The sequence below is a fragment of the Dermochelys coriacea genome, chromosome 7 (assembly GCF_009764565.3).
Source record: "Dermochelys coriacea isolate rDerCor1 chromosome 7, rDerCor1.pri.v4, whole genome shotgun sequence".
Lineage (NCBI taxonomy): Eukaryota > Metazoa > Chordata > Testudines > Dermochelyidae > Dermochelys > Dermochelys coriacea.
This window is the reverse complement of record NC_050074.1, coordinates 3,864,218-5,017,650: the sequence shown is the minus strand read 5'-3', so window position 1 is coordinate 5,017,650 and position 1,153,433 is coordinate 3,864,218. Positions and strand designations below refer to the sequence as shown.

The 1,153,433-nt window shown below is 42.3% G+C and overlaps 4 protein-coding genes and 2 long non-coding RNA genes across 48 annotated transcripts; 4 read left to right on the top strand and 2 right to left on the bottom strand.

Annotated features, from left to right (window-relative positions):
- Positions 1-67,458: 67,458 nt before the first annotated feature.
- CADPS (calcium dependent secretion activator) lies at positions 67,459-448,725 on the top strand. Of its 35 annotated transcripts, XM_043518607.1 has the most exons (34): positions 67,459-68,120; positions 145,780-145,893; positions 164,301-164,633; positions 230,767-230,847; positions 240,307-240,543; positions 248,961-249,082; positions 292,813-292,924; positions 298,887-299,026; positions 303,162-303,228; positions 314,485-314,593; positions 316,222-316,434; positions 320,771-320,782; positions 328,118-328,254; positions 334,307-334,494; positions 335,544-335,708; positions 348,425-348,526; positions 349,282-349,345; positions 350,066-350,189; positions 352,531-352,599; positions 353,463-353,480; positions 366,180-366,286; positions 367,589-367,597; positions 372,585-372,741; positions 373,963-374,104; positions 382,212-382,358; positions 386,602-386,757; positions 391,375-391,522; positions 400,295-400,309; positions 402,217-402,291; positions 403,604-403,687; positions 414,416-414,448; positions 418,716-418,823; positions 445,662-445,766; positions 447,519-448,725. In XM_043518607.1, exons 1-34 carry the CDS (start codon positions 67,740-67,742, stop codon positions 447,696-447,698), a joined length of 4,254 nt encoding a protein of 1,417 aa, XP_043374542.1. In that variant the 5' UTR covers positions 67,459-67,739; the 3' UTR covers positions 447,699-448,725. The 35 variants fall into 35 exon arrangements, with proteins under 35 accessions (XP_043374542.1, XP_043374537.1, XP_043374541.1 ...); XM_043518591.1 differs by lacking the exon at positions 335,544-335,708 and having other exon boundaries at positions 67,461-68,120; XM_043518602.1 differs by lacking the exons at positions 335,544-335,708; positions 382,212-382,358.
- Positions 448,726-465,693: 16,968 nt separating this feature from the next.
- FEZF2 (FEZ family zinc finger 2) lies at positions 465,694-469,866 on the top strand. The gene is made up of 6 exons (XM_043519258.1): positions 465,694-466,592; positions 466,854-467,690; positions 467,883-468,017; positions 468,221-468,353; positions 469,209-469,469; positions 469,505-469,866. Exons 2-5 carry the CDS (start codon positions 466,905-466,907, stop codon positions 469,454-469,456), a joined length of 1,302 nt encoding a protein of 433 aa, XP_043375193.1. The 5' UTR covers positions 465,694-466,592; positions 466,854-466,904; the 3' UTR covers positions 469,457-469,469; positions 469,505-469,866.
- A 17,273-nt stretch (positions 469,867-487,139) lies between these two features.
- On the bottom strand, positions 487,140-506,754 carry C7H3orf14 (chromosome 7 C3orf14 homolog). 4 transcript variants are annotated; one of them, XM_038411814.2, is made up of 5 exons: positions 506,642-506,754; positions 504,660-504,744; positions 502,624-502,747; positions 492,765-492,839; positions 487,140-489,602 (listed from the first exon to the last, which is right to left on the bottom strand). In XM_038411814.2, exons 2-5 carry the CDS (start codon positions 504,710-504,712, stop codon positions 489,459-489,461), a joined length of 396 nt encoding a protein of 131 aa, XP_038267742.1. In that variant the 5' UTR covers positions 504,713-504,744; positions 506,642-506,754; the 3' UTR covers positions 487,140-489,458. The 4 variants fall into 4 exon arrangements, with proteins under 4 accessions (XP_038267742.1, XP_038267744.1, XP_038267743.1 ...); XM_038411816.2 differs by having other exon boundaries at positions 506,561-506,688; XM_038411815.2 differs by lacking the exon at positions 506,642-506,754 and adding an exon at positions 506,491-506,635.
- A 29,555-nt stretch (positions 506,755-536,309) lies between these two features.
- PTPRG (protein tyrosine phosphatase receptor type G) lies at positions 536,310-1,146,787 on the bottom strand. Of its 6 annotated transcripts, none has more exons than XM_038410556.2 (30): positions 1,146,173-1,146,771; positions 998,268-998,372; positions 807,259-807,438; positions 798,128-798,276; positions 738,021-738,116; positions 698,448-698,514; positions 678,721-678,878; positions 674,032-674,224; positions 651,599-651,783; positions 649,376-649,484; positions 646,182-646,231; positions 642,656-643,445; positions 633,413-633,545; positions 618,543-618,629; positions 594,719-594,810; positions 575,968-576,059; positions 562,279-562,375; positions 561,007-561,089; positions 560,636-560,770; positions 560,241-560,375; positions 559,623-559,795; positions 558,535-558,670; positions 558,034-558,180; positions 553,498-553,591; positions 552,453-552,529; positions 551,852-551,980; positions 549,335-549,481; positions 547,181-547,323; positions 543,158-543,293; positions 536,310-541,589 (listed from the first exon to the last, which is right to left on the bottom strand). In XM_038410556.2, the coding sequence occupies exons 1-30, from the start codon at positions 1,146,255-1,146,257 to the stop codon at positions 541,443-541,445; spliced, it is 4,350 nt and encodes a 1,449-aa protein (XP_038266484.1). In that variant the 5' UTR covers positions 1,146,258-1,146,771; the 3' UTR covers positions 536,310-541,442. The 6 variants fall into 6 exon arrangements, with proteins under 6 accessions (XP_038266484.1, XP_038266483.1, XP_038266482.1 ...); XM_038410555.2 differs by having other exon boundaries at positions 642,656-643,583; positions 1,146,173-1,146,763; XM_038410554.2 differs by lacking the exon at positions 618,543-618,629 and having other exon boundaries at positions 1,146,173-1,146,787.
- LOC122460916 lies at positions 705,577-729,767 on the top strand. Its single transcript, XR_006282532.1, has 4 exons — positions 705,577-705,587; positions 706,287-706,295; positions 715,897-715,901; positions 729,691-729,767. It is a non-coding gene; the product is annotated as an uncharacterized LOC122460916 (long non-coding RNA).
- LOC122460915 lies at positions 1,134,787-1,143,214 on the top strand. The gene is made up of 2 exons (XR_006282531.1): positions 1,134,787-1,138,729; positions 1,138,922-1,143,214. It is a non-coding gene; the product is annotated as an uncharacterized LOC122460915 (long non-coding RNA).
- Positions 1,146,788-1,153,433: the final 6,646 nt, after the last annotated feature.

The window sequence follows — 1,153,433 nt, the reverse complement described above, 5'->3', positions numbered from 1 at the left end:
CTCTAAGGTTTATTTATCTGTACTTCAAAGCAAGTATAATCCATGCTGCTTGGCACACAAGCAGAAATGGGACCTTCAGAGCTAAAAGCATGAACCACCACTGTTTGAACTAAAGGAGTAACTCCTCTATCTGATAGCGGTAGTAGGGTCATCTGAACCTCTTTTATGTACAAGCCACCAACCGGGGACATACACCCCAACTCTGCTGCTGTAAATTATGTTAAGTGTAACCAGCTGACCAGGATGTTTTGCATCCTTCACTAAGACCAATCTACAGAGGATATTACAGCTCTCAGCTAGGCCGCCTGGCTCCTTAGCTCAAGCTCCAGCTCCTCTCTTGAGGCATCTCCAATTTGATACCTAGTGTCAGCTAGCTGTCATCTAGGCACTCTACAAGGATCCATATTCATGGAGGGCCTAAGCTCATACTCCTGTGAGTTGCACATGAGTGGGGCAGTGAATGCAGGAGGGTGCCCATACAGACCAACTGCCCTTTCCTTCTGAAATGGAAATCTGTGAATACTGATTCATTCCATTTGATTTCCGCAATACAGGATCAGAGCCTCTCTGAAGTTTCAGCAAGTTTCTGGTCATTGATGAAGGAACGATTGCCAGGGAAAATGTCAATCTAATCCCAGAGAACCCGGAACCAAAATTAAACATAATTTACAATGATCTATTAAGTTTTCTCTCTAAGTCTTTTTTTTTAATGAGAATTTTTAGAACACCAGGAAGAAAAGTACTAGTAAAATCTTTATAAAACAGGAAAGGGCCTGATTTTTACCACAGAAAATAGTTACCTTGTTACAATCTAATCAAACCTTTTATAGGATTGTAACAATTTACAACTATCAATTTGCTATTAGAGGAAGAGTCCTCAGCATCCGTATCCTTTTCTACATCTAAAAATCTCAAACCAAATCCCTGTACTAATAAGGCTACCAAAACATTCCTCTCATATACGATCACATTTATCATAACAGGAGTAAAATTCAAAAGACTGGAAGAGAAAAAAGGCTGTAGTGACATTTCCTGAATACACAGACCATCAGGTATTCTTGCAAGCAGTCAATTAAAATCAAGCCTTTATACTATGTCACACAAGACAACAAAATGTTCTTATGTCCCTGAAAAAAAATGAGATGTAATAAAACAGAATTCACATATGTCTCACTGCACCACACTCCCTGCAGCATATCAAATATCTTTAATATCAAGACGTTTTAAAAGAAAAATCCTGTTTGCCTTCTCCCTCCCCCCACACCCACTTGAGAACAGTTGATGACTTCAACACTGAAGCCAGTAAATTGGATTTTAGACATTAGGAGGCTGCTATCAGACATATGATCCAAAGTAGCCTGAGACTGTAAATCAAAGGAATCAGTCTGACGAGAAGCTGACTTTCATATTGGTCTCCTTAAGTTAAACATTAATATGTTTATCCAAGGAGGCCAGCTGTTGACTAGCATAAGTGCTTCTAAAAGGAAGCCTTTCTTATTTTATTAATTACACAGCTATACAGCTCACTCTTTAAGTCTTTATCCTCCATATGCAGCAGAGCTGTGAATTAGCACAGAAAATGCTCTTAAAAGGTTTCTTCTCTTTTTCTTCCCATTCCTTAATGAACGATTAGCCCCAGAATGTAGCCATTATTGTGTCCACGACATGCGCAGGCACTAGAAAATTACAATGGCAAAAGGAACAGAATAGTTTTTGCTTCTGTAGGATGTATAAAAGGCAGTTGCTAAGGCAAGAACAGACGCTGAAGAGGAATTATACAGAAAGCTGGAGGAAGATGATGGCAGGAAATTTTGGGCTGGCAAAAAAAGGAGCAATGAAACATAAGATATGCAGAAATCTTTGTGTGAAGAATGGGAACTGTGTGCTGACTAACTCTAAAGAGGTGGTTGAGGTATGGAAAAACATTGTGAAAGGTTGTTAAATGAGAAGAGAGAGTTGCAAGTGCAAGCATTGCTGAGAATTATAGAGAAATCTGAAAAGTTATCGATCTCTATAGAGCAAGTAGAAGCAGCACCGAATCAGAAGAAGACTGGTGAAGTAGGTGGTGATGATGAGATAACTGTTGATATGATCAAGGCTGTTGGACATAGTGAGGTAAAGTGGCTTCATAGATTACTATGAGTTTGCTGGGATCAAGCAAGGGTACCAAATGACTGGAGAACAGGACTCTTTGGAAGGGGAAGGGTGATGCAAATCATCCACACAGGATCCTATAAGGGCATCACTTTGTTGTCAGCCTCTCAAAATCCTTGAAAGAGTTTTGGAGGCAAGGCTGAGGTGCAAGGTGGAGGAAAAAGTAGGAGAAGAGTAACATGGCTTTAGGAAGTGAAAGTGTAGTATAGATGCAATATTTGCCATGAGACAGAAGTTTGAAACAATGATAAATGGAGGCTGTAACTTCTATTTATTGATCTTGAGAAAGCGTATGAGTTGGCTCTGCAGGACCTGGTGTTTGGAGTATGGAGATGGATGGGAGAGGGGCTGCACAAAGTGGAGATGATAGAGTATCAAGGGTCAAGAGCTAAGGGGGTAACAAACCATGAAATTGCAAAGAGTTTTGAGGTGATGGTGGGACGGAGACAAGGCAGTTGCTGAGTCCACTTCTCTTTATCCTAGGTATGGAGTTAATTAGTAGGAGAAGCAAGTCTGTCGAGAGACAGAGAAAACTAATGGATGCTGATGGTCTGGCCCTTTTGGCTGTCAGCAAAGAGGAATGGCTAAATATGGTATATCAGAGTGGACATCTGTGTTTCAAGACCAGGGTTTGAAGGTAAAACAGAAAGAAAATTGAAGTTATGCAAGTAGGGAAGGTGGAAGAAGAACTGTTGATTGAAGTTCAAGGACAGAAGCTGAAGCAGAAGAAAGAATCTGTGCACTTTGGAAGTACACTTAGTGCCTCTGGAGAGAGATCTGGAGAAATCAAAAGAAGAACCCAATGTGCATGGGTGGTAGTGAGAAAGGTGGCAGGAGTACCGTGGCACTGGCAATTAAGTAACAAACAGAAAAGAAAAGCATATGCTGTGTGTGTTTGTTCCTGCCTGTTCTGTGGTTTGGAAACAGTGGATCTTACTGAAATGGAAAAAAAGAAGATAGAGGTAGCACAAAATACTATATAGTGGAGAACGGCAGGCAAGCAGATGGAAGACAGAGTGGAAGGAATTAGGGGGAAGATGATTTGGGATTCTCATTGATAGGCTGGAGAGTGCACTTTTGAAGTGGGCTGTTCATGGGAGAAGAATGACCCGCAAAGAAAGCCTAGGAGGAAAAGGACAGCAAGAAAAAACATGGAAGACTGAGGGTACGATGGAAAGATGCTGCCAAGAGAAATTTGAAAAGAAAAGGACTGGAACTCCAAAATCTATGAACCCATGCCATGGACCAGAAGGAGCGGCAAAGAAGCATGGATACGTTCAACCCCAGATAAAGGGGACAAGGAGTCGAGACATGAAGTGTGCTTCTGTGGGCTGTATAAAAAGTGACTGACTGCTTCACTTCAAAAAATTGGCTTGTTTTTCACATTAGAAATATCACATTTTTTCTATCCTGGGGGACTAGAAAACCAGTGGAATTATAACATCACAAGAGATTGACACCAGAGCACTAGAGAGGGAAAGGGATTTTAATCAGATTGTTTAAAACTCTTTGAGCAGTTTTTTAACATCTATTAAAAGCAAACTCCTGGCTGAGTTCAGCCTGGTATTCAATTTAACAGAATGAACACAACTCAGATTCTTTAATGAAGCAAACATCAGTGGATTATTTTTTCCCTAAATTAGAATCCTGAACTGCAGTGAAAGATGTAATAGCAAATGTGTCCATAAATTTATCAAGGGTAACTCTCTTGGTTAACATTAATAGACCTTTCATAGATTCATAGACACCAAGATCAGAAGGGACCATTATGATCATCTAGTCCGACCTCCTGCACAACACAGGCCACAGAATCTCACCCACCCACTCCTGCGAAAAACCTCTCACCTATGTCTGAGCTATTGAAGTCCTCAAATCGTGGTTTAAAGACTTCAAGGAGCAGATTCGGGTCTTCCATGGGTTCTTTCCTGTGTCTTTTTGCTCCCATTAAGTAGGAACTAGTCCCTGTATGCTTTGCAGACTAGAGGCTTTAAAAAAAAAACTCCAGCAATTTAATTTGCTTCCCTGTTCAATGTCTCCTCATTATCTTCTCTTCAGATATTTCACTCCCCAGTTCTAAGAGGTGAGACCAGTCAATTCTACTGTACCTTCTGCTTCCCTCAACTAATCACTTTCTTCTGACATCCCCTAATGTCTTTCTAGTAGGCAAATCATGCTTCTCTATTCTCACTGTGCTCAGAAACCACAGTGAGGGCCATATAATAAGAATACAGGTAAATTAAATAGAAAAGCACAGTCCACTGTATTTACCAGAAGTCTTCTGTATTCTGATATTTCTAAGATTGAATAAGTTATCAGCACCTTATGATGAGATTTGTTATGCTCCTATTTAAATAAACAGCAACAAAACCTTTAGGCCTTTAAAGCTAAACTATAAACATTTTAGAGATGTGTCAAACTGGAAATCAAGCCCCAGGCATTCTTTTACATTTGATGAAACCTTTCTGTAGATTATGGCTTTCACTCTGAGTCTTGGAAATTCTTAGAATGCTGTGCAAGATACAAAAATGTTATTTTCCTTTCCACTGACAGCTTGTTTTTCCACATCATTTACTTCTTCAAACAATGCTTTGAAAAAAGGAACTCTGATGTCTGTTTTCCAATGAAAAATGACAATTCCTGTGGAACCTGAACAACTACATTGACAGGAAACCTGTAATTTCTAGGTGAAATCTTTTCCTTTAGGGGCTAAAAGATGAGTCCCAAAATCTATTGCAAACATACAGAACAAAAGAGAAATCATTTCATAGGTGTCACTGGTTTCAAGAGATTCATGACATGTCATGGAAAAGCTACATGATGCATAATTCATGGAAGGATCTTCTTTGCTGGATTCTTGGAATAATCGGTATCTTTCATCCCACACCTAGTGTATTTCCTCTTTCTTTTTCACAAAAAAGGTAGGGTGAGATGGTAATGGGGTGTGGATTTTGTGAAAACTCAAGGACTTTTTGTTTTGAGTTTTGTGAAATGTTGAGGTTTTATACAACAGTTTTCCCATTAAATTGAACAATTGTGTTTCAAGGAAATATACATCGCTGACTAAATGGAAGCTTGCACAATAGAAACCATTACAATTATTGCTGTATTTCTACTGTATGACAACCAGAGACATTGAGAAAAGTCAGAAGTCTGGAGAACTGAAAATAAGGCACAAATCTTTAAAAAGGGAGGCTAATTAACCACTGCTTACCAAGGGCTGTAGTCGATTCTCCATCACTTGATGTCTTTACATGAAGACAGAATGCCTTTCTAAAAGATTATGCCCTGGTTCAATGACAAGTTATTGGATTCATTACAAGAATTGCTGGGTGAAATTCTATTGCCTGTATTACAGAATCATAGTAATGGACCTCAAGAGGTCATCTGGTCCATTCCCTCACATTGAGGCAGGATTAAGTACATCTATAGCATGCCTGGCATTTGTTTTCTAACCTGTTCTTAAAAACCACTCCTATATCTTACATATGACACTTCTATTAATACACCCCAGAATGATGCAGAAGGTCAGACAAGATTATCATAATGGTCCTTCCTGGCCTTAAAATCGATGTGGTCAGAACACACCTCGTCTCAGAGACAAATGGAATTCAGTCCTCAAATGGGGAAGTGGGAAGCTCTATTCTAAATCTGGACCCAACAATTTGAGTGGGCTCTAACTCAAGGTGAGCTGCCCATACCTAATGCAAAAGAAAATAGCAGATGATGGTTGTTAAACTATGACTTTGTGTGATGCTGATAGAGTTGTTGGCTTTGACCTTAACTGTATGAAATGTTGGGTATTTATACCACAAATGAGTAGCGGATCCCTGGGCAGACAGTGGGTAGGGAGGGGCGGAAAATAGGCTGAATCTTGGCTGTTCCTCCTCCACTTACTGACCAGAGCAGCTAAGCTGGTACTGGCCACCAGGAAATGACTGCCCTTCCTCAGGAGCAAGCACGAAAGCAGGGAGGGAATGGCGCCCCACAGGAATGTCCCTGATGCACAAATCCCTCTAAGGTTACTTCTGGGGTGGAGCAGCTCATGCACTAGTCCTGGCTCAAGGCTCTGCCTACAGTCAGAGCCTAAGAGATTTGTCTTACACTGAGAGGTATTTTACTTCATGAATGGTCCTGTGGGGACTACTCAGAGTGTGTCAGAGTGGGAGAATATGGCTCTAAATCAGAGAGCGTGGCCCATGGCTTGTAAAACAACATTGCACAGCCTCGTGGCAAAATCGTTGTAATTTCAGGTTGTTTGCTTTTTACAGCGAGTGCAATTAAAAATGCTGAACGATTGGTCTGTCGTGCTCAGAGCTGGGCTCTGTCCTCAGATTTTATCGCCGCATTCTACCTCCTGTCTGTGGCAACCAACCATTACACTACATTGCCATGAACACAAGCAAAAGGCAATACAAATGTTTTCCCCTACTTCGTTTCACAGAGATGAGTTATTTTGCACCCGAGAGGTGAGAAGGAAAATGGGGAGATGCGTATGTACTATATTACTGCGTCTGACTGCAACTGGTGGAAAAATACTGAAAACAAGTCTTGCTGGCTGATGCAAAGGAAGTTTTCACCACAAAGCATCAATATTATTTCTGTAGTCAGCATACCAAACAAATGTTCTTGTAATAATTTTCTGCTGGTTACATCTGAAGAATTAAATTGAGTGCTCAGCCCGGCTTCCAGTTACATGGGTGTATTTGACTGCTTCTATATCTTGTTAAAAATCGACTGCATGGGAGTGAGCTGGTTAGCAAGATTATTTTGAGCACCAAAGAAGCAGCTGACATAGGACTGGAAGGGACCTCCAGGGTCATCAGGTCCAATCCCCTGCTACTGCAGGCCCCCTGTGGTATCATCCCATTTATGAGTGTATCAATTTATCAAGCACCAGTGTGTCTGAAGGCAGAATCATGTACTCTGGGGTCTTATCATCTGCTGAAATATAGATATTATGCCCAGTAGAAGATTGTTTAGATTATTCTGTGAAGAAAGAGTACCAGACGCCATTCCCAAGCAGTGGTAAGGCCATTGCTCTTCCTGCTAACAGCCTCACCAGCTGTTATCCAATCCCACAGGCTCTGATCCAGCAAAGCACTTAAACACATGGTGAACTTTAAGCATGAGTAGTTTCACTGATTTCCATTTAGGGGGTGGGTGATTGAGAAAGTGCTGTTGGAGTGTCTCCAGTCACACCTTCATCTCACTGATATCCTCCTCCCTCATCCTTGTGTCATGATTTCTCCTGGTACCAAATGGAAAGGAACTGGAGTGTGCTCTTTAAAATTACAACTGTTAAATCTAAAATAATCTGCAACTATAGCTAGGGATAGCAGAATCTGTTCTCATATATTTAGAACTCAGAATCCACAGTGTATTCCACTGAGTAAAACTTTGTGAATGTTTCTAAGGGGATAATTCTCCATTAAATACCCATAAATCCTGCTATGACAGTCCAGGATTATCCATTTTAACTATTGTTTTATTCATTTCATAGATTTCATAGATTTCAAGGCCAGAAGGATCATTAATGATCATCTGGTCTGACCTCCTGTATAACACAGGCCATAGATCTTCCCCAAAATAATCCTTAGAGCCATTCTTTTAGAAAAAACATCCTAGTCTGATTTAAAAATTGTCAGGGATGGAGAATCCACTATGATTCTTGGTTAATTGTTCCAATGGTTAATTACTCTCACTATTAAAAATGTACGCCTTATTTCCAGTCTGAATTTGTCTAACTTCAACTTCCAGCCATTAGATCATGTTATACCCTTTCTGCTAGATTGAAGTATCCATTATTAAATATTTATTCCCCATGCAGGTACTGATAGACTGTAATCAAGTCACCCCTTAACCTTCTCTTTATTAAGCTAAATGGATTGATTTCCTTGAATCTGTCACTATCAGTCATGTTTTCGAATCCTCTAGTCATTCTCATGGCTCTTCTGTGAACCCTCTCCAATTTATCAACATCCTTCTTGAATTGTGGGCACCAGAACCGGACACAGTATTCCAGCAGTGGTCACTCCAGTACCAAATACAGAGATCAAATAACCTCTGTACTCCTACTCGAGATTCTCTTGTTTATGCATCCAAGGATATCATTAGCTCTTTTGGCCACAGTGTTATCCTGGGAGCTCATGTTCAGCTGATTATCCACCACAACCCCCAAATCTTTTTCAGAGTCTCTGCTTCCCAGGAGAGAGTCCCCCCATCCAGTAAGTATGATCTACAATCTTTGTTCCCAGATGTATACATTTACATTTAGCCATAGTAAAATGCAGATTGTTTGTTTATGCCTAGTTTACCAAATGATCCAGATCACTCTATATTAATAACTGGCCTCTTCATTATTTACCACTCCCCCAATTTATGTGTGCAAACGTTATCAGTGATAATTTTATGTTTCCAGGTGTCTGATAAAAATATTAAAGAGTGTAGGGCCAAGAATCGATCCCTGTGGCCCCCACTAGAAACATCTCTGCTTGATGATGATTCCCCATTTACAATTGTATTTTGAAACCTATCCGTTAGCCAGATTTTCATTCATTTAATGTGTGCCATGCTCAGTTTATATTCTAGTTTTCTAATAGTTGTGCGGTACCAAGTTAAATGCCTTGCAGAAGTCTAGTATAGTACATCAACATAATTACCTTTATGAACCAAACTTATAATCTCATTTAAAAAAATATTGTTAGGTTTTTTTCAAGTTGGTTTTTGTTCCTAATATACTTTAAAAAAACCCTCCTTATTTTCCTTAACTTCTCCTATGTATTTACTGTTGAATACTTTTATAATAGCAGCTAGAGGCCCAAATCTAGATCAGAGTCCCATCGTGCCAAACACTGTACAAACACATCTGAAGATAGTCCTTGCTCCAATGAGCTTACAGTATAATAGAGCTTGATTTAGTGGGTAAAAGTAGAAATTGAGCTACAAACTAACACAGCATCCTTAATAGATTTGGATACTTTTTATTAACTTTTCCTTAGCTTTTGTTATTAAGAGCTCTGGAGTGGATTAAAACTTGCACCCTTTAATGATTCTTTATCCTTATTTATAAGCTGAATGTGACACTGACAAGATGCTTTTAAGTCTAAAAGAACTAATCAGAAGGAGGACAGCCTCTATTTACTGGAAAAGAAAAGGCAATACTAGGAGGTGGGTACAGTGACAGCTCCCATCTGTCTCCAATAAGGCTCCTAAGGGACTTCAATCTTCATTCTTTTCAAGTGAGAGAAGATGTGGCTGGGTAGTCACTGAAAAGTAACAAAAACCATCTCAAGGATGGTTTGTTCCCCAGTGAGTGCTGGTTCTTCATCCCAGATGGTACACTATGAATCCCACCAGCACTATCATAAGTATCAGAAAAGCCGCAAGAAGAGCAGCTGCAATGACAAAATCAGTACTAAAGGGGGAACCAACGATAAGTATACATTCAAAAGAGATTCGTAAACACTAAATTGTGCCAGTGGAATGTCCCAACAGAAACCCATGATGCATTGCAGTCTGAAGAAGCACGTTGTCTCCCCAGAACACCCTGCTTGTGCCATGGGTGGAGGGAAATGATTTGTGACACCCATTTTTAGAGTGCAGCATAGCCTGCTCAGCCAGCCAGTGCTGCTGGCCGATATGTCAAACCAATAGTCTTGCCATTTTTTGGAACGGATCCGTATGATCCAGCAAGACATAAGAGATGGGTCTCTTCCAGGGTGACTATTTTGAGTTCCGCAATTTAATGATATTTATTTAATAGAAATAATAGAAATCACCTGAGAAAATTTTCTGTCTCTGATATGCTAGCACACGTGATTGTGAGTAGAGCTCAGCACAGACTCAGTTTTTCAGTTCTGGGGATGAAATCTTTTCAGTTTGAACTGAAAATAGATATTTGTGAAAATTTTCATTGAGTCAAATACTCAGTTTTGTTTGCTTTCAATAAACTGAAATGTTTTGGTTTGTCCTGAAACGAACTTTTTTCCAATTTTTTGTTTTATCCCTTTTAATTGGCCAAATGTCAAACCAAAACACCATTTCAAAATGACAGGTTGAAACAAAATGTTTTAAAATTTTCAAAGCAAAACATTTTAAACCAAAAAAATGAAAATGAAACATTTTGACTCTGTTGATTATTTTTTCATTTTTTTCAGACATAAACTATTTGTCAAACTTCACTCAAATTCGAAAATAGTTTCAAACACCCAAAATGCATTTTTTCAATTAAAATACTATTAACTGAAAAATAAATACCAACCTTTAATTGTGAACACAGATGTGCAAATGGCTATTTGTACAGCAGATCTCTTTGGTCTAGAACCTAGTTTGGGTCATGCACATTTCCCAGAGGCATGGCCGAGTTTGCAGATGCTGCATGCACATAAATGGAGGCTGGTTTAAGACTGGCTGAAAATGTGTCCCTCTGGGTCATTCTGTCACTGGATGGATACTGAGCCTTTGACAAAATTATATATATATACGCATATACACACAAGATATATGCAACTTTGTCTTTAATGTGTATGACCTTGCATGTGACTTTTTAGGTTTAAATAATTCTTGTGAACAAACTATAAACTCCTGAAAACAGAGGTATGTGATAGAAATGCCAACACACCCTTACGTACAGCATCATGTGTGGTGATGCTATAATAAACATTCTGAAGAGGAGCACCAGTTATTTTAAATTGCTTTCCTCTCTTCAGTCCCAGAACTCCGATCACTTGCAAATTGAAGTGTTCTTAAAAACTTAAAGCACTCCATTAATTTTAAATTGCCATATACTGCACAAGCCCAGAACCTGCTTCATTTCCAAACCAAAGCACTGCTGAAAATGTGAAGCCCTACAATTACTTTAAATCACTGTTTCTGATATGTGAAGTCAAAATCCATTTTGTGTGCGTGTGTATTTTTATTTCAGAGTAGCAGCCGTGTTAGTCTGTATTCGCAAAAAGAAAAGGAGTACTTGTGGCACCTTAGAGACTAACAAATTTATTTGAGCATAACCTTTCGTGAGCTACAGCTCGTTGTTCATATTGTATCTTGCAAATGCATTGAACAGAGGAGAGAGACAAAAAATCTTTGGCCCATTAGGGAAAAAGGTTATAAAAATAGATTTTTTTTCAATTTGTTAAAATAAAGAAGCAGCAACTTTGTTTAAGCATTTCAATCACATGCAAAGAGTGACTAGAAAATGGCTATTTCCCATACCTCATTTAGAAGGAGAAACATATACACTATGTTGTTTCCAAGTTTCTGACAACTGTATTAACTTCTCAGCAGATAAGTCTGCACCATCCCTTTCTGTGCATCCCCTTTTTTCTTCTTTTCACCTCCCTTGTCTGCCTATAATAGTATTGTCAAGCTAGAACCTCAGTGTAAACATCTGATAGCACTGCCATTCGGGTACTGCTGGATATCAGTTTTCTCATGTGAACCAGATGAACAGTAAAATTTCCTAGATCAGACTGAAACAGCAATAAGCTTTTTCCACTGAAAAATGGCAAAGAGATTCTGATAAACATTTTAATAAAACTCTGTGTAAAGGAAAGTGAATGGAAGACTTGTAAAAGGCCCAACAGCACTGAAGAGTTCACTTGCATGCATAGAAGAAATATTACAAGGCTAGTAACACCGCAGTCTTTCCCCACAATCCCCGATGATCTACTCTTCATGATACCTGATCAAATGGGGCATGATAGTTCAATCTCCAGGTCCATTCTGTCCTTGACCACCCAGATGGGATGATCATGTCCAAATCCATCAGTTAACCCCCAGCTGCAGTGATGTTTTCTGTGCTCTGTACATCTATCCCATGGGATTTACCAACTCACTATTGAAGCTGGTAGAATTCTTTTCAAATTTCATAGATTTTAAGGTCAGAAGGCACCTCTTGTATAACAACACAGGCCATTGAATTGTATTCAGTCGCTCCTGCATTCAGCCCCATAGTTTGTGTTTGACTTTCAAATTCTAAAAAAATAAATGGAGAAAATTTAGATTTTCAATCAACTACAGAGTCAAAGATTTTCAAAATTTCCAAAACTTTTCAAATTGAAAAAAACGCAAAGGAAAAATTTAAAAATATTTTTGCAAAAATGTTCCCCTTATTTTCCAATCTGATCTATTCGTTAAACACAGACCACAGATCATCTGATACAAACAGCTTTTAGGCCCTGATGCAGCAAAGCACTTAAGTCTGAGCTTAAGTTTAAACACTTTAGTCCCATTGATTTGAACAGGACGAATTACAAGCTTAAAGTTAAGCATATGCTTAGCTGCTTGGGAGCAGAATCTGAACACCATCCAGTGAAGTCAATGGAGTCACTCTGAATTTATGCGGGTATAACTCCAATCAGACTCTGGTACCTGGCTGCATTTGAATCACAAAGCCCTGAAAAATTTGCTAAATTGTTCCTTACTCTACATTCAAGTGCACTGTAGAATCCACTGTGTATCTTTGTTATATGTTACAGACCTTTTTAATTATTGCAGCAAATCTCTATAGAGTTCTTCCGCCTACAGACATGCTGCAACCATGCTTTTCCTGTGCGAACTCCACTCCAATCAGGATGGGGGAAAGTACAATTTACTGGGTGATATTTGGCTTATGTATATATCTTTCTGAGCATGTTCAGATGGGAACAAAAGACAGTGCAATTTACTGACACATTTATGAGTGTCTGCCACTCAGTGTAACATGCAGGTTTGGCAATCATTGAACAAAATGTGCCCCATTTAATTGCAGGGTTGCTATGGACAAGATAATTAAATGTAAATGAGCTCCAAGGTACGTCTGTGACAGATTCCTGGCATGGGCTTGGAGCCTTTTTAAGCAAGAGCAAGAAAGCAAGAATAAGAGCTTGGGGGGAGGCATAGCTCAGTAGTTTGAGCATTGGCCTGCTTAAACCCAAGGTTTCAATCCTTGAAAGGGCCATTTAGGGATCTGGGCCAAAAATTGGGGATTGGTCCTGCTTTGAACAGGCAGTTGGACTAGATGACCTCCTGAGGTCCCTTCCAACCCTGATATTCTATGATTCACTAAAGCAGCAATCAAAGCTAAAACTATACACCTCTTTGCTTCATGGCCAGAGTTGGACCCATCTAGATACACAGAATTGGGAAATGTATATGTATGCTTTTTAATGCATATTTTCTTATACATTAATATGAACAGGGAATCCCTTATTGAAAGACCATCACTGTATTTCATATTCTTAAAAGGCCTGATTCTGCCACCCTTACTTGCACCAAGGAACAGCTACTCATGCAAGCCATCCCACCAAGTTCATTTCTGACTGATCTGAGGCCAGGGGTGTTCAGCCCTGGAGCCGAAAGGACTGCAGTCTAGCTCAGGTTCACTTGCAAAGCCAATGGGTCTCCTTCTTGAGAAGTGAATGTGAGACAGGGTTGCAGAATTAGGACCCAAGCATGTACATTGGTAGGGTAATGAACAGATTTTGTTTTAGCTGAAGTTCTGGAGTAATTCTGGAGAGAAGGGTTGGTTTTGGGATTGAGGACACTGTGGCTTCCAGCTCTTCCCAAATAAAACACACCAGCCTGCACAGCTGTGTTGATATCACTGGCTCCTGGACTAGCAGCAAATTACTCCTCCCCGAGAGTGGGGAAGCAGGGAGGGAACTGTGCCTCAGAGGGGTCTGTCTGGATAACATTGTCTCCTTCGTGGGGCAGTCCAGTTTGCACAGCCCCCCATGCTCAAGGCTCTGTGGCAACAGCTGACTGACAGTTAATACTGCAGCCGAGCAATTTGCCTCCTCCACCCAGCAGGCATGTGGAACATGAATGCAGGAAATAAATCGTGGCGCAAAGCCTGGGTGCTTTTTGTTTTCAGTGCGATGGCTATTGCTAGAGTCAGTTTCTTGCAGACAAAAGCAGTGTGGCGCAGGGTTTAGTCCAAGCTGGCAGCCGTTTCTGTGCTTCTGTTTTCAGAGCAGAGTGTTGCTGACGTTGGGCATGTTTCGTTAGCACTAAATGCAACACAAGTCTCTGAATTCCTCAGAAAAATATCTGTTCCTTACAGGGAACCCACCTACAAAATACTGCCTAGTAATGCCCCCTGGCTCCAAAACCTGTGGTTGTCCCCCACCCTCACTGGGAGCTGCAGGGGAGCAGGAGGGAGTGGCAGCCTTTACTGCTTGCTCCTTATGCTGCTCAGCTGTCATGGGGAGACCAGGGACTACTCACCCATCCTCCTTTTTGCACGTAAGCAGACAGGGTGGGGATGACAGGGTGTGGAAGCAGCAGGATCCCTGGTCCCATCCAGTGGCCGGAATAGCTGAGGAAGTACACAGAGGGAATTAAGCTTCTACCTGCAAAGAAGAGACTAACTCACTCTTTCTCTAGGGCCAGGGGGGAACAGAGGAGGAGAGGCGGAGTCACAATTGGTTCCCTCGCCTATTCCTGGGGTGTCACCCGCCTTTAATCAAGGCAGCTTGTGAGATTACAGTCTAGGCCATTGTGAGCAGCTGCTGTTTGCACGCTGATGCTCCCTCTCTCCCCGTTGTGCGTGTGACATCACTGCCTTTCCCTCTCACTGGCTACAGAGCGATGTCATGTTTCCTGAATCACAAGCCTGGCACAGTCGCTGCTTTCAGTCACGCGCTGAGGAGCGGTTGTAACCCTTCCCTTCTGACCGGGAAGCTGGGCTGCCAAGCGCCCCCACTTGGGATGTACGTAGAGTGGCTTGTTGGACCAGGCCTGACATTCCCAGACAGTGGCATTTCAAAGTCTCCTACTGGTGCAACCATTAGCGTGAGTCAGCGTCAGCAGATGCAGAGCCTCCTGGAAGTGCCGTTTCAGTGCAATGAGGAGGCAGATGGTCGTGCAGCTGCAGAAGGATCTTTTAAAGAGCATCAAGATGGGGAAAGGCCAATGGGAAGGTGGGAGTTAACGCCACTTCCCGACAACAAAACGTTCCAGTTTTGCTGCAAGTGACACAACCTATGGAAAAACAATTGTACCAGCTGACTGCCCAGCAGGACCCACTTGTAGCTGTAGTGCAGACAGTCTGAGATCTTTGGATAAAAGTTGCTGTAAGTGCAGAGAAACGGAGGTGGGGGTGCGGGTTGAAATCTGATGTCATTTTTCAAGAGGGTGCTTAGGGAGATAGCTAGCACCGTAGGTAATTGAGACTCTCTAATATCCCATCAAAAGGCAAATGCATGCTAAGATGTATTTGCAGCATTAACACGGATGCGCATTATCTAGCTGCGGAATGACCCAAAACTGCTGCTGCTACTTGCTATAAGCCAGACTCTGGTACCCATATTCACATGCAAGGTATTTTTCATCTGGTGGGGCAGGAAGGGGAAATCTAAGGCTTTAAACAGATATTTAGTTTACCTGCTGAAACAAGGTGTGAACATCTTGCCACTGCGTCACTGAAATATCGCCAGCTGGTAAGGTGCGGCTGTCCATATATCTATTCTCTACCCGTTTTAGGAGTCCCAAAGACTACGTTGCCCATGCACAGCGTTAAGCTCAAGAGAAGAGCGTTTCAAAGTCCCTCTGAAGAAGAAAGTCTATTGTCTTTCCAGTACAGCAGCGCTTTGGGAAGTTTATTGGCTTGCCCCAGACAGTCTGATGGTAACTCTTGTGCCAATGACAAATATTGGCACTGCAGTGAGGACGGGACTCAGAAGTTCACGGGGATCCTATATCACACATACAAGCTGTTTTCAGCTGACACCTGCAAAATGAAGCACCCATTTGGAACTGCAATGCAGAGGTAGCACAGTGTAAAGATTCTGCTGCAAACAGCCCCGAACAGGGTGTCTCAATATGATGAAAATATTGAGCAGAACAAAGAACTGTTAATGAGTTTCCGTTGACAAATAGTTCTAAACTAGATCACTAGCAAGACAGACTCAACATTATTGGCGCTGTTCCCGCATCAGAATTGCTACTACCTATCAGCACTATTTGCCCAGGCCCTGGACAATTTATGATTGACGAGGGCACATAGACTATGGGAATTGTATGAGCTATTCCATAGCAAGTGACCTTGTTCAGACTGCCTCCCCCCACCCCCAAATAACAAATTCTGTGATGCGTTTGCCATTCACGATGTAACTGTGAGCTTAGAGCCTAGTACCGAGAACACTGTGTAGCCAAGACGGATGGCCTACTTAATCTCCAGCGTAAAACAAAACAGCATAACATTTAGAATAGTTAGTATGCCAGAAGCAAAGCAAGCTCGGAAAATGTCAGTGTTTGTACTGAATTGTGTCACATCTGCTGCACATAGTAATCTGTGGTACCAGTCTAAGAGCTTTACTGGGGTGATGTCCTCGAATCAGAGGAAGGGTCTAGTAGAAGAGAGGTTCAGGTACAAGAACAGCTACAAAAACTGCTTTCGTGGCATGTCCTGTGCAATAGTGCGGCTCAGCTGAAAGATGCAGCCCCATTGTCCTGGGTGTGTGAATGCATCAGGCGAAGTAAAGAACAGGTTTACACTCATTGAATGAGATCCATAATTCTGCGCCTTATTTACCCACATGGCTTCTAGTGGTCACTCCAAGCCTCACTGCAACCTACAGGTGCTGTAAAGCTGCTGCAAAGACACAGGAGCATAGAAGGTTGTCATGTATTGAACTCAGCTTATTCCTGGGGGAGAAGCGCTGCACCACCTGATTCAGCAAGAGAATGGGAGGACAGCACAGTGTGTGGGATCAGTTATTCTCTCCAGTCTCCCTCTAACTGTGGCAAAGAGACGGGCTATGGGGAAATGAAGGATGCTTGCTCCTGGGCTGAGAGTCCTGAAGCAGAGCATGGTCCAGGGCTGTCAGGCTGAGCAAAGGCAGTTTTTCCTCTGGTTATGCTTTTCATAGAATCATAGACTATCAGGGTGGGAAGGGACCTCAGGAGGTATCTAGTCCCACCCCCTGCTAAAAGCAGGACCAATCCCCAACTAAATCACTAAATCCCCAACTAATAACTTTTCTTTCCCCTCCTGTTGATTTGACTTAGCCCTTAAAGGGGCAGGACACTAGGGGTATGTCTATACTACCCGCTGGATTGGCAGGCAGTGATTGGTCCAGCGGGGGGGTCGATTTATCGCGTCTAGTCTAGTCCGTCGACTCCTGTACTCCAGCACCGCGAGAGACGCAAGCAGAGTTGACGGGGGAGCGGCCGCAGTCGACTCACCATAGTGAAGACACCGCGGTGAGTAGGTCTAAGTACGTTGACATCAGCTACGTTATTCACATAGCTGAAGTTGCGTAACTTAGATCGATTTCCCCTCCCCCCCCGTGTAGGTCAGGCCTAGGTTTTGTTAGTTGGAGGATCTAGCCTTGCTTGTGCAATATGACCCCTGATCTTCAGTGGGGACAGTTAAAACCAGGATACTGAACTTCTGGCCTGAAAATAATACATAATTGTGCAATACAAAATAAAAATGTTTTGTAATCAAAGTGCAAACTCTTGACTGCAGTGGCAGCAATTGACCAGCAGCCACTAAGAAATGCTTGGCTGGAACAGTCTGTTTCTGATAGTAAATGCAAACCTCAAAATGACTTATTTGAATAAAAGAAAATAAAAAATACTTATGTGAGAATGTGTTCTGAGCTCTCTGTCCATTAAATAGCTCACCTTGCATTGGTTTCCTTGATTTTTCTACAGTAATGGGTTTTTTTACAAAATAAATAATTCAGCAATTAAAAATAAATAAATAAAAACCACCACTTTTACATTCCAGATGTGACTTTCAACTATTTACATTTTTATCCTTTTTAAAGTCACTGTTTCCATCACAGGACTGTGGCCTCACAAATGGTTCTGCAATGCAATTCATTGCGTGGTCAACTTTAATCTCCAGCTGTAACAGCCTTCAACCACATTTGCATGCATCTCTCCTCTGTTAGAGGGAAATCTGTTATTTAAGGCATGCTCTGCCTTTAGGCTCAGTTCTCTCCACTAGTGTTCGGTTGGGAATAAGAAAAAGAAAGAACAATTTGTTTCTATCCAAAGAGTGCTTCCCCTTTGGGGTTTAGCATTGTCATAACGCTTTTTTTCAGGGTTAATCTCAATAATACATTAAGGCTCAACTTCAAACCAATGAGAACAGCATATTTTCTCTAGGCCCAGCCTTTGTAGGTGCTTTAAGACTGAGTGTCAACAGCTGAGGGAAACACATGCCTCCGGAGACTCAGATGTACTCAGTTCAAGGGAACCCATGCCACACGTCCACACTGATGCCTATTTCAGTGCGTGACACATAGCTGCTGTTAATAAAGGTGCAAAGACTTTGAAGGGGAATCTTCACAGAGGGACAGCTATCTTGTAGCGGAGTGAAATCCAGTCTCCTCCTGCAGCTCTTCTAGCACAGACCAGTGCTTAAATGGGAACAATTGGACCCTAAAGAGTTGCCCCTTCCCATGCCATCAGCTTGGACTGGGAAAATTGAGAGGGAGATGCATTGCCTACTATATTCAACTGCAACGTGCAAAAGTCCCTTTGGTTCCTAGAGCAGCCACTCCACAAGAAGAAGGATGGTGTGGGGCTTACAGCCTTCGCCTGCCACTTGGGAGACCTGAGTTCGGTCTCCTGATGTGCCTCAGACTTCCTGTGTGTGACTTTGGACAAGCCAATCTCTCTGTGCCTCAGTTTCCCATCTGCTCAGTGGGGAGAACAGCCCTTCCCTACCACCCAGGAGTGCAGTGGAGATAAAGACTGTGAGGAGCTCAGCTACCGTGGTGAGAGGGGACATAGAAGTGCGGAAGCTAGCTTAGAAAGAATGGGGCATCCCAGGAGTTCATAACGTCTGTCTGTGGAACATGCAAAACTCTGAAGTGGAAATGACTCTTTCTGGGACTCTACAGTGGTAACTCATTGTCCTGAGGCTGCCACGGATCCATAGCAATTGATTTAGGGCTGCGATGACCAGCGAGAAAGGATGGTCCAGGGCGTAGGTTGCTATCCTAGAACTTGGGAAATTCCCAAGTCATTTACCCGCCCCCCCACACCTCAGTAAATTGAAGATAATAGTACCACCCAGGGATGTTGTGACTGAAGACTGGGCACTGCTATGGTGGTGTGGGACATCGCTGGACCTTAAATAACATTTGTTCCCATTATTCAGAGTGACTTTAATTGTGTTTATTCAGAAAAAAAATTGTTTATATAAATGTACCTTGTCCTAAGGGCCACATCCTGGCCCCAGCTGGGCAGTGGGCAGGGACCTGGCGAGGGAAGGAGTCCTTCAGCTTCTCAACAGCCTTGGGAGAGAAGCCTTAGTGTATACATGTAGCCACGGCTCCGCACCATGCCCTTCACCCAGCTACCTCCCCACTCCTCTCCATTATGCCAGGCAGGCAGGCCCCAGCGGTGGGTTTACTTGACAGTGCAAGGGGGGCATTCAGACCGGGCTTCCTGTCCATTGCATTATACCCAGCTTCCTGCAGGACTGGCTTTTCCCTTATGTCAACACTAACAATTAGCGACCTAAAGGGCATCTGAAGCAAATTGCTCAGATGCAAATACGTCCCCAGGTGCTTCACAATCCATCAGTTAAAAGAAGAAATGTCCATCATTATCGCGCGGAGGCCAAAAGGGTGAAAAATCATTAGCTGTGCCAGGCTTCTGCGTGATGAGCACTGTCCTACTTCAGCCTTTGATCACAGAGAAAATGAAACTCCCTCTGTGGAGACTCAGGGGAGGGGAGGAGATGGTGAAACCGGCTAGAATATAAAACAGCAAAGTGCACTCCGGAGATGAGGCAATTATTTTTCTACAATTACTGCACTTGTTAGTAGCCCAGTTAGGTTCTGTAAAAGCCTCACATCTCAGAATTCCAAGCACTTATGAGTATAAGCTGAGCCAAACCTGTAGCTTGCCCTAGGTGATTATGAAGTGAACAAGACTGGTTCATTCTCAGACGCAAGGCAACATCAACTACCCTGCCCTTTGCTTGATCCCATTGACACCCCTTTGGCTGGAAAGACAGAGCAAGTACCATGAATGCAGCACGGGGCGCACAGCATGTGCTGCTGGATGAGCCAACCACATTCTGATCTTCTATTGATTCATAGATTTTAAGGCCAGAAGCGAAGCATTCTGATAATCTGGTCTGACCTCTTGCAGAACACAGGCCAGCGTTAATTCCTACTTCAAGCCCAATAGCTATGGTTGAGCTAGAGGAGAACTTTTCAATAAACAGCTGATCTTTATTTAAAAACCAGTGATGCAGAATCCCCCAAGATCCTTGGTAAGTTGTTCAGTGGTTAATTACCTTGTGAAATTTCTAAAGATAGCTATAGCACTCAACTCAAGATTTAAGAATCTGAAGTGCCTTCCAAAATCTGAGAGGGATGAGGTGTGGAGCATGCTTTCAGAAGTCATAAAAGAGCAACACTCTGATGCAGAAACTACAGAACCCAAACCACCAAAAAAGAAAATCAACCTTCTCCTGGTGGCATCAGACTCAGATGATGAAAATGAACATTCATCAGTCTGCACTGCTTTGGATCGTTATTGAGCAGAACCTGTCATCAGCATGAATGCATGTCCTCTGGAATGGTGGTTGAAGCCTCAAGGGACATAGGAATCTTTAGCGAATCTGGCATGTAAATACCTTGCGATGCTGGCTACAACAGTGCAATGCAAAAGCCTGTTCTTACTTTCAGGTGACATTGTAACAAGAAGCAGGCAGCATTATCTTCTGCAAATGTAAACAAATTTGTTTGTCTGAATGATTGGCTGAACAAGAAGTAGGACTGATTGGACTGGTAGGATCTAAAGTTTTACATTGTTTTATTTTTGAATGCAAGTTTTTTTGGACATTATCATGAAAATTGAACTTACAAATGTAGAATTCAGAGATTGCACTACAGTACTTGTATTAAGTGAATTGAAAAATACTCTTTTTTTTGTTTTTACAGAGCAAATATTTGTAATAAAAAATAAATATAAACCGAGCACTGGACACTTTGTATTCTGTGTTGTAACTGAAATCAATATATTTGAAAATGAAGAAAACATCCAAAAATATTTCAATAAATGGTATTCTATTATTATTTAACAGCACGATTAATCATAATTAATTTTTTTAATCGCTTGACAGCCCTACTTTCTACTTAAGATTCCCCTGCATATACACCCATGGATTGCATCAGCCCTTTTAGCCACAGTATTGCACTAGGAGCTCATGTTTCAACTGTATGTGCTACTGTCACACAATTACCAATGTCTGCATTGAAACAGCTAAGTTTCACACCATGTTCTCTGTGTGTGTGTGTGTATATATAAATCTCTCCTCTGCTTTTTCCACCAAATGCATCCGATGAAGTGAGCTGTAGCTCACGAAAGCTTATGCTCTAATAAATTTGTTAGTCTCTAAGGTGCCACGGGTACTCCTTTTCTTTTTGCGAATACAGACTAACACGGCTGCTACTCTGAAACCCTAACTTTGCAAACCCTCCCATTTCACGAGGTTCTGAAACAAAGCAGCCAAGGTTTTCTCCAAGAGGACTTTTTTCCTGCATGGATCTTTTGCCGAACCTGATCAGATTCTTGAAAACAAATTCTGGAACAAACAGATTCTGGAAAAAAAAAAACCAGAACCAAATGTGGTATGTTGAAATGTTGGGTGTTGCAGTGAATAATGTGCACTGATATCCCGGTCAGTTTCATACCAAGAAACTAACTACAATGGGAATTTCTTTTGCCTGAAGTGTTTCCTATTATATTCAAACAATTTCCACCCCATCCAAATCCCCTCTTCCAGAAGTACAAACAGTTTTAGGACGGGTGCATAGAAGACTTCCTTCCCCGCACATTAGCAAAATGGTGGACCCCTTCACCACTGCCTGGCATTTTGGATCAAGTTTCCCCAGGTGTATTCGCATGACACTGATAGGTCTAACAACTGGAAACAGACCAAAACCAAAGCCATTGAAGAGCTGAACAGTGAAAAATCTGGTGGCATCACATGTTTGCTGGGAAGCACTTTGCAAAGTAGTTGGCTAGTGACCAGGCTCTGACTTTCAGTGCTGTGTCTCCACAGTCTGCATGAGCATCACTGTGACAGGACACCGCACTGGGTCAGAGCTGCATTGCCTGGGCTAGATGCCAAGAGGGGTCTCTCCTTACAGTTGTTTTCCGCCAGTGTTTATAACAGCCCCCAAGCATTTCTGTTCTAACCCCCACAGAGGACAGATGAGAGTTAGGAATGGGGATTAAAAAATGACAGAGCAATGGGGATTATGTGTGTGAGCATGAGCACAGGGGAGCAGGGGTTTTGCTCTTCTCCTTGCTGCCCTGTCGCCTATGTCCCAAAGGGCCCCGCTCGCAACTAGCCTGGGGGACTGTCAGGACCGTCACTCAGCTGGATGAACGCTCATGCTGTTAGCCCTTCCACCCAAACCTGACCGCCGTTCAGCTAGCAGGCGGAGTCACAAATGCTGGGTCTAGGAATGAGGCTGGCCGCCTCTGAACTATGCAACGCCCCTGACAACCTGTCACTCACCAGGATTCCAGGGAGGCGCTGGGAGTGTGGCACACAGCTGGGATGCACAGCTCCTACCGTCCTCCATGCCTTGGTGGCTGGGAGGCCTGGAATTTGCCCTCTCCTTTCACCTGAATGCACGGGCGGATAGGAATGCCATTTCTCACAGCTGGGATGGAACTCTGCCCAGGAGTGTTCCCTGTTGAGAGCAGGTTAAAACAATGGGAATTGGAACCAAACCTAACTTTCATTCCCATTGAGCGTTCTCCCAGAGTCTCGTTTGCAAGGGCAAACACAAGCCAAGTACAAAGGAAACACAAAATACCCGAAAGCTTGGTTTAGTAGGTTCACTCTTTTTCTGCATTGCATCACCAACAATGATCTGTGGGAGGCACAGCCGTGGAGGCACACAGTAAATGCATACACATGGGCACAGCTTACCTTTAAAAGCAAACACAAGAAATATGAAAAATGTGGATTCCATTCTCCATTGTCTCAATAATCAGGCCAGGAGTGTCTAGATTTGACTTTTTCTGAATGAGGTTACTTTGCCCCTCAATGGTCATTCTCAACTGGACAGGACACATCTGGTTTTTTGCCTCTGTTCCTGTGTTCAGGAAAACTGATTGGCTTTCTGGGGTCTTTTGATGGCCATTTTAGGGATGTCACTAGGAGACAAATGCTACACTCTGAGCCACACTGTGATGTTCATCATTTGGCTTTCTTTTATTATGAGTTGAAGGGACTGACAGGAGCCTGTTGACTTAATTGAGGATCTGCTGGGATACTAGTAGCAGAGCACACAGATGAATGGCTTGACCAAAAACTGGTGATATTAGCAAAAATAATGACAACCCATCTGATCCTATAAAGTGCATATGTGCTATTGCTTTTCTCATGCTGTATGAGCACTTATGGAATTAGAGCCATGTTTTCAAGGGATCAGCACCTACCATGCTGAGCGCTCTTGAAAAATCTATCCCATGGTATACATCCGGTCTGTACTACCAGCTCCTACAAGTGGACATTCGGAGGATGTGTTGAACTTAAGTCACAATGTCAGACACAGCTAATTTCAGCTTTCCAGCCACCTCCACAGATGTGCACGCAGAGTCTTCTGGCTGTGAATTTTGCACATCTCTTGGCTAAATTGAGTTCCAAATGCAAAATCTAGCACGCGTGGGTATCGTGGATTTGTGCCATCCACTTCAGGTGCTTAAATCAATATGTGAGCTCCAAAGAGACAAGAAGACAGTGCTGTGATAGATTCACTCCTGTTTGAATATTGTTCGTGCTATTTAAAGGATATTTTCATCCGATTCCCCTCACACCAACAATCTGAATTTTAAAAGGATAAAAAGCAGCTCTCAGCATGAATAAATGCAGCAATAATGTTATCTCCTTGAGAAACTTCAGGCTTCTGGCACTTGGACAGCATGGGGAGAGCTAAACCTAGATGCTAAGGAAGTGGTTATCTTTTAACTATTTTGTAGTACCACGTATTGTTGTTATTCTGCTGGGCTGTAAGCCCTGCAGTGGCACAAAAAGAATTAAAGGAACCTAGTAGTGCTAGTAGCCTGAGGACACCTGGGGAGAGTGTCGCCAGGTGAAGGGGGAGGACTTAACAAAGAAGACAAAAGCTCAGTTAGGACAGATCCCAGGGAGAGGATGTAATGAGTTCCTCCTGTAGTAGGAAGAGAGCCTGAGATATAAGCCCTTGTATCAGAGGCCTGGTGTGAGTTCTGAAGCCTGGGCTAAAGTAGTAATCAAAGCTTTGCTAATATAAAGCAAAGTCAGGCTGTGAACGAGAGGCAGGCCCTGCTCACAGAATCTGGCAAGAACAGGGCTGATATTGCAGAAACATGCGTTCTGAAGAAGTGCTAGGCACAGAATACACATACACACAAGCACATTCCAAAAGGGTGGTACCAGAATACCGCATACCAAGAATGGTACAAACAACCCCCCCCCAAGATCACAAGAACACACTGACCCCTCCTAAAGATGAGGTCAGGAGGACAGTGTGATGGATAGAGATGTTCTGATCAAACCAACATGGACAAGGTAATGGGTGGTAGCTAACCACGTCAGGGGGCAGTGACTAACCAGGCCAGCAGGGCGATACGTCACTTGTTTGTATTGGTTTATGAAATGAAATCTCAGAGGGAGTGTCTCTGGCCAGCCTTGGGGGACAGAAGAAAGTCCCGCCACTGACTCAGCTTCCCCAGAGCCCTCTTTGGAGCGGAATGCTGGGCATTTTGGATTCATTGGCCAAAAGGATCGTGGGATCCAAAGTGTGCTCTTGACAGAGAGCAAATAAATACATGAGCAGCATAACATACAACCAACTAGCTGCAGTGACCTCTAAAGCATAGATGCTGGAACTAGGGGGGAGGAGGCTTGAAGCAGTTTCCATCATATACAGGGTTTACAGTTTGGTTCAATGGCTCTCAGCACCCCCACTATAAAAATTGTTCCAGCACTCCTGCTCTAAAGCAGGAGGCAGAATTGATTAAATGTACACTTCCCTGCTCCTTAACCAAGGCCAATAAATCATAGTTATTACTGTCTATGCTCCATTTTATTGGCGATTTCCTATGGAAATAAAAGCCAGCATGGATGTGATCCAGGAAGGTACTCAATGGGAAAGCATGGCTTGGAAAGTCAGACCCAGTGGATCGCACTTTGCTGTTTAAAAAGTTTCCTCCCTGTAAGTCTGTCCCTGGCAACCCAAAGTTGTGTGCGCAATGGGGAATGCATGCGATGGAGGGATGGATTGTCACTTAAAGTGCTTTCACGCGACTTGGAACCAGACTGAAATAGTCTTACACAGAGGGCTGGGGAGAGATCCTCCTGCCCAACAGAGTTCCTTGGGGGATCGGGGCTGCTGACAGTACAAGACTGTAATCACTGGGTGTGTTTGAGCAATCAGCTCCCTGCTTTAAAAGCGAGGAGGTATGGAGCAGAGTGCTTTCTCTGAGGGCCCCTTGACTCTGAAACACAATCCTCCCCCTCCAGCTTACTTCCTAGGTCTGAAACCTCCCCTCTGTGTTGACCATTACCTAAGGCAGATCTATCAGCTTGGACATTTGGTAAGAGGTGAAAGGCCAGGGGCACTGAGGAGAGGGGGCTGGGAGAATGAAGATTTATGCTTTCTCTGGCTTGCTGGTTTATTCTGCAAGACTGTTCAAGACAGCAGAGGGATTCTATTTTCCTTTGGATCCTTCCTTTATGTTTTAAAAGTTTGCACTGGGGTTCATGGTGGGCATTTCACAAACTGAAACAGACAAAGTGACGACATTTTAGAACAATTTGCAGACCAGGGAGAACTTCAGCGTTGTCCCCACGTTAAAAATCGTTGTTTGTACAGCAGAATCATCCCAGCTTGGTGGGGGGGCTAATTCTCCTCTCACTTACCCTATTACATTGTAGATGGTGCTGTGCTCAGGGAGATCAGTGTGGAGCATCAACTGGCTCCCTGCCCTAAATGGCTTGCCAAATGGAGCGCATCCAGCAAAGACTCATGCACTTGGGTAACTTTACTGATACAAGTAGTTCCAAGGCATAAACCTTTGCAGGACTGTGAAGGGTGAAATCCAATCTACCTGCATAATGTCCACGCAATCAGACTGTCTGAGGTGCAGGTGGTGGGGGAGATGAAATCTACTCACCAATGCAAGGCTAATGAGTGGAACAGCTGTTGCAGCCATGGCCATCCACTCTAGTTGCATGGGGTGCCGGGACATGTATCTTTTTAAAGGTGGATGTGATGGGACATCCGCTTCACACTGGCTTGGCAGGGGTTAAGGTGGTCAGGCAGGCTAATTAACTCCCCCAGGATGCACCTGGAATCTGGGAGCTGGCCACTGATTAGGAGGCTCAGTTCATAGCCAGGTAGCTGAGGGCAAGAAAAGGGGCTACAGGAAGCAACCAGTCCCTGAGTAGAGGGAGTTAAGAAGCAGAAAGAATCCCATGGAAACAGCTGTGAGGACTAAGGAGATATAGGCCTTGGGTGCTGGTTGTAGGGTCCCTGGGCTGGACCCCGGTGTAGACGGCAGGCCTTGGTTCCCTGACTGGCCACGGGGAGACGCCAGCCAGAGAGCAGGGTCTGGAAAGCCTTTCAATTCCCTGGAAGAGGAGGACTTTAGTGACCTGGCCAGAGGGCCTAGCCACAAAGAGGAAGCTGCAGATCCAGCTGTGAGCGGGGCAGCAGAGTCAGACGAGACAGGGGAAGACACCACCGGAGGGAGAGCACAGGCGGGCAGAGCTGATCCCTAGGATGGCCAGCAGGAGGCGCCGTGAGCAGTGAGTGAACTCTGCGACAGTGGATCTCATTGCCCCACTTATGGCCTGACCCCCATTATGGCCTTCTGCAACACTCTGTCTGGGCCTGGTGCCAGAACCCTTACAACAGCAGGGGGGAGGGCAGAGAAGGGGGAATACGGTTGCATTGCCCACACTTCCCTTCCCCCCCCATGCAGCTTTGTTATGGCTCGCTGCACCGGGGGCCTGTTTTCCATGCAACACAGTGAGTACTCTCTTTGGGCCCCGATCCTGCTTATGCATGTAACTTTGTGTACAGAAATCAGTGGAGTTACTCAGGCACATACTGGCCCTTAGCAGTTTAAATTATATATTGCTTTAAAATTATTTCCCCCCCAGCCTTCCCCCCAAAAAATTGCTGGCGATATTCAGTGCGTTCTTAACTGAAGAGGTTTATTCTGTATATAATTAAATTATGTCCCCTTCTAATATGATTCTCCCTTAAATCACAAGTTTTTCCATGTAGAGTACATTTACAAAACCTCTAAAACATGTATTAATAACGTGGAGGAAAAACCTATCTTTAATACAAATAAGTGTCCAGGCTTTATGTGCTTAAGAACATAAATGAAGAGAGGTGTCAGGCCTTCAGAGTGTACATGCAGTGTTTGCATTTTGCAGAAATTGGATCATTGCTTAATGATCACTGTCAACCTCTTGTAGTTTGGGTTAATGTGTATGTTAAGAGGGGCCTTTCTCAAGGCCCTCTAGATATCTATAAATCACAGTCAGCATCAATTGTGTTTTTTCCCCTGCAGTTCACAAAAAGGTTTGATGACTCAGCTGTTTTCCCTGACTTGCTAAGTGCCAAGTCATCACTTCAGTTGTCCTGGCTGTCCAATCACATGCATGGCTGCACATACAGTTTGGCTAGCTCTTTCAGGCAAGCTAGTTGCAGTTGTGATTCATGGGCAGAAGGAGGACAAATGAAAAACATAAACCAAACAATAAAAGGACAAATGCTAAGAGAAACAGACTGCAGCCATCTTATGGATGGGCTCAAGCAAATGGGGAGGAGTAAGGAATTAGGGTATGACAAGCATTCCAAGAAGGCAAATGGTCGGGCAATAATGATGACACTGTTAAAAGGAAAAGCCGGGACTGGGAAAAACATTAAAGATACTGCACAGGAATCAATGTGATTACTACTATCCTGGTCAGCTCCAGAGACCTTCAGAATAAAGTTCATAAGCATCTACTGCATGAGCTAAAAGACCGTGCTCCCAAGCTGTAGCAGAGTCCTGTCCTCTGTGGATCTGACCCAGCAATAGACTGGATAAAGCTGTGAGAACTGCAAATTCCCCTCTTCCCGGTAGTCACATTTGCAACGGATTTTGCTTTGGCTCTGCTCCCATCCCTCAGATGTTTACTATCCAGAGCCTTTCACATGGCTGAGCATTACTGGCGGGAATGTTTGCAGATAGTGAGTTTCAAAGTTATGTGTAAAAAGAAAAGGAGTACTTGTGGCACCTTAGAGACTAACAAATTTATTAGAGCATAAGCTTTCGTGAGCTACAGCTCACTTCATCGGATCGTGAGCTACAGCTCACTTCATCGGATTCATCCGATGAAGTGAGCTGTAGCTCACGAAAGCTTATGCTCTAAGAAATTTGTTAGTCTCTAAGGTGCCACAAGTACTCCTTTTCTTTTTGCGAATACAGACTAACACGGCTGCTACTCTGAAAGTTATGTGTGAGACTCGTGGAAAGTGAAGGTTATATTTGCCTTGTGAGTGAGTTCCCACTGGAAGTGCTGAGCACTTATCCACTCAGGGCATGGAAACAACTCCATGTTTTCAACACAACTAGCCAACAGACTGGAAGAGCTGGTATCTAGTATTTGCAGGCAATGTGTCTGTGATCAAGAGTTAAAGTGATTTACAAAGTCCACCATCAGATCATTTAAAATACTGAATAAATTCAGAGGAATCACAATCTGCTTGAAGATATTATGAAAGCAGAAGAAGAGGCCAAATTCACTGGTACATTTTTGTTTTTGTCATTGTCAATGATTCACCCAGCATTAGGAATGATACATAAACTGACAACAGGATGAGTAGTGACTTGTCTGAGATGAATTAGCAGGGTACTTCAGAGAAGGAAAATAATTTCATTTACAGGATACTGGGACCTAGTCATGTCCATATGTTCGTAAAATAAAAGCAATCTTTTCCTACTCACCTACTCACTGACCCAATAAGGTTACAATGTGAAGGGAAGAGAAAATATCAAAGGAAAGTGGCTTAGTAGTGGCTTTCTTTCTCCTGTTTGATATAATCATTGGAAGAATCTTAACAGATTGGACAGGGGAGGAGACTGTAGGCTGGGAATAGAGATGGCTGCTTTCATAGTTCCTGTTTACCATTTGCTTTGTGTACTGCTACAAAGAGACACATGACTGTCCAGGTGTGAATGAAAATTGATAATAGAAAAAAGGGACAACTCTGCATTCACATAGATATACAGAGAAGAGATCAAGGAATCCAGACAACAAACAAAATGAATGATCTGAGAGTGAGAGAGTAATGAAGCTCAATCTATTTAGTTTATCCAAAAGATGGTTAAGAGGCAACTTGGTCATGGTCTGCAAAGGAAAATATCTCTGCTAGAAGAGGGCTCTTAGTTTAGTAGGCAAAAGCATAACAAGATGCAAGGGTTGGAAGATGAAGTTAGACTAGACTAGAAATAACGTGCTATTTTTTTAACAGGGAGGGTGAGATGGGGGTGTGCACCCCACACAGGGGAGGAATGGGTTAATGCAGGCTTGAGAGGCTAATTATGCTATCTAGCTGCTCCTAGAGGGTGAGCAAAATTTTACTGAAGTTGAAGCCCTACTGAGGGAGGAGCTGGATGGAGACTATCATAAAAGGAAGCCCAGATTAGAAAGGGATTGCCGGGAGATGGGGAGGAACTCTGCAGTCACTCTCTGGGACTGGAGAGTAGAGAGACTGGGTCAAGTAGAAATCCCAGAGGGAGAGTTGGCCCTGGGCTCCTCTCATGAGTACTGAAGTCTGGTGAGAGGCCAGGAGAGTCACGGAGTAGCTACCAGGATGGACCAAGTGCCAAAGGTGAGCCCTGATCAAAAGGCAGGATCTGGACTTCCAGAGAAAGCAAGCTCTGGGAGAATGTGTAAGAGAAACTGAGGATAACAAGTCAAGTCTGAGGAGGGCAGAAGCTGGATTAAGTTGTAATTTTGGATCTTAATGGGGGGACTCCAGGAGTGAGTTCTGGCCTTGAAAGCATGGTATAAACTAGAGACACTGTGGGGAAAAGACCTGTAAAAGGCTATGGCAGAAAGAAGCCCAGGGAAGTAGCAGGGGCGGGTCTGAGTAGACAGACCTTGCCTGCTCACTACAGGATCCCTGGGCTGGAACCTAAAGGAGTGGGAAGGTCTGGGTATCCCTACCAGCCACTAGTGAGGTGGTGGAAGGCCAGAGAAGAGACAAGAGTGGCGGAGAGCCCTGAAAGAAGAATGTGAGAACCACTGGGACCAGAGCTGGAGCCGAAGACCTTTTTGTAAAGACATCTGGACTGTTATTTGTTAGACTTCTGTTACCCTGAAAGGATCAGGACTCAACCGGGATCCAGCCGAGTTACGGGAGGAGAGACCACCACAGGCTGGAGCAACTATCAGCAGGGGGCACCAGAGAGGAGAGCCTTCTACGTCACACCATGTCCAGCCATGAGGAGGCATGTTAGCAGTGAGTCCACTTCTTGACAGAGAGCAATTAGCTACTGAAACAAATTACCTAGGGACGTGGTAGGTTCTCCATCACTAGATGCAAGACTTTACTGAAAGATATGTCCTACCACAGTGGTTTTCAACCTTTTTTCATTTGCAGACCCCTAAAACATTCCAATGGAGGTGTGGACCCCTGTGTAAATCTTAAATGTAGTCTGCAGACCCCCGGGGGTCTGTGCACCACAGGTTGAAAACCACAGTTTGTGAAGTTTTGCCCTTCTGGTCACACAAAAATCTATAAAAATGCAGTTCCTCTCCAGGAACTCACTGAGCAGTTGTTAATTCACCTTTAGTGTCTGCGGTGATTGACACTTTAATGCACTCTCACGATAGTGCTGAAGTGTCTATAGATTTCTGAAGGGAAAACACACTACAAGCCTATTCCTAGACAGCAGGCTCCAGTAATGCAAAGTGCTGACTCGTTCAGAGATTGTGCAGTCTGTTGACATATATTTTGCGGCTATAGTAATTCACAATGAAGTGTTGCTTACTTTCTCCTTGCACTTTGAGCGATAGGAGCTTAGCTGATGCTGCAGTCTTTTTCCAGCCACTTTAAATCCAGCAAGCATATACTCTTCACTGGGCATAAGCATGCACTCCTTTTCCTCTCTGCCAATGCTGGCTTCCTTCTGTGATGCCTTGGCTGCTTAAACTGAAAAAGCAGAAATTTGTAGGCTGTTTAGTTGTCTTATTTAAATAAAATGTAGAGCTAAAATAGCACCATGATAGTCCTTAGACAGGATTCAGCAGGGACTACATTAAAAATCTGCCTAAACAATCCTGGAGTTTCATTGTTGTAGGGATTGTATTAGCTAACCAAAGTGGTATAGTTGCTGGAGCCCTAGACTAAGAGACAAAAGAGCCACTTGTGTAATGGGTGATATTGGGCAAGTTACTTCCTAAGCCTCAGTTTCCTCATCTGTAAAATAGGGATAGTGATATGGACCCCCCCTTAAAAAGTGCTTTGAGACACACAGAAGAAAATTGCTAGATAAGAGGTAGATATTTATTATTACTCTATGTGTGATGTGAGCTGTTCGCTGCTGCCACTACCCCAGTGTCCTGTCTGAAGTGGAAGAACCTGTTCTAAATTCAGGTGGACAAGAGCTTTTTTTAAAGAACAGTAAAGGAAACTTGGGAAGAAAATGCCTACTTCAACGCTTTGTTGCTTCCAATAAAACATACAACTTAGTCAGTGGCAATGCACAGAATTAATTACTGCTGTTTCTCTGCATCATTAGTTTCATCACCTGTGTAACTTTGCTAGAAAGATTTTGTGATATTCTAGACTCATGGATCCTATGTTACATAAAGCTGTACAGAAGGAGTTAAATCCATCTGTAGTGTAAAGCTATTGATTTCAGTGGTGTTAGACCTGGGATGAATAGGATCCAAGGTGTCCCCTACTGTGGAACTATCCATGGTGCTGATGTTTACTCATGCTCCCTAATGTCAAAGTATTTTCTATCTCTGAATGTTCATACATAAGAATGGCCATACTGGGTCAGACCAAAGATCCATCCAGCCCAGTATCCTGTCTTCTGACAGTGGCCAATGCCAGGTGCTTCAGAGGGAATGAACAGAAGAGGTAATCATCAAGTGATCCATTCCCAGCTTCCACACCATCCGTATTAGTGTATCAAGCATTGAGTATGAAATTTGGGGTCAAATATTAAGAAATTATAAAATGGACAAGATAAGAGAATTTGAAGAGAATATTTTTCCCTTCATTTACATGGGTAGCTTCCATTAGAGTTAATGAGCGTCATACTCAACTGCATTGCACCTTGTAAAAGGTATTTACATCTGCACAAACAGGGTGCAGAATACTACTGAATCATCTCCCATTGGTGCAAACACTGTTGCCAGTGTCTGCTTCAGCAGACCTTGGTACTTGGCCTTTTCCTGTGAGTTTTTGTCCCGAACCCACTTGAGATGAGGCCAACTCGTTTGTGTTCAGCTGTTATTGGGAGAGGACACTGAATAATGAAGGTACCTTTCCAAAGATGCTAGTCTCCATTGAACAGCTGAAAGGTTTCATGTCCCCGTTCCCAGGCCACTCTGACTCAAGGTTCAGAAAGCCACTGCTGCAAGAGTGCAGAAAGACATGTGTCGTTCTTTGCATGTATATAGTCCTTGCATCTTGGGAACTCAAAGCACTTTACATGTAATAGTTCACTAATTAGGCATCCATAATCTCCTGTGAAGCAGGTATTTTTCTAGTTTTGAATTGGAAAACTGTGGCATGGAGAGGTTAAATCCCTTGCCCAAAGTCATATAACAAACCAGTGATAGTGTTGGGAGGAATAGAACTCAGGAGTCCTGGCTCATAGGCCTATACTTGTACCACTGAACTAATACCATCTCTCTCTTCTTCACATTCTCAGCTCCCCAAAGCCACCTGATAAGCACATTCTCTTATCTAAAATCCAATAGAGCTATAGCAGCATGAAGCTGGAGTATCATAGTGGTGATTCTTTCCCAAAATACTCACAATAGTACTTTTTTCAAAAAAAAGTGTGATTTGCATGAAAATTTACTTATAACACGAATCTTTTGTATATAGCAGATTGTCCTACTGCTCACATTGTATTACCCAATGGATATATTCAGATCATAGGTGCTAAAAGAGAAAGTTGCTATTATTTTCTGTGTTATATGTGATATTTATTTCAGTAACCTAGAAATCATCATCTCAGACCAAGGTGGATGGATGTTTGTTTATTCTTCATCTAGGTTATCCTCAGCATCTAATCTTTGTAGATCTCTGTGGTAGCAATGAAGAATTGTGCTTTGAGACATGCTCCAAGAAAATCTTTCCACAGAAATTTTATTTTCTGCGGTGCAGCTTTTGACAGCTGCCTACCTTATCTCCAGCAAAATCGGCCAAATCATCACTCGAAGCAGCTGAGAAGTGTCAGTCTGGGACAGTTGGGACCATAGCTGTGGAACTGGAAAAGCTATATTGATTTGATTTTCCTTGCACTCTCACTCCAGAACATATGTACAGTCTAAAAGGGAATTGTTTTACTCTAAGACTGAAGACAAATAGTGAAACTGTCCTGTCCATTTGGTTGGGGAAGGGCATGAACGAGAATGGACACAAAGATGCGAACCAAAATAAGGCTGTGCTTCCAGAGAAGAATGGACAGTCATCTTTGGATTCTCTGGCAAAAATGCAAATTTGAACATTCCTCCAAGATTTATTGCTTGCATTTCTGTGGATCTTGGTATGGTCAGAAATCAAACCATCTTACTCTTGGCAGATTAGAGATGGCAAAGTCAGCCAGGCTATGTTAGAATGTGTGGAAACAGATAACACACATTAAATCTCTCTCTGCAAATGCCAAGCAAGTAAGAGAATCCTCTGGTCAAGGTCATTTATTCGACAGAGGAAAGAGAGTAGACTCAAGGCATAAAGATAGTAATTGATATAAACACAGGAGCTATTTTGCTGCTGTGTAACTCCAGGATTGTGCTGGTGTTGCTCCACTGGTGAAACAAGACTTGCCTTAGCTGCTATCACTGTATCACCCTTTGCATGGAATCCCCACATGGAACCTTATGAGAACTAAACACTGGTAGTTGTATGTCCTCCATTCACACACTTCCACAAGGCAATGCCAGGAGTCCTAGGGGTGCTTTGCCTCTTTTGCTATTCCACAGTACAAAGAGCTGTCTGCAAATCACTGTTTTGAACTGGCTTTAAAAAAAACAACTCTTCACTGGGTTGGCGTTTTTCATTTCCATGTCATAAAATCAGCCTTTCAAACCTGCCAGCCAGGTCTTGATCCTTTGTGTGCTGCCTGCAGCAGTGCAATGTTTCCATTTCAGCTGGGTCAATGTTGCAAAAGACCCTGTAAGGATAATAGTTGACCCTCTGCTCTCTGGAAATGCATAGCATTGAGTGTCTCATGAAACTTTACCGAGTCTGCGTGGAGAGCCAGTCAAAATGCAATGATGCCCTCCATCAAATCACTCCCCCAGATTCACCTCTTCCATACTGTATAGAGGAAATTGCAACCTGGTAACAGCAAGGCAGGGAGCCAGCTGTGATTTGCACTCCTGATTGGATAAGGACAATGCATACCCTATTATTTTTGTTACTCAGTTTCTCTCCCTGCCCCCCAACCTACTGGTCTGTCTCATCCACCAGTTATGGTTGATTTTCTCTAGGATTGATTGGGAAATGGTTTTCCTGTGAGAGTTTTCCACATTTCAAAAAACATTCTGTCTCAAATTTTCATGAACCAAAAATCCAATAAAATTTTCTGTTCAGGTCAATCCAAACATTTTGTTTAGATCACTTCAAACTGTTTTGTTTCAATTTTGAGCATTTTCCTTTGCTTAGCCTTACGTCGTGTAGTGTAAATTTGCAACAATTTCTAAACAAAGTAATTTTGACTTGAAAATCCAGAACATTCTGGTTCGACAACCTCAGATCCTCTTTTACCAAAAACATTGCGAGTCGGGGTCTCATAAAACTCAACATTGTTGCCAACAGTGTCAGTTTTGATGAATCGTCCTTTTTCAGCAAAAAAAGTTTCATCGAAAGATTCCCAACCAGTTCTTGCCTTTTCAGACAGCAAGTTTTGGGGCAGAGTCTGTCCTTTTCCATTGTTTATACAGCCCCCAGCACAATGGGACCCTGATCTGGCTGGCCTCTAGGTGCTTATCATATAAACATCATATAAATGTTCAATAATGATATTACAAACCCTTTGTCATGTTCTCCAAAAAGCGAGGTGTTCTCTTCTTATAAACTGGTACTTCTATAATTAAACACCGTGAGGAAGACTTTCCCTAGATGGCACCTACCACAGCCTGGAGCCTCGCACCAGTCAAGGAAACACCACAACTAGGCAGACAATGTTTCTGCTGTCATAGGGAGCCCAGCTTTACAGTCTGCAGAGGCCTGTAGCAGCCATGCAGACAGAGGCTGCATGGGTATGCACTGAATCAGGACATCTCCTAGATAGGATGTGCTCCCTGGGATATGCCAACCAATTCTGGACTGTGATAGGCTGCTATGGGCCCTCCCCGGGACCAGAGGTGCCAGCTGCTTTTCTTGGCTGCTTCTCCCCACTGGCGGGTCACTCCTGAGGTGCTGGAGGCTTCTCCAGGGCCCATGCCATCTTCCAGCAGCACAGACTTTGGGGTGAATGAGGGCCCAGTTCTGAACTGTGTGACCTTGCTCAGAGACACCTGGTGAAACCTGAATGAGCTATTCCTGCTGAAACACTGCACCTCGAACTGGGCCTAGAGAGCTCCTGGCTCTGGAACTGACTCAGGCAACTGGAGATCAGCTTGCAGTGTGTCCTGGAAGTGAGAAACAACGGGGCCACAAGCCAAGTCCCTCAAACCTGCCTTGTGCCCCACAGGCAGCTGGGACTGATGCTCCCTGGGATCTGACTGAATCATACTGTCACAGGACAGCCATGCTGAAGAGAGACACTGGAATCTCCCATGGGGTCAGAACCATTCAGCGCCCACTTGTGGGGCAAGAGAGAGGCTCCCGTAGTGTGGTGCTGTATCATTGGCCAGGAACAGGGTAGGGCAAATTCTGCACCACTTACACCTTGTGCGTCTCCAGTGAAGGTGATGGGTGGAAACCAGTGCAGAATGAAGCATGCTGTTTCTCCTCAAAGGTTGGCACTGGAGACAGGAAGATGGACTGGATGGGTGGTTCATTTGCACTGGAGTAGCATCTGTGCTGTTCCAGTGTTTCTTATGATAACGACTGAGATGTGGCACCGTAATTCCCAGTCTGGTCACTAGCCAGCCTCTTTCCAAAATGATTCCAAGCCAACACTTGGTGGCCTAGGATTCTTCACTACTCCTATCTGCAGTAACTCTGCTCCTGCCGCGTGTCCAGTCACTAAACCCATCAGTAACATTAGTCACGCTCCGGCAGAAATTGCAACCAAAACAGAACCGAGCCATGGAGTGTGACGAGCGCAGAACTAGAGCGACTGAGTGAGATGGTGGCTCCACCTTGCACTTTCTCTGGCTGTAACATTTAACACCCCTTTGTACAAAATGTATTTATTTTAATTGCCAAATGCCACCCAATGTCCCGTGCCTGACTGCACTAGCAGGCAGTGCTGTAGCCAAGGACAAGAAAATGCTTTTGGACTCGCAGGCTTCATTGGCAGGTGCCTCAGGGAGGCATTAATACTGGATATCCGAGTTCTGGTCTTAGCGTTCACTGGGGCCCCCATTGTAGCCAGATGCAGCAGCTGCTTGTAATTCAGAACAGGAGAGCCTTGGGAGCGCACCTTCCCGGTGACCTTAGCAAACCAGCACTAGGAGTCCGGAGAAAATGGCTGGGAGGAAGGGAGTAGCATCTGTTCTCCCCAATCCTGGCTGCTTGTGGGAGGTGATGTTGTGACCTGTGGGAAGGGGTTAGGAGAGGCAAGAGGAAGGCAAAGCACCTCCCTTGGGATTGCTGTCATCTGGCTGCCTGCTCCAGCAGCGTGCTGACCGGAGCCTCAATAACAGATACGGGAGAGGCACCATGGTGACCCGTGAGTAAACCAAGGCCCAGGTGCAAGGGAGAAAGGGCAGCCCTTGGGTGGCATGCCGGGCTCAGGAGAGCTGAACATGCTGCCAGACTCTGACCTGGGGAGGACTGGGGAGGTTGGATCAGCTGAGCAGACTGAGATGGGCACAGCATCTCCCACTGACAGACAGGCCAGCTGCCTGGTGGCAATGAAGCAGTATAAATGTTACTTGGCAAGGACAGTGAGAGGTGCTAGGGAGGTAGAACACAGAAAAAAAGACCAGTCTGTGCAGGGCAAGAAGGACTGAGTGGGAAAGTCAGGGAGTCTATACGGGCCCTGAGGGCTGGGAGAAAGATCCCATCCATGGGCATGGAGAAAGGAGGAGGAAAAATCTGTTGAGGAGTGGGTTCGAGGATGGCTCTGTCTACATCATTTTGTTAGGTACCCCTTCCGCAACGTGGCTGGATCCAGGTGCTGGTTTGCCTCAGTCTAACCATGTAATGAAGCTGGGGATAGCTAGGGAGAAAACGAACTATAGAAGTAAAATAAAAATAAATGGGCAACAACATAGGAGCAAACTAGCTAAACGTTAATAAAATAAACAAATAAGTAAATAACCCAGAGTGCTGCCTGGGGCAGCGGATGGTCACGTGATAAATGGATACTTCTCCGTAATTGTTTATAGAATAACTCCAGTGTGATTAGCCAGGAGGTTAGTTTACAAAGGCTCGTTATATGTAATAGCCTGTGGACCAATCAGCCTCCTATGAACCATTCCCTTCGCTACACAGCAGTCCATGGAGTAAAGGTGGGTGAAACTGACAAACTAGATGGTAATGGCGTCATGTCGAAGTCAATTGGAAAACTTTTTAACTAGTGCACTATTGACTCTCCAGAGGATTTGCCCTTCATTTTGTGCAGACCAGAAAGCTGACTCTTGATTCTTGTGTAGAAATCCAAGGGTGGGCTTTTTCTGGATTACCATCAGGACTTGCCTGTGAGTATCCCACCTCCCCAAGACAGAGGTCAAATGGATACCACACTGGCTTGAGAGATTGGAGGGTGGATTTAGGTCATCACTAAAGGTCACGTTTTCAGAAAGGGCCTCTACTTTGCTCCCTGGAAAAATTGCATGTGCTTCATTAGGGAACACAGACCCGACATTTACATGTTCAAATCAAGGAACTGCACATCTGTCTTACTAATTGTAGGTACACCAACCAACACAGAGGGATCCCGAGCCTGGTTGGGGCCTCTAGCCACAACTGCGCTACAAATAGGAATCTATTTGCCCAGATTTGCACGTAGAGAGTTGGGTTGCTCATGTTCAATTTTGTGGGGACAAGTTCAGAGCCTACTCTTGAAAATGTAGATTGTAATGGTTGTGAATCTCCTACCTGTCTAGCACAGGCATTTGTTGACCCTTAGTCCTGTCCCTCTGGCCCTTATCACCTTCTGGACAAGGGGGATAGCCTCTTTCAGCCTTCTGGGGCTTTCAATTTCTGAGATCTTTGAGAGAGCAGATTTCTTCTTCCTCTACAGTAGCACTAGTTACAATCCAGCCAGTCCAGTATAGCAAGCCATTCTAATTAGCTGATCATTTAGGCTAGTGTAGCACTCTCCCCATCTTTCAGGAGCATTTGGAAGTTGCCGTGCTGCTAGCTTGCAATTGCCTTTTGATGACTGTGCCTCTGTGTTAGACAGTGGAAATTCAACAGATGCTCTAAAACAGTCACTTTTAGTGATCACGCCAGCTAGGCCAATAAAACAACTTTCGTTCAGAGACCCACTTCTACCACTCTGTGTGGAACCAGTGATCACTCAATGCTTAAAGTACTTGCAAGAGATCTGCTTTATTCTGTATGTGTCCCAACCCGCTGTGCGTAACAAGAAATTCACAGTGCCCCACCCAGACTCTCCACTTGGGAAGCTTGGTGTTTAAGAGCACAGTCCCCAATAAATACCACATGCTGTTTGGAAAGGAAAGTGCATGGCACTTGCTGGGCACTACCATTAGTAAATAGCACCACTGATAAATGTGCTTCTGCAGAAGAAATGAAGCTTTGTACTTTGTAGGGAGCTCTTCCCCTCCTGATCAGTCTGAGAAATTATGCACATAAAAGGCTACATTTGCAAAGGGTGGCCCAGAAATAAACAAATCAAAGAGTCAGAAGCCCTCCTGTAGTTATTTTGGGGTGACATTCATGCTGGGCTGAGGGCCAACAGGTGTTCTCATGATTTAGGGTCCTCAGCCCAGGGGTACACATCACACCCTTTGAGTACAAACAATGCACAAGTCTTGAGGGACCCACAACTGGAAAGGCAGGGCTATAGCCCTCTGGACAATTGACCCATCTCTTACCACGTTATGGGGAGACTGTTATAGACTGCTAAACTAGCAGTTCCTGATAAACTAGCACACTGAAAATATATATTACCTTGTTCCTCAGGATTTTGAAGAAGATAAAATATCCATAGCACTTCATATATGCAATTCTGTAGCCTTGTCATTAGCACAGGGATGAGCTGGTACCAAAAGGCTGTCTCTGGACACATTGGTACTCTGGGGAAGTCCAGCTCTGCATGCAAACATTTTGGGGCTCACGTCTCTTTTTTCCCCCATGTTGTTATAATGTTTGGTGCACATTTTAAGTGGGCACAGATCCAAAGAAATGCATCTAAAGAAAGATGTGTGATGTCAAATCAAATATGTAGATGTAAACCATGATCAAGAGTATCAGAAGGAATGTGCTTTTTTTTTTTACTTTCTGCATGTATTTACAACACGTGCACTAAGCAGCCAGGAAAACATTTTCACGCTACCCAAGACACCAACACAGAATTGCTCCAACATTGAATTGCAAACCCTAGGGTGCACTAAATAACACTGTTGCATGCACCCAGAAGGACTTGTCACCCTAAGCATATAGGGCTTCAGGCTGAGCCATGAGTAAGGGGGCAGGTGTGGCTGCACTGACCCAGGTGAAGCTCCAACAAGAAAATGGGGTTCAGAGTCACAGTTCCTGCCCTGCTTCCCTCTTGCTCTGCGGTGGGGGGATGTACAGGCCCACAGCTTCCCAGGCAGCTCTCACAACCTGGCCACCACTAGGCAGCTCACCCCAGCAGTGAGGAGCTAGCAGAACTCTGACCCCTCCCAGAGGCACTGCCTACGAGAATCCTGACTGGGGAACAATGCCTGGCCCCACAGATTGGCCAGACCCGATTATTTAAACCAGAAGGAGGCACAAGAAATTGTCAGGGCAACTGAGACTTCCTGATTGGATGCTGCACTGGCTCTGGCCCCTGGCCTGGTTCCTGGCCTCTGATTATGGCCCTGACCACTAGGTCAGATTGCCTGTGTCCCAGTCATGATGGGGGAGTAAGTTACAGCACCCCTATTTAGGATGCAGTTTACTGTTCTTTTCATCCATGACTTGTTCAAAGGGGAGTGCAGAGACCCATGGTTCCACCCATCCCTCATCCCTTTGCATGCTGGATGATCATGCTGTCCTGCCCACAAGCCTCCACTGTTCTCCTCTCCATGCCCACAGCTGCAGTCTGGGTGACCCTAACACGTTACACAGGCTGGATGGGAGAGCCTGTACTCCTATGCTGGTCTAACCCAAATAGGGGATTCTGTATGCTGGTCAGTGGCACCAAGCAAACTGTGATCAGATCCAAACCTTCCAAATCATGCATTATTGATCAACATTTTCATTATAAGATGTCTAAAGTAGTAACAGGTGATGCCAAGTCTCTTCAAACGGAGCTTTCAGTTAAACAACCAACGAATGCAGCTGCAGCCAAAAGCTCATAGAAGATGATTACACAGAGTACTTTGCATATGGTATGGAGAGTGGGCCAGATGCTGCCAAATGACAGCAGTAAAAGTTTAGCCTGAGGCAGGACTGCAGGCGATAGGCAACAAAATTGCAGGCACTGCACTAAGCAGCTTTAGGTTGTTGCCCTGGCATATGAGGTTTCAGAGCCTTTTATGAATATGGAAAGCGAAGGGTTAGGAATCGAAAGCAGAAGTGGAAATATTCTCTATACCTTCAATACCACCAAGTGCCATATAGATGACCTGCTTAATATATTAAAGAGAAACTACCTGGTGTTTTGAGAATAAAAAGAGCACAGCCTGTTGGTTAAAGCGCAGGATCAGAAATCAGCTCTTCCCAGTGCTACCACACTCTTTGTAGGAAGTTTTTAACTATGCTGGGTTCACTCCTGTCCCCATTCAATTCAGTGGAGAAACTCCTGTTGACTGCAGTGATGCAGAATCCTGGGCTTTCTGCACCTCAATTTACCCATCTATAAAATGGGATAATATTTCTTCCCTGACTTTTTCATCCTCAGGCATTTGGAAATGGTTCATATTTTCCCCATTTCCCTGAAGTTGACATCTCACTTCATTTGTGCACCATCACTGATGATTGAGAATAGGCCATGTCTGGCTCTCTGTCACAGGGTTCATTCACTGCTGGTGGTGCCTCTGGCTGGCCATCCTGGGGATCAGCCCCAGCCAAGTGTTGCACCCTCCCCTGTCTCTCCTATTGTCCTCTCGTCCTGAGGATCCCTCTCGCTCCAGGAACCGCAGCCCCCTCTTCATGACTCAGCCCTCTGGCCAGGTCATCATACATGTTCCCCTCTCCCGGGGTATCAAAGTGCCTCTTGACAAACGGGCTCAGGCAGTCGGCCTGCTCACTGCCCCACCGGTGCTACTTCATCAGCAGCTGTTAGGGAGACCTGGGCCTGTCCTCTGCTCTGGGTCCCAGCTCGGACCTCATTGGTTTTCCCCTGAGCCCTGCCTACCTCTCTGACTCTCCTCCTTCTCTGGGCGTGCCAGGCCACACTCCTTCCTCCCAGGAAGTAACTGAAGACTTCTTCCCTCCAGCCCCTTCTGTTGCCAGTTTCCTGTTTTATATAGGCCCCACCTGTTCCTGCCCAGCAAGCCTGTTCTACTTAAATCCCTGCTTCTTATCTCCTTCATGTGCAGGCTAGACAGTTAATTGGTCCACTTAGCCATCTTAACCCTTCCAGGCCTTGTGTGGGGTGAATACCACATCACACTTAGCTAGCTTTACACCTGCACGGCAGCAAACCCTGTAAAAACACTCACCATAATTAGCTGGGGCTACTTTCTGGATTATCTGCCAGAGTGGTGATATTTAAGCAGAAAGGGAGGGGGAGGAATATTTCCCATACGGAGGACACTCTTCCCCCCCCCCCCCCGTGGCAACATGACAAAATATATAGTGTTGGCTAAATCAATACAAATACAATAAAAGACAAATTAGCTAGACATGTAAAAATGTTACATAGTCGCACCACATTCCTATATGACATCAGATCAGAAGCATGCCGCAAAGCACTTTAAACAGTGAATTGTCCTAGATGCATTATAATGTGAAGGTAGGATGAACTACAACCCCATCAGTTCACACTATGCTCTCATTGGATCTGATCAGCTATTCAAGGTCAAGATGGGGTCTTTGTACAGAATGCCTCAAAAAAAAAACACCCCAGTACAGCAGGGCTGGTGATTAAATGGCATTCTTCCCTTTGAGTGGGTACCAAACCAATAACTCAGTATGTTATTAAGAGTAGACCTTTCATTTGTATGAGATATAAGCAGAGGTCTTGACCACTTCCGCTTACTAAAGATCCCATAGCAGTGTGGTTAATTACGCTCTTCCAGCAGTTTCCATCAGAAGAGGTATCTGTGTAGTTTAGTGTTGCTGGAAGATATTAAGCAGCTGCTGCATTTCAGCTAACTGGTGGCCACGCTTTTGTAGAAGGCAGAGAGATTTAGCAGGCGGAATGTATTCAACAGAGATGGGGGAACACTGTCGAAATTTTGCCACAAATATTCAGTGGAGTTAGCTTTCCACAAACACTCATGCATTTGAATTTTGCTAGCCTGAACATTTGTGGGAAAGCAGTCTTTAAGCTTGCTCCCTTGAATATTTATTCACAGCCAATTTCTGGCTTGCCTGCTCATATATTTGTGAAAGTAAATTTTAAGTTTCCTTCCTGTGAGCATTGTTGCAGTCAGCCTGCCAGTGGCAGTTACGTGGATTGTATCTGAGGACAAAAATTGCCGTGTGATTTATCTCACCATGCAAACTAAGCAACATCGCTCTAATTGTGAATTATAAATAGCCAGCCTCAATTTTAACTGAATAATATCAAGCACATTAAAGAAAACAACAATCCAATGATTAGAACCTGAACCACCTCTCATTAAATTCAGTGGCCCTTAATATACATTATGCGAACAGGAAAAAAACAATGTGACTTGTTCTATAGTTGGTTGAAAAAACCTGAAAATGTTGAACAAAAATTTTTCAGTGAAACTAGAATTTTTTTGTCATACTTGGAATTCAGAAATCTATGACCAGCTTAGTTTTAGCAACTGTAAAGTCCACCCCATGCCTGATTCTCCCATCACACCAGTTTTATCTAGTACAGTGGTTCTCAAAGCTAGTTCCCCACTTGTTCAGGGAAAGCACCTGGCGCACCGGACCGGTTTGTGTACCTGCCGCGTCCACAGGTTCGGCTGATCACTGCTCCCACTGGCCGCAGTTCACCGTGCCAAGTCAATGGGGGCTGCGGGAAGGGCAGCCAGCATGTCTCTTGGCCCGCACCGTGGCAGGTAAACAAACCGGTCCAGCGCTCTAGGGACTTTCCCTGAACAAACGGCGGACTGGCTCTGAGAACCACTGATCTAGTGTAACTCCATTGCTTACAGCAGAATTAAGCTTGATTTAGACTAGTGCAGGTGTAAAGAGAAGCAGGCCCACTGGCTCGGACATGAGCAGAATGATTTTGATACAAAGATTGTGTAAAGAGAAACTACGGTGTAATAATTATTGGTGTAATCGGTAGTATGATGAGCAGAACTGGAGAAAGAGGGTCAGGTTTCAGGAGGGGTTTACTTCAGTATTGCACCAGAGGGCTCAGCAACACAAGCTGGGCCCCAAACGCTTGCACATAAAACCCTAGAGCCTCAGTAACATTGGCTATCCGGCAATATTTAATGTAGATCTCTTTCCTACAGGTCTGCATATCTGCTGCACCACATAGTGCTTATGAACCACAAGCCATTTTGCTTCTTGATAATATTTAGGCAATTGCTGTAGAATTTCTGTCTCCCCCCCAATAAAACTAAAGTCATTGCAGTGTTCCTGTGAATCATATAAAATGTTGCATATGGGAGGAATTTATTTACTGCCAAGTGATCTGATCATTTCAATCATTTAAAGAAGACTGAAAATTAATAGTATCCCACATTCAATGCACAGTGTCATTTTTTTAAATAATAGGCTCACAGTATAGCTATTTACTTGCTATTATTATACTCTTATCCTCCAATTATACATTAAAATAACCCTCATCAATGCCGAATTCAGCAATTCCAATGTTAGGAAATTACAGTGCTTTGTACCATCACAGAATTAAGGGGATTTTTCAAGGGAAAAAGTTCTTCATGTAAAAGGAAGGCTACAACTTAGAACAGGGGTGGCCAACCTGTGGTGCCGGAGCCACATGGGGCTCTTCAGAGGTTACTATGCGGCTCCTTGTCTAGGCACCAACTCTGGGGCTGGAACTACAGGCACCAACTTTTCAATGTGCCGGGGGGTGCTCACTGCTCAACCCCTGGCTCTGCCACAGACCCTGCTCCCACTCACCCCTGCCTGCCCCCTTCCCTCAGCCTGCCATGCCCTCACTCCTCCCTCCCCCCCCCCGAGCCTCCTGCACACCACAAAATAGGTGACTGGGAGGTGCAGGGAGGGAGGGGGAGGTGCTGATCAGCGGGGCTGCCAGTGGGCAGGAGGTGCTGGGAGCTGGGGGGACAGGGGTGGGGAGCTGATGGGGGGCTGCTGACATATTACTGTGGCTCTTTGGCAATGTACATTGGTAAATTTTGGTTCCTTCTCAGACTCAGGTTGGCCACCCCTGAACAAAGAATACCTGAGAGCTGATAATAAGTACTCAAGCACAAGAAGTGCTTGGAAGGGATCCAAGCCAATGCTTTTAAAGCTGACATCAAACTCCAAATTCTGTTGCTGCTGTTATGTGATCTCATGTACAAAGATGGCAGGTCACTTGGAAGGTGGAAAATTCTGCAGCTCAGCATCTTTGGTGTTAGTAAATTAGAAAATCAAAATGGAATCATACTATCAAAGGATGTTGCTACGGGGCAGAGGGATGAACAATACTGCCATACATTAACATGTTTAAAAGGGAAAAATTCATCTGGCTGTTTCCTTACCAGCGAATGAATGTGATTAGTGGGCACTACTAAACTATGATAAATGCTGTACCATACATCATGTTGCACTTCAAATCTCTTTCTCTATCAGAATATGGGAAGCTGTATGAATAGGTCATTTTAATTAGATCACTTTTAGTAACTGACAATGCCTTTGGTGTTACTTCCCAGCCAGTGTATATTAGATGCATCTGATCCAGGTAAGACTATTCAAAATTCAGGCTGAATGGTTTCAACAGAATATAGAGTTTCTAAACTCTATATTAAGGAGGTATTTCTCATTATTACCTTTGATTCTGTGCTCCTTCCTCCATTCCCCAAGATATACTAAAGCTTTGGGGCCCCCTGTTAGAAGGAATAATTTCTTTTTAACATGGGGCTAGATTGTGCCTTGGACTCCATGTCCACATGGGGAAGTAAAAGCCCCTGCACAGGCAACCCACATTCTAGGGCTGGGGTCAGAGGGGCGGGGAATGCTTGCCACAGCAGCTGCATGAAGATGGATAGGAAATGGTGCATGAGAGCCTTTATCCCATCTTCTCAATACGCTGCCCAGCTCAGACAAGTAGGGCATAGGAGGGTGGGTTTCTAAATTACAACTGTCAGGGTTCCCTCCCCACTCTGAACTCTAGGGTACAGATGTGGGGGCCCGCATGAAAGACCCCCTAAGCTTATTTCTACCAGCTTAGGTTAAAAACTTCCCCAAGGCACAAATCCTTCCTTGTCCTTGGATGAGTACTGCTGCCACCACCAAGTGAGTTAGACAAAGATTCAGGAAAAGGATCACTTGCCATTCCTGTTTCCCTAAATTTTCCCCCAAGCCCCTTCACCCCCTTTCATGGGGAGGCTTGAGACTAATCTACCAACCAAATAGGCAAAACAGATTCTTAAAAAACAAAACTTTATTATAAAAAAAAGTAAAAGAAGCACTTCTGTAACATCAGGATGGAAGGTAACTTTACAGGGTAATTAGATTTAAAACATAGAGGATTCCCCTCTAGGCAGAACCTTAAAGTTGCAAAAAAAAAATCAGGGATAAACCTCCCTCTTAGCACAGGGAAAATTCACAAGCTTAAAACAAAAGATAATCTAACATGCCTTGCTTTATTTACTTACTCTTTTTGCAATATTAAGACTCATTTTAGAATGATTTTAGGAGAAGGAGTTTTCTGTCTTAATGCTTCTCTGCTTCCCCAGAGAACACACAAACAAAGAGCACAAACAAAGCTGCCCCACCCCCACCCGATTTAAAAGTATCTTCTTTCCTCATTTGGTCCTTTTGGTCAGGTGCCATCCAGGTTATTTGATCTTCTTAACCCCTTACAGGTAAGGAGGAATTTTAGGCTACCCTTTGCTGTATGGTTATGACAACAACCAACTAACTGTGATGTCTTAAAAAGAAAAGAACCCCCATTTTTCTTCACTGACATTCCAAATTAGCCTCAGGTCCTCAGGTTCTAGCAGCACCCATAAATGAAATTGGAGTTAAGAGTCCACGAGCATTTGCATTTTAATTCCCCCCCCCCCCCCCGTTGTCAGGTTTAAAACCAAAATATGCTCCCAAATGAAACTTAGGGTGAAAATTTACCATCTTCGGGTTGAGTGACTCTTGTGTAAGTTACAAGAGAAACAACGAAAATAGAAGTTTGGTGGTTTCAAATAACTTTGCCCTGCTATAGCTTGAAAGAGACCTTTCTTTTGTTAATAGTCTCTCAGTGCATACACACCAAAAATAAGAAAGAACAGCCATAAGAGTAGAGAAAAGAAAAAGCACAGACCCAGTGATTAAAGGCACAGTTTGGGTATCACATACAACAACAAACAAATAATATACAACCAGGTCATGACACCATCAAAATATTAAGACAGTTTAAGCAGCTGACCAATTTCTTTGGTTCATTCAGATTAGGGTCTCTGTCCAGATCATCAAGGGAAACTAATGGAAGTTAGGGGACTAAATATCTCTGAGGTATTTCAAAGGTATGTTCTGTATGTTCACTAAATGGCTGCCTAGAATACAGGGTTAACTTCAAGTAGGCTCTTTGAAGTCTCAAATAAATTACATTAAAATATGGGCTTTTTTTGAAAGCAGATGACATTTTTATTTTTATAATCCCCTATGTTCATCGGTTTATAACTGTCTGAAATCTTATCCTTTGGGGATGCCCACAGAAGAATTTCTTCTAAAATACATTCAGCTCGTCTTGAGTTATTCAGAAGTGAAACAAATACACTTTTCCGCCCAGTATTTTAAGACGTTCACGATATTTTCAATATGATTGGGGGTGAGTGGGAGGGAGAAGCCAGCTATACTTTACAGACTCAATTCTGTTAGAATGAGACTTTGATGGCACCGGCTTGTCCTCTGTAGGGTTCCTTTGTTGAGTTTTTTTGCACCTGTTTCTGTTGCACCTTGGGCTGGCCACTGTTGGAGACAGGATACTGAATTAGATGGACTCTGGTCCGATTTCGTTCCTGCATTCCACTGGAAGTCAACAGCAACATTCCCATTGACTTAAAAGGGAGCAGGATGGACTGTGATCCCCACTGAGGAGAAGGTCCTTTGCTACAATTCTGACACAGAGGATTAAAAATCAAGACACTGCAAGCAATTGCAGTATCACTTAGGAGCATGTGGCACCTGCTATCGCTCTGCTGTAAAATGCTCTCTCAGCCGGCTGGTATTTGTGTAGAATTGTTTATATTTAAGCAGAGTACATGCTGTGCATTTAAATCACTTTCATGCTAAATTTGGAATGAGAATCATTAAATATTTATTGCACGCTTAACACACTGCTCAAGTGTCCTACTTACTGATATTACATATTAATTTACATAGATTTTGCAGTATTAGTAATGCATTTATTTAAAAGGTGGCTCTGAAGCATTTATTATGAGTGTGAATAAAAAACTTTTAAGATTCAGCTTTGCAGAGGAACATGCTAGAGCTAATCCCTCTAAAACCTGAAAAGGAAAAAGTGACCTGTGTAAAGCACAATTCAGTGGCTGATAATTACAGACACAAGCACAAGCTGGAAGCTTCCAGTGATCTAGTGAAGGCCAAGAAACTGAGGCCTTACAAATACAGTCATTTCAAAGCCTATAAGAAATCACTGGTTACTTTCTGAGCAGTAGGAGTACAGTATATTCATAGAAGCAATTGCTCAGCAACAGCATAATTACTACTGAATCAATTACTTCCCACTGCAGTTTAGTTCATGGAAACTTGATGGCTGATAGAGGAACTGCCACAAGTGTTTTGATGGCAGTGACCTAGAAGGATCCTAATCAGGGTTTTGCAATAACTGAATCCAAGAAATAATCAATCTCAGGGTTTACACAAGACCCAGCACACAGATCTTTTGTGGTTATCTCCAGCCAGACTGCTGGCAGAGCAGGTGCATTTAATAAAGTTCCTGGTTCCTCGCCTCGACAATAAGTCTCAGTCCTTTTTAATTATTAGTTCACAGTAACCTGGGAGCTAACACCAATCAAACAGCAAAATAATCCTTCAATCCTGTTGATGCCATTAGACAAAACACTGAAGAGGTTTTACTGATGATCCTGACCTGGATGTGGCACTGTGAGTCTAGCTGTAAAGCTGAAATCAACTCTGCAGTGCTAGATTCTGCAGGGTGACTGCAAATATTCAGACTGTTTTCTTAAAGGGTTTGAGAATTTTTTTTATATTTGGGTTTATTGAATCTCCTGAGGATTGTTTATCATGTCCCACAGAAGGGCCAGATTTGGGGATAAGTATTTTGATTTGGGGGTTCTGCAGAATGGACTATCTTACTACTGCACCTGCCTGCAGTCATCATCCAGCAATACTGCTGGTGCCCTGGGTCCCGTTGAGATGATGACCAATAGCCTGAAAGACATGGCATCAGAAAAAGAGTAGGAGAAAAACTGGTGACAAATTCCATAAAATATAACCAATAGTTTGGGTATTATCTTTAATATATACAATTTCTGGCAGCAGAAACAATGATTTACACGCAATTGCAGAAGATAACCTAATGCTCTGGTTGACTCTTTTCAGTCCACCTCTGGCATTACCAAGATCCCCATAGCAGTTGTGCTGTTTTTGAGTGTCATTGCCAATTGCCCAATTAAAAACATGATCAACAACACCAGCAAACGCAGCAGCTACAACACATATAAATACAATTCCATGATGTAACAAGAAAGCTTAACTTGTTGGTCAATTGACAGTTCAGAATCTTATTTATAAAATTGGGTTCCAGTTGCCATCAAGGCTCTGGTTGTCCAAGTAGGTGAAAATCGGGAGTAGAGAACAGCATAGAGCATTGACAAGTGGGATGAGGCTGACTGGGAAAAACCCAGAAATCTGGTGAATGGATTTGAGTAATGGAACTTTCCAACATCTACAAACATGTTACTCACAAATAAGAGGTGACCTCAATTCAAGCTTCATTGTGTTGCTGGCAACATTTTCAGTGAAAGGTATTTACAATTATCTTAGCATTTTACTAATCTCTAGGGTATAACTAGGGCATTGGAGAAAGCAGATAAACTTTTCTATTCATTATCCAAAAGGAAATAATGTTGCCAAAAGCTCACTCTTGCCTTCTCTAGAGTGTCTGTGACAGAAGATCCTGCTGCAATAATTTTTAACATTGTGAAACTAGCTTTGGTGCATGGGCACATTCCTGCTTATTGAAGCCACTCAGCCTTGACAAGACCAGAGATCAATTGTCTCATAGAAATTACAAACTGCCATTAGCTTTGAGAGTTCAACAAAGAGATGGAGTTAGCCAGTCACGTAGCAATGCAGATGTGGAATGGAGGTTTGGTGACTTTTCTTATTTTTGATATGATAAAAGATGGCACTTGTCATCCTTCTGGTTGGCCTTTGATAGGAATCTTCTCTAAAGAACAGAAACTCTATTCTCTGACAAATGCCAACATGGGGTCTGAGGCAGGAGACAAACCAGAGATCGCTGCAAGTGAGAGATCAGGAGCGAAGCCAAGTCAGGATGCCAGGAAGTCAAGCCAGGGAGTGGGAGCAGGAGGTATAAGGTACACAGTCCAGAGCAGGGTGGATCCCAATATTGAGACAGCTTCTTGCTCCTGACTTAAATAGGGCCAGCGGCCCAATTGGCTGCTCTGGAACTTCACCAATAGGACATTGGGGTGAAACCTCAAACTGGGGCTGGGCTTCATAGATCCTGGGTCAGCAGTTGTCAGCAGTGGAAGGCTGAAGCATGGCTGCTGGTGTAGACCTGGGTTCAAGGCCTGTGGGTCATGACAATTATATTGCATCACTTACATAGTTCCCAAAGAGTGCCAGGCATATCACAGCCATGCAGTGGTTACCGATCCCCTTTCCACTTCTGGGAAAGGTACCAATGGGGTTGGTGGAGCACATCACTCTGAGCAGTCTGGCAGCTCATCCTTGCCTCTGGGACTGTGATTGCTTGAAGTACCACGAAGCCGGCCACTTCCCTGAAGCACCTATTGGGAAGTCAAAGATGTGGGCTTTTGAGGCAAATGTTAGATTGATCATTCAGAAATGGGTAGTCCTGGACCTTCTCTGCTGCTGCATCTGTAAGGCCTTTGACCTTGCACTCATTGTGAATTGTGATATCGACTACCAGGATTTTCGATCCTTGCCGATTCATAGATTCATAGATTCTAAGGTCAGAAGGGACCATTCTGATCATCTAGTCTGACCTCCTGCACAGCGCAGGCCACAGAATCTCACCCACCCACTCCTACGAAAACCTCACCTATGTCTGAGCTATTGAAGTCCTCAAATCGTGGTTTAAAGACTTCAAGGAGCAGAGAAGCCTCCCTCAAGTGACCCGTGCCCCATGCTACAGAGGAAGGTGAAAAACCTCCAGGGCCTCTCCAATCTGCCCTGGAGGAAAATTCCTTCCCGACCCCAAACATGGTGATCATAGAATCATAGAATCATAGAATATCAGGGTTGGAAGGGACCCCAGAAGGTCATCTAGTCCAACCCCCTGCTCAAAGCAGGACCAAGTCCCAGTTAAATCATCCTAGCCAGGGCTTTGTCAAGCCTGACCTTAAAAACCTCTAAGGAAGGAGATTCTACCACCTCCCTAGGTAACGCATTCCAGTGTTTCACCACCCTCTTAGTGAAAAAGTTTTTCCTAATATCCAATCTAAACCTCCCCCATTGCAACTTGAGACCATTACTCCTCGTTCTGTCATCTGCTACCATTGAGAACAGTCTAGAGCCATCCTCTTTGAAACCCCCTTTCAGGTAGTTGAAAGCAGCTATCAAATCCCCCCTCATTCTTCTCTTCTGCAGACTAAACAATCCCAGCTCCCTCAGCCTCTCCTCGTAAGTCATGTGCTCTAGACCCCTAATCATTTTTGTTGCCCTTCGCTGTACTCTTTCCAATTTATCCACATCCTTCTTGTAGTGTGGGGCCCAAAACTGGACACAGTACTCCAGATGAGGCCTCACCAGTGTCGAATAGAGGGGAACGATCACGTCCCTCGATCTGCTCGCTATGCCCCTACTTATACATCCCAAAATGCCATTGGCCTTCTTGGCAACAAGGGCACACTGCTGACTCATATCCAGCTTCTCGTCCACTGTCACCCCTAGGTCCTTTTCCGCAGAACTGCTGCCGAGCCATTCGGTCCCTAGTCTGTAGCGGTGCATTGGATTCTTCCATCCTAAGTGCAGGACCCTGCACTTATCCTTATTGAACCTCATTAGATTTCTTTTGGCCCAATCCTCCAATTTGTCTAGGTCCTTCTGTATCCTATCCCTCCCCTCCAGCGTATCTACCACTCCTCCCAGTTTAGTATCATCCGCAAATTTGCTGAGAGTGCAATCCACACCATCCTCCAGATCATTTATGAAGATATTGAACAAAACGGGCCCCAGGACCGACCCCTGGGGCACTCCACTTGACACCGGCTGCCAACTAGACATGGAGCCATTGATCACTACCCGTTGAGCCCGACAATCTAGCCAGCTTTCTACCCACCTTATAGTGCATTCATCCAGCCCATACTTCCTTAACTTGCTGACAAGAATGCTGTGGGAGACCATGTCAAAAGCTTTGCTAAAGTCAAGAAACAATACATCCACTGCTTTCCCTTCATCCACAGAACCAGTAATCTCATCATAAAAGGCGATTAGATTAGTCAGGCATGACCTTCCCTTGGTGAATCCATGCTGACTGTTCCTGATCACTTTCCTCTCCTCTAAGTGCTTCAGGATTGATTCTTTGAGGACCTGCTCCATGATTTTTCCAGGGACTGAGGTGAGGCTGACCGGCCTGTAGTTCCCAGGATCCTCCTTCTTCCCTTTTTTAAAGATGGGCACTACATTAGCCTTTTTCCAGTCATCCGGGACTTCCCCCGTTCGCCACGAGTTTTCAAAGATAATGGCCAAGGGCTCTGCAATCACAGCCGCCAATTCCCTCAGCACTCTCGGATGCAATTCGTCCGGCCCCATGGACTTGTGCACGTCCAGCTTTTCTAAATAGTCCCTAACCACCTCTATCTCTACAGAGGGCTGGCCATCTCTTCCCCATTTTGTGATGCCCAGCACAGCAGTCTGGGAGCTGACCTTGTTAGTGAAAACAGAGGCAAAAAAAGCATTGAGTACATTAGCTTTTTCCACATCCTCTGTCACTAGCTTGCCTCCCTCATTCAGTAAGGGGCCCACACTTTCCTTGGCTTTCTTCTTGTTGCCAACATACCTGAAGAAACCCTTCTTGTTACTCTTGACATCTCTTGCTAGCTGCAGCTCCAGGTGCGATTTGGCCCTCCTGATATCTTTCCTACATGCCCGAGCAATATTTTTATACTCTTCCCTGGTCATCTGTCCAACCTTCCACTTCTTGTAAGCTTCTTTTTTATGTTTAAGATCCGCTAAGATTTCACCATTAAGCCAAGCTGGTCGCCTGCCATATTTACTATTCTTTCGACTCATCGGGATGGTTTGTCCCTGTAACCTCAACAGGGATTCCTTGAAATACAGCCAGCTCTCCTGGACTCCCTTCCCTTTCATGTTAGTCCCCCAGGGGATCCTGGCCATCTGTTCCCTGAGGGAGTCAAAGTCTGCTTTCCTGAAGTCCAGGGTCCGTATCCTGCTGCTTACCTTTCTTCCCTGCGTCAGGATCCTGAACTCAACCAACTCATGGTCACTGCCTCCCAGATTCCCATCCACTTTTGCTTCCCCCACTAATTCTACCCGGTTTGTGAGCAGCAGGTCAAGAAAAGCGCTCCCCCTAGTTGGCTCCCCTAGCACTTGCACCAGGAAATTGTCCCCTACGCTTTCCAAAAACTTCCTGGATTGTCTATGCACCGCTGTATTGCTCTCCCAGCAGATATCAGGAAAATTAAAGTCACCCATGAGAATCAGGGCATGCGATCTAGTAGCTTCCGTGAGTTGCCGGAAGAAAGCCTCATCCACCTCATCCCCCTGGTCCGGTGGTCTATAGCAGACTCCCACCATGACATCACTCTTGTTGCACACACTTCTAAACTTAATCCAGAGACACTCAGGTTTTTCCACAGTTTCGTACCGGAGCTCTGAGCAGTCATACTGCTCCCTTACATACAGTGCTACTCCCCCACCTTTTCTGCCCTGCCTGTCCTTCCTGAACAGTTTATAACCATCCATGACTGTACTCCAGTCATGTGAGTTATCCCACCAAGTCTCTGTTATTCCAATCACGTCATAATTCCTTGACATCACCAGGACCTCCAGTTCTCCCTGCTTGTTTCCAAGGCTTTGTGCATTTGTATATAAGCACTTGAGATAACCTGTTGATCGCCCCTCATTCCCAGTATGAGGCAGGAGCCCTCCCCTCACAGACATTCCTGCCTGTGCTTCCTCCCGGTATCCCGCTTTCCCACTTACCTCAGGGCTTTGGTCTCCTTCCCCCGGTGAACCTAGTTTAAAGCCCTCCTCACTAGGTTAGCCAGCCTGCTGGCAAAGATGTTTTTCCCTCTCTTCGTAAGATGGAGCCCGTCTCTGCCCAGCACTCCTCCTTCATGGAACACCATCCCATGGTCAAAGAATCCAAAGCCTTCTCTCCGACACCACCTGCGTGTCAGCTAAACCCTGAGCATATGGACAAGATTCACCAGCCAGATACTACAGAAAATTCTTTCCTGGGTAACTCAGATCCCATCCATCTAATATCCAATCTCAGGGGATTAGTCCTATTTAACCTGAATATTTAAAGATCAATTACTTACCAAAATCCCATTATACCATCATACCATCTCCTCCATAAACTTATCGAGTAGAATCTTAAAACCGGATAGATCTTTTGCCCCCACTGCTTCCCTTGGAAGGCTATTCCAAAACTTCACTCCTCTGATGGTTAGAAACCTTCGTCTAATTTCAAGTCTAAACTTCCTGGTGGCCAGTTTATACCCATTTGTTCTTGTGTCCACATTGGTACTGAGCTGAAATAATTCCTCTCCCTCTCCTGTATTTATCCCTCTGATATATTTATAGAGAGCAATTATATCTTTCTCAGCTCTTATCAGTTCAGAGCAGGGGCTCCTGATAGATTTCCCACTCTTGCTGTCTGGCCTGCCTGGCTGGGCTTTCACCAGGCATGTTGTGCTGCTAGCACTCCTGAACCACGAGGCATTGTCCCAAGGTGTGGGAAAAGGTCTCATACCTAACAGAACAGTGTCTGTATCAAATATCACAGCTCCAACTTTGTCTCACCCTAGGTATTCCTTGGTAGAATATACATCCACACTGAGCTTGAGAGCTGTGATGAACTGGTGATCTTTGAAGCTCTTGTGACATCTTTACCTATCATTGCTGGATATCATTGTGAAAGTGCTGGACCCCATGGTTTGGCAAGGAAGCTTTTTCCACTGAAGGAATTCTGCATCTCTCCATTTGCAAGGGACTAGGTATCTCACACTGGCAGCTGGCCTTTCTCACTTGTTTCAGGGTCCTGCGAGCTCTCTGACATGTCTAGCTTATCAGAGATCATTATTGGGGAAGTTATGATGGATGCCCTGCTCTCCCTCCCATCAGCCACAGTTTCTTGAATGCCTCCTCGATGCCATTTGCCATCATTCTGTAATAAGCTTGTCATCCCTGGAGTGGATGATTCTATGCAACTGCCTCATGTGAAGAGATAGTGAGGGTGGTGAATCTCACCACCTCAAGGCCTCCATACCTCAATCTATGTCAGCTATTGCTGGTGTTGGCTGTCTGATGAAGTGACTCCTTAATTGCCCTCTTGATAGTATCATCAAGGGAAGAAGGCGGAGTTCTCTTGAAATGAGTATGGTCAGCCAGGTAGATAACCTATGGTCAGTATGTCCAATTTCTGCCATGTTTTGAGAGGGCTAATCCTCTTAGTTAGGGTTGATTCCCTCTAACCTGGTATCAAGTTTATTGTGCAGTGCCAGATTGGGGAGCCTGATCCATGGATCTATCTTCACCATGGAGTTTTGCTCAGACCCTGCTGGAATTATTATGTTGAGCCCATTGGTACCTACTTTCCAAATCTCAGAGTTGTTCATGACAGGAGAGTTATGAGCGGGGGCTGAAGAAGACCGCATGACGCTTCCTGGCTTGTGCCTTTGGGCCAGGCAGCCAGCAGAAGTACTCCACAATGCTGATGTTTTTGTTCACACCTTGTCACAAGTTACTGAACAGAACCAGATCATCAGTGGAGGCCAGAGCTGGTATTCATTGTTGGATTGAGATTGACTTACTCAGCAGATGAGTCTACCAAATCTTTATTAAGGCAAAACACTCAGTGATCAGTTACTTACAAGTGGGAAGCTCATCAGGACAATCTCTTCACTGTCACCTCCATCACCAGACAATACAGCTTCAACCTCCTTTTGTTACACAAACTTATTTATTACTTTTTTGTTATCTTTTCTTGTACCTATGTATTAATCTCTCATTTTCATCTCTTGCCCTGCCAGTACAGGTTTAGTGTTAATTCCAACTAGCCTTTTCTAGCTTTTTAGTTACTTTATCTTTCCTTTTTTTTCACAAACATGATTGCTCTGCAATTTCTTACACATGCGCAGTTCTATTTCTGCTTACCCTGTCAAATGTTATCAGAACAGACTCTTAAAATTCACAGCAGGCTTCTCTCAGGCCTAAATATGCCGTATAAGAATCCACTTCCTCCTTCCTCTCACAGAGATATCAGAGGATCCAAGTGCTAGGTTAAATCTGAGGGGAGTCATTGGGCCACCCTGCTTGACACCAACTTTGATATTGATAGCAGATGGTTGATTTCATAGGCAGGATGCTGCCAGGATTCCCCAGTCATTAACACTAAGATCCCAAGGCTCGGATAAAATAGCTGGCGGAATATGAGAGAGTACACAAGAACAGCGTTGTTTTAACATATTCTGTTGTTAGGCAGATACAGCAATCTGTATAACGCAGTTCCCAAGAAACTGGGATTGTCCTCCATTCTATTTTAGGAGCTAGTGAAATAAATAATTCTAGTGTACACCAAGATTTCAATTTCCTGGCTATAAATTAGTATTATTACCAAGAGGCAATATTTCACACTGCCATTCTGCAGCCAACTGGCCTTTATTTATGCATAAAACAAAGCATGCGTTGCTTGAACCTGCTTACTCCATGCACTGATTGTTAATTTTCTCAGCTGTTTTTCTTTTTGTCCACACAGCTGCTAGATGGCATGGTGTAAATTGCCAGGCACCACATAATCAGATGGAGTTAGCCAGCCGCATGGAAATGCAGATGTGGAATGGAGGTTTGGTGGCTTTTCTTATTTTTTTATACGATAAACAGTTAAAAGACGGTAAACAATTAAAAGACAGCAAATCTTGTAGCGCATGCAGCATTCAGTTCCCATTCCTCGTTCTGTCTACGCAAGGTTCCACGCTTTCCTCTTTGTCTTTCAGATGCTGTCAAACCTTGGTGTCTGTTGCTTGTTTTATTACCTTGAAAGTCTTCTTTAAGTAATATTTTCATAGTTTTCTTTCATTCTTTCTTGTTTCTCATTTTTCTCATTGTTTGAAAAATCTCAGTTATGCCCAAGAGTTTTATTTTAAAAATACAGATGAATAAACATTTCTCCTTTTAGATGAGATTGCATGCTGTTAATTTTCTTCTGAAATTCCTGGGTTGCAGTATGGGGTGGCTGGGAGGGTAAATGGAAAAGATGATTACATATAAATGTTTGGCTTCTGATAGGTCAGTGTAGGAGAGGAACTAATCACCTTTCTTCAAGCCTTGGGGATCCTTAACTAGCTTCTTCATGCAGGCTCTTGATTATAGAGGGCCTGGGAATCACCATGAATATTCATACAAACACCCAGCTTCCTCTGTCCATATCCAACTTCCTCACCCTCATAATATTAGGGTGCCTTTCCTTGATAGGCTTGCATATTAATCCCTATTGACTCATTACCATATTGCTAAAGCAAATTTGTAAGACATCTGACAAAGATCCTATCCTAAAGTATCCAAGTTTAGTATCAGTTCAATATTCCTGCAGTTGCCTCGTCTCATTTTGTGCCAACTTTTGCCTTAAGCAAGCTATTCCCAACAGTTCCCCAAAAATCTAGGATGACCATTTGGGTCATTTTATCTGTGCTAAAGGTCATAGGTCTATGCTTCACTTATGCTAACTTGCTTAAGTCTTACAGGATGCAGGGCTGTAAGTTCCTTGCGTTTCTGCTAAGTAAAATAGGGCTCTAACTATTTCACATTGCCCCTTTGGCCATTTGTACCTCCTTGTTATCACTGTCTAATTGGACAATCCCTGAACAATCCTAATGAAAAAGTGAGTCTTTTATCTTATGGTCCATTTAGTTCAGCATTAATAACACAAAATGTGTTGCTATAATAAATCTCACTACAGGTCCCTTGTCTATCAAGGCAGTATATTTTCAGTGCACTCCCAACAGATTTCTTAAGCACCAGGCTATTTCTGCACCAGTCTTTAGCAGGAAACTGTAGAAATAAGGCATAAAGTAATTCAATTCAGATGTGCATTAAACAAAGAGTCTGGGATTAGTGAAGAATCCATTCAATACTAACCTTGTTTATAAATCTGTCATCCTCCAAAATTCACAGCAACATTAAGTACCATGTGACCTCAGACAGCTCTTCGATAGGGCTAACTATGACAGGAGAAATACTTTATCATATGCTTTCCTTACTTTCGAGTCTGTTTTACTTTCTCACCACCATTCACACATGCACACAAATTTTACAAAGGAGTGAATTGTGTCCTGCAAAATGGAAATAACTGAAATTTTTCACAAAATAGTTTTCTGTTTTTTGACCAACTGCACCAAGTTATTTGGCATCAGTTGTGGCATCATTTATGCAGCTGCCACTCTTACAGCATGGAAGAGGAGAAAGTGCCAATGTTATCTCCTTTGGGATAGATCATGCAATCCTGTGTGTATATTTAAGCAATTGCTCATTGTTTGTAGAGCAAATATAACCAGGTGCTTGGAATCATGTATTCTAACGCAGTGTACATTTTGTGTTACTTTAACAACCAAGAAACCTAGAAATGTAGACTCTTTATAACTAGTAATTATTCTAGAAACCTATTTAGAAGTGGTGATTGGTTTGTGATGCTAGGAACAAATATATAGGGTCAAATTTCTGAAACCTTTCTGCTTAGGACTGAATATACTCAAAAGGGCAGTAGCTCCAACTAAATTCAAGACCCCCTGTTACTCAATTTACATTAAATCCGACAAACTGGGATACCACAATGCTATCGATCAACAGTTATTGTTTTAGCAATCTCAGTGACTGAAGAGAAATATACACCAATATAATATCAAAAGGTACTTCATTAATGCTTTCGTTTGTGTGCATCTGACCGGTCCTACTGGGTAAGTATACAATTGCCCATCATGAAAAATCACCATTGAAAGTTACACATCCATAATTATTATCATAGCACCACTCCCACGGCTCCCTTTTCTGAGCCGTGCAAGAAGAGGCATGCCTCTATATCGGGACATACTGGCTCCCTTTAATGACATATTTGTGCAAAAATCACATGTGCGGGCCTTTTACGTTTTCAATGGGGATCTATTCCATGAAAATTCTCCCCTGTAAAGTTCCAGGCGAATATAGGCCCGGGGCTAAATTCTTAGGTGTTAACTTTCATCTTTCCACTGCTCTGGTCGTGGTAGCAGCTGGAATACATGAGCAGATATTTAGGTAGCGAGGCAGGTAGGCATTAGCAAAGCTCAGTTATGTCTAGCCAGCAGGACGGGTCATCCTGGTACACCAGATACAATGAAAGGCACTCTATGATAGGGGAGTAACAGTCTTCTGTTACAAGTATTCATTTCTGTGGAATAGTGGGTGTAAACATTTGACTAGCTACTCCAAAGACGTTACCGTTCTGTCCTGTTCTCAACAGAGTGGGGGACAAGGCTAGACCTTTATGAACTGCAATAAAGAAGCCCTGGTTTCTCATGGGAGTGGCTTAAATCCTATGTTTTCACCTGCTGAAATAGGTACACAGGCTAAATACCAGGGCCTTGAAAGTCATGCGCTGATCTCACCATTTGTATGTGGGAGTGGGACATTCCACTAAGGCACTGGAAATGGGCACAACTATCCCGTAGCACCCCTTTCAGGCCAGAGTGTGGTTTGGCTATCGCTTGCTTTAGTTTCCCTTTCAGTGAGATAATGATTGGTACATGTCAACAGTCCACAAAAAGAAGCCAAACATGCTAAGTGACATCAGTGGCTCTTTAATGGAGCCTTCTTAAAGGGGCATTTAAACAATAGTTTAAAGGCTCTTATCTCAGAGCCCCCATCCGGGCTACTTGGAACTTCAGAGCCCCCAAATACCAGTCGTTGGGTCTGATCAGACCAATCTTTGGAGAGCTGGCCTCCCTTGGCAGTTGTGCAGCTTCTTTAGTTAGTTAATTTCTGTAGCGGCAGGACCTTTGCTGGAAGACCCAGACCTCTCCGCTGCCTGGAGCCTCCCCCACTGCATGTTCAGGGTCAGCTAGTGGTAGCTGACACACACTCTCACCTTGCAATGTCCTGCTGCTCTTCAACAGTCTTATAACATAGAAAAAAGAAAGCTCTCTGCTTTCTAATGGCATAAGCAGCTCTTTTATAATATTACTATGCATTGAAAAGCTACTTCAAGTGGCTTTTATATGTTCCTAAATATTGTTCAGTTTATTTTTTCTCTCCTTCCAAGTCCTGGACAGTGGGCCTCATGGCAATGAGGTTTTGTAGGTGGAAGATGTGAAAAACAACACCAATTTGAAAAACTAAAATTCTCTAGAAACATTTCTAAAATAGTTTTCTGTAAAGTACTAACTCCATGATGGTGGCGGGGGAGGTGTAGAGAAAGGATTTGATTGACATTCATTTGGAATTATCAGTAGTTGTAATCATGTTTATTACGGTATTGCCTAACAACCAGCCAAGACTGGCACCCCATTGTTCTAGATGCTGTACAAAGACAGAGTAAAAAAAATGAGGCATCCTTGTGGCACCTTAGAGACTAACAAATTTATCTGGACATAAGCTTTCGTGGGCTAGAACCCACTTCATCAGATGTATGAAGTAAAAGATACAGGAGCAGGTATAAATACATGAACACATAAAGAAATAAAGACAGAGCAGTAGACTGCCCATACCCTGTAAAGCTTAGTCTGAATAGACCAGACAGATACAGTTTTGGGGAAGGGGTAGAACACACAAGCAGAGTGAACAATGTGATGGTGGCAAACATCATGTTAGTTGCGTGAGTTTTTGCAGGTTGAGTTTAGTTAGGAGGAGAATAAGCTAAATGGAAAGAAAAATTAAGTGAGAGAAGACAGTGAAAGAGGTGGGTGAGAGAGATTAAAAGTTAAGTGGTTACTCACCTAGCTAATAATACGTCATCCCAAATTCATCCTGATCAACCCCTTATCGCACCCCACCCCATCACATGTTCCCTCCCTCTCTAGCTATATACACACATATCTAGATCTGTATCTGAAGGGTATGGGGCACTCTTGAAGGCATGCCCTAAACATTCAATGTATGGCTTTAAATTTGGGGAGGGGGGACCAGCTTTCATGAAGCATTCACCCAAAGTTTGCATCTTTGCTATATAGGTGGGCACATTCTGAGCACTGTGGTTCACCCTCACGTGTATTTTGCAACTAGTTTGTGACCGTCTCATCTGACCTGATTACAGCAAACATGGCTGAGTTGTGTTTGCACATGGACAGTTTTCAAAATACAAACCATGCATCAGCCATATGCAGGCCCCCTGGTACACTATGCAAGGAGAAGGCAGAGTTTGAGGGGGTTGCATTGGAGGAAGCATATCCAGTGCTTAATTAGTGCCACGGCTTGCCAGGGCTACCTCTAGGCTTGGCAGCTCATAGACCTGGTACCTGTGGGCTTGCTGCATCAGTTATGCATGTAAAAAAATTGCATATGCTCTGGCACCTCTTTCATTACAAATTTAGCACAGGGCACATCACCTGCATGAAGCTGAGCTTTGCTCCTTCTTTCTGTGGTACTTATAAGACCCCCCATTACTGTATGATCTGATCAGCAGATTTCTCTCCCCTGAGGCAGGGCATGGCTATCATCCGCTCTTTACAGATGGAGAACTGTGGCATAGAGACACTAAGTGACTTGCTCCAGCTCAAACCAGAAGTCTGTGATAGAGGGCACTAAGCTAGTGCTCTGACACTGGACTATCTGTCCTCTCTATGGCAAGTGTCTGTGGTCAGTATGCAGAGAGTAGAGGTAGACAGAGCAGTGGCAGGCCAGGACAGAGAGCAGTAAGGGACCAGCTGTTGGGATGTGCACAGCCCTGTCCTCTCCCACACTCCTTTCAGAGAGCACGTTGCAGCAGCAGTGGCTATGACAGCCTTGGAGTTGGATTAACTGTCTTGAAGCTAGTTGGGCTGGCAGCAGGACTTGAGGAACTGGCCTACAAGGGCAAATTTCGGAGGCGTTCCCTGATGAAAGCATTAGATGGTTAGGAGGAGCCATATGGTTGTTAACAGCTTTACTTGCAGCAATGTCAAGTCGCTGGTGTTTAAGTATAGCTTACGAATATTTATTTCAATTACAGAATGTGCAATAGAGGGACACACTAGATTCACTGTCAGTGAGTTGCCAGTTAATGATCTAAAGAGGAAAAATATAACAGATTCACTCGGGGCCTGGTTGTGCCACCCTCATTCACAGGAAGGCTAAAGTATGACGTGGACTACATGCCTGCACAGGATAGTAAGAACCTCTGTGTGCCCCTGAATGGGCTACCTGTGTTTTGACTCGAAGCATGGACCCACTTCCTCCCTCCCCAGAGCAGGTGGGTGCAGAGAGAGGGAGAGTAGGAAAAGCTTTGGCTCCAACCCCACTTATAGGCTGGTGCAGCTGAGTTGATGCAGCATATTCTGTCATTTGTTGTTGGCACCAGACAGCAGCAAATAACTTCACTCCCACCCCCCCACCCCCCCATGCTAGAACAAAGATGAAGCAGGGCAGGAACTGTGCCTCTGAAGGGCTTGCTGTGAGTCACCTCCCGAGGCTGCTCCTGGGTTGGAGCAACTTACGCACTATCCCTTGATCAGGGTCGTGCTTCAAGTCCACATCTAGCTCGCCGAGCAACCCCTTGCTAGACATGCAGCTCCACTGATGGCACAAAGCTCTTGATTTGCATCACTACCTACCTCCACCCCGTCTCTTCATCCTTATCCCAGCACATTTATGAAGATAGAGCTGCATCTTGAAACGACATATAATGAGAATAGACTGTGGCTTAATTGTGAAAATCAATACACAGAGACTATCTAACGGGGAATCTCAGTCAGCCAGTGCCCACTGTTTTCACACTGAGTAGCTGTTCCTATCCTGATCATAATAACTGATGCTGCATCAAACCATGGTCTACAGCAGTCTTTTATCTGGAAGCATTTCCACCCATTGCAGTTCCTATGGCATACTGAAGTGGGAGAGAGACTGCTGATAATTGTACCTCGGGGTCATGAAGACCTGCTCTGATCAGAGTTAGACACAAAAGTATCCTTAACTAAGCTTTCTTATGTGACATTTCAAAGATGGTTGAAATTGCAATGATCCTAGTTCAGGTGTGATGACAGAAAGTGCTGTGTTAATTGTAAATTCGCATATACAACCCATTTTTATAGTGCACCTCATTTACCACCACATCTGGAGGTGAAGTCTCAGAACATTGCATTTAATGCAATTTAAGAAAATCCGATTAGTTGATCATAATGGTCCTTTCCAGCCTTAAAATCTAGGAGTGCAATGCAGCCAAGGAAAAATAACTGGAATCACGGTGGCTTACTTCAGTTGGTTGAAACTTTGCCTGCAATTAATCTACTCCAAGGTCTCATTATTTAACCACCAGCTCTGTACTCATGTCCTATGGGCTGACTTTGAGTGGAGAGAAGAGAATGGTGTGGGGATTTCTTGTATGAACTGCTCACCTGCAAATGTCGTCATTTGAAGTTGTTCTCTGTTGCTCTGAATGAAACGTTAGATCCTGATCCCGTAATCGAATCCACTAGCAAGGAGCCCTGAGCCTGTCTAGAGCCCTGCAGCAGCAAGCATTCACTCCAGCACGTCCAGTTGCAGGACTGAGGCCTCTATATGAACTCATGGAGGCTCTTGCTTTGACACAGCAATGTGTATAAGACAGGGTTGTGAGTGAAAGCTTCCTCTTCTGTTAATTGTTATTGTTATGGGCATGAGAGAGATGCAGTTGTGGAGAAGACATCCAAACAATGGCACACCTAGTGAACCCTGGCACTCTAAGATCCTTCTCCAGGGGGACAGCCTTGATAGATTCCATGTCACTGCAGGCTACAGAGTGGATGACAAATTTGGATGTCGACCTTTATTGTTGGTATTCAAGTTGTTATACGAATGAAGAAGGGCTAATCCAGAGTAAAGTATGGGGCTCTCTGCTGCCTTCAGGTATAGTTCATACCTGTTACCTCCTGGTCCAGCAGTAGGCAGGGTGGTTTCTGAGCTGGGCTGGGGAGATGGAAGGGTTTTGAGTGGGATCAGGCGAGGTGCTGAGCCATATGGAAGACTGGTTGGAGGGAGAAAAAGAGGTTGGGGGAGTGGTTCTGAGAATTGGGTAGGAAGTGGGATATTCTGGGCCTGCTGAGGTCATATGAAAGGAAGGAGTGCTGAGCATTGGAGGAAGGATAGGATGTAGAATTGCCACCTTAGAAAACTCCAAATCATTAGGGACATTTGTTGTTGTGTAAACATGCTATTTAAATTAGCTCATTTGCATCTTTGTGATTGATAAGCATATAACCCTAAACTTCTGATTTTACAACTGTTATTCTTGGATTTAGTGCTGGTGAAAGGCTATGGTGAAGGAAGCCTGCTGCTTATCGACACGGAAACAGCATGCAGGCTGCCCCCATGCACTGCCCTGCCCCAGCATGTCTCAACGCTGGCATGGGGAGAGGAGGAGAGGGTGACAGGACAGCTCAGTCTCCCCGGCTCAGGAAGTTTTTGGCCTCGCAGCTGAGTTTGCCAGAGAGTTTAAAATATAGTGGTGAGTTTGTGATGTGGGAGTTGCAACTGAACCCCAGCTCCCCCCCACCATCAGCTCCCCTCCCCCAGGAATGAAAGAGGTTTCCCCTGTTGGTACAATTTGATGTTGCAGAGTGTTCCTCTAACCAGCCAGCCAAACGTTAACATTCAGCCTGACAACTGAACTCTGCTCAGAATGAGCGGGAGGGCACGGGGCATTTCCTTGAACATGGGGCCTGTCTTGATGAAGTGGGGACAAGTAACAACCCAAGTGGGAGGAGGTTTCAGGGTTGGTGGGATTGGGCTGGAGGGAGATGAGTTGGTTTAGGCTGGGTTAGGTTGGTTGAATTGAGTGCATGGGAGAAATGAGTGTGTGTGTGTGTGTGTGTGTGTGTGTGTGTTTCCTCCACTCTGTCTTGGACTGTGCTGTGTCTGTTTTGCACCATGAATGGAGGAGGGTGGTGGAAGAGGAAACAGAGGGATCCCTCTCTTTTCACTTTCCAAGTCCCCCCACCAAACACCCTTCCCCAGGACACCCCCACTTACCTACCAGTATTTTTTCACTTGGGACACCTGGGCAAGCTGCAAGAGAAGGTGATGGCATGGGGTTGGGTGGCTCTGGAAGGCAGTGAGGGCTCGGCTACCTGCAGCCTGCCACTAGCCATCATGCTGCTGAGTGACACCCGCTCTCCCCCCTGCCACCTAAACTGGTTTTAGGGCCAGTTTAGGAGGCACGGAACTACACTGCACCAGTGATGCCAAAGCCTGTTTGGGCTGTACATTTCTATTCATCTACTTCCAGATTTCCCGCCCCATATCCCCACCGCTGCTCTGCTCCTTTCTTCTCCCTGTCTCTCAATGCTGCTCCACGACCTCCCGCATCTGCTGCTCCTTCCTACCCTCTGGATTTGCCCCTAGTGGCCCCTGCAGAACCCCAATCTACCTCTCCATCCTCCCAGGCCCCGTCAGTCCCTCCATCCTCCCTATTTGCCCCTGCAACCTCCATCTGCCCCTCCAGCTCCCATCCGCCCCCTTCCTCTGCCAACCCCTATCTGCCCCATCTCCCTGCAACACTCCATCTGCCCCTCCAGCCCCCTTCCTCTCCCAACCCCTATCTGCCCCCATCTCCTGCAACCCCCCATCTGCCCCTCCAGCCTCCTTCCTCTGCTAACCCCTATCTGCTCCTCCATCTCCCTGCAACCCCTCATTACCCCTCCAGCCCCTATCCGTCCCTTCCTCCCTGCCTCTTCTGCCAACTCCTTTCTTCCTTTCCATCTCCCTGCAATCCCCATCTGCCCCTCCCTCCTCTGCCAACCCCTATCCGCCCCTCCAGTCCCCTTCTACCCCCTCCTCTGCCAACCCCGATCTGCCCCATCTCCCTGCAACCCCCCATCCGCCCCTACAGCCCCCTTCTACCCCCCTCCTCTGCCAGCCCCTATCTGCCCCCATCTCCCTGCAACCCCCTATCTGCCCCTCCAGCCCCTCCTCTGCTAACCCCTATCTGCCCCTCCATCTCCTTGCATCCGCCCCTCCAGTCCCCTTCTACCCCCTCCTCTGCTAACCCCGATCTGCGCCATCTCCCTGCAACCCCCTATCTGCCCCTCCAGCCCCCTCCTCTGCTAACCCCTATCTGCCCCATCTCCCTGCAACCCCCTATCTGCCCCTCCAGCCCCTCCTCTGCTAACCCCTATCTGCCCCTCCATCTCCTTGCATCCGCCCCTCCAGTCCCCTTCTACCCCCTCCTCTGCTAACCCCGATCTGCCCCATCTCCCTGCAACCCCCTATCTGCCCCTCCAGCCCCTCCTCTGCTAACCCCTATCTGCCCCTCCATCTCCTTGCATCCGCCCCTCCAGTCCCCTTCTACCCCCTCCTCTGCTAACCCCGATCTGCCCCATCTCCCTGCAACCCCCTATCTGCCCCTCCAGCCCCCTCCTCTGCTAACCCCGATCTGCCCCATCTCCCTGCAACCCCCTATCTGCCCCTCCATCTCCCTGCATCCGCCCCTCCAGCCCCCTTCTACCCCCTCCTCTGCCAGCCCCGCTCTGCCCCCATCTCCCTGCAACCCCCCCATCGGCCCCTCCCCCCCGGGCACCGCCGGCTCCCCCCGCTCGGGGCACGCGCAGGCCACGGGGCCGAGGGCAGCCGCTTCCCTTGGCTCCCGGGCACGAGCCCCGGCGGGGCGGGCGCGCGGCGGAGGTCGGGCTGGGGGGAGGCTGGGGGGGGGAGGGGGGGAAGGGAAGCGGCGCGGGCCCGCGCGGGAGGCGGAGGGAGCGCGCGGCGGCGGCTGCCCCGCCCCCCTGCGTCCCGCCGCGCGCCGCTCCAGCACCCTGGCCAGCGCCCGGGGCTCGCGCGCGGCGCCGCTGAGCCGCGCCGGGCAGGGCAGGGCAGGGTTAACGCGGGGCGGGGCCACGTCACCGCTCCCCCCCCCACGCACGCCCCGCCCCGCCCCGCCCCCCGGGGAAAGATGCCTCCTTCGCTCCCCGCCGCGGCCGCAGCTGGCCGCAGCCGAGCATCGTCCTTCCGCGGGGCGCCCGCCTGCCGCTGAGCCCGGGCGCGCTCCGGCTCTGCCCCCGCGCGGGGCTCGGGCTGCAGAGAGGAGGAGGAGGGCGGCGGCGGCGGCTGCATTGCAAAGCCCCCAGCCCGGTTTGGGGGCGGCGAGCCCCGCTCCCGGCCGGCGGCGCGTGCGAGCCCGGGGGCTTACGGGCGGTCCATGCCCCCGGCCGCCCCCTGATCCTCGCCCGCCCGCCCGCCGCCGGCATGCTGGACCCGTCGTCCAGCGAGGAGGAGTCGGAGGAGCTGGTGGAGGAGGAGAGCGGCAAGGAGGTGCTGGCCCCGGCCCCGCCCGGGGCTCGCCTCTCGCCCAGCCGCACCAGCGAGAGCCCCGGGCCGGGGGCCGGGCTGCAGCCCGGCGGCCGCGGCGGCGGCGGCGGCGGGGCCGGGGGCGGCGGCGGCGGCGTCCGGCCTTCCAGCCCCAGCCCGTCGGTGGTGAGCGAGAAGGAGAAGGAAGAGCTCGAGCGGCTGCAGAAGGAGGAGGAGGAGCGGAAGCGGCGGCTGCAGCTCTATGTCTTCGTGATGCGCTGCATCGCCTACCCCTTCAACGCCAAGCAGCCCACCGACATGGCCCGCCGGCAGCAGAAGGTAGGGGCTGGGGGGCGCCCCCGGGCGGGGCCAGCAGGAGTGTGTGTGTGTGGGGGGGGGGGACACCCCAGGCGCGGAGCTGGGGAGCAGCAGTGCCAGGGCGGTGGGGGCACTGCCATTGCCAAGGGCAGTGTCTGGGTGGCACCCCCGGGTGCTTGGCGCCCACTGGGCAAAGGGAGGGGGAAGGCTGCCTCGGCGCCAGCCGGGCAGGAGGTGGCGAACGGCTGCTGAGGGTGGCTGGCTGTGCCAGCGCTGGGAGCCTCTTGCTGCGGGGGGGGGGGGGGCTCAGGAGGGGCCCAGCCAGAGGCCCCCGTTGCCCAGGGTTAAGGGAGTGGGGAGGCGGCTGGGCTCACGCTGCATTGCCCTGCTCAAGAGGCAGCCCTAACAGGCACCTTGCATGCAGCCGCTGGGCCAAGGCGGAGAGGGAGGGTGGAAAGAGGCAGTGTGTGGGGGGGGGAATAGGAATGGAGACGGGGAAAGTAAAGGAGCCCTGGGTACCAAGAGCCCATCTTAGCTCCCTCCTTGGTGCCCCTGCTGCCCTGGTGGTGGTGACACTGGAAATGGCCCAACCCCGCCTCCCATCAGATGGCCCCTTCTGTCGGCCTCTTCACTGTGCCGTATGTAACCGCAAATATTGCCAGGGTCCCCTTGGCTTTTTCAACTGCCATAATATTGCTGCTAATAATAATGAGAGAGAGGGACGCAGGCAATGATCCCATTCCCTTGCACCTCTCTGTCTTTCTCCCTAGCCTTCCTGTTCCAAGTGAGTCAGGTGTGCCAAACTCAGGGAAGCAGCCCAGTCACTGATCCAAGAGATCTAAGCAAAGGTTACTTTGCCCCAGTTGCTTACAGTGCTTGTACCGATGTGAGCTTCCATTATTGCATCAAAGCTTTTGTGTCCCTGCTGGAGGAGTCCCAGCCTTCAGCCATCTCCCTGCCGCTTTGATGTCTAACAATAACAAACCATGCTCCACATCAAATTCAGCTCACTTGTTTTCTTTTCAAACCAGTGATTAAAAACTGCACCACTGATGATTTTTGCATAACTCCTTGACCGATTATTGCACCTGTGAAGTTGGGTTTTGAAAAACATCACTGGCCATAGCCCTGATGGAAATTATCAAATACACAAAAATGCCTGTGTTTAAATAACATTAAGGCCAACAAAAGTTCTGATAAATTCAAGAGCAATTAAAATGCATTGGTTGCATATATATGTATGTTACATTGCAAAGGAAGTATTTACCCTGGGGCCAGTCAAGTTGTTGGGGGAGTATAAACTTAAATGTTTTTTAAACACTGGTTTAGCTTACTCACTCATAATAAAGATGTTTTCTTCTGATGCATTGCACTCCAATGTACATTCAGATACATACGAATCTTTGCAAAGATGCATTTGAAGATTAGATATTCTATTTAAGCTGTGTCCAGATTGTAAAGTTTAGAATCTTGACCATTTAAAGACACACACACACACACACACACACACACACACACACACAATTACAGGAGATTTAACTGTACTGTTAAATATTTGCTTGTTAAACTTATATTTTACGTAATTCAAAGTGGTGTTTGAGCTACATGTAACTATGTTCAAAAGAATTAACATAAATGTTTGTATTTTTATGTATGCTCTCTTTACTTCTCTGTTGTAAAGCACTTCAGAATCAAGCTAGAAACTTAGAATATAAGTTTCAGCCTGTAGTTAATGTTTATGGCCAAGTTACAAATATGTTACTAATTACCAACTGAAGAATATATGAAAATAGAGCTTTAAAATGAAAGTGCTGACACAACATTAACTATTCCTTTGTGAATGCGTCACTACAATACAGCAGTATATAACACTTCCAGACAAAAGAGTAAGAAAGAACACCTCAACTGGAGTCTAAATCAGGAGGTACAATACTGCAGTGAATTAAAAGAAGTGTTATTGATTCTTTCAGTTATGGTGGATTTATCTGCTAGTTCTCCTTCTGCCAGATTAGACCAATACAGCAATTTGCGTTTTGGAGGGCAGTTAATTCCCACAGGCACCGAATGCATTTCGGTCAAATGCAGCTGACTTTCTTCCCAAAGCAGTCTGAGTGGAGAGATAATGGGACATGACTATCTGGAATGTCTGCCTGCTTTTTTTCCCCATGTTATTTAATTAAGTTTTATTGCCACTGTAGTTTTGGACCTGATTCTGTTTTGCGTTTACAAAGCATCTGTATAAACCAGAAAGATTTCAGGAGTAAACAACATTCATTCAGTCTGGTCACACCACAAAGCTGCTATTAGTCATTGGTGCATGAGGAGGTAGAAATGAATATCTGTACCACAAATAATCTGAAGGCAATATAGAGCAATCTGATGTTGAGGCAACATTGAATGGTCCCATGCTTTTGTTGGTTGGGTGAAATGGGGTAGTGATGATACAGCTAGATTTTTATATTGTGGGTTTTTTATTGCACTCTTCTAGTAGGCTGTGGACATATTTTTAGTTTTGCCACCCTGTTTCCTTTAGAATTTCTCCACATTAGAAAAAAAGAGGTGGGGAATGTAAAGTAATCTCTAGTTTTTGTGTAGCTGGGAAAGGAAAAACGGGATTTCAGTTAAAGGTGATTTGCTAATAGAAATTAGCTTTTCACAGGAACCCAAAATATTTTGGTGATCTGAAAATTAATGCAGAGTAGGAATAAATCCTATCATATGAAAAAAAAATATTGCACTAACAAGAAAAGAAGAAAGGAAGAGAGGAAAAAAGGCAAAACAGGAAAAAAGCCTATAGAGGCAGCACAGGTGAAACAAATAAGTGGAAGTAGGAGGGGGCAATGAAAAAGTGGAATACAGAAAAGGGTATTGGGAAGTTAAAACAGGACTACAGAAGAAAGTGAATCACTTTCTGTCAAGAAGAAGAATGTGAGACAACATATTTGGCCTGTTTATGTAAGTAGTAAAACAACTGTCAAAATAAACAAGTTGCAGTGCATTTAAAAATAATCTCCTATCCTATAATAAGAGTTTGGGAAACTGAAGAATCTCTATTGTTTTCCTTGACTGTATGTAACTGTTCTTGAAAGTAAACTCATTCTGTGTTTTTACTGTATATTCCTCAACTGCGTTGTCCCAGAGATTCCCTGGGATGGAGGCTAGACTCTCGGCTCAGGCAAAAAACTCCCATTGACTTCAATGCAAGGATTGCCTGAGCAAGGAGTTAATGACTGGGCCACAGGTGAACATAGATGCTGGATCTTGGGGTGCTACTGCATCCCCTGGCTTGAAGTGATTTCTATCATAGACAGGGTTTACAGCTCTTGGCACCCCCACTATAAAAATTGTTACAGCATCCCTGCATACGAACTGTCGTTACCCTGACAGATTGTTGTAGAAAAGGGAAGGTGGTGCGTTTGGTGTTTTTCTGTCTCATTTGGCTATGATTTATCATTAGTGAGAGAACAAAATGGGGAGCAAGTTGGACTCATTCCTTGTCTGGCCAGTCGGGGTTGGATGTTTGTCATGATCGTGTTGCTGGATTTAACAGTCTTTATGGAAACTTTCTATTCATTCATGTGTTTTTATTTAGAAGGACTTTGGAGGTCCTGACTCAAAAACATGTGCTTTGAGACAAATTGAGATATAACAAATACATTTTCGTTTCTAGAAGAAAAATGATTCATTTGTTCAAATTCTTATTGGATCAGTTTCCCTATTTTACAGGAGATTGATCCACCACTTTCTTTTTTTACATGCAGTTTGCATTTTACCCCTTAAAAAGTTTGACGTCTGGAAAGGAGTTGACCGGGTTTTACAAAATGATAGTTTTTAAGCAGCAAGACTCCTCTCCTCCCATATTGATGAGAGTTCAGAGTAAATAGAACTAGTCCAACCCTCTCCATCTTTTCTCAGAAGGATGAACCAGGGCAGGCAGAAACTGTGTCATGCTAGGATGAGCAGGAGTGTTAGTATAAGAAGAGGTTTTCTGAAAGGGTAATAAGAGAAGGGTTTGCTTCATTACACGCACAGGGGGCCCTGGTGATTTTATTGGAGTGGATTAGAGAACAAAGGAAATTAAATATTTCATCCTGCAAGAACTTTGTCGGTCCTTAGCTTGATGAATGCAGACAGGAAAGTGCTGTATTAAGGGACTGCCTCCCACTTTAGATACTCTGGTAAATTTTCTATATCTTATAGAACTATATATCTATAGAAACCCTAATGAGTCTGATCCTGCAGTCCTTGCTCAGGCAAAAGTCCGCTTGATTTCAATGGCAGTTCCATTGGACTGTGTTCTGCTACATCAGGCATGATATTTAGGCAGCTGCAGCTGTGATGATTAAACAGTGTTAGGGCAGCAGGGAACTGCTAAGTAGGAAATACTTAGGCCATTAGGCTGCAGTCCTGAAATGGCAGGATTATCGAAAGTGCTGTGTAACCTCCCTGGGTCGGGCCTTTCATTGCCAATGAAAACAGGGATTTAGAACATATTTCTGGTGGGCTGGATGGAGCCCTTAGGCTCAGCCCAGAGTAAGGGGCACTGCACACCGTACGCTGCATGTTCCTCAGGATAGGCCAGGAGGAACCTTGGGGTCAGGGGAATACTTTGCCTCAGCCCTTTTCAAGAGACAGCACGCTCCTCTCTTCCACCCACTCAGCTCTGCGGGGGCCACAACTTGTTTTTGGTGGGTGTGAGACACAGAGCCCCTGCTCTCCCCCACTGTTTCCAGAGTACAGCCCATTTAAATGGGAGCAACATAAAACTCAAGATGTGTCATGTTGTATGGGGTCTATTCAAACTGCCTGGGCTGCTTTCCACCTCCTTCTGTTTGTTTGTTTGTTTACTGCTACCTCAGAAATGATTTTAAAAAAAAAAGAGGTAAATTTGATTTCAATGACATTCAAACAAGTTGCAAACTCAAGGTCTTGTGTACGCTGTGTGGACATTAAAGATCCCAGGTACTTTTCTGAAGAGTTGGGATTTGCCCCCACCCCATAGCTTCTCCCACCACCAATGTGTAGGTATGTGTTATATAAACCTGGCTGCCATCCTCCACCCCAGAGGTGGCTGCATTACAGTAGTGTGGTATGTGTATACTGTAGTTGCTATTTATATAGCACCATGGATGTGCATAGTGATCTATGAATAGAAAATGTAAGTTGTGAATTGTTTTGGTGCCCTTCAGGGTGAAAGGAACTATATAAATATAAGATAATTATATGCAGTTATGATCAACTATAATAGCAAAGCAAAGAATCTTATGGGAATGTATGAATGCACAGCCTTAGATGACTGTGCAATGCACAGACAGTATAGCAAGTATTCCCTGTTTATGCTATAGTCGAATACGATCTATCTAATGCTGCCCCCATAGGATACTATTTTCAAATCACTGATTCTCGGTCAGTTTCAGGGATACAGAAAGGTGTTTATCAATATATTCAGACATAGAGTAACTTCTTTATACTTTCATTGATTTGCTACATATGACCTGCACTTTAGTAGATACGGATAGCTGTGGTTTTTAACTGTAAATTTGATTCACATTTTATTTTAATGTTCTAGAGGGTATTTATATTTGTTAGAGGCTTGCCTCAGACTTTTTTGCCTTTGCTTTAGCTCTTATTGGATTGCTGGGAGAAGAGTTAAGCATGGCATTTTCCTGCACCCAGTTGAGCACGAATAATATAAATCCTTTGCCGAGGCCCATGAAGGGTAGAGGAGTCAGATGGCGTAGATCAATTTAGGAGGGATTTGTTCGCGGCTTCAGTCCAGGCTGCTGCTTTTTTCCTATGAAACCCCTGACCTCTTGCTCCCTTCTTTCAGCCTAGCTGTGTTCCCTGGCACATGTCTGTAGCCAGCCACTTTTGATAAGATGCTAGCTAACCCTTCCCTCAGAGACAGAGAGCACCTCCTCTACGACACCTTGAAACCAAAACCCAAAATACTTGAGGCTAAATGGGAGACGCGGTATAGCTCAGCTCATTCATTTGAACAAGTATAAGGCGAGTGAAAGATGGATGGATGGATGTTGTCAGGGTTATCAATACCACATGTTCTCTATTTTATTTAGAAAGCAGCAACGTGAAGGACTCTTTAGTTTGTTCTAAAATGTAATGAATCCATTAGGCGAGACATTAAAATTAATGAATATGTTAACAGTGTTATTAAACAGACAGCTGTGTTTTTATGCAGTGTAGGTGAACAGGCAAAAGGGAAATCTAGAGATATTGTCATTTCATAACGGTATAATATTGTAGTGGAAAAAATTGAGGGCTTGATTCAGATTACTGTGAATTACTCATTCAGTAGAGCTACTCTGGGTTGATATCGGTGTATTTGAAATCCTAGCTGGTCCTGCGTGTTATGTGACGATGTAAGGTACTTTATTAGTCTGACCCTCCCCCCCTTCAACACAGCACCTAAGCATCATCTTAGAAGCAGCACTTACCTACTTGTTGAATAAGGATGGGTTTATACCCATGCTTAAAGGTAAGTATGTGCATAAGCTGAATCAGGGCCTGTAAGGCCAGCTAAAATACATTTTAAATATCAGCTTCTGTTTTTCATGCATAAATTCAGACTGCTATAATAACTGAGAAAATAGCAAAGCTAGTATAATCTCTGGAATAATTAAATATTTTTTGGCTCTCCCAGACAGCATTTTAGATTTTGCAAGAAAACCCTTCCACCATTCGTATGTGAATAGACTTACTGAAGACACTGATATATTGTGCTTCTTGGACTGCACCGCGAGCAAAGGATGCTGTGAAGCTGCCCTGCACCAGCAGCAGCCTTTGGATGGAATTGTGACTTGGTGTCGGATTCCTCCCGTCTCTCCACTCTTGTTCTGGGGATGGAAGTAGTGTACTGCAGCTCTTGAAAGGAGCTGCTTACTTCCCTTCATAACCCAGTCAGCTCCTCTGACCAGCTGCTAGCAGCAATCCCTTGGAGTTTGAGGATGATTGTCTTCCATAGAATGAGAGCCAGTTATTTCTGGTTTCAGAGTAGCAGCCGTGTTAGTCTGTATTCGCAAAAAGAAAAGGAGTCCTTGTGGCACCTTAGAGACTAACAAATTTATTAGAGCATAAGCTTTCGTGTGAGCTGTAGCTCACGAAAGCTTATGCTCTAATAAATTTGTTAGTCTCTAAGGTGCCAGAAGGACTCCTTTTCTTTTTGCGAATACAGACTAACACGGCTGCTACTCTGAAAACTGTAAGGAGAGTGATCACTTAAGATGAGCCATCACCAGCAGCGGGGGGGGGGGGGGGGAGGAGGAAAACCTTCCATGGTGACAAGCAAGGTAGGCTATTTCCAGCAGTTAACAAGAATATCTGAGGAACAGTGGGGGGTGGGGTGGGGTGGAGAAATAACATGGGGAAATACTTTGACTTTGTGTAGTTGGGGGCTGAAGGTGATGGCTAGTGGCATTCTGTTGTTTTTCTTTGTTGGGCCTGTCCTGTAGTAGGTGACTTCTGGGTACTCTTCTGGCTCTGTCAATCTGTTTCTTCACTTCAGCAGGTGGGTATTGTAGGAATGCATGATAGAGATCTTGCAGGTGTTTGTCTCTGTCTGAGGGGTTGGAGCAAATGCGGTTATATCGTAGAGCTTGGCTGTAGACAATGGATCGTGTGGTATGATCTGGATGAAAGCTAGAGGCATGTAGGTAGGAATAGCGGTCAGTAGGTTTCCGATATAGGGTGGTGTTTATGTGACCATCGCTTATTAGCACCGTAGTGTCCAGGAAGTGGATCTCTTGTGTGGACTGGTCCAGGCTGAGGTTGATGGTGGGATGGAAATTGTTGAAATCCTGGTGGAATTCCTCAAGGGCTTCTTTTCCATGGGTCCAGATGATGAAGATGTCATCAATGTAGCGCAAGTAGAGTAGGGGCATTAGGGGATGAGAGCTGAGGAAGCGTTGTTCTAAGTCAGCCATAAAAATGTTGGCATACTGTGGGGCCATGCGGGTACCCATCGCAGTGCCGCTGACTTGAAGGTATACATTGTCCCCAAATGTGAAATAGTTATGGGTGAGGACAAAGTCACAAAGTTCAGCCACCAGGTTAGCCGTGACATTATCAGGGATACTGTTCCTGACGGCTTGTAGTCCATCTTTGTGTGGAATGTTGGTGTAGAGGCTTCTACATCCATAGTGGCTAGGATGGTGTTTTTAGGAAGATCACCGATGGATTGTAGTTTCCTCAGGAAGTCAGTGGTGTCTCGAAGGTAGCTGGGAGTGCTGGTAACGTAGGGCCTGAGGAGGGAGTCTACATAGCCAGACAATCCTGCTGTCAGGGTGCCAATGCCTGAGATGATGGGGCGTCCAGGATTTCCAGGTTTATGGATCTTGGGTAGCAGATAGAATACCGCAGGTCGGGGTTCTAGGGGTGTGTCTGTGTGGATTTGTTCTTGTGCTTTTTCAGGGAGTTTCTTGAGCAAATGCTGTAGTTTCTTTTGGTAACCCTCAGTGGGATCAGAGGTTAATGGCTTGTAGAAAGTCGTGTTGGAGAGCTGCCTAGTAGCCTCTTGTTCATACTCCGACCTATTCATGTTGACGACAGCACCTCCTTTGTCAGCCTTTTTGTTTATGATGTCAGAGTTGTTTCTGAGGCTGTGGATGGCATTGTGTTCTGCACGGCTGAGGTTATGGGGCAAGCGATGCTGCTTTTCCACAATTTCAGCTCGTGCACGTCAGCGGAAGCACTCTATGTAGAAGTCCAGGCTGCTGTTTCGACCTTCAGGAGGAGTCCACCCAGAATCCTTCTTTTTGTAGTGTTGGTAGGAAGGTCTCTGTGGGTTAATATGTTGGTCAGAGGTATGTTGGAAATATTCCTTGAGTCGGAGACGTCGAAAATAGGATTCTAGGTCACCACAGAACTGCATCATGTTCGTGGGGGTGGAGGGGCAAAAGGAGAGGCCCCGAGATAGGACAGATTCTTCTGCTGGGCTAAGAGTATAGTTGGATAGATTAACAATATTGCTGGGTGGGTTACGGGAACCACTGTTGTGGCCCCTTGTGGCATGTAGTAGTTTAGATAGCTTAGTGTCCTTTTTCTTTTGTAGAGAAGCAAAGTGTGTGTTGTAAATGGCTTGTCTAGTTTTTGTAAAGTCCAGCCACGAGGAAGTTTGTGTGGAAGGTTGGCTCTTTGAGTCTCCAGTTTTGAGAGCTCATTCTTAATCTTTCCCTGTTTGCTGTAGAGGATGTTGATCAGGTGGTTCCGCAGTTTCTTTGAGAGTGTGTGGCACAAGCTGTCAGCATAGTCTGTGTGGTATGTAGATTGTAATGGATTTTTTACCTTCAGTCCTTTTGGTATGATGTCCATCTGTTTGCATTTGGAGAGAAAGATGATGTCTGTCTGTATCTGTTTTTTCATGAAGTTGACAGATTTCCACTCTATACGGCTAAATTCAGGATCCAAGGGTGGTTAACGAGACTATCCAGGATCCACCGATCTTGTCAGTTGGGGCAGACATTTTCCTGTGGAAGGACCAGATCTGAATGGTTGAGTTGGACTGCAGCACATTCTTTCCTCCTTTCCAATTTCTCCATTTTCTGTTATCTTTGTTGGATCTTGAAATACTGGGGTCCTTTTCCATTTTTGTCAGTTGAGGGCTTAGGTTTCCCATGAGTTAACATCAATATTGCACTTCTTGTTGGCTTTGAGGGTGTCTTTGAAGCTGGCCAGCATGTGGGACGTAAAGCCAGTGTTCCATCCACTTCCTGTCTGGTCTTTGACCTCTTTGCTCCCTGGGAGGAGCATCTGCACCATAGCTCTTGTGTTCTGCAAGGAAATGTGTCCAAGATCCAAGTGACCCTGGTACAGCCATGCAGGCAGATGAGAGGGAGCCCTTATGCCTCGGTGCAGCTGCGTTAGAAGTATTCACAGTCTAGCTCATCATGATTACTCACATGATTAAGACTGCAGAGCTGTGCTTTAGATAGGTGTCTAGTATTCTGCTGAAGAAACCCTGAGGCTAGTTGTCCAAGATTGTCTTTGTTGCAAAGTTCACTCAGGTGGTCAGCACTAGGATCTGAGCAACTGGATTAACCTAGCCTGGTTGTGAGTGTCCACACTGCAAAGCTGCTCTTGAGTTACTGCGTCTACACGTGTGGTGCAAGGACTTCTGGGGTCAGATCCTATGGTTCTTAGCACTGCAGTAAACTGAGATGCTCTGTGTCTTTCCCAGTGAATTGTGGGAGCAGTTGCCTATCCTTCTGGGCACACGCAGGGATGAGCCCAGACTAACTCTCTGCAGTGAAGACAAGCTGTCCGTGTGAAGAAGAGTCACTGCTTGGAATGCATTTACCTGGGAGAGGAAATGCAGTATGTTTGCAATCTGGAATCTGTGCCGAGTGAGTGAGAGAGAGAATATGAATACTGAATGCAAAATAGTACCTGGAACACACACAGAATATAGTTTCACTTAAAAACGCCTATAATTTATTTTGCTGGCACCTTGTCTTAATTTAATTTGAGGGTATATTAAATATTTGGCATACTTAAGCATTTTTTTACACTTTTTAGATTATTAAGAAGACCTGAAATATCTTGTAAACCTGTTATTCATTTGTCTGTTTGAGATTTGTAGGTTGCTGGTCAGTGGTCCAAGACTATTGCCAGCATCTCTGTGAATTATTAATTGAATGTGTGGAATCTCACAGCCCAGAGACCTTACTTACAGTTGTGGGGACTGTTGGGATGGTTCATTAATTTCGGCGGTTAAGTCTACCTTTAAAAATACGATTTATAGTCTTGCTATGCATAGTCTAGACACTTTCCCTAAAGCAGTTTGCCTTTTGGATAACTTGTAATTTTTTCTGCTGAACTATGAATGACTATTTCATTCCAGTAGACAGTGGATTGCAGTAATTTACCTGTATAGTATTGGTTATATTTGATGCAGTCTTACTCTTTTATAGGTTATGTCAAAGGAAAATATAATTACTGCTTTAGCATAAAAGCATTTAGTAGCAGAAACATCAGCCAGTCAGAATCATGGTATTAGGTTTCAGTGACACATTATCCTTTCATTTGCGAAATATACTACAAAATTCATGTTAAAGCAGCCTCCATTTTTCATGTTCTGAAAATGCCATTGACGTTACCCAGCGCATAGGCACCGGCTCTGTGGGTGCTCCAGCCCTGAAACACCCACAGAAAAAAATAAGTGGGTGCTCAGCACCCATAGGCAGCCAGCTTCCCCACCCCCAGCATCTGCCGGTGGCCCTGCCAATCACCTCCTCTCCCTCCCTCTCAGCGCCTGCCACAATCAGCTATTTCATGGTGTGCAGAAGCCTCTGGGGGTGGGGAGGAGCAGGGATGGAGTGCACTCAGAGGAGGGGGTGGAGCTAGGTGGGAAGAGGTGAGGTGGGGTGGAGACTTGGGGAGGGAGGGGGTGAGTGGGGGCGGGGCCGGAGGCAAAGCAGGGGGTTGAACACCTCTGGGGCCCAGAGGAAACCGGCGCCTGTGACCCAGGATACAATCTGGACTGTTGAACAGTTTTGTCTCTTCAATTCTCCAGCTGGGAGTGCCTTTTACACAGTTCCTACGTGAGAGCAACCACTCCTGGTCTGTTCACACACAGCCTCTAGCATGTAACTCACTCCTAGCTGTACTGTATGAGTGCTATTGCCAGCCACTTCTTGAGTTGCACTACAGAGTAACACCAACAAATTCCCAGTCCCAGACTTCTCCCAGAAATAAGAACGGCCATGCTGGGTCAGATCAAAGGTCCGTCTAGCCCAGTATCCTGTCTACCGACAGTGGCCAATGCCAGGTGCCCCAGAGGGAATGAACAGAACAGGGAATCATCCAGTGATCCATCCCCTGTCGCCCATTCCCAGGTTCTGGCAAACAGAGGCTAGGGACGCTATCCCTGCCTAGCTTGGCTAATAGCCATTGATGGACCTAGCCTCCATGAATTTATCTAGTTCTTTTTTTAATCCTGTTATAGTCTTGACCTTCACAATATCCTCTGGCAAGGAGTTCCACAGGTTGACTGTGCGTTGTATGAAAAAATACTTCCTTTTGTTTGCTTTAAACCTGCTGCCATTAATTTCATTTGATGACCCCTAGTTTTTGTGTTATGACAAGGAATAAATAATCTCATTTACTTACTCCACACCAGTCATGATTTTATAGACCTCTATCATATTCCCCCCCCCAATCATCTCTTTTCCAAGCTGAAAAGTCCAAGTTTTATTAATCTCTCCTCATATGGAAGCTGTTCCATACCCCTAATAATTTTTGTTGCCCTTTTTGGTACCGTTTCCAATTCCAATATATCTTTGAGATGGGGAGACCACATCTGCACACGGTATTCAAGATGTGGGTGCACCATGGATTTATATAGAGGGAACATATTTTCTGTCCTATTATCTATCCCTCCCGTGCCCCAACCTCCTCCCCCTCATCCCCTCCCATGACGCAACTCCCAGTCCTGAGCTCCCTCCCTCTTAGTTAACCGGAATTTTTTACCTACCAGTACCATCCCCCCACCCATTACCCCATCAAGTGGGATAAAGCTTTTTATTGTAATATCTAACTTAATAAGCTAAGTGAATTCAAAACATAAGCTTCTCTCACCACATGCTTCAGCAGATTTTTCTGGCTGAATTCCTTTCAGACAGGATTCCTCCCTCAGTCCAAAGTTGTTTTTGTTCCACAGGTGTTGTGGCTACCATGGGTAGAGAGAAAGGGAGGAAAAACTTGGGGCACCTGTTCTTCATTCATATACTTTTTGTTTGAGAGTCATCTCTAGCTGGGGTTCAGGAGACAGAAAGCTGTTTCTTTGCCAAGTTGTACATTTCTTGCTCACAACTTTTTTCATGCCAAAGAATGACCACTTATCCAGGGGATGGTCCATTTGATTTTGTTTACAGCTGGTTGAGGCATCACTTTGCCTTTTGTCTCTGAGGAACTGGTTTTTTGGACTGCTTTTCTAAACTTGGAACATGTCTCAGTATTGTCATACAGTAGAATTTTATAACTTTACATACAATGTTGCCACACATTTTACTAGGACAATAATGATCACCAAATGAATTTTCAAATGATTCCTCACTAGGTATACTTTGTACAAAATTTATTATGGTCTTGTAAAAGATGAATATAGGGATACAGATTGTCACAGCTGGCAAAAACTTTGTTCACAGAAGTATGTAGTAAACATCCTATAATTACTTAATTACATAATCCCAGTTGAGATACTAAATCTAATCAATAAAGATGAAAGGTGAAATCCTGGACCCATTGATGTCAATGGGAATCTTGCCATTGACTTCATTGGAGCCAGGATTTTGCCCACAAAACACTGTCTAGGAGTGAGATGTTATATTTTTTCAAAATTAAGATTGCATAAAATGGATACAATTTACTTACAAATTGCTAGAAAAAGGACATTCCATGGTGTGGGTACCACCAGTTTGGGCCAATGGGTTAATCCTCTCTAACCCTCCATCAGATGGGTGGTAGCCAATCCAGATGCAGGGTTGCTGCCCCACTTCTTCTAAGTCACTGGGTGCCTTTCTGCTAAGATACCATCTCTCTTCCCAGGGCTTTGCAGAACCTAGACCAACATGGAAGGAGAGAGGACAAAAGACCTTTTTGCCAGAAAAAGGCAGGGGAAAAGGGCAGAAAATGCTCTTGGGTCTCTCTGCTGCGTCCCTCATCAGTGAGTTTGTTCTGCCCATTGTGCACCCCCTTCCTCTGGAGCCTCATACAAGAATGCCAGGTCTGAGCAGAGCCTTGGGTGGCTCTGAACTGGGTGACTGATCTCAGCTTTGGCAGCTCCCTGCAGATAGTGGAGGCCAGCTGAACAGCTCCCAAGTCCTCCTGGATACTCAAGAACTTGAGGAGGACAATGGAGCTAATACAGTGACAAGCTGGAGGTGTCACCTTAACTACATCCCCCTACACTGAAGTCTTTTCTCATCTGTGGTCCTCAGGCATTCCTAGTGCATCCATTGGACTGCAGCCCCAAGAGTGACTCATATAAGACTGAGTTCCTGCTTCAACTGTCCTGTGACTCCTATAGAGTATTGTTAAGTGCTGTCAGCGTGCTTGACGCTTTCCAAGAGACACAAGGAAACGATGCCTGCCTTGCCCTGAGGACCTTATGGCCTAAACAGATGTTCTGCTCAGAGAAGTTCTGTTATGTCTTAGGCCATTTAGCGAACAGGAATGTGAAAAATGACTTTGTGTTACTCAGCGAGGCTTATAAGATGGCCTCTAATCACAGGCTTTGCTGCATCCTACCCACTTCCCTCATCTCTATAATGATTTCAGAATCATTCTTTTCCTCCTTCTGGGCAATCTCACCTGGTCTCTTGCTAGCAGTGATAAGTGTAATGAAACCTGCCTTTCAGTTCGGGGTTGCATTCTACTCCACCTCGGAATGAATCTGAAGAAAGTAAAGCCAGACAAATCAACTGAGCTATGACAATTTGCAGATGGAGTTATGATGCTGAGGATCTGCCCATACGCTGTCCGCTGACCAACAATCGCTCCAATGAACTGCAGTTTCTGCAAGGCTGAGCAACCAATTCTCCTAAAAATGTAGGTCCTGATCTTGCAGAGAACTGACTGTGGGCATGCAGACCCCTGCCCCAGTGCAGAGCATCCTCCAATGAGGGTTTGCACTCAGAGTCCCACTAGGGGCCTTACCTAGCCCATTTTGGAGACTGGCTTAGTTGGTAAGAGAGCAGACTGAAAACAGCCTGCTAGAGAAGTGCTATGTGATAAGGTTGGACTTAGAATGACAAGCCTACTCACCCATCTTCATTTGTAAACGTTTGTTCTAAATGATATTTTGAAAAATGTGCATATAAAAGGGGGTCGTAGTAATTGTGCCAAGGCTTTTGCTGAGGACCCACAAGCCATAACTCTGACTGGAGTCAGTGGGAGGTAAGAATGCTCAGTGCCTCTGAAAATTACCAGGTCCTGCTGGTAATTCATGGGGCAGCTGTAGCCAAAGCAACAGGTTTCTTCTTCACAGAGCCCCACTCACGTGTCCCAGCCCTGTGGTGGAGGGACACCTCTGTAGAAAGAAGATTGTTTGTTGTTCAGTCCTTGGCCTCTCTGCTAATGCTGCCAACCAGGCTGCTAACTGCAATAGTGGACTCCTGTCCTATTTGTTTCATATCTTTTGAGGATCTAGGCCTATGTCCTTTGCATTTATCCATCATCTATTACGTGGTAGGTGCCACTGGAAACAGATGATGATCCTTGTCTTCCAACAACCCGTTCATTTCACACAGGGTACTGAGCAACAGCCAGATGGTGATTTTCAGCTTTGTCAACATAGGCCAGATTGGAACTGGTCAATTAGGGGCTGAAAGCTTTTGTATACCTTTTAACAATATCTGTCCTTGCCCACCTGTTTTGCCAGCTTCTTGCACAACCCCCTTTCTACCTTCTTCTGTGCAACAGCCTTTACATGGTGGGTCATCCTTGAGGGCCCCCTACCCCTTTACATTTAAGTTGCACTAATAGACCCACTTCTGCTATGCTGTCTGTCGTGAATGCTGCACATAACTGGCCTTTTGTTGTTTCTCTTTCCCCTAATCTCTATTTGTCCAGCCATCATTCAGGTGTGAGCTTCTCAGAGTAGGACTTTGTCAGGTGTTTGAAAAGCCCCTGCTATGAAGTGGGCACTATAATGATAAATAATATTCTCTGCATTGCTCAGTCCCACTAAACATGGTACTTGTGAAGCACATGTTGGGATGTTGGCCGGTGAAAAATGTGATTCCCTTGAAATAATGATTTTGTCTCTACTGCCAGACCTTCATTTTTAAGTTGCTTAAACTGAGGTCTACAATGCAGAGGCTTTGATTATTGTATTTTTCACATGCAAGGGTGTGTGTGACAAATAGACAATGAAGATTCTGGCTGTCTGATGGAAATATTTCCATGTTTTGGCAGAAGTACCCCAAAGTGAATCAAATAGTTATGTTCAGTGAGACAGTTTTCACACTGCTCTATTTATAGCACATGCAATTACTGTGAACACATCCCAGACCTCTAATTGCCTTTTTATTGCTGTTTAGCACTGTCAGTTATCTGAACACTCTTGCCTTGCTTTCTCATTAACTCTTGTTTTTTTTTGTTTCCACTTTCCTCCTCTGCATCGAATTCAAGCTTTTCGTCCTTGCTTTCAAGGCCCTGCAGAACTCTGCCAGTTACTGCTCATTCACCCTTGTCCCTTTCACATCGCTGGCCTGGGTGCCCTGTGCTCTACCAATGATACCACCTTGATGTGCCATTTGTACCTTCCTCCTGCACATGTTTGCACTTCCTTCCATGCTCAGCCCTTATGAGGGAAGCACCCTTCCTGTAACTGCTCTGCAAAACCACTAACCTCTTCACTGTCAGGTTCCTCCTGAAGGCCCACTCACGATGGGTACAAGCACCTAACTAGCTGATGGTAAAGCTGTAGGTTATTTGAGAGTGGTCTGCACATCTTTACAGGTACATCCTGTGGATGCCACTCGGAAGCTATCCTGATATTAACAACTTCTAGTTAATAGCAGCAATTTGCTGGGAACCCAACCTATGCCATCCCGTTGACTTTAAAGTTAATCGGTTTTGGACATTGGCCACAGCATGCCGCTTGTTGAACACTTGTTTTGGAGGCAAACTTGTGAGGCTGCAGCCAGGGAAGGAAGCGGTGGGACATGCCTGCCCTGACTGCAGCTCCGTAAACTCCCTGTGCCTTGGAGACTGCACAGATAATAAGGGGCTAGGATGTCTGAATCCCTGCCCAACAGGGAAGCCTCTGCCAGCATCCCGGTGCTGTGGGGAGGGCAGGAGGGGGGCTGGAATCCGGGTGCCAGGGCTTTTGTGGGGATGCAGAGGGGTCTGCATAACTGCACAGTACTTCTTGCTGCTGCCCTGGCCTGCTCTTCCCACAGCCTCCCCATTGGGCATGCTACCATGCAGTGCCATGGGCCCCAGTTCCCCACTGCCCACTTCCCCTCCACGTGGAAACCTCTGGCATCTATATCCCCCCCACTCTGCTCCACTGCTCTGCCCACAGGCAGGTTTCAGGGGCTGCAGCCAGGGAGGGCATGGCCCAGCCCCACAAACCTGCCTTCCCCTCATTAGCAACTGCAGGACAATGGCAACTTTTTGCTGGCAACTGAGGGCTTGCTAATAAGTAGAATCTACTGCATATAAACAGGACAAGACCAATTGCCCCCGGACCACTTGATTTGTGTGGTGTGCTCCTTTCCCCTGCCTTCCATCTGGCTGTCAGTTTGTTTTGTCATTTAAAAGTGTAAGCCCTCTTTGGAGCAGGAAATAGAGCCCACATCCTCAGTGGGATTTCAGTGCCTACCTCTCATCTCGGCTTTGTGTTTGTACATCCGCTAGCACATTGTGGGTGCTATTGGAAGCAAATAATAACCCTCTCTTGGGTTTGGACGCCTACGGCTTTTGAGAGTTTATAGTCTTTTTTTTTAATGGTTTTGTTTAAAATTTAGCCTTGTTGTTCAGCAGTTGTGTATCATGAATTGTTTAAGTTAATTATCTCCCCAGGTTCTTGCTCTTTCAGTGTCATTCGGAATTTTACTGCCCTCCTCTTTTGCATTGAGTAACCCAGGTAGCACTGAATCATCGCCAAATGTAATCATGTGGTTTTAAGTTTGTTCTTCCAGGTCAGCGATACATAAAATAAACCAAACCAGTCTTAATACCAGTCCATGTGGCTCCCTCTTAGGCACCTGGTTGTGTTTTGAAGTGCTTCCTAGCCTTGCATATCCAAGGCACTCAGCCTTAATAGCTTACCTATTGATTATATAGATAAATTACCCACAGTTTTAGAGAGTTTGATAGTATCACAAAACTTTAATGTCTATAACGTGGCCCTGTCAGCCTGATCACATTAAGCATGGTCTCACTTCTATGAATCCATGATGACTGTTCTTAGTTAAATCCAAGCCTTCAGCTTTCTCAAGGTCACCAGTTCAGAGGCAGATGGAGTGTACAGTGAATTCAACATTCCCATCCTCGTCCAGACCTGGCTCAGCTGAAAGTTATCTAACAGTAAACTGTGACCCTGTTTCTGTAGTGTCACCCGATCAGTTACCAAGAAGCGGACTGGAGGGCTGAGTTAATTAGCTAGATAGCAAATTGCTATATCAGAACAGTCATCGTGTAGACTTCTTGTGGTGTTTGCTAGTACCAATGGTTTCTTTTCCATAAGCGTGTGGGGCCCATTTCACTGCTGCACTGTATTACTCTAGCACAAAATGAATGCAAAGTCCAACTTGGAATGGATAGCATTTTGCATATGCTTTACACTACTGTAAATGACTACACAAAGCTTAGGGTGGGGAAGGATCAGACCCTTAAAGTTAATACTGAAAATCAAGAGTAACTTTTTGACAGGTTTCAGAGTAGCAGCCGTGTTAGTTTGTATTCACAAAAAGAAAAGGAGTACTTGTGGCACCTTAGAGAAAATAAATAAATAAATTTGTTAGTCTCTAAGGTGCCACAAGTACTCCTTTTCTTTTTTAAGAGTAACTTTGTGACACTTGGTGAATTACAGTGATGTGAGAGCAGGGGGTTCAGCAGCTGGGATGCTGGTGTGGGTTTCAGTTGACTCCGGTTCAGTTCCCTGATTTTCCTGGGTGACTAGGGCAATTCACTGAGCTTCTGTGCCTCTGTTTTCCCTCTGTGAAATGGGATAAGATTCTTCTACCTCACGGGAGGGGTGTGAGGCTAAATCAAGTAAGGATTGTGAGGGGCTTAGGTATAACAGCAATGGGGCTGCGTCGGTACCCAGGAGTAATAGAATCAGACCCAGTAAATAGGAATATGTTCCAGAGTCTGTGTGTATCTGAACTAAACATGCCTGCATTGCCCCTTCGGTGACTTACTGTGTTCTCTGAGCAGTGTCTGCAGCTGCTGCCTCTTATTATAAGACCGCTAATACAGCCTTGCATAATTCATGATTACAAGTTGTACACGTTTGATGATAGAGAGCTGATTATTAATTTACACACAACCTCATGGTGCCTTATGTAGGTCTTCAAATGTACGCAAACAATAGCCATGGTGAAAGGAAAAGGTGTATTCAAAGTGGCACTGTGCTAGAGAATTGCAGTGAGCAGTGAAAGATTTGGGGCCCAGTCCTCAAGTTTCCACTTACATACAGTTCTTATCAAGCTCAGATAGCAGGATCATCTGGATGAAAGCTAATTTTAGCAGCTAAGGTGAAATGCCATTATCCTGATGCATTAAGTGTTTTTTTTATTTAAGCGCATGCTTTAAACTTAAACAATATCCCCCTCCTTCAATTTCTCCCCCAAAGTCACATTTTTGACTGGGTTCTCAACAGTAACTCTGCCGCTGGCAACATATGTTGATACCACTAGAAATCCCCAAATTCCCTTCCAGAATGGCTGTATATTGTGGGGTATATATGGTAACTTGTCATATTGTAGGGTTGTGTGCTTGCCTGGTGGGGAATGGCTGTGGGGACAGTGATCTCAAGATATTCTTCCACACTTCTCATCAAAAGCCACTGTGTCCCTCCTGTTCCATGAAGTCAAACCTCTGTATTTGTGGAGGGGCCATGTCAGAAAACATCTGCTCTCTATGGGGATACGAACCAGCAGTGATTTCCTGGTGGGGAACAGTGCTAAGCCAGTCAGCCTTATCTCTCACAGGGTCACCCTGCATGTTTTGAGGCCTTCCTGCTCTGCCCTCCCTCCTCCTACCATGAGAAGTGGGCTGGAGGCCATGGCAACATGGTCCTTGTGGGAGCCGTATGTCCTGGGTGAGGTTGGATTCCAGAGAGGAACTATATTTTTTTAGCCCTTTTTTGGGTGGGGGGGGGGGGGAACAGAAAGAAGGAAAATCAGATTAAAGCATTTGAAATGTCAGGTATTAAGCAAGGCTTTCATTTTAACATCATCCCTCATTCCCTATCTCCAGCTGGAGAGAGTCTTTAGTAGGACAGTCTTTTAGATGGTATTAAAGATGGGAAAAGAGGAAGTTAGTTGAAGTGGGCTGGAGCTGTTGTTGGTGTGGAGTCGGAATCCATTTCCTAGAAGACAAAACAAGACAAAGTCACTCAAAAGGGAGAGAAAAGAACAGCAAAGATAAAGAATGCAGCTTCTATCTCTGGTGCTGTCTCCCACTTGCAGCCTCGCTGCTGGAAAAACACAGGCCTATCACATAGTCCTAGCAGCCACTCTGAGACCTGGCGAACTTCTACTTGCATCAGGCAGTTTAGGGCACTGTTTTTAGCTGCCTTTTTGGTTACAGGCTCACAGCAGTGTTGGGGGGGGCGGGGGGAAGTCTTGGCTGGCTAAAGCCAGACTCTTAGTAGACACAGAGCAAAAAGAGGGGGGATGGAGCGGGGGGAGAAGAAATAAGGTAGGGAAGTGAAAACACTTGGGTGTGGGGGGAGACAGACTTGCATCCCCGGTGGTGATTGCCACCTCCTCCAGCTGAACTCCAGTGTCATTTTGGCTTCCTCTGTCTGACCTGGTCTGATCCAGTCAGGGACATCTCTCAGGATTGGGATGGAGGTCTGGGATCCCAGAAGACGGTGGCGGTGACCACCATGATGGTAAAGCTCACTCCTTCCCTTATTTCAGATAGACAGCTTTTCCCCCAAAGTCTCTTTTTGAGCACCCCAAAAGAGTGATGGGGGGAATATCCCATCCCCTCATTATTTTGTCAACCAATTAGGCCTAATTTCTGACACACCACGTTTGGTTTATTAGTTTTGAGTTCAACACTTTTCTTGTTTATCAGGTATGGTCTAACAAAATTCTTAAGTTATATTAGTAAAGCTTTTTTGTTTAGACTAACTTAGTCATTTTGTTTTTCACTTCTACTAATTTTTACAAGCAATTTAATGTAACAGTCTAAGTTGGATTTTTATTACCTTTTCATGTTATCATTTATTGTGGTGGTTCATGAACTGTCATTTACTTTTTACAAAAAAAAGAAAAGGAGTACTTGTGGCACCTTAGAGACTAACAAATTTATTTGAGCATAAGCTTTTGTGAGCTACAGCTCACTTCATCGGATGCATTTCGATGAAGTGAGCTGTAGCTCACGAAAGCTTATGCTCTAATAAATTTGTTAGTCTCTAAGGTGCCACAAGTACTCCTTTTCTTTTTGCGAATACAGACTAACACGGCTGCTACTCTGAAACCTTACTTTTTACAGTTGAGCTTACAATTACAATTTGTAGGCCCAACCGTTACAACAGGTAGCAAGTCAAGTCTGAAATAGCAAGTCCCCTACTGTTCTCTTGTTTCATGGTGTTGTAGGGAGGAGCAAAAGAGACAATCAAATATCCTTTACATCTCTTCCAACTATCCTGGGAGTGGGACCTGGCTGAACATTGTCTCTGGTATGATGCTAAATAAGCAGCACAAGCTAGCTTGAAGATTTGTCCATGGCCCTTCTGTCATCTTCCATCATCCACATCCTTTTGGTCCATATCTCCCGCTGCTGTACAGTGGTGTGCATGTGTTTTGGCTTTTGCATGATCAAAACCCAATGCCTTGTCATCCTGTAGGCCACACTGAATTAACATCTGCAGTGATCACTGTTCCCTATTGAAAGGATTGCTTCCAGTTATTGCTGCCCGACACGAGATGGCACGCCCAATTGCATGACAGCTGTGAAGATAATGTGTCGCCACTGTCGGAGGAGGAAGCAGCTCCTGGATATCCAACTCCATTTCATTTTGGGGTTAAAGCCTGGGAGTTGTAAATACATCCAAGGGGAGAGTTTGTCGCTAGCAATTCAATGCTCAGCAGGCTTTTTTCCAGAGTAGCATAGAGAATGACATCTTTGTTTTGGTTTTTAGTGTAGTGCAATACCAAGAAGGTAAAATACTGATTTTATTGCTGTTCCTTTCTATTTTCTTAAATACTACAGAACAATTATTTACTCATGAAAGGAAGCTCTAAAAACTAACTACGAACCATTGGGCCTAATTTTCTGCTGCCTGGCACCTTGTGCTGTCATTCAAATGTCCATGCAAAATGAGTGACTCAGGAAAGCACATAAACAGGTGCTTAAGTCCATCCTTCCTCTGGACAGCACTTGCTGTTCTGAATGAGGCTGCTTTCCTAAATCGGGACCTGAATGGGTGTGAAGTGCTATCAAATCTGAATTTGTAGCATTTTTCAGTCACCTAGTACTTGGCTAGATGAGGTGCAGGGCCATAGGGAATTGAGCCTGCTGATATTAGAAGTGCAGAAAGTACAGTATTTAGTGGACAGTCTCCTCTCTCGCATCCACTTTAAACCAATGTAACTCCATTGTCTTCAGTGTAATTGAGAGGCGAATCAGACTCCCTGTTGTTTTTATCAGCCAGATTTATATGATTCAATGGCCAGCAAGAAGCAGATGGTTCACTATTTCTGTGCCCTTTAGTTTTATTACTGCAGGTCTGGGAGATAGTTTAAGCTGCTCCAATAGTTAGGCAAATCAGCTTAGTTTGTCTTGTGTTGTGATGTCAGGTGGTGGTTTTACATTTCATATATGTTCAGACTAAGCAAATCTTGATTTTTTTTTTTTTTTTAATCAGAGGCTAATGCTGAAAGATTACATTGATCTTTTTTTTCTTAAACTGATTGTTTCACTCTGTACATCTCTCCTTGCACTAACTGTAATATTTTTTTTCTACCTGTGACTTGGAAGAACAGATAGAATACTCTTAAAAAAAAATCTGATTACTTGTTGTCATAAATATAAAGGGAAGGGTAAACACCTTTAAAATCCCTCCTGGCCAGGGGAAAAACCCTTTCACCTGTAAAGGATTAAGAAGCTAGGATAACCTCACTGGCACCTGACCACAATGACCAATGAGGAGATAAGATATTTTCAAAGCTGGAAGGAGGGAGAAACAAAGGGTCTGTCTGTGTGATGCTTTTGCTGGGGACAGAACAGGAATGGAGTCTTAAAACTTAGTAAGTCATCTAGCTAGAGATGCGTTAGATTCTGATTTCTTTATATGGCTGAGGAAATAGGCTGTGCTGAATAGAATGAATATTCTTGTCTTTGTCTTTTTGTAACTTAAGGTTTTGCCTAGAGGGATTCTCTGTTTTGAATCAAATTACCCTGTAAGGTATTTACCATCCTGATTTTACAGAGGTGATTCTTTTTACAAGAAGAATTTTAATATAAGAAAAAGGTAAGAAATTGAATGCTTTTTTCTTAAGATCCTAGGGTTTGGGTCTGTGGTCACCTATGCAAATTGGTGAGGATTTTTATCAAGCCTTCCCCAGGCAGGGAGGTGCAAGGTTTTGGTGAGGATTTTGGGGGGGAAAGAAGTTTCCAAACAACGCTTTCCCAGTAAATCCAGTCAAACATTTGGTGGTGGCGGCAGTGGAAGTCCAAGGGCAAAGGGTAAAATAGTTTGTACCTTGGGGAAGTTTTAACCTACGCTGGTAAAAGTAAGCTTAGGAGGTTTTCATGCAGTTCCCCACATCTGTACCCTAGAGTTCAGAGTGGGGAAGGAACCTTGACACTTTTGTAGTACAAAGCTTTGACCTATAGCCAAAGTGAAATTTCTTATACGTATTTGTTTTGAGGGGGGAAGGGGAAGACAGTTTTTCAAAAGAGTAAGGCATGTCAGACTGCAGCTGTCATTTCAAATGGACACCAGAGCACACATCATTCAGACTTCAGTTTATTTCAAGGTGAGAGTAAAAAGGATTTAATCCACTTTGAGATTGTTGAAATCCTTATGTGCATTATTTGTTTAGTCAGTTATGCTTGCTAAGTACTGTATAGTGTAAAGTTGAAATTGTATGAGAATATCCTCCAGTGATATTTTTGTCATGCATTAAAAGGTTTATAGTCTACATAGAATATTTGTTCACTCAAATAACTGTAATGGAAATAATCAGTAGATGATGATGAAATAATGACTTTTAAAGCTGCAGATGTGATGGCAATTCCCCAACTTCTTATGTCGCCGATTGAGTTATTTTATTTTTGTATGGGATATTAATAGGTAAATAGTGCATGAGCCTCAAAAATGCAATTAACAGTGCTTGGGGACCATTCAAAATATCTTAGATGCAATCATCTAAATATATCTTCCAAGGCTTAAATCCACGGTCTTCAGATTACAGTACACGTATATATCTATTACATAGGCCTAAATGTACATATAGAGCAAAACTCCTGCCCTTACTAATACCCTGTCTTCAGTGATGAGCTGCCAGAAGCTGAAGAACCGGTTCCTTCAGTTGCTCTAGGTCTTTGGCGGCACATCCTTCGGTCACTCCGGGACGTGCTGCCGAAAGCTCTGAGCGAGTGAAGGACCCGCCGCCCAAGTGCCACCGAACGCTCGGAGTGCCACCAGGTGAGTAAAAATTTACAGGGAAGCCTCTCCAGCCAAGAGCTCAGGTGGAATGGACAGGATGGTCCCGTGGCCTGTGAGCCGGAGTTTGCCCAACCTTTTACAACTGGTTCTAAACCAGCTTCAAAATTTAACAACCGGTTCGCGTGAACCGGCTCCAGCTCACTACTGCCTGTATTAGCCCACTGAAGTTAATTGGGTTGCATGGGAACAGAATATACCCACAGTATATATTTATGTGCATGTGGAGGGGGGTTCCTTTTGTGTCACACTTAGTGTTTCTGCCAGTTTTAAAGTTTTCACTAGTTTAAAAGACATCTAATGGGGAATACCAGTAAAAATTTCAGACTGTTAAACTTTTAAGCCCCAGTCCTGCAGTTGAATCCAAGCATGTGTGATCTTGCCTGTGAATACAAGGATCTCTCCACATGGATCAAATTGCAGGATAGGATCTTGAGTGTTCCAGTTATATGCATACTTATAAACTATGGTGTGCCCACATACAAAAATATACACTGCACACTATCAAATGTATTGACATCAATGGGACTTAAGCATATGCTGAAGTGCTGTCCAGAATCAGGGCCAAAGTGAGCACACGTGGCATAGGCTGATTAGATCGAACTTCAGTACATTCAGATTAAATCAGCCTTCCTTAAATGGGAAAGATTTAAAAATCTGCTGCTCCCCATCAGAGGAAGAATAGATACAATTAGTGCAATGTGTCAGAATGGACAAATTCTCAAAATTGTTGAATGGAAAAGATCAAGTCGGAGTGGGGGAGGAGAAGGCGAATTGCTGCTTGTATCTTTAATTATATCCTCCTTATGCAACAGAGCTTGGAACCAAGACAGTTAAAGCACCAGGCTTACACAGCAGTATGAAATGTAATGAAATAGGTTGTCCCCCAAAACTTAGGAAGTGGAGAAATGAACTGCCCCAGTGGAGCCTTGCAACTCGCATGATGTAAACTTAAGTCGTTTTTTCTCTCCTTGATTTTAAAGGGTGAGTGGAAGAATTTTGGCAGTGGAAAACCTTTTAGTTATGTTCTTTTTTTCTATTTTAAGAGGTAAAAATAAAGGCAGTTAAAGATGTTAGAAAAGGCCAGCTAAGAGAGAGATCAGAATTTTACTCTGTTGTATATAAAGCTTCAAAAGTACCTGGTCTTTCTCTACAGTATATATGTTGCTATTTTTTACCTTCTCAACAAACCTAAATGAAATCAGATTAATGACCCCTCCCATAAAACATCTCCTTTTAAAACACCATGTACAAAGTCGCAGACATTTATGTAGCAAAGCTGACTTGATTTGAAAAATGGCCTGTCTGGGTTGATTGCTTATAAGGTTTGTCAGTGGTGTTTATAGTTGCCATGCACTATCTTTGTACTGTAAGTGGCTGTGTTTGGTGTCCTACACACTATAGGGTTTTTTGTTTGTTTGTTTGTTTTGATTTGCAGGCCAAAGTTTTGAAACATGGATGACTAAGCTGGACTTTGATACTGAGCTGAAGGGTTCTACAGAAAAGAAAAGAGAGAGAAAGAAAGTTAGGCAGTGAAATCCATAGTTAGGCCTCTAAGGGCTGGTCTTTGCACGAACTGACGCTGAAATAACTAAACTGGTTTTAATTCATTCCTTTTCTCATGTCCTCACAAGTCTGTGTGGGGCTGCTCTTATTTTTGAATAAAAGTTCCCTATTTTGGTTTTGCGTTCGTTGTTTGCCTTCTTCTCCCCCTCCCCCCCCCCCCCGCCCCCGTCTCTTTCTTTTACTGTGGCCTAGTTTCCAAAGGTGCTGAACATTTGCAGTTCCCACTCGTATAATTCTCTAACCCAGAAGTGGTGGTGTGACTGGTGCCTTATGCGATGCCAGAATACCTGCCACCAGGTTGTGCTCCTTATGTCCCATGTGACGTTTAACTTCTGCTTTAGAATGGATTGGGTGCCCGATCCTGCTCCCATTGACTTGGGTAGCAGCAGGATCAGGTCCTTCATGTCTTTTATTTTCCTTTCTGTAAACTCCGCATTGCAGACAGCTTCCTTGATATCATTGGAGTGATGCCAGTTGACACCAGCTGAGGATCTGGCCCTGAAATTTTAAATTACACCCGCAAATCGAGTTTGGTAATACTCTGCTCTGGCTGTTACCATCTGCTACAGCTAATTGTGTTGTCAACACAGTGGTAAATTCTGCCTATAAATAGAAGACAGAAGGGAAAATTCTGGCCCCAGTGAAGTCAATGGCAATGTTCCCATTGACGGTGGGGAGGCCAGGATTTCAATGTAGTGTGCAAGAGCTACACTGTGTTCCTAGAGGGCGGGGAGTAATAGTGCAATTGGTGACTACTGGTGTCATTTGTGTGAAAGGTCACAATAAGGGAGCCTAAACTATTGTGGAGAAAAAGGAGCAATCTCTGGAGTGCTGACCTAACACTGGCTTCATCTCGTGTTTCAATTATTATGATGATAATCCTCATTGCTCTGTGATATTTATTAAAGGAAAGAATGGGCCAGGCAGTGTGCTCCTTTCAAAAATGAGATGGCCCCCATGCAATGCATTCAGCTGTATGGTCTGGGTTATGTCTTATGAAGTAAGTGCCAACTGTTGAGTGCTATATCGGTAAAGTAGCTGGGAAGGTGAGCGATTCCAATACCTCTAGCAGCGAATGAGTCATTTATTATAAACCATGACATTTCTGTTGTACGTACAGGATTTTTTCCTCACATTCATTTAAGATTTTATTTTTAAAGAGAAGACATACTGGAAAAACTATCCTGAATGTTCCAGTAGAAGAAAAACATCTTTCTCTGCCATACCATGTTGGGATGAAAAATTGCATTATAGAAAAAAGAATGACTCTGCTTTTAAATTGGTTTTAAAATGTGCATGCCAATAGGTGTATGGTGCCATACATATTCAGCTTAATGGCACAGCTATGATTCACTACCTGCTGATTAGATTATTTGTGTTAGTACATTTGAATAATATTTCACTATCTCCTCATCAGTGGTCAGAGGCCCACAGCCCTTACGCAGAGGACTCTTTAGTTAGTCCATGCCATTCTGACTAAAGGATCAAGTTAAACGTTTGATCCCCTTCCTTCCCTTGCTTTCCTTAGAGGCTGAGGTTTTGCCCCTTTGGGATGACTTGTGTAACATTTACTGGCTTTTGACTGCTTGTGAAAGTAGATTGATCAAAGACTATGTAGATGAAATTCTACTGCAGAAAATGCATAGCATCTGGTCTCCACCTCTGCAGTAGCTGATCTGGAGAGATGCATCTGGAGTTAGCTGCTGTGCACAAAGCAGAAGCCCTTTCTTTCTAGAGAATGCATTGTCTCCATTGCAGCTTTCCCCTGGTTCCCAGAACTGGCTGGGTACAAAGGCCCAATGTATGCTTCACCCCCCTCCCTCCCCCCATAAAGCTGTGTTAACAGCTGGCACTTCCCTCCTGAGTACCAAAGAGGAAATAATTTCTGCTGGAGAGAGATCTATCCTGAAGCTCTCACTAGGGAATGACACAGCTGTGTGCCTAACACACCTAATTGAACCCAGAGTATGGACCTCTGCAATTTAGCTCATCATGTGCATGATACTGGTGTGAGTGCTTGTAAAGCCTGCCAGTGGATGGCCGCTGTGGGAAAGGACCATTATAAAGCTTCATGTGGCAAGAAAGGGTTTTTGAAATCAAGACGGGCTCTTTCTAACAGACGTGCTCTAACTCAGGCAGGCATTGTGGGCTTGATGCAGGAACTGCCTGATCAATTCTAGGGCCTGTATTTAGCAGGTTAGACTTGATCAGTGGTTCCCAAACTTTAACAACCTGTGAACCCCTTTCACTAAAATGTCAAGTCTCGAAAACCCCCTCTTAAAAATGAATATGAATAAAAATGATTTTCTCCTTTACCTGAGTATAAATTATAAAAGCAATGATCTTGGAAATATAAAATTAGTGTTTGACATGCTTATTACACACTATTTATTATTAATTATGAAAATGGCAACACTCTTCCAAGATCTCAGTTTTGTAGCTTGTATTGCTTTGAATAAGCCTGTTATAAGACAAGGCTCCTATCAGCTGTGAAAAAGCATGAAGGTATCTAAGATGCCAACTCAAAGTTTCTCCTACACAAGCATTCAGTTCTTGAGCAGTCCAGGCAAACAACGCACGTTACAACAAAGCTTAAACTTGTTCTTCATAATCATTTTAAAAACAATACTAGCTGCCTGTTGAATTTTAAAAACAGCAAAAAATATCCACCTCCCTTTCCATTTCTTATAAGGAGTCTTGAAGTTTAAATCTCCTCAGTGTAGCAGATATGCTTGCTTTGATCTGCTTAGCTCTTGGAAGTCCAGGGGCTCCGGGCTGCTGGCTCCGTGCTGCCCGGGGTCCCTAGGGACAGCTCTGTCCGCCATTAGGTAATTTCCCCTGAGAACTCCCTGCAACATTTGGTGAACCTCCAGGGGTTCATGAACCCCACCTTGGGAACCACTGCACTAGATGGATATAATGGACCATTCAGGCCTTAACATCTGTGAATCTCTTGCACAGTTGGGTTTCTAGAATACTGATGCCGCCCTTCCTCTGAAAAATAGGTTGATAAAGACCTGTGTAGATGAAATTCTACTGCAAAAAATGCATAGCATCTAGTCTTCCTCTGAAAGACTTTTTCCTTACCAGCCTCTTGAATCGTTACTAGTGACAGGAGACCGTTCCAGGTTGAAAACTTGGCCCCATTGCATTCAGTGGGAGTTTTGTCATTGCTTTTACTGGGAGGTCAGGATTTCACATAGTTTTTGCTCTTGCTGAACATTTAGATGTCTGGATTTGTATCCCAAACCTTTGCTGTCCCCTCAGGTCATTGCTCCTAGCATTCCCACAACAGGCCCAGTGACTTTTCTTCTCTGCATTCCTCATGACTCCCTTTATACCAACAGTACTTTGACCTCCTCCCTCTTCTCCCTAACCTGTTGTGTTTGTGAGGGTTGGCGTATTAGACTTAGCAGACTAGTACTTCCCTCCGATGTTTGATATTGTTTCCAGGTGGTGAGTTGCACTGTTGTAGACTTTGATTCTTCTTCTTCTTCATGACCAAGGGGTCTGATATAGCAGAACCCAATACATCTCTCTCATGAAGAGGAACCTAGAACCAGATATCTCTTCTGTAGAATTGAACTGAGCATCATCTCTGCTTCCTTGGTGACCCATATTGACCTGACTCTTTCAAATTATGTGATCCTCTGGAGCTGGGATCCAAGAGTGCACTATGGCACTGGTAGACAAGTTCCTCCTTCCCACTCTGTGACATTGGCAACCTGAAAGAAATGATAGTTTGCATATCTTCAGAATACAGATTTATACTGCTGAGGCTGTGCATGGGGATTGTGTTGGTCCATAGGCCTGGCTTTTTCTTAGACTTATCATATATAGAAATAGTTTGCAAAATTACTTTGAAACTTCCCAGCAGGAAGGGGCTTTGTTTTTTCTTAATATAACATCTTGTAACATGACTGCTAGGCACACTGAGTGCCTGTATCTAGACTGAGTGGTTGTAAACAACCTGATTCATGGTGCCATGTGATTTATGCATCTACTAGAACAGTGTTTCTCAAACTTTTTATTTTCTTGGACTACTTGAAAATTACTGAGGGTCTCAATGGAGCGCTTAATGTTCTTTCCAAATGTTGTTGTTTGTACCGTTAGCTAATTATTGTATAGCGCTTTGGGTAAAAGTGCTATATTAAAAAAAAACAAAAAACCAAAAACCCTTATTAATAATTAGCGTTTTTTGTTCTACAAATAAAAGCACACAACTCATATTTTAATATCAGTAGTCTTACCTTTCTAATGTGATGGATATGCCCTCTCTCCCCCTGCCACAGAGTTGAGTCTGGGAAGGAGGGCTGTCTCTCCCTGGCAGCCGCAGCCCTGGAGCCGGGGAAAGTCGCCTCTTTTTCTCTGGCCGCCACAGCCCTGCACGTCCCAAATTCCCCCCACCCCCAATTTCCCCCCCCCTCCCAAGGCCACCACTTCACCTTACATATGCATCGTCTCCAGGGTCCAGGCACCTAATTAGTAGAGCCACGGCTAAACTAGGTGGGTGGCCCTTCATTCTTGAGGGTGACCACCTAGGTGCGTGCCTTAGAGGAAACTGTCTGGACCCCCTGAATGGAGCTTGCGGACCACAGTTTGAGAACCTCTGTACTAGAAGCTATAGTATATAGGTATGCTGCCAGCCTAGTTCAAGTTGGATATCCCGTAAAAGCTCGTAAAACTCCCAGCTGTCTCTGGCAGTTTAGCATGGAATTGAGGAAGAAAAGGGAAACACTCATCAGGCAAAAGATAAAGGAATATCCGCTATCGCTCACACAACAGCAAGCAAACCTGGTTTGAATCTGTGCAGTCTGCCAGTCCAGTTGCATCACAGCAGCTGTGAGTAGGGATAAAGCCAGAGGTAAAAGGTTCATGCCACCAGAGATTTGGTGGAATGGATTGGTATCTGCTGAGTGTGCTGCAACATTTGAGAAATGTAGCTAATGCGAAGGACTGAGTGATTATTTAGTACCCAAAGTTCTCATTGTGCCACAGAGTTGTCTACTGAGAGAATTATTTTCCCCTGGAGTTGCAACGAGCCCTTCACCAGTGATTGAAACGCTGACAAAAAAGCCGATGAAATTCCACTTGGAACAAGCTCACCAACTTCTTGCCGTTTTTACCAGTAAAGCTCAAGATGCAAAGCAAGCCTGAAAGCGGCCAGTATTTCTACTTGGAGAGTCTGTTTTTCAGTTTTGTTTCGTTTTTTTGTTTGTTTTTTAATCAGGGACTGAACAGCCAGGAAGAGGCATTATTTTCATCCTGCAGCAAAAATAGCATCTCTAATTGCTGCCCCCCCTTCTTAGAGAAATATCAAAATCAATGGATATCTCCTTAGGCTTGCACACTTAGGGAGCTATTAAAAGTTGCAAAAAGGCCTAGTCACCAGGTGGGTTTTTCTATGCACTTACAAAGCAAATTCTCTCTACCGTTCCACTGGAGGGGAGGGACTCTGGGCACTCCTGCATTTAATGGCCCTGAGTGCACTCTGGACTCCAAACTGAGAGGGAGAGCTTTCATCTCATGTGGAATCATAAAGACAGTTAAAGCGAAACATTCCAGGATTTAAAGTGTGTGGGAGACACCTCGGATGTACTTTCATAGCCTTTCTTACAGAGCTTGGGCATGATGATCATCACTTGTGCTTTTGGAGGCCTAGATTCTCAGCCTGGGTTAAATCTACCCTCTAGTTTAGGAGGCAGAGAAGAGCTCAGGAAAGATGAGTGGAGCCAGTGTGCAATGTGCTCTGGTGAGCCTCTGCTGGGCTACCTTTTTCCTAGAGGGTCATTCCAGCTGGCATAAGCTAGAGCAACCACAGGGCTGCTCTAACATGTGCTGAGGGCTGGTTCTCCCTTCAGTTAGCCCCATGATAAGGGGAGGTAGAAAGGTGCCTTAGAGCCACATTTGCCCCCTTTCCTTCACTAGTTGTGTTGAGTGTGATCCACCATTTGATGTTTAATGAGTTTCATATCCTTCTGTTAAGTAACTCTGCTTCTGTTTTTGCACATTTCTGTACGGAAGGGTAACTGGCCAATACACATTTACTAAAAAAAGGTATCTCCCTTTCCATTTCTCTCACTAGCAGCCTCCTCCTTGATCCTTATCTATACACGGTGCGTATTCTCTAATTACGATTAATTACTACTATGTGGATGAGTGCTGTATTGTAGCCTATCCTGTTAACAGTCATTGTTTTATAGAAATATGAAATGTCACTTTATCTTCCCTCCACGCATATCGGAGTGCTATGTAGACATTAATAATCTAATTTTCCCAGCACCTTCTGTGAGGGTAAGTGAATATTACTGGCTCACTTTTGGAGATGGAAGAATGGAGGTATAGAAAGGTTGTATGTCACTTGCCCAGGATTGCATAGGAAGACTGGAGTTCTTCTGGGTGCCAGTTCCATGCTTGGTCAACAGGACTATTTTTCTCTCCCAACTTGCTAGCTGTGTATATTCCCTAGTACTACCAGCTTGATGTATTTTCATAGCTAATAAGCATCCAAGAAGACCTAATTACCACTATTGATTTATGTTCATGAATTAATTAGTAGCCCGCTCTGCGCATGTCTGGTTCAGAAATGTACTTGTGCTCTTTCTCAGCAGGGTGAACAGTAGTGGGTAGCTTTTTATTTTTCCTTTTCAACTTTTTGTGAAACTATTAGGCTGCACAGCACACAATTTAGAACAAGAAAAGACTATGTGTAAGCAACTGGGAGGGCTGGTACTGCCTTGCGTGGTCCCTGAGGGAGAAGGGTGCAAGGGTCGTACACTTTTTGGGGCTTGCAAAATTCCAGAACCAAAATCCATTTGTTTTGAAAACTTTCTTTGGTGGAGTTTGATAAGTGGGGTTTTTTCAGTAGTGAAGATCCTTTCATGTAGTTCCTTTGTGCGGAAGCCACGTTCAGTGATTCTGTATGTACCTTTTCCACTCTAGGACAAGTAGAAAGGCCAGGAAAAATTATGTATTCGCTATAATACCGAGCATTTATACAGGTTTCAGAGTAGCAGCCGTGTTGGTCTGTATTCGCAAAAACAAAAAGGAGTGCTTGTGGCACCTTAGAGACTAACAAATGTATTTGAGCATAAGATTTCGTGAGCTACAGCTCACTCCACTGGATGCATCCAGTGGAAATTTTTCCACTGGATGCATCCAGTGGAGTGAGCTGTAGCTCACGAAATCTTATGCTCAAATACATTTGTTAGTCTCTAAGGTGCCACAAGCACTCCTTTTTGTTTTTGCGAATACAGACCAAAACTCAACCCTCAGCCTGCCCTCTCCCCCCCCACACTTCTCCCCCTTTACTTTGCATGCTGCATCCTCGCTCCTCCCCTCCCTTTTAAACACCATAAGCCAGTTGATTTGGGCAGGCAGGGGGCAAGGGAGGGAGGGCGGAGGCAGGCAGAGTCCTTGGTCCTGCCTCCAAAATGCAGCAAACTAGCTGATTGCCGCAGGGGGAAGAGGGGGAAAGCACTGATCTGCGGGATCTGCCAGCAGGCAGGAGGCACTGTGGGGGGGATGTAGGGAGGCTGCCAGCTGAGGAGAAAGCAGGCAGCCAAACAACCTAAGAGTGGAGCATTGCACAACTTGAAACAAGCATGTTCCCTAATTGATCACAATGTAACAACATTAACTGGGATGACTTTAAGTGAGGGGTTACTGTATTGCACACACTCTCGGAAGATCTCAAAGCACTATTAGATGTTGGCACTTGAATAATAATAATTAATAAAGAGCTCTTGCATTGGGCTTTTCATCTGTAAATCACAAAGTGCTCCCCATTTTACAGATGAGGAAACTGAGGCACGGAGGGGGAAGTGACTTGAGCAAGGTCACTCAGCAGGCCAGTGGCAGAGCCAGGACTTAAAACTGAAGTCTCCTGAATCCCAGTCTGTAGCGCTAGCCACCAGGTAACATTGCCTCCCAGCTCATGAGGCAGGTATGGTAACTATCATCTCCATTTTCCAGATGGAGAAAATGAAGCCTTGAGAGGAGATCCACCAGGTTGTTGGAACTGGCCATTGGTTGTAAGGGCCAGAGGTCACAATAGGGTAAACAACTGCAGGAGACCTTTATGGCTTACAAGGCAAGAAAATCACCAGGACTGAGGGCTGCCAGCTAATTGTTGGTTGATGTGAGGTATGGTCCTTATAGGTAACGAATACAATAAGACTACAGCTAGAGGCCTTTAAATTAAAATGTGGTTTTGTGAGTTTTATTGGAACAGCTTGCAGGTGGTGATGGCCCCTCAGGTCAGCAGTGATAGAGGACAGGCTTGTGATATCTTTTATTCTATTTCTGTAGCCTTAAAACTGTCGTACGCTTCAGAGGAGGGGGAAGAGTTTCAGAATTATAGAAGTTTGTCACATTGTTACGGTGGGGAACTTTTAGAAAACCCAGAAGCAGAGAGGAGTTTGTGCAGCACCTCATGATCTTCCACCTGGTTTCCATTGTTTAATATGTGTGCAGAAACACACTCTGAAAGTTTATGAAAATCCATTTGGCCTGTAAGTCAGATAACTGCTTGTGTTTTCAACAGCAATCCTTGCTGCACTAGATAGGAAAAGTTCATTACACATTAAAACAAGTTCCTTTTGTAAACTTTCACCTGTTAAAATATGTTGCTTGTGTCTATTATTAAAGCCAAGAATCTACACTGTTATCCCATTCAGATGCTGTGCATCATTTGAATTTTTTAAAATAAGGCAGAGATCCATTTTATTTTTTGTGTGTGTGATAGGATTTGTGTAATTCCTTCTCCTCCTTTGGCTAGTGCTTCTCAATGAGCAATATACTATTTTCGTGTCTGTGTGTTCATGTTCAACTTAGTTTGACACACCAATATTAATTAAATTACTTGTGAAGGATCCTGTTTTCTGTCCTGCTGTCAAAATACATCTTGACATCAAACTTAAGTGATATGGTTAGAAAGGTATTCAGTGTAGAGCAAGCCTGCTATTTTGTTGCTTATGTCATGTGGTGTTTTTAAATTTAAACTGAAAATAGTTGTGATTTTTTGGCTTCATATTTGACTAGGGTCACGTTACTGAAAGGAAATGCTGCATGATAAGTTTGAGTTCATCAGATTTATAATCCTTTGGCAGCAGAGTCATCTTACCAAGTGTACTGTATTTTTATTTATTTATTTTTAAGTACTGCATCAAGCTATTTGGTAGAACTGGACAAGGGTCAAGAGGTCAGAGTTCAACTAAACCCCGTTTCCCCCCAGGAATGTCTAGGATTCCCTGTGAAAAGGTGGACTGTTCAAACATAGCACAGTGGTTTCATGTTCAGGCTTGGAAGGGTTAGATTTTTGTTGGTAAGGGTCCGTGAATGTTGATTTTACTTACTTACACACACACACACACACACACACACACACACACACGTGGAAAAAAAACTATTTCCATTCACAATAATAGAAATTTACAGGTAGGCAAAGTAAGAAAAGTGCGGTGATTTAGACTTCTGTCTGAGGCTTATCACAGGACTGTCAGGAACCTCGAGAGGTCTCTAGCCCAGCCCCCCTGTGCTCATGGCAGGACTAAGTATTATCAAGCCCATCCCTGACAGATGTTTGTCTAACCTGCTCTTAAAAATCCCCAATGATGGAGATTCTGCAACCTCCCAAGGCAATTTATTCTAGTGCTTCACCACCCTGACAGTTAGGAAGTTTTTCCCTGATGTCCAACGTAAACCTCCTTGGCTGCAATTTAAGTCCATTGCTTCTTGTCCTGTCCTCAGAGGTTAAGAACAATTTTTCTCCCTCCTTGTTGAGAACAATTTTCAAGTACATAAAAGGTTGTTACATGTCCCCTCTGTCTTCTCTTTTCCAGACTAAACAAACCCAGTTTTTTCAATCTTAGGTCATGTTTTCTAGGCCTTTAATCATTTTTGTTGCTCTTCTCTGGACTTTCTTCAGTTTGTCCACATCTTTCCTGAAATGTGGCGCCCAGAACTGGACACAGTACTCCAGTTGAGGCCTAATCAGTGCAGAATAGAGCGGAAGAATTACTTCTCGTGTCTTATTTATAACACTCCTGCTAATGCGTCTCAGAATGGGGTTTGCTTTTTTTTTTGCAACAGTGTTACACTGTTGACTCATATTTAGCTTGTGATCCACTATGATCCCCAGATCCCTTTCCACAGTACTTCTTTCTAGGCAATCATTTGCCATTTTGTATGTGTGCAACTGATTGTTCTTTCCTAAGTGGAGTACTTTGCATTGTCCTTATTGAATTTCATCCTATTTACTTCAGACCATTTCTCCAGTTTGTCCAGATCATTTTGAATTTTAATTCTGTCCTACAAAGTACTTGCAACCCCTCCCAGCTTGGTATTGTCCGCAAACTTTAAGTGTACAGTGTACTCTCTATGCCATTATATAAATCATTGATGAAGATATTGAACAGAATCGGACCCAAAACTGATCCCTGTAGGACCCCTCATTATGCCCATCCAGCATGACTGTGAACCACTGATAACTACGTTCTGGGAATGATTTAACAATCAGTTATGTACCCACCTTATAGTAGCTCCATCTAGGTTGTATTTCCCTAGCTTGTTACAAATCAGCTAGCGAATGAATGGTAAAACCAGGTATGATTTGTTGATTTAAGGATATTTACTCTGAATTCTGAGACGATATTGACAATTTGTGTATTAAGTTTATAAAGCTTTACCTTTTTGAATCTCAGCATCTACTGTATTTAAATTGTTTGAGCCCCTCTCCTATAATTTTATGCAACTGTGAAAATTTAAATAGATAAAAATAAACATTGATATTATCAGTCACAATTACATATTAAAAAATAATTCAATTCTGCCAAGCCTAGTTAGATTGTATCAACAGGCAGGCAGGTGTCATGAATCACATGGGCCTGATTCTGCTCCCATAGAAATCAATGCCAAAACTTCCATTGACTTCAGTGGGAATGGGATTAGGCCTTTTGAAATGCAGCCACTGGTGTGATCAGTGGGGATCAAATCAGAAACTTGAGCCTTGATTTAAAACAAAAACAAAAAAATGATTTAATTTAGGTTCCTAGAAACATGTTTAGGCACTGATGTCAAGTGGCCTGATGCTCAAAAGAACACCCAGCCTCTCCTGTTAATTTAGAAGCGTAATATTCAGCTCCTATTTTTGAAAATCTCTGCCTAAATTTCAAGTTCTTTAGCACTTAGTTTGTGGTTATTTTCGTACAGTTCCCTGCCCTAATGAAAAATCTTCCCTCTACTTCCTTATGGGAAGTGTTTTCTCTTCACTTATCTATTTGTGACTCGTTAGAGTAATATATCCTGAAATGCAGGGTCTGTCTGTATCCACTCTTCTGTGTGCATATGGCAAAAAAATGAAGAGACTGAGGAGAATGGAAAATAAATACTCCTCAAATAATTGCTTTAACTTTTCCTCATTTAACACCCCTTCCCACCTATTATAGGAAAGAGTTAATTATCCCTGTACCTAGTTTACTAGCTTTTTTTCCCCTACAAAGATGTCAGCATACAGATGATTGCACTGCTGACTGTGGCGTGGCTTCATTTGAGACCTGTTGCTGCAATAACTTGTAACAGAGATACAGTTAGAAACTGTTTTTTTTAATTTAAATTTAGTTGTCATAGCTATCAAGTTGCTTTATCAAGTAGATGCTTTGCTGGCATTCTGGAAAGAGCATAAGATTAATAATAGCCATGCCTCTTTAAGAACACCTTGGTTTTCCTGGTACAAAATATAGCTAGGGAGTTTTACTTATGATTTTTGGGATTGGTTGGTTATTGCATTCTTTTCCACAGAGAATGAATGTGCTTTTCTCAGAACATTCCTCCGTTTCCTGGTCTTTGATCAAGGATAAATTTACCACATTTCAGAACCTGGCTTTGTAGTTCATATGGCAAATTTCAGTAGAAGCTAGTGTATGAACTGATTCAGTGAGCTCTCCAAGCACAGAGTCCCACTGATTTAAATAGGGCTCCATGAGGGCACAGGGCTGTACTAAGGACAGCGGCCATAGATTTTACAGTTTTTGATTTTAAGAACGAATACCCTAATGCTTGCAGTGTTGTAGTTTTGTTGATGCCAGAAGACAAGGTGGGTGAGATAAAGTCTTTTATTGGACCAAGTTCTGGTGGTGAAAGAGACAAGCTTTCAGTCTACACAGCTCTTCTTCGAGTCACCCTAATGCTTATAATGAAGCATGCTCTGTAAACAATTAAGGATCGATTTTTTTCCTTTCACCTAGTTAGAGCTGCATTAATGTCCATCTAGGAAAATCAGCTACTGCACAGATTATTAGAAATGCAGTGCCACCATCTGCACACGTCCCAAAATGTTCTGAGGTCGGGAACATTTGAATGACAGCAATTGCTATCGGTACAACGAGTTTGTATTTAGTTCTCTGTGTTGCAATCCCTCTAATCTAATCCAGTTGTTTCCTTCATGCATTATTTAGAGTCTGATAAGAGCGGTAGCTGGAGGCAAAAAAATGTCTGAATACAGGGGCTGAAAGCATCAAATATCTGATGTTACTGTGGGGAACGTGAACCTGCAGTCAGTAAAATCCATGCAGGTCCAGAGGCTGACAGGCTGATAGATGGAGACTCTGGGAAGGCAACCAGTTGCAAATGAAATGGTAATTGCTTTCCCCTCTCCGAATGAAATCTTCTCTGAGGCGATTATACAGATTAAAGCTTTCCACTGAAACGTACCAGAATAAATATAGTCTGCACTTCTCATAGGGACCACTGCAGAACATGGACTGTCTACCAGCTGGGTGATTACAGCTTTATAGAGAGCAGGGGGCTGCATTAGAATTCATTCTAACTGCAGCATACTGCTGCAGCAATTTGTAGAACTGAAAAAAGGGGAGGGGAAAAACAAAACCTCTCATGGAGCTACATCTGGCCTTATTAGGTGTGTTTGACTCTTCCTCTGTCTAGGCTTGAATGGAGGGTGGGGCATCATGCAATGAGGTCAGTGGTCATGTGAGCAAGGATTGGCAAACTGGACCCTAAAGCATGTCAAAATCCTCCAATGGACATGCAACACAGAGTGCTAAGGCTAGTCAGTGGGTTAATGTTCTCATTCATGCCGCAGCTTTTAAAAACAATTTTACAGCTGGGTCACAGTAACATATTTGAAGCTGGCTGGGATGGTAGGGTGGGGGAGTTTTCTGGAACAGGGCTTTCAGGGGGCTGGCTAGAGAAACAGTATTTGGCTCTCCAAAGCACTGCAAAAAGCATTGAAACTGGTGCTCAAGGATAGTGGCAGCATGCTAACACTCTTATGAAAATGGTTTAATTTACCAGGGCTATGCGGTTTAAAAAGTGTTATGTTAAACTGCTTCCCAAAATAAAAGAGAAGTTGTTCTGTGCCAGTGGCGCTAGCAGCCATTCCACTGCGACTGAGGGGCAGCCCTGGATATGCAGGAGGCACAAAATCATTTTCTTTGCTTATCGCTGCATGATTTAACTACCTGGCATTGTTAGTGCTTGATTGGGTTATATGCTAGCTAACTGTGAGCACTGTGTGTGCATGGTAATCACACAATGCAAGTTACAGATCCCTAATGCATGGGAGTCAGAAGTGTGAGCTGCGGAGGGGTTTTATTTCTAATAAGATCCTTTCCAGAGACAAGAAGATAAATGTGGGGAGAAAAGGAGGACCAGATGAGCAGGTAGTAAAAGAAAGCTTTGTAAATGGGCAGGTGCAGCACCTCTCTGAATATCGTATGGCATGGCAATATGGAGAGCGATATCTTATCTGTGCTCCACTCATGAAGGATCGCTCACCAGTCCAAAGCCCATTGAAGTTCTTGGAAAACTGATGTGGAGAGTGGCAGGGTCATAACGCTTCCTCCTTGCTGCCCTCTGACTGGAGCACAGAGCAGGCCATGCACCATCCAAGCATGGACACTTCATCTGTGATAGCCGTGCAAGGAAGCTCCTTGTGTGCTCCTCCCTCTGACGGGAGCATCCCTGTAGGGTTCTGTCACAATCTGGCCCTGAATATACAGGATAGATTGTAAGCGTGTCAGTGCTTTGGGGCAGACACCAGCTTTTTGCTCTGTGTTGATATTGCACCCAGCACAGTGGGGTCCTGGTTCATGACTAGGTGTCACAGGGCAGCTGCCTTTTATGCAGAGTTAGGGTCCCTTGTGCCCATGACTGCCTTATGAAGGCCCTGCCTGTGGGGAATTGGCTGCCACAGGTGGCTGATTAGCCCCTGGAGCTAATAAAGGTTACTCAAGCTCAGTGAGAATGGAACTCCGAAGGGAGAAGAGCTCACAGAGGAGGCCTGAGCCAGAGGGCTGAGCAGGAAGTCTGGATGGGGAGCTTTCTAGGGAACCCACCAGACCAGGAAGCCTGTTTAGAGCTGCTTCTATAGAGGGGAGCCTCTCAGACTGAGGGCTGCACTTAGGCATCCAAGAGGACTTGGTCTCAGACAGGAATCTTCCAGAAACCATCTGGAAACTTGGCCTGGCAAGGATCACCTGCTGTCCCTGGAGAAGAGTTGCAGTGGACGGACTTCCCCAGACCCATAAATGCAGAGAGAGAACTTGTTCTACTCGGAGCAAGAGGCCTAATGCCAGGACAGAGACTGGAACTGGGAGGATGCCTGGGGAAGAGTGTGGATAGCAAGCAAGCACAGGACCCAGGTCAGGGACAGATGGATTAAGAATGACCGAGTCACCCAGCTGAGACTTTGGGGTGAAAATTTTGTGTATGTTCTGTGTTGGCTTTTCTGTTAATAAATGAGACCTTCCATCAGTGGGTGCTCTTTAGTATCTAGTCTGTCTAGACTTGTTGATGCCTTAAGCGAGGGAAACTAATAATATTGTGTAAGACAAAGAATCCCTTTGTGCTTGCATGGCTGTGAATTAGACAGAATTGCAGAGGTTTGAGTAGAACAGACTGTTGGAAAGGCACAACCACTTCCTTTCAATAATGCTCTGGATTATGAAAATGATCCTAATAATGCAGAATGTTAGTTGGGACCAAATGATAAAATACCCTTCATTTCTCTCCTCCCGCCCCACCCCCAGAAATCCATTTTTATTGGCTCATGGTTAATTAGCTTATTAGAGGAAGAATTCAGCCATTCATAGCCTCTAATGGTTGGTGCTTCCAACATAGTTTTTGATTTAGTAGATGAAAGATGATCTTAGCATAGTTACTGATACAATTTTAATAAATAACGCCAAAGTTCCAGGATAAAATGATCTGAGTGGCTGCCAACAGAGCATTAGTGGAAAAATAATTATGGGAAAATTGGGCTGGATCCTGAGACTCAGCTATTTTGATAGCCCCTCTCAGGGTTTCACTTGGGTTCAGTAGTTTACACTATAAACAGAACAAGTTTAAACACCTTCTTATTAAACAACTTCATAAAGAAAGCAATCATGGTCCTGGAGTTGGCCTGCTAGGGCTCCATCCCCTTTCACTGGATGGATATTCCTTGCTTGGCTCTTTGTCTAGTGGGATAAAAATTCGTATTTGTGTTTCTGAGCCAAATTGTAACTGTTTGGAAACTAGTTTGCATCTCCAAAATTATACCCTCAATCCTTGCAAGCAAAAACTTCAGAAATAGTAACGAAAGTATTTCCATATGGGCACAGAAATTGATTTCTCAATGTGCTTCAAAATATAGCACAACGATGGTTGAAATTCTAACAATTTAACTAGTATGCACTAAAGGAAAAGAAAATTGATTGATTTTAATGATGCTGAGATGGAACACTTAGCCCTGGTCTATACTACAAGTTTAGGTCGAATTTAGCAGTGTTAGATTGATTTAACCCTGCACCCGTCCACATGACGAAGCCATTTTTGTCAACTTAAAGGGCTCTTAAAATCTATTTCTGTACTCCTCCCCGACTAGGGGATTCACGCTGAAATCGGCATTGCTGGGTCGAATTTGGGGTAGTGTGGACACAATTCGACGGTATTGGCCTCCGGGAGCTATCCCAGAGTGGTTCCATTGTGACTGCTCTGGACAGCACTTTCAACTCAGATGCACTAGCCAGGTACACAGGAAAAGCCCTGGGAGCTTTTGAATTTCATTTCCTGTTTTGGCCAGTGTGGCGAGCTCATCAGCACAGGTGATCGAGCAGTCCCAGAATTGCAAAAGAGCTCCAGCATGGACCGAACGGGAGGTACTGGATCTGATCGCTGTATGGGGAGATGAATCCGTGCTATCAGAACTCCATTCCAAAAGACAAAATGCCAAAATATTTGCCAAAATCTCCAAGGGCATGATGGACATGCTACAACAGGGACCCACAGCAGTGCCTCGTGAAAATTAAGGAGCTCAGGCAAGCCTACCAAAGAGGTAAATGGCCACTCCAGGTCAGAGCCCCAGACTTGTCGCTTCTATGATGAGCTGCATGCAATTCTAGGGAGCACCCCTACTACTACCCCACCCCTGTACTTGGACACCTGCAAGGGGGGAGTCTCATGCAACAGGCATGAGGATTTGGGGGACAAGGAGGAGGATAGAGCACAGCAGGCAAGCAGAGAAACCATTCTCCCCGACAGGCAGGAACTGTTTATCACCCTGGAGCCAATACCCTTCCAACCCTCCCAAGGCGGGCTCCCGGACCAAGAAGCCAGAGAAGGCACCTCTGGTGAGTGTACCTTTGTGAATATAATACATGGTTTAAAAGCAAGTTTGTTTAATGATTGATTTGCCCTGAAGACTTGGGATGCATTTGTGGCCAGTACAGCCCCTCCTTTTAAAATGGCCAACCCAACGGATGCTTGGTATGGGAAAGGAGGGCGCTGCTGTTTGAAATCATTCCCACATCTTATGAAGGTTGAAGAAACCGAAAGACTGTGGCTTACCATGGCTGACTGAAGCTGAATTCTGTTGTCCGGCCCTGCGTGTGAGATCTCTCTCACACCAAACCGGCAGGCCCTCAATATAAGGAAAAATGCGACTTTGTACCGAAAGCACATGTGCTATGTAATGTTAACAGCTTGGTTCACTGTGAAAGAGTCTACCCATTGTTCTCTAAAATGTCTTTTTAAATACTACTCTCCCTTATTTTTTTCCTCCCACAGCTGCAAATGTGTCAACACTCCCCCAGCCTCTCCGTCCCAGAGGCTAGCGCAGATAAGAAGGCGAAAAAAACTCACTTGCGATGAAATGTTCTCTGGGCTCATGCAGTCCTCCCGCACTGAAAGCTCAGTAGAATGCTTGGAGGCAAACAATGTCAGAGTCCAGGAGAGCAGAAAATGAACGTGAGGACAGGAGGGACGCATGAGAGGACAGGTGGCTGGAGCAACAGGAGAGGTGGTGGCAGCGAAATGAGAGGAGGCAGGATGCAATGCTCAGGCTACTGGAGGATCAAACTGATATGCTCTGGCATATGGTGGAGCTGAAGGAAAGGCAGCAGGAGCACAGACCACCGCTGCAGCCCCTGTGTAATCACCCACCCTCTTCCCCAAGTTCCATAGCCTCCTCACCCAGATGCCCAAGAAATGGTTGGGAGGGGCCCTCCGGGCATCCAACCACTCCACCCTAGAGGACTGTCCAAGCAACAGAAGGCTGGCATTCAGTAAGTTTTGAAGTTCAGTGTGGCCTTGTCCTTCCCTCCTCCCTCACCCCTCCTGGGCTACCTGGACAGCTATCCCCCATTTGTGTGAAGAATTAATAAAGAATGCATGATTTTGAAACAACAATGACTTTATTGCCTCTGCAAGTGGTGAGCGAAGGGGGGAGCGCAGTTGGTTTACAGGGAAGTAGAGTGAACCAAGGGGGTGGGCTTTCATCAAAGAGAAACAACTGTCACACTAGCCTGGCCAGTCATGAAACTGGTTTTCAAAGGTTCTCTGATGCACAGCGCACCCTGCTGTGCTCTTCTAATCACCCTGGTGTCTGGCTGTGCATTATCAGTGGCCAGGTGATTTGCCTCAACCTCACCCCTCCATAAACGTCTCCCCCTTACTCTCACAGATAGTGTGGAGCACACAGCAAGCAGCAATAACAATGGGCATATTGGTTTCGCTGAGATCTAACCGAGTCAGTAAACTGCACCAGCGCGCTTTTAAATTTCCAAATGCACATTCTACCACCATTCTGCATTTGCTCAGCCTATAGTTGAACAGCTCCTTACTACTGTCTAGGGTGCTTGTGTATGGCTTCATAAGCCATGGCATTAAGGGGTAGGCTGGGTCCCCAAGGATAACTATAGGCATTTCAACATCCCCAACGGTTATTTTCTGGTCTGGGTAAATCCCTTCCTGCAGCTGTTCAAACAGACCTGTGTTCCTGAAGATGCGAGTGTCATGTACCTTTCCCGGCCATCCCACGCTGAGGTTGGTGAAACATCCCTTGTGATCCACCAGTGCTTGCAGCACCATTGAAAAGTACCCCTTGCGGTTTATGTACTGGCTACCAAGGTGGTCCGGTCCCAAGATAGGGATATGCGTTCCATCTATCACCCCACCACATTTAGGGAATCCCATTGCAGCAAAGCCATCCACTATGACCTGCACGTTTCCCAGAGTCACTACCCTTGATAGCAGCAGCTCAGTGATTGTGTTGGCTACTTGGATCACAGGAGTCCCCATAGTAGATTTGCCCACTCCAAACCAATTCCCGACTGACCGGTAGCTGTCTGGCGTTGAAAGCTTCCAGAGGACTATCGCCACTTGCTTATGAACTGTGAGAGCTGCTCTCATCTTGGTATTCTTGCACTTCAGGGCAGGGGAAAGCAAGTCACAAAGTTCCATGAAAGTGCCCTTACGCATGTGAAAGTTTCTCAGCAACTGGGAATCATCCCAGACCCTCAACACTATGCGGTCCCACCAGTCTGTGCTTGTTTGCTTGTTTGTTTCCTGGGCCCGGAATCAATGTTCTACGGCATGAGCCTGCCCCATTGCCACCTGGATGTCCAAATTGCCAGGGCCCATGCTTTTTTGCTGTGTCCATGTCCTTATCACTCTCATCACCGCACTGCCATCGCCCCCTCCACCTGCTTTTGCAGGTTCTGGTGCTGCACGTACTGCAGGATAATGCGCAAGGTGTTCACAATGCTCATAACTGCTGCGGTGATCTGAGCGGGCTCCATGCTTGCCATGGTATGGCGTCTGCAGGAGAGCAGAGTTGCAGCGGAAGCGGTGGCTAAAGACGGATGCCACGAGAATAGATATTTATAGAGAGCGATGGGAGGACCTGTGAGGTGGATTCATGAGAACAGAGTTGCAGTGGAAGTGGTGGAGGACAACTGTTAGCACCATGTACATTTCCTGAGGAAGAACACACCTACCCAGGAGCCCAAGACAGACAACATGGAGAAATTCGCTATTGAGACAACAGCAGCAGAGCAGAGTTGCAGGGGAAGCAGTGTATGACAATGGTTAGGAGCACCCAGGAGGACCAGAATGGATCTCCCGAGCTGCAGGAGAGCAGAGTTGCAGCAGAAACGGTGTATGATGATGGTTAGCAGACCTACTGCACCGTCTGTTGCCAGCAGCATCCAGGACACAACAGTGACTGTGTCAGTGAGCTGAGCTGAGCGGCCCGCACGCTTGCTGTGGTATGGCATCTGTGTGGGGAGGGGGGGGGCAGAAAGGCGTAAAATGATTCTGCCATTGCTTTCATGGAGCGAGGGGCGACTGAGGACATGTACCCAAAACCACCTGTGACAATGCATTGGGAGCTTAACCCAGAATTCCAATGGGCGGCGGAGACTGCGGGAACAGGGATAGCTACCCACAGTGCACCGCTCTGTAAATCAATGCTAGCCACAGTAGTGAGGACGCAATCCGCTGACTTAATGCGCTTAGTGTGGACATGCGCAATAGACTGTAAAATCGATTTCTAAAAATAGACTTGTCATATCGACTTAATTTCGTAGTGTAGACATACCCTTAGTGTAGTAGCCCACTTCTTCCAGTAGTCTATAGTGGAGGAAGGTGAACATGGTCATTGTACACCTGAAAATTTGTGCTGTGGGATTGGGGGATGGAGACTTCTTCCAGACCACAGCCAGTGATCAACTGATTCCTGGAATCATATGAATTAATACTAATTGCTATAGTTATTTTTGCTTATTCCTATTTTATCTAATCATATTTTGAATCTTGCTGTCATTTTGCTTCAGTACTCTACAATGATGAATTGTGTCAAGCAGTTTTTCCTTTTATTCACTGCCCCTTCATTTTGTGTCTTCTGGTTCTCATATTTTGTGACAAGGTAGAAACACAGGCCTTTTCTCTAACATTCAAGCTTTTATAATAATCTTTTAATTTTTAAAGGGCATCTGAGTGTACATTAAAATAAACTAACCCCAGAAAATGTCAAGGGTCAACAAGACATCACCCCAGAATAAAGCACACAAACCAGTGTGTAGCATCTCAACAAATGACCTATAACAGCTAATAATAAACTCCCAAAGGAAATTAAAAAGCTCTGTAATGTCTCCTCTTCCGGCTTGCTCCTGCAAACAAAATAATCGAAGAGCCGAACCCTAATATTTTTGGATGAGAGGGACCTCAGACAAATTTTAAAAGATTTGGTTTAACTTGTTAGAAACCTTTGTAATTCCCTACTGGGTGGAAACCAAGATGTCACACTCCTTTCCCCTCTCTGCCTCCGCCTTCCCAGTTAGCTTTCTATTCTCCTGCCTTTCTATTTTTTTTTTGTTTTTCCCCTTATATTGGGGGCAGGGGGAATTCAATTATATGTAAAATGTACATATGTATGCGTACATAACAAGAGTGGCCAAATTTGCTGATCCTCAGAGTTGCATACAATAATCTTCAGAAGTTCGATAGCCACAAGACATGCACAACCTACCCCATGCGGGGCTAAAGTCTTGAGACTTTCCTCCCCACAGGGCAAAAGCCCCAAGCTCCCCCTCCCCACAGTTGGTAGGTGAAGAATGGTGGATGTGCGGGGGGGGTCCAAGGGTTGCACTTCACGTGTAAAAGAAACACATGTGGCTCACAAGCTGCTGTTTGGCCATGCTTGATCTATCATTTAAAAGAGAGTTAAGCCCTTTACTCTTTACTGACATACTGGGAGCTTTGCTTGAGTAAAGAGCTGCAGGATTTGTTCCATCATCTATGAGCTCTTTCCCCTTTTTAAGACTCCTACCACGGCCTTCCCATATAATGCAGTTGCCAAAATTCTTTTAGCAGTACTAAATATGTTAAGTTACAAGCATAATAGCAAACCCTTTTTGTTCTGCACTGAAATTTTGGATCATGAGTGGAGACTGACTGAAGTCCATGTTCAGTTGTTTAAAGCAAGACACTTTTTAAATAAAAAAGAAATGATAGCCAAGTGGCTGCTTATTGAGAAATACAAGCAGGTTCTTTACTCTTGGGTGCTGAGAAGGAAAAAAAAAATTAAACATTAAAGTATTTTCAGTTTAAAATAGAGAGCCTCAAAACAACCCCTGATCTAAACCCCTCAACTCTGAATCTAGATGCAGGTATTGCAAATGGATCTTTTAATAATAGACTCAATGAAAATCCCTGATCAGGAAACATTTGAGGTGTCTGAGGACCAGATCTGAGCTTTGCATCCTACCTCCGTCTCTAGTTCAACTATTAAACGAAATGATGTTTTTACATATGGCTCCTACCAAGAAGTTTAAATGCAGTCAGCTGGGAGCTAGGGAGCCTTTTTTGTCAGTCCCTCTGTTGCTATATCGTTATGTTCCTCCTAGTTAGAGGAGAGCACTTTTATTCAAAGCCCCTTTGGGGGCTGAAATTCTTCATGTTCATTTTGAAGGCAGAAAGGTGCCCCCTGCCCCACCCCAATACTTAAAGAAAAACATTGTGGTTACTGTCAGAGATTGGACAATCAGCTGATGCAGAAACAGATGCAATAAACCCTGTAACTGGTTCCACCCAGCCTGCCTCTGGGGATCACTTTCTCTTGTGTGCCAGAGGTTAGAAGCAGCATGGCTTCTATCCCTTGCAGTGCTCCTATTGATTTCTTAATCTTTTCTGTTCTAACTCAGCATAGCCTTGTTATCCCTGTAAACATCCAATCCTCCTCTCAATCCTGTTCAGCTCTGTGCCTCCATGTCGTCCCTTGGCAGTTTTCTATACCTGCTAGAGTGCTTTGAACAATGAAAATACTGTATCTAACTGCTGTACTTGAGCTCTCAAAGGAGTTCTTATACTTCCTCCACTGTCGGTGCATGAATTCCTATTAACACTAATAGAAATTACACTCGAGCATCAAATGCAGAACAGACCACACCTGGTGCTCCGCACTATGTGACAGTGGGATTGTGCAGGATTAACAGGAAAGGAAGCATAGAGGTAATTCAGGCCGCACCTCTGCTCTAATTGGTGTCTAATCACAGTGTAGACAGACCCTTTACAATCTCTGTTCTCTGGAAAAAGAAAAGGAGTACTTGTGGCACCTTAGAGACTAACAAATGTATCTGAGCATAAGCTTTTGTGAGCGACAGCTCACTTCATCGGATGCATGCAAGTGAGCTGTCGCTCACGAAAGCTTATGCTCAAATAAATTGGTTTAGTCTCTAAGGTGCCACAAGTACTCCTTTTCTTTTTGTGGATACAGACCAACAGGGCTGCTACTCTGAAACATGTTCTCTGGAAGCTTCCCCCAGGGCTTTTCTGCTTTTTTGGGAGGAGGAGACTCCTGCTCCCTCTTTCCCCCCCCCCCCCCTCCTTTCTCAGTTGTTGCAAGCAGCATGGAGCAACTGTCTCACAGGACAACCCTGTCTCTAGGGTCACGTTCATTGTCAGGGCTTCTGCTGGATTTTTTTATTCTTTTCTCCTTCCCTCACCGGTCACCCTGGGGTCTTTGGAGAAGATGTTTGTTTTGTTGCTCTTGCTGTGTTCTGACCTGACACCATGCTTGAGGACAGAGACCCAGGACACAGTGTGAGGCTAAAGGAGCGAGTGCTTTATTTCCTGTCAGTGCAGGCCTTTTAATACTGGGTTACAAAAGGCCCCCTGGTAGTCTCTGCAATGTAGTGGCTCTTAGCAGCTCTAGCACTCCCTGCATTGCAGAGTCCTCTTTTCCCACCTACTGGTGTCTCTCTTCTCCCTGAAGCAGCTGCTACTGCAGCTCACTGATTGTATCCAAGATGGAGACAGTGCACTTGTCTTCAAGACCATCATTAATCAACGCTGCCTCCTGAAGCAGACTTTGCGTGCCATTTCTGCAATATGCCAAGTTGCCACAGCTTTTCAGATGTGCAGTACACACAAGTTTGGGAGGGGGACTAATCAGAACAGTTGCCAATCAGACATTTGAGTGACACTTTCAGGTAAACACAGATGTCCGTTTAAATCACTTCATTTCCAAGTTCTCACTCCTGCAGCCCTTACTCAGGCAAAAGTGAAGGTCTGGTATGTGGCTTGTAAATGCCATACTGTTAAACGTCTTTCTTTACAGATTGGCTGAGGTTTTTATGGCATTTGGATGCAGCCAAACCAATATAGATGGAAATACGTGGGAGTCTATGTGACTGCACATGTGCGTTAAGTTGAGCATGAGAATCCATCTTTTCAGGATTGGGACTGTAGTCGGGGGAAACTCCATCAAGGCTCAGACTATATTGAATTTATAAATCCAGTATCAAGGCATAGTTTATCCATCAAAGATGGAGAGAGAGAGAGGGAAACAAGGCAGTAAGAGCCATGGCCCAAGGCACCACATTTACTTTTAGGGATGCCTCTCCTTTTGTATTTTTGGCTTTCATTATTTGTTATTACTTCAGTGGGATTTGGGGACTGGAGGGGAGCGGCAGTAATAGGAAAGCTGTAGGCACATTCCAGCACAGCTGCCTTTTTCAAAGGAATAATTTTGTTTCGGCTCTTATTTATGCCTAGATCTGCATACACTTCTCTAAAATGATATGCTCCAAATTCGCCATAGACACTCTGGTTCTTTCTTTCTGCTTCCGATACTGCAGTCACAACTCTTACATCTGGTATAATAGACGGAGATCTTTTTTTTTCCCCCCCTTCAATTAGCACTGTACTTTTGTGTACCCAGTGCACATCCTGTTTGCATATGTTGATTTCATGTTCTTTCAGACAACGCTAAAGAGAATAAAAAAATGTGAAGTTTTTGCCCCCTTTAAACCCGAAGAGGAAAAATACAACTCTTTTTTGTGAGACTCACTGCCTCCAATGTACTGCAGTCTAAAACTTCTTTCTAGCAGTGCCTATGCAGTCATGGAATATTTACTACATATACCAGAGTATAAGCTAATACATACATACTGTAAGATTACTCAATTTAAATGAAAATTTTGTGTATTAGCAAAGGGACTGTAAATAGGATTATTTACAAAAGACAGAGCAACCCCTTCGGGTGTTTATAATCACCCAATTTTAGACCATGCCCAGCTATGGCAGTGATCGTGCTATATGGACTCTCTCCTTTTTCAGTGATTAGAAGCACCACAAGTCAACATCATGTGAGTAACCTTTGGCCAGAAACATGGGCCCCGCATGCTAGAGTTTATGTAGCTGACTTTTGGCTTACCAATACAACAATTCTCACCATATTATCTGAGCTCTGCATATGTATTAAAAATGCATTGGAACAGAGCCAGGACATGTACTCACACTGAATTTTACCTTGCATCTCAAGAGGTCTCATTGAAACCTAAGAGATAATTTTTGCATTAAGGTACTACTCCGTGTGTTAGAAACAGCTAATTCCCAGTTGTTGTTCAGCTGGGAATTTGCCAGTTTCTTAAGGGTTAAACTGATTGTCCATAGACATCAGTCTACAGAGATAAGTTAGATAGCCTCCCTATTGTGTTTTAAAAACCACCAGTCTGATTTTTAAAAATAAATTGCCCATAATTGCATGCTTAATATGTATGCACAACCACCTACACAAATAACCAGTTGCTCCATTTGTAGGCATCGTCATAATGAGTGGACACAGATTAGATACACATTTTGCACAGGCAATTGTGAATTGACTTTTCTTTGAGAACATTAACAGCATATTGATTTACAAAACTACTAAAACCATTCCTGATTACTGTCTCGCCATTAGCACCATCAATGTTTTTGAGTTTTAAGGGTTCAACAAGGATACATTATAATTAAAGCAGGTTGAAGATTTTTCCATTGACGTGTTTTATTTAGTTTGTTTTTAACAGAGAATGGCTCTTGGGCAAAAAGGAAATTTGTACAAAAAACCTTTTTTCCTTTGTTTTTCAGGATTTTTGTCACAAACTATAACCAAAAAATTTAAACCAAACAAAATGTGGTTGTTGGTGTCTGAAAAATTAATTGATTTAGGTTTTTGCATGTTTAGTTTTTCAATGAAAGCCTGAAAACGTTACCAAACTAAATTTTTGGTAGGGTTAAAGATCTTTTCCTGACTAGCTCTAATTATAAATTCGTATAAACTACTGTTAAAATCTGTATGCTAGTTTTTACAAACTCTCTGACAGAAGGAGCAGAAAGTTATGATGCTTAAACTTGCCAGCAGCATTTTGCTGCTTCAAAAAGAAAATGAATTGTTAGTAAACTCTCTCCTAGACAAAGTAAGATACCATTGGGAGGGTCTGATTTACTCACTTTGGCAGAAATGTTGTGGGGGAGGAAGAGGTTCAATATGATCCTCTTTTAATCTAGAAATCCGTTCCATTCTGTCTTGACTACTTGATTCAATGTTTTTCAAAAGTGCCACCCGAGGAAGATTGCTTATCCTTTTACCAGTTTGGAGTGATGTTTTGCTCCTTAGCAGTCTTCCTTAAAATCATGGATGTTTTTCATTTGACTTCCACAGAATTTTCACAGAACTAGGGGAGGTTTCAGACTGTACAGTTTGAACATAGGCATATTCTCAGGGAGGGAAAAATTAGTGCCCTTCTAAATGGGCCCAATCAGGAAGAGAAGTGTGGGCCAGAATTAGGCTTGCATTTTTTTTCCCCTCCCAATACCCATCTGCTTTACAGATGGCAATCATCTGTTCCTGCGGCCAGTGATTTCACTGCCCTTCCAATGCAGGGCATATGTGTTAGGGACAATGTAAGTGAGAATACACCTGATTCAGGAAGGCACACAAGCTTGGCAGATGAGGTATGCTCGAGGAGTTCTGCATCTTGAGTCTCCAGTCTGCTCAGTAGGAACTTTTTTTTTTTTTTTTTTTTTTTAAAAAAAAGTGACATGAAGAGGAGAATTGGGGATTAGTAATAACAAAGGGAAGGAAAATAACTATTCATGGCAGAATCCGACGTCTATGGTTGCTTTAAATCTTTGTTACCAAAGCAGATAAGTTGCTTTTCAAGGTCCAGGCTGTTGATTTTAGTTTTGCAGATTGCAGTGACCGTAGTGGCTCCGTATGTCTGATTGCATTGGAGTCTTGAGAGACGCGTATGCAACGCTGCACATTAATTGGGGGAAAAAGATTAATTTATATAAAATGTAAGCACCACTCTGAAAAAAATATTAGAAACTGGAGTTGAATAACTTAACTGCTCAAATAGGAAGAGGTTTCAGAGTAGCAGCCGTGTTAGTCTGTATTCGCAAAAAGAAAAGGAGTACTTGTGGCACCTTAGAGACGAACAAATTTATTAGAGCATAAGCTTTCGTGAGCTACAGCTCACTTCATCGGATGCATTTGGTGGAAAAAGCAGAGGAGAGATTGATATACACACACACAGAGAACATGAAACAATGGGTTTATCATACACACTGTAAGGAGAGTGATCACTTAAAGTTACAGTGTGTATGATAAACCCATTGTTTCATGTTCTCTGTGTGTGTGTATATCAATCTCTCCTCTGCTTTTTCCACCAAATGCATCCGATGAAGTGAGCTGTAGCTCACGAAAGCTTATGCTCTAATAAATTTGTTAGTCTCTAAGGTGCCACAAGTACTCCTTTTCTTTTTGCAAATAGGAAGAGATTTCCTAGCATCGATGTAAAATGATGTGATTTAGTCTGGCTGTGTTATAGTAGCACCAACTGGTTCCTCAGTGAGGTAGCTAAGGGTATGTCAGCATTTCTTTTGTTTGCATTTGTTTTTGGGGTTTCGAACTCAACTGGAGAAAGCCTGTTCCAGTCTACAAATTGGCATTTAAAGTCTCTGCCAAGCAGCACATTTATTTCTGCCTTTTATAGCTGGATTTTCAATTCCAGCAGCATGTTTAAAAAAAAAAAATCAGCAAAATACTGTGGAAGCATTTTTGATGTAAGCTATGATTGTATCCATTTAAAAGACTAGTTTTGACTGGAAAATGAGAATGTGGTGACTGCTTACTGTCAATTAATAGGAAAACCTATGTTAAAAAATAAAAATGACTCAAACTAGATGAGTTCAAAAGTTCTGTCTTATCTATATACATGGCCCCATCACCATAGTATCCGTCTGAGGTATTGAGCCTCATCACATCCCACTTTAACTGAGGCATGGAGGGACCAAGTGGAAGCATGTGGCAAAGAGAATTTCACCTGGGCCTCCTGAGTAGACCTGGGTGAAATTTTTCGGCCACAATATTGTTTTTGCCCCCCCCAAAAAATGCAATTTGAATCAAACAAAACATTGAGCAAGCCATATTGATTTCAGCTGATTGTTTCGGTTGAAAGCAAAAAAGAAATATCTCTGAAATGTCAAACTGCCTTGAGGTTTCTGAAACAGGACGTCTGGATTTTTCAAACTACATTTGCCAAAGGGAATTAGGCTCCATTCACAAAAACCAAGGGGGACGTGGTGCTTCTGCTCTTATACTTATAGCCCAATGATTAGGGCACTCACCTAGTATGTGGGAGCCCAGGGTTAAATCTCCACTCTGAAGCGGGGACTTAAACCCACATCTCAGATGAGGCCCCTAGCCACTGGGCTATGGAATATGTCCATCTCTCTTGTGGAAGCAGGGACCTAGGGAACCTAGGTGTCTCCTCTACCAGGGAGTACCCTGTTTTTTGTTCTCTCTCTCTCGACTGTTTTTCATTTTTGGGAATCTAGCCCTTCATTTCCTTTGCATTTTTTAAAAAAATGCCTGAAACAGTGTTTCGTTTCAGCTTGAACAAAATATTTGGTTTGAGCCCAACTTAAATTTTTCAGACTCTTTTTTTTTTTTTTTAATTTCCCAAAATTTTATTTTTGGCTTGATCCAAACAGATTTTTTTATTTTATTTTTCACCCCCACTCCCTCAAACTGCCAGTGAACTGAAAAATCAGTTTCTGGGACTCTGGCTAGCACCTTACCCATTGGATCATTCTCCCTCCGTCTGTTGATTCTTACAGTGCATAGCAATTACTTTGAAGATTAATACCAATTAGTAGTAGTATAAAAGTGCTGTACAATAATCCACATGGCATCCCTGTGGATGGTAGGAAAGTACTGTTAAGTTTTAATTGATTGATTGTCAGGAGATTGAGGAGCAAACTGTGTGTATTCCTGAGGTAACCTAACAGGGCTGTTTGCTGCTTTGATTTATTGGTTGACTTTGTGAAAACCATTATTTTTATGATTGTTTTTTTGCTGCTGGGTGGTCAGTCATCATTTGCAATTGTCAATCTAATTAATTTCTAGGACTCCCAGGACTTTTTACACAGGCTTTCTTCATTGTTACTTAAATCTAAAGATACAATATTATCCCTATTTTTGCAAATGGTTCAACAGAGATTAAATGACTTGCTCCACAAACACTGATAGAAAAAGGGCTCAGGATTCCATGGTTTCCAGTCCTGTGCATCATGCATTAGATCACACTGCCTTTCCCTATAGATCCATAAAATATAATGGTTACTGAAGGTTCTACCCCGAAAATATTCAGTGGGAAGGAAGTATACATTGTAGTGGATTCATAGCACAGTTTGCCATAGACTTTTTCCAAGGCAACTAGAGAGATGACCCGTAACTTTCTTCAGCTCCACACAGTAACCTTTTAGCGTACAATGTACCATGCACTTCACACATGAAAGCAAGTAACATAGTGTCTTGGAAGCCATGTCACGTCAGCACTCATAAACTTCATGAGACTGTGCTTTATTTTTCACCCAAAGAAAAACAGAGAAATACATAAGGTGATATATGCCTGACTTAACCTGCAGACAAATAAGGGAATTGCAAGCTGAGATGGAAACTTTCCTTAATTCATTTTCTTGTCCTAAATATTTTGGGAGGTCTCAAAACAATGGGCAGTTTTAGCTGTCGCATCCGCGGCATTACAGAGGTCTGCATGTATGTTAAACAGCAAGCCCATTTACAATGCATACAGAAGATAGCTACTTAATCTGTTCAGCTGCAATCTTAACATTCTTCCTATCAAAATATCTCACATGGGGCTGATATACAGGGCTTACACAGGAATTCTAGTTCATAGCAGTCATCATCTCTTCCTCCCTTTTACCATCCTTCTCTTCTTTCTTTTTTTATTTCTGACCCTTTTCTTCCTGACCCCACCCTTCAATTTCTTTGTATCACTATCCCCTCCCCTTCTCCTTGCCCCTTTAGAGCCTTTTTTTCTATTTTGCATGTTTTTGTGCATGTCAGACCTCAGCCATAATATTTCATCAGTGTGGTCTTGCCATTTATTTCCTTGTTGTTTTTATGTAGTTCTTTAAAGGAAAAGTGTGTGTGTGTGTGTGTGTGTGTGTGTGAGAGAGAGAGATTGCAGTGTTAAATAAGTGTCTGTGTTAATGTGTGGTGTAGGATAGACCCGTTCATGTGGTTTTGGCTGAAATCATGACGTGTGGAGAAAAAATGGGTGCAATTTGTTGAGCTTCAAAATATGTTGGGCGTTTGCACTAGACAGGGTGGTCCAAACTCAAACCTCCAAACTCTCTGGAGTGTTAAAAGATGAAGCTGGACCCTGATTCAACATCCTGATCCTATTTCTAACTTGTAGCTTAAGTGAATCCATTCCCAAGTTGATGGAACTGTGGTCCAGCTAACTAGTTTAATTAGCCAATCTAACAGAGTATGAGAGGGCAGAGGCCATTTTGTTAGCAAGCAGTAAAGCTGTTGACTCGGTGGGTTCCTACTGAAGGTGGTTGTTAAATGGTTCAATAACTCTCTCGTTTCCTGTGAGTCGGAAGAAAGGAACACTAGAGGATTCGTTTCCAGTTGATTCATACTCTATCCAAATTGGGGCACCCATGCCTAGTTAAAACCACAAAGCAAATAGATTGAAATAGAGATTTGTAGTATCTTCCAAACAGTGAGATCTAGTGCCAAAATGGCTGGGTTTGTTTATTTATTTTATTGTAACCATTCTGCTGTTAAAAGAAAATACAATAAAACAGCAATGCATAACGCACTTTATATCCATCAGCAGGCGCATACTTAGACCCCAGTCCTGCAGTCAGATCCTTGTGGGTGGAACCATGTTCCCAGACATTATCCCAATAGATTCACCCATGCAAAGCTAATTGCAGGATCAAGGTCCAGTGTAAAGGGAGTATATGCTGTCATTGACATCAATGCCTGACAAGGACAGTGCTTTTAATCCTCCTTTCAACAGACTAAATATTAGCATTACATATTTATTAAGCAAGCAAATCCCTGTTTAAAAAATCCCTCTTAAAGTACAATTCTGCTCTGAAAAGTGATCATGGAACAATAGCATCCTGGGGTTCAACTTTGATTCTGTGACTCTAGGTCAGATGTGCTTAATTTGTAATACAAGTTGAGTTCTTTTCTTTTCACACCAGTACTAGAGGCACTGCAGGTGAAGGTAAGCTCTGAGAGTCTGCTCCTTCCCCCATGTAAATCAGTAGTCAGGCTCCTGTTGATTTCTGGGAGGTGGCTCATGTCCCAGTTCTGTTAATGATGTGCATGCAGGAATTGAATCCAAGTCACTTTAACTGTTGGCTCTGCAGTACTAATAGGAAGTAGTAAAACCTTCAAGTCACTAAAGATATGACTGAATATACACAAACAGTGAAATTCACCTTCCATTGCAATCAGTGGCAAAACTCAACTCCAATGGACTTCAATGGGGTCAGAATTTTGCCCCAGAAGCTATGCTGAGTAAAATTTACCAATGTTGGAAATCGCTTTTGAGAGGAAAAATGCAACAAAAACGAATACCCACAGAAATACTCCCAAGGAAGAGAAGAATAGAAAGACACCTGAACTTGACCGAACCCATTCTCTCCCATGTGATGAACATGGGGCTGCCTGTAATCATTTAGGAATATTATATGTTCCATTACTTTGCTTGATGGTTATTGTGGTGTTTGCTGTGTGGATATAATGGGTTAATTCAGGTGGAAGCTGACTGCACAGATGCTAGAAGGGAAACAATGATTTGGCACAGCTATTCTACAGGCACCTGAGACAATGCAGAAAACCAACCTCTTTGAAGTCTATCCCCATCCCCCAAATGAGTGGCCCAAACTGGTTTAACCAGATGCAAGAGTCACAGGAGAAAACAAAGGACTTGGCTTTGCTTATAAAGGGATGTGCTCCCTAAAGCGGGGGAGAGTGGGTGTTGAGCTAAGGGCTGAATTAAGATTGGGATGTCTGGAATAAAATAGGCCGACTTAGGTTTCTAGGTAAGATAGATATACATGTAGCTTCTTTGTGTTAAAACCCTTTTTTTCCCCTCCTCTTTCGTGATGCTTTGTTCGTACTGTTAAGAGCAAACAGTACTTTGTTTGGGTCATGGGTCACAGCACCCAAAGGGAAAAGCTGCAGGTGCCCGAATCTAGCTCATCTTGCTGAGAGATCCTGGATGGCGTACAGGGGCAGGAGCCCAGGGACCTATTCTAAGAGTGGAGAATGATGGGATTTCATCCCCATAAGAGGTGAAGGCAAGGGGTGAAGGTATTCTCTTCCAACACATGAGGGATGCCGGGGAGGGGTCAAAGGAGCAGCTAGCCCTGTAACCATGACAACCTAGTATCATGTCTTCTACATTTTAAATGTGTCAGTTGTTTTTTAAAACATGACCTGCAACATTTCCCCATGTTGAAATAAGTTGTCACGTTCTGCATTTAATATATCTGGTTTCTGGCACAAAGGTTTATGCATGTCCATGTCACCCAAAATTTACCTTTCCATCATATGAAAAGTAAGGACTAGATTCACTGGTATGCCTTGGCTGCTTTGCGCTGCTCCAGTGACACACATCAGACTCTACTGATCTGACCCTAAATGGTTTGCATTTAATAATGCAACTGAGATCCATTTCTTAAAGTTTGTTGTTTTTCTTTATAGTAGATGCATAGATTCCAAAGCCAGAAGGGATTTCTGTGATTATCTAGTCTGCCTGTATAGCACAGGCCAGAGACCTGCCCCAAAATCATTCCTACAGATCTTCTAGAAGAACATCCAATCTTGATTTAAAAATTGTCAGTGATGGAGAATCTACCACAACCCTGGGTAAATTGTTCCATTGGCTAATTACTTTCACTGTTAAAAATATATGGCCTATTTTCACTGAGTTTGTCTACCTTCCACTTTCAACCACTGGATCGTGTTATACCTATCTCTAGTAGATTGAAGAGCTCGTTATTAAATATTTGTTCCCCATGTGGATACTTGGACTGTAATCAAGTTGCCCCTTAACCTTCTCTTTGTTATGCTAAATAGATTGAGCTTCTTGAGACTGTCACTGTAAGGCAGGTTTTCTAATCCTTTAATCATTCTCTTGGCTCTTCTGTGAACCCTCCTCAATTTATCAACATCTTTCTTGAATCATGGGCACCAAAACTGGATAGAGTATTTCAGCGACAGTCTCACCAGTGTCAAATATAGAGGTAAAATAATCTCTCTACTCCTACTTGAGATTCCCCTCTTTATGCATCCCACAATTGCATTAGCTCTTTGGGCCACACACTAACATAGGGAACTCATGGTCAGCTCATTATCCACAATGACTCCCAAATCTCTTTCAGAGTCACTGTTTCTCAGGATAGTTTCCCATTGTGTAAGTAGGGCCTACATTCTTTGTTCCCAGATGTATACGTTTACAATTAGCTGTACTAAAACACATATTGTTTGCTTGCACCCAGTTTACCAAGGGATCCAGATCACTCTGAATCAGTGACCTGTCCTGTTCATTATTTACGACTTCCTCAATTTGTCATCTGCAAACTTTCAGTGATAACTTTAACTTTTCTTCAATGTCACTTATAAAAATGTTAAATAATTTAGGTCCAAGAACCAATCTCTGTGGGACCCACTGGAGACACCAACCTTATGATGGTTCCCTTTTACAATTACATTTTGAGACTTATAATTAGCCAATCTTTAATCCATTTAACTTGTGCCATGTTAATGTTTCATTCTAGTTTTTTAATCAAAATGTTGTGTGGTATCAAGTCAAATGCCTTACAGAAGTCTAAGTATATTACGTCAACACTATTACTTTTATCAACCAAACTTGTATTCTATTCCAAGTAAAATATCAGGTTAGTTTGACAGGATATGTTTTGCATAAACTCAGGTTGAATTGCATGAATTACTTGGGTCATCTCATTTACCCTTTATAAAAACTGGCATAATATTAGCTTTTTTCCCAGTCTTCTGGAATTTCCTCAGTATTCCAAGTCTTATTGAAAATCAAAATTAACAGTCCAGCAAACTCCACAGCCGGCTCTTTTAAAACTCTTGGATGCAAGTTATGCGGACCTGCTGATTTAAAAATATCTGACTTTTAGTAGCTTCTGTTTAACATCCTCCAGACATATTAATGGAATGGAAAGAGTGTTGTCGTCACCATCTGAGTCTGCATCATCTGTTTTTTCCCCCAAATACAGAACAGAAATACTTATTGAGAGATCATGAGCCAGGTTTTATTACATCAAAAATAACTCATTTGAATAGTTAAATGAGATGACACCATGTTCAGTTCTTTCACCAACTGTACAGCTAGTTGGTGTGGCTATTTACAAGAATAACTAGGCATAACAGATCAAGTGGCATCGGTGTTCTTGGGGCCCGATCCAATGCCCATTGAAGAGAGTTGGAAGACTTCCATTGACTCCAATGGGCTTTGGATCAGGCCCCTGGTGGGCTCCATAGGGAGATGTGCTGATGACTTTGAAGTTGCTCCTAGATTAATTATATGATTGGGCTGATGCCAGTAACTTAGATGCTTCATTCTTGCTGAACATCAATTTATTTTGGCTATCTAGAGTTATGAACTATTTTCAGTCTTAGAATACTGTTGTGAGCCAGTCTTGATGTAACGTGTGGATCTTTATGATTAAAAAAGGAGAATTTCCAATGTCTAATTGGCTTTGTTCAAATCTACATAGTTCTATTTTTTTGCTGAACTCTAATTAGGAGAAGTTTGGTGGCACTGAAACATTTTAGCAAATTTGTCAATTTTACCAAATTGCTTGTTTTGGGGAGAAAAAAATCTGAAAAAAAAAAATCATTTTTAAAATGTTTATCAGTTTGAAATGACTTTGTTTCAAAATTTCCTTTTAATTTTATTTTAAACTGCAAAAATATTTTAGAATACCCAAAATAAAAAACAAAATATTTGTTTTATCAAACAAAATATTGTATTTGACTTGAAATGGGGGTGGTGTGTGTAGCTTTTTGGTTTTGGTTGGGGGGTGTCTGTTTTTTATTTTTTTTTTTATTTTTGGGGCAGGAGGTGCTCATCAAAAAATTTTAATTCTCTTTTTTGGTCTGACCCAAAACAAAATTTTAGTCCACTTCTTGAAATTGCCAACAAACTAAAAAATCCGTATTTGTTCTATACTGATATTCTGCCATGGTATTTAGTATTTGCATATGAAAAAAATGCCAAATTAAATATTTTCTGTCGTGCCTATAAAAGGCCTTTGGCATGCATTATTATGTAGCAAGTATATCTGAAATAAGCAATGCTAGGCATAAAAACATGCTTTTCATTGTCTTAACAGTTCCATTAGCTGATTCAGAATGCTGAGGGTAGCATTTAGCCAAATCGTTTGACACCAGAATTATACTTCCTTATGTGTATTCACCTTTAGTTCATGTTATGAATTTATTTTTCTTCTTTATTGGTTTTGAAAGTGTCACTGCTCAGTGAAGTGGACAGCTTGGTTTGACAGCAGGGCATGTCATATTTCTTTCTAAATTAACTTAGCACTAAGTAATGTTTTGCCTTCCTCCAAGATCAAAGGTACATTTTTATTAATCACTTAAAGCTAGAAAGCCTCTGTTTGCAGATGAGTACGAAGTAGAATAACATATTTATCTGCTGTATTTATCCATAACTCATTTTAGTAATGGCTTACTTAGGTTCCAGCTTTTTATTTAAAAAAATGTAAAACTGGGGGGAAGTTCACACTTACACTAAGACACTGCTAAGTGGTCAGTAACACTGACATACCCCAGGTAGGATTGAATCTGTGACCTCTGGAGCCAAATGCATTAGCCTCTACTGCATGAGCTAAAGGCCTCATGCCTCTTAACTAAGGCTGGAGCATACTCATTTGGATTGAATGGTGGGTTCGTCATGGGCAGAAAAGAATGGGCTTCAGAGGAGCTGCATCAGGCAATCGCTCCTGTTTGAACACAGGCCTATATCAAACGCCATAGATGTATGGCGGGAACTGATCCAGCCTCTGCCAAGAGAGAGCTAGAAGCTGCTCTCAGGTGCTGATCCCTCCTCTACTTATGTGCTGCTTTGGGAGATCCCAAGTGACGGTTATGGCATGGACAGCCTCAAAGAGAGAAAATGGGCAGCGAGAGAACTTCCCTATGTATTGTAACCTCCTTGGCGGCAAGGGCCACGTTTTCCTCTTCTCTTTTTGCAGCACTGAGCACACTAATGGCATTCAAGAAGCAGTAATAGCAATAAAGAAGTATGTAGCCTGTATAACATGGAAAAACCCCACACAGCCAGGATTCTGATTAGCGAAAAAGAGAGATGTGCAAGTTGTGAAACTACACTTGTTGATGTAAAGGTAACGAGAGAGCTGTTAAGAGGCTGTGTTTTTCTGTATGCTAATCTATGGTACATTAACTGTGTGGCTCCTGTCTAGCCACTCGAGGAACATATGGAGGTTTGAGTATTATGCTGTGGGTGCGTTATTGGATGTGGTCCTTTAGCTCAAGCAGTAGAGAATTATGCTTTTAGATCCAAGGATCTAAGGTTCAGTCCCTGCAAGTGACCTATCCAAGATACCACTGCCATATTTTTCTATAATTCACACTGAATAATATTTTAAAACCATAGAACGAAGAAAATGAACCTTGTCTGAGTGATGCCCAAAGACTCTCTCCAATCCAGTATTAGGCACAGCATTGTTGTTCAAAGGTACAGTGAGTAATGGAATTGCAAACAGTGACCAATTTCTGCTTGTGAAAAATATTGTTTGGGGTTTGACCATGAGGGATCTTCCTTACTAAGAAATACAACAAAGGAAGAGCCTCCATTGCTCACCGATAATATCGGAGATGGTAAAGAATGTTGGGCAAAGATTAAAAAGCTGCTGCTATGCTAGACCAGTGGCCTACTTTGTCGTGCTTTGTGCTGCTGTGGAGGCAGATGTGGCCAGCCTCATGCTTTGCAGGCAGAGGATGGATCAAGCTGTGAGTTTTCTACCTCTCTGGTCTTGAGTTTTTTGTCATAGAATCATAGAATCATAGAATATCAGGGTTGGAAGGGACCCCAGAAGGTCATCTAGTCCAACCCCCTGCTCAAAGCAGGACCAAGTCCCAGTTAAATCATCCTAGCCAGGGCTTTGTCAAGCCTGACCTTAAAAACTAAGGAAGGAGATTCTACCACCTCCCTAGGTAACGCATTCCAGTGTTTCACCACCCTCTTAGTGAAAAAGTTTTTCCTAATATCCAATCTAAACCTCCCCCATTGCAACTTGAGACCATTACTCCTCGTTCTGTCATCTGCTACCATTGAGAACAGTCTAGAGCCATCCTCTTTGAAACCCCCTTTCAGGTAGTTGAAAGCATCTATCAAATCCCCCCTCATTCTTCTCTTCTGCAGACTAAACAATCCCAGCTCCCTCAGCCTCTCCTCATAAGTCATGTGCTCTAGACCCCTAATCATTTTTGTTGCCCTTCGCTGTACTCTTTCCAATTTATCCACATCCTTCTTGTAGTGTGGGGCCCAAAACTGGACACAGTACTCCAGATGAGGCCTCACCAGTGTCGAATAGAGGGGAACGATCACGTCCCTCGATCTGCTCGCTATGCCCCTACTTATACATCCCAAAATGCCATTGGCCTTCTTGGCAACAAGGGCACACTGCTGACTCATATCCAGCTTCTCGTCCACTGTCACCCCTAGGTCCTTTTCCGCAGAACTGCTGCCGAGCCATTCGGTCCCTAGTCTGTAGCGGTGCATTGGATTCTTCCATCCTAAGTGCAGGACCCTGCACTTATCCTTATTGAACCTCATTAGATTTCTTTTGGCCCAATCTTCCAATTTGTCTAGGTCCTTCTGTATCCTATCCCTCCCCTCCAGCGTATCTACCACTCCTCCCAGTTTAGTATCATCCGCAAATTTGCTGAGAGTGCAATCCACACCATCCTCCAGATCATTTATGAAGATATTGAACAAAACAAAACAGGACCGACCCCTGGGGCACTCCACTTGACACCGGCTGCCAACTAGACATGGAGCCATTGATCACTACCCGTTGAGCCCGACAATCTAGCCAGCTTTCTACCCACCTTATAGTGCATTCATCCAGCCCATACTTCCTTAACTTGCTGACAAGAATGCTGTGGGAGACCGTGTCAAAAGCTTTGCTAAAGTCAAGAAACAATACATCCACTGCTTTCCCTTCATCCACAGAACCAGTAATCTCATCATAAAAGGCGATTAGATTAGTCAGGCATGACCTTCCCTTGGTGAATCCATGCTGACTGTTCCTGATCACTTTCCTCTCCTCTAAGTGCTTCAGGATTGATTCTTTGAGGACCTGCTCCATGATTTTTCCAGGGACTGAGGTGAGGCTGACCGGCCTGTAGTTCCCAGGATCATCCTCCTTCCCTTTTTTGTCATGCTGTCCAAGTGTGAGATTAAGTCAGTTTGCAAGCTGCTAGATCAGCGCATGCCTGCAGCTCGTTAAGGACCCAGCTGGTGCTTGAGGTGCTTGGGCCTAAAACTGGACTGTGGGAGAACATGATTTCCTGCTGCCTAGGGCGGAACAGTACTTAACAGAGTTCCTTGAAGGCCATATATCACTATGGCACTTAACCTGAGCATTGCTGGTGGGCTCGGTCAGCAGTGTGTGAGCTGATCCAGACTAGGAAGCAGGCGACTGAGTCCCTGCTAATAAAACGGCATAGAGCTTGATCCCACATGTGTGCTTGGCTTTACTTCTCTACCAGAAAGCAGCACTGTGTGGAGCTAGCAAACAAACTAGCCCAGCCATAAGAGACTAGGGACAGTAGTAGACGTGTTTGTAGAATAACGCCAGCCAGCTGATAGGCTCTAGGCAGAGTCCAGTCCTGTCTTCAGGTGGGGGTGACGATGGAGAGTGGGAAGCATCAGCATGAGGAAGGAGCGGGACTGGCTTTTGCTGTCTAACGCTGTGGTCATAGAGCCAGTTTGGCTCCCAGCTCCTTTTGGCTTGCTGCATTGTTGCAGAAGAAATGTTATGTGGATTTGTTCCCTAAATCAGAGCTGCCCAGTGGAAGCATTAGTGACCTGGGACCACATGGCAGAATCATGGAGACCGCAGATGCTGTGCAACAACAGTACACAGCATGCTGCATGCAAGCTCTAAAGGGGCAACTCAATGCTTGAGTTAGATGGGTCTTTGGCAGTTCCTGGGAGCGATGCTTATACCCTACCCCAGACCTGCCACTGTTGGATCCCTAAGACAATACTTTACTGGGCCTGCCAACAACCCCTAAAAGCCCAGGCTAATTCCTAGCCAGGATTCAGCTGCAGCCCAGGAAAGTACTACCAGCTGAGAGCTAATTAAGCATAGTTGGGCCTATGAAGGGTGTTTGCCTCAGAGAGAGATGGGGGCTTGTACTGAAGAGAATTGAGGATGAGGTAGTTTGGAGAAACCTCAAAGGTATCCTGCATGACCTGTGTATATATTTAAGTTTAGCTGCATTTTTTCCAAGTAGTAAAGACTTGTGGCAGCCTGGTGTCAATGTGGATTAATTTAGCACCATCCACTTAAACCCTGCTTGGTGTGGGAGATGGTATGTTTAAATCAGAGGCTCTGGTGAGCTTTCCTCTCTTGTTGCTCTGTCCCCTGGGTGTTGTGAAAATGAGAAATACTGACTCTGGGGTTAAACCACTGCTTGCTCTGGAGATGCAAGGCAGTTCTGAGCATGGAACTGCTACTGTGAGTTTTAAGCAATCTCCTGTGTTTCTGGAGCAACAAGGATGTGAGATGTCATTAGACTAGATAAAGAGCTGTGAGGTCAGAAAAATAACACTTCTACTTGTTAGAAACAAAGTGGGAGAGGTAATATCTTCTATTGGACCAACTTTGGTTAGTGAGAGAGACAAGCTTTTGAGCTACACAAAGCTCTTCCTCAGGTCTGGGAAAGGTACACCAAATGTCACAACTAAATACAAGGTGTAACAGATTGTAAAGCATAAGTAATTAACACACATTTTGAAGAGACCATTAACACTTCTGCAGTCAGAAGACAAAAAAGAGGAGTCAATGGCTTAGATTGTAATAAACCATAAATCCAGTGTCTTTATTAAGACCATGATTTTTAGTGCCTAGCAAAGTTATGAACTTGAGCTCCCAGGGTTGTCATTTGAAGGTTTCCTTTCAGGGCAAGGCCTGAGAGGTCAGTGTGGGAGTGATCACCCTCTGAAAAGTGTTCACCCACAGGTGATAGAAAAATAAGACAAAAGCACCCTGTGTGGCTTCATTCAAGAGCATAGTGATGTCTGGCTTCACCCACATAGTTGTGGGTTTGTAGAGCACTGGTGTGTGCACTACATGGTGTGATAGGCATGTGTAGCTTCTGAGTGCTGGTCCCTATGTGTATTCCAGTATGTCCTCTAAGAAGAAAAGGAGTACTTGTGGCACCTTAGAGACTAACAAATTTATTAGAGCATAAGCTTTCGTGAGCTACAGCTCACTTCATCGGATCCGATGAAGTGAGCTGTAGCTCATGAAAGCTTATGCTCAAATAAATTTGTTAGTCTCTAAGGTGCCACAAGTACTCCTTTTCTTTTTGCGAATACAGACTAACACGGCTGCTACTCTGAAGTATGTCCTCTGTACAGCTAACAAAACCAGAACTGCTTCTGTATTGCAATTGGGGGCAGGCAGCCCCTTTGAAATGCTGAGCAGCTCCTGGGAGCTGTTGAGTTTAGCAGGATTCATAGCTTGCAAATGAGCCCAATTCTCCATTTGCACAGGGGAAGTTCTGTTGAAGTCCATTGAGGATACTGTTGAGCCAGTGTGAGCGAGAAGAGTCCTGCTCGACAGGTACTGTGAACTCCCAGCGCCCCTAGCATCTTGGATGGCAAAGCCCAAAGGAAGAAAGTGCAACTCCATTTGTACACACAATGTACGTAAAGATAGTATTTATCAGCAGGATGTGGGCCATTTGCAATGACATTGAAAAGGCAAGCTGACAGCGCTGCATATTTAACTTTGGTAAAATCAGGGCTCTTCTGGCACAAATTTAAAACCGCTATACTCTTCTGCTGGATTACCATATACCAAAGGGTTATTAACCTGCTTCAGCAGCCAGCATTGCTGTGAATGCATGGAGATATAACATGAAGTACGTGCGAGAGAGATCATGACATCACCCTACAGGAAAAACTTGGGCCCTATGGAAATGCCAGCCTTTAGCTGGAGCTTCAACTTCCAACCATTGGCTCTTGTTATACTTTTTTGCCTGCTAGATTGAAGTGTCCACTGTCAAATATTTGTTCCCCAGGTAGCTGCTTACAGACTGATCAAGTCGCACCTTAACCTTCTCTTTGTTAGGCTAAATAGCAAGGATGATTTAGGATGATTGGCTGTGACTATGTGACAGAGAATGTGAGAACTAGAAAGAGACAAAAGAAGCAAATCTCCTTGTCAGCATACACAGACACAGATAGTGCTGCTGCTGAAATATGCTCTACCACAGACTGTGTAGCGAAATGGACATGCCAACTTGGTATCCCTGGAAAGACACATAGTGTCTGCCAGAAATGGAAGCTCTTCAGCACTGTAGTGGGGAGTACCAGACCCTCTGAGGTTTCCTGCCGGTGACCGCATGGCCCTGCCACACCCTGCCCCAGAAAGGGGCAGTGGAGAGGGTTCTCCAAGCTGCCTAGAGTGGCGCTGTGGGACACAGCCAATCAGGGCCCAGCAGGCTCCTATAAGAAGAGCTGCAGGGTCAGAGTGAGGTCAGCTCCTTGCTGGAGCTGGAGGAGTGTAGGTGCTGGCTGACTGTGGGAGCTTCGGGACCTGGGACAGGGCAGTGCTGGCAGAAGCCAGGGAGAGCCAGAAGGCATTCTGGGGTGGTTGCTGGCACTAAATCAGGACAAGGCCCCGAGGTAAGGGTGAAGAAAATGCCGCGGGGAAGTGCCCAAGGAAATTAGAGCCGTGGTGTGGCTTAGATAGAGACATGGCAGATGGCTGCTATCTACAGGGTCCCTGGGCTGAGACTTGGAGTAGTGGGTGGGTCCAGGTCCTCCTGCCCCCATTAGCCACTGGGGGAAGTGGCCTGGCCTTTGAGGCACCCTAGAAGGGCAACTGAACTCTTTAGTGGCCCAGCAGGAGAGCTGGGGACTGAAACCCCCAGAGAGGGTGAGGACATTGCTTCTGGGGGGAAGCCCTGGAGTATGGCTCAATACCAGGGCCGAGACCATTGCTAGACTACAGGACTAATTAAGGACCTAAGCTCAAGGAGGGCTACAGGGAGAGAAAGTGTAGGCCTGCACACACTCGACCAGGGGGTGCTAGTGAGAGGTGAGTGCATTTCATTGCAAACGCAGTGATTACACACTTTGGTAATGAGTGTAAAATGTGTCTGACATGAGGCTGTTAAGCAGTCAGAAAAGACTTGCTGAGACTTACCAAGAACAATTAAAACTGGAAGGTGCTGAGAAGTTGCTAGCGAGGAGCAAAGTGTCAGAATACCATTTTCCTGGGATGTGGTATAAGGAGAGCAATACTGTTGCTGGTCTAATTTAAGATACAGCACATGGGTTAATATTATTCACTTATCGTTGGCTTTGTGCTGACAATATGTTTGGCATAATGGACAATGGAAATCTCAGAGCTTAAAATATCAAAGATAAACGTACAGGGTCTGATTCTCATTTCCACTCCGGCCTCTTTATTCTGCCAGAATGCTATAATGAGGCCTTGGGTAAAAGAGAATTGGGCCCATAGAAGAGAGAACACACCGGAAATTCCAAAGGAATAATAGCTATGTCTACTCTATTCCGTTTCAGTTCGTATAGTGTGCCCATCATTTGGGTATCTGGGCATCTTCCAGTGATACATTGGTGGAGTTTATTTAGTTAACTATCAGCATCAATGGTCTTATTGTGGGCTTTGCAGAAGTCTTTAGGAGAGAGTTGGATAATAATGTAATAGTAGGAAGCTCTGGTTTGAACTGGCCTTATTCCCTGGCAGTCAGTGGGGTAGACACCAGAGCTGGGTTTGGCTGAGGAATTTTGTGGGGGAGGTATAACTCTTAGAGTGCTTTGGAGGGCACATCCACAAGATGGCTGCTGAGTTAAAGCTTCCACAGTCAGTAAACCTGGAGCATGTATGCAATGATTTGATGTTAACATGCTCGTCTCTGTGCAAGAAACTGGCCTTTAAAGAGAATAGGTGGCACATATTTGGGGTCTTATACTGAAAGTATAATAAAAAATGATTGTGAAATTACAGTAGTTTTAGATCAGGACTTTAAGGAGGGAAAATCATCCTGTATCAGTATTAAGAGTAGCCTATCATCTGTGATCCTGGTTCATTCTAATTTAATCAATTTAAGAAGATATATGTCCACAGGTAAAGTGATATATAAAGAAACACAGGTGCAGTTAGCAAATGACAGTTTGGATTACTGGAAGTTTTCAGAGAGAATTTGGCTGCTGCATGATTTGTTGTGAGTTTTAATTCAGTTGCAGTAGGTAAGAGGGTAATGAATGCTCTTATTTAATTATGGGCTGAGGAAATCATGCTTTGATTTGACCTTTGATCAGCAGTGATTATCCTGGTTATCTTACACCCTATACGTAATTAGGTATATGGCTGCATCTAGCCTCTCTGATCTCCTAAATGAGCATGCGTTCTAAATCCTTGCGATTCACTGCCATTACTGCAGTTTGTGAAGATCAAACTAGGCTCTGACTGTCCTTGCAATGGATGATTATCACTTTGTTAGAACAGGTGATCTGCCTTTGATTTTTATCCTTTTCTGAGAATAGAAGTAGAAGCTGGAAATATATATATTAAAGGTTAGTTTTGAGATGTGTAAATAGAGCCCAAGGCTTCATTCTCTGCCAGCTTAGAAGACTTTGTGGTTCCTGGAAGCAACAGTGCTGAGGAGTGAAGGCAGCATGCTGACTGTGCTGTTAACAGTACTACTTACAGGGCAATGCTCAAAGACAGGTGGTATTAGGAGACTGCAAGAGCATGCTGCAGCTCATATAAATAGTAACAGTCTGTTATGTACCTAATTGCATATTGGGAATGAAGACCTGCTTCCTGTTACAGCACCTGTCTGGCTGCTGGGAAAATAACCAAGCAGTGCACATGGAGTCTGAGGCAACACACAGTTCAGCTCTCTGTAATCCCTCATTTTGATCCTTTGCAGCCTGCTGCAAGGCATGCAGGGTGGTGGTGACACAATGCAGGTGCGAGGGGTAGCTCTTTGTGGGTGCAGTTCATGAAAACCACTAGGCATGGTCCTATGCACCGAGCCGTCGTAAATCTCAGCCCCCCTGCAGTCTGCTGCTTTATGGATGGGCTCATGAGATGAAAAAGCTGGGGAGGGGGGCACTGTGTGAGTGGAATGGACATGTCTGATTAGATGCAGACCTAGGCACAATCCCCATCATTCTAATGAGGCTTTAGCTCCACTGCCCTCGCTGGTCTTATTCCTACAACTTGATGGTAGTGCAGCAGTGCTCTCTGTAATGCAGGATTGAACACCCTGAAGAACAGACCTCACACCTCCCTGAGGGCCACGCTCTGTGTGGCTGTATCAAAAGTCCAGTTTGTCTGCCCGTGATAACCGCATAGGTTCCTGGCCCAAGCAGGACACTCCCCTTCCCCCCAACCCTAGGTCATCTGCAGCTGAGGCCAGATTTGAAGGATACTCAGCACCCAGCCATTCCCATTGTGGCCCACAGTGTGCTATGCTGACTTGAAAATCTGGCCCTGTGTGTCACTAGGAAATCCAGTACTAAACCGTATCAACTCCTTTGCTTGAATTTCTCTCACATTGTGATTCTGTTACAAACACCACAAATAATGATGCTCTCCTGTAACTCAGTACTGCATTTTACCTGATCATTGTTGTTGCATTTTTCTGTAGGGATTTTAGCATCTCATGGATACGTGAAGATAGAGAGCATGTCATAATGTTGCTTTTCAATTGCACCATGCTGCATACTGTAGGTTGTGGCATTCCAGATTTGAATAGCAGTGTGCTTTTGGTGTCAATGTGGGGACAGGCCATTAAATACTGCTATTTCCTCTGACCTCTTGTATGCAATAATTTTCATTCTGCTTACACTCACACATGGAGCTCTGAAACTGTTTTTAAAACAAAGAAGGTAAAAGCTGCAGAGCTTGGATCTAAGACTGAACTTCCCCAAAACTTGAGGCAGTTTAGATCTAGGCTTTTGGTTTGTGCTCCATCTGTATTATAGATTCTTTTTAATTGATATCAGTAATTTTATATTATCATTGTATGACTTATCCATAGTGATAAATGAACACTACCCATTCTGCAGTAGAGCCAGCTTGTAGTGAACTCAAATATAGTAACTCCATGTACAGTGAGGCATCTTGGAAGAGAAGTCCTGGATTGGTTAAACAGATTGCAAGGTGCAATATGTAATTCTGCTTGCAGGGAAGCTATTTTTTTTGAAAAAATACTTCCCTTTATTATGGTTCTGCTATGGATGAGTGTCCACCATTCATTGATTTGTGACCCACAACTCTTCAACATATGACCCCAAATCAGTGTTATGGCCCTGTGTGGCAGGTTTTGCATTTGACTTTGAGTCAACTAAAAGCTGTGTAAAAATCACATGTAGTCAGAGCTTCTAGCTGATTAGTCATCCTGTGGAGAATTCTGCATATTTCATTAGGGTCTGCTTAAGCTGAACACATGAAATTTCATTCTTGATGTGCTTAATGCACACAGAGACATATGTATAGCAAGTGCTCAGGGCTGAGTTGTTTCAACTGGGTCACCCACATCTCGTTTCTGGGGTCGCTAAGCAGGTGTGTAGGACTAAATGTGTATATCTGGGCTAACTTGCTTTGGAGAAGATGGTGGAAGAGTAGGTAACCTGCTCTTCTCAAACCTATAATCAATTCCATTTTTCCTGAATATGCATGTGTGGTTCCAAGATCCAAACTGGGCATTTTGTACTTAGAATATTTTATAGCTAATATTTATTTTATTACATCTCGTTCAAATCCAAAAATCAATTTATGCAAATCCGGCAATCTACAATATCTGTAAAGTGAAGTAGTGGCTATTAGTGCTTTCCCCATCGCCATCCAATAATGCGAATGATCTAATGGCTGTGTGTGTTCATAGTGGTAGTGAATGCTCCAAAAAGGAGTAATGAGGGGTGGAAAAGTGACAGACTAATGAATATGGTAATAAGAAAAATTGTCACTACTAAATATGGCCATCTATTTATTTCTCTACTTACGATTCTGGCACACTTTTATAGAGCTACATTTGGATCCCATTAAATCTATTGAAATTACAACCAGTTCAGTGGGGTTGTACTGGTGCAACAGAGCAAAACTTGACCTGTTTTGTCCTGCCAAAAGTCCTGCCAAGATAGCATAGAACACTGATGTGAAGTATTGATTTGAATCAGAGTTGTTTCAGTGGAGCAGTTATTCTGTTTTAATGCCACTTGTAAGCACACTATATGGAAGACAACTAAGTGAATGTTCTTTTTGTATTGGCCTCTAAGTCCTTACTGGGTCTACTCAGCAAAATAGAGGTTATTTTTGTGTAGCTGATCATATTGCTGTTAATAAATGTACCAAAATAATGTATCTGGACCAGATTTCACAAAGCATTTAAATGTGATTATTTTGAGCACAAGTGGCCACATGGACATCAGTGGCACTACTCGTGCTTAAAGTTAAGCCTCTGCTTAAGTATTTAGCTGAATATGGACCTCAGTGTTCAGGTGGAGAATCTCTGACACATTATAGGTTGCTTTAGATAAACCAAGGACAGCAGAGAGGTTTAGCAGATTCTTTTGTCTTAAACTTAATGGGGTTTTGCTGCTCAGGCAATCTGATTCGGGAACTATAGTCAACAGGACTGCTGTTCACATGCATACATGCTTTGCTGAATCGGGGCATACATCCCATGTGGTGTTTGGTTCGACTTATCTGATCCTGGAGAATCTGGCATTAAGCCTGGGATGCTGGTAAGAATGTTTTTCCTGTCACCAACTTGTGCATTATTTTTTTTTTTCTGAATTAGTTAATGCTGACCTTAGCATCTGAGCTGGGGGGATTTCCACATACAATCCATAAAACTTTCAGAATGTTATGTTTTCTATCGTCTATACTAGAAGGTAGAAAATCCCACTGCCCTGCCCCATGCATGGCGTTAAAGGGTTATTGACAGCAGGAGGTCAGCAGCTGTCCAAATGGCAGTTAATTAGCTCTTTGCTAATAGAAGTTGCTAGAACCAAGCAGGAACAACAGGGCAGAGATTTCCTTCATTTACAATGATGATTTTGCCTTCCAGAAGGGCCTCATGCAACAAAGCACTCTGCCATCTGTAGGACCCAAATTTAGGGACTGAGCTCAGTCTCAGGAGCTGGGAATAATATTGAGGATGAATTCATCAAAAGGTTTGATCTTGAAGTTATGGTGCTGGATTGGAAACTGGCGGGATCTGGTTTATGGCTCTGATGGAAACTGGCGGGATCTGGGTTTAATTTCTGGCTCTGCCATGCGTTCCCTGTGTGACAGTGGCCAAGTTGTTTAGGGCTGTCTGGGTTCAGATTTGACCTGGTCTAACTAGTACAGACTCCTGGGTGGACAGTTTGGTTTGAGCGTGCTTTATTTCAGTGGAGCTTAAATTTGTTCCTAACTTGTTCAATTTAAGCTGCACCAAAGTAAGGTTGGCTTAAACTGAAATGAGTGTTCACACAGCCTTTTGCACAATCTTAAATCCAGTTTAAAGTCACACTGTATTTAAACTGGTGCAACTCTGCATGTTGGCAAGCCCTCAATTGCCCCGTGCCTCAATTCTCCATCTATAAAATGGGGATAATAATCCTTCCTCTCTCCCACTCTTGCCTGTTTAGATTGTGAGCTCTTCAGGGCAATACAGGTACTGCCTTTTTGTTTGTAAAAGCAGGGGGACCTGGCACTTGATGGTTTCCTCTAGGTGCTGCTTTAATACAAATAATAAATTTGCCACAACTCAAGCTAACATTAAGCACCAAGGAACTGTCTGACAACCAACATAGGGAACTTATGGTTGGGAGAATTTAAAAGGTGCACACACAAAATCAAATACCCAAAGTGTGGTCAAACCAGTGTTTCCTTTCCCTGGCTGGGTTGTGTTCAAACACATTCTCTTGTTTACTTAGGCTTATGGCAGATGAAATTCCTTCATCGGTCATGTGTTTCCTTGGCACTGCAAAAGCTAAATGGAATATGAAAGCAATTTAATTTTCAGTTCGAAATTGACTTTTTCTTGATATTCATAGCTGTAGAAAGAGGAAAAGGATCAATAAACTAGTGCTATTTTGCAGCCTGGGGGAAAAAAGGGTAACATTAGTGCTATTAGCCGCTGCACATGTGGGATTGAAAAAAGGGGCCTCCCCTCCCTGTGTGGTTTAAAAAAACACTCCCACAACTCTAATAAGGAAAATTCCAATAATTCCTTTGCACTCCCCCCTGGAGTAATTAACAATGCATGAGATGAATGCTGTTAGTCTCCAGAAATGTCAGGCAACATCACTTAGTTTGAAGGCAGTTCACCCAATCTCCTGTGTTAAGTGTGGCGCAGAAACTACTTTTGTTTTGTAGTAATTGAACAAATGGGCCTTTTGGAAATCGCTGTGAGAGGCAATGTGCTACAAATTGAAAATTAATAAAGTTCTCTGACAAAATTACCTAAAAAATACGAAACCAAACGAGTATGTGCACTTGCCCCCTCCCCCCAATGCACATGAAAGTGAAGATGTAGCATGTCCAGTGCTGAGTTAGTGTATTTTCTAATCTCAGAATCTCTCTGCTCCAGGTGCATCTTCCTCTGGTGTATCAGAATGTGTATTTGTCCGCTGAATTTTTCTTTTTTTAATGGCTTTTCCTGGTTCCTAACCTCTATCTCTTGGTATAATTTCATTGTCCCTCACTGATGTTAATAACAGCTTCCAGTTTAGTATCATCTACAATTTTTAATCAATGTGTGGTTTGTTAATAATCTGGGGGGGGGGGGGGTAAAGAGTGGGATCCTCGAAGGTACATCGGCTTTAGGTTTTTTTGTAAAGCAACTTTCCCATAGCACTAGAATAAACCAAACCAGATAGTCACACTGCATTTCCTTCACCCATTTACCTTGTTCACCATGACATAATATTCCTTAGCTAATCACATTCACACCTTGTGAGTTGTCATCTAGCCTCTGTTATTTGTCCACATTTTCTAAGTGTTTCCTCACCTACATTTTCTCAGTAGCTGTATCTAATGGGCCTTCATTACTTCTTAATAGTCTGTATCTCTCTGCTTTATTTTGTTTTGAAGTGAGTTTTTAAATCCAAGTTGGTAACTTGGCATTTTATAACTATCATTACTTTGATTCCCATCTTACATGTTGAATCGGTCTGTTTCTACATTGTAGTCCTTCTCCCGCTGATATAGTTGTACAAACTCTTCTGATTCTCGCAATGCTTTTGTTGGCAGTAATTCATTTTGCTTTTCATAATGTCCTTGTCTTGTCTCTTGAAGACTTGGATACATATATTTTCTTTAGTTCGCTCTTCCTTATTTAGATTCTTTCTAATCCTCAAATTCTGGAGAAGTCACCCAGCGATCTCAACTTGCCAGCCTTCTTCTTCATAATGTTCCTGTTGCTCTTGTAATAGTCATTGGACTCATCAGTGTGCACATGACATCTTAAGGAATCATCTCTCTGGATTTTAGTTATTCCCTCACTAGCTTAATTATTCATTAAGACCATAAGAACAGCCACACTAGGTCAGACCAATGGGCCATCTAGCCCAGAATCCTGTCTTCTGACAGTGGCCAGTGCCAGATGCTTCAGAGAAATGAACAGAACAGGGCAACTATTGAGTGATCCATCCTCTGTCATCCAATCCCAACTTTTGACAGAAGTTTAGGGACACCCAGAGGAAGGAGTTGCATCCCTGACCTTCTTGGTTAATAGCCATTGATGGACCTATGCTCCATGAATTTATCTAGTTTTTTTTAATCCAGATATGTTTATTGAATCTAGTTATACTTCAGTATTTATATTTAGCATTATTTCCAGTTAATCTTTCATTTCCCATGCGCCTCGCATTTGAATAAACCAAATTTTGAAATGCTCTATTATTGCCCTATCCAACTTTTGATAATGATCAGAAAATAAAGGTAAGGGTTGATTGCTTATACACTTCTACCCTGATATAATGCTGTCCTCAGGAGCCAAAAAAATCTTACCGCGCTGTAGGTGAAACCGCGTTATACCGAATTTGCTTTCGCCTCGAGCATTTCCATTATCAATAGTCACTTCCCACCCCTGACCCATCCAAACCCTCCCCCATCCCCTGACGGCCCCCTAGGACTCCCACACCCTATCCAATGCCTCTGTCCCCTGACTGCTCCGAAACTCTCTGCCCCTTATCCAACCCCTCGACCCTGGCCCGGCACCCTTAACATGCCGCTCAGAGCAGCGTGTTGGAGCCAGACACGCTGATCTGCTGGAGCACGCAGTCCCGCCCGCCCCACAGAGAGCACCGCTTTACCATGTTCTATCCAAATTCGTGTTATATCGGGTCGCGTTATATCGGGGTCGAAGTGTACATGGTGTTAATTACACAATAGGTGGCAGGTCCTGGGGCTGGTCTACAAACAGATTTTTGTACCCATTTAACTCCCATTTAGACATGAATATAGTTAAATCAGTGCAACCCCATTAGTGTGGATTCAGTTATACTGGTAGAAAGGTGTTTATAGCTTGTTTCAGTGTACCAGTTGGGATTTGGTTAGCATTCAGGGTTGTATCAATTCTAAACTCCGTTTCTAAACTGATGTAGTTAGAGCTGTACAAAAACTGTGCTGTTGCCTTAAGGCCAAAATAAGCCTGCTGTAAGCTTCCTATTGATGTCTCTGGACCAGAATCAGCGGAATTATGCCATGAACTGTGGCTTTAAAATTGTCAGCTGTAGATGGATCAGAAAATGGTCTGACGGTTAAAATGGCTTGATCTGTACTGATTTGGGGTTCAAAAGGTGTGCAAAATGAATGTTTTTTTTCTTTCAACGGGTATCAGAGTGAAAATTGTTGTCTAAACAAAGTTTATGGGTCAAGGCCTATCTAAACGTGGGTTTAAAGGTGCAAAACTGCTTCTAAAATAGGTGACTAGTGTGTTGCAAATTCAGTCCTAAGTGGGCCAAATTCGTATAACTGTATTTCAACAAAAAAAAAAATCCTACTGTCTTTCCTAGTCAGAGATCTAAGATCACCTTTCGAACTCCACAATACAATTACACTTGGTTGGTGTCACCACAGAACCTGGCAATATCTGCGGGGGGGGGGGGGGCGTAGTTTGACATGTCACTTACCTGCTACACCCTTCCACAATGCTTTTGGGCAATAAAGAAAAAAACAGCTGCAGTTCCTTGATAACTGCACCATTTACCCTGATTCCTAGCACCTTCACGTGTATCCTCATCATAAGCAAGGATGGAGTGTCTGTCCATTCTGTGGGCAATGCTGGAAGCCAAAGTGAAAGGACAAACCGCTAAGACCCAGACCCCAAAGGTATTTAGATGTCCAGTTACCATTGACTTCAATCGAAGCTAAGAGCATAAATAACCTTTTTGAGGATCAGGGCTTAATATGTAGCATTCTGGATGTCCAGCTTAGTTTTGCCCTGGTATGGTCTCCTCCTGCAGTTGCATAGCATACTTTTACTAGATGCTCTTGTAAAGAGTTTTCCCGAAAACAAATTCAGCACTTAACTATTTAGTGCATAAATTTTAATCAAAGTTTTATCTTAAACAATAATAAGAGGAAAGAAAGCTAGAAAAAAGTGAGTTGAAAAATATCAAGGTTGTTCCAGATGATTCATACTATAGTTGGTTAAGAAGTAGTTCTGTTCGGAAAATTCCCAATTTGGAAGAGATGGCAATTTGTGTGCATTTTGTGTTGGAAAGAAAATGTGGATGTAGCGGGTTGTTGCCCAGAATTATTTCAGATGTTCTTAGGAGTGGCTAACAGCATGAATATACTTGCCAGGATGAAAGTGTTTGTAGCTCATTCAACCTCTATTATTGCAATAGGCAAAAGACCATGTGGTAGAGATTTGCCTCATGGTAGCACAGGTATGGAGCAAGGGTGACCAGCTGTTACAAGATGGAATATTATATAAGGTTATTTATTTGGTTATTTTAATGCCATCATTTCATTTTGCTAACTAATCTCTTTTCATTTGAAATGTCTTTGCAGATAAGCAAGCAGCAGCTCCAGATAGTCAAGGATCGATTCCAAGCATTTCTCAATGGAGAAACGCAGATTGTGGCTGATGAAGCTTTTATTAATGCAGTCCAAAGTTATTTCGAGGTAAGGTGTGATGGTGAGGCAATTGTTGGGCATGAAATATACAAATGAGCACAGCTCACAATGATTTCTTATGAACAAGTGTTGCATGGCCTCTTCTGCATTAATAGTCCCATCCAAATTTCTTTGGATGTGCTCTGACAACCAATAAATAAACTCAATGCTGTTTAAACCAAATCTCCCAAAATATATTAAAGAAAATTAAATTATGGTTCAACAGTTAAATCGTCTGTGCTAAGTTTAGTGCCATGCTAAATGTGTACTCCTGCATAATGTATCTAAATACTTTACGTTCTTACTCTTGGGTTAAATTCTGTCCTAATGGATACCTCCACATTGCTATTGAGGTCAGTGGGGCCAAATTCTCCCCTCCATTCAGCCCAGTGGTATGTGTAGAGAAATATTAGGGATGAATGTAGCCCACTGGGGTGACGTGGAATGTAGAAAAGAGAATTTGGCTCTTTGAGGGTACTGTCATAATGTATGTGGTGACCCAATAAGAATAGCAAAGGCCTTGAAAAGCTTTACATATTGCAATAGAGGGAGTCATTGAAGTCTTTGCGCTTGTCATTAGCAAGTAATCTGTGTCACCTCTGAATGAGACACACAGCCCCAAATGCTTCAGTAAAATTAGTAAAAATAAAATTATATATATTTTGACTGTCACTAATAGTACTTAATAATACACTTAGAATCCTAAAAAGAAAAGGAGTACTTGTGGCACCTTGGAGACTAACAAATATATTTGAGCATAAGCTTTAGTGAGCTACAGCTCACTTCAGGTGTCACAAGTACTCCTTTTCTTTTTGCGAATACAGACTAACAGGCTGCTACTCTGAAACTTACAATCCTGTTTGCAATTCAGAAAATGTTTTGTTGGGGGCATTTTAAGGCCGTAAAATCACATCTATCCTTCCACTCCCTGCTAATATTTGTTCTAACTTGCTATTTATACATTAAAGGGACGTTGACCAAGTTGGCTACTTCAAATTTTACTTGCCTATTTTTTCCTATTAATAAATTTACATTTCCTACTTTGTCATCATATTCCCCAGTCTACCAACATATATGCACATTCCATATGTGAACTGTTTGAACAGTAATTCTTCCTTTGCATTTTTTTCAACTAATCCAGTTCTCACGAGCAACTCTGCAATAGCTACAGCTGGTTGGTAACTTTTTTGACAGAAAATACACTTTCTGCAAAATCAAAATTTTCCATTTGGAAAACTGACTTGGCTGAAATATTTCATTTTGGGTAGGTTCAACCCAAATTGGAATAGTTAATTTAGTAACTGACCCAAAATGTTCAGCTGTTTTGAAATGAAAAACGTCTATTATTTATTAGCTGTATTACCATGACACAAAGGAACCCTATTCATGGAGCAGGACCCCATTGTGCACTGTACAAACACAAAAAGACTATACCTGCTCCAAAGAGCTTACAATCAAAGTATAAGACAAGAGGAGACAGGTGGATATAGACTCGGGTTGCCAACTTTCTAATTGCACAAAACTGAACACCCTAGCCCCACCCCTTCCCCGAGCCCTGCGCCCCACTCATTACATTTCCCCCTTCCTCGGTGGCTCACTCTTCCCCACCCTCACTCACTTGGGCTGGGGAAAGGGGTTAGGGTACAGGGGGAGGGGGAGGGCTCTAGCTGAGGGTGCGGACTCTGGGATGGGGCCAGAAATGACAGGTGCAGGATGGGGCTCTGGGCTGGGGCAGGGGATTGAGGTGTAGGAGGGGGTGCAGACTCTGGGATGGGGCTGGGGATGAGGGTTTGGGGTGCAGGAGGGGGCTTCAGGTTTGGGGAGGCTTGGCGTTGGGGCCTGTGCTTATCTCCAGCGGCTCCCGCTCAGCAGCATAGTGGGAGCTAAGGCAGGCTTCCTGCCTATCCTGACTCCATGCTGGACCAAACCTATGGGCTGGCAAAAACTATACTGACTCACTAGAAAAAAAGCAAGAGAATCTTAGTATGATATATGGTCACTCTCTACACTAGTCAGGAGATGAGCATATTACAGTTGTTGGAGGACCCTATTTAGCAGTAACAGAGGAAAGCCTGTCAAATTTTGTGTTTCTCTGATGAAAATTGGCCCACTCCCTCCCCCAAACCAAACTTGTCACAAATAATTGTCAACAACTTAATTTTCTGTTTTTGGATAAGATATTTATTTATTTTTTTTTACCAAAAACAAAAATAAAAATATTGAAATTGGATTCAGGATTGTTAGCAAGCATTTTTGGCAAACAGAGTTGTTAAATGACAATCTAACATGATTTTGATTTCAAGTGTCACCAAGACTCCGGCAAAAAAGGGAAAACTGATCCATTTTGAACCCTGCGACAAACATAAGGTTGGAAAAAAAAAATGCTCAGAGCCGATCAATGGCAACACAGTCCTGCTTTCATGCTCGGCTCACCCCTGGCCTGCTGGTCCAACAGCTGCAATAGAGGAGGAGATAGATGGAAAGCCACGGGACCCCAAAATCCACCTCTTGAGGTGCAGTGAGGCCACAGCAAACACTCAGGTCCATCAGGCAGCACTGCCAGCACCACGGTGAAGTGCAGCATTTCGGGGATGGGGGCGATGAGGTGGGCTGCTGCCACACCTGCTGGGTGAGAGACGCGCTCCCTAGCCCAGCTGTGCACATTCCAGCCTGTGCGCTCGCTTGGAATGGAGGCGATTGGGCTGGCTGCTGAGGAAGTGAGTCACTTCCTGGTCATGCAGCCAGCCAGCCCAAGCACCTGCACCCCACACAGGAGCAGCAAAAGGATATCACTGGAGCTGGCGCCGCCTGGCCTGCCTCACCTCACACCAGCCGGGAGAGAGTCGCACAGGTGAGTTCCCCTGCCACTTCCCAGAGACCCCAGCAGTACCCTCCCTCGGAATGCGCCGCTGCGCTAGTGCATTCGGCTCTAAGACCCAACTCCGCTCTGTCCTGCTTGCTGTCCCGTCCCGGCAGTGGTGCCCTACGCAGCTACGTATGCCTAAGGACGGCCCTGCCCATTGTCTCCTGTGCCTGGAAGACTACATTTCCCATACGCTAATGTGCTGCTATCTCTCCAACCAAGATGCATAGTGCATGGGAGTCACATGAGTCTGGGTGCATTTTGGGAGATGTGATTTGGGAGCCTGATGCCTCCATTCTCCTCTTTGAGCCAGGCTCCCTGGCCTGACTGTCTCCATAATATACACAAACCCATTCGACTCCTTTGGCCTCTGAGCTGTGTGGTGAATCAATCAGCCCCATTGCCTCATGGGAAATGTAGTCCTCTGGGGAGCCCAGCCTATAGGAGAAATTAGGGCCAGAACTGTTAGTTTTTGTGAGTTCAGGGTATGTCTGTGCTACAGTAGTACAGCTACAGCACTGCAGTGGTGCCACTGTAGTGCAGACGCGTCCTACCTCAATGGAAGGGGTTTTTCCATCAATGTCGTTAATCCACCTCTCCAAGAGGTGGCAGCTAGGTCAGGGAGGAACTCTTTCGTTAACCAAGCTCATCTATAATGGGGATTAGGTCAACCTAACTACATCATATGGGGCATAAAATGTTTCACAGCCTTACCACTGTAGCCAGGCTGATCTAATTTTCAGATGTAGAGTAGGTCTCAGAAATTTAGTAAGAGACAGAGCCGTGGAACTGGCTTCAGTTTGGCAGTCTGTAGGTGTGGTGAATGGGCCTGAATCTCATCTCACACTGGTTTTACATCAACCAAATCCATCTCCTGCTGCTCTCATCAGGCCTGATTCTCCTTTTGCCTAAAGGAGTATCGTTTACATGCTGAGGGGACCTGCAGTGTGGGCTTACCAGGGATACTTGTTAAGTCTGTCTTATCATATAGCCTACAAAATGTTCACTTTTTGTTTTTTCCCAGCCGCAACCTGCTTCCTCTGAGCAAAAGCTACTTATTATACGCACTAATGGCCTTTTCCTGAAAATCAATGGCATAGGAACAGACCCTCAGGGACTATCAGAACAATGCAGGTTACACTGCTTTATCAGGTTTCAGAGTAGCAGCTGTGTTAGTCTGTATTCGCAAAAAGAAAAGGAGTACTTGTGGCATCTTAGAGACTAACAAATTTATTAGAGCATAAGCTTTCGTGAGCTACAGCTCACTTCATTGGATGCATTTGGTGGAAAAAACAGAGGGAAGATTGATATATACACACACAGACAACATGAAACAATGGGTTTATCATACACAATGCAAGGAGAGTGATTACTTAAGATAAGCCATCACCAGCGGGGGGGGGAGGAAAACCTTTCATGGTGACAAGCAAGGTAGGCTATTTCCAGCAGTTAACAAGAATATCTGAGGAACATTGGGGGGTGGGGTAGAAATAACATGGGGAAATAGTTTTACTTTGTGTAACGACTCATCCATTCCCAGTCTCTATTCAAGCCTAAGTTAATTGTATCCAGTTTGCAAATTAATTCCAATTCAGCAGTCTCTCGTTGGAGTCTGTTTTTGAAGTTTTTTTGTTGAAGGATAGCCACTCTCAGGTCTGTAATCGAGTGACCGGAGAGATTGAAGTGTTCTCCGACTGGTTTTTGAATGTTATAATTCTTGACGTCTGATTTGTGTCCATTCATTCTTTTACGTAGAGACTGTCCAGTTTGGCCAATGTACATGGCAGAGGGGCATTGCTGGCACATGATGGCATATATCACATTGGTAGATGCGCAGGTGAACGAGCCTCTGATAGTGTGGCTGATGTGATTAGGCCCAGACTCCGAGAGACTGCTGAATTGGAATTAATTTGCAAACTGGATACAATTAACTTAGGCTTGAATAGAGACTGGGAATGGATGAGTCATTACACAAAGTAAAACTATTTCCCCATGTTATTTCTCCCCCGCCCACCCCCCCCCCCCCCCGCTGTTCCTCTGATATTCTTGTTAACTGCTGGAAATAGCCTACCTTGCTTGTCACCATGAAAGGTTTTCCTCCTTCCCCCCCCCGCTGCTGGTGATGGCTTATCTTAAGTGATCACTCTCCTTACATTATGTATGATAAACCCATTGTTTCATGTTCTCTGTGTGTGTATATCAATCTTCCCTCTGTTTTTTCCACCAAATGCATCCGATGAAGTGAGCTGTAGCTCACGAAAGCTTATGCTCTAATAAATTTGTTAGTCTCTAAGGTGCCACAAGTACTCCTTTTCTTACTGCTTTATCAGTTACACTTCAAGTGTAAAGTGGGCTGATCAGAAGATGGATGTAACTTGCATCCTCCTTCCTTCTTTCCTTTTCAGAAACCATCCCCACTTTTCCGGGAAAATGTAAGATTCTATAATGGGGATTGCTGTGTTTTTTTTTTTATATTTCTGAGTGCTTGAAATAGCTTTAATGGATGCAAGATTCCACAGATACTTCACAAGATAGTTTGATCTTGTGTGGGTTTAATAGTTCAATTGTTTTTGTTGCACGGTGGCCTCAAAATGGTCTAGTGGCACAATTATTGATTAGGAGTCCAATTAATGTAATAGTAAACAGTATGATGTGGCTGGCCTGGTTCATCCAATGTGTTTTCCTTGCAGTGAGCTTTCTAATTGGTTACTCTGTTGCATTTCAAAACACTTTTACACATAGTCATTAAGAAACCAAAAACTGCTCAGAGGGGTTGACATCAGTTAATTTGAGCAAATTACAAAAATGACTCTAATTTAGTCTGATAGATACAATTTTGACTCTTCTGTTGTATTAAATGGAAAGGTGAAAATTGCCTATAACTGAGCGACCATATAGCATATAGTAACTTTAGTAAGGCATCCCTTCAGCAAATATGTTGAATAATGAGGTTGTTTGTTCCAGTTTTCAAATGATAGAAAACAGTTGGAAAGCAATAAAAGAATTAATGTGAAACTTGGGACAAGTTCACCCAATAATACTCGTACATTTAATTCATATCATTTGCACGGGTTCCAAGGCCATAAACCATAATTAGGAAACATACTACTCTAATTATAAAAAGAAAAGGAGAACTTGTGGCACTTTAGAGACTAACACATTTATTTGAGCTTAAGCTTTCGTGAGCTACAGCTCACTTCATCCAATGAATCCAATGAAGTGAGCTGTAGCTCATGAAAGCTTAAGCTCGAATAAATTTGTTGGTCTCTAAGATGCCACAAGTACGCCTTTTCTTTTTGCGAATACAGACTAACACGGCTGCTACTCTGAAACCTGCTCTAATTATGTTCCTTTTTAAAGAAAAGTAATATTTTGGCAATTAACTAGATTTGGTAATGAATAGTCTTCATTGTACTAATTAGTTTGTAGGCTTAATCGCCATTAAATCTGTAGTTGTTGACATGTCATTTAGTACAGTGGATGTCTTTATAACCTCACTTTGTACATTTCAGTCTATCAGTAAACCAGGGCACAGTTCCGTATGATTCTAGCTTCACATGTTTATATCCACATACAGAATGTATATGAATGGCTGTGTAAATACATAAAGATGCAAAGCTGGGAGTGTTTGTATTGTCCAACTTCCATACCCGTGCTTAAATTTGAGGGCTGTTAATTCAAGGATGTAGGCAGATCAAATAGGTCAGGGTAAAACGCATGGCGAGAGATCCTCTGTAACCCTAGAAGACTCGAGAGTTCAAAATCAGCATCCTGAACTGCTGCTGGAAATGAATTGTAAGCAAGTGCAGATGCCACAATGTACTGTGAATGTCGTGCTCGCTGAGAAATATCACTGTGACCGGGCAGTCGCAATGTGCTCTTGCTGGAGTTGGAGTGATTATTCCGGTGAATTTGGGATTATTGGCAAAATTTCACGTTTTCCTCCTGAATGGTCTCTGGGTACTGTTAAAGGAGTTTTCAGTCTCTCTGTATGTAACTAGCTAGTTAGATTAGATGGCACTTAAGAACATACAGCTCTGGTCATAACTTTTGGAGAACCACAAACTTCTTGTGCACTGCAAATGGCTTTCTTTGTGCAGCTCTTAACACAGACTTTCACACCCTTCCTCCGAAGGGAAGAAGGACTTGTCAGAAGGGGCATTGATTGATCTGAGCAGTGTAGTTTATTTTTATCAGCCTTTTGTCTTTCTCTCTCCAAGCTACTCCCATAAAAGGTGAAGATCTAGAATGGTTTATAAATGGAGAGGAGAAAAATTCAATGGTAAAACCTTGAAGAGAATTTAAACTTCCATGCATGATAGCAAAGGGCAGCAACTGTGGTTGTGCGGGGAAACATATAATTCATCCTGGTTTAGCTTTGCTGAATTGGTCTAATGATTCCAGGTCTGTCTCTTTTCTCTAGGCAGGTAGGAACAGAATAATTTTCATCCCTCATCCGAAAAGATACTGCCAGGGGATTGCCAGTTTATCACTGCTTCATTGAACACATGCTCTTGGAAAGAATGTCCCAGTGCTTGCTTACAGACAGCCCCGCAACCTGAAGCAAATACTCATCAGCAACCACACAACAGAACCACTAACCCAGGAACCTTGCAACAAAGCCTGTTGCCAACTGTTTCCACATATCTATTCAGGGGACACCATCATAGGGCCTAATCACATCAGCCACACTATCAGAGGCTCGTTCACCTGCACATCTACCAATGTGATATAGGCCATCATGTGCCAGCAATGCCCCTCTGCCATGTACATTGGTCAAACTGGACAGTCTCTATGTAAAAGAATAAATGGACACAAATCAGATGTCAAGAATTATAACATTCAAAAACCAGTCGGAGAACACTTCAGTCTGTCTGGTCACTCGATTACAGACCTGAGTGGCTATCCTTCAACAAAAAAAACTTCAAAAACAGACTCCAGAGAGAGACTGCTGAATTGGAATAAATTTGCAAACTGGATACAATTAATTTAGGCTTGAATAGAGACTGGGAGTGGATGAGTCATTACACAAAGTAAAACTATTTCCCCATGTTTATTTCCCCACCCCCCCCACTGTTCCTCAGACATTCTTGTCAACTGCTGGAAATGGCCCACCTTGATTATCACTACAAAAGGTTTTCTTCTCCTGCTGGTAATAGCTCATCTTAAGTGATCACTCTCCTTACAGTGTATATGGTAACACCCATTGTTTCATGTTCTCTGTGTGTATATAAATCTCCCCACTGTATTTTCCACTGAATGCATCCGATGAAGTGAGCTACAGCTCACGAAAGCTTATGCTCAAATAAATTTGTTAATCTCTAAGGTGCCACAAGTACTCCTTTTCTTTTAGTGGGATTTAAGACACGTTTAACTGATTGCTTAGATGGGACTGACTGTGAGAGGAAAAAACAGACTATTTAAATCCAGCTGGGAGGAAAATGAAGGGAGGAAGATGCTATGAAGTTATTTGCAGTTTCTCTCCACTTCTTTGTTGAAATCTTGTTCTGACCAGCTCCAGTATACAGTAGGTTTTGCTTATTAGCCACCCCTTGTTTGCCAGCAAAAAGTTGCCATTATCCTGCGGTTGCTAATAAGGAGAAGGCAGGTTTGTGCGGCTGCAGCTGGGGGAAGAAGTCCTGGGATATGCCTCTCGTGGCTGCAGCAGTGCAAACCTGCCTGCGGGAAGGGCAGCATCAGGGAGGGGACTGCAGTCTGGATGCTTGAGCTTTCTGCAGGGAGCAGGGGCCAATGGAGCTGTATGGTACCTCTCCTTGCACTCTCTGGGGTCAGGGCTCAGCATGTCCCAGCTCTTCCTTCCCTGGCTGCAGCCCCAGAGAGCGCAGGAGAAATACCATGAAGCTCTGGAATCATCACCTCCAACACTTCCTTCCCTGGCTGCAGCTGTGCAAATATGCCTGCAGCTGGGGCTTTTCTTCCAAAACAAGTTTTCAGTAGGTGGAATGCGATTGCCAATATCAGAATCCCTTTCCCATTAAAGTCAATGGGACAGGATTGGTTCCTAGCAAAATGTTGCTATTAACTGAAAATTGTTAATATTGAGGTTGCTATTAAGTGGAATCTGCTGTACTTGTAACTGTGACCTATCTAAAAATATACATTTTATCTTCTAATTTAGCTTCCAGCCAACACTTGAACAAAGCCTACAGAACTGAAAAGTCTTTGTTCCTTTGCAGATAGGCACCCACACAGGTTCCACTGATGTGGCCATACTGCTAAAGTGAGAGCAAAGAACCTGTCATAGACATTACTACATTTCACACAATCTATTGCTGTGCTCTGGTATGGCAGGCTTTAACCTTCTGTACAAAAACCCCTTGGTTATGGAAGTAATTCACGGTCTGTCGTTCCTACAAAGGAAGCCTGTTCCTCTCTCTGGCCATCCTGACTAACAGGGCAGATGACAAAGTGTACACAGGAAAGATGTTTTCCACCACTCCAAAACAATCTTTTCCCCGGTACCTCTTTCAGGTAGGGCTAATGCAATGATTCCCAGACCTCTTGGATTATTGCCACATACCAATCTACCATGCAAGCACCTCGGTTCTACAACATGTTGCCACCCACTCCTGTTCAATTTAAGTGCTCTGCACTTCCATAGAGCTTTAGGCTGGAGCTGGTCGGGCATTTACATCAAGCAGTTGTTAGTTGAAACTGCATTTTCCATCAAAGTGGGGGGGAGGGGAATGTTTTGCTGACCTTCTTTAAAAAAAATTATATATAAATATTCTGTCAGTGGAAAAAAAATAAACAAAAAAATATTTTGTTTCAGGTCAGTTTGACATTGAACTGTATCTACCTATATGGCAGTGGTGCCTTATGGGAGTTGTAGTTCAGGCACTTAGTTGACCTTATTCTCTCCTCCGAGCCAGGTACCTTGGCCAGACTACATCTTCCATGAGACAATGCAATATCCCTTCTGATTGAGCCATGTGGAGCATCATGGGAGTCGCATGCTGCCACATAGTCTGGCCAGTGAGTCCAGCTCATAGGGAAGAATAAGAGCACCAGGCACCCAAACTACAACACACGTGAGGCTCTCTGACACCTGAGGTCGATGCAGTTGAATGTCAGACTGACTTGAAACAAAATGTTTCAGCATCTCCAAGCTGCAGTTTTTCAGAATTTTGTTATGCAAAAGAATTTTAATACTTCAGGTTTTGTTTTCATCCTGAATCAGGGTGAAAACAAAGGTTGAAATAGAAAAATTGCCTGTGTGGTACAAATTCCAATTTTTTTCACTCTGCTTTACTCGTGGTTTGGTCAACATTTGGAGAAGGCTAATCTCAGGGCAAGTAAGAGCTGTGCAGCATTGACTGGGAGTCAATGACTAGGATATCCAGCACCCAAGTCAGTCCTTTAAATGCAGGATGTGTTTATCAAACAGCTAATTGAGCAGCACAAAACTCACTGATAGTAAAGAATTTATGAAGGCTACATTCAAAACTTACGAACCATGTAAGGAAGAATTCTAATCGAATGATACATGTCACTTTCAATTCACTGTCGAATCTGCTTGCTATATTTTTGTTAACAGGGCCTTAGAGTACAGTAGAAAATAGAACACAAACCTTTAATGTAGCTTCTACACGGTAATATGGCTTGTTAAGCGTTGGCCTGGAATACAATGGAATTTGACAGAAGTATACAAAATGCATTCTTAATATTCAGGTTGCGTTGGAACTGGATCCTAAAATAAACTGGCTGGCTGGGATATTCTGTGCTTGAAAGTTAACAGGCACCTTCTTAATATAAAAAACTAGCCTGTGTTTCATGTCTGAAAAAGACCTGTTTCAGAGTAGCAGCCGTTTTAGTCTGTATTCGCAAAAAGAAAAGGAGTACTTGTGGCACCTTAGAGACTAACAAATTCATTTGAGCATAAGCTTTCGTGAGCTATAGCTCACTTCATGGGATGCATTTCGATAATGCATCTGATGAAGTGAGCTGTAGCTCACGAAAGCTTATGCTCAAATAAATTTGTTAGTCTCTAAGGTGCCACAAGTACTCCTTTTCTTTTTGAAAAAGATCTCTAGACCCACATCTTCAAAGGTATTGAGCCACAATCCTTTTGAAGATCTGGGCCATAGTACCTCAAAGGGACTGGATTCCCATCAATTCAGCTTGTATCCAAATTCACTGTTGCCGAGGTCCAATAGGAAAATTGTTGTATATAACGTGAGAGCCCTAAAAATTAAAAAACAAAAAACTGGCCAACAGATTTTTTTTTTTTTACACTCCTTGATGAAACAGCACAACCCAATTCTGTGATACTTCAAATGCCAAACTCCGCTCACTACCTTGCATTAAAAATCTGAACATTAATTTAAAAATGTAATTGCTGTTTATGCTTAAGGGCACTGTGGAGACTTTGAGCAGATGAAAAAAATGCTTTAACTTTTATGGAAGAGCCAGAGAAACTACAGCATGGCTGGGTGTGCTTTTCCCATGGCTATGGCATAGTCAGGATACTCTGCATCTGACCCAAACTGAACTCAAAAGCAATGTCACAGCTACCTTGAAACAGACCTCCTTTCTCAATGCCTTGAACACCCACTGTGTCTGTTCCTTTTCCTTTTTTTTTTATTATAGCCTTTAAATGGAGATCTGTGTTTGGAGTTTATACCGGGCACAGTAATAACCAGTAGTTTTACTAGTGGGGAAACTGAGGCACAGAGTTGTCTGTGGTCATCCAGCAGACCAGTAGCAGAGCTGGGAATAGACCCCATGTCTGTGTTTCAGGTCACTGGACCACACTGCTTCCCTGATTGAGTTTGGTTCCTGGCATGTGTGCTTGGCTCTTAGCAAAGAGTTGTGAAGTGTAGACCCCAAAAAACATTAAGCACCACACCCGCTCCTGGATTCACAAGGTGGTGCTTTAGTATCCAGTGTTCCCCCAGGGCAAGGCCAGCTCCCAAGGAGTTGGAAGGAAAGCTCTTTTCTCCCTCTACTATGTGCCTCCAGACCAGGGACTATGGCCTTGGCCATGACCCTGGCCCACACAGCGTAGGGTGCAAGCCACCCAAAAGGCCATATGGAAGAAATGGTCCCAGTCTGCTGCCTCTGCACATACCAGCAGATCTAGGCAACCACAGCGGGTGGTACATGTTGTATCCTCTTAAGGGGGGAGGCAGCAGGCAGGCTCCCTGCCCATTGGGGAGCTCCAGGAGGAGGCGCTGCCCATTTGGTTAGCTCCATGCACCCCTCTGGGCAGCATTGCCTGGCCCACTGCTACCATGTTCTGCTCGCTCTCCTTTGACTGCAGCTGCTGTTGCTATGCAAGGAGCATCAGTTGAGTGCTTAACACAGGCATGTCCTTTAGAGAGGTCTGTGATCACCTTTGCGTGCAACAGCTGATGGACAGGCCATTAACACCTCTCCCATAGCAGCATGTGCCAAGCACAAGCCCTCTGCCATAGGAACCCAGTCTGGCCTATAGTGTGTGTGTCTATAGTGGTTCTTTCTACCTACTGAGCTCTTCTACTGTATCTTCTCTTGGTGTCTTTATAGCTCTCTACAAACTGCAGCTAAACACTGCACCCAAATTAAGTCATCTCCAAATTAATAACGTGGGCTGGCTCCCTTGAGGAAACGGATGTCTGTCAGTTGGAAATTTAGGGTATGTCTACACAGCAATCGGGAGGCGTGATTGCAGCTTGTGTAGCCATTCCCAAGCTATCTAGTCCTAACCACCCATGATCCTGGGTATGTACACATCCCATGTCGCCATGGCTTCACCGCTATTGGTTCTCAAGCGAGATCAAAGGTAGCTTGGGTACCTCTGCACTTGGTGCAGTCACACCTCCCAACTGCAGGGCAGACATGCCCTTATATAAAGGAGCATGGTGAGGAACTTGTTTATGACAAACACAAACAAGTTGGTTTTCAACAGAGTGAGGGTGGTGGTGGATAAATCAGACCAGCTGACTAATCCACTGTTTTTTTATCTAGATACTATTCCGTAGTGATGCCTATTTCCCACAATCATTTCTCTTAAATGTCAACTGAAGGGACATTCGTACATTAGAAATCCACATACCCAACTCCATGGTTGGATAGCCTGAAGAATCCAGGATTTGCTTTTGGAATGGGGGAAACTTCCTTTTTAGTCAATCTGGAAACTTTATCACTGACAATCCCAGCACAGGACATAATCAGTATTACAGGTTTGAAAGATTTCTCTGAACATTCCTATGCAGCGTTAACATGCAGCTTAATCAGTTCTCTGCATTTTGTCCCCTTACCAAAATTCTGTCCTGGGAGAATGAAAGGGGAACAGATTAAATGTGGGGAGCCCATGGGGTGTTTGCTATCATTGCTCTTCCTTGTTCTGGTTCTGTGGAAGTGGCAATGGTCTCTTCCATCATTCGACTTGGGCATCTGTGATCAATAATTTTATGAAGAAAGAGGGCTTTTTTCATACTATACCAGATTGATTTATGCTAATCTTTACAGCACTGCCATCAGATGAAAAGTCTAGTGAACTGCATAGGCTGTGGTGGGGGGTTTGCAAAATGTCTGTGATGTTGTAGAAATATTGCAAACGCCACTGGGACAAGCAGACTTCCACAAACAGCAGTGCAGGGAGCCAACATCTTTTAGTTGATGGGCTTTCCACAACCTGGCCATACACGGCTAAGCTGGCTTAGCGTAGATACGTGGTAGAGTAGAGATTGGACATTTTCAACATAGGCTGCAAGACTTTCTCAGCCTTTCTCCTGTTCACGGGATTTCTTTGTTCAAAATGTTTTCAGTGGAAGTTGGAAGAAAATTATGCGAGTTGTAAAACATCTGTTAGAAAGTGAGTTTCCCTTGCAAGGACCCTGCAATGGAGCAAAGGACTGAAGCCTAAACACCTAGCTCATGCTGCCACTGCCCCAGCAGTCACTGGGATTACTTGTGTGCAACTGGCAAACAGGGCTTGCTTCAAATGCATCATGCTTCTGTATCCCCTCAGTAAAAGCACTTCTCCAGGAACAGGTGTGAGCCATTACGGCCTGGCTGTTACCTGGGCACTGATGTAATTCTGACCTGATAATGACCAGGCACAGCTGCTGCCATTTAGCTACCCAGGTGCCTGATTACATCTGTACTTACTCACACCCATTACCTTTTTCCATTGTTAATCATAAAACTGAAAACCCCTGGATGCAAGTCATACTTTAAATGGCCATTTTACACAGGAATTGGTTTAATGGGTGTTTTGTAGAACTGTGCACATGTAGATGAAATTTAATGTATTAACTAGCTGCAAACCTTCATTTCGTTTCTGCTACTTCGCTGTTACCTGCTCCGTAGCTGATAGAGAGACAGAGTTATAACTGCAAGGCCTAGGGTTTGTCAATAGACATGACAATAGGAATAGCTGACTTGCACAGTGAAACACGTGTTTGGTTCTCTTTTAATAAATGCTGACATATACACCCATTAGAACTTTGCAACGATCATTCTTTCTCAGCCTGCCTTATGCATACTGAACATCCCAGAACCCACCGAGTTCACGGCTTATTTTCTAAAGAACCATGCACAGTCTTCATGACAAACCAGTTTTCCATTGCACTTGTGTCAGCATCTCTTCATATCTCCCCAATTCCCTTCTTTGCCTCACTTGCATTCATCATTTTCTGATGTACAGCACCTCCAACCCCTATGTCCTTTATGGATTACCTCCTGCCTGGACCAGCTGATCACAAATCTGTGCTGGCCAAAGCCGATCTCTTGAAATACTGCATTTTTCTAAGGCATTTAGTTCCCCTTGCTCTGAGGGTTGCCTAAAAACTGTCATTGTGTTAATTGGAATGAAGAATAAATGTAACCTCATTTCACCAGCGAGAAGGTCACACTTCCTTCACCGGTCCTGCCCTTGGCTGACTCACCCTAAGTTAAACGCTCTTGTCGTTCACAGATAGGCTGTATAAGTAAAAATGACAGTGTCCACTGGTGAACTTCCAGTGCAGAATCGGTGCCGTTTCAAGTCCCCTTTCACCCTGCTGCTGATGTTACCCAGCCGAAAAAGGCAAAGCTGGGAGACGGGTTAGTGAGCGTGCCCTGGACATGAGTAACTCTGGTCCCAGAGTCTGGCCTGGGCTCAGCATGTGTGTAAGGAGGCAGCAGGCTCTCTGACTCTCTCTCCCCAGCACTTGCACACCCACGACAAGTACCGTGCTCTTTATGGACTAAAGCCCAACCCCCTCCTCTGACAGATGCATTTGAGAACATAAGCACATCAAACAGCTGGGAATGCTCTGAATGCCATGCTTGAAACACTGTGGAGTGGTATAAAAACCTCCCATGTCCTCGGGTCATCCCTGAGGTCTTTAATTATTGAGAGCTCGTAGCTACCCCCAGCTGCCTGCACAGCTTCCTCCCAGTGTGCTGTACTCCTGTCGTCCTCTGCTTCATGAATTAAAACAGCCATTTGTTCTCTCCAGGCAGCCGTACCGTGGCCCTCGTATGGGGAGGGTGGAAAGGAGTCACTCTTTCTCCATGTTCCCTACCTTGCTGCTCACATGGCATTTCCGTGGGCCTGTGATGTCTTTACCCTTTCTTGTAGCAGGGAGAATATTCTTATCTAATACCTGGTCTGCTTGTTTTATCTACCCCCCCCCCCAATTTATGTTGTGCTGGGCTTTGCAATAAACTCTTTATAACATGAGACTCACGAGGCTGAATCAAAATGCACCCTGGGTGTAACAGCCTCTGTTTCAATGGAGTTACATGTCGGCAGTGGGGATAAGAGGCCAGGGGAAGCCAAGCCTCCCCACCAGCCTCATCCTCTTCTCCTGAGGCCCTGCCTCTTCCCCTCCCTGCTCCACCCATATGGGAGCCTCGCGGGAGGAGGTGAGGAGGTAAGTGTGAGTGGCCAGTCGAAGGGCAGGTGGGTGGGCAGGGGAGTCCGGGGATGGGGGCAAAGAGGTACATGAGAGGCCGGATGGCTCAGCGGGGGGTGGGGGAAGAGAAGGGGGGTGATGAGGTGCGCACATGATTGGGGGGGACTTCATGGAGGGGGTAAAGAGGCATGGGCATGGGGGGCCTCTGGGAGGGGTGGAAAGGGGTTGGGCAGAGCATGGGCAGGGCTTCTGGGGGAGGAAGCTGAGTGGGGGTGGGTCTCAGGGCAGGGCCCCGGCCCGGGTGTGTGCCGCCCCCCCAAATGGAGGAGTCGCACGCCGCCCATGGAGTTACAGCAGGAATGATTTTGCCCTTTTCTGACTATGGCTGTAGAGTGTGCTATTTTTTAATTTTAATTTATTTTTTATCATATGTGATGTCTCTGAGTTAGCCATTGGTTTACAAAGATCAGAAGCTTTTTCCCCCGTCATTTGCTCTGTTTCCCCCCGTGGTCTAGAAGGTTTGACCATGATACTGCAATGTTGCTTATGGTCTAAGTAGGAAGGATAAAATCTCAGCATATGAGAGCTTCTGGAGACTCTCTTTTGCCAGTGCACGATTTCTTTGAGAAGGCGTTCTTTAAGCACAACTGCCTTTACGTAAATAATTCAGCTCCTGCATGCAGAATCCCGTCTCTCTTGCTATCTCGGCAGGACAGTCTGCTGAGGCCTGCTTCAGTTCAATAGCCTTGTGTGAGCATCTGTCACTTCCTTCAGACAGAAGGATAAGTTGATGTCATGATATATGGAATCAAAGTCTGCCTTAAACCAAGTTGGGTTTATTCTAGAATCTGCCCCTACAGACTTCCACCCAGCTTGAGATGCAGCTTTGTCTTCCCTCTTTACTGGGGTATACTCCCTTCTCGGCTGCACAAGAGAGTGGCTGAGTAACATACCGCAAGTAAACGTATCTCATTACAATTGGCAGCCATTTAAAAACCTGAACCAGTGAGGGCCTGGAAAGAGTGTTTGAAGAGAACTTTGTCATGCGGGATATGGGACTAAAGCCAACTTCAAGGACCAAGGCTGGAACTCAGATGAACGCTATGGAGATTTCAGAGCTGTCCATTCCAGCTGTGTCATCTGTTAATGAGATCTCAAAGCTTCCAGCAATTTTCAGTTCAGCCACCACTCTCCCGGGTGAATGCCATCACCTCACACACCTTCAAAGACAGAGATGTATTTTTTTGCCCCAAGGGAAGGATCTGTGTGAGCAATTATCTCTCCTGGATGGATTCTTCTCCTTCATCCTTTAATCTCTCCCATCTCTGTGGGGAAGGGGTCAGTGCTGACAGGAGGTGCCTAGGAATGGAGGAGCGTAAAGAGATGTTTTCAATGTAGTGGCTATCACACCACCAGACACTTTTCATCTTTATTGCTTGCCCTCCGCATGCTCATGCAGCAGATAAAACAAAGCCCACTGTGAAACATGAGAGATGTGAAACAGTTACAGGTCGGCTGCTAGCCCTTACCTAGTGCTATGGATTCAACCAAGTGGCCAGCCCTGAAGTAGTGTCCTGTCTCTGGAGTCATTTATTTTAATTAAAAAATTGTGACTGCACACAGCAGGCAACAGTGAACTATCTATGGAGTCCTTTTTGTTCTGGGGTTAGGGCTGGGAAGGGGAGATGGATGCCCAGCTTGCATGCTGAGATTGTACTAATGGATGGAAGGTTGGTGTTCTCGTTCAGGGTGCAGTAGCTCTGTTGCTGCTGTGAGACAGTGTTGTATCCCAGCAGCATTCCAGCCCCCATGATGCTTCTCTCTGTTAGTCATCAGGTTATTACCATGTGTTAAAATTACATTAAAATACTTACTGGTTAAAGGAGCCAAATGGCAAAGATCATATTAAGATTTTAGGGCAGCTTCTTCCATCAGCGTAATCCCAGAGTAACCACACAGAAGTCAAGGGAGAAAGCAAAGGTGTTGTAGTTTGCACGCGCACACATGGACCAACGGGTGTAGATCAGCATTACTCCATGGACTTTTTTTTTTTTTTTTTTAACACCAGCTCAGGGATCTGGCCCTCAGGATCTAGCCAAGTGATAAATTTCAGAGGTGTGCAACAGAGAAATTTTATCCTTCGTTTTGACTGCTTTACCTGCCAACTGACATACACCTCTCCCCCCGCGTTGCTCTCAAGTTCCAAACACCTGAACAGCTCTAAACCGCTGCTCTCATTGTGGCATGTCAGAGGACTGGAAACTCATTAGACTGGTGTAAACAGCCTAACTCCACTGATTTCAATGGCGTTAGTCCAGGTTTACACTGACAGCAGAATTTGGTTGGATGACTGTAGGTACACAATAGCTCTTTTGTTACAACATTAGCTAGAACTAAAATACACTCCTGCATCCTGAGTGGTATTTATGTATTTGGTGCAGTGTGACTATGACATTAGGTGAAGTCCTGATTACATCAAAATGTTTTTGCTTAGTGGTCTGGCTTTGTTACATCTCAAAGTCCAAACGTGACCTAGTCTAGCAGCACTTGACTGCTGCATGGGGAATTGGAAAGTATTGTATAAATAAGTTAGCTTCAGGGCCTGCAGAGCTTCATATAGACAAACAGGGTTTTAATGATACTTTTCAGTAATTGGCGACTACAAAATGGTCACTTTTTTTTTCCCTGCCTCTCTCTCCTTGCAGGTGTTTCTGAAAAGTGATCGCGTGGCCCGGATGGTGCAGAGCGGGGGTTGCTCTGCAAATGACTCCCGAGAAGTTTTCAAGAAGCACATTGAGAAGAGGGTGCGCAGCCTGCCCGAGATTGACGGCCTCAGCAAGGAAACGGTTCTCAGCTCTTGGATGGCAAAATTCGACGCTATTTACCGTGGTGAAGAGGACCCACGCAAACAGCAGGCCAGGATGACTGCCAGTGCTGCCTCGGAGCTGATCCTCAGCAAGGAACAGCTGTATGAAATGTTCCAGAACATCTTGGGAATCAAGAAATTTGAGCATCAGCTGCTGTACAATGCATGTCAGGTAAGGTTCCCTCCCCGTCTTGTGGGATCTAGTCTTTGATGGTACCTCACGTGCCATTTTGCTGTCATTATCTTTGCCTTTGTACTGCCAGCTTGCCAGTATAGAGGGGAAGCGCACTTCAGTGTATCTGTAGGAAATCATATTGGTATTTGAATTTCAGATGCACAAGGGGTGAACATTTTACACAAATTTGCTTGTTGATTGTGCTGGATTGTCTGTGACCTGTGCACTGTTGTGAAGCTAATAAGGCTAAGCAATAACCAAATCCTACTACTCTCTCTCATGCCTGACCCCAATGGGACCATTCCATGAGTTAAGGGACACAGGATTCACTCCCTAATCCTTACTGTTTGTGGTACCACTGGCTGGACAGGTTCTCTGGGCGTCCACTCCATTCTTCCCCCTTTCTCAGTCCCTCTGCCTGCATGTAAAGGGACAGTGGGTGATGAAGAGGGGTGGTAATGCATGGTAGGGCATGGAGGGAGGTGAGACAAGAGGAGAAACAAATGGAATTGGAAGGAGCTCATGCTTGTAGGCTTTAAATTCGAGCTCAGGCAGCTCTCTGTTCCTCTGTATGAGAATTTGCTCTAGGAATGATTTGGGGGAACTTCTCTGGCCTGTGTTCTACCGAAGGTCAGACTACATGATCACGATGCTTCCTTCTGGCTCTAGAATCTATGAACCATTTGAGGTTCACTGACCATGGTTTGAAGCTTTGCTGTGGTCCATCCAACTTGTAAATGCATCTCCTTTGTCTGAACCAGCCTGGTTTAATTAACTAAGGCTTTGTCTTCTCTGCTAAAAGAGGTGAGTTTTTACTGAAGGATAACTAACTCAGGTTCCCTATCCTACTGTAAAATCCTAGTGAAGACAAGGCACGTGTAGTGTTTATCACAAGTAACTGGGTAAGGTCAGACACGGGCAAGGTACAGTGCTGTCCTCATCTAGCTACCTCGTGATAAACACCACAGGTGCCTCATCTCCGCTAGGGTTGTACAGCGGGACAGCTAACCCATATTCCTTATCTCCTAATTCCCCCATCTTTTTGGCAGCGCAGACTTAACTTTAGATAGCATATTTAGGGATTCTCTGAATTCAGACTGCAACAGGGACCAGCAGGACATTCACTACAGAGTAAAAATATCCTCCAACCTATTTCCAAGGAAGACTGAGATCTTGGCCTCCCCACTGCATGGAGAACAAAATGATTTTTATCACTTTCTCCCCTCGTTTCAGTAATTTCTGCCCAGTAAAGATGAATTTTGCACCATTTTCTGTTCTTCTAGTTCAGATGATCACTGGAGCCGGTTCTGCTGTCCATTCTCCCGCCCTCAATTGCAATTCTTTGCATTTCCATTTTCAAGACGGGTTATATTCTGTGCCATGTTTTCCCCTCCTGACTAAATTTAATTCTCTTCTTTTCTCCCCTTTTTCATGTTAATCATTTAAAAAAAGAGAGAGAGAGAGGGAGAAAAATGTGTGACAATGAAAAAGGATCAAATAGGCATTACAACTCTGGTTAATAACATGGCTTCTTGGCAGAGACGCTACCGAAGAAGGACTTAAGTAGCAAATGAGCAGGGCAACCCAAAGCATATCCTGGTTCAGGGTGTACTCTGCTGTCCCATGACCACAGGGCCATAAATATGTAACCCAATAAGATTTGGCAGATTTCCTTTGTGTGCTGAAGTGCTTCTGACCACTAAAAATGGCACAAATGGTATGTGGTCTTCTGATTAGTCTTGAGTTGTCTCAAGGAGCAGGAAATGCTCCAGAAAATGGAGGAAATGATTATTTTCACTGTGATAGGACCCTGGTGACGGGCCCTGGATTCTTTGTAAATTTCTATGGGTATCATCAATCCCTAAACTCTGTGTATGTCTGTGGGTGTGATAACAATGCATGGAATAACTATTGTAAGACACATTTCTCAAGGAAAATAGTTTCTCAGATTGAGTAGTTGAGAGGCAAACTGAATTACCCAGACTGTTTGTTTTTTCTTGCAGCAGTGTTCTCTGATACATCTGAACAATGTTTTTTCCTTGTCCCGCAGTATTGATCCATCAACCTTGGAAAGGGAGTTACTTTCCAAGTGACTTCAGCGTAAAGTTAGCTTGTCCAAGTAGGAAGTTTAGCATTTATCACCTGTAAAGGGTTAAGAAGCTAGGATAACCTTGCTGGCACCTGACCAAAATGACCAATGAGGAGACAAGATACTTTCAAAGCTGGAGGGGGGGGAGAAAACAAAGGGTTCTCTCTGTCTGTGTGATGCTTTTGCTGGGAACAGAAAAGGAATGGAGTCTTAGAATTTAGTAAGTCATCTAGCTAGATATGCATTAGATTCTGTTTTGTTTAAATGGCTGATAAAATAAGTGCTGAATGTGTCTTTTTGTAACTTAAGGTTTTGCCTAGAGGGATTCTCTGTTTTGAATCTGATTACCCTGTAAGGTATTTACCATCCTGATTTTACAGAGGTGGTTCTTTTACTTTTTCTTCAATTAAAATTCTTCTTTTAAGAACCTGATTGCTTTTTCGTTATTCTTAAGATCCAAGGGTTTGGGTCTGTGTTTATCTATGCAAATTGGTAAGGATTTTTATTAAGCCTTCCCCAGGAAAGGAGGTGTAAGGTTTGGGAGGATTTTGGGGGGAAAGATGTTTCCTAGCGGGCTCTTTCCCACTTATATATTTGTTAGACGATGGTGGTGGCAGCAATAAAGTCCAAGGGCAAAAGGTAAAATAGTTTATACCTTGGGGAAGTTTTAACCTAAATTGGTAAAAATAAGCTTAGAGGGTTTTCATGCAGGTCCCTACATCTGTAGCCTAGAGTTCAGAGTGGGGAAGGAACCTTGACAACCTGTATTTCCATTCATTCTAGCCTACTTTCTCTCCCTGGATAATCCCTTGTTGTTGTTTAGGAACACCAATTAATGCACTCACTGGATTGATGGAGCAGATAGCTCCTTGTAAGACAGCATTGCTGCCCAGTACCCATCTGCTAGGAGATGCAAACAGCAGTGTATTCTATAGCATTTCCTAGAGCCTGAGAGTGACATCTGAACAAAGATCCCTGCTGCAGCTGGATTGATGAGTGAAACTGCCAAGGTCATGCCTGAATCTGGGTTTCCCGTGTGGTCAGCTTTACTCATAAGCTTCCACTGCACAGCTAAACTATCTGAAATCATTGTGGCCAACCCCATGCATTCAAAAATCTTGTCATGCCTCCCCCCAACCCCCAAAATCATGAGATTGGCTTAAAAATCTACAGTGTGAGATGATCAGCGAGCCATGCAAACAGTCATTTAGGGTGCCAGCGATAAGGCCAAAAAAAAAAAGGGAGGGAGTTGGGTTATAAACCCAAATGCCTTGTGATTTACCTCTGAACGCCAGAAACTGCCAATGGTGTCACTGCTGCACTAGCCATAGGATCAGCAAGTGGCTTGCCTGTGGTGGGTCAGATGCCAGGGCTCCATTGTAGCCAACTGCAAGTCTGGGCCTTTGACACGTGTGGATACTGCAGGCTGTCTGGCAGGCAGTCCTAAACCAGACTTAAATTGAGCAGGAGGCACTTCTAACTGAGACACTGACGTTAGTCATCCTTACTCCTGCTTACCCTACGTAGCAACAGCCAGTGAGGGTGTACGCACCTCCATTTGCATTAGCCATCCGGTTCCGGCCTGCACCTCATCCTCCAGCCCGCCCTTGCCTAAGGAACTTCTGTCACATGCACCGAAGTGTAAATTACCCTTCCATCTCGCATATGGGCCCCAGGCGACTCTGATGGCTACATTTAATCATTGCTGCACTACCCTAGGTGAAAGCCCATGATATGTGACAGTCTTTCTGACTGGGGGGAGGAATAGACTGCTATGAGTCAGAGCTAATGCCGTACAAATACAGTTGCAAATGGCTAGCTGAGCTCCTGTCCTGCATATGATATTCCCTGAAGTCAGCTTGTTAGTTTTACTGCAAGAAGGAAAGACTTTAATACTGGGTTTGTTTCATCCCTCCTTTGTAATCCTCACTGAAGAAGCAAAGGTGCAGCTAGGCTTTTGAGACAGGTGTATTTTTTAGATTGAACCTGTGAATGCTACGGTGAGTTACTTTGCTGTTTGTAATATCTGTATGGTAACCCTCAGAACTATATACAAAGGGAAGGCACCTTATATAAAGCTCCACTTGGAAATCTCCAAGCTTGTAGCATTGGTCCTAGTCAGAAATAGTGGAGCTATTTCATAAGTGTCTCTGAAGTTCAGACTGCGCAGATTGAAATGATAATGCCCCCAAATCTGAATTTGGATGTTTTCCATTGTAATTATCCAGGTGTGAAGCTTGGCCTAGAGCTGTTAACAGATCTTGAGATGGTTTTTATTTTCCCCTTTCCCCATTCATCTCCTGCATTTGCTTCTTGTTTTCTATAGCCACTGTTTAGGAGATCGCACAGTCAGCCAGAAGATGAGTGCTGTGAGGTGCTAGTGAACCACCTCACATGAACCCTCACCTCGCACGAGTTCCCTTATTTCCCAGCATTTCAAATTACCCTCCTCCTTTGCTTTGAGAGACTTGTGGTGTCCCGCACAAAGAGCGTTTGTGGTAAACAAAGACAGGATGCTACTTACAACGTGCCAACAGCACATAAACCAGAGCCTGGTCTGAGCTGCAGCAGGTTGCTCTGTGTTCTTACTAACATGCCCAGCTCTGGATTGCAGTGTACAGAGTGGCCCCTTGACTCCCCAGCCAGACCCTTAGATAACAGCAGGGGCTCCACGTGGCTCTGTATTATGGAATCTTCCCTTCCCTGCTAGTTGGATCTTCTTTCAGAGCCTGCTGGCTGCCAGGGTTGTTAATGAGGCATTTACATTACCACTGAGCAGTGCCACTGCTATGCACCCCTCAAACTCCATATACTACCTCTAAATCTTTCTCTCCCTCTTGGGCTGCGAGACGCTAGAACTGCAGATCAGTCAGCAATCCCGTAACAGTGTAGAGTGCAGTGGTTCTGACATGGATGCCTATCCTCTAAGCCCTTTAGGTGTTCTGTTCCATGCATATGAAACTGATGGGCAAGGGGAATATTGGAGCAAGCTTCAAATGAGTGTTTTAAACATTTCTTCCTTGCACTGTACATAGTAGAAACCCCAGGGATGGAATCCTGAGTGTCCCTGCATGGACTTTTGCCTAAGGAGACTTTTCTTGGAGGCTTGGTTTAGTTTTTGATCCCTGTCTCTGTGATCAGACTGTGGAGAAAGGAGACATGCTTTTGGAGCCAAATTATCCTCTAAATTCAAGCTTTGTCTTTGGTAAGGATTTTAATTAGCTATCAGCATAGCTGCCTGAGTGCAAACTTCTAGTGTGCACAATTGCTGCCAGGATAAACAGAGCACCAGTGCTTGAAACCGGGGAAAGCAGCACTGGTCCTCGTAATTGGGGTGGATCCCCAATGCAGACAACATCTTGTACTGGTGATCACCTGGAACCAGTCCCTTGCAGTCAGTGGAGATACAGCAGCACAAGTGAGGAGAAACAATCTCTCAGGACAAAAATAAAACTGCATGCATGTTAGAATTCTTTTTGCTTGGATAGGAAGATCAGAATTGCCAGATTATGTCAGCCCCATGGTACACCTAGCCCTCTGACAGTGGTCAGCACCCGTACTTTAGAGGACAGAAATCTTGCAGTACGCGGTGATGGCATGACCTGCCCTCAGAGAATGTTTCCCCCTGACTGCAAATAGTTCAGGGTTGGTGTAAGCCCTGAAGCAGGAAGGTTTCTCTCCTTTCCTGATCACTTGTTTCTTTGTTAATGCTTCCTACTAAAACTGGGTGTTCTTGTGGCCCATGGGAGACTTTGAAAGGTGCAAGTAGGAGTTAAGTGCTTAGTTCTCATTGACTTTTCGCTGGAAACCATGCACTCCAGTGTCCCTGGTGCCTCAGAAGGTCTCCCCCGGGTAGCCTGCCTGAATGCTGCTGAACTCAAGTTTGTGTGTGGTGTTTTGTTGTTGTTGTTCTTGAAGTCTGATACCAATTAGAGAGAGAGAGAGACCTGCCAACATTTGAAAACTATAAATAGAGACCTTCAGAGAGAGAGCTGAGATACACCATATAACACCACTGACATGCTTTGGGTTCAGGGAATCTCTGGAGACAGTGTGAGGGAAAATGAAAAATGTTTTGCATCTATAAATAAATGTGTGGAGGTAATATTTGTATAGCTGTTTCAGATAGAATGACCCATCACAATATGGACAATTAGCACATTTTAAAATGCATTCCCTGATACCCCTGTTTATTTTCCATTAATTTTCGTTCAGCTCTTTTCATTTTCACTAGTATGCCAGTCTGAGAAGTGATCTTTGAACACCGTTCTGCCAGCCGATCAGCCTGCCCTTACAAATTAACAGGACAAGCTTGCTGAGCAGGTAGGTTTCCAGAGACCGCTCAGCCCTATCTTTGGAGTGATATTTGCCCCATGTAGCTCCTTTTTATGGACTACAGTGCAGTTGGCCTGTTTGTAGGTAAATTGATGATTTGATTCCATCAGGCTGTATTGTGTCAATCCTAGTCTGTCTAAGCATTGCACATTTGTTTCCTAGCTAAGATATACCAATTCTGACTGTGATTGAAACTGATGCACACTAATGAGTTAGATTAGCATGGTCAGACTCTTTTGTCTCATCAGAGTTAATTGGAAGTATATCTTTAATCTTTCTCTAGTAACCTGATTGACGTATCTATTGGCTGTTTCCTATGAATAAAACAGTATACACATATTTTAATTGCTAATATATGAATGTGCAGTAAAAAATAATTTTTTTTAAAAATGTGTATGCATGCCACATTTCACTGGCGTTTTTCTGGATGCGCTGAAAAAATAGTAACCTTCATATGAGAGCACTGAAGGCTCACACTGCGCATGTGTGCATAATTAATCATGCATGTATCTATACTGAATATGGACAACTCCTGCTCTTAGATGCCACAGCAGAATCTGACTCTCTGAAAAGTGCGGCAGGAATGTTTGGTAACTATAATGCTGCCACAGTTGCAGGCTTTGCTCTGTAACTGATCAAGCTAAATAAAGTTGCATCTTAATGTTGAAAATGGAGGTAACAATGTAGTTTTTGCCTGTGGTTTAAGTAACGCACAATGTACTCAGAAGCTATTTTGACTTGAACTTATCTGATACATAAGTACTGGTATTAGAAAACTATTTATCTCCCTGATTGGCCTTCTGAATTTCATTATTCTTTTCAGAACTCTCAGTATACTGCCACTAATGCAGTTAGAGAGACAAGTGGATGAGGTAATATCTTTTATCAGACCAACTTCTGTGGGTGAGAGAGAGAGAGAAATTTTTGAGCTTACACAGAGCTTTCCTTCTATCTGCTCGACCTTGTGTGTCTAATATCCTGGGACCGGCCTGGCGACAACACTGCAGACAACTAATGCAGTTAATGATTCATCCCTCATGCTTAGAAAAGCTAATCAGATCTGCTTATGATATTGTTTTAGGTAATTTTTGTGACCGGTATAGTGGCATCAGAGTGAACTGCATGCTGCAGACTTAGAGACTACTCCATAAGATCTTTCTTTGGTATCCATCCTGACAAAATGTCTTATGGAGTTCAGCCTCTAGAATTAGGTATTAGAATTAACAAGTTGGTGCCAGTGTGTCCAACGCTCTTGGAACAGAGTCCTAGTGCATCTGGAAATCCTCACTTTCGCTGCCAAGAGCCTCGTTACAGAAACAGATATTGCCCCAGATGATCCAAGACAGAGCCAAGGAAATATCTTCCATGTTGACAAATCTGCCCTGTTTTACTGCCCTCCTTTCTTTCCTTGCAAAAGGTATGTAATAATTATCATTTTTGCACTTTGCTCACACCTTTCATCTGACCATCTTGATGTGCTCAAGAAGGGTGGTTAAGTATAACTGCCCCCATGTTAAAGACGAAGAAACTGAGTCCCGTGGTGGTTAAATGATTTCCTACGGGTCAGCAAACACAAAGGCAGGTCCAGGGATAGAACTCAGTTCTCTGAGTTTCTAGTTCAACATATAGCTGCTAGATCATGCTCCCTTCCCTGACCCCACTTCAGGTGGGCTTGGAAATACATTTCAGGCTTTCTTCTGCTGTTAAAGTATGCCAAGTAGTAGCTACTAATACTAATCTGAGAAATGTGCTGTATGAATTTTTGCTCCTGTCTGTATTGATCCTTTTTTTTTTTTTTTTTTTTTGCTTAAGCAAAATGACCTGGTTTTCAAAGGAAATGTTCTGGTTTTTGAGCACTTAGAAGTATATTCTCCCTTTAATTCATGCACAGAGCTTGCAATGATATGAATGGTAGTTAAGCGAGCTGATACTACATCCCTCAGAGTATATCCCTTTCTGATTCCCATTGCATTTAGATGTGTAGACTGCAACATACATACTGTAGAAAAAAATCCTGAGCAGGGAATAAATCCACTTGGCCATACAATGCAAACACTGGAGTCTTAAGGGACATTCCCACCTTGAAAATTGCGTTCCTGTCTGAAAACCTCATGCCTGACTTCTGCACAAGAACAGAGGGGACATTTGATAACATTGAAAGGTGGCAAATTCAAAATTCATAAAAGAAAATAGTTTTTTCCACACAATGTGTAATTGGACTGTGGAATTCATTCCCCCAAGATTCTACTGAGGCCAAAAACTTCACAAGATTTATGAAAGGATTGGACATCTCTGGATAGTGAGGTAATCCATACAATTGTTATAATTTAATGCTAACAAATTTTGGAAGGTATATTAAACCTGATGCTTCAGGGTTTAAGACAATCTCTGACTACGAGGGATTGGGAAGAGATCTAATGTGGGGAGCATATTATTCCACCTCTGCAAGATATCTTGTCCCTTCTTCTGCAGCATTTGGTGTTGGCCACTGTCAGAGATGGGATACTGGATTAGATAGACCATAGGTCAAGGGTCCAGTCTGGTAATTACAACGTACCTGCTGTTGTTTCCATATCTAATGTTACTGTATGTATAGCATGATGATGTATAGCACTGAATTAAACACATTTTTCCCCCTTGAGGTGTTTCCTTTGTACATTTGAAAGCCCTTTTTATAGTCCATTTCAGTGTCTCCCCTCTATAATCATGTAAGGTTCCAGTCCTGCAATCAGGTCTGGCCCTATGTCCACATGCCCTTCGCATCCATGGGGCCTTTTCAGTTTTCCCCTTTTAGAAAGGCCCTTATAAGCATCAGTGGGAGAGCAGGAAAATCCATAGAATAAACCATTTTTTAGAACAACTTTTAAATAAAAATTTCAGACCATCCCATTTAAAGGGTGCTCTGTCAGAAACTGGCCTCTCAGTCAGGGCTGAAGGCTTAGCCTATTTAATCCTGAAACAAAAGGACGGTAAATCTCACGCACTATTGCTAGCGAGTGTCTTTTAGATATCAATATTGCATGTTGTTTTTCCTTGTTCTTCACATGGACATAAAAGCTTAATGTTACGGCACCCAGGAATATGTTGGCGGTGAAATGGTATTTAAAAAGACTTGCCTAGTTGTTTTTCTCTAAAGCAAACATTGGCTGGGGCCCTGGCAACACGCTTGTTGAGGGAACCCAACTGATCTTTCTAATGTAGCCTGAAAGCTGGAGCCAATGTCTTGCTCTGAGATAACCCTGTCACTTGCTCCACATCTGTGCCGGCTGGGCTGTGGCTGATTACTGCAGGGCACAAAGGGGGCTGTAGCAGATGCAATGTGTTGTACCTCTCCAACCCAGTGTTGCCCTTGTGGAGTCCCGCTGTGTATGAACCTACTAGTCATACCCCCAAAATGCCAACTCTCGCTCCCTCCTACGACCACTCCTACCCTGCTACAGTACAAAGAGCCCTTGGAGGGAGGATCCTGTGAATGAGGCCTAAATATTTGGGCCTAAAACAGGTTCACGCCAATGGGCACTTTCAGCTATGCGGGGGCAGTGTGGCAGAGTTGATCCACTCCATGTTGGAACTCTGGGAGGAGACGCTGATTAATTCATGCTGACTGTCTCTTTTTAGCTCCACCTGGATATAAGGGAAGTGGATGTAGCTCTTTACTCAGAAGGACCTAGGACTTGGGGGAAGGAAGCCTCTGCAGAGAAAATTTAGACACAGCCAAGCTTTGGGAGGAAATGTAGATGCGGGTTTAACAAGAAAGGCAAATCCCAGGCAGGGGACAAGGCTGGACCAAATAGGGTGGATGGAATCCTGGCCCCAGTGAAGTCAATGTCAACATTCCCACTGACTTCAGTAGGGTCAGGATTTTACCTAGCAAGTGTAGATTCTGTTCAGAGCAAGGTAGGAACTCCAGCAGCTTATATATGCCTCTAAGAGTGCGTTTTCACCATGGATTACTCTATTGCCTTACTGTGACCTGCTGTTAATTATGTCATGGAAAGTATATTTTTATTCACTTCTGGAGGATATTTTTATGTAAAGGAAGGATTATTTCTAAAGAGACTTTTTATTTTTAATACTATATCCCTAAGCAGTATTATAGGAGAATTCGTAATGTAATGGAAGCCGTGGAGTCTGCACATATAACCAAAACAAACGAGATTGATGTGGTTGGAAAGGTTTTGAGGAAACAAAGAGATGAAATTACATTACAGTGAGATGATGATGGATTTGTCTAACAACTTTCTGACACGAAATTTTCAAATAGTGCACAGAGTCTAATAGTTTTGCATATTCACATCTTTTCCTGCAGAGATGGTTTATTCCAATTGTGACAGTCTAAGAATAAAGCATCTGGGCTCCTATTGAAGAATTGTGTGTGTGCGTGTGCGTGTGTGTGCGCGTGTGTGCGCGCGCAAGACGGCTGTTGTTGATATGTGTAGCGTTTTGAGAGGAAGGGATGGTCTTGTGTGTCAGGCCCAGAACTCAGAGCCAGGAGACTTGGGCTGAATTCTTGGTTCTACCTTAAAATTTCTCTGTAACCTTGGAGAAGTTAGTTAGGGCCAGATTTTCAACAGTTTAACCCCCATTGTGATGCTCCAGTTGGAGGCTGAGCCATTTTGAAAATGTGGCCCTGGCAGTCTGATTTTTTTCAGAGGCACTGATAACTTGCAGTTCCCACTGTCTTCCATGATAGCTGTGTCCCTGGCGTTTCTGAACATCAGGTGGTATTAACCTTTGCCTCGGTTTCCCCATCTGTAAAATGAGGATATATTTATCTACCTCATTTACGTATTGAAAGTCCAAGAAAACCAATGAATGTGAAGCGGACTGAGAAATGACAGGTTATTGCAAATTACTTCTTAGATTAATCTTTTTATTCTGAATCTGAACTCCAGTTACCTGTAATCACCTGAATTCTTTCATTTTTCATACTATAGAAAAAGCAGTACGTTGGCATGGTTCTTATCACCCATTACTGACTGTGGCTGAAATTGGTTTCAGGCACTCATTTTCTAAATGTATGATTAAAAAGCTTATCAAATATTTTTCTTTGCAGACCCCAAGCATGGCATATACGTTCCTCTAAAATACCAGTGTTATAATTCTGTAGACATGAAATTTAAAACAAAGAATAGAGCCTGTATCCCTTACTCACTGAATATTACATACTAGAACATGCCCTAGGTAGTGTTCTTTCACATTCTATCCTGTCAACCTCAGTGTTAGGTAAAATAACTCTGTAGAATGTAAGTATGTGTATACAGTATATATATATATCACAAACACAATGAGATGCATCCCTATTTAGTGGCTAGTCCACATAGCAAGATAAAAGCTTACTGTTGCTACCAGCTAATGGAATTATTCCTTTAGCTCAAGTGCTAGGAGCCTGTGCTTTTTAGATCTGAAGGCCTTGAGCTCGAGTCCTGCTAACTAGAGCTGGTCTAAAATTGGACTTTTCATCCCATGGCAAATTCAGGTATTTTTGACATTTGTTTTCATCCCAAATCAAGATCAAAAGCCTGTGTGTGTGTATATATATGTGTGTGCGTGTGTGTGTATGTGTATATGTATATATATATATTAAAAAAAACAAATTCCTGGAACAGAAAGTCCAAAAAAATTTCAATTCAGAAATGTCAAAACAAATACTTAAGTATTCTTTCCCAATTAAAATATTTTATTTTGGCTTGACTCAGCATTAATATGTGTTCCCCTGAGCAACTATGATGTGGGGAAGTTGTAGTTTGGTTGTTTTGTGCCCCCTTTCTCTTCTATGAGCCAGGCAGCTTGGCTGGACTACATCTCCCATGATGCACCATAGGAGTTCAGCAAGGAGGGGACTGTGGTGCATCATGGGAGATGTAGTCCAGTCAGGGCGCTCGGCTGATAAAGGAGAATAGGGACATGAACCCCGTGAGGCACTGCAGCATCTGATACAGATTAAAGTGAAAGTGATGCCCCACCCCCAAAAAAAATTTTGATTCAGTTTGAAAGACTGAAGTGTTTTGATGTGGATCTACCTTCCTGAAATTAAGTATATAGTTTAGATTTTTCCCAGCAGAAAATCAAATTTCAGCAAAATCTGAGTTTTCCAGTGGATAATGTCAATTTTTCAGCAACTACATTTTCCATTGGAAAAAGCTCTTTGGTGGAAGATTTTCAGCCAACTGAAGTGCTACTGTCTCAGGCAGGAGTCATTAAACATAGTTCAGATCTATCCATCTTTGTGCATATCTCTGGGTATCTTTATTACGGAGATGCAGATAGGCAATAACAGACAAAATATGCATTTGTTATTTTTTACATACCTTGGTGGCTGCTCACTTGCATTTTCAGATGACTTTTTGGCCTTGCCCTATATACCAAAGAGCCTTTTTGCATTGAAGAAGAAAGAATTAACATTTTTTTGAAGAATGCTCTAAAATTAACGTATTGAAAATACATATTTTTTTTTACATGAAAGGAATGATTTTTAAGTTTGCCGGTACTATCGTTTTGAACACTAATGGCCTATTTAGTGACTCCTCTGAAATGAGATCTGTCTCAGTTTAGTACCCAGGGGAAAAGTAGCCAACTCACAAAAGCAGCACCATCTTTGGCACAAACCGAGACTGGCCTATTGGCCCACTTTCCTCAGGGAGGCCAAGTTTTGAAATGACTATGAAAAGCCCTAGATATGTTCCATCCAGACTATTCGGGAGGCAAGACAGGAAAGCTTGATCTGCTGTTACTTGTGATGCACTAGGGCTGTGGAGAGAGTTTCAGGTCGGAAGGGACCACCAGATCATCCAGACCAATGACTCTCAAACTTTTGTATGGGTGACCCCTTTCACATAATAAGTCTGAGTGTGGACCCCCCCTTATAAATTAAAAACACTTTTTTATATATTTAACACCATTATAAATGATGGAGGCAAAGCAGGGTTTGAGGTGGAGTTTGAAAGCTTGCGACCCCCCCCATGTAATAACCTTGCGACCCCCTGAGGGATCCCGACCTCCAGTTTGAGAACCCCTGATCCAGACTGACCCCATCTTTTTTTGTAAAGTTATCTGGGAATGGAGGATTAGGGTTCGTTAGGGGTCACAGCCTACTAATCACCACCCAGCACCCACTCACCAAGCCAACAACCAGAATTAGACCGAAATAGTACAGCCCTCGGGAGCACAGGTGCCAGTTTCCTCTCGGCCCCGAGGGTGCTCAAGACCCTGCTCCATCCCTGGCCCCATCCCCTTCTCCCAAGCTCCCACCGCTGCCCCGCCTCTTCCTACCTCCCCACCTCTTCCCGCCCAGTTCTGCCCCCTTCTCCAAGTGCGCCCAGTTCCCACTTTTCTCCCACCCACCCTGAGTGCCTCCTGCACACTGCGAAACAGCTGATCACAGCAGGTGGGAATCATTGGTAGGGAGAGGGAGTTGATCGCAGAGTCACTAGCAGATGGGAGGCGCTGGAGGGAAAGGCAGGGGAGCTGGCTGTCCATGGGTGCTCCTATGCTCTGGAGACTAAACAACTGTGAGTCACAAATAGAGAACAGGATAAACCAAGGACTTTAGTCTGCACAGCTTCCAGCTAGCATCTTCACAACCACTAACTTGATTCCCTCTTTGTCGCTTAAAGTCACGAGTCCTTACTATTGCTAAGTCTTTTGTGTTTAAAAAAAAAAAAAAATCCCACACACCTTGGCTGACATGCTTTTAAAATAATCACTAGTTTCAACCCTTTCAGCACCACACTCTGTTTGTAGAAATTCAGTATTTATTTCCATGGAAACAGGAATGGTAGCCTGAAGCCTTCCTCAGGGTTGTAATTACTCTTGTTGCTTTCAATGGCTGAGGATCAGCATGCTTGTCAACGTTGGGGTAGCTTCAAAAGCTGGTTTGGATGTTAAATTGAAAAGGAAAATCCTGGGTGAATGGATGAAATTGCCTTTTATGATCTTTTTTTTTTTTGTAAAGTTATCTGGGAAAATGGGGGATTAGGGTTCTTTGGTGGTTCTGGGTTTATTATTTAAAAGTAATGCAGACACCTGAGAGGTGTCTGAAAGGTGGAGAGCGGAGAGTCCAGTTTACAGGCTTTATTTTATCACTCTAGTTAGCTTTTTCCATTGGTAGCTGCCCGGTTTTGGAAAAGGAGGCCCAAGGTTTGTATGTAAAATTGTGTATGAGGAAGTAGAGCAATTACCAGTGTTGATCAGTCATTTGGGTGCCTGCATGCAAAGGGGTTCTCTGTCCAATAACAGTGTGGCCCTTAAAGTGTGATACATCTCTGCTAAGTGACTGTGTGTAAAATCATCACTGTGGTTTCCATGTTTGTGTGTCAATTCTTTCCCGTCAAATATGTTCAGTTTACCAAGACTTAAAAAAAAAAAAAAAAAAAAAAGGAGAAAGGGGTTCCTGCTGGCAGTTACACAGATGCATGCTTGGCTCTGAGAGTCAAGCCTGGGTTCTTTCCTGCCTTCACAGCATTTGAGTGTCATGAATAGACCTAGAGAAAGTGGGTCAAGTTTAAGGAGGGACCTAGGTTTGTGAGGGAGGGACCAGTGGTGGGATATAAACAGCAGACCATGTGTTTAATAAAGCTTTGTGGATTATAGCTCTCCCATTTTACTTTTAGCTAAGGAAACAACTCCCACCAGTAATAGAGTACAGCAGGTCAGATTGGACCTTGAGGCTCTGCCACTCATACCGCTGCAGCCATGCCCCTATTGTCACACGCTACTTCGAGCAGAACTAGTGCTCGTCTGTCTGTCTGAGCTGGGGCTTACACCTCCCAGCTACTGTGTAGACCTACCGTAGTGACACTTATATATCCCCCTTGTTTTCAGCGGGTTTGCACACGTGAGTGGCTGAAGGTTGGTGAACGGTTGTACTGATGATGGACTCGGCTCACAGAATCTTAGCTAGGCTAGTTTGTGAGAGCAGAGCGGAGTAGATGGCAGTAATCCCTTGCCTGTCTCAGCAGGGATAACAGAGTACGCAACTGGAGCAGAGCTGTCGAGTAAGAAGGTGCCATTTTGCATAGACACTTTTCAGAGCAGGACTACATTTCAGTAGTTTAAGGGCTCTCTCGTTCTGCTGTGTATGACATATAAAGCATGCAGTCACTGGCTGCTGGGTAATCTATTATGTTCTGCACCATAATGGACAGAGAGCGTAATCTCGGCTCCCCTAATTATATTTGAAGCAAATTAGCTCGTCCATTAGCCAAAATAAATCTGATGTAGCATAATACGGAGTTCTCCAGTGATGGTTGATCAATAACTCATGTAAAGAATAGACAAATGCTGCTGAGCAGATGGTCATGGCTGATACATGGTCAATTAAACTTATCTGAGATACTTTCATTTCATCAGAGGGTTTTTAACTCCTTGCTTTACCCACTGGGGATGTATGGTTTTTGTGCAGTGGGAGCTGGGCTCGGGTTCTGCTGTGGACTCAGTCTTCTGGGTTTTGGATTTTTTCTAGAAACTGAATTAGAGCACCTGAAATAAATCTGAGACACTAAGGGGAAAAATGATAATGGCACATATGTTACAGTAATAAAGACACCCAAAAAAAGTTGCTTGCTTCTAGCACCAAACGGATATTTACTGAAAAGAGGAAAGTGGTTGTGCTTCTGGGGCTGCGTCCTTCCCAGGCTACCTCCTTCAGAGAGAGAGAGAGAGAGAGTGTGGATGCAACCCCACAGCATAGACAAATATCACTGTTCTCCCAGTGGAGCCTGAGACTCTGTGCATGGTGCTGGAATTTTCTCTTCTGGTTTGTGGTCTATTACCATATCTCTGTATTCGACTGTGGCATGTGGGTCAATATCCAGACAGTATGTGGATATGAAGGGGAGCCTTGATTCGTGCTCTCTGCTTTTCTGGGGAATGGCTTGAATGCTCAGTGTCCCATATGCCATGGCACAAGTTTGGAGATGGATTTCATTCCTAAACTGCAGCTGAAATTCACTAGGTTTCCCCAGCCAAAATGAGTGCTCAGTGGTAATTGTTCACATCTGATCTACCTTGCTTTTTCCACCCTATTCCATTCAGGTTTTCCCACCACTATCACCATGGTACCCATCCCCTATATGTAACCTATTGCTTAGCCTATCAGGAGAATGTGACCCATGGGGTTGTATTACATGTTTTCTACCGGCCTAATGAAAAGAGGGAGTTCTGAGTACCCACTGCAGTAATTTTAGAAGAGATTGACTTAAAAAGGCTCTGAAGTATAATAACTATAGAGCAGCTCAGCTAATCAGTAGAAGTTAGCACTGGGGGGCGGGAAGCTCACCAGTAACCGCTGTCTTGGTGCATTTCAAGCATCACATTCAAATTAAATTGAAAACTGTTATGCTTCATCTTCAACTTCAAAAGTAAAACCTGACCTACATGGCACTTCTGATGGTAACAGAGACTTTAACATTCAAATTCAGGGTGATTTTTTTTAACATTAATTCTCAAGGCAATCATTGTTTTTTTTTTTTTTTTCCAAATATTTATTTATTTATTTATTGCTGGAGTGATCCTCTCCTAACCGTACAGGCTTTCTATAATATCCACAGTTCAAAGTTTAAATTACCATCAAGATGGCTCTTCAATTTTATTTTTTTCTAAATGTTCCCATATATGCTCTTCATCCTCCTGTTTTCAAGATGAAAAGGGGACATTAAAAACTAAGGAGGACATGCACTGTAAAATTCAAATGCCTTGACATTTTCAGTCTCTCTTAATCTCTCTAGTCAGGGACTTGTAATGCTTTTTTCCCCAATATATTGGTAGGATTTCCCTATTTCATCACCAGATTTATTTTTAATCAAATCAGAAGCACCATTTCAGATGGATATTTATGAACATGGTTCTTCCATTTCTGGAAAGAGAAGCTGTGCTATAAATTCCTGGCACTAGGTAATAGCTTTTGGGGAAAGAAATAATGATCATTTTGCAAGTGCCCAGTCCAGCGTAGGGAATTTGCCTGCTGAAACTACCGTATGCAGAGGATCAAAGAACTTGAGGAGAGGAAAAGTTTTAAAACTTGAATTATGAGATGAAAGAACTGCTTTGGAAGAGTTTGAATGCCTCTGATCATGTATCAGTTCAGTGGAATGTAGAGATGTGGAAATAGACCAGAACCCAGAAGAGAGAATTCTGGCACTGTGTAAAAGGATAAGACCACACCTGACATTGCTGTGCAGGACGGATGCTGAAGAAGTGGGGAAGTACTGACAAGGGCTGGAGAAAGAATAAAGGTTCTTCAGGGGCATTAAGTGTGCCAGGTTGGGAAAACTTTTCTTTAAATTCACTAGTTAAAGAGGAGATTTGAGGAGGTTATAATTGAGGCCCAGAATAGGAAATGATAGGTATATGCCCCAAAATTACTAGTGAGAAGGGTCACAATTAAAAATGAGAGGGAGTGGATGGAAGAGAGAGACATTTCCTCTAAGCTTCTTTATGCTTATCAAAGGATAATTGAAGTGCAGAATGGGCTCTTAGATTTGCAACAATAAATACACTGAAATAGATTTTAAAAGGAAAAACAACTTCCAGGTTCAAAACACGAGACAGGCAGGTTGCGTTTCAGCAGAGTCCCACACTGTTACTGTGGTAGACTTCTTGGCTGGTGATGTGTGAAAAATTCTGGGCACCAAATTGTCATTTACCTTTCACAACAAAGTTGCCAGGGGTGTTGCCGGATCAGTCACGGAGCTCCTCCGTTCCAAGTCAGTGGGAGGGAGAAGAAGAAAGAGAACCTTCAAACATATCATAATGTAGCTGGGCTTCATGGGGCAAAGGCGGCCCCCTCGGACAGTGCAAGGATGAGGCAGGATTTGGAGGGGCCAAAGGATCTAGCTTTATAATATTCGATATAGGTTCTTATTCCACCTCCATAGTCATAGTATTTGAGCATCTTCCAGCATCACTGTGCTATGTGACTAACATTTCTCACACGTGGTTCATTATTTCTCTCCTCCTCTGGGCTTTCGTGTGTGGTGGGAACACCTTGGGTTGTTCCACCCATTGCTGGGAATAAGGGATCCTTTCCCTAGAGATACACAGGCTCGGGGTGGGAACTCTTGCCTCAGGTATGTTATAGCTTCTTCACAAGCAAACCACCAGGCCAAGTTACACATCTGGGATGTTGCCATTCCATAAACCCAAGCTGGATATTGTTCATCATTGGACACTAGGGGCCTAAATCACAAAAAAAACAGTGTCGTGTACTTTAGGAAAGATCCACGGTAATTTAATAATCCGCAGAGTCAAGCAAATAGCTGATACCAACAGGAGGTAATAGAACAAATCTTGTATTTAGAACAAGCATTCCCTGGCTTTCCATTGGCGTCAGTGGTGGTGTCATTGCTGAGGGAGAATTTGGCCTTAGAGTTGAATTATTTCAAACAGTGCCTCATTTCCTTGTGAGGAAGAGTTCAAGTCCCTGTATCTGTAATACAAGCTGCAGGGTGAAAAAGCCAATGAATGCCACAAGGTGTGAACTGTGTATTCTGTTAGCAATATGTTAGCAAAGCCAATTTTCACTCCTCTCTTTGCATTCTCTCTGACCAAACATGGCCAGCAGGAGGCCAAACAAAGAAATGACTTTTACCCTTTACACCCTGAAAGCATGGAAAGATGCAGAATTATTATTAGTAGCATTCTGTGTTCCCCCATACATGGTCCTGCCAATCAAGCTGGGAAGCACTCAGTGACAGAAGGGATGTTATCCAGACCCATCTCCTTTTTAGCAATTGAGCACTGACCAGAAAAGAATCTATATGCAGTGGTGTTAAAAGTGCTACGGAAGGCTAAAATATTCAATAAGGCATAACTAGTGCATGCTCCTGCCCTGTATTAGCTTTTTTTTCTTTTAACATGGAATGCGATGCAGAAGTTAAAAAATTAAATTGTGTGTTCAGGTCTTTTTAATTTAGTTTTGCATTCTGTGTGAGACTGTTGACCTTCGGCAGCACTTTGCTCCTCCTCTCTCTCCGTTTCGTGCTAACGTACTGTAGTTTTACTGGGTGAATTGTCGGTGACAAGCCAGGAATGTTGTTTTAAAAACGTCTATAGTCTTATGCATAGCTCGCTATGGGAACTATGCTGAATATTCACCCCAGCATGTCCAGGATCTTCATTGCAGCCTAAAATGGTTAATCTGCACTAGATAAGGAGTACTTGTGGCACCTTAGAGACTAACATGGCTGCTACTCTGAAACCTGCACTAGAAAGACTTTGCTGATACACCTATATTGATATAGCTCTACTGTTGGACCTCCCTAGTGGAGCCATGTCTTATACTGGTATAAGGAGATCGTTTGTTGGCATAGATAATCTACCTCTCCAGATGATATAAACTATAATGGCAAAATGAGACTTTCTTCCCACCTCCAACCAACATAACTATGCTAACAACACTTTGTTGTATAGACCTGGCCTAAGAAACAGGAGTGTTTTCCGTTGATCTGCATTGGCCTCAGATCACTTTCAGCTTTCTTTTTATGACGAAATAGAGAAATCATTTTTGTGATACATCCCATCCCATCCCATAGAGAGTATTTTAAAAATTTCCTGTCAAGTATTTTACAAAGTCTTTGTTTCTCCAGCAAAGTGGTAAAAGTGGTTTCTGGGTGATAGTTGCTTATTTCCTACTGTCCATATTGTGTTCTCTCTTATTAAATATCTGTCAAATACAGAAATATGGACAGCCTAAAAGAATGAAATGTACGGAGGGAGGAAGAGTTCAGTTTATAAATCTTCATCCTGTTTTGAATGCAATACAATATGTCATTTTCATTCAGACAAGTTCAAAGTTGCCTGGCTTATGCTGAGGACAGAGCAGAATAAATTGAAAATAAAATTAGGTGAACCCATCAATCTTGCATCTAAAACAATGCTAAAATAAAAGCTGAGAGCAAGCATATTTGCTGGGAGGAATGGGAAATCTCAGCAATTGTTTCTCCTAAAGGATATCCCTGCAGGGCTGCCTTTGCATCTCTCCAAAATGACTGTAACTCAGGAAGCAACAAGCAAACTAGATTTCATGTCATTACAAATGCGCTGCTTTAGTATCCACAGAGCACGCAAGCAACCTTTTATAGCTTTTTCAATATTAAATTTTCATACTCAAAATATTATGCATTGGTGATTGAACAACCTCCTCCTACTTGTGCGTGTGAGTCGCTCAATGAGGGATTGGAGTGTGAGTTAAATGTGGGCTTTGATGTAAGTAAACATCAGAAGTAGTGAACTAAAGAATCCCTTACCATGACATACAGCTGTTAAAAAATCATACCGAGAATGAACCAGACTCCAGCACGCATGTTCAAGTGTGTTCTCTGCGGGAGAGTGGTGGTTGCTGGCAGGGTGAGAACTCCCTGGGACATTTTTCACATGTTGTTTGCCATTGTCCCAATATTAGAAATGTTTGGCCAAGGGTCCGAGATATAGTTTGCAATGATAAGTTGCCAGCTGAGAGAGAGAGCTGTTTGCTACATGATTTTTCATCATTTCAATGGGACTGCAAAGTCTTTTCATAAAATGGCTGCAATTGATCGACCTTGGCCATGCAATGAAGAGGGGAAACTCGTGCATCCCACTGCTTCATGATGGGCATGTCGACACAACAATTGCTGGAAAAGCCTGGTGTTTATAAGATTAATGACAAAAGTGAAAAGAATTTAATGGGGTGCAGGAAGAGTGCGTTTCTGACCTCCTGTGCAGATGAGGTATATAAGGGGCGCTGTACATCCAGCTGGGACTTTGATTTCTGTGGAGTGTGTTTGGCCCTTAGTTTATACTATGCAGAGTTTGGTGGTGGTGTGAAATGAAGACTGTATATAAGTTAGGGTTACAGTTAAGGTGGGATAGGGAAGGATGATGGAAGAGTCAATACACTGCATTACACAGCAGCTGCTGGCAGATGACCGGTACGGGTTGGGTGGACAGATGAAACGGAGCATGTATCCTACTGGAGAGTCTTGAAATCAGAAGGTAGATCCTCGTGCTGGAGACATTTCTTTTAGGTGTAAGCATTCCAGAATTACTGGAGAAGGGGGAGGGAAACAGACTTGGCACTCGTACAAAATGTATTATGAAGTGGTGATAGCGTTTTGCTGTCCTCTCATGAGCATGTGCCAAGGTTACTGACATCAATAATAGAGGGGGCTCTCTTAGGGGAGACTAAATGAGGCCACTAAAGCTATGGATGGTTAAAGGTTAATACACAGGTTTTTGGTATTCAGCCTCTAGGCATGCACTTGCCCTGAATTATGATGGCAAACCCTGTGTCCGGCTTCTATCCATTGCCTGACAATGGCTTACCTTTTACTTCTGTATTGAAACAGGAGGGATATTCTACAGGGAGCTGTATACTTAAAGCCTTATCTCTTTGACCCACATAAAGAGAATGAGCACGAACTGGAGCTTTTCATCTGCATGGGTTGGGAGGGGCTGAGAGTTTCCCTGCTCGTGGGTTGAGTGCATAACTTTGTCTGCTCAGCTTCTACTGAGTTTATAATATAGCAAGCTCGTTTTTAGTCTTGTTGTTTTCAGAAAAGATGGAGAAATCTTGTGGCTAGCGATGATTTGGTTTAAAATAATAATACAGGAAGGAAGAATGTTCTGTCATTTTTTTCTTCCCACTCTACCTTTATCCTGCTGATTATATTTGAGCAGGTTCGCTGGCAATCTAATGTCTAATGCAACTGAAGAAAGCACAGGGAAAGATGCAAATACCTTGCACACCTTTATTCAAAATCAGGTCCTGGTTTATGAAATATTTGTACTACTGAGTTTTATTAGAAATGCTTCAATGGCAGAATAGTTTTACTGAATCAGCTGACGCCGGGTACATCTGGTAGAAATATCATGATGCATGCATAGTATTTTTGACATCTTTCTAAATTTCCACTATTTTTTCTGTCATTCCTGAAACATGCAGCTCTCTTTTATGGAAAGATGTGCAGTGTAAAATTTGCAAATATCTCAAACATTCCTTACTGTAGCATTTTTCACCACTATTGATCATTGTCTTCTAATTGTTCAGACTGATTTTTTCTTCTTCTTCTGTGTATATATTTTTTTTATTTTTAACTAGGAGTAGCATAAGTGTCAGTTCCTCAAATAGTAGCAACCCAGCCACGTAACTGAGTTTTATTCTACTTTAAAAAAAAATTGCCTGTTTGGATTAAATCTTACCTTTCCCCCTCTGATTTGGGCTTCTACTCCCCCACATGGTCCATAATTATTCCCAGCCAAAAATCCAGATGGCTAAATAGCAATTTCAGGTAAATGAGTTAGAAAAGCTGTGTCTGCCACTGTCTAAATTATTCAAAAATAGTCTTGTGGAGGGTAGCAAATATATGGTCAGAAGATGCACCCTGTTTTCAGCGGGAGAAAGATTTAATTTGAAATATTATAAGAGAAGTAAAACAAGTTATACAGTATCAAAGATGTGTATCAAGAATTGACTTGATGGTAAGCAAAGGGCGTTATCAGCAGTAGGATTTTGGGAAAGGAACATTTACCGTCCTCTAGAAAGGCTGGAAACAGTATTTTGCAACATCCTTGCATTGTTTTTAAAGAGACCAGGTGTCGTTGCTTCAAGACTTAGACAGTGGCTTCCTTTGGGGAGCCCCTCTTGACAAGCTAGGCCTTAGCAAACTGTACCCAGTAGGGAACCTGCAGATCCCATGTATTCTTGAAATGCTTTGTTCCTCCCCTTGCTTCCCTACTGCCAGCAGTGTGACTCCTGGTTTTTCTTATTATCATTAAACTATAGGTAATCATTCAGGGCCATTGCTTGGTCAATCTATTCCTCCTTTATGGGTTGATGATTAAAAAAAAAAAACTCAGAATGTCCTGAAATCAGTAGGAGAAGGTTTATTTCACCGGTTGAAAATAGTAAAAGAAGCTAAAATACATAAAAAGAGATAATTGGGATCATTAAACTTTGCCATCAGAATGACAGTCACTGCCATATCCATTGTACGTCTAAAAAAGGCCAGCTCAAGAGATTTTCATCCTAAGTATACCATCGAGTGCATGTAAATCCAATGCGAGATGGTTGGCCTACATTAAAGCTGCAGCATTTTAAATAGTGATCTCAGTAAAATGAAATGATCCTCGGAACTGACTCATTCTATTGGACAAGCTAAATACCCGGTATTTGATATTTACCCAGTAATATTATTGCATAAATGTGAATAGGGACCATTCAGGAGTCAGGGCTCTGGGCTTCAGCATGTTAGGAGCTACCCAAACAATCTGCGCCAAAGAATTTACAGTGTTGTAACCCACATGAAATAACTTGGAGGACGAGGCAACAGTGAAACAAACCTTTTTAGCTCAGTGAGTATTGTGCTATGTTAGTGGGACACGACAGGAGATCACTCAATAGTCATGTGGGCCTATCATAAGTTATTGGATGCTAAATACAAATTAGAGGTTGTTAACACCCGTTCAAAGATATTAATGATTATTAGGTATTTACTAACAAATCCCACTTGGTACTAATACATCCCATCCCATTCAAGAGGAGGAATTCTGATCAAAGGAAGGAAATCAAAGTGATGGCAGGGAATATTGGTCAGCAGTAAAAGAGATTTCAGAGTAGCAGCTGTGTTAGTCTGTATTCGCAAAAAGAAAAGGAGTACTTGTGGCACCTTAGAGACTAACAAATTTATTAGAGCATAAGCTTTCGTGAGCTACAGCTCACTTCATCCAAATGCATCTGATGAAGTGAGCTGTAGCTCACGAAAGCTTATGCTCTAATAAATTTGTTAGTCTCTAAGGTGCCACAAGTACTCCTTTTCTTTCAGTAAAAGAGAAAATCCCATTTGAATCCTGTAGAAGCCCAAAGGGTAGCAATAAATCTCTTCAATAACATTCCTGTGCAATAGGAAATCAACAGGGACAAACCTCTATTTGATATGAATAAGACACTGACAAGCATCCCTCACGATGACATTTATTAACTCATAAGAGAAGAGCAACAAATTTGAGGCAAGGCTAAGAACAGCTCACCCTATAACACACATCCATTACCGTTCACAATCCATTTTACAATCTGCTCTTGGACCGTCTCCAGAGTCTGACACTTTCTAGACTCCCCTCTTACCATCCATGCCACTGAATAAAAAAACATTCCCCTGGACTCGATTTCTGCTTCCTCTTGCTGTAGGCCAGAGGTCTGTAATCTCTGCAGAACATTTTGCCAACTGTCTGATATCTTCACACACGAGTCACCCGAGGAGCATATATGACACAGAATTGTAGAAATTAGAGAGGAGAAAGACCAGTTAGGTGATTTATCCACCCTTCCTTGCTGACTCTGGATTGCTCCCTACAGTATATGGGTTTTATCTGTTGTGATTTTTAACTGATTTAATGACACTCCCACCACATTCCTGAGCAGGTGTCTCCAGAGTGTCATAGATGACACTATTAGCAAACATTTCATAATAATCTGCCTGAACTGAGTTTGGTATGTCTTTTGGTATGAACTTTTAGGGTACGTCTACACTGCAAGTGAAGGTATATTGTAGCACAGGTGGGCACATCATTCTAGCTTTAATCTTGCAAGCATAGTGAACAATAGTAGTGAAGATGTGGCTGTATGGGCTAGCAACCAGAGAATGTACCCAGGATCCTTGGTGGGTTTGTACTCTGGGTTAACCTGTGCCGCCTTGTCTACACTCCTGTTGCTAGCTTCAGTCTAGCTAACACAGGTATAACTATACATGCTGCAGTCACACCTTCACTTGCATTATAGACATTCCCTACATTATACTTGTTTTGGCCACATGAACAATCCCACTCTGTACAGTACACTGGGTAGAATCTGATATGGGCTCTGAGCAACCAGCACTTCCCTCTCTCTGTGTAGGCTACAGCAGAGGGAAGTTCTGAGCAGGGTCTTGGAGGAGGATTAGGAGGTGGCTTTAATGGGTTTTGGGAGCTTTTCCCACTCGAAAAGACACATCATGGGAGAAAGTTTAAAGGTCCTTGTGGGGGGGAAGTAGACAAACGGATGATCTAAACGGTCATGATGAACTGGAGTTGGGAGTAGACCATGCAATAAGATAATAGGTTGGATAGAAAGCGTGGGGCTAGCTTGTAGAGGACTATAGAGGTTACGGCAAGAAGTTTTTGATGAATGCAGTGGAGGAGGAGGAGCCAAGGGAGAGACTTAGAAAAGAGTGGCAAAGTGACTGGCTGGGGAGATATTAGCAGCAGCACGGAACTTGAGGGAGTTGAGGAACCAGGCATAGAGGCCAGAGAGCAGGAGACTGCAGTAGCTAGGGTACCAAACAATCCAGCCACAGGTGAGAGTTTTGGTTCTCCGAGATGTGCAGGGAAAAGTGCCAAGATTTAGATTTTGTTTCGATATGTGAATCAGAAATGAGGACAGTGTCAAAAAAGAAGCAGAGACTACAGAATTGAGCACCAGAGAAGAGGAGGGCACTTTCCACCAAGATAGAGAAAGGTGTGGTGGGGAGGAGGGCTTGGGGAGTTAGATCAGGAGCTCAGTTTTGACCAGGGTAAGTGTCAAGTGTCAGCTACACATTGATGCAGAAATGTCAAGAGAGGCCAAGATTTTAGTTTGGAAGGAGAGAGACAAATCCCTAATAGTGACTTTGAAAAGAAGGGCTTGGGGGGAATGGCAAATACTAGTTGAGTATGAGTGGGATGCTTTGGCTAAGAGAGCAAACTTGATCCTTGGCTGTATAAGCATGGGAACTTGAGGTAGGGATAGGGAGGTGGTGTCACCTTTGTACGTGGCAGTGGTGAGACCATTACTGGATACTGCATCCAGTTTTGGAGTCAATACCTCAAGAACAGGTTCAGAAAAAGAGTTTTAAGAGTGATTTGAGGACTGGAAAACTTGCCATCTACTGAGAGACTAAAGCAGCTCAAGCTATTTAATTTATCTAAGAGATGGTTACATGGTGACTTGATCATGGTCTAGGAGTACCTACATAGGGGAAGAGATTTCTGCTAGTAAATGGTTCTTTGATCAGCAGCCAGAGGCAAAGGAGAAGGCCAAAAATGGAGGGATCCCCACTCTGGGGGAGAGAGAGAAAAGACCTACCAAATGAGACATTGATACACAGGAATAACATATTAATCTGTGGTTTCAGAGTAGCAGCTGTGTTAGTCTGTATCCTCAAAAAGAAAAGGAGTACTTATGGCACCTTAGAAACTAACAAATTTATTTGAGCATAAGCTTTCGCGAACTAGGCATCAGTTCACGCTATCCCAAAGAGTTCTTGTAGGGGATATTTTAACTAAGCCCACTATGTTTCCAACCTAGCAAATCGACTGCTGCACAATGCCACCCTTGTGTTGATTTCAGAGAGACCCTCAGTGAGAAGTCATTCCAAAGGAGAAGTCATTGGGCATTTCTGTTAGATTTTTGTTTGTGTTGATGGCACTGCTCTTTTCACTTTAGGAAAAGGCACCATGAAGTCTTCCTAAACAGTAAGAGATGACTGTGTGAACACAAGTGCAAATACACAGGGAGTAAAGATCTCCTTTTAGACTGGCATACTAACCAGCTGCACCTCCCCATGCCCAGTAGCTCTTTCCTGACTCTATGATGAACACTTAGGTTCTCCGCTGTGCCCATTTTCCCCCACTCTCCATTTCTCTTTCTCTTCTCAGCTCATTTTTCAGACACACCAGGAAACCTCTCAGTGAACATTGCTGTTTTCTCACATCATTCTGTTCATTCTACCTGTAAAGGAGCACATTTGGCACAGATGTGAAAACTATGGTTTGGTGTAACAGTGCTACAGACAGACCCAGGAGGGTTGAAGCTGTGAAGTGTGCGTGTGTGTGTGTGTGTGTGTGTGTATGTGTTTTCAGGTGGAATATGGAAAATGATTTTTAAATGAATCTTTGTTTATTTTAGGAGCATACTATGCAGATCATGCGTGCGTGACATTTATAATGCATGTGGCCTTCTGTTCTGGGCCAGCTGTGGGGCAATCTTCTACAGACTATGGGTCAGAGTTTAAGGGGTGGCTGCACAAATGTCTGCAAAGCTGTTGGGATGGGGTGCTCTGCCTCAGCTCTGATGGCAGGCAAGGGCTGGGCTAAAGGCTGGGTCAGAGAGAAAAGATTGCCCAGTAACTAGGGTGCTGGCCTGGGACTTTGGAGACCCAAGTTCAGTTTCTTTGCCACAGACTTCCTGTATGACCTTGGAGAAATCCCTTAGCCACTCTGTGCCTCAGTACTGTATCTTTATAGCAGGGATATTGGCAGTGTACTGCCCCACAGGGTGCTGAGGATAAATCCATTAAAGAGTGAGAGCTGCTCAGGTACGACAGTGAGCAGAGATCATCAATATCTGTCCTTACGTAGAACCAGTGTTGGGGAACCCCCTACAGAAGGGGAGTGAGAGGCAGTTGCTGCTTCTCCAATCCTTAGACTGAACTTGTGTCCAAGGAGTGTCCTCACTCTGCAGCCTACCTGTAAATCATGGATAAACTGCATATCCCCCCGTCTAGCCCTATTTGATCCACTGCACAGAGCCCATTTACTGTGTTTTGGTTCTGTGCTGGGAGGAGTGAATTTCACTTATTCACATTAGATGAAACTATATGTAGACACAGTGAACATCAAAATGTACTTGGTGCGACCTGGTAGCTGTGGAATAAGCTAGGGGTTCTCCGTTCAGCGGACAGTTGCGAACTTTGGAAAAACCACCAACAAAAGAGGCCGCCAGAGAGAGTCTTGGAGCAAAGGCCACCTTGCCCCATTTGTGGAACTGTATGGAAAAGGTTGCTCATGCTGTCACCTGCCCCGCAGACAAACAAGGGACCTTGACTTCCAGTGCGATCAGTATGATGGGGGATGAAATGGAGGTGGCAACGGGAAAGGAAGAGTCCACCACGGAGGGAGGCCCTCCGGGAGGTAGGGTCTGTCTGTAGTGGTCCTGAGATTTTGGTGGCTCTGTGCCCTGATTAGGCTTAATTCATCCCCAAAAGTATCATAGTTTTGCATTTTTCACACAATCCAGGTACTTATGATCATCTTGAAGGAAAAATAGCATAAAGCTGCAGTTTTCTTTCCACTGTCCTTGGGCTATTGAGCAAAACTTCTCATGAAGCCATTAGAGAAAAATCACTTCCCACTGCAACCAAATTAAGGATATTTCAGATTTTGGGGACAGATTCTAACCACAGTTATCCCCATGGAAATCTGGAGTAAATCCATTTAAATTAATGGATATGCTGTGAATTTACAGCAGTGTAGAGGTCACCAAAATCTGTCTCTAAGATCTCAAACAATATTATACTGGTTGCATGGCTGTACAATGCAGACAACTTTCAACATATAAATATTAGGTTTCTTAGGACACTCTTGTAGTTTTAAAACATTCACACAACCTGTTTGTCAGTGTGCCACCTAAGTCATCTGATGCTGGTGTGTTTCATTAGTGACCGTTGGCCAAATGCCTTTTGGGTTTGACTAGCGTGTATGTCTGTGTGAGTATGTCATTGCTCATGGAGCACATCCCTTAAATGGCTCCCTAATAAGGCAGATACCTCTTTCTCTCTGGAGTTCCATGCAGCTACCGAATGGTTAGACTCTGTTGCTAAAAAGCACAGTGGTGAAAGCAGTGGAGGTAAAATCTGTTAGATACGTGACTCCGAACCTGGACTGTGCTCATGCTGCTTACAGGAAGAGAATGATGGGTATATTTGCAATAGCTGTCTTCACTACTCACAGAGGGCCCATTCTGGGTACTGGCACAAGTGAGCAGAGTATGTCTTCCCCTTATTCTCTTGTGCAGGGGTGACACCACAGCTTCCTGTGTGCAGGGGAAAGCAGGCTGCATGGACCCATTATGCCCTCGCATTGTGAAGGTGGGAGGGGACTTGGTGGGGCTGAGTCAAGGCTCCACCCCATGCCTTGTGGTGCAGTTAGTGTTGCATTTGTGAGCCTGCCCAGCACTGGGTATATGCCTATCACAATTTACTCCCTCCTCAGAGTAGCAGGGAGATTGTGACTGCTCACACAGCAATATGCTATCTCTTGCTGAAGGAAGATCCCAGATTGGTGTCCAGCCTTAAGAAAAGCTGCAGTGCAGTCTTCATTTCCGGTTAAATTACGGCTTTTCTGTAAGCCCTGAGGGAGCATACCAGGAACCAGGTTATGTTTTAGAGCCACAGTCTGATCCCCAGTTTTCCCCCTTGCTCTTGCAGGAGTATGTATTCTGTGGAGGTAGGTAATCTGTGCCAGCCTTATACCTGGTGCAGATTACTTCCCCAGCTGGATGTGGGGCAGGGGCAGCTAAGGCACTACCTGCTCCCTGCCCATTGCAAGAGGGGAAAATAAGTCCTCATAGAGGCTGCTCTCTCCCGCTTTTCTGATGATATAAGTAGTGAGAATTGGTATGTAAGGGAACACTTCAAACCCTGCTACTCCTGTGCATGGGTGTGAGCAGGGCTCACAATCTGGCCCATAAGTAGTGTTCCATGTTTTCAGTTTTTATTTGTTTAAAAAAAAAATTACAGGAATTTTTCAGTGTTTGTTTTCCAAACTTTCCAAAAATAGTGGGAAATTATGGGGAAAAAGAAAAACTTTTGTAATATACAAATTTGAAACTTTTTTTAATGTACAAAAGTATATTGTGCGTCTGTCTCTCTCTCTCAAAGCTAGTAGTTTTTCCAGAAATCCTGGTTTGCATACAGCCCATAGTTTTCTTCAAAGTTTGCTGAGCCTCTTGCTCTCTTGAAGGAAGTCCAACTTCGAAAAATATGCACTCTACATCAATACATCCAGGGCATACACTCCAAGCTCACTGTGCCACTTTGCTGAAGTCGGAAAGTGTGTCTTGATGACCGTTCCAAAAAGCCAGCACATCCAGTTTCACATTGGCAGGGTTAGGCAAGTTCGTGTAAGTAGTATATTCCCCTTTCAGGTTTGAAATTTCATCTCTAGTGGCAAATGGTTGAAACACTCTGGAATAATGGTTGTAGTCTGCTGCAAAATTCACCTTGATGTGAAACACCTGGATGACATTCCAGAAAGAATCTTCGGCACCAAACACTTTGGGGTTCAGATTATGGGTCATGGTTGTCTCCCATTTCTCGCTGAGCATTGTGTTGAAGGTTTAGAATGGTTTTTTGGTTTTCTGATGTTCCGGGGTGAAAAGGATTTCCAGATAGTTGGGTTTTCTCATATGTTTCTCCTGCAGCTTTAGTTCTCAATTCAGCTGAGATTTTGGTTGTCAGGATCCAGTAAAGTCTGTATTAACAACCGTATTGGCAGTGGTCTGCAAAGATTCCAGTGTTTTCTGTGTACCATGCAGATTCCAAGTTTTTAACAATGAACATAACCTCGGTACGCAGAATCTGACAGTCATTCTGGTTATTTGCCAGTCTCTTCAGAGTTTCTGCTTTAGAACCAACAAACTCAAGATGATCTAGGAAATTCATTAGTACAGTCCACGTGTTGTTTACATGGCAGGTAGCAAAGTACAAGCTCATCCACAAATGTGGCACAACAGGGGTAGGTAATCAGCAGTTAGCTCTGCACTCGTCTCTCACTGTGTAAAACAAAGCCTTCAACTTGTTTTGCATGATTGAAAATGGCCCTTAATCCAATGATACAAGATTTCTCGTCTTTCATTTCTTCTGTAGCAGTAGCTGCTGGCAGCGCAATGTTAATCAGATGAGCAGGACAGGACTGAGTTTAATCTTCCAGGAAAACTTAGCTATGAAGGAAGTAGAATCTGTGTTAGTTGTGGCCACATTTTTCCCAAGTTAGTTGGTACACCTCAGATCTGTCAGTTATTGATGTGTCACAAAATGGGTGTCAGCAGAGGGAATGAATGTCATGTCAGCACAAAACAGTGCAATTGTATTCACTTTGAAATAAAAAAATGAAAACAAAAGGCCAAGAATCAGATGGTCCAAAGCATCAAAATCAGTCAAAAGTCAGATTAGACACCACATTTCTATCAATTCGTTCCATTAGTTGAGATACTAAAGCATTGCCATTTTCTTTCAAAAAGAAAAGGAGTACTTGTGGCACCTTAGAGACTAATAAATTTATTTGAGCATAAGCTTTCGTGAGCTACAGCTCGCTTCATCGGATACTTATGAGTGAGGCTGTCTGCATTAGGAAGGCGTTTTGCTGTTGGACAGTATTGCTGGACAAAGTCACCAATAGGCCCTGCAATTAACAGTGGTTGTCTGCGAAACAAAGATCATGCAAAAACTCATTAACGCAATCGTGCTATGTCCTCTTTTTCATTAAACCCCTGGCGAAAGCTTCTGACATTGACTGTTTATCCCAAAGCTCACTTTCTTCCTTAACCGTCTAGTGTTGCTTGCTTTTGACTTGCTCCTTTGTTCTGTCAGTTTAAGCACTGACCTCAATGCTGCAGTATTTGCAGTGCAATGCATCCTCTTCATTCCCATCTTTGCTTTTCTTGAAAATTTAGAAGCACCTATTTTCTTGTTGGTATTGGGCCTAGATTTGCATTTTCACCCCATGTTTACCTTTTTACCTTATCTTATCTGTGGAGAATTGATTGCTTGATTAAATTCAGCACTGCACTAAACGGATGTAAAGAAATAGGGGGTCAGCGTCTCCTTGTGAGCCAATCATAGCGCAATATTAACATGGTTTGATTTTTTTTTTCCTGACCTCCACCTTGTGTGTGTTCTGTTTTTTACACTGAGACACTGCTTGAGTCTCAGAGCTGCGGGACACAACAATCGTGTAAAGCATTAGTGTTTAACAAAAATAAGTACCCGGAAAAAAGAGTGGATTGATAAACAGGTGTAAATCAGTAAAAACGGAACTCATTTCATTTAAAAAAAAAACCTGGTAATTTATCGGTGAAAATCGGTAAAAACTGAAAATGTGGAACACTACCCATTAGGTCATAGACACATAATTTGATTTTATAATTCCCAGACTATTGTATGGGCCCTTGTTTTGCTTCCATAGATCTAAATAAATAAACTACTTGAGACGAAGTGACCTGCGAAAGGAAAATGATTTCAGGTTGGCATTTCCTATTGGCACGCCACCACACTCTCCCAACAAGCAGCAGCATTCAAAGGTACATGTAGTGCCACAGGTGTTTTAACTAGCTGATTGGCTAGAGCAGAATACCATGACGGCACTATCTGCACAGGATTACACGCCAGAAAGAAGAAAGCTAAACCCCTGTGGAAATGTTTTAACTGTTTTCTTTTTAATCTTGTGATTCTTTTTTAAAATGAGTGACTTAAAAATGCAAGAGATGGGTGAATACTCTACACGTGTACAAGGCAAATCTGTACACTGTAGGTAAACTGTGCTATTTTGTCCCTAGTGCAGATCTCTGTTGCATATTTTGCACTCTTGCATATCCTGTCCCTATGTAAAACTCACTTGCTGACCGCAATGCTAAGCTAAGCAAACATTTTGAGAACTAGGACTCCATCCCAAGAGGAAGTGAAGGCGTTGCCAGGGGGCCTGGCCTATACTAAGCTCCAGGGAAAGAGAGTTAAAAGCAAGTGGAGGAAGAATTGACTTGTGATTGAGAAACTGAGAGTCAGGACACCTGGGTTCTGTTTCCATTTCTGTCACAAATTCCTTGTCATGACAGAGATGAGGGCAAGTCAGAACTCGGGATTGGAGCAGATTGAGGCAGGTTACCGCTAGGTTAGAGTCCGGGAAAGGCCAGAGGGTGGATTGAGAGTCTGGTATCAGGAGACCAGGTCAGGTTACCAGAAAATCAGGGTCAGGCACCAGGTTATAGACAGAAATCGAAGAGCAGAGTTGCGGAAAACCAGGATCATAGAATCATAGAATATCAGGGTTGGAAGGGACCCCAGAAGGTCATCTAGTCCAAACCCCCTGCTCAAAGCAGGACCAAGTCCCAGTTAAATCATCCTAGCCAGGGCTTTGTCAAGCCTGACCTTAAAAACCTCTAAGGAAGGAGATTCTACCACCTCCCTAGGTAACGCATTCCAGTGTTTCACCACCCTCTTAGTGAAAAAGTTTTTCCTAATATCCAATCTAAACCTCCCCCATTGCAACTTGAGACCATTACTCCTCGTTCTGTCATCTGCTACCATTGAGAACAGTCTAGAGCCATCCTCTTTGAAACCCCCTTTCAGGTAGTTGAAAGCAGCTATCAAATCCCCCCTCATTCTTCTCTTCTGCAGACTAAAAAATCCCAGCTCCCTCAGCCTCTCCTCATAAGTCATGTGCTCTAGACCCCTAATCATTTTTGTTGCCCTTCGCTGTACTCTTTCCAATTTATCCACATCCTTCTTGTAGTGTGGGGCCCAAAACTGGACACAGTACTCCAGATGAGGCCTCACCAGTGTCGAATAGAGGGGAACGATCACGTCCCTCGATCTGCTCGCTATGCCCCTACTTATACATCCCAAAATGCCATTGGCCTTCTTGGCAACAAGGGCACACTGCTGACTCATATCCAGCTTCTCGTCCACTGTCACCCCTAGGTCCTTTTCCGCAGAACTGCTGCCGAGCCATTCGGTCCCTAGTCTGTAGCGGTGCATTGGATTCTTCCATCCTAAGTGCAGGACCCTGCACTTATCCTTATTGAACCTCATTAGATTTCTTTTGGCCCAATCTTCCAATTTGTCTAGGTCCTTCTGTATCCTATCCCTCCCCTCCAGCGTATCTACCACTCCTCCCAGTTTAGTATCATCCGCAAATTTGCTGAGAGTGCAATCCACACCATCCTCCAGATCATTTATGAAGATATTGAACAAAACGGGCCCCAGGACCGACCCCTGGGGCACTCCACTTGACACCGGCTGCCAACTAGACATGGAGCCATTGATCACTACCCGTTGAGCCCGACAATCCAGCCAGCTTTCTACCCACCTTATAGTGCATTCATCCAGCCCATACTTCCTTAACTTGCTGACAAGAATGCTGTGGGAGACCGTGTCAAAAGCTTTGCTAAAGGATCGGAAGGCGGAGCCTAGGGTCGATTGCAAGCAGGGGTCTGGAACAGAGACAGGCGGACAGTCTGTGTTATTGCTCAGACAGCTTTCCATCATGGCTTCCTGGTTTAACTACTGGTATTGGCCAATCAGGGCTGTGAGGGACTGCCATTCAGCTCCTGCTTGGAGATACTTCCTGCTGAGCCCGGTCTCTCAGGGTCCTCCTGTGGGAGCCCAGCCTAAGCTTCCTTTGGTGATGCAGAGTTGTCAGTGGCCTAGACCTCCCATGGTCCCACCTTCCACCCTGGCTGGTTCTAACACTCTTAACCTCTCTGGCCCAGATCCTCAAAGGTATTTAGGCACCTAATTTCCATTGAAATCAGTGGGAATTAGGCTTCTAAATACCTTTGAGGCTCTAAGCCTCTGTGCCTCAATATCCTCCTCCATAAGATGGGGATAACACTTACTACCTTACAGGGCTGTTGTGAGGATTGATTGATGTTTGTAAAGGGCACTATACAAGTGTAGCATACAGTGGTATTAATTTTTGTTTTAAAGAGGCACAAGCATTCATCGGTATGTTGGCTCAATCTGTCCTCTTGAGGCAATTCTTAATCATGTGTTTCAATCTACCTCAGATACCTTAGCTATTTCCTAGCACTGTGAAAGCACTAGGCCTCCAGGATTTCAAGATAACGGCAGTGATTGTTTCCTTAACAGGCATTCTTTGCAAAAGGAAAAAGTGCTGTGAGTAGAAGTTATTTGCATACACACGTGCGGAAAACAATTAGATAATTTGAAATGCTTTAATGTAACAATGCTCTTCATACAGCAGGATTAATGACAGTCAATGAGATTGATTGATTACATTTTCTATTGCCATTATCTACTGTATCTCTATTTAAATTAGCTTATGTTAACAGCAAACATATTTAACTCTGCAATCCTGAATTTTTAGTTAATTAGTTTGCAACTGCAAATCACTTAGTGATATTTGTAATTATTTTTGAATAAATATTTGTAACGTTGCTTAATATCTTCTATCAGACAAGAGACAAAGAAATCTTTAAAATCAGAATGTTGTTGCCGTTATTTTCTTGGGTGGTATGAGATGAAGAAGCCTGACTGTTCTCTTAGCTAAAGAACCTTTGCCTTATAGAGCTGATACATCAGAGGTCAAGGACAACAGAGTGTCTTTGTGCAGCAGAGTCCATTAAATAAAGCCATCTCTGATATTACATATATCACAATATCAAACACGCTGAGCCGAGAGTTGGTTGTGCAGATTGAATTCAGTGGCTGTCTGGCCAGGGTGCACAAAACGAAGAACTTGGGCACAGCTGTAATTTAAATTGTTGGCTGAAGTGTACTGGATTATGCGTAGAGGCCTTGCAGGCCCAAAGAGGAACAGGCAATCCCTTTCCACTCCAGTATCTTAGTAAGACCCACTAGGTTCCCCAGACAGAAAAGTATAACACCCGCCACCCCATTATTCCTCCCCTCACCCCAGCCAAGCTGACCCATGCTCATATTTTCTCTTGGACGCTGGCAGTTTGGTGCAGCACTTTGTCATTCATCTAGGAAAAACAGCACCAGGGTCCGTAAGACGAATGAACAGTCTCAGGCAGTTTAAGTAGACATAGAACAGTGGTGGGAAACCTGCAGCCTGCCAGCCACACCTGTCCCGTCAGGGTCATCCGCTGGCTGGCCGCGAGACAGTTTGTTTGTATTGACTGTCTGCAGGCACGGCCGCCCACAGCTCCCAGTGGCCGCGGTTCGCAGTTCCTGGCCAATGGGAGCTGCGGGCGGCCGTGCCCGTGGATGGTCAATGCAAACAAACTGTCTCGTAGCCAGTCAGCGGGTTACCCTGGTGGGACGCATGTTGCCCACCACTGTCACAGAATCACAGAAATATAGGACTGGAAAAGATCTCGATGGGTCATCTAGTCCAGTCCCCTACACAGAGGTAGGACCAAGTAAACCTAGATCCTCCCTGACAAGTGTTTGTCTAACCTGTTCATAAGAACCTCCAGTGATAATTCCACAACCTCCCTAGGCAACTTGTTCCAGAGTTTAACTACCCTGACAGTTAGGAAGTTTTTCTCAATGTCTGACCTAAATCTTCCTTGCTGCAATTTAAGCCCCATTATGTCTTGTACTGTAATGTTCCCTTGTTTTGTGTTTCTCCATTGAAATCATGTGTGAACTTACTGATTCAGGCATTTCCTGGCACTGTTTATTTCTGAAGCCCTGAAGGAGGCAAACAGAGCCTGCCTCGTTCCCTGCCTTTGAGGCAGCAAAATCATGGGCCACACACCCAGGCTGTTTTCTCTCATCTCTCCCCCTCCCCACCATAGCATCACCACCTGGGATATGGCACTGTTTGCATTGAATGTGAAGGAGAGTCAGAATTGGGTGTCGTCTATGCCCTGCTCGAAATTCTACCAGTTTTCCTAATGGTGTCATGCTGAGGGAGAGAGAATCTCGTGACCTTAAGCAAGTGAGTAACCCACTCAAGTCAGTGGGGTTACTGGTGTGCTTAAAGCTAGCCACTTAATTAATAACGTACTGACCCAGCATCCCAGTCAGAGGGTTTCAGTAGCGGAAGAATATTTACCCATAACAACCATCTGGGTTTGGTCTGAAGGGAAGACCCAAGTCACTTCAGGGGATTTCCATGCATGTTAGTTTGAAAAGCTGACCCTGTGTGTTACCCTCTGATTGTGAGGTTTCAGAATTTCAAAAATGGGACAGTGAGTAACTGTCGGCCAGTTGCCATAGTATCCGTCGGACATAGAACCATCTACATGACTCCTTTGATGTAACAGAAGTCAAGTAATAGTGATAAAACATTAGCACGGTGCCAGCATTTCCAGCTTCACAAATGTGTTTGTGTAATGATCATCACATTGGTCGTAACTGGGGATTTAATCCCAGGCCTCCATCCTCCACAGCTTGTGCTAAAGGCCTTGTCACCTAGATGAGAACTAAGCAGTCATATCCTCTGTGGGTCAGGCACATAGGGGGATGCATTGAACAGTGGGTTACACTTACTTTGCTTCCATTTTTGTTAGTATGTGCTTCTGCTTTGCAGAGGCCTCCATCTTCATGCCAAAGCATTTTGTTCCACTGATGAAGCAATATGATTTTATATATATGTGTAAGAACAACATGTGCAAGATAATCAGATTGCTTGTTGGCTGACCCTCTTTGCTGGTGAAAGTTTATTATTCAGCCAGTCAGGAGCAAATGTATCATAGAAGGTGCAGCACCCTCACTGGAGAACTTGTCTCATCAGCTGAAGGAACTTTTCCATTTCCAGTACCTCCTACCTCTAACATACCCTACTCTGTTTAAGACGGGCTTCTTCTAAACGTGCTATGTTTTTTGTCCTATGTTCTCCTGTTCCAGCTGGCCCCACCCCTTGTTACCTCTGTCCAATTCAACTCTCCTCATATCCTTACTCTTAATGCTAATGCCAGACCACCTTGGGACGTTATCACATAGCATTAAACTACATGTGACAGCCTCTTTTCAATCCAGCCCCACATCAGGTGGAATGCATTCATATTGTGTTAGTCTTCCAGAAAATGTAGCATTTCTAGTTTTGATTCTGATAGGACAGTATGTGTGGATTACTTTTTTGTTTTAGCCCTGATCAGAGCCCTCTGTTTCTGGTGGTTGGAACCTTCATCAGATAATTCCTTTATTTTAGACTAATATGCAAACTGTTTAAAAAAAATTGTAACCCTACACTGTCATAGGACCACTCTCTCCTATTTTTGCATAAATGTCTTGGCTGTCCCATAATATTTATTTTTTGTTAAGTGCTTTGGCTTTACTTCAGCATTTGCATAACAGCAAGAGATTTTTATCCCAGGAAAATGTTCTATCCCTTGATGTTGTCTCTCAACAATAAATATATTTTTCAACATTAAGCGTGTAGTCTTTTTTCATTTAAATTTCTGAGTTCAAGGGTGTGTTCAGAGTAGGCAAAGGGAAGGATAACAACTCAACCAGTGCCATTTCTTTCATTGTCAGATAATGTCTGGAAAAAAATAAGGGCTTTTGTGAAAACCCCAATATGAAGCTGGTGCAGTAGGTAATCAAATTCTATTGTTGTGGTTAATAATATTGCTTCTATTAGAACTGGGAAATTACGTCCTACCTAAATTTAACTAGAACCTTGGAATGCTGGGAATCTTGGCAAGCTTTCACAAGAGAACTCAGAGGAAGATAAAATAATCATTTTTAATTGGCATTATGAAAGTTTTTTGTTCCGATTATTATCATCTTGATGAAAGGCACTTATAAATTCAGTGTATCTGTTCTGAAATTAGATAAATGATATTTGTTTGTAAGAACGTAACAACCATATTGGGTCAGACCACTGGGTTTTCAAACTCTGGGTCATGTCTCCGCAGGGTTAGCTGCTGGCTGACTGGAGACACTTTATTTACCTGAAAAAAGAAAAGGAGTACTTGTGGCACCTTAGAGACTAACAAATTTATTAGAGCATAAGCTTTCGTGAGCTACAGCTCACTTCATCGGATGCATTACAAAGCTTATGCTCTAATAAATTTATTAGTCTCTAAGGTGCCACAAGTACTCCTTTTCTTTTTGCGAATACAGACTAACACGGCTGCTACTCTGAAACCTTTATTTACCTGCAGCATCTTCAGGTACAGCTGATCGCAGCTCTCGGTGCCGTGGTTCACTGTTCCCGGCCAATTGGAGCTGTGGGAAGTGTGAAGTACTTCCTTTTTGTTTGTTTTTAAACCTGTTGCCTATTAATTTTATTGGATGACCCCTAATTCTTGTGTTATGTGAAGAGATAAATAACTCTCCACACCAGTCATGATTTTATGGACCTCTGTTAACCCCCCCGCTCCCTCCCGGTCATCTCTTTTTCTAAGATGAACAGTCCGTCTTTTTAATCTCTCCTCATATGGAAGCTGTTCTATACCCCGAATCATTTTTATTCTCCTTCTCTGAACCTTTTCAATTCAAATGCATCTTTTTTCAGCTGGAACAGCCAGAATGGCTCACAGTGTTCATGGTGTGAGTGTGGATTTCTATGGCAGCATTATGATTTTTTCTGTCTTATTATCCATCCCCTACCTAATTGTTCCTAACATTCAGTTAGCTTTTTGACTGCTGCTGCACATTGCGTGGATGTTTTCAGAGAACTATCCACAATGACTCCAAGATCTTTCTTGAGTGATAACAACTGATTTAGACCCCATCATTTTGTAAAAAGAAAAGGAGTACTTGTGGCACCTTAGAGACTAACAAATTTATTAGAGCATAAGCTTTCGTGAGCTACAGCTCACTTCATCGGATGCTGTAGCTCACGAAAGCTTATGCTCTAATAAATTTGTTAGTCTCTAAGGTGCCACCAGTACTCCTTTTCTTTTTGCGAATACAGACTAACACGGCTGCTACTCTGAAACCCATCATTTTGTATGTATACTTGGAATTATGTTTTCCAGTGTGCATCACTTTGTACTTATCTACATTGAATTTTATCTGCCATTTTGTTGCCCAGTCACCCAGCTGTATGAGATCCTCTTGTAATACAAGATACCAGATCATGTGACATAAGGAACAAATGCCACTGCTCCCACTTCAGACTCTGGTCTAGTGGATACGTTTGCTGGAGCAGCTGCTGGTGCTGTCTGTATTTGTGCCTGGTATTTTACTGGCTGCACTAAAACCACCAATTGTAGATGTGCAGCGAGAATCTAGCCCCACATGTAAAACAAGCATAAAAGACTGGCCTGTCATCAGTCACTTTCTTGGAACACCCACCTGCTGAAGTGAAAAAACAGATTGACAGAGCCAGAAGAGTACCCAGAAGTCACCTACTACAGGACAGGCCCAACAAAGAAAATAAGAGAACACTACTAGCTGTCACCTTCAACCCCCAACTAAAACCTCTCCAGCGCATCATCAGATTTACAACCTATCCTGAAAAATGATCCCTCACTCTCACAGATCTTGGGAGACAGACCAGTCCTCACTTACAGACAGCCCCACAACCTGAAGCAAATACTCACCAGCAACCACACAACAGAAACACTAACCCAGGAACCTATCCTTGCAACAAAGCCCGATGCCAACTCTGTCCACATATTTATTCAAGTGACACCATCATAGGACCTAATCACATTAGCCACGCCATCAGAGGCTCGTTTACCTGCACCTTTACCAATGTGATATATGCCAGCACTGCCCCTTTGCTATGTACATTGGCCAAACCGGACAGTCTCTATGTAAAAGAATAAATGGACACAAATCTGACATCAGGAATCGTAACATTAAAAAATCAGTAGAGAACACTTCAACCTCTCTGGCCTCTCAGTAAAAGATTTAAGGGTGGCAATTTTTCAACAGAAAAGCTTCAGAAACAGACTCCAATGAGAAACTGCTGAGCTTGAATTAATATGCAAACTGGATACCATTAACTTGGGTTTGAATAGAGACTGGGAGTGGCTGGGTCATTACACACATTGAATCTGTTTCCCCATGTTAAGTATCCTCACGCCTTCTTGTCAACTGTCTAAATGGGCCATCTTAATTATCACTACAAAAAATTTTTTTCTCCTGCTGATAATAGCTCATCTTAATTAGCCTCTTACAGTTTGTATGGCAACTTAAACCTTCTGTGTGTGTGTGTGTGTGTATGTGTGTGTGTGTGTATAATCTTCTTCCTATATGTTCCATTCTGTGCATCTGATGAAGTGGGCTGTAGCCCACGAAAGCTTATGCTCTAATAAATTTGTTAGTCTCTAAGGCGCCACAAGTACTCCTGTTCTTTTTGTGGATACAGACTAACACGGCTGCTACTCTGAAACCTTTCTTGGAATTGTCACTGTGATGGATGGATGGCAGGTGTGTTGTAAAGGTGATATGGTTGATAATGTTGGCAAGTGCTGGGGGAATACTTCTGCGAAGGACCTAACAATCACCTTCTGAACACCGCTCTTTGCTACTTAAGAAACGAAGTGTAATCCAAATGTCAAGCTGAGTCCAACTCATTATTGGTGGTAGTGATCATACACATCATATGATCATTGAAGAATAGTGATGTTGCTAGTGGCAATAAGATGAGAGGGGAAATGCTAATGGGTGAGGTGTGGGGTCACATGATGGCCAGACATGCAGATGATTGGTCAGAGTGGGACAGTGAGTTGGGCGGCTTAACTTACTGCTTCAAACAACCAAAAATCCTATTGCATAATATTCGTAAGGGGAAGCATCCATGCATTTTGCTCTGCTGCAGTGGTTTCTTCACACACTGGGTTCCAATAGCAGTGTTTCTTGATAATTGGACAAATCCTAAAGTCATTACTTGGGGCTTGTCTACACAAGACAATTGCACTTGTTTAACTTAAGGTGTGATTTCAAACTGATTTAGTTAAAAAAATTGGTGCAGGGCTTGCCTACACAGAAACTATTACTGGTTTAATTAAACCAGTGTAGTGAAATTGGTTTAGTTAAACCAGTGCTAACCCTAGTGTAAATACTCTTACTTAAACCTGTTCCTAGTTGACTTAAGCTAAGCCAAAAAAGCCAGTCTTCTACCACAGTAAGAGCATCAACATGGGTTTGGACCAGTTTAACTGTATCACACTTTGGTTATACCAGTGCAACTTTCCTGTGTAAACAAAGTCTTATTTCAGTTTATGCCAGACAGTGATGGACGCTTCAGGGTCCTTCCACACCCATCCTAGGAAAATAGTAGTAGGGGAGTCCTCCAAGCTGCATAGAGAGGCTGCATGGGTTGCAGACAAACTGGGAAAAGCTGCAAAGGGTAGCCAATCCGAGGGTTGCAGTCTACTATAAAAGGAGTTGTGGTGCAGACCAGAGTAAGTTGCTGCTTGGAGCTTGAGGAGTGAAGGCAGTGCTTCAGCCCACTAGACAGCTCAGTGCTGGGAAGGACCAGAGGAATGAGAGAGCCCCTGGCTGGCTGCTGGGCCTGAACGTAGAAGGGACCTGAGGTAAGGCTGAAGCCCCAGGGAAGTGGCCCAGACAACTGAAAGCAGTTTAGTTAAAGGTACATGGAGACAGATGGCTGCTATTCTTCGGGTCCCTAGGCTGGGACCCAGAGTAGTAGGCGGGCTGCTGTGGAAGTGACCTACGATTGGACAGTAATAAACCCCCAGAAGGGGATCTGAACTGTTAAGAGGCCAAACAGACCAGAGTGGGCAAAGAGCCTCTAGGGAGGAAGCCCTGGAGATATGGCTCCCTACCAGGGCCAGGAGTGCTTAAAGACTTTGTTGGGCTAATACCCTGAAAGGGGTCTGAGTTGTGTCCCATATAATCAGAAACTGCTAGAGAAGCTGCCAGAAGGGGTCACCACAGACTGAAAAAGGAGTGACAGACACACACCCGAATAAGGGGGCGCTTGTGAGAGGTAGGTATCACCCTGTTACATAGACATATTTTGATTTTAGTTTAAATCTGTTCCTAATCTATTAGAAATTGACTTAATCAAAATAAGCCTGGTTTAAACTGAAATAAGAATATTCACCCCGCCTTCTGCACCACTTTAATGAAACCATTTTAAAATCTAATTCAAGTAAAACAGTGCAACTTTCTTCTCATGACTTCAGTTCTCACTGCAATGGATGGAAATTTTGCTATGGACTTGTCTGGGAGCAGGGTCAGGCCCTCAGTCCTTATCCATCTTATAAACATATTTTGCAGTTTCTAGTGGACCTGGAGCCAACCCAGCTGCTTTGGCTTCCATCTCTTTCGATCGGCCCCATTGACAATGGCAGCAGGAATACAAATAGCTGACAAATAGCACTTGTTAACTGATGTTGCTTGCACATCACTTCTGTGCACATTAAAACAAAACAATGCTTATTGCATTTTGTTAATCAGTGACAGAAAGATAGATTCGAAGACAGCAGACAGTTTGAATATGGAACATGCTTTCTAAAAGGCTATAAGAACAACCATACTGGGTCAGACCAGTGGTCCATATAGCCCAGTATCCTGTCTTCTGACAGTGGCCGGTGCCAGATGCTTCAGAGGGAATGAACAGAACAGGGCAATTTTCAAGTGACCCATCCAGTCCCAGCTTCTGACAATCAGAGGCTTAAGAATACCTAGAACATGGGATTGGATACCTGACCATATTGGCTAATAGCCATTGATTGACCTATTCTCCATGAACTTATCTAGGTTTTTTTTTTAACCCAGTTATACTTTTGGCCTTCACAACATCCCCTGGTAATGAGTTCCACATTTTGACTGTACATTGGGTGAAGCAGTATTTCCTTATGTTTTGTTTTAAATTTGCTGGATATTGATTTAATTGGGTGACCCCAGGTCCTTGTTATGTGAAGGGGTAGATAACACTTTTTTTTCTCCACACCATTCATGATTTTATAGACCTCTACCATATCTCCCCCCCATCAGTCATCTCTTTTCTAAGAGTAACACTCCCGGTCTTTTTAATCTCTCTTCATATATGTTGTTCCATACCCCTAATAATTTTTTTTGCCCTTCTCTGTATCTTTTCCAATTCTAATATATCTTCACTGAGATACAGAACCAGAACAGCATGCAGTATTCAAGATGTGGGCCTACCATGGATTTATATAGTAGTACTATGATAATTTTTTGTCTCATTATGTATTCCTTTCCTAATGGATCCTAACATTGTCTGCTTTTTTTTGACTAGCACTACACATTAAGCAGATATTTTGAGAGAGCTATCCACGATGATTCCAAGATTTCTTTCTTGAGTGGTTGATTTAGACCCATTGTTTTGTATGTATAGTTGGGATTACGTTTTCCAGTATGCATTACTTTGCATTTATCAGCACTGAATTTCATCTGCCATTTTGTTGCCCAGTCACCCAGCTTTGTGACTCTTTGCAGTCTGCTTTGGACTTTACCATCTTGAGTAATTTAGTATGGTCTACAAACTTTGCCACCTCACTGTTTGCCCCTTTTTCCAGATCATTTATGAATACGTTGAACATCACAGGTCCCTGTACAGATCTGTAGGGGGCCCCACTATTTACCTCTCTCCACTGTGAAAACTGAACATTTATTCCTAATTTTGGTTTCCGATCTTTTTAACCAGTTACTGATCCATGAGAGGATCTTCCCTCTTCTCCCTTGATAAATTACTTTTAAGAGGCTTTGATGAGGGACCCTGTCAAAAGCTTTCTGAAATTCAAAAAACACTTTTCAGAGTAGCAGCCGTGTTAGTCTGTATTCGCAAAAAGAAACGGAGGACTTGTGGCACCTTAGAGACTAACAAATTTATTTGAGCATGAGCTTTCGTGAGCTACAGCTCACTAGATCACCTTTGTTCACATGTTTGTTGACCCACTCAAAGAATTCTAATAGAGTGGTGAGACATGATTTTCCTTTTCAAAAAGCAGTGTTGACTCTTCCCTAATATATTGTGTTCATCTGTGTCTGATCATTTTAGTTTTTACTATAGTTTCAGCCAATTTGCCTAATACTAAAGTTAGGCTTACCAGCCTGTAATTACCAGGGTCTCCTTTGGAGCCTTTTTAGAAAATTGATGTTACATTGGCTATCCTTCAGTCACTTGGTATAGAGGCTGATTTTTAAAAGAGAGGTTACATACTACGGTTGGTAGTCCTAAAGGAACACAAACACGAAACTGTAGAACTCTTGGGTGAGTACCATCTGGTCCTGGTGACTTATTACTGTTTTGTTTTATCGATTTGTTCCAAAACCACCTCTACTGACATCTCAATCTGGGACGGTTCCTCAGATTTATTACCTAAAAAGAATGGCTCAGGTGTGAGAATCTCCCTCACATCCTCTCCAATGAAGATCAATACAAATAATTCATTTAGCTTCTCCACAGGTGCTCCTTTAGCACCTTGACTGTCCAGTAGCCCGACTGTTTGGCAGACTTCCTGCATCTGTTGTACTTACAAAAACTAAACAGATTTTTTTTTAATCTTTTGCTAGTTGCTCTTGCATGTCTTTAGGGCCTTTTTAAGAGAGATCAGATTTTAGACTTTAGCAAATTGAGAGGGGTTTTTTTTTTAATGTAGCACTTTGTGAAGTCTGAATGGTTCACTCAAAGCACATACGTAAGTGAATGAGGGATATGAAAATATTTACATCTTTCATGAACAGCAACCTAAATGGGAAAAAAGAAAAGGAGTACTTGTGGCACCTTAGAGACTAACAAATTTATTAGAGCATAAGCTTTCATGAGCTACAGCTCACTTCATCGGATGCATTAGCTCACGAAAGCTTATGCTCTAATAAATTTGTTAGTCTCTAAGGTGCCACAAGTACTCCTTTTCTTTTTGCGAATACAGACTAACATGGCTGCTACTCTGAAACCTAAATGGGGACATTCTGTTTGCTGAGGTTTCGACCTCTAGAACATCAATTCTCCTGAACTCTCTAACATTAACGCTACAGAATTAGAAACCTGGCCAGGTAGATCCCCCTCTCTCAGGTTGAATGTGAAGGCATCCTTCCAGTCAGTGGCCACATTTGGAGAATGGCTGTCTTTGGAGTTCTCAGGCTAGGATGATAGAATCCATTTATGTGTATATAATCTCCCTGGATACCTCAAACCAGTTACTGACCAGCTGAAGAGAAATTTGAAGGCCAAGGGCTACATTTTTTGGTGATCTTTATGCAGGCTTTGCAAAAGGAGGAGAGCCTTCATTCTTCTGTAGCCTTATCTATAGTATAGATTACTTTGACTAATTACCCACCCCAATGTGAGGGTTTATACCTACATTAATCTGTGAGGGTTCTGCCTCAAGATTGAGAGGTTCCCAGTAGAAGGGGAACCCCAAGGTGCACAACAGAGTCTATACAGTGCTCTTTGTGTAATTAATTTTAGTAGCCAGCCATGCGCGCGCGCACACACACACACTGCAATCTGGTCAAGGAGAGAGAACAATACACGGTGTTTAACATTTGCATTGCTTGTGCCGTCCCTTGTGGAGAAACCCAAAGAGTCGGTCATTATCATCATTATTCTTCCCACCACCAGTAGTCATCCTGGCATCTCTCCGCAGGCCAGGAGACAGCTTTTATAATGTGTTCTGCTGACACCCACCAGGTTCATACTTTTTTATGAAGGTTTCAATCCCTGTTCCTTATTTGAACTTTCACACCCCACTACATTTGGGGGTGCCCTGGTTTTCATAAGCTAACTTGTTAGTTCTCCATATACTCATTAACATTTATGTCACTCAGTCGCTGCAACAACTTGTGGTTAGCACATTGCTGATACCCGAAGTCTCCAGAACACTCTAATCAGCTTTAACTGGTTCATAAGAATATATATTTCCTAACTATCAGTTTAACACAGCTATTCCTGAGACTATTTCATCTTGCGATATTTGGCATTTCTCGTTGGCTGACATGAGTCTATCCAGTCTTTAGGTCTGAGGCATTATTGGCTAAGCTAAATATCTTACAAGCCTGAGGCCTGTAGGCCCTATGTTAAAACATTAACTTCTTATATTTCACCTCTACGTCCTAAATATATCTGAGATCTTTTATCCTTGACTACACTTCCTTCCCTCTCCACGACTCCCCCAGTGTGGCTCTGTAAGGTGGGGGAAGGGGAAGCCATAATCGTGCCCTTATTGTCCAAACTCTGTGATGATGATTGAGGCTTGCGCTTGACTTAGAGTTTATGCAGAGCGGATAGCATTAAAATAGAGTGCCCATATTAGGCATCATGATCATGTTTCAAATTTCAAGTGAGAGTGTGCAGATTTTTCTGATTTTTCCATTTATCTTAAAATCCATTTTGCTATCTGCATAATTTTAGAAATGTGTATTTATTTTATAGGACAGACTCCTGATTACAGCCTGAACTTGTGCCAAGAGAGAGTTTCTTCTTTTCAATGTCTGTATTTTTTTTCAAATGTGTTTTAGCATTTTTTAATGGATAAAAGCACTCAGACATACTGATCAGTAGTCAGGACATAACATCCATGAATTCTGGCTCAATAGCTATCCATCCATACATGTATGGTAACACCCATAAGATTAGAGTGCTGATGTCAACAGTGGAAGACTCTGTCACCATTAAATTATATACTGCTCCCCTATTCATCCTCCTAAGGATGAAGCCTGTGGAAAAAAGAAGGTCTGAAGGACACCTGACCTCTGTCAGAGGAGTGAGACTTTAGCAATCTCCATGCTGTAGCCAAGCATGATCCATGAACCAACAAAACAGCTGCTCTCTTCTGCAACAATGCAGATCACAAAACACATGGTGAAGCCAATTAGAGCTAGAGATAAAGCATTCTCAGGTGAGGGGAACTAGCTATTGCACAGTCTTCCAGAGATCAAGCTCGTCCAGAGTCTGATTGTCTTTAGGATACGCTGCCAAACCACCTTCTTCAAAAAAAAAAAAAAAAAAAAAAAAAGCCTGTCCACCGTAAGAATGATACATTCGGCTGTCGTGTAGTCGAGCCACAATGCTATGCTAGTACTACGTTATAGTTGAGCCAGGAGAATGTGCATAATACCCACCCTCCACTGTGTACCCCGACCCTCTTCATCCCACAGCCCCGAGGTTAAGGCTGCATCCAGTTGCATCACTTCCTTCAGCTGCTCATGCTTCAGTGCTCCTGATTAGAGCTGGGGCAGCAATGCAGCCATGCACAGGACTGCATGATTATCAAGGCAACCAAGGGGTTTGGGGAATGTTTTCTTTCAGGATGTGGTCCCTGTCCAGTATGGTTTGTAATTGTTTTTAATGATACCCCACATGGGTTCCAGTGCGGGGTGATAGGTGACAAAAAGAAATGTGCAGCTGGAGGGGTTTTTTTCCTCTGGATTGAAGCAGGTTCTCTCTGTTTTTTTGGTTGGCCTGGTCCATGATACAATCTACTTCTCTGGTGGAGTGTCCTTGTTTGGTTAAGGCAGTTTTAAGTGCATTAAGGCATGTATACAGACCTTCTCCTTAGAGAATATTCCATGGTCTCTGAGTGCCTGGCTGTACATAACAGATTTCTTGGTTACTATATCTGAGAAACTATGGTGATCTGTGGGTTTCTTGTGTATAGCCCTGTAGGGTTCCATTCTTGAAGCTGATCATCATGTCCAGGAAGTTGATACTGGTATGCGAGTGCTCTAGAGAGAGTTTGATAAATGGGTGGTAGTTATTGAAGTTGTGGTGGAACTCTGAGGGACTCTAGGTCATCTGTCTACATGTTGAAAATATCAGTGTATCTCAGGTATATTGTTGGTTTCATGGTGCATTTGTCCAGTAATTCTTTGTCAAGGTGGCCCATGAAGAGGCTGGCGTATTGGGGACTGATCCTAGAAACCATGGATGTTCCCATGGATTCAACAAAGTGTGTGTCGTTGAATGTAAAATTGTTATGGGTGAAGATGAAATGGAGGAGTTTGGTGATGTGTTTCCAGTGCATATCTGAGTGTTGTACGCTTTCTTGTAGCTAGTTGATGCAGGCAGTGATTTTGTCATTGTGTTGGTGTACAGGGAGGCGACATCCACGACGGCAAGGATGGTGTTCTGAGGGAAATTGTTAATATTGTGGAGTTTCTGGAGGAAGTCAGTTGTGTCCTGGAGGAAACTGGCCCTTTCGCGTTATGAGTGGTTTGAGGATTACTGTGAGTGCTGTGGCCAGATATGATAGGTCTGCCGGGGCTCCTATGTTTGTGTATCTTTTGAAAGCACGTAGAAGGTCCCTGAGGTGGGTTTGTGGCGGATGAGGTGATAAAGTTTCTCTTGGAGCTATTTGGGGAAGGATTTGATGATATCCCTAAATTCTTGGGTGAATTGTGGGGTGGGGTGGTCTTTTTGAATTCTTTATAGTAGGTGGTATTGGAGAGTGTTGGTTGGCCTTGTTGACAGCTTCCATATGAGGAGAGATTAATAAGACTGGGACTTTTCATCTTGGAAAAGAGACAACTAAGAGGGGATATGATAGGAGTCTGTAATATCATGAGTGCAGTGAATAGGGAAGTGTTATTTACTCCTCATAACACAAGAACTAGGGGGTCAACAAATGAAATTAATGGGCAGCAGGTTTAAAACAACCAGATGGAAGTATTTCTTCACACTACACACAGTCAACCTGTGGAACTCTTTGCCAGAAGATGTTGTGAAGGCCAAAACTATAACAGGGTTTAAAAAAGAACTAGATAAATTCATGGAGGATAGGTCCATCAATGGCTATTAGCCAGGGCGGGCAGGGATGGTGTCCCTACCCTCTGTTTGCCAGAAATTGGGAATGGGTGACGAGGGATAGATCACTTGATGATTACCTGTTCTGTTCATTCCCCCGGGGGCACCTGGCATTGGCCACTGGCAGAAGACAGGATACTGGGCTAGATGGACCTTTGGTCTGACCCAGTATAGCCATTCTTATGTTCTGGTGAAAAGCAGCATAGATCCGCTGACTTCAAGTCATATCTTTTCATTGTGTGTGTCATTCTGTCTGGAAAAAAGAAAAGGAGTACCTGTGGCACCTTAGAGACTAACAAATTTATCTGAGTATATAAATTTGTTAGTCTCTAAGGTGCCACAAGTACTCCTTTTCTTTTTGCGGATACAGACTAACAGGGCTGCTACTCTGAAACCTGTCATTCTGTCTGGAGTGGCTCACAACTGAGTGCACCAACTTCAGGGCAGACTGTCAAAAGCAGGGCAACATTGGTGGATGGGGCGATCAACATAGCTTTTGTCCTAAAATGGCCCACTTAATCTTAGAAAGTTCTCCTGGATGGGTGGGAGCACTCTTTCCATCTGAGTTCACAAGTTCAGAGCAAGCATTTTTACTTTTATCAGACAAACTCATGTTTTACCTTCTAGCATGGAATGCAGACATTACCAGTGAGATTAAGGCATGCAGCAATTTACAAACATTTCACAGTCTAAACACTAAATACATTCTTATAAGACTAATACTTATTTTTAACAAAACTAACATACGGATGAGATGGTTTGATTTCCAGCTATGAGTTTCAGTTCTTGGCTAATGCCTGTGTCCTTGGCCAGAGCTGGCACTTGGTTTACCAGCATCACAGTGTGTGAATTTGTTTAGCTTACCAATGTAATTTCTTTGTATTTAGCATTACGTTTTTAATCAAATGACATATGTTGGGCATATACAGGGGTTTTTCCCCCCCATGTCCATTAGAATTAACATTTTAAACTGCCAGATTAGGTATTCAAAATCATAGTTTATTGTGCAGTGCAGTAAAAAACATGAAATGTTTTGTCAGATATTGATTCGAATTTCACCTTGGAATCCTAATGTTACAGATGAACTATAAAGAAAAAATCTGACCAAATCACCTGAACACTGCAGGTTCCCTTGTACCTTGGACTATATGTCCTTGGAGTGGGGTTTACAGGGGACATACGTGAGGCACTGGCCCTCCGCATAGGAGTGCCTTTCACCCTTGTACAATGCCATAATACCTGAATAATCAGTCCCTTCTTTTTATTCCACACTCCAGTATCTGCAGCTATATGGTGACCAGTACATCCCTGGAATGATTTTAAATTGGAAATCTGGGGTTCCAGAAGTGCTTTAAATATAGCTTCAAAGGGTGTTCCTTTTGGAGAGAGGTATCTTGCTTTCTGAGTCAAACCCCAACTACTTTTTAAATGCCTTTGAAAATGTACAGAAGAGCAGGCAACATCTACTTTCTCCACTCTTTCTGTTTTGTTGAATGTAATATTTATCTTGATGAATTGTTGCTCATAAATATGTAACCGTCACGTAATTCACTTGAAAATTTTCTGCTAGAATTGCTTCCCACCCCCCACCAGCAGCGGAGAACAATCTGTCCTTGCAAAGGGACAAACATGGAATGCTCCCAACTTGATTAATGGTTTAGATCAGAATGAAGAATTCCCCTAGATTTCATATACAATGCCATACACAGAGCTTTGTTCCCCGATCTTCCTGTAGTGCCACAGGCACATGCTGATTGCTGAGTGGAATATTTGGGGCTTGGCAGTGGGTAGCCCGATGTGAAGATGCAACGGTGAAAGGGTCTGAGGAGCTCTCCCACTCATGCAGGTGGCCTGGCACTGTGGCAGTCCATAAACAGACCAGCAATGTGGGGTCAGATTGGCTACAGTGTCTCGTGACAGCAGGTGAGAGTGAACCAAAGAAGGAAGACCTTGCCAGAAATCATAACCCAAGTTGTGGCAGGAGCCCCAGGCCTATTGCCCATGATTGGTCAGCCACCAGACTAATGAGTCGTCTTTGAGCCCCTGATCTTGGCAAGAGGGACTGGCCCAAAATTTCGTTCCTGCTCAGGCTTTGTCAGCTTCCCCAATGGGCAGAATACCAACATCACCTGCAGATCCCTTCCCCAGCACCCTAGTTACATTGCTTTGGGAAAGCACCTTCTCCCCTCGCCCAGTGGAAGGTGAAGCATTTGGCATATGCAAAAATGCAGTGCCACTGGTGGGCTTCAACCAGGTTAGGACCTGCCTAGCAGGTAAAAGCCACACCAGATTGTCTGTCCAGGGTGCAGGGCACAATAGTGTGTGTGTGTGTGTGTATGTATGTATGTATGTATCTATGTATGTATGTATCTATGTATTTATTACTACAATGTCATCCTGGGCAGGAGATGACTAAGTTCCTTGTGCCGTGAGCAGAGAGATGCCTGCCAGTTTACAGGTAAGCAGTACTTAGCTCTCTGTACAGCTGCCATCTCTCTGCCAGTGCCGTTTCATTTTGCATGTAACTGAAAGTGACACCATCTGGCTGTGATGCCACAGTGCCACTGGAAAAAACAAAAAGATTCACTGGTGCAGTATAGAGATGGGACTTCTAGGGAGCAATTCAGCTACCCAAAGGATGCTCCCTGCACAGTATGAATAGCCACTGTTTCCCCACCGACAGTCTACTAAAATTGCTACTTGGTATATTCAAAACTAATGATTTGAGGAAAAGCTAATTTAACTGCTAATTTAATTTTACCCCAAAGAAGCAGGATTTACTTTACTACTTTCAGAAACATCATGAAAATCTGCTTACTAGTGTAATTAAACAAGCATTTATAGACCCTCTTTCTATAATAGGTAGCTATAATTGACCTAAATATAAACCTAATATAGGTTTCAAATGTTCGAACCTGCTAAGAAGACCTATGTTCTGGCATTTATTAACTTAACATCTTCTAGAGGGCTTGGGCAGCCAAAGCTGTAGATAAAATGTGGAAGTATAGCTGCTGCACTTTTTATCATTAGCATTCAGGAAGGGTGGACCAACTGCCTCAGTCTTGGGAATATTTTTATTGTAGGATCCAGGCACAGCCCTAAAGCTTGTGAACTGTGAAATAAGATTTCAATTATTAAAGAAAGAACCATCAGCCTCTACAACATTGTGCAAGTCCCCTGTGCCACCTTAAATAGCTCACTCTAGTACCTTCTGATTATTTTCTTATTGCAGAGTTAATTCATTGGGTGATATGGATACTTGCTGGTATAACAAAAATAACCAATGATCTGCAGCTACTTAACTAATAGACAGTAGTGTGTGGCCTTATTTGTGAATGATTTACACATCGCAGAAGGTCAGATTTTGCATAGCTAAATGGAAAATTACATACAGCTCTTCTCCAGCAAAACTCGAGTGTAGTCAATGTTTGTCAGCTCAGTGGATGATGAAATGCTTGGTCAGAATGCAGGAGGAGTTGTGCAATCCAGAGAGGAGGTGGTGAATTGTAAGAAAAGTGAATGAGATAGCACAATGATTACTAACTGGCAAATCTAATGGGGCTGTGTGTAATTCCCAAGAAGAGCTAGTCAAATGATAGTCGATGAGTAACTTATTCCATTAATTTTAAAATAAATTATACTGAATGGCTTTTGCCCAGCTTATGAAACCAGTTGGATACATGTCCATTATGTTTGCTGAATTCTCTATTTGACAATTAAAAATAAATTGAAATGAAATAACCAATGAATAATCTTCTCCATGCACAAACTTCATTTCATGGAATTTTGCTGGAAAAATGTTCTGATTTGACCCTTTCCCAAAGTTGTGTGCAATGACAGTTTTTGTCTAGTCAACATGAGGTTTACAAGTATTCAGGGTGGCTGCTGCCTTTGCTCAGAAGAGAGCCCCAGTTTTGCTCATTTTGATTTGAAAACTGGTCTGTTCTGCTCAAAATCTGTCATTTCCTCTACAGGTGGGCCTGCTGTTGCTTAAAAATGTTGTGTATCTTAGCAAAAGTCTAAGATAAACTGAAAACATTTTTGAATTCTGTGAATTTAGAGAAGTTTTGCATTTCATCATCAATATTTTGATTACTCTAAACCTGAGACTGTTTCCAGGGAATCTAAATGGCCAAGCTAAAGGTACCCTTCGGCAGCTTTTAATGATGCTACTTGTATTTGAAGAGCAGAAAAACCTTTGGTAAAATTACTAGTGACGGTAGTGGGTAGTATAACTGAAATTATGCTGAATCAAGGTCTTCTTGAAAGGTTCATGAAAAGACGTGCACTAGTTAAAACTTTTTTTCTCTTGACACCAGAAAAGGTTGACTTCTTTTTCTGCCTCTGACAGTGCAGTGGCTAAGTGCCTGATATCTCCCCTTCCCACTGTGAATGAGGAGTTAGGGAGCAGGCAGTCATGGCTTCCCCCACTACCACATGGAGCAGCTAGTAGAGATAATAAGGTATATTTGCTGTCCCCGTGGAAAATTGGAACTCGGGAGGGGGTCTCTGCAGCATCGTGCTTTCTGGGGGCTCATCATGGTGCTCCATCCATGCAACATGCCGTTCTCAGGGCTGAGTCAAACGCCAGAGTCTGGACCTTGGGGAGCAAAGGAAAATACTTCCTGCCTGGTGTACAAATGCTAGCAAATGGGTATCATCTGTCAATCAAGTTTTTTAAAATACATTCAATGGAGGGCTGGTATAAACGCTGCTGCTGTGGCCTTCTTAAAGCATAATGAAGATGAAAGATGACACAACTAGCTACCCCCAAATCTCATTCCGGTTGTGTTGCACACTGGATCCTCAGCTCTTAAATCAAGAAACTGTTTTTCCTCTGAGGCTCATTTGTGTTCTAGATTTCTGTGTATTGCAATAGGCATTTCTTTGATCAAAAAAACCCCCCACAGCCCTGCAAAAAAATTTTTACATTTCTTTACCAGCTATTATTATCTGCCTTCTCTAATAGATAGCTTGTCAGCATGGTGTCCAGAGAATAGGACTTGCACTTCTAATTCTCTGTGTACTGTTTAGAAAACGTCCCTTGAATACTTCAAGTGGTAAGAGTCTACATCTGGATGAGCTGATAACAGTGCAAGGCCCCTTACATAAGCTTGCTGACACAGAGGTCTATGACGCATCAAAACTTCCATTCTTTCTCCTTTTTCCTCCTCGTCATTTCAAATCCCAAAACAGCTGGCACTACTAGGGTTGGAATTTACTGTGCAGAGGATTAACACATTAGGAAAGTATTAGTGACTTAAGCTACCAAGACAGCTTAACATCATTCACGTTTCCAATTTTAAGAGAAAATTCAACATCCAACCTGACTGGGGGGGTCATCAAAAATTAAAAATTTAGATCCCCAGTTTTTATGAGCACAGCATCAACGGTATTCCAGGACGTCATGTACAGTTCACAATGCAGAATATATTACAGTGTGTCCTTCTGTCTTATGTCAAAAACATCCTGCTTTATCTCTGGGACAGTGGTTTTCTGATAAGAAACCAAGGGCTGCCAGGAAACGTATTAATTCAGAAGGCATGCATTTGATTTTTTTTTTTTAAGCCTTCAGCACTCTATGGTGTCAGCTACTATAAATTACTAGACTACGTTGATTTACAGATTAATTATTAATTAAAAGAAGCTTATGAATTTTTCAGTATTTTTCTCATTGTACATTACCAAATCAAACCACCTTTTACTAGCAAAAGATCCCTCTAAAAGCCTTACATCAAAGCTGCAAATTGTCACCCGTATTGTTATCTTGTTCAGCACAGACTTACATTGTGTTTACTTTGAAATATTTAACCAAACATTTGCTGAGTTAGATGGCACATGTCATGGTTGAGTGGTAAGCACCATAAAACTTTTTCTTTGAAGCCTTTGGGTATTGTGGTTGCATGATTTGCCATTTGTATGGTGGTGTTTCAGAGCATATTAATGTTTCAAAAAGCACAAAACAATCTGCAGTATGTAGGTTGATTATTAAATGCATACAAGCCTGTACTTAGCATCACAGCCATAGAAGCAGTACAATTGATGAATATCTTCTTTAAATGGTTAATAGTAGTATGCTAGGCTACTACATTGATAAGCTTAAATGGGTGAAAATCAGCTCTCTGCAATGAATCAGCATAAGGCACCGGTGCTTCACTGAAATAGGGCTTACTCGAGGGAACTATGTCTCAAAATAGTCATCGGCTTTATGCTGCCCCTATGCACAGTGGGTGAATTTCACCCAAAGGGACTTGGTTAAATGCAGCTTCGTTATATAATGGTTGGTGTATTATTGTTCTTGCACAACAAAAAAAAATTGACCATTTTCTTCTGTATACATCTAAATTTCACTAAATTCAGAGATTCACTATAATCCCTTTTATTTAAAAAAAAGCAAACTAAGGAAAAGAACCAGACTTGAAACCTGCCAGTTCTGCTTGTAGCTGGTGTGTGTGTGAGTATGTTACTCTTGCTACTAACCTTGTCTTCCTTTCACCAGCCTCCCTCTAATCTCCTATACCAGCTCGACTGGATCCGGTATTTAACTAGAAAACAAACTGTTCAGATCGTGGATTGTCTTTTTTATTCTCTTTGTACAGTGCCTGGCTCAGTCAGGCCTTCATCTTCATTGGACTCTCTAGGAGCTGCTGTAATGAAAAGAACAATAATAATAATGATGTTCCTTGCCTGCCTTTTACATCTTGTATTCCTTGATATTAATGCTGTTGTATTTGGCAGCCTACAAGACTGCCATGCTTAGGATATATAAGGGGTTGTGACAGGATATACCAGGCATTTGCTGCCCCCTACTGAAAGTCCCACTGCCTTGGCACAACCCACCCTATGATGCTATCCTTGTGGAAAAGAGCAGCGAGTTTGGACCTCCAGGGATTGCCTATTTGTTGGTCCTCCAGTGGCTAAAAGGGCCAGGAGCAAGAAGAAGCCAATCCTAGGAGCCTAGCAGGCCAGTTTAAAAAAAAAAAAAAAAAAAAAAAGGCTGGCTGTTTCTTTTAAAGCAGTTCTGGGTGAGCAAAGGAAGGTTCTCCCTATCTTAACCTGACAAACGTGGCCTGGTCGTGGATCAGTGATGGAGTGTTTTATGTTATGGACTTTAGTGTTCAGGTGGCCATTTTTGAGTCAAATGTTAATTTATTTCCTGTAACGTGAACTGAGCTTTCTCTGCAGACCCCCGGCTCAGGCGAGTCCATGATATGGTCCTGTACATACCCATTCTTCAGAGACAGAGAGGGAATAGAACACTTTAGCTGTCACCTCTCTTGGATTTCTATCTCCTGAAAGGCTATTTTTTAACGTCTGATCCTGCCCCACTGAAATGCATGGGAGTGTTTGCCATTGATATCCGTGAGCACAGAGTCAACCCTGAGACTGTACGCTCTCCAGGTTCAAGGGCTCTTTTCATCTTTGTGTCTTGTACAGCATCACTTAGGTTGTTGTGATTAAGCAAATTACTGTTTGCAATGATCCACAAGCTGCTATGATAATTTGTAAAAAGTGGAGGTACTGCATCGCCAACGTCTTATATTCAAAAGCAGTGCAAGGCGCAGGCTGAGACTAGTTTGCAGCCAGAATGATGTGGAAACCTTTCACAACGGGGAAAATGTTCAGACAAACGAGTCCTTGTTAACCCCGAGGCAGCATGAATCAGGACTTCCTGATGTTTATTTTGAAGCAGCACGCAGCATTAGGAGTGACTGGCAGGAAGGGGTTAAAATGATCCCAACACTTTTTGGCCTTCTTGCTGCTGTCTTGTATGGTTGGAGACAATAGTGTAGACAGTGTTTGTCACATTTAAGTTGTATATTTTAAGTGCCAGGCTAATAGTTGAAGAATATATTTGTATGTTTCATCTTTTTATTAAAAATCCTTCTAGTTCATCATGAGGATATTTCTTCAGGCCTAAATATTTAAGGATGCACAACACTTCACTTGAAGTGTGGTATTGTAGTCTTACTTCCCTAGTATTTACATAAGAGCATCATCTATTTAAACAACATTCGGCACTTGTGAGGTCACATCTGGAGTATTGCGTCCAGTTTTGGGGCCCCCCCACTACAGAAGGGATGTAGACAAATTGGAGAGAGTCCAGTGGAGGGCAATGAAAATGATCAGGGAGCTGGGGCACATGACTTGCAAGGAAAGGCTGAGGGAACTGGGCTTGTTTAGTCTACAGAAGAGAAGAGTAAGGGGGGATTTGATAGCTGCTTTCAACTATCTGAAGGGGGGTTCCAAAGAGGATGGAGCTCGGCTGTTCTCAGTGGTGGCAGATGACAGAACAAGAAGCAATGGTCTCAAGTTGCAGTGGGGGAGGTCTAGGTTGGAAATTAGGAAACAATATTTCACTAGGAGCGTGGTGAAGCACTGGAATGAGTTACCTAGGGAGGTGGTGGAATCTCCATCCATAGAGGTTTTTAAGCCCTTGACAAAGCCCTGGCTGGGATAATTTAGATGTTGGTCCTGCTTTGAGCAGGGGGTTGGACTAGATGATCTCCTGAGGTCTCTTCTAACCCTAATCTTCTATGATTCTCTGAACAAATAGAATAAAAAAGTAAAAAGAAAAGGAGTACCCGTGGCACCTTAGAGACTAACAAATTTATTAGAGCATAAGCTTTCGTGAGCTACAGCTCACTTCATCGGATGCACCGATGAAGTGAGCTGTAGCTCACGAAAGCTTATGCTCTAATAAATTTGTTAGTCTCTAAGGTGCCACGGGTACTCCTTTTCTTTTTGCGAATACAGACTAACACGGCTGCTACTCTGAAACCAATAAAAAAGTAAAATCAGTTCTTACACCACTCAACTCCTTATGTGTTATGAATCACAACTTGCTTATATTATTGACAAAATCTAATGTTAACAGCTAACAGAACCTGTGTAGCTATGGGATTATCAGCTGGTTTGTATCCAGCCTCATCCTCAGTCATCACAATTAAGGTCTGACTGCCAAATCAGCATTACTACTGCTGATTTTAAAAAAGCAGAAAGCACATGCATAGCTTGATTTTGTTTTTCAGAAATAAGTTGGGCTTGAAGAGGTTTCTTAACTCTCTTGTTTTAAACAATCTGAGACTTATATAATGAAGAGGGAATAAATATGGCACGCTGATATCATGTCCAGTCACTTTTTTGACTACAACTGCACTTTGATGGGTTTGTTTTTAATCTGTAACAACAAAGCCCTTGCTAGAGCATTTAAACTGGGATCAATGGTGGCCTATTATTTTGAATTGATGAAAACCCATATTAACTCCAATGAAGTTCCTTCTGGTTGATATAACTGAGATCAGAATCTTGACTGATAACCTTAAAACATAAAGCATGGTTCAGGGTGTGCACGTATCTTAGTAGCAAACTGAACAGTGTAAGAATGCATCCAATGAAGTGAGCTGTAGCTCACGAAAGCTTATGCTCAAATAAATTGTTAGTCTCTAAGGTGCCACAAGTATTCCTTTTCTTTTTGTGAATACAGACTAACACGGCTGCTACTCTGAAAAGTGTAAGACTTGAAACTGGTTTGATTCAGATTTATTTACTGCTTCATCTTAGTGTTTCACTCCATATTGTTTAAAATAGTTCAGGTTAAATTACTAGTGGTTGTTTTCCTTCTCCTCTGACTTTTCTTCCTCCTCCTAAAGTGCAGTGTCTTTTATTCATGATGTCCCTAAAGTACAGAAGTTGAGTTTGCCATGTTCTCATGGTGAGTGTGACTCAGTGTCGTAGACTCCAACTTTGAATGCTAATTGGCAAGGTTGTCATAATGAAGAGGCTCTATTAATAACCTGAAACAGTTCTTGAGTAGGGTTTATAAATTGTCGAGGGTGTATCAATTGTCTTCAATCATAGGATGGATTGTTACTAAAGTCCTCCTTATGTCAATAACCTCCTTTTAAAAAAATATTGCATCCAGTCAAAGAATATTTCATAAACAGTTTGTATATAAGCCAATCTTTTTGCCAGATTCTTTTACTGTAAATGAACAGTCAACATTTGGTAACTACAAATAAATGTACCCTGCTGTACATTCAGATGCAGACAACTCTGGTTCTGATACATTTTTGTTTCTAGTTTGAGTTAAATCTACATATTTTTAAACTTTTAACAACTGTAGCACCAAGGAAAATCTTTTGTCAGGGCAAACGGAAAGAAATAATGGCATGTGTGGATAGACATAAGAAAAGACCCAATATGCAACTAGGCAGTTGTGTAATGAGCAGATTAGAATTGGAAATGGAGCATGTCCTGTATTTCTGACATGTTGGTGAAAAAAAAAACTGGCATATGTGACATATCTTATGTACACTGAGATTTATAGTACTTTTTCAGACTTAATTGACTGGGGCAACCTTATGATTTATCTCTTTGCTTTATTCATAGCACACCCATAAAAAGTCATAATGCAGAACCAGACTAATTCAATTTCTCTTTGACCTTGTAAATCATTTATATATTGGGCTGTCAGTTTTTGAATACAAAGTATGCATACACACTGCAGAAAATAAATTGCTGACTCTTTAGCTAAGAAATTGAGCTTTGATTGTTGTAGTTTCCTGTCGCCAGATTGTTCAATATTGCTTGGATAACTTATTTTACGTTAACTGTTTAACTGTGTTTCACAAGCAAATTATATTTCAACATTCCCAATCTAGGATCCGTGCCCTCATTAGCACTAGTCCTTACTCTACAAGGAGAAAGAATTCTACTGTATTTGGTAAACTAAGGCCATGTCTACACTATGGGTGCTACAGCAGCACATCTGTGGCGCTGTAGCTATGTTGCCGTAGCACTGTAGTGTAGATGCTTGCTACAGTGATGGAAGGGGTTTTTCTGTAGCTGTAATCCACCTCTCTGAGCGGCAATAGCTAGGTTGATGGAAAAGTTCTTCCACTTACTTAGCCATGTCTACGCTCAGGGATAGGTTGGCACAGATAAGGTTAACTTAGCAATGTTAACCTAACGTTTCAGTGTAGACCAGGCCTAAGTTTCACTAATATTATGCTACTAGTTCTAGATAAGTTTTCAAAGAATGAGTGATAGCCATGGAGCTGCCATGTTATTGGGAGTCAAGTACTTTAAAAGCCTGCATAATGTTTTAAAATTGTAAAAGATATGTGGCTCTTCATATCGCTTTGTTCAACTGGTCATGGCAACGCTTCCTTTTAAAAAGGAATGTTTTGCCCTCCAGATCAGGACTGAGAATGCTGCTGTGGATGTAACCTCATAACACAAATAATTTCCCTAGTCATATCCTTCCTTTCACAAGAGAGGTTCACACAGTTTTCTCCAGCTGCAGCGTTACTGGAAAATGCCTGCAAAATCCTGATAGTCTAGAAAGTGCTGCTGTCAGGCATTGTGCTGGCTTATTAGCATATTAGAAGGACAGCTCTCCTAGAAGGCAACATCCTTGATTTCTAAATTTAGAATGCGGGTTACTTGGGGTAATCAACCTCAATTACTGTCACTCAAATTGAACTTGGAATAACAGTTTCTGTTTCAGAGTTCTAAAGGAAATGGGAACTTGGCATGGTACATTTCCCGCATTTAACGGAGCTGCTCTAAAAGAGTCTGTTCAGTCCAGTGGAAGCAAGTCCGCACAATGCATTTGTTAATGGGGAAGGTATTTGGGGAACATGATGCAGCGGGGAGGGTTTAACAAAGTGTCACAGAGGGCCTGATCCTGAGAGGAGCTGAGATCCCACAGCTCCTATTGGTTTCAGGACCATAGCCACATAGTGCTTTCCTATAAGAATCCAGAGCAACACTGTGTTGAGTTCTGATCTTAAAAGATCAAATTATGAAATACTTGTGGTGCAGCCACAGGGGATGGAGTACAAATAAGCCTGAGCCAAAGGTCATTGACAGGAATAGAAATGCTCTCATTGACCTCAGTGAGCTTTGGATCAGGCCCACGATGCTTAGCAGGTTTGTTGCTTATGTTAAATCAGTGACTGAGGCCTTTAAATTGAATCAGAAATATATATTCCCTCAATGCCAGCTGTAATGACTGAACTCTCTGGGAAATCAGACCTACTAAAGCACATCAGCATACATACATAACTGAGGGGAAAAGAAACGTTTAAGTTATGCAATGAGACGATAGGAAGGAAAGTGGCACACCTGCCTGTACAGTGTTTTGATGGTATATTGCAAATACATTCAAACCTAAGCGCTGCTATCTAGTCATATTGGGAATTGAAACTAGAATGGTCGCTGTAGCTGTAACTTTCCAGACTGCACTGCACCAGGCAAGTGGTTGCTCCGTGGAGCAATTTGTCTCTGGAGAAGGATAATACATAGGGAGATAGTTACAGCAACTCTAATCCAGGTTATAAAATTGCTTTATGGGAAGCTGTGACTGAGAGCAATAGTGGTACAATGTCTTATGGTGATGTTGCTTTCCAACAGGCAGAACAGGTCACTCTGACCATCAATGTTAGAAGAGCCAAATAGCAAGATGAGATATGGATAGGAGAAAGAAAACCCTAATTTAAATGTGGTTGACTTCAGTAAAACTTGGAGGGGCTTGATAAGTTTTTTCTTACAAGAAACAAGAAGTGGCATTGGTACTGTCACAGAACGAATATTGTGCTCCTAGATATTAGTTTTTGATTCCCCAGCCTCCTAAACAGATACTACTAGGAAACTGTGACGAGACTCCGTTTCCACTTGTATTAAGGAATATTTACAAAAGAGAGATGAACCAGAACAATATTGAAATGTTTAATGTTGCAGAACTTGATGACACTCCGTATCTTGTCAAAAGAAGAGTTGCTATCAGCACTCCTACTTCTCATTGTCGGTTTGAAGTTTTCAGGTTCCTGCTGTGTCTCAATTTACCTGAAGGAGTTTATAGACACTTTCCCAGCTATAACTACAGTTTAAAGTCAGCATGAAGTTGGGCATTTGACTGGTCCAAAAATACTTGGTCACTTGACTAGTCAAACTTTGGTCAAATAGTGTTGAATAATGTCAAAAATGGTCAAACACTTTAAAGTAGTAATTTATTAGAACAGTAATAAAGAGTAAGACTCTGGTCTCCTGTAGGTTTAGCCTTGGATAAATATTTGCCTAATTATTTAAGAAAAAAAAGTGACTTAACTGAGTTGTTTGAGCTCAGAGTAAGGCAAAATACAATGAATTAAGTTCTTAACAATGAAAGAATAATTATTACCTTTTTAGCAATGGTTGGTTAGCATTTAAATACAAACTTTAAGACAACATTTGAAAATGAAAAAAAAACGAAGTTAAAATGCAATAAAACAAAAACATTACAATTATAAAAAAAACAAAACAAAAAACCTCCTCTTTAAGTGCACTTATGGTAGGTAAGCAGCAGGCCAACTCCTCAAGTACCTTGCTTTTCATTATCTCTTTCTTTAACAGCTTCGTTGCTTCATCTATATCTTTATCATCATCATTTTAATGCATTTTGTAAACTATGTACATTGGTGGCCTTGTATACAAATAAAGACTCACACCCCCATGCAATCTTCTGTTCTAGAAGATTCCAGTGAATCAAGAGGCTCAACTTTCAGTTAGATCATCTTTTTCGCATCAGATGGCCTGAGCACATAGTAAAGCGAGTGATCGAGACATTTAAGTAAGCTTGCTAACAATCAGAAAGGTAGGCCACTGCCAACATAAGGGCATTCTTGCTGAAATATTTGATTGTTTGACTGTGGTGAAATAGGCAGGTGGCTGACTGGCCAGTTAACTGGCTTGCCAAGCCTCAGTTGGCACCTTCTTATTCCTCTTATCAGGGATGGATTTACACTTTACGTGCCTCTGAATACAGCATCTTCAGTGCCTCTGCCTACAGCTGACCTTCGTGTTTTCTGTGGGGGAAAAAAAAAAAAAAAAGAAAGAAACTTTTAACCCACTTTTAACTCCTAGGCATCTGTAGAACGCCGATGCCCCTAAGCGCATGCCTACTGTACCTAACTGGAAATCCGGTCCTGCCTCCTGTATGCTCCTTTTGGGTCTGATTCTGATTTCACTTACACTTGTACCAATGCTGAAGATAATGACTTACCCCAGAGTTACACTGATGTAAGAGAGAGTTAGCCCGAGTGTCATAGAAACCTGCTGGAACTGCGTGCTTAACTGTCACATGCAACTCCTTCCTGTTAGAGCTTTCAGAGTCAGTGCAACTGTGAACAGCACACTGCAGGATTCCACGCAGCGGACTGTGAAAAGATCTCGCTCTTGAACGCTTCAGCTAATTGGTGGTCTAGATTGGCTGTAGTGAGGGTTACGGTCTTAAGGAAAAAGAGAGAGAGAGAAGACACACAACAGTATTGCAAAGCAAACTAATGACCGTAAGAATTTTCAAAGGCTGGTTAAGTCAGTGTGTGTCGAGGTGAATATTGTGTACACCTGCATATAGCACACAACAAATAGAAAAGCACAGCTATACTTTCACTGTTATGATCCCTGCAAGCTAGGAAGTTATTTCCTGTATGACATGGTAGTGAAGCCCTTACCCAATCTTTATTCAGTCCAAATTGCTACGGAAGTCAATAGATTCAAGAACTTTTAATGTAATGGGCCAAATCGTCAGCTAGTGTAAACCAGCATTGCACCAGTAACTTCAGTGGATGCACAACAGCTGAGGGTCTAGCCTAGTGTTTATGTAAATGTGGATACTATACTGAAATTTTAAATTCTCTAGGAATTATTATGCATGAATCACAAAAGTATTGATATAATCCTTCAGACAATAAAACATCAGAGTATCCTCTTTTATTTTTCTCTCTTAATCTGTTAAGACTCTTTTTGAATCTATTATCTATGCTTTTTATTGCCATTAAAATAAAACTGGTGCCTACTGTGGCCCTCTCAGAATAGCCTCAGCACTTGGTACCAAATCACTGGGACATTTGCCTCATGAAAGACTTCAGGACTGAGCCTCTGCTTTTAACTGCTAGGGAAAGAGCAGTGCTGAAAACAGTACATTGTGTCCATGGAAATGTGTGATGGGACTTCTAACTTCAACAAATGTGTAAATACAAATAATGGAGAAGGTAGCTACTCTTTTACCTACCCTTGCATATCTTAGCAGTTTATAACAGTACTGATGACCTTTGGGTAGAGTGCTTTCAGGCGTCTGCTAACCAACCACATTTTAGGCCTTGGCTTCCCTCCCGCCATTAGTCCTTAACTGCCATTAAATGCCCTCCCCATCAGTCACAGTTGGTTAATTAAAATCTCCAACAGACCAAATTGATCTGACACAAGGAACACTGCAAGGCATTTAAATCAAAAATAAAATAAAATGGAAACTTCAAGAGCAGCCTGTCACGTCCTCTGCTGAACAAACTGGAACCCTGGTCACCACAGCTTTTCCTCGTATTTTTAGACCAAACAAGAACCTGGAGCACTTGCTGTGCATAATAGTTGCAATGGCAGGACTGATGAGAGTCCAGAGCATGAATCCTTAGCTTGTATTCCAGAACCTGAAGCTGAAAATGAACAATTGGAGGAAGAGGACGAGATGCTACAGGAATAGGATGTTGCTATGTCCTTGAAAGTAGGGGGGGTTAGCAAATGTAGTGAAAGCCTGAAAAATAAAAGGGACAGTGAAGTGTGTTTTGGAGTTATTGTCCTCCTCAGCAAAACATCTTCCTTTCCTCTTTATATAGGTACAGATATCTTCTGATGTTGTAGGTTGACGTGCTAATTAAAGGCATGCCGCCATTACCGTCTCAGGAATCCTGTACAGGAGGCTAGTGCATTCCTGAACTGTGCCTTTGGGCTCCCCAAGAGCCTGAATGAAGCCTAAAATGTTGACCTATCGGTAACACAACTAATGGAGAAAGCATAATGTGAAAAGGCAGGGTAGACTTTGCCCTAGAAGCAAGGAAATTTGGGCCTTAGTTCATACACTGAGTTTATCTCCAGTAAATTCCCACCATGCCTCATATGTAAGGCTAAGATTTTGGCATGGGTATTTTTAGTAAAAGTCACTGACAGGATGTGGTCAATAAACAATAAATGATGGAAGCCAGAGCTCCGCTGCCCAGGGCTGACAGCCCAAGCCCTGCCATGAGGGGCTGAAGTTGCAAAGGTCATATAAAATCACATAATCTGATCGACTCAGCCTTACTCATGTGCCTCTGTGAGACCAACTCTACGTCCCCTATTTGCTCCTCTCTGCTGCCCTCCGCAGTAGTGCTATTATAAGTGGCAATGATACTGGTTTTCCCATATCAGTGAATGTAGAACTGGCCTAGCAGCCCAGGGGGATTCATATATCTGTCCATGACGGAATTTCTACTCACAGAGGTAGCTACGTGGGCATCTAATGCAGTCTGACAAAATGCGTTCAACTAAGCATGTTTGTTTAAAGAATTTTTGGAAAAATTAATCAATATGCGCCTGTACCATGCCTTGCACAAAGGAGCCGGACCTTGATTGGTGCCTATCAGAACTAGTGCAATACAAATCTTAAATAAGAATGTAGTGAAGTCGTACGCTCTGAGAAGCTGAACAAGCTTCTCCTGGGTGATGCTTTGGTGGCCTTTTTTCATCCAAAAAATCATCAGTTTACCTTTTTTCTGTTTTGCCACACAGCTGGATAATCCAGATGAGCAAGCAGCGCAGATCAGACGAGAGTTAGACGGACGCCTTCAAATGGCAGATCAAATTGCGAAGGTAAGAAAACTCTAAGTAGTAACTGGCACATACATAGCTCCATGGAGCCACCATGCACCCCTCTTCTCAGGGCCTGCTCCTCAGGGATGCTGAGTCCCCACAGCCCCCAGTGAAATTAGTGGGAACAACAGTCACTCTGTTTCTTAATGTCAGGCCCCAAATTCCTGTTGGGGGATGAGTGTGAGCGCTGGAGAGGTGCTGATGGAAATGGCACTCTGAGGTGTTTGGGTTTTGTTCCTAGAAGCAGCTATTTTGTTAGGAGCTGGGGTTGGTTCCTCTGTTTCTTTCCCTGCCAGTAGGTAACCTTCCCTCAATGACTCCAGACTTGCTAGTGCACACAGAATCACATTTGGCCAAATATCAGTGCTGTGCGAGGGTGGATTGGCACTCTCCTGGCCTAGTGTCAGACTCCTGTCTCGGACAACACCCTCCTCGCATGTTACAGTTGAATTGCCTTTGATATCTATCCAGTGCAGCAGGCCTATAAGCCCTCCCTCAAAACTAACCTTGGCAACAAAGCATCTGGAACCACACCACTCCGCTGGGGCAGACTGTCACCACACCACAGCTTGCTGAAGCAAGTAATTTCTCTGTTTGGTATCAGGGTAACTCTCTCACACAGTTTCAGATGACCAAAAAGGATAATAGCTTTGGGAGCTTTGCCACTGACTTCATTGGGGCCAGGATTTCACCTCTGATTTTTGCCAAATCTCCTGAGACTTGTATCAGACCCCAAATGTGAGTGGCATAACTTGTTTGCTCTGCAACACCATGCTCAGTACCTCTGTGATCTAACTGAAATGTTTCAGTCAATAGTTAGGACAGGATACCCCATTAGAAGAAGAGAGAAAAACAAAAATCCTAGTAGAAATCTAATCAGCAAACTAAATACACTTCAGTTCAGGATGCAAATAACAAATCAGAACTCCCCACTTCCACCAGCAGCCAGTGTTGTGAAAAAGCTGGTTTTGCCCTTTCCCACCAAACATACGGAATAAATGCAGACTGCCAGCATATCTCCAGCCCCGTCAGTGGCACTCAGGTGGGTTCCTCATTCCTGAGGATAAACACCCATGCACTCTCCTCTTTGCAAACACAGAAAAGTCAGTCTCTTTATATATCTGGTAAAAATCTGACTCTGTCAAAGCCCTCCCATATCAGTGAGCAAATAAGACTCCATACTTTCCTGACAGAGCTAGATAATAAAATAATCCTGAATGGACTTTACAAGACAGATTTGATCAACACCCCTGCTACAAAATGAATGACCAATTCTGACCCCCTCTGGTTTATTCTAGAGAAGAAAAGACACACTATGAGTCCCTCCATGGTAAACTGTAATTCCCTGAAGTATAAATGTGGTTATTGTACCAGAATTTTGAAGCCTTCTACAAGGAATGCAATCTTGAAGCTGCTTCTAAGTAAAGTATTTTGAGATCACTGGGAGTAAAGTATGTATTTGTAGTCTATTATTAATTATTTAGCAGCAGCACCTGTGGGTACATCACATCCTTACAGATTGCTTTGCATTTTTCAAAGCACTGTACAAACCTTCATCACTGCATCCTTGGGAGGGTAGCTAGTATGATCCCTATTTTACAGATGGAGAAAATGAGCTGTCTGAGAGCCATATGGCAAGTTAGTGGCAGATAGATAATCAAAACTGACTCTCCTTCCCCTCTTTTAAATCAGCGTGGCCTATTATTTTAAGGAAGATATTGAACCGTCTCTTGTTTCTTTAAAAGAAACTCTACATGAAGTATTGTCCTCATCTAAGGTTTTGAGAATGTTAGCTGGTCGTTTGGGTACTGATTCAAGAGGTTCTACCTATTTATTTATTTATTTATTTATTTAACTTTATGTTTACTACATTTTTGAATGAGGGCAGTACTATTTATAACTCCTGGCAGTCAGCAGAGGATGCAACTGCACGAGTTATATTTGCAAACATAAATATACCATTTTCATTTCCCCCAAGTACAGTAAAACATAAACAAGCCGCTACTAGGCCTATGAGACTAGGCCATGTGAAAGCTACTATAACAAATATATTCTGAAACTCCCTTTTGCAGGGCTCAACTTTCAAAACGCAACTTCAGAGCGTGGAGGGAAATTCTTTGAAACCAGCATATCAGTCATGATAATATATTCAGTACATATAATTACCTAATCCCTTGACCACGATTACTGCTAGCCACCAATTTAGCATGTCAAAATCCTACAGCAACTGCATATTAAGATACTTGCTATTCTCACAACTCCATGGATGCTGCTTTTTTCTGTCATCCAAATGATTTTCTGGATCCTTCTTTATAGTTTCTGCACAAAGTTAGTTTCTGTGCTCACGTATCACAGCCAGTAATTCAGTTCCAGGCTAGTCTTTAATTTTATGAAAAGAAAAATCTCTAATTTACTGAAAAAGAAAAGGAGGACTTGTGGCACCTTAGAGACTAACAAATTTATTTGAGCATAAGCTTTCGTGAGCTACAGCTCACTTCATCGGATGTATCATGCACGGTGATTGATTGTGCACTAAATCGATGCATTAAAAAGTACTTTGCAGCACCAAGGTGCCCATCACTGAGTTTGTTATAATGGTAGATTAACTCATCATGTAAGAAATTAAAGTTAGAATATTTTCAATTAAGATGTGATGGAAGCTGTGCGGTCTAGTAGGACCAAGAGGCAGGAGTGCCCCAGTGCTGTTGTCTTTGCTGAACCACTTAATGGCCAGCTATGGGACCTTGAACAAGTTATTTGCCCAGGATCACTCAGTAACCTGATCCACGCACTGGAACACTCGAGCAGAGCTGTGTGTCTTTTCTTATGCCCAGAACAGCTCAAATGCAGCTTTTGGTGTTCAGTGGAGTCCTGCTTTGGGCCCCACTTCTGCAAAGCACCTATGCATGTGCTTAAAATCAGCTGAACTTAAGGACTTACTTAAAGTTAAGCACATGTTTCAAATGCTCTACTGAATGGGGATGGACTGCTGCACCTATTTCTCACTTATTAAATGAAAGCAGAATTATGGCTGGCAGTCTCCTTGCACCAAGCCAGAGGTATATTTTTCAGCGCAGTTGAGAGCATCTCGCATCTCACCCTATGTGGTTCCCCCTTTTCCCCCATTTCCCCAGGTGGGCTTGAAAAAACTGCGGGGAGGCCAGCCAGAGACTCCAGCCAGTAGGAGCAAATTCAGAAGTAGCCCAGGCAGGGATCTTGCAACGCTAGTGATGTCCAAGAATTTGAGTTTTGACTGGGCTTTCTCTGCCCTGTGCCAGTTGGCTGTTTGCTCTAACCCTTTCTTGCGGCATCCTTCGTAGTCTCTCTTCACCACAGGTTCATCCCACACCTGCCCTCCTTCCTCTTCTCCTTGCTCTGTCCCCCTTCCCTTCAATGTCCCTCTCCCTTTTTCTTCTTTCCATTTAGCTGGTCTCCTCCTAACCAAATCCTGCTCACTCACCCCCACAAAAAAAAATCCTAGAACTACCATGCCATTTGCAGCCCTCACATTGTTCACTCTGCCTGTGTTAGACTACTTTCCCCACCCTGTATCTGGCCTGTTTAGACTGTAAGCTCTTTAGGGCAGGGACAGCCTATTTGTACAGGGCCATTTAGTCTGCAGAAGAGAAGAGTTAGGGGGGGATTCGATAGCAGCCTTCAACTACCTGAAGGGAGGTTCCAAAGAGGATGGAGCTCAGCTGTTCTTGGGGGTGGCAGATGACAGAACAAGGAGCAGTGGTCTCCAGTTGCAGTGGGGGAGGTCTAGGATATTAGGAAACACTATTTCACTAGGAGGGCAGTGAAGCACTGGAATGGGTTATCTAGGGACGTAGTGGAATCTCCATCCTTGGAGGTTTTTAAGGCCCGGCCTGACAAAGCCCTGTCTGGGATGATTTAGTTGAGGTTGGCCCTTCTTTGAGCAGGGGGTTGGACTAGATGACTTCCTGAGGTCTCTTCCAACTCTAATTTTCTATGATTGTAGCACAATGCCGCCCCACTCTTGGTTGTCCCATAGGCAATTATTAATTATATAATTTATGTCTTGTCCCTATATTTGGGGGTTAAGGTTAATAGTTTAGGGCAAAATTCTCTTTCGAGCACACAGCCTAGACGGAGGGGAGTTCTATGGAAGGGATGGAATCCTCCAGCCAGATGGCTCCCCACTCACGGGGCTATCACAGCCTTCCCCCTGTTGCATCCACCCCTCCACAGGTGGGAGGTCTGGGGTATGAATCATGTGTTTCTATGAGCCAGACACAATGAAGCCCTAGGCCTGATTAAGGCCTTTGGGTGATACCATCATAATCATAATGGAGTCTATCGCTGAGGATCCGTTGGCTGCAGTCCTGCCTCTCTTCCAGTCAATCCCCTTGTGCGAGAGCAGTGGGACCCTTCCTACATGGGGCTCACTCCTTCCTGCTCTTTCTGCTTCACCACAGTGCTATCCGTCCCTGCCATCCTGCCTCAGCTCGCTAACTCCCACCCAGACATCTCATCTGCTGTATCATCACCTGCTACTTCTGCCTTCTCTCACCCACCTGTGTCATTATCTCGGCCTCCCATTGCTCCCCAGACAGCTCATGAAAGGGCAGAGTCCCCTCCGGTTCTCAGCACCACACACATGCGCTGTCAGTATTAGAAGCTCAGGCCCCATCCCACAGTTTTCTATTAGCATTTAAAGGAACAAACATGCATGTTTCTGGACTGCTTTATTCCTCTTACCTCCCCTTTAGCCTTAGAGACTCCTCCTGTCCTTTTTCTTTGACTTGGACTTACTGAGACTCACCTGGTCCTCCTGTCAGGATGAGTCAACAGAATAGCCCTGCGTCTCCATATAATGTCCTAGAACTGATAACCTAATACACGGATAAATCCATCTTGCCCCATTTCCAAAGTTCCTCAACTCTCCACCCTCAAAATCGGTCCTGCTCATCCCACTTGCCAGCCATCTATTGACCCTCCCACCACCCCATGAATATCTATCCAATTTGTTCCTCCTCTGAGCTGCCTCTCACACACAACCCAGATTTCCAACCTGTCTCTCAGATGTGTCCACCCACTTCAATGGGAGTCTCGTCTGAACAAGAACTACAGGGTTTGGGCCTTGATGGAGAAGCTACTGGTAACAAATAGTGAGCTTTTGTTTCTGATAAAAAGAAAAGGAGTACTTGTGGCACCTTAGAGACTAACAAATTTATTAGAGCATAAGCTTTCGTGAGCTACAGCTCACTTCATCGGATGCATTATCACGAAAGCTTATGCTCTAATAAATTGTTAGTCTCTAAGGTGCCACAAGTACTCCTTTTCTTTTTGCGAATACAGACTAACACGGCTGCTACTCTGAAACCTTTGTTTCTAATAGTTACTGCATTTGAAATGTGATGTATGGAAGCAGTGCAGAAGGTGGTACTTTGGGAGAGATGAATAGTGCAGGGACGGGACATAAATGTTTGAGCATCAGTGCTTTCAAAAATATCTCCCACGATTTAAAAATAATTGGGATTTTTTTATGGGTGGTCTCTGTCTTATGTAATGCTCGGGCCAGCAAACAACACGATTAGATAGTTTGTCTTAGGCCAGGAATAATTTACTTAAGAGGAGAGTTTCTGACAATGGAGATTTGAGGTTGAAGGCTGCATTTTAATTGCCTGGCACAAGTGTTGCTTTGATATGTGTTTGTAATGAATAAACCATTGCGTACTCTCTGATGCACTCTGCCAGGTTGTGTTGCTGTTTGTATTTCTTCTACAGCCTTAAGAAGGTTTCTTGGCAGAAACATAGTCTTGTTTTCTTTTCCAGGGTGCATTTTATGAACCTCTTTTTATGGTGTCATTATGAACTGTCAGCCCTTGAGTGAGAAGATATTTCTCAAGTCGTCTCCACAGTTCTGTTTTTAGAGCTTTTTCTGGAAGTGAACTCTGACTAGATAGCTTATGCCTCGCACAGTTACTGGTGCCCCCTATAAAACAGTCAAAAGCAGAGATGAGTTAGAGGGATGGACAGAAGCATCAGATGTCTTAGGACAGTCCTGGAATTAGAGGCTCGTGTCTTCGAAGGGGATGGATAGTCCTGGATTTGGATCCTTGGATAGTAAAATAATAAAACATTTCCAGCAAGCTTTTACTGACAATGTCTATGGCTTTTTAATTTGTGAGCTCTGGCCAGAGGTGTTGGAACTATTTGTGTAGTGGGGGTGCTGAGAGCCATTGAACCAAACTGCAAACCCTGTTTAAAATGACAACCACTTCAAGCTAGGGGGTGCTGCAGCACCTTCTGCACCCCAAGCTCAGCCCCTATGCTGCTGGCACCAGAGGTGGCACCGGGGGGGGGGCTTGCAGGGGCTGTAGTCACCCCAAAATGTGCCGTAGCCACCACTTGCCAGCCGCCCAACTTTGAAGGCAGAGGGGAGAGAGTGGTGGCTGCTGGCCAGGCACCCAGCTCAGTCAGTGGTAGTTGCACCACTGGCAGAAGCATGGGAGTAAGCCTGGGCAGGAGTGCAGGAGGCCTGAGAGCAGCCCCGGCTCCACCGTGCTGCCCAGGGCAGGTTGAAGGTCTAGGACACCCCATAGCTGCCTGGACTTGACCGACCTGACTCCTGGGCCCTGCCCCCTATCGCTGCTGCTCCCTGGGCTGTTAGAGGGGAGGGAAGGGGGGGCAGAATTTAGGAGGAGCAGGGGGCAAGGCCTCATGGCAAGTGGGGACACAGCCTCCCCACTTTTCTGTCTAGCCCACCTCAGCCCCCCTCCCCCTCCACAGGGAAGAGGCTCACGCTGCCCCTGGCTGGCACCCATTTCTGTCACTGAAGTTGTACCGAATGAATTTGGGGGTAGATTCTGGTCTGTTGTCACTAGCTTAGGAAACACTTAGGGACAGATTGTAAGTGTTCACTACCTGCCGTGTTGTTGGGATAACGTTTCCAAAAGCACCTATCTCCCATTCTCAAACATGACTTTCGCACGTAGGAGCCATTGGAAGTCAATGGGATTAGGGTTCTTAAGTCATTTAGGGATGGGTATGTCTACACTGACAAAACAAAAAACCCTCCACGGCAGTGAGTCTCAAAGCCTGGGTCAACTGACTCAGGGCTAAACGTCGCCATGTAGGCTTTACTTCTCAAGGTGGGGGGTCTCAGATCCTGGGCTGGAGCCTGACCTGGCATGTCTACCCTGCTATTTCTAGCCCTGGAGTGCGAGCCGGAGTCAGTTGACCCGGGTCTGACACTCACTGCCATGGGGTTTTTTTTGTTGTTGCAGGGTAGACATATCCTTATGTGTATTTGAAAGTTTTACTGCCGGTCCCCAGCACCCACATGCTCCCATTGTGACAATGTGCTGAACTCCTGAAAATCTAGTCACCCACTGAAGTGCCTAGATGGAAGCTGAGCTCTCTTTTGACATTAGGCCTCAACTGCAGGTTTTGAGGCCTTCTGAAAATCTTGGCCTGAAAGAGAGATTGCCCTTTGAATTACCTGCCTGGCCAGTTTGCTGCAAAGAAATTGCAGGGAAGATGCTGAGGGGACTAGAATCATTCACTGCTTCATTTCCCGCCAGTGTTTATTCCTCATTTAGTTAATGACTTAGCAGCAGGCCCTGCCCGCTCCTAGCACAGGTGGGGTAGGGAGTGGAACGGGTGTGTGTCCCAGGAGTTTGTGAAGCATGCATGGAGCCCACATGGAGTTCCCATGTCCCTTCTGAGCTATGGAGCTCTGCCAGAGCTGCATATGCCCTGGCAGGTAGGTGAGACCTAGGGCTGGTGGATCTGTACAAACCCTTCTCTGGCTATGGATGAGAATGAGGTGGGGGGGAGCTGTGGGGGCTACTGCTGCCCCAAGGCCTCTCCTGCCTGCCCCTTGGGAGGGAATACTTGGTTAGCCCAGGCTGCTGCCCATTGCTTGGGCTCAGTGCAGCAACCAGGACTTAGGCCTTAGGATCCTGAGCTTTTAACTGGGGTAAAGCTTAGTCGGTCACCTCTAAACTCCCATCCCATGGTAGCAGTGCCCGTGGCCTAGATCCCCATTAGCACTTCAGAACCATAATGAGGCAACCAGGGGGTGTTTAAGAAAACAGCTGGGAGACCTGGAGTCAGAGCCTAGGTGACATCACAAGTGAAATGGACAACCTCGCCCAAATCACTGACAAATATTTGGCCACATATACAAACCCAACCCACAGCAGGGCACAACTGGCAATGCTTGCTCGGGGGTAGGGCATGCTTGTAGCCGAGGCACTGGCCTGGCACTGCGGAGATCAGGATTCAATTCCTGGCTCTATTGCAGACTCTGGGTGACCTTGGAGAAATCACTTCTCAGTGCCTCAGTCCCACCTGTGTAAAAAGGGGACAATAATCCTTTTGAACCCTTCTGTGGGGGCGTTGTGAGAATAAATCCTGGTGTGTTTGTGCTACGGATGCTATGCAGCTAGATAGGAAATTCCCAAGGCATATTGGAGTGTTGCAGATCGTAATAAAGGTGAACTGACAGAGCTGCATGTAGGAGAAGACAGTTCTGGTGCACATGCCAGCTGGGCCCATGCAGAGTAGAGCCCTGCAACCCAAGAGCACTTGACTACAAGCGTTGGGTTCAGGTTGTGCGTGAAAAACAACCCGAGGCTCTCTGGGTCAGATCGTCTGTGATCACCTCCTCCTGCCCATGGGGTCAGCACAACAGCTGCCTATCCCACTCCTGCTGGCTGTCGCCACCTCTCTCAGCTCTGCGTGGGCTGCAGAGTGAGTGTGCTAATCAGTCGCAGCACCTCGTGCACAGTGCAACAAGGCACCGGTGGCCAGGAGGAGCAGCACATACAGCCGCCTCCACGACAACCCCACACGCAGAGACTGATCACGGGCGTGGGAAGTGGGCCAAACCCCAAGGACAAGTCCGCAGCGCTGACACAGGTTCTCGTGCAAGTGTCGGGTTTGGGTCAATTCTGAAAATAACACGAGGCTCTCGGGTTAGGTTTGGGTTGGTTGTGCTCGGCTCTGGTTTGCATCCTAGTTGGACTTTAAAATTAGGCCTGAGCAGACCTCTAAGGAGGAATCTGTCATTTGAATGAGGGGAGAAAAACCAGGTTTGCCATTCCTTCGCTTGTGTAAATTTGGTGAAGTTCCATTTACTTCACTGTAGCTATGGCAACACTCACCAGTTGAGGATGTGGGCCAGGGCGTGTATACTGATGAGGCATGTATATAGGAGACAAGCTGTATTAACAGATAATGAATGTGAAACTGAGAAATGCATACAGGAAGCTACAGATTATCACATAAATTCAAGGCGCTGATCCAGCCAGTTGCTAAAGTTAATGTATCCATCCAAGAGGCTTGGGAGACAGCTGTTATGGATGGTAGTAGTTCTCCTCGTGCAAGGCACTTTCCAAATGCATGTGAAGGCATAACCAGATCATTCAAGAGACTCTTGAGTGTCCATTAAATCTTAACACGTTTTTCTTGTTGTTTTAATCCAAGGAGCGCAAATTTCCGAAATTTGTATCCAAAGAAATGGAAAACATGTTTATCGAGGAGCTGAAGTCTTCTGTCAATCTGCTGATGGCAAACTTGGAAAGCATGCCAGTGTCCAAAGGAGGCTCTGAGTTCAAGTTACAGAAGTTAAAACGCAGCCACAACACCTCAATAATTGACCTGGGAGAAGAAAATGAAAATCAGCTTTCAAAGTCAGATGTTGTGCTGTCTTTCTCCTTGGAGGTAAAAGCTACAAACTGTCTCCATTTGAACATATAATGTGCTGAATTAGTGTGATTAAGAATCACACCAATCAATGCCTAGCCAGTTTGAGCCATGAGAGTTGTCAGGGTTCCTTCCCCACTCTGATCTCTAGGGTACAGATGTGGGGACCTGCATGAAAACCTCCTAAGCTTACTTTTACCATCTTAGGTTAAAACTTCCCCAAGGTACAAACTATTTTACCTTTTGCCCTTGGACTTTTGCTGCCACCACTAAATGTCTAATCGGTATTATTATTAGTAGGAAAGAGTCCGTTTGGAAACTTCTTTCCCCCCCAAAATCCTCCCAAACATTACCCTCCTCCCCATTTCTGGGGAAGGTTTGATAAAAATCTTCACCAATTTGCATAGCTGGCCACAGACCCAAACCTTGGATCTTAAGAACAATGAAAAAGCATTCAGTTTCCTAAAAAGAATTTTAACAGAAGAAAAAGTAAAAAGAATCACCTCTGTAAAATCAGGATGTTAAATACCTTACAGGGTAATTTGATTCAAAACATAGAGAATCCCTCTAGGTAAAACCTTAAGTTATAAAAAGACACAAAAACAGGAATATCCATTCCATTCAGCACAGCTTATTCTCTCAGCCATTTAAAGAAATCAGAATCTAACGCATCTCTAACTAGATGACTTACTAAGTTCTAAGACTCCATTCCTGTTCTGTCCCCGGCAAAAACATCACACAGACAGAGAGAGAGAGACTTTGTATCTCCCTCCCCCCAGCTTTTGAAAGTATCTTGTCTCCTCATTGGTCATTGTGGTCAGGTGCCAGCGAGGTTATCCTAGCTTCTTAACCCTTTACAGGTGAAAGGGTTTTTCTTCGGCCAGGAGGGATTTTAAAGGTGTTTACCCTTCCCTTTATATTTATGACACGCCCCCCAAATCGCAGATAGGGTGAAACGCTGCCTGGGATTTCTTCCTGGAGCTCTAGGAAAAAACAGAGTTAATAAGACACATGCACCTCTAAATATACTACCAAGTAAATAAACACTAACAATATTTTCCACATCTGAAGGACGATTTTAACCAGTTGATTCTGGGAAACTTTCACGGGAGAGTGCATCAGCCACTGTGTTAGAAGCTCCTGAGATGTGTTGGATGTCGAAATCAAAATCCTGGAGAGCTAAATTCCAACAAATAAGTTTTTTGTTATTTCCCGTGGCGGTATGAAGCCACTGTGAAGCAGCATGGTCGGTTTGAAGGTGGAAACTCTATCCCCAAACATATGGGCGTAGCTTTTCCAGAGCTCAGATAATGGTGTAACATTCTTTTTCATTGACTGACCAGTTGCTTTCCCTCTCAGACAGCTTCTTGCTGAGAAACACTACAGGGTGGAATTCTTGATCCGGTCCTTCCTGCATTAAAAGTGCTCCCACACCACGCTCGGATGCATCGGTGCTTACTAGGAACTGTTTGTCAAAGTCTGGGGCCCTTAATACAGGGCCAGACATGAGTGTCGCTTTAAGCTGGTTAAAGGCCTTCTGACACTCTTTGGTCCACTGAACAGCATTTGGCTGTTTCTTTTTGGTTAGGTCTGTCAGTGGGGCAGCAATTTGGCTGTATTGCAGTACAAATCGTCTGTAATAACCGGCCAAGCCTAAGGAGGATTGAACCTGTTTCTTTGACTTTGGGACAGGCCACTTTTGGATAGCATCCACTTTGGCCTGTAGGGGGTTTATAGTTCCTTGACCCACCTGGTGTCCAAGGTAAATCACTCTGTTTAGGCCTATTTGACACTTCTTAGCCTTAACGGTTAGTCCTGCCTCCCTTATGCGTTCAAAGACTTTTTTTAGATGTTCCAGGTGTTCTGCCCAGGAATCCAAAAATATGGCCACATAGTCAAGGTAGGCGACTGCATATTCTCCTAATCCTGCTAGGAAACTATCCACAAGTCTTTGGAAGGTGGCGGGTGCATTCCGCAGCCCAAGAGGGAGTACGTTAAAGTCATACAGCCTGACATGGGTGGTGAAGCCTGACCTTTCCTTGGCGGATTCATCTAGTGGTACCTGCCAGAACCCCTTGGTTAAGTCCAAGGCAGAGATGAACTGGGCCCATCCCAGTTTCTCTAATAGTTCAGCTGTGCGTGGCATTGGATAGTTGTCGGGGCAAGTTACAGCATTTAGCTTACGGTAGTCCACGCAAAAACGTATCTCCCCATCTGGTTTGGGAACTAGAACCACTGGAGATACCTGTGCACTGCCAGAGGGGCGGATTACACCCCATCTGTAACACTTTCTGGATCTCCCATGCTATAGCAGTTTTAGCTTGAGGAGACATCCAGTAAGGTTGGACTTTCATTGGGTGAGCGTAACCTGTGTCAATGGAGTGGTATGCCCGTTCAGTCAGTCCTGGGGTGGCTGAGCATGTCGGCGCGTAGCTAGTGCACAGCTCCTGGATCTGCTGTCGCTGCATACGCCCAAGGGTCATGGAGAGGTTCATCTTTTCCACGCCACCAGCACTTTTCCCTTCATAGTAGACACCTTCAGGCCACTCAGCATCATCTCCTCCCTGGGCTGTAAACTGACAAACCTTTAATTCTCTGGAATAAAAGGGCTTTAGAGAATTAATATGGTATACCTTAGGCTTTCGGTTGGAGGTGGGGAATGCTATGAGATAATTAACAGCTCCCAGGCGCTCCTGGACCGTGAATGGCCCTTCCCACGATGCTTCCATTTTATGGGCCTGGAGCACCTTTAAGACCATGACCTGGTCTCCTACTTTGAAGGAACACTCTCTGGCATGTTAATAATACCAGGCTTTTTGCTCTTTTTGAGCATCCTATAGATTTTCTTTAGCAAGGGCTAGAGAGGTTCGGAGGGTGTTTTGTAGGTTGCTTACAAAGTCCAGAACGTTAGGTCCTGGAGAAGGTGTAAACCCCTGCCATTGCTGCTTCACCAACTGTAATGGCCTCTTAACATTGCAGCCATATACAAGTTCAAATGGTGAAAACCCTAAACTGGGATGTGGTACAGCTCTGTAGGCAAAGAACAACTGCCGCAGCACTAGGTCCCAATCATTGGAGTGCTCATTGACGAATTTATGTATCATGGCCCCCAAAGTTCCATTAAACTCCTTACCACCACCATACAAATGGCATGGTGGAGGAGTGGCAACCAAGTGATTTACCCCATGAGCTTCCCAAAGGCTTTCCATAGTTCCTGCCAGGAAATTAGTTCCTGCATCTGTGAGGATGTCGGAGGTCCAACCTACCCGGGCAAAAATGTCTGCTAGTGCCTGGCGCACACTTTTAGCCCTGGTGTTGCTTAGAGCTACTGCTTCCGGCCACCAGGTGGCAAAATCCATGAAAGTCAGTATGTACTGCTTTCCTCTGGGAGTCTTTTTCGAAAAAGGACCCAGAATATCCACAGCTACTCACTGAAATGGAACTTCAATGATGGGGAGTGGCTGGAGAGGTGCTTTGCCCTGGTCTTGGGGTTTTCCCACTTTTTGGCATACCTCACAAGACCAGACGTAGGTAGAAACATCCTTGCCCATTCCCTCCCAGTGGAATGACCTCCCCAAACAGTCTTTGGTTCTGTTCACCCCAGCATGGCCACTAGGATTATCATGGGCTAAGATCAAGAGCTTGACCCGGTACTTAGTTGGAACTACCAACTGTCTCTGAGGATGCCAGTCTTCCTGGTGTCCACCAGAAAGAGTTTCCTTGTATAAAAGTCCTCTTTCTACAACAAACCTGGATCGATTAGAAGAGCTGAGAGGCAATGGGTTGCTCCGTGCCGCCGTCCAAGCTCTCTGGATGCTTTCATCTGCTTCCTGTTCAGTCTGGAAATGTTCCCTTGATGCTGGAGACATCAGTTCCTCATTGGATTGTGGACCTAGGCTTGGTCCCTTTGGAAGTCATGTAGGGGATGGGGCTGTTTCCACTGACTGTGAACCGCTCTCTGCTGGTGCACTATGTTGGGGTTCAGGCTCCGGCTGAGCCTCTTGAGTAGGGTTGTCTGCTGCTGTCAGTTCAGGTTCAGTGGGGCCCTCTGGTGTTGGGGTTGCAAGTACTGGATTCAGTGCTGGCAATGGGTCTGGTGCTAGTTGTTCTGCCAGGTCCGGTTCTGGCTCTGTCTGGGTCTCTGGGACTGGATCCACTACTGCTGTTGAAGACATTGGCCTGGAGTCCGGGTCCATCACCTCTGACTGGGACCTGGTAGAAGTTTCCGGAACAGAGCTAGGCGTGACGGCTTGTTTAGCCTGGCTGCAGGTGACCGTTCACACCCTCTTGGCTTGTTTGGCCAAATCTTCCCCCAACAGCATGGGGATGGGATAATCATCATAGACTGCAAAAGTCCACATTCCTGACCAGCCCTTGTACTGGACAGGCAACTTGGCTGTAGAAAATTGAAAGAGTTTGACTTGAAGGGTTGAATCATCGCTTGGATCTCTGGGTTGATTAAATCGGGGTCCACTAAGGAAGCATGGATAGCAGACGCTCGTGTTCCAGTGTCCCTCCACGTGGTGACCTTCTTCCCACCCACACTCACAGTTTCCCTCCTCTCCAAGGGTGTGTGGGGGGTATCTGGGCCTGAGGACCTCTGGTGTGATTTCCAGTGCAATGAACTGTAATCTGTTGGGGTTATTGGGGAAGTTGGCCTTTACATGCCCCGACTCGTTATATTTAAAACATCGTCCAGCTGACGGGTCACTGGGGCGAGGGGGGTTGCTGGAGAACAGTGTGGCAGGACGATAAGGTGGCTGAAGGGTTCCTTGGGGGGTAGGTGAGGCCTTGGGCTGCCCCCAGTAGTAGGGTGTGGTCTGAGGTTGTCCCTTCTGGTATCCACTCCAACTGCGACAAGTTTTTTTCTTTTCTGCCACCGCCACCCATTTGGCTCCAGTCTCCCCCGCCTTGATTACAGTTTTGGGCTTCCCATCTAGGGTGTATCTTTCTATTTCCTCAGGAACATCCTCTAAGAACTGTTCCATTTGCATTAGGAAGGGCAAATCAACCCTTGTTCCTGATATGCAGGCATCCCAATGTATCACAATGTGGTAGGCATGTCGGGCAAATTTCTCGTCTGGTTTCTACCTTAGGGCTCTGAACCGCCAACGGGAATGCTCGGGTGTTAGCCCTATTCTGACTCTTGCCTTGGTTTTAAACCCTTCATGCTGGTTCATGTGTTCCTTAGGCATTTCAGCCGCCACCTCAGCTAAGGGTCCACTGAGCTGCGGCCTCAGCTCTACCATGTATTGGTCTGTAGAGATGCTGTACCAAGGCAGGCCCTTTTGAAGTTTTCTAAGAAGGCCTCAGTATCATCGCCTGCCTTGTAGGTGGGGAACTTTCTGGGATGGGAAGTGGTACCTTGAGAAGGATTGCTAGGGTTTATTGGTATATTCTGCTGAGCCTTTGCCTTCTCCATCTCCAGTGCATGCTTCCTCTCTTTTTCCTTCTCCTCCAGTTCTTTGGCCCTTGCCTCCATAGCTGTCCTGTGGGCAGCCTCTTGGTTTTGTTCTGCCTCCATAGCTCTCCTGTGGGCAGCCTGTTAGTTTTTTTTCTGCCTCTTTCGCTGCCTCCATTTCTCTTCTGTGGGCAGCTTCTAGGGCTTTTTCTGCCTCTTTCGCTGCCTCTAGTCTGGCTAACTCCAATTTGTATTGTCTTGGTTTCTGTCATCTTTGCCTCTCTCTGTTTTTAACTAACTTTACACCCGAGAGTTAAAAATAAAACAAACAAAAAACTTGGCTTGTAAAATTTTGCTGTGCTGTAATATGATACCTATATTCTCTGATAGTGATTGTCAGCCTTCAGAAAAATCCTAAAAAAAAACCCCAAAAAACCAACGACAACAAAAAAAAAAACAAAAAAAATACCCTAACACCTTTGTCTCCAGGCAAATAGGCAGAAAACCTCTCTAGTTGCTCTTAGGTAAAAAAAACTTCTTCAGGTCTGTGAAGACTGGTGAATTTCCCTGCAGGAGGTTAACTACCCTGCCTTTAGGTAGAGAAAACTCCAGCTCACAAAAGACAATTCCCTTTTGTCTCTGCTCTGGCCCCAAAGCAGAGGAAAAAACCCCTCTAACTGCTTTCAGCCAAAAACCTGCTTTTCAGCAGCCCAAATGAAAAAAAAAATCCTTTTTAAGATCTGTGCTGCTTGTTCAAAAAATCAAAACCCTTTTAAAAAAACAAACAAAAAAACCCCAAAACTAACAACTTTGTCTCCCGGCAAATACAGAAAACCCCTTTAGTTGCTCTTGGGTAAAAAAACAACTTCAGGTCTGTGAAGACTTGTGAATTTCCCTGCAGGAGGTTAACTACCCTGCCTTTAGGTAGAAAAAACTCCAGCTCACAAAAGACAATTCCCTTTTGTCTCTACTCTGGCCCCAAAGCAGAGGAAAAAAAAAACTGTTTAAGAGTAGATATTAAAATAACAGCTTGAGGGGCAGAGATCAGTAAAGGATTTCCTAATCCCCAAGAGGGGCTTTCTTCCCTTTTAGGAAACAATTATAAAATGCTTTTACCAAGGTTCATAATGTGCCCTTTCAGATTTCTCCCAGTCTTGTTAGAATAATCTATGGAGATTATACTAATGTGAAATTCAAGGTAGTTTGTATCAAGTCAGTAGTGTAATTACACTCAAACAGTAGTGTAATTAACTAGCATCTTCACAATGTCGCAATGTTTTTACCAAGTGTAGAAGCCATGAGCTAAATTCATCCACAGGGCAACTCCACTGAAATTGGATGGAATTAATCCAGGGACTAATCTGGCTGCCTCATTTCTCTGTGCTACCTAAAAACACACTGTTTCAGGGAATTGCAAAGTTTCATTCTCTTTGCTTTTTTTGCAATAATAGGGTTATGTGGGTTTTTTAAATCAAAAATAGAACTTCTGGGATAGAAATATTCATCAGTGTAATTTCATAGAGACTTTTACTGGTTCCTAAACTACTAAAACCTTGTGCTTTAGGTGTCTTTGCATTTGAGTATTGCTAAGTAGAGATGTCAGTTTATTCTTCAGAAAGACAAGGTGGACAAGGTAATATCTTTTATTGGACCAATTTCTGTTGGTGAGAGAAACAAGCTTTTGAGCATACACAGAGCGGACCTGAAAAAAGGTGTAAAATGAAATAGAGGATTTATATTTACCGTTTCCTCCATTCTTGTCTATTGTTTTTTCTGCTAAATATCCCCTTTGCTGTGTAAGTTGCACCAATTTTCACCATTACCCCAATTTAACAGCATACAACTTACACCACTGTTTACAATATCACTGAATTCAGCTTTTAAAATATTTAAGGAAATATTGGCTTCACGATATTCATAATATTCAGTTCAGCCGTATTGGAAATTTGGTTGTGTATGAACCCAGGTCTAATGTCTTTGATGTAGACATCAAACATGGCATAACTAGTATGCGTACAGGTACCAAGAAACAGTGAAATGTCACAAAGCACTAGACCTAGTTGTAGGAAAATTATGTGACGTTGATAAACAAGCTGTTCGTGAAAATGTTGTTCAACATGTTAATCCCTACTGAAACCGATTCAAAAGGAATTGTAAGTGGAGCTTTGAAGTTCTAGAGGGTGAGCAATCCATTCATATGCACAAAACATTTGTGCAGTAGAAGTTTGGCCAAGAAACATTGATTAATCAGAGAATCTGCAGAGATCTCTGTACATATGAGAGAATCTGCAGGCAAATGACAATGCATCAGGGAATACATAGAAAGGAATTTGAAATTTTAATTTATCCACTGCATATCTAGTTATAAGAACAGAAACATCCATGTGATTTCTTGATGAAGACACATTGTTAACATGATGATTCATCAACATTAAAAGAAGAAAAAAGAAATTCCTTCTAAAAAGTTTTGATAAGACAGACTTAAGGTTGGAAATTATATATGCTGTGTCGTAAACAAACACATGCATCATCCTATTGGACTTCCTCTATAATGACACTCATTGATGAGTCATCTACAGGGACTTGAACCCAGGATCTCTGGACCTAAACACATAAGCTTCTCCTGCTTCAGCTAAGGGATCAGTTCCATTAGCTTAGCCGAAGTAGCAGACTGATAACTCTCTGTGTCCTAGCCACTAGAAAGGAACAGAGCCACATTCTGCTAGTGTGGGTCAGGCAAAGAACTGGGATTGACAGAATTTGCAAAAATATTAGCGGAAGGTGAGTCCAATCTGCAGTGCTCATAGTGGTATGGATTGTTGATGTTTTGTGAGTGGCTTCTTGTTTGGATCTCAGCCCGTAACAAGACTTATTTATTGGTCTTACTGTGTTGTGAAATTCAGTACCCTGCAAGAGCAGACCCATATCATATATATTTGGGCAGTTTCCCTGATGAAAGAGCTTCAGCTGAAAGAGCTAATTCGCTGTTGTGTTGCTCAGTACTTTCCTTACACTTCCTGTCTTCACTCCGTAGGTTGTCATAATGGAAGTGCAGGGTCTAAAATCCTTAGCTCCAAATCGCATCGTTTATTGCACTATGGAAGTAGAAGGCGGAGAGAAACTGCAGACTGACCAAGCAGAAGCTTCGAAACCAACGTAAGTTTCTCTCGCTCTCCTGCATGTTCTTCTCTGCTCCATTGCTGCACTGTTCTCATGAAAAGTAAATAAATGTGGAGAACTTAGATTCATAAATGTATAGATATCAAGGCCAGAAGGGATCATTAGAACTTGCATAGGGAAAGCTTCTTTCATTTATTTCTAGATGAGAAACATGTAAAGAACAACGGGTAGCCCCAGTTCGCAAAGCCCATGAGCACAGTCCCGTTGACGATAATGGAACTTAAATGTGTGCTTAGAGTTAAGTGCGTGATTAAGTGCTTTGCTAAATAGGGATGGAGGTTAAGCATGTGCATAAAGTTAAATGTGTGTGTAAGTGTTTGTTTGATCTGGGGCTGTTTTGGGTATGTATCCATCATCTCATCCTTCCTGCTGTGTCTTTGGAAGTATTCTAGGAAGGAAAAACAAGAATGATACAAAAGGAACTCCCTTTCGAATGGCATCATTAATGAAGAGAGGAGGGGAACTGAAAAGCATAGGTGTGGGGGTGGAGAGTCTCTAAAATACTTTCAAGAAACATTGGCGGGGAAGGAAGAAAGGGAGCCTAAGCAGAAGTTAGTGATGGGTGAGAAGCTGCAGGGACAACAGCTGGGGAGGTGAGCAAGAATGTATCACATGGGATGGATGTTAGTCATGTCACTTGCTGCACGACTGGAGCATACTTAGGTGCTGCGGTGATAAGTTATAAAGACCTACATCAACTAGAGAGAGGGAAGAAGATAAAAGAAAAGCGGGAGAGAGGAAAGAGGGTGCATTTTAGCATCCTTTCATTTCCTCTTCACTTTTTACTCCTTTTGTGCCTCCATGTCCCCACTCTACCTCCTCCTTTTCCCTTTCTCGGACACCCCCTGCTCCTAATCTCATCTGTTGGTCTTTTCTTGTCTCTTAAGCAAGGTGGCGGGGGCCAGTTCAGGGAATGATGGAAAGAAAGCACTTTCTAGTCCAGGGCCCCAGAGAGAGATTGGAGAAAACCTGTGTGTGAAAGAGAGAGGCTGGGATTCCGGAGCTTGGCTCGGCTCAGTGCTGTGAGAGGTCTCGAGCACCTGGTGTGGACCTGTGCGCCGCTGCAATCTATTAGCTCGCGAAAGGAAAATTCAGTTTGGTTAAATGGGGCTAGATGTGAACCACCAAAGGAAATGCTCTTTCCCTGCTACCGTCTTCCCACCCTCCTCTTTGCTGTTCTCTGCTCCTCTCCTCTGCAAGACCTAGACCCACCCCACTCTCCCCTTCCACCCACTGCCCCATGCTTCATTCCATCAAGGGGCTGCTGGGGCTGGTGACAGGGAGGTGACGACTCTTATCATGGGAGGTAAGTCTTTTCTTACATGCCTCTGAATCTAAATCCTGATTGGCAGCACCCCTTGCTATTCTAGTCCTGAGTGGGAAAATTGGCTAGGTGTGCAAACCATCTCTGTCAGCTGGGCCCTGAGAGTCTCAAAAACAGGCAGAACTCGTACCAAAGCTGCTGATGAAAATCCCAGTGGTGAGAGGTAAACATTTTGCACAGCTCTGATTGGCAAAGTTTGAGGGACAAAAAGCTCCAACAGTGTTTTCCCTAGGATTTTCAGAAGGGGCCAAGACAAAATTACCTCTGGACTCTCTCCACACCAGGAAATACCCAAAGAGATCCTAGAGTGTCAGCTCTAAGCCTCCTCATTTTTTAAATACAACTTTTCTCCTCTGCAAACCATTACTTATGTTGCAAAACAAGGCTTCCAGCACCTGCAACCAAAGTCAAATTTAGTAAGTGGCTGTGTGAGGACATAGTGAGCAGGGTCCCCAGGATACATGCATCATCAGCACTGAACAGCTTTCTTGGATTAATCTTGGCCTCAAATCAGCAGCTATCAAAGTTTCAATCTCCCTGCCCAACAGGAAATCCTAAATTCGTTCACCCAGCCTAGCTATCTAGTTACCTATCTGGCATGTTAGTACGTATTTTGGGTGTTTTATAGTACAAATATTTAACAAAGAAGCAGAAAAGATGGTGTGTTATGCACCATTTCACATGGGCCAGTTTCACTCTGATGTGGGCTGTTAGACTATAGAAACTACTGCCATCAAGGTAGTGGAAACCACCAGAGAGCCGCAGTTATTTAAGCAGGCTACTGTGTCACACATGCAAAGGACAACTCATGCTACCTCACTGGAGTCAGGTGTTGTCAGCACCAACTTACATTAGCTGTACATACTGGCACCGCGTGGTATAAAAGCTGCTTCAGCCTTTGGGATAACCTGAGTCACTGATGCATGGTTCTGTCACTCATGAGTAAAGTGACCATCCCAAACTCATGCTGATGAAATCTTTCTACTATACCATTGTGTGTATGTGTATATATATTGGTTCTTCAACATATGTCTATGCATAGTTTTCAAAATGGGTTCCTAAGGCATTTAAATAAGAAGCCAGCTCCCATTGGAACTTCTGGCTGCTTGGCATTTTTGAAAATCGGGCCACTCACTCAGGTCCCTGAACAGGGATTGAGGAGTCAAACTTGAGGCTCCCATTTTTGAAAAGCTTGGAGCTAGAGCAGCATCTCTCTGTAGAGAGAAAGAGATCCACATCTTGCATGTGAGGCTCTTCCCCGTCTGTGAGCACTAACCACTAATGCTCTTGCTCTCAGATGAATGTACAGGTAAGCACATTTTTCACTCTGTGTCCATTATCCAGAAGTGCCTTGCCTTTAGCATTGTATGTACTGTAGCAATGTGATACAAAGCAGCTGCAATTGCCTTAACTGAATCCACCTACATATGCATTTCTATTACCCATCACTACCATTGTTTCCAGCATGTTCACTGCATACCAAAAGCTCTTATGATATGTTTTTCTCCTCTTCACTGGATGCCATTTGTAGACAGATTTTTTTAAAAAAAAAATCCCTCAGCTGAAGCCCAGTTGCCATTAGCCTAGTGATCAATATGATGTCCATCAAGCTTTATGCTAGCTTTACTCCTACTGCAATCTGATTTCCTCTACTGCTAACTAAAACCTAGTCCCAGCCTGTGTTTTTCATTTCCTTGTCACCGCTTGCTTCCATCCCTCTGACAGTTAGGAGCAGTGTTCCCTCTAATTTTTTATATCCATGGGCGGAATGAATTTTATGTTCACCAATCTGGAGGTGATATGTGGCGGTGATGGGGCCGAGGAGTTTGGAGTGTGGGAGGGGGCTCAGGGCTGGTGCAGAGGGTTGGGGTGAGGGCTCCGGCTGGTGGTGCGGGCTCTGGCATGGGGCCAGGGATGAGGGGTTCAGGGTGTGGGAGGGGGCTCAAGAGCTGGGGCAGAGAGTTGGGGTGTGGGGGTGAGGGCTCCATCTGGGGGAGCAGGCTCTAGGGTGGGGCTGGGGATGAGGAATTTGAGGAGCAGGCTGCCCCAGGGCTGGGGCCAGAGGACTCTCCCCACCCCTCTCCCCACTATCAGCAGCTCTGGGGGAGTAGCCCCCCTTCTCCCCACCGGCACCATGGAACTCCATAGAGCAGCCCCCCTCTCCCCGCCAGCAGCAGGAGCTCCGGGGCTGGAGGAGAGGCCCACGGCAGCCCTGCACGCCCCAATTTGCTCCCCTCTCCTCCTCAGTCCCCACCTACCTTCCTCTTCTCCAGGCCCCTGTGGCTGCCTGCCTGCACATCCCTTTGTAGCCTGCAGTGCGGCCACACAGCTTAGAGGGAACTTGGGTTAGGAGTACCCCACTGTGTGTGTCCTGCATTTTCTATATTGTTTCCTTGCAAGTAATGGTTAGAAAACCCAGTGACCCTTCTGTAACCCTTCATGCACTTCCTTAGTTTGCTGAGAGGATATCCTAGACCTCTTTTAATCCCTACTTTTTCAGATGTAATGGTGACTGTCAGGTCTTCCCTGTTAATGATGTAGCATCTGTATTAATGTCGAAGGAGAAAATGATTTTGTGACTTTTGCTTGCTAATTTTTGGGATTAGTCATTTTGAAGCCATATCCATTTGGATGAAAGACAGTTTTCTCCTTTGATTCACTAGAGAGTCTTGGCACTCTCTTTAAATGAAACTCAAACTGAACAGCTTTACTGGGTAAAGGTCAGAACCTGAGTTACGCTAGGAGGCCCACTTTTTCTCTGATTCCCAAATCTTCAGATTTTCTTTCTCCAGAGAGCATCACAAATCCCATTAGAAGGATGAGGAAGATGAACTAGATGACCTCAAAAGTCAATTCCATCTCACATTTCTATGACTTTAAGATGAGTTCCAAGCACACCATTTTCTGTAATGATCGTGCCACAATGATTGTTTCAAAGGCTGAAGAAAACAAAGATGAAAAGCATTGCTTGAACTAGAAGCTGAAAAAGAACAGGAGTACTTGTGGCACCTTGGAGACTAACATTTATTAGAGCATAAGCTTTCGTTGGCTACAGCTCACTTCATCGGATGCATAGAATGGAACATACAGTAAGATATATATATATACATATATACACACACACACTCTTCTGGCTCTGTCAATGAAGTGAAAAAACAGATTGACAGAGCCAGAAGAGTACCCAGAAGTCACCTACTACAGGAAAAGAAAATAACAGAACAACACTAGCTGTCACCTTCAGCACCCAACTAAAATAACAGAATGCCAGTAGCTGTCACCTTCATCCCCCAACTAAAACCTCTCCAGCGCATCATCAAAGATTTATAACCTATCCTGAAAAATGATCCCTCACTCTCTCAGATCTTGAGAGACAGACCAGTCCTCGCTTACAGACAGCCCCACAACCTGAAGCAAATACTCACCAGCAACCACACAACAGAAACACTAACCCAGGAACCTATCCTTGCAACAAAGCCGATGCCAACTCTGTCCACATATTTATTCAAATGACACCATCATAGGACCTAATCAGATTAGCCACTCCATCAGAGGCTCGTTCACCTGCACATCTTACCAATGTAATGCATGCCATCATGTGCCCTCTGCCATGTACACTGGCCAAACCGGACAGTCTCTATGCAAAAGAATAAATGGACAACAAATCTGACATTAAAAAACCGGTAGGAGAACACTTCATCCTCTCTGGCCACTCAGTAAAAGATTTAAGGGTGGCAATTTTGCAACAGAAAAGCTTCAGAAACAGACTCCAGTGAGAAACTGCTGAGGTTGAATTAATATGCAAACTAGATACCATTAACTTGGGTTTGAATAGAGACTGGGAGTGGCTGGGTCATTACACACATTGAATCTATTTCCCCATGTTAAGTATCCTCAGCCTTCTTGTCAACTGTCTAAATTGGCCATCTTGATTATCACTACAGAAATTTTTTTCTCCTGCTAATAGCTCATCTTAACTAATTAGCCTCTCACAGTTTGTATAGTAACTTCCAACTTATCTGTGTGTGTGTGTGTGTGTGTGTGTGTGTGTGTGTGTGTGTGTGTGTGTGTATGTATATCTTACTATATGTTCCATTCTGTGTATCCGATGAAGTGGGCTGTAGCCCACAAAAGCTTAAGCTCTAATAAATTCGTTAGTCTCTAAGGTGCCACAAGTACTCCTGTTCTTTTTGCAGATACAGACTAACATGGCTGCTACTCTGAAACTTGTCATCATAGAAGCTGAAAGTTTCAAATTGCACTCTCCATCTGTACACAAATTATAGCAAACACACATTTCCAGACTGATTTTCCAAGACTTTTAAGGAGGTAACAACAAAAATAGGCATTTTCTTCTGACTTTTTTGAGCTAATTTTTTGCCCAAATATGATGCAAGTTCAGATGTTAAAACCTTGTATATGATGTAAGAATTATAAGGGTTTTGTAATGTGAAGCTTACAGCAAGTTTCTTATCTGAACAAAAAAAGCACCATCCTAGAGATTTAGCACACAGTCCTGCAAACTCCTTCATATGTATCCCCTCTGAAGTCAATGCATGAAATCTTGGTCCCTTTGAAGTCAATGGCAAAACTCCCACAGGCTTCAATGAAGAGAGGATTTCACCAATGTGACAAAATAAAAATCATTCTCCTTCGAGAGATGTCCCTGTGGGTGTTCCACTCCAGGTGTTGGTACGCTCCTGTGCTTTCGCTCAGAGATTTTTACAGCAGTACCCACACGAGCCACGCAGGCGTGGTGCCTGCCTCGCACACCAACCGTGCCTCAATAGTGCATATGCATGGCCGGGCTCCTCAGTTCCTTCTCTACTGTCCCTGGCCTGAGACAGAGCTTAGCAAACTGGCTCAAAATTTTTTCGTTTTGGCTAGTTTAGTTAGTTTCTACACAGTTTTACCCAGTAATTAGTCAGATAAGTTTGTTATTGTTGGAGAGAACAGGGAAAGGAGAGTTCAAAGTGTTTTCCTTTCCCGTTTTTTCTATCCATTAGTTAGATCGTTCATAAAACCTGGTGCGCCAGGCATAGTAAAAGATGCACTACATACAGAGATGCCTCTCCTATCTCGGACGGCCACTCCCAATGTGTTCACTGTTTGGGGGAGTTCACTGTTAAAGGCTAGGGCATGAAAGGACGGAAACCTGAGGATCAATTTAATCTTAATGGAGAAGTGCCTCAGACCTCCCTCCAATCCAGGTGCAGAGTCCTCCTCAAGACAAAAAATTAAAAAACAGCAAAAAAAATGGCCACTTTCCTTGCCTCAGAAACCACCGCTTTCAAAATGATCTCCGAGCAGGTCTGTCTCGTTGGTGCCGACTGCTCCGTGGCTCAGTAAATACGACGCTCTGGGCACCTCCAGCACCGTCCGTATCCCAGTTGCTGCCGATGCTCACTGCTTTGGTGCCGAGGCTTCAGGCTTAAAGTTACGTGCCTCTTCTCATATTCCAAGGACCTTCCACCCTGGTATGGACACCCATGGGTGGGACCACCCATGCCATTCCTGGGAAAGTGGCATTGCTGGAGCCCGTGGAGACACCATAGTGACTAACACAGTCCTAAAAGAGGTGACATCAGATCTCCTCCTGAGCCTATGTACATTTCTGCGACTGAAGGACAAGAACAACCTTCAACCCTGCACATGGAAAAGGGGGCACCTGACACCTCTCCGACCAATAACAACTCATCCCCTCACCTAGGGTGACCAGATGTCCCGATTTTTATAGGAACAGTCTTGATATTTGGGGCTTTTTTTAATATGGGGGTTCCTATTACCTCCCACCCCCTGTCCCGATTTTTCACATTTGCTATCTGGTCACCATACCCTCACCGGATGAGACTATTACGCCCCCACCTCCAACAACAACAATGGTTGATTTTACTCATTTTCACAATTTCTTCAAAAGAGTGGTGAACGCGCTCAAGATTACTCTGGAAGAGGTGTTGTCAGTCAGCTCATGCTGACTTTTCATATTACAGCCTTCCAGGACATCCAAGATTGCTTTCCCTATTAACGCAGCCATTATGGCCCCTCTCAAGAACATCTGGCAAACACCAGCCACTATAACACCTACTTGCAAACATGCGGACTGGAAATACTGTGTCCCATCCAAGGGCTCAGAGTTCCTTTTCATACACCCAGCACCAAATTCACTGGTAGTTGAAGCAGCCAACCAAAGGAACAAACAGCAGCATTCCCGGTCCACCCCCTCTGGGAAGGACAGTAAAAGACTAGACATGCTCGGCCGAAAAGTTTATGCGTCATCTTCACTGCAATTCAGGGTGGCTAATTACGCGACCCTACTGGCCAAATATGACCACAGAAATTACGGGAAACTCATGGACTTTATTAATGATATCCCAGAGACAAGAGAGAACAATTCAAAGCCATAGTCTCTGAGGAACAAATTATTTCTAGCACAGTATGGCTGCCCTCAGTGCTGCTGACATGGCTGCCAGGTCCATAGATTCATAGATACTAAGGTCAGAAGGGACCATTCTGATCATCTAGTCCAACCTCCTGCACAGCGCAGGCCACAGAATCTCACCCACCCACTCCTACGAAAAACCTCACCTATGTCTGAACTATTGAAGTCCTCAAATCGTGGTTTAAAGACTTCAAGGAGCAGAGAAGCCTCCCTCAAGTGACCCATGCCCTATGCTACAGAGGAAGGCGAAAAACCTCTATGGCCTCTCCAATCTGCCCTGGAGGAAAATTCCTTCCCGACCCCAAATATGGCGATCAGCTAAACCCAGAGCATATGGGCAAGATTCACCAGCCAGATACTACAGAAAATTCTTTCCTGGGTAACTCAGATCCCATCCATCTAATATCCCATCTCAGGGGATTAGTCCTATTTACCCTGAATATTTAAAGATCAATTACTTACCAAATCCCATTATCCCATCATACTATCTCCTCCATAAACTTACGAGTAGAATCTTAAAACGAGATAGATCTTTTGCCCCCACTGCTTCCCTTGGAAGGCTATTCCAAAACTTCACTCCTCTGATGGTTAGAAACCTTCGTCTAATTTCAAGTCTAAACTTCCTGGTGGCCAGTTGATACCCATTTGTTCTTGTGTCCACATTGGTGCTGAGCTTAAATAATTCCTCTCTCTCTCCTGTATTTATCCCTCTGATATATTTATAGAGAGCAATCATATCTCGTATCCACCGCGACAGCTGTCATGCGTCAGGCTTCATGGTTTACATTATCTTCTTTCCCATGCGAGATTCAAAATACCATGGAAGATCTCCGCTTCAATGGAGAGAAGTTATTCGCTACAAAGACCAATAAAGTGTTGCATGCCATGAAGGACTCAAGAGCAACACTCAGATCCCTAGGCATCCACACGCCATCGACTAGAAGGAGACAATATAGGTATCAGCCTCATCAACGCCGACGATATCTGTCCTACACTCAATGATACCGCAAGCCATATGATCAACAACGCCAGAGGCCTAGGCACCAGCGAAGCCGCCTCAGCTGTCGGCATCGTCTCACCACTCTCCACCTAACAAGCAGATTTGAAGCCTTGGTCGAGGGTACAGAAGACCTCTCACCCACTCCAGCACACGGACTACCTACCCAGATTTTGGGACACAGTTTGCTCCCTTTCTGCCACAATTGGCAGGCCATCACTACGGACAAATGGGCACTAGAGGTCGTCAGAATTTTTTCAGTCACCTTGATGGAGCACCCACAGGGACATCTCTTGAAGGAGAAGAGGAGGTTACTCATCTGTGCAGTAACTGATGTTCTTCAAGATGAGTGTCCTTGTGGGTGCTCCACTACCCACCCTCTCTGTTGTAGAGAAGGAACTGAGGAGCCCAGTCGCACATGTGCACTACTGAGGCACAGTTGGTGAGTGAGGCCTGTGCAGGCACTGCTGTAAAAATCTCAGAGCGAAAACGCAAGAGCACACTGACACCCGAGTGGAACATCCACAGGGACACATCTCGGAGAACGTCAGTTACTGCACAGATGAGTAATTTCCTCTTCATGTGAGTAAAAATTTTCAAGGTAAGGGCCTGCTATCCATTACACATGAAGCAAAATATTCACCTTTACTGCTGATTCACAAGAGAAGTTTGCCATAGACATTATTTTATCTTGTGATTTTGTTTGCCAGCCTGCTCTAGCTAGAAAATGTGCTTTCTTCAAAGAAGGCAAAGATGATGCAGCATCCATCATTTTAATTTTTTAAGATTTCGTTAATGTTTTAATTGGTTTATGTTCTTATGTTTTGAGTAGCTGTTGACCCTGAAATTGTGTGTGTGTGTGTATTTTATATATATAATTTTAAACTATTGCATCTTTAAGAAAAAACAAAATGAAGGCTGCATGGGATTTGTACTTTTCATCAAGGACCAAAATACAGATGCCATTGATTATCAGCATTCCAACCTGAATGAACTAGAATCTTATTTCCACAGGGAATGTTTCTGTTACCATATTAAAAGTAACTGGCAGCAGACTTCTTAATCTGCACAGATACAGTTGTGGAATCAGGGTTGTATTCCATAAGTGTTAATTTCCATTCTGAAGACATAAAAGATGCTGCTACTCTTCCAACTTTGCCTGATTCGGTGCCAGGAAAATATGAATATTCAGTAATCTGTATCAAAACAATACAGTTGAAAGTAAGGAAATATTTTTAATCAGAGAGTGCCCACCAACCAGGCTTACTTTCCAGAAATAGTTTTAAATCCATCTCAGAGGAGGAAATAGCAGAGAGAAAGAAGAAAACTTTTCTTGGAATTTTCTTGGAAGAAAATATCCATAAGAACCTGCAGTTCCTACAGTTTTAGGTATTTTTGCTGCTTCAGTGGAGTTAGTCAAGATCCATTTATAGGAGACTGTTCGTATCCATTTTGAAAAGTGCACTTGTACTTGTACTGGTCTGCACATCCTGTGTTAGCTTAGGCAGCCCTTACTTGAACGAGGAGTCCTTTCTCATGCAAGTATTTTCACTGACCTCAAAAGGAGGTCCTCCTGGGACCATTACTTGTAAAACTAAGGATTGCAGGATTGGGCTCTTTACTTGGATTATTTTACACCATAATGAAATGCAGTGTCTGGGCATAGAGCCATCCACCCTTAGGAAACTCCAGTGAGTACAAAATGCTGCAGTGCTTCTCCTCAGCAACACGAGCTCTGCAAGCTCATTGCACCCATCCTCTGCTCTCTACACTGGCTTCCCATATCATCTCAAATCAAGTTCAGGGTCTTGGTCCTTCTCTTCAAGGTGGTCTCTTGCCTGGCCCCAGGATAGCCAGAAGAGCCTACAGCTCCAGGATGGGGACTGTGGTCAACAGCTCCTGCTCCAAGACTGTGGAATGAACTCCCGAAGGAACTAAGGACCATCGCAAATCCCACCACCTTTCACTCCACGTGCCAGGGGCATTTCTTTGACTTGCCGTCTGTAGCATAAACCCAGAGCAGCCTGGACATTTTTAAAAAAAATAAAAATAAAAAACCCCACCCTCTGAACGTAAAACACTCCACTGCATCTTCTCCTGGAGAGGGGATGAGAGAGAGAATGAACCTCATGTGACTGATGTTAGTCCTTTTTCTCAAAGCACTACTAGAAGGCATTTAGCTACTACGGCGATGAGGATGGTCTAAGAATCTATATTGAATAGAATAGTCCCCAGTGCATTTTAAAAGGATACCATGCTATGGAAACAGATGCCATTTCTGGTATTCATCAATAACCCAGAAATGCCAGGTTTCATCTGTTTACGGAATTAGAGCCCAATCCTCAAAGGGGCCAAATGCCTTTTTTTGAGGTTCTGGGCTTCCTGAGCTCTTCTTGAGGTCATGGGCGCTGGAATTGCTTTTGTATTTTTTACTGTATGGAAGACATCCTAAAAAACGCAACCATTCTGCAAGGGACTAGAACAGAGAAGAAACATTTAACTAGCTTCCCAAAGAAATAGTCTCTTCTTAACCTCCCTACTTGGACAACCGCTTTCTGTACGCTTTGATACCAGACTGTGTACGTCATTTTCCCCCTACAAACACCAGGAATTTCAGTCCTTAACTGCAAGAAAGGGCCATTTTTAAAACCTGAACCAGTGAGTTTTAACTTCTTAAGCAGTCAACCTTTTTGTACGCATGGTATTTTGTTCTGCTTTAAGGATGTGTAAAACCACAGAAAAGTCTCTCTCTTACAAACTACAGTGTAAAGTGCAGGTAGATGAAACCATTCCCTCCTATACAAGAGTCTCTCTGGGTTTAAAGAAAAGGAGTACTTGTGGCACCTTAGAGACTAACAAATTTATTTGAGCATAAGCTTTCGTGAGCTACAGCTCACTTGCTCTGGGTTTAGTAACATACATCCCAAAACACATTGCTCAGAAGCAAAATTGTCTACCGAGAATTAAGTGCAATGTAAATTCCTTGTACTCATGAGAAAACTGCTTATCTGCTCTGAAAGTAAAGGCCACTGTCTCAAATTTAAGTTATAAATAACATCTAGCTCCAAGCTGATTGAAATCCAATTTCCCCATGAACTTGGGCTTTGCAGGGCCACAGAAGACTACGTTTCTCATGTAGTTGTTACAGAAACAAGATGAGTGAGGTAATACCTTTTACTGGACCAACTTCTGTTGGGGAGAGAGACAAGGTTTCAAACTATGCAGAGCTCTTCTTCAAGTAGTTGTTGTTATTCCGAGAGAAATTACATTTGAACCAGCAGGATTAATTTGAAAACTTGAACTTTTATTCGGGTGACCAGGGCAAGAGATGAGGAAGGCACGGGGGGATATGATGATGTAAAATATTTGGGTTTAGTTAATAATGCCTTTGGGAGTTGCTGTCTGTTATATATGGGCACACCCTTCTAATGCCTACATTCATTGTCTTTACAATCTATGTGATCTTATAGTGAAGTGTGGGCGGGTGTTGGTTATTTGGCTTACACTACTGTCTACAGGTTCTTATCAGTGCTCCTTGTTCGGAGCACTGCGCACACGCACATGCTCACACGCGTGTGCACACACACAGCAATCCCTGATCCAAAGAGTTTACAGGGAGGGATTTTCAAAAGCCCTCACGTAACTCTGCTCACATTGGACTCAAAAGGAGATCTACCCTTGCAACAGTCCTGTTTGGCTCTTAAGTGACTTGTATGCTTTTGAAAATTTTACCCTTCAACATTGCACCAAAGTCCCATTGAAAGTGACTTGGGACTTTGGCTCCTAAATCACTTAGGGTATAGTTGCACAGCAAAGCAAAACCCATGGCTGGCCAATGCCAGCTGACTTGGGCTTGGGCTGAGGGGCTGTTTCATTGCTGTGCAGGCTTCTGAGCTCTGGGACCCTCCCACCTCGCAAGATGAAACACAGCAATGAAATAGCCCCGTGGCCTGATCCAGCTGGCACAGCCCAGTGGCGGGTGTCTAGTTGCTGTGTAGACATATCTTTAGGGTATGTCTGTACTGTGCTCAGAACTGTGATTGCTGCTTGGTGTGCATACCATGCTAGCTCTAGCTAGCGGAGCTAAAAGTGGCAGTGAAGATGCGGTCCAAGCCCACTGGGGACCCCGCTATTTATTGCCAAGTCCCTGGGGACTATCCCAAATCTACTGGGATTTTGACTGGTGTTTCCATGGAGACTCTATTTTGCACTGCTACCCAGCACTGTAGTAGCTGAACTCCTTACGTGTAAAATCAATAGCAAAGTCCTGAGCAGACTTGACAAAGTCTCTGGCACAGCTCTCTTCTTGAGGTCAAAAGTCTGCTTGGCATAGGGTGATGGGTTTTTTTTTGTTTTGTTTTGGGGTGGGGTTCCGATCTGGGAATAGCTGGGTAAAAATACCCCTATTCTACAATCTGCCTAATAGCTCCACATCTGAGGAGACTGCTGTGGGGAATAACTTTTCACTTGATCTGGTCTGTGTTTAAATGTAACCCACCCTTTGATAGCACAGTGGGAAATTCATGTTTGAGATTAGTTTGCTAGAAAAGGCGCCATGGCCTCATGTGGGAGATGGACAGGTCTCACATAATGCATTCTGGGTAAAACAATCCTATTTGGACTATGGGAAAATCCCCTGTAGCTGGTAACATACTTCTGCACCCCCAAATAGTTACATTTCACATCTTATGAGGTCTTTAATTTTCAGAGCTGAGCCCAAGGCTAAATTCTGTGCCTGGCTTCACTTGTAATTGAATAATCATGTCTGCAGGTATAACTTACAATCCACTCAAAAGAGTAATTGTCTGAGAACGTATATGCCTAGAGTCCTCTGCACCTTTCAGATAGTGAATTAAATCCTTCTAAAATCCGAGAGGCCACTGGCTATCTTAAGAGCCTCATGGGCTTGCTTACCACGGAGGTCTGGAGTCTCTCTCTCTCTCTCAGTATATTTTTTACAGGTCAAACTACCAGGCCATCTCTGCTCCTTTTTGGGTATGTCTACACTGCAATTAAACATCTGTGGCTGGCCTGTGTCAGCAGACTCAAGCTTCTGGGGCTTGGGCTGCCAGTCTGTACACTGGCAGTGTAGACATTCGGGCTGGAGCTGGGGCTGTGAGACCCCTCCCCACACTTCAGGGTCCCAGAGCCTGGTGTCCAGCCCAAGCCTGAAGTCTACACCGCAGTTGTACAGCCCCCCGGCCTCGGTCAGTTGGCATGGGCCAAGTGTGGGTGTTTAGGCGTACCTTTGTGTCCTGTGTGTTTCTCTCCCATCCAGCTTCACCAGACACACCTCGCTCCACCAATCCATTTCCCAGCCTCTGCATTTGCTGTTTGTCTCCAGGGAAACCCCTTGGGTCAAATGGTTCAACTTCTACTCATGCCTTGCCGAGTGCCTGTGTTTTGAGTGGCACTTCCTATTGTTTCAGCTGTCTGGTTCCATAAAGGAGCATTGTTTCTTTTATCTTGAATGACACTAAGCCTACCAGCTTCAGTGAGGTTTCTCTCAACTCCCCAGTGTAACACTACTCTAGAGGAGTTCTGCTGTGATTCTGGAATGATTTTAATTTTGGGTAAAATCTGACCCACTTTTCAGAGGGGCCCCATACCAAAGGAGCCTTGCAAGAGCTCTGAGTGTGGAGGCCTGGATGGAGCTCCATGCTAAATGGTCGCAGCCCCTCGTGCCTGATAGGTTGGCATTGGGTGGAGTGAGGAGGGCTACACTGAGGGGAGGCTAATACATCTGCACCTGCATTCATCCACTGGCTGAGGAGCTGTGTATTGAGGAGCGGCTGCTACCATAAGCTGATGTAATGTCCATGGAGCCACTGCGTAGGGTTGGGGAGTGGATTTTATTCCCCACTACCACCACACATGACATCCTCGTAAAGCACAGTGTAAGTTGGTGGGTGGCTTCCCCAGCCAGGCATACATGAGTTCTTAAAGTGCTTTCTTCAGTGCTTGTTTTATTGTCCCCAAAACAAAAAGCTAATCGGATGAGAAACTCTGGGAAATTATCTCTGTGGGCTTCCCCTGCTTCAGACAGCCAGAATGGCAGAGGATAGATGCAGTCCCTTAGCTCCCCTTGGACCTAGATGCTTCTTCCTATTCTACTTGGCCCCAAACAGGCTTGTCACAGTCAGGCAGGCACCTGTGAACCCTTTATCATTGTAGCAGCCTTTCCTTGTCACATCTGGGTAGCTGGGCTTCATGCGATTTCCAGAATGTCAGACTTTACAAACTACATTGTTTATCGCTTTTGAAATATTTCAACCACTTTCCACCCATTCCTCTTTCCCTCCCTAGTTTTATGGGCCACCCTGATTCTGTTCCAGGAGGGAGGGGAGCACTTCTTAGCCTTCCTTATCTTTCTGCTCCTTCCTTGATTAGCTTGCAAGGGGCTTAGTTGCCTAGGGTGCTTATCTCTTATTTCACCAAGTACCTTCATTTTGCTCACTGCACCAAGCTTCCTCTCTAAGCTTATCACCTGCCTAGGGTCTTAGTTTTCAGACTCATATGCAGCAGCTTACTGAGTCTACTGCCTGACCTTGAGCATTTATAAGACTCCACATCTTCTTTCTTTAACTCCATTCCTTGAAAATCACCTGTTGTGTAATGGAGTTTATCAGCAAAGTTGAATTTCCTAGCTCTCAGGGAATTTCTCTATAGCAATAGAAAATCTGTTTTTGTTATGAGTTCAGGAAGTTGAGTCCGCCACCCCAGCTCCTGAATTTTAAAAGGACCTGTTCTTTGCTTCGCAGTGAACGGATGATTAAAATGTTCCATTGCAGTCAATACTCTCCGACTATGGTCAGAGGAGGGTGATGCTGCGGATGTCAGGTGGTAATGCAATATGAATTAGGTCCTCTTGTGATAACATAAATATATTCTCTACCCAGTGCAGGACTAATACACTAAACTCCAAGGAGCGGTACCAATGTAACTCAGAGGAGAATTTGGCTAGTTATATGAGTTTATGGGCTTGTTTTCACTGCAACAGTTAACTAGAGTTACACCACTGAAGCTAGCCTAGCTCAAGAGAGAGCAGCCACACCGTGAACAGCACTCAAGGGACACAGAGGTTTTGTCTGTGCTGCAATAAAAGACCTGGAGCTGGCCCAGGTCAGCTGACTAAGCTCATGGGAATATACAATTGCAGTATAGATGTTCAGGCTCCTAACTGGAGTCTGGCGTCTGAGTCCCTGTGAGGGGAGAGGGTCTCAGAGCCTGAGCTCCCGCCCAAGCCTGAATGTGTACACTGCAATGTTATAGCCCTGCAGCCTGATTGCCCTGAGCCTAGGTCAGCTGATCAGGGCTGTAAGACTCGATGCCACTGGGGTTTTTATCACAGTGTGGACATACCCCGAGTGATTGGATTAGCAGCTGATGATTTCTTGTAATTCAAGCAGGTGCATCTCCTTTGCATGATTAGCTCCAGTTTCAGCAGCCCTTGAACTTCAAACCCCCCACCACCACCTTCAGCTCCCAAAGGGCCAGCTAGCTACATGACTTGAGCTAGAGATTTTTGTGTGTGGACAGGAGTCAGGTTGGGGCAAAACTCGAGTTGTACCTTGAGCTAACAATGCAGGGAAGACAAACCCTAGAACTGCTGGAAATGGCCCACCTTGATTATCACTACAAAAGGTCCCCCCCCCGCTCTCCTGCTGGTAATAGCTCATCTTAAGTGATCACTCTCCTTACAGTGTGTATGGTAACACCCATTGTTTCATGTTCTCTGTGTATATAAATCATCTCCCCACTGTATTTTCCACTGAATGCATCTGATGAAGTGAACTGTAGCTCACAAAAGCTTATGCTCAAATACATTTGTTAGTCTCTAAGGTGCCACAAGTCCTCCTGTTCTTTTTGCGGATACAGACTAACACGGCTGCTACTCTGAAACCTAGAACTTTGTAATTCTGTTTGTCCTGATGTTAGCAAGGGCACTATTTTGGTTCCTGCTTATGGTTCTTTGAGTGAATCATAGAGACCAAATTCCACTGTACACGCAATGCAGCTGATTTTATATCTTCGTAACCTAGTCCCAGGTGACTGCTTGGGCCTGTTAAGATCTAATGTTCAAAGCTACCAGAGGAAGCCTTTGCATTTAACAACACCAACAAGTCGTATTGGTTCTATAAAAAACAGGAACAATGACACATATCCGTGAGTGCCACCTACCTATCTATTAGGTAACAATTCTGTAAAGATTCTGTAGCAGTTCTGTCACAGGACAGAGCAATACAGTGGTGCACAGACAATCCAGGATGTTTTTGGAAAGTGAAGGGGACAATTTCCTGGTACAAGTGCTGGAGGAACCAACTAGGGGCAGAGCTCTTCTTGACCTGCTGCTCACAAACTGGGAAGAATTAGTAGGGGAAGCAAAAGTGGATGGGAACCTGGAAGGCAATGACCATGAGATGGTCGAGTTCAGGATCCTGACACAGGGGAAGAAAGGAGAGCAGCAGAATACGGACCCTGGACTTCAGAAAAGCAGACTTTGACTCCCTCAGGGAACTGATGGGCAGGATCCTCTGGGAGAATAACATGAGGGGGAAAGGAGTCCAGGAGAGCTGGCTGTATTTTAAAGAATCCTTATTGAGGTTACAGGGACAAATCATCCTGATGTGTAGAAAGAATAGTAAATATGGCAGGCGACCAGCTTGGCTTAACAATGAAATCCTTGCTGATCTTAAACACCAGAAAGAAACTTACAAGAAGTGGAAGATTGGACAAATGACCAGGGAAGAGTATAAAAATATTGCTCGGGCATGCAGGAGTGAAATCAGAAAGGCCAAATCACACCTGGAGTTGCAGCTAGCAGGAGATGTTAAGAGTAACAAGAAGGGTTTCTTCAGGTATGTTAGCAACAAGAGGAAAGTCAAGGAAAGTGTGGGCCCCTTACTGAATGAGGGAGACAACCTAGTGACAGAGGATGTGGAAAAAGCTAATGTACTCAATGCTTTTTTTACCTCTGTCTTCACAAACAAGGTCAGCTCCCAGACTACTGCACTGGGCATTACAGCATGGGGAGGAGGTGACCAGCCCTGTGTGAAGAAAGAAGTGGTTCGGGACTATTTAGAAAAGCTGGATGAGCACAAGTCCATGGGGCCGGATGCGCTGCATCCGAGAGTGCTAAAGGAGTTGGCGGAGCCATTGGCCATTATCTTTGAAAACTCATGGTGATCGTGGGAAGTCCCAGACGACTGGAAAAAGGCTAATGTAGTGCCCATCTTTAAAGAAGGGAAGAAGGAGGATCCTGGGAACTACAGGCCAATCAGCCTCACCTCAGTCCCTGGAAAAATCATGCATCCGATGAAGTGAGCTGTAGCTCACGAAAGCTTATGCTCTAATAAATTTGTTAGTCTCTAAGGTACCACAAGTACTCCTTTTCTTTTTGGAAAAATCATGGAGCAGGTCCTCAAGGAATCAATTCTGAAGCACTTAGAGGAGAGGAAAGTGATCAGGAACACTCAGCATGGATTCACCAAGGGCAAGCCATGCCTGACTAATCTAATTTCCTTCTATGACGAGATAACTGGCTCTGTGGATGAGGGGAAAGCAGTGAACGTGTTGTTTCTTGACTTTAGCAAAGCTTTTGACACGGTCTCCCACAGTATTCTTGCCAGCAAGTTAAAGAAGTATGGGCTGGATGAATGGACTATAAGGTGGATAGAAAGTTGGCTAGATTGTCCGGCTCAACAGGTAGTGATCAATGGCTCCATGTCTAGTTGGCAGCCGATATCAAGTGGAGTGCGCCAAGGGTTGGTCCTTGGGCCAGTTTTGTTCAATATCTTCATAAATGATCTGGAGGATGGTGTGGATTGCACCCTCAGCAAGTTTGCAGATGACACTAAACTGGGAGGAGAGGTAAATATGCTGGAGGGTAGGAATAGGATACAGAGATCCCTAGACAAATTAGAGGATTGGGCCAAAAGAAATCTGAGGCAGTTCAACAAGGACAAGTGCAGAGTCCTGCACTTAGGATGGAAGAATCCCATGCACCGCTACAGACTAGGGACCGAATGGCTCGGCAGCAGTTCTGCAGAAAAGGACCTAGGGGTTACAGTGGACGAGAAGCTGGATATGAGTCAACACTGTGCCCTTCTTGCCAAGAAGGCCAATGGCATTTTGGGATTTATAAGTAAGGGCATTGCCATCAGATCGAGGGACTTGATCGTTCCCCTCTATTTGACATTGGTGAGGCCTCATCTGGAGTACTGTGTCCAGTTTTCGGCCCCACGCTACAAGAAGGATGTGGAAAAATTGGAAAACATCCAGCGGAGGGCAACAAAAATGATTAAGGGACTGGAACACATGATTTATGAGGAGAGGCCGAGGGAACTGGGATTATTTAGTCTGCGGAAGAGAAGAATGAGGGGGGATTTGATAGCTGCTTTCAACTACCTGAAAGGGGATTCCAAAGAGGATGGATCTAGACTGTTCTCAGTGGTAGCAGATGACAGAACAAGGAGTAATGGTCCCTTACTGGTCCTTTAATGGTAAAGGGTGTGGTTGTGTATTTAAATAATAATTTAAATGTATATTTGCTTTCATACAGAAGCCCTAAGCAGAATTCACAACTTTGGATAAAAGCAAATCAGTAGAAAATTAAGAACTGAGGCTTGCTTCCCCCCTTTCTACAGTTTACTTGAATGTTAATTTAAAATGAACTGCCTTAAATGCACAAAATAATTGGATTACCATTCCAATTGCATAGTTTCATTTAAGAGCTTTACAGACGTTTGCAGTTCTGTTTCATTTGGCGTCACGAGGAGCCGTCTGAAAAGGTGAAGATTGACAGTGGGAGAGGTTTATTTTCACCTAGAAATGGGTGACTGGTCTGATTAAAAATGATGAGGAAATCGCAGTACTCTTGAAAGAAAAAGGAAAAAAAAAAAGAGGCTTTCCAAATCGGGCAAAATGATATTCAGTCCACCTCAAAGAGAGACTGATCCAATCACCTGCAAAGCAAGGTACAAAGACAACTATGCTTAATACAAGATAAATGGTGGGAGAATGTAGAGGAAGACACTCAATGGTGTGCGGAAACAAATGAAACAAAGGAGTTCTTTCATTCCTTGAAGTTAGTTTTTGTACCTTCAAAGGTGGGCACAGGTTCGCTCATGATGGCTGATAGCAGGACAGTCATCAAAGATAAACGTTTGATGGGTTGAACATTTCAGCCACCTACTGAACAGACAATCTTCAATTGAAGCACGTGCTACTAATCAGATACCTCAAAAGCCAGTTCAGCACCACCTTGACTCACCACCCTCACTTGAAGAAATAGAAAAGACAACCAGTTTGATGAGCTCAGGAAAGTCCTTGGGCAGAGATGGAATACCGGCAGAAATATATAAATCTGCAGGTCCAAAGGTGGTAACAGCACTCCAGAGGATCCTTATTGACATCTGGGACAACGAAGAAATGCCACAAGACTTCAAAGATGCCACAATTATTCCTTTATTTAAAAATAAAGGCAGCAAAATGGTCTGTGAGCAGTTTACTAAGCTCAAGGTCAGGGAGACTTTTCCTTATCTTCTAAGAGGAGTGATGACCAGCACTGTACTCCTTCCAGGATGCAGAATGGAGCAGGTCCATGTAATTGCTCCCCCTTACCAGGGCCAGCTCCAGCGTTTTTGCCTCCCCAAGCAGCAAAAACAAAATAAAAAACCTTGCTGCCGAACACGAAGGCGGAGTGACGGTGCGGCCGCCGAATTGTCACCGGCAACCAAAGAGTCGCGTCCCTGCCACCGAATTGCCCCTGAGCGCAAAACGTGCTCTGACGGAGCGGCCGCCGAATTCCCACCACCGCCAAGGGCGGATTGCCGCCCCAGAGCCCGACTCCTGCCACCCCTTTACATTGGCCGCCACAGGCACCTGCTTGGTTCGTTGGTGCCTGGAGTCGGCCCTGCCCAGTACCATGCTGAGACAAGCGAGAGCCTGTACTTTTGGCTCTTCTATTCTAGCCATGCGGCCTCCGTTGAGTTCAGTACTGATAATGTCAGCACCAGCTAAGAAAATACTACTCCTTGTTTTGGCTTGAGAGCAGAATGTTACCTTCCCCATACAGGGGAAACTGTATAATTAATAGTGTCTCTGAGTTTGTACATGACAAAGATAACTCATGAATATGTTGTATGGGAGATTTTTCTGATGGAGGTTAGGCCAGCTAGTTCCTTTCCAAAATAATATATAAGGCCAGATTGTGACACCGTCACTGACAATGATTGTTTCCTAACTGCACAAATGGTTCCAATGATGTTAGTGGGGCCTCTCGTGAAGTAACGTGCTATTCAGCCTGCGTGTAGATATCAAAATTTGGCCTGCAGTAAGTGATCTGTACTATTTGGTTTATACTATCACTTTTTAATTGGGCAGGGTAATTTTAGAGTAGTGGAATGTAACACTTTCCATTTTGTTGGCACTGGGGATGCAGTGAATATCTGTCCATAAATCCATCCAGTTTGGGGTTTTGCTGAATCGGTCAGATGGACGTTGCTATAAACAGGTGAATCTCTGATACTCACCTGATTGTGACCTTTGGAATCTGCCCTGCTAACGGTGTACCCTGGCTGGTCAGTCTGTGTAAAAATTTTCAAAGTACTTAAGAGACAAATCCCATTTCCCAATGTGACTTAGGCACTTAGAATCCATTAAAACTCAAAGGGGTTTAGGCTCATAGGGCCAGATTTTTAAACAGTGCCTAAAGGATACAGATATGTGGGTAGTGGGATTTTCAGAATTAAAATCAAGGGAAACTAGGTGCTTAGGCCTAGATTTTTAACGTTATTTCGGTGGTGCTGCCTTCAGCATTGCAATGTCTAACTGATTTTGGAGACTAACTCTTATTTTTAAAAGGGATTTAGACACTTGTGAGCCAAAATCCCATTGACATCTGGGACAATGCCAATGCTCTGAGCATGATTAAAGCTTTCATCCAGTGCATTGGTGGCGTCCTGTGACTTGGTGTATGGTACTTTAGTATAATAGGACTTCCTGCTTACATTCAGGAGGAGCTGAGTACCCTTACTGAGAATTCTTCTGCTTTTTTAAAGCTCCTCATACTTCCACTGGCAATGGAGAAAGTCAGGCATCCCTATCCCTACTCCGTCTTTCCAAGAGCATAAAGCATTTCTTTATAGCCCTGGTAGATTGTGAGATATTGGACCTCTGTAATATTGATATTCCTTTGCATACACTGGTTGTTTCAGGTAAGTTGTAGTGGTTTCAAAAGTATACTAATTCTAACATTTCTCTCTCCCTCTGGTGTGTACTCCTTGTAACTAAGGGCTTCTCTACACAATGAGTTAGTCCCCATGAGGGGGGTGTAAATTCTAGTGCACGCTATCAAGTTGTACACTAACTGGCCTGTGTGGATGTTAATGTAGTACTGTTTGCAATGGGACTGCATTAATGTGCACTAGGGAACTTTTAATGCTCGTCATTAGGGTCCTTATGGGCTAGTTAGTGCATAATACGATAGCACACACTGGAATTTGCATCCCTCTAGTGTGGACTAACTCACGGTGTAAGCTAGCCCTGAAGTACCCTGTTTTTTCACACAGTGGAATACTAAAAACTCCTGGGACCTCTCAAGCATTTCTAAAATATTTATTTTGGGGAAAATATGTGACATACTGGATACAGGGTAGTGTAATGGGTGCTGGAACGAGGGGTGGTGAGGGTGCTGCCACTCTGTCTGGCTTGAAAGTAGTGATAAGAACCCAAATACATGGTTTCCACTTTCAGCACCCCCACTATAAAAATTGTTTCAGCACGACTGGCTGGTGTGGTTTGAGATAGAGATTTTATTGGCATCTGTTTAAGATAATCTACATCAAGCCACTCTCGAGTAATATGACCATCCCACACTCCTGCTGATGAAAATGCATATCTGTCATATGTTCACTGTATATCTCACATGCACTCTGATCTATTAGCTAGCCACATTGTTTAAAATCCTTACTTATAAGTCAGTCCCTCCAGCCAGCCCCTTAATTGTTTTTAAGGTGCCCAGAGCTGCACACTGTATGCTGTTTGTGGAGCACAGTATCTTCTCTCAGCTCAGGATTAGATACTACTTCACAGGCATCCTGAAAGTAGAGTGCACGGGTTTGGCTTGTTTAGACTTGATTCCTTTTGTTCATCTCGCAGTGCCTGATTCACTTTTGCATTTTTTTAATCTTGGCTACTTTCCAAGTATTTTTCTCCCATTTTCTCCCTGGTTTGGGTGGCTATTCCCTGGATGCATTACCTCACATCTACCCAGATGTACTATCTTATTTTCTGCCCATGTTTTCAGCCTCTCCAGGGGCTTGTCTACACTACAGAACCTTGGTCGGTATAGCTATGTTGGCATAACTGCCTCAGAGCCCCCTAGTAGATATACACCGTATGCCAACATAAGGAGTTTTGCCGGCATAGCTCTACCACTTCCTCAAGCAATATGAGCTAAGTCACCAGTCTTCTGTCGGCATAGTTGCATCTACATGGAGGGGAACGGGGGTTACTCTTAGCCAACATTAACTATGCTGGCAAAACTTTGCAGTGTAAACCAAAGAGCCTGATCCAAAATCCCTGACACAATCCCATTCCATGGGCTTTGAATCAGGCCTGAAGTACAGTTAGTTTGTTTTTCAGTATCTGTACGTGAGATACACGACCCTCTCAGTTTAGTGTCCTCTGCAGAGCTAATTAATGTCCTGTTTCCCTGGCTTCCATATTATTAATACATAGTTAAATAAACACGGGCCTACCAACAATCCCTGCTGAGCCCCAGCAGAACTTTCTTACACACTGGAGAATTGCCATTTATGATTGTCCTTTGCCTAGGGCCCTTCAGCTATTTTTCGGTATACGTGACAGTGCTCACACCCAAGCTATTCTGAGTTAATTTTATGCCAGTCAAATCCAAGAGGCAACATAACAATCACTTTGACTAAAATACATCTGTCGCACTGCTTTTTATCTGTGGAACTTTTAAAAGGGGTGGGAGAGATCTTGCGGATGTCAGGGCAAGAAGGGGGTTGAATAAACGGAAAATAAAAGTGGAAATAGTTGGTGAATTAAGCAACTGCAGGATAAAGCGAAGTAAACTCTTCTTTTTTGAGGGGCACAAGAAAAAATCCTTAGATCAAGCTGGTTTAGGTTCAGTCTTGTCACTTTTAATCATGGTGCTGCTTTTAAAAAATGAAATTAATCTCCATCTTAAACTCCACCATGCAAAGATCTGCACAGCACACGTTTGGTTAGAAGAGCCAACTCAAGCATGTATGCAAAGGTCCCCAGTTGGTTGTTTCTTTATTGAGCTTTGTGTACAACCAGGGCATATTATTATTTAAAGAGGGATACTGTAATTAATATTGCAGACTAGCATAGGGAAATATACCCTAAGAAAAATCATGCTTCAGAAGATCATTACAGGGCCTATTCCTTAAATGAGCAAAGAGTCCAGGAGACGTGTAGCAGGGGAAGCCTGTGCCTGCAGATCTGTCCTTAGGGAGTGCAGAAAGGGAGGGTGGGGTTTCTGTGGTACCTGTGTGCTTTCCCCCTGGAGCCCCTCCATGGGGTTCTGGCAGGGTGGGTACAGAGGGGTCAGAGAAAGGCAGGGGAGTGTCATTGCCAGATTCTCCACTCTGCCTATGAGATCTTCTGGAAGAGGCAGGGAAGAACTGGCACAAGAGACAGCATCTGCAGCAACCTGTGCTGCCTCCAAACTCTATAGTCAGGAACACATGTTAAGAGGGAGCAGAAGATACTTGGCTTTGACAGATCTCCAAGATCTATGGGAAGCAAACTTTGCCATTTTGGAAGAGTCTGGAGAAAGCTCAGTAAGTGCAAACTCATGCAGGGTTAGGGGTTACTGAGCCCTGAGATCACTGCAGTGACCAGAGAACCAGCGTGGGCTATGAGTGTATCTCGGAGCTGGAAACTGGGAACTCCAGAGTTGTAATCCATGTCTGCTGCTGCTGTTTGGCCAGGGATATCCCCTGCCGTCGTATCCTGTGGGGTGATACTTGCCTACTCACGGGGTGCCATGAAGATTATTTAGTGGATGTTCATGTATCACTTGGAAAATGTAAAGCACCACAGAAGGGCTAAGCAGTAGCATTCCTCTGATTTTAGTTTAGAATTGGTAGCGGAATGATACGCAATTGGGTTCTATGTTGAGTTTATAACCATGAAACATTCTACTACCAAACCACTCTAGAAGTTGTTAATTAGCAGGATTGGGATTTTAATGGTGTGAAACCAGTAACTTATTTACCTTTTGTGAATGGGATTTTTCCCTCTTTTCAGCAAGGAGGCCCCTGTCATACACAGTTGAGACTTGGTGCATGGATGTGAAAACCCCCAAAATCACCAGCAGGCTCTTCAGATCATGGTCTGGACAGTCTGTGTCAGCAGCCAGGCTCTAATCTGAAACATTTTCCTAGTAGAGTTTTATTTTCCTCTGGGAATTTTTTTTCCTGCAGTGGTAACAGGATTTTATTTTAAAAATTTAGTGAAAGGGAATGCTGGGCTGTAATTCAAATGTGCAATACATAGGAATAATATTGTATGTAGTACAGTATGTGGTATAGAACAGTATGTGGTAGCAACTGCAGCTGGTAAATGCACATAGACCAATTTTGTGCGATGACTTTGTCTTGAACTAGTTACATCTTCCTTTCCTCTAGCTGAGCTTCTCTCCTAAATTGCAATGTCATAACAGTAAACATGAAAGCAGAGCACGTAAGGAACAGTGACATTTAAACGGTATTAAATAATAGTGCCATTATTATTCTTTTAAATATATAGTTGATTGGTGAAAACATTGCTATAAATGGTCTTAGAAGTCAGATGAAAAATTTTGCAGCAAAATGCAGTCAGGAAATACTGCTTTTAGGGGCCTAAGAGAAACCATCTACAGCCCTGTTTTGCCATCTAGTGGCTTAAAGGTGTTACGTAATTTAATTCATCGGCAGTCCTCTGGGTAAACCTTTACTGTACCGTGTTCAATAAATAGTTAAACTGAAAATGATTTATATGCCATGACACTGCAGTTTCTTTATGGTAAAGATCACTGTTTTTCAAACTCATATAGACAGTTGTCCCAGATAAAATGTACAACTAATGGTACAGAGCCAGGACATAGGGAAAGATGAACGTAGCACAGTCAAGTACAAATGAGGTCAAAGCCGCTATTGTCCAGAAAGCCATAATAGATATTAGGCTCCCACCTCAATAATGGCAGGTCCTAGTTTGAAAGAATCATTTGAGGCTTTATTATATTCTCCCTAAAGGTCATTATATATTTTCTGCATCACATACTTTTAGTATGCTATGCTCATATTTCATGTGACATTAGCTAGATGGTATCAGTGATTCATTATGCTGTTCCCATGATTCAGACCTCTAGGAATCACTTCACCTGGTCTATGCAGACATGGGGGTTATGGGCTATCTTGGCTATTGTCAGGACAGTTGTAGTTCATGGGATGTTTTCACGTTGTTGTCCAGATTTACCAAAATATCAACTACTTTTAAAAAAAATAGTATATTTTCTTCTGCAGCGGGGAGTATTGATCACATTCAGCACTTGAAGAAAGATGGCTAACACCCTGACCTTGCAGAGCAGAATTATCAGCATTGTTTGTTCTCAGCAGAATTGCTATGTAGCTCAGCCATGAGCAGACCCAGGCTCAGTTGGCGGGAATGACACTATTCTGAGGAGCTATGGGTCTGATCAAAAGCCCATCAAAGTCATTCCACTGACCTCAGCCGGCTTTGCATCAGGCCTTGTCAGAACAGTGAGTTGTTAGTCAATTATTTGTAGAGCAGGAGTGCTTGGAGGCCCTAGCCAAGGTCTGATGTTCTAGAGACAAATAAAATGTTCCACGCTGTGATCCATGCTCACAGTTGGATTTTTGTGCGACAGAGGGAGTGTGAGGTCATGCTGACACTGAGAGGGAAAGAGACAAAAGTGAACAAAAACAGTGCCTATCGCCAATCTCCATCTGATCATTTTGATCTTGTTTGGGAAATGAGCAAAGGCCGAGAGCTTTACCTACTGTGGGATGATTCTTTGGGAAGGCTAGCAGGCATGGGGAAGGGAACTATGCTAACATGGATTAGGAACTGTGCATGCTTCTTATCAGGGAAAGAAGCAACTTGATTTTAATACCTGATTTTTGTTTGTTAGGAAACATGGGGTTTCACACATGCAGAGAGAGAAGTTTAATGTGTTCATTTTGGTTTTAGTTTCAAAGCCTCTTGCCGTGTTGGCAGGTGAACACAAGGTCTCTCTCTCCTTCCCATTGAAGAACCAGGTTTCCTTTTTGCCCAGTGGCCTGCTTTGGCCCCTGCCTGTCACCTTAATTTCAAGTCAGGAAAGCAGTCTTTCAGAATGCTGTATAGTAAAAACAGGGGCTGTGGGGTGGACGAGTCATTCCCTTGGGTGCTCATGGCTGACACCCCAAATCCTTGCGGCAGGCCCTGCTGTCCTTTGACATGCAGGATCAGAACTTGGCTCAGAACACCCCATAAAATCACTGCAAGGATAGAAATGGCATGAAGTTATGCCAAAGGGCTGCAGAAAAAGCTTCGTGCGGTCTTATTTTTTTAGTTAAAGTTGAGGACTCAGCACTGCACGGAATAGGGCCCTGACTGCATTTTTGTGCTTATATTTCTATACAGCACAATATCACATTTCAATTTAAATCTTTTGGACTCATTTAAAAAAAAAACGATGTCTTCTTTTAATTGAGATGGTGTGCTTGTTAAAATAATTCTGCGGTTCTAACTCTTCAAATCAGCATTTCCAGAGGCATAACCTAGTCATAGAAAAATACAGACCCTTTCCTGACTGTATATGCATCTCTATTATAAATTGCCAAAACCAATCTATTTTTATATCAGGACTCATTACACATGACTTGTGATCTCAGTGAAATTGCATTTCATTGTGGTGCACTGGAGCAAGTCTCTCGAGTCAGTGTGTATGTGGCCCAGATCCAGTCTGTTTTCTTGCAGAGTCACAATACGTCTTTTTAAAAAATTTAATTATTTTCTTAATATTTTCTGTAATCCCGGAGACACAAAATAAAAATCCATCTATGATAGCTGCAAAACAGTACTTTCCAGAAATCTTTGGAAACACAAAGTTTTTTTTCACCCTTAAGAGACCTGATCATTTTTTGTCATCCAGCTCTGTGCATCTTGACTTCCTGCCTGGGACATCCATTGCATACACACTCATAGGGTCACGGCGCCATCTTTGATGCTTAATCTAACCATTAGTATTCTCAAGTGAAGCAGCTATTCAAAGAAAAACAAGACATGTCCAGTCACAGCTACTCTAGGTTTTAAAAGCTGGCATTTAGTGAATGTTTTATGACTTATATGATGCGTGGAAATATACAAGCAGTCATTTTCTATAATGAAATTATCATTTGCATCTTAATGTAATTAAATTTATGACCACAATGCCCTAAATTTTCCTGATGACTGATACGCCAAGTAAAGCGGCGTTCACTGTGTTATAGTGAGCTGTTGCTGCATATATTTCTGATGGGCAGCTTTATGAAAGTCCAGAAAATCCTCTCTGACCAAAAATCTATAGGCAATCGGACAACATTCTTGTGCACTTAGCTATGGCTATGAGTAAAAGTTTTTACATACTTGGAAGACCTAAAACACAAGAGATCATTAGGTTCAAGTCTTATGTGGGGAGATGAGGAGTAAATTGAAGCAGAGCATCCTTTATTGTACAGAATGTTCACAGGAACTGGATCTAGATTACGGAGCTCACTCTAACAATGAACAAGAATGACAAGAGATTTATCCATGCTCAGAACAAGATTGCAGTTTTGCAGGGTACTTAAGCATGAGCCTAACTTCAAGCATGTAAGTAGTCACATTGAAATCAATGGGATTTACCACAGGCTCAAGACCGTGGATGAATTGGGACTAATATGCAAAACTTATTTCCTAATTTTCTCTCAATAAGTTATTTACACACGCACACAGATGCATACAACATGCTCACAAACATACACTAGCAAAAGATGTTTATTGAGCTATTTTCCCTACATAAATAGAGAGAAATTACTTGTAAATATGCAGGGAGTACTCAGATTCCAGGGTGATATGTCATATAAGTACGTAGAAAAATGGATTTTAGGAGACGGGGGATTAGGGTCATCCCCCCCACCCCAATTCAAGCACTGAATTTGCCATATGAAGGTATTCTGCCTGACAGTGGAGAAACAGGCTTCTAAGACAAAACCAGAGTCCTCTGTTACGAACTTCAGTAAGAGAAGCACGGAATGCCTATTGAGTCCACTGGGTTGCATCAGCATCTCAAGTGAAATGCTTTTGTACTGTAAACCCCACAAAAGTATAATATAATGGCATGTATGGTATTCTAGCCAATGGTGAATTTGCATAACAGAGCTTAACTCTTAGCTCTATTAGAGGAACAATATTTTACCTCTTTGATTAGAGTCCCAAGGGAGTGATTTAATACAATAAGAATCAATTCATTACTTTTTTTATAATAAGCAAAACTGATTTTGGCTGTAGCCTGCACTATGGAATCCTGACAAAACAACCAAGTCCAAGGGTGTTTTCTCAGGTAGATAATTTCATAGTTAAAATGGCTCCACAGTTACAGTGCAAAGACTGAAAGTTTTGCTTCAGGAAATGCGACAGCTTTCAGTCCATTTTGAATTGGCAAAGGGGTAGTTGCAGTCGATCAAAATGCCCTTTGATTTCTTACAAGAATTTTCATCAAAACGCATTCTAATTTTTGCAAGACTTCAAAGGGCAATACATTATACCTGTTAAAGGCCTGTCAAATTTTGCTCCAACCATGACATGTATAAGGAAGGAAGTTCACAGTGGCTGAATCTGCTTCCACTCACAACTTACATTCTTTTTCCATGAAATGTGAATATCAGTTTAAAAGTGATTCTTTGTACTTGGGAGGATGGCAGGAAATGATGGACCAGCCAGCTGCGCGGCAGGTGCACAGAATATTATACATTCACAATGCAAAGCTCCTGGTCTGGTAGTAAACTCTAGGGACTGGCTATTAAACTGACTCAGACATAAATTAAAGTTGATGATTGATGCTGAGCAAGTGGTTCAGTAAATTTAATGCAAATCTGGTCAGTGTACAAGCCTTCCTCAATATAGACTCATAGGACTGGAAGGGACCTCGAGAGTTCATCTTGTCCAGTCCCCTGTATTCATGGCAGGACTAAGTATTATCTAGACCGTCTCTGACAGGCGTTTGTCTAACCTGCTTTTAAAAATCTCTAGTGATGGAGATTCCATAACCTCCCAAGGTAATTTATTCCGGTGCTTAACCAGTCTGACAGGAAGCTTTTCCTAATGTCCAAAATAAACCTCCCTTGCTGCAATTTAAGCCCATTGCTGCTTGTCCTGTCCGCAGAGGTTAAGAAGAAAAATTTTTCTCCCTCCTCCTTGTACCAACCTTTTATGTACTTGAAAACTGTTATCATGTCCCCTCTCTGTCTTTTCTTCTACAGACTAAACAAACCCAATTTTTTCAATCTTCCCTCATAGGTCATGTTTTCTAGACCTTTAATCATTTTTGTTGCTCTTCTCTGTGGACTGTAAACCTCAGTTCATGATCACCTACTCCCTACCCCAAGCTCCCCTAGTTCTCCTTAACTTTATCCATGTGTATCTGACCACCATAGAAAGCCATCTGTGTGGTCCTATAAAGGGGAGAATGGCACCAGGGAGGCCAAAAGTGGGTCAGCCTTTTCTCCTTTCATCTGTCCTGGAAGGCTGAGATCCTCGTCAGAGTGTGTGCTTGTGTGAGAAAGAGAGAGAAAGTGCTCCTCTGTGCACAGCTCTGTGGGGCATCATCTGGCCACAGTTAGGGCACATCTACGGGTATGGAAAAAAAAATCACACCTGGAGGCAAAGAAGAAAATCCTTTGCAGGACTGGCAGGAAAGCGATAAATTGAGGCACCAAAAGTAAGCCAGAAAAACATCAGGCCCATTGGAGAGATCCAGGTTCATCAGAACTCTGAGAAGTAAGGGCTTTATAAAAAATCATCATTGGTTGTATGCATCTCATGCTCTGCTTTGGCCTCTTGTCCTTGAGCAGACAAGATTCTGGTACAATAGGGCCCAATCCTGATGGCCCCCTGGTGCTACCACAATAATAAAACTCAGTGATAAACAATTCTGCATCTTGGAATCATTTGTCTTCATCAAAAACACACCAAAAAAAATACATTTACAACAATATCGTCTACAGTATTCCAGAATGCAAAGGAGTACTTGTGGCACCTTAGAGACTAACAAATTTATTAGAGCATAAGCTTTCGTGAGCTACAGCTCACTTCATCGGATGCATTTGGTGGAAAAAACAGAGGAGAGATTTATATACACACACACACACACACAGAGAACATGAAACAATGGGTTTATCATACACACTGTAAGGAGAGTGATCACTTAAGATAAACCATCACCAGCAGCAGGGGGGGGAAAGGAGGAAAACCTTTCATGGTGACAAGCAGGTAGGCTAATTCCAGCAGTTAACAAGAATATCAGAGGAACAGTGGGGGGTGGGGTGGGGGGGAGAAAATTTGTTAGTCTCTAAGGTGCCACAAGTACTCCTTTTCTTCATGGGGAAATAGTTTTACTTTGTGTAATGACTCATCCATTCCCAGTCTCTATTCAAGCCTAAGTTAATTGTATCCAGTTTGCAAATTAATTCCAATTCAGCAGTCTCTCGTTGGAGTCTGTTTTTGAAGCTTTTTTGTTGAAGTATAGCCACTCTTAGGTCTGTGATCGAGTGACCAGAGAGATTGAAGTGTTCTCCAACTGGTTTTTGAATGTTATAATTCTTGACGTCTGATTTGTGTCCATTCATTCTTTTACGTAGAGACTGTCCAGTTGGAGAACACTTCAATCTCTCTGGTCACTCGATCACAGACCTAATTCCCCATGGTATTTCTCCCCCCCCACCCCACCCCCCACTGTTCCTCTGATATTCTTGTTAACTGCTGGAATTAGCCTACCTGCTTGTCACCATGGAAGGTTTTCCTCCTTTCCCCCCCCTGCTGTGGGTGATGGCTTATCTTAAGTGATCACTCTCCTTACAGTGTGTATGATAAACCCATTGTTTCATGTTCTCTGTGTGTGTGTGTATATAAATCTCTCCTCTGTTTTTTCCACCAAATGCATCCGATGAAGTGAGCTGTAGCTCACGAAAGCTTATGCTCTAATAAATTTGTTAGTCTCTAAGGTGCCACAAGTACTCCTTTTCTTTTTGCGAATACAGACTAACAGGGCTGCTACTCTGAAAAGTATTCCAGAATGAAACTCTGAAGCTTATGCTCCGGCTTTCAGCAGTCCCTTCAAAGGCTCAAGTGTGCGTTTGTGACTGTGTTGTTGGATTGCTCAAAGATGTTGGGAAAGTTTCACACTCCCTGGAAAAGGGCTTTTAAAAGAGAAACAATGAAGCAGAAAACACACTCCTGGTCAATAACTGATGGAGAGACAATGAGGGGCTACGGGTAATGCTGGGTCAGGTGCACCTTCTGATGTTCCATGACACTGATAGTTATGAATAAGGACCGAAATACTCTTTCCCCCCACACACACACCCTATAAGGCCAGATAAAATTTTATAGCAGGAATCTTGCCAATAGGCTTTGAACCCTCCTGCAGCCCTGAGATTGAACGTTTGTTTTTAGTGGTTTTTTTTGGATATTTCTGCACAGTGTTATTTCCCTTAATTATAATGTTGGAGGCAGCTTTTAAATTTCAGTCTTCATTTTAACAGTCCAATTATCTTTTTTTATAATCTGCAAAGTCGCTTGACAAGTCACTACAAAAAGTGGAGTTACATTCACTAGCTTAGGGGATAAAGCATCTTTAAAAGCATGATGTGAAGCTATAGTTAAAAGACAACCCAGTGGAATGTGTGGTTTTCCAAAGTGTATTCATCTATGAGACTTGTACTATGTTCAAAGACTGAGGAGCAGCAATGGAAGGGCCATCTTCAGCTGCTTCCTCCTTTATGCCACCAGCGCATGACCAGACAGCCTTATTGCCATCTGTTCTTGCCAGAGACTCCAAGGACCAATAACTGCTGCAGAGGACCAGATTCTGGCCTAAATTATGCCAGTGACTCCACTGAATTAAGTGCAATTACTCTTGATATATACTGGTACAATTTGGACCAGAATCGTGCCCAGAAGTTTGTCTCCCAGAAGTATTTAGGAGACTAAATACAGATTAGCAAACTATCTTTACCCGAAATATTTTGCTTATCTTACTCAAGACGTTTGGCATTGTTCCTAGCATCACAATTATAGGCATCACAGAATCAGAGCTCCTAAAAATAAATCGCGCTTCAGCACTCATCTAAAATGTTGAACAAAACACAAAGAACAGAGCATGGAATAGGTGCATTTCACAAATCAAAGGAAATAAAACAAATATTGTATCACTTGGAACAAGTCAGCAGGAATGGAGTAAGTGCCGCAACTTGTCACTCAGTCAAAATCTTCAGTTGTTCTGCTCTCATTTAATCAGATCTTAATTTAGATAAAATATAATGTATTTTTATTCTTTATTAAGCGTTATATGTACACTACCCCACTTTCCTTATTTATTTCAAATGCACGGTGCAGCTCCATTGGAATCAAAGGTCTGAAATCAGTGGAGCAACACTAATATATACCAGTTGAGAATCTGACCAGGAGATCTTATATTTCTTCACTGTAAGCATCAAACAATATTTTCTGCATTGGAAAGTTACCAGGAAGAATAATAAATATCCCCCATCTTGTTCGCAAAGTAGCATGGTTTTCTGCTATACTTCATTCAGAGTATCATTTCCTATGACTTGGCTTTTTTAGTTCTGCACTTGCAGTACAGCTCTGATTAAGTGAGTAATTTGCTTGGTAGATTTTGCTCTGAAATTTTCCAACTAGATGGCACACTATACAATCCAGTGTAAGTACACTTAATCTTTTATGCTGATACATCAAAGTGCCAGAAGTGTCGAGCAGCAGAGGTTTGGAATAAATTATCTATAGCACCATAGTTCCAAGAGCATCCCGAAGTATTAAAGCTTTCTCGTGGGATCTGTTAGTGATTCAATAAATATTTTAAACATGAGGAGCAGGAAATGGCCTTATTTTCTGCTTTCAGCTTAAAACCACAGACTATTATTTATGTTTTCTCCTTTTCCAAAAAGAAATGATGCATTGTCACCAACAGGGAAACTTAAGAAGTCAGTGGATGAATGAGCTTTGGGGGAAAGTGGAAAAAAAAGTAAGAACACCTCTATATTTTCATAGCATCTGCTTTATAGAACTCATATCTCTGTTTACTATTAAAAGCTTCTTATTTGCTGAAGCATTCCCAGACCATATGTTATCAGCAAATGTTACTAACCAAATACAAACAGTAATTTTCATTAGGTTTCCTTCATGAGAACAACAGCATTAGCCACAAAGGGAATAAACCTTTCTAAATGTCAGTAAACATACACAGCAAACCTTTGACAACACTGTGGTACATATACATTCATGCTCAGGAAAGCCAAGAAAATATCCACATCAGTAAAATAAAAATGCTTTGAAACTGGATTTAGTGCAGGTTGAAGCTCATGTATCATTAGTTGCCATAGTGATGTTCAGCATAAGGGCATAATTCATGTGAGTGAAATATGACTTGCATTCATTCTAAGGACACTGTTCATGTGCACTGCGTATTAGATTATTGTTGATAACGTTAGCTTCAGACCACTAGCAAGGCAGTAGCATCTTTCCAGAGACAGACAAAGCCAATTTTGTGGCTACCAGAAAAGGTTATTAATAGCCAAATGAGCTACAGCTAAAACAGTTAATTGATTAACTGTTGATCTCACAATCAATCAATTCTGCGATGCTATTCCCTTGGCACAAAGCTCATTGTTATAGCACATATTTATGCATTAATGAATCCAGAACAAACGTAGCCTGTCAAAAATATATATTTGCCATATAGAAGGGGAAAAAAACAACCCATGGCCAACACTTCCAAACTTGGGTGTCTAGACTTAAGGCACCTGAATCTCCCCTGCCTCAGAGACTTCATTGGGAGCTGTTGGGTGCTCAGCTAATCTGAAAATCAGCCCACATTTTTGGGAATTCAATAAGATTTAGTTGCATACGCTCTTGTGGGCCACAGGCAGAACTTTACATCAATAAAGTGCCACCAAATGTGATATATACTTTCAGCTCCCATGCTTGGAAAATGTGGGCCCTTAGCTAAACTTGTACAGCAAAGACACCACACGTAAGCTATGCTGCTATCCAGATGGAGCCAAAAGTGCTTTCATCACATCCCTAAATCACATTGGAGCATCCATTTACCCCGATATTCCCTATCCTTCCACGTAAACAGTGGCTGACTTCCATTTCATGGAGTAGAGCCACACCATCTTTTAATCTCATGCCATGAAATCAGCAGACAGAATGTGCTGAAGTAGGGTGTCCAGGATGTGCTGACTCCCCAGGTCCTTTGCTCTGGAGCACCACTAGGAGAGGCCACTTACATTACCCAACCCAAGGTTTCCTCAGCTGCCTTTGACATAGCCTGATTTAATCATCATTTCTATTCATCTCTAGTTTGTAAGCTCCTCTAGAGAAAACACTTCTACCTGTGACCTTACAATAGAGAATAAAGACACTGATACTCATGAGAATGCATTCAATGCTTTCATTCATATGCTTCTGTATGTGGCAGAGTCTACAAAATCTCTATTTAAGATATAACAGTGAGCTTTCTCCCATTATTAGTCTTGTAACTTGATCTAGCCATTATGTTGAAGCCTGTGATTTCTATAAATAATGAATAAGCATAACTCTGATTCATATCTCTGTGCCAGGAATCAACCCTGGATAACTTGCTAGGCCTGTCAATAGACTAATAGCAGAGCATGTAGAGAATGGTTTGGTTTAGATGGGATTGACATTAAAAAAATTATATGTGATCAAGACTTGTAGATTTTAAAAGAAAATGTATCTTTTCTTTCAGTCACCGCTCCCCACACATTCACCTGCCAGTTAATAGACAAGAAACATAATAATCAGAATATCCAAATCTACTTTATTTCTGAGATAGGCAAACTGTTCTCTTAAAGGGGATCATTTCAGTTGTGTTGTTATGTATTATTTCCATTATAGTAGCACATAGAAACCAATCAAAATTGGGGCTTCATTGTGCAAGGTACTGGACAAACACATAGTGAGAGACAGTCTCTGCCCTAAAGCGCTCACAAACTAAATAAAAACTATTATATACCAAGCTGGGAGGGATTGCAAATACTTTGGAGGATAGGATTATAATTCAAAATGATCTGGAGAAATGGTCTGAAGTAAATAGGATGAAATTCAAAAAGGACAAATGCAAAGTACTCCACTTAGGAAGGAACAATCAGTTGCACACACATAAAATAGGAAATGACTGCTTAGGAAGGAGTACTGCGAAAAGGGATCTGGGAGTCATAGTGGATCACAAGCTAAATATGAGTCAACAGTGTAACGCTGTTGCAAAAAAAGCAAATATCATTCTGGGATGTATTAGTAAGAGTGTTGTAAGCAAGACACAAGAAGTAATTCTTCCACTCTACTCCACTCTGATTAGGTCTCAACTGGAGTATTGTGTCCAGTTCTGGGCGCCACATTTCAGGAAAGATGTGGACAAATTGGAGAAAGTCCAAAGAGTTTATGGAGAAAAGGTTAGGTTAGGGAGAAAAGATGATACAGCCTAGGGCTATATTGCTTGTCTCCCGTCCCCTCCATGGTGAGTATTCCCCTTTGAGGGGACTACTGAGGGCAGACATGGTCAGAAGTCCCTTGCAAATCAGCTGCCAGGAATTGGAGAGGGAAGGGGGGATTGCAGAGCCTGCCTCCGATTTCCCCTTTCTTCCCTTCCTCTGTTGAGTTCTGGGTGGACCCGTAGCCTGTGTTTGTATGTGTGAGAGAGAGAGGAGTGATGAGGGAGGAGCATCCCTGAGGGGAATACTTCAGAGTTTCCCAGTGATGCCAACTTTCAGTATTTTGTTGTTTTTTTCTTAAAGCTCTAGCTTCTGGAGTCGTGCAACAATGTGAGAATCTCAGCTTCCATTAAAAAATAAAATACGTTTCTGGCCCTGGTTGCAAGGAAAAGCTTGAAAATATGCACCCTAAAGGCACAAACACCAGAAGGCAAATAAACAGAATCCCAAATTATTCTTGTAAAATCTCATGATTTTTAAGGAATTCTCATGATTTTGGAGGCCTGATCATAACTTTTAACCATGTGGGATGGGCGACACTGTTTTTTTTCCCCATGGATGTTACCGTAGGAAGAGGTGAGTCAGCCTTATGTAGAACATCAAGAAACGTGCAGTAAAATGCTATTAAAATTTAAAAGAAGGCACAAATTCATATTTCAGTTCTTTTTGTTCTGTACCCCTACTGAATCTGTATTTGTTTAGAGCATTTATCCCAATCCTGCAAAGGAATAACTTATGCATAGGTGTAACTTTACTCAGTTATGTCAATGGGGCTACTCATGTGAGTAACGTTACTCATGTACCTGTTTGAAAGATCCAGGTCTAAGTCACCTACACAAGAGTGCAGCTGTTGAACAGACTTTGTTTCACAAATTTCATTAGCCTATGGTCTTTCTAAATCAAAGCTGAATTTTATAAGAGAAATGTCACATGCATATTCCTCTTGATAGCCAAAGCCAAAATGCACTGCCATGTGCTAATAGGGAGAAGCAACCGCAGTCAAGATTAGATTTGTGTATTGATTTTGTTATTCAAAGGGGCAAGGTCTTTGATGCTCATATAAACAGTCTGCTGTTCAGTGTTCTATAGGGTTTTGTAAACCAATCTGAGCATGTGAAAAACATCAAAAGTTACAGGAATAGGGAATTCAAGAAAATGCCCTTATCAAAGAGACAAAAGCTGTATCTGTCTTCACAGTCATTGGGTAATACAACACGGTTTTCATACTAAAATAAGACATTTAGGTCTTTTAGTATTTCCCTTAATAATAAGGCACAGTAACTCATTTCATGGTAGTATTGCCTAAAACTAACTGATGTTCTTGCTTCCATGAGCATTAGTTTGTTCTATTAGATTATTCTGGTTTTATTTGCATTACAGTACCAAGAGTTTGGCTGTCGTTTCCACAAACATTCACGGACATGAGCTATTTCTGTATCTCTAACACTTAAAGGCTGGGCTGGGGTCATTGTTTCTGATAATCAAATGCACACCTGCAGTCCTGGGCAAAAGGAGAACACACAGTGTGCTGATCGACTGGATGGTTGATTGTTGATCTGAAGTGTTCATTGGCAGGTACCAGCTGTTAAACTGCTTCCAGATGATAGAGCCCTGTTTCTTCCAGAAGAGTACGCTACAAAAAGGCTCAGATGCACCCTAGTGATTCACTGGTGTGGGTTGGAATGACTAGACAGTGATTAGAGCAGCAGCAAGCTGTTCACCAGAGATCTGAGACTCAGGTGAGCCAACCCTCCTTTGAATCACATGAATAATCAACCATAACTCTGCTTGCCTCCTATGGCTCTTACCCGATGTGCTGTAGCTTGCTGTCACAGCTGAGATGTCAGCTAACTGTGTTTATGCCCCTCATGAGAGTTTAGATGAATTCCTACAAAATCTCATGTTAAGGGGCACCCTTTCCTGATATTGATCCACAGGATATTTCTGGAGTCTGCATTAGGCCAATAACACTGCCACTAATACTTATTACCATTTGCTACATATTTTCTCAGTATAGGAAATAATTCTAAATGTTACAGGGGAGTGCCTGCATATATGTTTGAGTAGATTTGTGAGGGAATAGAAAAACTTGAATGACATGAAAAATCTCTAAAAATAAGTAGAGACTAATAAGACTGAGACATTCTTGGATACTTCATAGCAATAATAGTTGTAGATGGAGCTAATTAATTAAGACTGATCCATAATACCCATTATAAGACCCTGTCTTCAGTTGCTGTGGGAACAATACTATGTGATCATATAATTAAAGACTTATCCTAATACATGCATCCAAAGCTGATGGTGAAGAGTTACAAAGGGATGTCACTGAAGTGGGTGACAGGGCAACAAAATTGCAGATGAAATTCAGTGTTGATAAGTGCAAGATAATGGACACTGGAAAAAATAATCCCAGCTATACAAGCAAAATATGATGGGTCTAAATTAGCTGTTACCACTCAAGAAGGAGATCTTAGTGTCATTGTGGATTGTTCTCTGAAAATGTCTACTAATGTTCAGCTAACAGAATGTTAGGAACCATTAGGAAAGGGACAGATAATAAAACAGAAAATATCATAACGCCATTATGTAAATCTGTGGTACACAGGGTGACCAGATAACAAATATGAAAAATTGGGATGGGGATGGGGTGTGGGGTAAAAGGTACCTATAAAATACAAAGCCCCAAATATCGGGAGAGTCCCTATTAAATCGGGACATCTGATCACCCTAGTGGTAGACCCATACCTTCAATTCCTGTGCAGTTCTAGGCTCCCCATCTTGAAAAATGTATAGAGAAGGGCAGCAAAAATTATATGGGGTATGAACAGCTTCCATATGAGGAGAGATTAAAAAGACTGGGTCTGTTCCGCTTTAAAGAAGAAACAACTAAGGGGGAGGATATGAGAGAGGTCTATAAAATCATGAATGGTCTGGAGAAAGCGAATAAGGAAACGTTATTACAACAAACAAAAGCAAGTATTTCTTCACACAATGTGCAATCAAGCTGTGGAACTCATAGCCAGGGGATGTTGTGAAGGCCAGAAGTATAACTGGATTAAAAAAAACTTATTAGATAAGTTTGTGAAGGATCGGTCCATCAATGACTATTAGTCAAGATGTACAGGGATGCTCTGGGTGTCTCTAAAGCTCTGACTGCCAGAAGCTGAGATTCAACAACAGAGGATGGATCACTCGATAGTTGTCCTTTTGTGCTCATTCCCTCTGAAGCATCTGGCATTGGCCACTGTCAGAAGAAAAGATACTGGGCTAGGTGGACCATTCATCTGACCTAGTACGGCCATTCTGATGTTTGTAAGGGGGCTGAATTAAGGTTGTCTGTGCAACCTTAACTCTAGCATGTCCTAACTTTTGAGTGCTTGAGTCTGCAACCTTAATAATGTTCTTTTAGATGGATATAATTTTACATAGTCTTTCAATAATATTTCTACAAACTTCTTTGGAATCAGTTATGTCACTATAGAATAGTGGTATAAGAGATAGAGTTGTACAGATAGACGCCTCCTATTAAAAAGGTGATTTCTAATAAAACAACTTTTCTTACTAATTAGACAAGTCCATTTCAGTTTCTCACTGTCAGCAATAGTGGCTATGTACTTTGGTGCAGTTTTCAAAAAAATAAGCTCACTTATAACACCAAGGCTCATTTAGATTACAATGGGAGCACTTCTCAGAGCTCGCTGATACCTTGAGGTAGGTTAAAGCAGATGGCTGCTCAAACAGTGTTGATGCAGGAGAAAGAACATTTTGAAGTGACAAGTATAATTTCTTAAAAACATTCCAAAAACATAGTTTGTGCAGTGTCTCTAATATAGCTGATCTCTGTGGCAGCCAGACTTCCTTCATCAGTTCTCTCAGGATCCACATCCTAGTTCCTGGAAAAACCAAGTGTCTTTCTGGTAATAGATTTACAACTAAAATCCACCACTGAGTAGGACCCAAAGTAAGAGGTGCAGCCATGAGTGACCCATGTAAAACTGCACGCACATTATGGCTGAAATCTCATCAAATCTATCACTCAGTTCTGAAAGTTGCAACCTTTATCTCCAGCCTCTTTTAATAGTTGTGGGGAAAGTCACAAGGGGGTGTTGCGGAACTGCTACCCTTATTTCCGTGCTGCTGCTGATGATGGCGGCACCGCCTTCAGAGCTGGGCAGCTGGAGAGTGGCTGCTGCTGGCCGGGAGCCCAGCTCTGAAGGCAGAGTCACCGCCAGCAGCGGCGCTGAAGTGAGGGTGGCCTGGTTGGGTGTTGCCACCCTTACTTCGGTGCTGATGCCTGCAGAGCTGGTCCCGCAGTCAGCATCTGCCACTCTCCCGCCGCCTGGCTATGAAGGCAGCAATGCAAAAGTAAAGGAGGATATGGTATGATATCGCCACCCTTACTTCTGTCCTGCTGCAATGCCTTCAGAGCGAGGCGTCCGGCCAACAGCTGCTGCTCTCGAGCCACCTACCTCTGAAAGCAGCGTAGAAGTAAGGGTGGCAATACTGTGACCCCCTCCCAAAAAAAACAACTTGTGACCCCCCTGCAACTCTCTTTTGGGTCAGGACCTCCAGTTAGAGAAACACTGGTCTCCCCCGTGAAATCTGAATAGTACTGGGGGTAAAAGCACACAAGAAACCAGATTTCACAGGGAGTGGGGGGACCAGATTTCACGGTCTGTGACACATTTTTGATGACAGTGAATTTGGTAGGGCTCTACATATTCATGATAGGAGGAAAAAGCTAGGTGAATTAAGAGCCAAATAGTGTAACTAAACACTTTTGAAGTTCAAGATCTTTATCTGTTTGGTGTTTAATTTTCTTGCCTTTGAACTTCCTGGTTTCTGCTGAAACTGGAAGCAGAAGGCTATTCTTGCAATAGTTCCAAACTGGATTGAACCAGACAGAACCAGCAGGTTCACAAGAAAAGCCTATTCATACAAAGTTGCCAGCCCAATGGATTTCCTAAAATTAACTTTGGATAAGCATCCAGAGTCAAACATTTGAATGTTTTTCTTCAACTAACTTCTAAATCTTTTGAGATTTTCTTGTTCCAGATCCTTGCCAGGTGACAGAACAGAACAGACAGTCCTTACAGGGTTATGATACAAAGTGCATGTATGTGCCAGCAAGCCTGAGGGTTTGTTTACATAGAGACATGCAAGAAAATTAATCCAAATTAACTAGAGGTGTGAATTTAAAATGGATTAGTTAAACCCCTGTGTGAAAAGTCTTCAGAATTAAAGTGCCCTTAATTTGGTTTATTTTAATTCACTTCCAAAATGATTTAAGCTAAATTGATTTAAGGCCAATTGAATTCTGAATAAAAATGTTCACAGAGGAATTTAATGCAGTTTAAGTAGTCCACTTTAAAAGATAATTCGAATTATCTTTCCTGAGTATCCACATGTAGACAAACCTTAGAAAACTCAGTGACCTACCCAGCGGGATTTTTACAAATATTGTAGCCTCAGTTTCAGAAAACTGGTAGATGTTTCAAGAGAGAAAGTTGGAAAGTAATGTTGTTAAAATACGTTAAATGTTGGGCCTGTCATTCTTGACACTGTTAGTTTCAGGAAAATAGCAATAATATGGGTACTTCGTCAAGATTTGTTGATCTTTGTCTGCTATATTAAGCAAAAAAGAGAAAAGGGAACTGCCTACTTTTGCAACAGCAACTGCACTGATTTTTTAAAAAAGGGAGCACAGTTGTAAAGTTCCTGAGACAAAATTACATGAGCTGTGAAAATACTGAAAATCCATTCTATCTATGATGAAAAGTTTCCCATCTATCCAAAATCTGGAGAGAGAAAAACCGGCCGAGCACACATTAAGCACAATTAAATGGAGAAAGTTGTGCAGTAGAACTTCATTAAATCTCTGTCCACTAATCTGTAAACCCAGTAATTCCCACACAGATCCCAGTGGACTCACCTTACAAAGATCAGTAACAGAAACAGAGCTGTGGTGAAGTCTCCCATTACTAAGAATTTGACTTTGGTTCAGGCTGTTATATGCTCTCCAACCCCAGGTAAATTAATGGGGGTTGTATAAATCAGGGAAATATTTGTTACAGTGTATTTACTAGTATTTTGTAAACCATGAATAGCTATAACTAAATTGTACATATTAAAATGAATGAAGGCAGCACACTTTATAGTGGGATAACCGTGATTCATTGGTTACTCAGTAGTTCACAAAATGTTATGATCTACAGTGGGTCTAGCAAGATTCTGCTGAATGTTGAGGGGGGAAAGCCACGTGCTCTGTGAAATTAGTTTGTATTGTCTGCATACCCATAGATCGTTCTGTGACTGCAGAACATTAGGGAGTAATATAAAGACTGGTTGGCTATGGGGTTTATGATATATGGGATATTTAACCTTTAGGTAGCTGTTTTTAAACCCAGGTTACCATTTGATGGATGATTAGTAGACTTTGTGTAATGAATTAGTGGTCTCCATCCAGTTCTTAGTTGCATAGGCCTCCATATCCTCAAAATCAGCACACCTTGGCATCCTTGTTAGCAGTCCCAGCTAATCTTGCTCAGAGGTGACCACTCTGGTTTAAGGCTGGAGCCTATGGATGGGCAATGTGTGGAAGCTTGCACTGCCGCTACTAACATTTGTTTTGTGGATAAATAGAGCTGGCAGGGCTCATACTGAAGTAATTTTGGGAATGCAAAATTAACTTTCAACAAAAGTTAAAAAGAGCAAGATACAATAGATAAGAGTAGAACAACAGATACAAAGCATTATAGACATTAGGTGTCTAGAGAGCCAGTATCCTTCTAGTCTATAACTACAAACTTTTACTGCAGGCTGATTATTGGGCTTTGTTTTATTAATTGGCAAACTAGATGTAAATAAATAAAGTTCTCTTCAAACTTGATTTTGTATTACTTCCACATACTCCATTGTCTTCCATGAAGAGCCAGTGCTACATTTCTGAGAATCTATCTTGCATTTTCCTAGCAAGTTAATTAACACATTGTCACTCACACAGTTGTATCACTTACATGTATGTGTGTGTGTATGCCAGGCGGTGACATCCAACATTAACCATTTACACGCCCAGGTGACAGCACAACAGTCCTGCTTGTGTTTCTAAACATTTCCCTGTGATTGTGTTCACAGCTGGGGCACTCAAGGTGACTTTACCACAACGCACGCACTTCCTGCAGTGAAGGTGAAGCTGTTTACGGAGAGCACCGGAGTGCTGGCTTTAGAGGACAAAGAACTTGGGCGGGTAAGAAAAATCTCCACTTTAATGATGTCTCTCTAGGTCTGTTGATGAAGTTAAGAAAATATCTGTGGAAGGAAGCAGAGATTCCAAGACACACAGCAAAAGAGGGCATGCTGAATACTCTCTCTCTCTCCACAACAGTATTGGAAACTGATGCAGTTCATAAGTTGTCTTTGGTGTTAGCTTTTAATGGCAGTAGTTCAGCTGGCTAAGCACACAGAACAAATGCAGAATGTCTTTTGTGTGATATTAGCAGTCCTGGATCCCTTAGAAGTGCACACCGCTGAGGGGAAAAAAAGCGATTCTTTTAAAGCAGAAAAAGGGGTTTAAGGCTAGACAAATGAGTGTGAGGCTGCTTTCATATACCCATGACATTTACTGCAGCACTTGGGGAAAATAGCATTAAAGGGGCTGATTTGCATTACCTATTCACCAGGGTGAAATCCTGACTCCATTGAAGCCAGTGGCAAAATTCATGTTGCCTTCAGTGGGGCCAGGACTTCACCCTAGGAGATGAAATGTTGCATTACATATGGGAGGTGGATTTCATCTGCCAGTGCTCTCATCAGTAAAGGATTCAGATTCCCTGGCTTTGGCTACAGAACCTCTGATGACCCCTTCCTCCCCTGTCACGTCCCCACCCTTCCACCCCAGTCATGGCTGTTCTTAATCTGGATTCCACTCTTTGTGGTTTTGTCCACTAGTGCCATTCCCATGGAGAGCACTTGACACTTCAGTGTGTCCATGCCTCTAATCGCTTTCATCACCCTTGCTGTTTCTGTATTGAGCGAGGATGACTTCCAGGTGAGGACGTCCCATTGCTTTACGCAGTGGCATTCTAATATTCTCGGTCCTGTTTTCAAAACTCATTCTTTAAACATTCGAACATGGCGCCTTCTTTTGTGACAATGACTGCCTGCCGAGCAGAGCCCTTCGCTGAGCTGTCCACGGTGACAAGCAGCTCTTTCTCCTGCATAGGTACAGTTGGTTCAGAGCCCAGTTGCTTTGTCACTGTTGTTTCAATTGAAGAACTGTGATTTCCTTGCCAGGTGGCAATTGTGAGCAGTGCTGAATTTGCAGGCTTGGAAAGGAATTAGCAGTGTGTGTTGTACAAAACATTTTTCGGGCTCTGCCTTGTCCCCAGTTACTTCTGTAATGCTGATGAGCCAGCCCCACTGCTTCACCGTCATTCTGAGTCCGTCTGGGAGTTGCAGCTCCTTTTTAGTTTCCCAAACCCAAATGGTACTGGCCAGTGCTGATGAACACAGAGGGTGACATGGTAATTTCCTTTGGAGTATGTCCACCAGTACTTCTTAGCTAGCTGCACTTCAAAGAGGCACTCGGTATGCCTGAAACTACCTTCTTCTGTCTAGTGATGGTGCTTGTCTGGTTGGGCTGCTCTGGGATTTGTTTTTGTTCAAACAACTAAATCTTGAGTGTATAAAGCCCCTGATTTAGCTGTTCAAATTGACACAAACATGTCTGAGCTGATGAGGGAAGACAGCAGAGTCTCAAAGGGAAAGGGAACTAATGCAGTTCTGTACACAAAAATATCCATGCCTAGCTGCCCTTTAAGAAGTGTTTTGTGGTCTGTCAGACATTTACAATTCTCGTTTTCTCTGGCAATAGCTGAATTGGGAACGGGCTGACACTTCCAATTTAACTGTTTCAGTTGACAGTGAGAGCTGGAAAATACCCACAAGCCTTAAATTGCTGCTCCCAGGGCTGTGTTAGACTCGTGGGATGAAATCCTGGCCCTGTTGAAGTCCGTGGCAATGTTCCCACTGACTTCAGTGGGGACAGGGTTTCAAACACGGAGGGCAGCAAGGTCAATAAAATATAAGAACACTAAGTAATTTTTTTTAATGAGAACAATTTTAAAATACATCAAAACAGAGGATCCTAAAAGTACTTACCAGGAGGCTGCTTTCCTCAAAAGCAGATGTTTTACTGGAATGGAGATCAGAGGTTTCTGTCAGCATCAAAGCTGGGGTGGAGGATCTCTGGTCCTTACTCCTTAATACAGAGCTGTGTGAAGAGTGGGGTTCCCTATGCCCCTTTGTACTGAAGGCTTTGGGCGATGGTGTGGCAGATCCCCCAATCACATACTGATGTTATTGCAACAGTCAGGTTGCAGGACGACCCACAGATCAGCTCTGCTCTCCTCCAAGGCCCTGCAAGGAGGACTTTACCCCAAGTGAACACCCAACCCCTATCCAAAGCCCAGCCACTTGGGTATGACACAGGAGAAAGATTCTTCCCCTGGAAATAGAGAGCAGATATTTATAACACTATCCCTGCTGCCCTTTTACTGCCAAATGCCAAAAACTTGCTTTGAAAAAGATTTTATTTTTAAAAAGTGATTGGAAATGAAAGAGCATTATAACAGCACTAAGAAATCAGGGCCAATCTTCAGGGATGCTGGAATAAAACCTTTCAAAGAATAATGCATGCTCTGCTAGTATTGCTCAGTTAATCCATATAAATAATACAGTTTTGTAATCATACTAGCGAAGTTTGCATGCATGATTAAATATAAAAGATGAATCTAATGGGTAAAATTCAGTATGTATAGCATTAAATAAGGTGATGAATGAGGGCCTGATCCAAAATACATTACAGTTGATGGTTGATTTCAATGAGATTTGGATCAAATCCTAAAGGAGTAAGTGCACTGGGGTATCAGTGTCAAGGGAATTTTGGTCTCCATGCAGAAAAAATAAATTGTAGTTTAGTGTATCAGCAGTAAATCTGAAGCTCGATGGAGTATAAAAAAAGGGTGATAAACTGGGTTGGTATCTGGAAGTTGCATGGAATAATACTAATCCGGAATGAATGATAGAAACACCATAAGTAATGAGGGTGAATACTGCCAGTTATAAAAAGAATTTGCTTGCCTGTAGGCTAATACATTATGAGGAGATGCATGTCACTGCCCAACAGTGGAGACTTTAATGAATTTTAACATGCATTGGTGTGAATCACAAGAACAGAATGAAAACTAAACAAAACAAACCAATAAAGTATGAAAATGAAAAGATCAATAGACCGATGTTTATGCATCAGGAATGGAAAAAGAGAGACATTTCAATACACAGAATAGTTACAAAATTACTGAGCCTTTAGCCACACACATATAAATGTACTGTAATAATTGGGAATAAATTACATGATGGGATAGAGATGGAATCACTAGGCGGAAATGAAATATTGTTCTCCCAGAAAGTAGTGACAGGCTTGCTCTTTCTATTCTTCCTTATCTGAGAGGCACTGTCCTTTCTAAACAGGGGACCATTGCTTGTCTGCAATCCATGGCCCAGTTACCATCGATGTCAATGAAAATTCCAAGCACACAAAGAGCGTAAAATATGACCCCTTGTGGCAATTAGTATTAAATGCCAGGATAATGGGTGTAGAATAAGCAGATGGACAAAAAGATATTTTTGAAGAATTTTCAGAATTCTTAGACTTACCAGATCATGATCTCAGCCGGTATAAATCAGCATATCTCCACTGCAGCCAGTGAAATTCCACTGATTTACACCAGTTGAGGTTCTGGACCATCATCTCTTCCCTGCTGGAGGCGGAAGTGAGAGATGCCAAAAAGGTTATAAACCTTTTGCAACAACTGACATCTTGGCATCTGGTATGAATATACAACGTTTTTTTCGGAATATGCCAGATGTTTTTTATGTGCATTTTAATTTCCAACCCTGTGTTCAGTCAGGAAGCATAGAACATAGAAGGTGAACTGTTGATTAAATTCAACCCAAAATCAATTGCTCCAAAAGAGGATGTATGCTCAGACTCACAAAGGGAATGGGGGACTCTTTGAAGACCCCTGACAACAAATTGACCTGTCTGAAATTTTGCCTGCTGACTCTCATCCCACTAGGTTAAAAAAAAAAAAAGTTGGGGGTGGGGTGAAATTTTATATGAATTTCACTTTTCCACCTTTTTTTTTTAATCTCATTGTGTTTTTAGAATGGCTGGAAATGCAACATTGTTCCTTTAGAGAGACAAGTCAGTGAGGTAATATCTCTTATTGGACCAACTTTTGTTGGTGTGAGAGAGAAGCTTTCGAACCACACAGAGCTCTTCTTCAGGTCTCTGAAGTGGGTCCAAAAAAAGATATTGCCTCAACCCCACACCTTGTTCTTTTATGTCCTGGGATTGACATGACTACAACTACACTGCAACATTATTACTTTGTTTTGTGTGTTGCAGAGAAGTCCCTTTCGTATTTTGCGGGGGAGGCAGCTTAGTTGGGAGTTAAAATGATGTAAATAGCTGTTTGTGCATGATGTACGCACCTGCAGTAATTTGACCTCAGAGGCGATCTGAAAAGAGCCAGACTCAGACACTGACAGGAGCTGGTGCAGAAAAGAATGGGAGTGGTAGCCAACTAGCTATCTGAGAACTTCACGGAAGAAGGATTGTTGTTGGGGCATATATATGTAACAGAGACAAACCAAAGTGCCTACAAAAGCTATAATTTAATGATCCAAAAGTCTGCAGTTGGGAAGTGTTTGTATTTCTTCAACTAATGTAATTTTGTCCTAAGTCTTATACAAATAACAATGAGTAAAAAACATATATCTGCTGAATATTTCTCTCCAATTGTCTCAGATGAGTTCTAAAGGAGCTCTGAGTTCTGCATTTCTGCTTAGTTCTGGTCATTTTCCTAACCTCATCCCACCCCATATGTCCATTTCATCATCTAATTGTGAGCTCTCTAGGGCATGAACTGCCCTTTTTGTTACATTTCTGTGTAGTTCCTAGCTCCATGGGTCCTTGAGTTTTGACAGAAGGTCCTAGTAATATTATTACTACTAATAAAAGATTTTTACCAGTAATGATCTTTATACTTTTCTCTTCTACTGTGTAAGCTTTACTCCTTAAACTATTTTAATAAAAATCTTATTAATAATAGTTAATAATAATTAATAGTTAATAACATCATACATTTAAACGATTTAACCTAGATCACCAATTAATTAGTTATTTAACAAGGTTGTTCATGACCACCAGGTATTAGCTTCTCCAATCTAATAACAAATGCACTAAACCAAAAAACTGGTCTCTAGTAGATATTTCCCATTCTTCCTTATCTTCTGCTTTGAAGGGTAAATAATATATAACGTGCCCACATTGTAAATAGAATTACAGGCAAAAAAAAAGTATGTTAAAAGAACATTAAGGTTGCAAAGCCAAGCACTCAAAAGTTAGGATATGCCATAAGAATGCACAGGGATTGCAGTCCCAGTGGGGTGCAGACAGAATTGTCATAGAAGTTAGCTGGCAAACTTTAATAAGTCTTTACTGAGCATGTGCTAACTGAGTTTTTTTTCAAAGGCTCGTAATTGTTCCAAATGTGGGCGAATTTTCACAGGGACAGCAAAAGGCACATCCTTACTGCTAGAGTGACCTCTTGGCCAAATTTTAAGTCCCTGTTCCAAAACATTTTTAATTAAAACTTTCCTGGGGCAGCCACCCAGCATGGAAAATTTCAGCCCGAACTTTTGGCAAAGTTGTAAGCAACTGAAAACAAGGTATCATAATGGAGAATGTCTGGCAATGTTAACTATAGGCATTGCTACCTGTTCCACCTGTATTATCAGTATGAATTGCCCTGGAGACTGACTTATCTGTGAAACTGTGAATTCTTTTGCCTTAATCTTTTCTCAAATGATTTAAAGATGGAAAAATATTGACAATGCTAAATGTCACATATCGTGACCACATGCAATTAAATTTTTCAGGACACTGAGAATAATTATGCAGTAGCTAGAGCAGCCAAGGAGCTACAATATAAATTAATCCCAAAATAATAAAATTTAACTTAAAATATGGTGAGTGAAATCCTGCCCCAATGAAGTCAAAAAGAATGTATTTTAATTCCTTGTTAAAACCAATGTGATGGGTCATTTCTCTCCTTCACCATTGCTATCTTTGTTATGTGCAGGTGGTTCTTCACCCTACTCCGAATAGCCCGAAACAATCAGAGTGGCACAAAATGACTGTTTCCAAAAACTGCCCAGATCAAGATCTAAAGATCAAACTTGCAGTCCGAATGGATAAACCTCAAAACATGAAGCATTCTGGGTAAGTGCTCTGCTTTGTTCTGAATCAATTGGGTTTGAGTTTGGATTTTATTAGTTGAGCATGACAGGAGTGGAGAGAGACTGTTTTATTCTCCAGTTCATAGACCAATGAAATAGGCATAAATATAGAAATGGAGCTAGTTCACTCATTTGCAGTGCATGTTACATATTTTAGCATAATCCTTTTAATACGCTTATGTGCATCAACCTAACAATTTAAATCCTTAAGCAGTATTCCTGAGGAAATGGCTAAGGATTTTATTTTCTCTGTTAGAAAATAACCAGTAAGATGCTCTGGTCTTTTATTTCAACATCAGTATAATTCCCAATTTATTCTGTTTCTTCCTACTTTGAATTCTCAGAACCAACAAACAACGGGCTTTCTGCTTGAGTTATACACCCAGGATGAAGATGAACTATTAGCATCATTATTTATATAGGGATGTACAATGCTTTACAATTGTAGAATTACATAGATTTCATCTAGGGTTAAACATGAAGGTATAAATAGGAATAATGGGATGGAATGTAAAGACATTAAAAGTTATACCTGAATATCAGAGAGAACCTCCCAACAGAGATATCCTAGACCATGGAATAGTCTCATGAGGGAATGTTGGAATCCCCCATTGACTGAAACTTCGAAAAGTACAATAGACACAGCAGACACCAGAAAAATACAATAAGGAAAATGTTCTTTGTTGGCAGGGAAATGGGCTAGATGACCTAACTGGCCTCTTCCATCTTTTGGGCCCAGATCTTCCACTCACATTGAAACAGTGGGAGTTGTGTGTTGTTTCTGAGCGCAGAAAATGAGCTCTTCCTCTCATGATTCCATAAACTGTATGCACTTCAGCCAATCCTGAGCTGGCCAATTCAATAAACTCATTTAACCAAAGAGGAATAATAAAAAGATAGGCAGATAAGCACATTCCCCATGCTACCAGATTATAAACCAGATCAGCTCTAGGAGGATATAACCAATGCCATTGGCAAGGCTTTCCTCTCTGATTTCTTTTCGAGGAAGAGTTTGTAATAAACGGCTACCATATAAACCATCCAGAAAAAACATTGTTTTGTTTAATTTATTTTCCAGATGTTTATTTCTATAGCTATAAAAATTATTTATTTTCTTAAAGTTTTGCATCATAATTGATAGATGGATCAAACCACTCATCCTCTTTCCTTTGTCTTCCTCCACCTTGTTTGTCTGTCCAGTACTGAGGTCAGGATCCCTAGCTACATTTGGAGCATAGTTGGCCATCACAGGATTCCAGAAATTATCTGTAGAGGATATTCTTTCATCAGTCATATTTGTTTGCAGCTTCTGATGGCAACTGGACTGAACATGACATTGGTCATGCTTTTTTGGTCTAACGTTTGATTTAGAAGGTGTTGATTAAAATTTTTACTTTAAAATATTGGTTCATTGCAATATCTACCCTTGAAGCCTGATCCAGAACCCATTGAAATGAATCATAACCTTTCCATTGACTTCAGTGGAGATGTGAATCAATCCCTACAGCTTCATTGCAGAGAACCTGTGTTAAAGGTGTTAGCTAAATATTGTAGTGTGGAGACCAAATTCTGTACAGTTCCATTGGTGTATGTCTGGTTGACCACACTGGAATTACTCTGGATTTATAATGGCATAACTGAGAGCAGAATCTGGCCAAAGTCTTTATTAGAATGTGCTTCTATTCACCACTCACATCCTGGCATGCCACTTTGTTGTGCAATACATTTAGGTTGTCAATCAATGATTTGACTGTTCAAACACAGAACAACTAAAAACAGCATGTTGCAGTCCTTGTCAGCACTGAAGTCTTGCAATGTTTCACTGCTGACACTTGTTGACAAAACAGCATTTAATTATGAGAAATCAGTTATATGTTGGGATTTTAAGTTTTGATTTTTTTTAATTAGCTGAAATAGGAAATCTCTATGCAGAAGGGCCCAGAGTGTAGAACCTACATCTTTAAACGTTACCAGGTGTGAAATCCTGAATCCACTGAAGCCAATGGCAAAGCTCCCTTTGACTTAAATGGATCCAGGATTTTAGAAGGTTTATTTTACTTGTTTGCAAATTAATTTATGTTGAGGTCACAAGTTTGCTAATACTAAATCCATAACATTTCTTTTAGGATGCCTAATGAAACAAGGTTACCTGTGGGAGGAATAGGCAGAAACAATTCTACTTTTGCACCTAATGGCCTGTATATATCAATATAAGCATATGAGAAACCTCCCATTAAAGTCAATGGAAAAGCTCCCATTAACTACAGTACCACTTAGATCAGCATCTATAGATGAAGCAAAAGTAACTCTCGGGACTTTTGATTATATTCTTTGAATGCTTTTTAATGCCTGATACTGTTCATTTCAACCAACATCTTTATATTAAAATTCTGTTAATTGACTGGTACACACTGAAGTCTGAAACTGTGCACATTTTATGTAAGAGTCACAGAGTCAGATCCCAGTTTCCCATTTGAGACAATGACAAAGTTCCCATTGGCTCCAATGGCAGCAGAATTGGGCTCTATGTTTTTGCTCCATAAACCAAGACCCCACTACCCAGGTTAGTATATTATGTAGAATTGTGTGTGTACCATGATGGAAACCTATACATTCGCAAAGAGTATATGTTCATATGGGATCGCTTTTGACAGACAGGACTACCAGCATAACAGAAAATTACTATTTATGTATTTATTGATGCAGAAAAAAAGCAAAGGTGTCAGATATCTTGAGAAAAAATGGTGATACAGTACACCACAGTCCCATTGAATAAACCCGGTAAACCACACTGGATGATGTCTCTGTGTTTATTATTATTATAACTACTACTATTATGTAGCCAGTGTCTTTATTATAGATTGCAATGGCAGCTACAGCAGGTGCTTTATCACAGAGATAAAGCACAAAATTAGTTTAAAAAGCCCTAATTCTTCCTTTATAGGTGTAATGAATTCACTTCCTTATTAGAGAGAGTTCATTTCATCTGAATTATGGTAAACAGGTAGATGTCTAGAAATTTGCCTGAAATTTATCAACCAGGTTATTTAGTTGAATCAGTTCGAATTCTACAGTCCTAGTTTTTGATGTTTTGAGTAACCCTTCTGTTTGACAGCTCCCCTCAACAAAATGGGTTTGTGAAGGCTAGAAAGTAATGCTAAGGTGTTTCCAAGATCTTCCACTGCAAATATCATCTGTTCCCACTTGACTGTACAGTAGCTGTTCTGTAAAGTTAAAGGACTCCTATAGTCAATAACTCCAAAAATGTTCTTTCCTAATTCACACAGCCAACTTCTTTGAGTTGTACAGCTCTTATAGTAGATCAGATCACTTATTCTCCTTACACTCATCCTTACTATTTATTTTTTTCTTTTAAAGAACAAAAAAACAAAAAAAGGAGAGAAACTTATGCTGAATAAGTACATTTTGCCTTTTTAAAAAGTGGCCACAAAAATAGACAGTAATATGAAATTCTCTGAATAAATCATCCCACAAAGAGCTGATAGTGTGAATCCCTGAAGGTTGGTTTCTGGAATTGCCTGCTTGTGTTAGTTCTGGATCCTACTACGTCATCAATATTCCTCCGAAATTTGATCACAGTGGACCTGATTCTGCTGTCACTTAAGGCCCAGTCCAACGCTCACTGAAGTCTAGGGAAGGACTTCCATTGTCTCCTACAAATTTTGGATCAAGCCCTTTATCATGTTTAACTCCTGATTTACACTGGAGTAATCAAGAGGTGAATCAGCCCCTTCATGTTTGAGAGTTAGCAGATAATGAAATCAAGGCAATTATTGTACATAACACACATTTTCCTGCTTTCATTTTACCAGTTCTCCATTTAAGAGATTTATAGCACATTGGAGATTATGTAAATGTTTCCTGACATTAATAATGAGTCTATAATAGCTTTTTATGTTTTATCTTTACATCTTATTTTGACAGTAGAAATCACAAACGTGTTCTTTGCTAACTGTGCATAGTTTGAGACTCTTGTAATTCTTATTGGTTTTGTGTTGACTTTCTTGTCGAGCTGTGGAGCAATGACACTAAAAAGCAATAGGAGAAGAAGCAGTATATGTATACTGAATTCAGCTAATCTGTATTTTTTTCCCTAGATACTTATGGGCCATTGGTAAAAACGTTTGGAAGAGATGGAAGAAAAGGTTCTTTGTGCTGGTCCAGGTAACATTTCAGCTAAAAATTAGTGTTAAATTTAAGACTGTTCAGTGGATTTAAGTTTGTTTTCATAATAATTTTAATTTTAACACTAATTGGTGGTATTGTTAAATCTGTTCTCATAATAATCTGATTTTTTTATAAAACATTTTCTAAAGTATCATTTGGGTGGCAGTGGGGTTCTCAACTTTCTCATAGAGCAAAAGTTCTGAAGGAAAACAGCCTCTTGAGGACACGTCAGCTCGCAACCTCCAAATCCAATTCCATAGCATTCCTGCAGCTACCGTGGTGCTTGGTAACATGAGGAAGTAATATTAGGGAAGGGTTACTGAGATAAGAGGAAATAAATTCACTCTACTGTGATTTGTGCTATTGGGTGAAGATTCTCCATTTTGTACCTGTGGGATGAAATTCTGGCTCCTCTGAAGTCAATGGAAACTTTGCCACTGTCAGTCATGGGGCCCGTATTTTACCCAGATGTTTATCACCTCTCCCGGTGTTTAAGCCATCACAATGATCAGTACTGAACATCCTCTCATTCAGCCCTTACTGGTCACTGTGCAATGTCTTTCTTTCTTCCTATACTTTTTTTTTTACCCCTCCACTTTTAGTGTCATCTCTAAGTTCAATCATGGTTGAGTTTGGTTCAAAGAAACCAAAAAAACAAAAACAAACCAGGCAGAAAGCAGGTGCCAACCTGCAGAGACTTGTTTGGGTTTTTTGTTAAGTGAGTTGGTCCAAAAAGTCCCCTGTAAACTCTAGAATAGTCTTGTTCTGGGCAACAGCTGGGTAGGAAGGGTGTCTGCTTGGAGTGTTTGATCCTTCACCACTGTCAGAGAAGCAGTTCCACTGACCATCTGGAAATATTGTATAAAGCAGCAGTGGTCTGTCAGTCACAGTCTGGCTAGACAAAGCAGCTGGAAACCTAGCATATCCAGCTCCACTGATGATTCCCCCAATGGAGTGGACATGTCTAAGAAAAATGAAGTGTGGCCAGGGTGGATTTGGGGTGTAGCCATGCCTATATGTTGCCTTTGGAGTTGTTGTCAGGTGTAAGTTAGAACAGCCCTGAAGTGAACCACTAAGGTAGAAAAAAGCCATCATGGGCCATGGTCCTGTGCTGAGAACAGCTTGGCCAGACCAGAGAATCCAGGCCAGAGTAAGCAAGTTAATGGGTGTAATCTTGCTCCCATTGAAGTCAGCGGCAAACTTGCCGTAGGGTTAGGATTTCACTCCATGTGTGAAACTAGTGGATTTGATTCTCATTTTGCACAAAGTTTCAAATTTCAGTCTGAATTCCATTGCCTCTGCGGTTTGACTTAATACTCTTATACATTTTAAAGAGGGGACAAAAATGGATTACAATTTCTATGTCCTAAAGCTCACTCTTTATGTGTATAAATCTTAATTTAAAAATAGGTCGTTCTGCTTTGGTACTATTCAATATTTTCATTAGTAACTTTGATAATGGAATGAAGAGTTTGCTCATAAAATTTGCGGACTACACCAAGCTGGGCGGGGTTGCAAGCACTTTGGTGGGAAAGAGTAGAATTCAAAGTGACCTTAACAGATTGGAGAAATGTTCTGAATTCAACAAGATTAAATTCAGTAAAGATAAAAGTGAAAAGTACTTCACTTAAGAAGGAAAAATCCAATGCACAACTACAAAATGATGAATAACTGGATGGGTGGCATTATGGCTGAAAAGGATCTGGGGGTTGTAGTGGATCAAAAATTGAATATGAGTCAACACTGTGATGCAGTTGCAAAACAGGTCAGTATAATTCTGGGGTGTGTTAACAGGAGTGTCATATGTAAGACACGTGTGCTGAAAGTCCTGCTCTACTCGGCACTGATGAGGCCTCAGCTGGAGTACAGTGTCCAGTTCTGGGCCCACACTTTAGGAACAATGTGGACATATTGGAGAGAGTCCAGAGGAGAGCAACAAAAATAATAAAAGGTTTAGAAAACCGGACCTCTGAGGAAAGGTTAAAAAACTGGACATGTTTAGTCTTAAGAAAAGAAGGGGGAACTTGATAACAGTCTTCAAATATGTTAAGGGCTGTTATGAAGAGGACAGTGATCAGTTGTTCTCCATGTCCACTGAAGGTAGGACAAGAAGTAGTGGGCTCAATGGACAGCAAGGGAGATTTAGGAAACACTTTCTAATTCTAAGGTTAGTGGAACAGGCTTCTGAGGGAGGTTGTGGAGGTTTTAAGAACAAGTTGGGCAAACACCTGCTTCTGCCTCAGCACAAAGGGATGGACTTGATGCCCTCTTAAGACCCCGTCCAGCCCTGCGTTGCTGTGATTTTATGGCACATTTTTAAAAATGCCAGTTTACACAAAAATGCCAGCTAGCGGAACTGCACCAGTGTTAAACCAGCAGTGAGAGGATTGTTTAGCATTGTCACTGTAGACAAAGCCCCACTGGTTTCCATGGTAGTTGGGAGCCCTTGGTATCTTGCAGGAGGTACTCAGTAGGTCACAGGGCTGGGCTCTCAGAAACTAAACCTTAAACTGTTTCAGGCTTAACTGCTGATAAAGGAAACTACTGTGTCAAGGCATTGGGGGAGAGAGCAAAGTATTCATAATGACTCTTTATGTGCAGAAGACACAGAAACATACGCACAGCTAATATGATGGTAAATATTTTAGGATGCTATATTATATTATATTGTATTATATTATATTATATTATATTACATTATATTATATCTGAATTAACAACCATATGGCAATATAATTGGCAGTGAAGCAATTGGATTTTCCTTTAGCACTGAATTATACTTATCAATTCAAACTTTGTCTCTTCTTTTCTTGTGCACTGGAATTCTCCAAACTAGACGCCTTACTCAGAGAGGTAACTCTTAATCCAGGGACTCTCTCTCCTTCCTTGCAAGCTCCTCTGGGCAGGTGCCTTTGGCACTGCTTGGAAAGCAAGGTCTGGGCATTATTAGACATAAATAAATTAAGAATAATTGTCGGTAAGCATTTGCAGGGTTGGACCCTAATCTCCCCATCGAATGAGAAAACTCAATCCCATTTGTCTCACACTGAGTCCTTATTCTGATCCTTTCTACCTCATTATAATTATTTGCAAGATTTTTGGATTTTGTGTATTCCTTAGCATGAATTTCACTACTAATCACATATGCGAGCATCCCATATGTGAGAGCATGGCTTAAACACATGAAACCACATGAAACGTTTTCTAATGTTACTAGGTCTTTATTCTTCAAATGGCATGAGTAAGACATGGCATAATTTGGCCTAGTGGGACAGTTCACTTGAGTAAGGCTAGCAGGATTTAGCCGCTGAGAAAATTGTACTTCTATAGTCAGCCTCAGAAATTCCCGCTGCCGTAACAACTGCTCTGTTATGTCACTTTGTTAATGTGAAATGTTCTGCTGTATGTCAAATATAAACAACAAATGCACACTGTCCTGTCCCTTAGATGTAGCACAGGCCCATTGAACTTGTCAGCAGGCAAGTATACAGATAGAATAAAAATATTTTGATCTCCGTATGTTTGTCATTTGCTTTTCATGGGATGCTAAAGATGGCTGCTAGTATTAACATTGATTGGAAGCAAAGGCACTGGTTGGTGCCTGTAATTACTGGATTCTGCTAAATGTACTGAGCTTGATAACAGTTAATTATATAGAGAACGAAGGATGGGGAGTGGAGACTCATGAGGCTAGACATCTGTTGTGGGGTTCTGCAGAGTCTCCAGAAACATTCAAAACATACCTGTGTCTTTTGGTACAACATCTAGATAGGATGGGTCTTATGTACCATATATATTGTTGGGCGAGAGGGAGAGGTGTCCTTGACCTGTCTTCCCTTCTGCTGGTTATATTTAGGGGAGGATTAGACTTCATATCTGAGTTTATATGTGTGGGTTGTAATTTTAACATTTCTAAAGGACTCCAAGAGAAGGATAGGGGATCTTTTAAGCAGTGGTCCTGCTGTTGGATCAGCATGGGTGCAAGAAGCTGCCTGTATGGCTACAACTGCAATGCCCAATTGTGGCATTTTTGAATTTTATATAAATCCAAATGAATCAATAAAAATGGTTGCCTTCTATTCTTCTGTCCTCTCCTTTTCCTCCCCCCTTCACCACTTTGCTCCTTCTTTTGCTTCTCCTCTCCCCTCCGTTCACGTCCAGTGTATGCTACCAGTGCAGCTTCAGCTCCACCATAAGTAATTTTTACTATGGGGTCTGAGAGCAGTTAAGCTATTTCCCTCTCCATTTGGAGGGGAGAGCAAATCACAGGCATGATGTCACAGCAGAAATTCACAGGGGTGGTATTGCTGCCATGTATTAGCCCTTTGTTCAGCAGGTGGTCGGGTGTTTCATGGATTGCAAGTATTTATTAGAGTGCTTGATGCGCATCTGGTATGTTTATGGATAAAAAGTGGCTTCCATTCAGAGTAATGGGATATTGTACAAGAAGTCAGAAGGAGATGCTTTCCAGGAGGCAAGTCTACTTTTAGTTGTCTTTAGGGTGAAAGTGCAGTTATGATTTTACTCACATTTAAAAATGTGAGAGGAGAGTAATAATTCATTTATAGTTTGGCTAATACAATCATTTCCATTTTTTACTGGGGCTCTCTGCATATAAGTGCTCAGATATTTCAGTGATGAGGGCTTGAAAGTACCTACATGGATGGATAGATAAATGATTAGCTGGTGTGTAGAGGAGAAATAGGTTCCTGTGTTCAATTTCTATGCTTTGTATATTGTCCTCTCTAATGTACCCTCCCCTTCAGTATGCAGGTATGTGTCACTACATGTCTCACAAAACTGTCTCCTGTACTTGCTCTGCTAACACACCTCCATGTATTAGAGGACAGGATTGAATCCAATAGATACAATTTTCTCTTGAGTGTGTCGCCCACCCCCGTTATAGTATGTGCCACCCTTTCAGATGAGCAGCAGAAGAACAGAATACTGATTAGATGTAAATTACATGGCAGAGACTCATTACTTGCCTCATTTTAAATTCCAAGATATGCAGTGTGAAAGTGATGGCAGAATATGGCCCTAAGGTTGGATGGAAACAACCTCGCAAGTGAGGAAACTGCTTGGTAAAGTCAGTTCTAATGCCAGTAGCCGTGGTAAGCAGTGAAAGCTTTTAGATCAAAGTTTTACCATGACTGGTTGAAAAAGGTAGTGCAAATTCATCCTAGTGTATATGAGCCCATCGCTGACTTTATAAATGTCTCCTAGCTGGCTGCTTCAGCTAAATGTACTCAGCATACGAATTTCAACCAGCTGGCTGCTATGGTCCTTGAGAGGCAATATAAAATGCTTAGAGCATGCAGAGCTGGAATTCATGTATAGCATACAGTAATGCACTGCAGGACATAGTGAAATGAACAGGAGTTAATACTCGTATTGGTTTTGTTGGCTACAATAGAAAATTCACAATTGCTTGTAATTCTTGAGGGTAAGAGAATTAATTCCTTTGAGATTTCAGACTGAATCTATTTTTGTCATGTTTCAGAGTAGCAGCCGTGTTAGTCTGTATCCGCAAAAAGAAAAGGAGTACTTGTGGCACCTTAGAGACTAACAAATTTATTTGAGCATAAGCTTTCGTGAGCTACAGCTCTCTTATTTGTTAGTCTCTAAGGTGCCACAAATACTACTTTTATTTTTGTCATGTCATCTTCGCGATAACCCCATTTTGATTCTCTGGCAGCATGTGGGAAATAACACTTTACAGTACCTGGATGACATGTCTGCCGTGTAGCTTGAAGCGATTTTCAACTGATTGTGTCTGATGATGTTTGTAAAACATTTTGGAACCAGATCAACTTGCTGTAGATTAAAAACAGTTGCAGTGTCTGTGCCTGGATCTATAGTTCTAGTGACAGACTCCCTAAACTCACTATAATTTAGACTAACAGTGACAGCTCCTGCTTTCAGCAAAACCCAGTTGATTCTGGGTAAGATAAGATGAAATGAGCATTTGGCCATTCCCAATAACTAACAGTACTTAAAAATAATTCCATAAAAACAGAATACTTTAAACAGACATCTTGGCTCATCACGGTAAAATTCTGACAGTAAGGGCCCAATACGCAACTCTTACTTGTGTAGATTGGTGTGAGTGGCACTACTTGCATAGATTTCCTGGATCTAAATCTGCCATTGGGAACACTCTCTCACAACTCCTATGAAAAAGTTAATGTGCTTGTTATGTGTGGTAGGTAGGATTGTACCTTTAAACATTTAGAAATTGAATGTAAAGAGTAATTTATTGATATCTGACATTTTGTTCTGGTCTGTAATGTTTTTTAGGTTAAGATAGAGTGTCCATTATGTTAATTTATGTCAATAAAGTGCTTGGAAGTCAATATATCTATCTGGAACCAGAGGACTAAAATCTTCTGTCACTAGAAAACTATACTGCAGCCAGAAGTATTTTAGTATGGTTTCTGTCCGCTTGGAAGAAAATATTTGTTGTTAATATAGAAATGGTCCATTTAGGAATTCCTCATTGTCCCTTCAGTAGTGAGGAACCGGGATGAAACTGAATAAGCTGTGTTGTACTCAAAGTGAGGTACAGAAATGAACAGGTACGTACAAAGTTCTAGGAAAAGTGGTGTCAGACAGAAATTAAAAACAGTGCTCATGAATATACATCCGTCCCATGTATTAATTATTAGAAATATACACCTGGTGAAGGAATACAGTGAAACGAATAAGTAAAATCTAATTTGCCAATCTAAAATCAGTGACCCTTGTCATTTCTCTCCTGTTTTCTCCGTTTTCCCTTTTCTTGTTCTCTTTGTCCCTTTTTTCTCTCTCATCTTTTGTTCTTCTTCTTTTCTTACCTGCTTCTTACTAAAAGGAATATTCCTCTCCATATTGTGTCTCCCTCTCATCCCCCTCCCTGTCTGTTTCTTTCCCTCTTCTCCCCTCTTGTACCCCACAACTTTGGTTCTGTGTGAACCTTGGAGGCTGTCAAGTGAATCTTGTGTGTTAGTCGTTCCTCTTGGCAGGCTACTCACAAATCTCCATGCAGAATAGACCACTGGTAAGCTTGGAGAGGTTAGAGGCTGATGTAGACAAGGTGCAATCTCCATCCAATTTTGCAGTGCAATCCACGGAGAAGAAATCTGTGGTTACACAACAGGCAACGAGGATTCTCTTCCCTCACCCAAACACCCCAAAGAAAAAAAGCTGCATCCAGACATCCCCATGGGTTTAAAAATAGTAACCCCCATTTCAGTTCCTGCAGATGGCCCAGTCTGACCCTCTGAAATGAACCTTGAATATAAATCTCCCAGTAAGCTAGTTTTTAAAGAATCATTCTTGTGTATGATGATCCCATCCCTCATGGAATAGAAAGATTCACAGTTTATCACTAGATGTGGTGTCAGCTTGTTTCTGAACCCAGGGGTAAATACTTTAGGGCCAGCACTTGAACATAGACAGCTCCTGTTGTGTTGCAATCCTTCGTCTCATCTACCTGAGCTGTTTTAAATGTGAATATTCTGTACTGCTCCTGCACAGTTAATACTTTTACTAAATAGAATTGACAGCATATTACTGTCTCATCTGATACCAATGAGACCTTGATATGCCATCTTCCAGGAACCTTAAAATAAGAGTGTCTAGTGTATTCATACTGAGTTTGGCCTCGTTGGGAGCTTTATGGAAGTTCCATGATTATATTCTTACAAGCCTATTCTCCTCCCCATGGCATTAGAGAGGATTTCTGCAGTAACTCCCAGGAGTGCTAATGGAAGAGAGCAAACCAACTCTGCATCTACACAGAGGTATTGCATTGGTTTAACTAAGGTGGGATACTGCACTAATTAAGCTTAAACCTTTTTGACTTTGAGTGTAGACACTCTTATGCTGGATTGAACATGGCTTACATATGTGTAGCTTATATCTGTTAAATAATACAATGGGGCAAGCTACACCAATATAAGCTCGGTTTAAACCCATGGAAAAGTGTCCACACACAAAGCTGAAGTGGTTTAAGTTTACTTGGTACAACATCACACCTTTACCTAAACCAACATAACTTTCTGTGTGGAGCAGATCTTGGTGAGATTTCATGTAAATGCATTTACTTGCAATACAGTATAACTTTATTACACAGTTCTACATTAGGCTGTCCTCTGACCTCTCTACTTCTGAGTATTGTCCTGCCTTTAAAAGCACTTTATAGTTCCAGTGCTACTTAAAGGTATATCTGCACTGCATTTGGAGAGGTGATTGCATGTAGACGTGCCCAAGCTAGCTTTAATCTAGTCAGTGCAATACCAATAGCAGTGAAGGCACAGCATCATGGGCTTTAGCGCAGACTACACAAGACCACTCAAGATCCTGGGTACTTGGGCAGCTAACCTGTGCTGAAGTCCATGACACTTCACTGCTATTGGTGCTCCCTCTAGCTAGATTAAACCTAGCTCGGGTGTGTCTATACTATGCTGCAGTCACACCTCCAACTGCTATGTAGACAAGCTTTAGGTGTCTGACCTCATCTCTTTTTATGGTATTGCCCCTCTTGTTCCCTGTGTTCTCTGTCAACACTGTTACTTAGACAGCCTCTCAATTACTATACACCAGGAAACATCCATCAGCTCCCCCAAAGTGACTTTTTAAAACTACTTATTCCATGAAGCTTTCCAGTCATTCTGTTTGTTTTTACTGTGCACTGTACTTACTCATGCCTTCAGACAGTAAACTTTTCAAGGGAGGGACTTATTTCTTGGCACCCTTCGTCTATTGCATAGCCCTTTGTTCACTTACAGTGCTATATAAATCATATTTTAAACTTGTCCAAAGGACAGTGGCTTTTGGACACTTCTGTTTTCATTTGACTCATCTTACTTTTCCTGCCATATGACATGTAACCACTCTCTGATGTATATTAACCCTATGGTAAGTGCTCAAAAAACTGTTATACCACCAATATAAATCATTAGTTACATTAAAAATCAAAAAAACAAATAGGAGATGAGTGAAAACCTGTAGACTAAGATTTGGGCTTGAATTTTAAAAATATCTATCTCAATTACAGTACCATAACATGGAAAAATATGTTTTGGTTATGTCAGGCTGAGAAAAGGAAGGTTATTGGAGTTCAAAGGTAATAAAAAAAAACAACCTTAGTCTTACCAAAATTTCTTGTTAGAGCTCCATCTGTGGTTTGGAACATTCTACTTATCAAGAATAGAGATCATGAAGTATTAAAACATGTAATTTCACTGTTGTTACAAGAAATTTTACCTTGAATCAGTAGAATGAGAGTAGTGATATTATTTATATAATATTGTAAAATTAGAAATACTGACTAAAGTGTAGGAGTACTTGTGGCACCTTAGAGACTAACAAATTTATTTGAGCATAAGCTTTCGTGAGCTACAGCTCACTTCGTATATGTTTGTGTGTATATAGTTGATTTGGCTAGTTTCTTATTGGGAATGAAGAATATCTTCTGTGTCCAGGAACTCTGAGATGCAATATATGTTTAGTAAAGAAAGCCTGAAAATCAGCACCCATTTTCTGGGTTAAAGAAGATATTCTGTTCTAGAGAAGCCTTGTTGTCTGTTGGTATAACAGTTTCAGGAAATAAACACAAGTTGTATCACTAGAGGTTGATGTTAGATTAAAATTGAATCACTCCAAATTTAAATTTATCTTGAGATCCCTAATTTCAGAAGAGTAGAATAATACAATTCTCATTATTTTCATGAAGTAATTGGGAGCTGCCAATAGTAAACAATCAGTAATAAATGCAGCAATGTATCCAGGAGGTGGCAGCAATATACTACATGTAAAGTACAACTAATTGAAAAATAAATGCAGGAGTGCTCTAAATGCTGTGTTTGTAGGCACTAAGGTTAATTTTAAATGTATTATTGTTTTATGGCCTTTTTCATTATTGAATAGCTATTAAGGTTGAGAACATAATTTCAATCAAAGCTCATGCCACATGCTTCTGTCTAGTATGAGTCTGAAAACAATATATGTTGATTGTTGCTTAGTATTCTTACTGGTGGTAGTAAGCATTGCACTTAACAGGTCACTAGTATCTGTCTTTTAATCTTATTCCCATAAATGTGGGGGCTTTAGATTTCTATGAACTGTTCCTGAGAATAAATTGCCATAATGAAAAATTCTTATGAGTGCATGACAGTACTTAACATGAACCAGTAGAGAGCAGCAGTGTATCAAGCAGTGATTGAGCAGCAATCTAACCTGCTTGCAAGTAGTTTCATGTCTACAGCTTTAAATAAATCACATTTTATGAGCGATAGATCCCACAAAAATACATGCTGCATGTATATTTATACTAGAGCAATATCTCTGTAGTTTGGAGGCAAATCTCTTAGCTGCTTGGCTGCCATGGAGCGCGAACACTTGCACACAGACCCTCTTTCAAGGTGTTTCCGCACTTCCAAAAAATGACGAACATGATCCCGTTAAGATAAGAGTTTTAAAGAATCACATGAAGTCAGAGTTTCATCCAGAAGTCAACAAAATGTCTAAACGCATAAAATTATGCAAGGAATCCAGGCTCTGACACAACCTTAACAAAGTCATTTGCAATAATTTGACAATAAATTTCCCTGCAAGTTCCTAGCCTAAAGCACAGAGAATCCTTTGCTTTCTAACAGTCTTCTTTCAGACATTCCAGATTTTAAAATGCTAAGTACAAGCTGGGTCTTGATGCAGGCTGATGGCCTCCTAAAGGCAATTTGAGAGCTGACGGAGATCCCAGAAGCTGAAAAGGCTTCCATCAAGAACTTGACATTGAATGTATCGTGTCATACAGATGGTAACTCAGAGGAGTGAGAGCTGCCATTTACAGCACCGATGACAACAACTGCAGAGATCAGTGGGATTTTAAGATTGCTTTAATATGACTGGCACTTAGCAATTTAGCTCACATTGTTTGTGACAGGGTGTCACTCTGGCACTTGTCTGAGATGAATGGTAGAGTTTTTAAAGCATGTAACTTCCTCTTTTGGGGAAATAAAAAAACATATGTATCAATGCAAAGAATTAGGAATCAGCTGTAAAAGAACGTGTAAGAAAATGTTTTGCTAAGCATGTTAAAGTCATAGTCTGGCAATGATCAATAAGAAAATAAAATCTCCTTCTTGATCAGTAAATGAGGATATGCCCTGTGCAAAACTCCAGTTATTGAACATCATTTGTAAGCATTTACACTTAGAATCTCCCTGTTGTGGTAGCATGGTGCCATCTTAGCTTTGTGGTTTTCTTCAGGTTAGTCAATACACGTTTGCTATGTGCAGTTACCGGGAGAAAAAAGCTGAGCCTCAAGAACTACTGCAACTTGATGGATACACAGTGGACTACACTGACCCACAGCCAGGTATGAGGAAAGGTGGCAGGTTTTTGCTAAGAGATGAAGCTTGTCACATTTGTGAAACTGCAAAATATAGCTGCAAAATCAGATCCTTATTTTTCTATCTTTGTGACTGGTTGTCTTATATAATGTTTGTGTTTATACTGATGGTTATCTATTCAAAACTTGAAAACCACACAGCCTCTAAGTTGATTTGGGGAAACCGGCTGAAGATTAAATATTATCAAATTTCTTTCTTAATGGCACAGAGGCTGGCATTTTCACCGGAACCTAAGTGGGTTAGGTACTCCCAGTGAAATCAGTAGGAACTGAGTTTCTAACTGAGCTAGTCTCCTTTGAAAATCCCAGCCTAAATCTTCAGATTATTCTCCATTGACACTCACACACACACACACACACACACACACACATACACACCCCTCCTATGCCAACCAATGTACCTTTTTTCATTATAAAAAAAAATACTTACAAGACCAGAGTATCATTTTCACTGATCAGGCTTTTCCAGGGCCTTTCCTGTACCTGTTTGTATACACAATTGTCCACTTCCTGATCCCTTTTCTCATGTTGAGTAGCACCGCACCTTACTGATTTCAGTGGGACTACTTGTCAAGGACAGTGCTACTCAGCATGAGAATCGGGATCTGGTTCTCTGTGATGAGTTGTGGCACTGCATTCCAATGTGAACAGATGGGATATGCTACTTTGGGCTGTTGGAAGCTCAGCTGTTCTCCAGAGATGACCAGCTCAGCTTTGTGAAGAACTAGGACGGACCACACCACTCTAAATGTGAAATCAGGGCCACAGCGGTGTCAGTAAAACTCCCATTGGATTAAATGGGTCTGGGATTGTCCAGATCGAGATTACTGTAGATGGAGGATTGCATGTATTCTTCCCTCCTAAATGGGCTTCAGCAAGAAGCCAGAAAATAGATGCCACAAGTCTGATTCTGTTACTCCAGGTTTACACTGTTGTAACTGAGGTCAGAACCTGGCCCCAAATTAGGGAGCAAGAAAGAAACAAACATTCACCCCCTGGAAAAGAGAAATGAATGAAGCCCTGTCCCCACTCCATGTCTCATTTCGAAGATGAGAATTGACAGTGGGTTCTATTTAAGGGCTCGGCAGTTCACGGGAGTTTTGCTTGAAAAAAGACTACAGCATCTGGCCCAAGCACCTGGGGTCAAGAGAAGGGCTGGTAAATGTTACATATAACTGACATCTAGCTTCTGTAAAAACAATCTAATGCTCCATTTTAATGTTAAGATCAAACAGTTTGAAAAGTTTCTTAATTCCTTTGACACACATTGTGCTCCCAGCAACACCAATGCAACTTGTTGACTCTACTACAGGCAATCAAGGTATACTGGAGTAACTGAGCGCAGCTGATACACACACACATTGACATAGATATCCAATGTGTCACCTAGGGAGGTGGTGAATTCTCCATCATGGCAGTCTTTACCTCAAGATTGGATGTTACTTTTTAAAAGGAATGTTTTAGCTCAGTGGGCTGAAAGCAGGAATCACTTGGTGAAACTCTATACCCCGTTTTATGCAGGATGATCTGTTCTGCTGTTAAGCTCTGTGAATCTGTGTTACCATGTTAAAATAATTTGTTTTTTCTCCTGCCAGGTTTGGAGGGTGGCAGAACATTTTTCAATGCAGTGAAAGAAGGAGACACAGTGATTTTCGCAAGCGATGATGAACAGGACCGTATCCTGTGGGTCCAAGCCATGTACCGTGCCACCGGCCAGTCCCACAAACCTGTGCCACCGACCCAAGTTCAAAAGCTTAATGCTAAGGGAGGAAATGTGCCCCAGCTAGATGCCCCAATCTCTCAATTTTGTAAGTAAATAAAGTTCTCCTAGACAGCAGAAGTCTCTGATGGAAAGAGTTTCTGCACCGATATGAATAAATATTCGGAAACAAAATTCCAACTTTTTGACATTTTTTTTGTGATTTCTAAGCTGCTTTTACATCAGTGAATTCATAACCAGTTAACCTTGTGTTTTACCCACAATCAAACCCAAGAAACAAATTATATGGGGAAAATGTAAAATGAATATCTTAAAGTGCAATACTTGATAGAAGAGAGATTCTGGGAGAAACATTTTCAATAGGGCTAAAGCCCAACCTCCTCTTTTACGGGAATGCTTTTCCCATCCACAAGAAGAAAGTCGCAGGTCCAGATCAGCAAACTTGATTTGCACCTGAGATCAGGTACCTAGAGCTGCAAGTGCCCAGATTTACACCCACAATTCAATTGCACATTTAAAAACATAGGTACAAATTGTGAAGGTGCAAAACACACCCAAAAAAGGAGGCTCCCTGTTGAAAACTTAAACTATGGGAAAGCGTATGGCATTTTAATAGGTTGCTTTTACAGATCTGGTAGATGTGAATTTTCATCTTATAACTCTTGATTATCTGCACACGCTGTGTGTTTGTTCATAGTTTGCTTAATTTTATATTTAGCATGATTCTTTTTGTCTTGTCACTATGATTTGATTTTAAACGAAACAAAAAAATCCATTATTTAAACAATCATAAGAAGCCAACACAAGTCAAAAAAGATGAATGAGGTGCATATTTTTTTGGGAACATATCTTAGTATTACCTTTCACAGCTCTTAATTGTGGACGTGTATCTTGCTTTAACTTCAATAAGAATTATTCATGTGCATCAAGCAGAGACTGAAACCATTAGGTAAAATAAGGAAAAGACCATAAATTCCTTAGGAAATTCTTCTAATTAAATCAACTTTACATTTAAAATTGCAGAGCAATTAAAATGGTATCCGTAGAACTGTAATTGTTTTGAATATTTTGGCAAGGAATTTAGAACTATATTTTCCACATATGGTGAAATCTACTTAAGGTTAACATAATTTGGGCTTTTTTTTAAAAAAATCAGGATTTAATATACTAGTCTCAGGATTTATAAGAACTATATTTCCAGTCCCCATAGAATACGGTTGTGGGACGTGTGGACTCTTTTACTGTGCTTCATATATGCTTGCATATTTTGGACTCTTCTCTGCATCACATAGCTTGTGTCGTCTTGCGACATGAATGAGAACGTAGCATGATACACTTCGATCAACGCATATTAAGTGTTTCCCTTTCTATGGTCCTGCTCCTGACCTTACAGAGTCAAAATTCCCATTGACTTACGAGGTCATTGACTTAACTAAGGACTGAAGGACTGGACCCTAGAATGGCATGGGGCCATGAAAGAGAGTATAGATAACTGGCTAAAAGGAGCATCTGACACAGTGAGAGATTTAACCCATACGTCTAGTGCTTATTCAATAGACCTGTCTGGGGCATGGTGATCTTGGTGCAATCACAAGGATCATATTTTCATCCACCCGAATTGTTTGTCAAAAGGTTTTTCAAAATCCCGTCCTCCTTGCATCCGTTTGTGGGGCAACACTTTGTTGGTCAGTAGCCATTTTCCTAAGTGTCAAGTATCTGCAGCAAGGAAGAGGGATGGAGCAAGGAGCTAAGCGTGGCTCCCTTATGCTAGGGCTGGTTCAGTGCCAGGTCTGGCATATTTTAAGGTAGCCTCAGAGCTACTAGCTGGTAACATCCTGTAAGGGGCTGCCTGTTAGCATGCTTGCTATAGACTGGCAGCTCTTTGGACACACCCCTTCTCTTCCCAACGTAACCCTATCCCAGACCTGGCATAAGAGCTGGCTATGCCAGCCGAGGAGTCTTTTGGGGGGAGGGAATTGGGGGGAGGGAATTTGGCCCATGCCTTTGCAGGTCCCCATTCTCAGACACATTTATCCTTGACAAATGTACACTAATTAGAGGCATTTGCAGTAGGCCTTTCCCACAACCTTACAGGGACTGAAGACAAAGACTATCAAGTGGTGTAACTAAGAGCTATACTCTGCCCATGGTCAGGTCCCACATCCTGTCCTGTGTGACCTCAGCATGCGCAACCAAGGGGCTGAGTAAGCAGTACTGTACCCACTATACTTATAGGTAAACTGAGATGGAGAGAGGTTTAGCGATTTGCCTGTGACTGAGTGGCAGGATCAGGAACAGAACACAGGAGTCCTAGCTTCTTCTAACCATTACACAACCCTCCATCAAAGACTTGGGCCATGCCCCTTTATTCTCCCATGCTCTGTATATTCCTGTATAGTATCCGTACATAAAGCTGTAGAAACTCCACAAGTCTGAACTTGCACTTTCTTTCTCATTCTTCCACCAAGGCTGGGTTCTCTCCTCCCCCCTCCCACCTCAAGAAGCCAGGATCTTAAACCCCTAAACTCATCCTACGTGATTAAGTAGAGTAAAGAGCCAGCCATGCAGAGCCCTCTGTTTTTCTCAGGTCCTTGTTCTATCCTCACCAGCTTAGAACCGGAAGCCTTTGGCCTCCACGCTACCACCAAGACTCGTTAGCAGAATGGTTTCCACACAACTTTTGCTGTCATTGGAGCCCCTTACTGCTAAAGTTGCTGAAAATCTCATCAAGGGGATCATTCCAAAGTGCAGAGTCCAGAACCCAGACAAACTTCTGCTTATTTCTTCCAGATGAATGGCTCCTCCTACACAAGCGACTAGGGGAAAGAGGAAAACATGCCAGAGCCCAGATTCATCCATGCATTTCAGCTGCTCTCTGCCTATGGCAGCAGTAAGGAACTAGGAACAATAGCTTATATTTTTATGCCTGTATATTAGTGTATGTTCTGTGGACAGAATACTGCGCTCATTTAAAAGATCATTGGGTAGTAAAATACATGCAGCTTAAGTCATAAAAAGCAGAAGTGAGACCTTCATGCACACATGATGTTCATACAGTCAAGTGTTTTGATTATAGATAAGAGATCTGGATTAAATCTTTTAAATTCTAACAAATTAAGTATTGCATTTTAAAAGGGGTTTTGGTTTGCTGGGGGTTGGTTGTTTTATTTGTTTTGTTGCCTGCAGAAAGGTAAGGACTATTGTTAAGCACCGTATTCTTGTGCATTTAACTATATACCTTGCAGATCTTAGTTTTTCTTGCTTATTATAGTGTAAAGATCTTGGCAAACGAAGCACTTGCAAGAAAGTAAATGTTAAAGCAGTTTCTCTATAGGTTGTTTTGTTATTTCTTTCATGGACAGAGTAAGCTGCTTAAAGATGGTAAAACTGTTTTCTGTTATACACACACACGCACAGACAAATCCAACACTCCAGTCTTGTTATGTAGCTGTCTGTCAAACAGAAACTTGAGAACAACACATTTTGCAGTGGGGAAACTTGGGAGTAATACTGAATTCATTTGGTTCCCACCTAATTTGACTTAGCAAATATAAACTTTATGCATTACTCAACTTGTCTTCTAACTGGCTAGCAACACTTGACTTTGAAATAAACAAACAGCTCTAAGCAAGGATGGAGTATATTTTTTGTGCAATTTAAATATTGGAAAAAAATAGATCCTGCTATTCATTAATTTGTATATGACTCTACAATTCCTTTTACGTGGGTGAAACAGCACCTGTTAGACTGAGAATTTCTGCTTTTTTATTGTTGTTTTGCTACAATTTAAAAGAATAAAATACACTATCACAAAGCTATACTTTTTCTCAAATATTTGCATTTATAAGAGAAAAATCCCAAAGCCATGCTTGTTTACTGTTGAAATGATGTACAGTACTGTAGTTAATAATGCTGCCAAGATATATTACACCCTTTGGCAATATATTAAGCTTCATAAAAGTGGTCACTTATATGGGAGTACCAATCTTTGTCCATTCTATGTCAGTAGTACATTAAACCCCCAAAAAATCATACTCAGCTTTCATTTTTTGAAAAAAATTTCTTTTAAACGTTAAAGATTGGTCAGTAATTGTTTTACATACCACTTGTGATTATACTTCATTTTTAATGTGTGTTATATTTAATGGCTGTTAACCACATCATATACCAAGAGTTGGCTCTTTTGAGATTGTAATTATTTGTTCCAAAATAATAAATGGCTAGGTTTATTGAGCTTCATAAGAAATTTTCAGCTGTAAGTGTCGTTGTTCTTTTTTGGGGATTTTTTTAAAGTTTTCTTTTTCATTCTTTGCTTGAACCCGAGTACTTTAGCGCTAGGTTAGGGTTCCTGTCTGCTTTCCTGAGCCTTGTTGCTAGTCTTTATGTTATTCTGGTTTGTTCCTTCTTACCCTGCTAACTTCTAGCTGGACTCAAGGGTAAGTGCTTCCCTGTAGCTAGCACAGCTCAGATAATCAGACTAGATTATCTGACAAATGCAATGTGCTTATTTTTCACTTAAATATTTCTCATGTTTAGATTTTGTAGTAAAACTTTCCATGTTATTTTCCTGAATTTAGGTTTGAAATGTAAGTTTCCATACTGAAATTAGGATGCATGTGATGTTTGCATAATTGCCTTCTCTCCCTGGCTTTCACATTGGCATCAAGTGATCCTCTTAGTAAAGCCAATCATTAACATTTCCTATTTTTCATTCCAAGATGTAAATATTAATTAACATCACAATAAATCTGTAAATAATACCTTTTTTTGTTTCATGGAATTTACATCTAGTTGACTGCTTAATGCCTGAAAACAGATCATTTTGCACTCTATCATTTTTTTCCGTTCCAATTATTAGCATGGTGTAGTGCACCAGCTGTGTGGGGGTAACCATGGACACCTCAAAGAATAGAAAGGTAGGGTAGTAAACTTGAAGAGGCCTAACTGAGCAAGACAAGGTGTACTTCAAAGAAACAAATCTCAAAACAGAAAGACATTCCTTGCACATCCAAGCATGAGTCTTCATGGCTTGACAGTTTCTGATCATGTAAAATCAAGAGTGGATTATTCTGAAAGCAAACTGTAGCTCTTTGTTTACTCTAGATATTTCCAGACAGGAAAGACAATCCACTATGAGTTAAAATAGTTCAGTCACAGTAGGGACTCTTCCTATTCCCAAAAACAAATATACATGAATGTTTAGCATGTGGTCTCAAATGTCATTCTTCTATCAAAGAAATGCTTTTTAAAATATAATAAATTAAGAAAATTGCTAGAAGAGCTTTTTATCCTCTTTTTGTTATTTTCCTATAAAGATACTTATTTAAACAGAAAGATAATAGTTTAAACTTGTGGAATACAAATTTTTCCTCAATTATTTGTTCAGTCTTAAATAAAATATATACTGTACTAATTCTTTATTCATGTTTAAAACGCTCTTCCTCAAACACATGGTGAGTGCACACTTTACTTAAGAGGGAGTAGAAGCTGTTGGTTATGAGAGCTGGCAAATATGTATTTGGAGTATTCTGAATGCAATTATGAGAAGGAGCAGGTGGTATCTACCCTCCTGAGCATTAAACAATACTCCTTTTTTTTTTCTTGCATAAATGTACCCCCAGGTTGTAGGCAGAATTTCTTTACCCCTTCTTAGAAGATATTACTTTTTCTTTTCTTTTGTCTTTTAACATTTTTTGGATATCTGATGAGGATTCTGATCCAACTTTGCCAAACAATGTTGACTTGGTAGAAATTAAGGATTTCAACACTTTTTTTAAAGAAAGAAAGAACGAATGTATGAATTTGGGTCTGATGTGCTTTAATTGCTTTATTTTATATATATATAAAATAAATTTTATATATATCATGAGAACACTGTGTCTTCTTGTATTGTCAACTTGCAGATGCTACATTGCAGGAATGCAGTACTAAAATATTAATTCACTTCTCACATAACTTGCATGAATTTAAAATAGACTATAAATCACTTTTTTGTGCTTTAAAAAGCATGAGTGACTTATTAAAAACAGTTGAATATTTCCCTGTAATTAAATTCAAAATTTTTTAAAAAACAGTTAAAAAACCCATATTTTATCCTAGAATTAGCTTTTCTCTAAAATCTAATTTTTACTTATTCTGTGAACCACTTGGTTTTTTATCACATATTATAAACTATAATTCTCTTAACTACTGAACCTTGAATAACTTAGATTTCATTTCAAGATATAGTATAATTAATAATTTACAGTAAAATGCTTTACTCACTATTAAATCTTTAAAATGAAGTTGTAAAATATGTTTCCATATCCAGTAGAGGGAAAAGTAAAACCAAGTAAGAAGAAGTGTGACAGAATATTCTCATTATTTAAAACAACAGTAACAATACTGAAAATGAGCTCTTGTAACTTGGGGCTTGAAGGTAACTTTATTCACCTGAGTAGTCCCATTGCTCTCAATGGGTTAGGTGAGTAAAGCTACATGCATAAGTTTTTGCAGAGAGGGGCATAATCATGGTAAAATATGAAATATTAATTGGATTGACTTTTGATCAGTGGCAACATTATATCGTACATAAAGAGGAGGGGACACAAAAAGCATTGCCAGCAATTCAGTGAGAAACAACAATATGGTGCTTTAAGTCCTATTTTATTTATTTATTTATTTACTTATTTGACTATAACACTTGCAGCGTGAGCTCGTGTTTTCAGTTCTACAGATTCAAGCAAAACTCAGTTCCTAGGCACTTTCTTTTGGTGTTTTGTTAACAAGTAGTCATTCTGCGAGTCTCTGTAAATTCTGTTTAATCTATGAGACCATAGAGAAATTTAGCTGTTCCTCAAAGTATGCAGTCAACTGTGTGGCACAACACAATGGGCAGGGAATTCGCCTGCAGTTCTTCTTGCCCTCTCTCCCACTGTTGTGCATAGCTGAAGAAGAGTTACGTTACTGAAAAACTTAGCGTTGTAGTCTGACCATGCCAATAAAGACTCTTCTAGAAATATCTGTAAATGAATAGCTGCCATCAATCATTGTCATTCCTTTATTTCATGTCTCCTGATGAGGTTGACTAGTGTCATTGTTTGTTACTGTCCAAACCACATCTTCATTCTTGTAACGTCAAGCAGATATGACAAGTACACATTTTCCAGATGAGTAAGATACAAAGTCACCTTTTAATTTACAGTTTTATAAACAAATGTGTTGTAAAATTTACTGGATGTTCAGTTGCCCTTGGTACTCAAACAAAGTCACTCATTACTGAAAATAAATAATTTGGAATCAGAAATTCTTACAATAAAATGGCTACCCATAGCCTTTTATAACAAGAATTCTTTTATGGAGCTTGTCCCCAGTTGTGAACTGCAGCAGTCTTAACAGAATCTGCCTAAATTCTTACTATAGCAAAAGACACCGGGGAAAAAAAACCACAAAATAAAAACACAAATAGCAAGAAAGGGATGTTTGACCTTTTTGTCTGTTGCTTTCAATTCACTGTCGTAAATAACAGAAGGACTGCCCTAATAGAACAGAGTGGTGGGGCATTTTTTTTCCTTTTTTTTTTTTTTAATATATCTATGTCTTACTAACATTGACAGATTTTTAAGACTGTGACTTCAAACATATATACAAAATATGTGTTTGACAGAGAATCACAGTAAGGATAGCTAAGGCAGACAAGATAGACATGCCAGTTTTTTGTAATGCTACAAGTAGAATAAAATAAAATTGCAATAAGAGAAATGTATTAAGAAGGGCAATCATGTAAATTTCAGAGGTACAGCATATAGTTTTCAAGAAAGAAGGTTAATAGAGTGTGATGCCAGTATAACTTTACTCAGTCTAAGATGTAAAACAACTTTTTTTGGCCTTTGCATAATTTTGTCTTGGGGCCTTGAATAAAGAAGTGCCAACTAACTTGGCAAAGCACCTTGGAAAGGGATTGTAAATTACAGAAACAGCACATAACACTCTCTCTTTCTTTTTATTTAATTATTTAATTATCATTGTTATAAGAGCAGATTAGAGGCATAAGGCCAAACAACTGATTTATTAAAAGTGTTTACAAATTATATGTACAATTTGGGTGTGAGTTTGAGCCATCTACCTTTATTCTGTAATTTGCTTAAAAGCACATTCAAATGGTACAAACTGTTTATTTGGAAAGATGACTGTTTTATATAAAAAATTATTATTTTACATGAAGATGTAATTGTTACTTTAAAATCTTGAATACCTGTCTGAGGCGGTTGGGGCAATGTATTTATGCTTTGCTTTTTCCTAGATAGGCAAATGTTTTTGGTATAATTGGCTTCTAAAATTCAGCTTTAGGAATAATTTTTTTTAAAAATCAAGATACAAAAACAAATTGCAGATTGAGTGGTGCATTTATTTTGTAATATAAAATAATTCAGTAAGCGAAGGCAAGCTTAGTGTAAGGTTGTAATTATTTTATCAACTGAGACATATCCTAAATGATCCAGAGAATTTTGAGCAGCTAGACCAGTACAATATTTTTCTTTAAGTTAAATATGTGTGTGTGTAACATGCAGTAGAATCATTTTCCAAAGACATCTCCAATTCAAATCCCATTTGATTTTCATGAAAGACCTCCTCTTGAAAACATAATTTCCTCATTTCTGAATTTAGATCCAAGATGGTGGTTTGTGCGCACCTAACTCTACAGTCCTACTACACAAAACAACTACAGAACATGATGAGTGGTTTTGTGGAGATGAGAGCTGCAGCACTGAGCCATGATGAGGACTGCTGTCGTGAAGCTTACTTTCTGTGCCAGAAATGGTCACATTTTAAATAATTTTAAAGAGCAGAACTCATGCAAATTGCCCTTCTTTGGAATACATCTTGGTCAGTCAAGCTCATAAAATACCATGTACGGTTACTGTCTCTTAATGTGATCATTCTGAGCCAGTGAGATCTTTGGGGTAATAGAGTGGATTTCAAGTGGGTACATACTTGGGAGCTGGGTAAGGCATTGCTTTGCAAAGACTAGTTAAAGTAAAATTGTCTTTGGGTTCAATTTACCATAGTGCAGTGGACTTTGGCAAGAACCTACTGATCACTTAACTCCATGGGCTGTGCCTAGGGACCTGTATGGGTCCTCTGCTGTAGGGTGTAGATTGCTTATAAACTTATATTTGATCAGAGAGGTCTCAAAAATCATGAGCAGATCCTTAGCTCCATTGAAGTCAATTAAACTATGAGATTAACACCATCTGAGGTTTTGCCCGATGTCCCTCTCATGAACAGAAATTGAAGGTTTTTTCCACCAAATGCATCCGATGAAGTGAGCCATAGCTCACGAAAGCTTATGCTCAAATAAATTTGTTAGTCTCTAAGGTGCCACAAGTACTCCTTTTCTTTTTGCGAATACAGACTAACATGGCTGCTACTCTGAAACCAGAAATTGAAGGGTATCCCAGATGAGTTTGAAAGGGAGAAAGTAGCAGTAATTTATAGTTAAATATTTTCTAGCAGATCAGTTTAAAGAGGTTCAACAAAAAAAGAGGGAAATGGCCCTTAAAACTTCTAGTTGGGTTACTCAAGGCTAAGAAAGTATCCTCTTTGCTGAACAACAAGATTGACAGTGTACTCTGGCTCATAATTGAAAAGTAATAAAATATCTGAGCAGAAGTGGCAAATTAAGGCCTCCAGCCAGTTTGTCAGCTTGCAGTCTACTAGAGGAAATTTGAGAGCAGCAATCTATTAAAAAAAGCCTTGATATATCTGTTAAAATTGTAAAGCTATTTTATGGGCACTAGAATGTGGAATTGAAAATAGCAGATACAAAACCTGTAGTAGTGTATTCATATTAATCAAATCGATCTTGGCCCAGAGGGACAGAGAGGATGGGGCATAATCTGTCAAAACAGATAGAAACCAGCCTATTGGTGTGTTGATAGTGTGCTACAATGAGAGACCCAAGCTTGGGGTGCACTTTAGATCCTATGCCGTAGGCTGGTGGAGACTAAATGTGTCATGGAGGTGATGCGCTAATTCTCCATGTTGGGGAGGCTGCCCCACCCCTCAGAGCCAACACACACACACTAGATAATTTGTAGGCAGCATCAACTCTAAATGGACCTGCTGTTTCATCTCCATGCTGGATGCATGGTGTCACAGAGGGGGGAAAACAGTTGGGGGTAAGGTAAGAAAGAGGCAGATAGATGTCAAATGGGAATCTTTATGTTGAACAAAATAGAAAAAATTAGCCCAAGTACTGTAGAATACGTTCTAAACCACAATGCCTGTTCAGCAGATTTCTAATCAAAACGATTACAAGCTCCTGCTGAATTAAGGATTGCTCACAGTTAATTGAAATGTTACGTTTTGAATCTGTGTTGTCATTCTGATGGGCAATGCTATCAAGATATTTAACTACAGAATATCGAGAAAAATGTAGACAGTGCCTCCTATAATAGATGTAATATCTATGGGTTTAGACATTCCCAAGACATCTTGTAAAATGATACCATCTTTCATAGGTTAATTTTAAATATTTAATTAATCTTATATTTAACTGAATACTTTACTTCCATTTAAGTCTTACTTCTGTTTTTTTTTTTAAGTTGCATATTTTTGTGTTTTATAGGAAAGGGTTAGTTTGCTTTAGAAACAATATAAATACCAAATTATCACTAAGAAACACTAAATTTTAATTTACTGTGGTTTTGTGCTCTTTCAGCCTCCGTAATTGTTTCAAGACCACACAATTCCCCTAGGACTTGTAAACAGAGTGAGATTTAAACCCTGCTCTATTTGTGAGGGATTTGGCGAGAACCCATGTAGCAGGAAACTTGAGTAAATGCAAAAGGAGATTGAAAAGTGTCTTTTAATTCAGTCGTTTCCCATAGAACAAAGCTACTGCCTAGGGATCCCTTCTTGTCCACACCTACACTGAATATTTTGTTTTGTTTCCACTGGTGAATTTACTATAATTTTAGTTATATATGTTGAGATTAATTAGTTAGCCCCTAGGAGTTTGTGCTGATAGACGTCACCCACATCAGAGAAGTGTGAAGATGTTGAGGCTGTTAATCACAAAAGATGGCAGCTCATAATCCTAGCAGAGTGAATTCTGTCTGTCTGTTGAAATGGCTAACTGAATCTGCACACTATCAGGCTACTTCCTCTGTGACAACAAACTACATCTCAATTTAACTTATCAGCAATGCTTAAATAAGCATCTTTTTATTTCGTTGAGGTAGCATTTAAAAACTGTTGTAAAAAAATCTGAGATTGGGAGAGACAAATATTGGCATTTTGATGCAAAAATTATAGATGGTTTTATATCTAGAAAGCCTAGTAAATTTAGAGAAATTGCTACAGACATAACTTTATTAGAATGGCAGAATCTATTATATAATTAATCTCAAATAACTAAATAGGAGTTAATTTACTTTTGCAAGCCAAAAATCTGTTATCTTATTGTGTTTTGTAAGATACAGAATAAGTTATTGGGTTTGTGTTCTGTTTTTAAATACAGAATAAATGCACTATAATGAGCAGTTGACAAGATGTTAATTCTAAAAGCTTTGGCCTGAATGCAATAAGATAGTCAAAATGTGATGCAAGTTGACAATGGGAGGTGAAGAATATATTTTTGGGAAATAAAAATTAATGGCAATATAGGGGAAGAGAATTATTTAGTTTTCATGCTTCATAGTGTATATTTTTCTCTCTCGTGTATATGTCAAATAAAATGTGCTATATTTCTCTAAATTGTGTCTTTCTCTATATGTATAAATGAACAGATGCAGATAGAGCTCAAAAGCATGGCATGGATGAATTTATCTCTTCCAACCCCTGTAACTTTGACCACGCTTCACTCTTTGAGATGGTTCAGCGCCTCACTTTGGACCACAGACTTAATGATTCGTATTCTTGTCTGGCAAGTATATTCTTTGGTCTATAGTGATATAAACACCAGGAAAGAAAGTCAGAGCTAGTGCAAGTGGGTGCTGCTCCTATGTTGCCTGAGGAGTTGTCCCTGCTTTTGCCATCTCTGAATTTGGTCCCCCAAGGTATTTGTTTTTAAGAGGCAATAACTTACTGTTGTTCTACTGCAGTAGTGATTCTGTGTTATAATTTATATTTGCACTTTTTATAAGGTTAGCTCCTGCAAAGACAAACTCACAGCTGGGGAAATATTGTAGACAGCCACAATGATATTTTGCAGTTTGCACCATTGCCCTACAGAATTTTACAGATGACGGTACAGGAGAAAAATGAATAGGTATGGTCCCATCCCCCTTGTCAGTGGAGTTCCACCAGAATACGTGTGCCCCAGTATTTGTATGTACTTATGAGTCGGGTTCCAAGCAGCTAACAGTTTGCTCTGTCTGAGAAGTTACCAAATGTGGGGCATGATCCGTAATCTATATTCATTCAGGAGTCCTATTGTCAGGATCACTCACATGAGAAAGGATTGCAGGATCTGGTACCACTGATTAAACAGAAAAAAATATTAAGATTGTCCAGATATGACTTGTTGTCTTTGTTATTTGGCTGCACAGCGCTCAGCCCAATGGGCCCCTGATCTTTGATTGCGGTTCCTTGGTTCTACAATAATACAAATAAATACTAATGTACAGGACTGGTACAGTGGATTTCTAGAATGAACAGTAACTTACAGTGTTTGAAATGCTATAAGAGCCAGAGCCCTTAGAAGTCAGTGGGAGTCTTTCCATAGGCTTGAGTGGTCTTTGTATCAGGCCCGATATGCAGATGGCATTCTAGAGGGGTTAGGTCCTGATCCCACCTGAGTGTGCCCTATGCCAAGTAGCAGGACAACTTGGGTCTCCCATTACAAATGACGCACGGAAGTCTCAGTAGAAGAGTTAACTCTTCATGCAGATGGAATGTTTGGTGTGCCAAAAATCTTCACCTTCTACCAAAGGCATAAGCTCTGAAATTGAGCTTGTATTGTACTTTGTTGTATTGGAAGCAAATTATACTACTGTAAACCACCCAGAGATTGTCATTAGGATTAAACATATTTTCTTCACCTAGCCAGTACCTCTACACCATAGGGCTCTCTGGTATTTTGTCAGTGACCTATACCCATCTTACCGCATCCAGAAACTCGTCTTCTGCAATGGACTAAGGGGATGGTGATTGTGAGATGAAGAAAAGTTGATTCTAAGTGGTAGTTCTCATCCTGTTCTCCCAAGCTGTGTAGAACAACCATGTAGGACAGGAGTCCTCTACCTCCTTCTAGTAGAATTATTGTCATTGCTCAGAGGGGCAGGAAGAGGCTCTTTTGAAACAGTAACAGCTCCCACTAATGCCAAGACTTTGTTCTGATGCTAGCAGTTCATTGGGGGGTTGCTTATGTGTTTTCATTTGTGCTGCACGTGTTTGGGAATAGATGGGAAGGGCTGGGGTCCTCTTTCTTGACCTCAGTTGCTGCATGTTTGCTCTGTCCCGGGGGCAGGAGCCCAGGAAGGGACCAGGCTGAGCAAGGTTTAGGGTGAGCTTCCATGTTCACCTTGGAGAAGCATTGGGAGTGATCAGAGGGAAGGATTGGGAGGTTGGGTTTATGGATCTGAGGCGCTCTGCGTTCTGCTCTGAAGTCCCTCACTTCTTGTGCAGCTGATCTCTGGGGGACCATGTAGGATGCCACAGAGGTCTGCTCCAGGGATAGGGAGGGGTTGCTGGAAATTCCCCTGATGGGAGGGTTATTGATAGAGCGGGTGGAGAAAGGACATTTGTCAGGCACAGAGCATGGGTCCCACTTATCTCGCATGTGAGGTGCAATGGCAAGCAGCAACCCTGGCATGCAGCGTCTGCTTACTCAGGCATGGCTGGTTGCTAATAAGACCAACATTGTCCCATTAGGTCTTACTGGCTGGCTTGTGACTAGTTTGACTTAATTAGATTTTGACTTAATTAGACTCACAGCTGAGGGAGAAAATGGACTATGTTGACCTTATTAGCTCCACCAGCAGCTTTTGATGCCATTGGCTGTAAGGTTTTGTTGACTTGTCTGGGCAGTGTTGTAGGAATGGCTCTTCAATAGCTTCCCCCTTTCCTTTCCAAATGCTTCTTCGCTTGTTAAATCTGTTGTTCAATATGTGCGAATGTTGACTGGCACTGCCGGAGGAGGTGGAGAGAAGGATAGACAGAGAACAATACTCAGTTTTGTCCCCTTTCCACTGAACCCAGATTGCACAGTCTCCCAGTCTTCTAGGACAGATATCTGTATGAAAACAACCTGGCTATGACTCATTTCCGATAAGACAGAAATGATGCTTCTTGGCAGAGAGAAGCATTTAAGGAGAAGGAGCAGGAATGTTGCCCGTGCCATTTATTGAGTGCATCTACCCACTGTTCACCTACACGGTTATGGCCATGAGGTCCTCTTGCTACTGGATTTTCAATTAGGAGAGCTGCCTTTAATCTTCTGGCCAGGAGACTGCAGCTGTTCCTCCCTAATGTTGAGCTCACGGAAGTACCCATGCCTGTGGTACCTTCAGCTTGGACACTTGCCTTTTGCTTAGGGGTACGCTTGAAATTTTACACAGAAACTGGATGCCTCCATTCTCCCCCTATGGAACATGCTCCCTACATGGCTCGCTTCTCCCAGGATGCCCCTGCAACCACCAAATCCCCACAATGTACCACACTGCTCAGTCAAAATAGAGATTGTGTTACATAATGGGAAAGGCAGTCTACAAGGAATCCCGGACCATTGGAGACAGTGAAGGGCCTGAACTACAACTCCCATGAGGCAATTCACCACAAGAGGGTTTAATGTGAAACCTATTTGAAACTAAATATATATTTTTTTGTTTTCTCAATGGAAAAACAGAAAAATTTCAGCAGAAACTAAGTCCCATGGAGAGTTTCAATTTTGCAGAAACTCCATTGTCCATTAACAAAAAATGTAAACTGTTCATACAGAAAATTCCTGAGCACCCTCTCTATAACTGATACCAAGTGTGCCCTTTCCATTTCCTGAGTGGTGCCTGCTACCCTTAGCATTTCTGTCTAGGCTTCTCATTCGCTTCTGGGTGCAATTCGAGTTGTTGTTGATGAGAATCATTAGAACGCTCAGTGGTCTAGAGTGCAGATACATTCGGTCACGTTATACCCCATCACAGCGGCGAAGATCAGCTGGGAGACCTTCTGACAGTTTGAACACTGCATGGCTGGCCTGAGGTGTGAGGCCCAGACATGTATACTCTGGTGCAAAAGGCAAAAACCCAGTAGGGGGCCAGGAGCTGCTTGAGAGTGTGAGGGAATGCATGTAAAAAAGCTACCAGCCTTTCAGTAATGTTTCCTACAAATCCAGGATCCTATGCTGGGGCTGGACAGAAAGCAGTATATGCTACTACTTTGCAGCCTCTGCTTTGCAGCTATACCAGAAGAGCAACAAAGGAGAAAGCTGCCACCACTACATGCCTCTGTTCTCCGTTCCCCACTGTTTTTAAAGAAATACAGCTTTGCTTGGGAGTAAGTGCTTTTCCTCTCCCAGTTCTGCAAGGGTTCTTCCCCCCTGTTGCTGGATTAGAGAAGTCTGCTGCCCAACCTACAGCTGTTATGGGAGGACACCCCATTTGTTGTTCTTCTGACTGCCATGCATCCACTTTGATTTGGGGAAGACGACATCTTCAGACAAGTGGGCCCCTCTTCAGCTCCCCATCTGAGCTCTGGTTTTGGAATCGTCAGCTAGGGAATCATGTTATGAGGCTGTGCACTGAGTCCCTGTAAGACTCTTTCTGGGGTTTCTGTCATTCTGCTGTGGAAGAGGCTGCCCCCAGTTACAATGCTCAGCGTCTTCCCTCCTGTCATGCCCAGGAGCCTGGGACACAGCTCTGAAAGAGAGAGCAAACAGCAGCCGTTATGGAATAAAGAGCAGCCTCCGGAGCTGCAGGCCATGAAAGGTTCATGAAGCTTTCACAGCTAGGGAACTAGTCTGGATAACTCCCTGGGCCCAATCCTGTCGTTTTTTTTCCACCATAACTCCCTGGGTGAAATCCTGGCACCATTGAACTCAATTGGAGTCTCTTCTCTGACTTCAGTGGGGCCTGGATAACTCCCCATCTGAAGGATCAAATCCATTGTAGGACATTAATTGCATTGCTACGACATGAATTGTAATTTAAACTGTTGTGGCAGCACCTCCTGCTCAGCCTGGCTTTGGGCTAGCCACTGCCTCAGGATCCCCCAGCCTTCCAGCCTGGTTCGCTTGCAGATGTGACATGGGCATCTGGCTACACCATTAAGGAAAAAGTCCACTCCTGCCACACCCAAAACAAAACATCTTCCGTCCAGTCTCAAGCTGTCTCTCCTTCCTGAGGGTCTGTCTTCTCTCTTCAGCCCCTCCTGGGCTCATTTGAGACCATCCCTGCTCTCTCTTGAGAGTCACTGCTCAAGAGAATCATAGAATTGTATGATTCTATGATTCTCTTGAGCAGTGACTCTCAGCACTTCCTACCTGGAGTCTCCCTTCTCTCGCTGGCACTCCTGCAGGATTCTGTCTAATCTCCACCCCTGAAAGGGTCTGATTTACCACCTGACCTGCCTGTCATTGACTTTGCCCATTTTCTCTACCTGGGGAAGATGAGCTATGTGTGCTGACCCCAGTTGCCTTGTGACAATGCCTCAGAAGCCACACATATATCTTTCAAGTTCATTCTTATTCTCTCTTCTGGTTGCCTCTTCTACAAAGTCCTCAGTTTTGCAGCGGGGGTGGGGAAGGAGAGGAGGATAAAAGATCAACGTGTGTAACAAAGGGAAACAGAGAAAGACAAGGAAATTGACTTTTACCCTGGGCTCAAGACCAATAAAGACCAACTGAAACAATGGACTTCTACAGGCATCTCTTCTGCATTGTTCTGTATCTTAATTTTCTGGTGATCCCAGTAATAAAATGAACTGTTTCTATTTCCTATATCTATGATTTTCCACCTCATTATTTCCATGCTTTTTTCAATCTGTTTTGGAGTTGGCCCAACAAGGATGAGCAAATCCCTTTCTATGTCTTTTGACTGAGCTCTTAATTGATATTTCTTCAACTCTTTTCAAAGCAGCTATTTTGGCATCTAGAAAAGATTTGGTGTCATCTGAGTGGTAGAAAATATATTTTAATCTTTCACAGCAGCGTTGTTTCTAAGATGTAGCATTTGGGGTAGCAGATGGGGTGGCAAAGAAGTTGCCTATAGGGGCAGTGCACTGCCTCAACCACTCTCCCGCCCGCTGCAGGAACTTTTAAATTAAAAGAGGAAAGACTTTGCAGTTTGATGCATTCCAGAGCTGTTTCTTACCAATTGTTTAGCACCCAAATTTCCATATAAATATTGATGGGTTTGCAGCATTTTGAAAGGGTTCTATAAGAAAATTCTTATTCTAGCTAATGACTTCACAGACTGGTGCTGCATGTTCTACCTTAGTTGTCCCCAAAGAGTCTAATCCGAGTGGCTCCTCACAGAAATGAGGGAAATGTGAATCTTCCACTTCTAATACTGTAGAACCTTGCTTGTGTGTCTTTGGTACATTCCTATACTTGCCAGGTACAGAGATAAAAGTCATTACTGAATAATTATCTGCTCTAACCAGGGGAAGAGCATAATACAACATCTCCCCCACGACAGGTTGTTAATATTTTGTGCTGTTTTGCTATACAACTAGTCTTTGGCTGGCCTTAAAGATAAAATAATTTTCTAACGATAAATACTGAGTCCTCACATTAACTAGAATAGTTGAAACATTTTTCAGCATTTTGAATTACATTTTTCTTAAATGTTACTCAATGCTTTTTCATTGCAATTATCCTATGTATTATTTGAGTTAGGAATGACAGGGCCCACTCCTTTGTCTTTTGCCAACCATTAGGTTTGCACTGTCTAGAAGAACAATGGAGCATTACATCTCCAAATCAAATAACTCTTGTATTTAACAACCTCTATTTAAAATCAAGTCTCTTTATTTCTAAACAGGGCTGGTTCAGTCCTGGCCAGGTATTTGTGCTAGATGAGTATTGTGCACGAAATGGAGTCAGAGGCTGTCACAGACATCTCTGCTACCTCAAAGATTTACTAGAACGAGCAGAAAGCGGAGCTATGATTGACCCCACCTTGCTTCACTACAGCTTCGCCTTTTGTGCATCACATGTTCATGGCAACAGGTAAGGTATAATTTATATCTAGCAACTAAATGCCAGCAAGGGATGACTTTGTAAAATGTAGGTTTCCTTGGATAATGCACAACAATCCCCAACTTGTTTTCATACTGGATGTTTGGCAGCAGCTCTTCTGATGGCATAATTGGTTTGTTTGTTTGTTTCTTTGCTTGTTGAAATGAAAGCAATAAAAATGTGCATACAAAATCCAAAATGATCATTTTTAACTTTTTTACTCAGAAAACTCCAAGATACTCTTCTTGTTAATGTATATTTGGATGCCTAACTGAAATCTGTATCATTGTCATACATGCATAAATGGATATAAAGAATGTATTACATTGATTTTAATTAATGTATTAGAGCATCCAACAAGTTATCACAGGTAGCATTTTCGCCAGTGCCTGAGTTCCACTTTCAAATGTGATATAGGCACCAACATCCAATTGAAAGTTGGCTCCTAACTTGTTTAAGCATTGTTGAAAATTTCCCCCCACATCTTATTGTTGTTGCAGAGCAATTTCAAGTTCATAGTTTGCTTGTTTTCTTCTCTCAAATGTGACAAACATACTGTGGCAAAAAGTGTCACTGTGCTAAGTTTCCTTTTCTATATTGTTTTATTGACAGCTAGAATAGCTGTTGCAGCTTCTTGCATTCAGGTTTTTTTCCAAGTTGCATTATATACTCTGAGATGTCGCACTCTATTCTGCATATGCTACTGAATAACAGAGTGTTACAAAATAATTATGTGTTTTTGTAAACTCTCCGTTAAACATCATCCAGAATTATGATACACATTGTCTGGATTTCATATTGTGAGACTGCCATGCGATACACAGTTAATTTTATACATCTTTTCATGGAAACAGAGTTTTTAGTTTCTTGTTTTCTTTTTAGTTCTGACTTTCTTTTGTAAGTTTGTATCTTTTGGTGTTTATTATTTGGTTTCAATTATGTTTTCTTTCATTTATTTTTTCATGCTTTCTTCTGCTTCTTTCACTTTTGTTGCTGGCTTTACCCTGTGCATTTAAACTCATCCCAACCATTCCCCAAAGTCAACAAATGACAGAGTTACTTGGTGGGTCACAACCAAATGCAGACGGCGAGGGGGGCAAAATGTTGAATCCCTCTGCCACTGAAGTGGAGACAAAAAAGGATTCCAAAAAGGAGTCCAAAAAAAGGAAAGATTCCAAATCCCAGTCGAATCCAGAGCCGAAAAGGTAAGAGAGAGAGAGACCAATGCACAGAATTGTATTCTGTAATATATAATAACTTTTCAATCACTGAGCACACTGGGCACTTCACGTTTACCATATTTACATGGCTCTGAAGCTTTTGAAAAGGCAGATTTAATAATATGATAGTAAAAGAGCATCCAGCAATTTGGGGAACCAGTGAGTATGTGATTTTTCAAATGTGTATTAGAAATAGAGTATTCAAAAATTACCTAAACAGAAATGAAACAGAGAGGATACCAGTGAAATAAGAGTGTCTGTCACTACAAGAGTATTAAGGGCAGTTCTCTGTTCTTTAATACTACTTCCACTATCCACAGGATGCATTACTGCAGAAACCTAACTCTGTTTTGAGGATATATAGGGCCTGATCGAAAATGCACTGAAGTAAATCGGAGCTTTGCATTTTACTTCAATGGACTTTGGATCATACGTTACAGCAGCCAAGGCTTCAGATTTTGATTTTCTTATTCCCATGTAACTCTGTTGATTCCAGTGTTACTGAAAGCAGAATCTGACCACTATGTGTATGTCAACAGCAGGGACATATTAAACTTGCCAACTGTAGATTGCTATTCTATCCCGTGGTGTCGAGGGAATAGTAAATGGGGAGGGATGTGCTGAATTAAAAACAATGGGCAAGATGTGGCAATCTGTTAACTGATTTTGTCTGCACAGTGCCTCGCACAATGGGGTCCCAATTTTGGACGAGGCTCTGGTACTATTGTAAGACAAATAATAAATAATACAAAATGGATATCTCTAAACAAGATGGTTTTTTAGTAACACTAGACTAGTCCCATACCATGGAATGATTGTTGTGATAAGCTTTCTTTTGCTGTAACGAGACCATTTGCCATACATCTGACTTAGAAACCAAAGACTGAGTATCTTACCTAGGGACATGTTATGTTCTCCAGAACTTGCCATTTTTGAGTCAAGATTGAATGTCTTTCTGACACCTGTGCTCTAGTTCAAACAGAAGTTATGGGCTTGATGAAGAAATTATTGGAATTATTGTCATAGAATCATAGAATCATAGAATATCAGGGTTGGAAGGGACCCCAGAAGGTCATCTTGTCCAACCCCCTGCTCAAAGCAGGACCAAGTCCCAGTTAAATCATCCTAGCCAGGGCTTTGTCAAGCCTGACCTTAAAAACCTCTAAGGAAGGAGATTCTACCACCTCCCTAGGTAACGCATTCCAGTGTTTCACCACCCTCTTAGTGAAAAAGTTTTTCCTAATATCCAATCTAAACCTCCCCCATTGCAACTTGAGACCATTACTCCTCGTTCTGTCATCTGCTACCATTGAGAACAGTCTAGAGCCATCCTCTTTGAAACCCCCTTTCAGGTAGTTGAAAGCAGCTATCAAATCCCCCCTCATTCTTCTCTTCTGCAGACTAAACAATCCCAGCTCCCTCAGCCTCTCCTCGTAAGTCATGTGCTCTAGACCCCTAATCATTTTTGTTGCCCTTCGCTGTACTCTTTCCAATTTATCCACATCCTTCTTGTAGTGTGGGGCCCAAAACTGGACACAGTACTCCAGATGAGGCCTCACCAGTGTCGAATAGAGGGGAACGATCACGTCCCTCGATCTGCTCGCTATGCCCCTACTTATACATCCCAAAATGCCATTGGCCTTCTTGGCAACAAGGGCACACTGCTGACTCATATCCAGCTTCTCGTCCACTGTCACCCCTAGGTCCTTTTCCGCAGAACTGCTGCCGAGCCATTCGGTCCCTAGTCTGTAGCGGTGCATTGGATTCTTCCATCCTAAGTGCAGGACCCTGCACTTATCCTTATTGAACCTCATTAGATTTCTTTTGGCCCAATCTTCCAATTTGTCTAGGTCCTTCTGTATCCTATCCCTCCCCTCCAGCGTATCTACCACTCCTCCCAGTTTAGTATCATCCGCAAATTTGCTGAGAGTGCAATCCACACCATCCTCCAGATCATTTATGAAGATATTGAACAAAACGGGCCCCAGGACCGACCCCTGGGGCACTCCACTTGACACCGGCTGCCAACTAGACATGGAGCCATTGATCACTACCCGTTGAGCCCGACAATCTAGCCAGCTTTCTACCCACCTTATAGTGCATTCATCCAGCCCATACTTCCTTAACTTGCTGACAAGAATGCTGTGGGAGACCGTGTCAAAAGCTTTGCTAAAGTCAAGAAACAATACATCCACTGCTTTCCCTTCATCCACAGAACCAGTAATCTCATCATAAAAGGCGATTAGATTAGTCAGGCATGACCTTCCCTTGGTGAATCCATGCTGACTGTTCCTGATCACTTTCCTCTCCTCTAAGTGCTTCAGGATTGATTCTTTGAGGACCTGCTCCATGATTTTTCCAGGGACTGAGGTGAGGCTGACCGGCCTGTAGTTCCCAGGATCCTCCTTCTTCCCTTTTTTAAAGATGGGCACTACATTAGCCTTTTTCCAGTCATCCGGGACTTCCCCCGTTCGCCACGAGTTTTCAAAGATAATGGCCAAGGGCTCTGCAATCACAGCCGCCAATTCCCTCAGCACTCTCGGATGCAATTCGTCCGGCCCCATGGACTTGTGCACGTCCAGCTTTTCTAAATAGTCCCTAACCACCTCTATCTCTACAGAGGGCTGGCCATCTCTTCCCCATTTTGTGATGCCCAGCACAGCAGTCTGGGAGCTGACCTTGTTAGTGAAAACAGAGGCAAAAAAAGCATTGAGTACATTAGCTTTTTCCACATCCTCTGTCACTAGCTTGCCTCCCTCATTCAGTAAGGGGCCCACACTTTCCTTGGCTTTCTTCTTGTTGCCAACATACCTGAAGAAACCCTTCTTGTTACTCTTGACATCTCTTGCTAGCTGCAGCTCCAGGTGCGATTTGGCCCTCCTGATATCTTTCCTACATGCCCGAGCAATATTTTTATACTCTTCCCTGGTCATATGTCCAACCTTCCACTTCTTGTAAGCTTCTTTTTTATGTTTAAGATCCGCTAAGATTTCACCATTAAGCCAAGCTGGTCGCCTGCCATATTTACTATTCTTTCGACTCATCGGGATGGTTTGTCCCTGTAACCTCAACAGGGATTCCTTGAAATACAGCCAGCTCTCCTGGACTCCCTTCCCTTTCATGTTAGTCCCCCAGGGGATCCTGGCCATCTGTTCCCTGAGGGAGTCAAAGTCTGCTTTCCTGAAGTCCAGGGTCCGTATCCTGCTGCTTACCTTTCTTCCCTGCGTCAGGATCCTGAACTCAACCAACTCATGGTCACTGCCTCCCAGATTCCCATCCACTTTTGCTTCCCCCACTAATTCTACCCGGTTTGTGAGCAGCAGGTCAAGAAAAGCGCTCCCCCTAGTTGGCTCCCCTAGCACTTGCACCAGGAAATTGTCCCCTACGCTTTCCAAAAACTTCCTGGATTGTCTATGCACCGCTGTATTGCTCTCCCAGCAGATATCAGGAAAATTAAAGTCACCCATGAGAATCAGGGCATGCGATCTAGTAGCTTCCGTGAGTTGCCGGAAGAAAGCCTCATCCACCTCATCCCCCTGGTCCGGTGGTCTATAGCAGACTCCCACCATGACATCACTCTTGTTGTACACACTTCTAAACTTAATCCAGAGACACTCAGGTTTTTCCACAGTTTCGTACCGGAGCTCTGAGCAGTCATACTGCTCCCTTACATACAGTGCTACTCCCCCACCTTTTCTGCCCTGCCTGTCCTTCCTGAACAGTTTATAACCATCCATGACTGTACTCCAGTCATGTGAGTTATCCCACCAAGTCTCTGTTATTCCAATCACGTCATAATTCCTTGACATCACCAGGACCTCCAGTTCTCCCTGCTTGTTTCCAAGGCTTTGTGCATTTGTATATAAGCACTTGAGATAACCTGTTGATCGCCCCTCATTCCCAGTATGAGGCAGGAGCCCTCCCCTCACAGACATTCCTGCCTGTGCTTCCTCCCGGTATCCCGCTTTCCCACTTACCTCAGGGCTTTGGTCTCCTTCCCCCGGTGAACCTAGTTTAAAGCCCTCCTCACTAGGTTAGCCAGCCTGCTGGCAAAGATGTTCTTCCCTCTCTTCGTAAGATGGAGCCCGTCTCTGCCCAGTCACAGTAGTCCCTCCTGGCCCTAAAAAAATCTGTATCTTTAATTTATTATTATGGCTCAGACAGAAATCAGAGTATCTAAGTTCCTTAGATTCCTTGTTGTGATTCCTTTTTGAAAGAATATTCAGGCTATGTGCATGATTTGTTTTAGAGCCAGGCTAGACTGACACAGCTGTGGAAAACTGATACTTATTTATGTGCTACCTAATCACCAATTACCAGTGTATTTATGTGTATAAAGCCAGTCTATCTTCGACAGTCTTGTGGAAGTAGACAGTCTCCTTTTCCCACCTTACGTTTGTTGCTTGTTTTCTTAGGTCTTATGCCTGCAGTCTGTTCTACCTAGGCAGAGCCTTAGCTTATTGCAGAGTCAAAGCCTTACCTTGTAAGCTCTTTGGGGTAGGCATCATGTCTTGCTCTGTGATTGTACAGTACTAGAACAATGGGAACCCATCTAGGCTTGGAACCTTTGAGCAATGTTGTAATAGAAATACTACTAATAATAAATGACATCATTATTTGTGCACCCAACTCTTTGGGAAAAGGTATCATTTGAACATGCACATTAAAATATATATGATCAATATCTTTGCTATTTAACAAAAACATACTACTTTTGTCATAAACATGGATATATTAATTGAACTTTCTTTAGAAACTGGACATTACTTCACTTTTAGAGGGCAAAAAAACAACTGGTGGTTTAGCTTTCTCGGGAATGAGGTTGGCTGTCAGTCAGACTATGCCACTCCAGTTATGAAGGTCGAATAGAGAGAGAATTCTATGTGGCTATCAATCTCCTATATTAGCAATAGACAGTGATGGAGCTGAGGTGGGTTGTCTGTTTGTATTGTGTTTGTGTAAGGTCAGACAGTGAGACAACAGTAGCTTGCAGTCAGTGAGAAAGTGCAGAGAGAATGTGATTCAGATGTTCAGGACAGCCTGAAGGTCAGGACTGACAGAATGACAGGCCATCATAGAGAAGAAACTAACTAGCTGCTGTCCAGGGTCCTGCTTCATGAATACTGCCTTGTTATCTGATCAGTGTCAGTGCAGGACAGGAACAAAACGGCTGCTGTTAAAAATACACCTCTAGCTTTGCTGTGACCCTATTGCCATATCATGTGAAATGGTCAAAAACCAATATGGGTGATATTTCGAAACACTACTGCAATCGTTTTTCCTTTACCTCAACTTTTTTTTAAGCTGATGAGTTGTTAGACCTTTGAAAGCTCAAAATACCTACTCCAAAGGGACACTATAAATTATTGCCACCTGCATGGTAGAATCCATTAATTTCTCTGTTAATTTTACCCATACTTTAAAAATAAAAATATAAAAGCGACCGTTAATTGCAATTTTTTATTCCAGGTTTTATCTTCTGCAGACATCTGTATGCATGATAGATGGGAGTGTCATAGATATAGATACCAATCATGTTTGTGCAAAGCGTACTAACACTAGTTACCATAACTAATTACAGTTCACTGAAATTAAGGAAATTATTGGTGGTACTTCTTCCCTGTACTTAAGGACTCAACATTAGTGGATGCCGTAAAAAGTTCCACCAAATTGAAAGATTTTACCAGTTCTAATGGAAATCTGGTAGAAATCATTCAAATTGGTAGAATTTTGTAAAGTCATGCCCATTTGGATTTATTTGCTTTAGGTACTTATGTGGGTTCCATTACAGTAATATTGACCATCTCACAGTCCATTAATGTAATTATCCTCACAACACCCCATGAGACAAGGAAGTGCCATTATCCCTGTTCTGCAGATGGATAACAAAGGCACAGAGAGATGACGTGATTTGCACAAAGTTCCACAGGAAGTGTCTGGTAAATCAGGGACTTGAACCCATGTCTCAGGCTGGTGCCTTAACCAGTGCACCATTCTACCTCTCCCTTTTTAAGAGTTCCCTACTTAGGGTTTTATTCGTTGACTACAAACACAGCTGTTGCTGATTGACCCATGTGAAAACAAAAATGGTTTTTAAAAATAAAATTGGTTAGAGTGGGCAAAAAAATTGCTGCTTTTGTGGTTTTATATACCTTTTTGTCCTAATGTATTGAAAATTTAACTCCAGATTTGTGTAAAAATTAAGGATTGGATTAGTGGACGTTGAGCCCATCACCACTTGGACTTCATATTGAATGTGGTCCAAGAGGGAACATTGTGATTATCGGGCAGGTGGTCAGTGATCTGCGTAAAATGAGCTGGTGTTCGGTCTAGTCTCTCAGTCCCATCACCAAACATCCACACGATCAATTATCTCACTATAATTTGCCCAGTTTTGGCACACAGGTAGATTGGTGCACTGTCCTTCCCATAGTTACTGTGTTTCACAAACACTAAATTCACTTTCAAAATTAAATCAAAATTGGCATCCCCTGCATCTGTTCCCTTTGCAGATTGCCAACTGTTGTCAGACTCCAGAACTATTACCGTTTTGAAGTAGTTTGTGGAACTTGTGGAATTAAATATCTGCATTACATTTTAGAGCTTTCTCAATTATGTCTCCTTAATATTTGGTTTATATCGCACAACAAAAATTTCATAGAGCTGGTTGAAAAATGGGAAAGAGTTTTTTTCAAATTTTTCATGAAAAAACATCATAGAAATTTCAATTTCCACCAGCTCCAGACATTCATAACATCTCTGTATGCTCTCTTTGGAGATTATATTTATTCTTTGATTAATCGATCCATAGTGGGCACTAACATGATATGTTGTATCAGAGAGCCATAGATTAACAAAACCATACTACAGGTAATACCACAATCTTTATTAATTCCTAGATCCATATATTAGCCAGAGCCATAATAGGAATGTATTGACACAGAACATGTTATTGATGTCTTCAAAACGCAGTCTGTTGTATAGGCTGAGATGCCAGTGATCCACAGATAAATAGTATCGTGTGACATGCTGACATGATACATTGCCATGGGTATACGAGAGGAAGATGTGCCAGTGAAGCATCCACGCAGTCCAAGCATGGTTCTTTGGGGATACATGTTGCACTTGAGACGGAATGAGCCTTGACTCAGCTCTGCATATCCACAAAGCACCAAAGCCTGGACTGAAATGAAGAGAAAAGAGAAGTGTAATAAAAGCCAAAGCTATAGTAATGAAATGGGCTGTCTTTTTACTATTGTCCCATGTGGCTGATTAAGGTTGGGCCACATATCTATGCTAAAAGTCCCCTTGAGAAAAAATACAGAAAAAAGGACTATACAATCTTGAGGATATAATTTAAATTCACAAGAGCAAGAAGGATTGGATGAGGTTGAAACATAATAGCCAGCCCTTTAAAGGAAATTCCAGTGCAGTTGGTGGGACACTCTGCAGATGTATGGGTTTGTCTGTAGGGCTACCTGTATACCATTAGTGCCTTGGACTATAAATCCCATAATAGTTTGTGATGCTAGATATAAGATATGTGTTGCACCTGACTGCAAAGGCCTTAATTGAAGATAACATCTGCCTTATCTTAGATTTGCCTTTTGTTAGTTAAAATCAGATTATTTGCATTATGTTTGACATGATTTATTTTATCATCTCTGATGTGTGTGAAACACATGCAGAGGTTTGGTTACTGCATCTAAGGAGTATTTTCCCCAATGATAAAGCTTAAAGTAGTTAAGCATAAAAGGTGGAAGAGATGATATTTTTATTTATAAGCCTCTTTGCTTTTCAGACAGGCTAATGTCAAAGAGATTAACCCAAAGGAGCTATACTGTAGATTTATAATTGCATACAAATGCACGTTACTGCTTCATATATTAGTCTTTGTTAAAAATGATTTTGATATATTTGTTTTAGCAGCATAACTAGCCCTGAGGGCCTCCGGGTATAATTAGAAAAGGGCATGGTGGGGGAGGTGTGGCTTACAGAATGAAGCATTGGCCTTAGGATCACAGGTCCTAATTATAATTTATAATTAACCCTGTGATTTGCACAACAGTTTAAACTAAGGAAAGAAAATCTTTTTACAGTTTGACATGAAAATGTGTGTGTTTGTTTTTTAATTTCACAACCTGCTTTTTTGGTTGTTTTCATACTTTAAAAATGAAAAGTTGAAGAAAAATAGGAAACTCGACATAGATTGAAGAATAGCATGTAAAACATTTCTCGTGACATATTAATATTAAGCACCGACAAATCTGCAGGTGATAACATACGTCTATAATAAAAAGAGTTATCTCTGAAAACATGTGTTTCAGGATTGCTAAATATAAATTTATAAAAAAATGGGTTTTTTAAAATTTCTGCCCTGCCCCCACTATTTAAACCAGACTCCTCTAATTTGCCTGGCAGGATCAATATAGGATCCGATGATAATCTGTTACCATTCAAATCGGAGGCATTTATGTTGTATGTTGATCTAAATCCATAGAAAGAAAGAGACATAGATACTCTGTGTGTGTGTGTCTGTGTGTGTGTGTACACATTTATATTTAAATACAATATAGGTGCAGCATTTCTTTCACTGTTTCTCTCCTACCACTCCTGTTACTGTCTACCCCAGTGTAATATAAACCTTACATGGCCACTGAGAATGTGTGTGTTAGTTTTCTACAATTGTGTTTTAGCTAAAATGTATTGTGCAAATTTTGTTTGCTGACGGAAGCCATGATTCCATATATAAATTAAACATCCAGTATAAAGTTGATGGGAAAACCTTTGTTAAATAAAAAGAGGTAATACCAGCATGAATAAGAAAATTAATTCATGAGATTTCACCTTCTTCTGAGACTATCTTTCAGAACCACCATGTTCTGACAAGGGAATTATCTAGAACACAGAAGTGAATGTGACATTATAGAGAGGATAGCTTATAAAACCCTTAGTTTGCATAGCAAATGGAAAAATAAATATGCTTCAATATTATTCAGTTTTCAAATATATTTGACTAATGTATTGATTTTAATTAGGTTTCAGAAATTATCACGTTAATAAATTAGGCGCAGGGCTTTTGATGGTGTTTTTATATAGTTCTAACAGTATCCTTGCATTTGTCACTAATTAATGAGTTTCTAATGCTTCAGCTTCTGGGGAGATGAGCAACAAAAATTAACATAACTAGTAAATCTGAAGATGTGCAGCTGGGTTATAGTATTTGAAATTTGACAAAACCATTGGAAGTATTATTGTTTGTGACATGGCTCAAGATGGGAGATTGTGAGGAGAGTAAAGATGACAGAACTGGTGCTAACCACTGTGACAACAACTTGAAAAGCAGCCGACATGACATCTTTCCTATCATACTGCCGAAAATGTCAACTTTGTGAAGGACAGTGAGAAAATGGTTTGCCGAAAATTTGAAAGGTAGATTCAAGAGATGCTCATCATGTCAGATGTAATATAGTCCACAGCTGTTTGAGAAAGGAAGTCCTTGCAGTTGTGATGGCTCTCAGTTGGCAGGCCCTTCCAGACATCTGTGCGGCTCCAAAAATGGCTACAGTTGACCTGTAGATTGTCTCAAGTTTGTAGTAGAATGAGATGCAAGGGTGAGCTGTTGTTTATCTAGCATGCAATTTTGTAGAACGATGTAAGGTACATAAGGTAACTTTTTAATTGTCTTAAAATGGCTGAATTTGGCATGGTGTCTTCTGTTAAAGATCAAGAAAAATCAAGGCCTAACTATTTATGACCGAAGTGTGGTGAATATTTGAAATATATATATATTGTCTGCGTGTAGCTAGATAGTTACATTTTTGTCTCAGCACAAACCGTTTGGACATTATAACTTAACTTAGATGAATTGTGGACATATATTAACTCTAATCCAACAAGGTTTGGACTTAGCCATTTGCCCACATAGAGTTTTTAACGGTATCAATGCTTTACACTGAAAACTGCCAGAGCACTGAAAATTTAGGCTGCCACTCCAAATTGTAAGGACGCAGTTGTGCCAAAGCATTGCAAGTGTCTGAAATTGGTGTTGCCTGGCAAGTGCTAAAATAGCTGGATCAAACAGAATTAAAGCCTGATTCAGAGCCCGCTGAACTCAGTGGAAATATTTCAGTGGCTTCAAATGTGTTTGGATCAACCCTACATACAACTCTGGACGCTGTCCCACTGAAGACAGTGGAAAATGCGCTGGGACTTTAAATTGAGTGCCCCTTGCTGGGTTAAACAGTATACAGTGATATTTTACATTAATAATTTGAATTAAAAGAGGGGCTGAAAATTTATAAAACTAGTATTTTTTAACTGAGAAGCCTCTTGGCACATGTACTATTCCCTAGAAAATAAATCTGCATTTAAACTCTTGAGTCTTCTGTGGCCTTTTCAGTAAATCTTTTACTTTGAGGGCTATTAACCCAACAAACGGTAACATAATTTTCAGAATTTTTCCAATTCATCAGCATATTGTTCCTAGTTTGGGTTCTTTACAGTGACTGTATTGTGGCTACATCATTTGTCAGTTGCTGATACAATTGACCTTAATGAAACTCTATGAGCTATATGGGTTTTGTGCATTTCTGCCAATGTGCGCTCAAAACTCATATGAGGGCTTCAATCCTGTCCTTTGACAGAGAGTATTTATCATGGAATATCTTGAAAAATCTGCCACTCTACTGGCAAGCAAGCTAGATTCCCCCATGTACCCAGTAGTGCTGACATGCATAACTGATGGCATGAACATGATCTGAATCTGAATACTAATTATTTCTGGGATTTTGGATCAAAAATATACTAACCATTTTTAGTGGCTGTGTTTTAAAATCAATGTATAACTGGATTTACCTGGCTTACCTGCTTCTTCAAAATAACTAGACCTAATTGTGTACTAATGAGACCATATCCATTCTTCCAGAATTGTTTAATAAATGTGTTTTCCAGCTAAAATTTTATATTCCACAGTTCAGCCTAAATAAAAATTCTACAGCTGAGCTTGGCAAATAAATGATAGGAGATTCTTATGGAAATGTTGATTAAATTTAAAGATATCCACTGTCATCTGGGCCTTTGATATATCCAGGTTATAAGTGTTGTTTAATGTAGCTTTAGCACTTACATATAATGAAAAGAAAATCAATTAAGATTGTGTTAGCATCTCTGTTTGGATTTGTTAAGAGAACTTTTTACCTGCATTCTAACAGCAGAACTAATATTTATGATATTAAGAGGTTTCTGCATCTGAGGTCAGTGAAACATGACTGTACAGATTGTAATTTTTCTTTTAGTTTAGGGCCTTTTGATTCTTTAAAAGGAAAATAAAGCTAACCAATTAACCCCTGACAGGAGGATCTTTAGAAGCTGTGTAATCCCTTGCCAAGCCTTTTGTATAACCAAACTAGTCTAGTACTAAGGATTTACACAGTTTAAGCTGAATGCTGGAGGAGGCCTTTAAGTAAGAACATTTGTTCAATTTTAAGACATCTTACGTTACCTAAAGAGAGACTGTGCTGGTATAGGCTACACAGTAATACACAGATCTGTATACTTTGCCTGTCAATAATAGAAACTAGTGATGTTCATTGTCTGCGTTGCTGATTTCTTTGGTGAATGGATTAGACTAGCCCTCTACCCAATTCAGAGATTATGCTGTGGCGTGTATTTCTCTGGTGCGGGGGAGAAGGTGGTATGTGTGCAGAGGATGCTGATTTCTGCTCACACATTGGTGCAAATCAGGAGTCAGTTTAAATCAGCAGAGTTACAAAGATGTAAAAACAGAATGTGAGCACAATCAGGCACGGGGACTGTCCATATTATCTATCAACATTACAGGTGAAGAATGGAAGAGATGATTGCTTGCCCACTGTGTTCTGTGAAAGATGGAAAATACCCCAAAGTCGCTACTTGTGGCTGCCTTATTCATAACGCAGTCCTATGCATTACCGAAATAATAAAAGTGTAATAAATTTTCATTGAAGCGCTGCTTTGATGGAATGTGTTATTTTTTTATGAAATTCTTAAATTCCTCTAAAAGGACATTATTTTTGGAAATGCAAAATGTATATTGATCTTGGAGCATATATTTCAGTTTGTGCTCCTTCCTTTTACATGATAAAATGTTATAACGTGATTCAGTGGACATGAATGAGTGCTGTATTTTTATATTCTATTTGTACGTGAGTTTATCATCATAATACTTTTATGCTGTGAACCATATTTTAAATTTGATAAATGTAAATATGATTATTTCTGTAGAAATAAATAACATATTGAGCCAAACAGGCTTATATGCAGTCCTTACTTAATGAAAATTCACATTGTAGTATTTATATATTTGTATGTGTGTATGTATATATATATATATATATATACACATATATGTGAGTGTATTTTTAGAGTGAACTACATTTTTCCAGGTTTTTCAGCAGTAAACAAAAATATAGTGATTTCGCTCTTTAAAAACATGCATATCATAATTTTAAAATGAGTATTTATTTTATTCTGAGATATGCTTTCTAAACAGTCATGCTGCTTTACTCATTAGTTCTTCTTTGCATGGCACATGCACTATATCCTGGATCTAAGAGTCAATGACATCCATTTCCAAAAATTGCAATATCTTGTTTGCTGTACAGATGACTTACCAGGGTCATGAGGTGAAGCTTGAGTCATTCATGGCATTTTTCCTTCAGGCCTGATGGAATAGGAACTGTAACTGTAGAAGAGAAAGAACGTTTTGAAGAAATCAAGGAGCGGCTCCGCTTGCTTCTGGAGAATCAGATCACCCATTTTAGGTAAAGGCAGAGGCTCCTGATTTAAAGTGAGAGAGGATGCATTTCCTCAAGATTCCATCCCATAAAAGATGAGTCTTTTAGATTTCAAAGGTTGCAGCTTATTATAATTCTGCATAAGTAATATGCACAGTATAAAATAACTTGGTACATTAGGGTGCCAAAACTTGCAGCTGCAGAAGACATGAATATGTTCATAGCTGATAAACAGAAGGCTTAACCTTTTAAAGGTATTTCATCTCAACTTGCCCAGATAGGCTCAGCAACAAGAAGAGGACTCATATTTGACAAATAATTCTAAGCAAATAATTAAAGACCCTGTGATTTTGTTTCTTTCTCTTTCCCATCCCCTTCTGCTTACCGCATTCTGCTATCTACTCCCATCTCTTCCTAGTACAAAAAAAGGCAGGGTTTTTTTCATGGATGGTTTAATTTTGGGAATAATGGATGTCACCATTTGGTTTTCCTGTTATTGAAGCATAGGGGTATATTCTCCAGGCTTTGGAGCACATCATGGAGAGTATTTCTGAGATTTCCTAGCAATCCCACTGAGGCACCTAATCAAAATTACTCTCGGGCCTTGATCCAGACTCTTGGGCCCACATGGCACCACTTGAAGGGTAGGGGCCTAATTCAGGGAAGCAAGAACAAAGCCCTCACCCCACCACCCAGTCTTTCTTATCAGATCACTCTTAAGCTTATTGGTGTATTTGCCCATGTGCATTTGAGTTAATCTTTAAAATGGAGTTTTTTTCTAGGTACTGCTTTCCATTTGGCCGACCCGAAGGTGCTTTGAAAGCTACTCTATCCCTACTGGAAAGGGTAAGCATCACAATAACAAAGGCAGGTTAAAATTCTTATGTTCGTATTCAATCATATAATAGAGTTTACATGGCGATTAGATTTATGCATGGATATACACACAAATTGAATTAGATCACATTACAGCATCCGTTCATTCACGGGTTCAATCATGAGTAGATTTTGGTGTTGTAATTATACCCTGTAATGCAATGTACAGAAAATTCTAAATATTGTGAATTATGGGCCTAATTCTCTATTTAGTTAAACCAGTTTTGTGTCCCAAGATGATGCAAACTAAGGAACGAGGATTCAATGGAATTATGCTGGCATAAAACTGGTGTAATGGGGTGATGAATCAGACCCTTTAAATTTAATGTTGGAAACTTATCTGAATGAATAACAGTTCTAAAAAGCTTCATGTCACTGAATAAAGTAGTTGCTTGCAGAAATAGTACATGTATTAACTCTGCAGTGAGAGCTTTGGTTGGGTCACTGGTGGAGTCTGAACCTACGACTTCTGGATCTAAAAGCGTGAGTTTCTACTGCTTGATCAACGGGATCAAGTGCACTCAGTCTTTTAAACTTTACTATGAAGGCTGGCCACTAGAGGTGAACCACATAGAGTAAGATAGCCACACTGGGTTAGTGTTGGGTACACATACATTTGTCGAACAAACAAAAAAAGATCAATGGTGCATGTGCCTGGTGCCACAACAAATCAGTTTTTCTTATGTCCAGGTTCTGATGAAAGACATAGTTACTCCTGTCCCTCAAGAGGAGGTAAAAACAGTCATCCGTAAATGCTTGGAGCAAGCTGCTTTAGTCAACTATACTAGACTATCAGAGTATGCCAAAATTGAAGGTAAGGCAATTACTTTATGGTGTTAAAATTTTACTACGTTTCTATGTGGAAACTACCGCTAGTGGTTATTTAAAACAATGAATTAACTATTTATTTGTTTGACAATAAAACTAAAGTAAAAGGGAATATGGAATTGGCTAGGAAATGTATTTGTGGTGTTTGTTTTGTTTGTTTTTTAAGAATTAAGAGCAGAGGTCAGCAAAATATTTCTTTTTCTAGGAAAAAGATGAAATGGTTAACAGAATCATGGCTTCTTCTGAGTACTAGTGCGTTTGGACAGTTGTACAACATTCATACTCGTGTTTTTGTTTTAAAAAAAATGAGAAGTATGTGGGATGTCATGTTTGTAGCTGAAAAGGATAATGCTGCTAATTGCTTGTGACAGTGGAGTTCAGGGAACAATCAAAATATAAGAAGCTAAGAAATGTTTTATCTCTGCTTAATTGTTTGTAGCCAACTTAAAATGTCTTTTTCTGGGATGTGTTTAACTGCCTTTGCTTTGTGAATAGTGGAAGTCATCAATTGATCCCATTCTTGCATCAGATTTCATTCTTGTCACTCTAAATCCAGCTGATATTATTGACCTTTTAAGTTATGGGGGAATAATAACTGGTGACCAGAGACACATGTAGCCATCAAAAAGACATTTTAAAACTTGCTGGAGGATATGTGTTTTGTTGGAGCTCGATGATCAGCTAGTTCTTTACATGTTAATCAGATTTCATTGTTACCTTGTTGGCTGCTATACAGCAATTTGAAACTCCTACACAACTTTACAAGTGCTTGTAACTGAAAGCTGTATGTTCAAAAAGAATTGTTTTATTCTGGATTTTGATCTTCTGTTGTGTGTGAAATATAAAGCTTTATTAAAGCTAGATTCACATTGTACGCATTTAAGACATTACTGAAAGAAAAAAAAATCACCATCTGATTTGTTCCTAGCCCTTGTTTACATGAGGGCCTGGGTTATTACATGTCAAATTTTCTAGGTTCTGTACATGGTATGTCCTCTCTTTTTCTATTTTTTCTGTCTGACAATGCAAATTGTGTACCAGTGGTAATGAATTCATTGTTATGCATCCAGTGAGAAACACTTAAGAATTGGGCACTAAAAGGATGTTTATCAACTCTTGACTTGGTAATGAGTGACAAAAATAGAGAAGGATTGAAGGTTTAATAAGCACTGTATTATCAGGCAATTTATCGAAGTACTCAACTTCACCGGATATGTTAATTGGTGTATTGTGTAAAATGCAATGTTGAAATAGACTGGACGAGGACGGAGGAGGACTCAGAATCAAAAAGCAACTTTTGTTTTGATGGATGCTTCTACCAAATGCTGGCTTCCCTAGGTCTCTGTGTAAATATCACTAACCTGTTGGTAAGATTTGCTCTCTTCTTTCAGATAAATCTATGCAAAAACAAACTTTATGATCTGTAAGTAAAAATGCATTCACTTCCAAAGTAGAACAGTTAGTGTGTACTTTCCTTTTGTGCCTCAATTCTTCTTGGTTGTGTTAATTATCTGCCCTTTTCTTCGCACTGTGACTTTTAGGTCTGGGAATACTTTGAAGCAACAAACTTTTTTTTTCCAGCTACCTTTTCAGAGAAATACTTCATTCCACACTACCTGCTCTCCTCTGCTTCTCTCCTTCCTTATTCGTGATTGGCCACAGCCACTTTTCTATATTGTCTCTATAAAAGTGGTTGTGACACCAATTTCAAAGCATGCTGGGATTGTTAATTCAAACAACCCAACATCCGCCAGCTGCATGCATCAGGTTTTCTCTCATGAGCATAGTCCACTACAAGCTAACATAGTTTGTAAAAAAACAAATTATCTACATGTGATGCATTTCTCTATACAAATATGATTTTGACATTAAAAAGCTTCTATTTGAATATCCAAACATTTAAGAAATACTTGTAACTGCTGAGGAAATACCGGTCGCAGCACTGCTTGAGGCTATGTTTATGAAGAAATACCTGTAAAAGCCTTAGATACTGAAGGCTAAAATCCTTAGTATCTTGGAGCCTTAAATCAATAGAATTCTATTTCCCTTTATTCATGACGTTTTGATCATTATATTCTTGCAAACAATTCAAAATAAACCTTTAGAATCATGGTCACAACCTCTTTTGTGACTCATGGGCATGCTGAATGGTTAATCCAGTAGATCTCCAATTTTAAATCTCCTTTTTTTCTTTTATTCTGTGTGTATCCCAAAATACTCTACGCTATTTTCCTTTTAAGCTAATGTAAAGTTTTCCTCTGACCTATGACCTATAACCTCTTTACCTCTGACCTAAGCCTCTTGCATGCCCAAATCCTCTTTTATAGGGAAAAAGAGAGAAATGTATGAGCATCCTGTCTTCTGCTTGGCCTCTCAAGTGATGGATTTAACCATTCGTGAGTACCTACCACCCTCCTCTCCATGCTGTCTTCACTCTTTCTGTTTTCATTACTTCAAGAAAATCCAGATCCAAACCAACTCACTTTCCTTGCTTCAAGTCTTTTAGCATTGGCTTGTCTGTTGCTTCTGTCTGTGAAACCCAGTGTGAGAAGTCCAGTCACTTTTTATCAGCCTAAAACAGGTTAGACAATTAAGCCATTTGTTTGTGATAAACTCAGATTGTCCGTAAGTTTTTTCAGTTATTCTTTATGTCTGTGACCTGAATGCATTTTTACTTTGCTTCTGTGTAACCCCAATTTGTAAAGTGCTTTTGTCACTGGTACACAATCAAAAGGTAGCAGCTACACTGGGGAACAATGAGCTAGAGATCAGATAAAGGACATTTGGAAAAAGCCATCCCTTTTCCTGTGTATAAGATCTTGAAACAATCCTGTGTATAAGATCATATGAAGCTGTCCTTTCTCTGTACATCAGATCTTACATGTCTTCTGTCTGTTATCTCTCAAGCAGAAATGCTTTACTTGTTCTCTTTCTAGATTTTATTTATTCTTTTACACCAAACTCTGGGTGGAACATATGAACTTGTTGCTTGGTGAGCTCTTGTATGTTCTCAGAGCTTAATTCACTAAGTTTACTAAATTTCTATTTGTGCAGCATTTTCTTTCACTTCTGTGAAAGGAGTCTTTTTTGGTGATACCATACTTCGTGGTGGTGGGAGTCACTGGGCAACTTATTTTCTTTTCAAATGTCATATATCACACATAACTGGGGGGCATTTTGGTCCACTTGCTCATTAATCCTGCATATCTGTTCTTGTTTCTCTCTTTTCTCTCCTTGTTGCTCTCTCTCTTTCATATAGAGAATCAAAAGGATGCAGGTGAACAATTGTATATGTATTATAAATTGCTAGGACTGTTCAGTTATAATTATCTTTGTTTTCTTTTCATAGCTCCTTAAGATATGTACTCCTATAAACTGAAGATGGAGTTGCAATAATACTTAAGGAGTTAATTTGTGCTGTCTTAACATACATACTATCTTTTACTTCTCTCAAGATATAGTGTAGAGCAGAAGTATTTTATAGTGAAGGTACAACCTAATATGGAGGTTTATTTATAGTGAAGAGAAAGTTTCTTGTTTCCAAAGGAACTAAAACAAATTTTTGGCAGAAAAATGTTTGGATGATTTGGCCTTTAATGTAAATCACCTAATAAGCACATTTATAACTAAACTAATCTTCATTTTTGTTTTTCATATCTTCTGTTTTATGCCCTATTGGGGGGAAATGGTTTCTTTGTTAATGTGTAACTAACACTACAGTTAGACCAAAATTGTGTTTGTCTTTTTTGTTCGTAACATGTTAGTAACATGTAATGAAACAAGAATGCAGGTCAGATAAATACTGTTAAAATGGACTTCTTCTCAGTAGTGATTCTGGAGTTGCAACATGCCAATGTGTTCATTACTGTTACACACCAGGATCCTTAGTTTGAAAGTTCTTGAGATTTGAACTGTTAGGATTTTTTCCTAAGTCATTATTTATGTGTTGTGGAAAAGGATACACTTGATTTCAAAACCTGTTTCCAGAAAGAAATTGGTTTAAAAAAGAAATACAGCATCTTGGGCCAAGTTCTGCTCTGGGCTCCGTGGGTGCCTCTTTCACTAAAAGCATTATGAGTGGCCCCTCTGTAACTTTGGCCCAGTATCTTTTTTTGTTTTTTGTTATATTTGTGGTATTGGTAACAGGCCCTAGTAGCAACAACAACAAAAATGAATTTTTCAGAAATGGATTTTCTCTTAAGTCCACAAGAAACAGCAAAAAAAAGTAGTATATGATAATTTCAGGTGCACCCATTACAAATAATTACATTGGATTTAATTGAGCATAGATCCCAGTGTATCAGTAAAATAAGGACAATGGCCATCATCTTTTTAGGACCAGACACAGACTTATGACATGGTTAATATCAGGGAAATTAGGTGGGGCATTTCAGAGGGCCCCATTTACCTAAAACACACAGGTTTATCTTGTTTGAACCCAGCAAAGGACACACAGAGCTAAATCCTATTTCCCTTACGGAACTCTGACCTATTTTGACTAAATTGGGGCCAAATGTGAATGCTACTGCTCTAAATGTTGTTTCTTTCTCTCAAGCAAGAATAAAATTGAGATACTGAAAATAGCTGTATAAACCAACCCCCCACCCTGCCCCAAACATCACCCCCATGCATTCCCTGCCTCCTTCCCAAAGTGCACCTAGCCTCTCCTCTTCCCTTTAGAAATAATGTGTGGTTTTAAATAGAACACTAAAGAGAATAATTTGCTAAAACAATTCAGGATTAACAATCTGTGTTAATTATTAATAAGACAGAAAGTACTAACACTCAGATTAAGGAGTGCAAATCCCTGGAAGGGTTTCCCTCTGGCTATTTACAGAAATTGAGAATTTATTGTTCCTTTAGAAAAGAATTGCTGATACTAGTATCCCAGAAGTACAGGAACCGTGAAATGCAGGGCAGTCATCAAAAAAGTGCTGGGGATTTAAAGGGACCGATTCTCATTTACACCAACACCATGTGACACTGCTAGAGTGATGTAAAAGTGGCTTTATTGCAAATGCAAATCCAGGCCAGGGTTTTTAGATTGTTTTACTTGGCAATTAATAGTTTTCAATAACTTACTTCTCCAGTTTTTTTGGACACACTACTCATATAATTCTGTATGGGTTTGGTCTTTGGTACTTGGTTCTTCTGAGGAGGACGGTGGAGGTGAGTAAAGGAGGGGAGCAGGTGGCAGCAGCAAATGGCAACAAGTGTGTTTGATGCAGACGCAGCAGAAGAATGAGACATGGGCATGAAAGATGCAGTTAAAGGTCAGCCGCAACTTCATGAATGTAACAGCACAGCCTGGTCCAATGCACTATAAATGCTTCACCATAAAAGGGGAATAGGCTACTGTTAACCTCATCTCATCCCCTCTATCCTCCTCTTGTCCAAGGAAGCAAGGTTCCAACGAATGGGTTCTTTACTGTGTCCACAGTATGCAAACCCACTCCCCCCCTGCCCAGACCAACCCCTGTCCAAGGGTGACACGTATTGTTACTGGTCCCTGCAAACCAGACTCCTGTGCAGGCTCACCTCCATAGCAGTAGCCTGGGTAAATCAGCATAAAACCATTCCTGCCACTTTTGGTGATCAGCTGAAGCTCCAAGCACATGGGGCTGGGAGAGGATTGGCACCAGTCCAAATGGGAGCAACTTTTTTATGCCCCACCATGTGGGGCAGAGGGGGAGCCAGTGGTGACCCCAGCAGAGCACCCAAACTGCCCAGTCCGGGCATCATGGTGGAGGGGAAGAGGCTCCCCAGGGCAGCCAAGAAGAGAAATGAGCAACGTAGAAAGACAAGTATCAGGGGTTAGCCGTGTTAATCTGTATCCACAAAAACAACAAGGAGTCTGGTGGCACCTTAAAGACTAACAGATTTATTTGGTTTCAGAGTAGCAGCCGTGTTAGTCTGTATTCGCAAAAAGAAAAGGAGTACTTGTGGCACCTTAGAGACTAACAAATTTATTAGAGCATAAGCTTTCGTGAGCTACAGCTCACTTCATCGGATGCAAAGATTTATTTGGGCAATCTGTTAGTTTTTAAGGTGCCACCAGACTCCTTGTTGTTTTTATAGAAAGACAGGCAGCCCTGCTCTTCCTTCCCCCAATCCAACAAGATCCCCAAGGGGGAGGAGCATCACTCCCTGCCAGTCCCATCAAGCCCCCATTCCCATGACCAGAGCAGGTGTTTCTTTTGCTTTCTGCTGTTGGGCAGGACTGGAATAGCATTTGCGCTGACTCTAGGAGTCTATGTTCCAAAAAGCTGGGAGGACTTTCTGGTGTCATGGCTCCTATTTATCTGCACATGGGATTACTGTTCAGAGCTGTTTCATAGCTGAGTCAATACAAATTTCTTCAGTTCCCAGTGAGCTTGATCCAAAGTTAATAGAAAGGTTGCCCATCCACTTTAATAGGCATTGGCTCTCGCCCCAAGATGGGAGACAACGTAAATGGGTGACTCTTATCTGCAGCCTCTGATTAGCCTTTGACAGGGTTCTTGACAGCAGCGTTGTATCCTCGAACTAACAGGTTGGTTCCTGGAGGCCTCCTATCTCCAAGCCACAAACCAACACCAATTTATAATCCAACTCCTAAGATTTTTCTTTTTACTTAAAATACTCCCAGTCTCCATGCAGCAGAAGAAACCCCATCCCCTCCGCCAGCGTTTTCCTGTTATTGAATCTGTTCTTTATTCTTTAAGACGCTCACTGGTCACTTAGGGGAATTCCATTAAAGACTTCCCCTAATGTTTAATGTCAGTGGATTGTTCCCTGTACAGAGGGCAGTTGTGGCTAGCGATGAGGGGGTCAATGGTTCCAAGCCCCACCAAATGAATCCCATCTCCTTTTCTTCTTCAAAACAACCGTGTGACTGATGCTGTGCCTCTCCCCTTCTCTCCAGCAGCACAAAGCTGGCTGAAAGTTTTCCATACAGCTGCTTTTCGATGGAAAACTGGATTTTCAACTACACACTTTTTTTTTTTTTGGTGACAAGTGTCCGCTTTCCACAGCGTTTTCTTTTCCATGCGCACACAGCCCCCAGAACTGAACCGTTTTCACATTTTGGTCAAAGCCAAAGTACTTCAAATCAGGTATTCTGCTATGGTGACCCATGGGATCTGAGGTTCAATGTCCTCATGTCCCCATTCTCCTTGTGGGCAGGGCTCCCCAGCCAGTCTATGTCTCCCAGGATGCATCTCCTCACCCACCAATAGGGGAGACCGTGGAACATTGTGTGAAATGTAGTCTGAACAAGGGGCCTGGCCTATAGAAGAGAATGGGGAGCATGATGCACCCAGACTTATAACTCCCACAATGCACTCTGGTGGCATTTCAGAACCCAACTCTTTCCGTTTTTGTTCGAAATACTTAATTTTTTAATATTTTTCCTCTAAAAAGTCAAAATTTTCAGAGGAGAAGGATAACAAAATTTCTAACCAGCTCTTCAGCAGACAATGGGTGGGTGGAGGGGACAAGCATTTGGAAACATCTAGCTCCTACAATGCAGAGCCCTAGGATGTGGTCGTGGGGGGAAGGTTGGTGGCCTCTAGCCCCTGAGACACCTCCAGACTCTCAGGAGCAGCAGGGGCCCAGAACTGAGGCAGAGGGAGGGATGAGGAGGGCCAGCCTGTGATTTCAGAGAGGCATTGGCCAGGGGCTAGTGCCCTGCTGAGGAGTTGAAAGTGCAAGGACCCACAAGAAGGGAGAGGGTAGGGAGTGGATGGGGCTTGTCTGCTCACTTTCTAGAGCAGTGAGGGTAGGAATTACAGCCCAGGAGCTACAGGGGCTAGGGCAGGATGCATTTATCAGTTGGGCCGGGGAGAGCCCCAAATCATTAGTCACTGATATTATTTGGATGTTCAGAATTGATTTTGTATGTGGAGGGTGGGCTCAGCAATATATTTGTAGGGAAGTGGGGAGGAGATGTAATTGGCAGACTCTACACTTCTTTGGGGCACCATCCAGCACCGATGAGGCTAAGAGTGAGGCCTAAGCACCACTTAAGTGCCACCTGAATCCTCAAAATAGGGCTTGGGGCACTGGGGCCTAGTGCTGACCCTAAACCCTGGGCTGCATATCCCCCTTCCTGAGCTTGCTCGTTGTATTCCCGCCGTGTCACCAGAGATAACTGTATTCTGTGTGTTGGCAGGCGGATAGGCATGATCTCATAGTCTGTATGAATCGTGTTGGGCAGGAGGGCTAGACCACCCTGAGCTGAATGGCATGGGGCCATCACAAGGGAGCCTGGCAGACCCCAAGCATTATTGGTCTCCACTAATGTGAGTCCCGGAATGTCTCGCAGTTCAGCGCTCACAGAGTCAAATGTGTAAGGCATTCATTTGAGAGAAATCTGACCGCTGAGAAGCACAGAAGAAGCCATTTTGCCAAACCCATTTTTTATAATTACAGTAGGGGGATACCGTGCAATGATTTTTAACAAATATTAGCATCTTTAAATGAATTCCCTTCAGCCATTCTCACTCCCCTTCTGTAGTCGCTAAGCAGTGCAGTTTTACCGGTATGGCTGTTCATGAGTCTCATACTCAGAGGTTGCATGCGTAACCCACATGCCTCCTGGGTCCCACAGAGTGGCACCGAGACCACTTAAAGAGAGAGATTAATGAGTCTGCTGTACAGCCTTAGCTCGAGCCATGTGACTTTTAGCTCATACAGTAGCGACTCACGCAGTTAGCTCCAGAGGTCCCAGGTTCAATCCCGCCCGACGACGACAGGGGTCTGTCAGTGTTATACATGCACAAATCCATCACCCTGCTTTGAAGAGTTTACCATCTCTAGTGAATAGCATCCAAGAAATATTACAGAAAATATGTACCCAAAATAATGGTGCCTTTTTTTTAATGTGTGTGTTACACTAGTTGCTGTATACAGCATACTGGGAGCACACCCTGCAACCTTTACTCACCTAAGTAATTCATGTTCTTACAAGTAGTCCAATTGCCAGACTAGGCCCTGGTGCTGTTCTATAAGTTTCTTATTTGTCCAACTAATAGCTGGGAGGCAACAATTTGCCAGATAGTTAGTGAGTAACACCTAGCTTCTGCCTTTCTGTTAATAACTCAGATTTGTAAGTCAGTTGGACACACATTAATGAACAATATAAAATACTTCTCATGTTAACGCAAATTAATATTGGAATGGAATAAAAAAACCCAATGGGGAAGAAAAGGTGTTGGGGGAAATCAAAGTGGAACTTAATCTGACACACTGCAAAAAAATTGCAATTGTACTGTTGAATTTAGTGAACATTGTAATGTTAAAGCATCCAGAGCTGTTCTTCTAGCAAATTTCTGGTGCTAAATATTAACCCAAAAACTTAAAGGAATCAAGTAAGGTTGTACATGTATAACTATCTGGGAGTCACATCCAGCAAAGCACTTAAGCTCATGTGTAACTTTAAGTACCTAAGTAGTGGCACTGAAAGTCATGGGACAACTTGTGTGCTTTAAGTTTAGCATGTGCTTACGTGCTTTTTTTGGATCAGAGCCAAAAAAAAATTTTCATTTCCTTACATTACAATCATAGGGCCAGCAAAGATGGAAGTAACACAAAAAGTCTCAGTCTAGAATAGAAATAGTGATGAGATTTCTTCCTGCTGATCCAAAAGGTAGGAGAAACCACTACAGTTAAGCCATTCCCGGCTGCTGTGATGAGATTCTGGCCCTCCGGATGCAGGTTTACTCAGATTTCAAGCAAAAGCCCAGGATTTAGCTCTTGAAAAGTAAAATAAAATAAAATTAAAGCATCGAACACTTGGTAAGTCAGTGAGTTGTTTGGCCTCATCAAAATGAACCTGCCTTCATCCATGACACTCTCCATCACATGTTACAATTGGGCATGGTCGTTTCTCCCCAAGAGAAGACTGCAGTAGTGGTATGCTGGGTAGGATTGAAGTGTATTTGGTGGAATGAGAAATCTCTCACACACCCACTGCGACAATTTGCTGACAACCACGCAACAAAAGTCTCTTTTAAGTTGTCTCATGTATATTTTAATAGTCACTTGCTAGGGCCTGCAGCATTAGCTATCTTTTCATACACTGGTTTCAGAGTAGCAGCCGTGTTAGTCTGTATTCGCAAAAAGAAAAGGAGTACTTGTGGCACCTTAGAGACTAACAAATTTATTAGAGCATAAGCTTTCGTGAGCTACAGCTCACTTCATCGGAAGCATTTGGTGGAAAAAACTCTAACAAATTTATTAGAGCATAAGCTTTCGTGAGCTACAGCTCACTTCATCGGATGCATTTGGTGGAAAAAACTCTGTTTTTTCCACCAACTGCATCCGATGAAGTGAGCTGTAGCTCACGAAAGCTTATGCTCTAATAAATTTGTTAGTCTCTAAGGTGCCACAAGTACTCCTTTTCTTTTTTCATACACTGCCTTCTTTCTTTTCTCCTCTTCTGCTTTTGACACTTCCACAAAAATAGAAAACCATTGAGGTTGCACTAGCCAGGCCTGTTCAACAGCTGCAGGATCCAGATGCCAATAAAGCCTGAAATTATTTTTCATCTGGGTATTGTAGGCATCTAGGTCTGGAGCAATCCATAGATATTTCAGCTGCTGGCAGTGCAGTAGCTGGAAACATATCTAGGCTTATGCAGGGTCAGATTACTGCAGGACTTGAACTGCCTGCTTCTCCTGGATGCAGTTTTCCTCTGGCTTTGGTACTGTTCTGAAAAACTGTCTGTCTCTCTGACATGCCAGTCACATTATGGGAACCAAACAGATTAAATTGTATAGAGAGGTGTTACTATAACATAGCTAATGGATGTATCTGGAAGCCAAGGTATAGTTGCTATCTATTAGATTTACTCCCCATCCTGGGATTCTTATGCAAACTTCCTTTTGTAACGTTTTGCTGAGAAATAGTCTCTTTAAATATGTGAGCTGAACTTAAGGGCCATCAGTATGTAGCTGAGTTGACTTCCTGTTGAAATGTTGAATCAGAATGAAAATCTGTAGTATCATTGACTAGAGGCATATAATTTTCACTAAGTGGGGGGTGTAAGGAACATTTTTGAGAAAGAGGTCCTTCTGGTAGATGACAAATGAGGACCAAGTTGTTTCTGAAGTTGATTGAATAGATTTGTTTCAACTGTTAGCAGAAAAAACTAATATTTTTAAGATGAGGATCTACATTAAATAATTTAACATCTTAAAGGTGTGCAGGGCATGTGTGTCTCAAACTTTTACTCTTTAATGGATGGTTTATCAGGATAGATTTTTCTATACCCTGTTAATGTCTATAACACTATCAGAATTAAAAACAACCACAAATCCACTTTGTGTAAACCAGCAGCCAAACTAATTTACCCCCTCCCTCCCCCCTTGGAAAATGCAAGCAAAATGGAAAGAACTTTTGGCAACAGAATGTCCAGATAAATATGCCAGATTCCTTACAAACAAAATAATTAAAATAGTCACAATACAGTACTTGGGCTATTAAAAAGGTGTTATTAAATACAATGGTAACTATAGCACCAATATATTCATCATATATGATTTCTCTATGTGTATGCAGAAGGAAAGGCTATTTTCATAGAATTTTTGGTAAGCTGATATCGTAAACTATATGACAGATGGGTCAAGTCCTGATTGCAGTATTCTAACATTTGGAATAGCAAGTAACATATTTGATAGAGCTGGCAAGTTTTATATATGATTCAACCCAGAATATAAAAGCCACTAGAATTCCAAGTTGAAAATAATTAAATGAGCTGGAAACAATCAAAAGCACACATTTTTAAAAGTGACAGATTTTTTTCCATGTTTAAATTGCATGAAGAATGCAAGAATGTGTTATAGCTCCCTTTCACCAACAATGGTGTTTAACTCTAAAATCTGTAATTGGTCTTTGCAAAGCAATTAATTCCTATGTTCATTGTTTCGATATTAAACCTCACAATAGGCATTGGGGCACCTTCAATAGGGAACCTATCTTACCATTACAGGGTGCAAAAATCAGGCAATATTATTTCTCACACACACCTATAAGTTTTAATTATCATACTAAACTCCTCCTTTTTGCGCTTGGCTACATGAAATACAATTAGCATTCCACTGAATTTTAAGCATCTTGATTGCAAAGCACTGTAATGTCATAGAATCTGATGACTTCTAAAATGTTTGTCGTCAAATGGTGTTATAATTGTGTAATACTTCAAGTAACGATGAGGAGCTTATTTCATTTGTGTTTTATCATTTCTGCTTGCTTTTCTTTCAAAGTTTACATCTTTTAGTCACTGTTTATGATGTCATATGTCTCTTTACTTTTGGTGTGTCGCTCTCCATCACTGACAAACAGCTCGTCCAGCTAAGCCTAAGCCACCGGCTGGGCCATCACGATCCACTCAAACTCAGCCTAACATAATAAATCAGATGCTCAAAGGCATACCTAGACAAACACCAAGTACTGTAACCATTTTTCCTTTCTTTTATTCAACTGTCTTCTAGTTTAGTGTTTTTTCATTGTTTTAGCTTAGTTTAATATTAGAAAGCTAGTTCTACAGTAAGGATTTTTTAAACTATCTAGCACAATAATGTAGGCTTTTAGAGACATAGAAATAGTAGTATTTATTTCAGAATGTCCACATTTTTTGTCTAGCAATGTCTGACATATGCAACATTTTCAAATATCAACGTCAGCACAAAATAACATTGTTGTTGCATAACATTTTGCATGATAATGATGAATATGTATGAGCTTTAAACGATGTTGTATCAAATGTTTGATAAGTATATGGTATACGTTTCATTTAACTGTCAGTGCTCCAGCTATCTCAACAGAATATTCTGATGTATAGTAACTTACCCAGGGAAATATTTAAAATAAGGGGAAAAAAAAGATTGACATCTGTTGGCTGCCAAAGTTGATAAAGCAAAATATTTTCTTTAAAGACAGCATCTCTGAGCAGTTGTTCTTATTAACACTTTTGTCATTTAGTTGTGTTTGAGAGCAGATCCCTGCCACGAATGAAAGAACAAACCATACCGGGTTTATACTGCTCACGTTGCAATCAATGTCAAAGCTCCCATTGACTTCAGTGCTGTGGGAAAAACACCCATGTATTTTGGAAGGTTTTCGTGAGCTGTTATTGCACAAAAGAAAAACACTGTCTCTGCTGAGACGTTTGCATGGATAAAAGAAAGAATGAGAAGTTAATAATTAACTCTCCATTCAGTATTTGCCTTCAGAAAATATTTTAAGGGAAACCTGGGGAAAATTTTTCAAACTGGGGCAGGGGATAGGGTGACCAGACAGCAAATGTGAAAAATCGGGACGGGTTGGGGGCTAATAGGTGCCTATATAAGACAAAGCCCCAAATACCGGGACTGTCCCTATAAAATCGGGACATCTGGTCAGCCTAGAAGGGGATGACCCTAAAGTCCATATTTAGTGCCTAATCCATCAGAACATCTGCACAAAAACTGCTTCACAGTATTGGGGCCTTTGGGTGCTACATAAATAGAAATGATCTGATTTTTAAAGGAACCAAACATCTATTGCTCCCGTTGATTTCAGATTTAGATGCTCATCGCTTTTTTAAACTCAAGGCACTGACATAGATGCCTAACTATGGATTTAGTTCCTTAATTTTAGGCCTCTGATATTGAAAATTTTGGCCATTGTTTTTAATGAGAAACCATTTAACTATAAGGATGTGTTCAAAAATAGTTTCAGGTGAAATCCTGGCCATGTTACAGTCAACATCAAAATTCCAATAGGCTTCAGAGGGGCCAAAACAGCATCCATAATTCTTGCAGGCCCTGCTTCAGCAAAGCACTTACGTTTGTGCTTAACTTTAAGTTCGTGTTTGAGTCAATCAGATACGACTAGAATTTTCAGCGGTATCTGAAGGAGTTAGTCACCCAGCTCCAGTTGAATTTCAACTGATTCCCTCCGGCTCCTCTGAAAATCCCAATCTAGTACCTTGCTAAATAGGGATGGACCTAAACATGTGTATATTAAGTGCTTTGCTGAATTGGGGATTAGTTAAACTGAATGACACCACTTTAATTCTGTAAAGCCTAGTCTACACCTAAAAGTTAGGTCAACAAAACTACAGTTGTTTCAGGCTCCTATGCACTATAGCTCTACCAGCCTAACCCCCAAGGTAGAAGCAGCTTGGCTGATGGAAGAATACTTCCATCACCCTACATATTGTTGCTCAGGGAGATGGAGTTCCTACAGTGATGGAAAACCCCTTCTGTCCCTGTTGGAAACATCCACAGTATGGCACTACAGCAGTATAGCTACGGTGCCATGGCTCTGCCCCTGTAGCCCCGCTAGTGTTGATGTGGCTTCAGGTACCCACAGAGGGGTTTTAATGCAGTTTAACTAATCCACTTTAAATTCACATGTTTAGTGAATTCAGATTAATTTTCCTGAGTGTTCCCATGTAGACGAGCACTAAGTCAGTTTTTCACAGCTGTGAGCCACCAGTTTTTGTTCTTAGGGACCCATCTCATGGACTATGTCTACACTACAGGCCTTACAGTAGCCTCTCTATGCTGATGGGAGAGAGCTCTCCCATTGACATAATTAATCGCAGCGAGCAGCAGTAGCCATGTCGGCAGGAGAGCACTGTCTACACCAGTGCTTTTGTCTGTGAAACTTATATCAGTCAGAGGGGTGTGTTTTCACACCCCTGACTGACAAAAGTTTTACCGACAAAAGTGCTAGTGTAGAAAGAGCCACTGTTGCATTTGGCCAGCTCCTTGGAATCTTTGATATCTGGAAAAAGAAAAGGAGTACCCGTGGCACCTTAGAGACTAACAAATTTATTAGAGCATAAGCTTTCGTGAGCTACAGCACAAAAGCTTATGCTCTAATAAATTTGTTAGTCTCTAAGGTGCCACGGGTACTCCTTTTCTTTTTGCGAATACAGACTAACACGGCTGCTACTCTGAAACCTTTGATATCTGGATTATTAATGAGTGGTGAGGTTTATATATTTATTTATTCAGATTTCTAATGAAATATTCTGAAAGGTGTTTGTCTACTATACATAACATTTAATATATTGATGCATAAGCATTCGTATAAGATGCACATAAGCATGAGGTTGACTTCATTTTAGAAGGTTTGGAGAACACCGCACGATAATATGAAATAGCTCTGTGTTTTCTCCACCTTGCTTCAGTATTTGAATTGTGTGATTTATTTAAGGGATTTTATGCTTTAAAATTGAACATGTTTTCCCATAAAACTGTACCTATAAACACATGGTCTGATTTACCACAGAGTCCTTCCAACTTTACTCAAGCATAACTCCCCTGTGTTCAGTGTAGTTATATCCAGGAGTCACCAGTGGTGAATTGGACCTGCAATTTTTATTCTATATGTTGGACCCATGTATAAAGTTTCTACAAGTTTGACATTTCTTTTTATGGAGTCCAGCATTCCCCATTATATATATATATATATATATATATATATAAGTAATATCTCTTAAATGGGTAAAATCTTTCAGAACAGTAGAATCTTTTTAAGCGCACCCACTGTATAGCATAGAAATTAATTTATCACTGTTATATTCAACAGCTTATTTTTTAAAAGCCTCATTTAAATGAAACTCTAAAAAGTATGTGTACATCAAATATATAATAGTACAGTCTACCCAGAAAGATACATATTGTCATCTGCTAATCGATAGATGCTGTCTCTATGGAATTTGCTATTCTCATTTGAATTAATAAAGTGTCACCAACTCAAAATGGAAAGTAAAACAATTCATACAGTATTTTGAAATTCAGAGCTGGAGCACTGTTTTCATAGTACAAATAACAAATGTGGCTTTACGGTTTGCTCAGTACTAATTATAGAGCATTTAACACTTGCATGAAAAGATTTGTAGAGTTATTAACTATTATGGGACTTTTTCCACTTAATCTTTTGGCCATACATGTAGCCTCTCATATTTCACTCCATTTTAACTCAAGTTCTTGTACTACAGAAAATGTAGGCCGGTTAGTCACTCCTGCCAAAAAGCTAGAAGATACAATACGTCTGGCAGAACTGGTAATTGAAGTTCTACAGCAGAATGAAGAACACCATGCAGAGGTGAGCAGCAGGGCTCTAGCATGTCTTTGGACAGGATCTTGTTGGTTTTGGATAGCTTTATCCATTTCACTGTGGTGAATGTTGAACCGCACCATGTGGTTTCATATCACTGTTAAAGCCACCTGGTCTTCTTAAATAACAGTGACAAAATATAATTACAGAAAAAATAAACTTGGGGAAGTCAGGTATTAGAGGAGGGGAGGAGTTAAGCAAAATTGGCCAAATTCTGCTCTCGTCTACATGTGTGCATCCTTTCACACAGGTGTCAGTGAGTGCTGAATCTGGCCAACCCACATGGCTACTCTGAAACCTGTCAATTTAAACTCTGTCCACTTTCAAGAAGGGTCATGGGTTTCCAAAAAGTCATGTTTATACTTCAAGCATAATGAAATGAATCAGTTTCAGCCTCATCCAAACAGCATTCACTGGTCACCATTCAGCATTGTAGCAAAGAAAAAGCACCACAAATGTTCAAGCTATTTTTGGTCTGTTTGTTTCTCTATAAAATTTTTTTAACAATTTTGTTTTTGTTTTTTACTTGTGTCATTTGAATATGATGATCTTTTACTCACTGTGGCTTTTCAGTCAGCTACTCCTTTCTCGGCCTGTTTGGAGTATCCTGGTTATGGGTTGCTGTGGCTGAAATGAATTGTCTCTGTTACTGAATGTATAGGTTATCCAATACTTAGCAAAATGAAAAATAGCTTTATTCTTCAAAGCCGTCTAGCAGAAAGATTCTTGTTTTAATGAGACTTTTAAACAGGGAATCCATATCTCACTAAGTCCAAAATATATGAGCACCTCAGTAGCATAAGTCTTGATCTTGAACATGTGAGTAATTGCATTGAGGTGTATAACTTCATTGATGAGATGTCATGAGATTTCCATCGCGGTGGAATTACTCACATGAGTAAAGTCACACGTCTGTAAGTATATACAGGATCAGGCCCTTAGTTCTCTGCAAATCCAGTACTCTTTGATAATTGTTGTAAAGCTGATCACTTTAAAACTCAGATTTAACAATTATTTGTTTATAACTTTAGTATTGTTACAATCATTCACTATTTTCTCTTCTCCTTCACATTTATATATATATATATATATATATATTGCATTAAATAAATTTGATAAATAATGTCACAGTCACCAAAAAAAATCATTCTGATGTATATTAAATTTACAGTACAATCTAATTTATTTCTACAACACAACCATCCACGAGTCCCAACTAATGCCTGATTGCATATTTAAATTTCCTCCCTGTTTTTCTACTGTTCATTCAATCTTGGATGATCCTGGCAGGGAAAAGAGGTATGTGACTAAACTGAATGAAATGAGTCACCTCCTGTCATATTTCGTGCATGCCCTCTCGGTGCCATGTTTCCTAATGGGATTTTACCTGGGTTATCCTTGCTTTGTAACTTTGATCCAAGGAATGTAACAGCAACTTCAGAGTAACTGCTTGTGGAATTGGTAGCCCTCCACAGAGGGGTAAACGTGGGACAGTATCCAGTCCAAGCATGTAACAATGAGTATATTTTACAAGCACTGCAGTTACATCCCAACACAACCCTACCTGCCTGGAATCTTTCCTCAGCCTGTTGTTACCTATGTTGTTCTGCATTTACCTAATCTATACTACACCACTGCAATTATGAAATAAGTAATAAACAGGGTGATAATAGTCTTCCTTTAATTTTGTCTGTGTGTGTACTGTACTAGATATACAGTATTTATATATAGAGAGAGAATATACTGTGGTGAAGAGTGAAATAATCTTTATTTTCGTTTATTTGGGAGGCTAGCTATATGAGCTGGAAAGAGCAGAATGCCACAGAGCTACATGTGAATTGGGATAGACTAGCTACAGAAAATAATACTTTATTCCACTCATCACCGTCATATATTCTATGTACACACTATAAGGAAATAACTCTTTTTATTTTTTAATGCTCATTATTTATATAATGGCAACATGTTGTGAGGCAAGTGGCTACGATGCTGGGCCCGTATTCTGTCTGCTACATTGAGAAGATGAAAATATATGTCATGGTTTCAGAACACAAGGGTTTCATCAGAGACCGCGTGTTTGTGGCAATAGGAGAAGAACATGTATACTCTGCTCCTACTTTGGATGATGATCTGAAAGGGTGACATTCATCCCTGTCCAGAGGGCCAACACAAAGTCTTATTTTGAGGAGTCTAAGGGTCTGTCTACACTGCAATTAGACACCCATGTCTGGCCCATGCCAGCTGACTTGGGCTCACACAACCTGGGCTAAGGGACTGTTTAATTGTAGTGTAAATGGTCAGGCTCAACCTGCAGCCCAAGCTCTGGGACCCTCCCATCTCTCAGGGTCCTAAATCCTTGGCTCCAGCCTGAGCCCAAACGTCTACACCACAATTAAACCGCCCCTTAGCCCAAGCCCAGATCAGCTGACACCGGACCAGACATGAGTGTCTAATTGCTGCATAGACATTCTCTAAGTGGGACTTAAGTGGTGCACAGGAATTGTGCTGACCTCCGTCTGTAGGATGAATTTCACCCCAATGAAGAAAACAATAGGTTAAATGTGGTTTTATCATGTCACTTTTATGGTACGTACAACTATATCCACATTATTTCCTTTGTTATTGTGCATTATCGTGTTGAGATTTCATGAGATTTTGCAAAATAACTGCATTTTACTCAAAGGAGATACTTGTAGGGATATTTATATGTAAGCTCAATTATCAGGAGTGTTACACACTGTGACATTTTAGAAATGTCTTCTCAGTATCTTATATATGTTTGAATAAAATCCTCGCGGTTAAGTTCATCAGCTACTAGATTTCTTGTATACGTTTTCTGCTTATATCAACATAACTAAATCTACCTTAAGAGTTTTGTTAGTCTCTAAGGTGCCACAAGTACTCCTCGGGTTTTTTTTTGCTGATACAGACTAACACGGCTACCACTCTGAAACTTGTGGGCTTAATTACTCCAAATGAGTTTTCATAGGCATTTTTTTTCTGTTCACCTGGAGTTAGTAAAGACCATCCACGACTTGATAGAGATGACTCTAGTTGGATATCCCTCAAGAAAACAAAGTTGTCACTTACTGGAGAAATGCCAGGATCAGTAGCATTTGCACACTGAAATTAGCCCATTTTGTTCTAGTATGTGAATGCATGTAAACATGCCACCAATACATATTACAAACTCATAAAACAAATCTGATAGCCCCCAAATGACCACTACCCTATGGGAAAATGTTGAAAAATATTAACATGGAGAAATTATGGTTTATTAAGTTGTTTTTGTTAGTCACAATAAGAAATAAAATTGCCTAGACAAAAGTGCAGAAGAAACTTCCGTTATACAGTATGTACACGACTATAATACATGAGAGCTTAGACTAATGTCATTTCTCTCATCAGGTGTCTCCAAAGTTGATTCTCCTCCACATGGAAGAATGGTTGTAAATGTCATAAGACCTAAGCCTTCATGTATTTTTAATCTTGCCCTCTCTCTCTCTATGTATATGTATGTATATGTATATATGTATTTCAACTCTTTGAAGATATGCATATATACATGTGTACCTGTGTGTAAGATATACAATATGAGGTGTGTTTGTTTAGAAAGCAAACTGATTTTTCCTTAAATCATATTGAAACAAAGCAGGTAAGTAGATGGTTGCTAAAATTGAAAGAGATTTTTGAGTGATGAAATGTTACTTCTCTCATTTCAAGAAATTAGCCAAGCTGTGAAGGGGGTGGGGGAATCCCAGACATGAATTGGATAATTATGAAGGTAGAATTTGATAATTCCAGCAAAAATAAAAGTATGACTATGTTTTTCAGAAGTGATCACATACTTTTTTTGTTAATTTCTTTTTAAAAAGTTCTTTCTCATGAAAGCAGGTTTTCTTGCAGGATTCTTAAATAAATATCTTGGGATTTGTTGGAGAAAATATTCTTCTCCCCCCAAAATAGTGATTTTGTTCATCTTCATGGACAGAGTTACTGACAGGATTCTTAGCACTCAGAGCCATTTGCTAATAACTTGGCAAGGGGACAGCATTTTATATTCTTAAGGTCTAGCCAGAAAAAGTCTAGCGTCGCAAGTATCAACTCTTCCAGACTAGTTTTAAAAAAAAAATTGTTTTAAAGGGACACTGTCAACCACCGTAGCTTTTCTGTTTTTTACCTTTGGAGAAAATTTGAGCAGATGTTGAAAGCAGAATTGATTCCTGCCCCTTTTGCTTCAGATGATCTCGCTGCTCGAGAATATTGTGTAAAAATATCTAACCCACCATCACATCAAAGTAGCATTTTCACATCTCTCTCTCTCTCTCTCCCTTTTAGACATGAACCCCAGAGAGATCCACTAACAGCACTGGTTCACACTCAGTTGTGCTGAGCGGCCTCGCATTGTTCATGGCAGTCGTAGAATAACTACTCAGCAAACACAGTAGCAAAAGTCCGAGACTGTCTTTGCATCTGACCCTGGGCTTACTGAACATCCAGGGGGCAGATTTTTTTTCAGTGATGGCACGCCTGCTTCCCTCTGAGTGCAGGAACTGGTGCTATGATGCACCAGTAGAAGGGCTAAGGGGACACCTTCCTGTCCCTCATTCCCCAGTGCTGGCACACAAGGCAGGCCACACTTATACAATTAGTATTGTACCGAAGATTATTTCTTTGTATACACTCCATCTACAGATCATTTTAACTCTACACGCAGCCCTCTCACACAGTGGGCCTGATTCTTTACTCTTTCCCACTGGTTTTATGCTGCTGTGACTCTGTTGAGGTCAGTGGAGTTAGAGTGGCATAAAATTGGAATAGTGAAATGGACACTCAGTCCCATGGCTTTGTAGCTTGTGTATCTGGAAGCTGAGTACAAGGGAGACCAAATGGGAAATTGTTCAAGTGATTCTGCCATTGGCAGGAATGTTGTTATGAGGTACAGGTACCTGTATATGGCAAAATACCCTCCTTAGTCTAATGGATGATGAACGTTGGGCTCTGCAATATTCTAAAACAAGCTAAATAATAAGGATTAATGAACAAATGCTGCTGTCATTGATGTCAGTGGCAGAACTTCAATGCATGCAAGATCAAGCCCTAAGAAAGATAGAAGTCCATTCTGCCCATTCACGTCTGCCAGAAACTTCCTTCCTTCCAGGCGGCAAAAATACATATTCCTGGCTGACAGATTCTCTTTTAACTGACACATTTATTCTCAATCTTCTTTGTTCCATCTTTCTAGTCTGGTGCCTATATATTAGGTTCCTTCTCATGGAAAGTAGGGGATGATATTTCTTAGGTAGACACTTTAAATCTTTGAGTAGTTTCCTATCACCTAAAAATTACTGCACACAGTTCTATTGACAGCACCGCTCATACTGCATGTTCCCAGCCAGAAGTGATTACTAAACACGCATGCATGCGTTTGAAACACATTCACATCTGAGCCATGTACGATGTGAATGTCACTTCAGAGAACCTGTACAGTGAATTTTAAGGACCCATGTGCATGAAAATGAGTTACTTCACTGATATTTTTTGGTTTTCAAGTTTATATGTGTTTCCTACGGCAGTAAAGTCCTGGCTTGATTTTGACGTTTTAATACTGGTATCCTGACATGTCGATAACATTGTTCTGAAATTGGTTACAAACATTTTCATAATAAGTGGCATTGTAAATAATGCTAGTAAGTTTAAAGAGCTTTATACCTAACCATGTAAAATGAAAGGTGCTGTAGTAATTTTTGCTGGTGATGCTTGAAATATTTCTAGATAAGAGATTTTAGGAAAGACTATGAAAGTGCAGGCTTCTAGCATTTCAAGATGAACAGTAATAGCGAATCCAAATATATTTAAAAACCATTGAAAAATGTAGCAGAAAACCCACAAACACAGTGAAGAAACTCCCAGATTTCTATACCTTAGAATAAGAACTAGTTAACTCCTCCCATAAATAGCATGATTCAAGAAAAATGTTAGTGAGTTATTGTAAATTGAACAGACATACCTTCTCTGTCATGTTACAACTGATTAGTCTTACAGTGCAGTTCTGAATATATGCTCTCTGAGACATTTCTGTATCAAAATGGGAGGTGCATAATTTATGTGATTTGCACTGTATATGCCATGGCTAACATTTGAAAGCACTGTTCTCTTTACAATAAGGCTGGTTTTCCCTGGGATGCACATTTGTTTTTAAGATAAATGGTCTCATCTCACTGACTGTGCTTTAATAGGACTAATACATTTCTCTATTATTGTTTTTTTTCTACCAAATTTTAAGGCCTTTGCATGGTGGTCAGACTTAATGGTTGAACATGCAGAAACCTTCCTGTCATTGTTTGCGGTGGATATGGATGCTGCATTAGAGGTGCAACCTCCAGACACGTGGGACAGCTTTCCACTATTTCAGCTCCTAAATGATTTCCTCCGTGCTGACTGTATGTATTGTATTTTGACCATGTATTTTTGATAGGGCAAGTCTGCCAGGTTATTGATGCTATTTTTGGCCTTTCCATACTTTACAGCAAACCAGTATGGGGTGGGACTTTAAAACAAATGTATCAGTTAAATTTTGTGATTGCCCTAGGGGGAAATTGTTGCTTATATCATTTATTTATTTTTCTTTAATATAAAAACAAAATCTTCTTTTCCTGCCTTTCATTTGCTCAGGAATTTGTTTTAAGTAAAGATAAATTCCTGTTCAAAGTCAGGGAGTGGAACTTCTGTAATGTCCTATTCATTCAGGTTCCATGGTGGTCAGTGTATTATCAATGGTTAGTAAATTACTGTTATTTTCATTAAGCATTTCTACCTGCACCATATTTTACAAAATATGGAGTCCCCCTGCCCCAAAGTTTAATAAAAGGAAAGGAAAGACATCTGGGTTTTATATTAAGTAAAATAAATGGTTAAGTAAAATAAGATATAAGGTTGAGTTATACGCAAGAGAAATGCAAAGAAGCAAGGTTAGTAATGTTCAAGGATTGAACTGTTTTCTTTCCTGTCATGTTACATGCTGGTAGGACAGGTGAGATTTCCGGAAGCGCCCCTTATCAGCCTAACTCTGCTCCCGTTGAAGCCAATGATCTTAATTCCTGGTAACAGCAATGGGAGCAGAATTAGGCCAATTCTGAGTGCTCTTGGAAATCCCACGCAGTGCCATCCAGTCCTATCCGACCCATGTTTGTAAATTAGGCCCCAATCTTGCAAAAAGAGCCTATTGCAGGATCAGGGCTTTAATTAGCTTCTTAAGACATGCCTAATGAGTATTGAGGTCCTTCTTAAGAGAAAAACAATTTCCTGAATAAGAGTAGTGATTCTCTAATGAAGCACTGATTTCCCAGCCTGCACAGGCAGTGTTGTTTACCACACTCTCGTTTCATTTGTACTCTTTTTATAACAGCAAATAATTGTTTTGTTATCTCTAAGTTTGATACTAATGGAGAAGAGCTATTCTTTGATTTTTCCAGTTAAGAGCTCAATCGTGTTGTGTTTATCACGGATCTTGGTGGTTCAGACTCCCAGTGCAAACTCCAGTTATGAAATTTCTTCATATTAGCCAGCATATTCATTGTGTAATAAAATGCCACTACTTGTGGGTTGTTGCAGAGGATTTAGTAACAATAGTTTCTTACTATACTTTTATTTATCTGTTCTAGATAATTTGTGCAATGGAAAATTCCACAAACACCTTCAAGACCTGTTTGCTCCACTTGTTGTTAGATATGTCGATCTGATGGAGTCCTCAATTGCACAATCAATTCACAGGGGCTTTGAGCGGGAATCATGGGAGCCAGTAAAGTAAGGAAATCTCCTTTGATACAATCGGAGTTTGGGTGCAAATGGATGGAGATTCGTACAGAGATGAAGTAGTAAACACTAGATTGGACATTCAGCAAATGCCTTATATTTTCTAGTACAATACTAAAAATATAAGGCCTAATTTGTTAAGGGTTTTAAAGGTTTATGAAAGAAACAATATATTATTTTTTTTAGTGTAATGCCGACTTAAGTTGAACACTTTAGCTGTGCAAATGGAAATATGAGAAACATGAAATCCTCTCATTTTGCTTGGCTTTTTAGATCTTACTAGCCAATCTAAAAAGCCTTTTCCAATGCTGCTCTTAAATGCAAATAGCTTCTTTTCAGAACAAAAACCTTGCTTTATTGTGTTTGGTCCAGTCCTATACGTTAGGTGGGTCACTATTGCAATTTTTATTCCAAAAACTCACTTTTTTCCACACACCCTGTGAAGGGATAATGCAGAAATGTGCTTCGTCAGTTCAGCACCACTGCTGATCGCTGGATTGATATTTTTAAATGCAATCTGTGAAGGGCACCAGCACAAGATACTGCTTTAAAGCTATGTGCTTTCAGAAATAAACATCTTTAAACCGGGTTGCAAGGAGGTCCTGGAGGTACCTGCCCTAAAGGGAAAGTTGGCGTGCTATAAAACTACTGTAGAGCAGAAATTAGTGCCAAAAGTATGAGGGAAGATTTGAGCAAAACTATTTACTGATCTCATAGAAGTGATAGTTTAAAACTAAGAAATAAAGGTACTGAGAGACCAATCTCTTAGCCTAAGATCTGTGCAATTTTGAGAATATAAAGTCCTTTAAAACAATGGCAATTTTATAGTATAATTATTACATCTTAAGTTTCTAAGCACTGCAGAATACTGTCATGCTTGATCCAAGAAGGCATGGTTACGTACTATGAAGGACATGTATCCTTTAAAAAAAATTAAAAGAGTAAGCTGAAAGATATCCAGTATAGGATATTGTTCTTCTCTGAAAAGTTACTATGTAAAACGGTATGTGTCGTTCAGTGTTTTCCATGCCAAACAGAGATTCCATACCAGTTAAAAGAGATTTTGTGCTGACAGTCGGCCCTCCAAACTCAACCTGGAAATGATTATCCAGGATGGTTCTTTCTTTCTAGTACATCACCACCAGCAGTAAAGATTTTGTATGCCAAATAAGGCCCTAATTTACACCTGTGCAATCCCTCTTTTCAGTCATTTATCCCTTTTACAGAGGGATAAATGACTGCAACTCAGTATTCCATTATGTTGATACATGAGAAGGAATAGAATCCAGCCCACTTTCCCTTTGCTCTCATGTCTTTGCAGTGTTAACAGGATTAAAAACACTAAAAATTCATTTTTGTCTCTAAAATAAGCAGATGTAACTCTGAAAATACACAGGAAATTGATCTTTGAGTGGCAAAATGCCATTTTTACATAATCATTTCTTCAGATAGAACTGCATTTCAAAGTTAGCATTAGCTTTAATTTTACAGCATGACTTTAGTAATAGTTATGTTACAAAATTGGTGCAATCATTTCATGTAACCATACTACTTAACCATGCATTTGACAAATAATTAACTCCTGTTATTTTATTTCTTTTAAATCAAAAACTTGAATATGTTTAAAAATAATGAATATTCTTGGTTTTAACTAAGCTTAGACTCCGATACAGGGTCTATAGATTTATATATAGATTTATATAAATGTATGGTTTTGTAACAACGTTTCGGGTTTTGAAATGTTTTCTCAATTTTTTGGATATGTGGAACATAATCACTTTCAGAATTTTTCTGGTATGTTAATGCTATAATTTTAATGTATCCTTCAAGTTATGAAAACTTCTTTTCTTAGTCTGATATTGCACTTTGAGCAGCCTTTATTAGGGAATGCTGTGTACCTTACATTAACAAACTAAATAGTATCTGTCTCATAGAGTGACTGGGATGTTTTAAAGTGCTTTGATACGGAGTATGTATTCTGTTCATGGAAAGCTTATGTTCCTTTAGTGAAAACATGCATTTTAATAATTTTTTTCACTAGCAGATATTTCATTCTTAATTTACCAGAGAGAGAGAGTTGTTAAAGATAACTCATTGGGATTTGACATAAGGCCAGTGAACATATCTATACAAAACATAGAGTACAATACGCACTGCATGAAGGAAAATAGGTAATCTCATTCCAATCTTACTGATGATGATTTGGGCATGGTTCAGAACTAGATGTTAAGGAATCTTCTTTCTGTCTCATGGGCAGGCAGCGTGCTATTCTTTACCAGACTGGATGATTTCCTAGAAGATCTGCTCTGGGAATTATTTTGGGGAAGTTCCCTGGCCTGTGTTCTAAGGAGGTCAAACTAGATAATCACAATGGTCCCTACTGGCCTTGGAGTCTATGAATCCACAATAAACCTGCTAGCAGACTCAGCATAACAGATGTATTTTACTTTCTCTCGCCAACTCCACCACATACCTCCTCTCTCAGCTACCCATTCACACTAACAGACAGTTGATTTCTTTGGGCTATTTTTCCTGTTTTGCCGCTCTGCCAAGGTGACAATTGGTAACCACCACTTCATATTTCCCAGATCAGTGCACGATATTGTTTACATACTGATATTTGCCTGTTTTTACATTCACAAGAAAGACTGAAAGAAATAGCATTCTAATACTGCAGCAGTGCAAAAGACACTAACTTGACCTTCTCCTGTTACACTATTGCGTAGTAATGTAGCAGCAACAATGGAAATTATACTGCTAAAAACATAAAACATCTTTGCATTTGGAAAATTCTGCACAGCTTTACTCTGCTTTGAAGAAAGGCTTTCAACTTGGCCTGAAGAAGTGAAGTTGAATACATGGCTACTGCTATCCTGCTTTAGATCTTTACATCAAATTGTGACAGTGAAATCCCTTTACGTCATGACAGCCAGGAAATTATTCCACAGCATGGTCTTTTTAAAAGGGTTCTCGATGCTCATGCTTGCAATCAAGGCTAAAGTATGTGTTTCTATATAACCTGACCAGATGGCAGTAGAAGAGCATGTCATCGTTATATTTTCATTGCTGGATACTGTTCACCTTATGCTACGACTAGCTGGATTTAGAATCATATAAATAGTAAGATAGAGGCCATTAAATATTGAAAACACTGAAGAAAAATGTCCATGTAATTTGCTCAGGAGGGCTGTGTAATCTGACTCTTTTGCACAAGCTCTGCATAGCTATAGAACTTATAAGCATGGGTTACCTGCCCTGTAAGAGGTTGCACAGCTGGTATGCTGTGCAAACCTATGCAGAGAAAATGAAACAAAGTGAAACAGGAAACCCTATCACAGAGAGTGTCAGTTAGATCTGTTTCCAGATTGGTTTAGTATATAAAGTCATGTGAGAGGCGGGTTCATGCCCTTAGCTTTTTTTCCACTAGCTTCTCAGTGAGCTCTAAAATACATAGCAACCACCAGAAACCTAAAAGTATACTACAGTATATGCAGAGAACTTAGCAGCTGAGGTCCTCTTGAGCAGATCGCCAGGTAATGACCACTGCTGCCTTTTGAGTTGGTTTGGTAGGAAATTGTAAAAATCTCTTCTGGGACACCTGAATGACCAGAAAAGTATCTTCTGTAACATTGTAGACGTCACTGGAATTTAGTACAAGAAGGTCAGTCTCAGCACTTCTTTTTAATTTGCAAGTTGAATTTGCATAATGAAAACCCAACCAAATGGCCATGCTTTATTAAGGATTCATTGGTAAGCAGGTTATAAAAGGAAAATAAAATGTTGTAATAAATGGTCCATCAATTATTATAGATTGTTATAGAGTCCAACAGGTTGCTTATAACTTAATCTCTCTCTGTTTCTGTTCCCCATCTGTAAAATGGGGCTAATAACCTTAAAGGGTGTTCTAGTGGGTAGAGCACTGGACTGTGACTCAGGAGATATGGTTTCTGTTCCTAGCTCTACCACTGGCCCAGTGGGTGAACTTGGACAAGTCACTTCCCTGCTTTGTGCTTCATTTTCCCTATCTGTAAATTGGGGATAATGATACTGACCCCCTTTGTTAATGCTTTGTGATCTACTGAGGAAAGATGCATTATACAAGAGCTAGATATTGTTAGGAGAACTATGACTTATAACTATCTACAACGCTTTATACTCCATCCAAATACCTATACCTATATCCAAATACCTGTAGCTATATCCATCCAAAACACATACTGCTCATATGTTAACATTTATTAACCCTTTATAAACTATTTATAAATGTATTCTTAATATATTAATATAACTTATGACCAATTAAACAGCATGAGTATATCAGCAAGTCAGACAGAACAGGCCAGGTTATCCTGCCAGAGAGATGTCCTTGGAAAAAATGGCCTGCCAGGAAAAAGTTCTTGTAGGTGTGTATTATTTACAGTTACCAAACCGGACTTCAAGTCACAGACAGAGCACAGATTTTGCTACTGACTTCACTAATATGCCCCTAGTACTGAAGCTTTTGTAGAAAGACTACCACTTGGATTGATTCAGCATCAGTAATCAAATAGAATTTCTAGAGGAATCAGAGGAACAGCTGATCTAGCTGATCAGTAAGTGATTTCAGGGTACCTGTGGGAACTGAACGTTTAAGCACCAACAAGTCTCTAAGTTATTTACGTGTTCTGTACCTAAATGGGCTAACGCAATAAAAACGCCATGATTTTCTGGCCACTATGTTATATCAATTGCATAGTATGGCATTTATTATATAGTTTCTTATGCATTTTTATTTGTTTTCTGTGGTCAATACTACAACAGGAAAAGTGAACTTTTTACTTTATTTTCATTGGGTACATTACCATGATGCCATTAGCCACTCATAGTGTGGCTGTGGTGAGGATTTTATAGCTAGACCTTGGAGGTATGAATTGTAGAAATGTAGAAAATAGAAAAAATTGGGAGCAAATAGAAGAACAATGCAAAATGAGCTGTACAATCTGACAGAACTTCCCTTGTCCCATACATTAGGCCCAGTTCTGAAACTGAATCCTCATAGACCAACTAACCCTCTGCCACCAATGGTCTGAGTCAGACTGCTGGACTGGGGCCACATTTAGCATCTTGTATTAGAATAGATACGGGCTGGTTTTTAGAAGCAGCTTCCCATTTTGTCCCCTGTCATTTTATGGCCTGAGTAAATGCAGACACAAATATTTATGGATGATATTGATGTCATTTACAGATCTAGCTACCTGATTGCAGCTGCAAATCAGATAATTAGATGTGTAAATGAGATCAGTTGCACCTGAAAAATAACACGTTTCAGAGTAGCAGCCGTGTTAGTCTGTATTCACAAAAAGAAAAGGAGTACTTGTGGCACCCTAGAGACTAATAAATTTACTTGAGCATAAGCTTTCGTGAGCGACATCCGATGAAGTGAGCTGTAGCTCACGAAAGCTTATGCTCAAATAAATTTGTTAGTCTCTAAGGTGCCACAAGTCCACCTGAAAAATAGTGCATGCAAAGGAGGAGGGTTTTTTCAAAATCAGGCCCTGTGTGTTAACATTACATTACATACACTACATTATTTTGCTGTTAAAAGTTGTAACTTACCCTTGCAAGGACCACAAAGCATCAGCAAAATAATGCATTGTGTAAAAGATATATGTTTAAATGTGAATACAGTATAGTATTTTCTGTGGAAAATCATTTTACTAACACAGTGTTTAATGAATATGACACTAAGTATCTTCTTGAATTTTTGGTATTAAAAACAAAGGTTTTTTTTATTTATGTGTTCACCATTTGTCTAATCTCTTTCAGTTGCTCTTCCTTACACATTTATATGTTATCCATCCCTTGCTATTTTTGATTTATTCAATATCAATATTAACTACACAGACTACCTTTCCTAAAGATCTAACAATTTCTCAGTCATGAAATATGTGTATCATCTGAAAATTATGTTCACTTTAAGAGGCATATATGCATCTGAATGGAAACTGGATGGTTTTGTTTCATGAGAAGTTTCATGATAAATATTTCATTCATAAGGAGAACAAGCCGATAGTGTGAAGTGAAATTTACCAGAAACATAAAGAAATCAGAAAGCATTTTTTCACCCCAAAATGACATTAGACTGTATTTTCCCCTGGTGGTGGGACTGTGTTCAAAAGTTAAGAATGAAACTCCAAGTCATTCTGCCTCTTGGCTATGTAACCAATGCCTTGAAATGCAGTTACTGACTGATTCTTGTAAGGATACATTTTAAACGTGTTATTGCATTAGCAATTTTATATTCAGTATTGTTGATACAATTATGTGTATCTTTGTTTTCTGATATAATAAGATTGACCATAAGAAATGCAACTCAAAAATGTATTTACACCTAAAGAAAATTGCTAATATAATATTCCATTGGAAGAGGAGAACATGAAATGATATAGTTTTGCAGGATGGCCATTAAAGCTGCCCAGAAGACAATAGCAATATACGGAGTGGAAGAGACCTTCCAAAGCAGAGTTCTGGAATGATCATCCTACGTGTTCATATTGCTGAGCGAGATGATTAAGGGTGGATTAATTTTTAAAACATCTCATATTCTTTAGAGGCTAAGTTCCTGAAACTGCACGAATTCCAAGTCAATGGCAAAGTGTCCTCTGACTGCACTGTTACAGAAGTAAGCACTTAATCTGGTGTCCTGACTTAGGTTTTACTATCTCCTTACTCAAACTCCCAGTGGGAATAAAGACACAATAAAAATTGAGCCAGGACTTCTGGATTTGCCTCTGAAATGAGGCTGTAAAGAATTTTTTTGGTTTATGCTATAATATGCTAAAGACAGAAAGAGAGAGATTTCTGAAAATGACTTATTTCTTGTTGCTCAGATAGCGCAAGGAATAAACTTCCCAAATTCTACATCTTCCAGATACCAAAACCCCATTTTCATATAAAATATTGTTATGATGAGATGCTTTTAAAATATGGTTATAACTATTTTACCAATGTAGGGACATTAAAATATTTTGAATGTTTTGGAAATTGTGGGCATGAAACATTATTTTACTGTACATTGTTTCTGGAAAGCATATTACATTTAACCACCTTGTATTTGATTGACTAAATCATTTTTTTAAAGTTCTCTTTCATGTAATAATTGCATGTGCATCTTGAGAATGCTATTAAATTCATAATCCTCAGCAATATATACATCCTTCAGAAATTAACCATTGAGTACATCTCATGGACCCATTTCCAATTGAGAAACATTCACACACAAACCTCATGCTAATTAATCAGGATCTGTTCATAATTCTCTGCATACCACACTGAAAACATATACTTAGATGTCAGTGCACATTATAAAGTGTTCCTCCTCTCCAGTCATTAGGCCATGATCTAGCAAACAGATACACGCAGGGATATTCTTGCACCTGTGGAGTCCCACAAGGTTCTGCATGCATGGATATAGTTGCAAGATTGGAATCTTTCTCTTCTGGTTGGTGGAACAGCGTTCATGTGCTCCAAATGAAAATATATCTTTAACATTTGGAGAGAGCAGGGTAAATGGGAAGTTTTCCTTAAGGATAAAAGCCTGGCTCCATTGAGTTCAATAGCAAAACTCCCACTGATTTCAGCTGAGCCAGGATTTCACCCTCAGTGTTTATTATTTTGAACCCTGATTCCAAGATAAAACCTTTAAAATTCCTGATAGGTCTTTCAGTGTAGTTGTTTCATATATCCATCCAATCTAAATGTTGATATAAGAATTCAGATTTGCTTGCTCATGGTATATTTTTAAATTAAAAGCTACTTTCTGTGCTCTGACATTGTATCAGGACCTGTAAATTAAGTTTATTTTGTTTGGGTGTTTGAGTAGTTTGTTAATTTGCAGCTTTTAATTTTTTTAGGTAACTTGCTTTTTATTTCAGACTAAAAAAAAATAACTGCACTTAAGCCTCCCATATTCATGCTTCTTTCTGAAATGGTTTGCTTTCGTTTTTTGACTGTTGTCTTGTTGTGAACTTTGCAGATTTGTTTATGAGTGTCACGTGCTTCTGCTACATCGGCATTGTCACTGTTATGGTATTTTTCTTTCTGTCTGTTTCTTCCACAGGAGTTTAACAAGTAATCTGCCCAATGTGAATCTACCAAATGTGAATCTCCCTAAAGTACCAAATCTACCAGTTAACATCCCACTAGGCATCCCACAAATGCCTAGCTTTTCTGCACCGTCATGGATGGCTGCTATATATGATTCTGAGTGTGTATTGAGTTCACATTAGATCTCATTTAAATTTAACGTAATCTTGGCATGGATATGTGTTGTTTGTTTCTGTGCATTATATATAACTTTAAAAGAGTGACAGAGATAGATAATTAGATATTTTACTAAATGAGGCAACCCTTATGTATTTCTGGCATGTACATTAGAAGTTTTTATAAATATTGAGACTTTGTCTTACGCCCGCTGGAAGCTTGAGCAAGCGTCTCACTTCACAAAATAATTGTTGACAGTGGGCTGTAGTCCTGTTGGAGTATAAACTATAGTACGTAAAATCTGAGCTGACATGTCTCAAAAGATAGGAAGAACCAACTGCAGTGCAAGTTTACTAATTTCCATGGACCAGATGTAGATCTAAAAGTGAGTTTTATTTTTCTGCAAGTTCCTTATTGCCTGGAATTCTTGTATAATATTGCAAACAAAAGGGGGAGGCATCTATAAGGATTCTTATGCATGACTTGGGGAGCCCAATGGTAATTGAATTCTAGAACCACCATCCCAGCCTCAATACTTAAAAATCATTTTGAATGTCTTGAATCAAACGTAGGAAATCAAACAGGGCCCAAGTCACTAGTATGTAATAACTAGTGCTTTGGGTTCCTATGCCTATCACAAGTTTGTTACCCTTATGACTGTCCTATGATGTAGGATACATACTCAATAAAGAGGCATGATATATGCATGTTTTCCAGTGTGGGTCATGTGACTTCTGTAATTATGGTGGGTCCCCCTTAACAGTCATAGTCACTGAATAGTGCCAGAGATCGGTACCCAAAGGGATAAACAAAGCTGTCACTGAGTGTTGGGCCGTCATTCTAATAACATTTACAAGCATGAAAATTGAGACTTTCTAAGTTCTCAGTTCAAATTGCTGAACTTTACTTAGTGTTACACTGCAGAAGGATTGTCTCAGCCAGTCAAATCACAGGGATACTGGACAGTTACTGAGCCACCCATGTCCTGTTGTTTTTTGACAGCCATGCAGTATGCAAACCCTGGTGCTTTGACTCAGAAATCCACACCCATCTCCTACCGCAAACATGTACCTCACTTCTCATGAACTCCCACCTCCCAGCCACCCTCCTGCTCCTCATAACCCACCTTCCTCCTGAGGAAAGTTCAAAGTCACCAGCACCACCCCAGAGGGCCACTTCGTTTTAATACACGCTACTTGTATTCTCTCCCCACTCCCTCACGCCTTCTGTGACCATCCATTCCCCATCCTTTCTTCCCTCTTAAAAGCTGAAAGGGGGGAACTGTCAGGCCATGCCATGCCAGTCCAGCAAAGCACCAAGGCACCAATTCATGAAAGGATTCCACTGCAGGAAGGTTAATGTTAAGCACATGCTTACATACTTCTCTGAATCATGTCCTCAAACACGTGTCAGTTTACGCACATGAGTACTATGGAAGTCAGTAAGGCTACACATGTGCTTAATGTTAAGCATGTGCTTTCAGCAAAGCTTTTTGTGTTGCTAAGGGTTGGGATCCCCAGAATAACTTGCCAAGCAGCAGCACCTCAGGGTACATCTACACAGTAGCTGGGAAATGTAATTCCCAGCTCAGGTGGACGTACCCACGCTAGCACCTACATATAGTAGTATGTCCACAGTGGCATGGGTGATGGCTTAGTCTAACCACACAAGTACAATCCCCCCATCCCTCTGGGTAGGTGCTTTCCCTAAGAGGGAAAGTGAGGCAGTGTTAAAATTGCAGGTAGGTTCACGTCCCTCGGCGGTGTGCTATACACAGCCTGGTAAACCAGTACTCAGAGCAATCTAAATTAGGGTCACCAGATGTCCCAATTTTATAGGGACAGTCCCAATTTTGGGGGGGCTTTCTCTTATATAGGTACCTATTACCCCCCAACCCCTGACCCGATTTTTCACACTTGCTATCTGGTTACCCTAATCTAAGTTAAACTTGAAAACAAAGTCTGTCAAAACTATGTCATGCTTTCATCTTTTTCTTATACCAAAGCTGCCGATAGGTTGCCATGCTTATTGATTTATTTAACTATTTATATTTAACAAAAAATTGTCACTTTACCCAAAGACAAAAAGTCTCACATTAACAATAAACGTCGACTTTTTATTCGGCAGGAAGGGTGGCAGAGAGGGGGCAATGATCCAGGTACAGGAAGCTACACTTAATTTACATCTACACCTGGATTCTACTGAATATGCTCTATAGCACAGGTATCATTTTGGAAAGCAATACTAATGAACTGGAGGCAAAGCAAATGACCTTTTATATTCAAAAAAAATGAAATATTAGAGTAATTTGTATTTCAAAGAAATACAACTCATATTCATGCTAAGTTGGCTGTATTGAAGGCTAGATTAGGCAGTATCTGTAAATAATACTTAAAAGTTTGTATTACTTTTTTCTCTGTGCATGCTCTGTGATCTTGTTTTTGAAAAGATAAGAATCAAGACATGACAGTAAAGTTGACAATCATCTTTAATAAAACTAAAGCTTAAGTGTGAAAGGCATTTGCAAATTTCTATGTGATCAAAGTAATTTTGGTGCTATTGCACTAATAATGAACAGTTCATTTTGGACATAACATAGAATATTATTTTCCTCCCAGGAAAACCTAATAATGAGCTGTTCAAAAGAAGAAAAAAATACGGAACGTAATTTTTTTGAAAATTCTGAAACCAGATGGGTGTCATAATGTTGTTGTAATAAATACCAATTATTGCATTCATGTGTATTTAATTATTTAAAACATAAATTCACGCAGTTCCAAAACTGGGCTTAGATTAGAAAAAGTTTAATTATTCCTAAACATAGGTCTCAAACAGAAGAAACTACAAATACAGATAGGTTGACTCTGGGGGCTGTGCTATTGAAGTTACACAAAACAGTTTTTTGACTAAAGATGCCATTTAAGGAAATGCCTGATTCTCTATCTTTTCAGTGTCCCAGTTCCCTTGAACCCACTCACCGTTCATTATAAAGGACTTGTTTTAGTGTTACCTCTCCCTTAGTGTTAGATACATCTGTTCCTACTTCTGAGCTGATTCGTTCTTTAAATTGTTACCTTTGTTAGCACAAGCCCTCACAGGACCCCTCTAGCATGTTGGGAGTATGGTTTTCACCTGGCAGTAGCCATGTATGCATCAGCTATATTTTCCTTTGTAGCATTAACTCAATGCAGCTGGCATCTGTCACAATAGAAACACCCTTCCTCATCTGTTTCTATAGACGATGTCAGCACAAGTGATAATGCATGGTGTGTTAACATCTTATCAATTACTGTGTTAGCATTAGTGGTATGCGAGGAGGGGGTTAAAGCTCTTGAAGATCTCTTGGTAATTGTCATGAAAAAAAGAGAGAGAGAGAAAAGGGTTAGAGATAAATTTTTCTGCACCAACAAGACACAATCAAGGCCTGTATTTTATCCTGTAAGTGGAGGTTTTAGACACAATTATAGTTGAAAAGAACCAAAGTAGCTACACACAACGAGCCCGAAGCGTCCCATCTGTGCACAGGAGTGGGTAAGACTATGCACTTTGGAAAGAATTCAGACTTTTGCAACCGACCAAAGACATTGCAAAAAAAAATAGAAATTAAAAAAAAATCTGTTATAGATGCCTTTGCAAAAGGCTGATTTGTGAGATGTGAAGTAGTCAACCTAACCAAAACTCTTTCACATGAGATGTCTAGTGTTCTTAGTTCAATTGACTTACCCTGATTTTTTTCCAGCTGTTCAAGAGATAAGGTGTGTCCTCGCTCACCACTTGTTAGCACTGTCCTTTACTTGGTAACGTTGGGCAAAAAATTAAAAATATATTATTTGAAGGAAAAAAATGCATGAAACCCTAAATTTGAATAACTGCATACATTCATGTACTGTAGTTATTGTCAGTCACGGGTTTTCTACCACAAATTTTAGCCTTAATTTTGAATAATCACATATGTCAATGTGGTTATTAGCTAAGGCTGATTTTTACCATACACACTTTCTCCAGTTAATGTGCGTAATTCATAATTTTGTCTTATCATCTGGTCTGGAAAGATTTGTTAGTTATAACAGCAAGGTAGACTAGGCAAATGTATGGTAAAACTCAAAAGCCTGATGATGGAGATTACCCAGGATTGTTCTGTGTATTAAGCCACTGTATGCCCTCAACTTGTACAAGAATGGTCTCCACATCAGGTTTCCAATAGTATGGTCCTGGGTATGACTTCTGTTTTCATTTTACCCTGCCAGCAATGGATCGGGAACGTCTGAAGATCTGTTCTGGAAACTTGATGCCCTACAGACCTTCATTCGGGATTTACACTGGCCTGAGGAAGAATTTGGAAAGCACCTAGAACAGCGTCTAAAACTTATGGCAAGTGACATGATCGAGTCTTGTGTTAAGAGGTATGTCTGAACAATGGAACCGGAAGGGTCTCTTATAGCAGATCACAAGAAATTGTCAGGGGCGGGGGGTTACCCTATCTTATTGGAAATGAGGGGGCCATACTTTACCTTTCAGCTTGACTTCAGCCATTATTCTTTTTAAGCCCTAATTTGTTTCCATCCAGCACAGGCTTTTCCATCCAACATTTGTTTCCATCCAGCACACTTTTTATCTCTGCAAATTATTGACCTCTAAAAGGCAACATCTTTTAAATGTAGTCTCTAGCGAATGTCTATTCCCAATAAGGCAACAAACCCCGCTCATGTCGGGCTTTCTCTGCTGTTGTTTATTGTGCACCTCCTCTGGAGTCAGGTCTGGGTAACACATTAGGGCGCGGGAGAGTTGAATGCTGTAGAAGTAGCCATGTGTGCTATCTCAGCACCCACATGAAGTGACTGACAAAGGAGATTGTGCCATTCAGAGAACCAGTCAGGCTTTCCGGCTGCCTTTGGTTGAAAAAAGTCATCACCGCCAATGCCACCTCATATGATACACGCCTGCAGAGCCTCTGAAACAGAGCACACCTTAAAGGAACTCTTGGGAATATGTTAACAGTAGTCATTTTGGTAAGGAAACATCAAGGCTATCTTGTCACGCTGCCCACAATTGTTTCCAGTTGGTTTCAGAAGGAGGTGATGGGGGTGGGGAGAAAGAAATGAGCTTCACATCCTCTGTCAGGAAAAAAGCAAATGGCAAAAGAACAGGTAGAGAGGCAGATGAAAGCCACAGCAGGTATGTGCAAGGATCATGGGGGCTGCAGGTGGCTCTGTGCCACCATTGTCTGGCTGTCCTGCAAGTGCAAACATGTTTTATTTTTCTCTAATGCCTGGCCGTTTGGATCCACAACCTCCCCATCCACGAAGTGCAGAGATTTGGGCTCAGAAATTGGAACGCAGAACAGGCAGTTATAGGGTTGCTATTGCTGCTGTGAAATAAAACACAGCATACAGAGAATTGGATTAAAGGCCAAAGCCCACAGCTTTTATTGAAATACAGTAACTCCCACGGCTGGTTATCTGGCACCCAATTAGCCCTGCAGTGCCAGGTAACGTTAAAATTTGAGGAGAGCCATCCTGTCATGGACTGGCTGGGATGATTTAGTGGGTGTTGGTCCTGCTTTGAGCAGGGGATTGGACTTGATGACCTCCCAAGGTCTCTTCCAACCCTATGATTCTGTGACACCAAAGAGATGCATTTTCCCATGCTACAGTCCCCAAACTATCCCAGCCTCTGGGAGGAACATGATTCCTCTGTGCCCAATGAGCCCCTCCCTCACAGCATGTGGCAGCCAGGCCCTCCTCCATGCTTTTCGTTGTTCCTCCCACCATTTTCAGCACATCTCTTCTGAACCCTGTGCAGCCATTTTATAGGAGGTGGCTCTGGCAGCTTCTGCCTTCTCAAGCTGAGCTCAGCCAGCGCCCTTTTAAGGTGCATGAATTGACAGCAAACACCCTAGTCTTTGTAGCATTGTGCAAGGGAATTTATCCTGATCTGCGCCACTGACGGCTAAGGTGCCAACTTCCCTTTTTGCAGCCAAGGTGGGACCTGCCTTTGGGCATCAGTGCTTCATTCTTCTGTATCAACCTGCAGGAGGTTCTGGGCGAAGGCAGTAGAGAAAAAGTATCAGTGCAGTGGCAGGCAAAATCTCTTTCCCAATCCCCGATACTGTGATCAGATTCATCCTGAGCTTGTGGGCGAGGACTAGTTTGAATAATCTCAAGCTCATGAAGTCAGTCGTCCCCCAGAACTCAATGTCCAGCTTCCCTTCTATTAACACCATTAAAAAGTCTCTTTTCAGACCCCCAGGGAGGGCGAGTAGGAAGCACTGCAAGCTGCCAGCGAGGGAGTGAGAATTGTCCCTGCTTTCATTAGCAGCCTCTTTTAGCCCTTGCCAGCCTGGGGAGAGGCAATTTGCATCCAACTGTAAAAGGGCCACCAGCACCAGCCTCTTGCTGCCAATTCCACTGCCATGTCACAGGAAGGCCAAAGTAGCCAGCACGGTCAACCTCCCCCACCATAGCAAAACAAACAAGGAAAAGGGAGAAAGAGAGGAAGACGTGAGATGCCCACAGCCGGCATCAATTTCCCAGCACTGTTCTCTAGGTCACAGCACGGTCTGTTCCCATAGAGGTACAGATCTTCATTCACATATAAACCTTTGGGTATTGATAAAGACTCCTTCCTGATCATCCAAAAGGCAAGTTTAACTGTCAAGTTAGTGAAGTCTCTTATTCTGTATTGTCCTGCAGGTGCAAACTGCACAATAGGTCATAAAGATTTGTTAATTATGTTGTGCCTTCTTTAAAGGTCTTGAGATGATTGTGATATCTGTGGCATTAGAAAAGCTACTGTTTCTTGCTCTGCCAGTATATTGTCTGATATAAATGCTGAGTGTCTTAAGTTGTTTCCATTGTCTGACTCTGTTCTCTAAGAGCAAATTGAAAATAGATGCATCAGTCTGAACCTCTAGCTAGCATTATATAAATTGTAAATATTACACTAAGGAAATAACTAGGTGGAGTTCAGCAGTTCTACACCACAGAAACATTGTAAGATTATTCCTGAAGAAGGATAGCTGCTGGCTTGCTGCTCAGTCTTTTTAGCAGTAAAGAGGATTATTCTTGAGCTGGATTTCTGTGTTTCTTCATGCTTTTGCTTTGACTTGGCTCACCTACCAACATGTGTCCATGCAATACAGCACTCTGCTCTTTATTGGCCATTCAATGTGCCTCCTGGCTCCATGACCCATGACATTTCTTTTCTCTTTCTTTTAAAAAAACTAACCCTTCTATTGCTATACCTTGGGGAGTAACTTGGGGTATTCTTTATCTCAGAATACTTCTGTTATATACTTTAGTGTCCCTTTTAAATACATTTCCTGTAATGAGAGAACAGTTCATGATGATGCTTTGGAAGTGGGACAGATCATGCTCATCTTTCCAGGCAAACGCAAAACCATGGTCCTGATCATTTAAAGATTCCATCACCTTGCGTCAACATCAGGGTGCTAACTCCTGTGCTCTGGCTAACGTCTGGTAATGGTAATTACATCAGGCCAATCCACTGCTGGCGTAAGCCAATGATGCTGTGCTCCCTGCTTACACCAACTGTGAATTTGGCTCCTTCTCTCAACCTGTATTTCCCTATCAGTTTCAGTTTGACATGGTATTTTTCTTGACTTCTTCCTCTAACCTACAGCTCACTCTTGCTGTGCACTATTGAACAGCTGCCACATTTCACAAGTGGCTGCATCTCAGTGTGGGGGAAATGAGCTCCCCTATCAAGACCCTGTCTCTGCTATCAGATCCAAGCTGGCAGGCCCATGTGCTCATACAGATCTGATTACAGATCAGGAGCTTGCTTCATTTATAGATATCAGCCTACATTTCCATAGCCCTCTCTGATCCTTGAAGGTCAAAGGTATTATGAGTAATTGATATTATTCATTGTTTCTAATTTCCAGGCTTCTATATTAATTTGTTGATACAGGCCCACTGATGTCGTGATTCTGTGTTGTATTTCTAATAATTAATAGAGTACTCCCTTACTACAAAGTCCCTCTAACATTTTGCATTCAGAGAATTCAGGAATCAGAGGACATTACTCATTATGCTAAAAGTGTTCCTAATGTAAAATACTGGAGCCACTTATGGCCCAGTAAGTATTTAAAAATTATTCTCAACCAATCTGGCAGTCTTTAGTCAGACAAAACTCTTATGGAAATAAAAAAATTAACTCCCTCTCAAATTGTAACTGAATAAAATTTAGCAAGGACAACAGAACTTGTGTGTTTCAGAGTAGCAGCCGTGATAGTCTGTATTTGCAAAAAGAAAAGGAGTACTTGTGGCACCTTAGAGACTAACAAATTTATTAGAGCATAAGCTTTCAGTGAGCTGTAGCTCACTGAAAGCTTATGCTCTAATAAATTTGTTAGTCTCTAAGGTGCCACAAGTACTCCTTTTCTTTTTGAGAATTTGTGTGTGTAATTATACACATGCACTATTTTACAACTGACTTTTTGTAAAGGTATCCTGGTACGTATGTGTTTGTTTTTCAAAGAAGCAACTTCTAGGAACATTTGTAAAATCAAAGAAAGATTCAGCCAAGCAGTAACACTGTGAAAAGATAGAATTGCACTAATCCAGTAGTGGCCTTCCAGTTAAGCAATTAACAGGTTTGTATCAGCTGTGTTTAGTATTATATACCAATAGACAGAATTTCCTTTAATTCATCATGTTTACTGTTTGATTGCATTTCAACCGCAGGTATAAATTATCCAAAACAGTCCAAATTATGGGTGTACACTTTAACACTTCTATTTGTAATCTCATCACACTGTTTACCAAGTATGAGAAAGTAGTAGTTTCTCTGAGACCGTTACACACTTTATCCGTAGCACAAAGTGTTTCTTTTTAAATTGGAAAATCATTTTTAGTACAGCACATTTGAAATAATTGTATTCTACCATTTATGGTAGCATTCAATTTTCTCTTTCACTAAGCATTGTGTTCCACATATTATTAGCTACAGTATCTTAAACACCAACTGAAATGGTCTTTTCCTACTTTCTTTAATAGAACCAGGATTGCATTTGAAGTAAAGCTGCAAAAAACCAGTCGATCAACAGATTTCCGAGTCCCTCAGTCAATATGCACCATGTTTAATGTTATGGTTGATGCCAAAGCTCAGTCAACAAAACTTTGCAGTATGGAAATGGGCCAAGAGGTAAAAATGCAAATTATTTTTTATATAATTTAGAGAAAACTTAATGAATTTTCCTATCTCCTATTCTGCTAGTTTCAGAAACATTCTAACCATTGTGGATTTTAGCCTTCTGTACAGAGTATGCCAATGAATATTCAGGGTCTCTCCATCAAATAAATCTATCTAATGGATACGGACATTCAGAATTCCGTCATTTAGTAGTGATGGTTGGCAAGGATTGTGGTGTGTGTAAGCTGCCTTTAAAGCCTGCTGATGCATGATGAACATGTTTATTGAGTCATTAACTCCACCTTGGAGCCATATCTTTGCCAAAAAGCTGGGTATTTACATGTAGTCACCAGATATATAAGATATGACTATTTTGAATAGACAAAGAAAACAAAAATATTAAACTGTTTGTTTTGTTAAAAAGACAACTTCCTAAAATATATTTGAATTCCGCCTGATTTGACTTCCTTGAATATTGACTGAAATCAGCAAGTTTTATGATCCCAATTGTCCAGGTTCTTAATGACTCAAGGTTTCAAAAACAATCCAGTTTTGACCACTTGCTGATCTATTTTGTCCCTTGTAGAGACATTGTTGCAGCTTGAAATTTCCATATTTAATATTCAAAGTAGAAAGACACGCTAAATTGGGCTAGATTGAATGCATCATCATGATCCTTGTGCTCCTATGGCTTTAAGCCAAGTTATATTTTCATATATCAGGCTCGAATCAATTCAGAACTATTGCTTGGATCTCCTATTTTGTTGCCAATGGGGGTCTCCTAGATAAGATCTTCCACTACAGCTTTACATGTTCAGAATATATAATAAATCATTGCAAGTTGTTTGTTCTTTTTAATTATTTATCTCACTCTGATCTATAATCCTCTTTAAGGGTCTGACCCAAAGCTCATTCGAGACAGTGGGAATTTGGCTTTGGCCCATTGTACTTTATATTTTTATGTTTTCGGTTGTAACATTTTGTTTGTGACAGTCTCTTTTGGGGGACGAGGGGTTTCAAGCTTCTGATTGTTGAGTTTCTTTCCTCAGCCACCTATCCAATTTAGGGCACGTACTAAATGGACTCTCGTCAGCCCAAGGCATGACTATTAGGCTGGTTGGTGGAATCACAAGATTTCCACTCCCTAGTTGTTTCTTCATTCTTGCCCTCCATCTCCTCTTTTATCCCCCTAGTTCTTCAACCCCACAACAACCATGTTGGCCCCTTCCTATCAGCCAGCAGGGTGAGGGTTGCAATGCTAATACCTTCATCTACTCTCTGACACACTGCAAATCAAGCACTAAACCTTAGGGCAGTGTTTCCCAAACTAGGGATGCCGCTTGTTCAGGGAAAGCCCCTGGCAGGCCCGGCTGGTTTGTCTACCTGCCACGTCCATAAGTTCGGCCGATCGCAGCTCCCACTGGCCGCGGTTCGCTGTGCCCGGCCAATGGGGGCTGCGGGAAGCGACATGGGCCGAGGGACTTACTGGCCGCCGCTTCCCACAGCCCCCATTGGCCGGGCACAGCAAACCACGGCCAGTGGGAGCTGCGATTGGCCGAACCTGTGGACGCGGCAGGTAAACAAACCGGCCCGGCCTGCCAGGGGCTTTCCCTGAACAAGCAGCATCCCGAGTTTGGGAAACACTGCCCTCGTGAATTAAATTAGGGGGAGGAGTGACATTTCTGAATTCAGGCCGACTCCCACAATACATGGGATACTACAGGGCTAGCTAGTTATGTTAATCACAATGGTCAAGTCTGTTACCCAGTAACATGGGGATCTGATAGCATTGGCTAAATCCAGAAGTAGTGCTGGCGGGAGTTGTGTGTATTTCCTCATACACGCTTCGATACGGCAGTTTCCTTTGAACTATATGTGTCAGTGCATGATGGAGGCCACCAGACCAATTTGGCCTTTGGCCTGAGACAATTCAAAGATCTTCAGAGATTAAAGCCCTGCATTCAACCCACTTAGCCACTCAGCTCTTCTCAGTTGCGCCAAGAGTGAGCATAAGGCTCTGGAAATCTTTGTGTGCTTCTTTAAGAAGGTATTTGGTATAGTAGCTTGGAGATAACATAACTATGGTGTGAAACAGCAGTTGCTGTGCTAGGATGTTTTTAACAAATAGCTGCACTAATAGACCTGTAAATCAGATGTAAATTATCAGTGCATACATTACTGTTTAGGGCTGCAGTACTCAGACACCCTCCTTTAGCTTTGCTTTTTTGTAATGAATTTCCCTGCCCTCATCTTGACCTTCTCTGCTCATACCATTTCATTTTGGGGGCTACCTCCCCTCCTCTTGAAGTTGTGTGAACCTCTGGGTTGAACCATTTATATTTGGAGGATGAAAAGGGTTGATAAAGGTTAAAATATGAGCGAGTGTGAGTGTGTGTGTGTGTGTGTGTGTGTGTGTGTGTGTGTGTGTAATTGTTGTATCCAGAAATGCTACTCCAGCTATTCCATTCCAATTCTAAGCTAAACTTAGAGACTGTCATCAAATAGACTAAAAACATGTAACCACCAAATCGGAAACCGGATATCAATTTGGCCTCCTCATACCCCGTTATAATGCACTGTAGTTGAAGTTCACCCCAATGCACATGGCCATGTAAGCTTTCACTTAAGTCTTTCTTAACTCCTTAAAAATAGGGCTTTAAGTGGTTCAAAGGTTTTGTGCTGAACTTCTGCACAGGGGTGAATCTCTCTCCATGAACAGCTCATGAATAATCCTTAGATTCAATGTGTATCTAAAATCTGTTGACCCAACTACAAATAGCAAACAAGTTCATACAAATTATGATCTGTTGGCAGGCTGTTCACGAACAAAAAAAGGGGTAAAAATGTCAAATAAATTGTTCAAATGTCATAGTTTGCCCAGCTCTAGTCAAAGTAGACACTGCTTGGAAACGTACCATCAATTTTTATCACAGTGAAAGCCACACACTAGTACAGACAGACTCTTTTGAGCTATGATTTGACCTAACTTTTAGCATTTTTACCTACAAGCCCTTTCTTTTAAAACTATCTTAAGTTGCATTCACTTTACATTAACAGACATACAAATTGTTTGATGCATTTTAAAAGTATTACTCAATTGAAAACATACCCATCATCTCATTTCCCTGTCCTTATATCTAAAAGCAGCTGTTAAAACATTTGGTAAACATACTTTACCATCTTAAATATTTATTTTTCCTCTTAATTTTTAATACATCAATTGATATACATTTATGTATTAAATGTTTCTCATTTGGTCTAGTATGTTTTTATTTAATACCCAAGGTCAGATGGTCCTAACAGAAATACAGCATACCCACAATCTGTTACGACAAGGCAAAATATGCATCACATGAAGTCAAGTGGAGTAATTTTAGTATAGGAATTGTGGATTTTATTCATTTACCTAATAGCGAATTGTGATTAACTCTCTCAAAAGTTTTTGTTAAATTGAATGAAAAAGATCAATTATTTGACCTCAAACCACATGCATTCTCATAAGAAATGTCAGGATCTGTAGAATATGAAACCAACTTTTGCAAAAGAAGCATTTTCTTAAAAATCCTTTTGTGCCAGATCCAGAACACCACCTTTTCCTAGATGGATAATTATTTACAAAGGGAGGGTCAGATGGATTTCCACCTTTGGTTTCAGAATGGAATCTCTAATCGGGAAAGCCGGGAACGCAAAAGCTTTGGCAGTAGAGGTGTGCCAATATAGTACATGCAAGAAATTAAGCAGGTGACATTTCCCAATCATTTTTGCCAGGTTTCTCAGAAATGCTTGTATTTCAGAAGACCCAGGCCTGGATTGTACTGCAGCCACTGCATGCTGCATGGCTAGCACTAAGCAGCCCTAGATCCAACCTTGCCGGCCATGGGACGAACACCAGAGGCAGGGATTGTCTGCCTTAGAGCTTCTTATACCTTCCCTGAAACCAGCTTAGGGAGCATGGCCAGGAGAAAGATGACATGGCCAATGCCGTTTCGTGCTTCCTGGCTGCCATCATGCCCCCTTTGGGGCACTGGCAATCTTACAGCAGGAGACCAGCCAGGAGTGTGGCATCCTCAGAAGCAGTGGAGGACAAAGGTGGCTTAAAACATTCCCCTCTCCTGAGCTGAGCTGGGGTGTGCTTATATTTAGTTATAAATTGGGGACGCATCAATTAGAAGTAACGGAAGAGGAGAAGGACCTTGGAGTATTAGTTGATCATAGGATGACTATGAGCTGCCAATGTGATATGGCTGTGAAAAAAGCTAATGCGGTTTTGGGATGCATCAGGAGAGGCATTTCCAGTAGGGATAAGGAGGTTTTAGTACCGTTATACAAGGCACTGGTGAGACCTCACCTAGAATACTGTGTGCAGTTCTGGTCTCCCATGTTTAAACAGGATGAATTCAAGCTGGAGCAGGTACAGAGAAGGGCTACTAGGATGATGCGAGGAATGGAAAACTTGTCTTATGAAAGGAGACTTAAGGAGCTTGGCTTGTTTAGCCTAACTAAAAGAAGGTTGAGGGGAGATATGATTGCTCTCTATAAATATATCAGAGGGATAAATACAGGAGAGGGAGAGGAATTATTTCAGCTCAGCACCAGTGTGGACACAAGAACAAATGGGTATAAACTGGCCACCAGGAAGTTTAGACTTGAAATCAGACGAAGGTTTTTAACCATCAGAGGAGTGAAGTTTTGGAATAGCCTTCCAAGGGAAGCAGTGGGGGCAAAAGATCTATTTGGTTTTAAGATTCTACTTGATAAGTTTATGGAGGAGATGGTATGATGGGATAATGGGATTTTGGTAAGTAATTGATCTTTAAATATTCAGGGTAAATAGGCCAAATCCCCTGAGATGGGATATTAGATGGATGGGTTCTGAGTTACCCAGGAAAGAATTTTCTGCAGTATGTGGCTGGTGAATCTTGCCCATATGCTCAGGGTTTAGCTGATCGCCATATTTGGGGTCGGGAAGGAATTTTCCTCCAGGGCAGATTGGAGAGGCCCTGGAGGTTTTTCGCCTTCCTCTGTAGCATGGGGCATGATTGACTTGAGGGAGGCTTCTCTGCTCCTTGAAGTCTTTAAACCATGATTTGAGGACTTCAATAGCTCAGACATGGGTGAGGTTTTTCATAGGAGTTGGTGGGTGAGATTCTGTGGCCTGCACTGTGCAGGAGGTCAGACTAGATGATCAGAATGGTCCCTTCTGACCTTAGTATCTATGAATCTATGTGCAGAGCTGCTCGTGGCCCAGGATTGGGGCTTTTGTGGCCAGGGGTTTGATAAACAGGGCGAGTTTGACCTAAAAACCTAACAGGCCGACTCGGTGTTAAGCTTTGGCTCCAGTGGAATTCCACTTACTTATGCCAGCTCTGAATTCGGCCTCCTATGTTCATAATGAGGAGTAGCCTCCATCGCTGGACAGCAGCTGCGGGAGTCCCAGGCCCCTCCTGACAGCAGCCTCGATGAATGTTCTGCCACTTAGAAAGTCTTTTACCTTCTAAAGCAGGCTCCATGTTAGTGCTCCCCATGCACTTCTTATTTGCTTTGTTAACAAGTTTTTCATTGAAAACAGATTTGCCAGTTTTCATAATGTATCTTTTCACACACACCTAGCCATTCTTTTAGTGAAAACCCATGATTTATCCAATGTCAATGAACAGCAACAAACTTCACTCTCCCACACACATCTCCAGCAAACAAAACTCCTTCATTAAAATAACAGGCTAATGAGGCAAATGAACCATGTCTTTTGGGCTAATATGCAAGACCTAAAATTAAGTGTTTGGAACTTTGACTTAAACTCACTACATCACCATTTACAATGGGCCATGCCTTCAAAAAGCCCATGTGCACTTCTGTGCACACCCGGCTTGTCACTGGTGAGCTCCTGCACTGACATGACGAGTCTTGCTTTGCATTTTCCCATGTAATCCCACTCTTCTGTGCACACATTGGAGTTGAGTTAGGTGTGCATAGAATCACGCTCAAAAATTAGTGCACATGCTTTTCAAAATGGGGCCCAAATTCCATAGATCTGTTAGTGTCTATAGCATTTGATGCAAGCTTCATTGTTCTGCACTTACTTGGTAGTGCGTACATACCCAAAAGGATTACATCCTCCGAGTTGCTTCCACTAGGATGTGCTGAAGACACTACTTGCAACATTGGCATGCTGCTCCCCGGCAGTGCTGCCTGCATTCCACCAGTCACCCACCACCCTGAGACAATATCTGCAAACATGGTAGTGGCCACTAGAGATACAGAGATCCCACATGGGGAAATTGCAGCAGAAAGGAGAGCATATGTTCCTGCAGGAAAGAGATGGAGAAACTTACACCTCAGGAGGAAGGATGCAGAAGACAAGGTGGACAAGTCTCCACCTCCCAAAATGAAACTGAGCAGTAATGGTAATTCTGAAGATCACAAACAAGGGAGATGGCACCCCCGCCTCCTGCAAGCATGGAAAGAACTTCTCGGATTCTGCCTATGGCTCGTACTGCCATTGCTTACTGCTGGAAGCACTTCTCCTGGACAGCCACTAGACCCTGCTCAGACGAGATCGGACGCACACTGCATTCTGTTTCTCAAATGGCCGTCAAACTGGGGGGATGTTTGGGACAGATCAGTGCGGCCTAGGTCAGATGCCCCCTTGCCAGCCTATAGCTGTGTCAGGCAGGTGCAAGCAGACACTACTGCTGTCTGTGGCTTTAATTCACCATCCTCTCAATACCTTCCCTTTCCCCAACCTCGAGCTCCAGCACCCGATCAGACTCCCTTTCCGCCACCTCCTATTCTGCCTGCACCATCCCGACTCACAGCATTGCTGTGCTCCATCAGACCCTCAGCTGCACTTCCCAGCTTCATCGTCCTCTCACTGCCTTCTGCGCTCCACATGGCACCTTTCCAATCTCTCTCCCAGATGTGGGTGGAGCCTTCCCCACATGGGAGTTGTCACATTCCACAGGTGCCTTCTGCTCTGTTTCCAGGACTTCCCAACAGATAGAAGGTGCAGCCGGGGGAGGAGAACATGGAGGAAACTCCACCTCTTCAGATACATGCCGAATTCCATTTCTGTTCACCATCTTTTCATACAGGTCCTGGTCCAAGATGGGGGATGCATCCTCTGGATTCAACCCAGCTCCTCTGGATGCACCTTTGTGCTCTGCAGTTGCAGCTGCCTTTCCTAATTGGTGTGAGATCTCCAGATTTTAAAGTACTGCCAAATAGATTCTGATGAGTAAATGAAATGTAGCTACTGTGACAGAGTTCCTCCTCTGCCTTGGTGGGTCCTGCGCTTATGGGCGGATTTGCTCGCCTCAGAGGTTCACAGCAGCCCTTAGTTTGGCCACTTTCGTGGCTCAAATCTGCCGTTCGCTCAGTTAGCCTCATCACTGGCCAGCATGGGGAAAAGGAAGAACAATCCCCGCAGTCTCTGCTGATCCACCTAGTGGATCGGGGGAACAGGCCAGAGACCTTCCCATCTGGTGGAACCCACAATCCAGGTCAACTCCTCCAGTATCAAGTAGGGAGTTGGGGGGATGAAGGGAACCCGGGCCCGCCCTCTATCCTGAGGTTCCAGCCCAGGGCCCTGTGGTTTGCAGCTGTTTACAGTGGCTCCTGTAACAGCTGTGTGACAGCTACAACTCCCTGGGCTCCTTCCCCATGGCCTCCTCCCAACACCTTCTTTATTCTCACCACAGGACTTTCCTCCTGATGTCTGATAATGCTTGTACTTCTCAGTCTTCCAGCAGTACGCCTTCTGACTCTCAGCTTCTTGCGCCTCTTGTTCCCAGCTCTTTACATGCACACCACAAACTGAAGTGAGCTCCTTTTTAAACCCAGGTGCCCTGATTAGCCTGCCTTAATTGATTCTAGCAGCTTCTTGATTGGCTGCACGTGTTCTAATCAGCCTGTCTGCCTTAATTGTTTCCAGAAAGTTCCTGATTGTTGTGGAACCTTCCCTGTTACTTTACCCAGGGTAAAGGGACCTACTTAACCTGGGGCTAATATATCTGCCTTCTATCACTCTCCGTAGCCATTTGGCCCGACCCTGTCACACTACATATATAAGAATATTTGTCATGTAACTATACTTACTATAAGGCATTGATACAGATTTTGGACCCACAAAGCAGGACATTGAAACAAAAATTCTTCAGGAGGCAAATGTTTGTTTATACAAAAATAGTTTTTGCCTCTAAATTCCCCCAGCCATTAAATTGCCCATATGGAAGTGGGCAAGCCCCACCCTGGTATTTGGGGCTCTCATCTTCACTTGGTCTGTCCCCAAGGTTTGGCCAAATGCTCACTCTATTACTTCTTAATCTGGCTTGTGAGGAGTGCTAGATTTTGGATGTCAGAGGCTGCACCACTTGACACAACTGCCCTAGTCCAGTCCTTAATTCAGGTTCACCTACATTGAAACTCAGCTGTAAAATTTTACATATTGTTGCTGTCTGGCTTCCAAGTACAATGAAAACAAGTCCTTGTACTTTGTCATCGGAGACATACAGTATGTGTTCTGTGTAAGATCATTTCCCCTCCCCTGCTTTTACCTCTTATAAATATTACAGGTAGCAATCTCTGGTATTTCAGTTAAACGAGTTTTTATTCACGTTTCATTTCCCATTGCTTATTGTTTATGTGCAAGCTGCTGCTTTTTTCATGGCCCCATTGAATTAGGTCCCCTTTTTTTAAAAAAAAATTGTTATTTATTATTTATTCTCATGTGTTCTTTTTCCTGTTTTCTGCACCTTCCTCTTAATTTCTGTCCCAATCATCTGAAAGTTTGCTAAAGAGTGGGTAAGTGTGTCCTATATTTTTTTTCTTTTTTCCAGGTTCCTGTAATCATATGTTATTGTTTTATTGCAAAAGAAAATATAGAGCAGTTCAAACTACTTAGTAAATAGAAACTACTTACCTAAATGTTGAGGGACCAGTGTCCAACACTTTTAATTGCTTTCATGGCCTTTTTTTTCCCCAAAGCATGATTAGTGTTTACAGCAGATTTGTCTCTTTCAATGTCATTTGATGTTAACATTTTAAAACAATATTAGTGCAAAAAAGGGATTATGATCAATGCTTTAATTTTTTTATTTAAAAATCAAATGTTTTATGTTGGAAAATATATATTTTTCAGTTTATTGAAGATAAGAATATGCTGTAGCTTTTTGATAATTAAATCCTCTAACTGAAGTTTTTCTACATTAGCCAAAAAATGTTTTGTATCTATTATAGCCAGACCACCTTGAACTGTGGTTGCATCAAAGCTCAAAAGCTAAGTGAGGTTTGGTCCAGTTGGTATTGGACGGGAGGTGCCGTGGAAAAACCTTGGTGCTGCAAGGACTAGTGCTGGTCACTCAATAGATGGCGCTCTTTCCTGTGCGCCAGTGCTGAACCAGTGAGCCAGAATGGTACTAGCAGAGTGGTACTGTGCTGGTCGAGGTGCATGAGACAAAACACAGATCTTGATTCTGTTATGATCATAAAGGCATCAATTCAACAAGCATTGATTAACTTTAAGCACTTGCTTCTTTTCCATTGAACTTGAACACATGCTAAAAGGTCTGTGTCCACTGCGTCTGGAAATGAGCTTCCCAGCCCAGCACCACTGACCTGCACTAGCAGGGCTTGCACTAGTGCGCTAAGAATAGCTGTTTGGACAACCCAAGGCACCGCCTGGCTTCAGAGCCCAGGCTCCAGCCTGAGCTGCAATGTCAAAGCAACATCTACACAGCTATTCTTAGCGTGCCAACTCAAAACCCTGCTAGCACATGTCTCTGGACCCAGGCTGGGAGCTCAGTCCCAGAGGCAGTACAGCTATATACAAAGTGCTTTGCTGAAATGGAGTCTAACAGATTCTATAGCACAAGTGCTGCGGCGTTCCTCAAATGGTTCGGGGTATTCCAGTTACAGCCTCTTTTCTTTAAAATATCACCCTCATCGTTCCTTCTGCAGAAGGCCATCACTGCTTTTCCTAAGCTCCAAGGGGGCGTGGCTGTGCCCTGGGAAAATTGCCACATTCTATCCCAGTGATGGCTGCATTTCAATAGGCAGTTAAATTATTCCTTTATAAAATGAATTAGTTAACATTGGTACAACACTGTAGAAAGCCCTAGAAGCAGTAAGTTTTATATTTGTACACATGGGATATAAGAGCCAAAGACCCCCCTCTGACACATACATTTAGTTCCTATCAGTGTTTAATTTCACAGAATCATAGACTATCAGGGTTGGAAGAGACCTCAGGAGATCATCTAGTCCAACCCCCTGCTCAAAGCAGGACCAATCCCCAACTAAATCATCCCAGCCATGACTTTCTAGGGCTGAGCCCTGGCACCTCTGGGCTTGGCAGTTCATAGCTCCAGCACCTCTGGGCTTGCTGCATCAGTTATGAATGTAAAAAAAAATTGCTTGAGCCCTGGCACAAATTAAGCACTGGCTTCTGTTGGTGTCAGTGAAGCTGTGTGCATATTTCAGAGGTTTGCCCATGCTTTGAAAGTGCGATCAGATTCTCCTGAATTAAAAATCCTGTATAAATGTAAGTGCTTACTATCCACATCAGTGGAGCAGAGGGTAATAAACTGCTTGTTTCTTAGCTGATACTATTACAAATTCTATTTACCAAAGGAAGAGGCTAATAATCACAGTGCCATCACTTGGATCAGTGCTAATATTTACCTCTCTGCCTTTTCCCTTTTTTTTCTTAGCACCAGTACCATTCAAAAATAGATGAACTAATTGAAGAAACCGTCAAAGAAATGATAACACTCTTAGTGGCAAAGGTAACCTTCGGCTTCAGGTGAAATGAGTCACTGTTAACATCACTTTTTTTATATGTGCATTTCCATTAAAATGTGACACATTAAGAAGTTGAATTGGCTTGTTGTTTCTTGCGGGAAAGATCGTGCATCACTCATTCCTTTCATCATGACTCTCTGATGATTGGGAGTTGCCTGGAATACAATACGCCATTGAGCAGGATTGACAAATGGGGCCAAAAAATACAAAGTTTTTTAAGGAAGCAGCTATGGATTTGTGTCCACCATCTTGTGTTCACAGACACCCACAGTCACGCACACAAACTGCACTCGCTAGGGGGTGCTATTACATACTGAAAGAAGGATTTTCCTCTGCATAGACCATGAAGACATCTGTCCCATTGACACACCAAACACATGCAAAAAGTTGTGCTCATAAAATTGTATTCTTGTTTGTAAGGGCTAGGTTGAGGCTCATTTAACAAGTTGGTCCATGACGTTGTGGTACCAGGAAGCATTCCAAGATGTCTATTTAGGTCGTGAGCTCTTTGGGACTGTACATGCATATGCAGCATCTAGCATGGTTCTGATCTTGGTTAGGACAGTCTATGATGGCATTATGATGCCAAGAAACACATTCCCAAATATGTTCACTTGTGTGGAAATTGATTTTTAATGAGAGTGGTCTGATATTTCAGATGCTTAAATTTAGATGTGCTCATCTCTCAGCTCTGAAATATCATGGCAATAAATACTAGGATAGATACATAGGTAGGTAGGATACATGTCCAAACTGCTTGTTCTCTAGTTTCAAACTGAGAACAATATTGCAACCCAGATGTCAGCCATTACTGTTACTCAATGTGAAGACCTTTAAACATAGTCTCCCAACATATGCCAGTCTGAGTCTCCAGCAAGACAGACCACATGGCACCTCCTTCATCCCTCTCACTGGGAGCATGAGCCATCTGACCTCCCCTCTTAGGAGCGGGTGTTCATTGGCTCCCACTAGAGGGAGCACAAGCTCTCCAACATTACCAGCTAAGGAGACAAGGTAACCAATATCATCCGGGTGATTTATATCATTAGAGGTAAGCTGTGTAGTGCCAAAAAGGTTTGTGACATTCATTCTCTGCATAAATGCTATGCAAGACATCCTTCTGAACTTAGAGCGCAGGTTATCGGTTATAGACAATCTGAGCTTGGTCCTGCTCTCACTTACATCATGGTAAACCTTGATTTTGTTGGCGTTAATCCTGATTTAACCCATCATAAATCAGATCAGAATCTCTCCCTCTGTGTTTAAAAGTGACTGAAATATTTTCCTTTTCAATAGTTTGTCACCATTCTGGAAGGCGTCCTGGCCAAACTGTCCAGATATGATGAAGGGACATTGTTTTCTTCTTTTTTGTCATTTACTGTAAGTAGAGAAAATCTGTTTCTTTTGTTTTTTTGTTTGGTTTCCTATGTTTTACTGTAAACTCAGGTCTTCTAATAGATTATTTGGGGAATAACCCTTTCTTTCTATGCTATTTTAACACTGTAAGAGCTCAAAAAATAAGCAAACAGCTTACTATGTACACACAAAGCTTAATGTAAATAGCTGATAACACTGGATTACCATGCTGTAATAAAGTTAAAAGATATTCAAACACCATATTGTGGTAGAAAAGAAGAGTCTGGAGCACTGAGCCTGGTGCAAGACCTGAGGCCTGAACTAGAGGCTGTGAACCAAAGTCAGGCCATGTATTAAAGCAGATCCTTACAAGTTTACTGTCCAGAACATGAACTTGGCAAAGTTGCTGCTAGTGTTACTAAAACATAGGCACTCCTAAGAAGTACTAGGCACTAGATATTTACATAAATACATTACAGAAGGCTAGTACAAATACACCCCAATCTAATACAAGGTAAGATAGTTTGACAGAATAATGAATAGCAATGTTTTGTCCGAAATATCAGGAACAAGGTACAAGGGGAGGTAACAAACAGATGACATGAAAAGCGTATAGTAGCATGTAACTTGTTTGTCTCATTCTATAAATGTTGTGGTACCTCGCCTTAATCCTTTATATGGCCAAGGGGACTGCAGAAACTCCCACTGCTGACTGAGCCGCTCCTTGCCACAGGGCACTCATATTAATGTACTTGTGCAAGTTGTGTGGGTCATTAGGGCAATTGTCGTTACTTGTGCGTTGAGGGCAATAAACTTGGCCCTGTGCCTTTGTCACCCAACTGTACCTATGGTCTTTCTCTGTGAGAAACATTGAGGTCTGCTGAGCTAGCAGGCTGCGGTCTCTGCTAGTGCTAATAACTCCGGAGCTCCAAAGACAGAAGTACTGAGCAGCTGTAACATCTTAGGAGCCTTGACAGCATGCCTCAGCAACAACATTCCACCTTTCTACACGTTAGGTGTTGGAGCTACTCTTCCGAGCAACATTTGAAGGGAGGGGGGATTGCACTATTTGTCTAACTTTCATAGTCAAAAGAAGGGTTATCACATATGTGTTTCAAACCCTACCATCATTAGCAGCTGTGGAGCTGCACATTTCAAGAAGCAATATAATATGAAACTTGGACAGTCCAATATTGCTTCTGAAAGAAGAGAGGATAGGAGAATAATGGCATGAGGGTATAAATTCTCAGCACCATGCACTGAGCCTCTGAAACCACATTTCATTTCTAAGAAACATCGCAGAGCTAAAACACTGCTCCTCCCACTAAACGTTGACCTGTAACGTTGACTGCTTTTCTGGCAACAGAATGGATGTGAATGGTATTCTTGTATGAATACAGTTTACAAATCTTGTCTTGTTAGCAACTAAGTCTTACCAGTGCCACGCTGTATTACCCATTTGTTTTGATAACTGCAGAGGAAAGACAGACAAGGGCCAATTTTCAAAGGTCCTCTGAAAATGGACCCCATAAAATTTGCAAGGACATCTCTTTGCAACACTAAAACTTTTAATGTGAGCTTAAAAACAGGTTTTATGTTTTTGACTTGATGACCTGTTGAGGTCCCTTCCAGCCCTTCATTTCTATTTTTCTGTGACTCTATTTCTACTCCCAAATGACTACACAAATATCTCCTTTGCACCAACCTATGTGTGTGCATAATTTTGTGAATGTGCTTTGGAAACTTCTTTGAAAATTTGGCCCATCAGGCCCCATTACAAACACACATAAAGCCTCTGTATCTTGTAATCACTAGTAATTCAACTTAGAGTGGGCAGGAGACCTCACGCTCATTACAGTTACACATTATCGATATTCTCACATGTAGAGTCCATCCCATGACCTAATAGTACTGGTATGACCTCTCATTCCACAGGCCTCTATGAAATCATTTAAGTATGAATTTCATGTCTCAGCCAGATTTCTCTGGACCAGGATTAGTATTCTCCCATCTCAAATTTCTGGGAATTTTAGAAGAAATAAGACCACGTACAGCTCCCACTCATCTCGTTGTCACCAGCACAGCTCCGTCGGTGTCACTGACCTTGGTGGGACTGTAGAGTTGTGTTTGCCATGAAGAGATCTTCCGCAATATCTTGCAGTTGATTCATCACAAACTGACTGTCCCTGTAAACTCAGGCATGCATGCCTTCTCCATTCTCTTTTGTTTAACTCTGTGTGACTAATCCCCCCTTTCTTTGTGTTTTGGTGGTTCTTTGTCCCAAGTTCCCTTGTCCCGTTGCTTCGCCCTCACTGCCCCAGAATCCCCTTGAACACACCGGTGTCATTGAAACAAAACAATGGGTAATATTCGTTTTCACCAGGAGTCCCTCTCTTGCAGAGAGGGGTGGAGGGCTGAGGCTGGCCGTCTTCCTTCATCTTAGTGCGTCTTGCAGAGGATTCTGAGTGCACTCCTGTGCCAATGGCAGCAGTTGTGGAGGCGGTAGCTTTTCAGGCATCGGAAGTGCCAGCATCAGCCTGGGTAGAGAGTGGAATGTGCAGTTCTTCCTTCTCTGCGAATCCAAGCTGTTCCTTGGTGGATGCTGCATCTCTCACACCACATCATACTGTTTACACTGAATGGTTTGACTTGTGCTGTTCCCTTCTACTGCTATGCGAATGGAATCCCTATCTCCATGTCTGAATTGCGAAGAGCAACGGGAGGCAGACAGATATTTGGATTTCGACCAAGTGGCTGCAGCTTGATTAAGCCATAGAGCTATACGCAGGATAACTACTGGGAGGCAACCTGTCCTGGCAGCTGTGGAAGGGGAGAAGGCAATGGCCACCCCAAGCTGTCACCAGCATTCCCCATTTTCGATGTTTGAAAACCAAACCTGGCTTAACTTATCCTCTTAAAACCAAGGCTTGCCACCCTCTGCCAGTTGCTGCATGAAGAAACCACTGACTCTCACATGAGGTCTTGGGTCTTCTCGCAAAGCCTCTCCCCTGTGCGCCGAAGGAGGTTCGGTGCAATTTGTAGAGAAATGGCAAAAACCCCAATATCTTTGTGTTTGGATAAACCAGCCAGCACCATTCAATATACTTATTGTCCCTTGAACCTGTGTCCACTGCCATGGATGTCACTAGGCTTCAGGCTAGCTGATGTACCCTATCTGTATCGATGCAATCAGCTCTCAGCCCACATGGAGATTCCAAAGCGAACACATCTGCTGTGACATCCAAGAGATGCACGCTGTCGGGATGAAAGTGTCTGGGGCAGCCATGGACAATGCTTTCATGCTTCAGCACTGAGCCCTCAGCTGCATGGGAAAATGATCTCATAACCCAGTAAATGCCCCCGACCTTCTCCCAGGCAAGCCTTGAAACAATGCAGGGTTGCAACTCAGACCATACCAGTGGATTGGATGGAAAGAGGAGTCTCGGGTCTCTGGGGAATGATGAGCATGTTGGATATGCACCAGTAAAGAATTAATGCGGACAGATAGTTCCCTAGCAGCATTGTTCTAAAGGTGTAGGGTTGATTAAAGCGTGGTGAGGTGGGCATGCAAACTGGCCAGAGGTGCAGGGCACCTTTGGACCCCACTGAGAATAACACAAGCCCTGGTGGGCTGAAAATACTAATAATTTTGAGGCTGCGGGAGAACAGGGAGCAAGTTGGGTGGCAATAGCAGGAGGGACAAAGCAGGGAGAGTCTGTTGAGACACAGTGACAGGATCTGTCCAGGAGGGCAGGGGGAACTTGGGTATTCCCCCAAATCGAGTGTGGTTCCCCGGCAGCAGTGGCCAAGGAGTGGAAGGCAGTAAACTAGGGGAAACCCCCAAAGGCTGCACGTCAGGGATCGGTTCTCGGTCTGGTTCTGTTCAATACCTTCCTCAATGAGTTAGATAATATCATAGAGAGAACACTTATAAGGTTTGTGGACGATACCAAACTAGGAGGGGTTGCAAGTCCTTTGGAGGGTAGGATTATAGTTCAAAATGATCTGGACAAACTGGAGAAATGGGCTGAAGGCAAACAGGATGGAATTCTATAAAGACAAATGCAAAGTACTCCACTTAGGAAGGAACAGTCAGTTGCACACATACAAAATGGGAAATGACTGCCTAGGAAGGAGTACAGCAGAAAGGGATCTGGGGGTCATAGTGGATCACAAGCTAAATATGAGTCAACAGTGTAACGCTGTTGCAAAAAAAGCGAACATCCCTCTGGTGTATTAGCAGGAGTATTGTAAGCAAGACACAAGAAGTACTTCTTCCACTCTCCTCCGCGCTGATTAGGCCGCAACTGGAGTATTGTGTCCAGTTCTGGGCGCCACATTTCAGGAAAGATGTGGACAAATTGAAGAAAGTCCAGAGAAGAGCAACAAAAATTATTAAAGGTCTAGAAAACGTAACATATGAGGGATGATTTAAAAAATTGGGTTTGCTTAGTCTGGAAAAGAGAAGACTGAGAGGGGACATGAGAACACTTTTCAAGTAGATAAAAAGTTGTTACAAGGAAGAGAGAGAAGAATTGTTCTCTGAGGTTAGGAGGAGAAGCAATGGGCTTAAACTGCAGCAAGGGCAGTTTAGGTTGGACATTAGGAAAAACTTCCGAGCTGTCAGTGGTTAAGCACCGGAATAAATTGCCTAGGGAGGTTGTGGAATCTCCATCATTGGAGATTTTTAAGAGCAGGTTAGACAAACACCTGTCAGAAATGGTTTAGATAATACTTAGTCCTGCCAGGAGGCAGCAGACTGGACTAGATGACCTCTCGAGGTCCCTTCCAGTTCTATGATTTTATGATCAATAAGGAGGGTGGAGGAGTTGGTTGCTCGTAGCAGAGAGCCCCAGTGCAGAGCAGCAGCAATGTGCATCTGACAGCAGGGAGGGGTGGGCAGGAAATGGCCCCGTACCACCTTTATTGTGTTAGGCTGTGACTGAGGACAGCACTAAAGCACTTGTTTCACATATTTCAGAGTAGCAGCCGTGTTAGTCTGTATTCGCAAAAAGAAAAGGAGTACTTGTGGCACCTTAGAGACTAACAAATTTATTAGAGCATAAGCTTTCGTGAGTTACAGCTCACTTGCTGTAACTCACGAAAGCTTATGCTCTAATAAATTTGTTAGTCGCTAAGGTGCCACAAGTACTCCTTTTCTTTTTGTTTCACATAGTCACTGAAATCCTGCTCTGGTAGAGAGACCTCCTGAATCGGGGTTTGAGAGAGTTTAGAAGTATTCTAATGAAGTTGTTTTCCATACCCCCCAGCGGGTGGGCCCAGTCCTGCACTGCACGGAAGTCCTTCGACTCCCACTGGCCTCACTGAGGCACTCCTCACGCTGCAGGATTGAGCTGTATCTTCTTGGGAAGGGAAGGTGCCTGTTTTCTCGTGGGAAAGCACCTCGTACCCCAGGGACGCGAATGGCAATAGATAATAGTAAGTAGCACTCGACAGGTGTCCCAGTCCCATATTTTCTTCCCCCCCGGAAGGCTCTGCCAACCAGCACAATTTCCTGCCATAGTAGCATCATTTTCTGTTTGTTTCGTATTTGCAGTGACATAAAGAGAAGCTATCGCTCATTACAGCAGAGTAGTGTTGCCTGCCGTGTTCTTGCCCTGTGTGAACAAATAAAATAAAGTGCTATGATCCAAGCATTTTAATTCTAGAAAGCAGTAATCTTCCTCCCCCTCCTACCAACTCCTTCCATCTTATGTTTTCCAGTCTTAGAAATGACATGTACTCCGGCGCCTTCTACAGTTTTATCACCTAGTAGGAAATCCTTATTTTCAATTCTTGCCTTGAAATTCACTATTAACTTAATACATCTGCTGTAAAGTTCTCACTAGCCACCTCATTATAAAGAGCTTCAGAATGAAAATATCCTTCTACATTTGGCCAGACTTTTTTTTTTTTTTTACAGTCGAATGTTTCTCAGTGTCGGCAGTCCAGTCATGTGATGGGTGTCTGTCTGTGACGTTCCACTGAGTCACAAGCAATGGCAGCTGTTTAATCTGGATGGCCTCTTTCATTGAGCAGCAGAGAATTACAATGATGTTAATTAAAACTAAAGAGCGTATATTACCCAAGGGAGAGATTGAAAAGATCTCATCTTTGTTCTTCACAAATTTTTATGGTAAACTGAGACATTTCATGGAAAAGTCACATTTCTGAAAAACTGCAGCCTAGCAAAATTCACACGACGTCTCGTTGTTTGGAAACTTCACTAAATATAGCCAAATCTTACTTTAGAGAAAAACAAGTCATTATTCACTTTGTTTTAAAAAAAAAAAAAAAGCTTAGCTCTTTCTGGGTGGAGGGGAGATTGTGGAAGGAAGACTGAACTATTTTCATTACATCTTTCCTTGGGAATTAAGGATGGTCCCATGATCAGATGCTAGTTCAGGATTTAAGACAACCAGGTTCAAGTCCCTGGTCAATGGGAGACTCCCTTTGGATACGTCTACACAGCCCACAGCCCTAAGCCATCAAACCCAGGTTGGCAAAGTCAGGTTAGCGCTGCTCTGCTAAAAATAGCTATGTGGCAGCTCAGGCTCCAGTCGGATCCTTCATCTATCCTTCATCTGTTCAAGTCAATGGCAAAGCTTCCATTGCCACCCACGGTGCTGGAGCCAGCTCTTTGGTTGACTAGTGGGGACAGTAGCATCATCCTATCTCTGCAGGGGGTGGTGAGGATGAATACACTGAAGATTGTGAAGTGCAGCAGGCCATGTCAATACCACAGAGAGACAGAAACATTTATTTTTGCTGTAGTTCCATGACTTGTCATTCCTGGCATTTCTTTTTATGAGTTTCAGTCCTTAAAGCCAGAAGGGCTTATTCCACACATCCATTCGGAGCCTCCTGGACAATGCAGGCCAGAGAACCTCACTCAGTAATTCCTGCATCGAACCCACTGGTACAGCTACAGCTGTTTCACGTCTCATTTTAAACCTTTAAAAGGGCTGCCGGTGACTCTTGTGCCCGTTTTGAGATCTGGTGGGCTGGCTTTTTGTGTCCTTATAATTGTGTCCAGGTAGTTCCAGGCCCACTAGTAGGATTTTTAAAATATCCAGGGCTTGCCCCTGTTCTTTCACCCCAGTTTGGGGGTCTCAGTGCTGAAAATGCTTGAAATGTTACCCTCAGCAGTCACCACTGCTCTGGTCTTCTGTATCGCCTCATTTTGCTTAATTTTTCACACACACGCACCTCGCACACTCCATACAAATACATCCACCCACTCACACATTCTGTCTCACACATACAGTCAGCCCCTCATTCAGGACACATAATTTATTCATCCCAAGATGCAACTGTGTGCTTGTTATATTTAGGCTGTTTTAATGGTAGCTTTAGAAGTATTTAAAAAGCAGGTGAGCTTTTACACCCAAACAAGGATGGTGAGCCCGTGCTTATCCTAATTAAAAGCATAAGCTTCATGGAAGATCTCAGCTGTGAGCCTTCCATTATGATACAGTTGGAAGAGGCTCTTTCTCTATCCAGCTGGGAATTGCTCAGATTGAAAAGTTGAACCTGAAACTCATGGAGCTCCTGTACCCTTTGCCAGCTATGGCTGACATACAGGCTTACATGTTATGTATTATGAAGGGCAGCAGAGAAGTAGCAAGTGTTTTGGGTCTTGTAATTGTCAGATATCTGGAAACATACCACAGCCTCCAGATTGTCATCTTTAAATGTGAGCTTTGACGAGGAGAACATAAGAAAATTATCGAATGGGCTGTTGGCATCCTGAAAGGCAGAAATGCGCCTTGATCATAACCTTCTTTAGGACTGTCCCCAGACTACACATGCTCTGCAACCTATGGAATTGACCTGTAATCCTCTTCAATGTCAGGGCCAGTTGGGAGGGAGGAAAAAGATCTCCTCATCCAGACACCAGCAGCAAAAGCAGAGTGGAAAAACATGGGTGCCCCCTTCAGCAGCTTGGGACCCTACTTTTACATCATGCCCTACAAAATGGAAAAGCCATCCCTGCCATTTGTCATGCAAGCTGGTTAAAAAAGCCAAGTAAAGGATAAACATCATCCCCCACTCCCAGAGAGGGGCTAAGGATTGTGTGAGTTCTGATAGAAAGATGCATTATTGTTCACTTATATGTGGCTTTTCCCTCAGCGTTTTTCATACTCCGACAGCTCTTCTTTCCTGGATCTGATTGCAAAATCTCTGAGGCAGAAGCTGTTGAAATGGAAGCTGCACACATTGAAGCTATTTGTGGTGGGATTGTCAGTTTCTGCCACTCTTTTTTTAATTAAATTTTAATTTAAATTAGGGCTGTCAAGTGATTAAAAAAATTAATCATGATTAATCGCATTGTTAAACAACAATAGAATACCATTTGTGAATGTTTTTCTACATTTTCAAATATATTGATTTCAGTTACAACACAGAATACAAAGTGTACAGTGCTCATTTATATTTATTTTTTATTACAAATATTTGCCCTGTAAAAACAAAAGCAATAGTATTTTTCAATTCCATTACAAGTACTGTAGTGCAATCTCTTTATCATGAAAGTTGAAATTACAAATGTAGAATTATGTACAAAAAATAACTGCATTGAAAAATAAAACAATGTAAAACTTTAGAGCCTACAAGTCCATGCAATTCTGCTTCAGGCAATCACTCAGACAAACAAACTTGGTTACAATTTGCAGGAGATAATGCTGCCTGCTTCTTGTTTACAGTGTCACCTGAAAGTGAGAACAGGCATTTGCATGGCACTGTTGTAGCCGTCGCAAGATATTCACATGCCAGATGCGCTAAACATTCATATGTCCCTTCATCTTCAACCACTATTCCATAGGATATGTGTCCATGCTGATGAAGGGTTCTACTCGATAACGATCCAAAGCAGAGCGGACCGACGCATGTTCATTTTCATCATCTGAGTCAGATGCCATCAGCAGAAGGTTGATTTTCTTTTTTGGTGGTTTGGGTTCTGTAGTTTCTGCTTCTGAGTGTTGCTCTTTTTAGACTTCTAAAGGCATGCTCCACACCTCACCCCCCTCAGATTTTGGAAGGCACTTCAGATTCTTAAACCTTGGGTCGAGTGCTGTAGCTATTTTTAGAAATCTCACATTGGTATCTTCTTAGCGTTTTGTTAAATCTGCTGTGAAAGTGTTCTTAAAACAAATATGTGCTGGGTCATCATCCGAGACTGCTATAACATGAAATATATGGGAGAATGCAGGTAAAACAGAGCCGAAGACATACAGTTCTCCCCCAAGGAGTTCAGTCACAAATTTAATTAACGCATTATTTTTAACGAGTATCATCAGCATGGAAGTATGGAATGGTGGCCGAAGAATGGAGGGGCATATGAATCTTTAGCATATCTGGCACATAAATACCTTGCAGTATTACAAAAGTGCCATGCCAATGCCTGTTCTCACTTTCAGGTGACATTGTAAATAAGAAGCAGGCAGCAGCATCTCCTGTAAATGTAAACAAACTTGTTTGTCTTAGCGATTGGCTGAACAAGAAGTAGGACTGAGTGGACTTGTAGGCTCTAAAGTTTTACATTGTTTTGTTTTGTGTGCAGTTATGTAACAAAAAAAATCTACATTTTTAAGTTGCACTTAAATGATAAAGAGATTGCACTACAGTACTTCTATGAGGTGAATTGAAAAATAGGATTTCTTTTGTTTATCATTTTTACAGTGCAATATTTGTAATAAAAATAACAATATAAAGTGAGCCCTGTACACTTTGTATTCTGTGTTGTAATAGAAATCAATATCCAAAAATATTTAATAAATTTCATTGGTATTCTATTGTTTAACAGTGCGATTAATTGCAATTAATTTTTTTGAGCGGGAGCTAACTGCGATTAATTGACAGCCCTAATTTAAATGTAATTTAAACTTTTGCGTGAGTTTAGTCCCAGATTGACAGCTCTGAACTCCTCTGTCTGTGTGCTGAGGGCAGTCACAGTGCAGGCTTGCGTGGGCCTCCTTATCCACATGCCTCAGTGCTGCATTGAACAGAGAGTATTTGCGTGTGTTGGCTGACGGGGCTGGATCTGCCAGCAAGGGCTCCAGTGGTCTTGGATTTCCTTAGGGTGCGGACAGTTGTTTACTCTGAATTGGAATGAGGCCACCAAGTTGTCATGCTGTGGTAACAACTTTTGGCTACTAGGTTTGCACTGATTCCACTATAATCAATTGGGCCATCCATTCCTCCCAAAAATTGTTCACAAAAATACATTCCCCTGTCCTATTTCCAGTCATGTTAGCCAGCCAGCCTCCAGGACTCCTGTGTGTGCCCCAGCTCCACCCCCCCACTCTGCTTGTCTGGGTACAACCTCCTCAGTGACCTAAGAGTTGTGCAGCTGAGGATACCTGCCTTAGCCACATATATTAAAATCTGACTCATGTGGCATGAGAGTTGAGAACAAGGCTCTTATCTTTGGCAGCATTAAGCCCCCAGAGAAATAATGAAGCGTCTATATTTCTGTTGGCCTTTTCCAGAATCCCTGTACTTCCTCCTGCTCATGGAGAAAAAGGAGAAGGAGAACTCCCACACCATCATCTGCTGCAATTTGTGCCTTAGCGACAGTAAAGCTACCTCTCTTGGGTTTTTCTTTTTAAACCACCTCTTTGAAACAGGAAATATATCACTTTAGCATCATTTTTTCAATCAGCATCAAGTTGTACTAATGTTATCTATAGATATTATCGTATGTATTAAACATCAACATTAGTCTGAAGTCTAGTTTTCTTTCCTTTACAGGTGAAGGCGGCTTCCAAATACGTCGATGTACCTGTAAGCACAATTTAAACATTGCCTTCTGTCTTAATAATTTGCATTGTGGTTTGGTTTGACTGCACATGTAACAACCCCTCAATGTGGGTTGTCAGCTGCTATTGAACCCAGGACTTTCAGTGTGATAAGCAGAGGATTCTAATACTTGAGCTGAAAGGAGGACCTGCGGTAGCTGGTGTCAATATTAAACATTTATCCTATGGAGACCTGCAACTAGGCAGGGATAGGTAACTAATGCACTTCACATAGTATCAAATAGATACCGTATTTACACAAGGGACTTGGGTCACTACAAAAAATAACAGTGCATTCTGTAATTTTTTTGTGTTCTATCATTTTTTTCATTGAAATTTGCATATATAAAATAGAGTGTAATTTCAGAGAGAAAAGTCTAGAACGTATTAGAGCTGAGCCAAAACATATCTAGCACACTTGCTAGCCTGTTTTATTTTTATTCTTCTAATTGCTGGCATATTTTACACTTTCAGAAAATGCTTTTTGTTTTAACTATAGGGAAATGGTGGTAAGTTATCAGTGTGTGTATATGAGAAACAGTGTTGTTGAAAATAAAAAATAACCAAATTTACTCACGTTTGCAGTTGTTAAAGAAAAATTGTACATTGGCTCTTCTAATTAGAGCTTACCACATAAGGAAGAGAGACCTTCAAGTTCTTAGATACAGCACTTAAGTTGCCAGAAATTTACATTTAAATTGAGTTTAAGTGCAGTATATGAATGCTAGTTGGAGTTAGGGATTACTACTGATAAACGAAGTTACATTTACAGACAGACTTTGTGCTGAGTATTTACAAATAAAAAAAGTAGACTTAAATACATCAATCCAAATTCTGCACTCAGCCACACCAGTGTAAACTAACATAACTCCACGGAAATCAATGAAATGTACATGTGGCCTTGAAAACGTGCCAGGTTAGCTACACAGGGTTACTTCAGTGTGTGTGTGACACACACCTCTTACTATGGACGTGATACCCATGCGATAAATTGCAGAGTAATGTGATAAATTTGTCATGCACCTAGGACTTACTCTAACATTCCAACCCTCTGAGCCTCTTCAATCTTCAAACAGTCACTTTTAAAAAATCAACCTGGCGGAGGGTATGTCTGGGAGTGTGATTCCCAGCTCGAGGAGACATACTTTCACGGGCGTGGCTCAAGCTAGTGCACTAAAAACCAAATGTAGCCATGGCTCGCCACCCCAAGTACGCACCTTGAGTCTCCCGTGGGCACGCCCTTAGGGGAGCTAGCCCCTCCGGCCTCTCGCACTGCTGCAGCTGCATTCTAGTTTGAGCACACTAGCTCAATCAGAACTAGTGTGAGTAACGCATCCCCAGCTCCAAGTGTAGATAACCCCAGTGATAACCTCCATCTTCTTACCCCAGATGTGGAATTCCCCTCCCAAAGTACACCTGCCTTGGGTCCAGTATGGGCAAGATTCAGTCCCAGGCAAGTAAGAGCATTTCTCTGCATAAAAATGTCCTGGCTTTAAAGTTTGGTGTCTCATGGCCCTTGAGGAATAGAAGTGGGCCATTTATAACACTGGAAAGGGGCAGCTTTTAGCCTCCCAGTGGGACTCAGTAGTCACCTGCATGTAGAAGAGCTTGAGATGTCTGACCTTAAAAATGTCTAGGCTTCTAAGTCACTGAGGCACATTTGACAATTTCAGCTGCTATGACTTCAGATACAGAAAAGCTTTTCAGGGGGCTGTCGGACTCCCTCAGAGCCCTGCCCAGTTGGACTGACAGTGAGTATAGCATTCTGAGGTGGAGGGTTACAAGAAAGAGTCCCAGTAAAATAGTATATAACTCTCAAACATTTCCAAAATAGATTTTCCTGTAAAATAAACGATGGTGTCATGTAGTATCAAGGGTTTCTTGGCATTCCTTTGGGATGCCTTGCACAGTGCTCATGGCTTACCCCATGTGAGCAGTTCACTCCAACCTCATTTTAAATAAAACCTCTACAGCCCACCATCAGCTGTTCCACACACACACACACAAACATCCACCAATATATATGTGCACGTCTGTGACCACATATTTGGGAGTGTTACCTGGACTCTGTTTTGTTTCAATTTTATGATCGCTCACTAAATATTACAACTAAATATTACAACTGGTAATAATTACAACTGGTCCGATTAAGATTTGTCCCCAGCGAGATGGTGCTGGATTTCATATTTCAACCTGTAATTAAGGTAGCTATGAAGAGCCTTTCTCTTTCCAGATCAGAAAATTAAGAGGCAAAATGCTCCTTGAAGAGTTCAAACAGCCCAGTTGTGTTTTCAAGGTTGAGAATGGAAAAGAAACATCAGAGCTACAACGCCTTTTACAACATTGTCATTAATGTGCATTTTGTGTGATTGTATAGCAAAGCCAGCATCACATGGAGAGGACTGAGCTGTTCAGGAGGCATAAGGAAATAGATTTAAAATAACGCTTTATTCATAGATGTTTAGCTGATATATACTACCTTTTTATGTGTGTGAAATGAGATGACACAATATATCTGCATGTAAATGTCAAAGAACAATATCTAACTGAAAGAAAGACCGTGTATTTTTGAGACGAGTTCTCTGTGAATATAGGCTGCCACTTGTACACAATGTGTCCTGAAGCCGGGAATCCATCATTTAGTTAATATGGGCCAGATTCTACTCACACACAGGTTTAATATTGGTGAAACCCTGTTAACTTAGATGGAGCTAGCTTTCCTTTTCACAAGTGTAAGCGAAAGCAGCATCCGCAGTAGCAGTGAGCCACAGTATCTCTAGGTGAAGTGCAGAGAAAACTATATTTGATTATGGGTTCCTTCTTTGGGAAAAGAGAACATATCCTGTTATTGAGCAGATAAGCCATCACTTACGTCTAATTTCAGAAACTTGTTTTGTATCAAAAAACTGCAACACTTTTAGTGCCACCATGAAACTGGCACAATCAGCGTGCTGAACATGGCTTCAAAGTATAACACTTGACTACTGCCGCATTTGTGTTGTCCTCATTGGTTTTCAAATTAATACCTTGTCATTGTTTCAGTAGGTGCTAAGAAATGTTACTGGCATCCCAAGGGCCAAGCATTGGCCCTTTGCTTGATAATTGTTTGCTTTGTATTAAAAAACTACTTCCCCACTGCTTTCCAAACGGTCCTCATTTTCACCCTGGAAATTACACAGAAGTGTTAACTAACTTCAATTTACAGTGGCTGACAGTCACATCTTAGAGAGAACCGATACTTTGTGATCTGAGGTAAATCATAGTAATGAAAACTAATGACACTCGTTATTAACCAACTTACAATGTGCCATGGAAATTTAAGGTTCTGTGGCAGGTCTTGTAATGACTCATGTTACAGTATTTTAATGGGTTTCCTTTGAGTTCAATTTGATTTCAACATATCATGCAGTGTGAATTCAAAGGGTTTTTTAGTATATTTCTCCCTCTCCATCTACTTCAGTTGCAGCTTCCTTTAAAGAAAATATCAAAAATATCACTGCCTTTCACAAATCTAATGTACTTATAAGTTAAGGCTTAAAATCAATGAATATATATGGCGATATGTACAGAGATAATTATAGCTATAAGTATCCTAGAAATGTAGCACTGATTTAGACATGTTGGGAAATTAGCTGATTTATGATTTAACTAGTTTATTTTAAAATATAAGTCTATGTTCAAGCTAAAGTCTAAGTTCTAAACAACAAAGAAATGTGATTTTGGTGTGAATAATAAAATGTTCATTGCTTACTACACACCTTCTTGCCCCTTAGGAGAGGAAACAGGAGACTAGGGCTGGGTGTTAGCCTTCTAACTTCATAGAACAGAGGGTTTGCATATAGAAGGTGACACTGAAAATCCCCCGCGTGATTTGTTGTTTCATTAATTAGGTCAACAATACCAAACATAGCACGAGAACTTCCTGGCATCAGTGTGTCAAGGAAAGGCTTTATTCATCTGAGTAGCTTCCCTCTAGGCAAAAAAAGCAAGCGAGATAGTGTGTTTGCATGATCTTGTCCTGCACAGGCTGCATAGACAGAGTGGCTCGCTGGCTTTGCGACATTCAAAGCAGCCAGCCATGGTATCACCCAGAGTGCACCGTAGGTATCAACGGGGAGTGTGGTGCACAGCAACAGTTTAAGGACAGCAGGGAGCTTGAGGAGAGGAACAACAGCCACAGGACTACATAAAGGAGCTGCCTTATATGAAGATGTTTATGTTTTTCTTTCTCTCTCTTCTTTTCTTCCATACAGAAGCCGGGGATGGATGTTGCTGATGCCTACGTGACATTTGTTCGCCACTCTCAGGATGTCTTGCGTGATAAGGTCAATGAGGAGATGTATATAGAAAGGTTATTTGATGTAAGTAAATGCCTTCTCCTCCTTGGAAACCAAGCAGGAGACTCTCCCAAAATGTGACAAAATAAGACAGAGGATAAGTCACATTTTGAGAAAATTGATTGGTTATAGATTACAAAACAAAAAATCTTTCCTTTCCTTCTGACTAAGGCTCTTATCTGCTGTCCGCCTGCTCTAACTCTGTACTCTAATCTGCTGTGTCCTGGTCTTTATGTGTGTGGTTTGTAAGATAACAGCATCTTTTAAGCCAATACTTACTATGTTAAGTTTGTAAGAAATCTTCCAATAAGAGGAACATCTTGGTCATTGTTCTTATCATTAAAATCCAAGGCAATTTTATGGCAGATGTGTTAGTCGGGGACCATCTCTTTGGTATGTTAATTAATTGTTTCTGACTGCCCAGCACTCAAAACTTGAAAATGAACTCTGCTACATATTTATATTTTAAAATAATGACCAAAAGATAGCTGATAAAATCTGTATTTTCATGCTTCAGAAGGACTATGTTGTGCACCAGATGTAAAAGCTATAATATGGTCTCCCTGGGGAAAATGGGATGGTTACTCTAGTGAAAAGGACACAGATTTTTCGTGAGTTTTGTCCCCTTCCCACTCCGCCCCCTGCACCAAATTAATTGATAACATGTAAAAGAGAACATTGACCTTGATGCCCAGCAGCCTACATTTATTTATTTATTTATTTATTTATTTATTATTCACATGCAACATATGAATGCATGTTAACTGATGTACCTGTCTCTCTCTCTCTGTTGCTTTTGTTGTGTGACACACTTTCCGTCCTTGTAGCTATTGTTCCCTGAAGGTTTTATGTTTATGGCAAGCACTTAACATTAGTGTTTCAGTTTCTTCTAGGATCTTTGTTTATATATTGATTTCTGTGACTGTGAAACAGCTTACATTCAAACTTTCTTGTCTTTCACCTCTCAGCAACATCAATCTTCACTCTTCTGGCTCTAGAATTTTAATAACTTATATGCTTTGTTTACTTACTCATTTGCTTCCACAGTGTGTAGGGAAGGCTTTTTTCCCCCCAATCAAACGCCTTCTTTACTTGATATTCTTCTTTCTTCACGTTACCTTTCCCTTAGAAACCTCTTCTTACTTTATAATTCCCACTCTTTCTTTCACTGATATCCTATCAGATTAAAATGGAACTTATCTCTCATGTCAAATGTTTTATCACATTATATCAAGTGGCATGAATTAGAGTCAAATAATCTTCCTGTGTACATCTACTAGCATGGCCCATATCCACTGAGAATGCCTCATTCATGCATAAAGCACACTAGTGACTCCTTAATGCTCTATGCGTGCTCAGTCTTCAAAGAATGTAAAGCACAGAATGCCAGATATAAATCACCCATCCAGTAAGCACTGAAAAAAGGACACAGTCATTTCTATTTTGCAGCAGGTCTGCTAGTCCATTGCATATCTATGTTGAATTTTATTCCACAAACAGTAAATTTTCAGAGATTAACTGGATTGTTCTTTTCAATGTCTTAGTTGACTTTCCTTTGATCAGTTTCTTAAAATATGCAGTTGTGTAGTTTTTAGAACTTTGTGTCATTAGTTCAAACTAAAGATCTGTAACTGACCTGGGTATTTATTGGTTTGATCTGATCATACTTAGGATCATAAGACCATATTTTGGTTAAATTAGCAATAAAAAAAATAAGAATAACCTGTGGAAGGCAAAAGTACAGAATTGCTCCCCATCTCCCCCCCCCCCACACACACACACACATTTTTCATAAGCTGTACTTTTCCTAACCTGTTAGGCAGGTAAATGATAAAGGATTTTATTAATAGTAGCAAAACCTATAATATTTACATTTCTACATATATTTTTACATAACTGCGTGCAGCTGTCAAGGCATTGTGGAAGAGCAATTCACTTTTTGCTCTGATGTGTTAGCAATTCAATTCTGGGACCAAATCCTGCTGACCTCATTCCTCTGTGTCTCACTCAAATGTATCTCCTCACATGAGTAAGGTGCACAGGATTGGATCCTTTATTTAGATATATGGAATTAGAATGCACTAGACTTTCAAAGGTAGCAATCTTAATTATTTAAAACTGTGTTTTAAACTGGCTGCTCTCACTATTGCAAAATTGTTTCTGAAAGAAATGCATATTTCCCAAGTTCTGCCTTAAGATAAAGGACAAGGTGGTGACCTCACTGACTGAACTAGTAATAGCAGAACAATTAAATTGGGGCCCGATCCTGCACACCCTTAATACTGGGCACAATGGTGAATGCTGTGTGATGACTAGAATGGTTCCCAGTGGTGAAGGGTTTCAGGATTGGACCCTTCAATGTTAATTCACAGAAATCTCCATCACCTAGAAATGGTTTGTTGCAGTATCTGTAATTGAGTTCTCCACATGCTGGTTTTCTACACTTTAGCAGCACAGCATCAGGTTGTGAACATTTTGGATTGTTTCAGTCAGTTTTCCTAAATGTGCCTGGACCTCCACCTATCAAAGTTGGTGATAAACTCCCATGGATTTTAATGGGGGCAGTGTCACATCCATATTGTTTCTTTTCTTTTGTTTTCATATACAGACATCTTGGTCCAGGTTTTATTCTCAGTTAGGCTCATGCAGCCAAAGGCAGATTTTGGCCGCTTTAGCTCACTGCGTTGTTCTGAAATATGAGTAATAAAGCAAACCTAGTTGTGTATAAAACCTAGAATATTCTTAAAGTATTAAGCCCTTCATTTCATGGAGCTAAACGTTGTGGCCAACTAGTTTTATTTATCTTCTTTGTTAATCCCAGTGATCGATTTCTATAAAACTGTCAGGTTTGTCAAGGCGGTTTTTTTGGGTCCAGCAGGTACAGTTTTAAGAAAGATGGAGAGTGAATAATCAACATTTATATTATAAAATAGAAATATCCTTTTAAAAATATGTGGGGGCTGATTCTGCTCTCATTGCGTCAGTATATTTCAGGAGTGACACTCTTGCGGTCTGTGGAGTCGCAGCAGTGTGAGTGAGGCCAGAGTCCAATCAGAATTTGAAATCTGGACAGAGACATCAATTAACATTTTGCAGGTCACAGCCTCAACTGGGATAAATAAACATAGCTCAATTTACCTTAATGCAGCTACGCCTATTTATTCCATCTGAGAATCTGGCCCAATATTTTTAGTGTATCAAGTTACCTTTGCCATGTGTAGTGACCAGGCCAAAATCTTCCTTGTCACATGTGTGCTGCAACCCCCTTTATTTCAATGGGATTTCAGGATTGTCAAGAAGGATATAGGGATAGATCCTCCTTCCATGCAAGTCACTGGAAAAACTCCCATTGACTTGACTGGTGCAAAATCAAACCCATAATTTGGTCCATTATATGTTCTTATTTTTTGTAGCACCTGGGGTTTTTTGGTTCCTCCCTCTTCTCACCTGGTATTTCCGTTTATTTGCTCTGTTTGTTTTCTACCATTAAAAAAGGCTGGATACATTTAGTTATACCATGTTTCCTGACAATAGTTGAGGTAATATTCTTAGTGCTCATTCTGTCAGCACTTGCGTAGCAGAACTGTGCTCTTTGGTGGATATTGGTGCTTGCAGAAGATTAAAATGTAGAGCACACAGCAGGATTAAGATAATCTCCTTTATTCTATAAATTAGTCAGTTTTTTCCCTGCAGTAAAGTCATCATCTTAATTTTTAATATCTGCATTCTCTGGGTCATTAAAGGAACAGATTGTGAAATTCTGCTGGTAATCAAAAGCTAACTAGGATTTTTTATTATTTTATTTTTAAACGGTGCTTATTTGCTGCAGATTAACATGGTTTATTTATTTGGCCTGTCCCACTAAACTGGTAATATTTTTTTAGAGAGACAAGGAGGGTGAGGTAATATCTTTTATTGGACCAAGAAGAGCTCTATGTGGCTCGAAAGTTTGTGTCTCTCCCCAACAGAAGTTGATCCAGTAAAAGATATTACCCCAGCTGCCTTGTCTCTCTGTTATCCTGGGACTGACACGGCTACAACTACACTGCATACAATATTTTTTAAAGCTACAATACTGTAACATGGCCCACTGGTACAAAGAACTAGTAAGAGAAGAATTTAAGAACAGTTTATTGACATGCGTTCACGTTCTTTGTTTATGGATGTCTCTGTGTGTTCATGTGGTTTAAAAAATTGTATGATGCTTTGAAAAAAGAGGTTGCAAACTCAGTTTAGTGTAATAGTTTGCAACTTTGTCTCTGAATGGTAATTTTTGACATATTCGATTGTTTCAAATAGGAAGCATGGGCCAGATGGGCTTGAAGTATGTCATGGACCTGAAAAAAGGGGACTGATCTTGCAGTCCTAGAGGCCAATCCTGTGTAGTTCTGAGCCCTCTCAACTGAGTGCACTCAGCGTCTCTTCGGACCAGGCCCCTACACAGCCAGAATTCCCTTTGAGGCCAATGGAAGATTTGCCTGCAAAGATTAGTGCCTGATGATAGTTTACAGATTTAGATTCGCACACGTAGTTTATGTATTTTCCAGCCAATCAGAACCTATCTGATCACAAAACTATATGGTGGACCTGTTGATATTATAATCACCAGCCTTGCTTTTGCCTAAGTGGCAAAATACTGATGTCTTGGTCACAGGAATGTAGCTAGTGTACAAAAGGCTGTTGAATGTAGAGAAAGCAGCCGTGATTCCTGTGAATTTCAGGGTATTGATGCAAACCTCTGAAGTTCATAAATAGTGCAGATGGTATTTTTTCTTTCTCATGATTAATTCAATATCTTACTCCAAAAAAACCCCAAAACATGCTTTTGATATGAGAGATCAAATGATCAAGAGAAGCTCCTAAGATTGCAAGATCTAAACAAAAATTAATTTATTTTTTCCTCGGTGTACTTCTTGAAGACACAAGCCTGAGTAGAAGATAAGGATTAAAACAGATGTGCTTAGTGCTAGTTCATCTGCTTAAATCTAGCAGTCTCTGAGATCAGTGATTAAAAAGCCATCTCTAACTTTGATGAAATCCACTGCAATGGTAATATTGTGTCTTTGATAGCTTTCTTATGGGCCTCATGTCCGCCTAAACCGGACATAGAAAACATTGGACTGGAGATGATACATGGATTATATGGGTCAATTATACACTTAATCTGCCTTCTGGGGATTAAATGTGCATAGATTGACTCTGTGTATTTGGCTTGTCCTTGGCAGTTATCAGATCAGTAAGGTTGCCCTTACTGAAAAGTCTGGTAAGAACTTAATCATGCAGTGATATGGTCCTGATGATGCAGTCGTAGTTACAGTGCTAACTGCTCTGTACTTTCGCAGAAGGCTTGATTTACCATTTTACTGTCACATTATACATTCAGCTGCCTCCGAACTCTACGTGCAGACAGTAATAGCCTGGATATTTGTTATTAAAGGAGTGGTTTAAAATACCTTCAGGAAGCCTCTTTGTATTTGCAAGAAAAATTAGGGTGTTTTTATGTTGCCACACAGAGGCAAATTGAAATCAGTGGGTTTGAGGGATGTAGATGAGGAAGCTAGGGAGGGAGGGCAGATTAAGACAGTCACTCCCATGGTTGCCTGTCGGGGAGAGGAGCTTCAGCTTTGATGGGACAGTCTCTCCGCACTGAGCATCTGCATTTGGAGGCTCCGACACAGCTCTTCAAGATGGGGCCATTTGGCCCCTTCACCTTCCCCATCTGCCAGGGAGCTCCCAAAGCACATCATGCTGGAATATCAGGGGAGGTTATGCCTTCCCCACTTCCGTACACTGGATAGGGGCCCAGAATGGGGATCAAGAGACCTGGGTCCTATTCCCAGCCTTGCCATTGAGTCCCAGTGTGATCTTAGCCAAGTCAGTTCAGCTCCCTGCACCTCAACTCCGTCATCTCTGATACAGGGATCAGGCTTGTCCACTGGCAAAGGGCTTTGTGCAATGCATTCCAAGTAGATATGAAAACAGGAATAGACATCCATGCCCATGAGTCCAACTGGAGCACAGCTCCTGAGAGCTCTGAACTCCTCAGGATGCATGAGACGAGATTTGATCCTATATTTTTAAAATGTAATTATACTAAATATTAATTGATTCTTGAATGTAAAATGTACCAAGTCAATATAAGTCGGAATTGAAGGAATACTGAAGTTTAAAAAGAAACCTTGGCACAAATTACTTGGAGCCCAGTTCAGCAGTTAGCACTGACTTCTATGAGATTACTCATATGCTTAAAGTTATGCACGTGCCCAAGTACCCTGCTGAACCAGCACTTCGTATAGTCCTAAATATATGAAAACAACGAGGAGTCCAGTGGCATAAAGACTCCTTGTTGTTTTTGTGGCTACAGACTAACACGGCTACCCCTCTGATACATGCCTAAATATATGGAAATTCACAGAGGTGATATTGACAGCTATAGAAGAAGCTAATGCAGCTGGCTGATTGAACCTTAGAAAACAGCTACTTTTCTTCCTACACAGCCAGACTGCTCACTGGGGTTCCAATTCCCCTACTTCCATCCTGAGACAGTCTCCCTGTGCTGTTTCTTCTTCAGCTGCTTTTGTCTAAAAAAGAAGTCAATTTTGAAGTGAAGAAAATAAAGTAAATTGGCCTTGGGAAATACTGCATAAATTAAGCATGTCTTTAAAAGGGTTACTTTTAATGCAGCCCTTGTTTTTTCAGTTAAGGCATAATGTTTGAATCAGTTGAAGTCACGTCAACTGAATTTTTTACTCAAAGAAAGGAGAGTCAGATTGCAGGTACTGTTCTTCATGGCAGTTGAGTAAAACCGTAAAGTACATTGTGGTGGAAAATATTGTCCATATATAGTTATTCTGCCTTGGGGAAGAAGAACATTGTATACCCTCCTTTATTAACAGGAGCGGGAGGTTGGTTACCCAGCAAAAAGGCATGTTTCAAACCCACATGCAGGGTCATGCTATTTCACAGCTGACCCCTTCATCTTTTGGAGTTCATATGCAAAGCGTGTTTTTAAAAAAGGGCAAGAGGTGTTTAATAGGCTTATTAATCATGGGAAAAGGGAAGAGAAGACCTATTTTCTTACTATTCCTGCCCATAAGCTGCCCAAGATAGTGAGGACTTGTTTTGGAATAGGGTCTTGCCTAGTAAATGTATTCCGTTAACAAGGTTTATTCTTTCATGAAGTATTCATTTAAGTAGGTTTCATTTAATTTATTTTAGGGAGCCTCTTAATAAAATAAGTCCTAGATCTGTCACTGGATTTTACATGTGTGTAAGAGTTTTTCCTTCTAAATGTCTTTATCAGAACAGCTTTTAGTGTTTCAGTAGACATTTGGTGAAGACAGTTAATTTGTTTTCTTTTCCAGAAGAGATTGTTCCATTAATCATTCTAAGAAGTCAGACTGATTGCTCTGTTACTTTAAGGTCAGCATAGTCTTGCTAACATGATCTGCACAGTGCTTTTTAGTGTTGAAGAATATTCTCTTTATGGCAGAATGTAAGCAACAGACTATTTATTTTGCCATTTAAAAAATATCCAAGGTACATTTTGTGGAAGGAATATTATCATGTTGCATTACAGAAGACAAATTGTTCTAAATTCTAAAATGAGAGGTCAGTTAGCTTAACAACATAGTCTTTCCTTCTTAGCCAACATAGATTGTTGGATTAGAGCTGTATGTACATATTTATCACTGTGCAATATATGCAAGTCACGTAGAATCAGATTATTAAAGTTATGCAGATAGTGAGATTTTCAAAAGTGCCTAGGTACCTAACTCCCATTGCTGGGGGCAACTGCGAGGGGTAAGGTGGCTGGCCACCTTAGGCCCTAGTTGAATTTTCAAGAGCACCTATCCACAGCTTTTAAATACCTTTGAAAATCTGGCCCTTAAGACACTGTGAGATCTGCTTGTCTATTTTTGTTTAACAGTTGTTTTTAACTAATTTGAGCTTCCAGTTGGTGGTTAGTCTAGAATGAGAACCTAGGTGTACAGTCTTGCATTGCTTGTGACCCCAAAAGCCCCACTGATTTCAACTGAAATTTTGAGAGCACAAGGAAAGCACAACTGGGTCGAAGTTTAAGTGTGAAGATAGCAGGAGTGTTGTGTGTAAAACACAGGAGGTAATTTTCCTACTCTATGGGGCCTGATAAAGCTCAGCTGGAGAGCTGTGTCCAGTTCTGGGCACCACACTTTAGGGAAGATGTGGACAAATTAGAGTCCAGAAAAGAGCAACCAAAATGATCAAAGATTTAGAAAACCTGACCTATGAGGAAAGGCTAAAACAATTGGGCATGTTTAGTCTTGAGAAAAGAAGACTGACGGGGACTCTGATAAGCTTCAAATATGTTAAGAGCTGTTATAAAGAGGATGGGGGTCAATTGTTCTTTATGTCCACTGAAGCGAGGACAAGAAGTAATGGCCTTAATCAGCAGCAAGAGAGATGTAGATTAGATATTAGGCAAAAACTTTCTGACTCTCAGGGTAGTTAAGCTCTGGAACAGGCTTCCAAGGGAAGTTATGGAATCCACATCAATGGAGGTTTTTAAGAACAGGTTGGACAAACACCTGCCAGGGATGGTCTAGGTTTACTTGGTCCTGCCTCAGCGAAGGGGGCAGGACTTGATGATCTCACAAGGTCCCTTCCAGCCCTGCATGTCTATGATTCTGTAGTCAATAGTTAGCTCTCACGTGACACAAAATAGTCATGATCCTCAGGTGAGAAAATATTTTAGCATTGGAATCTGAGACTTTGTAAATAAGTCAGTGGCAAAATGAACAGTTCTGTTTTCCCCCTAAATCCTATATTCCACTGGGCAAATCCTTTTTTCACCCCGCTCCTTTGTGTGCATAGAAGTCCCAGCGTGCAGTGGGACAGCTACACATGGAGAACAGGGAGTTCCTGTGTGCAGCACAGAGTGGGTTTTTCCAGGGCAAGTCTGGGGAGAACCAGAGCAGGAGCTCAGTAGGTGGGTCTTTGACTATCCAGATCTGTTGACCTAACCTCATGCACGTTTGTCAAGGATAGTAGGAGAAGGATCTGCTGCAGGGCTGAGGCAACAGCTGTCATCACAGAGTGGTCCACTGCCTTCCCCTGGCATTTGGAGCAGGATCTTATACCCCCGCTGTATGCTGGGATGAGGATTGGGCCCTCTGCATTAACAATGTAAGATTGTTTGTTGTCCAATAGCTTCTTCATGCCTCGTTCCCTTTTCTCTCAAGCAGTCCAGTCTCCCTACAATTGCTCCCAGGGTAGCGAGTGAGCCAGTGGTGCATGTTAGATTAGCAGTTATAGGCCACTTCATTTCTCTTGGTTGGCAGTTTTTTTCTTTCCCCAAGATTCCTTTAAACCTCACCCTGCACTTATGATATCAGCGTACAGAAATGCTTACCAAGAGCTGGAAAAGAAATATCTTTTCCCTGTCCTGAAGTCCCATGTACGATACCAGGGGATCCTTTTCTCCCCATTCACTCTTTTCCAGTTCACGGTTAATACCTACGCAGCTTTTAACTACACTTTTTGGCATGTGCAGGCTATACAAGAGAACTCAATGAAAGGTTCCCAACTCCAGTTTGTGACGCCTTTTGATTCAGTTCTAGTGTTAAAATCTAAAAAACCCCTGTACAATTAAAGTATTGTGTGACATACATTGCATCTTATTAATCAACATTACATCCAATTATACTGTCATTGTATTATATTGCTTTGACAAACAAAGGGCTGGGCTCTTTACAAAAATGTTACGTAGCTATTATGTTTAACCAGGCTCTTTATATGGGAACCTCGGTTTAAAATGTCAACATCTTTTCTTTAAAAAAAAAAATAAAAAAACGAAGTGGAGACTACTTCAAATGCAGAAAACAGTATTGCAATCTGTATTTCACTTTTTTTATGCAAAAACTATTTTATCAAAATTGAAAATAATGCAAAATTTGGGTCGGGGCAAAATCCTTCGGGGCAGTGATCACTTATGTATAAAATGTCAAAATACAAGCTCTGTGAATTTTTGCACAGTAGTATCCGCTTGGGAGGCAGCGAAAGGACAGGTACCGAGGAGCAAAGTATGTCAGTACACCCAGGCCACATTTAGGGCCAGATCCTGTAAACACGCACCACTTTACTCATCCGAGTTGTCCAATTGACTAGGGGTAGATAACCAGCATTGACTTTGGTGGGACTACACGTGTGAGTAGAGTTACCCATGAGCATTTGGAGGAATGGGGTCCTAAAGAACAACTTGAAGAGGCATGTGTCCTTTGGAATTAATTCGTGCAAACTCTGGGTGGGGTTATAATTCATGGGTGAGGTGCAATACCCTATGTCAGAAAAGCCACCTTTAAGGGGCCACAGGGCAGCTGTAATCCAAAAGGACCCCCTACAAACACATTGGTGCTCCAGCTATTCCCTGGATGTCATGACTCCCTCAATGACAACCCAGAAGCTGTTTTTTAACACCCAAGTCCTTCAACTGTCCCTACCTGGCAGACCCCTGCACCTGCAGGGAGCCAGGGCTATCTGGACAGTTGCAGTATTGGAGTCTGAGGCCATCTGGTTGCAACAAGTGAGTGTACTGGATCCCCATGTCTTTTGCACCTCTGCACAGGCTTCGTTTTTAAGAATTAAACATGTTTCCAACTGCGTTCTTCTCATTTTCAAATCCTACAGGCAATGGATTTTGGCCAGGAGAAGAGTTATGAATCTTTAATGGCCAGGACTTTAGTTTTACATGTCATCAGAAAAACAGCATCTTCTTCAACACAGCCACACCAGGCTAGGTGATTGGTTCCATCATAACTCAGAGGAGTGCCACCTTCTCAGGCCCTGTCCCTACAAACTCATGTGGGTTTAAATTTACTCACCAGAGTCATCCTACTGACTTCAGTGAGCTTTGGATCTGGCCCTGTCATGTGGTGGGGTTCCCTCACTCTGGACTCCTCACTGCCAGCAGTCCTCATGCACTCCTGCATAGGTTCACCACTGTGTGCTTTATGTACAATGGGCTATACAAGTCCTTGTCCCCACATGACATAAGGGTTTGACCTTCTCCCTAGGTACAGAGGGAAAGGGGGGAGAGATCTCCACTCCATGAGAGCCTGGGCTGTTCTGGCCCTTCCTTCGGCCTTCCCCTCTTTCCCCTTTCTCTTCCTGTATCTCTTTCACCTGTCCTCAGCTGAGGAGCTGAATCACCTTAATTGTTTAATCACCTGGTGTTTAGCCAGTTATCTCCTCAATTTGGCCCATGTGGGGATGCTTACGAAGTGCACAGAGAGATGAGTCCACCTTAGGCTACTCTCAGTCTGTGACAGGCCCCTTCCTACAGTAAGTCGCTTTTTCCTTTGACATCCCCCATCCAAGCCCGGTTGAGACTGGTCACTGCTTCTGTTACTGGCTCTAAGGAGATGACAGTCCCAGGTGGTGAGACTTCACGATGCTGAGCTAGATGGGACTTGCGTGGCTAAATTCTATGCAACTATTTGGAAATGTAGAGGAAACTATGGTTTACGAATTGTGTGAATAAATATAAAGCTCAGATTGTTTTCACAACTGTCACACAACAGCTTGATCATGAAGGTGCAGGAGTTAATGCCTCCAGATGGCTTTTTTTAAACTCTCTCTTGAAATCCGTGCTTGGATGACATTAAGGAACTGAATGGCTTCAGAGGCACTATAATTTGGAGTTAAGGAGCCGTAACCCATCCCAGAGTGCTTAGGTGTTGTAGTAAAAAATGTATTCTAATTGTTAATTAATTGTATGCAGCACAGAGTCCTAAATGCAGATGCTCTTTATGAATGAAATTATTCGTATGTTTATGATTTATTTATAACGTAAGTGCGAGACCATATATGCATACAAAATACAAAGCAAAAAACCCCCCGGAGTAGAGACGTCTTTTTCCATTAATAATAGTGGGAGTTGCATGTGTACTCTCATAAACACTGCACTGAACATTTACAATCAACAAGTCCATTTGCTAGAGACACCAGGAAGTTCTACATGGACCTACCATTAGCACCGACATGAACGATATGCAAGAGACCCCATCAAAGCAAACTTAAACCCAATTAAGGGTGAAACTCCATCCTTAACTCACCCTCTTGCTGAGGTCCTCAAACAGTGTGTGATCTTAGCTACCATATGTACTGCAAAAAGCCTGCCCTACTTAAACACAACTGTGTGTGAGTTTCAGCTTTCACTCTGAATTTCCTTCCTTGTTGTGTCTAAGGCATTCCGTTTACATGATTCAAACAACGTTTTTGTGGTTTCTTTTGAGAAAGATGATGTAATTCAACACCATTTACATGCTAGACAAATGATTTAATAGTTCAGGGTAGCGGCTTGATCCTATTATGTAAGGCTGACACTGTGGTATTATTAAATAATAATACAAATGATTTTAATATCAAGCCCCTTTGACTTTATACCCTGCCCACATAGTTAAGCTTTCAATGTGAATGAGATTTCACAGCCAAGGAATAATACAGGGAAAAAACAATCAGAAGTTACAGAGCAGTGCGGTTGTAGGAACTATTCTCAATGTATCTGCAGTGAAATCATTATAGTATTATTAAAAAAAATCTTTGCTGAAATGTAAATCTGTAGTCTTAGCAAAGCACGTCAGTCACTTATTTAAACCAGGGTTCATTATTATTATTGCTTATGCTGTACCATAGATGTCCATGGTGCTTTAACAATATAATAGTAATAAATAAAAACATAGCACTACTATTTAGCACTTACTGAGCTAAATGTTAGCAAAAAATAATTGAAGGCATATTGCTTATCCAGAGGAAAATTTGCCACTAACTTAGGACCCTGTCCTGCAAAATCTTTACTTACTGAAGTCCTCACTCTTCTGAGCAAGATACTGTTTGCTGTTCTGTAGTTTCTTAAATAGGGCGTGTACCCAAAGTATTTCTGAAATGTGCATTCTATTTCTGAATGTAACCAAGTTGGAAATCCCTACTAGAAGGTAAGCTAGCGAATCACAAATTGTTGCCAAAAAAAACCCAGTTATCAACTTTTATATTTTGAAAGAAACAACACATAAAAGAATAGCATGAGCTATAAAATAATGTGTTTTATAATAGAAAGACAACTGTCTCTGCATACTCTTTCGGTTATGCCTTGTTATTGTGTGGTCTATGGTGGTATACAGAAAGACAGCCACCTTTTTAAGTACTGTGTAGAATATTTAGTTACTCAGAGATCAGATACCCTTATTGTATGGTTCATGCTGGTATAACAGAAAGATAGGTATTTATATATTCATCCTTGATAGTGCCTGTGATTTTATAGCCTGTGGTGATAGTGGAGAATTTGATGTATACAATATTGGTGTATATCCAATTGTTTGTGAACATCAGACGTTTTGAAACTTCGTTGTAATCAAGGAATATAAGCATAAGCTTAAAAGGCTAAAGAGCAGAAAGACCCACACATAAATGCTATTATGTACTTAATGAGGCAGGGTTTAAAAAAAAATCAGCCACACAAGTTGGTTTTATCAAAGAAAATGTATAAATAACGACCAGTGATTCAAACTGCTGTACAAAGAAAAAGCAGGGGGAAATGAAGCTAGCACTTCACTTGTGGCATTCAGATAATAGTATTTACTACACTAATCTTTTTGGCTTAGAGATTGACAATCAATATATTATTATCAACAAGCATTAACACACACAAAAAGCTTCCATTTCCCTTTAACCATGTCCCTAAGTCCTTTAAATTGAATTAAAACTGGCCAGTCTTCCCAATAGTGCAAATTACACTTAAAATAATATTAAATATTTGTACCGGGTGAAGACAAAAGTGTTGGCTTGTGCAGTTGGTTGAAAACGCGCACACACACACACACAGAGAGACGGCAAAAAAATTGAGCTAATCAAAGTTAAAATAAAGTCTCTCTCCCAAGACTACTGTCTATAACATGTTGTTCCTTATAGAAAGTGGGATATGGTGGCATTTGCTTGATTAACTTGCTCGACAAAAGTGACAGCTGCTGTGGGTGCATGTAGATAAGCTGCACGGCACAGTTCCGCCTTTGTACATCTGTCAGCAAAAAAGGAAGAATAAAGAGTGAAAAGAGGCAAATTGGTCCCAAAAGGCAATCCATTCAACTTAGGAGGTTCGCTCTATTCAAGCACTCACTGTGAATCTCAAGTACTAGGTAGCTTATTCAATTTCATTCATTCTTTAGAATGAACCCACAAGTGTTTAATTTCTTACTCTGCCCTATAAAAGGGGGAGCTTTTTTTATTGGAAGCATTAATTGTAAGACTAGGTGATCAATGCTTACAACATTAATTCATCATTAATTTTCTGTTTAACTAATTTTGGGATCTGTAACGTGGTAACTTCTCACTGACTTCTTGGATTGCTCCCTGAAAAATCCAAAAATATTCCGACATTCAGCTCTCTGACCCTGGGCTTCTGCCGAGGAGAGTGAAGACTGCAGGCCAGATCCTCAGCAGGTGTAAATCATCCTAGGCCACTGACTTTATTGTTTGCATTGCTGTAGCACCTGGGAACCCCAGTCATGGGCCAAGACACCATTACGTTAGGTGCTATACAAACACATGGAGCTTCATCAATTTACACTGGCTGGAGGAGTCATCCGTACATGTGCCTGGTTACGCAGACAGGTTTGCAGCTCAGAAGGGTGATCTTACTGGTGGTAAATCTTCTGCAGAAGAGTTACTCAGAGATCAGCTTCCTAATGAAGCGTGGGGGAGGGGGAAGGTCTGCAAGCGTGGCAGCCTGCAATGGTAATAATAATTAATAGCAAAGTATAGTCTTCATTCAGAAACTGGAAGAAAAGTTTATGATCTAGTGCAGGGGTTGGCAACCTTTCAGAAGTGATGTGCCGAATCTTCATTTATTCACTCTAATTTAAGGTTTCACGTGCCGGTAATACATTTTAACATTTTTAGAAGGTCTTTTTCTATAAGTCTATAATATATAACTAAACTATTGTTGTATATAAAAGTAAATAAGGTTTTTAAAATATTTAAGAAGCTTCATTTAAAATTAAAATGAAGAGCCCCCCCGGACCGGTGGCCAGGACCCGGGCAGTGTGAGTGCCACTGAAAATCCACTTGCGTGCTGCCTTTGGCACACGTGCCATAGGTTGCCTACTCCTGATCTAGTGGGAAGGGCACTAATGTGTGGGTAGGTCTCAGCACGGCAGTGAAGTTTCTCTTTTTGTGGCAGAAGTTTCTCTGTTCCCATCTTCTAATTGACGCTGGAGGATTATTGTTAAATGCATGCGTCTTGTGTGGCTGCAGCTCTTTTCATCCACACCAGTCTATGCCTCCATCCTATTCTGCAATTTAGCTGCAGTCTTAATCTCTCGTCTAGGCACTTCTAATGTGCCCTTCACCGTGGTGCCTAGGATTCCCCTACCGTCCCCTGGGAACGTGGCACAGTCTGGGCATTGGAGCGGAAGACTGCTTGAGACACTTTGTCCAGAAGGACTTTGAGTCCCCAGAAGAGGAAAACTATAATGACCTGGCTGGAAGGCCCAGACATGAAAGGGGACCAATCAAGTCAGAGAGAGGGAGACAGCCCAGGGGGCGTGCAACCAAAGGAGGGCGCATCTGACTGGTTGAGAGCTAATCCCCTGGTGCACCACAAGAAGGCACCCCAGCGGTGAGTAGTTACACTTCCACAGAAAATAAGACAGTTGTTCCCATAATGCTGTAGCCTCAGCTTAGAGCAAGGGCTAGATCTGCTGGTGTGGCTAAGCTCTGTTCAGTGCAGGATGTGGGGAGGGGGAGGCCCCTCCAATCCAGTTTTGCACCCTGATGCAACTTAGAGCAGCATCAGGACAGAGCATGGCCAAAGATCTGACCCCATGGGTTGCCATCAAACCCAGATCTCTTGCATGGTAGTGCCCTGGATACCGACTGCGCCATTGGGCTAGCCCAGAACTGAACTTTTTTAAAATGAGCATGTGTGAAATGTAATGTTCCTGATTTTCCACCCACTCAACCTTACCATCATCTACACCTGGGCAAAAACCGTGTAAACCCAACCTCCTCCACTGGTAATGTTCTACATCCAATTTGCATAGGTGTAAATGACTAGGCAAGGGTGAAGGTAGTGGAGACTCACTCTGCTACTGAGGTGCACACCTTGGGTTTTAAAGGTTACCTGGTAAATTTTGCTTTGGTGAAGTTATGCACAGGAAGTCACATGATTTTGCATGTGACACTTTTCTACAAAGATAAAGTGTGAAAGATGCATCAGTCACGCACTGGGCAGTTACCGTTTGGATCAGTCACTTTTGCAAAGTTATTACATTATGTCATTCCCAGAATACACTGTGAGTTGTCTCTTGTCTCCTGTTCAAGTAGGAGAGCCAGTTCAGCTGTCTAGCGGTAGCACAATGTGAGTGTGAGCACAACGCTAAGTGTGAGACTACAGCTCAGTCCTTCACATCTGGGCTGGTGGGTCTGCGAAATAATATGGAGCCAGCATGCCCTGTCACAGTGGGCAGGGAAAAGCCATGTTGCTCCTCAGCAAGCCTCGCTCAGGGGACTGAGAAGGAACGCTGACAGTCTCCACAAGAATCTGTACCCAGAGGAACTGTACAGGGACTTGAGGGCAGGATAATGAAGCAAGTTTGAGGGGAAACCCTTGAAGCTCAGGGGACCCCAGACGGCCAGAAGTGGCTTCACTCTTGTGCCATTCTCAATGTCAACATTTCCAGTATTCTCTTGTGCAATAAGCTGAATGCAGAGGATGAGCCAGGGTAGCTCGTAGCATCAACTACTGTATCCTGCCCTTGACAATACCACGTGCCTGATGTTTCAGAAGATAGTGAGAACCTTCCATAATGCACCTGGCCATTAGTGTCTATGGTGGTGGGGTACAAAATCTTTCCTTACCCCTATAGTGATCAATTGATGTTCTGAAGCATGAGGTTTTGCAGTCCCTATCTTAGTATTCTTAACTATAAATGTTCTTATATAATTGGTTTTAAAGGACCTGGTCCTCAGAATTTAGGTCTGTGTGCATGTGAGTTTTGCTCAGATTTGCACACCAAGTTTGCATATTCCAGGTGCAAGGCTCCGATTCGTATGCTACATGGCTAGATAGGTGTGGCATGAAAGAACAACTTGTGGATTGTTGTACATTCGTGTAGCAAAGTAATGTGCATATCAAGTAAGTTCTCAATCGTGTGCAGACTTGATTACTAAAAAACAGGTTTGGGAGTTATCCAGGGCTGCAGATGTACGTTCCCTCATAAGGGGAAAATGAAATGTAGCTTCCCTGAACCATTGTGACAGCCTTAAAGGTAGAATTTGACCATCTCTTCTCCCTCCATACACTTGCTGATATTGATCCAGATCCCATTTACATTCTTATATGGGGTCAGATCCTCAGCTGGTGTAAATCAACATAGCTCCGCTGACTTGAGTGGAGGACCTGGCTCAGTGAGTGGAGAATAGGCACAAATGTATGGCCGATCAGAGAAAAGTACCAAACTATTTGAGAAGGGGCTGCTGTTTCCCAGCAAATTCACGTGTCGGGTTAGCAACGAAACCCATGGCCAAACGTGAGCACGCTCCTCTTGTGTGCCCAGGTGCGCGTCCTCCTTATTTTGTGTTGCTTTTATGTTGGGTGTCGTGGAGGCAGCCTCCCGATGCAGAATCCGTTACCTTCGGAACACCTTGAATTCAAAGGCTCGCTCGACAGCCTCCTTTCAACGTTTCAAAACAAGTTCATGTGCCAGACAAAAAGAAGGGGCAGCCTGTGTTCAGCGTTTTCCAGACACTGGCATGTCACAGTTCTAAATAGATTTGAATTGCTTGGATTGGTTCTGGTTGGAAAGCAAGGACTGAAATCAGGGGTCATAGGTGAGAGTTACTATGGTAATTGAGTAGTATCACCAGTAGTTTTGCTCTCATGAGCATTAAAGCACATAATAAAGGACAAACAACAGTGGTTAAAGCAAGCAGGTAGGATTACTGTGTTCTTTTGTCAGAAGTATATAATGTCTTGTAGTCAGTTTTAAAGACTTCTCAACCCCCAAATCCCTCCCAGCAGTCACCTGCTGAGTAATTTTGTATGCTTAATCTGTAGCCCTTAACTACAAGCTTTCTGCTAATTTGAGGCAAATGGGTAGTTTTGACACTAAATAGGGCAGTAAAGATTCCCTGACCTAGAAAACCTCCATTCCGAGTCACTGAGAGCAGAAAATATTCCTTCAGCATCCTTGTAAGACGTTTTGAATGACACAAACTAGCTTTGACTAAACCATGCTGAAGCCTCCGATTAATGGTTTGCAAAAACTTGCCGCACATCCCTGCTGCAACTTCCCCCATAAAACTTGTCACTTCAGATTGCCATCAGCCACCACAACAATAATCATTCCATGCCCATTGCTAATTGCAAGCACAGCTGAGGCTCAGCGGGGTGCTCTTCCACAGTCCCAGGCCTTTACACCAGCCGCAATCTGTTGTGTGGCACTTGTTCACACACAAAAACTACCCGCAAAGGCAGAAAGAGGCAGAGTCACCGGTTTCTTGTAATCCCCCTGCTACCCTGCTGACAGCCCAGCCCCATAAGCATTCCTGGTTTTGTCCTCCCCTTTACAAAAGCTGAAATGACCTTAAGCTACTAGTATGTGAGCTTTTGAATGAAGAATACAACTCCTTCAGGTGCATTAAAAAGCAGTGCTGCATCTGGCTTATGAGATTCTGTTGGCAGCACCCCTGGGGTGAACTGTGGCTTCCTGTAACATGTAAAATATGAGTGTGAACTCCAGGTTCATGGCAAAGAACAGGAGGTCATGCTTCCATTCAGACCTCGCTGAAGAAATCGGGAGTTTGCAGATGTTCTTGTGTATGTGTAATGACACCACCTCCCCAAACGCACAGCAACCCAGCGCGGTTTTTGATAAAACGTGCCGCAGTCTGTGTGTTACTTGCAGATTTATTCATATCAATTTTTGCCATTTATATATTCAGAGACAAGCCTGCTATTTCAGCAGCTCCATAGCTCAGCCTCGAAACTCTCCTCTTCCAGACATTAAACCTATTGCTCAGGCTGGCTGGGAGGTTGTCACGGTAACGGTCAAAGCCTGCCAGAGGTCATGCTTCAGCACCCCCGTTCCGGAGCTTCAGAATCTGCCTACTTCTTCCCGGCAAGAGGTGCAGTCAGGTCTGCCGTGAAAGAAAGGGGGCTGGATAATGGTAGACAGCAAGAGCAACTGGAATCCTTAGGATGCTTCCTGAAGCCGCCAACTGCAGTGTCCAGTTACTGCCATTGAGGCTCTTCCTGAAATTCTTGCTGGGAAAAGAACTTCGTTTTTTAATTCATGCCTCGCTGGGGTAAAACTGCCATTGAAATTGGCAAGGCCTGAGCAGAAACAAAGTCAGGACTCCAGGATCTGACTCAGTGGGAGTTTTGCTTGAGCAAGCAACTTATGAAAGGGAAGAGCCCCATTGGGGGATATTATTCTTGGCCTGATTGGGCATGGAAAAGCTTGGATGCCCAGTGTCAAAGTATCAGATGGGTTGTTTACGGCAAAGCCAAATATAAATATATTCATAATAGCGAGACGCCAACAGTGCGATGCTGCGATTAAGCAGCCTTACGTTAGGAAGTCAGTGTTGCCTAATTGATGGCTTAGCCTTGGTAAACAGATCACTTTAATGCATTTTAGAAATATGCTTGGGAGTTAGGAGCGTAATTGTTCTGTGTAGATTTCAATAAGCAAATAAAAGCATTACTTGAGCAGTGTTATCCAGGTTCTGCTGAGTTACCTCCCACCCTATGGGTTCTGTGAGCATAAACACATAATAGTAAACATAATTTGTTATGATTGTGTATGAAATGCTCTGAGAAAAGATTTTCTATAATTTCTGAAGGATTTTTATTATGTACAACACTTGAACAGGCAGAAGAAACTATTTATTTCATATCACAACTGGACTTTGTCTCTTGTGTCTAAGATCACATTTCCGTTTGGGAGAGCGAGATGAGTTGTAAAAAAAATATATATATATACAGTCATGTGGAAATGTTAACATCTTTGTGTTAGCCATGAAATCAGAAGTCTTCTTCCTTCGAATAACACATCGTCTCTAGTGATTGTTTCAGTATCTATTTCACTTATAGCTTACTCTGGTTTTATGCATATGCAAAGCTTAGATGCAGCAATTGAAGAATGCTCTATTAAATCTAAAAAAATTGATAGATGTGATTTTTTTAAAATCAGGATAACTGTATTAACAGATATGCCTTGAATTGTACCTTATCTATAACTTACAGTATTGAAATTCTTGTGAAGTTGATTGCTTAGCCTTGGTGAACAGATCATTTTAATGCATTTAAGAAATGCACATGACATTTAGGTCTTATGTTTTAAAGATCTGCATGGTTGACGTTTTATTAGCAAATGCTTTCCTACCCATGGGAGGAGAGGGGGACAGCATTTGGATCCTGAGTCAGGGTCCAGTTTGAACTTCCCCAGTGTCCTGGGTGTTTGAGTGCATTGTCTTTAGTAGATACTTTAGCATCATTTGTTTTATGTTTCCAAAGACACTCATGAAATACTGATGGAAAGAGGGGGATCAAATGTAGGTTGGATCAAACTCAACAGCAAAACTGCCAACCCTGTTAGAAGAGCGTTGGAAGTCACTGGTATTTTGTGATGATTATATTGCATGGACTGTAATGATAATTGGTTTGGTGAGTAAATAACGGATAGGTGTTTTTGTTTTTTAAAGATTGAATAGGCCATGAATTCACCTTCAGCGTCCTTATGGTTCTGCGCCTTGCTGGGAACCTAGCAAGTTAATTTGGTCCTTCTGGGGGCTGCCATCTTGGATGGTCTTGCTCTTTGTTTCAGCTGATACTATGGAAGTTCTGTCCTTTCAAGGCTGAGGCTGTTGTTTTTATTGAATAGTTAGACACACAAAGTCTTGCATGCTACATTACAGACAAATATAAAGACTGTTCCTTGCCCCCAAGAGACTCACCGCTCATTTAGACTTAACTCAAGAGGCAGCAATAAACAAAGGAAGGTGGATTGTGTATGGAAAGAATGAGATACAGTGGTGGGAGATCATAAGATGTTCTTAACGCTGCATTCATCTGCTCTCTGGGTGTTGTTTTTAATACGTTTGTAAAACTTGGGGATAGTCTCCAAACAGGACAGAGATGGAAGCCTAACTCAAAGAAATGAGCCTTTAAGGAGGCATTTAAAGGAGGGGAGTGATATTTTCTGGCGCACAGGGTCAAGGGTGGGTGATGGCAGCCAGAGATCATGGCTCACTTGAACCAAGGGCATGAGCCATTTGAAGAAACGAAACCACCTTCTTCTTTCAAGTTTCTTTAGAGTTTCATATTTTGGGGCATGGGTTGCAATGAATCCTGAGCAGACATTCCCTGTCTATCAGAGAAACGACATTAGCATAGATTCATAGAATGAGGACCTCACCCCTCTCTGGCCACTGTATGCCTGACAAAAGGACTGGAGTGGCATAAAGCGGACCCGGTTGTGCTGGGGGGAGAATTGCTCTGCTACAAGCGCTGTGGAAGACGGCCATAAAGTTGCCTTCTGAGGACCCCTTCCAAGCCCTGGCCTAGGACGCAGGCAGGGAATGGGACTGAGGGCAGGAGGGGTGCGCTAGTGCCTGGCAGCAGTCCATAGCGCAGCCAGGAAGATCCCAGAGCTGTTTGAAGCAGCCCTTGGCGTAGCCCAGGATTACAAGGGCACAAAAGTGGCTTCGTGCGCCATAGCCTCCATTCCCTTGGGCTGGGAGACTTGTGCTGCGCTTCTTAGAGAACCAGAAGCTCACCCATCCATTTTAAGGCCTGAGGCATCATTGTGATCATCCAGTCTGATCCCCTGTATAGCACAGGCCGGAGGATTTCCCCTGGGGATTCCCCATCAAGCCCATAAATTCTGACCAAGCTACAGCATGGCATCTGGAAAAAGACATCCAGTCTGATGTAGTCTCCAATTGACAAAGACTCCACCACACCCTTCGGTAAGTTGCTCCAATGGTTAATTACCCTCCCTGTAAAAAAGGTGTGTCTTATTTCCAGTCAGAATTGGTCTAACTTCAGCTCCCAGTCGTTGGATCTTGGTAGCTCTTTGTCTGCTAGCTTAAAGCGCCCTCCACTATCAGTAATCTCCTCCCCAGGTGGCATACAATATAGACACTGAGTGAAAAAATAACTCCCCTGTCTTTTCATTGGCCAATCTTCTGTTCCTTTATCCCCACCTTTTGTGAACAAGAAGTTTGTAAAGCTAAGCGCAAAGTGTCTCTGTGTTCTGGAGCAGTTCTTTGTCAGGCAACGTCAGCCCTGGATTTCAGCTCTGTCCCATGGGACTGTGCAGCTCATCCCCATCGGTGGAGGGGATGGGAGCCTTGTGCGTGTAGAGCCTCTGGACTTGTCTCCTGTCTCCTAGATGCCAATGGATGCCCCTCTGTCTGGCTATACAATGGAATTTGGGCAGGAGATGGAGCTGTGGACAGCTGCACCCTGCCTGTGACGTCATTCCCAGCTGATCCCTGGGATAGTCACGTACCCTACCAGCAGATAACGCTGCTTGAGGTAGGCTCACCTAGGAGAACCACTGCTAAATCTTCTCCCCTGGAGAGGGCAGGAGCCATAAAGTCCTTTGCCCTGCCTTGGCCACTGCCCTTTCTCCAGAGTAGGGGTGCCCACAGTCACCCCCGTGATTGCAGGGCTTTAGCCACACCAACTCTAGGTGGTAAAAGGGAGGGTCTGGGAAATGTGGGCCCCACCTCTGGCCCATGCTCCAGCCCTGTCCGCTCCATCCTCAGCTTTGCACTTAACTCTTCCCCCAGCCTTCCTCCTATCCTGGCTCACCTGCTTTCCCAGCCCCTCCCCTGGCTCATTTCCCCATCTCCTTTCAGCTGGAAACCCCACTGCAGGTCCCACTCAGACCACAGGCCCCTTCACACTGGGGAGCCCAACCAGCAGACTACAGCTCCCTCTGCGTTTCTGTCCTCACTGAAGGGCAAGGACCTGCCTCTTATTTCCTGCTTTCCCTTCCCAGCAGGCCTTGCTCTCAGTCTATAGTCAGTCACATGTTCTGCGAGGCAACCTGGCACCTTGACCTGGAAACTTTGGTCCAGTTTTTTCAATCAAGAAAATCACTTTCTAAAGCAAAGGAGATTTGACTCCCCACCTGCTAATAGAGGGCATGATCCAGGAGACCTGTGAACTCAGTCAAAAGACCCCGCAGAAGGGCTGCCCTAGTCCCAGTGTTTTACAGTCCATAGCTCTAACCAGCCACGCTATGGCTCACCCACTTGTTCTCCTAGCGATAGTAAAGGAACAAATTAAAATGAACCCGGGGCCCTAGGCAAGGTAGCTCCTTTACACCACCTTAACCTGGCCTGCTGGGTCCAAACGACTCCCTGGGGTGAATCAGACAATGTGCCAATCATGTGCTGTTTCTGATGTATTTTGTGAGGCAGCCTGCACCCAGGAACGCACTAGGAATGTGGGAAGGGGTTCCAGCCATAGATCGCCCCTGGCAAGTAGCCTTGCTACTAATCTCTCACAGCTTCTAGGCACCACACAATGAGCCTGTGCAGGAAACCTCTCGTTCTTTCCATAGAAAACAGTCAATACAAACAATTAGCTCGTGGCAGGTTGGCTTGCTACCTGCTTTTTCAAACAGAAGAGGCTAAATGTCTCTCTGAAAAGCAGCTAAATCTGTCGTCCAAGGAGATCCTGGAGTTGGGACTAGACAGTAGAGAGAGTGGGTATGGGTATAAAGTGAAAGTGGGGAGAGGTGCCTCTCTTAGCTACTTCAATGAGATCATAGGATCCTGTCAGACTAGCTAGAGAGGGTAAATGTGGGGCTACTGGAAGCCTTTCATTTAATCAGCCAAATGAATGTTATAAGGTATTCATATTCAGGGTTCCCAACACACGGAGGTTAATGTTTCCCAGATCACTAGACAGTAATTAAGTGCAGTATAATGAACATAGGACACCGGGATTTGAACTACCTGGTTCTCTCTGGGTTTAATTGGCTGAATGAGGCTGTCACTTTGTCAGCATGCTGCTGAGCCATGTCTCGGAGCCTAGCCAGGAAAGATGATGTTTTAATTATAAAAAGTTAAAAACAAAAACAGGCCCTTTGCATTCTTTCAAGTATATCTTCACCGAGTTCTGCTCAGCCCTCATTGGAGATTGCTGCTAATTGGCATGTTAATTACCGGTCAGCCTGACAGCAGTCTTAAAACACACCTCTGCAGTGATGCCTACAAAACACTTGACCCTGCTTAGGCTGAAGGGTTACAGGAAACAAAACTGATTGAATGGGCTAAACCAGGGGATGCAAGTTAAATTGGGAAGCAGAAACCAAATTATAAATGTGGAAAAGCTGCCCTGCACCCAAAGGCCCCAGGGAGAATGGAAACATCCTACAGAGGCAGAGCTGGAGCAAGGTTACAATTGACTTTGGACAGAAAACCTCCCTTGAGTCGGGGAAAGGAGTGGACGCCGGGCCAGGGTGCAATGAATAGGGAGTGGTCTGACTAGGGACCTCTTGAGCCCTTTCTCAGCTACCTCAGAGATCCTCTGCAGATTTGGCAGCCGGGGAAGTTCTGTGGCTCCCTGGGTTAGGAAATCAATGATTGTTCTGTTCCGATCCCTGCGAGGCTGGAGAGGGACACCCAGATGCCATGGTGAGGGGTGTCCAGGCAAGAAGTAGGTGAGGAGGAGCTAGATGAGGGAAGTCGTCCCATCAACACAGGGAAATGTAGTGCAAGAGACCCATTTAAAGGTGTATTCGGGGACAGTTATGGTCAGGGAAGACTTTGAACGCACAGTACCTCCAGCAGCCATCTTCACCAGGCACCAACAGGAGCTGGGTGGTGAGGGGGAGAAGCATGAGGCATGTGCATATATCCCTGAGAGAAACAAGTTGAGGGGGTTTCACTTCCTGCTGTCCCCTGTTTCTTCCATGAGGAGACATCCCCCTGTAGAGGGAAAATTCATAGGACAGGCCACAGGTTTCCATTGCCCTAGGCATAAGGAGGAATGGGGGTCCCATGACTGGTAGCAAAGTCTGGAGTGGGCAGTCAGAATGAGGCACCAGGTTAGACTCCAACTTCTTGCCTCTAGCACCCTCTGTGGCTATGACGTGTCTCGATTGCCTGCTGTTTGGCCGAAGTACAGATCTGCAAAACCCAACCCCAACCAGATCCATTAATATTAAAGAAGGAATTTTGTTAGTGCTGAAATGTGCAAGTTATACTAACATGGGCCTGACCCTGTGCTTTTTTACCCTAGTTTTACACCAGAGTAACTGCACTGAAATCAACAGGGGCTTGTTATCACTAGCGTAAAGCTGGTGGGACAGAGGGGGGAATCAGGCATCAGTGCCCTGGTCAATTTTAATTTTTTTCCCTTTGCAATTAACCTTTGGGGGGGGGTTGTTTTTGTGAGTGTCTGATGAACTTAGAGGTCTGGCTGGGAGAACAGCAAACCTCAAATGATGATGTCCAAAGAGGGTTAAAAAAGATAGTTTCACTAATGGGGACATAATCGAAGAACTGAACTGCCTCGTTCTGCTTTACAAGAGAAATAGAAATGTCAGCCCAAGTTTGAAGTCACATTGACAAAAGATGTGAATATCTAACAGACACTCTGTCTTAGGGAGGGTTGGAGTGGAGAGGGGAGAGCATTAAAAGCATTTTTAACTAGCACTTGTTTAAATTTCCATTCGTCTCTGGTGCATGTATTGGCACACGTGAAAAGTCATAGTATAGGCGTTATGTGTGCACACACTGTGTGTGTGTGTGTGTGTGTGTGTGAGAGAGAGAGAGAAGTTGTGTGTGCATATATCTCTGCACAAATAACTTCTGAATTCAGTTTCAATTGTTCTTTTGATGATACAAAGTGGAATGAAGACTGGTGACATTTTAAGATTTGATTTTTTTCCCCCTTTTTATCCTGCCGTTCGGGAGCGTTGCTCAGTCATATGTCTCTGAGTGAGATGGATGAATATCGGAGCAGGGCTCTAACCCCACAGCCCACCAGAGACTTCTTGCTCTGCAGGGGCAGCAGTCTGCCGTGACACAGCTGCGAGCACTTTTCACAGACGAGAAGCAAAAGTTCAGCCCCTTGAAGGGAGCTATAATTTCAACATCTTGAAATTAGCTCTTTTTGCCATATGCTTTTTCATCTTTAGCATTGTTGAGACTGGAGCAGCCAGTGCTGTATGCTCTTATGTCAGGGTATCCTAGCCCTGCAGTTACCGTGTACTGATATGATCAGGTTGTATTAGAATCCCCTAGTACATACAGTCTGCTCCTCTTAGGGAATCAGAGACCTCCTACAGCTGATTGGGTGTGAAATTTCAAAGAAGGTAAGTGGCAAAGAAATCGCTGGGTTTGATGTGGTTAGTGACAGGGTCATGGTGGAACAGCTGTAAGAAAAGCATTGGGATAAAACTGGCATCCTGGCTGGCAAATCAAATCATTGGCAAAGGTGGTACTGCCCACCCTTCCTGTGGAAAAGCCAGCCATGCTGTTGCTCTCCGTTACCATCCAGAGATGTTCCTTGTTGAGGCAACTGTGGATGGATGAGTTGTGCTAAAAGTCTGTAGTCCTGGGATGCATGTTTTATTTAATAATCCCTTTTTGGGGGAGGGGGGGGAATCTGATTATGAAAAAGAAATGCTCATTCATTGAAATTCTGCTTTTAAAAAAATTCCCTAGTAATCCTGTCATAGTCATTTAACAGGTTGGCAAATAGAAAAGGTCAGTCCTGATTGTATATGCCTGTTTGCAGATTGTGTTTATTCATGATACTCATGGGATGTGTTTGCTGGAGAACTCTTGTCTCTCTTGCAGCAATGGTACACCAGCTCCATGAATGTCATTTGCACCTGGTTAACAGACCGCATGGACCTGCAGCTTCACATTTATCAACTGAAAACTCTTATTAGGATGGTAAAGGTAATAATTTTTATGTGACTTTGCAAACATCTTAGCATTCGAAGCACTGTGTGTGGTAGGTTTTCTTAGAGGAAATGTATTCTGTAGCCAAGCAAGTAAATCATTAATTAGAACAGTTTATATTAGGTGCATATGAGGATACTGTAAGTACAAAAATTAATCAAAGGGAATTTGAGACAGATACAGATTAGAAAAATACTTTGCACAATTATAAAGTAGTTATTTACACTGCAAGGGAAAAAATATATTATTGACATTTATCCCTAATTGTACAATAAACATTCCAAAAATTGGGTTTTTTATGTGCAAACATGTTGATCCCACCAATTAATCTATTTTAACTTGGGGTTTAATTTAAATAAAGGTTGAAGGGAAATATTTACTCCCCAAAATATGCAAATATGTCTTGTGCTTATTGTCAGAATGCAAATCAGGATTGTTCTCATAGTTAACTGAAGTAGTTTTTTTACAATGGGTGTATACAATCAGCAATAAGGGATCACAAACGTGAGATAACATACCCTGAAAGTGGCATTTTTTTCCTGTGCATGCATGCGTGTCTTGGACTAATGATAATTATTTCAGTGTGAAATCACAGTGGTTTACGTGAAATAAGATCACAGAAGGGGGTAAATACGTTTTTTGATCATTTTAGGTTCTATCTGAAGCTTTTTGGCCTGTTTTAAAATGTTTGTATTTTCCTGTACACCAAGAATAAATCAAAGCATAACGAAATTACAACTGAAATGTACTAAATGTACTTTTCATAAATTGGAACAATAGGCACCAGCAAATAATCACTATTTGTTAATTAGCTGATGAATTATTTTTTTCTGGGTTTATTTTCTTTTAAAGCCAGTATTGCTTTGGGTAGCTGCTAGAACTAATTTGAGAATGTTCTTATCCACAAGTAACTACCTAATCCAGTTACTGTTTTATAGTGTGTTATTAAATTAATGGTATTACTGCTGGAGTCTTATCTCACAGAGATCAATCAAGAAGGTTCTAAACCTAAATTCAGATACAAAGAGGTTAATTTTAACTCTTAATTACCCCGGAAACTTCTATAACTTACCAATAGCTGCAGATGGTGGAAGGAGGGGAAGATATAAACATATACACTTATGCACAGTGTGTTTGTTTTTGACATATATATTCAGTGTCTCTAATGTGCAGGTCATACGTGTCAACAAGATTTGAATTTTGTAGATAGGAGTATTTATTTTAAAATATTTTCATTTCACTGGAGTAGAGTTTTGGAGCCATGTAACCATGTCTCTATCTGATGTGGAGTTTTTATTTTATGAGGAAAAATAACTATGTATTGCAGCAATACATTGCCAAAGGGAACAGGATACATCCCAATTTATTTTACAGCTTGTGCATCATTAACACAGTGGGCATCCGATCCTGAAGTCCTTACTCAGACAAAACTCCCGTTGAAGTGGCCAAAAGTGGCCAGAGTCTCATTTATACAAAGGCCACTTCCTATTTCTCTGTCAATATAAAGGGGGCACAAGTTACAGTTACACCCACTGCAAGTCATCGCTGCATTGCCACCGCCATGTCAAATGCCCTTCATGTCCGTGATGTCAGTGGAGTATGTCCATTGACATTAATGGCCCAGTGAGGCAGGACCAGGCCCGCTGTTTGATGACTCTTAAAATGAAGCATGAGAAATCTGTATTTGGAGAATTAAACTTGACTTTACGCTGTTTGTCTCTCCCTCCCAACACGTCACTTCCATCCTAGAAAACCTATAGAGATTTCCGATTGCAAGGAGTGCTGGACTCCACCCTAAACAGCAAAACCTATGACACCGTGCGAAACCGGCTGACTGTAGAAGAAGCCACAGCATCAGTTAGTGAAGGCGGAGGTCTACAGGGAATCACAATGAAGGACAGTGATGAAGAAGATGAAGAGGATGATTAGATAATTCTGGTCTAGAGGCCCACATGTTGGTGGCTTCTTCGCCAGTGCATGTACCTAGTCTATTGTTCAATTAGCCACATTAGGAATTTTTCTGTCCGCTCTAAATACCCATGAGAAGTTTACCAATACAATTGCCATTTTAGCTGTGTGGTAATAAGATTAGCACCTCTGTTTGATTCATTGGTTTCCTAATGTCATATCTATATGTTCATAAGCAATATGGAGCACCATTGTTTAATACTGTTAATGGAAAACTACATAGAATACATGCTAGGTGTGTCCCTGTTATAATTAAAGTTTAAACAATGCTTCATTAATGTACTGTATATACATTGATGGTAAATTGTTGTGAAGATGAGTGAATCAAGTACTTTCATTTCTTTGTTTCTCTTCTGTGGATGCCAGCTGCTTAAAATTAATAAAAACAGCTTTGTTTTTAAAAGAAAAGTGAGGCTGTTACAAATGAGTTTTTTGTTCACTGTTCATTTTTTAAAAATCCAGCTGTTTGAATCATTCTGCATCCCAGTTAATAAACCATGTGCTTCTCCTTAAAGATACAGTTAAGTCCAGAGAGTGTATGTACCAATGGATTAGTCATTCTGATTGCCACAACAGGTAAATCCTAGCATAATGGATATATCCATGCCATGGTACAGTCCAAAGCAGTTGTTTTATGTCACCATTTGCCCCTCTAAATGTTGCATCTTGTTTGTTTCAAGTATCTGTGTATGTAAAAAGGCGACTTTACTTACAATCTTAGATTATAAAAAAGTGTTTATAATAATATAGGAACTTTTATTCCAGTAGACTGTTACCATAACTTAAATTCCTTTGTTTCACAATGTTTTTATCTATATGTCATGTACATTGCATTTTGACCAGTAACTGCATGTCCCTGATTTCCCCCTCCAGAAACTGTGTAAAATAGTGGATCCATTTTGCTTTGGCCTTTTATAAGCCAACAGTTGTAAAAGTGTGGGAACTGTGGCTTTTCAATAAATGACTATTCAGATGTCCTGAGAATAAACTATGGAGTCGTTTTATGTCTGCCTTAGAAAAAAATGACAAGCTAAGATGTAAGAGTCCCTTCCCCTGCCCCCTTCCAGAATAAACACGGTTTGGGGGGGAGGGTTCCATGAGGGTGTTTCTACAGTTTATTGATTTAAGTAGATTGTTTTCTACTTCACTTCAAAGATCAAGGTGAGGAAGGCATTAATAAGGACCCGTTCCAGACCAGGACCATACTCTATCTTCCCCAGGTAACGGGTGGAAATTCACAAAGGTATTTAGGTACCCAAGTTCCATTGATTTCAGTTGGAGTTGGGGATCTAAATACTTTTATGTGTCTCACCCTAGGAGTTCCCAGCATCACCTTGGCAGTTAGTCCTGCTTTTACTTGCACACATCACCTTGTGATCCATTGTTTGGGGGCTGACAGATGGTTTGTTCTTAAAAGTGGTTGCAGTTGTTCCGATGGTTACATGGTAATTGGCCTTTCCTGACACTTATCAAGGGCCTCCAGTTGTATTTTAACCTTCCTTCACAGTGCTAAAAAAATCTGATAGGAATTAAAAGTGCATGTTGCGTGATCAACCTCTTAATTGAAGTTAAAACATGATGCCCTGACGGAAAGCTCTTTAGACTCAAAATTTTACCAGCAAATTTAGTGGTGTTTCCCCATCAATCCCTCACACAGTCTAATCAGACTAAAAATGCTCGGATGGAGAAGGCTGAATGAAGCCTAACACTTATGTTTATGTCGCTGGCAGTGTTGTTTTAGCTGTGTCGGTCCCAGGCTATCAGAGAGACTAGGGAGCATCTTTCATTGGACTGTCAGTTGGTGGAGGAGACAGGCTTTCGAGCTTCACAGAGCTCTTGACCTGAAGATGAAAGCTTATTTCTCTCACCAAAAGATGCTGGTCCAATAAACAGGCATTCAGCCTCTATGAATACTTAAAGCAAGGGTGGGTGTAAATATCCATATGCAGGCTATAACTGAACTGAATGGACCTTGCCATCCACTGTCAGGGGCACAGGGTTTTGACAAGCTCAGACCTATACGTGGAAATCAAAACAGGCTTATCAGACAGGTAAAGAGCTGGCACTCACGGATGGGCCCCTAATAAATTCATTGGAGTCTTGGTTTCATGTTGCACGCTTTCCAATCACTTTCTAAGGGAGTCACAGAAGCAAACTAGTCCCCCCTCACATCATGCCCCCACACAACTGGGGTGGGGGTGACCTGTTTATAGCCAATGGCTCAGGATGTCAGAGGCATGTTTTCAGCCTTCCTCTAACCGATGTGAAACAGGGACTTGCACCCAGGTTTTCTCTCTCACCGGAGAGTGCACTAACCACTAGGCTACTGGGTTGTTTTTTAATCAGTCTCTGCTATTGAAGCTGTTCCACCTTGTATTCAGTAGTAATTGGGTCTGTGACCACGAGAGACTGGCCCTGTAGCCTGGTGGGTAAGGCACTCACCTGGGAGGTGGGAGGGGCAGGTGTCAGTCTCTGCTCCAGTAAATGTCCAATTATTGATAGAAAGTGGAAAAGCTCCACTGAGAGAGAGAGAGCCTCCAGCATGGTGATGCGCGCACTCCCCTCTGCCTGGGTGTGTTCCACACACTCCAGCCCAGCACTCTGGCCACTGGGCTATGGGATGCATGTTCTCTGGGGCTGGGGACTTGGCCATGGAGCAGCCTCTCGGTAGCATTGCACAGGCCCCCTGGCAGAAGTTTATGGGTCTTCCACCAGTGGGAACTCAGCCTCCTATGGGGGTAGGCAACAGCTGAATAGTGTTTTGTCAGTTGCACCTAAAAGTGGTTGCAAAGGGCCTATGTCCCTGTGTGAAACTCACCCTACAGGTCTTGACCAAGGTCACACACAGAGCCAGGCCGGTGCCTTCCCCACACAGTTCCCATATAGTCCTTCCTTGGCTGAAGTGGGCAGCTGCTGTCCCTGAGGAGCTTCTGCTGGGGAGGTTGCTCAGGCAAGACCCCCACCTATGGAGGCGAGATTGCATCTGGCACAAGCAGACAGGAAATGGCACAGCCAGTGCCCACACTGGCAAAACCCTTATCCTCGTGTAATGTAAGACACCAGATGGGTCAGCAGCAGGGACTGACCCTGGGAGCTCTGGCTCTAGGAGCCCCGTCTGCCTGGCCTTAGCTCGAAGGCTAGCGCTAACACACAGCACTGTAGCTGGGGCCAGGTACTGGAGGTGGACAGGGAGCCACAGTACATTAGAGTGGGTTACAGATGCCGAAGGAACCTCAGGCAAACAGGGTAAAAATCTCTAATTGTTTCTTTTATTTTTTTAATGATGCGGAACCAGGTTTTTTTAAACCCTGGAGACATCCAAGCAGCTCCTTGCATCTGATGGGCTGAATTCCCATATACCAGAGATGCTGCTGTGGGGATTTTTCCTCCAGCGGCGAGAGCACAGCCCCTTAAGCTTGTTGGGAACAGCTAAGAAAGCCAGACTTGGGCTTGGTCGGCCTCTAAAGAACATTTCAACCCAAAACCTAACCCAGCCCTGCCACCCGACCCAGCTAACACCCTTCCTACCATGTCAGTAGGGAAACCAACCTGGTTTCTGCTACACCAGTGATTTACTCGGGGGCGGGGGGGGAGTTGCACATAAAAAAGAACTGAGCAATGTGCCAGCTGCTGTTACCGCTCAGAGCTGGCTAACTGCTGTGGTCATGCCTACCCTACCCCCAACCAGGCCACTGTGGCAGCTGGGTTGGGCAAAGGTGGCTCTGTGTATCTGATTCGCCTCATCCCCTTTAATTATGCACAGCCTGGTTGGTGGGTAAGTGCATGAACGGGGTGACTTGTTGATAACAACCTCCCAGAGCTCATTGCAGAGACCCTGGAAGAGATGATTTGGGGCGGCTCCCTCAGACACACCATCTCAAAAATGGCCTGTTTCTACTTATTTGCATGTAACTCCAGGTTTAAAGCCCTCCTGGGCATAAACTACACCTGGCCTAGGACTCAAACACACACAGCCTCAGGTGGGATTCTGTTACAGTCAATTTTAGCAGCTGTGCACATTTGAAAGGGTTTGATATACCAGCAAACACTCCCCCCACACACACACACACATGCTGGAGAAGCTGCTTATACCAGAGATTCTTTGGGCAGCATAACTTAACCCAATTCCCCAAACAGAGCAAGCTATTCCAGCAAAGGGACTCTTTTTTTTTGCCATTATATCTGTGTCTAACACTTCTGCCAGCATAGCTAACTGGGGGGGGCTGGAGCTGGGAGAGCATCACACCCCGACCAACATCGCTATGCCAGAAAAACTTTTACGTGCAGACCTGGCCAAAGCCTCTCCCGTCTTTATGGAAAGACATCCAGCTAAAATAGCTTTGTTTGGCAGTGTTAATGCACGTGGCATGGATACTGGAAATGGACTCCACCATTTGTCTGACAAGTCTCAGCAGCTAGTCAGCCAATGTGTTTTACATTTCAGCAGCTAGTGGTTTCGTTTCCTTCCTCGCTGTTACAATGCATCTGCTCTGGCCCAGAGGCGTTTTAAAAATGATTGTTTTGGTCCTCAGTGAGGCAGAAAGGCAGAGATTTCCTAGTAAAAGGAAAATGAGTGTCCTGAAGCATAAAAAATGCATGGATGAAGCAAAGATTGTTGGCAAGTTGCTTTTTTTAAAATGCAAAAATGACATCTCTGGGCTAGTGTGAGCCACTTTGGGTTGTTTTTTTTGTTTGGTTGGGTTTTTTTAATAAACCAATATAGGGTTAAAGATTCAGCTACCAAAGCAAAAAATGTTCATGTAATGACCAAGCAAAAAGTGACCCAAAGTAAAACACAGCCTTGGCAACAATAGTTATTTCACATTCACTGCAGCTGTTTTTCTGCCTCCTGATACTGACACATCTCAAGGCTGCAAAGCTCTGAGCCTTTCTGATAGCGCCTTGACTCAGCAACTGTTGGTCAAGTGGCTGGACTGAGGCAGAATGCTGCACTGAGCCCGTCTCAAGCTGACCACCTCGGAAAGTCCCTTTTAACCCTTCCCAAAATATAAACCTTCTCTGGGTTTCAGAAGGGGAGAACTGGATGCCGCAGAAACTAGCTGATGTCTAAGACTGCATATAAAATGAGTATAATTGTGCTTAGTTTATCAAGGCGAGCTCTAGATATGTTTAAATAAAAGATTGAATATAGCACCTCAATCCAGTGTATTTCAATGTACAGCCTTCATTCAAACTTGTTTAGTTTCTTTAACTAAACAGGCAGTGATTTCCACCCCCCCTCCTCATCCCCCACCACCTTCACAGGAGAGGTGGATTTCATCTAACATTGTAAATCTGCATTTGTTGAACTATGCAAAGCATGGCTGGGGGGAGGAGGAAGTGCAGAGATTATATGCAATCTGCCAGGAGAGTTCTGTGCCGTGATAAAAACGCCTTGCAGGTCAAAACAAAGAAAAACACTGAAACAAATTAGTCACAGGCAGTAGCTAATATGGAGATCAAAAGATTAAAATTAATACATGCAACAACCAACGAGCCAGCATAATGGGAACACTTAAGAAGATTAAGTCAAAGACAGAGGCCAGAAGTATAAAAATAAGATTTTGATTATATTGTAAAATTTGAGAGTGAGATGGCAAAAAGCAACTGTAAACACGGCATATTTCACTCTGCCCATCATAGACATCTTGGCTCATTTCCCATGCGAGGAATACAGTTGTTGAAATAAACAAACATATTATGACTCAACTGTTCAATCTGAAAACAAACCAGGTGGTCAGAGCCTGACAAGATGGAGTTTTTGGAAGTGCAGACTTGCTGAGGAGCGTGCAGGAGACGACAGCTGTGGTGAACAAGCCCCTATCGCTCAAAGCAGCTGATAAAAGTTGTCCAGGCATGGCTCTCAGCTCTATGAAAGAGTCATGGTGTTGGGCAGGCAGATGGGTTAATGGCTCAGAAGCTGGGCAATGATAAGGCTGTAATTATGTCTATAGACCGAAAAGTGTTCCCAATTGTAGGAGCTCTACTCAAGAAACTGGCCTATGGCTTTCTGGGTGAATACAGGTCAGTGATTTGGTTGAGGCGATTGGCACATTATAAGTGCTAAGGACAAGCGAAAACCCTGTAAAAGTAATAATAATCAAGTGTAAAATAACTGCGTTTGCCAGCACTGACGATGCACCAAAAGGAAGAAGTGGTGGAAACATAGATGTCCAGGCAAGAGTGCACCCCTGCTTGACGTAAAGGCAGTGGCACTTCTACAGTCTAATATTTTATATGGCGTTTTTACTACCACTGTGACATCACCAGACCCCTCCATTGAGCTGTCCACAGTGTTGCCCAGCTCAGTTTCCTGAATGGTTATTGCTCATTGAAAACCCAGTAATGCAGAGCAATTAGTTCTTAGCTTGCAAGGCATTAGCTTGTATTTGTCTCTCTGCAGTTAATGTGTCGGCTCGCTCACCGTTCACCCAGCTTTGTCAGGGCCTCTGAAGTTCTTCAGTCATCAACAGGCTTGACTAACCTGTTTTATGTGAATGAGTAAACAAAAGATGTTATTTGCCAGTCTCCCTAGCACATCCCTATTCCTCAATTTTAAACCTGCTCCATACCAAACTGTCATCCAGCGCCAGCCTCTGTGCAATGAAGGTCCCTTCTTCCCTGCCAGTGCAAACTACGTTTGGCCAGTGATGATCCGCTGTCCTTTGGGAAGAGAAAAGCAATGTCAGCACTTTTGCACTACCACGCCTTTTCACCTCGCAGACGCAGACGCCGACGCAGACTCAGCCTCACCAAACTGTGCCCTGTCCTTGGAGCTACCGTTGTGATGATGATTATCTATATATTCATAGTGGCTACATCGGAGTAACACTTATAGCCCCCCCATCCGATACCGGGCCTGCCTTGTGCTAGGCACTGTACAAATACATGGGACATTCTGTGCGCCTCCCCAGAACTTACAGTCTAAATAACATATTCATTAGTCCCTTAGCAAATGGGGAGCTGGACGTGATTTGCACAAGGTCAGACAGGGAAGCTGTGGCAGAACCCAGTCATCCTAAGACCTAGGCCTGGCTTTAACCACAAGGACAGTCTCCTTCACATTCATAGATACCAAGGTTAGAAGGGATCATTGTGCTCATCTGGGCTGACCTCCTAACCCAGGCCAGTGCACTTTATAATGTACATTGCACTAGTGCCTAGAAGCCCCAGGTGCTGTGCAAACACACACTGGCTGCCCCGTCCCAAAGCACTATCACTCAACGTATGACCCACAACAAACAGGCGAGCCCATGGAAACGATACTTTAGGCCAAAGTGGGCAAACTATGGCCCACGGGACCGTTCTGTCCGGCCCCTGAGCTTCTGGCCTGGGAGACTAGCCCTGCCCCCGGCCCTTCCTCCGCTGTCCTCCCTCCCCCGCAGCCTCAGCTTACTGCACCGCCAGTGCACTTCTCTGGGCGTCGGGGCTGCTAGCGCCTGGGGAAGTGCAGCTGCAGAGCCTGGCCTGACCCAGTGCTCTGTGCTGCGCGGTGGTGTGGCTGGCTCCAGCCAGATGGCACGGCTGCCTGTCCTGGTGCAGCTGTGCCACCAGCCACCGGGGCTCCAGGCAGCGTGTTGGGGGCAGGGAGCAGGGGAAGTGGATAGGGGTTGGTGCAGGCAGAAGATGGGGACCGGGGGGGGTTGGATGGGGCAGAGGATCCTGGGGGCGCAGTCAGGAAGGAGAGGGGGGTTGGATGGGGCAGTGGGGGGGCAACGGTGAGGAGGCAGTTGGGGTGGTGGGTCTGGGGGCAGTCAAGGAGAAGAGGTGGTTGGATGGGGTAGGGGGTCCCAGGGGGACCGTCAGGAAGTGGGGGGGTTTGGATGGGGCAGCGGGGAGAAGTTAGGGGCAAGAGGTCCGGGTGTGTCAGGAGACAGAAAGTGGGGGGTGTGTGTGGGGTAGATGGGGCAAGGGTCCCTGGGGGGGGAGATGCCAGGGGGTGAGAAGTGGGGGGGGGTCAGATAGGGGATGGCGGACGGACCACCTCTGGCTGTTTGAGGAAACACAGCCTCCCCTAACTGGCCCGCCATACAATTTCTGAAACCCGATGCGGCCCTCAGGCCAAAAATAGTTTGCCCGTCCCTGCTCTAGGCTGTGGTCTCGCTGCTCAGGTCATGCATGGCTTTGTTATTCACTGAGGAAGTTGCCCCTTGTGGCCTGCCACGTCCGATACACTCGGCAATTAGGGCTGTGATCCACTCGGACCCCGATTCTCAAAGGTATTTCGGCCCCTAACTCCAAACTACTGTGGAGGAGCGGGGCCTCAGGCCATTCCCACAGCGTGGCCTCGAGTCAAAAATTAAAATGTGTGGGGCCTTTGGCCTGTGGGAGGCCGCACCACACACACCGAGTAAGGGCATCCGACGCGGGTTCCAGCCCTCCAGCCACCCGATCCAGAGGGCCCCTTCCTTGCTGGCCTCATTGGCCAGCTCAGGTGAGAGGGCTTAGTCATGTGACCGTGCATTGCCGAATCGGGGCCTTACTGTCCCCGGACTCACCAGGTCTGGGCCGGAGCCCTGCACACACGTTCACCTCATTTCAGCCCCAGCTGGCCACTTGCTCCGCAGCCCCACGTGCCTTGGGGAGCAGTTGGCCCTGGCACTGTGTCTCAGTCTGCGCCTTGCGATGCTGGTGGTGGGGCCACTTTTCTGCCACTTACAGCGGGGGGGGGCGGGCGGGAGGGCTCTTTGGAAATTGTCGCCTCCTGTTCATTTTTTTCTTCTGTGTTCAGCCTGGTTTAGCTTGTCTCCTGCTCTCCTACTGGCTTCTTTCTTCTCCTTCCCATCCACTCACATGCCGCCTGGCCTGCTTGCCACTCCGCACTTCCGCTGGCCTTGCAGATCATTGCTTCTTAGCCCAGCGAGCCAGCCGCTGCAAACCTCCCAGGGTACTTTATCACACAGCTGAATGCAGGGGTGCTGGGACAAGCTGCAGAATGGGGTGCTGAGATCCAGTGCCCCAAACTGTAAAATCTGTATATGATGGAAACTACTTCAAGCCAAGAGGGGTGGGAGGATGCAGCAGCACCCCCCCCACCCCCCAGGTCAAGCCCTGAATATTTGGTTGAATGCCTCCTTGGGCCTTTCCCAGCGCCTGCCGGTCACCTTGCTCTGCATGCCTCACAACTTTGGCAGGGTCAGAGGCCCCACAGCAGCACCCCCTGCAGGCAGGGCAAGGGGCGGTTTGCCTCAGCATCCCCTCTTCCCCCCATTTGAGAGGGCCCCCCCAAAAAAAAAGTGGTATTGCAACCTGGCACATGGAGGGGCGGGGGAGGGTCACAGCTAGGGTTGCCAATTTTGGTTGGACGTATTCCTGGAGATTTAATCACATGCCATAATTTTTAATTAAAGATTAATCTTTAATTCCAAGCCATTCCTGGAGGTTGGCATCCATAGTAGCAGCACCATTCAGGTTTGGCCTGGCACCCCTCTGTTATGACGGGAGGGTGGGGGCATACCAAATTTGCATGATCATGGCCTGATGCAAACCTGGGTGGCACTGTGACCCCTGCGCCAGGTCACGCACAGCCAAATTTAGCCCAGCCCCACTCCTTCATGGCCCTTCCCTCAGTGGTCATTTTATGGATGGGTGCAGGGCCCTGAGGTTCCGATTTTATCCCAGGGCCCCAAAAACCTCTGCGTGGGCCTGCCTGCAGGAAACCCAATAATGCAATACCTACACCTGCTCTTCTCTGGCACCCTTGGGAGCCCTTTACTGAGCCAGGCCGCTGCCCGGCTTTCGGACCAAATACCTGAGCAGCGCTGTGGGCTCAGCCCGGACACAGCGGCTCACTGCCATAGATGTGCTGCTTTGCCTGCTTTTTTTTTTAATGTGGTTTTCGGTAGCGTGAGCATTAAAATATTGTGTGTCAGGTCCACCCCCCCAAAAACTTCATCGGTGGTTCTAAAATAACACATGGTGGATGCTTTTCATTTATCTTTTAAACCTTTAAGGGTGGTGGGTCACTTTGGTCACGTTTTTCAAGCTTTACACCACAACAATAAGGGAGTGAATCTTAGGGGGTGGGGTTGGTTGTGTGTTGGGGGAAGGGCTGTATATTTAATTAAAGTTGAGATTTTCCCATAGTCACATGACTCCAGGTGCTGGGACTTTAAGAAAACCATCAACTAGCACGAGATGCATGATAACGTATGTGACAACGCCACTGGGTTTTGCTCTGACAAGTGGCTCGGTAGGTGCCATGGTGGGGTTCCAGTCTCTCAGGGACGCCATGTTCAACACGCTTAGGTTACACTGTCAGCAATGTGCCAACTCAAAACGAAACATTTCCACCATTCAATGCATTTTTTCAAAAGGGGTTCAATGTTTCTTTTTGAACATGTTTGAAATGAAAACAATTATGGATTGCTTATTTTGGGGGGGGGAGTTAAATTTTGATAAAACACCATTTTTCAACAACAAAAATGTAACACTTTTCTTTTTTAAAAAAGTCACACTTGGTGGCCAGCTCTGCTTGTTGGCATGAAGGGCTGAGCCATGTCCCCCTCCTCATCCCCAGCCCTCGGTTGGCCTGCCAAGCACAGAGGGTGCAGTTGTAGCTGGCCATACATAGGTCATGCAGGAGAGCGAGGGGCTCCTTGCTCCATGGATGAGGTCTCCACTTTGGGCTCTCCCCCTCCCCAACACTGTGCCATGGGCCCATGGACTGACAGGTCAGCTTCTTGTCCTTACTTACCACTTCTGTTGCTTATGGACAAACCAGCAGAGACCGCAGTTCACTTTCCCCCAACTATGTTGGCCCTGCGGGACTAAGCAGAGCTGTCCGCTGTGCTGTCCTGTTTGGGCCCGAGTACACCCAGCGTTCGCCGAAGAAGTTGCCATTTTTATAGTGACCCAGACCAACTTCAGACGTACCCCTTGCCCCTCCAATCATGGAAACCAGGGAGGCTGCTGTAGTTCAGACAGATTGCAGGGGATTTTAGTGCCATGTCATCCATCACTTCAGAAAATAGCTACTATGCAGGTTAAAATCCCTGGGCAGTGTCTACATTCCTGCAGCCGCCTCAGGGGAAGAACTATGGCTGGTGCAGGCACAGCTGTATGGGGATGGAGAGCCTGCTTTAACCTGTGATCTCACAGCCATGCTCTTTGCTGTGGACTCCAGCCCTTGGTGTAGAAGTCTGCCCCAGAATGCACCCTTTCATGAGAAACCTCACCCTTTTAGCTACAAAGAAAACCTTCCAAGCATGAGCTGCATAGGAGCCAGTGCAGAGATGGCTTCAGGGGTCTATAGACAGCCTGACACAATTGTTCTGAGCGATGCAACTGCTCTGATCGTTTCAGTGAGAGTGAACTCTGAAACCTAATGATACAAAATGATTAACATTCAAAACTGCCTCCCCCCTTTAATACCCAGATAATGTGCTTACAAATCGTAGTGGCTTCTCGCCTCCACCCAGCCGTGGCTGGTCCTGTAATTTAGTTATGCATTTTCCAACACAAAATTCTGTAGCACGTTCAAAATTAGACGTTTGGGAGTAGCCGAAAATGTGTTGACATTTAAATTAACTAACAGCAGGGAGACGTTATGGGTTGGATTGCTCCTTTTCAATCAGCCAAATTTGGGGGCTAAGATGCCGCTTGGAAAGCAGGCCACTTGCCTTTCAGTGCCTCAATTATGGATTTAGGAGAGTGGCTTTAGGGGCCCAGATTTGAATAAATCTGGCCTCCGTTTTTAAATGTATTTGACGCTGCCACCCAATCTCCAGCCTGCTGCGCTGGACACCCCGGGGTGCAGAGACCTGCCGGCAGCATTTAGGCCAAGTTGCTTACGGTGGGAAGTCGTTGGGGCCGCAGCAGGAGCTCTACCAAGGCCCCCACTCGCCCGACCTGCAAGCCACCGGCTGGGCCCCAAGTGACTCCCACCCCCGGGGGCGCCAGCGCGCGGCCGCGATTCTCACACGTGCTGCAGCAAGCGGGGCAGCCCGGGAGAGCAGCGGATTTGCAGAGCCGGGATCTCCAGCTCCGGGTTTCGCTGCGGAGACGCTGGTGCAAGGCCGCGCGCGAATCGACCCTGGCGGCGTTGCAGGGACCGGACACCGGCCCGCGCCCCCCGTTCACACCGGCCAGCGAGCCGGCTCGCAGCGCGGCCGCGGGACACCCAGCATCTGAGCCGTGCAACCCCCAGGCGTGCAACGGGCCCCGTTGCAACACTGGAGAGCGACGGCGGGGGGGGGGGAGGCTACCAAACGGGCGGCGAAATGTGGGTGCATTAAAGCGGATTGCACAGGACGGTTTACTGGGGATCAGCCGTGCAAAGACCCTCCCACCCAAGGCAGCGTTTGCAGGGTGTGCGCTACCGGCCCGTTTGAAGGAGAACAAAGATCGGTAACAAAACATTGGCCCTCAAGGGACTTGTATGAAGAAAACTTTTAAAGCCACAATAAAGCGAGGGTGATTAGCTCCTGGGCGCCGCGGATCTCCTGACGCGGGCAGTTAGTAGTTTGTTGCATTTATTATTTAAAACAGGTGACAAGGAATGTGAACACGTGGGGCTTCCTGCCCCAGGCTCTCCTAGGTTCAATCCCTCAAAACATGACTTGCTTTATTTGCAGTTGCGGCTTTACCAGTGTGCCCAAAACAACCAACCAAACCAAAAGTAGCCCAGCTGAGGACCGGGATACCGATTTTGTCCCCACTATCCCGTTGCCAGTAAAACAGCAGGGGAATGCTGTGGGTTAATCTATGGGTCCAAGGCCAGCTCCTGGTTATATTTTAGGAAGAGTGGAAGCCCCGTATGGCTCGAAATCAGTCCACAGCCTTTTGGGTTTGGTTCGCGGGGATGGGAGCGTGTAATGTTCTGCCACGTAGGTTGTAACAGCAACCGACACCTGCAAAAAGCCACATTCTCCTTGCCTGGCTCGGTGTCTCCGTAGAAGCCCGTTCAGTAGCCCTCGCTTTATGCCATAAGAAAACAAAAGTAGCAAGCAAAGCCCCCCGCCCCCCGTCCCCCTTTTGCGTGCGGTAGCGGAGCACCATGCGAATAACTTTCGGCAGCTTCCACCCTGGAGTTTAAGAAGCTGCCAAGTTAAATAAATAGGAGGATCCTAAATTATCTACCACGGGACCACACGTACAATCCATCAGGAATTGCTAATGCGGGAGGGGAAGAAATCACAAACCACTTGGCCGCATGGAAAGCTAGGGACGGGTGAACGGGGTCTGTCTGCTCGGGCTGGCAAATTGCTGGAGTCTGGTTTTATCAATTCTATTTCCCGGCCCTTAGCACTGAAATCGGTTTGTTTATGCCGGTGCCCCCCTTAACTTGTGTCCAACCCCGGGGTGCCACAGGCGGGCAAGTCTGTGGAGCGAAGAAGGAGACTTCGTTTGGGGGCCCAGAAGGGACATCAAATAGCAAAGCAGAAGCTGCTTTCTAGGCAAGGCTGATCCGGGCTGACTCGATTCGGAGCAGAGAGCCCCACTCCGGTACTGTCTCTGCCTCGCCCCAAGCGCTTACAGTGCTACACCGGATTAAGGACAATAGAGAGGTGGGCTGACCTGCAATTAAACCCGCTCATTACTCGGGTCCCTGCTTCGCTGTCTCCCCTCAATATCGCCCAGCATCTGAGGGCTGTGTTGAAAACAAGCATGGGAGGGTTTTGCTTTTCCAGCTCGTGCCTTTTCTTTTCCACCCCACCTGGTTAGGCAGATAGTGGAGAAAAGAGATTGGTCACCAAACCAAAGTGAGGCCCGGGCTTCCTGTCACTGTCTGATAGCCCCCCCCCTTTCCCCCACAAGCTGCGCCCCGTTACGGGTTTTGCTTCGCAGCCAATGTCTCTATAGGAATGTCTTTGCAGCAGTAACCTGCATAGACCATTTCACCTACGGATCGCCCCAGCCAGCGGTTTACAGCCAAATGCTTCACGAATTGGGTTGGTTGTGGCGAAAGAACCGGCTTCTCGGGGCCAAAAAGAGCCCGGTCCTAGCCTAGCACTATATCGCCGGCCGATAACTTTTCATTGCACAACGTCAGAATCAAGGGCCCTTTTTTAAGAATAAAAAAGCTCGTCTCCCTTTCATACCCACCTCCCTCCTCGGTGGCTGCGAAACTGGAAATATGGACACCCGAGAGGCTAACGTGAGGGGCGCTAAAAATAAGTCACGCGTTGAAAATAGCGATTTGCATTTTCAGATCACCGTGGCCGGTGAGTAGTGAGATGGGAGCGCAAAAGAAAACCCTAAATCACCCCGTTTTTTGTTTGACAAAAGCTTGCACACCCCAGCCTGCTTTCTGCAAACCCCTTAAGTCGTTTCGGTTGTTGAAATGTCTGGAGGGAACTACAATGCGCAGTGAGAAGAAGCTGAAAGAAAAAAAAGCCGTCTACACAGCGATTCCCCACGCGGTTAATGCTGTGACACTGACCCGATTGGTTTCCCTGCGTTTAAGGGACTAAGGGCTGCTCGAAATAATCTTTTACCGTCAAATCTCACGCCCTGCGAGGGAGAATTGCACCGCTAGTGCCTTGGAGTGGAGCAGACCCCAAAAGGCTAACGCCTGCCTGGCGTTTCCGGCAGGAACAAATTAATAACTAATAATTACTATCAGCTTCGGGTTTAGCAAGGAAAAAAGACGTATCAGGGGGAGGGCGATTGGGGCAGCTCTCTCCAAGTCCGTCACAGTTAATATCCTTCCCCGCCTGGCAGAAGAGGAATCAATAAAGACAGCCCCCAGCTGCGCAGAAACTTGCACATTTCAATTAAAATCCTGAGCTCCCAGCCCTGGGTTCTAGCTGGGATCCGAACTCAGCCGTGGAAGTCAGGTGTCCCTTGGGCACGTCCTGGGTATGCCCGGCTTTGGGCTGGGAAGGGGTTGACTTGAGCTCTTGGTGGCTCAGCTGCCTGTCCTTGGGGGTGGGGGGGTGAGCAGCCAGATCTAACGGGGTACAAGTGTCTCCCGGGGGGAAAGTTCTGATCTTCTGCTGAGCAAAAACCGTTGTCCACCGGGGCAGGCGCCGCTCCCCGGGCACGGGTGAGGCAGGAAAAACCACGTGTCACCAGAGCTTTGAGCCTTTGGCCCCTGATGTGAACTGATCAAAATCCCCCTCCCTGCCCCGGTTTGTCTAGCGACTCCGCTGGACCCGCCACTAGCTCCCGCGCTCACCCTGCCTGGGCCAGGGGCCAGCCCCGGCTCTGGCCCGAAAGCAGCAGCGACGGTGGGCGCTGCCTTTCCGGCTGGAGCGTCTTTGGGGCATCGCTGACAACGCTACTGGGGTCTCCCGGCGGGCAGGGGCCTGGAGAGGGGCTTCGTGTCTGCCCTGGTTCCTTCCCACGCTGGGACTTTGCAAGAGGAGGGAGGGAACCGGGACTCTGGACTAGGGCCTCCCGGGGGCGAAAAGGCTCCACCTGCAGGGGGAACATGCCCGGCTCTTATTCCTGCCTCCTTGGGGGCCAGGAGCCTCCTGACCCAGGGGCTCCCCCCGGGAGCTCTTTGCCCCCACGTGCTCGGGCGGGGCATGGGGTGAGGAGAGCGCACGGGCTCGGAGTGGAGAACGGGGACCCTTTGCAAAGCCAGCTCCAAAGTGTCCGTCCGCCCCGAGAGAGGGAGACAGCCCTGGCAGGCAGGATGGGGACCCCTCAGCCCCCCCAGCCCAGCCCACGCCTCTCCGGGAGATGGGCCACAAGCGCCCCCCCAGCTCCTGTTACCCTCTTCCAGATCCCTGGAAGCAGCCTCTCCCCACCAGGCCACAGCAGCAGCCCTCGCCCGAGGGGAAAGGCCGCAGGGGGGCGCGGGGGTCCCCTGGCAAGACAAGCTACCTCCCGGGGCTGCCACCCGCCCACGCTGGCAGGCGGCTGGATCCAGCAGCCTGCAGGGATCATGGCAGCTCCTGGGAGGACAAAGCTGTTCCTCCGGCTCTGGGCCACCCCGCTTCTTAACCTGGCATTTGCCTGCCCCTCCAGCCCTTCCGTGGGGGCTGCCCCGGATTCCCTGAGCCCCTGGGGATGCGATGTCCCGGGCAGAGCGAACCCGCTTCCTCCGGAGCAGAAGCTGCCTTGAGAACAGGCTCCTGTGGAATTGGTTCTACACTGCGTGGGGTTGGTCTCTCCAGCCCTAGAAAAGATTATTCCTTGTGCCGATCAAATCCCTCCAGAGGGTCACCCTTCCCTCCCCTAAATCCTAGGGCTTAGGTCCCAGCCAAGCAAACCCCCCGCACCGCGCCTGGGATCACCCGGGGGGTTGCAGCAATCCCGGGCTCTGAATTCTTTGAACTCCCCTTGGATTCTGCCCCTTGGCCTGGGTTCGCCTTTGGTGCGCCGGGAGTTTAGCCGCTTGGGGAGCGGGGATGGAACAGGTCGGATCGGCGCGTTTCTAGCACCTCCACGGCCAGCTAGCCTGGTAGCAAAAAGCCACCGGCGTGCGATGCAAAGGGACCTTTGCTTCCGCAGGAGGAAAAGAAGAAACCCTTTCCGTGAAGGAGGGAGGGGGTTACAACTTAAAAAAACGAAGGCCCGGGAAGAAGGGAAGGGAAAGACAATGATCAGGAACAGGAGAGGAAGCGAGCAAAAGACGGGGCCGTTCGGTGCCAGGGACACGGTGCCTCCGGTTTCCTGCACCGGTTCTCCAGCCCCCTTTTCTCTTGCCTGAAATCATCTCGTTTACAGAAAATATTTGTTTGCACTGTTAGTTGGTACTGGAGTTAATTACTCGATGTGTTAGCGCGGAGTACGCCGGATAAAAGTAGGCTCAGGGTTTATTGTGTGGGTGAGCTGTTGAGCTGTGCTTGAATCAGCTGCAATTAGGGTTAGATAGAGATTAATTAACATGCGAGTGGCAAGGTGTCAAACAGTTCCCAACCCCCCCCCCCGAATCTGCAGGCGAGGAGGAGAAGTTTGCGGAGGCTAATTAAATACTTCGCTAAAGCCCGCGCGCTTTGGGGAGGGTGGCACACTAGCCAGGGCTTGTTTTCACCCACGTTTTCTTTCTGGCCGCTGTGTAGTAGGGAGCGGGCCCATCGCGATGCAGGGAAAGATGGCTAATGAAGTGGGGAGGAGAGAAGGGGGTGGTGAGAAAGGGCCATGTGCCCCCATGCGGTAGGGCTGCAGGGAGGATGCGCGTCCGACGGGAGCCAAGGTTGCTTTTTTTTATTATTTTAAATCTACTTTCCTAGCTGCCTGCAGCACCCAGCTCGGGTCAGGCCAATGCCCCCTTCCCCCGGCTCTGCGCGCTCCCTTCCCCTAACCTGGCCGCTCAGCAAGAAAGGGAAGTTGGGCTAAAATTAACTACACCCCCCCCCGGACCCTTTTCCCCTGGGCGGAGAGGGGCTGCTTCCCCCGGGAGACCCCTTCAGCCCCTCAGAGCGCAGTGCCGGCCGAGGAGCGAGCTGGCCTGCTCCCTGCGTTAGGTCAAGTCCTCCAGCCCGATCCTCTCACCCCTCGGCCGCTTTGCAGCCTCTTGGAGCGGACTTTGTTCCCCGGGCTTGTTGTGGTTCGCAGGTGAAATAGGCTGTCTGCAAACAGCTGAATTCAAACGGCCCCGCTGGAAAAGGGGGCCTTTGTCAGCAGGACACAAAACGCTGAATTCCTCTAAAGTTTCTTAGGCGTGCTGGGGGGGGGGAGATATAGGGGCCTTTTCATGGCTTGCTTTACCTCTGGCCAGGCTAAATCTCTCCTCCTTCCCAAGCTCCCCCTGATAATCCTTCCCTTTATTTTAGAAACATACAAAACCAGGTTCCACGCCGCGCTATAGTGGCGCCAAGTGAAAGAGAACTGAGCAGCTCTGAATCGGTGGAGGAAAATTGGTTCTGCTGAATAGCCCCGGAGAGGGGGCGAGCGCTTAATCAGGGCAGGGGAGGCTCTGCGCTGGCAGCCAGGCCCCCATAAACAGGTGGCAACTGGGCCCTCAGTTAGACAAGCAGCAAAATCCCTACAGCTGAGGTCTGTAAAGCCCCCCTCGCGATCAAATCGTTGTCGTTAAAAGCGAAGCAAAACCAAAGCAGAGACGCCCAATCCTTGCAATGAGGTAGCGCGGCTTCTAAACGAAATTCAGCTGATGAAAAGGGGGCGAGTCACCAGCCCCAAAGCAGAGGGTCCTTCATCCCAGTGGGGCACCGCTCAGAGCAGGAAATGTGCAAAACCCCTTCTCAGGCGGGCGATGCCCCGTTTCAGACGCAAAAGCCCCAGCCCTGTCTGATGCTCCTGGCCACGCCGGACCAGTGTATTTAAGGTTAATCGCCACCTTACACGGGGAGGAGAATTAAACTTAGTTTAATTAACATTAATACACCGCCCTAATTAATGGGCTGGCTATTAATTTCGACATGCCGGGGAGGCTCGCAGAGAAGTGACAATTTATTAATGATCTCGCGGCTCCGCCGCAATGGAGCCGAGCGCAGATGGGTTGCCAGAATAACTCGAGCATGCTTGTGTGTGTGTGTATATATATGTATGTGCGTTTTTTAAACAACCCTCCTCCTTTCTTTTTTTTTTAAAGTCCTGCCGCTCCCTCCCAGTGGCTTTTCTAACCCGAGCACTCACTACTGCTCTTCTTTCCACCCGACTTGTGAATCGCACTTGCCTTCTAATTTGCCACATGCAAAACGATTCCTCTGCTTTACAAGTTGCTTTTGCTCCCCCCCCCCTTAAAGGCTGGCGGATAAATTCTGTGCCTTAAACTGGCAGGAGGGGAGGAGAGGGCCCGCTGCACCTCAGCCCGGCGCTGGGGCTCGGGGAGGCTGCACCGTGGCCTCCCCATGTCATTCTGCTTGAAGTGACTTCGTGTGATGTCAGCTTTCAATGTCAGAGCCAGCGAGCTGACGCTCGGGAAGATGTTGGCTATCAAAATGTGACCGTGTGGCCACTCTGCGCTGCTGGGACGCGTCTCGTCGGTGCTGGGCAAAGGTAATTCATCCCCGCGCAGGCTGGACCCCCCCCTCCCCTGCTCGAACAGTGCCCGGGAGAGCTGGGGCTCAGGAGACGGGTGGGGTGGGTGGTGGGGCTCTGGCTTGGAGGTTACTTTGGTGTGTTCTGGTTAATGAGCATTAAGCGGGTGTCCCCCCCCCCGGGTCAATTGTTCTTGGGTTGGGTCATTTGAAAAGGGGGGGGAAGGGGGACCGAGGTGCTTATTAAGTTGATTTGTCTCCTGGCTTTTCTGGAATGCAGAACTGAGACCGGGAGTGCCCAGCCGGGCTCGCTGCTCGCCTCCTGCCCGCCATGGCGAGCTCGGCGGCCGTGGAGACGGTCATGCCCTCCGCTTGCCAGCGCCACGAAGGCAGGAGCGGCGCCTCCAACCCCTCCAAGACGCTGGCCTTCTCTATCGAAAGGATCATGGCCAAGGGCGCCGAGCCCAAGCCGGCCTTCGAGCCCAGGCCAGGCGGGCTGGAGCCCGAGCCGGGCAAGAAGAGTCTCAGCCTCTGCCCGCCGCTCCCGTGCGTGCTCCCCGTCCAGCCGCTGGCCTACGAGGTGCACTCCAAGGCGCTGCTCAGCTACTCCGAGCTCTGGAAGGGCAGCGCCCTGCGGGGCCCGGCCGGGCTGTGCAAAGCCAACTGTGGTGCGTGCTGCAAGGCGGAGCTCGGCCTCGGGCACTCGCTGCTGCCGGCCAGCCGAGTGATCAAGCCCCAGGCCATCAGCCAGGCGGCGGGGATGCCCGCCCATGGCTCCGTGTACTACTTCAACTACCTGGACTCCGCGTACCACTCCTCCGAGCTGCTCCCCGGCCAGCTCTTCCCGGCCAGCCTGCTGGGCGCCCAGCCCCCGGCCGGCCTCTCGGCGCACCACAAGCTCTTCCTGCTGGAGAACGCCAAGCTGGCCGGGCTGGCGCCGGAGAAGTTCCCCAGCGCCCAGTACCCCCACAAGGAGCGGCTCCCCGGCCAGCTGGACCAGGTGATGAAGGAGAACACGGCCCTGGCCGGGGAGAGGAACGGGGTGAAAAGCCACAGCAAAGTCAGCAGCTCCGCAGAGGGCAAGCCCAAGAATTTCACCTGCGAAGTGTGTGGCAAGGTAAGGGGGCCGTGTCCCGGGGCAGCCCAGCTCTGGGGTTCACCAGGCCGCCCTCCTGGTTGTTTCTGAGGGCAAAGCTGGGCCCTGGAGTTGCATCTTCTGGGGAACAGCCCGGGCGCAACCGGGGGGGCCGGGAGAGGAGACAGGGCCGTAGCGCCCCTCGCCTGAAACGCTTCCCTTGTTTCCTCCTAGGTCTTCAATGCCCATTACAATTTAACTCGCCACATGCCGGTCCACACGGGGGCCCGGCCGTTCGTCTGCAAAGTTTGTGGCAAGGGCTTCCGGCAGGCCAGCACCCTGTGCAGACACAAAATTATCCACACGCAGGTACGTGCCGGGCTTGCCTTTCGTTTTCCAACAAAATCAAGTTGTTGTTGTTGGTTTATATTTGTTTTATTTTACCGAAGTGGTAACCGAGCAAGGATCCCCCTGGCCCAGCCAGGGGCCTTGCAGGGCTGGGACTTTGAAGGGAAGGAGGGCAAGATTTCCGCAAGTTTCTGCATGTATTTCTTCTCCTTGTCTTTCCCCAGGAAAAACCTCACAAATGTAGCCAATGCGGCAAAGCTTTCAACAGAAGCTCCACGCTAAACACGCACATTAGGATCCACGCGGGCTACAAACCTTTCGTGTGTGAATTTTGTGGAAAGGGATTTCACCAAAAAGGTATTTTAAAAAAAAACCAATCGCCTCGGGCTTTTATTTATTTCAAGTATCGGCCCGAGGTTCCAGCCAGGCAAAGCAATGCGGGAGAAGGGAGAGGCTCGTTTTCCTAACCGGTGTGCCGCTTCAAAGCCTTGTCCGCTTGATCTAAGCGGGAAGAAATTATTTGGGGAAACGAAGTCTCCCCACTGGACCCAGCAGAATAACGCCCAGCTGCCCACAACGTTCGGGGCGGGCTCAGTCGTATATAGCAAGACATAGAGGCGCTTCGCTTGGGGGGGACAAAGGGGTTGTAAAAAGGGGGACCCCAGCAGGGTCCCGCGTGGCCAATCTAGGCTTAAAGCGGAGCTCGAAGGTTGTCCCGAAAGGCAGCCACCAAGCCGGGCAGTTTACACACGTATTTAATCTGTTCGCTCTGCGTTTGGGTCTCCCTCTCGCTGGTGGAGTGTAGCAGAAGGAAACGTTCCCGGTGCAGACAAGTTTCGGAAAAGCTTTTCTCTTCCAGTGACTTTCCCCGTGAGGCGGGCCGCCGCCCGGCGAATTCCTGACGCTCTTCACTAAATGCTCTTTTTTAAAACGAGGTGCCATTTCGGGGGCCCTTATCCAGGTTCCTCCGTTTGCCCTGGGTCAGGACACTGACCCGGCCTCTAATTTTGTAACGTGTCAGTTGTGCGCTGCTCGGCTTTGATGCAAACGGAGTTTGACACCCCCTTGACTCCCCCTTGCAGGACGCTTCCTAATGAAGTCTCGCGGCGCGGCCCTTTCCCGCAGCGGGGCTGAGCGGTGGAGCCCCAGACCTTGGGAAACCCACGAGTAACCGCATTTCCCCTTTTCCTCCCCCCCTTCTCCCGCTCGTAGGAAACTACAAGAACCACAAACTGACGCACAGCGGGGAGAAGCAGTACAAATGCACCATCTGCAACAAAGCCTTTCACCAGGTCTATAACTTGACTTTCCACATGCACACGCACAACGACAAGAAACCCTTCACGTGCGGCACCTGCGGCAAAGGCTTTTGCAGAAACTTTGATTTAAAGAAGCACGTCCGCAAGCTCCACGACAGCGCGACCCCGCCGAAAGAGCTGCCCAGGAGTTTGCAAAGCTAAAAGCTCCTCTCGCCCCCGCGCCCGGGGCCTCAACCGGCCTTCCCAAGGCCCGCAGAGGTTGCAGCCTGGTTCCCAGAGCCCGCACTCTCGCTCCCAACCCGCCGCTTGCTTTAAAAACCAGCTTGGCAGGCGCACGGCCCACTGAATTCCGAGTCGCATTTGTATATAAGAGGAAACTTATTTAAAACTCCTTTACCGCTCGACTCCTGGGATTTGGTTGTCTTGAGTTGAAGGGGGAAGAGTTTTAACCTAACTTCTCCCAAGGGCCCATCTGTAAAATATGTGCCGGCAGAGCAGGCTTTATATATGTCTGTAAAATTTAAATTCTAATGTACAATCGAATAAGGAATATACATATATATATATATGGGATAATAAAAAGTCAATGCGGAGTCTTTTTTCGCCTTTTATACAAGCTTCTACAGATACTTGAATCGTTTAAAAAAAAATCCACGAAGGGAACCCACCCGAACGGTGCGGAGTCGATTCAGTGTCAACTCGGATTTCGTTCTGCTATGGAAATGGCTGCGCGGCTCGCGTTTTGGTTCGATTCTGGCACTTTAGGCAAAGGGGGGAAGATGACCACGGTTTGCTGGTAGCAGAAGCCGGAGTGAGAAGTAAAACGCGAGATGCTCAGGAGCCTTTAAGAGCTGCAAGAAATAGTAAACCAGCCGAGAAAGGGCCCGAACCTGATCTCACTGCGCTCAATGGCTCTAGGGGGGAGGAAATCACCTGTTTGCTTAACTGCTTCTTTCCTGGGCTAGTCTCCCCCTTCCCCGCTTCAGAGAGGGGGGCCGCAGGGGCAGGACTGTGTTGAAAAGCTAAGCTTTGCCATCCACCTTCCCCGGGGAAGTGGCGGAGCGAACCGCCGGCCGCAGCCCCTAGAAGTGCGACCGATCGCTCCGGCCAACGTAAGAGTTTTCCACCCAATATTGCGCAGTTATCTAAGACCAGGTACAGCTCGTGGGAAGCGGCTGGGTCCCCTTTCCCCTGTTTTTTAAAGGGGTCGGTTTTGTTTTTGTTGGGGGGGGGGGGTTTGGGAAGCCGAGACAGGCTGGGGAAGAAAGTTAAAAATAAATGAAGGCAGGTAGAGAAATGAAACACAACCACAAAGAGGACACGTTGCTGCCGAAGCGCCTGCTCTAAATCTCCCCCTTCCCCTCGCTCAGAGGCGTTTATCGATTCGTTGGAGCTCTAACACCGCGGATTTCCTGTAATATTGGCAGGAGGATTTCAGCTTGAAGATGGAAGATAATTGTGGCTTTCCAGAATGTCACCTTTTGGTCCCTTCATTAAGGCGCATTTAAGCCCATTTCCTGAATGGCTATCTTTGCCCTGAATGCTGATGAACTGATCTCACGCTTGCTTTCTGAGTAATGACCCAAATTAAGAGAGAAAACACAGACCCTTCAAACCGCATTACATTAATCTAATCACTCCCAGCAGGGCCCGGCAACCCCTTTTTGATCAGAATATGGATAATCAAGCCCTTGGATTACACTAACTGTTCCCTTCCACTCTCCCCCTTCCCTCCTCCCAGACTCTTAATATGCAAGTGTCTATTCTGCCCACGTCGGGAGGAACAATATTATTCTAGCGGGGAAGGGAAATTCAGCCGGCCGGGCCCGTGCGTGCTGCTCAATCCAAGCTCGCCAATGAACAGGCGAGCCAGCAGGGCACCAAATGGCTGGGGACCGCTTTAGCGGAGGTTCACTCCCCCCCCCCCTTAATTGAGTGGCTAAATGCGGGCAGGCGAGGAGCCCCCCCTGCATACCGCCCCGTGCCCAATTGAGCTTTGCCGCTTGCTCCAGAGGGGTCCGGGGGGGGCGCGTGATCAGATTTCCAAGGGGGCTTGTCATTGTTGTTTTTATTGTTGGAACGCGACAAAGTTCACCGATTTTAAGGCCACAAGCATCTTCCCATGGGGGCTATGCAGGGGGCCAGGCCGGGGGATTTCGCCGGTGCTGCCTTCTAAGGTCACTCTGCCTTAGAACTGGCTGCAAGATCCATCTTAATTTTCAGATACAAAATCCCGCTCAGAAAAAGTCTCTAAATCTTAACCCCCTCCCCCCCCCGCTGCAGGGATTCCTCCTCCCTAGAGGAGGGGCTGAGCCTGAGGGCGGGTCCCTTGACCCCACCGCGGGGAACATTTTAGGGCCTTTAGGGCCGTTAGCTTAAACCCGAGGCTGGTGGGGACGGCTGCGCTCTGGTGGAACAGGTTGGGCTGCCCGGACTTGAGACACGTGCTGGGAGCAGGTTTTGATTGAACGTCAGCAAAAGTTCTCCCTCTTCCAAGCCAACCCGGGTGGGGGCACCTGTGCCAGGCCGAGGGCTTCAGGGCAGCACCGGGGTGCATTGCTCACCTCTGGGACAGCGGACTCCCAGCTGGGGTCTTTTCCACTGGACCGCTCCTGCTGGTGTCCCTCTTCCTCGTCAGCGGGGTCTGACTCAAAGGGCCGATCCTGCTCCCGGGGGAGGTTTTGCCGGTGGTGAGAATCAGAGCATCTCAGGGCTGGAAGGGACCTCAGGAGGGGTCATCTAGTCCAACCCCCTGCTCAAAGCAGGACCAATCCCCAATTTTTGCCCCAGATCCCTAAACGGTCCAGGGATTGAACTCTCAACCCTGGGTTTAGCAGGCCAATGCTCAAATCACTGAGCTATCCCTCCCCCCTAAGGGGTTCAAGGAGAGCAGGATGGGCCCAGCTCTCTAGAGCGGGAGCACAGACGCTGGATCTGGCGCTCAATCCCGAGCACCACTCGGCAGGCCCTGGAGACTGTCTTGAATGGGTGACTCGTTTTGCAGAACAGAAACCAGGCCCTGTCCTCTGCAGGAGCGGGCAAGAGGGGCAGCCGGCTGCCTTTGCCCCCCACAGAGGCGAGGCAGCGGGCTGCAGGGCCTGGCGGCGGGTGGGTCACAAACAGGTGGTGGTGACCCAGGAATACGCGTCAGCGCTAGTAATTTGCGAGGCCCCTAAAGCCAAATGAGCATCGTAATTGCTCCTTTCTGCAGTATCGCCTCCAGCCCCGGGGATGGGAAGCGCCTGGTTCCTAGGGGACTGGCCGCGTAGGAACCCAGCCTGCTCGCCCACGAGGTCCAAGAAGAATGGGGCAGGGGGCTGCTTTGCCAGTGCCCTGCATGGCCCCTACTTCGTTCACTGGCCTGGCGCGGGTGTGTGTGAATCAACAGGTATCAGAGCAGCTACCTGTCTGCACCGAGTGGTGGTGGGGCGGGGGGGGGGGCTGCAGACGCCTTTCCCGGAGGTGTTACTCCCGTGTTTCTCTCTCGCATCGCACGCCACGATTTGAACGGCTCCTGCCCGCTTTTAACGCCCGCCGCTGTCCCGGTTACCCCTGGGGAGGGGTCGTCGCACAGCGGGGTGGAACCGCGGCGCCTGCAGCAGGCGGCCCCTGCCCTGCCAAGCGAGCGCTCAGCCTCCGGCCCGGCCTGGCCCCGCCGAACGGCAGCGGGAGAGCCGCGCGTGTAAACAGGCCGCTTCGGAGTGACTTTCATTCCCTCAGAAAGAATGTTAAGGGGCGAGATCCGGATTCCCATTGAAATGAGCGGCCCCAGGCCCCCCGGCTGCGGGAGCAAGGTCGAGTTCTGATCGATTTAGGAGGAGTTTAAAGGGACGGGGGGGGGCGATTATCTCTATTAGCCGCATCAGCAGCGCCCGCTTGCTCCCCGCTAAAGAGCCAGTTCTTCACACGCCTCTTGGGGCTCGGGACCAGCTGGGTGCGGAGCCGATCTTCGCCACGGCCCAGGGCTGGCCGAAAGGCAAGTCTGACATTGACCGGGGAACACCGCCCCCACTACGGCCACCCGCTAGTCCGGGGCGGGGGTATGTTCACACACACACACGAGACTCCAATTATCTCCCCCCCTCCCCGCAAGATGTTGCTGCTGTCCATGACTGCTCACACTTCAGCACTCTTGCCAGCAAGCCTCAAATCATAATAATAATACAAACACTCAGTCATGAACACAACAGCTTGAGCAGGCCCGGTACTTTATTTTTTTGGGGGGCGGGTTAGAGGTACCTCTATGTAAAGTGACACTAAAGTTGCCAGCATTCCCTCCCTTGTGTGCTCCATTTGCCTTGCTGCTGGGGAAAGGGGGTGCTATCCCCCACGTGCTAATTCCAGCCTAACACCTGCCCCCCTCCCGGAAGATGAGAAGGGGGGGCAGGTGTGTGGAGCAGCAGGGGGAGGCCAGCGGGCTGGAGAGATGCACTGGGAAGCGACCAACCCAAAGGCAGATGCGTTGCCCTTTTCCCTGCACTCCGCTCTCCAAATGTCTGAGCAACCGGTTTGCTGCTAGAAACATGTTAATTGCCAGCGGAGCTCATTAAGGCATGCACATGCAAAACACAGCGAGGGAGATTAAATGGACAAAAGCGCAATAATGAACTGTCAACAATCGAGCCCATCTACACGACCAGCAGCACTCAAGAATGAGGCATTGGGAGGCAACAAAGGATTGTCTGGGACAGGAAGAAAGGACGACCTAGACTTTTGTTTAGTCAACACAATTGATTACAAATGAGAGATTAACAGGATAGCTCCAGAGTTTTTTTGAAGGAGGCAGAAGAGAAAAGTCCAATTAAGTCCACCGAATGTTAACTACATTGATTTCCACGGCCAGCCCCAAAGAAATTCTCATTAAACCATCCCTGGCGATCCCTTTTGGAAAGTAATTTGTCTCCCTGATGGAGCAGAGAAAGGGAGCCCTGTAAAGAGAAAGAAGCGCTAGTTCTTGGCACAATGCGCTTAGGAGACACACTGGAAAGAGCCAAGGGGGGAGTTAATGAGCATCTGACAAGCCGCTTGGATTCAGGCCTGGAGAGCAGTGATGAAAAGATGGAATTGGCCAACAACTATTCTTTATATCAAACATAAAAAGGCCAATCTGAAACAGGGCTGCTTAAAGCTGGTGGGGAAGAAAAGCAAGGCCCCCACTGGGGCTGGAGTGGAGGGGCTCAGCTGCCCCACTGGGATGGAAAATGTATTGGCATGTCCTCTCCTATCCGGGCCCCGGCTGGACACTATGGCCCTTAGCTAACCTCCACCAGGTCAGTCAATAACAAGCCTTCCCAGTTGGCCTAGGGATGGAGATCTCTGGTCCGCTTTCCTGCCTCCTGCCAGTGCTTGGAGGGCAGGTGATGCCAGCTGGACGCATCACTTATTTCTGAACTGTTGTAAGAAGCGAGACCCAGCCATAGCCACAGGCCAATCCCCCCTTGCAGCAGGTCCCAGGAAGCGCCTCCTGACGGCAGGAGCGCCTGCTGCCAGCCTTAGCGAGTAGCTCCAGAGCAACTTGCAGGAGCTTGCAGGGAAACCTAGCTGTGTCACAGCCGCACCTCTCTCAGAGCACGTCAAGACAAGGGGAAAAGTGTGTTCTAAACACATTAGCAGATGTGTTAAAATCCTACTTTCAATTCAAGGTAGTTGCAGTTTTAACACTTGTTAATTGGCATAGATAAATCGCAGAGTTAACTTGGACCAGCTAATACCTAGGACTGACTTGTTTCCCTAGGATTTTGACACATTAACTCACCCATTAATAAAACACCTCGTTTCCCTAATGAAGACATGGTCAAATCTGCACAAGTTTACCTGAACTAGCAGGATCATAGGGTCTCATTCAGCCTGCTAAAATTGGGCTGACCTATGTCTACACCAGTGTAGAGTGAGGTTTTCAATTAAGTTAAAATAGCTCAAGGTAACAAAAATAAATAAGCTTTTTTCCTAGTCTAGACAAGTCCAGCGTGGGCACCCTTAAATCAGTTTAGAACTGGTTTATATTGATTTTGGCCTAAGTCAGTATTGACTTTGGTTTAGAAACGGCCTATCCAGTTAGCTTAAGTCAATAGGAGGCTCAATTCATAAGCCCTTTTAAAACCAATTTGTCTACAGACACATTAGGGGTTTGCAGCAGTTTAACTTGTTAAATCTGTGTGTGTGCAGACAATGTCTTAAAGGAGCCCTTGTATAATTTTCCATGAAGCACTTTGGTTTAGGAAATATCACTGTTTTTTTCCTGGGTGTCTTATAATGAGACAGAAAACCAGAGTTCCAGACAGAAGTCTGTAATAAACTGACGGTTATTTCTAATGTGGTGAAAGTAAGAATCATATAAGCTGCACCTTTGACTGCTTCAGCTGTGCGCTGAATTATGGGGTGAAATCCTGGCCCAGCTGATGTCCTAAATACGGAGCAACTTCAGAGCGCCACCAGTTTGGCATGTAGAGGATGCAAACCTACTTCCCACAAATACAAAAATATCAGATGCTTCAGGGCATAAAACTGATCTGTGAACTGATGAGAGTTAGGAAGAACCGACCCAGGGACCCTCTAGCGGCAGCCTCTCTCTGCCCTTCTTCCTTCCCCTCGTGCTTGCTCAGCTTCCCTGGGCCACTTCCCCTTTGGCAAGACCCCTGCAGTGGCAAACTAGGGACAGGTTCGCTGCTTTGCATGGCACCTCCAACCACTTTCTTTGCCCACCGCTGAGCAGGGGTGGGTTTAGAGTTAGTGGGGCCCTGTGCGCAGCTTCATTTGCACCCCCCCCCCGCAGCCAAGCAAAAGAAAGCCAGACCCCTGTCCACCCCAGGCGCGGGTCCACACGTGGGCGTGGGCCACGGGGCGGCAGCCGGGACCAGAGGCGTGGGAACTAGTGATGCGGGCAGGGCTGCTGACGGAATTGCCAGGCCCCTGGGCAAGCTGGGGGGACCGGCTCTGGGCTCCCAGAAGGGGCGAGGCTGGGGGCTAGCCTCCCCCAGCCAGCCCTTCAGCGCTGCCCGGGCTGCGCCACCTGGGGCTCCCGCTTCTGCCAGGAGCCCTGGGCCCTTTTAAATCGCCGGGCCCCAGGGCAGCTCCCCCTTCCTCCGCCCCGATGGTGGCCCTGGGTGCAGGGGGTGGCCGCGGATGGAACCGTGCCCCCCCCCTTCAGCTGGGTGATCAGCCCACGCGGGTCTTTGCCTCCTTCTCCGGGCCGGCCAGCGCGGGGCTACCAGGGCACCCACAGCTGCCCTCGGCCCTGAAGATCTTGGTGTCTCCTTCTCCAGCCCCATGGCGGCTGCGCTCCCGGCGTCCCCACAGCTGCCCCGCGGCCAGGGCTCTGTGGGCTCCGCCGCCGCCCTGCGAGCCGACCCAGAGAAGCAGGCAGAGCCCTGGGTGGGCTGAACCCCCACCTGCGGGGGATAGCTCCACGGGCGGCCCCCGGAGCGCCCCGCTACCTCCCTGCGCTCAGCTCTGCTCGCCTCCCCTGGCTGCTGGGTCCTTGCAAAGCAGCGGGCTGCGATCCCAGCCACCAGGGCCAGACTTGGGCACCTCCCTGTCTCCCCAGGAGCCCGGGGGGGGGTCTGTGCTCCTAACCCTATGGTCTAATATAGTGGCGCGGGCCGGCAGCAGAGCCCAGCGTGAAACCTGGGGGGGCTGCACCACCCCCCGCTCCCTCGGTCCCTGGCCTATGTGTCGGGGTAAACCCGCTCCTGCCGCTCTTTCTGCTCTAAGGTTTCAGAGATCCGGTCACCAGAACCAAACAGGATTCCAGGGATGACACCGGATGGATTTACATAATGGCATTTTCAATCCGGTTCCTTATGCAGCCGAGTATTTGCCTTACACTGAACAGAGCTGTTCATTGAGCTATCCGCAGCTAGAGCTTTTCCAGGCCTGTTTACAGCTAGTTTAGTTATTGACATTTTACCAAAGAAAAACACGATTGTAGGCAAAACCCAACAGAGACGTAAGCAGTTTGTTGTTCCCAGTGTGTATTATTTTGCATTTGTCAATGCTGCCCACTCGCCTAGCTTGGTTAGGTCTCTCCCAAGTTCCTCAGAGGCTTCTCTGATCTTGGTCAATTTAAATAATTTAGGTTTCAGAGTAGCAGCCGTGTTAGTCTGTATTCGCAAAAAGAAAAGGAGGACTTGTGGCACCTTAGAGACTAATCAATTTATTTGAGCATAAGCTTTCCTGAGCTACAGCTCACTTCATCGGATGCATTTCATGAAGTGAGCTGTAGCTCACGAAAGCTTATGCTCAAATAAATTGGTTAGTCTCTAAGGTGCCACAAGTACTCCTTTAAATAATTTAGCGTCGGCTGCCAATTTTGAGATTTTCGCCTCCTATATTAAACTACTGGCCCCTGTACAGATTCCTGAGGTGTGCCTCTTAGCCTTTTGCAATATTGAAATTGACCATATATTCTCACACTTTGTTTTCATATAGCCAGTTTCTGATCCATGATAGTGCTTTGCCTCACACCCCATGACTACTAATCTAATGCTTTTCTCCCATTTCCCCCTTCATCCCTTGTTTTCCCTTCCAGATCTCATTTTGTGACACCTGCTCCCCCTCGCCCCCGCACTGCCTAGGGACAGAGCAGACACATACCCGTCTCTTCCTCCCCCATACCACACACACACACACCTCTGCCCCCCCACAGAACACATGGACGTCTACTCTCTGGCACTGGCCAGACTCTGGGGCTGGCACGAGAATCTAGTAGGGACAAGGGAACGGGCCTAGGAAGATGGGAGGAGGAATATTTTAAAGGCAGGGAGGAGGGGAAGGGGGACTATAGAGCTAGTTGTGACCTGTGTAAGTTCCCCAAGCTCTGTGGGACAGCTGCCTTTTTGACGTTGTTGCATCAGACTGTGGCTGTGCAGAACAGATACACTGGTGGCCCTGCAGCCTTTTCTTTACTGTGTTTGTCTATGACTTTAGCAAAGGTGCTAATTTACTAGAGTACGTGTTCACAGAATCATAGAATATCAGGGTTGGAAGGGACCTCAGGAGGTCATCTAGTCCAACCCCCTGCTCAAAGCAGGACCAATCCCCAACTAAATCATCCCAGCCAGGGCTTTGCCAAGCCTGACCTTAAAAACCTCAAAGGAAGGCAATTCCACCACCTCCCTAGGTAACGTATTCCAGTGGGTCACCACCCTCCTAGTGAAAGTGTTTCCTAATATCCAACCTGAACCTCCCCCACTGCAACTTGAGACCATTACTCCTCCTTCTGTCATCTGCTTCCACTGAGAACAGTCTAGATCCATCCTCTTTGGAACCCCCTTTCAGGCAGTTGAAAGCAGCTCTCAAATCCCCCCTCGTTCTTCTCTTCCACAGACTAAACAATCCCAGTTCCCTCAGCCTCTCCTCATAAGTGTTCTCACTAGCAACTCCAATTCTAGGGGCCCAGAGCCAATCATCTCATCATTTGTTATCTTCACCATTGTGTACATTTTTGCCAATAGGGGTGGGGGGAAGTGAAGTAGGGGCTTTAGCATAAGTTGGAGGGACTGAGAGTAAGTGACTGATGGAGGTTTCTATGGCAGTGGGGACCTTTAACCATTCAGTTCCAGACGTTCTAACAGCTGGTGTGTTGTGGATTCTGTTTTGGTAAAGAACGAAAGAGTGGGTGGCATAGTTCCATAGAGATTAAGGCCAGAAGGGGCCATTTGATCGTCTAGTCCAATCTGTCTATCACAGGCCATTGAATTTCATCCAGAGTCCAGGGACTTTAGACAGACCAAAGCATTTCAGCCCTCAAAACACCAAACGGTTGTGTGCCAGAGGCAGAGAGCAGGGGAAAGGGTGATGCCACCAATGCACACTGATTGCCACTGAAACATGGCCATGCGTAAGTCCTTTTAACAGCATTCTGTATCTCTGATTTCCCCAGGGCTTTTTGAACACGCACCAGACATTTAAGTTAGGCTGGTGTATAAGGTCCAGAGAAGAAGCGACCTACTCTGCCAATCTTTTGAGGCCCACCAAAGCGGCCCCCCTCTCCCTTTCTGCAGGATTATTGAAGGGGAGGGGGAAAAGAGGGAAAACCAATTGCTTCAGGATTTATAGCTAGAGAACTTTAAATGCTTAACATTTTCCCATCGATCAGGATCTTTGCCTTTCCCTGTCTCCCCCTCCCATGCCCCCAGCTTCCCGTCAGACACCTCAATGCTTCTCTCAATCCACTATACCCTTCCATGTTCCCCGTCTCACAATTCTAGGAATCCCTACACATCCTAGTCCCCTACCCCTCCTTCAGCCCCCTTTCCTATCCCTCTGCGCACTCCCTTTTCCTGTCTTCCCCACAATGCCCTGTTCCAAGTAGCTCAGCACCAGACCCCTTACCCCCCTAACCCGAGTCTACGTGCCTCCCCGTCAGCACCTCCTCCCCATTTCATCCTGTCTTCCCTGTGCATAAGCTACACCTGGTGTCAGGAGAGGGTCGATTCAGAGCTGAAATCATTTCAAAGTAATTGCAACCCTTACCCTGCACACATAGGAAACCAGCTCTGGACAGGCATCACCCAGGCTGTACTCACAAGTAGCAAAGAGAGATAAAACACTGCAGCCTGAAAACGATACACAGATACCCTGTGGGCAGAGCATTTCTCCACTCTGGCTTCATGCACAGAGAAACAGAGCTGGGGCTTTCTTCAGCCTGGGCCAAGGCCCTGCCCAGCAAACCACTTTCTTTAGCCTATGAAGCAAGGTGGAGTGAGGAATTGACATACCAGGTCTAGTGCAAGCAGGATCATTTCCCCAGCTCTTCCTGATCCCTTGGATTAGACAACCATTTTCTTTTCCCCTGCCAAACCCCCCCCCCCCCCCACAGCATTCTACTGGCTCCTTACAACCTTGCTTTAATGAGCTCATAGTTAACCCATTTGCTGCCTGCCTTAGTGTGGAACATCACAAGCTATTTTAAAGTTTTCATTATTAGCATAAAGCTTCGTAATTTTGCCACTAACGGAAGCTACTAAAAAGCCACTTCTCCTCAGCAAGGTGAACAGAACAAATCTGTAGTTTCTAGGCCAAGCCACTTTGGAAATATTGGGAGCCGAAGAAAATTAGAACATTTTCCAAAAGTGAACTTCAGGCAAATTTTCAAAACACTGCGCCTTTAAAACTTCTATTCAGCTCCGAATTTGACTTCCCAGGAACACTCTAGCCTGAGATGAAATGCAGCATGTGATATTTCAGGAAAATCAGTTTCCTTTTGGGGGAGGCTGGAGCACCTACCACTTTCTTTATTAATCCCAAATTTCAGAGCTGTGGCTTGATTCTTTTAGGCTCTGATCCTGTGCAAACTTCACATACTTTATGAACTGTGAATGGCTGACTCCAGTGGGATTACTCAGTGTGTAAAATTAAGCATATGCATAAGTGTTTGCAAGATTGGTGCCTTAGTCAAGAATAGAAAATGTAGTAAGGGTGGCTACTGTTCTCTGATACTACCCTTGCTGGAAAGCATTCATTAAAATGGCAGATGCCACTTTGAGTGATTAAAAAGTAATTGATTGGCCCTATTCCCAATCACTGAATGAAGGTACTGAAAGAGTGGCAGGTATTTCTAAAATCTCCTTGGATTTCACCTTTTTAAGAAGATTACTATTATAATATATAATTTTGCCAACAGCCCAATTGATGATGAGGGTCTCAGTGCACTTGGCACTGTACAAAGATGTAGCAAAAAAGACAGAACCTGCCCCAAAGAGCTCACAAGCTGGTTATGAGATGGAACAGGAGGAGGAGATGAACAGGAGCAGAATGAGATAATCGTAAAGGAAGCAAGTTTTCATACAGGAAACTGTCTCATCATCTTTGTGTGTGTGTGTATGTTGATGGCTAGAGTAGAATAGACTGGATTAATGAGAAACCCAAAAAGTGATGGGCTCCTAGTGAATACAGGTATGTATGTGTGTGTATTTGTTTTATATATATATAAATAAAACAATGTCCACACTATTGTAACATTGGAGGTTTACCTAGGAAAGGAGCACAGTGAAAAGAAAATCCTAGGTTTGATAGATAAAATAAATCAATCCATCTCTGGGCTGAAGAACTAATGACTTAAGTTATGATATCTTCATATATCAGCAGAAATTGGTATTTGTGTAGCTTGTACAAGAGGCTGTGGGTGCTTTGCACCAGCACAACCACAGAAAGTGTTAAAGACTTAGGTCCAGATCCTCAAACCTGCTAAAGCTCAATGGAAGTTCAAAGCCTAATCACCTTTGAGGATCTGGGCCTTTGTAACCCACAACATTGTGCTAAGTCAATGATATTGCATGGGTTAACCGTGGGCAGAATTTGGCCATAAAGCATGCAGGTATTTTAAATTCACAGAGAGCACCTGGGATCCTTTACAATGATTTCTCCAAAATCCCACTAACTGTCATATATTCAATTTCCTTCCCCGCTGGTGCCCCTTGCCAAGATATTTTGCATAAATAGGAGCTTTCTAATTTATAATCAACCTCCTCCTGATTCATTATATTAATGATTTGGGATGTCACCAAGATTGAATTGTGGCATCACTGAATGAATCCAGCAGGATTATAAAGGAAGAAAAGCCCAAATGTACCCAAAACACCTTGGCAATCAGAAACTAAGGGAAAGGAAACATGAAGAACACAACAATGTAGAGCAGCAGTGGCTCTTTAAATAATTCTAAATGCACTTCAGAGACAACAGAGAAAAACTGTGACAGACTTCATTCAGACACAAACCAGTTTGTATGGATTAGGTCTCTCACATTATTATGGGCATTTATTTCCAGGGAAGCACAATGACAAGCTAATCTATTGTTTCCTTTGAATTATCGTTGCTATTAAGTGATCACAAATATACAAAGATTTCTTTAGTTTGCTTTATTTTTTTGGCATAGAGTTTGTGTCTGGCCCAGAACATTTTAACTTCCTTTGAAATATAAACGTTCCCCTATTTGTTCCATAGTTTAGACCTTCAATGAGCCTGCTCTGTCTCATTTCAAAGCTCCTGAAAAATGGAGTAATGCTCCTTTTATAGCATCTTGGCTTTGAGCTTTCTTAAGCCTCATGTGTCTAACTTAGAGCAATTCCATCCTCTCAGATAACCAGTTGCTTCTGTTGTAAGAAAAAAGTCTTTGAGCAAAGGCAAAAACACATATTTTGTGGCCAATGCAAGGGGAAGCATGCAGTTTGGATAGAAATTTAAACAAAGCTGCAGGCATGCAATTCACTTAAGCAAATTAGCCATCAGAATCTATTATAGAGCAACAGTCAAAGAGTTTTGAATGGCGCTACTGGGAACATATACACACTAATAATTGCAGATATAGAAATATAAGCCTGGAAACAAAAAGAACTGCAGATATAGAAATATAAACCTGGTGACACAGCTGGGTCTATTTGACAGGTACTCATTGACTGTGGGCTTAAGCTGTAAGCTGACCAAAGAAACAGTAATCTATTTAAAGGAGAATAAAAATTATTAATTTACAAAACAATCATATGAAATCTGGCTGGGATTGTATTTCTTTCAAGAGCACGATGTAAACAAACTTCTTGGTATTCAGTGGCCTTTCAAATAAGGGCCTTTGATAAGTGATATGATTAGGAATCAGGAGAAAGAACAAACCCAATAATTTTTAAGATCATCATAATTCCTGGGTGAAAAGTTATGGAAGGGGATGATTAAATTCATTACTACTACATATGTAATATAGATCAGTGACAAACTCCTGTGATGTGGATCTCACAAAAAACAACCAAAAAATTATATATGCCCTGGGTGCAGGTTATAGCATTCTCAAGAGCTTTTTTAGCATTGTTTTTGAAAGAATAACAAATTCCCAATGTAAATGGTACTACATATTGCAAAGGCAAAAACTTCACACTGCAGGAGGATCCAAAAACAAATTGTTCTTGCATCTGTATCTTCAAAAGGGGAATTTTAAAAATCCATATCCATATCTTGCTGGTAAGATTATACCGTAGATAATCAATACTTGATTGTGTTGTTGTGAAACAAAAATGTGAATCCATAGATCACCTCCATTTTAGGTTTGGCAGGAATATGGGATTTCTCAGCAATAAACTTCTGAAATTCTGTTCTCCATACAGCAGTTTAACTTTTTTAATTCAGTGTCAAATGAGAACTCAGGAGAAGGAATATTATTTTAAACAAGCGATTTTTTTTTTGCAGCTGGTCTCTTGTATGTGTATTCACTGGGCCAAACTCAGCACTGCTTTGCACTTTAAATAATTCCCGTTAAATCAGTGGGATTGCCATACTGGTCTTTTAGAGGCAGAATAGCTCCTTTTCTACTGTAAGTTATACATTTGACATAGCACAAGAATACACAAAAGTTATCATTGTTCCACATGGATCACTCCTTACTGCAACTTTAAAAACACGTTTTCCATAGATCTGGTCTTTGGATGACATAAGACATATTTATGAAATTTGTTCACTCTATTTTAAAATGGCATAAGAGCTTTAAATCTTTAGAGGATTCCTAAGGCTAAGTAATATCTTGTATCTTAGCTGTATATGTACTAAATTATTAAAATAATATTAATATTTTAAAAACTTTAGTTTTGTAGTAAATAATTTTTAAGGGCTACATTTTCAGAAGCAATCTCTAAGATTACACTTAATTTCAGAGTCAGATTTTTAAAATATTGTTTAATGCAGAGAAGTCCAAACTGAGCATTTAGACATCTAACTACTTGAATTGCATGCACAAAAGCAGTTTGAGCATCACACCCGTGTGTGTGTGTGTGTGTGTAAAACTGCAACCTCCAGTGTAGAATCTAGCTCGAAGCCTGAATGAAAATATGGTCTTGAATATAAACAACCATGAATACCATAAAAAGGGTGAAATGCAACTAAAATTTAATAAAAACTCTTATTTTATAAATATCTTATAAGAAAATAACAAAAGGCTCGAGAAAGTATTCAGGAATAAGGAATTTCTCATCCCAAAAAAATACCTAACTGCACTGCTTTCCCCAGTGATCAAGAAAGTATACAGTTAAGGAAATGTGGTGGTGGAGGGGACGATGTGAGCATGAATCAGGCTGTATTCTTAGGTTAGTACAATGGTTACTCATCAGAACATAAACTTAACAAACAAGGTGATTCAGTATTCCTTCTTATGAGACACACAAGCGCTAATCCACACATAGTAAAGTCATTTGTTTTCCCCACTGCTTTTCTCAATTAAGAATATTTTTCAGCCAGGAGCTTGTCATGGACTATGTGGCTTAAATTGTAGTACTAGCAGTAAAAGGACCAGAAGGGAGAACCTGAGAGAAGAGCGTGTAGGGCAGCATGTGCCGAATGAAAAAGCAGTTATGAACTGAAAGGAAACTACACGGGCTAATTAAAAAAATAAAAGATGATGCAGGATCAGAGATGTGGCTGACTACTTGGAATCATACGTTCCAAATAATGGCCCTGGCTCAGGACAGCACCCCTATTCAGGACCACATTGAAGCACAGGCTTAAATCCCACTGGAGTCAGTAAGACTTAAGCACATGCTTAAAGTTAAGCACACATTCCAGTGCTATCTTGAATCAGGGCCAAGATACACGGCAACTTAAGACACACAGGACCAACAGTAACCCTAGCAATATATTAGGGTGGTTGACAAGGTCTATTAAGTGCTGCATGAGCGACAGCATGATTGTCCTCAGTGCTGACAATAGGCCCTGAGCTCTGCAATCAAGCGAAGGAGAGAGAATCACCCCTATTTGTTCATCTCAGATGCCCTGCGGTTTGCCTCTCTGCCCCATTTCCTTTATTGTTCCACATGGTCCACGTACAATCTCTGTATTTGGTAATCTCTTACCACATTGAGTTACAGTGGTACAGGCAGTAACGTGCCCTCTTTTGCCTTCTCAGTTCAGGATGCTTTCCTCCTGTTCTTGTTCTATGGATTTTCCTGCATTGAATATATATATTTCCTTACAATTTGCCATGCACTAGAGTAGCTGTACTTCTGCTGCTTCCAAGGCCATACTCTCTGAATATGGAATTTCAATTTCCTAAGTCTCTGAAGGGAGAATGAGTTTAGCATCATCTGTATTGTTTTCAATTTAAGCTTCAACATTCTGCACACTATAAAATCCTTACTGAATTACAATCCAAAAGACCTAGTTTGGTTTAATGGATTGAAATTAACTAAAATAAATGAATGTTAAAATATCTGGAGCCGTTAACTACATAATTCAGACACCCTAAGTCTGGGAATGTGATTCTTTCCCTGAATCAACATTTCACAATTTCACCACGTCTTTAGTTGTCATTTTCAGATTAACTGAAACAGAAATAAATTTCACTGTGGTTGAATACTACTGCATTATTTTCACATTTCACAGAGAGATTTTCAAAAGCACAAATGGGAGGTAGGAACTTAACTCCCATCCTCTTTCATTGGGAGCTTCTAAGGGGGCCTCTGAGGGTACGTGTACACAGCAAAGAAAAACCTGAAGCTGACCCGTGCCAGGTGACTCAGACTCATGGGGTTCAGGCTGCAGAGCTGTTTAACTGCTATGTAGCCTTCGGAGACTCTCCCACCTGAGTCTGGGCTCCATCCTGAGTCCAGATGTCTACACAGCAGTGAAACAGCCTGCAGTGTGAGCCCCACGAGCCCAGGTCAGTTGGCACGGTCCAGACAAAGGTGTCTAGTTGCTGAATAGACATATCAGCAGCAGATCGAGGGACGTGATCGTTCCCCTCTATTCGACACTGGTGAGGCCTCATCTGGAGTACTGTGTCCAGTTTTGGGCCCCACACTACAAGAAGGATGTGGATAAATTGGAAAGAGTACAGCGAAGGGCAACAAAAATGATTAGGGGTCTAGAGCACATGACTTACGAGGAGAGGCTGAGGGAGCTGGGATTGTTTAGTCTGCAGAAGAGAAGAATGAGGGGGGATTTGATAGCTGCTTTCAACTACCTGAAAGGGGGTTTCAAAGAGGATGGCTCTAGACTGTTCTCAATGGTAGCAGATGACAGAACGAGGAGTAATGGTCTCAAGTTGCAATGGGGGAGGTTTAGATTGGATATTAGGAAAAACTTTTTCACTAAGAGGGTGGTGAAACACTGGAATGCGTTACCTAGGGAGGTGGTAGAATCTCCTTCCTTAGAGGTTTTTAAGGTCAGGCTTGACAAAGCCCTGGCTAGGATGATTTAACTGGGACTTGGTCCTGCTTTGAGCAGGGGGTTGGACTAGATGACCTTCTGGGGTCCCTTCCAACCCTGATATTCTATGATTCTATGATTCTATTCAGCATTCACAGAATTCCTATCAGCTTGGGCCTTGTCAGCAAGACAGGCAGGGGAAATGCTTACTTTGTGAATCCTGCTGGGCCTTAGGCATGAGCTTGCTGAACAGCTTAGTGGCATCAGGACTTAAAGTGGATTTGTGCCTGAGCACCAACAGGAACGTCAGCGCCCATGGAATTTAGGCACCTACTGGGTGGGACAGCAGCTGACCACAAGTTTTAAGGATCTCAATTTTCAAGTTGGGCACATGCAATTAGTTATCTAAATGCCTTTGTGAATGTTGCCCTGAAAGTCTGTGGCAAGGCAAGGAATTGAATCCAGGTCTCTTCCTGCTGAACTAACCATTGACTCATTCTTCCTCTTTGGGAACCTAACTTCCCTTGCGCCTTTCAAAAAGCTCCCCTTTGATGTATAAAAATCGTTCTTTTCTATCACTCCTGCATCGGGCTGGATTTACAATTTCAGAGCTCCAGAACTAAAAATCTGTGCACACTACTGTTAAATCAACGGTATGGCTGAGAATCACTTTGTAATCTTATAGAACAAAATATTACCAATTTGTCTTTGTGACAGAACAATGAATAGGTATACAATTGCAACAGTCTCTATGCCAGTTTTTTTAAAGCTTTCTGCTTCTAAGATGAAAGCCTAATTTGATATTTTTGTAGTTATATAACAGTTCTAATATTTTGTGACATTTTGTATTGTGACACTATAGATGGAATTGTCATCGGACTGACACCCTTTACTGTTTATTCCTTAATTACAACTGTTAACAACACTGCAGAGAAGCGTGCTAATCTGCCATCACATATTATGAAAACAACGTTATTGTTACAAACACCAACACCCACTCGACAGGATATTTCTAACATGGCAGTTTCTGTAAAAACTTATCAGTTTAATGGACACTTCAATAGAAAAAGTTTCATATAAACTTTGAACATGTAAAATCATTTTAAAGTGCAGCTGGGAGGAATTTTTTTTTTTGGATGAATCTTTGAGTGATTTAAATTCAGCAAACTAAGAGCCTGATCTAGCAGAAAATAGCTTCTGCAGGTGTTGGCCCTTGCAAACTGTTCAGACTTCCTGTGGTCTCCAGCTGGAGAGGCTACTCCCTCTTCTGAGGGGCAATGAATTCCTCATTAACAGCCAGTCAGCACTGGATAATTAAATCCTATTTGATTAATTAAATTCACATAATGCTCTAGGTGCACAATTCGGAAGGTGCACTTTCCTTATGGAGCAGTGTAAATGGCTGTGACACTTATGTAGAGGTTGGTCATGGAGTAGAAGAAAGGTGCCGTTAGATCATACACCCATAACACAAAAATCAGATATAGGGACAAGGTTACCCCCCCCCACACACACACTTAATGGGAAGGTAGGGGAAAGACAAACCCCTAACAGCAAATAAGGGGGTGAGGGCTCATCATTCCTAATAGTTCCTGGTAATTAATTTGGTTAGCCTATAGATGCCTGGAGTGGTTTGCATAGCCACATTTCATAACTGTGTACATGAATTCTTCTTGCCCTAGGGAAGTAGTAACCACCCTTTATTGAAATTGGTTTCTATTGATCCTCTTGACTCGAGTCCCAATTCTGGAGGAAACCCCCCCCCCAAAAGTCCATCGTGCTTCCTTGCTATGGAAGAGTGAAAAAGCACAAAGACCTCTAAGTAATTTACTTGAAAAGTTCTCTCTCTGAATTGGGCCTTTCAATAAATACAAACATGAGAAAGCAATGGACGGTGACTCCCAGGCACACTAATTTACCAAGGGGTTGGCCTCAGACTGTAAGCTATCTGGGGCTATCTGTCTTTTTGTTCTGTATTTGTACAGCACCTAGCACAATGGAGTCCCGATCCATGACAAAGGCTTCTAGGCACTTAGAGAATACAAATAATTAACAATATGCAAGCAAAAAAACACCAGCTGGCCTTCCATGTTTGTAGCCAGAGGCTGAGAAACTGTCCTCGATCTGAGATAGCAAGCAAGTGCCCCTCCTTCTTATTCCAGGATCTGGATCTTTGGGATGCTCAGTTGGGCTGACTTTCTGTCTGGTTCTTCCCCACCTCTCATGCCCTAATCCATAAATTATGTCTCTGGCTTAAATTAACAAAATGAAAGTGACACAAAGCAATGTCTTAAAAACTACAAAGGAAGCATGGTCAAAATATAATACTAATGTTTGTTACTTCAATGTCTGTAAAATGAATTTCATGGCTGGATTCAACCCAAATTCACATTGGCTTCTGCTTTCGCAAACCAGGCACAGAACCTAATATGGGAAGTCTGCTAGGGGAAGAGTGTGCAGCAGTGGTTAATGGAACAGAAACTGCAATTGCTTATGGGCAAGACCAACACAGCCCCTCCCCATCCTCCCCCCCCCCCAATCAGTGTCACTAACATGATCAGGGAAAACAGGGGACAAAGATTAAATATGTGCCCTCTCCACCCTTTACTACTGGGCTCCTATAGAGGATACCAGCCATAAACTAAAGCTTCCCCCTCAGCCTGATGTAAATTGCCTGCCTTTCCTAGAGTAAATTCCTCCCACAGCCAAGGAGGTTCAAGAAGATAAAGGTAGATTCATATACAAGGTACTTAAAAATACAAAAGTGAAGGATTATACATAACCTAAAAACTTTTCATCTTAAAGAGGCAATTGTACTGGTGGGCTTCCACAGATCAGTGTCTAACTTCTGATTTTATAAGGTCACTTTCAAGGACTGTTCCTCCCACAAGGAGAAATGTTATTCTATGCCTCCTCAAGCTGGCAAACTACAGTTTAGCTGAACTCTTCCACACAGATACAACTGGAAAAAACCCATCAAACATGATTCATTTTCATATACATAAATTTGAATTGCAATTTAATGGCCTCACACACTGTTGTCTGGATAGGATTATTTTGCCCATTGAAGTCAAAGGTTCTCTCTTTATCTTTGTGCAGTTCCTTCTGGGAGACTTATGTTATACTTTGTAGATTTCTTTTTCTCAAAACCAACAGGCATTTGTGCTCTTCCTAAAAGAAACTGCTCCCACTTAGGAATAGATTCTTCTACTGATGCCCAATAGAGAGTCTAAGAAAGATATGATGCAACAATAAGCAATTTAACTTTGCTTCACAATTTAATCTATTTATCAATTTTTCACAAAACAATACACACATACAATCTGTTATGCCTTGCCTTATGTGTGAAGCAATTCAAAAAAGGCCGAACTATTTGGATACCAAAATTCCAAACCCTCACTCAAACAATGTAACAGAAGTTGGCAGAATTTCACCTTCTAGAGTAAGTTATGCAGTGATTGAATGTGCCCTCCTGTGGTGGATAATATATTAGAAAGGGAACTCATAATGATAGTATTCATGTTCATGGAATTGTAGTCATGTTTCTGTAAAACAAACATTTTCTCGAGCCTAAATATTATTACAATCATAGTTTAGCAGTATTTTAAGATAAAAATAAATTTGTTGTTTAATGCTATCAACAAACAAGTAGTGCATTAATTTGAGCTTGGCTCAAAAATATTTGTGAGCTAAATTTCGCAATGAATAAATCCATGATAATGTAATTGGTTCCAGTACTTTGCTCAAGAAAGACAACTGCACAACCAGCTATCTTGTGGTCTAAGAAACAGAATGGTAGCCAGAAGTTCCTGGTCTCTAACTACAGCTCTGACATGCACTTGTTCTAGGATCTTGGGCAATGTTCTCTCTAATTTTTTGACAGGCCGTGTGAGCAAAAAAATGTCTTCTGTGCAAATTTTTGATGGGTTGTGTGCGCAAAAAATTTCTTCTGTGCAAATTGTGCTTCTGTGCAAATTTGTGCACGTGGTGTTTCACCATGTGTGTGGCATTTAGGATCTGTGTGTGCATGCACACGTGCACAGCTTAGAGGGAAGAGTGGTCTTGGGTAAGAGGTTTAACTTCTGGGTCTCAATTTTTCCAACTGAAGAACAGAGATAAAATTCCCCATTTTCAAAGGGGCATCCTGAGCAATATTTGTTAATGCTTATGGATGAAATCATACAATTGATACTACAGGCCACAACAATACTTTAGTTAAGAGTTGGAGACACAGGTCTAGATTTAGCAAATAATGTGCTTAAACTTCAAGCATACTCTTAAATGCGTTGTTCAATAAGGACCTATATTTACTTGGAAATTGCTTTTTCAGAAAAAAGCATTTGTACAGATTTTGTACACGTATTTAGGATTTTTAAAAAAAGAAAAAAATCAATTTTTATTTACCTAAATACATATTTTAATGCACATATGAGATACATCATAAATCGCTTCTTTGGAAGTGCTAGACTATTGGGTAACTATTTTGGTTCATATGTGTAACTCATATACAGTTTCTATACATCATTTAGAAAATATGTATTTATGCAATAGATCTTGTTTGAAATTTTATGTGCAATCACATGAATCTGTACTTGGACTGCTAAGTTAAGGCGGCATTATAATCAACTGTGAAAATCAGTGTGGATATACATATGTATTAAGGCCATGTGTTAAATATCCTTTGAAAGTTTTATTGGAAGGAATGTGGACAGTCAATTTTGAATATGAAAGATATTTTTCCTTTCCTGCTATTTAGTACCCTCTCCTTAAAAATATAAAGGATTAAATATGTGAAATTTTTCCTTGAAATCGTAACGCCACTCTCCCGTAGCTCACACTATTGGGTGGGAAGGATGACGGCAAGAGTCAACACAGTTTCTATCAATAATCACTATGAATTATCTGACTTTTGTCCATTTTATCCACACTGTATCTACAGCAGATTTTTTAAAATCTGTACTGTTTTGTGTAATTGATACCAGATTTGTTCCGCAGAATTTACTATGCAATGGTATGTAATGCTTCATAGTGATTGAACAAGTACCGGAAATGTCAAAACTCTCTAGCGTATGGGACTTCAGGCCTAATATAGACAGATGCTGCTAAAACAGAGCTGAGCTAGTAAGTCCATGCATAAGTGACAACTGTTTTAAATGATTAAGGACTAAAACTGTATTTGCAGCACACAAGCAGGCATTTATGACTTATGTAATAAGTATATCTCAGGGATAAATTTAGGCCTGGTCCTGCAAACACTTAACTGTAGCACTTGCATAGTCCTACTGAACTCCATGGAATTACGCATGTGCATAAGTGTTTGCAGGATCATTCACTTAGTCTTACAGACTCAGCATCAATACCATAGCTCCATTTCTTCGCTTTTAAGTAATTTGTCAGCTACCAGCATTAACTTTGTTTGCAAGTTGCAACTTAAAATATATTTTAAACTTTAATGCTATTTAACATTTCATTAATATAATCAACTCACTTTAAACAGCTTCATTTCCTGAGTAACTGTGTAGTATACAGTATCTAAGTTTGAATTTTGCATCTGATTTTTATTTCGGTGGATGAGGGGAAGACAAGTCATATTTAGTGCCCCACAAATCCAAAAAAGTGAATGCATCACATCCCTATTTATTTTAAAGTGATATGACCATTAAAATAGCATGCTGTCACATCCGTCACTGTAACAGAAATTTTTAAAGTATAGTTTGGTATAATTTTTTTCTTCTACTAAACTCAGGACTTCAGGATATTAAGTGAATGATGGCACTCACTATAATCAGGGCCCCATGTATTTCACCATGGCAGAGTTCACCCTTTTCTGCAGACTTGTTCTCCAGAATCTCAATTTAAAAAAAAAAAAAAATTGCTTTAGCTATTGTGGTTGGAAAGAAAATCTTGAAAATGTGAACTAACTGTGACTGCTACAGTGATATCTTCACATGTTCCCAACCACCCTTACACAATAGCTCTGACAGGTGTGAACTTCCCCATTCATCTTTATGGGCTGTTGACTCAAACATAAAAATGACAATCTGTAGCGTACTTAAAACTGAAAATGTAAGGACAAAGTAAGATAAGTTGAATTTAATATCGAAAAACACTAGAAGGGCTGCTGTGATTCTTATTCATTTTCATATTTAATTAAATAAAAAGCTCCAGTCAAAAAATATCTGAATCTGCTAGAGAATTTCCCCCGGGCTACAAGCAGCATCTAAGGACCTTAGCCCAGAATTTAGGTTCAGCCAGCTGCACAGTACACAGGCCCTTGGCTATACCAGTCAATTTCAAAATCAATTATTTTTACTTTACTAATATGCTTCAGAAAAAAAGGAACTATTTTGTACACAGCAAGTGAAAGGATGGAGTTTATTTCAGGACTTACTTCAAGCTTAACAATATCAGGATGTGGCTGTAGGTATACTCTTGCTTGCAGCCTCTTTTCTGCTGCTTCTATATCCTGTTTAAAAACAACAGTTTGACAAGTTACAGGTGACATTAACAGGCAATATATATTTAAATTGCCTTTTAAGTGAACTTATTTCTCCTAAAAAGCACTGGATTTGATATCCCTGGAATTGAAATCTTCTGTTTAGTCATAGATCCTGCAGCCTCTTACTTTTGACAATAACACTAATATATTGGAGGCTTTGCAGGAGCCTGCTGAACTTTCTTGCATTTCCTGGCTGTAAGAATTGTTTTCTTTGCCAGAAGTGTTCTGATAGACAGCACCTACTACATATTTAATCTCTCCATATACAAAGGTAATTTATAGTTAGACTATGTTCCTCATGACAATACAGAAAAAAAAAGGAGCGTGGTATTCACTGTGCTGAGTAGATGAACTGAAGCATGTATTCTATCTACTGTAGCTTTAAAGTAACTAAGCAAATTTGTTCAAGATCTCATCTTCCCCAAGACAAAGATGACTTGCTAATATGCATGCATAACATGTGCACAAAAATGTAGAGATGCAGCAAGCTGTTCACCAGACATTCAAACTCGGATGAGAACACACCTCTCTTAGCTTTCTTGTAAAATCTGCACATGGGCTTCCACTTGCCCAGTAGACATGTGTTGGGTTCACAGAGGCCTAGACTCAATTTGAAAAGACTCTTTTAAATTGTAACCCTTTCTTGCAGGCTTAGTTCCACAGCCAAGCACTGAAGAGACTGAGTGCAGGGCTTTTGGGCAGATGAAGAGATAGAAAGGGGCATGGGAGATGGGTGTGAAGGAGCCAAAGCAGAACGGGGGGGTGGGGTGGGTGGGGAGGGAAGGGAAGCATAGCAGATGGCAGAGTTGGGAGCAGAAAGCAGGTGTGAAGAGTACAACATAAAAAAATAAATGAGTGAGGAAATTCCACAAAGGGACTTCCCAAATATATACTGCTCAGAACAGTGAGATTCTGAAGGAGCAGGTCTACAGGAGAACCCAAACACAATTACTCATATTGAGTAGTAGTCAATTGCAGAATCTGGCCTAAAGTTAGCGTAGAGCATGATTAAAAGAAACTAATAGTTCTTAGATGAAAGTTCTAAGCTAAAATCAAGTTACAATGTTCATCTTTATTTAAAATGAATGAAAATGTATTAATATTTGGACTGGTTTTGTAGCATATTTATAGTGATTTTACTATATGCAGATAGAAGAGAATAAAATTGAAAATATCATCCAAGCAGTTTTTTGTTTGGTCTTTCTAGTTTTATCAGTGAACCTAGTGCTGGTTTGAGGTGGCTAATTGATCTCTGCGGAAGGATGGTATAAGGTGCTACGCTATTTAAATCCTGGGATTGATAGGTGGAGCACATCACAGTAATGGAAGGCTGCCCTTTCGCATGAAGGAGAGGCCACAGGACCAGAATTAAGTACAATGGACAAAAAACAAACAAACAGGAATAGGGGTGCAGGTCACAGGGTCGAAATGAGGGAATGAGAAAGGGACATGGAACAAACGACACGGGGCATCATTTCAGATTTTGGTGGGGGAGGAGGGGACAACTTTAACTGTGGATTCCAGGGGCTACTTAGGCACCTAAAATCTCTAGGTGTGTGGGGTTTTTTTGGTTTTTTTTTTTTTTTTTTTTTACAGATAATTTAGAAATTAGCTGATAGGAGCACTGTATCTAATTTCTATATAAAAAAAGGAGGATTAAATAAATATTAGAGCCACTCAGCTCTAATACTAACATGTTTTCATATCTTGTGTCAAGTCACTTCTTAAGGGACACTGATTAGGTTTAAAATTGCAATGTATATTCTTTGTTACTAATTCTTGAATACAACTGAAACAATTGTAGAAAAATCCAGATTACTTTCTATCACTTTTTTTTGCAGTTCATCAAACTTGGAATAGATCATTTAACTTGGAAACATCCTACTAGGGCAAGGCCCTGAGAATTTAGAATGCATCTGCCAGGGGTTCTAGGGGTGTTACCTCACTACTACTAATAGACTAGAAACTGACTTTAAACAGGAGTGAAATTGACACTTTTCAGTCACTTTCATAGTATTGCCAACCCCAAATATTCAAAAATCATGAATCAGGCTCACCAAAAATCATGAGATTATGTAAAAATGACAGCTTTAGGGTTCTTTTTATTTGCCTTTTGCTTTTTGAGCTTTTAGGGTGTATTGAGGTCACATTTTGAAGTTTTCTCCACAGCCATGAGGGCTAGAAACTTCATTTTTCTTTCAGAATGAAGGCTGAAATCATCACATATCCACTTGACTCCAGGAGCGGGGACTTTAAGGAAAGCACTTAGCATGAGACTCATGACAAAATCATGAGATTTGGCAACACTGCTTTTACTTCTGTTTAAGGGCTAGTTACTTTCCAGAAGGCTATTAAACACAACACTACAGTGTGACTTGCAGTTCTCACAGGAGAGTATTTAAAACCAACAGCAAGAAAAGTCTATATTTTGAAGTTGAGAAAAAAACCTGACACTTCTGAGGTATATCAGGGCCACTGCAGGCAGGAAAGGAAAACAAACAGGCCCAGGAGCTCTGGGCAGCTCTTCCTCTAGAAAGAAAGTTGGAGAGTCAAATCTTCTCGTCCTTAATCTAGTAAAACTTCTATTGGCATCAGTGCCTTCACTCACAGATATCAACATGTGCTTAATAACTGTACATTTCATACTTAAATATCTGAGCCATCTTATCCAGGGTTACACATTTTATACATTTTATTGGCTCAGGAACTACATTTTCTGGCATATTCTGAACAGTGCTGAGCACCACAGAGGATGCCCAGTGAATAATACAAATCATGACAATAATTGTCAACTTTATGGACTCTCTGGATGCAATTTCTGTTTTGTTCTGGAATTGGCCTGGATACAGTTGAAACCATAAAAATTTGAGGCATAAACACATCCGATACTTATACAACACTTCCGATTCCTTCCTTTTCTGGAACTCGGAATAAAAAATGACAAAACAAAGTGGTTTTTAGTTAAAATGTAAAATTGCACAGCAGCCATGGCTTGACAACACTGCAAAGTCAAGTTCTCTGTGTATGCACACAGACCAGGTATACCATTAACAGCACCAGGCAAGCTCCCCCACACTTCACCAACATGCCTTTGCCATGGCCTGGAGCAATTACCTGTCATGGCAAAAAGGTGGATCAGTCTCCATTCAGTCCTATCTATTTGGGTTTTTTATGCACACAGTCCCCTCAGAGCATTTTCCTCCCCCTATGACCTCTTCCGACAATATTTACAAAGGAAGGGGAAAAACAGACCAAGATCACTATCTCTGTGGCTACTTAAATTTTGATACAGGAATGTTTATGATAGTAGGAAATAAATTAATTACTTTCTGCCAAGGGAAAACAGCTGTTGTACACATTTTAGTAGAAAAGGTCACATTGGCATGGCCTAGATATCAGATGTGTCTTTTTGTTGCTCCACTCCAGTTTGTATATTGTAGTCTATTGTAATTCAGAAAACTGATTTAATGATAGACAGTGAAAGAAATTTTTGCTAGAAGGTTCAGTATGCCTTGAAAAAAAACTGAGGCCACTGAAAAATTAGATGGCATGTAGCTTTGCATGTAGCTGGTGGCTACAAGGTGCCTGTTGTGGCATTTTTATTTTTTTAAATCTGGTGTTGGGAATTTCTCTTTTCTAATTCTCTCCAATTTATCTGAAGTCAGCAGTGTAAACACCTTTGGCAAGTAAGCCAGAATCTAGCATACTACAACATTAAGCACTAGTCTATTGCATAACACTGTTTAAAATGGCCAGGACTACAAGAAAAACAGTTCAAGTCCCTTCCCAGAGGTAAAAATGGAGATTCTGATGCATACATCACTATTATGGGGCCAAATTCAGATGTCATTTACACTTGTATAATACAGACTTACACTACCATATACGAGATCAGAATTTGGCCCAAATTTCCTGCTAAAATGCTCAGTCTGTTACATCACACAACCTAAACTTTATACTTTATGGTATATACACTAAATATCACAGTAAAACATTAAGATTTATGAATAAAAAGGAAGAGAACAGAAAATACTACATAAATGGGCAACTGGATGGATCACTTGATGATTACTTGTTTTATTCATTCCCTCTGGGGCACCTGGAATTGGCCACTGTCAGAAGACAGGATACTGGGCTAGATGGACCTTTTGTCTGACCCAGTATAGCTGTTCTTACATACATATGCGCAAGGTGGCCAAGATAACATTGCAGTAGTACTACTAAGTGTCCTCAGAGTTATCTCAGCACTTAATACATACAGCACCTAAGCAAGGTGTTTAATCCAAGGCCTGAATGAACATTCTTAAACCTGACAACACCACCTTCAAACATGTTAGGGGGAAACACTCTAACACAAATGTATAAAAATGCTGAATTAAATCTTTAAAATCCATTTTCTTCAAATTTCATTTTTTTCCCCTCTTACTCAATAAGGATTATAAAGCAAGATAAGTTTAAGTTTCTAGCTTCAGCCGTTTTTGATCGATGGGAGTATAAAATTTCAATTGGCAGAAAGGGAAAGTGCAAGGGTTTTTTTTTATGTTCACATAAAACTGAATTAATTTTATTTGCATTTCTGTTTTTTTCTAAGTTTAAGCAAAAATCAACACCTCATCATGTCCGTGTATTTTTGAGTAGGCCAAATCAACAACTCCCCACATGGTAACTGTGAAATGTACAGTGCCTGGTATCAGGAACAATATTCTGAAGCTGGCACATAAATATGAACCGTTTTTTCAAGGCTCTAATATATTATTCTGCATGGATCTCTTTCCTGTTTTATTTTGTTATCAGAAAGCATCTGCAGTACTGCATGTCTGTTAAAGCTAGTATAAAATTAATATATCTAGACTTATTTATGCTGCTTTATCCTGCCAGACTATTTGTTTTGATGGTCATACATATGTTTTTATTTCTTCTATAAACACTAATGTTTTTGACACTTGAAAGAAATCATTTTGAGGAATATGATAGTAGATGACAAATATCCTGCATAACTACAAGGCTACATATTTTTGCTATAGGTTTACATCAATAACATTTACTATCATAATGAGCTTGTTTCAGTATGCACAAATGTAATCTGCATTTATTATGCTTGTCAACAAATAAGTGCTAATTTGAACCTTGTTTATAAAAACACATATGGAAAAGAATTATGGGGGAAATATAATGGGTGAAATTTGTCACATCTGCACGAAGTCTGGGTATTCAGGCTCTAGATGAGTGACACGCTGAGGGCTTGGGGAGGCCAAATCTACACATCAGCTGTTTCAGACCAAGGCTGGAATAGCAGCCACACCCATTTCAGAGGGTTTGGGCGCCACTGGACCCACAATCCCACCCCTATCTTATCCCCAATGTGACCTTGTATGGGACCAGTGTGGAGATCCTGTCTTTAGCACATATCAGTTACACAGGCACCTTTGACTGGCAATTCTGCCTGCGGTCCCCAATTGTGCAGCCTCTGTTTGGGACTTAAGTATGGTGGAGGACCTTGCACCACAGTTGAGTTTCATTCAAACTGCAGATGTGTCAAGGCTTGCCCCAGCACACACAGCTTGGCCAGAAATTTTTTCACAAAGATGAATCTTTTCACTTTCTAGAATGAAAAATTTGAGTTCTTGTCCCAGTGGACACAGGAGGACATTCTGGCTGTACATGAAATAAAAATATGATTTTATTTTGTACAGCATCTTTCATACAAATGAGAGTCCAAAACATTGTGCCATATTAGATAGTAGAATTAAATAATAAGCAACAGCAAAGAGAGAGGGCATGTGCACGGAGGAAATAACCTACTTTTAAGTGCTGTTCTATGAAGATATACTTAGTAACAGACACCCACTTTACAATGTGCTTTTGTGTTAGAGGGCAAAGGGAGACCTCTTCAGGTTCGCAAAAAGAAAAGGAGGACTTGTGGCACCTTAGAGACCAACAAATTTATTTGAGCATAAGCTTTCGAGAGCTACAGCTCACTTCATCGGATGCATTTGGTGGAAAATACAGTGGGGAGATTTATATATACACACACACACAGAGAACATGAAACAATGGGTTTTATCATACACACTGTAAGGAGAGGTTTCAGAGTAGCAGCCGTGTTAGTCTGTATTCGCAAAAAAGAAAAGGAGGACTTGTGGCACCTTAGAGACTAACCAATTTATTTGAGCATAAGCTTTCGTGAGCTACAGCTCACTTCATCGGATGCATTTCATCGGAAGTGAGCTGTAGCTCACGAAAGCTTATGCTCAAATAAATTGGTTAGTCTCTAAGGTGCCACAAGTACTCCTTTTCTTTTTACTGTAAGATGAGCCATCACCAGCAGCGGGGGGGGGGGGGAAGAGAAGGAGGAAAACCTTTCATGGTGACAAGCAAGGTAGGCTATTTCAAGCAGTTAACAAGAACATCTGAGGAACAGTGGGGGGTGGGGGAGAAATAACATGGGGAAATAGTTTTACTTTGTGTAATGACTCATCCATTCCCAGTCTTAGCGCTGTTCTAAGTCAGCCATAAAAATGTTGACATACTGTTGGGCCATGCGGGTACCCATTGCAGTATCGCTGATTTGAAGGTATACATTGTCCCCAAATGTGAAATAGTTATGGGTGAGGACAAAGTCACAAAGTTCAGCCACCAGGTTAGCCGTGACATTATCGGGGATACTGTTCCTGACGGCTTGTAGTACAACGCTTCCTCAGCTCTCGACCCCTAATGCCCCTACTCTACTTGCGCTACATTGATGACACCTTCATCATCCAGACCCATGGAAAAGAAGCCCTTGAGGAATTCCACCAGGATTTCAACAGTTTCCATCCCACCATCAACCTCAGCCTGGACCAGTCCACACGAGATCCACTTCCTGGACACTACGACGCTAATATGTGATGGTCACATAAACACCACCCTATATCGGAAACCTACTGACCGCTATTCCTACTTACATGCCTCTAGCTTTCATCCAGATCATACCACACGATCCATTGTCTACACCCAAGCTCTATGATATAACCGCATTTGCTCCAACCCCTCAGACAGAGACAAACACCTACAAGATCTCTATCATGCATTCCTACAACTACAATACCCACCTGCTGAAGTGAAGAAACAGATTGACAGAGCCAGAAGAGTACCCAGAAATCACCTACTACAGGACAGGCCCAACAAAGAAAATAACACAACGCCACTAGCCATCACCTTCAGCCCCCAACTAAAACCTCTCCAACGCATCATCAAGGATCTACAACCTATCCTGAAGAACAACCCATCACTCTCACAGATCTTGGGAGACAGGCCAGTCCTTGCTTACAGACAGCCCCCCAACCTGAAGCAAATACTCACCAGCAACCACACACCACACAACAGAACCACTAACCCAGGAACCTATCCTTGCAACAAAGCCCGTTGCCAACTCTGTCCACATATCTATTCAGAGGACACCATCATAGGGCCTAATCACATCAGCCACACTATCAGAGGCTCGTTCACCTGCGCATCTACCAATGTGATATATGCCATCACGTGCCAGCAATGCCCCTCTGCCATGTACATTGGCCAAACTGGACAGTCTCTACGTAAAAGAATAAATGGACACAAATCAGACGTCAAGAATTATAACATTCAAAAACCAGTCGGAGAACACTTCAATCTCTCTGGTCACTCGATTACAGATCTGAGAGTGGCTATCCTTCAACAAAAAAAGCTTCAAAAACAAACAGACTCCAACGAGAGACTGCTGAATTGGAATTAATTTGCAAACTGGATACAATTAACTTAGGCTTGAATAGAGACTGGGAATGGATGAGTCATTACACAAAGTAAAACTATTTCCCCATGTTATTTCTCCCCCCCACTCCACACCCCACTGTTCCTGAGATGTTCTTGTTAACTGCTGGAAATAGCCTACCTTGCTTGTCACCATGAAAGGTTTTCCTCCTTTCCCCCCCCTGCTGCTGGTGATGGCTCATCTTAAGTGATCACTCTCCTTACAGTGTGTATGATAAAACCCATTGTTTCATGTTCTCTGAGTGTGTGTATATATATATAAATCTCCCCACTGTATTTTCCACCAAATGCATCCAATGAAGTGAGCTGTAGCTCACGAAAGCTTATGCTCTAATAAATTTGTTAGTCTCTAAGGTGCCACAAGTACTCCTTTTCTTTTTGCAAATACAGACTAACACGGCTGCTACTCTGAAACCTCTTCAGGTTCAAAATTCTAAGCTGTTGGTTCCAGCAGGGGGTATCACATGTCAGTCCCTGCAACTAAACTAAGAGCCTTCTATTGACCTAATTACCAGTTGAGGTAATTGAGGAAGAAGCCGAGATATATGCAGAATTTAAAAGTATACACAAAAAGAAAAGGAGTACTTGTGGCACCTTAGAGACTAACAAATTTATTAGAGCATAAGCTTTCGTGAGCTACAGCTCACTTCATCGGATGCATTACAGAACCCCTAACTCTGAAAAGTGCAGAATGGATGAGTAGCTGATCTGTCATAACATGTTCTGATAAAGCAATTAAAGAGAAGTACTTTTCTCTTCTCCATAGAGGTGACAGATCCCCACCCTTGGAGACTAAAATGTTCCAGGGATGTCTTTATAAAACAGACACAATGTCACTGAACAAGATACTGCAACATCCAGTAGGAAAACAAGGTGAATATACCTTGAACAACAGTAAATACATTTGTAATACAAATTACAAGGAGATTTTAATAGGTTTTATACTCTTTTTCATTAAAAAAAAGGAGGCAATGAAAAGATTTCTTTTGAACAACCCCCCCAAAAAAATCAGGACATCTCAAAAATAAAAAGCTGCTAACTGGGTAAAGGTTCTGGTCATCCAGAGGCACCAACTTTCTCATTTCCCTGGAGAGTGCTCGATCCCTGCTCTACCCCAGGCGCCGCCCTCACTCCACCCCTTCTTCCAAAACCCAACCCAACCCCACTCCACCTCGCCCCACCTTTTCCCACCCCCTCCCGAGTGCGCCCCACCCTCGTTTTGCCTCTTCCTGCCTCCGTCGCACCACCTCCTGCTAAACAGCTGATCACCGGTGGGCGGGAAACACTGGGGTAGGGGGAGAGGGAGGAGCTTATCAGCAGGGCTGCTGAGCACCCACTTTTTTTTTTTCCCCTGGGGCTGCTCCAGCCCCGGAGCACCCACGGAGTCGGCGCCTATTGGTCTATCAATCAAATTTTAACTCTGGATTTGAGATTGCATCTAAACAACAGTGTTTAATGAGTATTTGGAGAAATGTGGATTTGATAGGCAATCTCCTGGATGGATACAAAACAAAGATGGCAGAGGAAAAGACTGCTCTCGTTTCAAATGGGGCTTAGCATGATCTTAGAATTGTAAGCCTGTCTGCAATGAAAGATTCAGTAATCAGCCATTTAGAAACAGTTTACTTGGGATAGGTCTACACAACAATAAAACACCCTGTCAACCGACTTAGGGCTCAGGCTGCAGGACTATAAAATTGCAGTATAGCTGTTCAGGCTCCGGCTGGAATCCAGACTCCGAGATCCCAGTAGGGACCCCATCAGGCTCTCATGAGAAGGGTGTGTGAAATAGTTAGTGATGCCCCAGGTTACAAAGACTTCTTATTTAATACATTTTGCACAAGTTCCAGAATCAGGACCCTAATATTGTAAAATTCACCTGAAAAACTAAGATAAATGTTTTTAGCCTGTAATCTATGTAAAACTGCATTTCACAATGTGCCACTTGACAGTCATAGAAACTTACATTTAAAAGTGCTGCATTTCTTTTATAAGCTGCATCAGCTGCTTGTGTTTGCAATGTCTTTTCAGTCTTTTTGTCTCCTAGATGATTCTCCATCTGCTGTAGCAATACCGATCTCTGAGACAGTCTACAAAGGAAAATATTGTAATAAGTGGGCAGAACATTTTGCACAGTAGCTAGAAAATAATAACCTTTTACCTTAACCAATTCTTTTGAAATTATAGGCCTAATTATGCCTGTTTCAGTGTGGGTGTGCTGAGGGAGGAAGAAAGTACAGGCAGACCCTTCCCGCTGTGTTCCCATGCAGTGATGCAGACATAATGCTGCAATCAGCAGTGCTCATACATGAAGGGGACTCACAAGCACTAAGTATCTCAGATGAGGTGTGGCAGGATGGTTGAGGTAATATAGGCATGGCACCACCCTTGCAAGTGCTCAGAAGCCAACACAGAGGAGAATGAAAGAAAAATTTATTTTCTGAAAGAAATGTGGCAAGAGTTAAAGAGCTCCCTGTAGAGTCCCCAGAGACCATTATACTTTTTGCCATATGCAGTCATATTCCCTCCAGACACCTCCACTCAGGTGGTACTTGTGAGCCATCCTTACGTGAGCCTCAGATTTTCAGATGTCTCATTTTAAACTAACTTATAAAACTCAACCCTACCTACAAGTGCTAATCTAGATAGACTCTGTTGTCACATAAGTTAGTAAATGATGGATGTTCGTACAAGATGCACGTGATCATAAAATTTTGTTTGTATTGCAGCCAGAGTACCCCACCATTCTGCGAACAGCTGAACAGAATTCACTCAATGTAGTTGCATTTACTTACACTAGACGTGAACGTGACCCATGATTTTTAGAACAATTATTCTTTGTCAGTTTTCCCAGACTGCAGCAACAGTCCTCTGCTATACTAATAAAGAATGAACTAACTTGTTATGTATACTATCCAGCTAGAACTGTAAGATAAATATAAAGGAGCTAATCAAACACCGTACATTCTTTCATGCAAGGCAGGCACTAGAGGTCAGAATTTTATAATCAACCTGTAAATGGACATGTTATTTAGATTACTGTAGTCTTTATGTAGATAAAAACGTATTTTCCCACACAACATTTATTTTTTTTCATAGTTCTCACACCGAGAGCTTAACCCTAAACAAATCTAATAGTGGAGTGTATTACTTTTACTGGATTAGTTGTCAGCGTGGGCAAACTTTTCTAACTCATTTTAATAAGATACTCACTTTACAACTCACTTGTCAACTGCTGGAAATGGCCCATCTTGATTATCACTAGAAAAGCTTTTTCCCCACCCACCCCCACTCTCCTGCTGGTAATAGCTCACCTTAACTGATCACTCTTGTTATAGTGTGTATGGTAACACCCATTGTTTCACGGTGGGTGGGGGTGTGTGTGTGTGTGTGTGTGTGTGTGTGTGTGTGTGTGTGTGTGTGTGTGTGTGTGTGTGTGTGTGTGTGTGTGTGTGTGTGTGTTCCTACTGTATTTTCCACTGCATGCATCCGATGAAGTGGGTTTTAGCCCACGAAAGCTTATGCTCAAATAAGTGTGTTAGTCTCTAAGGTGCCACAAGTGCTCCTGTTCTTTTCACTTTACAAGCTGAGTTAACCGTGAACTGAAGATGTATTGATATTTTAGAAATCAAATGTGAAGAAAACTATATTGAATTGAAACCACAAGTTGAGTTTTGGGTGGCAGAACCCAAGCTACTTGAGTTGGAATTTAGTCAGCATACTGAGGTTAAAGGTCAGGTCCCCAGTTCTGCAGCTCCTCTGGAAGACAACAGCATTGACAGCACTGATCTCCCTTGTGGCAGGCTGGGATACTGATTCAGTAGTTTTCAAAGGAAGAGTACCCCCTATCAAAACACCAACCTCTTGTTTCAGGACCTAAATATTCTGTGGACGTCTCCCATCCACATACTCATCAGCCAGTCCTGCATAGTTTGAGAGCTTTGGGAAGATCATATCACAAGTTGCTACAACATAGGCCACAATCCTGAAACAAGTACTTACATCTTGTCATGTCTTCTAGCAAGCTGAACTTCTTGTGCTAAGTAGGATGCCATCTTTGATTACTTAACTAACTGCCAACTTTACTCTATTAAAGAAAACAAAGTAAAGTTAAAATTATTCCTCCAAAGATATATATGAATACTTATCTTTTAAGTATTTAAGACTGTTGCATATTAGACAGACCTAGTTACATGCAGGGCACTTTCCTACCCAACTCACTTTTTTTTTTTTTTTAAAAAAAAAGTTGCTTAAATAGGAGCTGTGTACAATAAGACACTATATAGATAATAGCACTACTGGATACTTTACTTGTTCAAAACACTGTATATACACATTACTAACTCATCCTTACATCTCCTCTTGAATCTCATTAAACCCATTTTACCTACTGGAGAATGGCAGCACAAGGGCTTGATTTTCAGGTATGCAAGCTGAATTTGCATTTACATGCCTCTACTATAGTAAAATTGTATATGCATAGTTTGCATGAGCAAGACCATTTAGATTAAGACCATGAGAAAAATACTATTTTAGAGACACTGGAAAAAAGACGCAACCCTATTTAAACATATGAAAACAGTTGAATTATGGTAATTTATCTTATATACATGTAATCTACTATGGTATATAAAAATGGAGTGAAACCAGCACAGTCCCTCTGCTATATAAATCAGAGGATGAAGAGTTACGCAAATGGTGGAATCTAAATCTTATTGTGGCGGTTATAATGAGACACCAAAAAACAATGTCCATACTGTCTGCTCTGCATGGAGCTCAAAGCTTCCCCCTGCCCAAAGACTAAGGTTTATCCTATTCTGGGGTCAGTTGTTTAACAAGCTCAACCTCAAAGGAGTCTGCACTACTCAAAAGCGCTTTGGGATCCAGCAGAATGAGTCACTAGGTATACATAAAACCATGAACACAACCGTGCGCAGCAGATATCTAGGGGAATAGAAACATCAAGGGTCTGAACCAGCTAGAGTAGGATGCGAGCAATCCCACTCCACCCTCTAAATTCGCACGCACGCAATATACGGCCAGTTATCCGGATAGCACGGGGAACGCGGATGCGATTCAGACACCTCGGGGGAAAAGAGCCGTTCCGCAGCGACACCGCCAAGGGCTCGGCCTCCACCTCACAAGCCTGGCCAGGGCGCGCGTGTGCGTGTGCGTGTGCGTGTGCGGGCGCGGGCGCGTGCCCACGGCTCTGTTCGGGCCCTCGCTATTATCCGCCCCCCGCTAACGAGAGCTCATAGGCGACAAGGAAAGGGTTCCGATAACGGGGAAAACGGCACCCACCCCTATAGACAAGTACTTTGCAGAATTGGCCTGACTGGAGCTGCCCCCCAGACAAGTCACCCCGTGGCTCTGTATTTTGCAGTGACTCCTGAACGACACCAAGGGCTCCCTCCTTGAAGGTCCTCAGGGGATGCGGGGGGGGGGGGCGGTGGTGAAGGAGAACGGGCCAAATCACACTCCCCTCCCCCCGCCAGTAATAAACGTGAGGTACTGGGGGGGGGCACCGGCTGGCTGGGCCCCGCGCTGGCCTTGACAACGGCCATAAAGCTGGTGCCAGCGCCCCGGGCTCCTCCCCGCCCAGTCACTGAAACCCCCCTAGCAGCGCTCTGGAAAACAGAGCCCCCCCAGCCCAGCCCCCCCATAGGGGACATCGATACGGGCCGGGAGGGGAGGCGACACGTCGAGCGCCTCAAGGCGCCGTGGGCGGGAAAGGCGCGAGGGCGGCGCTCGCGCTCGATCCGCCGCCGGGGGAGGGGGAGGGGGAGGGGCAGGGCACGCGCCCGAGCAGGGGTGAGCCCCTGGGCTTCGGCACCTGACGCTTCGCCATCCTCCTCCGCGGCTCATACCACTGCGTGCGGGAGGAGGGGGCCCGCGGGACGTACCACTCCGCGCAGGGCCGACGGTGCCGCCCAGCAGCGCCCCCCTTCGGCTCGTCCGCTCCCTGCGGCCCACGGCCCACTTACCGTCCCGCGGCCGGCGCGCCGCCATGGAGACGGCAGGAAAGGAGGGGGCGCCACTCCCTGCCATTGGTCGCTCCACCTCGGTGGGCGGGCTCAGGCCGTGGGCCGGGTCAGGGGCCTCCCCGCCTTCGCCGCCGTGATTGGAGAAGAGAGAGGTCGGTAACCAATCACATGCGGAGGGCGGCCCTCGGGGCCCCAGGGGAACATGGGAGGGAGGGGATTGGAAGGCAAGAAGGTCCCTGTTTCCAGCCCCGCCCCTTTGTCCGGGGGCTCTGCTGCTTCGCTCCTTATCCGGCCCCAACCGCTGGGGTCAGCCAGACCTGCCCCTCCCCCCACTCCGTCCTGCCCCTCCCCCACTCCGTCCTGCCCCATGTCACACCCCTCCTGCCCCTCCCCCCACTCAGTCCTGCCCCTCCCCCCACTCCGTCCTGCCCCTCCCCCACTCCGTCCTGCCCCATGTCACACCCCTCCCGCCCCTCCCCCCACTCAGTCCTGCCCCTCCCCCACTCCGTCCTGCCCCATGTCACACCCCTCCTGCCCCTCCCCCCACTCAGTCCTGCCCCTCCCCCACTCCGTCCTGCCCCATGTCACACCCCTCCCGCTCCTCCCCCCACTCCGTCCTGCCCCTCCCCCCACTCAGTCCTGCCCCATGTCAGACCCCTCCTTCCCCTCCCCCCACTCAGTCCTGCCCCATGTCACACCCCTCCTGCCCCTCCCCCCACTCAGTCCTGCCCCATGTCACACCCCTCCTGCCCCTCCCCCCACTCAGTCCTGCCCCATGTCAGACCCCTACCCCCACTCAGTCCTGCCCCATGTCAGACCCCTCCTTCCCCTCCCCCCACTCCGTCCTGCCCCATGTCAGACCCCTCCTTCCCCTCCCCCCACTCAGTCCTGCCCCATGTCACGCCCCTCCTGCCCCTCCCCCCACTCCGTCCTGCCCCGCCCCCACTCCGTCCTGCCCCATGTCACACCCCTCCCGCCCCTCCCCCCACTCAGTCCTGCCCCTCCCCCACTCCGTCCTGCCCCATGTCACACCCCTCCTGCCCCTCCCCCCACTCAGTCCTGCCCCTCCCCCACTCCGTCCTGCCCCATGTCACACCCCTCCCGCTCCTCCCCCCACTCCGTCCTGCCCCTCCCCCCACTCAGTCCTGCCCCATGTCAGACCCCTCCTTCCCCTCCCCCCACTCAGTCCTGCCCCATGTCACGCCCCTCCTGCCCCTCCCCCCACTCAGTCCTGCCCCATGTCACACCCCTCCTGCCCCCCGTCAGTCAGATCCACCCCATCGTTCCTCCTGCCCCCCCCACTCAGTCCTGCCCCATGTCAGACCCCTCCTTCCCCTCCCCCCACTCAGTCCTGCCCCATGTCACACCCCTCCTGCCCCTCCCCCCACTCAGTCCTGCCCCATGTCAGACCCCTCCTTCCCCTCCCCCCACTCAGTCCTGCCCCATGTCACACCCCTCCTGCCCCTCCCCCCACTCAGTCCTGCCCCATGTCACACCCCTCCTGCCCCTCCCCCCACTCAGTCCTGCCCCATGTCAGACCCCTACCCCCACTCAGTCCTGCCCCATGTCAGACCCCTCCTACCCCCCGTCAGTCAGATCCACCCCCCATCATTCGCTCCTGCCCCTCCCCCCTCACTCAGTCCTGCCCCATATCAGACCCTTCCTGCCCCTCGTCAGGCAGATCCACCCCCCATCATTCGCTCCTGCCCCTCCCCCTCCACTCAGTCCTACCCCATGTCAGACCCCTCCTGCCCCCCAGTCAGTCATATCAACCCCCACTTCTCCAAGGCCCCACCCCTCTCACTCCAGCCCCCTCTTTCCGTCGCTTGATCTCCCCCACCCCCACTCACTTTCACTGGGCTGGTGCAGAGGGTTGGGGTGCAGGAGGGGATGTGGGGTGAAAGCTCTGGGAGGGGGTGTGGGTCCTGGAGGGGGCTCCGAGCTGGTTCAGGAGGTTGGGGTGCGGAAGGGTTGTGGGGTGCGGTCTCTGGTCAGGTGGCACTTACTTTGGCGGTTCCCGAGTGGTGGCCCAGTGGGGCTAAGGCAGGCTTCTTGCCTGCCCTGGCCCCGCGCTGCACCCAGAAGTGGCCGGCCTGTCCGGCCCCTGGGAGAGGGGAGGGCAGGGGGTCTCCACTCGCTGCCCGTGCCCCGAGGGTTGACTCCACAACTCCCGTTGGCCAGGAACTGCGGCCAATGGGAGCTGCGGGGGCAGAGCCTGCCTTAGCCCCGCTGCGCCACTGACCGGGAGCTGCCGGAGTTAAGTGGGGCCAGGGGGCTCTGCGCGCCACCTCCTCTGCGCGCGGCTCCCAGCAGCAGCCAGTACCTGTGGCAGCCTCGGGGGGGGGGCGAGGTGGGGGGCTCCAGGCTCTGCCCTTGCCTGCAGGCACCACCCCTTCAGCTCCCATTGGCCGCAGTTCCCAGACAATGGGAGCTGCGGAGTTGGCCCTCGAGGCGCAGGCAGCGAGCGGAGACCCCTGCTTCCACCCCCTCAGGGGCTGCAGAGATGTGCTGGCCCCTTCCGGGAGCAGCATGGGGCCAGGGCATACAGGGAGCCTGCCTCACCCCTGCTGCGCCGCCGGACTTCGAGCCGCTACAGTCTCTCAGGTCGCCTGTCGTAGCCTCCGGGAGATTAAGCCTGCTTCCGGGAGACTCCTGGCAAAACCGGAAGGGTTGGCAACCCCACCCCTCAGTTCTACCCCCAGTCAGTCAGATCAACTCCTCATCATTCGCTGCTTTCCTGTCCCTCCCCCTCTCCAGTGGGTCCTGCCCCTTGTCAGACCCCTCCTGCTCCCGCAGTGAGACCCCTGTATCATTTGTTCCTCCCCCGCCCCGGTCAGTCCTGCCCCATAGTCAGTGAGATCCACCCCTCATTCACTCCTGCCCCTGCCCTGCCTCATCCCCCAGTCAGTTCTGTCCTGCCCCCTCGTCATGGAAATCTACCCCCACCGATCATTCTTGCCCTCCCCTAATCAGTCAGTCCTGCCCCTCCCTCAGTCAGATCTACCCCAACTTCACTCCTGCCCCTCCCCTCCAGCACTCGTCAGATGGACCTGCCCTTCCTCTCCCCCCAGTAGCTCAGCCTTCCTTGTAGGGTTGCCAATTTGGGTTGGATGTATTCCTGGAGATTTCACCACATGCCATAATCTTTAATTAAAGATTAATCTTTAAATCCTGGAGACTCCAGACCAGGGGTGGGCAAACTTTTTGGCCTGAGGGCCACGTCGGGAAACAGAAATTGTATGGCAGGCCATGAATGCTCTCAAAAGTGGGGTTGGGGTGTGGGAGCGATGAGAGCTCTGGTTGGGCATGCAGGCTATGGGGTGGGGCTGGGTATGAGGACTTTCAGGTGTAGGAGGATGCTCTGGGCTGGGACCGCAGGGTTCGGAGGGCAGGAGGGGGATCAGGGCTGGGCAGAGGTGCGGAAAGGAGTGCAGGTTCTAGCTGGGGATGCGGGCTGTGGGGTGGGGGTGGGGATGAGAGGTTTGGGCTGCAGGAGGGTGGTCTGTGCTAGGATCGAGGGGTTTGGAGAGTGGGAGGGGGATCAGGGATGCAGGCTCCGAGCGGCGCTTACCTCAAGCGGCTCCCGGAAGCAGTGGCATGTCCCTTCTCCGGCTCCTCCGTGTGGAGCGGCCCCTGACCCTCAGAGCGGGGCCATGCTGCGTGGCGTGGCCCCTGACCTGGTGCCCTGGAGCGGGGCTATGCCGCGGCTTCCAGGAGCCGTGTGGTGCGGTCCCCAACCTGGCGCCCCGGCTGGAGTGCCGGAACAGGGCAAACCCCAGACCCCACTCTCCAGTGGGAGCTCGCAGGCCAGCTTAAAACAGCCTCCGGCCCACGGGCCATAATTTGTCCATACCTGCTCCAGACCAATCTTGGAGGGTTGGCAACCTTACTTCCTTGGCAGCTTAGGATCCCTGCAATCATGAGCATGTGGCTGGAGCTTTTTTAAACATAGGTGTGGAGTCAAGTCCTGACTACCAGGGGAGTGGGATTGCCGGGGGGCGGGGGGGAAGGGGCAGAGAGGAGAGGGTAGACTGCACGGGAACTTTTAAATCTCAGCAAAATTCTTCACCATGGAGCAGAGAGGCTGTAAAAGCTGCCTTAAGCCAGTCTGCTCCATCCAGCCCAAAATATACTCTACAGCTGCTGATCCATAGAGGCTTTGCAAACTTTGTGTGCTTTGCAGTCTCAGAAGCCTCTGCTTGTTCCAAAGGGGGATGGATCCCTTCAGAGCAGCATCATGTTTGCAATTATGACCCTGATCCCACAATTGGATCTACCAGCGTGGACACTTGTGCTGGGTGGAGCCTCACTGGGGCATCAGGGCTTCTGCAATACATGGATGTTCAAGCATGTCCCCTTCCCAAAAGTGGAATCACAGACTCCACTCACTTGGCTACAGTGCTATGGAAATGTGCCTCCATGATATATATTTATGTGTGAAGCACACTGTTATTTAGCTACACAAGATGCCATCTTAGGTAATTCTGTACGTAACTGTTCCTATATATTATGGCCAAATTCTGAGTATGCACTTGCAACTTCCTCAGTGGAGTGCATACATCTGAGGGCAGAATTTGTCCCAAGGTGTTAAAATATATCTCTAACTAAATAATTACTGAGGCTGACCCAAATTCTCTAGAATCCTAAATTTGGCTATAAGAACAAGTAAGTTTTTAAAAGACAATGTAACCCACATTTCTTTTCATGCATATTTTGTTTTATTTCTTGGACATAATAAAAACAATAAGACCTAATCCAACTACAATTTAAAATCTTATTAATTTTTCATGATTGTCCGTTAGATTTATACACATTTTCAGCTGCGACTCTGATTTCCAGAGTTGGTCTTTACAACTTAAACAACTTGTTTTCTCAGTGTCTTCTTATATGTTCTCGGAACCCAGTCTTTAAGATGTCTCATCACAAGCCTTGCTTACTGCAGAAGTTTTCTTTGTTAGGTCTGCTTTGTTCTCTGTCTCTTTTCTGTTCTGTTCATTCAAATTCGATTCTCTTCATTTAAGTAATTAAGTAGAAGTTCTTTAAAGCAGTTGCTAATTTGCCCAAGTCTATTACAACATTCTGGAAGAGGAATAGTTAGATCTTAGTTGAAACTGTTTTTTCACTCCTGTCACTTGCAATATGGAATTAGATGAAGACCTTTTTATAGCATATTTGGGGGAGGAGGAAGGGCCTGATCAGTTCTCATTAAATCAATGGCAAAACTCTCACTGAATTCAGTGAGGGAGCAGGATCGATCACACCCTACAAAATCTGCGTCTTTTTCAGCTTTCAGCAATACCAGTTCTCTCCCGTAGGTGGCAGGGATCCTTCTTTGTTGTAGTGTTCAATGAATTTCAAAAAGAATGCTGACAACAGAACTTTGGTTTAAATAAGCCCAAAATGTCTTCTAATAGAATCATAATAAATATGCCATTTATAGAAAGAAGGCAAAAATAATTTACATTAAATCTATGGAGGCAGTTCTCTTATGTTATTCAGTGTAACAACAGCAGAAACAAGATGAAAATAATAATTTCCTAATTATTACTTTGTAGTTGAGAAAAAAAACTATGTCCGTTTATAACAGATCAGAATCTACTTTCACATTTAATATTTTTCTCTTTTATTTGCATTCGACTTTTACTATTCAAATGCTGTTTGTGAATCAAGGGAACAACTTAGCCCATATCTAAGCTTGTCAAGAATACAAGTTTTAAATTGGTTTCAGAGTAGCAGCCGTGTTAGTCTGTATTCGCAAAAAGAAAAGGAGTACCCGTGGCACCTTAGAGACTAACAAATTTATTAGAGCATAAGCTTTCGTGAGCTACAGCTCACTTCAATGCATCCGATGAAGTGAGCTGTAGCTCACGAAAGCTTATGCTCTAATAAATTTGTTAGTCTCTAAGGTGCCACGGGTACTCCTTTTCTTTTTGCAAGTTTTAAATTGTGAAGCAGTTTACTGTAATGAGAGAAAAAAGAAAATGGTTAGTAACAAATAGAAGTCCCAGATCCTCAGACTGTTCTGAATGGGCAGATCCTTCCACCTGTAAAGAACCCCACTGAAGTCAATGAGGCTCCCACACACGATCTACACATTCTTTAAGGCCCCAATTCAGCAAATACATTAAGCACCTAACTAACTTTAAGCACATGAGGTGTCTCAGTGACTATGCTTCCTCAAGATATGCATCTGCTTAAGTACTTTCTATGTCACTGCATAAATATAGCAGATTCTTTTGAATACTGTATATTGTCTCTTGTCTAAGCTTTCAACTATGCTTCATGGAATCACATTGCTAAACATTCAAAAGTTTTAAAAGATGTCATGACGTTCTATTTTTGAAGAAAGTTTGTCTTTTCAGTTACACACACTTTTTTCCCCAAGTGAATTTAATATTTATAGGAGGTACCAGACTGACAGTCCTGAAACTGAAATCCTCCATGCATGGTCAGCAGCATTCCTAGTTTCTCCACCCATCAGTATGTCTCAGCTCTTAGAGTGAGAAGGCGAGTCAGTCACTGGTCTCTCTGATGAGACTGCCAACAAGCGTGCAAATTGTGGGAATGGGATTTTGCTGGAGAACCACCTAATTTCACACAAGCAACACTGAACCTATATTAGAATCAGAGGATGTATCTGAGTTGGTTACTACAATTTGATAATGATCATTTTAATTTAATGGATCTGATGAGAATATGAAAGTTGTCAACTATGTGTCAAAGTGTGTTCATTTCTTGGATACACTGAACCTCAACAAACAGATTTACTTTTGTTTTAGGTAAATTCTTACTTGTGTAAATAAAAAAAATTGATTAAAATAATAGATTAATTTAAAAAAATTGGGTACTTGTAAGTTAGGCACTTACATCTATGGTAGCTCCAAGTAAGGCACTTACATCAGTATTTACTGCCCAGCCCAGCAGACACTACTGAGTGTGTATGAGCACTACTGAGCAAATATGACAGTATCCTTGGAGTTTGCAGGAGCCCTTAGGCACTGTGATCCAGTCTCCACTGAAGTTGGTGGGTGCTTATATGCAATAAAGTGCTTACCTTTAGGCACCAAAGTGTGAGAATTTTGGCCATAGGTTCTCTCTCCACTCACAGTTCTGTCTTAATGTAAAAACTTAGGTTGAAAAGTGGACCATTAGAAGAGAAATTGGTTAAGTAAAACACTAGATGGCACCTAAACACAACTAACAAGGGCACAGCAGTTTAAAATAATCGTAACACAAAAATAGTAAAATATTCTGTTGTAACATGCCGTTAATTATAGTCTCAAAATGATGTCTTGGATTGATATTACTAAACAAACATGTATAAAATGTAATTACAAACAAATGAAATAAATAGTGTAGGCCCATAATTGCAAGATATGTTTTTTACTTGTAATAATGGTGCATGCCTGCGTGCAATTTATATAGATAGTATTTTATTTTGTCAGTTTTATTAACATTTAGTACAGTATAGTGCAGTTTTATTTGCTTTTATTTACCAGTACCAATTTATATCATGTCAGTTTTTGAAAATATTTGTTTTAATGTATTTGGATTTTCAATAAGAGTTTTGCAAGGGAAGAACCACTATAAAATGTGTTTTATAAAAACCCAGTTTAAAATCTGTTTTAAATATTAATAAATATCTTGGGTACCTCTTTCACTGGGAGCTTTTCTTTTTCCTTCCTCCTGTGCCCCTGTGGGATTGTTCACTTCTGTTGCTATAGTAGTTTTTAATATCTTGTTGGCTGCCAAAAACTATCTGTCCATATACATTTCTAAAGTGCTGTCACTTTTAAAATGTATCCGGGCTGTGAGACAATAGGAGCCATGGAATCCTATCATACCAGCTTGTGGCCATCATCTTGGATTCTGTCAGTTCTCCCCATCATCTGTTGGAGTGGATGAAGGTATGTAGCAGTTCAGCAACCTGGACAAGGACTGGCCCAAGGTTAGATGGATTATGCTGCGGTTTCTGACCAATAATAAGCAGGAGGCTGCTGTACTTTACAACAAGGGCTGTGGATGCAAGGAATGCCTATGCAAGCATGCTTTAAGTGCAGGAGCAGAGTAATGAGGAAACAAATCCAGGAGGTGCAAGAACTGAATCCTTGCACCTGCACTTGCCCCTTGCTTTCCATCACACAAGGAGCCATAACCTGGCACTTAATCTCAATGTTGGGAGGGTTCACATCACATTACATTCAAGGTTAAGAATACTTGGCATTTTGTTTCAAGTAGAGATGTATCATTATATTAAGAAAAGAGAAATTCAATAAGAACGTTAGGAAGATCTTTGACAGTGAAATTTTTTATGCTGCGTAATAGTCTCCCAAGAGTGGCTGGGAAATATAAACTAGACTGGACAAAGCACAAGACAACCTATTGTCGGGCCAATTCTGTATTGTCAGGGGGGTCTGATATGTGGCCTAGCAGTACTTTCTATCTTTTATTTCTATGAAGTAGCTAGCTCTATTTGGGGACTCAATACAACCCCTGAGTAATAACAGTAGGCCCATTCAGTCTTTCAAAGAAGACTAAAAATCTACAGGCCTCTGTTGAATTTAACAAATGTACATGTAGTAAAATGTTTTACAAGTAATTATAGAAAGTATTTACAGTAATTAGCTTGGATTTAATCACTTCTCAGCAGGTTAGGATTGTAAATTACAGATTCATTTCAAACTCCTGTTGCCTGTTTCCCCTAACCTGATCATAGAAAACATAATACATACAAAATACTTGGAAATTCTCCATTCTCTATTCATATTTTGAAGCATGTAGGATGGTGGTGATATTTAGCATGCATCTTGCAAATAACGTTCAGTTTAACAAATTTATTAGAGCATAAGCTTTCGTGAGCTACAGCTCACTTCATTGGATGCATTTGGTGGAAAAAATTTGGTGGTGTTTTTTTCCACCAAATGCATCCGATGAAGTGAGCTGTAGCTCACGAAAGCTTGTGCTCTAATAAATTTGTTAGTCTCTAAGGTGCCACAAGTACTCCTTTTCTTTTTGTGAATACAGACTAACATGGCTGCTACTCTGAAAAATGTTCAGTTTAGCACTGTGGGCCTACATATGCTTACATTATGCCTGTGAGTAATTAGTTTCATTGCATCCTGCAAGAGTAGCCACATGAATAAGACAAGCAGAAGTGACCCTTTGATTAAAATTGCCCACAAACTTCTTTGATGCTTTGGTCTATTTTTTATATGAGAATGCTAATATGCTCACATACACTTTGAATAGCTACATTAAGGCCCAGATTTGAATATGCATGATGGGTAAGGTACTACTCCATTCATAGAATAGGATTATACCCAACATGAGTAAGAGTATCACAGTCTGGCCCAAGAGTAACATTTAACCATTATGGAATTATGACACACAGAAACAGAAAGTACTTGGTATTTTTAAAATATGCAAATATGTGGCTATTCTGCTGTCCAATGTTAATAGCTTAACTTTTACTGTAAGTGGGTCTAGAAAAAATAACATTTTCACAATTCTGGTGTGATCCAGTTCTAAGCAGAATTCTCAGCTACTTCAGCTTCCATCTCTAGTTCTTATCTGCACAATCCTGACCAGGAATGCTCTCTATTTCAGATGTCAATTTAGTTTTTGAATGTTTTTATTAGGAATTTCTTCAGTCACTGAGAGAAATTACAGAGGCAACAGAGTTTCTCTTATTGCATAACACATTGACAACAAAAGTAACTGAACTTGCAAAAAAAGTCAGCCTCCAATAAACCTTTTCACTAGGTTGTTCTCATGAGAGTTCAGTTTTTCATTTTAACCAAAAAATGCCTCTTTTTAAAGGCAGGTCAATCAATCGTCCTAGAAAAGTTTAATAAATGACTTTTCCCCTTACCAAACTTAGTCTTTTGTTGAATTATTTGAGTTCCCATTAAAGCTTCACAAAAATGTGCCTTCTATTATATTTCCTCTAATAGATTGCTCAGACTTATTATATCTATAATAAATTTGTCAGTTTAGCTTCATTGAATTCTGGACTCCTAGATCCTGCCACAGCAGATTATAAATCTAAGCATTTCTAAACCCTTTCAAGTAGCTTTACCCCTTCTTTAAACACACTTTATGTACTCAGCAATTCAGTAGAAATAACCTGTCAGAGTGATTCTTCTGAGTTACTTCTTTCTGGGATAGTCTAGTGGTTTGAGCAGGGGAACTGGAAAACCTGGGTTCTGTTCCTACCTCTGCCGCTGGCTGCATAGCCAGGGCCAAATCATTTATGCCAGCATTTTTAAAAGTTTCTTCTAATTGGAGATGCCCAACTTCAGACACTTAAGCAACTAAATAACTTTAAGGCTCTGGACTATCTCCCATTGATTAAGACAAAGAGCAAAAACCAAACCCACAACATCTCACTTATAGTATGTCCCAGTATTAATTTCAGGCACCTACCACCTTTATGAATCACCCCCGGTGTTTGTCCTCTTCTCTTCCTTTTAAGTCTGCCTCTAGACTGTAAGCTTCTCAGGACAAAGACTTTAGCTTTATCATTTGACTGTACATCAATATGCCCATTTATAGGACTATGTAAGTAATATATAGCAATATAATACAACAAAAATACACATTGTAGGACAAAGAATTCTGTCGTGTTGTATTGTAGGTAAGAGCAGGGAAAAGAGAGAGTCAAGTGTGGCTTTAATAAGAGATAGTGTTTTATTAAAGCTAGTCTGCACAACTTCGAAGTGTAGTGAATCTTACAGATAATGCTTTCAGTGCCTTATAATCTCCTCTCCTTTAGCTTTAGAAACACTTGAAAAGCCCAGTGAGCTCTAATCATACATTTTAACTGGAGGACACAGTGGACTCCCTGAACCTCTCTGCCTGCTGAGAGAATTATTTTCTTGGATCTCTGTTAGCCTACAATATGCTTCTTTTTAGTTATTCAATGTAGGCTTGATTTTTCTTCCTTATTCTCTTTGATTCCAACCTTGGCCTAGTTCTTCTGCTTGTTCTCCTTGACTATGGACTGGACCTTTTCCTTCTTGTTGGCTTTAATCCAGGTTTCTCTCTCTTTCTCTCACTCTCCCTTTTATTTTTTTTTATTTTTTGCCTATAGTTTGGCTTTTTTTTTTCTCTTTGACTTTATTTTGCTTGTCTCTCTTTTTCTGGGTTTAAAATAAATTACTAAAGAAAGAAGTATTTTCTTTCAGCCTGGCTGGGCCATGCATGCACTATATAACAGGATTGTCTCCTCCTGGTTCTCATCTCTATTGGCTTGCAACTATGTTATCTTGGTTGCAACTGTTCAGCAGGAGTCTCTCTGGACTGCTTTAACTTTTCTGTGCATCAAGCAGTGCTTTGTGGCAGGCTGGCCCACAGTCCTTTAGAAGAGTTGGTCAGTTGGCCTCACATGTGGCAGACCTTTATGACTGATGGTGGGATTGTCCTCTGAACACAATATCTTCGAAAGAAGTCTAATGTGCAATACCCTTCCATATGGGCCAAACTCTACTCTCAGTTATAGTGGTTAAATCCATAGTAGTATCATTGAAGTGAATATTTTAATAAACTAACAGCCTTTGAAACAATTTGAAAGCTGGAGTTCAAATTTACCTGACTTTTTGTGCCTCCAGCTATGAAGAGAGATTGAGAGAAACAATCAACAACAAATCACATAACATAGAACTTTTACAGTCGGCTTTGATTTACCTGCCAAGTCAGCCTGCTTGTGGCTGACACAGATGCAATGTAGGTGCGTTTTATATATATATATGTTCTATTCAAACACAGGGAGTAGAATGGGCTTGGTGTTGTTGTTGTTACTATGTGGTGAAAGTTCATTTTGGCTGCACGGAATATATAATGTAAACTAGTGTTTGTTCTGTTGGCAATATGAGTTTTATATTACAAAGTCCTACATTACATTACTTGTGGTTGGCTGTTTCTCTGAACCTCTGCTCATAGCCGAAGGCACAGAAAGGCAAGTAAATTTAAGTTGTTTTTCAAATGCTGTCAGTTTAAACTATAAAATAACAGGAAGTTGTAACAACATTCTCAGATTGCCCAGGTGGATATATAAGACCTCCTTGTATAGTAGCTCTGTAAGTGATGAGAGATATGTACAGTGTTATAGAACCAAGGCCCTAACATAGTTGGATAGAGCATTAGTAACTCTCCTGATAACATCGGTGTCAAGACATGGTGTTCTTGAGATTTATGTTTCACTCCAGAGATGACCTAGTCCTGGTGATTTTCTTTGCAAAAATGAAGCAATCACCTCATTAAGGGAACATTACGATAAAAAAATTCTAAATGATGAGAAAACTATGATCCTTAGAAATATTCATTTATTGTCCATTAAACAGTATTAGAGAGAGAATTGAGCAACAAATGACCAGATCCTTCACTAGTGTTAATGGGGCAGAGTTCTACAGAAGTTCATGGAACTTCTTCGATTTACATCAGTTGAGGATTTGCCCAAAAGTTTTTAGCTAAAAAATTAATTGTAGTTGAAGAAAGTGAAATGATACCCCTTTATATAGGAATCCAAGGAATCTGGATCTAAAATGTGGGATTGTAATATAATTCAAAGTAATTAGTAATATGCACTGAACTTCACATTCAGGAGATAAGTTGTCTCTCTATGGTTGACTAATCTCTCAGAGTAATTTATGATAGCATTTAAAGTCATGTATGCCTAATTAAAATGCTATATATCCAGTCCCAACTAAAATATATAGCTCATTAATTTTATCTACTTTGAATTGAATTAGATTGTTATATTTAGGTTCTTTTGAAGTAAAATTGTCTCTGGCATAAAGGAGGCACAGACAAGTAAAGGAAAGGGCTACCAAGTTCCTGGTCATGTAAAAGGAGAGATACTGTGGTTTCTGCTCATAAGTGGTGCCACAGAGAGTGTGGTCAAAAATTCAGCAAAGCAACCTGGTGGTAATAAGATACCACCACAAAATGTAATCCTCAATGTAATTCACCTATTTACGTAAGCATTACTTTTTAATAAAGTGATCAAGTTAAAAATATAATTTAAATGTAATTCTGATAACAAAAGGACATTTTTAATTTACCCTAGAAATGTCACCTGATTATTTATCATGTATTCCTGAAAAATAATCTGATTAGCTTTTGACAAGTCTCCCATTAGAGCTATGGCATGGAATTGTGAGCTACAGACTCATTTAAAGTCAGGAAGGGGAAGAAGAACAGAAAGGAGTCAAGATTCCATTATATATAAAGAATAGGGTGTATGTGTGTGTATATATTTAAATAAAAAGCAAATTAAATTAATTTGGTTTAATACAGTTGGACTTGCAAAATTCAAGTGATATCTATGCAGATAGTCATCCCTACTAGAATTAAGTTGAGCCACTAGGAACCTTCTTTATAGGCCTTTAGCGACAGTGCCTAGGCTTCAATGAATTGGCCAAGTCCACCTTTCCAGGGCGCCCCTTCACTTTCTCCCTTTTGGTGTGTCTCTGTGGATACTTCTACACCTCAGCCAGGAGCATGCTCAGGTTAGCCACATGCGTACAAACCCGTCTGGACCTCCTGGTGTATACTTGGGTAAGCCACCACCCATGGTACCCCCCCAGCTACACTGTGTTCTTTAGAATGCTAGCTTTAGCAGAGCTAGTGTGTCTATCTTCCGAAGCTGGAAAGCATGCTCCCAGCTGCAGTGTAGACGTACTCTATGTGTGTTAACCATTGAAAGCAGTGTACCATACTGGGCCCTGATCCTGCAATATGCTTGGCACAGGAGGCCCTCTGCACCTGTGAAGAGCCCTACTCAGTGGGCATCTACACAGCTGCAGAGTTTCACCATTACAGAGCTCATTGTGGGATCAGAACCTTCCTTTCCCCTGGCCAGGAGAACCCCACCAATGAGGAATATAAATTGGAAGATAACAAGTAAATATTTGGCAGTTTCCCACTCCTCAATGGACAGCTGCAGTGTGTGCAACTACTGCTGTATCTAAAGGAAATGGAGAACAGATAAAGGAGAAAATAAATACTCCCCCTGAGGTAAGAGTGCTCAGGTCTCTACTCTTTGTAATGGAAGGACAGAGGGAAATCAGCACTGCAGGGTACACTTTGGTCCCCTGAGGTGCGTGTCCCCTTGAGGTGCATGTCTTGCCCACAGCAATGGAGGGCTCCATCACAAGTAGGGAATGTAACTGAAAAGTAATGTGAATCCTCAAAAGGAACCTGAGGTACCTACCTCTCTGTTCCTTGTGAGAATGCAATAATCCCTGAAGATACCATGAAGGAGCACAGAAGGCAAGGATTGACTGAGTCACCTCTTCCATTAAACAGATCAGTATAAAGGTGACTCACTATAACATTCTCAGGGGCTGGGGAAATGATTCTCTGAGAAACCTTGATATTCTTTCACCATAGAAGGCACATTTTCCACTAAGGGACCATGTGTTTGCTAAGTCCAAATGAGCTCTGATAAAGCAGGAGGATTTCTTTCTTTCTTTCTTTCCTTTCTGCCTTCTGATTTTTATTTTGCTTATGTGTGTTTGGCACGGTGTAAGGAAATACCCTAGTATAAGAATCATCCTTGAGCACTTGCAATTTATGATCGCATTGGCATGTTCTCCTTCTCTCCTTGAAATAATCTCTGTTTGATGATTGCTCGGTGACAAAATATATTTACTTTTAGGAAAGCAATGTGATTAGTTTTTGGTAAACAACTCTAAAATGATACTCAGAAAAAAAAAGTATCTAGGAGTCATGAGATTTAGATAGAAAAATATCGTAACTGGGGAAAAAAACCTGTTTTCTTTGGGGGAAAATCCTGAAGGGTAATTGTATTACTGGTGTCTGCTAGTTCAAAATGTCTGAGTGATTAGCAAACTAAACTTAATGTAAATACTAAAATTATATGTAATGATTTTCATTTTAAGGTCTGAAAACGCTTTACAAAGGTGAGTATTATCTCCATTTTTAGATGCAAAAAATGAAGTACCAAGTGGTTGAGTAAAAGACAGTTACCTTTTCTATAATTGGTGTTCTTCGAGATGTGTTGCTCATGTCCATTCCATTGTAGGTATGTGCACTCGCCACATGCACCAGTGCCAGAAGTTTTTCCCTCAGTAGTATGCATAGGAGACCGGCTCTGGCACCCTCTGGAGTGGTGCCTGTGTGGCACAGTATAAGGAGTGTCACCAGCTCCCCCCACCCTCAGTTCCTTCTTGCCGGAAACTCCAACAGTGGGGAAGGAGGGTGGGTTGTGGAATGGACATGAGCAACACATCTCGAAGAACACCAATTACAGAAAAGGTAACTGTCTTTTCTTCTTCGAGTACTTGCTCACGTCTATTCCATATTAGGTGACTCCCAAGCAGTACCCCTGGAGGTGGATAGGAGTTCACGGACGTGTAGATTGCAACACAGCTCTGCCAAACCCAGCATTGTCTCTGGCCTGCTGAGTGATGGCATAATGAGTGATAAATGTGTGGAGAGGACCACATTGCAGCTCTACAGATGTTCTGGATAAGGATGTGGACCAGGAAGGCCGCCAAAGACGCCTGCGCTCTCATCGAGTGGGCTCTGACAATCGGCAGTGGCGGAACCTCCACCAGGTCATAACAGGTCCTTATGCAAGAGGTGATCCCATTGGAAATCCTCTGCAAGGACACCAGATGACCCTTCATCCTAGCCGCTGTAGTGATGCAGAGTTGAGTTGATTTTCAGAAAGGCTCGGTACATTCTAAGTAGAAAGCCAAGGCCCTCCAGATGTTCAGGACATGAAGACACCTCTCCTCACTGGTCTTGTGCAGTTTGGGACAGAACACCGGGAGGAAGATGTCCTGGTTCATATGGAAGGTGGAGACCATCTTTGGCAGGAAGGCTGGGTGGGGCCACAACTCGCGAGGAACTTCTCCCACTGCACCCAGCTGTAGTAACCCCTTTACCTCCTGTGCGGGTGGGAATGGGAGGTAGAAAGGATATGTAGGGTATAACCCTGTTTCACTGTGCTGAGGACCCATTGGTCTGAGGTTATAGCCATCCAGGTGGGGAGGAAGAGGGAGAGGCAGTTGGAGAACATATGGAAGGATGGATCCAGGGAATAGTCTGGTAGGTCGCCCTCAGACGCACCCTCAAAAGGACCGTTTGGTCCCCTGCTTATTACGGTTGAGCCCAACTGGGAAAAGGCTGGAGGTGGGTGGCTGGGATGCTGCTTGTAGCCCTTGGCTCATTTGTGGGGCTGGTTCTGCTGTGGCTGGCTCCCCGGCCCTGTGGCTGCTGCAGTTTGAACCACTTATGCGCCAGGACTGTGACGTAGAGACCCAGGGTTTTTAGGGTGGCGTGGGAGTCCTTGAGGCCATGCAATTGGCTGTCTGTTTGCTCCACAAATAGGGCCTAGCCATTGAAGGGCAGGTCCTATAATGACTGCTGGACCTCAGTGGACAACCCAGATAGGAGCAGCCAAGAGACTCATTCCATGGAGATAGCGGAAGCCATGGTGCGGGCAGCGTCTAATGCTGCCTGGAGGCCCACCCTGGCCACGGTCATGCCCTCATCGAGGATCTCTCAGAACTCCTTCTTGGAAGCCTCAGAGAGTGACCCTTCAAATTTGGCCATGGCTTGCCACATATTGAAGTCATATTGTCCAAGGAGGGCTTGGTGGTTGGCCAGTCTCAGTGGAAGGCTGGAAGATGAATAAATCTTACGTCCAAAGAGATCTAGCCTCCTGGAGTTTTTAGTTTTGGGGGTGTCCCCGGGTTGTCCCTGCCTCTCCTTGTGGTTAACCGCCTCAACCACAAGGGAATTGGGGGCAGGGTGGGAGTATAGGTACTCATGCCCTTTGGTTGGATGAAGTACTTACATTCGGGCCTTTTAGAGATGGGGGCAGGGAAGAGGGGGTCTGCCAAGGGCATTAGTGATCTTAGAAACCCCTTCATAAAGGGGTAGGGCCACCCTGGTGGGAGCTGAGGAGCAGAGGACATCAAACAGAGAGTCCAAGGGCTCTTCCAATTCCTCTGCCTGAAGCCCCAGGTTAGAAGCGACCCTCTTCAAAAGTTCTTGGTGCTCCTTGGCATCAGCCTGAGGAACTGGGTGAGGGGGACTCGTAGTAGCCTCTTCTGGCAACAACAAGGACAATGGCGGTGCTGCGGGACCCTCCACATCCAGGGGTGGGTCCAGCAGCTTGCTCCCCTGGGTCCTCCTGGACCTGTGGGGTCTTACCCCCTGAAGTCTCCAGCATTGAAGGGGGACGGGAAACCAAGGCCACTGGCCTCTCTGAGGCTCCTGACACTGATTGGGTAGCCTCAGAAGGCTGGGTGAACCCCCAAGAGTTCACTTCGGGCAATGGGACAGGTTTCGGTGCTGAAAATGTTGGCCCCATTGGTGCCGGGGCTTGTCCCACAGTCTGGGAACCTAGTTTTGCTCAAAATAGGTATTAGTCTTATAAGATTGGTTTTAGCATTTAGATTTTGTGAAATAACTAAGTTGGTACATGCATTAATCTCACTTGTAATGTCTGTATTCCATGCTATAACAAAATATATAAGTTTTGCTTTATAACTTTGAAAATGTTTGCTCTGAACTTGTGAACCCAGGCGTGGGAATTGTCCTTCCCCTGCTTATCCAGAAGGAGTATCAAAATCAGATGGGCCGTAAGGAATATCACAATACAAAGGCTTGGTTAATAGCCCTATCACACCTTGGAAATGCTATGTGCAATGAACGTCATCCTGTGGACTGGGAAGCTGAATAGAAGAAATGAAACAAAGTCACAGGAAAATTTTCTATCTCTCATCACTGTTTGAACTCTGACAGGGCCAGAGACTTTAATCTGAAGCCAGAGATCACCAGGGGTTACCCCTGAGTCCACCCTGAAAGACACTTTGAATTGACAGATCACTACAGTTCTGTCACTCTTGGGATTTAGACGGTAGCTCATTTGTGTCATTTCTTGACACCTTAAATGACTGCTTCTTGAACCCACAAGAGGAGAGGCAATTCTTGATTTAGTCTTAAGTGGAGCACAGTGTGACGGTGCCCCCCATAAGGCTGTATGGAAATATGCTTATGAATGTATATATGACATAACTAGAATATGTTTTATGCTTCATATGCCATGTAACATATCACTGTAAAGGTTATGATCTACTGAATCTATTAATCCTATTTGTATGCATGTATCATTGTTGTATTCGGAGTTATGAATATTGGCTGTATACTTGTCTGATTTTCAATAACCTTAGTAAGGCATTTGGTCAGCTTCTTTAGATAGGAATTTGCAAAGTTAAGTGCCCAATCAAGAAGCATTTAACAAACAATTGATGTTAGAAGGCTCCAATCCACATATGAAATCTTCCTAGAGACATTCAAGATACCATGTGGGCAATGGCTGCTGCCTGTAAAAACTGAGCCATGCATGGGCATGTGACTTGCCCAGGTGACTCCAGAACTCCATCTTGGAGCTGAACTTTGCATAGGAGAGAAGAGGGGATGAAGTGAGCTGTAGCTCATGAAAGCTTATGCTCAAATAAATTTGTTAGTCTCTAAGGTGCCACAAGTCCTCCTTTTCTTTTTTGCGAATACAGACTAACACGGCTGATACTCTGAAACCACAAAATAAAGTCTATTTAAACCCTGGGAGACCCCTCCATTTTGTCTTCAGCTGGCTCAAGAGATAGCCTCTCCACCCCCAAGGATACCTGAAAGAAACTAGAACAAAAGACAGTAACTACAGGGGACATAAGTGATTGCTGGATCCAGACTAGAAGGAGACTAGTCTGTAAAAGGAAGCTTACTGGGTGAGGTTTTTATCTGTATTCAGTTTTATTACTGCACTAGACTTAGACTTGCATGTTTTATTTTATTCTGCTTGGTAATTCACTTTGTTCTGTCTGCTATTGCTTGGAACCCTTAATTCCTACTTTCTGTATTGAATAAAATCACTTTTAACTTATTAATTAATCCAGAGTATGTATTAATACCTGGGGGGGCAATCACTTCCTAAGTTGCTTTCAGTTAGTCTGCAGCTTTGGGGCATGTGGTTCAGACCCTGGGTCTGTATTGGGCCAGACTGGTGTGTCTGGCTCAACAAGACAGGTAGCTGGAGTCCCAAGATGGCAGGGAAAGCAGGGGCAAAAATAGTCTTGTCACATCAGTTGGCAGCCCCCATGGGGTTTCTGTGATCCAATCCGTCACACACAGGACCTGGTCCAAGAGGTGAATATAGCTGAACCGCTTGGTAATAGTGACCATAATTTAATTAAATTTAACATCTCTGTGGTGGGGAAAACACCACAGCAGCCCAACACTGTAACATTTAATTTCAGAAAGGGGAATAACACAAAAATGAGGAGGTTAGATAAACAGAAATTAAAAGATACAATGCCAAAAGTGAAATCTCTGCAAGCTGCGTGGAAACTTTTTAAAGACACTATAATAGAGGCTTAAATGAACACCCCAAATTAAAAAACATAGTAAGAGAACCAAAAAAGTGCCACCATGGCTAAACAGCGAAGTAAAAGAAGCAGTGAAAGGCAAAAAGACATCCTTTAAAAAGTGGAAGTTAAATCCTAGTGAGGAAAAGAGAAAGGAGCATAAACTCTGGCAAATGAAGTGTAAAAATATAATTAGGAAGGCCAAAAAAGAATTTGAAGAACAGTTAGCTAAAGACTCAAAAAGTAATAGCAATTTTTTTTAAAGCACATCAGAAGCAGGAAGCCTGCTAAACAACCAGTGGGGCCACTGGATGATTGAGATGCTAAAGGAGAACTCAAGGACGATAAGACCATTGCAGAGAAATTAAATTAATTCTCTTCATCATTCTTCACAGCTGAGGATGTAAGGGAGATTCCCAAACCTGAGCCATTCTTTTTAGGTGACAAATCTGAGAAACTGTCCCAGATTGAGGAGTCATTAGAGGAGGTTTTGGAACAAATTGATAAACTAAACAGTAATAAGTCACCAGGACCAGATGGTATTCACTCAAGTATTCTGAAGTAACTCAATTGTGAAATTGCAGGACTACTAACTGTGGTATGTAACCTATCATTTAAATCAGCTTCTGTACCAAATGATTGGAGGATAGCTAATGTGGGGCCAATTTTAAAAAAGGGCTCCAGAGGTGATCCTGGCAGTTACAGGCCAGTAAGACTGACTTCAGTACCGGGCAAACTGGTTGAAAGTTATACTAAACAACAAAACTGTCAGACACATAGATGAACATAATTTGTTGGGGAATAGTCAACATGTTTTTTGCTGACAACTTTCTCATGCCCAAGTCTTCACTGAGGATGCTGTGCACTGACCCAGTGCTGATGCCCACAGTCTCAGCTATGTGCCTGACAGTTGATCTTCTGTCCCTCTTGTGGACTACATCAACTCCCTGTGGAGGGGTAGCCTCTCTGGTGCATTCCTGATCTTGGCTCGTCCTCAGGGCTACTTCTCCCTCACCTAAATTCAGCAGCCCCGTTTTTTACTGTGGCATATGAAGGGGCATCGTCAGTTTTGCCACCGTGTCCTCATGGATTTCGTTTGGGGTCTAGCCTTTCTTATGGACATAGCTGATCACCACGCAGATTTCATTCTTCTCCATTTCTCAAATCTTTGGTGACTGATTCACTTCCACATGTCCTTGTACAAGTTCTGCACACATGAAAAATGTTGGCTTCTAATAAAGAAACACATCAAAATAGCCGTACTTTGACCTGTGAAATCTGTTGGGCCCTAGCATGTCTTTAAATAGGTCAGGCTCGAGACTTTCTGCATGAGCCTTGTAGGTGCTACAGATGGTTATGAGCACATCACTAGATGACGTTATGGCACAGTAATAAGCAACCTGTTGAATTCTGTATCCATCTATAGCTATTGATTATTTATTAAAACATCTATTAATCATTTATTAACTCGTTATTTATTTGTAAATGGAATTTTAATATAAAGTGTGACCATAATGGGTGTATAATATAAACTCACTGCCTTAGTTAATACTGTACTTTAGTTAATACTGTACTGTCTTCCATCTCTAGCTTATGTTTGTCTGAGTCTGAGGAGGTGGATGACAAATACATAGAGTAGAGTTCAAATGGAAGTAGAGATTAAGCTCTGGTTTAGTTTCTGCTCTAAAAATACATTTTTTTTTCTAAATAGACATCTCCATTTTTCATGCCGGACAAGGTCTATAGTGGGAACACAAAGATGGGTTGTTGCTGCAGTGCACAATGTCAACACAAAAACCTGTTTGCTGAGGTAAGTTAGGTTAGCTATAAATATAAACTATTATCTGTGACATACAGTAAGTGTGACTCTTTGGCAATGATTCACATCCACTGCAACAATCCCTCCATATGAATCAAAAATAAATCACAAAACTATTTATAGTCATTTCAGCAGGGTGTCTTAATGGTGCAGTATGCTCCTATATGCAGTCGGCCCACCTTGGAATGTGGTCTTCATTGCTCAGATACCATGATGATTTGCGCAACTATTTTAAAGCCAAATAAAGTAGTTCTTTTGAGTGACTAACTTCAGACACCTTGAAAGGGGCCTGATTGATGTTCAGAAATGCTAAAAAACCGCCCTCTGAAATTCATGACCTTAGTTCTCTCAAGTTGGGCACCCAAAATAATTAATCAATCTTGAAAATGTAAGCCTACATCCATTGTAGTTATTTTTTATAATGCTTCATTTTAAAACTTATTTGTAGCCTACTTTTGTGTGTGATAAAAATAAATACAGAATTCTGCAATTAAGAGCCTTGTTAAAAAGACAAGCTGAAATAAATATCCATGTATTGTATTGGGAACTGTGTGGCTATTAAGTTCAGAAAGTACACAGAAGTGCCATTGGTAAGTGATAAGGGTGAGCTTAAGAGGTTCTGGGTTTTGTCACATAATTTCCAAACCCAGAATGATAGAATTGTCTTTGTCTTTAAAATTTGCCATATCAAAACCCATGACCTTAGATAGACTTAGGAGAATATGAACAAGACAGTTTTGAGGAAGCTAATATTCTTTTCAGAATTGTTTTCCTAGCCCTTACAAGTTTTCTAGGGTTAACAGAATACCTGTTTGCCAATAATCATGTCCTCTTTCAGAAGTACCCATCTTTTACCATATGAGTCGGCCCATCTATAGACAAGAAAGTTTTTACTCAGGAAACTAGTTTATCCCCTGATATTACTGACAGTAGATAGAATAAAAAGCCTATTGAGTTTTCAAAGCGCATTCATTAAATTGGAGCTAATATCCAAGATTAAGGTCATGACTGCTGAGAATGTAACCTACTGGAATAAAATTAGTTTAAAAGGCAGGGGAAAAAATAGCCACCACCTAGCACCCTTTCAAGGTGGAGATTGGCTATTAGTAGCTTTATTGTAGAAACTATTCTAAAGAATATAGATTTTTTTATAATGGGCATCAAATTACTTAGCTGACTGTGTTAAAAGCAAGATCTCCACTTCAGAAACTCTATTTTGGGGTTGCCAACCCATGAGAATGAAATGCAACTGAGCACAGGTAATGTAAAATGTTAACACTGCATTAAGAGACTGTGTGCGTTTGTGCCCCTTTAATGCACAAGTGTCTTTTAGAGCAAGGAATCAAACAGGAATATTCATTATATGGAAAGTTAATGCATCACCCTTACCACGGAGGATGGTTGAGAGGTGGTTTAGGAAACTCAATGAAGATTGTAGCCTCTGTAATGCAAGCAAGCTGTGGAATAACAGTGCTGACGACATTTAATCCAGTGTCTAAGGATTAATATGACCTTTCTAGAGAGTGCTTGTTGGACCTGCTAAGTAGGAAATAGTGCAACTAAACTTTACACTACACCATGGCAAGGTAGCACCACATAGTCTGAAATGCAAGTACGGTGGCAGCCCCAGTATGCAGATGAAATACAGTAGGGTTCCACAGAGAATCGATTAGGCTGACTGGGGCACTGATCCTCAAAGGAAGAGAAGGGATTAGGCAGTGCCTCAGACAGAAAGTAGTGGGGGATTGTACTGGAGGCTGAAATTCACCCCTGTGCGGTGAGCCGGCACAAAGTCTATGCATCACTAAGATCCCACTTAAGCCCATAGGACCTAAAGGCAGGAGCAGAGAAGCTGGGGTCATATGGCACAAATAAGACAAAACTTGTCTAGTTTTTCTTACTTGAAATCTTGAGTGTAATTTGCATAAATTTATGCCAGTTGTATTTAATTGGCTTGCCCGTTTGTATCCTAATACCTTTCTATTTGGCAAACCTCTTCTATGACAAAGGCTGTTTAGTTTAATTTGGCTTATTGATTATTACATCCTTAATCTTCCTGATTTTCAACAAAACAATGTATTCTCATATCATGAGAACTAATGATACAGTGAAGCCTTCCCTTATTCACATTAACAACTGAGAGACCCATTGTGAATAACTGAGTTTTGTGAATTAGCCAGGGGATATGCACAAAGCAAAGATACCACTTTGCAAAAGGTACTCTGTTCATCTGACAAGTTTAGTTTGAATTATTTATATGTCCTAGAACACTTGTAGAGCTTCTCCCAGTATATTTTGTCAAAGTCACGAAGCCATAGTCATCTAAGACTTTCCTATAGCGATCCATTATTAAAGCTTTGATAAAATGTTAGGGGGCTGTTTTCTGGGCATGCATTCTGCATAGTGCAGATTAGCAAGGTAGAGATTAATGCACTAAAACTTTTTTACTCCATATTTCACAAGAAACCAATTTAGTATATTTTTATTGTTCCCAGACACAATGTATAACAAAACAGGCGGTTGCAAGACAGGCAGAAGTGCCATGCATGGGCCAGTTGGGAAAATATTCCTTTTGCAGATATTTGTGAGCTTTTTATAATTATAGCAACTTGCATAAGAACAATTTTTTTGTTACATTTGATCATTAATAATGAACACTCTAATCTTAGATTAATAATGAAATACAGTACTCTGATACAGTTGTATATCTGAGGCAATATATTACCATTAGGAGATTCGTAACGTTTTCCAGCTGTATACAAAATCTATATCCTGATACCAGCTAGCCTCCATCCACTTCCTCTGAAAAAAGATTTGCTTAGAGCCAATTTCACAGGCTGCAATGAATTTACAGTTCGCTAAAAGGCAGGCAAAGGCACAACATATGTCAAACACGTTCAAAGTAAGAGGTTATCTAGAAAATTTGAATTAAGTAATAAGGACACTTATTTGAAGCACATAAATTCAGAAGGAAGATCTTTCTGTAACCGAAGCTACGGAATTTTTAAGGACCTTTGTGAATGTTTTCCCCATTTATAGCCTTTTTTGCAGTCTGAAGAGCTAGTATTAAGTAAGCACACGGTTACTGTCTCTCCATGTGTTACAAAGTCTGATCATCTTTTCTATAGCCAGTAGCGGAACGTGTTTAAGGTAACTATCTTAACCCTTTCCCTGCATGGCTTCTTTTCTGTATAGAACTTGCAACAATTAAAAACTAGACAGTGGATAGTTTGGTATTTTTTAGTTGTATTTTACAATTATGCACATGATACTTTAATAGACAGTGGGTGCCATTAAAAACTGGATACTCCTCATACACAGTAAATGTCCATTTTGCTTGTGGCATGGTCTAAAATATCTCATACTTTAAAAAGAACTATGTTCTATAGTATTTGTCTTTACACTCATACATTTTATATCAGGGTGCATTAGGGTAAAGGCAAGGCAGCTGTTTTCCATATATATATTCTATCTATGTATAAGGTACCCAGTATCCACCTGGGGTGGGGGAAGGAGAGAGAGAAAACAGATAACTAAATATCTCTGTCAAATAATTACAATCTCTTTGGAGAGACTGCACTCCAGGACACCCCAGTGATAGCCACAGCTCAGAAAATGAGCCATTTATTTAATCTGCCAGTGGACAAATATATAACACAGGACAGTCTAATTCCTCTTTAGAATGAGGGTGGAAATTTGAGCACTGGTTTTAGCTTGTTATGGAAATAATGGATACTTTCTTTTTTGGTGCTCAACGCAAGGAAATTTGAAAGTGAATATATAGCGCTTTCCACCTGTAGATCTCAAAGTGCTTTATTAATAAGGAGGCTAAAATATAATTATCCCCATTTTGCAGTTAGGGAAACAGAGACAGAGAGAGATACAAAGTACGTTCTTTCTTTGATGGTCTCAGTGCATTCCCACTTATGGGACATAGCTCCTTTAGTGTCCCGCTATGGATCTGTGTAACAAAGCCATGTTCCACTGTGGGGTGGGGGGTACTTGAACACTTTTGTGCTAAGAAGATGTAATTGTCATCCATGTAGGGGAGTACACGTCCTTGACCAGCTCAGTTTCTTCTCCACCACTGCACCCAGCGCTAATCCTAACCCTAAATTATGTTCCATGGGGAGGTGGCTAATTCACACCCCTGAGCAATGTCAACTTAATCTGTAGTGTACCCATAGCCTTTCAAGGTGCTGATGCTAGGGGACATTATCCCATCTCTCTCCAAGTGGGACTAGTATGCAACTCTCAACCTAAAGGATGTTTACTTCTGGATGGCAATAAACCCCACCCACTTCAAGCCTCACTGGTTCTGTGTGGGGACAAATCACAAATCCTCCCTTTTGGTCTGTGCACTGCATGGAGGATCTTCATAAACGCCTCTTGGTAGGTGGAGCATCTCAGACACAAGGGTATATTCGTTTATCCTTACCTAGTTGACTGGCTCCTCAGAACTAGCTCCCACCAGGCTCTCTCCTCTGCAGTTCAATGCTTCCTGCAGTCCCCCCCATTATTGATGAACTGGGAGAAGGCCAGTCTACAAGCCACTCTACAAGCCACACAAAGGATCACCATTATCAGGATGGCTCTAGACTACACTCAAGCCTGGGCTTTTCTTCCTGAAGAGAGATTCCAAAGACAGGGGAATCCCTGATAACGCTCAGGGATCAACCTGTGCAGCCAACACTGTTCTTCCTAAGACTCCTAGGTCTCATAGCCTCTTCAACCGATGTTACACGTTTCGCTGGTCTGCAAAGGAGGCCCCCTACAACAGTGGGAATTCGCTCATCACACACCCACTGTACAGTTTGAAAAGGATGCTTGGCCATGTCTCTCCAGTGTATTCCAAGGGGTATCGTTCACTCCTCCATCTCTTACTGCTACAGTCAGCTCAGACGCCTCCAACATGGGTTGGGGTGCTCCTTGTCAGGACCTTTGTACGCATGGTCCCTGGATCACCTGGGAGTCCAGATTCCACATCAGTATTCTGGGACTCAGGGCTGGGAGATGGGCTCAAAAGGCCTTCTACCTGTCAATACAGTATCACATAATTCAGGTGTTCACAGCTAATACCACAACCACGTACTACATCAGTACGAGAGGGAGCACATTTCATAATCTAATCACCCAAGGAATGTGCATGTGACCTGATGATGTATCATCAAATTCAGCCCTTTATAGTGGAACAGCCCTGGACCTACTAGGGACATATTAATTAAGGGCTAAATTCCGCTGTGTAATGGTGTATTGAGGATGTGTGTGTAGCGGGAGAAGGGGGCATAAGAAGATATTCCCCTCACCTATTTGCAGAAGCAGTGGGATAAACTGGCTTCTTAATGCTTAAAGTGATGGAAAAGAAGCTTCTCAACTGTGCCAACCTGCACTCTGTGATCCCCAGTGGGGCATGGCCTAGGAGTTAATTCACCACAAGGAATCCTTCTCTAGCTGGTGGAATTGTTTCTGCAGAGGACACACTGGGTGGCAGCTCTGTTCGCCTTTACTGTGCTAGCCAGGGCAGGCTTTGTTCTAAGGCATTAAATAATGAAAGAGAAAAATCTCAGATGCTAATCCGAGTTCAGGAAGAAAAATACCCAGAGGTTGATCCTGTGTGTTGCTGAACATCCCATCAGATGGTAGGTGATGATCAGACAGAAGAAGCCACAAACTGTTCTTTCAGGACGTTCTCTTCTGATTGGTCTTTTGCTGGGGCAGCCCAGCAAGCACTAATTGCAGGGCATTGCCCGGTTCTACGGGACATTCAGGAAGCCCATTCCCTCTAGCAGAGTAACCACCCTGGCATCCTCTTTACAAGTGAGGCTTTCTCAGAAAGACCGTTGGTCCTAGTCCACAGACTGGAGGAGAGAGTGATAGCCAGGACATCTCAGCTGTCCCCTAACCTAGCGATCAAGTTGGTCATCTCAGGCATAACTTTCCTCACTCAGCAAGGGGGCTAAAGAATCCCATGGTCTCCCAGAGACAAGGTCTGCCCAGAGCCACTCAGATCTCTGCTGATGTGTTACAGAATTTGCTGTGCCATATGCTGAACTGATATTATTTCAGGCAGCAGGGAATGCAAAATTTATAACTAGTGTTATTTCCTGTAATGTTAAAAACAATGGACCTGAATAAATTACCTTTCACTCTGAAGGATTACAAGGCACTCAGTACAGTCTTAAATGGCTACACAATATTAAGTATACGTACAGAATAGTCTCCTGCAGCTGGAATGCATTAGCACAAAATAACTCTGCTCAGCTGTTTATGAGTGGAAGTGAAGAACACCATAGGGAGAGTTAGGCAAATGGAGTTGAATTACCCACATTGGAATTTGGTCAATACGCGATCCAGGAAAGATTGGTTTGAGAAGTGTCGCTTCTTAAAGCATTACAGAGTCAGAAAGACAAGCATGGACTGGCAACAGGCAGGAAACAGAAATCACGAATGATTTTACAGCCGATGTTGACATCCCAGCACAGCAAGCACTGCATGGTGCTCGATGTGGCTAAGTAATAGGGTTAAGACACTACGCACTTATCAAAATTATTTTTACATTGAAACTATTTTACCTTAACCTCATTTCAGAAGAATGGCACTATTATTTGTGACTGCTAGGAGGTGCTGGAATTTTTAAAGGCAAACCTCATTAGCTCTTATTACACAAGAAGTTGGGATTTCCTGATGCTGACAATTAATTCAGGCTTAACATTACTAGTGGGAAGTGTTGGTAAATCACTGCTTGTAGGGCCAAAGTATTACTGTGTGTTTCCCATTTTCATAAGTTTCTGCAGACATTTTTCATACAGAACGTGAATGCAAAAACCGTAACACTCTCACACAAAACTTTCCTTTCTAATACTCCCAGCATCACCCTGGTTTTTTCACATAATCTGGTAGCACAAGATGCGCTGAACTAGAAAGAGTACAAGGGATTCCACAACACAACAGGGTCACCAGTCTAAGGCTCAGTACTGAATTTGATTAGGAGATGGATAACTAGAAGAAAAGGGTCCACTTTCGCTCTCTGCACCACATGGCCGGCCCAGTTTACTTTGTATCCTGGTATACTTTGTTTGCATGATGTGTGTGCAGATCTGGCTGTGAGTTGGGTTTCCACAACAGTGCTTCTGTCACATATTCAAACTATAACTTGTCCAGATGGGTCTCTGTTTAGCATTTGTTGTCTGTCATGTGCCTTACTCCATTTGTTCAATTCAGGATGGACTTCCTAGCCATTTTCTAGCCAAAGAGACTATATAGCATGATAGTGACTGAGATTAGCATTATGGGGCAAATGCCACAGCTGTTTCTAAAATTCTAGGCTCCAAACAGCATTGCTGAGATACAACCCTGATCCTACATTTCAGGTCCTCTGCTATTTACTGCTTTTCACCAGTCTGACATGAAATGGGGGCTTTGTGCCACCATTTCTCCTCTTACCTGTGACTTACAGTCACAAGTTGCATGTAGCTCACCAACAGTTGCTGCAGCATTCTGTCGCAGTTTAGGGCAGGTGTGACCAGGTGTCAGGAGACCTGGCTTTATTCCCAACTCTGCTGCTACTTCACAACCCCTCCATTTTTCAGTCTCCCCCTCTCTAGACCACTGAAATACAAATGTTTGAGGTGTAAAATTCAGCAATTCAGAACCTCAGAGTCCTAAAAAGCTGTTAACTAACTGGGCTTTGAAAATGTCAGGCAGTAATTGTAGTTTATGCATGTGATTTCTCTGTATGAGAGATGTTTACATAGGAACCAGCCTGGTGCTTGCATCTGAAGCTGCCAACATAATTTTTAACCTCTGTGATAACAGAACAGCTGCAATATCTATACAGTAGGTACTAATGTACTACAATCTACAACTGCCAGTAGTGGAACTGCCAGAGATTATACCCAGAAGCCCAAGAGATTGCTCCACGACCATTAAAAAGGTGGCACATGCACTGAATAGATACAACCAGCAGAGAAGACGAAATACTGAAATGTTTGCAAAAGGTGCACAACCCCCAGATCCACTAATGGGAACCATTGGCTACAACCTTGTGTGTGCATGTGTGATATTAAAAACATACCACCTACTTTTTTTATTTTTAAAAAATATTTTAAAGCCGAAACAACCATTAGCCATAAGGAAAGAGAGTAGTGCTGGGCCGAAACTTGAAGTCCTTACACTCTGATCCTGCCAACACATACATTAATTCATTCACATGTCCAGTCTCATTGACCCTCAATAGGACTAGTCACATGAGTGAAGTTACTCAGGAGTGCAGGGATTTGCTGGATCAGGGCCCTTATTCTTACTCACTGAAGTCAATGGAGATTTTATCTGAGTAGGGATTAGAGGATCAGGGCCTCGAGCAGACGAACACTCCTCCTCTAATGAAATACACACCTGAACTTTGGTATTTTGTACAAATCTGGTAGAAATAACAAAGAAGTCTGTAAAATACATCAAAAACCATACTTTATTTTATGTATAGCAATACAATTTACATATTAAATAACACTATAATAGAATGATTTGATATAGTTTTAAACATAACAAAAAGGAGATTTTCAAGTTACAAAAAAAACCAAAACCCAAAACAAACAAAAAACCCCCTAAAACTAAAAACAAAACATAAAGTAAACAAAAAATAACTTCCCAAAACCAAACACCAATTCCACCCCCCTCCCGCCCCGGAATGGATCAATGAGACGAACTTCTCCAATGGCTGACTAAGTCTAATTCCTATTGCACACACACTGACAATGGAATTGAAAGAAAATTCAACTTTCACAATCACTGCCCCCAAAGAAAAAACATGTGTTGAATTCTTTTTGGAATGTGATGATCGTGTTTCACTACTTCAATACACAGAAAGTATGTCTTCACATGTCCACCACAATAAAACTATGAAGGAGTTGAAACTAGAAAAAAATTAGCTTTATATGAAAATATAAAATTCTATGATTATATACCATAGATACAAAGTTCCCAGAAGATGCTTACCCAAGCAACAAAATATTTACAGTTTTAATGATTTCTGCTATTTCAAAATGAAGGAAAAGGAACTATGAGTAGATGTGAATGCTTAGTTCTTTAGAAACAATGGCTGCTTGCTAGTTTCAAACGTTCTCACAAAACAAACAAACAAAAAAGTCACTACCCCAAATGTTGGAGAGTTGTGACATTTTATAAAATTGACTATCTCCTCTTTTGGAGACATGTTTATTCTTAAAACTCAAGACATTTTTCTTGAAATTAATTAATTATCTTCTGTAGAAAATGCTTCCCTTTGCAAATATTTAACAAAAATACTAAAAACAGTTTAACAGCAAAGATAAAGTAGAGGCCAAATCTCTTCATTACAGTTCCTTCTCTTCCTCTCTCCATTTTGTGTGCCTTCTCCTTAGATAAGCAGAGCCAATGTAGTTTACATTGTTAGAATGGCAACAAAGAGAAAGTGGGGGAAATAAAAGCAATGCAGTGGACTAACAATTATGCCTTTTTGCCTTCATATAAAAATTCACTGGCACCATTTGAACATAAACTTCAGAACACAGGAGTTGATGGCAGAAGAGAATGAATTTGAGAGCATGACTGCTAAATATTTTAGACTCCTACATTTTATTATTTTTTCTTTAAATTAAGATTTTTTTTCTGAGAATTAGTAATAGGTATCTTTGGTAAAAACTGACATCTATATTGTAACTTTTAAATAAAATGCATCTGTTAAAAAAAAAAAAACAGAAAAGGATGAACAACAAGGCAGTTGTGCTGTGTCATTAAAAAGGTTGTTTTTCTAGTGTTCCAATAGATCACTCTGAGGGAAGCAATTCAAGCAATCAGATATTTGAAAAAGGCTTGAAACCTTCTTGATCCAGTAAATAAATCCAGTAACACAGAATGGATCCACAGGAGAGGAATAAAAGATCAGAATCAAACACAAAGAATAAATTTTAGCCTTTTTTTTTGTTTCCAAAAGTCATATTTAGAAACAGAAATGCTAAGGACAAATGCTGCTTCAGAATGAAGGTTCTTTAGCCCTGGGTCCTGCACACACTTGTTCAATGTGTTTAACTGGACACATGCGAGTAGTGCCACTGACTTTAACATAACTACTCATATGTGTAAAGTTTAACGTGTCGGTAAGTGTCTGACGGATCGGGGCTTTAGATGGAGAATGCCACTGATTTTTGGATGTTGTTAACAGAGAGCAGCTTTTGCAGAAATTCTTGGTCATTACTAAGGACTCAGTTCATAAAAGCCTTGTACTTCTCTCGCCTGGTCTCCCGGCTGAATACCCTTATAAAACATGGGGAAATAACATTTTCTAGAAAGCGTGTGTGCACACACACCCGAAAACACACACACTCATTTGCAATCCATTATTCCCCTTTCTCCTGGAGCACAAGTGGCGAGGACCATTGTTTACAGCCAAGCAAGGCTTAAGTTCTTCCTAATTTGCAGACTTGCACATCCTTCGAGAATTTTCAATGTGTGAAAGGCATCACAACTATATTGTAATAACGATTGAAATGTCATCACAATGTGTGTAGGGCAGAGTGGTGACAGCAAGAATGTGCCAGTTTGTTGCCCTGCATGCGTGGGACTTGATTTTGGTGAGACAGACAAATGCCAGCATCTCAGCATACCTCTATGAGTAAGGATCTTTTAAACATATGTTCAGTCACATGCAGCCCCAGGGAAACAGGTGCAAATCTTTTTAAGTCAGTAGAATTGCAGCTGCTTGAATGAATGAATCTGGCCCATGCACTCTTATTTCTGACCTTTGCGTGGAACTCCTATCCCCACCCACCCTCACGGACAACATGACATTGCCATCCTGCTGGCTATTTCACAGTTGAACATAATAGTAATACACTTCTTGATTCCCATGAGAAAAAAAAGCAAGGGAAAAGTCAAGACATCCATCAGAGTTATTTCCCCATAGGTAAAGCTCTGTGTAAGTGTTTCAGGTATGGGAGAATGCTAATACAAATGCAAGGGTTTCAAAAACATTCATCAACATTCAACCCTGTTCCCATATCTCATTTGACTTTAAAAAAAAATGGCATAAATGTAAGGAATCAGCCCAAGAAGAGCCAGGCAGTGTCTCATTAAAACAGTCCACTTACACTGTGCTACTGCCTCCCCCAAACCATACTGAAATGAAGAGTAACTTATTACTAAATGGACTGAACTTTGTTCTTGCCAGGACCTGAATTATATCCCCCCCAGGAACTCAAATCTTTCAGATGTGAGCTGATCAGACCTTCCGTGCCAAGAGCTGGAATTTCCCGGTTAAGCGTCCGGCACCAGCACAGATTGGCGAATTAATTCGCTTGGAAGGCTCTCAGCCCCAGCCTAAGCAGTGCGGACAGGAATACTTGAAATGTGCTTGAAGGATTCCTGTTATTGAAGAGATTGGAAAGCCAATCTGAACTCTTAGCAGATTAGACTGGCTGACCCCTGAGTGCTGAGCTGCCTAATGCTAGCTATTGATGGGTGCTCCACAGCACTAGCCTCGAAGGGTTATTCTGAGTCATCTTGACATTTTTTTATTCGAATCAGTTCCTTGGTGCTGGACATGGGATTTTCTGATAGAAAACACGAACGTTTTATGCATCACTGTGCGGTATCTGCACTATTTTGGACCAATAGTATCGAGGTTAAATAAATTCAGATAAATTCAAGGTAACGACATAGTTGTTACTGGTGAAATCTTTCAAATGCTTAGAAAACTAGATGAACCAGGTCTGTCAGCATGAAGAAATCTTTCCATCATTAAAAATAAAGGGCCAGCTGCTCTGCCTGTATAACGTAGCATAGCTGCATTCAGATCAGTTAATCTACACTGATTTACACCAACTGAAGTTCACTTAAATGTCCTTTCATATGAAAATGCACAGAATCACTAGCTTATCTCTAACATGCCAGAAACCCAAATTAATAATTCAACCAAAGAAGTGGGTTTGCCTGTCAGATGCTTACATCCAAGTGAGGGTGTATTGAAAACAGGAAAAAAAACATGGTTTTACATTTAAGTGAAAAATATGCTGTACTATTTTGGCAGCAAGTCCTGAAACATTACAGTGCCCTTTTTGTTTGGTTTTGAATTTAAAACTAATGAAAATAAATCTCTATATAAGGGATAATGCCTTTAAATCTACACCAAACATCCAAACTGTCAAATTAACACATCCAATTTTAGAGCAAACCATACCTATTTAGCAAAGCTGTTATGGACGTGCTTAGCTTTAAGCAGTTGCTTAAGGGTTTTGATAGATAGGGATGGACTTAAGTACTTTGCCCAACTGGGATCAAAATGCACAGGATTAGGGAAACAATGAGGGATTACACCAAGTGCTCAAGATAACAACACTGTTTAAATAACGTAATTTAGGGAAAATGTTTGATTGATGTGGGAGGGAGAATGGAATCAAGAGGTTTGTACTAAATAATTAGTTTGGCAAAAAATAAAAGAGTAAGAATGTACTTTTATAGGTAGTTATTTTTATTAGTTTGCTTCACCAGTAAATATGGATCAGTACTTTATGTTTTAGCACTAAAATATGAAAATTACACACCTGTAAAAATGGCATCTAACAATTATGAAATTAAGAAACGCCTGTCTTCGCCATGTGACATACCATTAGGTGTGAGGTCCTGTTCAAGAAATAGTAAGGAAATTAATGTGTTTAAAAGATTGAATAGTAATGTAAAATATTGCTACCTTCATGTGTCTGAAAACAGACCTATTTTAGATTGTAGCAGAGTTTTCATTGAATTGGCTATGATGAAAATAAAAAATAACACACTTTCCCATATGGTGGTTTTAAAATCTAAAATTGACATTTTTATTCTAAATAAGTGGGGAAGCTTTGAAGCTGTAATGTCAAAATCCGTGACTGTGTCCCAGGTATGAGTTGTTCTATACGTTTTTTTAATGTAATTTTATATGTTCCATGTGAAGCAATTCTTAGGCCTCAAAGTATACAAAAGCAGAATCTGAAACAATCCAAAAGCAATTGTTTCAGCTCCATGAGGCTATTATACCTTCACTGTAGCTAGTAATCACCTGCCACATTTTATCAAGAAAGGATGACTATTGCTTATCCACTGAACTGGAATACAGAAGACCTACAACAATTAAAATTAAAGCAATAAATATTAGGAGTCTGAAGGGGTACAGTATTTCTTGTAGAAAGAATCTATATGGTCTAGCATTCAAGATTTAAGATTCAAGGGTCACTGTAGTTAACAAAACTTCACTGCATTTAAACTAAAAAGTAGCACGTTTGCTGTCATGGAATGTCAGGGCTTGCTTTTGTAGTAGAGTATTATAGGCAGTAACACTGATCATATAGTGCAAACTAGAGAAAATGGCGGTGCACTGTGTGAAAGAAACAGAGGTGCGAATGCTCAGTAGGCTACCATTAAGACATAAAATGGCAAAAAATAAATATAAAAACTTTTATCAGTGTAAAAAAGTAATTGGGTTATTGTATAACCTAGAGTCTGGCAAAAAAGGCCGCAAAAAAGTTCACTCCGTCTTCAGAAGTTCTACAAATGAAGTGCCTTTTCAAGATTCCAATTAGACAAGAGACTCCATACTTTCTGCAGGATCCGGTTCATCACTGACCATCACAGCGCCATTTTTGTCCAGTGTCATGGGACCATTTCCATTTTCCTTAGTGCTCACCAAGCTTAGCATTGCTTTATAAAGAAACTGGTACTGTTCCTAGAATGAAAAAGACAAATGGTTTCAATCCCCATGCTGTTTAAGAGAATGCATTTCTGCTTTGCATTTCCAGTGTAGCTGGTCATAAAGAGTCATCAGAATGAACCCATTATTTTAACATGAAATGCATGGGACCAGTAAAACCAGCAATATGAGTGTAATCGGTAAATGGGGTCTAGAAATTCAGTAACAGATCATGCCCAACTAATGCACTTCATAGGCATGCTGCCATGTTTTCAAATTCTTATAGAATATTTATTTTCTTTCATCTTGCTGTCTTCTCTACCCAGTCAATGCTACCATATCAGGCCAGAATTTAAACTATAGAGTTAAAATCCTCCCATATTCAGAGGACATAACAAGCAATTGTTGTTACCACGTGAAAGCATTAAGATGTTACAGAATAGGAAGCATTATTTTTGTCAGTTTTGTAGTTTTGTCAGTTTAATGCATACAAATCTGGATCCTAAAGATAGCAAAGAAGACTATCTGGTGAGCAACCAAACACAGCACATGTATTACTGCCTTATATTCAGGGTGACTCTTACAGGAACTGATCCAGTGTTGTTTGGAGTCTTCCCACTGATTTCAAAGGCATTGGGTCAGGCCAGAAATGCACTTGTGAAGTACATTATGTAACGCGCAAGAAACTGTACGGCTTATCAGGGTAAACTTAAGAAGCCCTCTGCTAACTTTCTAGTAATCAGGGCTTCCTTCCAGTTACACCATTTTCTTTTTTCCTCCTTCATTTCATTGTTATGTGTACCTTTAACAACACTGTAGAATTTATGCGTAATGACTATGTAAAATGACAGTCAGAATGGCGGTGATTTCATGATCTTTGTGTATATTGGTTCTGAGTATATAAACAGACACTAAGTACAGATGTTGGGCTAGATTCTCAGATGGCACCTTGGGGGCAAGAGTGGGTGAAAAAGACAGTTATGGCTCCCTGATTCTGGGTCTTAGTCTGGGCGTTACTCTGAACTACATCAACTGGCTATGGTTAGATAGGGTGACTAGACAGCAACTGTGAAAAAATAGGACAGTTGGTGGGAGGTAATAGGAGCCTATATAAGAAAAAGTCCCAAAAAACGGGACTGTCCCTATAAAAATGGGACATCTGATCACCCTATGGTTAGGGACCACCAGACAAGGACAGCTGAAGTGCAGTGCGTTATGCCCCAGTCTCCCCTCTGTCCCCTATGCTGGGACTGTGTCTATACCCACGGGGGACTCTGACATGTTTTCGGTGCAGAGGGAGTGGAGTGACTCCCAGAATCAGGCCCATTATTTCACTAGGGCTCCCTCTCTTTGGTTTCACTGAAGCTGTAGTAGCACTGGGTTGGGATTATTTTCTGAATGTGCTTAATATAGCAAGAGCCTGTGTGGGAGCCTCGGAGCTGCATGAAAACACAAATGGGCCCATTAAGCAACTTTCATTGCTTGGCAGTAGAGGCAACAAGGCTTGATAATGGACACCATATTGTGTGCGTGTTTTAATTCAAGTTTTACTTGTCAGCACAAGCCTTATAAGGATCAGTTTTATCCTCCACTGAAAGACTTACAATGTCTGTAAATACTCCAGGCCGCATAAGATTGATCATCTTTGCCACTTGGAAAACATCGACAGCATTTTCATTCTCCAGTTGTTGGGACAGGGTGGTCAGGGCACACAGCGTTCCGGCTGACACAGCTCCATACCTGCAAACCAAAACACTGTCACGGTCAGATGTACAGAGGAAAACCTGGGCGCCTTGGCAAATTGCCACAGAGCTTTAATTCAGGCTTATCCAAGTGCTATAGACACTGTTTTCTTTATTTTTTATAAATACTGAATGTTCTACTCTATATGGGCAAAGAAGTCATTTTTAGCCATTTTAATTGAAAAGCAGCACTAACCATACATTGGCTATTTTCAGCTAACTGTGGTTTCCAATATAAAGAACCATATCAACCAAATAATGTGAACCATTTAAAAATACCCTGCTTCGACTGCACAAAAGCAGAGTTAAATTTCGCACGCTGTTCGCGTAGAAGCGTTTCCATTTGTCGGAGTGTATTTTACAGTACGTTTATGGGAACTCAAGTAAATCACAAGCCATTACAACCAAAACGAACATAGTTCTTCTTCTCCCTCTGACAATTATGTAAGACCATCTAAGGCTATGTCTGCACTACGCACCTTTTAGCAACACAGCTGTGCCGCTACAGCCATGCTGCTAAAAGGTGTGCAGCGTAGCCACTGTTTGTTGACAGGAGAGAGCCTCCTCACCAACAAAAAGCTTCCCCCCTCCAAAGAGTGGTGGTTGCTTTGACAGCAGGAGAGCTCTCCCGCCGACAAAGCGCTGTTCACATCGGCGCTTTTCATTGGCAAAACTTTTGTCATTCGGGGGTTGGGTGGGGCAGGGGGGGTGTTTCATACCCCTAAAGGACAAAAGTTTTGCCAACGAAAGTCCAGTGTAAACAAAGCCTAAGATGGATACTAAGTGCCCAAGAGTCAATGACAAACATCTCATTAACACCCTTCAATTGAGCTAGGGCTCATTTGTAGGCAAAAGGCAGCACTTCTGGGTGTGGCTCAAATATAAAGGTATTCAAGAAATGCTACTGATACCAATTCACTGGAGGCACCCAATCAGAATTTTAGCAATGGCTTGTGACCTGAGGGCAACGCAGAATCTGTTTGTGAGACACCAGGAGACAGGTCAAATGTCTGTGCCAGGATTGTTGGCATGGAGCAAGCTCCAGCCACCTCCATGCCCATAGCAACAAACCCATGGCAAAGAAACACAACGACTATGTTAAAAGAACGTTAAGAACTATGAACCCTGACTCTGCTTCCCCTTCTATGTTTGCATTGTGATACAGTCTTTAACAACAGGATTGCATGCTATTATTTCCACAGGATCGCTGCCTCATTTTAATATGACTAAACACAACACTGCCTCGGTGATTTCCAAAGATAACTGCAAACAGAATTTAGTCAAAAGTGAGGCACCCCGCCTCAGGGCTTGTCTTCACTACCGCGCGTGGTCAATCTAAGATACGCAACTTCAGCTACTTGAATAGCGTAGCTGAAGTCGACGTACTTAGATCTACTTACTGCAGTGTCTTCACTGCAGTAAGTCAACAGCTGACGCTCTCCCATCGACTCCGCTTGCGCTTCTCATTCTGGTGGCGTACCGGAGTCAACGGGAGAGCGCTCAGTGGTTGATTTATCGTGTCGAGTCTAGACATGATAAATCGACCCCCGCTGGATCGATCGCTGCCTGCCGATCCGGTAGGTAGTGTAGACAAGCCCTCAGTCAGCATGGGCCTATGAACTGCACACCAAATGAGGCATGGCTCGTTGTCCTTATAGGTTAAGGACAACATAGGTGCCTAAAGGGAGACACCTAAATGCCTATTAAAGGTCTGATTTTTAGAGAGGCTGATTACCTACAGCACTTAATGTCCTGAATGCGAGCTGTTGTGTGCTCAATATCTTGGACAATCAGACCACAAAATCCTTAATTTGATGCATAAATATAGGCGGCCATGTTTGAAAATTTGGGTGTAAATAGTTAGTGTTTAACATGAGGTTTGTAGGTGGAGTTCCACAACTTTTTAGAAATGTTTCATCAAGTAGTCTACCAAGTACTTCCTAAATCCCACTTAAATTTAATATTTGCAAATCCATACAATTGGGATTAATCTGCCGTTGTAATTATTAGTGGATTATTGGATGCGGCTGTTGCACATACTAAAGGGAGATTTTCATTTTCAGCTACATTTGCTCAGCCTCCAGATCAAAGGTGCAATACACATTATATGCTAGGCACAAAAATAAAAATCACTGACTACGACAAATAAACCAAAAAAGTAATTTACAGAAAAAAGTAACTCAGCGCTTTTAGAATCACAGTTTTGAGGATTTGTTTTGGGTTTTTTTTCTGGGAGGGAAGGATAGGGGAGCCTAGCATGAAATGCCCAAATCAATAATGGTTCTAATTTTGTAAAGCATAATCTTGAATAATGCAAGACCAGCAAAACAGCACTACAGACTAGCCAAAGCATTAATATTAAAACTAGCCTCAAATTAATAAAAGCTGCCAAAACCCAACAGAGCTTACACTATGCATTAGTGAGGCAAAAAGGGAGAAAAACCACTTGCCCAGGCCCAAGTCACTCTTTGTAGGAGTTTGTCACGAGAAACTGTTGTAGTAACAATACAGAGACGTTAACAGAAAGTCATTAGCCTATCTGACACTGAAATATCAGTGGATGGTAATGCTTTTGCAAAATAAGTAAGACCTCAAAGGTTTCCCCATTAGCTCCAATGTATCTTGCTGCAACATTGACTAAAGATAATGGATAGTCTAATGGCTCTCACAACAGTTCTTCGAGGTGGTTCCCAGACTAAGAGTTTAACCTGCATAAGCTTCCTTGGGACTTAAGTGGTGCATAGTTCTTGTGCTGGTCCCCTACATAGTGGTGAATTTCTCCCTCTGAGAAGAGCTCTTGAGGGGCTGTCAGGCACTAGGCTCTGCTTTACAACCAGCATCATCTATAATCAGCTATTGAATTGTTACTGGGCACACAAACGTGTGGTTGCTTTGCAGAACTATTTGTTAGAAAGCAGTAAGAAAAGGAGTACTTGTGGCACCTTAGAGACTAACAAATTTATTAGAGCATAAGCTTTCGTGAGCTACAGCTCATTTCATCGGATGCATTTGGTGGAAAATACAGAGGGCAGATTGATATACACACACAGAGAACGTGATATATCTCCCCTCTGTATTTTCCACCAAATGCATCCGATGAAGTGAGCTGTAGCTCACAAAAGCTTATGCTCTAATAAATTTGTTAGTCTCTAAGGTGCCACAAGTACTCCTTTTCTTTTTGCAAATACAGACTAACATGGCTGCTACTCTGAAACCTGTCATTAGAAAGCAGTGACACCTCTTGCGGGGGTGGGTGTTTCCTTCTCATCCAGCTGATGTCAAGCTGGCTCCACAGAATGGTTGTAGGAACTGGGGAAAATAAACCCACCATAAACAAACTTCAGGTTCTGTGGCACAAATGATCCTTGCTGCGTACCTTGAGAACCAGCGGAGCTGAACTTGTTCAATCCTACTTACATACTGTCGAAGTAAAGCCCTATGTCATAGATGGCACATTAGACCTAAATTATTACAGGAGTCCTGGGAATGATTTTGAAACTAGTTTCATAAAAAAAACAACTCTGGAGTCTGGTCTAAACTATGGCTCTCATGGAGTTTAAAGCCATTAGAATTTGGGGGCGGGGGGAGTTTCGGGGTGAGTTTCCCCAGTACAGAGCAGCCCAACGTGCATGCAGAGCAGACCTCAGATCTTAGGGTCTGGTCTGAAAGCCCCAAACATAATAAGCTGCATTAAACTCAATTTATTTGCCTTTGAAACATGATTGGCTGCAATTCAGGGAGCCTAGGTACTTTGATCCTGGTGCTTAGGACATCAAAATCCATCCTCTCCAGAGGAGTGAGGACATTTTCCTCCATCTACACCCTTATCCAGTGTAATATTTCTTTTACAACCTGTATGTAAATGAGAGAAGGCAGATGACATACTCATCATGAACAATGGTGGGGCCATCCCTTGTTAAGGCCTCTTCCTTGATTACATTGATAAGTTCAAAGGTACTGCTTATAGGGGCATCTGGGTTTGGCCATTTGGGACACTGAAAGTGGCGTACTTCCAGAACGTAGTCATCCTGAAATGAAAAACCATCCTGTCGTTAGCCATTTTAACTCCACATTCATACAGTTAAGGATGCTGAGGCTTGATAGCGGGACATTCCTCCCCATTCTGCCCGCTAATGAAAGAAACGAGAGGGGGACAGAAATGGAAATAGTATTCTCATCTCCCGGCAGGTCACTACGTTATCTGTGGATGTGTGCATCATCCACACCTATGTGCAACTCTACTTTCTATGCGCCCCAGACCGTTGTGTATTTAGCTGTGTGGCAAGCTGATCAATCCTGGGACAGATAGGCTGGCACACAGGTGGGGGCAACAGAGGTGAAACACAGCACTTTTCTCCCAGTCTTCTCTCCGAGGAGCTGACTACGGACACTATGCTTCCCTCCCTCCCAGAGGACTGCATTAGCCATGGTGCTGCTCCTACACAAGGAGAAAGCACAGCCAGGAGCAAATCCCAGAAATGTTTCAAATTCACCAGATCCTCTCTCTCTTTGAAGGGGTCCTTGGTGGGGAGAGGAAGTTGAGTCCTCCTCTCTGTAGAGGTGAGTTAGATCGGTGGTTCTCAACCTTTTTTCATTTGCAGACCCCTGGAGGTGTGGACCTCTTTGGAAATCACCGACATAGTCTACGGACACCCAGGGGTCTGTGGATTACAGGTTCAAAGCCACTGTTCTATGGTAATGACAACCTTTCGCAAACCCTTTAGACATAGTCTGCAGACCCCCAGGGGTGTGCGGATCACCGGTTAAGAACCACTGAGATAGATCACAGAGCTCTTGGTCCTGCAGCTCTTTGAGAGGAGAAGGGTGTGTTGGTGTGTAGCATTTCTGGGTAGTCTTCCATAAATCTCTTTATATCCGTGGTACAGCAAGTGCCTGTGTATGATCCTTGCCTCTGCCTGCATGATAACACAATGCTCCCCTCTCCCTAACTGCTATGGGGGGGAACCTCCTGCCTGCTGGACAGCGCTCCACTCCCTATCCTCTCTCCATTTCAGAGCCATCACTCAACAGCCTGCAGGCTGTGTAGCCCCTGTGAGATTCCACTAGTTGCCATTCAGCTACACAAAACCCTTCCTGGCACTGTGATGCACAGGCAGGCAATGTGCATGCACAGTGACTCCCTCTAGTCACCCCCTGTGGAGAGGGGAAGACATTATCCAGCCATGCAATGGCTCTGTAGTTGCCCATGCAGGAGTTAGTGAGATCTGGGTGAATGCAGAGCACAGCCAACAGATGTGCAACTCTGGCATCTCAGAGGCTCCAGGGAGCAGGTTTTGGCCCATACTAAATAATTTTGAATATAATGAAATATTTAATTGTTTAAATATTTTCCATTTCAATTCAGGGCCCACCTCCATATAGGTCTTTCTTAGTCCACTGGCCTCTTCAGCATCTCTAATATTCAAAGGGCAGCTGGTCAAACAAGAGAAGAGAAACCAAAGGTATCCAAACTAAAAAGGCTACCAAAGGCTTGTAACAATATCTTCTTCCCTGCAGCTAAATACTTCTGCCATTGTGATATCAATCAAAGAGTAGGTGTTGTTGCTCAATATAAATGTGGTTTAGCAAATGCAGAGCCACCATCATCGCTTCAAAACAATTAATTTATAAAATCTGAATTTATAAAAGGGGAAATGGGACACTGCATCTCACAGTGTCTTTTAAAAAATAAGTCAGTCAACTACCGTGACTGCTGCATGAAAAACAAATCTCCTGACTTTGGAATCAGATAAGCAGAGATGAAATGCTCTAGCCTAACCATCAAGAGAACTGGAATGCTGATAAGCAATCTTCTTGGAAGTGAAAGACTTGGAAAGCTAACTTTTGGGGAGTGAGAAGGAAAAGGAACCGAGAGCAATAGCCTTCCCCCTGCACCGGGCACATACGCAATATATTTATAAGTAAATCCTCCTGAAAATCATTTGAAAACTCTGTCTTATTGCAAAGTTTAACTGAAGGCACTAACGCGTTAGGTGAAAGGCAGAGCCCAAATGCACCTATTGTGGGGGTTCACTTTACCTGGGTCGCTTCAAGGATAAAGTCATGGATGATAATTTGCTCTTCATTAGAGAGGCACAGTCTGTCTTTGCTGATTAGGGTCACGGTAAAGGCCTCACAGTTCATGGATTCCTCGCGACTTGGCCAGTATACAAACTCGTCTTCTGCCTGGGGGAATAAAACAAACAGATCACCGCAGTCCTCCAAATAGCTTATTTTACGTATGACTGAAAAATCCAGTGAATCCAAAAACTGATTTGATAGATAGATATGACCAGAAAGTGATCCTTAAAACTGTTTGTGTCTAAAAGAGATTTATTACAGTAGTCAGTAAGCCTCAAGTAATCCTTCTTGTGCCTCCCAAATAGTGCAAGTCTGCTTTTTAATTGGTTTCAGAGGGAAATGGTTATTTTAGTTAAGTTACACTTAACCTTTATGTAGACACAATCTTTCCCAGACTACACCACCTGCTGTCTACCCAGTACATTACTCCTTTTCTTTTGCAGTCAGGTCAGGTACCTGTTTAGAAACACGCAGTGAACTTTAGAAATCGTTTGCTATTGTCTTTAATTCTTATCTATCTTGGTCTCATCCAAACCCGATACTGTCAGGGGAGAGATTCTGACTGACTTTATTGTGCTTTGGATCAGAACCCTGAAAGTTGTCATATCTAGGTGTTGACATTTCATGAACTGCAAAAAAGAAACCCAAACATTCCTAACCCTGAGGAAAACAGCAGATCAGCTTAATTCTCTTTAAACTTTAGTCTACAGCAAAAACCATCTACTGAAGAAGCAAGGATAAATTCTAAATAAAAAGAGTGCAGTGATGGCGAAAAAAGGATTAAGAGTTTCAGTACTTTTAATGAATAACCAGCTGTAGATTATACTATGAAGAAAATAGTTTTTGAAAAATAAGCACCCTCATAATAATGCACCCTTAGTCACTGATCCAAAGGATGGAAAGAATAGCAGACCTAAGGCCCGTGCCTGTTCTTGGACTCAGGGACGTACGGCACACGCCGGCATAAGCACAGAAGCTAATTTGACATATTACGTGGCATTGCTTGCCTGTGTCTCTGAGGACAAGATCAGGCAAATTGTTTTTCCTTCTGAAAAAACATGAATCATTATCCTCTGCAGCTATGAATCTATTTTCTCCCTCTGTGGCCCAGGGCAAGACTTTCAATGATACTTAGGCTCCCAAGTGCTTACGTCTGTTTTGAAAACGGGACTTAGGCTCCTGTCACTCAGGTGCTTCTCAAAAGGTTGCCTTCAGTCTATAGAACCATATTCAAACAGCCCCTAATATCATTGATTGTTCCGTAGTAATTTCACCCTTCTTCCTCAGACTAAACTCACTCAGCCACAGGAGTTAGTCTGCATTGTCATCTTTCTTTCAGCTCTGTATGTTCAGCTTCACCCACATTGACATTAAACATGTCGCAAAGTTTGTGCCAAATTCCGGCGCCTGTTTCCAGGGCAACCTCCACCACCCTCAACACAACAGAGGCAGAATCTGGCATTATGTGTCCTTCCAAAATGATATGCCTTCCAAGGTATTTTCCGATCAAGCTAAATGTCACCTCTCCCAGTTATATCATAATCAGAACGGTTCAGCAGCATTGTTTCATGTGCTTTTAAAGACAGGAGCATCCTCTTCATTTTCACCAGACACTCTCTCTTTTCATCAATTCTTTTTGACTTGATAGTGCTTATCTGAACGCTCCTTCCCTGGGAATTCCTGCTGATCCCTTTAATCTCACCGTACTAAGGAAGAACATAAATGTAGCAGCCCTCACAACCACTCTTTTCTTGTAACGAAGACCATTATTTCCCTACTATTCTCAGCCACACTTTAGTCAGGCACATATGAAAAAAATCAACTGTTCAGACCTTAATGCCTTTCAGCACTCATTCTTCTTACCGGTTAACCTAAAAGCTATCATTAACCCTTCACCTGTCTCACCTCCAACACTTGAATTTTCCCTCTCTTTTATTTCCATTTATATCCCCATATACAACCACAACTGCTTTCCCCTTCAATCAGAAATAATGAATTTATCCGCTCTTTGATCTCCTTAATCTTAGGTCCCCCAGAGCAAACTAATAACTACACTATTGTCTCTGTTACCACTTGCTGTCCTTAACCTTAGCCCCTGGCAAACGAATAATTTCATTGTCCCCATCCTTTCCATCACATGGGCCACAAACACATAGCACAGTCTTAAACTATCATTTTTGCTCTGCTCTGAGGAAGCTGTATGATTTCCTTCAGTTCATTAGGATTTCAGTCCGGGCAGGATACATTAGTTGAGGTTACCTTTCACCTATAGGAGGATACAATGATTTGGAAGAGAGCAATGACATGGTTGACTGTAACAAGTTTGCCACATGAACCCAGATTTAAGTATATGGCTCAAAATTAGCTATATTTTCAATGGAAACATAACCAGCATGCATGAGTGACCCAATTCCTGAACCCTGCTGTGCTCAGTAATTGAAGTATAGTATATACAAAGTTAAGCGTTTAACTTACCAAGCTCTGGTTGTCTGGCAGCATGACAATGATCTGTGCATTGTGATCCCAGATCATTCGCCAAAAGTCTTTAGTTGTATGTGGAAGAGGATGCTGGGTTATGATGAACTCATTGCTCCTGTAGTAACCCTTATAAAGCAAAGACAAAACCACACAGTCCCTTATTGCACCAAGTACTTTTAAAGCATGACATTTTATTTATAGGAACAGATAATGTTGTTTTGACTACAGCTGAAAACATCCTGAATAACTTTAATTTTTTACTGTGCTATTATTATTATATATTTCTACACAAACCATTTTCACTCTGAGTACATTTCCACTTCTCAGAGTCCCTGCTGTTTTCATTTACTCTTAATGCCAATATTTATTTGAGTGCATGTAATGGAAAAATTCATTCCATAAAAATGCTTTGCATAATTTAAATATTTTAGACAATGATATTTTATTAAAGATAGTTAAAAGTTTTACATTATGAAATGTGTTAAAACTTCATCTTTTATACTCAATCATTATATGCAAAATTAAGACAATTGTAGGAATCTGGTACTTAGCACCTTTCAGTTGATTTTGCTCTATATTTAAGTGCTGATTTTCTCACCATGATATAAGAGGCATTAATGTAATCAGTTCCCTTCATTCCAGGCAGTGGCGCGAGACCCACCCTAGCACGTTCAGCTATAAGATGAAAAAAATGATCACAGTCTGGTCATGGCATGGTGCAGAAAGCATAAATTTCTGAGATGACTTTAACAAATCAGATCTAACACAACTCCCATCTCCCCCAGCAGCAGGCCCGCACTTTAACTGTGATAAAACATTGCCAGCCAAAGCAGAATATAAAATGAAATGTTGTTCAATATTCCTAAAAGGACAAAGTAATTTCAGGAATCAGATTTTACTATAGCGAAGATTTTCACAACAGGCTGAATGATCAAATAACAGTCTATACAGTAATGGCAGGGGATTTCAGATAATTCTTGACTACAGTGTTCTATTTGCCTCCAATTGCACACAAAACCATCTGATTTATTTTGCTTCTCCAGTCTTTTTCCAGCATTGCTTTATGACCATTTCACTGACCTTGGGGCAAGCAGGCAGCTGTCTCCACAGCTGAGGCAATCCCTGTGGATTAATCACCCAAGAACATACACACAACTCCCTCAACACATTTTGTTTCCTCCGAAGAAATGTAGTTTATATTCCCAGTCCCCCAATTTTCTTTGGGGAGTGCGATACTGTGCTACTTACTGAGCCATCCAAATGTGGTAATTTATGCATAGTAGCAACACTACCAAACAATCAACTTCAATCTCATTGTAAGATATTATCCAAGTACAGAGATGCTAACATGACTGCATTACTGTGATTCCGTAGATAAAAATTCTGCCCCCCCACCCCATATAATTATTCAAAAACTTGAACTCTTCAGATTAACATTTTGCTTGGACAATGCATTATGCTGACACCATCACCAGGTCCTTTTGCTCAGTTTCATCACAGTAATTTCTAAAGACAAGACATCTTTGGCTGAACAAAACACAACCATTCTCCTTCCTGGCAGCTACACCTCTTCATGCATAACCAACAGAATTCAACACAAAAAGTTATGCTAAGCAGTAATCAAACCAAAGAAGTGATCTTACATGGCACAACTGATGAGTTTCTGTTCTTCTCTTTGTTGCAGTCTTTCTGAGCACTGAAGCATTCCACATATTTTGCATTACACTGTGTAACCAGCTGAAAGGAAATAAGTAGAAACTGGTTTGACGAAATTCTCATAGCCCTCAAAATGAAGAGGAAAGTTTTTCCTTGGCAGCTCCTAGAAAAATACACCACTGGAAGAACAAGCTGTATGGTCAGATTTGCTTAAAGTACTCAAAATGCCAATAGGAATCATCTTCTTCATAAAATATATGAATGCTTATTGGATACTAAGGTCTCCACAGATCTCAGCTTTGGCACATATCAACATGAAATTCCATTCCAAGTTGATTTTCACAGAACAGTCTAGATTTAGTTACTTTTGACAATTTATTCTGAAGCCCTGCAGGGATGTTTAGCCCGGTAGCAGGTCTCAGGGGAAACAAAACCTCAACAAAAGCAAGCCTTTCTCTCTCTCCCTTTTTAAATTGAAACAAGCTCATGTCTAAGGAAGTTTATTTACTGCTGTAGCCTATTGTGAGCCCAAAATGCTTCCAGCTGAGACCAGCCATCTTGGGGCACCTTCTCCAGTCTGCCAGGTTCTCTTTGTTTCACTTCTGTGGCACAGAATGAAGCTAAGGTGGCAAGAGATTTGTCCTGGAGTATCCCCCCATGTGGGGAAAATCACTACTGGTGCAAATCTGGTGAAGGTGGCTCTGCCACTTTCTGGACCAGAACTCCACTGCTCAGTATAAGGGGAGGTAGGGAATGTGAAGCAGGCGGTCAGGGGGAGGACAGAGGGAGTGGCAGATCGCGGCTCCTTTATGCCTAATTCTCCACAGGGAGAAGTCAAAGCAGCTTTAATTTATGCTGGGACCAGGTGGTGAAGAATCAGGGAATGGTGACTGGTATTTTGTCAGTGCCAACTCTCCGCTGGGTCCAAGCTCTGCTCTGCTCCAGCACAGTGGAGAATCAAGCTCCTCATATCTGCTTCTGCAGGATGGAATACCCTAGAGGCATTTGAAGTTTGATGTTCCTTATGGAAAAGGAAAGACAAAAGCGAAAGAAAATTGTGCAGATACATTGCACTCCTTTTGTACCATTATCCTCCTCTGAAAGCAGTACTTCTGATATTACACAGTTATTATATCAAGAGTAATTACAATGGGTCGATACTGTTGGAAGCAAAAGTATGTCGTCAATATTGGAGCTGGTCCTAAACCTTGTTTTTCCCCACCACAAAAATAATTTCAAATGAAAAATTTTCATTTTAAATTTTTTGTGGGAAAATTTCTAAACAAAATTAAATGAATATTTCACTTAAATTTTGATTAAAAACTATGTTTTGATTTGGCTTTTGAAAGAAACAATTTTTAAAAAAAATTCAATTTTTTATTTTCTCCCTTTTCTCCTTTTTTGTTTATTTTGCCAGTTAATGCAATAGAATGAATGATGTTGAGGGGTAATGTTTTGTTTTTTCTTTCAATTTTTTTCCTCTATTTTTCCTTTTCCCACTCTAACTTTTCAAAACTTCCTCAACTTTGGAAGTTTCAGAGCGCCAGAGTTACATTTTTCTTTTTACTCTTTTGTAATTTTTCCCAGAGACGGCGAAGATTTGAAATGTTGCAGAGTGGGGAAAAAGGTAAAAAGTGAGTGGAAAAAGTGGAATAAAACCTGCACATTATTAATTTTATTGCTCTGAGTGGAAAAAAAGGAAAAAAGAAGGGGAACATTAAAATTTCAAATTCTCAAAAACTGAAATGAAAAGTTTTGAAATTTCTCACTTAAAAAAAAATCAAAATTTAGCTGACAACATTTTTATGTAATTTTATTTTCAACAAAACCTCATTTTTTAGCTGGAAAAAATTCTGGTTGAAAATTTTTGACCAGCTCTATTCATTAAAATATCAACAAGAGAATAGCAGTTTAGCAATCTCATCAAATAGATCCCTCGATCAGATACACAATGGGCATTAAATTAAATGGGGCGGCACTGGTATATTCTGCCTAACGATCGATTTGGCTCTCTACATGTATGTGGAGGCAGAGGCAGATTACGCTGTTGTGGGGCCCTGGGCCAGAGCAAGTGGGGGGCCCCCGCTTCACCCCTTTTGCCTGCAGGCCCTCTCCCGTTCCTGCTGGGGATCGGGGTCTGGGCGTGGGGGTATCAGGGTAAGCCCCAGTGCCGTGACCCCGCTCTCCAGCAGGAACGCCAGGCAGGCAGAGTGGGTCAGGACAGTGCCCATTTTTCCAGAGGTCACCAATTGGCCGGGGCCCCTGAGCACGGACCCTGTTGGCCCAGTGGCTAATCCTCCACTGTGTGGAGGTTCTAGCCACATGATAAATGGTGGTACCTTGGGACAAACTGCAGAATCTTGTGATAAAATAGCATTTAGCATCCTTGATTACCAGACCTGCACTATCCCATCCCCATCAGGGCTATTACAAACCTCTGAACATCTTGAAACAGCCACCATTTAAAAAAGAAAAAAAACCCTATCAGACAAAGGGTTCCCCCTTTGCTCAGAACTCTCACTCCAGAACCAAGTGCTGTGTCCCCCATTTGCCAGTTAATCCTTCTCTACTGATACTCCAAACCTCTAAGTAACATCAAAGAGCTGCCAATATTCACCCAGGATAAAATTTTCAAAGATATAAAAGCGACGTAGGTCTGGTCTACACTTCTGATGGTGTGTAGAGTAGAGGTATTAGCCATGTAGCTACCTGCCACCGAGAAAGGCAGCTGTGTCCACCCTTGTCACTGTACTCTGTTGGTACATGCAGCAGTGAAAGGCTCCAACGGGAAGAGACAGTGGGGAAAGGAGCTGCTCCCCCTACCAGAGCCTTTTCCTGCTGCCGGAGCCTTTCACTACAGTGAGGAAAAGCTCCGGCAGGGAGACATTACACTGCTAAAAATAGAGAGCAGTGCAGGCTGTAAATCCTAGGGTTCAGGTGTAGGGCATGCTACTTGCCTAAGCCATATCTCCCGTCTATACTGCTGTTTACACCCGTGCTAGCTGGGCGTGCGGTGTCTATACTCCACCTGCTGTCCTAGTGTAGACATACCTTTAGGAGCTAAAGTCCCATTTTCAAAAGCTCCTAAGCAAGTTAGGTACCTAACTTACTGAAGTGTTTTGGTAAATCCCAGTAGGTGCCCATGTGCTTTTTTAGGTGCTTACATACCTTTATACATCTGGCCCTTAGGAGTCTCATTGGGACATAGGCTTCTAAGCATCTAAGTAACTTTTTAAAATGGGAATTAGGCGTCTAAGACACTTAGGGTATGTCTACACTAAAATAAACCACCTGCAGCTGGCCCCGGTCAGCTGACTCAGGCTTGCGGGGCTATAAAATTGCAGTGTAGACATTTGGATTCATGCTGGAGTCTGGGCTCTGAGACACTGTAAGCAGGGACAGTCCCAGAACCCAGGCTCCAGCCCAAGCCCGAACGTCCACACAATAATTTATAGCCCCGAAACACAAGCCCCATGACCCTGAATCAGCTGACCTAGGCCAGCATGGTTGTTGTACTGCATTGTAGACATACCCTTAGGTATTTCTGAATTTGTTGCCACCACTCTCTAAAAAACATTTTTATGGTTATTATTTACCACTTGGAAAAAATCTCAACATTTTACTGTGCTGATTTTTTTCTCCTAATGCAATTTTTTTAATTTGGTTGTTAAGCATCTGGAATGTCATGAATGCTACAGAAACCCAGAGTCTCACCAGTGAATTCAGGAAATGGCCTATTCATTTTTTGAATCATTTGCCCTCTGGTTTAATTTGTTTAACGAGTTCATGTCTTTAGCTGGTATTTGTCTGAGGGAGTTTATCTGTTAAAACAGGGTCTGTACCGATTTGCCTAACGACACACAGTAACACAAAGTAGTTTTACATGTGTATCTAAAATGTAATCAGAAAATCTTAAATGGCTGGAGGCTTTTAATTCTTAAATGTGAGAAAACAGCAAACTTTTTTTTAATGATGAAAATTATCTGTAATGTATTCCTGGAAAAGCGACAGCGGTAACAGCTGGGTTTTTTTTTTTAAAAGTCTCAAGAAAACTAATTTATCCCATACGTACAATACTGACGTTTTTAATTGTGCTAATAACAACCATTTCCATTTGTTTTAACTAGAGAAGGGTCTGAGACACCAAGTTGGGATCTTGATCTAGATCGAAAACTAATCAAATCTAAGGAGTGTTTGAATTCACCATTTTGATTCAAACTCCTTATAGAATGAGAGGTCACAGCAGCATAGTTCAGATGAGTGCCCAACTCTCTCTTCACACCAGTTTTACCCTAGTATACTCCATTGACTTCAATAGCATTAGTCCTGATTTACATCACTGTAACTAAAGTTGTTCAATCTGAAACTTGCCCAAAATTCAGGGGTGCTTGGACCCAGCGTTTTGGTTCAGGTTCCTCTAGTTCTGCTGATTAGATATGATAGCAAAGACTCTCTATGTGATAAAAGATAGGGAGCCATGGGGGTGGGGGTGAAATCACTCCTGATGCCTGATAAACCTTTACCTTGAATTGTTTCTCTAGTCGTGTTTTTCCTCCTATTCCAGGTATAAGAATGGTGTTAACATAACTATGCAGCTGGTTTGCAGATACTTCAGTCTCCTTCCCAAGGATGGCTTCCAGCAAGGCATCATGAATAAAAATGTACTGCTCCTAGAAAGGCAAGAGCAAGCAGTTTAAGAGTTAGGAGACAATTACACCGAGCAGAGTCATTAATGAAGGCGGACAGCACACTGAAGGAAATGGTTACATTTCCTTTTTACAGCAAGCTCACTCTATAAATACTGCTCAGACTGGAGTATACATTCACAAGTATAATCTCAACACTTAAGAAGTCAAGGGAGGAATCAAAAGTTTCTGGTCTTGAAAAAAGACATTCCAAGTCACCAAAACACCTGCTGAAACATATTCCACATTGAGAGAGAGGTAACTGAAAAACCTATTTCCTTTTTGATCACATCATAAAAACGAACACTGCTTTGAATTCAGTATCACTCCAGCCTTTACCTCTGTCTGAACGAGGTAGTTGCGCTGTGTCCTGATATGTTTCAGGAAACCCAGGACGTTAACTGTGCTTTTGTCTTTTATCTGCTGCAGCATGCTGTCTATCACAATGTAGGTCCCCGTTCTGCCCACACCAGCACTGCAAAGGACAGGAAAGAAACCCTGATAATTCCGCTGTATGAAATTAAATGTTATGAATGGCAAAACAGAGTTCCTACATTTCTGTCCCCAAGTTTTATTAGAACACCTTGACCCTCCTGATCATTAAGTCCTTAAAGTAACATGTTACATGCATTCTAAAATTTTAATCACATGACAATGTGTGCTTATTTTAGCTATTTTTCCAAATGTTTGTTTCCTTTTCCCTCTCTAGCTTCCTTCTGAGGACATTTGCAGCGATGCCCCCTGCTGAGTGCAAGTGCTAACACCACACTAACACCTATGCAGGAAGTCAGACTAGATGATCATTATGGTCATACGATGGTTATTCTGACCTTAACATCTGTGAGAGCTCCCCCATTGCTAGCACTGGGTGTTCTATTCATAGCAAATAATGTAGCCACAGAATTTACTTGCTTTTCCTGTATGAAAGTTATCTGCGACCAGACTATTTCCCAAGAACTGTTTGCCATACAATCAATGCTAACATCTTTCAGACCACGGCTGGTTTGCAAACTAATTCCTTAACTAGGTCTTTGATTATTCGTTAATCTTTATTTACAGAGCATGACTGGTCAGCCTAGAGAGACATGGTATCGTTACTCTCTGGTTGGATGGCTGGAATTTTTTAAACAAACCTTAGAAATGTCTAGTGCAAATAGCAAGTATGTGGAGTTGTACATGTCCTTTGCCAGCACCTTTGTTTGCATCTGAAATTCACCCCTGTGTAGGCACCTTACAGAAGACCGATGCATCACTTATACCTGCTTGGATGAAGTGGTTCAAAGGCTTTGCACTGAGATGAGTTTCATTTTGCTTTGAATTGTTGTGTTAATAATCTGTTGTATTTGCTTGTTAATAAGAAACCACCTACATTACCTGTTGCATCCCAAGTGTGCTTTCCATGCCCTCGTTAACCAGAGTTGCCATACCTGCAGTGTACAAGCACCGGTCCCATTTCCGGGGTCCTGGCGGCTGAAGATCTCCTCACAAAGGTTAGCACAGGCAGCGCGTATTCTGGCACTCCCATGTCAGGCCACTGTGTATAGTGATACTGAATAACCATTCGCTCATTCTGTCGCCCTTTGGGGTTTCCTTTCTGACCCTGTATGTAAAACGTACCCAACAAGGAGATAAATATTAGGAAAGGGGAGACCGGGAACTACTTCAGACTCTATCAACATGTTCAAACAAACATGTGTCAGCTGAGACTAAAATGGAGATGTGCCCCTGCTCCGCGAGCTCTGCCTCCTGTTTGATGCAGACAGAGTCCCCGGCGAGAAATGCACAGGAGAGCGGGGAAAACAATAGCCATGAGAACTCCCCCGATGGAAAAGAAACTCTGCACAGCTCTCCACTGTGGGTGCAACAATGCAGTGTAAATGCTTTTGCCAGATGTCAAGTAACCCAGGTTTCATGTAGTTATTTCTCACCAGCCAGCTACTGAAAGTTGTACCCATAGCAGGCAAGACCCCTTGGCTTTTCTGGCATGATGCTTGCACTTAACAAGCCATACAGAAAATTAACATGAACAGAGGGGGCTCACTCACCTTTTTCATTTTTGTGTTCCTGACTGTGAAACGGCGGACAGTGTAGCAGGCATGTACCTTTGTGCTCTTCAATGTGACTATAATGTTGCCGTATTCCTCGCTATTCTCTGTTGGCCAGTACTGATCACATTTTCTCTGAATAAAGGGAGAATTAGATGGGTTGGTGTCATTTTGGTTTTATTAAAAACATATTTAGAGTTTATTAGAAAGGGTAAAAAATCATGCCTAGTAATTTATATCTCCGCTCTGGTATTTATACACTATATAGCAATATACTATTTGTGTATTTAAAGCTAATGGGTCAAATTCGGCCCATTCATGAATCCGAAGGCAGGATTTAATTCACTATATTAAATAGAAAAGGGTAGCCATTAACAAGCTACATAGTCCCTTACTCTTCCTTTTTCCACGAGGTTTGTAATCATGATAATGATTCCAGTATTTTGTTCCCAAATCATTCTCCAGAAATCTTCAAATGTAGACTTTAAAGGTCCCTGGGTGGCAATATAGGCTTTTGCTTTGTTGTAACCCTTCAAAGAAAACCAAAATGCAAAGTAAGATGAAAGCAGCAGCAAGGCAGACATATTAATAATTTACAGGTAACAAAGAGAGGTGCCTTTCCTGTTCTGAATATTTGAGGAGTTTGTAACAGGAGTCCCGGGGAATTCAGAAAACACAAACACTTCATAAGGAGCAATCGGATAGATTTCCCCCTTTATGAATGTATTTACAATGAGAGAGGAGAAAATATATTCAAACAACTTACATCAACATAATTAGCATTAATGTAGTCACTGTGCTTAGAATCTTTTCCTGGAGAAGGCCTTAGTTTCACCCTACTGTGATCATCTATGAGAAAAAACAGTAGAGAAGCACGAAGGGAAAGCACATTAAAAATAATGCAGGTAAACCATCCCATTTCCTAGCTATTTATGGGTGATATTCACGTTGCCTGCACATAACCTGTGTAAACTGACTTTACGGTGATGGAAAGGGAACGGTCTGCTCTGATTGCAGGATCACAGCCTCGGGCTGTACACAAATGAGGGGTGGTTTTTTTTTTTAGTATGTGACAGCGTCCCTTTAAGAAGTATGAAATGGGAGGAGTAGGTGTGTTAGGAGAAGGGGGACCTATCGAAGGACCGCCCCCTTACCGCAGTATCTGAGTGCCTGTAAGGTCTCTCCACTCCCATGGTGTCTTCCAAGACCCACCCTAACCACTGGGCCATCCTCCCTCTCGGAGGATGTAAGTCAGAAGGTTGTATTTTTTATACAATTAAAATCATGCTGGATTTGTCCCATTTGCGTTTGGTGTTCTTGAGTGCAAAGCTCTGCATTGTGACCTTTACAGGAGCAGGAATTCAGTACTGCTATACAATATGTGTTGACTGCCAATCTCCCATCAGTTCTACATGAGAGATGACAACAGAGAAAGTTATTCCACCTCCCAGCTCAGACTCAGAATAATTTGCAGTCCTGAAACAGACTTCAGCTTTGCAATTCTCCGAAGGTTGATGAGAGAGACCTGCAATGTGCTAAGAAGGTCATTGTTTGTCCAAGTCGCTCTCTCTCGTGGAGCAGTTTGAAATGTGACAGACATACCAATCTCAGCTTTAGCATATTTGGGAAGATAAATGAATCCCAAGGATCATCAATAAAACACTTTGATCCACCACATGTCTCCCTTAAGTCACTTTTCAGATTAGCATATAGAGTTCTGCCAGTAATTTGATCTTAATTATTTAGTTGCATTGTCTTATGCAGGACTGCTACTTTTGTAAGCTAAACTTGCAATATCTAACACCAATTTGTCAATGTTTTCCCAGTAAAAAGTGTGGGTGAAACCCTGGCCCCATTGAAGTCAATGGCAAAACTCATATAGACTTCAACAAGACTAGAATTGTAATTGTCAGTTGCTGTCCCTCTCTGATTAAAATTAATTTTAAACAACCTGGGTTTTCCTCTCATGCACTGACCCTCTTAGAACAGAGGGCCTTGTATAATTTATGTACTGTATTTACTGTAAATGCTTACTCACATGCTAAAATGTTGATGTATCTGTTCTTGTGCTTGTTATCTGGGTGATTGGAATGTTCTGCTGTGATGTTCATGTCGGCTGTACAGCGTTGCACTTCCTAGTGACAAAATTATTCAGACGGAAAATACATAAATACAAAAACCTTGTTTGTCTCATTTTACAACAACAGCAGCTCTTTGCAAACATGTTTAAACATCACATTTTAATTGTCTGATTTATTTGTTGTAATCTTTTAAAATAGTCCAGTAAGACACATTCTTTTCAAATCAGGGATGTTAACTGAGTCCTGGTCTCTGATTACAGAATCAGGTCTCCCAAATGGGTAGAATTCACCCCTCTGCAAAGATCAGTGAAAGGCCTATGGACTAGAGCTGGTCGGATTAGGGTTTTCTCTCTCCCACAGAAATGGTTGACAAATTTAGTTTTCAAAAAATATTTCAATTCAAAATGGCACCACTGGTAGAAGTCTAGGTAGAAGTGATCAGATGTCCGGATTTTATAGGGATAGTCCCGATGTTTGGGTCTTTTTCTTATATAGGCTCCTATTGCCCTCCAACCCCCGTCCTGATTTTTCACATTTGCTGTCTGGTCACTCTATAGAAGTCACAGTTTATGTGCTTTTCTCCTCTGTAAGCTGAGCTTTCTAGACAGCCTACATCTCCCAGGATGCACCAGTTTCTACTCTCTTGATGAGAAGAAGGGGTGTGTCATAGGAGTCACTGGCCATAGTGCATCATGGGAGATGTAGTACAAAATATAATTTCATTAGAAAATTTTTGACTAGCCCTACTGTGTACCTATTTATGTTGCCTTCAAAATATGGCTTTAAAGGAATGTAAGTGATGTAGTGGTCATTTGTTAGCTTTTTGCACAGGCATGATTCAATATAATTTTTTAAAACTAGATCTGATGGTTATGAAAAGTACATTAAATACAACTGATGGCAATGACTGAAGAGTAAAAAATTTTTTTGAAAGAAAAATGTAATGTTATCCATGTTTAGGTACATATATTTATATTCATCTCATTTATATAACACAACAAAGGTAAGAGGTACAAAGGGATTTATAATAAATTTGTTAGTCTCTAAGGTGCCACAAGTACTCCTTTTCTTTTTAAAGGGATTTATGTGCCTCAAAATGCAGAGAGGTGCCTACTGGAGTTTACGAAAATGTCTAAGTAGTTTAGGTGCTTGACTCCTACTGACATTCAGTTCTCAGCATAATTCTAGCATGCACAATTAAACCATACAATGTGGGTCTGTTAAAACAGCAGAGTGGGTGTCTTCTCCTCACAGCATTAGCATAGCAGAGATTTGCCTTCTTCCAGATTCATTTAAAGAGTTACAAGGTTTCAGAGGATGTCTTGCAGACTTCACCAGTCTGACATGTCCCTGTCCTAATCTGGGGTGATATTTAAATCAATTAACTCATAGGCAATATCATATTCAAGATATACTTTCTTACATGTGCTTAATCACAATCTCAAAATGTTACCACTCTTTTACATCCAGAAAAAAGATCCTAATGACAAAGTTAAGAGCTTAGCACCTTAGCATTAACATTATTATTCCATTTCTTTCCACACTTTATGAAAATAGTTCAATGCATGTTTGTATAAATAGTTGTAGAAGAAACTATGTTTATAAAGATTTTTGTGGGCCCAAGAAATACCTTCCCAAAACCCAATTCTCCCCAAGGTTATGGGGTGCTAAATTATTTTGTACTAGAAGCTTAAAATACAACCATATAGAACCTGCCTAGTAAAGGAAGTCATTAGCAGTGCACAGCTGCTACAAAGATCAGGAGCTAAGTGACAGAGAAAATTATCAAGAGAAATGCTATACAAACAGCAGATGTAACAAAGTTCAGAATTATGCGGACATTTCACAAAGGGGTTGCATAGTAATTTTGATATTTTCCACAGCATTTCCATTTTAAAAGTGCAAAGTATTCTAAATCCAAGTACATTTTGTGGCTTTATATTCACAAGGCATCCCCAGTGAATAGTTGCCTTTCTTGCTCTTCCATAGGGAGGAACATACTACAGTCAAGGGGATGATCTCAGCAAAGACAAAGAAATCCGGCTGAATCATCAGCTGGTTTAAATGGACAGAATTTCATTTCTAGCAAGGAAAAATATTTTTCATATTAATGTGTGCACTTTTTCTAATTCTGCCTTGTAGTGCCAGTATGCAGAAGACAGGAGGAGTATGCTCACTTCTGGTGCTCTGGTTATACAATAGGAAACATCAGTTCAGTCTAAACCACAGTTGGAAAACTGATGATCATTTTTGTCGCATTTTAGACTTCAGATCGTATCATTCCTCTATGATTGTATGGCACTCATCATTTTTTAAAAATTCTTTATGTTCATTATGAACCTTTTAAAATGGTTATTAGTGTCCCAACATTTACAGAAAAACTCCTGCAGAATTTAATACAGAAGAATCCAATAGTGTTCTACAAAGAGTACTCTAAAGAGCCGTCGAATTTAATAGAGAATTATATCCTTGCTAAGGAATTCTCCATGATGATTTAATACTGCATTGTAAATGTATCACTTTCTATTAACTTCTATAGGATTTTTCCAGAAGGGAATGATTTATAAGGTTAATCATTTTAATTAACCTTTTTTATGTTGCCCTTAAAAGTACTGGAGGAGTTGGAATAATGCCACTATAGCCTCAGCTCCGGAAAGGGAAATTTCCAGTCGTAAATCTCCTTATGGTAGAGGGGGTTAACACTCACTGAGTGGCAAATACAGCTCTGGAGACTGAGTGGTATAAGTGATCAACCCTAAAAAGTGCCAGTGGCTAACTTGGCAGACAAGTGTTGAGGGTAGGGCAGCTTTTTGCCCCGAGAGGCGGAAATGGCTCTCAGATTATCTACCAATATATCTACCAATGTGATATATACCATCATGTGCCAGCAATGCCCCTCTGCCATGTACATTGGCCAAACTGGACAGTCTCTATGTAAAAGAATAAATGGACACAAATCAGACATCAAGAATTATAACATTCAAAAACCCGTTGGAGAACACTTCAGTCTGTCCGGTCACTCGATTACAGACCTAAAAGTGGCAATTCTTCAACAAAAACCTTCAAAAACAGACTCCAAGGAGAGACTGCTGAATTGGAATTAATTTGCAAACTGGATACAATTAACTTAGGCTTGAATAAAGACTGGGAGTGGATGGGTCATTACACAAAGTAAAACTATTTTCCCATTTTTATTCCCCTCTCTCCCCCCACTGTTCTTGTCAACTGTTGGAAATGGCCCACCTTCATTATCGCTACAAAAGGTCCCTCCATCCCCCTCCCCGCTCCTCTGCTGGTAATAGCTCACCTTACCTGATCATTCTCGTTACAGTGTGTATGGTAACACCCATTGTTTCATGTTCTCTGTGTATATAAATCTCCCCACTGTATTTTCCACTGAATGCATCTGATGAAGTGAGCTTATGCTCAAATAAATTTGTTAGTCTCTAAGGTGCCACAAGTCCTCCTTTTCTTTTTGCGGATACAGACTAACACGGCTGCTACTCTGAAACCTCTCAGATTTGGGTAGATCAGGCTTGGAAGCTTTTGATGGCAGCTGATTGAGAAGGTAAACTCTGAATGAAAACTGCCAGTGGGTCAGCAAAGTGGGCCAGTGCCAGTAGGCTACTTAGTTCCTAGGTTCTTCATGTATTATGGATTCTTCATGCTCAAGTCCTTAAAACATGCTACCACACTGGGGTTAGCTGATGCGCCCTTTTGCGGGCTACAGCAACACATTAGCAAAGACCTGGAAATTGCAGTGTGGAATGTAGGTTCACTTACAGGTAGGTCAGGAGAGATGGCAATGACTGGAAGTAAAATCTATATACTATGTCTCCAGGAAATTAGGTGGTGTGGATGCAAAAGTAAAATCTTGAAAGGTGGATTTAACATTTTTTGGCCTGGAGGAAAAAGAAAATGAATGGGGTAGCTACTATTGTGATCCCAGAGATTGCTCAGGGTGTCATGAGGGTAGAAAGAAGAGACCGATTGACAGCACTATGGCTGATGACAGAGACTAGGGATACGTGTGATGTAACGAGGTCGACCGATGGAAGAGAAGAAGAGCATTAGCAATGAGCTAGCAGAGTTTGTGGTTATGAGTGACAGTATCATCTTGTTAGCGGTTGGAAGTGATATGAATTTGCTGTGGTGCTGAAGGGAGCCTCATGAAAGGAGTGGTGGGTAAATTTGGCTTTGATAAAAGAAATGCAGAAGGAGAGAGGTGGGTTGGGTGGTGTTTGCTCTACGGATTTTCAGTGGTGAATACATGGTTTGAAAATAAAAGAATCCCACACGGTGACATTCTACAGCAGAAAAAGTAAAACCCAAATAGACAATATTTTGATAAGAAGAGAAACACATGAAAAAGGTGAAAGCTATAAAGGTTACACTGAGTGAATATGTGTCAGAACAAGGTAAGGTATTAATAGCTAAAATCTGACGGCAATTTGAGATAACAGGAAAGAAGATGAAATTGAGGAAGAAATTGCATTGGTGGTTTTATAAGAGGGAGAGGGGGAGAAAGGAAGAGTTCTGCCAAAAAGTAAAGGAAGGCTTTCATGCTTTGCCAACAACAGTGAAGTTAGTGGAGAAAAAATGGAGGAAGTTGAAAGAATGTTTCATTAAGGCAGTGGAAGTAAAATGAGGCAGAGATGAGGCACTTTCAGAGAACAAGCTGGTGGTGGAAGTCACATGTACAAGAGAAGTTAAAAAGGATAAAGAACTATTCAAAGAATTTGAGGCAGCAGCTCATGATAATGAGAATAAAAAATGCATACAAACAGGCAAAAAAAGAGGCTAAGAAGGCAGTTGCCAAGGCAAGAATGGATGCTTGGGAGAAATTATACAGAAAGCTGGAGATGATGATAGCAGGAAATTGGTTTGGGGTTGTTAAAAGAGAGAAACAATGAAATACAAGATTTGAAGAAATCTGTGTGTGAAGGATGGGAACTGTGTGGTGACTAACCCTAAAGAGGTGGTTGAAGTATGAAAAAATATTGTCAAAGGTGCTAAATGAGAAGAGGGAGTTGCAAATGCAAGCACCACCAACAATTATGGAGAAACCTCAAAAGGTATCAATCACAGTAGAGGAGGTAGAAGCAGCACCGAAGAAGATGAAGACTGGTCAAGATGATATGATCAAGGAAGTTGGACATACTGGAGCAAAGTGGCTTCATAGATGTCTACAGATTTGCTGGGATCAGGCAAGGATACCAGATGACAGGAGAATCGGATTGACAGAGCCTCTTTGGAAGGGTAAGGGTAATGCAAATAATCCAAACACTTATCGGGGCATCACCTGTTAAGTCAGCATCTCAAAGTCCTTGAGAAAGTTTTGGAGACATAGTTGAGGTGCAAGGTGGAGGAAAATAAAGAAGAGGAGCAACATGGCTTTAGGCAGCAAAGGCGTGGTATAAACGCAATGAGACAGAAGTGTGAAAGAACGATAAATGGAGAATATTACTGCTGTGGAGCTTTTATGGATCTTGAGAAAGCGTATGAGTTGGTTCTGCAGGAGCTGATGTTTGGAATATTGAGATGGGTGGATGGGAGGGAGACTTTAAGAGGTGGAGATGATAGAGGAGCTGTATCGAGGGCCAAGAGCTAAGCTGGCTAAGAGCTGACAATACATGGAATTTCAGAGAGCTTTAAGGTGACGGTGGAACTGAGACAAGGCAGGTGCTGAGTCCACTTCTCTTCACCCTAGTTATAGAGTTAATTAGTAGGAGAAACAAGCCTGTGGGGAAATAGAGAAAACTAATGTATACTTATGGTTTGGCCCTTTTGGCTGACAGGAAAGAGAAACTGATAAATATGGTATCAGAGTGGGCATCTGTGGCTGAAGATCATGGTTTGAAGGTAACACAGAAAGAAAACTGAAATTATGCAAGTAGGAAAGGTGGCTGAAGAAGTACCTATTGAAGATTCAGGAGAGAAGCTGAATCTGAAAAGGAATTTGTGCACTTGGTAAGTACTCCTAGTGCCACCTGAGAAAGATCTGCAGAATTGAAAAGAAGAACTCAAATGGCAGGAGTTCTGTGGGACTGGCAATTAAGTAACAAACAGAAAGGAAAAGCATATGCTGCGTGTGTTTGTCCCTGCCTGCTCTATGGTTTGGAAACAGCGGGTCTGACAGAGATGGAAGAAAAGAAGATACAGGTAAATGTGGTGAATGGCAGGCAAGTGGAGGATAGTCAGAGTGCATATGGTAGAAATTAGAGAAAAGATTAACATGGGGCTCTCAGTGATGGATGGGCTGGAGAGCACACATTTGAGGTGGGCTGGAGATGTGATAAAAATGGGAGAAGAATGACCAGCAAAGAAAGCATTGGAAGAAGAGGACAGCAAAAAGGATGTGGAAGACCAAGTGTATGATGGAAAGACTGTGTCAAGAGATGTCTGAAGAGAAAAGGACTGGAACTCCAAAACCTACAAACCATACCATGAACCAAAAGGAGTGGTGAAGAACTGCGAGTATCTCTGAGTTGGGAAGTGAAGTGACTATTTTCTTAACCACACTATGCTCCCAGATGGCTAACAAAAAGTTAGTAGAGAGGTGAGATCATGCATAAGCTGGTGACAAACATGGCCATGGAACAAGAGGTCTGACACAGTGAGAGCTGATTATTTGAAGATGTCTTTTCTTAACACTTAAAACTTGAAGAGAATGTTACTGCCTTTGAACTAAACAAAATGGAGACTGAAGTCCTCTGCTTATCCAGTGTACAAATAACCCCTAGAGGCAAAGCTCCCTGACACCATCCTCCTGCCAATATGCCATGACTTTTTTTTCTTATGGAATAGCTTAAAGGAGAGAGGGCCGTGCAGTCTCCAGGCCCTCTCTGCTGAGAGTATGATTGGGGTTTTGTGATGTGGGCATCCTCCTCTAAGAACTGGACTGAGGACATCAGTTTGTCTCACATAGGCCACCAAACAAAGACCTGATATTCCCACGTAATAGCACCAGTGTCACTGAAAGACTTCACGAGCTCTGGTTCTTTCTCTACAATAGAAAATCTTTTTCCGACACAAGTTTCCCTAAGCTGCCTCAGTCACATCAGCAGCATGGGACAGTCATTATTATTATTTGCATTAAAGTAGCATTCACGTGTTTTCCAACATATAGCGAGACACAGTCCCTGCCTCAAAGAGCTGGCAGTCTCAGGAAACACATGGCAAAGGGATAAAACAATCAACTGTTTCTAAAAATATAATTATAATTTCTCTCTAAATGTCCCGCTTAGATGGCTAACTTCCTACAGGATTCACGGTAGAGGTGGATCTTGAGGAAGTGTTTTAAGGAGGACGATTGCCTTATGAACTAGTTCAGGGAAGGTGTTCCCTGCAGAAGGGGCAGTGTGGGAAAAAGTACAAAACCAGTTGTCTGAGAAGTACACAGATGAGATGGGGAGATCAGGGCTGACAGAGCCGGTGGAAGGGAAGACATGGTAAGAGATAGCATCAGAAATGTAAGTAGGAGCACAGTGATGAAAGGCCTTGAAGGAGAGAATAAGAAACCTAAAATGTGGTGGAAAATCCAGTGGAGAATCAAAGAGGAGTGTGACATTCTCAGAATGGCAGGCAGCGTAGATGATCTTAGCAGCTACATTTCTCATAAGGTGTTGTGGGTGTCGCAGAGGCCAGGGACAAAAGGTTGCAGTCGACAAGACAGGAGATGATGTCGGTAGATATAATAGAACTCTAGTTACTTATCCTCTCACAATGCCCATTCTGCAGGCTCTAATGCCTACATTATTCTGCTGCTCTATGTAAAACACCATCAATTTGGGGCCAAATAAATCCTGACATCCTTATTCTGTGTTTTCACTCAGGTAAACTCCATTATCAGTTTGACTGTGTAAGGAGTAAGAACCTCAGGTTTTAACTGAAAGGATTCTTGTTGGCTTATTGTGAGCAATGGAGTCTGGGACATTTTTAAAAAAATTTCCTTGGTCTCTTTTTATTGAATTTAATTCAGTCTAGCTAATGTACTGGTGTCTTTTAGGTTTAACTTCTCAGAACACACTAGTATTTGAAGATCAATGGATAATGCTCTTGTTTTGTCCTTTTCAACTTATTGACAACTCAAGAACCCAAAGTATCTGGGTTCAATCAACCTTTAGTTACTATAAGAAATGTTATATTCAGCGCTATAATGGCTAATTTAGCTTTTAATTATATGGTCCATGCAAATACTAATTGGGAATTAATATACCAAGGTTTAATGACTCATTTTCATTGCCTTTCTGAAACAAGTTACAGATAGTTTTTTTAACTCAAAGAATTTTCACAAAATTTAAGTGTAAAATCGAATTGCTACATATCTGGTAATGAGAACTAATGAGCAAAAAATTTCACTGGAATGGCTGATTGTGAACCCAGTCTTTTGACTTGAATTCTGTGGGCATTACATGTCTCCCTTATTTTAGGTCAATTGCCTTCCTATCATCAGGAGATTTTTAGGCATATGAACAACAATCGGGAGGCTACATGAGTAGATTAAAGGAGCTTCATTTACAGGCATATATAAAAAAAGATCAGTAGTTATGTTTGAAAATTATTTTGGTATGTTGAGGATGAAAGCGACTAGTTCATTCATCACTAAGATCATTTTTATCATTGCCCCAAAATCATAGGACTCTAGTCTGCCAACTTTTTGTAATTCTTGCAGCGGGTCCTGCCTTATCCCAGCAAAGGCTAAGAGGACGTACTGATACTCACCCAGTAGCTTGCAAGGATCTAGCAATAGGTATAGCATAGAATCTTTTAAGAATCTAGCACAGGTATAAATCCTTCAATAACATTAGACAGAGGGGTGGTTGGGGATAGTCTATACAGAAGCAGGGACAAAACAAACTACACAAGCTAATATAGAAGTGATAATAGGCAGTGAGACAAGCATCCTCACATTCCCTTTTCCCTCCCACAGTCTTGTTACATTTGCTTGTTGCATCTTCTCTTTCATTAGCGCATGAGCTCTTAGGATGCAGGAAGCAGGTCAACACGCCTGTTTGTACAGCACTGAACACAATGAGGCCCTCATCTGGATCAAGGCCTTCAGGTGCTACCATAATATACACAATTAGTAAGAGAAAGTCCAGGATTTGGGCTACCCTGCTGTACTGTTTCCCTTGAATTTTGATTGTGAATTTACAAAAACCGTTTCCTGGGGTTAAACATTCAAACTAGGTAACGAGAATATTGGATTTCAGGAAGAGTCTATGATAGAATATGGATGCTCCTCCATCAGGTAGCATCACAGTACATGCATCTTTGTTCTTTCCAGTCTATCCCTCAGAAGATCAATACAATATGGAAATGCACAGACTGGGATATTAAAATGTTAATCTCTGACTGTAGCAGCTTTTGGCCAGGTCTACACTTAAAACTTTTGCTGGTATAGAAATATCAGTTAGGAGTGTGATTTTTTTTCTTTAATGACAATTCTTTTATACTGGCAAACGCCCTAGCGTTGATCCAAGTCTACCAGCAAAATCCTGTCTTTGGCTGTGTCTACGATAGGAAAGTGTGCCAATACAATTATTCTAGCATAGTTATACTGGCAAACCTCTTCTAGTGTAGATTAGGCCTTAGGGCCAGATCCTCAAAGACAGCTAGGTGTCTAACTCCCATTGACTTCAGGAAAAGTTTGGGAACACAGTGATTTCTCAATCTTCAGCAGAGCTCTTCAGAAACAGAAACATTATGGATCACAGTATAATAAAGATTCAGTGACACCCAAACTGCAACAGCTGCAAGGACAAAGTTAGCAGATCTGTGCCACATCTCAAAAGATATGGATTTATGCTGTTTTCTTATATTTCAGAGCTTTCCGAGAAGGTGTCACTAGAGCATAAAGATATTTTCAATTTATGTGATAAGGGAGGTAGACAGGCTGCCTTCAGTTCAGCTAGCCTGCTCAGACTCCAAATTGGCAGTGAATCACCATCCCCATGTATCTACAGGCAGCAGACAGGTCTGAAAAGTTTACATTTACCCAAGCTAATCTTTCCAGCAGCAGGGCTGACCCACCCACTAAAGAACTGGAGGTGGCAAATAAAATTATCTGATCTATGAAATGCAAATAGTGTATTATGCTATAAAAATTCATAGCTGGTTCTTTGGAGACTTCCTGATCTAATATCCCTTTCTTAGAGCCAAAGGACTCAGCTTTGCTAACAAAACTCACTGTCTTACTCTAGAAATAGACCCAACTGAGAATAGAAAGAGAAGGTCCCTTGTGGGAGAAGGAGCTTCACTCTAGGAGGAGGCAGAGAGCTATCTATTGCCTCATATATACAGGAGCTCTCAGGGCCAAATCCAGCAACACCTCAGAGAATCTGACCGGGCTCCTTTTCCCCCCCTCCCCCGAGTGGGTTGGAAAGGCCTGCTGATTTACATACTTGCAGAAGCACCTCCCAAAATCCCTGGCAGCATACCACAGAGCATTGCTGCAGTATACATGGGGTATGGGACACCCAAATCCTACTCCAAAGATGCAGTGTAGACACAATGGACCAGATGCAACCTAGGACATCTGTGCCATAGGAAAAAGGAGCTGGAATTGTTCCTTAAGTAGCAATGCAAAAAGGGCTTTGCATCCCATTGGATTTCACAGGAATTTTATTGTTATTCATTTATATTCTTCAGAATTGGAGCAAGACCAGAAATCCTACTTTAGAAATTTCAAGAGGAGGTTCAGAAAGCACCATGGACAACCATCCATTGTGGGCATCAGTTTAAAAGGCTGTTTTGTTGGTCAATCAGGTTCTGGACTTTAATTTCTAGTTACTTCAAAAATAATAAATTCATTGTTCTCAAGGTTAATCTTAACCATTCTCTCTACGTAAGAAAGACTAGCTAACTAGACACTAAAGCATTGACTTGCAATATGATTCCCTGTTGGGAATATGGATGTACTTTGGATCTACCTTCCAGGGGAAGCTTGTGAGTTCAAAGTCCTTTTCTTCTTTCACATAAAATGCTCCCCAAGCATAGTCACAAAATATTTCAATGTAATTACAGCTCATTTTAAGAGAGAGAGAATTTTGAGTATTTTGAGCAAATACATTGCTTCCAAAGGAATGCTCTTCATATAATGAAGCTCCCAGTACAACTCAAGGCAAGCTCCCAAAAACACAGGAGAGGATTTATACCAAAAAGATTAATCAAACATAACACAACTTGCGCCTTCTACACAGGGCGGACCTCAAGTGTTCCCAGCATGCTCATTTCCCTCTTCAGTTTATTTCACAAAGACACAAAGGGGAAAACTTCCTACTGCAGAATTTTTGAAGCTACTTCGGGACCTCCTCTCACACTCAAATGTCCCTATCCACTAAGAGGGCTGTCTCTCTTTGCAAAACTTACTTTTTTTCTGTGCTGGGTACAACTCTTTCAGAGTCTGGGCTCCTGTTTTCTCTTTTTTCCAATTTCATTTTCCAGCAGAAGGTAAAGTTTTCAAAAACACCTAAGTGACTTAAGAACATGAGTCCCATATTCAGACATGACTTAGGCACTAAGGAGGCTGAATCACACTGACTGTCAATGAGATGTAGGTCCTAAGACACAAAACCACTTCTGAAAATGGGACTTAAGATTTCTAAGTCACTTAGGTGCTTCTGAAAATATTACCCTGTGTTTTTATCGAACCATCCCACCCTCCTTATCCTCTCACATCAGTGTAAATCATGATCAATTCCACTGATGTCTAAAGAGAATCAGGTCCCTTCACGAGTCAACAAGAGACCTTATGCCACAAAAGGAAGCGGTGTTTCCTCACAACTGCATCAACCCATTATCTTTTCAAGATGATCATTCTACCTCTCTTTCAGGAGAAGAGATTCCATTTTTACTTGTTCTTAAGGAAATCTGGGCCAAATTCTGTTCTCTCTTACATCAGTATAAATTTGGAGTAACTATACTGACTTTAAAGGAATTACTCCAGATATACAGTACAGAGAGCAGGATTTGGTGTAGGGAGTAGGTACTCCACAAAGAAAATTACTTCCCTTCATAGGAGACCGTGAACTCCCCAGAAGAGAACTAATTGGCTCTCTCTCTTGACGAGCTACCGTGGGGTAGCAGTCACAGAGGGGAGTTCCAGTACGAAGGGAAGAAAAGGGCTATCACCGCAGTGTTTTCCTCTGCCGAAAACACAGGTGGAAGATGTCCAACGTTTGTTAATAGTAATGATTGTGAGACAGCTGAAGCAAAGCCTATATTAAGTCAGATCAAGTTTACAGATGTGTAGCTGATTATTTTGAATAATTAAATGGTGTCAAACCCAGCTGTGATGAATAGCACTGGGGGCTCAATTCATAAATAATTGAGAAGACTGAGTCGCATTTGATCATTCTGATCAAATTCTACTCTCTGGAGGATAAATGTTTGTCCTGAATACCATCAACATTGTTAAATGCCTCAATATTCCTGCTCAGTCATCCAGCCAGCAGCCAATTGAACTAAATCACTTTAACACCTCATCCATTTGCCATTCTCATGAATACAAAATGTCTATGACTTACACAATAGTTTCTGAGTATCAGACAATGCAGCCGCTCACACAGACTGCAACCAAACAGAGGCAGTAAATGTTTTAAATGATCCCATAAAAGACAATTCCTGCATATAGTCTTGTCTTTATTGCATTCAACGATGAGGCTTTAGATATGAGACCACCAATTTTGTTCCGTTGTCGTGTTTGTAAATACAGCTGTCTTTATGATCCATCCATAACATTTTAAAATAGGCATATACTGATGATATCACCCAATGTGGTCCCATTGTGCACTCAGTGGAGGCAATGCCACAGCTGCATACCATGTACCAGATTTCTCAGCTGAAAATACCTCTTAAGTGCCAATATTTCCAACCTCAATTGTGAACTGATTGAAAGGAACTCCTGTTAATGCTAGCTACAGAATAACTGTTCTCATTCATTCGTGCTTGGGACTACAACCCTTACTCACACTCACTAGGGCTTACTCCTGTGAGTAGTTCCATGGGCATCACTGAGGCTACCTATGTTACTCAGCATGTGTAACAATTGCAGGTTCAATCCCTTGTTGATCGCTAAGCTCCAAAACCTGTTTGTTACTAGGTGTAGAATACATGAGTGTCATGTATCTGGACTTAGAGAGATAAAGGGCTGTATTCTAATTTCAGTTTCACTTTGATGGAGGTGTTCCGGATTTACACTGGTGTAACTCCAATCAGAATCTGGTCTAGATATTTTAAAATATTCGCATAATATAAATACTGTGGGTCAAACTGGAAGCCCTTACTCACTTTTCCTGACAAAAAGCCCAATGACTTCAGTGGGAGTTTTTCTGAGTAAGGAGTGAGTAGAAAACCGAATAAGGACTTTGGGATCTGGCCCAACATAAACAGAAGAGCAGCAATTTCCGTGTCCATGTTTAACTTTGCTTACTAAGGGGCAGATTCTACCACCCTAGTTCACACTGAAGCATATCATACTCCTCCTGGGCAACTCAAGAAGTAAGGTATTATTTAATGTGAGCGATGGTAGCAAACCCTGGTCCATTGCGACTGGAATAAACTACTTGTCCCTTACTGTGAGTACACAGAATGTTTAGTTACGCTAGGAAAAGTCTATTTCTTTAAAGGTTAATGAAACTTACCTCAAAGTCTTCTGAGAAGCCATGTTGGTTATTAGAATACAGCTCACTAATATGTTTAACAAACTGTTTGACAGGAATGGCTTCCATATCATCTGTAGAAAGAGAAAGATATTCAGAGTTGCTAGGCCATGTTTTTTCTGTAAATATGCCTGATATGTTTCATATCTGAGACTGTGAGATCCATAACTCCATCTTCAACCTCAGGTCATAGAATATTTTACATGCACCTTATTGGAGTTCTCTAGTGGCATGGTTTGTACCGTATATACTTACAAGAAATCCTAGCATATCTGTTACCGATATCTGGGTGCAACTGTTCACGCAACATACTTAATCCTAGCTATTACAAATATGAGTAGTGTTTTTGGCCATGTAATACATTTTTTCCAGAGCTATCCTTTAGCACAAAGTTACAGTACCATTTTCTCAATTATACTTTTGGAAGTATTTTAATTGTGTGTATTTTAAAAATGAAAGTAGCTGTGAGTTCTCAGATAAGGTGACAATCAAACCCTGGAGCACTTTTGTGGCAATGCATTCTTTAAGAGTCACAGAATCGCCTCACAAAAGAAAGTATACTTTAAAAAATGGCCCTTGTTCCACTGCTGACAGCTCCTGACTCAGCAGCGACAAAGCTGTATTTCCCGGAGTGGAGGAATTTCTCCTTTTTAATTTACAGTACAGCAGTGTCCCAGTGAATCTGTAATGAAATACTATACGAACATCATTAACATTCACTTGGAGCAAAAGACCAGCTTAGGCAGTGTCATTTGAGTTTTCTCTTCATTCCAAACACTGTTCCTAACATAGCACAGTCACTCCACCGGACTGCTAACCACAGAGCAATTTCCATTCAGTATGGCAATAAATCATGAACACTTTGAAGAAACCAAACGTTTTGACTGATGCAATAAAACCCCCAGGACATTTCCAGTGTTCTGAAAGAAGTTCCTCGGAAATCAAGTGACAGGTTTCAGAGTAGCAGCCGTGTTAGTCTGTATTCGCAAAAAGAAAAGGAGTACTTGTGGCACCTTAGAGACTAACAAATGTATTTGAGCATAAGCTTTCGTGAATACAGTGTATTTTCCACCAAATGCATCCAATGAAGTGAGCTGTAGCTGACGAAAGCTTATGCTCAAATAAATTTGTTAGTCTCTAAGGTGCCACAAGTACTCCTTTTCTTTTCTCGGAAATCAAGACATCATCAAAATCATCATCATCCTGGTAAGACTGGGATGTACGGGTACCCTCCACAGGCAGGGCTTGTCTAGAGGAACAATTAGTGCGTGGCAAACTGGCTGTAAATCTGCAGCACGCTGCGGCTACATCTACACTCCAGCACGATGCAGCTTTGTCACTGTAATGCTTCTGGTGGAGATACTCAGCCAACGGGAAAGAGCGCTCCCATTGGCTCAATGACTCCTGCCTCTGTGAGAGGCAGTAGCTACATTGGCGGGAGAAGCTCTCCCACAGACACAGTGCAAGCTACACTGGCTCTTAGTTCGGTGTAATTTACATCACTCAGCAGTGTGGATTATTCCCACCCCTGAGCGACGTAAATTATACCAAAGTAACCTGTAGCACAGATAAGGTCTAAGTATCTGTGTGGAACCTGCTACCTTGACCTAAAAGCTCTCTAATGTGTATTGACCTAATCCTATTTCAGAGTGGAGTAAGACTTTGTCTACACTACAGGTTACTTCGGTATAATTTACGTCGCTCAGGGATGTGAATAATCCACACCCAAGTGATGTAAATTACACTTACCTAAATGCTGATGTAGACAGTTTCTCCTGCTGACATAGCTACCACCTCTCATGGAGGCAGGAGTTATTAACGGGAGAGCTCCCTCCTGTCTCCACCACAAGCACAAGCTACTCCAATGCAGCTGTGACATTGTAAGTGCTGTAGCATAGATGTAGCCTCAATCAAAGCACACTCTGGAACTTCGTGCGTGTGGTAGCAGGGTCCCCATGGACAAACAGTGAGTGACATGCTAGTGCTCTATAGATTACAGCCCAGCTGCTCAGTTCATCTAGACAAGCCCTCTTATTTCTGAGGTCTCAATGTTGCTACATTCACCATTTCAATTGGTCCAATCCCTGTGCTTTCAGGGCATAATTAGTTAATGCTTGCAAATTGGCATTTTGAAAATGTAATGTAGAGCAACACAAGTGTGATTATATTCAGCATGTGCAATAACTTATTGCCCGATGGTTACTATTGTCTGATTGCATCATTCAAGGCATTATTAGACATTTATGTATTTTATTTAATATCCTTCTGAAGATTACATGTGGCTTATGTTTACTTCAGGTACCTGTGATGTGTTTTTCCTCCCATATGGTTTTTTGCTACAGCTGCAGCATTTTCTGCATTCTCCTGCTTTTCAAAAATATCTATGTTACGATGGAAAAAAATCCAAATATTGCTACAGGTATTCAGCAAAATTTAAAGATAAACAAAGAGACATGTAACATTTACTATATTCAGAGTGAAAGATCTTTGGCAAACTACTAAACCACTAAGCTAACGCATATGCTTTTTTTAGCTAAGGGTACCAATATACAGTATGTGTAAATGAGATGCTACTTTGGCAAGAATTTTATAGATCCAACCCTAAAAATCTGATTTTTCTCTTGTTGATGGCAGTTACTAATGACCGTGTCATTACTCCTCTGCTTCTATTTTCTTAAGTAAGGCTTTGGGGGAGCTTTTTGCATCTACTGACATTTTCAAACTTGAATCAGCCTGAGAGGAAAATATTCTCTTTCTTCTATTTTATTAACAGGGGCAATTGTTTAAAATGTATTTATAATCTGATCACCTCATCCTGGTAATTTCGAACATTGAGAACATTTGATCATTTTAGCAAACGGCCTTAGAATATCACTAGCAATTTACAATATTTAAATACCAACAATGGGTATATTATAATATTAGAATATAATAGTATTTCATTAAGATACATTTATGTTTCTACAGCCAAGACATTCATGAATTCATGGATCACAGGGACAGTAGTGCCAACAGTATGTAAAAGCATCTTCCCACTCCCACAAAGTAACGTACGTCCCGAGCTTCCTAGAAAATAACCGTTGCTGTATTAAGAATTTCACATAATAAAAAAATCACAGGGAAAATGCTATTATTATTATTATTTATTAGTCCTGTATTAGAGCCTAGAGACCAAGCTGAGATCAGGGGCCCTTTGTATTAGATCAGGGGGTCAAATTAAATTTTGCAGAATCTCCATTTTTAATTATGGTCGTTGCCCCGGCATACATTTAGGATGACAAATTCCCTTCAATCTTCTGAATTCCCACTGATTTCAATGAGCATTTGGTACCAAAGATCAAGGACAGAATATGGTCCTTATGCATTAACTAAACTTTTAGCTATCATTATTGCTCAGTGACAAAGTATCCTCACGTTTAGAAGCACAGCTAATTCTGCTCTTTCTTTTTCTTCCTTCTCCATGCAGCTTTCTCTGACTCTTTCCTCCTTCCCTCTTGTTGTCTCTCTCCTCCTCTCTTCCCTCTGTATGTTCTCTACTATAGCAACTCCCAAGTCCCTCCATGGGCTTCACCCCCACCCACTTTCCCATCCCATTTGATAAAACGATCAGCAATGAAATAGTCAATAATGCTGATGTGACCCCGATGAACAGTCACAATAAGAATAATGGGGGAGGGGGAGTTCACACTTCCAGAGCTACTGTTTCCGCCTGCCTGCAGACTCAAGAAAACAGCACTGTAACCGTTGCACGTGCTTAGCATTTGAAAGCCTAACTTCTCCGCCATGAACGTTAGAAACTTAATAAAATAAAATAGTTAGATTCTAAAGAATCTGAATATGCCATGGGGGGGGAGGGAGGGTTCATAAATACATGGAGTGGGCTGGATCTGGCATGGGCCAGGTGTTTAACACCTCTGTGCTAGGCACCGTACAGACGCATAATAAGAGACTCAGACTTAAAGGCCAGAAGGGACTGTTATGATCATCTAGTCTGATCTCCTGCACATTGCAGGTCAAGAACCCCATCTACCCACAGAACAGACCCATAACCTCTGGCTGAGTTACTGAAGTCTGCAAATCTTGATTTAAAGTCATCAAGTTACAAGAATCCACCATTTACTCTAGCTCAAACCAGCAAGTGACCCATGCTCCATGCTGCAGAGGAAGGTGAACCCCCCCCTGGGTCTCTGCCAATCTGTCCCTGGGGAAAATTCCTTCTCGACCCCAAATATGATGATCAGTTAGACCCTGAGCATGTGGGTGAGACCCACCAATCAGACACATGGGAAAGAATTCTCTGTAGTAACTCAGAGCCCTCCCTGGCTGTTGGAGATATTTTCCAGTGGCCATATGCCATTGCAGGAACCCTTGTCATACTATCCCATCTATGAACTTATTGAGCTCTGTCTTGTTTTTTGCCCCACTATTTCCCTTGGAAGGCTGTTCCAGAACTTCACTGCTCTGACAGTTAGAAACCTTTGTCTAATTTCAAGCCTAAACTTGTTGATGGGTAGTTTATATCCATTTGTTCTTGTGCCAACCTCGGCCCTTAACTTAAAAAACTTCTCTCCCTCCCTGGTTTTTAGCCCTCTGACATATTTATAGAGAGCAATCATAGCTCCCCTTGGCCTTTGTTTTGTTAGGCTAAACAAACCAAGCTCCTTAAGTCTTCTCTCGTAAGGCACGTTCTCCATTCTTCTGATCACCCTAGCAGCCTTTCTCTGCACCTGTTTGACTCCCTGCCTTGAAGAATTCATAATCTAAATAGACAAGATAGACAAACTGAATCCAGAATCCTTCTTCCCAGTCCATAAATACACCTTCATTCTCCCTGACATACAGAAGAAAGCCATGATACTAAAGATATTTAAACTGACATGGAGTAGTTTGGCAAGGCCTTCAGGTACATTATCTAAATTTGATGCTGTGCGCTAGAAAGTATCTGATTTCTGTCTCTCTTCTTAAATGGAGCTGGCACAAGCGGAGGGCCATATTTTGCTCATCTGTAGTGCCCTCAAAACCTCCTACTCAGGAGCATGAATTAACCTAGTTGGGGAGGGTGTGTTTTTGGCCACACGTGGCTTGGGAGATCTGTGCTAAAACACATACGGTACTAATACGGCACATTGGTGTCTGCAGGCATTTGCTCTGATGGTGACTGTCTAATCTGAAGAATCTTTCCTTAAACATTTTCAAACAAAACATATTAATGTAACTGGATACATGAAAAGTTCTTTTTTCTTGCAGGTATCTTCAGTCACGAGGCTATGGTTATGCTTCTCTTCCATCTTAAGAAAAATGAGCCTCAGAGACTATAACTCTTCTAGTCAATGGAAGAGATTAATGGAATCCTATAATAGCTAATTAGGAGCCCTAATGCTCAATGCATATCCCCTTTTGCACGGTTTACTTTTTCCCAGCTTAAAACCACACTGACATTTGTTAATGTCAATATACTGTACACTTTCTACCAGACCTCCAGTTTATTCAAAGGGAAGAAATGTTTTAAAAATGTGTCTGCATAACTAATTGCAAGTACAAAGATGACAGTTCTTTATGGCACAGACACAGCCCTCTGTTACACCAGTGTGAACAGAACTAGACTGGTTTTACACCAGTATAAAATGTGAGCACAGTCTCTCACCATGTTAATTTTCACTGGGAAACACCTTGCTTTCCATGGTAGTGTACAAATGAGGTAAGCATGGATAAAGATCTCTGGGTTAGAAGGATTTATAATCAGAGACTGCTCCAGTAGTCTGATGGAAGTGCCACATGTTACTGTGTGGGATATTCAAATCGGAGGCAAACTGGATCCCTCCCTCCCTGGCCAGCAGGATCTGGGATAGCTCCAGGAGTGATTCCAGTTGCTCTATAGTGACCATGTGTTCCACTCTGGAGTGATGTTGAGAAGCTCTGTAGGAGCTACCATATGCATGGGCATTATGATGCAGAATGAATTTGAGAGAGGCATAATGCTCGCTTACCCTGACAAAAGGAGTCGGCATTGCTAACATTGTGGATATGAATGATATTCGCCTGATATTCACCTGTATTTCAAAAAAATCTTGAATTGACCTTCTAAGTCAGCTGTGCTTCCCGTCTCTTTGGTGTTGTTTTTAAAAGCCAGATATAGTCTTTATCGTAGTTCACCAAACTGTATTCATTTTGTTTGTTACTGAGAGATTCAATTTTGCTCTCCAGTCTTCCAAACTTGACAAATGCCATGAATGTCACAGAATTGGCAAACTTCTGGATTTGCTTCACTGTTATGTGTCCTTCTGACTCACCTTGTGACATCTCCCAATGGAGGTAACCATTTGATTTCACACCTCGGAAACATCTCTTTTATCTCTCAGTGATGCTGCCTCTATAGCATCTAACTTAAAAATGTGTCCTCATAGCTCTCATCTTAAACAAAAGAGTTTTACTGAGACACTGGAAAGAGGCACCTCCACTACCAGTCTTGTAGTGGGAATTGGATTTAACATCTAGCCTCTCAATAGGGAAAAAGTCACCTCTTTAGGGGACTCTCCTTGCAGCCCTGAGAGAGATTTCAACACTATAAAAGCCTCTTTCTGATCACGTTATTGTATGGCCATGTGGCCCAGTTTGGTGGGATGTCACATGATGTCCCCTCTTCTGACTCTTTCTCCTCTCATCTGCTTTCCCTTCCATGTTCTACTGTCTTCTTCAAGTCCCTCTCATTCTCCTTCCTCCTCAGTTCTCATTCCATACGGACTGATAGGTGTTAACTGAGCATTGCTCAGCTACGCTCCAATACCGTGAGGCGTTCTCTCAGTTTCACTTTCTATTGTCAGGTTTCAGAGTAGCAGCTGTGTTAGTCTGTATTCACAAAAAGAAAAGGAGGACTTCTGGCACCTTAGAGACTAACAAATTTATTTGAGCATAAGCTTTCGTGAGCTACAGCTCACTTCATCGGATGCATCTTTCTATTCTCCTTCATTTTCTATTGTGTTTTCCCTAAATAATGAAAAATACCTCAGGACAACCTGAAACTTTAAATGTTTCCCACCAGTTGCTGCCTTCTCTTACCCCGCAAGGTTTCTCTGTGTAAACTTTCTCCAACCAGCAACTTCTGTATGCTGGTATATTGTTGTGCATTTGTGAAAAAAACAAATTCAAAAACCTGTATAGAATAAATCACTGTCCCTGCCCCCCAAATCACTGCTGTTATTTAACCTACACTATGCTGCTTAATCACAAAGTTGGTCCCCAATGCTATCTCCTCTGAGATAAACTTTATTTTTGTTTGTTTGTTTGTTTTTTGGAGGGGCCATAATGCTAATATTGGGTGTGATTCCAGCAATAGTTTTACTAAGTCCCGGGTTTTAGTTAAATGCTCTGGGGGCTTCACAATGTTTAATTTCAAAGAGAGATGGGCAGAAGAACTCCTGATAGTGCAAGATATACCTAGCTTTGTATCTAACATGTGTAGCATCTTGTATCACTGCATACGTCAGAAAACTGAGTCCCTAAAAGTCATTTATAGGAAAAGGGGTAAACTACATTTACACAATATATTACATATTAAGTACATGACACAGAGCAATAATGAAAACTTGCTTTTATATATACACACCACAGCTGAATTAGCTGTGTAACTTGCAGTTGAGATAGCTTCACAGTTAACCACTGCACTGTCTGAATTGCATCTAACACAGGAAATGCAGCTGGTAGAAAAGAACTGTATATAGGTGCTGATATATTGTTAAATATACACCTTGGGTCAAATCCTGGCCCCACTGTCTTCCATAAAGTCAAGATTTCACCCCTTAGACAGACAAGAGCTTATATAAAAAGGTCTAAGTCTATAAAGATATCTTGCACCATTTTAACAATATGAGTATAAGAATGGAAGAATTTGTATCTAAGGCTATGAAAAAAGATATTAGAAATGGGACTGGTCCTGTAACTGATAACTGTATTGTAAAGCAGACACACAGGGGAGTTGACATTTCATGTGCAATCTTAGTGCTAGCACTGTCTAGTTTTGAGTATTTGTGCAATCTGGCCCTGAATATTCTCTAAAACTTTAGTTTTATGTTTAAGTCTAGTTGCAGTGTATGTATGTGTGGGTGCAGTACATTTAGTTCAGCGATAGAATGACTTGACTTGTTAAAGCTTTTAAAATAAGGAGGAATAGACATGTTAGTGTATCCCTTGGAATTCTGCATTTGTCCGATAGATCATATTTTCTTGCAATACAAAAAGAGCTGGAAAGATTAGGCAACTTGTTTAGGGTAAAATAAAGTCACAGAAGTGGCTATAATATTTCTAAACTATCAGTGGACATTTTCTAGACGGATCATATCTGCATAAATAATAAAATAGGGCAACACAGCTGGTGTCATCCCCAGAGTTTGAACTACATGCTGAAAACCCTTTAAATGTTGGCACCCTGCTGAAGTCAGTGACCTTAGAATTATTAAGATAAATTATAATTATTGAGAGCCTCATATCAGGGGGCACAATTACTTTTTGACTTTTATGTTATTCAAATTGTAAGTATTAACTAATTATTATTGGTTTTTAAACAATGTCTTTCAAAATGAAAGAGGCAAAAAAAGATCTAAGATGAAAATATTCACACTCAGGGTCTTGATGTTTCAGCATATTGGAAATATTGCACAAAATACCTTTCAGCAAAACTATTATTATCTACATTTTATAATCAAATCAAATGAACACTAGGGCAGATTTCTGATACAGCAGTAATGCATAATAAAAGCATAAAAAGAAAAGCAGAATATGTGAAATAAGACATGCAGTACTGCAGTTACATTAATCTCACTTATTTAAAGATTTAATCTAATATAGCACTATTAACCATATGCCAATCATAAACATGAAGGACAATGATAATTACAAAAATTATACACATCATAATGAAATCTGAATTTTAAAACTGCATGTAAAATCTTAGATTAGGTCATCATTAATTATAAATGAAACAGCAACCCAACTGATCTTTTCCTTTTGAAGCAGAAAGGAGCAACCAAATCCATTGTACTAGCTTCAGCTCAACAGAATGAAATGATGCAAGCTTTCTATTAGCATACACATTAAGCATTATTTTATTAACTTTATAAGCATGGGACAGATCTCATTATTATTTATTATGTGTATTATTGTAGCATCTAAGACTATGACCCCATTGTGCTAGGCACTGTACAAACATCGAAATTGGACTACTCATGCATTTAAAATTAAGCATATGCATAAGTGTATGCTGTATTGGGGATTTAATGTTTGAAAGCAAGTACTGAATTTTTCTTTCCAGCCTACAGTCATTCTTGGATTTGTTTAAAGCATTTAGGTTTATTACTAGCTGTGTTTTACATGTATTATTCTTATTTGAACATCATATAAATGTTATACATGCTCTCCAAGGACTTGATAGTGCATTTCTTGCACAACAAGCTGATTCTCCTTTTTAGACACATCACAGAAAGGTGAAGCAGTTTTCTTTCATTGTGGCTACAGCATGAATAAGGAGGAAGTAATATTAAAACATGAAGGGCCAGATTCTTATCCCCTTATTTATACTGAGTGGCACTTTACTTCAAGACTGATCCTATCGATTTCAGTTGGATTATTTGTTTAGCAAGGTATTACTCAACATAAGTCATGGTGTGAGAACATGATACCAAAGTATTTTTAAATGCAGAACTTTGTTCGTTACTAGAATAAATTTGCATTTTCACTTCTACCTGAAATATGTTCCAGGGACGTAAATCAAGAAGGAAGACATTTTTTGCAAGTTTCAGTGTTGTACTTGTAGGATGGGTCATAGGCAGTGTTCCCTCTAATTTTTCCCATGCATATGCAGAATGAATTTTGTTATGTGCACCAATATGGAGGTGATGTGTGACACATCTCCATATTGGTTCACATAACAAAATTCATGTGGCGGGGTGGGGGCCAAGGGGTTTGGAATGTGGGAGGGGGCTCAGGGCTGGGGCAGAGGTTTGGGGTGGGGGGGGTGAGGACTCTGGCTGGTGGTGCGGGCTCTGGGGTGGGACTGGGGATGAGGGGCTCAGGGCTGGGATGTGGGGTTGAGGGCTCTAGCTGTGGGTGTGGCTGGGGATGAGGGGCTCAGGGCTGGGGCAGAAGGTTGGGGTATGTGGGGGGGATGAGGGCTCCGGCTAGCGGTGTGGACTCTGGGATGGGGCCAGGGATGAAGGGTTTGGGATGCAGGCTGCTCCGGGGCTCCAGTGGGGAGAGAGGACTCTCCCCAGCTCTCTCTGCCCACAGCAGCACCTGGGCTGGAAGGGAGAAGTGCCTCTTCCTGTCGCAGCAGCTCCGGGGTTGGAGCCAGAAGCTAGGCGCCTCTCCCCCAGCTGCCGCAGGTCTGGGCCAGGGCTGGGTTGGGGAAGGGAGGAGGGACGCATCTCCCCGCCGCAACTCTGAGTGCCTGTGCAGCGCTTAATAGGCTGCTGCAGGGCCACGCAGCTTAGAGGGAACTTAGTTTGCAGGATCTACACTGATTACCACATCTCCAAGAACCAGTTACTGAAGGTAAGTAACCATGCTTCCTTATGCAAGTATGTGCCAATGTGAATCCCACTGCAGGTGATTGGAAAGCAGTGTCCTCCCCAGATGACGGGAGGGAGGAGTTTCAGCTGTATCAGCTGAACAGTGGTTGCAGTACTGCTGTCGTGAACTTGGTGCCTTGGCCTGGCAGCCATGTCACAAGCGTAATGTTTCACATAAGCCAGCATGTTACTCCACATTGCAGCTGGACACAACTCAGAGATAGGCACGCTGCTGAAGCTGGTGATAGATGCAGCCTGTGATCGGGTGGAGTATGCCTGGATGTTCAAAGGAAAACGCTCACCTGCCAGAGATGATAGCAGTTGGAAATGCAGTTTGTGATGTACTTGGAAGTTCTGTGACAAGATGGCATAACCTTTGGATGAGTCAGAAATGGCCAGAGAGAAAGCAAAGTGGCTTGGTCCTACTATGGTAATGTGCGTAGAGCTCGGGATATACCCTAAGTGGTGAATTCCTTCTCTCTCAGTGTCAAGTGTGGCCTTGGGAAGAAGACTGTCAAGGTAACTTATTATTTTAGGTGAAAGTCCAAGGCCACTTCAGGATTGAACTTGGGGTGGAGTGTGTGCCTATGAAAGACTGCATAAGGAGGTCCAGCCATAAGAGCATTTAAGAGGACATGGAGAGTTTGCTGACTCTGTGAGCCAGGTGATGGCCATCAAAAAGAGCATTTAATGGAACATTCTGATAGTAATTCAAAGGAAAACCCCAAGAGCTTCAGGAAGACAGCACTGAGGTCCCATAAGGGAACTGGGTCTATAATTGTAAGTTAAGTATGAAGGAGGCCTACAAGGAATTTAGATACTGTTGAGCGTGAGAAGATCAAATACAATCATACCAAGAGTGATACATCAATACTGCCACCAAGTTGACTTCTGAGAGAACTGAATGACAGTCCCACCTGTTCCTAGATCATCTTTGGAATTGGTGCCTCCACTGGTCCAGATTGTTTTGGACTGCCCATATAGAAAATAATTTCCATTGTGAGGAGAAAATGTTCCTGGAGGACAGATTCCTGCTTAGTATGAGAATGTTTTGGACACAAAAGGAGCAGTCTTTCTCAGTGCTGCTCAATCAGCCAACATCCAAACCATCATGTACAACAACAGCAGGCCTGGGTGCAAGATCTAACCTTGGTTCTGAGATATTGTGTCCAGGCAGGCCTGTAGGTTTCGTGGATATCTGTAGCATTATGATAGCCTCTTATCGGTTAAGATATTTTTGGCTACCAGGATGACTGTACTCTAAGCCCTCCTGATCTTGGACACAATCCTGGGGATCAAAGAAATTGGTGGGAAGACATACAGGAGTCCTTGAGACCACCAGAGAAGAAAGGTGTCTGGCAACAAGCCCAGTCTCACTCCACCTTTGGAACATAAGTTCATGTATTTGGTATTGTCCTTTATGATGAAAAGGTCTATCATGGAGTTCCCATAGATGTAATAGGAAGTCTATGATACGCTCCTTCACTGACCACTTGTGGTTGGTCACTGTGTGCCTGCTTAAGAACTCTGCTGGGTCATTGTTGACCTCAGGGAGATGCAGAGCCAGTGGGGTTATCCCATGCTGATGTTACTGATGTGCTGTCTATCAGGATTTGCACCACAGAGTTCTGCAGAACAGATAGGAACCCTGTGCATGCTAGTCTGAAGGCTCTCAGCACCTGGATGACCTGAAATCACATCCTTGTGTTTGCAGGTGGAATGAGGCAAGGTGGCTTTTGAACGTAGCGCGAACTTGAGTGGATCTGATGCGTCTCACAATCATACCGTCAAATTTGCTGGCCTACCGTGGGAGCAGGGTGAATTGTGAAGCAGGAGGCAGGCTGGCATCTTCTGCCATACCTTAGTCTTTACTTGGTCTGGTAGTCAGGATGCTTGTGTTGGGAGGATGGAACCTACAGCCTTGACTGAGACTAGGGCCAGGGCGGTTTGTAGTAAGGAGGCTTTAGAATCTTTAACCATGTGCAGAGCACTGTCTGTCTTCCAGGGCATGGAGCTCTTCAGCAAGAACAATAGATCCTCAATTGTGGCCCGTACCTGATGTTTGGTGCCATAATGTTCTGTGGATTGTCATTGTGGTGGCCACAGCTCTTGCCACGGTGTCGGAGGTGTCTATTGCAGTGCTCTCTTGGCCATCTGCTGACTTTCCTTTATTATGTCTCTGATTCTATGCTCAGCACAATCTCTGCTGGTGCCAAACTTTGCTGGATGACACTGGCTTGTCCACTGGCAGGATCTTGGACCTTGTCTCCTCATAGGCTGATGACACCTTCACAGATTGTTCCAAGAAGGTGTAATTTAAGCCTTACATCTGGTGACTTACACAGCAGAAAATGGAAGGCTCTCCAAGCATCTGCTAGGAATGTGCACTTCCCCGGAACAGAAGAGGCACCGGCTATCTCCGTCCTTTGAGGGGACCAGTCCATCAGAGGATGGGCAGGGTTTGAAGCCAACATGTTAGGGAGCCTTGGTACAGAGACAGTTTGTATGGGGCGAGAGTTCGAATCATCAGTAAAAATGGGTTGACAGGGTCACAGCAATTGCAGTAATGGCAGTCATCAAAGGAGTTTTGAAGAAATTCAGAAGGTTTAGCTGAAGCTAACCATGAGCAGGCTGGACACTCACCAGATTCCGTCTCACTGTCATGGGTGGGAAGAAACCCATTACCGCTTTACCCTCACACAGGAAGAAACAAGGAGGCACAGGGCACACGCACACCCCTGACAGTTCTTGCTACTCGAGAAATGTCTGGTCTTATGTACCTGAGGCACATGTGCACCTCCTGTGGGGTTCAAATGGATACATACTTGAAGAAGCAGCATGTTTACATCAGAACCATATCTACTGATGACTTAAAAATCGGTTATGTTATTTATGAACTCTATCATCCATTAAAAAAACTCCGATGCAATCAAAGGCGAAGAATTAACCAGACAACACCTGATTAGCAAATATCTGTATAGTCTGAGGCCTGAGAACATTGATGTTATCACTAATGGATTTCTTAAACTGGATTTCTTAAACCTTGCCACGTAAATTCAACAAGGGATACAAACTGACTGGCATCACAACTGAGACATTCCTACTCAGACCAGAAACTTTGAAGAACATCCGGCTTAATAATTTAGGTTAACTAACAGCTTCAATGACCCAGTCATTATGGTAATTTGGACTATGGTAAAATTGGCCAGGTAGTTATAGTCTCTTAAATTTGGCCATAGAGCTAAGCATACATTTTACTAATCCCTCAGGGGTTTCTGTACTGAGCTCAGAAACTAAAGGCTTTATCCTAGGTCCTACTGAGGCCAATGACAAAACTCCTATTTCCAGGATAGGAATTCTTAAACTCCTGGGGCCTCATCAGGAGATCATGGAAGTCAATAGAAGCCCCAGAAGAACAGCTCACTACATGGGGAGAAAAAGCTATGAAATACTTGATCAAGGAGGAAGAAGGTGTGGTAGAAATGGAAGAAGTGCCTACCATGTAGCTCCACTGCCTGCTGTCGCTTGCATGTTACACCAATGACACCTTTGCTTTGCTTTACTGGCTCAGATCTTGTGAGAGGGGTAATATGGGAACTGGCTGGGGGCCTGCCTTTTGACTACAGAAGTGTTATTCCAGAGCAGGTTTTGTGCAGTTTGCAATCCTGACTGTGAATTCTAGGCAAAACCTGTCTTAGGGGATTAGCTGTTCCTGTTAGTTGTTGGGCCATACCACAAGAGGACAAGCACAGAAATGCCATCAGCAACTTGCAGCAGATGCCGACCCACTTGAAAAAACAGGAAAAGAAATGGAAGCAGGAAACATTTACCATGAGATCTTGCCATGACTAGATGTTTGTAACAAAGAGATCCATGGAAAGATGACATGATCCAAAATTCACTGATTGAGGAAATGATGACAGAGAAGTTGGAAAAAAAATCATCAGGTGGCAGGTGTGTTTAAGAAATCTGCCATTCAATTATAGGTACATTACACCCTTGGGGGCAGATCCTAAATCAGACTCATGCTGAGTTTAGATTCAGACATCACTTGTAATAGCCAGAGGGTGACTCAGTTAATGATCTCTCCTTTATCCTATGTTTCTCTAGATTAAGCAGTACAGATAATTATGAATTATGATAAGGGCTTTACGTTTCAGGACAAAATTTGCATAGATAAAAGCATGCCTATGGGTTAGGTGGTTTCATGCTCAATAATTAAGTAAATTTCAACAGAGGGAAGTGAGGCAGAAAATGGGTATCACTCCTCTGTTAGATGATTTTTCTGCTTGTGGACCTGCAAAGCTCTATTTTTATGATAGAAGCTCTTGATGGTATATTAAGAGGTTGCCAGTGATTTTAGAGTTCTGAGAGCAGAGGAAACAGTCGGTCTTGGCAAAGCTGTTACACATTTTCAGACACATTGAGCTAAACTGCCTTCAATTGAGCTCTGTATGTGCAACTGAGAGTGGAATTTGGTCCACTAAATCCAAGGAAATAGATGCATAGCTCCATGGGGATATAGTTAAATATCTTTAAAAGGTATTGCCTTGGGTATCAAAAGCTAATAAGGTTACTTTGCAGAACTCACTTTTATGAAAATGCCACTTACATTTTACTTCCAGGATCAATATGGCAAGTAAGATTTTCTCATGCTCTCTGCCAGTTTCCAGCAGAAAAAGTTCAAAAGCAGCATCTTTTCATCAGAATTACAGGTGAATCAAAGGAGGATTTTGCTGTTCAACCTTTTTAAAGCATTTCAGTGGGATGGCTATGTGAGAGCTGTAACTGATATCAGAAGAGAAATGGCCCCTGTTAGTAGGAAGACTGGGAGAGGTGGGAGCAGGTCTTTTCTATTACCGTGGAAGTGTTTAGATGAGGTCTGGACCATCCCAGTGGACTAAGTAGCCATTTTCATGCTACATATCTATTTTCCTGCTGGAGGAAATGGAGTCTAGTGGTTAGTGCACAGGGTTAACATTCCTGAGCTCTAGTCCCAGCTCAGCTACTGACTTGCTACGTCACATTAGACAGATCACTTGTGGACAGAATTTCAATCATTTAGGCACCTATCCGCATCTTCATACACCTAATTATCTCTTAAAATCTGACCCAGAACCACTATGTGCCTCAGTTTACCCTGTAAAATAGGCTTGCTGCCCCCTTCTTCATCGAGGTGTTGCAAGGATTAATTAATTCACGAACATAAAGTGCTGAAAGTTCCTCAGTGGAAGCCACTATATAAAACGCAAATTATTAATATTATTATACCTAGGATACCTGTGGGTTGAACATATTCACTGTGATATCCCCCCCACATCAGCGGAGATACCATTTTTCACCAAATTTAGCAAGCTCTCTTTATATGAATGTATTTGATGAAGAAAAGCATCGGCAGATCGGGAAGGGCATTCGGAGAAAAATCCACCACAAATCAAGTGTTCAGGTGTCTCTCCTCTTTGAGGCTCTGGTGGCTTTAATGGAGCTCAAGGGTCTTTTCACAATTGATTTTTTTTTTTTATAATGGGCCATCCCAGCTGGCGAAGGAAGGGGTTGGTTTTTGGTGCGTCAGGATGTCAGCCTTCCATGCCATTCAGTGATGATGAAGCCACTCCCAAGTGGTCTAATGAGGGCACAGTCCATATACAGAGATGGCTGCATTAACCAGTGTTATTATTTGTATTACCATCGTGCCAAGGAGCCCTCGTCATGAGCCAGGACCCCACTGTTCAAGTCTGAGCAATATCTAACTATACATGCTGGGCCCCCCTTTCCTCAGCACCCTGCCCCCAAATCTCAGTCATCCCAGATTCTGACACCTCCCTGCTCAACCCAACCATCACCCCAAAATTATGCTGACCACCTGATGCCCCTGCAAAGCCCCACTGGCCCGCCATATTCCAGCTCACTCTCTGTACCTTTCACACCCACCAATACTCTCACCCCACAGTGATGCTGCCTGGTGCACCAAGGAGCCAAGGCAGCAGTGCCAAGCCCTTCTTGTCCTCCTTCCTGCCCCTAGCTCCCCTTCTCCTGCCTGCACCCCATTTCCCCTTCTCCACATACCCCCTCACAGCTTTATTCAACTCTCCCCTTGTGCGGCCCCGGATTTCCATCTTCTCCACATCAGCTTGGCTGCCCAGCCAGTCTCAGGGACTTCTGCTGAGCAAAACCAGTGAAAGAGGAGACAGGTTAGAAACACTGCAGAACAGAACTAGGCAGCAGAAGTGAACTCCCAGGGCTTTTCCTAGCAGAGAACAAGTACTGAATGAGAGGAATGTGTCTCTTTCTCTTCAACTAGGGCTTTAGAATCTGTACTCTCCCTGGGCCAGTGTGCAAATGTCTCTGTGTTTGGAGCTTGTCAGGACTCTGGTTCTTTAGCCAGGGGATCACTAAAGAACATGGGAGAATTTCAACAAGGTCTTGTCTTCAAATGTTTCTTCTACCACAGTTATTAAATATTAGACCAAGAAAATATTAGATAAAATTCTACTATTTCAGGTACTTAGAATTGGAAAAGGTACAGAGAAGGGCAGCAAAAATGATTAGGAACATGGAACAGCGTCCGTATGAAGAGAGATTAAAAAGACTGGAACTGTTCAGTTTAGAAAAGAGACAACTAAGAGGGGACATGATAGAGGTCTATAAAATCATGAATGGGGTAGAGAAAGTGAATAAGGAAATGTTATTTACTCCTTTAAGTAACACAAAAAGTAGGGGTCATCCAATAAAATGAATAGACAGCAAGTTTAAAACAAACATAAGGAAGTAGTTCTTCACACTAGGTACTGTCAACCCGTGAAACTGATTGCTAGGGGATGTTGTGAAGGCCAAAACTATAATGGGATTTAAAAAAGAATTAGATAAGTTCCTGGTGGATAGGTCTATCAATGACTAGCCAAGATGGTCAGGGATACAACCCCTTGCTCTGGGTGTCCTTAAACCTCTGACTGTCAGAAGCTGGGACTGAATGACTGGGAATGGATCACTCGACAAATTGCCCTGTTCTGGTCATTCCCTCTGAAGCATCTGTCACTGGCCACTGTCAGAAGACAGGATACTGAGCTATATGGACCATTCATCTGATCCAATAGGACTGTTCTGATGTACTCATATATCCCCATTACCCCAGCCCCACAATCTTTAATATATTTATCCGCACAGCATGCCTGTGAGGTAGGGCAATGCTATTATCCCCATTAGAGAGGCTGCTGATGCTTTCCCCTTTCCAGTGAGTGTATTTCTCCAGTGTATCTTGTCCTAGTGTGCTACTGGCATCTTTGAAAGGTTTAGTGAAGATTAATGTAATAGCTGCAGTCAGAATCCTGGAGCTGCCAAACCACGACAGAAAATGAGAAGGAAACAAAGGAAAGATACATCATCATGTCACAACAAAGAGACAATCCTTTGTGAAATTAATGTCACTATAACATGTTGTATATTTTCGTTCTGTAAACGAGACTGAATAATACCAAACAAGGTAGCAACTGTAAAGTCCATTCCAAAATCATGAAACTTTAAAGTTTCCTTGTCATCATCCCTGAAGGGATAAAGAATTCTGTGCGAACTAGGACACCTGGAAATACCCCAAGAAATGACCCGGAGCCAATATCTGCTCTCAGGTCCACTTCAGTGTAACTGGGAGAAGAATTTGACCTTTGGTGTCTTGAATATTACAACTATAACAAATGGCTGGTGCTTTACATATATGCAATTCCCCTTCCCTTCCCTTATAACAGTGAAGGCCAACTCTGCACCTGGTGTAAATGAGAGCAATCCTACCATCCTGAGCTGAAGCCAGTGGAGTTGCTTACGCCAGACTTCATAATTGGCCCTGAAGCTGTATTCAGTTCTAGACTGGATGCCCTGCACTTCTATTTTTAAAAGACATCACTTTTGTTTTTGACATTTAAAAAAGTTATTCTGGAACTTTTAGTTGAAACCATTTGAATTGTCTGATGAATGCACAATATTTTCATGGTGAAAGTCAAACTGCAAAGCAAGTTAATTTTCATGAACCAACATGGACATTGCAAACTTCTGTAAAGACTTAAAAGGAAAATTGCAATCTTGTCACAAACACAACTCTGTTGTATCCACATAATTAAACTAGAAGCTGTCAATAAAAAGTGTGAATTCATTCAATAATTAACTGGAGGCTAGGCCTGCCTTACCTGGGATAGGTATAATGGGAATACTCTCATTAGGGACCACTCGAGGTGAGCTGCTGTCTTCCACATAGAAATGAGCTGTCTGAAAACACTTTCTGTTAAAGGAACAGAAAAAGTTAAGTGCTATGAAAAACAGCATATAAAAATGCAATGAAGAACTTTTGCACATGTTCTGCCTTTCCATTTCTAGTTACATACTGTCAAATGTTACAGCTTTAAATGCTTGTTAGTGAAAACACATGTAAGCTGTATGTAATTCTATTTGTGCTTTCAGTATGACTTTAATTCACTGATACCTAACACCCCCTCTCCCCCTTTTAGGAGCATACTATTGCTAAGTATTAGTTCACATTAAATTAAGCGCCAAAAGTTTACTATTTGAAATATTCTAGATTTCAAATACACAATTCAGAAAGAAACATACACAGTGCTATGGATCATACACAGTCCTATGGATCAGTTCTCAAATCAAAACTAAAGTAAAATGTTTCAAGGGAATATGCACCTACTGTAAAACTTTATGCTGTGTAACAGTGGGTAGTATCTAACACAAAATATTTAACGGCTGCATGATACCCCATTGCTGTTATGAAAGTTACAATTTCAACAGTAATAAACTTTATTTCTATAAGTCCTAAACCTGTACGATCCTCTTTATAACTTCCAGCTAACACTGAATCACAGATGCTGGTATAGAAAATCCAATAGATGCTTAGCTTGGGCCCCAAAAGCTGTCTCTGAAAAGGCCCAAGACAACAAGTCAAATGCTGAAACCATGCTAGAAACCCTGCAAGGAGGACTTAAATCCACCTGGATGTTTTTACCTGTATTTAATGCAAAGCAGAGAGCACAAGCTGGTCATCATAGAGAAGGCACTGAGCAGATGAGAATCAAGAGATGCAAGAAGCCTCTGCATGGTGATGTTAACTGAGGCAGGGTTTTCCAACATCCACGTCACTGCTCATTGCTGACTTAATGAGCTGCTTGAGGCTGGAACTGAATATTTAATAAGCCTTGCTCAGTGTGAGCAGCTATTGTGACGAGAGAAGGGTCTGCTCTCATCTGTCAGGGGCTCTTAACAATAGCCTTGACCTACCATAAAGATCTTTCTTACTGCAGCTCTGAATGAACCACTTCTCAACACCTGTATGGAGTTGGAACACAGCCCTGATTCACTGCCCCTGTATGGGAATTGTTTCTCTTGCTGAAAGATATTTGCTTGTAACTTTCTGCCTTGTCATATGCTTTTCTCTAATTCTGGACATTGTGTTCTGCGTAGAAAGCCCACTCTCTATAGCCTGTTTTGCTGACATTGTCAAACTAATTTGTGCTTCCATTGTTTCATCACAGATGCAAACCAGAGTGCTAAGAAGTCACTGAAAATATCCAACAATGCTTTAAGGCAAAACAGGTCTTGAAAAGAACCTAAGATCCCCACAGGTCCATGTTTGCACAGGAGCACAATACTAGCTATGGCACTTTGTAAATAATAAAAGTATATGACAAGTTAAGCTCACATATGCTATTGAATATGCAACCAGAAAAGATCACATTTCACAGCATGGTGTGGTTTTCTTGAAGTGGGTCTTTTTTTTCCAGGGAGAGTGTCTTGTACCGTCTTAGAGTTATTTATATGGTAAGCATACTTTGCTAGGGAACACTATAGGGTGAAATCACACATGAGACTCCCAGATGCATGACATATTGCGTGACATTTAAAGGAATTAGTTCATTTCCCTCCTCCTCAACTCTGCTGCCTTTTTTTTTTAAAAAAAGCAAAAAGGGAATTCCTTTATTTTTTGGCAGCCTGTTCTTTGGACAATGGGCACCTTGGGGGCACAGAGCAGAATAAATCAGTCACACACAAGGGGAGAAAGTATGAATATGAAACAGGCAAAATGTTCACGGTTTTGATGCCTTCAGGACTTTTTTCCCTTGAGTAAATTCTACAGAAAATCCATGGACAGGTCTCCTGGTAACTGAGGCCTTAAGAACACATAGACTTTTTAATTTATTGATCCCAGGAGGTTTTTTTGGGGATGGGGGGGTGGAGGTTGGACTTATGACACATACAAAATGGTATTCTTTTTTATTCATTTATTTATTCTCTTCTCTCATATGCAAAAAACAAACAAAAAACCCATTGCGTTGTGTTTTTTATGTCACCACAAGAAAATAATTTAATAAAAATATGAAATTGCTTAATTCTATAGCATAATTACATTGTGTGATGTGCGTAATGCATATATGTAGTAATAGACTAAATATGCAGTAACATCTCAGTACAGTGTAATATATACAGGGATTAGTAATAACATATTAATCATAAAGTAGAGTTTGCTGCTGTAATTTATGCAACTGACAAATCTGTATTTCTCTTTCTTGGATGGCTATTTATAGCTGTCATTGAAAACATCATTATGACACAACCAGGTAATGAGCCAAGTGCTTTGCCTAATTACAAATATATCACACTACAATGCAGTGTGTGTGTGTGTGTGTGTGTGTGTGTGTGTAACTGTAGGCATGGTATTACACATACATAATACTATATAGCATTTGCCTATTATAGCACTTCCTGCTAGCAAACACTGAAATTAAAAAGAAAAGGAGTACTTGTGGCACCTTAAGAGACTAACAAATTTATTTGAGCATAAGCTTTCATGAGCTACAGCTCACTAAAGCTTATGCAAAAAATAAATTTGTTAGTCTCTCTAAGGTGCCACAAGTCCTCCTTTTCTTTTTGCGAATACAAACTAACACGGCTGCTACTGTGAAAACTGAAATTAAAGTTAGCTGCAGGCTTCCCTTGTAATCCCTTTTTCACATGCTCATAACTTTCTAAAAAAATCCTTTTCAGTTTTATCTTTTCAAATTTAGGATTTGTCTACATGTGAAACACTTGTGGCACCTTAGAGACTAACAAATTTAGTTGAGCATAAGCTTTCGTGAATTACAGCTCACTTCATCGGATGCATTTTCATCGGAAATGCATCCGATGAAGTGAGCTGTAGCTCACGAAAGCTTATGCTCAAATAAATTTGTTAGTCTCTAAGGTGCCACAAGTACTCCTTTTCTTTTTGCGAATACAGACTAACATGGCTGCTACTCTGAAACATGTGAAACACTACAGCTGCACCACTGCAGTGCCTCAGTGTAGACACTACTGATGCTGATGGGAGGGGTTCTCCTGCTGAAGTAGGTACTCCACCTCCCTGAGAGGCAGTAGCTTGGCGATGGAAAAATTCTTCTGTCAACCTAGCGCTGTCTACACCAGGGATTAGGTTGGCTTAACTGTGTCGCTCAGGAGAGTGGATTTTTCACACCCCTTAGCAATATAGCTGGGTCAACTTAATTTTTTTTTTTAATAGACCAGGCCTTCGTCTCAGCTAATTTTGTGAGAAGGGAGAGGGGAAGTTTGATGAAAGTCCATTCACCCATTTCAGGTCGGCAAAGGTGATACAAATACACCTTTTCCTCTGCAAGGAGGCTTTTAGTGACATAGTAACACCAAAGCTGAAACTTCACAGATGGCTAGAACTCAATGAGGCTAGTCTCCAGACTGATCCGTCAAAAAAATCCCATACAAAATAAATGAATAATTTCTAAAGAATGAGTTTTACAAACTCACAATATGAACTCTCCAAAAAGATCAGGTTATTAGGCCAATTCCTTGGCTTCTCATAAATCTCCTTTGTGGGGCTCCAGCATGGGGTTATAGCTACCTTAGTGCAGTCACTTATCCCTCCCCCCGGTAGAGGGGCATTCTGTGGTCCCCTGTGGGTGGGATGGGGCAGAGCATGCTATGCTCTAGTGATTGTGGCCAGAAGAGCAGCCGTTTGGACAACGTTCCCTCTAATTTTTCCTATCCAATGAATTTTGTTACGTGCACCAATGTGGAGGTGATCAGTGTCGGGGGTGGGGCTGAGGGGTTCGGCGCGTAGAAGGGGACTCAGGGCTAGGGTGACCAGATGTCCAGATTTTATAGGGACAGTCCCGATTTTTGGGTCTTTTTCTTATATAGGCTCCTATTAACCCCCCAACCCCTGTCCCGATTTTCACACTTGCTGTCTGGTCACCTTTCTCAGGGCTGGGACAGAGGGTTGGAGTGAGAGAGGTGAGGGTTCTGGCTGGGGGCGCAGGCTGTGGGGTGGGCCTGGGGATGAGGGGTTTGGGGTGCAGGCTGCCACCCCCCAGCCCTCTCTCCCACAGCAGCTCTGGGGTTGGGGGGAGGTGCTTCTCTCCACCACAGCCCTGGGGCTGGGAGGGAAAGGTGTTTCTCCTTGCCGCGCAGCAGCCGGGGAAATCACCGCAGCCCCGCATGCCCCAAGCTCCTCCATCAACTCATCCCCTGCCCCCGAGTGCATGTGAAGGTACCCTCCTGCATGGCCGCACAGGTACACACCTTAGAGAGAAGGTAGCATTTGGGGACCATTATCTATTGTTGAAAGTTAGAGCAGCCTCTACAATAAGAGAGAGTCCCTGCCCCAAACAGTCCAAAGGTCTGTACTGAGCAGAGGGGTCAAATGACTTGCCCTAGCTCACACAACAGGTCAGAGCTAGGCATAGAACCCAGGGCTCCTAAGTCCCAGTCCAAAGTCCTAGCCACAGTGTTTGCAGGACCGATAATTGTCAACTGAATGTTACACTACTTGTAGATTTGCAAGGGAAACCGAAAGAGTGACTGGTACACAAGGTTTACGCCAGACACTTTTCCTGACAGCTAGAAGCAGTGTTCTGTGAATTAGCAACTGAGCTTTGGCAATGGCATAAATTATTGCTACAAGCTTTACTGAAATGCTAGTTCCGAATGACAGAAGTGATTCTACAGCAATGATTTAAAGTAAAGCAAATCATCTTCTTAATTTTAATGCCACAAAATTCCAGGCAGCCCGCATGCTTGCTGCAAAGTACCCAGGACTCTGTTGCCTTTGAAACAAAATCAGTGTGCAGTGAAGCAGACTCCTCCTCCGAACCCCATATGCGTTTTTGGGCTGCTTTTCCCTGCGGCACACACATAATGTCACAGAGATCAGATACATCATTGTCACATATGGGGCAAAGATCTAGAAAGTCATACTATGTGAGACTAACATCTCCACAGGAAGGGAATGGTGGGAGCGTTTGCCATTGTAAGATTATATTTTTGGAAAGTTTTTTCCCCCTAATATCCTTTTGAAGAGAGCCACAGTCAAATATGATTAAAGCACCATAATGGAATGCAATGTTCAGGGTAAAACTGCCTTATTCTTGCACCACACACATAAAAGTCTGCCAATGTGTTATGTGCTCGTCCCAAGGTGGATAGAAAGCTGGCTAGATTGTCAGGCTCCACGGGTAGTGATCAATGGCTCAATGTCTAGTTGGCAGCTGGTATCAAGTGGAGTGCCCCAGGGGTCGGTCCTGGAGCCAGTTTTGTTCAACATCTTTATTAATGATCTGGATGATTGGATGGATTGCACCCTGAGCAAATTTGTGGATGACACTAAGCTGCGGGGAGAGATAGATATGCTGGAGAGTAGGGATAGGGTCCAGAGTGACTTAGACAAATTGGAGGATTGGGCCAAAAGAAATCTAATGAGGTTCAACAAGGACAAGTGCAGAGTCCTGCACTTAGGACAGAAGAATCCCATGCACTGTTACAGGCTGGGGACCGACTGGCTAAACAGCAGTTCTGCAGAAAAGGTCCTGGGGATTACAGTGGATGAGAAGCTGGATACGAGTCAGCAGTGTGCCCTTGTTGCCAAGAAGGCTAACGGCATATTGGGCTGCATTAGTAGGAGCACTGACAACAGATTGAGGGAAGTGATTATTCCCCTCTATTCGGCACTGGTGAGGCCACATCCGGAGTATTGCATCCAGTTTTGGGTCCCCCCACTACAGAAAGGATGTGGACAAATTGAAGAGAGTCCAGTGGAGGGCAACGAAAATGATTAGGGAGCTGGGGCACATGACTTACGAGGAGAGGCTGAGGGAACTGGGCTTGTTTAGTTTGCAGAAGAGAAGAGTGAGGGGGGATTTGATAGCAGCCTTCAACTACCTGAAGGGGGGTTCCAAAGAGGATGGAGCTCGGCTGTTCTCAGTGGTGGCAGATGACAGAACAAGGTGCAACGGTCTCAAGTTGCAGTGGGTGAGGTCTAGGTTGGATATTAGGAAACAATATTTCACTAGGAGGGTGGTGAAGCACTGGAATGGGTTACCTAGGGAGGTGTTGGAATCTCCTTCCTTAGAGGTTTTTAAGGTCAGGCTTGACAAAGCCCTGTCTGGGATGATTTAGTTGGGGTTGGTCCTGCTTTGAGCAGGGGGTTGGACTAGATGATCTCCTGAGGTCTCTTCCAACCCTAATCTTCTATGATTCTATGATCTTTGCTTAGCAAAATAAATTATTATTTGAGACTTTATACAAATCAAAACATGACTTGTAAGATTTTTAAAATGCAAAAATATGCTTCTTTGGTTATCAGTCGATAAACCACAAGCAGCTACAATTCTATTCTATTCTTATCTAAAAGCAAGATGGAGCACTCGATCAGCATAATGACCCAAAGGTAAGAATGCTCTTTATTTTCTTGCAGATGATACAGGTTATCTTCCTAGGACCTAACTCGGCCCTCCAGGACAAGCACACAGCTCCCACTGAAATTAGTGGGAGCATGGGGAATAGAGCCAAGGGCAGCCTCTGGCGCTTAGTCCATTGTACTCTGAGCATCTTCAGCTCCTAGCTGAAGGGGAAGGGAGCTGAATTGCTCAGAACCAGCTGATCTGAACTGATTAAGGAGAGGATGTAGAAACTGCAAAAGGAAAATAGGGAACTGTATGAAGAGTCTAGAGCTAAGATTAAAGAATAATAGATTAAAATGGCTGCTAAATCAGGGATAGTGATAGGGTTGCCAACTTTCTCATCACACAAAACTCAACACCCCTGCCCTACCCCTTGTCCGAGGCCCCACCCCCACTCGCTCCAACCCCCCTCTCTCCATTGCTCGCTCTCCCCCATCCTCACTCACGTTCACCGGGCTGGGGCAGGAGGTTGCAGTGTTGGAGGGGGTGATGGCTCCGGCTGGGGGTGCAGGCTCTGGGGTGGGGCCAGGCATGAGGGGTTCAAAGTGTGGGAGAGGGCTCTAGACTGAGGCAGAGGTGTGGGGGGAGGTGAGGACTCTGGCTGGGGGTGCAGGCTGTGGGGTGGGGATGGGGGGTTTGGTGTGCAGGAGGGGGCTCTGGGCTGGGGCAGAGGGTTGGGGTGTGGACGGGTGCAGGCTCCGGAAAGAAGTTTAGGTGCGGGAGGGGACTCTGGGCAGGGGCAGGGGGTTGGGGTGCAGGAGGGGGCGAGGGATCCAGGGTCACCCCTCCGCAGCGGGCATTTGTCAGTGTCACCATCAAAATTGGCAATGACTTCTCAGAAAAGATCCTCAGACTGTGAAAGAGCAGAAATGCTGCAAATCAGGACTAGTCACTGGCAGACCAGAGTATGGGAGCCTGGACAACAACTGCCTGCAGTCTGCAAAGCTCTAGCCAGCGTCATCACTCACTGACTTTTATAAGCAATAAAACTGACTCCAGCATTAAGGGGGAAAAAAAACCCCAGAGGGACAGAGAAAACTCAGAAGTAAAACCGATGTCCTGAATATTAACAAGTAATTAGTGAGGAGCTATAATATTACACTTATCTTTTCACTGTATGCTAAGGAGTATCTGCACTCCCCTCCTTCATTTTCATTTCCTGAGAGTATTTTGCTTCCAGTATTTTCCAGGCTTAAAAAAATAATAATAATAAAAAATACCATCCTGCAGCTCAACAGCAGAATGATATAAGAAGCTGGAAGTACATGCACTCTTAAAAAACCTCCTCCAAACAGAAATAGAAAGATATCAGATACTAGAGAGGTAACACAGAGAATGCTGCCTTCACATATACATTGTGGAATGACATAAATCTGGCAATGTATAAAACAAAGAGCGAATATACTGCTGGAACAAGAGGAAAATTTCCCACTACATCTATATAAGGCTGGTTCTCCTGGGTCTCTCTCATGAAGATGATTTTCCTTCTCCTCACAAACTAATTTCTGTCTGTAATTCCTTTCTTGTTGCAGCCGTGTTGGCCCCAGGATACTAGAGAGACAAGCAGGGTGAGATATTATCTTTATTGGACTAACTTCTGTTGGTGAGAGACAAGCTTCTGAGCTTACGCAGAGCTCTTCTTCAGGGCTGGGAAATCACCTTTGTTTTTCAGCTCCGTGTAAACCTGAAAGCTTGTCTCTCTCACCAACAGAAGTTGGTCCAATAAAAGATATTACCTCCCCCACCTTGTCTTTCTTGTGCAGTGTTGATTAGAAGAGGCCAATGCAGTATCTGAACAGAGTGTGCCAAGGCTCTGGAATCTTTGTCTATATACAATGGCATAAAAATAGACTATCCCTTTCACTACACTTCCTATGGTTATTTCCTTACAGTAGCAAGTTGTTACACACCCAATTAGTCCCACTGAAGTGAATGGGACTCCTTGGCCGAGTACATGTTCACTAAGGTGGCCTGTCTGGCCCTATGTTTGTAAAATGGATGTTCTGCTAGATAGAGCAGGCATTTCTAGTACTCCTTGTATAATTATTTCCTTAATGGCTAACCTTCTCTCTCTCTCTCTGTCAGCATGCTGAAAAAATTACACCAATCTGTGTAACAAACACTTGAGAGAATACATAACACTTGATCATTTAGACCAGTTCCTCCGCTTTTCCCAAGCCCTCTGGTCATTCAGAATCACACAAGCAAGCTTTGCTAATCACCTTTCCACAGATGGAAAGAAAAGCTACACTTTTCACAATTAAGAGGAAAGCACTTTGTGGAAAAGACAACCACTGTTAAAAGACATTAAGCAATAAGAACGAAGTAACCTAAAAAATATTATAGTGCTCATTAACTGGGTACCCCTTTTGCTGATATGAAAATTTCTTCAGTGTATGTTAAGAAATGTATCTTGTTTACCTAGTAATTAAAAAAAAACATTTTGGTGATTCAATTAGCGTCTATGCCTTTACTGTCACTTTTCTATTCAAAAGCAATTGTAAAGTTGCTAAACAGGTTTAAAATTTGGGCGTTTTATACAGATATTGAAAGTATTTGAAGAAGCATGCAGATCACTTTCTCAGTGGAGGAGTAGCTCATCATGCCATTTCCAGAGGCCAAAAGAAACAAGCCATTTGATGCCTATCAAATAGGCAAGCAAGGTCATTTTTTCCTCCCCAAACACGTGCACGGTTTGTGTGTTCAAAATATACACATATGGGTGTGAACAAGGAATTGGACATAAAAAATACACCACTGTTGTGCACAGTGTTGAAGTGAAAGATTTATAGGTGTGCAGCATTCACTTCCTGTGTGACATAGGTCTCTCATCCAACACGGCGTGCACAAAGTAATTCATATTAACAGTAGAAGTGTATTATGTTGAAATGATACATCACACAGCAGAGTTTGTTTTCCTGTGGATCCTTTCTAGAAAGAACGGTAGCTAAGTATAGAAGTTACTTTTATTTAAATATAAAGATTCTTATTTCGTGGATCACCCTGCTAGCAACACAGCAGAGGATGGCACAGCATCTTATCACACACCTTCTCCGAATCGTATACACTCAAAGCAACAGAAGTGAAAAGTGGGGATAGCCTTCTACAGTTTTTGTCTGCTTATCAGAGCCCTGCTGTTCTCTGCCTCAAGCACAGCTGCACATGTCTTTGCTGCACAAGGTAAATGTCAGCGGTAGCTAGCATGTAGAAGGGAGGGAATAAAACAGCGGGATAAGAGGAAGTGGGTGAGAATTAAAGATAGGGTCCATTTGAAAGAATACATCAAAGGTTAAAACTTTCCACCTGAAAAAACAATTTGGCAGTCAGGACTTGTGATTTTTTGGCAGAGAAGGATCGCTGACTTAGGGCTTGTCTACATTACTGGCTGGATCGACGGGCAGCAATTGATTCAGCGGGGGGTCGATTTATCGCATCTAGTCTAGATGCGATAAATCGACTGCCGAGCGCTCTCCTGTCGCACCACGGAGAGAGGTGCAAGCGGAGTCGACGGGGGAGCATCAGCTGCCGACTTACCACAGTGAAGACACTGCGGTAAGTAGATCTAAGTATGTCGACTTCGGCTGTTATTCATTTAGCTGAAGTTGTGTAACTTAGATTGATTCCCCCCCCTTGTGTAGACCAGGCCTTAGTATGTAACCCCGCCTGCTTGGCGTGGCACTCTGTCCCCCTCTAGTGGTGGCTAGGCCACCTAGAGATTGATGAGCCTGCTACAGCCTTGGCTAAGAGAAATGTGCCTTTTAACTCAGGCAGTAGAGGCTTGTGCATTAAGCTCAAGAGATCCCAGGTTTGATTCCTGCTTCTGATGACCCACCAAGGGCCATTGGTGTTATATGTGGTAGTCCGTACTATGTCTCTTAGCCAAGGCTGCAGCAGGCTCATCAATCTCCAGCTGGCCTAGTCACCACTAGAGGGGGACAGAATGCCACATCGAGCAGGCATGGGTTACAAGTATTTACAATCTATTGCAGAAGTGTCCATGTTAAAAACAAAGGATTCATTTGCAAACCTTGTTCCCCTGATGCCAACAGATTATACAGAATAACCTTAGACTGTAAACTCCTTTGGCCAAGGGTTGTCTCCCTTTATGTAGTGTACAGTGCAGAACACAGTCAGTATGCAATAAACGTTTATAAAAAGGTATTGAAGTGGTTAAACAGCTTTAGAAAGCATGACACATGCACAAAAGACTTGATTTCACAAACCCTCCCCCATTTCTAACATCATCAGATGTACAACCAAAAAGTGTCCAGGTGGCCAATGATGTAATGCATTTACAAAGCTCTTCAACTGCAAATTGTAAGTGGATAAATCTTAGTTTAACCCATTTTCCATGCTTCCTTCTCCCATCTTCCTAGTGTCCCCTGAGAACAGCTAAAGCAATTGGGAAATCTTATTTGTGATGACACTAACCCTTGTAACACTTGGTAACTAATTATTATCTTTGTGACCTTTGACAGAGCCAGAAGAGTCAGAATTTCCCCCAGTTTTAATCAATAGCTTGCAACATCTGTGTTGATTACACTCAGCAATTTCACATGTGACGGAGGAGGTTTTCTCTTCTGTATTTTTCACCGAGAGTATGCTTTCAGGCACATACATTGCCAATCAGAGGATTTAGACAAGAAAGCAGGGTTTAAAAATCTATGGGCAGCATTTTAACATAGTCTTTAAAAATGGGGTATAGGTAAGGTACTAAAAAGTGTATCGGCATTCACATTTTTCTCTCTGAGCCACAGATGTATTTAGTGCAATGGGTATGTATATGTTGCAAAGCTAGCAACTGCCTAGCTACTGTATCTTCTACGCTGTATATTACTGGTTAAAATGGTGAGAGATTCAGTTATCCAAGCAAATGATAGCTTAAGTAGTTCATTAAAATGCTCAGTTCCAACACCCTGACTACAGTAGAGTATCAGAAAGTAGCCTAAAACTTTTCTAAATGGCAGTGATATTTTCCTCCAAGTGAAGAACTGTACAGTAATTGTAATTACTTACAATTGTTACAATTCTTACAATTGTAATTGTAAGAACTCCTGTGACCAATGAAGACTTCCTCTAATGGGACAGGCTATCATTACCAACACTAGAAGCTCAAGATTGCACTGGGGCTCTGTGCAGGCCCCAAACACATCTGTTTGCAAGAGTTGGGTCTTATTTTGCCATACCAGCAACAGAATGAGCTTGTGTGACTTGTACACAGTAGCTAGTTTTATAAAGATATCCAATGAGACATACCTTAGAATAAGAGGAAAACTAAGTCTAAATTTAAAGTACATGTGGCTGTGTCCAGATCCAAAAACTGGATGCATTCTTTTCATGTTTTATTTCACAAACTCTGATTCACTGGGGCCAGAAGCTTTCCTATAAAAATTGCAATTCAGAAAAGGCTTTTAACAGTGAGTAGCAGAGACTGCTCTTCTGCTTGGAACATGCACCTGAAAACAGTAAATGCTTCCAAAATACAAGAGACCTGCTTTTCCGGCCGGAAGGATTATCCTTTCTTTAAATTACAATAAGAAAACAGGTTTCAGAGTAGCAGCCGTACTTGATATTTATTTGAAGTGTTCCTTGGGTGATCACCAAACCAGCTTTTGGATCTAGACATGCATTCAACTAAATGTACTTAAAATTTAGTTCTCATCTTGATCTGAGGCATTGGCCATTTTTAACTGGAACTCACAGCTTCTTAAATTTGTTTAGTATAATTAACCATACAATGGGAAGGCAGTTCCCTCTTTCTTTCTAGACTGGAAAGATACATTTGCTGATAGAAAAGGAGTACTTGTGGCACCTTAGAGACTAACAAATTTATTTGAGCATAAGCTTTCGTGAGCTACAGCTCACTTCATGAAATGCATCCGATGAAGTGAGGTGTAGCTCACGAAAGCTTATGCTCAAATAAATTTGTTAGTCTCTAAGGTGCCACAAGTACTCCTTTTTTTTTTGCGAATACAGACTAACACGGTTGCTACTCTGAAACCGGACATTTGCTGATGGGAGTCAAGATGGATAGATGACTGGGAAAAATCTTCCCAAGACTATTTTGGCATATTTCAAGTTCAGACTATTTAGGGCAGGTTTTTCTTTTTGAGTGTTGTGAATAATATGGAAAGTCTTTATTGTTTGCCATTTACATAGAAAAGGGAATTTCAAAAATTTTGTGGAAAATCCTATAACTTCTTATTAAAATTTGGTTTCAAATGTACTGAGAAGACCCTTTGATCAACATAACACAAGAGTAGCTGATGCCAAAAGAAAAGAACAGCAGATGTTTAGTACCTGACAGACAGAGTTGATGGGGGACAGAAGAAATACAATATTTAATGCTAGTACTCCAGTAAGAAAATTTACAAAATCTGCTCCTCACACTAAAGGACAGAATGTTTGGTATCCAGATAGTCTTCTTTCCACATCCATGGCTGTAGAAGCCGAGATTTGTGCAGGGACAGATAACAAACCTCATATGTAATAGGGGTCTCTGAGGCAGAGGTCTGGGGAATCATTAAATCTCTTTAGCGATCAGTACATTTGGAGATTCTGTTCCTAATGGTGCTGATATATTATTGACTCTTCACAATTCTAGCTAAGCCAGAGGTATAATTGAGGAGACACTTTTAATTAAGATGTTTCTTGTATTCTAAGGTTAATGAGTGTAATGAGGAAACACAAATATCAGACACATCACAATAACTTAGTGCTCAATGAAACATTGTGGGGGGAATATTGAGCCATAGCCTCAGCTGTTTTAAACTGGCATAGCTTCGCTGAAGCAAGCAGATCTCTGCTGATTTACAAAAGCTAAGGGTCTGCCCAATAGCTTTAGTAGTCGATAGGGCAACTGCTCCTTACATGGATTTTTCTAAACAAATAAACAAGCCCCACAAACAGCAGCAATCCTCTAATACAAATCCAAAAGATTTTAGGCTCATTACACCAGAAAGATCAAACGAATACAAAAAAAGTGTAAGCATTATTAAAGCTAAGTGTAATTAAGAAGAATGGGCAAATGAAGACAATGCTTATTTGAACTTATCCACTTTCCCAGACCTAATAAACATTGGCCAGATAATTTTCCAATAAAAAAAATTCTAGAAATTCTATAACCAAGTGTTTTTGCTGATACTTTAATTCCTCAAGAAGCACTGGTGACTGTACTATCTCAGTCAAAGATCAAGAATGAGTTTGAAAAAGACAGGGCACAGAGTGAGAAGGGAGAATAAAAAATTTCAAAAATATTTATAAAAAGGAAAGAGAAACAAGAACATCTTTGAAGTTTCAGAGCTATCCCTTGGTTCAAAATGCTGTGAGTATTCCTGTTAAGGGAAAAGATGTTTGTCATGCAAAAGGATTGAAAGATCAAGGACCATCATTAAATATTATCGTGGGATTTAGAAACATGTATTAATAGACCCCCTGATTGTCAAGAAAAGTCAAGAATTTTCAAGTTAGTAGCAGAAGATAGTCTGCCTTTCAGACATCAGTGTAAGAGTCAAAATTAAACTGAGGACTGGAAACTACTTTCATACCCAGATCAGTTCTGTTTTGAGCAGAGATACAACGTGCACAGATAATGCATTAGCTTCCATTTGCCTTAATCTGTGTATTGAAACATCTAATAAAAAGAATCATCATATTGAAATGAATATTCTGATTAAAGATAAAACTGAGTTTCAGATGAGTGAGATACAAGATAGGAAACTCAAGTCATTTCCATTCATTACCAATAGGGCTGTCTGTGTTTAGATCCCTTATCAACAGACCCTCTTTAATATGTTTTCTGTTCATATTTGCAGAACATAGGTGAGTAGGCTTTATTCTACTTTATTTTGACTGATTTCTTAAATCTCTGCTCATTTAATTTTAACACTGGTCACTGTAGCACTGTCTCAAGATTGGGGGGTAAAAAGCAGTATACGTTGGACGCTGCATTTTAACAAGAAACACGTGAATGTGTTAGTGTTAAATGTTAGTGTTTAAAAGAGAGCCAGTCGCCCAGGTACCTCTTCATTGCTCTCCACTAGAGAACTGGGAATAGTCACTTGGTTTCAGAAATCCTTTCCATTCACCCCACATAAAGTGATCTCTGACCCTAAAGGCAGATATAATTTTCTCCATGATTTTTTGGGTTCTGATCCTTATTCTATTTTGTATTACCTATGACCCTAATAATCCTGGTTGTGATGTCTTCCCCTGCTCATCTGTATATGCTCTCCACATTCTTATGTGATCTCTGGTAGCAATTTTAGTACTGTTTGGTGGAGAGGTTAGATTATAGCCTTGCGACCAATAAAGTGATAATTATTAAGGCTGTTACACCCATTCTAAGGAATACCATCTAACTGATACAAAGACTTTGCACAGTTGTAGTCTTCTGTTCATGATTTTACTAAGTGATCCACTCCATCAATTTTCATCTCTGTTGAGGTCTTGGAAACTCAGTAACGTTTTCCTTCAAGTTTTCTACCTGTGCCTTAAATTGAGGAATTTTGCAAGATGAAGCCTGTATAAAACACAGATTAAATAGAGAAACATTTTACCATTCTCTCTGATAGCTGTGTCTCAGACTTTTGATTTCAGGTCTGTGATTTCTTGTCTAGATCACTCAAGTGTGAAATACCTTTTGACCCATTTATTTGTCTTCTAGCTGATTACAGCCAACTTGACAGGATGGATAAATCAACTTGGTGATTTTTCTCACATGCTTTATTTATAGCACAGAAAGTTATACTTCCACAATGGACTCGAAAAAGCCATCCAGACACTGAGCTCTTTTACCCTAACATTATTGCATACTATGGCTTTAAATATCATTTGTTGGACCAATTCTTTGCAGAGATCCAGGAAGTCTGGGAGTTGTCTAATGAACTCTTATCAGAGGAACTTCAGCAATTCTCACCATTAAACAAATATTGTAGATATTGCTCATTTTAGGAGGATTTTTTAAAAATTTAATCTGGGTATTTTTAATATGTCACAGTTCTTTGCAATTTGCACCCACATACCTCTATTTGTGACCAATTTATACCTACTCCTGGAGCAATTCTGTGCCACTGCACAATGCAGAATTTTGCAGAAATTAACACTGTGTGCGCAGAATTTCCTTTCCCCCACAGAAAGGGGCTGCAGTGCTGCTGGCAGCTACTAGGGGCTGCTGGATCCAGCAGACCCAGCTCGGACATAGAAAACACTGCTGGGGGGAAGGGGAAAGGAGCTGGAGGGGTCTTGGCAGCTGCAGTTCCCAGCATGCCCTGAGGGAAGGAGAGGGCCGCAAGCAGGAAACTCCATGCAAGCCTGGGACCAAGCATCAGGCTGTTTCTCCCTCTGGATCCCTGGGCTCTGGGGCGGGAGGGGGTGGGTGTCTGGACTGGGGGGGCCCCCGTGGCTGGGCTCTGAGGGGAAAGGGGTGTGGGTATCTGGGCAAGGGGAGACCCCGTGGCTGGGCTGTGGTGGGGATGGGGTGCGGGTATCTGGGCCGGGATGGGGGGGGCATGGCTGGGCTCTGGGGGGAAAGGGGGCAGAGAAACAGGAACTGGGTTGTCATAGGGGTTTCTTTAACTCTATACTCCTGGGGGAATTTTTGTGTGTGTGCCTGTGTTGTTACAGACATACTTGCTGACATATTTTGAAATAAATTACCAAAATAATTGAAACTGATGTGATGTAGTATTATTTTGATAAATAAAATCTGCAGAATTTTGCAGAATTTTAAAATACTGTGCACATAATTTTTATTTTTTTGGCACACAATTTTTAAATTTTTGGCGCAGAATGCCCCCAGGAGTATTATGCCAAGGGGGGACTTTCATGGACTGTTTATGACACCACTGTGTTTGGCCCAGACACATCCAAGGGAGCTGCACCTAGTTACTCCAGGTTGCATTTGGGCACATGTCCACAAATCTGTAGTTGGAGATCACAATTTATTTCTTTTTAAACCATGAACACACTGCAGTTTGGAAAGGGAGCAATTATTGTTCTCACTTATAAAAGGACAAATTGAACAGCTTTTATATGAGCAAGCAAACCCTGTCACATCAGCACAAGACGTTCAGTGCAAGATAATTTCAGCTGACTAACAAATGAATCTTTTTTTCACAAGGACGTGTGGTGGAATGCGGTGTGTTTAATTAACTTCTTTTTTTGCCTGCAAACAAACTCACTCTCTCCTGTTCCAATGCACCAATGAAATGTGATGTTCTCAGAGCAGAGAGAAAAGGTACACACACACACACAATAACACAGTCACTGTATGCGGATGTATGGAAATCAAAGCGTTCACCTCCCTCAATAGGGAGTGCTCTTGTGCCTGAGGGTGGATTTGGCTTATGGAAAGAGGAATGGTCTTACTGTCATGCTTCCTTTTTTGGGGGTCTTGCTAGGCTGAGGGAGGAGCTCTGAGAACAGGGCTCCCTGGGGGAAGATGCTGAATCAGAATCCTCCCCAGCTGTCCTGACCACTACCTGCAGTCAGCTAGTGCTGCCTTCCCACTTTTTGGGCACCGTTGAGCGAGGCTTGTGGGTGCTCAAACTTGCACCAGGTGTCGGCAGCTGCACACATGGGGCACTAAGGTGATTTAAAGCCACTTTCGCTGACCCCTTGTTCTTGTGTGGAGCACAAGAATGGATGAACTAGGAATCCGGCCTCTTACATCTTGAGAGCTCCCTACCCTGCCTAATAACAGTGGTAGGCAGGATCTACCTGTTTCTGCCTTCAAAGGAGAAGCTATTTTCAAGGCTCAGCTACACCTTGTTATCCTCCACTGCAGGTAGGAAGTCTAGGGCTTCCTCTCTTGAGTTATCACAGCTCAAGGAGGCATTGCCAGATGAGAGTCAGAACATCTTCTATGAAATCCCTGTTGGGGTTCACCCCAAATTCCAGCACCACTGTCTTCCGAAAGGCATAACTGTCCCCCTCATTGTTCAGAAATTTCTCAGAGAAATTCCAAGTTCATAGAAATGCAGGACTGAAAGGGATCTCGAGAGGTCATCCTGAACTCATGGCAGGACTAAGTATTACCTACACCATCCCTGACAGGGGTCAGGGCCGGCTCTACAGTTTTGGCTGCCCCAAGCAGTGAAAAAAAACCACCGCCGCCACGGCTGGCAAAGGGAAGAAGCTGCCACCGAATTGCTACTGCACCGGGCGAACACAGAAGCTGCTGCCGAATTGGCGCCGCAGCTGGAGGATCTGCCGCCCCACGCACCTGCTTGGAACGCTGGTGCCCGGAGCTGGCCCTGACAGGGGTTTGTCTGACCGGCTAGTAAAAACCTCCAATGACGGAGATTCCACAACCTTCCTGGGAAATTTGTTCCAGTGGTTAACTACCTTGACAGTTAGGAAGTTTTTTCTAATGTCTAATCTAAACCGCCTTTCCTGCAATGTAAGCCCAAGAATGTGTTTGGGCAAGATTGGGCTCACTGTTTAGTTTTGCAGCTGCCAAGCTCACCTGTGTTGACCTCCAGAGCTTTCAAATGAATCCATCCATATACAATGGACATTACCAATAAAATAATCAGCAGTGAAATTGTTAATGTTAGCACTGGGCTTCAGAATTAAGCCCCTTTTGAGAAGACTGCAAGGTAAAAGAACAGTTCTCTCGAGAGATGTAGAAAGTGAATTGGCTTGCACTCTGAAGGAGATCTCCAAAACCAAATGAAAACTTAAAATCTGCAATCCTGCAACACCACAATCCATAGGAACCTTCCATCAATAATAAAACATGGAATTTTCATTTCCCAGTGGCCCTGCCTATGGGTTTGTATTATAAATAGTGGTGAAATATGAGCGTTCCTCATACCTTCCAATGTGCCCAGCTGTTTCTCAAGCAGAATGCGACAGAGAAGGAGGAGATTACGTATTCAGATGTTGTGAGATAAAGTAGCCGCTGTGAATGTACATAAAATATTATTCTTGTCCTCAGCTAGAAAATTCTGTGCATCTGGTATAAAACTATACTGCAGGGACAACAAGCTTCCTTTCTGGTAGACTCCACCTATTGCTTTAAACTATACAATGGGGAACTTGTTCCATGTAGTTTTGTAGATAACAAAAACAGTGATACTGAACTCTAAACCTCTGTTTCTACAAACATTCAAACGAATTCCCTTTGATCTTTCTTCACAGATTTTTGAGAAGGCCCATATGCTCCAAGAGCAGATGTAAATTAACATATAGGCTTTTTAATGCAGTAGGCATTTTCTCACTGTAATGGCATAAGAACGTTTTTTGCCGTCACATTTTTTATTAATCAGAGAACACATGGCATCGCCCAGTGTAATCATCATTCAGGGGTCACCCCAACATGAGCCCTGGCGAATCAACAGTCAACTGAAGTCATGTAATTCTAACACCACTTCCTAGTCCCTTTTCTTCCCATAGCATGTTATCATAAACAGATTGTTTCCACCTTCACTACAGTCCGTGGAGGATGGAGGGACCTGGAAGCAAGGACTCTGAAAATCTGCTTCCTTGTGGCAATTTCTATGATTCTGGTATGAAGACTGAAGATTTTCAGTTTTAGAGCAAAAACCAATCATGTACTAAGGATGGGCCAGATGAATTGTGGGGCCCCATCAGCACGGCCATTCAAGGAATTTTAGTCACCTCAGCCCCCACATTAAGCACTGCTGTCCTTAGGAACGAAAATTTTTTGGCATTCTCTCTCCTTGAAGCAATCTGCGTTAGGGCTTGAATTAAGCTTCCCTTTTCCAGAAGAGCTGAATTGACATTTTGAACACATCGTGAGTGGAGTGGTTTCTGAAGTGCCCAATCATCTCTGAAGAGACACTAAGGGCCTGGTACCAGCTACTTATTCAGAGATCATAATCATTACAATAAGCGTCAGAAAGAAAGACTGGATTTACCCTACTGACTGTAGCCAAGAACTACACATAAGTTGGCTCAGTGGTGATAAATGTCACGTTTGCAATAGGTTTTTTAACATGAAAGTCCATAATTTGCTTCCCAGGGACCTAAGCTTGATCATCTGGAGACTTAAACACATTTACTGAAGTCTAATGAATAGAATTAACACATCATTTAAACAGGGACTAATATGTATGCAAATTAGAAAAAGTTAAAAAAATAACAGTTCAGCCCACAGTTTCAGAAAATGTAGATTGCATCCTTACAAAATATGAATTTTTGTAATTCACAGTCTCAGTATCTTCATAGCTATGTTATGAAATTAGGTGCTCTGCATTGAACAATATTGCATTAAGCTCATTTCAATTTTATATTTAAACTTGAAATTATAAAATAGATTATATTGAAACATGAATTATATAAATGCTAATTAAATACTTCATTAAATGACCAAAATAAAGAGGCAGACCAAACAGGGCTAACTTCCATTTGCAAATTTCCCTAATTACTGTATTTTTCTTTGGAAAACGGAAATTGTATTTCATGACTGAGAAAAATGAATCATTTATTCCTTGCCCATTCGGGTTTTTTTTTTTTACATTTTAATTTTTTTATATGTATTGGAATTGATCTCAAAGAGATATAATTAATTTTCCTGGGTAAATAGGTATAATATTAAATTACATATCACCAGAATCAAATTATGGCTGATTTCCACATGCAAATTATGTTACTTAATAAAGTTTCTTTAATAAGAAAAAAAACCCTGAATTATTATGAAACATGAGTAACTGCTATCAAATCCGATGGGTGTGTGTCACCCTAAATATCACAAAACATGTTCAAACAGGTCTGTAAACTAAATGCCACTGATATTTTATCGGAGATTCAACTCCCCCAAAAGGGAAAAGGCAAGGGTACAAGACAAACATATAGTCATTAGGAAACTGGGGAATTCAACCATTAGCTGAGACTACAAGTAGGATTTCTTCTTATGCAAAGTCCAAAAAGAGCTTGTTGAAGAAGACACAGATTGAAAGAAAAGCCCTTCAAGGCTAAAGACAGTGAAGAGAGTGGTGAGAAATAGTTCATCTGATGAAGAAGAAGCCTGTAATGATGCCAAGGTCAGGAGATTCTTGTTTTGCTGCTGTGTAAATGCTAGTCATGCAAGATAAAGAAGCCTAGAGTCAGTTTTAACTTTCGCACCCAGCTTCGTTAAAGTTTTGGAGAACAGGACGCATGAACAACCACCTCTGACACTCCAAAACCAGGCAATACTGAGGTGCACAAAAACAAATGGGGAATGTAAATAAGACTGGTATATATAATCCCTCCTTAGAACTCTCCTTTGCCATGATTTCTATCAAAAAAACTTGACAACGGTTAGGTCACTGGTGTGCAGAGACCATTCCCCATCATGCTGACCAATACTGTCTCATTGTTTTCTTGTACTCCCTCATCGGTCTGTCTGGATCCATCTGTTGTCTCTTGTCTTATACTGAGAGTGTAAGCTTTTTAGGGCATGGACTGTCATTTGGTTCTGTATTTCTACAATGGAGTCTGGTCCATGACTGGGGCTCCTTGGTGCTATGAGTGAGAGAGAGAAAGAGAGAAAGAAAGAGCGAGGAAGCTTTTATTAAAATAATTCAAAACCCAAGAAAATGAAGGATATGAGGTAGGACTAGGACAATACTTCCAGAAGTTTTGTTTTGCATCTGTAATATGGACACCAAGTAGCAATGAATGTTACCACGATTAGGAACTGAGTACTTCTGATTAGAAAACACAGGAGAGTAAAATACTGTAGCGTGTATTACCCTTATCCAATCACAACCTTCCTCCAGCATCATTAGTTTGTAATGTCATTGGCTGGCAGGAGGCAGAATAGATGCTATCCAAGCAGCAGTCTTTAAAAGTTCCCCTTTTTCCAGTTCTCTCCCTGCATCCTCTGTTATCTCTTTTAGCACCTGTGCTTCCATGCTTCCCTTACCAACATAGGCTAAGCAGGAAGGATGAAACTGTCAGTGCAGGTGGCTTTCAGAAATGCTCTCAGATTCTAGATGCCAGTTACTTCTCTGGCATGCAACTGCCCCATCTCTACATTAAATCCTCAAGCCCTGTGCTTAATTTGTGCCAGGGCTGAACCCCAGCACCTCTGGACTTGCTGCATCACTTATGAACGTAAAAAAATGGCTAGCACCCTGGCACCTAGTTCCTCAAGCCCCAGCACCTCTTACAAATTAACAACTGCTCAAGCCTGACAACTGAAAAAACCCTGGTTAACAAACCACAGATTCTATTGTTGCTAAAATGGCAAGAATGGCCATTTTAACTTCCCAGGATGGGTTGAGAGAGCTTTTTATTCTCCTCCTGCAGCCTTGCGAAGTGCTAAGCTTATATTCAAAGCACAAAGCCCTGTGCTAATACTCCATATTTATGAACAGAGGTGGATTCAATTTTCCATATACTGTGAGCGACTTACCCCAATTCAGAGCCCATGAAAGGCCCTCCATATTGGACACTGGACCCATATTAGCACACAAGGGGTGGGGGTGGGCACACAGTACACTGTGAATGGTACATAGATAGAATTTCTGGATCTCTGCAGCCCTGCAGAGCAGCACGTGGCACAGGCCTAGAGCAAGCCAGTGTGTTGGGGAGCATGAGAAGTGGGCTGGGGATATGGGGTAGAGCACTGTGGTCTAGTGTTTAAGGTACTCTACTGGGATTGAGGGGACAGGTGTGTTATTCCTGGCTCAGCCATTCAGCTGCTGTGGGATGTTGAGGCACATCACTTTCCCCTCTGTGCTCCCCCCCACCTTTGTCTGCCTTCTTTATTTGGACTAAAAGCTCTTTGGGACAGAGACTGTCTCTTGATATACGTATGCACAGGGAACTGGGCTTGTTTAGTCTGCAGAAGAGTGAGGGGGGATTTGATAGCAGCCTTCAACTACCTAAAGGAGGGTTCCAAAGAGGATGGAGCTCGGCTGTTCTCGGTGGTCGCAGATGACAGAACAAGGAGAAATGGTCTCAAGTTGCAGTTGGGGAGGTTTAGGTAGGGTATTAGGAAACGCTATTTCACTAGGAGGTGATGAAGCACTGGAATAGGTTACCTAGGGCGGTGGTGGAATCTCCTTCCTTAGAGGTTTTTAAGGCCCGGCTTGAAAAAGCCCTGGCTGGGATGATTTAGTTGGGGTTGGTCCTGCTTTGAGCAGGGGGTTGGACTAGATGGCCTCCTGAGGTCCCTTCCAACGCTAATCTTCTATGATTCTATGATTGTATATTAAGAAAGGAAGATAACTAAGATAACTCCTGTTCTTTATTATTTCATCCAGCGGTCTGATCCATTCTGTGCGTTCAGCTAGGTATATGAATGGATTGATTTGAACATTCCTAACCCTATAATTTCATACCCAGAGTGCCTCATGGTGTGAAACTAACTAGTGTTAATATTACTCTGAATGTTGCTATGGGATTGAGAATATGGCGCTTACATGATTACACTTTACAGTTACATGGGAGAGGACGAAAACATGATTTATCTGGCAGCTTCTGTTATCTCACTGTTTTACAATAAATGTATACTGGGCCAGGATGCATCTACTTGTATTATAGGATGTTTCATTCACAGTTCTTCCAGGAGAGTACTACCCGACTGAAACTGATCTGCTTATGAGACACCATATTATACAAATAGAGAGACTCTTTAGAGCATCACATAAAAGTATATAACCCAGCAACAGCTCAAACAAGGATGGGGTAATAAACTGTACCTTGGAGCACAGGAGAGAAAGAGGCTATACTGTCATTTTTTCCTTATTTGCAAAATGTTTTAATCTTAAAAAATAATATAAATATTTCACAAAAGAGTCACAATGACCGCTAATAATCTTTTTTAAATGGCCCATTTTCTCATCACCATTTTAAAAAGTCCAACTTTATATTAAGGTTCCATTTAAAAAGAGTTTACAAAGGATAAATAAATAATAGTGTTTTAATAAATACTCAATTGACATAACTTGGTATAGCATCCAATATGGTTATAACCATGCCTTATGGCCTGCTGTGACACCTTAATCATCAGCATCACATATTATGCATGTCCGAAACTCACTGTTTGTTAACCCTTTATAAACCAGCTATAAATAGAACCTTAATATGAAGTTTGACCATTTTAAAGATAATGGATCAAACTTATCAATGGTGTAACCCCTCTGACTTCAAGAGGGTTACTGCAGAAATGAATCTGGCATATATAACAGGTGATTTCAGAATAAGAATTCTGAATGAACAAATTTGGTTAATTTCACATACATACATACATAGTGAGTCAATCACCCCAGGCATTAAAAACTCCCCACCCAACCTGTACCGCCCTCACCTGCTCCCCTTCTCTGTTCTCTCCCCAGAAGGTGGCACTTCATGGAAACGTCGGGGTAAGCCCTTGGACTTTATTTTGTTACACTCTCTAAATAAAAAGAGACAAGAAGTGTATAAACAGGGTTTTTCAGACTAGCTGAAAACAATTCTGTACGAGTTCAATTGAGTGATCTACATGGGGAAAAAAAAGATACACATCCTCCCATTCAAATGATATCTCTGACTTTCTCTGCTCTTGTCAGACTCATTTTTAAATAATAAAGTTAAAAAGAATACAATACAATATTTTACATTGTCAGATTCTTTGCGGAGACAGACAAAAGGAATTCTAAATAGCTGTTAAATCCTGTCTGCCACTATAATATTTACTATTGTATAAAATTCACTCTATAGTCATGTTAAATATTTTATTATTAAATATGCATCAACATCTTTTGAATAAGAGCCAATCTAAAACTAGTCAAGCCAATGGAAGAGCTCCCTCTGACTTCACTGATCTTTCTCCTTAAAGTCCCTGGGGACAAGAAATTCACATAAATGATCTAAGGTTCTGAAAGTCCTAAGAGTGTAAGAATGGCCATACTGGGTCAGACCCAGAGCCTATCTAGTCCAGTATTCTGTCTTCTGACAGTGGCTGGTGCCAGATGCTTCCAAGGAAATGAACAAAATAGGGCAATTATTGATTCATCCCATCCCCTGTCATCCAGTCCCAGCTTCTGGCAGTCAGAGGCTTAGGGACACTCAGAGCATTGGGTTGAATCCCTGACCATCTTGGCTAATAGCCACTAGTAGACCTCTTATCCTCCATGAATTTATCCAATTCTTTTTTGAACCAAGTTATACTTTTGGCCTTCATAGCATCCTCTAGCAACAAGTTCTGCAGGTTGACTGTACGTTGTGTGAAGAAGTACTTCCTTGTGTTTGTTTAAAACCTGCTGCCTATTAATTCTTGTAATTGCCAGGATCGCCTCAGGCACCTTTTTTAAAAAAATCAACATTTAAAAAGTCTGTTCTGTTTTTTTTCCTTTAAGCAACATACCATCCATGATCTGACCAGCTGGAATGGCTTAAAAACAGGATTTTTCTTCCTAGAGTAATATTAAAAACTGTCTACAGCATATGGAATAGAGGAACCAAGACTGCTTTTATTCAGTCGTCTGGTTTATTTGAGGCTTAATTCTGAGTCTTTTTAACACTTAACATACTGCATCTCTTTTGCAAGCATGGTTACATATAACAATATCTGCAATAACATACAATTTCATCATCCTCATCCCTTTCCCTCAGGATGCTGCTAATTCCTTTCTCTTTTCATCTAGAATGTTGCTGCTCTTTCTAGGATGTCCGCAGCTGGCACTCACAGACAATGCCAGGTACAGTAACATGCAGAATCAGAGTTTTAGACAATACCTGGCGGCTCTAATAAGCAGCAGCTGTACCAAGCTCTCCTCTTTGTTACTTCAAATAATCACAACATCTATAACCTGCTGTCTCTGCTTTCAGGCTACCAATCTCTGTAGAACAGATCAAATGAAACAAACTCAGAACAAATTTGGTTTCCATCAACCTATGGGTTTTGTGACACAGTAGCTACATGCCGCAGTGAAAGGCAGGCTATGTCCACATTGCAGTGTGTCCCTTTGCTCAGCAGTGAATGGCTCTGGCAGAGGGAGGCAGCAGGGAAAGGTAGCCTGTGGCAGTGGGGAGTGGCCAGAGCCTTTCCCTGCTGCTGGAGCTTTTCACTTTAGTGGAAAAAGACTCCAGCAGAAGGGAGGTAGCAGGATACTGCACTGCTAAAAACAGCAGTATAGACGTGGAAAGTACTGATTCAGGGTATAAAGAACCATGTAGGGAACATACCCTAGGGTTTTGATATTTGTGCTTTACTTGCCTAAGCAGTACCTACTGTCCACTCTGCTCTTGCTACCCGTGCCAGCTGGGTGTACAGTGTCTACTCTGCATGCTGCCTAAGTGTAGACATATCTTTTGTGTCCTTTAACTTAATACACTTCCAAGTGTATGCACAAAGGCACTCTTAGCATGGAGTGAGTGTCCACACAAGGAGTTAGTAATTAATGCACGCTAACTACTCCAGGCATTCTCCCTGTGTAGACAAGCCTTCAGTTACACATCCATCCACCCTGGTTAGATACATCCTGCTCTTGTTTACTTGGCATAAATGTGGAGTTACTCCACATATACACTGGGACAAATGGGAGGTGAATCTATCCCACCGCACTGAGCTCTGCGAATCAGATTCACCTCCCATTTGCCTCAGAATACAGAGGAAACAGTGATTTGGAAATGCAATTAAATACATTTGAGCACATATTTAGAACTAAACAAATTTTCAGTCATGCAGGGCAGGTTGAAACAAATTGAAAACCCTGACACAGTCAGATCATGCTAACACCAGCATAAATGTGGAGTTACTACTAAATTTAATAGAATTACTCAGGTTTACAATAGGATGAGAGCAGAATCTGTCCCATAGTATCTTGAGATGAGTGAATAGTAATTTCTGCACTTAAAGTTCCTAAACAGGTTTTTGAAAACCTGTATATAAATAGTTGCTGAATTTTCTAGACTTCTTCACAGTTCCAGAAATGTCAACTAATGAGTTTTCTCTTTCTAAAGTTCTGGGTATCTTGGCTTGGCAAAACCCTCTTCATCTCTCCCACCTACTTTAAAAAAAAAAAAAAAGAACAATACATTTTGTTTGTTAAAGACACAAATGAGCATCACATCGTCTAATAGGAAAACTGACAGCTCTTGTAATTCCTATCTAAATAGCTTGCAGGGAAAAGTAAAACTAAAGTGGCTTAAACAAATGTAGAAATAACAGAAGGGGACAATTTTCCATCTCTCTCTCTCTCTCTCTCTCTCTCTCCCACACACACTCACTTCAGTCCTCAACAGATCATGTTTAAAAAGCAACCTTCAGCCAATGACTCTCTCTCTCCTTTTTAGTGTGTGTATGGAGGGATCTAATGAGCATGAGTTTGTTCAAAAGCCTGAACATATATCTCCAAGCCAATCCAGCAGCAGGGGGTGCATTACTATAACAACTGACAACTCCATGTGAATTCTCAAAGGCCCTAAAGTAGCCATTTGGGAAATAGTTACCGAGTAAAAATTTGCAAAGGAATGGCAGTATTAGGTTTCATGTGACAGGGCCCTCACTGCACTCAGCTGCACCTAACTATGTCAGCCATTCAAGCACAAAAAAAACATGTCACCAGCATCAGAGAGCAGCTGGGGAACCAGAAGAGATCATTTTTAGTTCCCCACAACAAGATTGGATCAAACACCACAAACTAACAACAAATTGAAATAGCTGCAGCACACCGTGCTTTGGGATTACAAGATCTTTTTTCCCCTGGTCTTCACATTGTTTTACTCTGAAAAGCTGAAATACAGACAGAAAAGTATTTATACGGATTGTCTTATGTTGTGTCTGAAGCATGAAGAGAACTCCGAGTGATGCTAGAAGCTTGAACGAGTAACCAACTGCTGCCCGGAGTTTCAAACTTAAAATGCAGCAATGACCTGCCATTTGCACAATGAGAGCTTCAGCTCTCCACAATATAGAAGAGGTAACTGATCAGAGATCTGCCACACCTCAATGAGCATGATCAGGACACCACCATATGTCCTGAGTAAGCAAGTACACGAAAGCTTATGCTCAAATAAATTTGTTAGTCTCTAAGGTGCCACAAGTACTCCTTTTCTTTTTGCAAATACAGACTAACACGGCTGCTACTCTGAAACCACACTATTTCTGTATCTTTACCTCTAGTGGCACCGAAACCAAATATGACTCGTCTTTTATATTGTATACGCCACATGCAAATAAATTGTGACATGATTCTCTGCATTGTCTAAACTGGGGAGGGAGAACGTGATGGTGAAACCTACTCAACTCCTCAGAAAGTGATGCTAGGCATCAGATTCCTCCATTTTTAATAGCTTCTCCTCTTTCAGATGGCAGTAATGAGGTGGAAGGACATGGCATACATCCCATCCCTACTGCTTCTTTGGTGAGGAATCACATGGACCAACCAAACTGCAGGGAGGTGGGCACGATGGACCATGCCACTGCATTCTCCACACTCCATGCAGTACTTTGCACATGTAGAAATGCAAAACCCACAGGGGGCTCAGACACCAAGGTGATGGGCTCAAGTATAAGAATGTAGGTAGATGCTGTACTGCCAGTGCATGGAAGGAGAGAACATCTGGATGTTGCTGACGCTGGGAAGGGGGAAGTTTGGAAGGTGATTAAGGAATTGCTGGTGCAGAGGGGGCAGAAACACTGAAGCTGGGATGGGGAATCAAGAGGCAGGTTCAGTGCTGATCAGTATGGGAGTAGGGGAACAGACGATAGTCTGGGAGAAAGCGAGCATGTTTGAGCACTTGGAGGAAGTGCTTAGGCGTCCGACTGAGCTCACATCTCTTCCTATGAATGTTTCTTCACCTCCAGCCTATGAGGCCACACACTGTGGTTCTGACCCACAGCTCCACTCTCTCCAGACTGCAACAGCATGGCTGTGGGAGGCTTTGTGCAGTCCCAACAGAACCACACCCACATTTTTATTCCTATGCCAACAAAACACACATGATTCTTAACTCACCCTCCTGGGCAAATTTTGCAGGTGCATCCACTGCACATGCTGAGACCTGCACTTGCATGTCAAAAGGATGGGTGTGGAAAACCTGTAGGTACAACTTTTGAAACCCATTGATTAGTTGTTTCCTAAGTCTTGCTGCTTCTTAACCTTTGTTAAAAATGCTAATGGTACACTTTTTGCATGATAGAAACTCAGCACTGAATTTGAATGATTACTTTTACTACACACAAATCTATAGTTTTCCTTTGAAAAACAATGTTTGGAACGGTTGGTCCTAGACAAGATCTTGGGGGAGGCTGGGGCAGAGAATGGAGAGAGAAAGTGTGTATGTGAGAGAGATGTAGCAGTCCTTCTTCTCATCATTTTGTTCCTATTATGGGAATATAGCAGATCATGTTTTCCAGCTAGGTTGACGGGGTCATTCCTTCCACATACAAGGAATGTTGCCACATCACCACCAAGGATGTTCACATATATCCACTGGTCTGCCAGATACCCACTGACATCCCAACATGTCCATACCAAACATACACAATGGTCATTTGGATGTCACCATACTTATTACTCTGTCTCATGCCCCTAGATAATACATGTGAAAAAGGTATGTCAATATAACTGCGTCTTTTTTTGTGAACAAAGTCCCTAGTGAAGAAATGTAGCCACATGGCAAACTGAAAATCATATAGTAGTAGAATCCATGGTAAAACAGATATGTTGACCTGTATGATATCATACATGAAAAATTAAGTTTTTCAAGCATAAATGTTAAAATTAATTGTAGCATTAACTATTAAGACTGTGATTCAGGAAAGCACTTATATCTGTGCTTAAATCCATCCCAATTCAGGACACCACTTAAGCACAAGAGACAAATCTGAGAAACGGACCCAGACTGATAACAAGCTGTTAAACTATACAGTAATAAATCACCGGGACCAGATGGTATTCACCCAAAAGGAATACAGATATGAAATTGCAGAACTACTAACTGTGCTGTGTAATCTATCACTTAAATCAGCTTCTGTACCAGACGACTGGAGGAGAGCTAATGTGACGCCAATTTGTAAAAAGGCTCCAGAGGTGATGCTGGCTGTTTACAGGCCAGTAAGCCTGACTTCAGAATGAGGCAAATCGGCGAAACTACAGTAAAGACACATAGGTGAACATGAATTGTTGGGTAAGAGTCAGCATCACTTTTGTGAAGGGAAATCATGTCTCACCAATCTACTAGACTTCTCTGAGGGGGTCAACAAATATGGGACAATCCAGTGGATACAGTGTAGTTGGACTTTCAGAAAGCCTTTGACAATGTCCTTCACCAAAGGCTCTTAAACTAAGCAGACATGGGGTAAGAGGGAAGTTAAAAGACAGGAAACAAAGGGTAGGAATAAATAGTCAGTTTTCAGAATGGAGAGAGGTAAATAGCAGGGTCTCCCCAGGGATCTGTACTGGGACCAATACTGTTCAACATATTCATAAATGACCTGGAAAAAGGGGTCAACAGTGAGGTGGCAAAGTTTGCAGACGATATGAAACTACTCAAAATAGTTAAGTCCAAAGCAGACTGTGAAGAGTTACAAAGGGATCTCACAAAACTAGCTGACTAGGCAACAAAATGCCAGATGTAATTCCATGTTGATAAATGCAAAGTAATGCACATTGGAAAACATAATACCAACTATACATACAACATGATGAGGTCTAAACTAGCTGTTTCCACTCAAGAAAGAAATCTTGGAGTCATCATGGATAGTTCACCAAAAACATCCACTCAACGTGCAGTAGCAGTCAAAAAAGCTAACCGAATGTTAGGAACCATTAGGAAAGAGATAGATAATAAATCAGAAAATATCATCCTGCCACTATACAAATCTAGGGTGCACCCACATTTTGAAAACTGTGTGCAGTTCTGGTCGCCCCATCTCAAAAAAAGATCTGTTAGAATTAAAAAGGTACAGTGAAGGGCAACAGAAACGAAGAGGGGTGTGGAGCAGTTTCTACATGAGGAGAGATTAAAAAGCCTGGGTCTATTCAGTTTGGAAAAGGGACAAGGGGGAAAATATGACAGAAGTCTGTAAAGTCATGACTGGTGTGGAGAAAGTGACTAGGGAAGTGTTATTTACTCCTTCACATAACACAAGAACCAGGGGAAATTAACAGGTAGCAGGTTTAAAACAAACATAAGGAAGTACTTCTTCACACCCACAACACACTGTCAACCTGTGGAACTTCATTGCCAGGGGATGTTGTGAAGGCAAAAACTATAACTGTATTCAAAAAAGAACTGGATAAGTTCATGGAGGATAGGTCCATCAAAGGCTATTAGCCAAGAGGGTCAGGGATGTCACTTCATGCTCTCTGTGTCCCTAGTCCCTGATTGCCAGAAGCTGGGAGTGGATAACAGGAGATGCATCACTTGATGATTGCCTGTTCTGCTCATTCCTTCTGAAGCACCTGGCATTGGTCACTGTCAGAAGACAGGATACTGGGCTAGATGGACCACTGGTCTGACCCAGTGTGGCCGTTCTTATGTTCTTAACTTTAAGCATACATTTCAATCTCATCGACATCAGTGGAATTTAATCATGTGCTTCCGTCATGTCCTGATAAAGGATCAGCACCTGAGGTGTTGCTGTAACACCATATCTGCATCTTACTGTATGTAAGTGGTTGCTTGAACAGTTAATTTTTGAATTAATCAGAATCTAGTGGGACTGACGTTTTAGACCAATCTTAATAAGCAAATATTCTGCACATCTAGAATGATTGGGCATTTACTAGGTTTGAAAATGGCAATTTGTTTCACAGCAAACCGAGCAGTAAAAACAGTTGCTGTGTTCAAGTAGCTAGTTTTCAAAGTTCAATACAGCGCAACTTCAAAATAAGGTTTTTAATTAGAAGAAGAAAGTATTGTGGTTATTCCACTTTAAGGACCAACTGCATGCCAAACTAATCTAGGAGGCTGGCAGAAAGGGAAGCCTGGAGAATTCTGCAGGTTTTATTGAAAGCCATTATTAATAGTGGCTGTGCCAATGCAAATAATATTTTGTAAAATAATAAATGGATCTCTCAGGTGATTGGCAATGAGAGAGAGACTCTAGGGCAATGACTGAAATCCACCTTGGAAATGTTGAGCATTGTTACCAGCTGGATTGAGACCACCACTCAGCTTCTTGTGGACAACTACTGACATCACAGAAAAGAGCTCTGATTAAAATCGTTTCCTGGACAATTCAGCAGAGGCACCAAGAGCTAAATTACCCTTTCACTTCTAGAGATGGCTGTCCCTCCAGAAAGGTGTTTTGATTCATTTTGTCAGGGCAGCGTGGGAGAAACTTGTAATGCTATTGCCCATACTGCGCCTATTCTGTGGACAGACACAAAACAAAACATGGGCCGTCTAACTTCAGAAAAGATTAACTCCAGACCTGAACTTGGCACTGGGCTATAGCTCCATAATGGCCCTTTAAGAGGATTGAGGACTCAACTGCACTCATGTGAGATTTGGCCTGATTCCTCAGTGGGAGACAATGAGTTAAGTCATCTGACAAGGCGTCAGGTGACCAGGAGCTGGGTCCCTGACCGAAGTGGCTGCTGGGTCTGTGTTCTGCTGCCACAAAAGGGGCAATAGCTGTGAAAGAAGGTGCCACTGCTGAAGAGGCCGAAGAAGGGAAGCTGCTAACAGAGCGCAGTCGCAGGGAGAAGAGATGATACCCTGCAAGGGGTGGACTTTTGGGATCTAGCCAGAGAGCCAAGACACTGTAGTGACTATCCAGAGGACTGGGAACTGTTCAGCCAGTCGTCTGCTGAACTTCCCAAGCCAGTGAGAGCACAGGCTGACTGAAAAAAATGGATCCATCCCCCCTGAATTTTGGAAAAGATTGGATCGGTACCAAAACCTTTCAGCTCTGGCCCTTCTCTGTCCAAAACGTCAGTACTCAGTGCCACCAAGATGGCAGGCAACATTTTCAAAAGTGCTTCAGTGACTTTTGAACCTACATTCCATTTTCAAAAATGACTTAGGTACTTGGAAGCCTAAGTCCTATTGACTTTCAGGGAGACTTAGATACCTAAGTCCCTTTTGAAAATGGGACTGGGTGCTTTTGAAAATGTTACCTAAACTCTTCCAAGAGTGAGACATTCAGTAGAGACAGGAACATTTTTAAGTACATTGAAAGTAGGTTCTCTTATTAAACTAAACAAGCAATTTTAGAAGTGCTGTGAATTTGCAATATAACAGCAATATTCACTTTTCAGCAAAGTACATCAGACAAAATACAATATCATGGGTACTCATAAGAGAAAACCCATAAAATGATCAAACAGCAGCTCCACCACTAGTCAGACAGAAATCTCCCTCACTTCCAATAGGTTCCAACACAGGCTGTAGTGTAGAGTTCAATATCGAATGGTAGCTTTCCTAGAGAATGTTCATTAGTAGTGATAATTGTAACAACAGTACTTGGCTCTTACCTAGCACTTTTCACCTGTAGATTTACAGACGAGACTAAGTGTTTTATCACTAACACACCAGTTGGGAACAGGCCTGGCCCTGAGATATTAAGGGCCCTAATCTTGCTCTCACTGAAGTCAATGAGATCTCTGCCATTGAGCTCGAGGGTACTACTATCAAACACTCAGTGGTTTGCACAGGGTCACACAATGAATCAATGACAGAGTGGGAAAGAGAACCCAGATCTCCTGACTCACTGTTAAACTCTATAGAATGCTATTAAAAAAACCCACAGAAAAAAAGTTCCTATCAAACTTTTGCCCAAGGAAGTTAAAATCATTTCCCCCCAAGCTACCTCAAAAACCATTGATTACAAACAAGCACTGCAAGCTAGCTTTGCTCTCTGAAAGGCAGCAGCTGTGTTGCTCCAGAAATCCCTCCTGAATGTAAACATATTAGCACTGTATAAACAGCTTGATTTAATAAGAAAGGCAGTACAACGTTCCTGCTTTGTCTTCAGGATCACAACGTTGACATCTGCAATAATTCAAAGGTGAATTATGGTATCCACTGTAAAGAGGGGAAAAGAAAACTCTCAAGCTATACTTGTGAATTCATTTCCTCCTCTTAGCTGAAAATGAGAAATGGATATAATTTAGTTCCTATTTAAAAATTGCTGTTGGCTAAAACTCTAAAATGTTAATTGCTTCTTAATAGTGTCTGCGATTTTACCCTTTTTAAACCGTTCTCTATGGCATGGTATTGTTTTGAATAAAGGCACAAACAAAAACATCTGACAGACAATAAAACGTTACCAGTCACACGAAATACCATTTTTTTCACTGTAAAGCTCAGAGACAAGAACTCATTGCATGTCTAAATATGTCATGTGTTCCCAGAATGTAGCCATCTCCCTTCTCCTCTATGAAACAAACGTGCAAAGAGCATTCTGGCATCAGCATGCAGAACTAGTGACATCAAGTATCCTGCTTACCTTCACAGTTCTAATGATTAATAATACCAGTACCACCATACAGAGGTTTAATCTGCAATAGAGTTTATCGAAATCAGCTGTGTAACCATTAACATGTCTCATGCCATATCAGGGACAGCATGGTACACAAATTGGTTTGCTGTATGAAAAGTTAAGTGTACAGTCTCTTGCTCACACACACACACACACACACACACACACACACACACACAGAGGTCTGGAGACTAAAAGTATGGAATATTTCGTTCAATTCTCAAAGCACAGAGAAAGGGAACCTATGCACACATAAGCACATCCAAACCTTTTGGTTTGTTCCCATCAGTACTTCTGTGACTAGCAACCGACTGTCTAGATATCATTCCTGCACACCAGTGTGAATATATTCATGACTAGACTCTCACCTTCCTTCAGTATTCCTATGCTAACTGTCACTGGAACACATACTTTATTTAGCAGGAGTGGGGTACTACTAATCCAAGCACAGTCTGAATAAGCACTGTGCTAGTTTTCCTTTGCCACTCTACTAATGCCCCTCATTCCAGGCATAAAACAAGTGATCTTGTTTTAGACCTTGTGTGAACAGACATTGCAATCACCATGTCCACTAGGGCTAAAGATCACATTGCCAAACTCATTTTCAAATGTGAATAAAGATGTGAACCAAGGTATACAAAAGTGAAATGTTAAACGATAGACTTCTCATTCCTCCTACTCCAGCAACCAGAGGTTCACACTCAACACCAGTAAAGTTTCAAGCCAATTCTGTTATAATACAAAGATTGGGTTTCTGGTTGTCCTGTGGATATCTGAGGAAGCTACCAGCTCGTTGTTTTGGGGTATCAGACAATGGGATTTTTTTCAGCCTCATTATGCTAACGTTTTATTTGCCTCTATAATAGTGCAAAAAACCCCACAAAAACAAAGCCCGCTTTGCACTGCAGCTTCATTAAAAAAATGTTAAGACTAAGAAAATGAGTGTAAAAAAGAGGCCAAATTTGCTGGATGTATGTTGCAATGTCTTTTCATGACTTCAGATGGTAGCAATGCTAGAGAGAATAAAGTGACCTCCTCATTCAAAGATCAGTCATGTCACAGTCTCCATTTGTCCAATCTCCTTCAGGCAAAGGGAGTAGGAAGCACAAATTGCCCCTGCAAATCAAGAATCTCATACAGAAGTGGGACAAACCACTCTCAAATATCTCCAACTGTAAAGATTTTCTACTGAATAGTATATTGAAGTTCAACACTTCAAAAGGTGGGAAAAGCTTAGAAAAACAGAGACTGTCGTCCGCTCTTTCAATTTTCAAACTATTCCCTTCCATCTACATAACATGAAACATTTCATATATAGAACATGAAATGACAATTGCAAAGGATCAGAACAGAGTTAATTTTGTTATATATATTCATGAACAAAAAAATCTAACTCCTTATTTAGACCTCTAGATGCTAGGGCATCAATACAATACAAACAACCAGAAGGCTTTGCTCTGCTTCAATGTTCTATTTATGTCACCTCTGTTCTCAAATCATCTAGTCTCTCAAATGCCCAAAAGTGAAAAAATCAAGTTGTTTTACCCTCAAAATGCATTGCTAAAGGGTAATCCATGTCCCTTCTGAATTTTCTAATTCTCAGTAGGAGTTTCCTAATGCTTTTCTCACACAAGAACAAAGAATCGCTGGACAGGAAAAGACCACTTGGACCAACACGCCTGTCCCCTTGAGGGTTATCTTTTCTTAACAACTGTTTTTTGTGCTTATACTTCAGTAGCATGTTTCTCACTCTGAAAAATCTGTCTCAAACTCATTTTCATGCTATTTGCTTCGATGGCCTTATTTAGCAAATTATTCCATATGTTGCCCATTTCACTTTAAGTATTTCTTTCTGAAGACCCAGTTTATCTTAATTTCCTAACTTTTAGATTAGATTGCGTGGATGGTTTTATTTTAAATGCCCACCAATGTAAATACATTATTTTTCCTAAGGAAAGTGAAGAAACTGAAAAGGGCACTCAAAATGAAGTGGAACCACTTCACTGCCAATGCTCTGTACAGTCAGAAATATCATGGCATACAACTGGTATTATAGCTCTTGTTAATTCATCCCAGAACCCTGTTTGCCTTTCTTATTGCACTTGTATCCTAGTTTCATAGCCTCAAGGATTTTCATACACAAAATTTTAAATTAATTCCTACTCGGTATATATGGCATGTCTGTTAACATCTAATGTGTACCCTTCTGGTTTGGTTATTGACTTCAAATTTGTTATTTTATATTTGTTCATAAATACCTTTAGACTGCTAATCATATCCACATATTTGTGCTTCATGTAGAGGTCCAAATGTATATTTTTCATGTCTAAAGTAATATTGAATCTCCTTGAGTTTTCAGTATAGATTATATACACTGAGAGGCTATCCATTATTGTGAAGGGGTATAATGTCTGGTTTTCATAATTCTTATCAATCTGTTAACAAATGGTTTATTACTCATGCAAATTATAGAATAGACAAAGACTAGTTCCTGTGCCTTTATGCTATCAAATAAGTAACTGAATTTCAATTAAAGTCTTTCCCCATGTTTCTTCCTTGCTCTATGTAGGTTTTTGTAAGTACTGAACAAATAAAATGTTTCAAGTGACTTTTTAGGAGAGTTAAAGGATAACGTGTTGAACCTCAGTTATATTTTAATTTTAGTCACCTATAATATAGCCATCTCCATTAAAAGCATTTACTAACGGTTGCTCTATAGATATTGGTGATGAAGCAGGTACTGCAGTTCCACTGCATATATTAGAGAAAAGTTTTGCTACTGCTTCAGCAAATCCAACCCTAGTTTTCTCAATTACTCCTCACAGTGCATTAGTGAAATTGTACCAGAAGTGCCAACGTTTCCCAAATAAAGGATATAATCTCCCAGCACCATGCACCCGTTTTCCTGGATGATTCCTATTACGATTTTCTTTCAACCTCAAAGGCTTTTTTCTGAGAAGGGCCTTTTTAATCACTGTGAGATAAATATTACCCTCTATCATACATATTACCCTGTAGAACCCCATTTACTTAAATGGTGTTGCATGGATGAGAAATTTGCCTCTTTGTTTGCGTATCTGAAGGACAAATAGGACAGATTTTAGAAAAAAGATGTGCAATAAAAGAAAGGCCAGCTACAGGGGGTGCCACTGGAGTCTTTACAATTGAATCTTTTAACTAATTAATGTTAGTACTGTATTCACCATAGCCTCATAGTAATGTTAATTATTTGCATCTGTTAATTGAAAAGCTTTTAATGTGGAGCACTGTTGCCTATTTATTAATATTTTTTGAACTTTCCAGATCCATCAAGTTGGCCAATTAATCATTGCTTAAAGATGGTTTAGAAGATAGACTGGTAGTCCCATAAATTGGTTCTTTATGGAATATGATTAAAATGCATGGATTTCTAATGATACTACCCCTCCCATGCCCTATTTAAACTGTTTTTGAAATAAACTATTTGTATTAATCAATATTGACATTTGTACTGGGTTAATCCTTTGTAAATTTGTGCTCAACCATTGAAGAAAAATGGTTTAAAAAGACTAACAGTGAAAACTCAAGTTCTTTTGATACAGACCCAAACCAAAACGAACACTGATACTACTGACATCAGCAATAAACATTGCACCCAAATCCAACACGCTGATCTGTACTAGAACCCTGAAACTGCCTTTTCCCACTTCCCAGCCTTGGTTACTCCATCTAAACATCTGGGTCCCCATGACAGCAAGTGGGTCTGAAACCCCTGGAGCTCTGGACTGGGATGGCAAAGATTTAACCAGTAGAGACCTGCTGTTTCTTGGCCCTGCTATTTAAACTTTTCCTTTCTGGACAGATGCTCCAGGGCTTTTTGAACTAGTCATCCCTCCTGTCCTTCAGGATCCAGATTCTCTTCTAGAAAAGAAATGGTAAATTCCACAGCAGAAAAGCCCTGGGCCTCTCCTCAGAGCCTGTCTTGCACAGAAGTACATGTTAAGGTAAACTCTAGCAAATAACTTTATCTCAACAGAAGACAAAAGATGCTGTGGCTTCAGGTACATCTAGAAAGATGTTTTAGAATCAAATCTGTTTTAGGTCTAAAGTGAGATGAGTTTAGTGATGCTAAACCTAGTTCCCTCATGGAGGAGCTATCATCCCCATCATTAAAAACTTGGCCTACCAACAGGATCTCTTCAGAAGAGGCAATCTAAAGGGTTTGTTTTTATTGTATTTTATTCACATAGGCTTTACTATGTGTTTCATTACAACAGTATCTGGGCCCCTCACTAATATTACAGCGCTAATCCGCAAAACACTACTATGAGGTAGACAAGGATTATTGTCCTCATTTTACAGATGGGGAAACTGAGGCACAGAGCGCTTAGGGAATTGTCCAAGATTATACAGGGAGTCTGTAGCCAAGACAGGCGTAGAACTCAGAGCCCTGGTTCAATGAGCCTTTTTCACAAGACCATCTTTCCTGAAGGTCAGGATTTAGGTGCATTCTTACAGCTATTTAATGAGAGGTAATTGAGGAAACACTAGTCTATGTTACAAGTGGTTTTGGCCATTGCTACCACTAATCTCATTTTCATGACACTAAAATCAATACCTGAGACACTTGAAATAGTTAACGAATACAGCTGTCTTAACACCTCTAGAGATTCTAATGTATCCATCATCGTCACAGCCAGTAAAATAAAAATTACAGGGACACTAACACTAACACTCTTTTAAATCACAATCAGTTTCCAATGTAAAGGAAACGGGCTCACCTCCAGTAAACCAGCACAGCAAGAAGAAGAATGAGGCACACAAAGGTCAGAGCTGACACCACAATCAGAGGGATGATCCATTCCATTTTGCCAGGAGAAGGTCTGGTTGCCATACTGGAGCTATTCTTGTCTGCTGTACAGTAAGCATACAATGAACATAATCAGTACCAGTAAATAGAATGATGCTACAATGGCTACATTTATACACAAAATTAAAACTGCCATCACTCCAGTTTCACATGATGTGAGCAAATAATCAGAGAATGGACCTTCAAAAAAGCGAGTCAGTCAATCCTTCACTTTCATATAAGCATTACAGCATGAAAGTGTGGTGCATATACAATGCATCAAATGGATTCTACTACTGTACCTAGTTCCAATCTTAACTTTACTTACTCACAATTTTAGGGCCAGATCCTGCAAACTGGATCCAAGCATTACTTTTACCATCATAAGTCATTCCCCCTGCTCAATGAATTAAGAGCTCTGCTTGGTAAGTAAAGTTTGCAGGTTCATGCCCCTCGTTTGTAAGTGCTTTGGGGCAGGGAATGTGTCTTACTCTTTTTCAAAGCTCTATGTAAAATTTACTTTAATGTAAGCATTATTGTAATAACTGCACGTAAGAAAAACCTCAACCCATTATCAATCCAGTAGCATGTCATGATGCTTGGTGAATTGTTAAGGTCTGTTGAGTTAGTGCATACGAAGGTACTTTTAGAACATTGATTATTGAAATGGGTGGACAGATGGATCCTGTTGCAATCCACTGTGGAAACCCTTACTTCTCAGGTTTTATACAAAATAAAACTAATGGCAAGATTCTGGCAGCTGATATCAGGATGAGTCAGCAGAACTAACACTTGGATGATAGGGCCTTGCATACATGAAAATAGAGGCCTCAGTCAGGTATTGGGACCTATTGTTCTAGGAACTGTATACACATATAATGACAAGAGGCACCCCCTCCCACAATAACTTACATTTTAAGGACCATTCCATATTTCAAAAAGCCCTCTAACTTGTGCAAATTCACAAACTGTTGAAAAGTGAAACTTTTTTGCACAATAGCTTAAGTGAAAAATTATTGGGTGCAGTTTCTGTCATTCATTTTGCATTCCTCAACAAAGAGCCTGCGGCTGTTCCACAAATGTCAATAAGAAGCAGCAGGGTAAGGAAGACTGTAAATGGCCTCAGATCAGAACAAAGATAGAAAAATACACACTTGACTTTTTGTTTATTCCCTCTCACCCCTGCCATGTGTTTTCTCTGACTAGAACAATTCCATGCCCTTGTTCTGTACTGTATTATCATCTCTTCTGAAACAGCAGCAAATCTTACTAGAGAAACATAATTGCCTTTTCACCATAGGTAGGCAAAATACGGATAATTAGATGTCACATAATATGAAGTCATACTCTATTTTAATAGCATTTAGATTGTACTCCTCCATAGGCAGGAGTAAAATTCAAACAACATGGAAGTAAAGGTTAATTGTAAATGCTTTTGCCAGACGGCTGAAAATAGAGCAAGACCATAGGCTGCTGCAAGCCCAGCAAGAAATCTTTCTAGTTTTAAGAAATAGGCTGATGGAGGTAATGCCCTTTGGCAGGCAAGCCTAAATGAGGAGCTAATCAGAGGGATTTGGGGGGGAAGAGAATGTGTACTGAGTGCAGAACTGATCACAAGAGAGATGAGTAGCCAATATCATTCCTAGTCTCTAACCTCAATGAATAAAGGTTGCAGAGGGCACCGGCTTCGTGCTAACTTGTCTCAGAAACATTATTCACAGTTTTTATTTAGAACTTGTGTCTGCTATACATTAAAGCTTATAATCTATTTCACATTGTATGCTTTAGTCATTGCAATACACTAACAATGCACCACTATTAAGATATTTGATTTCATTTAGTAGTTGAAGCAAGAATAATCTTTTCATCAGTGGAACTCAAATTGCTTTAAAAATAATTAAGCATCACAACTCATATGGGGGAGGGGAAAGGAGTACTACTGAGTGGTAGAGAAGAGCAAATTAAAACATATGGTTCATTAAAATTTACTAGGAAAGTGAAATACCACCAGGAACCCCTTGCAAGAGAGCATTTTACTTCTTTCCTACAAGGTGAGTGTTCCATACATGATCCTCTCCTTATGCTTCGGCATAAAAATGTATATTTTTACATCCCTTAGTAAACCCATCCTCACAGAGTTTTGACACACCGTAATTAAGTACAATACTGTAATATTATGTTTCTTTTATTTATTCTACTGGGGAGATTGTGCTTATCTGACCTCTCATACCTGTCTTGCCACGGATGTGAAAAGAAGAAAGAGCTCAATATGTCAAAGATAGCACAATTCATTGATGCTGATGGCTGAGGCTGAGATTCTAAGTGGAAATGGCAAAGCAACAATCTGCCACTAGAGAGAAAAAATCAGTTTCTTGGTTTTGAAGAGAAACTTTAATGTTTTTAACTGCTTAAGCGATGTTTGGAGTGAACTGAAATAAAAACATCAGTGAAAGTTGCTATAAGATGAGTGTTGATGCTAGAAGACTTTAGCAGTACATCTGGACTGCCAGCAGGTGCCTTCTTCGGTATAGGGGAAGAGAAGCAGATTAAAAGACAGCGTGCTGGGTAACAGGAAAAAAATGTTGAGGAAATGATACATTGAGAAGAAAGATACAGAGCTTTATACTTCTCTGCACTCGGCCTTTCAATCTTTCATTTTTAAACTGAGAACACCGAGCAGTGGTAGAGCAAATAATGTATCCTTGTTGTAACTGTGCCCAGGATATGCCTTACTTCGGCTTAAAAAAACAAAACAAAACAAAACCATGGACAAGGAAACTCCAATGTTGCTAAGAAATGTAAACAGTTTCCAGTGGCATATGTCATTGTTGAATTAATTCAGTTTGCCTTTTACTGGCTTGGAATTCATCCCAGTAGGAAGACATAAAAACTATTATAGCATATCTGCTTCAGGAAGCCCTACACAACATGTGTTCAGGCAGTTCAAAATCCACTTTTCAGTGTGCGGAAGGGTGTAGGTAGCCAAAACAATCACTGTCTTGAGAAACACTTATTCAGCACTTTCATCTATTTCAGGACCTGGCACAGGAAATTGGAGAGAGAGAGAGAACAACAAAGGGTGCTTTGGCATGGGGATTTACTGACAAAGGTCAATGGGAGAGAAAGAAATTCTACAGTCAGAAAATTCTAGTCTCTAAAGCTTTCTCCCTGAGAATATAAAAATGTTTATTCTCCAAAAGTAATGCCACTTGTCACAATAAGCAACAGTTGCTGGTAACATATTACCTACCTTACCTATGCCTTGCTAAAACTTCCCCTTTATCATCCCTTGACACCGCATAAACCTCCAGCGTAGACAAAGTTCTATTTGTTATATAATTTTAGATACAGATAACCAAGATAATAGATATGTTCTGAATCCAACAAAATGTCATTGTTCCAACAGAGCTGTCTCATATCATCCACTCATTCAAATGAAAGGCAATTGTCAGTCTTTCCTTTGAGTAAACGAGACTACAAGCTGATTCAAAATGGTCAGTTAATAGTACTCAAAGATAACGTCAGTCATTCTAAGTGTGGAAATGTGAGATGTTTTTAAAAATGTTATCATGCTGCAATTTTTTACTTATTTATTTATAGGCATTTCTTCAGTGCTCATTCCTATTGACTCCTATAACACTTAAACGTGTCATTTCATTATTTAATAAACTAATGTTGATGACCCGTAACCTATAAAGTCAAGTCCTCAGGATTCACACTGTTCTGAATAAGATCTCCTTGTGTAATCCAGTTCTTCTATTTACCAGCATTCAAACCCTATTACTGTATGCTTCTACAATTTGCCAAGCAAAACAGCTCAAGAGTCACATGAAAATACAACTTAATAATTCTTGCACATATGGAGAAAGAGAATTACACAGATGTTTAATTATCCTAATGAGATTATCCCCAAAAGGCTTTTGTAACCTCAGCCCTGGTGAATATTGTTCTGAAAACCAAAGCACTGAAGTCCTATACTGAGACTAAAAAAGGTTTAGCGTGCATAACATGATCTCACTATAAAGCCCTCTTGTGAGCAAACTTGTGTGAAGCTTTGTAACCCCATAGGGAATAGGGAGGAGTTCCTATCAAATGGAATCCCACGGGGCCAGGGTCTAGATCTATATTGTTTTCAAGCTATGCTCATGACCCAGTCTAAAGCATCAACTGGAAATATGTTAAATTTGTTGATGACAGAGGTGGAAAGTGAATACATTATCTTGTATCAAATAGTATTTGTTTAAGCTTCCAACATGGCAAATCAAAGTTCTGTTGATTAATAACAGCGATTGCATGTTAAGACTGAATCATGCTTTTTTGTGCAGAATACCACTGTAATTGCAGTTGCTTCTAATTTCCAGATTTAAAAAATCCTGAATAATTCTGAACAGCTGTGTATCTTATAGTTGCAGATCAAGATACAATTAGGCAAAAAACACAATAGAGAGGGATGAGTAAAAAACTGAAACAGGAGCATGTGAGCAAGCACTCGATAGCAGAAGGAACCATTAACATTGGCCAATAACAGCAGACAAGAGGGGGCCAATGCCATTCTGAAAATAATGACATGGCCCCAGGAAAAGTATGTATATGTGCGTGTGAAATAAGCGCCAAAAGAAAATGAGCCTTCCTGTACTAATTGGTCTCTCTTTCCCCATAATTTCTCATGTGTTCCTATTCTCCTCTAGTCAGCTGTGATTCCCTCTCAGTTATCTCCTTACGCACTGCTAATTTGGTTCCCTATAATTAATTTTGCAAGTGTACATTGTTATAAAACAATGTTCTACTCTTTAAAATGATACAATTTTCCACTCAAAAACCCCATCAAAATAACTTGACAGCAAATTTTGCTTTTCCGGTTCACTGTATAAATGAAAGTATCCAAAAAAAGCTGCTTTGTCCTCTAGAGACCATAATCAACTGCACAAACTTTCCTTTTTGCACATCTTGGAAGCGCTTTGCACATTTTTTTCACCCGTACTACTTCTCAGCAATGCTTTAAGATACTTCCTCCCACACCCGTCACCTAAGGATGCTAAGTTTCACGAACTTTGATCTAATGACATGTTTATCTCAATGTTCCAAAAGCCACTTAAGGCCTGCAAACCATTAGCTGTGACAGTTGTGTTTGCTCATGCAAGGAGTCTCATTGAAGACAACTACATGCATGAGCAAAGGACAGTCTCTTTGCATGAATGAAAGGTTTGCCAGGATCAAAGGAATAAACGAGGTAGTTTTTAGGACATTTGAGTAGCATTTTGGGTGTGAATGGGTGTGTTGTGTATTGACATGTGTACTTGAAGACATAATTGAGGGAAAGCTAAGGTGAGTTTGCATTTAGTGCTGGGAGTGCTCAGTTTCACTGTCATGCTTCTCCATAGTGGAAGTCCATTCTACAGCCTAAACCGGGTTGGGCAAACTTTTTGGCCTGAGGGCCACATCTGGGCATGGAAATTGTATGGTAGGCCATGAATGCTCACAAAATTGGGAGTTGGAGTGCGGGAGCGGGTGAGAGCTCTGGCTGGGGTGCGGGATCTGGGGTGGGGCCAGAAATGAGGAGTGGTTCCCGGCCAATGGGAGCTGCAGGGGCAGCACTTGGGGTAGGGGCAGCGTGTGGAGCCCCCTGGCTGCCCCTATGTGTAGGAACCGGAGGGGGGACATGCTGCTGCTTCTGGGAGCTGCGCAGAGCAGGGCAAGCCCTGGACCCTGCTCCCTGGCTGGAGCACCTGAGCGGGGCAAGCCCCGGACCCCGCTCCCCAGCGGAATCTCGAGGGCTGGATTAAAACGCCTGGAGGGCCATAGTTTGCCCACCCCGGCCTAGATCCAGTTCCTGGGAAAGTTCCATCTCCTGCACTTGCTAAGTACAAAGTTTCATCACCCCAGTCAGAGTGTAGTGGTCAGGGTTGTAGAGTAAGGGGAAAATTATCTCTCCTCCCCCGTGACTGCAGTGCTTATGACCCTCCTTCTCCAGCAAGGGCAGAGCAGTGTACTAAGGATCCTCCTGGGCTAAAAACGTGGGGCATCGGTGCACTCAGCTCCCACCTTTGACGTGGGAAAGTTCATTAGAGAGTTCCCCACCCTGAGGCTGGGGGATGCCATAATACCCATTGCTCCACTTTCCTCTCACAGGAGCAGTAGGGGACTTTCCTCTCAGGTCCTCGCTCAAAAAAAAAAAAAAAAAAAAAAAGGGTATTCAGTTGTCAAAGGGCTCCCTCCCCGGGTTGCACAGAAATGTTTCCTGGAAGGAATTTATCCCAAGATTCTTTCCTGGTAGGGCAGGGTGCTCAGGAGTCCAGGGCCCATCCCACTCGCCTGGGCATTGCCTCTTCAGCCTATGACTCCCCTCCCATTCCTCACCCCGACCCCCTGTGTGCTCTATGTGGAAATCAGAATAAAAAAAGGAAAGCTTCTAAAGGTGCAGAATCTCTTGCTGAGAGCGTGGGGAGCTCTCTCCCTTTCCTCTTCCGGCTTGAAAGAGCCAGGCGCCCTCAGCCATTTCAGTTTCAATTATCTGAACGTACTGAACAAATTCCTGGGGAACTTGCCCTTAGCAACCAACCAGTCCCTGAAGTCCCTGAAGGAGGCCACTGGAACAAAGGTTCACATGATGACACGAAGGAGGACTTCACTGAGGAGATGCTGAAGGATAAGCCTTTTCCTCTCAGCCGAGATATACAGATATATAAAGGGATTCAGATTCTAAGTCTTCCATCCCTCAGGACTATGACAAACACTGCAAAACTCCCTCAAGACAGCAAAAAAGAGTTGGTCCTTCCCAAAGGTTGACTCAATGGTCACTAGGTTTGTGACAAATCCTCTGGTGTTGTTAGAGACTAACATTTCCCCCTCAGAGCTCAGGGACAGAAAAGGGGACTCTACCTTAGGAAAATGGTGTGAATTGGCCCTTAAAGGTCTCTGCATGTCCCTCAAGGTTCACCTTCATGTTTCCTCTTCTGCAGATTCAAGAACCTAGAAGCTTAACACCATCTGCCTATGAAGTTGAAAAGAAGCTAGACCTCCCCCTGTTCTTGAACGCATTTGTCGTTGATGCCACCAGAGACTCAATTAAGATTCCAGCCTGGGAGATGGCAGGAAACTTTGTCACTCATCACTTCCTCTGGCTAAGACCAGGGTCTGGAGACTTTGGCTCTAAAGTCTGACTCACAGCCCACTCCTTACAGATATCCTGAGTCCGAACATGAAGGACACACCTGATCCCAAGATGTCACTTTCCTCATGCCAGCATGGAAAAACCTAGAACCCTATTGGCTGCAATTTCTATAGGCTGACTGTCCTTTTCTTAAGTCTCCAGGAAGATCCATTACATGTTCTGTCTTTCCAGATAGACAACCGTCTTTCCCACAGACAACTTCCAAGTGAACAATGCCCACAGACCTGATAACTGATTAGCACAAGCCATGCCAGACTCTCTGGACTGCACCTGAGCGACTTCCTCTCCTCTCTCCTGAGATTCCTCGAGGCATATGGGCTCTCCGTGTGTCAGACAGAGTGGGAGCAAGCCATGTCAGACTAGTGAATCCTATCCATAATAAAATATGGCTGTGCATTAGCGTTTTCTCACCTTCCTCACACACTGCAATGGGTCCCTTCTTTTCTTAACTCCCCCCCCTCCACTCACACCCCAGAAAAACTAATGTGATAACAAACCATATGTCCTCTGATGGACATCGGAGCCATCTGTCCATTTCCTCTCTCATTTACATTACACTGGCAGTAAGCCATTAGGCTCTTTGCTAAAGCTTGCACAAAGGACATGAAATTTGGACATTCGAGGAAATCAGGACATTAGGTACTGCTTACTAGGGGGAGGGAAGAACCCAATACCTCTATTCAAGAGGCAGATTTGCCTTCACAGAGCAAGCCACGTGGGCTCAAAGTGAGATTCCACTGTGCCCAATTCTTCTGACTTGAGCTCTGACTCAGCACTGCAAAACGTAGCCAGAGCGCACACGCTCATTCCCGACAAAAAGCAGACATGGCAAGGTGGGTCTTGCTGGCTGCCTGCGCAAATGTTTTAAAGCATGTATGGTGGGAAGAGCTGACTTTGAAGAAAACCACCATGTGAAACCACAGAGTAGAAGAAAGAAAGCTAGAAAATCAGCAGAGCCTGAGTAAAAAAATGTCAGCAAAACGGAGGTTAGAGCATGACCGCTCCACTGCTGCTAATCTGTTTTCTTGCAGAACAGTTCGGAGTCGCAGCATTAGAGTCGGATCAGCATTTCTATAACAAACATCATTAAAGGTTGGGGGGGATGATTTTTTTAAAGTTAGCCATGAAAATTGATTCTGAACTGTAACTTAGCATAAAAGGTCTAGATTTTAATCTTTATAAATGTAAAAGAAATAAATATTTAAGATGCTTTTTCACAGTATTCTAACTGCACAACAGCTTTGCTGGAAAAACAAAATTACTAAACATACAATAGTTCTGCAAAATAAATAGTGATTTTTAAAAACAAACAAACAAACAAACAAACAAACAAACAAACATTTTACAGTCACTCAGACAGTCATCTCAGTAAGAAGACCAAGGTAAACCCTGTAATTGGATCCACATGACACTACCTGTGCAGAACCCCCTTAACTTCCATGGACACTGTGAAATGCAAATGGCCGTCTATGTGGATCAGTCTGGAGGATTGAGGCCTGTGAGTGTGTGGTGAGAAAGAAGCCAGCCAGGTACGCTGGACCTAAGCAGCGAAAACCTTATGCATAAATAAAATAACTTCATACATATGTCACAAACTTCCTATGAAAAACAAATATGCATAAGACAGCGGCCATTGTTCAAAGATAATTTCACAGTTATAGTTAGCTATATTAATTTCTAACAACAAAACTCCTAAAGCAGCTAACCATATTGGAGGCTAATTTCTTGCTAAACTTCATTTTTCAGCTAGAAGCAGACATTTTTAAATGGAGGCTGGGTCATTTCCTAACACAATAACCTCCCTCCCCTTGGTATTCCCCTCCCCCACCCAGAATTCTAACATCATTTGTGGGCTGAGTCCTGCACTGATTTACCCTATTGCTGCTAATGGGATCATGTGGGGTGTCAATCAGTGAGGAATCTGGTCCCTATAACTTTTTCAATGGATTCTGAAATAAGGCAGGAAACACAGCTCCCACTCATCCCTCCTCCAGGATCACTCACCTGGGTTAATGGTGATAAATCTGTTATCAGATGGATTTTCTTCTGGAAACCTGCGGTTGTTGGGAAAAGCTTTTCTTGATGTTGTCTCTGGTCCCTTTGGGATTTGCCCTACATAATGTTCATTTGTGAATGCTGGTGGCACTTGGGTGGAGGGCAGAGGTTGGGGCTGAGTGTCTGTTTCAGTAACCCTCTCTTCTTCAGGACTCTTATCTGTTGGGAAAATGTTTTGCTCTTGACCAGGTATGGTTTTATTTCCTTCCTCCTCTACAGTTCTATTAGGGGAAATGGTCGTTAGTGTGGTCTCAGTGTTATTTTGTACCTCGGCAGCCTCTGTCACTGCACTCTTCTCTTTCTTTTCTGAATCCTTTTCACCCTCTTCATCATGTTCCCTTTCGCCATCCTCACTTTCATTCTTCTCATCCTTTTCTCCTTCCTCTGCTCCGTCATTGTCTTTTGTCAGAGCGGAATCACTGTCTGGTCCTGGAGAAGATAAAGCCTCAGGAGTTGTAAGCACTGGCCTAACTGACTGTTTGCTAGTAGAAGCAGCACTAGGAAGGCGGGTTGGCCACACAGTGCTAGGAAAGGAGGAAATACCGCCACCACTAAACCCAAGGCCGGCAAGCAACGTGCTGGTCACCACGGAGGCCACTGTTGCTTGGCTTCCACTGGATGAAGGTCCCATTCCAGTTGCCATTGAAACAAAGGAGAAAGGAAGACCAGAAGAAGTCCAGGTAGAAGATCCAGAACTGATGGGAGCCATGTCAGCTGAAGAAGCAGGAGAAGCTGTAGGCTTGAAGACACCACCAGAGGGGACAAGGGAAGAAAACACACCAGAGAGAGTGTCAGTAGGGGTACCTGATATGCTACCTTGGCTCTTTTTTCCTTTTGTTTTCTTTTTCTTTCCAAACACTCCATTCTGCCCATTATTCTGTTCAAATGAGACAAGTATATTTATACAATCTGGAGTCAAATCTACCCACAAACAGCACAAGCATTTAAAAAGTCACAAGGCAAACGACACAGATTATGTCTACCATGCATTCAAGTGTGATCACAGACCACGTACACATACTTGAGTTAGCTTTGATATACACATACTGTATAACCCCACGTGGGATCCTGGGTAGGTACCTGAGCAGCCATGCCGTGGCTTCACGGCTGCTGTTACACAAGTTCACTTTGATCTAGCTAGATCAAAGCGATCTCGAATTATGTCTACACCAGCTGCAGTGACACCTCTCACTGCAGTATAGACATTCCCAAGAGAAGCAAACGTTCTCGCATTTGCCATTTCCAAACAACAATTACAGCAATATCTCATTACTCTTATCTTTGTTTTATACTCGACCTCTCCCCTTCCATAGCGACTTTTGAAGAACATTTCCTTTTGGGAGGTGGGGAGGGAGTATATTTTTAAAAAGTTTAATGACTTTCACTATGCCAATTCTCGAAACCGTAGACTAAAAAATGTTTAAAATGTGAAATCACGTACATATTACCTTAAAATAAAAGCAGTGTTGCAGCAACGACTCTAATGCCCCTAATTTTGTAATAATGGGCCTGGTTCCTGCAATCAGATCCAAACATGTGGCATCCTTTGCTCTCACAAAGAGCCCTCGGGTCCTTCCATACAGATCTGATTGCAGGATCGGGGGACTCAGTTGCTATTCTTTCCTAATTTTGTTAGTTACCCTGCACAGGTTGGCACTATTCTGCTAAGGTTTGGGACTATGGCACAGCTTGGCATCATCATCCTTCAAAAGATCTCAACTGAGACCCTGACTGTGCACCCACACAGGGCAGTACAAGGGCATACAGGGCCTCCTTATTGCCCTGAGCTGGCTACCATCATCACCAGCCCTTAGTCATCACCATAGGTTTCTTCTACCCATCCTGCCCAACTCACTCTGCCCTCACAACTCACCGGCCAGCAGAGCCGGGGGAGGGGGGGTTGGGAAACGGGGGAGAGAGCAGCAAGCTGTTCCAGGAAAAGGGCTGGCACAGTTTATTTCCCCAGTGCAGCTAGAGGGAAGCAGGGGCTGAATTGTGACCCAGAGTTGCAGCTACTCGAGCTATACTGCAAGGTGATCAGCAACCCTAAAATGATCAACTTTGTACACATATGATCTATCCAGAATAAAACCTGGCTAAACATTTGAAAACCGTTAGATGAATTTCGCTTTTACGGTTGCTGCCTGTAGTGGTGATCACCCTAAAGACACTGAAGTTCGCTGATTTGTCCAAAGACACAGAACAATTCTGTGGACGAGCCAGGATTAGAATTTAATTCTGTGCTCAGGCCACTGGACCATGCTGCACTTACACTTCATGTTACCAGTTCAATCAACAAAAATAAAGTGGAGGTTATGCTGCAAATGCATTTATGAGGGTCAGCAAACATGGGTAACATAGGCACTGATCTGAACCTTCACCCAACCCATAAAATGTCTAAAACCCCAAATATTTTTAGAGTTTTAAAAGCTTAGTACATTTAGTCATAATACTTCTGCATCCCCGCGCTATTCCTGGTTTCAGCCAGGCCAGGAAGTTGAAATTCTGCAGAAAAACAAAAAAGACTGCTCTCATGTTCTTTCTGACCCAGCTGCAATCACAAAGAAGTGGAGATCTCAAGGGAGAGTCTGTTCTTCTGAGATCTTGAGTTCAAACTTTAAATAAGCATCTGAACTTCTGGATGCTTATCAATCTGAACCTCTATAGCTTTGAGAAATGTGCTTTTCTCTGGCATTCGCCGTTAGTCTCAGAGCTGAGCTGAAGAAGTAAAGTTGGCAGCAGATTTTGTACATCTAGTACATCTCTACATTATCCCTGAAAAATGTTAATCATTCTTGTTCAAGGTCTGTGTTACTGGGATATTACCATTCAGAATGGGACTGAGTGAAACCATGAACAAAGTACTTAGCCTAATTTCTCTAATAGGAATTCAGTTCATAAATTTGATTGACATTACAGCACTGTACATAACTGTGTTCTTTCAGAACTAAAACAGCATTTTTAAGTAGTGTAAAATATATTCGCTTATTTCACTTCCTGGGTTTTGGAATATGAAATTAGAAGAGCTGTTGAAAGTTCACCTTAGTTAATACTTACAGCCTCAAGTAACATGAAATAAAGAATTAAAATAAATAATTTTATAAGGCCTAATTTACACAAAAGTAGATATTTCCACAGCATTGGAAGACTGCAGGTGCCATATGCCAAACTACTGCCTGGTTCCTATTGCATGAACCTCTGTTCATTTAATTATTAAAAGAAATTAAGCATATTCTCAGTCATCATTAGGATTACATATTTTCTCTCCAAAGAAAGCTTACAGAATCATGAAGCTGTAAAGCTATTCCATGTGTGGAGACAGGCAATTAAAGCTTTTGCTCAGGATTTAAATAAAGTAACACCCTCCCAAATCACTGCAGTAGATTTACAACATTATGCTGCCACCTGGTGGGTATTATGACACAATTTACAACTGCTTTTACATTTGCTGCACTGATTTATGTCTACTACTTACCACTCCTGTTTTAACAATTCTGGTCCCCTCGAATATTCGAGTAGTGTTAGCTGGGAAACAAAGAAGGATAATTTTTATGTGGGATATGAAGCTGAAAAAATGCAGTTATTCTTGATAAACAATTTCTCTGAAATTAAAGGCGTCTAAAAATGCCAAAACCTTGAGAGCCATTGCTACTGATTCTTCAACAAAAAAACTTCAACAGAAAAACAACACAGACTCCAACAGGAGATGGCTGAATTGGAATTAATTTGCAAACTGGACACCATTAACTTAGGCTTGAATAAAGACTGGGAGTGGATGTGTCATTATACAAAGTAAAACTATTTTCCCATGTTTATTCCCTTCCCTCCCCCCCACTGTTCCTCATATGTTCTTGTCAACTGCTGGAAATGGCCCACGTTGATTATCACCACAAAAGTTTTCCCAACCCCAACCCGCTCTTCTGCTGGTAATAGCTCACCTTACCTGATCACTCTCCTTACAGTGTGTAAGGTAACACCCATTGTTTCACGTTCTCTGTGTATATAAAATCTCCCCACTGTATTTTCCACAGCATGCATCCAATGAAGTGAGCTGTAGCTCACAAAAGCTTATGCTCAAATAAATGTGTTCGTCTCTAAAGTGCCACAAGTCCTCCTGTTCTTATTGCTGCTGAGTGTGCCTAGGGATTGCTATAGAGGAAACAGTGGCTGGTGTGTAAGATGGTACCCACAGACCAGTAAAAAAATGTCTGAAGTGGCCTGATATGTACAACCAAATCCAAATTCTGGTCCCAACTACTCCAGCGTAAATTGAGAGTCAGGCCAACATTTTCAAGCTAAGGTGCCTGAAGTTATTCATCTAAATCCATATTAGTGCCTAAATATGGATTTACAAGCCTCATGTTAGCTACTCAGCTTTGAAAATGTTGGCCTTTGCCTACTGAGCCATAAAATATATGTTCTTACTCAACCACAAGTTACGTGAAAATCTATGGCCCAGTTATGCAGCAAGTCAGACTAAATGATCATAATGTCTACTGACCTTAAAACATATTCATATGAACATCATTGTTCATCTCAACTTAGGCTGATACAAATGAAATCAGTTTCCAGTCCCTGGTATTCAGAATTAATATTAGAGTGGCTAAATTTAAGGAATTGAGTTTGTTGTAAGCAATTATACATCCCTCAAGTTGTTTATTTGTGTCAGTCGGGGAGAAATGTATTCCAGGTTCATTTGTCATGCAACATGTTGTGTATTGTTTGTAATTAGGTACATGTTTATAGTTTGTTTAGCGTGTGTATGTGAGTGAGCAATGTTTCAAAATAAAACTTTAATAAAATACTTTAAAACACTGCCAGCCATCACGAAACAGGGTTTTTCTTGTTTTCTTATTTATTTATAATGACTAGTTTATAAAGGATGAAGGAAATATAAATTGTACATCATCTGCTAGACAAATTAAATTACATATTAACCATCCCAATGTATTGTCCCGTCCCTCCCACCTCCCCACACACAGCCCACCAACCTGAGTGTCTATCAGTTTAAACTTCTAGATGAATGCAGGCTAGCATTAGCATAAACAACCAAACAATGCCAACAAGCAAGATACAGTGTGATAAAACTTCTGAGGAGTTATTTTAAAATTTAGATTCTGGAGCCAGTGTAAAATTGGAAGAACTTGCCCTACTTTTTTGGAGGGGGGAGGGGGAATGGCTAAGGAGGGAAACACATCACCATCTGCCATTGCCATACTGGTGTGTGTGTAGCCTCCATTATAGATTTCTTCATGTAATTGGGAAGCTGTCCAAAGGCTCTTTTGCCTATAATCAAATGCGTATCATGGTCAAGTTTCCGTGGTTCAGTCTCTTTCACCCTTAGCTTAAAGAGCTGAGATGAAAGGTCCCCAGTACACAAACTTCTGATCCTGTTGGGCACTTAAAACAAAGACCAAAACTTTCCCCTCAGATCCACAGAGTAGATCCAGGTGCTCAGATACCTCAGTGAAGTGTATAGTATACATTTATTAGATATTAGATATGATACAACCTCCCTCTCCACACTGGGGATAGATGTGGCACTTGCAGTGACAACATAATACTGGAGATAGGATGACTAGATGTCCCGATTTTATAGGGACAGTCCCGATATTCGGGGCTCCGTTTTATATAGGCACCTCTTATCCCCCACCCCCGTCTCCATTTTTCACACTTGCTATCTGGTCACCCTAATCAGAGGCAAAATCGGCACCTTGTGGATCTGAGAAGTGATCGTGACCATTGCCTGACTTTTCATAGACAGTTTCAGCTGTTAAGGATTATCAGATTAACTATGTTAGAAACCCCCATATTTCTCCAAAGGTCACCCTTAAAAATGTCTCTGTTAATTTAATGGATAACTTCTGACTCAAGTGATTTAAATCTTTGCTTTTTCTTAGGACTAGGATTTATAATTTTTAAAAATTAAGTTGTATTCCTGGTCTCAGACTTATCACACTACTCAGAGTAATTGAAGTAGAAATGTATGAGAGCTGAGAGTTTGACAAGCTATTTTTGTCACCAATTTAAAGTATCTTGGTTTTGTTGATCAATGAGACTATGTTCAGGAGTAAGAATCCGTGCACATTGTTGTCTTGTAAGGTTACAGACACTAACCAGACCTATGCTATGCTACCTTTGATTTATTTTTTAAATTAGGTAGCTAGAGGCTGATTTTAAATAAGGTTACATATATTTATATTCAGTCAGATTTCTAAAAGGCACTGACAACCATGCTCTAAACTCAGATACAAAATTTAAACATAATTAAACAAAACAAAACAAATTGGTAAAATACCAACAAAGGATTCTCACAGCCATCAAAGCCAAGACCACACTCATCACAAATCTCCTTCTCCTGAAAAACCTGGGCTAATAAAAAGGACTTGCTGTACGCTCCGGAGATCATCAAATCCAAGTTCTAAAGGATCACTCAGCGGGAGATGGAAAGTAATTATAGAGCTGACAACCTATCACTGAGAAGAGTCTGCCAATGAGCCCTTCTCTTTTGAATGAATGTTCTGCTAACCTCAGCTGATCAGAGTTGGAAATTAGAACTGTTTACAACACCCAGACCCCTTGTAATATTATTCCGTGTACGCATTTTGGTCAGCAAAAGAATGTTAAACAGGGGGAAAAAATCACAATTTTAAACAGATTTTTTTTTACCTTGAAAGAGCATTGTCTGGCTAAAGTCACTACGCATGTCATTTCGGCAAACTGCTTGAACTCTGAACAGATAAAGGATGTCAGGTGAGACATGGCTAATGATGGCTTTCTGTTTAAAAGAAATAGATATTATTCAGATTTTCCCCCCCAAAGGGCTCTCCATGATCAACTTGTACAATACAGAGCACTGTGCTAACACAGAACATGTAGGACAAGGCTATTTCTAAAGGGCGACATTAACCCCTGTACAGAGGTCCAGCTGCTGGCCTGTGCATTATATAAGCTGCTAGACTTTAGCGCGACTTAAGTGGTGCACAAGGCTTGCACTAGCTCTCTGCACAGGGGAGAATTTCACCCATGATGCATTAGCTGCCACACGAACACACATGTTTGCTACTCCTCACTGCTCAAAAAACTGCAAGCAGGTTACTTGATCTTTTAAAAATTAAAATAAAAACTTGTGGTGGGGGGAGAAAAAGGTGTTTCCCATCAATCGGGATATGAACATACAGCTACCGACCACGATAGTATCTAGGCCAGGAGCTTTATTCTACAATGAACAGGAGGGATGACTGAGGAAATTTGCTGCATATGGTGCCCCCACATTGAATGGCTGCCCTGGGCTGGGAATCACCTTCCAGTCCACCATCACCATTACAATGTGAGTATTTGAATATGCACATGGATGCTCCGGAGATGCTGCCTGGCTACCCAGCCATTCGTTCACTCTGTGTGCTCCGTGGTCCCCTTTTTGCCAGCAATTGCTCCTTTCTGGGCCTTGCAGCAGAGGAAGTTAACGACACTGAGTATCAGTGTGGGTCATTTACAAGGCCAGTGCACTATCTTTTAGTCTAGTTTCAAATGTCTCAAGCAATTGGACTGCCCAATTTCCTCTGCCACAGTACAAGTACTTTGACAGTCAATTATATTTCACTGTCAAAGGATGTTTTTCTGCCATGCCTCTCTCTTGGCCCTAATCTAAACTTTGGCTGAATCCTTTACCTCCTCCTTTACCCCTTTTCTGCCATTCACTTCAAGCTATCACTTCATTGAATTCCCTGCATATTTTGTTATTTTTATATAAAAAAGACACTATTTGTGCCCAAATTGTTCCTGCTGTTTAATTTACTCCATTCTCATTACTGATGAAAAAAAATCTCCCTTAAGCACGCGACGTTATGACAAGAGAGGTTACAATACATCACAACCTTCATAACCTTGAGTGTCTTTCAATAGATTCCTCTCTGATTTCATGAAGTACATCAATCCCTAATGTGACCTAGATAACAATGTCTAGTGGGGAAATTGAAAATATAAATGGAAATGAAGTAAAAAAATCTTCATCTGAAAGAATAAGAGAAGTATTATTCTATAACTGATTGAATGGGCCCAGAGGACTGTGTATTTGAAAAAAAAATAACAGTCATTAGAAATTTCTCTCAGTGCTCCTGCATTTTCATGTGCATATACAATTACTGATTTCCTTATTCCAGAGACTTCCTTTGATTAACAATAAACGGAGGCCTTTCAAATCTGAATACATAACTTTGATTTTATATGCAAAGAATGTTAAAGACTAGTACAGTATTTGCTTCCATTTGGACAAGAATGACAAACAGATGCAATCCTAAATGGAACTAGTGGATTGGTAGTTTCCACATTCACCTGAACTGTTCTGCCCTTCTCTCTATTATCTCACCAGCAGAGAAATCTATGGCACATTTCCTTTTTTCCACTGCAGCTAGGGCCACTGCATCCCCAGCTCCCAGGCCGGGATCTTGCAAACCCTACCAGGGACAGTCCAAATAGTCTTCAATGGGCTATGCACAGTGGGAAGCACTATTCCAGTAACAGATTTTGCATGATCAGTCCTTACTGTGAAAACAGTGAGTTGCACATAAGCCAAAAAGGTTTTCAGAGTGAGAGGAGCTAGTTCCCAAGCCAGCTAGTTTTCAACAGTCGTATATAAAAAAATACCTGCCTACCCATTTCCCTTTGTGTCCACTATGTGAATGATAAATTAACCCTCTGGTATACTGGGTGATGTGCTATGTAGAATTCAACTAGCAATGAATATGTGAAAAGCAATCCACTGCAATTTAAAAAACTAATCGTTCATTTCAATATAACAAATGCTTTTGTACCGCACCCTTCTCCTACTGAGGAAAGTACAGTGTAAGGCTAGCTTAAGACTAAGGTCAATTGCTGATGCTGTAGTTTTACCAGGTCCTTGTCACTGTCCTTGGTGAAAGTCTTCTCTTTTTCATCTTCATTTTTAGTCCAGCTGTAGGAGATCATGTAGTTCATAATGGGAGGGTGGTAGATGATCTCTGGTTGGTTCCAAGTTACTAGCAAAGCTGTTCTGTTCACAGGCTGCACTTTCATGTTGACCGGGGGAGTACTGCAAACTAAACAAAAGGGATCAGATATGAAGCTCTCCCAAAGAATAGAGAGAAACCGAATAGGAGAATAATTGCATTTAACATTAAAAAGCCAGATTTTTGACACACTTATCCAAGCTCTATAATATCTTACTCTATGTTACACTGAAACCAATGGAATTTTAACCACTTGCACTTGCTTTCCTGTGCCAAGTGCAGGAAAAGGATAACAGACAATAGGGCCCATTACATCTGTGGCTTTGGGCACGTTGCTTAGGCCCAATTACTTATTTTACAAATGAGCACAAAATCTTCACTCCCCAGATGGGCCTACATATCCCACCCTCTGCACGTTGAGAGTTCTGCACACCCATAAGTGCTCAGTGCACTTTTAAACCGTTGGGTCTTAATTTCCCTGTGCAACTTTCCTGTATTATAATTACCTGATGCCTAAAATGGGAGCAATAATTCTTCCCCGCCTCACACGGTGCTGGGAGAATTAACTAACGTTTGCAAAACACTTTGAAGATCCAATGCCCTATATCAGATCTAAGAGTTATTACTGGGACACTATATGGTTTCTTTTTTATGCCCACTACTGCATAATAAACGAAGGGTATTTTGCTTTGCAGGGAAACATAGACATTGCTTGTCATTCAAATGTCACAAAAGGAAGAAAGGGCATGTCAGTAACCGGGCACATAGCTCTTTGGCTGACGCTTCCTAGCTGGTTTCTGGGAGGAACGCTGTGTGGAACTGACAGGTTTCAGAGTAGCAGCCATGTTAGTCTGTATTCGCAAAAAGAAAAGGAGTACTTGTGGCACCTTAGAGACTAACAAATTTATTTGAGCATGCTTGGGGGTCGCAGAGCATGCTCAAATAAATTTGTTAGTCTCTAAGGTGCCACAAGTACTCCTTTTCTTTGTGTGGAACTGTCGACTGACTCCTGCTGCCTCGCTCTGGAAGCTGTGGCTTTCTTATCCCACCTCGGATATAAAGAAGGTGGAAGTTGCTCTCTGGCCAGAGTGTGCTAGGATTTGATGGGGGAATGTCCAGGAGGGAAGCCCTAGGAATAGCCTAGCTTGAGCTGAACTGCTCGTTATTTCAGCTGCCTACAAAAGAGGAGGACGGGGTATGGGCACTGACCCAGCATATGCTCTATGCTGGTATGCACTCAAGAGCTCAGCCCATTCAGGATGACTCAAAAAAATATTGGTCTAATAACTGAAATGTAAAGGCGTACAAATGGAGAACACTAGATGGCACTAATATGCTGTCTATAAAGTACATACTGGTCTCCTGCTATAAGGACTATATATTTTCCCAAGCTTTTAAAAGAGTCGTGATTAAAATATATAATTCAGGACAGATTCTCACACCCTCTTTCCAAATATAACCCTTGAGCCACAAAGAATTGCATGCTACAGTACCTCAATACACTTAGCAGGGACTAAGGATCTGGCCTTTGCTGACAGGAAAGGCTCAGGGTGTCACCCAGGCCACTAAGTCTGTGCACTGTTTCCAATATTATCCTTCCCACTTCCACTTTCCATGACAAGAGAAAACACACCCGTCTTAATTTGGCTCCCTAAGCGTACACATACAAACATTTGACTCCTGAAGAGTTGCAGCTGCACTGGGGAGAAAATGAAGTCTATTTCCAGCCCTGGGTTTCCTGTCTGGCCATGTCACGTGCTGCTGCATCACCAAACATCCGTGCTTTATCCATAAAAATGTGCCGCAAATGGCTAAACACATTCATCTCCAGTATTTCCAGTGTGATGGACCTGTTAAATGTATCCTGTGCATTTGTCACCCTCGCTTTATAACAAACAGATGCAAAATGAGAGAACAGAATCTTCTTGTCTTTGCGAGATACGCTTGTGAAGCAATTGATGTGTAGCAGTAGACTTTCCCTCTACAAAAGAAACTGGCAAGTCAAACTCGTGGCCGTTTCAAGCGTAATTTACCTATTTACAAATGTCCTGATTACTTTGAGTGGAGGTGGCCAAAACTGCAGCCTACCACAGGCAATGTCACTTCCAGAAACCCCAATTAGTACACCACTAAGTCACTGTTCATAAGAAATAGCTCCTCTCTCTCACCCTTGGCCTCTGTCTCTCTCCTCTGAGCATACTGCCTGTTCCTTTCGCCTACTTGTGCCCTGTTCTTTCAACACTTAGCCCTACAGCGTGAGTCAGTGGCTGCATGGGGCTCACGTTCCATCTACCTAGTATGGGCTAGTTTAGGTGGGGGACTAGGCATTAACTTTCCCTGTCTGCAACACAAGCACCTCCGGTAGGTTTGACTCTATTCAGTGTCCAATGGAGCCCTCTAGTTCCCTCCAGAGAAAAAGAGAGCACTTAACCCATACAATCCCCTTGACGATTCTTGCTTTATCGTTCCATTCCATCCAAAGTCTTTTGGAACTGGGACATGCTTAGATCTTTGCTGCTGATTGAAACAAGCTCCCAACACACTATCCAGTTAAGTAGTGGCTAGTCTCAAAAGAAGCCCATCCAGGCCTCCTTGGAGTTTGTTTTACTGCAGCAAAGACTGATTTAAAAAGCAGTTCTCTGGTAACCATCACAGGAGACATAAAATAAACGGACAACAGGCTGAATAGGCCCCAAATACTTGTAATGTCCCTCTAGCTTTTGTTGACTCGTCATTTAGAGACTTGTGCCTAAGAGCCTGACAGTGATCCTGCAGCCACTCTGTGTACGGAGCTGCCATTGTTTCCAATGTTGTGAACCTGAACCCTGATCCAGTTAAGCATAGTGCATGACTGTAATTGCTCTAATGCCATTGCTGATTTCACTAACACATGTGATAAAAGGCTCCGCTGGATTGGGCCATGGAATGGTTGGAAGATCAGGGCCCTGGCCCGCTATAAGAATACTGAATTCACAATGCTGCTATTTCACAGTAAAGAATATTCACAAAGTTTATGATTTAATAGGACTTTGTTCCAATTATTCCGGGGCACAAGGGAAGACTGTGTTATGATTATGTACTAACTAGCATTTCTATTCAGCTTCTATTTTGAGGGTTTCTGGATTGATGAATGGGCAAAACAGAATTTTTTTTCCTTCTTGTTTATAAAATGAAACATATGGTTAATTAATTTATTAATAAACCTATTCAGGACACAATGGAATCAAAAACATTTCATCTGATAATTCAATCTGAAGATTTAATTAGAACAGAACATAATAATGTAGCAAGTGTCTGAAAGGAGAGAAGAAGTACCTGATTTGACTGTTTATAAAACTATCTGCATTTTCTAGAGAGCCAATTTTCCTTTCCATATTGTGCGTGTCTTGCATTTTAGGAAGGAGAAGATTCACAGATTCTGGGGGGTTTTAAACCATATTTTAGGATAAAAAGAGCCCTTACTGATTTTGCAAAGTGTAAAGCTGAAGGACAAATACAAATACAGAGAGGAGATGGGGAAAAATGTTTCTACGTTACTCTGGATTGAAACAGAATACACTGAAAAGAAACAAGATTTTTTCAGGCTAAATGAGCAAACAAGCCAGTGAATTGATGATTTCTTTAAAAAAAAGCCATTTGACATTGAAACAACAGATCTCAGCTGTTTTAAGAGAATATTATCATGCCTTTCCTTCAAATTCAGCCATTATTATGATTTATATTACCATAGCACCGAAGAGCCCCAGTCATGGACTGGGATCCCATTGTGCTAGGCGCTGTACTGACATAGAAGAAAAGATGCATCCCATCCCACAGATCTTACAATCTAAGTATAAGACAAGAGACAGACACACAGACGGGGAAGGCAAAGTAACAATAAGACAATATTGGTCAGCACGATAGGCAATGATAAAGAGAGTATCAGGTCTTGGAATTGTTACAACACAAAACCACCACATCCAGTCCTCATTTCAGGACAAATGTATCTTATATGGCTCCCAGCACAGTAATACCTGAGCACCTGACAGTCTATAATGCAACTCCCCTCACAATACCCCATGAAGCAGGCTGTGTTATTATCCACAGTTTACAGAAGGGGAATGGAGGTGCAGAGAGGCTAAGTGATGTGCCCGAGGTCACACCGGAAGTCTGTGGTGAAGCTGGGAATCAAAGTCATGTCTTCCAAGTATTACCCTAAATGGACCATCTCTTCCTCTCTGGGCTGGTGCAACAAGAACAAATAGAAACAGTGTCTGCTTTCCGTGTCCTCTGCAAAAGGGCAGTAGGAAGAGGATGATGGGGGGTCGCCCTAAGGGAAGGAGCTCTGAGTGCACTTGGCTGCTCTGAACTAAAACACTGTGCAACCTCAGCTGACGTCTAGAGCTGATGGCAGCATTTGTGGTGGTTTCCTGGGGACTAGACACAGCCTCTACACTGCAGATCATGGCCCCCCTGAGAAAAATGAGGTTTATGGCTGGCCTCCTTCCCCTAGCTTTCGCTGAACTATGGAGAGATCCTGCTTTCCCCTTTCACTCTCAGGGGGAGTTCTGCAAATGTCCTCTGTCCACCCTTGCACACCACCACCGCAAAGCACAACACAGTCATATGCTTAATCTACAGCACCATCCAGGTCAGCCACACAACAGAGAATTATTTCCTTCATATTAAAAGCATTCAAATGGTCTGGAACAAATACAGTTAATGTAACATCTCTACACTCATCTCTCCCTTCATTTGATTTCTATGTTGTATTTGGCTATGCAACCTCTATGGGACTTTCCTAACTCAATCTCCTAATCCAGAGGTCATGGCAGCCCTCCTCTGTAACTCTGAAGATGCACCTGGTTTAGCAGGAATTAGGCACTGATGTAAGACATACCTATGACTAACTATTTATATAATATACTTGACAACGCAGTGTGCTAGAAAGGTTTTAGCAGCCGAAGTTTGGAATTGGCACCTTATTCACAGGTAAGGACATATGAAGTTCTACCCTGATAAAATTTCTATGCCACACTGCACCAGCCTGCATTTTGCTTATGCTAGCTGTGTTACTGAAAAACTATTTAAGGAATGTTTTAAAACTTGCATTGAGTTTATTTCTTGTATCGCTTCCTCTTGTAAAGCCAGATGCCTTATACTTTGTCTTGGTGGAATTTGATTTTTATAATTTTGTCAGATAATATCAAAGTTTATTTTTAAGCATTTGTTTTTATTGATTTCAGTTTTCAGAGCCTTTTCCCCCCCTGATTTTTATCAATTTAATTTTTTGCAGTTGGGAAAAGTTAGGGTGTGTGTGTCAGACAATGAGGAGGTCAGACAATTTAATGACAGTAGATGCTGAGATTCAAAAAGTTAAACTTTATGACCATTAAAATACAAATTGTCAACATTGCGTATCAAAATACAGAAAGCAAATAGTCTTAAACTCAAATAAGGTCTCAAGCAGCATTTTTCTTACTTTGCCTGTCTGTAAATTTAGATCATCATCACTGGAATATTTTTTTTTTATCATTTTTTGCGTGTACAATGAAATTGATGGTTATAGACTTTTAATGATAAAAATCGAATCCTTCCAAGCCTACTTGTACTATGAATCTAACAGTACAGGGCTCAGAGATATCCATCAAAACCTAGAAATGTTCTAAGTTAGCTTTTCTATGCATAAAAATGTCACCACCATTATTTCTGGATGTACTATGTCCTCTTTTGGGAGGCTGGGAATCTCCTCCTTCCCAAAGACATAAATTGCTGTTTCTATTGCTGCAGAACTGGGACATATTGCATGTTAAAGTCATGACATTTTTGTGCACAGAAAAGCCAGGGCTGTGAAGAACACAATCTTGCCGGTGCAAGGAAGGAGAGTCCTTGGGCAAGGGGACTTTTGAAGGAAATTCATAAGTGGATGGAGAAAAGGAGACATTTCTGAATCAAAACGATTTTAAAAACCCGGAGTGCATTGAAGCTGCTCAGAGGTTTGGTATGTTAGAATAAATCCTGGGGAGATGGATTAGTGGGCAGAGACCAAGTGAAGTGCTACAAAACAAGGAATACATTTATTTTTCACATGGCTCTGCAGTTTAGAACCTAAATATTACCTCATCCTAAGTGGCATATTATACACGTGACTATCAATAGATACATGACTACTTGTTTGTTACCGAATCACTGATAACTCGGAAGAAGATTATCTTGAATGCTTATGGATAAATGTCCTAACAGATAAAGCACAAGATGGGGTATTAGTTGGTGTCTGCTATAGGCCACAAAATCATATTAGGGATCAGCATGACCAGCACATTATGCACTTGGCTACATTGTGTAGAAGAAATACAGTGTGATCACTGGGGACCTCAATTTGAGTGACATATGCTGGAAGGCTCATGCTGCCAGTACTAAACATCACTGGAATTCCTAAACATCAGAGATAATTTCCTACCTTAAGAAGTGTGCATCTAACATGACAGAATTCTATATTAGGCCTCATCTTGACAGATAAAGAGGAACTGATCACAGAACTAAAAAATAACGGTAAGTTAGGTAGGTACAAGTATCATGACTTGATCAAATTTAAATGTGCAAACAGAATTAAGTCCAGACCAGTTTTTTATATATATATGCATATACGTACACATACATGTATATATATATATGCATACACACACACACACACACACACACACACACACACACACACGTATATATATATGCATATACACACACATACATGTATAGATACACACACACACACAGACAGATGCTTTAAAAGGGCCAATTTCACAAAGCTGAAAACAACTATGAGCCAAATCATCTGGGAGGAAGAATTTAGTCAGAAAAATGCGAATGATAAACGGGAATTATTTTGGAATATTTTATAGGGTATCCCAAAACCACCATTGAGGAAGAAGGCCGTACTACTTTAAAAAAAACAACTTGGTTTAGTGGAGAAATGAAGACAGTCGATACAAAATTAAAAAATAATATACAGCAAATGGAAGAAAAGGGAAGTTGATAGCAATGAATATAGGTCAGAAACTAAGAACTGTAGAAAATTGATAATGGAAGCAAAGGGACAAGGAGAAATCTATGACTGGCAGAATTAAGAACAATAAGGAGGAGTTTTTAAAAATTTATTAGGAACAAAAAGAATCCAACAATGGTATTGGTCCATTACTAGGTGGAAATGGTAGAATTATCAATAATAATACAGAAAAGGCAGAAGTGTTCAATAAATATTTCTGCTCTGTATTTGGGGAAAAACAGATGACAGAGTCATAGCATATGATAACACTTTTCCCATCCCACTATTATTCCTGGAGGATGATAAATAGCAGCTACTAAAGTTATACATGTTAAAATCAGCAGATTAAGATGACTTGCATTCAGAAGTTTTAAAAGAGTTGGCCAAGGAGCTTGTTGGACCATTAATGCTGATGTTCAATAAGCCTTGGAACACTGGGGAAGTTCCTAAAGACTGGTAGAAAACTAATGTTGTGCCAATATTTAAAAAGGGTAAACAGGATGACCTAGGTAATTAGAAGCCTGTCAGTCTGACATAGATCCCAGGCAAGATAATGAAGTGGCTGAAATGGAACTTGATTAATAAAGAATTAATGAGGGTAATATAATTAATGCCCCCCAGTCAGCAGGGGTTTATGGAAAATAGATCCTGTCAAACTCACTTGATTTTTTTTATGAGATTACAAGTTTGTTTAATTAAGGCAATAGTGTTGATAAAATATACTTAGATATTTGACTTGGTACTGCATGACATTTTGATTAAAAATAAGAAAGATTTAAAATTAACATGGCACACAGTAAATGGACTAAAAGATGGCTAGGTATCAAAATGTAATTGTAAATGGGGAACCATCATCGAACAGGTGTGTTTCCGGGGGGGCCCCGTGGGGATCATCTCTTGGTCCTACGCTATTTAACATTTTTATTAATGTCCTGGAAGAAAATACAAAATCACTGATAAAGTTTGCAGATGACACAAAAATTGGGGAAGTGGTAAATAATGAAGAGGATAGGGCACTGATTCAGAGCAGTCTGTATCACTTGGTAAGCTGGGCTCAAGCAAATATGCGTTTTAATATGGCTAAATGTAAATGTATACATCTAGGAACAAAGAATGAAGGCCACACTCACAGAATGGGGGATTCTCTCCTGGGAAGCAGTGACTCTGAAAAAGATTTGGGGGTCATGGCGGAGAATCAGTTGAACATGAGTACCTAATCTGATGCTGTGTCAAAAAGGGCTAATGCGATCCTTGGATGCAAAAACAGGAACCTCAAGTAAAAGTAGAACCGTTATTTTACCTCTGTATTTGGCATTGATGCGACCACGGCTGGAATATTGTGTCCAGTTCTATCATCTATAATTCAAGAAGGATGTAGATACATTAGAGGGGTTCAGAGAAGAGGCATGAGAATGATAAAAGGATTAGAAAACATGCCTTAGAATGAGAGACTCAAACTACTCAATCTATTTAGCATAACAAAGACAAAGGGTGATTTGATCATAGTTTATAAGTATCTACCTGGGGAACAAATATTTAATAATAGGCTCATCAGTCCAGCAGAGAAAAGTATAATGCAATCCCATGACTGGAAGTTGAAGCTAGACAAATTCAGACTGGAATAAGGTATACATTTTTAACAGTAAAAAAAGTAATTAACCATTGGAACAATCACAATGATCCCTTTTGGCCTTCAAACCTATAAATCTGTCTATATACACCCACAAGCTATATTAAAAGATGTATATGCACACAGAGATAGATAAGTAGTCTTATACATACACATACACACATACATACACACACTTGCGAACTATTTAAAAATCTCATGTGGAGGATACTTCCTGTTTCCAACTTTCAAATGACGGCGGAGAAGTGGGGGAGTAAGGAGTCTGTGCCAGCCTACCCTCGGAAGAGCCCTACTCAGAACTAGAAGGGCTGTGGGCCAAAAATGTAGTCAGAGTAGAAGGCAGGAGGCTCTCTCTTAAACTTTTGCCCTCCCATCAGTGAAACATACCAGATACGTGTCTGGTGAGGACAGAGCTGGATTAAGACATAGGCACTTTTGATCCATGCCTAGGGTACTGCTTCTTAGAGTCACATGAATAGACCAGGATTTCTACTTGCTTTTATACGCGAATCTCTGGTCTGCAGTGAGAGAAAAAGCTTGAAAATGCAGCAGACCCAGCCCACCCATCTACCCCAGCAAACTCACTGAAGTAAATATTGAGGAAAGGGAGGGAAGGTGGGAAGGGGCCTGCTGCTGTTGCTGCCTCTGGAGGGAAAATACACCCTGGTTGTCCTCAAACAGAATAGAGTTCCTGCTGCCACTCCTAGGGGAAATAGGGAATCCAGGCTGCTGCCCCTGCCTCTCTGGGCAGGGAGGGGGATCCCTCTGCAACCCACACTCTAAGTAAGAAGCAAAGCCCCAGGGTCTGTGTCTTGGGGTGGGTAGAGCCATGGTTTGCCTTAATCCAGTTCTGGGTGAGGGAGCCCCAGATCTGTAGCAAGGAAGTGAGGCCCTGCTCAGCCCTGCTCTTCTCCCTGCTGAGGAGGAAATCGTGTGCATGGATACGGCTGCAAAGGAAATGTGTTCCCATATCGCCCTAGGGAGAGGGAGCTCTTGGGCAGCAGTGGGTGTGAGGAGACCAGTAGAGGAGTAACAGCTACATCACTGTGGGTCTCCTCTCCTTCCCTCCCCAGAAGGCTGGGAAACGGCAGGGGGCTGCCAAGCTATCTGGGAGCTGGAGGGATGGTTCTTTTCCTCTCTTTCTGGTGTCTGGGAGGAGTGGGAGCGGCTGGACTGCAGGACAGAGCAGCTGTTGTTGTCATGGCAGAACAGCAGACGGAGGTATCAGAACGTTTGTTCTGGCTGATTTCTGACAAGCCTGATAACAATATTATTGATGTTTGTGCTATCCAACCAATAGTTCCAACTAGGGCCGTCAATAGATTAAAAAAATGAATAGCGATTAATCGCGCTGTTAAACAATAATAGAATACCATTTATTTAAATATTTTTGGGTGTTTTCTACATTTTCAAATATACTGAGTTCAATTACAACACAGAATACAATGCTCACTTTATGTTTATTTTTATTACAAATAGTTGCACTGTAAAAAACAAAAGAAATAGTATTTTTCACTTCACCTCATTCAAGTACTGTAATGCAATCTCTTTATCAGGAAAGTTGAATTGACAAATGTAGAATTATGTAAAAAAACCCCTGCATTCAAAAATAAAACAATGTAAAACTTTAGAGCCTACAAGTCCACTCAGTCCTACTTCAGTCAATCACTCAGACGAACAAGCTGGATTACAATTTGCAGAAGATAATGCTGCCCGCTTCTTGTTTACAATGTCACCTCAAAGTGAGAAGAGGTGTTCGCATGGCACTGTTGTAGCTGGCGTCACAAGATATTTACCTGCCAGATGCACTAAAGATTCATATGTCCCTTCATGCTTCAACCACCATTCCTGAGGATGTGCATCCTTGCTGATGAAGGATTCTGCTTGATAACAATCCAAAGCAGGGCAGACCGACGCATTTTCATTTTCATCATCTGAGTGACATGCCACCAGCTGAAGGTTGATTTTCTTTTTTTGTGGTTTGGGTTCTGTAGTTTCTGCATCAGAGTGTTGCTCTTTTAAGACTCTGAAAGCGTGCTCCACACCTTGTCCCTCTCAGATTTTGGATAGCACTTCAGATTCTTGAATCCTGGGTTGAGTGCTGTGGCTATTTTTAGAAATCTCACATTGGTACCTTCTTTGCGTTTTGTCAAATCTGCTGTGAAAGTGTTCTTAAAAGGAACATGTGCTGGGTCATCATCTGAGACTGCTATAACATGAAATACACGGAAGAATGGGGGTAAAACAGAACAGGAGACATACAATTCTCCCCCAAGGAGTTCAGTCACAAATTTAATTAAAGCATTATTTTTTTAACGAGCAACATCAGCATGGATGCATGTCCTCTGGAATAGTTGCCGAAGCATGAAGGGGCATACAAATGTTTAGCATATCTGGCATGTAAATACCTAGCAACGCCAGCTACAAAAGTGCCATGCGAATGTCTGTGCTCATTTTCAGGTGACATTGTAAATAAGAAGCAGGCAGCAGTATCTCCCGTAAATGTAAAAAAAAGTTGTTTGTCTTAGCAATTGGCTGAACAAGAAGTAGGACTGAGTGGACTTGTAGGCTCTAAAGTTTTACATAGTTTGTTTTTGAGTGCAGATATGTAACAAAAAAATCTACATTTGTAAGTTGCACTTTCACAATAAAGAGATTGCACTACAGTACTTGTATGAGGTGAATTAAAAATACGATTTATTTTGTTTATCATTTTACAGTGCAAATATTTGTAATAAAAGTAATAATATAAAGTGAGCCCTGTACACTTTGTATTCTGTGTTGTAATAGAAATCAATATATTTGAAAATGTAGAAAAACATCCAAAATATTTAATACATTTCAATTGGTATTCTATTGTTTACCAGTGTGATTAATCACGATAAATTTTTTTTATCGTGATTACTTTTTTTGATTTAATCGCATGAGTTAACTGCAATTAATTGACAGTTCTAGTTTCAACCTGTCGCTCTGACCAGGAGAAACATGTCTGCAAACAATACAGAAATCAAGGACATTTTAAAGACTAACCAGGAAGTGGGCAAATATGAAACCTGCATATTCTGTCTCCTAACAACCCCTTCCTCCAACTTTAAATAACCCATGCAATGTATCAGAATGATTCAATCTAAGTAAAACACACTGCAAACACAAAATCCACACACACTGCATGTATTAAACGGACTGTATCATAGCAATGGAAATAACAAAGGGCCAGATTCTGCTTCCTTGCATTGGCATCACTCAGGAGTAACTCAACGGAAATACTGTAGTATATAACTGGGGTGAGACCGGAATGAGACCCATAGAAAACACCACCTTGCTTTTTGCTATCTGATTCACTCTCTGTCCTGGAATGGTGCATTGCCTACACTAAGAAAAAGAGACAGGTTATGAGGATCATACATAGAGGAAACACAGGCTTAAATACACGGAAGAGCTCTAAGAGGCAGATTTACAACATCCCTGCCACTTTTCTTTTCCTGAACGCCTGTAACACTTAGCTATGTTTTAAGCTCATGTTGTTAACTGCTGTGATCCTTGTAAGCGCCATTATTAATACATAAGAATAATCACTTTTAAAGAGACACACACTTTTATCCTTTACCTTTGCCTGCACTTTGCTAGCAGGCATCTACAGGCTACAGAGTGCACAGTACTCACAAATATTTGTGTTAATCTACTTCAATCTACAGGCAGACTGTATCTAGGAGACAGTCTATTTATCTTCTCCGCTCTTACCTTTGACTATGCTTCAAACAAACAAGGTTGTTCCTTATGCTTAAGAAGCATGGACAAAACCTTGTGTTGTCTGATGCTCCATGTGAAACAAAGGCATCCCACTGCTGACTGGGTAGGTAAAATGCTCTTACAGAATTTCCCATTTAAGAGGCTTGGGGAAGCCAAGTTTTTGCCCCATCTGCTGATGGCCCATTTCCTGAGCTGAATATTCAACTAGCATCTGGGGTGCAATTTGATTCATTCCTCTGTGGATTTCTTTGTAGTATTTGAGTTTCCATGGCATCACCGCAACAAATCCTATTTTACTGAAAGGCAGAAAATGTAGTGTGTTTTCTCCCCACAATTGTTTCGTCTCTCTCTCTCTCTCTCTCTCTCTCTCTCTCTCTCTCTCATACACACATGGGTTTGTACACTGTAGGCCAAATCCAGCAGGTATCAATCAACACAACTCCCCTGAGCTCAACACTGTTATGCCCGTCTACACCAGCTGAAGATCTGGACTACAAACTCTGTGTATATATTATATACTACAGATACACATAGCATATATCTAGTACAATACATACCTTTAAAATGTATATCTATGTCTACTTAGATCTATGTATTTATACATTTGTACAGTATATTCGGTATATAGTGAAACAGGTGTGATCAAGTGCAGAGATACATACGGCTTCAATGCTGGCACAAAGAAGGATTTTCTAGAGAAGGGAAATATTTGCAGCATTAACAAGGGTCATCCATTTAAACCTTCTGAGGCATGCCAGACACCTCGCAGGCAACTGTTCGGCCAACTTGTGCATCAAACTCTTTTGGAACATGTGAGCACAAAAACAGTGAGGCAAGAGTCTATGCACAATATGTATGTGCATGTAGGATGCCCTGTTCAGAATGGCAAATTAGCTCCTCACTTAGCTTATGATCTTTTCATTCAGGGAATGTATCATGACTCCTCTTGGTCTGAACTGTAGGAAATTTTGAGATTAATGATAAATATTTTCAAGGGCCAAATGGCTGGCCTAGGAGAGGCACACAGCCATACCAGTACAGGAGTGACCTAGAAAACTAATTCCTAGGGAGCATCACAAGGGGGCTAACTAGCATCGTTCTAAAACAGGTGAAGAGGAATGCGTGTGTGCGTGATGCCAGTGCAGCTGTAAAATGAAATGTGATGGACAAACCCAGGAACTTACTTAAACTGGCCCAGTAAGTAAGCTTTGACTGGCTGATAGCAAGAGCACCTAGTTAGGATGGGGTGGCTGCTGGAGGTGTGTGTGAGGAAGGGAGACAGAAATCAGATATCTTTGCATCTCTCCAACCTATCAAATGATAGTAGTTTTTGGAAACCAAGTATGTTAAATGGTAGGAAGTCAGAGACGCACATTACAAAGAGCTTTCCGATGCTTTCTGGGAAGCCCCCTGCATAGAACGGAATATAGCCTCCAATCACCTGAGCACCTCCTAACACTGCAGTTAGGTAGGGAAAACGATCATCCTCATTTTACTGAGGTTGGAACCAAGGCACGGAAAGATGGAGTGACTTGCTAAAGATCTCTGTGGCAGAGCCAGAAACAGAGCCCCTGAGCGTTAGTCCTGTTAACTGTGGTTTTATCGTGTTTTCTATGAAGGACAGATAAGCCTCGTCTTGCTTCCACCAGAACAGGAGGTATATAATGGAAAACATCTCTTTACTCCTTGTGGAGTACATACAGCTCCCATTAGCATTAATAGGAGCTGTGCATTCATACCACAGGAGATGCAATATGTAAGGTGTTCCATTTTTAACACATTATTCATACCACTCTTTAAAAATAATCCCTGTCCATGCTCTAATCTCAAGAGCACCAGGCAAAGGTATGGTGCTTCATAAATGTTTATTAACCACTCACTCACTATCCATAGTGGTCACAGCAATGGAAACATCACACTAAACTAACACAAAACTAAGTCAGCAGGACACACCAAACTGGAAGGATACCAAGCAGCTTATAAATTTTTGTAAGAAAGGTGGAGTATCTCCTTTTGAAAAGTATCAGTTCCTACTCTCACTTTGATCCCTAATCCTTTGTATTCCATGTGTCTCAGATTTTAGGCTCCTTGGGGGGCAGGACATGGTTTAACATGTTTGCATAGGGCACACCTACGGGGCTATATAAATAATACAAGGGCTGAAGAACTGCAATGCAAGATACTGATCAGGAAAAGCATGTCGAGTAGTAATGAGAAGATGCATGGAATTATCAGCTCACTGTCTGACATGACTTAGGAAAGTGATTAGAATAGTTTAAATATTGAGATAACTAGGTTTATCTGCAAAGGAAAGGACAAGTAAGAGGTGATGTGGCTAAGGTATATGCAAATGTGAAGGGACATAACAATGAAGGTGATTCCACAAAGAAATTTGCAAAAGAATCTTAAAAATAAAAGGGAATGAACAGAAACTAAGAAAAGACCCTGCCTCTTAGGAAGTTTAAGAAAAACTTTTTTACCCAGAGGGCAATCAGTGGGTGGAACAGATCCTACTAAAGGCAGTAAGATTAGCTGCAACTGTGACCATATGGTAAGTGCACTGAAAATTATTCTTGCTTGTTTGCATTTTCCCTAACTAACGATAAAATGGTAGGAAATAAATAATGTTTTATCTTTTTGTTGGTGATTTCAAGTTAAGATGTTTGTAATATATAATTTTAAACCTGTATCTCTCACGTATGCTATGTTTTGGATAAAAGATTAGGTCTCTCGGGGACACAGAAATGAGCATTTAGGACTTGTTGCTATACAAGATTCTTTTCAGAGTAGCAGCCGTGTTAGTCTGTATTCGCAAAAAGAAAAGGAGTACTTGTGGCACCTTAGAGACTAACAAATTTGTTAGTCTCTAAGGTGCCACAAGTACTCCTTTTCTTTTTACAAGATTCTTTGTTTGCCTCAGACTTTTAATACAACTCTTAAAGAGAAGGAACCTTCCTGCGTGAGCTATTTCTTTGGAGTTGCAAAAGAAAGCAAGGGAACTGCTTGGCCGCCTTGAGGACTACACAAAACACTGGCATTTAAAAAGGAAAAACAAATTCTTCTTCTTGTTGCTTTAGTCCCATCCATATGGAGGACTCCATTCCAGTCAGTCTTGAAGCAGTTCCTTGGAAACTCTGCAGCTAATGAAATCCTTTTGTATGACATCCATCCATCTAGCTTGAGGTCTTCAAACCTTTCTCTCACCTTGCACTTCAAAGTTTTACACCCTGTTTCCTATATATTGTTTCGATCTTCTTTTCACGTGTAAACCATCTAAGCCTGGGTTCCCTCAGCATTTCCATCATTGGTGCCACCTTCACAATTTCCCTAATTTGTTTGTTACGAACATGGTCCATCTTTGTAACTCCAAGCATCCATATCTTAACATTTTCGTTTCCACTGTATTGAAGATCTGCTCCTGTCTATTCCTCAGTGCCAAGCACTCAGAACCACACACAACTGCAGGCCTAATTACCATCTAGTAGACCTTACTTTCCAACATGATAAGCATTCTCCTATCGCAGATCACTGCTCTCTCCTTTAGTTAATGCCCTTCCTGTCCTGCTTAGGAGTTCACCATTGAGATCACCATTCTCCTGTACTATTGAACTTGAACTTTTGTATCTTTGGTAGTGGCTGGCCACCCAGACTTACAGTCTCGTTATCTTCCCATAAGACAGCATCAAATCTACAGACCAGAGACTCCATTTTATTCCTGATGATTTTCATTCCAAAAGAAAAATAAAGCATAGGGCACAAATACAGGCACTCCTCGATTTTATGACATTCAACTTACGACGAACGGCACTTACGATGTTTCTGAATTGACACCCTGATTTGACTTACGACAATTGGTTTTGACTTTATGATGCTTGGTCCCACAATGGAGTGGATTGCAGTTCTGAGTTACAATGTTTCGATTTATGACACAATTTTCAGGAACCAATTTTGTCGTAAATCCGAGGACTGCCTGTACTGGACAATATAACTGAGCCACATTGCTTCATTCCATTCTGAAATATTACTGTTCATGCCTGAAACTGTCTGCCCCCAAATGACCGCATCTTCATACACTTCTTCCCCTTGCACACTTTCCAGAAAAATTCATCTTTTTTTGGATTATGCTAATTGAAGCCACGCTCTGATACAGTCCTTCTAAGAGTATGTGATGACATTCAGAAAAAAAGGAAGAACTTCAGTAGGACGCATTGCTTTCATTTTTGATGTCAGGAGCTGTGAAATAGTGACTCTGAACTACCTTGCTTTACTTGAGTAGTGCTGTACTTTTGACTCCAAGTCAATATTCGGAGTATTGCCCCAAGTGTGAAATATGCAGGAAAACAACAAAAACAAAAACACATCTTCTAGATAGTTTTAATTACTTGGAGATTACAATGACTTCCAAACTGAGTGCACCATGATGGCTTAACCTGGCGCACTAAATATGAAAAACATTTACATGTGGAATACTAGAGAAATAACCCAGATGTTGACTCAGAGTCAAAAGCCATCAGGGTGCTACTGTAGTGAAATTATGACTGCTCATTAGTTAACTAAGTCAAGGATCATAATTAAAGGTGGTACTCTAAGACAAATTCCCACTGATGGCAAACTGCATCATATGGGACTCCAGTGAAGAGCAATCAGACACCTTTGGGGAAGTAATCAAGCATCTGCGAAAGAGAACTCTGATGTCAAGACCACCTCCCCATGGGATGTTAGTTTAATTGTTGTGAACCTTATAGCTCATCTAATGAGACTGAAAGGTGAAAGGCAAGGCTTTCATAATCAAACTATATATACGTGCAAACAATTGTTTAAGAGCCCAAATCAGTAGCAGAAATACAGGCAAAGTCTTTATTGCAAATCAGTTGCATTTTGAAACCAACTACTTGAGAGGCAGCAACTTCTCCTTAAGTTACATGCCATGTCATGAATTAAGAATGGTCTGTTTTCTTTGCAACAGCTACACCAACTGTTTGTTGGTATATCTCATTTCAATGGGGCTACTTATGAAAGTAAGGGATTTTCAGGGTTGGAGAGTCGAGCACATTGACTGTAAGCTCTTTAGTGAGAGGACCCTGTTTATTATTTCACTCTTAAGTGTCATGCTCACTTATTATGCTAATAATCATCACAAATCATCCTACCTCAGCTCATTAAAAACTGAACACAGTAGTATAATGTGTGATGCTCTTTGACAAACACAGAAATCTGAACTCAGGTGGGCAAGTCAGAAAATAGAGAAACCAAATTATTATGGGTAGGTTGTTTGTTTTTAAAGTGCAATTATTAATGTTAATGGAGATGGTCAAGTGGTATGAATCTAATATTGCCATCATCATTCTGTTACATGTTATCTGATGAATATTTTTATATTATTTGATAAGTTTCAAAACTGGTTAAAGAATATCAGTCAAATAATATATTCAATACAATTTTTAGCTAAACAATAAATGAAATGGGCAATGTATCTAATATCTGTCCAGCTCTCATTTTTAAGTCTACACATGCAGTCCCCAATCCTGCAATCCCTGACACACATCTATAGTGCTAAATAGGTGAGCAGTCTTATTAAATTCAATGGGGTATATCACCTGAGGATCAGAGCCATAACCCATCACAAATCTGGGATCATCAACAGGTTATTTTATGTTTTATTACTAGCTGATGCCCCTTAATCAATAAATCATGTTTCAGCTGAGGTTGTTCTGAATGTCATAATTGTACATTTCAGTGACTAGATGTTTTCTAGCACTGTTAAGTGTGTGATTCTCAAAATTATTCCAAACATCCTGTAAATTTCTGTGCTCCTTTTCCTATAAAATAAAATGGCTTATTAAGTACTATAAATAGTTTTCTAGATTTATAACAGTTCACAGGGTTTTCATGACATAAAAAACTCACATGAACAAAAGCTTAAAATGGCTACTGCCAATCCTACAATATATTACAACATAAGCCATTAAAAAGACAACGTTTCCCAACCATTATCTCAAATACCATTACCGCAAATATCTCTTATTCTACATATAAAGAGAAACTATGGTAATCTTGAAAAGAAAAGGAGTACTTGTGGCACCTTAGAGACTAATAAATTTATTTGAGCATAAGCTTTCGTGAGCTACAGCTCACTTCATCGGATGCTATTCTGAAACCTATGGTAATCTTGAATATTACAATATGTTAACTGTTGACAAATGCTGGTATTTCAATGACAGCCACTGAATGGAGACGGATGTTAAATATGTTAAGGTTTAATACGTTATGTTAACCTTGGAGTCTTATATTTGTATGCTAGACTATCTCTGGCTGTGAAATGTTCTGTGCTGCAGTACTTCTGCATGAATGACACTATATAATGATGTATTGTATTTAGTAGTGGAATAAACAATAAGTTTAGCTTTCACTCAAGTATTGTGACTTCAAGTCATTTTATTTATATGTCAGTAGTTCAGAATGTGCAGTGGACCAGGCATTTCATTCCCCAATTCACCTTCGTCAAGGAAGGGGCCAGCAACATTTGCATTGCTGTATCTCTGGAGCAGATATAACTCGGCCCTATAGCCTTTGCAGGGATGTGCTACAATCCATTTTATGTTGGTAACACCAGAGCAACCTATTTACTTTTAAGTTTATAAAAATGCACTTGCTGCCATTGTCCCCTGGTACATGTGCAGCTGGAAAAGTTACAACACGTTGACAGAGTCAGTGCAAATAAATTCTCAGCAACAGTCAGCCTCCAGAGGAAAAGGCCTAGAGAAAACAATCAATGGTTCTTTTCCCACCTGTGACAGGGTGTCCACTCAATGCAGGAGTGGAAGGGGTTAATGGAGGCCAGATGGTAGACTGAATGCTGAGGGGAAGTCCTAATTAAAGAACAGGTTCACCTGTTCAGAAATGGGAGAGGGGAGGGGACTATAGAAAGCCAGGTAGCTGGCTGCAGACAAGGGTTGCAGGGAAGTAGGCTACAGTCACTGCCTGAGTGGAGGGAGTTGGGAGAATGGCAAACCCAGAGGCGGGGGGAAGCCAGATAAGTAGGAAGAAGCCCAAGGAAATGGCAGGAAGGGGTAGGATGGTAAAGAGACCTTGGCTGTTTGTTATAGGGTCAGTGGGCTGAAACTCAGTGTAGAGATGCCAGCCAGAGAGTGGGTCCGGAAAGGCTTTGAATTCCCGGGAAGGGGAGGACCTTAGTGGCCTGGCTGGAGGACTGAGAGGGGTCGCAGGGTCAGACAGCATGTGGGAAGACACTGCCAGAAGGGGAGTGCAAACCTGGCAGAGCTAATTTCCAGGGTGGCCAGCAGGAGGTGCTGCTAGCAGAGAGTGGACCCCACATAAAGGCCAGCAAAATGGGCCATTAGACAAGTGTGGGGAATATAAGTTCCAAAATCATGGGCCCTCCACTGACAATGCCATGCCCCCAAATGCCAAGGTGGTCACAACACCTGTGGATGGTCAGTATGCCTGAACTGATCTCAGCTGATACAAGGTTTCTCCATACAGATTTCGGCTCCCATTCAGCAAGGCACTTAAGCCTAACTTTTGAATCTGTGAGTAGTTCCATTTGTTTCACTGGAATTACTCACATGTTAAAGTTAGGCACATGCTGAATCAGGGCCTTAGGTTGGATTTAGCACAGAGAAGTCAATGGGGATCTTTCCATTGACTTTAATGGGCTTTGATCAATGGCAACACTTCGAATTTCAAGACTAATCCATTGCATAGTATTTGTAACATGCAGCTATGATTGTGGGTCTCAGCTATTTACTTGGGAGGGCTAGGGAGGGGGGGAGGAAGGAGCACACAAACAATCTTTTATAATCTTAAAAACAGTCCAGTGAGGCAAGGAGTATTCAAACATTCAGCCAAAGCAGTAAAACCTTCTGCAATATTATACCACATGGTACAGAGGTACCTGAGCTATACTCACAATAAAAGCTAGTCAGTTTTGTCATTTTAACATAATGTAAACTATTAACTTTCATTACTGCCCTGGGTAAATAATACTCGTGCAGTATATTGGCATATGATGCTGATAAAACACCGCTTGAAACTTTCAGGCCAGAGCACAGCCTGGATTATTCTGATTGACAATCTCTTCTTCTCACTCCTGATATAAATTACTTGTCCCAAAGCAGCCTTTTCTGTGCTTCTCTACGTGAACAAACACAGCCACAGAATAATAAAGCCCGGAGAGCCCTGCTCTGTCCCAGTTCTCTTGGGAAGGTGAGGGCAGCAGCTGAGTGCCACAAGAGGTATGCTGTCTCTGCCCAGCTAGGCCAAAGTGCCAGCCATGGACGTGCATATTTGAATCCACTCAACTGATGTGGACACAGCGGTAAAATGAAGACAGACACATGGATGGATTTGAGGAGGCAGGTCACAACGTTATTAAACTTTAACACAGGGCAGGGGCACTACACACTTATCACTCATATTCTCCTATATCAGGATATTTAATTACTTCCAGTGTGGGGTTACAGGGCTCCTTACCATATAACCCTTAACTAGTGCCAGGATTACAGGGCTCCTTACCATATAACCCATATCTCGGAGTAGGCTCTCCTCTGCCCCTTAAGACTCAGCTCTCTGAGTCCTTGTGCCCTCCCTATTCCAAGGAGCACAGAGGGTACAGAAGGGTGGGGACCCTGGCCTGCAAAGGCCACAAAGTCAGACTCCGGCCCGCGAAGACAACAAAATCAGACCCTATCCCATGAGCTCAAGGCCCATCACCACAATCCCAGATCTTTTTATCTCTGGGAACTGTCCATTTTATTCTCTTAACTGCACTGGAAACCGGCTGTAAGTGGCAACCAATAAACAACTCAACCCCAATACCTCAGTTAAGTAACCCTCTGTGGCTTAAAGGTGCTGCAAGAAAGGCAAAACATTCCCTGGCCATCTGCCAATTGGCTCATGGGAGAAAAAATTCCTTCCTGACCCCCGAATGGGCAACTAGCTAGACACTGTCAGGATGGATTCCCATTCCTAGTTTGGGTGGGTAGGGTGGAGCTGCTGGAACAGAGCCGAAAGGGGATCCATGTGGTTAAATCCTGGAAGCTGGGGAAGGCTGGCCATCAGCACCCATTCCTCCCCAGCTGACCAATGGAGAATGTCTGTCCCCCTCACTGCTGGGACTGTCCCCCTTCACCGCCAACCCCACCAAGTTCCGCCATTATTGAGGCAGGTGGATGCCTGACGGATTATTTAAGAAGCAAGCATTTTTCAAGGGGAATGACTGGCAAACACAGATCATCCCACAGCAGCTCTGCCTAATAAAATCATCCCATAGGAAAAATGGAACAAACATACAAGAAATAAATCTGAAAGTATTATTTACACCTGCACATCTGCTGAGTGCATCCAAAGCAGTCTGACAGCCTGGAACAGCCATGTGGCTCTTTGTGCTAGTGTGGCTCTTAATGCTCTTTTCCAAACTGAGGTCCACCTATCCCCAAGAGCAGCAAACAACAGCGGCTGCTCCACAGGGAGGTGCAACAAACACTAAAGAAAGGAGTTACAGAATAACCTCTCCACAAGGGTAGATTCTTCCCAACTGCCATTACCAAGAGGTTGGTTTGTGCCCTGAACCTTAGAGGTCTTATAGCCCTTCTAAAACTCTCGGCTATTTTTTAAAATCCTTTCTCGAAGATCCAGATTTATCAATATAAAATGTCCAATCCTTCTTTGAATCCTTCTAAGCTCTTGGCCTCCTTGTGGCAATGAGTTCCACAGGCTAATTGAGCATTGCGGGGGAAAATAAAATTCAGTGCCTCATAACTGTATTAAATATAATAAAGTATAACTACAGTGTATCACTAAGTCTTGCTATATTTCTTTAGTGAACCTCCTGTACTTCTAGTGACAATTAATTGAAAGCCCAATGTAAAAAAAAAACAAATCTGTCATTCAGCAAAGGCAGTTAATCCCAATCTACCTTTGGAAGCTTCTGTGCCAAATGGATTTTCTAAGATGTCCATCACATCTTGGCTCCAAGCATCTTTCACAGCAGACTTGGACACCACCCTGTCATTCAGACTCTGCTGCGGTCGGAAGTTATTCCTCAGATACTCCACAGACTTGACATGATCTTGCTGTTCTGTGGTAAATATGGAATAGAACGCCTCCAGCTGAACGTGGCCATCAGGGCAGAGAAGAGAAAAAAGAACATTAATTAGAAAAACAATGTGGTGAAATCCGGGTGGCTGATAAGAATGTAAAATGGCAGGAAGTGCAGATGCCAAGACTGATTATGAGTCTGACACAGAAAAGAAAACATTCGTTCTTGGACTCCCTTGTCTTCAAGCCTTTAATATGCGCACATACAACCCCCCCCCCACATCCCTTCCCTCCCTCTCTGCTTATATCATGTTATTTCTTAATATTATACTGAGAAGTGTTGTACACTCATTCATTACATCACAAAATCATTCTTCTGTATACAGTGCCTCTACCTACTTACACTGACATGTCGGTGTCAGGCTGCTGTTTTCATTGATAGATTTCAAAATATTTTACAAAGGAAGTCAAAAGCATCCTCCCCATTTTCCAGATGGGGAAACTGAGGCATAAAGTGACTTGCCCAAGGTCAAACAGCAGGTCAGCATGAAAGCCAGGACTAGAAACAAGATCTCCTGATCCCTTGTCCAATGTCCTGTCCACTGGGCCACACTGACATTTTCTCTCACCTGCTTCATTACAAAGGGAGAAACCCCAACCATGCTCCTGGTATTTATTTTGTGTCATGTTATTTGGTACATTTAATTCTTTCATATTCTCTCCAAGAGAACAGGTTGCTGTTTCCTATGCTGCATGCAGATCCAGGCTATTTTTAACTATAACGTATTAATTTTTAAGATATAATTGTAGTTTAAAAGTGCATTCTGTTCAGAAAAGGCATAATATTTCCTAGAGAAAAACTACTGGCAGACTAAATTGAAAAGATTCAGTTAACTTGTTTGTTCAGTTGGTTGCTGAGGTCAATCCAGCATTTATTAAACGCTTGTTATCATTCAGATCAAGAACTAGAATTAGTAAGAAAGACTGAGCAGTACAGATTTGTATAAAGAATCTAATCCTGCTCTCCTTGAAGTCAACGCTTTTGATTTCAGTGGAAGCGGGATCTGGCCCAAAGACTTTAGAGGGGACTTGAGTTTCTCTTACAGCTTAATGACAAGCCACAGTTTGAAAGCTATATCGGCCTCCTTTTCATTAAGTATATTTACACTAAAAGCTACAGAGAAGGATGTGACAGTTTTGAGACACGAACTAATGACCCAGGGGAAAAAAACTATTATATTGTCAATCACATCATAGCCTTAGTTGATAGTGTCTCTCTAAAAAAATCAAAGGGAAGTTTAACAGACCTGTCAAGGGTTCCCCACTAGAGTCTGGGGACCCTTTAAAATCAATTAATTTCCCACATAGATCAATAACATTGAAGCAACCATTCTGTGCCGCTGTCCAGGCCGCCCATTCTGCCACGCTCTGTGATTTCTAGCTACTCAACTGAAACCTGTAAAATGTCTTTTGATCATTAGGGCAGGACAGAGTTAACTGAACCCATTTAGTTTCAACAGAAGGCCTGGCTGGAGCTTGGTGGTGTGTTGGGCCTGCTAATTTGAGACAAAATTTAGAACTCTATCAATGGGAGCCTCCCAAAGAAAATTAGAAATGAGATTATGGAAGAGATTTGTTATACATCTCTAATCCTGAGTCTGGCAGTTTTGGATTAAGGTAGGGAACTTGGAATGGAGTATCAAGAGAATTCATCTGCCCTCAAATTAATATATCATAGATGATAACTTGGGCCTGTACAACCTTTTATATCAGAGGAGCTGAAATCACTTTGCAAACAGTGATCCTCACGACTCCCCAGTGGAATACAGAATTATTAACCTCATTACACAAATGGGGAAACTGAGGCAAAGAGCGTTAAGTAACACACACTGAACAGTCCGACACCACAGCTCTGATGACCCCGTGTTATCTACTTTGTGGGAATGTAGAGAACTTCCATTAGTCAACTGCCCACAGTGATGTCATTTCAGCTCATTGTTTAATGTGTATGCCATTGTCCAGTCCATGCCCTTTAAAGAGGTGGGCATAGTATTAATGATCAAGCAGCAACAGTGATAAAAAAATTAAATGTTCCCTCATTGATGCAGGCAACTGAAAGATGCCAGATGAAATCTGGGGTGAGGGAGGTGCTTAGGCTGGTTATAATTCACATCAAGAACTACAATTTGTTCTATTGCAATAAGAAAGACTCAAAGGATCTAATCCTGCTCCCATGAAATTTCTAACCACCACTTATGGGGAAAGCTAGAGGCAACACACATAAGTAGATAAAAGGATGAAGAGACTATTACCCTACACGTTTCTTATGAGGGAGGAAGGAAGGGAGAGAAAACACATGGTTCCTGATAATCGCTCTTGTGCCCTGATTCTGCAAAGACTTGTGCACTTGCTTAACTGTAAGCACTGGGAACAGTCTCATTGAACACAGTGGGACGACTTGCAGTGTACAAAGTTAAGCTGGTGCATAAGGTCTATGCAGGATCAAGAACTTACATACCAACTGCTCACTCTAAGTTAAGTCTTTACCTTTCTACTTCCATGACATTAACCTGAATTTTTAAACCCTTTAAAAGAACTTTTAAACTATTTTCTTCTAGCAAGCTACCTTGGGGAGGCATAACTGCATTTGAACTGCTGCCGTTTCAAACGCAATTTTAACTTTCCTTTTTACATGCTGATGTATAAAACCAAAGTTGAAATGATTTATTACAAAAATATTATGTAACACAAATTAGCTATTAATTGATCCATCACTGCTGGCAGAACAGAGGAAGTTAAATTTGTGCCCTTCAAGGGAGCGAGAGCTCTAGTTCAAATGAAATAAAAAGCTCTTAAGGCACCGTTCTAGGTAAGGAGGAAAGTGATCTAAAACTCAAAATCATGTAATTACAAACTATTAAAAACCTGATGTGCACAGTTTTCTAAATGATGGATATATAAATGGCAATTAAAATACTGAACCCGTTATAATCACAATAAAATACTCAGAGGTATATATTATGAGAGAATGTTATGCTTTGGGTCACTGAATGCACTTAGCTTTACAATGCATTTGCAGGGTGGCAGGCCTTGTCCTGTTTTGTTGTCTAATTCTAAGGCGAGATGACAGTGATGGAGCATAAAGACTAAAAAGAGAGAAGCCTCCACAAATGTACTGTTTTAAAAACTGTCAATTTTACAGCAAGATACCTTGGAAGGATTTTATTGGAATTTCAGCAGAGCTTAAATAATATCACTTTTTCCATGTGGGATTACATACTGTTTCCTATGGTTTGTGATAAAGGTAAACTAAGGGAATGGATTACACTGCACTGCTTCTGTAAAAGGGACAAATAATAATTACAGTACTGGCCAGGTTGGAACCTACATTTCTACGTGTATATCTGTCTTATGCTGCAGGGGGAAATACAATTATTCCACATTGCCAGTTAAACCAACATGGAAAGCTTGTCTACACATACAAGTTGGACTATTTTATCTATGCCACTGTAGGTACAGCCGTGCAACCCCCTGGTGGAGGTGGGGTATATAGGTATCATCTACACTCATTGCTATATTTGCTTTCTACAAGCTACTCTTAGTATAATACCCTTTTATGAGTGACATACCTGAATATTTGGATGTTAGTATCTAAACCGTATTGTTAAATTTATTTTCCTTATTTTCGGACATTGCAGATTATGTACTATATTTATTTTATGACTTTTAAACCAAACTTTTGTACTTTTGGATAATTTAAGCATTATACCCCAATGTATAGACACTCATTCCTTAAGCTGTGTATTAGATAATTTAAACATTTGCCTATGGAGTGTGTATACTGATATATTTACATTCACTTCTAGTTAGATACTTCACTAACTTTTACCGGAATAGCTTATTTTACAACAGCTCTGTTTTCAACAATTGAAGCAAAACAAGAACATTAAAGGAGAATCTGAATTTAACAGGAAATCTTTCTAAAAACAATGATTTTAAAATGTCAAAATGTTTTTAATAGTTAAACACTTGACTGCATATATTCATTTGTTATTGTGGGATTCCTCTCAGTACAAATTCCAGTCATTGCCTCAATCTACAATAAGAGATGCTATGTGCTAGCTTTAAAGATTTGTATAAGCACATAATGGCAGCTTCACTATGCTGTAACAACAGTTAAAGATAGCAAATTAATGGTAACATTTCTTTCCTAGTGTAATTACTTCAAAGTACTAAATATGTGTCTGTGTAAAGTTACTTATTTTACTTTCAAAACAAACCTTCAATTTAAAAGAAAAAAAAGGATTCTATGTAAATATTTAGATGATAGCTTAGCTTTATCTTATTATAACCAGTACTAGCTAAATCATTAGAAGGAAATTGGGTTTCATGTTGTATTCTCTCCTTAAGTTTGATTGCTCATGTTCAGAAACAATATATATTTTAAAAAACCCGCTAATATTCCTTTTTTTGTCAGATTTTTTTTTTGTCCTTTAAATTAAAACACCAGTTTTTGAGTATTAGGGGGCAAATCAAGATACAGCCATTACTAATGGCATAAGCTTACCTGGTGATAAGAAATAGAAACAGGCCTGCGAAAAACTATCCATTCCACAATCTCGCTACACGGTGGAGTTGTCAGAGAACCTGTATAGCGATAATAACTTCCCAGTGATGTCGGCAGAAGGTCTCTCAGCACAAAGGGATCCAGAAAGGTCTCTTTCTCTGTAGGAAAGAATAAAAAATAAAATTATACATATTTTATATGACTTTAAAACAGATATGTTCATGGATGGCTTTGAAATATGCATTGGTTACAAAGTATTTTGTCATAAAATATAAAACCATGTCAGAAAGTTTCTTTAGGAGTTATTTGTTGATTATGAAAAGGACACCTGAAACGTTCATTGATCTTGGGCCAAACATCAGTGTTTAATGTAGCGGGTATAACACAGGTGTGAAACACGTTTGTTTTTCCAATTGGTTTCTCTTTTTTTAACCTTAGGAAAGAATATAATACAATTTTCAGAATGGCAGGACAGTAGAACCCCATTAAATTACTCTTCAGCTTAGTAGTCCATAAAAATGCAGACCCAGAAAGCTCTATTGGGGGGTGGAGACAGCACATGTGATATCATGCTCTCTTTGGCCAGTTAGAGAGCACCACATAAAGTACTGGTCCCACATCAAACAGTAGCTGCAACCCTGAAATAGGGATAGTTACATTACACAGTGTGGCTGAGAATGGGGAACCAGAGCCAGGTTGCCCATCCAGTGTTTCTGTGGAACTGCTGGGGATCTGGGAATGAAGAGGAAGCAAAGGGTAAGTCTGCAGAATCATCGTCCTAGAGAGAGCCTTTGGAAATGTTGCCCCACTCTTAAAATAGTCTCTCTTAATGTGGCTCGACTCAGTGCAACGTAAGTAAGCAGAGCTGCCGGGCAACCATGTTGTTAAGGAACATTGCATATGGCAATTCTTCTTCCTCTGTCTTTTCTTCCAGGCAGGAGAGGACACCGCTGAGGCTGGAGACATCTCCTCCAGGCAAATATAGCATCGCTGACTTCCAGTGCACTGAGCTGATTCATGGGAGTACATTCAGGTGTGGTTCTCTCTCTTACTGTCCATGGAAGAGGAAAGGAGTGAGGTCAGCCTTTCTGAAAACCTTCCCTGTCCTGATCAAACAGGCATCTCCACAGTCAATCGGTCAGCTTCCATTTCATTCCTGCAGGCCCATCAGAACTCTGAACAGACAGCCTGTCCTACCACCACTTTCCTTCTGAGGAGGATGTCTGAACAGCCCTGGTAGTGCATCAAGGTGTGGCCAACATGAGACACTGTTTCCCGGCAGGCCAAAATTACAGAACACGGCACTGGACATATTGTCCCCATCACAGACACTTGCTAAACTGCAAACTTCTCTGATTTCAATTGGCCTCCCAACATTTAGAGCAAGAATTAACGAGGAAGTTTCTACTGTAATCACATTTTTCTATGTATCATTTAATATATATATATATATACACACACTTTTAAATTGTACTCTGCACAGACAAAAGATTGGAATTGATAATCTAATACGTCTTTTCTATCCAACTTCTGTGAGCCTAAAAAGGCAGATAGGCAGGTAGCTAGGCAGCTGGGTTTTGCAGGTCTATTGTATAGTCACATAAAACAGATTTCATGTGTAATTCACACAGTCAAAACTGATCTGAAGTCAGTGACATGCAGCGCTGAAAACCTGCATGGTTCATCAACATTCAAAAGAACAATATGCAAGAGGTGCATTTTTATTCTTTGTGGAATTCAGTTGTTTCAGGACCTCTTGTTCTCACACTTCACGGACGCAGCTTGGAGCAAAACTGACATAACTTCATCTTGAAATCCAAACAAATATATTGTACAAATTCTGATTAATTAATAGCTGCCATTTTGTAACATTTAAATTTGGGAGAACACACCATAAAAGAAGGAAACAGCTGCAGGCTAGATGGCGTCTCCACTGTTCCTTTGCAGTTATCCCCTGCAGTCTGCATGACTAACGGGCTGAACCTCCCACTATGTCTATGGAAAAGGGACCAGTAAGGTGCTTAATAAGTGCTTTATGCCTGTGGGCTAGCTCAACAATGAAATTCTCCTTTACAGAGAAAGTGTCTGTCTTCCTTCCTCACTTTCTCTGTATGGCTTTATCTTCTCCGGACTTTAAACAAAAGTCCATATTAAGACTGATGCACAATTGTGTTTATCTAGCCTCCTCAGAACTAATGAGCTACCCCACTTCACCCTGCTGGTGGGGTTTCTCATGGTTTAATTGACTGCAAGGTGATTGGTAGATCTGCTGAAATATGCCCTAACTTAGAACACAAAAAGGCAGGATTGAAAAGCTGCAGAATTCAGTTTCACTAAACCACACAGGTTTCTAGTGGCCTTGATCACACCAAAGGAAGGTATCGCTGCATTTCTGAGCACCATTCCTGTAATCATGATATTTTCTGTGCTGCTGCTGCACGTTGTAAATGTGCGATGCCCTGTAGGCATTTTAGATTCTGCTTTCTAGCAGCAACCGGTGTGCACTGTCTCTGATGCCTTCAATACTCAAAAATATGAATAATTCTATTCCTATCAAAGCATAGATGCTAAAAGAGCACGGTTGCCTGTTCCTTACTGGATGTTTTTTCCATATAATGGAAACAGATATGACCAAAAAAGCAGGGCACATTTTTGGCACTTAAACCAAAACATTATTCCTTTATGGAAAAAAAAAAGTTTTTAAAAATAGAAATGGTCAAACGTACCACTAACCAAAGTTCAAAAGGGACCCTAGCATGCATTTATAATCATTGCCGTGCTTTTGTTTTTTTCACAGCCAAATTTATATGCACACAACCTCAAATTCCATTTGCTCAATTTTAGACATGAAAATTTGGTCAGGAAAACTGTAGGTTCAATTTTAGGTTCTGATTTTCAAGTGCAGGCTGTATACATCTTTAAAGCAACTAAAAAGAAAGAGTTTTAAAAAAGGCACACGACCATGTGCCTAGCTAGCTCCTGCAATTGCCTGTATAAATGTGTTATTTTCACGTACCAATGGACAGTTATGACTCCAACAGGCCATTTGGATATGCACATAGCAAAGGCATGGAAGTTAGATGTGGGGTGTATGCATTTTTAAAATTGTATGGCTTACAGTTACCTATTTTAAAATCTTCAGTTATAATTAACAATCTAAATTTTTGACTACTTTAATCTTTTGTTAGAATGTATAAAAATTTGTAAAATGCTGGACAAATGTAAATATAAAAGAACATACAAGTATGGCATATTCCTTTATTAAAGGACTATGAAGAATGAAGCTCATATTCCACTTTCAAGAATTTTTGTGCCATATGCTGACAATATTATATTTTAATAATTAATTGTTCATCAAAGGAAAAGAAAAAGAACAGGGATGCTAAATTCAAAGTTATTCAAATTGCAAAAATGAATAATGTATGACTTTTATATTAAATACACACTGTATTAAGTAGTCTACATTTCATCCAAGTCTGTCTTTCATTTTTAAACATTTTGAACTATAACATGAATAATCAACCAAGGGAAGCTTATTTAGACAAAGAAATACCTTATTTGAATGCAAACTGAAAGTATCCTACTATGATTAAATTTTGGTTATCAATTAGGCCGATTTTTTTTAAGTGTCTGGAAAGTCACAGTCAACTGTGAAAGAGAAAATTTCTTGGGGAAAAAAATGTAGCTTTGCTAACTCACAGTTAAAATGAGGCATGACATACACTGTTGAATATTATTATTTTTAGCTACAAGCAATGTTGTAACTTTTCTTTAATAATTCCAAAGATTAAAACAAAGAAAAAACATATACATTGGATTAAAATATGATAATTAAAATATTAGAAGACAGTCAGATGATTAATTGCATTTACTGTGTTTTAATAACTTCCTATTTCATAAAAGTTTCATAATTTTGTATCCAGATGCACAGTACTGAGTTTAAGAAACACGCAATTATAAACATTTCTCAGTTTGAATGCTTTAATTATGTTACAAGAATAGTATATTTATTCATACCTTCTAGCACAAAGATGCTTAATTTATACAATAATTATCATTGCAATATCCACATAGTGATGCAAACAGGCATTTAGAGTGGCCATTCCTGAAAACTAGTCAGTTTCACTTTGTATAAATAGATACTATTTTCAGTACTCTCTGTACTTTCCTATAATTTCCATAGGAACACTGCTAATATTGAATAGTTGTCTAATTACTAAGAGGAGCATTTTCAAAAGCAGCTAAGTGACTCAGAAGCCTAAGTCCCATTTTCCTTTTAGTACTTAGGAGCCAAAATGTCATTGAAAGTCAGTGGGACTTAGGAGTCTAAGCCCCACTAAGAAGTCACTTTGAAATTGGAACTCAGGCTTCTAAATCAGTTAACTGCTTTTGAAAATGTTCTCCTAGCTTCGCATTGCTATGTCACGAAGCGGGACTAGTATGCAGTGTGTAGTCATTTTTTATCCAGTGTCCTTCTACCTATCATGGAAATGCAGTGCTGAACTCTGGAGGGGAAAGCACCATCTCTGAAAACAGCCTAGGCTTAAACTAGACAACAGTTTAGAACAAGACTTTTTACGAGCAAAACTTGAAGGTAATTTAAAGGTAGGCAGAAGCATCCATTGCAGACATTGAACAATTCAACTTGTACTTTTTTTTTTTAAATGATGACGACTGGGTTGGAAAAATGATCTAGCTTCCTCTACAACCTTATATGGGTCACACCCAGCTTTCCATCCTCAGTGGTAGGGGGTGGGGAATGAATTGAGTTGGGGTGGGTCTCTCTGCAGATGGGTGTGAAAACAATTAAACTTGGAGTGAGAACAGGTATCTTTCTGCAGATGTCCTGAGAGGTGAGGAGCTTATGAAGCTCCAAGACCCAGGAGGCTGGACAGAGCCAAGGGATTTATGGTCTACTGGATCTGGAGATGTTTCAAGAAATATTACAAGAGATATTTTAGCACTGCTGTTCTAAGGTAACCAAGCAGCCTAGTGATAGACAGCAGCTTTTGGCACCACTCCACACTTGCCACAAGTGAAAACACCATAACCCCCTGCTTTCTTTCCCAGTATAAAAGGGCAGTGAGTCTGAAAACGAAGAGTCACCACTTGCTGGCAGAGTGTGAAACTCTTTGGGAGTAAGTCCAGTTACTTGGCAGGAGAATTGGGGATGGGGCGGGGGGGGTTTGCCACGGAGCTGACCACCCTTGCTAGATCAGATATCTCTGGGAAAGCGTACGCAGACCCACTAAAGAGGAGGACTCAAGCAGTCCGCAAATGGTAACCATGTGTTTTGAATAAGCCATCCACACATCAGTAGCAGGCTGCACTGCAGTTATACAGGAAGCTTTCTTGAGTTTCTAGTGACAGCTGCACCATCCACATCCTCATTAAATCACCCACAGTAAATCCCAATTCCTTCCAAATAGAGAAGTCCACAAAGCCCCTTCACACACACTCCTTTCTTGCCCTTACATGTCCCAAAGGCATGTGTTAAATACACGTCTTTTAAATAGGCCAGTCCAATACACTTTCAGCAAGTGCCACGATAGTATGCATTAGGTGAACAATACCTTCACTGATTACTCATGGTGGCATAGACATATTAGTGACCTTGCAGGCTCCTCCCTGTCCCCTAGAAGATGAGTACAAAGTCATCCTTAAGCCTAACAGATCCCATGGAGGATCACATCCAAGCCTCTACAATGAGACCTGTAGAAGTCTCCTGATGACAATGGTGTTCCACAGTAGGTGAGAGCCCAACCTCTGGCCCCATTGGGGTTTGCTCACTGCTGCTGCCCATGCTGGGGTGCTCCGAGGAGATTGCGCAGAAATAAGAGAAATGCACACAACCTGTCCAGTAGGAGGGACAGCACTCCCCTGGACAAATCCTGGCTGTGACACAGAACTAGTGACCTCCTTAGGATCCGTCTATCCTAAGGACCCAGGGATTCACCACAACCACATACCCACTGTTCCAGCAGCACATCCAAGACTCCCCAAACTCAGCTTTGCATCTTATGAAACACACCCACATATACCCCCAAAACAGCCTCCTTGCCATGATGAAAGAACAGCAAAAGGATTCATGAAGTCTACTAGGGACGATGGTGTACACACCTATTTTATGTGGGAAGCTCTTAGATACTATGGTAATGGGCACTATAATAAAAGACAGACAGGTAGATGCCGCCGCATGCACTAGTGAAGATTTCTGTGTACCCCCACAATGCTTCCTGGATTGCCTCATTCAATACTACATAGACCTATGTGTTAGCCCACCAAACTGCAGTTCCAGGCATCCTTAAAGTCTTTCTACTCCTTTGCGCCAGACTCCCCTATGGATACCAACACATAAATATGTACATGAATAGAAAATTTGGTATTTGGAAAAGGAACCTGAAACACACCAATTATGGCTCAAATATTAGAGTCCTGCACTTGACCTAAAGGAAAATTTCTTTTGAGGAAGATGGGCTAAACCCGTTTTTTGTAGCTATTATTTCCACATAAACATGGCAAAGCACTGAAAAGTGGCAACCTGATAGCAGCCCAATGAAATGCCACCATAAACCTAATGCAATCAGTTTTATTACCAATATATAAATAGGTTTCAGAGTGTCTCTTTGCATAAAGCACTGAAGTGTGTGTTAAAAAAAAGTGTCCACTCTAATATTTCCAAAGGAAAAATTAGTATCACAGATTCATCATCAACAATTTAAAAAATGGAAGTGACATAAAAATTACTGAGATTGCTACAGCATAAAAGGACAATATGCTATTTTAACTCTCTTCTGTTCACAGGCAAGCGGACTAACATGGCCTGCTGGACATACACTTGACCTCCTGATGCAGTGGTATTAAAAAGGAAAGCAGCATTAATGTCCACCTCTTGGTCTTTTTTTCAGGATGACACTGAAATAGTTTTATTAATGGGGAAGTTGAAATGAGTGCAGATAAGCAGATTGCATCTCCTGGTTCCAGGTCTATGCATGAACACTTCTAAAAGCTTCTTGTAACACCCTGCTAACCCTGAAGGCAAGGAAAATATCATTTGATTTTTATTACCATTCATTATATTACTGTAGGTAGGTGAGCAGATTCTTTGCTTGGGCGGTTAAATTTTCCTGACCATTTTGCAAGGTTGCATTAGGCCACCCTGTTAAATCCATGCAAACTGAAGACAAAAAGAGTTGCAAGGAATGCTACAGACTTATTCACATTATCTATCTGTCTAGGCATCACTGGGGTATCAGAACTGGTACTAGCAAATTCATTCATTTGCAAGTGCAGGATAGTTTCTCCAGTAGACGACAAATCAGATACTAAATGGATACTAACACTTGATCTTTACCAAAGTGTGAGCAGCAGCCAAAGATTGTTTTCACCTACTGTCATTGGAATGTATTACTCCCAAAAGACTGGCTTGCTAAAAATAAATATTGGAAAAAAGCTCAGTGAAGATAACATTGAATTTAAAGCCAATCACTGAAAAATAAATGGACTCCTGAGACACACAGGTAAACACCCCCAGACTATCTGCAATCTAAACCCTTTTCAAATCTACCAGAAACTTGGATCAGAGATCACTGTATGCCAAATATGCTTGTGTCTCCCATACAGTGTTCTGGGAGTCATCAGAGTTTTCCTGCAGGACAACAGGAACTCAGCTGGATTGAGAACAATATCCAAAAATGAATTCATTTCCAGAATTAACATACATGGAATACTTGATAGACAGAAACACTACCCAGACCATGCACTTAAAATACTTTGAATACAGCTGTGAAATTCACAATTCCAAAAGCTTTAAAATCCTCCCAAACCTGTAAAGTGGTATTACTGCCAATTTCATTTTCACAATAAGCCAATTCATTCTAATGCTTCTGGATCCTAACATTTAAAACCAACAAACAAAAACAAACAGGACAGTACACTGCACACCCACAGCGTCAGAACTTCTCAGACAAACAGGTTGTCCATTATAGGAAAAGGCACCCAGTATACTATAGTGATTTAAAGATTTGTTACAAATAGTACACACTGCTTTATCTGGAAGGGAGTTCAAAGGAGCACAAAGAGTACTTGATGTGTGAATTAAGAATGAAGAAGAATTTCAGACATTTCAGTGTATTTAGGATAATTCAGGCAACTTTCTATGGACTATTTATGGTCCTGACTGAGCAATGTAAAGAAATCTAGGCAGCCTTGGAGGCACACCAAGGTGAGGGGAGAGGACAGATGATGACACCACCACATTACCTGCCCGAAAGAGCTTGCAAGACAAGAGGCAACCAGTGAGTGTAACAAAGCACAGGGAGGAAGGCAACAGGGAAGATGAGTGTGTTTACAGGAGCCATGCGATTCCAAATCATTTTAAAGTTTTATTACAGGTGGGGCTGATAGCTCTGCCAATTAAGCTTGCCTGCTGTTTCCCACCCCGTTTTCAGTTGCTTATCATTTTGCCAAACTTTAACCACTCAGGCTGAAATTTTTTATGCTAAGTATCTGCTTGAGGCTGAATTTTTGGAAAGCTTCAGCCAAAATGGTTCAGTTGTTTCTGAGAATGAGGCTAGGGAAAAATACATTGCAAAACAATGTTGAAAATTCTGCCAGCCTTTTCTTTGGGAAGCTTTGGAGTAGAGCCTTGAAATTTGGCAGAGGGTGGCCTTTGCAGCAGGAATGTGCCTTTTGCTGCTATTGTGAAAATATGCCCAAATTTGGCCAAGTTTTAACATTCCACACAAAGATGGGCTACAAGCCGTCAGGAACAGTATCCCCGATAATGTCATGGCAAACCTGGTGGCTGAACTTTGTGACTTTGTCCTCACCCATAACTATTTCACATTTGGTGACAATGTATACCTTCAAATCAGCGGCACTGCGATGGGTACCCGCATGGCCCCACAGTATGCCAACATTTTTATGGCTGACTTAGAACAACGCTTCCTCAGCTCTCATCCCCTAATGCCCCTACTCTACTTGCGCTACATTGATGACATCTTCATCATCTGGACCCATGGAAAAGAAGCCCTTGAGGAATTCCACCATGATTTCAACAATTTCCATCCCACCATCAGCCTCAGCCTGGACCAGTCCACACAAGAGATCCACTTCCTGGACACTACGGTGCTAATAAGCGATGTCGCATAAACACCACCCTATGCTGGAAACCTACTGACCGCTATTCCTACCTACATGCCTCCAGCTTTCATCCAGACCACACCACACGATCCATTGTCTACAGCCAAGCTCTATGATATAACCACATTTGCTTCAACCCCTCAGACAGAGACAAACACCTACAAGATCTCTGTCAAGCATTCTTACAACTACAGTACCCACCTGCTGAAGTAAAGAATTAGATTGACAGCCAGAAGAGTACCCAGAAGTTACCTACTACAGGACAGGCCCAACAAAGAAAAGAACAGAACGCCACTAGCCATCACCTTCAGCCTCCAACTAAAACCTCTCCAACGCATCATCAAGGATCTACAACCTATCCTGAAGGACGACCCATTGCTCTCAAAGATCTTGGGAGACAGGCCAGTCCTTGCTTACAGACAGCCCCCCAACCTGAAGCAAATACTCACTAGCAACCACACACCACACAACAAAAACACTGAGCCAGGAACCTATCCTTGCAACAAAACCCGTTGCCAACTGTGTCCACATATCTATTCAGGGGACACCATCATAGGGCCTAATCACATCAGCCACACTATCAGAGGCTCGTTCACCTGCACATCTACCAATGTGATATATGCCATCATGTGCCCGCAATGCCCCTCTGCCATGTAGATTGGTCAAACTGGACAGTCTCTATGTAAAAGAATAAATGGACACAAATCAGACGTCAAGAATTATAACATTCAAAAACCAGTTGGAGAACACTTCAATCTCTTTGGTCACTCTGTGGTTACAGACCTAAAAGTGGCAATTCTTCAACAAAAAAACTTCAAAAACAGACTCCAATGAGAGACTGCTGAATTGGAATTAATTTGCAAACTGGATACAATTAATTTAGGCTTGAATAAAGATTGGGAGTGGATGGGTTATTACACAAAGTAAAACTATTTCCCTAAGTTTATTCCCCCACACCCACCGTTCCTCAGAGGTTCTTGTCAACTGCTAGAAATGGCCCACCTTGATAATCACTACAAAAAGTTTTCTCTCCCACTGCTGCCTCCCCGCTCTCCTGCTGCTAATAGCTCACCTTAAGTGATCACTCTGGTTACAGTGTGTATGGTAACACCCATTGTTTCATGTTCTCTATGTATATAAATCTCCCCACTGTATTTTCCAATGAATGCATCCGATGAAGTGAGCTGTAGCTCACAAAAGCTTATGCTCAAATAAATTTATTAGTCTCTAAGGTGCCACAAGTCCTCCTTTTCTTTTTGCGAATACAGACTAACACGGCTGCTACTCTGAAACCTGAAAAATCTCAGCTTTTACATGCTCGGTACAGACTTCTCAGAGTTTAGCAGCTAAAATCTCTGAAGATGCCATCCTCTCTGACCAATCTTTACCTACATGTGATGTGCATGTGTGACCCCCACAAAGCAAATCAGCATGCTCCAGCCCAGGGCTATAGGGGCAAAACCAGATTTTCCCTGTAATTGTTGTTCCCAGCTGCTGTGGGCTAGGGTGAGGCTGGGCACCTGAAATAAGCCTGGAGGAGAAAGGTGCTTGATTTGAATGCAACGGGGACAAGAGCTGGAGCAGGGGAGAGGGAAAGGAGGAGATTGGGAAAAGGACCTTGGTGAGACTGGGACTGAAGGCGGAGGGATAAAACCTGTGATTGAGCTTGAGGGAGGATGGAGACTGGGATCTGGTGAGGAAAATGGGGGAGGAGGGAGAAGACATTGAGATCAGACTAGGAACTGGGGTGGGGGGGGAGATTGGGACTGCTGGACAATGTGGGAGTCTGGGGGGGTGGGGAAATAGATTAGATGAGGAACCACCATGTGTGGGGGGAGAACTGCGATGGCGGGGCAAAGAGCCTGGGAAAAGGAACCATGAAGGGGATGAGGATGGAGTTGGGAGACTGAGATTGGATATGAAGTCTGTGAGGGAAACTGGGCTGGAGGGGGAATGAGTGGGTGGGGCAGGAGAGAGAACAGACAAGGAATTGGGAAGGGGGAAATGGAACTGGCTGGGCAAGGGGACTGGGAGGGGGATGAGAAGACTGAGGAGGGCACTGGCTAGGTGAGGAGAATGGGATGGGGACAAGGAGCCAAGGTTGGGGAAGAGACAGGATTTGGATGAGGACAGTTTGGAGGGGATGGAGCAAAAGAGGTTGAGCATGGGGGAAATGGGGAGAAGTGGGAGATGTATAGTGAATGAGGCAGGGGGTTGCAGGAAGGAAAAGGATGATCTCATGGTTAATGCACCTGAACTCTACCCTGGAGAACTGTTTTCTATCCCTGCCTCTGCCAGAGTTCCTGTGTGATGCTACTCACGTCACTTCAGCCAAACTTTTCACAGGCAGTCACTAAATGCTTGTTCCTCATTTTATGAGTCCTCAACTGATTTGCAGTAGTGCTGAGCACTCACAGCTACAACTGAAATCAAGGGGAGCTGTGCTCTGAATGTATAAAGTGCTATATACTGCCAAGTCCTCTGAAAAAACAGGGCCCAGGCACCTCAAATTGGGCACCCTAAATTAGTGGACAATTTTGATCCCTCTCTCTCTAAGCCTCAGCTCCCTAACTTTAAAATGTGGTATTATGAATATAAATTAGTTAATGTTTGCCAAGCACTCAGACAGTACAAAAATGAGCACCATGGAAAAGCCTATGAGGAAATTAAGAATTCTGCCTTCAGCGTAAGGTTTCGATAGTGTGCTTTAAATAAGGCCTAGAGTCACACACAGAACAATGAGGATAAAACAAAATACTGAAATAGCTGCTCATTAAGTGAGCACCATCCACCCTGTGCACTGAATGAGACAGGGGCTCTGGGGGGAAAAAAGGATGTGCTCATGTGATTAAAGACTAAATCAAAATGCACACGCACAAGGGGCCCCAATTAAGGTTGCACAAGCAATCTTAATTCTGGCTTTTCCTAACTTTTAAATGCTTGACTCTGCAACTTTAATAATGTTCTGTTCACGTCATTTTGTGTGTAATATATATATATATATATATATATAAAATCAGCATAGTGGCCCTGTATCTAGCCATTATCAGTGGCTCTTTCTTGAGACTAGACCAGTGGGAATTTCTAACACTTATTTTACATATTCTTGTACAGTAACCCCTCACTTAACATTGTAGTTATGTTCCTGAAAAATACAACTTTAAGCGAAATGATGCTAAGCAAATCCAGTTTCCGCATAAGAATTAATGTAAATGTGGGGTTTAGGTTCCAGGAAAATTTTTTTCACCAGACAAAAAACTTTATATATATATATATTTATATGTATATACACACAGTATAAGTTTTAAACAAACAATTTAATACTGTACACAGCAATGACCACTGTGAAGCTTGCTTGAAGTGGTGAAGTCAGAGGATGGAAGAGGGTGGGATATTTCCCAGGGAATGCCTTACTGCTCAGTGATGAACTAGCACTCAGCTGAGCCCTCAAGGGTTAACACATTGTTGTTAATGTGGCCTCACATTCTAGAAGGCAGCACAAATGGAGGGAGGGGAGACAGCATGGCAGACAGAGACACACACCCTGTGTGTGGGAGAGAGAGAGAGATGTGCATTGCCCCTTGCAGTACGCTGACCCCATTCTAAGTACATTGCCTTTAAAAAGATCAGGAAGTGGAGACAGCAGCTGCGGCAAGCTCTCTCCGTCCTGAGCCCTGTTGTGTCTCCCCCCTGCTCAAAATGGAAAAGGGGTAAGCGGGGGGCAGGGGCAGGAGCAGGGGGGAAGGGGAACTTCCTGACATTAGTCCCCCTCTTCGCTCCTCCCCTGCCCAGCAAGCAGGAGGCTCTGGAGAGCAGCTCCAAGGCAGAGAGCAGGAGCAGCACATGGCAGTGGGGGGAGGGACAGCTGAACTGCCAGCACTTGGTAGCCTGCTCTGTGGCTGCTGCACAGGGAACTTAGGGGAGCTGATGGGGGGGCTGCCGGCCCACCCTGGTTCCAAGCCCCCACCAGCTCACTCCAAGGGGGCTGCTCTTCCTGCAAGCAGTAGACAAAGCAGGTGTCACTGCGCAACTTTAAACGAGCATGTTCCTTAACTGATCAGCAACGTAACAATGAAAAAAAACAGGACGACTTTAAGTGTGCCATTACTAAAAGAAAAGGAGTACTTGTGGCACCTTAGAGACTAACAAATTTATTAGAGCATAAGCTTTCGTGAGCTACAGCTCACTTCATCGGATGTGCATCCGATGAAATGAGCTGTAGCTCATGAAAGCTTATGCTCTAATAAATTTGTTAGTCTCTAAGGTGCCACAAGTACTCCTTTTCTTTTTGCGAATACAGACTAACAGGGCTGCTACTCTGAAATATGCCATTACTGTAAATGATTCAGACCCCTGCAGTTATGCATGTAGGCACTGGCCAGCTAGAAGGTGTGAACTGATTCTCTCTACTCTCACCTTCCTTTCCCTGTCTCCTTCCTCCTCCTGTTTGTTACACAATGATCATGTCCTGGTCTCTCTTCCAATGAGAACACAAGCACAGCCCAGAAAACAAAGGATGGTGCCAACACATCCTTACAACCTGTTCTTGTTCGTTTTCATTCTCAGTTAACATATCCCACCCTTATGACAGTCTCCTCTCCAGACTCCACTGGGTGTTTGCCTTCTTCAAAGTTGCACTTTAAAGACCAGTCCCAAGATAACCCTCCTTTTCCTTTCTACAACCCGCAGTTCTTTAATGCGAACTGCGGAGAACAAACAGCTTGTCAGGTGGTGTTATGGCTCAAGTTAAAACAAAAGAAAAAAACCTGTCACGCTGCTAATGGTGTTTTCTTGTTATTATGCCTGGTGGCACGATAGATCCACAGGGTAACTAACACTGTTTGGATTGCTTCCTTTTTAGTACTGATTTATTTTTAACAGGTTATTCAACGCCTTTTTGCCTATAACAACTTTAGTGATATGCAGCTTATTCATTCCCTATGCTTTTTTGAAGCAATCCGGTTCCTCCTTCTACTTCAGCACTGTCTTCTCTCCCCTCAGGCGCCTCTAAATCTTGGTGACCATCACCTACCTCACTTCTCTCCTCTTTCCCTTGCTGGAGGGGACATAAAAGCAGTCTCTACTCTATGTCCACTCTGGCTTACATTATGATACTTATTATTAATACAAAGTCAGAGGGGAAAAAAGCCAGAAATTTCCCAACTACTTGGTTAAATAAGCAGAGGTACAAACAAACAAACAAACAAACAAAAACTCATATCAACCTCCAGATGAGCAATCAAGCAACACATGCAAGTTATTCACTTTGTTTGTTCACAAGCCTTTGATCTTGCTGTACACTTTGATTTTCAGTACTTGGTTTGACAAGGAAGGGAATAAGATCCCCTTTTTTGTGACATTCATAGAAGGGTTTTCCAAACCAGTAAAATATCTGTACTTCTACTTATAACTTTCTGCTGATCTGTGGAAATCTTTGGCAATCAGAACAGGGCACAGGAAAGAGCAGCAGAATGTGGCCTACCGTCACTAGCACAAGATTTGGTGGAGTCTGGAGTGGCGCTGTCTGCTCTTCATTTTTTGAGAGAGGTAAGGGGGATGAGGCAGCATCTTTTATTCAACCAGATTCTATTGGTGAAAGATACAAGCTTTCCAGCTACACAGAGCTTTCCAACAGAAGTTGGTGCAAGATAAGATATTACCTTACCCACCTTGTCTCTCTAACATCCTTGGGCCAACACAGCAACACCACCACTGCAAACGTAATATTTCTATCTGTTTACTTCGGTGATACATATAGTAAGACTGAAGGAAGAAGACACAAATGGTGTATGTATGTGTGCGAGTAGGGTGACCAGAAAACAATGGTGAAAAATTGGTATGGGGTGGGAGGTAATAGGCACCTATATAAGACAAAGCCCCAAATATCAGGACTAACCCTATAAAATCGTGATATCTGGTCACCCGATATGCAAGGGACAATGCTGAACAACAAAGAAGTCACTGCCACCAGCTATTCCCTTCAAGAGATATAATATCTTGAGAGGACTGACACCAGTGGAGGAGAAGAGCTCTGTGTAACTTGAAAGGTTGTTTCTTTCACCAATGGAAGTTGGTCCAGTAAAAGATATTACCTCACCACCTTGTCTCACAAAATGGTACAATAGAAAGAGAAAATCAGAAACACATGAGGTGGAAAATCAATACTTCTGTGGAATAGCTCCATGTTATGTTAGGTGTTCCTCAGGTCTCTAGCTGGAGTATCGGGGAGGCAGGTGAAAGCTTGATCATTGATTGTAATGGTAATCTTCTGCAAAATACAGGCCTTAGTATCAGTGCCCCTTGGACTTCCAAGAGTGGGCATGCACTTTCTGTCTGAGAACAGAGGGGGTCAGTACTCATGCTGGAGGGAGGAGCTACTGTCTAGCCTCTGCGCTTCTGCATCATGTACAACAGTAAGGAGTCAGGGCAAAGAGAGATGCTTATTGGGAAGCGTGGATGGTTCTGTAGACTGGGAATGATATTTCGGCAGGGTCATGATCATTCACATGCTGCCCAGGTCACAGCGATGACCACGATGTCTTGATGTATGATTTAACTTCCACCAATTCCTAGTGGAGATCACAAAAACAACTGGCACAACTGGCACTGACCTTTGTTGTCCGTCTCCGCAGAGACGCTAAGCACTGAATGGATAGAGAAAAAGGAGGCCAAGAGCCAAGATTGAAAACAAGTTGGCAGGTCTGCATCAGGAAGCTTGCACTGCTGCTGCCTCCCGTTACGTCCCATCTGTGGAGAGAGGGCTCCACTCTCAAAGCCTGTTGGTCTAGCAGGAGCACCACCAGATACAGGCCCATGCATATAGTATATTTTGTACCAGATTAAAAAAAAAAAAGAGTGGGTAAGAATAACATGTACCTCTCTGGAGGGCAAGAGCAGCAATTCTTGGCAAGGCAGAAAACTGGAAGCAGTGCCAACATCAGCAACAGGCATCTGACAGCTCGGAGAAAAGCTGCCTCTTAATTCTCGTGCCTATGCACTGCTTTGCAAGGGAGCACCCTGGAACTTGGAATCGTGCACAGCACGTGATGTGAATGGGCCATGAGGCAGGAAGACATGAAGCAAACCTGAAAGCACTGTCGTTGATCTACCCACATTGTTGGGATGTTCGGCACATCACTAGATTTCCTTCCACCTTAGGGACTTTATATGGTTCTTCTTGTAAAATTAAGCTTATTATGGCATTAAAATTCTAGGAAATTATGCCTGGAGATGAAGGAAATAAAGCAAATTCTGAGCACCGACTAAGCGTGTATTGATTTTTATGTGTACATATCTCTATTATCATTACTAAGCCGGTGACACTGTGAAGGGCATAATTATTTATGTTCCATCAAATTAGTGCGTAATTCAAATCCCTGACAAAATCTCAAGCTCAAATTGCTTCTACAGGAAGTATTTCTGACATTTTAAATGTTCTCTCACCCCCGGAGGGGCACTTAAAACTAAGAACTTTCCAGGAAAGAATGGAAAAACCATATGTATTGGTTTTGTATAACACATATTGGCATAAAGAAAAGGAGTACTTGTGGCACCTTAGAGACTAACAAATTTATTTGAGCATAAGCTTTTGTGAGCTACAGCTCACTTCATCGGATGCATATTGGCATGTATAACAGCACAATTATTTTGTATGAAATGATGTTTCTGTACTGCCCCTTGCACAATGGAGTCCTCATCCAGGACTGGAGCTCCTGACCTAGGTAGTACTATAATGCAAACAAATACATAAAAAGCATCATAATTATTAGGTGAGTTTTGCTATCAAAACAGCATGATAATTAGCTAGTTTACATTACTATTTGCCAAATATTCTTGTTTTAACAGAGGGGAAGGTGTAAGAAAACAAACAGTCAAAGATGCAGTAGAGGCACAGAGCTTCCACAAAGTCCCCCACTGATACCTCAGGATCCCTAGAATTTGGGGGTGGATCCTATGGGGGTGGAAGACTCTCCACTGGGGGATCCTGGTAAAGTTCTCCTCCTCCTTAGTCTCCTTCTGAGAGTTTTACTGCAGAATGAGCCAACCCAGAGTATGTGGGGGACAGGCAGAGGGATATGGAAGATACCACCACCACCACCACCACCACCACCTTCAATAACTTTTGGAAACATTTCTAAAATAGACTTTTTATTTATTAATTTATTTTTAATACATGGCACATGTAGAGTAAGCAAGAACATGGTATAAAGACTAGCTTGGGATGAATATAACTAACTCATGAGCAACATGGCCATCCCAAAGTTAAGGATCATACACTCTCTATTATTATCTTATACATATGTACATGCACACACATGCCCTCAAGCGTTACTGTGATAGCGGTAGCTAGACAGCTGAAGTCCACAAATGGCAAAGACATTCAAGTTCCTCATTTTGCCCATTTCCATCTTCTTTTTTTGGTATTGGTTGTATTCATTGGTGTGCTCTTCTCTCCTCTCCCTGCCCCACAAGCAAACTGTCCGAACTCCACCAGAGTTTCCATTTAACTAACGTACAACTCAGCTGGAGTCCATATTATGTGAGAGTCAGAGTTAAACAGGGCATAACTGATGACAAATAGGGCCCCCCTTTAAGATACAACCCCTGAGGATTCTGTATTTACTTCAGTTATAAAAATGTGTCCACATAAGGCTCTAGGTAAATTATATCAAGTAAAGCAATGACAGCACTTATAGTAGAACTGAAGCTGTTATGTATACCACTACTCTACACAGAACCAAAATAGTGAAAGAAAGAAAGACAGAAAGAAAGAAAGAAAGAAAGAGCTATCAGTATTTAATCTATTTTTTAAAAAACAATTTAGTAAGAGAACCCATCTGCCCCCTCCCTGCAAGAAAGCCTTTTTCCCACTAAAAAGTAAGGCTTTAAGTAGCCAAAACAGGAAGGAAAACAAGATTTTCCTCTATTTTTTTTTTAGCGTTTTTTAAAGGAAGCAAGTTATTGAAATATATCAACCCATTTCCTCCCCTTGAAATGTTAGTAGTCTTCTGTGCATTGTGAATGAAACAAAAACAAACATCTTTTATCCACCCAGCTTCTGCTGTGACTAGGCAACTCCAAGAATATCATTATATGGCCACGGAATCACAAGCTAGCGACTGGATCACGTTGTACCAGACTAATTTTGGGGGGAACGGGGTCCTCTTACTAGACATCAACATGATTATACGCTACCAGTTTTTTCAGCAGCAGTTTGGGGGGAGGAGGGGGAGTGGGAAAGGAACAGGATGGATTAAACACCATCCACCTTTGCCGGGGGAAAGAGAGAGAAGGTGGGATACAAACCTAAAAAAGATTTTGGTTCAAGTAAATGGCAGCATGACTTCACTGTCAAATTATCTAAGGCCGGAGAATAGTAACTGCCCAACTCATCCCTGGTATTTTTTGGGGGTGGGGTGGGGGGGGCAGCCTGTTTTGTAACTCAGTGGGAACTGGATAACAACGTCTATTTCAGCTCAGTGTGGAGTTTTTATTTCACTGTAGAACACGGCAATTTATAAATGGCAAAAACTGATGAAAAAATTCTCTCAATGAAGGATTTTGTGGTATGTTATCATTTAACCCCTATATTTCACTTGCACTAGATTTATTGGTGTGCACAGCTGCAGTGTTAAATAACTGAAAGCAGAGCAATTAATCCAAATTCCTATTTGTTTTAATCTAACACTGTCAACGAGTTTTAGGTTTCTAGTCAAGAGAAAAAAAATGTTTGTTAAGCTCTATGGCACCAGCTAATGTCTAAAGACAATCCTCTGAAAAGGTGCAAAGATGTTTTATTGCAGTAGTATAGACAGAACAGAGATTTATTATAGTACCTAACGGCATTTCTGCAGATGCCTTTTGAATTATAATGAGATTATTAAAACTTTACAAATCATTATATTAAAACTTGACAAGGGGACGTTGGAAGTGGAGAATCTTGATGTCATTGCTAATGACGCATTACTAATGATAAGGTTTCAGGATAATTCCTCAGTAAAACTAGTTATAAAAATATAAAATATATTAATATTTATTTCAGTACCTTCTATAAGTTCAAGGATAATAGGTTTATATGCATCAGAACAGCTGAATGATTATATTTATGCAAGCATTAGAAAGATGTTCATCTGCTGCAAAGTTTAATTAATTTTCACAGATAGTTAATTTTCTGTTTCATTATCAGCTTCCTAAATTTGAAAGACAAATAATTTGTAAACAAATAGAAACTTCAGAGGAGTATTTTTAGACCAAATGCAAGATAAATAGCAGGCATGAAACATCTGCACTGCATTTGAAGTACTAATATGAATGATATATTGTACTAAATTTTGATTTATAACTTGCACATTCTAAAGCACTGATTGAAAAGAAACAAATTGTTTACTGTTAACCCACACCCGTTTTCAGGTAACAAATGAGTCTGATCTGTACCAATCAAATAATGGTTTTAATGCCCTTAAACATCAGTGAATGAAGAATGTACATCTCAATATGTCCTTTGAAGGGTGACCCGATCCCTTAAGGACAATATTCTAGCCCCTCTACCCTTCCAGTAAAAAAAAGTTTAAGTAGCTACTTACCATGATGTACGACACCCTTCAACCCATGGATAATAGGATCCAGTGCTGGATTGTCCCTCTGACTGACCTACATATAAAGGATACATGATTGGTTAAATCTATTCTGGCATCAGACAGAACAGTCTCAGTTTAATCTTTTAAAGAGAGGAAAAAAGATGTTATCTAGCAAGCTGCTTAGTCCTCACATTTACAATGCCTCCTCAACAAATGCTGAAGATATATGGTATAATAAAATAATGCGACAAAGGCTAAATCAAAAAAGAGAAAGTCTTCAGAATACATTAAAACATTAGAAATGTTAAAGCCCCTGCAAAGCCTTAGTACATCAGACGCAGGAAGCCTGCTAAACCAGTGGGGCCAATCGAGTGGGACCAGTGGACAATCGAGATGCGAAAGGAGCACTCAAGGACGATAAGGCCATTGTGGAGAAACTAAATGAACTCTTTGCATCGGTCTTCACAGCGGAGGATGTGAGGGAGATTCCCAAACCTGAGCCATTCTTTTTAGGTGACAAATCTGAGGAACTGTCCCAAATTGAGGTGTCATTAGAGGAGGTTTTGAAACAATTGATAAATTAAATACTAATAAGTCACCAGGACAAGATGGTATTCATCCAAGAGTCCTGAAGGAACTCAAATGTAAAACTGCAGAACTACTAACTGCAGTCTGTAACCTATCATTTAAATCAGCTTCTGTACCAAATGACTGGAAGATAGTGAATGTGATGCCAATTTTTAAAAAGGGCGCCAGAGGTGATCGTGGAAATTACAGGCCAATAAGCCTGACTTCAGTACTGGGCAAACTGGTTGAAACTATAATAAAGAACAATATTGTCAGACATACAGATGAACAATATTTGTTGGGGAAGAGTTAACATGGTTTTTGTAAAGGGAAATCATGCCTCACCAATCTATTAAAATTCTTTGAAGGGGTCAACAAGCATGTGGACAAGGGAGAATCCAGTAGATATAGTGTATTTAGATTTTCAGAAAGCCTTTGGCAAGGTCCCTCACCAAAGACTCTTAAGCAAAGTAAGCTGTCATGGGATAAGAGGGGAGGTCCTCTCATGGATTGGTAACTTGTCAAAAGATAGGAAACAAAAGGTAGGTATAAATGGTCAATTTTCAGAATGGAGAGAGGTAAATAGCGGTGAGCCCCATAGATCTGTACTGGGACCAGACCTATTCAACATATTCATAAATGATCTGGAAAAAGGGATAAACAGGGAGGTGGCAAAATCTGCAGATGATACAAAACTATTTTAGACAGTTAAGTCCCAGGCAGACTGCAAAGAGCTGCAAAAGGATCTCTCAAAACTGGGTGACTGGGCAACAAAATGGCAGATGAAATTTAATGTTGATAAATGCAAAATAATGCACACTGGAAAACAATCCCAACTATACATATAAAATGGTGGGGTCTAAATTAGCTGTTATCACTCAAGAAAGAATCACTGTGGATAGTTCTCTGAAAACATCCACTCAATGTGCAGTGGCAGTCAAAAAAAGTGAACAGAATGCTGGGAATCATTAAGAAAGGGATAGCTAATAACACAGAAAATATCATATTGCCTCTAGATAAATTAACGGTATGCCCACGTCTTGAATAACTGCATGCAGATGTGGTCGCCCCATCTCAAAAAGGGTTCAGAAAAGGGCAACAAAAATTATTAGGGGTCTGGAATGGCTTCCGTATGAGGAGAGATTAATAAGACTAGGACTTCTGAGCTTGGAAAAGAGACGACTAAGGGGGGATATGAATGAGGTCTATAAAATCATGACTGGTGTAGAGAAAGTAAATAAGGAAGTACTATTTACTCCTTCTCATAACACATGAACCAAATGAAATTAATAAGCAGCAGGTTTAAAACAAACAAAAGGAAGTATTTTTTTATACAGCGCACAGTCAACCTGTGGAACTCTTTGCCAGAGGATATTGTGAAGGCCCTAGCCAGGCCCCACTCCCCCAAGCATGGCTCCCCCCAAGCCACTGAATGCTAGAGGAGTTGGGAGGTCTTTATCTGCTTTAACAGCGGGGAAGACTCTCCCACACTCCCTATATCTTTCCTCTGGCCTGCACTTGGCCTTTCAGTACAACAGAGCGATGTAGGTAGGGGGAGGAGGCAGCCAGCCCTGGTTGTCTGGTGCTTGCTCAGCCAACCTGCCTCCTGGCCTTCAGTCACAGCACACTCATAGGAAGGAGCCATAGGAGTTCAAAATGGATGTATGGGTAGGAATGACAGAAAGGCAACCTCAACCTATGCTAGCAGCAGCTCAAGTGGAGGAGGCAACGGCCAACCCATGCTGTCAGCCTTTGATGTTCAAATACTGAATAGTTTAACTCCCAGACTTAAGCAACCCGTTTCCACACAACCTACTCTGGGCCTGCAGTTTCCCCAGGGCTAGATACAGCCTGCATTGAAGAAACCGTGAACCCTGTCAGATAGTTCAGGGTCTCCATGCAAATCAACCCTCTTTGGTAAAGCTGGGCTAACACCTAATTCACAGCAAAAAAGGCACTACTTCCTTGTCCAACGTTTGTGGGGTTGAGAGACCTGGCTGCCCTAATTCTAACTCCCATCAAAGTAATGCCAAGTCCTGCCACCTGAACAATAACCCCAAAACTGTGACCTAGTGAAAGAAACAAACCATGGTTAATTTAACCACGTGCATATTCTAAGAAATTCATGACCATAAAACCCAATCTTCTCAATTGCTTCACACTCACACAACTCAACCAACTGTGATTAACTGATGCGTAATGTGGTAATTCAGGGCAACTGCATCTGTATTCCCCCTCTATGGTCCAGCCAGGGCACCCACTCTCAACTTCTAGTTCCCCAGCCATTGCCTGTCTGGGTGGAGACTAATGTGTCTCTCCCTTCTGATCATAGCATTTTCAGGCACAGTTCCCTGACTTCACTATGTATTCCCAGCAAAGACAGATTGCCCAAGAACACCTGCTTGCTTCCTCTTTAGAGAGGTTTAACAGATATAATTGCTTCATTTATAAGTACCACAAAGTTCTTTCTATGCAAGCCTACTTTATTCTGAAGGTAAAAAGCACTACAGAGAAAACATATTTAAAACAATGAAATAACCTACATGTATGCCAATAGGTTTACCAGAGTTAACACCAGCCCGAACATGGATTCTGGCAGGAATAGTCCTTCAAACTCCCACCCAAGGGGGAATCCTTGTGGTCACTAGTTTATCACAGCCTCACCACAGAACTAGCAAACTTAAAACAGGTTTATAAACATCCTTTCTACACTTCTGGGGTCTTTGAGCTGGATCTTCCAAGAGCAGGTATTAGTAGAAAATGGGTTTTCTTCCCCAGGGCATAGCTTCCAAAAGGGTGGCTTTGAAGTGGATTATTTGCATACCCCTCATCCCCAGCTATTTCCTAGGAAATCCACTTCACACGTATTGTTCCAAAAAGCCCTTTGAAGTTCCTAATACCTTCCAGAGGGTGCATTAGTCAGTTTCCTAGAGAAGTTACATACAATTCCACAATAACCAATCCACAATTGTATTTTTAACACAATGAACCCCAAAGGCATTACACCTAATTCAATAAGGTTTAACTTAATTCAATAAAGTTCATTCAGGATATTGCAGGAAATTGTCAGTCAGTCAGTCACAGGCCACACACAACCTTGCGCACTAAAGCCAGCTGAAGGTGACTCCACTCATGCCTGGGAAGGAAGGTGACAGCTGCAGCAGCAGGACTAGCAGAAAGAGGCCTGCTTCAGCTCATCACCACCTTATATGGGCTACATTGACCACCCGCTTGCCAATTCCAGCCCCGTCGAGATGCTCGGAGATTGCCCAATAGCACCTCCTTGTCAGGAGAAGCCGGACAGGTGTCAGCAGCCGGCCCTGGCCAGCATTAGAACATGGCGGGCCCTCATAGCCCTAGCCCTCAATCTGGTACAAACTGAGATATATGCACCCCTTTTGTTTTTTAAACAGTCTGACTTGTAAACCAGCCTTTTGTCACAGCCCCAGATGCACCACAGCAGACACTCCAGGACAGCGAAGGGCCAGACACCAAGGGAAAGCTTGAATGACTCTCACCCCTCTGAATCACAACTGACTGTTACACATTTCCCATCTACTGAAATCCCCACTTGCTCTGCATTTTATCTGCCATTTAATTAACTGTCACCTTTAACCACTCCTGCCACTTCATTGCTTTCCTGTTGTTGCCCACCTTGCTGCTATTTAGCTAACCGAGCCGTTGTTTAATCCATTTCTACAATTAATGGACATTATTTAACCTAGTGGTCGAAGAATATTCACTACTGCATTTACATTATGGGGTTAGCTCATGGCTGCCATACTTTTAACCCACTCCACCTTTAAAGGAACAGAGTTAAAAAAACCCAACAATTCCACAACTTACAAATAGTATCAGGCATGCCCCCTGGTTACCTCTGTCAAATTGTGTGGCTTTAATACTCATGTTGCTGTCTTTTTTAAAAAAGTGTTTTTCTTATAGCTGCTGTGTGAGACTTAATTAAGAAAAGGAGAAAGTAACTCAAGAGGACACATTGAGAATGCACAAAATGATATCGGAGGCATAAAGTAACATCAGATGGATAAAGTATATAGAAACAAATAAAAACAAAACAAAAACAGGGAAGTATTTCTTCTCCATGCTCTTCCGATTCTAATAATCGCAGGTGCTTCTTATAATAGTGGTAAGTAAAACATTCTCAGACACAAGTGTGTTTTTTAAAGTTTTACCTGTTTCCTCCCAGAGTGAGAAAGGAAGGATGACCCAGTGGTTAGAGCACTACCCTGGCACCTGGGAGACACAGGATCATTCCTCCTTTGACACAGTCTTCCTATAAGGCCTTGGGCAAATCACTTAGCCTCTGTGTGCCTCAATTCCCCATCTGTAAAATGGGGGTGGTAGCAAGGCCCTACCATCCAGGAGTGTTGTGAGGAGAATTTAAAGATTGTATGATAAAATGGTAAGGGGAAGGCATGTTAGAGAGATAAGTCTCTTGAACAGTCTCCCCAGTTTGTGGGAGTCTTTTACACAATAAAAGGATGAAAAACATTTTTAAAATTTTTTTAAAAATATCAGTGTAAAAATCACAAACATTGGCAGTAGAACTCAAGGCAAGTCTAGTATGAGTGCTGCAAGTTGCAAGTATACAAACAGTCACGAGTCAGGCCTGTAGGTTTTGCACTGCTTCTGGTAAATCAGCATGTAAACAGTTTAAAAATACAGGACTGTGCAGAGGTATGCTATAGGGTCCTTCCTGTCTATTTAGATTCCTCCAAACCCATCATTGCTGCCACTAAAATCATATTTTTTTTTAAAAAAAGTAAAACTAGTGATTTAGTTTGTGACTCAAAGAAAACAGAGGTGCCTGGCCCTGGACTTGGCCTTGCTTTACTAACTGGTAGTTTAACTGTAAACCATGCAGACTTTTATTTTGTTTGCTTTGTTTTTATTTCTGGTGACAGTTGCAATTGGTTTGAAAAGAGGAAACAGATGGAAAGAATCCTGAAGGTAAAAACCTTCCAGATGGAATTTTCTGTCAAAGTAGATCAATTTTAGACCTTCCAACCTTGACAGTGTCCCTTTAATCGGCCGAGGTGCAGCAGCACCTATTATAGATCCAGCTAAGTAAGCATTTTGAAAGTGTTTTCTGAAAATGTGTGATGCTCTGCAATAAAATTAAATGGGGACTCAGGCTCTGTTCAGGGAAAAAGGCATCGGTGCATTGGTAATCACATTTTCTGTTCATCTGTATAATGCAGGGTGTCATGTCTCTTTAAAAACTTGTGTGCAAGTGGAGATCAGGTTTCAGTTCAGTGAACTCTGGGAGACGTTTTCATTTTTCCATGCAGAAGTTTTGCTTTCCTCTCGCTAACGCTGCACTCCATTACTCCATACCTCACCATTATCGCTGCTTGGTTCTGCATGCTGTTGACAAAGCTCTATGTAATTACTAGTTGACTTTTTCCATAGGTGAAGAGGCCTTATCCAAAAAAAAAAAAAAAAAATCAGAGTTATCTCATTTCCCATTGGGATGCTTGGTGCTTTTTGAAGTTTAAATGTGTTTAAAAAACTGTAAATCGTCAGGAGAAAAGTTCTTTTTCTGCCTGGTTCAGAGCTGGCCTAAAATCAAAGGCAAGATGAGCATCTGTTTGGGAGCAGTGCATGGAATTGGCAACTCACAGCACAATAGCTCCTTTCCAGCAACGGGGCTCATACTGGAGGTAATTCAAGATCTGTTTTGCAGCTCCTAAGCCCAATATCCATTTTCTGTAATAATTCAAACCTTTGGAAGAAAAACTCAAGTTTTCACATTTCTTTCTTTAAAAAATAAAAATAAAAATTGATTCTCTAGTTTCCTCTATTTTAATTCCCCTTGATAGCAAAGTGTGCTTTTGAAACCCAAAGTGCTGGGTTCTAGCCCAAGTATTACATGTCTATGTTTTACCTGGCACAGAAACACAGGAACTGCCATACTGGATCAGATCAGGGATCCATTTAGTCCAGTATGCTGTCTCTGACAGTGGCCAGCACTGAATGCTTTAAGGAAGCGTGGACTATGGGATTATCCCAAGGTAGCTATGGTATAATCTCCGCACAGGGAAAGTTTCTTCCTGACCCCCATTAATTAGAGCATGACTTATATCTTGAAGCATGTGGGTTTATATCCCTTCCAAAACTCTTATCAAAACGTCTTTAATAGAGAAATGCTGTATATGCCCATTATCCTTACAAATGTCTCATTCTTTTTCGAATCCTGCTAAATTCATGGCCTCCATGATATCTTCTGGCAATGAGTTCCATAACTGTGCATTGTGTGAAATTGTGCATTGTGTGAAATCACAGTGACTAGTGCTTTTTCGTGGCCACAGAGTTATTACAAAGATCATATGTAGGTGAGGGCACATCTTTGTTTCTCCTCATTTGGGCTTCACCTAACAATGGCCTGCAAAAGCTTAGCGAAGCTTTTTTCCAGTGCTGGAAAAAGAGCATGAACGCATTCCCATCCCCTACTTCCTGATGGGAAAGGCTAACACTGAAGGAGACCAGCCAAATGAATACTTCTCTAGCATGATCATAAATGCATAGCTAATACTGTTGTGCGGAAGCGCTCTCAGCTCAGTATGGAATAATGACATGGAGATGGAAAACACTCTCCTGGAATTTTCCTAAAAATGCCCACAGAACCGCTACGAGATGTTGTATTTACTGAATATGAAGCAGCCACTGAAGTCTAACTAATGTACAAAAGATCCTCAGGAAATGGGATAGAAAACTTGTATGTATCATTTATAATTGAACATGCCTGTAATCCTCTTTGACGGAAACAAATAGGCAACCATCACACTAAATGCAATGGAAAAACAAACACAGCCTTGGAGTTTAAGAATATCATTATGCTGTTTCCTATGCTAATAGAACTCTCTCACCTCAGGGTATAGATGGTATGAAGGTACACTAAGTATTTACGATCTCTTTGTTCATCACTTTCTCTGTGCTATTTCTATTCCTCAGTGCACACGCCATTCTGGGTAGAATGAACTGTTTTGTTTTAACGGGATTAATAAAAATATAAAATGAGCATCTTGTATCTTTCGGAGTCTATATAACAAAGTAATATGGTCTATATAACAAGGTAATGCATAAGTGACCACATCCCAGAGACATAAAACAACCCAGCAATCAAATGAACAATGCATTTTTGAGGGTTTTTTTTTTTGGGAAGCAAATAAAAATCATGGTAAGAGCATGACACTATACAGTTAATATTTACCCACAGTTCCAGTTTACACTTTGAACAGGAAATAACTGGTATCTCAGCTATCCACAGTGTGACCATGGTTGATCAATGATGAACTTTTTTTAATGGGAACAACACTAGCACTTTTTAATGGCAGCTGCCTGTGCTCATCTTGTGACTATGTCCCTAAGGGCTGGCAGCGCGCACTCTTGTCTCTGTGTCAATAGGAAAGAAGCAGAAGAGGGAAACAGGCACCCTAACCATCATGTTACTAGTGCTCTAAGGACAAAAGTTCTAAAGAGCATGTGTAGTGGGACTGCTAACAGAACTGACAGCTAGCATCACAGCTGCACTGTGGTTAGAAATGCTGGGTTTTTTTATTTTATGCTACTCTAGTACTGGTATTGAATCACAAGTAAAGATAATCACCAGACTCCCAGGACTATGTGTCTCTTACTTACATGGCACAAGGCTGTTTGATGGGAGTATAACACGTCATGATTTCAAAATTCAGTTCCATGTCCTATCATTATCCTTTAAGTAACTGCAGCTCTTTGCTAGCCTGATATTTTAAAGGGGAAAAAATACCCTTTAGAAACAAACTAGAAGTCTCCTATAGCTTCCAAAATTAAAAAAAAATTAGACCCCCAAAAAATCCTGAATTTATAAAAGCCCAGGCTAAGAACATATAAGTGAACTCAGACCTGTCTTTCAGCCAAAAGTGATTCTACACATCATAGTTTAATGAAAAGAAGTCTTGGTTAAAACAATTTTAAACATGCATGGAGAAGTTTGTGAAGTAGCTTAATTTCTTTTATAATTTGTATATTTGAGTTTCTAATGAACTCTGAAAAAACAAGCACTGGTGGATCCCAAGACCAGATTGTGATCACTTAATCTGACCTTCAGTATAACCCAGGCCAGAGAACTTCCCCAAAATAATTCATTTTGAACTAGTGCATATCCTTTAAAAACAATCCAACCTTGATTTAAGAATTGCCACTGACAGAGAATTCATCACGGCCCCTGGTAAGTTGCTCCAATGGTTAATTACCCTCACTGTTAAAAAAGGTACACTTTATTTCCAGACTAAATTTGTCTAGCTTCAACTTCTACTCACTAGACAGTGTTAAACCTTTGTCTGCTAGATTGAAAAGCCTATTATCAAATATTTATTTCCTATGAAGTCCCCCTTAACCTTCTCTTTGCTAAATGAATGAATTGAGCTTCTAGAGTCCATCAGTATACAGCATGTTTTCTAACCTTTCAATCATTCTTGTGGATATTTTCTGAACCCTCCTCAATTTATTGACATCCTTCTTTGAATTGTTGGCACTGGAACTGGAAGCAGTATTCTAGCAGTGGAGGTACCAGTGCCAAATACTATGGTAAAATAACCTCTATACTCGAGGTTCCCCATTCATGTTTCCAAGAATCACATTAGCCCTTCTGGCCACAGCATTGCCCTGGAAGCTCATGTTCCGCTCATTCTCTATCATGACCTGCAACACTTTCAGTGTCACTGCTTCCCAGGATAGAGTCCCCACCCTGTAAGTATGGCCGACAGTCTTGGTTCTAGATGTATACATACATTGAGGCAGTGAGTAATATAACAAACGTATAGCTGCAACTACAATCATTTTCAGGGAGCAGGATACTAGATCCCATCTTTGATACCCTGGCTTGAATAAGCTGCATCACAGCTCCATGTACATGGGGAGTGAAGCAAGAGAGCCTGCTATTCCCCCTTTCCTGGCTTCCTATTTTATGCAATACCTCCAAATCTCAGCGGCACTCCCAGCCAGCAGTCTCCACATGGCAATGTCTGGAAGCAGCAGCACCAGACACTACAAGGAAGGGCTAGGATCACCTACCATAATAAACTCAACTTCCTAAATGTACATAAATATTTACAAGACTAGCAGAAGAAAGAAATGTGTGTTCCTTTAGAAGCACAGTTAATAGATCTGAGTCTCAGGATAGAAAAAGAGAGCAGAAGAAAAATCTCAAATACATTCCTACTGGGATAAAATAAAAAAGTCTCTCTCATTTCCACCCAAAAAATCTGGCATTTAGGCTTGTTAGACTGTCATAAATTTGCACGATCACTTTCAAGCTCATTAAAGGGGCTCACAAAGCAAGTACTATGCCAAAGTCTACTATATCAAGCTGAAATGACATGCCTTTTGTATAAGACACAGGAAAATGAATGGCAACAATTTTGTAATACTCTACCTGAGCCTTTCCCCTCAGAATAGTGTCATAATTTACTTTTCTGTCCCTATGCAACATTTGGCCCTTGACTTGGAAACCAATAATCTTCAATCTATCAGGTCTTACCCATCTGCTAAGTAAACTGGCCAAGACGATCTGCATGCCTTGAATTTCATATAGCCAGCTGCTCCCAAGATACTATAGCATTAGCATCCAGAGACTATCCAGTAGTGTTGAAAAAGACTGTCTGCCAAGGATGAATGACTACCTGGTTAACTGTGGCAGCTGATGTAAGTGACAACAGGGGAGACAGAGAGATGGAAATTCTGCTTTCAGTTACAATGGTGCGGGTCAGGAGTGAAACTCCCCAGACTGCCTAGCTGCAGCGCCATTCAGTTTGCCTGTGAAGTCTACTGCCCACAAGACAAATATTCAGAGTCCAGAGCTTCTGTACAAATAGGTTTCAGAGTAGAAGCCATGTTAGTCTGTACCCGCAAAAAAAAAAAAAAAAAAAAAAAAAAAGGAGGACTTGTGGCACCTTAGAGACTAACAAATTTATTTGAGCATAAGCTTTTGCTACAGCTCACTTAATCGGATGCATTTGGTGGAAAATACAGTGGGGAGATTTATATACACAGAGAACATGAAATAATGGGTGTTACCATACACGCTGTAAGGAGAGTGATCAGGTAAGGTGAGCTATTACCAGCAGGGGAGCGGGGGGGTGGGGGGAAACCTTTTGAGGCGATAATCAAGGTGGGCCATTTCCAGCAATTGACAAGAACGTCTGAGGAACAGCGGGGGTGGGGGGTTGGAATAAACATGGGGAAATAGTTTTACTTTGTGTAATGATCCATCCACTCCCAGTCTTTATTCAAGCCTAAGTTAATTGTATCCAGTTTGCAAATTAACTCCAATTCAGCAGTCTCTCGTTGGAGTCTGTTTTTGAAGTTTTTTTGTTGAAGAATTGCCACTTTTAGGTCTGTAATCGAGTGACCAAAGAGATTGAAGTGTTCTCCCACTGCTTTTTGAATGTTATAATTCTTGACATCTTGACAGTCTCTACGTAAAAGAATACCACTCTCCTGCTGGTAATAGCTCACCTTACCTGATCACTCTGTTTACAGTGTGTATGGTAACACCCATTGTTTCATGTTCTCTGTGTATATAAATCTCCCCACTGTATTTTCCACTGAATGCATCCGATGAAGTGAGCTGTAGCTCACGAAAGCTTATGCTCAAATAAATTTCTTAGTCTCTAAGATGCCACAAGTACTCCTTTTCTCTGTACAAACAATTTCCAAAGAAAGAAAAAAAAACTACTATGTATTATCTATGCTAAAGAGATCAAATTGTCCTGTAAAATTTCAGAAGAATCAGCACGGTTAAGCAATCTATTCTCTCATAATCAGCCTACTCTGGCTGTACAGATGTCAATACTGTACTTAGGTAGGAATGCTCCCAATTTTCCACTATTTTAGTTCAAGAACAAGAAAAGCCACATGCATGCACAGACTAAACTATAAACTAATATATATTTTATACTATAACTACTGATTTTCAGAAATTCAAGGTAACTGCAGTCCAAGGTTTCAGCTTCCCACAGCCCCCATTGGCCTCGAGCGGCGAACTGCAGCCAGTGGGAGACACGATCGGCCAAAGCTGCGGACATGGCAGGTAAACAAATTGGTCCGGCGTGCCAGGGGCTTTCCCTGAACAAGCAGTGGATTGGCTTTGAGAACCACTGTTGTAGTCCATCCCCCTCCCGCCCTCTCCCCCACAGGTAATGTGCTATGACTGCACATCACAGACAGGTTCAGCAGTGGAGGTGCCATCATCCCACATGCTTATACAGATGTGATGAGAGAGAGAGAGAGAGAGAGAGAGAGAGAGAGAGAAAGAGAAAAGGGTTTGCATTATAATATGTGATGCACACAGAATAAGCATCTCAAACCACAAAGCTCCTAAGACACAGCAAGTAATAGAAAAGGTCCCTTTAAGACTTTAAATTGCTGTTTATGTGAAGCAGGAAGAAAAACAGATACACAGGCAAAATGTGACACTAAAGCTTAAGCACGGTGCACACACTATTTCACACAGATATTGCCAGGACTGCTGATTAAAAAAAAAAATGTATTAGATTTGAGTTAACCTCCAGCTATGGCAATTTGTATCAGGTTCAGTAACTTGAAGACAAATTCCATTGAGTCAAACCTGTTTTTCTGAGCTCCTTTGGTTTTCAGGTGTTAATAATCCCTTTCATGGGCGAAGAAAATATTCAAGGCTTAGAGGCACAAAAGGAGAAAGAGGATTCAGTTTTGAGACGTAGGAACTCCCACGCAAACAGACTGGAAGTTTTATATATTGCATTGTTAAAAAAAGGCAGCTAATGAGTCTTCCAATGATTATTTTCAATAGAATAATGGGTGTGCATTGATCCTTCTAGCTAATTCCACTTCAAATAATGCATCTCCGAGTTAGGACTTTGTAGTGATGTATTAACTTAATACACCATAGCTTTGTGGAGAGTATTTAAAATGAGATATTAACTAGCAATGCCAAAGAGGAGACTGCTAGGTGGACACTTTTTTTATTTTTTCTTTAAGGTTAAATTAAAAATGGTTTAAAAAGGTATTGAACTGGCTTAATATATTTTAAACAGGCCTCATCTACATCAGGCATTCTGGCTGCCCCACACTTGCCCTGAGTGCAGCACCGCTTCCTTACAGCACTACTGGGGACAACATCAAAACATCCCTTACCCTTACCCACATGTGCACACTGTGCCTTGCTCAGCACGGTGATAACCACATCCAGGAAGGCCATAAGCAAATTGGAAAACGTTATATCTTTGAAAATTTCCAGCTCAAAAGCTGTCTTGTTTTCAATCTTTGTGCTCTCAGCCACGCTTCCTTGCTCTAGTGTTTGTTCTGGTTCACATGTTCTAGTCAGGTTTCAGAGATCTCAGGGAGTCTTTCCCAGGATGGGTCTTTTTTCTCTATAGGAAAATCAGGCTTCCCTGTTGTCCCAGAAGTTCCTATTCCCCTCCTCATAGTTCAGTTTCAGTTATAAATTATGCAGTCTTCCCAAGTAATCTTTTGCTTATCGTCCAGACTTGTTGGAGCTTAAGGCAGCCTCAGGTTTGCTCTCCTTCTATATGTAACATTTGGGCTGGCCATTTGCTCTCCATAATGAGGCTCATTGCAAGAGTCCAGTCCGTCCATATCGATAAGTCAAATCTCTGCAAGCAGTTTACTCCCAAATTTCCAGCACGTTATCCATATAGAAATTACATAAAGGTCCATGATATAGAAGTGTAAGTGAGATATTGTGACAGGTTTCAGAGTAGCAGCCGTGTTAGTCTGTATTCACAAAAAGAAAAGGAGTACTTGTGGCACCTTAGAAACTAACAAATTTATTTGAGCATAAGCTTTTGTGAGCTATAGCATCCAATGAAGTGAGCTGTAGCTCACGAAAGCTTATGCTCAAATAAATTTGTTAGTCTCTAAGGTGCCACAAGTCCTCCTTTTCTTTTTTAGATATTGTGATGTCGCTATTTATAAACAGCAGAAAACATCTTTGTTGAGGGACAGAGATAATGGTCTACGTAATAAACTCCCCAAACCCACCCATTTCATTGTATCCTGGCTACCCGGACTCACTTTTGTGGTTTTATTCTGTCCAGTAGGGATGTTTGAGAATGTACTTGCACAAATAATTGTATACAAACAGTTTGTTGAAACTTTCAAGTATTAAGAAAAGAGGAAACAGACTGAATAACTTGAATGAGAAAACATATAACATCTTGATATTGAACTCCAATACTTCCCAAGGCAGGATGCTAATGCAGGATGCACTGGGTCAAAAAACAAGGGTTTTGGACCAAATGTAACTAATTAAGTGCAGTTTAATTACTCAGCTCAGAGTATGTTCTGCATTTCTATGTTAATCAAATACTGCTTTGTATGCTGGCAACTGACTGATCAGTTCAGTATGCCAAGCAATTCTTCACTATGTCACATAGACTATCGATGCCACCCAGTACCTCAAGTTATGTAATCACTGGCCCCATAAGTGTGCTTTTATTCTTTTTCTGCTGTGAACCATTCACTGTCCTAAACATTGACTCCATTCATTGACAAAGCAATACAACAAGCCCTAATTTTACAAAAGTATTCCTAAGGCCGCTTACACTACTGGTTTAAAAGCACAAAGTAATAGCATTTTCATCATAGAAAGATAATTTACAGTAAGTGAAAAGCACACTCAATTCACAAATTGTTGAAAAAAAAAACCCCTTACTAATATAAGCATCCATCTGAGGAAAAACAAAAGATAACCCCAGCTCAAAGAGGACACACTGATAAATGGCAATTTGAGCAGTTCAATAGAGTATTTAAAATATACCACAGCTCTGCAGAAGACAAAATTTAATTATGACAAAGAAGAGAGAGCTATAGTGGTGGAATCTCAGCCCCAGGAAGGCTTGATTGATAGAATAGACTATTTGCAGCTGAGCAAAAAAAGAAAAAGCTGCAAGTTTATTTAAAGCAATTTTGGTGCACTGTGCCCACTTGCTCTCCTTTGAGAAAATAATGTCATTTCTTCATACAGCATGTCATCTACTTATTTCAGCAGCAGAGTGCAAGATCTCTTAATCCTAACAGCAGTTCAGCTGGAACAATGGCATACCGGGGGGTAACATTTTATTGGGAAGAAATCTATTTTTATAAAAACTGCCATCAGTAATAAACTCAGTTCTCACTACTTCAGAAAGAAACTTAGATGGGTCCATTTTTAGTGTTGCTGTGATGTGTTCAATCTCAGAGAAACTAAGGTGACAACAGCTTTTACAATGAAAATGGGGCAGGGAAGGAAGTGTCGCCATGAAAAACAGAGCCCGAGTTACAGCTGGGTTATTCGCAAAGACCCAAGCCTCACTGAAGAGACGCTTTACACGTTTCAAGAGACCAGATTCGAAGTTGCGAAGTCATATTTAATCTTCTCGTGTTCGTGGCTCCAACTCGGTAAAGATTTGTTTGTGCAACTGGGAAAGGGTTAAAAAAATAAAAATCTGTGCTGGAGGAAACACAAAAGGTGCAGGGAACCAGTTCAGATTAGCACCCAGAATCCCAGCAGCTGGGCGGAATTTGCAAGGGGAGACTATGGAAACCGCTCCAATTCAGCATGTCAGGGTACATTAGGCATTTCCAGCCCTTTCCCCTCCTAGCTGACACAGAGGCACTGGGCATAGCAATCATCCCTTTCACAGGTTTCAGAGTAGCAGCCGTGTTAGTCTGTATTCGCAAAAAGAAAAGGAGTACTTGTGGCACCTTAGAGACTAACAAATTTATTAGAGCATAAGCTTTCGTGAGAAAGTGAGCTGTAGCTCACGAAAGCTTATGCTCTAATAAATTTGTTAGTCTCTAAGGTGCCACAAGTACTCCTTTTCTTTTTATCCCTTTCACAGCAGCTGCCAAGAAGAACTTTCACAGCTTCCTGCCATCACCTTTCGTTCACCTTGGAAACCTCCCACTGGTGCTGGGCTCCCTGCTTTCCTAGTGCTGACTACCCATCACACTTCCGGCCCACCATCCAGCTCATTCCCCCAGAGCGACAATGGCTCTGCTGTGGGAACTGGTGCAGAAAGTAAAGCAGGCAGCTGTGACTCAGAGCACACGCAGGGGGCAGAAGTGTTGATTAAGGTAACATGTTGACAGAGTAGAAAACAACAGAACGCCACTAGCCATCACCTTCAGCCCCCAACTAAAACCTCTCCAACGCATCATCAAGGATCTACAACCTATCCTGAAGGACGACCCATCACTCTCACAGATCTTGAGAGACAGACCAGTCCTTGCTTACAGACAGCCCCCCATCTGAAGCAAATACTCACCAGCAACCACACACCACACAACAGAACCACTAACCCAGGAACCTATCCTTGCAACAAAGCCCGTTGCCAACTCTGTCCACATATCTATTCAGGGGACAGCATCATAGGGCCTAATCACATCAGCCACACTATCAGAGGCTCGTTCACCTGCACATCTACCAATGTGATATATGCCATCATGTGCCCGCAATGCCCCTCTGCCATGTACATTGGTCAGACTGGACAGTCTCTACGTAAAAGAATAAATGGACACAAATCAGACGTCAAGAATTATAACATTCAAAAACCAGTTGGAGAACACTTCAATCTCTCTGGTCACTCGATTACAGACCTAAGAGTGGCTATACTTCAACAAAAAAGCTTCAAAAACAGACTCCAACGAGGGACTGCTGAATTGGAATTAATTTGCAAACTGGATACAATTAACGTAGGCTTGAATAGAGACTGGGAATGGATGAGTCATTACACAAAGTAAAACTATTTCCCCATGTTATTTCTCCCTCCCACCCCACCCCCCACTGTTCCTCTGATATTCTTGTTAACTGCTGGAATTAGCCTACCTTGCTTGTCACCATGAAAGGTTTTCCTCCTTTCCCCCCCTCCCCCCCGCTGCTGGTGATGGCTTATCTTAAGTGATCACTCTCCTTACAGTGTGTATGATAAACCCATTGTTTCATGTTCTCTGTGTGTGTGTATATAAATCTCTCCTCTGTTTTTTCCACCAAATGCATCCGATGAAGTGAGCTGTAGCTCACGAAAGCTTATGCTCTAATAAATTTGTTAGTCTCTAAGGTGCCACAAGTACTCCTTTTCTTTTTGCGAATACAGACTAACACGGCTGCTACTCTGAAACCTGTCATTTTTCTGACCATAACCACACCTCAGTTCACAATTCAATTAGCAAATCAAGTGAAAATAACTTCCTGGAGTACAGGATTGAGGGGGGACAAGCCTCAAATTAGGAGTTTAAAAAAGCAGGGCCAATTTTTCTGCTGATGTAAATGGGCACAACTCTGAAAGATCAATGGAGCTGCACCAATTGACAACATCAGAAAAGTTAGTTTTTATTCTTATTTAAGAGGTTACTTTGAAATATAGTCACCAATGCGGACCGTGCTGGCAGGAAGAAGGAAACATAAGTGCCATGTTCAAATTTTACATTTCCCCCCTCCATTCATCCATTGACACTTGCCAACTAGTGGTAAACTATCCACTCTCCTCTTTTTGCTAACCCAATATTTCTTGCCTTCAGACAACCATCTGTAACAAACCACACTGCTATGTCTTGTTGGGGAGAAAAAAGAAGAGGAGACTTTGCTTGTCTGCCTCACTTCTCCGACACAAGTTTCTCAAAGGAGACATTTCCCATTTCTGATGCCGTTGTAAGTCGAATGGACTCACACGCCTGCAGGAGTTTCGCGCTCCTTCTCCATGAACCCTGTTTTAGATCAACAGTGTTAATTAATCTTTTTCTGCCACAGGAGGACAAATTAGTCTATCAGTTACAATGTATTCTAGAAAATTCTTGGCATTTCTCTTTAGGGAAGTTCCTGCTTTTCCATTGTAACCTTTTAAACTAGTTCAGGTTCTTGCAGTGTCTTGCCAACAACTTCCCTTGAGGTGCTTTCCTCCTACTGGTGATGGCACATGTGTGGGGAGGGAAATGGGACACAGACTCACATGGTGTCACAAGACACCCCCCTGTAGTACAAATTCCTTCCAGCACCCCCATAAATAAGGCTCTAAACACCCCCAACTCTCTCTTCCTTCCAAATTTCCAGTGATACCTCCCTTTCCCATAAATCCCCATCCTCTCTCCCACCAACTCCCCTTTCCCCCCCCCCCGCATACATCCTCCCTTTCCTCCAAAGCACACCTCATTCTCCCCTCTCCAAGGCTTCCCACCAGTGGTGCAAGTAGAAATCATTTCTTGCCGGTACCCTGCACTCATGGCAGGGACACGGGGGTGGGGGTGGGCACGTGACCTCCCCAAGTGACTCCTCCCCAGCCCAGGCCCCCTGCACTCTCCCCATCCCCTCCCCATGATCCACATCCATCCCATGTTAGCAGGTGTGGGGGAGAGGGACAACAACTCTGTCTTCCTCCCGCTGCGTCGGAGACTTCGGCAGTACAGACCTCAGGCAGGAGGACTCAGGAAGTGCAGTTGCGTGGAAGGGCTGGGGGCTGGGCTGGTATAGCCGCGCCGGAGGAGCTGCTGGCCTGGGTTCAGGGCTATCCCGGGAACCGCAGCAGCGAAAGGAGCAGAATGTGCAGCTCCTCCGGCATGGCTTCCACTCAGCCCTTCCACGCAGCTGCGTCTCCTGAGCCGTCCTGCCTGGGATCTGTACAGCAGCCCCGCCGGAGGAGAGGGCTGGGGGGCAGTCCAGCAGTTGCGCCAGAGGAGCTGCTGGCATGGGGCTGCCTGGTGGCCCCATGTTCTGCTCCTTTCCTTCCTTGAGCCTGGGAGCCTCTTTTCAAGTACCATTCTGAGCTGCATCCACCTCCCCAAGGTGTCCTGGATCCTTCTCTCCAAGGCACCTACAAATCTTCCCTGACCCTGTGTAGCCCCCTAATTCCTCCCTCATCTTGTGTCCTCAGGAAGTCCCTGTGCCCCCCAACTCAATCACTTTCTCCTACCTGGGTGTTCTCCATGAAAGTGGGGAGAGGAGATGGAGCAGGAGCTGCTACGGGGCCAGAGCTCAGTGTTTTTCCTTTTGTGCCTTTATCTGCCCCTCTGGGTTCTTCTGTGCTGTGCTCAGAGCCAGTGGGAGGACAAGGAGCCAGATCAGAGAGCAGCCTTCTGGCAGCCTAGCAAAGGGACAGAGCACCACCCAGTAGCAGGAGACCCAGCCCAGCCTGTCAACAGGCTGATATGGCAGGGAGTGGAGGGGAAGAAATGGTTGCTGAGATGCAGCCTCAGGCTGTTCCACCTGGAGGGGAGGGAGGCAACAGAAAAGTTGCAAGGCAGAAAGATAATAAAAGTTGGGGTGGCATTGTCCCATGTACCCGCTAGTTACCAGGGGCCCTTTGACCAGTAGATTGAATAATCCCAGAGGGAAGTGCTGTGAGCCTGATTTCTTGGGACACTTTGGTTTGGTCTAAAAGTAGACCAAACGAAACAGAGAAAATGGTCATTGGGGAACGACCCTTGCTGGACTGACTAACGGAACAGAGAGGGGTTGCAGGGAGACTCCTTGGACTTGGCTGAAGCAATCTGGGCTTGACTTCCCTGCTGACTTGGCTGGGGCAAGACACACTATATGGGGGGGCTGTGGCTGAAAACCGCCTGGTGAAACCTGCATATGGAACTTAAAAGGCGTATGGATCTTGTGCTAGTTTCTTTACACTGAAATGTACTCCTCTGGGTCTGCCGATCCTTGCACAAGGTTTCGAGAGCACCAGGCTCCATGAAGACTTCTCCTCACTTCCGGCTCAGCCTCATGAGCTTGGGGAGGGCCTGTCCTGTGCAGAAGCGTAACGAGGCCGAAACGAGACAAATCAGGGCAACATTCGGGCTGTATTCCTTCCTCCACAAACACATCTGCTTGCACTAAACCCCGCCTGAAAAGTAGAGTTCAAAGTTCTGGACATAAGTAAATTACAGTGCCCCCTATTGGGAAGCGGTTTATTGGAACAGTACCCACCACGAGACAAGCTGGCAGAAGCAGAGGCAAGCAGCTGCAGCAGGGGCCTTCGAACACTGATGACATCCTCAGTGTCCAACTGCTTCCTACATTGTCACACAGCTGATTGGCCAAGGGCTCCAATCCCCTCTTACCCTATTCCTCAATCTCTGCACATCAGCCTCACTCCATCTGCCTCCCAGGCTCCCATGCTTCCTCCCACCCCCCCTTCCTCAGTTTGTTCAGATGTTCTCCTCCCCCTAAACCCATCCAAATAGACCCTGTAACTCCCGTCTCTCCCGCACACACATCCTTGGTGGGGGGGAAGCCCATTGTGGACTAACATGACATTTGCCTCCTCCCCAACCTCTAGTCTCTGCTGTATTTAGACTATAAGCTCTTTGGTGCAGAGACTGTCTCTCGCTAGGGGCTCGTCTACACTATGGGAGCTGCAGCAGCAGTTATAGTGTCCTAGCTGTGCAGGCCTCAACCCCTGGAGTAGACACGGTCTGCAGTGACCGAAGGGGATTTTCCGAGCTCCTATTGAATGCAGGACTGCAGATTGAGGCCCAGGCATGTTACTCCACAGCTGTTTCCCAAAGTCCTCAAATCTTGCCACAGTGAAAAGTTTTCTCTCTTCTTATTTCAACTTTTTTTCAAAAGTTCTTTCCTTATCTCATGCAATATTACACACACCATGCAAAGATCACATCTCAAGCTGTTTATTTTTACTTGTTTAAAATGATCTAACTATTCAGGCTATAACTCACAAAAGAAATTTCCAATAAATCTCTTGTTCTGTGTTTAAAGGAAATGGGAGAATAATTGTGCAGAACAAAAAAGCACTTAAAATACAAGTGCATTAAAAGCCTGGAAAGCATTCAGTTTACGGCAGCGATTTCTTCCTCTTGAAATACAAAGCAATACAGAAGATGACATGACATGTGTACTTGTCTCAAGATGTTGTATATTTCAGAAGTGGGAGAGCTATTTGAAGGCTATTCAATCAATGTGATGATCTGATAGTCACAGTACTTAACATGGTATTGTAAACTTCAGTCCTCTATTCCTGGCATTTCTTTGATCCACTGGCTTTCCCTGTGCCTGTACTGACCACAGCCAGTATCCAGATATCATTTTCTCCCTTGCTGCCTCTCAGATCAGAAAGCTGTCTTTCTTTCCTATACTTCAAAATAACCATGTAGGAACCAACTAATTAAAATCAAGATACATTAAAAATAAAGTGAGAAAATCTGATTAAAACAAGAAGCTATCTGCACAACATGGCCGGTTTTATTCTCAGCAAGAGCTAAACTACCTGCAGGTGAGCTTATCTAGGATTAGTTTTAGTAAGGGAAAAAAAAAATCTTGTCTCCCCTCCTTTCATCCCCCTTGACCTTTTCCACCACTCTGCCTATCAGTGACACATCCCCTTTTCGTTTTCAGGTGTGCAACTCCTCCACATCACCCCCACCCAATCCGTCAGAGTTGGTGACCATTCAGAATGTTAAAGGTGTGATTGGATTCATTAGCGCATCAGACATTCAAGTCAAGATTACACTTCAGCAATCTGTAGTGTGGTGTCGGACCAGCTGAATCATCTGGCAGAGTCGAACAGTCTCCGGCCTCTGTACAGTGCCTATGCCCCCTATTTCTGCCAACTGCTGTCCAACGCTGGAGGAACTTCCCCAAATTCCTCTCTCAAGGTCTAGCATTACAAAGGGCACTTTAACCTTGCCTGAAACTTAGGCTTTGTCTACACCAGTGTAACTACGCTGATGATACTAGATAGAAGGGACAACAAAAACTTCAGCTGAGAGGTATACTAAGATGGTAACAGAGAAACAAGGTACCAACAGTAACACAGAGAGAAAGGTGGAATTGTCCAAACTGTAAAATACCTTTCAAAAAACTCCAACCCTCACCTATCACACGATTACAGCAGGAAACATAATGCTAATGCTGCAAGAACAGCTAACTGGAAGAGAGAGAGAATCTCCATAGCTCATCAACAATTTACACAGGCCTCCAGCAGATCTATTGAACAGGTGGGGTAGAATCCAGCTGTCCAGCACACCCAGACGCTCAAAAGTTTAAATTTAATTGAATTAAATCACGCCTCGAGATACATTTTCCCTCAGGATAATGCAAGCAAATATATATTTTAAAAACCAGCCATAGACAATATTGCAAAGTGTTGATTAGAAAGTCAAGCTTTGTCATTGTAACTGTGAATATTTCTTTTCTATATTTCATCTATGATTTGTATTAGACCATATTTATTTATTCCTGAATATTAGTAGCAGTCAATTCAAAATTTTCTAGTTTCTTTCTTCTGCTTATCTTGCCAGCTGGCTAAATTCTGTCAAGTCTAGATCCTGTTAAAACATCTAACATAATTTGAATCCACTGAGCTATCCCTCCCCCCTTCAAGCACACTGGCATGACCACATTTGCAGCAGCATTGGGAGCAGTGCATTATGGGCAGCTATCCCAGCATGCAAGTGACTGCAACATGCTTTTCAAATGGGGTGGGGTGGGGGCGACAGGGAGTGTGTTGTGTGTATGTGGGGGGAGACTGCCTCCCTCTTTCACACACAGCATTCCACACTAATGATTGCTTTGTCTCAGAGCAGATAAGCAGCCGGCTGTCAGAAACGGAGCTTTCAAAGGGCAAATCCACATTCCTGCAGCGATTCAAAAACAATGACAAGAGTGGCCACTTGACTTAAGGGGATTATGGGACGTTTCCGGAGGCTGATCAGAGCGCAGTAATGCAACACCTCGTTCACACTGGTGCCGCAGCACTTCAGCGGGGGCGCAGCAAATGTTATTCCACTTGCCGAGGTGGAGTACCAGCAGCACTGTAGCTGCGGAGTCAGAGCGCTCTGCGTGCCTTGCCAGCGTGGACGGGGAGTGAACTAGTGCGCCTGCACCTACTTTATCACGCTGTAATTCACAAGTGTAGCCAAGCCCTAAGTATCACACTTGGCATTTTAAAATTCCCATATCCAATGCTGGCTTTTAAAACTGAAGCAGGATTTACCCCTGCCAGCAGTGAAGTCCTGATCCCATTCAAGTCAGTGAATGTTCTGCCCTCAACTTTAATAGGGCCAGGATTCCACCACAGCTATGCAACCAGAACAAACTTGTTACAGCTTGGGCTCATCAAAATGAAACAAGCAGCTCATCTGGTTTAGTTAAAATTAGGCATATGGTCAAAGCCACTCTTGAAACATGCATAAAAACCATTCCCATTTAGAAAGCTATTTGTGGAAACACTGGTTATGGCATTGTAGAGGAGAATGCTAGGAGCTCTCAATTACATATTGCTACCAGAATGCTATTATAGCTCAAATTTGTTTCACAGCTGTGTGGTTGTCTGAACCCTGGGAACTAACTGAAGAAGTGGAGCATGCTTGTGCGTAGAATAGAGACTTAATATTCCCAGCTTGGGGTTTTATTTCAAACTCACAACCAGGCCAACTTTGCTGAGTGATCTGAATCTGGAACTATTTAGTATTATGGGTGAAGAGTATGGAAATATTGTCAGGTTCTCATGGTTTGGATCCAAATCCAGACAAAACCTTGAAGATTCAGCTTGGTTCTGATCTGTGGTTTGGGATTAGTTAGTAGCTGAACCACAAAGTAAAAGTTGGGGGGGAGGAGGGGGAATAAACAAGAATAGAGGGCAGCAGTTTCACATAGGGCTCAACCTGGAAAGGTGCTGAGTATTCTAGTTCCATTCTAGCAAAGCAATTAAGCAGGTGTTTGAGCATGCAAGTAGCATCACTGAACTCAATGGGGCTACTCACATATGTAAAGTTAAGCACACGCCCAAGTGCTTTGCTGGATCAGAGGTAGAGTGCTCAGTACCTGGCAGGATCAAACTGATAATCCCCTATGAGCTGCAATCACAGAGTTTTACACAGCTTTGCTTGCATACACTCTTTTCTGTGGTGTTGTCAAAGCAAGGGAAGGTTTAACTCACTTCCAGCTACCAGAGCTTGCAGTGTGAGGGCTCTTTCCAGTTGAAAACTGGTAGCAAACTCCATCCCCATTTGTGTACACTTTGTTTATATTCTTTAGGACAAGGATTTCAGAAATATGCAGGGTCTTGTACAGCTATTCATGTTCTAGATATTATTAGAAGTGTATTTGATAGGGTGCCAGGAAGGTTGGGTGTCCTAGTGGCTAGCGATCTGATGTCTGGCCCCTTTCTTCCCTGACAGGGCAGCAGAGATGCCTGGTTCCTGGCCTTGGGCTGGTAATCAGCTGGCCTCTACGTACATGTGGGCCCCACAGCCCTTAAGACGGTGTGCTAGGGGGACCTGAGACCTCCACCAGGATCACCATTTGCAGGGTCTTCCTGTCAGAGAGTCTAAGTCAACTGCCTTCTGCTACTTCCTACCTATGTCCCTTTAGTTTGGGGCATGGCCGCTCAGTCCAAATAGCCTGTCATGGCTCACCTGGAGGAGCACCCCATGGGGACCTTTTGCAGCATGCTGCCATTGCCTCAGGTCCCTGGAGGGGCCTAGCCCGACAATGTCCTTCCAGTCAAAGAGTAAAGTTCACTCACTGCTGGGTGCTCTCCAGTCTGCTTAACAGCCTCTCTCGGTCAGGGAAGCAGTGTTTCTCCCCCAGCAGAAAGAGGCTTATAGCTCTCCTCATAGAAATGCAGGACTGGAAGGGACCTTGCTAGGTCATCTACTCCAGTCCCCTGTACTGAGGCAGGACTAGGTATTATCTAGACCTGACCATCCCTGACAGGTGTTTGTCTAACCTGTTCTTAAAAACCTCCAACAAGGAGATGCCACAACCTCCAGTAGATAGTTTCTTCCAGTGCATTTACCCTCACAGGAAGTTTTTCCTAATGTCTAACCTAAATTTCTCTTACTGCAATTTAAGCCCATTACTTCTTGCCCTGGCCTCAGTGGTTAAGGAGAAAAATGGATCACCCTCCTCTTTATAACAACCTTTTATGTACTTGAAGATTGTTATGTCCCTTTTCTGTCTTCTCTTCTCCAAACTAAACAAACATTTTTTTCAATCTTTCCTCGTAGGTCACATTTGCTAGACCTTTAATCATTTTTGTTCCTTTTCTTTGGACTTTCTCCAATTTGTCCATACCCTTCCTGAAATGTGGTGCCCAGAACTGGATACATGCTTTGCTGTAACTAACCAAGTCACTGCATATACAATAATTATATGTTGCATTTATTTGTACAATTTGAGCTATATCAGACTCATCTCTTAGGAAGAGACACAGGCAAAAGATTTCTTTGCCAAAAGGGTATCTTGGTTAAATATTTTAAATACATAAATAATACATCTTCTGTATATTCTTTCTACCACAGGGATCAGACTGAAATAGGACTAAAGAACAAACTAGCAATAGTCTTATTTGTATACAAATTTTTAACCTGTTGTTCAAGATGAGTTTTTATAACATTTGGTATGCTACCCAAGAAATACTATGAGTCTTACATTGTTTATTATTGCCAATACTAGCAGAAACTTGGCATCTTTAGATTTGAAAACTGCAGAAATATTTCTTCAGGCAGAACAGCTTACATTTAATAAGAATAACTTTCTCATCTGAGCCAGAAGATTATATTTTTAAAGATATAAAGGCAAAGGAAGTCCCAATTTATCCAGACTTTACAACCAATCTCTCTTTTATGGCACAAAGCAGAACCAGGTAATCATTTAAGAATAGATTCTGAACACATCTTTACTTAAAATGTGCCATTACACGAACTGGTAGTCAGAGACATCTGAAGACTCTACAAGTTTTTAATTGCAGAGATAGAGGTTGAAACTAAGGCCACACAAATCCATCCACTGTTCAACGGGGCTGCATAAGACAGCCCCCACAGGGCAGTACAGGGATGGACTGGGGATCTGTGATTACTGGTGGGAGTAGATGGATTTCACCTCCCAAGCTCCTCTGCACTTCATCCACATAAAGTCCAATTGCTCAGGCTCTGTGTGGGGCGAAGTGGGCATGATCTTCAGGTGACTGCACAAAATGGGGTCTTGGAGAGGGGGTGGGGGTACATAGAGATGGACTGAACCTACATAAAACAATTATTATCCAGGAACCAGGGCAGACTGTTAAGGAGAACAGACAAAGCTGATCTCCACAGAGCGACTGGCTATGAACTGGGCAAGAGAACAAAGTGAAAGGGATAGACACAGACTCTTAAACATACAACTACCATCCTTCAACCTTTGTAACGGAGACCCATTCTATCAAGACTTGTCACAAGCTATGATAGTTCAAAAGAGAGATGAGAACCTTGAAATAAAGCATATCTGTTTCTTCTCTCTCGGATACAAAGAGGATCAGGTTTAAATACAACTGTAATTTGGAATTGGATATTCATACTGAAGAAACAATTGCTGATTATCCCAGGGGAGGAGAAAGGGCTTTTTGGGAGACAGAGTAAACAGGTGGAGTCCATCAACCCTACAGTACCAAAGACACAAAGAGGAGCATGACAGGGATGTGAACCTTGCACTAGCAGGGGCCATAGATGATTGGTAAGAGTCTGTGCTCTCAATGAGGGAGTTCCTCAACCTTTCAGTATGGAGCCAGACTATTAAGGAATTTGTTCATGGAGCATTAACATTTCTTAGTCTACACAGAGAGAGAGAAAAGCAGTACTTGTGGCACCTTAGAGACTAACAAATTTATTAGAGCATAAGCCTTCGTGAGCTATAGCTCACTTCATCAGATGCATCCGATGAAGTGAGCTGTAGCTCACGAAAGCTTATGCTCTAATAAATTTGTTAGTCTCTAAGGTGCCACAAGTACTGCTTTTCTTTTTGCGAATACAGACTAACACGGCTGCTACTCTGAAACCTGTCATTATACGGAGAGAGAGAGAGTTTTAAAATGTGTTAGTAAAATTGTGCATTAAAATACCTCTTTCAGTGAGACAAAAGTATAAACAGTCTGAAATTGTAATTTGTTAACAAAGCATAAAATGCAAGATGCATCCGATGAAGTGAGCTGTAGCTCACGAAAGTTTATGCTCTAATAAATTTGTTAGTCTCTAAGGTGCCACAAGTACTGCTTTTCTTTTTGCGAATACACTCTGAAACCTGTCATTATACAGAGAGAGAGAGAGTTTTAAAATGTGTTAGTAAAATTGTGCATTAAAATACCTCTTTCAGTGAGACAAAAGTATAAACAGTCTGAAATTGTAATTTGTTAACAAAGCATAAAATGCAAGAAGCATTATGTGTTGCTATAGTTAGCGAATATCTAACTAATTTGTTCTTTTATTCTGATAATTATAATCAGCAGGCATCCTGGTTATCAATCTTCCCTAAACCACACAGGGTGAGAGCTAATACGATTGCTATGATTGACTACTGTAATTTTTACATATTAGACATCTAAGTATTGGTAGCAGGAGTCTGCTAACGAAACAACCATGAAGTATATTCTATCCATGTAAAGATTTTTACTGTATGGCCACAACATTAATTTCTATTATTAAAGGCAAGACATTCATAACTCACAGAGAACCAAATTACTATATTTAGGATGCTGACAATAAAAGACATTATAAATAATAGACACTTTAACTACTTAATGCTAAACAATCTGTTCCACCTTGTATTTAGTAGTGACACTCTGAGCACCTTACCTCTGAGACCTGGAGAAGAGCTCTGTGTAGCTCAAAAGCTTGTCTCTTTGGTCAGAAGTTGATCCAATAAAAGATATTCTCTCATCTACCTTGTCCCACTATAAATATTCCTATGCTATTTCCACTCCCCATCATTTAAGAAAAATACAGAGGCAGTGATTCAGTAAGGAAAAATTAAGATACAAACTCATGCCCAATGAGTTTTTAAGGGAAATAATTCAAAAACAGAACATCTTTTTAAAATAATTGGATAATTAAAGTAATTCAATGTAACAAATTAAGATATAAGTCAGTGATACAAGGCAAAAAACAAATGTCGTCCCAATAGTAATTATTAATCCTATTACATTAATTGATTAATAATCACTTGGAAAAGCAAAGAAGCTGCAAGTCAAAAATACTTACACACCATAAACTAAAAGACACCACTTCTAACATGTAAAGGCACATTAAAGTGTAGGAGCATAGGAGTCTATTCTCTGTGCAATGCTTATGATGAACTCATGATTCGTGTAAATGAGAGTCATCTCAATATACTGAGAAGTGACAATACCCCATCAAATGTTAGAGGTGGATTCAAATCTAAATCTAGAGTCTTTTCTCAGTAGTGAAACAGTTTACCAGTTTTTCGTTCCTATCATTAGTAACGTTGGCATTTTCATTAAAAAAATCAAAGCGATGGAATATGTGGTCTCACTAAAAGCAGGAAATAGCAAAAAGTCATTAGACAGTCACCAATGTAAGCTACCCTCTCTGTTAACACACCGGAAAGAGAAATTAAAGTGTAAGGTGATAGTTACCATCCCAACACAGACCTTAATAAACATTAGAACCTAAAGAGATATCTACAGTGAATTAAACACACAATTCATTCCTTTTTCTGATTATGGATAAGTTGCATTTATGTAGATGTACCTGAGATGGAAACAAAAAAAAAAAATCAAGCCCAAAGACTGACTGTGCATTCTGCTATTTTGCTAAACATAGGAGAGAGAACAACATTCTGTCACTCTGTGTATAGAGCATGCTCTTTTAAAGTCTGATCCTATAACCAGGCTTTAACTGAAGGTTTTACATTCTGGAGGTCATCTGTTCATGGTCTTGGGTTTCATATTCCCGTGCCCTATTGAAAAATACCATGAAACAATTTATAAAGCAGGAGAAAGGAGGGCAAAGTGATTGTTTGGGCCTCGTGGAAGATAAGTCCATGTAAAGCAGATTATCTTTCTGCACTGCACAGTCTGCCTGTGGATAGAAAAGTTTCAACATAGCAGGTTGCAACCATCATGATCTAGAGATTGCAAATGCCTGCTGGCGATCACAGGCAAGCATAAGCGGAGAGACGCCTTTGATTCCAAGAATGGCCAGTTTCAGCCGTCTTGTCCATCTGCCTCTCTCATTCATACACGGACGTGTGAACATCACTGCACTCCAACCATGCTCATTACAGTCTTTCTAAACTGATCAGTATGAACTACTTCTAAAGGATAATCACTAGGAATGCACCACCACATGAACAATAGAGCCTAAACCCACACTCCTCTGAGGATGAATGGGAGTTTTGCTCATGTGAAGTATATGGGATCAAGCCTTTAGAGGGCTTTGCAAAAACTCAGATTCTGAGCTCTCGGTAGTCAGGCCAAAGTAACTCTGGCAGTGTTTGTAGCATCAGTATTTTCCACTGCATCAAATGAATATCTGAAGCTTCAGAACTAAATTTATGGCTTCAACGGGCATTATTTTCTCAGCATTCTGGAAAATTAGGCCACCTATTTAGGAGCTAAAAATATAGCTTTAGCATTTAGGCTCTCCCCCCCCCAAAAAACAACCAAACAAAAATAAGAAAAGGTAGACATTTGTTTTAATACTAAAACTTTCCCTTATTATAGCAATCCAAAACAAAGACACTAAATTAAGATACAGTTGCAAGCATTAAGCACTCAGAAGTCAAGAAACACCAAAGTTACTATCACATTTATTTAGATAACTAACAGCGCGGGATGGAAAATGTCCTCCTTCCCCCCCCGCAGAACATTTCAACAAAAGATTAAAAAAAAAACACGTTTTTCGTTGAAATTGAGGAAAATTCCATTAAAATGTTCACTTCATTCAACTCCTAATTTTTGCAACAAAAATTTTTCAATTCAAAATTTTGGATCAGCCCTAATGTTTAACTTTAGGCACCCAAGTCTGAAAATCTTAGCCACAGAAACAGATCTTGGGAGCTGTTCAGTGCCTTCTGCCTACTGAAACCAACACTAGTTGAGGATATTAGGCACATCTCAGGATTTGGTGTTTAAACTCTTTGTATGGTAAGACATTTTTTTCAGGCCTGTATTTTAATAATTTTCTAGGCAACTATGTACCTAAAGGTAAGAAGATATTTTTCCTTCTGTAGAGATGCACCTTTGAACTGTAACTTGCAGTATCTCACAAGCTCTTCCTTAGAAAAATACACCTGCAGAGCTGTATTAACAGTGTACATCTTCTATGATTTGTTTGTCTATTTGTGTTTTTCATATGACCCATCCTTTAACCGTTTAGGAGTTTGTAGATCAGATAGCTTGAAGGGACCACTGTGACCGTCTAAGTATGACCTCCTGTGTAACACAGATCTTAGCACTTCTTTTAAATATTAATTGGAGGAATGGGACTGGGACCTGGTTCTCTCTCCTCCCAGGTGAGGGCCCTCATGCGCCCTCTGGCCCAATGACTATATAATTATTTACCTACAGCAGAACTGCTTCAAAACAGGAGAGACTGAGAGCCCAGTCCTAGAGACTGAGAGCCTATAGCCCAGTGGTTAGGGCACTCACCTACAAGATGGGATGTCCATTTTCCACAGCAGGCAGGCAGGGAATTTTTAACCTTGGTCTCCCACAGCCTCGGTGAGTGCTCTAACCACAAGGCTAACAGTTATAAGGGTGGCAGAACCACCAACCACCATCATTTTTCTTGAAAAACAGCTGACCTGGCATAGGTACCCAATTCCAAAAAGAGGGTTCACAGCAGGCGCCTCCCTCCAGCCCAGAGTTAGCTGCCTGACACCTTTTGAGGGCCGGGTGTAAGCCACACGCCTCTCCTCAGCATATCCTGCTGGCTAGTTTAGGAGGGTCCCTGCTCAGCTTGCTGGATTTTGTGAATCTCATTCTCAGGTGCCAGACTCTCCCCGTGTATTGTAAAGGGTAACTCTACCAGGGCTGTGAATTCCACCAGGCTGCAGGATGCCTAAAAGTTAGGCCTTGCAACCCTCAGCACTCCAGCATCTCAGTCCCCCTTGGGAGTTCCACCTTTGGTGCCTTTCTGCATCTTTGGGGGGTCTAAAATACCTTTAAAAATCCTACATCACTAGAGTTGACGCTCTTGTCGACATACCAGCATGACTCATCATTATAGAGATATTTAAACAGAGAAAAGCATTTCTAAAAATGGTTTTAAAAATTCATTTTTATTGGATCTTCTGTATTTGTTTAGCTAGATGTGATATATTAACTAATCGCTGCTGTTTTCTTTTTAAATGGCAAAACAGATTTATATACCCTCCTTGTGGAAATAAGAATTCTGTTACCTCCTCCTGAATTTCTGCACTATCGAATATTTAACGGGTGCTTAGGGATTCAGTATTGTGTCTTTTCACAGCAGTAATCAAGGGCTGAAGTACTCTCCATTATAATGAATATACTGTATGCTTGGAAGATGAATATTTCAAATGCAAAAGCAATATGTTTGTTTTGAACACATTTCAGTTTGGCTTTAATAAAGCAAGTAGTGAAGTGTATAATGAATTACATTGTGATATGGTTACAAAAAGAGCAGCGCAATATGCCTGAATGCATTTAATCCATGTAACTATACATTTGAAATGTGACTTGTACATATGTTTCATATGAACTAATATGAGTGGCTGGCTCAAGGACTACTAAGGGGATTTGTGGCCTTTCACTTCTTGGTTCCCAGGTCACACCCTACAGTAACTGGGGCCCAGATCCCGCAAAGCATGTGAAGCATTAGTTTAACCCATAAATAGTCCCATTCAATTTAAGCCTTTAAATTAAAGCCTGTGCTGAATCGAGACCTAGTAGAGGCCGAGGCCTGGTCTACATTACAGAGTTAGGTCAACATAAGGCAGTTTACATCCACCTAACTATGTAAGCGTCTACACTTAAACCTGGTTTCACTCCAAATCATAGTAGTAGACTAGTGCGCACATTCAAGATAGAGCAGCCTGTTAACACCTCTGCAGTCATAGGACAAAAAAGGGGGGAGTAGTGGGTTATAGATTCTAATAAAGAGCAAATGCAACACATTCTTGTTGTCCTGTGACTGCAGAGGTGCTAACAGGCCACTCCCCTTGAAAGGTCTCTTAAAATTTGTGCTAACTACCTATGCTAAACAACCTGTTCCACATTGTATTTAGCTGTGAAGCTCGGAATACCTTTCCCAGACCTGAAGAAGAGCTCTGCTGCATGCCCCATTCCAGACCCTGGCAGCTGCGAAACACCACCATCCAAAATCCCTGCTCAGAGCCATCCCGCTACGCATAGGGAAGGTTGCTTTAACTCCACCATATCGAAGCTAACTGTGACCGGACATCGTCATCACCAAGGAGGACTGGAAGAAGATCGTCATAGTGGACGTCACAGTGCCCTTCGAGAACAGGACTCCGGCCTTCCATGATGCCCAAGCTTGAAAGGGGCAAAATACGCTCCTCTGGCCAAAACCTTGAGAGCTAGGCGTTACCAGGTTCAGACACATGCGCTGATCGTCTGAGCCTTGGTTGCATGGGACCCCAGTAACGAGTGAGTGTTGAGTGAATGCGGAGTCGGTCAACGCTACACTCGGCTGATGTGGCAACTCATGGTGTCGGACGCCATCAGGTGGTCAAGGGACATCTTCATAGAACACATCACAGGACATCGGCAATACCAGGAGGGATGAGCTGGAGTGCCGATGAGAAGCGCAGTCAGGAAAGTAACCAAAATACTTTCCGCACGGATTGTATTTTCTAAATGGACAACCTACCCTAAATGCTCAGTTACTGAGGGACAATCTTCACTCTGATATTTTGCTTTCCACAACCAACTCTCTGTATAACTTTTCATGAGTGATTACCCCAAATACTTGGATGCCAATATCTAAACTACATTCTTAAATCTATTCACCTAAATCTGGGCTATTGCTGATTATGTACTCTATGTATCATATGACATTTTAAAACAAACTTTGTATTGTGGATAATCTAAGCACTACACCCATATGTACAGACACTCTTTTCTCAACCTATTATATAATTTAACATTAGCTGTAATAAAAATTTTAAATCTGAAAGCTTGTCTCTCTCTCCAACAGAAGTGGATCCAATAAAAGATACTACTTCACCCACCTTCTCTCTCTAATATCCTGCGACCCACACGGCTACAGCAACACTGTGTGCCATCCAGACTGGCAGTCCCAGCAGAGAAACTGATGATTTTAACCACATCAATGGAACCTCGAGACACCTCTCAGCTTCTCAAATGTGAGGAGCATGGGCCGAACCATAGAAAGAAGTATGCACAGCCACTACATGTGCCCTGCCTGTTCTATAGCTCAATGGAGGACTCCTGGCTGAAGGACAATAGATACATGGAATCTAGCGTCTTTCACTAGCAGTGAGTTCACTTTGAAATCATTACAGGGTTAGATGCTGAATGACCCATATAGCAAGGTAAAAGGGACACCCAGTACAAAAACAGGTGCACGATTAAGACATTCACAGCATGGACACAGTCCTTGATAAGCTGAGCCAAATCTACTGTTGTTTGTACTCAAGCACTTACCATATTCCCTCAGATACAGTATTTTTCTTGAATGCTGCTTAAAGTGAGGTTATGGTCAGGACAGCAACTGTGTACAATGGAGCCTTTTTCCCTCACTGTATCTGCTCCTATGTCTTCAGCATTTTGCTACATGTATGTGAGACATGGACTCTAAGAAAACAGGCCATTCAAACCAGGATGGATTTGATTTAAATCAAATTGATTTAAATCATGGTTTAAATCACTAGTCAGGAAGACTCGATTTAATTGTGGATTTCTACATAAAAGTGCATTCTTGTTGGTTGTTATAACCTTAATATATATTCTTCACAACTCAGAGATAGATGAGACCCAAAGTGGTTTCTTTTATGGCCTGCTGCCATTATAGGTTTTCCCTTCTAGTGAGAGGATGGTACGGTAGATCTCAAATCAATGAAAGCTACACTCAGAAAGACCTCAAGACTTCTGGAATATGCTGCTCAAACAGTTTCACTTTTGTTTCTACTGCCTGTCCCTCCCTTCTCACATTTATCTCAAGACTTCTTCTCCTTGTCCAGATCTATTCTGTCCCCAAAAATCTTCTATTTGTTGAACTTTTTGAAACTTTGCACTTTTAGAGAGAGGTAAGGGATTGACTCTGTGTACACAAATTTGCAGAGGGACAATAGGGTTGAAGTCTGCTATTTCTCATCTCTATATATTATTTATATATTTAAAAACATTTTTGCTGTTCACAGGCATGTTATCTCTGGAGACACAAATCCATAGTTTGAGAACTGCAAAACTAAGCATCTCTGATGGTATCTTCTAGACCAGGGGCAGGCAAACTTTTTGGTCTAACGACCACATCGAGTTTTGGAAATTGTATGGAGGGCCAGTTAGGGGAGGGGGTCATGGCCTTGCCCCCACCTCCTATCTGCCCCCTCCACTCCAGGACTCCTGCCCCATCTAACCGCCCCTGTTCCCTAATGGCCCCCTGGGGACCCTTGCCCCATCCACCCACCCCCGCTTCTTGTCCCCTAACCGCCCCCAGACTCCTGCCCCTAACTTCCCCCCACCGCCCCATCCAACCCCTCCTCTCATTCCTGACTGCCCCCCCACCCGGGACCCCTGCCCCATCCAACCACCCCTTCTCCCTGTCTCACCTGACTGCCCCCGGAACCCCGGCCCCTGACTGCCCCCTGCCGTCCCATCCAACCCCCCCTCCTTCCTGACTGCCTCCCCAGGACCCCTGCCCCCATTCAACCCCGTTCCCGCCCCGACTCCTATCCACACCCCCGCCCAATGACCACCACCCCAAACTCCCCTGCCTTCTATCCAACCCCCCCACTCCCTGGCCCCTTACCCACGGTGCCTGGAGCACGGGTGGCTGGCAGCTCTACAGCCACGCAGCCCAGCTGGACCCAGGCCGTGCCGCCGCCACCACTACCGTGCAGCACAGAGCACCGGGTCAGGCCACGCTCTGCAGCTGCACTGCCCCAGGAGCTCCCAGCCCCGACGCCCAGAGCATTGCGCCAGCGGTGAGGTGAGGCTGCGGGGGAGGGGGGACAGCTTCCCTGGCCAAGAGCTCAGGGGCTAGGCAGGAGGGTCCTGCAGGCCAGATGTGGCCCTCAGGCTGTAGTTTGTCCACCTGTGCTCTAGACTGAGCACTGAGTCCCATTGGGTAGATAGAGAGATTAACCTAAATAATCTATACAGAAGCCCTTGGAACCCCATAAGATTGGGTCCCTAATCCATGAACTATTGAAACTCATTTACAAAAAACTTTTCTTAAACATTACATGAATATATTGTCTCATACTATAGAATCAGAATTTATAATCCCTATTTCATAATGAGATATCTTTGAGCTATAATGTATCTTAATTAAAACTATCTTTAGATAGGTTTTTCCTCAAAAAGCTTTTTATCAAAAAAATTCAATTTTTAATTAAAAAAAATCATTGATTTTTATCCACCCTGATTCAGAGGCTTTCTGCCTTCAAATTGAAATGCTACAGGCAATTGTTGCGCATTAGCTCTATCTCCTATATGACTAATGAGGAGGCAACTGCCCAAATGTACCATATCAGTGGAGCGATACCTGATATTATCAAGACAATCAGACAAAGCAAACTTGAATTTGTGGGACATGGAAGCAGAGAAGATTGCCAAAGCAAGTTTTGCAGGAACTGGTGCCGGGGCAGGGGGCACCTGCCATGAATGTGATTTGACAATGAGACTCACTGGCTGGGATGCAGTATTGGACACTTCTCAAGGCTGTGTGAAGACGGCACATCGTGGAGAGAGATGGCTGGCCAATTCTTCCCATGACTTGTATTGTGTTTACTGTGCACTGTGATGACACTTTTGTCTGTGTCTGCTCCCTATGCATCCAAGGAGATTAATCTGCTAATTTTTAATGACAAAAATGAGTTTTGACTTCTATTAGGAGCACAGACCCCACTCATTTTTGGGAGAGTAAACTGGATTCTTTCCTGCCTTGTGCATCTCCAACAAGCTGGCAGGGTGAAATTTGATCAAGGCTGATCAGGGCTTAAGTCAGACTTAAATTGCACATAGGCCTCATGCTGGCAGAAAACCCATTGCTTTACTTGCAAACTGAGAACATCTGATATGGAGTCCTTGAGAAACAATCAACATGGAACACCCCATGGTATTATTTTAGAGAATCATTTTTCAGGAGTATAACCACACTCAAAAACAAACTCATTAACACCTATGAATGCATGCTGCTTGCACCTGCAAGAATTTCTTATTCGACTTAACCTTGTAATTTTATTCACTCATAAGGTCAACTACGCTGACATCAATTAAAATAATAATAATAATAATAATAAATAATAAGGCTTGAGATAAAGTCTCTGAAAGCAATGAGAAAAATACAGACTTCATCAGCACTCATTACAACCAAGTTGTAATTGCTTCAGTTTAGTCAAGTTCAGATCCAATGTACTATTCTTGAAAAGTGCCCTTGAAACAGAATGAATTCAATAAAAAAAAAATTCTTTATGGTGTAAGTTAAATTATTAAAAAAGAGGAAAAGAAGGGTTCTTAACTATTCAATGTTTCACCAATAATTATATTGCTCAGTATAATATGAACTTACTGCGGAACCTGAGTTTAGAAGGAACTTGTGAATATCAGTCAAGCACAAAACACCTACCAGACCATAAATTAGGTGTGGTACACACACAAATCCAGTCTAACACTGCATAAAACCTTAGGAATAATTCAAGCCTTCATTTAATGACAAACCCTAGCAAATCCATTACATGATACAATATTTATGTAGCAAAATCGGCACTATTTAATTTCTTTTTGTATTTAAAAAACAAGCTTTGTCCCATAATAAATCCAACACTTAGAAACATATTCCTAAGTGGTGAAGAGAGAGAAGGCTTTGTTTACTAGACAAAAAACAAGCGTCTAAAGAATTGGAAACTGAGTTTAATATTGGAAGGGCCAGTAGTATCACAGAAAAAGCAGACAGTGACATCCTGGAATTTTTTGGGCGGAAGTTAGAAAACCATTCTTCAAGGTGTCTACTTGCAAATAGTTATTTAAAACATCAGGATAAATAAGGTTATTTGCATATACTCCAAAGAATGATGTTAAGAGAAGTATTCAGCACCTAGTGGTAGAGAGGGAAACCTTTTCTTCTTATTTTTTGGTCTGTCTAAGTCACGATTCACTATCTCCCACTCTATGATATGCCCCAGCATGCAATATGCAGCTAGATTACAACCAGAATAGAAGCCCACTGGAGCAAAGAAGGAGCCTTCAGACAGTCAGGGGCATTTCATATTTAGATATGCATCATGGTTTGCAAAGGTTAATAATGATTTACTCTCCTTGGAGATATCAATTTTAATTTTACACCCATTTATTTTGTCTTAAGTCAGATTGCAAAGGTCATCTGAAGCTTTTTCTTTCTATTCAGAACCACTGAAATACAGAAGTTCCATATGTAATAATTTCCCTATCCCCTAACCCTCCAGTCCTGCAAAGACTTACACATGTGCCTATGTATCCCACTGGTCAGCATGTGTCATGCATCCCTGATCCATAGAGGAGAAAAGTCTCATCCAGCTGACGCTATGTACCATAGCTCTTTAGCTCAAGACACATGCTTTCAGCTCTAGAAACTCCCCAGTTGTTCAACCCCTAGTGCTGGCCAAGATTGCAGCTGTCATGCTTAACACTGAAGTCAATGGGGCTACTCCAGGTGTGCCAAATTCCTCACAACTTTAAATCTTTGCAGGATTAGGGCCCAGATAGCTAGACATTTGCACAGGTGACTTGTCATCCTTTTGTACAGTTACCCAAAGGTAGTCTTCAAACTGATCCAAAAAGTGAATCACTAATACATAACTGGTTTATAATTCAAACTTGGAGGCAGAAAAATTAGGAGAAAAAAAAATTCTTTGCAACTACAAGGCAGGCCTATCATCAGGTCACTATGCCTCAGATTTAGCTTAGTCTCATTCTTTGGAAATGATCAGAGATATGGGAGAGCGTTCATCACATTTTATGGTACCTGCAACACAGGAACCCAGCTGCATCATCATACAGATGTCACATCATTAAAGCCCTTCAGGGCTAGGAATCTGAAAAATGTGGATTCCCTGCTTCCCCCAAGGAGTCACAGCACTCAACTGGGCTCAAGATACCTTAATATCAGGATGTTTTACAATACTGAAGTACTACCTTACATTATTTTTAGTGGGTTTTATGGCTCCCTCTGAGCCCTGTAAAGTGGAACTCACAGTAACTACGGCACCTGGTTTTGCAAGTGGAGGAATACAAAAAATAATCACAGTGAATTTTTAGAGACATCTGAAAAAAGTTTCTCTTCCTCCTGACCACTTCCTGTGCCTTTTCCACTTCTTGGGTAGTGGGCAAAGGAGCCTCCGGGGCTCCACCAATTAGACACCAATCCATCCTGATCCACCAATTAGACACAGCTCTCCCTAATCAGGGCTACTCTACAGTGGCTTTAGTAGCCCGAGGACCCCCATTTTGATTTAAAATTTTGCTGCAGACTCCCAAGCCCAACCCCCACTTTACCCCTCCCCCCAAGACCCCTCCCCCTGCTCCAACCCTGCCACTCCTCTTCCCCGCTTCTTTCCGCAAGCACAGTTCCACTGAAGTCAACCCAATGGAGTATGACAATTTATACCTGCTGGGGAACTGCCCCCTTCTCTTTTCCATGGAATGTGGTCAAAATCAAAAGAAGGAAAAGATAAGCCATATTTACTTTGGGCAGCGAAGTCAGGTCTGCCCATCTAACAAAGAAGACAACACGTGTATACCCATGTGTCCATATTCCTTTCAATTGAACAGAATCATCTCTTCTTGCAATCACATATCATATGTTTTAATTCAGCTTCACAAAAGTAATAAAAAGCTCAACCTGCTCTTCAGGACAAACCCTCTACTTTCCCAAAGGTGTGCAATGCCTCTGAAACTCATTAGAGAAACAGGATGTACCATGAGCTTTGTTGTTCTTCCGAAAAAGGAACATTGTGTAACCCACACACCTTCTGGGTGTGATGTTCTGTTCCCTCTAGTGGCACCGAGACCATGAGGAGGGGGAGGGAGGGAGCAAGAGAGAGAGAGAGAGAAATGAGTCTGCTCTACATTCTTATCTAAGAGCCAGTTTGCTTTTAGCTCATGCAGTAGAGGCTCATACACTAAGCTCCAGAGGTCCCAGGTTCGATCCCGCTTGCCAACGACCAGGGTCTGTCAGTGTTACAATTGCACCTGGCATTGGCCACTGTTGGAAGACAGGATACTGGGCTGGACAGACCATTGGTCTGACCCAGTATGGCTGTTCTTATGTTCTTACCTTTAGTTGTTTCACATTGTTCATTAGATACTACCCTGTTTGTGACAGCCCAGTGGTGTAAAGTTGCTTCAACACACTCTCCTCAATTTATCCACCAGTCAGAAAAGTAAAGCCTCTCTTATGATGTAACATGACAAAAAAGCCCAAGATGCTGAACACCACCTCAATTTGATGTGACCTGCCAGCCATCATATGCCGCAGTCTCTGTAAAGGACTGCAGGGCTCAAGTGCGCTGAACCAACGAATGAACTAATTGAACATTCATATTCTTGAAAATACATTAAAACAAGAAATGCATAAGTTCACAGAGTTGGAAATATGGTCTCCCCAAGAACTTGTTACTGTGGCAATTCAGAATAAGAGACTACTACTGAAAAATTGACTGAAGTTATTGATTAATCTGCTGGCAAATTATGTCTGAGTTTAAAATTTTCTACAAACAGAAGCACGTTTATGCAAGTCTGTTAACATTCTGAGAACTTGAGCAAGATGCTTCAGCAGCGAAGTAAGTTCCATGATAAACGTGCTCTCCAATCTGTGCACAAGTCAAGTAGCTATAAAATCAGAATAATTCATGCAAAAATTTTCATTATGTTTCTAAATATACTTATTTTACATTTTAAATCACACATTAGACAATATGAAATATCTTTCATTTAGACAGGTGTGAACAAGAAAACAGATGCATCCATTAAATAAGAAACAATTCAATGAATAAAAAAGAGTCGGCGAACTCTTTGGTTTTAGTGCTTTAGCCACTGTTTAACTTACTTGAAAAAACACAGCTATGGCTCCTATTATCCGATTTTCTAAAATTGCTGCTCCAAAACTGTCAAAGTCGTCAGGATTGTAGAAGTAAATCTGCATCTGTAAAAATGAACACAATCAAATAAATTGTCTATTCCTGTAACTTAACTGAGGCGACATACAGTGCTGCCCTTCCATCAGATGTTACAAATCCAAGATAAACAATATTACACAGCAGAATTCCTTTAACTAGCATTTTGATTAACAGCATGGCTGCTTTACTAGGACAGTAACCAGGGACCAGATACAAGGCAATGAATTTTAATAACAAACCAATGGATAAATAGCGCAGCCGGCCTGTTTAGATGGCGTACCCGTTTTCTGCCAGCATGTTCACATTTCTTTATTCATTACAGGCTTTTCTACAGTTCTATTACAGCTGCTAAATAAGTTTATCTTGAAAATCGTTAAGGTTTTTTTTAAAAGCAGCATTTTAATGTAGAATGCTACTCTTTTATTTCTAAAGCAATTCATGAGATAAAAAAAGAGTATCTGTATCAATGCATTTTTGTGAGCCTCTGATCATCAGGACTGTCAGTTAGTTCCATACTTTTCCCTGACTTCACTTAAACATCAACCAATTTTGCCTCAAGAGCTCCAGCATATAGAAGAATTATGACTGAATAGCACCTTCACCCCTACTCATGTACACTGACGATCGTCACCACATTGATTAGTGTGTTCCGTGGAAAGAGCACTGGATGAGGAATCAAGAGACCTAGGCTCTATTCCCAACTCTGCCACTGGCCTGCTGGGTGACCTTGGGCAAGTCTCTACACAGTTTCCTTTGCCCGTCTTTGCTATTTAGATTGTAAGCACTTCAAAGCAGACACTGTTTCTTACTATGGATCTGTACAGTGCACAATTCTGTCAGTTCCTAATCCCAAGGGCCTACGGTAACATGGGTAATGTACGTGCTGGTTCTGACAACGTTTCTGCCCTTCCCTGCTCTCTGATGGTTCTGAGAGATGGCTTGTGCTCTTCTGAGATCACGCTGTGGAACAAATCCTATCATCGCTTTTGCATGCGTATCAGTGCATCATGCTGCCTCAACCGGCAGGTTTCCACTATAACCATGTCAAAGGCACATTTAGCCTCCTCAAGTGAAAAATAAATTGTAATTATCTTCCTGGGATAGTTACCAGACATGTTCAGTGATTCCCAGGGTTCTGGCAGCATACACTGGTTCTAAAGGTGTGAAACTACAGCAGCACCTGTACATCTAATGAAGCATTATCATGGGGAGAAAAGAAGAGGCCAAGATGAGGATCAATCTCTAATAGTGGAAATGAAGAAAGAAAATCACTTTTCAAATGGTTCACAACAATTGTAAAAATCCACCGGAAAATATCCTTGCCTGGGAGTGACGGAAGGCGATTTCCTCCTCCCCTCTCCCCCCCCGGCCCGACCTCATATACCAGTGTATTTACAGAGCTCAGAGATTCTGGCAGTGTCTTACAAATGTAGCGCCTCCAGACTTGGCCAGCTTTTGACTTGAACAAACAGACTGAGAAACATCCAAGTCATTGATGTTAAAATTAAAAACAATTCATTTTAGGTTGAATTGTTTAGAGTTCATTTTAACTTTTACAGACAGAAGCTCACTAGACATGGTAAATTACATTTTACTTCCCCTTAAAAAAAAACAGACTACAATTGGGTATTCCTCACATAAAAAAATTTAATATACAGTCCTCATCCGAGTTTATGAAGGAAAGTATCATTCAGTGTGTTCAGTTATAAGCCAAAATCATTATAGACCATTTTTGCTCATAATATTTTGAGGAAATTAATTTTTATAATAGACTTTTGGATAACAGTGCAAATGACTTTGGTGAAATGGTCGAGTTGAGATCCTCCATCTCAGCACTGTAACTGCAGAGGCTAATCAACAGTATACACCTGCCTGATTACCACCTGTGTTGAAACATTTTCATGGAGCTCCCCTGATGTCTTTCCACAGAGGGCGGTGCTCTTACCTGTATCAGTCAAATCAAGGGGAACTGTACTGTATGAAAAAGCATTTTCATTTGTCACACACTAACATGCCTACATGAGCATATGGCTGGAAGGAATTTAGGAGTAGAGTCTTCCAAGGAATGCCATAATTATATGTGCATGTGTCACACAGAAATAGTGTTAAGAGGAAGATAACACGGCCATGGTTAAGTACTCAAATTTCCACAGTTAAACTGCATGTGAAACCTGGTATTCTGACACAGTTTGATCATGTGATCACATACTACTTCCTCCCATAATACAATATACTTTTTCAGCAACTTCAGATACGTGTAGCATATTTTCATTTTTTTATACTTAATGTGTGTTCCATTATCAGAATGGTCTTGTATAATATTATTATGAAACATTTATTACAATGGTATCTGAGGACCAACCAAAGCTTCACTGTGCTAGGCCCTGTACAAACCCAGTAGTAGACTGTTCCTACTCCAAAGAGCTTACAATCAAAATAGACAGGACAGACACAGAGTGGGGGAAGGGGTAGAACACACCAGCAGAACAAAAAGAGATAGCAGCTAATGGCAGGTTAGTTCCATGATGAGTTGTTTATTTTTTTTGGCCGGGGGGGGGGCGGTCATTAGGAGGGGATCAGCTAAATGGAAAGCAAAGGGGAGGGAGAAAAGATATTGTAGGGAGCTGGGGTGAAGAAGCCAACGCAGGGGAGAAGAAGGACAAGTGTGGAGTGAAGCTGAGGTAGAGAGACTGGGCGATGGGAGGGTTGAAGCAAACAGCTAAACAGCACAGGGTAGAGAAGTCCAGCAAAAACTGCAGGACGTTTTCTGAATGTCCGAAGGTCCATACATTGGCTGCTCCTGCCAGCTGGAGTCTGGCGTATCTTCACTAATAGACATTTTAACTTAATGTTTTCTACCAGCAGCACAGACTTCCTTAGCTACAATTCAGAGAAAAAAGACAATTAGCTATAAAGCTAACTTCACTGCATACATAGGTGACGTAAATATGCCAGTAAATTTTCACTATTACTCATTGTTATATGCTTAATATGTACAATGTGCTGTGCCCTTTAGGTATAAATGACTTTCATGGACTCTGTCTAGCACGCACGGACCATGACTACAAGATACTACAAAAGTGTACTGAATGTTGTAGAAAAATGGCATCTTATTATAATAGAATATATGAACACTAGAATATGCATGAGGGAGTGGAGTTAAGGTTGCCTGTGTAACCTTAATTGTGACATTCCCTGACTTTTGAGTGCTAGAGTAGGTAGTCCAAATGCAGGTTTTTGTATGCTACGGGGGCTATTGCTTTATTTTGAGGGGTGGAAATGTGGGGAGTAAGAAACATAAAAAGCAGCAGCTTATTCTCCCAGACTCTGAACCTCTTCACACTTGGAAGAATCTGACAATCTTTACAAAAATAAATTCCACAATCTGAAACTATTTGGTTAGACAGTATGTTCATGTTCCAGGTAGCCTTCCTGACAGCTTTACAGCCAAAAGCCTTCCCCAGTGACAGTTCCTTCAGGCCACAAGAGCCGTGCTGCTTCTCGCCCAAAATACTAGGTTTACACCAACCTTTTATAACTCCTTAACCGCTTACAAGGTCAGCAGGGACCTAAATGGACCTTCAAAACATTTCACTATGTGGCTCACACATGCAGCATAAGTTTCTGTAGCTGCATGTTTTACATGCCTTGCAAACATTTCTCATGCAAACTGCACCATACACGAGCAGCATGAAATTTTCAGTGGCTAACTTAGTCAAATCAAAGCAAAGTTTCACTGGAACACGCAGAGGCAAGTTTCTCCTCAGAGGTTTACTTCCTTGCCAGTCTTCTCCCCAGAACTGCTTTGGTTGCAAAAGTTTTCTTATAATGGGAAAAGTTTATATTTTTCATTCCCCCTGTACTCTGAAGTAGCTGGATTGTTTTTCTTCAGACTTGAGAAAGATTCATTTTGCAGGAGAAATCAAGCCTGAGTTACAATGAATGAAAACAGAGGGTTAGAGTGAAACCCCTCATGTAACATTAACCCTAGATATTGTTGTCCATACCGCAATGAAATGTGATATGTTCTGTAGGCTGCTAGTCTGTTTCCCAGCCCAGAAAATAATTAGTACCATACCCAGGATCTGCTTAGGTATTTCTTCAGTGCACCATTTATCAGTGGCATCAACAGTCTTCCTCACAGTGCAACATAAATCCAACAGCTAAACAATTTGACCCAGGGCTTCCTTGCCAGATCCTCCCTGCTCTGAGCAACTCTTCCCCAGTCCCTTTACCCCAGGGCCTACCACAAAAGCCACTACTTGTGGGTACTTCCTGCAGCTTCCCTCCTCAGATGGCACTTTCTGCCTTTATACGAGTCAGGTGCACATCAGCCAATCACCCAACCAATTCCAGACTACCAAGCCCAACTTGTTCTTAACAGGGTTCTCCCTCACAAGAGGGCTGCTGCTGGCCCCAAGCTCTTCACGGGACAGGCCCTCCTCGTACATGTTTACACACATTGTTAGTTCTTAACGCACATTTAATGTCTGTTTATCAATTTTGACTTTATTAAATAAAATAATCTGCTGATTCTAACCTCTCTCAAAGTACAACTCACCTTCAAAATAAGGCCTGCTGTACCCTGGAGATTTCTGCCCTTAGTCTTTCAATATGGCATAAGGAGTGGCTGGTTTTTAATTTCTGTTTGGATTGTATCTTTTAGATCTGCTTTCAAGAAGGAAGAGCTACAGATAGGTATCCCCTTTGCCACAGATGAGGGCTGCAGAGGAGAAGAGTTTACATACAGTACGGACACTCTCAGTTAACGTCTTGAAGCACAGATGAAAGTAAAATGAAGATGAGCATTAAATGGAGCCCAAAGGGTCCAAGAAAGTTTAAAGTGATTGTGGAACCCCAGCAATGAGACTTGTCCAGGTGCCAGGTATTTTAAAAAAAATAATTAAGAGCTTTAAACAAGGTTGCCGAAGTTATTGCCCCAGTGCAACCTCCCTGGACAAATTAGTCTTAGATTAAAAATCAACAACAGCTCATTGTGCTGTCACAGAGGTAGAATAAAAAAATATGCAATGGTATTAGGAATGCCAGCATGTGGATGGAATCATCGCAATTAGCTTTCAGCTCTTTCCCTTCCCTGGACACACAGGGCTAACATGAAATTTAAAGTGGGGGAAGAATAAAAAGCTTTGTAGGCCAGCCAATTTTCTGATGACTCAGCCAGTTAGGTGCAAAAGCAACAGTTACGTGGGTTTATTACTGTGATAAAGTTCCTCCTCTACCTTGGTGGGTCTTGCTCTTATTATCAGATTTGCTCGCCTTGGAGCTTCATGGCCGCCCTCAGCTTGGCCGTTTTTCTGAACCCACAGTCCAGGTCGACTCTTCCTGTGGCTGGTCAGGAGTTGGGAGGTTTGGGGGGAACCTGGGCCTGCCCTCTACTCCGGGTTCCAGCCCAGGGCCCTGTGATATGCAGCTGTCTAGAGTGTCTTCTGGAACAGCTGTGCGACAGCTACAACTCCCTGGGCTACTTCCCCATGGCCTCCTCCCAACACCTTCTTTATCCTCACCACAGGACCTTCCTCCTGGTGTCTGATGCTTGTACTTGTCAGTCCTCCAACAGTCCATGTTCTCACTCTCAGATCCTTACACGCATACCATCAACTGAAATGAGCTGCTTTTTAAAACCCAGGTACCCTGATTAGCCTGCCTTAATTGATTCTAGCAGCTTCTTGATTGGCTGCAGGTGTTCTAATCAGCCTGTCTTAATTGTCTCCAGAAGGTTCCTGATTGTTCTGGAACCTTCCCTGTTACCTTACCCAGGGAAAAGGGACCTACTTAGCCTGGGGCTAATATATCTGCCTTCTATTACTCTCCTGTAGCCATCTGGCCTGACCCTGTCACATTACATACTGCATTGGAGACCCAGAATATTTTTAGAAGAATGGAACTCAAAGGGATAGCAGGTAGACAGCAACTTTGCATGGTGCATTGAAATAAAAAGTCTGAAATATTTGCTTTATACAATGAAGTTAATCACTGAATATACACATCCTTAATTATTACCTTTTGCTGCTTGTACTGTAAGAAGGAATTATTCTCAACCACTTTTACAGCTGGATTTAAAATGGCTGGCACAAGAATAAATTGTACGCTAAGACTATGAATCATATATGATTTTGTTGTTGTTATTGAAAGCCTGTATGCAGCTAATTTATTCTGTTTTAAATATGTGCACAGATTTTTAGGGAACTGGCTGATGTCATCCATTTGATTAGACATATAAATTATCTAGGACCATGTTCTAATCTTGATTGCAACAGTGTAAAACCTAGATTTACTTCTCTTCTTAATATATGTAAAACTTCTGATTTGTAGCATATGCTATACCTGCTTGGTTGAGGGGAGAAGGACATGTAGGGTTTTTTCCCCAATACCTTTACAAGGGCTTGATGTATTAAAACAGAATTTTGAAAGAAAGAACTGGGAGAGACACCTTTCTTCTACATAACCCCTTACTCACCAATGAGGTTTTAGGCAAGTGCAGGCCTCTATTACTGCCATGGTCACTCAGCATTTTACAGTGCTCAGAAACACTACAGAACAAAGAAAAAGGCTCCGTCTGAAACATTTGCAATCCCATAAATGATGCAAAGTTGCAAGCTGTAGGGAGTCAAAGGGGTAACCAAGAACAATGAGATCACATGGTAGCTCATTTTTGGCATGTGCACATCTTGGAATTAGGATAAAAAATTGCTGGGGTTTTGTGTTCATTTTTGATAATAGCCATTCATTGTCTATGGCACTAAAGTGTGGGGCACATCCAACATATATGTGGGGGGATGCAGTGAGGCCTGGGCCAGCCCCCATGGGAGCAGAGAGGGAGAGCTACCCTGCCCCACTCTGCCCTCAGTTCCACTCCAGCTCTGGCCCCTTCTCTAGCCAAGGCCCCAGCTTTGGCTCCTGGCCTCTGACTGTGGTCCAGCTCCCAGCTTCCAGCCCCAGCCCTGCTTCCGGCAGTGGCTCCTGGCTCCAGCTGTGGCCTGGGCCAGCTCACACAAGCATGGCTGCCAATTTTGGTTGCATGTATTCCTGGAGGTTTCATCACATGATATAATCTTTAATGAAAGATTAATTTTTAATTCCTGGAGACTCCAGGGCAATCCTGGAGGGTTGGCAACCCTACCTACAATGGGCAGTGAAGAAGTGCCACCCAGCTCCTCTCCTGTTCCGGCCCCGGCCTATCCCCCAGCCAAGGCCCTGACCGCAGCCCAGCTCCCGGCCCCCGGAGGAACATGGACAGATTATGTTAAGCATAAGGAGGGGTGTGACAAAAAAGTTTGGGGACCACTGACCTTTGAGCAATGTAGAAGAGATGTGATTTGACCTATGTTATGCAAGAAGTAACATGAGATGACTGTTTATGCCCTTCTCACCCCAATCCTACAAAATGCTCAGAATTCTGATGCCAATCCAGCAAGCACTTCAACGTGTGAGCAGTCCCACTGAAGTCCCCGTCGTCAATTAATGAGTCAAAGAGAAATTAATGAGATGATTCATGTTAAACGCTTTGCTGGCTCAGGGCCCACACGCTCAGCACCTTGAGGGTTAAGTCAGGAATGAAAAAAGAGTAGTAGTTTGGCATGCCAGAACTTTGATTTGTATTTCGAGCAATAAATATTTCCCATACCCAGCTCCCTGTCTCAAACGAGGAAGTGGTACTCTCATTTCCATAGGGTGAGTGGCTATACAGTGTGGACAAATTTGATGCTAAGGGGCTGTGCGTTAGGTCCATATTATAGAGATACAAATGAATGTAATAGTTGCAGTGTTTATGCTTTCCATAACATAAAACTTTTTTGAAATTGCTTTGTTCTCTGAGTAACAGCCATATGATTCACCATGAAATGAAGTCTGGAAAATCGTTTTGGATAAATGGAACAATAAATTCAATAGAATTTCTATGACAACATAGATTGCCACAAGTAAAACGTTATAAATCATTCAAAACCAAAAAGAAATCAGCAATAAATCTTCTATTTCAAAAAACACTACAGCCCAGCATTATAGTGTTGTGGTTATTACCCCACCCATACTTCACATTTTTGTTCTTTTCCCCTTTTACACATGTTTTATCTTAAACTTCTTATATTTCTTCCAAATGCAGGAAATGCTTATAACATGTACATTTAAACAAAGTTAAAAACATTTTAAATAGGGGCCATATAGGGTTTATGATTTTTTGTTCTTCTTTTCTAGTTAATTTCCTTGAACTATGACTGGATTTGTCATATTATCTTGTTAGCTATATATTTACCAGGTTCTCTTTAGAGACGTGAATGGTAAGTTTACAGTTTGGCAGAGTGAGTGTGCAAAAAAAGTGTCATTTACATGCCACTAATAGGTGACTGTACAGCACCAATCACAATGGGGTCCTGGTACATGAACAAGGCTCTTAGGTACTATGGTAATACAAATAATAAATAACAACCAAGAGGAGGATGTAAAATTACAATCAGTGTCACCAACTCTTCTAATTCAATCACAAGTCTCATATTTGGTGTTTTTATCTTAAAGTCCTCGGTCCTAGAGTCATGTGATTCCAAAAGAACACCAGTTTTGTTTAAAAGATACATTTCTAGTCCTTATGGTTGAAGAGAAAAGCCAGGTAACACGAAGTGAGTGTATTCTTATGGCACAGAAAGCAAAAGGCAAATACAAAGAACCAAACATGATTTATTTTTTGAAAAGCTCATTGTTTTTAAGCCAATCTTATGATTTTGTGGCCTGACTCATGATTTTTGAAGGATCAAAGTTGGGAATACTGACACAAGGTTGAATGGAAGGATTGTTCAGTGGTCAGGGGACTAGTTTAGGACTCAGGAGACTTGGTGTCAAGTCTCTACTCTGCTACAGACTCTGTGTAACCTTGGATAAGTCATGTAGCCTCTCTAGGTCTCAGTTACCCACCTGTACAGTGGCAGTCACATCACTTCCCTGCCTCACAGGGGTGTTTGAGGATAAATACATTAAAGATTGTAAGGCGCTCAGATACCATGGTGATGGGCCATGTACAAGTACCTTGGATGCACAGAATAAAGGTACTTGATTATATCACTGGAATGCCACTGAATTAAGTTACAAACACACACCCATTCCTAACCAACGTATAGCTTTTTTGTCACAGAATTTGCCCAGATGCTTGCATGGGAATGATATCCATTTGCACCTAGGGCCTGATCCAAAGCAGGTTGAAATCAACAGCCATCTTTCAATGGGCTTTGGATCAAGCCCATTGTTTGGACTTTGCACGAGAGGTGTTGTTTTAAATGGACTGTTGTGTGGAGTACTGCCCCTTATCCACTTTATATAACTAGAATCTGAATGCAGAGGATTCCAGACCACTATAAAAAGCTAGTGTGCATATAAACACACAGTGGCAACTCTCTTACTTTTGTCTAATGGACAAAACAACCCAACAGCAGCAGCATTACTTTATAAAACTGGATGCCTGGTAAACAGAAAAATTGGAGCCTATGCTTAGCTGGCGTCTAGTGTGAAAATTGAAACTGATAATTTACAGGACACTTCAGGAAGTGGCTGAGAACCAAAAATGGATGGACTAATTTTATAAATATAATTGCTGTTATATGTGACTGTTACACGTATCTTCCCCATAAATTTCCCAGAGCTCGACCTTGGAATTTGGGATCATATTAAGTCCTTCTTATAAGGAAAGAATATCCTGAAGGAAAGCCAACCCTCCACTAAAGTGTTTTACCAAAGGGACACACGTATTTTGTGGATTCCAGATGGCAACTCCAAGTTCTGAAATGCCAAATCTTCCTGTACTTTGGTTCCTCTTTGATGAATGCATTTGCATTCCTAAATATGAAGAAGGGGTCTAAAACTTTACTGGAACAAAGATGGTGGAAGAATCCTAGGATCTGCCTGTGATGCTGTTATGAAAAGGAAGATGACCATTTATATCACTGTTGCTACCACTGTTGCACAATTGCACTACATGTGATAAAAAGTATATAGTCGAAGGTGTCAATGGAAAAGTTACAATCTGTGAAGTGTGATTATCCTGGTTAAATCCTGTATTTGAAGTTTATGAATATTGGCTGGGTATCTTTCTCAAACATATGTTGTGTACCTAGGTGGCACCCCCAGAGAGATTTATATCAGGGCTAGCCAGCTATGTGCTGATGGCGCATTAAGGACACGCCACACTCAAATGGGCCATTGAAGAAACTCATCCCGTCCAGTAGGCCTCTCCAGTGGATGCCTCAGAAAGCGAGGTATAGGTGCCGACTCTTTGGGTGCTCCGGGGCTGGAGCACCCATGGGGAAAAATTGGTGGGTGCTCTGCACCACTGGCAGCTCCCCACCCCAGCTCACCTCCGCCTCCGCCTCCACTCTGCTTCGCCCCTCCCTGAGCGTGCTGCTGCGTCCTGCTTCTCCCCCGTCCCTTCCTCCCAGCGCTTGCGCCGTGAAACAGCTGTTTTGCACGGCAAGCGCTGGGAGGGAGGAGGAGGATGAAGAACGTGGTAGGAGGGCAGAGTCGGGGCGGGCACCCACCGGCACCAACAAAAGTTGGTGCCTGTGCAATGAGGAGCCAATGGCCCCCCCTCTGTGATTCAGCAAAATATGCAGGGCCATGTGATATGCTCATGGGACCCTGAATTCCACCTTGGGCCATACACAGGGGCTGTGGGCATTGTTTGGGACAGTTACTTTCCATGCACATGGCAGAGGATACAGACACCTGAGACATCTCCATTTCGCCTTTTTCTTGCTCCAAGTCTCTGGACTATGGATTTACAACTAAAAGGAGCATCTTGAACCATGGACTGAGGACCTTCCAATCTTTTGGAAGTTATCAGAGAGTCTTTTGCAAGCCAGCCGTCTATAACATCACTGCTACAAACCTGATATAAGGACTTTGCAAACATTTGTATGTATATGATCTATTAGCCATTTATAACTCTCTGCTTTTCTTTTCTTAATAAAATCTTTAGTTAGTTTACTAAGGATTGGCTGACAGCATGCTATTTGGGTAAGAACTGAGATACATATTGACCTGCGGGTAAATGTCTGTTCCTTTGGGATCAGTAGAACCTTAAATATGGTGAATTGGGTTTTCAGCAATCTCTTATTACATTAGACCAGTTTGTCTGGATGGGAACCTAGGGCTGGAATGCATCGAGAGAACTATGTTTGGCTTCTGGTTAACCAGTGTGCTACTGAAGAAACTCTTTTGTTACTGGTTTGGGGAATCTAATTATAGAATAAACCACCAGTTTGGGGGGATTGTCTGCCCTGATTCTTGCAGTCTGCCCTGAGTGTGGCATTCTCAGTTTGGTCCATCCCATGTACCTGGTTACGCTGCCAACCTATTCTCAGCAGGAGACAGACACTGAAGTGCTCGTTATAAAAGTACTGTACCTTTAAAAAAACCATATTGAAAAAATTCACACTTTTCTCAGCATGTCTGATTAATACAATTTCAAATACCATTTACTCTAGCTTTTTAAGATGCACCACCTCTGGGATTCCTTTGAGAGATCATGGCTTACTGCAGTTTATTCTCCTTGGGGTATGGAATTCAGAGCATCTTGCATGGTTTACTGGGTTATTTTTAGGAGGGTTAGGAAGGGAGCTCTTTCATTCCATTTAATGCTATTCAAAAGGGTTTAGAACAAATTCTGAGATATTTGTAGTTTTGTGGCATCTTTGGTCTCTGATCCATGCAGCAGATGAAGTAGGTTTTCACTAGCTTTCCACTGGGCAGGAAGGCCATTCGTATCGCAGAGGGGATGTGAACTCACCCAGGCAATATACTAGCAGAATTATTTTTGTTTGCTGAGCTGTGAACTGTATGGCAATTACAGTGTAACCAGTCCATGAGAGTGACTCATTCCAAGTGCTCTGTGACATATTTAAAGTGCACTCTCCCATATTTTACTGAATAAACATTTCTATCCAAGATAGCGCAGTAATCCAAAAGGCAGAGTTTCTCTAATAAAGCATGCAATGGTGCTAAACGCAATTTAATTCTCTGTGTGAACTTCTGGTGTTTTCTTGGATTCATGGTGAGAGAGAGGAAGGACAGACTTGAAGCAGAGGTGGTGCTATCCTATTGTGGGCGCTAAGCAGGCCCTAAGTCAAGGCACCCCAAATCACTAGTCTCTTTGGAATATCTTGGATGTAACCTCTCTGTGCCTCAGTTCCTGATTTTCTTCTTGTACATCGTATCCCATTCTCTTATCCTTTGGCTGTTTAGAATGTAAACTCGTCATGCAGTTGGTTTCTAAGTTGTAGCTTAAGAAGTTTGTAAAGTTTTACACAATTCTCTGATGAATTCAGAGGAAGCTAAAAGGCAATAACAGTGTAGCTTCCTAGGCAGATTGCTCTGGCGACTCACCCCCTGTGTTCAATAGCAGTCTCACTTTAAATTAAAATGAATTTTGTAGTTGATAGGTTCCAGCAGCTAAGAGCCAACCCGTGCAATGTCAGGTACCAACAGTGCAGTTCATATCTGACTCCCATCCAAACTACAATGGCTGATTCATGGGGCCAAATTCTACTCCCAGTTACACTGCTGTAAAGTCAGAATAACTCCATTGACCACAGTAGAATTAATCCAGATTTGTATCATCTTAACTGGAGAGAAGAATTTGGTGCCTAGTTTTCCTCACAAAATTCACTGCTCTTGTCTCATCACCTGACTTGGTGACCAAACACTGGTTTTCTCTGCGACATTCTAGTGGCACCAGACACAGGGCCGGATTAACGCAGGGGCATTAGGGGCTGCAGCCGAGGGCTTCGGGCTAAGGGGGGCCCCCACAGGCTGGATGCAGCCTGCTGCTTCTTTTCATCCGGCCCGTGGCAAGTCTCTGCGCCACGGGCCGGACACTGGTCTCCAAGCCTTGCCGCCCCACCCCCAGCACGGGCTGGAGCCATGAGCACCAGCTCGCCAGCATGCCCCTGGGGCCCCTAGGTTTAGGGCGTTCAGGGAATCTCTGCACATCCCCAGGGCCGGCCCTGCAGCTCCCATTGGCTGGGAAACTGGCAGCATGCAGCGCACACAGTGGCCTGGCCCCTCCGCCTAGGGGCTGGACATACCGGCCATCTCAGGAAGCAGAGGAGTGCGGAGCCAGGACAGGCAGGGATCCTGCCTTAGCCCTGCTGCACCCCCGACCAGGAGCCGCCCAAGGTAAGCACATCCCAGTCAGAGCCTGCAGCCTACACCCCAACCCCCCTACCCCAGCCCCGAGCTCCCTCCTGCACCCAAACTCCCTCCCTGACCCCACACCCCACCTGCACCCCAACTCCTGAGGTCCCTTCCAACCCTGATATTCTATGATTCTATGATTTTAGCCCCAGGCCCACAGGAGAGTTAATCTGGCCCTGAACAGACAACATGATTTTGTAGAGGGATATTATTGCAACACATTTAACATAGAACATTACTATGCAACATTACACTGCTTGTCTTGCAACAGTGAGAATTATTGTACTCCTTCAACAACTGGAAAAATTAGTAAGAAACTATCAGGAGGTGGAGGTTTTGTCTCCATCTCATTCTCTGAACTCATGTGTCATCCACTTCCAAATTAGCACTAACAGATCAAAAGAACTACACTTTAACATTTTGCTTGCATAAAGAGGGCCATGAAAGGTAAAATATTCAAATGAATACTAAAACTGTGTGAAAATGTAAAGCTTCTGGAAATTGCACAATTTTCTCAAGAGATATTGAAACCTGCCCATCAACACATCTGCAAATCCACTTGCAAACACAGACTCTCTGTACAAAATCATCTGCAAAATGTCACAGTTATTCTGCCACAGTTGTGAAATAAAAACACAAATCTAAGTCCTGCCCACCCCCTCCACAGACTGGCCCCTTTCTGCAGAAATCCCCAGGGAGCCACCCCAAGAGTCCCTTTGAGCACTTTGACTACACTGCTGCTTAAGCCTGGATATTTTAAGGTTCCTCGCTCCTCCATCTTCTTCTTTCAAGTGTATTGTTCCTTATACTAAGGAATTTGAGTATAATAACCGCTCTTCACAGTTTCAGTTTTTCTGAGACTCAATATAGTGCCCACTGAGCTCAATGAAAAAGAAAAAACCCACTGAGTTGTCAGGCTTCTGGCGAAGAGCACAGCACTGTTAAGTAAGCTGTTCAGTTCAAATTTCATTTTACAGGCCCAAATTCAGCCCAGCTCTTGGGCACGTGATTAATTCCAACAAGCCAGGAATGCCATCCCTCTTTTGCAAAGCCTCAGCATGTTGTGCTCTGCTTTAAACTTGAAGTCGAATGAAAGGGAGACTATTCCCAAGAGGGACATGAAGCCCGTGCTTCAGTGCTTTGCTGCATTGCAGCCCCCTCCGTGAGTAACCTGTTTCGGCCAAATCTCCACCTGTGCTGCTGCAAATGCCAGGGAGCCTCCTCCAGGATAAGCAGTGCATTTCCAGCCTGGACAGGTAGGATTTGGGGATCATGCCGAGGTCTGAGTATCCCCTCAGTAGCATGGACAATATCCAACGGTTTGGGGGGAAGGGCAACCAGCGTCTCCTCACTGTGCCAGGGCAGCACAACTGAGACTGCAGTAGAGGCCACCAAGAAGCAGCTCCAGATGGCAACCGAGCTACTCAGACTGCCTGCTGCCCCCTGGGAAATACCATCATTGTGGGGACTGGCTCTCCGTGTTATACTGGGTGGTTCTGGTGCGGTCTGTGGATGGGGGATCGCCACAAACACACACCTTCAAATCAGGGGATTCAAACATAATTGGAGGGAGAGTGGGGAATTCAAGGAAAGTTTGCGGGGTGGAGGGGAGTTATTTCTGGGTTTCCTTTGGCCATGGGGAGAGTCAGTGGATTGGCAGCTGAAAGGAATTCAGCCATAACTCCCAGCCTAAAAGCTGCTGCTGGTTTTTATTTTATTTTATTTTATTTTACTTTATTTCGCTTTGTTTCATGTGTTTCTCGCTCATTTCTCCCCTTTCCCTTTTGATCAGCCTCTGGGTTTGTGCCTAGGATTGCCAACTTTCTAATTTCTGGAAACTGGACACTACAGTAGGAGCGCTGGAACCTCCCTGCACCGAGCCTCGTCTCTTCCCCGAGGCTCCGCCCCTGCTCCGCCTCTTCCCCGAGGCCCCGCCCCCTGCTCACTCCTCTCCACCCCTCCCCTGTAGCTCGCTGCTCCATCCTCTCTACCTCCCTCTGCTCTGGGGCTGGGATGGGAACTTTTGCCCCGACACAAAGCCAGCCTGCCTGCCCATGAGATGCAGGTAGGATGCGGTCCCAGCTGAGCAGGGGCTGGCGCAGGTTGATGACCCGGTGCCTCCCCTGGGACTTATGGTGTCCAGTCAGTAGGGTGACCAGGTGTCCGGTTCTCGACCATAACACCCAGTCGGAAAGGGACCCTGGCGGCTCCGGTCAGCGGTTCTGCAGGGCCAAGGCAGCGGTTCTGCACCCCAGAAGCGGCCAGCAGGTCTGGCTCCTAGTCAGAGGGGCCACAGGGCTTCGCATGCTGCCCGAGCACTGACTCCGCAGTCCCATTGGCCGGGAACTGGCAACACATGCTGCAGAGCCCTGTGCCCCCCACTCCCGTCCCACCCTGGGAGTCGGACCTGCTGGACACTTCCGGGGGGCAGCATAGAGCCAGGACAGGTAGGCAGCCTGCCTCAGCCCTGCTGCGCCACTGACCAGGAGCCACCCGAGGTAAGCCCCTGCCCAAGCCCTGAGCACCCCCAAACCCCTCATCTCTGGCCCCATCCCAGAGCCTGCACCCCCAGTCCAGAGCCCATACCCCCTCCTGCAGCCCAATCCCCAGCCCTGAGCCCCCCCAAACCCAGAGCCCCCTCCTGCACCCCAAAGCCCTCATCTCTGGCCCCATCCCAGAGCCTGCACCCCCAGTCCAGAGCCCATACCCCCTCCTGCACCCCAACCCCCAGCCCTGAGCCTCCCAAACCCGGAGCCCCCTCCTGCACCCAAACCCTTCATCTCTGGCCGATCTCAGAGCCTGCACCCCCCAGCCCAGAGCCCATACCCCCTTCGGCAGCCCAATCCCTAGCCCTGAGCCCCCCCAAACCCAGAGCCCCCTCCTGCACCCCAAACCCCTCATCTCTGGCCCCATCCCAGAGCCCATATCCCCTCCTGCACCCCAACCCCAGCCCTGATCCCTCCCAAACCTGAGCCCCCTCCTACAACCCAGAGCCTACATCTCCTGCCCAAAGCCTCACCCCCCCTGCACCCAACCCCATGCCCCAGCCAAGAGCCCCCACCCACACCCTGAACTCCTCATCCCTGGCCCCACCCCAAAGCCCTCACCCCAACCCTCTGCCACAATCCGTAGTCCCCTCCTGCACTCTGAGTCCCCCAGCCTGGAGCCCCCTCCTTCACCCCAACACCAGCCTCACCCCAGAGCTCACACCCCCAGCCCAGAGCCCTCACTCCACACCCCAGCCTCCTGCCCCAGCCTGGAGCCCCCTCCAGCACCTTGAACCCCTCATTTCTGGCCCCAGCCCAGAGCTCACACTTCCAGTACGAGCTCCCCCACCCCCCCAACTTCCTGCCCCAGCCCGGAGCCCCCTCTGCACCCTGAACTCCTCATTTCTGGCCCCACCCCAGAGCCCACAGCTCCATTTAGAGCTCTCACCCCTCCCCAACCCCAACCCTCTGCCCCAGCCCAGTGAAAGTGAGTTGGGGGGGGAAGAGCCAAGCCACCGAAGGAGGGGGAATGTAGTGAGCAGGGGGCGGGGTCTCGGTGAAAGGGCGGGGCTAGGGTGTTTGGTTTTGTGTGATTAGAAAGTTGGCAACCCTACCAATCAGTACATGTGACTGGACGCTGTACAGGTTCCCTTTCAACTGGACTTTCTGGTCGAAAACCCGACACCTGGCAGCTACACTCTTATCCCTAAAACCACAGGTGTGAACAAGATGTCATGCTTATCTTCTCTTGAGATTACAGCAAACAAATGCATGCCTTCAGAATATAAAGTAAGCTGGGGATCAAAAAGCCTGAAATATATTAAAAGCGTGGCATTGAAGTTCAAAATACTTACAAATCACAAATTCCCTTTGGAGTGTGGCTTATAATATATTTTATATAAAAGTTATAGGGTTTTTTATTTATTAACTTTTTTATATCACTATATTAACATACCACATACCACAAAACTGAGGCAAATAAAGTTACTGGCATAATTCTGAAACTTTGATTTTAAGCCAGAAATACAGACCATAATCTTCTCCTTGTGGCGAGCTATTGCTATATACACTATATGGTATGTAACACCGACTGTCTAGAAACCACTATGGCCTAAAGGCAGAATTAAAGACAAAGTTTTGGCCTTAGTTTTCCTTCTGTTGTAGGTTTAAGTTAAGGTGCAATATGACATGCATATTGTGTGTGACTTACATACTGAAAGGAGACTATGCCAATCCATTTTATTTAAATATTTGTTTGTTTGTTTTAAGTTAAATGTCATTATACAAGAAACTAACTAAAAATAGGGGGGAAATGGTGGTTTAACCTCAGACCATAGGAATTACTGATGGAAAAGACCAATTAGGTGATCTAGGCGTTGTTCTGACAGTGCAAAATTGCTCTCTGAGGGATTTTGGCCAGTCCAGTTTTAGATGAACAACTCCTTCCTTATGGAGACTATTCTACAGTCTGGTGGAAGCCCCCATTGGGATATTGTTCCTGGTACAGGGAGCATTTAGAAATGCAGCAAGATGGGGCCCTGACCCCAAACCATGGCAAAATTATGAGGCAAAATATGAGACAAATTTTGAAAGCGAGTTCATACTCCATTTTTTCCCTTTATTTAGGTCAGGTGCTTAGGCCTCGTTTTTCACTTCCTAAAGTGATTTGTCTATAGGCAGCACTGCTTTTGTGTGTGTCACAAGGGCTGTTGTCTCGGGTACAACGTAGATTTTCAGTGTCTTCTCAGCTTCTCCCTTCCTTCCTGGTTGTCTCTGATCTTTTCTCTTTCTCACCATACTTCCCTCCCTCCACCCCCACCCCGGCAAGGCTATCAGGAGAAGACAGCTAATGATAGCCCTCTAATAATAGGAGACAGCATGGTGGGTTAAGGCATAGGGCCTACAGACCTGCACTTTGGGCCCCATATCCTAGAATCATGTGATTACACCATCAACTCAGCGTTCATTTCATAAAAACAAGTTTCTAGCTCTCATGGTTGCAGAGAAAAGCTGGAGAATGGGACTTGAGTAACAGCAGCAATGTCATCTGACTGAGTCTACAGAGAGCCTGAAACACTAGCGCTTACAGGGATGAACTGCACCATTCTTCTCAAAGGGGTGTTAATTCAAGAACCGAGAAGGTAGGGAGGAGGGGGCACCAGCTCTTTTGAAGCACAGGACTGTATGTGGCAAGAGGGGAGGAGCACAGCATTCCTTGCCTGCAACCAACTAAATACACCCCAGCTGTTAAAGTACTGGGTAGATTCTCTGGGACTAGCCCTACTGCTTCTTGGCAGGGAGAAAGGGGCAGCATGGGAGGGGAGGGTTGTCATCATACTCCAAGTGTTGGGTGGTGCCACAACATGGTGTGGGGCAACAAGGGATGAGCCCCCATGTCGTGATGTGCCACGGGCCCCAGCTTGCTTTAATCCAGCCTGGGAGAGTCTTCAATCCTAGACTCATGCAGAGATGTAACTGTGTACAGAGAGTGGTGGTGGGGAGAAGAGACACAAACACAGATACACCTCCGAGCATTCCCCTCATTTGCCCCACATCAGTCATTCACCCCACTAATCCCTACCCATTCTAATAGGCCATTGTTCATCATCATTCCCAGCGAAGGGGACAGGGAACCTCTGCTGCTTTTCCAAAAGCGGGGAATTTGACCCTTGTCATTTTGTGATGGGGTCACTCACGTTTCTTCTCTCCCTTCCCCACAAAGCACTCAGCCTCATCCTCATCTCATACCAGTTCTACACTGGTGCAACTCTACTGACTTCACTCGTGTAAATGGGTAAAGGGTCAGGCGGTAAGACTCTCCCTTCCCGCCTTCACACAGCACTCCCTGCTGCTCCATTAATTGTTGTGACCATCAGTCTGCTGGAGAAGGTAATGGCATGATTAGCCTTTATCACATCCCCACTGGTCTGTCCTTGCGATAGAGATGGGGAAGCGTTGGCTTTTTAAAATTTGAGCCAAATTAATTTTCAAGTTATTTCTGCATATTTGCACATTATTTCTGAGACATACCAGGACACATGACACAGTAATTCCTCTTTACTCAAAGGAGTTGACATTAATAGGTGTTGAGTGGCAAAATCCCATGAGCCACTTTATGATGTAGGAGCTGGGGTCTAAACATGCATATTATTAATGGAAACGCACCATACTGTTAAATATTGTAATATGGGAACTTTCATCATGAGGCCTGTTAATGTTTAAGTACCTCACGCACTGTAGACATTTATACAACAAGCAGCAGATGAATTTTCAAATAGATACTTTTGAGTAATTACCCTCTTGAGATGACACCAATTGCTAAATAATGCCTCAGTCTAATAGCACATAGCTCTTAAGAAATGAACAATTCTGGGGCTATTCAATCTCACACAAACGTAACAAAGATAATGATAAATACCTTATACTCTGTTTTACTTCTTCCAGGGATAAGGAAAGGGCCAGTTTTGCCTCACCCATTAATACGACTTCTCATGGAGTAGCCCTCCAGAGAGAACTACAGAAAAAATGACTGGGTAGCTTCTCCCATTGGCTTCATGGTGGAAATATGCAAAATTCTCTTTCCAGGCACCAGCCCCCTGGTCCTTAAGAGCCAATTTGGCGCACAAACTCCCAGGGAATGCTCCCATGGCTGGATAAGCACAGGAAAGATAGCAAGGAAGAACACACAGATGGAAGTGCCAAAGACTCCACAGAAAAACAAATTAACGGGAAAGATAAAATTCTCCTAGTCTCATGGAGTAGATCCCTGCCAGTCCAGAGAGAACTACTGTTAAGTATCAAGCAGAAGAACAGAGAGGGAGTAGTAAACAGAAATCCCATTCAAAACAACCCAGGGCCAGGTTTCAGGAGGGATCTGGTTTTGTGGGACTTCTGAAGCTCAGAAATACCAGACAAACATAGGCCTCTCAGCATGTAACTCTAGCCTTTATGCACACTCAGTAAAGATCTTTCCTATAACTCTGTCTGCGTACAGTATTATTTATTGCTAAGAAAACAACCTGGAGAATGAAAATTGCACAATCCAGCCTCCAGAAGCGAGTGGAACTACCCAGCAGTTCTCCCACATTGGTAGAAGGCAACTCCATAAAACTCCCTCTTACAGTCTGATCAAGTGAAGAGAAGTAGCAGAGATTAAAAAAACCCTCAGCCTCTCATTTCCACCTCAGTTTACCTCTTATCACATTTTGTTCCAAAGCCTCTGTGAGGTTATGAGTTCTCCAGTGCTCCAATGTCATTTCACGTTTCCCTTCACTTCGATTTAATTGGTACCCCATCTTCAGTGTATTGTTACAATAGCAACAACTACAAATATGGAGATGAGGCCAGATCCTCACCTGTAGTAGACAGGCATCAAAGTCACGGGAGCAACACCAATTTGCACCAGCTGAAGATCAGTCTCACACCGTCAAGTAGCTTCATTACCACTTACCGGCGTGCTATGAAATGCTCCTTCATTTAGATCTGCTTTGCATGATGAATGAAAATGAGATGAATGCTGGGATCATTTGGTGAACTGCATCTTCCATCGTATGTTGTTTCTCTTCAGAAAATAACGTTACATTAAAAAAAAAAGAGATTAATCTGGAAGTGCCAGATTTTAAGCAATGATCGAGGACTTTACATAACAAGGCTCAAGAGGTAAGGGTGGTGAAGTATCACAAGTATTTTTAGGTGCAATAAAACACAGTATTTTAACATCTATACATGTCACTTCAGCTTCAAAGTGCGATGCATTTCCATTAGTATCTTGCCCACAACTGGAGCCCAGCCGAGTAATAAGTAATTCTGGCTGGTTGCCTCTCTAAACTCTGTAATATTAAGTTCCCCCCAAAATCTGATATACAGCCACTGTGTGTGAGGGAGTTTCAGAGGCTCCGATACCACTGTGCACCACTGGGAGAATGTGGTTATACAGACAGCGGCCATGTTATGAACCCACTCATTTGGCCCTGGTGTAAGTGGACGTGTCAACCAATAGGAACTGCACACTCACACACCTTGGACCTCAATTTGACTTTTGGACTTTATCATATCCTTGGAGTATTATAGATTTATTTCAGGTCTGCTGACATTGATATTTGTTCATTTCTTTGGGTCAAAGTACTACCTAAGCAGAAAGAGCAACCATTCCTGTGTCACCCACTCTGTCACAAGTAACTCAACAAACAAGTAAAATCCCTCCAAACAGGGGGAGGCCTTTCCAAGGCCCTGTGAGGTTCCCCAATGTGAGGCTCTGAGAACTTTTGGAAAAGGCTCTTTAAATGAAGTTGGTTACAGCTGGAGTCTGCCTCATGGAAGATCTTGGCACTATAGTTAATGGGACCTTTTAGAGAAGAGGACCCCCAAGGATGTATTATTTCAGTAGGCAGAGTTTGCCACCCTTCCATCTGCAGATATTTAGTAACTGGGGGCACTAAGGACCCGATCTACACACAAAAATTAAACCAGTTTAACAGAAGGTGTGATGTTAAAATGATTTAGCTAAACTGGTGCAACTTTTTGTGTGGACACTCTTTCAATGGGTTAGTTAGTTCCTGTTAAGTTACTCATCCATCGCGCAGTGCAGTTATACTGATATATGGCTGTGCTGGATGGGTGCAATTTGTCACCAGTGAAGTAGCTTGAGCCACTGCACACCCAGCAGTTTGGACTCGGGTTAGTTACATTGGTTTAATTACAGCGATGTCAACTATACCAGTGCCACTTACCCGTATGGACAAGGGCTTTAGTTAAATTGATGTCACACTGCGGATGGACCAGGCCTTAGTTTTAGTGTCCTGGGAAAAAATGGCCAGCCTGCTGTGGTGTTCATTAGAGGCAAATGGGAGTCAGGCCTATCTAGGCGTAAACTCTTTGTTCTGCGTTTGTGAAACATCCAGCACAATGGGGTTCTGCTACAAGGCTGGGCCTCCAAGGCAGTACGGCAACACAAATAAATAACAGTACTAAAAATAATAAAGTTTACTGGCTGTATGGCATATGTACAGCTTTGGAGATCCTCAGATTAGAGGAGATTAAAAAGGAGGTCAAGGATTGTTATACTTTCTCTGGTACAACTGGTAGTGATTACATTTTTGGGGGTGGTGATTCATAAGTGCCCTAATATATAACCAATAGCCATAACTGGCTTAACCTGGGTGATATTTTCTCCTCGCTCGCATCCTCGTTATGACCCGATTGCAGTCACACACAAATATAAGTTAAAAAAATATGGCCCTCTTACTCATTTTCATGTAAGAAAGACTTATCAGCCTTTTATCAGAATGGAATTTTGCCACGTTTCCACCAAGGAACAGCCCGTATGCCAATACTCATTTAAAGATTCAGAGCTGCAACATAAATGTGAAATATCCTGGGAGAAACAAGCTTGGGGAGGGAACAGCTTACTTTTCAGCAGGATTCTCAGAAAAATAGTGTGGGGTTTTTCCCCCTCCTCAAATACATGATACACTAAAAGACTGTCACAGACCACTCAGGCCGATCTCTAAAACACCAAGCAAGTTTAGCTGTTTGCCAGCTAATATTAAATGGTTTTTAAGAGCCTTTCTTAAAGAAAATCCAAATGGGGAGACTAAAATTAAGATTGTTGCAGTCCATATTGTTGATGTTAAGCAATGAAGCATAACAGGGTGTGAGAGGCAACTCCAGTCTCTGGCCTGCCACAGGTGCAAATCAATATTTCAACATTCTAACTGTGATATTGTTGATCCAGCCTCCCAGCAGAGCCATCAGTAAAGTTCACCATGATACATTGCAGAATCTTAAACAGCAGAGAGAAAGCCAAATCGGTTATTTTGGCTATTTTCAGCAATATTTTCTGAGCATACTTCTATGAAAGGCACCCTCATTGCTGCAGACTTTTAAAAATCTAGATTAGACAAGCATGTAACAATGCTCCACCGGAATAGATGATTTAACAGGTCTTCTCCAACTCTAATGTCTACAGTTCCTCAGTTTGGCATTTTAAGTGTTAAGTTTAAGTGGACCAAGCTTTGAAAGTGAGGCTGGTGATTGCAAGGCAGCTTCCCTTGTCCCCAAATCTACAAAGACCCCTGCTGTTTAGTTACTCAGGACTAGAACCAGAACATCAGATCCAAATCCCCCCATCCTTACGGGAAGTTCAGTACTACCTTCCATTGGAAAGCTTTTCCATAACAAATAATAATAGATCTTTTAATTTTAGTCCCTTTGTCTACTATGGAAATGAAATGACGTATCTAGATGGATCTAGGCTGTTCTTAGTGGTAGCAGATGACAGAACAAGGAGTAATGGTTTCAAGTTGCAGTGTGGGAAGTTTAGGTTGGATATTAGGAAAAGCTTTTTCACTAGGAGGGTGGTGAAACACTGGAATGTGTTACCTAGGGAGGTGGTGGAATCTCCTTCCTTAGAAATTTTTAAGGACAGGCTTGACAAAGCTCTGGCTGGGATAATTTAGTTGGGGGATTGGTCCTGCTTTGAGCAGGGGGTTGGACTAGATGATTTCGTGAGGTCCCTTCCAACCCTGATATTCTATGATTCTATCCTGAATGCCCAATCACTAGCAATAGAGGAGAAAATAAAGACAACGTGTAGTACATATGCTTCACTGCTATACAAACCGAGCAGGTCATTTATATAAGATACAAAGCATGAAATGCTAGTTTTATTGTGCAAAACAATCTGTTCTTACAGGGCCTGATCCGGAAGCCCTCACTCAGACTCAATGGGAGTAAAGTTTGCAAGATGGGATCTATAGAACTCATTTTCTGTTTTCATTATGTAGGTAAAACTCAAGTGACATGAAATTTTTGCCTGCATTGGGGCTGTTGAAAGCCATTAAGCACTTTTCCTACATCCAAAGACTTGCTACAATAAAGTCAAGAGTAGTAACGTTGGATCATTAAATTGCAATTGATCACAATCAAACTTAGCAGGTCTCAGTTAGGACAAAGCCTTTTACTTTCTTGGCTCATAGACTGGCTATCTGACTTGACAGTAGCATCTGAGCCTACAAGTAGAGGGTATTTTTAAATTTTCCTCAGATAAATTATTTCCCAAATGGGAAAATGCTAGTTTTAATGAAATGAAATAGCCTTAATTGATTGTGAAGGGAAGTAAACTTTGAGATAAACATGGCATCAATAATTCACAGCTTTCCATCTGGGGAACTTCTTCCTGAATTGGAAGTCTCTGAACTGAGATGTAATGCACATTATTTTAGCAGCCACTTCATAAGTTTAGTGTTCTTCAGATATACTGTGTCTGAGGTGGAGAGCAACTGGCATGATTGATTTGACTGAATATTTTAAAGCAAAGTGGTATAAAGCTTTTCTGGCCCAACCCACTGTCCTCGAGAAAGGAGCTCTCTTTGCTGAAATTGCCTCCAACTTTAATATTGGTCCAGGCACCAACATCTATATGCTGATGCTTGTATTTCCCCTATCTTACCCTTAACCAGGACATCTAGCTACTTTCCTTAAGATCAGTGCCATCCCATGAAATGACTAGTAAGGAGCGCTGGGAAACCCACACAGCCATCACTTTCCTGTTCTCCTCTTCCCACTCTCAAAATACGTGATCCACCCAACCATAATACCTTAAGATGAAAAGCCTTTTCATCTCTCTTTTCATATGCAATGCACTCTACATGGGGTTACATACTAAAGTCACTCAGGGACTTAAGCTGGTGCAGAATGATGTAGTGGCTCTCTTTTTGAGCAGGGTACCTTGCACATTACCTTAGTGCTCTGGGATCGGCACTGGCTGCCCACTGGTCTCAAGGTGAAATTTAAGGTGTTGGTTTGACAAATGGCCCGGGACCAGCCTACCTGACAGATTTCCAGGTCCTGTTGCACAGCTGTGATCAGCAGAAGTGCCCAAGTTGGATCCCCATTATGATAAAAGAGAGTAGGTGGCTGGCAGGGCATTCTCTGTGGAGGCTCCAGTACATTGGAACTTGCTTCTTGCCCTGGTCCAAAATAGTCCCAATTTGGTGACCTTCCGGGCACGGTGCAAAAGACACCTGTTTGACAGGGGTTTTGGAGAGGCCAGAGCGTGTGCTCCCCACAACATGGAAAGGAGCTTCTGTAGATGGCTGGCTGAATTCCGGTTGAAATTATTATTTTAATGTTGCTGGGATTTTGTTGTATTATTAGTGATGTCTTATGGTGCCTAGAGCCTTTGTGTCTTTTTTATTATCATTTACATACGTACAAATACAAACTCAACTGGACCAAGCTGGACAGTCCTAAACTGCTCCCAAACCTGGCTCTTCCACCTTCTTGCTATGTAGCTAGTTTTTATGGATATCTATATAGAACTCAATCTGATGCCCATCAAAGTTAAAGGAAGACCTGCCATAGCTTTTAGTGGCAACTGAATCCAGCCCTTATTAAAGTATTAGGCTGACAGTGATTCTATTGAACAAATTCAGTAGTAATCATGATTCTTTCTTATTCTCCTTTATCCAATTTGTTAGCTACTTGACAAGTGATTTTGTTCAGATCACATCTCTTATTCGGGGCAATTACTGAATTTCCTTATGTGCCCAAAAGGAAAGCTAGACAATTTCATGTAAACAACTAAATATAGTAGAGGTTTCATTTAAATGTAGTATTCAGGAATGACCGCGACTCTTTGAAGGAAATAATGTTGATTTAAAACATAAGTATGTGCAATTCATTCAGCAAAGGGAAAAATATCCCCCTCATATATATATTTTAAATTAAAACTATCATTTTTTTAAAAAAGAAACTGCTAGGGATATATCTATTTTCCCCTCCTATTATACAAAATAAATATAGAAGCATAACTGAAAAATATATTACGCTTGCTTGTGTTCTCCATCATGATTTTTATAGGACCAAATCAAACAGACAATGGAAATGAGTTTTGCAGTTTCTCTATGCCTTGAGGTTATCAAGTGATAAGTTTCTAGCTGATAACCATTTCCCGCCCCCACACACACTTTTACGCAGACTCCAAAACAAACAATTCCCATACTCAAAGTAAAACTTTTTAAAAAAAGGTTTTTTCTTCTCTCGGCAATGGCAGTTTGGGTAAACAGATGCCAGCAGCTGCAGCACTGGGCAGGACAGAACTTCTTTTATAGAGAATACGGTTGTCTTTTTTGCTCTTTACACAACAACAGTATCCAGAAACCACACTGCCACTAGCCTCAAATAACTGTGTTTATTAAAAAGAAAAGGAGTACCTGTGGCACCTTGGAAACGAACAAATTTATTTATTTATTTATTTTAGTCACTAAGGTGCCATAAGTACTCTTTTTTCTTTTTGCGGTTACAGACTAACAAGGCTGCTACTCTAAAACATGTGTTTATTAAAAACACCTGAACACGCCAGGCCTTGCTACACACACACTGCGACTCTGGGTTCTGGCAGCTCCTAAAATACAGAACACGGGGAGCTCTACCAGAGGGCTCACAAACTATTTAAAGGGATACTACACTAGTTCCATACACAACAGATACAATGCATACAATGCTTTGTATGTCTGTTTGATTGAAGTGCTCAAGACAGGTGCTAGGATTAACAGTCCTGAGCATGAAGTCCTCCCCATATCTTAACAAGTCTAGCACAAGCTCGCCCCACACAATGGTCTGTACCTTTAACTGCTTAGCCCCTCTACTGAAGCCACCAACTATAGTTGCCATTTAGGCCCTACTGAGAAGTTGGATGGCATGTTGGTTAAGGCACTGAACTGGAACTTGGGAGAGCTGGGTGCAATGCCCTACTCTGCCATAGACCTCCTGATTGTCCTTGAGCAAGTCACTAGTGCTTTGTGTCTCAGTTCCCCAACTGTAAAATGGGAAACGGCCCCATTTCTCCCAACTTCTTCTTTGTCCAGCAGCCTCCCACATTACATGTGGACACATTGCCTAGTGCAACATTTCAGCTGCAGTCTGCAGCCATTACTGTAATACAAATAACTTTAATCACAATAACAGTGTGATGTAGACACTTGTCCACAAGAAACTACACGGAGACCATCAAATTATTTCACATGCCACAAAAACAACCAGCCAATGGGAATATCAAGGATCAAAAGCCTATTGCCAAGCCACTGAACCCTCCAGTGATCCAAAGCAGAGAAAATGTATACTTCTGTTTATCATCAAGGCCAGCATAAAAGAAAAGGAGTTCAGTGTTATGCCAGTGAGATTAGCACTAGCTACATTGTCTCCTAACTAACAGGCATTTCGGATGGTTTGTACCTGTTCCTAATAGAAATTTTGCAAAGGAAGAAAGGAAGAAAGGAATCAAGTTTTATTTCTTTGCCTAACGCTCAACTGCTCCACATCTCTGACAACTCTTAGATCAACTGGACTTTGGGCTTTAGAAAATATTCTGCTCATGGTAAGGGGACAAGAATATCTCATCATTAAGAGTCTATTGAATAAAGAAAAGGAGTACTTGTGGCACCTTAGAGACTAACAAAGCATAAGCATGAACACAAATTCATTCAATAGACTGGTTTCAGAGTAGCAGCCGTGTTAGTCTGTATTCGCAAAAAGAAAAGGAGTACTTGTGGCACCCTAGAGACTAACAAATTTATTAGAGCATAAGCTTTCGTGAGCTACAGCTCACTTCATCGGATGCATTTGGTGGAAAAAACAGAGGAGAGATTTATATACACACACACAGAGAACATGAAACAATGGGTTTATCATACACACTGTAAGGAGAGTGATCACTTAAGATAAGCCATCACCAGCAGCAGGGGGGGGAAAGGAGGAAAACCTTTCATGGTGACAAGCAAGGTAGGCTAAGCATGAAAGGTTTTCCTCCTTTCCCCCCCTGCTGCTGGTGATGGCTTATCTTAAGTGATCACTCTCCTTACAGTGTGTATGATAAACCCATTGTTTCATGTTCTCTGTGTGTGTGTATATAAATCTCTCCTCTGTTTTTTCCACCAAATGCATCCGATGAAGTGAGCTGTAGCTCACGAAAGCTTATGCTCTAATAAATTTGTTAGTCTCTAAGGTGCCACAAGTACTCCTTTTCTTTTTGCGAATACAGACTAACACGGCTGCTACTCTGAAACCAGTCTATTGAATGAATTTGTGTTCCTCTAAAAAAAAGACCCTTCTTTCCGACAGGATGCATCAACAGGAGCACTGCAACCCATCAATCTAAGTCTAAAGCAGCACCAATGTGCCACCAGAGTGGCATGCCAGGACGAAGGGGTTAATTAGTGAAGACTCATAATGTACCATGTAGGGTACAAATGGTGAGACTGAACTACCGAGGAGTTAAGTGCCTTTCCCAAAGTCAAATAGAAAAGGAGTACTTGTGGCACCTTAGAGACTAAGAAATTTGTTTGAGCATAAGCTTTCATGAGCTACAGCTCACTTCATCGGATGCATTCAGTGGAAAATACAGTGGGGAGATTTATATACACACACAGAGAACATGAAACAATGGGTGTTACCATACACACTCTCGTTACAGTGTGTACGTTAACACCATTGTTTCATATTCTCTGTGTATATAAATCTCCCCACTGTATTTTCCACTGAATGCATCCGATGAAGTGAGCTGTAGCTCACGAAAGCTTATGCTCAGATAAATTTGTTAGTCTCTAAGGTGCCACAAGTACTCCTTTTCTTTTTGCGGATACAGACTAACACGGCTGCTAGTCTGAAACCTTCCCCAGAGTCAGTGGCCAAGAGGGGAATAGCATTTAAGAGTCCTAACTCCCCCTGCTGTGGTCTAAGAATTGAACACAAGTGCCTTTAAAAATAATAGAATGAACCTGAATTTCCTGGTAAGCCATATTTAGCAGAGAAGGGTGGAGATGGAGGAGCAAAAAATAGGAAAGAAAAGGGGATGTGAGTCATCTGTTTCTTATCCAGTTGAGCACTCTACTACTTTGCTTATTAAACTAAAAACTTGTTCAGGCCAGTGAAACCTTGCAGCTATTTAGTTGTTTGTGTGCGTGCACCAGTCTGAGATGTATATAATGTGCATGTGTTTGGGAGTGTCTGTATATGTGAATATTCAACTACCCGCCCACTCATGCACACACTTGACATACACACATACATACATGTAAACATCCATATGAATGTTGATATTTCCCAGGAGTTAAATGGGCACTATCAACTTAAACAAAATCAAATGTCTCTGAAAATATTATCTACCATGCTACAGTTTAGAGAGAGATGGGGAGGGGCTTGTTTTTTGTTCCAGTTTGATTACTTTCTGACTCCAATAGGAGACTCTATTTCACCCCTTTCCCCTGTATAGTCACTGAGGGTATATCTACAGTGCAATTAAAAACACGCAGCTGGCCCATGCCAGCTGACTTGGGCTCATGAGGCTTGGGCTAAGAAGCTGTTTAATTGCGGTTTAGACGTTTGGGCTCAAGTGGGCGGGTCCCAGAGCTCAGACTGCAGCCTGAGCCCAAAACACAATTAAACAGCCGGCAAGCCCGAGTCAGCTGGCATGGGACAGCCGCGGGTGTCTAATTACAGTGTAGACATATCGAGTCAATTACTGTTTACCTCTGTTTGCATGAGTCTATCACAAAACAGACAGGGAAAAATATAAAAAAATGCATAAATAAAAAAATGTGATTGTAAAAATACAACAGTGAGCAGAGGGACTCAGGGCAGTTACACTTTTATCTCATTTATGGAAATTAACTAGATTTCCAGTTAACTGTATCTTTTTATTAAATAACTTGCTCAGGAGGAAGGAGCGGATTGTCCTGAGCTTCCAAAACCTTAAGGGAGAACAAACCCAAAAGTACTTAGCAGAGAGCCATTCTGCAGCCAGGAAAGCAAATTTAAAAATGTTTAACATTAAGGACTGCTCAGTGGCTTGAAAAGTAACTACCTATAAAAAATATGTAATGCTATGAGTGGGAAAAAAAAGTATTAATAATTATATTTAATGTGAAGAGCTGCTCAGGAAGTGGAATACGTTTTTAAAATATTTAGCACACATAGGCACTCTGTAGCTGAGAACGCATTCCTTATTAAATACATTTAATGGTTACAGCTACTGTGGTGCGGAAAAAGCAACTACTTATAAAATAACCCTAATGTTTATGGGCACTGTAGCTCAGGAAGCAACCTCTTTACAAGATCTATTGAATGTAGAAGCCACTACATTTGGGTTGTATTACCACACAAACCAGCTTCTATTTTTTAAACTTAAGCTAATGTTTAACACACTTTGTTAAGTGAGCACCTGCAAAATTCATTTCCTACCATAGTAATTGAAATGGCAGGAGTCCAGTCCTGTGAGAGGCTTCTAGCCCCCTTCACTGAAGTGAAAAATTTTGAAACACTAGTTCAAACACCATTATTAAACAGAGCAGGAAAAGTTTACAAAGTTCTGTGAATATGTACAGCGCATAGCACACCAGGGCTCAGTTCTGGCTGGAATCTCTCTAGATGCAATAATTAAATAATAATATCACAAGCAGAGCAGCTACAAGACACAGTGAGGTCCTGCTCGAGGACTAGGACCTCTAAGCACTACACAGTACAACTATTACATAATCAATAACAAAATAAAGTTATTTTTATTTTGAATGTGGAAGAGACCGTGCATTTGGGAGCATTATTATCACTTGAGATTTAATTGTTCCTTCTCTATCATTCTGCAGTAGAGATGCTCCTGTAAACCAAATAATAAATAATATATATCTTCACAACAATACATACACACTAATGGATCAATACTGAACGGAGCTAAGCATAAGGTGCTGAATGCCTTTAACCCCACTGATTTCAGGTCACCCCGTTATCCCTCTAAAAGTCACGTCCGAGCATTTCTTAACAATGTCTAACTACTATGCACAGACACAGGAGTTTTCATACAAGCAAATGTGGCTACACCTTTTGTGGGTTCATTTGTGTTGGCTACTTGAAAATCTGGCCACAAATGAGGTCTGACATGACTTTTAGCCTCTCCAGAAGAGTTCATTTTCAACTGACCTATTCCATATACAAAATGCAAGACCCCATTACAAATCAAGGAACAGCTTCCTTTCCTGTGATATAGGACATGACCTTGCAGAGTAGCAGTTCAAGATCAAGTTTTAATTCTTACAGTCTATTTAGAATCCTCAAGATTATCCACACTGTATATGCTAAGCAAAGGCATGTTTTCAGGTTTGGCCGGCAAGCTGTTCCGTCTGTCAGGATAACTCACAGATGGCAGCTGTGTGACAAAATATTCATTATGTCGTATTCTTAGTGTATGCAATTTCACCCATTGCTAATTTTTCCTGCATTTGGCAAGAGCCCTAAGAATTGCTGGTACTTCAGAAGAGATTCATTCCCAGGCATAGTGCTTTTAAAATCAACAGAATAAAGAAAGAATCCAAAGGTCGAAGAAACTCGCTCTCCCATGTAATTGTAAAACAAACACACTGAGTTGGAGCTTTTACCTTAGGTACTGGTTTTGAACTTCCATTTTGTATCTGATGTTTGTTGCCAATTTTTCAGTTCACATGCTATATTTTGTTTTTGCTTGACGTGTGCCATATTACCTTGGCTTTTGCTCTCACTTCTGCTTATTTATGATCCCTTTTTGACCAAAATTTCAATAAACTTGCTTCAGGGGGACTTTTTATCTTTTTTTTTCTAGGTAGTTGCATACATAAGTGAACCATTAAAATTGAATCAGTTCAGTGAATCAAACTGAATGACAGCAAACTAAAATGAATAAAAACACGCCTAAAGCAACAAACAGATTACTTATTTATTTTTCTTATTTTTAACGTTTGGGCTTCCCCCTATCCCTCTTCTAGTTCTTCTGATGGGGTAATATGACCAAACAAAAAAAAAAATCCAGAGTGAATTTTCAGTTCTGAATGCTAAAGAGATTGCATCAAGGAAAACATATCCACAACTTTTTATGTGACACAGGCCCTACAAAGTTATGGATGCTGGCTCTGTGACCCATTGAATTATTCCAGACTCATGGATGGGAGTTATCAGCTGGTACTTTACAAGGGACCTCATGCAAACAGAATTGGTGAAAGCGGAGGCAGGCTGTCTTATTACATCAGTACTCTCTTCTCTTATTTATTAAGAGCCTTAAGAAAACAACTTCTCCCAACAGATAACCTACTCCTTCTTGACTCAGGGCTAGGGTTAAGATAAAATTAATTGGAAATTAGAATCTGCATTGGAAAGAGCAAGCCAACATTCAAAGCAGAAGCTACCAAGCCTTCCCTCATGAAATGATAAATGTTACTGTCATATTCACAAATTTTCAGTGGTTTTCAATACTTTACCTTTTATGCTGAAAGCCAAAACATTAATAAAGCAATTGAAGTAGTAGGCATATAAGTCTATGAATGTCAGTAGCAAGGTTTCACATATGCCACTTTGCAGTAATAAAATACTTCATATATAGTGGTAGGGCTGAACGTTACTATTTTTATTTTTTATATGAGGTAGTAAGGACAGGAATGCAAGTAAATGGAAGAGAAAAATGAAGGCAATTCCAATTAATCATTTCCTCTAGTGACATTTTAATGCATTATTGTTACAATTATTCTAAAATGTCCTCGAAGGATCATCAAGCCAGCTTTTTTCAGAGTTCATTTTTCACAGAGTGAAAGTTTAACAAGCAACCTTTCTGATTAGTTTTGATCTCTGAAGGTGCAATATCCTTTCACCCCTCTTCCTTTGTGGAAAGCTGGGCTACTTCCAGCTTTGAAATATCAGGTGTATCAAGCTCCAAGGGCCTCCTTTCCATTCTGTACATTCTCACTGGCTTCTTTCTTCCCCTTGGATTTGTTTGCTACCGACTCCCCAATGACCTCTTTAAATTCTGCATTTGCAGAAGACTATTTTAAGATATGGTGATGCACAGTACAGTATCTGTTTGGTTTTCTGAACAGCTAGAAACACCCTTCAACGTTCTGCTGTTTTACAATTTAGTAAAATAGCTTGCCCATGTCTCAGCATAATCAGTTCCCTAGTCCTTATGAGCTACAGAGCCTCGAGTTGTTTGGGGTGCTCATTCGCCAGGGAACACTTAATATTCTCATCCATCACACGAATCAATATAATGCCACCCTGTCTTTCACAAGGTGGCAGTGGACTTGGAAGAGCAGTATGGACTAAGTTAATTTAAAAGTAATAGAGTGAGATTGTTCACATTACTTTTATCGAACTGACAGTGCAGGCTTAGTGCGATCAGAGTAATTAATTCCATTTCATGGAATCACACAGAGAAAGGCCATAAAGTTGCTGGACTTATTTTTTAAAAATACACTAAATCCAAGTTCTCTTTCATTTCATGTCAGGAACATTTGAATTTTTAAACACTATACTAATGAAATAATGGGGAGAATAAGCAGATCAACCCTACCTCTGCTCAATTACTGCAGGCCCCAAAGGCCAAATTCACAACCAACAGAAATGGCTACAACTCCACTGTGGTGACAGAAAAACTAATCCCAAAAAATTACAGACCAAGTCCTCAGCCTAGGACATGACCCAACTAGCTGAGCTGAGCACTGGGAAGATCCAAAGGGGAGGCATCTGTTATGGTCACAGTATACACACAAAGAAATTAGATATAGATACTCTTGCTGGGAGTAACACTACTTGATGTCGTAGAACTCAGGACGATAACAGGCAAGAACACAGAGAGAGAAAAAACAGGCTGCCCCCTAAGGCAGCAAGGCACAACTCACTCCACCTGACTTTAACCTCTCTTTTTTAGACTGAATCTCCTCACATACTTTGTTATGGCGCTCCCTAGCCTGCAGTCAGGACCAGGAAACTCCCTCATCCCTAAAGTGATAGCTTGGAATACCAACACAGTCCTCAGTTCACCACAGCATCCTTTCCCAAAACCATGGGGCCACTCTATGATACCACTTTGGAGCCTTTATATCTTAAACCAGCTCCTGTTATGGGGGTCGGAGGAGGACAAAAGATCAATGCCATAGAGGGTCATCTGTCCCCATAAGCCCTTCTACCACTAGCCTTATGTAGCGGATCTGTACTAGTTCCCATGCCTGGGGCACCTCTTTGGCCCCAGGGATAGGAGCTGGATTTCCCTTTAAACCCCCCTACGTTAATGCATTTCAACTACAGAAGAAACAGAGCTCAGGGGAGAAAAGTGCCATTGTGATTTCCCACCAGATTTATTTTTTTATCTAGCTCTGGATGGGTGCAGGGCACCGTACACACAGAATGACAAAATCCCTGTCCCAAAGATCCTGCCTCAAAATTGGACTCATAACACGGGGAGGAGTCACAGCAACGCCGGGGCAGCGAAGAAGGCGAAGCTAATGACAAGGCAAAAAGGGAGAACTGCTCTTGGGAGGGGCTATATTCCGAGGGGGTGTTGTCAGTTCCGTGGTGGGTATTCTCAGGCCCATTGACTTCAATGCAATTATGATAACTGACATCAGCTGGAGATCTTCTCTCCAAAAATCAGATATATTATTTTGTTTCTTTTGAGTATTTAACATTCTTAAGCACCAGACGGGGGGAGCCAGTAGTACTAGAGAAGAGTCTGGTGAGTTTCTCCTGGACAGTAGCACAGTAAGAAACTGTGTCAGCAAAACAGATTTTAGAACATAAGAACAGCCACACTGGGTCAGACCAAAGGTCCATGTAGGCCAGGATCCTATCTTCTGACAGTGGCCAATGCCAGGTGCTTCAGGGAATGAAGAAAACAGGTAATCATCAAGTGATCCATCCTGTCATCCATTCCCAGCTTCTGGCAAACAGAGGCTAGGGACACCATCCCTGCCCATCCTGGCTAATCACCATTCGTGAACCTATCCCCCATGAATTTATCTAGTTCTTTTTTTAACCCCATTATAGTTTTGGCCTTCACAATGTCCCCTGGTAAAGAGTTCTATAGGTTGACTGCATTGTGTGAAGACATACTTCCTTTTGTTTGTTTTAAACCTGCTGCCTATTAATTTCATTTGGCGAACCCTAGTTCTTGTGTTATGAGAAGAAGTAAATAACACTTCCTTATTTATTTTCTCCACACCAGGCATGATATTATAGACCTCTATCATATCTCCCCTCCCCACCCCCCGGTTAGTCATCTCTTTTCCAAGCTGAAAAGTCCCAATCTTATTAATCTCTCCTCATACGGAAACTGTTCCATATCCATAATCATTTTTGTTGCTCTTTTCTGAAACTTTTCCAGTTCCAATATATCTTCTTTTGAGATGGGGTGACCAGATCTGTGTGCAGTATTCAAGATGTGGGCGTACCATGGATTTATATAGAGGCAACATGATATTTGACCTTTGATCATATTCATGTTATAATAGCTAACCCTTTTAGATGGTCTCCAGGGAATAAATTTTAATTGTGGCATACATGGATACAGTCACACTCACATTACCACTGGGCTTAGCAGGATTAAATTCGTATCGATAAATGTTGGTAAAATATTGATTTCATTGTACACACTCAAACTGAGGAAAAATATTTCTATTGATATTCATCAAAATTTACAGATAGGCAACATAACAAAAATGCTGCTTAAGAGTTTTTCAGATTTTGATTTAAGGATATTTACTTTGTATATTTTGACATGATGTTGACAATTGTGTTTCAATGGTGACATAGCTTTAACTTTTTGAATCTCATCATCTCCTGTTGTAAAATAATTACGGTCTGACACGCTTTATTGTCTGACAACCACCCCCCATAATTTTGCGCAACTGTGAAAATGTAAAGGAATAAAAACGGAAAAAATGCTTAAAATAAACATCCATATTGTCCGTCAAAATTATTTTAAAAAATATGCTGCCAAGTCAAATCCCTGCCCATTGCCCTGAAACTTTACCCCTTGATTGACATCCTACAACATTCAGAATCCTCATATTGATAAATTCTTCTCTGATGTGAAATTAAAATCTTGAACTCAGAAACAGCTTTGCACCCAAGGAAACATGTCATTTCTAAGATCTTGCTATTTAAATCATGTTAGATTTTGAGTGAACTATAGGAGAAATTTAAGCTGCAGTACATTTTAGTCTCCATCATGTCAGATTTACAGTCCTGGAGTAAATCACACTGCCAAGACAAAATGTCTTCACTTAAATCAGATTTGTTGCTTCCTTCCATACTCTAAAACATTAACAAAATTGGAGTTCTAGCTCATCATAATAGTTTCATCCTTGGTTGGCCAGGAAGTCTTCAAGAGCCGGAAGTTCAGAGGGGCCTCAACTCCCCCTTTACTTTTTCATGTTAAGAAATTCCAGGTCTTCATTTTCGTGACTCCAGGAATGCCTGCATATGAAATAACTATAAATGCATTAGCATTTGGGGTAAGTGCACTCATATATTTGGGCCCAAGATCTATTTTTAATGTGCTCTCTACACTCCATCCTGCAACTGTCTGCAGCTTGGTGTCTTATAAAAAAGATGCAAAGCGGGGATGATGATACTGACCTCATTTGTAAAGCACTTTGAAATCTGCTGAGGAAAAATGCTATACAATAGTTAGAAATCACATTGTTATTAATATTTTGGAAAGGGGCAAGGACAAGAACATAAGAACAGCCACACTGGATCAGACCAAAGATCCATCTAGTCTAGTATCCTCTCTTCCAACAGTGGCCAGTGCCAGGTGCCCCAGAGGGAATGAACAGAACAGGTAATCATCAAGTGATATTCCTTGTCGTTCATTCCCAGCTTCTGGCAAAAAGAGGATAGGGACACCATCCCTGCCCATCCTGGCTAATCGCCATTAATGGACCTATCCTCCATGAACTTACCTAGTTCTTTTTTTAACCCCATTATCGTTTTGGCCTTCACAACATCCCCTGGCAATGAGTTCCACAGATTTGACTGTGCACTGTGTGAAGAAGTGCTTCCTTTTTTTTTTAAAGCTGCTGCCTATTAATTTCATTGGGTGACCACTGGTTCCTGTGTTATGTGAAGGGGTAAATAACACTGCCTTATTCATTTTCTCCACACCAGTCATGATTTTATAGCCCTCCATGGCCCCCCCCCCGTCATCTCTTTTCTAAGATGAACAGTCTCAGTTTTTTTAATCTCTCCTCATAGGGAATCTGTCCTGTAGCCTCAATCATTTTTGTTACATAAGAGAGGCCACACTGGGTCAGACCAATGACCCATCTGGCCCCGTATCCTGTCTTCCGATGGTGGCCAATGCCAGGTGCCCCAGAGGGAATGAACAGAACAGGGCAATCATAAGGTGATCCGCCCCCCGTCGCCCATTCCCAGCTTCTGCTCTTCTCTGTATCTTTTCCAATAGGGGCGGCCCAAACTACACCCAGTATTCAAGGTGTGAGCATACTGTGGGTTTGTACAGTGGTATTATGATATTTTCTGTTTTATTATCTAAATCTTTGCTAGTGTTCCTAAGTCTGTTAGTGTACAGTAGCAGGCAAAAAAAGCTGAGTGGATGCGTTCAGAGAACTACCCACAATGACTCCCAGATATCTTTCTGGAGTGGTAACAATTGATTTAGATCCATTCATTTTGTATGTATAGTTGGGATGTTTTCCAATGTGCATTACTTTGCATTTACCAACACTGAATTTCATCTGCCATTTTGTTGCCCAGTCACCCAGTTTTGTGAGATCCTTTTTTAACTCTTCTCAGTCAGCTTTGGACTTAATTATCTTGAGCAATTTTGATTGTCTGCAAATTTTGCCACCTCACTGTTGATCCCTTTTCCCAGATCAAAATATGTTGAACAGTAGAGGTACCTGTACAGATCTCTATGGGACACCACTATTTACCTCCCTCCATTCTGAAAACTGGCCATTTATTCCTACCTTTTGTTTCCTGTATTTTAACCAGTTACTGATCCATGAGAGAACCTTTCCTCTTATTCCATGACTGCTTACTTTGCTTAGGAGTCATTGCTGAGAGACCTTGTCAAAGGATTTCTGAAAGTCCAAATACACTACCATCCACTGGTTCACACTTGCCCACATGTTTGTTGACCTCCTCAGAGAATTCTAATAGATTGGTGAGGCATGACTCTCCTTTATGAAAGCCATATTGACTGTTCCCCAACAAATCGTATTCATCTATGTTTCTGATAATTCTGTTCTTTACTATAGTTTTAACCAATCTGGTACTGAAATTAGGCTTATGGGCCTGTAACTACTCCCACCACGTAGGTCCAGTGATCCTTGCCTTAGTGACCATCCGTGCCACCAGCCTGCCTTGTTTCTGGAGGGTGGGAAGTGGCGAATTTGTGTCTGGTGACAGTGAGACAATGGTAGCATTTACTAGCATGCAGTTTCCTAGTGTGCCACAGTTCTATGAATAGACCTGAACCCAGACATTCAACACCACTGGGCTTTTCCTGACAACCAGTCCAATTGTACTTAACTGTGCTCATGGACAGCTGTGTAGTAAAGAGAGGTACACCTTATGATTAAAACACAAATTGGGATTCAAACTAAGTTGAGAAGGCAAGTTTAAAACTTGGGTTAAATATGGTTCCAGCTACACCAATTTCTATCTCAGTTTGGGTGGCCAGTTCAGAAGTGTGATTAAAAACCCCAGGCACTCACGTTGGTTTGCTACATCCAAAATTCACTTAATCTTTTTTAATCTCACCTACTTTATGTTTGAATTTTGAGTTAATGAAATTTAAGCACATGCTTAATTCCTTTCCTGAACAGTGTTTAGCCCAATGGAACCCTGATTGTGTCTGAGGCTCCTAGATGCTAGTTTTTTTTTTCCACCAAATGCATCCGATGAAGTGAGCTGTAGCTCACGAAAGCTTATGCTCTAATAAATTTGTTAGTCTCTAAGGTGCCACAAGTACTCCTTTTCTTTTTGCGAATACAGACTAACACGGCTGCTACTCTGAAACCTAGATGCTACTGTAATACTGAAATAATTGTAATAATATTTTTGAGGCTAAACTCATTGTAGCCTTTGTGTTTGGACCAGATGGTAGTGAAACCTGATGGGCTATGGATGCAAAATGGCCATCCCAAATGGTGGCAATCTCACTGAATAAGCTCTGTCCGATTTCCATCAATTTAAAAGAGCCATTCTCACAAGATTTTAGTCACATCCAAACCAGAAACAAGTCTCGCTTCTATTTCTGAATCTGACCCATAGCCAAAACTGTACGAGCTGCCTCAGATCCAGTGTTGCAAATCAATCCCCTTCAAAACATACATGTATACATCTGGGAACAAAGAATACAGGCCATACTTACAGGATGAGGGACTCCTGGGAAGCAGGGAAATTTGGGAGCAGTGGTGGATAATGAGCTGAACACGAACTCCCAGTGCAACACTATGGCCAAAAAAATGTAGCCAAAAGGGCTAACGTGATACTTGAATGCAAAAAATGGGGAAATCTTAAGTAAGAGTAGAGAGGTTATTTTACCTGTGTATTTGGCACTGGTGCAACCGCTGCTGGAATACCACTTCATTCAGGAAGGCTGATGATAAATTGGAGAAGGTTCAGAGAAGACCCATGAGAAGAATTAAAGGATTAGAAAACCTGCCTTATAGTGATAGATTCAGGGAACACAATCTATTTAGCCTAACAAAGAGAAAGTTAAGAGAAGACTTGGTCACAGTTTATAAGTATCTACCTGGGGAACACATATTTGAAAACAGGCTCTTCAATCTGGCAGGCAAAGGTATAACACAATCCAGTGGCTGGAAGCTGAAGCTAGACAAATTCAGCCTGGAAATAAGGCATGCATTTTTAACTGTGAGGGTAATTAACCCCTGGGACTATTTACCAAGGGTCATGGTGGACTCTCCATCATTGACAAATTTTAAATCAAGGTTAGATATTTTTCTAAAAGCTCTGCTCTACGAATGACTTTGGGGCAGTTCCCTGTTACACAGGAGGTCAGACTAATGATCACAATGGTCCCTTCTGGCCTTGGAATCTACGAATCTAAAAATGTGAAGAAGATTAATGATTTTTAAACATTCCCACTGCAGTAACACCTGGGCACTCCAACAAGCGATCATGGACCCACTGCACTAGGCATTATACAAACACAAACTTCACAAAAGCAGCCCCAGCCCAAGGAGCCAACAATGTAAGAATTAGAGAAACAGGAGTGAGAGGGAGGTGGGAGGGCAGGGTTATAACAGAGAGCAGGATGTGCACACAAACTGCAAATGGATAGTAGTGGTCTCAGTGGTACAAGTGGCTACCGGCCAAAAATTTGAAGGGGACGAGACTTGAGATTCTGATTTTGGCCCATCCCTTGTCTAATCACCATCCCCAAACTTGTTTTAAAGACCAGTGCAGACAAGAATCTGGATTTCCAATGGAAAAAAAAGAAAAAAGAAGAAAACGCATTATTCTAATGTGCCACTCACTACAAGCACTTAAGACATAGGGTGCCATAGCTTTACATATCACTTGTCCGGAGCACTCTGTAATATGAGGCACATGTTGCTGGGAGCTCTGTGTGACATGAAATGCTTAGTGCAGCATTATTACAGTAATCTTTTAGCAGGCGTGTTCCCTTCCTCGTTTTAACGAAACAATCCTAAAAACAGTATTACCAACAGGCTTTAATGAAAGCCATACATTTCATGATGCACATTTGGTCATGCAGAGGAGATTTGTTTGGAAGCAAGATCATGCCTCTCTAGGAATATGACAAGAGATTAAATCATTAAAAATGTATAGTCTGTAATTAGTTTATCATTGCAGAACTAGAAGAATGTTTCCCACCGTAAAGTTGACACCACCAGCAAGAGATCATTTTGAAAGATCAATGTTCCTAAAATATCAGAAAGCAGAATAATTAGAAGGCAGTCTGTACAACGATGCTCCTTGATGTGAATGTTTAAGCAAAAACAAAATCTTTAAAAGAATAAGCAACGGGGATTCCCCTCTCCAGGGCCAGAATGTGTGAAGTGCTAAGCCCTCTCACATCCTTTCACCTTCAATGAAAATTGAAGACGCTCAATACCACACTGGATCTGGCCCCAAGCTAGCTCCTGTAATCACTTTCAAATGACATGGTGATGTCAGGATATCCCAAAGCACCATCTTTCAAGCCCTAGGAATTTACACTTGCTGCATATTTCTAGAGAAGAACCACACAAAGCGCCAGAAACAGGATCTTGGTATTAGTTAATTATGGCACTGCAATTTTTTCGCCTGAGGCATTTTCGAAATAAACTGCAGTAATAGCGATGCGGTTTGCATTGCAATAGTTAAGGTGGTTTCAAACCATAAATTATCAACTCCATTTTTCAGCGTTTATAATAATGACTGTTAAAAGAAGAAGTTATTTTAAAGATAGGCATTTACATATGAGTAGTAGTTCAGTGGTTTCAGATGATTTCTGCTCCCACTCCACCCTCTTCCACACACAAACTCCTCCCCTCCCATTGCCCCCCGACTCCTCTCCTTCCTCCCAATACTTCCCCCTCCCCCATGTAAACGTCCCACGCCCTTACATATGTTATGGCTTAAAACCAGCTTTCATTTCTCAAAGAAATTTTGTAAGCTGTTTGGGTCTACACACTTAGACAACTGTCTGAGAGTGTTTTTTCAGGAACCGTTAATGCATGAGAGAAGTATTTTATATAGAAAGGAGGTTTTTAATGGCATGTGAAGGATTAATGCCAGCTGTAGGTGTTATTCCCAGAATGGATAGTTCCCTTTAACCAATGCAGAATGACCACACTGATCCCAGTGCTGGAACACCACCATGGGAGTTCTGTCACACACATCATTATGCCTGGGAGGCGTGGGGGGTCACCCTCCCTGCCTCACCAGCCCCTCCCTTTATAGTCATTCCCTGTTGTGGGAGAACCCGTTCCACCTGGAATGTTACATACAATGTGTCCTAAAAAGGTTTACTAGGTGCTGTTGGTCAAGACTGGGTTTCATATCCGGGTGTACAGCCATGTTGGGGCTTGTGGAGTTTTCTCCACCGAGCTCCCACCCTGACCACTGAGTATTCAACCACCGGTCTCCCACTCTGTTCCACCCCTTCCCCAGGCCCATCATACTCCTCGGGTCTCCTCCAGCCTTTGGGACCAGGATAGAGGTGACAGCCTAGCAATAAGCTGTGGTGAACGTCTCATTTTGCATACACTCTGGCACACCACGCTCCAAGCTGCACTGATCAAGTCCCTTCAGGAAGGCCACGCCTACAACTCAAACAGCATCAGAGTAGAGAAAATGGCCTCCCCAGACATAAAGCATTTCCAGAAGCATTTATCGGAGGGTTGCCCTTTCAAAAGCAAGTAGGATTGACCTCTGGGAACAACTAGGGGACGGGGGAAGGTGGCTCACTTCTCTGCTGCAGACTTTCTTGGAGGCTCCAGCCAAGTCCCTTAACCTCTCTGTTCCTCAGGTTCCTCACCTTGGTGGGCATAACAGTCAGTTAGGTCAGTGCTTCCCCACCAATAAGGCACAGCTTGGAAGTGGGTTTCCAGGAGGCACCCAGTGGCAGCTGAGAAAGTAAAATCTTCAAGGTTTGCCAAGGCACCATATGCCAACTGCACAGTCTCCCAAAGCAGTGCTGAAGGTTGTGCAGAGATGGGGAAAGAGGAGAGACCCCTCCAAAAGCAGCTACCAACAGTACAACAGTTCCAACCCCCTCCAGCACCATGAACATCCCTTCCCCACCGCGTGAACTCACCCTCCTGCAAGGCTCCACCCAGCAGACCCAGCTCCCACCCACTTGACAGCAACAGCCAACTCCAACCTCCACCCTCTCAGTGCCCCAAAACATGTCACTGTTTCTTATCACTCCCTGCCACCCACATTCCTTTGTGGCCACAAAGGATTGTGGGATATGATTAGTCAGGTTAATTTGAGGGGCATTTTGCTCTGCTGTATTATAAATATTTGTTTATTTATTTTTGGGTCTCAACATGACTCAGAACCACTGACCTGTGTGTTGGGCAAATTTTTCAAAAAGTGACTTAGGAGCCTAACTTCCATTCTGAAAATCCCACCAGGTGCTTATCTGCATGCTTAGGTGCCAAAACACCTTTAAAATCTGGCCCAAAATTCCTAATTCCTTTTGAAAATGGGATTTAAGAGCCTAAGTCACTAATGTGCTTTTGAAAATAGCACCCTTGATTCATTAATATTTGCTAAGTGCTTTTTTATCATAATTAACCCAGCAGTTTAGAATACAGTTTGGCTTTACACAATGCTTTTCATACTCATGGTATCGGAAAACCCTAAGCAATAATTAGTTTGTTAAAGATAAAACAGTAGGTAACAGTGAAAATATAATCACTACTTTTGTGAGCAGCACTTGGGTCAGAAAAAAGAAAATGAATTCAACCCAGCACAAAAGAATCCTCTTCAAACTCTGTCAAGTTTGACATTGTTTTGTTTTTGAGTGCAGTTATGTAACAAAAAAAAATCTACATTTGTAAATTGCACTTTCACAACAAAGAGATTGCACTATATTACTTGTATGAGGTGAAGTGAAAAATACTATTTCTTTTGTTTATCATTTTTACAGTGCAAATATTTGTCATAAAAAATATACACTTTGATTTCAATTACAACACGGAATACAATACATATGAAAATGTAGAAAAACATCCAAATATTTAATACATTTCAATCAGTGTGAGTAAAACTGTGATACATTTTTTTTATCACGATTAATTTTTTTGAGTTCATTGGGTGAGTTAACTGCAATCAATTGACAGCCCCAATTCCTATACAGTACAAACATAAGGACCCAATCCTGCCTTCCTTGAATACCGCCCAAATCCCTAATTAGTTAATGGAGCTTTTTGGGTGCCCAGATCAACCTTCATGTAAAACAGACTTGGGACTAAGGACCAGGATATAACTCACCCGACATTTCGCGTGTGCTCATTGAAAATGATACGATACCTCTTTCTGAGTCAACACTTTCAGTATCTTAAATAGAGATACAGAAACCTCTTGAACATCATTAACCTCGACTGAAAATAATCAATATATAATCATTTTATGTGTAAGTATGAAAGGCAAATGTCTAAAACATTAATTGTCAAATCCCTTTCTGTGCTAACGGCTGCCATACTCCATGAGATCAATTTCATTATGGATATTTACACAGTGATCTATTCAAAATAGACAGAGGTATCATTTATTATATTGATTTCCCCTCCTTAAAACAGATAGTAATGTATACTTAAATGCACGGATCGCAGAGATCATTTTTAACTTTTGTAATGTACGCTTGGCTGAAAAGGAAATCATTGAGCATCACAGTACGAAGGACATAATTTCAATTTACAGGTACTAACAGAGGAAAGCTATACAATTACAAATATATCAATGTATATCGGGGGAAAACAGGAAATACTTTTTTAAAAATACACAGGGATATGAGGGAATTGCTTAAATTGACAGGCTCGACTGCTCCAAACTAAAGCCCAGCATCCACATAAACAACCCACAAATTTGTGAGAGTCCCGAAAATAAGCTCAGATCAGAATTCGACACATGAACCCTCCTTTCATTACAGGCTGAAGCGACATCCCAGTTCTGGACAGTCCCAGACTTTGGTATGTTTGAAAACCAGACCCAAGTTTTACAGTATGGGCCCATCTCTAGTTTATTTTATTTTATGATGCTGGATGCACAACCAGAGAAGAGGCAGAAGGTAGGGCAAGCCTTGTAAATTAGTTTGGGGCCACATTAAGGGGTGTGTTCTGTGCTACATCCAGCTTCCACTTGGTGCTGCCGAGATGAGGGCTGTTGGGGAGCTGGTTATGGCTCATTGTTTCTCTGTACTATCCTAGATGCTGCTCTACCATTCACACGTTGGGAACAGGTTTCCTAAAGGACCAGCTAAGGCTTGCCAAAACATATGGCAATGTTTCCTTCCTGCCCTGATATGCTCCCTGTATTAGGGCTGCCAGGAGGGAGGAGTAAGAGCCACTGGGCTAGCAGTATTGATATCCCTTTGCGCCACCAGAGAGGCAAGAGGGGAGTGGCACAAGATTCCTCTCTTTGCATTAGAATGCAGGGAAAGTCAGTTAGCTTCAAAGACAAGTGGGAAAGGGGCAGGAAAACAGAGCAAGTTAGTTATAAAAAGCCCCTGGTAGTTCAGACTGCCAGCAGAACCAGGACATTCAATTTGTACAGCAGGATACTGATGAACTACTCTAATGTCTCTGCCTTTGTTAAAGATGAAATAAGCACTGAAGGCTTGAGTATTGGCATTAGTGTTATTTATTTGTATTGTGGGAGCATCTGGAGGCCCCAAATTAAGGATCACAGCCTTTTTGTGCCAGGCCCAGTACATGCATTATTTAAAACTAGTTTTACATATGATCTACACCAGTACAAGTGAGAGGATCACAAGGCCCTACAATCTGCACCCACTCCATGGATATCCCCATAGTAGGTTGCTTCAAAATTCCCCCATCTCCCAGCTGTTTAACACAAGCTGTTGCTAGGTGAATCAAATTCTAAGGAAGGTGTGTCATACCTGTTTTTAGCAACTTGATTTACTGATTCTCTCAAGTGCCTGTCATACTTTATGGCAATCTCCCCACCTTTCTAGAGTCCAGCTCCATTCAAAAGAACCATACATGTGTCAAATAAATTGAAGGTCCTATTCAAATCACAGTGCCCTGTGCCAGACCTGATCTCCCATCCCATCTTTCACACCATAATCTGCTTAAATTGAACAAAACCTACTAGGGAAGAAGCACTAAATTTTCCACCCTCTAGTGAGCCACCAGGAGGTGACAATAATTATACCTGTCAATCAGTATGTCACAGTAAAGTTCCTGTCCATTGAAAGGAAGGTGAGAATTATTCTTCTAATATATTCAGAGAATAGCCAGCATGCATCTTTCCATTCCTTTATCAGAAACTGGTTATTTTTAACAAGATAAAGAAGCTTTTGTAAACCAGAGCCTCCCCCTTGCTGATGATAGAAGCTGACCCAGTATATTAAATGGAAACTCGTAGATGAACAGATGATACCAGCCTGATGCAGATTTCCTGTGCTTTATAGCAGCACTATGAAAACAATGGAATTTCCACTACAGTTTAAATTCATTTAAGATATTCACATTTGGGGGCCTCTGATGATCATTTCTAGCTGCAGCGTACATCTAAATCTCTATATATGCTTACACACACTGCCTATTATTTGAACTATGCAAATACTATTTCTGTGGTGCACATCGGAATTCCATAAATAATTCAGTATGAACAGAGACGTGATGGGGAAGAGGGAGAGCTGTTAACAGGAAGAAACAGAACTAGGTTCAATCCAGAAACATTTTGGCATTATTAGCACCCTGGGGCTTAGGCAGAAACTAAACTTACAAAAACATGTAGAAAAGAGCTGGTGTTCTTAGCTTTTCCACGTCTCTCGCAGTTTGCATAGTTAGAATCTTGAGACCTTTCAGCCATCTCTTCAACACAACTTGATGTCACTGGATAAACCCCTGATTCACATCTTTTCTAACCTACACATGGCACTGATTTAAATCTTTTAAGCACCTCCTTTTACAAACCAAGAAAGCATAAATAAATCTAACTCAGTGAGAATCCATTGCCAAATTAGAAGATGGATACATTAAAACGGAGGAAAGGGAGGAAGGACTGATATCTACATTTCTGCAGGAATTATTTCATTTATGCGACATCATAATGAATGTATTATCTCAACATCCAGATTGCTGTGACTCCGCACAAGCAAGGAAATAAACCTAGGAGCAGACCTTAAATACCATTTCAAGGATAAGGCATTGACATATTGATTTTCTGACTGCTGTTTTCAGATGCCTATCTGTGTCAGGTGAAGCTCCGTTGATTGCTATAAAGACATGTCAAGTTATTGGTATCTGAAAATCATCCTTGCTAATTATACCTCTTTCCTCCACCCCTCCTGGCAAAAAAAAAAAAAAAAATCAACTAGTTTAACTGGTATCTGCTGCAGCCAAATCGTCACACTCCCATAATCACCTGACAAACAATCTTTGCAGCACTCATTTTAATTCAGCATGCTGAGAAAAATTCATGGACTATTTGTGCTCGTAATGCAACAAGATGTTATGTCAAAGACCTACATTTAGGAATGTTCTTCTCAAGTCCAGGGAAGGTCAAAACTTTTTGATAGAAAACTTTGTTCGATGAGAATTGGCCCCTTTTTTTTTAGGAATGAATATTTCTGTAGAAAATTTTCATTTCCTTCCATTTGTTCCAGTTTTTCAAAATCCCCTGAACTGGAACATTTTGGGGTTTTCCTTCTTTTTGGATTTAAAAATTGAATTTTTTTTGGCTTTTCACTGAAAATAAATGAAAATTTCTGAAAACCCCCCTACATATTTTAGTTTCTTTTAAATGCTATTTTCCAAGACCACTCTGAACTGGAAGCATCAGGAAAATGCTGCTTTGATCTCTTGGGGGAAAAAGGATAACGTGAACTGCTCCTGATGTATCACTTGATATACTTCAAGAAAAAGCAGACACATAATAGTGATAATGGTAGCCCAGATTTTCCAGTTCCACTCTAGTCCACATGCATCTTACAGAGCTGTAGTGATCATTTCAAAAATAAAATAGCCATTGGTTGCTTGAGTCTCACCATACAGTGAAAACATATGTGCTACATGATCCCTCGAAACTACACAGCTAGAATATTGCAAATGGAGCTAGTATAAAAATATAGAATGAAAAGTCACAGTTCATCGTGTGCAACATCTCTGCTAAATGACAAATGCTCCTTTTTCAACTTTTTCCAGTTAGGGCTTGATTCTGCTTCTATTTAAGTTAGTGATCGCACCACCACTGGCTTCAATGGGTCAGGTACTGGGACTGCAGTTAGACATCTGGAGCTGGCCCATTCCAGCTGACTCAGGCTCGCATGGACTAAGGGGCTGCTAAGGATCTTGCACGGTGGGAGGGACCCAGAGTTTGAGTTGCAACCTGAACCCGAATAGCTACACTGCAATTAAACATCCCACAACCTGAGCCCTGCGAGCTTGAGCTGGCCGTGGGTGTCTAACTGCAGTGCAGACCTACCCTTAGTGACTAGGCTGCTGATGACAAGTGCATGTAATTGTAACCATTAATAGGAGTTACATATGGTTATTTACAGAAGACAGATTTAAGGCTTCTTGTTTGGAAACAAGGGCTTTTAATACACAGTTTACATTTTTCCTAACTGCTTGGATATGTTAAACCTCTCAGCCCGACCAATAGATTTGTTTTTTACTTCTTGCACAAAGTAGAAATTTACAACAATTTGAATTCCTTTCCAGTCATAGTTCAACACATTCCCCTTCCGCAAAAATTGGACCACCTTGAAGGCCAAGGTAAGTACCAAAAGCTGCCCAAACTCTCCACATTTCATTATTCATTATCAGAAGACAATTCAGCTACTTCCAGAAAGTCATCTTGTATTTTGTTTCTTATAGTTCTTGAAGAGATGACCAACACTATGAATAAATGCTACTTTTGGTGATGCCCATTTAAGGCAATGAGGTTGAATAGGGTGTGATATCTTAGTTACACTGAAGTCAGTCTGGTTGCATGGTATAACTGGATACGGAATGGCCCCAGTGTTCTCTGGGCCAGTTCTGCACTACAAAGTTTTGTTGGCATAGCTATGTCAAAGATGTGAAAAAATCCAACCCCCTGACCAGCATAGGCATGCCAGCAAAACACCCAGATGCAGCTATATTGGCAAGAGTCCTTTCACTCATTCAGGGAGGTGGTTTAATTATATCAGTAAAAGATCTCCTTGTATGAGTATCAGCTCTCTCTCCACGGGATGGTTCTACCAGAATAGTGATATCCATGTCCTGTAATGGCCAAGCCTTTCTAGTGTAGACTAGCCTTTAGTTTGAGTCATTTCTGGCAACATGCATGCGAAGGTGGAAGTGCACAGTGCATCCTAATTGTAAGCACTGCCTTGCTTTCATTAACTTTACAGGCTAATAAATAATCAGTTGTTGGATTTAACATTCAAAATGGCATTTTCAGTCCTTCATTTTGACTACAATTTGTTGAAAACTTCCATCCTCCCATCCATACAATAACCTGTGTCTTAAACTCCTCATTCTTTGCTGATTCCTTGATAGCGATCATGGAGTCATCTGGATTTTATGACAGCGTCCTCTGCTAACAGCTCTCTCACTGTTCTCAACACTTCTGCAGCAAGCCCACGGGGAGCTGTAATATCAACCAGCCCCAAAACCTTTATGACACCTCAAAATCCCTCTTATGTAACATAATTTCCTCCCAAGAGTCTTATCACTGGGCAAGGCATCTACTATTTTAGTCCAAGTGCCTGAGAGACTGTACTTCTAGTAAGCACACCGACATTTTATGGTTGGCAGGGTCGGACTCTTGTTGTTTGTCAATGTTTGTAAATGAGAACTCACTTTCCCTTGCAGATGACTGAGTGCTCCTCAGCTGACTCTGACTTGCTCTAATTTGTTTTTACTTGGATAGTTTGTCTGTATGTTTTGCTACATTCCAAAGGCCATTTGTTTTTACGAGGATGCCTGTTGCTTCTTCTGACTTGGGAGCATCTGTTCCAGCGTTACCAAACCAAGAATGCCAAAAGGGAACTGAGGCTTTTCTTAGCATCACATTTCCCCTCCATCTCATAAAATTCAAACATGTTCTGGTAAATTTGCCACAAACTCCCAATCCCTCGAAGCCCTAATAGAACCATTTCCATTGGAAATATTTTTAATCGAGCCATTGGCAAGCCCATTGGCCTTTCTATATGTTTTGTGTGAGAGGGACACGCCACTGCTTCTTAACACATTTGTGCATCACGTTCTAATTCCTGCCTGGGGTTTTCAGTTCGTCTGTGGTATTTCTAAAGTGCCTGTGTAGTATCCAAGTGCCATTACAACTCAGAAGGGAACAGTTGCACAAGTATGAACTTCTTGAAATCCCAGGAGTCTCAGACTTCTTTTAATGGAATTGAGCAGTGTTAAATATTTAACAAATCCTGAATCTTTTTAACAAATGAACTATAGCTCTTATATCCAGATGACCTTGCTGCAATGAGTATCTTATACAAATACAAAAAGTGTGCACCTAGAGCTCTGACCATTTGAACCAATGGTCACACTCCCATTGTAAATATGCTCAGTGCAATATGCAGCCTGGACAGCAGTACATCCCACTGGTTTGTAACTCACTTCTACAGAAACCCCAGGAACGTTCTGACTTCCAGAATTTAAGAAAAGCTCAGGGCAGCTTTGTTCAGGTCCATTTCTGACAAAAATCCCCCCGATTTATTTTAAACTGAACAATTTAAAAGTTACTAACTCTCCATTCTGGAATGACCAATTTAGAATGGACTGAATACTCATAGACTCATAGATATTAAGGTCAGAAGGGAGCAAAACAGAGCTGAGACTTCCTTCTCACAAACCCTCCTGACTTGCATCTTCTAATGGTCCAGGCAACAGGTCCCAGGACTGGGCGGCGCTCTCTGAACTGCATTTTGAGCAAAAGGGTACTTGAGCCCAGCTGAGATGCAGTCTCATATTGCTGAGTCCTGTGGTTTAACAACTGCTATGTACAGTAGCTGCAGAACAACCCACTTGCAGCAGCCATTCATCCCACAGAAGGAGGAGGCCGGGATAAGACAGAAGGGTCCTGCTGCAAGGCAGTTGGACTCCTTAAATCTTCTACTAAGCATATCAAAGACAACATGTCCCTTATCACTACATGGTTGGAAGATGAAGTCAGTAGGAAAGGCCTCCCCATTACTATCCAACACTTACACTTTCCAAGTCCCGCCAAGATGAACTGTGGTGGACTCTGAAGATATGGACTTGGAGAAATCTTCCACCCTTACTAAGGGCTTTTCATATGAACTCACATGACCTTCTCATAAACAAACTAGGGAAATACAACCTAGATGGAGCTACTATAAGGTGGCTTCGTAACTGGTTGGAAAACTGATCCCAGGGAGTAGTTATCAGTGGTTCACAGTCAAGCTGGAAGGGCATATCCACTGGGGTCCTGCAGCGATCAGTCCTGGGTCCGGTTCTGTTCAATATCTTCATCAATGATTTAGAGAATGGCATAGAGAGTACACTTAAAAGGTTTGCGAACGATATCAAGCAGGAAGGGGTGGTAAGTGCTTTGGAAGATAGGATTAAAATTCAAACTGATCTGGACAAACTGGAGAAATGGTCTGAAGTAAATAGGATGAAATTCAATAAAGACACTTAGGAAGGAACAATCAGTTGCACACATATAAAATATGAGTCAACAGTGTAACACTGTTGCCAAAAAAGCAAATATTATTCTGGGATGTATTAACAGGAGCGTTGTAAGCAAGACACGAGAAGTAATTCTTCCGCTCTACTCCACGCTGATTAGGCCTCAACTGGAGTACTGTGTGCAGTTCTGGGCTCCACACTTCAGGAAAAATGTGGACAAATTGGAGAAAGTCCAGAGGAGAGCAACAAAAACGATGAATGGTCTAGAAAACTTGACCTATGAGGAAAGATTGAATAAACTGAGTTTGTTTAATTTGGAGAAGAAAGGACTGAGAGGGGATAAAGATTGTTACAAGGAGGAGGGAGAAAAATTGTTCTCATTAACCTCTGAGGAGAGGACAAGAAGCAGTGGGCTTAAATTGCAGCAAGGGTGGTTTAGGTTGGACATTAGGAAAAACTTCCTGTCAGGGTGGTTAAGCACTGGAATAAATTGCATAGGGAGGTTGTGGAATATCCATCATTGGAAGTTTTTAAGAACAGATTAGACAAACACCTGTCAGGAATGGTCTTGTAGTTATTACGTAGCCCTGCCAGGAGTGCAGGGGACTGGACTAGATGACCTCTCGGGGTCCCTTCTAGTCCTACATGTCTATGATTCCCTCTCCTCCTCGACCCCCCATTTCATCTATAATCAGCTCTTAAAAGATCAAGACAGAAAAAAAGCTTGAGTCTTTGCCATCAATAAATCTTTGTGGGTTTTCTTTACATCCAGTGGTCCAATATCCACTGTGAACTGCGGCAAACTGCCCATGGGTTTAGCCACCAAAACGTTACAACAGAGATACTGGTGTACTTTGCAAATAAGGAAACTAGCCAACACACTGTAAGAGTGAGATTATCCCATTCCATTTTTCTGACTCCTGACAATCCAGCATTTCAAGTAGCAGTCTCATTGAATCTGCTAGCTTCCATTTAAACAGCTCTTATAACTGTCAAATTCTCCAACCTTTGTACTGATTTTTCTCCTATTCAAAATAACTTTCCTTTACAACAGGAGCAGGCTGTCAGCCTCTTATCTCTTATGTTCCCCTCCACCTGATCCTCCTTCTCCTTGTCAGTCTTTCCACACTCTTATTAAACATGTGGAAAATTAGGGATTTATGTCAAGGGAATGTATAACTCTTAGCCCATCATTAACATATTGCAATTGCAGTGTAGTTCTACTGATTCACAACAAGCCATAGTAAATCCTTAGGGAAAAGCAGGATATTCCCATCAAACACTAAGGGAACTGTATCTGTGCCTAGCTACTGAGTGGCTCATTTGAAACAAAACTCGGCAGACACCCTGTCATCTGTGAGCTACTGTGAGTTACTTAGGTCCAGCAGACAGCAAGACATCATAAAAACAGACTGCTCTTCCTTCCTTAAATATTGTGATGGTATCTGCATGAACAGTCCCACGATACATTAACACCTCCACCAAGCACATTTTAATTTCAGACCATCCTCTCATGTTTCCTCTTAATTATCACAGGGCATTCATAGAAAAGATCAGCCAGATGGAGATTAAATATTTCACTACGAGAAGATGAAGCATTCTGCACTAAAATGGAACCTTTATTGCAATAAAGTCATTAATTAAAAACTCAACCAATTCCCCTGCCACTATACAGGAAGCACTAAAGGCAATCACAAGGGGAAAGAGCACCAGCTATGCCATGGAAAAGAAAAAAACAAAGTAGACAGTTACACGAGGCTTTGCTTCAGTTGAACATGGACTTGGCAGCTCAACACAGGGGGAACCAAGACAACCATGTACTCAATACATATATCAATATTACTCCTTAAAATTAGACTGAGCTGAACTCCTGCCGATGACAAACCCAAAATGTTATTTCAAGTGGAAGAAGGGGGAAGAGAAGCAAAGGCTGGAGGGCAATGGAGGAGAGAGGGTAGCTTCTGGCTTTCCTCCTTCTTTTTGGATGGCCTGTGTCATCTAGGGTGTCATGGCATTGTGGGAGAAGCAGTAGCTGAGGCTTGCAACAAAATTGCCTGCAAAATGGGAGTTTGCTAAAAAAGAATAATTAATCTAGGAAATACTTGAGCCATTCCTTCCTTGCCTAACCGAGTAAGTCATGGACACAAGAACAGATGAAAAGCACACTGACAAAATTTCCTCTGACAAACAAAACACCACTAGACAACACTGAACTTAGGGTAGGGTTGCCAGTTTTGGTTGGAGATATTCCTGAAGGTTTCATTCCATGACATAAACTCTAATTAAAGATTAATCTGTGATTCCTGGAGACTCCAGGGCAATCCTGGATGGTTGGCAATCCTAATTTAGGGCCAGATCCTCGCACCCAAAGTGAACTTTGTAGATCTCCCACTGGAGTCAATGGGAGCTCTAAGTACCTCCATATGACTACAGGATTGGGTCTTCAGAGAGAATGCTAAGCAAAAATTCTTCATCTGCTCAAAGCCTCCTGCTGTGAGATATTCCCAATGGTCTCTTTAAATTCCCTCCATCATTTACTGACTTGTACTTTTCTGCATTCTTCCAGATGGAGGCAAGGAAATTTCAAGAGCAACCACCAAAAGAAATACAATGAAAACAGAACCACTCCTGTCTACCTGTTTCACTAGAAAACTTTACTGCTGATTAAAGCCAACTGTAATACCTTAGCAACGACATTACTCTCTAAGGTGCAGCATGCCAGCAGTAACAATCCCAACTATTGTATGATAAAGCAGCATGGTAGTTCTAACAGTGGACTCCAAGAAAACAATTAGCAATATGCTCTTCTTTGCATAAACCCAAAAAGTACACAAATGTTAAAAGGCTTTCCCAAAACGCTAGCGGACGCAGCAGGTAAACAAACTGGCCAGGCCCGCCAGGGGCTTTCCCTGAACAAGCGGCATCCCAAGTTTGGGAAACACTGCCCAAGAGGGTGGCAAAAGGTATTAATATTGAGGGTAAAGGCAGACAAAGATACTAGATCTCAATTTGTTTCCTCTAGAAAGAGCTTCATTGTTTTGAATCACACACATTTCTTCTACATCAGGGACACACAAGTAGAAATATGAAACAATAGGGTCACATGATGGGGTGCACTCATCTCTCGTGAGCGCCTCCTTGGCCGAGTACATGCGCCTGTACACTCTCTCTCTCAGTTTGTCCCTACACTTGGATAGAGCAGTGCCCCAGAGCTCCCTCCCTGGAGACAATGTCTTCGCCCTCTTGGTGCTTCCTGGCTACAGCTCTGCAGCTGGGCTACCGTAGTTCAGTTCCCTCTCTGGGGCCACTTCCCCCCAATGGTTAATTGGGGGTAGGGGGGACCCAGGCCCACCCACTACTCCAGGTCCCAGCCTAGGGACCCTGTAGATAGCAGCCATCTGCCGTATCCCTTTAATTATGTCACACAACTTCTCTAATTCCTTGGGCCACTTCCACAACCAGCTCTCCCTGGCTTCCGGCAGCGCTGCCCTTTCCAGGGTTCTGTAGCTCCGTGAGCCAGCCAAACACCATCCACACTCCTACAGCTCCAGCAAGGAATGGAACTGCCTCTGGCTGGCCCTACAGCTCGTCTTATACTAGGCTGCTGGGCCCTGATTGGCTGTGTCCGACAGCCATTCTAGGCAGCCCTCTCCACTGCCCTTTTTGGGTCCATTTTGGTCCAATCTGGCATGGCCATGAGGCCTCCAGCAGGGGGTGTCAGAGGTTCTGGTACACCCCATCACGGGGTCATATGATATCTGTAGCAGAACATGATGTATTTATGGCAGAGAATATGGGCATTCATATTTGAGCAACTATCGCCAGGTTTGGGCAACAATGGAGTTAGTCTTACTAGTATAATCTTGGGCCAAGGGAAACTACCCCAAAGGGAGTAGGAAGCAGGTTTGAAACAAACAAAGGAAGTATTTCTTCACACAATGCACAGTCGACGTGTGGAACTCTTTGCCAGAGGATATTGTGAAGGCCAATACTATAACAGGGTTAAAAAAATGACTAGATAAGTTAATGGAGGATAGATCCATCAATGGCTATTAGCCAGGAGGGGCAGGGATGGTGTCCCTAGTCTCTGTTTGCCAGAAGCTGGGAATGAGCGACGGGATGGTTCACTTGGTGATTACCTGTTCTGTCCATTCCCTCTGGGACACCTGGCATTGGCTACTGTTGGAAGACAGGATACTGGGCTAGATGGATCTTTGGTCTGACCCAGTATGGCCATTCTTATGAGAGTACAAACAGGGAGTTAGAGGGCAACACAAAGGCTAACAGTCAACCCTGGAAAATGTTCCCAGAAGAGTATTTAAGGAAGAGTAAGAACTGCTCATGCAAATGATTGTTTATGGTGATAATTTAGAGAAATGGGTCAATCACCATAATATAGAAGCCTTCCATGAGAATCTGGTTAACCAATGGGAAAGGGAACAACTTTTTTAGCTCCTCTCTTAGCTTTGTTCAATTCAAAGAAAAAGAGAGATCTCCAAAAATGCACATGCAGAAGCCTCCATGTGCCAAATTGCAGCTGTACCTTTAGAAGACAGCTTGGGGTGCCAGACAGTACAAGTTTGCTCATGTAAGATTAACGGGATTAGGTCTCTAAGGCAAATTGCAGTATGGTCCTTGGAATAAGATTCTCATTTACTAAATAAATTACTGTATATTACTGTATAATGACATTCACATTATAACTGACAATTAGAGCCATTAAAAAGAAAGCTCATAAAACAGCCGCCGCTCATATCAAATTAACACAGTCATGATTAAAATCACTTCTGATTTCTGCTCTTCACAGAAATAATCAGCATTTTGCATAAGAATGAATAGGAAGCAACTGAAAAAGTCCCAGTCATGCTAAGACAGAGGTGCTGAACGCGGCCAGCACAGCACTGCCACGGCTATTGTTCGCCTGCTGGAGATGCTGTCCACATGTGCTTCCACCCCAGCAGCAGGTACGAAAGACACATGTCAGAGCCCCTGCAGAGGCCAGGCTATTCAGCAGTGCAGTGGCAAGGAGGATTACAGTTCTGCTGTTCTTACTATTGGCTCTAAGGGGGAGGACCTGCATTCTAAGCTGGCCTGAGGGAAGCTTCCATTTTATTTTCTATTTTTCTATTTTAATGTTGTCACTTCACAGTTTAATGGCTTTTGGCATTTGTACACAGATCTACTCAGCTTTGGCTCTCAGGAAAAAAATGAAGTAATTAGAACAGAACAAGCACACACGCACAGACACGTCAGCACCTCATTAAGATGAGGAGAACACATTAAAAATTTTCAAGGAAACAAAGAGATTTTCTCCCAGCAGGTCTAGAGGCCACATCCTTCTCCTTAGGATTACTGACACCACGAAGAGCACTGCTTTAATCCTCAGCAACACAGCACTGGTTAGTGACCCTGCTCAGACACAGGCTCTAACACGAAGAGTGTGAGAGAAGCGATCACGGCAATACACAATGCCAACTAGCATTGGTTCTGCAGTTGTAGCACGTGGATGAAGACAGAGGTTTGGGTACGCTGAACAGCCACCACAATACTAGTATTTACCCCTGGGTGGCGGGTGAAAGCGCCATTGAGGGGAGCTAGCCTCAGACCCTCCCGCTCTGCCTGAGGCCCTGCCCTTCTCCTTCCGCTGGGTAGGTAAGGAATGCTATAACATCTGCAAAGAAAATCTAAGAACTAGATAAATAGTCAAGACCACATCATGAACCAACCATTTAAAATGTTTTTATATATGTTATGTATTGAAAACAGATAACAATTACACTCTGTATAAATAAAAGTACTGAAAGATAAGATGCCTTTGATTTGATTTGCCTTTAAAGTATGAAATAAAAGGACATTCTCATATATCCTACCAACTAATTTAACACATAAATCACAAAAAATGTGATCCAGATGGGCTTCAATGAAGGAAACCAATCAACAAAGACAGCCTCACCATCTGACACATTAGTTGTAATAATAAAAAACAAACAGCATGGTCAAACAATAAGGCTCTGCATTATATCTGACATTTCTAATTAGTTTCTGCAATCAGTGCAACCTGCTCAACAAAAAGACTAACAGCAAGTATTTTGTTTTCTAGAGGAATGTGCACCTGAACTTCATGTTTATAGAGTGAAGTCTATGGCAGAAGCAGATTCATCTGCATTCCCATGGGATGTGCTCTGGAACTAATGGACTTTGTACAGTCCACATCTGGTTTGCCAATTAGGTTCAGAGATCACTTGCTTTCAACTATTTTGACATTAGAACTGTGCCAGACTTGGAATACAAAGTGCCCCTGAATATTCCACAGATAACTGACCTGTGTCTAGGGGTTAGATCAGTGGGGTCATCATTGTATGATTTCCCTCTCCCCCCCATCACCCTTTTCATAGCTGTCCTAGAAATACTACCTCTAGAGCACAGCATAGCATTTCTGGCAAGAGACTCCAAGCATAAGGCAGTCAGAGTTGCAGTAGGCACTTGCAGGCTGAACTGCAATTAGCATGACATCAAAATGGTTCCAGCCTGTAAAAACTTACCTAGGTACTTCTTCAAAGTGCCTACTCCTGCATTAGGAATACTCGTGTTAGAACGGGCATCTAGGATTGAGCCCGCAGAGCCAAACCTGAACACTCGTGAACTCCCATTAAAATCAATGGGGCCTCTTTGGCTGAGGTTTTAATGAAGAAGCATTGCAGCTAACGTGTGCAGAGAGCATTTACAAAAGGGGCTCAAGGACGATCCTCACAGATCAGGCCCCAACTTTTTTAATTTGCTTCCTTTCAAGAGATACCAAAGGAAGAAGTGTGAGTTCTGTACTAGTACAGTGCAGTCTAAAAGGAGCAGGAGTTCAGAAGTCCATATTGTAACACTGAATAAAGTCTGGTTTTTAAATCAGATTTTAATTGCAATTTAATTTTAATTTAAAATTAAACCATTTTGAAAAAAGCAGACTGCTTTTTGGCAAACATTCAGAAATAAGCACAACCTAAATGCAGAAGCTGTCAGGTTTGGGCCACGAGGGCTCAACCCTGCATACACATTCTCACGCAAGTACTCCTGACACCTTAAAGAAGTAGGTAGGGTTTTGTTTTTAAAGCAGAATAAATAAGTATTCTAACCAATGCAAAAAGAAACCAGGAATACACTTTTCTATTTAAAACAAAAGGAAATTATTTTCTATATATTGCTTCTTTCAAAGCAAAATAACTTTTCAGTCTTCAAATGAGTGTGGAATAACTTTGATAGCATGGGAAAAGGAATTACAACACCTGACACAAATGTGGGGTTGCACAGTGTCCTACCATCTCCACTTCCCACAACTTCAAAAGGCGAGTGGGCCTAGCACTAGAACTTCACATGTTCTTTCTTCCCCAATAAAAAAACTCTCTCCTCCATTCATCTGGTGAAGTGAGCTGTAGCTCACGAAAGCTCATGCTCAAATAAATTTGTTAGTCTCTAAGGTGCCACAAGTACTCCTTTCTTTTTTGCGGATACAGACTAACACAGCTGCTACTCTGAAACCTCTCCTCCTTGTGAACACCACCATTGCCAAATGAGAGAGAGATGGCAACATGTGTTCACTATCATCATCACGAGCTCCTAGAAGCTGCAACAGAGATCAAGTCCCTGTCATGTGAGGTGCTGTCCAAACACATCTTTCTCAAAGAGCTTACAGCCTCCATAGGTTGACAAGACAGACAAAAGGTGGGAGAAAAGAAGGACTTCTATCCATAGTCTCCAGATGGGAAACTGAGGAAGAAAGATTCAAGAGGAGATTGTCAGAGGCACAAATGTTTGCATTTCCAAAACTCTCCCCCAAATCACACAGGAGGAGCCTGGGAATGGAGCTAAGGTCTCCTAAAATTTCAGCCCAACACCTCATCCGCAAGGCCACCTTTCCTGTCTACACACAAGCATTCAGCATAAGTCCATTGTTTGCAGACAAGATTCACAGCTATGTTACACATCTTTAATGTATACTGCAACGAAGAGTTTATCCAATACAATAGCTTGTATGTATTGCCTTCCATCAGAGATCATTAGTTATATGTCGCGATAGAAAACCTACAGTCCATACTGCAAACTATCAGCAAAGTTTAGTGACAAGGCAAATAAATGACATTTATTATTCATTGTGTGTATTACCATAGTGCGTAGGAGCCCCAGCCATAGACCAGAGCACCATGGCAGTACAAACACGAAAGCAAAAGGCAGTGCCTGCCCCGGAGATCTCACAATGTAAATATGAGACAGGAGATAAGTGGATACAGAGAGACGGGAACACAGGGAAACAAAAAAAACTATTGATGACAGATAGCAGTCCCCACATGCCAGCTGCGTAACTACTGTTTTCTGTAGGCATCATGGCAAAGGAGAGCTGTAAGGAGGATTTGAAGGAGTACAAGGAGGTGGCTCTGCAGATGTTTACAAATTGCTCCTCTCATGCGTAAAAAGTGGCCTGGCAGAAAGCACAAAGGGGCTTGTTTGAAAATGTAACAAGTGGGTGATGAGGGCTGGCACCATTAGGAGAGCAGCGGCGGGCGCTGACACCTCAGCAGCACATGAGATATGAGAGGCGATCAGCCATGAAGGACCTGAAAACTGACATATCAACGGATGGAACATTGCAGTGCTCCTGATGCATCTCACACTCCTGCAATCCGTTTTTCTGCAAGGACATAAACATGTTCTCTTTCCACTCACCTCAACAGGGAATCTCTTGCCGTTGATGCTGTGCTCAGAGCCAGCGGATCCATTGCTCTGACCCCAATGAAATTCCACTTTTTCTGCTTTGAATCTACCTGGCAGCCCAGCACCGCTGATGAAATAATCGTCCTTCAGAAGGATAGCGACTGCACACACAAGACAAAGAGAGGGGACAAGATTTTGAGTGTATTTTTGCTATAGTGTTTATGATGATTGATGCACAGTTGCTGGTTACAGTGGCTTTCTTTTTCTAACCATATGCAAATCCATGAGGATAGGAAAAGCACTAATACGAGCAATACAGGTGTATTAGGGAGAGATCAATCCCATGGAAACAATGGGAGATTACTAAAATTTCTCCATAATCTCAGAAAAAACCTCCTAACTATAAGAACAGTAGGACAATGGCGGTTTCCAATAGGAGGCTGGATAGCCCTCTGTGTTGGATGGCATCTTGGCAGGGGGTTAGACTAGATGATGCTTGCAGTCCCTTCCAGCCCTATGGTTGTATGACTCTATAATGCCCTCAAACACATGAGCAAAGAGGAAGCTTCTTATCTTAGCTAGCAAAACAATTACTACAGTACCCTTCACACAGCTGTCAGACTCCCCACACCTCAGCTCTGCTCCACCTGAACTTTCCTGATGCGTGAGGAGGGGCTCTGCTCCCGCTCCACCAGTGGGACTTACAGAAATGTATTGATGGGGAAGCAAAGCTGTCATGTGAACAAGGATCTTCCTTCCTTGCCATCCATAAGTAATCCAACCCCCTCGTTCCCCACACTGGGCCCAGGGCAGGAGAAATCCTACAGTTCTTCCAGAGGGGGAGAAATGGGGCCCATGGACGGAGAGGAACCCACAGACAGAGGAAAGAGATTTTCTAGGTGGGGCATATTTGCAACTGGCATCTTCCTCCAATCTGTCCTGGGAGGAGGTATCTTCACCCCAATAGACCCATCTTATCCCTGCCAACCATATGATTCTGCCCTAGGGTAGCCAGAAGAGATTAGCATTATACTGTCATTCTGAAGGGGACTCCCCACTGCAGTATGGCCTTCATCACAGAGCGGCATCAGAGACAGGATTCGGTCCTATATTTTCCATCTACGGGCTTTATACAAGCAAACAACGTAACCCTGTGTATAACTTCAAGCACGTGAGTAATCTCACTGCAGACTATAGGCTTATTTACTAATTGAAGTTATGCACATGCTTAAGGGCTTTGCTGGGTCTGGACTATGGTGCAGGAGGACTCCATTTCAAACTTGCCTTCTGAGGCACAGTGTTAAGAGTTTATTTCTCTAGCAAGGGAGTCTGCTTTCATTAAAAAGCAATTAGCTGCATTAAGGCACAGAGATAAAAGGATGGTGTCTGCCTGGCATGATCAAAGGGCACTTTGCATGAAATGCCATTCTTTAGAATTCAAAGGGAGGATCATCAGAACTTTCCACTTTCCAGGTGTGCAATCAACACAACTGTGGAGCTAAGTGTATCTGTTGGAGGAGTGCTTGAGACACAATATAACCTTGCAGGACAGGCAGATACAACCTCAGCAAACCTCCCCTAAACGCCTCCCCCAAACTGCACTCCCCTATCTCAGGGTCTGTCCACACAACAAAAGCTCTGCACCAGCAGCAGTGAAGACAGCGCAAAAGAACCTGGGTATGTACTCAGCTTGTTAGCCTGCTCTAAAGCCCCTGCGGTGCTGACTTCACTGCTAATGTTACCTGCACTAGCTGGATTCAAGCTAGCTCAAGTAGGCTAGACCGTGCAGAGCTTTTGTTTGCTGTGTAGACAGCCCCACAGATGAACTAAATTTGGCCCCTCCACACCTCCATCTCCCCCCTTTACATTCACTTTCCTTAACGCCTCTCCTGTTTAATTCTTTATTGGTTCTTACACTGTGCTCCTCTCTGTAGTATCTGAGCACCTCCCAGTAGTGCCTCAGGCAATGCAAGTCATGTCTGTTACATGTGTCCTCACTATTAATGTACTGTTTAAAGTAAAGGCTAAATATTTAACTTCCATATTCATTTGTATTTGACATAGCAGTAACAGTCAGAGGCCCGAACAGAGAGCAGAGTCCCATTGTGTTAGGCACTGCATGTATACTTAGTCCCGACCCTGGTGAACTTATAATGAAAGCAGACAAGAGGTTGGAGATAGGAAGCATTATTATGTCCATTTTACAGTTGGGGAACTGACACAGAGAGAGAGATTAAGTGACTGGCCCAAGTTCCCAGAAGAAGTCTGGAGAACTGAGAATTAACCCCAGGTCTCCCAAACCCCAGTCTGTTGTTTTAACTACAAGATCATCTTTCATTTCTATTCCTCCCCCTTTTAGGAGATACAGGGAACCAAGTGAAAGTTTCTTACAAAAATTCCCCTTACAAAACCCGTGTTTAACAATAAAAGGGATTTTTTTATTTATCTATTTATTTAATAGTTTTTATCTCAAAGTAAGGTTTCAGAGTAGCAGCCATGTTAGTCTGTATTCGCAAAAAGAAAAGGAGGACTTGTGGCACCTTAGAGACTAACAAATTTATTTGAGCATAAGCTTTCGTGAGCTACAGCTCACTTTATCGGTAGTTCTCCTAAAAGTAGCTAGGGAGCAGCACCTACTATGTTTGGAACCTCAGGATGAAAGGTTTACATGAAAAACACAGCCAACGAGTAGTTTCAGGCATTCTTAACCAAACTGTGTCGTCACAACAGAAGCAGATGAACTCAAATCCATATAAATCCATGTTTATTATGTGCCAATGGAAAAGTTTTACTCAGTGCTGAAAAACAAACAGGATAGTTGTGAAATAACGTGAAATGAAAATCATACAGGCTAGAATCTCTCCTGTACTGAAGCTCTGTTCAGCAGAGGAGCAGGTGAAGGTATGTGAGGAAGCTAGTTACACTTCCCTGATTTCCAGTGTCAGATCTAGCTCTGATGCAATTACAGCAGCAGCTCTAAAGCTGCACCACTGATATAGTGGAGCTCCGTTCCTTATTCTCCTGACACATCCCTCTCAATTTGTCCAGGTGGCTGGGGGAAGCATACGGGGCAGGATCTAGCTGTAGACTCTACTGGTACAAGCAGAGAGTTCACCTGCAACAGGGGGAATTCACTGCTCATCACCTACAGACTATTTGCACCAGATCTGACCCTCCATCTTTATTCTAAATTATGCCCATTAAATCAAAGAGGTGAATGAAAGCACCACGCCTTTCTTCCTCCCTGAAACATCTTACTTGCTTTTTAAAATACTGCAGATTGCATCCAATCGGTTATAAATCCCATACATAAAATTGCACGTGATGAGGAATCCGAGAAAGCAGATTCATGTGCATCTCTTACAATGCACAGTGGGGATTTCAGTTGCATCTTATAAATATTTGATAGTATCTAAATCATTTATGGCTCTGTCAGGGGTCATTTTACTTGTTTTAGATGAATAATTAAAGAGATAATTAGGAGGACGTACAATCTGAAATGTTCATCTAATTGTTCATTTTACAGTATTTCTTACTACTCTGTGTCATATGACATGTCCGCTCCACCATCTCTCTGCCTCAGCAGCACTCTCTTATGGCCAACCAATTTTGTAAACTATTTCTAGCATTACCCAGAACGGCAATATTCAAGAACCGCAGTATAAGACTTCTTGACATTTTGTCTTTACACAATGATTTAGTCAGGGAACACGGTAGAAAAATCAGCCCATCGAAAGTCATTTCAAAGTAGGCAGGTCATTCGTCCAGCTTTAAGCCAAACAGTCCTGTTTCTCAAGGTCTGTCCCCTGTTCCACGCAGAGACAAAACAGGACATGTTTTTGTCCAGTATCACAGATAGGGGATGCCATTTTGAAGAGTTTGCTGCCTCACTCCCGCCAACGTGACCTCACACATGCACATATGTGAGGTCATGTGGGAAGAGGGGGAGGTGGCGGGGGGGCCCACACTGTTTCTGGAAGGACTGGAATGTCCAGTATTCTGGGGATGAGTGGCCATCTTATTTCAAAGTACAGTATTGCTAATATCCAGACTTAGATTTAAAAATACTAGGGAATGAAGAGCTAAGGCTGAAGACATATGGATTGACAACTGTATGTAACATACCCTTTCTTAAAAAGAAAAGGAGTACTTGTGGCACCTTAGAGACTAACAAATTTATTTGAACATAAGCTTTCGTGAGCTACAGCTCACTTCATCGGATGCAAGCTGTAGCTCACAAAAGCTTATGCTCAAATAAATTTGTTAGTCTCTAAGGTGCCACAAGTACTCCTTTTCTTTTTGTGAATACAGACTAACACGGCTGCTACTCTGATACCCTTTCTTATGAAGATTGCAGGGATCTCGGAACACTGTATACAATTCCATCAAAAAATTGCAACATTAAGAGAACATTAAGGTTGCATGTTTAAGGGAGACAAAAGTTAGGAAATGCTAACATTGAAGTGGAGATCCCTAGGGTTTTTTGGTTTTCAAAGAAGATAATAGAAAAACCAGAATACCAGAATGTGGAGTTATTGGACTTACATATCACCAAAATCCCCTTCTCAATAGTTCACAGGATGGCTCCCTCAACCTACAAGCCTTAGGAGATGTGTGGCTTTTACCATCCAAGGTGTATTATGAATTTGTTTACTCTCTGCAGCAAACTTATCTGCCCACTGAATGCTTGGTGCATCCTACCTTCTCTCTGAACACTGAAGGGCTATGAAGGGCTGAAAGAGCATGCCAACAGCACTGTGCATACATAAGCATGGTTTTCAGTGGGTTTAATGTGACCCATTTTCACTGGAACATGAAGGGCAGTTCTCCCAATTCAGACTATTTCCACATCAATTTTCAATTCTCTTTTTCGAGGTAGTTTGTGACCAGAACAATCAAAAATAGAATTTTTGCATAAGAGGAAAATGTATTTTTTCTACTCTCCTGATGCTCTGAAACCCGTGGATTGTTTTTGCTCATGCAACCCACTGGTCAGGATGTTTTGTATAGTTTCCCTCTCCTGATCCACAGAAAACAGGGGTCTGTTACAACATATAGCTGCCAAAGCCAGCTCTTTAGTTCAAGCTGTAGAGGCTTGTAATTTCAATGCCAGAAATTACTGGTTCATTCCCCACTGTGTCAGCCAAAAAGGTGACCCTGGCATGTTAAAACTAATGAACAAAAACACCCTTCTTGCAATTATATTTGGTAAGTTCCAAAAGGGAAGAAATTTGTCAAGTTCTATGTGACTAGGGCTTAGAATAGCAACATTTATAAGCAATAGTAGGAAGTGCTGCTCCCACTGGAAAACCTAGGAAAAACAGAACATACATTAAGAATATTCAGCCTTAGGCCTGGTCTACATTTCATGGTTTTAGCAGCATAGCTATCTCAGTAAAAGCCATAGTGTAAAACAGTTATACTGGTATAACTGTGCTGACACCAGTATAGCTTATGCCGGTCAGGGAAACCGGCCGCAATTATACAAGATATGCACTATTGTACTGCATCCACACTACAGAGTTTTGCCATACCACTATAACTAAATCCTCCTAAAGTAGACAAGGCCTTAACTGAATTTATTTGCATATTCACATTGAAGTCCTGCTTTCTTATGGATTACCATACAGTTCTTTATCTCCTAGGGCAAACCCAGTACTGCAGAGCTAACACAGCAACTGTAGCCACATGCATTTCAAATGTTACTTTTTAGTACATAAAAAGTAATTTCTTTCCTTTTTAAGGAAAATATTTTAGTAATGAATCAGCAAAACCAATATCTGAGTCAGGCATTTCCTGGCAGTTAGAGCGTCTAGGCTAAGAGCAACAAGGAGTCCTGTGGCACCTTAAAGACTAACAGATTTATTTGGGCATAAGTTTATACCCAAATAAATCTGTTAGTCTTTAAGGTGCCACCGGACTCCTTGTTGTTTTTGTGGCTACAGACTAACACGGCTACCCCCTGATACTAGGCTAACTTTGACTTTGCCTTGGAACCTCACCTCCTCCACCCAGTCATGAACTGCTAAGAAATGCCCTCTGCTTGTGTCACCATTGCTTAAATAGACAGTTGATTGACTGTGTCAGTATGTAATATAAAGGTCTTATGGGCCAGCTGGTTCCATGACTCTTGTGCCAAAAAGCATAGCAATTTACTACAATATCTGCCACTACCTTCTACCTATCCTACTTGGTTTGCTGCTGTACCACACTTCCAATTCAAAATTCCTCCCAGCAAAAACATCCTGCAAACCCAGGGAATGGGGTGGGGCCTGAGAAAATATGGGAGGAGCTACTGGTGCTCAGGCAGCATGTTGACAGACTCAGCACAATGCCTTAGAATAGACATCAAAGCTAAAAAGACCGCGTGCACACCTCTGAGAAAAGGACATACGGTACTACAGAAAAGGGACAGCTGATCACTGATGTTCTGAGAGGTTTTAGCCTGCCAGGGAAAATCCACACCCCAATGTGAACAATTCAAACATAGTAGCAGTGTCAAGTCTGGCGCCTTTAAAGAAACCAGACTGCTCAGGACAAGCAGGGCTCTTGTAGCCTTGGTAGGCAGCCCGCCTGGGAGCAGGAATCCCAAATTCAAACCAGGGATGCCATGCCCCTCAGATCAGATAATAATCCTTGTGTGACAATAATAGTGGCTGATGGAGAGGGGATGGCCACCACCTGCCTTATTGTCCATGAAACACGGAGGACAATTCCTGCCCATGGGTTGTGCTTCGTGTTCATTGCGGTGTGACTCCATGGCACTTTGCAATATGTGTGAAAAGCACAAAGAGCATGTGAGGAAAGGCATGGCCTTCATTTCTGCCCGCAAGAAACTTAGAAAAACTCCCTGCATATTCCTATTCCTGCTACACATGCAGCTAGGCAGCTATCAGCATCTTCCCTCACACACTATCCAGTATTCGGTTTTTTTTGCTGTTTCTAGCGATACCGGTTGCTGGTTACTACAAACATTTTTCCTCCGCAAAGCTGGAGGGCAGGGAAGGTAACATACAAGGTATATTTAAGTAGTAAGCTATTGTAGACCTCATCCCTTCCAGAATCATTTTGCTACAAAGAGGACACATAGCTCAGAGTATCGAAGAAGGTACAAACATTTCTGACTGTAGCAGAAAACTGTACACATTCACTTTTATTGATTTTTTTTAAATGTACCCAAAGGACAAAGGACACATTTCCATTTTAAGAGGAAAACTATATTCTTCCCCTTTCTTTTTTTTAATTATGGAACAACAGTCATCGAGGTGGTATGGGCTAAAGGTTGAAGCAGAGGACTGGAAATTGGGAGATGCCACAGACTTTTTATATGATGTTAGGCAAGTCATTTAACCTCTCAGTTTCAGTGAAGTGGGATGCTGCTACTTATCTACCTCAAAATGACAAGGGGAGGCTAAATGATTGACATTTGCAACAACATTAACAATAATAACATTTGCAGTTGTCATTTGCATCTGGAGACTCCTAGATGAGAGACACAATAGAATCAGAAATTATTTTCTCCTCCCATCCATACCAGACAAATTTTAATAACACTTGTCAAAGACTGTATTTGGTGCCCTGCCTCAGATTGCTCTGACCACTGGTTTGATACGCTACCTCCCCGCTGGGTCTGATCCTGCGCCTTCCATCCCTTCAACTTCACCTCTTTGGACAGGGCCTTATTGGCAGGTGTATCTGAAACACCTCTCACCTCTAGCCATCCAGAGTTCGTGTGTGAACACAGCACCGCCATGGCATTGTCTACCTTATGCTTTCTAGAACAGTTTATTTTTCCATTCTTTTGCTGGTTTCCTTCAAATGTCATAGTAATATTCTTACAAAGAATCTGATTTATTAGATACAGTCCTATTTTGACATCTCAGGTACTAGTATGGTTCCTACCACCATCTGAGTATCCGAGTGCCTCACAATCTTCGATGTATTTATCCTCACAACACCCATCTGTGGCAGGGCAGGGCTATTATCCCTGTTTTATAGATGGGGAACTGAGGCACTGGGAGGCTAAGTGACTTGCCTAGGGTCACACAGGAAGTCTGTGGCAGAGGAGAGAAATGAACTCTGTTTTCCTACAAACCCAGTTGGCACCCTAGCCACTGGACCCTCCATTAACTAGAGGAAGTCTCAAAATCTCGATGTAGGCCAAAGGATTCTGAATTCAATAAATGAGGCAAAATGGATCTGTGGCTAGTATCTATGGCTCTGATCCAAAGCCCAATGAATTCAGTGGAAGTACTCCGAGTCTGTGCTACAACCCCCTGAGGTATGACATCTACTGCATATGTGAGCAGACCTTTAGCTAGAGAAACATGATATAAGGTACTTCAGAGACACATGCTGAATATTAACAAGGATATAAAAATAGATTTAATAAATAACATTGAATTAATATTACATTTAATTCAATTACCTAAAAATTCTTGACCTTGACAACTGACAAGGCAGACCTTATGATTTCTGCTTTTCACAATTTCAGTATTCAAGTGCAAGCAAATGCAAACAACTCTGTATATAAATTAACCTTGACCTTTTGGTGAACCATTGAATTTTTGGTACAAATAAGCAACGTCTTCAGACTGTTCTTTTATAAAACAATTATAAAAATGGGCCAGAAGAGAAGTGCAGTTACAGTGCAGTACTCGGGGTTGTAATAATATTCACAAGATACTAATCACAACTACATCACTTTGCCCATCTATTGCCCTTTCTGTGTGAGAACCTCCTAACCCCTAGTCTTTTCTTTTATTCACAAGAATACCTTTGAGCCTTGCATTTTGGCACTCTTCACTACTGGATGCTATAGCCTCCCTTAGCGGGTAATTCAAGGTTACACCTTCTAACTCTCACACAGAGAGTTACAGGTCTTTACTATGATACTCATTTGGCTGCCAAGAAAATGGTTTACACTGGAGATGAACTTCAAAAAACTTTTAAAAACTGATCTACTGCACTAATTCTGCATAGAATGCAGAGATAGCGACCTGGCAACTTATACTGGGAAGTTCTCATGTTAGGATTAAACAGAACAATGGGATGTCTTTGTGGGTTTGTTTTTTTTAAATTTATGCCTTGAGTTATTAATTGATTGAAGGCAGGCTTACGGAGACAAACAAGAAAGAACATACCAGTTTTCCCAGTGTTTTTCATCCATGTCTTGTTAGAGGATTCGTTGTCGAAACCATCAAGCTGTAATTCTTGATATTCATCTCCCACACGTGCCTGATGGTCTATGATGTTTATTGGAGACTGGTGAGTGCCTCCACAGTCCACACTTGAAGTAACCCAGTGCTCAGGACCATAAGTACCTGTTAAAAGAAAAGACCAACAACTTATTGTTCTGATGGGCCAACAGTTACAAGACCATCCTTAAGTAAGGCAGCAAGCATTTTAGCTCCCAAGGTAACTACACTGCTGCTACATTTCCTGCATGCAACCTACGAAGAGACTGAAATCCATTAACTTTATACAGTACTCAAATGTTGCTTCTAGCATTAAGCAACAATACTGTTATTTTAAATTGCCCTTCTCTAAAATTATCTGCAATTCACCAATCTTTTCATGACTGAGTTATGAGTTAGTATGATGTTACAAAAAGAAAAGGAGTACTTGTGGCACCTTAGAGACTAACAAATTAGTCTCTAAGGTGCCACAAGTACTCCTTTTCTTTTTGCGAATACAGACTAACACGGCTGCTACTCTGAAACCTGTTATGATGTTACAGGAACTTTCAAATAGCAAGAGAAATAGTAGAAAGTTATGAAGCTTACCTGTTTCCATTAGATAATATACTAATAAGGCATTAACTTTAGTTTGTGTGACAGGTTAAGATAATACGACCTTAAATAACTGCTATTTTATTTTAGGTTCTAAAAGCAGGCAACCGGGGGAGAACTTCATTTAAATCAACTGAGAAATTAAGTGTGAACAAACTTGGGTAGTACAAAAAATAAACTACAGGAAGGAGAAATGGTAGAGGCAAGTAACAGCACAGAACTTTCTTCTACCATTTGTCCTTTTTCATGCTGTTATTTTTCTCACTACTCAAATTTGTTTTCACATAATTTCTCAGCTGATTAAATTACTCTTCCAAATCTTCCCCCAAAGTCAAATAGTAGCAGTGTGATGCACCATGGATAGATCAGCAGTGTCTTGCATACATATCCGTACACCTTGCACAGGAGTGTTTGCTTGATATAGGATAGCTAGCCAACCACAGAAACAGTGCCAGGAACTGACACTTCTCCATCCTCTCTCCCCCCATTTTTATTTTTATACAGTAGGAAGGGGATTTTTACAGTTTGTAAAGTGAGATAATTACCTGAAGGGGGGTTCCAAAGAGGATGGAGCTTGGCTGTTCTCAGAGGTGGCAGATCATAGAATCATAGAATCATAGAATATCAGGGTTGGAAGGGACCCCAGAAGGTCATCTAGTCCAACCCCCTGCTCAAAGCAGGACCAAGTCCCAGTTAAATCATCCCAGCCAGGGCTTTGTCAAGCCTGACCTTAAAAACCTCTAAGGAAGGAGATTCTACCACCTCCCTAGGTAACGCATTCCAGTGTTTCACCACCCTCTTAGTGAAAAAGTTTTTCCTAATATCCAATCTAAACCTCCCCCATTGCAACTTGAGACCATTACTCCTCGTTCTGTCATCTGCTACCATTGAGAACAGTCTAGAGCCATCCTCTTTGAAACCCCCTTTCAGGTAGCTGAAAGCAGCTATCAAATCCCCCCTCATTCTTCTCTTCTGCAGACTAAACAATCCCAGCTCCCTCAGCCTCTCCTCATAAGTCATGTGCTCTAGACCCCTAATCATTTTTGTTGCCCTTCGCTGTACTCTTTCCAATTTATCCACATCCTTCTTGTAGTGTGGGGCCCAAAACTGGACACAGTACTCCAGATGAGGCCTCACCAGTGTCGAATAGAGGGGAACGATCACGTCCCTCGATCTGCTCGCTATGCCCCTACTTATACATCCCAAAATGCCATTGGCCTTCTTGGCAACAAGGGCACACTGCTGACTCATATCCAGCTTCTCGTCCACTGTCACCCCTAGGTCCTTTTCCGCAGAACTGCTGCCGAGCCATTCGGTCCCTAGTCTGTAGCGGTGCATTGGATTCTTCCATCCTAAGTGCAGGACCCTGCACTTATCCTTATTGAACCTCATTAGATTTCTTTTGGCCCAATCCTCCAATTTGTCTAGGTCCTTCTGTATCCTATCCCTTCCCTCCAGCGTATCTACCACTCCTCCCAGTTTAGTATCATCCGCAAATTTGCTGAGAGTGCAATCCACACCATCCTCCAGATCATTTATGAAGATATTGAACAAAACGGGCCCCAGGACCGACCCCTGGGGCACTCCACTTGACACCGGCTGCCAACTAGACATGGAGCCATTGATCACTACCCGTTGAGCCCGACAATCTAGCCAGCTTTCTACCCACCTTATAGTGCATTCATCCGGCCCATACTTCCTTAACTTGCTGACAAGAATGCTGTGGGAGACCGTGTCAAAAGCTTTGCTAAAGTCAAGAAACAATACATCCACTGCTTTCCCTTCATCCACAGAACCAGTAATCTCATCATAAAAGGCGATTAGATTAGTCAGGCATGACCTTCCCTTGGTGAATCCATGCTGACTGTTCCTGATCACTTTCCTCTCCTCTAAGTGCTTCAGGATTGATTCTTTGAGGACCTGCTCCATGATTTTTCCAGGGACTGAGGTGAGGCTGACTGGCCTGTAGTTCCCAGGATCCTCCTTCTTCCCTTTTTTAAAGATGGGCACTACATTAGCCTTTTTCCAGTCATCCGGGACTTCCCCCGTTCGCCACGAGTTTTCAAAGATAATGGCCAAGGGCTCTGCAATCACAGCCGCCAATTCCTTCAGCACTCTCGGATGCAATTCGTCCGGCCCCATGGACTTGTGCACGTCCAGCTTTTCTAAATAGTCCCTAACCACCTCTATCTCTACAGAGGGCTGGCCATCTCTTCCCCATTTTGTGATGCCCAGCACAGCAGTCTGGGAGCTGACCTTGTTAGTGAAAACAGAGGCAAAAAAAGCATTGAGTACATTAGCTTTTTCCACATCCTCTGTCACTAGCTTGCCTCCCTCATTCAGTAAGGGGCCCACACTTTCCTTGGCTTTCTTCTTGTTGCCAACATACCTGAAGAAACTCTTCTTGTTACTCTTGACATCTCTTGCTAGCTGCAGCTCCAGGTGCGATTTGGCCCTCCTGATATCTTTCCTACATGCCCGAGCAATATTTTTATACTCTTCCCTGGTCATATGTCCAACCTTCCACTTCTTGTAAGCTTCTTTTTTATGTTTAAGATCCGCTAGGATTTCACCATTAAGCCAAGCTGGTCGCCTGCCATATTTACTATTCTTTCGACTCATCGGGATGGTTTGTCCCTGTAACCTCAACAGGGATTCCTTGAAATACAGCCAGCTCTCCTGGACTCCCTTCCCTTTCATGTTAGTCCCCCAGGGGATCCTGGCCATCTGTTCCCTGAGGGAGTCAAAGTCTGCTTTCCTGAAGTCCAGGGTCCGTATCCTGCTGCTTACCTTTCTTCCCTGCGTCAGGATCCTGAACTCAACCAACTCATGGTCACTGCCTCCCAGATTCCCATCCACTTTTGCTTCCCCCACTAATTCTACCCGGTTTGTGAGCAGCAGGTCAAGAAAAGCGCTCCCCCTAGTTGGCTCCCCTAGCACTTGCACCAGGAAATTGTCCCCTACGCTTTCCAAAAACTTCCTGGATTGTCTATGCACCGCTGTATTGCTCTCCCAGCAGATATCAGGAAAATTAAAGTCACCCATGAGAATCAGGGCATGCGATCTAGTAGCTTCCGTGAGTTGCCGGAAGAAAGCCTCATCCACCTCATCCCCCTGGTCCGGTGGTCTATAGCAGACTCCCACCATGACATCACTCTTGTTGCACACACTTCTAAACTTAATCCAGAGACACTCAGGTTTTTCCACAGTTTCGTACCGGAGCTCTGAGCAGTCATACTGCTCCCTTACATACAGTGCTACTCCCCCACCTTTTCTGCCCTGCCTGTCCTTCCTGAACAGTTTGGATGACAGAACAAGGAGCAATGGTCTCAAGTTGCAGTGGGAGAAGTCTAGGTTGGATATTAGAAAACACTATTTCACTAGGAAGGTGGTGAAGCACTGGAATGGGTTACCTAGGGAGGTGGTGGAATCTCCATCCGTAGAGGTTTTTAAGGACCAACTTGAAAAGCCCTGGCTGGGATGATTTAGTTGGTATTGGTCTTGCTTTGAACAGTGGGCTGGACTAGATGACCTCCTGAGGTCTCTTCCAACCCTCATCTCTTATGATCCTATGAAGATGGGCAGGGATGCAACACCATGCTTTTGAGTGTCTCTAGACTTCCGACTGTCAGAAGCTGGGTCTGGACAACTGGGGATGATCCTGTTGTGATGTCCCAGGTCTTGAACCCAGGCCTGGGAGTCCCCAGGCAGCTGCCAGCCTGGCATCCATCATGATTCAGATTATACTCTTAGTAAAAGCCACTTTAAATGAATTCCCAATTAAAGGGAATTCAATTATTAAATCCTAAACATGTTCTGTTTCTAGAGGGACTTTCCTTACCAAAAGTGTTCTAATGCATAACTGTTTTGTGGCATATTAGTTGGCTACTTAGATAGCCTACAAGCAAGTTTGCATTAAAATGGCAATGAAATTTGTGTTACATTTCAAAAGGCCCAGTAGTGCAGATAACTCTCAAGCTATCACATGTTGGTATTGTTACAAATTCAGACAAAGATCTGGATTTCCTAAGTGTTCACCACGGGCCTAACAGTCCTTCCACTGAAGACAATGGGAGTTATACCACACAAATAGGAATTAGTAGCTTTTGAAAACCCCACCATCTCCCGTAGGACTGCAATGCAGTGCCCCCTGCTGGGCCAAGCTTGGCACAGCAGGCACTTGCTGCCTCAGTTCACCTGTTGTGGCAGCCCACAGTGTAGGCTCAGGATCAGTCTTTGAAGAGTCAAATAGTAACAAACCCAGAATTTGACAGGCTGCTCCGACAAACTAACAAACATACATCAAAGGCAAGTACTTGAAGCTAAGGCCCTGGGATTCTGGGCTAGTTCTGAGGCACCCCTCCTCTGCCACAGTCTCATTCAGTGCTCTTGAGAAGAAGCATGTAAGCCATCTTAACTGGCCTTCTGGATCCCAATTCGTCAGTGTCTCCTCCTGGCCCTTCTTGGCCTCTGGAGGATTCTGTCTTGTTGGTAGCTTGGCCTGAGCAGGTTGTCCCTGAGCAGGCGAGTGTCAGATTGCCAATGCCTCCAGCTGGGGGCAAAGAAGGACTGAGAGAACGCATTGCACCCACCCACAATGCTTTGGTGACCATTGCAATCAGTGGGAGATTTGCCTGAATAAGGACTGTAGGGTTGTTCCTTTATGGACATTTGCAAGGCACATATCTTTTCAAAAATCAGAACTGTTGATTAAGTTGCAGAGAAAATGTCTTGTTAATTTGATTTGACATATGAGTAAAATTTTCCAAGTGCCTAAGTGACTCAGCAAAAGTCCCATTTTTAAAAGTGACTTAGGCACTTTGAAGCATAAGTCCCATTGACTTTCAATGAGATTTATGCTTCTAAGGCCTAGATGCTCACAGATATTTAGGTCCCTAACTCCCCGGGAACCTAAGTCACAACTGAAAGCAGGATTTGGGCTCCTAAATCGTCTACAGGATTTTGAAAATTTTACCCTCTCTGTATTACTTTAATAATTGATAATCTCCTTCTAGACAATTACCAGCTCCCTCTGGATCTAAATCTAGGATTTACTAATGGAAGTGCAGCTGCATCTTTATGTGGTAGTATTATTGCTATGTGCATAAAATGCTTCCATATTGGTGCTGAATTATTAAAAAAAAAGTAATGCAATAACACTCTGAGCAATTCAAACCCACAACTGAAAGCTGTGCTGTGGTTGAGAGTCCTGCCATTGCATATTACTGTCACAAGGCTAAGTTTAAGACTTGCTATTTAGAATCACCATGGGATTTTTTAAACTGGGGATTTTTCATTAATTTTCTTTCAGAACTTTTTGAAATGCTCTAGTTCCACTAACTGACTGTTTTCACTGCATGCGAGTGTGGCATGCAAATTGCTACACACAATATGATCTGCACTATAATGCCAGCAATTGTCAATAGTGAGAAATGTAGGGCCAGATCCCCCTGCTGGTGTAAAGCAGCATAGTCCCATTGATTTCAATGGAGCTATGCCAAGCTTTAGCAGCTGAGGTTGTCCCCCATACCGTTTTTACAGAACAGTTTGAAAAGACAAGAAAGGGGATTCATTTTTCTTTTAGATTTTGAGAATCGGGGTAAATAAATAATACTTCAGACTCAGGAAAAATTAGCTTAACACCCTGTAAAAATGTAACCAAGAGGTTAGCCCACACAGATTTATTTATACGCTCATAACCATCAGGTTATGTGTAACAGCTTGCTTTTTTCCATGTACATTCAAGTGGAGTTTTAATTGAAACTGATCTTCCACTACAGATTTCAAATTAATTCTTCTTCTAAGTGTCTCATGCTCCAGACACCCTTGCCTTGCAAAAAACCTACATCATTAGTGGAGGAAATAGAACACTTTCTAAGCTTGCAGGTATTGATTACCTATTCCCTACATCAAAGCACAATTGCCATTCTGCACTGTATAAATCTCTTCAGTGTTAGACACTTTATAAAGTACTGAGAATGATATCATTAATCATTCGCAGTTGCACCTGTCCTGCTATATTGAATTATTTGTTTTTTAAAACTTTAAATGAATGCTTTTAAATAAAAACATGACACTAAATAAAGATTGCATTTAACTTAAATCTAGTAAAAAAAAATCCCTGCATCTTGTGTGTGACATTTACTGGTCTGAAACAGAGAAACGTAAAACTATTTGCATTTCATTTGATCAGCAACAAGCATCGCCATTTTAATCAAGTAAAATTTGGGTTGAATTTGAATTGGGCTTTTAATGGCTAACAAATAATTCAGTGTTCAAAACTTGACACACTGGAAGCCCTCCTCTACTCACGAACAATACAAGCTTTCCCAGGAAACTCCAGGAATACATGTGAATTATAATAAAATGTCAACCACCCCTGTCCTTGAGTTCTAGTGTCAGAAGGAATATCTAGAGAGAAATATTATAGACCTGCACACGATGACCTTTAGCATCATTAGTTATTAATGTTAGTACCCATTCTGTGCTAAGCAAGGAGAATGCCTCTGCTCTGAGGAGCTCTCCAGCTAACCTGAATAAGCCTTTACACTATATTGTGCTAATAAGTCCAGCAAGCAACTCTCTGCAAACATAACAGATAAATGGCGTGTGCTATGGTACAAGGCCTGCATTAACCCCCAGGCTAATGAAACAGGGGGTCAAGGGGAGTAGGAACAAGAGGATCAGGATTGGGTAACTGTTCACGTAGGGGGTAGATGGGTCACCATTGGGTGAGGTGGGGGGGACAGGAATCAAGAACAGAGACTTCCACGGTCTCACCCCATTTATTTTGTGTCATTGGGAAGGCTTCCCGCTCTTACTAGTTATCGTACTGAGAGTTTCCCACTGAGGCCTGCCTTCTCTTACTGATTGCCTTATAGACAGAGTTGTCAAGCCTCCTGGCCCTGTTTTCCTCTCCTGGGCTGACTTTCAAAACAGATCAGCTACCTGTGGAAGGCCCAGGAACTCCAGGATTTGAAATTCCTCCCATGTAGAGTGGTTTTCCAACTCCTGCCGCTGGATAGCCATAATTGGGATCCTGTGGTGATTAGTACTCTCTCTGACAGCTCAAGAGTTTGCTGAGCTATAGAGGTTTACAGATCTTCCATGGGCAAGCAGCCTCAGAATCTAATTTTGCATGATTGGTCTCCAGTGACTTGACCACACTCCTATTGAAGTTAATGGCAAAACTCCTGTTGACTTTAGTGATATGGGCTCACAGCCTAGGTCAGTAATCGTAGGAGTGCAACTGTCTCTTATCATATGAATTCATGCATCTTAAGCAACACGTAACAGTCAGGGTTTCTTTCATTTATGCTCATCCGAAACTACTTGTCGCTTCCTAGCTAGGTTCCGTAATAAACATCAAGTTTTCCTTAGGATGAGGAAATATTCCTCGTTCAACCAGAAGCTCTAAACTCTTTTCTTATGCTAAAATTTTCTGTCAGCTACTGCAGGATTTTTATTAATAGCCTTTTAATATATAAGCTGTTCTTTAAATAGAATCCAAAATTACCTTGTTTTTCTTCCTGCTACTGTACATCCCAAATAATGACTATGCTTCACTAATGAAAAACCATTAAAAATAATGAATTCAGCCAAAATCTAATTAAAGATGATATAAACTTTCATGGATTTTTTTACTCAGTCAAATGTATTTATTTTTCCTTCATTAAACTATTGTTTAAAAATATAACTTTTTAAAGCTGCATTTATATTCCAACTTTGAAATTTCCCTCATTTCCATTAACTTTCCTATTACCAGCTCAGTTATCGTTATGTAAAGTTGTGGTCTTCATAAATTTCTTTACATAACAACACCCTTAATTTGACACGTGGTTTGGTGGATGTTCACCATTTACGAATTATCTTACGCTGATCATTCATTTACAAGTTGGAAATAAAGATAGAATATGACATTTATTTTTCTAGATCTCACTTTTCTTGCACTTAGACATTAGTCATCTCACTCTGAGCCCCGAATCTGGCATACAATGGGCCAATTTTTGATCCTACTTACACAACAATCTCACTTAGAGCGCTCAACTGCCTTGACTCCTAACACATCCTTCATTTCCAATAGCAAATGGGAGTGACATTTGCAAAATGACCTAACATTTCTATAATTAGGCTTTAGCACCAGCCTAACTGAGGCTCAATTACTTTGATCACATGGTGGGGATACCTACCCCATCCCTGAAGGATACCACTCATCAGTAACAATACGGACCAGGAGTGATAGTATATGAGACATACAGCTGTACAAGGCAGATATCAACAGAACCATCAAAAACTGGTGGTGGGGGTAGATACGTACCTCTCATTCCTCCTAACCTGCCCTTCTTTTCATTGATCCATGTCCAGCCAGCTCTATTGCTCAACTAGTTTGTCTGGCTTTTCAGAGCAGAGAAAAAACAAACCTGGACTGTCATCATATGAAGGCATGAACTACAAGAATTAGCATGCCCAGACTGTGTGTAAATGGTCAGGTTCCTGTTCTCATTGGGCTGGAGGCAGGCTGCTATTGGCATCTGGCATTGGGTAGTCCTCCTATGAAGTTTAAGCCTGCTTAAACAACTAGAGGGGTACAAATTTCAGAAGTGTGTTGGTGATTAAGGAGACTATTAAGAGCCTAAGTCAATAGGATCTAGGCTCCTACATGATTTAGGTACTTTTGAAAATAGGACCATTGATGTGTGAAGGCATGATAGCTTCCAATCCCAGTGAGGTTAGCAGGGAAGAATCCCATGTCTCTTTTAGTGTCAACACCAAACCAACTATTAGGGATTAATGGGAAGAACCAGTCCCTCAACAAAAAAAACTGTTTACCAGCTCATGGCTGCGTGTCGGCGGCATACTCAGACTCAAGGCTGTCGCAGGGACAGAAGTAAGTAAGGACTCTTGCTAGTCTGGCAGGGCAAGGAATAAGGAGGCACTGTTCCTTCCCATAAACCTGCAGATATGATCTGCCCAAGGACACTCATGTTTTGTCGAACAAGGCTGCCGGCTTAAATCACCAAAGCTCCACATCAGCGCCCTTGCCATAATTCTCCTGTCCCAACAAGAACCAGCTCTCTTTATGAAATATTATTCAGAATCTTACCTACTATCAAGTAAACTTTGCACCCTCCTATAACCTTGAGGAATAATGAAGAAGTTGGTGCCAATGCTAAATTCCATGGTTACACTTTCTACTTAGAGGTTGGGATTTTTAAAAGGGCATAAGTGAGTTAGGCCCCCAAATACCATTGAAATCAATGGGAGCTGCAGACTTTTAAGTTCCTTTGGAAATCCCACTCTTAACACTTCACTGGGAGAAAGGGTTCAAATATATTACTTGACTACATAACTCAAGACTTACCCATAAATGTAGCAATTTAAAAACCCTTGTGATGCTAAGGTTAGGAAAGCACCTAAAGAAGGAGGAGCTCAAATTGAAAGGGTTAAATCAGGAGATAAGGACCAGCTGATTCATAGCACCTTGAGTCTCTCCACTGAAGAAGGAATAGAGGAAAGCAGTCAAGATGAATCTGGAAGATGGCATTTAGACATTAGGCAAGAAAGAATACTTTGAGTGACTGACTTATCTCTTGCTAAGTAATTTGTCATGAGACTGCAAGGGTAAAAAGTGTAAAAATCCCTGGAAGCCTTGATACAATCAGTGGCATCTTTCAGAGGCCTTTCCATCATAGAAGAAGCAGTTGAGTTGTTTGAATTATTATATTGGTGGAGAAATTGCTGAAATTATCCTGTGTTGTTCTAAAAAGAATGTATCAAGCTCCAAAAGATGGAGAAACAGAGGGAAGTAGAGAGATCACAATGCTGGTTTGAACAAAGATCCAAGGATTTCCTACCCTGAGGGGAAAAGAGCTTTTCATTTTATTATTCTCTGTCATCACTCTGTTTAACATGAGAGGCTCACGCTTGCAGAAAATTCCAATTACTGCTTGAAAAATGAGAGACCTAATACCAAGCGCAAGATGCTGGAGAGTTGCACTCAGAGGCCTAAACAAGGTTATAAGCATCATCTTTTTGGTTTTGCAAGCTCAGTACAGATAGGGGCTGATGGGGAGCAAGAACAACAAACAACTGATGGCAGTTCTTTGAGAATAACACAGCTGAAGGAAACATCTACCAAGGACAAGATCCACTGAGAGGTATTTGCAATTGCAGTCCTTGGCATGTAAACTCTAGCAGAGTCCTTCATAATCAAAAGACTGCTAGGTAACAGAGTAAGAAAGGTTTGTACTGATGAACAGACAAACTTGAAGTATTCATCTTTTAACAATTGTTAGCCAACCACAATGTTAATAATCATAACTATTTATTCCCAGCATACCTAGAGGGAATGTCTAAATATTTTCTTTTTTAACAGCAAAGCATGCCTAAAAAAAGATTTATTCTGTCAGTGATTAATCACTTCCGCCATGTTTAATCACATAAGTAGAGATTTGCAAAAATAAGAGCCTCAAGCCTCGCTCCTAGATGCATGTTTCCCTGTGTCGTTTGTAATTTTTAAACATGAAGCCAGAATGATTCACCTCTGAAATGTTAATCTAAAATTTGTATTTTCTCAGTCATAGTTGCAAAGAATTATTGTTGTTACATTCTTTAATGACAACCTTAAATTGTTTCACAATTGCTTTTGGCAGAAAACTTGCTAACATACATATCTTCTCTTTCCTTGTATTCTCAACACAAATATATATATATATATATATATATATATATATATAAAAAACACACGTGGTGTGTATATAAGCATGTTCACATACATATATAATTTCAAAATTCTAATTTTGTTCTTGAATGTTGTATGAAACTCTCATGAATCTTAAATGAAGCTCCAATGGTATTGATCATCTGCAAAGGGCACAAATGTATAATAAATAGCCAACATAAGAAAACATCAAGAACTTAAGACAAACAGTGAAGGAAGCTTGTAGTAAAGTGGAATTAACATAATTAGCAAAACAAGCTTTTTATATAAACATTCTAATATTTAACATTCATAATCTAAATAATTTACCACTATAAGCAGGAAAATGGCATTAGCTTAGGTGGGGTGGATAAATTGTTTTTTAAAAATAAGGGGAGTGACTTGCATTAAACTGCTGAAAGATATGACTAATGTCTTTGCGAGTTCCTTACCTTTCTGCAATATTTCAGTGATATTTGCATCGTATGTAACACGTAGCACCACAGTATCAATAAAATTAATATGCAGAACTTATTGAGCAGGAGAATAAGTTATTGCCTAGAATATGCCTATAGGTAGCCAGTGACTGAGAATACAATTTACATCCTCTATTTTTCATAATTTGGTGCATTTTTAACACAAGTATCTGACATCTCACACAATTCATTGTATAACTGCCTGCCTCTGTGGCCTTTTAAAAACTGCCCATCACTGAGCTGCATTTAATGAATGAGGTGATAATTTACAGTACAAGGAGAAAATACAAGATTAATTTATATGGTGAAAGTATAAATTTACTTCTATGCAAGCTGAGTAAAAACCCATCAAGCCTGTAGGAAAAAAGACCTATATGCTTTTTAAAAATATCATATTAGATACATTTTCTTAAAATATAATTAAACATAAATCGTAATGAAAATTACTATATAAAGGTGCATAGTGAGTCAGAACAGTGGCTCAATGACAGTGCTTTGCATTGCTGCAGGAAAGACCTAGGTTTAATTGATGAGTCTGGACAAGTATTCCTTCAGCAGGTAGCGTAGGGAAGTGCTGTGGAGATAGAATACTGTGTACGTGCAAGGTGATAGTGCCTCACATATTGACTACCTAGCAATGATCCCTAGCAGGCTCCAAACAGAGTCCCCCATTTTGTCCCCTTTCTCTGGAAGGATGATAGCTGTGTTGCTGGGCCTTGAAAGCAAATGTATTAGTATTTGTGTCTCTGTAGTGGTCTAGAAGCCCTGGCCAGAAGACCTCCTTGGGCTAGGCACAGAACAATAGGGAACAGCAAAGAGTTCCTGCCCCAAAGAGTGTAGAGTAGAAGAACACAAGACAAACAGTTACAAAAAACAAATAACCAGTTGGTCCAAAGCCGCCTCCCACCTGAGGCTGTGGGGACTTGAGGTCAGATGATAATGGCCTGAAGAGCAACCGATCCTTATAAAGGCCAGAAAAAGCTCAGCTGAGCTCAGGAACGGCAGGGAGCTTTTATGGTGAGGTCCTGGAGCAGAGGAAGGATGCCACTGTTCGGTGACTCTGGGCAGATTGCCTGGGCAATGAGAACGACAGGGAGTAGAAAGCCTCCTGCAGGAGTCCCTGCACTGGGACACTGGCTGAGAGAGGAGAGGGGGAAAGCCTGTGGGAACTAGAAAAGCAATACTTGTGGCACCTTAGAGACTAACAAATTTATTAGAGCATCAGCTTTTGTGAGCTACAGCTCACTTCATCGGATGCATTTTGTTGGGCACAGAAACTACTTTATTTTGCCTAAGTTTCTATTTAACCAAGAAATTGCACCCTGAGTCAAGGGCCTGTGACAGGTCCTAGTATGGCACTGATCCTTGCTGGGCTGGGGAGCACCTCACTGGCTGGCTGTGATGAGCCAAGTGTGCGGATAAGAGTAATGAGAGTGGGGCCCCGCACAGTGATTTAACCCTGCCGCTGTCTAAGACTCCCTTCTAGCATTGTGGGCAAGTCACTCAGCTGTAGTGTCTCTCTCCATCTATAAGATGGAGGGATGTTGTGAGGACTGGCTAGCATTTTTAGCTCTTTGAAGCTGAAAAACGCTATGTTAGTGCACAAACATAGTCCCCTCATAGGCATGGTTGCAATCTCTAGATATGTGCACATAAGGAAAACCAAACACTGTAATGATTTTTTCTAGTGTTGGAACAATAGCTTTGAAAACCTATTTTCTCTAAGGAGCGCACTTAGCAGTCTTGCTCACAATGACGAAAACTGCTAATGTAAACGATACCTCGCTGTAAATTAATTATTTTCAATACAGGCTGGGCTGTGGGAACAGAAAGTGCTGCAGTTGGCTCCTGGCCAACTTATGAGTAGCCAGTTCGAGCCCTTTCCCTCCCTGGAGCCCCGGCTCTGGGAACTGCACTAAAAAACTTCATTCCAAGAACTTTCTATTTTTATTGAATTTTTGCAGGATACAGATTAATAAAACATTGATTGAGAGCACAGACCAATCTATAAAGGGAATAAACAGAGGCAGGAAGGAGTTACATCAATATAGCCCTGTTGAAGGCAATGGTGGAATGGGAACCCTCATGATTTCTAAGGAAACCTGCTTTAAAAAAAAACTGATTTTTATCTAGTTGGTGCTTTCGCTTCTTAGCTTTTAAATTTACAAAACCAGAAAAATCGTCCATGTAGCAGGTGGGTTAAAAAAATAAACAAAACAGGAAGATAAAGATCAATTGCTTGTTAAATGTTGGCCTTACCTTGGGCTCTTAATTACCCCTTGATGGTCCTAATCTGACTAATTAAGGGCTGCACCCTACATTTGGCCCTTATTGCTTAACTGTATCACAAGCAACACGTGTGTATCCTGAATAAATAGTATTTGACAAACCCTGATTTGACAGCAATCCTATTCTTTTAAGTTAGGAACAGTTTTGCCCACCCTATAGACTTACTGTTGTCCCTGTAACAACCAATTATTCAATTCAGCTGTCCCTCTCTTCAATATATGCACATTAAATAGTTCTCAAAAAGGCTTACATGTGATTGCCAGCTTTTAATTAATGATACTAAATGCTCCCTAGACCCACATTCAATCTATTTTCCCACCATAAATGTAACAGCAGCAGGAATTAGAATAAGACAACAGCACAATACCCACCTTAGGGCTTTTTTTTTTTTTTAGGGTTTCTTTAATCTGACATATGTAGGAGATGTAACTGAATCTATATCTGATGTAAAAACTGATTTTATAGTTTTATACCTCAGCTGTTTCTCAATTACCATTTTCAAAATGCTACTTTCAATGGCCTAAATTTTCAGCGGTGTTTTTGGGATGCCACCATTTTTGAGTGCCCAAAGTAAGACCCCTAAAAAGGTTGGATTTTCAAACAGTCAGTGCTGAGCACTTTCTGAAACTCAAAGGTCAAGTAAGGTCAGGCACCCATAATCATTAGTCACTTCTGAAAATTTAAGCCAATGTGTTTAAAAAGCTACAAAGGGAGAGCTGGTGGAAATAACATTTTCAGCAAAATGGAAACTTCCACAGGAAATGTCTGCTTTAGAAAAATCTTTCAGGTTGTCATCAAACGAACTAACAAAATGTCAGTTTTTAGCAACTAGTGCATCTGTGATCCAGAGCATTTTGAATCCTGGATAAATTCCCACTTCTGCAACAGCTGCCATCTTGGCCCACACATCGGTGGTTGAATCCAGATCCGCCCTCAGTGCCGGGGATGGGACGAGATGACCTCTTGATGTCCCCTTCCACCCTACATTTCTAAGATTTATGACCTTTAAGGCTAAAATACTCATCTCTACAGCTTGATCTAAACAGCTGAGGCTGAAACTGGCCTACATCCTGCAAGGAGGGTGTCATAAATATAAAGGGAAGGGTAACCACCTTTCTGTATACAGTGCTATAAAATCCCTCCTGGCCAGAGGCAAAATCCTTTCATCTGTAAAGGTTAAGAAGGTAACCTCGCTGGCACCTGACCCAAAATGACCAATGGGGGCCCAAGATATTTTCAAATCTGGAGGGGGAAAAAGGCTTTGGTCTGTCTGTGTGATACCACTGCCGGGAATAGATCAAGGATGCAAGCCCTCCAACTCCTGTAAAGTTAGTAAGTAATCTAGCTAGAAAATGCATTAGGTTTTCTTTGTTTTGGCTTGTAAATTTGCTGTGCTGGAGAAAATGTGTATTCCTGTTTTTGTGTCTTTTCGTAATTTAAGATTTGCCTAGAGGGATTCTCTGTGTTTTGAATCTGACTGCCTGTAAGATTATCTTACATTCTGATCTTACAGAGTTGTTGTCTTATCTTTTTTTTTTTTTGTTCCTCTCATAAAGTTCTAATTTTTAAGAATCTGATTGGGTTTTTTGGGTCTTAAAAATCCAAGGCTGGTTTGTGCTCATCTTGTTTATTCTCAAGTCTCCTCAGGAAAGGGGGGTGTAAGGGCTTGGGGGGATATTTTGGGTAACTATGAACTCCAAGTGGTCCTTTCCCTGTTCTTTGTCAAATCATTTGGTGGTGGCAGCATACTGTTCAAGGACAAGGCAAAGTTTGTGCCTTGGGAAAGTTTTTAACCTAAGCTGGTAAAAATAAGCTTAGGGGTCTTTCATGCGCGTCCCCACATCTGTACCCCAGAGTTCAGAGTGGGGAAGGAACCCTGACAGGGGGAGACACACGTCTCACAGGCTGACGAGTGAGTAAGATTACTTTTCCCTGTCGTCAACTACTAGGAGCTCAGTCGACATCCAATGGGAGCAGGGGTGGCCTGAGCAACCATAAATAGGAGAGAAGGTGTTTGTGAGACAATATGTCTGCTAAATACTGCTCTATGAAGTATGAGAATCCATGGTTCAAATTAGTATATGAAGAGAATTCCCCTCCATTTGTTTGTTTCATCCACCTGTTGTCCGATCATGTGTACGGACAGTGAGCTCTTTAGGGCAGAGACTGTCCTTTTATTAAATACAATGCCTCCCTGGGGCCCTCATGACCAGCTGGGTTGTCTGGGCACAACTGTAATGCAAATAAATAGCAATAATAATTTTAAAAAACAAATGCTAAATTGATTGTTAAAAACATTGCGGTGATAAACTGGAAACTCAACAACCAGTCAGCAAATCAACAGTTTCACTTGGGGATAAGCAGAAAATAAATTAAAAAAAAAAAAAAAGCCCATGATCCATTCTTCTTGGACAAGGTCACCACAGTAAAACTGTCTCTCTTTGCACAGCATTGGTTTTGAAGAGCTGTCCACATGACCCGGTGCTTGAATTAAAACCGAGCTAATGTTTTTTTCTTCTCTTTTAACGAATTTGTTTGAGACTCTTGTCCTCAGTGGTGGGTGAAGTGGTTTCTAAATATAGAGCAGTAAAGTGATTTGGGCTGCCTGTGGATGGAAAGTGTTACATAAATGTAGGGCATTCTCTCAAAGTACCACATCCCTCCAGGACATAGGGCATGGGGACCACAAGCACCCGCAGTGTTCACAGGTTTAGTATTCACACATGGTCTGGGTTTGAGTCTTTCAAGCCACCTTGTCAGCCTGGGCCCACGTCCCATTTTTAGAACCCCTTGGATTAAATGTATCCCTCAGCAACACTTGTCTGAATCCAGAGGAAACTCCACTAATTTCAGTGTGACATCAGCAGTGACTCACTCTAGAGCAGGGGTGGGAAAACTACGGCCTGGAGGCTGCATCTGGCCCATCAAACCTTTTAATCTGGACCTTGAGCTTCCGCCAGGGAGCAGGGTCAGGGGCTTGCCCTGCTCCATGCGTGCCGTGGCTCCACACGGCTCCCAGAAGCTGCAGCATGTACCCCCTCCAGCTCCTATGCGTAGGGGCAGCCAGGGGTGTCTACACACTGCCCCCGCCCCAACTGCCAGCTCTGCAGCTCCCACTGGCCAGGAACCTCAGTCAATGGGAGCTGCAGGGGCGGTGCCTGTGGACAGGGCAGTGTGCAGAGCTGTCTGGCCTGCGCCATGCCTCCACATAGGAGCTGGAGAGGGGACATGCTGGTGCTTCCGGGAGCTGCTCGAGGTAAGCATTGCCCAGAGCCTGCACCTGTGACTTCCTCCCACACCCCAACCCCTGCCCCAGCCCTGATCCCCCTCCTGCTCTCTGAACCCCTTGATCCCAACCCAGAGCACCCTCCTGCACCCCAAACTGCTCATCTCCAGCCTCACCCCAGAGCCCACACCCCCAGTCAGAGCCCTCACTCCCGCCCCCCACACTCCGAACCCCTGCCCCAGCCTGGAGCCCCCTCCCACACCCTGAACTCCTCATTTCTGGCCCCACCCCAGAGTCCACACCCCCAGCCGGAGCCCTCACCCCCTCCCGCACCCCAACCCCCAATTTCACGAGCATTCATGGCCTGCCATACAATTTCCATACCCAGATGTGGCCCTTGGGCCTAAAAGTTTGCCCACCTCTGCACTAAAGCAATCTTCTCAGCCTGAGGGCTCAATGCAGTATATAAAACTGATTGAGCAGCACCATCAATACTTATTGGCAGATCCCCTGCTCCGTTCTTCTCCCTTCATGCCACTCACACAATGCAAACTAAGCAGAAACCATATGCAACTCCCCTGCTTGGGATTCCCCAGCATGGGCAAGGAGGGAGAATAGCTGAAGTTTGCTGCACTCTGGCTATCCCCAGATGGCACATGGTCCCTGCGCAAGTTAAAGTAGCATGGAGGCTGCTCTAACCGGGGCTGAGGCAGAGAATCAGGGAGCCATCATTAGTTGTTGGTTCTCAGCACCATTTTTTCTTTCCCCTTGTCTGCCCTGGGTGACTGAGGAAGGGGAGCCATGTGGTACTAGGAGCTCCTCAAGGTTCAAGCAGAACCAGTCAATCTCCTACCCTGGTCTCCCTGGAGCCCATCAGTTCAGCAGGGAAGCAGGCGATGGGGTTACCAGGGCTACTCTCTCCTCCCTCTTCTGCATTGCAGCAGGTGGACATGTGGGGAGCTGCTAAGCAGCTACTGCAAGGAAGGGACCATAGCTGCACAGAGGACTTCTAGCTCCCCCTGGGATTGCAGGGGGAGCAGTGGAAGGCATTTGGGGAGACCGCGCCCCCTATGAAAGGGCAGATTCAAATGTTGGCAAGTATTCACTCTTTTAATGGATAATCAAATAGACACTTTCTCCTTTAGACAGTCACCCTTGAAGGCCACAACAGGTCTCTGGTCCACAGGCTGGTCCACTGCTCTACACTGACACTGGTGTAAGCTGAGAGCATCATCTGGCTCAAAGGGCAGCACAAACTCTGCAGTTTGAAGGGCTGGCAATGCCCTGTGCTGTTGCAGGGTCTTTCTATCTTGGCTACTGAAGACAGTCATGCACCAGGTAGTGTGCTCTCACGAAGTGTTCCCTGCCCCTACTGGCCTCAGGTACAAGCACCAGGGGGTTAGCCTTGAATATGCCTCTCTTATGCTGTGTAGTCATGGCACCATCAGGGCAGCCCCAAGTGAGCTATACTATCAGATGAAATCGATAGTGTATCAGTGAGCTTGTGTTAAATCTGTAAGATATTGGATTTATATAGTGTTTGCAGAGCACATTAAAAGATCATCATCTTCATGTCTTTTCAAGACAGTCATAATTATTCAGGCTGTCATTTTATCTCACCAGTGCTTTTGAAAAACTACTTAATATTAGCAAACCCTCGCTAAAAACAACGTTTTGGTTGAGGAAGTAATCTTCATATCAGTACACGGCCATACCTGGTCTTATCTACATTACCAATTCCCTGCTGATTGAGCGGATTCATTAACACCACCATCTCTGGAGACTGAAATGAAGTCTCATTCTTCGTATCACTGGTGCCTTGCTGTTTGCTTTTGCTTCACAGAGTGCACACAAGTAATTAACTTACTATGCTCCACTAGCTTCTGACACTTTACTTGGCATAGAAAAATTCACCAGCAGGTAGTTCAGCTTGCAACACATTTTCAGTCAGACTAACTTCATAACAAAATGCTACTTAGGAAAAGTGCAGCTCTTTCTGATACAATATGGAGGGATTTGTTAACATGCACCACACTGATTGTGCCAATAGGAACTGCTTGCTGGAATAAAGTCACCTTTATGATTAATTTTGCTCAAAATGCAATAAACTAGTTCGGGGCGGGGGGGGGGGGGAAATGGGCAAAGAGTGAAAAATGTATCACTGAAAGGATGAAAACATAGGAATCAGACTTGAGTTGCACTTACAAAGATGTGACACAAGGACAGACACAAGATCTGCAGAATAGAGAAGAAAAATGACTAAAAGCAAGGCAGACAAGGGCCTCACTTGAATGCAGAATTATTGATTTTATCTGTGTCTAGAGAGACAAAGGACAGGACATATCAACTTCTATTTAAATGAGGGGCAATTTGATATTTTAAACTCAAGAGTGCAGTACTTCTTTTGATGATACTAAGACTTCCTTACCCAAAAAAAGAAAAAAAAATGTACTTACTAAGACCCAGATCCTCTAAACATTAATGCACCTGAAGTATTTGCATAATGCCACTGAAGTCAAGGGGACTACTCACTTGAGTAAAGTGACATTATGTGCTTACCTGTTTGTAGGATCAGAGCCTACGGCCTGAGCTGCAAATGGATGAACCCATGTGACTGCACAGAGACCCATTTCAGCCAATGAGCTCTTCATGGGCATTGGGGTCTCCTGGAATGCTCTCCATCGCATGTTGGCAAGACCAAAAGGTGAAATTCTGACCCCACTAAAGTCAATGACAAAACTCCCATTGGCTTCAATGAGGCCAGAACTTCAACCTAAGGATACAAAGGTTATGGGAAGATTCATGGATCGCCATTCTGATCAGGGCATGTACCAAACTGGCACTTTAAACTTTTAAAACATTAGTAAATACAGCAGATTGCACCATCCTGCTAAAAGCTCTGCTCTAGGAATTATTTTGGGGAAGTTCTCTGGCCTGTGTTCTATAGGAGGTCAGACTAGATGATCACAATGGCCCCTTCTGGCCTTTGAATCTATGAACCTGGTCTAAGATACATATATCTAGCAGTTTTGACATTATACAGGAAAGAATGATTCAGTTATTTACTTTACACCACCCTTCCCTTTATTTTCTAAATTCTTGTTGCGGGCAGGAGAAAACAGTATTTCAAAATATGAGACTAAAAGCAGAAACTTGGCCAATAATATAAAGACCTGTTCACAACATTAATATTACTGGCCACAAGTTCACCTTTTGGTGACAAAACTCTTGCTGAATTCTAGCTTGAAAGGATACGTGGCCGTGATAGCCTAAAATAATGAAAGCGGCAGTCTCTACAAAGTAACTATTCCTCCTAAACAAAAAATTGCTTTGAATTCATGAAAAAATAAAAGGAGGACTTGTGGCACCTTAGAGACTGACAAATTTATTTGAGCATAAGCTTTCGTGAGCTACAGCTCATTTCATCGGATGCATTCAGCTGTAGCTCCCGAAAGCTTATGCTCAAATAAATTTGTTAGTCTCTAAGGTGCCACAAGTACTCCTTTTCTTTTTGCGGATACAGACTAACACGGCTGCTACTCTGAAACCTTTGAATTCATGGATATTCAGACTTTTTGTCCTTCTTTCCCCTCTCTGCCTGGGCCTGGCACATCTAGCATAGAGGTTGCTCAACTCTGTCCAGAAAATGCTTTGTTTTTTCCTTCCTTTTCACAAAATACATTTGACTTTTCTTCTTGTGACAACACTTAGCTGGATTTAAAAGACTGCGGGTCCATTGATTCTCTTACAACAGGATATTTCTCATGGATACCAGGGCTTCCCTCTTTGCTTGTGAGAAAAGCATTAGATCTGAGACGGACATAATTCTCCGGGATTGGCATGTGTTATTTTCACCCATTCTTAAGCAGATTTCAGTATTTTCTTTTTATCCTATCAATCGGCTCATCTGCATACCATTCTTCTGTCAAACTCATCACTTTCAATTCCCTTCTCATGAAGGACTCTATATGCCCTTCTGTATAAAGCTACTCTTCCTTTTTATTTAACTGTAGTATTCTGGCAGCCTATTCAAATGGATGCTTGGAATTACTAGGATGGATCATATTCAAAGCAAATGAATTAGTGAAAATGTAAAGGTGGCACCAATTATAGAAAAGCTGAGGGAATCTAGGCTTAGATGGTTTGGGCATGAGACGAGAGAAAACAGGCTGTTAAACTTAGAAATGGAGGTAAGAGAAGACTAGATGGATGGATGTCATACAAAAGGATTTGATTAGCTGCAGAGTTTCTGAGGAACTGCTTCAAGAAAGATTGGAATAGAGAAGAACTTGAAAAGCCAACCTCATATGGGATTACAGCTGGAAGAAGAAGAAAATTTTACCAGCATGTTGTCTAGAAAGCCAATCAAATCTCCTTTCACTACTTTTTTTTGTTCAGTAGCCACTATAACCTAACATTCCATGCTTGACCGTGATAATGCTAAAAGCTCTAAAGTTAAAAGGTAAAATTTTCAAATGCACTGAAGTTACTTTTGAAAATAGGCCATTTAGGTACTTTTGAAAATTTTATCCAAAGCCCTATTTTCTTTTAACCAGTTGTGGGTTATGTTAAATTAGTGATCACACATGCTGTATGGTTAAGTCCTTTGCAATCAGTGTCTCATGTTTTTCCAGCCCCGAGTCTTGTTTCCCATGTCATTTAAGCATGATAATACTTGGAGCCCAATTTTGAGTCTGTTGCAACAATGGCTGCTCATGGTTTCATATGACTTTATTTAAAATTAACCAAAGAAGTGCCTCTAACCAGTCATCCTGAGTAGCAGTGGTCAGAGAGCTGGGGCAGTTGATGTAGAGGGGACAGAGGAACTTAAATTTGTTAGTCTTTAAGGTGCCACAAGTACTCCTTTTCTTTTTGCGAATACAGACTAACACGGCTGCTACTCTGCAATTGATCTGACTTGGGCAAGTCTTTCCCCATCTCTCTGCCTTTGTTTCCCCTTCCACATTTGTCTTGTCTAGATTGTAAATGGTTCAGGGCAGGGACTGTCTCCCACTGTGTGTTTTTCTACAGCACCACAGGGCCCTGATCTCAGTTAGTGCCTCTCGGCACTATTGCAATACAAATGACAAATACCAATAACGCATTCTACTGGATATCAGCCCGGTGCCACTTGACAGCACGACAGCAGGTAAACAGCACATCCCGTCCATTTCAGCACATGGTCTGAACCAGCACTGTTTTGCAGTGGGTCTATTTGCATAATTACATGGGCCATGAAAGTTTTCTAATCCACTCAGAACCAAACTCTTAAGCCCACAATTGGTTATAACTCAGGTGTTACTCAGGCAAAGCTCCACTTGACTGAAGAGACATGGTGCCTGAGTAAAGACTTATTGAATTAAAACCACTTTTCTGTTTTGTTTTTTTCTGATTTTCGTCAGGCAGAAATGAGCCACTGCACCTAAGGCCCTATGGGTCCTTGGGCCTTATTGGCTATTCAGCCACATAGACTGCTCCCTATTCCAAGGAAGTAATCTTCCTGTGGCTCTGTATGGCTTCTAAGTCAGCCTCCTTCATGGGGAAGAGCCACAGGTTTGGTCCAGCTTTTCTGCCATCTGCATATATACAGCAATTGGAAACACGGAAATAGGTTAATAGATGTTAAGGCCAGAAGGGAGCATTACATAATCTAGTAAAAAGAAAAGGAGTACCGGTGGCACCTTAGAGACTAACAAATTTATTAGAGCATAAGCTTTCGTGAGCTACAGCTCACTTCATCGGATGCATTTGGTGGAAAAAACAGAGGAGAGATTTATCTTTGATCACTCTCCTTACAGTGTGTATGATAAACCCATTGTTTCATGTTCTCTGTGTGTGTGTATATAAATCTCTCCTCTGTTTTTTCCACCAAATGCATCCGATGAAGTGAGCTGTAGCTCACGAAAGCTTATGCTCTAATAAATTTGTTAGTCTCTAAGGTGCCACCGGTACTCCTTTTCTTTTTGCGAATACAGACTAACACGGCTGCTACTCTGAAACCTTACATAATCTAGTCTGACTTTTGGTATCACCCAGGCTATAACACTTTCACCCAGTTACCCCTGAATCAAGCCCAATAACTTGTGTTTGACTGAAGGGCATCTTCCGGAAAGGCACCCCATCTCCATCTGAAAATATCAGGAGAATCCACAATTTCCCTTGGTAGTTTGTTCCAATAATTAATCACTCTGGCTGTTAAAATGCTGTGCCCTCTATCTAATTAGAATTTGTCTTCCTTCAGCTTCCAGGCATTGGTTTTTGTTGTGCTTTTCTTGGCTAGATTAAAGAGCCCTTTAATACCCAGAAAGTTATCTGTGTGAAGCTACAATTCACCACATGGTGAACTGCCCACTGGGTGCAAAGGCAGGGGACATCTTGAGACTTCTAGACAGACTTATGTGCAGTGCTGAGGAGAAGCCAGTGGTCGTGGTACATGTAGGTATCAGTGACATAGGGAAAGGTAGGAGAGAGGTCCTGAAGGCCAAATTTAGACTGCAAGGTAAGAGATTAAAGTCCAGGTCATCCATGGTAGCATGCTCTGAAATGCTTCCGGTTTCACACGCAGGGCCAGACAAACAGGCAGAACTGCAGGGTCTCAAAATGCGGATGAGACAATGGTGTTTGGAAGAGGGATTTAGGTTTATGAGGAACTGAGGAACCTTCTGGGAAAGGAGAAGCCTATACCGGAAAATGGCCTCCGCCTGAACCAAAATGGAACTAGCACGCTCAGGGTGTTGCCCAGAGTCCTGCCTGACAGACAGATCCTTTCTGGAGCTTAGTTAGGAGTGCACTGGGCTGAAGATTGCCTTCCTTTCCATGCAGAGATCAAGGGAAGTCCTCTGCTGCACCGAGTAGAGCAGGTCCCCTACAGCCACACTGAGTAAGGACACACTACTCCATTCCCAGAGCCAAGAGGAAAGTATTTTCTCCCAAAAGGCTGTGTTGTACCCCACTTCCACACAAGGGGATATGCCAACCATGGGGGGGAATAAAACTATCGTGTGTTGAACAGCTCAGTGGAGCAGGTGAGGCAGGGACATTCATCCCCCCACTCCCTCTAACTGCCCTGTATCTTTCCAGTTCACAGGGTTCCTGGGTTATCCGAACTCTCTGTCCAGGTTGGCCTTTCCAGGTTGGCCTCTGTCCCAGGCTGGGGAGAGCTGGGTGCTGAGAGCCAACACCCATTCAGTTATCTTAAGTTTTAAAAGTACATCTATGACACCGTTTATGGGTGCACGTACCAAGAGAAATAACTAAACACCATGTCATTGTTTTCAGCTGTTGTGATTATATTGCCAGTCTTGCAATATTTAAAGTTTTTATTAAAGCTCCAGTGGCTGGAATCAAGAGACTGTATGACAAGCATTTCATGTATTCTGTATAACAATTAATTCATGAGAAAGAATCATGTTTTTAAAGATAAGTTTCCAGCACTCATGTTTGCACAGACAAGCTTGAAAAACATGAATGGAGAATGGCTCAAGCTAAACGGCAAATTAAAAAGAACCCTCACATTTTTATTTGTAAATGTCTTGATTTGGGGGAGGTCCTGACTTCTGATTTTTGAACAGCTGGGGTTGGCAATACTGCAATATCCCTAACTATTGACAAATGCCAAACAGATGCTAGTGCCAGGAACAAACAAAAGCAAAACTTCAAGACATTCCCCACAACCAAAGGCCTGAACAAATGCAAGGAACTCATACCAGGCCCTGAAGACCAGCCGCCTTCCGTTGCTCAGAAGGGCTGCAAATATTTTCTACTGAATCAAACCCTTACTATCCAAGAAGACACTACATTGGTTTTTATTACATGCTCTGTTTATCCCAAGTGGCACCCCAAATACAAAACACAGCCTAAACTAGGAGAGGGACATTTTATAAAATAAGATTTATTAAGAATGGCCATACTGAGTCAGACCAAAGGTCCATCTAGCCCAGTATCCTGTCTTCCAACAGTGGCCAATGCCAGGTGCCCCAGATGGAATGAACAGAACAGATAAAATCATCCAGTGAAACCTCCCCTGTCACCCATTCCAGCTTCTGGGAAACAGAGGCGAGGGACAACATCCCTGCCCATCCTGGCTAATAACCATTGATGAACCTATCCTCCATTAATTAGCTAGTTCTTTTTTTGACCCTGTTACAGTGTTGGCCCTCACAACATCCTCTGGCAAAGAGTTCCACAGGCTGACTGTGTGTTGTGTGAAGAAATACTTCCTTTTGTTTGGATCTTTTATTTGGATCCTATTCACACCTTCTAGAAGAGAGGTTTATAATATATATATACACACACCACATACAGGTTTTTCCAGTGACTGCCATGAAGCCAAAACAAATGCATGGTCACACAAATGAGGCTTGGTGCTCAATTTGAAGTCATGTGTTAACTTTAGTGGGAAGGGTCTGATGTTAAGATGTTTGTTTTTGTTTTTTGAATATTGATGAATTTCATTGTTTTTCATTGTATTTCATTATGTATTGTATTTCATTATGTCATTTTAAAAAATCATGTTGTAAAAAGATTTTCAACGGGTATATGATAGACACTGGAAAAAGATACATACATAACATACATAACATAAATACATACATAACAGGTAAATCGGCCTTTCCTGTTCCATCAGTTTTTCACGGTAGTGGGAAAAAAACCAAAAAAAACCCAAATCGTGTTCATTCTAAAGTAAATTTGGATGTAACTGTTTATATTCAGAATATGCTAAAGTAGAAAAATCTAGCAAATCACTAAGCATATGTTTATTAAATTAGTAGTTACTGAGACAGATCTTATTGATCTGCTTTATATACACCTGGCCTCCAGACTTTACTTCACAGTTTCAGTTTATTCCTAGATTAAGTGGCACAGGAAAAAAACAACAACCCTCTATTATATTATGCAAATCATGCAGTGTAATGTTCATGGTGTGATGGCTTGTAAACTGAGCAACGCATCAGGCTAGCATAGATTCCAGTTTCACTCACTCAAAGGAGCCTCCACAAATATTCAAGAGACAAACTTTTATTATAGGGCTTTGCTTAGAAACACACAGCACTTCCGCATCAGAGCGCTGCCATACACATGGCTTTACTTTTGTTACAGTTGTGAGGGAACATCAGATCACTGTAGATTTGTTTTCATGGTCAGGGAGCACATGTTTTAGTGGACCCCTCCTTTTCTAGGCCCCAATTCAGCAAAAGCACTTAAGTACACACTTAACTTTAAGCACCAAGTAACTGGGACTACTCACATGCCTGAAGCTGACATAGGTAATTTGTTGAATCGGGTTTATTCAGATGCTTACATTCATTAATCATATTTTTAAGGGCTTTGCTCAATCTGGGCCATAAAGTCAGATGGGGAGTTTAGCATGGCACATACAAATCCAGCTCTGAAGTGCTGACATTTTTAATGGGGGAAATAAAAGTGCCGGTAAGGGTCGATTCTAATTTCTTGCATACCCAACACCTTGATATACCACTGACTACGAACACAAAATGATGGATATATATTGACCTGGAATTCTGCCAGAAAGGGGTTAAAAGAAGAGAGGGTGTGGTTAAATTCCCGCTCACCAGAGCTCATAGACCTTTTCAGGTTAGGTGATTTAGGAACTTAAACTGCTGAAGGGAGTGAACAGAATGTTAAGTAAAACCCATTATAGGCTCTTCCCATTTCAGGTCACATCCCTGCCATATGGAGCTGAGCTTCCACATTGGGTCTAGAGGCAGCGATGATTCGGGGATGCTTCTGTGTTGACTTACCCCTCCTACTTATAGTATTGTCAATCCTGAGTGCTTAAAAATAAGAAATCACGCTCCCCAAAATCATGAGATTTTATTTTTTTTAAGCAGAGATTTTTTTTTTAAAATGAGATGCATCATTTTGGGGCCTTTTAACAAGACTTTTGATTCATGAGTCTTGAGGGTAAGTGTTGATCACATTTTCATGCACTCGCTTCAGCCACAAAGCTTTTTTTTTTTTTAAACATTAAATCTGATGAATTTTTATTTGACCACAGGATTCCCGCACTTTGGGCTTCAGGAAAAAACACCATATATTGTGAGATTTGCAATAAAACTGCAAGATTTGGCAACACTGCCTGTAGCCCTCTGAGCCTTTTCCATTTTCACTGGCTCCCTCGTGCATTGTATAGTGCAGGGCACAATATTATGCCCGTCATCAATTTAATATTAGCTACAATCTTTAAAAGTTTCAGTAAACAGTGGTTTAATTCATTAGAAGAAAGTGCGCCAAACAAGGCTGCCAAACATAACTTTCAGAAAAGCCTTCTCTCTACATTTGTTGGATAACAATGCAAAGTATGAAATTCACACTTAATGCACATTTGCTTTTGGAGTAGAAAGCCTTAGTTAAGTAGCATAAGTCCCATTGTTTCAACTGAAAGCCCTTATCACAGGCCTTCAGGTAAAGCAATTCGATACTCTGAAGCTGGCTGCCGAAGCTAAATTAAAATGGGTATAAAATGTAAATAGAAATTCTTTTTTTCACAAAAAGATGCACCTGAAAAAATCCCAAAATTGCCTTAAAGAGAAAAGAATTAAGCTCTTTTGCCATTAGTTGTAAAATGTGTAATGAATTTAGACATTTCTTTTCTGATGGAAGAAATCTATTTAATGAGATAAAACCTATTAAGAGAGCAGAATAAACTATAATGTAGAAAACTGTTCATTAGATGATGCCTAATTGATCTTGCAGTTGGCAAAGAAGCAGTAATTACTACACCTAAAAGATTTATATTTAGAGATTGTATGTTTTTGTGCACTGCATAAAAATAATACATGATATCAAATAAAAATTTAGTCCCACATATAAGATATCATACACCTGGAACTGAACATATAAAACTGCAAAGTATGGCGTAGGAAGAAATATTCATCACAGCGAAGAATTTCATTGCAGACATTTCTGAAATCAGGCTTCAATACATTTATAGTAATTTATTCACTTTGGTCTCACTATTTGTCTTTTTTGCTTATAAATATTTACCATGCATTATCTTCATAAAATAATTATTATTCAACCGTCCTTAGGTTTATGGTCAATATCTAGCTGAAATCAACGATGCCAAAACAAGCTCTTGCAGTACCATGCAACAAAGTTTTAATGAAATATGCATATTGGGAGCCATCCTATATCATGGCTGTTTGACACTATCAACCAGTGACCTTGCTATCAACGGCATGAACCCAACACCATGATTCGGATCTGGCAAAACCAAAGAGAGAAAAGCATTAACTTTACAGACCTATAAAACCACATTGGCAGAGAGGTCAAGTGAAGAAACTGAAAGAACTTGTAGCTCAGTGTTTATTTAAATTGACTGGATTTCGAGTGGACGATGTCCCTTTAAGTGATGCATATTCTGTCTGTTTTCCAGGGCCTTCACTGGCTCATCTTTTGTTTCCAATAGCAATTCCAGCTGTTGACTAGGATCCTGAAAGCCCCATAAGGCTCAGTTCCACGTTCTTCTCTATCTAGGTACCCTGAGTGACATCCACCTCAGTGCAGAAAGCTGCATGAAGCCCAGTGCGCTAATGATGTCATACATTAAGCTCTTAAATGAGATTTTAGCACACAGAGGGCCTTTTGTGAAGACTTCACAGAGGGCAATATTCACCTCCATTCAAACAGATCAGGAAAAACTCTTAGTTTTGAGCTCCAGGACACTTGTAGTAGGGCTTTGTGAACACAGAGACATACAATCTAGATCCATTTCTGTCTCTATAACAAAACCCAAACTTGCTGAACTTGAAGACATGGCTCAATCTTTTATAGAGGCTTTTGTCCTGAGTGGAACAGCTGGAGGAATAAGCTGAGTGTGGTTTTTGGCAGCTAGGGAAGGCAGTTTATTTCAAATATTTGTCCAATGTTCGTTTGGTAACTGACACTGCCTGTGCCACCTGAGGGGTTTGTTTTTGTTTTTTAAAAACACTGCAGACATATTTTTATCAATCAAAAAAAATCATATTCAATTTTTAAAACATGGAACTTTAGAGTTTTATTTTGTGAAAATGTATAAATAACCACACCAGTAACATTTATAATATAGATTTACAAATCCTGCAATTAAAATTAAAGCTCTGATGGTTAGAAGTATGAATTTTAATCCCTGGGATATCATTCCAACATAATTCCTAGTCCCATTCTACTGCTAAGGTAAATTTAAGAGGAGAATATTCTTAAAGAATGGGTAACTGGAGTGCAATTTGATATTCCATTGCAATTGAACAAGATGGTATTCTCACTAAATGTGTTATATTCAGCATCCAAACCTGCACGTAAGAACTTTCCAGAGGAAAACTGATTCAACATTTATTTTACTTAAAAAGTCACACTGCATACATAAGTCACTCTGATCTTTTTGTATTTATAAAGTTGTTTTTAAACCCAAATTTCCATAAACGACATAGCATATCAAATATTATTCCAAATTTAAATACAATTTGTTCATCGCTGAAGTCATTAGCTAATGGTTTTATCTTCCTTTGGGACAATGATAAACATTAAAATTCAATTTATTTAACATTTACTTCTCATAAGGGGCGAGGGTAGGGGGAGAACTTCCTGGCAACAATAAACCACTCTTGAGGTCACAAAACAGATGAGAATTAGGTATAACATATTCTCTTCTGAAGGCTAATGATGTGCGTGTGAGTATCTATATCTTTATATACCCAACACACATGCTGTACTTATATGCCTTATGGGCCCAGTTCTGCAACACTTACTCATGTGAAAACAACGAGGAGTATTTGTGGCACCCTAGAGCCTAACAAATTTATTTGGGCATAAGTTTTCGTGGGCTAAAACCCACTTCATCAGATGCATTGAGTGGAAAATACAGTAGGCAGATATATATACACAGTACATGAAAAGGTGGGAGTTGCCTAACCAAGTGGGGGGGCAGTGCTAACGAGACAATTCAATTAAAGTGGAAGTGGGCTATTCTCAACAGTACAGTACCAAGGGAGGAAAAATCATTTTTGTAGTGGTAATGAGGTCAATGTAATTAGGGTGGCCCATTTCAAACAGTTGACAAGAAGGTGCGAGTAACAGTAGGGGAAAATTAGTATAGGGAAATTAGTTTTTGTAGTGACCCATCCACTCCCAGTCTTTATTCAGGCCTAATTTGAGGTGTCCAGTTTGCAAATTAATTCCAGTTCTGCAGTTTCTCATTGGAGTCTGTTTTAGAAGTTTTTTTGTTGAAGAATTTGCCACTTTTAAGTCTGTTATTGAGTGTCCATGGATACTGAAGTGTTCCCTAACTGGTTTTTGAATGTTATAATTCTTGACATCTGATTTGTGTCCATTTATTCTTTTGCATAGAGAATGTCCTCTGTGGCCCACTCTGAAACCTGTTACTCATGTGAGTTTCTCTGCTGCCTTGAATTCCATGGAGCAATTCACATGAGCAAGGGTTGCAGGACATATATTTTTATGAGATACAGATATAGACAGGCAACATTATTATTGTAATCAGTAGAAATTATATTTTATACACAAGAGCAGAGACGGTGGGGTTAATTTTTCCTCAATCTATGATCGCCATAATGTAGATTCCATTGGATACAAAACATGCTGTAATGACCACAGTATGTTACAGGTTGAGTCACTCAGTTATTACCGAAGTCTCTAGTCTTCCCTCTGACATGTTTGTATTGTTTAATCAAACCTCTGATAAATGCATTCTTTTCACTTACATTGATTTTTTTTCAAAGCTCCCCTTGCCATCTGATTTGTTAAATACTCGCCGACTCCACATCTCGCTGAGTGCAGCTCCCCTGTGTATTTATCCTCTCTACACTTTCCCCTGCAGGGCTATCAGATTTCACTGCAGATTATTTTTCAGTGGACAATTGCTAGAGTTTAGTTTCATATTTATAAATGTATCGAATGAATTGCTTTTAATTATTCCAGCAGAGTCTACTTTTGCAGTGGCTATTTAGTTTGACAAATGGAGAAATATTACTGTGAAAAGCATTTTAAAAAATCCATACCCTGCCTGGTTTCTAGCTGAACAGATCAGAAATTTAATATCCAGCATGTGCATGCGTGTGATATGTATGAAAACAGCAAATTCTCTCTCAACTGCACTTAGGCAGCAACATTTTCTAACATGTTTTGAAAATCCTTCCCCATTTTGTGTTTTCACTTCAGTATTTTCTCATTGTCTTTTTATACAAGCCTTAAAAAGCCTGTTTGATCATTGGCCTATTACATTTATTCCATTTTGTTTTTTTAATTTCCAGTATTAAGAGAGCTGTTAATACCAACTCTTGAATTATACGAAACTTGGGGATATGGGTAAAATCAGCATTATCCATATCCATATCCCTGTCCCTGATAGCAAGGCTCTTTCAAGAATTGTTATGAAACTCATAAGACATCTCCAGTGAATACTCTGATGGGTTTTATTGTTAGTCTAATTCAAATGACTTTATGAGGAATAAAGTCAACATGAAGGTGAAGAGGATCCTCTTTCAACAGCCAAATCCAGGAGGGACAAGAACAGGAGGCAGAGGAGATGATATATGGAAGCCTGTCTCAAATTTTATACTGGAGCTATCATCTATGAGAATTACTACCTTTGAGTACATTTGGAACTATCACTATTCCCCTAAAATCTTTTCAAACATTTATTAGGTTTTGCAGGTCAGAATTAAGACAGAAAAGACTGAATGTTGAGAGATGATAGCTGCACTAATTCTTTCTAATAACTATTCATTTTATTAGTAAAGGATTTCATGATACACTACAAGATCGAAGACCTAAGGAGGAAATACCTACTCTGATAACATATTATTCCCCTATATAGTAACTGAATCACAACTTCCTCGCAATCTTCTATAGAAACATAGGAGAAATTTTGATATTGTTCATGAGTAGAAATAATAGCACTTTTGAGAAGCCATCTGACTTTAGCAAGAGACCTCTGTGTAATGAGGAGCTTGTTTGTTCTTCAGCTCACTCAGTTATTTAATCTCTACCAGCAAGATAAGGAGGCAGAATAAAGATTTCTGATAAAAAAAACTGGACAGCAAAGATATCTGTAAAAATGTCCCTTCAAAGAAGTCGGATAGAAACATCCTATTATGGAGACCTGGTTGAAATTTTACAAATGTTGTAGTGCAATCTCACTAAAATCAAGATCTATTGTGAAAACAATTGACAAAATGATTTTTTGACAAAATTCAAAACAAAATTTGTTTTGTTCCATCCAGTGTTTTGTCTAATCCAGTTCTAAATGACTCAATTAGCCTCTAATCCTGCAATGATTTACATTTGTGTTAATCTTTATGAACCACAAGTAATTCCATTAAAATCTACACGACTAATTCCATGTGCGTCAAGTTAAGTTTTTGCAGGACTGGGGCCTTGGTGGGGCTTCCACTACTTGACTATGGGAGGCTATTTCCCAAGTTTAAACCATGCGTCTTGCAACCTTTTCAATGATTAAAGATTACGGTTAGTGTCCTGTTGTATTAATTTAGATGGAATAAATGGGCCCAAAGATTTAAAGGTGTTAACATGATCCGGAAACTATCCAACATTAAATACTTTAAACAAGGTTGGAGTTTGCTACACTGAGTTTTGTGGCAAACACTCTAAGAAACTCATACCAAAGTTTAGGAATTTATTAACTAAGATACAAAAAAAAAAAAAGCAGAAACATGAAAGTTTAAAATTGAAATTAAATTATTATATTAGACAAATGTAATCAACACCTATCGAAGTCCCTTTTTAAGAGAGGATATCAGTTAGAGTCCCTTATTTAGTTGGACAACGCTTCTCAGTGGTGAGGAAAGGGTTAGTTTTGTTGCTCAGTTCTGAGCTGTGAAGGATAGTTACTTTTCCTGCTTTTGACAGACAGGCGGGAGTGGGAGAAGAGATAGGATAGTAAAGGAAGAGGAAATACAGCATCTGTTGATGTTCTTGGGATTCCAGGTTGCAGGTCATCCACAGACAGATGCTTTGGGTTGGCAGATTAGCCACCACAGCATCACTCTGAGCTCTGGCTCATTTCCTGGTTTGGGACATAATCATTGGGTTAGTCCAGTCCCTTTCCTTTACCCGAGGCTCTCAGGCCTGGCAGAGCTGGATGGGCTGCTTTGTCTCATTGTGCTGGTGCTGTGTGGTACAGCTGACCTCAGGCTCAGATAGGATGGAAAGCAGAGAGAGAAATAAAGAGGAGGGAAAATGGTGGGGCAGAAATGAACATACGAGGGAAAGGGAGACAAAGCATGATCTCGCATCCCCAGCTGGTAGCCAGGTGTCTCCACTGGTGTGTCAAGGTCTGGACGTCATGATGCCCAGGTGAAGGGCCAGGACCCTGGAATGGAGCAGGATGGAGGCCTAATGGCCTTATTCCTCCTCCAGGAATTCCCCCAGTTAGTTCACCAGCCCCCAGCCCCAAAAGCCTCTTTTTAAGGACTCAAAAAGTGTCGATGGAGGGAATAGTCCATCCTTTTTTTATTCTGATCACCACTCTGGCCTAACTTCCTGCATGCCAAGGTTAATTCACTAACTTCCAGTCCCATACTTTTTTTGTTTACCAAGTATGGTCTCAACACAGCCATTGAGTTATTTTGGTAAAGCCCTTTTGTTTAGACTAACTCAGTCTCTTTTTCATTTTTATTAATTTTTTAAAACAACCTTATGCAAGACTGAGTTGGACTTTGGTACCTTCTCCCATCAACATGTGTTACGACATGTGACTAAACTATTTTACAAACTTCCATCCCCATTTCCCACAGTTAGCTCATGGTTAGGCTCACAAATGATCAGGACTGTTCAATCCACCCTTGCAGACCCAAGATTCCTCTGTTACAGCAGCCCCCCTGAAGTCTACTTCCTGTTTTTTTTCAGGCTTGATAATTCTAGTTGGGGTTGTGAGGTATCACTTGTATCCAGCAAAAACCACTAACTTTTCCCTGCTCTTGTCCATCATATTATTTACCCACCCCATTATATGCTACCAATGTCTTTAGTGAACACAAGATAAGTAATTCAAAAGAAACTGTACTACAGAACTCTGATTTACATAAGAACATAAGAACGGTCATACGGGATCAGACCAAAGGTCCATCTAGTCCAGTGTCCTCTCTTCTGACAGTGGCCAATGCCAGGGGCCCCAGAGGGAATAAGCAGAACAGATTATCATCAAGTGATCCATTCCCTGTCACCAATTCCCAGCTTCTGGCAAATAGAGGCTAGGGATACCATCCCTGCCCACCCTGGCTAATAGCCATTGATGTACCTATTCTCTATGAATTTATCTAGTTCTTTTCACAAAAAACAAAACATTAAACATTTAACAAAACAAAAGTATAAAACCAAGCTCACCAGTCACTTTTAATCTACACTGGCTACTGTACACAGTATTACCTCAGTCCTTCACATCACCCAAAGAGTCTTTGCTGACCATAAACCGGGAATATTCCATGCCTGCTTGTCTCGCCTGGAGGAGAGGTACATTAGTAGTGTCTGGGGAGACAGACCACCTCTTCCCCTGAACACAGGAGATTCTCCTCTGTCAATCTAGATGTCCAGTTCCAGAGGTCTTACTCCAAACCCACAAAAATAATTAGACGCAGAATCTTGGTTTCTCTGGAGTCAGATCCTGTGAGATCAGTTTCACAGGCTGTGCATAATAGCCACGCTGCAGTCCTTGTGCAATAGTTAACACTTTAATACGTAAATATTATCTTTTACTCATTTTAAATACTTCTACAATTGACTGCAAAGAAGGGAGGGAGAAGATGTCCAGAAATGATTTAACAAATTTGCCTGTCACATTTGGCTACATAAGGTCCAAGGTCTTTCCTCCACTCCAGTAAATGAGTTCAAGCAAACAGATACTTTCAGCTTTCTAATCTGACAATGCAGTAGAGCATGCTGCCAAGCAGCCACTTAATCCACCAAAAGAGGCATGTTAATTACAGGTCACACCATCACCACCACCACCTGAAAAATTCCATACAAGTCAGTCTTCTAGTGAAACTCGAATAATGTCACAAAGCCACCAATCAACGGTGTCTCCAGCTCTGACTGATTCTTTCTTCTTTGCTAATGAGCAACATAACAGCTTCATCTGATTACATCCCTGTGCAGAAATGATCAGAGAACTACTAACCAGAGGAACACTTTAACCCTTTGCTGGAAAATCAGAATGTGCTTTCAGCCCACACTTGTTACATTTTCGTCTTCTTAAACCAGGGGTGGGGAACCTACGGCTGGCAAGCCGGATCTGGCCCACTGCCTAATTTCATCCAGCCTCTGGCAAGTCTCTGTGCCACGGGCCAGAAGCCCAAGCCTCAATGCCCTTGCCCCACCCCTGTAGGGCTGGAGCCGCAAGTGCCAGCTCGCCCCACTGCGGGGGGGACCTGGGGTTGCCAGGCCGCTAAAAGTCCAGTTGGCTCCGTGCAGCTCGCAGAAGCGACCGGCATGTCCCTGTGGCCTCTAGGAGCAGGTTCAATCAGGGAAGCTCCACGCGCTGCCCCTGCCCCGAGCGCTGCCTCTGCAGCTCTAATTGGCTGGGAACTGCGGCCAATGGGAGCTGCGGAGGTGGCTCCTGCGGGCGCAGGCACTGCACAGAGCCACCTGGCCATGCCTCCACCTAGTTGCCACAGACACATGCTTCCGGGAGCAGCAGAGAGCCAGGGCAGGCAGGCAGCCTGCCTTACCCCCGCTGCATCGCCAACCAGAAGCCGCCTGAGGTAAGCGCCACCCAGCTGGAGCCCACACCCCGAACACCCTGCCCCAGCTTGGAACCCCTTCCTCCATCTTAATTCCCTCCCAGAGCCTGCACCCCCACCTGCCCCCCCACCCTGAGCCACACCCGCACCCTAACTCTCTCCCAGACCCTGCACCACCCCCCCCCACCCCAACACCCTGCCTAGTCCTGAGCCCACTGCCGCACTCCAAACCCCTTGGCTCCAGCCCGGCCCTCCTGCACCCCAAACTCTTCATCCCTGGCCCCACCCCAGAGCCCGTATCCCCCGCAAGAGCCCTCACCCCCTTCTGCACCCCAACCCTCTGCCCCAGCCCAGAGCCCCCTTCCGCACCCTGAACCCCTCATTTCTGGACCCACCTCAGAGCATATGGGAAGCCCCAAGTCTCCACACCCCCTCACAGGGCTGTGTGTGGCCTGTGACTGATTTTTTCTGTGGGTCAGTGGCCTCTGATAGAAAAAAGGTTCCACCCGTCTTAAACAATAATCTATCCATGCTAGTTTCTTGGATTCCTAGTAGCTACTAACTTCTCTTGCCTGTTAGCATCACATACCCAGTATTTAAACCACTGCAAGTTCTTTCTGCCTCACTGCTTTTCCGGAAGGCACTCGAGTCTCCCAGTAATAGGGAAGGAGACTTCTGAGCTCCTAAAGCTTCTGGCAGTCACTTTAAGTGAAATATTTCTGTGTTCTCAGATTCTGATTTCTCATCCATTTAAGCTCTTCACTTATTTTCAATTCTTCATTGGTTTTCAACAGATTCCATTTTGCTTCTTAAAAGAGTTTTACTTTCATTTATTAGCCATATTTCAGATGATCATTCCAGCCTCCCACTCCCCCTCCCGCAAATTTACTTCTGGAGCAATGACTCTCTCATCCGTCCTGGTGCCTACATTTTGATCTCGTTTATCAAGGCAGAAAGGCATTTCCTTTAGAGTTGGGTTTCAATGAGGCAGGATTAGGTCTTTTTTTCCACTACACAGATGCTATGACAACCTTTCTGAGGGCTTTTTGAAAGCTGAATTCACTGTGTCTATGGTCCCGAGAAAGACGATAATCCTGTCAGTAGAGCTGCTCCTTCAACTGTGTTTGCATAAAATTGGTGGGAAAAGGAGAAGGGAAAAAAAAAACCCTTCATGTTGACAGGAACTTTATTTACTTTTGAGCCTCTGATTGACAGTCATAATTGTTTCTGCCAATAATACCTCTATTCATCATGAACAAGTATTTCCAAAATCAGAGATGCAGCCATATAACAGGAGAAAAACATCTCAGAATAGTATTTTTGGTGCTCAACAGGTCACACGATCTGTGCTCACAAAGCCACATTAATTGTCATTTTAAGAGCTATTCTTTTCTCATTGAAAGTCCACTTGCATTTCTCTCTTACTTTACGATCTTTTGAAATCAAAAGAGGCAAGCATGTAATGTTTTAAAGCATAAACCCAGAGAAGTTAGGGTAAAAACAAAGTGCTCTTCCTGGAATGTGGCGATGTAACACTACGTTATTTCTAAGAATTCAAATGATAGCACACAAGAACACCAGAACATAGAGAAACAAAGCAGGCTGCTCCCTAAAACAGAGAGGTGCAACTCAACCCACCTTATGCTAATCTGGCTGGCTGTAACCTGACTGCTGCTAGGCCCAGTTTGTGTGCTTCCCTACAGAGACCACTAGCCTGCAAATAAGCTCAGGAAAACCCTGAATGTTTAAAGTGACAGATCACAACTTTTCAATAATCCACAAAGCATGTCAACATGGAGTTCAACTATTAAGGTCCAGGAGTATAAAACTTCATCATAAAGTAGACTGGCTCTTTAAAGACATGCAAAACAGATATATGCACGTGTGTACGTGCATGACACATGCATGTATGCATTTACCAGATTTAATAAATCCCCATTTCCAGTGTAGACAAACTGCTAGGGATGTTTATTTCCCTTTTTCAGTTACTAAACACTGCTAATCAGACACTATGCCAATGCATCCCTCTCTAAGGAGCGAAATCTGTTTTTACAGTTATGCCAACACTTTGGAAATGGCCAGCTGGCTGCTGGAAGAGCCATTCCATCAGTGGACTTGGTGGGTGGCTAATGTGAGACCTGGACCCATGCAGATGACTCGATCCTGGTTTCTAAACAGTTTCCTTTTGATAATTGGAGACATTTCTGTGGAACAGAACTCTCTGTCCTTCACAGCATTAAATATTTGCCCCTCCCCGCCCGTCCCAAGAGAAGGAAGTTGCCATTCTGTCTGGAAGGTACAAAAGTGCAGACACTGAATGAACCCCAAAGCTCAGAAATCTCTTTTCATTTCCATGTTTTGCAACCAGCCATTAGCTCACCAGTTGCATTTGGCACAGCAGTGCCTACACCACTCTGCATTCGCAAAACAGCTAATGAGTGGGGGCCGGGGGGGGGGTTATTTAAGCAACTTCGGGCAGTTGAGTCTCCTAGCAGGGCACTTGTATGTTAAAACTGACCCTCTGCAGCATATAGCTATCAAGCTTGGCGCAGATGCATGCATGAGATTTTTCGCTGGCGAGGACAAATTGGTTTTCTGTTTGGTGTCCTCCTGGCAGTAAGTGCAGGGCAGTGGAGGGAGGGAGCAGGAGGATAAGGTAGGTGATGGAGGGACAAAGACACCAGGGCAGCTGGAGGAAGCCAAAGGGGAATTGGGTTTTACAAGAAATACTGGGAAAAGCAAGGGGAGAGCGGTGTGTACTGCGAGAAAGCCTGGTGGAACGATTCTGCAGGCTAGGTGATTATTTGGGAGGGTTAGGAGAGCTTGGTGCAACCTTGATGTCCCTCTTCCTTCCTCTCTTCCTTGCTCCCCCATCCTGTATCCTCTTCCAGGCCCCTCTCTCCCATCTATATATGATTTCCAATGCCCGTACATCCCCTGTTCTGTCTTCCACCCTGGGTCCCCGTGAGGGATCCCCGATGCCACCTCCATGCTGGGCTGCAGTGAGGAAGCAGAGACAGAGGAGGGGCCACAGCTGACCGAATACAAAGACCTACAGCATTTTGCAGCAGCCAGGGAGTGAAAACATGGAGGCATCACTGCTGTCTCTGTATAGCCCGGCTAGATGGGCAAGACTCCAGCAGGGAGAACTGATCATCAGCGATACCACACCTGGGCCAGCCCTGCTTCTGGACTATCAGTAGGAATCCGTAACCCTGAGGGAGCCAGTGCTTATCCACGTAGGAATTAGCACTTCAACACAAACTGTGGGGTTACTTGAGGTGGGAGCAAGATGGTGGTTAGGTTTTTAATTTGTTTCGTGACTATGACATTTCTAAACTCGGTTTTATTCATTTTTTTCTAAAGAAACCGCCTCTAGCCAACATCATGCTGAGAAACATCTAAGAAATGCATCATCTGATGTGGGCCGCAGGGATTGGCTACCCTGACCGGGATTCCTGGCTGCTACCACAATGCATAAAAACAAGAGTCACAAGTTATTACCAGGATCCATCTGTTTGAAGATTTGTGAATGGAGTTTAGCATGTGGTCTCCAGGCTCATGTACAAGAATATATATGGTTTATTGACAAATGCCAAGCAAAATAGACTTCCCTTCCCAGATTAAAGTTTATCACAATCTCCTCAATCAGCCCCTTGAGCATAAGCCTGAGTGATAGATGAGCCTGCCACGGTGTCCTGAAAGTGAACAGATTCGGCTGCTGACGAACAGACAACGGAAGGTAATTTCAAGCCAAGGCCCCTTCAGTGAATGTACCCTCCCTCTGGAACATAATTGTAGCAAAAGGCTCCCCCATCGATCTCCTCTGTCCTCATAGTACATCGCAAGAGAGGCCATCTCTCAGCCAGCCAGGAGCTAAGCCACAAAGGACATTATAGATCAATATCAACACCTTGAATTGTACCTTGGAATGCACAGGAAGCCGGGATAGCCTTTGCAGAACGAAGAGAATACACTTCCTCTGCCTACCAGGCCTAAGCAAGCAGGCAGCTGCAATCTGCAGGAGCTGTCATTTTGTACCATCTGTAAGGGTAGCCCCGTTTAGACCATAGCGCAGCGGTACTTTCTGCAGGTCATAAACATGAGGATACATATGGTGGGGTCCACAGCAAAGGGACACGATTGGGACTCTCTAGAAAAATGATGGTGGAAACAAGTATTCCACTTCACTGCTGGTATCTGGGATACACGGAAGCATCCCCAGACTACAAACCTACTTGATGATATGTGGGCACGCTATCAATAGCGGGGCAGACAGCCACTGCACATCCTGGTATCCTGTAGCTACCAGCGCTACCTTCTGTGAACTGCGTTTCAAATAGCTCACTCCTACCCATGCCCACCCCAGCAGTGGGAAAGGAGAAAGATTGCACCATCAGGGATACCGATGCTCTGGGGACATCTCTGACAGAACATTACCACGAGCAGTGACATGCATGACAGCTAGTGTAGACTAGTGATAGGGCACTGGACTGGGAATCAGGAGACCTGGATTCTATTCCTAGTTCTACCATTCACCTGCTGTGTGACCTTGGGTAAGTCACTGCCCTCCTATCCTTTGTCTATTTAGATAGTCCCCTGCCCTGAAGAGGTGGCAGTTTTCTATGTATGTGCAAAGAACCTAGCATAATAGGGTTCTGATTACAGCAACTACACAACCCAACTATCATAATACAAACAACAACAATAATAATGCAATTCCATCCAGCCAAGCTGGATCCTCAAAAGTATTAGGCACCTAACTCCCATTGGTTTCAATGAAGTCAACAGGAGTTAGATGCCTAAATATTTTTAAAGATCTGAGCCATAGGCCTGTCATTAAAGCCCCAGGGTCAACAATATCAGAGTTGCTGATAGAGCTGAAAGAATTATTATGGACAGTATTCAGAGATCATCAACCAATGGGGGAAAAGTGTAATATCAGCATATACCAGCCCAAAGTCAAAAAGAAAGAACTATTAAGTAGTAGTAAAATGTTTCTATATAGATTCTTCAGATGCAAACGATGTTCTATGATGTAGCCAAGATTTTTTTTTAAGGACATTTCAGTCTAATATTGAAACAATGTTTGTGCTAATAGCTTCTGCCCAATAAGAATTAAGGCTACGCTGAATCATGGGCATACTGCATCAGACCAATGATCTTTTCTTCCAATAGTGGCAGGTGTGAGATACTTCATAGGGAATGAAGAGAACAGGTGTTATGGACTGGGACATACCATGACTACTGGGCAGAGCAGGCATCCAGGTTGGGGAACGAAGCCAAGGGTCAGCACCAGAGTTAAGTGCCAGTTAACAAGAGCCAGGACTCAAGCCAGCGTCAGAACCAGGAATCAAAGCTGAGGGTCAATGCCAAGGTCATATACCAAATGCCAGAGCCAAGGGTCAAATGTCAGTAGTTGGAGACCAGGGCCAGAGCCAGGACTGGTCTCTGAGGACTGGAGTAAGGCATAGGGGCAGGAGGAGAGGAAAGGATCGAGCAGGTGCCTGGTGGGAGCAAAGGCGGGGGTGAGGCAGGAGCCGAGCAGGAACCAGGAACAGGGTTGGGTGCAGTAGTCAGGCACAAGCAGGGTCCAATGCAGCCACAACAGGACACCACCCAGTTGCTCAGACAAACTTCCCCTGTTCCTCCTCCTGGCTTGAAAAGAGTAGCTGGACCAATCGGTAGAACCAGACGATTCTCCAGTCAAAGCTTCTATGAGTTGTGCGTTGGCTCGGGCTATAGCCCTAGTAGCTTCCCAGCCCAACTGGTTTCAGTAGCCATTGGGTGGATGCCAGGCTGTGGCAGCTATCTGGAAACTCCCAGCCTAGGTTCAAGATCCAGGACATCATAACAGGACCATCCCCAGTTGTCCAGACCCAGCTTCTGACAGTCGGAAGTCTAGAGACACTCAAAAGCATGGTGTTGCATCCCTGCCCATCTTCATAGAATCATAAAAGATTAGGGTTGGAAGAGACCTCAGGAGGTCATCTAGTCCAGCCTGCTGCTCAAAGCAGGATCAACACCAACTAAATCATCCCAGCCAGGGCTTTGTCAAGCCGGGCCTTAAAAACCTCTACGGATGAAGATTCCACCACCTCCCTAGGTAACTCATTCCAGTGTTTCATCACCCTCCTTGTGAAATAGTGTTTCCTAATATCCAACCTAGACCTTCCCCATTGCAACTTGAGACCGTTGCTCCTTGTTCTGTCATCTGCTACCACTGAGAACAGCCGAGCTCCATCCTCTTTGGAACCCCCCTTCAGGTAGCTGAAGTCTGCTATTAAATCCCCCCTCACTCTTCTCTTCTGCAGACTAAACAAGCCCAGTTCCCCCAGCCTCTCCTCATAAGTCATGTGCCCCAGCCCCCTAATCATTTTCATTGCCCTCTGCTGGACTCTCTCCAATTTGTCCACATCCTTTCTGTAGTGGAGGGACCAAAACTGGACGCTATACTCCAGGTATGGCCTCACCAGTGCCGAACAGAAGGGAATAATCACTTCCCTCAATCTTGGCTAATATCCATTAAAGGATCTATCCTCCATGAATTTATCAAATTCTTTTTGAACCCTGTTATACTTTTGTCCCTCACGCCATCCCCTGGCAATGAGTTCCAAGGGATGATTGTGCCTGTGGGGAGAACTACTTCCTTATATTTGTTTCAAACCCACTTCCTATTAATTTCATTGGCTGATCCATGGTTCTTGTAGTATGTGAAGGGGCAAACAACACTTCCCTAGTCACTTTCTCTGCACCAGTCATGATTTATCCTGTCCTATCCCCCCTTAGTCGTCTCTTTTCCAAACTGAACCGTCCCAGTGTTTTTAAGCTCTCCCCCTCTGCAAGTTGTACATGTTACAATGAATCCTGATTTAAGCAGGAAACCAATATGGTAAGTAGGAAGAAAGGGTATATTCGCTCATCATAAAGCCCTTACTCAATTGTTCCTCAAAATTAAGATTCAGGGTGATTTTTTTTTCTTTTATTACAGTGTCTAAAAGTTTCTGAGCAGCACCAGCAATTTGTAAAAATGAAAAAAAAAGTGTTTAACAGGTAATTGCAATGGTTTTGGAGATTGCTAATAAAAACCCTAGGGAGTTTGGAAAAGGAAAATTCATTCAAGCCCACTACTGCCACAAACAAGCAACAGTGCTTTCAGTTAACTGCTATTTGGTAGCACGTGGGATACAAATTGATTTTCCTGAATCAACTATTAGAGAGGAAATTCTAGCTGTTGAAACTTATTCAGAAGACTAACTTTACAAATGGAGTTTGCAAGGCAATGATGTCTAATGGTCAGAAGCAGTGCGAATTTAGCATCACATCCATGTGGTTATTTATACATTATAGAATAACTAGATTTTGGTGAATGCGATGGCAAAAGTCAATCTGATAAATATATTCAGCACTAAAATTCAGCTGTAGTCTCAAAAAGAGCTGTAATTTGCAATGTTTATGAGTTTTATCAATTATGTGACAAGTTTCTCACCAAAGCTGAAGGTGGAAATGTATGCAGACAGTCCAAAAGAAGCCCCTTCTAGATTAAAAATTACTTTCAGCAACACCAATGATGGGTTGTTAAAACTGTGAAAAGTACAAGAAGGAGCCACACAATAAAATCTATCAACAATAGTGACATAGCTTGTAGGGATTTTAGCTGCTTCTGATCAGACTGCATTACTACATCCGGCTGCTGTGAATTGGCTCATGGGGGGAAAAAGCCGTTTATGTCTGATATGATTCTTTTGCTTTCTTAAGATTCAAATGCTCCACTTAAAGACCTTTCACAGCTGAAGGGAGCGCTGCTTATATAAAGGGGCCATAAGCTTTTCCCACTAGACTCTCTTTCTCTTATTTGAACAGAATGGACAGCACTGCTACTTACATTTTGAAAATACCTCTCCCTGTTTTAGTTAGACATTTGCGAACAGCAAATTCTTTATCTGTCCACTTGATTCAAGCTATTTTGCATGCATTAAACATGGTTTCCTTGTAGTACGACTATTATATGTGTATTTTAAGATATGTTTTATGTCTGTATGCAATTATAATTATATTTCTTTATGGAGACTTCACCAGTGATACTATTCAAACAAGGGGCTTTGCCAAAGGCAACGAACAAGAAACAGAGGTATGATCACATAAGAAAAGATGGAATGCAAATGCAAGAATCCTGAAACCATACTGAGCAGGACATCAACAAAACAAGAGGTGGAGGTAAAATCTTCCAGGTGATTGTGGTTATGGCACAAAAAAAGTTTCTCCTATTTGTGTGATATATTGTAGCAGAGATGTTTCCTGAGTAAAATCAATTTTAAAATTCAGCTGCCTAATACTGTTCTGGCAATGTCAAAAATAATCTAGCTACTTGGTATAGCTCTATGGTGCTTTTACACAGGAGCTAATATGACATTTTTAACTCAGTTAACCTATTTCCCTTAAAGGAAAAATATATTTAGTTAGAAAACTAAGATACAAGCTGCATAAAAATATTAAGCCTTTGCCCCATTCAGCTATATGAAGACTAAAATTTCTATCTTTTGAGATTCAAGCTGGCATTAAATTTTGCATTATTTTTTGCCTGCTATTGGGTACACCACTTTGGAGCCAGTCAATCTGCAGGTTACATATTTGACTATGACACTGAAACAAATAAAGGCTGATGATAATGATATGTTTTAAAAGTACAGAACTAATGGGGTGTATGTTGTAAAACAAGGCAACTTGTATCCCAATAACCCCACTTTGAACATTAAATGATTCTCTTTTCGTGCAACAGAGCTGCGATTCCCAGCCTGTTGATCGTAACGACTAAGGAGGTTAGGAGCAATAGTTGGCAATGAAGGAGGTTGCCAGGCTATTACCATGACCTGTCTCCAGGATTCTTCTATGTGACTTTCTTCTGTCCTTCTCAGTCACCCACAATGTCCTATGTACCCGGGCCTCAGGAACTCAGCACCTCCTGTGTGTCACCAGAAAAGCCAGCACACAGAACTCTGGGATATGTCTGGGTCAGCCTGACAAAGTGGGTGGTGATTGGGCTATGGAATGAAAGGAGCTGAAAACTAAGTGCATCACACCATTGTTCCTCTAGAAATAAGAAGTTACTATTTTCACTGCTCGATGCTCTCCTTACATCTAGTCATTCCAAAATATCCTAGGAGAAACCTTCTAATCCATTTACACAAACCAACCATCAAACAGCATTAGTTATCACTAGCCTGAGGATTGCCTTCAATAAAAGAAATCAGAGCTCTTCTCACAGCTGAATCACCTCCCCAAACCAGGCCTGTTGATGTGGTCACTAAATCCTGCTGGGTAATCTCCAGAATCCTTCTGTCCTCTTCATTCCCACCAGGAAAACACTCACACAGGTCCTGACGGCAGCCATATCCTCTTCTCTGGATTCCCAGACTTTTACCTCACCCCCAACAGTCTATCTAAAAAAGACAGCTGTACAGGATGATCTAGCCTGCCTGATGCCCTGACTGCCCCCAGGTTCTCTTCAAAAACCTTCACTGTGCTTCAAAGGGGGAGGGGAAAGGGTGTAGAACAGAGCAGAATGGAGGTTCGTCAGGAATCAAATGTCCCAGTGCTCCATACTGGGAAATAAGATATAGATATGTTGGTCATCATACACTATTCTTACCTTTACAAGCGTTACTAGTATTCCATTATTGCTTTATTTGAAACTTGAAGCCCCAGCATGACAAGTACAGCATCTTGCATACATTCCCACCTGGTATGCTCTTGTAGAACTAAAAGGTGCCAAAATTGAAGCAATAAAATATATAGGTCTGCAGACTGCCTCTGATACCTTAATGATTACAGCATTAATGCTGCTCAGTGTCAGAAACATGGGAATGTCAAAGGGCTAACATTGCAGCTAGCTTGGAACTGCTGGTTTACTGTTAATCATTTCAAACAGGACAGGTACTGAATGAATTTACTGTACTTTAGAGTGATAGTCACAGACTGCCAACCAACAGCCTTCACTTTTGTTTTCAAAATAGTTTTGCAGGTCACTATCAAAGTGATTTTAACACCTAATTTATCACCTTTTGGGCAGCGATCCACATGGAAAAACTCACATCCAAAGGCCAATTTGGCTCAATTAATGGCCTTTTCTCAAAGGAAGTGAACAATTAAAAACATATGGAAATGGAACAAGCTGCTCACTTTTCAAATAAATGTTTGGTCTAGCTCTGGGAAATAAATTTAGGCTCAAACTGTGCTAAATTTAGTCAGTGGATTAAGAGAGGATTGAATTCCCTTATAAACCCAGGCCCTTTGCTTTCACAACCAATATATTTTCCACAACATTTTTTTTTCCATGGGGCAGTGAGAAGAAACTGGAGATGCCAGCGGCCCGCTGGGCCCTTTATTGCCTCAGGTGAAACCAAGATGCGGCACAGGGTGCATGTGTGGACCGAAGAACACTAGTACTTTCAAAAGCTCCTGCTCTAGGCGCATGTGCATAACCCTCAGTGGGATACAACAGGGACCATCGCTGGAAGAAGAAAAATGTTTTTCCAATCAATATTTTCCAACAATGCCCAACAATCGTGAATAACCTCCAGAAAGAGTTTTATACAAGGTTCACATTTGATTTGTGTTAGTTCCAAGAAATAGAGGTCTTTACACACGAGAAACATTTGACATATTTAGGTGTCTAGATATGGTAATAGAAAGTGTCAGGTTAAACAAGTAAAAGCATCAAGGCAAAAATAGTTTTAAAATGTGTACATTGGCTTTGATTATAGTGGCAATCAATCATGCGGTTTTTTGGTAGAACTGACATTTTATTACATCTGGAAAATGTCATGGTACAGTTGATACCTTCACAGAAACATATACAGCTTGAAAACATATACAGCATTTCCATTTTTTTTTTTCGTTTTCTATGAGATGTGACAGTGGCCCTGCAACAACGCAGAGTGACTTGGCAGCGCTTGGTCAGATCAAGCTCTCACTGAATTCTTCCCATTGACTTCCGTGGATGAGGCCCTAGAGGAGGGATTTCATTTCATGTCAGGTTCTTTCTTCTGCTTATCTGATTTGGCTTCACCCAGATCACCATAGATATTGCTTCTTCCCCTGAACAGCTGTGTATAGCACTGTTGATAAAACAGTTGTCATGTTTTATGCTTCAGGGGGCTGGTGGAGTGACCCCTGTATACAGTTTGCACGTACGCGTGTTAAATCTGTGACGTGCTGTAGGAGCCTCCAAGATGAAAAGAGAAGATTGTGTACTGTAAAGCAGGTGGCTTCCACAACCTTGACAGACACAATCCACATGGGCTTCGGTGGGTCAGAACTAATCCCTTCCCTGGGTTTGGCTTTGTTCACAGGAGGAACTCAAAGTGAAACACAAAATCCAGCCCAATGCACGGCTGTGCCTCGAAGAGGTGGGTCTTCTAGCATGCCCTACAGGTAGTCAGGCTCTAAATTAGCCTTCTGTCTCTAGAAATTCATTTACTTACTCCAACAGAGGCAGCTTCACTTCCAGCTCTCACTCACTACACCTGTGCTTTGTCAGCTGCAATAGCCCTAGAGAAGCACAGTTGTCCCCACTAGCTATGTAATATGGATATTGATATACCTGGCTGCTGATCTATGGATAACTTAGAAGACAGGACCAAAGTCTTGAACTGATTGGGAGCCACTGGTTTACATATTTATTCTCTCTACGTTCATATTGTTTAAGCTGCAACTCATCTTCTGTGCTAAAACATGTGGGACAAGAGACCGAAGGGGGAAACAAATGATTTCAACTGAAAAAAGACCCCTGGTAAGATTTTCAAAAGCCCCTAAGTGATTTAAGAGCACTAGTGCCATTGATTTTCAGCAGATGTGTGTCATAAGTTACTAATGAAGTGAAGTGAGCTGTAGTTCACGAAAGATTATGCTCAAATAAATTTGTTAGTCTTTAAGGTGCCACAAGTACTCCTTTTCTTTTTATAAGTTACTAAGGCATTTTTGAAAAGTCTACCCACCACTCTTATGGATTTTTTTAAACCTTTAGCTGGTAAATTATCAGCTCTATTAAACTAATGTAACACTATTGCTAGACCTAAACCATTAACAAAAAAATCAGCATTACCTAGTGATATCTGTGTTTGCTTCACCTTCCCATGTGGATTAAAAACCTCCCAGAATGCGAGTACAAATTTAATTTTACACTGCCACTATTATCAAAATATTTACTAATTACCAGTTGGTCAACTCTCATTGCCATTCATTAGTGCGTGTCGTGTATTATAACCCTGGGTGTAAGCATGACGGCCACTATATTGGCCAATACACTGGAACTGAAGCAGAGACCTCCAGAGCTAAAAGCAACAGTTGTTACAGCTTGAGCTAAAGCTCTCTAGCTTGGGTTATTACAGACTCATATGCTCTGCAGATTAGGCAAGCAAGGGGACCTGTAACACACACTTATCAGTCTCAAATCATTTGAGAGGCCCTGTTCTGAAGTCTGTGTAGGTACTCCATGCCCCCAAGTTTTAACTATCTTTTTGATGTCCTCCCATTGAATAGCTGCAGAACTCTTGTATTTGCATTCTCAGTTCCCACAAGATTTTTTTTGCGTGGGAGGGGGAGGAGGGGAGAGTGCAGGACCAGTTGTTCTTCTGCAGACCTCTCCTTGGCAAAATTTGTTTCAGCTTTAATATCTATTTGTTACAGTACTGGACATGGATATCCAAAAACCATGTAGAATCCTCTTCCAATTGTGTACTACAGGCGTGCTTGTATGATCAGCAAGTTCTTCTCACTCAAAGGCAAATATTCTGCCACACTTCCGCATGCACAGTTCCCAGAGCAGTGAATGGAAACTGGAATTAAAAAATGGCACAACATTTTGTGCCAGAATCTCCATTCTTTTAACGGAGGACCCAAATCCTGTTTCCACCAAAGCCACTGAGAATCAACTTCAATGGATCACGAATGGTTTTCATCCTGTTTACTCCCCCGATCTTTCTTGCTTATGTGATGGCCACCATCTTGACTAGCATCAGGAATCGAACTGGTGACTACCAGGGTTAAAAAGCACAAGTCATTACAGGCTCAGCAAAAGAGCCATGGTTTCTAGATAAGAGTTGTAATATACTAACATCCTCTACGGATCAGGAATAGACAGGGACCCATAACACACATTGGCCAGTGGGTTACACTAAATATCTCCCTTAAAAGTAATAGTCATCAGTGAGAGCAGACTTGTGATGAAAATACAAATTAAAAATGGAAGCTCTACCCTTGAAATGTCTTTTAATGTTTATATGTTGCAATGAGTCTCAGTGTAATTTGCTGGATGAAAATATTAGAAGTAAATAAAAATCAGGACCACCTAATCTTATCTTCACCCACCTTCTGCTAATATCTGTTAGTGTTGGTCTTATTTACAGCTCAAGATCTGTTTTAACCAGCAAGAGAAAGTCCTCAAAATATCCTTTGTGCTTCTGTCTCTTAAGTGAAAAATTACAGAAGAGATCAATTAAGGGAGACAAGAAGAGAAATAGAACCCAGAATCTTGGTTCACTAAGTCATCTGCTTACTGTGCGTACCATAAAGACCAAAGGTTTGATCGTAATTTTCTGTGATGCATTTTCCAATAATCCATAACTGTGAGCTTGAGTACTGACAGGAAAAAGTGTGGTATTTCACAGCCACACAGGAGCAGACAGTTTTAAGATCATTTATTCAATTATGCAAATGCTGCTCTTGTGACAATAAGAAACAGGCTCAAGCTCAAAACTTACGTTCAATAATAAAGTTCATACCCAACTGAAGATTCATTACCTGCTGCATCAACTGTCGCTATTACCAGATTATTATAGCTTTGCAGTGGCAATGCTACAGGGTAGTTAAAAATCAAGAAAGCCCTTCCATTCTAAGCCCTTATTTTAGCTCTTTTGAACTAAATGTTCTTTATGTGTGTTCCTTTAATTGGTTATTGTATATGAGACACCCCAGAATATACAAGGGGGAAAAATCATTTGCTCTAAAGTTAATCGCTATTGAATAAACAGCCTTCTTTCTATTTCATGTAAACTCCATTTCCTCCCTTCATTTTATGGTAAGGAGTACACAGAAGATGATAGGTTTCAGAGTAGCAGCCGTGTTGGTCTGTATTCGCAAAAAGAAAAGGAGTACTTGTGGCACCTTAGAGACTAGCAAATTTGTCCACAAGTACTCTTTTTCTTTTTTCAGAAGATGATGTATAGCTTTTTCTGCATTTCCTTCCCCCAGTTAGCACTTTAAAAAAAAACAACCACCCTAAATCCTACCTGGAGAGCCAGCTTGAGGAACTGCGAACACAAGCTATGCAACATTAGATCAAATGATATCTCTGCCAGGCTGTCATACCGATGAGTGGCAAAACAGTATTTTAAAAAGAGCTGAATTACTAAACTGATTTTTATGTTAACTTTAACCATCATTTTGCTGCATTGCCCACTACTGTGCCAAGGTCAATGCCAGTCATGCTGTAGATATTCCAGCAACTCCTGGGACCTAACAACTCCTCTCCACACAGTGGTTTTCTTATTTTAACAAGAAGCAAGCAAGTGTAAGGTCTTTGGGGTAGGGACTGCCATTTTGTGTGTGTTTATACAGCACCTCGCACAATGGGACCCAACCAGGTTGTGGTCTCTAGATAAAAGGGCAATAAAAATGTTAAAAATTAATTCCTATAGTTTAAAAGTGTTTCTGTTGAGTTGAAAAGTCTGTGTGTGTGTAAAGGAACAAACCTTTGCAACTGATGGAGTGTCAGGCACATGTGGGCTGTGGTGAGGTATCCTAAAATATCTGCTTGTTTTAACATTTAATCTGAGACACTGTATATAATGTGAGATGCAACCGTTACTACAATATGCGCTGTCATTGTTCTTACTAGTATATTAAAATGTCACTTTCAGAGAAATCTAAACTGCAACACCACAAATTATACATGCCACACAATAAATACAGCTTCTACTTGGCCTTTTAAAAGAGGGCTTTTATTACCAAGCTGTTCTTAATTACATCTAATCTCTCTTTCTCTCTCTCACACACACAGTACATGCATTTAAGGCCCCAATCCGAAAAAGACTGCTATTCATTCCTAAATGTCCACACTGTTACTAAAATGTTTGGAGTCCCCCTGGGGGCAGGTCTACACTTAAAACTCTGCATTGCTGTAGCACTTAAGTGAAGATACACTTACACCAACAGGAGAGCTTCTCCCGTTGCGTAGGTGATCCACCTGCCCGAGAGGCAAAACTCTCCCATCGATACAGTGCTGTCTACATATGGTTGATGTAATTATGTTGCCATGGGGTGTGGATTTTTCACACCCCTGTGTGACAGTTATACCAATATAGCACTGTAGCGTAGACCTGTCTTGGGGCTACTCATCGTATGTGAAGTTCAGCGCATGCATAAGTCGTGGCAGGATCAGGGCCCATATGTTTAAGAACTATGATAAGGTTATTTTATGTGTGCATTATATACTCATGTTTAGTTAGGAGAAAAAAGTATTTCAATAAGGCAAATATTACATTACACAAAAGTTACTAGGTCCCTGGTCCCTGCATAACTGGCTTCTTTCCAGGAGCATAACTGTACTCCTTTCCCTTTGTTTGCTATTACCTCCCCACTGCACTGCCCCCTCCCGGCTGGAGTCATGTTATTCACTGGGATATGTTAAATTTAAAACTTAAGCCGCTCACATCAAGGAACTTAGACATAAACTGATCCAGCCCTCATTGAAGTCAATCGATTCCACCCTTATCTCCATCTTTGAAGGCATCATGCACACCTCGAGCACAACATAAACGACAGTAATTACTAATATCCTCAAAATATATATTTTATTTTCCTCTTGTCCTTTTAGTCTAACTTTTTCCTGTGCGCTGTTTTTGTGATATGTCTTTGATGAAATATTTTCACCATCCAAGCGATACTTTTCCCCTAGCCTTTCAGCTTCTTATGTGCACTTCTTCTATCATGTGGAAAGCTTAGATTATTTTCATTGCATTACAACGACTACATGCTATGGTAATATTTAGCATTTTTAGAGTGCCTTACATTTGAAGATCTCAAGGTGCTTAAAAGCTTAGTAAATTAATCCTTACATCCCCAAGAAGCAAGGAAGATGGGAAAACTGAAGTACAAAGACGTGAAGGGTCAGACTTTCAAAAGTATTTAGGCACCTAAAAATGCTGATAGACACCTAAAGGGAATTGCAAAGTACCTCAGCAGGTTCGGCACCTAATTCCCATGGAAATCATGGGGAGTTCAGTGTCTAACTCACTCAGGTGCTTTTGAAAATCTCACTAAGCATCTATCTTTGGGTGCCTGTAAACAAGTCACCTCCTCCCCAGTGGCCGTTCCTAGCCTCAGGATGGCCGTTTGTTTCAGTTTCCCTCTTGGATAACCCAAAGGACTACACTTCAGGATCTTACTTAAATAGTACCTCTCCTGGTGCCAGTTTGTTATCAAAACATTGTGCAAGCAGTCTGTAACAAATGTCCCAAAACACAGTCCGTACAGTCCTTGTTCCCACTGCATCCCAGCAAACCCCTCTTTCTGCTCTCCTGCTTACTCTGTCAGCTCTCATCTCCTTTTCGTTTCCTACCTGATTCCTGACTGACCTATTACAGCCCCCAGGTGCTGCCCCACCCTCTTAATTGACCCACCTGGGAAGATCTGGTCTGGAACGAAAGAGTAGAGACCAGTTTCATTTAATGGGCCAGCTATCCTGTTACAGCACCTAAATAGCTCTGAGAATCTGAAAGACAAGGCCCTACATGACTTGCCCAAGGTCACACGGGAGACCTGTAGCAGAGCTGAGACTAGGACCCACAGCTTCTGCCTCCTGATTCTGAGCCAGCTCTTCAGCCGGTGCAAAAAATCAGCACAACTCTACTCAAGTTAATAGATGCAAGATGTTTTAAAGCAGCTGACCTTACCCAAAGGAACAGCTATAATGAAATTTTACATATGAACGGGCAAAGAGACAAACCACCTCAGTTCTCTCTTGCTCTTGTAGCATTTCCAAATCTCGACAGTTGAAAAGGTAACTCACACCGGAAGATTATACAGAAGTGACTCTCCCTGTATAATGGAAACACGTCACATCAAGCACCATTTCAACACAATGCAAGACTAAAGGGAGGTTATAAGAAACGCAACTGCCTGCATGGCATGCTCATCACTTAAACACTCCATTTCATTCCAAGGTACCAAAACGATAATAGACTTTATTCTAATTGGATTGTCTGCAATGAGCCAATTTAAGTGCTAAATGCTGCGAATTATTCAGCATGACAAAGCAAGGCAATGCTCTGAGGCTCTGTAGGGCAGGAAGCTTGTTGAAAGCTGCAGTTCCTGAAGCGTACTAAGAAGATGCAAGTCTTACGTGGCCTGACTCCACTAACCAAACTCATATTGTTTCAACAGCTGCCGTGTGTCTACAAAGCATTAGCTAAGGCTCTGACCTAGAATGCAACCACTGTCAGCAAACACCTGATTAAAATATGATTTGCTGAACAATGCCCCTTGAAAGCCCATCTCACTGTAATTACTGGCTTTACGGAAGGCTAGGCGCTAATGATGCTATATGTAGATTTATATGGATTTGTGAAATATCTGATCTAACTACACACCTTAAATATTATTCCAAGTTAACCCAGTTTGTATTTTTGTAGTCAAGGTAAGAATATCAACATTATTTCTAAAGGATTTATGGAACCATTGACAGGCAAGTGATGTTTAAATATTTTAATTTTTTATTCAGGTGAGGTTCCAGTAACCCTGCATTACAAATGCAAATTAAAGATTTCTCTGTTTTTGCTCATTTTTGTGTACAATACACAGTTCAACAGACAATGCTTATTTTAGAGTTAATGTATCAATACTTAGTAGTTAACATACAGTTTTCTTGTAACATATTCAACATTATGTGTTTCCATACCTGTGGTACATAGGCTGCATTTTATGGCTATGTTTTGATATCTACATTGAGACTACTGCAGCGAGCCATAAAATTGAAAAGAAGAAAAAAATAAAATAATCCAGGGACTGGATAAGGTTTCAAAACAAATATCGTTTCCTTGTATGATAACCATAGGAAACTGTCAGAATGTGTCTGTGGCACAGGGTTTTAGTGCAAACACCATGGGGGTTTAGGAATTAAGCTCCTTTAATGTTCCAGGTTGTCTTCACTTTATTCCTTGGGTCCTCAATTTGTTAGAATTAACATTAATGGATGAGTAGTTTATTGTACTTTATTTCCCCACATATTTTCTAATCCATATAAGCAAAGGCATATTAATTCAGGAATTGGCTGCAATTATTTTTGCTATTCAGCTAGGAGCAATAAACACAAACAGAATTGGCTGGAGTTCAATGTCATTGCACGGGATTTTCTCTATTGTTCCCTTAGATGCAGACGTGAGAGTGGGTAATGTTAACTCAAAATAGTGACAATACCATGCAATTTCTAATGGTTTCCCACTAGAGGTTTTCTTGTCTTGCTGGAAAATTAGTTTTCTTTTACTTAAAGTACCTAAAAATAATCAAGAAATAACTGAATTAAAACCACTTCCGCCCTTACCAAAATGTCAGGAGGCAAATGTCTCAGCTGCCCATCTTTCATCTGAAGCTCATTATATAACTTCTAAACTAAGATTAGCAAGCTTTGTGAATTCATTTCTATCATGAAGGCTGTGTAAATTATAATAAGATACAGAGGATATTCCACCGTTCTAGTTCCATAATGACTCCTCTTCTCCCGAACCCTGACGCCTTTTGTTTTACAAACACAGAGAACGCTTCCACAGCTTGAGAAGTAATCAGGGTTTGAACTCAATTCTCCAGTTTCTTTAGTCTCAAACCAACCACTGCCAAGTTCTGTTGCACTCCCAAAATGCTTAAACCCACAGAAAGATGGGAAATCATAGAGAGGGCAGGCTCCATTCTTCCGAATGTGTAAGTTATGGGTTGTGGTTTTGTCTTGTAAAAGAAATGCCCCAAGGTGTACACAGCTATTGCCACTGCCTTTGAATGGATTATTTGCAGAATTGATATGACTGCTGTTCATCACCTAAAAGTTTGCTCTTCAAGGAGCAAACTGTGTGAGGGACATTACCGAGACTGAGCAGATACTATCCAAACTCTCCCTTTGCTACAAATGTAACTAAAAATATCAATTTTCTTCCCCAAACTCTCTTTACAGCACCCGTAGACAAAAGAGTGGCATTGCCACAATACCCCTGAGAGTTGGTGGCCACCTTTAACTTAAAACAGAAAACTTAAAGCCACTACCAGGAAGAATTAAAGGAGGAAAGAGTGGGATTAGAAACACTCTAAGGAAGGTTTCAGAGTAGCAGCCGTGTTAGTCTGTATTCGCAAAAAGAAAAGGAGTACTTGTGGCACCTTAGAGACTAACAAATTTATTAGAGCATAAGCTTTCGTGAGCTACCGATGAAGTGAGCTGTAGCTCACGAAAGCTTATGCTCTAATAAATTTGTTAGTCTCTAAGGTGCCACAAGTACTCCTTTTCTTTTTACTCTAAGGAAGCTTGCCCACATGAAAAATCCATCATCCTTCCTTCGGGATGCCTCAGGCAATGGTTTTTACATCTCCTGGTTGTGGAATTCACTCTGCGCTTTTAAAGAATATGTCACAGCCATAGGAGTGGCGTACTGAGGACCATGTCAGAATTGCAGGATATCACTTTAAGAGCTGGAGCGGGGGAGGTCCAAGAAGACCACTTCTTATTGAGTGCCCTCCTGCTGGCCAGGGGTGTCACTACAGGATCCCCACTTCTGGTTTTCCTCTCTATGGGGTCCTTTAAGAATTCACAGAGGCTCTCCCTGGTTAACAATACCCTGGTAGCGGTAGTTTAATTCCAGCACCTCTTTATAAAAGCCCTGAGTCCCAAGCTAAAATCCATTCCTATACCACAAAGAAAAAGACCATAATTAGCTCTGGCGTTTTCTTTCACTCCAAGGGCTCTTCTTCCATCCCGGTCTGATCTCCCAGCCAGTCCTCCCAGCTCTCCCTCACTGGAGCGCTGGTGTCCAGTCCCAAACACGGTCAGATTGCCTGCCCCGCAGGAGCCTCCAAGCTCCCTGGTGACACAGTCCTGTATGAGCCTTTTTTTCCCCTGCAATGTCCAGCAATTTAGCTGAAGCTCCCTGGGCTTCCTTCTCTCTTTTACTGCAGCCACCTTCTGCTCTTTATAGGGAATTGCCTGATTCCCCACAGGTGAGGATCATTCTGCAATCAGGGTTGGCTTAGCCCTAGGCTGTCCAGTCAGTGGGCGTAAGCCTGCCTGTTAAGGATCCATGATCCTGCTTGCAGGGTAGGGGGCTCTACAGCAATGTGTAGGAGCAAAATTAGTTTGCAGACACCCAGTTTATAGCAAGGTGAGATGAACTGTGCCTCTCTAGATTAGGGAGCAGCCTGTTTTTCTCTCTGTGTGTTTTTGGGTTCTTGTGTGTTATGTTCTGAATTCTCAGAAATAAAGTATTGTTAAAAAAGCAACGTTCCAGCAAAAGTATAGTATGTTTTTATCACCTTCTCTGTGTGTATGAGACTAAACATAATCATGGGTTATCAGATTAATAGTGGTGGGGAAAGAACATGCCATAATTTTGTGCACAGACTGGATGTTACTTGAGTAGTCCAAGTTGCCAGTGAACCCCCTATAATATACATCACCACTGTAAAAGAGAAACCAATGTAAAGATGAGCACACTCCAGAGGTAATGAGCTCCATGGGGATGAATCAAGCATCCTAGCTTGAAAGAGGTCCCCAAAGAGTAAGGTTTTATTTACACTACTTTAAAATGCCTCTAGTTTTACAGCCTGAAGAGTCTGACATCTTGATAGTGCTGCCTGATAACTCCTACCCTTTTTAACCCTTCTCTAGTGACCTTCAGTGGCTACTCAGTTGCAACTAACCCACTTTATAAAATTAAGGTTTACATTTTAATGCACCAATCTAGCTGTTTGAATAGAAGATAAAAAGCCACATAGTACAATTGAGAATCATGGTCTGGCTGTCTGTTTCTCTCTCCCTGGAAGTTATTTTCCAGTGCAGTACTGCAGGGCAAGCTAATGCCTTCAATAAAACTTCAATGCTATCCAGGCTGCTTTGAACTCGTGGGTTTTTTTGTTTGTTTAAATTTAAATCATCAAACATTGAGGGTCAGTTGGAGACTGGTAGTGGGGGAAATATGAGGAGGCTTAACACTCCCCATGCACGCACCCTATGTGAGGGTCAGGGACAATCTCATTGCCACTGTATACAAGTGCCGCTCCCTTCCTCCCACTCTGCAGTGTGGACATTTTTGCAAAGCAACGCAGGGAAGCAGTGAGCCAAGGCCATGGCTCATCCGCCAAAGCAGCCAGGAGCTGTATGAGCCACAGGAGCAGGCTGTGCCAGGCAGAAGACACTTATGCACCTCACCCCAGAGCCCAAGGGACAGAGAAGGCCCAATCATTTCCTGAGCTATCCCCAGGGCCCTGTGCAGCTCTATCTGGCACTATCTAGCCCTAAAAGTGCCTTGGACTCAGGTGAACTTTCTTGTCGCCCACAGATTAACCAATAACAAGAGCAGCATCCAAGAGCAGAGTCAAAGCAGGAGAGAAATAGATCAGAGCTCTGAAGATGCTGCAGGGTCCTAAAGCTGATGGAGTTCTTGGATGCCACTAAACTGATAAAGAATGTGCTGATATACGGGAGAGAGACTGTCATGAGTAATAACAGAACCCACATACCAGTTAAGTTGTTCTCTCCATCCAAAGCTTTTCATTAAAACAAATTCTCCAGCCTAGTGATTAAAAAGCTGTCCAATGTTTTTCCACCTAGAGGTGTTTTCTTCAGCATGCCACCATAGACTTGTATAGGTTTCCAAAGGAAGACACGCGTATCACAGTTTCAGGGTAACTGCACCTGTATCACCCTCCACCTTAGCGGAAGTTAGGGGGAAGCAATCTCCTCAGGACAGGCTGGCTAGAGAAATCAGGAGGGGGTCAAAATAATAACAAAAGGGGGGGGGGTAAAGAAAGGGAAGATATAAGCACCAACGACAGGTTTCAGAGTAGCAGCCGTGTTAGTCTGTATCGGCAAAAAGAAAAGGAATACTTGTGGCACCTTAGAGACTAACAGATTTATTAGAGCATAAGCTTTCGTGAGCTACAGCTCACTTCATTGGATACATTCAATGAAGTGAGCTGTAGCTCACGAAAGCTTATGCTCTAATAAATCTGTTAGTCTCTAAGGTGCCACAAGTACTCCTTTTCTATAAGCACTAACGTAGCACAAAATCAAGATGTTGAGAAAAAAAGAAGGAACCAAAGGATATGAAGAAAATAAATTATTTAAATTGCTATATACCAATGTTAAGAGTCTGGGTAACAAACAAGAGGATTTGGAATTGCTCATTTATGAACATAAATTCAATCTAGCTGGTATAACTGAAACCTGGTGGGATGAGTCACATGACTGGAATCTTAAAAATCAATGGTATAACCTATTTGGAAGGACTGACTGGGAAAAAGTGGAGGTGGAGTGACACTCTATGTCAGAAATGGTATTTCCTGTTTCCAAATCACTGAGATCTTGGAAGAAAGTGATCTTGAATGTTTATGGATCAATTTCCTAACTGATAAAGCACAAGATGGGGTATTAGTTGGTTTCTGCTAAATACCACCAAATCACACTAGCAAACAGGATGACTATTTCCTTATGCACTTATCTACAATATGTAAGAAAAAAACCTGCATGATCATGAGGAACTTCAATCTGAGTGAGATATGCCTGAGGTCTCCAACTGCCAGTACTAAAACATCCTTTGAACTTCTATACATTATAGATGACAATTTCCTAACTCAAAAAGTGTGGCAGCCAACATGGAGAAATTATATTATTAGTCCTTGTCTCAGACAAAAAGTAACTGATGACAGAACTAAAAATTAATGATAATTTAAGTACAAGTGATCACAACTTGATCACATTTACCACATTCAAGCAGAAAAAAGTCCAGAGCAATAATATATATTCTTGGTGCTTTAAGAGGGCCAATTTCACAAAGCGGAAAACAATTATGAGCCAAATCAGCTGGGAGGAAGAATTTAATCAGATCATTGGGAATCATTTACAAACACCTTACTAGATGCCCAAAAAGACACAATCCCACAATCAAAGAAGATGGCTGTACTGGTCTAAAAGACAGTGAAGGAAGCTGCAAATAATAATAAGGTATAACAAATGGAAGAAAGGGGAAGTTGATGGTAATTAATGTAAATCAGAAAGTAGGAATTGTACAAAATTGATAAGGGAAGCCAAAGAACACAAGGAGCTACTGCTAAAGTCAGACATTTTTTAAATCAGCAGGTCCAGATAAGTTTTAAAAGAGCTTGCTGTAGAGCTTATTGGACTGTTAATGTTGATTTCAATAAGGCCTGGAGCACAGGGGAAGTTCCAGAAGACTGGAATAAGGCATATGTTGTGCCACTTATTAAAAAGGGTAAATGAGATGACCTGTATAATTATAGGACCGTCAGTCTGACATTGATCCCAGGCAAGAAAATGGAGCAGCTGCTACAGGACTTGAATAATAGAGGCTTAAAGGAGGGTAATGTAATTAATTCAAATAAAAATGGGTTTATGGAAAATAAATCCTGTCAAAGTAACCTGATATTTTTTTATGAGATTACACATTTGGTTGATAAAGGCAAAAGGGTTGACATTATATGCTTACACAAGATATGCTGATTAAAAAACTAGAACAATATATAATTAACATGGAGCACTTTAAACGGATTAAAACCTGGCTAAATGATAGACTCAAAACGTAACTGTAAACAGGGGATCATCATCGAGCAGGTCTGTCTCCAGATGAAATGTAAATAAGATGTAAATTTTTAACAGTGAGGGTAATTAAACAAAGTGGAACAAGTTACCAAGGGTTGTGGTGGATTCTCCATTACTATTTTTAAAATCAAGATTGGATCTTTTTTCTAAAAAAATCTGCTACAGGACTTGTTTAGGGGAAATTCTATGGCCTGTTTTCTACAGGTGGTCAGACTAGATCACAATGGTCCCTTCTGGCCAAGTTTTATTAATCTCTGGTCCCCAGAGATACTGCATGTGGTTGGAGGATCTGTCACAATGTGCACATCTAGAGGTAAGCAATGATGGGCGTCAACAAAAGAGGGTTAATGCTTTTAGTGGGTAGTGACAACTCCACTGCAGAGGGGGTTGAATTGATTAGGGTAAAATTAAATGCCTAATTGATGGAGGAAAGGAATAAACAAAACAGGATGCAGAATGCACGATGAAGCAGATGGAGACTCAGATTTTGAGTGCACTCCCAAGAAAGCGGTTTACTAAGCCCACATGTCAGGGATACCCTTGGACCCTCTGTCTGGGTGACTAACCAATTGTCAACAACCCCCCACACATACTATATTCGAGAAGAAACTGCAACAGCCAGAAGAGGCAGCAGAATAATTGAAAAACCAATTGTAATAAAAGGTATTTATTGAGTAAATGATACAAAGAGCAAGAGCGTAGCTATCTATCATTCAAATAAGAATCAGATCCATGTAGCCCTTCCATGTCAGCCTAAGGATCTTGTTTTCAAGCCCGAGTTATGGTCTATGTTTGTGAAAACAGCACTGAATTCATTACTCTGCAGATTTCTGCAATGATTCAAAATTCTGCAGAGCAGAAAGGATTTGTTAATTAGAAGTATGCATAATTATGAATTTTCTATTTCTCTTTTATAATTTCTATCCTTGATTTAAAGTAAAGGGTATGAACAAAAGAATGAGAACAACATACCAAATGTACCATACAAAAAGACAAGCCAAGAGATCAAAACACAAACATCAAAGTCTCTTGAAATCTCACTGGTTTTTAATGTATAAAAATCAATCATAATGACAAAATCCTTTATTTGACATTAAAGGGTAATTGTTTTGTGCTTAAGTGAATTTGTGGTTTCAGTTCAGTAAGCAAAACCTAATTCTTAAAAATGACATTGATTTTGGAATATAGATCCATAATTAAATTTTAATTTAAAAAACAGAAGTAAGGAAATACTATCTATAGTGTGTCAATTTGCTTTTCAGACACATTGTTTTAAACAAGGAAAATTAAATATTTACATTGCTCTGTAGTGCAGAAACAGCAGCATTTAAATATAATGATTATCTAGAAGGTAGTTAGCAGTTTCAGGAAATTCTGCAATGTGTGTTTCTCTCTCATTAAGACAAAAACCACCCCATTACCCCATTGAAGATGTCACCTTTAATCCTGAAGGAAACCCCTCTAAGAATATTACCATATACACATTCCATGAATAGAGGAAGACTCATGTATCATGTGGGATGCCTTATATAGTGGTTCTCAAACTTTTTTACTGGTGACCCCATTCATATAGCAAACCTCTGAGTGTGACCCCCCCAATATAAATTAAAAACACTTTTAAATATATTTAACACCATTATAAGCTGTTCTTGCCTGTGGGTTATCTCCCCCGAAGCTCCCATTGGCCGGGAACGGGGAAGCGCAGCCAATGGGAGCTTCGGGGGAGGTACCCACAGGCAAGAACAGCTCACGGAGTTCTCTGCTCCCCCTCCGCCCGGGGCCGCAGGGAAGCGGTGCCCGCTGCTTCCCGGAGTGGCGCGGGGCCCTCAGCACCATGGGATTGGCAAGTCCGCGAGCCGGATCCAAAGCCCTGAGGGGCTGGATCCGGCCCAGGACCATAGTTTGCCTGCCCCTGGCCTGGAGGTAGGCTGGGCACACGGCGCACTGGGGCCGGGGCCCGCGGGAAGCTTGGCGGGCTGCAGGGAAGAACTCCGCGGGCCACATGCTGCATGCCCGCAGGCCGCGTGTTTGAGACCCATGATATAAAGTGAGCACTGTACACTTTGTATTCTGTGTTGTAATTTAAATTGAATATTTGAAAATGTAGAAAAACCTCCAAAAATATTTTATACATTTCAATTGGTATTCTATTGTTTTACAGTGTGATTAAAACGTTGAAAATTAATCACAATTGATTTTTTTAATCATGATTCATTTTTTTTGAGTTAACCACGTGAGTTAATTAGCCCTAACTGTAACATTTAAAATATGCATCTTTTATTCCCAAAAGGAACTCCCCCATACCAGCTTCCTTATTACACCTTGTGGCAAGAAAAATGGAGATGACATGTCAAAGATTCATGTAAATCAACAAGCGAAGGGTGAACTTGGTCTCAGAGCATGTGTTTCTCATCACAAACAAGCCTTGTGTAAATTCTCCCAGTGTGTTTAAGCTCTTAGTTGAATGGAACCTGTACTTCTGCAAATACATGGCTTGATTTTCAGTAACCCCAATCATCCACAAATATTATTGAAATCAGTGTAAGCTAGAAGTGCCCAACACCTTTGAACATCAGGCAACTTGCACTTAAACAGAAGAATTTTGGAACTGGTAAAAGATGTTACATGAGCAAAGCAAAAATGGCATTAAAGAACAGATTTCATATTCCGTAAAGCAATGAGAATGTTATAAATCATACTCTGCAAAGCTTTGCTGGAATCAGAGATTTTTTCCTTCCATCAGGATGTTTTCATATTGTTTTGTGGATAGTCAGTGCTGTAGAATTCACTGAAGTTTGCCACAGAATTCTTGTACAGATGCTCAGAATGCGGCAATGAAACATCACATAATTCCAGGGACCCAGCTCACACTGTAAATAAACTTTATATCTGCTGTGTTTCTTCACCTCCTGCTTCCACCAGAGTAAGGGGACACAATGGTATTACCTCAATCTGGGGCTTCAATCTTCATGTCACTTCAATGTCACTAACATTATTTTTATATTAATATTCATTGCATGTAGATTAATGATAATAAATATGTGCCTTATCAACAGACTTTTCCTTAAGGCTCATAAAACATAATTAATTCCTATTTGCACTATGTGATCTATGCTCGGGGCTCATTGCTGGACTCTGTCAGAAAAAAAGAACTAGCTAAAAAAGGGTCGTCTCTCTTTGAGCCCACATACTCCACTTCCAAAAAGCCTACAATTTGCAGTCTATAATATGCACTTGAGCTGGAATCCTCACTCTGTATAAAAGACAGAATATCACTGGCTGAGCTTTTTTCTTAGAGGTAGTCCAGATCTTCCTGCCTTCAGGCTATGCTCCAAGGCTCAGCACAGGCTGCAAGAGACTAATAAAGAATTTTCTTTGTGTTTCCAAATGCCATGACCTCTCACTACAGATTCAGCTGCATATGCACCATGAAGTGCAGTGCTACATATCTTCCATGCTCCAGTATTTGCAGCTTCTCTTTCTAGACACACCCATTGTCATTTCCTCAGGACTGGGTGATACTGATACTCATTTATACAATTCCACTCTATCCCTGAACTGCAAGACCATATCCCCTTCTGAAACTGTAGTTGTTACTTCTTGACTTCCGAGTTGTAAATTAAACAAATTCAATTAAATTCCACAGGCCATTTGCAACCATAGGTGCTGGAACTAGTGGTGATAGGGGTGCTAAAGCACCACCTGGATTTAAGTGGTTTCCAGTATATCCAGGGTTTACAGTTTGGTTCAATGGTTCGCAGCACCCCCACAACAGAAATTGTTCCAGCGCCCCTGTTTGCAACCAATTAAAACACTTCAAATGGAGGGTAAAGTAGATTAGGACCATAGAGTTCTTTAAAACATATCTTGTCTTATTTATTAGTCCAACATCTTCAAGGAAGATATCAGTTACAGATTAACGAAAACTGTCTTCCATGGAAGACAAGCAGAACTTTGTTCATTCGCTCTAGAGACTGGGAGATAAAATGTAGTCTGTGGAATTTTGTTTATTAGCAAGTAAGAGTCTGATCTCTATCAAGTAGTCCAAGTACCACAGTAGACCCATCAGTGGCATAACCTCACATATTGCAGCCTACAATAAGTACTGATCAACCCAGAGTGAACAAACATAAAAACAGCAATGCTAAATGCATTACAAAATACACTGTGTTCATTGATAGTAATTATTTATGATACTTCACAGTATTACTAGCAATTATTCTGCAGTAAAAATATCAGTCATAGTAATGCAATCTCACCACATTCAGCACTTTTATTTACATCTGTGCTGAGTAGCAGAGTGGGGTTGGGGGAGAGGAGGTAGAGTGTCCCTGTGTGTGAATTATGGGGTTTATGGCTCAGCAAAGATTACTGGATTACTCAAGTTCCGCTGTATTTTTATTTTTCTGAAAGTTTATTAGATTATGGGAAGTCACCACAATTCCCAGAACATCACTGTAGGGAATCAGTAAGCTGACAGGGGAGCTCTTAGATCGCCAAAGAATGCTTAGACTTAGGGGAAACACAAGTATATTATTTACAATCAGGATCACAGCCTGACACGTAAGAGTGCTGTCCATAGAAGTCGGTATAAATTTTCTATGTTATTTCTGTCAGGATACAATTCTTTCATATTAAACCCTTAATTCTTGAATTCTTTCAAATAATATGGCTCTTGGGTACTGATTCAATAGGTGTTAGGGGCCTAGGTACTTTTGAAAATCCCACTATGTGCCTAAATACCTTTAAAAATCTGTCCCTTGATAAATAAGAGGTTAATATCTGTACTACACACTACGGCAATCAGTTGGAAATCGAACTTGCCAAAAATATTGAACAAAGCAATGAACAAACCATTAACATCAATTCCTTAAAGCAGCTTAGAGGATTCAGCTAATTTCCTTTTTCTAACTTCAGAAACCAATGTAGGAGTTTGAGCTGCAAAAGTTTTTTTTTTTTTAACAAAGCATTTCTCTGAGCTCTTTTCTTTAACTCTTGAATATGACAAAAAAACCTCAGAAACAGATAAGGAGATGACCAAGTATCTTTCTTTTATGAAGTTAAATATTTTAATAATATGGAGCTTAAATATATTGTAAGCTTATTTCACGATTTTATGAAAAATTATTATTCATATCTGAAAAATGTATTTCTTGCATATAGGCCAAGAGTGAAACATGAATTGAATGCATAAATACAGCGAAGGAAAATTTTAGAATGCCTTTTAAAAGTGGGGGTGGATGGGTAAACGTATTGGCTAACTGTAGGGAGATTTTTTTGCTTTTTGAATATATTATTTTATTTATTTTTGCCTTATCTTCCCATTAAAATCTTTTAACTGGAGTTTGGAATAAATAATAAAATGTGGGCTTTTAACTAACATGGTATCTGTTAACCAAACCATTAGGGTCAATTTTACCATGTGGAAGAAATGTTCTCCAGTGTATATAAAATCAATTTAATGTTTCTGAGAACGTAATTCATTGTAATTTAAAAGTTCACCTGCCCTGCATTTCCCTTGACAGGTTTTTCAATTTTTAACCTACCCTGGGTGTAGTAATATTTAATACTATGCACTAAATGTTAACCAACATTTAAGAGCAATGAAATGCGTCAAAAGATACTTTAGGGTTTAGAGATGCCGAGCTGGTCAAGGAAGGTAATCACCTCCGCAGGAGACACACATCAGGAAGAGATGAATAAGGCAGGAGAGCTTTGTATTTAATTCTTCCCAATAACCATGCCATACTGAAGATCTGAAGAGACAATTAAAGGAAAATGAAGTAGGCTTTCCAAAAAGAAAAGGAGTACTTGTGGCACCGTAGAGACTAACAAATTTATCTGAGCATAAGCTTTCATGAGCTACAGCTCACTTCATTGGATGCATTCAGTGGAAAATACAGTGGGGAGATTTATATACACAGATACACAGAGAACATGAAACAATGGGTGTTACCATACACACTGTAAGGAGAGGTTTCAGAGTAGCAGCCGTGTTAGTCTGCATTCGCAAAAAGAAAAGGAGTTAGTCTCTAAGGTACCACAAGTACTCCTTTTCTTTTTACTGTAAGAAGAGTGATCACTTAAGATGAGCTATTATCAGTAGGAGAGCAGGGGAGGAGGGAGGCGGGGGGGGGAAGAAAACCTTTCCTAGTGATTATCAAGGTGGGCCATTTCCAGAACGTCTGAGGAACAGTGGGGGGCAGGGGGGAAAATAAACATGGGGAAATAGTTTTACTTTGTGTAATGACCCATCCACTCCTAGTCTCTATTCAAGCCTAAGTTAATTGTATCCAGTTTGCAAATTAATTCCAATTCAGCAGTCTCTCCGAGTCTGTTTTTGAAATTTTTTTGTTGAAGAATAGCCACTCTTAATCACTCTGTAATCGAGTGACCAGAGAGATTGAAGTGTTCTCCAACTGGTTTTTGAAAGTTATAATTCTTGACATCTGATTTGTGTCCATTTCTTTTGGTAACCCTCAGTGGGATCAGAGGATAATGGTTTGTAGAAAGTGGTGTTTCTACAAGCCATTACCCTCTGATCCCACTGAGGGCTACCAAAAGAAACTACAGCATTTACTCAAGAAACTCCCTGAAAAAGCACAAGAACAAATCCACACAGACACACCCTTGTAACCCCGACCTGGGGTATTCTATCTGCTACCCAAGATCCATAAACTGGGAAATCCTGGACACCCCATCATCTCAGGCATTGGCACCCTGACAGCAGGATTGTCTGGCTATGTAGACTCCCTCCTCAGGCCCTACGCTACCAGCACTCCCAGCTATCGTCGAGACACCACTGACTTCCTGAGGAAACTACAGTCCATCGGTGATCTTCCTGAAAACACCATCCTGGCCACTATGGATGTAGAAGCCTCTACACCAACTTACCACACAAAGATGGATTACAAGCCGTCAGGAACAGTATCCCTGATAACGTCACGGCAAACCTGGTGGCTGAACTTTGTGACTTTGTCCTCACCCATAACTATTTCACATTTGGGGACAACGTATACCTTCAAATCAGCGGCACTGCGATGGGTACCCACATGGCCCCACAGTGTGCCAACATTTTTATGGCTGACTTAGAACAACGCTTCCTCAGCTCTCGTCCCCTAATGCCCCTACTCTACTTGCGCTACATTGATGACATCTTCATCATCTGGACCCATGGAAAAGAAGCCCTTGACGAATTCCACCATGATTTCAACAATTTCCATCCCACCATCAACCTCAGCCTGGACCAGTCCACACAAGAGATCCACTTCCTGGACACTACGGTGCTAATAAGCAATGGTCACATAAACACCATCCTATAACGGAAACTTACTGACCGCTATTCCTACGTATATTCCTCCAGCTTTCACCCAGATCACACCACACAATCCATTGTCTACAGCCAAGCTCTACGATACAACCGCATTTGCTCCAACCCCTCAGACAGAGACAAACACCTACAAGATCTCTATCATGCATTCCTAGAACTACAATACCCACCTGCTGAAGTGAAGAAACAGACTGACAGAGCCAGAAGAGTACCCAGAAGTCACCTACTACAGGACAGGCCCAACAAAGAAAACAACAGAACGCCACTAGCCATCACCTTCAGCCCCCAACTAAAACCTCTCCAACGCATCATCAGGGATCTACAACCTATCCTGAAGGACGACGCATCACTCTCACAGATCTTGGGAGACAGGCCAGTCCTTGCTTACAGACAGCCCCCCAACCTGAAGCAAATACTCACCAGCAACCACACACCATACAACAGAACCATTAACCCAGGAACCTATCCTTGCAACAAAGCCCGTTGCCAACTTTGTCCATATATCTATTCAGGGGACACCATCATAGGGCCTAATCACATCAGCCTAATCACTATCAGAGGCTCGTTCACCTGCACATCTACCAATGTGATATATGCCATCATGTGCCAGCAATGCCCCTCTGCCATGTACATTGGTGAAACTGGACAGTCTCTATGTAAAAGAATAAATGGACACAAATCAGACGTCAAGAATTATAACATTCAAAAACCAGTTGGAGAACACTTCAATCTCTCTGGTCACTCGATTACAGACCTGAGAGTGGTTATTCTTCAACAAAAAAACTTCAAAAACAGATTCCAACGAGAGACTGCTGAATTGGAATTAATTTGCAAACTGGATGCAATTAACTTAGGCTTGAATAGAGACTGGGAGTGGATGGGTCATTACACAAAGTAAAACTATTTCCCCATGTTTATTCCCCCCCCCACTGTTCTTCAGACGTTCTTGTCAACTGCTTGAAATGGCCCACCTTGATTATCACTAAAAAAAGTCCCCCTCCCCCGCTCTCCTACTGGTAATAGCTCATCTTAAGTGATCACTCTCCTTACAGTGTGTATGGTAACCCGCATTTTTTCATGTTCTCTGTGTATATAAATCTCCTCACTTTATTTTCCACTGAATGCATCTGATGAAGTGAGCTGTAGCTCACGAAAGCTTATGCGCAAATAAATTTGTTAAAAGAACAGGAGTACTTGTGGCACCTTAGAGACTAACAAATTTATTTGAGCATAAGCTTTTGTGAGCTATAGCTCACTTCATCGGACGCATTGCTGCTCTAAAACCTGTCATAAATTTGTTAGTCTCTAAGGTGCCACAAATCCTCCTTTTCTTTTTGTGAATACAGACTAACACGGCTGCTACTCTGAAACCTAAGCTTTCCAAAGAATTCTTGCTGTGAAACAATGCTGGAACAAATCAGCCTTCTCCCACTGGGACAAATTGGTTGGATGGCAGAACAACTGTCAGGCAATATAGCCTGAACATGCCAGTAACACTGGCTAGGAGGAAGAGAACAAAGAGCCTTTGCACTTTCTCCTCCCCAGTTTGTAAGGAGACTTTACTTTTATTAGAGACTGTGATGGTCTCTCAGCCCAGCTGGAGTGGTAAGTCTTGGCAACCCACGCACCAGCTGGGCACACACCGCTGGCTCAAAGGCTTCAGACGAAGAACAAGGGCAGGGTCTAGTTACGCAGCAGAAGAAGAAGCAACGACACATGTAATCTGTTCCGATCATGACAATTCCTATGTTTCCCTCCCTAAGGGGGAGGGAGCAAGGCAATATCTTTTATTGGGCCAACTTCTATCAGGAAGAGAGACAAGCTTTCAGGTCTGGGAAATGTACTTGGAATTTCACAGCTAAATACAAGGTGGAACAGGTTGTCTAGCATAAGCAGTTAACACATATTTCAAGGGACCATTCAAGGTGAAATGGCCCTTAACACCTCTCCCATCATACAGAGGGAGAGGGGGAGGGGGAAGGAAAAAATTCATAACTTCACTAGATACCAAAATCATGGATTGAATAAACACTGGATTTATGGCTTATTAGAACAATTTATAACACACTTAACCCCTCCGCCCCACCATGACTGGAAAGGTATTAAATGGGACATTTCATCTTGAAATATGTGTTCACTATTTATGCTAAACAATCTGTTGCAACTTGTATTTAGCTGTGAAACTGGTACATTTCCCAGACCTGAAGAAGAGCTCTGTGCAAAATCAGAAACTTGTCTCTCTCTCTCTCCAACAAAAGATGGTCCAATAAAAGGTATTACCTTGTCTCTCTTATATCTGGGGACTAACCTGGCTACAACACTGTATATACCTGAATAACTGGTTGATAATACTTTAACTGTATCACTGAATTTATTAATCTGACTTTGGGATACTGTAGATTATGTACACCTCTACCCCGATGTAACGCTGTCCTTGGGAGCCAAAAAATCTTACCACGTTATAGGTGAAACCGTGTCATATAGAACTTGCTTTGATCCACCAGAGTGTGCAGCCCCGCTCCCCCCGAAGCGCTGCTTTACTGCGTTATATCCAAATTCATGTTATATCAGGTCATGTTATATTGGGGTAGAGGTGTACTATATGTATCTTATGTAGATGGGATGTATGTAAGATACTATACATACATATATATATGTATGGGATACTGTAGATTATGTACAGGTTTCAGAGTAGCAGCCGTGTTAGTCTGTATTCGCAAAAAGAAAAGGAGTACTTGTGGCACCTTAGAGACTAACAAATTTATTAGAGCATAAGCTTTCGTGAGCTACAGCTCACTTCATCGGATGCATTTGGTGGAAAAAACAGAGGAGAGATTTATATACACACACACACAGAGAACATGAAACAATGGGTTTATCATACACACTGTAAGGAGAGTGATCACTTAAGATAAGCCATCACCAGCAGCAGGGTGGGGAAAGGAGGAAAACCTTTCATGGTGACAAGCAAGGTAGGCTAATTCCAGCAGTTAACAAGAATATCAGAGGAATAGTGGGGGGTGGGGTGGGAGGGAGAAATACCATGGGGAAATAGTTTTACTTTGTGTAATGACTCATCCATTCCCAGTCTCTATTCAAGCCTAAGTTAATTGTATCCAGTTTGCAAATTAATTCCAATTCAGCAGTCTCTCGTTGGAGTCTGTTTTGAAGCTTTTTTGTTGAAGTATAGCCACTCTTAGGTCTGTGATCGAGTGACCAGAGAGATTGAAGTGTTCTCCAACTGGTTTTTGAATGTTATAATTCTTGACGTCTGATTTGTGTCCATTCATTCTTTTACGTAGAGACTGTCCAGTTTGGCCAATGTACATGGCAGAGGGGCATTGCTGGCACATGATGGCATATATCACATTGGTAGATGCGCAGGTGAACGAGCCTCTGATAGTGTGGCTGATGTGATTAGGCCCTATGATGGTATCCCCTGAATAGATATGTGGACAGAGTTGGCAACGGGCTTTGTTGCAAGGATAGGTTCCTGGCTTAGTGGTTCTGTTGTGTGGTGTGTGGTTGCTGGTGAGTATTTGCTTCAGATTGGGGGGCTGTCTGTAAGCAAGGACTGGTCTATCTCCCAAGATCTGAGAGAGCGATGGCTCGTCCTTCAGGATAGGTTGTAGATCCTTGATGATGCGTTGGAGAGGTTTTAGTTGGGGGCTGAAGGTGATGGCTAGTGGCGTTCTGTTGTTTTCTTTGTTGGGCCTGTCCTGTAGTAGGTGACTTCTGGGTACTCTTCTGGCTCTGTCAATCTGTTTCTTCACTTCAGCAGGTGGGTATTGTAGTTGTAGGAATGCATGATAGAGATCTTGTAGGTGTTTGTCTCTGTCTGAGGGGTTGGAGCAAATGCGGTTATATCGTAGCGCTTGGCTGTAGACAATGGATCGAGTGGTATGATCTGGATGAAAGCTAGAGGCATGTAGGTAGGAATATTCTATTCAGGGGATACCATCATAGGGCCTAATCACATCAGCCACACTATCAGAGGCTCGTTCACCTGCGCATCTACCAATGTGATATATGCCATCATGTGCCAGCAATGCCCCTCTGCCATGTACATTGGCCAAACTGGACAGTCTCTACGTAAAAGAATGAATGGACACAAATCAGACGTCAAGAATTATAACATTCAAAAACCAGTTGGAGAACACTTCAATCTCTCTGGTCACTCGATCACAGACCTAAGAGTGGCTATACTTCAACAAAAAAGCTTCAAAAACAGACTCCAACGAGAGACTGCTGAATTGGAATTAATTTGCAAACTGGATACAATTAACTTAGGCTTGAATAGAGACTGGGAATGGATGAGTCATTACACAAAGTAAAACTATTTCCCCATGGTATTTCTCCCCCCCACCCCACCCCCCACTGTTCCTCTGATATTCTTGTTAACTGCTGGAATTAGCCTACCTGCTTGTCACCATGGAAGGTTTTCCTCCTTTCCCCCCCCTGCTGTGGGTGATGGCTTATCTTAAGTGATCACTCTCCTTACAGTGTGTATGATAAACCCATTGTTTCATGTTCTCTGTGTGTGTGTGTATATAAATCTCTCCTCTGTTTTTTCCACCAAATGCATCCGATGAAGTGAGCTGTAGCTCACGAAAGCTTATGCTCTAATAAATTTGTTAGTCTCTAAGGTGCCACAAGTACTCCTTTTCTTTTTGTAGATTATGTACTACATGTATCTTATGATTTATATGCATCTTATGACATATCTTATGATTATGTACTATATGTATCTTATGACTTTCAACCCAAGTCTGAAAGTTTGTACTCTTGGATAATTTAAGCATTATATCCAGATGTCCAGACACTCTTTTCTTAACCTGTGTATTATATAATTTTAACGTTAGCTTTAATAAAAATTTTAATTCCTATGTTTGTCAGATTCACTTGAAGTAGAGGCAGGAGAAACTTAACCAGATGAATCTCGCTTGCTGCTAAAAGGCAGAGAGATAAGTCTTTCTAAAGCGACTAGTTTAAACCATCTCAGCAATGTGTGAAGATTGGATTGGTGGAGATGGAAAACAACAGAGGAAAAGTAAGAATTTAATAATATATTTCCTGTTAGTGAGCATTAGGAGTAATGTTTGTTAGGCGACATTATGGTACATTTTCAGTTTAGACTCTAAACTACTCTTGCATGAGTGTGTAAATTGGCAGACACAAATACCTACATCCGCATATTACGAATTCAGACACCTGTGTTAGCGATATAAAAAGTCCTAACAGCTGAATATGCACTTTAGCCTGAACACACACCTGTGAAGTTATCATTTCACCTGCAAATCCAATGAGACCAGTTTCTCTACCAGTGGGTTGCGACGCACAGAGGGACTGCTGAAAGGAAATCAGGGGAGCTGCGAGACACTGAAAATTCTCTTACAAGCTAAAGCCAAGAAAATCTGGCTCCTGCACTCCCTGTACATCCTCATCTCACCTGCAGGGTCAATTACTCTCTTCAACCTCTGAAAACACAGCCACAGATAAATTATAAAAAATTTAAAATATATATATATATATATATATATATATATATATATATATATATATACACATTTTAATTTAATATTTAATATTTATTTATTTATTTAATATTTTAATATTTATATATTATATATAAATTATAAAAAATGAGGAGTACTTGTGGCACCTTAGAGACTAACAAATTTATTTGGCATAAGCTTTCGTGGGCTAAACCCACTTCATCACATGCATGCAGTGGAAAATACAGTAGGAAGATATATATACACAGAGAACATGAAAAAATGGGTGTTGCGAGACTAATCAATTAAGGTGGGCTATAAACACACATAAACACCACCCTATACCAGAAACCTACTGACCGCTATACTTACCGACATGCCTCCAGCTTTCACCCAGAACACATCACACGATCCATTGTCTACAGCCAAGCTCTAAGACACAACCGCATTTGCTCCAATCCCTCAGACAGAGACAAACACCTACAAAATCTCTAGATAAATTATAGAGGCTTAGCATTATCCATACATATTTTCCTCTTGCTTTACATAGTAAATGTAAGGGGATCACATAAAATGTTGACCTCAAGTACAGGGGCACTAGCCTGAAAAGGTTGAGAAACACTGAGAAAAACTCAATGAAGTGCTCTCATCAATACTTTTAGATCAATACCCTATAAAATTAATTGCATTGTGTGTTCTATTATGGTAATTCGGTGAGTCCAGTGGGTGCCAACTGTAACATTGGCAAGCACGGATGCTATTTAAAGTGTGCACACAAATGTTAGATAATATTGTTACAGCATATGCAACAACCAACAGTGTTTGTAACTACAAAATGTGACTGCAAGTATGAGCTTATGCAAAAGGGAGGCTGGTCTTTTTAACACTGTTGCCAATGCTCAGGATTTCATCACAAGTCTCACAATATTTGGTGTTTTTCTTCAAGACCCAGCACCTACAATCATGGGATTATGTGAGAAGCTCAGCTTTCATTATTTATTTATTTTTAAGTAAGTATATTTTTAACCCTCATGGTTGCAGAAAAAAAATCTTGAAAACATGAACTCAAAAACCAGGAGGCAAATAAAAAGAACCACAAATTGGTTAATTTTTAATCTCCTGATTCTTTGGGCCCTGACTTTGAATGCCGCAGGCTGGCAGTACCGTCCTATTGTGTATTAAACAGTTCAATGACCAACAGCTACAATGACAGAAGAAATGGGCTACAGACTATATATTTGGCCATTTACATGGCGCTACTTAAATTATGAATTGAGTGGTGAACGAGTCACAGTTAACAGTCATGTAAGTGAGTAAGTGACCATGTTTCTGTACACAGACATACGAAAGAAATTCCAGGGTGGGTCAGGTGAGGGAGGGAAAGGATGGAGCCTGTGAGAAACCCAGAAAGGGTTAAAGGGAGGGGGTCTGGGGACACAGTGCATGGGTGGTAGGAAAAGTTGGGAACCAATGAGAGAAAGTAGTTGGGGGAGAAATCAATAAGAAATTTAGTAGCCTGAACAGGGCTGCAGGCCTTGGCTAATGTGATGTTATTGTCATGAACTGTGACCATATAGATCATTGTTGCAACCAAGGTCCTATAGTTGCACCAAATCTTGTACGAAGGAGGTCAAGTAAGGTGTCTATAAATAGGTTGTAATTTTCTGGTTACGATTTTGCTGTCTGTATGTGTGTATCATTTTTGTATTTGAAGTTATAAATATTGGCTATGTACTTGTATCTCAATGTGTTTGTTTCTAAGTAGCATCAGTGAAGCATTTGGTCAGCTTCACTTGGTGCCCAATCAAGAAACACTTAACTGACAATGAACCTTGGGAGACTCCAATCCAAATATGAGGATCCTTCCTGGGAACGTTCAAGGTAGCATGTAAGCAATGGTTGGCGCTTGCAAACTGAGTAATGCATGGACATGTGACTTGCTGATGTGACTCCAAACTCCATCTTGCTGCTGTAATTTTCCACAGTAAGAACAAAGGGGTTCTTCTACATGGCAGAGGATATAAAAGGCCTAGAAACCCCTTCATTTTGTCTTCATTCTTGCTTCTTATCTCTGGAGGAACTTTGCTACAAACTGAAGCTCTGAACAATGGACTGAATGACCCATCCAAGCTGTGGATGTACTCCAGAAACTTGACCTAATCCAACAGTTTATTCCATCACTGCTACAAGCCCGAATCAAGAACTTTGCCATCATTGTAAGTAATTAATTCCATTTAACCAATTTTAATTCTCATCTACATTTCTTTATTTTTATGAATAAACCTTTAGATTTTAGATTCTAAAGGATTGGCAACAGCGTGATCTGTGGGTAAGATCTGACTTGTATATTGACCTGGGTCTGGGGCTTGATCCTTTGGGATCGGAAGAACCTTTTTTCTTTTACTGGAGTATTGATTTTCATAACCATTCATCCCCATAAGGAGTGGTGCTGGTGGTGATAGTGGGAAACTGGAGTGTCTGAGGGAATTGCTTGTATGACTTGTGGTTAGCCAGTGGGGTAAAACTGATGTCCTCTCTGGCTGGCTGGTTTGGTGTGCCTTAGTAGTGGAGGAACCCCAGCCTTGGGCTGCGACTGCCCTGCTCTAAGCAATTTGTCCTGAACTGATACTCTCAGTAGTGTACCGACAGAGGCCGCTTTGTTACCGCTAGATCTTGTAATAAGATAGGCCTGCTAGATTCCAGACTTTAAGTGGGCAGGTTAAGACCACAACACATAGGTTGCTTTGGATTCAAGCGTCAGAATGGGGGAAAGGGCCAGTGATAGCTTGATGCAGCTGTTTCCTTCCCCACTTTTGCTGCTGCCAGAGCATATTACTTCCAGAAAGTATCCAGCTTAAAGCTACAAGGCTTAATAAAGTTGTGGCCAAAATCTAAATATCTGTTTCCATCCCAATGGCTTCTCTGTCGTTCATAACACTGCTTGACTTTATAAAGTACTCCAAGATCCATGGATGACAAGTGATCATTTCTTTCTCTCTCTGTCTCTCTCTCTCTCTCTCTCTCACACACACACACACGTATTTCCACATAAAAATGTGTAGCAAAGTCAGGGTTAAGGATAGGGCATCTTCTCCTAGCCTAGTTTTCCTGCTACTTATGCTCCTAACCCCTGGGCACAACACTCTCACAGTAGGGACAACAGTAAGAAAGGTAGAAAACCTGTATTAGCTGAACCCAACCCCCAAACGTTACTTTGTGCTGGCACCTGGGGTCAGATAATTGTATCTCTGTGTAATGGGTCATGGAACTGGATTTATCTGAATACACAGGGATTCAGATTTATGGCTGTACAGTCTGTTCGCCGAAAATACTGCTTTGAGTCTGGGTTTTACTAGCATTTGTCACCTTAAACAAAACCTTTAACACTGTCTGAATGTATCTGGATGTGTGCAGGAATGTAATGAAGCTCTGCTTCCCAAAAAGTCTGTTCCTGAATAGCCCAGCCGAAAATTTATTTGAATTTATAGCAGCAGCCAAGTCATATATTACTTTCTTAAATGTCTTACATAAGCAAAAATGCACAGCTGGGCTATGGAAAGGTCAACTTACCGATACACCACTCTTCATAAAAGCATACATTTTAGAGTGGAACTTTTCAAACGAGGAGACTTGGTAAATAAACTCTACATTTTAAGTGATAAAAGCCTATCTAATGAATTTCCTGAGCATATAGTACTTTTAGTAAAGCTCTGCTTTGGATAGCCTCTGTACTTCTGCTGTCTATCCTGCTATCCATTATGGACCTGCCATTAAAAGGAACTGGACTAAACTTTCTGGGCATGAATTTCTGCCAATAATGTACCATGGTAACCCTCTACTAAAATGAAATAAAATATTCTAAATTTTCCAGATCTAGGGCTCTTTCCTGTGTTAGAATGCATGGGCATATGTTGCTGCTTAATTTACAAAATTAGCTAGAGTACAATGCTAGTCAACACCGTATCTAATTTTATGAAGCACACGGTGATTCACGTTTATGTATCCGAAGGCAAAATGAAGCCACTGGACGTGCTCTACGTTTAGCGGCTGCAAGAAGAACGTGCTCAATATACAATACATGGAGAAATTTCCAAGTTCAAACTTCCTTGCAAAAAAATAGAAGATTTCATAGTGGGTACAGGGAAATAAATGGGGCATTTGATTTTGCCAAACTTGCATAGATCAGCTGTCACTACATAACATTTTCTAGTGCTAAAGCTTTCTGTAACTACAGAAATATTTCTTTTCCCAAAATACACTAGTTCTAATAACCCAGATAACAGCTTTTAAATTTTTAACACACACAGATAGAAGCGTATTCCAATTAGGGCTTCTTCACCTGTACAACATCGTGTTCCTAGGGCATTAATATGTACTTCATCAACAGTTGTTGATAATGATGTGTCACCTATCAAGATAACAGTCTGGATGTAATAACATCTGTTACATTCCTGTGTTAGGAAACTGGGAACATAGTTTCTGAACACATCAAATTTGACTTTTAATTACCCTATTACACCTTCTGTTCAGATATTCGCCAGCATTAACCCATAAGGTCATTTCAAGTATTAAGAACAATAAAACTCATTCCTATAAAGTTAAATGCCTCCATGTGAGTGAAACAGAGAAAGGATTTTTCATGTAAAGTCATATCTCACTTGTAATTAATATTCTCTTTCATAATTTTGGAGTCCAGTTGTAATGAATTGTCCTGGTGCAGTTTTATATTAGAAAGAAATCATATACACTACTTCAGGTCAAACAGTTAAATATAATTGGACTAAGAGTACTAAATTTTAATTGCCATAATTTAAATACTAGCACACTCCAGTAATTTAAATAATGTAGGTTACCTTTTTATATTTTATTATTTAATTAAACAAGACATCTTTTGGCAACATATTAACTAGGCACGTATCTAAACCAGTGGTACATGTATCAGGAAGAGCTGTACTTTATGTAATTACTTTTAGCCAGTTATCATCCATTGCTTTTTACCAGGACTGATCTTTCTGTTCATAACTGCAGTATGGCCATTCTAATTTAAAAGAATCAACTAGTTATTCTACCGAACGTTTTCCTCACTTTCCCCATCTGCTCTCACAAAGGAATACTTCACCGATATCACAGGAAAATAATATCTTATTTAAATGAAGTTAAAGTTACAAATGCAAGCTGGTGTTCCAACAATCTTGAGATTTCATAGGAGTCAGCTGTTGAAAAGATCTACTAGGCTATTTGCTTCATGTTCCTGCCAATGCAGGATCATTCCTTATAGTATATTTTTGAGTGCTCTATTCAACCTTGTTTTAAAACCTCACAAAAGATTTGACTTCTACCACCACACATTTATTGACCTTGTGGTTACCTTTTCCCCATCATTAAAGTTGAGAACACGTAAGTCAGGGTGTTAACGGTTACCAGTGCAACAACATACTTCTCACTGATGAGCCATATGCAACATTATCTTTGAAACAGGTACCAGTAAACGCAAAAGGCCAAACTCTGCAGCTTTTAATCAAGAAAAACTCTCATTACTCAGTGAAGAAGCACAAGACAACTGATTTAGCACAAAGCATGAACATGGACAATATGGGCTTATGAGATAAAAAGTGTTTAGCAAGACACCTGTAAAGAAATATTTAAATGACAATAATAAACAAGACACAAATATAGCATTTTCTGTTTCCAAAGTGCCACGCACTCACTAATCACTCAGCACTGCCAGTAGTAGGCAAACATTATCTCCATTTCTATATGCTGGAAAACAACTGCCACAGCGAGGTGAAATCTATCCATCTTAATACTTACAGGGCCTTTGCCACCCTACAATCTGAGCACCTCAGAAGAATATTTATCTTCACAGAATCTCTGCAAGGCAGGGTAATATTATTATTCTCATTTTATAGATGTGGAACTGACAAAGAGAGAGGCTACATAACTTGTATAGTTCACATAGGGTGTGTGGTAGAACTGAGAATTGAACCCAGGTCTTCAGAGTCCCAGGCTACTGGCCTAACCCTTGGATCTTCTCTTCCATCACCAACTTGGCCAAGATCACACACTGAGCATAATTCATGAGTTTAAATCCACTGCAGCGAGCTCAACATTTGAAATAGAAAGTAAAAAATATCTACAGTGCTTTTTACTTGCCTCACACTTAAAAAAAAAAAAAGTGTTTGCAATAACATCAATACTAATCTTTTCTTCATGCACAGACAATAGCAACTCTATCTATGATGCAAAAAGAAAAGGAGTACTTGTGGCACCTTAGAGACTAACAAATTTATTAGAGCATAAGCTTTCGTGAGCTACAGCTCACTTCATCGGATGCATTGTATGCATCTATGATGGCGTCTCATTGTCTGACTGTGTACTAGACTGTGATTTCTAAAACTTTTTCCAAGCCTCTCACTTTACTTTGCTTAGTTTGAAAGTGAGGGAGAAAGAGCCATTTTATAGAACCTAATCCCAGGTGATTTACTAGAAAAACCATTTCACGGCTACCAAGTACAAATGCACTAGGCTCAGTGAAAACAGTTATCACCCACTGCTGAAAACGCTGCCACCCTGCAGGGCTCTGTAATGCCCATTACAATGCAATGGCTCTGCCCTGGGTAACGTAACAAAGGAAACTTCATTTACACAGCCTTAGAGGTCCAAAGTATGAAATAGCTTGAAATATGTTCAAACAAGCTTCTATGAACACTGCATGAACAACTGGGAAAGCTATAATTGTTGGAGACTTAACTTTAGTCCTCTGAAAACACTCACATAGCAGATACTAACTTTTCCATGACAGCACATTACCATTAATTTCTACCAACACAACATAATACAATTTGTTAAATTAACAGTGCTGGGTTCAATTTGGCTTAAAATTTACATTTTATAAAAATAAACATCTCACCTAACCTAAGGTGTCAAAAATCCAACAGAAATGCTTCTATGAAATTCTAGTTTTGCCAATCCCAAGCATTCAAAATGAATGAGTCAGGCCTCTGAAAATAATGAGATTGCTTTGAAAATCATGAGTTTTTTAAAAAAATAAAAACAACAAACTTTGGGTTCTTTCTGTTTGTCTTTGGTTTTTAAGACCTTAGTATTGAACTGTGTCATGTTTCCCAGCTCGTCTCCACAAATACTCGGGCTAGAAAATTCTTTTTCCTTTTAAATGAAAAATAAGATTCCCATGTATTCACTTGGCTCCTGTAGCTAACAACAACGATTGTGAAACTCGTGAAAAATAGTGAGAGTTGTTTCACAGTAGGGCTCCATGTATGTGCAAGGGTTGGGTACACTATTTTATTTGCAGAAACAGTGTCTGTGGAACAAAGCGGAATGGACTAACCTACCATCCACTGTCCAAGAATGCAAATGCATAAAGAGTAAAAGTAAATTATTTTTAAAACCCACAAATGTTTAGTTTTAATAATCTAAGGTATTTTCAATAACATAGGTTAGTAAATTTGTTTTGATTTTTTTTTTAAACAAAGTATGTTCTTAAGCAGTACAGGATTGAACTCAATAATATTTTATAAAGTTATTCTCTAAAATTCAAAATTTTTGTTGCTGAAAATAAAACGATAAAATAGCCTCTAAAAACACAGAGCAATGAGGAGGTCTATGATTTGTACTGTAGCTTCTCTGTTAATTTCTTTACAGACTCCAATTCCTGAATAAATCTCAAACATATGTAATGCCTTTTGGCGTTAAATGGTGTATGGACAATACAGTTCACATTATCCAGTGAAATCTGCAATAGATACATTCTTCCAGCTCACAATATAGTTAAACTTGCGCTCCCACTAATTTAGCCAAGGGCAGGCTTGCATTCATCCAATTTGTCAAGCAATTCCATGTCATTTTGGCTAAAGCATTTTAGAACTCAGTTTAAAAAAAAAGTTAAAGATTAAAAGAAAAGAGTGAGTTGACTTCCAAATGCATAATTCCAAGGAAGAAATTAGAAAATCAGAACCATTTTTCATCTTTTATTGGCAGGGTACACATAACTCTTCATTATTTACTTGATCCCCATGACCTTCATGCATGGATTGACTACAACCTTGATCAAACCTTCACTTGTTTAAAAAGACCAGGCCATTCATACATAAAGTTTCCAGTAATGGGTGGTGGCAGGGGGCAGGTGGGGAGGTGTTTAAGCTAAAAAACCCCAAAATCGTATTTTCACACTTTTGGCCATCTCTAAAGCGTGGAGGTATACAGCCAAATCCTGCCCTCCACTGTCAACTCCCACTCTCAGTGGAGATGAAAGAATGGTCTAAGCAACTCCAGTTGCATTAATTACATGAGGGCCAGACTTCGGCTGAAATCTCAAACTGAACTGACACAGCTGGTCAAAATTTAGCCATTAGCACTGGAATAGCAGGGGTTTTATAACTCAGGATTGAAGTGTATTAGCAGAACTATGGGCCATGCTCTTACAAAACAGAGTATTGACCTTCTTCTGGGCCAGTGATAGAATATGTCCAGGTGTTTGTGAGAATAATTATAGCCTATCTTCCAGAAAGATAGGATCAGCTGTATTGAATCTCAGCTCACCTGCATTTTTACATAATGTAAAAAAGCATTTGTATTCTGTATGAACACCATAACTTACACGTTGAATTTTCACATATTTGGATTGGCTGTAGGCAGATCTTCCACATCTAACCCTCCAAAAATGCAATTTAACTCACAGTTATGCCCATGCTCTATATAAGGAATGACAACTGTATAACAGATACAATCTCTCACCTGGCTGTGCAATTCTTTTCTTGCATGCTCACAACTGGAGCAACATTCTGCCCATGAAGGCCCAGGTTGTGAACAATAGTGAGCAATTACTAACGTGAATAGTCCCAAAGGAAGTCAGTAAGTCTACTCACATGAGTAAGTGCTCACTAATACAAGTAAAAGGTTTGCAGTTTGACCCCAAATCATTTCTGTTTTCTATGCTCCCTATCCCTGCCAAAAATACCCTTCAAAACCCCACACAGCATGTCAATCAACAGAGGAAGGGGAAAATATAGCAAAGTGGCATAGCAGTACCGCACCCTCTGAAATTTGGGGCCCAGGGCGAACATCCTGCTCCCCTGTCCCTAGGTCCAGCCCCGGACAGGACTACTTCTAACATCCCAAATCGCTGAGCAACTTTCAAATATCCATTAAGAAAATGTTTAAACACCAAGTAACACAAAAATAGGTTTTCTTCTCTCCCCCTCAAATGAGAAGCTTCCCTCCCAAGATTTATACTTGGTCGATGTGCTCCAAGTTCAATTGATCAGATAGCCTCTGGGGATAATGGCTTCCTTCCTTCCTTCCTTCCTGCTCATTCAGCCCTTGACCGCTCCATTGAAACTGCCAGCTGTGTGGGTTGTTAGGTGGACATGTGGACACTGCAAACTGAACAAAGAAATCTAAACTCACTTTGCAGAGAACAAAGACATAGCGCCTCAAAAAGCAAAATCAATGGGAGTCAGACATCTAAATACCTCTGAAGATCTGGGCCAAAGAGCCACTAGCCGTTATCTTTCAGTCACTCTTAACTTGGGCTGGATTTTAGCTTGTCACCTAGAGGTGAAAGCCGTCTCATTACCAGTCTCCCAAACAATCCAGATCTTTCCTTTTCCAATTTATTTCTATAGTTTCAACACAGACCTTCATTTTTTCCTGCAGCCCTTTCCCCGCCACACCCCTCCTCTCCTTTTATATGCTCCAAAGGCCAAAGATACAAAGACTTCTCTTAAATGTGGACAGCTGTAGATTCCACCCTTTCTCGAGAAGCCATTTTCTATGACAGTTTACAATTGGTTAATACTATCATGCCTTTAAAGCTGGAGTCTCTAGTTCATCACCTTTGGTTACTTGCCAAAGGCCTGGAGATTTCCCTCCAGTGGTTTCTGTGTTCCCACAGAAATAATATACTGGGAGTTTGTATTAAATTCTGAAATATTTAGCTGAACTTAGTGACTCAGACAGATCTGGAGAGTATAACTTCAGACTTGTACCTTAATATATTAAATAGCTGCCTTAGGGCCCCAATTTATTTTACAAAATTTGAGCTACTGATTTTTTGCACATTTAGAATGAAATGCTGTGATCAGATCCACGCATGCTTATCTCCTAAAAAGTGTTTTGTGGGCTACATTGGGAACTGCACCAGTTTAACCTAAATCAGTTTTTAACCTAAGTCCATGTCCTTGTGTGGACACTCCGACTGAAATTTAGTTTAAACTTGTTCCCAGTTGATTTAAGTGACAGAAAAATAAGTCATTCTTAACCAAAATCAGCATCCACTAATTTGCACTGGGTTAGCTAAATGGGTTTAAATTCACATATTAAGTAAAATAGGTTCAAAATTCTTATGTAGATTTGTTCTGAGAGACCCTTAATTGTGATCTTATTTGACTCTTCTATGCACCAAATGTGCTTAAGTCTATATTTTGATCATGTCTTTCATGTTTTAAGAGGCAGAGCACGGAAAGGGCCATCTTCAGCACATACAATTTGTGCAGTTTTTACCATGCAAAAATCCACTCACATTTTTCTTAGATGAACAAATAATTCACCCTTTGCCAATGTGCAGCTACTGTTAGGGCCCCATGGTTCTAGGCACTGCACACGTGCATAGGTTTCAGAGTAGCAGCCATGTTAGTCTGTATTCGCAAAAAGAAAAGGAGTACTTGTGGCACCTTAGAGACTAACAAATTTAGTTAGCTCACGAAAGCTTATGCTCTAATAAATTTGTTAGTCTCTAAGGTGCCACAAGTACTCCTTTTCTTCACACGTGCATAGTAAGAGACATTCCCTGCCCAAAGAGCTTGCGATCTAAATAGACAAGACAGAGGATAAAGAGGGGAAACAGGGACACAAAGAAGGGATGTGACTTGCCCAGAACCACGCACCAGGTCACTCGCAGAGCCAGGAACAGAATTTAATTAATCGTAAAACCCAGTCTAATGCAGTATCTGCTGCTATACTGCCTCACAATGGAGCATCAATGGGGAGCGACCAATTCATCCAATGGTCTCTGTACATACCTACAAGCTAATATAGAGATCCCAACGCAAACACTTATAACATTTAAGAATCTCACGTGGATTTTGCCACAATCTCGGGAAGAATTTGATTCCACACGAACATTTTTATGTGTATCTACATACAAATGTGTGACAGCCACACTGTTACTCCTATATGTTTCAGGTTATTTAAATGGAAACTGTCCCCATTAGTTTCAGACCAGTAGTGTGAAATCTCAGAAGATAGGAAACAAGTCAGTATGAATAAAGTACACGGTATATACGTGAAATAATTTGGTATAGTCTTTTGAAATTTCAGCATTTAGAGATGAACAAAATGGGTACTGGTTTTCTCTATGCGTTTTACACCATGGACCTGATTCTCCATGGCCTTTTATAATCATTATTCTTTATATTACAGTAGTACTTGCTTGGGACCCCAACCAAGACTGGGAACCCACTGTATTAAGGACCATGCACATACAGAGTAAGAGACCGTCTCTGTCTTGGAGTTCTACAAATCTAAACAGACAAGGATTGGGGAAAGGCAAATAACATGCAAATGTGATAGTCTGTAGACATCACACCAGTTCCACATTTTGAGGAGGTTTTCTGCACTGCCTCGCCTTTTGTATAACCATTTTATATCCATGCAGAGTGGGTCCAAGAGACACTAAGTCATAACGGTACCACTTTGCACTGGTATAAATGACCTTGTCATGTCCACAAACATGATTTTCATGTAATCACCTGACTCCTGGAGGTAGGGCTTTAAGACTTGTGATATTGAGAGAGTGGCAACACTGGGAATATAGATCAGCAAACTACTCCCACAGCCAGATCAGTATATTGGGAATAGCTGTCTGTAATAGGAAAGAGATTGGCAGAGGTAAAAGAGAAATAATAAGGCTCAGGAATTCCCTTTAAAAGTAGAGTTCAGAATGAGCATCTCCCTGATGCAAGAACTTCACCATGACAGATGAATCACAGTTACATTAGTAATTAGGAAGGATTCCTACTCCCATAGCTACAAAATGACACTATTTCATTGTGATCCCTACCAATAGCAAAAAGGCAGGCACAAATAATGTTTCTATATGTTCACACCACCCCGCAGAAAAATATTCCTTTGAGGAGCTCAAAGCAATACTAATTGCACATTATTTGCGTCCTATTCAGCTTTTTAAGATTTACTAAGCAACACATATATTTCTGAATGAGTTGTGCATTTCAGCTTCTAGTATCAAGTAGAAGGCTACTTTAATATCTCTTTAAACTTTAAATATTTAGTTTGGTGTTCACAATTAATGCCAGAATATTAAAAAGAACTCTGACACATCTAGTGAAAATTCTCTCATACCAAAGTCCCACTTTTAACAACACAGAGATCTCAGGAACTACTTCTCTAACCTAATGAGCCTTGGCAGCCATTCAAATTAAACACTCTATTGTGCAAGGAGCTAATTATGCCGAGATTAAACCCAGAGACTGATGGGGACATTTACTGTACTTCTAGCAATTATAACAGCTGTACGGACTGGAGAATAAAACTTGTATTTCATAATTTTGAAAGATGTCACTGATAATCCAATAAAAAATGCACACATGTCCACATGAGGTTGACTTATTGTTTAAAACATTGTGCAACTACTTCCGTCATATTTTTATTACCAGATATTAATACTACACATTATGTTGCACTATTCCTACTGTATCAGAATGTTCATACTGTACTCAGCTTGTTCACATAAAGTAATCCCCGTAACACTTTTTGATAAACAATTAAATGGTAAATTATCCCTTTTTCCTAGCCAAGCCTAAGGCCATGTCTATGCATGCAGCACTGCAGCAATGCAGCTGCATCGAGACAGCTGCGCTGCTGCAGCACATCTGGTGAAGACGCTCTATGCCGATGATAGACGCTCTCCTTCTGACATAGTGCTGTGCACATGAGCGCTTATGTTGGTGTAACTTATGTCACTCACGGGGTGGTTTTTTCACACCCCTGAGCGACAGAAGTTAGAATCATAGAATATTACGGTTGGAAGAGACCTCAGGTGGTCACCTAGTCCAATCCCCTCCTAAAAGTAGGACCGACAGCAACTAAATCATCCTACTTATGTCTGTAGTGCAGACACAGCCTAAGTAACGACTGTACCATTTTTGCTCATCTAACATGCTAATTAACTATTGCAGTTTTCCACCATTAAAGCCCTTCCATTCCTCAAAGTCAGCTAGTCAGCTTACTTTTTCTGGTGTTACTGATAATCTGCAAAGCCAATGCAATCAGAGAAATGGGGCTTGATTCTTCTGTCACTTCCACAATGTAAATCAGGAGTAGCTCCACTCAGGTTTCATGGACATAAAAGGTGTGAGAAGAAAATTGCCCCCTTCTACTCTTCTAATGCTTGCTCATTAGGGGTCTGATTCTGCAAGATGCTCATACAAGAAGTTGATCTTTTGCGACTTCCATTGGAGTCAATAGGGTTTAAAGTCATGTAGGACACACTTAGCACCTGAACAGATCAGGCCCCATGGAAGTTGAAGATGTTCTGTATCTTACAGGATTGGGCACTTGAACAGAAGTGAAGAACACAAAATTAAGAGGGTTAATCTTGTATGGTGGCAGTGAAACTTGTCTGAAGCAGTTAGTCACTGGCAAACACTGATTGTTTAACAACGGTGGGAGATGGATTTATCAAATTTAACCAGAAGAGTACATCTTATATTTTTGGGATACTCTCAGGCAATCTCGTCAAATAAAGGGTTGTGTAACTAAGCTCTCATTCCCAGTGGCATAGCTTGTGCAAAAATTCCACTGTACTTTTTTCCCACATCAGTTCTCTATCACCATAGTGTTCTCTTTAAAAAGATGAAACACATACCTGTGAAAGCCACACTGACCTCAGTGGGATTGCATGGGTGTAAGTCAGTGCAGAAACTAGCTCGATATTTGCAAGCAATCATTAACTTAAGCAAGACACCACAGCGTTTTGAGGGCAAAGCTATGCTACTTTTAATAAATGGAACTCAATATGAAACAAAATAAACCAGACATAGGCAGTTATGTGTGATTATTAATATGACATCATCAATCAACAAACTACATTTAAGTGCATTTTACTAAAGCAACTACATAATTAGCTGGTTTCAGAGTAGCAGCCATGTTAGTCTGTATTCGCAAAAAGAAAAGGAGTACTTGTGGCACCTTAGAGACTAAATTTGTTAGTCTCTAAGGTGCCACAAGTACTCCTTTTCTTTTTACATAATTAGCTGTTTAACACAAATGCTTTCAGTGAGAGAAAACAGCATGAAAGGCCATTCTTTTTATGAAAGAAGATAAACAAATTACATGGGATGTACAGGAATAGATGTGGGAAATGTAGCAATATATTCATTTTAATCAGTGTTGTAAGTTTGTAATTCCTTCTGTTCTTTAAGTTTTGTATGCCTGCTGCCCAGCAAAAGGGAATAGTTCAATTTAAATAACCCCATCTTAAAAGGACAATATTGAGTTCTCCCTTCAACTGAATTTCAATCCGAGTTAACAGTTAGCATTTTACTTTCTCTGTATTAATTTTGTTCTTTGATAACCTTCTGAGTTTTCAAATTTCTGATAGAATGATTGCCTTATTCAAATAAAGTAGAATAGCATCAACATAAAGAGAAATATTGCTTTGGGTTCCATCAATCGACATACCCAATAGACCTAGAATGAGTTTGGAAATGAGTTCTAAAATTGCAAATAATGTGGGGGAGAGGATCAAGTGGGCAAACTTTCCTTTTCCTTCATAGTAAAAAAAAAAAAAATTAAAAAAATCAGCATTATAAATTCTTGTGAGTTGTACCTCTAGCTACAGATTTGTAATATTGTGACTTAATACATTTTTTAAATGGACCAAATTAAAATTTCTTAAGTGTTGTTAGATGGAAATCCCACTCTACCTTATCAAAGGCTTTCTCAGGATCTAGACTCAAGAATTTGCTGATTATGTAGCCCTCAATTATAGTTGTTATTCTGGAAATATTGCCTAAAATACTCTTCCTTCCTGCAAAGAATATCCGACCAGAAGGTGAAAGTTTTGCCAGTCCTTTCTCAAACCCTGAATTTGCAATTTTTATGGAAAAATGGATTCAATAAGGAAATAGGAATATTATAGGCCAATCTTACAGCATCTTTGTTTGGATTAACACAGACTGTAGCTGAACAGAACTGTTGAGAAGAGGGGTTTTTTTCCCAGTTTGGTAGCTGAATGTTTTTGTAAATACTGAATTATTTTGGTCAAGAAGAATTTATAAAACTTCCATAAAAAGAAAAGGAGTACTTGTGGCACCTTAGAGACTAACAAATGTATTAGAGCATAAGCTTTCGTGAGCTACAGCTCACTTCATCGGATGCATGCTCTAATAAATTTGTTAGTCTCTAAGGTGCCACAAGTACTCCTTTTCCTTTTGCGAATACAGACTAACACGGCTGCTACTCTGAAACCTAAAACTTTCATGCAATGCCATCTAATACATGGGCATTGCCTGCATGAACATGAAATACAGCTTTGGAAACCTTTGCAGATACTCTGATAATTTTCCCCAGCTTCAGTTTCTCTTACACTTGTAAGTGTAAGTATAACATAAATAAGTATTTTTCTATTTCTAACATGGATACTTGGGATTAGATATGTATAGTTAACATGTATTAAATCTTATTAATATTTGTGTGGATGTCAGTAGTTTACCTGATTCATCCAATAGAACACTAATTGAACTTTGAGTCTCTTCCTTCTTAATTGCCAAGTGAGAAGTTTTCCTGTTTTATTTCCTTCCACACTCCATTCATATGCTCTTGCTTTAGTAAATTTTAATGATTTTTCTGTCTTTTCAAAAGCTAATTGTCTATCATTTTGTGTAGTAGTTTTAAGTAATGAGTGTTCTCATCTCTTTAGTATTTTTCCCTAATTGGTGGATAGGGTGTAATAAATATTTTTTTATTTCTTTTTGTGTTTTGTTTTGTTTTTCATTTGCATATTCTGTTATATGACCCCTGAAGACTAATTTAAATACTACCTATTAAGTTAGTGGTGACTCTCCCATATTAGCATTTGCATCGTCAAAGAGCTTAATTTTCCCTTTTACAAAATTTCTGAATTCTTTGTCTTTGAGAAAAATATTTCTGAATTCTTTGTCTTTGATACATATTCAAAGTCCATATTCTCTCATAACTCATTCCTTCATCCATTCTCCACTCCGTTTTAATGGGAAAATGGTTGCAGACATGAATTGATCCGGTATCATTATTTACCCCTCCCCAGAGGACTCTGGGAGTAAAGATCTGGCAAACACGTGCCTAATGTTAGTCACATTGGTTAAGGCACTACCTGAAGGTGCTTGGATTCTACAGTAATGAACACAGTATAAGAACCTATGTAGATTAGAATAAATTTAGAAATGAGAAAAATCAATAAAAAGGGATTAATATGGATACCGTGTATTTTGGGGGTCTTTTTCCTTTTCATAGGCTTTACTGTCTTTATTAATGTTTCTGTTGTTTCTTTAGCTTTTTCTTAATGCAGAAAAGCCATGTGAGGAATAATCTAAATGATCTCATGGAGCAAGGTTGAAGTCTCTGGCAAATAAATATTGGCTTAGTAGCTTGGCAGATTGTGAGAATAAATCACTGAAGATAAATGCTCCCTCCTTGTTTGAGTATAAATATAATCTACCGTGAATTTATTATTTATATTAGGGTGAACCATCACATTGTAGCTATTATTTATTTGTTTTTAATTTGAACAGGATGGAAATTAATTTGCCAACCATACAGACTCCTCAAATGTTAGGTAACCTGCCTGCTAAAAGAGCACATCTTTTCAGTCTGTCAGTAGAGTCTTTACATAGGCGTGTTTCCTATTGGAAAATACTCTCTCTAAGGCCTTGGTCCTGCAAAGTGCTCTGCGCGGGTGGGCTCTGCAGCTGCACAGAGTCTCATTGGAGTCAGTGGGACCCTGTGCTGGTTCAGGGATCCACTAACACATGTGGGAGGAGGCACTTCTCCTAAGTGATTTAGGATGCCTTTTTCTCCATTAGTTATTAAATCCTCTTATATTTCAAGAACAATTATTTTATGTTGTCCCGCAGTGTCATTAGCAGCAAGTTTCCTATGCCATATATGAAGCTGTATTATTTGACTCGTGAAAATATGATGAATAATTATAAAACAATACACCATATGCTTCCTTTCGCCTTGTGGAAAGCATGAATACCTCATCTGCTACAGTACTCAGATCCATTTAATCAATGTAGTTAATAGTTTGAAATTTCAATTGCAGAACACAAAGAATACTCACATCAGCATCAATTATTCTGAGCACATTTGCACACAGAAAAGAATTGTGCCTGACTCAAAAATAGAAATGAGGAAGCAAACAAATGCTAAAAGAAAAGTGTTTTCACAGAACTTCATCTATCCCAGAATCAGCAGTTGTACTCTCCTCTTTAAAGAATTGCCATACTGGATATAGCATTATTTAGACACAGATTACATTTCCCAGAAATTTCTCTGCCGTTTCTTTGAGGTACATCTATTTGCAAACACAATTCTCTTCTCAGGATATAATTCTTTCTCTGTGGAGACTAGCATACCTTTCAAAATTCCAAGTGGCTATAGTGGCTCTCAGGTTTGGACCCCCCACGCTACATGGAGATGGAAGGGTGAATTATTCAAATTTGATTGACATTGCATCCTAGTGGACCTAACCAGAGGGCCAATGCAACCCCAAGCACCAGGTCACAATATCACCCTGTTTGGGGGCCCTTGGCAAACTGCCCCTGGATTGCTTGGTAAACTGGGCTCATTTGAACCACATACATCTTAACACAGCCAAATGAAAAGGACTCAGGGGTCATGGTGAGCAACTAACTGAATGTGAAAAATTTGTTAGTCTCTAAGGTGCCACAAGTCCTCCTTTTCTTTTTGCAAATACAGACTAACACGGCTGCTACTCTGATAACTGAATGTGAGTTTCCAGTGCAATGCAGCAGCTAAGAGAGCTCACATGCACTTTCGATGTATATGTGGAGGAAAACGGAGCAGGAGTAGGGAGGTGGAGTACCGGATGAGCTCTGGTATGCACACTTTTAAACAGATTGACACATTGGAAATAGTTCAGAAGAGGGCTACGTGAATGATCTAATGTCTGGAAAACCTGTCTTAAAATGGAGACAATAAATCTATTTAGTTTATCGAAGAAAAGGTTAAGAGGTGACTAGATCACAGTCTATGTGGGGAGAAGATTTTCTGAAAGTAGAAAGCCCTCATCTTCCAGACAAAGATATGACAAGATCTAATTGCTGGAGGCTGAAGCTAGACAAATTCAAACTAGAAGTGAAGTGCACGTTTTTAACAGTGTGGGGAATTAGTCACGGGAAAGACATACACAGGGATATGGTGGATTCATTTGAAGTCTATAAATCAAAACTGGGTCTTTCTGAAAGATACGCGCTTACTTTAACCAAAAGTTATTGGTCTTGATGTAGGAATTACTGGATGAAATTATCTGGTCTGTGTTATGCAGGAGGTCAGATGAGATGATAATAATGGTCCCTGCTGCCTTAAATTCTATCAATCTAGAATTTATTGGGACCAGATCCTCATCTGGAGTACAACAACCTAGCTTCATGGACTTTACTGGACTACACTAATTTACACCAGCTGAGAATCTAACCCATTCTATATACTTGTATTTCAATCTGAATCCTGCTGCCACTAGAAAGAAAAGTTTTTAAAACAGTACACAGATCATGGTACAACTCATGGTAAACAAACCAACCCACATGTTCTCACCATCTCAATGCATATGTCACAATCGAGGCCTGATCTGCACTACAAGGCTTTGCTGGTAAGGTATGCCAGCAGATGACTCTGCTGATGATGAGAGGAGAAGTTTTTCTTTCAACATAGTAACACCACCTGCCTGAATGATATTAGCTATGCAAACAGAAGCCCTCTGCTGTTGCCATAGTAGCTTCTACATGGGGAGTTTTGCTGGCATAGCTATGTGGACTAATGATGTGGGTTTTGCATACCCCGACCAACACAGCTGTGCCAACAAAACTTTGTGGTCTCACTTACTGAAAGTAACTTGAAGATAAAACTCTGGTCTCTCAGGACCATTATCAAGCTGCATTGGAAAGTATCTTTTTAATACGTCGGGCATAAGACACAAGATCTTTTAGAATTATAATTTGATCAGAAATAAAAAAAGTTGTGATAAAATGCTGAAGTAAACCAAACCTTCAAAAAATGGACTGTTCCATAAATGGAGAATTAAGTACCAATATTCTCTCTCGTATCGTCAAGTCCCAAGTTTGCTTTGTTTTTAATTATTGATGAGATTAGACAAGGCTTTCACAGACAGATTTAATATGTAAATAGTGTAGAACCCTTTCCGGCTTTTGAATGTTCCCATATAATATTGTACAAAAATATGCAAAATCTTCCCACCCAGCCGTTAATCAAAAGTACTGCAAAGAAGTGTTCAATGCAATGGAAATCTAATCAACAGAAACATTTTCCAACTGAGATTTTATCTGAAATGCTAACAATGTTCTTTTCATATATTTAAATCTAGACCATCATTTCTAAAGTCTTTTCCATGAAAAGCTAGTTATACAACCCTGGTAAATATTTTATCTGAAGCCCCGCTCTGGCTCGTTTACCCTGCATAGAGGAGCCAGAGAAATGTAAAGGGGCCTAAATGTCCCATATCCAGCTGTAGGCACCACAGAAGACAGCCACAGAGCTGCCCCACAAGGATGCCTTTGCAAGCTATGGAGTGGGAGGCGTGCTGGGGGGCAGGAAGGGCATGTCGGGAATGGGGCCACATAGTGCCCTGCAGATTCCAAGCAGCGCCATGACATGTAGGGCAGCGCAGGGTTAGGCTTCTCAGGCAAGAGGACTGAAGCTTATGGTGATTGGGGACTGAGGGGTAGGAGGAGTGAGGGGAGGTGCTGAGACTCAGCAATTGCAGTCTGGGGTGACGAAGGGAGGGATCCCCAAGGTTTCTAACTGCTCCTGGTCCAATCACCTGCTCCAGCCCTTCCAGGTCCCACTTTCAGTTCTGCCTCCACATCCACATGCGCACGAGTTTACATAGGGGCACAATCCCCCACAATATTTCCATTGCAGGGTGCTAGCCCATGCTGAGTCCCCAGTTCCACCACTCCAGAGGCTTCTGTAACTTAAGACAGGCCCCCAGGAACACGTGTTTCACACTAGGGGCATCCCCAAGCCCTGAAACAACCCAGCAGAGGGAGGGTGCAAAGGTGGCTTAAACCACCATAGCTCTCTACTCTGCCTAAGCTGAGAGTTCTGTGCTGCTCTAGAACAATTTCTCCCCGAGAATTCCCAATGAAATTCTTTGGTGGCCTGACAGGCTCAAAATTTAGCTAAAGACACAAGGAATGCATTCAATTTTCTTCTCTTTCCTACATAGCATTTTATTCCTAAAGTATTTACTGCAAAGATCAGAAATAAAACAGAAGTATAAAAAACTTGTTATTGATTATAATAGTCTAATGAGCCTCTTTATTTTGTTTCTGTACATACATGCGCACACCACACCCCCACATGCACGCAGAAAGGAGTGCCAGGGACCGGCAGAAGGGGCTTCACACTACATAAGCTCTTGGTCCCAATCCAATGTCCATTTAAGTTAAAGGAAAAAATTCCCTCTGACTTCAACTGGCACTAGATCAGCCCCAGTATGCCTTGCTCTGATATAGTATACCTACCTCTTATATGACACTTTTCACCTGTAGACCTCAAAAAAGGTGACAAACTGTGACAGTCTTTACTTCAAAATAGCACTCTGGAGCCCCCATGTTCATGACAGTCATCTAGTTATGATGTGTTTTGGACAAAATATGCCTTGTGAGGTATCACTTAAGAAGTCTTGATTTGCTGAACGTTAATTCCTGTTGAACTGTGTGCACTATCATTGTATGTGAAGTTGTGAAGTATTGCTATGTGTGTGATACTGAAATACGTTGTGAGGTTGGGAGACACCCACAGCCCGCCTTTCATTGGCAACAAAGGAGCAACGATCACTGGCCAGACAGGTGTTGATGGCCCATCAAGAAGAATCCACTCTCCCCCAGACTCCTCAGAGAGAGCATATACCCAGTGAAGGCTGCCGAACACACATGGCACAGCAAGGATCTTTCTAGCAGCTGGAGAGAAAGTGTAAGTGAGGATTGATGACATCACCACTTGGCCTCTCTCCTCCCCCATCTCAACACCTGGAAGATCATCTGGAAGACAAAGACTGACCTGGGGAGATTGGTCCCAGGCTGAGAAGGAAATTCAGCCTGTGTAATTAGAACTGTAAACTGCCTGTAAACATCCAATGGGGTGAGAAACTGCTTGATTCAAATCTTACTTAGTCTGTGGAATTTAGAATGAATGTTTATTTTTATTTCTTATGTAACCAACTTTGATCTCTCTGACTGCTACTTATAATCACTTAAAATCCACCCTTCTGTAGCTAATAAATCTGTTAATATTTTTTCTAAACCAGTGTGGTTTTGGTTGAAGAACTTGGGAAATCTCAGCTGACGGTCACACAGGCTGTTGCACACCCACTACCTTTTGTTGGAGTGATGAACTAACTAATGAGCTTCAACAGTGCAAGGGTGTCTTGAGCAGTGTAAGACCTGGAGAGCCAGGCTCTGGTGATTGGCTGGTGCCTCTCTCTGTATGGTTCATGAGTGGCTCAGGGAGGATTTGTGCAATTTAGCTGGGGATAGGGCTCCACATGCTGATGGCTGAATGATCACAGAGCCTGGAGGGGTTTTGCTGCTTGTCACTGGCAAAGCATTGTGTGAAAGAGCCCAAGCTGGAGAGTTAAGGGGGCCCAGCGGTCCCACAGTTCCAGGTTATACCCCAGTGATCCCGTCACATACACAAAAGTAAGAATCAGTATCTCCATTTTACAGAAGGAGAAACCAAGGCAGAGAGAGGTGAAATGACTTGCCCAAGGTCACATAGCAGGACAGTAGCAGAGCTGGGAATAGAACCCCAGGTTTCCTGTCTACTGCCCTGCCCACTGGTCCACACTAAATTTAAGTGATGCACAGCAGACTCTCTGCCGAGGGGTGAATTTCACCCATATTGACCATCTTTTAAGTCTTCCATTCAAAACATACAGTTAAAGACACAGGACATTTTTTTCTAATCACAATCCTGAAGTTAGTAGCCTAATTTCACATATAGACCATTTAGTAACCGCATATGAATTTAGCAGGTTAACTGAGATATCCATATTTGAATGTTTCGATCAGTTCACAGCCGTATTAGCCTTGCGCAGATAAATCTATGTGGTACTATCTGAAGATAATATCCACTTTTCTCTTTTAAAAAAAAAATCCCTCTGTTCCATCAGATAGAGACAAAAAACCAAAGTTCCCAACTTCAGACAGAAGTGCTGAAAGATGTAATATATTATCATTCACTGCATCCTTTCCCAGCTACATGTGTTCCTTTTTTTAAACAATTAAAACATATTTGAAGAATCAGCATTTTCTGGCTAAGTTTCTGAGCAGAATAAAAAAATATTTTTCAGTTTGTTTACATTTCATTAACTAAAAGTGAATTGTTTTCATGCACTTGTTAAAATGGAAACTGTAGTGTCTGCCAAATCCCATATTTAAATAAAAGATAGCGTAATAATTTCAGATGCAGTCTATCAGGGACTGTAATATATCCTAGAAATACACAAATCTAAGATAATCCTGTTAAAATATAGCCACAAGTATAACGTCATAAAAATTCAGTCTATAATGTAGCTGAGTATTAGTCATTATTTGCATACACATACAGGGCAAAGACGAAATTGCACAGCTTGTTGTGCATGTATTTTATCAATGATTAGCAAAGAAAACAACACAATATATAGATATATACATATACATAGGCTCAACAATTATGACAACATTTTTGCATTGCAATGCAACCCCATGAAAAACTCCATTTTAAAAACATTTTGCAAGTCGTTGCTCGGGGATATACAAGAAGATCAGTCAAAATAGGGATGCTCCCAGATTTACTGCCAATCTGAGCACCAAACAGGATATTGGCAGCCCAGACAGTAGCTCTAGAGGCTGTGCTCTAATGCTCCATCCTCATGCCTCTGCATCCCTTGTGCGGAGCAGCCCAGCAAGGATGTAGTTTCATAGCTTTTAGGGCCAGACAGAACCATTACTTTATCTAGGCTGATCTGCTGTATAACAGCAGTTATATTTCATCCAGTTTCTCCTATCATGAGCCCAGTTATTTGTGGCCACTATGGGTATCTGGACAGCACCTAGCACAATGGGGCCCTGACCTCAGTTAAGCCTTCTAGGCCTTCTATTTGTATGCAGTGCAGTTGTAGCCATGTTGGTCCCAGGATATTAAAAGGGACATGCCTTGCCTAAGCTGATCCAATAAAATATATTACTTCACACCTTGTCACTCTGGGCACTACTGTAATACAAATAAAATACTTCAATAAATTTTATGCCCTTGCAAAATTCATGACAGCAGGTAAACAGCATGTCCTTCTCCACTTGCAACTCCTTGTCTACACCGGCATGGTTTTGCAGTGGGTTTATTTTCATTGTTACTTTGGTTATGGAAGCTCTCGAATCCACTCTGGGATGAACTCTTAAACCATTACTCGTTTTTCACTCAGCTGTTATGCAGGCAAAACTGCCTGACTGAGGAGGAGCATTGCCGGAGTTGGGATTTGCAGAATGGAAGTGAGTATCTGTTTTGGCTCTGATTTTCATCAGGCAGAAATGAGCCACCCCACCTAAGGCCATGTGGATCCTTGGGTCTTACTGGATATTCAGCCACAGAGGCTGCTCCTTGTTCCAAGGACGTACTCTTATTGCAGCTCTGCATGGCTCCCAAAATCAGCTTCCTTCCTGAGGGCTGGTTTTGCCCCGGTTTACTGCCATCTGCATATCTATGACAGTTGGAAACATGGGAATAGATTCATATATTTTAAGGCCGGTAGGGGCCAGTAGATCATATATACCCTGACCTCCTGTATAAGACAGGCCATTAGATTTTACCCAGTTACCCCTGTTCTGAGCCCAATTAACTGTGCTTGACTAAAGCATACCTTCCAAAAAGGCATCCACTCTTGATCTGAAAACATCAATAGGTGGAAAATCCACCACGGCCCTTGGTAATTTGTTCTCACTATTAAGGTTTTATGGCTGAGTTCTAATTGGAATTTTTCTGATTAACTTCCAGACGTTGATTCTTATTATGCCTTTCTCAGCTACATTTAAAAGGTCCTTTAATAGTGGGTATTTTCTCCCTGAAAAGTTGTAGTAGTGGAAAGTTAACACTTGCCTACTAAGATGCTAAGAACATCAACTCACTTCACACACGGCAAAGCTAACCCAACCTGGAATTGAACCAGTGATTTGAAGGTGAAAAATCCTCAAATCCTATTACCCATATTTGAACCATCCAGTACCATGCGTTTTGATATAGAAGTTTTAAGAAGTTTGAAAATCTCAAAATCATCACCGTTATTTATCTTTTCAGGTTTAAGGTGGATTTTCCATCTGTTAAAGAAAAACAAAGTCGTCGTCTCTCTTTGGAGACAATCTCTTTGAACAGAGAACAATGACTTGGTCAAAAAGCAGAGCTTCCACTGGTGTTGTCCCTGTAATTAGAAGAGTTAACTGAACATTCAGCTGCTTGCATTTAACAATCTGATCTGTGTCCCTGCTCAGCTAGTTAATCATTCAGATTATCCTTGCAAAAATATTCCAAGCAAAGGTTGATTAAATGTTAACCTACTAGGCCAGATGTTATTTAATTAGTAACCCCAATGGTTGTGGGTACGGGGTGATATCATCCTTTAAAATCAAATGGGGAGATCTAGAGTTAATTAGGATAGACTACTGTATTCAACACACTAGGAACAAAAAGGGCAACTTGTGGTCAAAGAGACGGGGAGAGGGAGAGAAAATGATTTTTCCAACTAGAACATGAAGAGTCAGACAAACAAAGTGGATAAAGAAATTATATTTTTGGGTGTAAAAGAAAAATCATGTTTTGTTCTAAAACATATCTTCTGGACAGTGGTAATTATATATTTGTTATACTTCAATGACTCTGGCTTTTATTTATTTTTACTAGAGATCTTAAACAACCTCACACACCCACTTCTAAGACAAGCTGAGTCTCTAAAAGGCCCACAGCTATGCAGGTGTTCCAAAATGCTTCTCCACTGTCTGTGGACAGTGGTAGAGAGCCTCTATCATCTTGGTTTTACCAGAACATTCTGGAACATTCTAGGGAGCCAGGACCTAATTTCAGGATGCCTGAAATATTCTGGTTTGCATTTCAATCAATCAAGATGTCCCGGGTGGGTCGTAGTTTTGGGGTTTTTAAAAATATATGACTACAAAATGTTTCCTCAAGATGTACTGATACCCAGATAGAGATTGTACTGTGCATCCCCTTTTTGTTGTTGTTGTTCTCATCACATAGTGAGCAAGTGTTCCACACCAAAGGGTGTCATGACTTGTCAGGGCACAACACTGCAACACAAGTCTGGTGACCCAGCCTAGACAGTGCCAACAAGCCCCTTCTCTGGCCCATTGCAGAAGGGTTCAGAAAAGGCTCCAACTCAGGGAAATACACTTAGTTGCCGTAGAGTCAATGGCAATAGCGACACAAGGTGACAATAAAAAAAAATAGTAAATGTGAGTATTTTGCAAGCTTAAAAAAATGTTGCTAAAAATTATTCCTTTTTTAAATTTTGAAAACAGTCACTGGATACACAGCCTTTGGAGAACACGTAAAGGATCATATGGACTGTCCAAAAAGCAAATTCCTTACAGCCTAAAACTAGCAACGCGAAGAGCACAAGACAGCAGTAAAGTAACCTTGCATTTTCCAACAATGAGAGCCACAGAAGAGGCCACAGATGATCCACTCGTGCCCACGAGAGATAACTCTTATGCAGCACTGAAGGGCTACGTGACACTCCAATAAGCAAATGAAAAACTGTGAATGGATACTGAATACAGAAACATTTGCTAATGCTTTCTAAATTGCAACGCTATTTTCAGAATTACAATCTTTATTCTCAGAAATCCAACTGGAGGATTTGTACTACTGTACAAGTATTTAACTACATACGTATGCCTTTTAAATCTCACAAGACTGGGTTAAGCTCAGTTTGACCTGAGCCTTATGGGGTTTTGATTTTGCATTTCTTGAGCATAAGTAAGGGATAATTATCTTTTACAAACACTGTTCTGTTCAGATTCCCATGTATCTGTACAGCTGTCAAACATTCTAAACAAACCAGATTTCCTGATCTCATCTCTACATCTTCTCACAGGAATATTCTCCATTAAAAGACAGCAAAACAAACAAACAAACCTCCAAAGACCACAAAAGCAAAACAAGGGATAAGACCATCTTACAATGAATGAGAGAGAGAGAACAGGAAGGCAGAAAGTATATGCTCACAAACTCTAGTCCCTTCACCAGATTCAGTTCAAGTCAACTGCTAGAGAAATTCGAAGCAAAAATCTTCCCCAATGGGGAAATTTATACCAATATACCTCCCAGTGTGGACACTCATATTCAGAATATCAGGAAGCTAAACTGAAAAAAGTCCACTGTTATTCTAAACAAGAGTGTTCACACAATGGAGTTATACCAGGATAACTATAGTGGTGTAACTGAACCAGAATCGTAATGCTAGTAAATTTCCCCCATGTAGACAAGCCCTTGGTGTGCTTACTGATTCCTCTCCCGTAAGAAGAAAAGGAGTACTTGTGGCACCTTAGAGACTAACAAATTTATTAGAGCATAAGCTTTCGTGAGCTGCAGCTCACTTCATCGGATGCATTTGGTGGAAAAAACAGAGGAGAGCTCTCCCGTAAGGCAATGCAAATATAGTAGATGTAAGAAGAATGGCTGCAACAGCAGGCATAATGCAGCAAATCATGAACTCTCAGGTTCCTATGTCCTGATCGGTTTGAGCATGTGATTCAAGAATGATCTCCAAAAATAGAGACCAGGAAGAAATTCCACTGGGGCAAGAAAGAAATCTCTACTATAAAACTTCCAACCCCACCCCACCCCACAAGGATCTCCCTAGGATTCCTTGAGTCAAAGAGGTCTGTCTGAAGCTGAACCCCCACTTGATGGTTGTTTCGTCTGAACGTTTTTCTGCTCAGGGATCAAACCTCAGTGTCCTCTTTTTACATATAGACACAGAGGTAATGGAGACAGAGGCCCTTCGCTTCATGGAACATTCATAAAGAGATGGAGAGTGGCTAATATCAGACCAATGGATTTACTCCAGATTTATAGTAACATTACTAAGAGTAGAACTGGCACATTACGCTCATTTCTAGAGCTGTTGGAGTGATAGAGCTGTATTGGGCTCGCTGCCATAGACTTATTTATTAGGGAAGACTTATGTCTCTCAAACCATAGGAATCAACTTACTAGTCTGAACTATAACTATATGGGTTTGCATACTTCAGAAGCCTGTGAAAAAAATATGTGTTTGCTGTCAATTCACAAATTGGGCCTATTGTTTTACTTTATTTTGTTTTGAGTATCAGACATCACATATTGAAAATTGGTTTTCTTGAGCACTACTTAAAATAGTCTGTCTTTGTTTTACAGCTTCATTAATCCATTTCTAATTCATTTCTCAGGTTTATTCAACAGCTATATCTGATGTAAATTCCACATCTGGATAAAATTGAAACTGCTACACTACTAAATCACTTTATTTTTAAAGACTTAAAAAGGCATGCCGTTTTGTGCTATTTAACACCACTGTAGCTTGTAGGTTAGTATTTTAAATGAAGCAATTGACTGGAGCATGGAGAAGGTAAAAAAAGTAACCTTTCTATAATAAAATGTACAAATGTGTGAATAACAGAATTAACGTATGGATCACGTACAGAACATTGACTTTCCTTGTGCGTTCTTTTATTTGGATTGAAGCTCTCATTGCAAGCTTTTGCATGCAGTATTTTGAGGATGCTGAAACTCCTGTAACCTTGAAAGTAATTTCATTATCATACTCTGGTTTCAAAGAAGAGCAATGAAAAGCATACGTAGCTCACTTAACTATAGTTTGTATCAAAAACATGACAAAACAAATCAATTTTTCTGTCTGATTTTGGTTATATAAAACAATAATCAGAGATGAGGCTGTCCTTTGGTATGTTTCAAGACATATAGCTGTCCTCTCTAAGAACACAGATTCCTAGTCAATACTGTCCTGGTTTATTAGTATACACGTAATGAGTTGAGATAGTTTAATAAAAGCTGTATCTTTCAGCCTCCTCTAAAGATGGCCTTTGTATAATATTACTGTACAGCTGCACTATTCTCTCATTTAGGGAATGTTACACTAATTGAGTATGCAGGCATGAGTTCTCCCCATCTCTGATTAATTAGCACCACTCGAGGTCTTCACATCAATCTTGTGAAAACCACTGTGACTGATCTTGTCTCACTTGGAGCTGAAAATTACTTTGCCAATAGCATAACATAATACTTTTGGTATAAACAACAACAAAGACAGGCCTCTTTGGTGGCCCCATCACCATTTCTTTTATGTTGCACATTTCTCCAAAGCTTCTGAAGGCAAAGGACAAGACTTTACCAACAGAAGCCAAATGCAAGCCGGTAAAATTAAAACAGCATGTCTGCACCCTTAAGGGCTTATTTTTACAACAGTATCTTTGATCAAAGTCACAATGGTGTTTTTTCAGGCTCCAAGTTTTACAAGAGACTGGATCATTTGTGCCAATTTTTTTTCTCCTCCACACTAGAAAAAGGCTACTTTAGCAAATTGCTGCAAAGCAAGACTCACATGGAGTTACTGTACACACTCAGCTCTGACACCCTACCCAGTATGTCCTGGTGCTACACCAGTTGTGTGGGGCTTGTTTGGAGAAAGTTTGGAAAAAGACTTTCTCTCTCCCAACACCACCACCTCCTCCCCGGCAGCCGTTTTGAGGAAATGTAAAACAACAATAGTTTTTTGTGAGCTAAGAAATGGTTTATCCCACCGTTTCTTTCAGTGCTGACAAGTCAAAGGGCAGAGCCAAAAAATGACAGTGAGATAAAGATGAAGGAAGATGATTTCAGGGCACATCTGCAATTGTCAGGCAGGATTTCCTTACTGGCCCAGTCTTCTTTTATCATGTATATTTCAACTCGCAGCCTGCCCCGAGGCAGAACTTCTCTGCTTTACACTGTCCACAGCATGCTTTCATTCTCATTAGTTTACACATTGAGCTGTCTAACAAAGTAATCAGCCCAGATTTCACAGACCATGTTGCCTGACTTGGAATTCACTTACTAGTTTTACCCAAAGTTTGCTGAGCTCTCCTTAAGCTGCATGTTTCAAAACAAACCAGTGAGAAAGGTTTTATATTGGGAGCCGGCCTTTATTTAATCCTTTCACTGCATTGTAGCTTTCCTAACTGAGTGTCCCTCTATTTGAGATTTTAAAAACCCCAACAAATTAGATGGGATCTGATCATTCATCCCCGACCCCTCCAGACCTTACTGCCATGGAGGGACACTTTCTAACATGACTCTCCCCTGCATGATGCATTGTGGAGGGGGAAGACCAGTCACTGGAAGCAGAGGTATAGGATTCCTGTGGATCCCACAGGACCCACCTACAACATTTGGATGCAGAAGCACTGCTTGTCCCCCGTGAAGAGTAATCCCCATTACCCCAGTTAAACCACTCAGAGAGACTTTATAAAAGGATCCTTACTGAGCCCTCCCCCATAGGTATTCCTGTATGCTGTGGCAATGTAGACCATCAATTTTCAAGTCTTAAGAAAAAGAATGTCTGGTGTGGGACACACTCTCCTTGACGGTGTCCATTAAAGCTAATGGGTGGGCTGATCGCAGTGCCTTAATAAAAATCTTTATTATTCCAGCAGAAGTTATCTTTGCTGATATAATGACTAGCCTCATGGGGAAAGTATTAACCTTCCTAATTGTTTGGGGGAAATCTACCAGTTATTATGAAGAGGCCGTAGTTTTCCCGTAGTTAAACTAGCTTCCATTGTAAAGCACCAGTGGATAAAAAAGAAGACTGCCACTATTCCAATAGCCAGCGGTAGGGGATAGTGTGGGGGAAGCATAGCTCTCCAAAGCAGAGAAGTGGGAGCTTTTCTCTGCTTTCAATAGAGCATAGAGAGCTGTGCAGCTCCCCTCAAACTGCTTCCCACTCCCTACTTACCCTAACTTTAACCCCCATAAAGCCCTGTTTTAGCAGCCCATAAAACTGTGTCTTTTCTAAGTAACTTGGCCTGAAAAGACTTCAAACTGTTCTCAAGTTACATGTCATTAAAAGTTATTTGTCTTTGTCTGCCTCTAGCTCAGAACAGCCCGATACTAGCCCTTCCTACCTTCCATACAATTAAAGTCTCATTGAAAACTCATGCACCACTTAGAGTGTGATGAAAATAAATAAGTCATTAACAATGTTGTGGGCCACTGGGGCCCAATCCTGCTTCCACAGATTTCAATGGGAGTTTTCATTAGCTGGAAGCAGGAATGGGTAATACTTATGTAGGCATGTTCCCCTCTACTGGCTTACAAAGAACAGAAGAGTATGGCTGTAGCTGACAGCTATGAGAGATCCCTCTAGTCCTAGTGGCAGAGAGCTACGTCTCTAGGAATAAAGCTTGTAGGTTCTAATCCCAAGGCTGCAAATATGAAAGTAGCTCAGCTGAAAAGAAGTGGTAGCATCGCCATTGTTAAGGTCGCAAAATGGTCCCAATTTATGCCTAATTTTGATCCCAATTTGATCTTGCAAATTGAAGATATAATCCCCTTCTTTCACATATTTAGGGCCTCACTGACTATTAGAAAGTTTTCTATTAAATTAAGATTAAAAAAAAAGACTTTAAATGGCACATTTTAACAAAAAATGTTTGCAAATAATGCTACTATTTTCACAGCTCCTTAAGGAAAGCCCAGAACCCAGCCAAACTAAATTGGAATGTGGAGTCCAAAACTCATAGATGTATTTGAAAATCCTAGGCCAAGTGGCTAATGCTTCTGTATGGCCTATCTGCCAAAGACACCACCATTTAAAACAAAGATGATTTTGTCATTGGCTAATCCAAGAGGCAGTTTTCCAGGGAAAAAATAGTGAAATATTAAACCAATTGGTATTTGACAACTTGTCATGAATTGCTACAGCAGATGAGAAAAGAAAACTATATAAACCAAAATAATGAATTGTGAAACAAACAAAAATAATACATAAAAAGCTTCAGCAATCCATAGGTCTGAGCTCAGGTTGGGTTGTGATGAAATATGCATTACTTCATACTTGATAAGAATAATGTGGATGTTTATTATGTGGGCATGTAACATTTATGATGTCCTTAACTATTCATTACCTTGCATTTAAGTGCTGAGGTTTTGTACATGATGTGATAGGTAACTAGATTCTTCTCCCTCCAAAGTCCTAACTGGAGTCTGAAATAGAGGTTTGATTTTGGTAATATTCATATTACAAGTCACCATTTATTGATCATTCCTACTTTACTTCAGGTTAAACATTTAGGACACTATCCTGAAATTGTAAATTTCACTTGAATAGGTCCATTGGCTGCAATAGGATTACTCTCATGAATAAGGGCTCCTTGTTAAGGTGTTCCAAGACCAGGAGCATGGCTGTATCAGTAACAAGGAAAATTAAAACGTAAGCTTCATTTTACATGGGGAAAAAGCCCTGTTATGAAGAGCTTTATAAAAGGTCACACCAGCAAACAACAGGGACCCAGAGACACATGTAAGGATTTCCTGTGCTATGCAATTTCTTGCTTCCTTATTTGATCTAATAACTTAAACTATGTACACCCTCTCCAGACATCCATATTTCCATACAGTCAAGGTTAGCCTAAAAGCACTTTTGTTTGCTGTTCAGAATGACTTGCCTACAATTGGTTTCAATGGGACCTGAAGTAATATTATAACTAGGCACTCATCCAATGAGAAGGTGTCAAGACAGCATATTGCCACAATTCCCTAGACTTCTATTTTCTACAACTGTGACATTCTAAGTAAGAAGATTCAATTAAACAGATTCTTTAGGCTTACTCACCCAGCATTTTATGAACCATCTCACCTCTTATCGGGCTAAACCAGATATTTATTTTAACAATAAGGAGTTTTTTCTATTGTTCACTGAAGCCCTTAGATATTAAACAAGACCATTTACCACTCTCTGTTGCCATTTGACGAAGTGCATTCAGAAAATGTTAGGTATTCAAAGGTTAATTTGGATGAATGTCAGTAGATTTTGCTTCCTTTTCTCAACCTTTGATTTGCAGAGTTCGGTAAGGCTGGGTCTGATATGCCTTCAATGCCCTTGTAGAGACAGAACGTGTACACATGAAGATGGAAAAAATTCCACTTCTGCTGCATGCTTCATTCTTCCCCCTGACTCTGTGAAAGCCCCTCCCCGGGGACTTCACAGGGTACTGGGTCTGCCTAGGTTTAGGGGTGGAAGAGTCAGGGAAGACTGCCGGATTCCCCTCCTCCAGCGCCCCAATCCTGCAGAGCTACCTGAGGAAGTCACTGGTACTAGTAACTGCTGCTGTAGCTCTCTCCACACTACAGAATCCCTTTGTCGTGGGGGTTCAGGAAGACAGCTGTGCTCAGGACAGCTACTGGAAGAATTGCTCTTGCAGGGAATCAGATATCAATCATCCAAAGACCCACATAAGATGTGGTCAGGGAGATGAATCTCTGCTTAGTCTCTACAAAAGGCAAACTTCACCCTCTGCTATAAAGGGTTAAAAAGTTTCAGGAAGACGTTTAAAGTTGCCACATGCCTGCAGGTCACTGTAGGCTGTGTGCGTGCTCCCCATTTATTGCTGTCACAGACAGACCCAGGATCCATTAGCAGACACCGAGAGACAGACCGCAGGCAGGCTGGACTGCAGCAACACCAGCATTAGGTTTTCTGTGTCTGGCCTGTTAGTTAACCTAAAATCTGCCTGAACAAAGGAATGAGTAAGAAACTCTGCTAGATGAGATTCAGAATTTCCTTTCCCCACATGAGTACTTCTTTAGGGAACAATGGGCTAATGAGGTCTGCAGAGTTGGCTAATTGAAGAGAAAGCCAACTGAAAATAAAGGGAGGTGAAACACAAGAAGGCAGGCAATACCTTTAAAATGCCATTTTACATGCACTCTGCAATTAAAAGCAGAGAGTAATTTTTAAAAAATATAAAAACATACTTTACCTCAAAGACAAAATTTTGAGCTACGGAGAGCTCTTTTTCAAGTCTGAGGAAGAAGGGCTCTGAGTAAACCTGTCAGCTTGTTTCTTTCACCAACAGAAGTTGGTCCAATAAAAGATATCACCTCACCCATCTTGTCTCTCTAATATCCTGGGACCCACATGGCTACAACAATACTACAAACAACAATAGGAGATACCTTTAATCTCTGAAAGAGTATCATCCCCCATGCCCTGTAATATAAATTACATAATTTAATGATAATCTAGGCAAGGCCCAATATCTAAACAAATACTTTGCCTCAGTCTTTAATAAGGCTAAAGAGGATCTTAGGGATAATGGTAGCATGACAAATGGAAATGAGGATATGGAGGTAGATATTACCATATCTGAGGTAGAAGCAAAACTGAAACAGCTTAATGGGACTAAATCGGGGGGCCCAGATAATCTTCATACAAGAATATTAAAGGAATTGGCACCTGAAATTGCAAGCCCATTAGCAAGAATTTTTAATGCATCTGTAAACTCAGGAGTAGTACCGAATGATTGGAGAATTGCTAATATAGTTCCTATTTTTAAGAAGGAAAAAAAAATGATCCGGGTAACTACAGGCCTGTTAGTTTGACATCTGTAGTATGCAAGGTTCTGGAAAAAATTTTGAAGGAGAAATTAGTTAAGGACATTGAAGTCAATGGTAAATGGGACAAAATACAACATGGTTTTACAAAAGGTAGATCGTGCCAAACCAACCTAATCTCCTTTTTTGAAAAAGTAACAGATTTTTTAGATAAAGGAAATGCAGTGGATCTAATTTACCTAGATTTCAATAAGGCATTTGATACCGTGCCACATGGGGAATTATTAGTTAAATTGGAGAAGATGGGGATCAATATGAACATCAAAAGGTGGATAAGGAATTGGTTAAAGGGGAGACTGCAACAGGTCCTACTGAAAGGCGAACTGTCAGGCTGGAGGGAGGTTACCAGTGGAGTTCCTCAGGGATCGGTTTGGGGACCAATCTTATTTAATCTTTTTATTACTGACCTTGGCACAAAAAGTGGGAGTGTGCTAATAAAGTTTGCAGATGATACAAAGCTGGGAGGTATTGCCAATTCAGAGAAGGATCGGGATATTATACAGGAGGATCTAGATGACCTTGTAAACTGGAGTAATAGTAATAGGATGAAATTTAATAGTGAGAAGTGTAAGGTTATGCATTTAGGGATTAATAACAAGAATTTTAGTTACAAGTTGGGGACGCATCAATTAGAAGTAACGGAGGAGGAGAAGGACCTTGGAGTATTGGTTGATCATAGGATGACTATGAGCTGCCAATGTGATATGGCTGTGAAAAAAGCTAATGCGGTTTTGGGATGCATCAGGAGAGGCATTTCCAGTAGGGATGAGGAGGTTTTAGTACCATTATACAAGGCACTGGTGAGACCTCACCTAGAATACTGTGTGCAGTTCTGGTCTCCCATGTTTAAAAAGGATGAATTCAAACTGGAGCAGGTACAGAGAAGGGCTACTAGGATGATCCGAGGAATGGAAAGCTTGTCTTATGAAAGGAGACTTAAGGAGCTTGGCTTGTTTAGCCTAACTAAAAGAAGGTTGAGGGGAGATATGATTGCTCTCTATAAATATATCAGAGGGATAAATACAGGAGAGGGAGAGGAATTATTTCAGCTCAGCACCAATGTGGACACAAGAACAAATGGGTATAAACTGGCCACCAGGAAGTTTAGACTTGAAATCAGACGAAGGTTTTTAACCATCAGAGGAGTGAAGTTTTGGAATAGCCTTCCAAGGGAAGCAGTGGGGGCAAAAGATCTATCTGGTTTTAAGATTCTACTTGATAAGTTTATGGAGGAGATGGTATGATGGGATAATGGGATTTTGGTAAGTAATTGATCTTTAAATATTCAAGGTAAATAGGCCAAATCCCCTGAGATAGGATATTAGATGGATGGGATCTGAGTTACCCAGGAAAGAATTTTCTGTAGTATCTGGATGGTGAATCTTGCCCATATGCTCAGGGTTTAGCTGATTGCCATATTTGGGGTCGGGAAGGAATTTTCCTCCAGGGCAGATTGGAGAGGCCCTGGAGGTTTTTCGCCTTCCTCTGTAGTATGGGGCATGGTTGACTTGAGGGAGGCTTCTCTGCTCCTTGAAGTCTTTGAACCATGATTTAAGGACTTCAATAGCTCAGACATGGGTGAGGTTTTTCATAGGAGTGGGTGGGTGAGATTCTGTGGCCTGCGCTGTGCAGGAGGTCAGACTAGATGATCAGAATGGTCCCTTCTGACCTTAGTATCTATGAATCTATGAAATTGTGCTATACAGGTTTTTGGGATTAGAATGCCATCTATTGTCATGAACTATAGTTTATTTACCTCATAAGAAGACATTAATTTGCTATAACTAACTCAGAGAAGACATGCCAAACCTGCAAAAAAAAATGCAGAAATGGGGTTTGGTTTTGGCTTAATTGGCTTGTGACTTGCTTGTTGGTTAGATTTTGGCTTGTTGCTTGTTTGGTTTGTACCTTGTTGAATTTTTTTTTTTTTTTTTGGAGGCAGGGATTGGCTCCCAGCAAGCAGGGGCAAGGGGGGAGGCAGGGGGAGGGGGGAGGGGAAGAGAGTCAGGGGTGCACAGTGGGCCCACCACAGTCCCAGAGTACACGCTGGGGGGATCTGGTCACATAGAGTGTTGTAGTTCTTAAGGACTGGCTTGGTTTGGCCTTGTTTTGAAATGGAATTAGCTTGATTTTTAGCTTATTTTCAAAGTTAGAGTGCTTATTTACCGCCCGAAAGTTGGCAACTATGACCCAGAGGCTGATTTCACATTTTTTCTCTTTTTACTTAGTCTTCTAATGCCACTACAACTATTGATCCCGTTACATGTGAAAGACAATACTTGAACACGACACTATATACATGAAACGCATCCTAGTTATCAGCATCTATATATTGAACCAATCCATTTTGCCCCAGCAAGTTTTGTTGGAGTTAGCGTATTCCTCCTCTTTGCCAACTGCTCAGTAGCCACTGCACTGAAAGAATCTCTACATTTCATTCTGCATTTGTAGTCATAAAAGTGGAAGTTGAAAAAATAAACTGCATTTTGTAAACAGTACAATAATACCAGTATATAACCATAGCTAAAACAGTGGTGTATAACCCAAAACGTCTGAATAAGAAAGTAACAGCAATGCATAAAGGACCTGATGCAAAGTCTTTGACTACAAAGGGCCCTGGGTTAGGCTCCGTGGAAAGTGATGAAAGATTATCATTATTTTATAGCACCCAAAAGTGTGGTAGGCTTCTCTTGATACAGATAAGACAACACGGTCCCCATCCTGAAGAATTACAAACTATGGCCCTGATGGTGTAATTAAATTCATAGAGATGGTCACTTGCATCCACACAGAGATACATTAGCTTCAATGGGAGGTTTGGGGAAGGAGTCCGTGAAGGCATAAAGGCAGCTGTGTGGATCCAACTGTAGTATCATGGCCTAATTTCATACATAACACAATAAAGTTGGGTAACAAAACAGCAGGAGGGAACTGAGGGAGGAAGCTCAGGGGCAACATCAGTAAATTATGCTGTTCCTCAGCAAAATCTGTTGCACAGCATGGTGAAGAAAAGAATTTGTTTGGTTTGCTGATGCATAAATTGCTACAGTACTTTCTAAAGTGTCATGCTTAAACTATGCAAGCTACCTTAAATGGCATGTGAGTGGTATCTCAGCATTCCAAAAAAACAAAAGTGGAATCTATGGGCCAGAACAAATTTTATTTCCGTCTCCTCCAGCATAACGGCAAGTTCCCACCTGAGGCCGATTCCCAAGCTGCACAGCGGAAATCAGGTGCAGAACTGAGTCCATGGATGTAGCATAAAAGCCACAGGCATCTGTGCTGGGTATCCTGGGTAGAGAGGTTTGGAAATCCGCAGTACAGAAAACGTAACTTGGCTGTAGTAACAAAAGGAGACGTCATTAGCTTTCCATATTGACTCTTATTTGGGGAAGTGCCTAGCGGTCTCATTCAGGATCAGGACCCCATTGTGATAATTGCTCTGCACACAACAATAGACGAGAAAATAGATGAGCAGCAGTTTACGAAGAAGAAGAGTAGCTAGAAGTACAGTATGATGCTACTTTAAAAACCCCAAACTGGCTTTGGCCAGAGGCCCGAACCCCGGCTTATTACTTTATATCAATCCAAGTATGACTGTGGTGGCAGCAGGACCACAGCAAGGACTGACAGGGTCTGGGATAAGATGTAAAAAAACCCAACCCCTCCCAGTTTTATTTCTTCTTTTCGTTTGTTTCCCCTAGTTTCTCGCCTCCTTCTCATCCTCTGCCCAGATGAGACTGCTCCATCTCCCTCTGGCTAGAAGAGCCTCTCACTGGTAAGGGCTAAAGAACTCTTCGCCAAGCTGCCTGGTAAGAGCCTATCTACCTCCTAGCTGCTATGGGTGTGTGTGTGTGTGTGTGTGTGTGTGTGTGTGTGTGTGTGTGTGTGTGTGTGTGTGTGTGTGTGTGTGTGTGTGTGTGTGTGTGTGTGTGTGTGTGTGTGTGTGTGTGTGTGTGTGTGTGTGTGTGAGAGATTTTGGCTGCGGCCACAGCAAATTCATGGTGGACGCAGTTTTGACAGCTAAATTATAATACTAGTGGCAGTCCAATCATGTAGTTATTTGGAAGTGCCATGTAAAGAAGATAAATCTTTTCAATGTCAAGTGGAATATGTACTATTAACATCACTACAAAAGTTACACGGTTGTTACTATGTCAATTTAGAAAAAAAATTGCAACAAAATTGCAACATAAAGTTCCTAGTGGCCACATCCCCCCAAAAGTCATGGGGGTGGTACCAGAAGTCCCTGGGGGCCACAATGGAGAAACACTGACTATCAGGTTACCTTATTTGCACAATAGCAAACTCAAATACAAAGCAAATTCTAGTGTCAGAATATAACAGGGTGTTCTGGTGTGCATGTGAACAATCACCGTATCACTACAAAATGTCAGAAAGTATCTTTTTATTCAATGCTATTTTGCCTTTTCTTTCTTTCTCACTTTTGGGGGGGGGGGGGCAGAGTGGGAGAGAAAGGCAAAAAAAGAAAAATTAGAATTAAAAAAAAAAGAGAGATCCCTATATTATGAGGCTAGGCCAGCACTACAAACTATTGCCGGCCTAGCTATATCGATTTGAGGTGTGATAAAGGGTGAGCCCTGCCTGACAAAGTTGTGCCTAGTGTAGATACATTTATACTGACAAAATTGTGTTTTTACTGGTATAGCTTATTTCGTTGAGGGGAGGGGATGGAAAAGTTATACTGCAAAAGTGCAGTTTTGCCAGTATAAGCTGTATTGACTAGGAGCACTGGGTCAGTATAGTATAGTGGTGTAACTATACTGGCACAGTGCTCCTAGTGTAGACCTGATTTAAATCTTCTCAAGCCATTTCCTTCACTATGTGGATACAGTCCATTTGCATCCTCCTCCAGAAATACTGTAGCACCCACAGAAGCAAGACTGTCATGGATGAAGCTCAGCCAACATAGCAGGACTGATGATCACATATTAAGCCCATATTTGTAATTCTTGACCTAACACTCAATTGCTTTCCAATGCCCGAGAACAACTCCAAAAAGAGTTATTTTTGCTTAGTCCCCATTGTTCACATAAACAAGACAGGTTTCAGAGTAGCAGCCGTGTTAGTCTGTATTCGCAAAAAGAAAAGGAGTACCGGTGGCACCTTAGAGACTAACAAATTTATTAGAGCATAAGCTTTCGTGAGCTACAGCTCACTTCTTCGGATGCATTTGGTGGAAAAAAAAAAACAGTCTCTAAGGTGCCACCGGTACTCCTTTTCTATAAACAAGACAGTTAACATGGGGAAGAATAATAAGGTCCTTGAATTCTGAAAGCTAATATCAGAGTGACACCAGTTTTAAAATCATGTTCCTTATTTGAGAGCAGCGGCACATTCTACTAGTGGCTTAGTGGACACTCTTTGATCAGCCATCCAAGGAATATGCTGTACCATGGAAACAAAATTTAAAGTATTCCAGTGCAGACCCTTCATGATCTGTTGTGAAAAGAATAATTCTTTGCTCTTTTGCGTAGGGACCAAAGGCTATCTATCAGATACTTCTTACTCAGAACCTCTTTTCTAACAAAAGGCAACACCAGGGTTCAGAGTAGCAGCCATGTTAGTCTGTATTCGCAAAGAGAAAAGGAGGACTTGTGGCACCTTAGAGATAACCAATTTATTTGAGCATAAGCTTTTGTGAGCTACAGCTCACTTCATTGGATGCATTCAACAACGCAACTTCTCACAGTTCTGCAATCTCTAAGGTTCTCAGTAAGCATACAGAGATTTCAAATTATTCACCGAAGTTACTGCAGTCTTTAACTAAAGCTTAAGGACTTTGGAAATTAAAGACAAACAATCTTCCAGTAAGAATTTGGCAGATATTAGGAAGTTTGGCATCACTTGATGAATCAAATGCTTTCTACCTCATGAAGCAAGACCAAAAAGGAAAGACTTTCCACTTTCCAGCTAGTGGGACTAACAGTGAAGTTTTAATGACTCCAGCTTTATTTTTAGTCCTCATAAAACAGCCCCATCTACCCAGCACATATCATCATTCCTCCCAAAAAACTAAGTAAAAAATGTGAATGCTCCTTTTCTGCCCTAGATATAGGTATATAATTCCCAGTTGACAGTAGCATGCATTCTATGTTTTCAGCACAGAGACCAAACCCCTAAATTACTAATATATCACTGTAAAGACTCTTGCAGACTTGCTAGACATGAACACAAGTTACACAAAGATTTATATTATATTTTTTGTCTAACTAAACTAACTGTAGTGCCTGGTTATATATACACTAAGACTACGTAAAGGCACTTGATTTTCGAACTCTCAATTAAATTTAGTTTGTATTCTTATAGTACACTTTAAGAGTTACACTCATCAGCAGATTTGGGCTGTTGGAACAGAATCTGAAATTTGGTTGCACAATGCAGTTGTGAAGTTCTCTTTTTTTAATCATATCACTCCTCTGTCTCATAGGGCCCACATTTCCAACAGAAGATGGTTGTACCTTCACTCCAAGTACCATTTACCCATCACTATCATCATTTCTGCAATATCATGCATGCTCTCAATCCTGTTTCCTAAGTATACTGGTGTACACTTTGTGTTCAGACTGTTTTGCTAGCAGGTCTTTGCAGCCTAAAAATACAAAGCTCAAATACTGCACCTTCAAAAGTTAACTTCAAATTGCATTGTTGATTAAATATATGCATTCATGTGAGAAAGGAGTAAATCAAACTACATATTATTAATATTACAAATCTGAAAGGTTTAATTGTGGATAGTATTTTTAAAACAGGAATGTTATCTATTTGCATCCTGAATAAACTTAGGAGAAACTGAGGTTTCCTGTTCTAGGGTGTTGTCCAAAAACTACTCAACAGAAGTCAGCAAAAATAATCTTTCTAGCTTTGTTTGAAGAGAAATACTTGGAACTTTTCCCATTACTAAAGGAAATGGGCCCATCTGAACTGCAAACCCTTTCTATTCTTCAAAGAATATAAACAATCAAACTTGAAACTTCCCCCACCCCTCTTTTTTTTTTTTTTGGAAGGAAGTGCACATAAAACGAACTGACTGGATTTTTATCTTGCTGCTGTAAGTTAGACTTAACTAAAACAAGTAATATTGAAAGACTGTAAACCCAGAGTTGGATTGAAGTAATTTGTTTAATATATAGCATAGCTAGATGACAAAACAGAAGGAATGTCCCGTTTTAAATAAAAATGAATAGAAACTTTCTGGAATAACTTCAATCTTTAAAGATAAAATTGCTATTTGGATTTACCTGAGTAGAATATGAAATGCTTTCCCCAAGATATTCTGGAAAGTAACTACTTGCTCGGAAGATGCTGCTAGACAGGAACCATTTTTATTTTAAATTGCCAAACACACTTGCTACATTTTGGAATTTTGTTTTGGTTTAAGTGCTGTAGAGGTTTTCATCACTCTTCTGAGTGTTTCAAAAATAAATTATGCCGTACAAGTGAAAGAGGGGCTGCCCCAGAGCTGGCTGAATAATGAATACTACACATCTGGTTATGGTAAAACTTTCTATTCTACTGCAGAGGGGCGAGTGTGTGTAACTTGGGAGATATATCATACATCCGAGACAGAGAGGATGAAATTCTATAATGACTCATACAGCTGTCCTGGGGTGAGGCTGGGAAATGGTAAGATTTCATCCCTCTTTTAAGGGTAAGCCATGGATTTGCAGAGCATTTCATTTGTGATCACTGCTCCAATTTATGGACTAGAACAGCAGCCATTGCCCCTCCAAGCTACAATGTGTGTGGTTTCCTGGCCACTGCAGCATAGAACCAGTAGATCCTCTCCTGATTTTCTCACCACCACCCCCATCCACATCTACAGTTCCCTTATCATTAAGTGTCACTGCAGAGCTCAGCTCACCTGGCAACCTTTCCGCACAGGGTTATGCACATGTGGATCCTCTGCCAGTGGGTCCAAAAATGCATTTACCAACAGGAGGGAATTCCAAAGAAATCATCAACATATGGAAGCTACTGTATCTCCATTGGGCGTAAAATGACTAAAAGAAAAGCCAAACATTGACCAGGAAGAAGATCAGCCATAGCTGAGAAGCATAAGCTGGAACTTGGAATAAGGAGTAATATAGGTGCCAAGCATATGTCAGAAGCTGTTCCAATGACTTTGTTCTTCTGTAAGAGTCAGCAAAAAAAATGTAATTAGGCTCCAGCTTTGAATCTTGCAAATCAAAGCGATTACTCCATATGCATGAAGACTGTGCATGTTACGGAAAATTATAATAATGAAAGCATAATCCGTTGATGTACTGGTGTATGAAACATGGATTGCAAATCGTAGTTTCAAAATGTTTAGCAAGAAAAAAAGGTCTCCCGAACAAGGACATCTGCACATATTTTGTATGATTTTATAAAGAGATAGCACCATAAAAATAAGTTGTAACAATTAGTGACAGAAAAGACCTATTTGGTCATCTTCTCTGTTCCCTGCCATGGCAAGACTGTTCCTAGGAGTATATTCAGAAGTACTTTTACGTCTTAGGAAAAATTAGTTAACCCTATAATTAAATGCTAAAGCCATTGAAGAGCAAGAGTAGCTGGTATCTGCATCTAAATATTCTAAACACATTTTCAAACATACTCTTTTTTAAGACTTGCTCGTGAGCTTCTGACAGGTATGAGGTCCCAGAATGCATGGGGACAGCACAGCTGCAGAATGATTGCTCAGACCACAGAGGAAGCCCACTTCATAAGGCTAGGAAGTACGGTGGGGAGCAATCAAACTGCAACTATATGTCGCAAAGGGTTTAAAATACTACTTAAAAACGTAAAAACCTTCAAAGGACTCCAGTGAACTGGCATCAAGAACTTCCACAGCCCAACAGATTTGAGTTACAACATTTTCCCTGTTATTCACCCCTAATCCCCTTACACACAACTTCATCCCATGACTCTAAGTTATGCACTTAACTCATTAAACAGTCCCTCAGAAACTGTTATACCCCTGGCTACAATACTCAGCTCTTCACTTTTAAATCGTACAGACTCACACTTGCAGCTGAGAAGGTTCATTCCCTGGTGTCAGCCAAGATGGCTCCCTCACATTTTCACAGCTTGAGGGGCTTTCCGGAGGACTTATGTATTTAATTATATGAGAAACCAGACCCTGGAATAGGGGTGTATATAAAGACAACATATTCAAATGGTTTTCCTCTCCCCCACTCTTCATATCTTATTTGTGTTGGTTATGGGGAGAATTTAACAAAACATGTGTCTAATGGCTTTCCTTGTATGTAGGCGGCTACCCCTCTTTTTCATCTGTTTCTAAGATCATTGGGGCAAGAGCTGTGTTACTATGTGAAAGAACAGCTCCCAGCACAATGGGGCCTGGATCCAATCATGCTTCTGGACAGTACTGTGATCCAGGGCCACCATTGCTACTGCACTTGAGAGCCTCACTGACTTTTGCATCTCTTATTTGCCGGTGCCCTTTCTTTAGGGCCACCTGATTAATGAAATATAATGAGCAGTCATCGTCTCTCTTTTTAAGCAACAGTTGCAAACAAAGGGCACAAATCTTGCTAGCATTTAAGTGGATGGGAGTTTTGTCACTGACTTCAGGGAGAACAAGATTTGGTTTCCTGGATGGTTTTTGCCAATATTCTTATATATCTGTGTTGCAGGTCTACCGTGCATAGGGACAGGTAGGGTACTGTGCCCACTGGGTTTCTGAATATTAAATACTTTGGAAATTTTGGCTTTCTCTATGTGGAAAGCTAAACAAGAAGTCAGGCAGCTAAGGAAGTTAAATATAGTTATCGCAGCGGTATGCCTAGGTTCTCGATGTTGTCAGTTTTCATTTAAATCTCTAAGTGCTATTAAATAACAGGCACTCAAGTATGTACAAAATAAATATGCAGATATGAAAGTGGTTTGATGCCTATAAAGCTTCACAATCCTTTTGTCTTGCTTTCTTTGATGCTGTACATTTTATCACGTAAAACAGTCAATCGTAGAAAACAAATTGTAGGGTATGATCCGGCAAGACGTTTAGTGTCCTAAAGTCTTACTAAAGACAATGGGAATACAGAGCACTCAGCCTCAAGCCCACACTAAGGTAAATTTGTGCAAGTCAGTTTGCCCAACGGATCCTTGTGGAGGGATAAAAGTTAACACAAATATAATCTCTGCCAGTCAAACTATTTTGCCTGATAAAAGTCCTGTATGTTTGTGGAAAACCACAAAGCTCTAATTTGCTGAGGCACTGTCTGATAAACTAATAGGAATGCATCAATTCAGTAATCGGACAGTAAGACACTAACTAGCATTATTATTCATTCGTATTGTGGTAGTCCCTAGATGCCCAAGTCATGGATCAGGTCCCAAGAGCATAAAAACTAAGTATCATTCCCCTACACTAATATACATTTGATAAGATGATTAAGATGCCAGGGACCAAAATCTGGCTCTACTGAAGTCAATGGCCAAACTTCCATTGGCTTCAACAGGGCCAGGATTTCCCCCCAGTCATGTTTGGGGGGCAGGGGAGGAGTGAGAAAGCTGTTAAAGAAATGATAATGCTTGTGCAAGGTGACTGATTGATTTCACTGGAAGCTGAAACTTAACCTACACCACAATCGGCAACAAGGCAAAGCTTCCCCATATTGCTCCACCAATAGGCCTCAGTTCACATCCGGATGAGCCACTTCTAATGGTACGAGAGTACTTCAATATCTATGCTCAGTCATTGCCTCTGTACTGAGACATGATAAAGAAGGCGTCATTGCTCCTGTCTCCATTCTGCACCTACCATTGTGATAGGACCATTGTCTCCTGCTTTGAGGATAAACACTGTGGGCCTTCACCTTGACACTAATTATCCATTGACCCAACGACCTCACTGTTCGATTTGTGCAGCAGCAGGAGACCATGACCCTGATACATGAGCAAACTCTTCCTTTCTATATTTACTCTGCCTCTGTGGAAATGACGGACACCATGTGAATATTTATTTTCAGCTGGTCATTTAGCATAAAAATGGTCACGCCACGTTTATTTGCATTTTTAGCTTAATTACCTCTAGCTTGACGTTATACTTGAGAGAGTTCTAATAAGAAGTTAAAGAGCAGTTCCTTTCAGACGCTGCCTCAGGTTAGTTCAATGCCCCATTAGCCCATTTAATGACTTCTTGTCTGCAAACGTTTATGTGAGTGCGCGGAAGTCAATGTAAAGGGAAGCATGGAAGCTGAAGGAATACTCTCATCATCCTGGATTTAACCCATTCATCTATGCACCTTTTAATTACCAATAAAATTTGCCAGACAGGCACTAAATATACTTCCCTAACTTACCCTTATAAAAAAACTTCATATTTTACTTGTTGATCAAGAAAAAAAAAACCCTAAAGACATGACTTGCCCTTGCTACTTACAGTAGCATTTTAAAGGTGGTTTTATTGAGTAGGTATGAATGATCCCATTTAATTCTTTGAGATACTTCACAGCATCTTCACAGTACTTTTGGGGCTTACTGTTTGTAGTCAAGAAGGAACATGCCGATTTTTCTGCTGTTCCTCGTCAAAGAATCATTTGTGGTTTCAATATGATAAAGGATCTCAAGACCAACTCAAGGCTATGGTACTAATTCCTATTGTTTCTTATTGAGAAAGGCAGCAGGGTGCCTTCCCCCACCCCCATCCATTCAGAGTGCTTTATAAAATTATTTCTACTCCCTATCACCAGACCTGCCTTTTCATGCTTCTCCTTGAACTTAATGGGTGTGATTTCAAACTTCAGAAAAGACAACATGTTTAACAGTCATCACCCTCCCCCTCTCCCCCAACAGTGATGAGGTCACCATTACCTCCTGAGCTCAGTTCAGGCATGAGAAAGGGGGAAAGACTGCTTTACACTGCCTTTTTACAGCCTGAATTCTGGAGCCAGTTTGGGATTAGAGCCAACCCGAGGGTAAATTAAGAGCAGCCCAGTGGCTGCTCTAATTTACACTCTGCAGCAGTATTCCTCTATGGAGTATTGTGGCAATCCACGATAGGAAGAATTCTGACTACATGCCTTTCCCTCCCCAGACACACACCTTATTGAGTCAATGGCACATCCCTATACCAAGGGCTGAGGAGGAGGTGGGGCTGAGCAGCATAGGACCACATGGTGCCAAGGAATGAGTCACGCTTCCTGGAGCTATTTGCCAGTACAGCTGGTGTACATGGGATCCAAATAATCCCAGAATCAGGGCCTAAATATTGAATATACACTTACTCACTTAAACAGAGAGCTGTACCCTCTATCTTTTGTTATTGCGGCATCCATGTGACTTTAAACACTATCAAGTGAACATGTTCAAGCATGTGGAAGTGCAGTCTTGTATCCACTTAGATGCCCACACAGCCATTTCAGGAATGTATGCTGTGCACCTTTGTTTGAAAATGCAGCCCTTCCCCGGAAAATCAGCACTTTTACTTACACATCACATGAGTCCAAATTAATGTTAAAAAAAATAGCTAAAACACTTACTAAATTAAATATTTAAGCATCATTTGTAAGACAACCCAATTTATCTACATTAAACACTTATTAACTGCTGTTAAATCAACTGATTATTAGATTACCAGTCCATTATTTGTTTCAACAAAAAAAAAAACAAGATTCATTAACTCAATGCATAATTACTTATACTGGGTGTGCCCTGCTGCATAACAGACTTCCCCTTACTCCAAGTGCTTTAGGTTTGATCAGGGAATGGACAGAAGGCAGCACCACTCTACTTAATGAGTGTTTTCAAGATTAAGTTCACAGGAGAAAAACAATCACACTCATTCAATCATATGGAGATCTTATGTCTCACATTGAACTCATCATCTTCTAAACACCCCCTGGAGTACTGACATTATCCTTCACTTTCCTATGCAAATGCATAAATTTTACCTTCTGTGAAGTAAGCTACCAATAGAAACCCTAGAAAACATACATAAGTAGTATCTTGTCTGGTGCAAAATATGCATCTTGCTTGCTAACTTATCAAATCGTCTTGCACAAGACATTACAATAGAACAAAGTGTCTTAATTCTCTATTAATTTTGACCCAAGGATAAAAAGAATAGAGGAGGAATGTATGATGCACTTTTTCTGGACATAAGTTCACAATACTATTCACCTCAAAACATCCCAATCAGCATGAAAGGGTTTAATATTATTGATCATGATCATTTTGCATATAAACTCACAAGCCACTGAAAACAAAGAGACACAGCACATACTATTTTATTTATCAAAGCACAAGACAAGAACTAATTCTAAATTAGAGACAAGAGGAAAAATAAGTAAGAACAGCCATTTTGCGTCAGACCAATGGTCCATCTAGCCCCATATGCTGTCTTCCAACAGTGACCAATGTCTTCATACAGTGGCTCTGCTGCATGTTTTAGACCATTAGCATCAGTGTCCTTCAGCAAGCTTTCACTTGGTAAAAAGCTTATATTTTTTGTCACAAGGACAAAAAACAATCTTGTGATTAGAGCACTGGACTATCCCCAGACATCAAGGTTCAGTTTCTATCCCTCCCACAAGTTTGTGGTGTCGTCTTGTGCAAGTCACTTAATCTTTCTGGGCCTGAGTATTTCATCTGGAAAATGGGGATATCACTACTTCTCTTCTCCCACGCTTTACAGGTCTTGCAACTGATATAATAAGCTCTGCAGGCCACCTCTTAAGGACTCCTTCTCGGTATCTGTATTGCACCTAGCACAATGTAGCCTCTAAAAAGCACTATAAAATCAGTAATTTATTTTAAAACATACAAAACAAAAGAGGATTTATTGAGGTCAGCAGGATTACATGGGTGGAAATGAAAACAGAATGGGCACAAGTCAGCGGCACCACATTTGTTACCTGAATGTCACAGAGACATTGGATAAGATAATTGAGGTTTTGGATAATCAAGGTAATTTTCAATGTAATTAAATAACGTCAGGGGACATGACCCTGTTTCTGGTAGCTAGGAGGGTTGAATAATTGAAGTTTGGATAATCGAATGTTTGTCTTTTACCACTTATCTTACAGAATACTGTACACGTTTTTATTGAAAAGCTTTCCCTGAAAAGAAAGATCAAATGAGCCCAGAGGCCATTAATTTGACACGTGCAAAGCACTGCAACAAGATCTTTTGTGCCAAAGCACATATTGTTTATCTGCCAGATAACAGAAAAGTCTTTTGTATCCAGCACAGTGAACTCCTCCTTCTAAACACTATACTGTGAAGCTCAATCACTTCAGCAGTGGAAGCAACATCAACAGTTCACATCAGGTCCCCAGAAAGCTCCCCAGTAGATAACATGCTATATTTTCGTCTCTGGAAACCAAGATCCAAATCTTGACGGAATCTCCAGAGAGATGAACTTGATGGACTCAATCTTAGTTTTGACCCCCCACAGAAGCCCCAACAAAGCCGGCAATAATTATTATTCTCTATTCAAAGTAAGTATGGTGTCTAAAAGAACAGGAGTTTCTCAGGGCAAGCTGAATGAGTTTCACCAATAGTCACGAGGGGAAGCTTCGTCCGTACTCAGCTTCAACTCTGCATGACTCCAGCCAGCAGATATGAGCATCAGTACAACGAGAGAAACTAATGGATATAAAGGAAAATTTTGGTTAACAGCTTTTGTAATGTCTTCAAGTCAGTCTCTGCTGTGCCTTTATTTCATTAAAAAAAGATAAAATGCTTCCTGGGTTGTGTTCTTAACAGTGGAGAAGACATTTACATGCAGATTTTCAGCAGAGCTCAGCTGAAACCTCTCCTGTAGTTTTCAATACACTTGGGGCTTCTCTCCACGTACAGCGCTGTACCGTTTTAGCAAAGATGCGACTAAGCTAACAGGACAGTTTCTCCCATTGGTGGAGTGAATCCACATCCCTGAGTGGCGGTAGCTGTCTCAATGGGAGACGCTGTCCCGCCAATGTAGCACTGTCTACACAGGGGGGTTAGGCTGGTATCACTACGTTGCTCAGGGGTGAGGATTTTTCGCTCCCCTAAGTGATGTCGTGATACCGATATATGTCGGCAGTACAGACCTGCCTTCACACGGCACCAAGAGTGTTGTCCCCTTCTGCTGGCTTCCTTGCCACTATCTCTGCTCCTCTGCCCTGCTACTTCTCTCGCTTTGTATTTCTGAAGCGCTAGCAGCACCAGCAGCAGCCTGGACGATAATACCATTGTGCTCTTTTACAAGGCAATAATCTACCTCCCTCATGGAGATAAACTACTCAGAGGAACGAGAACTAGGTTATTGGCTTGTAAAACAGCGCGATGACAGTGTTATCATAGAAATTAATGTCATTTAATGCTTTATGCCACAATTCCACAGGTCCCACCTGAAGCATAAATAATGCATTTTGTTTTTTAACATGCCATATGGGAAATGGCTGACTTTGGGCACCTAGGGATTACATTAGTAAAACATAACTAATTGATGCATTCTACAAGACCAACACAGGCGAGTGCAGCAGATCGTAAGAGGAGTTTGGTGACTTCCCCCTTTTTCACCCTCCGCTTCCCGAAGCAATATTTTTGCTACTGTACTTTATTTAGTAAAGGTTTTTTTTAATATAATGCAACTGGCTAAAAATATCTCTGGTTCACACAGACCTTTTCTTCTTCAGAAGCTAGCCGAAGATGCAAACTCTTTTCAGCTACCTTGTTTTCATTCATGTATTCTATCCCATTTATCAATCTAAGAAACTGAAGCTTTACAAAGGAATCACCAAAACAGACAACAAATCAGGTCCTGCATTGCTAAGACATGGTAAATAAGCCCGTGGCTGATAAATTTGCTTATGACAATATTGGCAGTAATTTGATTCAAACACTAGCAGAGTCAACTTTGAATTATAGCAACAAGGGACAGAAAACAGCTGCTTTTCTTCACCGTTAACCCATGAAATCTCTCTTTTTGAATCATAATACGAGTCTGAGATATTTCCCTGGTGGTGTATCTTAAACCAGTGATCAGAATAAGTGAAGCATGATAAATAGCTGCGGCACTACACCCCAGTCAACTGAAGGCTGCACAGGTCCGGCTGTGGAAACAGAAAGGTCATTCATTACTCAGTGTGAATAAACAGATGGCACATTTGAGATAAATAGCCAATATAGAACTACAACACACATTGGAGTTTTCTGCTCCATTGATGTACTGCACATGACATACTCTGTATTGCGCTTTCAATACTAGTTATGGATAACAGAGTACATAGACACCTACTTTTATTGTTTACATTCCTAAAGCCTGGTTTCAGAGTATCAGCCATGTTAGTCTGTATCCACAAAAAGAAAAGGAGTACTTGTGGCAATTTGGAGACTAACAAATTTACTTGAGCATAAGCTTTCGTGAGCTACAGCTCACTTCATTGGATGCATTCAGTGGAAAATAAAGTGGAGAGATTTTATATACACAGAGAACATGAAACAATGGGTGTTACCATACACACTGTAACAAGAGTGATCAGGTAAGGTGAGCTATTATCAGCAGGAGAGCGGGGGGCGGGGGGACCTTTTGTAGTGATAATCAAGGTTGGCCATTACCAGCAGTTGACAAGAACATCTGAGGAACAGTGGGGGTGGGGGTGGGAGGTGGGGGGGTGGATAAACATGGGGAAATAGTTTTACTTTGTGTAATGACCCATCCACTCCCAGTCTCTATTCAAGCTTACGTTAATTGTATCCAGTTTGCAAATTAATTCCAATTCAGCAGTCTCTCGTTAGAGTCTGTTTTTGAAGGTTTTTTGTTGAAGAATTCCCACTTTTAGGTCTGTGATCGAGTGACCAGAGAGATTGAAGTGTTCTCCAACTGGTTTTTGAATGTTATAATTCTTGATGTCTGATTTGTGTCCATTTATTCTTTTACGTAGAAACTGTCCAGTCTGGCCAATGTACATGGCAGAGGGGCATTGCTGGCACATGATGGCATATATCACATTGGTAGATGTGCAGGTGAACGAGCCTCTGATAGTGTAGCTGATGTGATTAGTATTTGGACACCTATGATATTGTCCCCTGAATAGATATGTGGACACAATTGGCAATGGGTTTTGTTGCAAGGATAGATTCCTGGGTTAGTGGTTCTGTTGTGTGGTGTGTGGTTGCTGGTGAGTATTTGCTTCAGGTTGGGGGGCTGTCTGTAAGCAAGGACTGGCCTGTCTCCCAAGATCTGTGAGAGTGATGGGTCGTCCTTCAGGATAGGTTGTAGATCCTTGATGTGTTGGAGAGGTTTTAGCTGGGGGCTGAAGGTGATGGCTAGTGACGTTCTGTTATTTTCTTTATTGGACCTGTCCTGTAGTAGGTAACTTCTGGGTACTCTTCTAGCTCTGTCAATCTGTTTCTTCACTTCAGCAGGTGGGTATTGTAGTTGTACGAATCCTTGATAGAGATCTTGTAGGTGTTTGTCTCTGTCTGAGGGGTTGGAGCAAATGCGGTTGTATCGTAGAGCTTGGCTGTAGACAATGGATCGTGCGGTGTGATCTGGATGAAAGCTAGAGGCACGTAGGTAGGCATAGCGGTCAGTATGTTTCTGGTATAGGGTGGTGTTTATGTGACCATCGCTTATTAGCACCGTAGTGTCCAGGAAGTGGATCTCTTGTGTGGACTGGTCCAGGCTGAGGTTGATGGTGGGATGGAAATTGTTGAAATCATGGTGGAATTCCTCAAGGGCTTCTTTTCCATGGGTCCAGATGATGAAGATGTCATCAATATAGCACAAGTAGAGTAGGGGCATTAGGGGACGAGAGCTGAGGAAGTGTTGTTCTAAGTCAGCCATAAAAATATTGGCATACTGTGGGGCCATGTGGGTACCCATCGCAGTGCCACTGATTTGAAGGTATACATTGTCCCCAAATGTGAAATAGTTATGTGTGAGGACAAAGTCACAGAGTTCAGCCACCAGGTTAGCCGTGACATTATCAGGGATACTGGTCCTGACGGCTTGTAGTCCATCTTTGTGTGGAATGTTGGTGTAGAGGCTTCTACATCCATAGTGGCCAGGATGGTGTTTTCAGGAAGATCACCGATGGATTGTAGTTTCTGCAGGAAATCAGTGATGTCTTGAAGGTAGCTGGGAGTGCTGGTGGCAGAGGGAGTCATAGCCAGACAATCCTGCTGCCAGGTTGCCAATGCCTGAGATGATGGGGCGTCCAGGATTTCCAGGTTTACGGATCTTGGGTAGCAGATAGAATACCACAGGTCGGGGTTCCAGGAGTGTGTCTGTGCGGATTTGTTCCTGTGCTTTTTCAGGGAGTTTCTTGAGCAAATGGTGTCGTTTTTTTTGGTAGCCCTCAGTGGGATCAGAGGGTAATGACTTGTAGAAAGTGGTGTTGGAGAGCTGCCTAGCAGCCTCTTGTTCATATTCCGACTTATTCATGATGACGACAGCACCTCCTTTGTCACTTCCTAAGCCTGGAGATCTGTATTTACCATATATACAGTCATGATAGGCATGGAATAAATCCCTTTCTTTCATCAATCTTGGAAGAAATTGGATTTATTATTGTTTATTATTTGTATGATCATCGTGCATAGGAGCCCCAGTTGGGACCGGGCCCACATTGTGCCAGGCACTCTACCAACACATAGGAAAGCCAGCTCCTGCCCCAAAGAGCTCACAATCTAAGACAAGAGACAGACAGACGGGGGAGTACAAGGAAACAATGAGACAATGCTGGTCTGCATGAAGGGCAGGGGTCTCAGCACATCAGCAGCCTAACTGTTATCAAGTTTTCTGTAGCCCTCACAGCACAGAGAGTTTTAAGGAGAGATCTCAAAGAGGTTATGAGCCAATTCTGCAAATGTTTACAGGGAACTTCTCCCAGGTGTGAGGGGCACTATGGTAGAAAGCACGAAGAAGGTTGTTGATTCATCCTGTACCTTTGCCCTCACTTACCTCTTTCCCATTTATGAGGCCTCGGATCCTTTGGGCACCACTGGAATATAAATGATGGATAGCAATTCCAAGCCTCGTAGCTGGCTTTTTAAAAATGATCTATCAAAAAGCTTTCTGTAACTACCAACTCTCCAAAATGGTGGTGGGACGCTGGCAGACCAGGGGCCAACTCATGCCAAGGCCACTAGGCCTCATTGACAACGGATGAATGCATAGCTGGGAACCCGTCTGGCTTACCTGTGTGTTAGTATTGTTAAAATAGGCATCAGAGTTATAAGAATGTGCTTAGTGTTTAGAATTTATGGAACACTTGTAGGATGCTGCATGTATTAATCTTACTTATAATATCTGTATCCCATGGTATAAAGTAATTTTTAAAGGGTTTGCGCTGTAACTATAAAAATGTTTGCTAAGACTGTAAACCTGGGGAGAAGCATTACCGAGTGTGAAATGCTGGTTTACCACAAAAGACATTATTTTCTCCCCAACCAAAGAAGGCCTATAGACACCAGACAAGTCATTGTGGAAGATCAGTGAACCAAAGACTTTGCTGATTGCTTTCCTCACACCCCTGAAGAAGGTACATGAACAAGCCCTCGGCCCATCACAGCTTGAACATTGAGGGAAGATAATAAAAATCCCTGTTAAGGAGAAATTGTATCCCTACGCTGCTTGAACTCTGAGAGGCGAAGATTTCTAAGCATAAGCAAGGGTCCCTATAGCAGGTATCATCATCTTTTGGAATCTAAAACTGTATCTCATTTGTGTGTGTACGTTTACCTGCTTTAACCTTGTAATTAACTCTCATTTCCTTTTCCTAGTTAATAAATCTTTAGTTTATTACAGGATCAGCTACAAAGCATTGTCATTGGTTTGAGATCTGAAGTACAACTGACCTGGGGCAAGCAACTGATTCTTTGGGACAGGGAGTAACCTGAATATTGTTGTGATTTTTGGTGTAAGAGACTATCTATCACAAAGGCAGGGCTGGCTCCAGGCACCAGCTTTCCAAGCAGGTGCTTGGGGCAGCCGTCAGAATGGGGCGGCAGACCGTGTCCCGCCGCAGCAATTCGGCGGCAGCTCCGCTGCTCTTCCCACTGCGGCAGCTTTTGGGCGGCAGCTCTGCCGGTCTTCCGGGTGCGGTGGTAATTGGGTGGCAGCTCCGCTGCTGTTGCAGCGGTGGCAATTCGGCGGCAACTGCTTGGGGCAGCAAAATTGGTCGAGCCGCCCCTGCACAAAGGCAGACTTGTCTGGGTCCTTAGGGGACTGTCTGTGACTCCATGTTATAGTGCTTGAGGAGTTCACACTTGATGCTTGGTTGGTGAAATCTAATTATAGAACCCACAACCAATGTGAGGTTTGGTGCCCTGGTTTGTGGCAGTCTGCCCTGAGGTTGGCACTCACGACTGTGAGTTGCTCCAGACAGCCTGATAGGTGTTTTCTAGCACTAACTTGGTTTTTCATTTGTTCAGTCTTGTAAACAGAAAAAAAAAAAATCAACATTTTTATTATTGATATGTAATGCTTGCAATATTTATAAAAAGCTGAAAGCCTTGAAAATGCAGGTTTCCCTGTGATAGTAACAATCCAAGCATTATAGACAATCATCACAACATAAACAGATCAAAGGGTAAGATTCTGAGACTTGTATTCGTGTTGAAAAGCATAAATAAATAAATAAATAAATAAATAAATAAATCGAAATGACCCAGCCAACCAGTGGTAGAGCTCTGGTGTCTCCAGAGTCCCAGACCAGTGCTCTATCATTAAACTAAAGGGGACTAACTCAATGTGAGTGAAAGGCCCCAAGCCTTATTTCAGTGCAGAAGTAACCGGCATGTGTTTGTAGAACATACTGTCCATTTTCTCAGCTTTGTATATTGAAAAGCAAAACCCTTCACTATTCTGTGAATTGCACTGACTTCATTTATACGACAATTTACTGCAGTGGCCCAGTCATCATTTAGCCTTGTTATATGTCAGGCACTTTTTTGGTGGTGGAGGCTGCTAAGAATATATTCTGCATTGAAAAGGGACATTTTTTTCCAAACAGTTTTGAAACCCTTGAATGATCTGTAATCAGACTTATAATTATCTCGGAAAGAAGATTAAGTTACCTTGGCTAATCAACTCACTTCCTCCATCTCTAGCACTCAAATCTATTCTCAGACATGTGCATGAGGCTACTGTTTTAAGTCAATAGGAATTACAGCTCTACCCCCCAATGCCAGATTTCATCCCTCCACATAACAGAAGGATTGCACTTCAGTTTGTAAAAAGAAAAGGAGGACTTGTGGCACCTTAGAGACTAACACATTTATTTGAGCATAAGCTTTCGTGAGCTACAGCTCACTTCATCGGATGCATTCAATGGAAAATACAGTGGGGAGATTTATATACATAGAGAACATGAAACAATGGGTGTTACCATACACACTGTAAGGAGAGTGATCACTTAAGGTGAGCTCTTACCAGCAGGAGAGCAGGGGCAGGGCGGGGGGGGGACCTTTTGTAGTGATAATCAAGGTGGGCCATTTCCAGCAGTTGATAAGAACGTCTGAGGAACAGTGGGGGGTGGGGTTGGGGATAAACATGGGGAAATAGTTTTACTTTGTGTAATGACCCATCCACTCCCAGTCTCTATTCAAGCCTACGTTAATTGTATCCAGTTTGCAAATTAATTCCAATTCAGCAGTCTCTCCTTGGAGTCTGTTTTTGAAGTTTTTTGGTTGAAGTATTGCCACTTTTAGGTCTGTATTCAAGTGACCAGAGAGACTGAAGTGTTCTCCAACTAGTTTTTGAACGTTATAATTCTTGACATCTGATTTGTGTCCATTTATCTTTTTACGTAGAGACTGTCCAGTTTAACCAATGTACATGGCAGAGGGGCATTGCTGGCACATGATGGCATATATCACATTGGTAGATGTGCAGTGAACAAGCCTCTGATATTGCGGCTGATGTGATTAGGCCCTATGATGTTGTCCCCTGAATAGATATCTGGACACAGTCGGCAACAGGCTTTGTTCAAGCATAGGTTCCTGGGTTAGTGGTTCTGTTGTGTGGTGTGTGGTTGCTGGTGAGTATTTGTTTCAGTTTGGGGGGCTGTCTTCAGTTTTTGGTTCTTTCACTTTACGGAAAGGATTCTGCAATCGGACCTGTGTAGGTGGACCCTTTGTGGCTGTAGAGGAAACAAATGAAATTAACATGTCTCTGCAGGAGAGCAAGGGTCCACCCTATGTGTCTGATTACAGGATGAGGCAGCACATGATACAGTCTTAAGTATCCAAGAAACTCTCTTTCTCTTCCATTGTCAATTCTCTACTACAGGTGCAGCAGCAGCAATTAATTTTTGTGGGGGAAGGAGGGAAAGTGCTGAAAAGATTTGAACTCTCCCCAAATTTGCATATTTATCACATTCTGTAGGTTCAACGTAAGAAATCAAAGAAGCAAACAATTTCCTGTAAATTTCAGTTCTTCATTTGCATGTCAGATAGCAAACATAGGTCGTAACTCATAGCCGCTGGAGTGAAAACCATCAAATTAGTCCAATAGAGTATGTCACTGAACAGGTTTAGCAACAAACAACAACAGGCAACGAAGCCTCCTGAAAGTAAGAGATAGTCAACTAAGCATATTATGCAATGTGCAAGGATGAGTGCTGTGATTACTGGGAGTAATGACATGAATAGCAAAGTGATACAGAGCTTTTATTGTAACCATAGAAGGCGGCTATACTTAAACTTTTAGCTTTATAGCAAGGTGGGTTCTATGAAAAATAAACTCTTCCTAACGATTAAAGAAAAACCAAACACAGCTTACTTTCTTTTAAAAAATCCTGTATTCTAGTTGGTTTTTTTAATAATAATTTAAAAACTGGTCTAAAAACCTTAGCACATTGTCCAATTACAAACAAACTGTCAGCCATTTATTCACTCCTTCCCAGTCGGGTGCAACAATGACACATATGCACACCAACTTTTAAAGTAGTACTGATTAAATGTTCAAAAAAAGGCTTTTGAAATGGAGGGACCTCAGATCTGTAGCACCCCATGCAGTCAGCCATGGAACTGTGATGGCCCCTGCCTCAGTTTCCCTTAGGAGACCTTCACTCAATAGTCCCAGGAGTTTGGGCTGTTGTCTCAGGTCCTTTCCTAACCCCTTGTCCGGTGCTGGCCTCTTTATAGGTTTCTTCCCTTTCTTCTTCAATAGAGCAGATATAAAGAAAGTTGAAGCAGGAGCCCAAAGGCAAAGTCCAATATTCTTGTTATTACTGCCACTGCGGTCAGGGTTCTGGGCTCAATCTACCCTCGTCCGTGTGGGGGTGGCAGAGGGAGCCTGGCCTGTCGTCTCCTCTGGGTCTCAGCCCAGAGACCCAAGGTGGTACAGTTAGAGACGTCATTGTTTAAATTTCCTACAGCTTCGCTGGGCTCCTTCCTACCTTGGGACCTTGCAGGTACTTCCGCCTGGTAATCATCTTTGATCCCTTCTGACAGAGAACTGGTTTATCAGGGAAGTTTCCTCCAGTCTGACCCTATGCAGCTCTTTCATTGTATCTGTGTCTCTCTGGCAGCCACCCTCTTCTACCTGAGCAGCAGCCTTTTATCCCTGCTGTTCTCAGCCTGCCCATAGGCTGCAACTGGGAAAGGGATCGCTCCCTTTTTTAACCCTTTAGTATCTGTTTCCTTGTAGGGTCTATCACCCCATCACAGGTTCCCTTTCTTTCTTTTTCTTTGGAGTTCTACAACTCTTCCCCTTCTTTTATGAGTAGTGTTTAAACCAGAATGGGAAACTCTGGCCAACATTTTCAAAGCCGGGTGTCTGAAGTTAGGCCCCATGATTCATAATCAGGCACTTAAGCATCCAGATTTGAAATGTTCAGCTTATATTTATTCTTATTAAGGCCTATGTTTGTTGCCAAAATATGAATCCAGGTGTCCCAACAACCAGCAACCTGCTGGATTCAGGCGCATCACAGCAGAATATTCATATAAAGTCCCCTGACATTACAGTATCTGGCCATTTCCCAGCTAGAGATATTCAAATCCCAACTTCCTTAGGCTCCTAGGAAATTCCCACCCTTGAGCATCCACTTGAAGACAGAGTGTTTGGGCATCTTCCAAGTTCTCAGCCTGTGACCTTTGCCAAGGCTGAACTCTTGGATTACAATATTTCAATGGTGGTGGGTCAGCACCTTGTACATTCTCGAGATGGGCATTACATTATTAGTACCTGATATTTTGCAAATCCGATTCCCCCCATGCTGGGCAACAGTGAAGATGCTCTAGAAGTTTTCACAGCTCACCTCCCATCATGCCTAAATCAGAGTTACAAAAACCGCCTTGTTACCACCTCAATAGATGGGAGTTATAAAAACCGCCTTGCCCCCAGTTCACGTCTCACTGACAAGCAGATAAAGATGTAGCCAGTTTCCCAGAGCATCCAATCAAATAAACTGAATGTTAGGAGGAATAGGTTGTATTCAGTTTCAACAAAAGCTTTTACAATGCAACCATTCCTCTTTGCAGATCAATTAGTGCAAGCAAGACACTAGACTCCAAGAACTGTTCCACCCACTGGAATTTGGGTGGGAAGAGTTAGTGAGAAAGTCTCACAAACATCTACCATTCTTTGTTTTTTATTCCCATGGACAAGAACGTTGGTATACTTAAGAGTTTCCCATTGAAATTAAAATGTCTTCAAATGAAATAAGTTTCTGCTTGCCTCTCACCAAAAGATATAATCAAATATAAAATGGAAGATGATTTGAAAATATTCACAAAAAGAAAAGGAGTACTTGTGGCACCTTAGAGACTAACAAATTTATTAGAGCATAAGCTTTCGTGAGCTACAGCTCACTTCATCGGATGCATTTGGTGGAAAAAACAGAGGAGAGATTTATATACACACACACAGAGAACATGAAACAATGGGTTTATCATACACACTGTAAGGAGAGTGATCACTTAAGATAAGCCATCACCAGCAGCAGGGGGGGAAGGAGGAAAACCTTTCATGGTGACAAGCAGGTAGGCTAATTCCAGCAGTTAACAAGAATATCAGAGGAACAGTGGGGGGTGGGGTGGGAGGGAGAAATATTCTTGTTAACTGCTGGAATTAGCCTACCTGCTTGTCACCATGAAAGGTTTTCCTCCTTCCCCCCCCTGCTGCTGGTGATGGCTTATCTTAAGTGATCACTCTCCTTACAGTGTGTATGATAAACCCATTGTTTCATGTTCTCTGTGTGTGTGTGTATATAAATCTCTCCTCTGTTTTTTCCACCAAATGCATCCGATGAAGTGAGCTGTAGCTCACGAAAGCTTATGCTCTAATAAATTTGTTAGTCTCTAAGGTGCCACAAGTACTCCTTTTCTTTTTGCGAATACAGACTAACACGGCTGCTACTCTGAAACCTGTGAAAATATTCACTATCTCTTCTCCATAGTTCAGAAGCTGGAGTGGAAGTCTATGTTTTAAATGCATCGATAGGTCAAGTCCTATGCCACTTCTAGGGTTAACATGAATATATTACCAGTGGAACCATAATTCCCTTTCCCAGAAAAGGTCTTTTTTTAACCATGTTGTAAAAGACTCAGAGGAAAAAGAAAAGGGCATTGGCTGTGCCATTTTTCAGGTGGAAGATTGGTCGAAGTGTGTTTTTCTTGCCAGCATATTAAAGGTTGCTACACAAAAGGCCATCAAATATTTTTGTCACTGGAAAGCTACAGGCAAGTTTAAAGAAGAACAAAAAAAAAATCCCATGGTTTGGAAAATACTCTTCTGCTTAAATTAAGAGCAAAGTCTCTGGTCCATTAATCCTAACAGCATAAGTATAATGCAGAATACCCTCAAGGATGTTGCTTCTGAACTGTCTCCTTTCCCTTAAATGGCTGATTTATATTTCTTGTCTTGTTGGTCTTTGGAAAGATGGGGCGGATTCCTTGGAGAATACAAGGAGATTTTTCTTTCTTTTGCTTAAAAAACGCCACTATTCTGCATCAGTCCCAAGATGCAGTTTTGAGAATTTCTTTTGGGAAACTATTAGAACTGCAGTTTAGGGGTCATCCCTGAGCCCTAACCATGCCCTGCTTCTTTGCAACCACAATGATTGCAAAGAGCCTTGCAGGATGGATTATAGGGGATAAATCATCATATAGTCTGGGCTTGAAGGTCTGATTCTCATATACATCAAGATCCCGTTGCACCACTGTGGCAGCATAAAGGGATCTCAAAGTGAGTGTAAGTTACTTATTAGGTATTATACATATATATAAAATACCAAATTTCATTCAGAATAGGAAGCCAACTTATCCTGAATCTTACCTGAAATTCTACAGGTGAGGTGTCCTTTTTTAAAAGGAAGTACTGTATTCACACATCTCTGTAGTTCCAGACTGAATCTAAATTAGGAAAGAGAAATATCTCCAGCAAGGCTCCCATTGGTTCTTCTGATCAAGGTATATACTGGAAATCTCACAATAAAGCCTCTTTTAGGGAGATTTATGTGCTAAAGGGACTTGGGCATTTATTTATCCAATAAGCATCTAAAAATTTTGATTATTTGAACCACACTCCAAATCTTGCAAAGTTTTCCCTCTTTGATATTTATATTATAAAATCCATATTTTAGAGGGCCTAAAAGTTTAAATAATTTCAAAATGGAATACAATATATTCTATCTAAAATGTTTTTTTACTTGTGCTTTAGTCAACAATGCACTAATATCTGAACAGGTAAAAGTTACCAGAAGCAAATCCTTGAACTGAACTGATGGAGATCGCGGTTGACAACTAGATGCCCCTGGCACAAGAGATCTCTCTACCCAGTAAGGATAAATCTGGTTTCTGTGGGAGCAGACTTTCTCAGGGCTGGTCTGAGACAGGAATATTCCCAAGAACTAAGGACTATCACAAACCTCACCACTTTCCACTCCAAGTAAAAGGCACACTTCCTTGATCTGCCTCCTCCAACCTACCTAGAAAGCAACATGTGTATTAAAAAATTAGCAAAGCCCCCTAAAACAAGACATTCCACTGCATGTGATTTTCCCCCTGGGGAGAGGATGACAGAACACACAACATGATGTGTGATTAGTCACACTGTTACTAATGGAAGGTGCTCAGATATACTGCGCTCAGCATCATAGTAAGAACCTATACAGAATAAAATAGAATAAAACAATAGAACAGAATGAACCCTGTTTTTTAAATTTTTGTAATGAATGATAATTTGATAATTAGCTGTTAGACATGCTCCCTACTTTTATTTATGTATTCATCTATTTATTTTTTGTGGACACAAACAGCTATTCTCCACAGGAGTAAAGACTGCTGATACCAGGGTTGGTCTCTGTCACCCCACTTCAGCAAAGTATGTACTTCAACCGGTGCTGAATTTGTGCCAGGGCTGAGCCCCAGCCCCTCTGGGCTTGCTGCATCAGTTATGAATGTAAAAAAAATCCCTTGAGCACTGGCACCTCTTTCATCACAAATTAAGCACTGACTTGAACTTTAAGCACATGACTAGCCCCATGACTTCAATGGGACTAAGGCACATACTTTCTTTTTGCGAATACAGACTAACACGGCTGCTACTCTGAAACTTACTTGTTGTGTTTCATAGGGATGTGCTTCCACGCTCTGCTACGTCACAGCCTATATGAGTCGTAATGCCTAGGAACAGTGGGCATGGCTGAACAATACTGAGTCGGGCTATGGATTATGAATTTATTCTTGCTGACAGAAATATACCAACACACACATCATGTGCGGGATGGGCAAGGAGGCGAGAACCACCCTTTACCAACCGAAAATTGAAGACAATTTTCTCCAGAGAAGTGGCATGATATGAAATTTAAGTGGCTTTGGTTTGTTTATTCCCACATCCCAACTCATTCAGGGATCAAAAATCTGGAAGGAAGAAGGCTTTTTGTGTGTGCCATTAGTAGAGGCGGTTTGTTTTAAGAAAAAAATAAATTACAATGTGAAAAACACTGCCTGGTTGAGAAATGGCAAGCCACCAGATGGCCTGAATGGCTAACACACTTTCCTTTCACTCGAAGTTTCTTGTTACTCCTACAGGAGTTTGTTCACAGAACTCCTATTGAAAAGAGAGAAAGAGAGGCTGGAAATTTCAGAAGTTTGCTCTGAGTCATCCTTGCACGATTTGGGTGAGCGAGCTTCGAGAACATTACTAACAGACTCTTTCATTTTCAGGCTTTTTAGAAATGAAAGCACCCTAATAGAATGAGGTTCCGCTCTAAAGCAGAATTTGCTGTTTGTTCTTGCCTCTCCAGCTGGTCAGGAGGTTTAACAATGGCAAATTGGCTTACTTTCTGCTTGGGGTCATGAAAAGTTGAAATTAGCATCGAAAGAGATGGAGTTGTGTCTAGCAGTTAAAGCACAAGACTGGGAGCAGGACTCTCAGCCTCAATCTCAGCTCAGCCAATGACTCACGAAGGCCCCAATTCAAAATTGTACTTAAAACACTCATAACTGTAGGCATGCGAGTAGTATTATCCACTTGTGTTATGGTTAAATGTCTTAGTGATTCGGTGCCCAATTGACCTTGGCATTTTATTTAACCTCACTGGGTTATTAAGAGGTTTACTTATGTTTGTAACATGATCTGAGATCCTTGAATGAATGTGCACATCATAAATATTATCAATACTTATTATTAGTTGTCCCATATCTGGCTGCATATATTCTGATGTTCTAGAACTGAAGTCAGCAAGAAATCTTTTAAATCTATACTTAAAACATTAGTAAGTCAGTAGGGCACACAAAATGCTACTGCTGGTATATTTCGCAGTGCCCTCTTCCTGGAATATATTTTGTTATGATGGCATGTGAGAAGAGAGATGTCCATTCACCCCAAAATACTTTTCCTCAGTCCCCTGCGTCCCCTCACCTTCCAAAAAACAAAACAAAACAAAAAAACAAACCACCATCCATCTCTTTATTGCACAGCCCAACCTGTTGGCTTGCATGCTTTGTCTGACTCGCTATGACACTATGGACTGACAGACTCCTTTCTCCCCATCACTTTTTAGTAGCTTTCCATTACCATGCAACACATTGGAGCAGCGACCGGAAGGCTGCAGAATATAGAACTGCACTTCATAAGAGAACATCTGACCTCCTGCAGCGTTAGCAAGTTGAGACATATCCTTCGTTAGTTGCAACATGGACACGGGCTGTAAATTCCTACTTAGAGAACATTAGCTAATGAAGATTGGCACAGGCCAAATTGTAACAGCAAGAACAGTGGTGAATGTGTCACCTCACACAGGATTAACGCATTTTACTCAGGACAGAACAGCTACCAGAACTGAAATCTCTTCCAAGGGTCAGTGGGCCTTTATAAAACTGAAACAAATGCACAGTATATTTTATATTTTGACATTATACAATGTACATTTGATGAATTACTAAATTAGTGCAATTAAATAATTTACTGCAATATCTGTTTCTACAGCAGTCACACTTACAAACTTGTCAACTGCCAGAGGTAACTAAAATACAACCTCAGTATCATCGACAATACACACAGGGAGATTCAGGAGATACTGAGCCAATGCTGTCTAATTGCAAAGACTATATGTTAGGGTAACCACTCGTGTATGATGGTTACAATCTCCTCCTGAAAATAGCGCAATTAGAAAAAGGACACTGGATAAAAAGCAATATAGAATTTCTGTTTATTCCAATGTGAAGTGTGTTAGTTACAGGCTTACAGTAGAAATAAAAGGGAGAAAAAGGTCTTCTGATTAGTCAGAATTCACATTTGAGAAAACAGCATCTGCTAAACAGCTTCTCTGAATCCCAGCCATAGATAGGAGGGTAGAAATTATTCTGACACTCCTCCCCCCTCCCCCCAAATCATATTCGGAATTACAGGTCTTGAAAATAGAACTATCTCCAATGCAATTTTTTAAATGAACTGAACCACCAGCTAAACCAGTCATATACATTGAAATCAGGTAGTCGGGATGTAAGCATATAGATATGTATAATGAGTAGCTGAGACTGTGTGCATTGCATTTCCAGAATAAAACTTATTAGCATTACCATGTGCTCCCTCACACCTCTGGATTTTCACTTTTTCCTGGAATGCTTCCACAGAAAGAGGAGAATTGGCTTAAATACAGAAGTAAAAGGACCAGCTACGGTATAAATAAAACATTGATTTAAAGGGAACTTCAGAATCATGTAAGCATAATCCTATTCTACTCCACAGGTGCTCAAACATTGATGAGCATGAATTTACTAACTACCTAGAAAGATGGGAGTCTTGCAGCTACTCTGCTAGGGGCTGGTGGCCTACGAAAGCCATTGGGAAATGTTTCAGATCATGTTTTTGAGGTACAGACATAAAAATAAAAGTTGCCATAGCTCTTGTCAGGACAAACATAGTGTTGCCAACTCGTGATATTTTCCTTACAGTCCGAGCTCCTGGACTCACATGATGATATAAGACTCTCAGCTTTCATTAAAAAAAAAAAAAAAAGTTTCTAGACTCCATGGTTGTAGCAAAAAGCTTGAAAATGTGTTCCCCAATGGCTCAAAACACAAATACCTCCAGCCCACCAATAAATAAATAAATGGCATGATTTTTAAGACAATCTCATGAAATTTTGGGGGGCCTGATTCATTGTTTTTGAACAACGGGAGTTGGCAAAACTGCATGAATTCCCTTGGTAGCCAAACCAGAATGCTTCTGGCTCTACAAGAGGCCTCAAGGCAGTGAAATGGCTCTGTACCCATGGCTTTGGGTGACAAGGGAAAAGATTGCCCCTCCTATGGAATAAGCACAAAGCTTGGTGCTTGGACTGTACCCTGGCTGGGTGAATTTGTTCCTAAATGCATTACAAGTGCACATCAAGAGGCGAATACTCTTAATAGCTGAGTTAATGTAACATACCAGCGTGCAAGCCAGACCATTGGGGGGCCCTTTCACTCTTGTCCTGAAACCAAGAGTGCCTTGCAATGCCTTACAGTTGTAGCTTCCAACTTGGAGCACTCTCAAACAGCTTGCCAGCCTGCAGGTCACTCTCAGATACATTTGTATAACTGCAGCCTGCCAGTCACACCCTGGCTCTCACCAGCCTGGGTTATAACGCCAGGTGACCCCCAACTTACTCCCAGTCCCAAATTTTCCCTCCAAAATTTCCCTCATAACACAAGAACTAGGGGTCATCAAATGAAATTAATAGGCAGCAGGTTTAAAACGAACAAAAGGAAGTATTTTTTCACACAACACACAGTCAACCTGTGGAACCAGAGAATATAGTGAAGGCCAAGACTATAACAAATTTCAAAAAAGAGCTAGATAAATTCATGGAGGATAGGTCCATCAATGGCTATGAGCCAGGATGGGCAGGGATGGTGTCCCTAGCCTCTGTTTGCCAGAAGCTGGTAATGAACTACAGGGGATGGATCACTGGATGATTACCTGTTCTGTTCATTCCTTCTAGGGCACCTGGCATTGGCCCCTGTAGGGAGACAGGATATTGGGCTAAATGGACTTTTGGTCTGACCCAGTATGGCCATTCTTACATTCTTAAAATGTATGTCTTGCACTGCCCAGCCCTCTCCGGGACAGTCCAAATCTATGAAGTCCATTATTCCTTTAAGGGAATGATACACACACAACTTGCCACCCTAAATGGAGTACCCAGACACTTCAACTTAAACACACTGGATGAGACAAACAACAAAACAAGTTTATTAACTATAAGGAGATAGACTTTACATGAGTACAAGCAATAAGGTATAATAATCAGAAATGGTTACAAGAAAAATAAAGACAAAATGTATTCTACTGCTTAACAAACTATATTAGATTTAAACCAAAGTTTCTCACCACATGCTTCCAACAACATTACTGACCAAACTCTTCAGGTCAGGTGAATTGCCCTGAGGTATTTGCCCCTCCTTTTTTATAGTTTCAGTCCATCTTTGAAAAGCATTTCCAGCTGAGAACCAAGAGACAGGGGGTCTGGTGGAGGAAGGAGACCTCATGCTGTTTCTTTGCTACAATGCAGATCTCTGTCCCTGCCCCCCTTTCTTCTGAAGAATGGCCGCTTGATAGGTGATGGCCCATCAGCTTTGTTGACACCTGGTTGGAGCGTCCGCTTGCCCATTGTCTTTGAGAAACAACTAGTTTAGTCACTCCTCAGACTCATCTGGGAAACACACTTCAGTCATAAGTGAAGTTTATGTTCACAGCTTTACACATAATGGTGCTACATGCATTTTACCATACTATTACTGATCAGCAAGTTATGAGTTTTCAAATGATACCTCACAAGGCATGCCTTGTACAAAAATTATTACAGCAGTGTGTGTTCCATCACAGTTAGTTCTTCAGGCAGTGCGACAGAAGCCTAGTGATATCCATTTTAAGAAGATAGTTCCCTGAGGCAAGTTTTGGAGGCTTCTGTAAGGCTTCACAGCAATATTTTGCTAAATTTCATATCAAACTACTGCATCAGGAGACTTCCTTAGGGTACATCAAAGGCAAGCTTCCACATGCAAAATTTCTCTTAATAAATGACAACTGGATTGCTGCATATTCTACACAGTCAGATGCTTCTTAAGGCAGGATTAAGTTTGCAATAAATTGCCCTATCATGTAATAAAGATAAAGCACCACTTTTCCTTGCAATCCTCTGCTAAACAGAGACAGAACAGACTCATGGCTATTTGCCTGCCCTATGGCTCTGTCTTAGGTCTTTGCTCTTCTGCACATCATTGCAGTGTCTGAGAGCCTTTCACATAAACCAGACAGACAACAGTGAAGTGCTTAGTGGACTTCATGGAGATGCTGGCTCTTCTCCCTTTTCTAGCTATCAAAACCTCTGCTTGGAGTGGGGTCTCTTTTGGGCTGTGAGAGGAGAGATGTCTGATGTTGTCAAAGTCAGTCTGAGTACGGGGGGAAAGCTTGATTAAATAGAAAGGGTTTTGCAGTAGTTCCTAAAGGTGGACAGACTCTGGATTTATCTAATCTTCTCTGGAGTTTTCTAATCCGTCTTCAGGTAAAGAGACTGAAAACCAGTTCTGTTAACTGCTGAGAACAAGACTGATCAAGGCTTAGGCAAATTAAGTACGATTACGTGAGTCTGAGAACTTTACTACTCAGCTGCGGGATGCAGAAAGCAAACTCTCTTGTTGTGGTGATAGGAAGGGGCACATATTGGTTTAAAATATGCTGCTCCTAGCTCAAGGATGCACTGTACGTATTGTGAAGAACGATATCACTGAGCTCTCTCTAGGCTTCTGATCCTGATGAACATAAGAAGAGTTTGCTTACCAAGTGGGTTTCCTTTAAGATTTCATTGGTACAATCCATTTATATTAATCTTTGACAAACTATTACATTTCCTACTTTGGCTTTGACCAACTGTGGCATGCCCTCTCTCTGTTTACAGGTAACTTTTGATATGACGATATAATTATACTCTTAATTCTTTGGGGAGTCTGAATAGCTTTTATTCTGTTTTTTATTGTGCAGCCAGTGTAATATGTATACTGATTTTGTACTATGTACAGATGTATGTAAGGAGGAACTTATAAAGAATAAATGAAGGATTAAGAATAAATTAAGAATAAACCTAAAGAGCACAAGGTTCGATTCTGCCCTCTTTCACACCAGTGCAATTTACACATCCTTACCCCCATTCATCAAGATTCTGGAGTCTTCCTACAGGACCAAAACAAAATAAAAACCAAACACTTTTTCCACTGTTCTTCAATATATGCTAAACAGGACTTATTTTCACTCTAACAAGGCTGATCACACAATTCCCTAAGAGTACCTTGGAAGGGAAACAGACTACTGGGGCAGTGATTAAGAGCTGTCTGTCACTGACATACTTATGCAGAGCTAACAAATTTCACCAGTTCAAACAGGTAACTGAATTCTAAATTGTGAGAACAAACTTCCTCTTTTAAAAACAAAAAACATTCAATACAGGTTTGTTGCAGGAGGCAATTGCACTGACAGGATTCTGAAGTCAAACACTGCCCTAAATATACCAGAGCCTTAGCTCATATACCAGAGCTTCTTCGATGAGCCAGCAGCCATATCTTCCAACTGATCAAATAGTCCATCTTCATATTATTCAATCAAATATGCATACTATAATTTGATTCTCTCACTAGTCTCTGGAGAGACTGAGCTCATAATGCTGAAAATCCATTTCAGCTCTCTCATTCTCATCAGCTGAAGCTTGCAGCGGTTCGTACTCTATGATGCACATCCAAGTTGCAAAGTAGCTGTGGAATGAATAGTAGAGAGAGCTACTGGGTAGAGAGAGCCCAGAAGCCTCATGACCATAAGCAACAATGGCAAACATTAACCAAAAACATTTATTTACCAAACCAATGGGCACCCTTGTAATTAACACTGTTCACAGGTGTTGGTATTCACTTACAGAAATAGTATGTGGTACCCAAGTGTGCACAGGGTCAAGTTCCAAGTCAGCAGACTGCCTGTTTAGCAATTTGCAGTGTTTTCTTATAGATAGATAGATAGATAGATAGATAGATATCAATTCAATAATTTCTCTGTTTTCTACACATTTTTACAACATTAAAAAAAATAAACAAAAGGTAGTTTTTTTTCAGTCCAATATTTCAGTACAACAATTTGTAATAGACAATGTGATGGAGGCTTCAAACAGATGAAATGTTTCATTTGGAAAGCTTGTAGGCTTTGAGAATTTTGAACCCAAATAAGTCAGGTGCTTGCCAGATGTCCTTCACCCACACTAAGGCAGCTAATAGGTCATTTAATTACTCATCTTCCTTTAAAGTGACTCTCTCAGAATCTACATATGTCTGCATTAAAGCATTGATAAAGACAAAGTAATTAGTGAATTCACAACTTCATGAAGAACCTTGAGAGTTCTGCAATACAATACCTAGGCATCGAAAGTCTCACAAATGTTTTTCATTGTAAACAAATCTCCTATTTCTGCTTAGTGTTACTATGAAAGTATGTAAGGGATAGTTTTTCAAATGTAACGTATATTTGTATAATTTACACATACACACACACCCTAGAAATCATGCCTTAGACCTCTTAAAAGTCCTGCCCTTAAGTATACATTAACTTGCCAATGATTTTCCATCTTATTGTTGAGATAAGTAATATGCAAGCCTTGCAGTTATTTACACTCTCATCCATATGACTTCATAATGATTTTTTTGGTATTTAATAGGTGCAGTTTCCTTCCATTCCTTGAAGATACTGACAGATTAAATCAAATGTTTCTTCAAAGATAGGTCTGATATATAACCAAGGATCAAAGTGGAGCTGTTCAGTTAAAAACAAAGAGGTGGTTTGTATGAAGCTGAAGTTTTTACCCTTGGCAGTGCATAAAGTCAATGCTAAGGGCAGAAGACAAGGGAGCAAACTCTCCAGAGTGATGGAACAGAAGTCAGGAGCAGGGAAAGGACCACCACACGACTTTCCAAAATGCTGTATGGCTAGAGGCATCCTGTGATGGACAAAACCTCTTCATCACAAGACATTCCAGCAAACACTGGGCTTGAGTTTCACATAATCACATATGAGGGTATGTTAAGTTATTTTATCTTACTGCACTGTCCCCCTGTAGTTTTTAAATCTTGAGCCTTCCATTGTGGCTTGCACACAAGCCCTCACTTGTGAACCTATAAAAGCAACAGGGGCAATTTCTCCCCTGCTGAGACATGGCACCAAAATAGTCCTGCTTTGTATGAAGATCTAGAAGTCAATGTAGAGTTTCCACAGTGTATCATGGAAAATAGGCAAGAGACCAGCCTAAACAGGTCACATATGAAGGTATTACTGCCAGACCAGAGTTCCAGCTTCTTGGATTGGTGATGGTGTGAGTGGTGATGGTATGAGGGGTGATAAAAATAATTCTTCTGAGAGGACATTTGGGGAAGATGTATCACTCTTTCTTCTTGTAGTCTACAGATTGCAACATGCAAATACTAGAAATGGGGTCGACTTTTCACTTCAACACCCTCAAACTTTGGGCTAATGTTTCTTTTACCTCCAACTCCATGCTGTCTGCTAAATTGCTCTGCTAGCATCAAAAGAGATCTACAAATCTCTTCTCCCTGAAGCTGCACCACCATCCCCATGAAACCACATACTTATCATGATGTTTGCAATAATTCAGAACAGGTTGCATCAGAGAAGAGACCTGTTTGCAACTCAAGCCTTTCCTATTTCCTTTGCTATTTTATTTTGTGTTTCCACACAGAAGGGTATAAATGGTGGGTGTGCTGTGCACATGAATCATGAGCGGTATCTGCCACAAGTAAGATGAAGTGTATATTATAATTAGAGAAATCATCTTCATAGACCCTCTCTTTCCATCCTAACAGCTTCCCTCACAGATGATGACAGCTTACTAAAAAAAGATACACCTCTCAAATTAACTGAATATTATTAGGGTCCTGACCACCCACACAAATGATCGTGCTCAGGGTACAGGATGTTACTACTTTTTATATCTCCTGAAAAGTTTGCTCTTGTTGCTAGCCAACTGATTTACCAGTAAGTAACTTCATGAACGATGACAGTTTATTTTAGGAATATATATAGCTGTCTCTTAACGAACTGATGCAGCATGCCTAAAGGTTTCAGAAATAAACTAAGAAACACAACTCCTGAGTTCCACTGCTAGCTCAGTTACTGACTTTTTATGACACCAGGCTCTATACCAGGGGATCCACAATTGTGGTCCATAGACCACTGGTGGTAGCTGGAGCGTTACCTGGTGATCTAGGAAACTGGCTGACCAAACAGTGCTGGCTCTCCTTGTGTCCAGACAGATGTTATATTGCGCCAAACACAGCTAAAAATGCATTCCATGTTTTCCTAAAGTTATTGTACACATAAGCAGCTGTTGTTGTTCTTACAAGCATGTTATGTGATGGCAAAAGGGAGAGGAGATGGCCTGAGCCATAATAAATAGAAACTGTGACGCGTGACATAATCTCTTTATTAAGATGTTGCCTACAGTATGAAAAATTATTGAAATCCTATGCTCTAAATTATTCTAACCTTTAGCTTACCTATCTGTAAAATGGGGATCCCTCTTACTAAAACTAGAACGATATAAAATTAACATGGCACACAGTAAATGGATTAAAAGCTGGCTAACTGATAGGTTTCAAATCATCATGGAGTGGGGGGGGGTGTTCCTAGTGGGGTGCAGGGACTAGTTCTTGACCCTATGCTACTTAACATTTTTATAAATGATCTGGAAGAAAACATGCACTCACCACTGACAAGTTTGCAGATTGCACAAAAATTGGGGGCGTGGTAAATAATTAAGAGGATAGGTCACTGACTCAGGGCAATCTGGATTTCCCAGTAGGCTGGGCTCAAGCAAAGAACACATTTTAATTTGGCTAAATGTCAACATAGACAGCTAGAAATAATATAGGCCATGCATACACGATGGAGGACTCTAGCCTGATGTCACAATCAGGACATGGGTGATCAGACCTGCTGGTCAGAGCTGGATGAGTCGGGAGCCAGGCCAGGTCAGACACCAAGGGATCAGAGTCCAAGACACACCAGAGGGCAATTCAGGTGTCAGAAGTGAGGCACCGTTAGGTTACCAGTAGATCACAGTCACTCAGTAGGAGCAGATAGCACAAGGGAGGCAGTCCTAAACAGAGGAAACCCAGTTGCATGGACAATTTCCAGTTCCTGTGCTTGCTTTAAATAGAAGCAGAGAGCCAGTCAGGACTCCTAGCATTCTGCCAATCAGATTCCAGGACTGGAATCCTCTGTCAGAGTTGAGCTCCTAGTTCTGGTGATGGTTAACATGTCTCCGGGTGGCAAGCTGGAAATTATTGGCTCTTAAGAGCCCTGTAGACAAGCGTTTGAGACCTGGGGTCCCTTTCACCTAGGAAGCAGCGATTCTGAAAGAGATTTGGAGGTCAGGGTGGATAACCAGTTGAACATAAGTTCACAGTACTATGCTATGGCCAAAAGGGCTAAGGAAAAACGGGAATTGCAAGTAGGCCTAAAGATGCTATTTTACCTCTGTATTTGGCACTGGTGCAACCACTGCTGGAATACCATGACCAGTTCTGGTGCCCACAATTCAAGAAAGATATTGAAAAGCTGGAGAGGGTTCAGAGAAGAGCCATGAGAAGAATTAAAGGTTTGAAAAACATGTTTTACAGTGATAAACTCAGGGAGCTCAATCTATTTAGCTTAACAAAGAGAAGATTAATTACAGTCTATAAGTACCTACATAGGGAACAAATATTTAATAGTGGGCACTTCAAGCTAGCCAAAGCAAGGCAAGAGCCAACGGGCTGGAAGTTGAAGCTAGACAAATTCAGACTGGAAATAAGGAGTAAATGTTTAACAGTGAGAGATAATTAACCACCGGAACTGTTACCAAGGGTCGTGATGGATTCTCCATCACTGACAATTTTAAAGTCAGAATTGGATGTTTTTCTAAAATGTACTTTCGAGGAATTATTTTGGGGAAGATCTGTGTTCTACAGGCGGTTAGACTAGAGCAGGCATCCCTCAGCCCGTGCCGCTTCCCGCAGCCCCCATTGGCCTGGAACGGCGAACCGCAGCCAGTGGGAGCTGTGATCGGCTGAACCTGCAGACGCTGCAGGTAAACAAACCGGCCCAGCCCGCCAGAGGGTTTCCCTGACTGGCCACGTACCAAAGATTGCCCATCCCTGGACTAGACGATACAATGGTCCCTTCTGGCCTTGGAATATATGAATTACCTACCTCATGGGGAACTAAGGTTCTTAATTAACTTTTTACATTGTATGCTTTGAGATCCACCTGGTTTGCCAAATGAAGAGAAGTGTATTGTGAACATAAAATGGCTTCCAGAAGCAAAACTGGGAAATAAAGTGAAATAAAGTGAACAGATTCAAATAGGATCCTATTGGGTTAACATACAAGACATTGGCAGAGCTCTATTGACTACACCATTGCATCCTGCTGACGATCTGACCCACAGTGTCTAAAGGAGAATAAAGAGCCAAACAAGCTCTAGCAAATTAAAACCAACCAAAAACTATCAAAAAATAACTCATCAAAATAAATAAAGCTAAGGCTAGATAACACCTCCATGCAAAAGAGGAAGCACAATATTGCAAGGAAGAAAATACCTGGAGACAAAACCTCACTAAATTCTTAGGGAACAGCACAAGCGATAAGAATTCGGAAGAGACATGAGTAGTTAAGACTTGGGTGAGGCAGTTGTCTAACACTGTTCATGAACCAACACGCTTTCATCAAATATTAAAGTGCAACAAGCATTTTTATTATATTTCAAAACAGAGAGCTCTAGACTAAGAGAAGCAACACCTTGACTAAAAACTGTAAAAGACATGGTTTTAAATCACAAAATTACTTTAGTCTATCAAAATTGTTTTAACCATTTGTGATTAAAGATTCAGCTCTTGTAATTTATATGTATATCGACGCATATGCAGTTATTTAGCCTAACTACAACATTATTTGCGTATAATACTTTTCAATACAATCCATCCCTACAGGGATTCGTGCCAAAAGAGCCAATTGCAGGATCAGGGCTTAATGTACTAGTGCTGCAATACAAGATTTTAGCCTAGTAGTCATTTAATTGTTAGAGCCTTTTTTGGCCTCTATTGTGCATGAGCAATCGCTTGCAGGTGCAATGATTTGGACACTTTGTCTTTTCTGTGCCTGAGATAGAATTTACATGCACGAACCGCAGTAACACATGAAAGATTGAACATAAGTTGATTTCATGCAACTAAATTCTAACCTGTGAGCACAAGTGATTGAGGCTGCTGCCGTTACCATACAAACACTGAAATCCAAGCTGAGGGCCCACAGAAAATGTGGCTGATGATGTATTTAAGTTTAGTCACTATGAAATGATGGGATTATTTAAAAAGTAATTTATGCACCACAATGTGTTGCTCCCAGGACAATGTCGTACATCATTGTACTGAGTTCAACACATTAATTTTCATACAATGTATCTGAAGTTATCTGTGCTCAAAAAAAGACATCAGTGTTCCAAGTCCTGGCAATTACAAATGACTTATTCAGATTTATTTGCTGACCAGATAATTATATCATCACAAAAATGAAACAGAAGAACAAAGTATCCTAAGATTCAAATATAAAGGCACTTCTGGATGCTCCTCATCATTACTCTGCGGCCAAGTTTGACAGTAATTTACTTCCTGTGGAAAACCATTTACTTAAATGGACTGTAAGTCAGTGCAGAACTTAATCCACCAACTCTGAAAGGAAATTTAAAATTAAACAGCATGATAGACTGTTATTTTATTATTGTTTATATACCACTGCAGATACATAATGCATTCAGATACATTTCATATTGTAAATTGCTGAGTCCCTACCCTGAAAAATATATCTATAAGGGGAAGAGGGAAATCTTTATTGAAGCTCATTAGAATTAGTCTACATCATCATTAAACATAAACACCACAATTAATCCCATGAAAGCAATGTGAGGAGTCTAAATTAAACATGTAAACTCATTGTGCTTATATTTTTGCACAAGCCTCCATCTTTAAATTTATATGCAACTTCTGATACCATAGTTTAACATGATCCACTGCCTTGAGACTCAACAAAGAAAGCAAGCTAGGGTCACTCGGTGTAAACACAGACAGAATTCAGTCAAGAGTTCCACCCCAACTGATTTCCCCATCACCACCAGCACCACCATTTTGAAGTGTTTGAATTCACATCTTATTTTTAGCCTTGCAATAGTTCTCTGTCCTTTTCTTTAAAATGCAGTATGAATCAAAAACAATGTCAACAGATTACATTGACCTGAGACTGCTTCAGACTGCCCAAGCTGTCCATCCTTCATTGACAGGACAGATGGTAAGCTAGAATCTTTAAGGTCTATCAACTCAAGGCTCAGCTGACAACTCCTTAAAAAGGTTACTGGCACAATGACACACTGGGCCATAAAGGTACTGCCATTCAATAATCTGGGTTTTAGGAGGTGTCCAAGAACATAGGTTTTAACAACTCCAGAAGGAACTGGTGCTGTCTACTGCACCCCGTTGAACCAGATATGGAGGCATTTCTAAATCTGCATTACTATTAAAGACCATAAGAGCTCTAAAGAAGCTGTTATAGTCCATGGTATCAATGATCTCACATTAAAGAGCTCCCATGAAGGCCTTAATATGATAGCCTTTAACGAGTAAGTCACAGACTACTGTGTCATGGTCTACTTGGGGACACTTTAGTACGCAGATCACTTAAATGAAAGACAGTAATCCTTTATGGACCACCACACATCTATGGAGAGACACTAATTCCTTAAATCCATATATAAAATGGAAAAATCTTCCCCACACCCTCTAAACTTGTTTCCGTTGGTAGAAAGTAGCTGATATTATAAATTAAATAACTCCCCCTAACCGCTTAGCCACCAATAGATGACAAGAATGTAAAAATACCATTAATAACTAGCTTGTTCATTGTAATTAACACCTTCACAGCCACCTTAGCATGGAGAGATTGGCACACTTAAATACAGCTCAGCAAGGTGTTATTTACTTAAGGAAAAAGAAAACATTCAAGCTTTAAGTGAAATAAAATTATCTGTTATCTCTCACAGCTCTCCCGAATAGATTTACAGCAGTGAATTTTTTCAGCTTACATTAAAAAAGCTTTTTAAAAAACCTACTAGAAACTGAAAGTATTGTCTCTCACTTTCTCATGCTCTCTCTTTTGGGGTGTTCACTATGAAGTCAGTTAGCAGATCTCAGAGTTTCTCAGGTTCCATACTGTGGTTGTACTGAAGGCACCAATGGAGATAGCGCTTGATGACCAGAGTCTCAAACAGATGATGGTCCTTCTGGACTGACTCAGGAATTCATCACTGCCCTGACAACCAGGGACTATCTCAACCCATGGAGCTGGTAGCACTATGGATCTAGTATTAGGGATGGGACTGGAGTCTGAGGAGGTAAATATTATTCCATTCACATGGATTAGTCATTCATTTCTTCAGCAACTTGAGACAGGAACATTCCTATCTTGCTATTCTGTTTCTGTGATGGGCCACCAGAGATCACTGAACCTGTCCTCTTTCAGAACCCTCCGAGAATCATATGGTGCCCTGAGATTGTCTCTATCAAAGCCCTGGTCAGACTTTATAATCATCGTTTTTCCTAGACTACACAGGAGCCTCCTTCTCCGGGTTTTGCTCTTACAGGTTACTGTGGTTTACAGCTGAAGTGAGGAGACTGCTAGAGCACCAGTAGTCAAGTGAAGAGTCTGCTCCACTGCATCATAGAGAAATAAAGGGCTTTCAAAGTCTTAGACTGCTGCCTTGCAGGAGGCAAAAGAAAGGATTCCTTGCCTCCTCCATGCAGTCTGCAAAGTCATATACAGTGAAATTGACCCAACTCATCAATCCAGACTACCATCATTTGGTTACTCTATCAAATTTTTCTCCCTGTGAAGAGTTTTAAAGTTTTTCTGGGGATAATAATCTGTCAGGTTTGGACCACGCTTTCCAATTCAATGGAAACAGAGCAGTATCATGAGAGGACTGCTGCCCCACTGCCGAGATGTCGCAGGTCAGCTTCCTGCTAAAGAAGAAATCGATGACACAGAGTCTGGGTATATTCTTCATAGTGCACCTTGTTTTATTTAAACATCTTCACCAGTCCTGGAACAGAGATGGTCAAACTGCATGTAGGGAATCCCCTCTTTCAGGGGTCTCAGTCCGAATACCAATGTCTGACACTTGGAGTTACTCTGCCCCAAGAATTGAGTCTAGTATGAGAAATTAAGACAGGGAGCAAACTCTCTTACTGCTTGCCACTGCTCCCCTAAAGAAAACTAACAATAACACAGCATTTTCTTCCAAGACAACTTGCTTGCATACTAGGGGAAAACATGTAAGAATATATGTGCAGCACCATCTGGCAACGCCTCCCATAACTGGACAAAAAGCAGAGTCTTCGGCAAGTTGTAGCCAGTGTAACTTGCAGAGCCCTGGGAAGAATTAGCGGCATGTGAAGTTACTGGATGTAGGGATAACAAATATAGCCAAAATGACATCTTTCAACTTGTGCTTTGTGCAGCAAATGTGACTATTTTGCATGTGAATCCAGCTACAGCTACCAATGCCTGAGCCACCTAATATTAGTTCACTATAATGTGCACTCCCTAGAACTCTCCTGAGACTCCTTGGAAACAGAAGCCAGTGCAGAATATTCATTTGCTGATTACAGCATCAGCTGGCAGCACTACATACCTGTGTTAGATTGAAGGGTTCTGGCTTTAACTTCTAAAGCCCTAAATAGCTCTGGGACTGGAGCCAGCAATCCATTCCATAGATCCAGGCCAGAAGGACTTAGGCAGAGACGGTGTGATAATCCTGTACAGCCCAACAATGTGTTTGTAAGATGGAAAGCAAGAGTGTCTTTTTCAACAGAAGGTGCAATGCAGAATCCCTTTGCATTTACTATACTTCACTCCTTTTCTATATTGCAGGGCCTTTGGAGAGACCTCCTTATCTGAGACATGGCCCCTCTCCTCGTGCCATTCTGCTAGAGTTACAGTGAGTGGAAAGGGCTTGAAATGAGGTTTACGGGCTCTGAATGAGAGGAAACTATGGGCCAGCCTTTCTTCCTTTTGTCTGGAACTGACTTTTCCTCTTGCTCCACTACTGAAGCCTGGATTTGTTCCCCTTGTCACACTGCAGGGTCCATCTCTTCTCTTAGTCTGTTGGGGAACGGAGCCTTGAGATTTTTGTGTTCTTTTATTAAATCTACTCTTGGATACCCTTGGGTTGGCTATCAATTTACTTTATATGGAACCAACTGTTTGTTATTTATTAACCATCTCAAATCATTACCACCTAGAATTCTAACTTTCCTCAGCACACAGGCTGAGCATCTGCTAGCTACAATATTTTACTTTTTTTTTTTTAAATCCCAGGAATGAGTGAAGCAAACACCCTTATGCCAAAGTCTCCATCCAGATACATCCAAAAAGGATATTTTAACAAATCTACACTTTTCCTTATTTATTCCAGTTCAGTCTTCTCTGTGAAATAATTACACTATCTTTGAAAATAGCTTTTTCTTCTTTTTCAAAAAAAGTATATATACTTTATACATATAAATCTAAAGCATATTCCTCAAGAGATGATGATAATTCAAATGTTGGCTTTAAAATATTGGACAGTGTCCCTTTTATTTCTAAATACACCCCCCATCTAATTACATACAAGGTACAGGACACTGAAATATGTTATACAACATCTTCATGCAAGTAAGATAATTCCATACTAGACATGGTAATGACATGAAAGCATAAAATAACTTTCTTTTCCCTTGACTGCCAAACAATTACAGATGACAGGTGGTTAATGATTACTCCAAGTACCTGTCAAACAGCAGTGAGTTGTCCCCCCCACCCCATCCCACTCATTAAAAGGGCTGCAAACTAGAAAACGGAGGGTGGGGGGAAGAATCGCACATTAAAAAAATCAGTATCTATTTAGATATTCTCTTCAGAAAGCCTATTTGTGATTAATTTTCTTGACTTTTACAACATCTGGTAACGGGAAAGGAAAAAGAACACTTTTTTGTATAAATTAGTTTTATGTAAAATGCTTTAAGGGTGTTTTGTAGAGCCCATTTTGTTTGAGTAATTCTGGCCACACCCCAGCTATAAAAGATTCTCTTCCACAGCCTCTGGAATAAGGGGTTGTGAACACTTTAAATGGAAAAGCATCTTAAATAAGTCACTTCCTATTCAGGGCAGGGAACTGCTCTTTGAGGTTTGGGAGTGGAACATCAATGAGTTGCTGCAATGGTTATGTTACACTAACTCTAAGGCCTTGTCTACACTGGCAGGTTTCTGCGCAGTAAAGCAGCTTTCGACGCTGCGGTGCCAGTGTAGACACCCCAGTCAATCACGGCACTGTGCTTGGCCTCCGGGAGGTGTCCAACAATGCCCGTTCTTGCCTTTCTGGTCAGTTTGGCAGCTATTGCCCTGCCCTCAGATGACCAGCCATCATCCCCACCCCATAAATTCCTTTGGAATTTTGAAAGTCCCCTTCCTGTTTGCTTGGTAGTCGGTGCAGATATCTCAGTGCATCTTTCCAGGTGGCCATGCCTGCTCCACGCACCAGGCGATTCCCTGCTTGGAGCAATGTGGAGCTGCTGGACCTCGTTGGCATTTGGGGAGAGGAGGCTGTGCAGTCCCAGCTGCACTCCAGCCAAAGGAATTATGATACCTAAGGACAGATTTCACGATACATGACAGAAAGGAGCCATGACCGGGGGACACCTGCAGTGCAGGGTCAAAATGAAGGAGCTACAGCATGCCCACCACAAGGCCCGGGAGGCAAACCGCTGTTCTGGTGCTGCGCCCACGAGCTGCTGGTTCTACGAAGAGCTGGACGCGATACTCGGTGGCGAGCCCACCTCCACTGTGAAGGCCCCTGTGGATACTTCGGTAGCTCGCATGCCAGTCGAGAGCGGATTGAGCCAGGAGGAGGAAATCTTGGACGAGGATGTGGAGGGGGACCTGGGACCGGGGGGGAAGACACACCATTGCTGCACACAGGTGAGCCACATAAGGGCCAGGGCAGAAGCTGCAGTCTTGGAGAAGACCCTCCCTTGATTCCCTGCTCCCCCTCAGCAGTGAGATATCTTCCATAATGAACACAGCCTGTGGAAAATGTGGGGATAGGAATGATTAAAAGCCCCCTCCCGCCCCTCCCAGTGCTGCCTCTCCCCAAGAACCACGTGCCCAGTGCACAGTACTGTCCTGGAACACTGTTTTCCGCTGCCCCTGTGGTTACTCACCATTTTGGGGGTCTTGTGGCTCATGCTTGCCTGGGGTCAGCCAGTTAGTGATAGGTATGTGCATAGTGGCTGTGTCTTAAATCACTGAATCAGTGGTCTGTGTGTTGAAAACAATACTGCTTCTGTAAAATGTTGCATTTTGGCTTCACAGATATGACCTTGGGAGCCCAGCCTCCCTCTTTGTTATTGCTGGCTGAATGGCTGCACAGAATTAGAAAGCAGCCATGAAGAACTAAAGAGGACTTTCTGTGTGAGGTCATGATGCACTCTGCGGCCGAAAAACAAGAATTGAAGGAGTTGCGGGACAGCGAAAAGAGGGACCGAAAGGGGAACACAGCATGCCAGAATGAAGCCCCGGAGCGGCTCTTAAACATTATGGAGTGTCAAGCGGACATGTTCCAGATGATACTAGCACTGCAAATCGAGCAACTCTGCATCCGGCCTCCCCTGCAGCCGCTGTCGCAAAACTCTTTCCCATGTGTCCCCCAGACACCACCAACATACTCTTATCAACCTCCTGGCTCCAGGCTGTACCCTCTGCATTGCCCTGTACCCTCTGCATCCCCCGTCACAGTCCAGCCCTGCGACTCCCATTACCCACTGCACTCAACACCCGTCCCTCTGCAGTTTAGCCCTGCTGAAGTACAGTACTCACTGCACATACTCCAGAGGACAAGGTTGCATATGATACTTAAACAGACACAAATCTTTAACCATCCTGGGACCTCACCTCCTCCTGGGACCCTCTCTTCCCCCATTCCTCACAGTGCTGATGAGTTGTTTTATTTGTCTCTCTCCTCTGGTTGTTGTTGGTTTTTTAATAAAAGAATTGTTCTGATTTGAAACTTATTTTCAATTTATTTCATGAATTGAAAGCAAACAGAGCCCTGCAAAGCAACAGGCAATTTTCTTAAATCTTCATAGTGCATCGTCTGCACTAATCACCTCCTAGCATTACAAGCACTGCACTCCCGAGCATAGCAACAAATATTACTGGATTTCAGCTTCAAATTGCTGCCTCAAGGCATCCCTTATGGCCCCGCGCTGCGTCCCTCTAATAGCCCTGGTCTCTGGCTGTTCAAATTCAGCCTCTAGGCGCTGAGCCTCAGCAGTCTATCCCTGAGTGAAAGTTTCACCCTTCCCTTCACAAATATTATGGAGCGTACAGCAAGCAGCTATAAGCATAGGAGTATTGTCATTGGCCAGGTCCAGCCTTCCATATAGGCAGCACTAGGGGGCCTTTAAATGGCCAAAAGCCCACTCCACAGTCATTCTGCACTTGCTCAGCCTGTTGTTGAACTGCTCCTTGCTGCTGTCAAGGTTCCCCGTGTATGGCTTCATAAGCCACGGCATTAAGGGGTAGGCGGGGTCTCCCAGGATCACAATGGGCATTTCGACTTTATAGATTCATAGATACTAAGGTCAGAAGGGACCATTCTGATCATCTAGTCCGACCTCCTGCACAGCGCAGGCCACAGAATCTCACCCACCCACTCCTATGAAAAATCTCACCCATGTCTGAGCTATTGAAGTCCTTAAATCATGGTTTAAAGACTTCAAGGAGCAGAGAAGCCTCCCTCAAGTCAACCATGCCCCATGCTACAGAGGAAGGCGAAAAACCTCCAGGACCTCTCCAATCTGCCCTGGAGGAAAATTCCTTCCCGACCCCAAATATGGCAATCAGCTAAACCCTGAGCATATGGGCAAGATTCACCAGCCACATACTGCAGAAAATTCTTTCCTGGGTAACTCAGATCCCATCCATCTAATATCCCATCTCAGGGGATTTGGCCTATTTACCCTGAATATTTAAAGATCAATTACTTACCAAAATCCCATTATCCCATCATACCATCTCCTCCATAAACTTATCAAGTAGAATCTTAAAACCAAATAGATCTTTTGCCCCCACTGCTTCCCTTAGAAGGCTATTCCAAAACTTCACTCCTCTGATGGTTAAAAACCTTCATCTGATTTCAAGTCTAAACTTCCTGGTGGCCAGTTTATACCCATTTGTTCTTGTGTCCACATTGGTGCTGAGCTGAAATAATTCCCCTCCCTCTCCTGTATTTATCCCTCTGATATATTTATAGAGAGCAATCATATCTCCCCTCAACCTTCTTTTAGTTAGGCTAAACAAGCCAAGCTCCTTAAGTCTCCTTTCATAAGACAAGCTTTCCATTCCTCGGATCATCCTAGTAGCCCTTCTCTGTACCTGCTCCAGCTTGAATTCATCCTTTTTAAACATGGGAGACCAGAACTGCACACAGTATTCTAGGTGAGGTCTCACCAGTGCCTTGTATAATGGTACTAAAACCTCCTTATCCCTACTGGAAATGCCTCTCCTGATGCATCCCAAAACCACATTAGCTTTTTTCACAGCCATATCACATTGGCAGCTCATAGTCATCCTATGATCAACCAATACTCCAAGGTCCTTCTCCTCTTCCGTTACTTCTAATTGATGCGTCCCCAATTTATAACTAAAATTCTTGTTATTAATCCCTAAATGCATAACCTTACACTTCTCACTATTAAATTTCATCCTATTACTATTACTCCAGCTTACAAGGTCATCCAGATCCTCCTGTATAATATCCCGATCCTTCTCCGAATTGGCAATACCTCCCAGCTTTGTATCATCTGCAAACTTTATTAGCACGCTCCCACTTTTTGTGCCAAGGTCAGTAATAGACTTTTCCTATGCTTATCTTCTAGTCCGGGAAGAAAGTCCCTGCTTGCAGCTTCTTGAACAGGCCACTGCTCCAAAAGATGCATGCAACATGCACCTTTCCGAACCAGCCTGCGTTAATGTCCGTGAAACACCCACAGTGATCCACAAGTGCCTGGAGAACCATAGAGAAATAGCCCTTCTGATTAATGTACTTGGTGGCTAGCTGGTCTGGTGCCAGAATTGGAATATGTGTGCCATCTATCACCCCTCCACAGCTAGGGAAGCCCATTTGTGCAAAGCCATCCACAATATCACGCACATTGCCCAGAGTCGCGGTCTTTCGGAGCAGGATGCGATTAATGGCCCTGCACACTTCCGTCAACATGCGTCCAATGGTCGACTTTCCCACTCTGAACTGGTTAGCAACCAATCAGTAGCAGTAGCCAGCTTCCACAGTGCAATCGCCACGTGCTTCTCCAATGACAGGGCAGCTCTCATTCTCATGTCCTTACACTGCAGGGCTCGGGCAAGCTCATCACACAGTCCCATAAATGTGGCTTTCCTCGTCTGAAAGATCTGCAGCCACTGCTCATCATCCCAGTTGTGCATGACGATGTGATCCCACCACTCAGTGCTTGTTTCCAGAGCCCAAAAGCTGAGTTCCATTGTGGTCAGCACCTCCGTGAATGCCACAAGTAATCTTGTATCGTAGCTACTACATGTGGCGAGATCAATGTCAAACTCCTCTTGCCTTTGTAGTTTAAGAAATAACTCCATTGCCACTCATGACGTGTTACAGAGAGCGAGCAGCATATTGGTCAACAGTGCAGGATCCATTCCTGCAGACCAAAGAAGCAGAATACGCAGTACACAAAAAGTTGAAAGATGGCGCCAAATGCATGAGGAAGCACGGGGATTGCTGGGATCTGAAGCAAAGCATTACGGGGCATTGAGACAGGACTCAGTATGCCCCTCGACCCCCTCTGCCTTCCCACAACTCTTAGCGGCAGAAGAGGAAGAGATGCTCTGTGGGATAGCTGCCCAGAGTGCACCGCTCCGAATACTGCAGCTAGTGCCACAAGTGTGAATACGCTATTGCGCAAGCAGCTGACAGTGTGAACACACCAGAGCAGTTTCCCTTCAGCGCTCTCTGAGTGGCGCTGTCACTCCCAGTGATGTAACTCTGCCAGTGTAGCTACACCATAGGTCTTTGTTTAAGCCTATGAGCATGGCCAGATTCGCCAGAAGGCTGACCATGCTCAATCTGACAGGCTATTCTTGCAGGCTGGGATATTTAAAGGACCTTAAAGAATTTCAGCAGGAGTTGGGTGCTCAGGGGCAGATTTTTAAAGGTATTTAGATGCCTAACTCCCACTGATTTCCCTGGGAGTAAGGTGCCTAAATATCTTTAAAAATCTGGCCCCAGTTCCCACTGGCTTTTCTGAAATCCTAGCAGCAGTTAATAGAAGCTTATCAACTTTTATCTTGATTTTTTACTAACAATTACCAGAAGGATACGGGTTTCAGAGTAGCAGCCGTGTTAGTCTGTATTCGCAAAAAGAAAAGGAGTACTTGTGGCACCTTAGAGACTAACAAATTTATTAGAGCATAAGCTTAAGCTACCAAATGCATCCGATGAAGTGAGCTGTAGCTCACGAAAGCTTATGCTCTAATAAATTTGTTAGTCTCTAAGGTGCCAGAAGGGTATAGTACCAGCAGGGTTCAATTAGCCACAAAAAGTTTGCTTCTCAGGAAGTCTCACCTAAACAATGCAGATTCTCACTTGTGGAACAGAGAAGAAGGAAAAAAAAATGGGGAAGGGAGGGTAGGGAAGAGTTCCTTTTCTCATCAGGGTAGTATAAATACACACAAAAGGTTAAATCTAGCCAGTTTTGTCTTTTTCTATTCTTCAGGCAGTTTAGAGAGCTTGGCAGATGATGCAAATATTTGTGAACACATACGAATTTTATGACTTTTTTTCCCAAAGCAAATATTTGCAAATGATATGTTTCATTCTTTGTCCTGCTCAGGGCTAATCAAGAGGCCACTACTGGTTCCAGGTTCCTTTGCTACAGAAGACACAGAGGAAGGAAACTCAGATTAGTTTCCACCAGAAATTTACCCACCCTCTTCATGGCTGCCTCTTTGTAAACTCTAGCAGAATCTCCTTCCCTTCATATAATATATGCAGTCTCTCTGTGGCAAGGCAAGCTTATATCCAAATGAGGGGATTTAAAGCCTGTCTCAGCCAGCTGGGTGACAGTCCACACAACCTATATATATATATATATATATATATATTTTTTTTTTAAAATGGTGGAGAGGATAGTCAGTAGTTTTGTCTATTATGAGCCAAAGAATCCTCTGGCACGGAAAGCAGAGCATAGTGAGGATGGATGGAGAATACTAGCTGGTATGTCCTCAGTCCAAGAAATCCTTGCTTACACAGGCCAGGATTCTGCTTTGTGAGCCACACGACATGACCCAGGGTAGGACTTTTTGGTTCACAAAACAAAAGTAAAGTGAATGCTGACCTGCAACTGACTAACACTTGTGGCTAAGGGCAGCATATACATAACTGAGGTTACATAACCAACACAAGCCTGCATGCCTCATGCACCAAGGAGGTGAACTCCTTATATTAGGATATTCTTATTGCCCTAATAGGCTCTGTATGCCCACTTTCTTCTCCAGCAACCCTGGCTCATCAACACAGCAAGATCAGCAGATTGGCTCTTATAACTCACGATACATTTTGGACTCAAGAACTACCCTGTGAAGAAACACACTGGGCTCCCCCAACTCCTGTCTTGGCTAATATATAAAAGTAAAACACTAATCTTGGTGTGCAGAACAACACTGAAGGACTGTTTATAAACCTACTGCATCTTGCCATCTCCAGTTCAGCCAAAACATTACAGGGTTAATGCGTAAATGACACAGCTTACTTTATTCACAACAGATTAATGGCACACAACCACTGAATTTCCTTTATGATTTCTGTATGTAATAACCCATCGTTTTCTCTCTTAGATATCTGTCAAAGCACAAATGCACTTCTATCCTCCATAATGATGGCAGACAGCGACAACATATTGATATATGGTGCCATTTCCTAGCCAGATATGAATATTACATTAGCTGAGTTATCACTATAGGGTTCTGACCTTCAACTACCCAATTTTAAATTCATTCATTTCCAAACTATTAAACTGTTCACGTCAGAGACATCGATGGTGCAAAGGTACATTTTTCTGACAATGTTTGAATCAAAACAAACCCAGGGGTATAGTAACAGAATTCCATTCTGCCCTCCCCCTTCCCCCCGGATTAAAAAAAGTGGGGTAGTGGGAAGAGAAGGGCAAGGGAGAGTTTGTAGTCCAGGGTTAATTTTGGTCTGATCCCGAGAAGTCAACTGGAATTGTAGGCGTTCAGCACCTCTCAGGTTCATGTCCTTTCTGTCTTACCGCTCGTTGTGATACCAGACACAGACAAAGTGTGAAGCCTACTCTTCATTGTTTCCCAGATGACATCTATAACCTGTGCAGTACATTCTCCAGCCTGTTGTCAAGTGAGGTGTGATTCACAGGCAGAAATCAAGTTAAACTAAGGACAGGACAGACCTGAATTAAGTAGGAAATTTTAAAACTTCACTTGACCTAGTGTGTTATAGGCCAAACTCAAGAGTGATTCAAGCAAATGCTTTTCTTCAGTTTGATGCCATCAGAGATTCCCTAGCAAGTCCCCAACTATTTAACATGTCATCTCTTACATTTTGTGCTATCCCAATGTTAAAAGTTGGGAGTTGAGTTGGTTTTAAAACAAACTCTGCCAACAGTTTTAGGCAGTCTTTCATTATTTAGCTGTAGCCAGCTGCTGTACCATTGTTAACTACGTCTTATCTATTGAAAGGGAAATACCAAAACAATAGAAAATGTCTCACAAATAAGCATATTTATGCAGGAACTTTCATACAAATGATAGACACACAACTTTACCCTCATTATGATTAGACTGTACACTTAAGGAGAACAAAAAGTGAAAGAAAATACCACAGGCACTTCTTATATCAACACCACTCAGCACCTGTACACTAAATCCAACGACTGAAATTGGACCCAAGTGTTATAGCCCACAGGAGGCTAGACTATTAGGTACCATGGATGGACTGATGTGCACCAGTGCCCCAGGCTCCCGCAACAGCAGGGAAATGATTAAGAGAGATATACCCAGATAACTATGACAAGTGACCTGCACCCACACGCAGCAGAGGAAGGTGAAATACCCCATAGGTCACTGCCTATCTGACGTGGGAGGAAATTCCTTCCTGACTCCACATAGGGCTATCAGTTAGACCCCGAGAATGTGAGCAAGAACCAGCCAGCCAAGCACAAGATAGAGAGACAGTTTGGTGCCACCTCAGAGCCCTGGCCCTCCCCATCCAATGTCCCATCTCTGGCCGTGGCCATCCATGATGCTTTTAGAGGAAGGGGATAAAAAAAACCCACATGGGGAGTTGGAGGAGAATCCATTCCTGATCTCTGCAGCATGAGTTTTTAGGAACATAAGACAAACTGGAAGTAGCCCCCGGGGCTGCTGAGCCCTGCCCCCCATCATCACAAGCAACCCAGTCAAACAGCCACACTCATAAATTTATCCAGCTCTCTCTCAAAACCAATTAAGTTGTTCATCCCCAAAACTCCTACTGAGTGCCTATTATTAAGATAACCCAGGAGCATCTGGAACACTACTTACTCAAATGAATAAATAACTCTACGTTTGGTCCTCCTAACAGGGCTGGAAGAAAGATTTTGGTGTTTACTTCTTGAGGAGAGTGCCAGAAACCATGTCCAACCTTATAAAACCATAGACAGACTGCACACTGAAAAAAGGAACCAAAAACCATCCATGTGGCAAAGGCTACTGTAGAAAATTGCTTTTGGTATTTTATGGTTTCACTTAAGCATTCAGGTTCTAGGTAAATCTGGGAACTTGAATTGTCAGGTGCGATCGTGTTTTATCTTAATCTGTTTTGTGTGTATTTTGCCTGTCTACATTATAAATATGAAATGTTCCTACAACTGTGCTCTGAAATGGCACAATGACTTTAAATGAGCCATCATCTCCTAACTACCTATCTGGAATTTCTTCTCTCCAGAGTCATAGGCCACTGCCCTACAACTCTGCAATAACCAGAATTAAGGGATGCCCAGGTTAGGAAAAGCCAAACAGAAGTAATGCCTTCTATTAACATAAGGAGGTTCTTCTTGAACCAGCAAACAACAACTGAAATCCTGAATTTCCTAGTAGACATTAGCATAGTTCCTCCTCCCACATGAAGATTTATGAAGTCCTAAAACCACAAGTATCTTGCCCAATCCTCTCCCTCTCTGCCATAGCTTGACGTCTCCATTTTCATACTCTTTTTCTAAAGGGTATGCCAAGAAAAACATTGCCTGTTAAATGGCATCATTAGACTCACATGACTTCTTGTGGTACATGTGAAGTTTTCAGCCTCCTGCACACCAAATGATCCTTACAGTTGGATAGAAACTGGTAGAGACAGCTGCTTCATTCTGTGCTCTGATAATTAAAAAACATCCCTCAACGAGGAAGGCATGCTTTGCTCAGGGTAAAAATAAATGGGTAAGAATGAAGCAAATGAGTAAAATTAGCACATTATCAATGTGAATGTGTGCTGTACGTAGATAGCCAGGTATATATTTTCACAAGCATATCTCCATCCTTACAGCCCATCACACATCTACTTCTCCCATGGATAATCCCCTATATACCTCCACTTATATCCTGTGGCAAGAAAAGGGGCCAACCAGGGATAGAGAGGCAAATGTTAGACTCTGATGCCTGCAATTTGAGGTACAGTAAATGCCACTACATGATGCATTTCAGTGCCTTTTATATGCCAGTGCTCAAATTTCGGGAGAAAGGGGTCTCTTCTCCCCCTCCCCCATTTCTGGTGCAAAACAGAAAAGAGTTGAAAAGCATGGAAGGGAGGGGAAGAAACAAGCTAAAACTAGATTATCACTTTTGGCGGGGGGACAGAGAGATGGGAGAGGTGGGGATTAGGGAGGAGATGGAGGAAAAAAGGCATCTCTTGACTCCCTTAGTCTGAGAACGGGTACTGTGGGGTTAAATCCAACCCTCTTTTGCATGTATCTGAATCTCTGAGTCCGCCAAAGAAACATGGCCACATTTTATTAAAAACATTAAACCAAACCTTTTGCACTCTTTGGGCTTGATCCAAATCTTCTGAGAGTCAGTGGAAAGACTTCCACTTATTTCAAAGGGTATTCAAACAGGTCCTTAAACAGCACAGAATATATACGCCACAAAATTTTAGCAAACTTCCCAAAGTGTTCATTCACCTTCAGATTGAGCACTAGCATGAGAAATGTCAGACCAAAGAATAATTTTGTTATAAAGTTTGAACAATACCCATGCTACAATGCTATCATAAGAAGTGATGAGACAGGTGTGTTACAACAAACACAAGAACCAAAGGCCCTATCTCTCATGACACAAACAATCCAGGGGGAGATTTTCAAAAGGCATAAATATCATCTCAATGCCTAGCTCACACTGACTTTCACAAGTGTTTTTTAACTTTCCTGGTGACTTTCCACAGGAGTTAGGCAACTACTTTATAAATCTTCCCCTAAAACCACCATTCCAGTGAGAAAAAAGTTGGGATGGGGCCAGACATTTTAGTGGTCACTAATTGCCAAGAGTTATTTGCAAGCTCTGCTATAAATTGGAACACAGAGAGCAAAAGGAAAGCATTTCTCTTTTCTTCCACCAGTTCCGCTATTGTAGCATACATACCTTCTGGGCACCCTAGAGGGAGAGCAAAGACACACCCAGCTTTGTCCACTGAGGTAGCAGTGTGTGCAGTTACACCTACGGAAGAATTTGCTCCAGGGAGCCACATTTCTCCACAACTCAACAGCCAAGAGTGAACCAGGGACAGAATTTCCATGGCAACAGTTTGTTCCCTTTACAAACTCTGACATCACTGATCATTTCAACACTGGACAAAGCAGCAGCATACAGAGATCTGGCATCTCATATCCAGGTAATATTAGTTACTTTTGTTTTAAAAAATGTCACAAGCATCAAATATTGATCCCAGCTAGAGGCAGGACTCTAGATTAGGACACCCAATGGTTGGATCCAGTGTGGCCAACTCTCTGTTCCTATCTGTGCTTTCATGGCTTTCACTAAATTGATGGCAACTGGATCTTTATGGTCAATAACAGATGGCCTTTAAAAGCTCTTCAAATAGAACTGAGGTCCCAGCTATTTGTGATCATCAAAGCAATAAAGTAATTTGTATAAATACAGGGTCACAGTACTTACATAATTTCAAATTACGTCATGACATTCTACCTAACTAAAATTTTTCCAGTAGTTCCAGCGGGATAAAATATTCTTCACTTCATGCCCTGAATCACTTTGTAGTATTTCTCTGTGCTGTTCAACCATTTCTGCATTTCACTTCAGAGCTGGTTGCATGTCAGTTGTGAATGAAGTGTATTCTCTGTATCACACTGCAGTTCAAGTCTGTTAAATGCTGCAGAATTCTTACTTTCACCAGATCCCATATAACTGAAAAAGGCTACCAGATATTATTACTGTAAAAGCAACGGCACACCAATTTTAAAAGAGCAGCAAAAGAAGAAATACAATTAGAAAATTAATTACGCCATGTGCTACTGAATTGAAAATTAAGCCTGAAAAGTTTCACTGTAAAAACACCTACTGCATCAGTAATTAATGTCTGAGTTTGGGTTGAATCAACCAGTTTTCATGCAACGTACATGAGAAGTATAATGAATGCTGTTCTAGGTTCTGGTCCAGGATGGGGTCAAATGTTCCAACCCTATAGACAACATGTGCATAATTTTACTCACGTAAGTAGTTCATTGGAACTACTCATATGAGCAAAGTTGCATGTGTGTTTAAATGTTCGCAGGATTGAGGCCCATATGAGCTATTCCAAATATAGAACTTTGAGTGCAAATCCTACCTTTTCCAAATTAAAATGTAGTTCTGTATCTCCTGTAGAATTTACTCTCCATAGCAAGGAACACCCTCTTGCCCAGAGCCACACAATTGGCTGAGTAAGCGGTGTCACCACTGCAGTTTCCAGCATCAGCACTTCCAGAAGCATCTGATCTCTGGTATCGTACTAAATTCTTTGAAGTAAAAAAAATCCCAGCTGCCAAACATTCCTTGATCTGATGTAATGCTGGGGAAAGCTGATCACAAGAAAATTTTATAAGTTCTCCCCTGCCTCTCCCCTATGGATCCATCCACCCACCTAGTCTCCCAAATAAACGTTAGAATTTTTTTTTAAGAAGTAGAGACACACTGTGCTGTCGTAGCCCAATGATAATTGGCGCAAAGGTTTGAGATTGAGAATACCTTGGCTTTACTGAACTGCTTTGATTTCAAGTCCTGTCAGCAGAATTTCCGTGCTGCCCTATATAATCCTGTCTTAACTATCACCATGGCCCATGAGTTTGAAGCAAGAAAGCTGCTTACAGACACAGCTCTGTATCAGCATTCACTCATGCCAGGCCGCTGCATTTATCACGCTCTAGAAAAACCTCAGGATCACAGAAGTACATGGAGGACCTGAGGGATTCTAATCCAATGCCGTTTGTGGGAACAGCAGATGATCATTTAAAGGCCACAACAGTCAGTACCTTTTCTTTCTCATGCTTTATTTGCTGACTGTTCAACACCAGGAACATTCACCTCTTAGAAGCAATAGGTTAATGCAGTGGATTTCATCTTGTGGATAACTTATGTTAGAAACCCTCTCATCGACACCTGCCGGGTCCCAGACCTGCCCTGAGACAATTATAGCCAGTTGTTGCATGAAGGAGAAACATTAGGATAGTATTAAGTCGGTGATGGAAATAAACTCATTTTAAAATGTTGGGGGGAAGCTGCTGTTTACTCACATCCACCTATTTTGTATCTGTGCTGTTTTATTTCCTTTTCCTGTATATACAGCTGTCAGTTTACTAATACCAAATCAGTACAAATCAATCGATCTTGCCCGAAGTCCCCCATTATACCATCTGGATAAATTTGAAGTTCAGGTCTGCTATATTTTTCATCAGATGAAAATATGACTATCGTTAAATTTAAGCCATCATCCCCCCAAATATAAAATCCAAAACAAAGAAAGACGCAGAAGCAGCTGTACACACAAGTGCTTGGTGTGGCGATTAATTGGCTTTTAGAAGAGCTGATGGAAACCCTGAAGTAGATCTGCACTGGGATGCAATGAGTAGCAAGCGTTGCTGCTTGAGGGCTGACAGAAGTTTTGCAAAAGGTTCTTCCGTCACACTGGCATACCACCTGGAAGTGGTCTGTGGACCACAGCTGGAGAACCCCTGGATTCAAATATTTTATATGAAGTACCCTGCTTTTAAAAAAAAAGCAGAATCCTTTGATACTTTAAGCTATGTATAGACATTTCACATTAAAAAATTCTCTGTGCAGTTACAAATGAGCTAATCTCATTACTTTGCCCTATCCCCACACCTATGACTAATCATGCAAGATTTAAGTCATCACTAGTACTGAGAATAGAATTTGCAATTTTCTTCAAATTACTTCCCACAGTTTTTTTTTTAAACTTAAATATAAAAAGTATCTGCTCAGCAAAGTTGGATTGCTATATTTCATTGAAAGCTCAGAGGTAACCTCCAGGAAGGTTATCAGAAAAGATTGGGGGGCTGGTTCTGTTTTTTTTTAATTTAGCACAAAAAGGAATAGGGTTTTGACATTTTTTTCAAATTTTATACTGAAAGAGTCAGTTGTAAGCAAAGAGATGAGTGCCCAATCCTGCAGCCCTTACTCTCCATATTAGGGCTAGTCATAGGAGGAAGGGCTGCAGTCCAGATTTTTAAGGGTATTTAGGTGTTGCTTGGCTTAGCGCTGCGAGCCCTGAGTGATTTAGTTGGCAATGCCTCATTTTCAAAAGGGACTTAATTCACATTACAGGTCAATGAGACTTGAGCGCCTAAATGCCCAAGTCACTTCTGAAAATGAGACTTCGCTATTTAGGTGGCTAAGTCCTATTGAAAAGTCACTTAGGCACTGCAGTGCTGAGTGGAACAATGCCTAAACACCTTCAAAATCTGGGCCCTCGTCTTTTGCAAGAGACACCTAAACTTTTGCCCAATTCAGGCTATTGTACTCTCCACAATACTTTCTAAAACACTAAATGAAGCAAAACATCCTTGCAAATATCGTCTACATTTTACAACTCCATGTGCTGTTTACATTAACATTTTATCTTATTTTACTTTTTTTTTTTTGGGATTCGTACAACATTCAGTGTCTAGTAAGTAGTATTATGTCTTGTCACCTATATGCCAGCCATTTATCTAATTGGAGATTTCTATTAAGATTTCTACTAAATTCTCTTTTCCACTAACATTGATTCATTCAAATTCATGTCCCTGCAAGTGAAGTCCCATACACCCTCCATATTATCATTTCCTGTGAGAGTTATTGGTATCGCTTTGGATTAAGCAAGCAAGAAAATAAAATCTTCACATCTGTGAAACTCATTTAAAGTGGAAGATTTTGAAAGACCCTTAAGTTACTGAAGGCATAAAGCTGCCTTAATCTGTTTTTAAGGCTGTGGAATTTGTATTTTTATGCTTAATATCCATATTCAGTTTTAAAAAAAATCAAAGGACTGAGTAATAGAGAGGACTGGGAAACTGACCATCATATTATAAATCTAAGTTAAAGTCATTTATTTATAATGTATTTCTTACACACAGAAAACAAATATTTAATTATTTATTGAAGCATTAACATGAAACACGTGAATCCATTCATTTCACCTTTATAAACCTCTGTTCACTAACCACTCATACAGCTAGAAATAAGCAAAAAGAAAAGGAGTACTTGTGGCACCTTAGAGACTAACAAATTTATTTGAGCATATGCTTTCGTGAGCTACAGCTCACTTCATCTGATGCATGCTAGAAATGCGGTAAAGTAAGCCCAAAACTAAACAAACATTCTTGCATTAGCTCTCTACCCAGTGACCTCCATGCACCCTGTCTCTGATACATGATTCTTGTGTCAATTCTATCACTGCTAACTGATCTAACGTTAGGCTTATTTCTGACTCCTTCCTCAAGTATCTTAAAAAGTATTTGCCATTTCAGAAATAGATCAAAATCCTTGACTGATTGTCTGAGAGTTCTACATGTAATCAAACAGTGCTTATAAAAGCTGCCAGTGTCAAGAGCCTTTTTGCTCTTCCTGTTCCCACCAGACAAACACTGAACATCTCCCTTCCCAACTTTGCTGGATTTAGCACAGGTGCTGTGTTCTTTCAGTGGTATGGTAACTAAGAGTTTCATTATGATAATGTATCAAATCTCCATCACAATTAGCTTTGTTTGCTCTTCATTCTCATTCCCAAAAGACACAGTAGATACTAACATAGATAAGACGGGTTTTAAGATAAAACATTAAGTCTTACTGACTGAATAAACTTCTCATCGACAGCAAATCAGTGCAAACTGCATCAAGTTAAGCTGTAATGACTTTACAGAAAAAGTTTGTTAAATAAATATTGCTATTAATTCTAGCCTCGATACAATTTGTAAATACAATTGTAGCTCTTTTTATTTTAAAAAATTGCATTTAACTAGGACAGGCTACATTTCTTATTAATGGCTTTGTTACCCAGGGTTTTCAGAACCCATAAGAGGGGCAACTTAACTGTTTCACTCCAGGCAGTGTCAGGAATAAATCAACGGGAACACAGCAATTCCGCCTGATAAAGGATTCATGCAAGTAAGCGTGCTCTATCTAAAACTGCAGTTTATTAGATTTCAGCACACACAGGCGGAAGAAATAGGTTTAGAATATTCCAGATATTTACTTGAGTTCTGGAATGGTATTGAGTAATTAATAGCGGGTTTGCTCTCTATAGCTAATCCCTTTTATAACGAACGTCTACAAAACACATAGGTCATAATGACCCCTACTGGATCATCACTTTTCCTAACTTTCAATAAACTTCTAATATCAGAGATGTCTAGACTCAAGGTTTTCCAACCACCAAGGTTTTCAGTCTCACTTGTTTATTTTTTTTACCCTCCTCCCATTCTGATTAGCAGAAACTACCAGCTAGTTTTGACCTTGCATCTAAAAGCTTGCTTTCCAATTAACTCTTAACTCTGTGGTGTTCTATTTTATTAATTCATGGTGGCTGAATGCATATCCTATGGTTGCAATTAGCTTGATGACCTTCTGGGGTAAACACTTCCCATAAATCCAGGATAACAGTTTCAGTAGAGCTGGGGGCACAACAGAGTAGAGGCATCTGTTACCCACTTGAACAGGACACTATAGGTCTTCCCAGCACAGTTAGCCAGTGTGCAGGGGTGGGGTGGGAAGAAAAAAAGAGGACCATGGTCTCATCCATGCTCTGCCTCTTTTCTCTTTCAGGCTTCCCTGAGAATTTTAGAATTCCCTGGCCCTTGGCATGCTAAGAATGTAATAAGCATTGGTTTTGATTCTTGCATAGGGGCACAAAATGGCTAGTGGTGGAGAGAAGAGCACTTTGTGGCTTCTTCCTTTCCTCCCCTCACTTTACTCATCAGCACAGGACTAGGCATAGTCAAGGGCCAGCTCTAAACAGTAATTTAAAATCAATATAACTGCAAGGAACTTTGTCATCTCAGCTTTCATTCATTTTCCTTGCCATTTTTCTCCCTGTGCATATGTTCTTCAGTTTACACTATGCCTTGAAATGGGCTCTAGCACTGTCGGTAAACACCCTCCCGATGAATATGACACAGAGAACGTTTCCATCATCTACATATCCACACATCTCAACATCATCATTTCCATTGACTGTAGGGCTCATATATTTATTCCCAGTCAATTAAGCTGACTGCTACATATGCTCAAGGGAATTCTTATTCCCCCTCAATGCACAGAAGAACAGCAAAGTGCACTTCTGATATGTATCTTTTATTATTAACTGTTTACACTGCAGTAGCATTCAAAGGTCTAAACCAGCTCCGGGCTCCATCTTGCAACATTCTGTAGAAACATACAGCAAATGACAATCACCTGCCCCCAAGAGCTTGGAAACTAAAAGGAGACAAGATGTAAACTGGTGGGTGAAACAAATAAGCAGGCTTTTTGTTGTAAACGCATCCTCACATCAAAATACCCCTGCTGATTACACTCTGGATCATAAGCATGAAATTCTAGTAATAGTGTCTGTATTGTATCATCAGCAGTATCTTTCTAATCATGGTACTGCATGTCTGAATGCTTACGTCCATACTACAGCTATACCATTTCCTTATGAAATTTCAAAAACCAACAATTAAGTTGTAAACTTTAATATGAACTTACATTTTAAAACATTAAATTATCCAGTGAATGTAAAAAATGTAAAAAAAGACCATTTCCTCCATCATTTACATTAAAGCTGAAAATACTTATTTATTAAAACAAGCGGAGATGTCCATATGCCAGGAAATTGACATCAATGATTGTTAAAAAGGCCCAGTATCACTTAAAAGACTGTAGAGCATTATGGTCTTTTTAAAATGGTATAACTCAGCAAAACTATCTATACAGCAGTTATTTTTATTATAGAGACCAATGCTACTTTGATAAGAGGGATCAGAAAGCTCTTCTCTGTGGGTTGTGACTCACAGTTTGTAACTGTGTATTGAAATCATGACACCAGACATGAAGTCATCGCCATGTGTTCCATAATTTAAGGTCACATCTTCCAGTGATTTGTGGATTGCTGCATCCATGTAGGTCAGGGGTTCTTAAACTGGGGGTGATGGACCCCTCAGGAGGTTGTGAGATTATTATGTGGAGGGGGAAGGAAGAGGTCACGAGCTGTCAGCCTCCACCCCAAACGCTGCTTCTCCTCCAGCACTTATAATAGAGTTAAATACAAAAAAAATTGTTTTTAAATTATAAGGGGAGGTCGCACTCGGAGGCTTGCTGAGTGAAAGGGGTCACTGATGCAAAAGTTTGAGAACCCCTGACTTCGGTCCTGACTGACTTCAGTGGACCTTTGTGCAAGCTCAGCCAAAACAGGATTTGCATCTTACATTGTAAATTCAGTGAGGCTGGAGTTGTTTCCGCTAAATATTCATACAGCACTGAATTCAATGGGCCAGATTTTCAAATGTGTATAGATGCCTAAAGATGCACAGAGATGCCCAGCGGGATTTTCAAAAATGCAGAGGCACTGCTCTGCATCTTTCGGCATCTAAATACTTCTGAAAATCTGCCCAACATGCCTTTTATTTTGTTAACACTTCTCTAGATGCTACCAGAATACAAATATCAGCAATTACAGTTATCAGCTATGCACCAACTCTGAAGAAATGTCAATTTTGTTTTTATTAAGATTCAAGCTCTTGAGTGCTTTAAACTCACATTCAAACTATGGATCACTACTTCACCAAACACAAAAATAATCTAAATTCATAAAAATGTTTTCTAGATTGCTATATTATTCCTACAGTGCTATAGATAGGATTGGTGCTTAAAAGACCAGAGGACATGTCATTGATAAAAATGGATAATCAAAGGGCCCAATCTTGCAAAAAGCTGCACCCAGAAATGCAGGCTATTCCTGCATAGCATCCCATGGAAATCAATGGCACACCATCTGAGAAACAGGCATAGCTGTTTGCGGGATTTGGACCCAACTCAAAACTAGATCTTACATAGTGCATAATTCTTGTACTGGTCCACTGTGAAGGGCTTAATTTCACCTCCTTATGAATGCAGGTCTAGCAAAGGCTACTACAAGCAGGTCTTGTTTAGATTTCACCCATGTGATTCCAAATATGTAGCTTATAAACAGAATTGGCAAGGAAATGGAATTGCTGCCCATCAGGAATTTCCAATATTTCAAAAATTTGTTGTCATACACAATTGGGATGACAAGTCAAAATTTCAAGGACTGTCACAAAACTTTCAAAACCCAGTGTTAATTCAAACCAGAATATTTAGTTTTAAAATGTAACCAAAACCATCATTTTTCTGTGGAAAATTTTGAGTAAACCACATTTTTCCAAAATATTGGAAAATGCAGTTTAATCAAAATCAAAATTTTCCCTGGGAGAATGACAATTTTCACAACATCATTTTTCAATTTGTCACAAATTTTTTTGACTAACTTTGCTCTTAACAGGTTTTGTAGTGTTAAGAAGTTGACCTGAGGTTCTCAAACGGCAGAGAGTCCCGGTAGAAGTTTGGGGCAGAGCTGCGGTGTACCCAGAATTGCCACTTCCAAAACTAATAAAAGTTGGCAATTTTAGATAATGCAGCAAAAAGAGGCCATAACGGATGTGTCAAATGCACAGGGAAATCTTTAATAAAAGCATAAGAGAAAAGGGAAGGCTTATCTGTTTTTCCAGTTGTTCATAACTGTCATATTGTTACTTTGTGCTTCTCCAATCTGTTGGTTGTATCTACCCATTGTCCCTTGTCTCATTTTTCAATTGTAAGCTCTTTGAGGAACAGGCCACCTTGCTACACATTTGTACAACACAACAGGGCCCTGTTCTGTGTTTAGTGCTCCTAAGCACTACCCTAACACAAATAATAATCTGCACTACAGATACCTGAAATCCTTAACATGACCCTGAACTGTAAAGTCATAGATTTGCTGAGTGAGAATTCCATCTTATATGAAAATATATTCACTCCCTTGGGAGATCAGTATTATTACAGGGTATCTGTGAGCTGTAGCTCACAAAAGCTTATGCTCAAAATTTGTTAGTCTCTAAGGTGCCACAAGTCCTCCTTTTCTTTTTGCCAATACAGACTAACACGGCTTCTACTCTGAAACCTGAACTACTGTATGACACAGAGAAGTCTCTCTCTTTCTGGTCCCCAAAAAACAAAACAAAACAAAATTTCTGAAGTGTTGTGGAAGCCTCTGAGTAGGAAAGTATTTGGGAAGATAACGTCACGTCTGGTTAGAAGCAGATTAGAATCTGGAATGTAAAGCCATTTTCACACCCCAAGGGTGAGAATAACCTAACATGTGATGCGAGCCTAGGCAACCTAAGACATAACAATACACCTTTAGAACAAAGACAACAAGCAAACAGAATGTGAAGTGATTTAAACTCTCTGTGACTTCACAGTAGCCGTTGCCTCAGGGTTGTAAGCTTGTTTTTCTACTTGATAAAGATACACAGAAAGCAAAGCATATATACAGCTGTCATTAATTCCAGTGGGTATGAGGGTGCTCAGCATAGGCTTGGCAATGTCAAATAAGCCATTTAAGGCCGTGCTCTTGCAAGATGCAGAATAGTAAAGTCAATAGCAATTAAAGGCAGTTGGTATCTCTCAGGATTGGGTCGAAAGGCAACAATGGATGGAGAGTGTGAAGAGAGGTATGTAGCCATATTTTTATTACAGGAAGGAAAAAGGAAACAGGAAACAAGATAACTTTTTTGATTGGTTACATCAGCATAGTCCACCTGTCAGTAACAGTCATCTTCAGTCCTCTATTTACAGAGTAGTTTTCTCCTTCGCTGAATTCTTAAGAAGTTTATATGTTGGGGCAGGTGACAGTGCCTCAAAAGTAATGTCCGAAAAACAGAAGTACTTTATTGGTCCTTCGATTCTTTTTGGTCAGCTAAGATGTGCGTGCGTTCAATGTGGCATTACATCAGCAAGATTAGAGTCATTACTGCAGTGGGGTAAAAGCTATGCCAGAAGAGAGTCAGTGGAACTTTACCCTTGCAAATAAAACCTTTAGAATGCAAGGCAGGAAGATGAGTGGATGCTAGCATTAGTCTCACACGTGGGAGACCTGAGCTCAATTCTCCGCTCCTTCTACAGACTACATATGACCTTGGACTCAGTCTCTCTTTGCATGTTTCCCACCTGTAAAATAGCATTTCTGTACCTCATAGAGGTACTGAGAGGATAAATACGTACAAGACTGTGAGTGGGTCAGATACTATGGTAATGTGGGACAAATAAATGCCTATGATAGAACTCCAAGTGTGCTCTTGGAAAATTTCAGTTCAGTAGAAACTTAGAGGCTTTAATTATGAGAGAAACCTATCATAGAGACCCTACGGACTGGGACGGGGGTCCTGGCGAACCTAAAAACACTGTGCAGAAGACAGACATTCAGGAATTGCCTTGAGATGGAGAAAAACTCAAGGCATGATCCAGTCCCCACTGGCATCAATGGAAAGACTCCAGTGAATGGGAAGACTGAATGTAAGGCTTGTCTACACTGGACTTTTGTCGTTCAGGTGTATGAAAAAAAAACCAACACACACCCCCAGAACGACAAAAGTTTTACAGACGAAAAGTGCTGGTGTGAACAGCGCTCTGTCGGCGGGAGAGCTCTCCTGCCAATAAAGCTACTGCCTCTCGTTGGGAGGTGGATTTTTTTTTTTTTTTTTTTGTCAGCGGGAGAGCTCTTTCCTGCCGACAAAGAGCGGCTATACCGTGCACCTTTTAGCAGCACAGCTATGTCACTGAAAGATGCGTAGTGTAGACATAGCCTAAATCTTTCCTTTGCTGTCAAACACCACTCGGCACAGAACAGGCCCCAACCTCCCTGTTTACTCTTGGCTGCTCTTTGCACATCCTCGATGGTGTTAATTCCCATCAGTTGTCCCTTTCTGAGTAGTATTTGAGGAAGCGAGTCTTTCCATCGTCCCTTTTGTGTTCTTCCAGCAGCCCAATGGCGTGCCAGCTGTGGCACATGCTCCAGCACCTTGATGACAGTAGGAAGGCTTGTGTGTTCCAGTGACCCTGTGAACTATGCCAGTAGGTGTTATAACACCTGGAAGGGCTACCCAAGCCAGACAGGCCAAAGGGCAGGGACCAGACAAGAAGCAGTCTGCTGGTCCTCCACGATGAAAATTACAGAAACACAACAAGGTAGCCATTCCGGCAAACAGCAGTGGGAAGACTGCTTGCTAGTCAGACCAGAATACGGAAGGTTTTTTAAGTGGCTGCACATTGCTGGAAGGTATTTTTCAGTTCAGCCATGGAGAATAATAAGGGCCTGTGAGTCAATATTTCCCATCACTTCTCACAAACCAAATGTCAACAGGAGACCAGGATCTCCACCCGCTCGAACAGCAACAGAAAAAGAAGGCTTCCTGCTTTTCACCAGCGAATTGTGATAATTCATTCCTCCATTCTCATTAGGAACAAATTAAACCCCAGTCGATCTGCCCACCCAGCAAGGCTGTGCAGCGAGGAAAAGTGGGAGTAAGGGTAGGAGACTGATCACTACTAGGAGTGCAGGAGACAGGAGCTTAATTTGCTTTAAACCCACTTGTCTCCCCAGCTCCACAAATGGGTTCACAGAGAGGTTTGATGTTGTCCTTATACTGCAGATCGACGTGCCTCTTAAATAAATCATCCCGCTGCCAAGTCAGTGCCAGTGCTCTCCCTCAGCCTGCACAACTTGGAAGGATACACGTACAATCCTTAAGAGTTCAGGATAAAGTTTCAAAACATTTCAAGAAAATCACTCAAGTGCTGTTTAAAGATGTAATTTAGATGCACAGCTCTGTACTCCGCTGCGGGATTTCATATTTATTTAATTTGATGTTTTAAAGTGTACTCATCCAGTTCTGCGGGCACACGCAGGCTTTAATAAAAACCTAGCAACTGAGAACCAATCACCAATGCACTGAGCCCTTCCAGCCGCCCGTTACCTCCCACTTCCCACACCTCGCATCCCCTATGCCCCTGGAGAAAAACCCAGGAGCACCCATGGGCCTTGCAGCATGACTTTAGGGTCAAAGTCCAGGTTTCCCAAACCAAGGCAGGAACTGCACCCCACACCTGGGGATCCCCTCAGTGAAGGCCTCCTGCCTCCAGCCCCTTCATAGTTGTAACAACATGTTTTCTCATGAGCCTCTGAACACCTGAGTTGCCATGATACTTGGCAATGAGCTCTCCTTGTGGGCTAACCAGGACCTCTGTATTTATCATCTGGTAAGGGAGGAAGGATGGTCTAGAAGAGAAGGCCCTGGAGTGGGACTCCAGAGATTTGAGTTAAATTCCCAGATCAGCCACAGACTTCCTGTAACACCTTGGCCAAGTCAGTCACTTAACCTACCCTATTCCTCAGTTTCTCATCTGTAAAATGAGGATAATACCCCCCCGCCTCAGAGAGATGTGTGGCTTAAAATCCATTGATTGTGAGACAGTCAGATGCTATAGTGACAAGAGCCACATATGCATTTAGCTAGACAGAAGTGACCTGTTAATTCTATGGGCAAGCACCCGACATCCAGCCTGAAAGGAATATGTGACAATTTTAAGAACTACATCAAACATTACACTGCTGGCAGTTGACTGGCATCCTGTCAGTAGCCATTTACCACTGTATTTGCTTGCTAATTCCCGTGGTTAAAGAATACACTTCACCAGCTATATTCCCTATCCAGACACAGGCTGCCATTTCAAGGACCATAATGTTTTGATGTCACATTTTGCAAGATGGAGATCCTGCCTTGAGGGCAATTCCTGGGGTAGAGATACTAAGAAGATTGTCTTATAACTGCCCTTTTTATCCTGGAGACTCCACCACAGTAGCCACCACAGACCTCGGAAATAAAAGCAATGCTACTACTTCTTCACCTACAGGAGTATTTGCACTACTCAATCCATTTATACAGCATGAGGATTCCACTTCTAGTCTGCAACTAAAATTCTGATTCATTCCTTGATTATTTCACGCTTGGGCTATTGCAATAATGTTGGCACCAGACGACTTCTTTTATCCACACCCTGCAGACTATTCACAGCCTTCCTGCTTGCTTTGTTTTCCACTGCAGTTTCCTTGCTATTCAGAAGCCACTTAGTTATTTATTCTGCTATATTTATTCAGTTATATATTAAAACAAAATTGGAAGTTCAATGTATTGCTGCAATCTTTTAAGAACTTTAAGGCAATGGCACTCTCCTACCTTCTGTGCATTCTCTAGCACATTTGTTCAGCTTGTGCTACAGTTGGTTTCTGATCATGCCATCTCTCATTTACACATTCAGAATACATAGCTATCTCCACACTAGGGGAATTTTTCCTTAGAAAAGATCCAGGAACATTTTAAACTCAATTCCCTTTTAAAATAACTAGGACTGAGGTTTATTCTTTTTAAAATGAGCATTTAACTCTTTGTTGTATTTGAGCACATTTTCCATTGTTTAAAGCCCTATAATTATGGCTATGTCAATTTTCAGCAAAATATCCAATTCTGGTTATAATGCAAGAGTTCAATAGCCACAACACAATATATGTTTAAAGGGTTGTGTCTTGTTAGCGTCGTTTTGTAGTTTCCCATTTTGGTGGAAATAACTAGACCCATCATTGTTCTGTGGCAAGTGAGAGAATTTCGAGATAATACAGGAGCTGTAATATTCAAATCTGTGAAATCCCCATCTGACTCTCTGGCTTACACTTATTAGATTGAGACAGACAGAAACTCGATGAAAGAATTAAAGCTCTTGGAGATCTTTCTCTGGTTCTCTCCTGAATGCCTGCTCATTATCATACCTCCACTGTAGACAGGGGTTAGACTCAGTAGCTAAAGGTTCTCCGTCAAACTTATTCAGCAGCCTGACTCCCAGCCAAAAAGCAGTTTTCAGTCACAGATTTTTTTTTTTTTAAGGAGCATAGAAACCAATCAATCTACAATTTCAACCAGAGCATTGGCCAAAAAAAAAAAAAAAAAAAAAAAAGATGAAAAATGGCAATTTTACCCATAGTGATGTCAAAGAATGAAAAATCCATATATTATTCCTTGCACGTAACTAGGATATCAGCAATCATTCTGGTTGTATTCAGAATAAACCACAAGTGTTTCAACCATAAGAGAGGAGAAGGAGAAGGAGAAGACAGTGTTACTGGTGTCTAATAAAGAAACCACTTTGTCTGTGTCTCTGTGAAAATAAGCTAAGGTATGTCTACAATGAGATAAAAACCCCTGGCACTGATCTCGGAGCCTGGGTCAGCTGACTCACAGAGCACGGCTGCGGGGCTAAAAACGGCCGTGTAGCAGTTCAGGCGCCGGCTGGAGCCTAGACTCTGATACTCTCCCTCATCACAGGATCTCAGAGCTTGGTCTCAAGTGTGAGCCTTGGCATCTACACTGCAATTTTACAGCCCCACAACCCAAGGCCTGGGAGCCTGAGACAGTTGGCTTAGGCCAGCCGCAGCCATGCCGGGGGAGAGGGGAGGGCTTTTATCATAATGCAGACATACCCTTAATGTCCTAAGAGACCTCATGGGAAGGTGACATAGGAATTTGCCAATGCATGACTAAGTGAGAGAGGAATGCCTCTCTTAATCCAGAATGGCTGTCTTGGAGGCAGAGAACGGTAGAAATGAGTAACTTCTGAGACTCAAAAGCCAGCAGAGCAGCTTTTGCTATACAAAGTTGTGACAATCTTGGTCCAGACACGCCAAAGGGAGAACGGAAAAAATAAACAGCCAAGTGATTCTTCTGATGACCTAGCACTGTCTACACTGGGAGTTAGGTTGGCTTAACCATGCCGCTCAGGGGGTGAGGATTTTTCACACCCTGAGCGACACAGTGAAGCCAATTCAATTTTCTAGTTTTAGACCAGGCCACAGATAACTTGAAGTTGAAAAGAACATTGTGGCTCTCGAACATCAAGTCAGGAGGGAGTGTCACCACTCTGACTAGCCATGAGTCGCCGGGGCCTAAGGGGGGAAAAATGACTTTTAAAAGCAGGCTTGGACTAAGTTTTTTTTTTAATCAAGAACTTGGGGAAAAACCTCAAGGTCAGAGACTTTCTGGGAACACTAAATCCCCCCTATAGCTAGGGAGTATGCTGGGAAACTGAAGGTAACAGACAGACAAGATAGGTGAGGTAATATTTTACTGGACCAACTTCTGCTGGCAAGAAAGAAAAGCTTTCAAGCGCAACAGAGCTCGACTTGAGGAAGAAAGCTTGTCTCTCTCACCAACAGAAGTTGATCCGTTAAAAGATATTATCTCACCCACCTTGTCTCTCTAATATCCTGGGACCGACACGGCTACAACAACACTGCATACATGAAGGCAACAGGTAACTCCTATTAGAAAAGGGATTTTATCTAATATAGAAGTGTAAAGTGTAAGGTTGGGTCTTTAGGTTTGGTTCCTGTGTAACGTGCATGGGTTTGCTTCTCCATTACTATTTCATCTCTGAATGTGTTGGGGTTTTTTTTCTATTAAAGAAAATTTTTCTTTATTTTCATCCCAAGCAGGTCTCTGGTGTGCATACTGCGTGGAGTACATGAGCTAAAGTGAACAGGTAACTGGAGGCTGGTTTCAGAGGGGAACAGTCCAAGCCGTCTGATGATTAAGAATTCAGGATGACATACTTGGGGAGGCCAGGGACTGGAAGGGCTGTTGGTGTCACCCTGCAAAGCGTAACTAGACTGGGGAGAGCCAGGGTGAGATCTTATGCTTATGGGCAGACTGCCGGTGTCAGAAAATTGAACCATAGCTGCACAGTTCAAACGACACCAAAGTTACAGGGCAGATGGTGACAGGACCCCTCCCTGGTCAGGGTGGGCACCCAAACATCACACAGGTTCTTTGACAGTTCCGATGTTAAATATGCAACACATAGATTTGAAGATCACCGATTCCTTATTGACACTGGCCTTCTGGCTAAGGGTGTCTGGTGAATGTTCATTCGATGGGTCCTTTTAGCAGCGGTCTGTCTCCTGCTCTTGGGGGCAAGGACATGAAAAAATGGTAATAAACCCTTTTTTAGCTTCAACTATTAATAAAAAAGAAAAAATATTTGTGAGAAAGGGGGAAAAAATCTCTCTTCTGCCCCCACCACCAGAACTGAAGAGAGAAAAAGCACTTCTCCATAATCCTTGCCTGGAGACAGAGCACTTATATTAAGGCAGCACATATAATAAAAATATTTAGTATAAGGTTAACATTTCCTTGTTTCCTCAAACCAAATGAGCACCGTAATACTTGTTTTAGATGCACAAGTAAGTCAGTACTCATACTTAGACAAAAACAATAAACTGTCAAGCCATTCCATTTCCATTTCATGAAAAAGGTGAATACTAATATCTGGATCAACTGTTAACAAATCCAACTGCCTTTGCATGTGATGGCATCATAGCTGGTTTCAACAGGGTTCAGGGCAGACAACTATTTACCTCTGTAAAGACAGGATATGCAAATTTCAATTTACTGATCAGTTTAGAAATTAATAGGAGTATTTTTCAGGTCTTCTAACTTCAATTCATCTTTAGAATTCAGAGTAGCAGCCGTGTTAGTCTGTATTCGCAAAAAGAAAAGGAGGACTTGTGGCACCTTAGAGACTAACAAATTTATTAGAGCATAAGCTTTCGTGAGCTACAGATGCATTGCATCCGATGAAGTGAGCTGTAGCTCACGAAAGCTTATGCTCTAATAAATTTGTTAGTCTCTAAGGTGCCACAAGTACTCCTTTTCATCTTTAGAATGTTAGCTTGAAAGGAGAGGCGACTTACTTTTGAAATTCTTGGCTGTAATGCAAACATTTCTGGATGTTTTTGATGAATGTGTTCAGAATGTTATAATAGAGAGAAAAGGAGTACTTGTGCCACAAGTCCTCCTTTTCTTTTTGCAAATACAGACTAACATGGCTGCTACTCTGAAACCTGTCATAATAGAGAGTGTGTACAGACTTCATTTTTTTTTGTCAACATCAAGATCTATTATCTTGAGAGAGAGAGAGAAATATTGACCAAAGCAAACAGGCCATTAGTTACCCCTCAGCACAATAAGTCTGGGTGTTCACCTCTACAGAAGTCACTATGTGACAATTGTTTCTGGTGTAGTTCGTATTAGCTGTTTGTCTAATGAGAACACCAGACCCAGGCAAAGAGCTGGAAATTCAGATATTTACAAAGGACAAAACCAAGTTACATTTCATCATATTTAAAACCATTTGCTGTTCTTAAAGTGAAATAACCTTTAGTGATTTTTCCTGTTTTAATGCCAGGAATTGCTTTTAAGGAAAAAAGTCTCAAGTCTTAAATTCACTGGTTATATTTTAAATACTGCATCTTAAAGGACAACAGAAACTGCCGTTTGATGACAGTCACATTCATATACAGCTAAAATTACAGCAATGTGCAAGATTTCTTTTCTTAATGGATTTTTTTCCTAGTCAATCCTGTGCTAGTAAGGCCTACTTTTCTCTTCTGTTAACTTCCAGTAACATGAATTGCAGTTGCACATATATCCAAGGGAGAAAGGACTCTAAACGTTTAGAGTAGAGAAAACAACCCTCAGGGCGCTGGAATAATTTGTGAAATGGGGTGCTGAGAGCCACTGAACCAAACTGAAAGCCCCGTATCTGATGGAAACCACTTCAAACCAGGGTGTGCAGCAGCACCCTCAGCACCCCTAGATCCCACACCTTTGACAATGCTCCCTAGGAACAGCCACCAAATAAGAGCACTGAAAATCTCAATCTCAAACAGTGTGGGGAGGGAGTATCCTCACCTAAATATCTGACTTTTCTACAACATTTCAGAGATATTGAGAGAACCAAAGAAAGAGAGAGATATTCTGAATACACTGCAAGATTAAACAAACATGCATTTCATGCATAGAATTTTACTGGTTCTCTTTAGAAAAATCAGTTAAATATACAAACAAGTAATTTATATTTTGAACAACTTGCTCCCCAAGAAGTCCCAGTGGTTTCAATTATTTCATTGGAGGGACTCATGGAATAAAACAAACATGAGTCAGCCCATACAAAAAGGCTAATTCTACAGAGGTGACATCAACAGAGGAAAGTGCAACCAAAATTGCCTGCATCAACAGCAAGGTTTGAAACTGGAGTTTCCAGATCTAAAAGGATGAGCCTCTGGTATTTGAGCTGGCAGACCAAATCCTTTGGGAGGATGTAGTAGTGGACTAATAAAGTTCTTATAAAGGCCCACCACCACTGAGGGACAGACTCACACCCTGCCCATGTGGCAGTGGGGAAATCAAGTACAGGACACTACTTTGGATATTGCTAATTTTGTGGGTAGAGGTTTCCTGGTTTGAGTGAGAGAATAAGAATGCTTTGGTTTGATTTTAGTTTTTTCCTTGCTGCTACTTTCTTTTATGTACTGACATGATCTCATTGAACCATTCAGTAAATCATCCTTTCTTTGTATCTCACTAATTAGTCATAGTCATTTTTCTGGACCGTGGTTATTGATAGTAAAGTACCAGATTTGGATCCAAAAATCCTATCTTCCATCACATCCCATAAGCTACTGAGTGACAAAATGGGATTGGACCAGGTAGGGGCCAAATGCTTTCAGCACCCACTGGTGTGACACAAAAACAACATTAAAGTTTGAAAACAAAAAATTGGTTTACTCTTCCGAATATTATTCTTTATGAAATACAGTAGATAGCCTGAGGCAGTGTCATTCAAAAAGCCCTCAACCTGGTACACTTTTCCATGTTATGTATTTGTGAGATTTCTTTTTAATTTAAAGAAAGAAAAAGACAGAGAAAGACTTATGAACTTGCAAAGAATTTTCCACATTACTGACAAGCCATTTGAACTGCCAATAGTCACCATTATGGATACTGGGAGTCTGCCGCATTTAGACTATTAAATATGGGAATATGGATGTGTTTAACAGACATTTTAGGACCTGATCTTGCAATTCACTAACATAAGAACGGCCAAACTGAGTCAGACCAAAGATCTATCTAGCCCAGTATCCTGTCTGCTGACAGTGGCCAATGCCAGGTGCCCCAGAGGGAGTGAACAGAACAGGTAATCACCAAGTGATCCATCCCGTCGCCCATGCCCAGCTTCTGGCAAACAGAGTCCAAAGACACCATCCCTACCCATCCTGGCTAATAGCCATTGATGGACCTATTCTCTGTGAACTTATCTAGGTCTTTTTTGAATCCTGTTATACTCTTGCCTTTCACAACATCCTCTGGCAAGGAGTTCCACAGGTTGACTGTGTGTTGTGTGAAGAAATACTTCCTTTTGTTTGTTTGTTTTAAACCTTCTGCCTATTAATTTCATTTGGTGACTCCTAGTTCTTGTGCTATCAGAAGGAGTAAATAACACTTCCTTATTTACTTTCTCCACACCAGTCATGATTTTATAGACCTCTATCATATCCCCCTTAGTCGTCTCTTTTCCAAGCTGAAAAGTCCCAGTCTTATTAATCTCTCCTCATACGGAAGCTGTTCCATACCCGTAATCATTTTTGTTGCCCTTTTCTGAACCTTTTCCAATTCCAATATATCTTTTTTGAGATGGGGCGAACACATCTGCATGCAGTATTCAAGATGTGGGCATACCATGGATTTATACAGAGGCAATGTGATATTTTCTGTATTATTATCTATCCCTTTCTTAATGATTCCCAACATTCTGTTCACTTTGACTTCTACTGCACATTGAATGGATGTGTTCAGAGAACTATCCACAATGACTCCAAGATCTCTGTCTTGAGTGGTAACAGCTAATTTAGACCCCATCATCTCATATGTATAGCTGGGATTATGTTTTCCAGTGTGCATTACTTTGCATTTATCAACTTTGAATTTCATCTGCCAGTTTTGAGAGATCCTTCTGTAGCTCTTTGAAGTCTGCCTGGGATTTAACTATCTTGAGTACTAAGCACAAACCACAAGCAGACTGCTGGTCTCATGTGGTAAGGTCCTGTACTGGTGTGACTAGTTCTCATGGAGTTCAAAGAGATTGCTTACGTGAATAAAGGTAGACAAGTGCTTACGTGGTTGCAGAATCAGGCCCTGCAATGGTAAAGCTCATTAACTGAGACTCCTAATTCATTCAGGTTGAGCTACTTTTGATCCAAACCTCTACTTTGCATTATGCTGTAATAATTTAGCCAAATATTACAGTCAATCTCTTTTGAATCTCTCTAGCCAGATTTGACATATGCACATGTATACAATATACTGCCAAAAGTATTTCCCAGAGAAATGAACTTCAGCACTTTGTATCAAAAATTTCATCTCCATCCATTCTTGCAGGTTTAAAAGGAATCACTATTCTTTTTCTTTTCAGTGGGCTTTCATTCGTTTCTGAAGCTGGTTTAAAGAGCTACTGGCATACATTTTACACCATCTCTTTTGATACACTGTAAGCTTCTGCTCTCTGATTATGACAGAAGACATTAAAAACAGACCTTGAGTTCTCACTTCATTTAATTATCTGTTCTTTTATTTTTTTCCTCTCAAGTTGCTACTTCTCTTAGGCAAGTTCTGATTTATCCCATCTGCAGTTAAGGGCATCACGAGAATCACACAAGAGCTGTATTTGTAGATGATGGACTTTATCATTTTGTAAGGCTTAAAAAAAATTGACTTGTACAACTGGATGAGATGGTGAGTGGACCAGGCCTCTTCTGCCACACAAACCTAGAGCATGTGGACTGCACATGCAGGAGTTCCACTGAGGTCCAGAGAAAATGTCTCGAGGAACCTTCCATCACCATAGCAGCTGAGTACCTTATAATCAGTAGCAGATGTTTATCCTGAGAACACCCCTATGTGGTAGGGAAGTGTCATTCCCATTTTACAGGTAGCGACTTGCCCACGATTACTCAGCAAGTCTTTTACAAGTCCAGAGACGGAGCCCAGATCTCCCGAGTCCCAACTCAGCAAACTGCTCCCGGAGCATCCTTCCTGCCCCTGGCTGTGGAGCAACAGTGCAGTTATTCCACAGGCTGCCTACCCAGGGGAGGTTTGATGGTGGATCCTGTCACTGAGCAGCACCTTCTGAACTGTTCTGCCCTTGTAAACTGACCCCTTGCCCCACAGCAGGCCAGTGATTCCCACAACTCTCCACCCCGGCCTTAGGACTGGTCACTGAATGTTTTAGCCTGAACACACCACCACTCTGTATGCCCTCCAGCAGGGAAAGAATCAGCCTTGCTCCCTTGAAATCAGTATTCAACTACAGCTCAGCTCAATGTATGAGCAACATTAGTTTTAGTAGACCAGGTGTGTGTGGTCTACATGGAGCACCTGTTACAGTGTTGATCAGCACGGTGGCCTGAACGCCATTGGTAGTTAGCAGGAGCTCTTTTGGACATGTGATGTGGGGTCCTTTTCTCCAGCTGTTACATTAAAAGAAGCTTTAAAATAGTTGCTCATAGCACTTTACCCCACTGGCAATTGCTGTAGTTGCCCCAGGGATGTTCTAGGATTGCAAAGAGAAGACAGCACAACCTGGATAACTGTGAATGGGAAGGGAAGTGTTTCACCAGGAAATGTCTACAGAAAATCTAGAGGACCCCCTCCCAACACAGACAATCACGTAAATCACTACTCGACGGCTCACGTGACATAACCACCCTAACCACGGCCAAAACCTCTGCCCAAGAGAGTCATCATCACCTGTGAAAGCTGAGCAAACTGCTTCACCACGCCCTGCCCAGGGAACAGTCCAAGACAGGTGTGGGAAGGAGAGAGAGAAAGTAGGTGGCTTCCAGCCTTCACCTCATCAAAACTCGACTTGGGACAAATATATGCTCAGCATCTGTTCCCTGCCAGCACACATTCGTGGGCTACCTCACCCCAATCTCTGTAGACATGCTCTCTCTACATCAGTCCCCAAGGTCTACAAGCACAAACGTGGAGAAGAGATATTGGATTAAAGCAGCTGAGATGGCTGAAAATCCCACATGTAGCTGGGGATGATAGGGAGGTGGTAGACATGGGTGAGGGGAAAAGTGGAGCAGCTCCCTTAGAAATGAATGACAGCATTAGACAGCATTGAGAAGCATTTACATGCTAATAATATAGTCACGCTCTCCTCGGTCTTCATTTTATTGTACACTCCATTAGTTTTCCTTCCTTAGGCCTGGCAAAGTAGGAATCCCCTCAGACTCCTGAGTCAGCATTGCAGGAATATTTTTCCAAGGCTTGGATATTTATCCATCTTGTGTAAGCCTCTCTAGCTATTTCATCTGCTGTTTTCCTTACCATCTCACAAACTTTTCATGAATAATGCCCCTCTACACACGCCCTTTCTTTCCCCGCTCTCCCAGTCTCTGAGAACAACTGTTCTTGCTTGGAGCTGAAGACAGCAGTTCACCTTGCCTCAATGCAGCGCTTTCCCACAAGGCACTGCACGCGGTCAAGTGCCTTCAATGTTCATGTGCACTATCTAGACAGATTCCTCACCACTATATATTGTGTATTTAGTGAGTGATAAAATGGGGTTGGACCAGGAAGGGGCCAAATGCTTTCAGCACCCACTGATGTAACACAAAATCTCCACACCAGCTACCATGGAGGCCTGCACTGTGACTCTGGGTCTGGGATGTTAAACACCAAAAGGGTTTCTTCTGGAATGGAATTTCATGTTGTACTGCTCAAATATTACACTTACGTTATACCATGTGCACAACTTAATAATACATCCTCTTTCAGTTCCTTGGCAAGAAAATGGTACATAGATCATTTCTGCAACAAAAACCCACCACAATAGTATTAAACTTTAAAAAGGGACACTACACAAAAATGAGGAAGCTAGTTCAACAGAAATTAAAAGGAACAATCAAGGGTGAAATGCCTGCAAACTGCATGGATACTATTTAAAAACAAAAGCTCAAACTAAATGTATACTCCAAATTAAAAACAGTAAGAGGACTGAAAAAATGCCACCATGGCTAAGCAGCAGAGTAAAGAGGCAGTTAAAGCCAAAAACCATCCTTTTAAAATTGGAAGTCAAATAGAAGAATAAACTCTGGCAAGTCAAATATAAAAGTATAATTAGAGAGGCTAAGAAAGAATTTGAAGAGCAACTAGCTAAAGACACAAAAACTAAGAGCAAAAATTGTTTTAAGTATATCAGAAGCCAGAAGCCTGCCAAACATTCAGTGTGGCCACTGGATAGCAGAGATACAAAAGTAGTACTCTAGGCAAACAAGGCCGTTGCAGATAGGCTAAATTAATTCTCTGCATTTGTCTTCACTGCAGAAGATGTGGGGAGATTCCCACACCTGAACCTAAGATTTGTCACCTAAAAGAATGGAACTGTCCCAGATTAAGGTGTCAATAGAAGAGACTTTGGAACAAATTGATAAATTAAACACTAATAAGTCACTAGGCCCATATGGTAATCACCCAAGAGTTCTGAAGGAACACAAATATGAAAATTCAGAACTATTAACTGTGGTATGTAACTTATTGCTTAAATCAGCCTCTGTACCAGATGACTATAGCGTAGTTAAAGAAAAGCCAATTAGGCCAACCAGGCAAATTGGTTAAAACTACAGTAAAGAACAGAATTGTCAGACACATAGATGTTAGGGAGGAATCAACACAGCTTTTGTAAAGGGAAATCATGCCTCACCAGTCTATTAGAATTCTTTGAGGGGATCAACAAATATGTTGACAAGGCTGCTCCAGTTGTTTTAGTGTATTAGGACTTTGAGAAAGCCTTGACAAGGTCCCTCACCAAATGCTCTTAAGCAAAGTATGGAGTCATGGGACAAGAGGGAAGGTCCTCACATGAATCAGTAACTGGTTAAAAGAGAGGAAACAAAGGATAGGAATAAATGGTCAGTTTTCACAATGGAGAGAGGTAAATAGTGGGGTTCCCTCAGGATCTGTATTGGGACTTGTGCTGTTAAACATTCATAAATGATCTGGAAAAAGAGGTAAACAGTGAGGAGGCAAAGTTTTGCAGATGATACAAAATTACTCAAGATAGTTAAGCTCAAAGCTGACTGTGAAGAGGTTCAGGGGGATCTCACAAAACTGGGTGACTGAGCAACAAAATGGCAGATGAAGTTGAATGTTGATACATGCAAAGTAAAGCACATTAGAAAATATAATGCCAACTACACATATAAAATGATGGGTTCTAAATTAGCTGTTACTACTCAAGAAAGATCTTGGAATCATGGGGGGATAGTTCTCTCAAATAATTTGCTCTATGTGTAGCAGCAGTCAAAAAAGCTAACCAAGTTAGGAACCACTAGGAAAGGGATAGATAATAAAACAGAAAATATTATAATGCCATTATATAAATCCATGAAACGTCCACACCTTGAATGTAGTTCTTATTACTCCATCTCAAAAAAGATACATTAGAATTGGAAAAAGTAAAGAAGAGCAACAAAAATGACTACGGGTATGGAACAACTTCCATACGAGGAGAGATTAAAAAGCCTGGGACCGTTCAGTTTAGAAAAGAGAAAACTAAGGGGGGCTAGGATAGAGGTCCATAAAATCACGAATGGTCTGGAGAAAGAGTTATATTTACTCCTCACCGCAAGAACCAAAGGTCCCCCAATTATATTAAGAGGCAGCAGATTTAAAACAACCTCAAGGATGTACTCCACACAATGCACCGTCAATCTGTGGAACTCATACCCAGGGGAAGTTGTGAAGTATAACTGGGTTCAAAAATGAACTAGATAAGTTCGTGGAGGATAGGTCCATCAATGGTAATTAGCCAAGATATTCATGAATGTAACCTCATGCTCCGGGTGTCTCTAAACCTCCAAGTGCCAGAAAGTAGGACTTGATGACAGGGGATGGATTCCTCAATAAATTGCCCTGTTTTCAGAGGTGAAAGTAAGCCAGTACGGTCCGGTTCAGCAAGAGCCAGTACACCGTGCCGGACTGGACTGGCTTCCCCAGCAGTGATTTAAAGGGCCCGGAGGTCCTGCCACTGCAGGGAGCCCCAAGCTCTTTAACTCACCTCTGGAGCTCCAGCAGCAGGGTTTGGGCCATGCTTTGAAGGGCTCAAGGCTCCCCGCAGTGGCAGGACCCCTGGGCCCTTTAAAGCACCATTGGAGCCTGGCTGCCAGAGCCGGGCTCCGGCGGGGATTTGAAGGGCCAGGTGCTCCTGCCACTGCGGGGAGCCCCGGGCCCTTTAAAGCACCGCCAGAGTCCTGCCGCCACTACAGATAGTGGCAGCAGGGCTCCAGCAGGGATTTAAAGGGCCCAGGGCTCCGGCCGCTGTTGGGAGCCCAAGACCCTTTAAAGCGCTGCCAGAGCTCCGGCAGCAGGGCTCGGGCGCGGGCTCCCCACAGTGGCCGGAGCACCGGGCCCTTTAAATCCCTGCCTGAGCCCGATTGCCGGAGCCCCGGGGCTCTGGCAGCAAGGCTCCATCAGGGATTTAAAATGCCCGGAGCTCTGCGGCGGCTGGAGCCCCGGGCCCTTTAATTCACCCCTGAGCCCCGGGGCTCCCAGCGCCTCTGCAGCTGGTAGCTCTGGGGTGATTTAAAGGCCCCAGGACTCCCAGCCAGAGCTCTGGGGCCTTTAAATCGCCTCTTCCAGTTGAGGCCACGCCCCCACTCAGGACTCCAGCATACTGGTAAGTCCTTTAAGTTGCTTTCACCCCTGCCTGTTTTGTTCATTCCCTCTGAAGCATCTGACAGTGGCCACTGTCAGAAGACAGGATATTGGGCTAGATGGATCATTGGTTTGACCCAGTATGGTTATTCTTATGCTTCTATTTCCCAATTTTACTTCTTTTATCAGCAATAGTCACGAAAAGGATTCTAATTAGATAACACTAATCAGGTAGAACTGCATATGATTGACGACTGAGAAAACACTATCTGTTCTCTGTAAAACAAAACAGATTGGCCATTTTCCCTGAAGAAGCTGGAGATTTATCAATACACAAAACGAAGCAAAAAAGCCAATAGATAATGTGTAATTAAAGATTAGTTTATATATTTTACACTGACATAAATCTAAAATGAGTAGTGGAGGGTAAAAGCTTTTATTGGGGATAAGGTGATATTAGTCACCAACGAAAAAACTGAATAGTCACGAAAATAGAATTTAGAAAATTGTCACACGCAGAGACGTTTCATAAACTGCAGGACTGATTAAAAACAAAATCCAATAACTCATGCAAAGAGTTTTCATATCTATGACAGCAGACTAATTCCAATAGTGTTTTATTTGTTTTCTTGAAACATTTTCCTTTAATAGGCTGCAATGAATATTCCAATTACATTTTTAGATAACCAAAACCAAGCAAACATGCTAAATACCACTTCACCTGTAATTTTTGTATAGTTGGTAGAGTACAGATCAGACTATCCATTTCAACATACAGATTTTTCCTTGATTTGTTTCCTTCTACTATCAGATTACTTAAATTCCAGTAAAGAAATAAAATTTGTGACAATACCTTTCCTTTTCATTTGCTAGTATTCTCAACACTTAAGTGGAAAGAGTTTATTTGTCATCTGTTACTGAAGTGTTTTTTGTTTATACGATCTCATTTGCAAATGAGACAGCATCTCTTATTATGACATCAAATTAAAGGAAACTGTGACATCTGATGTTTTGGTGTATTAATGGATGAATTCTAACCTCAGCTAGTCATGCAGTTTCAGTGAAACTGATAATTTATTACTGAGGACAGAATTAGCAGTATTATCTAGGTTATAATTTTCCTATTTAGCTGACATCAGTATTCAAATTCCTTAGAAACCCAACTTTATCATTTCAATAAAACCAGTTCTGCACAATGTCTCCGTCAGGACTGACATCAAATGTGTGACATACATCACAAATCCTTTCAAAAGAGTGTGGCAAAATTAATGACACAATGGATCTTCAGAAAGAAACAAGTGTGTGGAAACAGTTTCTGCAAACAGAACCATAGCTACCAACATGAACTTTTCTTTTTTTTCTCCCACCCCGTCCCTGTTCTTGAGGAACTGGTCTGCAAATAAACTGGAGGAAACTTCCAGGTCTGCAATAACCAGAGAATTGCATACGGAGGTGGGTTAATACAAGTTACTTTGTATCTTAATTAGTAGTCTCAAAACTGATCCAAGAGAGCAGGTTTCTTCTAAACCTTTCCTACCAAGCCAAGAGGACAAACAATAAAACATCCACCAAATCCTACCTTCTCTAACATATGTTGCATCAGTCTGTCTCACTGTCATGCAAAACTGTAAAATATATACATGCAAAGCAGTCATTTAAAAGCCCAAAAGATTGGCATTTGGACACTCACACTTGCACTGTGAGATGCTGGGAGATTGTTTGAATAGCATATGATAGGCTGGGGAATTACTTGTGAAAGGGAAAATGGTAAAGTGTGACTTTGTGGGAGCAGAAAATTCCTTAGAAGGATCCAGAAGAATTGCTTGAAGTAAGAAAGAGAAGTAGGAGAGTAAGTTGGGAAAGTTTGGGGAAAAGTGAGGGGAAAGCAAGCAGTGGTGGGAAGACTGACCTGGAAAACTGGTATATGAGTGAGAAGTGGGTAAAGGATTTTTGATTGGGGTCGGGGAGCCTAGGGGTTGAAAACCTAGCAGGAGCGTAATCTGCAAAACTGTAAAATTGGAAGCATGCACACTTAAAATATACAATACTCATGTAATCCTAAAAACACCTCAATGTCAACCAGTAAAGGGGGTTACAAGAATATCCTGATCCTGGTATATACATTAGGGTTCACCAAAGAATATCATGTAAGGTCCTAAATGAAAGCCATGCTCACACAGTTCATTAATATCATTGTGATATGTACATACAGATACTTTGTAAAAAGTAATGTATGTATCCTGAAAATATATTCCTGTCAAGGACGAACTAGCAACCAGATTTTCTCTCAGACAAAGGTTTATTCACCTGTCTGCACGACATGTAATTTAAGCATTATAAGCTAACACAGTTTACATACAAAGCTAATAGGGAAATGTGAAATGAACAGATAACAAAACACAGGTAAATAAGCCATGGGGGTTGTCCTGAATTGGAGAACAAACAATGAACTCTGGGGATATAAGTAGATGGCAAGGAAGACACCTCTTTATCCTGAATCTAGGAAGTAATTGGGCAATGAGATTATGTTAATGAAAACAGGTTCTCAACCCGGCTTGGCTGAAAATGCTGCAAAGGACATCTGAGGTGGATAACTTAGGCTAACCGAATGTCTGAATAAGTTTTAAGTTTAGTCTCTAGGAACCATGTAATGATTTTGTTGCATCTGTAACCCTCCTGTTACCATGATCCTTACTCACTCACTCTTGAATCTTGATCTTTGATAATAAACGTATGATTGTTTTCACTATAAACGTATCTCAGTGCTCTGGTATTATTTAAGGAGGTGATCCAGAGCTGAATCATTCAAGCTGGCGTGTGCATTGTTCCTTTGGGGAGAGCAGACCCGGTATTACTGTGAGTGTTCAGTGGTTTAAGGGCTGATTATTGTAGGGGAATGTTTCCAAAGGGTTCGGTGATGGGGTGCACCTATTATTAATCTACAAGGCAAAGGGAAGGCTGGTATATCCCAGAGTGCTTGGGTGGCTGACAGACTGGGAGCTGATACCTAGTTAAGCACCAGCAAGTCTCTCTCTTGCTGGAGGCAGGGAGGTACCTAGGGGACTCAGTCCTGGGCACTCCAAGAACCATCACAACTCTTCAGTGCCATTCTGTGGAGAGCGGGTGGGAAAGTGCAGTGGCTCCAAGAGCAGTGCATGAGAGTGATATGTAATTGTGCTGTTGTGTGTGGAAGGCAAGGTCACGGTGGGTCAGTCAAGCTCTTGAATTTTCAGGAGTGTCAGTACAAAAAACCAAGTTGCAAAGCTTGCAAAATTAAAGTCGATTTCTGTTTCAAGTTTCTGATGCATACGTAGCAGCAAAACTAATACAACGAACATTTCAAACAGGTAGTTTGGGGTTGGCAGTGTCCCAGTCACATTTCACTCCAATATAGTATGAGTCAACTCACCTGAGTAAGCCCAGTAAGAATCCCCCGAGGCCTTACGCCGCCGTATTTGCACAGAACTACCATGTCTGTTTTCATGCAGTGCGCCAACGTACCCTTCAGTCAGAGCTGAGAAAAGAAAAGAAACAGCAGCAATTAGGAAAATGACGTTCACTCTCTAAAAATATTATATGTTAAGGAGAAACAATGGGTATGGTACTGTTCATGAAACAGAGATGCTCCTTACTCCTGAAGAGTTCACAATCTAAAGAGACGACACAGAAGACAGGACGTACTGGGAAACCCTCATGACTGAGTTACCTTCGGAATAGGTTTTGTAGCTTCTTCTGAATGAAGACCTTTCCTTGGTGTGGGGGAGCAGAATGGAAGAGGGTGCAAAGAGGAGAGAAGGAAGTCATGGGATGTTCAGGCTGTTGGAGGAATGCTATTGGAGGAAAGGGGACGAGGTGGGTACACTTGGGGGAAGGGATTGTCTTTTTGTTCTGTGTTTATACAGCACCTAGCACAATGGGGTCCTGGGTTCTTAGGTGCTACAGTAACACAAATAATAAATGACAACACGATTTCAGCCTGGACTGTTTGTGAACAGACTCTTGAGTTAGGCATACGGTCTCTGAAGAGACAACAATGGGTTACTGTGACACAGAGAGTCCTAGGCAAAGAGTCCCCTGTTCTTTGCCAACAACTCTCACCTCAGACCTGACAAACTCACAACACCAAGCATATCTCACAGAGTATTTATCCATAAAGAGTATCATGCAAGGTATCAATAGCAGACGTACGCCAGCAGATAGTTTAGCCCAGGACATTTAGACTGTCGATAGACTTTCTATCTAGCCACACAAAGGGTATGTATGGACTTGCTTTACTATTCATACACAAAACAATAACTGCTATAGGAAAAACAGCAGGTAGCCAGATTCTTGAGAAACACGCATGCCAGAGTCCAGCACATTCTATAAACTTGCTGCTTTTGATACTGTATTGTACTGGGTTCTACTACAGCAGAAACAACATTTAAAAATCCCCAAACAGGTAGCTCTCCTACGACAAAGAAGTACCCTCTTTACCATTGTGTGGAGGTCTTTGGTGAGGCTGAGATTAATTGGTCAAAGTGGTGAAGGCTTGAGAACTTCATTGAAGGGAAGTCACACTTCAGCAGCTCATGCCATCCAATCCAGCATGGAGGACATTGACACTGCCTTCCAGCCAAGGCAAGGGGTGGTAGTGTCAGGCAGCCACCTTGTGTACAATCCCAAGACCACAAAGCAGCAAGAAGATCATTAAAAAGGAGCCACCAACCTGGTTTGCTTTCATAAAGTAAAGAACTTGAACCCACCAAATGAAATAAAAGAGGGAAAACTCACTACACCGTGCCACAGAGTACTTTCATGCTTTTTTCTTGTTATTGTTAACATCTGCTTCTTTCTTTTAAAGAATTTCTCAGCTTTCACAAGAGGGCAAGTTTATACATGAAGATTTTGTGTATTGCTTCTGTACACGTGACAATCAAATCTGAGCTGTATGAGCTGACAAGTGTCAGAAAGGTAGTCTGACAGAGAATTCTGTTTTGTTTCACAATACACCGCATCTGCATACCTAGGTCTTATAATAAATGCAGAGAATACAAAAAATAAAACCTCCTTTTAATTCCAAAGAGAACTGTCTAGGCAGTATTTGAAAAGCATAGTCTGACTCAACAGCAATTTAAGTCCGACTGTTCTCAGTTCTGTTATTTAATCAGAAAGGTACTAATTAAATAATTCCAACACTTAACTTCAGTAAAGTGTCCAAAAGGTTACCGCTTGTATAGCCGTACCACAGGTGTTGTATGCCCATCACTTCTCAAGCCAAGCATAGCAAGGCTGGGCTTGTAACAAACCTTCATGGAACACCAAGTATGGGCAGTTCAGTTCAATTCTTCCCACTGAAATAATACTTCAATAACACCAGCTTGGTACTAAGGCAACTTGGGGCTTACTACATTTCAGTAGCAGGTGTATTAAGCTGCCCCACCTACAAAGCAGTGCAAAGAGCTTCATTCTATGGCAGGACCAAGTGATTTCTGCAGCACAACCATGCTAAATTTTGTGGCAAACTGGAAGTTCTGTAGCAGCGTGAATGGCAGACAAGAATTTCCCAAAAACATACGGTAGGGCTCCCCCGGCCCATGTGAACAACAATCTTCACAGATGGTGTTATTTGATCAGAACCTCTGATTTTGAGTATTTTTCCTGACATTTCAGGCAGCTGCCAAATTCCTGGTTCACTTGCAGGATCCAATCGTGAAAGCTTTAACTTAAAGAAATAAGAAATCAGGGTCCATGCTGAAGGATTCAGGTTCAATATGCCATACCCCTTTCTCCTGTCTGCTGGGAGAGGGTCTACTTCCTCTCCTCCTCACTGCTGACAGGAGAGCAGGAGATATCAATGTGAAGGAGGAGGCGTATGTGAAGTCAGAAGAGGGACAGGGAACTCCATAGGGAGAGATATGACAAAGCACGTGGGGGACTGGAGACAGTAGGAGGCAGCAGCCGGGGGAACAGGAAAAGAACATGGTGGTTCAGAACTTCAGGAAGTTCTGACTTTGAACCATGTGTCCTGGGACAAGTGCACTGCAACTAGTTGTTATCTAATGCCCCACAATGGGGAGTTGGATAGTCATAACTTCATTGAGCATGCAGATACAGAATAATTGTAGACAGTAGATGAGATGGCAGCTGATTTTCCAGAAAACTCTGGATTTCTTCACCAGAAGAAGGATGCTACATAGCCAGAGGTAAAGTTTTGCTACTAATTCCACAGCCACCAGGCGCTGGGTAGGCCCTACCGGCAAAACAGGAAAGAGACTGGGTCTAAACAATTTAAGGATTCTAAAGGGAAACACTCCAAGTCAGCACACAACATTTAAAATTAATTGTAGAACTCTTTGAACTCTTAGCTTGAGCAATCAAAGAATGGCAGCGTGGCAATTCTGAAGTGTGGTTATGAATCATGCTATTGATTTTCAGTATCTTCTGTGCAGAAAATTAAATTATGTAAATCTAGGCCTTTACAAATCTCTTACTTTAATGTGAAATTGAACATTTGCTAAAGTCAGCATCATATTTATGCAACTAAAAATTTGACATCCTTATGAAAATATGCAGTTTTAGTCTTCTACATAGACACTAATTATAATTATAAATCTATCTTTATTTTTAATGGGTAGAGCAGCCACATTATGCAACAAAACATTATGCAATGAAACAAAAACTGCGGTGATGAGTCTCAAGCTATGTCTACACTGCAATTAAAAACCAGTGGCTGTGACTTGGGCTCGGACTAAGGGGCTGTTTAATTGTGGTGTAGACTTTGGGCTCCAGCTGGAGCTCAGGTTCTAGGACCTTGTAAGGTGGGAAGGTCCTGGAGCTCCAGCTGCAGCCTGAGCCCAAATGTCTACATCACAATTAAACAGCCCCTTAGCTTGAGTTACCTGGCACAAGCCAGCAGCAGGATTTTAACCGCAGTGCAGTGTGACAAAGTTCCTCCTCTACCTTGGTGGGTCTTGCGCTTATTGGCGGATTTGCTCGCCTTGGAGCTTCACGGTAGCCCTCAGCTTGGCCGTTTTTGTGAACCCACAGTCCAGGTCAACTCCTCCTGTATCTGACCAGGAGTTGGGAGGTTTGGGGGGAACCCGGGCCCGCCCTCTGCTCTGGGTTCCAGCCCAGGGCCCTGTGGAATGCAGCTGTCTAGAGAGCCTCCTGGAACAGCTGTGTGACAGCTACAACTCCCTGGGCTACTTCCCCATGGCCTCCTCCCAACACCTTCTTTATCCTCATCACAGGACCTTCCTCCTGGAGTCTGATAATGCTTGTACTCCTCAGTCCTCCAACAGTATGCATTCTCGCTCCTAGCACCTCTTGCTCCCAGCTCCTTACACATGCACCACGAACTGAAGTGAGCTCCTTTTTAAAAACCCCTGATTAGCCTGTCTTAATTGATTCTAGCAGCTTCTTGATTGCCTGCAGGTGTTCTAATCAGCCTGTCTGTCTTAACTGTCTCCAGAAGGTTCCTGATTGTTCTGGAATCTTCCCTGTTACCTTACCCAGGGAAAAGGGACCTACTTAACTTGGGCTAATATATCTGTCTTCTATTACTCTCCTGTAGACATCTGGCCTGACCCTGTCACAGTAGACATATGAACTGACTTGGGCTTGCAGGGCTCATGTGATGGGCTGAAAATAGCAGTGTAAGCATTCCCAGTTGGGCTCTGAAACCCAGCAAAGGGGATGGGTCTCCTGAGCAGGAACATCTACACTGCTAATTTTTAGCCCAGTAGCATACACCCAAACTCAGTTGGCCTAGGGTCTGAGATTCATTGCTGCAGATCTTTTCTTGCGGTGTAGATTTGCAAGTAATTAATCTCACTACTCCTCTATTCTCCAAGTGTAAAATGGAGTTAGTAATCCTTCCTTACTTCCCAGAGATGGTGTGAGGGCATATTCATTAATGTTTGTGAGGCACTCGCATATCATGGTTATGTGAGTTATTTCAGTACCTATATAAACAGATAGATGGTCTGGTCAAATGAATGGCGATTAGCTCGTGTGTATCCAAGAACAGGAAAACGCTAAGTAAATATTAATGGAGCTAAGTTATTGACATTAATCAGTAGAGTTTTCCATTATTCCTTCACAGGTGGGAAATGGTGAACTCACGAGCTCTGAGGTTCAAATCAGTTCAGCAGCAGAGAGCAGCAAACTTGTTTCTCATTGTACTCAGTAAGAACTGGACCCTGCAATGTAGACAGGAGTCAGAGGTCAATACAAAGAGGACTAGGGAAGCTAGGCAGCTTGGGATTGGTTGAGGTTGCAAGAGGGTGGATTGGAGGGTCAGATAGAAAAGAACAACACACCAGTTGCCCTGGAAGGAAGCCACAAGAGGAAAAAAGGAAGGAAGTGGGGGGGAATCACTGTATGCAGAAAGGGAGAGAGATTGTGATACAAAGTGACACACAGCCAAGTGTCCAACTGCAAAGGGTGCTGGGTACTCATAGGATTGTACATACATCAGGCCAATGCTGAAGTTAGAGAAGCACACCTTTATGCACATCAGCATATGTGGTCTGAGAATTGTAAATACATATGTAAAAAATATTGGGCCCAATTTGGCTCTCAGATGCATGGATGTAAAATGAAAGCCAGAGCCACTCTAATGACAGGTTTCAGAGTAGCAGCCGTGTTAGTCTGTATTCGCAAAAAGAAAAGGAGTACTTGTGGCACCTTAGAGACTAACAAATTTATTAGAGCATAAGCTTTCGTGAGCTACAGCTCACTTCAGAGCTGTAGCTCACGAAAGCTTATGCTCTAATAAATTTGTTAGTCTCTAAGGTGCCACAAGTACTCCTTTTCTTAGAGCCACTCTACTGATTTCTGCTGTACTATCGATACCTATCAGCAGGAACATCAGCAGCAGTCAATGGATTTGCACTGGCTCCTATCTTAACTACATGCTGTAAGAAGGTAAAGATCCCTACAGATATCATGGTGAAATCTCCCTCATCCCTAATTCCCTCTAATTTTAATCAGCACTAAGTCTCAGATCCTACACAATATTCTAAAGTGAATCAATCCGTGTCGCACTTCTACAGCCAGCAAAAGCAATGAAATTTTGTGCTGTTTATTTAATATTCCGATCAGCTTTCCATTTGTTCTGTCTCAGTATATTAAGTTTTCAACAAAATGGATTTGATAAGTACCCTCTAAGGCACAATAAGGTAATTCCTTTCTGAATACTCTAGTGATATTCAGATTTCACATGAAAATACAGAATTTAACCCCTATCTACCTTATACATAAAACTATTATAATATTTGGAGAGATTATACTCTAGGCATTAGTGTTCAAATGATATCAAATAGTCATCCACGTAAGGAAAAAAAAACCCTTTAAGGCTGATATTTCATAACTAATGATTTCATCATTCAGACATTATGTTAGATTAACTCAAACTACATTCTGGGCTCAACGCTGATCATTTTAGGCCTTGTCAGCATTAGAAGAGGTGCACTGCTATGACAATTAATATGAAATTGTTCTGATTAAACTGGTGCAAACCCCAATGTAGACACACAAACTAGTTTATCTTAATTCAGTAATTTATCCACACAAGCTGATTTAAGCAAGCATTAAAACAGTTAAGTGTGTCTACATTAGGGACTTGCATTACTTTAACTAAATCAGTTTAGTTAAACCAGTGCTACTTTTGTAATGTAGATAAGCCCTTCAAGACTATTCCTGACAGTTAGGCTATTAAGGACTTGGCTCTTCATTATTATGTGAAGTCTTAAAGAGCACAGAGAAAAATCTGGTTAGTGTTTTAGCCATGAAGGGACTTTGTTATCCAGACTGTTAGTAATTAGCCCTGTGTTTAATTCAGGCTGCAAAAAGAGTTGTGGGGTTGGGTTTTGGGTGTTTTATGTGTGCACCAAAAAGGTATTTTATTCAAAACTATATTGTTTTTCAGCTAGAGAGAGATTTACAAATTTTAGAAGGTAAAAAAGAACATGCACAAGACAAGGGCTAAGGGCTGTGAGCCAAGACAGTTAACTATCTGTGAAACAAGTCTCATTATAAAAACCAGCATCTTCGATTTGGTGCACTGGCTTTATTTTCAATCAGATACTGCTAGAGAGACAGTTAAGATGTAGACACCACAAGACTTAGCTTTTCCACATGTTCAACTGCAAAAGCATTTACTATTCCAGATGATGTCTTAAAATAAACACTGCATGATAGGCCAGAGAGGGAGGGAAAAAAATAAAAAGAGAGAACAATTGATAGAAAACAGATTTATAATGGTTAACAGTATATTTGTACAATTAAAATAAAAAATGATTCAATCCATCTCTCTAGTCCCTCTCACAGGAAACTGCCTAAACAGAACTAGGCCATTTTCCTCAAATATTTTATCAGCCTCTGACAGCAAATAAATCTACAAAACATTTCAGGCACAGCTAGTCCATTTTAATACTGTATTGCTTTTAAATAGATTTCTCAACCACAGAGCCCCACTTTTTGTCCAGATGATTTTATATCTTGCCAAAAAAGGATGAAAGTCAAAAGACATATGGTGGTCAGACGGTACCAACAAATTATATTCCAAGAAAGACTTCTTCCTTTGATTATACTACAGTGACTTTCCTCTGATTCTCAGATAAAAGACTAAATCTATTCTCCAATGGATGAATGGGTAATTTTCATGGATGGCTCCCATTAATGAACAATGGGAGTTATGCTCATAAATCTCTTATGACTCAATGGGAGAAGAGGCACCCTTGAGCTGTGAATCTGCTGAGTGATACAGTCCCTACCGCCCATATGAGAGTCACCCTGCAGATCCCCTTAGGATGAATATAAGCTACAGATCGGTTCATGTAAATGGCATGGGACCTTTAGGTCTATTCATTCTCTCTGCTGCTTATGTACCTGATATATGATGTGGTTGCAGCGCAGCGGCTGAGAACAGGAACATAAACGCAAAGCACAGCAGCCCTTACAGGAACTTACCGGCAGATTGCAATTTGAAGATGAAAAATAGTTCAGGGAACACAGTGTCACATTGTGGGGAAATAAATTAACCAGTGGAATTAAAACTCCCCGTACCAAGCAAGAGGAATGCAGCAGCTGCTACAAGCATTAACCCTTTGCACCCTGCTGAGTTAGAAGCCACTGAATTCACTCTAATGCATTTTCCAGTATTCCACAGTATCAGGAAAACACAACTCCCACAAACATCAGGGTTGCTGTAAACAAACCACTGAAAATCTATTGTCACAACACAAAAGCAGGCATATTCTGACTGTAGAGCCCTTCGAGGATTGACAGGGAAGTCCCCCACTGCCGGGCAGTGAGACTCCCAAATTTATGCAAAGGGGTAGCCTCCACTTATCCATGAGTGGGGTCTCAGGGTGTGTAAGGATAGCTAACCACGGCCAAGGACATTAGATGAGCTCCCACAGAATTTTGAAGAATGAATCCAAATCCCCATGATCATCGCCAGGTTTTATGGACCCCGCTCCAAGCCCGTCTGGGTCTGAGGGAAGGCAGCCGAGCCTCATTAGCGAGTCAGCCAGGCAGCCTCAAGTTATACTAATGACCCCATTAAGGGAACTTTAAAAAAGGAGCCCGGGGAGGTCAGGGAGAGAGAGCCTGCCAGGTTTGTCCAGGGAGGCTCCTGCGTGATTACAAAGAATTTGGTTTTGTATTATGCAGTTTACAACTCAGTTGGCATCAGCTGTGTGAGATGCAGCATTGCTGGTAATTTTGGGCCGCTGATCCAAATCAGATAATTGGAATCGCCTGCAGAACTAGCATTAGACATAAGCAAAGCTGGCCAGATACCCAGCGGTGCCAAAAAAACAATTCATTTTCAGCCTTTTTCCAATGACCAAAAAATCAACTGGCTGCATAGGGAGCCCCACAGCCACCCTCCCACCCCGCCGGGGGATTCTGCACTGGGACCAGCTTCTGCCAGTGGTCTTGCTTTATGACCTTAGACCATCCCTAGTCACCAGAAGCTGCAGACAAAGCCAAAATCCTCAGGAGAGCTTCGTTTTACCCAAATCCAGAGCAAACATCTATCCCACTATGCTGTTACCTGCCCCTTCCCCCCTGAGTATTCAACACACTTTATCTTCAGACCAAGCATGTCTAATAGAACCAGGTATTTCGGGTGCTTAACTTGAGACACCTTAAAGAGGTGTAATTTTCAGAGGGCGAGTGCTTAGGCCTTCCTGAAAATCAGGCTCCTTTAAGAAATCTCAGGTTGGGCACTCACACAAAAAATGGAAGTACTGGAAATCACAAATGACTCTGAAAATTCTTGGCCTGTGTGTTTAACGCAGGTGGGGTTTGTTTGTTTTTTTAAACTTTTGTTAACTGTCATTATCTGTGCTTCCCAAAAGGGGTAATCCCAATGGCTGCCCATCACCTCCCTCTACCAGAACTTACAGTAGAGTCATCAGACCACACTTCTGACATTAAAGTTATGACGCTAGCAACTGCCCAATGTACGCACAGAAGTATGACTTCGAAACAGGGCCAACAGGCAGCAGGTTTTAGACCAGCATAAGGAAGTATTTCACATATGAAAAGAGATTTAAAAGAGTGGGGCTGTGCAGCTTAGAAAAGAGATGACTAAGGGCAGGATAGGACAGAGGTCTATCAAATCACAAATGCTGTGGAGAAAGTGAGCAAGGAAGCGTTATTTACCCCTTCACACGACATAAGAACCAGGGGTCACCCAATGAAATTAACAGGCAGCAGGTTTAAAAAAAAAACCCCGAAAGGAAGCACTTCTTCACGCAACGCACAATCAACCTGTGGAACTCGTTGCCAGGGGATGTTGTGAAGGCCAAAAGAATAACTGGGTTCAAAAAAGAATTAGACAAGTTCATGGAGGATAGGTCCAACAATGGCTATTAGCCAAGAAGGTCAGGGATGCTACCCCATGCTCTGGGTGTCCCTAAACCTCTGACTGCCAGAAGATGGGACTGGATAACAGGGGATGGCTCACTTGATAAATTGCCCTGTTCTGATCATTCCCTCATAAGCATCTGGCACCAGTCACTGCCAAAAGACAGGATAATGGACTACGGGCCATACTGAGTCAGACCATTCTCATGTTCTTATGCAAAGAGAGCAAGCTAACATAGAAAGGAAGCTGACCCTGTCTCTCCCTCTCTCCTTCAGTATAGACAAAGTCAGTGCTGGGTTAATGCAGAAGAGAGATAAAGTAAACAAATGACTGCAGAAGGGAATCATTTTATTTTCATTCTTGTCCCACCATGAGCAAAGAGTTTGACAAATACACCCAAGTAAGGGAACTCTAAGCGCAGACTGGAAGCGTGGGCTCTATCCTTAGCTCAGCCGGCAGTAATACGGTGCTGTGGCCCATATGGCACTGTAAGATCAACCTCTGAACAGCAATCTTCTGGGGGTGTCAATGAAGCTTTTTGTGGCTTCACTTCCTTGTTTTCAGAATACCACAGAATCAAACTGATTCCCACTTCACTAATCTACAAACCTAATATTTGTCAGCACCCCAGCCCCCAAACTACATAGCAGTTTAACCCCTCTTCTCAGCAAAATTTCCTAGCTAAGCACAGTCAGTCTTGTATTACTAAATTTTCATTCCATTTGCAAAACTTACTATAGAACAGTGGTGGGCAACCTGCGGCCCATCAGAGTCACCCCGCTGGCCGGCCGCAAGAGTTTGTTTACATTGTCCGTATGCAAGCACAGCTGCCTTCAGCTCCCATTGGCCGGGAATGATGAACCACGGCCACTGGGAGCTGTGGGCGGCCGTGTCTGAAGACGGTCAATGTAAACAAACTGTCTCATGGCCTGCCCGCAGACTACCCTGACAGGGCGCCTGTGGCCCACGTGCCACAGGTTGGCCCCCACTGCTAGCAGGTGTGATATACCAAGAAGTATCCTAACTAAATCCAGGCTACATCAGTCAAAAGAAGTTAAGGTAGATAGTGCATCACAATCTGGTTTGAGCCCCATATTTGTTCACTTGGACTGAGCTCCTGAAAAACGCACACATGCTCACCTTTATGTAAGCCACAGTCCCATTTACTCATCTAATCAGTCCCACTTAAGTCACCTGTATTACTCATATGAGTAAAGCTAATAACGTGTGTAAGGATCCGGGCCTTAATTGCTAATACACAAAGGGTGACGTTCTGATCCCATTAGTGCTCGTTTGGGGTTTGTTTTTGCTGTGCGTGGTGATGTTTTGGTGTGGTTTGTGTTTCTCAGATTAACAGGATTTAGGTGGGAAGGCTATGACAGATACAGAGGCAGCAGCGGTAATGACCCAAGTAGTGGAAGACACAATGAAGATGATTGGATGTGGAAGCTGCGGTATGTACATGATCCTGGAGCGGGTACCTGAAAAGAGTTTTGTCTGCAGGAAGTACCGTCTGATAGTGCTGATGGAAGAAAAGCTCCAAGGATTGAAGATGCAGATGGAAAGTCTGGTTGAGTATAGAAGGGGGTTCAAGCAGATTATGGAGCAAAGACATGAGGCAGCTGAAGAGAAAAGCTCAGACTTGCAGATGGAAGCAGAACCAAAGAACTCTGAGGGGAGACTGCTGGGTGAAAAAAATGGACAGTGGAAGCATGTGACTAAGAGAACCAGGCAGAGGAAAAGACGGGCTAGTGAAGGAGAAATAGAGTTCAAGAACAGGTTTGCAGAGTTAGAAAATGAAGAAGGGGCTCAGCAGGTGGTCACTGAAGGTGGAAGGGCAAGGAAGAAGAGAAGAGTGGCTAGTCCTATAGGAAAAGGGGAAAAGTCAATGGAGACTACACCAAATATGAGCCCCAGGAGGATACAGGATAGGTTGAAGAGGTTTACAAGGGAGAATAGGAATGGAAAGGTCTTGCAGCCAGAGGGAACAGGGGATAGACCAGAGAATCACACCATCATCAGGAAAAGGCAGGTCTCCGTGATCGGGGACTCCTCACTGAGAAGAGTGGACAGGCCTGTAACCAGAGCTGATCTAGAGAATAGAAGGGTGTGCTAAGGTACAGGATGTGAACCTGAGTTGAAGAGGATCCTAAAGGGAGCGGGAAAGAATCCATTGATCATCCTTCATGTGGAAACAAATGATACCGGTAGATTCTTGCTGGAACATATCAAGGGAGACTATGCCAGTCTGGGGAAGACGCTTACGGAAATCAGGTGATCTTCAGTGGGATTCTGCCTCTTCCTAGAGAAGGGCAACAAAGGTGTGACAAGATTATGACTATCAACAGATGGCTCAGGCAGTGGTGTTGTAAGGAGGGCTTTGGGATGTATGGCCACTGAGAGACATTCATGGACAGAGGACAGTTCTCTTGGGATGGACTTCATCTAAGTAGGGAAGGAAATAGACTTCTAGGATGGGGGCTGGCACAACTGATAAAGAGAGCTTTAAACTAGGAATGTGGGGGAGATGGTTGGGAGATGTCCAGGTAATCTCCACGCCGGATTTTAACATTGAGAGGGAAGAAAACAAAGTAAGAAAGGACACAGCCGTGGGTAGGAGAATGTATATAAGGAGGAAGGGTAGTGTACATACCAGTCTAATAGGTTATACTGGCTGTAGAATGACTTTGCCTAATCAGGTAAAGAATGTGAGCAAGGCCAAACAGCAAAAATTAAGATGTTTGTACACCACTGTGAGGAGCCTAGGTAACAAAATGGAGGAACTAGAGCTACTGGTTCAGGAAGTGAAACCAGATATTATAGGGATAACAGAAACATGGTGGAATAGTGGTAATGACTGGACTACAGGTATTGAAGGGTATGTGCTGCTTAGGAAAGACAGAAATAAAAGTAAAGGTGGTGGAGTAGCATTGTATATCAATGACGAGGTAGAATGTAAAGAAATAAGAAGCGATGGAATGCGTAAGACAGAGTCCGTCTGGGTAAAAAATCACACTAGGGAAGAAAACTACTAGAGCCTCCCCTGTGATAGAGCTTGGGGTGTGCTATAGACCTCCGGGATCTAATTTGAATATGGATAGAGCCCTTTTTAATGTTTTTAATCAAGTAAATACTAATGAAAACTGCGTGATCATGGGAGATTTTAACTTCCCAGATACAGACTCGAGGACAAGTGCTAGTAATAATAATAGGGCTCAAATTCTTCTAGATGCGATAGCTGATGGATTCCGTCATCAAGTAGTTGCTGAACCGACAAGACGGGATGCCATTTTAGATTTGGGTTTGGTGAATAGTGAGGACCTCACAGAAGAAATGGTTGTAGGGGACAACCTTGGTTCAAGTGATCATGAGCTAATTCAGTTCAAACTGAATGGAAGGATAAACAAAAATAAATCTGCGACTACAGTTTTTGATTTCAAAGGGCTAACTTTCAAAAATTAAGGAAATTAGTTAGGGAAGTGGATTGGACTGAAGAATTTATGGATCTAAAGGCAGAGGAGGTCTGAGATTACTTCAAGTCAAAGCTGCAGAAGCTATCGGAAGCCTGCATCCCAAGAAAGGGGAAAAGATTCATAGGAAGGAGTTGTAAACCAGGCTGGATGAGCAAGCACCTCAGAGAGATGATTAAGAAAAAGCAGAAAGCATACAGGGAGTGGAAGATGGGAGGGATCAGAAAGGAAAGCTACCTTATTGAGGTCAGAACATGTAGGGATAAAGTGAGACAGGCTAAAAGTCAAGTAGAGTTGGACCTTGCAAAGGGAATTAAAACCAATAGTAAAAGGTTCTATAGCCATATAAATAAGAAGAAAACTAAGAAAGACGAAGTGGGGCCGCTAAACACTGAGAATAGAGTGGAGGTTAAGGATAATCCAGGCATGGCCCAATATCTAAACAAATACTTTGCCTCAGTCTTTAATGACGCTAATGAGGATCTTAGGGATAATGGCAGCATGACAAATGGGAATGAGGATATGGAGGTAGATATTACCATATCAAAGGTAGAAGCGAAACTGAAACAGCTTAATGGGACTAAATCGGGGGGCCCAGATAATCTTCATACAAGAATATTAAAGGAATTGGCACCTGAAATTGCAAGCCAATTAGCAAGAATTTTTATTGAATCTGTAAACTCAGAGGTTGTACTGTATGACTGGAGAATTGCTAACATAGATCCTATTTTTAAGAAAGGGAAAAAACGTGATCTGGGTAACTACAGGCCTGTTAGTTTGACATCTGTAGTATGCAAGGTCTTGGAAAAAATTTTGAAGGAGAAAGTAGTTAGGGACATTGAGGTCAATGGTAAATGGGACAAAAAAAAACATGGATTTACAAAAGGTAGATCGTACCAAACCAACCTGATCTCCTTCTTTGAGAAAGTAACAGATTTTTTAGATAAAGGAAACGCAGTGGATCTAATTTACCTAGATTTCAGTAAGGCATTTGATACGATGCCACATGGGGATTTATTAGTTACATTGGAAAAGATGGGGCTCAATATGAAAATTGAAAGGTGGATAAGGAGTTGGTTAAAGGGGAGACTACAGCGGGTCATACTGAAAGGTCAACTGTCATGCTGAAGGGAGGTTATCAGTGGAGTTCCTCAGGGATCGGTTTGGGGACCAATCTTATTTAATCTTTTTATTACTGACCTCAGAACAAAAAGTGGGAGTGTGCTAATAAAGTTTGTGGATGATACAAAGCTGGGAGGTATTGCCAATTCAGAGAAGGACTGAGATATCATACAGGAGGATCTGGATGACCTTGTAAACTGGAGTAATAGTAATAGGATGAAATTTAATAGTGAGAAGTGTAAGGTTACGCATTTAGGGATTAATAAGAAGAATTTTAGTTATAAACTGGGGACGCATCAATTAGAAGTAACGGAGGAGGAGAAGGACCTTGGAGTATCGGTTGATCATAGGATGACTATGAGCTGCCAATGTGATATGGCCGTGGAAAAAGCTAATGCGGTCTTGGGATGCATCAGGTGAGGTATTTCTAGTAGAGATAAGGAGGTGTTAGTACTGTTATACAAGGCACTGGTGAGACCTCACCTAGAATACTGTGTGCAGTTCTGGTCTCCCATGTTTAAGAAAGATGAATTCAAACTGGAACAGGTACAGAGAAGGGCTACTAGGATGATCCGAGGAATGGAAAACCTGTCTTATGAAAGGAGACTCAAGGAGCTTGGCTTGTTTAGCCTAACCAAAAGAAGGCTGAGGGGAGATATGATTGCTCTCTATAAATATATCAGAGGGATAAATACCAGGGAGGGAGAGGAATTATTTAAGCTCAGTACCAATGTGGACACAAGAACAAATGGATATAAACTGGCCATCGGGAAGTTTAGACTTGAGATTAGATAAAGGTTTCTAACCATCAGAGGAGTGAAGTTCTGGAATAGCCTTCCAAGGGAAGCAGTGGGGGCAAAAGACCTATCTGGCTTCAAGATTAAACTCGATAAGTTTATGGAGGAGTTGGTATGATGGGATAACATGATTTTGGCAATTAATTGATCTTTAACTATTCATGGTAAATAGGCCCAATGGCCTGTGATAGGATGTTAGATCTGAGTTACTACAGAGAATTCTTTCCTGGGTATCTGGCTGGTGAATCTTGCCCACATGCTCACGGTTCAGCTGATCGCCATATTTGGGGTTGGGAAGGAATTTTCCTCCAGGGCAGACTGGAAGAGGCCCTGGAGGTTTTTCGCTTTCCTATGCAGCATGGGGCATGAGTCACTTGCTGCTGGAGGATTCTCTGCACCTTGAAGTCTTTAAACCATGATTTGAGGACTTCCAATAGCTCAGACATAGGTGAGAGGTTTATTGCAGGAGTGGGTGGGTGAGATTCTGTGGCCCGCATTGTGCAGGAGGTCAGACTAGACAATTATAATGGTCCCTTCTGACCTTAATATCTATGAGTCTAAGTCAATGACAAAAGTCCCATGGGCTTCAATAGGGTCAGGATTTGACCCACAATTTGGTAATTCTCAAAGGGGCTGTCTACATGGTGTGGCGATGCATATTAGAGGGGAATAAGCTGTGGAGTGCTCCAGTGGCCCCACATACATCTTGATGATGCACGGTATAAGGTTTCGATGGTGCTTTGAATTAGTCTCATCTGAAACAGTACGCACTGAGATGCACTAGAAACCTCTTAGAGCTCACCATCAGGGTCTGTGCGGGGCAGTTAGAGGGCCACACTTTAGATCACTCTATACCCCTCTGGTGTGCACTGCCACACCATGTAGACCAGCCCAAAGAGTCTCCTAGCCATTATGGTTGGATTACTACTGTAATTTTAGGGACTCCTCTAATGCAGCCTCCCCTCTTCCTTCCTTCCCCAACATTAGTATTTAACAGTTATTATTTAAACCATGTGAAATGTAAGAGACTATAACAATGCTGGTTCTGGTGGGACCCAACTGAGAGTGCCAATTCAGGACAAATTGCTTCAAGCAGGGCAGTTATAGCCCAAGGCTGGGGTTTCTATGCACACCAAGGCAAACCAAACCAGCCAGAGAAGACTTTGGTTTTACCCCACTGGCTAACTACAAGTCACACAAGCAATTTCCTTAGACACTCTAGTTTCCCAGGATCATTACCAGTGCCATTCGTTATGGGGACAAATGGTTAGGAAAACCAATACCCCAGTAAAAGAAAAAAGGTTCTCTCAATCCCAAAGGACCAAGCCCCAGACCCAGGTCAATATACTAATCAGATCTTACCCACAAATCACGCTGTTGCCAGTCCTTTAAAATCTAAAATCTACAGGTTTATTCATAAAAGGAAAAAGATATAGATGAGAGCAAGAACTGGTTAAATTGAATCAATTACAAACAGTAATGGCAAAGTTCTTGGTTCAGGCTTGCAGCAGTGATAGAATAAACTGCAGGTTCAAATTAAGTCTCTGGAGAACATCCACAGCTGGGATGGGTCATCAGTCCTTTGTTTAGAGCTTCCGTTTGTAGCAAAGTCCCTCCAGAGGTATGAAGCAGGATTGAAGACAAGATGGAGGAGCTGCAGCAGCTTTTTATAGTCTCTTGCCATGTGGTCTTTCTTTCTTTGTTCCAAAGGCAAGAATTCCATCACATGGCATGGAAAAACCTCAGAGTTCTGTCCACAGGCATGTCCTTGCATGCCTTGCTGAGTTGGAAGGCATGTCTGCCTTCTCTCAATGGATCAGTTGTATAGCTGATGGTCCTTAATGGGCCATCAAGCAGGCTAGGCAGAGCTGACACCAACTTGTCTGGAGTGTCACCCAGAAGCATAGCACAAGTTTGAACTACAGACAGTATAGAGCCAATACTTATAACTTTAAATGCAAAAATGATACATGCATATAGATAGCATAATCATAACCAGCAAACCATAACCTTGTCTTAAACACCTTATTTGACCCCCTTTATACAAGATTTGGTGCCACTACAGGACCTTGGTTGCAATGATGATCTATATGGTCCCAGATTATGTCGATTACGTCACAGAGACCCACCAGACAAGTGAATCTATACTCTTGCAAAGACAGTTCATAGTTCTCCTGATGGGGAAAGTTATCCAACATAAACCAGATCCCACACTGAATCTTCTCCAAAGCCCATATATCTCCCTCTGGCCTATCAAGTTGCACAGTTGTGTCACTGAAGCCAGGTAACTCAATGAATGAGCAGGATGGCACTTCCTCAGCAATTCAAAGAGAGGATAATGCCCTTCTCGTTTACATTGTAAATGAGGAGTGGCTCCACTTAAGTCAATGGACCCATCTTAGTATGAAATTGATATGAGATCAGCAACAGGCACATGATTGGGATTTTACCAGGTTTCTGTCAGGTTACAAGGTTTACATACCTTGCCAGTTTTACAATTTATCTAACTGTGTGAATGAAGTAAAACTACATTAATCTCTCTCTAGTTGGGTTCACTCTAGTTTCCAGGCACTAACATTGGAGCTGCAAACTCCAAAGGGGAATGGTTACAACAGAGAATAAAAATGTTCTAATATATTTTGTAGGTTATTTTTCTTGTAATTTGCGGTCAGGTTTCAAGGTCAACAAGGCACAAAATGCTCTAAGGAAACAAATCAAAGGCAAAGAAAAGCTTTTTTAAAAAAAGTTCTAGAGTCCAACTGATGGACTTCACCTGGAAAATCCAATTCCATCTTTATTTAAAGATGATATGCAAAGACCAAAACAATAGAAAACTGAGTTAAAGGCAAATGTTTGTGCTGACCAGGCTTGGGGTGGAAGGGCATTAGGAATATTATCCCACCTTTTCAGAATTCTCTCCCTTTTCAATCAGTCAGTCTTCCAGATAAACGATCTTGTTCTTTCCGGGGAAAAGATAACCACTGGCTGACAGCGGTTAGGAAAAAACTTCCCCTTAGGCAGATTATTCCATAATTCTCCACCATGCGGTTTTTTGCACCTTCCTCTGCAACAGCTGTTATGTGACGAGATACTGGACCTAATCCAGGGGAGCAATTCCCCAATTCAAACTCACTGTGGTGCCATGCACCCCTCACAGGCTGGTTAATAGGGATGTTTGGCGTACATCTGAGCTTCACCTTTGCAGTTCACCGTTAATGTATTTAGGGGAAGGTTCAGTTCTGGCAATCTAGCAGCAGCAGGGCATCATGCCACATGGGGGAAGCAGGGTTCAAAAGTAATAGTTCACTTATTGCGTTCTCCAGGAACATATGACTAAGTCCAGGAACACGACACTCCTCCATAGGGACATGAGTGGGTAGGGAGTTTCCTTGCTCTGCAGCAGCCTTTCTAACCACCTCAGGAATCTTGCAGAGCCAGAGCTGGCTAGAAGATTATTGTGCCTATCGCGGGGCCATTGGCAGAAGGGAACAGAAAAAACAGAAATGGGGCTCAGAGGAACCAAATGGACAAGAACAATGTCAGTTACAATAACTGCTTTGTAACCAAGTAGAAATGCTGTATAGCAATTGACAGCACGGTCTGAAAACGAAAGGCGGTATCAAGTGTGTCCGTGCAACGATCCATTTTAAGACTTGGACTGTTCTTTCCCCTTCATTCACATAACAGTCTGTAAGACAATGTTAACTCCACGTTCATTAAATCTGTGGGTGAGGCCAAGCCAGGAGGAATAGTAGACACTAGAAAGGATACATCAAAAATATAAAGTGATCTGGCAAGCTCAGACAGCTGGGCAGATGTGAGTGAGATGGCCTCCTATAGATAAATGTACGGTAATGCCCCTGGGGAGAAATAATCACTGTGTAGATATAAAGTGGAATGCTGCTGTTTCAAAAGCAGCAACAACAAAGAACTGGGGGTTAGGGTGGATAACGAATTGGAAGAGAATTCATGCTGTGATGCCATTGCCAAAAGACCAATGCCAACTGCCATCCCGTGGTGCATGGACCAAGCACAGGAGGTAATAATGCTGTTTTATGCAGACTTTGGAGTGACTGCCATCACAATGCTGAATGCAGTTCGAAGCCGCTTCTTTGAAAAAAGGAGCTTAACACATTTAGAAAAGTTTAAAGGATAAAACACTTTGCACTTACCCAGTATGTACCACCTCCCACTAAAGGATCCTAAAACCCTTGGAAAACATTAATTAACAAGGATAAGTATTACTATCCACATTGTACCTGTTTCCCCCATATAGGCAAAGAAGAACCCAAGGTCAATACAGGGTATCGGTGGCAGAGGCAGGAACTAGAATCATAAATCATCTTTATTTGAGCATAAGCTTTCATGAGCAGCTACAGCTCACTTCATCGGATGCATGCAGTGGAAAATACAGTGGAGAGATTTTATATACACAGAGAACATGAAACAATGGGTGTTACCTTACACACTGTAATGAGAGTGATCAGGTAAGGTGAGCTATAACCAGCAGGAGAGGAAAAAAAACCCACACTTTTGTAGTGATAATCCAGGTGGGCCATTTCCAGCAGTTGACAAGAACGTGTGAGGAACGGGGGGGGGGAATAAACATGGGGAAATAGTTTTACTTTGTGTAAATGACATGGATCACTCTCGTTACAGTGTTTATGGTAACACCCATTGTTTCATGTTCTCTATGTATATAAATCTCCCCACTGTATTTTCCACTGAATGCATCTGATGAAGTGAGCTGTAGCTGTAACTCACGAAAGCTTATGCTCAAATAAAGTGTTAGTGCCACAAATACTCCTTTTCTTTTTGCGGATACAGACTTACACGGCTGCTACTCTGAAATAAATCATCTTGACTCCCAGTCCTGTATTCTAATCACTAGACCATGTGGCCTTCCTACGTCAGAGGGGCAGCTGAAAACAGGGATATAGGAACGTATCTATTAGATGAACAGTTTGTCAATTGCATCTGAGCCTGTATAAAAAAAAAAAAAGGTACTGGCTTTTATTAAATTAACATTAGTATCTTGGACTCAGTGACTGGCAGCTGCAACCTGGCAGGGCAGAACATGGTGGTGAAGAAAGATATGGGCAGGAAGGTTGCTAAGGCTCATACAGTGCGAAAGAGAAAGAAGGGATGGGGGGAAACGGGCAATATAGGGACGCTTTCAGTTGGCGTTGGGGTTGCGTTGCAGCTAGTAATGTAAGCTTGTTGTGGAAGTGGGGTTTGTGCCAGGGGAGAAGGAAGTTAGCACACACAGGAGCTTGGGACTGGCATATATTTCAATCACTATGTGAATCAGCTTTCGGTCGGTACCTAAAAGGATCGTGCTGTCTGAATAACATTTGGCAGGGAGTCGTGGCATTCCACATGCTCGCAGGCAGGATCTATACCATAAAAAGACTCCTCCCCAGCAAGCACTTACCCAGCTCCCAGAGAGACCAATGGCTGCATAGTCATGGAGACCAAACTGCTTTCCCTTCCCAAGCAATGGTCTCTCCAGAAGCAGCAGCCTGAGGCAGATTAGCAGTGAGAAGTAGTTCTCATTCCTACTGTCTATGCTTTAACTAGTGAGTGGAGGGCTTTCAGTTTCCAGGGCTATTAATCTGACAATTACGATGAGTACAATGAGTAATTCACTTGGGGAAAAAACGTGTTAAAAGAACTGTGCCCATGTAACACCAGCACATTTAATGTGCAAGTCACATCGGTCTGAAGAACATCGTTACTTTCTTAAGCCTCTGTTCACTGGTAAATAGCCAGGGCCCTCTGTGTTGCATAACCCCACAAAAGCGCTGGTGGATCTAGCTTTTTGCACACAGGAAACCTTTTCACCAGGAACTCCACCAACTTTCCGAAAGCAAGACTGACTACTGCAGGTTTTTCTGCTCAAGAGCAGATTGGGCGAGATTCAACTATAAGAAGACTTTGCACGGTAGCCCCCAAATGGTCCTCAATATCCATGGAAAGTTTAATTACTCAAAAAAAAAAAAACAGGAAAAAAGAAGAGAAAACCAACTTTCCCTTAAGACATGTGTTGCTGTGTCTCACTGGCAAACACTCACCTATCTATTGCGTGCATGTCACTGCTCAGGGCTAAGTGTTCCTACGTACCGTGTTATAGGAGTTATGTTACTTATCCACAGCAAGGGGAGGTAAGGGCACTGCCAACCTTAACTTGGAAGTTCCTTGCTTTTGTGGGTTTCACAGTTGCTATTTTCATATTCATAGAATCATAGAATCATAGAATATCAGGGTTGGAAGGGACCCCAGAAGGTCATCTAGTCCAACCCCCTGCTCAAAGCAGGACCAAGTCCCAGTTAAATCATCCCAGCCAGGGCTTTGTCAAGCCTGACCTTAAAAACCTCTAAGGAAGGAGATTCTACCACCTCCCTAGGTAACGCATTCCAGTGTTTCACCACCCTCTTAGTGAAAAAGTTTTTCCTAATATCCAATCTAAACCTCCCCCATTGCAACTTGAGACCATTACTCCTCGTTCTGTCATCTGCTACCATTGAGAACAGTCTAGAGCCATCCTCTTTGAAACCCCCTTTCAGGTAGTTGAAAGCAGCTATCAAATCCCCCCTCATTCTTCTCTTCTGCAGACTAAACAATCCCAGCTCCCTCAGCCTCTCCTCATAAGTCATGTGCTCTAGACCCCTAATCATTTTTGTTGCCCTTCGCTGTACTCTTTCCAATTTATCCACATCCTTCCTGTAGTGTGGGGCCCAAAACTGGACACAGTACTCCAGATGAGGCCTCACCAGTGTCGAATAGAGGGGAACGATCACGTCCCTCGATCTGCTCGCTATGCCCCTACTTATACATCCCAAAATGCCATTGGCCTTCTTGGCAACAAGGGCACACTGCTGACTCATATCCAGCTTCTCGTCCACTGTCACCCCTAGGTCCTTTTCCGCAGAACTGCTGCCGAGCCATTCGGTCCCTAGTCTGTAGCGGTGCATTGGATTCTTCCATCCTAAGTGCAGGACCCTGCATTTATCCTTATTGAACCTCATTAGATTTCTTTTGGCCCAATCCTCCAATTTGTCTAGGTCCTTCTGTATCCTATCCCTCCCCTCCAGCGTATCTACCACTCCTCCCAGTTTAGTATCATCCGCAAATTTGCTGAGAGTGCAATCCACACCATCCTCCAGATCATTTATGAAGATATTGAACAAAACGGGCCCCAGGACCGACCCCTGGGGCACTCCACTTGACACCGGCTGCCAACTAGACATGGAGCCATTGATCACTACCCGTTGAGCCCGACAATCTAGCCAGCTTTCTACCCACCTTATAGTGCATTCATCCAGCCCATACTTCCTTAACTTGCTGACAAGAATGCTGTGGGAGACCGTGTCAAAAGCTTTGCTAAAGTCAAGAAACAATACATCCACTGCTTTCCCTTCATCCACAGAACCAGTAATCTCATCATAAAAGGCGATTAGATTAGTCAGGCATGACCTTCCCTTGGTGAATCCATGTTGACTGTTCCTGATCACTTTCCTCTCCTCTAAGTGCTTCAGGATTGATTCTTTGAGGACCTGCTCCATGATTTTTCCAGGGACTGAGGTGAGGCTGACCGGCCTGTAGTTCCCAGGATCCTCCTTCTTCCCTTTTTTAAAGATGGGCACTACATTAGCCTTTTTCCAGTCATCCGGGACTTCCCCCGTTCGCCACGAGTTTTCAAAGATAATGGCCAAGGGCTCTGCAATCACAGCCGCCAATTCCTTCAGCACTCTCGGATGCAATTCGTCCGGCCCCATGGACTTGTGCACGTCCAGCTTTTCTAAATAGTCCCTAACCACCTCTATCTCACAGAGGGCTGGCCATCTCTTCCCCGTTTTGTGTTGCCCAGCACAGCAGTCTGGGAGCTGACCTTGTTAGTGAAAACAGAGGCAAAAAAAGCATTGAGTACATTAGCTTTTTCCACATCCTCTGTCACTAGCTTGCCTCCCTCATTCAGTAAGGGGCCCACACTTTCCTTGGCTTTCTTCTTGTTGCCAACATACCTGAAGAAACCCTTCTTGTTACTCTTGACATCTCTTGCTAGCTGCAGCTCCAGGTGCGATTTGGCCCTCCTGATATCTTTCCTACATGCCCGAGCAATATTTTTATACTCTTCCCTGGTCATATGTCCAACCTTCCACTTCTTGTAAGCTTCTTTTTTATGTTTAAGATCCGCTAGGATTTCACCATTAAGCCAAGCTGGTCGCCTGCCATATTTACTATTCTTTCGACTCATCGGGATGGTTTGTCCCTGTAACCTCAACAGGGATTCCTTGAAATACAGCCAGCTCTCCTGGACTCCCTTCCCTTTCATGTTAGTCCCCCAGGGGATCCTGGCCATCTGTTCCCTGAGGGAGTCAAAGTCTGCTTTCCTGAAGTCCAGGGTCCGTATCCTGCTGCTTACCTTTCTTCCCTGCGTCAGGATCCTGAACTCAACCAACTCATGGTCACTGCCTCCCAGATTCCCATCCACTTTTGCTTCCCCCACTAATTCTACCCGGTTTGTGAGCAGCAGGTCAAGAAAAGCGCTCCCCCTAGTTGGCTCCCCTAGCACTTGCACCAGGAAATTGTCCCCTACGCTTTCCAAAAACTTCCTGGATTGTCTATGCACCGCTGTATTGCTCTCCCAGCAGATATCAGGAAAATTAAAGTCACCCACACCATACGCCTGTTCATGGTAAGCTGTAACAATATTTCTTCCTCTTGTACATCTGGTGTCAGTGTTAAAAATAGATTAATCCTTTCATACATTGCCACAAAGGAATCTTGTAGGGAACATCCAACAATCTAGGTTGGCCAAAAAGCAGCTATTGACTTAATACCACCACAGTTATACCATTTTACTATAACCAACTTTAAAAAGCCATTATAATTTTAAGTAAATGATTTTCTTTAAATAAAAGCCTAAAGCATTAAAAAGTGACAGCATGTCAGTGATTGTTTTGTAAGAGACCTATTCATATTCATCTTAAATTTCTACAGATGCAGCGCTTGCTGCGGTAAAGCAGAATTTTTAAACAATGACACCGCGCAGACTACCAAATGCAATTTTTCCTTGAAGAAGTTTAGAAGTGTTAAATAAGTTTTTACTTTTTTGTATTTGCCTGACATTCTGCATATTATATTGTGGGCTTTACCAGATTTGCTTTGACCACATGAGTAATTTCATTTTATACAGTAAAATCATAGTGTACTACAGTAAAACATCATCCCAACACTAAGTGATAGATTTTAAAGCTACAGGAAAATGTTTTGTGCTGTACACCCCTAAACATATGCATGAAATAATAGCATGTTAAGTAACCAACATACTGAGTGCTGCACAAGGCACGCACAGACGGTCTCTGCCCCAACGGAGTATTCATCTTATTATACTACAACCCTGAAAGGATACTACTTAGTGAGCTAGGCATCAGGTTTGAAGTTAATTTAACTAGATTTGCTAGCACTTCAAAGTCTGCTCCCAGCAAGGATGGCTCAACCTCTCATTCTTCTGTGATGGACACAACAGCTGGTCAAAGAATTTAAAAAAAAAAAAAAAATTCAACCCTTCCCCCCAAAACAAGACAAATTTTCCATAAAATATTTCACAAAATATTTTCCCCCTTTTCAAAAAGAAAAGGAGTACCGGTGGCACCTTAGAGACTAACAAATTTATTAGAGCATAAGCTTTCGTGAGCTACAGCTCACTTCTGGATAGGCCCTGCCTGCTGTGTGCCTGGGGTGGGGGTCATTTGGAGAAAACCTGAAAAAAACTGACATTCATTATTATTATTCGCTTAAGGAAATTGAGGCTCAGGTGATCTTTAGCGGGATCCTTACTGTTCCTAGAGAAGGGCAACAAAGGTGTGACAAGATTATGACTGTCAACAGATGGCTTAGGCAGTGGTGCTATAAGGAGGGCTTTGGGATGTATGGCCACTGGGAGGTATTCACGGACAGAGGACAGTTCTCTCGGGATGGACTTCATCTGAGTAGGGAAGGAAATAGACTTCTAGGATCAAGGCTGGCACAACTGATAAAGAGAGCTTTAAACTAGGAATTAGGGGGAGATGGTTGGGAGATGTCCAGGAAATCTCCACGCCAGATTTTAGCATTGAAAGGGAAGAAGACAAAGTAAGAAAGGATACAGCTGTGGGTAGGAGAATGTATATAAGGAGCGAGGGTGGTGTGGATTCTAATAGGTTATACTGGCTGTAGAATGACTGTGCCTAATAGGGTACAAAATGTGAGCGAGGCCAAACAGCAAAAATTAAGATGTTTATACACCAATGCGAGGAGCCTAGGTAACAAAATGGAGGAACTAGAGCTACTGGTTCAGGAAGTGAAACCAGATATTATAGGGATAACAGAAACATGGTGGAATAGTAGTCATGACTGGACTACAGTTATTGAAGGGTATGTGCTGTTTAGGAAAGACAGAAACAAGGGTAAAGGTGGTGGAGTAGCATTGTATATCAATGATGAGGTAGAATGTAAAGAAATAAGAAGCGATGAAATGGATAAGACAGAGTCCGTGTGGGCAAAAATTACATTGGGGAAGAAAACTAGTAAAGCCTCTCTACGATAGTGCTTGGGGTGTGCTATAGACCTCCGGGATCTAATTTGAATATGGATAGAGCCCTTTTTAATGTCTTTATTAAAGTAAATACTAATGGAAACTGCGTGATCATGGGAGATTTTAACTTCCCAGATATAGACTGGAGGACCAGTGCTAGTAATAATAATAGGGCTCAGATTTTCCTAGATGCGATAGCTGATGGATTCCTTCATCAAGTAGTTGCTGAACCAACTAGAGGGGATGCCATTTTAGATTTAATTTTGGTGAGTAGCGAGGACCTCATAGAAGAAATGGTTGTAGGGGACAATCTTGGCTCAAGTGATCATGAGCTAATTCAGTTCAAACTAAATGGAAGGATTAACAAAAATAAATCTGCAACTAGGGTTTTTGATTTCAAAAGGGCTGACTTTCAAAAATTAAGGAAATTAGTTAGGGAAGTGGATTGGACTGAAGAACTTATGGATCTAAAGGCAGAGGAGGCCTGGGATTACTTTAAATCAAAGCTGCAGAAGCTATCGGAAGCCTGTATCCCAAGAAAGGGGAAAAAATTCATAGGAAGGAGTTGTAGACCAAGCTGGATGAGCAAGCATCTTAGAGAGGTGATTAAGAAGAAGCAGAAAGCATACAGGGAGTGGAAGATGGGAGGGATCAGCAAGGAAAGCTACCTAATTGAGGTCAGAACATGTAGGGATAAAGTGAGACAGGCTAAAAGTCAAGTAGAGTTGGACCTTGCAAAGGGAATTAAAACCAATAGTAAAAGGTTCTATAGCCATATAAATAAGAAGAAAACAAAGAAAGAAGTGGGGCCGCTTAACACTGAGGATGGAGTGGAGGTTAAAGATAATCTAGGCATGGCCCAATATCTAAACAAATACTTTGCCTCAGTCTTTAATAAGGCTAAAGAGGATCTTAGGGATAATGGCAGCATGACAAATGGGAATGAGGATATGGAGGTAGATATTACCATATCTGAGGTAGAAGCGAAACTGAAACAGCTTAATGGGACTAAATCGGGGGGCCCAGATAATCTTCATCCAAGAATATTAAAGGAATTGGCACCTGAAATTGCAAGCCAATTAGCAAGAATTGTTAATGAATCTGTAAACTCAGGAGTAGTACCGAATGATTGGAGAATTGCTAATATAGTTCCTATTTTTAAGAAAGGGAAAAAAAGTGATCTGGGTAACTACAGGCCAGTTAGTTTGACATCTGTAGTATGCAAGGTTCTGGAAAAAATTTTGAAGGAGAAATTAGTTAAGGACATTGAAGTCAATGGTAAATGGGACAAAATACAACATGGATTTACAAAAGGTAGATCGTGCCAAACCAACCTAATCTCCTTTTTTGAAAAAGTAACAGATTTTTTAGATAAATTCCTTTACCTAGATTTCAGTAAGGCATTTGATACCATGCCACATGGGGAATTATTAGTTAAATTGGAGAAGATGGGGATCAATATGAACATCAAAAGGTGGATAAGGAATTGGTTAAAGGGGAGACTGCAATGGGTCCTACTGAAAGGCGAACTGTCAGGCTGGAGGGAGGTTACCAGTGGAGTTCCTCAGGGATCGGTTTTGGGACCAATCTTATTTAATCTTTTTATTACTGACCTTGGCACAAAAAGTGGGAGTGTGCTAATAAAGTTTGCAGATGATACAAAGCTGGGAGGTATTGCCAATTCGGAGAAGGATCGGGATATTATACAGGAGGATCTGGATGACCTTGTAAACTGGAGTAATAGTAATAGGATGAAATTTAATAGTGAGAAGTGTAAGGTTATGCATTTAGGGATTAATAACAAGAATTTTAGTTATAAATTGGGGACGCATCAATTAGAAGTAACGGAAGAGGAGAAGGACCTTGGAGTATTGGTTGATCATAGGATGACTATGAGCTGCCAATGTGATATGGCTGTGAAAAAAGCTAATGCGGTTTTGGGATGCATCAGGAGAAGCATTTCCAGTAGGGATAAGGAGGTTTTAGTACCGTTATACAAGGCACTGGTGAGACCTCACCTAGAATACTGTGTGCAGTTCTGGTCTCCCATGTTTAAAAAGGATGAATTCAAACTGGAGCAGGTACAGAGAAGGGCTACTAAGATGATCCGAGGAATGGAAAACTTGTCTTATGAAAGGAGACTTAAGGAGCTTGGCTTGTTTAGCCTAACTAAAAGAAGGTTGAGGGGAGATATGATTGCTCTCTATAAATATATCAGAGGGATAAATACAGGAGAGGGAGGGGAATTATTTCAGCTCAGCACCAATGTGGACACAAGAACAAATGGGTATCAACTGGCCACCAGGAAGTTTAGACTTGAAATCAGACGAAGGTTTTTAACCATCAGAGGAGTGAAGTTTTGGAATAGCCTTCCAAGGGAAGCAGTGGGGGCAAAAGATCTATCTGGTTTTAAGATTCTACTTGATAAGTTTATGGAGGAGATGGTATGATGGGATAATGGTATTTTGGTAAGTAATTGATCTTTAAATATTCAGGGTAAATAGGCCAAATCCCCTGAGATGGGATATTTGATGGATGGGATCTGAGTTACCCAGGAAAGAATTTTCTGTAGTATCTGGCTGGTGAATCTTGCCCATATGCTCAGGGTTTAGCTGGTCGCCATATTTGGGGTTGGGAAGGAATTTTCCTCCAGGGCAGATTGGAGAGGCCCTGGAGATTTTTCGCCTTCCTCTGTAGCATGGGGCATGGTTGACTTGAGGGAGGCTTCTCTGCTCCTTGAAGTCTTTAAACCATGATTTAAGGACTTCAATAGCTCAGACATGGGTGAGGTTTTTCATAGGAGTGGGTGGGTTCTGTGGCCTGCGCTGTGCAGGAGGTCGGACTAGATGATCAGAATGGTCCCTTCTGACCTTAGTATCTATGAATCTATTATTATTTGTTTGCATTGCTGTAGTACCTCTGAGTCCTAGTCATAAGCCAGGACCCCATTGTGCTGAGCACGATGCAAAGGAACGCAATCTAGTTAGCTTAACAAAGAGGTTACAGGGTGATTACAGTCTATGAGAACCTACAGGAGGAACAAATATTTAACAAAGGGCTCTTCAGTCGAGCAGGGAAAGGTCTAACATGATCCAATGGCTGGAAATTGAAGCTAGACAAATTCACCCTGGAAATAAGGTGTACATTTTTGTACAGTAAGACATGGAATGATTTCGAAAGGCTGTGGGTGGATTTTCCATCACAGACAATTTTCTCCTTCCCACACTATGGTGGTTTGTTGTTGTCTGCCTGTCTCCAACTCACCAACCCAGATGTGCTTGCACCCTGCTGTGCACTATTCTCTTATATATTCACCTGCAAAGGGCTCTTGGCCCCATTACCTGAAGTGACGCTACACAGAAATGTAAAGTGTTACTACTGCCACATTCTGTGGGTCAGACTGTGGACAACCGCCGCCTGGATACATGGGCAGATGGAGAAGGAGGTAAACAGCCCCTGCTTTGGTTGCAGGGCCAGGTCACTGCTGCAAACTGTACACTCCTCTGAAGGCAAAGCCCATCCCTGGCTAGTGGCATTAGCTACCTGTAGCGGAGTAGTTACCTGCTCTGGCCCTGAAAGGGCTGAGGCCAGCCTGGAGAGAGGGCTGGGGCTATGGGGAAAAGCCCAGCCTGATTAAGGGAGCAGCCACAGCTGTGGCCAGCTCAATCAGACCCAGCTGGCCCCTATAAGAGGCTGTGAGCCAGGAGTCCAATCAAGCTCCCTCTGCCTGTAGAGGGAGAAGGGCCTGGCTATAAGATACTGAGCAGGACACCTAGATTGGAGCAGTGCTGGGGAAGGGCCAAAGGAGCTGGGAGCTCCAGCCTGGAAAGCCTCAGGCTGCAGGCCGAATAGGTGCAGGGTTGCAGAGGGGCAGCCCATGGGTAGGCAGAGGCAGCAAGTCCAAACCCCCTTGCCTGTGATGAGTGGCATATACACTGCAGTCTGCCCCCAACATAAGGGGCTATGTGGGGACTGGCAGTAGCCCAAACTGAGGAGAGGTGCAGTTAGAGGGTGGGAGTTCCCCTGGGTGGGGAGACCCAGAACCTGAGAGTGTGGGGGTACTGCCAGGGGGCAGCATCCCAGAGAAAGGAGCACCAGGTCCTGGGAGGGACATGGGGGCCAGCGGTAAGGTGGATCCCCAGCCTGCAGAGGGCGTTCTGCTGGAAAAGAGCTAATTCCTGATGATTACCAACAGGAGGTGCTGCAGGGGTGAGTCCAAATGCTTACATTACCCCAAAAGCATCCGTGGGGAGGCTACCACACATTCCCTGCTTTAGCTTGCAGAGCTGGTTGCACCATAGGCAAGCTCAAGGTGCACTCTCTTTAAGGGAGGTAGCAGCCAGTGCAGGCCCCCATATGTAGCTGGCTGCTCCCAGAAGTCACTCTGAGGCCATGCAGCTTTACATGGTCCCCATCATGGATCTGTGACTGAGAGGCACAATTGAATCCTGGGTAAGGGTGATGAGGAGGTCACAAGTTCAAGTGAATGTACTGTCAGGGAAAACTTTATGTAACACTTCTATTACAGTCCCTGACCCAAAGAATTTACGTGAAACACTTAGTCCATATGGACTATATCTGGCCTTTGTTCTAATGCCCTCCCCTCACACCCACAACATAACCTGATCTTCAGAAGTGATGAGCTCACATGGGATCTGTGGATGCTCACCCCCTCTGAAAGAAGTCAGGCTGTGCATTCTTAGTCCTCTTACTGGCCCAGGGATAGCAAGGCCAGGGGGTGGTCCAGGTGAGCAGGGGAAAAAGGAGAAGGCAAGTATTCTCTTGAATGGAAGGGACTGGAGGAGACACTGCAGGAGCACTGACAGTCCAGTGAAAGGAAAAGTTCAGCAAACTGCATAAAGTAATTGAAAGATAAGCTGATTGCTCATAAGAAAGTACGTAGCTTTAAATGAGGAGGGGGAAAAAAAGAGAACCTGAGCAAGAGGCTGTTCGTGCAATTTACAGCCATTCCATTCCAGAACAGTGGCATTAATTGAAGTGAACCAAACCTCACATTAGTTCGGAAACATTTAATTTGAAAATTGTAGTTCACTAAGCAATGTGCAATCAATAGCAGTTCATTATCATCTGTGTGGGGCTGTAAAGTGGAAGGGAGAGCATGGAGAGGTAGAAAGCAGCCAGACACATCATGACGTGGAGTGGTTCTAGCTGCAAGAAGCAGGAGCTAAGGATGTTCAGTACTTGGGATCATCATGTCCATAATGATTAGGGCATTGAGAATCCAATATTACCCAGGCGCCAACATTTATATGTTAAACCACTTTAAAAAAATGGATACAGGTTTATTTGTATTCGGTAAAATGTCAAGCAGCACAGTCAAATTAAATCATGTCTAATTATTTTGTTCCTGCTATTAGTTACAAAGCACCAAAGATTACAACTACTGAAAGGTAACAAGAAACAAAAATCCATTTGCTTATTTTGTGCTCTCAACATTAATATTTATATTTAAAGGACTTTTTTTAAAAAAATATAAGCATCAGGACATAAATAGTGAAAGACTGCACACCTTCAGAAACTGGAGTTCTTTAAAATATAACTGTGATTTAGTTTAAAAAAACAAAAGACTGTGTCCCTTTAAGATGCAATTTCCACAAGTTTCAAGTGTATGTTACATTTATTTTTCCCCTCACTAAATTATTCTTTTTGAAAAATTCCAATAAATTAGCACTTGCTGCAAGTCTTTTAATAGGATTACATTCATGATTTTATAATAAATTGTATTAAAAACAAGAGAGATTAAATGGTGAGAAGAGATGTCTTCCTTAATTTTAAAATTTAATTTAAAGTGAAGAGACTTTTTGTTTAATTAAACTTTTCCTTGCAGTCCTGTGAATCCATTACAGCAGCAGCATGCCAGTGCCTAAGACCTAGGACAGGGGTAGGCAAGCTATGGCACATGTGCAAGCTGATTTTTCAGTGGCACTTACACTGCCCGGGTCCTGGCCACGGTCCGGGGGGGCTCTCCATTTTAATTTAATATTAAATGAAGCTTCTTAAACATTTTTAAAACCTTATTTACTTTACATACAACAATAGTTTAGTTATATATTAAAGACTTATAGAAAGAGACCTTCTAAAAACGTTAACATGTATTACTGGCACGTGAAACCTTAAATTAGAGTGAATAAATGAAGACTCGGCACACCACTTCTGAAAGATTGCCAACCCCTGACCTAGGAAGTGAAACTAACCAGTCTTATGCAAACAGACTGAAATGCAAAAAGAGTAAGCTGCATAGATCCTGAGAAGGTGAGACATCAGTCATGTTAATTTTAATAATATGCAGCCCCAGTTCCTGCCCTAAGGGTGCCCACACAACTCCCACTGAAGTACAGGTTGATACATGCAGCAGCAGGGCAGAAATTTGCATGCCAAGCATAATGTTTGCTGAGTAAGTGGATCATTTATAGTAGCCACTTGTGGGTGCAATTAGCCCCTCCGCTGTTCATTGAGGAGAACTAGAGATGAACATTCAAAAACCAGTGGGAGAACACTTCAGTCTCTTTGGACACTTGATTACAGACCTAAAAGTGGTAATTCTTCAACAAAAAAACTTCAGAAACAGACTCCAATGAGAGACTGCTGAATTGGAATTAATTTGCAAACTGGATACAATTAACTTAGGCTTGAAGAGAGACTGGGAATGGATGGGTCATTACACAAAGTAAAACTATTTCCCCATGTTTATTCCCCCCCCCACACACACACACCCCACTGTTCCTCAGACTTTCTTGTCAACTGCTGGAAATGGCCCACCTTGATTATCACTACAAAAGGTCCTCCTCTTTCCCCCGCTCTCTTGCTGGTAATAGCTCACCTTAAGTGATCACTCTCATTACAGTGTGTATGGTAACACCCGTTGTTTCATGTTCTCTGTGTATATAAATCTCCCCACTGTATTTTCCAATTAATGCATCCGATGAAGTGAGCTGTAGCTCACGAAAGCTTATGCTCAAATAAATTTGTTAGTCTCTAAGGTGCCACAAGTCCTCCTTTTCTTTTTAGAGATGAACAGTCATGCTCAAGGGAGACCAGAAGTCAAGAATGGGAGTTTTGTAAACCCTTCTCTTCTCCTACTTCCAGGCCGATGGAAAAAACATCACTTGGCTGAGATTCCAAATGCTTTTCTTACAGCACTAGTTGTTAATCTGCACTCCTAACCCCACTGGAGGAGCACAAGGGGAATAGCATGAAGCCACAGATGGGAGCCAGCGCCGTACAGCCCCGGAGCTTGCTGTGCCCTGAGGGGAGGCCACGGAACGCAGAGGGCCAAGCAGCCCCCAGTGATGCTCTGCAACCTGGACCCAACTCCAGTCCTGCAGACCTCCCGGCTCTTTTTGTGGCTGCTTGTCCCATCCCATGAAGGGAAAACTATTTGTGTTTTCTGTCTCACTAAGCCATGGCAGCTGTCTCTCCATTATTAAGGCTACGTTTTAATCACAGGTATTTTTAGTAAAAGTCATGGACAGGTCACAGGCAGTAAACAAATATTCACGGCCCATGACCTGTCCATGACTTCAACTAAAAATACCTGTGACTAAAACTTGGGGGGGAGGGGGTGCGGATCCAGGGGTGCTTGTGGAGGTGGCCCAGGACCCCTGCTGGTGCTGGGGTGGGAGGCTTGGCAGGGACTCCCTACGCAGCTCAGCATCCCTGCAGCTCCTAGGCAGCAGAGGCTCCAGCGGGCTCCATGTGCTGCTCCCGCAACAAGTGCTGGCTGTCACAGCTCCCATTGGCTGGGAACAACAGCCAATGGCAGCTGCAGGGGCAGGCCTGCAGGCACAGGTAACAGGAGACATGGAGGCCCCCCTCCCCACCACCGCCTAGGCACTGCAGGGCTATGCCAGTGGGATCTGGGGAGCCCCCTACCCCCAAGGAAAGCACCCCCTGCACCCTCAACCCCCTCTCACACACCCAAACTGCTGCTGCTGCCAGCTCAGGCAGCCTGTGAGCCAGAACCAGCCACTGCAGAAGTCACAGAATCTTAGCCTTATCCATTATCAATACCTTGCTCATAGTCACTTTTGAAAGTTTTACCCTTGATGACTGTACGCTGTAAGAACGCTTGAAGGATGCCTCAGTTATAATGCCATCACCCCCTAGCTCTTATATAGTGCCTTTAATTGGTAGAGCTGGTAAATGTGATTTACGAAAGAGGTCAGTATCATTATCCTCATTATACAGATGGAGAAACTGAGGCATAGTGAGGGAAGTAGCAGAGCCTGGATTAGAACCTAGGTCTTCTGAGACCTAGTGCAAGCTCTATTAGACAACACTGCCTCCTTCTGCCTGAAAGGGGTGGCACAGCCTGATGATAATTCACTCTGAGGAGACTAGGTCACATAAATATAATAATGCTATACAACGTGGAGTGAAACGGACTTAAGAAAGTGCAAGCCAGTAATGGAAGAATACTGAATGGTGCGGATTTAGAGATGAGCCCTCCAGGTGTCCCTTGGACAGACTCCCCCCCAGTATCCCCATCTCCCCTAAAATAGACTTTTCCCCTTGTGCTGTATAGGACTAGTGTACAGCCTTCCTAGAAGCAGGAGATGTGTGATGTCTTTTTGGTCCTGTAAGCTCCCACTGCACAACCGAGTTTTCCAGGCATCTTCTGACCTGCTAGTGGGTTCTGAAAATAAGCCTCTATCTGCCATGCCAAGAAAGGTTTATGCCCCAGATCACTAACTGATGGTCTGAGATGGTGCGAAGACGTCAGAACAGCAGCCCCAGAAAACAAAACACGCCTCAGAATGTTCTAGAAAGTCACTTCTCAGAACAAAACGGGCAGATGGAGCCATTCGCCACATAGGCGAGGAGTGTACTACAGGTAAAAGAGAGGATCGTCGTCTACAAAGTCTAGTCTGAGCAGACTTTATGAAGCCATCCCTTGGGCAGTAACTCGCTAACATGTTCAAGAGTCCAGAAAAAATGGAAATGAAAAGGGATGTTTTCCAGCTAGTCCTTAACTTGGCCTTGAAGGTCAATAAATGTATAACAGATGTGCCCTGTTCTGAAGGGGAAGGATTGGGCTGCTGCTAACTGTTATTGTCAGGATGCATCAGATTTAGCCATATGTCTACAAGGGCTGACAGCGTTAGAAAAGTCTCATGTAAAGCAACGCATCTTATAGTTTCAGCAAAATCCTAGGTTTGCCTGTCATGGGTAGGGTGTTAGAGAACTGCCTTTTGTCTTGGGATTTCGAAAGGTTTATTCAAATCAGCTTATATATTTAATTTTTTTGAAAAGAATCATTGTATCTGATACTTTGCCCTCCTCCTGATTTCACAGATAGTTTTTTGTGTTAATTATAACCACTACAAATGAATCACAGGACACATTTAGCTAAGGCTCTTCTTTTCTCTCACAGAGAAGAATGTCATCAGAAAACTAAGAAACCTTCCAACCCACTGCAGGTATTTCTCTTTCCCACCCTCTCCTCCCTCTGTCAAATGTCAGCTTTTGTTCTCAGTTATAGAACCCAAGAGAAATGCACAGACTTGCGCTGCAATTGTGAGATGGGGGGAATAAACACTCATATCAAAATAAAAAGGGATAAAAATGCTAAGATCACACATGGCTATAAACTCAAGTTCTGCGTGTAAAGTCTTTCCTCCTACAGGACTCCGTCTAGATTTTTCAGGATGCTAACGCTGTTGGTTACAAAACAGCTGTGCAGCAAGAGAGGAATTGTCATACTAGATTCATAGATACTAAGGTCAGAAGGGACCATTCTGATCATCTAGTCCGACCTTCTGCACAGCGCAGGCCACAGAATCTCACCCACCCACTCCTATGAAAAACCTCACCCATGTCTGAGCTATTGAAGTCCTTAAATCATGGTTTAAAGACTTCAAGGAGCAGAGAAGCCTCCCTCAAGTCAACCATGCCCCATGCTACAGAGGAAGGCGAAAAACCTCCAGGGCCTCTCCAATCTGCCCTGGAGGAAAATTCCTTCCCGACCCCAAATATGGCGATCAGCTAAACCCTGAGCATATGGGCAAGATTCACCAGCCAGATACTACAGAAAATTCTTTCCTGGGTAACTCAGATCCCATCCATCTAATATCCCATCTCAGGAGATTTGGCCTAGCTCAGCCCTGCAGCCCATCTAGTCCAGTATACAGCCCACGTAACACAGTGTAATTTTCCTTACTAGCTCAGAAGAGTAACTAAAAATTCACTGCATCCGATGAAGTGAGCTGGAGCTCACGAAAGCTTATGCTCAAATAAATTTGTTAGTCTCTAAGGTGCCACAAGTCCTCCTTTTCCTTTGAATGGGTGGGTGAGATTCTGTGGCCTGCGCTGTGCAGGAGGTCGGACTAGATGATCAGAATGGTCCCTTCTGACCTTAGTATCTATGAATCTATGAATTTTTTAAAAAAGAAAAAAAGTGGCTACAATGATAGGCCCTGATCCTGTATTGCTAGCATATGGGCAGACCGCTGCTACAGTGCAGAGTGTCACTGCAGCCATTGAAGCCAGCAGGGCTCTGAATGGGGGCAAATGCAATGCAAGGCCAGGGCCATACATAGCGATCAACTTTAGCTTATTGACTTATTGCAGTGGGTGAATGTGTCTCAGTGCTTAGGCAGCAACTCTGAAGCCTGATGTTATATTCCAGAGAGCCATAGCTATTTAGAGCAGTTTTATTTCTTGGAACAAATGAGTTTTTGATTTTTCTAAAGTAAAAAAAAGTGGAGGTTTGATTTGTTTTCTGTCTAAGATATTCCTGATCAAGACTGCCATAATTTCAGATATGGCACATATTTTCTCCATAAAATAGTCACACACAAAGCGAAAGGCATATCACCCTTGTTTAATTCTGTGGATAACTTCCAGAAAATGAAAGCCAGCATACAGACAGCCAGAGCTCTTTAGGGAATATAAAGTTACATTTATCCTTAAGTTTTAGCATAGAAATTGTGTCAATGTTCAGGATTTACATTACAAGTTTAAAATGCTCAATGTTCTCCTGCCCTTCTCCCATATACTCCCCCTCAAGGCTTTTCACATGTAGGTCACTATTTCAGACTCAAGCCTGAGCCGGCTGAAAGCCATTATTATTAGCTGGCTGCTCAGTGAGCTGTGTGATCACATTTGGTAGCCCCCCAATGTCAATGCACCCTTGTCTCAGAGAGGCCCAGTATAAAAGGCTCAAATCTTCCACCCATCAAAACCAATGGGAGTTTTCCCACTGACTTCCCTGGATCAGGGTGCAGATTCAGTGCAGAGCCTCTTCCCTAGAGGTGTGCCTTGCCAAACAGGCTTGCAACATGTTGACTTTGCTGGGGGAGCATAAGGGAGGGGCATTGCCAACTCTTCATTCTGCAGACAAAAAGACAGCACTTGAGTAAGAACACTCAAGCTATGCCTACCCTGCAAGTAGAGGTGTGACTGCCAAATGCACAGCATACCCAAACTAGCTTTGAAGGACAGCAGTGAAGCCACGGCAGCAGGGCAGTATCAGCCTGTCTGCAAACCCAGTTACGTACTCCAATGGCTAGCCCATGCTGCCACAGCTTCCCTGTTATTGTTATTTCCGCTAGCTAGATCAAAAGTAGCTCGGGTACATTTACACATGCTGCAGTCACACGGCTGATTGCAGGGTAGAAACAGTCTCCATCTGCCAAGTTTCAATAGCTCTCAGTTTGTGTTAAAGCCTTAAAACCAAATTAACGAGGAGTGTGCACAGAGCTGACAGTCACCCAGGAAAGCAGCAGACCTGTTTCTACAGGGCTCCAGCCACCAGGGACCATTGCTGCTGGTTTCCTTAGTGACTGCAATAAAAACTAAAAAGAGAGGAGTAATCTTCAGTCTCCCATGTTAGCAATGGAGGCCAGGCTGGGTGAGACTGGGACTATGTTGGCCCATATCCAAACCTGGGTACTCTGATAACTATGTTAGAGTCCACAGCTTAAATGTAACAGCAAAGCAAAAAAACATAATATTTTCCAGGTTTGTATCATATTAGAAATTATCACAAAATGATGTTAATAGAGATTTTTAGAACAATCCAGCATTTTGCACTTGACTAATCTCCGCAAATAAAGCGAAATCTGATCGCATTGACATTGGGTCAAATTTGTTTGATGCAACTTCAGGACTAGACTTGGTTAGAACATCAAACGTGCTCTCAGGGTACCCTAGATCCCTGTCACTTTGATTGAAACAAAGTGTGCTCCAGAGTTTCACCCTTCACAAACAGCTGATAGGGTCAGAATCCTGGCTACTTGCACACAGGCAGGAAAATAGTTCTGAAACTTGAAACATCTAAAATATATAGCCGTGTTTCAGATGTCAGCGCCATAATAAGGGGGTGAAACTTTGTAACCTGTAATGGGAGTTCAGACTGGATGATCTAATGGTCCCTTTGGCCAAAAAATAAAAGCTGGGGGAGGGGTGGCGGCAGGGCAATTGACAAAATTTTGTAGCGTTTGTATCCATCCAACTGTGTGTTTAACATGGGGGGGACCTTCCACCTTTTGGCAACAAAGAATCTGCAATAAAACTCAAATTGTAGCCAAGACATCCTTTCTGATCCTTGCAGAAGGAAAATCCCCCCATTAGAATTTAATTTGGCTATTGATAAAATTAATCTACTGCTATGTTCTTCTGTTGACATATGGTTTCAGTGCTTTACTGCTCTATTAACCCTATTTTGTCTTTGGGATAATAGGATATCATCGTTACTAAATAGTATGCTAATAGTTTTTCCTCTAGTATTAAAAATATGCTGCATTGTCCTATTCTAATTAAGCTGAGATTAGAACTGAAATAATGGTTTATTATTTTACCATAGGCACTTCACTGCTTCGGAGTATCAGTTGTACTCCAACTGCTATTATGACTTTGTAGCAATTGACTGACTATTATACCATTATCCAGAGTCTAACGTTTAACTGGGGAAAGCAGGGAACGCTTTCCCATTGCAAGATCTCGGCTTTCTAATTTATTAGAAATCAACTTCAAAATATAAAAATTAGATTGTCAGTTTTTTTTCTTCTCAGGAGAGTGTCCCCCATGAGGCTCAACATGAGCTTAATTAGGAGGGAAGATTTTTTTAAATATGTAATGAACTTTATATTGATGCCCTCTAGCATAAATCTCTCCATTTCATACTTCCCGTAAGATTTGAATTGCCAAAATATCTTCCCTCCACACCCAACAAATTGAGAGCACACTGTAGAGTAGGTTTGTTAAATGGCATTACCATGAACTATTTTTTATACTGATTTTCATTGCTCTATTTCATCCCTGTCTGTATCCATTTGTTGTGTTGCAGACTTCTGATTTTGGTTTTTAATTGAAATCACTTTGTAGAAATCTTTATAGCATAATAGCCTAAATTCTCATCTCAGTTGCAAGGACAGAGGACCCACTGAGTTCCACAGGGTTGAGCTGATGTAATCAAGACTGGAATTCGTCCCAGTGAACGTCCTGATTGATCATTAAAAGCAGCCTTTTAAAAGCATCTAAAAGTATTCTAAGGAACACCTACTAAGTGAAGGTTTCAGAGTAGCAGTCGTGTTAGTCTGTATTCGCAAAAAAGAAGAGGAGTACTTGTGGCACCTCAGAGACTAACAAATTTATTTGAGCATAAGCTTTCGTGGGCTACAGCTCACTTCATCGGATGCACTACTAAGTGAAGCCATTCATTCAAACACAGTGCACCCTGGTGTATTTCAGCACAAGAGCCTTGAAAGGCCCAATAGCAATGGGTGTGGAAGAAGCATTTCCTAATGAAGCTGCAGAATGGTGGGTTGTGAAACAGGCAGCCAGCCTGCTAACCTACAGATAACCGGATGGCAAACGTGTTTATTTTTTGGATGCCCTGAAAATTGAGACAGAGATGAAGGATGTGTAAAGAAGCAACTGGACTAACATATACCCATGAGGACAGACAGCTATGCACACAGATGAGAGCACCCTGTTGAGTGAGGTGGTGCTATGGACAATACTTAGATGCTCAAATGATCTTTTTGCTTGTGGTCTAATGCAATGCATAGACACAAATTGCACTAATGAAGTCTGAAATGCTGCATTTTACACAGTTACATCTTAGTTTCCTGGTTTCACTGGCACAGTCAGATCATTAACATTTTAACGATGTGTGCATGTCTGTGTCTGTGTATATTATTGAGATTAATGGACAGAGCCAATGCCTTTCTAAAAGCAGTCAAAGGTCTGTCATAAGTTATACAACTGCTCTTTAACTACTAGTACAGCTATATGGATCTTTCAGTTTTTAAATTATGCACAGATTATAAAAAATGCTAGAACACAAACCATTCATTTGGTACCAAGGTGCTTTTAAAAATAAATAAAAATAGCCAGTTTGTACACTCCTCCTGCCATCTGAAGTTTTGGAACCTATCGAGCAATTCAGATTTCAATATATGTTCCAAATCAATATGTATTGAACTCCAAGCTGCTATGGCAATTGAGAAAGGACAAGCAAAGACCAGTGTACGTATGCCCTAGGAATCAAAATCATTTATCAAAAGTATATTTTTAAATGAAAAAACAAAGTGCAATCTGTTAGCCATTTTCATCAAGATTTAATTAAGCTTTTTGTTATTTGGCTATTCATAATTTCCAGTTAGTTTTACTTCCTACATGGCTGGTTTCAAGCTCATCACAGGTAATCCTCATGGCCACTGCCCTCTCTGCTTTAGTTAGAGGCTGCTGATCAATATGCATTTTATTGCACATATTTTATGGAAAGCATTATAGGACAGGAATACTCTGTGCTTTCCTACCTTTTCCCCTCCAGGTGTAAAAACACTCTTTGGTCAGAATTTAACTCCATATGCTGACAACAGAGCACTTAACACAATTACTCTGGAAGTACTTATGAATTACAATACACTAGGGTGATACATGAGTGCTCCAGTTTAGCTATATTTAAATGTAAATTGTGGGATCACCGGACACAGGCCTCATCTACACTTAAAATGTAGGCTAACATACCTATATCACTGAGCTCCATAGCTATGCTGAACTAACCCTTGATGTAGGCATGGCTAGATCAACAGAAGAATGCTCACATCAACCTAGCTGCTGTTGCTTGAGGAGGTGGTGTTCCTACAGTAATGGAAAAACCCATTTGTTGCTACAGACTGCACCTACATCATGGGGTTATGCTGACATTAGGCCATGTCTATGATATGGCACTGGAGCTAAGTTCAATGTCATCTTGACATTTCAAGAACACATTGTTTTGGAAGGTACATACCAGTCCTTACTTCCCATCACCGATGCCGGCAACTGAAGGGAAGGCTTACACTTGCTGTGAGATGGGTATAAAAGGTCTCATGCCATGCTGTGGCAAGCATAGACAGAACATCTTGAATCTTCTGCACTGGTTCTCTGTGTATTAATGGAATATTTGTGGGTTTTCTTTATTTAAACCTAAGGGCCTTCACCTTTGAACACAGCACACATCCACTGAGAGACTTGAATTCCAAAACCCTACAGAAGGAGAGCCATTGTGCAGCAAGCCATTGTTACAAGTTGCTGCCATGCGGTTTTTAAAGATTCCTTTTGGGTTTCAATTGTTGCAGTTACATTTGGAGCAATTTCCCCTCCCACCACACTGGTAGTTGGGGGTCAATTTCTATTGCTGGCCCGATGTTCAAACACTGAACCAGCCCTGAAGACTCAGCTACAAGGAGACAGGCTCATCAAGACTTTAATTGGAAAAAGTTTCTCCATCTTCTTCACTTGGCCTTGGGCTTGTTTCTTTCAGACCATACTCACTTCCTGAGCAAAAATGATGATGAGGATGAGAAAACAGAAGCACTCAGTCAGACTCAGATTCAGCTGCCCAGTGAATGACAGTGATTCCCTGCAGCATATCACAGAATTTTTTTTTCAGCTATTTAAATATCTGGGAGAGAAAAGAACAAAGAGACAGGAAAATACAGCTTCTGTCTTTGATGCTTCCAATTTAGTTGTTGCAAAAACAAAGCAAGGTTCCGAGCTACCTTTGTATGTTGCAACCTAATAGCAGAATTAGGGTGTTCTGGCATTTTAGTTTGCCACTCTGGTCATAGCAGAGTGTTGTAAGAAGAGATTTGTCCAGTTGGTTTAGAGACATTTATTAGACAAAAGGGAGTAAAAAACAGAAAATATTGGGTGGAAGTTGATACCTTAGCTTAAAATCCTCCTCGGTGTAAATAGGCACTTTGGTTGTACCAATAAGGAACTGCTAACTGTGAAGAAATATTGATAATGACACTTTCAAAATCAGGGTGTTAAACGAGTTCCTAAATGTGCTCCATATTTGTTCCTCCTTTTGCACCAATTAACTTAATCCAAAACATGGCTTATCCTTAACAGCCTTTATAGGCCCAGTTGTGCACATACAGAGGACGCCCCAATCCCCGTTTTCTCATAGCAATCTGTGTCAAATATTCACACACCCCACTTACGCAAGCCATATGTAGCCAAAACCAAACCTACTTTTCATCACTGTCAGCTTGTGTCTTATTTTAGCCAGCTAACTAATTCATACCTTTAGGATGGTTGCTATGTCCCAATATATAAAATTCCAATGGGGGGGGGGGCGGTAGGGGAGTTAAACAAACAGTGATATCAGCAATCATAGAAGATATCTGGTCAGTTTTTTACCAGTGTGACACCACCACCACGTCCCCTCTAAAAACAAAAACAAAAAACAAAAAAACTCCACACATTTCTTCTCCTCTTCAATGACACCACCCTAAACTAAATTTCCTAAAATGAATCACTTTTGGATAGTGAAGGTGCCAAGGCTGACTCATATGGTTTGAGAGAGGGCCAAGTTCTTAAACAGTCTGTTTTTTCACCTATGATTAATTACAGGTACAAGAGTCGCCCAATCACCTGATTTCACCAACAAATCGGGCCATTAGGCATCTAAACCCTCTTAACTGCACTTAAAATTATGCCCACAATTTTGTGCCTGGAATCAACTCTGGACACCAGAACAGAAGCCAGGTTGAGGCTCCTTTAAAGGGTCTACCCCTAAATGTTACATAATCTGAAAGCCTAAAGAATAAGCTTTCAAAAGGTTTTCTTCACTTGGAAAGCTGCACTTGGAAACAGAGTCATAACATTAACTTGAAAGCTCCAATACTGGGGGCTTTTAAGCCAGTACCCTACCAGGATGTCTGTTTAGTCCTGTATTAATTCCCTTGTAATGGACATTTCCAGTAATTCCCCACAGAATGGCCTGCTTCATCTTGGACTATTGAACTGAGCATCCAGCTTCCCTGGCACTGATGAGAAATTCAGTGGATCCTACAGGACAAACTGGAACCACAGTAAATAACTAGCATACAGAAAAGGAGTACTTGTGGCACTAACAAATTTATTTGAGCATAAGCTTTCGTGAGCTACAGCTCACTTCATCGGATGCATTTGGTGGAAAATACAGTGGGGATATTTTATATACACAGAGAACATGAAACAATGGGTGTTACCATACACACTGTAACAAGAGTGATCAGGTAAGGTGAGCTATTACCAGGAGAGCGGGGGGGGGGGGTAATCAAGGTGGGCCATTTCCAGCAGTTGACAAGAACGTGTGAGGAACAATATGGGGGGTCGGAGGAAAGTGGAATAAACATGGGGAAATAGTTTTACTTTGTGTAATGACCCATCCACTCCCACTCTTTATTCAAGCCTAAGTTAATGGTGTCCAGTTTGCAAATTAATTCCAATTCAGCAGTCTCTCCTTGGAGTCTGTTTTTGAAGTTTTTTTGTTGAAGAATTGCCACTTTTAGGTCTGTAATCGAGTGCCCAAAGAGACTGAAGTGTTCTTCGACTGGTTTTTGAATGTTATAATTCTTGACGTCTGATTTGTGTCCATTTATTCTTTTATATAGAGACAATTTGGTTTGGCGAATGTACATGGCAAAGGGGCATTGCTGGCACATGATGGCATATATCACATTCGTAGGTGTGCAGGTGAACGAGCCTCTGATAGTGTGGCTGATGTGATTAGGCCCTATGATGGTGTCCCCTGAATAGATATGTGGGTAGAGTTGGCAACGGGCTTTGTTGCAAGGATAGGTTCCTGGGTTAGTGGTTCTGTTGTGTGGTGTGTGGTTGCTTTGAGTATTTGCTTCAGGTTGGGGGGCTGTCTGTAAGCAAGGACTGGCCTGTCTCCCAAGATCTGTGAGAGCGATGGGTCATCCTTCAGGATAGGTTGTAGATCCTTGATGATGCGTTGGAGAGGTTTTAGTTGAGGGCTGAAGGTGATGGCTAGTGGTGTTCTGTTATTTTCTTTGTTGGACCTGTCCTGTAGTAGGTAACTTCTGGGTACTCTTCTGGCTTTGTCAATCTGTTTCTTCACTTCAGCAGGTGGGTATTGTAGTTGTAAGAATGCTTGACAGAGATCTTGTAGGTGTTTGTCTCTGTCTGAGGGGTTGGAGCAAATGCAGTTGTATCGTAGAGCTTGGCTGTAGACAATGGATCGTGTGGTGTGGTCTGGATGAAAGCTGGAGGCATGTAGATAGGAATAGCGGTCAGTAGGTTTCCGGTATAGGGTGGTGTTTATGTGGCCATCGCTTATTAGCACTGTTGTGTCCAGGAAGTGGATCTCTTGTGTGGACTGGTCCAGCTGAGGCTGATGGTGGGATGGAAATTGTTGAAATCATGGTGGAATTCCTCAAGGGCTTCTTTTCCATGGGTCCAGATGATGATGATGTCATCAATGTAGCGCAAGTAGAGTAGGGGCATTAGGGGACGAGAGCTGAGGAAGCGTTGTTCTAAGTCAGCCACGAAAATGTTGGCATACTGTGGGGCCATGCGGGTATCCATCGCAGTGCCGCTGATTTGAAAATATACATTGTCCCCAAATGTGAAATAGTTATGGGTGAGGACAAAGTCACAAAGTTCAGCCACCAGGTTTGCCGTGACATTAATCGGGGATACTGTTCCTGACGGCTTGTCGTCCATCTTTGTGTGGAATGTTGGTGTAGCGGGCTTCTACATCCATAGTGGCTAGCATACAGAAAGCAATTCATATTTCTCTGGCTCATTCTCCATAATCCTAGCAAGGTCCTTCTGTTGCAACAGTGGGGAATAAATACATGTAATCAGTCTATGACAGCACAAATTTCCCTCCCGATGAACACAATGACATATAGTATCTAAGCTATAATGCCATAGTGCTCAGTGCATTCCGAATATAGTACCTAGATCGATGGGTCTTTCAAACTGCCCGTTGCAAGACAACCTCCATTTTATACATTTTCAGGTGATACTGAGTCTTGGGTTTGTATTTTTGATTACGTTTGACTGTATTTAAAAAAAAAAAATCTGTTCTGCAGCATGCTCGGTGTTCCCCACTGAAGTCAATAGGAGTTTTGCCATTGACTTTCATGAGGCCATGATTTCATCCCCCAAATGTCTTGATGAATGAGGGTCTCTAAAAAAATAAAATAGATGCCCAAAACCTTTCCTAAATCAAACAATTGTCCAATCAAAGTAACTCTGTTGCAGCCTATACAATTACAATGGATTTGCACTAATATAAGAGCAGAATTTGGTCCAAATTATTGTTCTGTCTCAGTTTAATGCCTCAGCTCACATTTCATGTATATGGCTTTTTATTGCCTTAAATAGCTCAGATTACAAGTAGGAGCTGCATCTTCATACACACACACATACACACCCTGCCTAGAGATTGTATGCAACCTCTATCTTATCAGATTTTGCACTCCCTGGCACTTGAAGTGGGAAGAGGGGATTACTCCACAGAGAGGCTATTCTATTAAATAAATCCTTAGATCCTATGTCACCCAACACATTACAGCCAGTGGCAGCTTTGTTTCTCTCACACCTGCTTGCAGTGCTACAGGCTGCCTGCTGACTGCAGCTTGTCATCTGGCAGATCCATACCTAACAGTTCTTTCAAGTACCAGAGAAGAGTCTGTGTGAAAGGGCTGTGAAAGTAAACACACCTAATTTACTGGCAAGACACTTGCTGTCCTTTAAATCTGGGTGCAGCAGCTGGCTGGAAAACCTCAACAGCACAACGCAGCTGGTCTAGACAAGAACTAACCTTTAGATTGTACAAAGAAAAGCAGTACTTGTGGCACCTTAGAGGCTAACAAATTTATTAGAGCATAAGCTTTCGTGAGCTACAGCTTCATCCGATGAAGTGAGCTGTAGTTCACGAAAGCTTATGCTCTAATAAATTTGTAAGTCTCTAAGGTGCCACAAGTACTTTTCTTTTTGCGAATACAGACTAACACGGCTGCTACTCTGAAACCTTTAGATTGTGGCACTCTGTGGTCTATTGGCCTGAGAAGAGCTATGTGAGCCACATACCTAGCTCACGAAAGCTTATGCTCTAATAAATTTGTTAGTCTCTAAGGTGCCACAAGTACTCCTTTTCTTTTTGCGACATACCTAGATGTGTCCTAGTCCTCCCTCAAGCCTTCACCCGTGCAGGCCTTTCATTAGATGCCTGAAAGTCATGTGGTGCAAGTGAAACAATTCAGTTTAAATTAAGAAAGCCAGCACCTATGCATTTGTTCATTCCTACTGAATCGGCTGTCCCCACACATAATCATGCCTACACCCACACAGTTGAGCCTGGTGTCTGGTGTAACAAGGGTCTCAAATGCAGAGACAACATGAACATGTCCCCACAGCACTGGACGTGACCCTCCTTGTATTTAGCAGCTGCAAGCATAGTAACCTTATGCATGCTACCCTCTCTGTCCTCTGCCTGCCTCCTCTCTGTGCTCCAAGCACACACAGCAGATGAAGTTCCCTTCATAGAAAAGGGAAACAGACAGTTGAAATGCTCTGTGAGAACACATGCCCTCCTGCAGGACATACGCCTATCTGACAGGTCAGTAGAAATATAATGGAGTTCCTCAGTCCTGGCAGAACTTCATCAGTTATATCAGTTATATAAGACTGAAGGTAAAAAATCCATCACAATCTACATACCACACAGACTATGCTGACAGCTTGTGCCACACACTCTCAAAGAAACTGCAGAACCACCTGATCAACATCCTATACAGCAATGCTCAAATAAATGTGTTGGTCTCTAAGGTGCCACAAGTACTCCTTTTCTTCTTGCAAATACAGACTAACACGGCTGCTACTCTGAAACATATAAAATTATATAATCCATAGGTTAAGAAAAGAGAGTGTCTGGACATCTGGGTGTAGTGCTTGTCTTATCCAAAAGTACAAAAGGTTTGTTTAAAAATCATACAACACATATAGTACATAATCAGCAATAACCCACATTTAGATTAGTAAATCTAAAGATACAGTTTAGATATCAGAATCCGAATGCTCGGGTACCACACTCGAACAATTATACAGCAAGTTGGTTGTAGAAAGCAAATATAGGAATGAATGGAGATTGTCCCTCACTAACTGAGCAATTAGGACAGGTTGTCCCTTAGTAGATATAATCCAGAGAAGTATTTCAGTTACTTTCCAATTTTGCTTCTGGACGGCACTCCAGCTCATTTCTACTGGGATTGCCGATGTCCAGTGATGCGTTCAAGGTAGATGTCTCTCGACCACCTGATGGCATCTGACACCATGAGTTGCTGCATCAGCCAAGTGTAGCGCTGACCAATTCTGCATTCCCGCAACACTCGCTCATTTCTGGGGTCCCATCCGCTCATGGCTCTGACGATTGAAGCGTGAGTTACATTAGCTTCATCCCTTGATTATATGATCAAGAGATGGGTCGAGATATCTGCACAGACACGTGTCTTGGTGGCCTTTTCCAGTGATGCCAGCTTTCTTCTGCACAGACTAAGGCTCTGTCCCCATTCCCTTCACAACGCCACACATTCTAACAGGGGGTCCTGCTGTTTCACCTGCCTCACTATGCTTGGGTTACTTTCCTTCCTATTCACTGTTACTTTCCCAAGAGGCCAATAACTGGACAAAATTAAGTTCTTTCAAAGCTCTTGCACAAACACATCTACGGAAGTCTCTGCATGACTCTGACTCACTTTTCTCATCCAACGTGAGGCTGTACTATGATTGGCTATACTATTCTTCATTCTTCAAGAGGTGTAGCATACGATTTTCCATCCCATTCTTCATATATCCCAGCAGAATGTTGGCATTTTGGCTTACGCAGCTGTCGGACAGCAGCACCTCTGCCCTGTTTCTGGTCTCTTTGAGGACAGCACCCAGCTCAGGTCTTCAGTCTCTTAGCCTTACCTGTCTCAGGGGGAATTTTACAAGACAGACTGGAACCCAGGTACACTGCCCCCCATGCACCAATCCCTTACCACACCCTGCAGGTCTGAGTTAGGTTTTAGGCACCAACATTCCCACCCCTCAGAAGCCTACAACCAAGAGTATTTATTTATTAATGCAATTAGAGAAAGAGGATTTTAAAACAAACCACATGTATGTATGTATAGTTAGTCTCACTTAACCTTATGCTTCACTACAAGCTGATATAGTCATAATAATAGTATCTTATTCCTTGTATTATTGTAGCATCTAGGAGCCCCAGTCACGGACCAGAACCCCACTGCGTTAGCTGCTGTACAGACACAGAACAAAAAGATTGTTAGCTGCTTTGGGCAGGGACTATCTAAGTATATGGCCACAAACAACAGACACAGACAGACCAACAGGGGAGTACAAAAAAACATGAGATAATGCTGGTCAGCATGACAGGCAGTGGTCTCAGCACACCAGCTGCCTGATTTATGGCTTTCCACTTAAGTTACAGGAAGGGGTAAAACAGACATCCATTCTTTTAGGAAGTCAGGGAACTGAACTACTGGGACCTAGTAAGGTCTCAGTTCGGCTCAAAGAGTGTCTCTCCACCAGCCTGTTTTTTCCCTTTCTTGGGGGAACAGGGTTCTCTCAAAAAACCTCACCTCTTCCTGTGTGTCTCTGGCCTCCGCTGACAAATGTTGCTCAATAGAATCTATATTACCAGTCCCGTGTGTGAAATGTCAAACAAGGCTCTCCCAATCAGCCAGACAGACCATCTAGGAAAATGGCCTTGTAACTAGGCCAGGCAGCCATAATGGTTTGCAATCACTGGTCTTACACACGCCTATGGGGGGCTGTGTTGAAACTGCCTGTGGCAGTCCAACACACCAATGCATAAATCACACTGCTGAGGTACAGATCAATAGCCACAGAATGCTGCCACATTCATTACAGCAGCAAGCAATGCTCGCGTCTTTTCCCCTTTGAAAACTTGTAAGGTTTATGAATAGGTCTAATTATTCCTCCCATGCTAAGTGCATTACCTTGCACTTAACAATTTTATCTGCCATTGGGCTGCCCATTAACCTAGCTTCGCCAGGTCCCTCTGAAGTTCCTCACAGATCTCTAGTCTTGATTAACCTACATAATTCTGTGTGACCTGCCAATTCTGCAGCATCACTGTTCATCCCCTTTTTCAGGTCATCAATAAATACCAAGTTAGTCCTAATATGCAATGTTGGGGTGCCCCACCATTAGCCTTTTACCATGATGAAATCTGATCATTTGTTAGAAATCCTTGTTTTCTCTTAGTCTAATCCACAGCCGTGCTTTAAAATAGTCATCGGGTGACAAGACCATGGAATTTTAAATCAACCGTAATATTTAACAAGGCAGAATTAATCGCTGAGAGAGAGGTTCAAAAAGTGAGAGAGAAGGCAGTAATCCAGTACTTGTTGGTCAGCAGTGGTTGGGGAAAGCTGTTGACTAAGACAGCATTCTGTCTGACTCTACTGTGGAGAAATTATTTTTCTTAAAAAAGTTGGAGACTATTTTTCTGTCAACAACCTTCAGCAGCATTCTTGCTGTATACAAATTTACCAATTAGCCTCATCTGTACCCCACTGTAAAGCATGCTACGGTGCCGCATCACGCTAGCTGCTGCATGCAGGCAGACCCAGACCCCAGTGAAATCAACAGCAGAGTCTGCCTGTACAGAACAGGTTGCAAGCTCAGAGGCCAAGGGACTGTCCACATGAGAAGTTATACCAATATAAGATATGAGCCTATACTGCAATAGTTATGCTGGTATAACTGTAACGTTGTAATTATACCAGTATATTTTTATATTTAATTTCCCCATATGGACAAATCCTTAGAGTGGTAGAAGGCTTCTGTCCACAGGAGCAGAGATCAGGGGCTGGTATCACTTTTACTATATGTTATATACATATCTGTAGGTGGGTATATGGACAGAGTGGGCATCTAACTACACAAGCTGACTTTTGCTTATTTATAAAAGCATCACCAACTTAAACTTAACACACAGAAGCCAGATATTATTTGAAAAATATGGAAATATTAATTTTCGCTCTACTGGGGAAAATATGTCAAACACACCCACCACTTGCAGATAATAGTCATGAAACAGAGGCACATAATAGAGCTGTGGCAACTTGGGAAAAGCTACTTGGAGAATAAGCTTGTTTATTAGAACGACAAGCTCACCGAGTACATACGGAAAGGTAGAGAGAATAATTAGGACAGAGGGAGAAAAAAAAATGGAGAAAAACAAACAAGTTTCCAGCAAACCCAGGAGATGCTAAAGGGGCTTGGTGCCAATCATCATTGATGGAAATGATGGAATGTGTCAAGGAGAGAGAGAGAAAATGTCATGTGGGAAATGTAATTAAACACTGTGGAAGAGAAGGTCAAGACCTACCCACCCACTCATAAGCCAAGCAGAAGAGCCCAAGATTTATTGGTATAGCTCCTATTTGCTCACTTGCTGTTTGACATTATTGTACTAGCAGGAATTATAAAGCTATCAACCCATCTCGGCTTGTTACAGCTTTCCACTCAATTGTCACTCCCTTTCCATCTAGGCACAATCAGCTTCCTTCTATCCAAACAAATGCAGCTTAATGGAGAAGGGACAGCAATCTGATTGATCTTTTCCAATGTGCTCGACTGATTTGGCAATAAATTAGCCCCTTTCCTCGTCAGGACGGTCAGAACAATAATGTCAGACCGGAACTTTTCTGTTTAGAGGATACCCTCTCCCTGCGCGGGAGCTTCTTAGCTTTAGCTGCCATTATCCAATCGTCATCATCACTGTCAGACCGGATCAGCATCTTTAACGACAATGGCAGCAGCAGCATCTTCTGCATCAAACATGCACTGGGCCAGATTTTCAGTTGTGACGCAACAGGTACACCCACAAGTACACACATGGCTCCTCTGCAGTGACACAACCCTGGCTGGCGTCCACAAAAGCTTGTTTGTTAGTGAACAGTGAGTTTGCACTTCCTGGTGTGTGCAGCCACAATGGACAAAAACGGGCCTTCTGAATTCACCCTTTAAAATATTTCAAAAGTCACCTATGTGACTCCACGGAAAGTCACTTTTGAAAATGGAACTTAAGTGCTCTTGAAAGCTTTACCCTTGGTGACCATTCTCAGCTTAAATGCTCGAAAGACACCTCACAGTAAACAACACTGAGAACTTTCCATCAGTTAATCTCAAAGTGCTTCACGAAGAAGGGCAGTATCATTATCCGAAACAGGCAGCGATTTGTCCAGAATCACCAAGCTAAAGAGCCAGAAATAGAACCCAGAATTCTTGAGCCCCAGTCCAGTTATCCACTAGACCATGCCGACTCCTTGACCAGCCACAGGAAACGAGGCACTGCCTGTATCACCAGTGACTTTCACCCTCCTGGGAAACCAGGAGGGTTCAGCTCCAGGAACAAACCTTTTCTTCTGTGCAGTTCTGTAATTCTGTGCTCAGAGCCAAAGTTTTCCAGCAGCCCTGTGGAAACCAGCAGAAGCTGTAGAATCCTCACTGTCATCACCATAGCCAGATTAGCTCCTATTGACATCTTTCCCCCCTCCCCCCACTTATTTGTGCTATCAGAAAACTAAGAGAAGAGTTAGTTGGGTAAGCAAGTCAGGAGGTTGGAAGCTATCAAGTCACTGTAAAGTTTGGTACATAAAACATCCCTCCACTTCACAGAAGTATCAACTCCTTTAAAAACAAAACACAACATACCCACGGTTTTAAGATTTTAATGCATTTCCCAGAGGATGAGTGCAGGCTGCAATAAGCTTGTATCCTCCTCCTCCTTTGTAGGGTTCTCATTCTGCAGCACTAAACCCTAGCAGAAGCCTAAGACATATCCCACAACCCTACACTTGGAGGAGGAAGCTTTTTATTTTGTAGTGCTAACCCATAACATGGCCCTATTGTGCTAGTCACTGTATATACAGATAGTAATGAACAGTCTGTCCCATCCCCCGACCCCAAGAGTCTACAATCTAAATAGACAAGACCAAGGAGCGACTGTTATCCTCACTTTACAGGTAATGGGACGCAAACAGAGCAGTTGACTTGCTCAGATAGACAGATCCAACTCTTCCCAGTCCTGTTTCAGTGCCTTAGGCTATGACTACACTATAATTTGGCAGCGTAATTCATGTCGCTTCCCCCTTCCCGTCCCCCCGAGCAACATAGTCACACCAACATAAGTGCGAGTGTGGACAGCACTATGTCATCAGGAGAGCTTCTCCCTCCGACATAGCCACCGCCACTCATGGAGGTGGTTTTATTACGCAAACAGGAGAGCTTTCTCCCATCAGCTTAGAGCGTCTTCACCAGACGCAGTGCAGCTGCGTCACTGCAACGCTGCGTGTGTAGACACACCCTAAGCCACAACCATTGTTCCTCTCAAACCTTTTCCCCTGAAGCCCCAATTTCACGGTGCAGAGGACTTGGAACATGACACTGTACATGCTAAGCCAAAGTCAACGTTACTCCAGGACTACCTCCGGGCTGATCCAACAAGCAATGAGCCTCTATTAATCCCACCTCCAGGGTGCGCACACATAGGCTTTAGCCAAACAAGTGTGTCGTGAAGGTGACACTGCTCAATGCCACCTGGCTAAGAACCTCCTGAATCCATGTCTCCTATGATTCAGCCATGCCACCACTCCTATCAAATGAAGCGAAGAATTAGGAGTATGAAATTGTGCATAGCCACTTTTAAATGTCATAAAATCTGGCTCTAGTACAGGAACGAGGAGGGATAATTCAGATAAAAATTTGTTCTCAGAATGGTGCCCCTATCCCTTTCATCTATTTTTATAAGAGTGTACCTGCCTGGAAATGAACTGCAAATACTCTGTTTAAATACTTCAGTGCTTATATAAATGGGGTAAAGATGCACTGTGTAGCAACATCAGTGCACTGTTGTTCAATCGTGGCCACACAGAAAAAACTTAGCACAATTTACACTGGACTCCCCCTTCTGCCCACCCTCCTTTCCTATTATAGCATTAATCCCTTGATTTTAGTTTCTTGGACCTTCATTGTTTTTAAAATGTTGTATGCCATATCATAACCTTTAATGCAGGGAGAAAATGACTATAAATAATTTGCTTATAAGTACATTTGCCAAGAAACTGATTACATGCATCCAGCCATAACAACTAGTTCCAGAAAACGATCCAAGCAGCCTGGAAAACGGATATATATTGCCTTTTTGAAAGTCACACATATACATAGAATTGCTCTGTTTTTAACCCTTATACAATTAGGTTATTAATATTAGGGCTGTCAGTTAATTGCAGTTAATGCATGCAAAACAAATTAACTAGATTTAAAAGTAGTTGTGATTAATCACACTTAAATAATAGAATACCAATTTAAATGTATTATAAATATTTTTGAAAGTTTTTCTACATTTTCAAATATATTGATTTCAGTTACAACACAGAATATAAAGTGTACAGTGCTCAGTTTATATTTTATTACAAATACCTGCACTATAAAAGAAGATAAAAGAAATAGTATTTTTCAATTCACCTCATACAAGTCCACTCGGTCCTACTTCTTGTTCAGCCAATCGCTAATACAAACAAGTTCATTTACATTTACAGGAGGTAATGCTGCCAACTTCTTATTTACAATGTCACCTGACAGTGAGAACAGGCATTTCACGGCACTGCTGTAGCTGGTGATGCAAGATATTTATGTGCCAGATACACTAAACATTCGGATGTCCCTTCATGCTTTGACTTGTAGGCTCTAAAGTTTTACATTGTATTGTTTCTGAACGAAGTTATGTTTAAAAAAAATAATTGTACATTTGTAAATTGCACTTTCATGATAGAGATTGCACTACAGTACTTGTATGAGGTGAACTGAAAAATACTATTTCTTTTGTTTATCTTTTTACAGTGTAAATATTTGAAATAAAAAATACAAAGTGAGCACTGTCCAGATCGTATTCTGTATTGTAATTGAAATTAATATATTTGAAAATGTGGAAAAAAAACAAAAATATTTATAATACATTTAAATTGATATTATAGTTCAACAGTATGATTAAAACTGTGGATTAATCAACTATTTTTTAATCTCGTGATTAATTGTCATTATTTATCATTTGACAGCTCTAGTTGTTCTGCTGTCATTTGTGTAACGAGTTATTTGCTGGGTATAAACATGAAAACCTTTCATGCTGGAATGATACATGTTCCAACAAGATCACAAGCCCCAAAGGCCCAAAGATTCAGGGGCCTTTGCGTGCAATCTTATCAAATCATTAGAGGGAAAAAACCATATGGCATGATGGGTGAGTGCTCTGGAACACACAGCGGGAAATATGTAGCTCCATGTGAACATAAAGGGTATAGGAGAGAAGACTGCAGCTACTAAGACGTACAACTCGTTTAGCTATAGATTATTCATTAGAAGCTCAGTTATAGACTCGTGCATTTCTAATTGCTGAGGTTCATTAGAGGACATGACTTTTTCTGGCTAAACTAGAAAACTTTCATCCCTATCATTACAAGAATAATTGAAAACTTGTTTCCATTAAAGTGTAGATGGCTTTAAATATCCTCCTTCTAGAATATAACAGCATGTCATTTAGTGCTCACACAGACAAGGGAATACAAATGATGCATCTGATACTCGATATACCTAAGGAACAACATTTTGTCTTGAGACACCTAGACAAGAAATATGCTGTGATTATGGCACAAGGAGTCATAAGAAGGTCAGTAACTATGGGCAAATCCATACTATCAAGCTGGTTAAATCCAACCAAGATCCAAGTTTGTGACAAAATTATGCTAAATTTAGGGGAAAGAGACAAATGGAGAGGACAGGGGATTCATTAAAAACCACAAATTCCAAACTGGAGGCTCAGCCATACAATCCTCCTGCCTGCAACCTAACCGCCCCCCTCACCACCCCCCAGCCTGACTTCAATGGGCATTACATGCATGAAAAGGCTGAGGGATTAGTAGGAGCCTTTTGTTCATATATTTTTGCAATTTTGCTCATTATTCCCTCTTTTACATTTTAGATAAAAGCTAAAAAAGCATGTAATGAAGAAAATTAGCATTTCCAGTCCCCTTTTAAAGATTAAGCAGCGTGCTTATTTCTCAGCGCCTCGGTATTCTGCAGCATCGTACCAGCAAATCTTATTGCTTGTTTAGTGTAACAAATCTGCATACTTAGGATTTGCATATTTTAGGTCCTAATCTCCCCTCCCCCACACACACACATTTAAGCACATGCTTACATTTAAGCATGTAAGTGTGCATCATGAGAAGCCCAAGAATGCATGTGTTAAGTGTTTGCTGAATTGGAACCTTACTTTTGGAAATTGATAAAAGGTGTGGCCTGAGGGTTAAACTCTGGAGCATTAGTCTTGGGTCATTCTGTAGACATGGGCAATTCATGAAGCTTCTCTGCCTCACTTTCCTAATTAATAAAATGAGGATGGTTTTTATGTATTTCATTGAGGTGTAATTAACATTTGTAAAAACCTTCAAGACTGTAAGTCCTAAATAAGGGCTGAACGTTGCATTTGAACGAGACCTGATGTTCTCCTCTTTTGGCTTTCTGTCAGTGCTCATGTCCTGTGACAAAACTGCCTGTACTGTTCCTTTAACATGGAATGGACACCATTCCCCCGACATATTTCTTTGCATGCAGCCTTGTTTAGGCACCTGCTCCAGTTGCCTGCCTCCCTGCCTTTTGTACAGACTAAACAGCAAAAGCAGAGAACTGGCTGGAAAAACAGTTGCTCCCAGTAGAAGAAAGGAGGTAGGGAAAGAGATTCAAATTAGAAATGGAGAGAACTTGCAACCTGCCAGAAAATTGGTTTTGGCCACATTCAAGTCCCAGCATTATTTTCCATCTCACCCGAGGATTTTTGTTTAAATTCCCATCAGACCTTTGAGCTGCTGAGCTTGGTATGCTCTCTTCAGGGTCCCTTCCTTTGCGGCGAGGCCAGGCTCTCAGGAAATCACCTACACAGCACACTGTTCTTGCTATTACCACAAGTAAAATCTACTGTTGAAACAAGAAGTGTGAAAAGGATGGGAGGGGGAGAAGGACCTTAAGTCCATTCTCTGCAACCTTATTTTGGGAGCTCTTTTCAAGTTGTTACTTGTATGGAAATCACTCCTTGTTCCCTTGTCATCAGCAAGGCTCTTTGCTGTTCTGATGTTTTCTCCTTTTGTTCTCTTTTTATTTCAATGAGTTAAGCTTATCTTATGCTTTTGTTTCTCTACATTAGTAAAACTCTATTATGATGCTTGGCAGACAATTTAAGCTACTGTGACAATCATCTTTGAAAAGGGAATCTGCTTTCATAAACCCTTTCTACATAACTAAATACTCATCTCTGAGCTAGAAGCAGGATGAGAGTCCACAATCCTTACCATCTAGCTTATGATTAAACAAACCTACTTTTAAAAATGAGAGGCATGAGCAGGTGGTATTTGCAATGGAACATTTTTATAAGAGAGGTAGAAGATCTCCTTCAATAATACTTTACCCAGAGGGTATTTTAAATGGAATAAAGTAAATTACAGATGATAGAAACCTGGAAAACACCACTCCAAACCCTGCCACAGAGGATGTACAGCATGCAGCAAATTGTATCGGTTGTATGTGTAGATAACGGTATCGGCCAACCCCAACCATTAAAAACTCATGAGTCAGGCTAACGGAAGTCATGAGCTTGACTTAAACAAATAGGAGGGTTGTTTGGTTTGGGGGCTCTTTTGGAGATAATAAATGTTGGATTCTTATTTATTTCCATTCTGGCTTTGGAGCTTCTGGGAGTCACATTTTCATAGATATTAAGGTCAGAAGGGACCATTATGATCATCTAGTTTGACCTCCTGCACAATGCAGGCCACAGAATCTCACCCACCCACTCCTGCGAAAAACCTCACCTATGTCTGAGCTATTGAAATCCTCAAATCATGGTTTAAAGACTTCAAGATGCAGAGAATCCTCCAGCAAGTGACCCGTGCCCCATGCTACAGAGGAAGGCGAAAAACCTCCAGGGCCTCTTCCAATCTGCCCTGGAGGAAAATTCCTTCCCGACCCCAAATATGGCAATCAGCTAAACCCTGAGCATATGAGCAAGATTTACCAGCCAGATAATACAGAAAATTCTTTCCTGGGTAACTCAGATCCCACCCCATCTAACATCCCATTACAGGCCATTAGGCTATTTTCCATGAATACTTAAAGATCAATTAATTACCAAAATCATGTTATCCCATCATATCATCTTCTCCATAAACTTATCGAATTTAATCTTAAAGCCACATAAATCTTTTCCCCCACTGCTTCCCTTGGAAGGCTATTCCAAAACTTCACTCCTCTGTTGGTTAGAAACCTTCGTCTAATTTCAAGTCTAAACTTCCCAATGACCAGTTTATATCCATTTGTTCTTGTGTCCACATTGGTGCTGAGCTGAAAAAATTCCTCTCCCTCTCCGGTATTTATCCCTCTGATATATTTATAGAGAGCAATCATATCTCCCCTCAACCTTCTTTTGGTTAGGCTAAACAAGCCAAGCTCCTTAAGTCTCCTTTCATAAGACAAGTTTTCCATTCCTCGCATCATCCTAGTAGCCCTTCTCTGTACCTGTTCCAGTTTGAATTCATCCACATGGGAGACCAGAACTGCACACAGTATCCACGTGAGATCTCACTAGTGCCTTGTATAACGGTACTAAAACCTCCTTATCTCTACTAGAAATACCTCTCCTGATGCATCCCAGGACTGCATTAGCTTTTTTCATGGCCATATCACATTGGCGGCTCATAGTCATCCTATGATCAACCAATACTCCAAGGTCCTTCTCCTCTTCCGTTATTTCTAATTGATGTGTCCCCAGCTTATAACTAAAATTCTTGTTATTAATCCCTAAATGCATAACCTTACACTTCTCACTATTAAATTTCATCCTATTACTATTACTCCAGTTTACAAGGTCATCCAAATCCTCCTGTATGATATCCCGGTCCTTCTCTAAATTGGCAATACCGCCCAGATTTGTATCATCCGCAAACTTTATTAGCACACTCCCACTTTTTGTGCCGAGGTCAGTAATAAAAAGATTAAATAAGATTGGTCCCAAAACTGATTCTTGAGGAACTCCACTGGTAACCTCCCTCCAGCCTGACAGTTCACTTTTCAGTAGGACCTGTTGTAGCTCACGAAAGCTTATGCTCAAATAAATTTGTTAGTCTCTAAGGTGCCACAAGTCCTCCTTTTCTTTTTGCGAATACAGACTAACACGGCTGCTACTCCGAAAACTTTCTCAAAGAAGGAGATCTGGTTGGTTTGGCACGATCTACCTTTTGTAAAATCATGTTGTATTTTGTCCCATTTACCATTGACTTCAATGTTCTTAACTACTTTCTCCTTCAAATTTTTTTCCAAGACCTTGCATACTATAGTTGCCAAACTAACAGGCCTGTAGTTACCCGGATCACTTTTTTTTCCTTTCTTAAAAATAGGAACTATGTTAGCAATTCTCCAATCATACGGTACAACCCCTGAGTTTACAGATTCATTAAAAATTCTTGCTAATGGGCTTGCAATTTCGGGTGCCAATTCCATTAATATTCTTGGATGAAGATTATCTGGGCCTCCCAATTTAGTCCCATTAAGCTGTTCAAGTTTCGATTCTACCTCAGATATGGTAATATCTACCTCCATATCCTCATTCCCATTTGTCATGCTGCCATTATCCTTAAGATCCTCTTTAGCCTTATTAAAGGCAAAGTATTCGTTTAGATATTGGGCCATGCCTGGATTATCCTTGACCTCCACTCCATCCTCAGTGTTTAGCGGCCCCACTTCTTCTTTCTTTGTTTTCTTCTTATTTATATGGCTATAGAACCTTTTACTATTGGTTTTAATTCCCTTTGCAAGGTCCAACTCTACTTGACTTTTAGCCTGTCTCACTTTATCCCTACATGTTCTGACCTCAATAAGGTAGCTTTCCTTGCTGATCCCTCCCATCTTCCACTCCCTGTATGCTTTCTGCTTTTTCTTAATCACCTCTCTGAGATGCTTGCTCATCCAGATTGGAACATTTTCAAGCTTTTCCCCACAACCATGAGGGCTAGAAATTTTAATTTAAAAAATGAAGTAAGCCGAGACTCTCAAAATCATACGACTCCAGGAGCTGGGGCTTTAAGAAAAACTCCAGGTATTATGAGACTTGCAATAACATTGTAAGTGTTGGCAAAAATGAGATAACGATGTCTATCCATAGTAAGTTACTAAATCTTGCAGCCAGCTCCTGCAGCTGAGACTCCACTGTGTCCAGCTGTGCTATTATGGTTGCCAACCCTCCAGATTTGCCCTGGAGTCTCCAAGAATTAAAGATTAATCTTTAATTAAAGATTACATCATCTGATGAAACCTCCAGGAGTACGTCCAATCAAAATTGGCAACCTTATGTGCTATATGAACCCATGGGAATTTCACTGGGTCCAGGTATAAATCTTAACATCTGGGGCCTGGAAGGAGATGCTGGTGCCACAAGCAGGAAGACACGCTGGATCCAAGGGCTGTTCAAACCCATATGTGTGACTGGCCAACAGAGAAGCAGCGGCATAGGGTGCCTGGAAAAGAGAGAAGACAGCCTGCAGAGACTCAGGGTGTCCACTCCCTGTTCTGACCGCAGGAAGCCCACTTTGGGGAGCACAAACTATGGCTGGTCACTCCTGCCTTCCTGCTCATCCACTCACCACTGCCAGCCACCTCCAGCTTTCCCCAATCTTCTGCAAAGGCAGCCTGGATAATGGGGAGGGGAAGATGCATAGGGGAATAGATAAGGGCAGTGACTTCTTTTACCAACTGACAGACTTAAGTGATCCAAGATCCTAGGTGGGCGCACGTGTGTCAGAACCACTGGGCCTGTAACGAGAGGACAGGGACAGCATCCCCTTAATATCATCATCAATCACTTGTGTTTCTGTAGCGCCTCCGAGCTTCAGTCCCAGACCAGGCACCTGTTGCGCTAGGCATGGTGCAGACACAGAACAAAAGACAGTCCCTGCCCCAAAGTGAAATTCTGGTCATGGAAGTGCCCCGTTTTAAGGGAGTTTACATCAAAAATAAAAATCATTAACGAACGGACACTAATCACACTTAGTTGCAAGAGTGCTAAGAATTCCAGGACACATCCTGAAAAGTGCTGTATAAAAACACAAGCATTTTTTCAAATATATAATTAAACCAGATGAGAGCCTGTTTCTTACTAGCTATATGTGGTATTTCATCAATATAGTGATTTCCCTTTATTATTATTTTATTATGGTAGCACTCGAAGGCCCCAATCAAGATTGGGGGTCCATTGGACAAAGGGTCGTATAAATATAAGGAAACTCAGCCCCTGCCCATAAGAGCTTACAATCTACTTTAAAGAAAAGATGCAACAAGTGGGTGTCCCAAATGGAGGGAACTGGGGAAGGAGGAAAAGGGTCATGTGGTTAGAGACGAGCTATGCACACAGCTAGACATTTAAAAGGGTTCCCTCTCCTGAATGCAAGAATAAAATAAGCAAACAGGTATCAGCAATCCCCCCAGGGCACTTACTAGCCTATCATCAATTGACAATTTCCTACAGACATTGTGATGGAAGGGAGGACATATGAATGAAAGCATAAAGACACTTGCAGCAGAGGTGGACAAATCAAAACTGGGAATGTTGGCACTGGGGTGATAAGATGCAAGAGTAGATAAATAGGAGGGTCCAGAGTTGTGAAAGCTGTTTAATGGTGAAGACAACACATTTGAATAGAACATGGTCAAAGTGAGCACTTCCACAAACAAAACACTTCCTAGCTTAAATCAAGCTATGTACAGTCTTATAGACTCCCACACTATGAAAACATGTCTATGTAACTAACTGGGAATGACATACTGAACACTCATGCTGATTATTGAAAACCCTGGTACCTTTAAATTTCCATGTTTATCCAGCCACTGTCCCCCAGAAGTGAATTGTGAAGAAAGGTTTGATGTGGAACCAAACACTGTGTTGTTTGGCTTGGGCTTAGATTTCAATTTAAGCTAGATAGTTCTCAAAAGCCATTCCTAAACACATAAGTAATACCAGAGCATCTAAAAATAACTGGCCAAACAGTAACATAACTCCTTCTCTCTGACATCTTTGTAAATTGCATCTACTGAGTAATAAAGAACCATGTTCCCCGCCATACTCTTTGTTCCCCACTCTAGCAAGAGGTCCAGCCAATCAAACAACTTTCACTAGATCTGTACTGCACAACTACTCGAGATTTAAATAACGTTATGGAGCACCCTCAAACTAGCCACCTCTGACTCAGTTTTCTAGATACCTTCTAATTTCCGAACTGCCTGGTGCATCTCACCAAGATCCAGCGCACCTAGTACAGCAACCCAGAGCCTATTGCGTAGTGGAGGGAGCCTGAACAATGGGTGTGTCTATTGTGCTCCTGCCTGACGAGCGGAGTGTAGGTGAAGGCTTTGAGTAGGAGGCCCTAAACCTGTGCATCTGGTGTAACAACCTGAGCAACCAAAGCCACATCTCCAGGCGGCAGGAGATGGGTGCTTCTCAGCAGCTTGCTTTTCCTGTGTGTTTACCTAACAATTCCCAAAGCGTCCTGGGACCTGTGTCACCTCCTGCTGTCAGCCAGAGACCTGTCACTGCAACTTGGCATCAATTCAAAACAGAGCAGTCAGCCTGGAAGAGTCCAAATTTGTGATTGGTTGCACAAGGCCACATGCGGTGTGTACTCTACCGAACTCCAACCCAGAACTGGTCAAAACTGAGCTGCCATGGGAGCATCTCCAATTCCCATTCTCTGTGTCCCTGGACTTCACACTGTGCCATGCCCACACGGCCATGCCGATAAGCTGACAGCTTCAAGCCTTTATCAGAGAGGAAGAAGTTAAGCGGTCTCATTTGCAGTGCCATTTGCCAGAAAGTTGGATATACTGCTGCATTATTAATATTGTACCTCAAAATTGTTTCTCTAATGTGCTCATTGGTCATGGAATACAGTGCTAAGTGGATGCTAATTAGGTCTCTGAAGTAGTGTTACAACATATTACTAAGGAACTCCACCAAAAAAATTCCGATAACTATGGACCACAATGCTCCCCACTTATGTCAACAGATTCCTGACTAAAGGTTTGGTGACTTTTTAATTACACAGGAATACTGTAGTTTAAAAAATTACCATTTGTATATTGAGCATTTTCTCATCCCATGATCCTGAGGCCCTGTACTCAGATGAGTGCATTTTACAGATGATGAAACTGAGGCACAAGGCGGCAAAGTGGCTTGGCAAAGATCAGAGAGAAATCAGTGGCATTGTTGAGAACAGCATCCAGGCCTCCTTGCTTCCACTCCAGTACCTTAGCCACTGGAATGCCTTGCCCCAAGGCTGGTGTGTGAAAGGCCTATACCATCAGTCAACAAGCTACACCAGGGTATGGCTGCTTCAGTGGCTAACAGGTGACCTAGAACAGACAGAGCCTTGGGAAAGCCTTCCGGTGGCCATGGCTACTTTTCCCTCAGGTTGACAAAGTCCCATTTCCTTTGGAGAAGGGCAAGTCCCTTTTCCTCCACAAAGGCAGCTCTCCACAGTTTGAACGGGTTCATCAGCATATTAGAATGTGGTTGCCTTATTCATGGAGAGCAGGACTGTTTCCAACCCCATCGTGGTAATTTGCAAAATTAATCTGTGCCACCAGTATCGACTAAGAGCCAGACTCCACCCCCCAACCCACCTTACTCTTGTTAAGTTGCACCTTTTCCATCAAGCAGTCCCACAGATTTCAATGGGATTGTTTTGCTGTAATCGTGGTACAATGAGATCCTTAGTAATTATTCCTCCATAGCTGGGCCAAGCTCTGTGCTGGTTCAAACTGGTGCAGTGCTACTGACAATGAAAAATCACCCACTCATACCAGAAGAAAACCTGGTCTCTTTTTAATAGGGAGATATACACACTTGATATCAATGTCTGATTTCGACATTTGACGTGTCTAAACCATAGCTTTCAACTGAAGTATATGTAGAAGGAGTAAGACAGTTGCCGGTGCATTTTATTGGACATAAAGATACTGTTTCCTGTAGGGTTATTGGTGAGAGGACTGCCAAACTTCTCCATTCATGGAAACACACACACACACACACACACACACACACACACACACACACACACAGAGCTATTTTGCTGCTGATAATTGTGCCTACATCCCACCTCCTTTAACAGGAGCTATGCATATACCAATGGTGAACAGGCTTTTGTTTTAACATGCAGCAAAAGAACTGGTTTCGTTGCTGGAAAGGCAAGAGAAAATGGCATGGAAACTACAGGAAGCCCTCTGCCTCATCATCAAATGGAGAAGAATTGAGATTGCCTTTGTTGCCAAACAGGTTTTCTGTTTGGATTGAGATATTCTCCTGAGACAAGAGGCACCATGACCTATTACACAGTGTTCCTGCCACATATTGCTTTTACTGAGTATCTTCCATGCTGCATTGGTAGCCAAAGAAAATCACATATTTCCTCTGTTTTTTCTTGGAAGTCCTTTTGCTTCATCTTGTAATTTACTCATCAGTTCGAGCCAAGAAGGACTCCTCCTCAAGGGACAGACATTGGAAACCATCTGGATTCTCGAAATAGCAGAAGTAACTAATAAACAAGAGACAGATCCAGGCTAGAGGAATTAATTAATCCCCCACACCACCACCACCTTCTTGCTTTACAGCTTACCAAGAAAGAAGGTATGACAAAGGCGGTGTTCATTGTCAAGATGGCATTCATACTATTCTAGTCCATGTAGGTTCTTACACAGTCCTTGTCACCGTGTTATCTGAGCTTTGCAGCAAGCAACATGACTCCATTTGGTGAGATGTGGTTCATTCTCTCATCCTCTCTTCAGGAGGAGAATGGTGAGTGCTGTGGAGGGTTTTTTTTTTTTTTTTGTAGAGTCTTGTTTTACGATGTGCGCACGGCTCTGTGTGTATGTGTTAGAAGGCAGGTTGGTGGCAGAGGGTGGTGAGGTATGAGATGGTCCTCATTTTCCACAGGAGTTCATTCCACAGACCCAGGTCAGCTCCCAACAAAGTTCCATCTCTGGCACTGACAAATGTTACCCTCCTTGGAGAGAGGTCCATTGTACCAGAGCGGTTATCCATGGCCCTCGTCCTGCAGCTTTAGGTGATCTTCTAGAGATGTCGGGCCCAAGTCACTCAGCACACTGAAGGTAAGGGCAGAAGAGAATGACAGAGACTCTAGGGCTTGGAGTGCTTTCATTTCAACCTTCCCAATATCATTTCTCATTGTAAGTGAGCCAACACTTCAGCTCCTGATTTTGCAGGACAGTGCATGCAAATATCACCAAAAATCCAATTCGGCAGGTGGAATGGCACAATGCTTTCATATTCCTTGAAATAAATATTTGAATGCTGATGTTTTGACACCGATGCTCATATCATTTGGAACATAAAGTCTCCACATGACAACTTCAGGAGGTGTTTGATCTTGTATAGATGATATCAGTATGCAAATAACACCCTTGTTGTCATATCAGGCAGCCTAGTTTAAGCAATGATAAAAATAAGAGAGACAATTCTTTGATTCTCTCTCCCTCCCCTCGCCCCCCAAAAAAGCCAAAGATACACACACTCGCCACTCTTCTCAGACAGGATGCAGTTCTAAAAGGAGCTTGGATTTAACACACTGCTCACCCAGCAGAGTGACCACAGGAATAAAGGAACTGTTAAATTACTTCTCGAACTAGACAGCGTGGTTAACCAAGTTTTACGTAATGCACCACAAGTTTCCTAAACAGGGTGGGGGAAACATATTGAATTTGCAATTAAGACTAAGTTGCCCTTTGCACTCACTGCAGTTTCCATTTCTACTTGCAGAGTAGCTGCTGCTGACACCGCCCCATGAACTCCCTGTAACCTACCAGTCTGGGCCTTAGACATAGTGTACAGGTTAGCTGTTCAGATGGCCGCTCTAGACAGCCAGGCGATTTCTGTGATATGGTCTGGCAGACCGAGGTCATGGGCTGTCAGCCTTTCTGAGGAAATCTGAAAGTCAGCTGTCTGGGTGGTGATTTTTCCCTCCCCACCACACTTAAAATCTTTAAATAAAGGGCTTTCTTCTTTCTTTAGTTGATTTCAGTGCTATTGTTAGCATGTTGGTCCCAAGATATGAGGAAGAGGAGGTGGGTGAGGTAATCTCAAAAGCTTGTCCTTTCCACCAGCAGAAATTGGTCCAATAAAGGTATTACCTCACCCGTCTTCTCTCTCTTTCCTTCTTCTGTGTGAGAGATAGGGGTGGGCAAGTAGGGAACAGCTAGACCAGGCAGACACAGATGGTAAAACTCTCTCTCCTAAAAGTTCACTGGTTAAAATACACTCAGGGCATGTCTACCCTTCAAAATTATGTCTAATTAAATCGCTTTTGCACGTCCACACTATGCTCCTTGCATAGGCGGTGTGTGTTCTCACCAGGAGCGCTTGTACCGACCGTACCACCAGTGCGGGGCACTGTGGAACAGTTTCTGAAAGCCAGTCACAGTCAACATAAGTAGTGCAGTGTCTATACTGACACTGCGTTGATCTAACTACATCAACTCCACGCCTCTCATGAAGGTGAAGTTAAGTCAGCATAGCAGGAGTGAAACTTTAGTGTAGATGCTTACATAATTAGGTCAATGTAAGCTACCCTGTTTCGACTTAGCTCTGTAGTATAGACCAAGTTTTCAGTTTTCTTCCTTTACCATTTTGCACAAAAAACTTACATCCCCAGAGCTGTTTTGTGAAGATACTCCATGCTACTCTAGCTGCCCAACAGACAGCTCTTCGTATGTAAATAAAGGTATGTGGCTGTACTTCTTGCTCTTGTTAATACTAAGTACACAATAAAGGGAGACTTGATTCCAGAAGAATGAGCCAGTAAAAATCAAACACACAAGATAGCATTAGGAGGGACTTTTTGATACTTCCTTGTTGCAAAGATGTTGCTCAATCCGGTTACAAATTTAAAAGAAAATGAAGACATGCAAAAGGTACCGTGAGGCACGTTTGTCTGCCTATTCCTTTAAGACTTCCAGTTGTTGCTATTCTACTAGGAGAACACATCCATCAATGTTGCATTCAACTGTCAAGGAAGACTTGGAAAAAACAAACATTCTATATAAAGACAAATCTGTTGGTACATCACATAAAGTATGTCTCCTTCTTACTACTGAGGGAATCTAAATGGAAACAGGATTGTATTGCTCTGGTGTTCAGATGCTCCTGTTACTTATCCTCCCTGGCAACATCACACTTCACTGTGAGTCCAGCCCTGCCATCCTTGCACACTCAAGACTCCCATGGAAATCTATAAGAGCTTTATGCATTTGGCCTGCCATGTCTGACTTGTGTTCATCACATCCCAGTTATACACACACTAGAGCACTCAAATGCTATGGGAAATACCAGGATGCTATAAAAGTGAATAAAAAAACAAATAAATACAAATGCATATCGTTATATCATCACTAGTGAACGTTTGTGACTATGTGAGGGAAATGCAATGGGAGCAGATGAATTTCTAAACAGCACAGGTCTTTAATGCAAAAAAGTGTTCAACATAACAAAAAATGAAAGAGATCAAATGAAAAAGTCAAGTGTTCCCTGAACAGAATATTTGTCAAGTATCAGAGGGGTGGCCATGTTTGTCTGGATCTGTAAAAGTGGCAGAGTCCTGTGGCACCTTATAGACTAACAGACATACTAAAGCATATTTGTGTTTATTCAGAATATGTGTGTTTCACAAGAAGCATCTTTACGGTGTGATGCTAGACAACAAGGTCACAATAAAAGTTTAAAATTAATATTTCATATACAAGTGATTTTTTCACATCATCCTGTTCTGCTAAACTAACATCACTAACTTAACATGAAAAAGAAAAACCACCGACCTGGCAAGCCTAAAATGAGCAGGTCAGCCTTAATTGAGTTTCCTTGCTTATTGTAGCTTGTGTCAATTTCAGTATTATTTTTGTAGTTTAGTTTAATTTCTTTGCTTTTTAAAGGACATACATTTAAAATAAAAAGGACCACACAAAAGTTTACGGTTTAAGACCTTATCTAAAAACAGACTGATCCACAGTGCCAGCGCATCTGCCAAACATGCAGTGTCGCATTCTAAAAATCCTAATGACATTTCTCTGTAGACGTGAATCAGCAGATTAGCAGATGTCTCATTCACACCATGTTTGAGTTTCAGTTTTACCAATGAAATTAATTTAGGACCAAATTACATCTTCAATCACACACAGACAACACTCATTGACTCCCTGGGCACCTAACACGTGTATGGGAGAACAGAATTTTGACCTTAATTTTAAATTTCATCTTCATACTAGATTGCCAATTTAGAGACAGACTGTGATGCCCCTTACTCAAGTTTATATAGTACATTACATCACATGTTGTTCCACTGAACTCCATGAGACTACTTGTGGATTAAGATACTGCTCAATGCAATTAAGGGTTTCAAATTTGGCTGTTACTTCTACAATGCCTTAATCTTAGGGCTTGTCTACACTGCTCTACAGTGAGACTACAGGGTTGTGAAATGTAGAGCTATGCTCTACATAGTGTGCTGTTGTTGCACAGTAACAACTGCCCTGGGTGGACCCTGCTAGTGCAAGCTAAAAAGGTACCCATTGTAAGGTTTGCACCAGCAGAGTTCATATGGGACAGTTCAAGTGCAACACTTCAGAGCACACTACTATTCACACCCCCATAGTCTGCATGGCAGCACCATGCAGACAAGCCCTTACAGGTATTGTTATAACAAGTGTCACTACTGTGTTATACAGTCTACATGAGTTTTTTACTGCAAGGTTCTGTAAAAGCAGTGCCCCTGGAGAGGGAGCTGGACAAGCAGCAGGAAAGTTTGCTTTCTGCCTTAGACTCTGAATTCTCAATTCTCGAGACACAGTTGCTCCATGGCAACCGTGCATTGGCACTGGGCTGAGATTCCTGAAAGAGTGACTGACTGCTCCGCATGCTGTTTTAACTATCTCTGTTTCAGGACTGGTGTATGTATGTAAATAAATTCAGAGTATACTCTGCATATCTTATTTTTTCCTCCTTTGGCAAGCTAAGCTTTGAGGCTCCTGCTATCTGCTATTGTTCAGAGGGGAGATGCTGTTGTCAGAATGGGACACTGTGTAAGAAGGGTCAACAGTATGTTAAAAATGGTGAGCAGAATTTTCAAAAGAACTCAGGTGACTCAGAAACCTAGGTCATATTGACTTTCATTGTGCTCCTAAGTGACTGGAACACTATTGGAAATCCCAATGTGTCTCCAGCCATGATCAATGCTTCATTTAAATCCCTATGGAGGTTTGTTGTTATTTAAAACAGACTTCTGACATGGGCTTAAACCTTCACTGTTTAAAAGCCATGGATCTAAACACATGAGAGGCTGGTCACTGTTCAAGAATCTTGCATCACTATTGATAAAGAGAGACTCCTTAAATAACAGGATGCAGCATAAATTGAGGAGTTTCCAACTTTAAAAATACACCTTCAGGGCAACAGGCCATAACCACCGACATGGCCAAGAATAATAAACAGTAAAAGCACAAGATCAGTGAACTGAACATTGATAGGATCTTAGTTTTCTCAGGAATAGAAGTGGCTCTATTAGAGACTGGTGACCAGATGGTATTTCTGTGCTCTTCTGGGGGCTCTGCTGTTCCTGTGCTTCCTTCCTGTCTAACGACAGCCCAATACTTACTTAAAAAGGCAACATCCATCACCTATGCTGGCAGTCTGTATGCAGTCTGGACTAAGAATTGAATACTGAAATTAGCAATGTTCAGAAAAACTCGACTCACATCAGTCAATATGGGCTGATGTGTTATTGTTATACAGGCTTCATTCAATATGGCTTCTCTGCGATGCTGACTGAGCCATGTTAACGCTCCTATTCTATAAAAATGGATGTCAGATAATACTCAGAGGTTTAATTCAGCTATGACTGACTTTATGACAGATAGTCCAAAAAGCAACAGCCTCTTGCATCTGTGGTGAGAGATCCGTTTCCACTGGAAAAGCCATTACATTTACTATTAAGATTGTGAAGATACAGTGAGTAATGCAAGGTGTTTGCCTTGATTTAGTTCTGTCATAGATTATTCCTCTAACTGTATGTTCTTTTTACCATCTCAGGGAAAGCAATCTTGAATTAATCCTGCTGCCTCTTTCCAAGATGAGAATCCATGCTTCGAAAGGTTACAGGATACCCTGTTGCAGCATGTGTTTCATGGAGAAGCAGACAGCAAACACCGTCCACCACCACCATCTGTCAGACTTCAGTTTATGGAAAATTCTGCTGCCAGTATTCTTAAATATACCCCTATTTTTTAACCTATTTCTCCTGTTTTACATTCGCTACACTGGCTTTCCCATTCTGTTTCTTACTACATTCTGAATTGCTGCATTCATATCTAAAGCTCTCTGTCGGTTCCAATGCATTTCAGTTCCCAGTCAGAGACCCAAGGTCCAGCAATACAGGTTGTTCAGTAACTCCTGGGCATTAGATCAAGACTTTAGGGTTTGAAAATGCACCACTCTTTTGCTAGGTCCATCATACCATTGCAGAGAAGAAGTCGGGTTGGTATTTGCATTACAGTTTCAAATATGAACAAACTTTGCTCAAATTAAAAAAAAATCCTAACACAAACAAAGGGAGAATTAAGAGCAAAATTCATAGAATCATAGAATCATAGAATATCAGGGTTGGAAGGGACCCCAGAAGGTCATCTAGTCCAACCCCCTGCTCAAAGCAGGACCAAGTCCCAGTTAAATCATCCCAGCCAGGGCTTTGTCAAGCCTGACCTTAAAAACCTCTAAGGAAGGAGATTCTACCACCTCCCTAGGTAACGCATTCCAGTGTTTCACCACCCTCTTAGTGAAAAAGTTTTTCCTAATATCCAATCTAAACCTCCCCCATTGCAACTTGAGACCATTACTCCTCGTTCTGTCATCTGCTACCATTGAGAACAGTCTAGAGCCATCCTCTTTGAAACCCCCTTTCAGGTAGTTGAAAGCAGCTATCAAATCCCCCCTCATTCTTCTCTTCTGCAGACTAAACAATCCCAGCTCCCTCAGCCTCTCCTCATAAGTCATGTGCTCTAGACCCCTAATCATTTTCGTTGCCCTTCGTTGTACTCTTTCCAATTTATCCACATCCTTCCTGTAGTGTGGGGCCCAAAACTGGACACAGTACTCCAGATGAGGCCTCACCAGTGTCGAATAGAGGGGAACGATCACGTCCCTCGATCTGCTCGCTATGCCCCTACTTATACATCCCAAAATGCCATTGGCCTTCTTGGCAACAAGGGCACACTGCTGACTCATATCCAGCTTCTCGTCCACTGTCACCCCTAGGTCCTTTTCCGCAGAACTGCTGCCGAGCCATTCGGTCCCTAGTCTGTAGCGGTGCATTGGATTCTTCCATCCTAAGTGCAGGACCCTGCACTTATCCTTATTGAACCTCATTAGATTTCTTTTGGCCCAATCCTCCAATTTGTCTAGGTCCTTCTGTATCCTATCCCTCCCCTCCAGCGTATCTACCACTCCTCCCAGTTTAGTATCATCCGCAAATTTGCTGAGAGTGCAATCCACACCATCCTCCAGATCATTTATGAAGATATTGAACAAAACGGGCCCCAGGACCGACCCCTGGGGCACTCCACTTGACACCGGCTGCCAACTAGACATGGAGCCATTGATCACTACCCGTTGAGCCCGACAATCTAGCCAGCTTTCTACCCACCTTATAGTGCATTCATCCAGCCCATACTTCCTTAACTTGCTGACAAGAATGCTGTGGGAGACCGTGTCAAAAGCTTTGCTAAAGTCAAGAAACAATACATCCACTGCTTTCCCTTCATCCACAGAACCAGTAATCTCATCATAAAAGGCGATTAGATTAGTCAGGCATGACCTTCCCTTGGTGAATCCATGCTGACTGTTCCTGATCACTTTCCTCTCCTCTAAGTGCTTCAGGATTGATTCTTTGAGGACCTGCTCCATGATTTTTCCAGGGACTGAGGTGAGGCTGACTGGCCTGTAGTTCCCAGGATCCTCCTTCTTCCCTTTTTTAAAGATGGGCACTACATTAGCCTTTTTCCAGTCATCCGGGACTTCCCCCGTTCGCCACGAGTTTTCAAAGATAATGGCCAAGGGCTCTGCAATCACAGCCGCCAATTCCTTCAGCACTCTCGGATGCAATTCGTCCGGCCCCATGGACTTGTGCACGTCCAGCTTTTCTAAATAGTCCCTAACCACCTCTATCTCTACAGAGGGCTGGCCATCTCTTCCCCATTTTGTGTTACCCAGCACAGCAGTCTGGGAGCTGACCTTGTTAGTGAAAACAGAGGCAAAAAAAGCATTGAGTACATTAGCTTTTTCCACATCCTCTGTCACTAGCTTGCCTCCCTCATTCAGTAAGGGGCCCACACTTTCCTTGGCTTTCTTCTTGTTCCTTCAGTTGCGCAAACTCGATTAAACCCATGTTGTCCAGTTGTGAGATTGACAGTGCTAAGCTAGCCAGAAAGTTTTGATGAGTAGGATGGAGACATTGAACATAAATGTGATTTTATGCCAGCAATTGCAAAGCCTCTCCTGGGGCCATACACACACTGCATTATTTTACTGCAGAGTGCAACCGTAAGTGTATATAAATATTAGTTAAGAATTTCATCCATGTTTTGATAATTGCACAATAACCCATTTAAGTATTTTAATAATTGATGCCTGAACCCCTTTAAAGCCAGCGAAAAATGTTTCCACTTGTTAAGCATTATAGGAGAAGTGAAGTATGAAGTTTAGAGGTTAATCAGCTTCAGAGACATGACAAGCCAAACAAAGCATTAGGGAAAAAATTTAAAAGATTCATCTCTCCTAAATGAAATTCCTTGGGTGATCTCCCTCAAACTTTCAACAACATTGAACCTAAAATGAAATGAGACATGCAGAATTTGTGATAGATTCTGGTTTGATCAATTTATGCTGGGGGGGAGGAAGAAGGGGGAGAAAAAGACTGGGTATGTAGCAGAAAACTGGCTTCAGCTTTAATTATGGAAGGATTAGCATCCCCCTCCAGAATTTGATTCTGTACAAAGTTGTAAAGAAATATCTAAAGCTGTTGTACGTTCACTGGGCACAAAACACAGCTGAGTGACAGACATCTGTGGTATACGAAGGCTCTTTTTTGTGTTATGCAACACTTAGCAATGAATGATCTCTCATTTATTTTAAACTTCTATTTAATTAAATGTATAAATGAATAAATGTGCTAGGTTGGGGATTTAAACTAGTTCAATACACCTGTATTTTTAAAAGATGGTGTAAGAGCCTTTGATATGTTTTCATCTTCATGGAGATATAGAAGATAAGATAACAAGATAGTTGTTTTACGAATTTGACTCCCATTTGAAGAGAAAAAACAAACAATTGAGAGAGATTACTTTCAGTATTTCTTGTCATGTAAAATGGATGTGACTGGCCACCTTATTAATTAGCCATGTGCCAATGCTAAATGTTAAGGGGGGAAAATAATTCTGCTGAGAACATGTCTGAACCTTAAAACCAATGTAATGTTAAATAAGCATATGAACAATTTCAAAATATGCCTTTGCATGGAGTTCAAATACTCCATTGTTCTCTGAAGTCATTTAAACCCCTACTTTCATAACAGAAGGTGTGTTCCATGTCATATACCTGGAGGAGTCTATATATAGGATCACCTTATTTAAATTAAATGAAGAGTTTCAGCAACTCAAAGAGAGACCTGCTTTTCCAATGGCTGAGGATCAAAGCTAATATAAACATCTGATTTAACTGGGATATAGACGTTACTCCAAGGATGCCACATGGAATTTAAGGAAAGTATATTTGGGGGCCTGAAGAAACTGACCATAGTCCTTTCAATTAATAGTGTGAAATTCTGGCCCCACCGAATCAATACGAATTTTCCCACTGACTTCAATAGGACCAATTTTGCATCCATTGATTTCGATGCCAAAAAGAGACCATTATGCTCATCTATTCATGTAGACCTCTTCCATAACACAGGCCCTATAACATCACCCAGTGATTCTGACATCAAGCCCATATCTGGTGGTTGAGTTAGAGCACATTTTTCCCCCTCACAGCAGTGGTGAACAAAAGGGAATACCAGCAGTAGAGCACAAGATTTATCATGTCTTGGATTGTATATAATGGATTTTAATTCATTGCCATCATTTGATTAGCCACCACTTTCACTCGATAGTTGAAACTGGTGGAATAAAACAACTAGCAAAAGTGGAAGCTCTAAGATGTCATCTCTGGTCATTTAACGTTTATTTCTACCATTCAGCACCTCTCTCCTTCCTTGCGACTTAGCTACCCAGATCCACCATGCATCCTGCCTCTATTTTCTGGGCTTTTCATGTCCCAGTCTCTACAAAACACAGGGTAAACGCTGGACAGCATTAGCTGGGTCAGATGTGACAGAACTGTGCGTCATCAACATCCTGACAACAATGCAACACATGCCTCCTCACAAGCCCTCCTAAGAGCCCCCAATACACACTGAACAACCAAGAGGTAGTAACAATTCTGCGAACTATATGTGACATTCCTTGTCCAAAGTCACTCTCTAGATTACCACAGGAATAGGGTAGCATCCCTTCAGGTAGTTTGTGAGGCATCTAGTGGTGCTCACTGCATTTTACGTTGTAGAAGCTGCCGAAAGCTACTCAGAACAGCAAGATGTTGACAGCTAGACTTCACCTGTTCATGTAAACACTTATTTAGGACCCACATGTGCCAGCATGGGTTCTTCATATTGTTTTTTGTTGTGTAAAGAGCAAGAGACTCATTACAAAGGTGGAATGTCAGGCAGAATGTTTCCACAAGCCACTGATGAGGTGGAACATGCCTCCACTTCATATACCATCTAATGTGGGACCTAACTGTAGAAGACTGAAAAGTCTCTAGTCTTGTAAGTGTTAAGGGGCAGAGTGTCACATTTTATGTGATGTTCCATGAACAGTTATGACATCATGTAAACCTTTAAACGTGTCTAATAAAAATTTAGTATTCATTTGTATCTTGGTGTTTCGTCATGTAATTGACAAAGACTTAACTTTCTGTTAATAAATCATGATTTATAATACCTTGCTGCCAAATGTACTTTGATTAACCAGACTTGAAAGGAGCTATTAATAAAACAACCAAAGGTAAGTTTCTATTAACCTCAGCACGGGAATAAGAACGGTTTTTAAACTTTTTTCTTGAAAGTACAGAGATTCAAAGTCATAAATATGCATTCAAAACTAGGCCAATTTAAATTTAATATGCACCAAATAAATATTCCATCAATTCTATACTTAAGTAAAAAGCTTTATGTTATGGCTTATAGCAATTCGAGATAAAGAGTTTGGGTGGTGGAGTGAATCCAGCTAATAAAGGATTGCCAGAGTGCAAGGTATTTTTAGCACAAGATAACACACACATCTTGAAAATACTTCAGAAGATAATTCATGATTTTACTTTTGAGATCTCACTAAGTTTCAAGTAAAACACCAATATCCAAAGACAAAAAGGGATAAAACCATTTAAGGATCCTCTCGATACTTTTTTAAAAAACAGTATAGATTCTGATCTGGCAAAAATACACCTTTTTTTCCTTTTGTAAAACCATGATTAGTAAAAGAAATCTCATCTTTACTCACAATGTCCTGTCAACCAAAAGCCTGATGAGAGTAAAGGTGGCCTATTGCAGAGAGAGGATGCTTTCCATTATTACTACTTTCATTCTTACCTGTCAGTTTGACTGAAATGAGTATCTGACCTACTAACTAATCAAGCAGTATTGTTGCTTATACTCAGGGACATGCACAAAGGGGAGCAACCAGGGACGTGGGTCCCCCAATAATCATCTCTGCCACCGCCCCCAGCTTCTGCCCTGACACCCAAGGATTCCCTCCCCCCGAGCCCATCTTCCCCCCTTTCTGCCAGGGTAGGTGTTGGGCTGAGCGAAGCTGCAGGGACATGCCTGGGAAAGGCACTGCAGCTAGCGCTCCCAGTGAGCCCCACGAGACGGCGCCTGGCACAGGGACGCCAGACTGACAGCACAGCGCTGCCAGAGGGGGTGCTGGGAAGTTCGAGTCCTTGCCCGCAGCCTCCCGTAAGTGTTTGGAGCCCACCTGGGGTGCAGAGAAGGGAGCTCTGGACAACGGGGGAGGGGTAAGGCAGTGGGGCCTGGGGTCCCAGTGGGGGGATGGGTGGAGAGCCCGAGGAGGCAGCAGGGGCCTGGTGGGGGGGGAGGCAGTGGGCGCAGGCAGTGGGGCCTAGGGGCACCGGGTAGGGAGCCGGTGTTTAAAGTGCCCCTCCAAAAAATAGTCACATTTAAATCCCTGCGCATGCTGCTGCTTATACTGTAGAATATGGTTTTATTAAAGCCACCCCAAAATTTAAAAATATGGCCATTACTTACCTACTTCACAGAGGCAGTATTCGGAGTAGAACATTTGTAAAGTATTTACATAGTTTCTTTTCTTAAATTAATCGCTGTTCTTCCTGTAATATTTTTCCAAGTTCATCGTTAATTTTGTTTCCACACATAACATCATGAAATGCTGTTTTCTGATGCTGGGCTTGGGCACTTTCACTAGAGCTGTTAAAGTGAAAGGACAAGTGGACTGGACATTGCTTTAGACTAGGAGCTGTGATGACAGACAGGAGATGAATGTCAGGCAATGCTTTTCAGTTTCTTTACAGCCCTTTGTTCTACAGGATCACTGGCTTATTAGCTTCATTCAATAAATTCAGCTTCGTCTCGTTTACCCTTAAATGATTTAAAATTCATCTTATAAATAAAGTGTAGTCTGCTTTGATTCAGAGCTGCAAGCCTGCTTCTAGGACACTAAGAAAGGTGTGACACAAAGGTCACACTGATCCTACTTGCATAATGACAGCTTTCAGAGTAGCAGCCGTGTTAGTCTGTATTTGCAAAAAGAAAAGGAGTACTTGTGGCACCTTAGAGACTAACAAATTTGTTAGTCTCTAAGGTGCCACAAGTACTCCTTTTCTTTTTACTGATCCTACTCACAGCTTTACTTTTTGTAAATTATTTACCATCTGTTCACAGTACTGTCTGTTTAGAGGAAGGTGATTTGGCTATCCATACCAGGAGTTACAAGTGGAGAAGCTGTACCACAAAGTCAGACTGATTCACACTCAGAGTATTATTGTTTAGTGGGAGTCACTGCAAAATACATGCTAAGCACTTTCCAAAACGTAAAGGGGCTCAGAATTTAAAAATAGACCATCAGAGAGAGGTCGGGGAAGAGGAACAACAGGCAATTTGTATACAAATCAACTCAGTTCACTAGGCAGCATGGCACACGTGGGTTTACACATCGACAGGAAGCTATCAGAGAGGTTGTGTCACGCACAGGGAGCTGTACAGAAGGCGGCACAGAAATGATTGTGATAGAAACTGACAAACAAGTGGAACAGAATGCAACATAGGTGAAGTGGAAGTGATATTGGGCTACACAAAGTTTGACGAAGGACAGTAAGTGACGGGGGAAGGGAGCATCAGAGTTATATAGAGCTGTCAAAGTGAGGACTAGAAGCCTTAATCATATACAATCCAGGATGAGAAGCCTATTGAGGGATTCAAGGAGGGGAATTCCATGTACAAGGAAAAGGAGATAAGTGGTAGCATTTTGTATAGACTGAGGGGAAAAATAGGGTTGTTTGGGAAGCCAAAGAGGACGATGTTATGATAATCAAGGCGGAATACAACAAGGGCCCGAACAAGAGAGTTGACTATAGTGAGAGAAAAGCACATGACTATGAGAGAAAAGCATGTATCATGGAGATTTTGAGGGGGAAGAAACAGCAAGATTTGGGGGAAGGTGGGGGAGACAAGAGAAAGGCAAAAATCAAAAATAATCCCCAGGTTGTAGCCCGGAGTGACATCACAAATAAAGGCTTTGGCTATGTTCAGTTTATGCTGACAACAAGACATCCAAATGGAGACACCATAGAGACAAGATGAGATGCAGGATTGGACAGGAGGAGATAATTTAGTGGAAGAGAGAGAGATTTTTGCAAGTCACCCAGATGGAGACTGATGAGACTATCAGTCAAACCATGTGACTAATACGACCATCTAAAGAAAGGGTGTAACTAGAGAAGAGCAAAGGGACAAGGATGGAACCCAGAAGAATGCAACCCCAGACTGTCGGAGAGGAGAGGACCCACAGGGAGGCGGGGGGTCAGATAGGAGAACCAGGAGAGGACAGTATCTCAAAAGGCCAATGAGGGTAAGATGTCCAGGAGAGGATTGGCTAAGCATCTCTGCATGCAAACTGAGAGGTTACTAACACACTGTGAATTGCTGGGCAACATTAAATGACCTGGCACCTAACATAGTTATTTGAGCATAAGCTTTTGTGAGCTACAGCTCACTTCATCAGATGCATCCGTGAGCTGTAGCTCACGAAAGCTTATGCTCAAATAAATTTGTTAGTCTCTAAGGTGCCACAAGTACTCCTTTTCTTTTTGCGAATACAGACTAACACGGCTGCTACTCTGAAACCTGTCATTAAATGACCTGTTACGCAGGAAGTCAGATTAACTCATCCAACAGTCCCTTCTGGCCTTCAAATCTATGAAAACCCAAGACACTGGTAGTAGTTCCCACCTGACCTTTAACAAAATCCAGATACACTTCTAGAAGATGTATCTCTGCTCCCTTTGCATGGCTGTCGTATATGTTGCCCCCAACACTAGCCCCACAGCAATGGTTCATCAACCCCAGAACTGAGGCTGACTGGTAGCAGATATGTATCCCTTCATACACAGTGTAGATTTCTGGAGGGATTTCAGTTTATTAAGGTGTCATGAAGCTAACTGGGATATGGCTACATCTGCTATTTATTGTACATTTGATTTCTGCGTTGACATGAAACTTAAAATTAATACACACATTTCTAAAAAAACTTTGTGACAGACAGGACAAATCCCTTGAATATCTTTGAAAACTACTACTGAATTAAGTGTAAGTATCTTTGGAGTCCATAAGCACTACAAAGCGTATATGTTATTATGGGATTGTGTGTAACTTCTTCAGTGGGGAAATGTGCCCAATGTAAGCCTCAGGAAGTGTTATGTGCTTCAGAAGACTTGTTTAAACAATGTGCCAGACAAGAAGGAACTTTTGGGACAAAGTTGAGTGTATTTCCTAGGAAATATCTGGGGGGAAGGGAATTTACACTTCCACTTCTGGCCCCAACCTTTTGAAGCTACACCTTGAAGATCAAAGGTCCAAGCTGTACGAAGAAGAGACTGACTTATTCATGGGGGTCTTGTTCTGAGCTGAAGCTTTTGTGATGTGTGAAGGTGAGTATCCTATCAGAGCTGCTGCTGAATTTGGTGGGGGTTGAGTTCTGGTATGCTTATTAGCATGTAAGCAGGGTTTTTTTTATTATTACACTGGACCCTCACTAGGTACTGTGTTATAGCAGGGACCATGTTAAAATGAACTGCAATTAAAGTAATTAAATTTGGGATCCATGGCAATGGCCGCGTTATATGCGAGTTCGCGCTATATAGACGCGCATTCTAGCTAGAGTCCAGTGTATTACATTTTCTCTGTAAAGCTTTCAATGTAAAAATAAATATACTTTCTTAGAAAGCACTTCTAACTATGCACTATTAGAGCCTGTGAACAGTGTCTGAGGACAAAAACAAAGCACAGACAGGCCTGTGTAGGCCATGTGTCTTGCTAAGGATCTCACAGTGTAGGCAGGGAGCTCCACAGCTTAGAAAAACCCCCGTCAGGGGTGATGGCTGAGGAGCCAAAAGCCTTGAATGAGTGCCCGTGCTGGACCACAGAGAGAGGAATTCAGGTGCAGTTCCCCTGAACTGTGACATACATCATAAAATGTAAGAATGGTCAGTAGTCCATCTAGCCCAAGATCCTGTCTTCCAACAGAGGCCAGTACCAGATGCTACAGAGGGAATGAGCTGAATAGGGAAATTTATTGAGCAATCCAGTCCCAGTTTCAAGCAGTCAGCAGTTTAGGGACACCCAGAGCATTGGGATGTGTCTGACCATCTTGGATAGGTTTCAGAGTAGCAGCCGTGTTAGTCTGTATTCGCAAAAAGAAAAGGAGAACTTGTGGCACTTTAGAGACTAACAAATTTATTTGAGCATAAGCTTTCATGAGCTACAGCTCACTTCGTCGGATGCATGGCTAATAGCCATGGATGGACCTATCCACCAGGAACTTATCCAATTCATTTTTGAACCCAGTTGTGCTTTTGGCCTTCACAACATCCCCTGGCAAGAAGTTCCACAGGCTGACTGTGTTGTGTGAAGTAGTACTTCCTTATGTTTGTTTTAAATCTGCTACCTATTAATTTCATTGGGTGACCTCTCATTCACTGTCTCCACTCTCTTCATGATTTTATCCCCCCCTCAGTAGTCACTTTTCCAAGCTGAACAGTCCCACTTCTGTTTCTCTCTCCTCATATGGAAGCTGTTCCATACCCCAATCAATTTTGTTGCCCTTCTCTGCACCTTTTCCGATTCAAATATATCTTTTTTGAGATGGGGCGAACAAAACTGCACTCAGTATTCCAGATGTGGGCGTACCAGGGATTTCTATAGTGGCATTATGATATTTACTGTCTTATGTCTCCCTCTCCTAATGGCTCCTGATATTCTGTTATCTTTTCTGATTTCTGCCGCACATTGAGCAGATGTTTTCAGAGAGCTATCCACAATGACTCCAAGATCTCTCTCTTGAGTGAGAGCAGCTAATTTAGACCCATCATTCTGAACATATAATTAGGATGATGTTTTCCAAAGTGCATTACTTTACACTTATCAACATTGAATGTCATCTGCCATTTTCTTGCCCAGTCACCCAGTGTTGTGAGATCCCTTTGTAACTCTTCACAGTCAGCTTTGCACTTAACTATCTGTGTAATTTTGTATTATCTGCCAACTTTGCCACCTAACTGTTCAACCCTTTTTCCAGATCATTTATGAATATGTTGAACAGCACTGGTCGCAGTATTCAGCCTTGGAGAACCATGCTATTTGTCTCTCTCCATTGTGATAACTGACCATTTATTCTTACCTTTTGTTTCCTATCCATTAACTAGTAACTGACCATAAGAGGACCTTCCTCTTATCCCATGACACCTTACTTTGCTTAAGGGAGGTGAGGGACCTTGCCAAAAGACTTTCTGAAAGTCCAGTATCCACTGGATAACCCTTGTCCACATATTTGTTGACCTCACAGAATGCTAGTGGACTGGAGAGGCATGATTTCCTTTACAAAAGCTGTGTTGACTCTTCCCCAACATATTGTGTTCATCTATGTGTCTGATAATTCTGTTCTTTACTATAGTTGCAACCAAATTTGCCTGATGCTCAAGTTAGGTTCCAGAGGCAATCCTGGCAATTACAGGACAGTAAGCCTTTTTTTAAAATCAGCATCACATTAGCGATCCTCCAGTCATCCAGTACAGAGGCTGATTTAAGCAATAGGTCACATAACACAGTTGAAAGAAAAGGAGTACTTATGGAACCTTAGAGACTAACAAATTTATCTGAGCATAAGCTTTCGTGAGCTACAGCTCACTTCATTGGATGCATTTGGTGGAAAATACAGTGGGGAGATTTATATACACACACAGAGAACATGAAACAATGGGTTTTATCATACACACTGTAAGGAAAGTGATCACTTAAGATGAGCTATTACCAGCAGACCAGATGGTATTCACCCAAGAGTTCTGAAGGAACTCAAGAATGAAATTGCAGAACTAACAACTGTGGTATGTTTCAAAATAGCAGCCGTGTTAGTCTGTATTCGCAAAAAGAAAAGGAGTAATTGGTAACCCTCAGTGGGATCAGAGGGTAATGGCTTGTAGAAAGTGGTGTTGGAGAGCTGCCTAGTAGCCTCTTGTTCATATTCCAACCTATTCATGATGACGACAGCACCTTCTTTGTCAGCCTTTTTGATTATGATGTCAAGAGTTGTTTCTGAGGCTGTGGATGGCATTGTGTTCTGCACGGCTGAGGTTATGGGGCAAATGATGCTGCTTTTCCACAATTTCAGCCCGTGCACGTTGGCGGAAGCACTCTATGTAGAAGTCCAGTCTGTTGTTTCGACCTTCAGGAGGAGTCCACCCAGAATCCTTCTTTTTCTCTGTGAGTTAGTATGTTGTTCAGAGGTGTGTTGGAGAACTGGATACAATTAACTTAGGCTTGAATAGAGACTGGGAGTGGATGGGTCATTACACAAAGTAAAACTATTTCCCCATGTTATTTCTCCCCCCATCCCCCACTGTTCCTCAGACTTTCTTGTCAACTGCTGGAAATGGCCCACCCTGATTATCACCACAAAAGGTTTTCTTCCGTCCCCCCACCTCCTTCCTGCTGGTAATAGCCCATCTTAAGTGATCACTCTCCTTACAGTGTGTATGATAAAACCCATTGTTTCATGTTCTGTGTGTGTGTATATGAATCTCCCCTCTGTATTTTCCACTGAATGCATCCAATGAAATGAGCTGTAGCTCACGAAAGCTTATACTCAAATAAATTTGTTAGTCTCTAAGGTGCCACAAGTACTCTTTTTCTTTTTGCGAATACAGACTAACACGGCTGCTATTCTGAAACATACCACAGTTGTTAGTTCTGCAACTTCATTCTTGAGTTCCTTCAGAACTCTTGGGTGAATACCATCTGGTCTGGTGACTTATTACTGTGTAATCAATCAATTTGTTCCAAAACCTCCTCTGCTGGACAGTTGCTCACATCTGTCACCTAAAAAGAATGGCTCAGGTGTGGGAATCTCCCTCTCATACTCTGCAGTGAAGACTGACATAAATAGTTCATTTAGCTTCTCCATAATGGCCTGGTCTTCCTCAAGTGCTCTTTTAGCACCTCCATCTTCCAGAGCCCCACTGATTATTTGGCAGGCTTCCAACTGCTTATATACTTTAATATTTACTGTAGTTTGTGTCTTTTGCTAGTTGCTCTTTAGATTCTTTTTTGACCTACCTAATTACATTTTTACATTTGACTTTCCAGAGTTTATGCTCCTATTTTCCTCAGGAGGATTTGACTTCCAATTTTTAAAGGATGCTTTTTTGTCTCTGATCACCTCTTACTCTGTTGTTTACCCATAGTGACATTTTTTTGATCCTTTTACTTTTTTTATTTGGGGAATATACTTTTTTTTATTTGGGCTAGTTATCTTAGGTGCCTGTAAATGAACGGAAGAAGCCTGGGAAACAAGAGGGACGCATTAGAAGTCCTGGCACAGTAAAGGAACTATGTTGTGATTGGAATAACAGAGACTTGGTGGGGTAAACTCACATGACTGGAGCACTGTCATGGATGGATATAAACTGTTCAGGAAGGACAGGCAGGGGAGGAAGATGGAGGAGTTGCACTGTATGTAAGGGAGCAGTATGACTGCTCAGAGCTCCAGTATGAAACTGCAGAAAAACCTGAGAGTCTCTGGGTTAAGTTTAGAGATAAGAGCCGCAAGGGTGATGTCGTGGTGGGCGTGTGCTATACAGCACCAGACCAGAGGAGGAGGTAGACGAGGCTTTCTTCGGACAACTCACAGAAGTTTCCAGATCACAGGCCCTGGTTCTCACGGGGGACTTCAATCACCCTGATATCTGCTGGGACAGCAATACAGCAGTGCACAGAAAATCAAGGAAGTTTTTGGAGAATGTTGGGGACAACTTCCTGGTGCAAGTGCTGGAGGAACCAACTCAGGGCCATGCTCCCCTTGACCTGCTGCTCACAAACAGGGAAGAATTGGTAGGGGAAGTAGAAGTGGGTGGCAACCTGGGCAGCAGTGCCCATTAGATGGTCAAGTCCAGGATCCTGACTAAAGGAAGAAAGGAGAGCAGCAGAATACGGACCCTGGTTTTCGGAAAAGAAGACTGACTCCCTCAGGGAACTAATGGGCAGGATCCCCTGGGAGGCTAATATGAGGGGGAAAGGAGTCGAGGAGAGCTGGCTGTATTTCAAAGAATCCTTATTGAGGGCGTAGGAACAAACCATCCCGATGTGCAGAAAGAATAGCAAATATGGCAGGCGACCTGCTTGGCTTAACAGAGAAATCTTCCATGAGCTTAAACACAAAAAAGAAGTTTACAAGAAATGGAAACTTGGACAGATGACTAGGGAGGAGTATAAAAATATTGCTCGAGCATGCAGGGGTCTAATAAGGAAGGCCAAAACACAACTGGAGTTGCAGCTAGTAAGGGATGTGAAGGGTAACAAAAAGGGTTTCTACAGGTACGTTAGCAACAAAAAAAAAAGTCAGGGAAAGTGTGGGACCCTTACTAAATGGGGGAGGCAACCTAGTGACAGAAGATGTGGAAAAAGCTGCAGTAATCAATGGTTTTTTTGCCCCAGTCTTCACAGACAAGGTCAGCTCCCTGACTGCTGCACTGGGCAGCACAGCATGGGGAGGAGATGAGCAGCCCTCAGGGGTGAAAGGACAGGTTAAGGACTATTTAGAAAAGCTGGACCTGCACAAGTCCATGAGTCCAGATCTAATGCATCCAAGGGTGCTGAGGGAGTTGGCTGATGTGATTGCAGAGCCATTGGCCATTATCTTTGAAAACTCGTGGCAATCGGGGAAGGTCCCGGACGATTGAAAAAAAGGCAAATATAGTACCCATCTTTTAAAACAGGGAAGAAGAAGAATCCGGGGAACTACAGACTGGTCAGCCTCACCTCTGTCCCTGGAAAAATCATAAGCAGTTCCTCAAGAAATCCATTTTGAAGCACTCAGAAGAGAGGAAGGTGATCAGGACAGTCGACATCGATTCACCAAGGGCAAGTAATGCCTGACCAACCTGATTGCCTTCTATGATGAGATAGCTGGCTCTGTGGATATGGGGAAAGCAGTGGACATGATATATCTTGACTTTAGCAAAGCTTTTGATACGGTCTCCCACAGTATTCTTGCCAGCAAGTTAAAGAAGTACGGATTGGATGAATGGACTATAAGGTAAACAGAAAGCTGGCTAGATCATCCGGCTCAACGGGTAGTGTTCAATGGCTTCATGTCTAGTTAACAGCCGGTATCAAGCAGAGTGCCCCAAGGGTCGGTCCTGGAGCTGGTTTTGTTCAACATCTTCGTTAATGATCTGGAGGATGGGGTGAATTGCACGCTCAGTAAGTTTGCAGAGGACACTAAGATGGGGGGAGAGGTAGATATGGTGATGGGGAGGGATAGGGTCCAGGGTGACCTAGATAAATTGGAGGATTCGGCTAAAAGAAATCTGATGAGGTTCAACAAAGACAAGTGCAGAGTCCTGCATTTAGGATGGAAGAATCCCAGGCACCGCTACAGACTAGGGACCAACTGGCTAAGCATCAGTTCTGCAGAAAAGGACCTGGGGATTACAGTGGACGAGAAGATGGATACGAGTCAGCAGTGTGCCCTTGTTGCCAAGGTGGCTAACCGCATATTGGGCTGCATTAGTAGGAGCATTGCCAGCAAATGGAGGGAAGTGATTATTCCCCTCTATTCGGCACTGGTGAGGCCACATCTGGAGTATTGCATCCAGTTTTGGGTCCCCCACTACAGAAAGGATGTGGACAAATTGGAGAGAGTCCAGCGGAGGGCAATGAAAATGATTAGGGGGCTGAGGATGTTTAAATTTAATTATATGATTGTCGCTAGTACCAAGCAGTTCATAGATTCATAGATACTAAGGTCAGAAGGGACCACTCTGATCATCTAGTCCGACCTCCTGCAGAGCGCAGGCCACAGAATCTCACCCACCCACTCCTATGAAAAACCTCACCCATGTCTGAGCTATTGAAGTCCTTAAATCATGGTTCAAAGACTTCAAGGAGCAGAGAAGCCTCCCTCAAGTCAACCATGCCCCATACTACAGAGGAAGGCGAAAAACCTCCAGGGCCTCTCCAATCTGCCCTGGAGGAAAATTCCTTCCCGACCCCAAATATGGCAATCAGCTAAACCCTGAGCATATGGGCAAGATTCACCAGCCAGATACCCAGGAAAGAATTTTCTATAGTAACTCAGATCCCATCCATCTAATATCCCATCTCAGGGGATTTGGCCTATTTACCCTGAATATTTAAAGATCAATTACTTACCAAAATCCCATTATCCCATCATACCATCTCCTCCATAAACTTATCGAGTAGAATCTTAAAGCCAGATAGATCTTTTGCCCCACTGCTTCCCTTGGAAGGCTATTCCAAAACTTCACTCCTCTGATGGTTAAAAACCTTCGTCTGATTTCAAGTCTAAACTTCCTGGTGGCCAGTTTATACCCATTTGTTCTTGTGTCCACATTGGTGCTGAGCTGAAATAATTCCCCTCCCTCTCCTGTATTTATCCCTCTGATATATTTATAGAGAGCAATCATATCTCCCCTCAACCTTCTTTTAGTTAGGCTAAACAAGCCAAGCTCCTTAAGTCTCCTTTCATAAGACAAGTTTTCCATTCCTCGGATCATCCTAGTAGCCCTTCTCTGTACCTGCTCCAGTTTGAATTCATCCTTTTTAAACATGGGAGACCAGAACTGCACACAGTATTCTAGGTGAGGTCTCACAAGTGCCTTGTATAATGGTACTAAAACCTCCTTATCCCTACTGGAAATGCCTCTCCTGATGCATCCCAAAACCGCATTAGCTTTTTTCACAGCCATATCACATTGGCAGCTCATAGTCATCCTATGATCAACCAATACTCCAAGGTCCTTCTCCTCTTCCGTTACTTCTAATTGATGCGTCCCCAACTTATAGCTAAAATTCTTGTTATTAATCCCTAAATGCATAACCTTACACTTCTCACTATTAAATTTCATCCTATTACTATTAGTCCAGTTTACAAGGTAATCCAGATCCTCCTGTATAATATCCCGATCCTTCTCCGAATTGGCAATACTTCCCAGCTTTTTTTTTTCCATGTACATTCTCCTCTTGGACCAGGTCCTGTATGCCACTGAGGCCTAAATCAAGAATTCCCCCCCAACTCCCAATGGGTTCCAGAAATAGCTGCTCCAAGTAGTCATTAATAGTGTTTAAATTTTCTCTGCATCCCATCCTGAAGTGACACATAAGTGACCCAGTCCATATGGGTATAGCTGAAATCCCCCATTATTGGGTTTTCTGTTTTTGTACACTTTCTAATCTAAGCATGCCTGAACATTTCATAATCACTGTCACCATCCTGGTCAGATGATCAGTAATATATTCCTACTGCTATATTCTTATTACTCCAACATGAAACTTCTATCCATAGAGATTCTATGATGCAGTTTGATTCATTTAAGCTTTTTACCATATTTGACTCTATGCTTTCTTTCACCTATAGTGCCATTTCCCCACCAGTGCTACCTACTCTGTCATTTCTATACATTTTTTACCTTGAAATTACCATGTCCCATTGATTAGTTGATCTTTAAATATTCAGGGTAAATAGGCCAAATCCCCTGAGATGGGATATTAGATGGATGGGATCTGATTTACTATAGAAAACTCTTTCCTGGGTATCTGGCTGGTGAATCTTGCCCATGTGCTCAGGGTTTGGCTGATTGCCATGTTTGGGGTCGGGAGGGAGTTTTCCTCCAGGGCAGATTGGAGAGGCCCTGGAGGTTTTTTTGCCTTCCTCTGTAGCATGGGGCATGGTTGACTGGAGGGAGGCTTCTCTGCTCCTTGAAGTCTTTGAACCATGATTTAAGGACTTCAATAGCTCAGACATGGGTGAGGTTTTTCATAGGAGTGGGTGGGTGACATTCTGTGGCCTGCGCTGTGCAGGAGGTCAGACTAGATGATCAGAGTGGTCCCTTCTGACCTTAGTATCTATGAATCTATGAATCTATGATTATCGTTGTTCCACCAAGTTCAGCGATACCTATATCAATATCCTCATTTAATACCAGGCACTCAAGTTTACCCATCTTAGTATTTAGATTTCTCACATTTGTATACAAGCACTTATAAAATTTGTCAGTATTTAGTTGTCTGCCTTCATGTGATGTAACTGAATGGAACTCTTTTGTTTGACTGTTTCCCTTCAGTTCCTAGCTATACTTTATCAACTTCTATCTTCTCCTCTGTGCTACGATATAGACTATCCCCTTTAATAAATCCTCCCCTAAGGGACATGTCTTTCCAAACCATGCTCCTCTGCAACTGCTGGCCTTCCACCAGCCCTTATTTTAAAGGTTCCTCTACAACTTTTTTTAATTTTACAGCAATCTGGTTCCATTTTGGTTTAAGTGAAGCCCATCCTTCCTGTATAGGCTCCTACTCCTTTCCCAAAAAGTTCTCCTCAGTTCCTCAAACTGAAATCCCTCTTCAAAACCCCGCAATCTCATCCATGCATTGAGATCCCATTCTGCCTGTCTTAACAGCCCTGAGTGTGAAACCAGAAGCATTTCAGAAAATCCTAGCATGGAGGACCTGGACTTTAATCTTTTACCTAACCAGCCTAAATTTGGCCTCCAGGACCTCTTTACTACCTTTCCCTTTGTCACTGGTACCTACCAGTACCACAACCTTGTGCTCCTCCCAAGCACTGCACATAAGTTTATCTAGATATCTTGAGAAGTTGGCAAGCTTTTCACCCAGCAGGCATTCACCATGTGGTTCTTCCCTAGGCATCAAACTCAACTGTCTATATTTCTAATAATTGAATCCCCAATTACTATTACCTTTCTCTTCCTAATAGCAGGGGACCCCTGCTCCAGAGAGGTATCCTTCAGTGCGAGGATACCATTACACCATCTAGAAGGAGGGTCCCAATTATGATCCTTTCCCTCTGCTCTAGCTTGATGTTCTCCTTGTGGAAGATTTTCCTTCTCTTCAACAGCACAGAGTCCTACAGAATTTTTTACTTGAATTAGGAGACCAAGTTGAGCGACTGAGCATTTCGAAGCAAGAAGCTTTATCAAATTCATGCATTATGGATGTCATGGAGTTGTCACCAGCATCCCAGGTGCTCAGGATATCGGCAGACATGAAGTCTAACTAATGCAAGGAATCATGCCCACACCAGACACAAAAAGCAGACAGAAGCCTCCACAAATCAAACACGGAAAGACTCATACCAAGTGACTGCTGTCACACACACACACACTCTTAAAATACCAATACAAATGTATCTATGAATCTAGACACACACACACACACACACACACAAAGGACAAGTTGCAGTTGCACAGAAAAATGGAACATGACAAACTTCTGCATAGTTTAAATGCCTCAGGGACACTGAACAACTGAGTAAAGATATATGTAAAAACATCCAAGAAACTGGCATGCAGGAATGAAGACCATATCCACAAGAGGTTAAATATTCTCCAGCCCCAGCCTCTATTAATAACCACTGCCTGCAAATAATAAGCTTTTCCCCACATGATTAAAAGCTCTTAAGAGAATACACAGATACACAAGAAAAGTCTCAGAATTATTGGCCAAGTAAGAGCAGAAATCAAATGAAAAAGGGGAAAACAAGAAAGGTCAGCAGGAAGATGGGCAAATGATGTGTGTGTGTTTGGGGGTGGGGGGTGGGTTAGCAGCCGCACGACAAAGAACCAAGTTGGGGTTTCTACCAAAATGACTTCTGTGGACTGCCTAGGAGTCCATGGTTCTTTGTCACTTGCACCCTACAACAACCACCATTACCAGGTATGAACAGAGAAGTTAGTCAAAGGACATCAATAGCAGAGAGAAAAGGCGGAGCTTAGATGAGTGAGGTGCCATGCTCATTTATGCTAGAAGTGCTAAAATCTGCACCGAGCTGATCAAAATTGGTTAGATCGGTGACTCATTAAGTAGTACCCAAAATGGGCTGGGCTCTTTCTAAACACAGATGGAGACATTCCCTACCTCGAACAGCACAGGGTCTAGAAATCAGGCATGTTCGGTATAGGATGAGAAGCACAGAAACCACGTGCTGGATAAATAGGATACCTGCTATAAAGAGTTTGAGACTGCAATTTTCAAAAGAGACGGAAGGCAGTTAGGCATTAGCGTCCTGCTGAAATTCAATAGGAGCTGGCTGCCTAAAGCCTACCCTATCTCAGCTAGATCAGCTAACAGTTTGCCGTGTGAAGACCTTATTGCCATCATCATGTGCTTTTGTCACTTCAAGACTAGATTCCAACAATGCGGACTACATGGGGCCACACCTTAGATCCATTTGGAGACTGAAGAAGGTGCAGAATATAGAAGTTCGATCATCATGCAGTCTCTCTCCCCCCTACCCCCACCCCCAACAGCAGGAGACCAGTACTCCAGGATCTTACTGAAAACTTCATGGCTGGGATGATTTAGTATTCAATTCAATTATTTCCTGCTTTGGAGGGTGTGGAGTATTTGCTGGGCCATGTTTTTTACTTGTTTCTCTCTTTTTTTTTTTTTTTTTTAAACTAGGACTATATTTAGTTGATAGGCAAAGCACCACAAACCTCGGATAGTAAACTTTGCTTATTATAAATAGAAACATTATTAATTTCTTTTATTGAAGCACCTAGGAATCCTAACAAGGATGAGATCTCCAAGGTGTGGTACAGACAATGAAAGATCATAGTTCCTTCACCATCTACATGTCAGACAGGACACAGTGGGCAGCACTGGCAGGATGAGGAAAGTAAGGCAAACAGAGTTGAACAGAAGAATAAATACCAGCAAGGAAGAGTCATAGTAACATCAGTCTTCCAGCCTATTTCTGATCTGAAATGATGACAAATGTTCTCACGGGAAATAGCAGTTCCTGCCACCACACCCACTATATTATGTTAAAGATTTTTTTGACTGTTCAAAGAAAGTTTGTTTTAAAGAGACAGCTAGCTAGAAATCCAGTCAAATTCATCAGTTATATTCCAGTGCTTCTCTTGCCTCTCCATTCCCCAGCCAGTTTGTGGTTTTATAATTTACCTCTCCTAAGTGTAAAAGAGTTTCTCCCCACACTGTGGCTGTGTGAAAGACAAATAGGGCTAGCAGGCGCACTATGTTGGTGAACGAGTGAACCTCAATGTACAGAGTGATGTCAAATGTATAGATGTCAACCTGTAACTATAGTGAAAGTCTTCTAATCCCATTCAAGGAGAGTAGCTTTAAGGTGTTGCTTTTAAAATACTAGTAGATAAAAACAAACAGTCTCAGAAAGCAGCACCATAGTTCAAGTTGACGGTGCCCTTTGGTAGCAAGTCATGGAGAGCCAGGAGTTCAGTTCAGTCCATCAACTTTACTTTGCTTGCTATATAACCAGACTGTAATCAGTTGTACCATGAATTGCTCTGGCAGCCTGGACTATTTTCCACTTCACTGGAAGCTAGATGCTTCCCATTCTCACACTCCATGTCAGTCCACCAACAACCAAGGCCTACATTAAAGCAAACTAGTGCTTTTGGGTGTCTACTAAAAAAAGACCTCAAATTTCAGGTGTCAAGCATACAAACTCTGAAAAGGAGACCCTTTTAAAAAAAACAATCCCTAAACCAGGCACCCAAAAATCAATGCACTCCGAAATCTCTTCCCAACAGAATTTGGTCCAATAAAAGATATTACCTCACCCATCTGGTCTCTCTAAAATCACTAGTCACTTTGGAAAATGCATGTCTATTTAGATTGTAAAGTCTTCCAGTCTTTTTGTTCTGTATTTGTACAGCACCTAGCACCGTGGTGTTTTGGTCTCCGACTGGGTTTCCTATGCACTACGATAATACAATTCAGAAAAAAGTTAATAGTTAAAGCTCAAGAGACAAATTTGGCAGTGTGGTATAAGTAGCTCTTTACTACTGTCAGGACCTAATACTTACCAATGTCCATTGCTGCGGTGAGAAGTTTGCTTAAGCCAGGACTTCAAAACATTTATCTAGGAGCAGACCATATCTTAGTGCAGAAATGGTCTCCTGGCCCGCCAGTTCGTGTTTATAACACATCCATGGGCAATTGCAATCAATCACTTACACAGCAAAGGAATTAGGAAAATATTCATGTTTCCTTTAGCTCTTTTTATTGCAATGGGTTTTGCCATTTTTGAAAGGGGTCAGTCAGTCACCCTGCCCGTCATATTCAAAGCTGAGCAACAGTTTCTTTAGTCTTCTGGAATAGTCCAAAGATCTCATGCTGCTGACAGCTGGACTGAGCCTGGGTAGGGCAGAGGCCCTGTCTTTGTGCCAAGTACCACTGCCGGTTACCCATCTGCAGTAACAGAGTATGTCACCTCTCTTAGGGCTGCATTACAGGAGTGCTCTATATGTGGGTATCTGTCAATCGTTAATAGGTAAAGTGCCAGTAGATGGTGTGGCAGGCCATGTATTATCTAGGATTACTGAGCTGTAATAACTGTATAAATATTGACAGGTTTCAGAGTAGCAGCCGTGTTAGTCTGTATTCGCAAAAAGAAAAGGAGTACTTGTGGCACCTTAGAGACCTGGTCAGTCAGCTAAAGTTGCTGTATAATGGGGGTGGAACTATTAGATTTCCCTATATCAATGTATTGATCTACTTCACAGGCGCTGTAGGAAGAGCAAAGAGGAAAGCATCACAATAGGTCTAGAGAAACAGCCTCAAGCACACTGCTGGAAGACAATGGGGGCAAGCTGATCGCTTCTAGGGGGCAATAGTAAACCTGGCTTTGCCAGAACTGTGAGCTTGAAGATCAACAGAACCTGCAGAGATGAAGAGCTGATCTCAGGAAAAGAAGGAGGGTTCTCTTGTCAGGAGCTGCCTAGAAAGACAGGCTGATCTCCCCATCTCCCGCAGAGGGAGTCTACATCAGCTCGGCCTTCCCAGATCCAGGGAATGATAAGTCTTAGGGCACAATATAAGAACGGCCATACTGGATCAGACCAAAGGTCCATCCAGCCCAGTATCCTGTCTGCCGACAGTGGCCAATGCCAGGTGCCCCAGAGGGAGGGAACCTAACAGGAAATGACCAAGTGATCTCTCTCCTGCCATCCATCTCCACCCTCTGACAAACAGAGGCTAGGGACACCATTCTTTACCCATCTTGGCTAATAGCCATTAATGGACTTAATCTCCATGAATTTATCTAGTTCTCTTTTAAACCCTGTTATAGTCCTAGCCTTCACAACCTCCTCGGGCAAGGAGTTCCACAGGTTGACTGTGCACTGTATGAAGAAGAACTTCTATTTATTTGTTTTAAACCTGCTGCCCATTAATTTCATTTGGTGCCCCTAGTTCTTATATTATGGGAACAAGTAAATAACTTTTCCTTATTTACTTTCTCCACACCACTCATGATTTTATAGACCTCTATCATATCCCCCGTTAGTCTCCTCTTTTCTAACCTGAAAAGTCCTAGCCTTGTTAATCTCCCCTCATATGAGACCCGTTCCAAACCCCTAATCATTTTAGTTGCCCTTCTCTGAACCTTTTCTAATGCCAGTATATCTTTTTTGAGATGAGGAGACCACATCTGTACACAGTATTCAACAGCATGCATATAGGCTGTCTATTGTTTTTAAAATGTTTTCTCTGAAATGCTTTTGTTCTACTCAATATTTGGCGTGAATAAAGCCATTTGGTCACTGCTAACCAGTGTCTTTGCTCCTGGAAAAGGGACTAGGGCTGCAGGGTCTGAGCCCAAGTCAGACATGTTGAGGCAAACCTGGTTAGTACCAGGAAACTGCCCCCCAGAACCCACTGGTGTTGGGGGCTCATCCCACCCCCTTGCTCATCCTTTTGAGTCTGGCATCAGGAAGCATGGCCCCAGGTTGCATTCACACCTACTTGCTTTTTCAAATTAAACCTGCTGGAGGAGAAAGACAAGGAAAGACACTGCTTACTGAAGGACAAGGCTCTGGCTTTGCTCAGCTCTTGACCAGCAAGGTGCATGACTGGCATGCTACTCCAGCACAGCTACAGCCGAGACAACCGCAGGAAAAGAGCCTGGAACTAATACAGATATTGTAGCAGCTGGGGAAGAAAATCACTACCTTAAGATGAAGGAATTCACTTCTATTCCTTCCAAATGTTTTGGCAGTTCAGACAGACAGTTGGCACTAACGATCAGCTTGGTAGCTTTAAATGAAGAGCCCAAACCCCTTAACTAGAATCTGCTCCAGATAAAAGATGATGCTGAGATATTACGAAGTGTTAAAACCCAAACTTTTCTATGATGCATCAGCCAGAAGGTACCCTGCAGAATCCTATGTATGCGAGAATAGTGCTTATTGTGGTTTTAGCTTTATTTCAGAATATGCAAAAAGAAAAGGAGTACTTGTGGCACCTTAGAGACTAACAAATTTATTAGAGCATAAGCTTTCGTGAGCTACAGCTCACTTCATCGGATGCATTTGGTGGAAAAAACAGAGGAGAGATTTATATACACACACACACAGAGAACAGAATATGTAAAGTAATGATGCAAACAGTAAATGTTCTTGTTCCCAGTTCTTATCAATTTGCTGTTGTCTGAAGGAATCAAGTAAAATTTCAGTATGGTGTATCTGAGCTGAAATCCAGTTTGAAGAGGAAAACCACCCATGCATCACACAGGGGGAAAAAATGCAGCCCTTTTTGAAAAGTATTCAAACAATATGACAGGGGTCGGCAACCTTTAGCACGCAGCCCATCAGGGTAATCCACTGGCAGGCCGTGAGACACTTGGTTTACAATGACTCTCTGCAGGCACAGTCCCCTGCAGCTCCCAGTGGCCGGGGTTCGCCGTTCCTGGCCAATGGGACCTTTTAAAACTATTTTGAATTTTTTAAAATAAAATTAAAGACATTTTGAAAAGAGAAGTCGTTTAGAAACAAACAATTCAAAAAGTTCTGACTTTTTCCAAACTATTTTGTTTTCCAAATGAACAATTCAAGGAAACCAGTAGGAATTAGCTAAATGCTTCAGTGTCACTGAATCTGCATTTTTCGCTAGAAAAAAGTTCTAATACAAAATTTTGCCAAGCTCTAGTCCTAAGCACTTCTGAAAAAAAAAAAAAAAAAAAATCTTGCCCTACATTTTTCCACATAAATTTTCTTATTTACATTGAAACACTTTGCAATATTTTCTGCATCTAACTTTTCCCCCCAAAATAAAATACATATTGCAAACAACGGATTCATGGAAAGGGTAGCACACTTTCCATGTACTTGTGATCCATTTGATTCTGTAGTCAGCCAAACCCAATCACTATATCAGATGGGCTGAGCATTTGGAGATTTTTTTTTTAAGTCTTATTTTAGTATTACAGTATTATGAGTATAACACGCTCATCCAGTGGCATACACAAGTTGTAAAGAAATCAAAATAAACCCGAGTACTTGAGGTCAATGAATAGGGTGCAAAAATTGTGCACAATAGGGAATATAAAGGCTTACCCCCAAACAAGTGAGCATAGTTTCTCCACATCATTAAAGTCAGTGTTTCCACAGAGAAATTACCACTGTACTGTTCACAAAAAGGGGTGGCTTTAGAGTGCTGAATCATTGTTCTAGTGCAATGGAGCTTTTATACATTTGTGTTCTTTTAAGATGGCTTTCACAGATTCATAGATATTAAGGTACTCTGACCTCCTGCACAAGGCTTACAACAAAGTTTACAAGTACACACACACACACACACACACACACACACACACACACACAGAGAATTGCTACTTTGTGTTAATGTAGTAAAATGTACAAGTTCCAGATGCATAAGCCAGCCAAATCTTGGGGCTGATACTCTTTGCACCTTGGGTAGTCATTTATACCAGTGCAGAGTGCGTAGAATACTACCACTCTCATTCGGAAGCATGGCACGCACTCTGCCAAAGTCTCAGAGGCTCCACAGGAAGGTGATGGAGGATCAAACCCTATGTGTCCAGCCAATGTGCATGAACTGACTTGAATGGGAAATTAAATCCGAAACTTTTGTAGTTTATTTTATAACCTAACAGGTGTTTACAAATGACAGTCAGTCCAACACCCATCCCAGCTATACATAATAGGTCTGAGTCTATAAAGAGAATTAGAAATTAATTAATGAATAATCACAAAAGGGACGAGATTGTCAACCAGGAATCGATCCTGCTCCACTGAAGACATTGAGTTTTCTCATCAGCTTCAATGGGCTCAGAAGCTGGCCCCAAGCATCTCTTGAAGATCACTCAGGAAAACTACAATTTTATCCCCAATAGCTTGTACCCTGGCAAATCAGCATATATTACAGGCATATACAGTTCTAGGATAGGCCACCTTGTTTACCAGCTTCTAATGAGTTTTATGCTAAAACTTTGCAATTTTCTTAGCAAATGAACACTCCATCCTCCCACCGGTATCCTGGGTGTTCCACCCTCCCTTGTATGCGTGTTTAGCTGATTTTGAGGCTCTGTCTTCTTGACTATTTATGATGTTGATTGGACCATATACTGCCCTTGATTTGTGCACAGAAGCCTCATGGGCCATCAATATGACTAGCTCCTATAAACAGGGCCTTTAACTTCCAACCTACATTAAGCTCTGTTTCACTTCCTTATCAGAATTTTTTTTTAATTGGTAAGAGGAGCATTTCTATTCTTCATTTCAGCTATGTTTATACCAGCCGCACTACCATTCAGAGAACAGTATAAAAGAAAAAAAAAACCTAAGGAGTCTATCTGCTCTGCTCTTTAAAAAAACAACAACTAAAAACAACAGGCCTGATTCTCCTCTAAGTTAACACTGATTTTGCACCAACTAATTACACTGACGTTATTGCTGGGTTACACCGGTGTCAGCAACATGGAACTCAGGCCACAAAATCTCTAGAGGAGCAGTTACTGAGCTTGCTCTTTCAGAGGTTTCTCTGGGCCCAAGTTGACCATCAAGGCCTAGGACTGCTGCACTTAGCACATTCCCTCAGCGGCTACCCAGAACAGGTATACTTTTCTCTTTTTCTTGAACAATTTATTGCCTTCTGTGCTTTTTATCCATAAGAGTAGGAACAAAGGTATACAGGGTAAATTCCTGGCCCTGATGAAGTCAACAGGAGTTTTGCTATTGACTTCACTATAGCTAGGATTTGAGCCACTGCCTGTCTATTAGTAGAGAAGAACTAATGAGTACACATTTACCCAAAAGGACATCTCTTTCTAACCCTTAGGGCATGGCTATGCTGGAAACTTCACAGCGCTCCCACGGCAGCGCTTTGAAGTACGACTGTGGTCGCGAGCAAGTGCTGGGAGAGAGCTCTCCCAATGCTCCTGGTATTCCACCTCCACAAGGGGATTAGCTCCAAGTGCTGGGAGCCTGTCTACACTAGCGCTTTAAAGCGCTCAGACTTGCTGCACTGAGGGGGGTGATGAGCCAGCAAGTTAGAGCACTATAAAATGTAAGTGTAGCCAAGCCCCTAGAAAGCTGGTATTTCCTAGATTGCCAGCTGGATGTGCTTCTGCAGGATTAGAGCCAGTCTATGCAGCACACATGCAAACACCAGCATTTACAGCAAGCTATATTGTTTGCCTGGAATGGAAAACTTTTGTCTTACGAAAATGGCAATTTGCTTTGTTTGAGGCGGTGTAGGGCAGGAATACACAAGAGCTGCAGGCTGAGACAGTAAGGAGTAGTCTCGTTCATTTCCACTTGCCATTTTGACACAGTAAAGTGAAAAACAAAATCCTGGTCCTGCTGAAGTCAAACGCCAAATTCCCATTGATTTCATTAGATGCCATCCTTTGCATTTAAAAAATAATTTTGGCTTTGAAAGCAATGTACATTTCCTAGGACTGCTACAATTAGAAGATAACCAAATAGTTCAGTAAGTGGAGAGGACTGGAAGAGTGAAAGGAGCCATGCCCCAAATCAGAAGGACTCAGTTTTAAATTTTAACTAGACTCTCGTTTCCTATTAACTCTCAGTCTGAGATAGGACTTCGCCTATCAGGCCTGCTCGCTCCTCCATCTTACTTGCCCCGCCCTTCTCTCCCCACAAATATCTCATTAGACAGATAAGTCCTTTATAGGCCAAAGTTTGCTAACAGATTTTCTTTGCATCCCTTGTCAAAGACAACAGGTTTCAGAGTAGCAGCCGTGTTAGTCTGTATTCGCAAAAAAAAGAAAAGGAGGACTTGTGGCACCTTAGAGACTAACAAATTTATTTGAGCATAAGCTTTCATGAGCTACAGCTCACTTCATCGGATGCATTCGATGGAAAATACAGTGGGGAGATTTATATACACACACAGAGAACATGAAACAATCATATACACTATAAGGAGAGTGATCACTTAAGATGAGCTATTACCAGCAGGAAGGAGCGGGGGAGGAAGGAAAACCTTTTGTGGTGATAATCAAGGTGGGCCATTTCCAGCAGTTAACAAGAACGTCTGAGGAACAGTGGGGGGTGGGGTGCGGGGAGAAATAACATGGGGAAATAGTTTTACTTTGTGTAATGACTCATCCATTCCCATTCTCTATTCAAGCCTAAGTTAATTGTATCCAGTTTGCAAATTAACTCCAATTCAGCAGTCTCTCGTTGGAGTCTGTTTTTGAAGTTTTTTTGTTGAAGGATAGCCACTCTCAGGTCTGTAATCGAGTGACCAGAGAGACTGAAGTGTTCTCCGACTGGTTTTTGAATGTTATAATTCTTGACATCTGATTTGTGTCCATTTATTCTTTTACATAGAGACTGTCCAGTTTGACCAATGTACATGGCAGAGGGGCATTGCTGGCACATGATGGCATATATCACATTGGTAGATGTGCAGGTGAACGAGCCTCTGATAGGGCCTAATCACATCAGCCACACTATGATGGTGTCCCCTGAATAGATATGTGGACAGAGTTGGCAATGGGCTTTGTTGCAAGGATAGGTTCCTGGGTTAGTGGTAGAGGAATCTGTCCTGTCTCGGGGCCTCTCCTTTTGCCCCTACACCCCCACGAACATGATACAGTTCTGAGGTGACCTAGAATCCTATTTTGACATCTCCGACTCAAGGAATATTTCCAACACACCTCTAACCAACGTATTAACCCTTAGGGATTTTCCTACCAACTCTACAAAAAGAAGGATTCTGGGTGGACTCCTCCTGAAGGTCGAAACAACAGACTGGACTTGTACATAAGGTGCTTCCGCCGACGTGCACGAGCTGAAATTGTGGAAAAGCAGCATCACTTGCTCCATAACTTCAGCCTTGCAGAACAAAATGCCATCCACAGCCTCAGAAACAACTCTGACATCATAATCAAAAAGGCTGACAAAGGAGGTGCTGTCATCATCATGAATAGGTCGGAATATGAAGAAGAGGCTACCAGGCAGCTCTCCAACACCACTTTCTACAAGCCATTACCCTCTGATCCCACTGAGGGTTACCAAAAGAAACTACAGCATTTGCTCAAGAAACTCCCTGAAAAAGCACAAGAACAAATCTGCACAGACACACCCCTGGAACCCCAACCTGGGATATTCTAGGATATTCTGGACGCCCCATCATCTCAGGCATTGGCACCCTGACAGCAGGATTGTCTGGCTATGTAGACTCCCTCCTCAGGCCCTACGCTACCAGCACTCCCAGCTATCTTCGAGACACCACTGACTTCCTGAGGAAACTACAATCCATCGGTGATCTTCCTAAAAACACCATCCTGGCCACTATGGATGTAGAAGCCTCTACACCAACATTCCACACAAAGATGGACTACAAGCCGTCAGGAACAGTATCCCCGATAATGTCACAGCTAACCTGGTGGCTGAACTTTGTGACTTTGTCCTCACCCATAACTATTTCACATTTGGGGACAATGTATACCTTCAAATCAGCGGCGCTGCGATGGGTACCCACATGGCCCCACAGTGTGCCAACATTTTTATGGCTGACTTAGAACAACGCTTCCTCAGCTCTCGTCTCCTAATGCCCCTACTCTACTTGCGCTACATTGATGACATCTTCATCATCTGGACCCATGGAAAAGAAGCCCTTGAGGAATTCCACCAGGATTTCAACAATTTCCATCCCACCATCAACCTCAGCCTGGACCAGTCCACACAAGAGATCCACTTCCTGGACACTACGGTGCTAATAAGCGATGGTCACAAACACCACCCTATATCGGAAGCCTACTGACCGCTATTCCTACCTACATGCCTCTAGCTTTCATCCAGATCATACCACTCGATCCATTGTCTACAGCCAAGCGCTACGATATAACCGCATTTGCTCCAACCCCTCAGACAGAGACAAACACCTACAAGATCTCTATCATGCATTCCTACAACTACAATACCCACCTGCTGAAATGAAGAAACAGACTGACAGAGCCAGAAGAGTACCCAGAAGTCACCTACTACAGGACAGGGCCAACAAAGAAAATAACAGAACGCCACTAGCCATCACCTTCAGCCCCCAACTAAAACCTCTCCAACGCATCATCAAGGATCTACAACCTATCCTGAAGGACGACCCATCACTCTCACAGATCTTGGGAGACAGACCAGTCCTTGCTTACAGACAGCCCCCCAATCTGAAGCAAATACTCACCAGCAACCACACACCACACAACAGAACCACTAACCCAGGAACCTATCCTTGCAACAAAGCCCGTTGCCAACTCTGTCCACATATCTATTCAGGGGACACCATCATAGGGCCTAATCACATCAGCCACACTATCAGAGGCTCGTTCACCTGTGCATCTACCAATGTACATTGGCCAAACTGGACAGTCTCTACGTAAAAGAATGAATGGACACAAATCAGACGTCAAGAATTATAACATTCAAAAACCAGTTGGAGAACACTTCAATCTCTCTGGTCACTCGATTACAGACCTGAGAGTGGCTATCCTTCAACAAAAAAGCTTCAAAAACAGACTCCAAGGAGAGACTGCTGAATTGGAATTAATTTGCAAACTGGATACAATAGCTTAGGCTTGAATAGAGACTGGGAATGGATGAGTCATTACACAAAGTAAAACTATTTCCCCATGTTATTTCTCTCCCCCACCCCACCCCCCCACTGTTCCTCTGATATTCTTGTTAACTGCTGGAATTAGCCTACCTTGCTTGTCACCATGAAAGGTTTTCCTCCTTTCCCCCCCCTGCTGCTGGTGATGGCTTATCTTAAGTGATCACTCTCCTTACAGTGTGTATGATAAAACCCATTGTTTCATGTTCTCTGTGTGTGTATATATCAATCTCCCCTCTGTTTTTTTCCACCAAATGCATCCCATGAAGTGAGCTGTAGCTCACGAAAGCTTATGCTCTAATAAATTTGTTAGTCTCTAAGGTGCCACAAGTCCTCCTTTTCTTTTTGCGAATACAGACTAACACGGCTGCTACTCTGAAACCTGTCAGTATTCATACTGTAAGCTCTAAATAGTATTTAGTCACCTCTTCAACACGATTTATCTAATTTTCTGTAAACTAAGGTTTGTTAGGCAATCTGTAGCCAGATTTAATGGCCAGTTAGTGTTACAGACATGCTATATAGGTGCAAGTAGTTAATAGATAAGATGCCAGCAGATGATACTCAGTGTGTAGTATAATTCTTGACATTTGTAGAACCAATTAAACCAGCTATCCCCAACAAATGGCTGCTCTTTCGATCACCACTGAACATTTAGGCCTACTTGAGGTTACAGCAAATCTTTCTAGAATTGTCTGATCTGACAATCTGTTCTGTTAGACTTGTAACAAATTTGTAGAATCCACCACAGAGTTTGAAAATATCAGGGGGTTTAATTGTGGGACGTACATTAATAACTAAATTATTCAAAGTGGAAAATGGTTAGCTCCATAGGGTACTGAAAGTTCAAAAGTCAAGTCAATTCCCTTTTGAACCTCAGGCCAGCATATATAATAATAATTTAACAGCTCTTTTACCAGGTTGCTCCTAGTTATTCTCCTATTAGAGAGTATAAGATTCTACTGACTCTGGCTGGATTCCAGTATATTAAAGTACTTTTATATTTTACTGCTTTCATTCCAATATGGTTTGTTACCATATCTATGGGTATTTTTAAAGTGGTATCTGCAGAAAAATAAAAAAACCCACAATGCACCAACAAACAAGTAGGAAGGGAACTTGTCAAGCAACTGATCAGCTCTCTCTGCTTTTGGGAAAAAAGCCACTAGTGTAATCCACTATGACTGCTGTGTTCCTATTAAAAATGGAGCTAAAGGACTCCAACAATTAGGAGACAGACAATTAACCAGAAATTGTTCTGAATAGTGGGTGGCTGATCATTTAGCACACATGAAGAATGCCAAAGCCATGACTGATAGAGTAGTTTCCCTTTCAACTCAGAACCCAAAAGGACCCCCTCAATCATCTCTCTGATTCTGTATAATGGAGCAGCCATTTTGAATGACAGGTTTCAGAGTAGCAGCCGTGTATGCGAATACAGACTAACACGGCTGCTACTCTGAAACCTGTCATTATGCAAGGCACTGAATTTAGCCGTATAGAGTGGAAATCTGTCAACTTCATGAAAAAACTCGCACAGATACAGACAGACATCATCTTCCTCTCCAAATGCAAACAGATGGACATCATACCGATAGTCTCTAAGGTGCCACAAGTACTCCTTTTCATTTTGAATGACAAATCCACACAGAGCAGGGACTGAGCACTGAGGTGTTCCACAATATTTCCCTTCCTTAACCCCCGCGTGTGGCTAGACAGACTCCTCAACCTTGCCTTGACCTGCCACGTGATCCCTAGAAGGCATCTCTGAAAAACCACACAAAATACCCCTTGGAGCAAGCCAAGAAAGGTCCTCGTCACAAGGGCAGCAAGGGAGAGAGAATTGACAGACTGCACAAAGAGAGTAGCAGCCGTGTTAGTCTGTATTCGCAAAAAGAAAAGGAGGACTTGTGGCACCTTAGAGACTAACAAATTTATTTGAGCATAAGCTTTCGTGAGCTACAGCTCACTTCATCGATATGATGAATACTTTCACAGCAGACTTGGCACCCCATTGCCAACCCAGGGCTGACAGCTGGAGCCCCACCGCCTCCAGAAAAGGGATGGGGGGTGGAGCCTGAGTCTGGTTGGCGGGGCTCCAGCTGTCCCCTTTATCCCCACCTCCTAGTAGTGTGCACAGCCCTTCCGCTTAAGTCCCAGCCACCGGGGGCTGACAGCCAGAGCTCCCCCCCCCCTTTTTTTTAAACACAATAAAGTGCACACAGCTCGTGCCTCCCTTAACATAGTACCATGCCTCCCTTGCGAGGCCCACCTCATAGTTTGTGAACCACTGCTTTAAACCAAGGCATTGACATGTATTAGGTTTAATTTGTGCTAACAGTGCTCTCTCAACTTTAAAGTTCTATGCCCATCTGACTTCCACATAGCAGAGTTGTACCACGGCTAACTATATCAGAGAGAGAGAGAATATGAGTTTTGTAAATAGGACAGTGGAGAATTAGGGCTTTAAATCTCAACCTTCATATAATGCCATCAAGATGTTAGGAGGTCACTATTTAGATGTGCCAGGTGGCTTCCAGCCACATCCAAACCTCAACCCTTAGTCATATCCCTGCATACAAAATGGGAACTCATTCTCAAGTATGGAGCTCATCATCCAGCTAGAAACCTGCACCTCTACTGAAATGATCTGATCTAGAATGAACTAGGTCAAGTGAGCATATGAAACAAAGTTATACAAAAAGGAATCATTCTTAGATGGCAGGTAGGGTGACTTTCAACTCAAGAGATAAATCCTAGGGCTTGGGGAAACTGCCGCTTTGGGAGAGTCTGTGGTTGATAACAGGCCTGCACATTGTTTAGAAACTATTAAATAAAGTAGCAGAAGGGTAGAAAGAAATAAGATTAATAAAAATACAGAACAGGATATTAACACTGCATATATGGCACTTGCCTATGCCACCTACTGTTGATATAAATCAGATATTCCTCTTTCATGAGAAGAACCTGGTTCTTAACATTGGATCATCCTTGGGGGTACATGGGGAGGCGAGATGTTAAATTAGAGAGGAGAGATTTTCAGTTTACGAATATAGTTTTGCAAACCTGAAAGTATATAGTTCAAGAGTTTCATAACAGCTTGAACTCCATGAACTTCACCTCACCCCAGTGGAAAGGCACGTTCCTTTAATTCATACCCTTGAATACAACTAACCATGATGAGTAAGTCAAATTCCTATTAGAAATGTACCAGGATAGGTTACAAGTGAACCCTTTACAAGAGGCTCCAAGACTACCAGGTGGCAAAAGTGAAAGGTTCTTCTTGGCCTTAACTTTAATAAGATGTTTCACAGTAGGTCAGGTCCCCTGCAGTGTTCATTAGGTTCAAGTTCAAACTTCTCCAACCCGTACACATCAAATGATTAGTGCCAATTACACTGGGAGGCCTGCGGAGAACAGTAGCCTGGCAGAAAGAAACCCTTCATCTCCAAAGGAATTTCCATCACCATAATGTTATATTTTCTGTCCAATTTTGGGGCAACAAAATCCCTCCCATGAACTACAATATTACAATTATTATTTGACATCAGCACATTGTAGTAAAGCCAATACATTAAAGGGATTATAAATTTACAAACTGTAGAGTGGAATCTTTCTGGATGTCTGCCAAAAACCAGAATATCTTGCAAAAACTCTGACTCCAACTGCCCCCATCCCTACTCATTTTGACAGGTTAGTGTAATCATCTTGAATTGCATAGAATGCTATGGAATGAGCCACTGGACTTCTTTCACTTTGGAGCCTAGCCCCATTATGGAAATAGGCTATATTAGAAAATAAATAAATAAGCTTACACACACCAGCTAATTCTACTCACAACAGATTGTTGTTTATTCTGATGCTTTGTCAATTTAGTAATCCAGCAAAACCATATAGACAAATGTTATCTTGTGTGTGCAAGCAAGAGAGGTTATTAAGAGGGGAAGGAATTTAAAATGGTCTGTCAAAAACAAACCTTCAATGTTTAGGGGGAAAAAAGCCACCCAGATAATTTCAAATTGCGAGACTAATGTCAAGGTTTGCTTCTGTCTTATAAGCCCCCCCCCCCCGACCCCCCGCACTTTCACATGTTCAGAAACCATTTTTACCCCAGTCAATCATTTTAGTACTGCACAGGTTTTTTTTCAATGTTTTTTCCGGTCTATTCTTAAGTAAAGTGGACTGCTCATATGCTTCTCAAGCTGTTGAAGAAACTTCCACTCGAGGCAAGGACAGCACTGGAGTTCTGAGTAAGATGAATGTATGTCCTGATTCTCTAAGATTTTCTGCTTTTCTATACTTGCTATTTCTAACTTTTAACATTAATTTGAATGTCCATTTGCTTGGGAAAAGAAACATTAATTTTAAAATAACATTTTGGCCACACTGGGGTACAACCACACGTTCCACTAAGTCTTTCAAGCTGCGAAATTGAATAAAGAGTATTCAATTGTTTTGTGGTAGAAATTCATCTGAGAATCACTTGATATAAGAAAAGGAGGACTTGTGGCACCTTAGAGACTAACAAATTTATTTGAGCATAAGCATCCGATGAAGTGAGCTGGAGCTCACTTCATCAGATGCTTATGCTCAAATAAATTTGTTAGTCTCTAAGGTGCCACAAGTCCTCCTTTTCTTTTTGCGGACACAGACTAACACAGCTGCTACTCTAAAACCTGTCACTTGATATAGTGTCACATACTCATACCCTTCCTCCCACCTTCCATAGAATTGGGGGAGGGGGGTATATGCATATAATATTCCACTCAAAGAGTTTATTAAAAGAATATTAATGTTGTAAAGTGGGACACTCAAGATTCAGGTAATGAATGTTAAGGTTATCCAGGCAACATGAACTCCTCACCTTTGCACATTTGCATTATACTACGATCACAACTACACCTGGTCAAATAATAATTCTTCTAAAGGATCTGACACATTCAGTGCACAATTTGGATGGTGGGGAATGTCAGCGAGATTGGCCTGCAACTTGATGCCAGTCTGAAAAAATATATCCAGGGCAGAGTGCTTGAACTATTGGTCTTTAAATTGCTTATTTTGTGCTACACGGAAGACATGCAAGGAGGTTGCACCTTGATAAAGCTCAAATCTGTTTCTATGACTTAATCAATTGCATTTTGCCATTTTGGGGGTACTGGAGACAAACAGGGCCTGCTCCTGAAATAAACTACTGAGATGCCTGGAGGCAGGAATTTAAGTCCTTGCTGCTGATAGGTTTTGATGATGGCATCACTGGAAAAACGTCTCACTTTCAGGATAAAATGCAGCATTTTGCTCTCTTCAAATACTGAAAGTTTAATTCAACCACACATTTGATCCTGAGGAATCTGAAGTGATTTTCTGCTTTTTGATGTGAGCACAAATCCTTTCCAGCTTGTGACTTACAAGCTCTTGACATTATTTTCACTTCAGCAACAAACAGTGACAAAGGATTTCCAGTATGACCCTGTCCAGCCATGCCTGTCTCTAATCAACACTGACTCCAAAAATCCCTGCCCTTTGAGCAGGACCAGATTAACCCAGCACTGGGCCTTAGACAAACACACACAGATGTTGCTTATAGTTAACCCTCTCCTATCCAGATTAATCCTAGACAGTTAATCTGGCTGCATGGACACTGCCCTATTAACCCCCTTATATTTGTAGCCACCCAAGTCTCCCTACAACCCTTGTCCCAGACAACCCTTGAAATTAGACGAAGGTTTCTAACCATCAGAGGAGTGAAGTTTTGGAATAGCCTTCCAAGGGAAGCAGTGGGGGAAAAGACCTATCTGGCTTCAAGATTAAACTAGATAAATTTATGGAGGAGATGATATGATGGGATAATATGATTTTGGCAATTAATTCATCCAATGGCCTGTGATGGGATGTTAGATGGGGTGGGATCCGAGTTACTACAGAGAGTTCTTTCCTGGGTATCTGGCTGGTAAGTCTTGCCCATATGCTCAGGGTTTCGCTGATCGCCATATTTGGGGTCGGGAAGGAATTTTCCTCCAGGGCAAATTGGAAGAAGCCCTGGGGGGGTTTTCACCTTCCTCTGTAGCATGGGGCACGGGTCACTTGCTGGAGGATTCTCTGCATCTTGAAGTCTTTAAACCATGATTTGAGGACTTCAATAGCTCAGAAATAGGTGAGACATTTATCGCAGGAGTGGGTGGGTGAGATTCTGTGGCCTGCATTGTGCAGGAGGTGATCATAGATGATCATAATGGTCCCTTCTGACCTTAATATCTATGAATCTATGAAAAAAAAAAAACCCCTCCCTTGTGGGCACTTACCACAGTTCCCCATCCTGGCAGCAAAGCTGCAGCTGGTTGTCTGGGCAGAAGCCAGCCCTGTGGCAGAGGTGAGGAGCAGCAGTACTGGCCACCCACTGCCCACTCAAGTTTGGCCCTTACAGGGGGGGCAGTGGGACCAAATTTGAGTGAGGAGCATTGGGGCCTAATGCACACGGATCGCAGCACCACTAAAGCTGGGCCCCCGGCACCTACCTAAATCTATCCCGGTCTTTGAGGCATCTAGACAGTTCACTCATGCTTTTATTGTTTATGCCTTTTAGGCCTAGTGGGAAACAAGTGCTTGGACTGTTTCATCTCTTCCCTTTTCACTTTAATTTGTGTGTGAATTTAAAATTTTCCTTTTTTCATAGACCTTGACGTTTCTAGTATGGAAAACTTTTCAAATACTCTGTGTTCACGTAACATGAGGAACAACAGCCGATAAAGAAAATGAAAGTCTGGGGAGGTGAGCAGGGAAAAAGCACAATAAGACTCAGTGGTTTTCCTAGGGAGGCAGTTTTTGACAGACAAAAAAGCACCACTGACAGAGGGTTCACAACTTGAAACTATCCATCCTTGCTGAGCTTTGAGTTTAACATCCCTACCTTTGAGAGGCTTGAGCTATTCATACAACAGCTTGCAAAGCTTGTTTGGAACTGCTGCAGTATGTTTTTCCTCCCTCTTGCCAAAATAGCTGTTCTCTTTTTGCTCAAACTCTCCATAACATTCTGTGGGGCTGAGCAAAAATGTTCCAAATTGTAACCAAAAAAAAAGAAATTATAAGGATCTGAAAGTGATCTTATAGAATGAAAGCTGCCCATACTGCCTTTCCTATAAGAGTCATGCTGTGCTGAGTCTAGAGTAGTACAATTATATACAAACGTGAGTGCATATTAGAAAGCAATTAGTTTATTGTTGAGTTGCAGATTGCATAAACCTTTGTTCCCCTATAGCCACTGAACTTCCCAGATTTTTGGCATGAAGTAATATTAGTTGGTTAAAGTTGACAAGACATTAAATTGCTACTAAATCGGCTTTAACATCTTCCGTCAATAATGCAATCAGTGTTCTCTCCTTCAACAACCACCACTTGCAAATATACATTTTAGTGCATCACAGATGGGAAGACCTTTTAATTTAGACATAAAACTGCCACAGTGATCTGAAAAAACGAGACCAGATATTATTTCACATATTGTTAAACAATAAAACCTAACAGCACCCAAAAAGATAACGTAGGCCTGTTTAACAGGTGTCAACAAGCAGAACTTGAGATTTCATTGGATATTCAAAAAAGCCCATATGTGCATTTACAGGGTCTCTGTGCTCCTATGAACCTTGTCTGTTATAAATACAGGCTTTAGATATATTCTCACTTTGAGATAACTTACACAGTTGACTATTTGCAGGGCAAATGAATGCAATCAAACACTAAAGCTTCAAGGAGATTAGAGCACTGCCAAGGTCTGAACTATATCAACAGCTTGAAATCAGCTCATTCAACAAAGCTTTGACAGTATTACACTGGCAAAAACAAACACACCAATGGCATTCGCATAGACGTGGCATTCCATTCCAGTAATGCCTTTTGCTAGTTTCAGGGGCAAAAAACCCCCGTCTTGTTATGTAGCCATTTCCACAGGAAAAATTACAACCTGCCCTCATCACAACACCACACTAGAGACTTTTCAGGACAATTGCATTGGGTTGTAACTTGCCCTTGGTTACAACCCAATGGGGTCACGTGGCTTTGGGCCAGAGGACAGAATTTTACCTATAAGATCAAAAAAAAAAAAGTTGTAAGAATGAACTACTAAAAGAAGATGCTGAAGGGGGAAGAAATAAGGACGTGGCACAGACACATTTTCCTTGATGAACTTGTCTTACATAAAAAGAAAGGGAATACTTGTGGCACCTTAGAGACTAACAAATTTATTAGAGCATAAGCTTTCGTGAGCTACAGCTCACTTCATCGGATGCATTTGGTTTTCCACCAAATGCATCCGATGAAGTGAGCTGTAGCTCACGAAAGCTTATGCTCTAATAAATTTGTTAGTCTCTAAGGTGCCATAAGTACTCCTTTTCTTTTTGCGAATACAGACTAACACGGCTGCTACTCTGAAACTTGTCTTACATAAAATTTCTATACACATACCCCAATGGAGCAAACAAAAGGCCCTGTCACTCGTCTCTTGACCCTTCCTTGGGGCTTCTGAATAGGGGAGAATTCTGCTAGTCTGACTAATGTTCCCTTCCTTTAACAATGCATATTCTAGAGTCCTCCAGCATGCTACACGAATCCAACAGGGAAAATTTGCAGATTCCCTTAAGCATTTGATTCTATGTCTAACTGTTCCCTCAATTAGTTTGTTCACCAGAAGAAAAAAAAATGAATGTCGGGGGGGGGAGGGGTGTTAAAAATTAATACAATATTAATTTACCCAAAAAATATGTTGTTTCCAAAAAGTGTGTAAAACACTCTTTACTTACACAACAAACATGAAAGCCACAGGATCCAGATTGTTATACTGATTTCCATATCACTTTATATCAAGGAAAGCAGGTGTATTTCACCATTATTCACCTGCATAGGATGGGTTTTGAGAGCTCCCCAAGATAGTAAATGGTTGAAAAGTTACATGTTTTCAAGAAAATGTTTCTCCATTATTTAGATTCCTAGATTTTTCTGGCCAGAAGGGACCATTATGATCACCTCATCTGACCTCCTGCATAGACACAAGCTAGAGAACTTCACCCAGTGACTTCTGCACCAAGCCCATTGCTACTCAGGGACAGTATCTCCTCTAGAAAAATAGGCAATTTGGGTTTAAAGAATTCCAGGTATGGAAAAGCCACCACATCCCTAGGTAAGTTGTTAACAGTGCCGATGACTGGAACAAGTGTCTTATTGATTGTCTGAATCTGTCTAGCTTCAGCTTCCAATGCTTGGACCTCATCTTGTTATTCCCTTTTCTGCTAGATTAGAGAGCCATTTACTACCAGAATTCTCGCCCCTACATCGCTACTGTTGAACCTCACGAGTTAGAAGCACCAGTGTTACAAACTGACCAGTCAACCATGCACCTCATTTGGAACCGGAATTACACAATCAGGCAGCAGCAGAGACTCCAAAAAAAAAGTAAATACAGTACAGTACTGTGTTAAAGGTAAACTATTAAAAAAAATAAAGGGAACATTAAAAAAAAGATTTCACAAGATAAGGAAACTGTTTCTGTGCTTGTTTCATTTAAATTAAGATGGTTAAAAGCAGCATTTTTCTTCTGCATAGTAAAGTTTCAAAGCTGTATTAAGTTAATGTTCAGTTGTAATCTTTTGAAAGAACCGTAACATTTTGTTCAGAATTACGAACAACCTCCATTCCTGAGGTTCCTTCGTAACTCAGAGATTCTACTGTACTGGTATACCATGATCAAAGAAAAGATTAAGAGATGACTTAATCAGTTAAACAAACTGAGTTTCTTTAGTTAATGCCACATACAGAGGTAATACTACCTCTTTATTTCTGCTTGGTATCCTTATGAATCCAAGGACTGCATTTGTGCTCTTAACCAAGAGAAATTGAGCTTCCAGTGCAGCGTTGCAGATATCTATCATGACTCCTAAGTCCTTTTTAGGGTCACTGCATTCCTATGTATTGTATCCTCTCTTGTGTGACCTACTTTCTTTGTTCCTAGATCTATGACCTTGCATTTGGCATGCTGTTCTAGTGAGCCCACCTTACAAAGCAACCCAGCTTGGTCTGTGTAACAGACGTCCCCTTTATTTACCACTCCAACCGTGTGTCCTTTGCAAATTTTACCAACAGTTAATTTATATTTCCTTCAAGATCATTGATAAGATTGAATTGCATTCAGCCAAGAACAGGCTCTGTGGGGCCCCAGAAACACCCCACACTGGGAGATGACTCCTCATTTACAGTTGCTTTTTGTGATCTATCAGGTAACCCAATTTTAATCCATTAAATAGGGCTACACTGATTTAGTATAGTGCTAAATTTTAATTTAAATCAGATTATCCTACAGGCAGGACTCAGCCAAATGCCTTACAGAAATCTAAGTATATTATGTCAACAGTTACATTTTTCAAGAAACCTTGTAATTTCAAACAATTATCTCAAGTTTAACTCTTTCTGGCACAGTAGACTTTGTACTTGGGAGAAGGAGGAATTAAATTCCTTGTTCCTCTCTTCAGCCGCTAGCTAGTTCCCCCTCAAGATAAGCTAGTGGGTAAGCAAAACAGAGCTGCTTTCGGTAGTTACTAATAAACCCATGATATCCCATGTCAAAGGCAGGGTAAATATGCATGGTGGAAGCCAATTCAATTTACATAGTCCTGTGGGAAGCCAGTAGGACAATCTATGGCTTTCACCTGAGAAAGGTCCAGGCAAGGCCCTCTTGAATTCTAGTTTTGGTTTAGACACTGACTCCTTCCGAGACCCTGGGCAAGGCACTTCCCGTAGTGTAGCTAGTGGGGGAGCAGGGCAGCGGCCACTCCCCTACCAAGCAAAAGTGGTGCCTTTTTAATTCTTTGCCGCGTTTTAAATTTTTACTCATCCGGCGGCGCTCCGGGTCGGCAGTGGGTCAGGGGGAGCGGAGAAAAAAAAAAAAAGGCACCACCCCCTGGTATTCACCTGGCGGCACTCTGGGACTTTGGCGTTGGGTCCTTCACTTGCTCCGGACTTCGGTGGCATTGCGGTGGCGGGGAGGGGGGGGGTCCTTCAGTGCCAAAGACCGGAGCAAGTGAAGGACCCGACACCGAAGTCCCAAAGCACCGCCGGGTGAGTGCCGGGGGTGGCGCCTTTTTTATCTCCGCTCCCCCCTGTTTTTTCCACCTGGCTACACCACTGGGCACTTCACATCTCGGTACAGTTTCCCCATGATCAGTCCTTGTCCTTCCTCACAAGGATGCTGTGAGGCTTACCTCATTTGTCTGTGAAGTGCTGAGAGTGCCCTGGATGCATGTTGGTTTAGAAGTGCAAATGTATTATTAAGATGAACTATTGTGCTGACCTCCACAGTTCTGAACCTATGTCAAACCACCAGTTTGTGTAAAAATGGAACACTCCCACACAGGTGATGTAACTACTAAATCTAATAAATGGCACACATGCCAATTAAACTAGGCACAAAGCATAACCTGTAAAAACCAAATACCCTCCGCCTCATTTCGTGAAAGCCTTCCCTCCCTCCATCCTCATCTGGTATCTCCTGTAGTACATGTAACCTGTATTGTAATCGCTGACAGAGGGGCCACTTATTCATTCAGACCTACAGAGCTATCAGTCAGATTGCAAACAGTACAAATACAAAGAATGGCTTTAATACGACCCATATAGCCAGTCATTCAATCACGTTGGGGCAGTGCTTCAGCGTCCGTTATGGAAACTGACTGCCAGTTACACTGCTGGTGAAAGCGTAGACTTTAGGGGAGACATGCTCACAGACACCAACGATGAATTTAGCTTACACTCTGGATCCAAACAGAGATGATCAGCTCTGGAAAGACTGATGCAAACACAACAGGCATGGAGTAAATTCATTCCTTTTATCATGAAAGAAGAAGGCAGGCACACACTCACACTTCTCTCTCCCTGCCCCACCATCCATCCATGTTACTCATTTAAATACGTTCTACGATACACAAGGGTCTGTAACTGATGCCAGTTACACGACACCCGCTTGCAATCTAGTCGCGTTCAGACAATGAGTTTAAAAAGGACTTTGAGGTTCTACCCGCAGCAGTTGTTGTGGATTTACCATTTTCTAAACATATCAATTGACACCTATTCCTTTTGTTCCAGCCATGCCTGACACACACCTTTTAAACAACAAATTCTAATCCCTCAACCACTGTCCCAGGGTTTCTGGCCCTTTTGATGGCAGTCAGGGCACAGGCTCCCCATCAGAAAATATTTTAAAAAGGGAACAAGCCCAGCTAAGCAGTTAGCTGAATAAGGGAGCTCCTGGGCCCAATAAAAGGCCATCAGCTGAAGAGAGGTGCTGACAGAGACAGCAGCTCTCCTAAGGGAGAGAAGCACCCAGAATCTACAGACCTCAAGGAAGATGCTGTGAATCCCTCACACGACATATGCTCATAACATATGAAGCCACGGTTGGGAAAACTACAGGCCAGAGATGCCAGGATTGAAACACACAGGCCCCAAGGAGGTAGGCTGTACAACCCACTGAGCCAAGGGTAAAGACTGTCTCAAGATTATTTGTATTTAATAAATTAGAAACCTAGCAGGGAATTTTGCCACACAGTTCAAAAGGATGTGAGGAGTTCAGAAGGAGCCATGAGAGAAGGGAAACTGAGTCGGAGTACCTGAAGAGCCACACTAGGTCAGCTGGGGGCATGCCCTATGACGCACCCAGAAATAACACCTCTGAATCATTAACTACTGTTGTAGATCTTCAAGAATATTAACTTTTCTAATTAAAAAAATTAGCATTTGATGGTTCATTATCGCTTGAAAATTACTGTTCCAGAACCAGTCCAGAAATGCTTTTCAAAGCTCTCTCTGTAGCTGGGTTTTTCTGGGAAGGAGGTTCCTTGACAGTATGATATGACATGACCTGTTTGATGAAGCAGCTAAAAAGCTAAAATCATTTACGTTCACAACACTGGTTAACATCGGAAGTCTCACTGAGATCAATTTTAATCTGCCATATATTACTACTTCAAGAACTCTACATGCCTTCAAGAGAATCTACAGTAAACCCTTGCCCTTTTTATCTCCTTCATACCTGAGATCACAAAGGTAATATAAGTCACAAGCTTTAAGAAGATATTGCTTTCCTGTTGACTCAGATTGCTTCCAAGCAGTTTTGCAAACAAAGGTACAGTATCATTGCATTACATCATATAGACCTTTTCAACTTTCAGTGAGAGGCAGTGGTAATGAATACAAAACAGCTGGAGAACAGGTTTCATTTCAACAAAACATTCTGACAGCTGTCTTTAGACGGGATCCTTTGTTTTCTTGTTAATGGACTTCCACCATGAATGTTTCCTTAACTTATTGTTTTATACAGGTACTAAATAGGTGGGGGGGTAATTGACTCCATCCAGTAAAATAATTGAACCTTGAACCGTTAAATAAAAATATCCAAAACAAATGTCTGCATAGTCACACATATGGTAAAAGAAAATGTTCTATTCAATCAGTAACATTAATGACAAATCCTAGCTTACTCTTGAAAAATCGTATAAACCAACATGAGCAAATCACTGCGGCAATAGAAACGTAGAAATATACTCCTCCACTGCACTACATAAAACTGAAGGTGGTGGGAAAGGGAACAAACAAACCAAAACAAAGAACATCAGCCACACAAGTGATTGTAAAAAGAAAAGAAGTACTTGTGGCACCTTAAAGACTAACAAATTTATTAGAGCATAAGCTTTCGTGAGCTACAGCTCACTTCATAGCTCACGAAAGCTTATGCTCTAATAAATTTGTTAGTCTCTAAGGTACCACAAGTACTCCTTTTCTTTTTGCGAATACAGACTAACACGGCTGCTACTCTGAAACAAGTGATTGTATAAGCAAATTTTGTTTAAACGAAAGTTCACATTTTCCCTTCGCAGTATGTGGAAGAACATATGTTGTGTGCATGTTGCAAATTATTAAAGCAACAGATGCACATTTTGCCAAAACAGAAGGCTAAAGCCAAGTAGCACAGTCACCTATATTGCTTCAGAAGGAGTTCACATGAATTTTAACTAGAAAATAATTTACTTTTTACTGAAAGCGACATGTTTTTCCACCGCTTTGGCTCACAAGCTTAACTTTAAGCATATGCTGAAGCACTTTCCTGAATTGGAGCCTTGAAGAATAACGTTTTTTATTTGTTTGTTTAGCAGTGACCAGATGGAATGCCAGTTTGGAAGCAGAGCGTTAAGTCAGGTGCATGGCATAATAACATGACACCCTTGCGTGTGCAATTGGGAGTGGAGATACTCTAAGTTGTAGCAGACGTATTGAGTTTTGTATGTGGCCCAGCCATCACTAGAGGGGGACAGAGCGCTTATGGGTTACACGAACACAGAACCTTAGTGCAGTGGTTCTCAACCAGGGGTATGCGTGGGTGCGAGTATCCCTGGGAGTACGCAGAGGTCTTCCAGGGGGTACATCAACCCATCTAGATATTTGCCTAGTTTTATAACAGGCTACATAAAAAGCACTAGGGAAGTCGAGTACAAACTAAAATTTCATCGACAATAGTTTGTTTATACTGCTCTGTATACAATATTCTGAAATGGAAGTACAATATTTATATTGCAAGTGATTTATTTTATAATTATAGGGTGAAAAATGAGAAAGTCAGCCATTGTTCAGGAACTGTGTGCTGTGACACTTTTCCATTTTTATGTCAGAATTTGTAAGTGTTTAAGTGAGGTGAAACTTGGGGGTACACAAGACAAATCAGACTCTTGTAAGGGGTACAGTAGTCTGGAAAGGCTGAGAGCCACTGCCTCAGTGCTTTCCATCAATACCAAGAACTGAGTCTTTTCAAAACACTCAAGCATTTGTTTAGGTGATACTGAGCTGGCAGTATCATCTTTTACTAGCGATGTCTTTGGGAAACACAGCAGCTCCTACTATGCTTGAGAGTAGGCTCGGGTGAAATGGGCAATTTGCAAATACAAACTTCTCTAAAAGGAATTGTGAGCTTATTAAAAAAACAAGTTAATCCTTTTTACCATTGAACAGTGGACCTCACCCTGCTTCCCTAACTTAGCTAAAACTACACCTGTCACTTTTCAGATCACTAGCTTTTACACAACACAGTGGACTGCTATACAATCCTGCAGCTTTGTGACGAAGCTGATTTAAGAGATTCTTTGACTAGAACGCGCTATTTGCCATTAATCTGGACTTCACTGGGAGTCTTGCTTTGGTAGGAACCACAGGATTCATCCCATAGAGCAGGGGCGGGCAAACTTTCTGGCCCGAGGGCCACATCGGGTTTTCAAAATTGTATGGAGGGCTGGTTAGGGAAAGTTGTGTCTCCCCAAACAGCCAGGTGTGGCCCGTCCCTCGCCTCCTATCCGACCCCCCAGCTTCTTGCTCCCTGACATCTCCCCCGGGACTCCAGCCCCGCCCAACCCCCCCGTTCCCTGTCCCCTGATGTCCCCCACAGTCTTCTGCCCCATCCAACCCCCCCTGCTCCCTGTCCGCTGACCACCCCCGGACTCCCCACCCCTGACATCCCCCTGCCAGCCCATCCAACCCCTGCCCCTCATTCCTGACTTCCCCCCTGGGACTCCTGCCCCATCCAACCTGCTTGTTCCCTGTCCTGACTCCCCCGACCCCTAACCACACCCCTGAACTCCCCTGCCCTCTATCCAACCCTCCCAGCCCCCTTACCACACCACCCAGAGCACCAGGTCAGGCCACGGCTCTGCAACTGCTCTGCCTGGCCATCCAGAGCATGGCACCAGCAGTGCGCTGAGGCTGTGGAGGAGGGGCCGGGCAGGAGGGTCCCGCGGGCCAGCTGTGGCCCGCGGTCCGTAGTTTGCCCACCTCTGCCTTAGAGGCTAGCCTGACCACCTCTGCCCCCACAGAGTTTAAGGAAACTTACTGTTGGTCTTTAAATCAGTTTCCCTTCTTTGCTTGCCAAAAGTTCACATCTGATATTTCACACTAATCCCCTAGAACAGCAAGTCTCAGTTTCTGGTTTGCCAGCAACGTGCATGGGAGTATTACAGAAGATGGTGCGAGCTAGTTCCTATTCCTTGGTTCTGGTTTCCTGCCAAAGCCGATTTGTTCAGTCACTTTCCACTGGTCCCCTTCAGATGCCAGACGCAGCCCATAAATCATTGCATTTCCATGACATCCCTTTTGAAGGGCCGTGGGATCTGGGGACCCTTCTGAACTATCATGGAAACGGACACAAAGGATTCTGGGATGCATCTGAAGAAGACCACTTTTTAAAGACTGGACGTGGGGGTCACAGCAAGTACAAGAATGGAGAACCTTAAAGCAACCCATGGATAATGGCATGAGTGAGTTATGCCAAGATAGGAACGCTAATGCTCTCTATATGTAGAATGGAACTTAGAAGGAAATCTGGGTATTACCGCAACAACAGCAAGCACAGAGATTGTATCCTTGGGGAATTTTTGGCATAAACCTAATCACTTCAGCATCATACAGTTTTATTATAAAGTCTGGCCATGGAAGGGGTCTATTACATTGTATGGAGATTCTTCTTCTATGTCATCTCTCTTCTAACTTAAGCCACACACTTTTTTTTTTTTTAAACTCACACCTCCCTACCTAGCTATGAAATTAAGACCAATGAAACTTTGATTAATTTTTCTTTTCAAGTCCAAGGTAAATTAAGTTCCCGTAGAAAGCATTTCCACTTGATTCAGGAGGTAATGGGAGACCCTGATTCTACAGATCATTTGACACCTTCAGAGTCTTACCGCTCTGCTTTGAAGTTTGTAGATTAGTGGAGAATATACCTGTGCCTTCAATTACAAATCTAATGCCTAGTAGTGCCGTGAGGTGCGGAGCACCATCACCTCCACTGACTTTAATGGGAGTGCAGGGAGCTCAGTGCCACACAGAATCAGACCCTTAGCAAGTTTTAACTCTGGTAAAAAAAAAGTGTGAACTCACTACTCCAGGTCATTAGCAGTTCAATCCATACCGGTTTATGCAAAGCAAGTTCTCAACTCCAGGTATGTGACTTATTGAAAAAACAAAAAGAGTTACACAGCAGTTCACTCTTACAAAGGTGCAACAGGGAGGAATTGGCCATTCAGGGTCCAGTCTCATGTTATTTCCGCACGTTACTCCCATTCGGGAGTCTGCAGAATTAATGGGTCACATTAAACAGGACACAGTTAGGGTTATCTTGGTCTCATCTCCCTGACTCAGAGTATCCATGTAAACAAGCGTTGGGATGGGAGAAGTGGAAGGAATCACAGACACAGGAAAGGGACCAACTTAGACAGGTATGTCTTGTTTAAAAATTTTCCATGTTGACAGCAAACCCCCTTTTAATATGGAAGTTGTATAGGTTTCACACAATTGTAGAACTAAACAACTCTTTATACACATAATATTCTGAGTCATATTTATTCTCCTGCCTGTGACGACCACAAGCAAAACAAATCCCTAGGCATGCAGACACCTGCTGCAATACCTACTCTACAGAAAGGCAGAAACTTAAGCTTCCCACTAGCACTCCAAAATAAGTGTCCATGAATTATTGAGACCACTGGTCATGCTTTCTTCCTCAGTCTCCAACATCCTTATATTAAACTATATACACACAAGTGCTGACGGCAAATAAAGAGCAGAAAAGATTTTTCATTTCCCAGAGAGGAACTCTATTGCCCAAATAGATAAGTCATATTTTGAGAGTATTCAATGCTAAAGTTAGCTTTAGCATTCTGGCCATTTGCTAGTAGAGACGAAGTTCAGGACCCTTTCTTTCAGTGCTTGCCTTCTAACATTTGTTAAACATAGGTTGTCCTACTGTGGGTGTTACTGATGGCATGGCACGGATTTGCTCAAACCTTATGCAACTTTCACTTACTTAACCCAAATTTTTGCCTTTGCCTTCACTGCTATGCATATTGGACCATTAATGATCCTGCAAAATGGATTTTTTTAACCCCTAACAGGAGAAGGAGCCATAGGGAAGTACTTTTACCTATTACTTGTTTTGTACCGAGGGGGGTCTGTATTCAGGTTGCCAGCATGCACTCAGGTCCATATATTTCATCGTTCCTACCACTGTTACCCAGACTAGCTAGATTAAAGCTAGCACAGGTACGCTATCCATGCTACAATCACCCCTTCATCTGAGGAGCAGACATACCCTTAGAGGACGATCAAGCCCAACATGTACAGTAGCGTGAAACATGATTCTACATTCTTCTAGCCGCCAAGAACATGTCTACACTGCAGCTGGGAGGAAGCCTCAAAGCCCCAGGTAGACTCTCGGTAGTCCTACTCGTGCTAGAGCACTAAAAATAGTAGTGTCAATGCTCCAGCTTGGGGACTCAAGCCCATCCAAACCTATGGGTCTGAGCTTGGGCATCTAGCCTGAGTCTCCGCCAGAGCCACAACATCCATGCTGCTATTTTCAGCGCACTGGCTTGATCCCAGGTAGTGCTCATCTTGCTCCCAGCTGCAGTGTAGACATGACTCAAAACTCCTGGTTCAGTCAGTGACTTAAAACAAAACAGAAGACCCACTGGAATGTGTGCATCTTTGCACTAGACATCAGATTCATCTACGCTAGATTGCAACATCCCCAGGCATGCACCTTGACTATTTGGACATTCTGTGAAGTGCCTTGTATGTTTACAACACTGTATAAGCAATGAACAGCAGTGAAGAATTCTCAAGGTCCATCAACAAACCTAAACACATTCTTAAAAATGTATGCACCACAGTATATTTTACTCTCTGTGTGGCAGTTAGTTACTAATAAAAATATGTACAAACACCAACCATTTTTCCTCCCATGTAAATAAATCTCTCGGTCCCCTTCTGCATCTAATGAAGTCACTGGGAACAGGCTGTAGTCCAATGTTTGTATACCTGTTGTTTGCTATGAGCTATTAACTCCTACTCACAGAGCTAACCTATGCTTCTTTCATAGTCACCTCCATGAACATGTTTTGTCAAACCACACAGTTGGCAAAAACAATGAATGAATGACCATTACAAATCCATTTGGGCTACATCATTATCAGTTTAGACTGCAACCAAATCCCATTTTCCCTTTGCAAATTCAATTCCCATCAATAGCCCCATACATCACTGGCTGCTCCTGTTTGCTGCCTCATTTTTTATGTTAAAAAAAATTGAAAGATTACTGCCAACATAATAGGCAAACTGCATTTTCAATTCCCAACACATGTGCTTCAGGGGAAAAAACCACAAGGTAAGAGGAAGAAATGCAAATGAAGTCACTGTTATCGGCTGTATATTACCCTAGTGACATTACCCTGCTTTATACCTCTAGTCACGTACTTAGGGAGGAAAAAAATAAAAAAAATCAACTGTGCTGTCATTCAAGTAAATTCTTTTATCATCCTACTAAATATTAGTTCACTTTATTCTTAATTTTTGAGCTATTTACACACCACACAATAAAATTAAGCTGTGATCTCTCTTCCCACATATAGCTGATCTTCATTAGCAAGAACTTGCCAACACTGACTAAAGCCTAACATGGAATTATTTGTTTTAAATTACTGCTACTTAAGTTTTGCAGCAACTGAGAGGAAAGAGACCTTTCAAAAAGGAGTTTACATGGGATGCAGGATATGCATAGAGGAGAGGAAGAGAGTTCATCAGAGAATCACAGATCATTTAAATTTCCAGGAACAAAGAATTCCAACCTTCTTAGAAGAAAGCCCTATTGAATCCCTATTAAAGCTTCTGAGGCAGCTGAGCTACTCTTGACCCAGTATACTACACAAACATGCATTAAAATTTCCACACACACATTATTCTAATAACTCAACAATGCCAGTTGGCCATTGCTGGTAAATAATAGTTTATTCATAGTGTGTTGCAGCATACAGGAAGGCTGAACAGAATGATCAAAGAAATGATTCTGGATTACACTTCTACAGAGAATTAGAATGCAGTGGTAATACCTGCCAATCATTTAGAGGGTCCATTCTCCCACCAATGTACAGAAGATTTACATAGATAACTCCCATTAGCACTAATTGGAGTTCTCGCTTTAAAGCCCCTTTGGATCCCAGGGGTAATGGAGCCCTTAGCGTATTGCTCTTAGCATAAGCAGCAGCACCATCTAATTTTGCTTGCTTCAAAATATTTATTTTCCTAACACATAGGTGTATGCTTGATAATTAAGTTTGCTGCTTTCTCACATGGCTGAACAGGTGACCATTTTCTAAGAAAGCTCTGAAACAGTGGTTCCCAAACTTGTTCTGCCCTTTGTGCAGGGAAAGCCCCTGCTGGGCTGGGCCGGTTTGTTTACCTGCCACGTCCACAGGTTCAGCCGATCACGGCTCCCAGGGGCTGCGGTTCGCTGCTCGAGGCCAATGGGAGCTGCTGGAAACGGCAGCCAGTACGTCCCTCGGCCCGCGCCGCTTCCAGCTGCTCCTATTGGCCTGGAGCAGCGAACCGCAGCCCCTGGGAGCCGCGATCGGCTGAACCTGCGGACGTGGCAGGTAAACAAACCGGCCCGGCCCGCCAGGGGCTTTCCCTGCACAAGCGGTGGAACAAGTTTGGGAACCACTGCTCTAAAAACTACATATTTTCATCCCTGAATTATAATGCAGTGAGCCATCATACAACTACCTCCAGTTAAATATCTAAATGTGAGTTGTGTGTTTAGAAGCACAGTACTTGCCATATTATCAATAGAAAGCCATAAAGATGAAAACCTCATGGGACAAAAAACATTCTATCCTAATGAACATTGTATTTTAACAGCATTGAAATCTTCTAGCAATAGTATTTAAGGCCATAATGGTGGGTCAATGCTGCAAACACTTAAACACATGCATGACTAACTGTACCCATGTGAGTACACCCATTCACATCAACAGAGCAACCAGGACCTAAGTTATATACCCACCTACGTGTTTGCAGAAATGAGATCTTCGTCAATGCATGCTTACATTTATGGATTTATAAACTACCTCAGTATCACTAGTACCACAAACAAACAAACAAAAAATCAAAGCCAAGTTTTAAATTTTAAGTTAATGAAACCAGCTCCCATAAGCTCAATTTCCATCTGCAATTATAATCATTTTCAATTTAGAATATCCACCACATTTTATTCTTAATTAAAAATGACACATCCTTCTGATGTGAATTAACAATTCAAATGTTATCTATGCAAATTTGTTATGCCTTTGATTTGCCTCCCCTCCCCCTGCCATGCAAAGTCCTGTGTGCAAGGCTTTTTTTTTTTTTAAGCTTGTATAATTTTACTACATAATGTCTTTTGCTCCATTCTCTATACATAATATTTTCAACCCAAAGAGGACTGGGAAAGTAAGCAATGCAAACGGTGCAACAGAAGCCACTCATTTATGTACAGTATCATTCATTTAAGATTCAACCCATCAGTGAGCAAATGCTTTCCCCCAATGTTTTTTTTTGTTTGTTTGTTGTTTTTGAAAGCACAGTCCACACAATATATACGGTGGAATTTCCACAAATGCTCCATAGTGTCACAGTTCTGTTCCCGTTGGAATCAATGGAAGTCTTACCACCCCCTTCCTGAGCACTGGCATTATTAATGAAAATAACGAAGTCCAGCTCAAATCTTCTTCCGGGCCTAGCCACTCCCAGCATTCCAACCTCTGGACCACTCAACAGACACCTCGCTCTCTGAACCAGGATCTCTCCATCCCTTCTCCGTCAAGCCTTCCCACTTGATATTCCCTCCACAGCTAAAGGAACTTCAGTCCAGGCTCGAGGTCAGGTGATTCAGGGCAGGGCCATCTTCATTTGCCATTTCCAGGACAAGCTATTCCCCTCTTTCTGTGTGGAGTTTGAGCACCACACATTCTAGTACAGGGGTGGACAAACTTTTTGGCCCGAGGGCCACATCGGGGTGCGAAACTATATGGAGGGCCGGGTAGGGAAGACTGTGCTCCCCAAACAGCCTGGCCCCACCACCTATCTGACCCCTCCCACTTCCCGCCCCTGACTGCCCCCTCACAACCCCCGACACATCCAACCCCCCCTGCTCCTTGCCTACTGACCGCCCCCTCCCGGGACCCCCGCCCCTAACTGCCCCCAGGATTCCCCCCATCCAACCCCCCCCGAACCTCCACCCCATCCAACAGCCCCCTGCTCCCTGTCCCAACTGCCCCCACGGACCTCCTGCCCCATATCCAACCCCCTGGCCCCGGCCGCCCTGCTGAAGCCAGACACACTGCCGCGCTGCCCTGCATGAGCACACAGCCGCGGCCCACATGGTGGTGGCACTGCAGAAGAGGGGGAACAGTGGGGGAGGGGCTGGGGGCTAGCCTCCCCGGCCAGAAGCTCAGGGGCCGGGCAGGACGGTCCCGCAGGCCATAGTTTGCCCACCTCTGTTCTAGTATCAAAACTCTAGAGATCTAGGTCATGATTTGTCTGTCTGAGCTTTCTATTGATTTTGGAGATATTCTCCAGAGTAGTGTTAAAATGGTAACTACAACAGCAGATGAGCTTTTTACAAGTGTGTTTATGTAGCTCAGCATAAATTTTGTGCTGGGGAAGTTTCAAATTTATTTCACAGAATTAGCAGGGTTTTTTCATATTATATACACACACACACACACACACACAGAGCCAGGATTGACTACATTGTACTTCCCTGAATATTTGGCTCGTTTATCTGTTACATTAATCATGGCAATAGAGGTCTGGCATTCCTACAATAACAGTCCCACATTGGAGTGAGATGCAACAGTATTGTACAATATAGTGTAAAATATCCTCTAGACACCAGAGGATTTTTCCTTTCTTTTTGCTATTAGTGAACTCCCTCCTGAGGAAGTGTCCTTTAGATCTGCTATAATCTGGTTTCTTTGCTGGAGTAAGGCCTCTGGCAGCCAGAGAAAAATAGGTCTGCAGACAATAAGTCTCCTTCCAATATAAGCTTGCAAAATGAAGTCTCTCAGAAGGGCAATTAGCTGTGTATACCAAGTTAGGAAGCAAGCAAAGAAGGCCATCTGCTTCACAGATAAGATTCATCTAGTGATCATCATTACAGACCTGAAGGTGAATTTCTCAAGTTCAAGAGGGCAGCACCAGGCTTCCGGCTGAGCATATATTTATAAAGCATGTTAACTGTGTCAATAACAGGCCCAAGAAAAGAGGACAATATCTCAGGACAAGATCTGCAGCTTATCAATCATGAGTACATACCTTGAAGTTCATTTACACAAAGACTATTATCTTCCAAGGGAAAGGGCTTCAGAATAGGCAAAAAATTAAAAATCTTGCTGCATTTTGTGACTAAATCCTAGCAGCCCCACGTTTAAAGAGGTGTATTCACTGGGTATTTGAAGAACCCTCTATTCAGTGATCTTCTTTTACTGTCATATTCTACTTATCTAATTTAGACAGTGCATTCTCTTGATACATGTGTCACTTTCATTCAAGTTACTAGGACTTGCATTCTGCAGTCTGCTGTGCTACCCTGGAACAAGGAGGTAAAAGGCGATACCCCATGGCTCGTGGAATATGGGGAGAGGGTATTGTCACAGTATAAGTGTCTTCCCTTCCTCCACAGAGAGCCTGTGTAAACTCTCCTAGGAAAGGAGCTATTGGGGATCAATGGGGTAAAAGGGCTGGCTAGCAGGCACTTGCTGGGATATGCTCCTTTCCAAACCTAGTGGGATTTTTGCCAGAAAAACTGACACAAGCAAATGGCCACCCGTGGAAATTCATGCTGCCAGAAGCCTTAGCATCCTCAGTTCCAGGGGCTGATGATGAAAGAACAGCCATAGGGAGGAGGGTCACTGCAGTGCTCATAGACAGGCTCTCTCGGCAGCTGATCCGGATTGCACAGGGTTTCCACTTTGCAGGAAGGCTCTTGGGTACCAGTCTGCTCCCACTCCACAAAGCCAGACCAGCCCCTCACCACCAAGGAAGCACACAGTGGAAGCTCTGAATTGGTTAGAATCCATTGTCCCCAACTCCAACAGCAAGGGACAATTGGCAAAAATGTTTCCAAAGTGTAGTAGAGAACATCTCATTTCGTAGGCAGCTGGTTAGCCTCTGTGGCCAAGTTCAGCACTGATTTGGATTCGGGCTAGGGGAAGCCTGTGTTAAGTGAAAAATAGGGTTGAAGAAGAGACCAAAGTGTGTCCCCTCTCATGGGTTACTGTGTTTGAAGAGAAACAGCTACTGGGTGCCACTGTCAGCTGAGAGTTAGGACAGGCAGGAGCTTCTTACAAAAGGCTCCTTCCCTCTGTGAACACATGGCCGGCCCCACATGGGATGCCAAAGAAAGGGAGGTCACAAGTAGTGTTTGGACATCCACGCGTGCCTGAATGCATGTTATTAATGCTACTGGGCAACAAAATAAACCACAAGTGGAGCTGGACGGATGGCAATTCCATTCCCACCCCTCCTGCACCTCACTCCCCTAGAGCGGGCTGAAAATAGGTGGGAGCACATGACGAAGGGTGCAGCAGGAGGCATGTGCCGAATCTCTCCCCCGCTCTGATTAACTCATTTGCTCTCTACTAAATCTCATAAAAAAGCCTCTACCTGGCAATGTAATTGGAAGGGTTTTAAATAGATAATTTAACCTTGGGAGGATGTTCATTTTCACTGAGCACATCCTTCCAATCTAGAAAACAGACAATCCCTTTCACCTCAGCATGTCTCTCTTTAATTGTGACAGCAGCGAGAGATAATTCATTTCAAATCGCTGATCAAACCATGGGGAATATTAATACCTAAATATTTAACAGATCGTGAGGGCTATTTAAATGAAAACTTGGTTTACAGAAGCTGTTACTCTCTGCCTGACAGAGTACTAATATCTCCGCCCTGGAATAGTTTGCTTTGCATGGAGTAAGTGCCTTTGGAGACAGTTTATTAGGCAATAAATGAGAGATATGTTACTATGTGGGTGTCCAGTTGTTTGCATTTCAATCCCTGCGTAATACCTGAAAACTTCACAGGCACATGGTACTTTCTCAAAAAGTATCGTCAATTAGAGCAAAAAGCAGACATGATGGATGCAATGTTCAAGGTCACATTGTGCCATTAGCTCCATTATTCTGACATGATGCTAGACTTCAAATTCAGGCCTGTGAGGCTCAATGAAAGGTCTATACCCACTAAAGCCAGCACCATCCACAGCTCAAAAAGCAAAAGATAGTCTGAAGGTGGTGTAAGTCAGAGACCAGACAGGATGCTGCAGACAGCCTTGAATAACCACAGCTTGTTCTCTCCACTTATTTGGTGCAGCACTGCGGGGAAACTGGGCCAAAGGGATGGCCAGATCACCATGTGGGATTCAAGTCTCTAAGCAAGGCCAAGGAGGGCTCCCAAGTGATAAACAGACCATCCCCTCTTCAGCTGACCCCCGCAATGGAATCTGTGTTGAGCCAAATACTGGGACCTCTAAAGCTACTCTCAGTGATTACCGTCAAGTTGGCTCAGGACCTCATGGTTGTTAAGACAACCAGGGGATCTGCACAGAGCAGCATCCACGGCCCAGTCACACAGCTTCACCTCTACCACAACTACACCCACCGCTCATCCCAACAGAGATTGGCAGCCCTAGCCTCGATGCCATCAGACAGAACCAGCTGTTTGTCCATAAAAGCTCAGTTCACAGACAGAATAGCATCCAGCAGGCTGAACAAAGCATTCCTTGATGGCATGGCAGAGCACTACAGCCATCTACTTTCCGCAAGCAAAGATGCTCCGATACTGCAATGATGGGTAGGTCAAAAAGCCACCATCAAAATACTAATCCTCCGTTACTCCTCACTCCCTGTCCCCTCCCCCCGCCAGGTAGCCAAATGAAACAGGGAGTAGGATTTACTGCCATTCCAAACTCCCGACACAGCTGAACCGGATTGTGGCGCCAGAAGTTGATTCACTCCTCTGCCACAACAGTAAGGGAGACGTCTTTTAGTCTCTCCCCTCCACCGTGGATGTAGCAAGATGGCTAAGTAGTCTGGGTTGCCCAACTCCTGGCATACTACTGCTCATCCTATTGCACGGGAAGCGTTGACTGAGTTGGGGAAGAGTGTCACAGGCCCTCAGTCAGAACCAGGATGGAAGAAGACAGCAAAACCACCTGCCCTAAAGTTCCACACCCACAACAGGAAGTGTTGCAAGCACTGGGGAAATCAATGCTTCAACATGCCAAAAAAACGCACCCGGGCTTTTCTTGGCTGGTGGAAACCCATGCAGAATCTCAGTCCATTTCTGACCCCGAGCCAGTTAGCACTCCTGAGAGAAGGAAAGCTATTGGCAATCTTTACAGGATTATAATCCCTCTCTCAATTCCTATTACTGTGATATACATGCTCCACCCAAAATTGAGAAGCAGAAGAGAACACACGTTTCTTTCTGTCTTCCTCCAAGGCTTGGACTCAGCCTGATCTCACATGGCAGAGAATTCTACAGCTGGGGTCCAGCCACTGAAAATACTCCTATTTCTAGTGCCCTCTACTCTGAACCCAGGCCTATCCAACTGCAACAGTTTTCAGGATGAAAGGGAGAAGGTAAGAAGTTTTCCAAGGTATGCAGGTCTAATCCCCTTACAAATCAGGACCAAGAATTTTAAAGCAGTTCTAGAGAGAACTGGGAGCCAAGTGAGTTTGCCAGTCAGAGGTGTGATGTGATCACACTGGGCTTTTTTTTTTTTTTTAAACTAGCAAGACATGGTGTACTAGCCTTTTTACATCAGTTGCGTCCAACTCCAGATAAAGTGAGTTATGGCAGTCCAACCTGGAGGTGATGAAAATACGGGTTCTTTCCTGAGCAGTGTTGGAACATGCCATGCTAAAGTATTTTTCACCACCTTAACAGTGTCTCAAAGCTAAGCTACCTTTGATATTACAATCTCTAGCCTCCATACCTAGGGTAGATTTATGGTCATGGTGGGTGGACAGACTTGGGCCACACCCGATAGGTCTGAAAGTTTTAACTCTCTTCCAATCAGAGTTCAGCCCAGGACATAGTTAGTGAGACAACAGAATCAGACTCCCACTAACACAATCATCAGAATCCCTCAGTGGTTTTATAACTGGGACAAACATCCTATAGTCCAGTATCTTATTGCATGTAACTGCTACACTGTCTCCACTTGCAGAATTCTGAAGTGTTGCACTGAGAATTCTAGGCTCCAGAGACATTGCTGTTCAGAGCGAAAATGGCTGAAATGGGAAACCAGTGGTGAAGAAAAGCATTTGGAGTTCATTTTAGTGTATTAAGACACACTCTATAATTAAACTGCTTTTCAGTACTGATATATAAACAAAATCTGCCACCAGAATTTCTACTGCTCTTTTAGTCTTCAAAATTTTTACTTGGAGGAAAAGTGCAGGTGGTAAAATGGGAATATATAAAAGGTAAGAGAGCTGCCTGTCACTACATATATAATGGTGTTAATAGAGTTTTTCCTCCTCGAATTGGTTTGACTCATGGAATCTTTATTTTATTAAAGATTTATTAATCTTTACTTTATATTATATATTAAAGCCACAATATTTTAGAGCATGCAATTTCCACACATCCATTCAGCAACACCACACCTCCAAATCTCATGAAATATGCACCATACTAGCTTTCCAGGGAAGCAATTGTAAAGAAACACTATTGCCCTTTATCAACATATCCTGTAGTTGATCATCTTTTTCCTTGTCAACACTGCAGTAAGTCACTCACTAATCAAATTTTGCTTCACATTATACCAGACTTTAAGCAGAGGTCCCCACTAAATTCAGCAAGTTGTTTTGCCAAAACAAAAAGAGGTACCATAGGGGTCTGTAGATTTACCCTGCTATATTTAGGATGTCTTTAGAGAAGACTCCTCAGGCTAGCCTTTCCCAACTCTGTTTTGAGTCCCTTCATATAACAATTTCCCCTGCCAGTTTTCAGGTGTCACCCTCAGGTGTTTTTGACAAACTATTGCTTCAACTTTATTGCCTCAGTAACAACTGGCTCTTGCTCAGATTGTTAAAAATCCACATGTTCCTGAGTCAGAATTTCACCACCATCCAACCGAGGGCACCTTTAGGCCACGTGACCTCTCCACTGTCTACAGGGAAGTTTTCTATTTTGGAAACTTATCTTATCTAGTCCATTGGCATGACCATATTTTGTGCTCTTCCACAAACACAGCTTTAGACACAGATTACAATGCCACTACATTAAATTAGGACTGTGATTTATTAACCCAACATTTGCTAAAAGTCATCTACTTTGCATGGAGGAAACCTCTTCAATACCATCACTTAGTTTGCTTATTGTTTTGCAAAGTTGCAAAGGGGCTGCATTTCATACATAAACATTTTATAAACAATCCTTGAATGGATTTTGTTTTGTTTTATCATGAACACAGTTCATTTATAAACAGACTTTAGCATTAAGGCCCAATTCAGTAAAGCAATATCTAAGTACATGCTTAAGTCCCACTGTAGTCAGATTTAAGCACATGCATAAGTACTTTGCTGGATTGGGGCCTTAAATAGCATTTCCCCCACCACCACCACCACCCACACACATTCATTTCTTAAGCATTTTAAGGAGACTAAACATAAATGAAACATGGCATTAAGATCACAAATGAAAGGATAATGGCCACTAAAAATGCAAAAGCTTACCTAGAGCATTGTTATTACTACTGACACACAGACAGCTGCATCCATTACCTGAGTATTAAAGGAAACACTTGTGAATCCTTTACTCTTAATGGCTCAAGCCCTTCACGTCTGAGTTCTGCTCTAGGCCTGACACAAGGCTGCCATTAAATTCAATGGACTCAGTGAGCACTTCAGGTCTGGGTCCTTCATTCCACAAATACCTTTGCATATGAACTTCACTACCATGAGCAGTTCCACTGAACCAACTCCGCCCCACACACACACACAAAGAACTCCCCTACTCCAATGCAGATGCAGTTCTCTGCACTGGGGATGGGGATGGAGATGGGACGGGGATGAGGAGGAGAAAACAAGCTACATGTTTGTTAAGCATGTTGCTTAATACACAGCTGGAACGTACTCTCATCCTGCTGTCACTTAGGATGCTGTAAGACCCTATATAGAATGTCAGTGTAGCTGGGAAGGCTGCGCACCACCAAGAAAACAATTCTTAACAGAAGACAGCGCCAGACAGATAATAATAATGCCTATTTCCTCAATAGGCTCAAAGCGCTCCACAATATTTTGATGTATTTTATCCTCACAGCATCTGTGTGAGGTAGGGAAGGACTGTTATCCCCTTGCACACATGGGAAACTGAGGCACAGAGAGGCTAAGTTATGTGCTCAATGTCACACCAGAGTAGGGAATTGAACCCAGGTCTCCCGTGTCCTAACCACTGGATCATACCTCCCTGCTGCAAGAGAAAATAAGTAAAAAGGATGGACAAAAAGCCTTCTGAATCTGCAGCTAGACAGAAATCTCTGCTTCTTCAGCCAAGGTACGTACACTGAAGCATCAGTAAAAAGGTAGAAAGATTCTGCAGAGACACTTCAAGCAACATTTTAAAAATCACACTTACAGTACTGTATTACTACAGTATCATTATACAGTTCCGCTGAAGCACTCTGATTCATTTCTGTATATTCGTTCTTTACTAGATTTATAAATCCAACTATTCCTATAAGGCCCTGTGGAAGTTAAAAGAAGGAAAGAGTGAAGCAGATCCTTCGTGCCACACTCTATAAATATACATAAGGAAGGCAAGGGTTTAAAAAGCAAATCACACTGTTCTCTGCTTTATTCTTGGGTTGAGAGCTACAGCAAGCATGTGACTTTTGTTTATTCTACTTCATTCCTCCTCTGACACAAATCACTAAATAAACCCAAGGGGAAATATGAAGGAATTCATCAGTGTTCCTACTCAGATAGCCAGCTGGCTAATGGTTTCATCGATTGTTTTGCTTGACATCATATGGTACACTGGATGAACTGGTCCATATAATGAACAGGACTGGAGACAGTGTTGGCAAAATGGCCTAATTCACTTTTAGCTTAGCAGAAATACCTGGTCACTCTCAAAAAGAGAGTGTATGAGTTTCCAAATTTCTTTTACTGGATCAAACTCCCTATGTATAAAGACACCATTCCCCTTTATCCCCCCAAAATAATCTGTCTCTCCCTCGTGCACATAGCGTTCACTATTTTGTACATCTCGTTTTGAGGAAGAAAGAGTCAGGACTGCATTCTTCTGCTGGGCACTTCCATGCAGTTATCAATTCAGCAGAAAGCACAATTGATGGGCAAATTAAAAACTGAAGATTAAGACTACAGAGTTATTTAGTAAATTAACTTGGCACTAATAGAGTGCAAATGAGATAAGCTGCTGTAGTTATCCATTCATAATGTAAATCCTGTGAGTACTTACCTGGCTGTACAAATAGACTATGCACTCGACTGTCTATAAGAACGTGGAGCAAGAGGGGTTTACACCTTTTGGAATTATGGCTATGAGAGAGACTATGGTGAGAGGGGGCCCCAAAATTTAATGCATGGTAATTCAATGTACAATCACAGAAGTGGGAGATTCGCAGGCCAAAACAGTCACCAAGGCCCAGATCCTCAAAGGGACTTTCAGTGCCTAATTGTGATTGATTTCAATGGAAGTTAGGCACCTTTACATACAAGGATCTCAGCCCAGATCTCTAATTTTAGAGGAGACCAGGATTACTTGTACATGACTCCCCAAGATCCAGAAAAAAATTAGCTGAAGATGAAAATTCAATTTAACATTTTTTGAGAAAAGCCATATGGCTTGATAAGATAAAATGTACAATGGCAGAGAGCATGCAGAACTGGGCATTAACTAACTTTGCACACAGATGAACTGCTTGAGCTGGAAAACATCACTGCTTTTATTTTACTACTATCTTGGATTTGCACAAGACAGGTATGACTAAAGTATGATCAAACCCCTATTAGCTTAGATTCACAGGTGCAATGTGCATTGAGACTATTTGTATATTTTAGACACAGCTGGCCATCTGGCACCTACGTGTAAATTCCTATACGGCTCTAGGTAATTAGCTGAAAAGAAATGGTTTGCTGTTTTGATATGAGATCCGACCAGTTCACGTGCTACTCAAGTTGCCTTCCAAGCTGTATGAAATGAGCTTTTCATCAACACAAGCTAGTTATTAATTAGGTTTTGTAGCAACAGAACATTGCTTTTTTTTTTTTTTTTTTTTTTTTTTTTTACAGTTTCAAGGGAACAAAAGCTCGCTGTGATGATCACAATCACCACCGCTGCCCTCCTCCCTCAATTCATAGCCTTTCTGAATCAGTAAGGTAACTATGAGCAGAGGAAGAGATACAAAGAAGCTAAATGCAACAGAGTAGGTAGCTCACCTCCAAATACCCCTGGATGGGAAGGGTGTATGTGTGTTTGTTTTGTTTTTAAAAGCAAAATAGAAATTTACCCTTAGCCTGTTTGAGAAGTTTGGTATTCTTAATACGTTTCTAACTGAGTGAAATAGAGAGGGTGACCAGATGTCCCAATTTTATAGGGACAGTCCCAATATTTGGGGCTTTTTCTTATATAGTCTCCTATTACCCCACACCCGCTATCCCGATTTTTCACTCTTGTTGTCTGGTCACCCTAGAAATAAAGGTCAAAATCATGGCAACCCAAAGCATAGTGGAGGAAATCCTAGCCCCACTGAAATCAACTGGGTTTGTCAGTAAATTCAGAGGGGCCTGAACTTCACCAGCTGTATTTTATTTAAAAATGTGATAGACGGAACAATTGAATGGTCTTTAAAGGTGTTGGTTTGACAATACTAGTAACTGCACTTTTCTTTATCCACAGAGGAGGTATGATATTAGCAGCAGTGTAAGCACAACACACACAGTCCCACCAGTAGAAGTCTGAATCCTGTCTGGAAGGGCTGTCTTAAGTTGGAAATAGCAGTTAAAGTCTCCATCCCCAGTCAGCTCTTGACCTCTGTTGAGATTCCTAACCAGATGCAAAGATTGAGGGAGGACATTTGCTCACCGGAAAGTGAACCAAGAGCACTGAGTTCATAGATGAGACAATCATCAAGATTGTAACAATTTCCTCACTACCCTCTTGTGGAAAGAATTTGAAACAAAGACACACAGAGGACAGTTCCTGAACCCGCTTATCCAATCCCTTGAGCCATCAAGCCAGCCACATATTTGATTAATAAAGATTAATTATTATGAAGGCTTCAGAGAGTGCTACATTAAATGGCTAACCTAGTGAGGAGGGCTTTAAACTAGGTTCGATGGGGGCAGGTGAACAAAGCCCACAGATAAGTCAAGAACATGGAGACCTGGAAGAAGGTTTGGAATTTGGTGGGCAGCATGGGCTGTTATAGCAGTGAAAAAGGAGAGACAAGACAAAACTGGAGGAAGGGGAATCAAATCAGTATCTTAGAGGTCTGTATACTGATGTGAGAAGTATGGGGAATAAGCAGGAAGAACTCAAAATGCTAGTAAGTAAACACAACTTTGACATAGTTGGCATCACAGAGACCTGGTGAGATAATACACATGACTGGAATATTGGTATAGAAGGGTACAGCTTTCTCAGGAAGGACAGGTAGGAAAAAAGGGGTGGAGGTATTGCCTTATATATTAAATATGTTCACACTTGGACTGAGGCTGAGATGGAAATAGGAGACAGACTTGTTGAAAGTCTCTGGGTCAGGATAAAAGGGGTAAAAAAGCAAGGGAGATGTCATGGTTAGGGTCTACTATGAACCAGCTAACCAGGAAGAAGAGGTGAATGAGGCTTTTTTTAAACAACTAACAAAATCACCCAAAGTGCAGGACTTGGTGGTGATAGGTGATTTCAACTATTCAGACAGCTGTGGGGAAAACAACACAGCAGGGCACAGACCATCCAATACATTCCAAGAATATATTGGAGACAATTTTTTATTTCAGAAGGTGGAGAAAGCTACCAGGGGAGAGGCTGTTCTAAATTTGATTTTAACGAATAGGGAGGAACTGGTTGAGAATTTGAAAGTGGAAGGCAGCTTGGGTGAAAGTGATCATGAAATGGTCGAGTTCATGATTCTAAGGAATGGTAGGAGGGAGAAGAGCAAAATAAAGACAATGAATTTCAAGAAGGCAGACTTTAAACTCAGGGAGTTGGTAGGTAAGAACCCATGGGAAGTAAGTCTAAGGGGAAAAACAATTGAAAACAGTTGGCAGTTTTTCTAAGAGACATTATTAAGGGCAAAAGAGCAAACTATCCCACTGCACAGGAAAGATAGGAAGTATGGCCAGAGACCTCCCTGGCTTAACCAGGAGATCTTCAATGATCTAAAAACTAAAAAAGAGTGCTACAAAAATTGAAAACTAGGTCAAATTACAAAGGATGAATATGAACAAATAAGTACATAGGGACAAAATTAGAAAGGCCAAGGCACAAAACAAGATCAAACTGGAAAAAACGGGTTTGTTTAGTCTGGAGAAGACTGAGAAGGACATAACCATTTTCAAGTATATAAAAGATTGTTACAAGGAGGAAGGAGAAAAATTGTTCTTGTTAACCTCTGAGGATAGGACAAGAAGCAATGGGCTTAATTTGCAGCAAGGCCAGTTTAGATGATATGTTAAGAAAATCTTCCTAAAGGTTCCTTAATACTCTTTCTGCACTGCATGACGCCTCTGCAAGGTACAGACACCAGATATGAACCTGGGGATGATGACAGCATGGCTAACCTGTTTTGGTACTACATTAAAGCACACTTAGGAACTTCTAGTGCTCACCAGCAAAGTCCACATGGGCCAATTAGTGCCCAGCACATATGCGTGCTCTAGAAATCATGCCCCAGTGGTCCATGTAGACAACCCTCTCAATGGTTGTTTTCTACAGTTAATAGCCTAGTTCTGCTACTGTAGCTGTTACAGTTTGGGCCATTGCGGTTATAAGGGAGTAGGGACCAAAAGCCCCTCCATCTTCAGCTGGCCAAGAGATCTGTCTCCTTTCCATTATACACCTCCTTGGAATGCTGACAGCATGGATCACATTAAGGCTTGCACCCAGTTTGCTGTACCTTGCAGAAGCTTCATGTGATGTAAATATGGTTCTCTCTTGAGTAGGGCAGACTAGTAAGCATGTACAACACCTGTGCACAGTACTCAGTGTCTGACAGTTGAGCTTCAGGTGAAATGGAAAGTGCTGGGTACTCTTGGGATGTAACCCCTAGCAGTCATGGATTTTTTCTTCCAGGAAAAAACTACTGACCACAGTGCATATTGTTTTCCTCTGGAAATTTTTTTTCCTTGCAGCATTCTTTCAAACATCTGATATTGGTCATGGTTGGGGAGGGGATCATTATTAGATGGGGCATTACTCTGATCTAAGTGAGCCGTTGCCAGACTTCTGCTCTGCCCTCCTGAGACTTCACTGTTCATTCCAGAGATGATGCTTGTTGGAGCCTGAAGCAGGGTGTCATCAGTGAGCTTTTTTGCCTTTGAAGACACTTTGTTTCTGCTAGACCAGAGGTGGGCAAACTATGGCCCGTGGACCACATCCAGCCCGGCCCCTGAGCTCCTGGCCCACCCCCCATCCTTCCCCCACTGTTCCCCCTCCCACACAGCTATGCTGCCACATGGGCAGCGAGCTCCTACCACTCTGAGCAGCATCGTAAGGGGGTGGTGATGGCACGCATGCGCAGCGGTGAAGGTGTTGGGTAGGAGATCCCAGGGGGCAGTCAGGAGGCAGGGAGCAGTAAGGGGCAGAGGGTCCCAGGGGGCGGGGGTGGCTGATGGGACAGAGGTTCTGGAGCGGTCAGGGAATGGGGGGGTTAGATAGGGTGTGGGAGTCCCAGGGGGGCCTGTCAGGGGGCAGGAGTGTGGATAGGTCAAGGCAGTTAGGGAACAGGAGGTGGGATCCCAGGAGGGGGGCAGTTTGGGGTGGGGGGATTCCAGGAGGGGGGGCAGTCAGGGAACAAGGAGCGGGGGGGGGGTCAGGGGTTCTGAGGGGAACAGTCAGAAGGTGGGAAATGGGAGGCGGTGAATAGGAGGTGGGGGCCAGGCTGTTTGGGGGGCACAGCCTTCCCTACCCAGTCCTCCATACAATTTCATACCCCATGTGGCCCTTGGGCCAAAAAGTTTGCCCACCCCATGCTAGACCCATGTCCGAGCAGGGTTGGTTGCTTCTGGAGCAATGTGTAAAATTCCTCTCTCTGCTCGGACTTTTGAGAACATTGGATAGAAGCATCCTAACCTATCCAAACTTGCTCAGGTATGCCAGTGAGGGAAGCCTTGTAATGTAGTTGATCATTCACATGCACGTCTGCTGAGGGACGGCCTATAACTGGTGTCTTCTTAAAATGCGAGTCTTGTTCTACTGGAACTGGTTGACTTTTCCCCCCTCCCCCCAATCCCTTTTTTGATAATACAAAAACATTCATGAGTATTTGTTTTCATTGAACCAGTTTCATTTTTGTTGGGCAATAGATCTCTCACCAGAGAGCAGAATTTTCCCTTACCAAACTAATTTTTTTTTAAATTGTCTTGACATTTTTATCAAATTAAGAAAGTGATTTTTTTTTAAATGAACCTCCCCCCCACAAGCTTTCCACTGCGCTCATCCAATGAGTAAAAATCAAAAGGCTGACATGGAGGTAACCTACAATGACAAACATACGTGTCCAACAGGGTAGCTTATTCATGGCTTTTAATACTGCTCGCTTAAGAGAACCTACTACATCACCTCCTCAGGATTCTAGTTTAAGGGCACCGCTTAACTAGAGAGAATGTGTTCACATTACTGAATTATTACCTAAATATGTGCTAAGCACTTCCAGCTCCCATTAACTTCAGTAGCACTTAGGAACGCATAGTATCCCTCAGGATCAGGCCATTAGAATGCAGTTAACATAGTTTCCAATGGAGCTACCTTATTAATTACTGGAGCTGCAATGTTGGCTCAGTCTTTCAAGTCCAATACCTGTTGTATGTTGTACTGTCTCTCTTATTTAGTAATCTTTGTTCAAAATTACTCACAAGAATAAACTCCACATTTAAAGGAGATGGTGGTGAGCAAAAGAATAGCTGAAGCTCTTGTGACATGGCATTTCTTTCTCAGGCTATTATACTATGGCTGCAGTTTTTTGTGCCAGATGCATAGGGTTTATTTTCTGATAAGGACACTCACTAACTCTCCCTCTAAATGTACTGGCGTATTTAGTTTTGAGGGTGATGGTCTGTGTGTATGGGTTTTTAATTCCAAAAACCATGCAGCACTCTGTTCTCCACCTATCTGCTGAAGGGTCTCTAGAAATACTATCCTCGCCCTCTATGCTTCCTCAATCCATTTCCCACTTCGCTGGGTGCTGCAGAGCACAAGCAAACCCATGTTTGCAGGGATGGGACAACAGCGAAAAATATTCCCTCCCCTCCTCCCCCCGTAGGCCTCACCATCTCTGCCAGAGAGAGGGTGTGTATCTGCATACAAAACATGTAGCTTTCAAGCGCTTAAGGACAAGATTAAGGCAAACTTATGTATTGATCCATACATAGTCCTATATTTTAACTCCAGTCTAAGGTGGAGGTTGTCTCTGTTCTTGATTGCTTAAGAGTCCATCTATCTTATCACATCTTGTACTCATTTATAGTTGCTTCCATTTCTGGCATTGTCAGAGAGACAGTAGAGTTGCGCTGTAAATTAAAATCAATAAGAGGCAATTTCATTTATTTTTAACTACAAGGAAGGCCTCTTTCAGTAAAAAGCTGTATGTTCAACTAAGTCATTTAGTTCATTCTAGCAAGCTAATTGCCAAACCCCATTAATTCTTATACACACACAAGAATATTTATTTTCCAGTGCTCCTACCATGTCAAATATGATTGACAAACATGTTTGCTTGTCAAGGGGAAGTGAATGGAGTAAAGAATATTCTTTTCTTTGCACTTGCATGTGATTTTAAAATGGAAAATCAGGGAATAGTGTTCACAGAAAGGTGGCCCACACATAGCTCGATATATGAATTATCCCAAGGGTGCAAGCAGTGCAAGTTTCCCCCACTGCTATGCTTGGACAATATTCTGCATGGACCATAGCCAGTGGAAAGAGGACAATCTAGGGCTCCGTGTGCATTCAATCCTTGGTTGCTCTGCTGAGACTCTCAATCCACTTCATAGATAATATGGACCAGCTCCTCAAAGGTCTCTCCCAGCTCCCTAAAATGTCTCTCCTACCTCCCATTGATTTCAGGTACCTAAATACTTTGAGGGTCTGGTTGTATATGTCCACCTAACAAAATCCCATGTAAAAAAGCTGTCATCCCATTGTCAATCACATCTTTTTCCACAGAGTCACTAGATTGCCAGTAAGAACGAAGTGGCCTGGATCAAATTCAAATTGGTATTTAGACTGAGATCATTTTTATTTCCTGTCTGTTGCCTGGTTTAGAGTCTGGCTAATAGGTGAAATCATAGAACTAGAAGGGACCTTGAGAGGTTATCTAGGCCAGTCCCCTGCACTCATGGCAGGACTAAGTCTTATCTAGACCATCCCTGACAGGTGTTTGTCCAACCTGCTCTTAAAAATCTCCAATGATGAAGATTCCACAACATCCCTAGGCAATTTATTCCAGTGCTTAACCACCTTGACAGGAAGCTTTTCCTAATGTCCAGCCTAAACCTCCCTTGCTGCAATTTAAGCCCATTGCTTTGTGTCCTATCCTCAGGGGTTAAGAAGAACAATTCTTCTCCCTCCTCCTTATAACATCCTTTCATATCCCCTCTCAGTCTTCTTTTCCAGATTAAACAAACCCAATTTTTCCAATTTTCCCTCATAGGTCATGTTTTCTAGACCTTTAATCATTTGTTACTCTTCTCCAGACTTTCTCCAATTTGTCCAGATCTTTCCTGAAATGTGGCGCCCAGAACTGGACACAATACTCCAGCTGAGGCCTAATCAGTGCAGATAGAGTGGAAGAATTACTTCTGGGGTCTTGCTTACAACACTCCTGCTAACATATCCCAGAATAAGGTTTGGGTTTTTTGCAACAGCGTTATACTGTTGATTCATATTTAGCTTGTGGTCCACTGTGATCCCCAGATCCTTTTCCATAGTACTCCTTCCTAAGCAGTCATTTCCCATTTTGTATGTGTGCAACTGATTGTTCCTTCCTAAATGGAGAACTTTGCATTTGTCCTTATTGAATTTCATCCTATTTACTTCAGAGCATTTCTCCACTTTGTCCAGATGATTCTGAATTTTAATCACATCCTCCAAAGCACTTGCAATCCCTCCCAGCTTGGTATCGTCCACAAACTTTACAAGTGTACTGTCTATGCCATCTAACTCCTTGACAAAGATATAGAGCCAAACCAGACCCAGAACTGATCCCTGCAGGACCCCACTTGATATGCCCTTCCAGCATGACTGTGAACCACTGATAAATACTCCACAGGAATGGTTTTCCAGCTTGTTATGCACCCACCTTATAGTAGCTCTATCTAGGGTGCATTTCCCTAGTTTGTTTATGAAACTGTCAAGAGAGTCTGAAAAGCCTCACTAAAATCAAGATATACCACATCTACTGCTTCCCCTGCCCCCCACAAGGCTTGTTTCGCTGTCTAAGAAAGCGATCAGATTGGCTTGACACGATTTGTTTTTGACAAATCCATGCTGACTGTAACTGATCCCCTTATCTACACAAAGTTTTTAAAAGAAAAAAAAAAGAGTAAGACTGCGTAACAATTGTTAATAGCGAATTGGGAGATTTCGGAGATGTTAGAGGCACACAGTACGCCTTACAATGAGGAGGTAGCGTTACAATGAGAAGCGACCAAATGAAGATGTTGCTCCACATTTCACTACACCCTATAAAACAAAAACCCTCCAATAGTTAAAAGAAATTGTATATCTTTGATACAACAAGGCCAAGCCATGCAGTTGGGCTCTATTGACGGATCCTAGCTTTTTATGAAGACCCTAGATATTGGCAAACCAAAATAACGTAGACTTGATTTTTAAAAAACAAAAACAAAAACAAAGTTACTGTATTCTAATTTTATTGAAAGACATGCATCATAGTTGCTGTTATGGTCTGACCAATTAATTATTATTTGTGAGAATCGCATTTAAGAACTCACTGAAATTAACAAAATCTCTAGTTTTAATGTGCAGCATTTTTCAAGACAACCCTTTCCATTCCCACTATGAAGACAATAGAGCAGAATCTCAGCTGGTGTAATTTGTCATTGCTCCACTTGTTAAATGGAGCAATGACAATTTACATCAGCTGAGGATCTGTGCCATGTTAAGAAGAGAGACATTATATGATCAAACATCTGCACCCATGGTTTCCAAAGATAACAATGGCTTTATTCACATTAAACACAAGAGGAACACTTTACTATGCATCAACAATGTAGTAAGAAAAAAAAAAATCAGTTTCTGAAACTGCTGTCACTGAGCCCAAACAGTTAACACTTACTTAAATAGCTAAAAATTCACGAAGGTGTTGCTTTGAAATACAAACAGTTATACAGAAGCCACAATCTGATGCAAAACCCTCGGGCACAGAAGAAAGGAAAAACAAACAACTAATTTTAGATCTTGAGTACTCATTAGTGATTCTCACCAATTAGAATATGATGCAACTGCTGTCAACAGGCAAATTTTAGATATATTTTAAACAAGTGTTTGGAATATTTATGCCTAAATTATTTTACTGTAAAAAGAATATTGAACATAATTGGTGAGCAATATAGAGACTCTGACCTGTTGAACTAGTGCTCCGGCTCTCGCATTTCACTGGTTAAATGGATGCTGTGCTTGAAAGGTATTCCTGCACCGTGAATCCCCAGTTTATAGGTTTTACTGTTATCCTTTTAGTTTGCCTCTGTAGTAGATCCAGGATAAAATTTTCAGAAGCACCTGGAGTGACTTAGGAACCTAATCCCACAGAAAGTCAGTGGGACTCAGGAACTTTTGACATTTCTACCTCTAGTTTTTCAGGTCAATTTTGACCTGCACCTAAGTTTCCAAAAGCAGCAAGCAAGTTTTCAGGTGGAGAAAACTTAAAGGGATCTGATTATCAGAATGTCAGAGCTCAGCATTTGCTGGGGGGGGGGAAATCAGCCTCCATTATGGAGTCTCGAGTTGGACCCCAAAAAATTGAGGCAAGCAACAAAACAAAAAGAGCCACTAGTCACTTTTGGAAGCTCTTGGCCATCTGAGACCATTTCTTTCTGATGTCTCTATTTTGGAACTCCCTATTAATGGTTATAATACCTCTTAGGAGTCGAAAGGGCCATGTTTAAGTCCAAGGAGCAGAAGCTAGCAAGAGTCTCTCTCCAATTGTACAGGGCTGCGATTAGAACACTGTGCAGAATAGAGCACACCAAGCAGCAGTCTTTGGTGGCACTAAATGAGCATCCTTGCTGAAGGCTCTGAGAACATTCAATGGGTCCAGTTCACCACTGCCTTGTACCATGCACAATCACTACCCTGTGCAAGGCATAATCACTAGTGCCAAGCAAGTAACACTGCAAAAATCAGAACAGCAGTGTTTTATACAAGCTTTGCAGTGGTACAGAAGACTACTCAATGTGAATCTGACCTCTTTTTTGGACAGCAGTGGTGGGGGGGAGGGAAGTTCATGAGTTGTGTGCCTTCTTCAGTTTAAGTCCTTCTCCATTCTTTTTTAGCCTCTTCTCTTCAAACTGAGACTAGTGCCTTTTTTTTTTTTTTTTAAATAGGTGGCACAGACTGGGAGCAGAAATGCCTGGTTGACTTGAGGGAGGCTTCTCTGCTCCTTGAAGTCTTTAAACCATGATTTGAGGACTTCAATAGCTCAGACAGAGGTGAGGTTTTTCATAGGAGTGGGTGGGTGAGATTCTGTGGCCTGCGCTGTGCAGGAGGTTGGACTAGATGATCAGAATGGTCCCTTCTGACCTTAGTATCTATGAATCTATGCCAGTTTTAAGGCTTGAGAATGATGAAGGGAAATCTTTTTCTGTGGGCACACTCTGAAGCACTGTTTTGATTAAAACACTGGGGCATTTTATCAGTCCCTCTTCCCCACCAAAATGGAAAAAAAATCCTGTACTACTGTATATTTTGGTGAGCAAAAGATCAGATAGCTTTCTTCTTTTTTCACTAGAATAAGCTGGCTGTCAGAAGAAGAGCTTTAAAAGCATTCCATCAAAAAGACAGGCATGCTCTTTAAATCAGAAAAAAAAACAGCTGCCACATGACCAAATAATGGCCAATATTTTGCTCCCAACTACCAGTGCAGCTCCTCCTGGCTTCAGGTTTCATTCATCAAGTATTCGTGAGCACAGAAAAGGATATTTAAAGCAGCTTTGTTAAGCCAAGTCTCAAAATCTAGATTTTCCTTACATAGGTTTCCATGCTATGAATGCAAAATCCCTCAAAGCAGCAGCTGGCAGAAAGTGCATGTACTTGGGCATCACAGCAACATGTATGTACTGAAGAGCTGCAGCATCCCATATGAAGTGAGATTTCACCTGTCACTGCTGCTGGCAAGTGCACGCTGCAGCCAGGAGTTCGCTAGAATGATCCAGCACTATCCAGATTACTTGATTCAGAATTCTAATACTCCAGTTCCCAAACATATCTAAATACTGTATGTACAATGGCATGACAAAACCACCCATTACCTGATTTTACTGTGAGCTTCCCGATAAACAGTGGCTAATTTAAATTGCTGCAAGGTGAATCTGGTCAGTAAAAATAAATCCTATGCTCAGTGGAATGAAGTCATGCATCATGGCAATATGTATCCTCTCCCTTTCCCCACACACATTGCTATTTACTCACTTCCTGCCATTCCCCTCATGCCCATAAGAAAAAAAAAAATGGAAAAAAGAGATAAAGGAATAGCAGCAGCAGCCATCTCATCCCTCACCTTGATTGCTCTGTTTGAATGCTCTTTCTCCCTCCTTTCACCTGTTAGCTTCTGGGGGGAAGGAAGAGAAAAGGGTCATTATTTAGACTAAGTTCATCAGGGAAGGATCTGTGTCTGCCTGTGTGCAGCAGCACCCAGCCCAATCTGACCACATTACAAACACCCGTACCAGCTACCTCCATGCTTTTTTCTCCCCCTCTCTTTCACTGAAGAAATATCAGCCTACAAATGGAGAAACTAGGGCTTCCAACCAGAACAGCTGGTCTTCAATTGACCTTACCAGGTGGGCAATGTAACAGGCTCCCCTCATTAGTACAGAAATGCAGTCTGAACAGGACATACACAATAATTTATATTTTCCTCCTATCCTTGGCCTCCCAAACATTCCCAGAGAGATGCAGATGTCAATGTTAACTGAGAGCCACTCCACCTAAGTCAATGGAGTTACACCTGGGTCAGCGTTATGTAAAAATACAGCCTGCAGATTTACTCAGACAAAAAGTGAACAGCAGTTTGCTTCAGTTAAAAATATGGCCCTTACCTTTTAAGCCTGAGCTCCTGAAGACTACGGGCTACTGGGATTTTAGGCACTTTTGAAAAAAAAAAAAAAAAATCCCACTAGGAGCCTAAATACTTTTTAAAAAATGGCCCTAAGGGTTCAGGATTTGGCTCTGCGATAGCAGAATAAATTTGTTGAAATATTTAAAAGCACTGTATAATTAAGCCTTAAGAATGACTGCTTGCTGCCATGCGAGAGTATAAAGAATCACAATTCAGTTAGAGCACAACAGCAACTATGATGTATGTTTTGTAATAAAATTAAACGACAGTAACTTAAAAGCAAACAGAAATTAGTTTCTTTCTCTCATAATTCCTCATATTAAGGTTATATACTGGATAAAGTGCAATTTTATTACTATACCCGTAGGCTCCTGAACACATCATGCCACATGTTCGGCTGGCTGCTAAAAAGCAGCCGCCAAGAGATTAGCATTTGTTCCAAAGATAGTTGAGATTAATAGTTTGAAACTTTTTTTTTTAATTTACCCATAAAACTCAACATTTAAATTAGAGCCAACTTTAACAATGCTTTCTTTCCAAAAGCTACCAGCATGTTAGTCCTTAAAAGCTGATCAGAACAGGGACAGGGTCTTCATCATACTTTCTATAATTGAATAGACAATGAAAACTATTCATGTTACATAATTTAAGTATACAAGGAAAGAAACACCCCAGGTGAAACCCTAGCCCTATTAAGAGGGTCATTGACTCGTTATCAGTCAATGAATCCAGGTTTTCACCCCCCTGCTGCTCACAGAAAGTGGACACTCCTAACAGAAGCCACATCACATTCCTGGACAGTGAGATTTTTTAGGAGATATTGAACTGCACTGCTCCTCAACCTTTTCTAGGAGGATGGAATGGAGAGTAGGACTTCACAACTCAGCCAAGACCTACTTGTCCAACAGCAGATCTCAGTAAGACAATCAGAAGCTATTGTACACACTAGCTAATGAACATCAAGTCTCTATGCTAGCTTATGCAAATCCTTCATTAGTTCTGAGTAAAGGCTCCTCTTTTCCCAAAGTGCGATAGAAAACTGGTGCAAATAGCTTTCTATATCATATTGAAGTGGATCTCTCAAGGGAAAGGTGGGCGGGGGGGAAGAAGAGAGCAAGCACACACAACACAACCTCACTTCTTCACCCTTAAAAAAAACAGAAGACCCAGAATAGGGCCTGACCCCACAGAGTTGAGAACAATGGCTTTATAGAACCTATAAATCTCACGCAAAACAGAAAGTTGTGGCACCACCACTATGTTTCTCTGATATCCAGATTCTATTCTATCCTCTGATAATGGATTACTCTCCGCCTCCCCCTTTGCATTGACTGAATTCCCCTTTCCCCCAAATCACATTTGCTGTAGCTGTTAGTATACTCAGCTTCCAGCATCACTTAAAGATTTTACAAAGCTCTGTCCTGGCACTGTTTGATGTGAATCAGTTCTATAAGCCTGCTAACAATATTAAAGCTCTTCCTTAGTTTTCTCTTCAGAAGCATACCAGCAAGCTCAGCTCCCAGTGCACAAAAACCACACACAAAAACACACACACACACACGAGAAGAGGGGAGTATTTGACATTTTTATCAGCAAGCCACTTCCTGGAACATAAAGCATATTTAAAAAGGCATTGAAAATAAGAATAATTAAATTGTAAGACATGTCATCTTCGTAAAAGCCATAGGACTAAATAAAAAGTCTTGGAGAGCCCTCTCCTGTACATTCCATATTTATCTATGAAAGGGAAGTGCAGGAGTGCACACCTTGCTCTAGAAAATCTTGGATAAACAAGACCAGTCTTATTCAGCACCTTTGAAGATTTTGAAAGTGGCATTTGATTAGCTCAAAGGCACAAGCTCCTAGGAAACAGACAAAACACAATACTAAAGACTTCTCCCCCTGCCCCCACCCCCCCCCCAAAAAAACCCAACTAAAAGAAGTTTAGTCTTCATACTTGCTGAGCGAAAACACTAAAAGCTACCATCATCATGCCTTTAAAAAAGTTGGAGGTGGATATATGTTCGGTCAACTAAGTTGGTTAACTAATTAGGTCATGTCAATTTTTTTTTTTTTTAAATCCACCTTTTTACACATTTCTCCTAGGAAAACAGAAACAAGCTTATCGCTCCATAGATGCCAGGTACTATAACTAGTCACTAGTCACGAAATGCATAACAGAACACAAACATTCCTTACCTCAGTGAAGCAGATTATTAAGAATGCTATTGTATTGTTAATATTTAGGCCTTTTCTTATTCATTGACACAATGAATTTAGCGGCATGAGTGAGCAGACCCCTTAGCAACCCTTAGTTGTTTTTACTTTCATCTTAGTTTGATTTTTAACTATTGCAATTACCAGGGACAAGTTCACAGTTAAATGTACTATATGAGCACTGCAGGAAGAGCAAACGCTTCCAATAGATTTTCCTCATGGTTACTGCTGGAGTAGAGAACAAGACACTTATACAAAAGTAAAAATCCATTACAATTCTGTTAGAGGACTGCTAAGGTGAAGTGTTATTTTCTATATGACCTCATACTTTATTTTACAATGTTAAATTGTCTTTTTTTATGTTGCTTCACTAATGAAAGTGATTGGGGAAGGAGAGGGGGAGAGACAAAGTAACGATCTTATCTCTTGTTTAAAGGCAGCTGGAAATAAAGTTTGTCCCACATGAAATAAACATCTGCATTCCCTAAGCGTCTGAACTCAGGTTTAAAAACAAAAAGAAACAAAAACAAAACAAAAAAAACGAAGTATATTTTGTTTCAGATACTAAACAGTTAATTTTTGGCAGGGATTCCCCACTACCAATTTTGACAATTTGCCATTTGGTGTCGTCAACACTGATGTCCTGTTTTAGTTCCCTGAGGAGCTCACTGCAGCCTTCCTGCCTCTGGCACTTCTCATGTACCAGGTCACAGTAGAGAAGGCTACAGTGTCCTTATTTGTCTTAATGTCCTAACTTGCCCAACCCACAAGTGTGATCACTGTTTGGAAGAAAACCTACAATAATGAAATCAGCGAGGCCTAACATGGTAGCAGTGTCAAGAACTACAGCCACAAAAGCCTTAATAAGAAAATACTTTGTTTTCCAAGCAAAGCCTCGTGTTGAATAGCATCTGTAAATATTATATAGCTATTTCACAGTTACGAACATTGTTAAATCATTTAGCTATACACGGTACATGAACATGGATATGCAAACACAGAGCATACATCTCCCCGTCAACCTATAATGCAAATATCTAGTTTGCATTCCAAATCAGTTATTCTTACAATATTGTCATATTAAACCAACATCAGAGCTTGTTTTCCCGAATTGTTCTTAGAGCCTGCTTTCTAGATGTAATTACTGTATACTATACATCAGAACCAGAGAGAAAGGCCCCACTCTCAGGGCTGAAATAGAGAAGAAATCAATACAAAGAAGATAAATGTATTTTTCCTCAAGAGCTGCAGAATTTCAAACAGATGGAGGTTTTAACTCTCCCTCTGGCTTATTTTATTTTTGCTTGAAATCATTTTATCGTCTGATAAGTTCCTGGGGGTGATTGGGGTATACAGACCATTTGCTTGCGTCCTTGGGGGTATTTTAAAAGAGAATTGAAAGTTACTAGAAAGCTTCCAGAAAATGATTTTACTCTTCTCATGTATCCTGTAAGTGGTCCACAGTACAAATTGCATCAGAAGGTCAGTGTCACAGCTCTTCATCTTTAATAGCTATGAACATAGGCTTACATAAAAAACACTAATAAAATGAACAGAAAAGCAAGCAGCAAGGGCCTTCAAAATATTCAATTTGCTCACTTTTCTGGAATAAGAGATACCAAAGTATGTTTTTAATATATACTCACACTTAACCAAGTCCAAAAAGATAACACTACTTAAATAAAAAGTCACACCTGGCTAAAAATTTCATAGCTACTAAAGTGACTAGTAAGTAACACTAAGCAAAAGAAGTTTAAAAAAAAATAGTTCTGCTCTACATCCCCCCCCCACACACACACACACACCAGCCTGTGCATTTACAGCACGTTGTGCTCAGCCAATTTCATTGTCTCCACCAGCCAGCTACTTCCCTGCAACAAAGATTCTCATAAGACAGGAAAGGGGAAAGAGGAAAAACCTGAGATATTTTTAAAGGAATGTACAGAGAAAGGTAGAGGTGTGCGAGACATCCTGGAGGGTGCTGGAAACTGGAGTCACATATGTACAGTTGACAAGGCCCCTTCAAAACTGAAGGGTGAACAAATAAATTCGGGCAGAAAGGGGTTTTGTAATTGTCGATCTCCCCAGCTGCGTTATTGCGCGGCTGCTGAAAGCCAGCAGTTGTGCAGACAAGGGGATTTTCATCTCACCCATTCTAGCTGGAGAGAAACTCGAGTAACTCAGCAATGGGGCCACGTCCATCCCGGAGCGTGCGTATTTGGGGGGCTGCCGGGGGGGGCCTGTGACAGACAGAAGCTCAGCAGCGCCTCTGTGGGTGCATCTGCCTTGCTGCAGCTTTGGGAAATGGAATAGCAGACCCCTCCAAAGCCGCTCTGACATTTTAACTTTCCTTAGCCATTACACACACACACACTACACAACACACACACAGCAAGCTTCCTCCTCTCCGCAGCCTCCTGGAGGCTTTTGCTGTTGACCTGGGCGCACTATGCTTGAGAGGACGTGTTAAGGCAACCTTGGGGTGCGATCCACCCCTGAGCCTGGCACAGTGATGCGGGGAGCCCCCTGAGGATTGAGACTGCGGCCAGAGCCCCGCCGGGGCAAGGTCCCGCATCAGGCTCCGCCGCCCCCCTCCTTGCCCGGGTTGGGGGCAGAGGAACCAGAGCAGCAGCCAGGGCGTGTTGCGCTCAGCTCGCCCCAGGCACGGGCAGGCTCCGACCTTTGTCCCTCTGCCCCCCCACCCCACCCCCGACCATATCCCCGGCCCCCAAGGTCAAGGGGACGGCGGCGGACCGCAGCCAAGCAGGGGCAGCAGAGGGGCGCAGGACACAACTAAGTTGGGGGGCGGGAGAAGAGGATCGGGGTGCGGGGGCGCCTCAGCCCGCCTAGCGGGAGCCTTCCCCGGGCGCCCGGTGCCATCAGCGCCCCCGGAGCCGGCTGCCGCCCGGGGCTCCGCCGCGGGAAGCGCTGCGCCAAAGCCAGGGAGCCGGCGCCCCGGGGAGCCCATCCCTGGCCACGGGCGCGCCGCGGGGCAGGGGGCTGCCGGGGGGCCGGAGTCTCTCGCCCCCCTTCCCCGTTGCCCTGGGGCACGCGGCTGCCGAGCGGGCAGAGCCCAGGAGGGGCGGCTGGGGGCAGCCAGATGCGAGCCGGGATGGGGGTGAGGGCCCCCCCCCCCGGGCAGCCACGATCCCGCACCCGGGGCCTCTCCCGCGGCCGGCCCCGCTCCGAGCAGGGGAGAAGTTGGGCAGAGCGGGGCTGGGAACCGTCCCCAGCCCGCCTCTCTGCCCCAGACAAAGCCCGCCCCGGAGCGTGGCACGGGCCGGGCAGAGACCGGGCCCCCCCCCAGCCTGGGTCTCGCACGCCCGTGGCGAGGGGTGCGCTGGTCGAACAGCAACACCCCCCTCCGGTCCCCCGGGGAGAAGCAGCAGCCACCCCGGGCCACGCACCCTTGGGACCCCCCCGGGCCAGGCAGCGCAGCCGAGCGCGCAAAGCGGGAGACCCGGGTTTCCAAACACCCCCCCCCCAGCACCTCCCCGCTCGCCCCCAGGCCGCGCCACTCACCGGGGAAGCACACCACATACTGGAGCACGGCGCTGGCGATTTTCACGAAGAAGATCCACCAACACGGTTGCAGTAGCCTCCGCATGTCCAAAGGCGCGCATCGAAAGGGGGCGAGGGGCTGGAACTTGTTGCAAAGAAGTTGGCGCTTTGCCCCCACCCCCGCCCCGGCCGCCCGCCAAACGCACACCCCCCCCCCTCCCCCCAGCCGAGCGGGGAGCGGAGACCCCGGGGAACCCACACCCGCCGGAGCGCAAAGCCCCGCACGCAGCAAGCGCCGGGCCTGGAGCAGCAGCGCCGAGGCTGCGGGAGGGGGGGGGCGCGGGAGGGAGCCTAGAACTTCAGTCCCCCCTTTGCAGCCGCCGGAGGAGAAGCGGGGCCGGGGGCCGGGGGCTCTCCCTGGCTCTTCAGGCGGGCAGCAGCCAGGGCCAAGCCATGGCAGGAACCGGCGGGCTGGCGCAGGCTTTCAGTCCGTGCCCCGGGAAGTTGGGGCTGGGCAGCGGCGGTCAGGCAGCAGCTGGGCGCGCTCCATTCTTCCATGCAGGAAGCACCATGTGAGCCCGGAGCCTGGCTCAGACTTTAAAGCAGAGAGAGGGAGAGAGGAGGCGGGGGCGCGCGGGGAAAAGGGGGGGGGCGGGTTTTTGCGCGCACCCGGGGCTCTTAAAGGGGCAGCGTGCACGCATTCCCTCCCCCCTCAACCTCCTCCTCCTCCCCCCCGCTTTCTTTCGCCGCCAGGTCTGCCCGTCACAAATCCAGGAGGCGTTTGCATGTGAAAAGATGTGCGAGTGGGAGAGACTCCGTTCGGTGTGTGTGTGTGTGTGTGTGTGTTGCACACAGGCTCTCACGTCCCGTGCATATTGTTCCTCACGCCACACTCGCCGGCCAGCCCTGCTGGATACAGGCACACACTCGCAGCCTCTCCCCCGGCGGGGTAAAGCAGCGCCTTCCTTTCAGCCTTTTGCAAATCAGGCCTGCTGCTGCTGCTGCATACTTTTTCAATTTCCTGACAGCAGGGGGGTTTAAAGCAATATCGATCTATTTGGCAGGAGCCTGGCTAACTACCGAGATACAATAGCAGACACCAGGTCGGTTGTTCTGCATTTTAATCTCATACATAATAGTAATAATAATAATTAATACGAAGAACGGCCAGAGAATTTTGCTGCTGATGTTTAATATTTTGAGGATCCCAGGATCCTGATCTCCGGATCAGAGTTGAGGTTCAAGGGAGCCCATGGCAATGATCTGCGCCTAGAGGCTAGGCTGATTACTGGCAGATACTTGAAAGCGATTTCCTTTTTAGTCCTTGCGTTTAAATAAAAAGCAATCCGAGGGAAATGGGAGCGCTGCTTATCTGTAACGAGCTTTGTCCCTTCCTTTAGACTAAGATCTTATCACGTTTTAGTTATAAGCACAGTATTTTGCCTTTATACTGCTTCTAACTACTGCAGGGTCGTTTTTGATTAAATGTGTAATTGAGTCAAGATAATTTCCCATTTGTAATTTAAAATTTCTCACTCTTATCTAAATTGTATCTGTTTGAAGTTATTTATGTTATTACACTGCCCTCAATATACACTCTATCATCCTACTAGCTTTTTGAGTAATGTCCATCATACTTCTGGTTATGGCCAGAGACCCCACACAGAATAATATACTAGCACGGGTTTTTTAAACAGGTACCTTTAAAAACTACTTTCAATTGAGGCTTGACACTTAGCCTAGCAATAGACAGGGGATTCCAAGTGAATGATAACTTTACATTGCATGGGAAACAGACAATGCAGTGGTGGTGGAACAATTTTTATAATGGGGGTGCTGGAATGGTCGCTGCTGGTTTTGTTGTTTGCTGGCATTGTCTTACCTTTATTTACATGCCGTGTCTTTCATCTATGAGTTCTTTTCAAACCATAGCTTTAAAAAGGGGGATGGAGGGGAAGAAAGAACAAATCCAAGGAAGTCAGCAGAATATTATTTACCCAAGCAATTGGAATGGCTATGTCAGTCCCTTGGGACACAAACACAAACCCTGCTGTCACTATGGTATTAGCAGGGGGATCACAATAACCACAAAGCTGGCTTGCAATCTGCAACAGTTCAGTGAGTTTTCTTCTGTCTTCAGGCTAGAGACTCTAGATCCCAGTTCACTACCAGGGCAAATCCTACCCTTGTCCCTGTTGCTACAAAAGGGCCTGGAATGCAGTGAAAGCTGTGTGGGGAGGGACCTCTTCTCCCATTCCTCCCCACTGCGCACAGTGAAAAAACCCTGTACTCCAGGGTACAGGAATTTGAACCCAGAGTCACTACCAGCCATCATGCCCATGTGCAGCAGGTAGAATGCAGCATGGGCTGTACTGCAGCCTAAGTGCCTCAAATTCAGGAGACACAAAGGTATCTTAGGTCCACCTTTGCTCTTGCTCCCTCCACTCCAGGTTGTGCCTGCTATGAATTAAGGGCTGATCCTGCATTCCTTGCACTCTCAAAACAGCTGTCGAGGTCATGCGTGTTTTGGGTTCACAAGTAATGCAGATTCAAGGCCCCTGCATAAAGACTAAACAACAACCAAAACAAAACACCCAGAGGCCTGAAGAAATGGACAAATACCATAGTCTATCAAAGTAGGTGTTTTTTGTCGGTCTGATTTAGTTACAAATAGCTTGAAAGTAAAGAAGGTAAAACTAAAAAAATTGCATCCATTTTCTCTTCCTATGCAAATAGGGAGGGGGGGGGGACCACACCTGTTTTGACCTTAAGGGTTATGCAATGACACAGATGTTCAACTAGTCCGCTCACATTGGTTTGCTCCAGAAAACCTGAGCAATGTTCTCTCTTCAGCACTCCAAGCCTGACATCTCTGACCTAACCACAGCAACATGCACGCCTATTTTAACAAGGGTTATCTCTCTAAAATTATGGCAGGCTGGTATGCAAAACTGGGAGTGTAAACGGAAGTTCAACAGGTGACACTATTTGAAAAAAGCAATTAAAAAGCAATTGCATTCTCATAAGGGCAGAACAAAGTAACAGTGGGGTTTTTTTAAATGCAATTTGCATTAATTATTCTCACTGATGCAAAATCATTAATGAAAGTTACTTGGACCACAGTGTTTTATTTTAAAAAATGGATCATTTTACATTAGCCTATGTCTTTCTAGACTAGTAAGTTAAAATTCTGAAACTAAATCCACATCAAGGAATCCAGTGGCACCTTAAAGACTAACAGATTTATTTGGACATAAGCTTTAGTGGGTAAGAAACCCACTTCTTCAGATGCATGGAGTAAAAATTACAAATACAAGCATAAATATTCTGGCACATGAAGAGAAGGGATCATGTGTGCCAGTATATATATGCGTGAATCTGTAATTTTCACTCCTGTATCTGAAGAAGTGGGTTTTTTACACACAAAAGCTTATGCCTAAATAAATCTGTTAGTCTTTAAGCTGCCACCGGACTCCTTGTTGTTTTTGTGGATACAGACTAACACGGCTACCCCTCTGACTTAACTCCACATCTTGAACCTGGAATTTTGACTTATACATTTCCATCTTTAGAACAAACACACATAACTGAGAAACAAGTATGTAAGCATTTGGTATTAGTGCCTGAATTCAGACAGCAAATTACCTCATATGTCTTTGTAAGGCATATTTTGTAAACAGCTGTGCCCCATTAAAAGAAATGGAGGAGGTCAGACTAGAGGATCCTAATGGTTCCTTCAGGGTCTTAACAGCTATGAAATATTGAGAGAGAAAGAGAGAAAGGAAGCAGAGGAGCAGAACTCTTGGTTCAGCATGCCAAAGGTACAGTATGTATAACCCAGTTTCTGTACAGCTGCAGATCAATCATTACATCATCATCTATCAAATAAAGACTTGTAGCGAGGGAAGTAGCCTTCTTTCTACATTAGCAATTTGGATGGGTAGGAGAATGGTAAAGATGTATGACAGGGGGCTGGAGAATGGGATGCAACACAGTTAAATGAAAAAAGAAAAAGGAATACTTGTGGCACCTTAGAGAGTAACGAATTTATCTGAGCATAAGCTTTCATGAGCTACAGCCGATGAAGGGAACTGTATCTCACGAAAGCTTATGCTCAAATAAATTTGTTAGTCTCTAAGGTGCCACAAGTATTCCTTTTCTTTTTGCGAATACAGATTAACACTGCTGCTACTCTGAAACAGTTAAATGAGAATCCATTTCCTGCATTATCTCTTTGCCTATGGCACACTGTCTAACAACAATAGCTAGGTAAGAAACATTCTGAAGATTTCCCTTGATTGTCCAAATAGAGAAAAGTGCCTTGACAGCATGAAGCCCGGGAACACTGGTGCCATGTGGCTGGGAGGAGTGTGCATTAGAGAGGACAATGGATTCTTTCCTATTGTTTAAAGTAACTACTGCCATTGTGTGTGATTAAAGTAACTGCTACTGTGTGAAGAGATGAGAATGGACTGTAAAGGGAAATTATAATATAGTGCAAGGAAGACCCGACTGATGTGAATTCTGCAAATCTTGCTATATTTACCATTACACATGGTGGGCACTGTCAAGGTGAAAGGAGTAGGATCAGCATCTCTGTTTGGTTTGCATGGAAGAGTGAATAATGTATGATAACTTTTATCTTCTTCTGTTTGAACAGGTAATATTTTTACCCTGCCTTCTTCAACATATGGGCATCACTCCTGGGAAAGGAATGACAGTCTGTTAATTTATTTGATCAGACAAGGGAAATAATAGAAAACTGAAACCAAGGCTCACATTTGTCATATGTTTGAATTAGTGGAAAGCTGAAGAAAGCAGAAAAATATTGCACGTAGTTCAAATATGAGAAGGATTATTGAATTAGAAGAATATTAATAACATTCATCATTTCCAAACCAGGCTTGTTAATATGTATAATGACTGTCTAAAGAACTGATAAAAAAAAGCGGGGGGAGGGAGGGAGGATAAAAAAAAGGGGGGGAAGGAAAATCCACACGAAGCAACTTACATTTTGTAACATTTTAAAACAGAAGGTTACATCCTCAGCTGGTGTAAAGCAGCACATCTCCATTAGAATCATTGACTTCAATGGAGTGACACCAATTTACTGAGAGAGAGAGCGAGAGAGCGCATCATCATGAAGTACCTCAGAGACTACAATTCAGATCACAAGAAGTCATGTGTGTTATAAGATACCAGATTAATTCGGCAGCCTTTATTTCTGTCTAGCATTGCAAAGGAAGGAATGGAGGAGTGCTGAATTTGGAGTTTCATGGATTATTTTATCGGAAGAGCTACTTTCCCGTAGCCTCAGGACAGATTCATTCCTCTTTAAGAGTGTTGTGAGGCATTAAAAGTCTTGCATGGCATCTGAGAACCTGCTGAGAAACAGACGTGGAGGGCAAGCAAAGTAGCTAGAAGAAAAAAGGGCCTTTATTTCAATGTAATCATAGCAACATGCTGTGTTGTTTGATTTATGAAGAGATAAAAAACAGATTAATGCAGAAAGATCCGTGAAGCAAAATGGAATGAAGAGTGTTGATAGGTGATGTGATCTCTAAGTAAAGACATGTTGTACTGGAGGTCATAGATTACTACAAATATTGTTTATTAGCCAGCACATCTGCTACCTACCAGTGGTAGATGGATAATGACTTCAGAACATTTATTTGTATGATACCCAAAAACATCTTGATTGGCCAATCTCCCCTAATGTTTGCAATGGTTTGGGAGACCAATAAGCTTCCTTCCTCACGTTCTATAAAGAGACTCCCCTCCACAGGCTGCCCTTAGGATAACATCTTCAGAGCAGACAGCTGTTCGTATGCTGAGATATCCAGATGAAAGCCTCATGCTGGTCTTGAAGTCACATAGAGCTTTTTTTAAAAGAGTCCCCAAAATGGCTTTGTTTTATAAAAGTTTGTCGGCAACTGGCATAGTGGCAGGGCAGATTGATCTATTATGAGTTTAGTTCATTCAAAAGGACCTCTAATTTAGTGTACTGTGGTGACCCATAGACAAGACACTCAGTAAGATTTGGGGGGGGGCGGGGCGGGAGATCAAGAGATGCACAAATTCCCTCTTGTTATAAAAAAAAAGGTTATGCCCGATGCAATGGTGAGCTGAGCAAGCATGTTAGGCTTGTGTACACTGCCACTTACTTCAGTATAACTTACATTGCTCAGGGGTGTGAATAATCCACATCCCTGAGCGACGTAAGTTATATTGACCTAAGCGCTGGTGTAGACAGCTTCTTCCACCGACACAGCTACCACCGCTCATGGAGGTTGAGTAATTAAGTCTCTCCCACCGGCTTAGAGCACTTTCACCAGATGCGCTACAGAGGCACAGATGTGCTGCTGTACAGCTTCTAGTGTAGACTAGCCCTTAGTGAAAAGAGCTGAGCCCAAGGAATGGGGGGGGCCTGATTCATTGTTGCACTGCACCTTGTGCATAGTCATTTGAACCAGGGCAAGATGAATGGATGTAAAGTGGGTGCCCAAGGCTATCAAATCAGAATGGCAACAGATCATGGGAAATATTAGTTCAGCGAAATATTCTCAAATGCTGAAGAAGGCTGAAGGCTTACATATTACAGCAGGCAAGAGGAAGTGACCTACTAAAAACCAAGAAGTTTGGCTGATTTCCTAATGCAAAAGTGCTCATTCTGAAGTGGGTGGTTGGTTGTGAATTTCAGAAATGACCTAAGAGAGTTTATATGGCTAAATTCATGAAGTGAGCTGTAGCTCATGAAAGCTTATGCTCAAATAAATTTGTTAGTCTCTAAGGTGCCACAAGTACTCCTTTTCTATATGGCTAAGATAATCATAATATATAATAATTACATTTATTAGGTACTTATCCATCAAGTGATGCCCTAGGCACCCTATACAATAAAAATACAAAAGACATCGAAGTAGGAAAACATAAAAACAAATCAATGTGCTATGCTGAAGGCCTCTGAAATAAAAAGGGTTTAAAACTCATAAGAAGGGCTCTCCTTGAAGTAATTTTAAGGTTGAAAGAGCAAACCCCATACTCCAGCGCTCCTTTGCCCCCAGAGATTGGGACAGCACATAAGAAACCAGAAGAATGGGGAGATGTCCCACCTTATAAAGATTGAAAATGTTACAACCAAAGCATTCAAGTAAGTCTTTGCCCACACAGGCAGCCAGTGAAAGGAACATAAGAGATGGGCAACGTCTCTGCTGCCCATGCCCAACCAACATCCCCCTGCTGCACACTGCTCTCCCATGAGCACAATGCATTGCAGCAATCG

Excerpts from the sequence above, each read along its gene's own strand:
- CADPS (XM_043518607.1), top strand. The coding sequence starts at position 67,740 with ATGCTGGACCCGTCGTCCAGCGAGGAGGAGTCGGAGGAGCTGGTGGAG. Across the intron at positions 348,527-349,281 it reads AATCAGATCACCCATTTTAG|GTACTGCTTTCCATTTGGCC; the intron begins GTAAAGGCAGAG and ends GTTTTTTTCTAG. Across the intron at positions 403,688-414,415 it reads CTTCTTTTTTGTCATTTACT|GTGAAGGCGGCTTCCAAATA; the intron begins GTAAGTAGAGAA and ends TTTCCTTTACAG.
- FEZF2 (XM_043519258.1), top strand. The coding sequence starts at position 466,905 with ATGGCGAGCTCGGCGGCCGTGGAGACGGTCATGCCCTCCGCTTGCCAG. Across the intron at positions 467,691-467,882 it reads CCTGCGAAGTGTGTGGCAAG|GTCTTCAATGCCCATTACAA; the intron begins GTAAGGGGGCCG and ends GTTTCCTCCTAG. Across the intron at positions 468,354-469,208 it reads AAAGGGATTTCACCAAAAAG|GAAACTACAAGAACCACAAA; the intron begins GTATTTTAAAAA and ends TCCCGCTCGTAG.
- C7H3orf14 (XM_038411814.2), bottom strand. The coding sequence starts at position 504,712 with ATGGCATCCTACTTAGCACAAGAAGTTCAGCTTGCTAGAAGACATGAC. Across the intron at positions 502,748-504,659 it reads GCTAGAAGACATGACAAGAT|ACTGTCTCAGAGATCGGTAT; the intron begins GTAAGTACTTGT and ends TTTCCTTTGTAG. Across the intron at positions 489,603-492,764 it reads CTGATATTGTTAAGCTTGAA|ACTCTCTATTGGGCATCAGT; the intron begins GTAAGTCCTGAA and ends TATCTTTCTTAG.
- PTPRG (XM_038410555.2), bottom strand. The coding sequence starts at position 1,146,257 with ATGCGGAGGCTACTGCAACCGTGTTGGTGGATCTTCTTCGTGAAAATC. Across the intron at positions 678,879-698,447 it reads GAAGGGTGTCGTACATCATG|AGAAAGAGACCTTTCTGGAT; the intron begins GTAAGTAGCTAC and ends TCTTTCCTACAG. Across the intron at positions 559,796-560,240 it reads GGAACACAAAAATGAAAAAG|GGTCAGAAAGGAAACCCCAA; the intron begins GTGAGTGAGCCC and ends TTTTACATACAG.